We start from the raw sequence: 1,135,931 nt of genomic DNA, 5'->3' as shown, positions 1-1,135,931 counted from the left end.
CAGGATGGATGCAGAATTGGTGGATGGATGGGTGGGTGGGTGGGTGGATGGATGGATGGGTGGATGCATGAATGATGTATGGATGGATGCAAGGTGGTTCGGGCTCGTTTGCTCGCTGCGGTGCAATATGCAAATTAGTTTACGCCTCACCACTTTCAAATGTCACCAGCCGCCCCTGATTTTGAAGTCAGGTGTTTGTGGTGCTTGATGCCCTGAAGTCAATGGAGGCAAACAACTTTTTGGAAAGTGTCAAACATTTGCCTAGCATGTGATATATTAAAGTTGTATTGGCAGGTGACAATTACTTTAGGGCATGAGATGTTAGGAATGTTTGCGTCATAGGCAGTTCAGATCCCCCGAAGGTGGTGCGGTGGCAGCATGATTTAATGTCAGTTCCACTTTTTCCTATAAACCAATCTGGAGCAGTTACACTTTACCTGCATGGAGCATACTTGCTAACATTCTCTGATTTAAAAAAAAAAGGTAGAATTTGTCGTATCACTGACTAGTATAATGATGATGTCACTGCAAATGATGCCACAAGTCCTTTTGCCCATGGTTGACGTCACGGGAAATGACATTACATGACACAGAGGCAAGTTCAAATTAAATGACCCTGTAACTTCCGGAACAGAAAACATCACGAGGACTGGCATGACAGAAACTGAGTGACTTTCGAGCACTGGGACCAGCCTTGTCCTTAGTAGCATGTCTTCTTCCTCTCTGCTCGTTCCTTTGTCACTTTTTGTCGAGTGCATCCTGAACCCCTGGCTATTGCTCTCAGCCCATGTATTCCCCCACTCTCACATGTCAAGGCCTGTATTGTTACACTTGGTGCAGGACAAGACACTCACCGCTCTTTTGTTTGTGAAAACTCCTGTCTGCCCACACAAATCCAACCTTGTGATGGACATTGGACTCATATGCTTTGAAAGGATGCATTATTTGTCATGTGATTGATTTATTTGTGTTGTTAAATGCGACCCTCCCTGACCTGGAGAGACAGTCAAGCAGCCATTCTAGACACTTCTAACTTCACCTTCTGGAGAGCATTAAACTTGTGACATTAACTCCTGGGCCGCGTCTTTTGATTATTTCATTGCAGAAGGTGGATTGGCGCTCATTTGGTCGGGTTGTCCAGTATTCATGGAAGAGAGCCGTAGGCAGCATGGTTCCTAGGCGTGGGAGCAGCAGAGACAACTTATGGATGTACTGTACACTAGCAGGAGAAATACACTCAGGCTTCTCCTTCGAGAAAGGATACCCTACCTCCACCAGGATTCCCTACCTCCACCCCCAACCTCTCGGCTACTGTTTCTCCTCCAGTTATAAGGGGAGCTATCATAGCTGTCAACTTTCAATTTGCTTCTGTATGGCATTTCCCGTTCTACAGTTTGATTGTGTGACATTTCCCTTCATTATATGGAACACTGTGAGTTACACTTTATCATAAGTCTTATAAAGAAGTTGTATCTATGTCATGTGATTACTTCAAGAAACTAGCCCCATTTGTGCAAGATAATAGCCAACAATGGGATTTAAAGTCTCCGACCTACTTCTCTTTTCTAACACATTAGCCTTAAAAACATTTATGGTGCAACAGAAAACAACATATGAATCGTTTATAGGCACTATGATAATGTGCTGAGACCCACTGGTATGCCGGCAATGTACTCTTGAGTACTTTGCAGAGGATCAGGTGACACATTGTATGCAATAATCATCTTAAAAAGGCTGTCTGTTTCACAGAGACCCTCGCCCTGAAACACATTCGTCAGCACCTGACTGGCTATTATACCAAAGATAAGTGTTGTCGGACTGAAAACGCCTCAGTTTACATCTACAATCCTCGCAGAACTGTGACACACCCACTGGATACAGAAAGCGCTGACACGCCTCTTACACATATACATACACTTCTCTCACCTCCTCTCTCCTCACTACATCTGCAGAGACTCCTGACATAAATCACCACCTCTCCCAAATTCAGAGACACCCAACACACATCTCCTGGCTTCCACTCTGCTCCTCTGATTTCTCAGCTGAATCTACTTTAAGGGTAAAGGGGTCAAACAAGCAAAATGTCCTCTCTCCACTTACGAGAGTCACTGAGTTGGTGAGCTGTGTTTAGGCTTATCTGTGAGCAAGCAGAGCCACAGAGGTTTAGGGACTCATGTCAAATTTAGAATACTAGATATGAGAGAGGAAAGAAAGGGTGGCATATTTTATCTCTATCCCCTTGTAGCCTGCCCTTGATCAGAGCACTGTTGTGCAGGGTGTGCTCAGTGACTGGGGCCCATGTCATTTCAGAGTGGAAATGTGAAGGTCAGGAAATTGTGCCTAATTAAATGGGCCTTTATAGTCTGACTGTCTGAATGTCTGTAGCCCAAGCTACCTGTACCAGGATTAGAGGGAACTACCTCATTGGTGGCTGGGAGATGGGTGGTAGTTCTTGACTAGGAGGAAGGGTGCAAAGATTCCGATGGAGCATAGTACAAGGGTTGTGAGGGGACAACACCAACTGTGTTTTTGAAGCAGGGGCACTAGTGGAGTCAATGCCTGGAAGAGAAAGAGAGGGTTAAAGTCCCTGATACAGCTTGATTACTGTTAGCTAAATACATCTATTGAACATGATTGGGGCAGACTTTACTGTACTGTACTAATTCATAATTTGCCCATGACCTTGGCATCACATAGTATACACAACTCCTATGTGTATATGGACATTTGTTGCAACACTTTATATTTCAAATGTCATCACTTTTGTTATAAGGACCTATTTGGCTGTAGTTCAAGTAAACATTAGGTAGGTTTAATATGTGAAATAAACTGCAGTTATACTATATGTGCACAAAACTATGTTTACAGTTTGAATATTGTTCAGTATACCAAATATTTCTGTCTTCGTGTCCATATACAAGCCTGTATGTTAAGGTGATCCATGAATTCATAAACCTTAACCCATTAGCTAGTATAATATAATGAACAAATGTGAATATCCCCTACACAATTAAACACAACTTATTGAATACAGAGATTGTGTTGCATGTGATGTTCGTTATTGAAGAAATGCTTTATAAATAATTTAGAAGTCATCAATCTGATATGAGGAAACACATACAATGCTAAAGGCAATTGCTTATGTTACAGTAAAAGTGTGGTATGAGATATAAAGTGAACCAACCATGAAAACGTCTAATAAACTGGAGTATATTGTTCGGTAACATATTTCTGAGCTACAAGTGATATTTTCAGGGAGTACATGTGAAGTGATCAAATATTCTTATTCTTATAGCAAATTCTGACTATCAGCGATAAGTGGTATAGCCATTATAAATGCAGTCCCTCATTAATCCTTCTGTAATCTATTTCTAGAAGGCACCCTCTGGTTGAAATACACAGATATGTTGAAAGTATTTCGTTTTTTAGTGTTAAGACATGGCCATAAACTGCACTGTACCCCGTCAACTTGCAATTTCACTGAGAGGATACAAATGTTCTGTCTTGTTTTAAGATCAGGCCAGCCTCACAACAAGGTTGCACTTGTGCAACCCATCTGTGTGATGTACTTTTCTCACAAGAAGATCCAAGTTAAGAGGAGACACTTTTGGGTGATAGGCAGCTGAATTCCATGTTGATCTCAGATTTACATGCAGATAGGGTTGCCAACAATCCAAGAGAAAAATACTGGCCAGTTGTTGTTCTTTTAAGAACCTGCAAAAGCCCGGACTTGATACTAAGTAGGACTTTTAAAAAAATCATATGTATTCATTTGTAACATGACTTTTCTGCCTTCGTTTACCTTAATTATTATTCAGGGATTTAACTCAGCTCTAGAGCACATTTAAAAGTGATTTCTGTTTATATTTGCGGTTTAAAGTATGTACAGACATGGGTTAATACAGTTCAGGCTGAGAGTACTGCAAAAGACTCTTAGAGATTGGGGCTCTAAATTGCATGATGTAACGTATAAGTGAGGCAGACATGCCAACATTTTAGAAGAGGAAAGTGGGAACTTAAAAATAAATAATCGGGTAAATGTATTTCTCCCATTGACTTCTATTGAAGGAGAGGCAATTTCAGGCAGAGACAGTCAAAATAAAGACATTTTTGGCTTAAAAATTCTGGCGTCCCCCACCTGAATAGGGTCGATTGGCATGTATTGCGGGGGCAAAAGCTGACATGTGTTAATCTAACCTCTAATTGCAGAGAAGGCTTATGGTAGATCTATTTTTATTTTTTTGCAATTTTATACAGCACTGACATGGCCCGAAGGCATCGGAGGGCTTTACAGCAAGCAGGAGATAAGTGTTACAGCGGGTTACATTAATAGTAATTAAGCTCAGACGATTACTTTGGTGGGTTGTGCAAGAGCAATCATAACAAGCATTAGGAATGCATTAAGGCTCGGGTTTGTTTGAGTTAGAGATAATGGCATTGTAAATGGAAATGTGTTTTAGGCATGTGTTTTGGAGTGGAAGCATGTGGTGTGTGTTGGAGATATGTGTGTTGGATTGGAATGTTATCAATGGTGGCATGCTGCACTTTAACGCATTATCTTTAAAAGGTAAAGTGCAGCATAGTGCCATAGGTACAATATTAATTTGTGGATGCGTTATCAATTGGTGTGTGCATTGATGGGTGGTGGATGTGTGTGCCTGTAGGAATTGTGCAGTGATGGCTGTTGGTGTGTGTGTTTGGTGGAAGCGTGTAGTGGTGGCTTGAGGTGTGTATGACTGGTGGTAGCGTGCAGTAAGAGCTGTTACTGAGTGTGGCTGTCAAGCGTACAGAGCTGGATGGTAATGCGTGTGGTTGGTGAAAGGGTGCACTGACAGCTGTTGATGATTGTGCCAATTGAAAGAGTGGCTGGTGCACTGTCAGCTGTTGGTGTGCGTGTGTGTTTGGTGAAAGTTGCACTGACATTGTTTGTTGTGTGTGTGGGTGTTTAGCGGCACTGATGCATGGTCGTGTTTGTTTTTGGTGAAAGCGTACATTGATGGTTGTTGATGTTTGTGCCTGGTGAAAGCATTCATTGACGGCTGGGGGTGTGTTGTTGCGTGTGTTTTGTGTGTGTGTAGTGGTGAGTGTGTGGTGGTGAGTCTGTGGGGGTGAGCCTGGGGGGGTGAGTGTGTGGTGGTGAGTGTGTTGTGGTGAGTGGTGACAAGTGTGTGGTGTTGAGAGAGTGAGGTGTGTGGTTTGTGTGTGTGTTATGTGTGTGTGGTGTATGTGTGTGTGGTGTGTGTATGCTGTGTGTGTGTGTGGTATGTGTGTGTAGTGTATGTGTGTGTGGTGTTTTCTGCACACTCACACACTGCCCCTACACATTCACACACTGCTCACCCGCACATTCCCAATGTCACCCTGCATAGTCACACACTGTTTATCCTACACACTCATTCTGCACACTCACACAATGTGCACCCTGCACCCTTACACACTGTCTCTGCAGTCACTCTGCAGTCACTGTCACTTTACACTCACTCTGCACTCACTGTCACTCTACACTCACTCTGCACTCACTGTCACTCTCGCACTCACTCTGCACTCACTGTCACTCTGCACTCACTCTGCACTCACTGTCAATGTGCACTCACTCTGCACTCACTGTCACTCTGCACTCACTTTGCACTCACTGTCACTCTACACTCACTTTGCACTCACTGTCACTCTCGCACTCACTCTGCACTCACTGTCACTCTGCACTCACTGTCTCTGCACTCACTCTGCACTCACTGTCACTCTGCACTCACTCTGCACTCACTGTCACTCTGCACTCACTCTGCACTCACTGTCACTCTGCACTCACTCTGCATTCACTGTCACTCTGCACTCACTCTGCACTCACTGTCACTTGCACTCACTCTGCACTCACTGTCACTCTGCACTCACTGTCATTCTGTACTCACTGTCATTCTGCACTGACTTTGCACTCACTGTCACTCTCGCACTCACTCTGCACTCACTGTTGCTCTCACACTCACTCTGCACACACTCACTCTGCACACACTCACTCTGCACTCACTGTAACTCTGCACTCACTGTCACTCTACACTCACTCTGCACTTCCTGTCACTCTGCACTCACTCTGCACTCACTGTCACTCTGCACTCACTCTGCACTCACTGTAATTTTACACGCACTCTGCACTCTCTGTCACTGTCGCACTCACTCTGCACTCACTGTCACTCTGCACTCACTTTGCACTCACTGTCTCTGCACTCATTATGCACTCACTGTCACTCTGCACTCACTCTTCAGTCACTGTCACTCTGCACTCACTCTGCACTCACTGTCACTCTGCACTCACTCTCACTCACTGTCACTCTGCACTTACTCTGCACTCACTGTCACTCTGCACTCACTCTGCACTCACTGTCACTCGCACTCACTCTGCACTCACTGTCACTCGCACTCACTCTGCACTCACTGTCATTCTGAACTCGCTGTTATTCTGCACTTACTCTGCACTCACTGTCACTCTCGCACACTCACTCTGCACTCACTGTTGCTCTCACACTCACTCTGCACTCAGTCTGCACTCACATGCACTCTTCACTCTCTGTCAATCACACTCACTCTGCACTCACTGTCACTCTGCACTCAACCGCACGCAACTGCACTCAAAAGCACACAGCACTCAAAAGCACACAGCACTCAAAAACACACAGCAGTCTGCACTCAAAAGCACTCTGCACTCAACAGCACTCTGCACTCAACAGCACTCTGCACTCAACAGCACTCTGCACTCTGTACTCAACAGCACACAACACTCTGCACTCAACAGCACACAGCACACTGCACTCAACAGCACACAACACTTTACAGCACTCTGCACTCAACAGCACTCTGAACTCAACAGCACTCTGCACTCAACAGCACTGTGCACTCTACAGCACACAGCACTCTACACTCAACTGCACTCTGCACTCAACTGCACTCTGCACTCTACAGTACACAGCACTCTACAGCACACAGCACTCTACAGCACACAGCACTCTACAGCACACAGCACTCTACAGTGTGTGTGTGTGGTGTATGTGTGGTGTATGTGTGTGTGGTGTGTGTATGGTGTGTGTGGTCTTATGTGTGTGGTATTATGTATGTGTGTGGAGGACTTAGTTTGAGTGTTCGTTTCCTGCACACTCACACACTGCCCCTACACATTCACACACTGCTCACCCTGCACACTCACACTGGTTACCCTGCATAGTCACACACTGTTCATCATGCACACTCACACACTGTCGCCCTGCACACTTACACACTGTTCACCCTGCACACTCACACTGTTTACCCTGCACACTCACACGGTTTACCCTGCACACTCACACACTGCAGTCACTGTCACTCTGCAGTCACTGTTACTCTGCAGTCACACTCACTCTGCAGTCAGTCTGCACTCACTCTGCACTCACTGTCACTCTGCACTTTCACTGTCACTCTCGCACTCACTCTGCACTCACTATCATCTCGCACTCACTCTGCACTCACTGTCACTCTCGCACTCACTCTGCACTCACACTCACTCTCGCACTCACTCTGCACTCACTATACACTGTTCACCCTGCACACTCACACTGTTTACCCTGCACACTCACACACTGCAGTCACTGTCACTCTGCAGTCACTGTTACTCTGCAGTCACACTCACTCTGCAGTCAGTTTGCACTTACTGTCACTCTGCACTCACTGTCACTCTCACCTTTCACTCACTGTCACTCTCGCACTCACTCTGCACTCACTGTCACTCTCGCACTCACTCTGCACTCACTGTCACTCTCGCACTCACTCTGCACTCACAGTAACTCTCGCACTCACTCTGCACTCACTACACACTGTTCACCCTGCACACTCACACTGTTTACCCTGCACACTCACACACTGCAGTCACTGTGACCAGTGCCTATGTGTGCGCGAAGTGCCGGTGTGTGTGAGCAGCCTGTGTGTGTATGTAGTGCCTGTGTGTGTGAACAGTGCCTATGTGTGTGAGCAGTGTATGTGAGCAGTGTCTGTGTGCGTAAACAGTGCCTGTGTGTGAACAGTACCTGTGTGTGAACAGTGCCTGTGTGTGAACAGTGCCTGAGTGTGATCAGTGCACCTGTGTGTGTGTGTGCATTGCCGGTGTGTGTATGTAGTGCCTGTGTGTGTCAACAGTGCCTATGTTTGCGCGCAGTGCCGGTGTGTGTGAGCAGCCTGTGTGTGTATGTACTGCCAGTGTGTGTGAACAGTGCCTATGTGTCGCACAGTGCCGGTGTCTGTGAGAAGTGCCTGTGTGTGTGAGCAGTGTCCGTGTGTGTCAACAGTGTTTGTGTGTGTGAGCAGTGCCTGTGTATCCCTGCACCTAAAATCAACCTACTTGTCATGAGGCCCAAGGTTAGACACACAAGCACAACTGTTGCAACACGGCTGCTCGGACCCTCCATGCAGAAACTCATTCCTGCTCTCGGAGGTTTTTGTTTTTTTGCTGAACAAGACATGAGCCCCTTTGATGAGATGAGGAGAATGTGGCAAAATGTGGGACTGTTCGTAAGCCAGTGAAAAGAATTCCGTTTCGTACCTGGACGTTACTGTCTCCAATACAAACGCACTTACATACTTTGTGGGGTAATGAAGACTGTGTGTCTCATTGTCGGCGCACGACCAAGCCAGCTCTTCAAAGGCCAACACTTACACATGAAAGGATGCAGACGAACGCGCGCCCACCAAACTCACTGCAGACTGGTGAACGCGCCCCGAACATCTGGGTTCAATTACCTCGGCACCCTGACAGCTCGTAATTGACAATTTATTGCACTCCCCTGCGCGTAACCGCACAGAAAATGCAGGAAGTGCACAAACTAAAATCCATATGGCCTATTGCGTGAAGGCTACTGGAAACACAGCACTGCGAGGACCAATTAGCATGCAGATGCCAAAATAAACTACGGAAAAATCTCGCGCAGTGAGGAATTTTTACTTCACTATTCTGAGCCCCGTAACAATACGGCTCGGAGCTCCGCCCCACTTATGACGAAGTAGTGACGTAGGCCGAGCCCTAAAAAGCGGTTACAGGAATTGGGCAGAGGAAATAGACAGTTAAAGCATCTATTTAGATGGTGGGGTCATGTAGCTAGGGTAGGCCAGATCGCAATTGGAGAGAGTACTTAAATCTGGTCGAGGATGAATTAACCAAGATGCCTGTCAAAAAGGAGGAGCTTGGGGTCTTTTTGCAAGGTTACTAGGCAGGTGGTTCGATGAAGGGAGGGAGGCAGAGAGCTCCAGATTCTAGTGGCACTACCAGAGAAAGACTGATTCATGTATTGTTCTCGACTGATGGTGATCTTTCTGCCAACTCTGCATACCTGAAAGCCTAATATTACTGCCTGCTTGTGCTACTGCGCTGTGTCTAAAAAAAATCTCAAGTTTCCCTATTCCTAGCCTGAGAAGATCATGCAGACCATTTAGTTTTCTTTCTATTTTTGTACTAATAGGCCTTAAATAGCTAATGGAATAACCCAGATTGTTAAAAATGTTGAAAAATTGATATTAATGCGATTAATGAGAAGTGTGTGTAGATGGCACTCTGTATTACTCCATTTTTTTATTAGACAAATATAAAAAAAAAAATATTGACAGGACTAAACACAATTCATACAACATACAGTCATTGGCAAGGCGTGTTTTTTTACACAGATTCTATATTGTGCCATAAAATGAAAGGGTGTGGTGTATTTTCGGTGTAAGTTTTCAGTATGTTTTATTTGTTGTTCAGTTGGTATGGTATTAAGTCTGTTTTCCATTTCACTTATCCGAGTAGACGCGATGTAGTCCCTCTTCTATTTCCTTACCTCGACGCTGCTCTTCCTCCTCCCGCCGCGGTGTGTCGCTGTGACGGCAGCTCCAGCGGCCTCAGAGCTCTTCCGGGGTAAAGGTCAGTATGCGCCCGGCTGCTCCCCGCCTGCTTCCGGGCTGCAGTGAGTGAGTCCGCAGCGGGCCATGGAAAAGGAGTAAGGGATCCCGGAGACCTGCAGACCCTGCCCGCCCGGGGTAAGTAGTGGGAGCCTCGGGGGACAGGCTCAGCAGTCTGTTGCAGGAGGACAGCACTGTTGCCGATGTAAATCATTGTCCAGACACTCATGGAAGGTTACTACCCCACCCTAAAATGGACCTCACAGCACCCCACCCTTACCATTCAGGGGAGGATATTGCCTCACCCCAGTCACTACACAGAGGGACTACACACCCCTCCCTGTTTATAACTAGGGGCCGCATTATCCACAAATATGACACTACAACGCCCTGCATTTAACTATGAGGCTGTAATTAACTGCATCTCGTATATCACAAAGAGGGGCCATACATCTCTCCTTATAGACTACGAAGGGCCACAGTAAGCACAAAATGACCACAAAACAGCCTATTATTACAGTCAATGACAATACCGCACCCTACTCGGCACAACGAGGAGCAGCACACCCGAAAGGCGCAGAGTCTAACATAAGTGTACTGCACAACTTTCAGAGCAAAGGATCCAGCACTGCACCTGTCTTTCTTCAACAGAGGTAATACATTCCATCCTGTTCAACACTGCACCTCTTTTCGTCACGTTAGGTATCACAGTGCACCCATTTCATCTCATTGGTTTCACAGTACATTGTAGTCACTACAAAGGGTTTACTATGCGCTCCTTAACCCCCGAAAGACCTTCCTGCATCGTGTTCACCACATAATGTTAACTCAGTAGTTACCATTATGTCCAATTCGCCATAATTGAGGCCCCAGTATTGTAACCACACTGTGTCACGTTATTCACTAAGAGATCGCACACTTAACCACATCTAACGGAGAGAATAACCTGCATCTCACTCTCCTCAAGAAGTGACCAAATTCCGCCTTGTCACTCATGAGGCACTACATGACATTTCGTGACCTCAAAGCATTCTTTCACAAAACCCGGAATCAACAGTATACGCCATGCTCTTAATAAATTAGCAGCACACCACACTGTAACTCTCATTCCTAAGAGGGACTAGGCACAAGGGAGACCCCAAGCTCAACCGCACTGCTGTCATATCAAATGGTCTTTACTGAACTTATTTTGTCACAGATGTCAGCAACCCGTCACTTCTCCATAGGGAGGGGCCGCACCATCTGTACACAGATTTCACCCAGCACCCACGCATCAAGAAGATTGACCATGCCGCATCCACTACAGCTAGGAACCACTCTAGTGTCTTTGTACCACAGCGGCACAACACCGCACCTTTATACCTTAAATGGATTTTAATTCCTGGCAGCACCATACTCAATAAACTGACACATAACTGTACCTTACTAACATATTCCCATCTCACCATAAATAAGGGCTGCATTGCACCCCGTCCTCAATACAAGCAGCCTGCACCACAAATGTACCATGATACAGCACTTCATAAGGCCAGAAAAGGAAATGCTCCAACGTTCTCAACACAGAGAGGAATTCATTGCACTCCTCATTGACAAGTAAGCACAGTGCATTCAAACCCTGCTCTAAACGACGTGAGCCGCCTCGTCTCGCTACACTATACCTTGTGTATCACAGTTCTGTTGCAAACTACGAATCCTCCTCATATTCATGCACTATTCTGGGTATGTTATTTTGGTTTTTTGTAGGGAGGTGTTGGCTAAAACAGCATTGAGAGATCAAGGTCTCTCAATGCTGTTTTGATTCACTTGGGCTTACTATTGACAGGATGTTCTTGCTTTGCCCAGCGAAGGATAGGTTGTAGTGGTGGTGCTTGTGAATGGTCAGTTGGATTATGCTCATAGAGGAATGTCCCAGTGAAGAGTGCTCCAGATTAGGGAATGAGGTACGTGACTTGTCCTCAGTGAGTTTGTAGACTGTATTGATTTTGGTCAGTGTGTTACCCAACCTTTTACCTCTTCTTCTACTATTCTGGCTTTCTTGTCTCGCAGACCACATAGCTTTCTTCATTACAATACACTATGCAAATGAAAACTGTTTAACATAAATATACGCTAGATAGAATAATGCACAGCAAAGTGCCTAAATATTTACTGCAGAATGATTGAGGCTCCGTGATGGAAAGGAGGCAAGCTGAGGCTGGAGGGCCAGTGATAGAACAGACATGCTGCCGGCCGTGTGTTAAAACGGCATGCCAAAATGCCTGAGCTGGAAATGTGGCATTCCAGAGGCCCTGTGAAGGGACAGGGGCGTGCCGTATGCTGTTTGAGGTAAAGGAAGGGATGCTGGTTGTTCTTTGAGGAAATGGAAGGGGTGTCGGTGGCCCTTGACAGAATGGAACTAGCATCAGAGGCCCTTAGACTGAACGGAAGGAATGCCAGAATATATCTGAGGACGTCTGGGGGCCCTTTGATTGAACAGAAAGGGTTCTGGAAGCCTTTTGATGGAAAAGGAGAGATGCTTTAGTCCCTTTGCTGGAATAAGACCCATGGCTTTTGATGGAATGGACACGGGTCCGAAAGCCTTGGATGGAATTAATGAATTTATAGAGTCCTCTTCTATGGATGTGATGTTGAAGGCTTGAATGGAATTTAAGGGATGTTGATGGCCTAACGTTCAATGCAAGAGATGCTGGTGAACCTACGGTGAAATGGAGAAGATGCTGGATAGCTTTTGTTGAAAGGATTCTGGTGCTTGTAGTGGCAATGAAGAGATGCAGATGAACCGGTGCTGGAAAAGAAGAAAGGCTGGATAACTTGGGTGGTATTAAAGAGCTGCTGGAGACACCAATATGTATGGTTATTTCTATTGTGTAAACTAAACCAGAAGGCAGCAGAGAGCTGTAGATGGTCAAAGTCCAGCATAAATTAAAAAAGTGGTACGAGAGATGATTTATGGACTGCTAATGCAATGTGATGTAGTGTTTTTTTAAAGAGGTGTGCCTTCAGCTCTTTCCTAAATTAGTGGTGTGGGTCTAATGGATACTTGGATGCTGTTCCACATCTGGGATCATAGATGGAAAAGGTCTGCTACCTTGTTTTTTAAATTCTTTTTCACACCTGTTAGTTTGCAGTTGTTGGTGTGCGGTGTGTGTCAGAGATGGTGAGCTTGTCTGCAAGGTAATAGTGGGTGCTCGTCGTGATGGGTTGGTAAATAATGCAGCTGATTTTGAAGGGGTGGGCATACTTTTTTGGGGAGGGGAGTCAATGGAGTTCTATCAGGATGAGAGGTAATGTCATGATATTTATTCGGGCCCTGGGTGCGATATGCTGTACTTAAAGGGTGCCTGTCCGGAGTCTGGGAGGCCACCATTCATATGTGACAATACAAAGGCTTGAATAGCGGTTCTGAAGTTGTTTTCTGGAAGAAACGGTTTCAGAAAGCTGGTACAAAACAGTCTTTATTTTTTCGGAAAACTGTTACTAGAGGATGAGCTTGGTATCCAAATTGAACCCAAGTGACTTGGCTTTAACTGAAACTTGATTATCGAAACCATCAAAGTTCAAGTTTATGAGCCAGGTTTGTACTATTACAGGAATGTCTTTGTTGTGTTAAGCTTCAGGTAGTAGTCATTGAATATCCAGTTCCCGATAATGTGCAGGCAGTGTTTGAGGTGTAGGATGCCTGACGCAGAGGAGTTCAGGTAGAGGTGTGTACCATCAGTATGTTAGTGAATCTCAAGGCTGTTGTCTCCGTATAAAGGCTGAAGAGGACATGGGGGAGTATGGAACTATGGGAAACCATGCAGGAATCTTTATCTGTGGTTAGATGAGCATCATCTACAATGTGTAAGATTGCGGTCTCTAGGTTGCAGCGTGGTCTGAAGCCAGATTGATAGTCATACAGGAAATGTTGGAATAGATGCAGAATCCATGTGTGGGTGCTTTAAATGAGGGGCACTGCCATACATTGTATAGTTCGGGGCATTGAGGTTATTTATAGGTTCTGTGGTACGGTAATGTTAGATCTTATAGTCTGCAGTGGGATGTGATATATATGCTGTATATTGTGCAGTGATGAGATGGTCATGGTGCTGCAGTGATAAGTCGTGTACTGTGTTAATGTAGTAGGTAATGTGGTCCGAGTAGGGTTATAAAATACTCATTACAAAGCTTGTTGATAAAGCTGTGGTAGTTTTGGATGGGGCTTTGATTTGAAATAGCAAAGAGTGATGAGGAGACATGGATGAGTTGAGGCTATGATGTGTATAGTATTGTGTGCTTGGATAAGGAGGGTTTATGGTCTGGTTAAAGGACCTGAGGTTGTGAAATACTGATAGTCTGTCAAAGACCTGTGATGAGAGTGTCTGTGAAAGGTGTGTATTTTAGCTCAATGGAGAGTTTAAGGAATAGTGAATTATTTATCTCATTTACTGGGATGAATACTTGAATTGGGGAGGTGAATAAGATTCCCTGATATGTGGCGGGCGAGGTGACTATGGTATGTTTGTGGCAAGAACGTTTGGCTGGTACTTTCCTTTTTAGATGTCTGAAAATGAATGCTGCTCTTCTGGTGAAGAAGTAGCCCTTGGCGTTAGACTTCAGAACCACAAAACAAAGTGACCAATTCTTCATGGACAACCTAAGCCACAAGTACAACTACCACAAACATCTTATTTTCATATTCAGTCACCATTGCCCAATTCGATCTCCACAGAGAAGGTGGTGTTTTTCTTGTATTCTTGTTTCCCTTTTTTTCTGTGCTGTTCTATAATTTTTATCTTAATATTTATCAACCAGCACATTTTGAAGCATGGTAATGGCTAGCACCTTTCTGGACTGGAGGGGTGCTACAGAATGTCCGATTGGGTGGAAGTTTAGCAGTCAGGGAGAGGCAGGTGTGAAGAGATGCACATGGTCCAGAGATACTAAGCTTGCAGCTGTGCCCGAAGATGAAGTAACAAACGGGTTTTATGCTGCAGGATTAAAGATGTTCCTGTCTTGTTGTGGTCATCTGATTTATGAACTGATGTCTTTCATGTATAGCTAGGTGCGTCTGGGTCCCTTCAATGAATAACTGAGAATGAATCCCATGCTCATTGGAAGAAGAGGCAATATTTTCCACTAATGCCAGCTTATGCCTGTTTTTGTTACTTTCCATTTTCTGTTTAGTTCACCTGTGCTGCCCGAGGCTCCTTGGACAGTTAATGCAGAGGGAAAAGAGGCGACGCCTGGATAACGAAACTGCAGGGAGTGGAAGAAGGTAATGCGCTTAAGCTCAGTTGTTGTTGGATGAAATAAAGGGTTGTGGGTGTGGGGTCTCTTTCAGAGCAGTGATACTGTAGCTGGACCCAGGCCTGTCTGTCATTCTTCTTCTATAGAGCACATTTTCTTGTTGTTTTTTCTTTGCCTCTTGTTTCCCTGTTGGTTTAACTTCAAGAACCATTTTGATGATTCAGTTGCATACTCTTGTTATACTTGTACTTTTTCTTTTATTTAGTGGTCTTTGTCCAATTTTGTTGCGTTTTCCCATTTCAAGGTCTAATTGCAGGTCTTTGGGCTGTCTCATAATTAATTTTATAAACCTAGTCTTCCCACCTTGTCAAACCCGTCCATGGTTGAAACAGGACAGAAGCGGACCGGGGAATCCAAATTAAAGTGCTGGCATTGCAATTTGGGTACTAAAAAACATATGATCGTATTTCTCAATCAAGCTATTCTGAACTTTGTAAGACCTGAACTTTTGTACTTGCTGCAAGCAGTGTGTGTGGCAATGTTAGGAAAGTTAACAAGTGAAATTCACTGTGTTCTTTCCCCATCACATCTCTGCTTTTCTACCCACTAAATGCTATCAGTACTTTGATGCTTCCTTTGATGAGGTAATAATATCAATAATGCAAATTCTTCATTCCTTTAACCATGTCCCTTTTCTTCTCTCCTGGCTCCACTCCAAATTCTCTGTTTACCTTGATGGTTTATGTAACTGTGCCACCTTAATCTGGATTTGATAAAGTGGTTGACATATTACATCCAGTATTTTGTAGTGGACACATTAACCCTCCAAGATGTTTATGGATATTCAAATTTGCGCGCAGAAGATTACATAAGGATTTCTTTTGCCAGTGCATTACCAATCTGAGAGATGTATATCAGAAGCACTCGAGTAGTGTTGGATCCAAACAGATGATCAGATTATTTGACATTCTCTACAGAAGCATTAATCCCCCCCAAAGAGGGCTTTCCAGTAGATAAACTTGCCCAGCTGATAAATCTTTAAAGATGCCTCCTTGTCAGTCTTTCTGTTGTGATTAGCCCAGTGCAATCTGGAGCTGAATAGCTCGCAATCTGTTGCAGCATACTCAGCTTTTCATTTTTCTAGTGTGAATGAAAGAAGCACAGAGTTGGCGACTCGTAACTCCCCTTAACATTGCTACTAAACTGCAATACTGGTAACAATTGAAGAAACACAAGTAAGAGTAGGCAGATGGTTGTCGGTCTCTCACTCTTGCGCTTTCTCCCTCTCTCTCTCGTATGTAAGGACCTGCTTTTATAATAAAAAACGGTGCATGTCACTCTGGTGGCAAAAGCGTACACTTTGGATTTCTTTTGCAGCAAAAGTGGTAAATATTGCAACACCCAGGCCTTGTTTCCATGGTTGAGATGCCTGCCTCATGGCTGCGCAGTCCCAACAAGTACTTTGCTTTTGTTTCTCGTAATGATGGCGTTCGTTAATGGCTTCCAATTTAGAAGATGGAAAGTAGAGTCTGAACACATGGGTGCCATGTAAGTGGGACACCCTAACTGAAGACACATACACCCTACCCAGAAAGTGGTTAGTTAGTAATTTTGGCTCTTTCATCCTTCCTTTTCCCTCAATGGTCTGTCAACAAATGACTTTTTCCACCCTTAATGCCAGTACAGCAGATGGCAGAGGATTTTATTTGATTTTGATTTTGATTGCAGATTTATAGAGCGCGTAGCTACCCTCGGGCGTCCCAGCGCTAAAGTAACAGCCTAACAGTACTCCTGTGGAGGGATTATTGAGGGAACAGCCAAGTTTTCAGTAGTCTGCGGAATGTAAGCAGATTGTTTTCTTTGCGGATGCTAATAGGGAGGCTGTTCCAGAGCTTAGGAGCGTTGTAAGAAAAGCGGCGACCGCCCGTGCGAGCTCTTCTTATTCTGGGGACGCTGGCCAGAAATAGTGAATCAGATCTGAGCCGTCTGGTGGATTTGTGGACTTTATGAGGGGTCTTAGTATGGGTGGGCCTTTGCCTTGTAGGATTTTATGGGAAATACACAGGGCTTTGAAGGTGATGCGCTCCTGGATGGGAAGCCAATGGAGTGCCTTGAGGGAGGGTTTGGCTGAGCACCTTGAGTTCGTCCCCGTTAGTAATCTTGCAGCAGCATTCTGGGCGTACTGAAGTTTTTTAGTAACAGCTACTGGTGCGCCCAGGTACAAGGCGTTTCCGTAGTCCAGTCGCGATACGATGAGGCCCTGGATCAAAATTTTCCTAGACTGGGGGGGAATGAGGGGGAGGATCTTCCGAGCTGCCCGCATGAGTCCAAAGCAGGTGCCGGCTGTCTTTCTTGCTTGGGCTCTGAAGCTAAGGTCCTGGTCGAGCCAAAAGCCTAGGCTCTTGATTTCTTGCTTGGGTGTGGGAGGGGTGCCCATGCTGGATGGCCAGGCAAGGGTTTTAGGGAGTTTGTTTGGGTTGCCTAGGAGCATAATTTTGGATTTCTCTCCGTTAAGTTTGTCTAGAGTCGCCCATCCATTTGGATATTTTCTGCAGGCATGAGACTAGGTTCTCCATGGATTTGTCTGCCTGGTTGATGGAGACGACTAGTTGTGTGTCGTCGGCGTACATGACCACCTTTATGCCGAATGGTGAGGCAATGTCGTCTAAAGGGGCCATGTAGACATTAAAAAGGATGGGGCTCAGTGAGGATCCCTGGGGAACCCCACAGTTCAGGGGTAGAGCTTTGGAACGGCCATAGTTGTCTGCTACTTGGAAGGTCCTATGTTCCAAGAATGATTGTAGCCAGGCCAGGGCAGTCCCAGTGATGCCGATTTTTTGGAGACGGTGGAGGAGGATGGTGTGGTCCACCGTGTCGAAGGCAGCGCTCAGGTCCACCGTGTCAAAGGCAGCGCTCAGGTCCAGGAGGATCACTGCCACTGATCCCCCTGCGTCCAAGATGGACCTTGTCTCCTCTGTTACGGCCAGGAGGGTGGTGTCAGTCCCCTGTCCTGCTCTGAACCCTGTCTGGGAGTGGCGAAGGAGGTTGTTTGTCTCTAGGAAAGTAGAGAGCTGTTCATTTACAATTCTTTCTGCCACTTTAAAGATAGAAGTCGAGAAACTGAGGCAAAGGAAGAAATAAAATCGAAGAAAAAATAGAATAGATGAAAAATAAGATATAAAAGATGGGGAAACGTGTAAAGAAGTATGAGTCAAGGTAAAGCAGATGTAGGTGGACTTATATGTTTAGTCATTGGCTTTTGGGGCTGAATTCCTTACTTTCACTGGGATTGATGGCATCCTTGCTACATCATTGTTCCTTTACACTACCAGACAACTGTACCATTACAGTTGAAGGTTGGCATAGTTTGCCTATTACAAAATGTCTGGTTAGGTGATCCCTCCAAATTGTTCTGTTTAAACATCATTAAAGAAAATGACTCTTTTGCACCCCCCCCCCCACCCCACCCCCCGTCACTCAAGATGACATTGTCTCGACCATCGTCCACTGAAACATCAAGGCAGAGCACTGGAAGTAATTGAAATAAATCAAATGTACTGTCACATCATGCAACTTGCAATGTTTATTCTAGGGGCTACAAATAGTAGTTACATTTAATTTGCCTAGGTCCTATTTATTTATTTATTTATTTAATTTTGTATAGCGGGGCAGAACACCTTGCAGTATTATCGGATCCATAAGGCAAACATTGAAGATGAATGTAGTTTTAAATGATGAAAGAGCATCTCTCAAAGCCGTTTTAGCGGAAGAAGACCACCAACCTTGTATACTAATACAATGCTTTGAAAGCCTTGGTGAAGAGTCTGCAGGGTGAAAGGCCATAACCAATTTTAGACATCTGACCAGTCTGTCTGAGTTAAGGAAGCCAACAGGGGTATGTCTTGCCAGAAGTTGATTTGCAATCATGGGGTTTCTTTTGAATTTTAGAAAGTACATTTCCAGTTTAGAGAAAGAGGTAGAGCGCTTGACAGGCATGCGCCTTGCACATGAAACACTCCTCTAAACTTCTTGTAATTAGTTGGAGGGACGGACATTAAGTTAAGATTGGAAGATGTTAGACCTCTTGTTGAAAGAAAAAAGGACAAACATCTGTGACCTGCAATTTGCAGCTTGGTCTTTTAAGACTTTGTGGACAAGACACATGAATTTGAAATATACTCTTTTCTTTATAGGAAGCCAATGGAGGTCCTTCAACCCAGGTGTGATCTGGTCATATTGTTTCAGGTCGAACAGGAGAAGAGCAGAATAGACTGTTTGGAATTGTAGTATTTGTTAGAGTTTTAGCATAGTGGCTGTTGCAGTAGCAAAGGCGAGAGAACAATCGATGAAGAAACATGAGTATTTTTTAAGACATTTATACGCATTGGCTACAAAATGAAGAAATGCATATCAAACAATACCTTGTTTGTTTGCCTGGCTTGGCAACTCCGCCACCATTGTGTCAAGCGCTTTCATAAGCACGGCATGATAGAACTCGCCAGGCAGTCTGCATCCCTCCCCTCTTACCACTGTAGCGCTTGAGCTACAGAGGCAATTAACTACAGCCTGCTTGCCCTCTGGCCCCACCTATTCACATCCAGCAACTTAGCTGCTACTGGTGCTTCAGGTGGGTTTTGCAATGGACGTTGATTGACACATTTGGGACCTGTATGACTATGAACAGGATAAAGTTGGAGCGTGTGGATCTTGGGGCAAGCATGATGATTCGTGTGGCAGTTGATTTATTTTCAAGTTATAACTGTGCTGGCTGTCTTGGTACAGTAGAAAGGAGATGATGCAGTTTCTTGCATGCCATGTGAGCCACCCACACCTGGCTGCTCTGTGTGCCCAGAGCAATTTATGGTTGCTTGCACTGTGAGAACTACAATGGCCTCCTAGTATTTCTTTAAAGAAGTTAACAAAACTAGTCTGGCACATCACAAACCAAACCCACACACAGTCAGACTGTCCCCTCTCCTTCCAACTTCAGGGTCCATTGGTTGTAATATCTTAATTATTTTCCTACATAGACGTTTTTACAGTGACTAGGAATTTGTGGCCCTTATAAAAGCCTTGATCACCCATTATTGGGACATAATAGTGGCTGTAACATGTTGACCCATCATACAGATTGATACATCAGTCACATTGGGTTTGAAAAGGTTTTCCTCTGATTCCACCAAAAGGTAGTTTTAATTCTTCTTCACTTTTTCATTTTTACATTCTGCCCTTTACCCACACCACTGCACACATAGGGTGACCATTCTCAAGAGCTCATCCCCTGCGGGACAGTTGTAGCCCACAGCATATTAAACAATCTATGGTATGAGGAAGGACCCTGTGTTGAAGCATGCCCCCCAAGGGTGGGTGAGGGCTCTCGTCCGTTGTAGCTCACAGCATATTAAACAATCTATGGTGTGAGGATGGACCCTATGATGAAGCATACACTCCTTAGTATAGGAGACAGTTGTTTTTTAAGATCACAAGTATTGTTTGTGTATTTTGACTGCTACAATGACCCAAAGGCTCTGATCAATCCTAAAACACTATACGTATTACCTCGTGGCAGAAGCTTCCTTTTTAGGGCTCGGCCTACGCCCATGAAGTGGGTGGAGCTTCGAGCTCCTATTTATTTTATTTATTTAGCGATTTATAAAGCGCCTGGTGACCCAAGGGCATCCCCGCGCTATAAGAAAAATATGTTAAAGAGAAAAAAAAGTATCTCTAGGGCTTTGGCCAGACACATTCCTTAGTGTTTTATGTCATCTGCCCAGTGATTCGTCTTCGCTGTGGTGTCTTTTTAGTAGCCTTGACGTGATAGGCTAAATGTAGTTTCAGTCCGCCATGTTTGGCATTTTTTGTGCGTGTGCGCGCACAGAAGTACATTAATTATAATTAGGAGCTGTCAGGGTGCCTCCGTAAGTGAATCCAGATGGCCGGGCGCGTTCACCATTCAGCATCGCTCAGCGCGCAGCTGCTGCATGCCAGGCCGGGAAAGGGCTTCATTAGCCTCACTCATCCGGCGCTGAGACAGCAAGACACGGGGGCCCACGGCCCCCTCCCTCATCCGTATCGGCGAAGCTCGGAACGTCCTGCCCCGGCACTTGGTAGAATACACAGATTCCAGCACCAGTTGCACACAGACACAACCAATATAGAAACCATGGCCAGAAGGAGACACTGGCTGAAGAACCATTAACTCACTGATGTACTCGACCAGCGTTCAACCCTGTTGCCTCGTGAATATACAAAGATTGCAGCAACATTAACCAACTGAGCTATCTTACCCGGATACGAGGGTGTGATCTTCAAATTAAACACGGAGCTTAGAGAATGTACAGTCGCTCACCTAGGTTTGTCCGTTGGATTCTCCCCTGAGACCTGCAGGCTACACCCATACCTCAGCAGCAGGAGCATTAACCCTCAGGACTGTTTTACCAGCTAGTGCGCTTCCATTTGTTTTCGGGCTTCCATAGCCGCCTGCGTGTGATGGGACTACGGGCAGTGCAAACCTTAGTGCCCCTAGAGAGGGTCATGTGTGGAAGAGATGCTCCCGGGTGCACCTGACACCACCCCTCCCCCCCCCCCCCCAGGGCCCCTCATACTCACGGCGTCCGCGCTGAAGTCCCTCGTGAAGTTGTTGAGGGGGTGCTTGGGGCTCTGCCCCCGCTCCCCCACCAGGGTGAGGGAGATTGAGTCCATGGTCCCTGCCTGGAGGAAGCAGCCGGGGGCCACCGTCACCTTGTACGTCGCCATGGCGAGGAGAAAGTGATGGGGCTCTCGAGGAGGGAAAGGCTCCTGCGGCAGGGAGGAGGAGGATGCGACAAATGCTGCTTCTCAAAGAGACTGGACAGGCGCGAGGCAGCGCCACGGACTGCAGACTGAAAGCATTTAATGCTGCTTCAGCCAGTACTGAAAGCCAAAAGCACGCGGGGACTCAGCCAATAGGAACCGTAGACTACAAGTTCCAGAATGCAATGCGCCCAAAAAGCCGAAAGGGGGTGGGTAGATAGTGGTGTCACAAATTAGTTGGATTCACTCGGAATCCATGCCCCCTCACATGTTCTAGTGGTATCTGCCATGCTGCACAATGCTATAATCTTCAGTAGAACGCAGCACTATGCCATACAAAGTTGCATAGCTACAGGAAGCTATCGAGTGCGCGTCAGCCTGTGCTTTGACTGCGCCGCACAGTCGGTTACCGAGTACCTGCACCATCTGAAAGGAGGAATACCTGCACTTTACAGCAGGGCTGCAATGCAGAATCAGAGTGCAGTTTGAGAGTGCAGTTTGAGAGTGCAGTTTGAGAGTGCAGTTTGAGAGTGCAGTTTGAGAGTGCAGTTTGAGAGTGCAGTTTGAGAGTTCAGATGAGAGTGCAGATTGAGAGTGCACTTTGGGAGTGCAGAGTGCACTTTGGGAGTGCAGAGTGCAGAATCAGAGTGCAGAATCAGAGTGCAGTTTGAGTGCAGAGTGCAGTTTGAGAGTGCAGTTTGAGAGTGCAGTTTGAGAGTGCAGTTTGAGAGTGCAGTTTGAGAGTGCAGTTTGAGAGTGCAGTTTGAGAGTGCAGTTTGAGAGTGCAGTTTGAGAGTGCAGTTTGAGAGTGCAGTTTGAGAGTGCAGATTGAGAGTGCAGATTGAGAGTGCAGATTGAGAGTGCAGATTGAGAGTGCAGATTGAGAGTGCAGATTGAGAGTGCAGATTGAGAGTGCAGATTGAGAGTGCAGATTGAGAGTGCAGATTGAGAGTGCAGATTGAGAGTGCAGATTGAGAGTGCAGATTGAGAGTGCAGAGTGCAGATTGAGAGTGCAGATTGAGAGTGCAGAGTGCAGATTGAGAGTGGAGAGTGCAGATTGAGAGTGGAGAGTGCAGATTGAGAGTTGAGTGCAGATTGAGAGTGGAGAGTGCAGATTGAGAGTGCAGATTGAGAGTGCAGAGTGCAGATTGAGAGTGCAGATTGAGAGTGCAGATTGAGAGTGCAGATTGAGAGTGCAGATTGAGAGTGCAGATTGAGAGTGCAGATTGAGAGTGCAGATTGAGAGTGCAGATTGAGAGTGCAGATTGAGAGTGCAGAGTGCAGATTGAGAGTGCAGAGTGCAGATTGAGAGTGCAGAGTGCAGATTGAGAGTGCAGAGTGCAGATTGAGAGTGGAGAGTGCAGATTGAGAGTGGAGAGTGCAGATTGAGAGTGGAGAGTGCAGATTGAGAGTGGAGAGTGCAGATTGAGAGTGGAGAGTGCAGATTGAGAGTTGAGTGCAGATTGAGAGTGCAGATTGAGAGTGCAGATTGAGAGTGCAGATTGAGAGTGCAGATTGAGAGTGCAGATTGAGAGTGCAGATTGAGAGTGCAGATTGAGAGTGCAGATTGAGAGTGCAGATTGAGAGTGGAGAGTGCAGATTGAGAGTTGAGTGCAGATTGAGAGTTGAGTGCAGATTGAGAGTTGAGTGCAGATTGAGAGTTGAGTGCAGATTGAGAGTTGAGTGCAGATTGAGAGTTGAGTGCAGATTGAGAGTTGAGTGCAGATTGAGAGTTGAGAGTGCAGATTGAGAGTTGAGAGTGCAGATTGAGAGTTGAGAGTGCAGATTGAGAGTTGAGAGTGCAGATTGAGAGTGCAGATTGAGAGTGCAGATTGAGAGTGCAGATTGAGAGTGCAGATTGAGAGTGCAGATTGAGAGTGCAGATTGAGAGTGCAGATTGAGAGTGCAGATTGAGAGTGCAGATTGAGAGTGCAGATTGAGAGTGCAGATTGAGAGTGGAGAGTGCAGATTGAGAGTGGAGAGTGCAGATTGAGAGTGGAGAGTGCAGATTGAGAGTGGAGAGTGCAGATTGAGAGTGGAGAGTGCAGATTGAGAGTGGAGAGTGCAGATTGAGAGTGCAGAGTGCAGATTGAGAGTGGAGAGTGCAGATTGAGAGTGGAGAGTGCAGATTGAGAGTGGAGAGTGCAGATTGAGAGTGGAGAGTGCAGATTGAGAGTGGAGAGTGCAGATTGAGAGTGGAGAGTGCAGATTGAGAGTGGAGAGTGCAGATTGAGAGTGGAGAGTGCAGATTGAGAGTGCAGATTGAGAGTGCAGATTGAGAGTGCAGATTGAGAGTGCAGATTGAGAGTGCAGATTGAGAGTGCAGAGTGCAGATTGAGAGTGGAGAGTGCAGATTGAGAGTGGAGAGTGCAGATTGAGAGTGGAGAGTGCAGATTGAGAGTGGAGAGTGCAGATTGAGAGTGGAGAGTGCAGATTGAGAGTGGAGAGTGCAGATTGAGAGTGCAGAGTGCAGATTGAGAGTGCAGAGTGCAGATTGAGAGTGCAGAGTGCAGATTGAGAGTGGAGAGTGCAGATTGAGAGTGCAGATTGAGAGTGGAGAGTGCAGAGTGCAGATTGAGAGTGCAGATTGAGAGTGGAGAGTGCAGAGTGCAGATTGAGAGTTGAGAGTGCAGATTGAGAGTGCAGATTGAGAGTGCAGATTGAGAGTGCAGATTGAGAGTTGAGAGTGCAGATTGAGAGTGCAGATTGAGAGTGCAGATTGAGAGTGCAGATTGAGAGTGCAGAGTGCAGATTGAGAGTGCAGATTGAGAGTGGAGAGTGCAGATTGAGAGTGCAGATTGAGAGTGCAGAGTGCAGATTGAGAGTGGAGAGTGCAGATTGAGAGTGCAGAGTGCAGATTGAGAGTGGAGAGTGCAGATTGAGAGTGCAGATTGAGAGTGCAGAGTGCAGATTGAGAGTGCAGAGTGCAGATTGAGAGTGGAGAGTGCAGATTGAGAGTTGAGTGCAGATTGAGAGTGGAGAGTGCAGATTGAGAGTTGAGTGCAGATTGAGAGTTGAGTGCAGATTGAGAGTGCAGAGTGCAGATTGAGAGTGCAGATTGAGAGTGCAGAGTGCAGATTGAGAGTTGAGTGCAGATTGAGAGTTGAGTGCAGATTGAGAGTTGAGTGTGCAGATTGAGAGTTGAGTGTGCAGATTGAGAGTTGAGTGTGCAGATTGAGAGTTGAGTGTGCAGATTGAGAGTTGAGTGTGCAGATTGAGAGTTGAGTGTGCAGATTGAGTGTGCAGATTGAGTGTGCAGATTGAGAGTGCAGATTGAGAGTGCAGATTGAGAGTGCAGATTGAGAGTGCAGATTGAGAGTGCAGATTGAGAGTGCAGAGTGCAGAGTGCAGAGTGCAGAGTGCAGAGTGCAGATTGAGAGTGCAGATTGAGAGTGCAGATTGAGAGTGCAGAGTGGAGAGTGCAGAGTGCGAGTGCAGAGTGCGAGTGCAGAGTGCGAGTGCAGAGTGCGAGTGCAGAGTGCGAGTGCAGAGTGCGAGTGCAGAGTGCGAGTGCAGAGTGCGAGTGCAGAGTGCGAGTGCAGAGTGCGAGTGCAGAGTGCGAGTGCAGAGTGCGAGTGCAGAGTGCGAGTGCAGAGTGCAGATTGAGAGTGGAGAGTGCAGATTGAGAGTGGAGAGTGCGAGTGGAGAGTGCGAGTGCAGAGTGCGAGTGCAGAGTGCGAGTGCAGATTGGAGAGTGCAGAGTGCAGATTGAGAGTGGAGAGTGCAGATTGAGAGTGGAGAGTGCAGATTGAGAGTGGAGAGTGCAGATTGAGAGTGGAGAGTGCAGATTGAGAGTGCAGATTGAGAGTGCAGATTGAGAGTGCAGATTGAGAGTGCAGATTGAGAGTGCAGATTGAGAGTGCAGATTGAGAGTGCAGATTGAGAGTGCAGATTGAGAGTGCAGATTGAGAGTGCAGATTGAGAGTGCAGATTGAGAGTGCAGATTGAGAGTGCAGATTGAGAGTGGAGAGTGCAGATTGAGAGTGCAGATTGAGAGTGGAGAGTGCAGATTGAGAGTGGAGAGTGCAGATTGAGAGTGGAGAGTGCAGATTGAGAGTGCAGATTGAGAGTGCAGAGTGAGAGTGCAGAGTGAGAGTGCAGAGTGCAGAGTGAGAGTGAGAGTGCAGAGTGAGAGTGCAGAGTGAGAGTGCAGAGTGAGAGTGCAGAGTGAGAGTGCAGAGTGAGAGTGCAGAGTGAGAGTGCAGAGTGAGAGTGCAGAGTGAGAGTGCAGAGTGAGAGTGCAGAGTGAGAGTGCAGAGTGAGAGTGCAGAGTGAGAGTGCAGAGTGAGAGTGCAGAGTGAGAGTGCAGAGTGAGAGTGCAGAGTGGAGAGTGCAGAGTGAGAGTGCAGAGTGGAGAGTGCAGAGTGGAGAGTGGAGAGTGCAGAGTGGAGAGTGGAGAGTGGAGAGTGGAGAGTGGAGAGTGGAGAGTGGAGAGTGGAGAGTGGAGAGTGCAGATTGAGAGTGCAGATTGAGAGTGCAGATTGAGAGTGCAGATTGAGAGTGCAGATTGAGAGTGCAGAGTGCAGATTGAGAGTGCAGAGTGGAGAGTGGAGAGTGGAGAGTGGAGAGTGGAGAGTGGAGAGTGGAGAGTGGAGAGTGCAGATTGAGAGTGGAGAGTGCAGATTGAGAGTGGAGAGTGCAGATTGAGAGTGGAGAGTGCAGATTGAGAGTGGAGAGTGCAGATTGAGAGTGCAGATTGAGAGTGCAGAGTGCAGATTGAGAGTGCAGAGTGCAGATTGAGAGTGCAGAGTGCAGATTGAGAGTGCAGATTGAGAGTGCAGAGTGCAGATTGAGAGTGCAGATTGAGAGTGCAGATTGAGAGTGCAGAGTGCAGATTGAGAGTGCAGATTGAGAGTGCAGATTGAGAGTGCAGAGTGCAGATTGAGAGTTGAGTGCAGATTGAGAGTTGAGTGCAGAGTGCAGAGTGCAGATTGAGAGTGCAGATTGAGAGTGCAGATTGAGAGTGCAGATTGAGAGTGCAGAGTGCAGATTGAGAGTGCAGAGTGCAGATTGAGAGTGGAGAGTGCAGATTGAGAGTGCAGATTGAGAGTGCAGATTGAGAGTGCAGATTGAGAGTGCAGATTGAGAGTGCAGATTGAGAGTGCAGATTGAGAGTGCAGATTGAGAGTGCAGATTGAGAGTGCAGAGTGCAGATTGAGAGTGGAGAGTGCAGATTGAGAGTGGAGAGTGCAGATTGAGAGTGGAGAGTGCAGATTGAGAGTGGAGAGTGCAGATTGAGAGTGGAGAGTGCAGATTGAGAGTGGAGAGTGCAGATTGAGAGTGGAGAGTGCAGATTGAGAGTGGAGAGTGCAGATTGAGAGTGGAGAGTGCAGATTGAGAGTGGAGAGTGCAGATTGAGAGTGGAGAGTGCAGATTGAGAGTGGAGAGTGCAGATTGAGAGTGGAGAGTGCAGATTGAGAGTGGAGAGTGCAGATTGAGAGTGCAGATTGAGAGTGGAGAGTGCAGATTGAGAGTGGAGAGTGCAGATTGAGAGTGGAGAGTGCAGATTGAGAGTGGAGAGTGCAGATTGAGAGTGGAGAGTGCAGATTGAGAGTGCAGATTGAGAGTGGAGAGTGCAGATTGAGAGTGGAGAGTGCAGATTGAGAGTGGAGAGTGCAGATTGAGAGTGGAGAGTGCAGATTGAGAGTGCAGATTGAGAGTGCAGATTGAGAGTGCAGATTGAGAGTGCAGATTGAGAGTGCAGATTGAGAGTGCAGATTGAGAGTGCAGATTGAGAGTGCAGATTGAGAGTGCAGATTGAGAGTGCAGATTGAGAGTGCAGATTGAGAGTGCAGATTGAGAGTGGAGAGTGCAGATTGAGAGTGGAGAGTGCAGATTGAGAGTGGAGAGTGCAGATTGAGAGTGGAGAGTGCAGATTGAGAGTGGAGAGTGCAGATTGAGAGTGGAGAGTGCAGATTGAGAGTGCAGAGTGCAGATTGAGAGTGCAGAGTGCAGATTGAGAGTGGAGAGTGCAGATTGAGAGTGGAGAGTGCAGATTGAGAGTGGAGAGTGCAGATTGAGAGTGGAGAGTGCAGATTGAGAGTGGAGAGTGCAGATTGAGAGTGGAGAGTGCAGATTGAGAGTGCAGATTGAGAGTGCAGATTGAGAGTGCAGATTGAGAGTGCAGATTGAGAGTGCAGATTGAGAGTGCAGATTGAGAGTGCAGATTGAGAGTGCAGATTGCAGATTGAGAGTGCAGAGTGCAGATTGAGAGTGGAGAGTGCAGATTGAGAGTGGAGAGTGCAGATTGAGAGTGGAGAGTGCAGATTGAGAGTGGAGAGTGCAGATTGAGAGTGGAGAGTGCAGATTGAGAGTGGAGAGTGCAGATTGAGAGTGGAGAGTGCAGATTGAGAGTGCAGAGTGCAGATTGAGAGTGCAGAGTGCAGATTGAGAGTGGAGAGTGCAGATTGAGAGTGCAGATTGAGAGTGGAGAGTGCAGAGTGCAGATTGAGAGTGCAGATTGAGAGTGGAGAGTGCAGAGTGCAGATTGAGAGTTGAGAGTGCAGATTGAGAGTGCAGATTGAGAGTGCAGATTGAGAGTGCAGATTGAGAGTTGAGAGTGCAGATTGAGAGTGCAGATTGAGAGTGCAGATTGAGAGTGCAGATTGAGAGTGCAGAGTGCAGATTGAGAGTGCAGATTGAGAGTGGAGAGTGCAGATTGAGAGTGCAGAGTGCAGATTGAGAGTGGAGAGTGCAGATTGAGAGTGCAGATTGAGAGTGCAGAGTGCAGATTGAGAGTGGAGAGTGCAGATTGAGAGTGCAGATTGAGAGTGCAGAGTGCAGATTGAGAGTGCAGAGTGCAGATTGAGAGTGGAGAGTGCAGATTGAGAGTTGAGTGCAGATTGAGAGTGGAGAGTGCAGATTGAGAGTTGAGTGCAGATTGAGAGTTGAGTGCAGATTGAGAGTGCAGAGTGCAGATTGAGAGTGCAGATTGAGAGTGCAGAGTGCAGATTGAGAGTTGAGTGCAGATTGAGAGTTGAGTGCAGATTGAGAGTTGAGTGTGCAGATTGAGAGTTGAGTGTGCAGATTGAGAGTTGAGTGTGCAGATTGAGAGTTGAGTGTGCAGATTGAGAGTTGAGTGTGCAGATTGAGAGTTGAGTGTGCAGATTGAGTGTGCAGATTGAGTGTGCAGATTGAGAGTGCAGATTGAGAGTGCAGATTGAGAGTGCAGATTGAGAGTGCAGATTGAGAGTGCAGATTGAGAGTGCAGATTGAGAGTGCAGATTGAGAGTGCAGAGTGCAGAGTGCAGAGTGCAGATTGAGAGTGCAGAGTGGAGAGTGCAGAGTGCGAGTGCAGAGTGCGAGTGCAGAGTGCGAGTGCAGAGTGCGAGTGCAGAGTGCGAGTGCAGAGTGCGAGTGCAGAGTGCGAGTGCAGAGTGCGAGTGCAGAGTGCGAGTGCAGAGTGCGAGTGCAGAGTGCGAGTGCAGAGTGCGAGTGCAGAGTGCGAGTGCAGAGTGCAGATTGAGAGTGGAGAGTGCAGATTGAGAGTGGAGAGTGCAGATTGAGAGTGGAGAGTGCGAGTGCAGAGTGCGAGTGCAGAGTGCGAGTGCAGATTGGAGAGTGCAGAGTGCAGATTGAGAGTGGAGAGTGCAGATTGAGAGTGGAGAGTGCAGATTGAGAGTGGAGAGTGCAGATTGAGAGTGCAGATTGAGAGTGCAGATTGAGAGTGCAGATTGAGAGTGCAGATTGAGAGTGCAGATTGAGAGTGCAGATTGAGAGTGCAGATTGAGAGTGCAGATTGAGAGTGCAGATTGAGAGTGCAGATTGAGAGTGCAGATTGAGAGTGCAGATTGAGAGTGCAGATTGAGAGTGCAGATTGAGAGTGCAGATTGAGAGTGGAGAGTGCAGATTGAGAGTGGAGAGTGCAGATTGAGAGTGCAGATTGAGAGTGGAGAGTGCAGATTGAGAGTGGAGAGTGCAGATTGAGAGTGGAGAGTGCAGATTGAGAGTGCAGATTGAGAGTGCAGAGTGAGAGTGCAGAGTGAGAGTGCAGAGTGCAGAGTGAGAGTGAGAGTGCAGAGTGAGAGTGCAGAGTGAGAGTGCAGAGTGAGAGTGCAGAGTGAGAGTGCAGAGTGAGAGTGCAGAGTGAGAGTGCAGAGTGAGAGTGCAGAGTGAGAGTGCAGAGTGAGAGTGCAGAGTGAGAGTGCAGAGTGAGAGTGCAGAGTGAGAGTGCAGAGTGAGAGTGCAGAGTGAGAGTGCAGAGTGAGAGTGCAGAGTGAGAGTGCAGAGTGAGAGTGCAGAGTGAGAGTGCAGAGTGGAGAGTGCAGAGTGAGAGTGCAGAGTGGAGAGTGGAGAGTGGAGAGTGGAGAGTGGAGAGTGGAGAGTGGAGAGTGGAGAGTGGAGAGTGGAGAGTGGAGAGTGCAGATTGAGAGTGCAGATTGAGAGTGCAGATTGAGAGTGCAGATTGAGAGTGCAGATTGAGAGTGCAGATTGAGAGTGCAGATTGAGAGTGCAGAGTGCAGATTGAGAGTGCAGAGTGGAGAGTGGAGAGTGCAGATTGAGAGTGGAGAGTGCAGATTGAGAGTGCAGATTGAGAGTGCAGATTGAGAGTGCAGATTGAGAGTGGAGAGTGCAGATTGAGAGTGCAGATTGAGAGTGCAGATTGAGAGTGCAGATTGAGAGTGCAGATTGAGAGTGCAGATTGAGAGTGGAGAGTGCAGATTGAGAGTGCAGATTGAGAGTGCAGATTGAGAGTGCAGATTGAGAGTGCAGAGTGCAGATTGAGAGTGCAGAGTGCAGATTGAGAGTGCAGAGTGCAGATTGAGAGTGCAGATTGAGAGTGCAGAGTGCAGATTGAGAGTGCAGATTGAGAGTGCAGATTGAGAGTGCAGAGTGCAGATTGAGAGTGCAGATTGAGAGTGCAGATTGAGAGTGCAGATTGAGAGTGCAGAGTGCAGATTGAGAGTTGAGTGCAGATTGAGAGTTGAGTGCAGAGTGCAGAGTGCAGATTGAGAGTGCAGATTGAGAGTGCAGATTGAGAGTGCAGATTGAGAGTGCAGAGTGCAGATTGAGAGTGCAGAGTGCAGATTGAGAGTGGAGAGTGCAGATTGAGAGTGCAGATTGAGAGTGCAGATTGAGAGTGCAGATTGAGAGTGCAGATTGAGAGTGCAGATTGAGAGTGCAGATTGAGAGTGCAGATTGAGAGTGCAGATTGAGAGTGCAGATTGAGAGTGCAGATTGAGAGTGCAGATTGAGAGTGCAGATTGAGAGTGCAGATTGAGAGTGCAGATTGAGAGTGCAGATTGAGAGTGCAGATTGCAGAGTGCAGAGTGCAGAGTGCAGATTGCAGAGTGCAGAGTGCAGATTGCAGATTGAGAGTGCAGATTGAGAGTGCAGATTGAGAGTGCAGATTGAGAGTGCAGATTGAGAGTGGAGAGTGCAGATTGAGAGTGGAGAGTGCAGATTGAGAGTTGAGTGCAGATTGAGAGTTGAGTGCAGATTGAGAGTGGAGAGTGCAGATTGAGAGTGCAGATTGAGAGTGCAGATTGAGAGTGCAGAGTGCAGATTGAGAGTGCAGATTGAGAGTGCAGATTGAGAGTGCAGATTGAGAGTGCAGATTGAGAGTGCAGAGTGCAGATTGAGAGTGCAGAGTGCAGATTGAGAGTTGAGTGCAGATTGAGAGTGGAGAGTGCAGATTGAGAGTGCAGAGTGCAGATTGAGAGTGGAGAGTGCAGATTGAGAGTGCAGATTGAGAGTGCAGATTGAGAGTGCAGATTGAGAGTGCAGATTGAGAGTGCAGATTGAGAGTGCAGATTGAGAGTGCAGATTGAGAGTGCAGATTGAGAGTGCAGATTGAGAGTGCAGATTGAGAGTGCAGATTGAGAGTGCAGATTGAGAGTGCAGATTGAGAGTGCAGATTGAGAGTGCAGATTGAGAGTGCAGATTGAGAGTGCAGATTGAGAGTGCAGATTGAGAGTGCAGAGTGCAGATTGAGAGTGGAGAGTGGAGAGTGGAGAGTGCAGATTGAGAGTGGAGATTGCAGATTGAGAGTGGAGAGTGCAGATTGCAGATTGCAGATTGCAGATTGCAGATTGCAGATTGCAGATTGCAGATTGCAGATTGCAGATTGAGAGTGCAGATTGAGATTGAGAGTGGAGAGTGCAGATTGAGAGTGCAGATTGAGATTGAAAGTGCAGATTGAGAGTGCAGATTGAGATTGAGAGTGCAGATTGAGAGTGCAGATTGAGATTGAGAGTGCAGATTGAGAGTGGAGAGTGCAGATTGAGAGTGCAGATTGAGATTGAGAGTGCAGATTGAGAGTGCAGATTGAGATTGAGAGTGCAGATTGAGAGTGGAGAGTGCAGATTGAGAGTGCAGATTGAGATTGAGAGTGCAGATTGAGATTGAGAGTGCAGATTGAGAGTGGAGAGTGCAGATTGAGAGTGCAGATTGAGATTGAGAGTGCAGATTGAGAGTGCAGATTGAGATTGAGAGTGCAGATTGAGAGTGGAGAGTGCAGATTGAGAGTGGAGAGTGCAGATTGAGAGTGGAGAGTGCAGATTGAGAGTGGAGAGTGCAGATTGAGAGTGGAGAGTGCAGATTGAGAGTGGAGAGTGCAGATTGAGAGTGGAGAGTGCAGATTGAGAGTGGAGAGTGCAGATTGAGAGTGCAGATTGAGAGTGCAGATTGAGAGTGCAGATTGAGAGTGCAGATTGAGAGTGCAGATTGAGAGTGCAGATTGAGAGTGCAGATTGAGAGTGCAGATTGAGAGTGCAGATTGAGAGTGCAGATTGAGAGTGCAGATTGAGAGTGCAGATTGAGAGTGGAGAGTGCAGATTGCAGATTGAGAGTGGAGAGTGGAGAGTGCAGATTGCAGATTGCAGATTGCAGATTGCAGATTGCAGATTGCAGATTGCAGATTGAGAGTGGAGAGTGCAGATTGAGAGTGGAGAGTGCAGATTGAGAGTGCAGATTGAGATTGAAAGTGCAGATTGAGAGTGCAGATTGAGAGTGCAGATTGAGAGTGCAGATTGAGAGTGCAGATTGAGAGTGCAGATTGAGAGTGCAGATTGAGAGTGCAGATTGAGAGTGCAGATTGAGAGTGCAGATTGAGAGTGCAGATTGAGAGTGGAGAGTGCAGATTGCAGATTGAGAGTGGAGAGTGGAGAGTGCAGATTGCAGATTGCAGATTGCAGATTGCAGATTGCAGATTGCAGATTGCAGATTGCAGATTGAGAGTGCAGATTGAGATTGAGAGTGGAGAGTGCAGATTGAGAGTGCAGATTGAGATTGAAAGTGCAGATTGAGAGTGCAGATTGAGATTGAGAGTGCAGATTGAGAGTGCAGATTGAGATTGAGAGTGCAGATTGAGAGTGGAGAGTGCAGATTGAGAGTGCAGATTGAGATTGAGAGTGCAGATTGAGAGTGCAGATTGAGATTGAGAGTGCAGATTGAGAGTGGAGAGTGCAGATTGAGAGTGCAGATTGAGATTGAGAGTGCAGATTGAGATTGAGAGTGCAGATTGAGAGTGGAGAGTGCAGATTGAGAGTGCAGATTGAGATTGAGAGTGCAGATTGAGAGTGCAGATTGAGATTGAGAGTGCAGATTGAGAGTGGAGAGTGCAGATTGAGAGTGCAGATTGAGATTGAGAGTGGAGAGTGCAGATTGAGAGTGCAGAGTGCAGATTGAGAGTGCAGAGTGCGGATTGAGAGTGCAGAGTGCAGATTGAGAGTGGAGAGTGCAGATTGAGAGTGGAGAGTGCAGATTGAGAGTGCAGAGTGCAGATTGAGAGTGCAGAGTGCAGATTGAGAGTGCAGAGTGCAGATTGAGAGTGGAGAGTGCAGATTGAGAGTGGAGAGTGCAGATTGAGAGTGGAGAGTGCAGATTGAGAGTGGAGAGTGCAGATTGAGAGTGGAGAGTGCAGATTGAGAGTTGAGTGCAGATTGAGAGTTGAGTGCAGATTGAGAGTGCAGATTGAGAGTGCAGATTGAGAGTGCAGATTGAGAGTGCAGAGTGCAGAGTGCAGATTGAGAGTGCAGAGTGCAGATTGAGAGTGCAGAGTGCAGATTGAGAGTGGAGAGTGCAGATTGAGAGTGGAGAGTGCAGATTGAGAGTTGAGTGCAGATTGAGAGTTGAGTGCAGATTGAGAGTTGAGTGCAGATTGAGAGTTGAGTGCAGATTGAGAGTTGAGTGCAGATTGAGAGTTGAGTGCAGATTGAGAGTTGAGTGCAGATTGAGAGTTGAGAGTGCAGATTGAGAGTTGAGAGTGCAGATTGAGAGTTGAGAGTGCAGATTGAGAGTTGAGAGTGCAGATTGAGAGTTGAGAGTGCAGATTGAGAGTTGAGAGTGCAGATTGAGAGTGCAGATTGAGAGTGCAGATTGAGAGTGCAGATTGAGAGTGCAGATTGAGAGTGCAGATTGAGAGTGCAGATTGAGAGTGCAGATTGAGAGTGCAGATTGAGAGTGCAGATTGAGAGTGCAGATTGAGAGTGCAGATTGAGAGTGCAGATTGAGAGTGCAGATTGAGAGTGCAGATTGAGAGTGCAGAGTGCAGATTGAGAGTTGAGTGCAGATTGAGAGTTGAGTGCAGATTGAGAGTTGAGTGCAGATTGAGAGTTGAGTGCAGATTGAGAGTTGAGAGTGCAGATTGAGAGTTGAGAGTGCAGATTGAGAGTTGAGAGTGCAGATTGAGAGTTGAGAGTGCAGATTGAGAGTTGAGAGTGCAGATTGAGAGTGCAGATTGAGAGTGCAGATTGAGAGTGCAGATTGAGAGTGCAGATTGAGAGTGCAGATTGAGAGTGCAGATTGAGAGTGCAGAGTGCAGATTGAGAGTGGAGAGTGCAGATTGAGAGTGCAGAGTGCAGATTGAGAGTGGAGAGTGCAGATTGAGAGTGGAGAGTGCAGATTGAGAGTGGAGAGTGCAGATTGAGAGTGGAGAGTGCAGATTGAGAGTGGAGAGTGCAGATTGAGAGTGGAGAGTGCAGATTGAGAGTGGAGAGTGCAGATTGAGAGTGGAGAGTGCAGATTGAGAGTGCAGATTGAGAGTGCAGATTGAGAGTGCAGATTGAGAGTGCAGATTGAGAGTGCAGATTGAGAGTGCAGATTGAGAGTGCAGATTGAGAGTGCAGATTGAGAGTGCAGATTGAGAGTGCAGATTGAGAGTGGAGAGTGCAGATTGAGAGTGGAGAGTGCAGATTGAGAGTGGAGAGTGCAGATTGAGAGTGGAGAGTGCAGATTGAGAGTGGAGAGTGCAGATTGAGAGTGGAGAGTGCAGATTGAGAGTGGAGAGTGCAGATTGAGAGTGCAGATTGAGAGTGCAGATTGAGAGTGCAGATTGAGAGTGCAGAGTGCAGATTGAGAGTGGAGAGTGCAGATTGAGAGTGGAGAGTGCAGATTGAGAGTGGAGAGTGCAGATTGAGAGTGGAGAGTGCAGATTGAGAGTGGAGAGTGCAGATTGAGAGTGGAGAGTGCAGATTGAGAGTGGAGAGTGCAGATTGAGAGTGCAGAGTGCAGATTGAGAGTGGAGAGTGCAGATTGAGAGTGCAGATTGAGAGTGGAGAGTGCAGAGTGCAGATTGAGAGTGCAGATTGAGAGTGGAGAGTGCAGAGTGCAGATTGAGAGTTGAGAGTGCAGATTGAGAGTGCAGATTGAGAGTGCAGATTGAGAGTGCAGATTGAGAGTGCAGATTGAGAGTGCAGATTGAGAGTGCAGATTGAGAGTGCAGATTGAGAGTTGAGAGTGCAGATTGAGAGTGCAGATTGAGAGTTGAGAGTGCAGATTGAGAGTGCAGAGTGCAGATTGAGAGTGCAGATTGAGAGTGGAGAGTGCAGATTGAGAGTGCAGATTGAGAGTGCAGAGTGCAGATTGAGAGTGGAGAGTGCAGATTGAGAGTGCAGATTGAGAGTGCAGAGTGCAGATTGAGAGTGCAGAGTGCAGATTGAGAGTGGAGAGTGCAGATTGAGAGTTGAGTGCAGATTGAGAGTGGAGAGTGCAGATTGAGAGTTGAGTGCAGATTGAGAGTGGAGAGTGCAGATTGAGAGTGCAGATTGAGAGTGCAGATTGAGAGTGCAGATTGAGAGTGCAGATTGAGAGTGCAGATTGAGAGTGCAGATTGAGAGTGGAGAGTGCAGATTGAGAGTGGAGAGTGCAGATTGAGAGTGGAGAGTGCAGATTGAGAGTGGAGAGTGCAGATTGAGAGTGGAGAGTGCAGATTGAGAGTGGAGAGTGCAGATTGAGAGTGGAGAGTGCAGATTGAGAGTGGAGAGTGCAGATTGAGAGTGCAGAGTGCAGATTGAGAGTGGAGAGTGCAGATTGAGAGTGCAGATTGAGAGTGGAGAGTGCAGAGTGCAGATTGAGAGTGCAGATTGAGAGTGGAGAGTGCAGAGTGCAGATTGAGAGTTGAGAGTGCAGATTGAGAGTGCAGATTGAGAGTGCAGATTGAGAGTGCAGAGTGCAGATTGAGAGTGGAGAGTGCAGATTGAGAGTGCAGATTGAGAGTGCAGAGTGCAGATTGAGAGTGCAGAGTGCAGATTGAGAGTGGAGAGTGCAGATTGAGAGTTGAGTGCAGATTGAGAGTGGAGAGTGCAGATTGAGAGTTGAGTGCAGATTGAGAGTGCAGAGTGCAGATTGAGAGTGCAGAGTGCAGATTGAGAGTGCAGATTGAGAGTGCAGAGTGCAGATTGAGAGTTGAGTGCAGATTGAGAGTTGAGTGCAGATTGAGAGTTGAGTGTGCAGATTGAGAGTTGAGTGTGCAGATTGAGAGTTGAGTGTGCAGATTGAGAGTTGAGTGTGCAGATTGAGAGTTGAGTGTGCAGATTGAGAGTTGAGTGTGCAGATTGAGTGTGCAGATTGAGTGTGCAGATTGAGAGTGCAGATTGAGAGTGCAGATTGAGAGTGCAGATTGAGAGTGCAGATTGAGAGTGCAGATTGAGAGTGCAGATTGAGAGTGCAGATTGAGAGTGCAGATTGAGAGTGCAGATTGAGAGTGCAGATTGAGAGTGCAGATTGAGAGTGCAGAGTGCAGAGTGCAGAGTGCAGATTGAGAGTGCAGATTGAGAGTGCAGAGTGGAGAGTGGAGAGTGCAGAGTGCGAGTGCAGAGTGCGAGTGCAGAGTGCGAGTGCAGAGTGCGAGTGCAGAGTGCGAGTGCAGAGTGCGAGTGCGAGTGCAGAGTGCGAGTGCGAGTGCAGAGTGCGAGTGGAGAGTGCAGATTGAGAGTGGAGAGTGCAGATTGAGAGTGGAGAGTGCGAGTGCAGAGTGCGAGTGCAGAGTGCGAGTGCAGATTGAGAGTGCAGAGTGGAGAGTGCAGAGTGCAGATTGAGAGTGGAGAGTGCAGATTGAGAGTGGAGAGTGCAGATTGAGAGTGGAGAGTGCAGATTGAGAGTGCAGATTGAGAGTGCAGATTGAGAGTGGAGAGTGCAGATTGAGAGTGCAGATTGAGAGTGCAGATTGAGAGTGCAGATTGAGAGTGCAGATTGAGAGTGCAGATTGAGAGTGCAGATTGAGAGTGCAGATTGAGAGTGCAGATTGAGAGTGCAGATTGAGAGTGCAGATTGAGAGTGCAGATTGAGAGTGCAGATTGAGAGTGCAGATTGAGAGTGCAGATTGAGAGTGGAGAGTGCAGATTGAGAGTGCAGATTGAGAGTGGAGAGTGCAGATTGAGAGTGGAGAGTGCAGATTGAGAGTGGAGAGTGCAGATTGAGAGTGCAGATTGAGAGTGCAGATTGAGAGTGCAGATTGAGAGTGCAGATTGAGAGTGCAGAGTGAGAGTGCAGAGTGAGAGTGCAGAGTGAGAGTGCAGAGTGAGAGTGCAGAGTGCAGAGTGCAGAGTGCAGAGTGAGAGTGCAGAGTGAGAGTGCAGAGTGAGAGTGCAGAGTGAGAGTGCAGAGTGAGAGTGCAGAGTGAGAGTGCAGAGTGAGAGTGCAGAGTGAGAGTGCAGAGTGCAGAGTGAGAGTGCAGAGTGAGAGTGCAGAGTGAGAGTGCAGAGTGAGAGTGCAGAGTGAGAGTGCAGAGTGAGAGTGCAGAGTGAGAGTGCAGAGTGCAGAGTGAGAGTGCAGAGTGAGAGTGCAGAGTGAGAGTGCAGAGTGAGAGTGCAGAGTGCAGAGTGCAGAGTGGAGAGTGGGAGTGGAGAGTGGAGAGTGGAGAGTGGAGAGTGGAGAGTGGAGAGTGGAGATTGAGAGTGCAGATTGAGAGTGCAGATTGAGAGTGCAGATTGAGAGTGCAGATTGAGAGTGCAGAGTGCAGATTGAGAGTGCAGAGTGCAGATTGAGAGTGCAGAGTGCAGATTGAGAGTGCAGAGTGGAGAGTGCAGAGTGGAGAGTGGAGAGTGCAGATTGAGAGTGGAGAGTGCAGAGTGAGAGTGCAGAGTGAGAGTGCAGAGTGAGAGTGCAGAGTGAGAGTGCAGAGTGAGAGTGCAGAGTGAGAGTGCAGAGTGAGAGTGCAGAGTGAGAGTGCAGAGTGAGAGTGCAGAGTGAGAGTGCAGAGTGAGAGTGCAGAGTGAGAGTGCAGAGTGAGAGTGCAGAGTGGAGAGTGGAGAGTGGAGAGTGGAGAGTGGAGAGTGGAGAGTGGAGAGTGGAGAGTGGAGAGTGGAGAGTGCAGATTGAGAGTGCAGATTGAGAGTGCAGATTGAGAGTGCAGATTGAGAGTGCAGATTGAGAGTGCAGATTGAGAGTGCAGATTGAGAGTGCAGATTGAGAGTGCAGAGTGCAGATTGAGAGTGCAGAGTGCAGATTGAGAGTGCAGAGTGCAGAGTGGAGAGTGGAGAGTGGAGAGTGGAGAGTGCAGATTGAGAGTGGAGAGTGCAGATTGAGAGTGCAGATTGAGAGTGCAGATTGAGAGTGCAGATTGAGAGTGCAGATTGAGAGTGCAGAGTGCAGATTGAGAGTGCAGATTGAGAGTGCAGAGTGCAGATTGAGAGTGCAGAGTGCAGATTGAGAGTGCAGATTGAGAGTGCAGAGTGCAGATTGAGAGTGCAGATTGAGAGTGCAGAGTGCAGATTGAGAGTGCAGATTGAGAGTGCAGAGTGCAGATTGAGAGTGCAGATTGAGAGTGCAGATTGAGAGTGCAGAGTGCAGATTGAGAGTGGAGAGTGCAGATTGAGAGTGGAGAGTGCAGATTGAGAGTTGAGTGCAGATTGAGAGTTGAGTGCAGATTGAGAGTTGAGTGCAGAGTGCAGAGTGCAGATTGAGAGTGCAGATTGAGAGTGCAGATTGAGAGTGCAGAGTGCAGATTGAGAGTGCAGAGTGCAGATTGAGAGTGCAGATTGAGAGTGCAGAGTGCAGATTGAGAGTGCAGATTGAGAGTGCAGATTGAGAGTGCAGATTGAGAGTGCAGATTGAGAGTGCAGATTGAGAGTGCAGATTGAGAGTGCAGATTGAGAGTGCAGATTGAGAGTGCAGATTGAGAGTGCAGATTGAGAGTGCAGATTGAGAGTGCAGATTGCAGAGTGCAGATTGCAGAGTGCAGAGTGCAGATTGCAGAGTGCAGAGTGCAGATTGAGAGTGCAGATTGAGAGTGCAGATTGAGAGTGCAGAGTGCAGATTGAGAGTGGAGAGTGCAGATTGAGAGTGGAGAGTGCAGATGGAGAGTGCAGATTGAGAGTTGAGTGCAGATTGAGAGTTGAGTGCAGATTGAGAGTGGAGAGTGCAGATTGAGAGTGCAGATTGAGAGTGCAGAGTGCAGAGTGCAGATTGAGAGTGCAGATTGAGAGTGCAGATTGAGAGTGCAGATTGAGAGTGCAGATTGAGAGTGCAGATTGAGAGTGCAGAGTGCAGATTGAGAGTGCAGAGTGCAGATTGAGAGTTGAGTGCAGATTGAGAGTGGAGAGTGCAGATTGAGAGTGGAGAGTGCAGATTGAGAGTGCAGATTGAGAGTGCAGATTGAGAGTGCAGATTGAGAGTGCAGATTGAGAGTGCAGATTGAGAGTGCAGATTGAGAGTGCAGATTGAGAGTGCAGATTGAGAGTGCAGATTGAGAGTGCAGATTGAGAGTGCAGATTGAGAGTGCAGATTGAGAGTGCAGATTGAGAGTGCAGATTGAGAGTGCAGAGTGCAGATTGAGAGTGCAGAGTGCAGATTGAGAGTGCAGAGTGCAGATTGAGAGTGGAGAGTGCAGATTGAGTGGAGAGTGCAGATTGAGAGTGCAGATTGAGAGTGCAGATTGAGAGTGCAGATTGAGAGTGCAGATTGAGAGTGCAGATTGAGAGTGCAGATTGAGAGTGCAGATTGAGAGTGCAGATTGAGAGTGCAGATTGAGAGTGCAGATTGAGAGTGGAGAGTGCAGATTGAGAGTGGAGAGTGCAGATGGAGAGTGCAGAGTGCAGATTGAGAGTGCAGAGTGCAGATTGAGAGTGCAGAGTGCAGATTGAGAGTGGAGAGTGCAGATTGAGTGGAGAGTGCAGATTGAGAGTGCAGATTGAGAGTGCAGATTGAGAGTGCAGATTGAGAGTGCAGATTGAGAGTGCAGATTGAGAGTGCAGATTGAGAGTGCAGATTGAGAGTGCAGATTGAGAGTGCAGATTGAGAGTGCAGATTGAGAGTGCAGATTGAGAGTGCAGATTGAGAGTGCAGATTGAGAGTGGAGAGTGCAGATTGAGATTGAGAGTGGAGAGTGCAGATTGAGAGTGCAGATTGAGAGTGGAGAGTGCAGATTGAGATTGAGAGTGGAGAGTGGAGAGTGCAGATTGCAGATTGAGAGTGGAGAGTGCAGATTGCAGATTGCAGATTGAGAGTGGAGAGTGGAGAGTGGAGAGTGGAGATTGCAGATTGCAGATTGCAGATTGCAGATTGCAGATTGAGAGTGGAGAGTGCAGATTGAGAGTGCAGATTGAGAGTGCAGATTGAGAGTGCAGATTGAGAGTGCAGATTGAGAGTGCAGATTGAGAGTGCAGATTGAGAGTGCAGATTGAGAGTGCAGATTGAGAGTGCAGATTGAGAGTGCAGATTGAGAGTGCAGATTGAGAGTGCAGATTGAGAGTGCAGATTGAGAGTGCAGATTGAGAGTGCAGATTGAGAGTGCAGATTGAGAGTGCAGAGTGCAGATTGAGAGTGCAGAGTGCAGATTGAGAGTGCAGAGTGCAGATTGAGAGTGCAGAGTGCAGATTGAGAGTGGAGAGTGCAGATTGAGTGGAGAGTGCAGATTGAGAGTGCAGATTGAGAGTGCAGATTGAGAGTGCAGATTGAGAGTGCAGATTGAGAGTGCAGATTGAGAGTGCAGATTGAGAGTGCAGATTGAGAGTGCAGATTGAGAGTGCAGATTGAGAGTGCAGATTGAGAGTGGAGAGTGCAGATTGAGATTGAGAGTGGAGAGTGCAGATTGAGAGTGCAGATTGAGAGTGGAGAGTGCAGATTGAGATTGAGAGTGGAGAGTGGAGAGTGCAGATTGCAGATTGAGAGTGGAGAGTGCAGATTGCAGATTGCAGATTGAGAGTGGAGAGTGGAGAGTGGAGAGTGGAGATTGCAGATTGCAGATTGCAGATTGCAGATTGAGAGTGGAGAGTGCAGATTGAGAGTGCAGATTGAGATTGAGAGTGGAGAGTGCAGATTGAGAGTGCAGATTGAGATTGAGAGTGCAGATTGAGAGTGCAGATTGAGATTGAGAGTGCAGATTGAGAGTGCAGATTGAGATTGAGAGTGCAGATTGAGAGTGGAGAGTGCAGATTGAGAGTGCAGATTGAGATTGAGAGTGCAGATTGAGAGTGCAGATTGAGATTGAGAGTGCAGATTGAGAGTGGAGAGTGCAGACTGAGAGTGCAGATTGAGATTGAGAGTGGAGAGTGCAGATTGAGATTGAGAGTGCAGATTGAGAGTGCAGATTGAGATTGAGAGTGCAGATTGAGAGTGCAGATTGAGATTGAGAGTGCAGATTGAGAGTGCAGATTGAGATTGAGAGTGCAGATTGAGAGTGCAGATTGAGATTGAGAGTGCAGATTGAGAGTGCAGATTGAGATTGAGAGTGCAGATTGAGAGTGCAGATTGAGATTGAGAGTGCAGATTGAGAGTGCAGATTGAGATTGAGAGTGCAGATTGAGAGTGCAGATTGAGATTGAGAGTGCAGATTGAGAGTGCAGATTGAGATTGAGAGTGCAGATTGAGAGTGCAGATTGAGAGTGCAGATTGAGAGTGCAGATTGAGAGTGGAGAGTGCAGATTGAGAGTGCAGATTGAGAGTGGAGAGTGCAGATTGAGAGTGCAGATTGAGAGTGGAGAGTGCAGATTGAGAGTGGAGAGTGCAGATTGAGAGTGGAGATTGAGAGTGGAGAGTGCAGATTGAGAGTGCAGATTGAGAGTGCAGATTGAGAGTGCAGATTGAGAGTGCAGATTGAGAGTGCAGAGTGACAGTGAGTGCAGATTGAGTGCAGAGTGAGTGCAGAGTGAGTGCAGAGTGAGTGCAGAGTGACAGCAGAGTGCAGAGTGACAGCAGAGTGCAGAGTGACAGCAGAGTGCAGAGTGACAGCAGAGTGCAGAGTGCAGAGTGCAGAGTGCAGAGTGACAGCAGAGTGCAGAGTGACAGCAGAGTGCAGAGTGACAGCAGAGTGCAGAGTGACAGCAGAGTGCAGAGTGACAGCAGAGTGCAGAGTGACAGCAGAGTGCAGAGTGACAGCAGAGTGCAGAGTGACAGCAGAGTGCAGAGTGACAGGGTGCACATTGTGTGAGTGTGCAGAATGAGTGTGCAGGGTAAACAGTGTGTGACTATGCAGGGTGACATTGGGAGTGTGCGGGTGAGCAGTGTGTGAATGTGTAGGGGCAGTGTGTGAGTGTGCAGAAAACACCACACACATACACCACACACACATAACGCACACACAAACCACACACCTCAGTCTCTCAACACCACACACTTGTCACCACTCAACACAACACACTCGCCACCACACTCACTCCCCAGGCTCACCCCCACAGACTCACCACCACACACTCACCAGCACACAGAAAACAACACACACAACAACACACCCCCAGCCGTCAATGAATGCTTTCACCATGCACAAACACCAACAACCATCATCCATCTGTGCACGCTTTTACCAAGCACACACCCACCAGCCGTCAGTGCACCCTTCCACCAGGCACACACACCTCCAGCCGGCAGTGCACTTTTCCACCAAGCAATCGCAGTATGGTACACTTTACTTTTAAACATATTCATATAAAGCACAGCATGCCACCATTGGTAAAATTACAATTCAACCAACATACTTCCACTACACACCACATGCACACACTCCATAACACATGGCAAAAAGACACTGGCATTTACAATGCCATTAGCTCAAACTCAAATAAATCCGAGCCCGATTGCATTTCTAATGCTTGTTAGATCTCCTCTGGCGTTAGCAGCGCGCATGTGCTGCTCTCACCCTGTAAGGCTGATTGGAATCAATCTGGTTTGGGAAGTTGACTTTTGGTTCCGGCTGTAATTTTCATTGGTGGGCGTCATTTGACGTCACCAATTATGCTAAACGGGGTGTGCTGATTGTCCAGGAGGCTTTTTAGTCCCTCCTGGTTACCACCTGTCCTTTTTTGGCCCCTCCCACCGGGACTGGATCTTGTACAGGCGCATTTACACGCTCTCCTTTAAAGGACAGTAAGCACTTTTTCCTTTTCATATGCAGCGCTGTCCACACGCTCGTAATGGCCGCTCGGACAGCCTCTCCTGCTTCAGCCCCCCTCCCCTCGTTGTTTTGCTTGTTTTCATTTGTTTCGGTTTGTTTTTTTCATAAATGCATGCCTCAGTTTCCTCAACATGTCTAATTCTTCCCGTCTATACTGCCCCTGCTACCTGTTGTGGTTTTCCACATTCATTAACTTACGTAGATTTATGCACACTACTCTTTTTAAATTTGAGTGATGGCTTCTTAAAGAGGTATCGCTTTTATGTGACAAACGCGAAGTTTACATTTTATTTAAGGCATGGTGAGATACATGCCTTGCCTAGAGAATGTTGCGCGTATTGCAGTGGCCTCCCTTGTATGCTTCTCTCCACCACGCTATACGTGTCACTCTGAAGCACGTGTGCTTCTCTGCACTCCACTTTACCGCTCGTCGTCTGTTTTTGCTCCCCCTGAACCCTCCCACTCTCCCGCACTTGTACTGATCACTATCCTGTGCGATTGTTTGTGCCCCTAGAATTCATAACTCGTATGTGTGCTTCCCCATGCCAGCCACACAACTTCCATCCCTCTCCCACAACTTGTTTTTATTTTGCACAGATGTTTTTTTTACCGAAGTATTGCTAGGGAATCCGAGGCTGCTCAACATAAAGGAGAGGTTATGATTATTCACATTAGAATGAGATTTTGTGTTTGCTACAAAGATGGGACATTTGAGGCTCCTAAAGTGAAAGCAAGCACCACCTCGGGGCCCCACAGCAAACCGCTATAACCACTCTATTCCTGAAAAGTGCTTGCTGAGACAGTCATCCTCCTGAGGTCGAATGCTTCAAATTCTTCTTAGAGATGTTTAGTATGTGTACCCGGAGTCCCCGAGACCGGCCATTGTTGCATTTCTTTCATAACCCCTGCCCTAGGGGGTCTGCACCAGCCGTGCGCGCTCCCTCCTCTCCAGCGTCCTGATCTTTCACTATTAAAGGGCGGGGGGCTGTGGTGTGAAGGAGCAAGGCAGGAAGACCCTGGTGGAGGCTCTAATTTGTATTACAAGGTGGTGTTTGGGGTGTACCTGCTCTGATGATCATTGCAGGAGGGGTGGTGTGAGGGGAAATGAATGTATTGCATGGTGTGATGGAAACACCAACCAGCGAGGCAGCGCAAAAGAGAAAATACTCGATTAGGGGGAAAGGCCTTTAATAAACAGCATTTAAAATGCAATAGGTCTCGCTTTTGATTAAGTTAAAGCGATTTACTTTGCTAATGGTATTGTATAGCAAAGCAAATGGCTTTAACTTAATCAATGGCTAGACCTATTGCATTTTTAATGCTTGTTAATGGCCTGATTCCACCCTGTTAACCGATTGCATGCCTGAACGTTTTTATCCATCTTCATACCTGCTTTTCCATGTTGTTTTTAAAGGTGGCTTTCTGGGCCCAGAATTTAGAACCTTCCCACCAAGACCTCACCCTATTTTTATAAAACTGTATTTGTGTTTTGAAAATGAAAGCCCATCTGCCTTAGTAATGTCAAACCCAAAAGGAGACTGTCAAGATGTGTCTGAACGTTTGGCTGGGTTGAAATGCACTTCACCACTTTTACTTTTTTTGCATGGGCCAAAAATTTGATTGGATATTGAAACAGTTAATCTTTCTACAGTGTAACATCTAGTTGCAGAGTACCCTGTTACTTATGTTTGGGGCACACAGTAAATGAATACACTTGAGTGATCCCCTGTAAAATTTGGAGATTCTTTTTGAAGTTACAGCTGAATTTGCCAAACTTAAATTGATCCTTTTGTTAGTCATCCTTCTATTCAAGATCCAGTAAGCTTTTTCCACTCTTCTTTCAGAGCATGTTAAGGGAGGGGTTTTTATTCTGAGGTTATGGGAAATACTTAACATAAAATCATGAAATCCGTTCTGAAGTAATAGAGCTAGCGGGAGCAACTTGCTTGTATTCTTATGAAACCTGGCTTCTGCTCACTTACTGCTTCACATATAAACAGAAGAAGTGAGTAACCATTTTACATAAGAGTTTGTAACACGACAACTGGAGGCCACTGTCTACTCCCCTTGTAAGATATTGCACAGGATCACAGCTTTGGCCAATGCCACCTCCTGTCAGAAGAGCCACGAACCAGTTAATTGCAAAGAAATATTTTCGAAAATAAGAAACCAGTTTCAGTAAAATGTGAAACGGGCACAAAAATTGCCATAGTAGGTATGAGAAATGAAAGTCATAGTCTGACTTCCCAACAAGATTTAAAGTGATGATTATTTTCCAATTTTACATACTGGTTGAGGCAGACCTGCATGGATTAAAGAGTTTCTGCCCATCTGAAGCTATCATCTAGGATAGTGCACGAGACGAACATTCTCTCCTGCGCTGATATAATTAGAATAGTCACCATTTATATGGCCCATGTGAAGCACACAACAAAAATGAACCTCCTCCTTCCACTAAAAATACGTAATATTATCTCTTGGTTGAGAATTACTGGTTTTATGTGCCGCAGACAGTTAAACCTCTGATGTGTCCCTGCTTGTTTTCCAAGCTGTTATACACAGTTTACTCAAAGAGACACTAGTGCCAGTGTCTCTGCGTTAAACAGTTCCCCAGCTTAGAAACATTGTACAGACGACTCATATTTATTGCCTTGTATGACGACCACAGATTGGATCTAACCCGCAGATAAATCAGCCTAGTCACTTCTCTGTACTCATTGAAACTGCACAATACCCTTCTGTTGGTTAGGTAGCACTTGTAATTTGCCCTCAGCTGTAACCATTGGTGTGTCCTCCTGTTGGTTATCTATAAAGGAGGCAGTTGCCTGTTTGTTATGTAGAATTTGGAAGTTCTGCTATTGGTTACCTAAAAGTATTGTTTGCTGATATTCAGTTTAATCCATTTCCAGGTGATGATTTTATGTCCGTACGAAAACCTTTCTGACACATTCCTCTAGGATGGAAGGACAGCAGTACTAGAATAAAGCACTTGTATAGTGGTAGTGCTTGCAGCCGCTTTTTGTTTATTATTTTCTATTTCATCTAAAGCTCATTCTTAATTTCTGCCTCAGGCCCAATATACAATTGTCTTACAGATTTATTAGTCACCCCCGCCCTTTCTATTGTGCCACATTAAGACTTTTTTTTACTTGAAAGCTAGAGTTATGGCGCAAAGCTTTCTTTCTAAATAAAACTGTTAGTTGTTGCAGTCACTATGGGGAAACTACACACTGCTAATAAAAGACTGGGCCTCTGGTAGAAATTTAGAATGTGCTTCACATTTCTTAGCTTATAAAGGGAAGTTCGTTTATTTCTGTCCAGCTTGACAGAATTCGTCATGCTGCAAGGTGTATGGTTGAAATTTAGCTCACTGATTCTGTTTGCAATAGCATAAAATATGTATTTGTAAAAGGCACGGTCTCCCAGAAGGGAGTTTAATGTTACCCAACTTATTGATACTTATTTTATCTATCTACATTAAATAGGTTAAAAGTTGATTGTGCCTACCCGGATTCATTTTCAATTCAGGTCAGACGCATGTCCCTGTAATGGATACATAAGTCCACTGGGCCACCACACCCAGCATTAACAGTGCAAAACAAGGGTGCTTCTGTCATAAATATTATTTTAATAGAAGGAACTGGATCCCGGGAAGATTGGCTGTCCAGATATGGAGGAAAGTTTATAATCAAAATAAGTTGGGATGCTCTGGCCAATCATAAGATAAATACTGGCCAAATAAGCCAGTTTGTACTTTGTCTTGACTAGGGGAAGCAGCATGATAGAATGATTGTTGGGGACATGACTCTGTGTTGTGTTGTCTTCCTCCACGCCAGGAGCTGGCCCTAGACTCTGGAAGAAGTCCTGCTGCAGGACTTTGAAAAGAGGAAGCTGTATTTACTAGTGAGAGGAAGAGCTGGCCAATTACGAGGAAGATCCAAATGCATGGCGAGCAGCCTGAAGCGTGCATGAGGTCTTCCTGAGGAAGTGAGCCTCCCATGAAGATCTTGCAGCCCAGTCAGCTGGAACTGACTCACAAATGTTTTAATTAGCAAGTGGGTCAGGGATTTGCAGAGAGCATGTATTATTTATTATTAAGAAGTTTTATTTAGCGCTGGCCAGACCTGAGGGTATCGGTGCGCTTTACAGCAGTTTTAATACAGGAATCCCAGAATAAGGCATAGGTATACATGTTGGTTCGGAAGTCCCGGCGTGTAGAGCAACATTGAGGCAGGACAGTCCTGAGAGCCTCGCAGAGTGCACGCTGTCTTGTGCGGAACCATTTTAGGGGAAGGGGAGCGGGTAGGGGCGAAGGGGTGCTAGGAGGAGGTAGATTTTGGTGACAAAGTGTCATGGTGCTGCATAATGCAGGTATGTGCCCTTCAGCTGTTAACTGTTCAGGAAGGCACCGCTGAGGAAGAGGTCTTTAGAAGTCTTTTGAATTTTACAAAGGACGGGATAGTCCCAATGTCTGCTGGGATGGAGTTCCAGATTTTGGGTGCATTTCCAGAGAAGGATCGTGCAGCGGTTTTCTGTTTGCGTGTTTTCATTTGAATGAGCAGGAGGGAGTTGGAGCAACTGAGGTTCCTGGTCTGGCCGGCCTTTTTGAGTTTGGAGGCCAGGTATTCAGGTTTCCCTGTGTGGAGGGCTTTAGTGCGTGAGGCAGGCAATTACGAAGCTGGCATGCATCTCTGAGTGTTTTGAGTGCGGGTGCAATATGCTAAAATTTCCTGACTCCGGTGACCATTCTGGCTGCTGCATGTAGAGCTGTTTTGAGGGTGACTAGGTGGGATTTTGCTGTAACTGTGAGGATAGCATTTCCATAGTCGAGTCTAGATATCACCAGGGATTGGGAGGCTTGTTTGAGCTTATTGGCGGGATGAAGGGTTTTATTTTGTTGTGAAGTTTCAGATTGAGGTAGGCACCCTTCGTGGAGTTCTTTGATGTGACTGACCATGTCCAGTTTGGAGTCTAGGGTGATTCCTAATGATTTAATGGAGTTGGCCTGAGTGAGATTACAGTTGAGGGCATCAATTGCTTTAAGCCATTCCATGATTTGGGGGTTTTCTTCTATGTTTGAGATGAGGAGGATTTCGGTTTTGTCTTGGTTGAGTTTGAGGTGGTTTATGGATAGCCAATGTTGGACTTCTTTTAGAGTGTTGTTTAGTCTCTGAATATCTTCAAAGGAGGAGATTTCTAGATAGATCTGGGTGTCATCTGCATAAAGGTGAAAGGTGATGTTGGCTTTTTTGAGTAGGGAGGTGAGGGTTTCCATGTAAATGTTGAATAGTTGAGGGGAGAGCACTCATCCTTGGGGGACACCTCTGTTGACAGGGTGTGAGTCGGACGTGCAGGTTTTGATTTTTATCCTTTGAGAGCGGTTGTGTAAGAAGGAGGAGAACCATTGTATGACCACCATGTCTTGAAAAGCCTTGATGAGCAGGTTGTGTACCACCGTGTCTAAGACTGCCAACAGGTCCAGGAGGATGAGCAGGCAGCATTTGTCTGTATCTAGAGATTTGTGAAAGTCACCCACGATGTTAAGGATCTCAGTGCTACAGCCTTTTCTGAATCCCGACTGGTGGAGATCTAGAAGGTCGATGCTGTCCGTGTGCTGAGTCAGTTGTGAAAGAACGCACTTTTCAATGATTTTGGCAAAAAGGGGAGATTGGAAACGGGTCTGAAGTTGTTTAGATTTTTGGTGTCCAGGCCAGGTTTTTTCCAGAGTGGTTCCAGAGTGGTTCTCAAGGAGCTGTTTATGATCTTGCACCAGAATATAGCTATGGAGAGTTTCAGCTTTTTAGTCAATTGTGTGCGTAAAGGATCTAGTGTGTGAGATTCAGGTTTGGAGGTGGCGATTAGTTTGAGAATCTCGGTTTCAGGTATGGAGTTGAAGGATTTGCAGACTTTCATGGGGTGTTTGTGTGTGTTGGCTTCGGTTTCAGGGGGTGGGATTGTGCATGAGGTGTTGGGTTGACGTCTAGTGAGAGCTCAATCTTGGTGATTTTGTCTATGAAGAAGTTGGCGAAGTTGTCGCACCAGTCTTTGGAGGCCTAGCCTGGGGTAGTGGAGGGCTTGGATGTTTGTTGTCTGATGATGTTGAATAGTTCTTTGGGTCTGTTTTTCGCATTGTCCAGGGTGGTGCAGAAGAAGGTGTTTTTTTATTGTTAATATTTTTTGCATTTCCTTCGGGTTGCTTTGAGTTGCTCTTGGAGGCTTGTAGAGGGGTTGTTCCTCCATAGTCGTTCTGCAGCTCTTAATTGTCTTCTTTCAGCATTGATGTCTGAGTTGAACCAGGATCTGGACGGAATTTTCCTGTTTTTTTGCGTCAGGGGGCTAATTGATCTAGGATGGAAGTCATAGTAGAGTTATAGTGAGTGGTGAGTTCTGTTGTAGAGAGATCATCCTTGGAGGTAGGCAGGAGTGAGCCTATCCTTTTTTCAAAGTCGGCCATGGATATCTGTCTTAAGATTTCTGGTCCATTTAAGGGGTTCTTGGGTGGGGGGTTGATGTGTGATTTGTTGAGTGATGTGGAATAGGATATGGTGGTGGTCCGACCTGTCAACGGTTAGGATCTGATCGATTGTGATGGTGTCCCGTTGGGAGATGATGGCATCCAAGACCGATCCTTTGTTGTGGGCAACTTCTGTACAGTGCTGGGTAAGGTTGTTGCTGTGTAGCAGCTCATTTAGGTTCTGGATTATCGGGTTGTTTTCGTTCCAGTGTAGGTTCAGGTCTCCCAGGATAAGGTTGTTGGTGTCTCGGAGTGAGCAATGAGCAATCAGGTCGGCCAGGTGTTCGGTGAATGCGGTTGTGTTTCCTGGGGGATGATATAGGAGATGGCACTGGAATGTCTAGTTGTCGCTTGTGTTGATGTTGGTGTCAATTTCTGTCACGGAAATATTGTTGTTACGAATGATTGCTAAACCTCCGCCTTTTTGGTCTTTTCGATCTTTGTTGATTACAAAGCCTGGTGGCACAAGAGTGTCCATAATTGAAGTCGAGCGTTTGTTTAGCCCCGTCTCGGTGATGAAGGCGATGTCTATGTCATGGGATAGGATGGTTTCTGCTAGCTCTGTTGCATGTTTAGTGGCTGATCTGCAGTTTGAGCATGCAGTTGGTGGTCTGAGAGTGGTGATCCAATAAGGAACACTTGTTGTTCTTCTTCACCCTGGTCCATAGGATAATTACCTCTTGTCTTTGGTTCCTTTCACTGTTTCAGCAGCCGTACTTGTAGCTCTCAATTTTCTAGAGATATTGTTTCACGTTGCTTCCCAATGCTAAATCACATTTCCCCAATCTCAGCATGGTATGTGGTGAATCCACTGAGACCGTGACCTCCAAACAAAAATCTCAACCTTGACTGATGAATTTTGAGATACAGGACCTTAGGATTCGGATACTGCTGGTAGATGCCCTTCAGACGCTTCCTCTTCAGCAGAAACCTCATCCACACTTATCCATTCCCTGCCTTTAGGACTCCCTGTAGACCTGATTAACTGGTTACCAAGACTTTGATACCCAGTCTGGCACCTTGAGAACACCACCTTCCAGCTTAGGCAGAATCATTCTTCTTTTTTGAGTGGGGCTTTTTGGGTGAGTTCACAGTTTTGGGCCGTTTATTCAGAATCTTGGCCACACAGGCCCAAGCCCACTTATTTACTTATATTTGCAGTGGGATCTCCGAGAAACGAAGGCAATTTAATGCATTGCAACATTCTGATTAATACCTTTACCACATTGACTGAATATTGTTAACACAGCCCATAGGGCAAGACTTTACACTTGAGTTCCTGAATTTAGCGAAAGCTGTCCGCAACTTTCCTGCGGGTTAATATTAGTTATATATAACCCATGGCGTTTGGAATATTGAGCCCTAGCGCACACTATAATTATTTGATCTCATGTCCTCGCCTCAGACGTTTCTAAGGCCTTCTGAATTTGTTTTCGTTATGGTGACTGGACTATTTTCCGATGTGTAACATTGTGTACAAGTGTTGTTGATACGAAACCTACTGCAATGGGAGAGCAACATGGATTGTAGTGTATGGCCATTTTTTTTGTCAAACATTCATAAACTGAAAAGCGCCATGGACTGTCAGTTTTTGCCTTCTTTTCTTGGAGCAAATGCTCTTATCCCAAACTACCATGTTCCAACAGGTTCACCATGTTTAGAAAATATTGTCCAGTTTTGAGGGTGCCTGATTAAATAATTTTACACTGAGCAGAGTTAGTTTGGCCGGCATGTAAAAAATATTAGGACAAGAGCTGAACTGTCTCCAACCGGACACCTTAACTGCTCATATTCCCTAGCCTTGGAGAGTCGGGTGTATGAAGAAGTGCAGCAGTATCCGGGACGTCAGTAGTAACAGTATCCACAGCGACTGTTGTTCGGTAATCACTGGCTTCCCCTGACCCAGAGAAAACACTTTGCTAAGGCCATGTCAAACTCAGTCTCTTTACATACTCATCAGACCTGAAGGACATGCTCCTTAAAGGAGATGCTTTCAAGTTAACAGTTTAATGGGAAGCATACTACAAACTAAATTAAATTAATGTAACGATTCATCAATTTCTTGATCTGCAATTATCGGATCCAATGAACAGTAGTGAAGGGCTTTTAATATAAAATATTTTGGTGCATTTCGTCAAGGTTTAGCTCACAAGACCATAACTGCACTATGATAGGTATGAATATTTGCACCTAGGCACTGCATTTCATCCCTCTCCGAACTTAAGTTCTCCCATTCATTTTTGTTATTTTTAGTCCTGTATTGAAAATGTGGGTGTATGGAATCTGTTCTCAAAAAAGTTGGTATAATCTCTTTTAAACGTATTTCTCCTATGAATAATTGTGTAGCGTAGTGATAAGGTACCACTTGTCTGTCCGCCTGCAAGGTGAAGGTGTCTGTTTTAGGGGCTCACGGGGTATGGGCCATTCTTGTTCTTTGTAGGGCACATAGAGGCCTTGAGTGCATGTCTCCTGGTGGGTGATCCCTTTGGATCACCACTGATCTTCTAGCAACTGATGATCAGAGAGACCCTGGGCTCCTCTAGATAGACTGCGTGGGCTTAAAGGAATTGTGACTTCACAGAGGATGGGAATTCTCTGTTGTGCTGAGTGAGCAGTGACCACCATTAGGCCAGCCACTGGCCATTGAAGCTTTCCCATGCTGCTGGATTGCATTGGGAATGAAGGTTTGCCAACATTATAGTGTTTATTTTCAGATGAGCTGGTTTACTTGCCTCCTGCTTGAATAAGAAATGCAGAGGACTGTGGCTTCCATGCCTAATCTCTCATCTGTGCTTACCTGGACTGACCACACAAAATAGCCTGAAGCCGTTTTTTCCAGTCTCTACACAACAAGAAACAACTACATTCAGCATCATATTGTTTGTTTTCAGACGGGGTGGTTTAGATGCTTCCAGCTAGAATACAAAATGTGTGGAGTATTATCACTTCTGTGCTTACCTCTATCATCTCTTGTTGCCTGACCCCTCAAAGCAGCCTGAAGCTATCTTTTCCAGTCTCTACTCAACAAGAGGCAACTACAATTGCTCAAGTTTAGACAGAGGGAAGTCTTTTTACTCCAGTTTTGTTGTGGTGTTATTTGTGAGGATTGCGTTGGCTGTCTTCTTACACGAGAGGTCTTCACTGTGTGTGACCTTCATTAAAACGGCATACTCAGCGCTTCAATAGAAATTGATTAAGTCCTTCGCCTTTCATATGGATTATTGAAGGGAGGCGGTTTAGGCCTCTACTGATGCCTTTTGGTGTGAGTAGCATCCTTATTTATTATGTTTTGGAAAAACCCATTTCATGCAGCAGTTGTGTGGACCACCGTCAATTCCTTGCTGTTGTAGGGACTGTATTGAGCCTGGCATCTGATTCTTGGCTGATGACCAATAGTCTAATGATTGTTACGTTCATGGATTAACATCAGCCAGGCTCTTGCCTTTGCAGTCGCATTGTTTGCTGCAGGGCCTAGTGGAGAAAGGAGGTGGTCGGGAGACTTTTGGTGAGTGCGTATTCTTGTAACAGTCTCCGTGACTCTTGTGGCAGCTTGAACACGGTCTGAATATTCCTGCCTGAGCTTGTAGCTTTGTTGTCTCTGGTTATGCTGCACGAGGGAAATGCCATTAGGCCATTTCTTAATCCAACATAGGTTCATATTAGACTTACTCTTGAAACCCTGCAGGAGATGTATTGCGCTCTCAAGTACTAGTAGTTTTTACAGGGGGCATACTTTTTTAGCTTTGGGTCATGGGAAGGTGAGATTGTATTTTTTTTTCGGTTTTCTTTTCCTGATGTTTTTATTGTCGAGTGACAAAGGCTTTATTAAAACATTTTGCAACTTTACGGTCATTTATAAGCTCCCTCTTCCCTCATTAGGTGTGTTCCAGGTGGAGAAAGTGCGGATATGATGACTGCAACTGAGGCTCTCCTGGACCACACGGAAGTGGAGGAAATGGAAGAGGTTCCAACTCAGTACCATGTGGAGAAGCACTCGTGGGATGGGCTCCGGGACATCATCCATAACAGCCGCAAGTACCTGGGCCTAATTGTGAACAAGGCTCCTCATGATTTTCACTTTGTGCCGAAAATGGACGAGACTAGCCCCTACTCCCATCGACTATATTACCTCGGTGAGTAGAACTTGACAGCCCCCTCCCATCACCCTTGCTGCTAACTGTACTTTTCTGAGTCGGTAATTGGGAAACTTGTGTTTTACAGTAGTTTCCCCCGTAACCTGTGCTTTCATAGGCTGTGTTACCTGTTCTGGGGAGCGTTACAATTTCCTCCCCCCAGTATATTTCTTCCTGGACTCCCACTTGCTATATTAACTGGATATGAGAAACTTTGCATTTGTCTTCCTTTCTATTCCCTGATTCCTGTATTATACAGTTATTTTCCTCAACAATTTCGCCTCCTTTACCATTTCAAATATTTGATTTTAATGCAAGTCCTTTTTATATATATATATTTATGAGAATCATCTGAGAAATGTGTGCAGCAAAATACACAATTTGTGATCTTTTCTTGGTTGCATGCATATTAAGAACACTGTCTCAGTGCATGCAGCATTTCAACCTAAACCCACAAAACACACTTAAAGGGAAAAGAAGAACCCAGATTATGGGAAATAAAGAGGCCACTGAATTGGAGGCCTCAGTAGATGTTATCCTAGACAGATGGTAGAATAGATTTTACCACGTACCAGTAAACAGTCCCTGTCCCTCAGCTTTCAACCTTTTGTCTTACCTGAGCCTGTGAAACAGACAGTAGTCTCCTTTTACTGTAGACTTTGGATGTACCACCAGACCAGCACTACAACCTTCAGTTTGCTGGCATACGTAGTGCTCATCCGGAAACCCGCCGGGTCTGCCAGAAAGGGCTTTAACCACTGCTGTGAAGGGAAGGACTGATACCTCCAGTTACACTGTGACCCTCGGTGCTTTCTTCTTCCTGAACAAATATTTCGGGGTTTTTGAGAAGCTGTTTAGTCCACATACCCTTGGGAATTTATATTCTTCCATGAATATGTGTATATCCCGTAATCTATATAATACATACAATATTATAGCACAGAATAAGCATAGAAGGGTACAACATTGTAAATGTCCTATAGTTTATTATCTTTAGGAGATGGTTGAGAAAATAATTTGAAGGTTTGTATGGCGTTTAGAGGAAAATTTTACTTTTTTACCCTAGCATATGAAAATTATTCTCTCTGCTATTACTTAATTGTCGGTGTAAACAAGTGGTGTGTTCTGATGCACAGACGTAAAAGTAAATACATGTTTTCTACTCTGTTTTCCTTTCTGACCTGTCTGTTCTTTTGTAGGGATGCCTTATGGCAGCCGGGAAAACTCCCTTCTCTATTCTGAGATCCCGAAGAAAGTTCGTAGGGAGGCCTTGCTGCTACTTTCCTGGAAACAGATGCTAGAACATTTTCAGGTGAGATGGTGCTGGTAAAAGAAAAATTATTTATTTTATGACTAGCGTTTGAACAGCACTGTTCCAGTAATGCGGAATTAATACGGTCAAGCCATTCATTTTCATGGAATTACATAAATGTTTATTTGGTGGATGAGCATGGCATTAGGCTGTTGTTAATTTGGTCGTAATAGCATTTTATCATCTGGTTTTTCCTGCTGGCATTGGGCCGTTAGGAGGGGAAGTTCAAGGTAGATATGGGCAGTCATAGTGCCATTTAACTTGTTTCTGCTTTCAGCAATTGAGTGAATCCAGATACAAATGAAGTGCTACTGGATTACATTGGCGAAGTCATTTGGGAAGTCGGGATGATCTGGCCAGTTTGGATATCGGGAAGAGATCACAGGGTGTATCCGATTAGAATTGAACTGACCATAGTTTTCCAATTGGCTATTAGTCAAGAAGTTTATATTGTACCCGGGATGCCAGAATGATATTGATTCTCAATTTTGCGCAAATGCCTAGTAAGATGTTTACGGTTTCGGCATGTGAGGCAGTCTGTCTTTGGTGGTGTCTGTGGGCCAATTGATGAGACAGCTGGACTTTGATGAGGAAAGCATCTGAGGTAACTTGTAGCAGATGAGTTGATTTTGTAAGTAACAAGACTTAACACATTCTGCTGGAGGTTCGCATAGCACTAGGTAGATCCTCACATCTGAAAATGTGACCATTTCAGAAATTAATGTTTTGACACTTAACATTAGCGTGTCACTCAGCTTGGAGAAAGTGTCACTCTACTACGTTTCACATATAAAATGTTTGTTTTTTTTTGTTTTTTTTTTAAACCTATATTATCACTTCACATAAATACAAGCATGGGCCTACAACCATCCCGGCCGGCCGCTAGGCAATGCGGAAGTTCAGCAAAGCAATATCGAAAGATACAGCAGCCCATAAGTCGGGGTCAGGTAAGTATCCAGGAGATAACTCGTATTCGAGCGTACAGCGTGATAATCAGGATTCAAGAAGGTTCATTTTACAGTGAAGAAAAATAAAACAGAAAAAATATCAGAATAATTGCCATACGGTCATGCATGGTCCTACAATAGCAACATGAAACAGAAATCCGCGAAGAGTGCGAATACCCTTAAAGACATGGGGGCAAGGCATACGAGTTAGGATAAATGTACACAACACATACACGCCATGTCGAACAGCACCCCAGCCCTTAAAAACAAAACAGACTGTAGGAAACATGAAAGACGACGATACCGAGAAAAAGAAAAGACAAAGGGCCATAGAGACAAAGAAAGAACAAATAAACAACCCCCTTCCCCCCACCCTGCACCCCTGCAGAAGGCTACGGCCTACCCCCCCCCCCCCAGCAGCGTGCCTATCGCCCTAAATGAGAGACCCGAAATATAGAATAATAGAGAAAAAAAAAGGAGAAAATATGGAGAAGGGCCATCGATCAAACTACAAAGTAGTGTGGTGGGTCCAACCGATCCAGGCGGACCGGGCAGCGCCAATATTCCATGGGACTGTAGCCCCCACACCCAGCCGAAGACGTATGGCGGAAATCCGTCTGTGTCAGTATCGATATCGGAAACATCTCCCAGTCTGAACACAGTTTCACCAGCCAGGAAGAGAAGGTCACACTATCCGGTACTCGTTGAAACGCCGCCGGGGCAGCCCAAACCATGGATCGATGTTGTGTCTTCAGCCGCCGTACAGATAAGGGCCCCGACGAGTCACTCACATACACAACAGAGCAGTCCAAAGCGGTATCACAGACCGGGTCCATCGGCGTCTCCATGAACGTAGGCGCAGCTGGAACATTCATCACTGACGCAGAGGCGAGCACATCGGCGCTTCCTTGTGATTCAACCATGCCCGTGTGGAGCGGCGGGACAACAATGGCGGCCATCCTCCTTCCCAGATCCCGGGCGTCCCGGATCAGGATCATATGCAGAGTTGTTAACGCAGCCAATATATCTCTGGATGTGGGCTCTTTCTCGTGTCGCCAGACCCCAGGACTCTCTCGCACAACGGCTTCTCTGTCCTGATGAGGTGTGCGTACGAGGACGCTATCCGCCATCTTAGCTGATCCGGCCTCGTCCCTCTCCACCTCACCTCGGGACCGGGCCTCACACCAGGGAGGAACAGGATTCACAACGGGGATCTCAAAAGTCAAGGCAGGTTTCTCAGCGGAGAGTCACCAAAATGCTAAAAACTCCGCCTCTCCCTGGGGCCCGCACGCTGACTCCGGGAAAAGTCGGTGATGTGCCCGGATACAACACCGGAATGGGGGGCCAAGTATCATGCACTCCCCTCGACCCAGCTGTATCTCACTCCCCACATGGTTCTCCGCTAGCTGGGTCGGCACTGTCGCCATCGGCCACCAGGTCTTCAGTTCCCTCCGGCCGACTCTTCACCATCACCAGAGGCCGCTGTTGTTGCAGTCGCGGCCGGCCACACTCCGCACTCGAGACCCCGGTCCCAGCTCCGCGAAGGCCGCAAAACATTCGGGGACATTTCAACGGGTCTGCAGCAAGCAAAAGCCTCAGGAGCAAACGGTAAATGAAAGTTATCCTTCGCCTACATAAATATGCCGGTATAGCTCCGGATAAGTGCCAGGATGTATGCGCGGGGTGAGAAGGCTCACGGAGCCGAGCGTTTACGCCGCCATCTCGGTCGCCATCTTGGCTCCTCCCCAATGTGGGGGTTTAACACATAAGCATAACTGAAAATATAGAAATATTTCTGAAGAGAAAACTGAAAACTTGGCAGCCATGATGAGAGTCCGCAGGGTGGATCGAGCCATACAGTTATGGAACAGGCAGCGTAGACTACTGCAGCCTGCTCCCCTCGCATTGCTCTCAGAAACAAGAAAAGAAATAAAAACTATTGACGAACAGGCAGCCTAACCTGCTCCAGTGTTCAAGGCCTGCAGATTGTGGACCCAGACGTGAACCTGCGCCAACGCCTAGGAATAAGATTTTTTTTTCACACCAATCAATGATATAGCAGCATAGCCTAGAGCTCCCTGCCTCAATCCTCATACCTTGCAGTTTGTTGCCCACCAGCCGAGATGCGCCTGGCAGAGACGCACTTGGCCATAACCCAAAAAGGCAGTGGGAAAAAGGACAGTTGATGGTTTTCCAGGTCTTCATCCTCTGGTTGTATATGGACTTTCTCTCCGCATCTTTCTCTGTTGGCTCACTTGCTCTTCCTGCACTGCTGTGCACCAAAACAGAGACTGTTTTTCTCCGCTCATCTTTTTAAACAATCCTGTGGATACTGCCATCCTTGCAAATTGGTAAATCACAATGTACATGATATGCACTCTTGTTTTGCTAAACTCAATCAGATTGTATATCTTCTTCACCATGGGCTGATCCCAGATAACTTCATCAAGCAATGCACTGAACAATTCTTACACAAGAAAAACTTTCATGGCTGTTTCGTGCATACTCTAAAAGGTATATCCTCGGGAAAGTGTTTATTTTTTCCCCTCTACTTTTCATATTGTAACATTCTGATTTCACTTTCAAATCAAATGTTTGTTTCTTAATTTGGTTGCCACCTTTGCTCAAAGCAAAACCCACGGTTTAAGACCTCAGTCATATGCCATTTTCTTATTCACATATGTATGTGTGTACACTCCCACCCACTTTGACTCCACAGATTGGCAGCTTTGTTGCAGTGTACCTTTACTAAACTCAGCAGTCCCATATGTTCTCTAACAAGAATGAAAGGCGGAGTTGGCCGCAAGAAGATATAAATGTGTTACCTACAGGTTACCATCAGTTTACCACAGTAAAAACCAAGAATGGCTGGTGGCAAGTGTAAAGTGGCTTTCACCTGATTGTATGCATCGTACAACCTGAGTGCATAACACTTTCAAGCTACCTAAGGGGATTGATTCACTTGCTACAAAGCTGTGTGTAAAAAACTTATCACTGGTTTAAAGCACCATAAAATGTGTAACATGCAAGTCAAAGATCATATTATGGTACTTAGTTCAGTGGGTTCTTACATGCCTGCCATAAGCATCTACTTGTAACCAGTAAGTAATATTTTGTAATCCTTCCGGGTTCAACCTAAGTTTCAATGTGCTGAGCTTGAGGAGTGGCATTCACTTTAGTGTTATATACTCATGATAGTAAGTGCCAAAAATATTTCACTTTGCATTTAAATTGGATTTGTGTGCATAATTATGCAACATTGTGCTGAATAGGCATCTTACTTGCTTTTACTGAAAACGAGCAGGCCCATATTTTGCAGCAAGCTATTATGTAGACTCCCCCTGGTAATCTTCTGTCCTTCAGAGTTTGTTTTTTTAGGGCGTCTTGTCATAGTTTATTTCTTTCCCCTAATGCTTTGCTGAGTTTGAAGGCAAGATGTGACAGCGTGTCCAGCTGTGCAACCATTTTTACACCTACTGAGCCTCTACATTGCTTGAAAAAACCAAATAAATTTCCTTGGCAAGTTAAAATGATACCCTATAGCTTGCTCTTTCTTTTCTTTCCTTCACCATTCACAGCTTTGTGCAGTCAGTAGTCATCTCCATTGATAAAAAGCCTGGGACAAGGGTGGAAATGTGTGAAAAAATGCTAAACACTGAACAGATTACAAAACTGTTTGTTCCAGTTCCTATATTTAGTTCTTAGTTTAAAAGAATTATGTTCTCGTAAGAGAGCATGTTACATATTGACAAGGAATTGCACAGATGCACACCAAAAAATACATATACATTTGCACGCCCTTTTAAGCATGTGGATTTCAAAGCCTCTCTTTTACTGCTAAAGACATTGTGCACTCTCTGTGAGAGAACTTGGGTGCTGGATGGGGACTGGCTGTGTGTTTGCAGTCTACAGTGAACATGGTTTATATGAGTGTTGATCAGATTGCTCTAGTGTGTCTGGACTATGGTCTTCTGTTAATATATGGACAATTGTTCTGGGGGTGTTTATCTTTGTGCAGATGGTCTTGACAGAAATTTGTACTAACAAATGGGGTCGCATCCAAAGTATATAACATTGTAAGTGTTCTGTTGTTTCTTGGACGAACTCCAAAGTAAGATTGATAAATTGTCAGGTTTTGATGTGGTGGAGCAGATAGAAGTTTCAGAATCGTTGATCCCCACAGTGATGGTACAAAACAAAAGACTGATGGTTGATCTTCATGTGTGTAGACCAGGAGAACTTGGAGAAAGGAGACCAAATCCTGCTCCCTAATGTCCAGGAATTATGAGGACTGAGTTGAGGAATGTACAGGGGTTCTCTTATGAATGATCAGCCTATTACCAGATTTTCATTTGCTTTCCTGACATCTCTTATCCTTCACTGCACCAATCAGTTTAGGCATATCCTGCTTGGACTGACCTGACATATATCATACATAATAGGTTCTAAGGAATGGTGGATACTGTAATCTACTTTTAAGACTTCTTAGTTTATAGTGTCTGATAAAGAGCATAATGGTAGAATGCATATGACTTGGAAAAGTTTGGACTTGAATTCAGTAGTGAAAATTAAGGTAAAGGTCAGAAGTGCGGCTGTGTTTTGGTTGTATAAATGGAAAAAGCATACGGGTGAAAGAAAAAACGGCGGTACCACTGAGTGATAAACTGTGAATTTAGATATTTGATAGAGTTCATGTGCTGACATGAATTCAACAACATAAAAGGTGACATTTGTGATGTCATTACACTGCACATGTTTGATGTTGGAAACCGCATTATAGCATTGGCTGTTGTGGGTAGCCCAGGACTGAAGTCAGTATGAAGTCAAACTCAGCAGGATGAGCGGGTCATTCTATCAGAGGGCAGTATAATGCAGCATAGGTACAGGAGGAGCAAATTCATTCCATATGTTCACGATAAACACACAACATACATTTGTATTCTGCAGTGTCTAAGCACAGCTCTCAAGGACATTTGTTTAACATGCAGGGGCAGGCTTGCCCTACAAATAATAGGCTGCCTACCTTGGAGTTATGAGGCTAGTAAAAACAATTGTTGCGCCAACTGGCTTTTACGTGTAGTGCTTCCAGATGGAGCAAAGGCTGTGATAAAATACTATGGGTGGGTGAAGCTGGGTAGCTGTGGTACATTTGGAGGGGTGTAGCTATTAGTGGAAGTGAGTTAAAAAAAGTTCAAAGTTGATAAGTGGTTGGCGGCTTTTAAGAATTGTTTAATTGGGGTTTGGCCAAAGGAAAGTGGCATGCTTCATAGCTATCAAGCAGTTAGCAATGAATTGTGATATGGCCCCTGTGATTCCATGTGTGCTGGGAAGATGGCAGAAAAGAACGCCCACTAATGGCTTATCTAAGTTGACCCATCTGACGAATGACATAACAGGCCTTGTAGAGATCTTGGGTGAGAGGTGTTGGTATGTATTGGTTCTTTTAAACTGGACAAACGTGGACTTTGTGAAAGAGGGCAACACTGACTAGTTTCATAATTGTGTTTTCTGCAGGGACTGTCTCATCAGGGTCTGGAAGCACTTCTTTACAGCCAGTGGACTCCTAGAGAGGATTAGTAGTCATTACAAATGGTCTGTAGGTGTCCAACGCTTTGGTTACTCTGAAAAATGGTGGTATCTGATGTATTGTGGGTTTACTGTACGACGAAAATTCCTATGACTGGGGTGAGGCCTTTTGTCATCACTTGAAGTGGGCGAGCCAAGGGCAAATTATGTCCTGGTGAAGCAGAGATGTTGTTCCCTTTCATAAATAGCCGTGAGCAGACTGCAGAAATAGTAGGGTTACCAGAACCTGCATCTGGATTGAAGAGTGTTTTCTGTAATGGGAAAAGGCAAGGATAAAAAATAAAAAAAACTGGGCTTGCCAGAAAGGCGAAACATTCTGGAAGAATGTGGGATCCATTGTAGTTAATGTGGGCAATGTTTTGTGCAGAGCTTCTCAGTGACAAGCAGCCTATTTGATGTCACTGGGTGTGGAGTGTGAGAGCCGAGGCACCTTCCTTTTGCAGACTATTTTGGTTGTACTGTTTACCAAGGTTGTTTTGCTTGTTACAATAAACTTGGTATGCGTTTGCACCTTTTTGCCGATTTCACATATGCTCTTAGCTTTCTGTTTTCGTTGTTAATTTTTCAGTACTGTTATTTCCAGGCCTATTTGGAAGCCATGCCACACAGTCACCCTGCCCTTCCGATACAAATTATTTTCAGGTTCAACTCTTCTTTCCTCACCCTCTATATTGTCTGAGCCCTGGATTCCACTTCGACTGAGAAGGGAGGCTTCTTATACTGTTTATACCCTTTAGGTTTTTTGTGGTGTCAATTGCTTCTGTTCCTTATCATTTTGTTTCATTGATGTGCAAATGTTAAAGTTCTCCTTGAATTATGGTTATGGCTGTTTTTGCCCCTTGTTTCCAGACACTCTATTATCAGCTGTTATCCTTCCTGACATGTGACCTCCATAACTGGACACGATATTTCAGATGAAGTCTTATTTCTGACCTGTTTAGTAGTAACATGACCTCCCATCTGTCCTTTGGCCAATGTTGCTCTTCCTCTCCTTAAAGCCCTGTTGCATTGTTTAACCAGCTTGTGTTCATTGAAGTCTATTTCCTGCTCTTTCACCCTCATGACCAGGATGTTTCCTAAACGCATACACTTTTCACTTCCTGTGCAACTCATCTAACTTTTGTTTAACAAAAAAAGTATCTATTATTGAGGCCAAATTCAAACAATTCGCTCTCCCCCTCTCTCCTTAAAGTCATAGTATGCCATGAAGCTGGAATAAATGAATATGTTCATAAGTTGCAGGCACATCATTGTGCTAGGGTGTAGACCCCCAGGTGCACAGAAACTAAAGATAATAGTTACAAAAATGTCACATACTAAATACCATGTCGGTCGAGAGAATATGCACTACTTTTTGTGGCACACTGAGACAGGCATCGAATGTGAGGGGGCCTTTTTTATGTATCTGACATGGGCAGTGGCAATACTGAGAATCTGCTTGTCGCGTTGGCACAGCAAGGAAAGGTGACCTTTTTAAAGAAATTCTAACAAAATGAACATTTTCAATTGGCATGCTGTCTTAACACTGCACCATTACTTTGACACGTTTTCAGCCCTCCAGCTCTAAAAGTCGGTTTGTACTTAGCTTTTATTGACTATTAACTGTGACCACAGTCACAGCCCATATCCCAGGGTCTGCGGTGAAATCTTTCTCACTTGTTTGACCTTTGTTTTGCGACACCTTCCTCTTCTGTTTGGCTCACGCAAATATTCCTTGGAGCTGCAATTGTGTCATCATTTTCCAGGTTATCAAACAAAAGTCTTGGTACCCTGCCATCACTTGTGCTTTTCATCCATCCACCATCTTTCCTTTTCTCTCTAGAGTTTTAGAACAGATGGCACTGCTTTGTATTTCTGTATTTTACACTTATCCTTTTGACTCCCAATTTGCGTTTCTCCAGCAACAAACAGAGTCTCCGCTTCGTTTGAAGGATTCAAGGCAGCATTAGGACATTTTCAACCTCCTCTGCCAATTAAACCTTTCTTTGCTGGAGTAAAATTACTAAACGTCTTCAGACTTTAACCACTTGTCATCCTGCCACAGCAGGGCGTTCATACTTCTACCCAATAGAACCCACCACATCGGCGTTCTCTTCGTCCTCTTCCATTGCAAATCTTCCCTGTAGTTCCCAGCAGTCACCCTGCCATCACCCAACTGTGCTTTCATGACCCCATCTGTTTTGAATATTTTTGCCTGCACTGATTTTTGATTTCCAGTTTGGTGGTGAATAGAAGAACTCTACACAGCTTTGTGACGTTGTGCTTCCGTGCCCTTCTGCATTTCCTAATGGCCTGTGCTTTTCCCCCTATTGATCCAAACATCATGTGGGCCCACTGAATGCATAAAGTAGATAAGCCTTGTGGGTTGTATTGGGTATGGTTGGAGCATTCCCTAGACATTTTAAAGTACAAGACCTTTAATTGGCCAGATCCAACCAACGAAGGACATGAACTCCTGTCCAGCACAGCTAGTATCGGGTTCCATGTTTGACTCTTCACCAAGGAGGCCACGAAGATCGAAGAATAACCAGGAGTAGGACTTACGTCAATTCCCCTCGACTACTGGGCTTGTGTCAGGGAAGCATGTGGAGTTGTGGTGCCAGACCTGCGGGGAGGAAGAAGAGTTTACTTGTGTGCAAGAGGAGCTGGAATGCAACTGCCTGGAGGAAGTGATCTGGTCGACCGACAACTTCTTTGGTCAAGCTGACAGAAAGGACATGCTTCATTGACGTCTCAACGGACAGAAGCCACAAGATCGCCCCATCCTGGTATCCAAGACGAGCACAATGATATCTGAAGTGAGGCGGTGCTCTATCACCTTAGTCTTCAAAAAGCATAAGCCTGCTTCATCCCCAGCCTGTACCTTTGTGGTGTCTGTAATTAACCCCTCTCCTTCCCACTAAGCTCTAGAGAAATTAATGTGTCGACCCCTGGCTTTGGGGATCTGCCTTATCAGCAGGGGGAGTTTGTCCTGACTTGAGAGTTGTTGGAATTGTCTTCATAGCTTTGGTAGTTCTGTAGATATCGGTGGCTAAATTACGACCCCCTCAACAAGGCAAGCATCCCTCTGTCTGCTGGACACTCTGGTGTCCATTGTTGGTCCTTCTGTCATTAGAAACTCTAGACCTCGTGCTGTGGGTTTCTACATGCAGTCTCCTCTACCCCGGCCAAACATCTAAAGTAACATCTATGTCTGAACCGGCATACAAGCAAACCACCGTGCCCAACCTAGAGCCCAGAGGGTACTAGACTGGTCTCCAGTTGACAGGACATGTGTTCCCCAGCCAGGGCAGGGGTGACCAGTCACTACTTGAGGCGTTCCATGCCTGCTCAAACCTCCCTCCCCCACTCCCTGCCTAACCTGCATTGACCGGTTAGGCAGGCACACAGCTGTGTGAGTGACACCCAGCACGTGCCACCACTAGACAAAGACATTTCTATTACTCCCTACTCCTTTTGGCGTGTAAAAAGGTTACAAATGCAGACAAGGTGGTACCAAGGAGGGACAACTAAGCCTATTCATGAACAAGAAGCAGCGGTTTAGAAAAGACAGTAACAGGAGCCATGGATGCTTCACATGTGCATCTGGCAAAAAGCATTTCCAAATACAGGAGCTGGCTGGGCTTTTTAAACTGTGACCTATTTGCTTCGCCAATGCTTGTTTTGTGGCATGACATCCCATGGAGGTACAATGGGGTGAATAACTGTTTGAAGGGTGAGGAAGATCTACAGGGCGTGTGACCCATTGATGGCTATGAGAAGTTTCATGTTAGGGGGGGGTGTAAAGGGTGGGGTGACACATTCCTGCTCATCTGGTCTCTTTTTCTTGTTGCAGGCCACCCCCCACCAGGGTATGTACTCCCGGGAGGAAGAGTTGCTGCGCGAGCGCAAGAGGCTTGGGGTCTTCGGCATTACCTCGTACGACTTCCACCGGGACAGCGGCCTCTTCCTCTTCCAGGCCAGCAACAGCCTCTTCTACATCCGGGACGGCGGTCAGAATGGCTTCATTGTGAGTGAGATGTAGGCCTTTATTTTTTTATTTTATTTTATTTTATTTAAGAGGTTTTATATAGCGCTGGCTGGACCCAGGAGTTTCAGAGCGCTTTACAAGGTGTTTCCATACAGGTACAGTGTGTATAAGCACAGACTACGGAATAATAAAAGAACAAGTCCACATAGGATACATGACATCTAGATAAAAAAGTAAAAACAATTGCTAGACACTATGAGTCATACAAAATAGCGGTCACAGTTTGGCGGGAAGCCTCACTTAGGTATACAAAAACATGCAAGAGAACTGACTGTCATGAGGAGGGGAGGTTAGGATGATCAGATAGAAGGAAAGGGAGTTGGCCAGGCGGGTGGTCACAAGTCATATGCAGAGCAGATAGGTGGGGTGATGCAGAGGGGCGAGGCTACCAGGGAGGGATTAGAAACCCCAGTATTTATTAAGGAGAAGAAGTTTGAGTTCTTTTTTGAAGCTGGGGTAGGACTGGTTACAGCGGAGGTCTTTAGGGAGGGCATTCCAAATAAGTGGGGCATTGCCTGAAAATGAGCGTGACTGAGTGGAATTCTTTTTCTGAATGGGGGGAATAAGTAGGAGGGTGTTGGAGCTTCTCAGTGATCGCGTGCAGCCTGCTTTGGTCAGTTTATTGGAGAGGTATGCCGGTGTGTTTTGGTGGAGGATTTTGTGCGTAATGCAGGCGGTTTTATATGTGGATCTACCTTCAATGGGGAGCCATTTAAGGGATTTAAGGGCGGGAGAGATGTGGTCAAATCGTTTGCAGTCCGTGATAAGCCTAGCCGCGAGGTTGAGCACAGATTTAAGAGGTGCCAGGTGGGTTTTGGGAATTCCGGTGAGGATGGCATTGCCGTAATCAATGCGCGATAGAGCAAGCGATTGGACTGCCAGTTTAAAGTCATCAATTGGGATGAAGGGCTTAATTTTCTTAAGGTTACGGAGGGTAAGGAGGGCTCCTTTGGCAGAGTTGTTGATGTGAACGTTGAGAGTTAGTCGGTTGTCAAGGGAGATGCCCAAGGATTTGACTGAGGTGGCTAGGGACAGGGAGCAGTTGAGGGCGTTAAGGTCTGTGATCCACTTTTGAATGGGGAGCTGGTTGTTTTTTGGGGAGAAAAGAATAATTTCAGTTTTTTTTGGGTTAAGTTTGAGATGTTTCGAGTGGAACCAGGCTTGAATTTTGATAAGGGTGTTGTTGAGGTGGAGGATGTCAGCATGGGTTTTTATCTTATGGTAGAGTTGTGTATCGTCAGCGTAGAGGTGATAGTTAATCCCTGCTTGTTTGAGAATGAGGGTGAGAGGTTCCATGAAGAGGTTAAAGAGAGAGGGAGATAGTATGGATCCTTGTGGAACTCCTAGAGAGATGGGGGAGGGGTTCGAAAGGCAATTGTGGATTTTAATTTGCTGAGCGCGGTGCTGCAGGTATGAGACAAACCAATTATGAGTCATGCCATTAAGGCCGAATCGTTCTTTAAGGACTTTGAGAAGAACAGAGTGGTTAACGGTATCGAACGCTGCGGAGAGATCAAGGAGGATCAGTAGGCTAGATTCGCCATTGTCAAGGGAGTGGTGAATGTCATCTATAATGTTAAGCATGGCGGTTTCGGTGCTGCAGCCTTTCCTGAAGCCAGATTGAAGAGGGTCAAGTAAGTTAAAAAGTTCAATGTGTCTGTCAAGCTGAAGAAGGACACATTTTTCAAGGGCTTTCGAGAGGAGGGGCAAGTTGGAGATAGGACGGAGGTTGTTGAGGTCATTAGGGTCAGCCGTAGGGTTTTTAAGAATGGGGGTGATTTGTCCCAGTTGAAGGGAGGTGGGGACACAGCCGGTGGCTAGGGAGGTGTTAATGATCGAGGTCCAGGCAGGTGTGATGATATGTTTGAGGTTTTGGACAAGTTTAGAAGGGAGGGGGTCTTTAGTGTGGGAGGAGGGTTTAAGTTTTGCAATGATGTCAAAGACATCTCTTTCAGTGACTGGCTGGAAATTATGCCAAGCGGCGTTATTTTTAGGGTGAGTGTTGGGGGATTAGAATCTTGGAGGGTGGAGGGAAAGGGGGGGGGAGTGAGATCAGTATTATGGAGGGTCGTGGAGGGGGCGGGGGGGAGTGGGCAGGAAGCAGGTGCGGTAGGGGGGATGTGTAGTATGGAGGTAGGGGTCAGAGTCGGCAGGAAGGATTGCTCTATTTTTGTAATTTTTTCAGAGAAAAAGAGGGCTATTTCTTCGCATCTGGACGTCGAGGCCATAAGTACAGGCGGAGCGGCTGAGGTTTGATTGCGAACAATGTTGAACAGTTCTCTGGGTCTGTTTTTGGCTTGGTCAAGTTGTGTTCTGAAAAAGGATGCTTTTTGTTTAAGGGTGTGTTTTTTGTAAGAGGATCTTGCAAGTCTGAGGCGAGCTAGGTGCAAGGGGGAAGGGTGCAGTCTCCATGTTCTTTCCGTCTGTCTCAGTGAGCGTCTTTCATTGTTAAGCTCCGTATTAAACCATGATTTGGAAGGGACGGTTCTTTGGTTTTTGAGCTTAAGCGGGGCCAGGAGGTCTAGGGTTTCAATAATTGCTTTGTTGTAGTGTTCAGTAAGTTCATTTGCGTTAAGTGAGGGCGCAATGGCGAGAAGTTGGGCATGGAGTTTGGATTCCAGTACATCCGGGGGGATATTATTCAAATTTCTGGTCAGTTTCGAGGGTTTAGTGGTTTTCGTGGGTGGGGGAGTGGCAGAGACCGCTATAGAGAACAGTATGAGATGGTGGTCGGACCAGTCGATGGGAACAATGTTGGATAGGAGGGCTAGATCTTTGATAGTAATTATTGCATCTAGGATAGCTCCTTTGGAATGGGTCGGGGAGTGACAGAGTTGCTCTAGGTCATTGATCTCGAGAAGGTTGAAAAGGAGGGTGATAGAGGGATCGCTGCGCTCATTCCAGTGGAGGTTAAAGTCTCCCAGGAAAATGTTGAGGGAATTGGAAAGTGAGGATTGTGTAAGAATGTTGGATAGTTCATCAACGAAGGGATGAGTATTGCCGGGAGGGTTATATATGTTGTGAAGGCGAATGGGTTGGGAGCCGTGAATTTTGAGTTCAGCTTCAAGGTATTCAAGGGTGGAGTAATTAGTATTATTGACAAGGGAAATTTGTAGTTCCTCTTTGAAGATGATGGCAACACCACCGCACAGGTGTGGAAGCTGGGCAAAGGCTGCCTCTGCACATCTCTGCATGTCATGTCTGCATCTGTGCAGCAGGGGGCAGTAGCACACTGCGCATGAGACTGGAAAAAGAAAGCCTGCAACCGCTTGGAGTTTATTTATGGTGCAGTTTATTGAATGATTGAGGGCCTTTCAATGTGTGAAGTGCTCCAGGAAGGTTCGACAAATGTGCAGTATAATGATATGCACCTGGGGTGTCGTGTTCTCCCCCACGTTAAGCTCAAAATGTCTTCCTTGGTAGATTAATAGGAGGGGTATTTTGCAGAATGTGTGTTTGTTGCTTCAGAAGGTAGTGACGTGATCAGAGTCTATTATTTAAGTACTCTGAGTTTCTCCCCTTCAGGTTAGCTGAATACTGGGACAACTAATATACTATTCTTACTGCAGTCTTAGAACATTTCAGTGAAGTGCAAATCTTCTCAAAATCGAGCAGGCGGCTTATTTGCCATTCTGATTTCAGTTCTGTGATGTTTTGGAGAAAGTAAAACATAAATATTGTAAAACAGGATGGAAATGGTGAAATATGGCATCTCAGCGGAATCTTGCATCTACTGTCCCGAGGATGGCACTGCATGCAAGAAATATTAATGTATTAACTGGAAACAGTTAATTGTTTTGGGAAAAGAAATAGCAAGACTTCCCTTGCTAGACTTTTTGAAGATAATTTTGCTGTTTCAGAAATGAAAATACTTCAGGGCATAAGCGTTTGGGAGTTAATTACCTGGTTGGTAAAAATGACACAAATCTGAGGGACAGGTGCCATCTAACCACAGCATCTGAGCCTTGCACACACAGATCACAGCAGCCACTGGTGCCTCAATTCACATTCTTTCAGCAAGGTTACAACTACAGAGACGTTCAGGACTTGCACTTTAACCCCTTCCTTGCTCATGACGAGCTGAGCTCGTCATGCAGTACACTGCTCGTGTGCTCATGACGAGCTGAGCTCGTCATGAACAATGGGAAATCATGAGTAACAGCACTCAGGAGAAATTGCTGTAGCATTGATGAGGTTAAACAGTATCTTCCAGGCTCCATTTAATAAATAACTGCTCACTAGTAGCTGAACTAGCGGGTCTTGTAAAATGGAGCCTTTTTGAACAACCTGCAGTATACTTGGCAACCAATCTCTGGTGAATTTAAACTTCTGTGCACATTTCTGCAGTTCATACAGATGAAGCCTAAGCTGTCATCAAGACCAACTAAAGTTTGTACTGATGCATGAGCCACTTGACCAGTCACCACCTATCTTACCTTTTAAACTAAGTTCTGAAACTGAGCATTTCACTTTGAATTTCTTAGCTCTATTTCTTAGCTCTAACAGATCCATTTCTTGGGTATGCAGAATTGTTCTGGCTGTCGAGTAGCCCCATATTTGCAATTTAGGATGATTTGGCTTCTTTGCTGTTGCCCAAGTGCATCGCTTTATTTACTGTATTCTTAAGAGCGTCCAGATATGGAGAGCTAAAAGCAGTGTTTCATTTTCCCAGCTAACTGTTAAAAGGTACCTCAAAGGCACAGTATTTCACTTTATCACCTGGACCCCAGGACATGTTTTTGTGCTAAGAGATATGTGAATTCCTGCCCTCAGATATCCCCCATGAAGCCTTTAGAAATAAGAACTGAATGTTCGGGACCCAGGATGGACCCCAAGATTTCTCCAGCAGACCCGGCCTTCATCTCCTTTATCAATAACAACGACCTGTGGGTGGCTAACATCGAGACGGGAGAAGAGCGGCGCCTGACTCATTGCCACAAAGGTGAGAGGAGTTACCTATTACATAGCCGTTCAACATGTTAACTCTGTAATATGCTTGACATAAAAGTTGCAATTAAAGTTCTACACAGATCTTCTCTAGCTGTTGCTTCTGCCATGTGAAAAAAAGTGGCAATAGGTAAACAAAAGTAGAAGGCACCATACATTGCAACGGTCGTCTTTTTTTAATTCTACAATCCAAAAACTGCTAGAATTATTTGATTCAATTCTTTGTCTTCAAAAGATTTTGCCAAAGATCATGTAAAGATGTGTTTCGACCAAGTCCTTCCATGGTAAAAATGACAATTTTGCGTTTTTACTGCTAGAACATAAAGACATTTTCTGCTCTCGAAATACGTCGCACCTTGCCTTAGGACACGCTAGGCCTGCCATAGGGGTGGCTTCCACGAATGGTAAAGTGAGGTTTGGCTTTGCCATTGCTTTAAATGGCAAAGTCAGGCCTGCAGTTTAAAACTGCTTGTCTAGTTTACAATGGCGGGCTGGGAGGCTTGTTTTCCCTGTGTCACACCGAGGGTGGCACAACCAGTGCTGCATGCCCTGGGTACCACATACTAGGACTTTCAGTGAAGTTAGTGTGTGCCATGTAGGTATAGCAAATCTAACATACATGTTTAGGGGTCATGGCACTGGCACTGAAGTCTGGTTAGAAGGCCGCAGTGCACTCTGATTCGGAAAACCAGCAGCATCAGTCAAAAAAACCCTGGTGTTGATGATACCAAAAGAGGTATTCCTGTACAATGACAAAGAGCTACGATGGAAGCTTTGTCAAAAATATTTTCTTGACAAAGAATTAAAATCATTTTATTGTGGAAATACTTTTTTTGACTGTTAAGCTAGAGATTTGTTCTGGAATCTTTAGTGCTTTCTACTTTTGTTTTTTGTTTAATGTCATGGATTTCTGACATTGTGAGGGATACACCAGATATCAGTTTTGGAGTGCACCTTGGGGCAGGTATATTGCAAGCAACCTCCCCTTCCTATTTGTTTTGAAACCATATGCATCTGAGGAATGCTTTGCTTTCTTTTTCTCTCGTTCATCTGTCTGCCCATTCCATCCACCCAAGCTTCTTATATCCCCCTGCTGCCTTTGTTGGTGATATCATCTTTCTTATTTATTTTGCTGCAGGGTTACCTAGTGTGACGGAGGATCCGAGGTCTGCAGGGGTGGCCACCTTTGTCATCCAGGAGGAGTTTGATCGTTTCACAGGATACTGGTGGTCTCCAGCAGCATCCACAGAAGGTGAGCCACCCAAAGCTCGGGTGAAAACCATTTTACTGCAAATCTTTGATGCAACGTTTAGGGGGTTAGAGTTACCCATAGCAACCTGAAGATACGGTAATGGTAGGATTAAATGTTTGGAGCACAGTTGAAGAGTGTGTGTGTGTACCAGTTGTTCCAACTGATACACACAGGGTAGTTGCTTGGCAAAGAGCATGGTAGAGGGACACCCATGGCATTGCAGTTAAGCGGCTTGTGCTGTCTTGTTGCAGGTTCTGGGGACTTGAAAACCCTGAGGATCCTGTACGAAGAGGTGGATGAGTCCGAGGTGGAGGTCATTCATGTTCCTTCTCCAGCCCTAGAGGAGAGGAAATCTGACTCTTATCGTTATCCCCGGACAGGTGAGTGATTTTTCATGGATTGAGGGTCAATTGTGAGCTCCCTCCTTTGAGCTGATGTACCTTGGTGCATCTGATCAGGTTTTTGAGCTGTTCATGACTAAAAGGGCAACTTCTGTTTATTCAGATGTGCTGAACAGGACCAGATTCTATTAAGTTAAAATTAACCAATATTGGCTATTTTTCTAGCAGCTGAGCTTCCAGTCAGTATTTGGAAACATTTATACTTTCCCAGCTTGTCTGTTACAGCTTTCAATCTTGTGTCTGGTTTACTGCCTAGTAGTCACACCTTTGAATGTGGGCGCCCTGGGTGTTTTTATTTCTCAAGTATGAATTTTTTTCCTGAACATAGTGATCACAAAATGGGTACAAGGGTGTCATAGAAACCATTTCAGTTAGAATTTTTTTCCATCAAGTCACTCATTCAGTTGCGTGGAAGGTTGTATTTTGGGGGTCACATGCCTTGTAGTCCCTGGTATAGGAAAGACCGTGGTAAGATAGATTTACCAGCAGATCAACACTACAGAATTGATGGCAACATTCTACTCTTTTCTTCTGGCTGCATTACATATTTTAATGTTTTCTGCAGGCAGCAAGAACCCCAAAATCACATTAAAAATGGCTGAAATCAAGAAAGACAGCAATGGAAAGGTATGTGGACTTGGTACGCTCAATGGAAGTTGATGGAAGGAACCCATGACCTGGTGCTGCTGTTTGTGGTTTGTGCGGAGCAGGATGAGATAAAGGACCGCTTTGTCTCATCGATAAGGTTTCTGTGTGCCAGCATGTGCTTGGATGGAGCTTGGATGTTTACTCTGCAGTGCTTCATGGATGAGAGATGGTGTGGTGCTGTACAGTTGGACTGTTTCGCGTGTCATTGATGACATCCTCTGAAGTTTGATTTTGCATGACATCTGTTGGGGTTTCTTTTAATTGGGGGTGGTGGGGTTGGATGGGAGATTTCACTTATTGTGAGATGGTAGTCTTTTAAAACTTTCTAGTTAAGTTTGAGTTTTTGGCTGCAATTCCTATGCAGTTGCGTTTGGCCTGTGTTTCCTCTGCAGTACGTTCAGGAACCTAGCTGAACGGAAGAAGCACCTGCTATTGAGTTGAGGGGAGTTGAAAGAGTTCTGATAAAATTAGTTGTAGTGGCTTTCTTCTGCAGTTCGGCCTTGCAGGTGTTTGGGGTATTCTTTGCCTTTGATGCAGGTGTTGCTGGCATTCAGTAGCACTTCTTTTTAGACCAGAGTGACTCAAGCTTCTGCTGTTGAAGGGATAATAATTGTGACTTTTGTCTGCCCGAGGGGCAGGTAGCTTCTTCCACAGGCAGAGTAGGTTGATGGTTTCTTTTGCAGCTGAAACTGATTTTAAAATGTAATGCTTTTCCGCTGATCCTCTTTCAGATCATAAGCACTGAAGAAAAGGAGCTGGTACTGCCCTTCTCAACCCTTTTCCCCACAGCGGAATACATTGCACGTGCTGGTTGGACCCGGGATGGCAAATAGTATGTCGTTCTTCATTACTGGAAGTGTCATTTAACATGATGTTTTTATGGAGCCCTGATACTGACACCTTTTTGTGTCTTGTCATCTAGTATTTTCTCAGAGGGCTCTCATTCACTCCACTCTCACTACCTTGACTCTTGATGATCCTAAGCCACACTCCTGCTCTTTTTCTGTCTTGAGCTCTCTGCCTTTCATGATACTTACTTTCTGCTTTAAATGATCTCTGCTGTTTTGATTCACACGTCTCCCTCTGTCTTAGTGCCTGAGCCCTGCTTTTGTCTCCATTGTCATTTGTGCACCCTGCCTGAGTCTCATGTCGACTGTTGTTATCATCTTGTGTCTGTGTGCATGTGTCACTTTCCCACTTTCAGTCTCTACTCTTCTTCCCAAAAGCCAGCTGTAGGCCTGAGTGTTTCTATAAATCTTCTCTCTCCCCGTCTCGGATTCTCTTTCACTCTCATTCACTCTCCCTTCTTCAGGGCTTGAATCCTACTCCAGATTTCCTCTTTGATCTCACTGGATCGCATTTCTCCCATTTTCTCCAGGTCCCATTGAAAACTTTTTTTGAAGTTTCCAAAGTTTCACTTCTCCTCTTCTCATCCATCTCTGCCAGCACTCTGCTCCTGCGCCTTGTTTCACCTCCTCTCCCTCCCTATAAGCTTTTTACTGTCTCCATGTCTCTTAAGTACTTTTCTAAGTCCGATCCCTTTAAGCTGGAGCCAGCTACTGACCAGTCATACCTCCTCTCGCTTGCTATCTCTGTACACTTCACAGTGCCCTTTTCTGGCAGTCTCACACAGTCTTGTGTCTTTATGTCCGAGTAACACCTCTCTCTCTACCTTTTAGTGCCTGGGCGATGCTTTTGGACCGCTCTCAGCAACGGATGCAGCTGGTTCTCCTCCCACCAGCACTTTTCATCCCAGTACCAGAGAGCGAGGAGCAGCGCCTGGAATTCGCCAAATCGGTACCGGAAAACGTCCAGCCATTTATCATCTATGAAGAGATCTCGGATCTGTGGATAAACGTAAGAGGGACTCTGAAGGAGTTGGAGGGTGAATAATTATAGGAGGGACCATAAAATCCCCAACTTTGTTTTTAGAGTTTTTTTTCTAGAAATAAAGCAATGAGCTTGCGTTGATTACGTTGACAACTTGGGAAATCCCAGCCTAAAAATTTACATATTGTACATTTTGTAGTTTTAAGCACTTACATTCTCTAATATTGTATATGGAATGCACTTGAGAGCGTTTCCGTCTCTGACCCAGTGTGCCACCTTTCCAGGGGGTCTTTGTTCGACACTTTGTGTCTGTGTGTAGGCATTTACTAGTCGTAGTTCTGTATCCTCCTAAGCTGACCATCACAATATAGGGCTTGCTTTTAGACTTCCCCTGTCCCATGCTTCATCTTTGTGCACCTATATAGCATCACACTCGTCACCATTTCTGTATTGCCGTAACCTGTCAGTCTCAGTTCACCTTTTGTAAATCAGACTTTTTGTTGCTGTATTTCAAGCCATCTTTGTAAGCTCTCCTTAGACCTGCTGTCATTTGGCCTACTCAACATGTTATGCTTCACAGGTTCATGATCTCTTCTACCCTTTCCTACAAGAAGAAGGGGAAGATGATGAAATTCGGTTCATCCGAGCCAATGAATGCAAAACTGGCTTTTGTCATCTCTACCTCATCACGTCGTTCTTACAAAGGGGAGGCTACGACTGGACAAGACCATTTGTCATTAGCGAAGGTAAGCACTCTTCTCCCCACCAACCGTGATCACCACACCACCTATCTTCCCTTGATGGACCTCCCTCACTTGGTGTTGTTTATGGTTTCATAACCTGCAGAGATGATAAACTGTTATACTGACGTTTCAGCCACCCTGGTACCAAATTTGGCTTTTTTATCTGTCCTTTGCAGATGACTTTAAATGTCCCATCACTGAGGAGCAGGTTCTTACCAGCGGCGAGTGGGAGGTCTTGTCTCGGCATGGATCCAAGGTACCCACCTCAGCTCTTCCTTTCACTTCCGTGGGGCCCAAGTCGCAGAGACTCCACTTGGCTGTTGCGACAGGTGCAAGTGATCATCCATTTTTGTTCAGTTTCCTTCTATTTTGGTTTTTAATGCTCTCGCTTCTTACTGGCATTCTGATGCTTTTGGGAAGTCGTCAGTCATTGCAGTATCTAGGAGGAAGCACAGATCTGATTTAGAGGGATTATTGTGCAAGAAACTAGAGGAAATTCCGATGACTATGCGAAAGAAAGTTTAAACAAGAAAGCAAATGAGGATTACAGGGACAGGAGAGACTAGAGGATGAAGACAGAGCAAGTGGAAGCTGGAGTATCTATTGCATAGCCCATCTTTTATGTCAAATAACATCTTCATATTGTCATTGTTATTACCTACCAAGTGCTTCATGGCCTCTTATCTTCAGGTAGACTTAAAACATACCGTGTGGATGGTTGTATAACGGACCTCAGAGTAGCTTCTGACGCAAAGTACTTTTTGCGAATGTCCCATTTCCTTGAGCTGCCAGTGGATGCCATTCATAATAGGCGGAATACAGAAAGAAACTTTATTGTCCATGGTTCACCGTCTGCCACTGCACCAGATTACAAAAGCATTTAAAAGGATTCTATTCTTATTGTGTGCACTATAAGAAAAACTCTTTACTGCGGTATGAGATGGGGATGGCGGAGGGAGGTTTATCGAAGTGGCCCACTTGAACTTGTCGAGGGAATTTGGAGAGAAGTACATTTAGGAAGTCATGGCAGATTTGAGACGTTTCGGTTGCTAGGGACAAGGTGAGATTGATTGTGCTGAGGCGAGGAGAGTGAAGATGTTATTGAAATGGCAGTGGTGGAGGTCTTGAGAAAGTGAAGCACGCACAAGAATCCCAAGGCCAGAGTTCCTCGAGCAGCAACTTGTTAGCATGAACATTGCTTTTCCTGTTGCAGATCTGGGTGAATGAAGCCACGCAGCTGGTGTACTTTCAAGGTACGAAGGACACGCCGCTGGAGCATCACCTGTACGTAACCAGTTACAAGAGCCCTGGAGAAGTTGTAAGACTTACCACGCCGGGATTCTCCCATAGCTGCTCCCTGAGTAGGGTAAGTCTGTATAGCTGCAGGTTTACTAAGAATGAGGGGCTATTTCTTCACTCTGTGCAAAGACTAGCTACTACACTCCTCTCACAATTAAACTTGCCAAGCCCCAATTATAGAGTTATTTAGGAGGTGAGTAAAATTAAGATTCCATGACTATATTCGTTGTAACTTCCATAGCAGCTAGTGGGTTGAAGTAATCTCTGGTAAACCCCTGACTAATCTGTGAAGGTTCACAACCCCATTTTACTCTTGTGCAGTGACCAACTTGATGTTTACTCTGCTGTTTCTATCATCAGTGTTCTATGTTGTAAGTCCTGACATCTAACATCCCTTGTTTCTATTCTAGAATTTTGACATGTTTGTCAGCCATTACAGCAGTGTGAGCGCTCCTCCCTGTGTCCATGTATACAGACTCACTGGCTCAGACGAGGACCCTCTGCACAAGCAGCCCGAGTTTTGGGCCAGCATGATGGAGTCTGCAGGTAAGTGTCCATTGTGGAGGTTGTGAAAACCATGTAGAACGTTTATGTAGGATGAAATCTAGGAGGCACTATGATTCTCAACTGCGATCTGCTTGCTTAGCATGGAGGCCATCAGTCTAGCCAAGGGATACTCTGGCTCAGGGGCCGCATGCAGCCCTCCTGACCTTTAATAGCGGCCCCCTGATGAACAGCAACACTGGGCTGCTGTTCACTTGACACAGCAGGAACAGTCAAAAACCTGTGAAACAAACATGCATGGTTTATATTTAACTAAAGTAACCTTAAAGGTGAAAAGAAAGTGTGCTATACAACTTAACCTTAGGCACACCTTTAACTTCAAAGCCATCATGCACTAAACATGATAAACTCTCTGCAAACTTCAAGAAAGTGTATTTTATTAACAAACATGAACATTTTACCTCAGTAGATCAGGTTATATCACTGCATTGAGGAATTTATTAGCAATGATTGTTTTCAAACATAATCTTGGAGACATTCATTCCCCTCTAGTCAGTAAACAAAGGCATTAGTGAACCAAGAGGCAAGTCATTTTTCCGGGCCACCTTATGTGTAGCCTTGATTGTTCTATAATAGGAACACCATTGTAAATAAAACACAAAAGAAGGTTTGTACAGCAAAGTGAAATTAATCAATTGCCTGGGGCCATGCAGTTTCGTCAAGTGGGGTAGCCAGGACTGATACCAGGCTTTCTGGTTTCACATTTTGTAATTGAGCCACCAGATAAGTATCTCTTTCCATCTCACGTTTTACATTAGAAGCTAATGCTTGGACTTTAATTCTTGGTGCAAAAGAATAGAGCGTTGGTGGCTGACAGAAGTTTCGTGAAGGCTCAGTTTGTTGTCCACACCATGCATCTGCTTCGTGTCCCCCCTACGCCCACCTTTCATCACCACAAGCCTCACATTGCTGGGATCAGTGCAGCCCTCTGGCATGCCACAGACAGTACTTTGTGGCCCCTGGGGAAATGTTTGCGAGCACCCATGGTCTATACTCTGCTTGTGCGGTCTTAATATTAATTTACGTTTTTAGGTGCTTTTGTACCGCTTTAACCCAAGGGAGTTGTATGTTTAGAAGATCCTGCGAAAAAATGCATGAATATATATACCGTAGTTGTCATTTATGCTGATGCCTATAAATCTTTGCTGTTGAAGTCTGCAGTCTAATGGGAACCGGTAAATGGATTTGAAACACTTCATGGCTGACTCAGTCTTTCACCCTCTCAAGGGTGGAAAAAATGATTGCTATTCAGTTAAGACAGCTGTGGCATCTGTTATTTACAGTGCCGCAAAACTGCGGTTTCAGGTCCTAGAAAATTTGAAGAACTGGTGAATAATGATAGGCAGCTCAGGGAACTCGAACGGTTAACACAGGAAGCGAGTAGGACAAAACAGAAATGCTAAGGCGTTTAAAGTTGCTGAAAAATGAAGACCGCAAGGAATATGGAGCCTCATGTATGAACATTTTGTGACTGCAAAAAGACCACGATTTTGTGTATAAAAGACCAAAAATGACAGCCTAAAATTGCGCAACGAACCACCCAAGTTGTGAGTTGGTAATTGTGTGGCATTAGCAAACTGTGAATGCTGTTCACTAGAGATTTTCACTGTACATCTATTGCTTGGATTCTCATATCACGATTGGTTATTTTATGATTGCGATTCCTTCCAAATTGCGGCTACTGTTAGTAAATAAGGATTTGCAAATTCTTTACTTTGTACATTGGGCCCCAAAGGAAAAATTGGGCGAATACTAAAGCAATTAAAAACCGCATATGACCATGACTTCACAAGATGATAAGTACAAGGTGAAACGCGATCTAACAGAAGAAGAAGAATCTATTAATAAGCTCAAGGGAAATGGAAATATAGGAAACCGGGGGGGGGGGTCTATCTGAAATATACTGCTAACTGATCTCTGAAGAATATGAAACTGCACTAGGGAATAAACAAAAAGATCAAGATGAGAGAGAAATGTTTGTAAAGATCCAAGATGATTTCGGTTTGTGTGGAAAATTGAGCAGTTAGAGATGTTTGTTCAACTCCTCCTTGGACTCCAGAACTAAATTGCACTTTATGCAAGATTGCACCTCCCATGCATTGTGCCCTTTCATCTCTGGACACCTTCCTTATGCTTTTATGGAACGTGATTTAATCTGTTGTATACAGGTCACTCCAAAGATACATTTCTGCATGCAAGTGTATTCTCACACTTTGTCCTGCACCCATATGTGGGCACAGCATACGAGTGTGCTGCAAAACAGTTTGAGCAGTCTCTTCCCATCTTCCACTCCTTTTGGCTTTAATTCCACTCATTGCTGCAGCGGCAAAACTTGAAAAACCATAAGTGTGCTTCTCATGCATAATATCCATTCACTTCCTATATCATCCACAGGGGACACACCTTTCCATTAGAGTAGCAGGTGCCTATCTGCTAAGTGCTTTCTTGTAGAGGATATGATGTGCAGTATAAATTTTATTTATTTATTTATTTATTTTTAAAACCTTTATTATCACGTCACATAAATACAAGCATGGGCCTACAACCATCCCGGCCGGCCGCTAATCACTTTGGAAGGTAAGCAAAGCAATATAAAAAAGAAATGGCGGTCCTGAAGCCGGGGTCAGGTAAGTATCCAGGATACGACTCGTATTTAAGCGTACAGCGTGACAAGCAGGATTTAAGAAGGTTAATTTTACAATGAAGAAAAATAAAACAGAAAAAATATCAGAAGAAGTGCCAGACGGTCACACATGATCCTACAATAGCAACATGAAACAGAAATCCGCAATGAGGGCGAATACACTTGAGGACACGGGGGCAAGGCATACGAGTCAGGATAAATGTAAAAAACACATACACGTAATGTCGAATCAGCACCCCAGCCCTGAAAAACAAAACAGATTGTAGGAAACATGAAGACGACGACACCCAGAAAAAGAAAAAAGCAAAGGGCCTTAGAGACAAAGGAAGGACAAATAAACAACCCTCTTCCCCCTACCCCCCACCCTGCACCCCTGCAGAAGGCTACGGCCTACCCCCCCCCCCCAGCAGCGTGCCTATCGCCCTAAAGTATAGAGACCCGAAATATAGAAGAAAAAAGGGAAGAAAAAGGAAAGGAAAAAATATGAAGAAGGGCCATCGATTAGACCACCCGGTCCCCCCCTCACCTATCGCGCACAATATACATCAGAAGCAAAGTCAGAAGAGCCACAGTATGCAAGAATCATAAAGTCAATCAGTAACATCCCCGTGGAGTGTCCCTCCAAAACACCGTCAGCCAACAAAGTGTTCCATCATATCCTAACCGTTATCATCCCAGGCCTGCTCTATCAATAGTACCCACATACAGCCATTCATCAATCGGCAGACAGTACAGTGTGGTGGGTCCAACCGAACCGGGCGGTACGGGAAGCGCCAATATTCCATGGGACAGTAGCCCCCAAATCCCAGTCAAGTACGCATGGCGGAACTCCGTATGTGGCAGTACCGATACCGGAAACATCCCCCAGGCAGAACACAGTCTCACCAGCCAGGAGGAGAAGGACACACAATCCGACAATTGTGGAAACGCCGCCGGGGCAACCCAAACTATGGATCGATGTTGTTTCTGCCGCCGCCGTACAGATAAGGGCCCCGACGAGTCACTCCCAAACACAACAGAGCAATCCAAAGCGATGTCATGGACCAGGGCTATCGGCGTCTCCACAAACGTGGGCGCAGCTGGAACGTTCATCGCTGACGCAAAGGCGGGCACATCGGCGCTTCCTTGTGGTTCATCCCCACCCAGGTGGAGCGGTGGGACAACAATGGCGGCCATCCTCCTTCCCAGATCCCGGGCGTCCCGGATCAGGGTCTTATGCATAGTTGTTAACGCAGCCAAAATATCTCTGGGCGTGGGCTCTCTCTCATGTCGCCAGACCCCAGGACTCTCTCGCACAGTGGCTTCTCTGCCCAGGTGAGGTGTGCGTACGAGGGCGCTCTCCGCCATCTTAGCTGCTCCGGCCTTGTCCTTCTCCACCTCACCTCGGGACCGGGTCTCGCATCAGGGAGGAACAGGATTCACAGCGGGAATCTCACAAGCCAAGGCAGGTTTCTCAGCGGAGAGTCACCAAAAGGCTAGAAACTCCGCCGCACCCTGGGGGCAGCACGCTGACTCCGGGCAAAGTCGGCAATGGGCCCGGATACAACACCGGAATGGGGGGCAAAGAATCATGGACCGCCCTCGTCCCAGCTGCATCACACTCCCCACATGGTTCTCCTTCAGTTGGGCTGGGTCGGCACTTTCACGATCGGCAATCAGGGCTTTAGTTCCCTCCGGCCGAGTCCTCACCATCACCAGAGGCCGCTGTTGTTGCAGTCGCGGCCGGCCACTCTCCGCACTCGAGACCCCGGTCCCAGCTCCGTGAAGGCCTCAAAACAGTCGGGGACACTCCAACGGGTCTGCAGCAAGCAGAAGCCTCAGGAGCAAGCGGTAAGTAAAAGTGATTCTTCGCCTACATGTAGATGCCGTTGCAGCTCAGGATAAGTGCCAGGATGTATGTGCGGGGTGAGGAGGCTCACGGAGCCGAGCGGTTACGCAGCCATCTCGATCGCCATCTTGGCTCCTCCCTCCTGTGCAGTATAAATTATGTCTCCAATTGGCTGTCCGGTGTAGATAGATCTGTCCATACTGTTTGAGGTGGGAAAATGTTGCAATGTTGGGTTAGAGTGAGACTAGGGTGCAGTATCTCATTAGGCGGGTCCCAGTGTGAGAGTCTCCGATTGGAGTTCTTACTGAATCATCTGGCTGTGTACTCGTGCTGAAATATCTGATGTGCTGTAATGTATGCGAATCTTGGCATTCACCAGTGTGCTTTGCTTTGTGAATCCTCTGCTGTGATCAGGGAGTCTAGGGTATGAGCTTTTAATCAGAGTGCTCTGCTGTTTAGCTCTTTGCTTTGTATTTTTGTTGTGTTTTGCCTTTTGGTTTGGGGTTTCGTGCTGTGCAGTCTTATTTGAGGTTCTGTTATGCTGTCTGGTTGGCATCCTGTGACTCCCCATATTGTTATGTGTTTGTACACCAGAACTGTGTTCACTGCATGTAGCCCTTATATTCTGCTAGGCATTTAGGCTACAGTATGTGACTTGGGCTCATGTGTCTGGTTGCTTTTTGGTTAATCTAATTTTCCATTGCAAGTCATACTGCTGTTCAGTGACTCTCCTCTACATTAAGCAGTATGACCGCAACATGTATTGCTTGTGTTGTTTAAGTAGCACTTTGAATTAAATACTTGCCCTCTGCGCTTGGTACATTTTTAGGAAGGCAGTTCATTTTTTATTTCATCATTTGTTTTACACAGGCTGCTCCCCGTACTACGTCCCACCTGAGATTTTCCACTTCCGTACCCAGTCTGATGTGGAGCTGTATGGGATGGTGTACAAACCTCACAACGTTGCCCCTGGCAGAAAACACCCCACTGTACTCTTCGTGTATGGTGGACCACAGGTATGACCAGCACACGCTGGGATTTTATGTGACCCTGTATGCTCAGAGGCCTTTTTGTTTATAGTATCTGTTAGATCTTTTGTACGCACCATCTTCAATTAAAAAAAGACTTTACCCCCTCCAAAACACTTTGAATCAAAACACTTCGAACCATGTCTGGGCTAAGGCTGTTGTTGAGATCATTGTTCCAAAATGGCACTTAAGCTCTGTCTAAAAGGCAGGTCTTCCACAACCAAAATGTTTATAGCTCTTGAATAGAAAGGCCTATTAGAGCAGATTTCCGAGTGTTTTTATTTGTCTTTCATTACAGTTTATCACTAAATGTTTTTAGGTTGTTTCACAATATTTAAACTGTCCAATGCAGTTTATTCTGCCCAACCACATGTTACTGGAGTGGTTACTCTCAAAGATCCATTTTTATTCTCCCAAATTGTGTTTGCGCGTAGTGCTCTGTACTGTGCTCCCCAGATTTTTATTGCTCGTCCCTCTTAACTATATCCTCTTCTTTCCACTGCTTCCAACTTTTATTTTATTACCCTTTGTGCCGCTCTCCATTCTGCATCCCACTCCTTTCCCTCTTATTCCCTTCTTTCCCCCACCACTCCCTTTTCCTTTCAGGCTCTACATTTCTCCAGTCTCCTTTTTCTCCATTCTTCCCTTCTATCCCTTCCCTCCCTTTGGTGCGGCATGCTCTACCCTTTTGCCTCCACAACAAGATGACCAGAAAATATTTCCTCACCTACATTACAAACTAGCAGCTACTTGTGCCCCATTTGTGAAGGGTTATAGATGATGGAGGTGAATATTTCCCATTAAGAGCCTGACTTGCCTGACATTGCACCAGTCGTATTATACTAGTCCATTATATCCGATGGCACTTGTAATAAGATGGACAGGGTACTCCATCATAAGTGTGGTGGATATCCCATCCTCTTAATTTCTAGTACATTATATCTGATGGCACTTGTAATAAGATGGACAGGGTACTCCCTCACTAACGTGGTGGATGTCCCATCCTGTTTATTCCAAGGACATCATACCCTATGACACTTGTAATAAGTAGAACAGTATATCTGCCACGTTTGTGACAGAGTATTCCATTCACTAAACTCCAAATCAGGACCTGAACCCTTGGGGGGAGGTTGTAGCACTCTAAGTCCTAAACATTGAAGAATGCATTCTATATTTAGTCACCTGTATAAGGCACATAAACAATATAAAATCTCTCTTAGTGTGGAAAAGAGTACCCGTCTGTATAGTGTATATTGAGTCTAATCTCTCTGTTTTGAATAATTGGTTTTTCCTTAGTTTTTCTCTTATAGTATTTTCACTAAGGATTCTCGTCCCCATTGTGGACAGCAAACCCCATCCTTTCTTACCATTCCTAATTTCTTGTTGTCCTTTCAGGTACAGTTAGTCAATAACTCCTTCAAAGGTATCAAGTACCTCAGGCTGAACACGCTGGCTCATCTGGGTTACGCAGTGGTGGTGATTGATGGCAGGGGGTCATGTCAACGAGGACTTGCATTCGAGGGGGCCCTGAGAAACCAAATGGTATGGAATATTGCCTTCTCATTTAAACTGTTAAATGTTACTGTCACTAAACTACATGTATCGGCTGCAGCTACCTTTGCCACTTGTGATGTGTTTTGGCCGTCCTCCTCCTTAAGCTGTGAAGCTCTTTGGAGCCCTCATCTGGCTTTTAAGTCTTGCACTCCCTGTCTTTTTAATGCCAAATTTTCACCTTCAGTTCACTTTCATGTTTCTATATTCTGTCTGTTATGAGTGTCTGCCTCGTTTCATGATGTAGATATTTACATTAATTTTATTGGTTACTTGTGGTGTTTCACAGAAGGAGGCCTCCTTAGCATGTCTCACTGACAAGCAAGCCAGAGTCAAAGCACTGTCTGTCTCCCACCACAAGCTATGTCTGACTGCTTCAGTTGATCGCCCCCCACCCCCACACTCCATAGTATCTACACTTGTTGTGGCATCAGAATTTGCGATTGTGTTCATGGTGGTGTCAGAGTGCACATCTGTCCGTTGTGAAGATCAGAGTACTTGACTATCTGCCATGTTCCAGAATACACACCTATTTACCATGTTGGGAGCGAGGATGTATGCTCATTTGCATCATTAACATCAGCACGAGAAGCTGCTTCTTCTGGGTGGTAATGAGATATGCTCTGGGCTAGAAGGATAGCAGCAGCACACGCCCATCATCCAACGGACCAGTGTGCACTCTGGTCTGCTAGAAGTCTGTACTTGTCTGGTGGCTAGAATAAGGGTAGTGTCTGAGTTTATCTGCCCGAAGGACCAAAGCTCCTGATCATTTCCCAGGTTAGACAGATTGGAAATCACTCTGCGGGGATGGCCTCCAAATGGCGTGCCCCATCCCAAAGTAAAATACAGGAATGCTTGCCTGAGGGTAACATATAACTCACAAGTTTACCATTTAATGAGGCAGTGAGCATGCCCATGCACTCACGCCACATTTAGCTGCTTGTCTGCAGGGTAATGTTGATATGCACGTTTATATGAAAGAAGGCCATAGTTTGGGTCATTCTGCGAGTAAACGTGGACTGGGTGTAGAGATTATGCGCCTATATGTAGGGATATGGATGGGTAGGGCTGCTGTTCTTCCTCGAGGGTTCATTAGTTGCTGGCCTTTTTTGGTAATGGAGGGGTAGAATTTGCCCCCTTTCACCCAGAGGGCGATAGAGCATGTACATCAGCCAAAGAAGGAGAGCATGACTATTCTGGGTGGAATTTCTCTTGCCAGTGAGCCGAGATCCACTTCATCAAGCCCTAATCAGTCTGCTGGAGGAAGGAAGATACAGTGTCCACCATTGGACAGGGCGGGTAGTGTTTAGGCTGGATGGATGCAGTGCTTGTGTTGGTATTTTTTGTCTGCCTTCAGTTGGGGTGGAGGGAATCTGAGTCCATGTCAGTCTTCCAGGCTGGAATGCGAGGGAAGGGCAGAGTTTGTGCCTATCTGCTGGGGTTTTGAGTTAATTGCATCCATATATTTCCTAATGTTTCTAATTGCATGCATGTGAATAGATTTCTTGACTTCAAAGGCAGAAGAGTAATTGCTCGATTTGGGTGATAGTTTGTCTTCTTCATGGGGTGGAAGTTGTGTGTGGAGAGCATGTTTGTCTCCACTGCGTGCATGTGCCAGTGTCCACTTATCTGCCTGAAACTGCCCAGCTTGTGTGCACTTAATATCCATGTGTGGGCCTTTCTCTCATCTTAAATGCCTTCTCTTGTTATTGCAGGGTCAGGTGGAGATTGAAGACCAGGTGGAAGGTTTACATTTTGTTGCAGAAAAATACGGGTTTATAGACCTCAGTCGTGTTGCTATCCATGGCTGGTCATACGGGGGCTTTCTGTCCCTCATGGGGCTCATCCACAAGCCCCATATATTTAAGGTAGGACCACTTTCTTCTTTTCATTTTTTGAAACTAAACTATACAAGCTACAAGGAAGTTTTCCCATCAAAGCAAAGACTGACCAATGCCCGACCACCGCCTCCAATACATAATCTGGCACCTATAGTGAATGTTACCTAACCGGCATACCTGGGTCTGGTGACAGCGCAAGAACAAAGCAAAGACAAGGAGATGATGGACGTAGCGCTGAAACCTTTCAGACACTCGCCCCAAGTCAAAGATCTGTGTTGAATCCATCATCTTCTTTAGCTTACTTTGCCACCCAAAGAACGATGCTGGATTCAACCCAGATCTGTGACTGGGGGTGAGTTTCTGAAAAGTTTCAGGGCTCCGTCCATCATCTCCTGGTGTTTGCTTTGTTCGCCCTTAGTTGGCAGGATATGCCCGGACATATGGGTCCCTTGCTCACTTTGCCACTGGATTCAAGCTAACCTGGCATATGAGGGGTGTTACCTCGAAACCAGTCCCAGGATGCTTGTTTCCGGTCCAGGGAAGACCTGGCTTTTCAGTTCGGGCTGGACTGTTTCCATGAGGCACAGGGTCAAGACTGATTTGCATATTGCTAGGTCCAAACTGGGGTGGCGAAGTGAGCTAAAGAACAATGATGGATTCAGCCCAGATCTGTGGCTGAGGGTGAGTGTCTTTAAAGTTTCAGCACTCCCGCCATCATCTCCTTGTGTTTGCCTAGACAGCGCAAGAACTTCCAACAGACTTCCATTAATAACTGGATTGAATGCTTCCCCATAATTTTCCTGTTTTAGCTTGGTTACACCCCTTTTCTGACTTCTTCCATGTCCTTTTTTTTATGTTTATTTAAATTTCAATCCTCTCCCACCGAGATTTGTTCTTATTTTGTAGCAGTTATTTTTTTACTAGACTCGTTTTCCTCCTTTCTTGTCTCTCTCATCCAGATCCTTGTTTCCTCCTAATGTTTTTCAAACCTTTTCTGTTCCCAGACAATTTTCTTGGTTGATTTATTTTCTCTTTTCTTCCATCTTATTCAACACCATTGTTCCTCCTGTTATCGAGTCACCTTCCTTTTCTCTTCAGGTGCCTCACAAACAATTAATTTTATTTCTTACCTCCTCTGCCCTTCATTTCCTTAGTTTGTCCCCTCATGTCCAGTATATTGCTTTTTCCACTTCGTTTAGTTCTCTCCTTTTTCTTTATCCCATGCCAGTGTACTCCTCCTCTTAGCGAATGGGTCACGTATTGTAGAGATCTTTGTGCTTCATGGATCCTCATCATGGAATTTTAAAATGAAGCCCTAAACCATTGAATATCCCCACCTGAGTGCAGGATCCTGGAACACATTGTCGTATACAGCAGTTTATTTTTTCCAAATTGTTTTGTAAAGTAAGCATGCTTGAAAAGGTTACACTTACTACGCATTGAACGATATTCAATTGTAAATTGCCTACGAGTACTAGAAAAGGCATTTAGCTGAGAAAAAAACCCTTTTTAGATTCTGGACAGAAATATACACTTGCCCAAACTTTTTTGCAGGTTCCGTTTGCCAAGTCGTTTTTTGCTCCATTGAGCAAGTATTCATGAGCACATTCCTACTTGTTTAAGGTTCATACTACACTAGTACTTGTTTACAAAGTATTATTATTATTATTTTTTGCTTGACTCAACATCATTTGAAAACTTGTTTTCTGTCTCGCGCTCTGGAGAGTTGATCCTCATCTGCCCCATTTCAGCGACTTGAAAAACTCCGTTAGAGAGAGCTTGTGGGCTAAGCTGAGATTTCTGGTAACGCGTTGTTCTGGGTCCCTTCTCAACAAAGTTGATTCCTCCACCTGTGAACTGGGTGCTCCCACTCTGTTAGACTCAGTGGGGTCTCTCAGTAACTGTGCGTTTGACACCAGTCTGGCACGTTTGATCTAGAGGCATAAGATGCATAGGCATTTGACATTAAAGAATTGTCCAGCGACCTGCTCTGCGTCTGTACCTTTTACTATAGAAGCCTCACTGTTAACCAAAGCTCTGCTATATATATATATATATATATATATATATATATATATATATATATATATGAGTATGTATAAGGAGTTGCTTTTAACCCTAACGTTACTATAAAATGACAGAGATTGTTGTAAGCATATATTTAGAAGGAAAAAGGAGTTTACATTAGTCTGAATGAAGAAGTGGATGATAGTACTTGATGTTTTTCCATTGGGTCCCCGGGCTTGTCTATATATGTCTGTTTTCAGAAGTCTCCTGAACAGCTTGGGATTGGGCTCAGTTGTGTTTAAAATATTTCAAAGGCGTGGCCCTGAAACTCCCAGGCACCGTCCTGCATTTTTCAAGCTTAAGCATAAAGCTGACCTGTAGCACATCTCATGAAAGATGAAAGACAACTTCTCTGTGACGGGAATAGTGATTTAATTAAATGCTCTGTGCAACCATGAGACTAATATAGATGTTTGTCATAGTGTCATTAAGAAACACCCCTCATTCTTACAGGTAGGCATTTCTGATTTCCACATAAATCACACAACTTTATTGCCATTATTCTTTCCAAGTCCGACATCTCCATCAAGGACATTTCTCCATATCACAAAGGTTAAAATGGCCTTAAATATTAGAGTATTATGTAGATAAATTGTGAGGATCAGTGCAAGTCAAAACAACACGTTGTAAAATATCTGTCTATCGGCACTGAATTTGTCTTCTTCAAAGCATGCTGTTGACCTTGTAAATGACTACTGCCAGATCGCTAACAAATCCCTTCCTGGTTAACCCAAGGGTCCTTGCACGGGGGCAGTTCAAGCCCATCAGCCCTCCTAAGCAATACTCCATCTTAGAGACATGTAAAGAAGATACCCAAATGGGTGACCATTTACTTCCCTTTACGGACAGTGTTTCCAGTCATGCACTTTTTGTGTTATAGTGCAAAGCATTTTGCGTGTTGGAGTTTTCTTTTGCTTCCTTTGAACTAGACAAACACTTTTGAAATCTGTGATTTTTAAGTGAAACTTTCAGGGCTGGAAGAAGTGTCAGTAATAACCTTGAGTCAGGTTGTCATTCTATATCCGAAGGACATGCCATACTTTTTTAGATATTACTGCATTGATTCTGACCCCTTAGTAGACACAGTAGTATGCAAGGCTTCCTGCACAATGAAATTATTAAAAAGTGTCAGTTATTTATATATTTACTTATTTATTTTTTCCGTCTGGTTTTTCACCTCTACTAGTCTAAAGGCTGTGGTTACTAAGCTATTCTGTGTATTAATCAAAGAAAATCCAAGATTGATTTGGAAAGTTGCTTTAATTTATTGTTAGTTTTCTATCATGATTATTTTATATGAACTCATACTTGTCTCACCGCATAAAACCAAGTGCATAGAAAGTGTTAATATAAGAGATATGCCTAGTCTGCCATGTAAAAACTAACTGGATAACTATCCCTCTTAGTAAGCTGATAAAAAATGACTTTCAATGCCAATAAGTATTGTATATAGCACATGTCTAGCAGATATATGAAAATAAGATGGAATATATTGCCGTTCTATAGGCCAGTTCTCTTAAAGAAATTGTTTTAGCAGAAAAAGTAAGATGCAATGTATTGCCTTTCTGTAGGCCAGTTTCCTTTGAGATATTGTTTTCTAAAATCGCAAATTTCATCCATAACAATGTGTTCCATTATCTTGTTCATGAAATGGAGACCGTGTTTTGTTTATAAATTCAAAGAAAAATCAGCGATTAAGACCTAGGTTTCCGGTTAGGTAACTTTTCCATCACAAGTATTATCCCAACAAGACCACCACAACTTGTCTTCAGGCAGATGGAGATTAAGAGAGATTACCAGTGGCTGACTTTGAATTTATCAGATTTCACTATAGATCTTTGAAGCAGGAGCAATTTTGTATTTATAGGGCTTTTTTAAAATCAGACATTGCTCTGCTTTCTATACTTATCCATTCGTTTTCCTTAATGGAAGTTCAGTTCAATCACCGCACCTTCCTTTAAATGTGATTTCTGACACTTTCTCTGCAATGCTCTTCTTGTTTTCACCCTTCTCCCTTCCATGGTTTTCCATCCACTTCATGTCCCTTTTCCGCTTCATCCTCTCTTACATATCCGCATTCCAATTCAATATTCCTCCACATTTCATATAGAATCCAGTGCTCTTTCTCTCTTCTTATGAAGCATTTACCTTGTTTTCTTATTTCATACCCTGCTCACACCTTTGATGAAACAGCACTTTCCATTGTTCAGAAAGCCAACTGAATCTTTGCAACTTTGAGTCCATTAATATTCTTTCTGTCCCCCTTTTAACCATTTGTGGTACTTCTTTCCTCCCACCCCTCATCCTCTCCCAAAATATTTTAAGCAACCAAGGCTGCAAAGGCATGCACTATGACGTTTGTTCTTTCAAAGATACATGAACGCACTTACCTCTTTTGATTGACAGGTTGCTATTGCTGGGGCGCCGGTAACGATGTGGATGGCGTACGACACGGGTTACACAGAGCGGTACATGGATGTTCCAGAGAACAACCAGCAAGGTTACGAGGCAGGATCTGTGGCGCTGCATGTAGATAAACTTCCAAATGAGTAAGTGAACATCGAAGGAGAGAGTTGTAATTTTCTAAATTGAAATATCCTATTTATGCATTGGTGGAAAGGTCTGAGCTGATAATACTATTAATGGCAGTCTTCACACTGTTTTTAGATCTGGACCCTGTAATTGGTAATTCTGCAGATTACCTCTCTAGAAATTACTGGTAGATTCTCAGTATTATCACCCGCCTCATTTCTAGAAAAACTGCAGGTTATCTTATGAAGATGGAAAAAATGCCTGATAACTAGATTATCCTGCGGTTGTTTCTGCTTCACACAGTTTTTGCCAATTTTATAATCGTAGGCCTTAATAATCAATCACTGCAGCTTTATTTTGAGTATCTTTAGCACAGTGAATATTGGGGAGAGGGTGTAAAGCTGAAGACAATATACAGTGACAGCTGCATGAGCACCAGTCAGTTGTAAGAAGGGCAGCTTTGTTTGGAAGAACAGGCAATGTGAGATGCAGCGCAGGCATATAGGTGTACTCTTAAAGAGAGAGGTTTTTGAGAAGTGGTGGAGGTAGCACAGAATATTAGCGTTTGCATGTCCATCGAAGGAAGCATGCGCTCCTGTGAAAGGAAGCGAGTTGTTGGTAGGCGGATTAATTCTACATGCAGAAGGAGGCACCTGAGCAAATTTAAGGAGTATGTGGGGTGTAACTAGGGGCGGCGTTACAGGGGTGCTTCAGTTTTGCAAAGGTATTGTATTTTGATGAAGCCACGTATATCTGCTCTGTATTAGTGACTCCTGTTTTATTGCTGTCAATCTACCTGAACTTTTGACCATGCATGCATGATTTCAGTCTGCTCTCTTTTTCTCCCCAGGCCAAATCGATTACTGATTCTTCATGGTTTCCTAGATGAAAATGTGCACTTTTTTCACACAAATTTCCTGGTATCTCAGCTTATTCGTGCTGGGAAACCCTATCAGCTGCAGGTAAGAGATTTGTAAGGGGGTGGAGGCAAGGGGGGTGTAGCTGCATTTGAGTCTTGACATACACAGTGCACAGTAGTCATATGCTAGTCATTGGCAATTTAAAGGGACCATACAGTGTACAGAAAATAAATCTGTTATGTTTTTTGGGCCCTGTATAGCTAATAGTCAAGAGGCATTCCAAAATGCTCCTTTCTTTGATAATGTCAGCTTGAATGTTGTTATTGTGACATCATGCACCAGACTGCCATTTTAAATCTGATTATCTGCGCTGATCATACCCAGGGGTGTTTTGTAATTAGCAAGTGTAAAAAAAAAAAAAAGGATCTCTGGTTAGTGCTGTTGATGTCTGGGCATGAGGGTGAGATTGTTATTTTTGCAGATTGTAGAACCTTCTTTATGCTTTTGCATGTACCTCTCTGCAAGACCCAACCGCTGCTGGCAAGCCCTGAAACTGACCTGTATGGACTCATAGTTTTCTTCTTCTCTTTCCTAGATATATCCGAATGAAAGGCACAGTATTCGATGCCCGGAGTCAGGAGAGCACTACGAGATTACATTGCTGCACTTTCTTCAAGAATACCTCTGAGGACACATGCTCCTGGCATCTTTTGGACTCTAGTAGCTCACCTCAACCCCTCCCCTTCCACCGCCTTCCTGTTTGGAGCCTGCAGGACAGTGCGGCCGAGTCTTTTACAAGCAGCTTTGGAGGGCCGTGCCCCAGTCCTTCTCACAGTTTGGAATCCTTCTCACCATTGTCTGGAGTTTTTAGCGCACATATTGTCATTGTGCCAACAGTTGGACTTAGCACTTTTGGTGCAGATGAGTCCCACATCACTGTTGGCAACACCGGCTATATGCAACTGACAGCAGGAGTCTGGAAATTTGGGTGAACCGGGAAATGGTACATACACCAAGGAATGCTGCATTCATACTGCTAGACAGATGATCTCTTACCCCGAAGGCCAGGATTCCTCATTCCCACCTGGATTAAGGAGGTACTGGTAAGCCCTTGAGGCTCACATCTGGCTATTTTAGGAATATTTTCAGGATGGGCAGTGGGCTGTCGAAGTCCATCCAAAGTTTTGTGAACCAACCCTCTCTCTTCCCTTGAATGTGGTACTGTGCCAACAAGCCATTAAGTAAATCTAGTCCTAGTTGTATCTGGCAACAATACCCTGCCTTGAATCCCATCAGTGGCAAATATACTGTTGGAGAGAGAAGTTGAGGCACTGGTGTAAAGCTCCCAGCCTGCAGCTGCTCCGGGAAGTTTGTTTACTCACATTTTGTGCTTGCCCATCCCGCGCTTTAGTTGTACCTCCGGGAATCTCGATTTCAGTGCTCTGGCGGACAGTGACTGCTTCCATTGTCTCACCATTTCGGTTTTTGCGTCAGTTTAAAAATAGGATAATTCCCTTGTTGGACTAGCTCCCTCCACCCAGTGTGGGCCAAGAGGTGCATCAGGGGCAACAACCACACCAACCTGCCCAAGTATTTTAAGTGCGTATTATGAACAGAAAATATTTTTATGAATTCTTATTCTTTTGTAATTATGAGTGTAATACAGAGCAACTCATTAAAACATTGGAAAAAGAGTGCCTCTTGTCCAGAAAGTGTTCTGCCTTCCACCAGTCCAGAAAAATTCAAACACTGGATTTGAGGGGTAAATGTTTACAGATCGCATAATGCTAGGTGAACAGGCTGGGAGATACCGGAACTTGCCAATCTTTCACCACTACATCACAACTATAAAAAAGATTTAAAGCAGGAATAGATCTCGGTCAGATAAGTGATTGCAGCTTACATCTGTATTATGAGTGCAAATCCCAGCAAAGACATCAGTTTTCCATCTTTCTGAGGTCAATAAATTGAGTACTGTAACATCTTTCATGTGCAGTGCTTGGAAACAGCAAAAATTGCTGTATTCAGAGGTGCATGCAAAGGCGCTATTTATTATGTATCAAAAGTAGCTGGTCATCCAAACATAGTGCAAAAGCATTTATCACGTACAAACGCTTCTTTTAACTTCAGTGTAAGCTGAGCACTTGTCGTTCGCTTTGTACATTCTGTGTGCGTTCTCATCTGTTCATTATTAAAGCACTTATTCCATCAGTGTGTTATCTTCAGGAGACTAGCAGCCCTGTCAGTCTAACTCAAATATTGGTTTGTCACCCCTCCTCCCCTTGCCCCCAACACCTCGGACCGCAGGACTGGCCATGGGCTAGATAAACCAGCCCAGATACACTGGCTCACCCATTTAAAAGACTAAGATGAACCCTGCACAGTCGCCACTGAGTGAGGCACAGCAAAACAATCCGGTGATAAGACTGCTCATGGAAGTCCGGACAGCAGCTTCCAGAGTAGAACCCAAAGGCAGGCTGCATGGTCTTCTTGTGGCTAGAAGATAAGAGAGACTTAAGTATGCTCCCAAATGTGCTCAGTTCTCCACTAGTTGTGTGCTGAAGTAGGAGTCTGGAGAAAATGGAAGAGGTAAAACTGTGTCATAGAAGCCGCAAGCTGTGTCCCTCCCACATTTGTAGAAGCAGAAAAGGTTGGTAAGGATTCCTAAAAATAAGACATGCGGGGGTCATAATTATTTAGACTTGGGTGCACTCAACACAGTCATTTGTCTTCAAACATTTTGATGGGTCAAGTAATGGAATGCTGATTGGGAGTTCCTGGTAAGTGTACTACTGTGCCAGTTTCTGGGCAAGGATGGTGGTAAGATAATAAATGGTCACTCCAAAGGTAGACTGATAGTGATGCACAATAGCTAAGAAAAGGGTGACTAAGGTTGATTGGCGTAAATGGATAAGGAATGAGGCATTGAAGGCAGATCAGCTTCCCTGCTCATGGTCCAACTTTTATGCCAACTGACTGGCACTCCCATTTGGCACTCCCTACATTCTCTACTGACCTCCACAGTATTCTGGCACATTGCAAGAGGCTGTGTTGCTGTGTAGTGTAACAAAATACATCAGAACACCTCCTCTTTTTGTGAACAGGAAAAAACTAAATTTCAAAAAGCGAGTAATAATAAAAACATCCATTGCCTCACTGGCATGAACCAGCAAAACACCACTGCTAAGAACACGAGCACACATAATTGAAAAGCTTTCTTCTGCAAAGTACTGGGAGTCCTCGAAAAACACAATAGAGACGGGAATATCACACCTTCATTCTCTTTCACCAAAGCAAAGCAATTCATGTCTGACCCTTCTAAGAAATGCTTGTGTAAACTCGTCTATGTAGCGTGCAAAACATGCACACTATCTTGCATCCTCAAAAAAACAGTAGGTGATATCAAACTTATTCAAGGATATGTTGGATGGGTGTTCTGTGACAAGAGATTTGTGTATGGTATTGTGTATGTTGGATGGGTGTTCTGTTACAAGAGATTTGTGTATGGTATTGTGTGTGTTGGATGGGTGTTCTGTTACAAGAGATTTGTGTGTGGTATTGTGATAATATCAGGTCAGAGTATCCACTTGTGGAAGGACAAACTGGATATTATTTGTTAAAGTGGGGAGACTGAAAGTCTTACTCCTTTTATAATTGTAATTTGCAACTTAATTGTTAGAGGCACTGCAAACTATACCCTAATGGACCAAATACCTTGCATTATTTTGAACATCCACTACTGTTCTGTGTTTTTCCAATAATTTTGTGGCGAAAATACGATTTTCTGTTTCTACTTGAATTTATAAACACACAAAGAAGTGCATGGCCAGTTTCATGGTAGTGGAGTTGAATACAATACACAGAGAAAAATATAGGGGAACCTTTGAGCTGGTAATTACCAGTTCGATGTGTCTGTCAGATGCCTCACAATCTTAACTGGCACCTCTGCGTTTTCTTTTGCTGTCCACCACACCATAGGCATACAGTCAAGCTGCTGCAGGCAGGGCATGGCTGACATATTTTAGGATACATTGCAATAGTAGATGTTGTGTTTGAAATACATATTAACATTTTATTCTGAACCCCCACTGCACTGTAGTGCTGTGATTTAAAGCCTCGCGTCACGTGGTCACATCTTTACAGACTCTCAACTAATAGCACTACCAGGTTCTTTTCGGATGGGGATAGCAGTATGTATAAGTAGATTGTATTGCAACATCCCAAACAAGCCATTGCAAGTCTGTGCCTTCTATGTCCTTTGATTTGCCTTGGGGAAATGGGACTATCAAGGGGCCATTTAAAGAGAAGCGTCTCAGTGGCGCGCCCTCTGAAAATAAGGACTTTTGTATTTGCTTCCTTTATCCAGGGATTCAAGTGATAAAGGAAACTGGGGACAAAAACGTATCTGTGGTCTTCAAGAAAATGTGAGGAAATAAGTGATCCCCTTGGTAGAAGCCTTCTGCCTAGGCTTCTTTGGCAAAACAAATGTGTTGTTCCTTGAAGTGCAATCAAATAGTTGCTGCCCACAAATAGAGGTGTTCAACTAAAAGGCATCTGTTGAAGAGAAGTTGCTTCCTCTACTGTCCTGATGAAGACCCTGTTACAATTATTGAATGGATCAAAATATCGCCACACTACCTTGTTGCTTGTTATGCACTATAATGTTAAAATTGTTCTTTAATTCAGAGTATTTCCTTATAAATTAATCCAGTACTTAACATTGTTGATGAGTTGTTTTCCTTTTTTACAAACCACTGCAGAGCACTTCCGTTCACTCTTGCCACTCATTACCTTCACTGCATGTCTGTTGGAGCACCTATTGTATGTATTCTGTCTGTTTTGACATGATTAAGCAGTAATTACAATACTGTCTATTTATATGTGGATGCCTAAAATATTTGCTTTGCCAAGGAAGCGTAGGGGTAAAGCCTCTAATGATGGAGTCACTATTTTTCTGACTGTGTGCGTAGGTTCCCAGGGATACAGTGTTGCCCCATAATACCAGTCCTGAACTTCAAGCCGTTGTGAGCTGGATTGTCCACTGCATACATGCAGAGGTGCACCTGGTTCTGCTCTAATGTGCACATAGTTCTTGAAGGACAGAAATGAGTGGGAGGACACTTGAAGTATTGTGCATGATATCATAGAAGACCATTCTGTTGACTCAAGTCTGTTTTGCTGGACGTGATTGAGGAATAATGATATTTTGATTTTGTATAGTGCACTAATCACCTCAAAGGGTATCCAGGTGCTTGGGCAAGATGTGTAGGTGTGGCTCCGCGGTGCTTATATGAAGAGCCAGGTCTTCAGCCTCTTGTAGAACTCAAAAATGAGGAGGAGGTTCTGATGATTTGAGGGAGTCTTGCCATGTTTTGGGTGCGATGTAGAAGAATGAGCAACCTCCACTTTTGCTTTTGCAGATGCAAGCAGTCTATGCGAGACGTGTATGCGATACAGAGCGAAGGAGTCTGGTGGGTTGGTGAAAATGTATGCATATGTTCAGGTATTCTGGACCTGTGTTTGTAGGGCTTTGTATGATACCGGTTACTGGAAGGTAACTGTTGTACTGCTTGTCAAACGTTTTCTCAGTTATTTTGCTAAACTATCTCTTATGGATAAGCATCTTGTCTTACTTGGAACATGGCCAAGATGGGCACTGCAGTTTTGAGAGAATACAATTGATTAGTGAATGGCTCAACTATAGCTATATCACCAGTTTTAAATATGCTTATGAAGGTGTGGCCACTCTTTTAAAAGCAGTGGAATAGCTACTCTTTTAATGGCTTCTATTCATGTCTGCCCATCCAAATATTGAGATGTCTGTAAAGCTTATTACTAGGTGCTGGTTTGTTGGAGCATAGCTATTTCAGGCATTCTTTCAAGGAATGTGGGCTTGTAATCTGGATGACAATAGAGATCTGACATGACGAATGAGCTGTTCATCTTGAGTACTTCTTGTACAACTGCCCCACTCTGAAAGACAAATCTGATGAGAGCTGTCGTATAGTTTCCACTAATCAGTAGGAACCGCGCTTTTGTGGGCGACATAAATATTAGGATGGTGCCACACTGAATCCATGCACTCCCTCAGGGTATGTTGTTCCTTGGACCAGCTAGCTCACAGTGCCACCGTTAGCCCCCCTAACCTAGACCGGGAGCGAAACAGTTCTGGCAACTACTGAACATGACAACTCTGTTCCCTCAGGAACTGTGTTGAAAGACCTAGAATATTTCGGTCTGACACTTGTGCTCTCTTTAATTCCGAGAAATATACTACATGATGGAACTTTTTTTTTTTTTACTATTTATTGAACCAAAGTGATTTTTGTATAGAAAATATGTGCTGCAATGATCAATAAACAGAAGCAGACAGAAGTTATAAGTGTCCACCATCTTGCTGAGACAACCTATATATGCATTCATATACAGTATTATAGCAATCTAACATACTCTATGATGCAAACCCTAACCTGCGTGTCTAAGGAGTAAATGTATGATCTAACCCTTTTACCCAGTGAGTAAGAGTGTAGGACCCCGTCTTGGTCACGACCTGGACACTCCTCACAGACGCGTCAGCATGCAGGGACTGCTCGAAGTCAGCATAAGTGTCTCTTCTGATTATAATTGGGAAACAAAAGGTTATGCACAGTAAAAGGCATCCTTGCCGTGGACTGAGATTGTGATCAGGCTGCCATAACTTGTATTCCACATATAACTGTGTCACCATATGGAAGTGATAACAAACACATTTGTATAACGCACATTAGGGCCTTGTACACACTGCCAAGGTAGTGTGACAGTGTTCCCACAAGTTCTCTGTGTTAGCAAGGCCGGTGTTTCCAAGAAACTAGCCCACGTGTCATGAATGCAAATGTGTGTCAAAAGTCGATGTGACAAGGTGAAGGCAGCTTTAGGTACATGTACAATGGCCCTATTTCTTACCAGACCGAACTCTGGAACATGACGGAGCTAGATTGAGGGCTATGCAACCAAACAGTCCTTGTTGAACTGCAAGTATAGGACAAACAGATATACAAACTGTGGAATACTTTATTTAATTCACAAACAAACAATACACGAAAATCATAACTTCTGTAGTAGGGGATCTCTTTGTATAGTCATAATCTAGTGAATAGTCCCGCCCATGTGCGTGGACCCCGGAGCAATCAAAAATAATCTCTTAAAGTGTCGAAAAAATGCAGACCTGCACAGACACTTAAGAGAGAATTAAAGACAGATAATGCAGCCTATAAAACAGGCTGGCACTGTCCAGTACTTCAACTAGAAATTCCACCAAAAAAATCCACAAAACAGCAAAGCCTGTACAGAGTTCCCTTGCTTCAGCAGCAAAAACCCTCTGGAATGATAGAGAGGAGGATCTGGACAGACAAGCCCCATAGGCTGCCATTATGTGGCTCAGAACAGGATACTGTGCCTTTAAGAGAACTTTCCAGAACTTCACAGTATCCCAGAATGCACTGCAGGTCCCTTTTACTTTCAGTTCTTTTTTCCGGCTCCTGCAAGCAGGACCCTGGAGCATTGAGCTCTCCCTTTTCAGGGGTTTATTGGTGATTTTTCACTATTATTTCGTTTTGAGTGCTTCTCAAGTACTTTAGTGCTGTTCTTCTTGGTTTTTGCTCCCTTTTGATGTCAAATATGCCTGCATTATTTGACAAATGCCCGGAGTGCTCCAGGAAGAAGGCCAAATCGGATTCCCATGAGGTGTGTATCCTCTGCCTTTCCTCTTCCTGTGATGTATTCCTATAGGTTCTGTATCGATCCCCCTATTCCTGACCCTATTCTGGTTAACAAGCTAACTAGCAGCCATCCCATGATGCAGAAACCGTTATCTGATTACGCCAGACCACGGCTCAGGAGCGCGTTATCTGATTAGGTCATAACGCTTGCCATCTAATTAGGCAAAGCAAATATTCCTCCAGCCCCTGATAAGGCATACGGAGTTCTCAAAACAAATCAAACCTATGACAACCTGGGAAAAACCCTGCGGCCATTGTTTTGATTTCCCCGAGAACTTCAGTAAAAGAATGTGCTAACGACCAGCTCGTATGACATCCTTATTGACGTATCTATGTCCATCCTTACGTCAATCTCGGCACCTTACAGGTATAAATATTACCGATATTGCCTTAAGCAAACACACGCGGTGGTGACGAGATCGGAGCAGCGAGACTTGCCGAAGCCCAGCAGAGAGCGAAGCCCACTGGCGCTGCCCCGCCTTCCTGACGCGCTGAGAATGAGGCGTTGCCTTTCTCCTGCCGAGAAATCCAGCTCCGGCGCTTCCGAGCAGCCCTCGCAGGCAGCTTGGAATATCGAGACCTCAGACGAGAGATACTATCCCTCAACCATCCTAAACCTCAGGTACAGAACTGAATAACCCCTTGCAGAGAATTCTTGAGTCAGTCACTTGGCAAAACAAACTTAACTTAAACTGCTACTTTCTATCCCCACCCACGTATTAGGCTTAGGTCAGGTACACCGGGATAGGCGTAGTTAGAAGCACCAGTTGAGTACGATTAGTCGAATGATTTATATGTATGTATCTATTTTATCCATTTTAAACACCATATGGCTTAGAAACCATATAAATGTTTTTACAGTATTATTTTATAATTCTGCTTTTATTGTATGCACTTTACTTAACCATAAGTATCGCAATAATATCGATTCATTTCTCTTGTACGAGAAAAGAGACTGATCAATAAATAACATCTTTTATTGAACACGCCCGTCTCTTCCTTTTCTCTACAATCTGGTGAAACTAAGAATGCACGTACTGACTGAGTAAAATAAGTTGTCTTTTGTTTTCACACGACTCTAGAGATATACTCTTGATTAGGGGAGAGCAAAGTTGTCATGTTCTATGGTTGTCAGAAACTAAATCCCTTCTTGTCTATCCAGGGAGGTTCAACTCCTCCTTGTCTATTCGAGAAAGTTTCTAGTGAACTCTGAGCTAGCTGGCAAACCCAAAACTTTAAGTCTAATATAGACAGTAGAAGACCTAGTTAACGTCTGGTCTAGGTCTATACTATTGGAGGTATTATTCCAATGCGCAGAGCCTATTGGGATAATAGGAACTACACTACATGGCGCCCAACGTGTTTGGATAGGCGATAAAACTAACGCAAGACTTTAGAGTAACTCAGTCGTGCTCTTTCACTCAGACCCCTTTTTTCCCATAATACTCCAAAGACGTCTGGAGTGGGTGAGAGGTAAAATCCGCCAAACCTCGCAGGAGGGAACTCCTATGTATGGTTCTTGGTTCAATCAACGTTGAAGGATACACTGTTCCAAAATATTGTGCATCTAATCTTTGTTTCCATAAGGAACCTGATCTGCAAACAAACAGAATAACCTTTCTGACAGTAAAATGCCAGAAAGTGATGATGAAAGAGAGAGAGTTAGATTAGCAGCTGAAATAATAGAAGCTGATAATACTATGCAAGAAGCAGACCCGGATATAATACTCATCCCGGTCAACAAAAGAAGATCTATAACATTAAAACTTATAAACAATGGACTGACACCAAGAGGTGGTACAGTCATATTCGTAATTGAGGCACACGAATATCGGCAGACAGAGGTATTCTATTCATAGATAAACTTTCCAGCAGCAAATGCTGTAACAAAGGAGTTCCACTTTTATAAAATAGAGGAACCTCCTGATGACTACATTCCTTTCGAGGAAGTGGAAGTACCACTCAAATTCCAAGAGCACCTGCTCTTGTTTAATGGCGCCCTAAAACATAATAATCACATCACCAGGCTCGGTCCACTAGGTAGACCAGGAGCAACGTGGCCGGTCCTAGCCGGATACACACCACATCCAGACATCGAAATGATGTCTGCAGCAGATGTTTTAGTACAACTAAAACAATTAATTAAAATATATAGACAACTAGTCCAATATGTAATGCGGACTTCAACCATCCAACCTGTAGTTAAAATTCCACAGCTGACCCCACATCAGGGGAACACAAATAAAATTACACCACAGAACATACAATCCTGCCTAGGTAAAGTACCAGCTAAACGGGAACAAATACCATTCTGGTTAGCACAAAAAATCACCCAAATAGAGGCGGTGTTTCAAGACACCACCCCTGTGGATAAACACAGGATTCTGACTATCTGTCTTCTAATGGGAATCGCACCACACGTGGAGGACTGTGACACTTGGGGTACAGTCTTTGCTTCCATTTACACAAAAACACATGGAGTTCCATCCATGTCAGTAATACCAGATGTGCTAAAACAAATTCAAGACGAATACGGTCCGGAACCCGCTTTAACTCTCGGTATGAAATTACTAAAAGACTTCAAGCAGGTCTCGGCAATATTACTAGCCAACATAAAAGGGGAAGCAGTGAATGTGGCGATCCGCCAGAGGTTAAAAGAGACAGATATAGCAGACCAACCAGCTGAAATTGCCAGAATTATAGAAAAATCCTATGAAGAACTAGGTAGAGATAGTTTGGGTGGAATACCAGTGAAGCCCCAACTAATTGAAAGTCCTGAAAAAATATTTATTAAAAATAATCTAAACAGTCAAAAGAAAAACTGGGATGGAAACAAACAATCCAATCCAAAAGAAAAGAGATTCCAGTCCAGAGGAAGGTCTCCACGGCAGAGAGAGAGATCTCCAGACCAAGGACCCAAGTCTCCCCAAAGGGAGCCCTCTGGGAAAAAATACAACCTTAGAAATAGGGATAACATAAAGAAACCGGATAGATATCAAGATTTTGATACACGTCCCTCTCAATCTTTTCAGACTTCCTCGCAGAAATCGGAAAGAAGAGGACGATCGGAACCCAGGGAAGGGCACGTCAAGTCCAAAGACAAGGAACCTGCTCATCCAAATAAAAAATTACAGTTTCCAAAGAAGAAGGTAGCCAGTATTAAAGTATTCAACAATGCCGAGAATACTGAGGACACAGCTGACAAACGGAGAGTGGGCTCAGACAATGCTAGACAGCGCAGCAGAAGTGAGCATAGCACACAAAGTCCTTATGAATCATCTGGAGACAGTGGACACGAATGAATACATTCAAGTGGAAACTGCAGACACCAGAGTTAGCAAACCTCACAAAATATATGAAATAACTTTACGTATAGAAGGGGATAAGACTAGGAAAATAAGGGGCCTTTTTTGGGATAATCTCTCCAAGGGCTATGACATCCTTCTAGCTGAAAAAGATTGGCCACCAGAGTTCGTCAGGGAGTGCCCACATGGCGAAGAAATAATTATGCCTGCCTTCTCAAATCATATTCCAATTCATAAAAAATATACACTTGCTAGAAAGTGGGCAGTAGCTCAAGCTCCTGCTTTATATAAAAATCATGTAGGATGGGATGAGGACTCTCCTCCTCACAAAATCCAGTTAAAATCACAACCTACTGCACAAAGGCAGTATCCAATCAAGCAAGAAGCTAAAAAACAGGTAAAAGAAATTCTAGATCAACTAGAATACCAGGGGGTGATTGAAACTTGCACCTCACAAATGAACAACCCTTTGTTTCCTGTCTCCAAACCAGACAATTCATATCGTCTAGTTTTAGATTACAGACACCTTAACTCATGTTGCAAAACCTTTGCAGTACAAAACTAGCATAGTGCTGCACTAATGAATAACATAGTGCGCAAAAAATACAAAACAACATTAGACATCTCTAATGGATTCTTTTGTCAGAATATAGCACCAGAGAGCAGATACTTGTCTGCGTTCTCAATAAATGGCGCTCAAAAAGAATTCTGTTGGTTACCCCAGGGGTACAAGAACAGCCCAGGAGTATTCTCAGCGAGGGTAACAGAGTTACTACAAACATATGATGACGAAGCATTATCTTATGTCGATGACATATACCTAACAGATGATGACTTGGATACTCACTTGAAGAGAGTGAACACCATAATACTTGGGTTCGCAGCGGAGGGTTACAAATTCAACTTTAAAAAAATCTAGAATTGCCCATCTAACAGTCCTGTTCTTAGGATATGAATTATCAAGTGAAGGCAAAAGCCTGGCTGACAATTTCCTAGAGAAATGTGCCGTACTCCAAGCACCTAGAACACTAAAAACCTACAGTCAATTCTAGGTTTCCTAAATTTCGGAAGAACATACATTGCAAACTACGCAGAAAGGGTCAGACCCCTTTATGATCTAATAAAACCAGATTTTAAAAAAACCAATTGGACTCAAAAACACACAGAAATTCTGAGATCATTACAAACAGATATGTTAATTAAAACAAAATTAGAAACACGTGATAACACACGCAACCTTGTGATTCGAGTCATCCCAGGAAGATGCGGATTCACATACCTGACCTCTAACGAGGGAGAAAAGGTACCAATTGCATTCAAATCACACTTGTACACAGAAGCTGAAAAGAAATTCAGCATTAAAGAAAACATTGTTCATGCAGTTCAAACCGCAATAGCTAGAGAAAAAGATAAAGCTGACGGTAGACACATCACAGTCAGAACAGCAGAATCAGCCTTTGAGGCATTAACAACCCCGTGTAATTTACCAACAACAGCATTGAATCCGGAATGGATACAATGGGTGAATTCCATTACAATGGACAAAGTGAAATACTACTTTGATCCAGAACTAGAGGAACTAAAATATCTAGAATATGAAAGAATATTCCCTCTGCCAATCGACATTCTGCCATTACGACAGTACGCTTGTGTAATCTATACAGACGGACATGCTCAACCATCCGTTTGGGGAGAACAAGCATACAACCCCACATGTGAGATTACAAAAGAAGTGTGGCGCGGAGGTATACTAAGGCCTCTATTAACAAAAACACACTCAGTAGAAACTAATTCAGAACAGACTGAAATAATAGCATTGAAAATGGCGCTAGATAATGCAGATCGCAAATTCCCGACACTCATAGTGTCCGATTCATATTACTGCGTCAAATCATATAACAGCGATTTACAGAAATGGATTCAAAACGGTTACAAAGATGACACAGGTGCAACAATAAAGCAAAAACTGCTTTGGGAACAAATAGTTCTGTTAAAGAAAGAACTACCAAAGACTCACGTGATACACTCACTGAGTCATCAGCGTGATGGCGTTCACGTTGCAGGGAATTCATTGGCTGAGAAAGCCACAGCGGTAGCAACTAAATCGGCTTCCGTAGCTAGAAAAAAGCGTGCAGTAAAATACATTGACGGTGAAACAATGCTGGCGGTGAAAACGTCATCAAAAGGCGACTGCTCAGCGTTACCGATCAGTTACCCACTCAAATATACATACATAATCGATGCGAACTCCGTTCCTTTTGCTCGAATCCCTGGAGTGGGGGATAGAGTGATTCCAAACATGGACAGGAGAGGCTTGTTAATAGCAGACGCACATATGGGCGAGGGTCTCAGACACCTCAAACTAAAAGATTCTCTGGAAGAACTACAATCAGTGTACTGGTGGCCAGGCATGAGCCTGCAGCATCACATTTTTGTAAAAAAATGCCCGGGCTGCAACAGAGATCGCAGCGGCAAGAGGAACGGGGTAATACCATGGCGTTTCACTCAATAAGGACTAAACAATAATCAGTAAAACCAGTGCAAATAATGCGTCCCATTAACAAATAAAGACTAGTTTCCACTTATAATGTAGACCCCAGCACTCGGCTGACGTCGGGACTGTTATACAAAGATTTGCGAGTCTAAATGGCATATACGCTAGGAGCATGCTACGTTTGACCAATGCTTTCACTTTAGCCCTCAAGCTTGTGGGGAAGCTCGGCCAAATGAGCATAGCGAAGCGGGATTCTTCTCACTTCCTTCCTGAGGGATACGGGATGGTGTAAAGAAAAAACCAAGGCATAAAGCTATCTATAACAGAAAGGATATTAGGTTCGGGAGCTGGGTGGGTCAAACATCTAATAAGTGTCCAACGTAGTCTAAATAACTTGCCAAGAAATTCTCTGAGGGGATTCAGTCCGTACGAATTACTGTTTGGGACTAGGATGCTAGTCTTAGATCTCGACAGTCAGACTTCAGTGGTGAAAGAGAAAAGCTTTGATATCAAAGATCGTTTGGCATTTGGAGAGAGGGAGGAGCCTAGCCTGCAACCGAGATGGCCGCCTAGTTTATTGGCTCCGCCGACCCTAGCGCTTTTCCCTATCATCCTGTATTCTATCCTGTCCTTCTACCCAGCGATTGACATGGGGGACCGATCCGGACTATGCCGTTGTGTCTCCCGGCAATTTCCGTGTCATGTTTGCGGTGAACCGTCCTCGCTCCTTTCCCGGCCCTGCGCGGCAGTAAGACCGGGGCTTTGTTTGTGGAGCCGGCCGGATGCGGCCACGGCAGCAGCGGTCATCGCGGAGGAGGAGGAGCCGATCGGCTGGTGAGAGGCTGCCGAGTTGTGCTCGTCGCTGCAGCACCTCATCCCGCTCTGAGATTTTGTGCGCCTAGACACATTGTGTCTGCTGGAACCACTCTGCACCATCGCCCGGCTTGGAAGTGGTCGGCACAGTTTCTTTGTTGTCTCGGCCAGTAACAGACGCCATTTTCTACACTGCACCTCAGCGTCCGACAGTGAATCCTCGGAGCTCACTTGGGGGTCCGGATGCTGGCTGAAAACGAATAAGCCTGCACTGCGATGTCCACAGTCGCCCCCATGTCTCTGGCCCGATGGTCACTAGCGGAGGGTCGGCGCAGGGGTCTGTGGGCGGCGAGTGAAGATGGCGATCGGCTTCCCGTGCTGCCATTCATCCGTGAGCCTGGTGTGGAAGACACTGCGGTACCCTCTCTTTCTGAGAAACCGCTGGGGACCGGTGCTGTCCTGTGTGCTCTGGAGGCAGTTGGAGTTGCTCTTCGTGTTAATGCCCGAGATCTGGGGTGCAGGCTTGATGCTATTTCTCCTCCGGGCTGTGGTTGCCCCCAAGTGCTGCACACTGCGCCACACTCTGAGCCAGCTCCTGTTGATTCCCATACCGAGGTGCCCATAGTGCGGTTGGCGGATTATGGATCTGATTTTGCTGAAGTGCCGACCACGATGGTCTGGGGGAGATCTGGAGTTCGTGGTTTCATACACTGGCTGGTGTATCATCCCTGGGCGCCATGTTCGCCATCTCCTTTATGTGCTGGTGGCGTGACTTTTCATCCCTTCCTGAGACTGTTGTTGTCGCTCTGGCCTGCTGCTTCCGACTTACAGTTGCACTGCCCTGTTTATGTTTGTATCACTCTTGGACCTGTAACTGTGGTTTGCGTTGACTTTTGTGGGCGACCCCCTATCCTGTGTTGGCCGTTCCAGGTGCCTCTCTCATCCACGGCACTGGCCGGACGGTTGTACTCCATCGACCAACATGATCGCAGGGGGCAAGGTTAAGTCAGCTTCTTTGGGTCGCTATTCCTTCCATTGCTGGGACTGTACTGTGTGAACGGGACATTGATTGCATCGACCGTTGGTATCTTGTCGGGTGTGGGGCCGGGAGCGGGCGGCCGGGTACATATTTGTTGTTGTCTTCTTCTTCCGCTGATCCTTACCTCCTTCGTTGTTTCATTCTCTCCTCCTCCACTTCTTGTACTTGTTGTACTTTTTCCCTTCTTTGGGGCAGTTCCGGGGCGACAGGCACGCTGTTTATGGGCTAGGCCGTAGCCATCACAGGGGTGCAGGGTGGCGGGTGTGGGGGGGGTTTGTTATTTTAGATTATTTTGTTCTATGGTCCCTTTCGCTCTTTTCTAGCTTTGGGAGGGTTCTTTCCTCTTTTGTAGGGTTGGCTGTCCCTTGGCTTTGCACCTTCTTTCTTCTCGGGCATCTTCTTAAGCCCCTGTCTTTCCCTTTTCTGGGGTGGGACTTCTGGGGTGATACATGGAAATGTTGTTTATTGTATCATGACCTGTTGTTAGATATTACTGTTTCGGTTGTCTTGCTTATTTAGTTGCTATAGTCATTGCCTGCTTCAGTTCGCCATTGGGGTATGTCCCCCATGTCTTTGGTGGTTTTTACGTGAGGTGCTATATCCTTGTCGTGACAGCCCCTACTCTCCTTTGAAAATTTAAAATGAAAACCTCATATCCTTTGTTACAATACCCGCGACCGTGTTTGGTGTACTTTCACATATCCTGTTTGCCGATTGGTATGCCTCTCTCCTGTTTTTTAGATGACTGTTTTGCGGCCGGCCATGATGGTTGTGGGCCTGCGCATGTATCTCTTTGTTTTTCCGAATAAAGGTTTTCAACAAAAAAAAATCAAAAAAAAATCGTTTGGCTATTTTACAGGACTTAAACGAAACAAGAAAAGACCTGAGCAACATAAAGTTGAAACAGCAGCCAACAACCACTGAAGAACCACCACCTGTCCCAGCAAGATCTGTCTGGATTCCAAAAATCGGGGATCTAGTCAGAGAAAAGATCGCGATAAAGAAGGAATTTGGGCCTTCTTACAGAAAAGCAGTTCCTGTCTTGTCCATCAACGGGACAAGATCAGTTGTACTACCGCCACTTGCTGGTAAAAAGGAGAACCGAGTTGTATCCATCGACCTGGTAAAACCACAATCATGTGGCCGATAACAAACAGTAGGCCAAGTGGACTCCCGATAAGTAGTAGAACACCAAGGTTTGCTACAAGTACAGAGGTGCTAACTAAAAGGCTAATCACATTCGAAACGCCTACAGAACAACAACAAGGACTATGCAACAATGCAATGGAACTCACACCTCTGAAAACCCAAATAAAAACATTTAGTAGAGACACACCAACCTACAATGAAGTAACAAATGAATATGCTGAAGCTGCAAGAAACAGTAATCCTGAAGCGATTGGTACAATAGACAGAACGGCATCCGGCTACTTCATCAACTTTGATGATTCGTCTGAATATCTAAGTGAATCAAAGACACAGCCATCAACAAAAACTTTTAAAGATAAAGCTAAGGAACTCTTGAAAGCGCTGAAAGAAACCTATCTGATTTCTCCATGGATTGAATTTTGGGTGTCCTTTGGTGTATTTATCCTCATACTTTGGCTCATCATGATACTATGCTTGGGACGCTTCATTGAGGGAAAATATGCAAAAATGGACACAGCAAGCCAGAAAATCAACTTGATCCTCAAGCCACACACGTCTTCACACGTCAAGAAAAGAGAACTTTCTTCAGTCAACTTCACAGCCAATCCTATACCGGGTGGGGTAGCATGGGACAATACTGACTATGAAATTTATGGTCCGGTTGAGATCCTCAAATATCCACACCAAATTAAGATCTCGTTGAGTGACTTTGTAAAACCAAACTCATTTGCTGATGATTGGGACTTTGAAAGTATTAATAACATGATGTCTGCTAAATTTACCAAACATGATTATTTGCAGGGTTCATCCAATTATGATAGTATGTACTGCTACAACCACTATGGTAACCATTTTTTACATAAATCAGCACAACCTAGAAATGTTTTAAATTATAATCAATGGGAACATTGTGCAACCCCTCCAAAAGGAAGCTCAAGAACCTTTTATGACAAATATTCATACTTTTCAGGGTTCAACACTAGTAATGCTGAAACATTTTATTTTAAATTGTCAAATAAGACAGGAACAAAAACCATGCTTACAAACACGAAATTGATATATTCAGACTCATTTTTTGAACAAATGAATACATTTGGTTTTAATTACTGGGACAAAAATGTTGAAGTAAAAAGTGTTTGGGGTACAAAAGAATGGCAAGTACAGGGTATAGAATCATTGTTCAGAGCCTGCATGATCCCAGAACAAATTATATTTTTGAATGAAACTATTCAACAAACTACCTGTCTTGGATTAGCCAAAATCAAAGACTTAAATAAACCGTCTATTCCAAAACCAACAATGAACAGCAATAACTCTGCGGATGAAGAGATAGACGTAAACTATGTATTAAATCAAAACAGAACAAATCCTGATTGGAAACAATGGTTAATCTGGCCCACAGATACTAATAACTGTCAAGACAGATTCCTGAACAAAACACAGGGGTTCACATTGACCAGGCCAGACCCTAGATATTCCCAAAGACAACACCCAGGGATAATCACCACCTACAGTGTGGGCAAACTCTGCCTTCAATGGCTAAAAACTTCCACACTGACAGAAAATAAGCAACACCTAACTTTACTTACTGATGGTGCTGACTTACGCGATTTCATTATGGGACCGCGCAAACAGCGTCAAAAACGCTTCATAGCAGCCTCTATATATGCAGCTTACAACGAGGCCTGGAAGATAACTCAAATTGAGACAGCAGAAAGTATACGGGAAATTGACCGTATAAATTTGGAAAAATCGCTTTCTGTAGTGGACAATGGGTTAATGACTCTGTCCTCCAGAATCTTTTCATTGGACAGCATTGTGTCATCAGCAATCGACATAATATCGCAAGACTTACTGTTGTTACAACACGGTCAGTCTCAATTGCGTTCTATTGTACAGCTTGGCTGGACGTTACAAAATCTGCATTCAGGCTATGTGCCTTGGCGTCTAATCAACACAACGTCACTATTCCATATCTTTAACCTTACTGATAAACTAAACAGTATGGCACAAAAGGGTGCTGATTATACAATCCTGAGCATTGAGAAACTCGAGAGATTACCATTGACAATGTCAGAACGACCTGTCATTGAATGGATAATACATGGAATAATTAATATTCCGATATCTACTTTCAGGTTTCAATACTGCCAAAAATATATACAGGCTGGCATGTACGAAAAATTGGGAAAAGGGTACATTAAGACAACATGGAACTTGCCCTATTCACATGCATGTGTCCGTAATAAAGGACAGAAAGTGTTTCTTAGTGGCAATAATTGTGCAATGTCACTAAGCGGTACACTTCTGTGTAATGGAATTAGTTTGCATGGAGCCTGTGAAGGGAACTCAAATAACCTTTCATGTCACCAGCTAGGCGCACCTGCAACAGAGATAGAACCATTCTTTAAAAGACTCTATAACAGGAGTTACATTCTAATTGTGGATCGCACATGTTGTAGTCTACTGCCCGGGGTTCCTTATCTCGTTAGTACGACTGCGAAGGTCATGTGCTGTGGACGCTTATTGTTCCCCAGCTCCTTTCCAGACAGGGAGGCAAGGGCATGGCCTAACTTGAAAATTACTTCTATTCGAGTTGATACTTTAAGCAGAATGAAAACAGTGCTTCTTCAGACGCCGACCAGGCTCACGTCATCAAAAGAAACGTATGATCTCCTAGTCGCAAGGACGACTGCGGAGATTCACTCATTGTTATCAACTAATTCCCCCATACATTTCGCAGAAATCCTGAATGAAATCTTAAATATTTCTGATACCAGTGGAGTCTCAAATGTATTTAAGACCGTATTCTCGATGGCATTAACACCATTCAAAGCCATACTGGGTATTTTTCCAGACTTCGTCCATTTGATTTTTGGAGGAGTTCCCCTCATTTTGGGACTAATTGCAGGAATCCTATTCTTAGTCCTTATATTTCGTTATGGCAAACCATGTCACAGACAAAACACCCGCGACAAGGGAAGAAACAATCCGAGCCATTGGATACCGGGACCGGATATCAAAAATCCTGGGACTAACCCGGCTTAGAGACCTGAACATGACTTGGTTTCTTTCATTTTGGCCGATATGGCAAAGATGTGTTTTACCTGTATTAAGGTGCATGCTGTGCGGAGAAGAATGCGTGTTGGACACCTGTCTGACGCTACAATCGGATGCGCCAATGGATGCAGAAACATTGTTGGGTCCGGTAAAGGCTCATGCATTGTGCTGCCCTCAACGGCTGCCAATCCTGATGACGGCATTCGTGGAAACTTCACCACTACGATTAAGGGGTAGTGAAGATCAAGATGAAAGCAGCATCGATCAGGTACAACCTTCTGTCAGCAATACTACTCAAAACGTCAATGGAGACAATCATGCACATGAATGCATGGTTACATCCTTTTCCGAGTTAGTGGAACTCTCACAGGAAGCTGTTGACAGCTTTTTCAGCAGTCTCAATGATATGATGTTCTCACCAGAGCAGAACTAATGACTCTTGAACAGGCTAGCACACGGCGTTCCCGACACCTTGAATTTGGCCTTCAACTTTAATAATAAAGTAGCAAGATCGACTTTTCCTCCAGTCCACGGACAGCAATTTTTTAGCAGCCCCAAAATATATATTTTTTTCGGGACACTTATCTTCTGCTTAAAGTAAGAACTATTCTTAGAGAGCTCATTTCTGTTTTTAGAAACATCATAGACATTAGCTGCCCGCTGGTATGGTCATAAATATATATTTTTTTCTTGAACTGTGATGAAGTGGTCTCGAACTTTTCTTCTGTATTAAGAGCCATTTCATGTGTAATTCTCATATTCAATTACTAATAATGTATACATATGCGTGATTAATTTAGCATTAGTCTACTGCTTAAGTGCATATAGTACATATGGCTATTTTATTTTCCCGTACATTACATAATTTCGAAGTGCATTATATGTATTTTGGGGTGGTAAGGTATACACGATACTCTACAGTATGTTTTACTATGCCTAGATTCGTAAATATGGCCATAGTTAGCGTGGAGTGGGTGTGATGTATTCCTATAGGTTCTGTATCGATCCCCCTATTCCTGACCCTATTCTGGTTAACAAGCTAACTAGCAGCCATCCCATGATGCAGAAACCGTTATCTGATTACGCCAGACCACGGCTCAGGAGCGCGTTATCTGATTAGGTCATAACGCTTGCCATCTAATTAGGCAAAGCAAATATTCCTCCAGCCCCTGTTCTCAAAACAAATCAAACCTATGACAACCTGGGAAAAACCCTGCGGCCATTGTTTTGATTTCCCCGAGAACTTCAGTAAAAGAATGTGCTAACGACCAGCTCGTATGACATCCTTATTGACGTATCTATGTCCATCCTTACGTCAATCTCGGCACCTTACAGGTATAAATATTACCGATATTGCCTTAAGCAAACACACGCGGTGGTGACGAGATCGGAGCAGCGAGACTTGCCGAAGCCCAGCAGAGAGCGAAGCCCACTGGCGCTGCCCCGCCTTCCTGACGCGCTGAGAACGAGGCGTTGCCTTTCTCCTGCGGAGAAATCCAGCTCTGGCGCTTCCGAGCAGCCCTCGCAGGCAGCTTGGAATATCGAGACCTCAGACGAGAGATACTATCCCTCAACCATCCTAAACCTCAGGTACAGAACTGAATAACCCCTTGCAGAGAATTCTTGAGTCAGTCACTTGGCAAAACAAACTTAACTTAAACTGCTACTTTCTATCCCCACCCACGTATTAGGCTTAGGTCAGGTACACCGGGGTAGGCGTAGTTAGAAGCACCAGTTGAGTACGATTAGTCGAATGATTTATATGTATGTATCTATTTTATCCATTTTAAACACCATATGGCTTAGAAACCATATAAATGTTTTTACAGTATTATTTTATAATTCTGCTTTTATTGTATGCACTTTACTTAACCATAAGTATCGCAATAATATCGATTCATTTCTCTTGTACGAGAAAAGAGACTGATCAATAAATAACATCTTTTATTGAACACGCCCGTCTCTTCCTTTTCTCTACAATCTGGTGAAACTAAGAATGCACGTACTGACTGAGTAAAATAAGTTGTCTTTTGTTTTCACACGACTCTAGAGATATACTCTTGATTAGGGGAGAGCAAAGTTGTCATGTTCTATGGTTGTCAGAAACTAAATCCCTTCTTGTCTATCCAGGGAGGTTCAACTCCTCCTTGTCTATTCGAGAAAGTTTCTAGTGAACTCTGAGCTAGCTGGCAAACCCAAAACTTTAAGTCTAATATCGACAGTAGAAGACCTAGTTAACGTCTGGTCTAGGTCTATACTATTGGAGGTATTATTCCAATGCGCAGAGCCTATTGGGATAATAGGAACTACACTACATTCCCATGTCCCAGAGGAGTGTGAGATTTGTCAGGGCTTCTCTGGCAGGACCCTGAAGGAAAGAAAGATCAGGCTACAGGGACTCCAGGAAAGAAGGGCTGAAGGCACAAGGTGGGTCTGGAGGGGCTCCTTCTGCCCATGCTGAGGCCTCTGGGGGGCTCCCAGGGGCTGGAAGACCAGCAAACGTGCCCACTCTCCGTCTGGGTCGATTGCTGCGACCACGACGTTGAGAGGAATGACCACGGTCTGTTCCCCGTCCCCCCAGGGCTCTGGGGCGAAGCACCGTCGGCGCTCGACGTCGAGGGATGTGCACAGACCGCCGTCGAAGTCTCCGGTGACGATTTTGTCGTCATCCTCGTCGGTCTCGACGTCGAGTGATCGACGTCAAAGGGCCCGGCGTCGGCGCTCGCCGTCGAAGCGACACCGCCGTTCGCCGTCGGCGAAGAGGAGAACATCGTCGTCGAGGGGGTCCTCGTCGTGGAGGAGTGGTCCGCCGTCGAGGCAGAAGAGGTCGCCGTCGAGGCGGAAGAGGTCGCCGTCGAGGTCGCTGTCGAGGCGCAAGAGGTCGCCGTCGAGGCGCAAGAGGTCGTCGCCGAGGCGGTTGAGATCGCCGTCAAGGCACGAGAGATCGACGTCGAGGCCTCCGAAGTCGACGTCGAGGCATGGAAGGCGGTCGACGCCGAGGAAGAGACGCTCGACGTCGAGGGGCCGACGCTCGCAGTCTGGTCACCGTTCTTCGACGTCGAAGAAGCGGGAGAAGAGGCCTGATGCCATGGGTGGCTCTCCGACGTCCCAGGCTGGTGGTGGATCACCGGGCTCAGGGTATGCCGAGGTGTCCACGCCTTCGCAGATTACGCCTCCGCCGCCATTGCCGAGGGGTCCCCCTCCGAGGGTTCCTACCCCTCCTCCTTTGCCTCCGCTTCCGCAAACCGTACCTCAACCTCAGGTGCCACTGAAGCCTCCTCTGGTTCCTCCAAGGTCGGTTTCATTGCCCAAGTTTCCGACACCTCCCAAGGGGACTCCTAAGCCGCAGGCCCCGGCCAAGCCTAAGACGCCCGCGGCGGTGGAACCGGCGGATCGCCCGAGGCCTAGGAAGTCAAGATCGCGCTCCGGACGGAGAGGAAGATCTAGGAGTCGGCGCAGATCCTCCACTAGATCTAGACGCCGCCATATGAGGCGAGGATCCAGATCCCGCACGGACTCCTCCAGGACACGATCCTATTCGCCGACCTTGTCGGATTCCCCGGGGACAAGGGTGTCTCCGGTGGACGACGTCAGCACGTTCCAGGAGGTTCTCCTGAGGGGGTGACAAAGTTGGGGATCACGGTGACGGCTCCTACACCTACGACGTCCGTGATCTTTGAGACACTTCACAAAAAGCATTTGTCTCGTCCCCTGCTGCCGTTAGTGCCAGGTTTGGTAGAACCTGCGGAGGAGCTGTTCCTTACGCCTGCGGTGGTGAAGGCCGCTCCCTCCCGACTTCTGAAGAAGTACAGGGCACCGGATTCGGACCCGGCTTTCCTGCGGATGGATCCAGTACCCGACTCTGTTATAGTGACGGGGCCAGGAAGTTACACTCTACCTCCCCGTCCTCCACCGTGCCGTCTGATAAGGAAAGCCGATGGATCGACTCTGCTGGGAGGAAGGCTTGTGGGACTGCTTCCACTTCCATGAAAGCCTCCAGCGATTCGGCTTTGCTGGGGCGGTACGACCGTGCCCTGTGGGATTCCCTGCAACAGTTCACGGATCTTCTACCACGAGACAAGAGGGAGGACTTCCTAGAGATCATTAAGGAAGGGATGCTGGTTTCAAACCAGGTCATCAGCACGGCTGCGGATATCTCTCTTTTGGGAGCCCATGGTTATTGTCATGGGATCAACCAGCGCCGTCATGCCTGGCTCAGGCTCACGTCACTCAAGCCAGAGGCACAGCAGCGAGTGGCCAATCTGCCGTTTTCAGGAGAAACTCTGTTCGGAAAACATGCCGATGATGAGATGGCCCGCATAAAGGCGGAGGCAGAGACCCTGACGGCGGTGGGCTTGGAGAAGCCCAAGAAAAAGAAGTCCTACCGACCGTTCCAGAGACGGTTCGGTGCACAGGGCAGAGGGCGAGGACAGTCTTCGGGACAGCAGCAGCAACAACAGCAGCAGTTCCGGAGACCCTTCCAGAAGGGTAGAGGTGGACAGCAGTCCTCTACAGCTAACAAAGGCCCGGCCGGGTCTCGACCCTGAGCGGTTACTTCCCCTTCATCCGTTACCCGCTCCGGTGGGGGGAAGCGTTCAATTTTTTCTGGCAGAGTGGAGAAAAATTACTCAGGACAAGTGGGTGCTGAATATTGTTGGCAATGGATACAGTCTTCGATTCACCAGCCCTCCTCCATCGATTCCTCCGGTCAGCTCGCAGTATCAACTGCGCGAGCTCCAGGCGGAGGCCGATATCCTGTTAAGGAAAAGGGCGATAGAAGACGAATAACCTCTGTCTCAAAGAGGAAGAGGTCTGTACTCCCGGTTCTTTCTGGTCCGCAAGAAGGACAAGAACGAGTTCAGGCCCATTCTGGACTTGCGACAGGCAAACAAGTGGATTCGCAGAGAAAAGTTTTGCATGCTGTCGTTGCATCAGATTTATCCTCAGTTGCAACAGGGAGACTGGCTATGTGCGATAGACCTACAGGATGCGTACTTCCATGTGCCCATTGCACACAAACACAGGAAGTTCCTGCGATTTCTAGTCGGCACCAATCACTATCAGTACACGGTACTGCCATTCGGGCTGAAGTCTGCGCCCAGGACTTTCTCGAAGTGCATGGCAGTGGTAGCGGCGCACCTGAAGAAGAACAAGGTGTTTGTCTACCCGTACCTGGACGATTGGTTGATCAAGGCCTCCTCCTTCTCGGAAGCTCAAGCGCATTTCCAGAAGACGTGCGTTCTGTTGAACAAGCTGGGGTCGCACATCAACATGTCCAAGTCTGTCCCGACTCCGGTCCAGTGCATTCAGTACTTGGGGGCCACCGTAGATACGATGTCAGCAAGCGTGTCTCCTTCGGAGGAGCGACGATTATCACTCCTTCGGAAGGCTCGGGCTCTTATGACCACTCCATCTACAACAGTGAGGACGGTGTCTTCTCTACTGGGATCGATGGCCTCGTGTATCTTCCTGACGCCACATGCGCGGCTGCACATGAGACCGCTGCAGGAGTGCTTGGAGGATCAGTGGGACCAGAGGAGAGGATCTTGGGACGACAAGATACGGCTGTCTCTGCATGCTCTTCAGTCTCTGAAGTGGTGGTGTTCAGCGGAGAATCTCCTCAGACGGGTTCCCTTCCACAAGGACATTCCCACTCAGACTATCGTGACGGATGCTTCTCTCCAGGGCTGGGGAGCGCACTCCGGAGACTTACAGATTAAAGGGACGTGGTCCCCGACGGAGTCCACGTACCACATCAATTTCCTGGAACTCAGAGCTGTTCACTTGGCACTGAAGGCCTTTCACCCGTCCTTCCAGACCAACTCTCTGCTTGTACAGACGGACAATACGACCACGATGTATTACCTCAACAAGCAGGGGGGCTCGAGATCACGCACCCTGTCGCAGGAGGCGCAGGCGATCTGGCACTGGCTTCTGGCCCGAGGACTGACGATAACGGCTACCCATCTGCCAGGTGTGCAGAATGTTCAGGCAGACTCACTGAGCAGACTGATTCAGGAAAACCACGAATGGGTCATAAACGACGAAGTACTAGGAGAAGTCTTCGCAAGGTGGGGGACTCCAGACGTAGATCTGTTCGCCACCGCAGAAAACAGCAAATGCCGAGACTTCGCCTCCAGGTACTACCAGCCGGGGACGCTGGGGAATGCGTTATGGATCAACTGGTCGAACAGCTTTCTGTACGCTTTTCCACCCATTCCCCTGATTCCGACGGTTCTCATCAAGCTGTCCCAGTCCAGGGCGCGGATGATACTGATTGCCCCGGAATGGCCCAGACAGTGGTGGTTCACGGACCTGCTTCACCAGTCTCTCCTTCCTCACATGAAGCTGCCGTGCAGGCCGGACCTTCTCACGAAGTTCGGGGGGCAGATGTTGCACCCCAACCTCTCGTCTTTGAGTTTGGCAGCATGGCTCCTAAGATAGTGCAATATGGCCATCTTAATCTCCCGGAAGATTGCATGGACATACTGAAGGAGGCTAAGCGACCTTCCACTAGGACTTCTTATGCTTACAAGTGGAAGAGGTTTTGCATCTGGTGCAAGTCCAAGAACTATGACCCGACGACATGTAAGGAAGATGTCATCCTTCCATATCTTCTACATCTGGCGCAGTCTGGCCTTAATGTCCATTCCATTAAGGTTCATCTGGCTACATTGACTGCCTACAGGAAATGCCCTTCACAGACTTCCTTTTTCCAGATCCCTGTGATCAAAGACTTTTTGGAAGGCTTGAAGAAAGTATTCCCTCCTGTCAGGCTTCCTTCGCCTTCATGGGAATTGAATGTGGTGCTGTCCAGATTGAAGAGGGAGCCTTTTGAACCTATTCATAAGGCTTCGTTGGAGCACCTGTCCTGGAAGGCGGTGTTCCTCGTGGCCATTACATCGGCCTGCAGGGTGAGTGAAATTCAGGCGTTGTGTTGCCAAGAACCTTATACTGTATTTCATGCTGCTAAGGTTGTTATGCGTACTCACCCTAAATTTCTTCCCAAGGTTATTTCTGATTTTCATGACAACCAGATTATAACTTTGCCTACGTTTTTTCAGAATCCTTCATCTCCAGCGGAAAGGTCTTTACATTCCCTGGATGTTAGGAGGGTGTTGAAATTTTATCTGGATAAGACCAAAGATATTCGTAGGTCGGACCAATTGTTTATCAATTATGGATCAGTCAGGACGGGTCTTGCTACCTCTAAGCAGTCCATCTCGAGGTGGATTGTGTCCTGTATACAATTCTGTTACCAAAAAGCTGGTAAGAACTTAGGGGGTAAACCTAAGGCTCATTCCACCAGGGGCAAGGCTGCCACGACTGCTTTGCTCCGTAATGTTCCTATTGCAGAAATCTGCAAGGCGGCCACTTGGAAGTCGTCCATACCTTTGCTAAGCATTATTGCCTGGACACTGATGCCAGAGCAGACGCTCAGGTTGGGCAGGCTTCACTGCGAAATCTGTTCTCACAATAGTGGTGTTATTTCTCGTTTCTCCACCGCCGCTTTGGTGTGGGGATGGCCTTGCCATTCTATTCACTAGATTATGTCTATACACAGAGATCCCCTACTACAGAAGGAGTAGTTTCTGTCCTGTAACTCCAGTTCTGTAGTAGGGGTATCTCTGTTATAGTCATAAGCGCCCGCCCTCCTCCCCAGGTGGAGAGAGATATTCATGTAAGGAATGCTACAGGTCTGGCGTGTTACGCCTTCAAAAAGAACTGAAAGTGAAAGGGACCTGCAGTGCATTCTGGGATACTGTGAAGTTCTGGAAAGTTCTCTTAAAGGCACAGTATCCTGTTCTGAGCCACATAATGGCAGCCTATGGGGCTTGTCTGTCCAGATCCTCCTCTCTATCATTCCAGAGGGTTTTTGCTGCTGAAGCAAGGGAAATCTGTACAGGCTTTGCTGTTTTGTGGATTTTTTGGGTGGAATTTCTAGTTAAAGTACTGGACAGTGTAGCCTGTGTTATAGGCTGCATTATCTGTCTTTAATTCTCTCTTAAGTGTCTGTGCAGGTCTGCATTTTTTCTGACACTTTAAGAGATTATTTTTGATTGCTCCGGGGTCCACGCACATGGGCGGGACTATTCACTAGATTATGACTATAACAGAGATACCCCTACTACAGAACTGGAGTTACAGGACAGAAACTCCTCCTTCATTTTTAATGGGAAATATGGAGCTTTTAAAAATGTACTTTTAATTCAAAAGGCGAAGTGAAATGGTAAAATATAGCATATCATTGTCTTTTTTGCTCCCTATGCAGGCTCTTGTTTTGTTGGCAAGACCAGTTTTACTGCAAACGAGGCCTCCAATAGTCCATACTAGATTCTGTTTGCTGCACTTGCACTGCCTACAAGAATGAAGATGATACCACCTTAATTTTTAGCTTCCAATTTCAAATGTATACACATTTATGAGCCTTTTAAAACTTTGACTGTTTATTTAGCTTTTTTATCTATGTACGAGTTATTTGGCTGCTGATATTCATTTTTAATTTGATAAATAATCGCAGACACACTAAAAAAACACCATGGCCTCACAGGGGTGCACAGACCACAGGTTAAAAAGCACTGGTATAGACTATAATCACTACGTGATCACTCAAGCAAGATGCGTAATTGGGTAGCTTGATAGCTGCGGGCTTTATTAGGGACCCCAGTCCTCCCTCTCGGGGTGACCTGTAAATTAACTCTTTGCTCAGTCTAGGCTTTTTGTTGGCCCACAAAAACGAACAGAATTCCTACTGGAGCAGTTTAAGAACACCAGGAGGGGGCTTTGGTGTTTCCTGAAAGATATATAATATTTTGAGTTACACTTTCATTTTTAGTGTCGCCACTCGTCCGAGCCATAAGAGGCCAAAAGGCTTCCAGCGGCTTAAATCTTAATGAACCTTGGAGAGGAGAAGTTTATAGTTCAGGTTAGCCGTAGCACTCGTAGAAATAGGCCGTTTAATCCCTAGGTATGGGATCAACTCCGTCTCCCAGTAAAGTGGGACTGAGTGCATGAGAACCTCCCTGGTGGAGAACCGTAAGGAGGCTCCCAGGGCACGGGATTTTGCAACATTGACCGGAAAACCAGAGGCCTCTGCGAAGCTATAAAGTTCGGGAAAAGACACAGGGATGGTGGTCTGAGGCTACTCCAAAGTGGCAACCACATCATCCACATCCGATGTTATTTAGATCCCTTCCAAATTTGACTCTGGAGATCAGCATGTTCTTCCGCACCCTCTGGGCTCCATGTGAAGTGTGAACAGTAGCGGGGAGAGAGGACAGCCCTGCCTCATACCGCGAGCGATCTGAAAGGAGTCGGAGGAGCAGCCTTTGACCTGTGCTATGGGACTGCTATAGCTGCTAAATATCCATTTACAAAAACAGTCGCCCACCCCAAACTGCAAGAGTGACCTCCAGGTACTTCCAATGTACCTGGTCAAATGCGTTTTCAGCATCGACCGCTATCCTCACATACTCCACGTTCTGATGTTGTGCCTTGTCAAGGAGGTGAAGTAACTTCCTTGTGTTGTCACTACGCTGTCTAGTGGGCACAAAGCCAGACTGGTCCGGGTCCACCAACCCCGGCATCATTGGACCCAACCTAGCCGCCAGTATCCCCGTAAAGAGGTTTAAATCGGTGTTTAAGAGGGATATCGGTCTGTAAGAGGCACAGAGTCTGACGTCTTTCCCTGCTTTCGGAATCACCAAGACCAAGGCTGTTAGCATTGTGGGGGGAATATCGAAGGCGTTGCCTATCGCATTGAAAAGCCTGGTGAGGTGAGGCGCTGAGGTGGTGCAATAGGTCTTGTAAAAGATGGAGGGGTCCCATTGGGGTCAGGGGACTTAAGAGGCTTGAGGTGGGCTATAGCTGATATCACCTCTTCTATACAAATAGGGCTATCAAGACTGGCTGCTTGTTCTGGTGTTAATCTCAGGAGGGTTGCCCCCTGTATATAAGCAAGAGAGTCTTGTTCTGAGAGGTGTTGGGCTCTATATAATTTTGCATAGAAATTGCAAAATGTACGTGTTATGGATGCATCGTCTGAGCACTCGTTGCTGGACTCGTCACGTACAGTGTGAACAGAGGCCGCTTGACGTTGGGCACGGAGCTTGTTAGCCAGAAGGTGCCTGCATCGGTCTCGTCTCTCCCCCCCCCCATGAAAGGAATATCGCAACCAGAAGGCGGTGTACTCTGCCTTATCCAAGTCTGGGCCGGTGAGTTGCCGGCACACTGCCTCTAATTGTTGTCATACACCGGGGGCCCCACTCCGTTTGTGCATGCGTTCTAACACATGCACCTCCCTGGTGAGGCCTTCTCTTTTATCCCGCCTAATTTTGTTGTCCACTGTGGAAATAGCGATGAGTTCCCCTCTGGCGAAGGGTGTTTCCAAAAGCGTAGTGATGGAGGTGTCGGGGGTATTGTTAAAAGTCAGGAATTCCTTCAGTGCCTTATCGAGGCGCTTTATCATCTCTGGGCGATGCAGAAGTGTGTCACGCAGGAGCCATGTGTATGATGGTCTGTCTGGAGAGGGGATTGCAAGCGTGAGTGTCAGTACGGCGTGGTTGGAGTGGGGCGAGGTTCAATATCTCAGGCCGTGTGTGCGGAAGTAGCGAATGAGACCCAATAAAATAATCAAGTGTGGCATACGTTTTATGTGCATGCGAGTAGAATGTGTAATCTGTAGCTTGTGGGTGTAGTTACGCCAAATGTCTACCAGTCCTAGGTCCCGCAGGCACTCCCCCCATGCACGTGAGAGAGCTCCCGCCCGTGTTGTTGCGTTGAGTGGTCTAACTGATTGTCGAAACTCATCAGTCGAGAGTTGAGCGAGGAGCTATTCATCCCAGCGGCCCCCTCCCACGGGCTTACCCCGGAGGCGCAAAAGATCCATCCAGCGGGAAGCAGCACCTGAGATCAGAGCTAGAGATATATTCAACCCGGGAGGGAGGGCGAACTTAGTAAAATAAAAAAAAAAAAAAATTAAACCCATGTGGTAAAAGTCTAACATCACGGAGTGAACCGCAGTCTGGAGCAAGTGCTCCAAAGAGAGAAACAATGAACGGGTACCAGTGGCCAGCGTCTTCCCGCTCCCGCCCGAACTAGCCCCCAGCAGCCATGAAAAAGTATCAGGCGGAGGCATCTGCAAAGCGTCTGCTATTTCCTCCAGACAATTTCAGCGTTCATTCACTAGAGGGGTCCCATGTGAGGGTCGCCAAGACTGCCTGCAATTCCTTAGCCATGGTGTCCAGGTCAGGACGCATTGTGCTTGCTGGGGATTTACTTGTTGTCCACCCATGGCCACGGCGTCGGTTCCTGTTTGTCTTGTTTTGTTGTGGTTCTTCCTCCGATGGGACCCTTATGCACAGGAGCTTGCAGGCCTCAGCAACAGAGCGCATTTGCCGGAGTTCTCCGTTGTAAGGAAAGATTCATCGAAATGGATGGCTCCAAGAGTAAGAAATGTTGACTGATCGTAGATGTGCAGTAACAGGCCAGAAAGCTTTGCGTTTCAGCAAGGTCGAGGCAGCCAAGTCTTGGTACAGAGTGGGTTCTCTGATCCCTGTATTTAAATGTGGGAGAATCTCTGGCAGCGCGCAGGATCTGCTCTTTAAGCTGATAGTCGTGTATACGGGTTAGGATGTCGGACGGGGCGGGCCTCCGAGGGCCTACTCTGTGTACAATCAAGTTTAATATGGAAGTCCTCCAGCTCACCCAGGAGTGCGCGAAAAAGGTCTGCTACCATAGCCTCGATATTTGTGTCCTCGGTCCCAGGTGCAATACCTCTGATATGTATATTGTTGGAATGAACGGTTGACCGGTCCCTCCGCGTCCTCAGCCCCCGCTACTTCTGTTGTGGGCCTCTTGGGGGGAGGGGGGAATTCTCAGATTGTGATTGGGGCGTCTATAGGAGCGTGTCCTCTACTGGTCTGTCCTCTTTCACTCTGCCAGAAGCCATATCTGGACTCGTACCCCTTATTGCAGCTATGCTCCACAACCTCTTGCTGTGCGAAGGGTTAGAAGACGGACCAGGCCCAAGGAACCCGGGTAGCTTTAGCTCTCCACACGGTTGATACTGTTTTTTGGTAGTTGCGGAATTTGACTAGGGGGGAGCAGCAGTGGAGCCCAGCCCTTCCCAGGGCGTCCACTCGATATGGCGTAGAGGGGATGAGTCCGCTACCCTCCTCACTTTGCGTTGGATAGCGTCTTGTATGTCCAGTCGGCCTCCTCTAATGGTGATCCGGTCTGAGCTTGGCCTTGGCCCCCTCCCCGTCCCGCCTCCTCACCTCTCGATCTCTAGCGTGGGTGCACAACGACACCCCAAGGGATCCAGTCAGCGACCTGTCTGTTTCTCACAACCCTCCGCTGGTCATCTCCCTGGGGAGCGCATCTGCTGATTTGGCCGGTAGCCGCTCTCACTGGGCCGTTGGGCGAGGTTTCACCCTCGCTATCGCCGCATATGTGCCGGCAGTCCCTGGCTCTCCTGGTCAGTACATGGTCAGTGGGCACCTCAGGCCTCTCCTGGTCTGCTACATCCAGAGACCCTCTGTGTGTCAATCCTGGCCCGGTCTCTCCTCGGTTCAGCGTGGGCCGAGGGTCTACACTCTGCCCGTTGACGCCAGCCGGGTTGGCTCCAACTTTACCCCCCTTTTAGTCCCGGGCCTCTGGTCCGCCTATCCTGCTGCAGGTTAGGGCTTGGGCCGCTCCATTGTCTCACTCGGTCGCTTTGCAGGGACCGGGGCCGCAGCCTGTCCACCCCGTCTCAGGCGGAGTGCTCCCGCAGCTTCTCCCCGTAGTCTCGACTGTCCCCTCCAATCGGCCCTCACAGGCTGTCGTCAGGCTTATTACTTCTCGTTGGGGCTTCGCAGGCCTCTGGAAGGGGTGCTACTTTCAGTCCTTCTCACTCCTCCCTGCAGGTGCCGCCCAGGTCCCTCACCGATCCCGCCTCCAGATCTCTGCAAGTTTTTGCTTGTTTCAGAAGGCCACCTCCCTGCGGCAGCTCTCTGCCTGCTCGCACTGCCACCTCCGGCGGCTCGCCTGGTCCTCTGCTCTCAATCAGGCATGCATGCAACTGAAATAGTCTCTCTAGTTGTACCTCTTTTGGGGGGGGGGGGATTATTTTCAGAAGATCTGCCTCTGATGACCCCCTCCCCCGCCCGATCCGCCGCTACACAGCGAGGCCTAGCCGGGCAGGAGCAGAGACATGAGAGAGCACGTCCTATCACTCCACCATCTTGACCACGCCCCTCGCTATGCATATTTTGGGGGCACCTGTTTGGAACAGCTTTGAATTTGTGATCCAATTCTAGCTTTTTCATGCCATCTGAAGCCAGGTCACTGACACTGCTCAGGCACACAATTCCAAAATCTACATGTTTCCATCTAATATTCAGTTATAGTGATGTGTCTTTTCAATATTGTAATATAGCAACAGCTCATCAACATTATTGCAGATAATCTTTGCGACCTACTGCCATTTCTCATAAAAGGAAATTGTTTAATGGATGTTGCATGTTGTTGAAAAACATAAACCCAACATTTCTCTGCAAATAGACTGCCACGCATTGCTGTACAGGAAAATGGTATTTAAAACAATGTATGTTTAAAAATCATTCTAGGTCATCAAGTCAGGACTTCGTGAAGGACAGAACTGGATCTGTAAGGGCCCCCCTGAAAGATTGAGGCCCTGGGCCAGAGCCCACTTTGCCCATGCCTTAAAACTTCTCTGAAGCTAGAATATAGTGCTTCAACAGTACTGCAAACACAAAACCAACTATGAGCACTTTAACAGCTGGAGCATTTTTGTCGTGGGAGCCACTAGCTGTAGATAGACCATCCAATAAGGATCACGTGGAAGCCAAGAGTGAAGATATACAACCACTTGTGAAGACTCAAGCAAATGGTCTGTCCACGGTGAGAACCACAATGGCAGCCGGAGGATGGTAAACTTAGACCGCATCGGGAGTTAAGAAGACTTGCGCAGTTGGATTGTCCACGGCCAGGACCACAACTAGAAGATGGCAGCCAGGCTACGGTGAACACGTATGACAGTGAAAGGTAGGATATGTAGCGTTCTCCCCAGCTTGGGCACTGCAAAAGACTAGGCAATACACAAACCTTAGTATTAAACTTCTTTATTCGTCTGCGTGTAACTGCGAACTCAACATTGTAAACCAGCCTTCAGTGCATACCGCTCTAAGACTTATGTCACAGTTCTATGGAGTCCATCTGAAGCCAGAAGGGTTCCATCATTTCTAATTCGCAAGACACTACATCTCCCCTTCTGTTAAATAAAAAAATACCAATTTTTACAAAAGGTTTATATAAGTAGACATATACACCGATTTCCAGAATCTGAAAGATGTAGAAGCAACAGCAGTTGCTGATGTTTCAAACCTAGTCTCACCTTCAACTATTAAATCTAATGAACGATTAGTCAAGTGCCTAAAATGAGTAGAGTCTCTGGTAATTGACTTCCCAGGGCGCTGGACAGTCACCACGTGTCCCTTTTAGACACCACTTGAAAAGGTGCTGCATCAAAAGGAATTTCAGATTTTCTTTGCTGCATTGTCGTACAAGCACTCGATCTCTCTTAAAGAGGATGTTTTTCGCATGTCGTCTTTTTTCAGTATACACTTTCAGTTTTTGTTTGTTAACCAAGTCCTTTCCAAGAGTTGTTGTCTGATCTGTCTTTCTCTGATTGGTCCATTGATGTGTCTTAGTGTCCACTGCTCTCCTGAACATCAGTGCTGCAGGACTGTCACCTGTGGTCAAGTGGGGTGTTGAACAATAAGCTCTCAAGGTAGAGGTCAACAAAGTTTTCAAATTGAGCTTCTCAAGAGCAGCATACTGCACTGCTCCCTTTAGTGTACTCATAAAATGCTCGACAAGTCTGTTGGCCTGCGGCCACAAAGGTGTGCTCTTGTGATGCTTTATATTCAAATGCTCCAAGACCTCTCTGAACTCTCGACTTCTGAAAGGCGGGCCATTGTCAGACTTCACTATGGCTGGAACACCCCATGTAGCAAAGATGTTATCTGGTCTTTCTTGACCAGTAGGTGAAACATCTTTCAATTAATGGAAACCGTGAGTATTCATCCATGATCATCAGCAGGGGATGTCCATTGTTGAGTGGACTGAAAAACTCGATGACTATTCTCTCCCATGCATGCTTCCGGAGTTCTGACATGTTCAAGGTGTGCTGAGTAGTTTTTGTAGAAAGGCAGTTGCATAGATGACAGGCCTTTAATTCCCTTTCAATCCTGTCATCAAGGTAAGGAAACCAGACTCTGTCTCGGAGAGTTTGTTTTGTGGCAACACTTCCACAATGACCTTCATGGGCTACTTCAATTATTTTCTGTCTGAGACTCTCTGGAATCAGGATTCTCAAGCCTTGTGTTCCTGAGTTATGGACAGTTCATCCTTGACATTTTTGTATTTTTATATTTACCGTCACTGGTGAGCAGTCAAGTGTGTTTGTCCATTACTGATGTGTACTTATATCCTTCAACTTTAACATATGACTATCACAGCTCATAGCAGTGATCATCTGGGCTAACAAAATGGCAGCTAGTGTGTTGTGTTTGATTTTTACAATAAAGTTGACGTAGGCCTCAGCCATCTTGGATGGAGTACTGTGGCATTCTGGAAATGTAGTGAGCAGGGGTCTGATCCTGCCCTGGACGATGCTCAGTGAAATTATTATACTCTTTAAACCATAGTCCCCAATGCAAGGAGATATTTTGGTCTTTGGATTTCCAAATATAGTCAGTAAATCTTGATCAGTTACCATTGTGAAAGGTTTCCCATAGAGGAATACATGAAAATGTTCACAAGCTCATACCACAGCTAACCTTTCTTTTTCAGGTTATGAGTGAACATTTTCTGTTTGGGACCAACTTCTACTTGTATAGGCAGCAATATGCCTTCAAGCTTTCGAATGTCCACTGTGCTGTGCAAGGATAGCGCCTAATCCGACTAGGCTAGCGTCAACAAACTCTGTATGAAGCTTCAGATTGCAATATGCCATTTCAGTGGCATTTTCAGTGGTTTGTTTATTTTTCTTTAAACTTATCTCACATTCACGTGACCAATGAAATGAAACATTCTTTTTCGTCAAGTCTCTCAATGGAGCAAATGCAGTGGCAAAGTCTTGTATGTATCTGGAACAGTAATAGGCCATGCCAAGAAATTAACGCACCATAGAAACATCTAGTTGGGATCAGCATTTGACAGCACTTGTACTTTAGCAGGATCTGGTATTGTAATGTTCTTGCAATTTTCTTCAAGCTCTATAACCTTTATTTAAATCAAGGCAAAAGAAGACCTTTGCACCATTTAATTGAATTATCATGTTGGCTATGTGTGGACCTGGATGTTGTTCTCGTTCAATTGCCTTGTTAGCGTGATGCATGTCAATGCATATGAGAGCAGCTCCTTCACTGTCTTTTTTAGGCACTACTACTATGGGAGAAACCCATGGCATTGGACCAGTAGAACGCTCAATGATATCATGCTTAAGTAACAATTCAAGTTCTTTCTCAACAGCTTCTTCCAATTGAAAATCAATGTATCTGTCTTTGAGCAACAGGACGGATGTCCTCATTAATATGCAACTTTACTTTCATAATTGTAAGTTTTCCCAAACCATGAACTAGCGAAGGGAACTGACTTGCTATTTCGTGGTGAGCATTCATGTTGTAATACACAGAAATCAGTCGCATATAAGCAGCTGTGCTGAAACTGAGTAGTCTGGCACAGGACTCCTTGCCCTGGAGCGCATGGATGGGTGCTTGCATCTTCATTTTCCTTTTATTTTATTGTCACTAACCATGACTCTTTACAAGTGTTGATGCAGCTCAAATATACACTTTGGTTTTCAATGGCGTAAGTTGCGGTAATGGAGATAATTAATTGTATTTCTCCTCAGGCATAATGTTTATCGATTCACCACTGTTGATAATGAAAGGTATCGAACAACCATTTACTTTCAGTGTAATCTTCAGACAATGTTCGAATGACTTTGGTGCTTTGACATGTCGATCTTTGTGTTACTGACATTTTTCTTCACAAGCAGCCAGATAAAAATCCTCACACCTTTCTAAGATAAACATCCACATGGCACAATCATGTTTGTTTACTCTCACTTATACTGATGCAGAAGAACTGTTTGACAATGATGTGGATGACGATCAACGTAGTTCGGTGTCCATTTGTCTTAACTGATATCACCACTTGCCTTGTGGGTGTGAATCGAACGTTGCTTCTGGAATATTTTAGTGGCCGTATCGTCCCTGTTCTACGAAGTCCATCTGGAGCCAAAAGGATTCCATAATTTCTAAATCGCAAGACACTACAGGATACATGACCAATAGTGAAGACTTGAGCAACTGGAGTGTCCATGATGAGAATCCCAAACAGATGATGGCAGCCGAGGGATGGTGAATATATGGTGAATATATGTGCAACATGGTGAGTTAGGGTACATGACCACTAATGAAGACTCAAACAATTGGAGCATCTGAGTTGGGAATTCCAGGCCTAAGATTTCAGCCCGGGGGACCGTGAACACGTGCGGCATCAAGAATTATGAAGATTCGAGCAATTGGAGTGTGTGGTGAGGACCGAAAGCAGATGGAAGTCTGAGTACAGAGAACACATGGAGACTGGAGGGTGAAGGTACATGATCATCTGTGAAGGTATGAAGAGTCCAAGCATCGGTGGCAAGATCGACTAGAAAAGACAGGAGCCAGAGGACTGGAAACCTGTGTGGTACTGAGAGTGAAGGTACAGGAGCCTCTGTTAAGACACAAATAATCAGAGTGTAGGTGGTAAGAGTGACGAGCAGAAGATAGCGGCTAGCAGACAGAAAACACTTTACAAAGAGTTAGGGAGTACATATGACCAACCATGAGCGCTCCAGCAATGGGAGTGTGCGTAGTGATATACACATAAAGGAGATATCAGCCAGAAAATAGGAAACACAAAGGGTGTCTAGCATCCGAATACACAATGGCCTTTGAAGGCGCAATTCATTTGTGCATCAGTGGTGAGAATCCTAAGCAGAGGATAGCAGCCAGAGGAGAGGACTCCAACAATATGAGCAAGAAAGGCACCCCGGATTTACTGTGATGAAACTTGGTACCAGACCACACCACTTAACTAGAGGTACAAACACACAGACGTGAAGAGTTGCGAGATGTGATCCTTTAATGAAGATCCCTCCATCAGTGATGACCCATTGCTTTAAAACATGAAATGGTGCAAAGGCCCATTGAAAACCACAAACTGTGCCCAATATAAAAAGGCTGTAACTTGACATTTTAAAAGAATTGCTACTTTTATGGGCAATAAAAAGGGAAATGAGTCTTGCTTTCATGTTACTTTCCTGGTATCATTTTCTCAGTTGCACTAGATAACCACAGCCTAATGACATTGAAATTTTTCCTTCAGAAATTCATTTTCTGTGATCATTTCATCTGATTTTAATAATGCTTATTGAACTTTTAAATAGTCATAAGATACGCTGAGTTTAATTTTTCCCCCTCATGGCATTATGTGGAGTAAATGCAATTATCCTGGTTCCTGTGCAGATGAAGACACGTTTCCCTCGATTGGTAAATAATTTCTGGCGCGTGGTTTTTCCGCTGCTTTCACCTGCAGGATTGTAATTATATTGAGATATATGCAAATTGGATGTTTTTCATTGGATTTTTGCATAACCTCGATCTTCCCCGTTGCTTCTGGTTGGTTGCCTCAGCTTTGAATTTTCACCGTGCAGCTTGGATATTCCCACCCCCACCCCTCCTGGCATTAACGCAAATCTATTGAGATTGATATTAGTACATAGTTTTAACTTTCTACGCTTGACATGCTTTGCATAGACCTCTCTGCCTAGAGGCGGATACTGAATCTGATTGTGTCGACTGTAATAAATTACATAAATACATTCAATTTGAGATGCATCAATCCTCGATGTGTTGAATTAAACATCATCCGCAGCCGCTGAGTTGTTCCTGTCACAAAACACAGTTGTTTTAAGAATTGGCAATGAGATCCTATGTTGTTGTGAGTTTGTTCTATGACATGAAGGTGACGTATACTCCAGCAATATGTGTCATGTCTGTACTATCTCTCCGTTTCTTATGCACTCTCTGCTTGTTTGTTCTTTGTAAAAATGTAATAAAACAAATAAAAAAACAAGAAAAAAAGAATTGGCCATGAGACAAGGTTTATTTTCCTGAATTGAGTTTACTGTTATAAAAAAAAAACTGTTAGTATCTGTATAACAGTGTACTCAGGCTGAATTGTTTTGTGATTCCGACTTTAAGGTAACTTTATTGCGATTAATATGTGCCAATATTTATCCACCTTGTAGATTTCAAATTTAGTCAAAAGGTTTACGAAGAAGTGGTTTCAGAAACTGCTTTTAGGTTAAATGTCTGTAATGTTATAATCTGAAGGCCCGATTCATGTAAGCATTTACACTTGTCAACCTAAATTAACAGCATTAAATAGCTCCTTTTACACTTGGCACAGGAATCTGTCACATGTAAACATTTTTACTATGGCATAATGTTTCTCGCGTGTGCAGAATTATGCAGTAGTAACTTCAAACGAGGGACGGTGAGTGGGAGAAACAGATTGTATATTGTTAACCACCTACGTGTGAGTATTTGGCAATTTAGAAACTCTTTTCTGACACTTTCCTGCCCTGGACAGCTAATTGCTTGAGTATCTTCTCCTCTAGTGTAGGAATGCCTCAACCCCCTCCTTCGCGCCCAACTTGGTGGCAGGAGTCGGGGAAGGGGTTATCTGTGGGGAAAAATGTTTTTTACATGGGTAAGAAAAATAATAAAGAAAACATTTGCTTTCACACGTTTGCGCCGCTCAACGGGGTGTAATTTTACCCTATGTACAATTATGCACTGGGCAAATGCTTAGTCAAAAAACGTCCTCTTAAATTGTCGCTAGGGGAATCCTGTGCCTGTTAGAGTTTTCCAGGCATACTATTGTCAGTGTTTGTAAAAAATAAAATAAAAAAGTCAGACAATCAATAGGATGGTACAAAGGCTATTCACAAATGGAGAAGAAAATAAAAGTTGGGGCAAGAAAAGCCTTCGAGTAAGAACCGAGCAAATGAGAGTGACAATAAAGGCAACCAGTGGTAAGCAGTGAGCGAGCTCTAAGCGCACTGTAAGATTTGGTGAGCCCATAGTAGGCTTTTACCTACAGACATCTAAAGGCTGTGTGCTTGGCAAGACCTAAAAACATAGATAAGAATAACTATATTTGAAATCCTTTGCAATTCATAGAAGTCCTAGATTTTCTGTTTTCTGTCCTTCAACAGCCACACAGGGCATACATGAAGCATAACAAATATTCCCAAGTTGATTGATCTCTATAAAAGGGAGATATCTAGTTGTTCTGCATGCCAAAAAGTCTTTACTTTGCCATGGTGTTGCTTACCTCACTGCAAATGTTCTTTAACACCCTCCCACCTGTGAATTGCATGTTGTAATTTGTGTATTCAGTGGGTAGTCCTCCTACACGTAACACGCCATGGTTTTATCCTGTGTGTTTTCACTTCTCTTTATCCACTTAATTCTTTAAATAAAGCTTTATCCTGCCGGATGTCTGACATGTGTTGGAGACCTGGAAGAGGACCTGCTCCCAGGTTTACTTGCAGGCCAGCTCACCGTGATGCCCACCACCTGCCCGCACTGAGGTCTTCCTACACCTTTCTGACGGTGCTCTGCTTGCTGGACCCTGGAGTATTACTGGTGTATCTTACAATAGATGTACCTGCCCACCCAATGCATGCATAGTCTGACAATGCCATAGTGTCAACAGAAAGATGCAATGACCTTTCTTTTGCCAAAAGAAAAGCCAAAATCTTAACCGGACTACCAGTCACAGATTAAACCCCAGCCACTGCCCAATTCACCTTCATTATCTTCTGCTAACTGTCTAACCTCCAGCTGCCAATGGGTAGGCACATGCATTCAGAAAATAACCTATGAAACAAATTTGTAGACCGCAGCGTATACCCGGAAGGGTCTTGGCGTTGTCCGTGATCAATAAGAGGAGTACCGTTAGTTGGAGAAGAGTCAGGTTTTAAAAGATTTTCTGAAGGCTAAAAGAGTAGTTGAGGATTTTAAAGATTGAGGGCGACTGTTCTATTTCAGGGCAGTACATCTGATGAAACTCCTGTCTCCCCAGGGTACACACTTGTGGGGGGGGGCTCCCAGATTTTTACATTGGGTGGAGCATAGGGATCTGCTTGGAGTGAACCAATTTAAGGTTATTTTACAAGTACTCTGGCCCAATTCCATGCAGCACCTTATATGCTAGGCAAAACGCCTTAAATCAATGTGCCGTTCAATAGACGACCAACAGAGACAGTACTCGTGCTTAAGAGCAAGGTGTGCAAAGGGTAGGATTCACTAACTGTTTGATTTAATCTGTGACAATATTCTCAACTTAACCACTTGGCTGCTAAGGTACATCCCCCTCTTCCCATTGACTTTCCATTGAAATCAATGGAAACTCCATGACGAGTTACCCTTGTCATTAGCACTGAAGGGGTTAATGAATTTAAACAAAATAACAGATGAAAACCAATGTCAACCCATTCTGAGTTGTAGCATTGTAAACAAGCTAAACAATGTGTCAATAAACCTGCAGGTGGACTGTAATAACAGGATTGCTGCTGACGAGAAGAAAAAATGAACTTTATTCTTACGGACAATACTAAAAAGTCATTACTGACACTAATAGTAGGTTATGTTTTATGTAGACCAAACATGGGGTAAGCTGGAGACTGGAAGAATTGCTCATCAACTAATATTAATTTGCAATTAGTATAACTTGTAGCTATGTGCATGGACCTGGGCGAAGTATGACGGAGGGCACCGAGGACCAGAGACGTTTGGACCTGCATGGATGTGTCCTACTTTCTAGAAGAGAGTTCCTAGATGGAATCTAGTTGGAAGCCTTTCCTTACTGGTATCAAATGAGGTTTTACTTAAGCCTGCCAGACGTTGATCTCTTCGTCCAAGAGAGAAGGAATGAGGAGAAGACCACACAATGACCTTCCTTCTCGATCGGGCTTTACGGCGTACACTTTTTAACAGTAACCCCTTGTGGTGTAAACTTTTGTGTCTACATTCCACAATGGACACAATACTGTTAATTGGATTCAAGTTTTTGGCTTTGATTCTAATAATTAATCATGTGTTGAAAGCATCTATGTGAGAAGCACAGTTTTCCTATCCCCATAACCTGTGGCAGTGTTTTTTAAACATATTTTATTATTTTATTGTAGGCACTGTTACAGGATTGTGTCCTGCTTGTTGGGAGATTTGGGTAGTGTTTATGGTCTTTTGCGTGGACACATATCTGCACTGTTTAGTGACTTCCACTTACTAGCTCCTGTAGCCAGACTCCAGTTCAAACTCCTCTGCTAAACCCTCAAAGTCCTGCAACAATCTTTCTCAAAACTACCCAGTCGTGCAAATCTTCATAGAAGCAAAATGGCATTTGATTTAAAACCAAAAGTTCAGTGTCATCGCCATGCCAATTTCTTTTTAATGCTGCTTTCGAGAGGCTGCAGCAGTCAGAATGCCTAAACCAAATATGTAAGGACATTCATGTTCAACATATATCTCAATTTAGAATCAACCTCTCTCCTGTTGTTGTCTTACACATCATTGTGTTTGATTTCTTTTACAACTATCAACCCAACTGCTAAGACGTGCTTCAAATGAACCGATCACTGGGCTGTTCCTTCCACTTGTTCTCTTTATTTTCTCCATCCATGGTCTCGGGTTGTTACTTGTAAAGCACCCTGACACTCACTTGTGGATAAAAGTTGTGGACAGTAGAAAATGGGTGGGTGTTTGTTGCCTGCAGACACAGAAAACCAACATCATGAGATGACTTTTGAGAGATTGAGTTGAGTCTCTTCAAATCACAACAGTAGACAGATTCCTCCTACCCTTTAATCAAGCCTGGAACTGGGCAGAAATATTCCACAATGCAAACTACTAGTGCACTTGGCTGCAATCGCAGTCCTACTTCAGTGTTTTGTGTGATAACCTCCATGAGAGAATACACCCTAGTGCCGACCAACAACAACCCAGAATGTAGCAAACACCAACATTGGCCAAAGCTGCAAACTTACTGAGCCACAAAACTGTCAAGTACCACTAGACAAAGTTCCAGGCCACAGTGCAAAGAGCCGATCCTTTGACACACTTCCTAACCAGTGCTGTGGTGGGTCCTTTAAGTAGTTTTGAGCCCCTATCAGCCCTTCATCACTGGTTGATCCATAGATTTATTCGAATGTAGGATGTACATGGGGTTTAATAGTTTGAAACTTTTAGTTCAAAATGCTCCTAGTTAGAGACATTTAGTGAGAAACCTGTAGCTGAATTGTGTGATAATTATTTCGCATTTAGTGTTGAAACGTTTTATTCTTAAATGATTTGAAAAAATATAAATTGCATTTTTTACTAGCGTGACGTGCCATAAATTCTAGTTCAGCCCAATTCTTGCAATTGCTTCAACTGGGCAGATTTGCAAATCTAACTCCAGTCCTGGGTGACCAGAGCAAAGTTGTAGTAATGGTAAGTAGCAGCAATGAAGTTAGACTTTCAAATTATTTTGTGTTAATATTTTCCATACTAAGTGGTTTTTGAATTAAAAGTTTAACCTAAAGCTTTCCAAATTGTGTTTCAAAAAATGTACCTAATACTGTAGGAGGTTTTTGGGGGCTGCATTACCGTTATGTGTTTTTTTTTAAGGGGGCGTGGAAGTAAGGGAAGTGGTAAATGTGGTCAGGCATGTGAACGCGGAAGCATCACTGGTGCTCTGCTCTCAGCCTGAGGACCCCAGCCACTAACTGCACTCGCAGGAGCTCTCGATAGCAGTAGATTATAACACGGGAAGACCGCGGTGAGTAGCCCCTTTATTCAGGGGTGAGTGTGGGCATGTGTACTGTACCCTTCTCACTGCTCCGGTGTGAGCCTGGGCTTATGGTGCACACATCATAGAGTACAGGGGTTCATTTGTACATGTGCACTGGACACAACACACCATTTGGGTGAGTCTGATCATGTACCCTTCAAAACATCCTCTTCAGAGGGTTGTATGGACTTGCGCACTACACTGTTTCACTCTTCAGGGGTAGTGCGAGTATTTGCATTGTACATAGCGTACTAAAAAGGGTTGAGTCTGGGTATGTGCACTGTACACCGTATACTCTTCAGACCTTTTCAATCAGCTTCCCTAAATGCAGCATTCAATGTTGGCCTGGAGTTTGCGGAGTATGATCCTTCAAGTCCATTTGTTCTTAAATATTGACTTAATGTATGAAATGGTTAGTTCTTTGGGGGAGTCTTTCAACTGAGAGGGGTGAAATAATTGATTTTCTTGGTTATTGATACTGGGGGATATTTTCAAATACATTTGATGTGGGGCTTGGGTTATTTGGTGATCCAGTGATTGTGGTGGACTTGACTACTTCAGTAGTTTCTTTGATTGAGAGGATGCGGAACATGCAGAATGTTGTTTGAGTAGTTTTGCAACATTTGTGAAAAAGGTGACTCTAATTGTTTGATGGTATGCTAGTGAGTTGTGGCGCTGCTGACAGCAGTTTGAGCAGGTGTCCTGGTTACGGAATTTGGAGACGCTTTCGAAGAGCACGTTAGCCTGGTGTGGTGTCTAAATTGTGCTGTGAGTAGTGGGACCTCTTGGACTTTTTTAATGGCTGCTTGATATACACTGTTCTGCCTCTGTAACGGATTGTTTGTGGTTATAGTGCGGGTTTTTCTCCACGGTCTTTCAAGGGTTCCGGTTCTGTTTTATTATAGTTTTACATCTGAGTGGAGCTGATGTATCTCATGAACGTGTTGACAGTTTCACAAAGTTTTGTGAGGAACCAGTTTGTCAAAACAAAATCAGTCGTTGGTGAAGTTGGACAGTCATCAGAGAGAGTGAGAAGGTTCAAAAGCCCAATGCATCCTGGCACACATTTTTCACAGACTGATCAATCTATTTGTGAAGGAGGCTGGTGGTGGTGGTGGTGGTAGTGGTGGGGCATGAAAAAGGATGGTTAAGTTAATATAAGAGCAACCACTAGAGGTTGGTTTTTAGTCACTAAGTTCAGCCCATTTGGGACTATGATAGCATTGTAGTTGTGAGCAGTAAAGTGAGTGGGCCATTTGACTATTTGTATTGGGATTTGTAAAGCGCAGGAATCACCCCCGAAGGGGTATCTCCCCGCTGTAGAAGCAGGTAAGTCAGATAAACATGGGCAGATAGGTTTAAGCTCTGAACAGTGCTGTTTTCAGGAGTTTCCTGAAACAGAGTAAGTTGGAGCATTTGCGTAGATCCTCAGGCAGGATATTCCACAATTTTGAGGCTAGATTGACAACGGTTTTGCGTCTGGTTCTAAACTTCTTAAACTGGGGAACCACCAGCAACTAGTGGAAGGAACTCAAGAGCTTCGTTGTTAGAGTTGAGCAATGCCATATCGTGCAGGTCCGGCTTATGAAACCGGGTACTTCGTTTATTCCTCTACCACTTTTCTTGATCGAGCGATTAATGACTCGGTTAAATCAGTCTTCAGGAACAGCCACCTGTAGAATTGGTGAGAATTCTTCTCCCAGGTCTATTTAAGTTTCCAATTAGGTGGTAGATCATGTTTGAGGATTATGTTCTTACTTCATGATTGTTAATTGAGCTGGGTGAAAAATGGCAAACTTTATAAATGTCCCTAGAACTGCCTATTTCCTGGTGGCTTCCTAAATTCCTTTAGTTGGGGAGGCTGCCCATGTTCAAGAGTGATTTCACTATCAGATACTTTTAAACCTACCACTCGTCGACTGCTCAAGCACCTGATTGCATTATGCACGTACTTCTAGCATTGTAAAAAATTCCTTAAATTCAATTTACAATGTATTATGGTGGTTTTTATACCCTTTTATGATTTTTAATGAAATCAAATAAAAGTATTATGACTGACATGTTCACGAGTGCACCGTGAAGTGTTCCAGTTTCTGAAGCTGTCATTGTGTCTGGTTCATTTTGTGTTTGCATCAAAGAGAACACCGGGCCCACTAAGGCCAATAGCGTTTGTGTCTGGAGAAGGCTTAATATAGGGGTTGACAGTTCTGGCTGGATTGGAAATGTCACCTTGGGTATATTTGTTGTTTGTGTAGTGCGCTTCTGTTATTTGTGTTGCCTTGTTAGTCTGTGAACTGCCTTGAGGGTACACTCCTGCTTGGTTCTTGGTATTCCTGGAAACCATGGATGGTTTATTACCTTACAGGCCTGTGCCCTCTTCTGTACTTCTAAATTCCAAGCTAGGCGCTTGAAAGAAGCCCGCCTCCTTCTATCACACCCACCCTACACCGCACGCACTTAGATTATGTTCCTCTTTGATGATGGGTCCCTGCTGCTGCTTCAGTCTTCTTAGGGGGGAGGTATTAGTATCTCTGCACACCCCCATGCTTCAAAGCTCACACTGCTCTAGTTAGAGCATTTCACGCTTTGACTCACACACCACAGGTTTCTCAGAAGTCTTTTGAGCACAGAGCAGCCCTGGTAAAGGATGTTGGTTTATTACCACATGATGTTGTGAGGAAACATTTGAAAGGGTGTTAAACCAAATAAGGAAAATGAAGAACCAAGTTGTCGCTTGAGCTGGCTGAGCGTGCACGCTTGGAGAGCCTTGAGTGCGGCCTTGATGCCCTGCGAGGTGTATGGCCTAGATTGTGGGGCGAGTACACCGACAAGTGGATTGGCCATAGTCTGAGTCTTCTTGTCTCCCACAGATAGCAGACAAAGGTAGTGCCGGCCAGGACAGAGCTTTAGAGAAGCTGACCATCCGTAACCTTTCCAGGGGAACCCAACAAATGAAAGAGAAGGATGCTTCTAAGTCTAGAGAGTCATGTTGTTTCTTTACTTTGCTATTCTATATAAAATTCGAATTAAAAAACAAAGCCTAGAGGGGATGGCTGTAAGTCGTGTGTAGAATCCAGGTAAGATGACCAAGAGGGTGCTGATGAGGAAGTCATGAGCGCTGGCGTGTACAAGTCTTGGGTGTGTTTTTCTGAGGAAACGAAAATCATACACATGTATTTGTGACTGTGGAGGACAGTAGAGATCTTACAGCAAAGGTGGGGTCTCAGAGGGTCCACATACCTGACTCCCGCAGACAGGAGAAGGTGAATCATTGTGGAAATCATGGTATGGTGTTTGGAGGATGCACAGGACTCCCACTACTTTTGTTATGTTATGTTAATATTTTTTGTATAGCGCACAGCTGCCCCAGCAAAGAGGCGTCTCAGCGCTGAAGCAGAAAACATAGAGGCTGGTAGTAAGAGAAAGCACTAGACTATGGGAAGAGATGGGTTTTGATTGCTCTGTGAAAGACGAAGTAATTTTCCATGGCACGAATGGAGTGTGGTAGAGCATTCCAAAGCTTGGCAGACAGACTTACTCTTCAATCCAGCTGTACGTTGTAGGTCACAGTGACAAGTTGAGCCATGTCTTGCGTACAATAAGATGTATGATGGACCCGTATGAGAGGATGGCGTTGAAGATTTCAATGCGCTCCATAACACGGTTTTTGGAGTGGAAGAAGTTGGGAGTGTTGATAGTTTTAGGATTTGGGTGACTGGTTTCTACGATACCTCTAGAGAAGATGTATTTAAAGTTTTAATGTTTGTTGTATTTAATTTACTACTCCAGGGCCAACGCTTAAAATAAATGGATTGCCGCTCCTGGCAAGTGGTAGAACTTCACCGCCTATTCCAGGAAGGGCGGGTGACAGCTTCAACATTCCGTTAGAGAAACCGCAATGATGCACCAGCATTCAATGTCACAGTTAGGGCAATCATTCAATGCCCATGCTGTGATAACAAAGGTGAATGAAGACCATATGACATCCCATTAGTACTTGATGAGAGGGATGCAGCCTGCAAATTGGAGATCTTTGTAGCTACAGACGGAGTAGACTAGAGCTAGTTGTTTCCCACTGGCATACAATGCGGTGAGTTGCACACGACCCGATTTGCGTTTCTCCTTGTGCTCCTGTTTCTCCTTGTGCTCCTGTTTCTCCTTGGGCTCGCGTTTCATGTAGTGCTATTGCTAAAGGAGGTTCCGAGGTTCCTGCTCAAACAAGCAAGCGCAATGTACTTGACCCTTGATACAGAGAGAAGCCTTGGCCTCGACACCTTTTCAGAGAAACACTAAATTGTGGGGGGAGGAAATAGAGTGAAGTAAACAAAAACAAGCAAACATGGTAAATTGAATAAGATTGTTCAAGACTGACCCAAGAGGGGTGAATTAACAAAGGCCCTGTCTTGCCGTTCATCTTAATGCGCACAGCTGTTTGGTACAGTCCACGTAAGCCCTTTTCCAGTTTTGTGAAGGCTAAACAGACAAATTAGTTTAGAAAATTAGGAGCCACGAAGCAATAAGACAGCTGGCAAACGATGACTTAATATATTTGCTCCTTACAAACTGTGGTGCTCCTGTTGAAACTCCAATTATTGACAGCAATTTTAAAACCAATAGATTCCACTTGCTTTCCCACTTCTGACTTCTATTTTTTGTCATGAAATCATCTACTTCCAATATTTTAAGAGTTTAAATCTTTAAAGCCAACAGAGGCATTACTTGCAAATTTGTAGGTTATACATTGTATGACTACCTCTGAACAATTGGAATACAGTTGTGTGGTGGGTTTCAGGGGAAGGCAGGTAAAAGTCTTAACAAGATGGTGGCATTGCTGAACCTTCTGCCGCCGACTAGCAAACGAGGAGGAGAATCCGGGGACGATTCCATCATTCAAGCCAATGGGAATACCAAACTAGTTCATGCTCCGGCTTGCTGAGTGATTAAACGTCTGCATCCCCGCCAATCTTGGAATACGGACGTCTTTGCTTTCCAGTAAGTCAGATTTCGCTTATTTGACCTGGAGGTGTAACATTTGCCTCATCACTGCTCGTGAGGTACATTGCATTTGAGATCTGGTTGACCTCTCTCGGTGTTGCCGGTGAACACCCCCTCATACAGTATTCCTGTTTTTTTAAGGATACCTTAAAATTAATTTAAAAAATACTCTTTTCAGAGATAGTCGAGAACTAGTCCACACATTTCCAGGATGGGCGTTGTAATTACTGAAATTTCATTATGGTAAAAAGATGTACAGAAAACAATTGACTTTGTGAGTAATGGATTCAAAAAAGAAGCAGAAATTGCGGAAAGCGAATTGTTTGAGGAATCCCAAAACAATGCAAAGAGTGCATTCAAATTAAAAGAGGTGAATAAGGACAGAAAAGGGGTACATAGACCCCTTGACCAGACAGACTGTGTTCCTGCTGTTGGGAGAGATGTTACCAGAAGATTCCGTCTTAGTCCCCGTTCCAAGCCCTGCTTTACTGGCTAGAGTTTTTGGATACTTTGGCAACATTTGTTAAGGGTCACCTTGGAATTGAATGCACCCATTAGCAGACAGGCATTGGCAATGCCAGTTGGTCTGGCTTCAAAGAAATATTGTATGGTAATGTGAAGCATTACAAGGATATAGGCGGGGAATGGAATGTATTTGTGGGGAAGCAAATAACTAGAATAATATTGGTGTAGGTTAAAAGATCCGGTGACACTTGCATTGTCAAGCCTGAACTCAACGTCCATGTAGGTTGATGACTGTCCTCCTCCCATCTGTGCTGCTGCCAGAGAAAAACACAATACATCATTTTGTTATCTACGAAACGTTAATAGCATCCTAATGTCAGATCACTGCCCCTGAAAGCTCAAGCAGCAGGATACATAAACCAAATGATCACAGCTGGTGGGGGGCAAACACTTTATGTGTGGAAGCACACAACTTCTGCCCAATCAAAACATGTACTCCCACCATGTGGGCGGAGCCAAAGCCACTCTCTAGTGATGCTCGCATAATTGTCTGGTGACAGCTGCAGTGCCAAGCCAGACCTTAAAAACAACTTGTAAGGGTTTATCGTTTGCTCCTCCACACACCTTTCATTTGAATCACTAACAGGACAGCTTCTGCAAACTCTAACTACAAAGCATATGCCACCAGCAAGCCAGCTGTTGTCAACTGCAATATTGAAGAGTGGAACCTCACAAACAGGATCATTTCTACAAAGCAGGGTCATTGCAGGGAAGGATGCCATCAAAGTCAGCCTCTGTTCACTAACACACAGAATAGCTGTATACCTGCCACAATGCCTCTTCTGTAAAATGGGACTACTAAAGAACAGGATACCACCAACAAAACAGCTGTAAACTAGGAATACTAAAGAGCAATATCTCTCAGACAAGGCAGCTTCTTTAATCTAGGAGCACTAAAGGGCAGGATACCAGTGGTGGCTGGTATTTGAAGGCGGTGGGGGCGGTGGAGGAAGGAATGTAATAAAACAATTAAAATACACACCTGTCTGACGCCTGCTGTTGACGCCTCCTCTCGGTCTTCTTCCCCGCTTCCAGGGCAGGAAGCAGGATGCACGCGGCTCTCAGTCTTCCGATAGCCAATCACAACACTGCAATGCAGCGTTGGGATTGGTCTGAGCGCCGTGAATCGGTGCTCGGCCAGCGAATGGGAGGCTGGGCATGTTCTCCATGCAGGCTGTAATGCAGCCTGCATGTTGAACATGCAAAGTGCAAATTAATGCTTGGAAGCCCCAGAGGGCTGATCAAACATTCATGCGCACTTTAGGGAGTGCGAACCACTCCTCCCATCCCCTGCTCCGTCAGCACAGCAGCCCACCCTGTCTACAAAGCTGCTGCAACAAGGAACAATTTAAATGATAATAACTTAGTTATTCTCATTTTATTTTTCCTTTAGGGACACTGCTTAAAAGCAGTGGGGCGATGCTTCTCCCCCTTAGCGGAGGAGCCGCCACTGCAAGATACCATCAACAAGGCAGCTTCTGTAACCTAGGAACAGAAAAAACACAGGATACCACCAAGAAGGAAGATTCGGTAACCTAGGAACACCAAAAATCTAGGAACCCCAAAAATGCAGGATACCAACAAAAAGGCAGCTTCGGTAATCTATCAACATTTAAAACCTAGGAACCCAAAAAACCTCAGGATACCACCAACAAGGCAGCTTCGGTAATCTATCAACATTTAAAACCTAGGAACCCAAAAAACCTCAGGATACCACCAACAAGGCAGCTTCGGTAATCTATCAACATTAAAAACTTAGGAACCCAAAAAACCTCAGGATACCACCAACAAGGCAGCTTCGGTAATCTATCAACATTAAAAACCTAGGAACCCAAAAAACCTCAGGATACCACCAACAAGGCAGCTTCGGTAATCTATCAACATTAAAAACCTAGGAACCCAAAAAACCTCAGGATACCACTAACAAGGCAGCTTCGGTAATCTATCAACATTAAAAACCTAGGAACCCAAAAAACCTCAGGATACCACCAACAAGGCAGCTTCGGTAATCTAATTGCACCAAAAACGTAGGTTACAACAAGCAAGGCAGCTTCTGTGATACAGCAACACCAGGAAGGCAGCTTCTGTAACCGAGGAACACCAAAAGCGCAGGATACTACCAACAAGGCAGCTTCTGTAACCTACAAACACCAATAACACAGCAAACCACCAACAAGGCAGCTTCGGTAATCTAGCAACATCAGAGACCTAGGAACCCCAAAAGCACAGGATACCACCAACAAGGCAGCTTGTGTAATCTAGTTATGTTATAGTGACTTCTAAAGCGCAAACAAATACCGGGCAGTGTCAAGGCGCTAGCTCCGAGTGAATAAGCATTGAATCATCCTTAGCTGGAGAAAGAACCACACTTTTAATTCCTTCCAGAAGCTAGTATGAAAAGGGAGTTGGTTCCATTCTTTTGTGGTGGAGGCTACAAGACTTATTCCTCCCCAATTGGTCCACTTAAATCTGGGAACCACAAGTTCCAAAGTGCCAGTAGAATGAAGGTTTCTCCTTGGACTGTACCATTTGAAAGATTGTTTCAAATATGCTGGGCCTATGCCATGAAGAGCTTTGTAGGCAATACAAATGGCTTTGAATCTAATACGCTGCCTGGCAGGGAGGGAGTGAAGCTTACGGATGGCTTGCGTTACAGATTTGTGTTTGGGAATGCCTGCCAACAATCTGGCAGCAGTATTCTGCAAGGCTTGTAGCCTGGTAAGATGTTTGTATTGCATGTTTAAGTACAGACCATTGCAGTAGTGTACCTTATATAGAATCAGTGCAGTTACCACCATTGTTTGAGCATTTAAGGGAATAAAGGGAAAATCTTTATAAATCTTTTTATCTTAAGATGGTGCTCAGCAGAAGCCAGACACATCCTTTAAAATGCACAAAACATGCCTTACAAGGAAAACAAAGTGGGTGGTTCAATGCTGCTTCCCAGAGCAGTTGCACCACAAACGTAGGATACCACAAGCAAGGCAGCTACCACCAAGAGAGCTTCTTTAACCTACAAACACCAACAAACCAGCAAACCCGCAACAAGGAAGCTTCTGTGATCTAGTAACACCAAAAAGGCAGGATACCACCAACAAGGCAGCTTCTGTAACCTACGAACACCAAAAAACCAACATACCAGCAGCAAGGCAGCTTCGGTAACCTACGAACAACAAGAACCCAGCATACCAGCAACAAGGCAGCTTCTGTAACTTAGGAACACCAAAAATGCAGTATACCACCAACAAGGCATCTTCTGTAATCTAGCAACAGCAAGCAGCTAGAAATTCCAAACATGCAGATTACCAATAATAATACAATTTCTATAAACTAGAAACACCAAAAAGACAGGATGCCAGAAACAAGGCAGCTTCTGTAACCTAGGAACCCAAAAGCAGCAGGAGGCCTCCACTAAGACAACCAGCAATACTAAAGAGCATGAATGATATCAACAAGTCAGCTTCTGTAAACTTAAACTAAACTACTGAACACCAGCCTGCCACCAACAGAGCAACTTCTGCATTGAATGAACACTAAAGAGAAGCATAATACCAATAAACCAGCTATTGTAAACTGTAAACAAAACAACAGCATAATACCACCCTCAAGGCATCCTCTGTAAAACTAGGAATACTACAAAGAACAGATTGCCATTAACAGGGTATAATTAGTAAAATAAGAATATTAAAGAGCAGGGCCTCACCAACAAGCAGCCTCTGTAAACTGGGACGTCTAAATAAGAGGATACCACCCACAAGACATCAACTGTAAACTGGGGCTACTGAAGAGCAGAAAACCACCAACAGGGCAGCCTCTACAGTCTAGGTGTATCAAAGAATGGGACATACCAGCAAAGACAGCAACTGCAATTTAGGTCCACTAAAGAGCAGGATACTACCAACAAGCCAACTACTGTAAACCGTAAATTAGAAAAAAGAGCAGAAAACTAACAATGATTCTTCTGTAAACAAAGGAATACTAAAAAAAGAACAGACTGCCACCTACAAGGCATCTTCTGTAAACTGGGAATATTGAAGAAAAGGATACCACCCATAAAACAGCTTTTGTAAACCATAGATACAAAAGATCAGAGTGCCATCAGCGAGTTTGGTTTTCCAACTAGGGATACTGAAGAGTAGAAGTTCTCAAACAAGCTAATTTCTGTAAATGAAGAAAACTGCATAGCAGGATCCACTAAAAGGCAGATTCTGTAAACTCTTCATTTGGGTAAATTTTCAAGTGCAGCATACACTCCAGAGGAGTCTTGGAGCTAAAGAATAGGCAGTGGTGAGCACGGAAAAGGGTGTAACACGAAGCACTTTTTTGGGTAAAGAACCATATCTTTTAGAGATTTGAAGAATCTTTGCAGTGAAGGTTCATTGCGCATTTTGAGCCGAAGGGTGTTCTAGGATTCTGCTGCTTGTACGCAGAAGGGTTTTATTCCCCATTTGGAATACTGTTATATGAACATAACTTTGTTTTCTGACCTGGGATTCCTAGGCACATATTACTTTTAATTTGTTTACTAGAAAGTTTGGGCTGATAATCCGGTTTGAACACTGGGAGCTGCTGTCCCTGACAGATTATATGACAGTGGATCAATTTGTTTTAGATTAAAGACATATCTAAAATGTTTTGTACTTTTAGGAAAAGTAGGTTATTTTCTTGGGGCCAGCCATGGTAAGCAGAATTGTCATTCTCTACTCTGGCCTTAACAAAGGCCTTGTCCTCAGTCATTCAATGTGAAATATTCTGCACAGGGTGTGAAGCTGACTGAGGCAAAGGTTTGTCACTTCATACATTTTTTAGTCCGGGTTTATTAAGTCCAGGAGCAAGACAAGATCCCTGACTCTACGGATACAGCTTTAGGGCATTCACCCATTGAGGAAGGCAATAGAGAAGCATGCCAGTGAGTCAATTTACTTCAAACTGACAGAATTTCAAATTAAGATGGAATTTGCGTACGATCTTTTAGGGCCATTTATGAGTTCACGGCCTCCATATTGGACTATTCCCTTGGGCGGTGACCCGGTTCCGCAGGGTTTTATTAGGATCTGCTCTTTGCATCACATGTGTACAGATATGTTATCACATTGAATTTCTTTGTTGGAATACTAAGAAGAACAGACTATCATCAACAAGATATCTTCTGTAAACTGTGAACACTAAAAACAACAAGCTGCCAACAAAATACCTGTTCTATAACATAGGAATAATAAAGAGGAGGTCCCAATCAAACAACGCTTATAAACTAGAAACAGAGAAAAGACTAGCTCTCCCTTCCAAATCAGATTCTGACAATTAAGGCTTCGTTTTGATCTCAGGTGTCCCTCCGCTGGTCGGGATGTCGTATGCCCACCCTATCTCGAAGTGACAGCCTTTTTTAATCCTTGAAGTGTCTTCTACTTTCATGACGGGAGCCCTTTTGGTGAAAAAGAGGCATTGACGGCTTGTTTGTTATACTATACGGTACCTTGCTCCTTAAGATAGATCCCTATAGCAGGATCTGTGTCCAGAATTTGAAAAACGAATGTTCCTGATGCCCTGGGAGTTTTCTCTCAAAGTGTAGGTGACAAGTACTCACTCTTCCTCTCTGGGACCGCCATGGTGGCACATGGCGGACCCCGTCAGGAAATAAAAAGTGGGAGGTCTCATGGGATGGGCCACCTTATGCTTCACATGCCATGTCCACTGCTAACAACTCTGTTGCAAAAGTTTTTCTTCTAGCATGGCCGGTGGCAACTGTGCTGTACCCTCCACACTAAATAAGGTGGTGCATACAAAAGATAGGCGGCCACCACCTCTCTCTGGTGGTTCTACTGCACCATGTCCTAAATTGATTTAGACCAGACAGAACCCACCCGATACCCCTTTGGTGATGTAGTAGCGGCTACATGGAAGAATAATGATAATAAAAATATTGTGTGACGTAAACATTGTGGCCTAAACATTGTCTACAAAAATATTCCTTCATTGGCTGAAGATGTTCTATTATTAACACCAATGGGGTGATATTTTCATAAACAATATTTAGTACACTATATTTTTGTCAGATAATATTTACACTACTATATTCTGGCACTATACCTGTAGTACCATTTTTAATCTAACCAAATTAAATTCAGCCGAGTGCTTAGTTACTCTTTTCTCTTCCTCAGGACTAACCAAGAATACTCACTTTAGGTTGATGGCCATGGCGAACGTCAGGGACCTGGCTGTCCTCGCGGCAGTCCTGTTGGCGTCTTCCTCTGGCGCGTTGGACCCGTTGCTGGATGAAGAGTGGAGAAACTGGAAGAGCATGCATGGAAAGCAGTATCCTGGAGTAAGTATTGTATGAAAGCAGGAGAAGGTGTCATGGGCATTCCTAGAGTGACAATGACAGAGTGGCAATGGGCGGAGAACAGTGAGCCAAGAGCATAAGGTTTATTCTCATAACAATGTGGAGTGAAACAGACTTTTGGGAAGAGAAATGCTACGTGCCTCCTTTTGAGAAAGTTTCGAGGGGGTGTAGGCTTCTGCCTAGGTGTGAGAACACTGGCATTGCACATCTCGAAGCATAATCCTGCAAAGTATGTGTAAAAGACGCCACCAATGTAGAGTTGGCATCTATTATACATTCCGGCATCTAAAGAAGACATTTCCTATCACTGCATTATTTAATGAGCCTTATGTATAATGCAGCGTTCGCTGTGTACATGGCCATGTGGCTCTTTTGGGATTGCGTTTTGTTATTTTCCACATCCTCTGTGAAAGTGTTCTGAAAGTATTGTGTACAAACAAGTGCTTCCCTGGCCTTGTTCTACAGACTGCTCTCTGCTGGGAGTGTATGCCCACACATGCTGAGGCTCTAATGGGGTATTGGACTCTTGATCTTTGACTGTTCTGTGCAGGTGTGATCAGCAATCTTTTTTTTTCCGGTTATGGTGTGTGCCAGTGTTTCACTTTCCTAGTGATGGTTCAGTGTCTTGCTTTATCGCTATGTGCAAACCTCTCTCGCCTCACCCCCTGTCAATATATTCCTGTTCTAGTGTATGAGTCTTACCATGTGTGTCTCTTCCTCTCCCATTGTCACTCTCCCCATGCTTAGGCTCCACTCTGAGCATCTCCCATCCTTAGAATCTATTTTATGTGCACTTGTATAGTGCTATCACATCTCTTACAAGGCCCAATGCACTTTTCAGGGGGTAAAATAAATATATTGGGACACTTGTCCCCCAAATATTCTAAAACACAAAACACATTGATCAATTTGACCTCCTCATCCCTCATCAATCAGGCTTCCGAGCGAAACATAGCACGGAAACAGCTATGACACACATAATTGATGACGCCCTCCAAATTCTTGATCGCAATGAGTCCTGCCTCCTCATCCTTCTTGACCTCTCTTCAGCATTTGACACGGTCCAACATGAGAACTTGCTGGAGCTGCTAAGCACTAGAATGGGTCTATCGGGAACTGTTCTCAAATGGTTTTCGTCCTTCCTTCACAACCGGTCTCAGAAGTTCAAGATTGACAATGTGCTATCTACACCTGTGCCTGCAGATCTAGGTGTCCCACAAGGATCCTCCCTCTCCCCCACACTGTTCAACCTCGTCATGGAACCGCTCGCCACCTTGCTCCAAGCTTCCAATGTCCAATTCCATATGTACGCCGACGACACCCAACTTTACCTAAAGCTACAATCCCCGGAAGATATCAAACATCTGAACTCCACACTTATTAACACTCAATCATGGCTGGCCGATAATCACCTCAAACTAAATGCTCTGAAAACTGAGTTCCTACTCATCTCACCCTCGGCGAAAATTTCCACCACCCAAACCTGGCTCAATAACCTAACAGCGCTCAATGTCCAACCTACCATCGTGGATTCGGCAAAATCCCTAGGCATCACACTCGACGCCAAGCTCAACATGCAGCAGCACGTTAGCAAAGCCACAAAAGGAGCTAATTTCCAAATCAACACTCTGAGGAAAATTAAACCTTTCCTCCCTGCCGAAGACTTCCAAACTGCTGTACAAGCTTTAGTCATCCCTCGAATAGACTACGAATTGTGGCCCTCAGCGGACTCCCACTATCCACAACAGCACCCTTAAGAGCCTCACTGAACGCTGCCGCGAGACTCATTACTGGCTCAAGAAAACACTCGCATATATCCCCAGATTTAAAGTCTCTAAAATGGCTGCCTTTTGAAGCCAGAATACAGCTAAAAATTGCTGTTATGACACACGCAGCCTTGCACCACAAGGCACCCAACTACCTCGCTCAAAAGTTGTCTGTATCAGGAGGTTCGAGATCCAATAGAAGTACAAAAAATCTACTCCTGAAACCTCGTAGATTCCGGAAAGAGAAAACATACAAGCGCTCCTTCTCAGGAATGGCACCCAGGATCTGGAATGCGCTCCCTCCTGAAACCAGGCTTATCTCCTCCACCGCACTATTCAAGAAAGAGGTGAAAACCATCCTTCTGGCCAAGATCTCCTGATCCTTATAGGTGCTGGATCAGAGACTCTGCATTGCTGCTGTATCACTGTTCACCTTGTCCTTTGGCACTACACTTCTACTTGATGGGGGACACTTTTACGCTACTCTCTTAATACCGACCAATATATGTTACACTTTGGTTTACTGATTCACTCTCCCGATGCCCCCACTCAGTGTTCTCTATACACTAAGACATTGGTATAAGCCATCCACACACCCAAGGTGTACCTGAACACCTCTGTAGTGGGATCAATGACTGGTGCCTTCTTATATTACCTGTTTACCTGTTTGTATATGGATATGTTTTATGTATGTTATTATTATCCTACCATGTCAGTGACTATTATATTGCTTCCATTATCTCTGTTCATTCCTACTGCCCCTACCCTGTCTTTGTGAAGCGCTCTGATATCTGTAAGGATCTTGTTCGCGCTATATAAAACTTTGAATGAATAAATAAATAAATAAATAAATATACTATCAACTTTTCAAGTCAATTCAAAGACTGCTTTATTCGATTTTGATTAAAAACCATAAAAGCACAATAAAAACCACATTACATTATAAAACGTTTTACCATAAAACTACATCAAAATTGCTATAAATCATTATAGTGTAATAAAAAAAGCAGCTCATGTTCGATACATCAAAATATTTGAACTGGCTCAGACAGATAATTCATTGTAATCCTAAGTCTGATTACAGCTTTTAAAAAGGACAACATAAGCAACATGATCAATTCATCCTCCAGCATTTGAAGCCTCAGAAGTGCTGCTCTACATTGTCTAAATCCCCACTTTTTCAGAATGAATATTAGAAATCTTCTCCTTGGCATCTCGTAAAATTTACAAAAAAGTATGCAATTTAACATTGATTGAACTGAAATATCGTCACATGGACATAATGGCAAATTTTTACACCAAGAGTTTGTCTCTGGGAATGTAACCAGTCTAAAAAAAGTCCCCCCTCGAAACGTGTCAATAACATACATGAATAACAGCTTTGAATCTGTATTAAATAAGGTTGGATTCCTTGACCTTGGAGCATCAAGTGGTTGTCCATAACTGAGATCTTACATTTCTCTATAAGCCAATGCGTATTCTCTAGAAAGTTTAAACAAGTTCCTTTCAGGCTCTTCCTTGAGTCAGTTTCTAGACAGTTAGGCGAATCAATATACTATCAACTTTTAAATAAAAAGACAAAAGAAACCCCCACAGTCCCATAATCGATAAGTATCTACTCGGCTTGGTATGCATAGTTGCTAGTTTTTGTAGAATGGTCTATGATAGAAGATTTGGTGTGGTGCATGAGGCTTGGAGGTGTGCTCCTAACTTGTTGCCATGAGCTAGTAGATGTGCATAAGCATGGAGCATGGTGGATAGAGATTTGAGTGATTGAGTCAAAGTTGCATACACCCACCATGATTACCCTATAACACCTACTTCTTAAGGCAACTGTATACGTTGATATGAGAACGGAGCCAGGTCCATTCAGAAGCAGAGAAGGTGCAACCCAAGGAGTCCTAAAGACACCACAGACATGGATCCATGAGTAATGGGACCACCCAGAGCTCCATGTGCTCCACTCAGAAGAGGAGAAGGGGCAAACATGATGAGCCACCAACCCCACAGTAGTGAGTCTGTGGGCTCCACCCAGATGTGGAGATGTTGCCGCCAATGAGCCAGAGACGCCACAGTAGTAGATCTTTGGGGTCTACCTAGAGGCAGAGATGTTTCAGACGATGAGCACAGATACCACATTATTGGTTCTTCGGGGTCTATCCATACAGAAACAGGGATAGAGAACCCCAAAAAATAGCTAAAGACACAATGATAGTGGGTCTATGATTAACGAGCCTAGCCTGAGGCCGTGAGGCAGGACCCACACGAGTGTGTGTGAATAGGGGATGGAAGAGACGAGGTGAGAATGGTAGATATATGAAAGGAAGAAGTAGGTTTTTTAAGGTGGAGAGGCAGGATGGTGCAGGTTTATACATTTAAGACGGATGAGATAGTGGGAAGATTAATTGGGGTTGTAACTCAAGGCCCATCAGGTCCTAATTGGTTCAAAGAGGGCAGATGTGAGGGAAATTTGCCTTTGACCTTCTTGTACTTCTCCTGGATTCCTTGGATGGACGCCCTATTAGGAGAGGTTAGGAGGGGTCAGGGGTTAGATCTTGAAGGTTATGCAGGTTCTGAGGAGTCTTAAAATTAGAGGATGACACTATTTATTTATAAAGCTACAAACATTCTCCTTTGTGCGTCCTAAACAAAAGAAATCCAACACAATACGCAAAACCACAATCCTGCACAGGGCAACAACCTCAGTCATTTGAAACCTGGTAGAGCAATCTCCTCTTAAATTGGTGGTAACTGGGATGGCCACAGCTTTGGCTGTCACTTGGCAGATGTCTGAGAGGGTGTCCCAATCTCCTTGTTCCACTTAAAGATGGCGCTACCTGAGGGCGGTGAGGTGGGAGGAGAAGAAAGAAATGCCGGGTCACATGGCTGGTGGGGAGGCCCATGACTGGAGAGTGATGCACTCACAAACGTTATCTCACCTGTGTCCATAAGCAAACAAAACCACAACCCTACACTTTATTACTGGTTCACCACTGCATTTTCACTCATGCAACTATTGCAGTGCTGTCTTGTTTCTGCTGCCCAAGCAGACATCTTCTAATGCACATTTATCCAACATTGATCAAATAAGGCCTCTTACATGCATAGGTTTCAGGATAGCTGCATATGGTAAACCTAAATTCAATTGATCCAAGGAACAGGAATGACTATCCTAAGTCAAAAAGTATCCTGAAAATTTGTCAAGGTTCCAGCCCCGTTCACCATCTTTGAACAGCCCTGGTGTAGGGCCTTCAGTTCACTCATCCTTGCTTCTTTCAGGGCATAGAGGCCTCCCGGCGTGGGATCTGGGAGAAGAACCTGCAGCAGATTGAGCGACATAACCTGGAGCACAGGCTTGGGAAGCACAGCTACAAGCTGAGGATCAACCACTTCGGAGACCTGGTAAATCTCAACGCAGCCGCTGTCTGTGTACTGATACGGCAAGGCGAGGATGTGATGGTGATGACGGTGTGGGTATGACCAAGCGAAGACCATGATGATGGGATGGAGAACGGAGCATGGAGACGTGGTGCAAGAAAGACTCGGGGCCACATGTACGACCATTGGAAATTGCGAGTTGCAATTTCCAATGTACAACAGTGTCTGAGACACTGTTTGCGATTCTCAATGAGGTCACAAATTGCATGCCTCATTAATATTATTGAGGCACTCGCAATTTGCGCCCCCATTGGGAATGGCTGGTCTTCCGAGGTATGGTGGCCTGCTGGTCTCAGCAGACCTCCATGTCTTGGACTGCTTTTAAATAAAGCAGTTTTTCTTTAACCCCTTCGATGCTTGTGACGGAACCATTCCGTCATCAGTCACGGTTGAGCTGTGCTGATGACGGAATGGTTCCGTCACGACCACACCCAGTTATGGAATGTGCAGCACCGGGGGGAAATCGGCACCGCATGCAAGGTGTTAAATGCAGCCCGTTTTCCTTAAACGAAAACGGGATGCATTTAAAAAATAAAAATGAAACGTTTTTGTTTAATTTTTTAAGGGCAGGTAGTGGTCCCTGGGACCACTGCCTGCCGCTAATAAAAAAAATTCCCCTGCATTTGCAAAGGGGAAGTTGTCCCCTGGGGAACCCTTCCCATTTGCGACTGCATTACCACCCTCTTGAAGAGGGCGGTAATTTGCGAGTGTTTTGCAACCGCAATTGTGGTGGCAAAACATTCATACATAGGGCTGCGAGTCGCAATTAGGAAGGGACGCCCTTGGAACGCCTCTTCCTAATTGCGAGTCGCTAAACACTATTTTGCATGTCGCAATTATTTGCGACTCGCAAAATAGTGTTAGTACATGGCCCACAGGGATTTTGCATGCGCAAAGGGGTCGCAAACCCGTGTGTGCATGCAAAATCCCCTTGTACACCTGGCCCTAGGAATGTAGTGGATGAGAGGCACTGAGGAATATGCCAAAACCTCAGTACACAATTGTGGTTGAGGCTAGACTCTGGGGAAATTGTGATGGTGAGGAGTAGACGGCAAGCTTGGGTGGGAGGAGCAAATACATGTATGTGAGGGAAGCTACAGGAGTGCGTTGAAGGAGAGACAGAAAAAGGGTTTAGAGAGAGTAGGCATACCTGTAGGAGACCTGGGGAGCTAAAAGAGTTGTTCTGGAGGGTAATAATGAGTAGTCAGTGTCGCTGGTCAGCGTGTTGTCTGCAGGCTTCCTGAAGGGAACAACATGATTGTGAGGTTGGAGAATATGGGCTGGAGGCGAGCTATAAAGGTGGAAGAAAGAGAAACACTTGGGTTGTGTTGCAGCTAGATTGTGCGGATGTGCAGTGAGTCAACAAGAGCCTGCTCAGAGGGGGACATTGAAGGGTCTTGAGGCCGAAGGGACAGTGTTGGACGAGGGGAGGCAGTGAAATGGTTCCATTGAGACATTGAGGGTATAGTTGGGGGATACAATTGGGGTTTTGTGAGGGGAAATAAGCTGTGGTACAAGGGATAATACCATGTCAGTGTTGTGGCAGAAGGCAATGGAATAGGGTGGGTATTAAAAAGTTATGTAGATCAGCTTGTATTCCAATAAACTTAGCCCTATGCCAGACGCTCTATGGTTTTCACTGCCCGTTGCTTCATGGTAAACCTCGCCGTCGAACCCGTGCCGCGACCTGATGGAGACCTCTCTTTCTTCATGTCTAGCTCGATGAAGAATTCCAGCGGTTGATGAATGGTGCTTTCCTCGAGCCTTCTCAGCCACACATGGAGATGCCACTTTTTCAACAGTCGGGCGCCTTTGAAGCGCCAATGGCTGTGAACTGGAGTGCGAAGGGCTTCGTCACACCTGTGAAGAACCAGGTGAGCTAGCGTGAAGCAAACAGATGGCATACAACAAACCAATATTTTGCACTCCGTACAGCTCTTTCCCAGAGACCTACCTTCCTGGTATGTTTTATAGTGATCAAGGGACTTATCTCAACTTCCCCTCCCCAAATTTGTGATCTTGTACAAATCACTTTAGTTTACTGTGCCTCATATCCACAAAATTAGGCGCATTTAAGAGCAGGCTATTCTATGTACCAAATGTTAAATCAAAGTAAACACCTTCATTTACATTTAACCCAGTGGAAGTTGTTTTTTCTCTCAGTCAGCCTCAGCAATATGTGCAGAATTTCACCAGTCACATTATTGTTGTACATAGAGCCTCAGTGGGATAGGTCAGAAAATTTCAGCCGCGAGATATTTTTATTTATTTATTTATTTATTTATGTTTGTTTGGCGCTTCTGCAGTAGGTGGCTTCAATGCAAACATTTTGCAGAATGTGAGATAAGGAAATTGAACAGCGATGAACAGAGAATGTATATTGAATCAAGTCCATGTGCTTGGCGGAAGAGCAGTGTCTCCAAGTGTTCTTGTATGCTTTTACCAAACTGCAGCAGAAAGGAAAAGGCATGGGAGTTCTAGAGACCCGAAAATTGAGAACCCAGATACCTTCCCCCCAAATTGTGTGTATCCTTGCAGGAGAAGAAAAATGTGGTTTTGTGAAGTCAACTTTACGCGTCTGGTAAAACTAAATGTTGCTCTTGAGGAAAGATTCTAATTAGCAAAAATACACAATCAAATCAAAATGGCAGACAAGGAGTTTTTTTTAACCAGGGAACCGAAGAATCTTAAACTAGTTGAGACACAAAAATGTTTCCAACAATGTTACATGGAAAGGGATAAAGACTTAGGGGGCAGAATAAATGTGTCCTAAGATTTCGTCCTGAAGCAGACCAGGTAGAAGAGACAAAGAGATCGAAACATGTTCAGCTGCTTATCCGACCATGTTGGGTTAACGTTATGAAAAATAGTGGTAATATTAACGGCACGTTTTTCTTCATTTTGCAATATGTAAGCCAACCTCCTGGAAACATTGGCACAGTCAGGGATATGAACAAGCCTGCACATTGTGTAGTGTTGCAGGACCCCTTCCTGTGTAGAAATAACGTTCCAAACAGACATTAAGGATTGCCACACAGGCTGCAGAAATCTCTCTGCCTGAAAGCCGCTGGTCAGATATCTGATTCAGCGAAGACAGTGCCCTTGGGCTCCATTTTCACTCAATAGTCCCCACTTTAAATTCAGTTTTATTTGTTCTTTTGGGCTCTGGTGGTTTTAGAGGGTTTTCATTTGCATTCACCTGGTATCAGGGCTGCTCGTTATTTTGACTCTGGTGTGAAGTCCATGAGAGCCAATTTAATCCAGTGTCAAAGTGGCCAATAAATCAATGTATGCAAGGAAGGCAAGGGCAACGAAATAGAGAGAGAGGGAAAAATGCAAGTTAAGAACTGATAGTGAGCAGGAGAGAAAATTGAGAGAAAAAAACGAAGAGAGTGACAGGGGAGTGGAGAGATATTGATAGCAGGAGGGAAGTGAAGGAGGGAGACAAAGGAGATCTTAACATAGATCCTGTTACAGGAAGGCAAAAGAGATGGAGAGTCAATAAGGAGGAATGAGAAAAAGGAGAGATAAAGTTGAACAAAAAGAGGAGAAACATAAAGGGAGGAAGAAGAGTAAAAACAAAATGGAGAATGGAATAATAATGAAGAGGAAGAGACAAGAAGGAGGGAGGGGTGATGTTACAAGGGGAGTGTGGGCTCGGAAAGGGAATTTTGTGGAGAGAGAAAAAAAGAGTTAGAAAAGATGAGCGGAGAGGAAAAGAGAGGAAGGAGTAGGCAGGAGCAAAGTTTAGCAGAAAAATTGAGGGGGTGAGGAAAACAGAAAGGGAGGGACGGTGAGTGGCAGAAGCGGAGAGCTGGGAATAAAATGGAGAGGAGGTGCAAAACAAAACAGGAGTGAGAGCGCAGTGAAACAAGTAGTAGAGAAAAAAAGAAAGAAGGGAATGAGAAGAAAGAGAATCAAAGGCTGGTGCATGGGGGGGTGAAAGACATTTCAAGGGTGGACAGTGAGGGGAACACAAGTTTCCATTCCACTTTGGACCCCCTGGTCCCTTAAAGGATGTCTAATATACTGTCAGTCCTCAGGGCTCAGTTTAGCTCCAGAAGGGACCCCTACTTCCCTGTGGGGTCTGGAGGCTGCTGGAGGGCTGCCCCGTGTGGCAGGCAGGTCGAACTGCAGCATCTTCAGCTACACACCTGAGCAGCTAGCAAGCGCCAAGACACCGCGCACTGTGGGGCTAAGACCAGGGCACGAGTTCTAAAAAGAGAAGTGGGGGGACGTTGTCACCGGAAGTGACGTCACGACAGGAAGTGACGTCACGAAAGGTGCGCTCCGATCTCGCCCCAGAGAGGCCAAAGAGTGAAGTCCAGCTGTTGGCAGGGGGGACGGTGTCCACCCGTTAAAATAAGTGCGGGGACGCCGTCCACCCGCGTGGTACCCCGACTCGAGCCCTGGCTAAGACTGTTTTACCGCCTGGGAGAACAGACCCCGCACCGACAGTGCAATTACCACTGCTTTATTTGTGCAGGTGTTGGGCACCGGCACTCATTTTTGGGGAATGACTAATGAGACTTATTTTTTTATAATCAGGCATCACAGTAAAGGAACAAAGGAGAGAAATACAGAAAGGAAAGAGGCAAAGGGGAAGAGGAAGGAAAAACAATCTGCAGTAGTGAGATAAAGAGTCAGGAAGTGTCGGGCGGTGGAAGAAAGAGGCCAGAGGTGGAATCAAGACCAGGCAGCCTCGGTATTCATGAGATAAAGAGTCAGGAAGTGTTGGGCGGTGGAAGAAAGAGGCATGAGGTGGAATCAAGACCAGGCAGCCTCGGTATTCATGAGATAAAGGGACAGGAAGTGTAGGGGGTGGAAGAAAGAGGCATGAGGTGGAATCAAGACCAGGCAGCCTCGGTATTCATGAGATAAAGGGACAGGAAGTGTAGGGGGTGGAAGAAAGAGGCATGAGGTGGAATCAAGACCAGGCAGCCTCGGTATTCATGAGATAAAGGGACAGGAAGTGTAGGGGGTGGAAGAAAGAGGCGTGAGGTGGAATCAAGACCAGGCAGCCTCGGTATCCATGAGATAAAGAGACAGGAAGTGTAGGGTGGAGGAAGAAAGAGGCATGAGGTGGAATCAAGACGAGGCAGTCTCTGTATTCATGAGATAAAGAGACAGGAAGTGCATGGGAGGAAGAAAGAGGCATGAGGTGGAATCAAGACGAGGCAGTCTCTGTATTCATGAGATAAAGAGACAGGAAGTGTAGAGTTGAAGAAAGAGGCATGAGGTGGAATCAAGACGAGGCAGTCTCGGTATTCATGTGATAAAGAGACAGGAAGTGTAGGTGGTGAAAGAAAGACTCATGAGGTGGAATCGAGAGCAGGCAGCCTCAGTGTTCATGAGATAAAGAGACAGGAAGTGTTGGGGGTGGTAGAAAGAGGCATGAAGTGGAATCAAGACAAGGCAGTCTCGGTATTCGTGAGATAAAGAGACAAGAGGTGAAAGGCGGTGGAATAAAGAGGCATGAGGTGGAAACAATATGAGTCATTCTGGGGATTCAGCAGTCCCAGCATTCAGCAGCACAAGTGATGGGCTCTTGCATTTTTATTTTTATTGAGCCTCACTGTTGGGTTTGAATGGTGTTGTAAAGACATGAAAGAGAGAGCAACCCCACTCACAACCTCCCAAACCTCCTCAGGAAAGGGCGGGACCAGTGATTGCAAAAATAGGCAACAGGGCTTGTGTCTGGGGCAAAAAAAAATCACAAAATGACAGGCATGCTTAATGCTTGCAAACTTGAAAGAGCATCAACGTGTTTTAGTGCTGAAATAATAATTTTGTTTTCTGCCAGAAATTGTTGCCACAAGTGCAAAATAGACATACGATATGCCCCATTGTTGAACAAAGACTGTCATGAACTTTTCTAGCACTTATGGAGAGAAGTAATGCAAACCTTCATCCTACCCTTGATTCTAATTTCATTTGATGTTTTTATTAATTTAAGTAATTAAGTAACTCTGACTTTAAATTATATTGAACTAAATGAATCAAGTATAACTAAAGTAACCATGATCTAATACTAACCATAACCATTCATTAAGATAACTTAGAGTTGAAGTAAAATTATTAACAAGTATAAGTAATGTCAAGGTTACAGCCTGTAAACTAAGATTTTGTAGTAATAGTTTACTATAAAGATGTCAAAATACTACTGGCGGACCTTCTTTCTACAACCACTTGTGAATTTGGGGTGCCTTCTGTTCAAATTCCTACCAATTCCTTTTGGACAGTCCTTCTCAGGTCTACTCTTGGGGTCCCCTCACCTGTGAGTACCCCTCATTTGTTTACACCTTACTAAACCACTGCTCTTGGTATTTACAGGGTCACTGTGGTTCCTGCTGGGCTTTCAGTGCTACGGGAGCCCTCGAGGGACAAATCTTCAAGAAGACGGGACTGCTGGTGTCCTTGAGCGAGCAGAACCTGGTGGATTGTTCCAAACCTCTGGGTAACAAAGGCTGCAGCGGAGGTTACATTAGCAGGGCGTTCGAGTATGTGCGTACAAACGGAGGAATTGACCCAGAAGTAACCTACCCCTATCTAGCACGGGTAAGAAGCCAGGAGGCCTCCTTCCAAAAGGCAAAATGACTAGTTGTGAAATCACTGGAGTCGTTTCCTACCAGCGTAGAGGAATATAAAATCTTTCTACTTGTGTGGAACATTTATAGGTGATATATAAAAGCAGACCATGTAATAGAGCCTTGGCATAATGTCATAATATAAGCCCAGAAATTAGATTTTGAGAAAAACATCATTAAAGTGAAAGAATTGGTCGATAAAAGGTTGTGAATTTTGTTAATCGGGTATCTCGTAGGTGCTTGCTCATGTTGGAATAAAGGAAGCAGTTAAGTATACATTAGTAGGTAGAGAGCTCCAGATTTTTTAGGCTTTGCCTGAGAAGCTGGGCTTCACAGAGGAACTCCTTTTGTACTTTGAAAAGTCGTGCCATGGGGAGGCGTGCCCACTTAAGCCTCTCCTCCTTCGTGATTGGTCAGATTGTCTTCCAGGTAGCTGGGGGGATCTCCCAGTGTACAGCCTTATAAATTGCAGCGAGGCAATTTAAAAATACTGGGGGCTCGATTCACACATGTACTTAAGTGTAGTAAAGTTACGAGTGCGTAGTCTCCACACTAGGGGCTGAAGGCCTGCACTCGGGTGGAATCTTTGTAAAGCGCACTCTCTGAAGTGCGCCCTTAGGAGATTCCACCACGAGTGCAGAGACTCAGCCCTTGTAACTTAACTTACACATAGCAAAATGATGTACTACTTTTAGGCCACGATTCTGAGTGGGGGTAAAGGGAGTGGTGCTGTTGCTACCAGATATGGTAAATATCTTATATTCTGAGCTTTCAGTTGGAAAATGGGCCATTGCATGTGGAATTAGTGTTTCCACCAAACAAGGGTGCAGGTTTTAGAGTTGTTGTGCCCATTTTTCCTTGATAAATGTCAACAGGTTTCACTTCTGACATATGTAGAGAAATATTGCGGGATGTGTTGTTCGCTGTAAAATTCAGAACTTGGATCCCTGCTCAAACTCCTGTTTGTATAGGGACTGGAATTCAACCCACTCAGAATCTGGGCACTAAAGGGAATAAGAAGTGACTTCAGGAGGTCAGTGAATAGATCAGAGCCCTGGGCAGTTCTTGCTATCACCCTAGCTTGAACCAGGCTCTTCAGCTCAGAACTGCAGAGTGTCTGATGTGTCATACATTTCTTAATAATAACCGTATCAACATCAATATCTGTGAACCTACCTATTATAAGTGTGTAATAGCTTTTGATTTCACAAGTTTTTATTGGCAGTTTCCAGAACAAAGCATGCTCAGCACCCATAGGGTGCGACCCACCACATACTTAATGTCCGTTACCATATCACCTTCGCCTTATTGCTTATGTTTTGTTATTGCAGGTATATTCCTCCCCATTTTTGTATTGTTCCAAACCCATCCCCATTTATTTCATCTTTTGTACCAGATACCACTATGATGACATTTGCATTTTCATTGTCTATCTCCTCAGACTGTCAAAATCAGTACGTCTTCAGTGTGTAATATCTTTATATTATGTTACGCTGCTTTGATTGCTCGCAAAATGCTGAAAGCGCCCCAGAATATGCCTCACGGTGCTGCGAGAGTGAAAGGGAAGGAGGGATGAGCAATGCAGCGGCACTGACTCTAAGACCTCGAGCCTACTCAGAACTACTTGCTTTATATTCCTCAAAATTCTTCTATTCGGATGTTTTGACCAGAGCCTTTCTTAGACTTTAGAGTTTAGGATTGTACTCCTGAATATTGAGTACAAGAATATCGTGGCTCACTAAGATCGTGGACCAAGTATTGAAAGTTGAATGCAAAGAGTGAAGTATAGATTTACTAGTCTTAACTCAAAATCTATGTTGCCGATTTAGATCTTGTCATGGTACATAAATGTGGAGTTAGGTATAGAAAATGTATACACACATATCTTTTGATATTTTGTCACTCGATAATCGGTCCACGATATTAGTGTCCCATGAAAAAATGCCGGACTCTCATACCACTGCCAGCAAAGGAAACAGGGGTGAGTCCACCATGGGTAAGTCCCAATAAGTGGTCTATTTATTCATGAGAAAGGGCTCTCTTATGTGCATCACAGAGACCTCATCACGTAACCAAATCTTGTACACCTGCAGGCAAGACAACATTACTGTACAAGGAGCTACGCTATGCCAAAACTTTAAATGCACTTGTAGGGTGGTTTCTGTTATCAGCTGCAAGCATCGCTTTACACGGGGTGGAGTAAGTGTTTCAACTTCCCTCACCAGCATTTGTGTAACAGCTCAAGTTACAGATTGTAATGTCTTACTACAAGTTTAGGCAAGGCAACTTAGCACGATTCATGAATTTATCAATTTATTTATTTATAAAGTGTTGTATAGCGCGAACATGACCCAGGAGGGTATCAGAGCGCTTCACAGTTTGGATAAGCTGGATACAAAAAAAGGGACAAGAGCAATCGTTACTATTAGGTTCGAGACGAGAGCATGATATTGGAGCGATTCAGAGCATTTAAGAACAAGTCCGGACGGATTCAAAAATAGAGAAGAACAGGCAATGTACACAGTACCAGTAAGATCATAGCCTGCCAATACTATTAATAACCCGATTACACAAATGAAAAAGACAACGATCAGGTAATGGGAGAAAAACATTCCAAAAATAACTTACAAAGATGTGCAGAGGCCTGCTCACACTGTTAAAACCAGGAGGAGTACAACTGTGTAAAAGACAGTCATGGCATCAGAGAGGAGGGCAGTATTGAAGGACCTGAGCCAAGGACTTTAGGGCAGGAACTTCAGCATTCAGATTTTTTTCACTTCTTTTTTGAAGGAAGCAGTGGATGGGATTTGACGGGCTTCCAGTGGAAGGGAGTTCCAAATTTTCGGGGCCATGCCAGAGAATGCTCTGTTACTCATTCGACTTGAGGTTTCAGGAGCAGTGCGTTTACATTTCGAGACAGATGGCCACCCCCTGATAATTCTAATTTGTGAGCCAGATAGATGGGGGTCTTGAAGTGCAGTGCTTTGCGAGTCAAGCAGGCGATCTTTAGTTGTACACTAGCTTCGAAAGGTAGCCAGTTTAGGGATTTTAAGGTTGGGGATATGTGATCATTTCTTTTTGTACCAGTAATCAATCTGGCTGCAGCATTAATGGAAGCTGTAAGTGGAGCCAAGCTTTGTTTGGGGAGACCACAGAGCGTGGAACTACCGTAGTCTAGCCTTGGCAATACTAGAGCTTGAACCGCCCATTTCAAGTCTTCCTGTGGGAGGAAGGGTTGGAGATTCCTTAGTAGCCTCATCTGGTGTTTAGCACCCTTAGTTGCATTGCTAATATGATTCTGCATGTTCATGTGCCTGACTCAGGTGATTCCTAGAGATTTAGCAGACTCGATAATGTGGGGGGAGCAGTTGAAGACTGAAAGATGATGCATCCAGAGGTCAATCTTGGGGGCGTGGATAGGGGGAGCAATGAGAAGGAATTCCGTTTTGGAGGTGTTGAGCATGAGGCCGTTTTCAGTGAGCCAGTTTTGGGTGTTCAAGATGAAGTTGAGTGAAATGAATTCTTCCATGGAGGAGACTTTCAAAAAAAGTTGGGTGTCATCCGCGTAAATGTGAAAGAGAATGTTCACTGAGTTCAGGGCATTAGCTAAAGGTTCCAAGAATAAATTGAAGAGTAGGTGAGAGGGCGGACCCTTAAGGAAACCCCAATCAAGACTGAAGACTGCTGAGATAGGGATTGATTTACTTTGACTCTTTGAGATCTTTTGTGGAGAAAGGAAGAGAACCATTGCAAAACCACACCTGATAGACCCATCCTGTGTTTTACTGTGGAAAGTAATTTGCTGTGGTTAACAGTGTTGAAGTCAGAAGATAGGTCAAGGAGAATTAGGAGGCAGGATTCATTTTGGTCTAGCAACTTTAAAATGTCATCCAAGATGTGAGTGAGTGCGGATTCTTTTCTGTGGCCTCTCCAAAAGCCTGATTGATGTTGATCCAACATTTGGAATTTCTTAATGTGAACACAGAGTTGAGATTGCTCACACTTTTCGATATTTTGTCCACGATGTTAGTGTCCCACGATATGCCAGACTCTCATACCAAACGCCAGCGCATACAACTCCACAATGGATAAGTCCCGATAAGTGATGACTATTTATTCATGAGAAAGTCTCTCTTGTGAGACCTCATCCTTTAACCAAATCTTGTACCCGCAGACAAGACAACATTACCATACAAGGAGCTATGCCGTGGCGAAACTGAAAATGCGATTGTAGTGCGGTTTCTCTGTTATCAGCTGCAAGCGTCACTTTAGACGGGGTGGAATGAGTGTTTCAACTTCCCCCACCAGAATTAGTGTAACAGCACACGCTGTAGACTGTAATGTCGTCTTAACACAAGTTCAGACAAGGTAATTTAGCATGATTCATTAATTTATTAATATGCAATATGTCATTGTTAGAATATATGTTATTAACTGATATGCCTCCCAGACTTTCTGTGCGGTAACATGCCTAGGAAAGTGGACAAATATGCACAGCTGCCTTGAGCAGAACATTTGCTCCGTCTGATATCGAGATATGCAATTTTAAAGCATTCCTGCTGGTCTGAGTTTTCCAAAAGCATGTACTATTCTGTAGCACGCTGTGCGATATATATCGATATCACAATAGATGCTTGTGAAATCTAGAGAAAAGTGTGGCACATGAAGACAGGTATCTCTTTAGTGAGATGACATTGTAATTGTATTTATATAGCACTTACTACCCCTGACAAGGTATTTAATAATTTTCACTGAGTGGCACGCTACTCCGGACCCAAAGATGGATTAGTGGTGGATTAGTATACGGAAATATAAATTGTTTTGTGGAGCGGTAGACACGTGAGTCTGTTAGTTGGATGACTAGGACACAAGATGGATAGAGGAGGGAAGAGTTAAAAAGAACTATTTGGGAGTTTGTAGTAATACAAGAGGTTTGGAAGGAATCAGAGAGAGCCTGTTAATTGGAGGAATAGGTGAAAGGATGGATAGAGGAGGGAAGAATTTAGAAAGGGTTATTTGGGTGTTCATACTAGTAGAAGAGGTTTGGGAGGATTCAGTGAGACTCTTAGTTGGAGGAATAGATTAAAGGATAGATAGAAGAGGGAAGAGTTTAGAAAGATGTGAGTATTTTCCAAAGTACTTTTGATAGACCTTCCAAGATCCAAATTGACTGATTACAGGTTCTGCCATGTTCAGGGCATTCCTCGCTCAAAAATTGTTGCCTGTGGAGTATTTGTTTTCCATTCTATGTTGAAAAAGTACAAATGCACACTTGGTATTTTTCTGAAGCGCTCAGGTGAGGGCAATAGCGCAATATGTGATCAAAATGCAGCAGATGTGGTAATTTTGCCCCAAGATTAAAAAACTGATTTTAGAAATTTGCAGAAATTCCACCATATCAACTCTACCGAATCTGTCTTCTTTGCCGCTGATAAATGGAGGTAAATTAACAAAAATGTGAAGCATTAAATCTGCTTCAGTACCGGCACGGCGAGCTCTGAAATGTTTGCTTACGTAAAGACGGCGTAAACCGTAGGAATATGTGTTAGTAACAACCCTATAATAAAAAAGCTTGACAAATACGGGTTCTGGCAACGTAGCTGCCTATTAAGAGCGCATTTAAAGTACTTGAATTTGGTCAGAAGTTCCACCTGCAACATTGTATATTGATGAGAAGCCGCTCACATATTTGCCCATTGGCCAGAATGCATTGGTGAAACCGGCCATTTTATATGTCTTATCTCAGCTATGCCATAGAGACAAGGCACTTTAAATCAGACGCATGTTAAGCGCCACCATGGCATAGACGGTAAATTGTCTCCAGCAGAACTAGAATTTACTAAGGAAAACTCTAACAAATAACCAAACCCATAATTTGTTCACAAAATGTTTCACTTTGGACATATATTTAATGGCCAGGTATAGATCACTAACATCTCCACTTAGACAGCTGTGACATTTTTGGGGTTCTATAAATCCAGTTGTGTAAATGTAACCTGAAGATATATAATGACCTTCATAAAAAAAGAAATCAGCTTACATCTTTAATATCTGGCAGTCCAAATGGCAAAGGCCCCGGCAAAGCACGGCATTTCGCATGCACCCACTGGAGCGCGCTTGAAATAGGCCAGTAGAAACATTGTGACCTTCGGCCCCCGTTCATGCAGTGACCTCACGCAATGCACAATAATGCTGTTGCAAGTGAGTGTCTGGACAGGCTTGACAGGGTTTCTTTTTCCCTGGATTAATTTTCTGGGTTTGGGTGGTTCCTTAGTTCCGGTTTAAAGTATGTTCCTCAAGATGATTCCTGGCATATTGCCCCACATCAGAATTTTCAATCGGCATCAGCCTGATGCCGAGGGCAATATGCCAGGAATCATCTTGAGGAACATACTTTAAACCGGAACTAAGGAACCACCTAAACCCTGAAAATTACTCTCTACGCCCTGAGGAAGCCTCAGGCCGGATGGCTGTGTAAAGGGGGCGAAACACTCGTTGGCTGTCACTCCTTTCTTGACTCGGATCTATGAAAACGAGTTTCACACACTGATATCATTAAAAAACTCTTATTTTGCAAACCTTGCATTGGAATTTACTCCAGGGAAAAAGAAAACCTGTCAAGCCTATCCAGACACTCACTTGGAACTACATTCTAGATTGGGGGGTCAGTGGTCTCCCCCTGTCACGGACAAGCATCATCACTATTATTTGCTCAATCAATATGGCTAGTAAGGGTTCGGGACAGATTACCCTTTCCTCTCCTACAATTATGCACAATAATGCTGTGTTCATCTCATGAGTATGTAGGAGTATGTGCAGAACAGCAAGTGACGTGCAAGCAGGGCTCGAGTCGGGGTACCACGCGGGTGGACGGCGTCCCCCCACTTATTTTACGGGGTGGACGGCATCCCCCCTGCCAAACAGCTGGACTTCCCTCTTTGGCCTCTCCGGGACGAGAGCAAGCCACCTTTCGTGACGTCACTTCCTCTCGTGATGTCACTTCCGGTGACCGCGTCCCCCCACTTCTTTTTTTAGGACTTGTGCCCTGCGTGCAAGCATTCTGTAAAGCTGCTCATTATGTCGGCCATCTTCATTGTAATGCTTCTGGTTGAGTCAGGCTCTCCACAATGTGGTCTTTGAATTTCACATAGGTCAGTACATTCTGCTGCCTGTTTTCTTCTCTCTCCATGAAAGATGGATGACATCAGTGGGTAGACTCGAGGAGAGGGCATGGTTTCTGGAGTTCTTGTTCTCAGGCACACAGGGCACAACTACAGCAATTGGTTGTACTTTGAGGAATTCATAAGTACCAAGGTATTACTAAAACCCCATTTCTGAAATAGAACATCACATGAATTAAGATGCGCAAAAAACTGAAAAGAATCACTTAATGGGGGTCAAAGCTCACGCCCCTATAGACTGATTTAGATATATTTGTTTAGACCCTCTTCCAGGTGGTCTGAGTGTCCTTTCAAGAAGACAAAACATTCAAATAATATCTGATCAGTGATACATCTAGGCCAGCTTGAGTGGTACTGTACAGGAAACTTGGCCGTTGACAACACAGACCCGCGTCCATATCAGTGCTGCATATTACGTCTGGTGATGTCATAATTCTTCTGCTTGGAGCTGCTCTGGCGCCACCTGTGGCCTCTCCTCAGGTATTGCAATATTTTCTTTTGTATCCATTCATCACACTGGAATATCTCTAAAATTAGAAATGGTAGATGAAATGGAGTCGTGAGAAAATTACTTTGGAAAAATAAGTAGCGTTTCCACCTCTTCGTCTTATTTTGTCTCTACATGTATCTGTCTTTAAATTGCTTTTTTTTTAGCCCATCCATTTTTCAAATTATCTAAAAAGTAACAATGCTATGCTGAGTAAAAACAGCTGGAAAATGACCAGATGAAAAAACAATCTGTGTGGCTTGAGGGTTGGGATAGGGTCAGACATAACAGGGTCAGGCGTATAGGGGAATGGAGCGATAACAGATTAAGATGTGGCCCTTGGCAGACCAATTTGACAGAAACAGATACATACCTAGTAAGGAGGGTATAGGAATTGAATAGTGCTTTATGCCATAATATGATTGCCTCAAAGCACTGAGGATGGCAGGAGAGATGGAAAATGAGGGACTGGAAGAGCGCAAAGTGGGCAGGGGGCAAAGAGAGGGAAGGGCATAGACAGCATTTTGTCCAGGTTCGCTTTATAGAGATACTACATTAGTAAATACATACAGATTTTCACAGGATAAGGCCTGCTTTACTTGTGGTAGTTTAGCAGCCATATTGTGTGGTTGCTTTGCTTCAAGAAAAAAGCTTTTTCAGAAACTAGATTTGCATTTGTTCTTCCTGCTCCTTTCCCTGCTCAGCTCATGTTGATCTATGATTGCTTTCTAAAAGCTATACATTGGAGGAAAATGCAGCAGGGACGCCATTTTGTGTCTGTTTAGATGGGAATGTATATTTATTGCATCCTTGATTCTTGCATAGGATGACCAGACATGCCAGTATAATCCTGCCCACAAGGCTGGCAACTGCTCCTCCTTCGTCGGCGTCCAGCGTGGCAACGAGTCAGCCTTGGAGGCGGCCGTGGCAACCGTGGGTCCGGTCTCGGTGGCTGTCTACGCCAGCCTTTTCACCTTTCGATTCTACAGATCAGGTAACTGAAGACAAGTACACAAATTAAAATATAAGTTAACTAGGTGACTCCTGGGGACACCATGTTCTGAACCTTTCTTTTGCAAAACTGCTGTAATCTTGAAAGGTTGATCTCGTTGCTCCAGCCGAGGTGCCCAATACTACAATTCCCGTAAAGCAGCAGTGATTAAATAAAAGTCTAGTACTGGAACATGAGGCTCTTGGTAACTTATATCTGGTGGCTTAGTGGACTAATACATCCACTGTAGGGGTCTGTGTTCAACCTCATGGTTGCAGGTTCAAATCCCAGCAGGTCCACTCAGCCTTTCATCCTTCTGAGGTCGATAGAACGAGTACCATTGAGTTGGGTAACAATAAAACATCTGTTATTCTGCGCCAAGATACCCTTCTGGGTGAAAATGCGATTTACAAATACACGTTATGTTATCTGCCATTCTTAAATTTGGGGAACATGATTGCCTCAAAGGTGGGAGAATTTCCAACAGGTCGCGGTAGGACAGAGTCACCCTTATCTGTTGTGGCCTGTGAGAACTCATCCCATCCTCCTCCTACAGTAATGGTAGGGAAACTTCCGAGCCAATAGTAGTAGTAGCAAAGTAGTAGTAGTAGTGGCACTTAGTAGAACATAGTAGAACATATCAAAAGGAACCGTGCAGCAACAACTTCACGTGATGGCATCATTACTTCCATCCTTGATAGCCTTATGGTTATCTGGCTTATAATTGTTAAGCATGATGGTACAGAGTTCTTGTTGAATGCAGTAAGCAAATAATGTTTATTTCTTTGCAGTTAGATGCTGTTATTTAATCTCAAGTTCCTGTCATGGTGTTCTCAGGACCTTGTTCTAATGTTCTCAGATCCTCACCGTGCAGCTGTGAGCTCCTTGGCCTTCTGGCGTTTTCCCGTGTCCTATAGTCTTCGTCCAGGTGTTCTCAGGTCCTTCTCCTGGTGCTCTCAGGTGCAAACACTGAGGTTGGGGCCAATTTTTAATCAGTGTGTAGGTGTTCAGGGTTTCAGGAAGCTTTCTTTGGGTCTTAGGAGAGATGGTGAGCATTCCAGAGGATGGTGCCCTGGATGTGAGAAATTCCCCACCTACCTTCTATACTGGAATGATTGTGAGGCCGGTATCCTTGGAGGGTCTTGACTAAGTATCGTAGGCTTTGAAAGTTCTTCCTTCTTATAGAGCAGATCCATGATATTGAGGGCTCATGATAGGTCCCGTAGTGGTTTTCGCCCATCGTCATGGTCACAAAACTGGAAACCACCAAGCAGGTCGTTGAACTTGAGATGGAGCGGAGCGGTACCTAAACGCCATTCCAGGTTTTTGGTGATGCAGGGCACTCAATAAAACAAATGTGTTTTTAAAAACAATTTAATATCTCTACATACAGAAATTTCTTCCGTTTGTAACCATCTTGCCATCAGTTTATTACTTTTCGCGCCAGGATACTCAAGAGTAGTTGTGCGCGCTACAAATACCAATATAACATAACATATAACATCGTATCAAACAGTTATTACTGTTACCTAAATGGGACTAATACTCTTCACCAGCATGTAACTGCAGACGTCGATGAATATAAGTGTTTGTCTCACTTTGCTGGCTTGCCAGCATTTTTAGGGCTGGGATCATGGTCAGTGCTCATAAAGTGAGGTAAGGCAGCAAATGCAGGACGCCACCTAGTAACAGTGCCAAGTTATTGAAAAGGCCTAGAAAATTTTTAAGACCACGAGGAGTTCTCCAACAGGCAGATTACTATTGTGTCTTGAGCAGAAAGGAGCTTGGAGATATACAGGGTTTAGAGCCCATCTTTGGTTTTCTCAAAAGTGTAATGTTGTGGCCTAGTACAGTGTTATCATAACAACTCTCATTGTGGTCGATTTTGCAGGTGTGTACTACGACCCAGGGTGCACCGGCATAGTGAACCATGCCATGCTAGCTGTGGGCTACAACACCACTCAAGTGAACCAGAAGAATGTGGACTACTGGTTCATCAAGAACAGGTATGACCTGAGGACTTATGACGTGGGCGTGGCAACAATACAGTGCATAATTAAAAAAAAGAAAGTGAAATGACTCAATGATTTACTTAGGGGCTGCAACCAGTGCTGCTGAACGCTAAAGTTGCTGCTTTGTCTTGATTCCACCTCATGCCTCTTTCTTCCACCACTCTACACTTCCTGTCTCTTTATCTCATGAACACCGAGGCTGGCTGGTCTTGATTCCACCTCATGTTTCTTTTTTCCACCCCCTACACTTCCTGTCTCTTTATCTCATGAATACTAAGACTGCCTAGTCTTGATTCCATCGCATGCCTCTTTCTCCCATCAATGTAGACGTCCTCTCTATTTATTTCACTCTTATAAAGTCTTTTCCATCCCTACTTTCTCTATTTATCACTGTTTTCCCATTTTTCTTTCCTCTTTCTTTCTTGCCTTTCGAACTGTCTCACTTTCTCTTGCTCTGGGGCTAGGACAGATAGTGAAAAATAAGTTGAGGTCCAATAAATTGGCTCAGTTACTCACCACCTGCTACCACTGGCACAAATTAAGCACTGCTGCAATGCCATAGGGATAACATGACAACCATTAATCCCTTAACCTCTGATGCAGTGGCTCTTATCAACTTCCCTATGTGGTTCTTAGAGCCACTCTATTTTCCCTTAACTATAAGGCTGGTATTCAGCAACTTTTTTTTCTTGTTTATCACTTCTGAAGAACTCTTCACTCTTGGGCCTTTTCACCCCTTGCCCCATACCCACATGGTTGCCTAAGAGTTGCCTCTGGTGACTACTCTTTATCCAGCATGTGTGTGGCAAGTACTCAACATAACCTCATTCGAAGAGCTGCATAGTGTCACCAAGTGCCTTCATTTTCTCTTTCTCTACAGCTGGACAGAGAATTGGGGTGAACAAGGCTACCTGCGTCTGAGGAAGGGGGCCAACAATCACTGCGGAGTGGCCAATCAGGCGTTCTATCCTGTTCTGTGAGGGTCCTTGAGAGCCGGACCCTCACTCATGGATCGCACCATCCGAGCTTCAGATTGAGTGGTCCAAGGCCAGATTGTCCATTCTGTCACTGACTTTTTCCAGGAGGCTGCGGGTTAAGAGGGCAACTTTGAGAACAGGATGGCTGTCAGCCATGACCCAACCATGCCACCATAGCCCATCATAGTTGCAACTTCTTCACAATATTTTTGCCCTAGCTGATTTTGTCATCTGTCTGGCCCTTGGGTGACCCTCCACCCCCATCTTGAGCTTTCTTGACCTAGTTCACTGCCTTTAAACAAAAAATCTAATTATTTCATTCATTTCCTGTAAGTGGGCAATCCAATCATATAACTCAATCCTTGAAGATGCCCTTGCACTATCTCATGATCTAGTTTTATTTTCAAACATCCTATGGGTTGCTATTTCACCATTTGATCTGAGATGGTCTTTTCTCCATCCTAAAGGCAGGTCTTTATCTATCCAGACACTGGACATTTTTTTCTCCAGGGTAAGCCGTAGCATGCTCCACATCAGTGGTTCGTAACTTTCTGACTTCTGTGGACACAAGCATTTAATCATTACAGGAACCCGGGGACCCTTAATGAGTCATTACTGGAAGCCGGGAACCCTGACCTAAGTATTTTTGATGATTTGAAACACAAAACAAAAATACAGAAACACAAAACAAAAAATACAGAAATATGCATTCATCAAACAAATATGTAAATGATGAAATATTTTATTTAATCCACAAGCAATTATAAAAAATCTGAATTTTAATGGGAAGGATGGAGATTTCTAAATTGAATTTAGGCCACTCATTGTCCATACTATATTCTGTTTAATGAACTTGTACTTCTCAAAGAATCAATCTGCGGATACTAACAATTTTAAGCCTCAAATTTCAAATACCTTTACAATTTATAGAACATTTTAAAAATATGAACTTTAAATTTTGCTTCTATATTTCTATACACTTTATTAATTTTCCAAGCAGTCGTGGACCCTCTGATTAGGCCTAGTGGACCCCCAGGGGTCCCTGGACCACAGATTAAGAAGCGCTGCTCAACATCATCTGCCCTACTGTGCCACTCAATCCCTGCCAGTTTGGCTGGGAATGCTTTTTGACATGGCGCGGAGGAGCACTTCCGGTAAAAATGAAATGCCAGCTGGCTGCCAAGCCCGGGCTCAAATGCTAAAAAACAAAAATAGGCCATTGCTAATTTTTTCTACATGGGACTCCATGCCTTGCCTGCCAGACATGGACTCAAGATGAGGGCTTCATCTCAGCTCCTGAGAAAGCGGCCATCTTGGGACCCTGCAAACCCAGCGCCCCGAGAGCCATGCTGGGAGGGTTGAGGTGCCCCTACCTAAGATGAAGTGTTAGGAAGTATTTTGCCTGGTGAGTTTGTGACCAATACAGTTGCGCAAATGAGGAGAAGATTAAGTTATGTGAACCCCCAATATGGAGCTGCACCTTGCTTTTTTGACGTTGTCTGTCTTTTGTGCTTTGCATTTTGCCCCGCTGTATCAGGGGCTGTTTGTAAATAAAACTTGGAGTGTATGACATCTGCCAGCCTGTTAGTGTGTTTCATTTGGGAGATGAACATGGAGGAGTTTCTGGGCCCAAAGCCAGAATGGAGGCACTTGAATTTGTATAACCTACTTAACCTAATACTATGCCCAGGGCCACTGGAATTCTGCAATACTGCTGAGTGTTTTGCACAGATATAGATTTACTGCATTTGCCACATAACCCAACATTTGATGCATAATCTGCAGGTTTTAACAGCAAAATCTGTTTCTAGCTCAAACGGTTTACAAGTTACTAAACACTCAACAACGTGCAGTGGAACACCCTTTGCAAAGGTTGATTGGTCTCTTTTTTTGTTGCTTATTGCTTTAATTAGGTCTTAAACCTGTACTAATGAGGTGCAAACTATGCCAGACAGTGTTAACATGTGTAACAAGCTTTGGCAAAGTCAATAGGTCTCACCTATGCAAGGGGTGTTAGCTTTGCCAAAGTGTTTCAGTCATGTTGTTCACCAGCGTGGCTGCTGTTCGGCGTGGCTAAAAATGTGTGACATATAGGAGAGTGATGTGGAGTATTGTAGAGTGGAATGGCAAAAAGGTGAGTGGTGTAGAGTGGACTGGTGTAGAGTGCATTTGCATAGAATTTTGAAGAGTATAGTGGCTTACAATGCAGCGTCATAAAATGCAGTGGTAGAGTGCAGTGGTTCCGAGTGGAGTGGCAGAGAGTGCAGTAGCGTAGAGTGCATTTGCATAGAGTAAAGTATATTGGTGTGGTGTGGGATAGAGTGGAGTGCTGCAGAGTGCAGTGCCATAGAATGTCATAGAGTTCAGCGGCAGAGAGTGTGGTGTTGCAGAGTAAAGAGTTTTACAGCGCAATGGTGTAGAGTGGCGGAGAGTGCAATGGCATAGAGTGATGTGACAGAGTAGAGTGGCATAGAGAGCAGTGGTGGGAAGTACAGTCTTGCAAAGTAGAGTGGCATAGTGTGCAGTGGCATACGGTAAATCATTTCAAAGTAGAGCGAAGTGGTGTAGAGTAGAGTGGTGCAGGGTAGAGTGAAAAGTGGTGTAAAGTAGAGTGGTGCACAGTAAAGTGGCGTCGAGTAATGGCATAAAGTGGTGTTGAGTGCAGTGGCATAGAGTGCAGTGGTGCAGAGTAGATTAGAGTGGCATACAGTGGACTGGCATAGAGTGCTGGGGTGTAGAGTGGAATGGTACAGACTAGAGTGCATTGGCATACAGTGTATTGGCATAGAGTGCAGTGGCTGGAGTGCATTGTTACAGTGGTGTGGATTGGAGTGGTGCAAAGTGGAGTTGTGCACAGGACAGGGAAGTTGCCTAGACTAGAGTGATGTGGAGTGCATTGGCGAAGAATGCTGTGGTGTAGAGTAGAGAGGCGTAGAGTGCATTGGCATAGAGTAGAGTGGTGTAGAGAGGCATAGAGTGAGGAGGAGTGGTGCAGAGTAGAGTGCAGTTGTGTGGTGTAAAGAGGAGTGGTGCAGAGTAGAGTGGCATAGAGTGCGTAGGGCCTCAAGTAGTTTCTGGAGGCCCATAGGTGACTTTGCAAGCAAAAGAGTGTAGTCAGCAAACATGAGCGCCGGAACCCGCATGCCTCCAAGACGAGGGGCTTCACTATCACTACTATTTAAAAAAATCCTCTAAATTATTTCAAAACAAGGTAAAAAGGGTGGGGCCCAAACACAGCCCTGCCTGACTCCATGCTTGACAGGAATGGGCTCAGTAACCTCACCCAGCCTACCACATCTGATTTGCGCATAGTTATTCTGATGTAGTCTCTCTATTATACTGCACAGGTAATAAGGGATGCCCAATGCATTTCCACAACCCAGTTCTGGGTACCACGTTGAACACAGTTCTAAAATCAACAAAAACTGGATAGAGCCTACCCTTCTCAAAGCTTACAACCTTCCAGAAGATCAACTTTAGTCTAAAAAGCTGGTCAACAGTGGAAGTATTGGCTCAGAAGCCCGCTTGAAGGGCACAAAGTTATGTTGTTCTCTTCAAACCAGTGCTGAAGCCTGCTTAATATCATCCTGCTAAAAAGTTTCAGGGTGATATCTTGTAGGCTAACTGGCCTATAGTTGGCAGGTTCCAAGGGGCACTCTTTTTGTAAATGGGAAAAATCTCAGCCCCAGCCCACGTTTTGGGAATGCTGGTTCCATTTAGAATAGCATTAAAAACCATAGTAAGATCCGGTGTCCAGACATCTTTTTCAGATAAAAACAAACTGATCACCAGGGATCTTATCTATGCCTGGGGCTTCGCATGGTGCTATATTTCTTACGTCTTCTCTTATCTCTGTACACATTATCAAGGGAAAGTCTTCTGTGTGCCAAAATACAGGGGGGTAACTGGAAGTTCCGGGACTGGGTCCTCATCTAATTGTTGATGGTATAAATTTGTAAAATGGGCTATCCAAGCCTCTGCCGCTCAATTATTGTCAATGTTAGATCTTCCTTACCTGTCCCCAGTTGCTAATAAGTTCCAGAATAGGGTTTGGTCGGTATCCCTTGCGGCAGCTAGGAGGAGTCCTCAGTTTTGGCTATCCCATTCAGTCTTTGCTTTTACAAGGACTGTTTTATATGCAGTAATCAGAGCGCTCTTGGCCATACTACATTCTTTGCTAATCCAGGATGGTACACTGCTCCTTGGCCATTGGCTGCTGGCTTCTTGGAAAAAGTCCACCTTTAGGCTAGTAAAAAGGGAGTTATATATGTCTTCAACCTTTGGTATTGCTATTTCCTCAAAATGCCCTGGCTTCAGGGTGCAAAGTGTCTCCAGGGGTTGTCCCACCTTAGTATATATCGATCTCAGGACACTCTCGGGGATAGCCACTGCAGACCTAAGAATTCTACATTTATTATTGGTTAACTTGCACCTCACGCTTAGTGATTGAGGGAGAACTAGCCGGATTTGTACTAGTGGAAGTTCCAACTCCACCTCAAGCGCATTGTGGTCATTATTGTGCCTATGCACCACCACCATGTCCTCTACAAATGGCCAAAGTTTAACATCTAAGAGGATGTAATTGATAAGGCAAACACTGCCTAGCCCTATTCTATGAAAGGTATGGATACCCTTTCTGTCAGATTTAGTTCTTCCGTTACAATCTCAAATCATGCAATTCAGGGAAAGGGCGTTTAGTTGTATCGCCAAGGTTGGCATAGAGTAGAGTGGTGCAGGGTAGAGAAGTGTCAAGTGGAGTTGTGCAGAGTGGAGTAGAGTGCAGTGGTGTGGTGTAAGGTTAAGTGGTGTCGAGTGGTGCAGAGTAAAGTGCAGTGGCGTAGAGTGGATTATGCATGGTGTGGAAGCACACTGCTATTACAGACAATGCGCTTAGACATACAGTTTTACAAATAAAACTATACATTGCACAACGATAATGTGTGGAAATGGCATCACCTAGTGTTTTGATTTGTTTTGATCATATTAAAGTATATATTTCCGACACACTTCGGAATTGACAAAAAATGGGCTTTGCTAATTCTGATATATTCTGAAATACTTGCACAGTTCATTTAAATGTTGCTTTGCACTAGACAAAACCATCCTACCCCAAACCCCACCCCCGTATCCAGTGAGATTGTCACATCAATCCTCTCACTTTGATGTCAGAGAAAGAAAAACAAGCTTCCTCGGAAGACAGAGCCTGACTTTTTGACCTCTGTCTTTGAATCCATAGCAAATGCCACATGATAAGAACAGATTTACAGGCTTGATTACAGAAAGGAGTACTTGTGGAAAAATACAAGGAGAGGTAGTGTGAACCTGCTTTGCTCCTCGGGAGGAATGACCTGAAGCTGGGCGGCCAAAGCCAGCTAATAGAAAGCCAGAAAATGTGAGTTACAAACCACAAAGCCAATGTTAAGCAAGAGGCGGGGTGCATTCCCAATGAAGCTTTCTGAATGTCCCCAAGATGTCTTTAGCAAACCAAACAGCTGTGCTGTCTGGTAGGCTTCGACCTAAAAAGGGGTATTACGAAGTCAGCACTAGGAACAAGGACAACCTTGGGCGGGTGGATGGGAGGCGGAGATGAGGGTGTGACGGAAGTGACAACACAATCAATGGCAGGAGGGGGCAACAGGAACAACTGAGGGATTGAGTTTGGGGGGGGCAGCACGACAGACAGCGTAGGGACTGTGGGCGAGAGGAACACAGAAGAGGTAAAAGTACACGAGGGAGAATGCTGAAAAAGACGCACACAGGTAGAGTGCTTAAACATAGAGCCTGAAAAAGTGAGCAGTGGAAGGAAATAAGTAATGCACCCATTCTTCAGGGAGGGACAAACACAAGAAGAGGAAGGACTACAACAAAAAGCCATTTCAGGTGTGGTGAAAAAACTGTCCTCATCATCTGGTGAGTTTTAGTTGAAGGAGCACGTGGCAGCGGTGGGTCCGCACCAGAAGGCGCAGGGACAGAACCAGCAAAGATCTCTGGATGAAGGAATTGTTTGAAGGGGATGCTGGTATGGCTACGCAAAATTCAATGTCAATTGTGACAATTTTCCTTTTTGCACCATAAAACAAATCTGGGGTCCGCAGTCACATATTGAGCCCACCTTGAATTCAACAAGCCTTGGAGCCAGGCAGAGGGATGATTCCTCCAGTGATTTTTAGCACTATATATTTCAAGAAAAGAAAGGGGCAGATTTACAATAACTGGTGCATCCCTGCATATCAGCAGGGATGCGCCAGTTATTGTGCGTCACGGCTCCACCACCATGGATGCGCCGCATTTAAAATGCGCCGCACCTTGGGGCAAAAACAGACAGATGCGTGACATATCTGTGCCGTAGAGGTGGCGCATTGCTGGAGTTGCGTTGCAAGCGCGACGCAGCTCCAGCAAGGCTCCGGGGTGCCCTATCTTCAAAATGCTGGGTCAATCCTTACGCCTGCTTCAAGCAGGCACAGGGTTTTGACGCAGCATGGGCTTAAGAGTGACTGAGTGAAATCTTGTAGATTTCACTCAGCCACTTTTAGGAGGCGTTCCCGGTCGAAACGCCCCCCCCCCCTGCGCCGGAACGCCTACTTCTGGCGCAGGGCTTTAAAATGTGACGCATCTCCCAGGTGCGTCACGTTGTAAATACCCTGCAGCAATGCGCTAGCTTTGCGCCATCGCTGCGTCACAAAAGTGATGCAACGACGGCGTAAAAGAGGTGCAAGGGGCTTGTAAATCTGCCCCAAAGTGTTGTATTGAGTTCAACTCTTTTTTTTGGGGGGGGGGGGGGGGTCCAGCACTGGACTGTCAGGTAGGTAGGTCCTAGTACTGGAGACGGCTGTTGGGTCAGGGATACTACGTCAGGACTGTGGAAGTTTAGTAGAGTTGTGTGTGACACCACAAGTGAATATTGAAAGGGTGCAAGGTCCTGTAGAATAATTTTGTAGTGCACTAAAGATCAGTGGAGAAGTCACAATACTGGAATGAGGGGCGCTCTAGGACCAGTGCTGAAAATAGAGCTATAGAAATACATATAAGTACTCACTACCAAAAAGACCTGTTTGTCCCAAGAAGTGCCTGAACTCTCCCATTACAAGTAATGCACCACTGCTTGTGGCCTCCCTTTCACATTAGTTAAATAGTAGGTACTCAGTACCTACCCATTTAAAGCACTGACCTAGCCTCAATAAAAGTGCTGCCCAATACCTATTGGTGTCCCTGCTATGTAATGGGCCTGCATCACCGAGAACGCATTACGGTAAGTGTGTGTATCGTGTCAACCTTGAAACTTGTCTTAGGAAGTAAACACATCTTGTCTGTGGATTGGAGCACCTGTTACAAAACAACCCTCCAATTTAACAACAGATGTTTGCAAACCTGACATCTCCGTCTGTGTCAGCCACACATGAATGCACACCTAGCTTTTTTTTTACGAAGCGAGGCTAACCCGACATGTTCAGTACTGTGCAATATGTGAGCCAAGACTACAACTCCCAGAATGCGTCAGGTTATCAAGCCTACGACCAGAGAGCCAGGGCTGGTGAAATAGAGGCCGGTGGCAATTCCACTTCCGGTGCAGTTCCCTGCCCACCCTCGGGTACCCAGAAGCCTTCTGGAGTTAGAAAGTTGCTGCCTCCATCACCCGTATAGCACGTGGCCAATCACAGCCCCCGCTCTCACTCAGGAGCCAATCAATGACACCTGGAGTGTGCACCTGGCTCCGTCCCATCGAGCTCCCACCTGCCTCCTCGCTCCCGCCAAGACCTCAGGGAAGCCTCGGATTGGCCGTGAGACTGTCACGTGACGACAATAGGCGTGGCTTGTAATGACCGGAGAGCCTCTGATTTGTCCAAATGTGGACACGTGACCAAATGCCGCACCTGCACTATGGATTTAAAAATGGGCAGAGGGGGTTCTCTTTTCTGCTGCTCTGTTTTCTTTGTGGTAAATTGGTTTGTATACAGAAGGTTGTGTGCGGTTATGGCCGTTTTGTTTTTAGACCATGTGTTTGTCTGCTTTTAGTAGTATCTAAATGTTTGTGTCGTTTAGTTCTTAGTAGTTTTATGGAGTGTTATTACTTATCGAACGTTCCTGGGTGGTTTTGGTGTCTGTCATTTACTTGTTTTGTACTTTAGGACGCTGATGTTCATCTCCTATCGAGCGCGGATGAAGATTAAAGACGGAACGGTCTTCGGAGCTGGGTGCGCGAGTGTGGGGGGTGCACTTGTTTGGTATATTTTATTTTTCCATTTATTTTGCAGTTCTTTCTTGTGCGGTTTTCTATAATGGGTCCGAACATGTTGTTTTTGATCAGGTAATGTTTGAGAGGCTGATTAACTTGTTCATAACAACGCCTTGAAATTAATTTATATGCCTTTCGACTCTGACCGTCTTGAGGTGTCTTTTTTTTTTTTTTTTTTTTTTTTTTTACTTTCGATTCTTAAGTTTATTTAACAATTCTCCCGCCCCGCCCCCCTCTCCCGAAATCTGTATTTATTGGTGTATCTATGGTAGGATGTCTTGTCAAGGAAGTTTTACTTTTTTTATTGATACACGATTGTATTTTGGGATTTGTAGTTCAATTTAAGACCATGTGTTAACTCCCATGGTAAAAGTGCTATTTGGCAGAGACAGACCGGCCTGGGAATAGTGGAGATCTCTACACACTCTATCAAGTAAGCACTTTGGTAGGTTATTTTAATTTCTAATTTATGGTTACGCTGCAGCTGTGTGAGTCTTGCAAAGAGAAGAGTAAAACTCCGGGGCATGAAAGGTTGCTTTATTGGATCTTGCAATGCTTGTTGTTAAAACCTGTGAAGTGGAAGAGGGGGCATTTGGGCTTTAAGATGGTGGGTGGGCATTTTCATGTGGGTTGCTGCCTGTTAAAATAGAAGTCTGTTTCATGAGATTATACTGTACAGTAATGCGTTTTGGTGTAATTTTTGTTCCACAGGAGTTTGACTTTAAGGTAAGGCAGCAACGTTGGTGTCTAAGGATGCAGTTCAAGTGAGGAGGGTGCTTCTGCAAGAGTATTTCTCAAAAGGCACGCATTACTTGGAGCACTGGGGCTTCAGTTGGAGGAAGTGTTTATGGTTGTGAGATACTCTGCCACCTGTGTACTGGACTTATACTCTTTAGGAGTAGAGGGGGATGTGGCGCTGGGGCCAGAGCTGCCAACTGGGGAACCAGGTTTGAGCCCGGGTGTCTGCTCAGCATCCTGTTTTTCTGGGCAGATTGCTTTTTCCCTGTGCCTACCAAAAAATGAATCTGTCCTCCTGTAACGTAACTGGTGCTCAAGTAAACTCTTCAATACCTTTGCATTGAGGTTGCGCCACATAAAACTGCAAAAAAAAGAATTGTGGAACGCTTGAGTTTAGTTGGTGCCACTGAACAGTTTTCAGCAGCTGTTGGTGTTCACTCTGTCTCCTGGGTAGGCTGCTGCAAGATCAGTGCAATTCCTTAGTTCAGATACTTTTCGGTGTTCTTAGTAAGAAATTCCTCGTTTCTGTCCTGCTTTTGACCAGTACAAGTGACCATCGTTGGTAGGTTCTTTGTGTATGGTGCATATTTCTTTGTACTTGCCAAAGGGTGGTCTGGGGTTCCAGTGGGAGCGATATGTTGAAGCTCCATCTTTTCCTTCTAATTTAATTTTTCTTTTTCTTTGCAGGCCTATAGATGGTGCTTTGTCTTCTGGAACTTCTCATTACATCAGAGTGCGGGCCACCGTTGCAAGAGGTGTGGATGTAGCGGGATAGTATCTTCTCTGCTTGCCTCTGTGATCTGCTGGAAGGTGGTCTTCAGTGTGGTGGGCGCAGCTGTGGCCTATTTGCATGTGCATTCCACCCCCACCCCCCAAATTGAGTGGGCTGTTTTGGCTTTGAGTTTGCTTTAACTCTTTGTTCTCCTCTATTTTAGGTTGTTGCAGAGACGCAGCCAACAGGTTGGTACACCATGGTATACTTTGCATTGCCTATTCCAAGCCTTTCATTTTCTTTGGATACCAGTTCTTTTGATGGAAGTTCTCGTCACTGTGTTCTTAGCTGGTTCTCTAGCGGGTCTCGCTTGTGGGCAGGACTCCACGAGTGACCTTCTTGGCAGCTAGTTATCCGCTAGCTGCTTTCTCTGTCCAATTTTGATTCTACTGGTTTTATATGGTGTTTGTGTGGACTTTACACAATTATTGTGCTCAGCACTTCGTAAAATTCGGTGTATTCCAGAAAGTACTAAGCTGTTGAGCCTAAAAAGCATACCACTTTCAGCTCTACATTTCTTGCGGCTAGAAAATCAGACTCTTGCATAATCAGACCAGGTAATGTGAATTCATTCTACCTCCAGGCTAAAGGAAGGACTTAAACCCCTTTCAGTTAAGTAAACAGTTCAATTTACATTTCATCGTCCTCCTACCTTTAATTTTGAATCGGATGCCATCCAAACTTACCACTTATGTGAGCAAGCCAGGCCCACCTCAAACTCTTCTCACTGCTCCTATGTGTCACATTTCATAGTATGGATTATACCATCCCTTAATTCTACGCTGATGTGCGTCCTAAATCCGCGCTTTGTAGCTTGATTTAATGTTCATCTTGGTGATGGGCAGTGCCACCGGTTGGCAGCTCTTGACTTGGATCTGTGGTTTCTTAGGGAAGGAATGATACTGTCCATATTACACTTTGCAGGCCATACTTTTTTGGTTCATGTTTCGGTCCTGTGACAGTTGCACCATGCTGTGCTCACCTACAGTGTTTGGTGGATTACTATAATCTCTTATCAGACTTTCAGCTGGTTTTAAAGCTAAAGTTGACTCTCTCACAATGAAACCATGGAAATGCTTCTTTTGGAGGTAAGTAGCGCTGGGCATATTTCTGTTCCTTGTTTCCTTAATACATGACACATGACTACATAAATTGACATAACTATTCACATTCAGACTTCTGGAAAGAGGTTTCTATTTCTTTAGTCCCCTTCTGAAGGTGCAAGATGGCAGATTGTTTTTTTTTCAGCTAGTGTATTAATAGGCAGGACCCACAATGTGACTTAAAGTGCTTGTCTGTGGGTTGACTGCTTTCTGACTTGCACACGTGCTTTGTACAATCCGACAGTTCACCTGTGACATGCTCACCAGTTACTCCTTTAGTCTACTACGTGGATTTGATTGACGGTTCTCTGCTCCATATGATACATTGGATACCTCTTGCAGACTCCTAAGCCTCTCTTTTGGCCCAACCTGCTCTTCAGCTTGGCTGTAGATTTCAGTCTATCTAGTCTCCAGTTCAAAGTATCCAACCAGCAGTTTCTCGGTGAAATAGGGTTATAAAAAAATCTTATGTTTAGGATCTCCTTCGCTTTCACATGTAGTTTCAGCAGCACTTGTAGTCTTGGAAAGCTGAATTTTTCACAAATTGACAGTACCAAAAGTTCAAGTTCTTAATAATAAATCACATTTGTATAGCGCACAATCACCCGTTAGGGTCTCTAGGCGCTGGGGGCCGTCGGGGAAGATTAAGCAAGCTATTGCCCAGAGTCACATGATGCTGGGCTAACCTGCCGCCGGAGCCGGGGATCGAACCGCGATCCCCAGATTCCAGCGTCAGTCGCCCTGGCCGCGGCGCCACACCTCCCTCTTAGTGTCCACCTCTTATATGGTGATGGTATTACCTGATTTATGTCCATTTTCTAGTGTTCAACCCTGTCCTGGCACTCGTGGGCACCTGACCATCTTATGTGCATTTACTGTGACCTCTAAATGCTCCTTTGAGCTGGTATACTCTAATGTTGTGGCTGCACACCATCATGACCGTGCAAGAGGATTATGGCAATATTGCTTTGTATCATTTGGAACATTATTTTAGCCTAGGCCTCAGATGGCTTAGCTTGAATCTTTTAATGGCATCTAGCAGATCTAAGCCCACTCCTTACAGCAAGACCAGCTTCTTTGCAAGCTGCGCAAGATTTGTGTGATCGTAGGATTACACCTGCATCAGTTCTCAACCCCATAGCTTTGTAGTTCTTTTCTACAGTTTAGATCTATTTGCCACTTGAGTGGCAACTAGAACTCTTGGGTAATGGTGTTCTGATTAATTTCTTCTGCTGCCTCCGTTCTTGTTTCGGTAGTTCTTTCCTAAACCATATCAGTCGCCAGCTCAGCAAATCAATCGCATAGCCGCCTTTTCCAACTCAGGGAAACGCTCAGAAGTCCGACCCCTCTGCTGACCACCCCCTCCCCAGCAAACTCTAGAGCTACTACCCATCTCACCGCTCCCTTTCCCTGCCAAAGTCCATCAACCAGCAGCTCATCTAACGCCTGGAGAGAAACCACCTGCTCAACTCCTCCCAATCCAGTTTTCGCATCGACCCCCCCCCCCCCCCCCCCCCCCCACAGACTGCCCTAATTGCTGCCACTGACCACATCCTCACCATCTTTGACGGATAATCTGCAGCCTTTACATCCTTTACCTCTCTGCAGCGCTCAACACCTTTTCCTACCACCCACTCAAGAGACTGCATCACATTGGGATCCAGAGATGACCTTGAATGGATTGCATCGTTCCTTGCAGGGCTGACACTGAGAATCCGCCTACCTCCCTTCACCTTGTAACCGAAGTGCATTATCTGTGGTATCCCTCAACCCCACACTCCAACACCTACATGACCCCTCTGGCTGACCTTGTCGGAACTCATGATCTCAACATCCTATGTAAAGTCGCAGACACCACTCATCCTCTTGCTCTCAGCAGACTCCCTCCACCACCAAGACCAACTTCCTCAACTGCGTAAAGAATATTGCCATCTGGATGAAGGCCAATTGTCTGAAGCTCAACAATGAGAGCAAAGTGCTGATCTTTGGCAATGTGCCCCTCTACTGTAACGACACCTGATCGCCCGCTGAACTGAGTCACTGACTGACCACGCCTGCAAACTCTGCATCATCCTGAACTGCAAAGTCACCATAAAAATGGATCAATGCGGTCTTATACGCCTTTCTCCACACTCTATATGCTTCTAAGTATCTTCAAATGGCTCCCCATCAGCACCATGGAAAACTCACTAAAGCCCTAGTCACCAGCTGGTTGGACTGTGGCGACACGCTGTTCGCAGGAACCACCATGAACTCATGAGGAGACTCCAGACAATATGAAGCGCAGTGGCCACACTCCTCAATCTGTCCAAACAGACCCAGATCAACCCACACCAGAGGATCCTCCACTTGGTCCCTGTCCAGGCTTGATGGCAAGTCAAGATATTGACCCACCTACAAAGCCTTCCATGACCTTGCACCAGCATATATCAACCGCCCCTTGAACTTCCACCAGCTGTTCAAAGACCTTGGCTGCCTTCAAGCACACACACATCTGCCAAAGCCACATCATATGCCGTTCTGCCTCCTATGTTGCTGCCAAGTCCTGGAATGGCTTTCTCCTTCTCGCTGTTGGAATTCAGGAAGAGACTCGACCTGGCTTTTCGACTGAGCCCGGCAGCCAGGCTCACTGTGCCACTGTATTCAAGCTTCACCTGGTTGATGCCGGGTGAATCCCTGAAACCGGCCCTATGATGCTGGTTTCAGGTCCAGGGAGGACCTGGCTTGGCAGTTCGGGCTGGACTGTTCCCAGGAGGCACAGGGTCAGGACTGATTTGCATATGGCCAGGTCTAAACTGGGGTGGCATGGTGAGCAAAAGAATGATGGATTTAACCCAGATCTTGACTGGGGTGAATGTTTTGATTTGTTCAGCATTCCATCCATCTACTGTCTAGTGCTTGGATACCCACACGGGTGATTAGCAGCACTATAAAAGTGATTGCTTGTTGCAGCATGGTGATTGCAATACGTGCATGTGCCAATTAAGGCTGCATAGTCCACCATTTGAGCTGCTAGTCTCCCATGAGGGATGGCAAATGGAAGTGTATTCAGCGTCCGTCATTTAGATGCAAAATATTTGAGTACCACTAAGATGGGTAGCTGTGATACCCACTGAGTACGAACAGAATGTTTGCATTTTGTTACAGCAATTATAAAGCCTCTTGTCTTTTTTTTTTTTTTTTTCTATCCTTCTGTATTCCCACTTTCTCTGCCTTTTTTTTCTTACTTCTATTTCTATTATGTGATGACTAAATTAAAAAAAAGTGGCTTTTCTTTTTAAAGCCCGACCTCAGCACTGCAGCCGGGCCCCATGTGGCCACCCAGTTTGTTTTTGGGGGGGGTGTCCATGTGGGTTACCCGGCTGCAGTGCTGACGTCAACTGAGAGGAGGCAGAGATTGGCTCTGGTCTGTCACCTCTCTCGAGATAGCCTGAATTCTGGCACCCGAGGGCCGCATAGAACTCCTCCATTCAGGCATCTCGCAGTGAAATCTACTCCAGTCCAGTCACTGGAGAAACAAACTCTCTCCTTCTCCCCCTCCCTGCAGAGAGCTCCTGCCTTTTGACACTTCAAGACTTTATTGCTGGTACAGTATGCCCAAATATTTAAGTCTCCTTCCTACCTGAAGATATTGGATTCTCCACTTGAGATTTGTACATATTTGTCCATGCTATCTATTACAGATTTCCCACCGCTTTAAAAGCGGTCTGCATCTCGGTGCTGCACCAATTCCTGACGCACAAATGATGAAGTTGCCTACATGTCGTCTTGGAACCTATCAAATTCAAGCTACTATATTACAGGTAAGCCATGGGTTTATACATTGTCAATTAATGGAAATCAAATCTAAGGTTTCTAAATTATGAAAATCCAATTTTAAGGAAAGTAATTCAAATAAGTAAACTAAATTGACTAAGCAATATTTTTGGGTGAAGAGTGCATTCTTTCTGCAATAGAATGTACATGAACAATGGGGAATCTTAGTTTAGCAAGTTTTGCCATTTGCTGTACCAGAAAATGCATTAACCACCTGTCTATAGAACTGGACTGCATTTTTATATATGTTCCTAAAGTGTTTGATCTAGAGGAACTATTAATCTTGTAGAAAACCATAACTTTTTCAGGATTATAAATTAATCTATACCAAGTGTTCGCAATTAAATTGCTTTCTATGAAATGGTGAGTGGCATTCTTCATGAAATTGATCTAAAACCCCTTACACACCTTAGAAAGTGTGTGTGTGTGTGTGTATATATATATATATATATATATATATATATATATAATCGTGGCAATGTAAGAGTATGCTCGTGTCTATCCATAGGCCTAAGGTGGAGGGTTTAGTAGTGGAGTTGAGAGGTGAAGATTGTAGGCAGCAGTAAGGACTGGAGGAAGCTTACAACGGTGCCCTTTGAGTGCCTCTTCAGTTGGAACCTCCTAATTTTTGTCTCCTCTTAATATGGTGGATCTAGCACATGTATATTGCTACTAATAGTGCCTGCTGTGTCCTCTCTCCAGCTAGTGTACACGAGGGGGGTAGTGCCTGAGATCAGTTTGCATCACCCAGAGGTTTGTATCCAAAATGTGATGCAGAGTACCATTCACGTCCATGCAAATTATTTAAATTATGTATGCATATTACAAATCATGCACTTGCTTTACCCTCTTCCAATGAAGTGGAAGAGATTAGACCAATCTCTCACTTTTCTAGTTCTGGCATATGAGAACACCCCGGAGTGCTTTTCTTGAGACTTAACCGATTTACTCTCCCTTGAATTGAGGGCAAAAGCAGGTGCCTTCAAGACTCTTTGGCTCTTGCAGTTAGTACATTATATTTTGATTGAACACCCTCCTGAGTTTGCAATTGGTACAATACTTGGGCAGAAAATCACTAACTGAACAGAGGTCTTGTTGGTTTTGGATCCTAATGTTATGTTTTTCCACAGCCTTGGAGCAGCCTTCTGCAGCTGACCTGGTGTTGCTCAGTTGTCCACTCTGCTGTGAAGCTTGTCTTTGCATCTGACTTTGCCTGCACTGTGAAAGGTAAGTTATGGGTTCCTAAAGTGTATAACCTGCATGAAACAAGTGTGACTATACGTATAGTTTTGATTGCTGCCTTCTCTGAGGTGGTGGCAGGGCATGAGTAAAGTAATATTGCTGGGATGAGTAGATGTTGGAGAATAAAGTGTAGCAAAGTTAAGGTCGCTTGCTGTGCCATGAGGCATCTGATCTGATCACTAACCGGTGCTGCACCAAGTCTGTAACCTCAGGTTGGTAGGTAAATATAGAAGGGTTTAATGGTCCAGACCATGAAGGTGTCCAAGACAAAGCTCACCTTATGAAAACTTAGACTGAGGGGATGGGGGAGATGGGGGATATTGTACAAGTCTCACTTGGTTTGCATCACTTGGCTAAAGCTTTAACCGAGATTGCAGGAACATGAGTAAACTGCCAGACTCCCATGTATCTTAAATGGCTTTTCTGCATGTAGGGCTGTAGGCTTCAGAAGTATGATGCATTTCGCAGATGCTATAGACTCTGCTTGCCAAGGGGGGCCCAGCAATGAATTTCAAGGAGTGAAGTTTACAAGGTATACTTGTGTTCTTGAAACATCAATGTAAAGTCAGTTTGTGGCTGTGCATACTGTTTTCTACTTCCTTGAACATACTGGTGTGCTTGGGAGGACATTATCTCCACTCTTGGTTAAAGGAGTAATATTACCTGTTTGGTTTACAGCAGAGGGAGAAGTAGACTTAAAGTATCTGTTAGCCTTAGTTGATTTTTGGATGCTTTAACATCTCTGGTGGCTGCTGTTGTCCTCACTCTTCTTCTTGTTTTCTTGTAGGTGACTCTCCTCCCACAGGAAGCCTCTTGGAGGAAATCTTTGGTGGCCAGACCTGGTCTCATTTCACAGCTTCACATTATTGTAAAATAAAGTGCTTAGACTGAATTATTGTGTCTGTGCTAATTTTGATAATGGGTTAGTGTTCAAGGTTTTCTCAGAGGGGCTCTCCTGTGGGTTGAGTGTTTGTCAATGGTTGTCAGGCCAATTTTATAGGAGGTGGAATAAATCACTTTCTTGTGATGGGTAGGGACTAAGTAATTTTGTGTAAATTATAAGTTTCTGCCAATGCAAGCTATTGGAATTGGGTGTTAGTGGGTTGGGGGAAGGGGAGGGAGTTGGTGCTCTGTATGTCTACTATTTCATTACATGGACAGTGCCCTGGTGTCCCCCTCTGAATGGCTCCTTGTTCACTATTTGCACTTGTGAACCTTGCTCCAAGGCTTCTAAAAAATTTTTTTCATTTAGGGCTTGTATGCCACACCTCCTGGTGACAAGGGGTGGAATGAGGGCTCTGGGGCTTAGTCTCCTCCTGCATTGATCCCTGTTTTCTGAACTAGTATGGCCTCTGACTTCCTTCAAACACCATCCAGGCAGTATTTCACAAGGCACATTAGAGGTCTGACCCTGTGGAAACCGATCGACTCTCTGTGACTTGCCTCGACAACCCACAAGATCATGTCCCACAGTGCCACTGGTAGGGGCCCATAGAGCATTATCTTTGCAAATCATGGCTTTATTTCCATCACTCAGTACTTGGAGATGCTCAGTAGTAGACTGTTAACCATGCCTCTTCTTGTTCCTCTTCCTTTGGAAGGTAGAATTCCAATTCATGTATTTAGACCAAGCTAGGACTCATGTCCTTCCTATACACGTAGGTGATACAATAGGTACTTGGCCTACCTTGCCGTGGGAGTATATTCGTAATGTTTTCTGGGAATGCTAGAATCCAACATGCCTAGTCTGGCATTTCACAGCCTGGACAACTGTGCTTTTCTGTTGGGAGGGTGAATGGGGTCACTGTCTAACAATGGTTCTGAAGGGACAATTTGGGAGCAACCTCTTATTTGGGGTGCTGTGTTGGCAAAATGTTGGCTGTATTCTCCCCAATAAGAGAAGGGAGGAAGCACAACATCCACTGAGGATGTTTCATTGGTGCACAATTGGCTAACAAGATTAAGTTGGTTAAGCAGAGCAATTTAGTGTCGTGCAGAATACATCACTTCAAGTGTGTCTGGGGTGGGGGCACCGCACTTCAGGGTCCTTGTGCTGCAGCATAGGTCCTCCTTTTTGGGGGATGTGATTGAGCATTACTGCAGTAGTTCTGATATGAATATAATCGGATCCTACTTTGTCTTCTTGGGGCTTAGACTTGCTTGGCTTAGGTGTTCATAATTCTGGGGAATATTTGTTTAAATGTCCTTACGATGTCATTGTCCAGTTATTGTGCATAGATATGCGGTTAGTTTCTAGGTTGCATCCAGTTGGCTTATTCAGAATCCTCTAGTTGACTAAACTTGTGGTGCAGAGGGTGAGGTGTGATGGGCAGCAATTACACAGGGTATGAATAATTGTAAAATGCCTTAAATGTGTATGGGCCTAGTCAAGCTAGCATAGTCGTGCGGAGGTCTGTTATGTGGCTCGCATTCTGGCAGTGAGTGAACTTGTGTAGGTTTCAGGTGTACTTTGAGTGCCCGGCACAGTTGCAGAAGGGAAAAAAGATGGAGATGTGCGCAGAGTCTAAAGGGGAGGCTTGGTGGAAGATGAATTTGTACGACCACCTTAGAATGGTTAAGAGGAAAGTGAGATTGGACGGGTGGTACCCGACTCCTTTAGTTGGGTATGGGAAAGGTTGTATGCTGCTCTGTTTAAAGGATGGATGTTGGGGGCTGGACTTATTAGCAGGCAAGGCAGTTGAGGAGAATTTTTTTTTTTTTGGTCCATGTGAGTCTCGTGGATAATGGTACTTTGTGACTGGTCATTCGTTGACCGGTTCTGGCCTGCTTGGAGCGGCTTCATAGCCACAGAAGCCTGTGGTGGCTAGAGGCAGGACCACTGGAATTGAGCTTGGTTGGCCTTGGCATTTTCCTTCTGGGGTTACGGAATCCTGTAACGTGTTGCTACACAGTGGAAAGCTCTTGCATATTATTGTATTTGGTTGTCAGGTTGATACAAATGAGGTAACATTTGCCTGGCTAGTGTTAACACACCCATTGGCAAAGCAATGGGTCACGTCTATGCAAGAGCTATTGGCTTTGCCAGTATGTTTCGGCAATGTACGCCAGAGTGGCCGCTGCTCATGGCTGAACGATAGTGGGGTAAATGAGTGGTGTACAGTGTTGTGGAAGGGGCATCGAGTGGTGGTGTGGAGTAGCATAGAGCTGAGTAGTCAGTGGAGTAGAGCAGACTGAAGTCTAGTACTTTTTTTTGAGTTGAGTGCAGGCGTGAAGTGGCTGTGAAATGTAGTGTAGTGGTAGAGTTTAGTGGTGTAGTGTAATGGTGCAGAGTAGAATAGGTTGCAGGAGAGTTCAGTGTAGAATTGCATAGTCTGTGGCACCAAATGCAGTGGCGTAGATGGAGTGGTACATTGTTGCAGAGTAGGGTGGCATAAGTGCAGTTGTGCATAATAGTGTTGTGGGGTAGTGTATTGGTGCTGAGGAGTGCAGAAACATTAGTGTGCAGTATGCATGGTATGGTAGCGTATAACTATTACAAACTCCTTCAGTTGAAATAACCATTGCATATGCATTTACAGATCTCAGTGAACAATGCACAATGTCTGAATGTCAGTTTGTCAGCAATTAATTTAGACATTTAAATTGTTAGGCTAGGGAGAGGAAAAACACCATACTGCCTCACTCAACCAGACCCCAGTAGCCAGCATGATTCTCACATAAATCCTCACTGAAGTTGAAGAAAAATAAATACCAGGCTCCTTGGAGGACACTGACATTTGATCTCCATCTTTGAATGCACAGTAAATGTGACAAGATAAGGGCAAGATTTAAAGGCCTTTCTACACAAAGCGAGTTAGTGGAAGAATATAGTAAATAAGGTTTGGGCAACTGGAGGGACCAACTCTAGCAGCACAGCCTAAACCAAATAAATTCAAGAAATGTGAGTCCTAAATCACAAAGCCAATGGTATGCAACGGGTGGAATGCGTCTGTAGGTCAACTTTCTAAATGTCCACTAGTTGTCTGGTAGGTTTCGACCTAAAAATGAGAAAATAGTCTCAATGTGCTACATCACACAGCAACTGTACTACATTCTATGGCACCAGTTTTTGAGCACACTATAAAATACTCCCAAAGACAGTGGCCTAACTAAAAAAATAATTTGATGCAGAATGCTTTTTTTGCCCCCCACTTCAGTGAGTGCAGATGTCAGATTATGGACTCCACAGGCAGTGTTGATTACTTGTGTTGCCCGCACAGCCCTTAATGCGAACGTACCCCAGCTCTACCAGCCTGTTGCGAAATTAAAATCAGCTAATTCGACTCCATAACCAGTCCACCTCTGTATTTCATTATTTTCTCAATACTGCACTCTTCACCCTCCTTTCCCGAGCCCGCAACAGAAGCTGTGAGTGACATTTACACGGTTACATGTTTAATTTACACCTACAGTTCCACTGACAGCAGTGCCCATTAGCACACCAGGCCCTAAGGTCTAGGACATGCTGACGGCATCCTGGCCTCTGACAGGCCTGTTTGCAAAAGGTTAGAGCATGTTTCTTTTTTCAGAGCCATGGGGAATTCTGCCACTGCTCTGTATACTTGGTATGGAATGTCATTTACAACCGGTGACCCACAGCCTTGGAAACTACGGCACTGTGATTGTATTACCATGTCACTTCCTGTGCGCTGAAGGCATACCAAAGGCAAGTCAGTCGATGCCTGTTCCAGCGCCAGCCCATCCTGTCATCTGAATTCTTAAAGTTTTAAATAGTATCTGTGGTCATATATGGGACCACCCACATAATGGGCCCATTATCCTGCATTTTGTGCAAAGGCAAGATTGGTCTATCATTAGAGACTACCGTTGCTGCTATTCCCCTCCATTCTTAGTTAGAAGTCCCCCTGGTAGCCTCTGACACCCTTTACCTCATTAAACATGCATAATAAGTTCATAGCTTGATCATTGAGCTCTACCGTGAATTTGTATTCGTTCCTGGATCATGGCTTAAACCCTGGTGCAATCCTGACATGCCCCCCCTCTACAAGGTACACTATCCTTAGATGTGACAGTGGAAGGCCGCGTAGGTGGCTTAGCCATCAACTTCCACAATGTTTTCCAATGCGGCACATTCAACATAGCTTCTCTTAAAGTAGCAGAAATTCTACGTTGCTGCTTCAAGATCAGACCCTCCCAATCCTTTGCCTGCTGCCTACTCTGGGCCCACCTTTCTGGCCACCCTATGAAAGGTTGTGGCTCCTTTCTTACTCCAATCGACTAGCTCCACTGCTCTGGGTGATTTCAATAATCACTTTGAGGTCCTCGATAATTTGGAAGTTTCTAACCTCGGATGCCCTAAACCTAATCCGCCTCACTCAACTAGTGTTCGCACCAACCCACAAAGTGAGACAAACCCTGGACTGTACCAATCACTCAACTAGTACTTGCAGATCCTAATGTCCAGTCATGGTCGGAGCATAGCTTAGTCCCATTCAAACTTCTGATCAACACTCTTAATCTCGCCACTCCCAGTACTGATATGGTACCCTACACAAATGGAGCAAGATGAGGACAACCCCTAATCTTACCTCCAGACTGTCCATTACCTCCCTAACCCTCACAGGAAGACTATCCAATGGCCTTAACTCATTCAACAAATGGATTATGAACACTAGCACCACTAGTTTAACCTGGCAAACACAGGTAAACTCTCTGCACCATGGTTCTCCCCGAAAATATCAGAACGGAAGCTGATTAACAGCCTGACCGCAAATGGCATCTGGCCTACCAACCTGAGGACCTGTCCTGCTATGAGGCTGCCCAGAAATCCTACCATATTCTGATCAAGGAAACAAAGCATATTTCACCTCCTAAATTGAGGAGGCCCACTATGACCCAAAAATAGTAAATATTTCAATCTGCCCTCTAACCCAAAGCCCTCTCCTGCGAAATCTCCCTCACCCCAAGCCTTTTGTGACAAGATCTCTACCTTCTTTGAGAAGATACAGGGCTTTTCAACCACCATCCCCCTAACTGACCATTCCTCAGACAGCCCCTCTAATGCCATAACTGCAAAGCTGGATAGTTTTCAGGAGATTTCGCTATTTCAATCTCGCCAAGCCATTGTTTCCTCTCAGTCTGGCTCTCCCCATGTCCCCCATGCCCATCAATACAGTCAACCCCTTAATAAGATCCTCAACACATATTTGTGTGGCCAAAGACCCTAAAGCTTGGAAACTGGCAGTCGTTAAAGCCCTACAAAAAGGGTCCTGGCAGAACCCACCATCTTGTCAAACCCGCGGCCCATCTCTCTACTTTCGTAATTGACCAAGACGGTGGAAAGTAAATCGTCAACTCATCTCAGTTTCATAAAACTCCAGTTCATTACACCTCGACAATTTGGTTTCAGACCCAAACACTCAACGGAGTCCACCCTACTACAAGTTCCCAGGACAAAATGATTCTGGACAGTGATAACATGTGGTACTGATACTGCTGGAGCTCTGTGCAGCGTTCAACACAATCTCCCACTCCATACTCATTCACTGGATCCAGGACAGTGGCATCTCCCATAAGACTGTCTTAGATCCAATCTTTCTTGAGTAACAGGAGACAAGCGATAGCCCTACGTCAATTTTCATCAGCAGAAAGACCAGTGATATTGGGAATCTCACAGGGCTCCTTCCTCATCCACGCACTATTTAATATTTATATTGGTCCTCTTATCTCCCTGATAGCTTAATTTAGAATCGCTAACACATCATATGCTGATATACAGCTGATTCTATCCCTAGAAACACTCTCCTTTGGTTCCAAAACAAAAGTTCCAAAATTATTTCATCAATAAACACCTTAAATGCAACACTGATGAAACCAAATTCCTGCTATTCAGTAAGTCCAGCCTGTTTTTCTTGATCCAATGGTGGCACAACTCCGTGGCCCTGCCACAGTGGAAGTTGCAAAAATTCTAGGGGGCAAATTTGACACCGCCCTCTTCCACCCACAAGCTCTGTCAGGAATGTGATTTAACCAAATTAAACCCCTCAACTTTTTTCCAATTTTCTTCCATTTGCTGACCAGAGCTAAAGCAACCATTTTCCTATCACCTCAAGACTCGACTGCTGCAATCATTTTTATGCAGGCGCCTCCAAGCAGCTACTCGATAGGCTCCAGAAGGTGCCACATGCCTCTGAGTTTAGTACTGAACCTTCCTTAACGGATCACAGTCTTCAAAAAACTACACTGGATACCAATCTATAAGAAGATCCTCCTATTGGTTTTCAGAGCTTTTAACTCCACTGGTACCAAATGCATCATTGCCCGGTTCATCCTGTACAATACTCTGAGGGCTCTGAGATCATCCAATGCTAACCGTTTAAAGCTCCCACACTTTAGAATTAAAACCTGCAGTGGTAAGTCCTTCTAGGTACTAAGCACCAAAGCCTGGAACCAACTCCAGTTCCCTCTGCTTCAAGGACACTGAAGCTGTATTCCAAGAGAGTCTGAAAACCTGTCTCTTCCTGGAACCAGACTCTCTCTGCTAATCAATGTATTCTGTCCATATGGTCTGCATACTTTCTTTTCCAGTACCTAACTCCTGTTTTATTTTTATGTACAATAAACATGTATAATTTATTTTCAATATAGTATTGCAATTTTGGCTAAAATGAAACAAACACTTGTACGTTTATACAGTATAATCATATCTGCAATACGGTCCAAATCCTTATCTGTGAGTTGAGTTCGCATGTAATATTTATGAAACATCTTTGGATGGCAACTACTATGGTGGATCTAGGTGGGGTGTGCTCCCAACATTATGCTGGTGGTTCGGGTACACAATAGTGGCACTGGTGGTGAGAAGTTGGCCTGATATATGATGCTCACTAGTTCTAGTGATCACCTTGTATCAGTCCAAACAACCCTTATGGTGATTGGTTGTAAGTCAACCTTATAGACCAGCTATCCTAATGGTAGCATGGACAAAGCAGTCTTAGGCTAAACTCTTTTGGCATGTGAAGCCAGCTGTTTTACCACAATATAACCCCTTGAATACCAGATGAAAGGACACCACACAGGTTGTTATGAAAATAAACAGTATATTTATTAATAACACCTCTAAACTCTTTATGAGGTCAGAGGGCTAAGCACATGACAATCTCTTACAAAAAATACGATAAGTTGCACAAAATTACAATGGTGCCCTAGGGGCACGACAAACCATATACTAAGTAAGTGGAATGTGAAAGTCAATAAAAGGAATGGAGCTGTCTAGAGGCTGTAGGATCGATGGGACCACGCTACACTAACTCTAGGTAAGTAATAGGAGGCCCACGGAACGCGTGTGCAGAGTGTGAACTCACACGCGAGATGCGTAACAACGTCTATGAACAGTACAGTACAGTTCAAGTTAAAAGGTAAGTACGGACAATCCTTTTTTTTTTTTTGAAAACCTTTATTGTACAGAAAGAGCTCACAAATACGGGCCTACAACCCACCGGGCTGGCCACCACAGAGCCGAATGTCAGGAGCAATGCACAGAGTATCACAATATACAAAGGCAAAGAAACAGGAGAAATAACAAGCATCTTTGAGCAATCACAGGAGTTAAGAATTAGAAAGGTAGTTTTCTCATTTTTAAAGGACGGGTCAGGGAGTACAGGAGTATGGCGGGCCAAGAGACAATCCAAAGGGGCGGGGCCGCGGCGGGCAGCAATACAATGAACGTAAAAAACACAGGAGAAACAAACACGAAATAGGCATACCAATAAGCACCGGTCAAAACAACATACAAGAGGAAAGGCCATCGCACACACCGTCCAATGCCCGCCCACCGCAGCTACCACCCGTCCCACCAAATAGCACAGAAAAAGACCCAAATACAAGAACAATACGAAACGGACCCCCAATAAAAGAAAGGAACCCCGCATAAGGGGGGGGGGGGAAAAGGAAGGGGGAAGAAGGAAAGGAAGGGACTCTTATCCAAACACCCGCCCCCGGGCGACGAAACAGGAAAACCATAACCCGGTACAAAATAGACATTGAAAATACAGAAAACACACCCAGCAAATCACAATCATCGTGACACCGGAAAAACACCCCAGAAAGACACCAGGGGGACAGACGACGAGACAGAGCCCCGAAAAAGGGGATACACAAGGGCCATAGAACCAAAAAAGGGAGAAGAAAGGAGGAAAAAGATCCCCCAAAAACAGCAACAGACCCCCCCACCCACCCCTCAAGCCCACCCTACACCCCTGCAGAAGGCTACGGCCAACCCCCCAGCAGCGTGCCTGTCGCCCTAAATAGAACCCGAAATATAGGAGAAAGAAACAAGGTAGAAACAAGGCAAAAAGAAGGGCCAGGGAAAGGAAGGAACATTACACACGGGAGAGGGCAAAAACAGGATAATCTGCAACCATCCCACCACCTGTGAGAAGGGGAGAGGCAGAGCCCACGGGAAGTTAAACGTCATCAGGATAAGTTTCAGGAGTCCCACGAAGTTACGCAACATCACAACAGCACATGTCGGTCATAGATCAAAAACAAGACTACCGCATATAATAAGTCATTTCAGCCCTGTCCGCTTTTGTCCAAGGTTGTAATCATCCAAACAAACAAAGTCCAAACGACGAGGGACACAGGGTTCAGGAGGAAATCCAGCGGCGGTCCTGAGGAGAAACGTGAAAGAAAATACGGAGAATATAAAAAAGTTACGGTACAATCCTCGCACCGCAGGCACAGTTCTATGGACAAGTCCAACGAGGCAAGCCCAGCTGGGTCGGCACAGGCGCCCCGGCCGGGGAGCCGACGCGATGAGAAACAGAAAGGATCATCGAAGCCTGGACAGGATGCAAACGGACCGCAGACCAGCGGCCGAGGCAACAAAGCAGGACGACGAAGGGCGTCGGAGAGTCTCCAATTCAAGGATGCGGTCTCCGCCGGAGGCACAGAGACCAGGAGCACACCAGCCGTACCCTGCAACAAGGAAGCAAAATCCAACGATGGGGGCCCGCCTAAATCAAAAAGTGGGTCCGCCTCCACAGGGGAAACAGGCGCAGCCACGGAAGTCCGCCAGGAGTATAGTGCATCCAGGACAACTTGAAGTGCGGGAAACCCATCACAAGATCCGACATCCGGGCCGTGTGGCGGGCCCCCAGTGCTCGCCCAGGCCCGGCAGAGACTCTCAGGGTCGGCCGCCATCTTAGGAGCCCAGCAAGCCCACGGTCGTCGGGGGCCCCGGCCGGAGCAACACCAAAGCAAAAGGAGGTTAGCCGAACCGCGGCGGGGCGCCCCAAGGCAGGAAGGAGACCCACCAGAAGAAGGATGTTCGGCGGCCCCCTCGTGCCGCCGGCCCCGTTCTCCGAGCCCGGGCGGAGAATTCAAAATGGCCGGGCCGGGGAACAAAGGGGGGGACCAAGCCGGATAAATGAGGAGGCTCCCCCGCAGGAGGCAGCGTCCGCACCCCTAGGCCCAGGCCAGTCGGGTCCGCCAACGAGCACAGCTGGCCTATTCGCACATCAGCCTCCGCAGCCAGATCCACAGCGCCAGCAAGGGCCGACCATCGCGCTCCGTCACGTCCCGTCGCTGCCAGGAGGTCCAGGCCAGTCCGCCCCGAAGGCTCCGAGCGGGACCACCGCACAGGATCGACAGCACCCAGGATCACCGGAGCAACGGGTAAGTGTCCGCAAAGTGCCCGCGGTACCGAAACACCGCAAGGAGGGCTTCCCGGGGCAGGAGAAATACAGGATAATCGAAGAAAACAGGTGGTTGAACGGAGCCGAGCTAAAACGCGGCCATCTCGGTCGCGAGCTAGGCTCCTCCAAGTACGGACAATCCTGACTAGTTAGGACAACAACGACTGTGGAACTGGACACTAGGACAGTTAGACTACCCTTGAGCACCGAAATGCTCTCGTTACCTCACCCACGGGCTGCGGGTGTATAGGTGCCAAAGTGTGTTGGGTTCTTGCGTTGAAGTCAATGGAGCCTGAAAGAAAAGATGCTGCAGGCGACCAGGAGGAAGATGTCCGGTGCGATCCAGGGGTGGATGGCTGAAGAAGAGGACCTGAAAGCAGAGGGGACAGTTTTCAAAGTCACTAGCCAGTGACTGGAGTGGAACCAGGAAGGAACCAGGTGCTGTCGTCGCGATCAGGTGAAGAGTGGACGCTTGACTCTGCAGCCACGTGGACCAGGAGGTGTCTTCGACGACCAGGATGGAGGCACGAGCTGTCCCACGCACGCTCTCGCTGTCGGGGGGGGGTCGGATCCGGGATTGGAGTCAACAGGCCTTGGCAAAGGCAACCCACGCGGTGAAGGGAAAAGACGTCTGGTGCAGACTAGGAGAGTCCGGGGTGCTTCTCTTTTGGAAGGGAGCAAGGGCCAGTCTGGAGCAACCAGACCAGCAGCAAAGATTCAAAGGTTCATCGTCTAGGAGGTCACTAGCCAGCCAGCAAGTGACCAGAAAACGCGTCGAGCAGCAAACAAGCAGAAGGGCCCCACGCAGATCTCGTGGGAGCTGGAGGGCTGATCTTCGGTGCAGGGGCTGCTCGGGGCTTCTCAATCCCCAAAGCACTTGGTCGAGTTTACCTCGGGAGTCGTGCTGGAAGCGAAGTGCAGGTTCGTTCAAGGTGGCCGGTCCCACGTGTCTCGTCACACCCACGGGTCTCACTTTGCTGCAGATGTGAGATGAGGTCGGAGAGGTCTGGGAATACGGGTCTCATTGGGCTCTGAAGTCTGGATCCTCGAGGGAAGACGACAAAGTGAAGCCGCTGGACGCTTGATGGTGCCTGCAGTTGCAGGGTGGACACTCCTTGTCCACAAGGGAGATTCTTCAAGTCCAGAGTTTCTTCTTGTAGAATTGTTCAGGATAATCTAATTTGGAATGGGACCAGCTCCTACCTTTATTCTCCTAAAGGGGGCTGCACTACTGACTAGGTCCCTCCCCTGGGTGGGACCAGGAAGGGGGGTGGCTACACCCCATATCCTTCGTCCGGTTTCCCGCCAGAGCTGGGACAGGGATGCCCCAGCAACTGGTTTGAACCGGTGTATGCACAGGACACCTTGTGTGCCCCAGGCATGTCTCATTCCTTTCAGGCCTGTCCTACCCAATACACAAAATCCTGTCTGGGGTGGTGCTAGCACCTCCCAAGGCAGGAAACCCTTTGTCCAAGCCTCCCTCGCTGGAAGGACTCCCAGCAGCAGGAGGTCAGACTTGTGTCTGTGGTGGCAGCATCCATTTTGTGATGCCAAGGCTCGAGTTAACTTTAACCAGGGTTTACAGCTACATACATGTTATGTCCCTCTAGAAGGGTGGAATGCTACCCCCGTCGCCAGAATTGGCGAGGGGGTAGTATCCCAATTCGTATGACACCTTACACGACATGGTTTTGATAATGTTATACCAGAGTTAGCATTTAACCGCGAGGTTGATAATGCACTTAAGAGTATATGGTATAGCGTTATCATGGAACAGCTATTAGGACTTGGTTCCGCAAGCTGCAAACGGGCTCAGCTCATGCCAGAGCACCATCTCACATAATTCCAAGCACTCTGCCTTCAGGATTGATAAGGCCTTCCATAGAAGTGACTGATAGGAATATATGTGTCCATTTTAGGGTTAGATATAAGTATACTATATCTATAGCAAAGGGTGATTACACCACCTTGCCCCAGCTGTCATGCAGCCAGTTGTGTCAGTTTTAGATGGCCAGCCAGGGGTGGCATAATACATGCTTCAGCCCCTGGTAGGCCCTGGGTACACCCATGCCCTGGATACCTAAGGAATACTGTACAGGGACTGATAAGGTGACCCAGTACCAATTGGTAAATGCACCTAAAGTACATTGTTGTCAATTTAGAGAGAACAGCTAGGCTGTGGGTCTGATTAGCAGGCCCACAGCCAGGGAAAGTCGTAAACCAGTGAAGCAAAAAGGAAAAATCTGGGGTGACCATAGGATTGCAGACGCCACTCTCCTACAGGCGACATCTACATGTTGTAAAGACCTATGTCCCGTGGTGTCAGTCATATTGGCGTGGAGTAGATATGTGCGTTGGGGCTGCCAAATATCTTGAGGCTGGGACATTGGCGGTTGCGTCTGGGCATACAGTTCACTGGTTGTATCACAAAAGACAAGGCTCTTAAGCCATTGTATTGCTATAGTAGGGTGTTGTGCTCTTCCTCAATGCATGGCAACCTCACGGTTTGCAAGAAGGAGTGTGATTGCAACAAACTGTCGGGTCTCCTTTGGGATAGCAGGCACATAGCCCAGCAGTACTAACCGGGGTCTGGTGACATTGTCTTGTCCACCATCTGGGATATGTGTACTAACATATCAGTCCAGTAACTACCTATGTGGGGCCACAACCAAGCCAATGTAGAAAGTCTGCATCAGCGCAACACTTTGAGCAGGTCGATGTGCGGGTGGAGTCAATCCTAGCCTGGAGGCTAGGGGTCATGTATGTACGTCGTAAGGGGACCCATCGTTTACAACATGGGGATTACACCACGGTTTTTACAACGACTTGCTCTGGATGGCGCTCCAGGACAATGAATAGTATAATTTACTATCCAACACCTTCCCTACCGTATGTAGACTAGAGTTGGAATAGTAAACTATACTACTCCAAGTCCAGTGCCCTCCAACGCAAGTCGTTATAACGACTTACGTTGTAAAAGCCACAATGTAATGTACTGCGATGTAAATGTATGCGTTGTAACGTCATATATCCCTTCGTAAGAATTTAAAATGTAGCAGTTTGTGTCTATGATTGGGGGAGACCAGCTTGGTCTGCGAACAACAGTAATACCAAATGTTGTCTAGCATGGGGTGTTGTAGGTCCTCCAACCATGCCTCCTGCAGTCGGCCATCTGCGGTGGGCAACGATTCCAAACAGGTACTATAGAGTTTTGAGACCAGGTGTTTGCCAGTGTCATCCTCGATGAGGGCAGTGAGAGGAGCCAAGTCTACATGAGCAATGGGGTAAGTCAAAACATGAGCCCTCAGGGCATTCTGTATATGATGTAGAATAAATCTGTTCAACCGTGCGACATCAGTAAAATGGGTGTCCTCCGACCAGGAAATAGCATAGCCCTCGGGGAACAGATCTCCAGTGGTTTGTAATGTAAATCAACTGAGTGTGGGCTTAAAAATGGAGTCTACCATCGGGGGGCCAGCGGTTGTCCACAAGTGGAAGCTCGGGTGAGTACTGGCGCTCCTCACCCAAGAAGCGTTGCAGTTGGCTCCACACCCAACAGGTGGTGGAGAGTGGCTGAATGTCCTTGGGTTCCAAGGGTAGACGAACATTAAGGGTATAGAGTCGGCCAGGTCTGTGTCACTCCGGCTATAAGGAAGACACGCATCCCGGAGGTACCAATGGTATGCATACTGGCACTGGGCTACTATAAATATTAGAGTAAAGTCTGGCACACCAAAACCATCCCTTGCGTAAGGGAGGGTCAGCACACACCAGCCAACTTGTGGTCGGCAACCGGCCCAAATCAATCTCAAGAGTCCCCTCAGAGTTTAAAGAAAGCGTTGGTAAGAGGGATGGGTATACTAAGAAACATGTAAAGAAATCTAGGCACGACAGCCATTTTAATTATGGCAATGCGCACTGCTGTTGATAACATCAGTTTGATACACCGTTTATTCGCAATGTTAATTTATCCACAGCCGGGACATAGGTAAGACTGAGAACCTGCTTCTTATCACGGTGGACATGAACACCCAGATGCAGTGGGAAATTTAAATTGTTGAGCAGCCTCAGTCCGTGGAAAAAGTTTGGACTTGTTCCAGTTAATCTGGAGTCCCAAGAATAGTCTAAATCTCCTGAAACACCGGGCCCAGATTCGTGGTAGGGTGTCGAAGGAAAAGCAGGATGTCAAACTGCAACCTGTGCCTGATGTGCTTCTCCTACAGATGTCAGACTAGTGGGTCCATCACCATAATGAATAGGACCGGGGAAAGTGAGCACCCCGTCTTATGCCCCTAGATAGTGTGAATGGAGCAGTTAGTCAGCCGTTGGTGTGATTGCGAGCTGTTGGATAGGAATAAAGAAGCTAAATTAGGGATGTAAAGCCACATGGGGAGACAGAGTTTCCGTGGCATTGCCCACAGAAAAGGCTACTCAAAAGAATCAAAGGTCTTCTCTACAATGAGCAAGGCCACAGCTGCCGGGACATTCAGGGATATTCTATTGACCGTGGAGAACAGCGTGCGCAAATTTATAGAGGTAGAGTGGGGATATAATGGTTTTGAGGAAAAGCGACAGTCTAGCTGCCAAAACCTTTGCAAGATTTTTTTTTTCATCAAAATTCAATAGGGACAGTGGTCTATAAGACTGACAATGCAGTGAGTCCTTGCCAGGCTTTAACAGCAGGGCCTTATCTCCTGGTATTTATGGGATATAAGATTTGCACCAGGACGCTCAATTGTGAGTGGCAGTGTGCTCTACAAATTCCTCATTCATTCAAACGGAAGGGAAGTTAAGCAGTCAAGGCCACTCGAGGAGCCGAAATAGGGGTCTAGTCTCAGATACATATATGATACAAGTATTAATCACACTTAATAATCTAAAATTCGATTCATTGCTATAGCTTTTAAAATGAGTAGTTTTTTTTTTATCTTATCTATATACATGGAAGTGTGAGACCTAGAGTTAAAAACCATAAGGTCCTGACATCTTCTGAGGCTGAGAATAGACTGCAAACATCTTATATCGCTTATGTAGTGAGGCGCTATTAACAAATAACTTTCGTCTCTATGGGCAATAGGCAATATTACGTATGACGAAAGGTTGAAGCACCCACGGCAATTCTTGCCGGACTTTCTGGTTTTAACAGTTTCGCAATCGGCAATACAGAAAAATGTGAATCAAGTGGAGAGAAGGTACCAAACGCAATGCATCAAGCATGCCACAATCTGCTGCTTCCATGCAAGGAGAAAAACCTGAGTGGGTTTTGGACCAAATGACTGAGAAGCCATAAAAATAATTCCAAAACTCCATCTAAAATGAACAGAGGCGAGGGGGGGGGTCATGGAAGTGAAAGATGATGATACAAATGTGTCTAGGAGTCAGTGTCTCAAAATCAAAAGAGTTTTGTGGGCCAATTCACAAAGGTAAATATACATGTATATATTCTAATCAGTAGATTTTTGCTAACATTCAGGGCCGTGTACTACCCAATTTGCCACAAAATCTGAATGACAGCCATATTGTCCAAGCTGATTTAGTTTTCTTGGGGAGATATTGATAGAATACATTGGGTACAATTAAATGACACAATATTACGAATATATTGTGTACAAATTTCCCAAATCTTTAATCAATATTGATAATCGATTTCAGTGTGCATAAAAACATCATTTGGAAGGCGTTATAGCATTAATCCTTGTGTTTGTACCTCTGAACAGAAAACATCTAGTCCATAACATCAAAATTCCTTAGTTTGACGTTCTAGACACACATATAATCCAACAGTAGGTCAATCAACTAGGTCTCGCTTCTGTAGGATGCATAAACATATGCTTGTCTACTGAGGTAACACGATGTATCCTATTCTGAGCTGTAAAAAAAGGATTCAATAATAATAATAATAATACTGATGCTTGTAAAGCGCAAACAGCTACCTCACAAGGAGGTGTCCCGGCGCTAGTAGAGAGCTTAAAGCTTAAGACAGGAACTATGACAAATGCCTAGGTTTTTTGCATGAAAAGCCAGGTCTTCAGGAGTTTCTTAAAACTTGCTTCTGTCGAGGTGGATTTAATGGCCAGAGGCAGAGCGTTCCACAGTTTCGCCGTACCGGCAGAAAAGGATCTACCCCCAAGTCTGGCCTTCCTAACTCTTGGCATAGTGAGCTGAAGCAAGGAATTGGAGCGTAAATGTCTGTCCTGATGGTAGCGGGTGAGTCTAAGTTTTAAACAATTAGGGCAGGTGCCATTTAATGCTCTAAACGCCAGGGTAAGAACTTTAAATTTAATTCTGCTCGCCACTGGGAGCCAGTGCAGTTCGCGCAGGTGCGGAGAGACATGATGTTTAAAAGGAATCGATTTTATAAGTCTCGCAGCCGCATTCTGCACGATCTGCAGGCGCTGCACCAAATACTTGGAAGACCAAGGTAGAGGCCGTTCGAGTAGTCCAGTCTTGAGGTAACTGTTGCGTGGGCTACCGTTTTACGGCACTCAGCAGGTAGGAGAGATAGAAATTTGCGAAGGTTCCTAAGTTTGTGAAGGCAGCCTGTGGAGACCTGTTGAACATGCGAGGAGAAAGAGAGATTTTCGTCCCATCTTACTCCCAAGTTCTTCGCATTGGATCCAGGGACTGGAGCTGGTCCCATTTCGGGGGGCCACCATAGGTCTGGAGTCGGACGCGTATTTTTTCCAAAGAATAGCACTTCCGTTTTGGATGCATTCAGCTTGAGTTTGTTTGTGTTCATCCAATTGGTTATATCTTGAAGGCAGCCCTTAATTTTACTGAAAGCAACCTCAGATACTTCAGCAAAGGGAAAAACCAATTGAGTATCGTCGGCATATGAGATTGCCTTGACCCCCCATTTGGCGATCAAGGTAAAAAGTGGGGCTAAGTAGATATTAAAAAGTAACGGGCTGAGTGCAGATCCCTGGGGGACACCACACCAGAGACGTTTTGGTTTGGAGGAGAAAGTGCCCAATGCAACTTTCTGGGAGCGATCCGTTAAGTAGGATTGAAGCCAGTTCAGTGCTCTATCCTCCAGACCTGTGTCTCTTAACCTTAACAGCAATCTTCCATGGTCCACTGAATCAAAAGCGGCCGATAGATCCAGGAGCACCAGCATAGCTGACGCCCCTCGTCTAAAGACCATCTAATTGACTCAGCAACCTCGATAAGGGCCGTCTCGGTGCTAAAACCAGTCCTGAAGCCCGATTGTGTTTCATGAAGGATTCCGTTATTCTCTATGAAACTGTTCAGTTGGTGTTGAATTAGTTTCTTGAGCATTTTTCCGGGGGCTGCTAGCAGGGAAATGGGGCGTAGGTTGGTCAAGTCGTCAGGGGCACCATTTGGCTTTTTTTTTAGAGGGAGGAGGGTGGCATGTTTCCAGCAGTCAGGGAACGTGCCAGTTTCAATGGATGTATTCCAAATATGAAGGAGAGGTGTAGCAATAGCTGACGACATCATTTTCCAGAGTTTTGGTGGACAGGGGTCGTCTGGGCCTCCAGATTTGCATTTGTTTAGCTCACTCATGGCCTCATCACGGGAGATGTGATGGAATTGGACTAGGGGAAGAGGGGGCGAGTCTTTTATGTCAAAGTCCGCCATTACAGTGGGCGTGGGGTTTGAAAAGGTCTCATAGACCTGGATAATTTTTTTATCAAAAAAGTCCGAGATATCTTCGCAGAGTCTCTGTGATGGAATTATCTCAGTGTCAATGGCTCTTGGTTTAAAAAAGGATTGAACAATCTTAAAGACTTCTTTACTAGATTGCTCAGCTTGTTGAATGGAGGTTGCAAAGAATAATTTGTTGGCTTTTTTTTATAGATTGGTGTAAGCTTCGAAGGGCTTTTTTGTAGCAGTTTTTTGCTGCTTCACAATAATTTGCCCTCCAGAGGTGCTCCAACTTTTTGCAATTGCTTTTTTTTTTCCATCAACTCTACGGAGAACCAAGGGGCGGTCGGGGATTCTCTGCGAGACGTGGCAGTTTTAGCAGGAGCGATAGATTCCACTGTGTTGCCTATCCAGCGGTTTAGCAGCACTGCATCGGAGTTCACATCCGATGACAGTGTGGGGGGGCGGCTGCGAGAGCAGGACATAAGGTATCAGCAGATAGTTTATCCCAATTTCTACATATGTAGGAACGTTTGCCTGTTTTCTGGGAATAGGAAGGAAGAAAAATGGAAAAGGAAATTAAAAAATGGTCCGTCCATAGCAGGGGTAGGGGAGGAAGGGCGGTAGAATCCAACGCGTTGGAGAAAATTAGATCCAATATATGGCCGGCACGGTGCGTGGGTACTGAAACAATTTGAGTTAGGTTGGCGGCTTGTAGCGTAGAGAGAAGTTGAATAGTCTGGGGGCTATCAGCGTGAACATTGAAGTCACCGAGGACCATATAATGAGAGTGAGCTAGGGAGCTTTGGGTTACCAAAGTTCACTGGTGCGTGTCGAGGGGCAGTCCGGGGGTCTATATATGAGCAGGCCGGCTAGGGATAATTGCGGATTGATTTGAAAACAGAAATGTAGCCCCTCTATACCAGGAATAGTGGTGGGAGCAGAGGATGTCAGTGTACATTTATCTTTAAAGATAATCGCCACTCCGCCACCTCTTCTTCTCTATTAGCGAAACTTATTTTAAACCCCGGTGGTATTGCAAGAGGGATAGAAGCCATATTGTCCAAGTTTAGCCAGGTTTCCGTGAGAAACAACGCATCCCACTCAGAGTCCATTATTAGTAGGTTTATATCATCCACATGTTTAGGGAGAGATCTACAATTCTAAGCTCAAGCTAAATGGATCTGCAAATTATGTTTTTATGCACTGTGAAATCTATCAAATATTGAAAGAAGGTTTTGTAAATTTGTAATCTCTGGCAACATGTTGGCAGTGACACACAGTGGTAATCTCTAGCAACATGCTGGCCCAGTCATATTTCTGGTAAATCCAGGCAACAAGCCAGCCCTTCTTCAATGGTGGTCATTCTAGTGTAAATGGTGGTCCTAACAACATGGTAATTCCTGGCATCACGATGTCCCTGGCACATTGGTGGTAAATCCGGAAATGCTGGCTCTGGCACAAGTAGTTCCTGGTAAAAGGCTCGCCCTGTCACAATGGTGGTAATCCCTGGCAACTTGCTCACCATGGCACAATTCCATGGTAGTAATTTCTTGTAAAATGCTGGTTCTAGAACAATGATAGTAAACTATAGCAACATGTTCTGCTACTTCAAGAGAGGTCATTCCAGGCAATATTCCAGCCATGGAAACATGATGGTAGTTTCTGGTAAAATGTTTACCCTGGCACAATCGTGGTCATCCCTGACAGCCTTCTAATGCTGGCACACTGGTTGTAATTCCTGGAACAACAGTGGTAATCTCTTATAACATGACGGCCCTAGCACAATGGTAGTAATTCCTTGTAAAATGCTGACCCAGGTACAGTGGTGGTAATCCCTGGTAACAAGATGGCCATTGCACAATGATGATAATCCCTATCAACATGCTTGCATTGACAATTTGGTGGTAATCGCCTGAAGCATGGTGGCTCCAAGCAATGTGCTGGCCCTGGCACAATGGTGGTAGTCCCTGGCAACATGCTGGCCTTGGCACAATGGAGGTAACTTGTGGCAACATGATGACCCTGGTGTAATTATGATAATCCATGGAATGATGGTGCCAAGGCACAAAAGTAAATCATTTTGACTATATTAAAACTCACCGAGGCTCATGGAAGAGAGAACCAGTGCAAGTGAACATATGTGAAGGATATGTTAGTGTACAGACTTATTCAAAAACAACAGAAAAGTGTGCCTTTTTATTAAATATATGAATGGAGCACAAGTGTAGAATCCGAATTGGTTCTTAATAAAGTCCTCACTCACCAACCTGGTGTTGGAGTTGAGCGTGCCTTCACGCTTGCCCTCATGCGCTATTGTTATGTGACACGTCACTTATCCTGGAGTTCTCGTTCGAACTCTGCTGCTCTGTAAGTGGCAGTTACTGCGGGGATACCAGGATGAGCGGTTGTGGGTTTTTCTTATGCTATACATCACGCATGTAACTAATAAAGGTGTTTAAACCTAACCCTGCTGAAGAACCATCATTTAATCGAAAGAACCCTCTTTCTACACCTGGTTGGTGACATGCTTTATCATCAGGCCCCACCAGGAGAGGCCGAATGCCACCCTGGTGTGCTTCGATGCCAGAATTTCTGCGGAGCTGGTTTTTTGTGTGTTCAGAGAAAGTGAGTTAAAAATGTCTTGCTTGTGTCAAAAAACAAATTTTATGAATAGCCAATCCGACATGTATAAAAACAGAGTGTGGGATATAATGGCTGAATAAATTGTTCAGCAATGTCCACTAGTGTTTGGTCAACATGTTTCTGCCTATGTGTAATCATTAATGAGGCATTCGTCAGTACGGGAAAGAGGTGAACCTTGGCGGTGTGGTCGCGCTAAGGCCCACCCTGACCATAGGTTATGAATGTGAAAAATATTAAAACAAAAAAATTTTAATCGGCCTCGTGTTGAGAGGAACCAAGTTTACTAGGATCTCATGCTGAAAAGAACCGAGTTTATTATGGGGTGTAATCATTAAATACACAATGGGTCTGGGGATAGGGGCGGTAGCATAATGGCACACCGCCTTCGCTGCTAGGCACCCGCTAGGTACCTGCGTGATCCCTCGTGTAACCGGACCCCGTTGAGTGTACAGACTTAGCCTGCCTCTGCTAAACGCATTTGCCTTCCTTGAAATTTGGGGAGGTGGCAAAACCTATTGCATTAGTAAATGTATGTTTTTCTAATGCTTTCCCTACAATAGAAATGTTTCATTAAAGTAATGAAGAAATTGTAAACCCTGCAAGAGCTACATTGGCTCCCCTCCAATGTCTTGTCAGTGGTAATAATTACTATATAAATAAAGTACAAAAGCTTGATGTAATGTCATCAAATAAGTTAATTAGTTCTCATTACTGGCAGTTTTCAAAATGTGACAACTCCATGGGTAAACTCAATGCAACCCAGATTATCCAGTTTCAATGTTATTGCAGCAAGCAAGGCATTTCGATTTCCTATGAATAAAATCAGCAACACACAGAGACGAGTAACTATAACTCCTCCTGACACGACCTACTACAGTTTGGAAATACAGGAATTTTCCAGTCACACCAACATTTCGAAACAGGATAGAGTGAGATAGAGAAAATAAATCGTGGTAATTTACTTTTCCCCATACACTAAGATTAAAACAGAGACTATTTCAACTCTAGGCTCAGACAGTACAGTTCTTGTTTTGTGACCATGCACCGAGCTCCTTCTATTTCCACGCTTGAACACTGCATCCATTGATGCGTTCCCGGCTTGGGCTGTCAGTGTTTGGATTGGCCCTGTCGGGCCTCCGTAGTCACGCCTCCACGCTGCTTCCGGGTGAGCCGTATGCTGACGTGCCGCTCAGCTGTGCTCCTGTAGTAAGATGGCGCCGCAGGTCAGGCAGAGCTGGATGTCCGTGCCCGGGCTGCTCGCCGCTCTGACCCTCGCGCTGGTGACGTGCGGCGGCGCGCGGGGGGAGGACCCGCCCCCCAGCACCGTGGACTTTGACGTGAGACCCGGGGGGCAGGAGCACTCCTTCTCTAGGAGCCTGGTGAGTGCATCATAGGGCTGAGGTCCCTCGTGAGCTGCAGACGTGGTTCCCCCAGGAGGGACCGATTCTGCACGCTAAAATTATTGCATTAGCTTTATCCTGCCTGTAGGATGTGTTACTCCAATGCAAGTTAATGGGCAAATTAAATAACTCCTATTTTTTTTCTCTGTAAGTCTCCCACTTTGGTGTTACCACCATAAATGCCAATATTTTAGGACAGGGAAGTGGGACATTCTGAAACAGAAATAGGGAGAATGTAATTTCCCAATTGACTTCTATTGAAGAACATTTTATTGCAGGCAGCTAAAATAATTTTTTTTTTGCTTTGTAAATCGGGAGTCTCCTGCTTGAACCGGGTATATTGGCATGCATGGTTACCACGTATCTGCATGCACGTGAAAGGGACCTTATCAGGTTACCTGGGGTGATGAGGGCTGCATGACCCAGTTCTTCTGTTTACAAACTGTTGTTATGTAGATCCTTAATCCTATTGGTTCAGTGGAGATGATCAGGTCTAAAGTTCCCAGAATGCATTTGTTAACTGAACCTCCCAAATGTGTAACGTAGTTCCCCCGAGTACCAGAAGACATCTCTGGAGGAGCTTTGCAGTGGGGTGGAAGATTCACTGGAAGGGTATACTTGGCACGGCCTCATGGGCACTGAGAGGCAGACTAGGAAAGATCTAATTTACACCTACCTCAGAAGGGTGGGCCTTGAAAGATTCGGTGAGGTTCAAAGGGTAACTGTGAGCAGGCACTGGAGGTGACTGATGGCAGGTTAATGCCTGGTTACTTACTGGTAATCTTCATTACTTCGGGTCGAGGTCTTCCTCGCCACAGTCAGGGTTCATCAGGTGATGTCTGGGGCAAAGAGGGAGGAGATGGTAATGCCCCAATTAGTTGCTGGTAATCTTTATAACTTTGAGTCAAGGTCTTCCTCGCCACAGTGATCCTTGAAGGTGGTGAGGGAGACGGATGATGAGATAAGTTGTACGATGAGTGTCTGGGACTCACTGTGGGCTCTAGGCGCCCACTAAGGCTGTAAATGTGAGAGACTCGTTTTTTGGGAGGCACGGAGAGGCTTCCAAAAGGACTAGAGGGGCGGCGATTGAGAGGGGTCCTCTGAGCTTGGGGCTACCACGGAAAAGCTTTTTGATAGGAGTCTGATGGATTAGTACCGAGGTAAACTCGAGGTGGCCTTTGAAGCGAGACTTTAGTGTTGCCTTCTGACTAGTATTTTCCATACAAAAATAGTTAAAAAAGAAATGTAAAAAATTACCATCCAGTATGTTTTCCCTTTCGAAAAAGAAATACAAAATAAAACAAGCATTGGAAATGCAATAGGTCTCGCATTAGAAAAGTTGGAGTTATTGGTCTTGTAAATGACATATTTTATTTATTTGTTGGTTTTTAAAATTGCTAAATTGATGGCTTTGTCATTTACAATGCCAATAGTTATAACTTTCGCGAATGTGACACCTATAGCATTTGGAAAGCAACATGTTTTGTATTTACGTGACTTAGATGGCAGCTCTGGTCGTTAGGCCACATCTCTAGAGAGCAGGAGAGTGCAGCAGGGGAGAGAAGCACAGCAATGCAATAGGTCTCGCATTAGGAAAGTTTGAGCTATTGGTATTGTAAAGGACACATTTTTTATTTATGTGCTTGTTTTGAAAATAGCAAAATTAATAGCTTTGTTATTTACAATGCCAATAGTTTTATCTTTCGCAAATGTGACACCTATTGTAACACAATATGTGTTGTGAGGGTGAGTGAGGGTGAGGGGTTGAGGGGGAGTGAGGGTGAGGGGTTGAGGGTGAGTGAGGGTGAGTGGTTGAGGGTGAGGGGTTGAGTGAGGGTGAGGGGTTGAGGGGTTGAGGGTGAGGGGTTGAGGGTGAGTGAGGGTGAGGGGTTGAGGGTGAGTGAGGGTGAGGGGTTGAGGGTGAGTGAGGGTGAGGGTGAGTGAGGGTGAGGGTGAGTGAGGGTGAGGGGTTGAGGGTGAGTGAGGGTGAGTGAGGGTGAGGGGTTGAGGGTGAGTGAGGGTGAGTGAGGGTGAGGGGTTGAGGGTGAGTGAGGGTGAGGGTTGAGGGTGAGTGAGGGGGAGGGGTTGAGGGTGAGTGAGGGTGAGGGGTTGAGGGTGAGTGAGGGGTTGAGGGTGAGGGGTTGAGGGTGAGTGAGGGTGAGGGGTTGAGGGTGAGTGAGGGTGAGGGGTTGAGGGTGAGTGAGGGTGAGTGAGTGAGTGAGGGGTTGAGGGTGAGTGGGAGTGAGGGTGCGGGTGAGTGAGGGTGAGGGTGAGGGTGAGTGAGGGTGAGGGTGAGGGTGAGTGAGGGTGAGGGGTTGAGGGTGAGTGAGGGTGAGTGAGGGTGAGGGGTTGAGGGTGAGGGTGAGTGAGGGTGAGGGGTTGAGGGTGAGGGTGAGGAGTTGAGGGTGAGTGAGGGTGAGGGGTTGAGGGTGAGTGAGGGTGAGTGAGTGAGGGTGAGGGGTTGAGGGTGAGTGGGGGTGAGTGAGGGTGAGGGTGAGTGAGGGTGAGGGGTTGAGGGTGAGTGAGGGTGAGGGTGAGTGAGGGTGAGGGGTTGAGGGTGAGTGGGGTTGAGGGTGAGTGAGGGTGAGTGAGGGTGAGGGGTTGAGGGTGAGTGAGGGTGAGGGGTTGAGGGTGAGTGAGGGGTTGAGGGGTTGAGGGTGAGTGAGGGTGAGGGGTTGAGGGTGAGGGTGAGCGGTTGAGGGTGGGTGAGGGGTTGAGGGTGGGTGAGGGTGAGTGAGGGTGAGGGGTTGAGGGTGAGTGAGGGTGAGGGGTTGAGGGTGAGTGTGAGGGTGAGGGGGTGAGGGTGAGGGGTTGAGGGTGAGTGAGGGGTTGAGGGTGAGGGGGTGAGTGAGGGGTTGGGGGTGATGGTGAGGGGTTGAGGGTGAGGGTGAGGGGTTGAGATGGGTTCATATAAGGTTCCAAAGGCGAGGCCTATTGGCCAGTGCTTGTTTTATTATTACAGTTTTCTGTTTTATTTTTAGCAGTATTTGAATCACGAGTTAATTTCCCTGTAACTGTCTGACACGAACCTCGAACAATTATATGAGCTATGTGCATGTTGTACTATTTTGGAAATCTTGAAAAACTCAAATAACAGATTCAAACAAAAAAATCACTACATCGTTACGTGCTTCATGTGCAGATTTTGAACCCCACATCCTACTGCCTTGAGTGTATTGCGCGCGCTGTTCCAAGCTGTGCACGTCAGCCTCCTGAGACATTTGTGTACCAATGCGTGCCGTCATGGTTGTGTGACGTTTTCTCCGTGCATGCTGGGAATGTCACACACGCTCAGTATAATGTGCTTGAGTAGAGTGCGCTAAATATAGACAACCTTTCACTGCTCACACAGTTTATTATTGCAACAGAAGCTTATATGCAGGAACGCATTGAGGCAACTTTCAAGACTTAAGTAGCTTTGAGGTGTGTTTCCTCTGCTTGTTTCATTGTGAAAATTATTTGACTTGTTAAAGTATGGCTTCAAATAAGTTATTTAATCATTAACCCAGTCCATTTCTCCAGATTCCTGGTAAACCACAGGTCAAATGGCAACTGTGATTTAGAGCATATGAGAACTGTATTATCGCAAATGATGGAAAAGATATCTCACCTGAAAGAAAAACAAGAAAGGAAACAAGACGGAGGGCATTGCTGTGGGGAGGGGAGGGGGGGGGGAGGAGAAATGCACACGGGCAGGGGAGGGGGCGGAGCGGGGAGAGCGGCATGAGGGTGTGAAGCAGCCGGGGCCTTTGAAGTGAAGCTAAGCTTCACTTCAAAGGTGTGGGAGGAGTGCGGCTGAGGGAACAAACGGCGATTTGGTGATGTGCACGCGCATTTTAGGTCAATGCGCTTGCGCATTGACCTAAAAGCCACGGGCACAGCACCAAATCGCCACAGTTAGGTAAACTTTGTTTAAAGCCCTATAGTCTCGCTTCTCTCAATGCGCATGCGCATTGATAGGTCACGAGACCTAAACACATCAAAATAAGAATGTTGTCTACGCTGTTACAAAATTGTATTCACAGCAAATCGAGATGGATTTTCTGGCTTAAAAAAATAATAGAATTTTACACACGCCACTACTTGAGTTTCGTCTCCTGGTCTTTCTAGAATGCCCAAAATACACACAAATGATTGGTATTTGTCTTTGGGAAAAGTGGCAACCATAGAGACTGGGCTGGCTTTAGAGATACACGTTTTGGATCTTTGGTGCAGCAGGCAGACACTATAGCTGCTGAATGCGCGTTTGGTGTTCTCAGTGATAATCTCTTAGTGGAATATAGTATTGCAGACTGTAGCGTCCTTCCTAGCCCAGGAGCATGTTAGAAACCACACAACACATGGAGCTCTGGTGTGCATGTCTTTATTCTTCAGCACTCAACCGTAAACTGAACGCACTGCGTAACAAACTTTATTATCCACACCCACCAGATTACATAATACTAGTAAGGAGTCTACCGAGGACCACTAGAGGGGACACCCCCCACCCCTTGTTAAATAAAGAGTATAAACAAAATATATACACATTATAACTCCTGAGGTGCTCGCACCAGTCTTTCAGATCTAGTTGTACGAGAGAGATGAGGGGCGCCTTCTGCTGGCATCTCTGGAGAAGAATCTGATGCTTGACTTGGGCACTCAGGTGGCCTTGCCGCACTCATGTGGTCTGGAACTAACGAACATCGAGGCAAAGTCTTAAAGTGTGATGAGTCTCTGGTTATGGATTTTCCAGGTTGTTGGTCAGTTACCATATGTCTTTTGCTCACCACAACTTAACCATTCAGCCTTAAACAGAGCATCAGTCTTTCATTACAAAGAAGGGGTCATGATCATGGAATTATAATGACTAATAGGTCATGTCTTTATAACACACAGGATAGTGCTTAATTGACCCCTTCTTTGTAATTTTGTATTTGTAAATCCTTGAGATTTGTATAGTCACTCTGGGTAGTGTGTGACAGTGGTCCCCCTAGCACTCAGATGAGATTATAAATATCTTGTATGGATTGTGTGTGCCATAACACTACTTATTTGACACGTAGGTGCGGTTATTCTCTTTTAGGGAACACCACTACCTATTTTTGTTGCTACAATATCAGTCTTTCATGTTTGCTTGATTAGAACTCGGTCTCCTTTCTTGAACAGCGTTTCTCGAGCGCATTGGCGCAAGCCTTCGTTTTGCATTTGCGAGAGGTGTCAGTGATATGAATCTCATCCAGGTATATTGACCGACTGGTGGTACATTGTGGTATCTTCGTTTCAAGAGCTCTCCTAAACAGCAAGGTGGCAGGACTTTCTCCTGTCGTGGAATGGTAGGCAGAGAGGGCTGGGCATAAAAAGCTGTTTTAAGGGGGTGGGACCGTTGTCAGATTTGAGAATGGAGGGAACACCTCAAGTTGTGAAAATGTCATCCAGCCTCTTAATGACTCGGTCTTTCACTAGAAGAAAACATGAGTACTCATCGACAACTACAATGAGAGGATGTCCATTATGATGGTGTCTGAAAAAGTAAACTGCAATTCTCTCCCAGGCTTGCTTAGGAAGATCAGTCATGCTCAGCGGGTGCTGAGTCATTTTGGGGGACAGACAGTTGCACAGATGACCAGCTTTAAATTCCTTTTCAACTTGTTAATCAAGGTGCAGTAACCACACTCTATCCCTGGGGGTTTGTTTAGTTGCGGCAATGCCACAATGTCCTTTGTGCGCCATTTCAATAACTTGTTGTCTCTGGCTTTCAGGAATAACTATTCTTGCCCCTCTTAATATGACACCATCATGTGTAACATAAAGTTCTTCCCCAACATTCTTTAATTGCTCGTACTCAATGCCATCTGTAAGCGGTCTGGTATTTTTTCTCTATGATTGCACTGGAATGATTTCTTTGAAATTAAGCATGTCACGCACGGTCAGTATTAGTATTTGTCAGAATCTGTTCAATATAAAAAGCTGCAGACACACTTGACTTTACTATGAAATTGATGTAGGCCTCAGCCGCTTTGGATGTTGTACTATGATGCTGTAGCGGCACTCGTAAAGATTAGTCCTTGGGGTACTGATTCTTCCCCGGTTTGTACACAAAAGTGTAATCATACTCCTGCAGACGCAACCATCACCTCTTGTTGCGGGGAGGCATCTTGGCTTTTGGATTTCCAAAAATGGTGAGCAATGCCTTATGATCTGTGACATTTGTGAAGTGCTTTCATTACAGAAACACATGGAAGTGTTCACACGCCCATACTATAACAAATATTTCTTTCTCAGGTAGAGAGTAGGCACGTTCCGTCTGAGATAAGCCACAATGTGTCTCTTAGCATTGTGCTGTCCATTTTGTTAGGCAAGGATTGCGCCCAACTACACCGGGTTTGCATCCATCACAATCTCTGTATACAATTTAAAATCAAAGTAAGCCATTTCAGTTTCATTTTCAATGGCATGTTTTATTTTCTTGAAACTTCGGTCACATTCAGATGACCATTCAAACAGAACATCTGTCTTTGTTAGTTCTCTTAGCTGGGCACTCACAGTGGCAAAATCACAAATGCACCTAGAGCGGAACCTGGCCATAACTAAGAAGGATCGCAGCATGGTTAAATCTTCTGAAGGGCAAGTAGACAACAATGCTTGTACCTTTTCAGGGTCAGGAGTCATTGCTTTTTCATAGAAAATATGCCCAAATAATTTAAGCCTGTTTTCATGAAACTCACACTTCTTTGCATTCAGCGTGAGACCAGGAAGCAGACAGCATACTCATGTGAGTGCTTTATCATGTTCATTTTTTGTAGCACCAACACCAGTAATCATCACTGTAGTTAAAAGCATGTGTGACAGGCTGAATTAGTCGATGAATGACATCATGAGAGTTCTGCAGCTGACAACACACCTAAACTGAGTCTTTTATATCTGAACAAACCAACATGAGTTGAAAAAGTAGTAATGTACCTACAGTATTCTTCCAGTTCAAGTTGATGGTAGCCTTTGCTCAAATTAATACAAAATAATGGGGTTACCCTGTGATCCTCAGAACCTGGGTCTCTGTGATATAAGCTAGAATGTGTTCTGTCGGGTAACTTAATTGCTTTGCGAAATCTGAGCATAATGGATCATAAAATATATCACACAGATCAATCTTAGTACTGAGCCCTTCAGTAACCAATACATGAAGTATAAAACATGTGTGGCCCGTGTTAGATCAATATTTGACACACCTGTTTTACTAAGAATGCACACATGAATATTACTGTGGTGTGTAGTTTTATATCATCAGTTTGTATATTCCAAATCATATTTTTGGCTGATAGGTATGATTCACATCATATATGGCTGTCATAGACATAAAACATGACTTAGTGAAAAGAGTGACATAAAGTGCAACAGTGTTTTATACAGTACAATACAACAATTAAACAGAATATATACAGATGTCTGTCCTTTTTACATTTTTAGGTCGAGCCTAGCGCAGCGCGCATGCGCTGTTTTATGGGGAGGCTTCTTGTGATCACTCTAAACTTCTTCTTGTGAATCTGACTCCTCCCACATATTAGATTGGCATTTGTGTGTGGATTTCAATAATGAAAGCACCCAAATGGCTGAAGGCGGGTGCATGTCCCACCTCTTTGTTTACTGGTCACTCCCACAGCGTTTTGGTGTCAGGAGCGAGCAGGGTGTCAGCTTAATTCCTCATATCCCACGGTGTTTTGCCTGCGAGTGCGAGACGTGCCTCCTTGTGTATCTCTCTCCTCCCCATCGCAGACAAAGTCACCAAGAGACTCGTAAACACCCAGCTGACTGCCTTCATAGAAGAGAACTCCATCCTGGACGCCTCCCAGTCTGGATTCCGTAGCAACTCGCAGCACCGAGACCGCCCTCCTCGCCGCCACTGACAAAATCCGCATGCTACTGGACCAGGGACACACCGCGGCCCTCATCCTCCTGGACCTCTCCTCAGCATTCAACACCGTCTCACATCGCACGCTAGCAGCCAGACTTCATGACGTGGGAGTACAAGGAGCCACCCTCGACTGGATCCAATCCTTCTTCTCCGGCAGAACACACAGGATTCGACTCCCTCCCTTCCTCTCCAAGCCCACGGAATTCAACTGCGGAGTCTCACAGGGATCATCACTCAGCCCCACGCTTTTCAACATCTACATGGCCCCCCTCGCCTCCATCGTCAGACAACACTGGCTCAGCATCGTATACTACGCCGACAACAACTAACTCTTCCTCTCACTCTCTAAGAATCCAGAAGACACCAGACTAAGTTTCCAGGAAGGTATGAAGGACGTGGCAGGATGGATGAAGGACAGCTGCCTGAAGCTAAACTCAGAGAAGACCAAGGTCCTCATCCTCGGACCCTGCACCTCCGCCTGGAACAACACCTGGTGGCCCTCTGCCCTAGGGAGTCAGCCCACCTACCCCTACAGACCACGCCCCGAACCTGAGCATCATCCTTGACTCCTCCCTCTCCATGAACTGCCAGATCAAAGCAGTCGCCTCCACTAGCTTCAACTGCCTTTGCATCCACCATAAGACCTTCAAGTGGATCCCCCTGATTGCAGAAAGACATTCACCCACGCACTCATCACCAGCAGACTGGACTACGGCAACGCCCTCTACGCCAGAATCAACAAGACTCTTCTGCACAGACTTCAGACCATCCAAAACGCTGCAGCAGACTCGTCCTCGGGACACCGCGCCAAGAGCACATGAGCAAACACCTACGAGACCTCCACTGGCTCCCCGTCGAGAAGAGGGTCACCTTCCATCTCCTCACCCACCCCTACAAATCCCTCCACAACATCGGACCCAAATACCTCAATGAGAGGGTATTCCTTCCATGTACCCAAGAGGAACCTCTGCTCCGCCGACCTCTCCCTGGCAGGGGTCCCCCGCATCCGCATCCGCAGAAACAAAATCGGCGGGAGAGCTTTCTCCTACATCGCGGCCGAAACCTGGAACGAGCTCACTGTGAACATCAGACGCTCCCCAACCCTGCACACGTTCAGGAAGAACCTCAAGCCCTGGCCCCTGAGACCCGGCCCCTGAGACCCTCACGGGTGAGTAGTGTGCTCTACAAACCCCTGATTGATTGCTCTTTCCATTCCTGCCTCGCTCCTTCCTTCTTCTCTCCTCGCCTCCCTTCCCACCCTCCTCTTTGCTCCACACACCTCCAGCAACCCCTCTGGTGTTTTGCAGCGCCTGCTTGAGGTGCCCTCCCCTTACCCATCCTTGGGCACATTGCGGTGTGTGTACTGGGAGGACGCTTTTACGGCACGCAGCCCCGCACTTCTCAGAGGTGCTAGATGTGTAACAAGCGGTCAGTTCAAAAACATACAGTTATATATACAATATATACAAATATACATACATTTAAGGTGAATACTCAAGATATGACGACACCAACAAAAAACTTGAAAACAAATTACATAGCAAAATAATTACAACATGAACAGCCTTTACACGAAAGGCACCATTTACAAGTGGAAAAAAATAGTCCTATAAATAAACAACCAGTGGACAGGCGGATCTGAAGATGGAAAGGGTTAGCCTGCCTGTCTCACAGCACTGTGGTACAGTCTTTTTCAGATTGACAGCAAGGGCCCACAAGAGTGGTGTTAGTTAGTCCCTAGCTGCACCCTTCTTTCTTGACACAGGCTGGGGGTCAACGCGTTTCGAACCGTGATGAATATAGGTTCTCCTCAGGATGTGGAGCGCCCGTGGCGCGGTGCGCGGTAGGTGGAGGGGCGAGTCACATGGCGGGAATCAAGCTGCCGCGTACCGCTGTCTCCGCCTCTCCGCAGCGGTACGCGGCAGCTTGATTCCCGCCCCGCTCCACGGATTCCTCCACGGACCGGCCGTTTTTCCAAGAGAGCAACCTAGGTGCAGCTTGTATAACAAGAAAACCACCATGTGACTCGCCCCTCCACCTACCGCGCACCGCGCCACGGGCGCTCCACATCCAGACACCCCTGCGAGTGCATACAGAAAACGTACTTGAAGTTCTATCCACATTTCCTGGTGCAGCCTTAGTTCTGGCTGACAAGATAAACTCCTACCCAGTCCATGTCCTGAGGAGAACCTATATTCATCACGGTTCGAAACGCGTTGACCCCCAGCCTGTGTCAAGAAAGAAGGGTGGAGCTAGGGACTAACTAACACCACTCTTGTGGGCCCTTGCTGTCAATCTGAAAAAGACTGTACCACAGGTGCTGTGAGACAGGCAGGCTAACCCTTTCCATCTTCAGATCCGCCTGTCCACTGGTTGTTTATTTATAGGACTGTTTTTTTCCACTTGTAAATGGTGCCGTTCGTGTAAAGGCTGTAATCATTTTGCTATGTAATTTGTTTTCAAGTTTTTTGTTGGTGTCGTCATATCTTGAGTATTCACCTTAAATGTATGTATATTTGTATATATTGTATATATAACTGTATGTATTTGAACTGACTGTTTGGATAGGAAGTCCCTTTTTGATGCCATGTGTTTGATGATTTAATGCAAATGGATATTGAAATACAATAAATTTGTTTGGAATATAACCTTGGGCTACGCAGCACGTTTTGGCTGTGTGGACCTTATTGTCTTGCAAATTATCCTGATCAGCTACCCTGTTCTGTTTATCACTTGTTGAGATCCAGGCTGGTCAGTGGTAGGATCTAATACCTTCATTTGTACACAGATGTGTAACAAGGGCGCGGGGGTTCGGCTTTCTGACATCTGAGCCCTCGGATCACGGAGCAACTCAGCGCCCTGATTAGGCACATCTGTTGTAGGTCAAGTTACTGCTGACAGGCAGTGGGACCCAACTCACTGGAACGCGTAATAAACGGTCCTCTAGCGAGTGCACCATATGAAGCATTTATCCTCAGATGTTTACATGTCTGGAAACGTATAACTCTCACGTCACAACTCACAATTTCCATCATGTCTGCACAATAAATATAGATATTTGTAATTCCAAAATCTGTCCTGCCGCCCGCGGTTAGGGCTGTGTGTGGCAATCGCAGGCTGACAAGTGCTGTCACAACTGTGAATAATGTGGGCAAACACAAGAGTGTACCTCAAAAGTGTGCTCCCTCTGTTGTCTGAAAAGCACAAGCAGCGCCAGAACTGGCAAGCAAGTTAAAAGGGGATCCGGTTACGCTGCAAGAACCAGTTTTAACCCTTCGCTTCCAAACTGCACTACAGGTGGGCTGCTCGGGGGTTGAGCTGGGGAGGATTGCTCTTTAAATGGGCCTGAGACTGGAATCCCCAGCTTCGAGGTCGATCGCTCTAGCATTACGCCACATCCTCTGATAAATGTATGTGGCTGGGTGTGGCAATCGCAGGCTGACAGAGGAGCTGTCACGACTGTGAATAATGCAGGCAAACACGAGAGTGCACGTACAAAGTGTGCTCCTTCTCTTGTCTGTAGAGGACAAGCAGCGCCAAAACTGGCAAACAAGTTGGAAGGGGGATCCGGTTACGCTGCAAGAACCAGTTTGAACCCATCTACGAGCGAGCTCCAGGACAGCACAGCAGCTAAATCGTACCCTGACCATTTCACCATCCAGGGGCGGCTCTAGGCTCATGGTGGCCCTGTGCAGGGGAGCGTAGGTAGGGGGCCCCGGCAGAGGGGGTCCGGGCGGGGCGGAGTATGTAGCAATCTTAAAATTAGTACCTTTATAACATTCTGGGCATCGTTTAACTTTGACGACTTTGTTAGAAGAGATACTGCACATATACGATAATTGATTTCTCTCCTGCATTTTAAGCTGCTGCTGTATAATATTTGAAAGACACACCACCCTATACTATTGCGCCGGCCGCTATGAACACTGGAAGGCATTGGACATGATCTATTATGCACTAGCTACTTGTCGCAAGATATTGTGCCTAGAAAGCATTGGTATCTCCCACAAAGCCATCTAAGTGAAACATCTGTTGTATGTGCTGGCTAAATTCCACTGATAAACAGAGTAGAACACTCCTCTCAAGACTATCATCTTGTGTAATCATTCCATCCAACAAGAAAACATCTTTTGAGATAAAAACATTCTTAGTGTAGGTGGAAAAGCTCTGGAACACCTTACCAAGTGAGATACAAATCATGAATGACCATCTGAAATTATTTCCAAAATAAGGATACAGAATTAGCCTCCCACTGGAGCAAACCCAAACAAATGTGACGTCAGAACAAAACACACTGCTTAAAAACGATCCACGTAAAAAACAAGAATGAGGCCAGTTCCAGGAAAAGCTTCAGAAATTACCACCATTATGCACCACATTGGCCAACTCTAAGCGGTCTTGAAATAATACTTCTCTGAGAGGTCCTAGTGGGGGCTCCAGGGCGCCAGGCTGTCAGATGGAGTGGGAGTGCACAGAAGACGGTGAGCACCAAGGCACTGGGGTGCCACGCCGGTAAAGTGTTTTCATCTCTTCATAGGGAAAAGTCGCCACAGTCTGCCCGACATTTAACTTCGAGTTCATTGGTCAGCAGCCCTCTGTCCAGCAGTGCCTTTGAGAACTCACTTGGAAGATGTCCTTTATAGATTTTTTGCATATTAGGCACCTGGTGAAATGCTTTATTCGTCCTATCGAAACATAAATATAAACAGGAAGATGCCGATTGGCACTTCCTACATTGATGTTAGCCTCTTGTCCGTGGACATTTTAATGTCAGACAAACGTTCTTCCATACCTGCACATGGGGCTGCATTTTCACCTAGACACGCTCTCTCTGTCTCATACGCCCTCCTACACAAACACATCAAGAAAACATGGACATATCACAGACACCTATAGATATATAAATAGATATGTAAAAAGGTGCCCAGGAGACCGCATCCACGCCGACACAAACCATCCACAGAAAAGCCCATGTGCACCAAACGGGGACCAGTCACATACACTCTATGCAGGATTTTAAGTTGCACAAATCTAAGGCGCGCCTGGATGGCCACCTCTTTAGGGGAGGAGATCGCCGCCTGCCAGTCCTCATCGTCCAGCTCCAGCCCATCACCAATCCAGACCTCTCTAAGGCGAAACAGGAGATCAGACCTGGAGTTGATCAACTTTTTATAAATAAGCGAAATCGTACTATCAGGAACATGTCCGTCCAGTACCCTGTCCTCAAGCGGGGACGACTCCGGAATCTCCACACCCGAAGGGAAGACCGAGAGCACCGCGTGGCGGACCTGCGCATAGCGAAAAAATTCGCGATCGCTCAGAGCGTACTCAGTTTTCAATTCCTCAAACGTCTTCATTCTCCCCTTAGTCCAAACATCATCAATCCTGCTGATACCTATCAAGTCCCACCTATCAAACCCCTTCGACTGCCAGAGAGAGCCAAGTCTATCGGATGCATACAGTGGGGTGGCACGAGTTAATTTATCAGTCCACCCAAGCGCCATGGAAGCATGTCTCCACACCTGGACAGCCGTCCTAGTGGGGCCCGTTACGTTTCGAGGGGTGAGTCTCGAGTAGAGGGCTCTATTATAGTCACCCCCCGGCAACAACCATTTGTCCATCTCGAAGGCCGGATTCGGCCAAGGGCCATACATGCAATGATTTATTGCCCCCAATTGAGACGCCCAATAATAGCGACGGATATCAGGCAAAGCAATTCCACCGTCGTACCACGGGAGCGACAGTTTAGCGATGGCGATCCGGGGCCTACCCCCCCACACCAGTTGTCTCTGTAAACTCTCAACCTCACGGAAATATTTAGCCGGGACAACGTCAAGTGTGTTTTGCAATGCGTAGAGGAAGCGGGGCAGTGACATCATCTTAAACAATGCCGCTCTACCCAGGGGAGAGAGAGGGAGTTTCCCCCAAGCAACAACATCTGCCCGAAGGCGCTGAAGAGGGGGCAGCAAGTTCCGGTCAAACCGCAGTTCAGGTTTCAGAGTGATAAAAATGCCTAGGTATTTAAATCCATCTCTCACAATCGCGATAGGACAACCACTTGGCAGAAGAGGGGCGTCTCCCGACAGGACGTATACACAGGACTTCGACCAATTGATGACAAGACCCGAGTTTTTGCGAAAGGACGTTAAGACATCGAACAATACAATGAGGGATTTACGGGGAGATGTGAGATACAGCAGAATATCATCAGCATAGAGAGATACACGGTCCTCAAACTCCGAATTCCATCTAATGCCCTTCAGGGACGGCTCCCACCTCAACCAGGCCGCCAGCGGTTCCAAGGCGAGAGCAAACAACAAGGGGGACAGGGGACAGCCCTGTCGCGTGCCCCTGCCCAGTGCAAAGGGTGCAGAGACCCGACCATTGACCACCACCTGAGCCATGGGACCGGCGTAAAGCAATTTGACCCACCGAACGAACTCCGGACCGAAACCAAACTTGGCAAGAACCGCCCACAAATACGGCCATTCTATTGTATCAAACGCCATCGTAGCGTCCAAGGACGCCAAGATGGCAGGCTCACGCAGCGTCTCGGCTCGTGCCAAGACGCCATGCAACCGTCAGAGGTTAAGCGCCGTGTTGCGATGCGGTATAAAGCCGGATTGATCAGGGTGAACCAGGTCCCCAATGACAGTCGCCAAACGTGTCGCCAGCAGCCTGGCCAAGATTTTAGGCTCCGCATTAATCAACGAAATGGGTCTAAAAGAGGCACAGCGATCCCGAGGTTTACCATCTTTGTGGATGACGACTATAGTGGCCAGTCTCTGGTCTGGTGGGAGAGAGCCCACCTCCAAAGACTTGAGAAACATAGAGCGCAGATGCGGAGCTAGCGTGTCCGGGCGTAGTTTATATAGCTCAATGGGGAGCCCATTAGGGCCCGAAGCCTTGCCGGATCGGACCGAACGGACAGCAGCGGCAATCTCGTCCACAGTAGGCGGCGCATCCAGAGCATCCCTATCAATGTCAGGCAATCGGGGAATTGCAATATCCCGCAATAGCAGGTGGGAGTCCTGCTCAGATCGATCAGACACCTGGGAATACACCTCGCGGAAGTAATCGGCAAAACATGTAACAATATCAGCAGGGTCAGTACAACACTCTCCATTCTCCGCAACAATCACAGGGACGACACGACTTGCATTCTCCCTCTTATCCAGCCAAGCAAGTAATTTCCCAGCCTTATCACCCACATCATACAGGCGGCCCTGCTGTTCCCTTCCCATTTCCTTAGCAGCTTCCGTGACCAGAGCCCTGTATTCATGTTGTTTCAACTCCAATAGATGTAACCCCTCAGCGGTGACCCCAGATTCCAAGCACCCCTCCAGGGCTGTGACCTCCCCCTCCAGGCGAACCATCTCAGCACGGTTGGCCAACTTCACGCTACCAATCAACGAGAGGGCCTGGCCACGAATGACAGTCTTGTAAGCTTCCCAAAGTAAAATTGGGGAGGAAACAGAGCCCACATTTTCCGCAAAATAACAATCGTGTGTTTTAACCAGCTCAGCCCTGACCCTGGGGTCCTTCAAATACCAGGGGTTAATCGGAGCCACTCGGCCCGCCGAACCCCGCCGTGCATCAACCGCCAGCCAAAGCGGAGAATGGTCCGAGACACCCCTAGTCAGATGTTTAACTTCCCGTATGAGGGATGCATGGGCCGAGGGCAATAATATATGATCTAACCTCGAGAGACTACCATGAGCACCAGAATGATAGGTATATTGCAACTTCCCCGGGTGAAGCAAGCGCCAGCAATCAGTGAGCCCCAGCGTCTCTAGGAAGTCACTCAACCAAGTCTGGGCCTTCGGCAGTTCCCTGGGAGGGTGACGGTCAAACATCCGCGAGACCACCGCATTAAAATCACCCCCAACCAAAAGCAGACCCTCGGGGAGACCCAGGATAAGTCCACTCAGATCAGCGAATGTGGTGGCTTGGAGGCCCGGGGGCACGTACACGGAAATCAGAATAAGAACCTTCCCTTCCCAGCGCCCCACAATGGCGGCGTATCGTCCCTTATCATCCAGTATGACATCATCAATGGCCAAGGGGAGGGAGGTCCGAACCAGAATGCCCGCCCCTCTGGAGCCCGAAGTGAAACCCGAGTGCGCCACAAGGCGATAACCACGCCTATTCAGAGCGTAGCACTTGTTGCCGAGCAAATGAGTCTCCTGCAGTAAGACAACATCAGGAGACAAACGTTTCAGCAATTGCAGCACCACCCTCCTCTTGATCCCATCCCCCAACCCGTTCACGTTCCAACACAATATCTGAAGTCCCCTACCCCCCATCCCCGAATTCAGCCCCTCCCCCGCCCACACCCAAAGCAACTGCAAAAAACAAGAGTTTGCCTTTCCTTCACCTTGCAAATAACAATAAAATTCAAACCAACAACCCAGTCCCCCCAACAATGCCAAAACAACTATACCCCCCACCCCGCACCCCTGCTGAAGACCAAAAATCCCCATAAACTTGCAGTGTGCCTGTCGCCCAACTAATCTACGAAAAGAAAACCCAGGAGGAGAAAGGACCCGCTCACACCCCACCCACCCCCAAAAGGACTATTACTTGCAAACATTAATGACACAGCATAGCACAGTTCAAAGCCTCGTGAAGGGTACGGGGTCAAAGTCGACATCTATTCCTGCTCCGTCGGGCCACCGTCCGCCCGATCCGATCTGCCAGAGTCCTCAAAAGGTTCTTGATCCGCAGGCAGCGAGTCAAGCCAGTCACTCACGACCCCAGGATGGTCGAAGAAAAAAGTACGATCCCTATGAACCACCCGCAAACGGGCCGGGAAGAGCATGGCATACTTCATAGACCTCTCCCGGAGTCTCTTCTTGACCCCTTGAAACCCCAGCCTCTGTTTCTGGACCTGTTGTGTAAAGTCCGGATAGAAGCTGACAGTAGAGTTCTCAAATGCAATGGGACCAGACTGCCTCGAAGCCTGCAGGATAGCGTCTCTGTCCCGGAAATGAAAGATCCTCGCAATGATGGGTCGTGGGTTAGCACCCGATTTAGGTGTGCCGCCGGGGATCCTATGTGCACGCTCGACAGCGAAAAACTTGCTGAGACCCTTGGGCGCCAAGTGATTCAGCACCAGGTCTTCCACCAATAAGTCCGTCGAGGCAGCAGTCGATGATTCCGGGACCCCAATCAGGCGGATGTTATTGCGCCTGGCACGGCTTTCATAGCCCTCTAGGCGCCCAGAGAAATAGTCATTAGCTTTCCGCAGATTCCCGACTTCAGCCTGTAAGTCAGAGACGTCAGTGACCAGGCTAGTGGTCTTGAGATCCAGGGATTTGACCTTTTCGTTTGTCTTCGCCAAATCCGCCCTGATCAAATTGACATCAATCGACACAGTATCCAGTTTGTGAGTCAAGGCCTCATATTGTTGCCCCAATGAAGCCTTCATACCGGTAATGGCGCCCATGAGATCCCTCAACGAGGGCTCTTCCTCAATCGATGAGTCCTCCGGCATTGTCGTCGAGGGTTTAGATGCTGCGCCCGGCGATCCTTTAGTAAGGGTGTACCGGTCCATAATGTTCGTTTGCAAAGCACTCCCTCGAACGCCCGGTTTAGTCTTGCGCCTCTCACTCTCTGGCTTGGTGGCCATCTTAGATCCTGGACCCGTACGGGTCGCCTGTTGTCGGGTGAAAATGATGACTGCGGTGGCAAATGCAGGACCAAAAGGGCGAAGGTGGTGCCAGTCTCAGAACTGAAAGCCACGACAGATCGGCATCAGAAGCGGATAGACCAAAAATATAGGCACGTCCGGCCGTCTACGTAGCTAACAAAGTCAGGTTGATCTCCGGACAGGAATCGAAACCAAAAGCGGTCGCCAGCCCATGCAAGTCCGGCAGTCCGTTGTTGTTCACTTACTGGACGGCAGGCCAGACAAGATAGCTCGGGGCGTCACCTAGGAGCAGGCCAGAAAACTGCGGCGATCTGTAGCTCTGGACCCCGAAGTCCAAAAAAGGTTTTGGGAACAGATAAATGATCAGTAGAACTACGCCAATAAACACCCGTCGTCAGAACCAGGATAAAGTACAGGATAGTCGATGGAGGTGGCGAGGGTCCGGGAGCCCTGTGCTCACGCGACCATCTTGGGTGCGCGCGAAGCTCCTCCGCATTCCATATTCTTGGGTCTAGACCAGAGAAGAAGCGATTCTATGTTTTATTTTTGTTGAACTTTTGTGATTTCAGCAGTAGGGAGGTAGCGCTTCTTAAGGCATTACTACTCTCGGACAGTTCAAGTTTGTTGGCTAGACAGATGCAGGTGTTATGGTGGGGAGCCTTGTGTGTCATGGAGGCTATCTTTAGTCGAATCCTTGCTTCAAACGAGAGCCACTTGAAGTGTATTAGGTCTGGATAATATGTTTGAATCTTTTGGATCCAGAGATGAGCCTCGCAGCCGAGTTCAGTGCGGCCCTAGCATTACTTTGGGTAAGCCTGCAAGAGTCGCACTCCTGTAATCTAAACGGGACATGACTAGGGATTGGACTGCTAACTGAAAGTCATCAGGTCGCAAAAAGGGTTTGAGTTTCCTTAGTGTGTTCAGCTGGAAATTGACGCCCCTGGTGTTTGCACTGATATGATTTTGCATATTCAAGTATTTGTCCAAAGTTATACCTAGTTGTAGGAAGCTGTTTTTTTTTTTAGTGTACCAAAATGAGGTACACTATGTAGAAAGTCCAGACGACCCTATTGGCTTATAGGACTTACATTAATAATCCCAAATGCTCTCTTTTGTGGTAGTGTGAATGAGCAGTTCAGGCTTATCAGAGGGGAGTGTTAAGCTTTTGGTGTACACGCAGTCAATAAATGAGACACACACTTAAAAAGAAACTCAAGACCAATTTAGAAAAACAACACATTTAAAAAATATAATTTTTAACACCAAGAACTTGGTAATTGGGAATTACTTTAGACGTTGTCAAATTTTACAGTAGAAACAATAGAAAATGACAGTTGTCAAATTTGAGCCATGAGCATCGAATGCGGTAAGGTTATCCTGCGGGTGAAACATTCACTGCATAGGGTAACTGAAATGACTTACAGGACTGTTCTTCTGAACTTAAGGTGAGTAGGGGGCCAAGTTCCTAGAAAAGGACCAAGAGGTAAAGTTTACCTGCCCTGGGGTGTCCAGGTGCAGAATTACTTTCCGCAGCCGTAGCCTTGAACGGTACCCGTTAAAGTCAATGGGAAATGCACCTGCAAGAAGAAGGCTGCAAGGGGGGACTAGGGGGCCAGACTGGCAGAGTCCAAGTGGGGGAGGTTAGCTCAGCTCTTCAAGGTCACATAAACACTGCCTGTTTACGTGATCAAGGCCGGGGATCTCAGGTGCAGAAGTTTTTCGCCTAGTGGGTTAGAGAGTTAGAGGCTTTCATGGTTCTTGGTGTACCTGCAGAAGAGGGGAAAGAGACACAACAAGACAACTTCGGGTGTGGAGCTGGCCTCAGGTGAAGTGCCTCGACATGCAGGCCGGTTTTGGCGGTGGTGGTGTTCGGGCTGAACACAAGCAAGCCTTGGTGCTTAACAGGCTCCAGAGTCCCGGGTATTGGTGTAGGGTGGCTCCTGGTGTGGAGATGGATCTGACCTCCTGGAGCACAGTGACATCTTCCTGGGTGGCTGCTATGTTGGTGGACCCGGTGGTCAGCAGATCGGTGTACCGGACGTGCCTGCTGGTTAGGGGCTCCTCCACTTCATGGGAAATGCTGATAGGTTGCTGAAGTGCTGGCGGCCCTCTGGGGCTTTTGGAGGATGAACAGCTGCAGGACGAGTCGCGTCTGCAATTGTCAAGATAGGAGGAGGAGGCAGACAGGGTTCAGCTCTTTTTTGTCCTTCTTCTTTTTGAGTCAGATAAATCTGAGTTTCTGGTGTCAAGGGGGCACCTAAATACTAAATTTAGGGGCGTTAAGGGGAAGGAAGGGTAGTAGCCAATGGGCTACTTACCCTTGGGGTCACTCTACCCCCTATATGACCACTTCCTGTGGGGGATGGGCATAACCCTGTCCCAGGGTTCCTAATTCCACCAAAATCGAAATGGTGCAACTCTTGTTTCATGGAGCATATCAGGTAGCCCACCTTTGGGCTGTGCCAAATTTGGTGGTGCAACACGCCTATTTGCATAGCTAATTTCCCACACGGTTTGGTGCCAAATGGCCTTGGGCAGGGGGTGGTATCTCCCAGGTCTAGGGGAAGCCAGGATTACATATCAAAGGCAGCAGGGACTTTGAAGCCCCTGACCTTGATATGCTAAATCACTAACCATCCTCCTGAAAGAGGTGAACACCTTCCTCAGGAGTACGCATTGTTCCTGACCTCAGAGAGCATGGGCCTTCACCTGCAGGTGGCAGAAACATTTCTGTGGTGGCGGGCTGGATGATACCAGTCAGCCAGCACACCAGATAGTGATGGGTGTTTCAGGGTTCACCTCTAAGGTGCACTCTGGGTGCATGTCATAATAAATCCACTACTGGCATCAGTACGGATTTATTAGGACAAGGTGCTTGATACTAAACACCATAGGTTTCAGTGAAGCCATTATGTAGCCGGGGAACTCGCAATGACCGGTGCCCAGTACATGCACTTAAGATAGCTTCCCAGTTCACCTGTACCATCTAGTAATTGAACTAGACAGCACAGGGGCATATCTGCTCAGTTAGATATGTCCTCACTTGTAATACAATGCACCCTGCCTTAGGGCTATAAGGCCTGCTGTAGGGGTGACTTACATATTTTGCATGCATGTCAGGTTTTCACACTTGTTTGCACCATTTCACACAGTCTGCAATGGCAGTCTGAACATGCGTTTGGTGGTGGGTCACTTAGTGTGGCACAGTACATTCCACAGACCCTCTTTAGTACCCATACCCTAGGTACTCGTGGTACCATTTACTAGGTGCTAAAGTCTTGCCAGTTGGGGGTACATTTGAACAGTTACCTTATTTTAGGGATAGAGTACTGGCACTGGGGTCCAGCTGGAACCCAGTGCACTTCCATCAAAATTTAATCAAATACCTGGCAAAGTTGGGAGTGGCCATATCAAAAATGGGCTGTCTCCTACACTAGTGATCTAGTAAAGTTAGTAACATGAAGGATGCAGTTCAGAGCTGTGAGTTCTTTGAGACAATCTTCTAAGGGGGCAGAAGGATTTTGAGGGGCGAGCAAGAGCAATTCCTTTTTGTGTGCGTTAAGCATAAGGTGATTGTGGATTAACCATTGTTGGGTTTCAGAAGGGTGTAGTTGAGAGTTTTTGATATCTTCGGGTGAGGACATTTTCAAATACAATTGTGTATCATCTGTAAATGTGGTAATGAATGTTTGAGTGCTTCAGAATTTTGGTAAGAGGTTTAATAACATGAGTGAGTGCGTGGACCCTTGGGGCACTCCAATCGAGACCAGAGTTGTGTCAGAAAGGGTTTGGTTGAGTTTGATTACTATTATGGAGGAACGAGGCAAAGCAATTTAAAGTGGGACCAGTTAGCCCCATCCTTTTCTCAAGGAGGTCATTCATGCTGTTGTGTTTCACTGTATCGAACGCAGAGGAGATCAAGAAGTATAAACAAGCATGGTTTGTTCTTTCTGGACAAGCAGTTTCAGGGCGTCCTCTACAATATGTGTTACAGCTGTTCCAGTGTTAGGCCCTGTTTTGAAGCCAGATTGACAATGGTCTAGGAGATGAAACTGCACAATTTGGTTTTCAGGTGTACACATTTCTCGTGTTGGCAATTGTTGTTGTCCGACTAGTCCGCATTTGTTTGTTTTTTATAGATTGGGGTGACTTGACCTTTCTTTAAGCAATCAGGAATTATGCCCATAGAGAGAGATGCATTGACAGTCTTAGTCCAAAGCAGTAAGCTCTTTGAGGAGCTTGGTGGGCAAAAGATCATTAAAGTGAGTGGAGGGATTTATTGATATTATTGTTGAGTGTCTCGGCTTCATCTGGAAGTTTGAAGGCGTTCCGTAGTATTAATTTTTGTAGTATGACCAATACGAGGGGATCTCACAAGGTTCTGTACTGGGAAGACTGGGCTGAGCCTGGCTTTGTAGGTGCTGGGAGGCGAGTTGCAGTTCTGATTCAATCTTCTGAGTCTTTTCAATGAAATAGATTAAGAATTCCTCTTCACTGAGTAGTGACCCATTGACTACCGATTGGTGGTTAGATATGCAAAATGTTTAATGATTTCAAATAGTTTTTGGGGTCTGTTTTAGTGTTAAGTTGGCCTCTAAAGTATTCTGCTTCTGAATTTATGGGGCTGTATTACATAAGGTGCCCCGGGGCCCCACGGGTGCTTGCGCCCGCTTTGCCCGCCCCCGGGGCACTTTGGTGTTATAGAAGGGGGCCCAGACGCTTTTGTGCATCCCCTTCTATAATACCGATAGCCTGGCGCACATAAAGCGCCATCGCTAACAACAAAGGGTGTTCCCTCATTTGAATAGGGGCGTGCCTTATGCAAATGAAGTAATTCCTTTGACTCTGCACCCTCTCTATATTACAGACACAGGCGCAGAGACAAAGAAGCCCTCAGGAGTCGCACTGATAGTGTGCCTCCTGAGTGCAGCCCTCTGCGGGGGATAAAAGGGGTCCCATGAATCCCCCCAGACATCCCCTTGCAGGCGGGTGCAGTCCCTGAAATCACACGCCTTGAAAGGGGTCTCTAATCCCCTTTGAAAGTGCAGGCGAGAGCCTTTCACCGTGAAAACACGGAGCAGCTGCTCCGTGTTTTCACATGAATACGTTGCTTCCAGGGTAGCGCAAGTTCACGACTGCCCCCATGGCAGAGCATTCACCATAATAGGACTCATTGGCATTGTTTGTGCCCGGCGCACCTTTTCAAAGGTGCACCTGGTGCAAACAATGCCAATACGTAATACGGCCCCTGATGTGTTTGTTGTAGAGGCTTCCTGTCAACCTCAGGTGTGCTAGGGAGGGAGAGATATTCTCCATGATCTCTCGGTGAGCCTAAAGTTCCACCTTTCCTCTTTAAGGTTGCCATTGAACTAAGGTTATTACTTGTTTTAGAGCCATGGTATCAAGTATGTCTGGCATGGATTGGATGTAATGTTCGGTAAGATCATTCACATTTGTCATTTGTGTGGGAGGAGGTAGTAGCTTATAGAAATTAAATCGGCTAGGTTAATATTTCTCAAGTCCCTGGACCATTGTCTGGATTCAAGAGGTTGACCCTGTCTAATCAGCACCTTTTCCAAAAGGAGGAAGGAGGAAAGGTGTGCCGGGCGAAAATAATGCCAATGTGCCCTATTATGGTGAATCTGTAGCGATCTGACCAGTCACAGGGCGATATGGATTCCATTTGTATGAGACTATCCTTGGCTATGATTAGATCGAGGGTAGAGCCTCTATTGAGTGTTGGGCCATAACAGGACTGGGTAAGGTTGAGGTCTGAAAAGAAGGCCTTGAAGGTGTGCTGTATGGAGTAATTTGAATCATTCCAGTGAATATTGAAATCCCCAAGGAAAATCTGGTTGGTGCGTTGGTCTGCGTGCGTGGAGATGGTCTCCATTATTTGTTTAATGAAAGATAACTTATTTCCTGGGAGGTGGTAAATCGTGTGGAGTTTGCACACAATCTTGTCATTGTTCCATATTTCGATACCTAGGTATTCACACGAGGACAATGTAGCAGTTTGTGCATGTTTCAAGGTGAGCTCGGAGTGGTAGATGCATGCTATGCCGCCACCAACTCTCCCATATCTATCCAATCTGATGATTTAATAGTTGGGTGGAACTAGAATGTCTAAAATGGCGCGGTATCATTGAGCCACTTTTCAATTAAGATAAGGAGGTCGAGATCTTGTGCGAGGATGAGATCGGCGATGTCCGCTGCATATCTTACCGCTGACCTGCAATTAAGAAGCATAGACTTGATATGAGATTTGGTTAATAATGCCTCTTGGAGTGTTCTGGGGACATGCAATAGATTGTGTTTCTTCATGACCTGGAGAAGGGATTCGTATGAGATCTAGATCTCCAATGCAAGATCGGTGAGTGCTCAATGATCGATGTCCCATACTAGGAGTAGTTCGGCCTTCCCCTTGTGGGTAGATTGTATATTTGTGTGTGTTGTATTCTGTTAATCCCAGAGGTCAGATTTTGATTCCAAAGCTTCTCAATCTTCAAGGTGATGTGTAAAACGTTTCGGAGATCGGTTTTAACTAACTAACTAACTAACTAGCTAGCTGAAGGTCTTGATTGCGATCAATGAGTTTGTCCTCAATGGAAAGATAGATGGGAATGTGGTGTGGCCTAGGGAAGGTAGACATGTGTGGTCTCTCCGGGGAGGGGGGACAGGTCAGCACATCAAAAGTGTCGTAAATCGATGAGGAATGTGATAGGGGAAGTGATTGAAGGATGCGATGGCTATTGTATGTTATACTAGAAGTGATAACTAGAAGAGGGGTATGCGAAAGTCTGATAGGTGCAACAGCGTCTGGCCTCATGTATTGTCGGGTGGGCGATGCGAGCAGGTTGGTGGTTGAGTGAGTCGTCCCCTGAGTCACAGATTGGGTAGGAGAGAGGGAGAGTTTCCATCCCACTGTAGTCTAAGGGAGAGGACAGGCCAGAGGAGTGGGTTGTGGGGGAGAGGGCAAGAATCCTCACTTGGAATAGGTCATCTGGGGCCAAATCCTGAATTATTTTCCAGGTGTCTTCAATATTTTATGTAGAATTAAGTGTGTATATGGTTGAAATGTTGTTCAAACAAAACGCTAGTCTCATTTATATATTTTATTTGCCCTGAACAGTCTGAAGATGCATCAGTATCAGTTAACTGACTGTAAACTTCTCCTGAACTCACTGACAAGGCAACAGAAGTCGTTGAACTTCTAGTTGTTCAATTTACTTTAAGTTTACTGAATTTTACTCTTATGGTTTTACAGATTTTGGAAAAACACAATGAAAACATTTGTAACTTACATCAGCTTTTCAACTGTTTTGTTATGTATTCAATGCTGTAGAGGCTGCCTGGGATGCCTCTGGCATGCTGATAATATTGTGAATCGTTCTCCTCTCCATTTCAATAAGAAGAGATGCCTTTTTTTGTTGCATGCCCTCTTTGGCACTTAAAAACTGTTTCCATCTTTGTTGGTGCCTCGTCTGAGATTGCCCTGCGCCAATCAGGTGGGCACTTATGTACAACATAAAACTTATTTTTAGGTCTCGCCTGTCGATGCGCATGCGCATCGAGCAAGCGAGACTATGGGGGCTTATCCACTCTTTATCCACTGCAAGGAATCGTGGCGATTCCTTGCAGTGCCCGTGAGTTTTAAGCTCAATGCGCATGCGCATTGAGCTTAAAAGCGCGTGCACGTCCGTCTTGTTTTACCCGCTCCGCCCCCTCCCCTTCCCGCTGTGTACCATTTCTCCTCCCCCCTCCCCTCTCCTCCGTCCGTCTTGTTTGTTTAATTTAACCCGCTCCGCCCCCTCCCCTTCCCGCCGTGTCGCATTTCTCCTCCCCCCTCCCTTCCCTCCGTCTCGTTTGTTTAATTTAACCCGCTCCGCCCCCTCCCCTTCCCGCCGTGTCGCATTTCTCCTCCCCCCTCCCCTCTCTTCCCTCCGTCTCGTTTGTTTATTTTACCCGCTCCGCCCCCTCCCCTGCCCGCCGTGTCGCATTTTTTTTTTATTCGAAGCCTAGTTCAGACTATCGAGGTTCCTGCCATTGTGCCGAGGACCGGAGCCGCACACCGTTGCAACCTCCACGAGACTCCTAAGAGGTAAGCCCTTATCATCATGCTGAGCGCACCCTTGTGCTCCCCATGCCTTCTACCTTTCAATGGTAAAGGATGGCACCGCTGACACAACCTACACCCTTTCCCACTCCCCAGCTCCAACAGCAAGAAACCGCTAATCAGCGAGGTTAAGCTGCCCTACCAGCCACTCCGAGCAAATACGAACCATGGAACCACTTCCAAGGACCGCACTGAGCGAAGAAAAGGTAATGCTCAACCCTTGGCTATTCACATTCTTTTCTGACGCCATATGCCCGGCAACCAGCCCTGACATTCATCACTTTCTTTCAAAAGGAATGACGCAGCGCTCTATACACCTTAATCATTCGGATTCAAGCAATATTTCGCTTGAACTAGGGTAAGGCAGTCCATTTACGAAGTTCCGCCCATTCGTTCACTTTACCCTGCCGCCTTGCAAACTTCTCTTCCCACGTCTCGCCACTAAATTAATTGACCCTCCGCATACACTCGATCACCCCCATAAATCCATTAGAACATAAGTATCACCTTCTTGAACACTTGTGAAAACACTTGCACAGTATACCTCGCCACGAATAACACAAAGCTAGCAGTTTTCCTGACATGCACAAGTGCTATCTAGGAGCACACATCTCACAGGTGGCACGAGTACCCGACTCCAACATTGTTTTAACTTATGTTGTCTACAAATATGGTGGCACTTGATCCCTACACCAGTTGTTGACATATTGAAATGCAACTATTACAGTAATTCTGACAGGTCGCTGTTGTCTGTTTTTCCTCCCCCCTTTTTCCTCCCCCCTTTTTCCTCCCCCCTTTTTCCTCCCCCCTTTTTCCTCCCCCCTTTTTCCTGTTCCTTATCCCAACAGGCTCCAACGATAGACACCAGGCAATTGTATTTAAATTAGTCCTGATGATGATCCCCCTTATCTAGGAGCTAGGGATCGAAACGTCGACTGTTCTAAAACAATGCCACAAACTGACCATTGAGTGACATTATTGTGGACATTGTTTGGCAAAGCTTGCTTTACTAGATTTCAAGTGCAAGCCACCGTGGCTCCAAAGTTATTGCCTGATATTTTGTATGTTTTGCACTACTTAGTTCGTTCAGCTGTTTTGTAACTGAACAATTCTTGCCCCCTTTTGTTTGGAAAAAAAAAGTTTAGAATACAGTTATCTCGCACCGTCTTTAACTGAGTTCTTGCATTGCCTTACTTCTGGGGCACTTTAAAATAGAATTAATGGATGACTCCCAGGGTAGAAACTATATTCATTTTGCCTTCTGGTTTGATGAGCATTCTTTGCAGAGATGGCGTACTTACTCCTGCCTAGCGCCAATGTGACATGTCTGGGAGCACTATTTCGAATTACTGATTCGATTCCCTCTGTTCCAACCCAGCCTCACCTCCTTCGGAGGGCCCAACAAGTAGGGTTGAGTTTGACATAGTAAGGGGCCTTGTAAAGCTCCAGTACGCTTTATAGAAATATAATCTTCGCAGGGCCTGATACACTTTCTCTGACTGTCGCAACTATTCACCCATTTATCTACGCCCGCTGCATACTTCCTGTAAGACAACTGGAGTTCAGTTTTCGAGTGAATGCTGGGCTCACATTGGCAGGTGATCTTCCTCACTCTCACTCATCCTCACTCACCCTCAACCCCTCACCCTCACTCACCCTCACTCACCCTCACTCACCCTCAACCCCTCACCCCCTCACTCACCCTCACTCTCACTCATCCTCATCCTCACTCAACCACCCTCAACCACCCTCAACCACCCTCAACCTCACTCACCCTCAACCCCTCACACTCACTCACTCACCCTCAACCCCTCACCCTCACTCACTCACCCTCAACCCCTCACCCTCAAACCCTCACCCTCACTCACCCACCCTCAACCCCTCACCCTCACTCACCCTCAACCCCTCACCCTCACTCACCCTCACTCACCCTCAACCCCTCCCCCTCGACCCCTCCCCCTCCCCCTCAACCCCTCACCCTCACCCTCACTCACCCTCCCTCACCCTCAACCCCTCACCCTCAAACCATCACTCACCCTCAACCCCTCACCCTCAACCCCTCACCCCCTCACTCACCCTCAACCCCTCACCCTCACTCACCCTCAACCCCTCACCCTCACTCACCCTCAACCCCTCACCCTCAACCCCTCACCCTCACCCTCAACCCCTCACTCACCCTCACTCTCACTCACCCTCACTCAGCCTCACTACTCCCCCTCACCCTCACTCACCCAAAACCCCTCACCCTCACTCACCCTCACCCTCACCCTCACTCACCCTCAACACCTCACTCACCCTCACTCACCTTCACTCACCCTCAACACCTCAACCTCAACCCCTCACCCTCACCCACCCTCACTCACCCTCACTCACCCTCACTCACCCTCACTCACCCTCAACCCCTCACCCTCACTCACCCTCACTCACCCTCACTCACCCTCACTCACCCTCACCCTCACTCACCCTCACTCACCCTCACCCTCACTCACCCTCACCCTCACACAGTGCAATAGTTCTCAGACCATTTCAGTTAGAGCTTTTAGAAATGTTTATGGCTTTTTTTATTTGTAATACTTTAGCATTGGCTACAGGAAACAAAAATGCTAAACATTTACAAAAAAAACCCATAAACAATTCTAAAAACACTAACTCTAATGGTGCGAGACCTATTGCATTTCCAATGCTTGTTGTCTTTTGTATCTGATCTGCCACTGCAACAGCTTTGAAAGTCTCTTGAAGAATGCCATGAGCTTGTTGTCTTTTCATGTGATGCTTATGTAACATTGCATATGGTGGTTCTCCTTCCGGCTTGCAGCATCCCTTTCGTATTTATAATATATGAAAACTAGGTGCTATGCATTAAGATTGCTAAATGATATAGACATTGGCATTCATGCTGTCGTTTTGCTGTGACACTCTTTAACCAGTGCTAATTGTCTACCTCTCTGTTCTTCTTTTCCAGGGGGAATGCACATGTGCATTTTCTTATGCTGCTCAGGGAGGCACCAATGAGGTAAGTGATTAAGGCCTTGGAGCACTTTTCTGTAAATGGGCTAAGGCAGCTGCTACTGTACGGTTTCCAGGACACGAGATGTCTGCGAAGCACAGAATTTGTTTATCACACATTGGGGTTTGTGGTTGGTTGATTTGTCTAGCAGCTTCCCATCTGTGACAGTATATCAATGCAGATTTCTTTTCTGAATTTTGGAGAGTATTAATCATGAACTCAAATAGAAGCATGCGCAGCTCTAGCTACACTTTTCTGCTGAAGGAACAAAAGGAGGTGAAGATAATCATGCCTTTTGTTCTTTGCCTTGAGATTGGGCGTTCGCCATTAGTCTTCTGCTAGATTACGCAGGCCCTGCTTAACAGTAACACCAAGTGACCGCGTAATCGTTGGTTCATCAAAACACCAGGAGTGGTTAAAGAGCGATCATGCACCCTTTGACAGCCCCTGCCATCAGTCAGGTAAAGCCAGGGACTGCCTGACCATCCCCCACTGCCACCAGCCCCAATATATGCTCCTCCGTGCTGTCAATCCGTGTGCCCTGCTGGTGGAACCCCTTTCCCAGTCTATCGATGCGGCCAGGGCGTCCAGAGCACAGAACCCCGCCTAAAGTTCTGCCATAATTGCACATGTGCCAGTGGCGGTGGCGTTGGATTCTCTGTCCGGATGTTCATCTATGTCTGAATGTGAGCCTTGCCGGCTCGCAGGTTTTGCTTGATCGAAGAGCAGCTTGCGCTGCTTGAGATCTGTGCGGCCCATAGATGCAGGAACTCAGGCTGCGTGAGGAGATGGTATGTAGATCCCGCATGGGGGGCAGATCGTTCCGATTTCTTGCAGCCAAGAATTGGAACCTATTGATCTACGCCTTGAACCTTCTGAGGCCAAAATTCGCAGAGCCCTCAAAACACATCTGTTCCGTCTAGCTCTGCCCTAGCTCCTCCTCTCTTGCACTCAAGCAATCTCAGCGCAGGGACACGCCGGTGAGCGTAGCTAAGCGCTTTACAAAATTCCAAAATAAATAAATAAATAGATATATGCTACAGCAATGATGGGAAGGTCCCGGGGGGGGGGTGGGGGGGGGGGCTTGCCAGGCAAAGAGACAACCTGTGAGGGATGAGGCAAGATGGTTGGCGTCAATGGATCTCCAGGGCAAATGGCTGAGAGGTAAGTTAATGCAGGCGTAAAGTGGGAAAGGTAGAGACCTCCAGTCCACAGAGCACTATCAGTCGTTGCAATAAGAAGGAGCCAGAGGTAACCTGAGCTAGAGTTCTTAGGTGGACCAGTGGTCCGGGCCAATGTCCGTCCTCTTAGCCATGACCGGTCACAGCGAGGCTTCAGTCGCACCAACCAGTGCATCAAGACCCTAGGACCCCGTAGAGGGTAGCCAGATGATTATGCCAGTTATTGTGGTGTGCGAATAGTAGGGAGCAGCATTACGCCCCATCCAGTTGCTCAAACCCATGGCACGGTAGCCAGGGGGACCAGGGAACCACAGGCGCCATGGCTCAGAGGCGAGACAGGCCCAAGAGTAGTCCGGCCCCGCCGTGTGCTAACAAGGGCGGACCAAGGCAATGGAACCATTGTGTAGGGGCATACAGCACCCCGGGGACGGCGCACTCACCGGTTTACCCAACGGCTCCGTAGAAAGCCTGGGGCCGCAGCACGCCAACGCAGTGGCTGTGTGGATCCCGTCCTAGCTGCGGTCCACAGCCCCAGCAGCAGGAGGGAGACCTGAGCAGCCCGCAGCACCAGTGGGACCGGTTGGTCCCACCCTCAGGCTTGCACGTGGCCCCTGTTACCCCAGGCCTCGTGGACCGCTCAGTCCAGAATAGTTGGTTGGGAATTACCCACCATTACAGGGAACCATTCACTCAACAGCCTGCTGATATTGGGAACAATAGCCATGCACCATCTAAGGGCTAGAGGCGATGATGGCAGAAATTCAGCGCAGAGGAAGGCCACAGCTGCCTTAGCCACACAACATTTTTGCCATCTTGGTGGCTGCTGTGGCCATGCCCCGGCCTTTAGCCTAGTTGAATGGCTAAATTGTGGTGCTGCTCCAAGGCCGCTGATTTTCTTTCATTTGAGTACAATTTTCATTCAGTCCATGAGCGCAAGTAAGGGCTTTATAGCTTGTCCAGCTCATTGTGTGTGGTGTACCACCCATGATTATCTTCTAGGTCCAGGGGCGTATCATGCTGATCATTGTATGAAAAGCAGCGCATGAGGGGGATCAAGGGTCACTGGAAAGGGAAAAGAGTTTGGATTGTGAGGGGGTTCTCAAATCGGTATTTTGTACAATAACCATGTTTTAAGACCCTCACAACAGAGACGAGAGTGTGTGTGTAATGTGTTTTTGTCTGAGTGAGTATTTAAAAATCCCAGGTGAAATCAGCATTAACCCCACAAAACTCGACTGAAAACTCCTATACTCAACTGTTTGTTTAATGATACATTTATTATGGAAGTATAACACCCCAAACACCTCCCCTGAACTATGCCCCTGTCTAGGTCACACAGTTTCACTTGACATCAGAGGACTTTTTACCATAAACTTCACCACAAACTTGCATGTGAGAAGATTTCACCTAGGCTGCCCTATAACCACTACAGCTCCATATGTAAGGGAAAGGAGAGCGCAATATGATTTCATAATCGTTGCCAGCGTGTGCTTCGGAGGTGGTGCAAAAAGTGCCATTCTTTCCTCCTCGAAATAGTCTTCTTTTCACTCCCCTCTGATACATTGACATATATTTGACACGTTTTGGTGCCAGTTGTAAATAACTCCTCCACAAAAGCCTGGTGCCTGCAAGCTTGCCATCTGTGCAGAAAGAGAATTTTTTTTCACTTTTGACGCTTGCTTGATGACCTTTTAAATAGACATATCAACTGTAAATTGCTTCTCAGTTATTTTTTGCCTTCTGTTTGCAGCAATGGCAGATGAGTGTGGCTCTCAGCGAGGGCGGCGGACTATTCTCCTGCTCCATATGGAGGTAAGTCTTGGTGGGTCTCAAAGTTTTCAAGGGGAGGCGGGGATGAGAGGCGATGGACCCCAATGGACAGGATATTCTGGTGTTATTGGATTATGGCCTTTTCTTCGATGCATGTTGTAACTGCCATCTCTTGTGCTGGAATAAACTAGAGACTTGACTAGAGCAGAGCTGCAATTGGTACTTGTAGGAAGCTGTCTCTCTATATAGTGGACCAAAAAGAGGTACACTGTGTAAAGAGTCCAGGCAAACCTTATTGGTTCACAGTGGCAAAAGTGATAACACTCAATGCTCTCTGTTGTGGCTGTGTGGGCGAACAGTTTAGGCTTGTCAGAGGGTAGGGCTAAGCATTTGTTGTACGTACAGAGGCATTAAACGAGACACGCACTCAAGAATAAATCCGATACCAATTTAGAAAAAGAAGTCGTATTTTTATATAACTTTTGATACCGAGAACTTCGTTATCAAGTAAGTACTTTTTTAAATTTCGATTTTCACTGGTAAGTAAAATGTTCACATAAATTCATCTTCACGCAGCAATGCTTTCTTATGGGGAAAAAAACATATGTTGCATACAGTTATTTACGGTCGGTTTCTAGGTGTCTCCTTCAGGACTTAGGGTTGTAGGGGGCCAAGGTCCAAAGTGCCTCGCCTCCTGAAGTTACTTGTTACTTGCCCTGGGGCATCCGGGGGCAGAGATTCTGGTCAGGTTTGTAGCTTTGGTTCTACGCAGGTGGAACTAAGGGGGCCCATCTAAAAACAGGCTGCAAAGGGGGACAAGTCCGGGAGCTCCCCAACAGGGGGGAGGGGAGGGGGGGAGGGGAGGGTAGGGGAGGGGAGGGGAGGGGAGGGGAGGGGAGGGGAGGGGGAGGGAGGGAGGGAGGGAGGGAGGGGAGGGGAGGGGAGGGGAGGGGAGGGGAGGGGAGGGGAGGGGAGGGGAGGAGGGAGGGAGGGAGGGAGAGAGGGAGGGAGGGAGGGGGGGAGGAGGGAGGGAGGGAGGGGGGGAGGGAGGGAGGGAGGGAGGGGGGGAGGGAGGGAGGGAGGGGGGGAGGGGGTCAGGCCACAAGGGTCCTGGGAGCAAGGTAGCACAGTCCATTTTCGGGTACCCAGTCTGGGACGCTCGGGTGCAGGGTAGATAGGCCAGCTGGGCTCTGTGCATTAAAGGCATTTGTGGTTGTCGGTCTCTCTGGCTGAGGGTGCAGAAATTAGGACAGCTGGGCCACTCTGGAAGTGGGTCTCTGCAGTGCTGACGTCCCTCGATGGCCACTCAGGCTCTTTGCAGTGGGAGTCCGGATTGGACTCTCACGGGCTGTTTGGTGCAAGTGGTCAGGGACCCTGGGCATTGGTGCTGTATGGAGTAACTCTACAAGGGAGATTGCTGTCAATTTGTGAAGGGCTGGCAGTCTACCGAGGTTCTTGTCAGTTGCTCAGCTGCAGGACAAGTCACTTGATCACAACTGTCGAGACTGATGTAGGGAGGCAGGGATTGGCCCCAAAAGTCCACAGCAAGTCTTCAGCTCTCAATTTCTCACAGCTCGTCTTTTGTGTTCTTCTTCTGGATCTGTCAAATCTAAGTTCCTAAAATCAGGAGTGCCTCCTAAATTCTCAATTTAGGGACATTAAGGGCAGTGACAGGTAGCAGCCAATGGGCTACTTACCTTTAGGGTGACTACACCTCCTATATGACCACTTTGTGTGGGAAGAGGACATAACCCTGACCCACTGAGCCTAATTCCACCAAAAACCAAGATGGCGGAATTCTAGTTTTCATGTTCACATCAGTTAGCTCACCTTAAGGTTGGAACTAGTCTCATATGGAACACACCTCCTGCCTTGCTAATGTTACTGCCTATCCTGGTGCCAGATGGGCTCAAAGCAGGGGGTGGCATTTTCCCAGCCTGGGGAAAGCATGTGTCACATATCGCAGGTGGCAAAGGCCTTTGAAGCTTTCTGTGTTGATATACTGATTTCTTAGCCATCCTACTTGGAGGAGGCAACAACACCTCCGGCCAGAGCAGGCAGTGTTTCTGCCCTCAGAGAGCGCAAGCTCTCACCTGCAGGGGGTCAGAAACCTGTCTATGGTGGCAGGCACGTCTTACACAAGTCAGCTAGTACACTAGAAATCGTTAGGTTTTGAGGGGGCACCTCTAAGGTGCACGCATTAATAAATCTATCACTCATATCAGTGTGGGCTGATTAATATGAGATGTTTGATACCAAACATCTTTAGTTTAAGTGAAGCCATTGTGTAGCTGGGGAACTCTAAATCACCTGTGCCCAGTACATGTACTCAAGATGGCTTCCCTGTTCACTGGCAATGTCCAAGAATCAATATGGACATCACAGGGGCACTTCTGCTCATGCAGATATATTCCTCACATGGAATGTAATGCACCCTGCCTTAGGGATGTAAGGTCTGCTGTAGGGGTGACTTACTCCTGTGTGCCATGTTGTGTCTTCACTTTTCTCTGCACTGTGTCACATAGTCTGCAGTGGCAGATTGCATGAGTGTGGCGAGGGGTGCCTTAGGGTGGCACAATAATTGCTGCAGCCCTTAGGGACCCTCTTTAGCCTCCCTTCACTAGGTACCAGGGGATACCATTTACCTGGGATTTACAGGAGGTGCTAAAGGTATTGCCATTGGGGGGAACAATTGTACAGTTTTAGGGAAAGAGCTCTGGCACTAGGGACCTTGATAGCAGTACCCAAGTGCACTTTCTGTCAAAATGATGTCAGATACCAGGCAAAAAGTGAGGGGGACAATGTCAAAAAGTGGCCTTTCCTACAGTACTATAACCTTTTGGTTTTCTGGAGTAGATATAGGTTCTGTGGAGAAATGTATTCTCTTCGGGCCAGGCCTGGTGTTAACAATTGGCACTGTACAATAGGATGTGGAGCTGGGTGTGTGGGGTGAGAGACTGGAGGTGGGGTAGTGCCTGGGTCCCTTTGTATGTAATGAGTATCTCAGATGGGATCTGTAACCTGTGCTGTGTGGGTTATTGAAGGCGACCTGGCACGAGTTCAGACATTGTACTGTGAGTCGTAACACTGAAACAAGACAGAGATAGAATGTGCCCTGATTGGCAGGGCATCCCAACCAGACCGGACTATGCATGCAGTGAAACTTCCCAGGGAAATGGAACAGTCCTAAGCAATCACACTGTATGTGGCGATACAACAGCAGAGAGCCAGTTAGTGGTGGGCTTGCAGTGGATATAGTGTCCCTGTCATACGAGGTGATATATAGTCCAGCATATCATTGTACACAGTGATACAACCCTAGTGGCGGGTGGTGCAGGTGTTGCATTTCATCCAGCGACACTACCTCTGGAAGTGTGTGGATTCTTGCTGTTGTAATTTATGTGGGAAGTGTTGTAGTTGCAGGCACCAGATTGAATCTTTGGGTCCTACCCAGGAGGTATTGTGTGGATTCCTGGTGATGTAATATGAGGTTTTATAAGACTGAGGGAGAAGGAGGAATCAGAGACTAGGTCGCCCTCCAAATTTAGTGTACAATCAAGAATCCAAAATATTGGGTTCATAGACCTGAAGCATGCGTTCGTAATAGAATACATACGATTTTTGGATTTCAAAAGTTGTAACTGTGCTCAATGGCACCTCATGGTCTCTCTAGGGGTTCGTTTTCACCATATGGACTTACTGTTCCTTGCTCGGGAAAACGTGAGGTAATACCTAAATTCAGCTCCCCCGGGACCGCATCTTCTATTACGAACGCATGCTTCATACATTAAGTGTTTTTTATTATCACTGTCTGATTAGGGACATTGGAGTGGCATATGCAGGGCTGGCCCCTGCATGGTCCTGAAGAAAAGCTAGGGGTAGCATGAAACATGTCGACCTTTCACTGAACCAGTCCCCATTATAGGTTGGTTATTAGTGAGATTCACCTCATTTTTAACATACCTGTTTAGGAGCAAAATAAATTTATTGAGGCCCACTAAGTATGGTATTTTTAACTCACCTACACCCACTCCACCACTGTGCACTACACATAGTCTCTCACATTAAAGTGCTCCTGCGTAGTTCGTGAGTCGTAGCACGCCCCTTTTCGTAGAGAACTGGGATGGCCCCAATGATGAAGCATGTCACCGTGGGGCAACCCCGGTGAGTGAGGGGACACTAGAAAGAAATTTTTCTTTCTTGGCAGGTAACACTGATCAATCAGGTCAGTTACCGCGACATGAGCTAGGTCTATGAACCCAATATTATGGATTCTTGATTGTACACGATGTAATATGAGGTGACATTCTCTCCGGTGTGTGTTAATTGCAGGCATTGGATTCTATGCAGAGGTTGCTGCCCAAGAGATACCCTGTTTATTTAAAAAAAATATGTCTTTATTGGAAGTTTATATATCACATCAACTGACCACTTATAAGTAAACGAATAGACTAGCACTTAAGTTCACATTGTTTGCAGCAACATGGTAGTGAACCAACGGCCTATACGTAAAATAAATGGTTACACACGGAGAGTAGTTGCGCCATAAATACAGTGAGTGGAATGATCAGTAGCGTTTCACACAATCAGGGTGCAGCCAAAAATATATGATTACTGTAATGTTAACAAAAACGTACTAACAATAGACTAGTTCCATGGCTGCGTCAGCGTAATGAACTTAAAGAAAGAAAAAAACGGTATGTATAAGAGGAGGGACCGTATGGGAGGGAATGGTGATCAAGGCAACTGACCCTTAGGCTTCCATTGGTACGGGGGGTCCCGCCAGCTGCAGTAGGCCTCCTGGCTGTGGTCACATGTTTGGCCAGCAGTCATCTCGGGTCTCTATACAAATATAACCATTACATTGGCGTGTCTAGTGCATTAGAGAGTTTTAGGCTATAAGACTCCCATAGCGTGCAAGCTCCACCTCTCCCCCTAAGCTGCATGTTATGGGACATGGCATCTGCCACAGTCATTGACCATTTATGTACCACTCGGAGCCAGCAATGCACTGAAAGGGGCTGTGCCGCCTCCCAAGGCATCTCTGTCAGGCACTTAAATAGAGCCATCGCCAGGTCTACCAGTTTCATATAGTGTTTGGTGTGTTTCGTCCGTTTTGCAATCCCTAATATGCTTTATGGAGGATCAGGAGGCAAGGTCACATCAACTACTGCCAAGATGTGCTCCTTTACCCACACCTGCGCCAGTGTCAACCAATTCCACACCATGTGTAAGAAGGTTGCATCCTGGTGTCCACAATGCGGACGCATTGGGGCCATGCCTGGGAACATCTTGTGGAGCCGGTGTGGTGTAAAGTAGGTTTGAAGTGCGTGAACCTCAGGCGGGCGTTATGAGAGACCCGCTTAACTTGTTCCAGTGCCAACGCATCCAGAACGCATCAGCCAGACTCATCCTAGACATCCCCCGCCAAGCTCACATTTCCGGTCACCTGAAAGACCTCCACTGGCTCCCCGTCAACAAGAGAATAACGTTCCGTCTCCTCACCCACGCACAAAAAGCCCTTTACGACCTAGGACCCGAATACCTCAACACGCGCCTGACCTTTTACACCCCCACCCGCCAACTACGTTCGTCCAATCAAGCCCTCGCCGCGATTCCACGCATCCAAAGATCCACCATGGGGGGAAGATCCTTCTCCTACTTAGCGGCCAAAACCTGGAATTCTCTCCCGACCCACCTCCGCCTTACACAGAACCACCTCTCCTTCAGAAAACAACTAAAAACCTGGATATTCGATAAGTAACGTCCCCCCCCCTCCCTCAAGCACCTTGAGACCCTCTGGGTGAGTAGTGCGCTATACAAATTTTTAACTTGAACTTGAACTATCCCCCACTGTTTTTCTATCAATGCCGCCCCAAGCCTTCCTCGGCTTGCTGTGCAGTGTATGATCTGCATCAGAGGCCTGCAGAGCTACGTACAGCATTGTGACCCCCCTTCTGCCCAGTCCGTGCTTTAGGATGCACTGCAGCCCATGATGTAGCTGTGGTTCCTCCTGTTCAGATATTTCTTACCTTTAATGCAAACGCATTGTAAGCTAGAAAGAGCCCGGCCCCCAGCTCATGTGTGTTTTTACAGGTCCTAAAAGAACGCAGGGTGCACTCGTCATACAAGCCAACTACTTGGGTTACCCCCGCCTCTCGCCACGGGTTGAGTTGTGTACCATTAGCAGGGCTTTCATCCCAGGTGCGCTCCACATTTGTAATTGTGGGGCATTGGGCATCTGCCTCCACTAAGGCTGGATATATCTATTTCAGCAGAGTTTAGCTACACACGCCAGCCTGCCCACACCCCTAGCTGGGCCACCAGGAATCAGCGCCAACCCCATACACCAACGCCGCCCAACTCCTTCCTGATTGCTTTACTTTCCACCATCATGTCGCCAGCCCCGCATGAGCCACTGCAGCTGTGCTGCTGCAGAATAGAGCTCGAAGTCAGGTGTCCTCAAACCCTCTTCCACTAGTGGTCGCTGAAGCATTTGAATGGACACTCTTCCGAGCACCACCCCATATCAGGTCAGATATCATTCCTCCTTAATTCTCCAAAGAAAGAATGTCTCGGAATTACTGGTAGTGCCGTAAAAAGTATAGGAGCTGCGTGACGGCTATCAACTTGGCTATGGAATCTCGGCCCATGGGTGACAGAGGCAAACAGCTCCAGAAACCCTGTGACTGATGCATCGAGGTCATAGCCCTGCCGTGATTGCCATTGAGCAGGTCCCTGTCTGTGTGATTCACACAATAACCCCAAGGTAGCGGGGGGTCTCAGGGCACCAGGGCAGCTTACCTGGCTCCAGCCCCATCAACTCAGCCCGCTCCAAACTATGTAAGGGAAAGATTCAGGACTTCCCCGGTTAATTCTGAAGCCCGTCATATCTCCGAAGAGTTCCAGTAGGTCACATTAGGCCGGCAGTGTCTGTGTATGATCCTGACCGTAGACCAACAAGTCATCTGCGTATAAAGATACAGCGTGCCACCTACCGCCACATCCCAATCTGGATTCCTATTCTGGAGCGATCTGGAAAGAGATGCCTCTCCCGATCTCAAACTGGTACGATATCTAGTGTCCCATCTTCCCCCTCGCTCGCGGTGCCGTATAAAGCAGACTGACACCCAAGGAATTCAGTTGCCCTCCCCGGGCCTCCAGCACCAGTAGCAAGTAGGGCCACCCTATGGTGTTGAATGCCTTTCTCAAAATCGAAGGAGACTGCCACTGGGAGCTCAGGGGTTCCCTCCATTGCGCTCATAATGTGACACAACCTACGCATATTATAGTAGGTTGCCCTTTGGGGGATAAACCCACATTGGCCAGGTGGACCATTGACCAGAGCAAGGGAAGCAACCTATTAGCAAGCACCTTGCTCAATATTGAGCATTGATAGCAGGCAATGAGCTCACCTCAAGGGTGTCTCTGCCACAAAACTTCGAGGCTTCTCGTAGGGCAGCAGGCAATATTCCCTGCTGATGAGCCTCTCGATAAACCTCAAAATCCTTGGCGGTGAGCGGCTTTCTGTACGTAGCATAGTATTCCACAGGAAACCACTCGTTCCCAGGACTTTTTTCCAGGCCATGTGATGGATTGTCACCTGTAATTCCCCTATTTGTAGAGGTAGCTCCAACTCGTATAATTGTAGGGGTGTCAGGCGAGGGCAATCTCACGTATGTAGTCCCGAATGCGTTGTGGGGGGGGGGGCAATGCAGTGCCTCATATTACTGGGCAAAGACCTCATTTGTGTCTGCCTACGTTTTTTCAGAGGAGTCTGGGATTACCCCATGAGCATTCTAGGGACTGCCAAACTCAGCAACCCTGCCAGGGTGCGCCTTGGCTTGTTGCCATCTGCATGTTGGCGAGCCAGGGATACCTTCTAATCATTATGAAGGTGTTGTGTCTCATCTCAATATTGACTTAGGGGCTCTGTCAAGTGAACCTGTGCCTCATTTACCAGTACCGCATCTTTCTCAGCCACACATATTCGCATTTCTAAATCTGACACGCTACGGAGGAGGGAGGATCTGGCCCCCAAGTGGTCTTAATGCAATGTCCCTGCCGAAAAACGTTCATCCCTGGCCTCCACGGATCCCACATTCTGTTCAAAGTAGTGAAGCAAGTGTGTGCTGAAGGTGTCTCTGTAGACCGCTTCAAGAAGGACTTTGTCTGCAGTCTCCACATTGATATCAGTGCCCGAACTCGCCCCTCCCCCAACTGAACCCAACCCAAAGAGGGCTGTGTTACGATATAGTCCGGCCCAAGTTCTCAGAATCTTATCACATCTGGAAGAGACTTAGTTATAGATTTCTTACCTTAGAACTACCCCCAGGTGTCAGACTCGCCGGTAGGTGGCGTCGGTCGACTCCACGTCCGTCGTCGGCATCGCCGGGATGACATCACAGTCTCTACTTAGATGCTGCCCCTGCTCGCTGACATCCGTGCTTTCCTTTTCCGCGCCAGCCAGCGCAGATCCAGAGAGAGCTTGCCCCTTAGTCGCTTTTGACTAACTTTTTTCGATGTCTTTTGAGTCTTCGACTCCTGGTGCACTAGGGATGTCCAGCTGTAGGCTTGGTTTCAAGTCCTGTGACTCCTGTCACAAGTTGATGTTGGTTACCAATCTGCACCTCATATGCCTGGAGCGCAACCATGACCCGAAGTCGTGCTGCGACTACTGGGCCCTGAAACCGAAGTGTTTGCGGGAGCGGCCCCGAAAGCTTTTGGAGGGACGGCAGTCTGCTCCGCGCCCCTCTAGGTCCCGGGACCGGTTGACGAGCCATCACAATTCATTATCGAAGTCTTCGCACTCCTCGGAAAAGTCAAAGCACAAGAAGAAGGTGCAGAAGCATCGTCACTCTTCACCTTCTCCCCATCCCTCGGCCGACGTGGGACCCGGGGCGTCATCACTCTCCGGCTTATTCCTCAGAGCCCGCTGGGACGGCTCCACGCTCCCTCCCTTTTTTCAGAGCTGGATTGTCCCCTGCCCAGCTTTGTCAATTTTACGAAGCGCTGCAGAGCATCTTTGTAGTAAAAAACACAAGATATCCCAATACTGATGATCATTCACTTGATCTTTCATTCAAAGATCACATGACCTAATGTGTGTGATCTGGAAAAATATCTTTTTTTCTCTTTCCTTTTTTGTATGTATTCAAAAACTTTTCATTTTTAGAAATGTTTTCTTTTGTTTGATAAGTGCAACATTTATATAGGAATTTAAACATACACTGAAGTCACAACGAAACAATAATGATCAATGAACACATTAAATGACACATCACAATCATAGTACACAAAAACATCATATTACAGATGAATAACATAAACCACATATATAGCTCTGGTTCTGTATGGTTTTTATCAACCACTATAATATTTGTAACCAATATCCCTGGATAGTATCTTGCTCGATTGAGTTTTGATTATTTCCAGAGGTCAAGACCAAATGGTGACCCTACTGTGCTCACTCCAATTTTTTGGAAGACAAACACAAGAGAGGTGATTTGTGAGCAGTGGTATCCACATTAAGCTGAGCACCTATTTGGGCAGCCCGACTCAGCAGGCGCACATTCGGGCCCCACAGACTTGGCTAGGCGCGACGCTGGCGGCCCCAGCCCCGGTGCCGCAGGGTCCCCAACGATCCAGGCCTGGATCCAGATCGGTGCCGGTCGACCTCACGGTACCTTCCCCGGTGCCAATTCCAGTGGTGATACCCCTGACTCCTTTTGTGCCCCCAACCAGCATCGACCTCAGCTTTACCCCCGATGTGGGCACGGTGCCGGACCGACATCGGTACCGGCGCCGGAGGGTACTTTTATACCGCTGTTCATCCCTGGCGTTCCCTACCACCCTTAGTGGCAGCTAGAGGAGGGTGAGGAGGACTGGGAGGGGTCTATTGACCCTCTAGCAGACCAATTTGAGGAGCCGTACTGGCAAGAAGAGTTGGGTGATGCCAGTGGTCTGGATACCTCTCCAGACCTTGGTATGCTTTCTCCCCCTACCATGGCTATGGAGGAGGGAGCCACCTGCGCTGTGGTGTTGTGTAGGGCGGGCTCGAGCTTCCTACGGTGGCTGTCAGGACTAACCTCCTGACTGAGGTTCTTCAGCCGGCAGCAGCCTCTTCGGAGCCCCTGCTGCCTTTTAATGAGGCCCTCATTGACATCCTTCTGGGCACTTGGTCCAAGCCCAGCACAGGGGCTCCTGTGGACAGAATGATTGCCCGACGCCACCTCCTGGCCCGGAGAAATCCACTTTTCCTCTCCACTACCCTACCCCGAGAGCTTGGTGGTCCAAGCCTCGTCTTCTAAGGCCGCATTCACTACTGCTCCCCCGGATAGGGAATCCAAGAAGCTGGCCCATATTGGAAAGAAGATGTTTTCTTCCGCTAGCTTAGGTCTGCGGTCGATGAACACCGCATGTCTCTTGGGCTTTTACACACGGTGTGGGATACGGTTGCGCAAGTGCTGCCGGAGTGCCCGGAGGAGGCCCGGGCCGTGCTACCCACGCTGTTGCTGAGGGTCAAAATGCAGCAAAGTTTACCATCCGGTATGGGCTGGATAACGCCGAATCGCTGGTTAGAACGGTTTTCACGACGGTAGCCCTGAGGCGCTACGCCTGGCTTAAAACATCTGGCTTCTCTGGGGATGTCCAATCTACCCTTTTGGACATGCCCTTTGATGGCCGTCGCCTGTTTGGTGAGAAGCTGGACAACACGCTTGAGCGTTTCAAGGACTCTAGGGCTATGGCCAGATCCATGGGCCTCGTGGCAACTTCTCGCCCCATGTCGTCTGCCTTTCACCCCTTTCGTGGCTATGGAAGGGGGTGCCCACCACGTTCCACAAAGAGCCACGGGGCTGCGGAAGCTACCCAGACTCTGCATGGCTGGGGTTGTGGGACCCAGTGTCGTGGCTCTCTGGGGCCAGCGGGTGGGCCAGTCCACCAAAGTTCCCCATGCAGCAGCCTCCAAACCTTCCTAGCTGCCCTTTCAGGGCCACCAGTTGCCAGTGACCGGCATGATATGCCATCACCTCCCCCACTGACACAACAGCATGTCATACAGGTGGGTTTTGCAAATAGTCCGAAGGGGCTAATCCCTCCCCTTTGAGACTACCCCTCTCTCTATGCCACCAACACTCCATCGCATGTCGGAGGATCCTTTAGCCCTTCACCGCCAGAAAGTTAGGACTCTCTTGGCTAAGGGAGCTATTGAACGCGTCCCTGTGTCAGAAGTAGGTTGTGGTTGCTACTCCCACTACTTCTTGGTACCCAAGAAGAACAAAGGCCTGCGTCCTATCTTAGACCATAGGGAGGTCAACTGCTTTCTCCGGAAGGAGAAGTTCAAGATGTTAACCTTGGCTCAGGTCTTGTCTGCCCTCGACCCTGGAGGCTGGATGGTAGCGTTGGACTTGCAGGACTCTTACTTTCACATCCCTGTCTTGCCTGCCCACCGGCGATACCTACAGTAGGCCACGAGCATTTTCAGTTTACCATGCTCCCCTTTGGCCTTACCAGCGCTCCTCGGGTGTTCACGAAAGTGATGGCGGTTGTCGTAGCTCAGCTGCCCTGATCAGGGGTTCCAGTCTCCCCCATCTCGACGACTGGCTGTTGAAGACGGGCTCGCCCCAGGCTGTCGTCTCTCACCGCCAGACTATGGCAGACCTGCATTCGCTTTTTCATCAGAGCAGTTCTGGACACAGCGCAGTTTTGGGTCTATCCTCCCGAGCAGTGAATCTGGGATATTCGGGCTATGATACGGATGTTTCAGCCTCTATCCCGGATTGGTGAGAATGACCCTGAGGCTGCTGGGCCTCATGGCCTCTTGCATCCTGCTGGTGGATCATGCCAAATGGCATATGCGGGCTCTGCAGTGGGACCTGAAGTGCCAGTTGGCGCAGCACCAGGGGAATCTTTCCGATGTTGTCCAGACCTCGGAGGGGACTGCAAGTCAGTTGCAGTGGTGGCTCACGAACCAGGATTGGGTCAACGGCATATCCCTCCCCCTTCCCCAACCAGATGCGTCACTCCTGGGATGGGACTACCATATGGGAGAGGTGGAGATCAGAGGCCTCTGGCGGAGTCCTGGCTCCACATCAACATTCTGGAGCTCCGGGCGATTCGTCTTGCATAGAAGGCAATCCTTCCTTCTGTCAAAGGAAGAATAGTGCAGGTGTTCACGGCCAGCACTACCGCCATGTGGTACTGCAACAAACAGGGCGGGGTGGGGTCATGGACCCATGTCAAGAGGCTCTTCGCCTTTGGACATGGCTGGAACATTAGGGCATATCCCTGGTGGTTCAACATCTGGCATGTTCCCTGAACGCCAGGGTGGAGAAACTCAGTCGCCAGTGCATGATGGATCACTAATGACGTCTTCACTCGGAGGTGGTGCACGGTCTCTTTCAGCAGTGGGGAGAGCCTTGGTTAGATTTATTCACCACCGAAGAGAACTCGCAATGTCAGCAGTTCTGCGCGTTGGAGTTTCCAAGGCGGCTCTCGCTCTGCGATGTTTTTTGTCGCGAGTGGAGTTGCGGCATCCTGTACGCCTTTCCACCTGTACCACTTCTGCCTAGAGCGCTGAAGAAGATCATGCGCAACCAGGCCCAAGTCATTCTTGTGGCTCCGGACTGAGCACGAAGAGTCTAGTACCCCGAGCTCTTGAGCATGGCTATCGATCCGACTGACTCTTCGGGAGGATCTTCTGTCGCAGCAGCAGGGGACGGTCCTCCACCCGAACCTGTCTAGTCTCCACCTCCTTGCTTGGATATTGAACGATGACAGTTTACAGACTTCGGGAGGAAGGTCGAAAGCTGTCATGTCATCTGGGCAACCAGGTGTCCCTCCACTAAAACTGTATACGCCTGTAGATGGAACAAATTTGTGGCATGGTGCACAGCAAAGGCTGTTGATCCCCTTTCCGCCCCTCTTTCAGAGGTTCTCCTCTTTATTCTTTCTTTGGCCCAGCAGGGCTCTGCTCTGGGCACTCTTAAAGGCTATCTTTCGGCAATTTCGACCTTTCTTCGCCTTCCTGATCAACCTCCTCTTTTCGAGTCCCCTATTGTTAACAGATTTCTGAAGGGCATTACTCAAATCTTTCCTCCTTCTCCTTTTGTCATTCCCCAGTGGGACTTGAATCTTGTCCTCACTTATCTTATGTGCGCTCCCTTTGAGCCACTACATAATTGTCCTCTTCGTCTCCCTACTTTAAATACTGCTTTCTTGCTTGGCACCACCTCTGCTCACAGGGTGAGTGAGCTTCAAGCCTTATCTTCCAACCCTCCCTTTCTTGCTGTCCATCCGGACAAAGTAGTCCTCCATACTAGGCCCTATTTTCTGACCAAAGTGGTTACCTCTTTCCACATAGCTCAGACCATAACATTGCCCACCTTTTTCCCGCCTCCACACCCTTCCAAAGAGGAGGAAACTCCACTGTCTGGACCCAAATCGTGCACTGTCTTTCTACCTTGACCGCACTAAAGAATTCTGGGTGGACAACTCTTCGTGGGTTATGTGGGCTCCAGGGAATGTCGGGCAGTGCACAAACGTACCATCTCTCGATGGTTCGTCTAATGCATTAAGACCTGTTATTCTTTGGCTAAAAAGGAACCTACAGTTGGACTGCGCGCCCATTCTACCAGGGCAATGGCAGCAACTCCTACTATGGAACGTGGAGTTCCGCTGGTTGACATCTGCCAGGCAGCCACTTGGGCATCCCTGCACATGTTTACTAAGCATTACTGCCTGGACAGCCAAGTCCGGAGAGACGGCTTTTTTGGCCGTTCTGTTCTCCAGGACTTCCTGGTGAGAACTTAGTTCGCAGAACCACCTCCGGAGTTGGTATTGCTGGGATATCTATTCTAAGGTAAGGAATCTATAACTAATAGTCTCTTTCAGATGAACAAGTTACTTACCTTCTGTAAGAGACCTATATTAGTTATAGATTCCTTACCGCCCCATCCATCCTCCCCGTTCTGCGAAGTGACTTCTAGGAATAGGGACTCCCTTTCAGGGCCCTAGTTTTGTGCACCAGTGGTCAGTGTCTTGCATGGCTTTGCGCTTCTGGCATGGAAAGTCGTGTCAAAACTGACGTCAGTGCGCAGGGGCGGCGTCTAAGTAGACACTGTGACGTCATCCCGGCGACGCGCAGGGGTACTGCTAAGAAAAAAGTTCTCGGGATCCAGTCTCACGCCTGGTCGTAATTCTAAAGTAAGGAATCTATACCAATTATATATTTCGTACAGATACATCGTTACGGAAGGTAAGTAACTTGTTCATCTGAAAGAGACTTGTTCTTGAGGCCAGAACTCAGCTTTACAGAGAATGTAGTCTAGTCTAGTGCGCACTTGGTGCCAGGGGCATAAGAGTATTCCCTCTCCCCTGGGTGATCCATTTGCCGAACATCATGTCGTTTGCTACCTCTGTCCACTGCCTAAAGTGTTTATTCGTGCAAGCCTGGAAAAAATGGTTGGTAAACTGCCATTTTGGAGCATTACCAAAGTAACAAAATCCCTTCCCATAAAAATCTATTTGTGGAAAAATATGTTAGACTTTGGTTGGAAACTTGGTACAAGTGTGTGTTTGTGTTTATATGTAGTAAAAACTTCTATAATTTCTTAAGACATTCATAGTACATGATACAAATAAAGGGGATGTAGTTTATGGTGGGGAATAAAGGCAATGGATGCCTTTTTTCTGGAGGGAGGGTTGGGGGGGCACTTTTCCAAGTCTTTGTATATTGATACAGATTGTGAATAGGTCCCTTGGTCCTCTTACTCTTCTAGAGCTTGTGTTTTAAGTGGCTCTCCATTCAGTGGACAGTTAGTAAATGTATCTTCTCCGTCGAAAATGCAAGGTGCTTTTCTGTCACACATATGATCTTGCTCCCTTTTCACCATCTAGGCCTCAAGGCGTCTCCTATTTGTACTTCATGCAGTTCAAAGTCGAGGTCAAAGGATGCACCATTGAGTATGCCGAAGCCTATGTAAGTTAAAGTTAAACAACTTATTGTATGGTTTGGGGTAATTAGGATGTCTGGCTGAGATTATGTGCAAAAAACCTACAGCAAACCACGTTCGGGCTGCCAACGGCAGTGTTAGCAGACTGCCTGTGGCTTGTCACTCTCATCCCATTCATCAGTGTTCAAATAAATTCCAAACAAAGGCTTTAAAGATAATCAGATTACTTTGATGTGCCACTTAATTTCCACTTGAAGCAGCTATTCAAACAAAAACTGTGTTCAGTACATTAGGGTATTACAGGGCTGTACCTTGAATATTCTGATCACATCTATTCCTGACCCACAAGTGGTCCCTAAAATGCATTCTGAAGTCATTCCTTATGTCTGTTAAACTAGATGACTAGTTAAGTTGGTTTTAGAAACTTCGACCTCGTGTTCACATAATGATTATGGGAGAATGTTAGAGGTCCCGTTTAGATGGGTTGTGAGGACACAAAGTGAAGCTTGGACTCCAGCGCGTGAAAGGGAGTTTGCAGACCCAGAAAAAGCAGTGATGGAAGATGTCAAGGGAGTTCCGTGGCCGAGTGAGGGCAAAAAAAGTGGCAGATTTAGCAACAACGAGGATGCTGCGGGAGACTGCCAGGAGCAGCGAGACAAGGGCCAGCAGAATGAAGATGACGAGGGAAACGCGAAACAGCAGAGCAAGGATGACAAGTGAGAGAGAGAGAGAGAGAGAGAGAGAGAGAGAGACTAACTAAGAGACTAAGAGCAACGGAACATAAATATATAAGGCGAGGGAGACTGACAGGAGAGTGGAGATGGCAGGGTGACTGCCACCAACAGAGAGATAGTGGAGAGGAACTTCAGCAGTGGAGAGAGAGAGAGTCTAGCAGCAACAACATGATGATTGCAAGGTAGAGTGAAGATGGCGAGGCAGATTGGCAGCAGAGGGAGGATGGGGAGGGAGCCTGGCAGCAGAGCGAAGGTGGCATGGAAGATTGGCAGCAACGTAGAGGAAGTCTGGTGGAAGCAGAGCAGTGTTGGCGAAGCAGACTGACAGCAGAGTGAGACTGGGAATGGAGAGTGTAGGCAACAAAGTGAGGATGGCAAGGAAGAAAGCCAGCAGGTGAGTGAGATAGGAGACTGGCACCACCAGCAGACGGAGGATGGTGAGGGAGACTGGCAGTGAAACAGTGTGGCAAAGAACACTACGAGGATTGTAAGTTAGGAGGGTGACCAAGTGGAAATGGCCTGGGTGACTTGAATCTTCAAGGAGAACAGTGGTGGATTTAAGATGGAGAACTCAGAACTGGTAATCTTTGGACTTCAATCAAATCAAGTTGGAATTAGATCAGTAGCAGAAGAAGGATTTTTATTTATTTGTATGTCGGTATATCGATCTTGCATTACTTCCGGATGGCTAGATTCTGATCAACCGTTTTTTATTAACTGGCAATCGAGATTATTATCTATATATCAATTGGAGACTGCGGTTTATAAATTGAAGGGTCTAAAGAAAAAAACACTTGGTCGAAATGTTTGGGCTCCTATTGCAAAATGGATCTGACTCTTTTTTTATGTTTTTCTCTTCTGTTAGTGATTGATCATTTTATGAGCTTACAATGATGTTTGTTTTTTATGTTACTGTACATATTGACTTCTCACTTGGATCCTTGTTTTTTCCAAGAGAGATGTATTTTCTGATATGAAATCAATAAAAAAAAAGATGGAGAACACAGTGGGTGACGGCCTAAACAGTGGATATAAGATGGAGAGAGAGAGCGCACAACAGGTCACCCCTGAGCCAGTGGATCTAAAATAGCGAGCAAGAGAGAGAGAGAGAGAGAGAGAGAGAGAACAGCAAGTGACAGATGATACAGTGGATCTAAGATGTAGAGAGCACATCAGATCTCAGCTGAGCCTGTGAATCTAAAGTAGAGATATCACAGCAGGTCATAGCTAGGCCAATGGATCTAAGATGACGAGAGCGCACAGCAGGTGACAGCTGAGCCAGTGGATTAATGATGAAGAGAGAACACAACAGGTCACAACTGAGCCAGTGGATCTAAAATTGAGTGAGAGAGGTCACAGTTGAGCCAGTGGATCTAAGATGGAGAGAGTACAGCAGGTCACAGCTGAGCCAGTGGATCTAAGACGGATAGAGAGAGCACAACTGAGCCAGTGGATCTAAAGTGGAGAGAGAGCATACAGGTGACAGCTGAGCCAGTGGATCTGAGGTGGAGAGAGAGCACAGTGGGTGCCAGCTGGGCCACAATGCAGTTTTTTTGAGGTTGAGTGACTACAGTGTTGAAATATATGCTGGTTATGCTTGTGGGAGAACATGCTTCAGAGTGCCACAGTCACCAGAGGCTCACTGACTCGAAGCACTCACACTTAAACTGCGCAGAGAAGCCTGAAATTACTTAATTCTCTTCCCCATTTGCAAGTGGTCTATCTTAGTTTTCTGTGTGGATTTTCTTTCAGTCGCAAGCGGCGTCGAGTGCCCATAAAGACCTCCCACTGAAAAGGGAAGAATATGATGTTGGGGAAAGTACAGGTCAGTGTTCATGTGGGATTGACATTATCATACAGAATTGATGTGCTTGTAAGGTGACAACTTGCCCTGGAAGGGTTCTCAAGGTACACTGGGTCTTACTGGTACAGAAAGGGCCAGAGAAGAAGCATTCAACTGTAACCCAGTGCAGTATTGTAATGTCCACCCATTGCTTCCTTTGCTTGCCCTTCTCTCGCAGAGTTCAGTAGAGGTTCTTAAACTTTCCATCACGGTTTGCGGGGTTGGGCGGGCAGACCTTCTGTTGCTGGTGTTCTCTGTTCTTTTGTGGAAGGAATGTTTTCCCAGTAAATGGTTTCACAACTCTCTCCTTCGTGAAATGTGGAATATGGTCTCTGGTGAGCACAGAACTATTGTGGTAGTAGTGACACAATTGCTTTAACTGCTATTTGCTTTATTTGCCCCCCACAACATGAATTTCTTAAACTCCTGACTTCATGGGAGTAAGTCTCTTTCCTTTGCATGGTGTGTTTTCTTACCCATGGTCCCTGCCTTTCCCTAGCTATTGCTTCCAGTGAGGACTGTGTGGTTCACAGTGGTCTCTGATGAACACACTACTATTGAGTCGTGCAGGACCCCGGGACCCTTACCAGCCGGGCTGGGATATGTGCTATTGATTTCATCCTAAGCCAGCAGGATATCCTGCAAAAGTATAGACCTCTCTATTTTAACCCCTTAAGCGCTGCCGTCGGCCAACGGCCAACGGCAACGCTACCTCCCCAGTGCTGCGCACGACTGTTGGCCGACGGGCCAGCGCTCGTTATTCGAACGTTCAGCACTGGGTGCTGAACGTTCGACTCCGCTATGAGGTTAAATGGACAATTATTGTAGTAGATGGACTTGTAGTCTGTATTTTCATAAACTATCGGGTCTTACCAGCTCTATAACCACATACGAAACATTCTCCTAAAAAATGAAGGAGCGAGTGGAAAGATTTAAACGTCCGTAACATCCTTCCAAAATAACATTTACCAAATAACAGTGGACTGGCTGCAGTGGCCTTGGACCCTCTTTATTCACCTGTCAAGTGAAAGATTCCACTGAGAATACAGTACATAGTTTATGGACAGGCACCAGACGGGAATATTTGAGATGATGGGCCTCAACACTGGAGTTGTGTTACACCACACTAATTAGCCCAAGTAGAAGATGGATTAATAAAGAAACAGTAATGCCCTTTCCCGTCTGCCAGGGTGCACTATGAGATTAAAGGTTTTTCCAAAAAGGTTCTGGCCACTGGCTGGTCAGGTGATTAAGATGGTCACCTTCACTCATCTCCTTCTTGCCACATGCATGGTATGATTTTAACCCACTATAGAGGTTTCAGAACGTGAACTCTGTACACACAACAAGAATATCCTGCAAGGGTGGGCACTCATACCACCATGGCGGACTCGCACCCCAAAAAACTCTGACCCTTTTAGGACATGTTATGTGCTGCACAAGCTCACTCCTTTATGCATGCAGTATGGTTTCTTTTCATCAAGGCATGCTTGCTATTGTTTCTATGTTCAAGAAGTTTGCTTTCTATTTGCTTTTCAGTTCTCTATTGGCACCTTACAGACGTCTCCGCAGTCAGGATTGTATGTTTTTAAATATTTTTTATTAATACTTGTGTTCCTTTGTTTCCAGTGATGCACAAGCAAGGGAAGTTCAATTCTATGCTTGCCAAGGTTGTGATTGTAGCAAAACCTCAGCACCACGAGCTTTGATCCTGGATACAAACCTTGCTGGGCTTGTTTTGGGCAACGACGGGACTTCTCGCTTGTTGATGATCGCCCGCGCCAAGGGTTTGTTACTGACATATTGGACTCTAAAGTGACGGATGTGGCACAGAAACTCTTTTCCAAACATAGACATGTGAGACAAAGCAGACTTCCCTTAAGCAGTAGTTTTTATGTCCGGTCGGTATATCTTTTTTCATCGTTTTTTGGGGAGGGAAGGAAAGATGTTTGTCTGTTTCAAATGGACCCTTGAGCCTACTGCATTCTCAAAACGCACTGTAAATGAGAGAACAAATAAAGCATCAAGTTACATTTTCAATAAGACAAAATCTAGCAGCGTCCTTACTTTCTAAATTAATGGATCAAATCCACTTTTTTTTACTGTGACTCTTCCTTTTGCCGTCAAACAAGAAAGCTGGGGAATCCTGGATGGGAATGCACGTTGGATATCTACGCTTACTCAAATGTGCCTTTTCTGTTCTCACCTTATCCCCTTCTCTCCTGAGTGGTTTCCCATTCATTGACCAGACGTGTTTCCCAATGTTTTCCTTGACTTTGTACGAATGAGTCTAGACTGACTTCCACTTCCTTTGACATTTGTAGCCTTACCAAATTGATTATATACATATCGTAAGAGTGTATGGGTAAAGCTCTTCTGCGACAAATATATATTTCGTCATGGCAGCGAAAGATTTGCAATCACCAAAAATGTATAATGGGCTATTTTTTTTAAATCCTGATGCTTACTGATTCTCTGACAGCATGCATCCTTACCTGCTTGAACACAGTATACTATTCCCATTTGCTGCAAGGACATACTTCCCCAGCTCTCAAAGCACTGATGTTTGATTGCACCTATTAGTGATGTTCCTGAACTGCTAGCTTCCTGCATCTTCCCTTGAAAGAGTGAGATCCTTGAAGGGTCTCTGACTGCACTCTTCTTGTATCTGCAGCTTAAATCAGGGTGTTAGGCTGTGGTCTAAACTCTGCACGGTAATACAAGGCCTGGGACTGCTCATCAAATGCATGTGTGTTGTTTTGGTCCCAGAAACCAAGGTTGTTTGCTCTATAACCTGCATGGCTACTGTACCTGCTGTGAGGTTATCTAGTGGCATTGATGCTCTGTAACTGCATTTGTCCGGCTGTCGCTTTACCGAGCCAACTGCTTGCCCTTTCTGCTTGCCAGGAAAAGGGCTTTGTCTCTGGGTGTTCTCTTGCTGCATGCTTATTATCTTCCCCTCAAATGATAGTTCCTTAATCTGTGCCCTAAAGGCAAACTTATCCAGCCTGTCCTGAAACCACTGAGGTTCTTAGATGCTCTAGCTGCATGCTTTATAGAACCTGGCATTATAATGGTTAAGTCTAGGGTTTCTGTCTTACTGCATGCTTTACGCAGGGTCCCTAAAAAAGCTAGTTACCTGATTGCTCTTACTGCAAGCTTGTAAATCTGCCTTATAACCAGCAAGGTCTTTGATGGTTCTCCAACTACAGACGTATGGATCGTCCCCAGGAAATGCATGGTTTGTGGTCATGGTTCTAGTACCGCCTGTGGAAACAGAATCCATATTCACAGCTATGTAACTGAATGCTGATTTGTCAGTTTACTTAAAACAGCATAGTCCTTACCCGCTCTCTAGCTGCACACTTGTTGCTAGAGCACTTTTACATTTGAATGGTTCGCCTGTAGTATGTGCTCTCATAACAAAGTCCTGGAATACACTAGGACTGTGCATGTCCTTGAAACTGCAAGATACTGGACAGCTCTCTTACTGCATGCTTGTTGTGCTCGCCCTGACAATAGCAAAGTCCTTTTGTGATCTACGATTGTGGTCTTATGTTACATGCCTGGAAACAGAGTGATGTTTGATTGCTCTCTTACTGCTTGTTTATTGTATCTTCACAGGAGATAATGATGACTTTCAATTTGTTTTTATCGCTGTATGCTTTATTCTCTGTTTTGGAACCTGCAGTCTTTTTAAGTTGCTCCCTAGAAAATCATACTTTTTGCACTGACGCTGGAAAAAAAACTGTGTTCTGCAGCACAGATGTAAATATCACTAGACCAAGAATTGGAAACCTCTTATTCACCCGAAGACCAAGCCCAACCAGCTGGCTTCCAGAAGCTATCAAACTCTCATCACCAGAAGTGATGTCCTCGTCTGCTTTCTTAAGAACAGAACATAGTTTGTTAACTTCAAATAATTGATGCTATCAAAGGTGCTATTGCTAACCTATTTTTTACTTGCCCTGTGGACAGAGTTTTTTTGAGGATACTCAGTGGAATAAGTGCCTTGTTGTACATGTCCTGCAACAAATGGCCTAGCTTGCTTCCTAAAAGAACTTGCAGTTTGTGTTGCTTCTTAGCATGCTTACGGCACATGCCCAGTAAACTGTCTTGCTGCCCCCCACTAGAGCGCCTGTTGTATATGCTTTGCATAACCGAAATGATCATCTTGCAAGACATCGGACCACTTCATACTTAGGCCATATCACGCTTCCATCCAAGAACGACCCAGAAGTAGCATGCCACCCATTGACAAATGAGTTTCAGTGCCTCGTCTGTGGCATGAAGTGCTATGTCAATGCAATTACAATCCAATACCAGGGACGAGGCTTCACTTAGTAACCTACTGCCTATTGTAGAAGCTTTGGAATCAGTCCCAGGCTGCACTGCGTTACTGCTCGCTCATTGTATTTACTATTGAAAAAGTTATGTTCTCAGGTCAAGCACGCTTACTGGTCCAGTCCTGCTGCCAGTAAAGTTCTTGAAATCACAGAAAGGTGTCAAGGGAGTTTTTTTTGTTTTTTTTTAAATATTCGCAATGAACCCGAGACCACTAGTTCTGAGGTTTTTGAGCATTTATTCTGCTTAGTTTTGATAATTCAAAAAGACATTCATAAATCAGTTGGTCATGTCTTTTAAAAGGAAACACCACATTAGTGAATCGCACAATTGCAACAAATTTGTATGCGTGATTTAGAACCATTTATTTTGTGAGATAATATATACAACACATACATAATACCAAACGTTATTTGTGACAAAAATATATACAACAAACCAATGGTCACAAGACAAACGTTGATAAATTATGTGTGTCAGCCTGAAATTAAACCAGTCCTGCATTTGCTCTGAAAACACAAGGCGGACAATTGCTCATTCAAAGACACATTCAAGTTCTTGGCAGCCCTGTGGAACATTCATGTTTAGGCCCGGCTCCCTAGCACAGCTGTTTACAGGATCTAGTGTTAGCAATTATTTTAAGCATACATGTAGTTTGCTTTGGCTCCATTCAGAGGTGTATTTCTCTCTCACCTCAAGCTATTGGCTGTTTTTTGTAATGCTCGATGGGCTATTTTGCACTTGAAAAAAAACACTAAATCACCACGTGCTGTATTCTTTGTCATATAAGTGTAGGCTACAGAAAGCTTTTTTTTAATAGCAGGCTTTAATCTTTTTTTTTAATTTATTTTTATTACTTCAAACATGGAAGGCGATAAAAACATACATACATGCTTGCAATATTTTTAGCATATACAGTGCAATTACAGTCTGGTCCACATCATTATATCATCTGTAAGGCAATAGGGCAATTCTTAACACGGAAAGAAATACATCTCTCAGCATATGGACACTCAAGCCGAATACTTAATCTGAAAGGGCCGCATCCGAGTCAACCCGTGGCGGCTCACATATGTCCCCTCTGAACTTGTTCCATGCCCCCCAGATTTGTTCCCATTTCCCAGGGCATCCCCGATGGACAAATACCGCCTTCTCGGCCACCATCGCTACATCCATGTCCCTGCACCAGTCTCTCGACGTAGGCAGCCCACTAGAACCCCATAATCTAGCAATATTACGTTTTGCCACCATCGTCCCTAGCATGGCCCAGTCCTGCTGACGATGGGTTAAGTCCGCTGCATCCCATATATTTAACAAACAACGACGGGGGTCGGGTAACAGGGAAACAGCTGTGGTTTGGGAGATGGTGCGCATCACTGCAGCCCAGTACATGGCCACCCGACCACAATCCCAAATGGTGTGATAGAACGTTCCCTTCTCTCCGCATCCACGGAGACAATACTCGTGGGAGGCCTTTCCTATCTTGTGAAGGACTGTTCTAGTGTAATATGTGCGGTGTAATATTTTCAGCTGAACCAGTTTAAGTCTGGAGAGAATCGCTGTCTCTCGCGGCGAGGAGAGGGCCTCCTGCCATTCCGAATCGTCGAGGTCGCCAATGTCTCTTGACCAACTCAATCGCAACTAAGAGAGCATGTCAGGGAGGTTGTTGACCAGTTTTCGATACGTGAAGGATATTGCTTTGCGGGACATGTGTTCTGTCAACAACCTATCCTCAAGAGGAGTGGATTCCTGTAGGTTCGTCCCCGTCCGGACGACTGTCTGCAGTGCATGCCGGATTTGTATATACCTGTAGTGTTCAGACTGTGCCATATCATATTTGGTTTGTAGAAATGTGAAGTCTACTACCTTGCGTTTTTTCCAGAGGTCACCTACTACCGATATGCCTATGTTGTCCCAAGCCTGGAACCCCTTACTGTTGCGCATGAAACCTAGTCTATGGGAGTCCCACAGGGGTGTCATTTGCGTGATCACATTAGCGCACTGAAGGTGTCTATGTGCCCTATACCAGAGTTGAATTGTGTGACGCGTTGGACCCAATAGATCGGACGGTACGCTACGACTGTAGAGGTTTCTTAACAGTCCCTTGGATTCCAGACACTACCTGTCTGCCAAATAAGTGGGTTCCGTCTGCGGGGCATGCAGCCAATAATTGATTTGCTTGAGGTGGGCCGCCCAGTAGTAAAGTTCGATATGAGGAAGTGCTATACCTCCGTCATACCAGTCTTTCACCAGTTTGCATTGCGCAATCCGCGCTGGTTTCCCGTCCCACAGCAAGGTAGAAACCGCCGCTGAGATCGCTGTAAAGTAGGAGGGCGGGACCGGGAACGGTGTATTTTCGAGGAGATACAGGAAGCGGGGAAGTGTCATCATTTTGAACAGTGCAGCTTTGCCCCGGAGAGTGAGAGGGAGGGAGCGCCACACCTTTACATCCCGCTTGAACCGGTCCAGTGGGGGTTTCAAATTCAGGGCGTAGAATTCGTCCGGGCCTGATAAAACGTAGACGCCCAGATACTTAAAAGCCGCCTCGGTATAACGTAAAGGGCAGCTCACCGGGAGCGAGGGTGGGAGGCCGGCGAGAACGAATAGGACCGATTTTGTCCAATTAATCCTATATCCTGACACTCTCCCAAATTTTTCGCAGACATTAAGTAGTTCTAGAATTGACTTTTTGGGGGAGGTGAGATAAAGAAGGATATCATCTACGTAGAGAGATATTCGATCTTCCCATGTCGGCGACCACCGGATACCTTTGATGGAGGGTTCCCATCTGATCCAGATCGCTAATGGTTCAAGGACTAGCGTGACTAATAAGGGGGATAGCGGGCATCCCTGCCTCGTCCCCCGACCGAGCAGGAAGTCTCTTGAGATGTGACCATTTGCTGCTTTCTGGGCCATGGGCTTGGAATAAAGCAGACGAACCCAGGCGCAGAACTTGGGGCCGAAGCCCATGTGGTGGAGGACCGCAAACAGATAAGGCCATTCCACAGTGTCGAACGCCATAGTGGCGTCAAGGGAAAGGAGAACAGCCGGTTCCTGTATGTGTTCCCGGCGGGCCATCACTGCCTGCAGTCGGCGCAGGTTAGGTGATGTATTACGGTATGGCATAAAACCAGACTGATCTGGGTGCACCAGAGTGGCAAGGTGGGGGGCCAGTCGCTGCGCCAGTAATTTGGCGAGGATCTTTGGTTCCGCATTTATGAAGGAAATGGGGCGGTAAGAGGTGAACGCCTCTGCCGCCTTGCCGGGTTTATGGATCGGAATGATCGTGGCGATGCGCTGATCTTTAGGGAGCTCTCCTGCTTCTAGGCTATCGGCGAACATCTTGAGGAGATAGGGGGCTGTGATTTGAACCGTGCTCTTGTACAGTTCCACTGGGAGTCCGTTGGGGCCCAGAGCCTTACTGGACGTTAGTGCGCCGGTTGCCTCCTGTATTTCTTCCACAGTGACGTCCGCTTCAAGCAAAAGCGCTGCTTCTGGGGAGAGGCAGGGGATTGTCAGATCTTTAATATACTTGTATGCTTCCTCTATCGAGTATGACGCTTGGGGGGCGTATATTATTTCAAAATGGTCAGCCAGCAGGTCGACTATGGCCTTGGGATCCGAGGTCGTATAGCCCTCAGGTGAAGTCAGCTGCGCAATGACTCTGCCTGCTCTTTCCTTTTTGTCCAGCCAAGCCAGCATCTTCCCGGCCTTGTCCCCTAGCTCATAAACCCTGTGACGGGTAGCTTGTATTGTATTCTGAACCATTTCTTTTTGGTATGTCAACCATTCAGTGTGCCGTAGCCGGACTGCCTGAGTGGTTCTCAGGGATGGGTGAGTCTCCTGTTCACGAATTGCCGTTTTAAGAGACTCCTCGAGGGTGCTAAGTTCTTGTCGCTGTGTTCGCTTGTGGCCTGCAATGGCGGCGATCGCCTGCCCGCGCAGGACTGTTTTGTATGCCTCCCACGGGGTACTGTGGGAGTCTACTGAGCCTGAGTTCTCCTGGAAATAGTGTTTGGTGGTATTGGTTAGGATTTTACCCAGAGGGGTGGCCTGCAGATAGCCCGCATGGATAGGGAAGATGCGGCTTCTGTGGGCGCGGTGGTTTGTGTATGTGAGTCGCAGCGGAGAATGATCAGTGATCCCCCTGGGGCGGATATCCACCTCCTTAATGCCATGCAGCCCATCCCCAGACATCAAGACGTAATCTATCCGTGAGAGACAGTCATGTGTCGCTGAGTAGTAAGTGTATTGTTTATCGTGAGGGTGTTTGTGTCGCCAGTAGTCTGTAAGTCCCAAAGCAGCCCGATGAGTCGTCCGCTTCCCCGCACCGTTGTCGTATGTGGGTGCCTATCAAGCTCATGATCTACAATGTCATTAAAGTCGGCCCCTATCACCAACGTCGCCGTCGGCAAGGTCAACAGGAAGGTCGTGAGAGCAATGTGTGCTGTAGCGTGTAGGCCTGGGGGGATATATACGGACACAAAGTTGAAAAGTTGGCATTCCCACTGAACCGTCACCGCTGCAAAGCTGCCCTGATCATCTATTTGTGTCTGTTGGCATACCATCTGGAAGTTCTTCCTTATAAGGATCCCTGTCCCCCTTGAACCAGAGGAGAAGTCTGCGTATGCGATGAACTTGTATCCCCATCTATCCATTGCCTTTGAGGCCGAGCCCACAAGATGAGTTTCCTGCAGTAGGACTATTGCTGGGTTACAGCGTTTTAGGTATTGCAGCACCAGGCCACGCTTCACTTTGCCACCCAACCCCCGGACATTCCATGTCAGGACTGTTAGAGCTGACTGGTGGGAGGGTTGTGATATACGAGTATCAGGTGTATCTGTTACGTGTGTAGCCATTTACCGGTGTATGTAGCAGCGTGTAAGTCAATAGGGGACGTTCCTGCAATGCACTTTCTTTCAAGAAACCTGTTGCCTTCCTTATCGTATAAACAAGAAAAAGAACACAAAAAACCAACCCATGCTCCCACCCACCCTGCGACCCACCCTGCCTCCCTGCTAGACGAACTTTCAACTGCCCGCCACCCCAACTCAGCAGAGCGCTTTATCCCTCCCATTTCCCAATACTTGCTTGTCGGGGGAAGAGTTCAGCGAGGCACCAGCCCCTTAAAGCCCCTAGTCTTGCCCAGTTCAGAGTCACAGGCGGCAGAAGCCTGGATAGGTGCAGGATCGCTGTCGGAATCGGGGAACAGTGATACGAGAACGGAGCTTATTCCTCTTCATTGAGCGGAGAGTGGTTCAGTTCGGGGCCTCCAGAGCTAGAGCTCCCGGCCGCACCCTCAGTGTCCCGGTGCCGCTGTGGTTTTGGTAGACGATCTGATCTGCCCACAGTGCGCCAACCTTCCAGCCAGTCATGTGCAGCCTCAGGCGTGTCAAAAAACCACGTTCTCTCGTCTGCCACCACCCGAAGCCTCGCAGGGAAGAGCATCGAGTAGAGTAACTCCTGTGTCCTGAGTAACTTCTTGACCTCAAAGAAGCTTTGTCGTCTCCTCGAAACGGCTGCCGTGTAATCCGGAAAGAATGTCACAGCGGAGTTTAAGACACGGACCGGGGGGGGAGTTTCTTGCTGCTTGTAAAATGGCATCTCGGTCCCTGAAATTGAATAATCTAGCGAGCACCGGTCTAGGAGGCGCACCCGGTTTAGGTTTACCACCGGGCACCCTATGTGCAAGTTCCACCGAGAAAAAGTTAGAGAGTCCCTTAGGCTGCAGTTTGGTGGTAATTAGCTCCTCAACATATAAGTCCATAGCTCTTGTACCTTCTGACTCCGGAATACCAATAATCCGAACGTTGTTGCGCCTTGCCCTCCCTTCTTGCTCATCGAGCTTCTCCGCCAGTGTTTTGTTCTCCTTTTCAAGCAGGGCGACGGAGGTCTGCAATTCAGAAGTGTCCGCAACGAGAGACTTGGCGACTATTTCCACTTCTTTCACCTTATCCGCCATCTTGTGGAGATCCGCACGCAGCAGTGTAACGTCCGTAGATATAGTGCCCACCGTCGCCTGTACATTAGCTAGCGCCTTCATCACATCTTCAAGGGTGATCTTTTTCGTCCCTTCGTCGTTCGCAGGCTTAGTTGGAGGGTGGCCGGGGGAAGATCCTTTTTCATAGCCGAATTTATCCAGCTTCGCCTGTGTGGTAGTATGTCTTGGTCCCCTGCCCGCCATGGCTCCTTATTCCTGTAACGCACGGTGTCTGCAAGTAGTTCCAGCGGGGGGGGGGGCACCCGGTCAACAGGGGTCAGTGGTCCGTCCATGGGAGTACCGGTTCAGGACTTAGATCCCAATAAACTGGCAACTGGGGGCACTCACTGCGATCAATGGGTCAGTGACAGCGTCAAATGACCAAGCGGGCGGAAGTAGAAGCTCGCAGTACTGTTTGGTTGTGCTTCACAACCCGATCACCGGCCCCGTGACACTCCGGAGTATTGAATAACAAGGACGGGACCCCCGGCGTAGGCAGTTCCTCAGGGTGAGCGCCGGTGCAGGCTGGTGTTCATGCCGGGGGGGGGATCACTCCCAGGTAGGGTGACCAACTGGCATTGGTGCAAATTCAGGACGGTGAGTGTAAAAATTCAGGACAAAGGGTCAAAATTCAGGACACAAATTCAGGACAGGAGGTCAAAATTCAGGCCAAAACTTCAGGACAATAGGTACTTTTTACAGACACATCAGAGGTCGCGCAATAGTATATAAGTAAGCCCAGCCATTTCCAAACATATTCAACCATTTGCAAACCTATCCATCATGTATCCTTCCATCTATCATTTCACTCATCCATCCCTTCATCCATCCTTTCACTCATCCTCCATTATCCATCCATCCATCTTTTCACCCTATCCATCTGTACACTTATCCATCCACTCTTCATCCCATCCATCCATTCACTCATCCATTCAGCCATTTACCCTTTCACCAATTCAGCCATCCTTTCACTTACTAATCCTTCCACCCATCCACTCTTTTAGTCATCCATCCATCCTCCCTTTCTCTCTCCATTGACCCTTTCACGTAGCCATCCATCCATCCATCCATCCATCCATCCACCCACCCATCCATCCACCCACCCATCCATCCACCCACCCATCCATCCATCCACTCATCCACTCATGAATCCATCCATTGACCCTATCATTCATCCATCTATCATTTCACTCCTTCACACATCTATTCATCCTTTTGTCCATCTACCCTCCCTTTCTCTCACTCATCCATCCTTACATCCACCCTTTCACTCATATGTCCATTCATTCACCCTTGCACTTATCAATCCATCAATCCATCCATCATTTCACTCATCCACCTACCCACCCATCATCCACCCAACCATCCACCCACCCACCATCCACCCACCCACCATCCACCCACCCACCATCCACCCACCCACCATCCACCCACCATCCACCCACCCACCATCCACCCACTCATCCATCCTTTCACCCACTCACCATCCAATCCACTGATCCATCCTTTCACCGACCCACCATCCACCCACCCACTCATCCATCCATCCTTTCACCCACCCACTCATCATCATCCATCCTTTCACCCACCCACTCATCATCCATCCATCCTTTCACCCACCCACTCATCATCCATCCATCCTTTCACCCATCATCCATCCATCCATCCGTCCTTCCCCTCATCATCCATCCATCCTTTTCCCTCATCCATCCTTTTCCCTCCTCATCCATCCTTCTACCCACCCACTCATCGTCCATCCAGCCTTCCCCTCATCATCCATCCATCCTTCCCCTCATCATCCACCCACCCCCTCATCATCCACCCACCCCCTCATCATCCACCCACCCCCTCATCATCCACCCACCCCCTCATCATCCACCCACCCCCTCATCATCCACCCACCCCCTCATCATCCATCCATTCCCTCATCATCCATCCGTCCTTCCCCTCATCCATCCATCCTTCCCCTCATCATCCATCCATCCTTCCGCCTCATCATCCATCCATCCTTCCCCTCATCATCCATCCATCCTTCTACCCACCCACTCATCATCCATCCATCCATCCCCTCATCACCCACCCCCTCATCACCCATCCATTCCCTCATCATCCATCCATCCTTTCACCCACCCCCTCATCATCCATCCATCCACCATTCTACCCACCCACTCATCATCCATCCATCCTTTCACCCACCCCCTCATCATCCATCCATCCACCCTTCTACCCACCCACTCATCATCCATCCTTCCCCTCATCATCCATCCATCCTTCCCCTCATCATCCACCCACCCCCTCATCATCCATCCATTCCCTCATCATCCATCCATCCACCCTTCTACCCACCCACTCATCATCCATCCATCCATCCATCCTTCCCTTCATCATCCATGCATACTTCCCCCTCATCATCCACCCACCCCCTCATCATCCATCCACCCCCTCATCATCCATTCATCCTTCACCCACCCCCTCATCATCCATCCATCCACCCTTCCCCTCATCATCCATCCTTTCACCCACCCCCTCATCATCCATCCATCCACCCGCCCCCTCATCATCCATCCATCCACCCACCCCCTCATCATCCATCCATCCACCCTTCCCCTCATCATCCATCCTTTCACCCACCCCCTCATCATCCATCCGTCCATCCATCCTTCCCCTCATCATCCATCCTTCCCCTCATCATCCATCCATCCCCTCATCATCCATCCATCCATCATTTCACCCACCCATCCTTTCACCCACCCATCCATCCCCTCATCCATCCATCCTTCCCCTCATCCATCCTTCCCCTCATCCATCCTTCCCCTCATCCATCCTTCCTTCCCCTCATCCATCCTTCCCCTCATCCATCCATCCTTCCCCTCATCCATCCTTCCCCTCACCCATCCTTCCTTCCCCTCACCCATCCTTCCTTCCCCTCACCCATCCCCTTATCCATCCATCCCCTCATCCATCCATCCCTCCCTTCTGTGGAAAAGTAAATTTTGCCATGTTCTGTGTCCCTACGCTTCATCCATCATATGTTATGTGTGCATGACCAATATGCATATGTTATTCCCCATGTCCGATTAAAGGCGCAATTACAGTTGTGTCCACCTCTAGTATGCTATTTTCCAGTCTTCGTGAATACTACGAATATCAGGCCTATGTAAAGTAATGTTGCCACGTTTCTTAGTGTGCACGTTATTCCATTATAAAATCCCCGTTTCTAGGCCTCAAAAGGGCCCAGACCACAGATTCAGCTCCTGTCTCCTGAAAGCCTCGCTGAGGAGCGATACAGCCCCCACCTGTATCCTCGACCCTTCACTTACTTCCTGCCTCGCAGTGCCCGGTGCAGCTTGGCTCTGCCTCTGAGTCTGCCAAAAGTATGTTATAGTTCCAGTTATCAGTTCAGTCCTCCTCTTCTGCATTCCTAAGCTACTGAACCGCATCAATAGTTTCCGTCATTGTCTAGCCTTCTCGTCTCCATGTTAGAGAAATACTGTATTTAATGGTCATTTAATATTCTTCATCACGCACTACATGTAGAATAATGCATGGTCCAGTCTTAGAATCAAGTTAGCTTTTCCCCTCATGACTTCTAGTTTATATCAACATGTTCCCTAAACATCAGATACCAGATAGGGTTTAGGTACATGTCGCTCCGACCCTTCAGACTCTAGTCTCTGCTCCTAGCACAGAGTTCATAGCCCCCAGCTTCTCCTAGTAACACGTCATTGCCAGTTTTCGCGCACCATTAGGTTAGAGGTCCCGGCTCCTTAGGTAGCCCCCTCCAAAGTTTCCGCCCATTCATGACATATTCTGTTACGTTTGCACCACATGTCTATGTATACGCCCAGTTACACCTCTTTTTACTGTTATCTCTCGCGACTGCTACGCGTCACGCCTTCTGCTCCACCTACTGCTACGCCTACTGCAATGTAATGCTATGTGTTCGCGCTATGTATATAAGTCAATGTTTTGTTATTGAATGTTAGCGCGCTCATCCCAGACCCAGCCCCGGCAGCTGCCGGGCCTTATTGTCCTATTCCCATGCAGGCTGTCCTGATCCTGTCCTTATGCTGTAATAAACCTGCAGAAACTCCTACTACCTCGAATCTTGACTCTTATTTTATTGAGCTATCTGTTATGCTATAAGTCTAGTCAAAAATAGGGTATTATTTATTTATTTACCACATAATGGCGCCCGAACAGGGACTTGCCCTTTCCCCACGCGTCGGTGAAGCCACGCCGACCCCCTGACCCTCTGCAGTCGTGACGGAACCATACCGTGCACTGGCAGATATTTCTGCTCCAAGTATCCCTCAGGCCCACGGAGGAGACGGAGGAGGCGGTCCAGCATCCAAACGAGACGGTGGAGGAACGCGGCGAGTCCCGACCAGAGCCCAAGCCGAGAGTCCAAAGTCCGAGGTATCCGGAGGCCCACCCGTAACTGAAGTCCGAAGTCCGAAGTCCGTCGTAGTCCAGTCCCGTTCGAGGCCTTCCGTTCCGTGCTGCCCGGTGAGTACCATTGCTGGGGTAGTATCTAGACAGGACCAATCTAAATTGACTCCTGGTCCGTGGGTTGGTGGTACCCAAGCCCACAAACGAAGTGTTCACCTAGGTGGATACGGGTCTTGATGCGTTCCTTTATGGGACCGGTATGTTCCGTACTGTTACAGCAGTGCATCCAGTAACTCTAGTCTGTTCCGTTCTCGAGAATTCTGTTCTGTTTCTGTTTTCAGTATTTTCAGGTAGTATTCTGTTCGAACTGTTATGTTATGATATTGTTTAATGTATTTCCAATGTCGTGGTATGCCTGAATTGTTTTCCCAATTGTTATTGTTTTTCGTGTATTGTATTGTGTTCCGATTCAAGTTTAGAATGCCGCTCTTTTCCAAGTTACGTCAGTTAAAAACTAGAAAGGGTCTGTTAGAGGAAGCAGTTCCTGTCCCGCCTAGGGACAGTCCAGGTCATTTTATGTATCAGAAACATGGCATAAGCGCCATAATGTATCTAGATTTATGGGTAGAGTATACCAAACAGTTAGAAGAAAAGTATAGATGGCCCGTATCGGGTACATGGGATGCCGAATGTATCATGCGAGTAGAAGAAGCATTATGGAAAAAGAAAGCCAGACAGTCACAGAAAGATGCCATCGAGTTATGGCGCAAGGAAGCTCATAGAAGAACGGAAAAGGAAGTCAGAAAGTCAGAGTTAAGTAGAGAATCCCAAGAACGAGCCCAAGAAAGAGAATTAATCGAGATAGGTGAACAAGTTAAAGCAGAACAGTCAGACAGACAGAGGCATGCCCTTATTAAGGGTATGTATCCTCTTCTTGCCGAAGGTTTGCCAAAAGCGACCCCAGAGGCATCCAGTAATTTCCCGCCACCATTAGTTCCGACCAAGCTACGTCACAAACCGACCGCAGCTGATATTTTTATTTCGTCCTATCTGGACGACACAGTCCCAGAATATGCAAATCCTGTTCGCGCTCCGCTAGTCCCTGTAAATCAGGCACTTCCCGTTCCTCCAGACACCGGAGTACCTGTTACGGTACCCCCGGTCCAGCCTACAGTTCCATTTCCCACTCTGCCAGGACGTAGAGCCTCAGTAGACGACTCCAGTCTAGGGGCCGCAGGAGGTCTTCCTCAAACCCCGCCGCCACACAAACGTTTATCAGCACTCGAATTACATGCTCAAGCATCACAGCGTACTCCTAAAAGTAATAAGTCTGTCACAGAAATCAGACAAGCCCTTAACGAATGTGTCTATGACGCAGTCCCAGGCGAGTATAATATGGTTTTATATTCCGTACGTGTAAGGAGAGTGACCGAGTATCTAGTCACCTTACCGAATATGAAAGAAGATCTAGACAGAATATATCGTTTCATCCGTACAGGGGATGATCCAGAAAGTATTGGCGAGATTATGTCTCAAAGGAAAGCCGAGATTCAGCTCATGATATTAAAGTTCCTGATCAATTGTTTAATAAGAGAACAAGATTACCCGTCTAAAGATCCCGCCGAAATGAGAATCCTGACAAGGTGGAGTGATAATATAGCCGAGGGTAAGCACAAGACCGTCAGTGCCATGGAGAGTATGTACAAGAAAATTCGTAAAGAAATAATAAGGTTACACGACCAGCGTAAAACAGCACAAGTAAGTGAGAAAGAAAGTATCTCTGATCCTGAAGAGGGAGAGAACGAGAATCCCGCCAGAATAGCGTATGTAGGAAAATCCAGATTTCCAGATCGCCATTTACGTCTAGAACCCAAGTCTATTTTTCAACATCTAGCACCAGAACAAGGTTCCCTAGAACAAGTATTTCAAGCTACCGATCACATTCTGAAATCACGAGTCGGTTACAGTGAACTAAGTACTATGCATGAACAAGAACTAGCCCGATCAGCAGTCCGATGGATTACTGATTCTACCACTTTTCCAGACGAAATAGTGGCACAAATGTTTCTGAAATTGCCCCCAGCCGAGCAACGACTGGTGGGAATGTATATGATCCAGCACCTCATTACTCAGTATGAGGGTCAACATTCTGATCCAGGCCCGCTGCACGATATCCTGAACGAGTTACTCCAGTATAGATGGAGAGGTCTAGGTACCGATTTAGTTAGTGTCATTCTAGAACAGCGTCACAAGTATAGAACGTTTTTGAACCCGCATTTTGTTCATGTCTCACCCCCAGAAAGTAAATCATTCTACATAGACAGACAGAATCCGTTACGAGAAGTCCACCCAGTCCAAGGGGCGGGTGGCGTAATGCAACGAGTGTTTGTATACACTCCGATTTCAAAGATGGAACTTCTTGAAATGAAGAAATTAATTCCCTGTCATGACAAAGATCCAGCAGGGTTCCATAGAGAATTAAAAGACATGCTCCGTATGGGAGAATACACTTACCCAGATATCATTAAAATGTTAAAGGTCCTGTTACCCGCAGGGGTGTATGAAAAATTAAAGGAAAAAGAATGGGAGGTGGGAGAGAAAAAGATCGATTGGGCAGCTCTAGAAGCTGAAGACAAGGCACGAGTACCAGGTACCGGTCTTGGAGATAAATGTAAAGATTTACCAGAATTATTGATTCAAGTTTTACCCAGATTATTGACAACAAGGAAAGAAGACTGGGATGCAATCTCAGCCTGTAAACAGAAGCAAGACGAAGACATTAGTGATTTTTATTCTAGATTTGAAAAATGTTTCAGTATCAACAGTGGTCTCAAGACAAGTAGTGAGTCATACCCTCATCTTTTCGTCACCAAATTAGTCGAGAATTCAAGTCCACAAATTAAAAATCGAGTTTTGAAAGTCGAAAGCACCTGGCAAGCAAATACTCCGTCCCAGATGCTCCAGATGCTCCAGTACCACCAGAATAGAATCAGGGAAGAGCAAGAACACGAGAGAAAACGTATGAAAGACACGAAAATGAAAGTGCTAGTTGCACAATCTGTTCCTCAAGACAGTCAGAAGAGGGGTCCGAATCAAGTCAGTCATCCTGCAGCTCCCGTTAAAGGGAACTGCAATTATTGTAAACAGCCAGGTCATTTTATAAACGAGTGTGCAGTTCTGAAACATAACATAGCTACTGGTAAGACTAAAGAAAGACCACGTCCGCCGAGACAAGAACAAGTTTCACAGACTCCTCAGTCACAGAATGCACCACAGACAGTTACAGTACCGCAGCCTATTGCTGCAACACAGCATGTTACATCACAGATGTACCAGTATGCACAGTCCGAGTATCCAGAGTACCAGTCATATTCATGAAACAGCCTAGAGAGGGAGGTAGGCTTGCCTCTCATCGAGATACCTGTAGATCAAGAAGGTCCCTATGTTCACAGTCAAGTATTAGGGAAAGACAGAAAGTTTTTGATCGATACAGGGGCAAGTAGGACCACAATTAGTCATGCCGAAGTTCCAGGGGCTCCGCTCTCAGGCTCAAGAAATGTTTCCCTTGGATTTTCAGGAAAACCCATCGTTAATGAGATATCTAAGCCAGTTACTCTAGGAGTAGGTCCATTGTCCCGCACTACTGATCTGTTACTTACTAAGTCATGTCCAGAAAATCTATTAGGTATTAAGACACTGAAAGAGTTAGGTGCAGTTATTTGCTGTTCCCCAGAGGGAATACGTCTGTTCCTACGTGACTTTAAGGGTCACTATGTGTTACGAGATTTTGATTCAAGATTGTCTAATGTTCCACAGCACTTATGGGCGCAAGGTCCAACTGATGTAGGTTACATGCAAATCACACCCCATCGTGTGACTCTCAAACCAGGTGTAGTGTTACCACGAATCAGACAGTACAGATTGCCACCTGAGGCTGTAGCAGCCTTATCCAAAATTATTGACGAGCTCATGGCTCAAGGAGTAGTTGTAGAAACTGACTCCAATGTATGCAATTCTCCGATCATTCCAGTCATGAAACGTACTGATCCGAATGCACCCCCAGTATATCGATTAGTGATTGATTTACGAGAACTTAATAAATGTATCATTCCTCAGTACCCAGTTGTTCCAGACATCTCTTCCCTGTTAACAGCCATTGATTCCGAAGCCATGTTTTTCACTGTCATAGACCTCAAGAATGCATTTTTTAGTGTTCCAATTCATCCAGACAGCCAGTTTCTTTTCGGATTCTGTTTAAATGGAAGGAGCTATATGTTTACACGCGCTCCTCAAGGTTTCACAGAAAGTCCTAGTATTTACAGTCAAGCACTCAAGAGACAACTAGACAACATTCACATGCCAACTGACACTGCCCTGCTCCAGTATGTCGATGATCTACTGATCACAGCCCGTTCTGAACGTGCTTGCGAGCGAGCATCACTTACAGTTCTGTATTTTCTAGCCGAGATGGGGCACAAGGTGTCACCTTCGAAGCTTCAATTCTGTGTCCAGCAAGTGGTATACTTAGGACACTTGCTGTCCAAGAGGGGTAGGCAGTTGACACCAGACCGTATCCAGTTAATAGCGAGTCTTCCCCAGCCCAGAACCCAGAAGGAGGTACGTGCCTTTATCGGCCTTACTTCTTATTGTAGACAATGGATTCCCCAGTATGCATTTCTAGCCAAGCCACTGATACAGTTAACGACACAGGAGGCAGCCGTATCGACTGTCCTCCCTTGGACATCTGACCATACACTTAGTTTTAACGAGTTAAAGAAAGCCCTATGTCAAGCTCCAGTTCTAGCTACACCGAACTACAGTAAGCCTTTTACACTTTTCGTTACTGAACGGGAAGGTACAGCATTATCTGTTCTCACACAAGATCAAGCAGGTCAATACAAGCCCTGTGCTTATTTTTCTAGCACATTAGATCCAGTCGCCCAGGCGTTGCCTGCGTGCCTCAAGTCAGTTGCAGCCACAGCACTAGCTATCAGACAAAGTGATTCCATAGTTTTAGGACATTCCTTGACAGTACAAGTCCCACATTCAGTAGAAGTTCTTTTAAACCGAACACAAACTCAGCACTTGACAATTGCACGTTTAACAGGTTATGAATTGACACTGTTCCAGCCACACATAGAAATCAGACGCTGCAACGTTCTGAATCCTGCTACACTGTTACCATCAGTTAATTCAAATCCAGACCCACATGACTGTGTGGAAGTAGTTAACATTACGACAAAGCCAAGACAAGACCTGACAGACATTCCGTTACCAGATCCTGACCTGACACTTTATGTGGATGGTTCATGTATGAGAACTAGTACAGGAGAACTAGTCGCCGCGTATGCAGTGACTACCGACACTGAAGTTATTGAAACACACCGTATTGATACCCTGTCCGCTCAAGCAGCAGAGCTAGTCGCTCTGACACAAGCCTGTATACATGCCAAGAACCTGAAAGTTAATGTTTACACAGATTCACGTTACGCATTCGGAGTTGTACACGACTTCGGAGTGCTCTGGCAGGAGAGAGGTTTCATGACTTCTCATGGAACCAAGATTCAGCATGGTCTCCTTATTCAAGCCCTGTTAGATGCCATACATTTACCGACATCTATTGCTATCATGAAATGCAAAGCACATACGAAAGTCACTGACATTATTTCCCAAGGTAATGATCTAGCAGACCGCACAGCCAAGCTTACAGCACAGACTCCAGACATTCCAGTTAATATGACACATACTCCAGATCCGATTACATGCATGACAGTTAAGGACCCTACACAAGATGTCATAGATATACAGTTACATGCTACCCCCGATGAAATCAAGAAATGGTCCGAACAAGGAGGGGTCCAGACAGATCAAGGATGGTTAACGAAGGGTAGAGCCACATGGTTTCTCCCCGATTCTATGGTTCAAGTCATTATCAATACCGCACATAGTCCAGCACATTTAGGAGAAAAAGCTATGTTAGACAGTATCCAGAACATTTGGTTCAACAAGCATTTACGAGCTGCCGCCAAGCAGAAAGTCCGTACCTGTATGATATGTTGTCAGTTTAATCCAGGTAAAAGTGTCCCGGTGGAACAAGGTGGTTTCCAGCCCCCTGACCACCCTTTTGAGGTCCTCCAGATGGATTATATTCAGATGGAGCGATGTCGAGGTTTCAAGTATGTCCTTGTAGTTGTATGCGCTTTGTCCAGGTGGACAGAAGCATATCCAGTCCCAGATTACACAGCCGTGACCACTGCCAAGCAGTTGGTTCGTGAATTTTTCCCTAGATACGGACTCCCTAGAGTCGTATATTCTGATAACGGTCAGCCATTCTCCTCAGAGTTAATGAAGCACGTTTCCCTGTTGTTAGGGTACCAGTGGAAGTTTCATTGTGTACGCCATCCTGAAGCAGCCGGTCTTGTAGAGAGACATAATCAGACTCTGAAAATCCGCATTGCAAAAGTCTGTAAGGACAAAGGTGTGGACTGGTTAATAGCTCTGCCAGTCGCTTTATTTTATATGCGTATGGTCGCACATTCCAGATCAGGTCTGTCCCCGTATGAGGTCGTATTCGGCCGCCCCCCTAACATGTGGGGTACTCCTAGACCCCGAAGTATTACCGATGTTTCATGTAATATGCTGACAGATTACCTAGCTTCCTTGATGTCTGCCCTCAACTCATGTCGTTCACAGGTTGCCGCCGCATTTCCAGACAATACCGAGGTGGCACCGCACGAGATCGTTCCAGGCTCCCTTGTGATGATCAGAAATTTTGACAGATCAAGTCCGCTGGAACCACGTTGGAAGGAGCCACGTCAGGTCCTCTTGACCACCCGTACTGCCGTCAAGTTGGAAGGCAGGAAGGGGTGGGTCCACCTTTCTCATGTAAAACTTTTCAATCCATTGAAATCAGTCTCCAAGAACATTTCCAAGGATTTCCAGGATTCGAAGGATTGCCAGAACATTGTTTTAAAGGACTGTCCCGCACAAGACATTATTACAACCCCTCCCTTGTTAGAGAACACTCCGCAGCAGGAGTATAAGTTCAAATTAAGGTCTAGTAAAATAAGTCAGTCAGTTTGATTGTATAAGTCCTCCCCTAGGTGAAACGGTTAGATTGTTTCTGACATGTATAAAATAGACCCCCATAGTGAGAGAGTCAGTCGAAGTTCACTTCACTGTATCGTTTTTCTGAGTTTCCTATTATTTCTCAGCATAATGATTTCCTGCACCAGCTATGCGTTCTATCTGTATTTACCAGTTCCTCATGTAAATATGTCTGCTAATGCTACAGTAGAGCACACGTTTAGTGATCTGCCTCCTCACGAATATTCTTACCGCCTCGCTATGCGTAACAACACATTTATCCGTATGTTACATTATTCACACCAGACCAGCAATGCCACTAATTGTTGGGTGTGTGGTCGACTCCCCCCTTTCCAGACACCAAAGGGAGTTCTGCCACTCTTTCCTTATCCATTCTCACACAATGGTTCGTGTGGAGCATGGTCCACGTTAACGTCATCCTCAACAGATATGTCTTTTCTTAACAGTACATGTTTTCCAGACAAGCAAGGTCTCCCCCACAGAACAGGTTTAGATCTAGAAAATGAAGTTTATAAATTAGGTAATTATTCGTCGAATTTCATGGTCCTTAATGTTCAGTCTGATACTACTCCAGACTTACCTGCTATTTCAGTACTACCTGTCAAAGGCGAATTATGTGTCCGTAGTTATGGTTCCGTACATGTAGGTCATAGTGAATGTACTACTGTTATCAAGTATAGTGACAGTGGGAAATCTATTTTCAAAGCTTCACGTCATTCTTATTTTATTTGTGGTCAAACTGCATATGTCCGTCTGCCCCTCGATTGGGAGGGAACCTGTTACATTGCCTTCCTACTGCCACCTGTTTTCCTAGCCCCACCTGACTATCATAGGAATTCCTTCCTAGTACATACCAGACACAAGAGAAATCTCCCGATTGTCGATTATACTGAAACTGCTGCAGAGCAATTCATTGATATTGATAAAGGTGTGTTCCCTTATTTAGGCACAGTTGTAAACAGTAAGCTAATCCGTAGGTTAACAAGAACTCTTGAAGCAGTAGTAGATGAGACTGCCTCTGCTCTAGGTAACCTAACGGAAGAACAATCTGCTATGAGATTTGTCGTTTTGCAAAATCGTCTCGTCCTTGACGTCATACTGGCCGATAGGGGCGGGGCCTGTAGAGTCATCGGATCTAGTTGCTGCATTTTCATTCCAAATAACGCGCCGTCTGTTTATTCAGCTATAACCAGACTCCATAAAATTGCCCATCTGTTACACCAAGATCCAGGCACCTGGACATGGTCCGGTTGGTTCTGGAATGTAATTTCCGCATGGGGATGGAAAGTCCTGTCCTTTTTAGGTATTGCAGTAGCGATTATATTTAGCTGCTGCCTCTGTATACAATGTGGCCCTGCGATTTGCAGCATGTGTGCTACCTCTTGTATTCCTAGTCCCAAGCCCTGTTCTAAATCCCGTTCCAAGACAATTCGAGACGAGCAAATGATACTGTATGAAATGATAGATGGTATCATGAAAATTGATGTTTCCTGATGGAAACGTAGTGACAAGGAGGGAATGTGGAAAAGTAAATTTTGCCATGTTCTGTGTCCCTACGCTTCATCCATCATATGTTATGTGTGCATGACCAATATGCATATGTTATTCCCCATGTCCGATTAAAGGCGCAATTACAGTTGTGTCCACCTCTAGTATGCTATTTTCCAGTCTTCGTGAATACTACGAATATCAGGCCTATGTAAAGTAATGTTGCCACGTTTCTTAGTGTGCACGTTATTCCATTATAAAATCCCCGTTTCTAGGCCTCAAAAGGGCCCAGACCACAGATTCAGCTCCTGTCTCCTGAAAGCCTCGCTGAGGAGCGATACAGCCCCCACCTGTATCCTCGACCCTTCACTTACTTCCTGCCTCGCAGTGCCCGGTGCAGCTTGGCTCTGCCTCTGAGTCAGCCAAAAGTATGTTATAGTTCCAGTTATCAGTTCAGTCCTCCTCTTCTGCATTCCTAAGCTACTGAACCGCATCAATAGTTTCCGTCATTGTCTAGCCTTCTCGTCTCCATGTTAGAGAAATACTGTATTTAATGGTCATTTAATATTCTTCATCACGCACTACATGTAGAATAATGCATGGTCCAGTCTTAGAATCAAGTTAGCTTTTCCCCTCATGACTTCTAGTTTATATCAACATGTTCCCTAAACATCAGATACCAGATAGGGTTTAGGTACATGTCGCTCCGACCCTTCAGACTCTAGTCTCTGCTCCTAGCACAGAGTTCATAGCCCCCAGCTTCTCCTAGTAACACGTCATTGCCAGTTTTCGCGCACCATTAGGTTAGAGGTCCCGGCTCCTTAGGTAGCCCCCTCCAAAGTTTCCGCCCATTCATGACATATTCTGTTACGTTTGCACCACATGTCTATGTATACGCCCAGTTACACCTCTTTTTACTGTTATCTCTCGCGACTGCTACGCGTCACGCCTTCTGCTCCACCTACTGCTACGCCTACTGCAATGTAATGCTATGTGTTCGCGCTATGTATATAAGTCAATGTTTTGTTATTGAATGTTAGCGCGCTCATCCCAGACCCAGCCCCGGCAGCTGCCGGGCCTTATTGTCCTATTCCCATGCAGGCTGTCCTGATCCTGTCCTTATGCTGTAATAAACCTGCAGAAACTCCTACTACCTCGAATCTTGACTCTTATTTTATTGAGCTATCTGTTATGCTATAAGTCTAGTCAAAAATAGGGTATTATTTATTTATTTACCACACTTCATCCATCCATCCTTCCCCTCATCCATCCATCCTTCCCCTCATCCATCCATCCTTCCCCTCATCCATCCTTCCCCTCATCCATCCTTCCCCTCATCCATCATCCATCCTTCCCCTCACCCATCCATCCATCCCATCCATTTAGCCTTCCCCTCATCCATCCATCCCCTCATCCTTCTCCTCATCCATCATCCTTCCCCTCATCCATCTTTCCCTTCATCCATCATCCAGCTACCCTTCCACCCATACATCCAGCTATTTACATGTTCTCTCCATCCTTCCCCTCACTCATCAATTCATCCATCCTCTCTCATTATCCATTTATTCAATCTTTCATTCATCCATTCACCCATCCACTAATTCATCCAGCCATTCACCCATCCCTTCACTTACTTACTCGCCCACCTTTCCATATTAATTTTGAGCTGAGCCCTTTTGAGAAGAGGCCCATCAAGAACTTCACCCTCGCTGCAGGGGCCGTTCCAGGACTGGGACAGAAGCCACCCAGGGGGGAGACATGATCCACTACAGGGGGGGACAAGAGCCATCACAGGCGGGGACGGGACACAGGAGCCACCACAGGGGGGGACAGGAGGCATCACAGGCAGGGGTGGACTGGAGCCACAACATGGGGGGACAGGAGCCATCACAGGCGGGGGGTGGACTGCAGCCACCACATGGGGGGACAGGAGCCATCACTGAGGGGAGGGCAGGAGCCATCACAGGAGAGGGAACAGGATCCACCAGGGTGGGCACAGGGGTGGGCATGCAGTATTCTAGTATCATCTTGGGTTCCTCGCCCCCTCCTGCACAAGACAACGGGAAGACAGGCTCTCAGTCCAAAATGCCATCCCCCACTGTGATGTACAGTACTTACAGGAGATACTCTAAGAGAACTGATTGTCCTCCATACTTTGTTAATCAGTGTGGGTGAGATTGTGCCATTTCTTTATTGTATTACATTATAGACTGCATGTTTGAAGAACCGAGGTTTGCTTACAATTTAGTGACAGTAATTAAGCTCGGTGAAGAGAAGCACGTGCTGCCTCGGAGTAATCAGGGGTGTAATCTGGCCGAGTCTAGGATGTTTGGGGCCCTGGGTAGAAATGGAATGTGTGAGCCCCCCTCTAAATAGCAGAGACATGATGCATTCAGGGCTGTCTGCATCTGAATAGATGCCCCTGCTCCTGAACCTGCAGCCCCTCCCTCTCAGTCACCTTCGAAGCACCTCTTAACAGGTCATCAGGGGCTGGAGGTGTGAGGGTTGCCATCCCACTGCGCCTCTCCAACGCTGCTGAGTATCTGAGGAGCTTTGGTGCAGCATCGGAGTGAAGAAGGGGGGTGGGTGCAAGCTGTGCCGGCGTTAGGGTGGGGCAACCGGTGCCCTGTTAAAATGACGGACAAATGGCGTCCGTTAAAGAATCCTTCACGGACAACGGACAGACGGCCGAAATTACGGACTGTCCGTGAAATTTACGGACGGTTGGTCAGTGACCCTACTCCCAGGGTGTTGGACCCTGTTTCTCGGCTGCAGCCGGTCCAAGGGATTCCCACACTCACCACCGCAACAATCACCGGCTCCATCACGGCCAGCGGCCGGAGCCGTTGTTTAACGCCAGGCGGGGGCAGGCAGTCGCACCTCCCGTGATCGGCAGTCACCTACGGCAGGCCGCTGGATGAGCGCGCGCCGGCGCCAAGGGATCCTCGCTGTGTAGTGTTCCACCGGAGCAGGGGAAGGCGCCGTCTCCGCACCTCCGGGCACTGGCCGGCGGCCGGGTCGCAAACTTTAGTCCCCGGTCTTGGTTACTCAGGTAGGCCCCAGTTCACCAATCCGTCTCTCGGCCTGATTTGAAGCCCAATTCATACGAAAGTGACGGCTTTAATCTTATTAGTCAACTTTTTCATTTTACCTACTGGAGGGCTCAATACACATTTACATACAAGCATTGGCAAAGGTGGGAGAGACTTTAATGTGGCAACACAGCATGCACAAATGCTGTTCGCATACTTTCGCTCAATAATGACAGACCAGTTGGCACTGGTATTTCAGTGTAATCTGTCCTAGAAACAGGGATGTGTTTGGCGGTTCCTTTTTGCAGGATCCTTGTTACTCCTACACCGAAGTCTTGCTCTCCTAAGGGGCGCCTTCCATACCAGATTTTTCAAGTTAACAAGGGAAGGTCTTTGCCTGCTCCCTTTAAACATCACCTCCCAGGAAACAGAAGTGTTTTTGGTTGAAGTCTATGGAAGTGTGTTTTACAGTATTGGTTTATGAAGTCATATGAACCTTAACTTCTTTGAATTACTGCATGTTTATTGTGATTGTCCCAAAAGGTGATATTCTTTACTGTTGTGGCTCTGCACAATGCAGTATATGTGCCAGTGACAGCGTTACCCTTGGTTCATCACCGTATCTGCTTGCTTGTTGGACCTGCCCTTGGGAACAGTGACGTTCTTTGCGGTGCCCTAGATCAGCTTGATTATTGAAGCTGACCTGGACTATTGGATGTCCTTGGTTGCTTACAAACAACGGGTCTATTGTACTTCTTCAGAAACCTAGGTTAATGTAGCTGCTGTTAGCGCATGTGTGGTCCCATGATCAAAACACAGCAGCTCTGTCTTTAAAGATAGTTTAGTTTATTCAGTTATTGCCTGTGGAAGCACCTAGGTCTTTAAGTTGATGATGTGAGTTTGAGAGCGCAGCTCTAGAACTGGGTTCAAGGCGATCGCCCCTATGTTTGCTGGCTTTTGGTCTATGATCTTGCATCTGTGTATACCTTCCTCTCCGGTGTACCATGTGCCCCATTACATTGAGGGGTTTATGCTAGCTCTTGTGCCTCATTACTGCCAGTGTCTTGGCTTCTACATGCCATTTTGACCTTGTAATTACCACCCCTATTCATTCAATGGGAGTAAAAGCAAACCATACAATTTGGGTTTAGGAATGACCCTTAATGTCAAGAAAATAACTTTCGGGAGGGCAGAGGTGGCTACACTAGCCGCAGTAAACCAGTTTTAGGAGGAAGATGTTGTTTATATGACAGCCCCCCCTGCAACGGACCTGCTGTCCAGGTTGCCCGGAGTCCGCTGCCCTCTGCTGCCTTCGGTTTTGTGCCTCCTCTGCTTATTTTCCTGCTCATTATCTTTTCGCTCCTGCTTTCTATTTTGCCTCTTGCTGCTTGTTTCTGACCTTTATTCTGTCTCTTCCCGCTTCTTTTGGACCTGTATTTGACCTCTTTCTGATCTTTATTCTTCCAGTTTTCTGTCTCTTCCCACCGTTTCCCTCCTCCCAGCGCTCTCCCCTCCCCCCAGTACACAATGGAGGCCGCAGTGTGATCCCATTGAGCAGGCCCTCATGCCAGCTCCCCCTGCGACGGGACTCCTGTCCAGCTTCCCCGCAGTCCTCTATACTCTGCTGCCTTCGGCTCGATGCCTCCTCTGTTCATTTTCAGCTTGTTTTTCTGTCTCTTCTCTGCTTGCTCCTGCCCTCTTTTTAGGTTTTGCCTGGCGAAAAGATGCGCTCTGCGCATCTTTTTCGCGCAGGCGAAATCCTGATGAGATCTGTAGTGTGGCTTTGGGTCGGCCCTCGTCATTCATTGGCTGGCTCCATAAATGGAGCCTAGCCATTGGACGAGGGGCCTGTCCGTCAATGCCGGACCAGATTCGGGGGCGTTCCCGAGATTCTTTGGCTTTTGCCGACGTCATGCTACGTCAGCCGAAAGCCGATTCTCGGGAACGCCCCCGAATCTGGTAAGGCACTAGTGGCACCCCGAGCGCTCTGCCGCCTCCTACTACGGTGCAAACGCTGCCTCCCTGATTGCCGCCGCTGCCCGGGGCCGAGAATAACAGGAGGACCTCGCCGGGGCCGCGGAGAGCAAGAACGAAGGAGCTGCCCTCCCATTGGCTGAGGCGGTCGAGCCCCCTCAGTGCCGCCGCGCTAGGAGTGGTTCTCGAGCCGCCGCGTCATCGCTGGAGCCGTGCTGCGATTGGCCGCAGCTTCGTTTCGTCAGCCTACACACAACGGATGTTTTCCCTTCATAAATAGAACTCTGCCTCCGCCCGCCTCCGACCGTCCCGCCGCAGCGGGGCCCTGCAGCAGCCTCGGCCACCAGCACTACCATGGCGGGCGCTCTGCCAGGCTCCCGTGAGCTGCGGGAAACTTCGCCGCCCCCCCTGCCTGAGCTAGAGACGGGCCGCCGCGCTGCCCGCGGCGACCCGGAAGTGACTAGCCGGCCGGCCAATCCTAGCGCGGCCGGCCGGAAGTGCCGGAAGAAGGAAGACGGCAGCAGAAGAAGTATGGCGGCCCACGCGGGGCTCCCGTGGCCTGCCTGGAGGGAGCCCCGGGAGAAGCGGAGGACGTTGCCGGTCTCCCATGCTGAAGAGGGAGACCGGAGAAGTGCTCGCAGCCCACCGCCTATGTCCGCCCTTTGTATGGGGTCGTCACAGTCCTCTTTTTCACATCCCCCTCCTCTACACTCCCCCCTCTCGTTTCTCCTCTTTATTCTTTTCCTCTCCCCTCTTTGCTTCCGTTATTCTTGCCATTTCTTTCCTTCCGCCTTCACATCCTTTCATCTCCTTCACATCCTATTTTCTCTCCTCGTCCTTCTCCCCCTGTCTACCCCCCCCCCCCCCTGTCCAAACAGGTTCTGCCAGGCCGGCTGGAGCTGGCATGGGAGGGTAAGTGGCTTGTGACCCACCCTCTGCTTTTGTGCCCTTTAGCCCCGCCCCCGGTCTCAGCAGATATTGCCCGGCTCCGCGGCCTCCGTGGACTCCACTCTCTCACCCTCGCCATGAAGATGCTCGCCCTCCTGTGCCTCGTGGCGGTCGCTGGTCTGGCCTCGGCGGTGCCCATCTCATCGTGAGTACTTTTACAATCACTTGCTTCTGGGATGGAAAGGGTCAGGTAGCCCGCTCGCTACTGGTAGTAGTCATACAATTACAAAATTAAATCACTTTAGTGGTCGCATGGGTTAAACGTAGCAGGGTTTACTTTCCATAAATTATGCAGTAAAAGAGAACTGAACATTGTAACAGTGAAACAAAAAGCCTGAAATAATAATGAGAGAGAGAATGTCCTAGTGTGGGGGAGGAGACCAAAGTGCACAGAAGGGGTAGCAAGTGACAGCGGTCAGCTAGCGGTGCATTTATATATAATGTGTGGATTATAATGGATGGGAGTGGTATAAACATGAGGAGTGAGAGAACTAATTGTACTTTCAAGGAGGTCTGGTGTCATCCTTGAAACTGTCTGTGAAGGAGTAAAGTAAGTCTTCCCATTGAATATGGAAGAGGGCGTTTCCATAAACCTCTAGAAGCCTCATGCCTCAGAGGAGTAGATTCTGCTGTAGTCCAGCATATACATTTGCATTGCCAATGGGGTACAGGTGATATGGACGGGGATTTCCAGTTCATAGTGATAGAACGCCGAGCTAACAGGAAGGCAAGGTCGAGAAATTTGTTTGCTGCTTTGGCAATTTGGAGCATTTAAAGTCCATCTATGCAACTTTCCAGGTTGTAGCGGCCTTGACGACCAGTAAAGGTTAATACATTGCAGATGTCATTCCACTAGGGGGTAACATGCGAGCATCCCCAGAGCATGTGTTTCAGGTCTGCTCTAGTCTAGTGGAAGCTCAGCGAGGCAATTCGAACTAGTATTTATATATATATATATTGTTCAATTGGTCTCGAGTCAGGCGCGATGTAAAATGTTATGTTGTATTGTTGGAAATTTGGCATTTCTCAAAATTTTGTGGGGGGTGACCCAGTATTTTGTCCCACCTTTGTTTTGTAAATGCACAGCATATATCTGCATACCATTTGAGCTGCATGGATGCCAATGGGTCTTCTTCAGTCCAAACTGGAATGGACCTAACGAGGATATTGGTTTGCGTCCTGAGCTTATGGTAAATAATGTTTGAATCAATGAGTGACAGGAAGGCTCTGTGGGTGTAATGGCCCAGGTGGAGGCGAGTGTCAAAGTAAGGCACTTGTGAAGTAGGACTTGTCCTGGTGGAGGGTCACATTTCTCTGAAAAGGTCACAAATGGGCTGGGAGTCCCATCTTGAAAAACCAAGCAGGTGACCCCTGACTGGTCCTATGCCTCAGCTGCTGCAACAGACATGTCCTTACAGAAGGATCGGATACTCAACAACAGTATCATATGAGCATATGGGACTCTTTGAGGATGGGAATTCAGCGCACTGCGGCAGCTGGTGTGAGCTATGCCTACAAGTCTATTAGCTGGGTTAGGTAAACTAATGCCTGGGATGATTAGTTCACGTATTTTATTTTTAATCTCATGTGTGTCTGGTACAGACCAACTAACCAACAGGCAGGCCATTGATGTTGTGCTGCCAGATAATGGTCGAAATCCAGGGACAGTAGACAACATGTTCAGTAGGGAGTTCTAATTTTGCTAAGGAGATCCGATGTCTACCATTAGTCCATATAATGTTCCCAATTATGCTACCTTATGTGCAGAAAAGACACTGCAGGAGATAAACAGGTAATTTAGAGAACAAGTAAGTAAGTCTGAGTAGCATTAACATCTTAGCAAGGGCTGGTCTGCCTGGCACCGACAGGTGGCGCATCCTCCAAAATCAGATCTGAGACCCGAGTGAGGATACTGTTGCTCATCAAATGTCCATTGATAAAATCTTTATGTTGACCCCTAGATAGTGGAAAGTGCTGGGTAACCGTTTGATGCATTGACCGTCTATGTCAACGGCTTGCGTGGGACAATCTGGGTTTAGGGGAAAGAGGCAAGACGTGGTCCAGTTAACTCCAAGCCCTGAGGCTATATTAAATGATCTCAGTTGCTGTGTCATATTGTGATGGATATCTCTGCTGTACATCAGAACATCATCAGCATAGTGGGATACATTATGTGTCTCTCTATCATGCGTAATGCCCAGTCTTCTCTCAACTGATGCAGATGTATTTATAAAGGTTCCATTGCGAAAGCAAATAGGAGGGGGAGGGGGAGAGGGCAGGGGAGAGGGCAGTCTTGTCGGGTGCCTCTCCTAACAAGGATAGGATCAGAGATAAGATGACTTATTTTGGGGGGCTCTGTGTGGGGGGGCTTTGTGTGTGTTTGTGTGTGTCATTTGCGAGAGATAAAGCTAGTGGCATTGTAAATGACAATGCCATGTATTTATGTTAAAAAAAAACATAAATAAAAATAATGTCAAGAGCAATGCCAATAGCTCTAACTTTAACAAAGGCAAAACCATTGCATTGTAAATGCTTGTTTCCTCTTTGTGACCGGTATTTTGCCTCTTTCTGCTTGTTTCTGACCTTTATCCTGACATCGCATCCAGAGCGCCCAGATACTCCTAGGGGTGTCGGTGCAGCGCTATACAGATGCTGATTGATTGACATATTGAGCGGAATGATTAGTTTCATGGCTGCCCAGGTGCGTGGCTGAGCTGCGTCTAAGAGGGTAAACTTTAATAATAATAAAGCCATTTATAGAGCACCTGGTTACTCCAGACGCAGTGTCCACGCGCTATGAAGACAACCACCGTACAGACCTCCACATAACATGCTTTAAATGCCCTAGATTTGCCTAAAGAACCAGGTCTTGACCTTTTTGCAAGAAGCTGGTTCTGACTTTTCCTGCCTCAGATCTAAAGACAAGGTATTCCATAGTTTGGGAGCCAAATAGCTGAAAGATTGCCCTCACATCCAAACTTTTTTTACTCTGGGGATAACAGTAAGCACGGTCCCTACGGACCTAAGACTTCTGCACGGTTGATACAGCTTCACCAGCGAATGTAAGTAACGGAGTCCATTTCCTGTTTACAATTTTATGGCAAAGACATATAGCCATAAAGGAAGCCAGTGCAGTTTGCAGAGAGCCGTCACCATGGATGACCTCCTCGGAATATTAAGCAGCATCCGCGCTGCTGCATTCTGGACTCTCAGCAGCTTGATCAGACTACCTTGAGAAAATCCCAAGTATAGCATATTACAAAAGTCCAGCTTGGACTTGATCAAAGACTGGACTACTGATTTCCTGGCTGCCTCTGGGAGGAAGGCCAACATTTTGCTCAGACATTTCAGGATACCGAAGCATTTACCTGCCAGACAAGAGATATGGCTTGTGAATGATAAATTAGCACTAAACCAGATGCCAAGATTTTTCACTTTTAGCTCAAGAATGGGCACCAGGCCAAGTACATCTGGCCACCAATCAGAGGACCAAATCGAAGTATGTTTCCCTACTTGGAGAACCTCAGTTTTTCCAGCATTTAGCCTGAGACAGCTGTGGTCCATCCACTCTGCTAAGTCAGCCAAGCAAACTGTGGAGGATCCCTCATCCTGAGACAAGATGATAGTGTGCTGCTTGTCATCTGCGGACATAGAGATTGAACAGTGTAGGGCTCAAAGTAGAGCCCTGAGGCACCCTCTGCCGGAGTGTGTCAGCCTCCGACAGGAATGGTTGCTAATCTTCTGAAATGAGTGATGCTGAAGGAAAGAGGGTAGCCAATGTAAAGCCAACCTCCAACACCGCAATTCCATAGCCGGTCCCAACAGGAGGCCATGGGATACAGCGTCGGAGGCTGCACTTAAATCTAACATATTCAACGCAGCAGTCCTGCCCTCATCAGCTCTCTGCCTGAGAGAATCAGACGCTAACAATAGCGCAGACTCCGTGTTGAACTGTGGACAGAAACCCAATCGGGTCTCATTCAGTAAGACCTCAGTCTTCACAAAATTCATCAACTGTTCATTTACATATTTCTACGCCACTATAGTGAAAAACAGGAACAGAGGAATAGGCCTAAAATGTTCCCGCTTTACTGGGTCCAAAGAAGGTTTTTTCAGTAAAGGTACAACAATAGCATGCTTCCACCTCAAAGGGACTTGTCCTAATGCAAACAATTTATTGAGCAGATCACATAGTCCAGATAGGATTACCTCCCTTCCTCTACCCAAAATCGAGGGTGAGGTGGTGTTTTTTTGCTTTCCCTGATTTCACCTTATCCATCAAGGCATCCATCACTTCCATGGTCAGGGACTTAAAATTGGAAAGCCTTCAAGCCTTCCCTTAGCATCCGATGGTTGAAACCAGATTTCCAAACAAGGGGCTTCTGTAGCATCTGTTCGGAAAGGAATCATAAATATTAGAAACCATATCCCAAAAGAAACGAGTGATCGAGTTACAACTCTCCACAGATGGAACAGCAACCGCAGACACTTGGTCCAGGGAGGATAATAATTTTACAATGGAAAATACCTCCCGCGAGGAGTTATGAGCTTGCTTGATCTTGTTAGGGTAAAAGTGGCCACGCGTAACTGTAATCTGTTTATGATACTCCTTCAGTTCCTTACGGTAATTAGCTGCATCCACGGCACGGAAGTTATGACGCCACAGCCGCTCAAGGCGTTTACAAATCTATTTTTGTATCCAAAGCCCATCAATCAGCTGAGAGTTTGAAGCTTTTAGTCATACCACTGGTCACAGGTGCCCTGATGCATGAGAGTGTAATGTACCTCTTCGGTGTAAGGGCATGATGTAGTAAACCTACGCTTGGTGGATGTCCTCGTGTATTTTGCAGTTTCACTTGAATGAGTTGCCATCAGAAGGGTGTGACTGATAGCACAAGGGCTCTGACATGTTTTCCAGCTTCTGTGCCGCACTGACTCCTATCCTGCAGTCTCTGGTGCACATGGTAGATGCACGCTTTGCCACACAGACCCTGTAAGGCATGAACAGACACTAGTAGGCAAGGGCAGGCTCTGGGTAACCAACATTAGAAACCATGCATGTACGTGAAAACGGAAAAACACGGAGAGACAAGAAGAGCACCAGGCGATATCTTTAGGCACCCCCCCGCCCCCGCATTGGGAGAGACTGTGATATGCAGACACTGGAGAGCACAGGGAGACGCTGACTTGGAGACGCAGTATCAGGGAGAAAATAGGTTGACATAGTCACGGGGGCAGGAAGGCGGGTATGCAGACGGATGCACATTGGTGGACACCAGAACACACCACAAGATCCAGAAGAGAGGCACCAAAAGGTGTAGGGTAGGTAAGGCTACAGGGTGATATGAATATGGATCTTCAAACTAGCCTTCTCTGCACTGCATACCTGGACCTGACTTGTGTTTTTCATAGTCTGTCCTACATGTAGTACAGGTTGAGATTTGATGCTCACCTACGGAGTGCAACGCAACCTTGCCCAGCGTTTTACTAAGATGGACAGTGGCGCGATTAGAGGACGTCTTCAGGTTTCATTTATTTCATAGTTCTAACATTGTAAGTCTTTGGAGAAAGTTGTACTGAAACTTGGTGTCCGCTAACTGCAACAGAAAAGCTCCCAAAAACATGTTTTTTAACTTTATTTCCAATTAAACCTTCTCAAAACACTAAACGCTTTGAGTTACCCAGCAGCCATCGCCTCTGAGCCTTGTCTCGCTTGTGTCCATCAGTATAATTAAGAGCCATTTTGTGTCTTCCTGTGTATAAAAATATATTTTAATTAAGGTGGATTGAGGTAAACATTTATGTATATGTGTGTTTTCCTTGGCTTGTCTTAAATCGCATTAGGCTTTCTTCATTTCCTCTCAGGTTTTGATTTTGCTAGCAGTTTTGTCTAAAGACAATACAAACATTTCAAGACCACACAACAACAACCATAAAGCCTGATTTAAAGTTTTGCAAAGCATTTGAAGTTGAGCACGGTTCTTGATGGTCTTTGCATCAGAGCTCGGATGATCGTCGACTGACAGCAGCACATTTGGATGGGATGAGATTCACTTCAACTCAGTGGAGCCCCACTTTCACAATAGAAGGTATGGGGGCTCTTCCCTGTCTAAACATGTAATTCCAGTACCAGGTCGGGAAGATCCAAACAAGGGCCGGACAAGTTGTCCCATCCTCCAGGGTGAAGGTCAGCCTCCATGTTGCGCAGCTCTGCACTTGGAGTCCCAAATGCACAACCAGTGGCCAGGTGTAGAACACCCAAATGTCCACAGTGATCCCACCCAGTAATGGGGCAAGTTAAAAGGCCCGTAGGAGGCCGTCCAACCTATAATCTAGATAAGAAGGCCTCTAGTCCTCAACTTTATCACACTGCCACAGCCACCAGTCCACTTCAGCTTGGTAAGACGAGGACACTAGCCACTGTTACTATGGTTGGGGTACACTTTGGGGGTACCCGCTATCTGCAGAGCTACCCTATGCCTTTCTGCAGAACTTCACAGACTAAAGAGTCCAATTGAAGAAAAACAAAGCCCGTCAGAAAAGGGCAGCATAGATATTCCAATTCTTTCTGAGAACTTTTCTCCAAGCTCTGAGAAATGTAATTATCTTGTGCACTGAACTTATTGTTTCAGCTTATGTACCCAGAGATGTCCCACTGGCGTTCAGTCTTTAAAGCAGAGACTGTCTGAACCATATACAAGGGTAGGGTGGAGAGATTTTCATTCAACAACACTGGATAGCCTCTGCCCCAGGCCAGGCCCTACCAGCCTTCACTAGGAACGAGTCCTTTGGGAAATCTGCTTTGTCTCTATTCAGCAAACATCTTCTTGGCAGGAGACGTTGTCTCTTAACTTAAGTTGGTTATTGTGGTCAAACCTGGACTCTCTCCCAGCCTTTCCGACTTGGCCATATCACTTAATGTTTCACCCCCCTGCTATCCATTCAATTATCTGCCAACATTACGGGCACTTAGGACAAGCTCAACGCTGGGCTATTGCTGTAATGAATAAACAACTGACAGTTAATGGAAGCAGAGGTGGTACATACGTCAGAGCCAAGGCTGCCTCTTATGCTCCAGGGAAGCGTATCCTTGATGGATGGACGGTAGCCATCGTCTCCAAGTGAGGCCTGTGGTGCTGCTGGGAGACGCTATAAACAAACTAAGGGAACACAGAAAAACAAGTAATGTGAGGAGAATGTGAAATATTTGTTCATTCTTTTAGGTAGAGAATAGAGTGGGAGGAAGGGAAAAGGGCGCTGTTCTTTCACACGTGACTGGCTGTTCTCTGACCAAACTGGTCTTTTCTTAAGAAAACCATCTCACTGCCCGTTGATGGCACATATGGGACATTTTTAAATATACACTGGTCAGAAGGGGTGAAGTCTGTGCATATCCAATGTCGAAGTGCAATGAATGCACATTAAAACTGCGTATGCCACTCAACTTCTGCACTTCTGTCTCGTTCGCTGGGAATCCTGGTATCTAGTGGTGGGGCGGACACTGCTCCTATATATGTGTGAGTGTTCTACATGCACTACCTTACATGTGCGTACACTCCTTTACCCCCACATAGGTGTACCACCTTTCTAGTTCAGCTTTTTCTGCTCATTGGTGAGGAATGGAACCTGCTTCTGCTCAGGTTTTGTTTTGAAACCCATTTACATCTCCCACTCCCTCATCTACTTCTGTTCAGGCCAGGTAGCATATACCTGGTACTTCTGCCTGCAGCAGATGACCCACATAACTTCTCTGCTTTCTGTTCTGAAAACAGACGCATGGTCACCTCTGGGCTGTGTGTGCTGCTGCTATCATTAGAAGGATTGTCTGGCAGGCATGCGGACCAGGAGCCACCCTCTCTGTCAGGAGATGCTTTAATGAGTCAAGGTCTGACACTTGGTGGGGCCTGGAAGCCATCATGGTACTGGGTGCCCTTCTGGTCTGGGAGGCAGCAAGGCACCCTGTCCGGGGAGCATTCCCCACCCACGTGCAGGTCACCCTCATGGCCCATACTCAAGGCGTGCAAGTAACAATGTGAAGGGTGAAGTGCCTGGTGCATGACTACCTATCTTTTTTTAATGTTTTCACTAACAATACAAATTGCAGATTGCAACAGATGTCAGTGGAGCTCTCAGTATAAAATGTACATGCATAATAAAGCATCAAGGTACATGTTTAGCATTGATATATTAAGTGCATTATACTGTTTGGAGTAAAGAATACAGGATGTGCTGTGTGGCCTCCTTTGTCAAAAGATAGGGGAGGAGGAGAAAAAAAAGGGGAGAGAAAGATGAAGAACAAAAGTTTGAGAGCTCTGAGGTCCGTGAGATACAGGTTATAAAATGCTGAGTCCGCTCACTCTCACTTCACATTTACGGCAGTCAGAGGGAATGGCATTAAGGGATACTTAAGAGCCGCACCACCTTGCTATACACAAATCGTAAATCCAATCTCAGATTAAGTTGCCCACCTCCTAGGTCCACTGCCAAAGGGACTAAACAATTACAAAACAATACAGAAAGCACAGAGAGGCAACACGGATATTATTTCGGGCATAAATGCACACAACATTGATCAGTCCAGACTCTTCATCGATTCCACAGAGATGATCCTTTTAATGATTTCTGGGACCACTGATCATATAGGATGATGGAATAACACAGCCAACGCTTTTCGCCCCGAATGGGGCTCCTTCAGGGCAAATCTCACACTGTGAAAATCCTAAATGCCGGTCACTGTAGTCACAAGATCATATTCTACCCGTACTTTAAGAAAAGGTCTGTAATGGTGCCGATTATTCTGTGTCACAGTTTCCTTTAAGATACCTTCAACAAATCTTCCAAATTCGTGGGGAAATTCCCAATCACTGAAAATACGTGGTCAAAAATTCACAATATCTGGTGTTCCAAAATGTCACAGAGCAACTCTGGTCACTAGTCCTGCGTGCTAACGTCTTCCGCACAACCGGATCCAGGCATGTAAGCCACAGAAAGCCGCCAGCTGTGGCCCCCTTGATCATTATTAGCAACCATCTGGGTTTCCTCGGTACCAGCGAGCCCCCCACCTCGGCCATTGTATCCGTGACTTTGGTCCAGAAGGGCACGATCTACGGGCACTCCCATATGGAAGAAGGAGCCTTCCTCCTGACATCACCTCGCACAAAGGGCTGATTGACACCTACCCCACGAGTACAAGTGGGTGCGAGGGTAATACACGTGGTGTAATATCTTAAGCTGCACTAAACGGAACCTGACTTCGGATCGCAACCTCCCGAGGGTTCTGCAGGGCGTTTTGCCAATCCTCATCCGCCAGTGCACCCAAGTCGAGCTCTCACTTCGCCCGCAGCGCCCCCAAAGGGTCCGGCATGTTGTTGAGCTTACGATAGATCGTCGAAGTGGTCTTCTCAGGGATGGGATCACGGAGTAAGCGATCCTCAGGGGAGAATATTCCGGGATACAGGTGCCTCTCTTAATCTGTGCACAAAGAGCATGCGTAAGGCGCAGGTATTGGTACCGCTGCGACTCGTGCATGTTGTATTCTTTGTTCAGATAGTCAAACGAGTGAGGGGCGTCCCCCTTCCACACTTCCCCTAGGTATTCTATGCCCATTAGCTTCCACCCTCGGAACCCCACCAATCGGGACTCCTCTGCCATTTGTTCACCAGTCCATAGGGGGGTGAGGCCTGTCAAGGAGCCGGACCACCCGAGAAATGTATTTGCCTCCCTCCAACAGTGCACCACCATCCTAGTGTGCGAGGCCAGTCCACTCGGGGCCTGCGGGCATATAGCAATGAATCGCAGTTCCCACCCGGCATCACCAGCCGGTCCACCCTGTAGGCCCGCTCCGATCTGTCGGAGTATACCCAGTTGTTAACTACCTGCAACTGGGAGGCCCAATAATAGAGCTGCACGTCTGGGAGGGCCAGCCCCCTATCGTACACCCCTCGTGTGAGCTTACGTAACGCTATCCGGGGATTGCCCCCGTCCCAGAGCAGGGTCCGCACTGCCTGGGATATCCGTTTAAAGACCCCTGGCGGTATTAGGTAGGGCGTGTTCTACAAGATGTAAAGAAGGCGAGGCAATGGGAGCATCTTGAACATAGCAGCGTGCCCCGCAAGGGTGAGGGGCAGTGAGCGCCAGTGGCCCACGTCCGTCGCCAGGCGCTTCAACTGGGAACTCCTGTTCATCTCTAGTCACGTACACCCCCAAAAACTTGAAACCATCCAACGCTATCTTCGCGGGGCATTTAGTCGGTACCCGTGGAATAGGGCCCGAGAGGGGGAATATTTCTGATTTCGCCCAGTTTATTTTGTAACCTGAATAGCTGCCAAAAAGCTCGAAGGTGAAGCGCCTGCGCCATCGACTAGTAAGGCCGAGCCATATACAACACTATATAGTCTGCATAGAGGCTAATGCGCTCTTCCCAGCCGTCATTCAGAGCCAAGCCCCAGAACGACCTCTCCCTCCTGATCCAGTGAGCCAGCGGCTCCAGAGCGAGGGCGAATAGCAGGGGGGACACGGAGCAGCCATGCCGCATGCCCCGCCTGAGAGATAAGGCTCTGGAAACCGTCCCATTGACCCGCACTCGCGCCATCGGCTGCTCATATGGGAGACGCACCCAACTGCAGAAAATAGGGCCCAAACCCAAACGCTGCAATACCATGAAGAGGTACGGCCATTCAATACTATCAAAAGCTATTGAGGTGTCCAGCGTCATCAATGCTGTCTGCTCGTCCCCCACTCCTTCCGTCATATAGAGCACCCCGAACAGGCGCAGCAGGTTATCCCCGGTGCTCCTGCGTGGCATGAAGCCCGACGGGTCAATGTGTTCCAGATCCGGCAGGACTGGCAGCAGTCTGTCGGCCAGGACCTTAGCCAACACCTTCACTTTGACGTTGATAAGCGAGATCGGTCGATACGAGGAACACTGATCAACCGGTTTACCTTCCTTGTGGATGACCATGATCGAGGCCTCCCTTTGGTCGGGCGGCAGCGTTCCCGCCTGCCGCGCTTCAAGGTACATTTGCAGTAGGGGGCCTGTGATGACCTTCGCCTGTCTCTTAAACAGTTCTACTGGTAGCCCATTCGGGCCTTGCGCCTTCCCGGACTGCAGGGCATTGAGCGCTGCTCCCACTTCCTCCCTGGTAAGGTCCGCCTCTAAACAGTACTCTGCTCCTGAGACAACGTGGGCAGGGCGAAGTCATAAAGAAATTCCTCACAATCCCTCTCCGTTCTTGTGCAGACCGGGGTGTAGACCTCCTCGAAGTGCAAGGCAAATGCCTCCGCTACGCCCATGCTAGTGGACACTAGGGAGCCCGACGCGTCCCGCACCGCCACCACCCACGTACGCTCTCTGCCTCTGCGTTCGAGCCAGGCCAGGAGCTTCAGCGCCTTATCACCAACATCATACAGCCGGTGCTGCGTGGCCAGAGAATATGCGTGTGCCTCGCCCTCTGCTAGAGCCCTGAGCTCCTTCTGTTTAAGGGCCAGCGTGTGACCATTGTCCCTGACGGTCCCAATGTCAGATCTACTGCCCAACGCCTTTATCTCGCTTTCTAACTTCTTAATCTGTATGGACTCCTCCTTCTTTTTAGCCCCAATCAAGGCCTGTGCCTGACCCCTCAGGACGGTTTTGTACGCTTCCCATAATGTGACATGAGATGCCACTGACCCCTGGTTCTCTTCAAAGTACAATTGGGAGCCCACCCTAAGTTTGCCCCCTAGTTCGTCATCCCGGAGGTACCATGGATTAATCCACGGGAACGCTGCCTTGTTTACCACCGGACCCGTCAATATGATGCTGACTGGGGAATGGTCCGAGAGCTCTCGGGCCAGTATATGGGGTTCCGCATACTCGCCTAACTGATCTATTCGTGCCAGCAGGTAGTCCAGCCTGGAGAAAGATCCATGCCGGGCCGAGTAAAAGGTATACTGCCTATGTGAAGGGTGGTGGGCCCGCCACACATCCTCCAGTCCCAAAGCCCCTGCAAATCGCTGCAGTCCCTGCTCTCCCTTAAAACCCTGCCCTCCACCCGATCTATCCATGCCCGCGTTCATGACTGCTTTCATGTCTCCCCCCCCCAACAAAAGAGTTCCAGAGGGGAGGTCAGCCAGGAAAAAGCCCAACCCTGAGTAGGTTGTGGAGTGCAGGCCCGGCGGGACATAACAGGAACACAATACCACTGTCTGCCCCTCCCACCTACCCGCCACTGCCACCATCACCATACATCCCGCATCATCCGCCCAGACCGCATCAATCACCATAGGGAGGGCCTTCCGCAGTAGAATACCTACACCCCTAGACCCGGATGTAAACTCCAAGTGGGCATCCAGTTTAGACCCAAAGCGGTCCAATGCCCTGCAGCTGTTGCCCCGCAGGTGCGTCTCCTGCAGGAGAATCACATCGGGAGAGTGCCTCATCAGGTGTTGCAACACTAGAGTCCGTTTGATTTTGTTGCCCAATCCATGGACACTCCATGTTCAAACCTTAATCTGTGTCTGGGTATCCATATGGAAGTATAGACCGCCACCTCCACGAAGGAGCTCCGCTGTCCCACAGTGTGCCACGACCGCTCTCCCCTGCAAACCATGCATCTTGATAATGAGCAAAAGAAAACTTTTTCCAGTAAACGACCCCCCCGCCCGCAGTTCCCCCCCAGCTCCCCCCCAGCTCCCCAACACCCAACTCACCCCTCCCTGCCGCCCTGCCTGGTGAGCACCCAACCACCCACCAAAAAACACACCGAGTGCCTGTCGCCCCGTTACCGCAACAAAAAACATTTCAAAGGAAACGTGAAAACACTGACCCAGGAAAGATGCAGACATCAAGTGTCGAATCCCTCACCCCCCGTTGAACCTCACAAGCAACCCGCATAATGCATCACACTCCCACCACCCGGCCTAATTTCCAGTATAGGGCTGGAACTATGAATGACACAACCGTACACTCCCGCTTGGGACAGATAGATGTCACTGCTTTGTCCAAACAGCCGACCACCTGCCCTCCAACCCCGTGTCAAAAGGCCAATCCGGGCCCCTGGTCAGGCCCGCCAATACCTTCATGGTGCCAGAGTTACTCCGCCGTCGTTCTCTCACCATTGCTGGAGGTCCGCTCGGCCACCGGGGCCACCCCACGATCCCCCTCTGTTTGGCGGCCGCTCTTGCTGTCTCCCTTGACGGCCAACTGTGCGCCAGCCCTCCAGCCAGTCTGCCGCGTCCACCGGAGTGTCGAAGAAATAGGCCTTTTCACCATCGAGGACCTTTAGCCGCGCCGGGAACTGCATTATGTACTTCACCCCTCTGTCCCGAAGAGCCTTCTTCACTCCATCGAAGGAGCGCGCTGATGCTGCACCTGGAGCGTAAAATCTGAAAAGAAGCGGATGATGGCGTTGTCGCTATGGAGGTCCCCATGCGTGCACGCCGCCTGCAGTATGGCATTCCGGTCGCGGAAGTTAAGGTTACGGGCTATAACCGTGCGTGGGGGGGCCCCCGGCTTGGGCCTGCCGCCCAGGGCTCTGTGCGCCCGCTCCATGGAAAAGAAATTAGAGAGTCGGTAAGGCTTCAGGTGGTTTAAGATCAGGTCCTCCACAAAGAAGTCCGTTGAGGGCCCCTCCAGTCTCTCCGGCACTCCCACTATGTGAATGTTATTCTGTTGAGCCCCTCCTTCCTGGTCCTCCAAGCGGCCATGAATGTCGGCTCGGTTCTTTGTAAGCGTGGCTACCTGCTCCTCCAGTCTCTTTGTCGTCGCCTGGAGCCCATTGATGCCCGTCTCCTGCCACCGCAACTTTGTCGGACATTTTCCGAAAGTCCGCGCGCCGGAGGTTCACCTCTTCAGTCACGGAGTCCAGCTTGGGCTCCATTGTGCCTCGAAAGTCCCGGATGGCCCTCCTTATAGCTCCCCCACTGTAGAGGTGACTTCTCTCCATGCCATTGATAGTGGTGTACATAAAATCTGCATTCTGCAATTTGCACCGGGGAGATCGTCAGGAACTTGCGCTAAATACGGCCAGGGAGAGAAGTGTGATGAATGTAATTATAGTGAGTGTAGCAGAACCTGCGGTTGTGGGAGACGTTCTTAGTCATCTGTAGGGGGCGAGCCCAAGCTGCATCAGTAAGTGTTTGTTGTAACACTGCGTCCCACTTGGACTTGGTATGTGCCCTTGTTGCATGGTCAGGTGGAGTGGTGTTGAGGGCAGAGTACAAGAATGTGATGGCATGTTGTGTGCTGTTAGCCATCAACAATGTATTTAAGGCCTGTGACGTTGGCGGTTCTGCCTCCCGGGTGCCCCATGCCTCGTGGACCACACGTCGTACAATGCAATATGTGAAGAACTGACCAGCGTTCAGTCCGTACGTCTCAACCACTTCTTGGGATGGCATAAACATGCCCTCGTAGTGATCACCCGCCTATGTGTTTGCAACATCGCTCCACAGGCCGAGTCAGTGCGGCTCGGTTTCCTCCGTAGTAATGGCAAGACCCAAATGGGGATCGAGGGACAGTAGGGAAGGATTAGGCCCTTGGGGTGCAGATGCCTATGCCAACAGGAGCGGGCTACCATCATTTGTTTGAATTCAATCTCAGGGCGGATGGTAGGGTCAAACAGCCAAGTGTAAATGGTTGTTTCCTGTAATGTCGCTCGTATGAGCGATGATTCAGGGTGGTTTGGGGTGCTCAGCCATGCCAAAGGCCACTGTAGTTGTGCCATGGTGTACTAAAGCTCAAAATTGGGAGCCCCAATCCGCCCTTAGTGAGTAGGCACTGCAAAACGGACAACGCTACCTGGCCTAGGGAGCATGATGGGTAGAACCAAGAATAAATAGAACAGACAGGGGCGTACAAGCATTTTGGAGATTCTGACTTGACCTAGCGGGGATAATGGAAACGAGTGCCAGAAAGGAAGCAAGCAACGAATGGATCCTATAGTCCTATCCAGATTGCCCTCCTTGAGGTCCTGTTCAGAGTGATATATCTGTATGCCTAGGCATTTGAAGGTGTCATAGCACCAATGCAGATGCAATTCCGGGAGTGCCAGCCGGTCGCTGACCGGTACGTGCACCAGGGGGAACAGGCACAACTTTGGCACGGTCTCCAGCTTACGGGTAAACTGGCCTGTCATCCAGGATCTGCATTAGGTCCGGAAGGGATAATCCCATGTCCCGCAGGAAGATCGAGGTATCTTCAGCATATAGCGAAATTATGTGGTACATGTTCCGCTCACATATGACCCAGTCTACTGCTTGCTGGCGGAGCTGACAAGCCAGGGGTTAGATGGTGAGGGCAAAGATGAGGGAGGACAAGGGGCAACCTTGTCTCGAGCCGCTGCGAATGGTGAACGTATCCAAAATCACTTGTCTCATTTTGACACACTCCTCCAGGTCGGCGTAGTGGGTGCTAACCAATTTAGGAATCCAGGGCCAAACTCCATGTTGGTAAGGGCTGAGAATAAATATTCCCAGCCCAGTGTGCTGAATTCTTTCTCTATGTCTAGTGTTACCGCAATCTGAGCATGCAACGGAGTATTGTGCAGGAGGCTCAAGAGGTGGCGCACATTCAAAAACGTGCTGCGGCCCGAGATGAACCCAGATTGGTCAGGGAGGACCAGTGATTGTATGATGGGAAATAGACGGTTCACAAGGGTCCTGCCCAGGATGTTGCAATCCAGATTGAGCAGGGATAGGGGTTGATAGGAGCAGAAGTCCAGGGGATCCCTACCAAGTTTGGGCAAGAGTACTATTAGGGCCTCGCGGAGCGAGTCTGGCATGCGACCCCGCTCCCTGGCCTCATTGAAGTTGTCAAGGAGATGTTGGGCAGTCTGGGTATGGAAGGTGGCTTGGTACTCGATGGATAACCATCAGTGCCTGGGATCTTGCCACGGGCAATTTCGGATATGGCTGTACGCAGCTCTTCAAGCTGCAATGGTTCATCCAGCCCAACCAATTGTAAAACATTCAGATGTGTCAGCTGTAGAGCGTCAAAGAATTACAGCATATTATGCGTTGCTGAAGTGGCTGGGGCAGAGTAAAGTTCATGGTAGTTATCCCAGAAGGCCCCATTAATATCTAATTGTGTGGTCAGCAGTTCACTGTCGACCGATTGTATTGCACCTAGGGGGGTGCATTGTTGGTCGTCGCTTGCTAGCCACGCTACCAATTTGCCCGCAGGGTCCCATTCAGCTTGTTGCAGGGCTGAGCGCCGCCTATAGTCATGCTTGCTCAAAGTTTATTTCGCTTCGTTACACTGCTTGCGGGGTCGTTGGAGTTCAGTTTTCGCTGCCGGATTGGCCGCCCGAATCTCTAAGGAACGAAGGCCGTGCGCGATAGTCAGAAGGTCCTCTATTAACTTCTGGCGTAACTCCCATGAGGTTGATAGACATTGGCCAAGTACTACCACCATGTGAGCTTCTATCCCACAGCATGGGAGGTCGCAGTGCCAGTGTTGAGCGTAAAGTAGCACTTTATGCATTGGGCAAGTTCCGCCCAAAAGGGGGAGTCGGACAAACCTTCCGCTTGTAAACACCAAGTGGGTAGGAGGGGACGAGAATGCCCCCATCATACGGTAAGCAGTAAGGGCAGTGGTCAGACAAGGTGCTTGCCAGTAATTCCACTCTGGCTAGCTGGGCGACGAGGTGAGGTGTGCAGGTGACCAGCTGGACTCGCTCCGTGTCGGTCGCTCCTCCTCGCTCCCTGCCTCCCTCCCTTACCTGCACCCCTCCTGCAGATTGGAGATTGCTTTACCCATTGTTGCGCCTGACATCGCCTGCAGCCCCAGCGCCTCGACGCTGACATAGCGCCCATTGCCTGCCTGTGTGAGAGCGCCTGTGAGACATAGCGCCCATTGCCTGCCTGTGTGAGAGCGCCTCGACGGTGACACAGCGCCTGGTATCGTTATATTGTACTTGTGATTTTAGGACAATTGCGCTGCATTGCTTTTAAATTATTTGAGCCTCATCTTTGTGTTCGTATCCTAAGTTTCACTTTCTGTCCTTCCATTTTGTTGTGCTCGTGGCCCGTGTCTCCTCCCCGCTCCCGCCTCCCAGCTGCCCCTCCCACGCTCCGCCCCCCTCCACTCTCCATTTAAGACAGATGAACCAACGCGCAGCGTCCACGCGCAGCGGTCGCGCCGAAGGTGCGCCAAAGGTAAGCCCGTCTACGCCCGTCCGCGCCTGGACCGCGCCCAGCGCCAGACCCCCTGTCCCCCGCAAACCGCACTCCTCCCGCATAACGTATGACGCCTCCACCCTCTTAGCCCTTAACCCCGGACGCACACCACAATGCTAAGAAGCTGCCCCAGGACGTACCCACGGTCCCTTCGCCTGCAACTCCTGCAAGTTCGCCTGCATCAAGACCCACACCAAATCCACGAGCCCCAAACACAGCTCCGACTCTAACCACCTGAAATGCCTCCTGCTAAACACCCGCTCGATCCACAAACACGCCACAGAACTCTGGGACCTACTCGACACTGCGTCACCGGACATCGCCTTCCTTACAGAAACCTGGATGAACGCATCATCAGCACCCGACATAGCCATAGCCATCCCGGACGCGTACAAGATCATCCGAAAAGACCGTACCAACCAAACAGGAGGAGGCATCGCCATCGTTCATAAGAACACCATCAAAATCACGACCAGCTTCGACGACTACCTTGCAACCGCCGAACACCTCCACTTCCAGATCCACACCGACCCCAGGACCACGCTTAGAGGCACCCTCATCTACAGACCACCAGGAACCCGTAAACAATTCTGCGAAGACATCACTGACTTCATCAGCCCACATGCCCTCCCCTCCGAGAACTACATTCTACTGGGAGACTTCAACTTCCACCTGGAAAAGAAAAACGACTGCAACACCACCACCCTTCTGGACAACCTGGCCAATCTCGGACTCAAACAACTTGTTGACACCCCCACCCACTTAGCCGGGCACACGCTCGACCCTATCTTCACCTCCAGCAAACACATCTCCTTCAATCATACCACAGCTCTCCATTGGACAGACCACAGCTGCGTTCACTTCAGCTACAAAACTACCACAACTCACAACCCCCCACAACCTATTCCTCGAAGAAACTGGAACAAAATCACCACCGACCAACTCATCTCATCGCTCAACCAAAACCCTCCAGCCCTCTCATCAGACCCAAACGAAGCTGCCACCAAACTCAAACAATGGATCACTCACAGCGCTGACGAATTAGCACCCCTAAAAAACCACCAGATCAAACAAGATAGCAAAAAGGCCCCCTGGTTCAACGATGACCTTAAGAATTCCAAGAAACTATGCCGTACTCTCGAAAAAATATGGAGAAAAAACCCAACCACTGACAACCTGACCACCTTCAAGGCAGCCACCCGCAAACGCCACCAATTGATCCGATCCACCAAGAAATCAGCTCTCAAGGATCGACTCGACAACAACGCCCACAACAGCAAGGAACTATTCAACATCGTCAAAGAATTTACCAACCCCACCGCAGCCTCAAACGACATTACTCCCTCCCAAGACCTCTGCGACTCGCTATCCTCTTTCTTCTACAACAAAATCGCCGACATACATAACAGCTTCGAGAACATTTCGAAAGAACAGCCCACCCCACCCACTTCCAAAACCAACATTAACGCCTGGACCACAATCACCTTTGAAAACACCATCCGCCTAATGAACTCCATCCATTCAGGTTCGCCAACCGACCCCTGTCCCCACCACATCTTCAACAAAGCAGACTCCATCATCGCACCCCATCTCCGTGATGTCATCAACTGCTCCTTCAACTCCGCTACCTTCCCAGAAAGCTGGAAACACGCCGAACTCACTGCTCTCCTGAAGAAGCCCACAGCTGACCCCTCTGAACTTAAGAACTACCGCCCCATTTCCCTCCTCCCTTTCCCTGCCAAAGTCATTGAGAAAGCCGTCAATAGCCAGCTCGCCGCCTTCCTTGAATCCAACAACTCCCTCGACCCCTCACAGTCCGGCTTTAGAGCCAAACACAGCACCGAAACCGCCCTCATTGCAGCGACAGATGACATCCGAACGCTACTGGACAACGGAGAAACAGCTGCCCTCATCCTACTCGACCTCTCCGCCGCCTTCAACACAGTCTGTCACAGCACCCTCATACAACGCCTAAGCAACGTCGGAATACAAGGAAAAGCCTTGGACTGGATCATCTCGTTCCTCGCCGGGAGAACCCAGAGAGTCCGACTCCCCCCTTTCAAATCAGAGGCCACCGAAGTCATCTGCGGAGTCCCACAAGGATCATCACTCAGTCTCACCCTCTTCAACGTTTACATGAGTCCCCTCGCATCCATCGCGCGACAACACAACCTCAACATCATCTCCTACGCTGACGACACCCAGCTGATCCTTTCCCTCACCAAAGACCCTAACACCGCCAAAACCAATCTTCATGAAGGCATGAAAGAAGTAGCCGAATGGATGAAAAACAGTCGCCTAAAACTTAACTCAGACAAAACGGAAGTTCTCATCCTAGGATCCTCACCCTCCGCCTGGGACGACTCTTGGTGGCCAGCGGCCCTGGGCACAGCACCCATACCCACAGACCACGCACGCAACCTGGACTTCATCCTAGACTCCTCCCTCTCGATGACCCGACAAGTTAACGCCGTCTCATCCTCTTGCTTCAACGTACTCCGTATGCTCAACAAAATCTTCCGTTGGATCCCCACCGAAACAAGAAAGACGATCACCCACGCACTAGTCACTAGCCGACTAGATTATGGAAACACCCTTTACGCCGGAACCACAGAAAAAACTCCAACGCATCCAAAATGCATCTGCCAGACTCATATTGGACATCCCCCGCCAAGCTCACATTACCGGCCACCTGAAAGACCTCCACTGGCTTCCCGTCAACAAGAGAATAACTTTCCGTCTCCTCACCCACGCCCACAAGGCCCTCTACAAACTAGGACCCGAATGCCTCAACACACGACTGTACTTCTACACACCCACCCACCAACTAAGATCCTCCAACCAAGCACTTGCTGCAATCCTGCGAATCCACAGAGCCACCATGGGAGGAAGATCTTTCTCCTACCTGGCGGCCAAGACCTGGAACTCTCTCCCCACTCACCTCCGCCTCACACAGAACCACATTTCCTTCAGAAAGGAACTTAAAACCTGGCTATTCGATAAATAATGCACCCCCTCCCTCAAGCGCCTTGAGACCCTATGGGTGAGTAGTGCGTTATACAAATTTTTTGAACTTGAACAGAGTAGGAGATCAAATTAAGTATGGACGTCGTGTACGGGAGAGTAGAAGGAATATTCACAGCCTGTTGGATGTTTGAGTCGCCTGCATTTTGAAGTCGCATGGGGGCCACCCACTGGCGAAGATGTTGTGTGGCACATTCAGAAGCAGCTGCTCGGAAGGGGGGCGTGGATCGGTCAAGAACCAAGTCCGGAACACAGTTGTCTCTGCCCCAAAGCACGGAGAGGATAGGTCGCTAAAAAGTGCCGGGGTCAGGGTTTTAAGCAACTCACCCTGGCGGGTGTTGGGAGCATATATCGCGGCCAATGCTATGGGTGAGCCTTCTAACTGACCTTCCAGTACCACATATCTGCCCGCTGCGCCCACCTTCTAAGTGGTCACGACATATGGTATTTCTGGCGCAATCCATATTAGGACCCAGTGGGCAATGCATGACTACTTCTTTCATCAGATTCAGTGTGAAGGTTTCAAAAGATGTGTTTGGTCACGTCGACAGCCCACACAATACCACAGCGCTCTTCCAATGCTTCCTGTTACTCCTATGTGCCGTGCTTTTGGGCCCTCTACTTTGCAGGGCACCGCGTCATCAGAGTGGCTCCTGCTTGGCCGCACATATCTGGATCTCAAATAAATCATCTTCTTTTCCAGAGAGATTTCATACAACTCTCCCAGGGGAGATAAAACCTGCCCAAGAAGTCGAACTTTATGATACATGTCTCCCTAACAGCGCTCAGATTTTGTTCCTGGTTTGAAAGAAGGTAGTATATGCCCACCTTGCCTCTCCTCCGAGCACAGACATTCCGTCATTTAAATATGCATGGCAGCTACTTGGGCTCCTCAGCACGTCTTGTGAGGTAGTTTTAGATGCCAAAAAGAAGTGTGCATGTACGTGACCCCAGGGAGTTTCAGAATGACTGACCAATACTGTACGAGGTCACACTACGCGACATCCCATCCAGGGGGGACTAGTGAAGTGAATTTATTTATGTTTCAATTAATTACAATTTTTACAAAAGAAACTGGGCGTGATGTCTCCGCCCAAGCACCTTCTTCAATCATGGATAAAACATGATCATTTCATTTAACAAGTCTAATAATCATGGATAAAACGTAATCATTTAATTTAACAAATCTAATAATCAAGTATAAAACGTAATTATTTCATTTAACAAGTCTAATAATCACGACACAAGTAGAATTAAATATGTAAACACTTGTTTGAAGCTGTAGTCCGCCGCTAGTCCTTGGCTGAGTCTTTGCTTATAAGTTCTTTCAGCTGATGTGCCAATTTCACTAGTTTGGCCAGTTCCATTGGAGTCTCCAAATTGAAGAGAAGCTTCATTGCATCTGTGCAAGTACGTGTGTCGTATTTGAAAACAGAGGTTTCAATAAACTGCGACGTGCGTGATTCGATCATTGGCATGTGCAAACCAGGTGAGCCATGGATTCCTCGTACTGATGACATAGGATGCTAGTGGTCTAGAGAGCCTCCACATGCTGGCACCTTAGGTAAAGGATTCCCAGAAGACAGCTCTCCCATTTTTTCCTGGTCATCAACAATACTAGAGAAGACGCCTAGTCCTTGTTCTGAGCAGATTAGGGTTGAAACGTATCAACATTTCAGACACGGCTCCCAGTCATCTGGCATGGACTGAAAGGAGGTGCAACCCTAAATTCCGAAGAAGGTATTATTGCTCCTAATGGTATTCGGTTACTGTTCCCAGTATTTAGAGTAGCAAACAGGCACACCTAAACAAAAGGCAAACCATCCCGTTTCGTCATTTCTCACATGACAGACCAGTGGTCTGTATCTAATATGTCCAACTGATCACTTTAAAATTGTTTTACGAAGGAAAAGCTATGGAAACTGGCTAAATCTGTTTCTATTTACATTCGTTCCGTGGGGGGCTGTTCTATCCATTTTTTTTCGAATGCTCAAACCACAATTGAGATTTTATCTCAAAACATATTGTTTGCCCAACGCTTAAGATGGAAGTAAAAGTACTTCTAAAGAGTGTGATTGATGTTTGAAATTAAACTGACATCATTCCATTAGCATCTTCTAATTCAATTTGTTGTTCCCTGGACTATCACTTTAAAGTAAGTAAGTATACTTGTAAAGCGCACTGTTACTCCATCTCGGAGTGTCCTGGCGCTGTATACCGCTGGGGAACCCGTCCTGGCTTTCCCTGTGAGATGGTCCCTCCTGGGCACCCCCAAGGTGGAGCCAGGCATCCCCGGCGCTGATGGGGCCGGTGTGGAGATTAAGCAAGCTGTTGCCCAGAGTTGCAGAGTGGGACCCATGGTTAGCGTAGGCCCCTCGGCGAGAATTATCGAGTCCGCGGACATTGACCCAAGACCCTGCCGCGTCGGGAATTGAACCCTCGTCCGGGGCTGATCTCTGCTTCAGGGTCTGCCACTTCTAACCAGTGAGCCACACTTCCCCATTCCCCAAAGTCACTGTAGGGAGGTACTTTATCTACTACGAACTTAGACATCCTGTTGATGAAATATGCATGGCAGTCCCTTGGGATCCTCCACACGTCTTCTGAGGTTTCACAGTTAATGCTTCCTCTTGAAGCGGTGCACATTTTGGTCTTGAGGAACAATTTGCCTAATAATAAACCCCTCTACATTTCTTACCCCCCATTTCTCTTCTCTTGGTTCACATATTGTGATAGGTTGAGAAGTGGAGAGAGTGTGATGAATGAATCTTCATGTGGACTCAATTTCTTTTAGTCCAACCCCGTGACCATCACAGGTTGCTTTGGAACTGGGCTGTGTGCACATGGTCAGTGTGCCACGTGGTGGAAGGCGCGTGTCAGTTTGACACACAACACCCTTCTGCCCCCTTGGCTATGTGGGTGCTGCCTAGATACATATGTTTTAGTCCCTTCTCTGCCACCCCGCCAAACTGGGCTATCTGTAATGGACCATTAAGATAGATCCCTGTCTCAAGCAAAACATAACAAGGGACCTGCAGAGTACCTTCTAACCACCAGCTAATTACAATTATATTTGTCGCCTAAATCTCGCACCACTCGTGCTCTCGAAATATGGACTTTGCTGAACTCGGAGAAGCCAGACTTGTGTTTTATTACTGAAACCTGGCTTCATGAGTCCGCCCTTCCTGATGTGGCAACTGCTTTCCCCTCTGAATACCATCTGAGCAGACTTGACTAAAATATTAAGAGAGGAGGCGGCTTAGCAATGGTCTTCAGGGCTAGTTTGAAGATTGGTATCCTAGAAACCTTTTCCTCAGAGTTGGTCGAACTCTGTATCTTTAGAATTGAAAAATATACCAAGGGAATCTGGAGAGATGCTCTAGTATACACACCTCCCGGCCTAAAACCAATTTCATCAATCACCTGATTGAGATTATTGCTCCACACATTCTAGCAGCCGACAATTTTCTCCTCAATGGCGATTTTAATTTTGACACAGAGCTTCTCTCCGACACGGACACCTGCCAACTGATTTCTAGTCTAAACACACTGGGATTATTACAATTGTTAACCGGACCCACCCACCCATACCCACTTACCCACTTACGTGGCTGGCCATACTCTTGATCTCTTGTTCACTAATACATCTAATATTAAAGTGGAACCCCCTATCCCCTTGATCTGGTCGGATCATAGTCTATTGAAATGTTCTTTACAAATAGTTACTACTAACAACAATCCTAATAGTGAACAGAAATGGAGCAAGCCCTGGAAGAAAGTCAGTTTAGCTACCTTTTCTCCCATCTACAGCCCCTCGCTCCTAACAAGCACCGATAATATAGATCACCCAGTGGACGCCTTTGAGAAGGCAATCGCCCAGGCCCTCGACATCTCTGCACCTTTGTCAAAGGTCAGGCTTATTCATTCATTCAAAAACTTTATTTCGGTTTGTTTATGAACCGTAAAAGTACAGAACACATTTTAGACATTGAATAAATACACATATTACATCCCAGTTGATATACATAGACTACAAATTTCCATTTGGTGGCGGAGTCCCATTAAAATTCCTAAGACAATAAGTTATATATTTACAAATTTAAAAAGTTAAAATACAGTAGAAGCTCAAAGTCTTCCTGGATGTGTTATCCAACAACAGCCCAGGAGCTTTGTTACTTCCGAAGCATTCTCCGTCTTATTAGCCACATAGAGAACAGAAACTTGGCAACGGCTGTAACTATTATTGCATTAGTATCGGATTTTAGAATTCTAAAAAACTCTAGATAATTCCTAACTCCCAAGTTCAGACATAGCTGTATAATCCATTTCTTTCTGCTGTTACTATAGGCAGGACAGAACAAGATTACATGCATTAGGGTCTCATTAGAGTTTCCACATCCTGGGCAGGGGCGAGCTGGGCCCTCTTTCCATTTGTCTGTATATGAATGCAGGGGCAGTGTGCCATATCTAGACTGTAGATACAACTTCTTTGCTAGAACCGGTTCAATCATATCTAGTTCCTTCTCAAATCTGTAAACATTCTTGTGATCTAAAAAGCTATCGGTGAGACTAGAGGGCCTGGCTGATTGAAGAGCTTCCTGTAGATTATGATGTTTTATGGTCTCAGCCAGGGTTTGTCTCGAGATAACTTGGCATGCAGCCTCAGGATTGGACCACAAGTTCTCCAGTCCAATCTTGGTCGCTAACCCCCTTATAAATGATAGCCACTGTACCCTACCTGCACCCTGACAGGCCATCACGGTTTTCAATTCTTCTCTATAGCTCTCAAGCTCCGGGACACTCCACAATCTTCGCCAATAAAGGAGCGGGCGAGAGGCAATTACTTCTGCAATTGGCCTCAGATTTAAATCCAGCCTTAATGGTATTAGCGGTGTGCTTTTTGGTAGAGTGAGCAGCTGCCTAATAAAGTTATTCTCTGTAACACCGATCTCATTTACTGGTCGGTGCCCCCAAAGTTCCGCCCCATAGAGGGTGGAAGATCTGGCTTGAACTTTGTATATTTCTAGCGGGGCACTCACTAGTTTATGCACACAAGTTTTCTGCACTTTTGAGATTCCCCCCGCGGCCTGTGACAGCCCCAGGTTAGCCTTAGACATTTGAGTATCCCACCCCATTTTGTCGTTCAATGTCAAACCAAGGTAGACAAAGTTATTTACCCTTTCCAGGGGTCGACCATCCATTTTCGGGTGGGGGCAATTAATTGTGCTGGCGTTAAACACCATGTACTTTGTTTTATCTATGTTAATCACCAGGTTCCCTTTCTTACAGAATTTGGTAAATTGGTCTAACACCCGCTGCATCCCCATTGGTGTTTTTGAAAGCAGCAGGGTGTCGTCCGCAAACATTAGTGCCGGGAATTTAGCGCCAGCTAAATTAGGGGCATCAATATATTTTGCGCTGGTCAGATCTTCTATAAGGATATTTAGAAAGAGGGAAAATAGTGTGGGGGCAAGTACACACCCCTGCCTAACCCCTTTCTCAATTGGAAATGCCCTAGACAGCTGGCCAAATTTACCAAAGCGTACCTTCGCGAAGGTTCCTTCATGGAGTCTTTTAAGTTGATGGCACAGGTAAAGAGGGATCCCCATGTTGGTTAATATGCTCCACAATTGGTTCCTATCCACCATATCAAAGGCGGATTTGAGGTCCACAAATGTTAGGTACAGGCTACCCCCATCCAAGACCACATGCTTCCAATAAAGTACCTGGAGCCGTAGTAATTGGTCGATGGTCGATGTTTTGGCTCTAAACCCTGCTTGCAGGTGGGAGAGAATATTATTCTCTGTAATCCAATCCTGCAGGCGTTGTAAAAGGAGTCTGGCATAAATTTTTTGTGTGACATCAATAAGGCTAATTGGCCTGTAGTTTGATGGTACCAGCGGGGAGCCCTTTTTATAAACCGGGATAATTTCGGGCCCCAGCCAGGTGCTAGGGAGTTCTTGTCCGTCCAAAATGGCATTAAATAGGACAGTCAAGTAGGGGACCCATATCTTCAACTCATCTCTATAAAGATCACCAGGAATCCTGTCCAACCCCGGGCCTTATTAGGTTTCAATGCTAATACCACTAGTGTCACTTTCGACAAAGTAAATAAAGGAGGGCACCAGCTAGGATCCAACCACAGAGGAGAACTTGGTAGGTCAAGAGTTAGGGAAGCAGGACTAGAGTAAAGATCTTTGAAGTAAGCACACCAAACTTCCTCAGCAATGTTGGGGTCGATCTTAGACTTGCCCTCTGCCTTCCCGGTGTGAACCAGATTCCAAAAGGATCGTGCATCTTTCACAATCATTGCCATTTTCATTCCCTGCCATCTCTCGGTTTCCCATTCAGATTTTGCATGGAACAGGAGATCCTTATAAGCCTTCCTTGCAGTCATAATGGAAGTCTTACTGCCTGTTTTAAGAGCAGATACTAAAATAGTTTTTGCCCTCCTACATGACTGGTTATACCAGGGATTAGAGTCCCGTGGCTGCCGTTGGCTCTGGTTGGAGGATTTGTAAAAATTGCCTGCCAGGGTCTTCATTAATTCTTTATGAATTTCTACAGCCTTTGCGCCTGCCGCAGAATTTGAGGCACTCTCATTCAATGCTAGCACCCGCTCTAGCTGGGGAATTACACTATTGTACAGGAAAGCCAGATTTTCTGGTGAGGACTTAATAGTGGCCCAACGGATTCTTTTCCCACCCTGTATAATTCTAATATTACTTGATACAGCGTCAGCCTCTTGTGGCACCGCCTCAGGCTGTGGCAGATCCAACTCTACTACCAAAGGGTTGTGATCACTTTCCGAGCGATCATGTACCTGGAAGTTACAAATCATTGGCCATAAGGACAAGCTAGCCATAAAATAGTCAATTATTTACGAATGGCCCATTCCATTATAAGTACACTTTCCTGGGCTATCCCCTGGAAAGCGGCCGTTACATGCTCTAAGTGAATGTGTATACGTTAAGGATGTGAGCTGCATGACCATAGGTGACCAGGATTTAGTTTGGTAGACATTAGGGAATGGAATCTGGCAGACGTCATCCTCGTCTGATGATATCTGAATGGCCCCCCCAAGTGGTTCATAGTGGCAGTTAAAGTCTCCCCCTATTAACACCTTAGTCTCGCTAGGGAGACTAATCAATAAATTAGTTAAGGCCTCTAGAGTCTGTGAGGTCCCTCCCACACGAACAGGACGTAAGTAAATGTTAATGATTGCCAATTTAGGTGTTTTTGGGCGAGCTAAGAGAATGCATAATAAGTCACAGCTATTAGTGCTAATCCTTTTAACAGAAAACCAAAGATGGACACCCACCCATATAGTCAGACCACCAGATGGCCTGCCTCTAGCACCCTTTATGGCGAGTTCAGTGTAGGTAACATACCCCATTCTATGGAGGGCGGTCGTAGCCCATGTTTCCTGAAATATACAGAGTCCATGAGTATCCACAAAATCACACCAATCAGTGCTGTCTAATTTTGTAGCCAAACCCGCCACATTCCATGATAGGGCCGCTAAATGTTTGCTTTGTCGGCTAGATGGCTCATTTGACTGGTTGGAAAATGTGGCAATTCCTACGATTGGGTCGCCTAAATCAGGGCACAATTGTCCCTTAAAGGAGTCATGGCTAAATGTGGGGGATTTGGCCATTTGGGAAATAGAGAGAGCAGTGGTAGATTTGGGTGCTATAGACATCAACCTAGTCCCACTCTGTGCGTCCACCCACGCTAGCTCTCCTTTACCCACCTTTGAACTAGTTAAGGGAGGGGTGGTGGAAACGGGGAGTCAATCACAGCCATCGAAACAGGAAAGAACACCATATCTGTTAGAGATTTCCAATGGGGTAAAAGGGATCAAGTGCTCCATACTCCTGTTCCCATGCAAATGGTCCGACCCCCCTGGAAGCATGCTGTGGCCACCAACAGGGACTGTATTCCAACCCGATGTGTTCCCAGTAGGCAAGGGCCTAGGCGGTTGGCCCGTGTATCTGTTATAGGGAGGCATGTACGCATTCTTATTGCGATGAGGATCAGCAAGCCCTACGGGGAAAAAAGGGAGAGTCACAAACGATCTTGGATAAAAAATATGTTAGATCGAGTGGGACTATGGCAGTTTTCAAATTCCCAGAGGGCCCTGTTAATATACATCTAACTGCCTCTGGGTCCCTAAAGTTTATTACTACAATATCTCCATTGAGGTTTTTTTCCCTGCTGCCCAACCAAGGGAGGCGCCTGACGTGGACTATCTCTCCGTTAATGTAGTATGGGAGTGGTCTATTTAGTCCTAGCCAGTGGCGAATTTTATTTTTTAGCTGGGGATGTCCCTCCCTTTTACCTGCCTCTAAAGTAGGGACTCCTGTGAGTACAACTACAAAAGGCACAGCCTCGGGGGGTAATTCGACATTATGGCCCTGTAGTTTATCATTAGTGGGCAAGCTCAACCTTCCCCTTCCCAGTTGCTGGTTCGTGACACTGGGGTTTTCCCCTTCCTTCTGAGGTTCTCTAGCAGCCAGGGCTATAGATTTTGCCACTGTTGCCACAGGCAACTGGGCATGCTGAAATGCCGGAGTTTTCCGTTGGATATTACTGGGGGGATTATTAGCTGTATTATTATCCTTACTGGAGCTCTTGAGAACAACTGCTGCTCTCGGTTTGTTATTGCCAGAAGGTTTATTGGCTCCAATATTGCCATTGTTAGGACCCTTAGAGGCAACCAGAGTAAGGGCAGGGGCAGTTGGAGTCTGAGATGGAATCGTCGATGAAGTGGTGGGCCTTAGGATGTTCGTAGAAGGCCCTACCCCAACTTTATCAACATACAATGCCTCTAAATTACCAAGTCGTTGTTCCACCCTCTTTAAAATATCCAATATAGGATACATAAAGGACCTAAATAGCTGATCTATGGAATCCCACGGGGTGCCAGAGAGTGGTAAAGCTTCTTGACAAAGGGGGGAAACTACCCCAGCTCCACTTAATAGGTTAGTATCGGGCAATATAACATTTGTGTCTAAAGGTGCTATTGCCGCTGGCACTATGTCAGATGGTGCTGGGGCCTTAGTCATAGTTACAACAGTGGTCTTACTTTTCAGGGATTTACCGAACTCGGAATGGCTAAGCTTACCCCTCTGAGGAGCACCCCCCCTCTTCTCCTTTTAAATGGTGGTGGGCCAGGGGGTTTGATCTTGTGTAACATCTTGCCCTTCCTTTTAGGCAACTCCCTAGCTGGAGCACAAGACACATTTTCAACATCTGGACCTGTACAAGGAGCGCATAAAGACAACATATTAGGTGAAGGACGGATGATTGCTGTACCAGAAAGCGGTGGAGTGTCTCTGAGGAGTAGGGGAAAATTGTCCAAGGGCGGTGGATCTTCACTGTAGATATCGGTGTCACTATCCGGCAGGACAAATATAGGCGCCAAATCAGTAAATGGTCTATTTTTCAGGAGCTCGATAGAGCGGCGACGTTCAATCCTGCGCTCAGCCAACAGGTTATCCGTATTCAAATCCACAGAGGCCCTGGTAAAGTAGTTCTCCAATGTACCTTTGCTGCCCTCCGCGGTTATCGGTTTGTCACAGTTTGTAGACATACTGATGTAATCCTACCTTCCCCTTGAGAATGAAGACGTAAGAGGGGTGGCCCGTCCCGTCCTCGGCCGTCCCCGACGGCCCACCCTTTGCCCTGGCTTCGCCTGGCTTCGCCCGGCGCGTCCCGCGAAGCGTGGAGAGTGACTGACAGAAATAGAAGAAATGGCAGTCCGGGGGCGGGGCTCACAGGTGCGCAGGCCAGGTGGTCAAGGCCGAGCAGGGACTCCTGGGAGAGTGAGTCCCTGCAGCGCTACAATGCCCGTCCTGTGAGCAGCCCACACGCCCCGTGACAGAACGCCACAGAGATCAGTGCTGCCTCCAGGCAGCGCGAGGAGTGGGGGCTACAACAATGCCCAGGCGAAGAACAGGAGCTGAAGCCGATCCCAACAGGTACGGGCGGCAAGCACACACACGAACAGGTCAGGCTTATGTCCCAAGTGTCACCTTGGTTCATTGAATCCCTAAAATCCGAAAAACTAGCCAGTAGGAAAGCCGAACGCAAATGGAGGAAAACCAAAACCACCGAGGACGGACAGACGTAGAAACTCCTCTACAGACGTTACCTAGATAATATCAAGTTAGCCAAAAAACTTATATTAATAACAGAATCAACAAGGGTGCTAACTCAAATAAGGAGCTTTACAAAATACTAAAATAATTTACCAACCCTCCCTCCTGTCAGTCTGATAATCACTCTTCAAAAGACTGGGTGGACAGGTTATCCACCTTCTTTGATGACAAGATCAACACTATTCATAACTCTTTTCTCAATCATACAACCTAAAATCATTATAATGAACCTGACATTTAGCAGATATCTGCTACTATACTCCTCAAAGAATTCACCATACTCACTCAAGAAGATGTTAGCAACGCCCTCTCCAAGGTCAACTCGAGTTCCCCAGTCGACTCAGTCTCACCTCTCAATTTGTCCACCATTGCCCCCGCACTCCTCAGGAGTCTCACTGACCTTTTTAACTTGTCCTTATACCAGGCAAAAGTCCCTATAAATGGAAAGCAGCCAGGGTTAAACCAATTTTGAAAAAGCCTTCCGCAGATCCCAAGGAGCCTAGCAACTATCGCCCCATTTCTCTTCTTCCTCACTTTGGAAAAGTATTCAAGTCCCTGGTCACTAAGCAACTCACAACCGATCTAGAAAGCCACAAATTGTTGGACCCATCCCAATCAGGGTTTAGAGCTGCCCACAGCAATAAATCATCTCTGGTAGAGGTAGTTGAGAATATAAGACTTGCCCAGGACAGCGGGCAGTCAGCCAGGCTTGTCCTACTAGACCTGTTGGCTACTTTTGACTCCATCTTCCACAGGATTTTAGAGCATTGACTGTGGAAGATGGAAGTCACGAGAACACCCCTCAATCAAACAATCAGGGGTTTGTGAAGCGTGCTACTCACCCATGAGGGTCTCGGGGGTGGGGGGGGGGGGTGCGTGCAGCTCTGGATCAGTTGAAGAGCCAGGTCTTGAGGCTCTTCCTGAAGGTGTGCAGAGTGGGGGAGCGTCTGATGTTGATCTGGGAGCTTGTTCCAGGTCTTTGCTGCGACGTAGGAGAAGGCTCTTCTGCCTGATCTAGTCTTGCGGATGCGCTGGGTCTCTGCTAGGGTGAGGTCGGCAGAGCGGAGGTTCCTTTTGGGTACTTGGAAAGAGATTCTTTTGTTGAGGTATTTGGGTCTGATGTTGTGGAGGGATTTGTAGGCGTGGGTGAGTAGCTTGAAGGTTACTCTCTTCTCTATGGGAAGCCAGTGGGGGTCTCGTAGGTTCTGGGTCATGTGCTGGTGTCTAGGGGTTCCGAGGACGAGTCTGGCTGAGGTGTTCTGGATGGTTTGGAGCTTGTGTAGCAGGGTTTTGTTAATTTCGGCTTAGAGGGCGTTGCCGTAGTCCAGTCTTCTGGTTATGTGTCCTTGGGTGACGGTCTTTCTGCATTCGGGTGGGATCCACTTGAAGGTCTTGCGGAGGATGCGGAGGGAGTTGAAGCAGGTAGAGGAGACTGAATTGATCTGGTGAGTCATAGTGAGGGTGGAGTCTAGAATGATGCCACGGTTTTGGGCGTAGTTTGATGGAGTGGGTGGGTTTCTGAGGGCAGATGGCCACCAGGTGTTGTTCCAGGCAGATGAACAGGGTCCAAGGACGAGGATCTCTGTCTTCTCCGAGTTGAGCTTAAGGCAGCTGTTGTTCATCCAGGCCCTAGACTGGTTTAAGAACAATCTAACTGACGGAACTTCAACGGGACACCCTGGTCTCTCACAACCGGTCGATAGAATGCATCCCTGGGTGACTCAGTTATCTAAGTCCCGTGCTTTTTAACCTCTATGTGGCACCTCTGGCCAAGGTGATCAGATCTTATGGATTTGACACGGTGTCCTAGGCTGATGACACAACTATTGATCACTCTTGGTCCTGATCCAACTGGCACTAGCCAGCAAGACAGATATCATCGTTTTCGGGAAGGCTCATGAATTCTGGTGTAGTGACTGGTTGCCTCAGAGTCTTGCTCCGTGTCCTTTTCCTAAGCCCATGGTACGCAACCTTGGAGTGAAGATTGCCAACAAGCTAACTATGAAAGATCACGTAAACCATTTAACGGGCACTTTCTATGGACTAATGCGAAGCCTACGTAAGATCTTTCAATGGACCCGAGTTGAATCAAGGAAACAACTTGTCCAGGGTCTAATTTAAAGTCGGCTCGACTACGAAAATACCCTGTTGGCCTCCATCAATGAAGAGCCTCTCACCAGACTCCAAGTCTTACAGAACACTGCCGCTGGACTGGTGCTAAATCTTCCTTCACGGTCCCCGTCGTCACCTAGCCTGAAAGCTCTACACTGGCTTCCCATCAGGAAGCTAATCCGTTTTAAGATCATCTGTCTGCTACATAAGACTATGTATGGAAACGGGCCTAGTTACTTTGCAAAAAAAACTAAACTGGTACTTACCTAATAGGACACTTAGGTCAGGAACCAAACATCTTCTACTCCCCTCATGATTCGTACCTCCAGGAATGGCGGTATGTCCTTTTCTCATCTAGCCCCTGCTTTTTGGAACGAGCTCCCATTGCAGCTTCGTATGGTCATCGATCACAAACAGTTTCGTAAAAGGTTACAAATGTGGCTGTTCTGATCACTCTCCTCTCCTGTTGGCGTCTTTCTTTCCCTTCACCGGCTTTTCGCTAGCGCTTTGAGACCCTTGGGTGATATGTTGCGCTTAATAAAATCCTATGACATCATTCTGCTCAGGCGCGCAACGCCCATTGGGCTCAAAGGGCTTCAGCCCCCCGCCATCATGTGTGTTAGCCCAAGCTGAGACAGCTACCCGGGCACACACACAGCCGCACCCGAGTACTTCACAGGTCTTTACAAGACCATTTGTTTGTTAATGAGGCTTTCTTGTTGTTTCACCCCTTCTTAGAGGCCCTGCATCTCCCCTCTGCCTGTTGTTGGAAGAATTAGCCTCTCGAAATTTGGCTCTAGTTGCGCCTCTGACTCTGCTAGGCCACATATAAAAGACAAGAACACCTCCCTGGTCACTCATGCATTACACCAAAACACTTCTCGCATAAGATCACAACAGACACAACTCTCTGCCAATGCACTTCTGCATTGCGTAGTGTGCTGCCCATCAGAAAATGTGCATATTTCCCCCTCGACAGGGCTTTAAGCGCTATATAAATGCTTCAATACAATCAGTGCTTTAAAAGGAAATATAAAAGGGCAGGTACTCATTAGTCCAGAGCTCATGTTTGCAGCTGGGAAGTGCAGGTACTTCCTATTTTAAGAAATACGACCCTGCGAAGTGCCGGTACTCTGCATTTCAAATTAAAGAAGTGCAAAGTGCTCGCTACCTTTAAAGCACTAATACAGATCCCTGCGTCTACGTCCTGAGCACACACGGCTCCTTTCGACAGCTACAGATGCAGTATCCCAGCCAGCCACTAGGTGTCGTGGTATAGACATGTTAATAACGAGCTCTGCCCATGTTGCAGGTAGGGCCATTGGGATATTGGACATTTTAACACGGACTCGTACACTGAAGCAGTCACGTAGATGTCGATGTACAAAGAAGACGTGTGAGCGGAGGTCTGACGTCACTTGAATGAGTAACTTAAAAACAAAATACTACACATTTATTAGAACCAGGAAAATGCATTAGAGAAAAAAAACCCACTGTTTAAAAAACAAAGTGACGGTGTGCTAAGGGAGCACCGTTCTGCCACGTGCCTCGGGCAGTCACTTTTTAAGGTAATTAATGTGAAAGGACAGGCCCCTTTCTCTGTGTCCAAGCTGCATGGGAAAGACCTCAGAGCACTAGTGCTAAATATTGTGATATTTGTATTCGCACAATACAGAAATTTCAGTATCCCAGGGTGTCTTTCACTAGTGTTCTTGGCTTTCTGTCACAGCCCTGAGTCTGGTGGTGCAGAAGGGCTTTCACTACTGTTTGTTGAGGAGGGTACTTGTGGTAAGGGTGTGTGCTGTTATCACTTCGTGGCGCTTTCAGTGTCCCAGGGTGTCTTTCACTGGTGTTCTTGGCTTTCTGTCACAGCCCTGAGTCTGGTGGTGCAGAAGGGCTTTCACTACTGTTTGTTGAGGAGGGTACTTGTGGTAAGGGTGTGTGCTGTTATCACTTCGTGGCGCTTTCAGTGTCCCAGGGTGTCTTTCACTAGTGTTCTTGGCTTTCTGTCACAGCCCTGAGTCTGGTGGTGCAGAAGGGCTTTCACTACTGTTTGTTGAGGAGGGTACTTGTGGTAAGGGTGTGTGCTGTTATCACTTCGTGGCGCTTTCAGTGTCCCAGGGTGTCTTTCACTGGTGTTCTTGGCTTTCTGTCACAGCCCTGAGTCTGGTGGTGCAGAAGGGATTTCACTACTGTTTGTTGAGGAGGGTACTTGTGGTAAGGGTGTGTGCTGTTATCACTTCGTGGCGCTTTCAGTGTCCCAGGGTGTCTTTCACTGGTGTTCTTGGCTTTCTGTCACAGCCATGAGTCTGGTGGTGCAGAAGGGCTTTCACTACTGTTTGTTGAGGAGGGTACTTGTGGTAAGGGTGTGTGCTGTTATCACTTCGTGGCGCTTTCAGTATCCCAGGGTGTCTTTCACTGGTGTTCTTGGCTTTCTGTCACAGCCCTGAGTCTGGTGGTGCAGAAGGGCTTTCACTACTGTTTGTGGAGGAGGGTACTTGTGGTAAGGGTGTGTGCTGTTATCACTTCGTGGCGCTTTCAGTGTCCAGGGTGTCTTTCACTAGTGTTCTTGGCTTTCTGTCGCAGCCATGAGTCTGGTGGTGCAGAAGGGCTTTCACTACTGTTTGTTGAGGAGGGTACTTGTGGTAAGGGTGTGTGCTGTTATCACTTCGTGGCGCTTTCAGTGTCCCAGGGTGTCTTTCACTGGTGTTCTTGGCTTTCTGTCACAGCCCTGAGTCTGGTGGTGCAGAAGGGCTTTCACTACTGTTTGTTGAGGAGGGTACTTGTGGTAAGGGTGTGTGCTGTTATCACTTCGTGGCGCTTTCAGTGTCCAGGGTGTCTTTCACTGGTGTTCTTGGCTTTCTGTCACAGCCCTGAGTCTGGTGGTGCAGAAGGGCTTTCACTACTGTTTGTGGAGGAGGGTACTTGTGGTAAGGGTGTGTGCTGTTATCACTTCGTGGCGCTTTCAGTGTCCCAGGGTGTCTTTCACTGGTGTTCTTGGCTTTCTGTCACAGCCATGAGTCTGGTGGTGCAGAAGGGCTTTCACTACTGTTTGTGGAGGAGGGTACTTGTGGTAAGGGTGTGTGCTGTTATCACTTCGTGGCTCTTTCAGTGTCCCAGGGTGTCTTTCACTAGTGTTCTTGGCTTTCTGTCACAGCCCTGAGTCTGGTGGTGCAGAAGGGCTTTCACTACTGTTTGTTGAGGAGGGTACTTGTGGTAAGGGTGTGTGCTGTTATCACTTCGTGGCGCTTTCAGTGTCCCAGGGTGTCTTTCACTAGTGTTCTTGGCTTTCTGTCACAGCCCTGAGTCTGGTGGTGCAGAAGGGCTTTCACTACTGTTTGTTGAGGAGGGTACTTGTGGTAAGGGTGTGTGCTGTTATCACTTCGTGGCGCTTTCAGTATCCCAGGGTGTCTTTCACTGGTGTTCTTGGCTTTCTGTCACAGCCCTGAGTCTGGTGGTGCAGAAGGGCTTTCACTACTGTTTGTTGAGGAGGGTACTTGTGGTAAGGGTGTGTGCTGTTATCACTTCGTGGCGCTTTCAGTGTCCCAGGGTGTCTTTCACTGGTGTTCTTGGCTTTCTGTCACAGCCCTGAGTCTGGTGGTGCAGAAGGGCTTTCACTACTGTTTGTTGAGGAGGGTACTTGTGGTAAGGGTGTGTGCTGTTATCACTTCGTGGCGCTTTCAGTGTCCCAGGGTGTCTTTCACTAGTGTTCTTGGCTTTCTGTCACAGCCCTGAGTCTGGTGGTGCAGAAGGGCTTTCACTACTGTTTGTTGAGGAGGGTACTTGTGGTAAGGGTGTGTGCTGTTATCACTTCGTGGCGCTTTCAGTGTCCCAGGGTGTCTTTCACTAGTGTTCTTGGCTTTCTGTCACAGCCCTGAGTCTGGTGGTGCAGAAGGGCTTTCACTACTGTTTGTTGAGGAGGGTACTTGTGGTAAGGGTGTGTGCTGTTATCACTTCGTGGCGCTTTCAGTGTCCCAGGGTGTCTTTCACTGGTGTTCTTGGCTTTCTGTCACAGCCCTGAGTCTGGTGGTGCAGAAGGGCTTTCACTACTGTTTGTTGAGGAGGGTACTTGTGGTAAGGGTGTGTGCTGTTATCACTTCGTGGCGCTTTCAGTATCCCAGGGTGTCTTTCACTGGTGTTCTTGGCTTTCTGTCACAGCCCTGAGTCTGGTGGTGCAGAAGGGCTTTCACTACTGTTTGTTGAGGAGGGTACTTGTGGTAAGGGTGTGTGCTGTTATCACTTCGTGGCGCTTTCAGTGTCCCAGGGTGTCTTTCACTGGTGTTCTTGGCTTTCTGTCACAGCCCTGAGTCTGGTGGTGCAGAAGGGCTTTCACTACTGTTTGTTGAGGAGGGTACTTGTGGTAAGGGTGTGTGCTGTTATCACTTCGTGGCGCTTTCAGTGTCCCAGGGTGTCTTTCACTAGTGTTCTTGGCTTTCTGTCACAGCCCTGAGTCTGGTGGTGCAGAAGGGCTTTCACTACTGTTTGTTGAGGAGGGTACTTGTGGTAAGGGTGTGTGCTGTTATCACTTCGTGGCGCTTTCAGTGTCCCAGGGTGTCTTTCACTAGTGTTCTTGGCTTTCTGTCACAGCCCTGAGTCTGGTGGTGCAGAAGGGCTTTCACTACTGTTTGTTGAGGAGGGTACTTGTGGTAAGGGTGTGTGCTGTTATCACTTCGTGGCGCTTTCAGTGTCCCAGGGTGTCTTTCACTGGTGTTCTTGGCTTTCTGTCACAGCCCTGAGTCTGGTGGTGCAGAAGGGCTTTCACTACTGTTTGTTGAGGAGGGTACTTGTGGTAAGGGTGTGTGCTGTTATCACTTCGTGGCGCTTTCAGTATCCCAGGGTGTCTTTCACTGGTGTTCTTGGCTTTCTGTCACAGCCCTGAGTCTGGTGGTGCAGAAGGGCTTTCACTACTGTTTGTTGAGGAGGGTACTTGTGGTAAGGGTGTGTGCTGTTATCACTTCGTGGCGCTTTCAGTATCCCAGGGTGTCTTTCACTGGTGTTCTTGGCTTTCTGTCACAGCCCTGAGTCTGGTGGTGCAGAAGGGATTTCACTACTGTTTGTTGAGGAGGGTACTTGTGGTAAGGGTGTGTGCTGTTATCACTTCGTGGCGCTTTCAGTGTCCCAGGGTGTCTTTCACTAGTGTTCTTGGCTTTCTGTCACAGCCCTGAGTCTGGTGGTGCAGAAGGGATTTCACTACTGTTTGTTGAGGAGGGTACTTGTGGTAAGGGTGTGTGCTGTTATCACTTCGTGGCGCTTTCAGTGTCCCAGGGTGTCTTTCACTAGTGTTCTTGGCTTTCTGTCACAGCCCTGAGTCTGGTGGTGCAGAAGGGATTTCACTACTGTTTGTTGAGGAGGGTACTTGTGGTAAGGGTGTGTGCTGTTATCACTTCGTGGCGCTTTCAGTGTCCCAGGGTGTCTTTCACTAGTGTTCTTGGCTTTCTGTCACAGCCCTGAGTCTGGTGGTGCAGAAGGGATTTCACTACTGTTTGTTGAGGAGGGTACTTGTGGTAAGGGTGTGTGCTGTTATCACTTCGTGGCGCTTTCAGTATCCCAGGGTGTCTTTCACTGGTGTTCTTGGCTTTCTGTCACAGCCCTGAGTCTGGTGGTGCAGAAGGGATTTCACTACTTTTTGTTGAGGAGGGTACTTGTGGTAAGGGTGTGTGCTGTTATAACTTCGTGGCGCTTTCAGTATCCCAGGGTGTCTTTCACTGGTGTTCTTGGCTTTCTGTCACAGCCCTGAGTCTGGTGGTGCAGAAGGGATTTCACTACTGTTTGTTGAGGAGGGTACTTGTGGTAAGGGTGTGTGCTGTTATAACTTCGTGGCGCTTTCAGTATCCCAGGGTGTCTTTCACTGGTGTTCTTGGCTTTCTGTCACAGCCCTGAGTCTGGTGGTGCAGAAGGGATTTCACTACTGTTTGTTGAGGAGGGTACTTGTGGTAAGGGTGTGTGCTGTTATTACTTCGTGGCGCTTTCAGTGTCCCAGGGTGTCTTTCACTGGTTTTCTTGGCTTTCTGTCACAGCCCTGAGTCTGGTGGTGCAGAAGGGATTTCACTACTGTTTGTTGAGGAGGGTACTTGTGGTAAGGGTGTGTGCTGTTATCACTTCGTGGCGCTTTCAGTGTCCCAGGGTGTCTTTCACTAGTGTTCTTGGCTTTCTGTCACAGCCCTGAGTCTGGTGGTGCAGAAGGGATTTCACTACTGTTTGTTGAGGAGGGTACTTGTGGTAAGGGTGTGTGCTGTTATCACTTCGTGGCGCTTTCAGTGTCCCAGGGTGTCTTTCACTAGTGTTCTTGGCTTTCTGTCACAGCCCTGAGTCTGGTGGTGCAGAAGGGATTTCACTACTGTTTGTTGAGGAGGGTACTTGTGGTAAGGGTGTGTGCTGTTATCACTTCGTGGCGCTTTCAGTGTCCCAGGGTGTCTTTCACTAGTGTTCTTGGCTTTCTGTCACAGCCCTGAGTCTGGTGGTGCAGAAGGGATTTCACTACTGTTTGTTGAGGAGGGTACTTGTGGTAAGGGTGTGTGCTGTTATCACTTCGTGGCGCTTTCAGTGTCCCAGGGTGTCTTTCACTGGTGTTCTTGGCTTTCTGTCACATCCCCGAGTCTGGTGGTGCAGAAGGGCTTTCACTACTGTTTGTTGAGGAGGGTACTTGTGGTAAGGGTGTGTGCTGTTATCACTTCGTGGCGCTTTCAGTGTCCCAGGGTGTCTTTCACTAGTGTTCTTGACTTTCTGTCACAGCCCTGAGTCTGGTGGTGCAGAAGGGCTTTCACTACTGTTTGTTGAGGAGGGTACTTGTGGTAAGGGTGTGTGCTGTTATCACTTCGTGGCGCTTTCAGTGTCCCAGGGTGTCTTTCACTGGTGTTCTTGGCTTTCTGTCACAGCCCTGAGTCTGGTGGTGCAGAAGGGCTTTCACTACTGTTTGTTGAGGAGGGTACTTGTGGTAAGGGTGTGTGCTGTTATCACTTCGTGGCGCTTTCAGTGTCCCAGGGTGTCTTTCACAGGTGTTCTTGGCTTTCTGTCACAGCCCTGAGTCTGGTGGTGCAGAAGGGCTTTCACTACTGTTTGTTGAGGAGGGTACTTGTGGTAAGGGTGTGTGCTGTTATCACTTCGTGGCGCTTTCAGTGTCCCAGGGTGTCTTTCACTGGTGTTCTTGGCTTTCTGTCACAGCCCTGAGTCTGGTGGTGCAGAAGGGCTTTCACTACTGTTTGTTGAGGAGGGTACTTGTGGTAAGGGTGTGTGCTGTTATCACTTTGTGGCGCTTTCAGTGTCCCAGGGTGTCTTTCACTGGTGTTCTTGGCTTTCTGTCACAGCCCTGAGTCTGGTGGTGCAGAAGGGCTTTCACTACTGTTTGTTGAGGAGGGTACTTGTGGTAAGGGTGTGTGCTGTTATCACTTCGTGGCGCTTTCAGTGTCCCAGGGTGTCTTTCACTAGTGTTCTTGGCTTTCTGTCACAGCCCTGAGTCTGGTGGTGCAGAAGGGCTTTCACTACTGTTTGTTGAGGAGGGTACTTGTGGTAAGGGTGTGTGCTGTTATCACTTCGTGGCGCTTTCAGTGTCCCAGGGTGTCTTTCACTGGTTGTCTTGGCTTTCTGTCACAGCCCTGAGTTCTGGTGGTGCAGAAGGGCTTTCACTACTGTTTGTTGAGGAGGGTACTTGTGGTAAGGGTGTGTGCTGTTATCACTTCGTGGCGCTTTCAGTGTCCCAGGGTGTCTTTCACTAGTGTTCTTGGCTTTCTGTCACAGCCCTGAGTCTGGTGGTGCAGAAGGGCTTTCACTACTGTTTGTTGAGGAGGGTACTTGTGGTAAGGGTGGTGTGCTGTTATCACTTCGTGGCGCTTTCAGTGTCCAGGGTGTCTTTCACTGGTGTTCTTGGCTTTCTGTCCACAGCCCTGAGTCTGGTGGTGCAGAAGGGCTTTCACTACTGTTTGTTGAGGAGGGTACTTGTGGTAAGGGTGTGTGCTGTTATCACTTCGTGGCGCTTTCAGTGTCCCAGGGTGTCTTTCACTGGTGTTCTTGGCTTTCTGTCACAGCCCTGAGTCTGGTGGTGCAGAAGGGGCTTTCACTACTGTTTGTTGAGGAGGGGACTTGTGGTAAGGGGGGTGTGCTGTTATCACTTCGTGGCGCTTTCAGTGTCCCAGGTGTCTTTCACTGGTGTTCTTGGCTTTCTGTCACAGCCCTGAGTCTGGTGGTGCAGAAGGGCTTTCACTACTGTTTGTTGAGGAGGGTACTTGTGGTAAGGGTGTGTGCTGTTATCACTTCGTGGCGCTTTCAGTGTCCCAGGGTGTCTTTCACTGGTGTTCTTGGCTTTCTGTCACAGCCCCTGAGTCTGGTGGTGCAGAAGGGCTTTCACTACTGTTTGTTGAGGAGGGTACTTGTGGTAAGGGTGTGTGCTGTTATCACTTCGTGGCGCTTTCAGTGTCCCAGGGTGTCTTTCACTAGTGTTCTTGGCTTTCTGTCACAGCCCTGAGTCTGGTGGTGCAGAAGGGCTTTCACTACTGTTTGTTGAGGAGGGTACTTGTGGTAAGGGTGTGTGCTGTTATCACTTCGTGGCGCTTTCAGTGTCCCAGGGTGTCTTTCACTGGTGTTCTTGGCTTTCTGTCACAGCCCTGAGTCTGGTGGTGCAGAAGGGCCTTTCACTACTGTTTGTTGAGGAGGGTACTTGTGGTAAGGGTGTGTGCCTGTTATCACTTCGTGGCGCTTTCAGTGTCCCAGGGTGTCCTTTCACTAGTGTTCTTGGCTTTCTGTCACAGCCCTGATTCTGGTGGTGCAGAAGGGCTTTCACTACTGTTTGTTGAGGAGGGTACTTGTGGTAAGGGTGTGTGCTGTTATCACTTCGTGGCGCTTTCAGTGTCCCAGGGTTCTTTCACTAGTGTTCTTGGCTTTCTGTCACAGCCCTGAGTCTGGTGGTGCAGAAGGGCTTTCACTACTGTTTGTTGAGGAGGGTACTTGTGGTAAGGGTGTGTGCTGTTATCACTTCGTGGCGCTTTCAGTGTCCCAGGGTGTCTTTCACTGGTGTTCTTGGCTTTCTGTCACAGCCCTGAGTCTGGTGGTGCAGAAGGGCTTTCACTACTGTTTGTTGAGGAGGGTACTTGTGGTAAGGGTGTGTGCTGTTATCACTTCGTGGCGCTTTCAGTGTCCCCAGGGTGTCTTTCACTAGTGTTCTTGGCTTTCTGTCACAGCCCTGAGTCTGGTGGTGCAGAAGGGCTTTCACTACTGTTTGTTGAGGAGGGTACTTGTGGTAAGGGTGTGTGCTGTTATCACTTCGTGGCGCTTTCAGTGTCCCAGGGTGTCTTTCACTGGTGTTCTTGGCTTTCTGTCACAGCCCTGAGTCTGGTGGTGCAGAAGGGCTTTCACTACTGTTTGTTGAGGAGGGTACTTGTGGTAAGGGTGTGTGCTGTTATCACTTCGTGGCGCTTTCAGTGTCCCAGGGTGTCTTTCACTGGTGTTCTTGGCTTTCTGTCACAGCCCTGAGTCTGGTGGTGCAGAAGGGCTTTCACTACTGTTTGTTGAGGAGGGTACTTGTGGTAAGGGTGTGTGCTGTTATCACTTCGTGGCGCTTTCAGTGTCCAGGGTGTCTTTCACTGTGTTCTTGGCTTTCTGTCACAGCCCTGAGTCTGGTGGTGCAGAAGGGCTTTCACTACTGTTTGTTGAGGAGGGTACTGTGGTAAGGGTGTGTGCTGTTATCACTTCGTGGCGCTTTCAGTGTCCCAGGGTGTCTTTCAATGTGTTCTTGGCTTTCTGTCACAGCCCTGAGTCTGGTGGTGCAGAAGGGCTTTCACTACTGTTTGTTGAGGAGGGTACTTGTGGTAAGGGTGTGTGCTGTTATCACTTCGTGCGCTTTCAGTGTCCCAGAGGGTGTCTTTCACTAGTGTTCTTGGCTTTCTGTCACAGCCCTGAGTCTGGTGGTGCAGAAGGGCTTTCACTACTGTTTGTTGAGGAGGGTACTTGTGGTAAGGGTGTGTGCTGTTATCACTTCGTGGCGCTTTCAGTGTCCCAGGGTGTCTTTCACTAGTGTTCTTGGCTTTCTGTCACAGCCCTGAATCTGGTGGTGCAGAAGGGCTTTCACTAGTGTTTGTTGAGGAGGGTACTTGTGGTAAGGGTGTGTGCTGTTATCACTTCGTGGCGCTTTCAGTGTCCCAGGTGTCTTTCACTAGTGTTCTTGGCTTTCTGTCACAGCCCTGAATCTGGTGGTGCAGAAGGGCTTTCACTACTGTTTGTTGAGGAGGGTACTTGTGGTAAGGGTGTGTGCTGTTATTACTTCGTGGCGCTTTCAGTGTCCCAGGGTGTCTTTCACTGGTGTTCTTGGCTTTCTGTCACAGCCCTGAGTCTGGTGGTGCAGAAGGGATTTCACTACTGTTTGTTGAGGAGGGTACTTGTGGTAAGGGTGTGTGCTGTTATCACTTCGTGGCGCTTTCAGTGTCCCAGGGTGTCTTTCACTAGTGTTCTTGGCTTTCTGTCACAGCCCTGAATCTGGTGGTGCAGAAGGGCTTTCACTACTGTTTGTTGAGGAGGGTACTTGTGGTAAGGGTGTGTGCTGTTATCACTTCGTGGCGCTTTCAGTGTCCCAGGGTGTCTTTCACTAGTGTTCTTGGCTTTCTGTCACAGCCCTGAGTCTGGTGGTGCAGAAGGGCTTTCACTACTGTTTGTTGAGGAGGGTACTTGTGGTAAGGGTGTGTGCTGTTATCACTTCGTGGCGCTTTCAGTGTCCCAGGGTGTCTTTCACTGGTGTTCTTGGCTTTCTGTCACAGCCCTGAGTCTGGTGGTGCAGAAGGGCTTTCACTACTGTTTGTTGAGGAGGGTACTTGTGGTAAGGGTGTGTGCTGTTATCACTTCGTGGCGCTTTCAGTGTCCCAGGGTGTCTTTCACTGGTGTTCTTGGCTTTCTGTCACAGCCCTGAGTCTGGTGGTGCAGAAGGGCTTTCACTACTGTTTGTTGAGGAGGGTACTTGTGGTAAGGGTGTGTGCTGTTATCACTTCGTGGCGCTTTCAGTGTCCCAGGGTGTCTTTCACTAGTGTTCTTGGCTTTCTGTCACAGCCCTGAGTCTGGTGGTGCAGAAGGGCTTTCACTACTGTTTGTTGAGGAGGGTACTTGTGGTAAGGGTGTGTGCTGTTATCACTTCGTGGCGCTTTCAGTGTCCCAGGGTGTCTTTCACTAGTGTTCTTGGCTTTCTGTCACAGCCCTGAGTCTGGTGGTGCAGAAGGGCTTTCACTACTGTTTGTTGAGGAGGGTACTTGTGGTAAGGGTGTGTGCTGTTATCACTTCGTGGCGCTTTCAGTGTCCCAGGGTGTCTTTCACTAGTGTTCTTGGCTTTCTGTCACAGCCCTGAATCTGGTGGTGCAGAAGGGCTTTCACTACTGTTTGTTGAGGAGGGTACTTGTGGTAAGGGTGTGTGCTGTTATCACTTCGTGGCGCTTTCAGTGTCCCAGGGTGTCTTTCACTAGTGTTCTTGGCTTTCTGTCACAGCCCTGAATCTGGTGGTGCAGAAGGGCTTTCACTACTGTTTGTTGAGGAGGGTACTTGTGGTAAGGGTGTGTGCTGTTATTACTTCGTGGCGCTTTCAGTGTCCCAGGGTGTCTTTCACTGGTGTTCTTGGCTTTCTGTCACAGCCCTGAGTCTGGTGGTGCAGAAGGGATTTCACTACTGTTTGTTGAGGAGGGTACTTGTGGTAAGGGTGTGTGCTGTTATCACTTCGTGGCGCTTTCAGTGTCCCAGGGTGTCTTTCACTAGTGTTCTTGGCTTTCTGTCACAGCCCTGAATCTGGTGGTGCAGAAGGGCTTTCACTACTGTTTGTTGAGGAGGGTACTTGTGGTAAGGGTGTGTGCTGTTATCACTTCGTGGCGCTTTCAGTGTCCCAGGGTGTCTTTCACTAGTGTTCTTGGCTTTCTGTCACAGCCCTGAGTCTGGTGGTGCAGAAGGGATTTCACTACTGTTTGTTGAGGAGGGTACTTGTGGTAAGGGTGTGTGCTGTTATCACTTCGTGGCGCTTTCAGTGTCCCAGGGTGTCTTTCACTAGTGTTCTTGGCTTTCTGTCACAGCCCTGAATCTGGTGGTGCAGAAGGGCTTTCACTACTGTTTGTTGAGGAGGGTACTTGTGGTAAGGGTGTGTGCTGTTATTACTTCGTGGCGCTTTCAGTGTCCCAGGGTGTCTTTCACTGGTGTTCTTGGCTTTCTGTCACAGCCCTGAGTCTGGTGGTGCAGAAGGGATTTCACTACTGTTTGTTGAGGAGGGTACTTGTGGTAAGGGTGTGTGCTGTTATCACTTCGTGGCGCTTTCAGTGTCCCAGGGTGTCTTTCACTAGTGTTCTTGGCTTTCTGTCACAGCCCTGAATCTGGTGGTGCAGAAGGGCTTTCACTACTGTTTGTTGAGGAGGGTACTTGTGGTAAGGGTGTGTGCTGTTATCACTTCGTGGCGCTTTCAGTGTCCCAGGGTGTCTTTCACTGGTGTTCTTGGCTTTCTGTCACAGCCCTGAGTCTGGTGGTGCAGAAGGGCTTTCACTACTGTTTGTTGAGGAGGGTACTTGTGGTAAGGGTGTGTGCTGTTATCACTTCGTGGCGCTTTCAGTGTCCCAGGGTGTCTTTCACTAGTGTTCTTGGCTTTCTGTCACAGCCCTGAGTCTGGTGGTGCAGAAGGGCTTTCACTACTGTTTGTTGAGGAGGGTACTTGTGGTAAGGGTGTGTGCTGTTATCACTTCGTGGCGCTTTCAGTGTCCCAGGGTGTCTTTCACTGGTGTTCTTGGCTTTCTGTCACAGCCCTGAGTCTGGTGGTGCAGAAGGGCTTTCACTACTGTTTGTTGAGGAGGGTACTTGTGGTAAGGGTGTGTGCTGTTATCACTTCGTGGCGCTTTCAGTGTCCCAGGGTGTCTTTCACTGGTGTTCTTGGCTTTCTGTCACAGCCCTGAGTCTGGTGGTGCAGAAGGGCTTTCACTACTGTTTGTTGAGGAGGGTACTTGTGGTAAGGGTGTGTGCTGTTATCACTTCGTGGCGCTTTCAGTGTCCCAGGGTGTCTTTCACTGGTGTTCTTGGCTTTCTGTCACAGCCCTGAGTCTGGTGGTGCAGAAGGGCTTTCACTACTGTTTGTTGAGGAGGGTACTTGTGGTAAGGGTGTGTGCTGTTATCACTTCGTGGCGCTTTCAGTGTCCCAGGGTGTCTTTCACTAGTGTTCTTGGCTTTCTGTCACAGCCCTGAGTCTGGTGGTGCAGAAGGGCTTTCACTACTGTTTGTTGAGGAGGGTACTTGTGGTAAGGGTGTGTGCTGTTATCACTTCGTGGCGCTTTCAGTGTCCCAGGGTGTCTTTCACTAGTGTTCTTGGCTTTCTGTCACAGCCCTGAGTCTGGTGGTGCAGAAGGGCTTTCACTACTGTTTGTTGAGGAGGGTACTTGTGGTAAGGGTGTGTGCTGTTATCACTTCGTGGCGCTTTCAGTGTCCCAGGGTGTCTTTCACTAGTGTTCTTGGCTTTCTGTCACAGCCCTGAATCTGGTGGTGCAGAAGGGCTTTCACTACTGTTTGTTGAGGAGGGTACTTGTGGTAAGGGTGTGTGCTGTTATCACTTCGTGGCGCTTTCAGTGTCCCAGGGTGTCTTTCACTAGTGTTCTTGGCTTTCTGTCACAGCCCTGAATCTGGTGGTGCAGAAGGGCTTTCACTACTGTTTGTTGAGGAGGGTACTTGTGGTAAGGGTGTGTGCTGTTATTACTTCGTGGCGCTTTCAGTGTCCCAGGGTGTCTTTCACTGGTGTTCTTGGCTTTCTGTCACAGCCCTGAGTCTGGTGGTGCAGAAGGGATTTCACTACTGTTTGTTGAGGAGGGTACTTGTGGTAAGGGTGTGTGCTGTTATCACTTCGTGGCGCTTTCAGTGTCCCAGGGTGTCTTTCACTAGTGTTCTTGGCTTTCTGTCACAGCCCTGAATCTGGTGGTGCAGAAGGGCTTTCACTACTGTTTGTTGAGGAGGGTACTTGTGGTAAGGGTGTGTGCTGTTATCACTTCGTGGCGCTTTCAGTGTCCCAGGGTGTCTTTCACTAGTGTTCTTGGCTTTCTGTCACAGCCCTGAGTCTGGTGGTGCAGAAGGGCTTTCACTACTGTTTGTTGAGGAGGGTACTTGTGGTAAGGGTGTGTGCTGTTATCACTTCGTGGCGCTTTCAGTGTCCCAGGGTGTCTTTCACTGGTGTTCTTGGCTTTCTGTCACAGCCCTGAGTCTGGTGGTGCAGAAGGGCTTTCACTACTGTTTGTTGAGGAGGGTACTTGTGGTAAGGGTGTGTGCTGTTATCACTTCGTGGCGCTTTCAGTGTCCCAGGGTGTCTTTCACTGGTGTTCTTGGCTTTCTGTCACAGCCCTGAGTCTGGTGGTGCAGAAGGGCTTTCACTACTGTTTGTTGAGGAGGGTACTTGTGGTAAGGGTGTGTGCTGTTATCACTTCGTGGCGCTTTCAGTGTCCCAGGGTGTCTTTCACTAGTGTTCTTGGCTTTCTGTCACAGCCCTGAGTCTGGTGGTGCAGAAGGGCTTTCACTACTGTTTGTTGAGGAGGGTACTTGTGGTAAGGGTGTGTGCTGTTATCACTTCGTGGCGCTTTCAGTGTCCCAGGGTGTCTTTCACTAGTGTTCTTGGCTTTCTGTCACAGCCCTGAGTCTGGTGGTGCAGAAGGGCTTTCACTACTGTTTGTTGAGGAGGGTACTTGTGGTAAGGGTGTGTGCTGTTATCACTTCGTGGCGCTTTCAGTGTCCCAGGGTGTCTTTCACTAGTGTTCTTGGCTTTCTGTCACAGCCCTGAATCTGGTGGTGCAGAAGGGCTTTCACTACTGTTTGTTGAGGAGGGTACTTGTGGTAAGGGTGTGTGCTGTTATCACTTCGTGGCGCTTTCAGTGTCCCAGGGTGTCTTTCACTAGTGTTCTTGGCTTTCTGTCACAGCCCTGAATCTGGTGGTGCAGAAGGGCTTTCACTACTGTTTGTTGAGGAGGGTACTTGTGGTAAGGGTGTGTGCTGTTATTACTTCGTGGCGCTTTCAGTGTCCCAGGGTGTCTTTCACTGGTGTTCTTGGCTTTCTGTCACAGCCCTGAGTCTGGTGGTGCAGAAGGGATTTCACTACTGTTTGTTGAGGAGGGTACTTGTGGTAAGGGTGTGTGCTGTTATCACTTCGTGGCGCTTTCAGTGTCCCAGGGTGTCTTTCACTAGTGTTCTTGGCTTTCTGTCACAGCCCTGAATCTGGTGGTGCAGAAGGGCTTTCACTACTGTTTGTTGAGGAGGGTACTTGTGGTAAGGGTGTGTGCTGTTATCACTTCGTGGCGCTTTCAGTGTCCCAGGGTGTCTTTCACTAGTGTTCTTGGCTTTCTGTCACAGCCCTGAGTCTGGTGGTGCAGAAGGGATTTCACTACTGTTTGTTGAGGAGGGTACTTGTGGTAAGGGTGTGTGCTGTTATCACTTCGTGGCGCTTTCAGTGTCCCAGGGTGTCTTTCACTAGTGTTCTTGGCTTTCTGTCACAGCCCTGAATCTGGTGGTGCAGAAGGGCTTTCACTACTGTTTGTTGAGGAGGGTACTTGTGGTAAGGGTGTGTGCTGTTATTACTTCGTGGCGCTTTCAGTGTCCCAGGGTGTCTTTCACTGGTGTTCTTGGCTTTCTGTCACAGCCCTGAGTCTGGTGGTGCAGAAGGGATTTCACTACTGTTTGTTGAGGAGGGTACTTGTGGTAAGGGTGTGTGCTGTTATCACTTCGTGGCGCTTTCAGTGTCCCAGGGTGTCTTTCACTAGTGTTCTTGACTTTCTGTCACAGCCCTGAATCTGGTGGTGCAGAAGGGCTCTCACTACTGTTTGTTGAGGAGGGTACTTGTGGTAAGGGTGTGTGCTGTTATAACTTCGTGGCGCTTTCAGTGTCCTAGGGTGTCTTTCACTGGTGTTCTTGGCTTTCTGTCACAGCCCTGAATCTGGTGGTGCAGAAGGGCTTTCACTACTGTTTGTTGAGGAGGGTACTTGTGGTAAGGGTGTGTGCTGTTATCACTTCGTGGCGCTTTCAGTGTCCCAGGGTGTCTTTCACTAGTGTTCTTGGCTTTCTGTCACAGCCCTGAATCTGGTGGTGCAGAAGGGCTTTCACTACTGTTTGTTGAGGAGGGTACTTGTGGTAAGGGTGTGTGCTGTTATTACTTCGTGGCGCTTTCAGTGTCCCAGGGTGTCTTTCACTGGTGTTCTTGGCTTTCTGTCACAGCCCTGAGTCTGGTGGTGCAGAAGGGATTTCACTACTGTTTGTTGAGGAGGGTACTTGTGGTAAGGGTGTGTGCTGTTATCACTTCGTGGCGCTTTCAGTGTCCCAGGGTGTCTTTCACTAGTGTTCTTGGCTTTCTGTCACAGCCCTGAATCTGGTGGTGCAGAAGGGCTTTCACTACTGTTTGTTGAGGAGGGTACTTGTGGTAAGGGTGTGTGCTGTTATCACTTCGTGGCGCTTTCAGTGTCCCAGGGTGTCTTTCACTAGTGTTCTTGGCTTTCTGTCACAGCCCTGAGTCTGGTGGTGCAGAAGGGATTTCACTACTGTTTGTTGAGAAGGGTACTTGTGGTAAGGGTGTGTGCTGTTATCACTTTGTGGCGCTTTCAGTGTCCCAGGGTGTCTTTCACTAGTGTTCTTGGCTTTCTGTCACAGCCCTGAATCTGGTGGTGCAGAAGGGCTTTCACTACTGTTTGTTGAGGAGGGTACTTGTGGTAAGGGTGTGTGCTGTTATTACTTCGTGGCGCTTTCAGTGTCCCAGGGTGTCTTTCACTGGTGTTCTTGGCTTTCTGTCACAGCCCTGAGTCTGGTGGTGCAGAAGGGATTTCACTACTGTTTGTTGAGGAGGGTACTTGTGGTAAGGGTGTGTGCTGTTATCACTTCGTGGCGCTTTCAGTGTCCCAGGGTGTCTTTCACTAGTGTTCTTGGCTTTCTGTCACAGCCCTGAGTCTGGTGGTGCAGAAGGGATTTCACTACTGTTTGTTGAGGAGGGTACTTGTGGTAAGGGTGTGTGCTGTTATCACTTCGTGGCGCTTTCAGTGTCCCAGGGTGTCTTTCACTGGTGTTCTTGGCTTTCTGTCACAGCCCTGAGTCTGGTGGTGCAGAAGGGATTTCACTACTGTTTGTTGAGGAGGGTACTTGTGGTAAGGGTGTGTGCTGTTATCACTTCGTGGAGCTTTCAGTGTCCCAGGGTGTCTTTCACTGGTGTTCTTGGCTTTCTGTCACAGCCATGAGTCTGGTGGTGCAGAAGGGCTTTCACTACTGTTTGTTGAGGAGGGTACTTGTGGTAAGGGTGTGTGCTGTTATAACTTCGTGGCTCTTTCAGTGTCCCAGGGTGTCTTTCACTGGTGTTCTTGGCTTTCTGTCACAGCCATGAGTCTGGTGGTGCAGAAGGGCTTTCACTACTGTTTGTTGAGGAGGGTACTTGTGGTAAGGGTGTGTGCTGTTCGGATCACATTTCAAAGGCCATATATATTCTGTGCTCCAGTACAAAATGTATGCTAGACTCATGCACACACCATGGTGCAAAGGCGTGTGCGTGGCACGAGGCAGCCTGATTGTGCGCCAGCACTTGCGAAGAGAGTCGAAGTGCCCTATCTTTGTAGCTATGGCACTCTCCTGCTCACTCCCTTTCACGCAAAGTAGCAACTTCACTTGCAGTGCTGCATGAAAAAAAAAGTACATTTCCCCCTAGATCAGTGATGCGGCCCTCCTGACCTTTACATGCGGCCGCATAGGCAGCAGCAGCACTGGGCTGCTGTTTACTCAACTCAGCACTACAATGAAAAAAATTGTTAAATATACAGAAAGCACGTATTTATTGGTTAATCGACAGTTAAGGAAAGGAAGTAACTGGGCCCTTAATTTTAGTAATACCTTCATTTTTAAAGACAGCCACTGGATATACATGCTTTGCTGCCCCTACACCCACTTTACACCCCCTGCTGGCATCAGTGCGCCCTCGGTCGCACCATGGACCAAACTTGCTGCCCCCCGGAAAATGTTTGTGAGTACCCATGTACTAGATTCTGAGATAATTGAGATGATCAGTGGCGTAGCAGTGGCGTTCTGCACTAGGCGGCACAAATTTTGGGGGCGGCGGCCTCCCCCTGCTCTTACATGCGGCCACCGAGCGGCACAACGTTTAGCTACGCCACTGGAGGTAATGGTGCAATGGCCCCATTTCTTTTTTTTTTAAATTTCTGTAATTTTTTATTAAAGATTATATTTACATGGAGCATACATATACATGTTGATCAGCGAGGATGAGCTACAAAACTGTGCCCCCATCATTTTTCTTACAAGAGCGATTTAGTTTATGTGTGTTCTGATTCTGGCACACATTATGCTTACGATTCGTGTACGGGAGTTTTACGTACCTCGCCACATTTTTACGTACGGCACTGAGATAGACAGCCATAGGTGTTTCCCCAGCCACGTGTATGAAGCTGACTTTTTATGTAGTGTACCAATTTTTAGTTAAAGTCTGTTTAATAGAAGTTTGTTTTTCAAGCAGTATACTTGGTTAGCACAGTTGGTATAACGATTGGCTCAGTATACGTGGCAACAACGGTACTAGGTACAATAGTATGATCTACCTTGTATTGCATTCATCCACTGTCAGATTCCTCAAAACATTTGCAAATCGCCGGCATGGTGAACAGTGCGCTCTGGCGTCTGGTTGAAGCAGTGGCGAGCTTGTATCTGATGTTGGGGCTGACTGAACAGCAGTCGAGAAATCTGCTAGAATAGCATCCCATTTGAACTCTATAGGGTATTTGCGGAGTCCTAAATTGTCCTCTCTAAGCAGTGCGACTCTATCTGCTTGAGCCCAGGCCAGAAGGGACTGCGTCCTTCCATCGAGGCGCTTGCCCGTTATTAGCCCTAAGTCGAGGACGCGCGATGTGACCTTATTTTTCTTGGTCCTGTGAAAGAGACCGAGAATGCACACCTCCCAGGCGTGCAGCTCCGAACGCCCCGTGCAGACACACAGTTTTGTCTGAACCCCTGCCAGTAGCATTGTAGATGCTGACATCCCCAGAACTTGTGCAAAAGGTCGGCGTCCACTAGAGAACAACGGGGGCAGGCGGCATCCGTGCGCTGGAAGTATCGGTTTATTTTTGCTGGGGTGAGGTATGCCCTGTGCACTATGTAGTATATTGTATTAGGCGATATCTGGCATTAATGGGAACATGTACTGCGCCCGCAGCAGCGTTCCCTATTCCCTGACAGTGCAGGGGCGGGCCAGCACCTCTTCCCACCTGCGATGAAGGGTGTGAGTGGGGGGCCAGCTTACAAGTCCACAAACCAATTGGATCTGGTGTCCACCCATTCCCATTCCGTGCAAGTATTGTATAGTGAGGTGAGTTGGGGGCTCCAACGCAATGTCGTCCCATTCACTTCCCATGGCCGACATGGCAATCACCAATGAATTATATAAGAGGACGGCCTGGTGAGAGGCCGTCCTCCTCCATTAGGGACTCGTAGGTCAGAAGGTTATTGCCACTGTAAAGGTCTCCGATTGTGTGGATCCCTGCCGCATACCAGGCGGTTAGTTCCGCTGATGATGATTATTATTATTATTTATTTTAGACATTTGTAAAGCGCGACTATCACCGTTGCAGGCATCCTGGCGCTGAGAGATCAAAAGAGACAGGAGTGAGAGCGGGCTAACAAGGGAATAGCCAAGTTTTAATCTTCCTTCTGAACGGGAGGAGTTCATTGATGTGCCTAATTTCGATAGGGAGAGTATTCCATAGTCTGGTGGCAGTCACTTCGAAGGATCTGCCACCGGCTCTGACCTTCCTGAATCTGGGAACAACTACCAGTTTAGCGTCAGAGGATCGAAGCTGTCTGGTTGGGGTATACAAGGCAAATTAAGATTGCAGGGGAGCTGGGCCAGATCCATGGAGAGCCCTAAAAACTATACAGAGGGCCTTAAAATGAATCCTCTGCCTTATGGGAAGCCAGTGCAGTTTTGCCAATGTGGACGCTCCATGAGAACTTCTCGGCAACCCCAGAGCCAGTTTAGCAGCAGCTGATTGGACCCTCTGGAGCCTGTCCAGCAGGAACTCAGGGGACCCGAGCAGGAGGGCATTACAATAGTCCAACCTGCTAAGGATGGTACATCTGACCACTTGGGCGCGGGCATAGGTAGGTAAGAGGGGCAAAACTTTCCTTAGGGAGCGAAGGATGGCAAAGCAACAGGCAGACGTTTTTTGAACATGCGTCTCCATGCTGAGCCTCTGATCCAACATGACCCCAAGGTTGCGAACAGATTCCACCGGCTGTACATTGGACCTAGTTTCCGGGGGCCAAAAATTAATTGGAAATGGTTGGGGAATCCTAGTACCTGCACTGAAGAGCACCTCCGTCTTTCCTGCGTTGAACTGAAGGGAGTTATCCTTCAGCCACCTAGACGTGTCACGCAGACAGTTGTGTAGAACCTCCACGGAAGTTGAGTCCTCGCCTTCCAGGGAGAGGATCATCTGCGTGTCGTCGGCGTAGTTCACAATCCTGATGCCGAAGCTTTTGATGAGAGAAATCAGAGGTCTAAGGTATATATTAAAAAGAATTGGGCTGATTGCCGAGAGCCCTGAGGGACTCCATGTGTTACCAGGGAAAAGGCTGACTGGTCAGGTGGCATGAATACTGCCTGCTGCCTATCCTGCAGAAATGAATGGAACCATTGCAGCGCTTTGTCTCTCACTCCCGCCTCCCACAACCGCCGCATTAGGATCTTATGGTTCACCGTGTCAAAGGCGGCAGACATGTCGAGCAGGATCAGGAACGCTGCCTGTCTTCTGTCTGCACGCCTTTGAAGCTCGTCCATAGCGGTGATGAGGGCTGTTTCGGTCCCATGGGCAGGCCGAAAACCGAATTGGTCCCCATCTAGTAATAGATGGCGTTCGAGATGGTTGGAGAGAGTGTTGCTGACCAAACGCTCAACTGTCTTGGCGGGGAAAGGCAGCAGGGAGATGGGCCGATAGTTCTTAGAGCAGTCAGGGTCTATGGAGGGCTTCTTTAACAGAGGAGAAACTAACGCCCGTTTCCAATGAGCTGGGACAGTACCAGTCACCAGGGATTGGTTACAGATTTGGTGAAGAGGGGGGAATAGTTCATCCTCAAATTCCTTCCAAATTTTGGGAGGCACTGGATCCATAGGAGAGCCGGAAACGATCCCTCTAGCTAACTCAATGAAAGCCTCATAGGTAAGTGGAGGGAACTCGAGTGACGTTTCCGTCGTAGCCTAGGCAAGGCCAGCCAATCGGTCCACCGGAAAAACAGTACTCCGGACAGGTGGGGGGACGAGCTCCGGAGGCATTTCCAAGTCTTTAAGGATGAGTTCGATTTTTTCCTTAAAAAATGCGTCAAGGTTGTCACAAAGGTCTTGGGACGGGACAATCGCATTCTTGGTACACTCCGGGTTGGTGACGCTGTTTAGTATGTTAAAAATACTCCTGGAGTTGTTGGTGGTGTTGCAAATCAGCGAGGAATAGTATTCAGCTTTAGATTTTTTAATCAGATTCTTATAAGTAGAGACCTTAGTTTTCCAGAGCTCTTTCGAGGTGTTATTATAATCGCGTCTCCACCTTCTCTCAGCTTGTTTGCATCCCTGTTTTAGATTTTTTAGTTCGTCATTGTACCAGGGGGCAGAGTCTTTGCCCTTACAGCTACGTGTTTTTAAAGGGGCATGGGCATCGAGGACCGTTGTGATTCTGGTGCAGAGAGAGGTGTAATTTTCATCTATGTTCAACTTCTCATTGAAGAGCTGTTCCAAATCGAACACCTCACCGGTAAGGTGCAAACGTATGAGGGCCCTCCAATCTCTGCACTTAATTTCCCTAGACAACACGGGAGCTTTGTGAGGACCGCTGCTCGTGTGAATAAAGAATTTAACGAGTGAGTGGTCAGTCCAATCCATAGGTAAGGTTTCCCCCATCGCCACCAGGTCGGGGGCCGCGAAGACCAAATCTAGGAGATGACCAGCTGTATGGGTGGCTTTAGTGACAAGTCGAGAAAGACCAAAACTATCACAGGCTTGGAATAGGTTCCCGAGACCCGAGTCAAGGGTCCCGTTGCGCCAGAGATTAAAATCACCATGGATAAGAAGCTTATGATGGGAGAAGGCGATATTAGTTAGGGTAGTTAGTAATGCTTGTTGCTGCTGAAGGCTAAATGACCCTGGCGGGCGATAACATACTATCATAGTGACATTAGTCCCGGAGTGGGTCTGTATTGTTAGTCCTAACAGCTCAGTGCCCAAAGTAGGGTCTAAAGTAAGGGCCTTGATGCAACAAGATGCTCTAAAAATAACTCCCACTCCCCCGCCTCTACCAGTAGGCCTAGGGGTGTGAAGGAATTTAAACCCAGGAGGACACGCAAATCCAGGGTCAACCAAACAGTCAGGACGGGTCCAAGTTTCCGTCATAAAGAGAATGTCCAATTCGTGAGTCTCAATCAGGAGTTGGATCTCAGTACTATGTTTAGGCAAGGACCTAACATTAAGAAGCCCACAATTTAAAAGATCGTCACACAGAAAATCGGCTCGTGGGTGCGACGTTAGTGACAGGGAGAGAGTTCCTTTATCCGCATGGAGCTTACCTATTCGGATGAGCGCCTCCCTGGAGTAGGAGCCCCCAGAAGGAAGCCGATCAAGATAAGGGCCAGGGCAGGCAGCATAACTGGCCCATGGCGCTACCTTGGCGCGGACGGGCGCAGACGGGCTTACCTTTGGCGCGCTGACGGCGCACCCGCTGCGCTCATCCGCTGCGCTCGTCCGCTGCGCGTTCTACAAATGCACATCTTTGTAGTGGCGAGGAGGGCGTGGCCTCCCGGCAGTGGGCGTGGCCTGGTTAGCGAGGCTGATGGCGGCTGTGTCTTTTTCCCACCCGCGGCAGCGTTATCAAGAGCTGCGCAAGGATGTTTCAGCAGTTATGCAGGGGGGAAGTGCCCAGGGAGCAGCGTGACACAAATAAAAACAATGGTGACAAATTTCAATATTTTAAAACTCAGCTAAATCTCCCGGCTTCCGCCTCAGGAGTCTATTCTCTGGAGCGCGCTCGTCAATTCAGTGCGCCTTAATAGAGAAAGGGGACGTGGCCTGGTTAGCGAGGCTGATGGCGGCTGTGTCTTTTTCCCACCCGCGGCAGCACTATCAAGAGCTGCGCGAGGATGTTTCAGCAGGTATGCAGGGGGGGGGGGGGAGGGAGGGGGAGTGCCCAGGGAGCAGCGTGACACAAATAAAAACAATGGTGACAAATTTCAATATTTTAAAACTCAGCTAAATCTCCCGGCTTCCGCCTCAGGAGTCTATTCTCTGATGTAATGGCATGCCGAGCAAGGGTATCGCTGGAGCATAAGGGGTCACTGCGCGAATTAGGAAGAGAGCGCAGGGATAACAGCGGTGTGCTACCCCCAATACCAGAGGTTTAGGTGCGGGTGTGCGTGTGCAGGGGTGACATGTTTGGAGTGCAACTTGCAGACCAAGGACCGATGCTGCTATCTCTGAGTCCGCAAGCTGTAAGCCCGACATCCACTTAGCCACCCATTGGAGTTCAGATTAAAGATAGTAGTGCAAAATGAGGCACTGCAAGGACGCCTCGTCTGTTTTGACAAGGCTACCCTGCAGTGGGAGTTCTGTATGAAAGCCTGCGTTGCTTTTTCCAGGGATCAAAAAAAGGTAGCGGGATGTAGAGGGAGATTGGCAAAATAATAAAGGAGGCGAGGGAGAGCGATCATCTTAAGAAGTGCTATACGTCCCGCCACTGACTGCAGCAGTGTACGCCAGAACGTCATCTGCGCTCGTAGTGAGGTAACGGCTCTTTGTAGATTGCCATCGTATAAGTCCTCTTGCGCACGGTATACCATGATGCCAAGATAGCGGAACGTGGAGGACTACCATGGCACATGGGTCTCGTTGAGAACGAGATGGAGGCCTACCAGCGAGCAGGTGAAGGAAACGAACAAGGTTTGGTCCAATTGACCCAGAGGCCGGAAAGCTGGGCAAAGTGATCAAGTGTGAGGGAGACAGCATCTGGGATGGAGTGAAGGTCACGAACATAGATGAGCAGGTCATCAGTGTAGAGAGAGACGGAGTGCAGGCCGTCACCCAGCGAGATGCCCCATTCTACGCTCGCGGCTTGGAGAGCAAGTCCCAGCGGCTCTATGGACAGTGAGAAAAGCAGAGGCGAAAGAAGGCAGCCCTGGCAGGTCCCCCAGTGAATCTGGAATAAGTCTGATATCAGGGAACCAGTTTTGACCCTGACCGTGTCTAATAGAAAGGTATAGGCAAACAGTGGTCCTAAACTATTATGGCTCGAGATCAAAGCAATACCATCAAATGAGTATAAAGATATTCATTAGGCACATGAGGATATAGGCAAAAAAGTTTCAAGGCCACTACCAAATGACTGATAATGTCAATTTATTCAGTCATGATGGATTACTCCAAAAAACAATGATTCAAAGGCATGATATACAATGTTATATCCACACGGTTATCATCAAGAAGAAAAGAGTGTGTGAAAGTTAGTGCTCATGTGAAGAAATAGAAAAGAAAGGAGAAAATATTTGGTTGCATCAAGATGGAAATTCAAATAAATTATAACATGAGGGATCCAGCATGAATTGAAAGGTCTCCCTTTAGACATTCAGACCTATCCCTGTATACACAGTTAAGTACAGTACATTTTCTAAATTGGTTTCTTCACAGTGTAACATCATCTGTGATTCGGGTGTAGGGGGTCAAATGTAGAGTGTAGGCCTATTAAGGGGCGTCAGCATTTCGACCCTAGTGCATAAGGGTGAGTAGGGTCCTCTGCTTCCTCAGGACGTGGGCAGGGGATATCAATGCACATAGTCTGGTGAGTAACCATGGTTTGGCTTCATGATTCCAACAATTATCAATCCTATAGGTTCATCAGGTTGTGGGAACGTTTTCCCAGCACCGCTGTGTGGAGGAGCGGCGTGGGGGCGTCTAGGCAAATGCTTTGTTTATCTCGAAGGTGAAAGATGTCTCCGTAACTAAATCCGAAAGTAGCACGCCGCATCCGTCGAAAGTAGTATGTGTCATGTCAGTACTGTGAGTACAGAAGGAAGGTTGCTGTCATGAATATCATTAGGGACTAAGCTTGTGGCTGCACTGAAGAGGCATAGTGGCAAATGCCAGGGTGGCACTTGATAGGGCGTGGAGGTAATGCCAAGTGGGATGGGGGGAATGAGACGTAACTATTTAATACTAGTGGGGCAGACAAACAGCTGGTTTACCTGCCCAAACTTATTGAAAAAAAGATACAGCAGTAAATCCTGTGACCAAGGGTTTTACTTGTGGGAGGTGCAGCGGCCAAGGGCGGTTTACCCCATGTAGTGTAGACGTATGTGCACATGTCGTGTGAGCTGGCAATATGATAGGGATTGATTATTGAAAAGTGTAATGACAGCCAGTAACACCAACAACAATATGTAATGTACCATGGCCAGACATAGTTGGCCGCTATGAAATTGATGTGCTAGTAGGGGCAGTTACAATAATACAGTCGGCGGTCTGTGGCATGACCTCTGTTGTCTGCAGGCCAAGCAGTGGAGAAACCACCTTCGCTCAAAGACCTCATGGATATTTCAACTGGGCTTCTGTCAGGTCGGGCGTCGCTGATTGCTACTACAGACTGGTGGGACGTCTTCTTTTCTGTATAACCTGTTACAGGTCTGGGATCGCCGCAGGCCTAGGAGGCCATCCTATTGCTCGCCATCCCCCACGGCGGCATCCGCCTTCGGTTCTGGCAGCACCGGACTCCGCTCCCACAGCGACGTGAGTCCTGAGGCCTCCAGTCATTCTCAAGCGTCTTCTACCACGTTAAAGAAGCATGTTTTGCTATCTGTCACAACAAGTAGCAGCAAATATTTCGGGTTCTGTTCATGTGGGCAATGTTTGACAGCTAGGAAGGAGGCCCTGTGACTTAGCACTGTTACTGTGCAGTCCGGGTAGAGCTTTATGCCGGCGTTATCGACCACAATTTCGTCACATTTTCTGGTTTCGCTTAGGATCATGTCATGGTAATGAAGTAGGCGAATTGGCATTGGTCTGTGACTGGAACCAGGTGGAGCCCTCCGTGTTGCGATGCAATGTGCACGTTCTATCAAGATGAACTGCATGAGTGAATCAGGCGGGAGCAGGTTCCGTAGCCTGTTGTCCAGATAGTTGACAGGGTTACGTCCTTCAATGCATTCCGGGAGGCCCACCACATGCACATTATTTCTGCGTGAGCAGCCCTCCACGTCTTCAGCTCTGGCTTCAAGGGTGTGGACACGATACCATCAGCAGTTGGGCAGAGGATACCACTTGTTTGGATGCCGGCTGGAGTTCAGCAATGGTTCGCTTTTCGGTGCGCACTTTGTCTGCTAGTTTACAATGACCTTTGTGCAGCAAATTAAGATCTGTTGCTATGCTGTTAATCTTGCTCTCTAAGGAGACAGGAGAGTTCTCCAGTGTTGTGCGGGTCCTCTCCACTGCATCCATTGCCACATCCAACTTGTCTTCTAGACTCGAGGGGCGATCATAGGTGCCTATAGTCTTTGTGCGGCCGACCAAGGCAGAACCCCTGCCAGACATCTTCGCGGATGGGGTGGTGGTGTTCGATCGGGGGTGGGTGGCCCATCTCAAGGGGGTGCCCTCTGTGTCCAGTGCATACTCAAGTGGCAGGAAGCACGTGGGGTGGGCCAGCTGAAGTGCTGCAGCATGAACAGCCAGGCAGGCTCCCCAGATGCAGGTGGCCCTCAACTCTCCAAGGACGACCCTGGGGGGTGCCGCAGTCACTGGCACAAATCCTATGGCAGTGGAACGCCGTGGATTGATCGACAGGTCAGATTAGCCACTTCAGTCTAGCGTGCCTTGTAAAATATCCCCCCCCGGCGCAGGGAAGTGTGCACTTGCAGCAACTATCCTCTGGCCGGTGCGAGCAGGCAGAGTCCTTGATCAGGGCAAGATGGTCAGTAAAATTGGTGCGTCAGTATTTCCCCCAGCTTCCGGCAGGGGCCAGTTGCATTGGCCTATAGGGTTCAGCGCCGCTGCCCCCGGTGTCTATCACAGGTGGATGATATAGCTGCAGCTTCCCATGTCACGTGAACGAAGCTGCAGTGGTAGGTCCCAGGCTTCTCCGCTGGTGAAACCTGGGACCCCCAGCGAGGTCTAGAGGCTGCACTAGGGGGATGCTGAGCACCATCAGTGCACTCAGATGCTTCAGTTCAGGACCCCTAAGCATTCTGCAGCCGCAGGTTCCTTGTGTTCGCACTGGTTACTGATGCAATGGGGCGAAGGGGGGAGGGGTGTCGTACATGCCACGGCCTGGAGGGGGTGGAAGGATGTCGTACACGCCACGTCCGCGAGCAGGCCCAGACCCCAACCACCAGGCCAGCTGCATTCTCCTCAACCCCTCCAGCGCCCGGGAAAGCAGTGTCCGGGCAGTTGCACTGAGAGAGTGGAATGAGACTAACCTTTCCCAAGAGAGTCTTCATGGTCCAAGTGAAAGAACCTGGAAAGGCCATTTGCAGTGGCATGGTTAGTCCCAGGTCTATGCTTCACAGTAAAGTCCATTCCCTGCAGGATATGCCACCTCAATAGATTAGGATGTTCCCTCTTGATTTGCATCAGCCATCCGAGTAGCCTGTGATCAGTTTGTACAAGGAACTGAGTACCAAACCGGTATGTTCTCAGCTTCCTCAGGGACCAAACCACAGCAAAGACCTCCCTCTCAATGGCACTCCAACGCTGTTCTCTGGGGAGTAACCGCCTTCTAATAAAATCAACAGGCTGGTCCTGGCCATCATCGTTGGTCTGTGATTGGACTGCTCCTATACCATGTTCAGAGGCATCTGTCTGCACAATGAACTCCCTGGTATAATCTCACATTTTTATTATGGGTTCTGAGCACATTGCTTCCTTCAGGGTTGTCAAAAAGCCTTTTGACAGCTCACTGTCCTGTTTACTTTCTTGGGTTGTTTCTTGGAGGTCAGTTGTGTGAGGGGTGCCACAATTGTACAATACTTCTTCGCAAACCCCCTGTAGTACCCTGTCAATACAAGTAATGCCCTGAGTCTGGGTTGTTGGAACCTCCCCTCCCAGTCCAGCATCATCTGAATCTAGGGCTGTGAACTCTCTCAGTGTAAACCTATGTATTCTATGATTTTAGATAAAAATCAATAAAAATCATTTATATAAATCTAGGGCTGTACAGGTTGAACTTGGCCTCCACGTACAAGGTGGCCCAAGTTTACATCAGATCCCTGCCCTATCGGGCACTTGCTTGCTTTGACAGTGAGACCTGTACTCTGCAGAGCCTCAAGGACCTTCCCAAGGTGGATCATGTGATGCTGCCAAGTGGAGGTATATTCAGCAATATCATCAAGATATGCTGCACTAAAAGACTCCAGCCCAGCCTGGACTTTGTTCACCAGTCTTAGAAGTTGACAGGGGCATTCTTTAAACCAAAGGGCATTACAATAAACTGGTGATGTCCATCTGGGATTGTGAATGCATATTCATCTTTGGTTTTTGGAGTGAGACCAACTTGTCAGTACCCAATGTCAAATCAAAAGTACTGTGAAACTTGGCTGCGCCCAACTTGTCAATCAGTTCATCAGCTCTTGGAATAAGGTGTGCATCTGTCTTAGTGACTGCATTGAGACCCCTGTAGTCCATACAAAACCTCAGCTTTGGTTTACCTCCATTGGAATGCGATTTGGGGACTAAGACCACTGTGCTGGCCCAGGGACTGTCAGCGGGTTCTATTACCCCTAATTCTTGCATCTTGCTGACCTCAGCTTTGATGATTTCCTTTTCTTGATCGAACTGCCTTGAAATTTTGTTTTTGACAGGTAGGCTGTCCCCGGTGTCTAAAAATACAACTCCCTCAACAGACCCATCCTTTAGGGTTCTTTAAAAGATCAGTGATAGGTTTGCTTTCTTCTTCAGGTAGTTTACATGGATGACGTTTTAAGGGCTCATGCAAGTGCTTAGGTCTACAAAGTTGATGACCTCCCCTTTTCTTTCTAGGATAGGGTAGGGACAACTCAATTTGTCCTGGATGGCCCTAGGTGCCACGGGTTCCAAAACATATACTTTCTGCCCGGCTGAAACTCAACCAGTGCAGTCTTTTGGTCAAACCATGGCTTCTGGAGCTCTTGGCTGGTCTCAAGTTTTTTGTAATTAGTTTTTTCCATGTACTCAGCCATCCTTGAACAAAGGCCAATCACATATACCAAAGTGTCAAGGTTGGGCTCTTTGAGAGGTTTCTCCTAGCCTTATCTCACTAGACTCATTGGTCCCCTAACAGGATAGACAAACTGAAGCTCAAAGGGACTAAAGCCCACTCTTTTCTGTAGCACCTCTCTGTAGGCAAAAAACAGTCATGGCAACAGGACATCCCATCTGATTCTGAGTTTGTCAGGGGGTTCCATGATCATGCCTTTCATGGTTGTGTTGAATCTCTCAACTAGATCATTGGTTTGTGGGTGATATGGAGTAGTGAACGTATTTTTTTTCGTTTAAATCAGTTTTTTTAATATTAATCAAATATTTCTATATGTGTTACATTGTCAAGTGCATGTTTTTTTTTCTCTGTTGGAAATGTAGCATTACAGAAGCATTGTTGTAATACAGGAAACGTCTTATATTTCAGTTTCACATGTAACAGATAAGTAAGCGACCATGTACTAACGCCATTAGGTTATTGGTCTTTATATGTAGGTGCGGTTATTAAGTGTTCATGCATCATGTTGTAGGGTCTCCAAATTGCTGTACTGACAGAATGCAGATCTTAGTCTAATTCAGCAATAACGGGAGGCGGAGGGGAAAAGGACAAAAGAAAGATTTCAGGAATAACTTGGCCCAACTGAGGTTTCTCCCCGGCCCGCCCCCTTCGCCCCCTTCGCCCCCAATCTGTCAAAGATGTATACAATATACACACTTCCAGGTAACTGAGTCATCAAGCCTCTGCTTAGGGTGTGATGCGAACATGCTATATTTACCTTACTTCTCTTGTGCTTGTTATGAGGTGGTATGTCAGGTCTCTCCATATTCTTCAGTTACTGCTATTTCGGTGTTTGGGTGATCCAGCTCTGGATGTGTCCCGTTGTGGGTGTTGTGTAGTATAGTGTCCAAGTTAGTTGCTATAGGGATGTTTGTCTAGGGCAATGCTTTCAGCATTGGCCCACACCAGCAGCAATTGTCTCCAGGCTAACAGGGGGAGGTTCAGGCGACTTCCAGCGCCTTGTAATGAGAAGCTTAGCTACCAGCAATCCCAGGTCTAGAAAGCGGGAGGTGACCTTGTGTCGCTTACTTCTGCGAAAAAGACCCAAGATTTATGCCTCCCTTATGTGTCACTGTGCGACCTGTGCAGTCAGACAATTGGTTTTGACTCCCCACCAGTAAGTGATGAGGAAGGGGCAGACCCATATCATGTTGAGGAGGTCAGCATCTGGGGCAGGTGGCGTCTGTGCGGTGGAAGAAATATTTTTTTTGACATGGGTGAGCTTGGCCCTCTGGATAATGTAATATTGACTGAGATGGAAGCGGGCATTGCGAGGCATTCGGATTGAGCTTTCTAGTATGGCTATGCATTCCTTGTTTAGGTCTTCCTCCCAATGCTGCTTCAAGGACAAGAGTGATCCACTGTTTGGAGGCATAACAGGGCAGTAAATCCTTTTGTGAGATGCCTACCTGACCCCATAACATGCAAATATTGGATAGTGAGGTGCGTCGGGTACTCCCTGACATCACTCCCCACCTGCTACCCTGGGCCGTGATCAATAGAGCAGAAATTGAACCGTGTGTCTGCCTTCCTCCTCCACCAGTGTGTCATAGGGTATTCGGGCACCAACTCGATAGAGGCCGTCTGAGGTGTGTATGCCTATTTCCTGCCAGGTGGAGAGTTCCGCGGACGTGATAATAGTGCATCCTCTAGGCGTGCCGAGCTGCGACAGTGCAAGTGCACAATGAACCGTAGAGCGTGTGATGTATAGGCTTCTGCAATAGCATAGCAATAGCATAGGTAAGTGAGTACCAGATGCAGTTACTCCTGTGACCTCCCATGAGCGTAGAGGTGAAATAGCCGAAGTATTGCAGAGAGCGTCCAAGTTGGTGACAATGTGGCTGTGTCAGAGAGCTGAATGTGTCAAGTTGATCTTTATCGACGTTCATTGTCAATTTGTAGAGGGAGGTGTAGTGACATGTCAGCTCTGTATGTATTTCGTGATGTGTATGGAGAATGTGCCCCGTAAGGGCGTGTATCGAAAGAGTAGGTTGCCCGGGCTGTTCCTGACATATTAGCTATGCTACTAGCTGGCCTGTGCAATCTGAGGTTGCGTGTGTGCGGTATGAGTGTGCAGTGTAATTGAGGCATCTCAGGCATTCTAGTAGTGAGGTATGTTCACTGTGTGCTTCTGTTAGCTGTCAAGTGTAATTCAGGCTTGTTACCTAGTCTTTCTGGAGTCTCAAGAGCGTGTTTCAATGCGTGTGATGTCGCCGTCTAGTTTGCAGATATTCCAGTTCAGTCCTAGGCTACGTCCCATGATGGGTACTTTAAAGGCATCCCATTCAATCAACCTGCCAGTGGCCGAGTTTCTGTTGTGTTTGAAGTATTCGGCTATTGCTGCACCAAGTGACCCCCCTGAATGGTGGGTCTTCTAGTGCTGCAGGCTGGAGGTGCCATGTGGGTATGGCTGGTAGGCCCACTTCCCATGTAAGCTGTAGAAACTTAGGTTTGTGGTCCGAGTGTGTGCGACCTAAGTAGTCAGTATGTCGCGTAATAGGGAGGAGGGTGTCCGATCCGACAATTCGGCCAATCTTTACATGTAGGTTGTGTGGTGAAGAGTAAAATGAGTACACATGTGTGTCAGGGTTGCCATATGTCCACTTGATTCCAATGTTCCATCCAGTCACTTAGTGCCTGGGAATTTGATATGGCAACTGTGCGTGGTGAAGGAACAGTCAAGTGTGGTATTAAGGGCAGAGTTAAAGTCGTCCTCCACCCATGAGCTATGGAATCTTGCTCCAACCAGACATGATGCTATATAATTTGTGGCGTTATTAGGTCTGATCTGTGTTTGGGCATATATGGCCCCTAATAAGAGCTGGCAACCATTGAGGCGATCTCGTATTAATACATATCGACCCACAGTGTCCACCACTACCTCGTCAGCCACGAAAGGGGTTCCATGCTCCACCCATATCAGGATTCCCTGGCTTCACTGATATCAGGACTCCCCTTGCATAGGAGGAAGGTGAACACCTGGCCTTGCCAGTGTCGTTGAAGTTGAGTTCCTTCGGCTAGACTCAGACATGTCTCTTGCAGCAGAGTTACGTGGGCGGACCTACACTTGAGGTAACAATACACAGCATAATGGTGTGAGGGTGTGTGCATACCTCTAACATTCCAGGTGATGATGGTAGTGTGAGCCATAGCCCAAATGTGTTAATGCCCCATTTGCGGGGAGGTTGCGTAGACCTGGAGCTCCCGCTAAATGTTTCAGCACTAATAGGCGAGGGCGATCAGGCATTTCAGGGCAACTTGACATATCTTGGGAAGGTGAAGAAAAGCTCAATGTGCGTGAATATTTCAGAGCAGAAGAACAGGTATCCACCCAAGCTATCTAACTGCTTATGGCAACTACTGGCCGTATAACTGATCCAGGATGACTGTTCCAGGTTTGGTGTGGTTCTAGGCTGAGGAGGATTGTTTGGCTACCTGCGGCATCTACGGTTATAGCCCCTCACATTGCCTGCTCCCTCCCCTCCCCTCCCCTCCCCTCCCCTCCCCTCCCCACCCCACCCCACCCCACCCCACCCCACCCCACCCCACCCCACCCCACCCCACCCCACCCCACCCCACCCCACCCCACCCCACCCCACCCCACCCCACCCCGGCAGGTGAAAGGCATGAGGTCGTAAGCCCAGCAGACTCCATCCATTCCCACGCCTCCTCAGCAGAGTTAAATAAGTGTGCAGGCAGGGAACAGGAGTAAGTAATGTATGTCAAGGTCTCCGAGACGTCGCTTAACTGCTTGAAACGAGCTGCTCTGTCTCGGCCCAGCAATAGTATAATCAGGGAAAACCATCACAGAGGCATTATTCACTTTTACTTCCTGCAGTTTACACGCTTCACATACAATGGAATCTTGATCCCTATAGTTTAGTAGGCAAAACGGCAGGTAGTGGTCTCCACGTCGGCACTCAGGCACATTAAATTGAGAAGAAAGGCGAGAGCGTGGCGCCAGGTAAGAGGGTACAGAGCCAGTTCTCAGCGTATGCTACTACATCTTGATCCTCCGCTCCCTTTAGAGCAGCCTTTCGCGCCTTTCGCGCCTTCTGCTGTGCATTCCAGGATATGTTCGCAGTCCATTAGGGTATGCACCAGGGCTGCTGTTTCACAAGTTGTCACTTGAAGCTCAGCCAGTGTGTGCTCAACATTTTTCACTTTGCCTGCTAGTTTGCGATGGTCTATGTGAGGTAGAGTGAAGTCGGCTGTCACTTTGTCTATTCTGCTTTCCAGTGATGCATATGTCTGCTCGAGAGTTGTTCCAATCTTCTCCATGGCTTGTAGGACAGTATCCAGTTTGGTACCCTGAGATATTACTGGGGCAGGAGGACCGCCCCCCATTCGTTCTCCAGATGACCGGGCTGGTGATGAGGCAGGAAGCAGCGTTGCGGGGTGGGCTCCTGATCGCAGGCCGCCCATGGCCAACCGTTGTGCATTGGACCGATTTACGCCAATTTAGTTGAGATCAGTCTCAGCTTCTCGACATGCAGGTTATCGTGTAGGATTGTTACGGAGCTAGAGACAGTGCCCACGATGAGTGCTCCAGTATAACTGGCCAAGCATGGCAAAGCTGTTTGTTAATCAGAGTCCGTGTCCGGATAATTGTGCAGCGTGATAAATGATCTGTGACTCAAGCAAGTTGACTCAATTGCACTTCTCAGGGACTCCGGTCAGTGCAGGGTCACTTGGTACCCAAGGTGCTTTGATCACAGTAATAATCCTGACGAGTGGAGACAAGCTTGGCATCTAGGGGGATATTGCATTTGTGGCTCCAGAGGGAGGTAGCGTAACAGGTAGGTGAACTATGATGTGTGCTTGCTGGAAGAAACTTCTGGGATTAGGGCCCCCCCGGAGCCAGGAAGGTGCCCAAGGAGACTCCTTCATGAGGTGCAGTTCTCTCTGCTCCCCGAGCCCCTCTGCCCAGTTAAGTGAATGATGAAAATCCTCAGGAGGCTTGGCTGAGCCTCAAGTGTGGGTCAGCTTCAATCAGTTTAAGGGCGGTGGCGGGGTTCAGGATCGAATCCTCTCCTGACAAAGCCATCCCATTCACTGGCAGCCAGGATGGAGAGTACGGGTGCAGGACCGCACAACTGGGCCAGAAGCAGCACGCTGGGCTGTGGCACCACTCCGCAGTTGATTTCAGGGGCCTGGGTCATAATCCACCCCGTGTTCCCGCCTGTATGCGGCAGCGGCCCTACCGAAGGTCTGCAGCTATGTTCAGGGCATGCAGGTGCATTGTCTCAGCCATAAGTGCAGAGAAGGTGTTGGAGCAGGGGCCAGACCAAATGCAAGGGCCCAGTATAGCGCCGCCAGCCGCCATCTTCCCGGTCAAGCCTAGGCCCGACTCCGCCTCCGGGCTCACAGCTGGGTCTGTGCCAGGGAGGGAGGAGTGCTCATGTGGGAACGAGGCTGCCTCTTCATTTCCAGCTCTCACAATATTTCCAGTATGTTCAGGCTTCATTTCATGTTGTTGTGGGTCTCACATTGACAGCAAATGCTGAGGCAGTTCCGGCGCCTGAGAAGATCCGGCCAGTGCTGCGTTCCCGCTCCGCCAGCCAGGGCAGCGATCAAGGCAGTCGCCACCGGTACTCTGCCTCCAAGTGTGTGGGAGGGAGCCAGGGCTGCATGTCCTCTCGTCTTAATGTCACTAGGAGGTGCCACATTTAATGGCTGTGTTGTACCACAACCGGCGAAGGGGGCCTGGGCCCGATTTCACCACTGTGCCCCCCGCATGTGTGTGAATCTGCTGCAGCGGACCCACCAAGCTGGAAGTGCATGGGAAACACCAGAATAGAGCTGGATCAGGTGTGAGGGCCAAGCGCACTGTCTTCTACCCTCCCCCTCACAGTCAAGTCTAGGCCCGATGTGCCCTCAGGGCTCACAGTCTGGACCGCATCAGGATGAAGGGCGCACAGATAGGTCAGCAGCACTGTAATTCCCAGCTTCCCTGATGTCACTTGCTCGCCCCTGCGGGACCACCTGTGCTGCGTGCGTTTCCTCCGGTCAGGGCAACCCCAGCGTCGAAGCCAACATGCCCAGTTGCGTGTTCCCAACCCTGCCGGCCTAAATACTTAAGAGGGCTCTGGCAACTGCAGGAGCAGTGACAGTCCTAAGGGGAATTGCTTCAGGATACCTCGTGGCATGATCCACCACCACCACCAGTATGAATCTGTTTCCTGAGGCTGTTTGAGGGTCAAGGGGACCAGCAATGTCAATCCCTACCCTTTCAAGGGGAACCCCAACCATTGGTGGTGGAATTGAAGGGTCCTTTGGTTTGCTACCTGTGTTGCCACTGGCTTTACTGGTAACATGAATTGCAAAACTCCTACACTTTCTGGGACATGCCTGGCCAGTAGAAGTGGGTGACTAACCTACTCCAAGTTTTAGTCTGGCCAAGATGCTCAGCTAGGGGGTTGTTATGTACTAAGGTGAGCAACAACTTTCTGTACTGCTGAGGCACTGCCACTCTCCCAGTGGCACGAGGTTGGGGATCTCTGGCCTCAGTGTACAGGACTCCCTCCTCCCAATAGGTCCTGTGGGAGCCTCTGACATCTCCCTTTTCCTGGTCATCAGATTGCTGTCTCAGGCTCTCAAAAATGGGACAGCTCCTCTGTCCCTGGGAAAGATCTTCCCTAGAGGGTCCCCTTGGTCCTAGGAGCTCTACTGTGCAAGGCCCAAGCTCCTAAGGCTCAGTTCCCTCAAGGACTGATAGGTCTTCTCCCCCCTAGGAGAGGGGACCTGAGCTTATGTCTCATCAGAAGTTGGTTTCCCAGCTTTCTTGCCTTTTCTTTTGGAGGGCTCCAATACCTCTTTTCACCCCGGGCTTTGCTTAGTGCTCTAGTTTTTATACACATCCCTTCAGAAATTCCCAGCATGGCTTCTTATCTCTACCTCAGCCCATGCTAAGGTCTCCAGTTCATCACATACCAGACGACACACCCATCTTCTTCTGGCATGTAACCTCTCCCCTTTCCAAGGACACCATAGCCACGGGATGAACCTTGATAATGCTATCCGCATTGATAGCTGGATATGTCTGTCCCGTTGAGTACTGTTCTGAGGTTATCAGTTTTTCAGTCACCATGGTGACACTTAGACCTGAATCCTTCAGTGCGTCTACTTTAACCCCATTGATGTGTTTTGACTGAGAAACCCACAAAATCTGCCCAGAACTGACTCAAGGTTTTGCGAGTCTCCATAAACTTAATCCTGCACTCCTTCATGAGGTCATATGACTCAGCATCTTCCTCATCCAGTGTCAGGAGTGTAGTGTAGTAGCTAATGGGCTACGTACCCCTGGGGAGACTACACCCCTTAGATGACCACTTCCTGTGGAGAGTGGGCATAATCCTGACCCAGTGCTCCTAGTTTCACCAAATTCAAGAATGTTTTCCTGCATACAGAAAGTGAGGATATAGTCTGCTAGGTTAGCTTTGTTGTTGAACATGCTGCATTTGTGTCACCATCTAATACCTGCCGGGGAGGCGGAAGGGTGCATGTGAATCTGCAGCACTACATTCTATGAATAGATGCTTACAGGGTAAGTAACATACTCCATTCGTAGTATGTGTTGGCTGCTCATACACATGCTATGCATAGACTGGAAAGCAATGGGACTCGACTAGAGCCTTTTGTCTGGTTTATCCATCTTTCTGCTTTGCAAATGTCAATTAGAGGGATATTCCCTAGGAAGGCCATTGTTGCTCCTTCTGTCCGTGTTGAATGGGTTCTAGGCATAGTTGTTAGTGTTCGTTTTGCTTTGGTGTAGCAGATCTGTACACACTTGTCTATCCACCGTACCATTCTTGATTTAGAAATAGGATTTCCTTTGCGTGGGTGTGCGAAAGATACAAACAGTTGGGTTTTGTCTGTTCTAAATAGTACAAAAGAGCACATTTGGCATTGTTTAATGCTCGTTCTGCTACTGTTTCTGGGTTTGTAAAGAAAACTGATAAATCCAAAGTTTGATTTAAATGGAAAGGCGATATGACCTTTAGTAGAAACTTTGAATTTGTGCTTAAACGCACTTTGTCTTGAAACAATCGAAAATATGGTTCGTGCATGTATTTTGGTGACTGTTCATAGGGAAGGTATTGCTACAAGGAAATCAACCTTGCATGTTAAAAATTGTATTTGACATTTGTGTAATTGCTCAAAGGGTGTCCCTATGAGTCTTGTTAACTGAGTGTTAAGATCCATGTAGGTTCAGGTGGTATACAAGGTGGAATGACTCTTTTTAAACCTTCCATGAAAGCTTTAATGACAGGTATGCTGCAATGGCTGCTAAAAGTAGATTTTTGGAACTATACGCTAAACGTGCTTTTTGTAGATGCAATAAGTAAAAATTAGTTGGTCTGTTGTAACGGGTGGATTCATGTTACTGGAAGCACAATAGTGAATAAAATGTTTCCATTGAGCTGAATAGCATGCCCTTGTTGTTGGTCTCCTGGCCTCATTTAAAACAGTCATGCATTCAGGAGGTAAATGGAAGTATGCAAACTCTATGACTGCAGGAGCCAGATTGCAAGATTGAGTTGTTGAGCATTGAGGTGTCTATCTGAAAGAGACATGTTAGTGATAGATTCCTTACCTTAGAATATCCCCAGGCGTCAGACTGGATCTGGAAAGTTTTGCTTAGCAGTACCCCTGTAGGTGGCGTCCTGCGGCTCCGCGTCCATCACTGGCGTCCTCAGCGCTGAGATGATGTCACGGAGAGTACTTAGGCGCCACCCATGTGCGCTGACGTCGGTTCTTTCTTTTTCCATGCCAGTAAGCGCAGATCCGGATTGAGCATGTACCTTGGTCGCTTTTTGACCGCTATTTTGAGACTTTTGTCTTCCCACTTTTTCTCCTGGTGCACGTAGGGATGCCCGGCTTTAAGTCTTGTGGGACCTGTCGCCGAAATATGTCGGTGGCAGACCCCCACGATGTTTGCCTCTACTGTCTGGAGACCGATCACGACTCCCAGGACTCCCAGGACTGCCGTGATTGTCGTACCATGGCCCCCAAGGCCTTGAGAGAGCGGCGCCGGAAGTTGCTGGAGGTCCAACATTCGTCGCGCTGTTGCTCTGGGTCTAGGGGCCGTTCCCGGGACCGGAGCCGTTGCTCCTCGGACTCCAAGTCTTCACCTTCGGATTCCGGTAAGCGTCGCCATAAAAAGAAGTCGAAGAAGCGAGATCGCTCTCCGTCGTCCCCTGTCGCTCCTCGGAGGCGACAAGGGAGACAGGGGCCTCGCCCCTGCGGCTCCTCTGGAGCCTGGGAGTCCTGCGGCCTACCCGCTTTACCCGGGTCCGCCGGCGACTCCCGAACAGATGCAAAAGTTACATGCTGCCATGTACTGCCTTTACAGGCCTCTGGCTCCCGCCAGCGTGCCTTCGGACCCCGCGGTCCCGTGTCAAGATCCTGCTGGCCTGGCGGCTCTGCCACTGGCTCCAGCCCCGCGCCACAGGATCCTGTGCCGCTGGCTCCGGCGCCATTAGGTGCGGCTCTGCCGACTCCGACCCCGGTGCAGCCCTCGCAGCCGCACTGGGTGCCGTTTATCCCACCTTTGCCCCGGTTCCCGGACCATTTTGTTCCGGCCTGGGATCCACATTGGGAGCCGACGCCGGTCCGACCCCGGCTGGCACCGTTTGTCCCTTCTCCGGCTCTGCCGCCGCGACCACCCCCCTCTACGCCAGAGGCGGAAGAAGACTGGGAAGGATCCGAGGACCCGCTTGCCCGGCAATGTGACTCTGAGCAAGATTGGGTGGACGACTTGGAGGATGCAGGCAACCTCGATGTCTCCGTTGACCCAGGGTTCGCCTCTCCCCCGCCTACGATGGAGGAGGGTGCCTCCTACACAATGGTGCTCCGTCGGGCTGCTGAGGTCCTCAACCTTAACCTCCCCACAGTGGCCCTCAACCTTAACCTCCCCACAGTGGCCCTCAAGACCAACCTCCTCACTGAGGTGCTCAGACGGCGTCTACTTCGTCGGAGCCGTTGCTTCCCTTTAATGACGCCCTTACAGAGGTTCTCTTAGGCACTTGGTCGAGGCCAGCCACGGGGGCCCCGGTGGATAAAAACGTCGCCAGACGCCACTGACCGGCGCATGGTGACCCTGCTTTCTTGACCACTCGCCCTACGCCTGAGAGCCTGGTTATTCAGGCCTCGAAGTTGCAGAGTGCCTTTCCTACGGCCCCGCCGGACAAGGACTCTAAAAGGCTGGACCAGTTTGGGAAGCGGTTGTTCTCTTCATCCGGCATGGGGCTGCGGTCAGTGAACACCGCCTGCTTATTGGGCCGCTACTCCCACGCGGTGTGGGATGCAGTTGCTTAGGTGTTGCCTCAATGTCCTGAGGAGGTGCAGGCTGCCCTTTCTCAGGCAATTGCTGAGGGTAAGGATGCGGCTAAGTGCGCCATTCGGTGTGGGTTGCACACCACCGACTCATTGGGCAGGGCAATTTCTATGACTGTGGCGTTGCGGTGCCACGCCTGGTTGCATTTGACTGGGTTCTTGCCCGAAGTCTGGAGCTCACTCATGAACATGCCTTTTGATGGCACCCGCTTGTTTAGCGACAAGGCTGACAGTGCGCTGGAGCGCTTTAAGGAGTTGCGGGCTACGGCCAAGTCCTTGGGTCTTTCTACTAAGAACCAGGCCACAGCTGGTTTTCATTCCTTTCGTGGCCAGGGTAGAGGCAGCCAGGCACGCCCCTCCACCAGGCCTGTGCAGAACCAGTCTCAGCGCGGCTGTGGTCGGGGTTTCCGCAGGGGCGGGGCGGGTAACCAGCGTGCGGGTCCGTCCACCTCCACCCCCGCTGCTTCCACCTCCAAACCTTCCTAATCTGACCTTCAGACAGCACCCCACGCCGGTGGGTGGCAGGATCCACCACCACCTCTCCCGCTGGCGCGAGATTACATCAGACAAGTGGGTGCTGCAGATAATCTGTCAGGGTTAGTCCCTTCCCTTTCAGTCCTTCCCTCCAGCTATGCCACCTTGGTGCCAGCGCATGTCGGGAGATCATTTGGTTCTTCTCCGACAGAAAGTCACGGCCCTACTGGCCAAGGGGGCCATCGAGTGTGTTCCTGGGTCAGAAGTAGGGAGTGATTGTTATTCCCACTACTTTCTGGTCCCCAAGAAGGATAAAGGGGGTCTGTGTCCTATCTTGGACCTACGGGACGTCAATCGCTTCCTCCGGAAGGAGAAGTTCAAGATGCTAACTTTGGCTCAGGTCTTGGCTGCCCTCGACCCGGGAGACTGGATGGTAGTGTTGGACTTGCAGGACGCATATTTTCACATCCCCATCCTGCCAGCCCACCGGCCTTACCTGTGGTTCACGGTAGGCCTGGAGGATTTTCAGTTTACTGTGCTCCCCTTCGGCCTTACCAGCGCCCCTCGGGTGTTCACGAAAGTGATGGCGGTGGTCGCAGCTCAAGGGTATCAGTCTTTCCCTACCTCGACGACTGGTTGTTGAAGGCGGGCTTGCCCCAGGCAGTCGTCACACACCTTCAGACTACGGCCGACCTCCTGCACTTGCTGGGGTTCTCCATCAATGTGCCGAAGTCGCACTGAGTCCCTCTCAGAAGCTCCCCTTCATCGGAGCGGTTCTGGATTCTACGCAGTTTCGGGTCTATCCTCCCGAGCAGTGAGTCCGGGATATTCAGGCTATGATTCCGATCTTTCAGCCTCTATCACGGGTTTCAGTCAGGATGACCCTCCGGCTCCTGGGCCTGATGGCCTCCTGCATCCTGTTAGTGCAACATGCCAGGTGGCATATGCGGGCTCTGCAGTGGGACCTGAAGTTCCAGTGGGCGCAGCATCAGGGCAACCTGTCCGATCATGTCCAGATCTCGGAGGGCACTGCATAACATTTGCAGTGGTGGCTCACGAATCACAATTGGGTCAATGGCAGATCCCTCTCCCTTCCCCAACCGGAGCGCACAGTGGTGACGGACGCGTCCCTCCAGGGCTGGGGGGCCCACTTGGGAGAGGTGGGGATCAGAGACCTCTGGTCTCCGGTGGAGTCCCGGCTCCATATCAACCTTTTGGCGCTTCAGGCCATCCGACTTGCACTGAAGGCATTCCTTCCCTCTGTCCGGGGAAGTGTAGTGCAGGTGTTCACGGACAACACCACCGCCATGTGGTATTGCAACAAATAGCGCAGGGTGGGGTCCTGGACCCTATGTCAGGAGGCTCTGTGCCTCTGGACATGGCTGGAACATCAAGGCATTACCTTGGTGGTTCAACACCTGGCAGGTTCTCTGAACGCCAGGGCGGACAAACTTAGCCGCCGGTGCTTGATGGATCACGAATGGCGTCTGAACTCTGACGTGGCGCAAGGTCTCTTTCAGCAGTGGGGACAGCCACGGTTAGATCTATTCGCCACCGAAGAGAACGCGCAATGTCATCAGTTCTTCGTGTTGGAATTGCCAAGGCGGCACTCGCTCGGAGACGCTTTTCGTCTCAAGTGGAGCTGCGGTCTGTTGTACACTTTTCCACCTAAACCACTTTTGCCCAGAGTGCTGAAGAAGACCAGGTGCGACCGGGCCCAAGTCATCCTTGTGGCTCCGGACTGGGCTCGAAGAGTATGGTATCCCGAGCTACTCCGTATCCCCCGATCCGACTGCCTCTTCGGGAGGATCTTCTGTCGCAGCAGCAGGGGACGGTCCTTCACCCGAACACGTTCAGCCTCCACCTCCATGCGTGGAGATTGAGCGGCGACAGTTGACGGCTTTCGACCTTCCTCCCGAAGTCTGTAATGTCTTTCTGGCAGCCAGGCGTCCCTCCAATAGAACGGTATACGCCTGCCAATGGAACACATTTGTGGCATGGTGCACAGCAAAGGCTGTGGCTCCCCTTTTTGAGGTTCTTCCGTTTCTTCTGTCTTTGGCCCAGCAGGGCTCTGCTCTGGGCACTATAAAAGGTTATCTTTCTGCCATCTCCGCCTTTCTGAGGCTTCCCGATCAGCCTTCTCTTTTTAAGTCCCCAGTTGTTAACCATTTCCTCAAAGGCATTACACACACGTTCCCTCCTGTGCCTTTCATAATGCCTCAGTGGGACTTGAATCTTGTCTTGACTTACCTGATGTGTGCTCCCTTTGAGCCCCTACATAACTGTCCCTTACGTGTTCTCACCTTATAGATGGCTTTCCTGGTAGCTATCACATCTGCCAGAAGAGTGAGTGAGCTCCAGGCTCTTTCTTCCAAACCTCCTTTCCTTTCGGGTCATCCGGACAAGGTGGTTCTAAGGACCCGTCCTTCTTTCTTGCCAAAGGTTGTCACGCCCTTCCACATTGGGCAGACCATTACTTTGCCCACCTTCTTTCAGCCTCCGCATCCTTCCAGGGAGGAGGAGAGGTTCCACCGTCTGGACCCAAAACGTGCGCTTGGATTCTATCTGCAGCGTACACAACCATTCCGGGTGGACGATCAGGTCTTTGCTGGCTACGTGGGCGCCGAACAAGGTTGGGCTGTGCACAAACGGACCATTTCCTGGTGGGTCGAAGTATGATACTCCTTGGGAAAGAAGGAATCTCCTGTGGGGCTGCGTGCCCATTCGACCAGGGCAACTGCAGCCACTACTGCCTTGTGACGCGGCGTTCCCTTGCAGGACATTTGTCAGGCAGGGATGTATGACGTTACAATGCATGCTTTTACCACGCATGCCGTTACAACGCAGTTTTTACGACGCATACCATTACAACGCATAGCGCTTTGGGGTGCTGGATAGTGAATAGTTTAATTTACTATTCCAACTCCAGTCCCCGTGGACACTAGGGAAGGTGTTGGATAGTAAATTAAATCTATTCCCTATCCTAGAGCGCCCCCCAGCGCAATGCGTTGTAATGGTTTGCGTTGTAATGGTAGTGCGTTGAAAAAGTTTCGTTGTAAAGGCTGTTCACTGTCAGGCAGCTACGTGGGCCACGCTGCACACGTTTACAAAGCACTACTGCCTTGACAGTCAGGTCTGGAGAGACGGCTTCTTTGGCCGTTCTGTGCTCCGTGACTCTCTGGTTCAATCCTGTTCGCAGACCCAACTCCGGAGTTGGTATTGCTGGGGTTTCTATTCTAAGGTAAGGAATCTATCACTAACGTGTCTCTTTCAGATGCAAAAGTTACAACTTGTGTAACGACATATCTGTAAGAGACATTAGTTAGTGATAGATTCCTTACCGCCCCACCCATCCTCCCCGTTCTGCGGACTGATTACTAGGGTTAAGGTAATCCCTTTCAGGGCCCTAGTTTTAGGCACCAGTGGTCAGTATATTGCATGGCTCTGCGTTCCTGGCGCGGAAAGTCGTGTACAGAACTGACGTCCCCGGGCATGGGTGGCGCCTAAGTACTCTCCGTGACGTCATCTTGGCGCTGACGATGCCAGTGACGGACACGGAGCCGCAGGACGCCAACTACTGGCGCGCAGGGGTACTGCTAAGCAAAGCTTTCAGATCCAGTCTGACGCCTGGGGATATTCTAAGGTAAGGAATCTATCACTAACTAATGTCTCTTACCGATATATTGTTACACAAGTAGTAACTTGTGCGACTCTGCCCCTACTGTGAGTGAGAAGGTTTGGATAGTTGGGAAGTTTCTCGTGCAGTACCAGGGATAGCTCTAATAGTGTTGTTTACCATGGTTGTCGAGCTCATGTGGGAGCGATGAGTATTATGGTTAGGAAGTTTATCTGATTTTCCTGACCACGTAAGGAATGAGTGAGAGAGACAGAAAACTGTATGCAAAGATCCCTGACCCGTTCATCCGCGGTGCATTCCCTTTGGATTGTGGGTGCCTGGGTGCAGAGTTTTGGCATTTTAAGTTTTCAGCGGTGGCAAAGAGATCTATTGTTGGGGTTGGAGGTATTGTTGTAGTAACCGAGTGTGGATTTCCCACTTGTGAATTGGTTTTTGTTATTTGTTCAACCGGCCCGCCATGGAGTTGTCCTTTCTTGGTATGTATTGTGCTAGGAGGTGGGCTTTGGGATTGTTTTCCCATTTTCATATGGTCTCGTTTTCCCATTTTCATATGGTCTAATTGTATGGAATAGGTCCTTCTTTGTTTTTGAATGTAGTACATTGTTGTCTGTTCGAGAAGGACATTTTTCCCAGCTATGTTGAGTAGGAATGCTTTTAGAGCCATGTGGGTGGCTAAGAGTTCCAACATGTTGATGTGCAATGTCTGTTGTTGTGTGGGGGGGTATAAGAGCGCTTCACAATGTCTGGATAGACATACAATTTGCAAGGAAAACACAGAATAAAATAATATTATGCTTACATGGTAATACAATAAACGGTGGAGTAGAGGATTAATTATTTCGGGAGGTAGAGATGGAAGGTTTTGTTTTGTAGTAGGAGGAGTGACTGAACCGTTAGATCTAGAGGTAGAGATGGACGGGCTGAAACAGTTTGGCAGGAGAAAGTAAGGCAGTAGGACAGGTTTTAGGAGGGGGTTTCAGGTATTTGTTGAGAAGAAATAATTTCAAGTTTTTTTCTGAAGTAGAGGAATAATTGAACGTCACGTAGATCTTTGGGAAGGGAACGCCAAATTGTAGGTGCACTCTGAGAAGGAACAGGCAAGTAATTTTTCTTTTTAAAATAGGGGAGAATTCTTTATCTCACGCTTTCCTTTCGCTCTCCTTTCATAACGTTGGGGTATTATCCTGATTTCGTATGTCTTTCAGTATCTGGTAACCGTACTTCTTTTTCTATCCTGGCGTCAATGGGTGGGCGGGCGGCTGCGTTGGGTTATAGATTGCTTTGTCGTACATCCTGTTTCGTGCTTGCTAGCGCAGGCGTCTCGGTCGTTCCCATTAAATTGATCGGTGATTATTCTAATTTTTGTACCTGCTCACTTTATCATAGTGTTTGAATGTATGGCACCAGATATGTCTGTTTCTTTTTTCCTGCTTTTTAGGTCGGGGGGGGGGGGGGTTAAACATAAACTGAAACCTTCGTCTTATCCTTTAACATGTTGTGAGTTCAATACAATGTTTATCCTGATTCGCTGCCGGACCTCAGGGTTGTGGGCTGAAGAGCTGTGTCATTTGATACTATAGTGGGTCTTATTCTTGTGTTGCGGCTGGCCACTGCGGTTGTTGGCCCGTGCTTGTAATTTTATTGAACTGTACAATAAAGGTTTAAAAAAAAAATAGGGGAGAAATCGTGCGTGAAGTGTTGGAACTTCGCAGGGCTGTCTTTTGGCCAGTTTTTGATAGTTTGTTTGCAAGGTAGTTCGGTTTCTCTGCGTAAACGACTTTGTGGGTTATGCAAGCTGTTTAGAAATACTTCTTCAATAAGTAGCTAGTTGAGTTTCTTGAGTGATGTGACTTTCCCCAGAGAGAAGTCATGCCTCTACGTTGAGTATAGACCTCACATGGATAAGGTGGGGCGCCTGTGATGGTTGCGTTACCGTAGTCTAGATTAGAGAGGACGAAGGATGGAACTACTGTCTTTACATCATCGGGGGGATGAAGGGTTTAATTTTTTTAAGGTGTTTTAGAGTGAAGAGGGCAACTTTTGCTGAGGTATTAATATCGTTTTTCATATTCAGGTCTTTGCCAAGTGTAATCCCTAGAGACATCACAGAGTTGGTGATAGAAAGTTTGCAGTTTATTGCACCTGGCGTGCTGATTCAGTTATGAAGAGGCTGAGATTTTCCTTTTCTCTGGATGATGAGAATTTCGATTTTGTTGGGGTTGAGTTTTTAAATGGTTATCGGTCAGCCAGGATTGTACCTTGATAAGAGTATTGTTCACGTGCTGGATGTCATTAGCTGAGGATATTTTAATGTAAAGTTGAGTGTTGTTCGCATAGAGGTGGCACGTAGTTTTGGCCTGTTTCAAGATTTCTGTCAGGGGTTCCATGTAGAGGTTGAATAAGGCAGTGGATAGGATTCAGCATTGAAGGACTGAAACTGCTTGTGAGGTGGCATTGTTTAGTTTGATTGTGGAGAGGGTTGGTTAAGGTATGAGGCAAACCGCAGTAGGAAAGTTCCATTGATGCCTGCACGCTGTGAGAGGGTGTTTAGCAGGATGTGGTGGTTGACCGTATCAAAAGCTGCTGAGAGGTCAGGAGGCAGGCCTTACCATCATCAAGAGCTCCATGTAAGTCGTCGATTATGTTCAGGATTGCATTTTCTGTACTACAGCTTTTCCTGAACCCAAATTGGAAGGTGTCATGTAGGTTGAATTTGTCAATGTGATAGTACACATTTTTCAATAGTTTGGCAAGGAGAGGGAGGTTAGTTATTGGTCTATAGTTGTTTAGGTCGGTTGTGTAGGCTTTTTGATGAGAGGGATAATTTGGCCGAGTTTAGGCGAGGCTGGCATAGAGCTGGATAATGAGTTAATGAAATGATTCTAGTCCATGTAGAGGAGATCGATCACATGTCTAAGATTTTTGACTAGAGAAGAGGGTCCAAGAGGTGAAATGGTGGTTTTATGCATGGAATTATTTTGATGATGACTTCTTCAGAAATGTTATCAAACTTAGTCCAGGATGCATTGTTCTTTCAGTTGTTGTTGCCATTCAGGCCAGTCGTTGAGGGTTTAAGGAGACCTTCGTCAGTCAGCGATGTGTAAGGGTTGGTCAACATCTTTGATAGGAGGCCAGGCAGAGGAAGGGGGTAGTGGGGAGGTCGAGAGACAGTTTGATGCTTGTTATTTTTTCTGCAAAGAATTTGGCAAACTCCTCACAACTCTCAACCGTTTTCAGATGCATGCTGTGGAAACGTGGAGGTTTGATACTGTTGAAAATGTCTTTAGGTCGGTTTCTAAAGTGAGCACGAAAGAAAGTAGTTTTCACTCTGTAGATAAGTTTCTTGTATTTTAGCCATTTGGCTCGGAGGAGGGAGAGATGATTCAGCGATGGTTGTTGTCTCCAGATTTTTTCAGTCAGTCTAAATTGTTGTCTCTCCTTATTAAGGTCTTCATTTAACTAAGACCTAGAGGGGATACTTCCTGTCTTTTTTGGAGTTTAATTGGGCCAACAGTGTTAAGAACTTCTGCCATTTTATTGTTGTAGTGGGAGGTAAGGTCATCAGTTTAACGGAGGTCAGGCGAAAGTAAAATCTTTGAACTAATTAAGGATTCTAGTTCTGAATGGGGGATTTGGTGTAAATTCCTCGCCGAGTGCTTCGGGCGGTTAGTTTGGGTTGGGTGCTTTGGTTGGATGTTATTGAGTGCAAATAAAGTTATATGGTGGTCAACTCAATCAGTGGGTATGATAAGGAATTATGATTGGCAATGATAGGTTCGAGCCTTTGTTATAAGTTTGTAGGATTGTATGAGGCTATTTGGTTCAAGGAGGGTGGTAAGTGGTTGGTGGGGATTGGGTTCTTGAAAGCTCTTCCCTTTAGTGTGTTCTTGGTGTTCCACCATTGTAGTGCCTGATGGACTTTGGTTGAAACCAACACCAGATCCTCCATGTTGCCCCTAGCTTGTGACCATTGTGATGCTGTGCACTCTTGGACGGGTCTCGTTTGTAGTCGGGCTTGAGGAACTATTGCTATGCAAGAAGCCATCATACCTAGAAGGCGCATCACTGTTTTAACTGGCAGGCGACAATATGGTTGAAAAAGAACCAGTTGGGTCTGGAGATTGCAATCCATTTGTTGATTGGGGTATGCTGTCCCCGAGACTGAATTGAGTTTTGCTGCAAGATAGGGTTGTATCTGACGCGGTTTTAGATGGGATTTTGTGGCTTTGATTGTAAATCCCAATTTGTGTAACAGGTTGATAGCGGTTTGAGTGGTTTGTAGACATTAAGCTTCGGTTGGACTCTTGATCGGTCAATCTCCTAGATAGGGGTAGACATGTATGTTTTCCCTTCTTACCTTTGCTGCTACTATTCTAGGCATTTTGTGAACACTCTTGGGGTGGCTGTTACCCAAATGGCAGTGATTGTACTTGATAGTGACGTACACTTACCACAAACTGTAGATACTTGCGATGCGCAGGGTGGGTTGTGATGTGGAAGTATGCGTCTTTCAGATCTAACAAAATCATAAAATTGCCCTTTTGTAGCAATGGTATTACGTCCTGTAACATAATCATATGGAAGTGTTCTGATGGTATGTATTGACGATAGTCCAATATGGGACATAGTGAGGCATCCTCTTTTGGTATCAGGAAGTAAAGGGAGTACGCTCCTTTGTTGCATCGTGTGTTTTGGACAGGTTCTATGGCCTCTTTTAGTAGTAATGCTTTTACTTCTTCCTTCCGCAGATGCTGTGGATTTAGTATGTGTTTTCTTGGTGGGATGTTTGGTGGTAGTTCTAAGGGAACATTAAGAATGTGCTGCTACACTTCCTTTGTGAACCCAGAGATGCGTGTCTACGCAGAATGATGGATCTATAGATGCCTCTAGCAGCAGTGTCTGCTCCATCTAGGGTATGTTTGATTGTTGCAGTGGATATTTGTCTTCCTTCGTTGTCCAACTCTTCTTGTTTCTGATACTCCTCTGGGAGATGTTGCATGAGGTCCCGCATTTTATCCCAGGTTGCTCTGTTGCATCGAGAGAGTAGCCCCACAGAGTTGGCAATTTTCCAGTGGTTGCGTGCCCTGTTGACACCCTTTTTCCTGCAGCATCAGCCCGCCTGCTCTCCTTGTCAGGAGGCACCTCGCCAGTTCCTTGTGTTGCTGCTCTGTTTCTGTCAGTGGTGACAACTAGGGAGTCTGGTGGGAGGTGACCCCCTGATGTATATGGGGGTCAGTTGGTGAAGGTCTATATTTTCACTCAATTTGAGGAGTCAGCACGCTGGAGGGGAGGGGGGCCTAAGAGTTCAAATTAGAAAGATATTTTTTACTAAAGTGAATTGTGGATGTCTTTGTGGAATCACCTATTGACAGAGTGGTATCTGCAAATGCAAAGTCTTGTACGCCATGAAAAATGTCAGGGTGACCCTTACTTTAACCCCAAGTGCTCTATTTGTGGTAGTGTGGTTGAGCAACTTCAGCTTATTAGATAGGAGTGTTGAACATTTGTTGTACACACAGAGTCAATAAATGAGACAAACTTTGAAAAAGAAAGCAGATTTAGACACCAAGACCATCGGAATCAGGTAAGTACTTCCAGAGAGAGATTGTTCCTGTAAAATGCTGAAATATCACGTTTGAGGTTCATGCCTCAAATACTGTTAGTGTTATCCTATGGGAGAAACATACCCGGCATACATATACTATATTTTTGGGGACTTAAGGTCCAAGAAACTACTAGCAGTTCAGTTTTACTTGCCCTGGTGAGTCTGGGTGTAGAGGTGCTGGTTGCATTGGTAGCCTCGAGCTCTAGATGTTTAAGTCACTGGCAAAGTACCCGATGAAGAAAGGCTGCAAGGGGGGACTTGGGTACAAATCCTGTAGAACCCAAAGGTGAGCTCGGGTCTCGAGGTCAAGGGACTGGAACCTGGGCTAGGATGCAGATAGGTTTTGTCTGGCAGGTCGCTTGTGTTGGTGGCTCTCACTGTACTTGGGTGACCTGGAGAGGAAAAGAAAACAGAACAGCAGGGCCTCTCTTCATGTAGGCTTTGTGGATCCTGATGTCCATCGTCGGCAGGCCGGCTTTGGTGTCCAGACTAGACACTCAACAAGCCTTGCTTGTTGCAAATGCTCCAGCACCCAGGGCATTGGTGCTGTGAGGCTACTGGAGGGTCTAGCATCTCGAAACTCACTGGAGAGACAGGGCTGACCTCCTCCTGGCGAGGTTACCTTGGTGGACCTGGTGGTCAGCAAAACAGAGTACCGGATAAGTGCAGTCCGTGCCTATAGATGTAGCGGAGTGGCTCCTCCACCCCAAGGAAGATTCTGCCTCTTTGGGGAAGTGCTTGACAGTCCTCCGAGGGTTTGGGGAGGTTGTTCAGCTTCTGCACAAGTCGGTCTCCGTCATATGCAATCATATGAGAACCATTTTTAGTAGCAAAAAGCTTTCTACTTTGTGTGGCACATGCTTGCAAAAAAAAACATAAGCAATCCATACATCTGCTAGGCCTAATGGGTTTGCCAAAGCTTGTTGATTTTCATTTATTTCTCCTCAAGACAAATTTGTTGATAACATGTATCTTTCGCCCATCATATGTTTTAGTTAGCTATACCAATATTATGACCAGTTCAGTACTATGCAATAATCTGATATGCCACCAGAGGCAAAACGTGACTAGCATTTAGGTCTTGTTTCTGCACAACACTGAGTATGAAAGAAAACAAATAAATAACGGTGGCGAAGCCTTCAGCCAAAGCTGTCCTGTTAGAACCTCCCTGGACAAATTAGGATACGAATGTAAGGAAGGTCTCGCTATCCGGTACTTTGCAGCCGTTGGAGCCTGAAAAGCTCAGACATTGAGTTTAGGGATGTAAAAGCTACTTTGACCTCTCCACGTGAGAGAGAGATGCGACCGTGGCCTCTGTTCGGACACCGCCCATTTAGCCATTGTCGCAAAACTGTGGCCTGCCATTACTCTGTTTCCCCAATATTATGTTTGCAAACTTGTCTTGCCTCATGCTCAAGCATTAAGGAAGGGCTGTCTGGATTCTCACTTAGCCTTCAGTAGTCGAGAAGAATGGCGCATGTGGGACCCACCAGGTGGAGTCGTTCAAGCTCTGGAGGTGCTGAGGTGGGCATGGAAACATGCTTGCTGGCTTTTGTTTGACCACAATTTCTATTCAGTGATGTAAATATCAAGGTTCTAATTCATAAAGGTGCCTAGAAGCAGCTATGTCAGCAGTGTACTATATAATCAGACATTCTGAAAGAGACTATTAGTTATAGTTTCCTTACCTCAGAATTACTCCCAGGCGTCAGACTGGATCCGGAGAAATTTGTTCTTAGCAGTACCTCTGCGCATTTGGTAGGTGGCGTCGGTCAAATCTGCGTCCGTCGTCGGCGCCGTAGTTTGCGGGATGATGTTGCGGTGTCTACTTAGACGCCGCCCCTGCGGGCTGACGTTAGTTCTTTCTTTTCTGCGCCAGCCAGCGCAGATCCGGAGAGATCGTGCCCCCAGTCACTTTTTGACTAAGTCTTTTTTTACTTTTGTCGACATCTTTTTCGAGTCTTGCTACTCCTGGTGCACAAGAGATGTCCAGTCGCCAGCCCGTTTTCAAGCCCTGTGACTTCTGTCACCGATCCGCACCTCGTGTGCCTTTTGTGCCTGGAGCGTGATCACGACCCGAAATCGTGCTCTGACGTCTAGGCCCTGAACCTGAAGTCTTTGCGGGAGCGGTTCCGAATGCTTTTGGAGGCCCGGCAGTCCGCTCCACGCCGTTGAAGGTTCCGGTCGACTGGAAGGTTGCAGAGCCATGACCATTCGTCATCGAAGTCTTCGCACTCATCGGGTAAGTCAAAGCACAAGAAAAAGGCAAAGAAGCATCATCGCCTTCTTCCCGTCCGTCGGCCTACCCGACGCGGGACCCAGAGCGGTGCCGCTCTCCAGCTCCGTCCTCGGAGCCCGCTGGGATAACTCCGTGCTTCTCTCCCTTTCCGGGAGCCGGACGTCCCCTGCTCAGTTTCGTGCATTTTAAGAAGCCCTCCACTCTATCTTTAGGCAGCCCGACTCTGCCGGCGTGCCTTCGGGCCCCGTGGACTTGGCTGGGGGCTCTAGGCCTCGGGCCCCCCTGGATCCGGATCGGCGCCTGTCGACCTCACGGTACCTTCCCTGGTGCCGATTCCAGTGGTGACGCCCCGATGCCGGCTGCACCCTCAGACGGTGTCGACCCCAGCCTCACCCCCGACTTGGACACGGCGCCGGAGGGTACTTTTGTCCCACTGTTCATCCCAGGCGTTCCCTACCACCCTGAGTGGCAACCAGTGGACTGGGAGGGGTCTGTTGACTCTCTTGCAGACCAACTTGAAGTGCCGGACTAGAGAGAAGAGTTGGGTGATGCCAGCAGTCTGGATACGTCCCCAGACCTTGGTATGCTTTCTCCCCCTACCGTGGTTACGGAGGAGGGTGCTTCCTACGCTGTTGTGTTGCATAGGGCGGCTGAGGCTCTGGGCCTCGAGCTTCCTACGGTGGCTGTTAGGACTAACCTCCTGACTGAGGTGCTTCAGCCGATAGCAGCCTCTTCTGAGCCCCTGCTGCCTTTTAATGAGGCCCTCACTGACATCCTCCTGGACACTTGGTCCAAGCCCAGCACAGGGGCTCCTGTGGACAGGATGATTGCCTGACGCCACCGCCCAGGCCCGGGCGACCCACTTTTCCTCTACCAACACCCTACCCGCAGAGCTTGCTGGTCCAAGCCTGAACCTCAAAAGGCGCATTCCCTACAGCTCCCTCAGACAGGGAATCCAAGAAGCTGGACCATCTTCGGAAGAAGATGTTTTCTTCCTCCAGCTTAGGACTGCGGTCGGTGAACACCGAATGTCTCTTGAGCCGTTACACACACAGTGTGTGGGACACGGTTACGCAAGTGCTGCCACAGTGCCAGAAGGAGGCCCAGGCCATGCTCACCCGCACTGTTGCTGAGGGTCGAGATGAGGCAAAGTTCACCATCCGGTGTGGGCGGGATACAGCGACTCTCTGGGTAGAACGATTTCCACGTCAGTAGCCCTGAGCTGCTACGCCTGGCTGAGGTCCACTGGCTTCTCTGGCGATGTCCAATGGACTCTTTTGGACATGCCTTTTGATGGCCGCCTGTTTGGTGACAAGGCAGACAACGCGCTTGAGCATTTCAAGGACTCTAGGGCTACGGCCAGATCCTTGGGTCTCGCTGCCACCTCCCGCCCTGTGCGCCTTTCACCCCTTTTGTGGCTATGGAAGGGGTGCCCCACCAGTTCTGCCCAGAGCCACAGGCCTGTGCAAGCTACCCAGCCTCTGCTTGGCCGGGGACGTGGGACCCAGCATCGTGGTTCCAGAAGCCAGCGGGCAGGCTAGTCCACCAATGCCCCCCCCCCAGGATCCTCCAAACCTTCCTAATCTGACCTTTCAGCGCCACCAGTGGGCGGCAGGATCCGCCATCACCTCCCACTCTGGCGCAACATCACGTCGGACAGGTGGGTTTTGCAAATGGTCAGAAGGGGCTACTCCCTCTCAAGACAACCCCTCCCTCCATGCCACCAACATTCCATCGAATGTCGGAGGATCATTTGGCCCTTCTCCACCAAGAAGTTGTGGCTCTCTTGGCCAAGGGAGCCATCAAACGTGTCCCTGTGCCAGAAGTAGGCCATGGTTGCTACTCCCACTACTTCCTGGTACCCAAGAAGGACAAAGGCCTGCATCCTATCTTAGTCCTCAGGGACATCAACCGCTTCCTCTGGAAGGAGAAGTTCAAGATGTTAACCTTGGCTCAGGTCTTGTCTGCCCTCGAACCTGGATGGTAGCATTGGATTTGTAGGACGCTTATTTTCACATCCCTGCCCGCCCAACAGCATTACCTACAGTTCACGGTAGGCCATGAGTATTTTCAGTTTACCATGCTCCCCTTTGGCCTTACCAGCGCCCCTCGGGTGTTCATGTAAGTGATGGCGGTGGTCGCAGCTCATCTGCGCAGATCAGGGGTTCCAGTCTGCCCCTATCTTGACTAGCTGTTGAAGGCGGGCTCTTTTCAGGTCCCCTATTGTTAACAGATTTCTGAAGGGCATTAATCATCTCTTTCCTCCTCCTTTCGTAATGCCCCAGTGGGATTTGTATTTTGTTCTTACTTACCTTATGTGTGCTCCCTTTGAGCCATTACATAATTGTCCTCTTCGTCTCCTTACTTTGAAGACTGCTTTCTTGCTGCCATCACCTCTGCTTGCAGGGTGAGTGAGCTCCAGGCCTTATCTTCTGAACCCCCCTTTCTTGCTGTTCATCCGGACATGGTAGTCCTCCGTACCAGGTCCTCTTTTCTGCCTAAAGTGGTTACCTCTTTCCACATAGGTCAGACCATCACATTGCCCGCCTCCACACCCTTCCAAAGAGGAGATACTCGACGGTCTGGACCCAAAACGTGCACCGTCTTTCTACCTTGACCGCACTAAAGACTTCCAGGTGGACAATCAACTCTTCATGGGTTATGTGGGCGCTAAGAAAGGTCAGGCGGTGCACAAACATACCATCTCTCGATGGGTCGTCCATTAAGATCTGTTACTCTTTGGCTAAAAAGAAACCTCCAATAGGACTGCGCGCCCACTCTACCAGGGCGACTGCAGTGACTACTGCTTTGGGACGTGGAGTTCTGCTGGTTGACATCTGCCAGACAGCCACGTAAGAATCCCTGCACATGTTTAATAAACATTACTGCCTGGACAGCCAAGTCCGGAGAGACTGCTTTTTTTTAGCCGTTCTGTTCTCCAGGACTTCCTGGTGTGAACTTAGTTCGCAGACCCACCTCTGGAGTTGGTATTGCTGGGGTATCTATTCCAAGGTAAGGAATCTATAACTAATAGTCTCTTTCAGATTAACAAATGACTTTGCGTCCAACGACGGATGCAGAGTTGACCGACGTCACCTTCTGATGTGCAGAGGTACTGCTAAGAAAAAAATTCTCCGGATCCAGTCTGATGCCTGCTGGTAATTCTAAGGTAAGGCATCTATAACCAATATATGTTTCATACCGATACGTTGTTACCAAAGGTAAGTAACTTGTTCCTTTTTCACAAGAGACACACCAGCTGTCTTTGAAAGATAAAATATTTGGCTAAATATCAGTTTCCAAATAAAAAGAAGGCTAGAGATTTCCAATAGTTCACTCTTTAATTACTTGATCATATAAAGACTTAAGTGAAAACGTTGTATGTCAACTAGCTCAGCAGTGCAGACATGCCTTTGAGTACAAGTAACTCAGCATCCTAGACATAGAAAATGACAGCCAACAAGAAGACACATAAAAATCCCAACAACAGTGATTATCAAAACAGAGTGACCAAGAAAACACGCGTGTTGAACTTGAGGTTTATCAAAGTGCACATTTGGTTAACTGCTTCTTAAATGTTTGTCCTATTGAAAATAAAACGGAAAACCCATTGTGTCATAAAAGGCCTCTGGAATAAAGTTTCTTGAGGAATGTACAAGTGTTCTGGAAAGAATGAAAGTTTGTTGTCATGCCCCACGTAACATCCCCCCCCCCATCTTTAGGGATCTTTAAGGTAGGTGAGCACAGGGTTGTCATTGCTCCGACTACATGTGATTTCATATGTTCAACCCTATCATGTGGCTTAGAGGAGCAACTTTACACATGGAAGTGGAACATTAAGTCAGGTAGTTCTTCAGCATAGGACATATTTTTGTAAACTCGTATCAAAGTGGTTGTTCATACTTAGGTGAAATAGTTGTAAAAGCGTTACAGAGAGTCCCATCTTTTGACTAGCGACTTTCTGTTCTGCCAGATGGATTTGTCCTTCTAAACAGGGCTTGATCCTCACCCTCCTGTTTCAGTCTCAGTCTCAAGCTCAACTAGCCATACCTTGATTATCGACATCTGAAAGATGGCTCTGTTGTATCCACTTTACGGACGGTTGACTATGCTTCTTAGCTGCAGAAGTCTCAGTAAAGATGTTCTTCCTGAATTAATGTAAATCACTTGGAAGCTTGGCAACTGGAACATAAACCCTGATCACGACAAGTGCTAAGAAGAGCTGTTGCTGGACACCAAGAGGGTTGAAGTAAGAGCTACTTCTAAAACGCCACCATCTGGAATTTCTCCATGCCAAATTTTAAGTTTGGTCTCAAGTTAAACAAAAGTGCTTCTTAGTTTTGTTTAAGTTTGGTCGTTTTTCTTTAATAAAGGTGCACAGGTTGTCCATGAGATTGTAGCAAACAATTGATTGACAGTATAAAACCAAGAAGTCGATCTTCTTACATTCTTCCTTTGCTTTCAGTCTCTAGACTCTGTTTAGCCAGAATATCTGAAGTTGCAATTAGCAATAGACGAGAATCATATGATGTTATTCCACATACCTGGTGGTCCTTAGAAGAAGAGGATGTTTGTCACCGGTAAGGAAAGAGTTTGGCCAGTAAGGACGGAGAGTAGGCAAAGACACAAACATTCTCTCAGTGGTCTATCAGATGTTTCCCTCATCCAGCATTTTGTTGATTCCTTCACAGATCTTCTTGAGGTGGGTTCGATAGGGTTCCGATGGGCCATACAGTGCCGACAAGAATTCATAGTCTGCAAAGTGGTTGAAGACATGATTAATTCTGGAGTGAGACTTGGCTGTCAGGTGTCTGTTGACGGCCTGATGCAGCATGTCTCGGCACTCGTTCAGAATGTTGGACATGACCCTTCGGTCGAAGGTGAAGTCTATTTGGTAGAAGCTGACCGCTGTCATTGCCAAGGTGTGAACCTTCTTGCGGAAGCGCTGCATGATCAGATGCTCGTCGCCGTTGAACTGCCCATTTCGGTAGAGCACTGCAAGCTTCATAATGACCTTAATAAGGTTCTTGATGATCTTTTGTGCTTCTTTCCGGTTGCGGGTGTACTCTTTGGTGACACGGTAAAGCTCATCCAAGATCTCGCTGCTTGTGTCATCGATAAAGACACTTGCCATAGACTTTGAGGCCATCTTGCTGAGGAGTTTCTTCTGTGCCTGCATAGCCAGGTTCTTGGTGCTGAAGGAATCCATCTTTTCTATGGAGAAAAACAAACACAAATGAGTTACTATTTAGACACTACAAATGGAAGCAAGAGACACAGCGTTTACAGACTTATTTCACCAAGTTGTTAACATTGATATGATTCTATTATTTGATGGATGGCATGCAATCCTGCCATTAACGCTGTAGAAAGGTGTGCCCTCTTTATTTCGGTTGTTTAATTTCGCCATACCATTACTTTGGATCTCTAAATTTGATTCATTTGAATTTGTTTTGCATAGTGTATGTAATATATATATATTCACTGAAAAAAACAAAGGTTGAAGTAACGTTATAGTTACGTGGATTTGTCAGTGACAATGTTTTGAACTAAAAAATAAATAAAAAATCACCATTTCTAGTTAGCAGCCCTAACTGTAAATTGCTTATGACATCTCAAATTACATCATTGATGACATCATCCATTGTGTGCTGCTTTGTTTACATAGTGGTGAGTAAGTACCATATTACTTTTCTACAAACTTTTGTACAGATTGGGTTAAGCATATGGGTTTAAGTATTTACCAAATACATGTGCTCCTAATGTGCCATAGCTCTGTACAGGTATTGAACATGTAAGAGTAAATCTTTGTGCTAGTGGCTGTTGACTTATATTCATTTTGCTTCACACAACTTTTTAGTTTTGCAGAAAAAGTTTCCAAATGAAGAAATATTCTACAGAGTAGACACTAACTTTTGTAAACAGCCATGAGTTATTTGAGAGAAGCGGGTCAGCATGATAATTCATACTTAACATAGAAGAGTGTGTGCACCAGGTACTAACCTATGTATCTGTGTTTGTTATGCTTCGGAGGATGGTGTATCTGTAAAGGTTCCACCACAGTATGAAGGGTACAGGTTGTAAGATATTTAGCACTTTCAAATCTTGGTTATTTTTTTTTTTAGCAAATAGTATCTTTTTTGATAACTGGTGTACAAAATGTACACTGTCCTTAGTAGATTCTTTTGAATACTCTGTGGTGTATTTCTCATGAGACTATCACTGTTTGCAAACAGTGTGATTCAGAATGAACTCTCTCCATAGCGTAAACACTGTTAGCAGTACTCGTTCTCTATTGGTATCAACTTAATTTATTACTGTGGGTTCGGAGTGTGTCAGGAGCATGATACAGATAAGAGCTGTCCATAGTAGGGCATTTGTTTTAGAATTGGCATTCACTATTTTGGCTTTCTCTGAACAGTTGTATACAGGTTGAACACTGTACTCAATTAGGGACTCCCATATATCTGTAGTAGATTTTTAATGTGAACTATGCTACCTGTAAAGTGTATGGTATAGGGTCAGTATTGCACGTAATGCTACTTTTGAACACCTAAGGGAGTTGTTTCTGTGTTGGTAGTAATGATGGCTGATCTTCTCCTGAACAATTTATCTAAAAGAGACTGTTCGTTATAGATTCCTTACCTTAGAATTACTCCAAGGTGCCAGACTGGATCCCAAGACTTTTTCTCCTAACAGTACCCCTGCGAGTCAGTATTTTGCGTTGGTCTACGCTGCATCCGTCGTCGGCATCGCGGTCACCGGGATGATGTCGCAATGTCTACTTGAACACCGCCCCTGCGCGCTGACGTCAGTTCTTTTTCCGCGCCAGCCTTGCGCAGAACTGGAGAGAGCTACCCTTTTAGTCTTTTTTGACTACGTTTTTTCTCAACTTCTTTTTTAGTCTATCGACTCCTGGTGTACGAGGGATGTCCCATCATTGTACCAGGTTTAAACTGTGCGAGGCATCTAACTGCCTGATGTCGGTTAAGGACCATCACCTCATGTGCCTTTGGGGCCTGGAGCGCGACCACAACCCGAAGTCTTTGCGGGAGCGGTCCCAAAAGTTGTTCGAGGCCCAACAGTTGGCTTGCATCGCTTGAGGTCCTGGTCGAGAGGAAGGTCTCGGGACCGGTTGGGGAGCCACCACCACTCGTCCAAGTCTTCGAGATCTTCGGGTAAGTCGAAGCACAAGAAGAAGGCGAAGAAGCAGTGTCGCTCTTCTTCTCCCCTTCGGTCAGCAGATGCGGGACCTGGAGTGTCGTCGCCCTCCAGCTCAGTCTTCAGAGACTGTTTCAGGGCTCTGAGTTTCCCTACCTTTCCCAGTGCTGGAGCGTCCCCAGCACAGCTTCGAGCTTTCTACGAAGCGCTTCACAGCATCTTTGGGCAACCGAACTCTGCCGGCACACCTTCGGGTCCTGCGAACTCGGATCAGGGCCCTGGGCCTTCGATGCCGGCAGATCCTGCCCTGGCGCCGTAGGGCCCCTGAGGATCCAGGCCTGGGTCCAGATCGACCTCACGGTACCTTCTGGTACCCAAGAAGGACAAAGGCCTGCATCCTATCTAGGACCTTAGGGCTCTCAACTGCTTCCTCCATAAGGCGAAGTTCAAGATGCTCACGTTGGCTCAGGTCCTGTCTGCCCTCGACCCCGGAGATTGGATGGTTGCGTTGGACTTGCAGGACGCATATTTTCATATCCCTGTCCTGCCAGCCCACAGGCGTTACCTACGGTTCATGGTAGGCCACGAGCATTTTCAGTTTACCGTGCCCCCTTTGGCTTTACCAGCGCCCCTTGGGTGTTCACAAAAGTGATGGCGTTGGTCGCAGCTCATCTGCACAGATCAGGGGTTCCAGTCTTCCCCTATCTCGATGACTGGCTGTTGAAGGCGAGCTCGTCCCAAGCTGCCATGTGGCATATGCGGGCTCTGCAGTGGGACCTTCGTATGATGCCCTCTTTTCTTCCGAAAGTGGTTACCTCTTTCCATATCGGACAGATGATCACTTTGCCCACCTTCTTCCAGCCTCCGCACCCTTCCAAGGAGGAGGAGAGACTCCACTGTCTGGACCCCAAAAGGTGCACTATCTTTCTATCTCAACCGCACAAAGGATTTCCGGGCGGACGATCAACTCTTTGTCGGCTATGTGGGCGCCAAGAATAGTTGGGCTGTGCAAAAACGTGCCTTCTCTAGGTGGGTTGTTTTATGCATTAAGATCTGCTATTCCCTAGCAAGAAAAGAAGCTCCAGTGGGACTGCGTGCCCACTCCACCAGAGCTACGGCAGCTACTACTGCCTTGGGACGTGTAGTCCCACTCATTGACGTCTCTCAGGCGGCCATGTGGGCATCACTGCACGTTTACTAAACATTACTGCCTAGACAGCCAAGTCTGAAGAGACCGGCTATTTTGGCCATTCTGTTCTCCAGTTCGTAGACCCACCTCCGGGGTTGGCATTGCTGGGGTATCTGTTCTAAGGTAAGGAATCTATAACAGTCTCTTTCAGATGAACAAGTTACTTACCTTCGGTAACGATGTATCTGTAAGAGAAATATGTTAGTTATAGATTCCTTACCACCCATTCTCCCTGTTCTACGAACTGACTTCTAGGGATAGGGACTCCCTTTCAGGGCCCTAGTTATGTGCACCAGTGGTCAGTGTCTTCCATGGCTCTGCACTTCTGGCATGGAAAGTCGTGTCAGAACTGATGTCGGGGCGCATCTAAGTAGACATTGTGACTTCAACCCAGCTACCACGACACCTACCATGGATGCATAGTCGACCGATGCCACTTACCGACGTGCAGGGGTACTGCTAAGAGAAAAAGTCTCCGGATCCAATCTGACGCCTTGGAGTAATTCTAATGTAAGGAAATTATAACTAACATATGTCTCTTACATCGTTACAAAAGGTAAGTAACTTGTTCTGTACTTGCTATCAGACCTCCAATGCCATAGTAATTTATACAGCAATATGCGGGAAAACGGTCATGAGTGATGTCATATGTGAGGTTTTAAGCAGTGCATGTCAGGGACATATGTTAGTTAGTGTTTCTAACTATAACTGGTGAATTTCTTTTTTTGCTCAAAACATAATGTCATTGACAAATTCACGTAACTATAATGTTACTTTAACCTTTGTTCCCCCCCCCCCCAGTGAATTTCTAGGGAAACGTCCCCAAATACCCGTCTGCAGCCTGTTTCTAGGTGCCTCCGCTACTTTCCACCGGTGTAGCACACACAGCTGCCAACAGCTTTGCACCAGGACAAATAACTGCTGGTGGTACTTTGGACCTGGGCCCCCTAAGACCCTTCGTCCTGAAGGAGACCCCCAGAAACCGACCATAAATTACATACGCCTTTTCTCCCATAAGGAAGCATTGCTTCGTCAAGATGCATTTAAGCAAAATGTTTACTTACCTGTAAAAATCGATAATTAAAAGGATTAGGTTACTTACCCTGTAAAGCATGTAATCATAGTGTGTAGTGTTGCAGATTCTTATGCTATGCATACTCCTACCATCTAGTGTTGGGACCGGACTTTGCAAGTTGTTTTTCTAGATTAAGTTTTATGATCCGCGTCGATTTTTAGATATTACAAGTGATCTGGGAAGCCATTTTAAGTACTTGTGCTGGACATTGGTAATTAAGAGTTTTTAACTGTATGCAACATAGGCCTTTTCTTCCATAGAAAAGCACTGCTTCGTCAAGATGCATTTAGGTGAACTGTTTACTTAAGTATAAAAATCTGTATTTTAAAATATGCTTACTTGATTACAAAGTTCTTGGTATCAAAATGTATATAAAAATAAAACTTATTTTTCTAAATTTGTCTCAGATTTATTCTTGCGTGTGTCTCATTTATTGCATCTGTGAGCACAACAAATGCTTAGCATTACCCTCTGATAAGCCAAAACTGGAGGACATAATTTGTTGCATTGTAGAGGCCACCAGTTAAGTGACCTGATTTACTTCCTAAAAGAAGGTAAACACTCCCTACAGAATAGAAGTGGGAACAAATGAGACAAGTGTGGTAATGCCATTTGTTGTAATGTCATACGACAGGCTGTAGCAAGTAATGTTGCACATTTATGTAGCACTTTATACAACCCTTAGACTGCCAGAAAGTGCTGACACAGATAGGATGGATGGACCTTGAGAGAGAGCAAAGGGTGAAGATTCAAGGAATGAGGGGAGAGGCCTGGTGGATGGATGAGTCTTCCTCGAAATGCTACTGCTAAGTAATTTAATTACATAAAGCACAATTAAGGAGTTATAGTTACATTTTTAAGTTAAAAAACAGTGTAGCACATTTTCCTAAAACTATGTGAGACAAGAGAACTCTGGTGGTCAGCTTGACTTAGATTTAGATCGTGGAACGGGAAATATTGTGTTCAGCATGTACTCTGAGAGAACACATTTCAGAGACGATAGGGGCCAACATCTGTGTGTCCAGAGATAACATCTACCCAGGCAAAGAGCTTGGACGAAATATTATTTTTAGCCCACGGTATGCAAAAGTGAATTGTGATATAAATCTATAAATTCTGCTGATGACAGCCTCCTCTCCCCCTTTCCGAGGCTACCACAACCCCCCTCCCCTCCCTCCCCTCCCTCCCCTCCCTTCCCAGGCTACCACAACCCTCCTCTCCCTCCCTCGGCTACCACAACCCCCCTCCCTCCCTGATCACAGCCTCCTCCCCACCCCCTTTCCGAGGCTACCACAAGCCCCCCCTTCCGAGGCTACCACAAGCCCCCCCTTCCGAGGCTACCACAACCCCCCCCTTCCCGAGGCTACCACAACCCCCCCCCCTTCCCGAGGCTACCACAACCCCCCTCCCGAGGCTACCACAAACCCCCTCCCGAGGCTACCACAAACCCCCCCTCCCGAGGCTACCACAACCCCCCCCTCCCGAGGCTACCACAACCCCCCCCTCCCGAGGCTACCACAACCCCCCTCCCGAGGCTACCACAACCCCCCCTCCCGAGGCTACCACAACCCCCCCTCCCGAGGCTACCACAACCCCCCCTCCCGAGGCTACCACAACCCCCCTCCCTCCCTGATCACAGCCTCCTCCCCACCCCCTTTCCGAGGCTACCACAAGCCCCCCCTTCCGAGGCTACCACAAGCCCCCCCCTTCCGAGGCTACCACAAGCCCCCCCCTTCCAAGGCTACCACAAGCCCCCCCCTTCCAAGGCTAACACAAGCCCCCCCCCTTCCAAGGCTAACACAAGCCCCCCCCCCTACCGAGGCTACCACAACCCCCCCTCCCTCCCTCCCTCGGCTACCACAACCCCCCTCCCTCCCTGATCACAGCCTCCTCCCCACCCCCTTTCCGAGGCTGCCACAAGCCCCCCCCTCTTCCGAGGCTACCACAACCCCCCCCCTCTTCCGAGGCTACCACAACCCCCCCTCCCTTCCGAGGCTACCACAACCCCCCCTCCCTTCCGAGGCTACCACAACCCCCCCTCCCTCCCGAAGCTACCACAAGCCCCCCCTCCCTCCCGAAGCTACCACAAGCCCCCCCTCCCGAAGCTACCACAACCCTCCCCCCTCCCCCCCTCCCCACCCTCCCCACCCTCCCCTCCCCCCCCTCCCCTCCCCCCCCTCCCCACCCTCCCCTCCCCCCCTCCCCCCCCTCCCCACCCTCCCGAACACTTTTAGAAATTAGCACTTAGAACATAAATCACTGTAGCACACAACCAGTAACTACTGGTAACCAGGACCTCACTAGCACCACCTGCACTAAGAGAAAAACAACCACCTAAGTATCACAATACCTGTAGGGGTGTAAGCACATAACACATGATGCATAAACATACATTCAGCGGTGTAAGGAAGGAAAACACATGACGTATAAAAACACATTCAGAGGTGCAGCAGAAGAACAATTGCGCCAAACTCACATAAGTCACCACCTGTGACTGTCCATAGGCCAACTGGCCCTGTGGGGGCTAGGACGCCCTGTGTCCCAGAGTCAGGGGCCTAAACGTGGCAGCCGCCCACGAAGTGCTGGGCAGCTGTGAAGATAATGGGGGGGCCAATGTGGAGCCTCACAGGCTCTGAAGAAATAAAATGTCCCCCATAGCCTCTCTGGGCTTGAGCAAATGTGGCACCAACGTTGGAGTCCCCCCTCTGGGGCTCGAGATCGCCCCCTGAGCCTCTCCTAGGCTCTTACTTCAAAGAAATGGCGCCACGAGCCTCTCGGGCTCTTCAAACAACTGGGGCGCTGCTGAGCCTCTCTCAGGGCTCAAGAACAATATGGGCTGGGGCTGGGAGCCTTCTCTCAGGCTCTAAGAAGGAATGCCCCTGCACGACGTTGGATCTTTTCAGGGCTCGAAACACACTGCCCCCTAAGTTGGAGTCCCCCCTCCGGGGATTCGTGACAACGAAATGCCTCTGAGCCGCTCCGGCTCTCAAGAAATGTGCCCGGAAGGTGGGGCCTCGGGGGCCCTGGCCAAACAATATCACGGCAGGAGGGCAATGTGCCCCGACGCCCCCTCTACCGCAAATGGCCGCCGGAGCCCTTCGTGGACTCAATCAAGAATGCCCCAAGAGCCCTGCAGGCTCTAAGAACAAATGCCCCGGGGTCTTTGGACAACGAAGGGACTCACCCAGGGCTCTGAAGATTCCTCTGGCTCTGCTCCCGTCGGCCCTGGCCAAACAATATCACGGCAGGAGGGCAATGTGCCCCGACGCCCCCTCTACCGCAAATGGCCGCCGGAGCCCTTCGTGGACTCAATCAAGAATGCCCCAAGAGCCCTGCAGGCTCTAAGAACAAATGCCCCGGGGTCTTTGGACAACGAAGGGACTCACCCAGGGCTCTGAAGATTCCTCTGGCTCTGCTCCCGTCGGGTGGGGAACTCCTCTCTTTCGTGCTCCGCCCGGGGCACACGTCCAGTCTCCTTGGCAGGCACCTCGGCGGGACACACCAGGGCTCTCTCTCTTCCTCGGGAGCCCCGGAGGAGACGGTCGCTTCCTGTTTCTGGCTGCGGGGGCGGGACTTCCGCTCCTTCATCCCGGGGCCGCGCTGCGATTGGCCGGCCAGCGAGGTGCTTCCGGGTCGCCGTGGGCAGAGCGGCGGCCCAAGGGAAGCTCTTTTTGTAGTGGCAATCCGGGGGTAATTTTAACTATTAAGCAAGGTGGGCTCTCGCTATGGGGGCCACCAAAAAAATAGCGGCAAGGTCCCTGGCGAGGTGGGCACTCGCCAGGGGCTTCAAAATCGGCAATTAAAGTGGGCAAATGCCGGGTGGGCACCGGCTGTGCACAAAAGCGCTCCCCAGCGCTAGGACCAAAAAATAAAGCACCCTCGACCGCTAAAGACAAATAAAGCGCTTCCAGGCGCTCCAAGCAAAATATAGCTCCAGCAAAGGTCTGGAGACAGATAGGGGGGCAAGGCTGGGCCCAGAGCCAGCTCACTGGGTCTCCAGGCAGGGAGACAACCCAAGTAACGGTCCTCCTGCCCAGCAGCAGCAGCAGCCCCCCTCAGGATCCTGGCAGAGAACAACTTCTGTGGGGACACAGCCCCATTTTTATACACCACATTCCTTTGTTCTGGCACAGGGTGAGGGGAGAAACCAGTCGCAGCTGGTTGGTGAGCACTCTTGATGTGCTCATCACCTCACTCTATTCACTGGCAGGGCTAGGGTCGTTAGACGCACCACAGGGGGCGGAGCCAGCATTGAGTGGGGGAAAGCTCAGCCCCATCAGGAACCAGGTGCACTCCTCCCCAGCCATCAACATGCTAATCTCACACTCACCACCGGGCAGACCCATCCAGCCTTCCTGGAGCCAGGCTTGCCAGCCAGCTCCAGCCAATCACACGCCAGGCATATTTTACACTAGTATGCCAACTCCTAGAAGTGACACTTCCGCACAAGACACAATCATGCCACATACATCATTGTGAAGCCTTCAGTCACACGAGTTTGCACATACCAAACTCGAGCATGCACACCTCACGCATCAGGAACTACCAGGGACACATACATTCCCCATGCATTCCTATGGGAGGGCAGGCCTATCTCACCACATGCACTCAAAGTGCGCACGCACTTTCCACTGGGACACAGGGAAAGTGCGCAGAAACCAAAAATCACCATCACCAGGTCACCATTACAAGCAAAAGGTTTAGGGGTGAACCTGCCAGAAGGGCCAAGTCCAACACCCCTCCCTTCCGAGGCTACCACAACCCCCCTCCCTTTCGAGGCTACCACAACCCCCCTCCCTTCCGAGGCTACCACAAACCCCCTCCCTTCTGAGGCTACCACAACCCCCCTCCCTTCCGAGGCTACCACAACCCCCCTCCCTTCTGAGGCTACCACAACATCCCTCCCTTCTGAGGCTACCACAACCCCCCTCCCTTCCGAGGCTACCACAACCCCACTCCCTTCTGAGGCTACCACAACATCCCTCCCTTCTGAGGCTACCACAAACCCCCTCCCTTCCGAGGCTACCACAACCCCCCTCCCTTCCGAGGCTACCACAACCCCCCTCCCTCCCGAGGCTACCACAACCCCCCCTCCCTTCCGAGGCTACCACAACCCCCCCTCCCTTCCGAGGCTACCACAGCCCCCCCCTCCCTTCCGAGGCTACCACAGCCCCCCCCTCCCTTCCGAGGCTACCACAACCCCCCCTCCCTTCCGAGGCTACCACAACCCCCCCTCCCTTCCGAGGCTACCACAACCCCCCTCCCCTTCCGAGGCTACCACAACCCCCCCTCCCTTCCGAGGCTACCACAACCCCCCCTCCCTTCCGAGGCTACCACAACCCCCCCTCCCTTCCGAGGCTACCACCGCCCCCCCCTCCCTTCCGAGGTGACCACAACCCCCCCTCCCTTCCGAGGCTACCACAACCCCCCCTCCCTTCCGAGGCTACCACAACCCCCCCTCCCTTCCGAGGCTACCACAACCCCCCCTCCCTTCCGAGGCTACCACAACCCCCTCTCCCTTCCGAGGCCACCACAACCCCCCCTCCCTTCCGAGGCTACCACAACCCCCCTCCCCTTCCGAGGCTACCACAACCCCCCCTCCCTTCCGAGGCTACCACAACCCCCCCTCCCTTCCGAGGCTACCACAACCCCCCCTCCCTTCCGAGGCTACCACAACCCCCCCTCCCTTCCGAGGCTACCACCGCCCCCCCTCCCTCCGTTCCGAGGTGACCACAACCCCCCCTCCCTTCCGAGGTGACCACAACCCCCCTCCCTTCCGAGGTGACCACAACCCCCCCTCCCTTCCGAGGCGACCACAACCCCCCTCCCTTCCGAGGCGACCACAGCCCCCCTCTTCCGAGGTTACCACAGCCACCCCCCCTCCCGAGGCTACCCCAACCCCCCTCTCCCTTCCGAGGCTACCCCTACCCCAACCCCAACCCCCCCCCCCCCCTCCCGAGGCTGCCACAACCACCCTCCCGAGGCGACCACAACCCCCCTCCCTTCCGAGGCGACCACAGCCACCCCCCCTCCCAAGGCTACCACAGTCCCCCCCCGTTCCAAGGCTACCACAGTCCCCCCCTTCCAAGGCTACCACAGTCCCCCCTTCCAAGGCTACCACAGCCCCCCCCGTTCCAAGGCTACCACAGTCCCCCCCTTCTAAGGCTACAGCAGCCCCCCCTCCCCGGCTACCACAACCCCCCCCCTTCAAAGGCTACCGCAGTCCCCCCCCTTCCAAGGCTACCACAGCCCCCCCCTTTGAAGGCTACCCCCCCCCTTCCAAGGCTACCACAGCCCACCCCCCTCCAAGGTTACCACAGTCCACCCCCCTTCCAAGGTTACCACAGTCCACCCCCCTTCCAAGGCTACCACAGCCCACCCCCCTTCCAAGGCTACCACAGCCCACCCCCCTTCCAAGGCTGCCACAGCCCACCCCCCGTTCCAAGGCTACCACAGCCCCCCGTTCCAAGGCTACCACAGTCCCCCCCTTCTAAGGCTACAGCAGCCCCCCCTACCGAGGCTACCGCAGCCCCCCCTACCGAGGCTAACACAGCCCCCCTCCTCGGCTACCACAGCCCCCCTCCCCGGCTACCACAGTCCCCCCTCCCTTCCAAGGCTACCACAGACCACCCACCTTCCAAGGCCACCACAGCCCCCCCCCTTCCAAGGCTACCACAGTCCCCCCCCTTCCAAGGCTTCCACAGTCCACCCCCTTCCAAGGCTACCACAGCCCCCCCTTCCAAGGCTACCACAGCCCCCCCCTTCCAAGGCTACCACAGCCCCCCCTTCCAAGGCTACCACAGCCCCCCCCTTCCAAGGCTACTACCGCCCCCCCCCCTTCCAAGGCTACCACTGCCCCCCCTTCCAAGGCTACCACAGCCCCCCCGTTCCAAGGCTACCACAGCCCCCCCGTTCCAAGGCTACCACAGTCCCCCCCTTCTAAGGATACAGCAGCCCCCTTCTAAGGCTACCGCAGCCCCCCCCTACCGAGGCTACCGCAGCCCCCCCTACCGAGGCTAATACAGCCCCCTTCCTCGGCTAACACAGCCCCCCTCCCCGGCTACCACAACCCCCCTCCCTTCCAAGGCTACCACAGTCCCCCCCTTCCAAGGCTACTACCGCCCCCCTTCAAAGGCTATCACAGTCACCCCCCCTTCCAAGGCTACCCCCCCCTCCCTCCCCCCCCCTTCCAAGGCTACCACAGTCACCCCCCCCCTTCCAAGGCTACCACAGTCACCCCCCCTTCCAAGGCTACCACAGTCCCCCCCCTTCCAAGGCTACCACTGCCCCCCCTTCCAAGGCTACCACAGCCCCCCCTTCCAAGGCTACCAAAGTCCCCCCCTTCCAAGGCTACCACAGCCCCCCCCTTCCAAGGCTACCACAGCCCCCCCTTCCAAGGCTACCACAGCCCCCCCTTCCAAGGCTACCACAGCCCCCCTTCCAAGGCTACCCCCCCTCCCTCCCCCCCCTTCCAAGGCTACCACAGTCACCCCCCCCTTCCAAGGCTACCACAGTCACCCCCCCTTCCAAGGCTACCACAGTCCCCCCCCCCCTTCCAAGGCTACCACTGCCCCCCCCTTCCAAGGCTACCACAGCCCCCCCTTCCAAGGCTACCAAAGTCCCCCCCCTTCCAAGGCTACCACAGTCCCCCCCCTTCCAAGGCTACCACTGCCCCCCCTTCCAAGGCTACCACAGCCCCCCCTTCCAAGGCTACCACAGCCCCCCCTTCCAAGGCTACCACAGCCCCCCTTCCAAGGCTACCACAGTCCCCCCCCTTCCAAGGCTACCACAGTCCCCCCCCTTCCAAGGCTACCACAGCCCCCTCCCCCGTTCCAAGGCTACCACAGGCCCCCCTAACCCCCCCCCCCCCACTTTCCAAGGCTACCACAGGCTAATTTTTGTCAGGTGTTGGGGGGGCCCAACATCTAAAAAAATTCAGCTGGGGGGGCTCAACTTCCAAAAGTTTGAAGACCTCTGCTCTAGAGTCAAAAGGACGCAGGTAGAGTCAACGGGCAGAACTAAACTCAAATGGACGCAAATAGAGTCAAATGACACAACTAGAATCAAACAAATGAGATTAGAGTCAAAGAACACAAATAGAGTATAATGGATGGGAGTCGAGGCAAATGGATGCAAGTAGAGTCTAATGGATGCAGGTAGAGTCAATGGACACAACTGGAGTCAAATGGATGCAAGTAGTCATTGGACACATCTAGAGTCTAATGTGTGGGGCTGGAGTCAGTTGCACGCAAGTAGAGTCTAATGGGTGAGACTAAAGTAAAATGGACACAAGTAAATTCAATAGACACCACTAGAGTCTAATTAATGGGGCTAAAGTCAAATGGACGTAAGCAGAGTCAACTGACACAACTAGAGTCAAATGGATGCAAGTAGAGACAACGTACACAACTAGTGTCAAATGGATGCAAGTAGAGACAACGTACACAACTAGTGTCAAATGGATGCAAGTAGAGACAACGTACACAACTAGTGTCAAATGGGTGGGACTGGAGTCAAATGGACGCAAGTAGGGTCAGCAGACACAACTAGAGTCAAAGGACACAACTAGAGTCTAATGAGTGGGGTTGGAGTCAAATGAATGCAAGTAGAGTCTAATGTATGAGATTAGATTCTAATGAGTGACACTAGAGTTTAATGGACGCAGGTAGAGTCAAATGACACAACTAGAATCAAACAAATGAGATCAGAGTCAAAGAACACAACTAGAGTCTAATGGATGGGTCTAGAGGCAAATGGATGGAAGTAGAGTCTAATAGATGAGAGTAGAGTCAGATGGACGCAAGTAGCGTCAAATGGATGCAAGTAGATTCAGCGGATACAACTACAGTCAAATGGACGCAAGTAGGGTCAGCAGACACTAGAGTCAAAGGACACAACTAGAGTCTAATGAGTGTGATTAGAGTCAAATGGGTGTGATTAGAGTCAAATGGATGGGACTGGAGTCAAATGGATTAAAGTAGAGTCAGTGGACACAATTAAGAGTCAGGCTGGAGTCAAAGGGACGCAGGTAGAGTCTGATGGGTGGCACGGGAGTCAAATGGACGTAAGTAGAGTCTAATGGGTGGGATTGGAGTCAGTGGACTCAACTAGAGTCAAATATATGGAAGTAGATTCGATGGACATAACTAGAGTCTAATGAGTCGGGCTGGAGTCAAAGGGACGCAAAAATGGCCCTGCTCAAACTAGATAAGAAAATGGAACACAGTGTGAAGAACTCAAAATGGGAATCATTGTGGGCAAACACCAAGATTAAGTATAGGGGGAAACCCCTTTCCATAGAGACTTGGAAGAAGATAGGAATCTCCTACCCAGCACAACTAGAAGAGGGGGGCAGCCCCATCGCTTTCAGCATGCTAAAAAAAGAAGCATAGCCTACCAGACACAGAGCTATACAATTTCTTAAAAATTAGAAAAGCCCTGTCAAAAGCAAAGTTAGCGAAGCACAACCCATCAATCATACAATACGTTACGAAACACAACAAAATAGGCCATCAGGTATCACATCTCTACAAATTACTATGCCCTAGCGCCACCACAATTAACGATAAACCAGCGGCTTACTGGGAAAAAGAACTTGGCACCACTCTTAACGAGCGCAAAAGGTACCTCCTCTGGGCAAATGAACGTCAGTTTAGTCTAATGGGTGACAGAGTCAAATGGATGAAAGTAGAGTCAGTGGGCACAATTAGAGTCAAATGGATGCAAGTAGAGTCAATGGACACAACTAGAGTCTAATGATTGGGGCTGGAGTCAAATGGACGCACGTAGAGTCTAAGGGTGGGACTGGAGTCAAAGGACTCAACTAGAGTCTAGTGGGTAAGATTAGAGTCAAAGAACACAACTAGAGTCAAATGGATGCAAGTAGAGTCAGTGGGCACAATTAGACTCAAATGGACGCAAGTAGAGTCAACAGACACAACTAGAGTCAAATGGATTGCAGTAGAGTCAATGGACACAACTAGAGCCTAATGATTGGGGCTGGAGTCAAATAAATGCAAGTAGAGGCTAATGGGCAGGACTGGAGTCAAATGGATGAAAGTATAGTCAACAGACATAACTAGAGTCTGATGGGTGGGGGACGAGCCAATGAACACAACTAGAGCCTATTGAGTGGGGCTGGAGTCACGAGAGGGGTAACAAGGAGAAGAATATCTTTTTTAGAAAGCATCACATCCCAAAATCCTCTCCAACCAGTGTGGGAAATAGAAAAGGATCGGTGAACAACAGATTGCAGAGAGATTTCCGTTGTCAAAAAACATGTTCAAATCGACGCAAGTAGAGTCAAATGGATGCAAATAGAGTCAATTGACATAACCAGAGTCAAATGGACGTGAATAGAGTCAACGGACACAACTAAAGTCTAATGGGTGAGATGAGTCAAATGGATGCTAGTAGAGTCAACAGACACAACTAGAGTCTAATGGGCGAGGCTAGAGTCAGCTGCCACAACTAGAGTCAGCTGACACAACTAGAGTCTAATGGGTGGGCTTGGAGGCAAATGGACAAAAGTAAAGTCGAATGGGTGAGATTAGAGTCAAATGGACGCAAGTAGAGTCAATCGACACCACTAAAGATAATGGGTGAGACTAGAGTCAAATGGACGCAAGTAGAGTCAAATGGATGCAAGTAGAGTCAGCAACCACAACTAGAATCTATTGAGTTGGGCTCGAGTCAAATGGACGCAAGTGCCTTCCTCAAGTTCATGATTTAGAAAGTGGTGTGTTGCTATTTCAAGTGCAAACAAATTACCTATAATGATATTGATCGTGGGTGGGTATATTATGCTACCATTGCGTCACAAGATCCAGACTACTTAGGAGGCTCATGCGAACGTTGATGCCGACAGGAAGTCCTGTTGTCCTGTAGGGGTAACAAACTAGTGAAGGATCCACAATTTTTGCAAGTAGAGTCTAATGGGCGGGACTGAAGTCAAATGGACGCAAGTAGAGTCTAATGGGTGGGACTGGAGTTTACTGGATGCAGGATGAATCAAAGGATACAACTAGAGTCAAATGGATACAACTAGAGTCAAATGGATACCACTAGGGTCAAATGAATGCAAGTAGAGTCTAATAGGTGGAATTGGAGTCAAATGGACGCAAGTAGAGTCAACAGACACAACTAGAGTCTAATGGATGAGACTGGAGTCAAATTGACGCAAGTAGAGTCAATGGACACAACTAGAGTCTAATGGGTGGGACTGGAGTCAAATGGACGCAAGTAGAGTCTAATGGGTGGGACTGGAGTTTACTGGATGCAGGATGAGTCGAAGAATACAACTAGAGTCAAATGGATACAACTAGAGTCAAATGGATACCGCCAGAGTCAAATGAATGCAAGTAGAGTCTAATGGGTGGAATTGGATTCAAATGGACGCAAGTAGAGTCTAATGGGTGGGATTGGAGTCAAATGGACACAAGTAGAGTCAGCGGACACAACCAGAGTCTAATGGGTGCAAGTAGGGTCAATGGACACGACTAGAGTGTAATGGGTGAGTCTAGAGTCAAATGGATGCAAGTAGAGTCAGCGTACACAACTAGAGTGAAATGGAGGCAAGTAGAGTCAATGGACACAACAAGAGTCAAATGGATGCAGGTAGACTCAGCGGACACAACTAGAGTCTAATGGGTGAGAGTGTAGTCAAATGGACGCAAGTAGAGTCAATGGACACAACAGAATCAAATGGATGAAGTAGAGTCAATGGATACAACTAGAATCTAATGAGTAGGGCTGGAGTCAAATGGACGCAACTAGAGTCAAATGAATGCAAGTAGAGTCAATGGACACAACTGGAGTCTTATGGGTTAGAGTAGATTTAAATGGACAACTAGAGTCAAATGGATGCAGGTAGAGTCAAATGGATGCAAGTAGAGTCAGCGGACACAACTAGAGTCAAATGGATGCACGTAGAGTCAATGGATACAACTAGGTTCAAATGAATGAAAGTAAAGTCTAATCGATGGGACGGGAGTCAAATGGACGTAAGTAGACTCTAATGGGTGGGATTGGAGTGAAATCGACGCAAGGAGAGTCTAATGAGGGGACTGGAGTCAAACAACACAACTAGAGTCCAATGGGTGAGATTAGAGTCAAAGAACACAACTAGAGTCAAATGGGTGCAAGTAGAGTCAATGGAAAGAAGTAGAGTCAAATGTAGAGTCAAATAGATGGAAGTAGAGTCAGTGGGCACAATTGGAGTTAAATTGACGCAAGCAAAGTATAATGGGTGGGACTGGAGTCATATAAATGCAAGTAGAATCAGTGGGCACAATTAGGGTTAAAGGACGCAGGTAGAGTCTGCAGGCACAACTAGAGTCAAATGGATTTGAGCAGAGTCAATGGACACAACTAGAGTCTAATGAGTGGGGCAAGAGTCAAATAATTGCAAGTAGAGTCTAATGGGTGGGCCTGAATCCAAATTGATGAAGTATACTCAGCAGACACAACTAGAGTCTAACTTGTGGGAGGAGAAGAGTCATTGGTCACAACTAGAGTCTAATGAGTGGGGCTGGCGTCACATGGACACAAGTTGAGTCAGCAGACACAACTACAGTAAAATGGATGGGAGAAGAGTTAATAGACACAACTTGAGTCTAAGCAGTGGAGCTGGAGTCAAATGAACATCAGTTTAGTCTAATGGGTGACATTAGAGTCAAATGGATGAAAGTAGAGTCAGTGGGCACAATTAGAGTCATATGGATGCAAGTAGAGTCAATGGACACAACTAGAGTCTAATGATTGGGGCTGGAGTCAAATGGACGCACGTAGAGGCTAATGGGTGGGACTGGAGTCAAAGGACTCAACTTGAGTCTAGTGGGTGAGATCAGAGTCAAAGAACACAACTAGAGTCAAATGGATGCAAGTAGAGTCAGTGGGCACTATTAGACTCAAATGGACGCAAGTAGAGTCAACAGACACAACTAGAGTCAAATGGGTTGCAGTAGAGTCAATGGACACAACTAGAGCCTAATGATTGGGGCTGGAGTCAAATGGATGAAAGTATAGTCAACAGACATAACGAGTCTGATGGGTGGGGGACGAGCCAATGAACACAACTAGAGCCTATTGAGTGGGGCTGGAGTCACGAGAGGGGTAACAAGGAGAAGAATATCTTTTTTAGAAAGCATCACATCCCAAAATCCTCTCCAACCAGTGTGGGAAATAGAAAAGGATCGGTGAATAACAGATTGAAGAGAGATTTCCGTTGTCAAAAAACATGTTCAAATCGACGCAAGTAGAGTCAAATGGATGCAAATAGAGTCAAATGGACGTGAATAGAGTCAACGGACACAACTAAAGTCTAATGGGTGAGACGAGTCAAATGGATGCTAGTAGAGTCAACAGACACAACTAGAGTCTAATGCGTGAGGCTAGAGTCAGCTGCCACAACTAGAGTCAGCTGCCACAACTAGAGTCTAATGGGTGGGCTTGGAGGCAATTGGACAAAAGTAAAGTCGAATGGGTGAGATTAGAGTCAAATGGACGCAAGTAGAGTCAATCGACACCACTAAAGATAATGGGTGAGACTAGAGTCAAATGGACGCAAGTAGAGTCAAATGGATGCAAGTAGAGTCAGCAACCACAACTAGAATCTATTGAGTTGGGCTCGAGTCAAATGGACGCAAGTGTCTTCCTCAAGTTCATGATTTAGAAAGTGGTGTGTTGCTATTTTAAGTGCAAACAAATTACCTATAATGATATTGATCGTGGGTGGGTATATTATGCTACCATTGCGTCACAAGATCCAGACTACTTAGGAGGCTCATGCGAACGTTGATGCCGACAGGAAGTCCTGTTGTCCTGTAGGGGTAACAAACTAGTGAAGGATCCACCATTTTTGCAAGTAGAGTCTAATGGGCCGGACTGAAGTCAAATGGACGCAAGTAGAGTCTAATGGGTGGGACTGGAGTTTACTGGATGCAGGATGAGTCAAAGGATACAACTAGAGTCAAATGGATACAACTAGAGTCAAATGGATACCACTAGGGTCAAATGAATGCAAGTAGAGTCTAATAGGTGGAATTGGAGTCAAATGGACGCAAGTAGAGTCAACCGACACAACTAGAGTCTAATGGGTGGGACTGGAGTCAAAGGGACGCAAGTAGAGTCTAATGGGCGGGATCGGAGTCAAATGGACACAAGTAGAGTCAGCGGACACAACCAGAGTCTAATGGGTGCAAGTAGGGTCAATGGACACAACTAGAGTGTAATGGGTGAGTCTATAGTCAAATGGATGCAAGTAGAGTCAGCGTACACAACTAGAGTCAAAAGGAGGCAAGTAGAGTCAATGGACACAACAAGAGTCAAATGGATGCAGATAGACTCAGCGGACACAACTAGAGTAATGGGTAAGACTAGAGTCAACTGGATGCAAGTAGAGTCAATAGACACGACTAGAGTCAAATGGATGCAAGTAGAGTCAAATGGACGCAAGTAGAGTCAATGGACACAACTAGAGTCAAATGGATACAACTAGAATCTAATGAGTAGGGCTGGAGTCAAATGGACGCAACTAGAATCAAATGGATGCAAGAAGAGTCAATGGACACAACTGAAGTCTTATGGGTTAGAGTAGAGTCAAATGGACAACTAGAGTCAAATGGATGCAGGTAGAGTCAAATGTATGCAAGTAGAGGCAGCGGACACAACTAGAGTCAAATGGATGCAAGTAGAGTCAATGAACACAACTAGAGTCTAATGAGTGGGGCAGGAGTCAAATGAATGCAAGTAGAGTCTAATGGGTGGGTCTGGAGTCAAATTGATTAAAGTATGCTCAGCGGACACAACTAGAGTCTAACGGGTGGGAGAAGAGTCATTGGACACAAATAGAGTCTAATCAGTGGGGCTGGAGTCAAATGGACACAAGTTGAGTCAGCAGACACAACTACAGTCAAATGGATGGGAGAAGAGTTAATGGACACAACTCGAGTCTAAGGAGTGGGGCTAGAGTCAAATGAACGTCAGTTGAGTCTAATGGGTGACAGAGTCAAAGAACAAAACTAGAGTCAAATGGATGGGACTGGAGTCAAATGGATGAAAGTAGAGTCAGTGGGCACAAAACTAGAGTCTAATGATTGGTGCTGGAGTCAAATGGACGCAGGGAGAGTCTAATGGGTGGGATTGGAGTCAAATGGATGCAAGTAGAGTCAGCGGACACAAGTAGAGTCAAATGGACGAAAGTAGAGTCATACACACTAGAGTCTAATGGGTGAGACTAGAGTCAAATGGATGCAAGTAGAGTCAGCGGACAGAACTAGAGTCTAATGGGTGGGACTGGAGGCAAATGGATACAAGTAGAGACTAATGGGTGAGATCAGAGTCCAATGAGTAGGCCTGGAGGCACATGGATGCAAGTAGAGTCTAATTAATGAGATTAGAGTCAAATGGACGCAAGTACAGTCACTGGACACAACTAAAGTCTAATGGATGCAAGTAGAGTCAACGGACACAACTAGAGTCTAATGGGTGAGACTGGAGTCAAATGTACGCAAATAGAGATAACAGACACAACTAAACTCAAATGGATGCAAGTACAGTCAATGGACACAAGTAGAGTCAACGGACACAACTAAAGTCTAATGGGTGAGATGAGTCAAATGGACGCAAGTAGAGTCAACAGACACAACTAAGAGTCTAATGGGTGAGACTAGAGTCAAATGGATGCAAATAGAGTCAGCTGACAAAACTAATGGGTGGGACTGCAGTTTACTGGATGCAGGTAGAGTCAGAGGATACCACTAGAGTCAAATGGATATAAGTAGAGTCAAATGGATACCACTAGAGTCAAACGAATGCAAGTAGAGTCTAATGGGTGGGATTGGAGTCAAATGGATGCAAGTAGAGTCTAATGGGTGGGACTAGATTCAAATAGGCGCAAGTAGAGTCTAATGGGTGGGACTGGAGCCAAATGTACGCAAGTAGAGTCAACAGACAACTAGAGTCTAATGGGTGAGACTAGAGCCAAATGTTCGCAAGTAGAGTCAATGGATACAACTAGAGCTAAATGGATGCAGGTAGAGTCAGCGGACACAACAAGAGTCAAATGGATGCAAGTAGGGTCAATGTACACGACTAGAGTGTAATGGGTGAGACTAGAGTCAAATGGATGCAAGTAGAGCCAATGGGCACAACTATAGTCTAATGGGTGAGACTAGTGTCAAATGGATGCAGGTAGAGTAAAAATGGATGCAAGTAGAGTCATCGACACAGCTAGAGTGAAATGGATGCAATTAGAGTCAATAGACACAAGTAGAGTCTAATAGGTGGGACTACAATCAAACAGACGCAAGGAGAGTCAATGGACACAACTAGAGTCAAGTGGATGCAGGTAGTGTCAGCGGACACAACTAGAGTCATATGGATGCAAGTAGATTCGATGGACACATCTAATAATAATAATAATCCACATTTGTAAAGCGCACAATCACCCGTTAGGGTCTCTAGGTGCTGGGGGCCGTCGGGAAGATTAAGCAAGCTATTGCCCAGAGTCACATGGTGCTGGGCTAACCTGTCGCCGGAGCCGGGGATCGAACCGTGATCCCCAGATTCCAGCGTCAGTCGCCCTGGCCGCAGCGCCACACCTCTTCCTCATCTAGAGTCTAAGGAGTTGGGCTAGAGTCAAAGGGATGCAAGTAGAGTCTGATGAGTGGGACTGGAGTCAAATGGACGTAAGTAGAGTCTAATGGGTGGGATTGGAGTCAGTGGACTCAACTAGAGTCAAATATATGGAAGTAGATTTGATGGACACAACTAGAGTCTAATGGGTGGGATTGGAGTCAAGCAGACGCAAGTAGAATCTAATAGTTGGAACTGAAGTCAAATGGACGCAAGTGCAGTCAATGTACAACACTAGAGTCAAATGGACGCACATAGAGTCAACAGACACTACTAGAGGCAAAGGACACAACTAGAGTCTAATGGGTGAGACGAGTCAAATGGATGCAAGTAGAGTCAAATGGATCCACTTAGTCTCAACGGACACAACTAGAGTCAAATGGCTGCAAGTAGAGTCAACGGACACAACCAGAATCAAACAAATAAGATTAAAGTCAAAGAACACAACTAGAGGTTAATGGATGGGACTGCAGTCAAACAGAGGCTAATAGTTTAAAATGGACGCAGGTAGTCAATGGACACAACTAGAGTCAAATGAGTGGGACTGGAGTCAAATGGACGCAAGTAGAGTCTAAAGGGCTGGACAGGAGTCAAAGGACACAACTAGAGTCAAATAGATGGAAGTAGAGTCAGTGGGCACAATAGGAGTTAAATGGATGCAAGCAAAGTGTTATGGGTGGGACTGGAGTCAGATAAATGGAAGTAGAATCAGTGGGCACAATTAAGGTTAAATGGACGCAAGTAGAGTCAGCAGACACAACTAGAGTCAAATGGACTGGAGTAGAGTCAATGGACAAAACTAGTGCCTAATGAGTGGGGCTGGAGTCAAATAAATGCAAGTAGAGACTAATGGGTGGGTCTGTAGTTAAATGGACGCAAGTAGAGTCTAATGGGAAGGACTGGAGTCAAATGGATAATTGGACACAACTAAAGAGTAGTGAGGGGGGCTGGAATCAAATGAACCCAAGTTGAGTAAGCAGACACAACTAGAGTCAAATGGATGGGAGAAGGGTTAATGGGTACAACATGAGTCTAATGAGTGGGGATGGAGGAGTCAAATGAACACACGTTGAGTCTAATGAGTGAGATGGAGTCAAAGAACACAACTAGAGTCAAATGGATGGGTGTAGAGTCAAATGGATGAAAGTAGAGTCAGTGGGCACAATTAGACTCAAATGGACGCAAGTAGAGTCAATGGACACAACTAGAGTAATGATTGAGGCTGGAGTCAAATGGACGCAAGTAGAGTCTAATGGGTAGGACTGGAGTTAAATGGATGCAATTATAGTCTAATGGGTGGGATTGGAGTCAAATGGACGCAAGTAGAGTCTAATAGTTGGAACTGGAGTCAAATGGACGCAAGTAGAGTCAATGGAAAACACTAGAGTCAAATCAATGCAAGTAGAGTCAGCGGACACAACTAGAGTTAAATGGACAAAAGTGGAATCAACTGACACAAATAGAGACTAATGGGTGGGACTGGAGGCAAATGGGTGAGATTAGAGTCTAATCGGTAGGCCTGGAAGCAAATGGACGCAAGATGAGTCTAACTGGTGAGATTAGAGTCAAATGGATGCAAGTAGAGTCAAAGGACACAAGTAGAGTCTAATGGACGCAAGAGTTAAATGGATGGGACTTAAGTCAAACGGATGCAAGTAGAGTCTAATAGGTGGGACTGAAGTTTACTGGACGCAGGTAGAGTCAAATGGATACAAATAGAGTCAAATCAATGCAAGTAGAGTCTAATTGGATGGGACGGGAGTTAAATGGATGCAAGTAGACTAATGGGTGGGATTGGAGTCAGATGGACGCAAATCCTGGCGGCAAGACTAAACACTGTGCTACCAAGAACAATAAGCAACTCACAGGTAGGGTTAGTAAAGGCCCGTATGTTACACGACAACACCAGACTCCTCTGCTACATACTTGAACGCACCTCCCAAAAAGTCGAACCAGCGGTGGCTATCACACTTGATGCCGAAAAAGCTTTTGACAGAGTATCATGGGACTTCCTGGAACAATGCATGCAGTATTTTAACCTGGGAGAAACATATACCCGGAAGGTAATGGCAATGTACGGGGACCACAGAGCATGCATTGTAGTTAACGGGCGGTCTCCGACCCCTTCGCCCTACAACGCAGAACAAGACAGGGCTGCACCCTGTCCCCCGTCCCCCGTCCCCCGTCCCCTGTCCCCCGTCCCCCTGGTTATTCCTGCTGGCCTTGGAACCCCTTATTAGGGATTTCAGGGCTAGCGAGGAGGTGAAGGAGATCAGCATCAACAAGGTCACAGTTAAACTAGCCGCGTACGCAAACAACATCCTCATAGTGACAGAACAGCCCGAGACCTCCATCGAGGCCCTCATAGAAACCATAGGAACATACTCAAATCACTCAGGGTATAAGCTCAACAAGGACAAGTCTGAGTGCAAACCACTCAACATCCATACCACTAGTGACATATTGGGGGGGGGGGGGGTGTGGCGGGGGGGGTCGGGCCTGTCATGGCAAACGGGGTTCATCAAATACCTCGGAATACACTTCGGCAACGACCTCAAATCCACACTAGACCAAATTGGGAAGCTAATGTTAGGTAAGACGAAGACAATGCTAGAGTCCCTGTCCCTCAAATTTATAACATGGTGGGGTAGAATAGAAACAATCAAGATGATGATCACCCCGGTGGTTAACTACCTGCTGAGCATGCTACCTCTCCTACTCACCGACGACTTCCACCACAAGATAGATAAGGTGATTAATACATTTCTATGGCAGGGCAAAAAACCGAGAATAAGAATAAAAAAGCTATGACTTGACAAGAAACTGGGCGGCTTAAATCTAGCAGATTTCAGAACGTTCCAGAACGCTTTCCTAGCAAAACAAGGGACCTACTGGCTGTCATCCACTCAGGGATACACGCCGGTATGGCTGTCAATTGAACGAGCCATCCTAGGCAACCTAGAACCAATAGTACTCCTCACAGCCAAAAAGCACACACACACTTCCAACCCAATATTCAAAAACACAAAAATTGCCCTTCTCAAAATAGAATAAAAAATGGATCACAGTGTGAAGAACTCAAAATGGGAATCATTGTGATCAAACACCAAGATTAAGTATAGGGGGAAACCCCTTTCCATAGAGACTTAGAAGAAGATAGGAATCTCCTACCCAGCACAACTAGAAGAGGGGGCAGCCCTATTGCTTTCAGCATGCTAAAAAAGAAGCATAGCCTACTAGACATAGAGCTATACAATTTCCTAAAAAGTAGAACAGCCCTGTCAAAAGCAAAGTTACCGAAGCACAACCCATCAATCATACAATATGTTACGAAACTCAACAAAATAGGCCACCAGGTATCACATCTCTACAAATTACTACTCCCTAGCGCCACCAAAATTAACGATAAACCAGTGGCTTACTGGAAAAAAGAACTTGGCACCACTCTTAATGATCGCGAAAGGTACCTCCTCTGGGCCTCCCCCTCATGAAACAAAATATCACCTGTACTAGCACAGACAAAATTCTGGCTACTCCACAAGACTTACTGGACCCCGGCACGCCTGGCGGCATTGGCCTCAGGGAAAATGACCTGTACTGGAACTGCGACAAGGAAAAAGGAGACCTAGCACACCTTATCTTCTACTGCCCCAAAATCAAAACTTTCTGGGAGAAAATATTCACCTTCATAAAAAAAGCACTGGGGTGCACACTAAAACAAGACTTCTCTACACTTGTCACTGCGTTTATGACCGCAGAACTAGATTCACAGCACGACAGGGACCTACTAGACCTCCTGCTGATAGCGGCAGTGAAAATGGGAATCTCCAAATGGAAAGATACATCGAAGGCGACTTTCAAGGGTGGTTAAACTGAGTGACGTACCTCAGAGGCGCAGACAGTACCGCTCTGCGGAACTCACCCTGGAGACCAGCATCCAGGGGAATGTGGGCAACACTGGACGAGTACCTGGACCCTTATGATCCCCCATGAATGGAGCTGGACAAAGGTGCATACACACAAGCATACCCACACAAGGTCATAACAGACCCACAAAGGAAGTAATCTTCTTGTATACTATCTACTCTTCTCTTTTCTTTATGCTCTTTCTTCTCCCTTTTCACCCACTCTTATTCTTTTAGCAAGACAGTGGAAAAGGGGACAGCCAAGCTTACATACCATGTACCTGTATCCTTGACAAGGACAGTCAGTTTGGGCTGCCACCCTGTAACGGTAAAGCAATGACAACTGTATGTGTAAAAATCAATAAAATACTTTGAAATTTTAAAACAAAATGGACGCAAGTAGAGTCTTATGGGCAGGACTGGAGTTTACTGGACGCAGGTAGAGTCAAAGGATACAACTAGAGTCAAATGGATATAAGTAGAGTCAAATAGATACAACTAGGTTCAAATGAATGCAAGTAAAGTCTAAAGAATGGGACGGGAGTCAAATGGTTGCAAGTAGACTCTAATGGGTGGGATTGGAGTGAAATCGACGCACGTAGAGTCTAATGAGTGGGACTGGAGTCAAACAACACAACTAGAGTCCAATGGGTGAGATTAGAGTCAAAGAACACAACTAGAATCAAATGGATGCAAGTAGAGTAAATGGACACAAGTAGAGTCAAATAGATGGAAGTAGAGCCAGTGGGCACAATTGGAGTTAAATTGACGCAAGCAAAGTCTAATGGGTGGGACTGGAGTCAGATAAATGCAAGTAGAATCAGTGGCCACAATTAGGGTTAAAGGACGCAGGTAGAGTCAGCAGACACAACTAGAGTCAAATGGATTTGATCAGAGTCAATGGACACAACTAGAGTCTAATGAGTGGGGCAGGAGTCAAATAATTGCAAGTAGAGTCTAATGGGTGGGTCTGAAACCAAATTGATGAAAGTATACTCAGCGGACACAACTAGAGTTTAACTTGTGGGAGAAGAGTCATTGGACACAACTAGAGTCTAATGGGTGGGGCTGGAGTCACATGGACAGAAGTTGAGTCAGCAGACACAACTACAGTCAAATGGATGGGAGAAGAGTTAATAGACACAACTTGAGTCTAAGCAGTGGGGCTGGAGTCAAATGAACGTCAGTTTAGTCTAATGGGTGACATTAGAGTCAAATGGTTGAAAGTAGAGTCAGTGTGCACAATTAGAGTCAAATGGACGAAAGTAGAGTCAATGGACACAACTAGAGTCTAATGATTGGGGCTGGAGTCAAAGGACTTAACTAGAGTCTAGTGGGTGAGATTAGAGTCAAAGAACACAACTAGAGTCAAATGGATGCAAGTAGAGTCAGTGGGCACAATTAGACTAAAATGGAAGCAAGTAGAGCCAACAGACACAACTAGAGTCAAATGGATTGCAGTAGAGTCAACAGACACAACTAGAGCCTAATGATTGGGGCTGGAGTCAAATAAATGCAAGTAGAGGCTAATGGGCAGGTCTGGAGTCAAATGGATGAAAGTATAGTCAACAGACATAACTAGAGTCTGATGGGTGGGGGAAGAGCCAATGGACACAACTAGAGCCTAATGAGTGGGGCTGGAGTCACGAGAGGGGTAACAAGGAGAAGAATATCTTTTTTAGAAAACATCACATCCCAAAATCCTCTCCAACCAGTGTGGGAAATAGAAAAGGATCAGTGAACAACAGATTGTAGAGAGATTTCCGTTGTCAAAAAACATGTTCAAATCGACGCAAGTAGAGTCAAATGGATGCAAATAGAGTCAACGGACACAACTAAAGTCTAATGGGTGAGACGAGTCAAATGGATGCTAGTAGAGTCAACAGACACAACTAGAGTCTAATGGGTGAGGCTAGAGTCAGCTGCCACAACTAGAGTCAGCTGACACAACTAGAGTCTAATGGGTGGGCTTGGAGGCAAATGGACAAAAGTAAAGTTGAATGGGTGAGACTAGAGTCAAATGGATGCAAGTAGAGTCAAATGGATGCAAGTAGAGTCAGCAACCACAACTAAAATCTATTGAGTTGGGTTGGAGTCAAATGGACGCAAGTGCCTTCCTCAAGTTCATGATTTAGAAAGTGGTGTGTTGCTATTTCAAGTGCAAACAAATTACCTATAATGATTTTGATCGTGGGTGGGTATATTATGCTACCATTGCGTCACAAGATCCAGACTACTTAGGAGGCTCATGCGGACGTTGATGCCGACAAGGAGTCCTGTTGTTCTGTAGGGGTAACAAACTAGTGAAGGATCCACCATTTTTGCAATTAGAGTCTAATGGATGGGACTGGAGTCAAATGGATGCAAGTAGAGTCTAATGGGTGGGACTGGAGTTTACTGGATGCTGGATGAGCCCAAGGATGCAACTAGAGTCAAATGGATAGAACTAGAGTCAACTGAATGCAAGTAGAGTCTAATGGGTGGGACTGGAGTCAAATGGGCGCAAGTACAGTCAACAGACACAACTAGAATCTAATGGGTGAGACTGGAGTCAAATGGATGCAAGTAGAGTCAGCGGACACAAGTAGAGTGAAATGGGTGCAAGTAGGGTCAATGGACACGACTAGAGTGTAATGGGTGAGACTAGAGTCAAATGGATGCAAGTAGAGTCAGCGGACACAACTAGAGTGAAATAGAGGCAAGTAGAGTCAATGGACACAACAAGAGTCAAATGGATGCAGGTAGACTCAGCGGACACAACTAGAGTCTAATGGGTGAGAGTATAGTCAAATGGACGCGAGTAGAGTCAATGGACACAACTAGAGTCAAATGGATGCAAGTAGAGTCAATGGACACAACTGGAGTCTTATGTGTTAGAGTAGAGTCAAATGGACACAACTAGAGTCAAATGGATGCAAGTAGAGTCAATGGACACAACTGGAGTCTTATGGGTTAGAGTAGAGTCAAATGGACACAACTAGAGTCAAATGGATGCAAGTAGAGTCAATGGACACAACTGGAGTCTTATGGGTTAGAGTAGAGTCAAATGGACACAACTAGAGTCAAATGGATGCAAGTAGAGTCAATGGACACAACTGGAGTCTTATGGGTTAGAGTAGAGTCAAATGGACAACTAGAGTCAAATGGATGCAGGTAGAGTCAAATGGATGCAAGTAGAGTCAGCGGACACAACTAGAGTCTAATAAGTGGGGCAGGAGTCAAATGAATGCAAGTAGAGTCTAATGGGTGGGTCTGGAGGCAAATTGATTAAAGTATACTCAGCGGACACAACTAGAGTCTAACGGGTGGGAGAAGAGTCATTGGACACAGCTAGAGTCTAATGAGTGGGGCTGGAGTCAAATGGCACACGTTGAGTCAGCAGACACAACTACAGTCAAATGGATGGGAGAAGAGTTAATAGACACAACTTGAGTCTAAGGAGTGGGGCTGGAGTCAAATGAACGTCAGTTGAGTCTAATGGGTGACAGAGTCAAAGAACTAAACTAGAGTCAAATGGATGGGACTGAAGTCAAATGGATGAAAGTAGAGTCAGTGGGTACAAAACTAGAGTCTAATGATTGCGGCTGGAGTCAAATGGACGCAAGCAGAGTCTAATCGGTGGAATTGGAGTCAAATGGATGCAAGTAGAGTCAGCGGACACAAGTAGAGTCAAATGGAGGAAAGTTGAGTCAACGGACACAACTAGAGTAATGGGTAAGACTGGAGTCAAATAGATGCAAGTAGAGTCAAATGGACGAAAGTAGAGTCAAATGGACGAAAGTAGAGTCATTGTACACAACTAGAGTCTAATGGGTGAGACTAGAGTCAAATGGATGCAAGTAGAGTCAGCGGACAGAACTAGAGTCTAATGGGTGGGACTGGAGGCAAATGGATGCAAGTAGAGTCTAATGGGTGAGATTAGAGTCCAATGAGTAGGCCTGGAGGCAAAGGGATGCAAGTAGAGGCTAATTAATGAGATTAGAGTCAAATGTACGCAAGTACAGTCAGTGGACACAACTAGAGTCTAATGGGTGGGACTGGAGTCCAATGTACGCAAGTAGAGATAACAGACACAACTAAACTCAAATGGATGCAAGTAGAGTCAATGGACACAACTGGAGTCAAATGGACGCAAAAAGAGTCAACGGACACAACTAAAGTCTAATGGGTGAGATGAGTCAAATGGACGCAAGTAGAGTCAACAGACACAACTAGAGTCTAATGGGTGAGACTAGAGTCAAATGGATGCAAATAGAGTCAGCTGACACAAGTAATGGGTGGGACTGCAGTTTACTGGATGCAGGTAGAGTCAAAGGATACAAGTAGAGTCAAATGGATACCACTAGAGTCAAATGAATGCAAATAGAGTCTAATGGGTGGGATTGGAGTCACATGGATGCAAGTAGAGTCTAATGGGTGGGACTAGATTCAAATGGGCTCAAGTAGAGTCTAATGGGGGGGACTGGGGTCAAATAGACGCAAGTAGAGTCAACAGACAACTAGAGTCTAATGGGTGAGACTAGAGTCAAATGTTCGCAAGTAGTCAATGGATACAACTAGAGCCAAATGGATGCAAGCAGGGTCAATGTACACGACTAGATTGTAATGGGTGAGACTAGAGTCAAATGGATGCAAGTAGAGCCAATGGGCACAACTATAGTCTAATGGGTGAGACTAGAGTCAAATGGATGCAGGTGGAGTCAAATGGATGCAAGTAGTCATCGGGCGCAACTAGAGTGAAATGGAGGCAAGTAGAGTCAATGGACACAACAAGAGCCTAATGATTGGGGCTGGAGTCAAATAAATGCAAGTAGAGGCTAATGGGCAGGTCTGGAGTCAAATGGATGAAAGTATAGTCAACAGACATAACTAGAGTCTGATGGGTGGGGGAAGAGCCAATGGACACAACTAGAGCCTAATGAGTGGGGCTGGAGTCACGAGAGGGGTAACAAGGAGAAGAATATCTTTTTTAGAAAACATCACATCCCAAAATCCTCTCCAACCAGTGTGGGAAATAGAAAAGGATCAGTGAACAACAGATTGCAGAGAGATTTCCGTTGTCAAAAAACATGTTCAAATCGACGCAAGTAGAGTCAAATGGATGCAAATAGAGTCAACGGACACAACTAAAGTCTAATGGGTGAGACGAGTCAAATGGATGCTAGTAGAGTCAACAGACACAACTAGAGTCTAATGGGTGAGGCTAGAGTCAGCTGCCACAACTAGAGTCAGCTGACACAACTAGAGTCTAATGGGTGGGCTTGGAGGCAAATGGACAAAAGTAAAGTTGAATGGGTGAGACTAGAGTCAAATGGATGCAAGTAGAGTCAAATGGATGCAAGTAGAGTCAGCAACCACAACTAAAATCTATTGAGTTGGGTTGGAGTCAAATGGACGCAAGTGCCTTCCTCAAGTTCATGATTTAGAAAGTGGTGTGTTGCTATTTCAAGTGCAAACAAATTACCTATAATGATTTTGATCGTGGGTGGGTATATTATGCTACCATTGCGTCACAAGATCCAGACTACTTAGGAGGCTCATGCGGACGTTGATGCCGACAAGGAGTCCTGTTGTTCTGTAGGGGTAACAAACTAGTGAAGGATCCACCATTTTTGCAATTAGAGTCTAATGGATGGGACTGGAGTCAAATGGACGCAAGTAGAGTCTAATGGGTGGGACTGGAGTTTACTGGATGCTGGATGAGCCCAAGGATACAACTAGAGTCAAATGGATAGAACTAGAGTCAACTGAATGCAAGTAGAGTCTAATGGGTGGGACTGGAGTCAAATGGGCGCAAGTACAGTCAACAGACACAACTAGAATCTAATGGGTGAGACTGGAGTCAAATGGATGCAAGTAGAGTCAGCGGACACAAGTAGAGTGAAATGGGTGCAAGTAGGGTCAATGGACACAACTAGAGTGTAATGGGTGAGACTAGAGTCAAATGGATGCAAGTAGAGTCAGCGGACACAACTAGAGTGAAATAGAGGCAAGTAGAGTCAATGGACACAACAAGAGTCAAATGGATGCAGGTAGACTCAGCAGACACAACTAGAGTCTAATGGGTGAGAGTATAGTCAAATGGACGCGAGTAGAGTCAATGGACACAACTAGAGTCAAATGGATGCAAGTAGAGTCAATGGACACAACTGGAGTCTTATGTGTTAGAGTAGAGTCAAATGGACACAACTAGAGTCAAATGGATGCAAGTAGAGTCAATGGACACAACTGGAGTCTTATGGGTTAGAGTAGAGTCAAATGGACACAACTAGAGTCAAATGGATGCAAGTAGAGTCAATGGACACAACTGGAGTCTTATGGGTTAGAGTAGAGTCAAATGGACAACTAGAGTCAAATGGATGCAGGTAGAGTCAAATGGATGCAAGTAGAGTCAGCGGACACAACTAGAGTCTAATAAGTGGGGCAGGAGTCAAATGAATGCAAGTAGAGTCTAATGGGTGGGTCTGGAGTCAAATTGATTAAAGTATACTCAGCGGACACAACTAGAGTCTAACGGGTGGGAGAAGAGTCATTGGACACAGCTAGAGTCTAATGAGTGGGGCTGGAGTCAAATGGCACACGTTGAGTCAGCAGACACAACTACAGTCAAATGGATGGGAGAAGAGTTAATAGACACAACTTGAGTCTAAGGAGTGGGGCTGGAGTCAAATGAACGTCAGTTGAGTCTAATGGGTGACAGAGTCAAAGAACTAAACTAGAGTCAAATGGATGGGACTGAAGTCAAATGGATGAAAGTAGAGTCAGTGGGTACAAAACTAGAGTCTAATGATTGCGGCTGGAGTCAAATGGACGCAAGCAGAGTCTAATCGGTGGAATTGGAGTCAAATGGATGCAAGTAGAGTCAGCGGACACAAGTAGAGTCAAATGGAGGAAAGTTGAGTCAACGGACACAACTAGAGTAATGGGTAAGACTGGAGTCAAATAGATGCAAGTAGAGTCAAATGGACGAAAGTAGAGTCAAATGGACGAAAGTAGAGTCATTGTACACAACTAGAGTCTAATGGGTGAGACTAGAGTCAAATGGATGCAAGTAGAGTCAGCGGACAGAACTAGAGTCTAATGGGTGGGACTGGAGGCAAATGGATGCAAGTAGAGTCTAATGGGTGAGATTAGAGTCCAATGAGTAGGCCTGGAGGCAAAGGGATGCAAGTAGAGGCTAATTAATGAGATTAGAGTCAAATGTACGCAAGTACAGTCAGTGGACACAACTAGAGTCTAATGGGTGGGACTGGAGTCCAATGTACGCAAGTAGAGATAACAGACACAACTAAACTCAAATGGATGCAAGTAGAGTCAATGGACACAACTGGAGTCAAATGGACGCAAAAAGAGTCAACGGACACAACTAAAGTCTAATGGGTGAGATGAGTCAAATGGACGCAAGTAGAGTCAACAGACACAACTAGAGTCTAATGGGTGAGACTAGAGTCAAATGGATGCAAATAGAGTCAGCTGACACAAGTAATGGGTGGGACTGCAGTTTACTGGATGCAGGTAGAGTCAAAGGATACAAGTAGAGTCAAATGGATACCACTAGAGTCAAATGAATGCAAATAGAGTCTAATGGGTGGGATTGGAGTCACATGGATGCAAGTAGAGTCTAATGGGTGGGACTAGATTCAAATGGGCTCAAGTAGAGTCTAATGGGGGGGGACTGGGGTCAAATAGACGCAAGTAGAGTCAACAGACAACTAGAGTCTAATGGGTGAGACTAGAGTCAAATGTTCGCAAGTAGTCAATGGATACAACTAGAGCCAAATGGATGCAAGCAGGGTCAATGTACACGACTAGATTGTAATGGGTGAGACTAGAGTCAAATGGATGCAAGTAGAGCCAATGGGCACAACTATAGTCTAATGGGTGAGACTAGAGTCAAATGGATGCAGGTGGAGTCAAATGGATGCAAGTAGTCATCGGGCGCAACTAGAGTGAAATGGAGGCAAGTAGAGTCAATGGACACAACAAGAGTCAAATGGATGCAGGTAGAGTCAGCGGACACAACTAGAATCCAATGGGTGAGAGTATAGTCAAAAGGACGCAAGTAGAGTCAATGGACACAACTAGGGTCAAATCGATGAAGTAGAGTCAATGGACAACTAGAATTTAATGAATGGGGCTGCAGTCAAATGGACGCAACTAGAGTCAAATGTATGCAAGTAGAGTCAATGGACACAACTTTAGTCAAATGGATGCAGGTCAATGTACACGACTAGAGTGTAATAAGTGAGACTAGAGTCAAATGGATGCAAGTAGAGTCAGCGACCACAACTAGAGTTGATTGAGTCGGGCTGGAGTGTAATGGATGCAAGTAGTGCAAGTAGTCAACAGACACAACTAGAGTCAAATGCACGCAAGTAGAGTCAATAAACACAACTAGAGTCAAATGGATGCAAGTAGATTCAGCGACCACAACTACAGTTTATTGAGTGGGGCTGGAGGCAAATGGATGCAAGTAGAGTCAACAGACACAACTAGAGTCAAATGCATGCAAGTAGAGTCAATGGACACAACTAGAGTCAAATGGATGCAAGTAGAGTCAATAAACACAACTATATTCAAATGAACGAAAGTAGAGTCAACCAGAGAACTGGAGTCTTGTGGAGACTAGAGGCAAATGGATGCAAGTAAAGTCAGTGGACAAAACTAGAGTCAAATGGATGCAAGTAGAGTCAATGGACACAACTAGAGTCAAGTAGATGCAAGTAGAGCCTAATGAGTTGAGCTGGAGTCAAATGGACGCATGTAGAGAGACTCAAAGGATACAACTAGAGTCAAAGGGAAACAAGTAGAATCAATGGACACAACTAAAGTCAAGTAGATGCAAGTAGAGTCTAATGTGTGGGACTGGAGTCAAATGGATGCTAGTAGAGTCAGCGGACACAACTGGAGTCAAATGGACGCAAGTAGAGTCATTGGACACAACTAGAATCTATTGAGTGGGGCTGGGGTCAAATGGACGCAAGTAGAGTCTAATGGATGAGATTAGAGTCAAAGAACACAACTAGATTCAAATGGACGCAAGTAGAGTCAGTAGACACAACTAGAGTCAAAAGGATGGGAGTGGAATCAATGGACACAACTAGAGTCAAATGAGTGGGGCTGGAGTCAAATGGACTAAAGTAGAGTCTAATGGGTGAGGTTGGAGTCACAGACCAGAACTAGAGTCAAATGGATGGGATTGGAGTCAAAAGGATGAAAGTAGAGTTAATGGGCACAATTAGAGTCAAATGGACGCAAGTAGTCAGCGAACGGAACCAGACTGTAATGGGTGGGACTAGAGTCAAATGGACGCAAGTAGAGACAAGGGACAGAACTAGAGTCTAATGGGTGGGAGTAGAGTCAAATGAACATAACTAGAGTCAGATGGATGAGGGTAGAGTGAAATACAAACAGCTAGAGTCAAATGGATGGGAGTACAGACAAACAAAGACAAGTAGAATCAGTGGACGCAAATAAAGTCCAACGGAGATGTCTCGAGTCTTATGGACCAAGGTACTGTCAATAAAAGCAACTTGAATGAAACGTATTTAGAGACAAATTAATGGAATTAGATTTGGATGCAAGTAACATGAATGAAATGGATGTCACTAAATTCAAATGGACGTAACTAGAGTGCAGCGGACATGTGCATTCAAATATCAAGGTGGAATATAACAGTGTAAGCTTTCTTATACCGCCACCTTGCAATAAACCATGCAGTGCTGAGATGTAACGTTTCTAACATACAGTACAGCAGTGATGCAGCGCCCTAACCTGCCTCTGTCTCCCCGGCATTCTCCCACAACGATGAATATAAATGAATTTTTTTATTTTACTCAAGACTGTTTTTTGAGAGCCCCCCCAAGGTTTACTTTTTTTAAGCCGCTTCCTACACAAGGCAACGAAAATCAGTTTTTCCATCAATTTGTGCTCCCCGCAGCCGTTTGTCAAGATTGATTATGTCTTGATCGAAGACTCCCGCCGGCTTGAACGTGGTAGTAGATTGCGTATTTTAGCATCTCGTTCGCCATGCTGGGTATGGGGTCGTCTGCGAGGCCGTTCCTCATTGGCGCCACTTGCATATAAAGTGTTGTTCAGGGCCCGCACTTAAGGCATCAAAGACGCATACCCTATAGAGCAGGTCACCACTGCAGTGTAAATATTATAATGCAAATGAGATAATATACAGCATATGTTTTAGCTGCTGCTTGCCTCCCAAAGCTGCGATAGGGACTGGAAGCTTTGGCTTCTGTGTGGCTTGACCACAAGGGAGATCTGCCTTTTGAGCCAGCAGGGACACAAAAAATTCAACAATAGTTGATGTTTTTCTATGTACCTTCTAGATCTAGTTGTAGTCCTAAAGTGAAGGTTGTGTGACGTTTACACACTGGCATTTACGTCTGTCACCAGGTTGTCTTGCTACTGTTCGGACTATTAAATGTATTTGTGTATGCATGGATGTTTTATTTGTGCTATATAACACAAAAGAACCCCTTGGTCTAAATAGAAAACATTAATGAAAACCACATACAATGTTTCTTCTATGTAGACGCAGAGTTCTATTGTGGTATATAGTGTTAACTTGGTGAGTCACCTCCTGCTGGTCTCAGAATCTCCCCTGGCCCTCCTTTTGTGTTTCAGATGTGTTATCTGTGCACCATGTGTCCAGAGAAACGGGTGCCGTGCGTTGCACAAAGGCAAAGATACTGACGAGTCATCAGTGGCGGCTCCTGCGCTGAGGCGGAGGAGCGTCGCCTCACTAGCAGGAAGAAGCAAAATAAAATAAAAAATAAAATGATAATAACAGAATGTTATGTTCATTTGATTTTGTCCTCCTGCTGCGGCAGTGTGCGTGAGGGGTCGGAGCTGTAGAGCATGGGAAGAGTTGTAGAACACTCCTGTATGCAAGAACTGTTTGGTCGGCCCTCTTGGGCCGCCCAAAACAGTCATGCGAACATTCCTGTTCTTGCAGACTGCATTAAGGCCTGCATGGAGACCATGCCCACCCCTTCAGCCCCTGGCTGAGCGCTGTGTCACGGCCCTCAGACCAATCACAACACTGCATTGCAACATTGTGATTGGCTTCGGGGTGGGGGCCTGGCTGCCTGCTTCCTATTCCGACCTGGAGTCAGACACAGGCGAGCCGGAGAAAAAAAACGTGGTCATTTCTTTCGTTGGCTGAATCTCTTCCTGTCCATTAACCCCTTCGATGCTCGTCACGGTTGAGCTGTGCTCATGACGGAATGGTTCCGTCACGACCACGCCTGCGATTGGAATGTTCAGCACCGGGCTGGAATTCCTACTGCAGGCAAGGTGTTAATAACAACTAAATCACATGAACCCCCACACCTCTACTTCATTTCATCTGTGCTCCAACTCTAGCCTTCTTTGTTGACATTACCTGGAAGCCATTTATGTGTGGAGTGCCACAATTGGCTGAACTCTGATAAACACCTGAAGGCCTTGAGGTGGTCTCCAATGGGGAAGATGCTAAGAAAGTTTGGGGTGGGATCACATCTAGAACGGGACAGCTTGTCCCATAGAATGTTTCACTTCCTTCAAAGGATCCTCTTCTAATGTATAAGTGGTGGAATCTGGCGACGCCTAAAATCCACCCGGCCAAGCCCAAAGCGTTCTGGTGATGGCGGCGAAGAATCTAATAGGACACGCGACATGGATCATCCAGTCTTTGTTTTCAGAGTGTCTTCTGTTAATGCTGCTGAACTTCATCATGGGAGAGCAGAAAAGGGGAAAAAACTAACAAAAGCTTAGGAACATGGACCCGTGTGTGGCTGAAGGGATGAAACAGGAGTGCAGCGCCTGGAGGAGGGGAGAGGCGCTGTGGCGAGCCCCATCCTCTCAGCTATCAACGCTGGCAGGAGCCTCTCACGCGGCCCCCGGGGGGAGGGCGAGGATGCATTACCAGTACACAGAGGCACCTGTTCACATTGCAGCGTTTAATATTTCATGGGGGGGGGGGGGGAGACAAAGGGAGCCTGGAAAATGAATAATGAACGGGAGACTCCTGGTGGAAGGCGAGTGGCGCCCGCCAGGGTATCGTCTACGTCTGTGGACCATATTTGGAGACCAAGAGAGCCCTCTTCAGAGAATGTCAAGAAGCCCCCCCAACTCGAAGGTCCTTGTCCTAGGCTCTTCTACCCCCTTTACCAACCTTACCACCCTTACCACCCCATCCACCCCACCCACCTACTCACCGACCCAATCCCACCCAACCCACCTACCCACCCACCCACCCACCCACTCACCCACCCACCCACCCACTCACCCACCCACCCACTCACCCACCCACTCACCCACCTACTCACCCACCCACCCACCCACCCACTCACCCACCCACTCACCCACCCACCCACTCACCCACTCACCCACCCACTCACCCACTCACCCACTCACTCACCCACCTACTCACCCACCCACCTACTCACCCACCCACCTACTCACTCACCCACCCACTCACCCACTCACCCACCCACCCACCCACCTACTCACCCACCCACCTACTCACCTACTCACCCACCTGCTCACCCACCTACTCACCCACCTGCTCACCCACCTGCTCACCCACCTGCTCACCCACCTACTCACCCACCTGCTCACCCACCTGCTCACCCACCTACTCACCCACCTGCTCACCCTATTGGAATTCACAAGGCCATATTATCAAGCCCATTATCGCCGATTCAGCGGCAGTTTTCTGCCGCTAAAACGGCGATAATTGTTAACGCCCTGCTTGATAATATGCCCCTATGTTTTTTTTTTTTATTAATGTAATTTCTTGCAAATATGCAAAAAATGGCAAAAAGATTGATTATATCAAAATAAAGGAGTTATCCAGCAGGTCAGGCACACCAGCCCTGGCAGTGAAGCGCACTCCTTTCCAGGCGGCTGGATACATGTAATCCAATCAAATGTGGCCAATCACAGTGCAAGATGGATGATGCGGGTTGACCCGCTGCACCAAGCGGTGTGCTGTGGTGGGCGGAAGCAAAGTGTGGACGACGCTTGCACAGACCCATGGAGAAGAGTTCTGACCGGAAGCCCAAGCACGTTTATTATGATTTATTTTTTTACTAGAGAACCTGAGGTGACGATACAGCTAGAGCTATCTGTAGGCCAGACCTAAAAAGCATTCTTGGAATCCATTTGGAGGCATCGGAGGAGAGGAGGAACGCTGGCCAAATAAGGCGGCAATATTCAGTACTTGGGTCTGTATCCAGCTAACACTGACCTGCGCCCTTAGGGGAGGGAATTGGCTACAGTGGGCATGAGTGGGGAAGTAGTTGGAAACTTATATGAGCGTTTTACTCTATCCCAATAATAATTAGAAAAGCGAAAGAGAGTCCCTAGTAACCAGATGTGAAATCTTTCTGAATAATATGAACTAAAGGACATTTCAGCTGAAGAACATAAAGGTATCAAAACAAAATATTTGCAGCTTGCAGGAATGCGAGCCCGCTACTCACAGTGTTAAAATGCTGTCCTTGTCTTTTGATGACGTTCATTAGTATCTGCCTTACAGCACTCCGCGGAAAAACTGGAACGGTAACATGCCACATGGAGGTCAAGATTGCAAGACAGTTGCCATTCAAGGCCTAGGCCTTCCTGGAACATGTGATGAATCCCTGAAAGGCCCAAAACTGAAGTCCTTGGAGGATCAGGTTTGAGTGGACCTGTCTGAGGGGGGGTCCACGGCCATGGCTTGTGCAATGGACGGTGGGGGCTAGAAAACCAATCACATACCAGGACCTCAGCTCTCCACCCATAAACTTCCCACAACTTTTTAAGTCCTCCATTGAGGAACGTTACGCAGCACGCATGACCCTCCATGATGAACCTTTGGAACGTCGGCTTCAAAACCTGGGATAAGACATGTCAAGTGCTCCAACGCTTGTAGAGTGCGTGGCCTTGGAGGGAATCTACAAATATGACAGGAAATACGACTGGTCACTGCCTTTCGTTCCCATGAGGCCTATTCCTTGAACAATATTAGTAATGGATTTATATGGAAAGGCCTGAACAAGTTTTATCCTATATTTAGCTAACTCAACATGATGGTGGACGGAGTGCTGAAACCTTTCAACCACTCACTCCCAGTCACAGATCTGGGTTTAATCCATTGTTCTTTTGCTCACCATGCCACCCCAGTTTGGACCCAACCATATGCAAATCAGTCTGACCCTGTGCCTCATGGGAACAGTCCAGCTCGAACTGCCAGGTCAGGTCTTCCCTGGACCGAAACAAGCATCCTAGGACCGGTTTCGGGCTTTCACCCCTCATCAGCCATGCTAGCTTGAATCCAGTGGCAAAGTGAGCAAGGGACCCACGTCTGGGCATACCCTGCCAACTTAGAGTGAACAAAGCAAACACAACATTGCATTTATCCTATATTTGTCACTTACACAACAGACCAATGCTTTTTGTATCAGTTCTTGGGAGCTATTTTTGTACGCCCTTAGGGGTACAGGTATCCCGACCACACCCTGCATGAATATATTAATAAGTAACTCTCTTTGGAAAGCCTTTGGGATACCCCGCTTCCCACGCGAAGGCCTGCTTTTAGCTTTTTGGAGGTAAATAATTAAACAGTCTTCACAGGGGGAGGCAGGTGGGCCCAAAACATGCCTGCCAAGGCAGCAGCTGTGGGTTACCTGTTAACCATGGTTACAAGAAGCCGCCCACGCCTGCCCCGACTCTAGCGTTCGCCATCTGCGGTGGGAGAGCCCGCTGCGCTGCTTCCTTGCTTGTTCTTGGCTACAAAGGTGTTACACTTGGTTGCCAAGCAGTGATGCAGGGCACTGTGCACTCAGGAGGGAGTGGAGGGAGCTAGAACACAAACAATTGAGGTCAGGTGCAGGAATGAAAAGAGGAGAGGCCAGAAACACACACTAGCAGACACTGACAACCCAGCACACACTGTGGCTAAGGTCTCAGCAGTGTAGAAAGTCATGCCAGAAGCACCATGGAACTGGTGGGCAACAACAAAACAAGTGAGTCTGACTCCATCTGGGCAAAGAGAAGCATTTGAGTACCAAAAACTGTTTTCTAAGTTGGCTGCTTCGCCGCTTGAACTTTGTGATGAAAAACATCTCCTCCTGTGGAACTCTGAAAGTCTGCAACAACTTAGAAACTGTACCATGTGAACATTCTGTTTTTGATTAGCCCACTAAACGCTTTTGAAACCTGTGGCTTAGGGATGTTTGGACCAGACCAACAAGGCGTGAAGCCTCTTTTCGTACTGGTTACCGTGAGCTACGTTTAAGCTATTGGGGAAAGTGAGCCATGACCCAGAGTCTTGTGGCTTGAAGATAAGCACCCTGATGATTGGAACAGGTCATACATTAATGCAGTCTTATAGCCTGCTGCTGAGGGCCATACCGGTTGTTAAAGGCCCTGACCCCGAGTTAGGCAAAGGCCTATCCCGAGGGTGAGGGGCTTTAACAACGGATATACCCAGAGGCAGAAGGGCTATAAGGCTATTAGACCCTTCCATCTACTGAGGGTAGACTGTTCTAAATTAAAAAGGGAGAAACAGAAAGATAAACATTGGAATGTTGCAGCAGAAGGCGCCATTATAAGCCACTGTCTTCAATGGAGCTCTCAACATTCCAATGATCTAATTTTTCTTATTGTTACATTTCTTTTTTCCACAGCTTATCTTGAATGCATGGTTACTTGATAAATCAAGTCAGTTCTAGTGAAATGCGGACCCTCGTACAAAGTAAATCAAAGGATGTCTGTCGCGGTTCATGAGGCGGCCATGTCTAAACCAAGCGTAAGCAGCATTTTCTCACAACTGGGACAGCAGACAAAGCACCAAAAGGAGAGAATAAAATCCCTTAGCCCTAACTGCATCCTTCTTTATTGGTTTGAAAGCCAAGTCAGATCCAGCCAGGAGCCGGTGTCTCACCGCATTGTTTCGGACAACATTGAGCTAACCTGTCCAATGGCGTGTAGCGGGTGGGAGGTGTTGCCTTAGTCCAGCGAGATTAAGGCTACTGGGACTGGTATTGGGGTATTAAGTAGTTCCTCATATGGGAGTGACTGTCTGGAGGTTCATAAATTAAGGTGACAAAGACCAATATTTCTAGGCTTAGCTGGTCAACTCTTCTGCCAAAAGGGGGCATCAGCAAGAGTCAGTCTCTGCTGTGTGGTTGTCTCGTCTGAGTTTATAGCAGAGATCCAGTTACAAACCAACTGGATCCAAGTACTGCAGAACCAGAGAAATTTATGAAAACAGTAAAGTCTTGCATATATGATTTCCCATCTCTAGAAACCAGGGCACGAGTCCTAAAAAGAGTAGTGGGGGGACGCCGTCACCGGAAGTGAGGTCACGACAGGAAGTGACATCACGAAAGGTGCGCTCCGATCTCGCCACAGAGAGGCCAAAGAGCAAGTCCAGCTGTTTGGCAGGGGGGGACGGCGTCCACCCTGTAAAATAAATGGGGGGACACCATCCACCCGCGTGGTACCCCGACTCGAGCCCTGCTAGAAACTACCAGTGCACTGTTGCCGTTACACTGAAAGCGTGTTGGGGGGTTTCTTAGCGTCAAATACCCCAGCTAGCAACTCCAGTGTGTATGAACCTGGGAGGTGGAAATCCCCCCCACCTGGAAGGATAGGGCACCCCCACCTCCCCCTCCCCCTTCCCCTTTCCCCCTTCCCCCTTTCCCCCTTTCCCCCTTTCCCCCTTCCCCCCTCCCAGGAAAGGTCTGACCACACAGGCAGGTGTGGAGGTCCTCTCTGGAGGCAGCACAGCCAGCTCTATTCTAAGCTCAGGTCATGGAGGGGGAACCATTGTCTCTCAAATAATGACAGGGAGGACATGTCAGGAGAGGCTCCGCGCCTCTCTTCAGTAACTTACGGGTGTATCCATGGTAACGAGGGTAATAGACAGCACAGTGTGCGTGACCGAGCACCATCATTTCACACTCTGTGGGATGCAGGCTCCAACAGGTCACTTGACCTACTGCAACGTGTGGACAAACAACACCTGAAGCCAGGTATGCTGCTGTGTTTGGCATCCTTTCAATGTGTTTGAGATTGCTGCAGCCTCTGTACTTGTAGCATCATCAAGTATAGCACAGAGATGGGCATTCTTGAGGCTGGCACAGTCCCGTGCTCATTGGAATAGGGTTCTTTCGGAGAAAGTGCCGCTAGTTTACAATTGAATTCAACCATTTTGCACACCACCTTGTTGTGTTTGCTGTTTACACCCTAAGTGCGACGGATATGCCCGCGCGTGGGTCCCGTGCTCACTGTGCCATAGGACTCAAGCTGCACCTCACTGATGAGACCTAAGTAGGTGGAAACCTATCTGGGGAAACTTACGGTCCCATCTGGAGGGGCACTATTCTGGCTGTCGGACAGATCGTTCCCATGAGGAGCAGGGTCTGTACTGATTTGCATAAGGTGGGCCTTTGTTTACAGTGGTACGGGGGGTGCAAAAAAGCGATAGACTGGAATGAGGCCCTGAGTGATTGCCAGACGATGAGATTAATTTAAGAATTCCATCCATCACCTTGTTGTTGCAGTTTACGCTCTGGTTTAGAAAACTGAAAAAGCACCATTTTCACTTGAAGTAACATAAAATGTCACTGTATCGACAATCTCAAATCCACCATGATACAAAAAGTATTTGCGTCCATATGAAGCCCTCTCTAAGTCACCCAGTGATTGCAACATGTTACACTAACTTCAGTGGAAGCTAAAGTAGCAACAGGTGCCTCTCCCAATCTTATTCCGATTCTATGAGAACCTAGTGGTTGGAAACCAGACGCGGAACATCAGACCTGATACACGACATTCTGATCGGACATTCACCAACCTCAGAAAGCCACATCCATATCTACGTCTCACCATGCAACCTCTGGTGACACTCCAACCCAATCCAACCCAACTCCAACTCCAACCCAACTCCAACCCAACTCCAACCCAACTCCAACCCAACTCCAACCCAACTCCAACCCAACTCCAACCCAACTCCAACCCAACTCCAACCCAACTCCAACCCAACTCCAACCCAACTCCAACCCAACTCCAACCCAACTCCAACCCAACTCCAACCCAACTCCAACCCAACTCCAACCCAACTCCAACCCAACTCCAACCTAACTCCAACCCAACTTCACCCTAACCAAGAAGAGAAAAATCATAGAGGGACAATTCTGAGTAACAGGGCAGCTGTGAACCTAAACCAGCAGACTATAAACACATCTTTTTTCAAAGGAACAATCCACACCTTCTCCATAAACAACTTCCTGTCCAGTTCTACCAGAGCATCGCCCACAAATCCAGAAGAAGCCAGCAGCTTGATACACAATGACTAACACAAACAAAATACAAACTCTTTTGAGTCTCCCATTAGAAGGGCTTCAGACTGTGATTACCAGGATAGATCCGTTGCAGCGGACCTCGCCAGCTTCCTTCGTCGCCGGCACACTCGTGGTTGCATTGTGTAGCGTTGGCTGCGATACAGGCCACAGAGCCAGAATGCAGGAGGATGTTAATATTTTCAAAGTAGACTACTTTTTGTGGTGTAGGGAAATGTTGACTCGAGGGTTGTAAAATAAGTTCAGCTTGCGACATCGTAAACTCAGTTTAAACAGCCTGAGTTGTAAGAATCCGGAAAGCATTAAGAGAAGATGAAAATTTAGACTCCAAGCCAAGATTTTTATGGTGGTGAAAAGGGTTTCACCGCCACGTGCAGGTCTAGGGTGAACATCTTTTTAGGTCTCGCTCACAGCCAGTTTTAGCTCTCTGTTGTCGAAGACCTATTTTGGACAATACCAATACTGACGGGGCAGTTTGGGCAAGCCCATTGCCTTCTTCCTTGTGAGGGATGAAAGTGGACGACAACAGAGAGAAGGCGGCCGAGACGCCAGGGTTGGGGCTGGATAAAAAGAGACTGGAGATGAAGGCCTAGTCTCCAAGTGTTAGAGTGAACATCAATAGAGAGGAGACAGACTCCAAGGGTGAGACCCGGAGACATTAGCAAGCATACGGGTAAGTGTCCAAGAGTCAGACAGCCTGCAGCGGAACGCCCTTGGACAGATTTCAAGACTTCTGAGGTTAGCGCTGACCAGCACTGCCATTCCAGATGAAGAAAGGTACCCACTGCACCCCAAAACGCTTTATGCTTTTTGATTCGCTCTCCGATCGCCCTTAAAATTGGCTCTACCCTAGAAGGGGGGTTCTCATTAAGGAAAAAGTTCACAAAGTAATTTTGTTGGCGGTGTCTATGCATTCTGAACTTGACGGGCAGTTGTGATTTCTGCAATTAAGTCTGACCAGCGAATGCCAGATGGCGCAAGAGGGCAGAGTGGGCTACCGAAGTCAGCGGGGCAGAACTAGGCCATGAGCCTTGCCCATGGTTGCATTGGTGGTGCGTAGACATGAGATGGCATCCCAACTATGTACGTAATGCGAGTCGTCTCCTGGGCCACTGTCACTGTGTTTATAAAACATAAATGAGACCGCATGCTTGGTCACAAGACACCCGGCGGCAGTAATTCAGCACCATCTCCCTTCACCGCGAGCCCGTGGTGCAGTCGCGCGAGGAGTCCTCGTCATGAAGGCCCTGTGATGCTGGTCGAACACTGGCCCACTTCCTCCACGTATTAATAGTATGCATTAGCCCACCCCTCCCCCCTCCTCCTCTCCCCCTCTCCCCTCCCCCTCTCCCACTCCCCCCCCTTCCCCCTCTCCCACTCCCCCCTCCCCCCTCCCCCCTCCCCCTCTCTTTTAGCACAAGGTAAGGGATAATGACTTGGTAACTGGACCCTGGACCTCCTCTGCTTGGGCTGTCCAGGCTCAATTTAGGTGCCTTTGGGCTCCAAGCATTAGTGTCTAAAATGGCCGCCTTTACATGGCTGCTTCCTTTCCGTGCTCAGATCTCTAGAAGACAGACTTTAATGCCTCTGGTTCAGCTCTCAGGCCAGATCGCTAGAAGACAGACTTCAACGCCTCTGGTTCCGCTCTCAGACCAGATCGCTAGAAGACAGACTTCAACGCCTCTGGTTCCGCTCTCAGACCAGATCGCTAGAAGACAGACTTCAACGCCTCTGGTTCCGCTCTCAGACCAGATCGCTAGAAGACAGACTTCAACGCCTCTGGTTCCGCTCTCAGACCAGATCGCTTGAAGACAGACTTTAAAGCCTCTGGTTCAGGTATCAGACCAGATCTCTAGAAGACAAACTTCAACTCCTCTCGTTCAGCTCTTAGAGCAGAGGCAAAGGGGGTGCTGTAGAAGTCGGGGTTAGGTATTGAAGGGATAAAATACATTGGGAAGTGCCAGGGTAACCATTTTTCACGTGTTGTCAGTGGTTTTAAAAATCCTGAAATAAATTAAGAAACAGGATTGACCTACTTCACTGGCCTCATCCGAGTTAGGGAGCTCCATACCTCTTTCTTAGTTTACTTCAAGTTTTTGAGAAGTTCAAAACATGCCCCAATGGGCAACAATCATTTCTGAAGACCTGCTGGCCAACAGGGACGTCCGAATCCATTACTACAGGGACGACAGGCACAACTCTGTTTGAAAGTCTCCTCTGGCCCTGACAAACGACTGCCTTTTGGCGATCCAACCATGGATGTCGGAAGCCCAACTCAAACTAAACATCGGCAACATAAAATTGTTGCTCATCTTGACTAACTCGAAACACATGTACAAAGCTGGCTGCCCACGAGGAATCCTCGCGGATTGATTCCTAGACTCATTACCAGCGCCAAGGTTTGGCCTTCCACAGTGGTACCAACGTTGGCTTCAGATACACATTGCGCACCAGGCGGGGATTCTCTGGTGAAATTGGTTCTGCCTGTGGAGTGAAGCCTTTCCTCCCACCACACTAGGTGTTGCCACCTACCTGCAGGCAATTGCTTGCCAGCTTCCCAGAGATCCACCTGGCACTACTATAATTTCTCCCTCTTGCGGAGGCCCACCTTAATATTAAAGGATCACACCGGATCATCAGAAAACTCCACGGGTGCCTCCTCGCGATCTATTCAATGCAAAATATTGACCCACTACAAGCACCTACTTGCCCAGACCACCACTCAGAACTCGAAGGTCCTCAATCCAGCCTGCACCTCTACCACTTGCCTCTTCTTGGTATCTCCACCACAGTGTCAACCACCATTACTGCTGCTGTTCCCATCCACTGTGAATCGCTAGCGGTACCAAAAGACAGAGACGTATTTAAAGTAATACTTAGAACTTTTGATTTCACAGAAGATTGTTTATGTTTTAGTTTTGTATAGCGCCAACCTGAACCGAGGGTATCAGAGCGCTTTAGAGTTTGCACAGAAAATGTAAAAGGAGTACAAATGAGGAGAAAATTAGTAGGCATAAAAGGAAAATCTGCAATAGATAGTAGACAAGGTAAACGTGTCTTTATACATATAAGTATATATATATATATATATATACAGCGATTGCACAGACGTTTTACAAGGAATACATATGTGGAGAAACCTAGTAGACACACAGGGTAAAAATATACCCACTGGTCTGAGGAGGAGTAACTAGCTCTGCCTCCTGTCAGGAGTTTGCAAAGAAAGACTCCGGGTAATCTGTGAACATTTTGGGGATATATGTATGTGTCTGTGGGGAGCGGGAGGTGGTGGATGGGTTCACCCAAGGAGTTCAGCCACATCTGGTTCAGTCCACGCCTTGGTGGACTGAACTCACTGCTGGCTTACACCCTGTGACCACCCAGAAGATGGAGGGATGGAGGGGTGGGAGGGGGAAAGCGGCTGAGTGGGTGCACACTGAGAGTTACTTCAAAATAATATCGTTTTATAGGGATTAAAGTTTTTATGTTTTTATTTTAGAATTTTGCAATATATATGATTTTATTGCATGTTACTTTTTCTACAGTTTGATTGATACTTTCTTTAGCCGAAAAAACAAAAGAAAAAGGTTTTCTTGACACTGATGCGGAATTTGCAAAAAAAAACTATTCTGATTGTTGAGTTGAGTAGTGGCGTACAGCGAAGGTACCTACCTGCGGCTCCTAGAGAGTGAACAAGGACCACACAGACTTACAAGGCAGCCCCTGGGACGTAGTGCTTGGTGGGAGTAAAGGAACACATAACAACCCCAGCTTCGCATCTCTTGGAGAGAAGTTTGGGAAGCCCACGTGACCCAGGAAAAAAAGCTAAGAGGTTGCTACTGGCTCTTACTAACCTTGGGAGGAGGCTGCTGTTAAAAAGTGGATACCTGTGAAAGGATGTGAGGGGTGCCTTAGCCTGTCTGAGGCAACCGATAAAGGTGAGTCCTGGGGGCTTAATACTATACAGGATTTATTTTTCACTGGTTATTAAAGACTGTTTATATATTAGGATCTGAGAGAGGGAGGGACATCAAAGACTGTTGTCACAATTTCACCACCATCTTCTTTCCTAGGCGAGGGTGCCAGAAAAGTGCTAAGATTTGCCTTCAACATAGAAAATGGATACACTGCTGAGATTTTTGTGGGCGCAAAAACTGTAAATGGGAGAAAATTCAAATGTTTGTAATATCTATGTCTCTCCTACACTTTCCGGTCATATAATAATACAAAATGAGATCCGGTTTCATAACTTAATACATTTGTGGCTGTATTAACCCTCCCTCCTTGGATAATAGAATTCTCTTTCTAGCAGCCTGTAACTGCAAACCCATCCAAGCCTGGCTCGCCCCCACCCCCTCAGCTCGTGTCCCTGAATAGATATCCGGTCATGAATTACTGTCTTGCTTCCAGCCCCCCAGGCAATTTTACTATTAAAATTCACACTGAGCACAATTGACCTTCATTGTAAAATCCCCGATTGGGAGTTTTGCGCGTGACATTTTGGATATTGGAATTAGCCGGCCTCTCTGGAGCCATTACTTTTAGAAGATGAAAGGCGGGACCCTCGAACTGACCCGCAGGTCTAGGAGAAGTGGGGCAGTTATTTTTAGAGTAAGGGACCGCTCTTCTGCCAACGCCATCCTCCCTCCGGCGACCCTGAAGAAGTTCAGCCCTCTTATCAAGGTCAGGCAGTGACCGAAACGTTTCCACTCCGGTGTAGTTTCAGCTTGGGACAATCAAAGAGGAGAGAATATAGAAAATGGCCACCAATTGAGCGGCTTCCTTCCTCCACTCCCCTTGCGCTTCCTTCCTCTCCTACTCGCTGGCCCTACTCCAGCTATCCTGTTAATATACTTAACGAAGCCCGGCCTGGTTGATGCAAAGACATTCTGGAACTCTGCTTCCGCAGCGATAACGTCTGGAAGAGAAGTTACTGTCGACGGGGCAGAGGGCAGGCCAATCGACAAAGACTCGATAAGACGATGACCATCAGGCAGTGGGTGGTTGACATTCAACCCAATGAGGGGCATTTCCCAAGTAAGAAGAAATGACCTGACCAGGTTGGACCATTGCCAAGCAACTTGAGGGTGAAGAAGGCTGTCTTCTTCTTTGGGTACATCTAACGCAGGGTAGTCGGGGGTGTAGGGGCAAGAGTTCCCTATCCATGCCAGGTTCTCGTGATAACCAGTGGCTATGGTACGCTATGAGTCAGTGTTTGTACATGTATTTTAAGTGGGTACCCTGAGACTTTATCATAGTTCTGGCTCCTGATCTGGGGCATCTATAATTTGGATTTAATGGACCCCTAAAAGTCATCACAAGTTGAAGGTGGGATTTGTACAGAGGAATACCTCTTATACAATGATGTGTACGAATAAACAATAAAACCTCTGATGGTGGGCACAAGAAAACGGATAACCACTGACCGTTTTGAAACAGGATACGCTTTCATGATAAAGATGTTTTGGTGCGGTCAACTTCCAGGTTATTTCCCTAGGAGTTACACAACTCAGTACGATAAGGTGTACACTATGTCGGTTTGTTATGATTCTTAGTAAGAAGCAAAATGTATGGCGTTGGAGAGCAGTGGTTAAGTTCTCAGTACATGATAATTTGCCCTGATGAATACTTGTTACCGAAAGACTTATGGCATTAGATGGGGCAGAAACATGTAGACACTAACCATAGGGCGTCTTAATACAATCCGTGATGGGGTTCCAGGTTTTAATCTTGTGAAGAGGAGAAACAAACATAATTCAATACTGAATGACCATCCCCTAGGTATTTTTATCAAATGTCTTGTTCAGAACCTTATGGAGCCATTTTAATACGATTATATACGCTCACAGAGTGAATGTGACAAGTCTGTCACAAGTGTGAAATCTCATCTCAGAACTCCTACACTAACCCACCACGTTCTGAAGTTTGGTTGTGGTGAGAAGGTACCTGACGATGATGCATGGCACAGGATGTGGGTGGGGGGCAAACATCCTGTTTTTAAAGAACATTTGATGGGGGCGTAACAAAGAGGCAGAGCGGATACAGAATAGACGTTATCCCTGACCTGAATAAGGCTGGCCCTTCACATGCATCTTTCAAATGCTGGGTATATTTTGCGTGATAAGGTGATTACGGAAAAATACTCCAGGGCTTTGGAATGAACAGACCTCTCGTCCCCCAAATGGTGATTCATATGCTAGGTTTCTTCTTAGGTTGGACCAGCAAGACTCTATGGACTTCCTCGTTCCTGAAAGTGGTCCATGAGAAAGTTCTGCAGAGACCTAAGGAGAGGTGTACCACCGTCTCAGGCTTCAGGAGAGGCCTTGGTGCCTCCTGTACCAATTACCCCCAAGAGTACTCATCACAGATAACTTTGAGTCTTGATATAAGGGACTCTCTTTGTCTTGTACCATTGGTCCGCCCGGCAAGATTTGAGCGTTTTGTGTAAGATCCTTCCATTCACCGAGCACACACTGCGTCCCTCACTTTTTCTTGACTTTCCTCTTCCCCTCCTTTCCATCTTCCCCTCCTTTCCATCTTTCCCTCCTTTCCATCTTCCCCTCCTTTCCATCTTCCCCTCCTTTCCATCTTCCCCTCCTTTCCTCTTCCCCTCCTTTCCATCTTCCCCTCCTTTCCATCTTTCCCTCCTTTCCATCTTTCCCTCCTTTCCATCTTCCCCTCCTTTCCATCTTTCCCTCCTTTCCATCTTTCCCTCCTTTCCATCTTTCCCTCCTTTCCATCTTTCCCTCCTTTCCATCTTTCCCTCCTTTCCATCTTCCCCTCCTTTCCATCTTTCCCTCCTTTCCATCTTCCCCTCCTTTCCATCTTTCCCTCCTTTCCATCTTTCCCTCCTTTCCATCTTTCCCTCCTTTCCATCTTCCCCTCCTTTCCATCTTCCCCTCCTTTCCATCTTTCCCTCCTTTCCATCTTTCCGGTCCCACCACAGTGCTCAGAGGCTGGGGTTGGAATAAAACGCTATATGTGAAAACCAATACAACCATCACAGACTCCAGCTTGACACCAAGATCTACGAGTTTACCAGATTGTGGATGCATTTGTGGCACCGGCAAGTAAGTGGCTCTCCGCCATCACAGCACCTTAAATTCAAAATGCCATTTTCAGCCCTGTATTAATCTCTTGCTTCAAGTTGAAATCCCACTGAGGACCCTCTGAGCAGGCTTTGCTCAGGGGCGGCTCTAGGCTCATGGCGGCCTTGGGCAGGGAGCGTAGATAGGGGGCCCCGGAAGAGGGGGGGGTCAGGGTGTTTGGAAGTGGAACAGAGCCGGAGGCCGCCATATTATATTAAGGATATATATATTGGCGTGGCGGCCCCTGGGGTTTGGTGGCTCTGTGCAGGTGCACAGCTTGCACATGCCTAAGGCCGCCCCTGCTTTGCTGCTCACCTAGTCCCTTTCTGCCTTAAGAGCCTCTGCGGGTCCTCGGTGTCCAAGCCCACCCACAGATTGAAATGCATCTGTGTTGTGTTTGCAGCAGGTGTGCAGCACTCTTTGACATTTGTAGTGGCTACTAATGAACTCACCATCCCGGGTGCCCCTTCCACTTACCCCTGGGATCTCTCATTGACCAGATTCATAGTAGTTGTTCTTGCTGTGTTTGGTCGGTGACAGGCGGTCTGTTCTGTATAGCTATATGTGATGGTGAGTGGTGGCGGTCCTGTTGGATAACCAAAGTGCATCTCGCCTTCATCAGTTTGCTATATCAGAATAAGGCATGCATAAATACTGTTTGACACACATTGTGTCCTACACATTGCTTCGTTGGGCATCAACTTTCTTTTATATACCCAATGGGACAATGTTTAGGACACAATATTTACGCAGGACTGTATTCGAACAACAGTATTCTGGTAGCACGCCTGCAAGAGACCTCGGTGAGATCTACTTTATGTATAGGTACATAAGTCACGGGACTGAGGTTCGAAGAATGAGAGACTATCGCCTGATCGGTTGAGTAGTTGGGAGGACCCAATTACCAGCGATATGGACTTTGCCGCAGTGTTGCAGGCATGATGCTGCCGGTGGCTGACCAGGGCGTTCTCTTGACCATGCCAAGGATGGTCATGTGTTCTTGATATTTATACAAACATATACGTACACCACACATATGTACATTAGGTGAATCTACCTGATGGCAACCCAATCAACTGGGTTTGCGAGGTATTAGAGCAGTCTAGTGATCGACGATGGTTGTCAGCTACACGCTTTAGTCGATTGTAGCCCAGAAATCTAGCACAACTCAAGTAGCTATGTTAGTGTGGACTCCAGCTGTAGCCTGCCTCTCCCGCCCTTTCCTCTTTGTTTGCTCGGTTGTTTGCTCAGTGCACGCCTTTCTTGTATCGTGTGCCAAGAGTTTGTCGAAGAGGCGGCAATGGGGAGAGACCGAACAGGATACAGTTCAGGAAGAAGCTGGCCAAAAATGTCAAGGGTTGGAATCAGAGTGGAGTTGAGTTTGTGTCACGACAAGATTGGCGAGTCCGGCTTCGTAAACCCCAGCTGCTAGGAAGGCAGCGGAAATCTCATTTGGACAGCACAGTACCGTACCCCAGGGCCCTGTGCGTGCCAGGACTGGAAGCCGTCTGAAGGGCTAAAATCTTATAAACAGGATGCTGTGATTAGAAAAGAACCGAATGGGATGTTGTTATTACAGGAGCCTTTGTTTTCAATCCCGCTCCCATCCAAAATGGCGTCCATCAATGCCCATTCTTAGGCCATTGTTACAGTCTGCCTCGATTGTTCCAGGAGCAGGTTCCGGCCGCCTCGTTACCACCAAGAGGAAGCGGCCATGCCCTGTCCACAGATGTTTGTGCTTGGGACCACTCCTTAAAGCCTTCGGGAAGAACCGGCTCTTGTCCGGAACCCTCTGGGACTGCAGATACAACCTTAAGGGTCGGACTGGGGCACCGGGAGTCCGGGAAATGTCCCTGTGGGCTTCTACATTGAAGTTCAAATTTACCACAGAGGGGAATTCTTCTGCGTCTTGAGGTACAAATGCAGAGCCCTCTGCCCAAGGGCACATAGTAGGGTCAGACACCTGGACTATACTTGCTTGATTGATATATATATATATATATATATATATATATATATATATATATATATATACACATACACACATATATATATATATATATATATATATATATATATATATATATATATATATATATATATATATATATATATACACACACATATATATATATACACACACACACACACACACATATATATACACACAAACATATATATATATATATACATATATACACATATATGTATATATATATACTCACATATATACACATATATATATCTGGTGTCTTGTTCTCCAGCAAACTCAGGCTGTGGCATAACTTCAACAAGAGAATGGGGCAAAAAAGTAAGTGCCATTTCGAAGGGCAGGGTCCATTTCAATTCCACCCCACAGGGTGGCGACAACCCGGACAAAGCAGCGGGTCAGAGTTCCAGTCTTAACCAGCAATGGAGTAGAAACGAATAGAGTTTAAAATGCTGCTTTTTGGGCCAGGAGATGTGGTGCTTAACCACACTGTGTGATCCTGGGCGTATCGCTTTAACCGCCCACTGCCTCGGTTCCCTCCTCTGCCAAAAATAGGGAATGTACATGAGACGATAAGAGGTTGTTGAGCAGTATCTGCAAATAATGAACATTTACAGAGACTTGTCTCCAAACTCTTTTTCTGACAACATACCACGCGAAAATGAAGTTTTGCCCCACAGGGCGCAAGCAGTGTTTCAACACCACACGCAGTGCTTTATAATTGAACATTTCCCTGCGAGGGTGGTGGTCCTAATGCAGACTGAGCGGTTATAAAATTGTTTTATTATCACCTGACAAGTGTCGGCATTTTAAACGTAGGAGGGCGGACGTACGGGGGAAACTGTGAGATTTCCAAACAGAGGAGCCTATGACAAAATCCTGCTGGAGGGGGGTAGTGGCGACTGACCCATCCCCGTCCCTCCCGGCGCGTCAGATGCTCATTCCTGCAGGGACTCCCCCGTGATGCTTCAATCCATTTTAAGAACTTTTCTCAGAAAGAGCGCCAAGTGTGAAGTGGTGGGCGCCTGCCAGGCGAGGCGTCAGGCACCCGCAGAGTCAGTGCGGTTAATTGGCGTGCACACACCGTGGCCCCTAACACCCGGCTGGGCCCTGTGGGGCAGAGTGGGCTGTACCATCTGTTCTAAAACAGGAAGGGGGAACGCGTTCCCGTGCACGTTCTAGGGGTGGAAATCTCCCTCCTGCCCCAGACTTAGTATTAAATTGTGTTTTTAGATAAGGTCTAAACCAAAACAGGGACAGCAGAATTTCCTGGTATGGGAGAGATGACTCGTAATCCTCCCTGCCACAAACTTGGGAATGCTCATTTTAGCGCTTTGAAGTGGATTGAGCGCTTTACGGGTGAGCCATGAGGCACTCTGAGGTGACTGGGGGGGACCACCTGGTGGTACAGGAGAGTGGCCGTGCCCTCTTGTGTGGGATGTACCCCCTTGAAGCCAATCCACCGGGTAGAAACCCAAACTTCTCTTTGGCAAAGAGGCCTGTTCCAGCTACTAAGAGACAGGCTGACAAGATCCCGGGCCTGCGGGCTTCTATAATAGAAGTTCTATTAAAACCCGGTTCCGGGACATTGGCGTGCATTGGGTGAGTGAGAGGGTTGCAGGCCTCGCCCCGTCCATGGAAATCCCCCAAAATAAGCCACGCCCTGAAAACTACTCCACAATATGGCATTAAATATCCCTGTTATAAGTCCCTTCAGGAATCCAAATGAGTCACAACCACAAGCCGACGTCATCACAAAGCGCCGCCTGGTCTGGCCAGTGTTTGTGACTCTCTTGAACAAAATTCAGGCAATTTCTACGTCCTTGGAGATTCGGGGATCCCCGTGAGGCAGATCTAACTTTCTATTCCTTTTCACACAACAACGTAGCCTCTGCTGGCTTTAATAGTCATTAAGGCACGGAAAACAACGTTTGCTGGTCCGTTTTGCCACTAGTCTTACAGGCATTTAAATAGAAAATACTGACCCGGCGTAGTGGCGTTACATAGAGATGGGGCTGCATGCATCCCCATATGTGACTGTCCTGACAACTCCACCCCTTGGTGCCCGCCCAAGCCTCCTCAGTTTGGGAGCAGCCATGTGGTTCCTGTGCTCAGTTCACATGTTCCTTTCTCTTCCATTTCCCAAGAGGACTTATTTTTTTCAGGGGTGTTTTTTTTATGTCGGTTTTTCATACAGCGCTTACTGTGAAAAAAAACTCGCCTCTATGCTCTGTGTGAGTTCAGGCTGCGGGTGGGTGTTTATAACGGATCACGATTGAGAACTGTGAAGTTCAGGGCGAAGGCGCTTCTCAGAGATTTCTCTGTGTCCCATAATTCAGGGGTTCAGGATGCGTGCTCATCCAGTCCTTGGCCTCTCTGCAGAGCGCAGAGAGCACGATCCGGGTATGCCAGTTGTGATTCTGTGTGCCAGAGTGTGAATTAGGTATAGAGCTGTGGTAATAGTGTGCGTGTGTGAGGGGGCGGTGAAGGGAAAGAGAGGCAATTGAGTGAAAGGAGGCAAGGGATGAAGTGTGGGATATGCGGATGGAAGGTTCCAGAAAGATGGCAAGAGGAAAAGGTTGTAAGCATCTAACTGGAGGGCTGCAGGAGAGAGCGGTGTGAGGAGGAGAAAGGGGTGGATGGGGCAAAACGAAGGCCTCTGCCCTTTCAGGAATGTTTAATTTATCTTAAAATATGTGTGACTCTGTATGTGCGCGTGTGTACACTTGTTACAAGCGTGTGCACAATCTGGCCCCTTGTGTCCCCCCCCCTTCCCTAAAAACACTTCTAGGGACACCACTGTCACGCGGCGACCCTGGCTCCAAGTGATCGGTGAGCGCTGCACTATACGAACACAGGGCAACGCGTCACTTTCACACTTCTCACGAGTGCACCGAGCGGTGTGCGCTGCCCGCTTGTGAATACCGTGCCCCTCCCACAGCCCCATGGGCACGGGCCCAGCGCACAGCGGGCCAGGGACACGCCTCGGGCCGCATCTGCATCAGATTTAGTGTGGGTGAAAGGGGCCGCGGGTGGCGCTGAGATGTGAAGCCCTTGATGTGGAGCACGCACACCGCCCAGACAGTGTGGGCTTCTTGGCACTGAAGGGACAGACACGGCGCATGCGCAGCTCACCGCCTGGCACAGTGTGGATGCGAGCGTAGGCGCCGGTGCCAGGGTAAAGGTAGTACTGTCGCACACATACAAACAACTTATGAGTACATAGTAAACATTTTAACCGCGAGCACACGTGTAGCACATGTAAGAGACACATAGGAGCAATTAAACACCCATGCATACTTGCAGTGTATGTTTCCTCCCTTCGTCTGCTCGACCAATAGCAGCGCCAGATTCTCACACCAACCACACACGAGGCAGCGCGTGAGAGGTGCAAGCTTCCCTTGCACACGTACAACATGAAGTGTTGCAGTGCACGCTTCTACCACCTTCAAGAGGCACAGCACGAGAGGTGCAAGCTTCCCTTGCACAGAGCACACGTGCAGGGTGGACAGCAGCAGCGCAAGCTTCCATCACTTGCAAGAGGCACAGCATGAGAGGTGCACGCTTCTCTTGCACAGAGCACACGTGCAGGGTGGACAGCAGCAGCACAAGCGTCCATCACTTGCAAGAGGCACAGCGTGAGAGGTGCAAGCTTCCCTTGCACACGTACAACATGAAGTGTTGCAGTGCACGCTTCTACCACCTTCAAGAGGCACAGCATGAGAGGTGCAAGCTTCCCTTGCACAGAGCACACGTGCAGGGTGGACAGCAGCAGCGCAAGCGTCCATCACTTGCAAGAGGCACAGCGTGAGAGGTGCAAGCTTCCCTTGCACACGTACAACATGAAGTGTTGCAGTGCACGCTTCTACCACCTTCAAGAGGCACAGCATGAGAGGTGCAAGCTTCCCTTGCACAGAGCACACGTGCAGGGTGGACAGCAGCAGCGCAAGCGTCCATCACTTGCAAGAGGCACAGCGTGAGAGGTGCAAGCTTCCCTTGCACACGTACAACATGAAGTGTTGCAGTGCACGCTTCTACCACCTTCAAGAGGCACAGCATGAGAGGTGCAAGCTTCCCTTGCACAGAGCACACGTGCAGGGTGGACAGCAGCAGCGCAAGCGTCCATCACTTGCAAGAGGCACAGCGTGAGAGGTGCAAGCTTCCCTTGCACACGTACAACATGAAGTGTTGCAGTGCACGCTTCTACCACCTTCAAGAGGCACAGCATGAGAGGTGCAAGCTTCCCTTGCACAGAGCACACGTGCAGGGTGGACAGCAGCAGCGCAAGCGTCCATCACTTGCAAGAGGCACAGCGTGAGAGGTGCAAGCTTCCCTTGCACACGTACAACATAAAGTGTTGCAGTGCACGCTTCTACCACCTTCAAGAGGCACAGCATGAGAGGTGCACGCTTCTCTTGCACAGAGCACACGTGCAGGGTGGACAGCAGCAGCGCAAGCTTCCATCGCCTGCAAGAGGCGCCCCATGACAGGTGCAAGCTTCTGTTACACGGAGCACGTGTACAGCATGAACTGTAACAGTGCAAGCTTCACTCACTTGCAAGAGCACAGTGTGGGATGGGGAGAGCACAGCATGAGATGTGGGGGCTTCTCTCACACGCACACATGTACATTGTAGACTAGCAGGGCAAGCTTCCATCACCTGCCAGAGGCAGGCGTATGTTAAGCAAGCACATGCAATGGAACAGTGCAAGCTTCCACCGCCTGCAAGAGCACAGCATAGGATCGGACAAGCACAGCATAGTATGTCGAGAGCACAGCATAGGAGGGGGCGAGCACAGCATTGTATGTGGGGGCTTCTCTCGCACCTACTGCATGAAGTGCAAGCTTCCTTCACCTGAAAGAGGGAGGTGTAGGGCGCGCAAACACATGGGCTGTAGCAGTGCAAGCTTGTCTCTAGGCCATGGTGGAGGTTGGGGGAGCAGAAGGAAGGGCTTTTTGGCGCTGTTGTCTTCAAAACCGCTTTCAGATTTTGCAAACCAGCCAAAAGCTGCGAGGGAAGCCTCGTCACGTTGTGGTGCCGCAGTCTGCTGACTCCGCTGCCACAGCCTGGTCCGAGGAGACATGTGGAACAGAGGTTAGTCAGGCGGAAGGCCTCCTAGGGTTAACTGGCGGGGTGGGTGGGTAGGGCTAGTGCTGCAGTGCTCCTCACAGCTGGCATCTCGGAGTGTTTTTTTCACTCTCTGCCAGGGTTCGAGTCGGGGTACCACGCGGGTGGACGGCGTCCCCCCACTTATTTTACCGGTAGCTCGATAAATGAAGGAGGAAATGGAGCCACACATTCACTCTTTGGCCTCTCTGGGGCGAGATCGGAGGCCATTCAGAACGCTGCTCAAGCGCTGGCTTTTCTGATGCAATCGCATCTAAGAGGTGAGCGTGGGGAGGCAATGAGTCTGAGGGTGCAAGCCACCTTGCGTGATGTCACTTCCTGTCGTGAGGTCAGCGTCCCCCCACTTCTTTTTTTTTTTAAGGACTTGTGCCCTGCTCTCTGCTGACGTCACTGTGAGGGTGCCTGGCCGCCTGATTTAAAGACTGCTGGCCTTGCACGTCTGAGCTGCAGAAGTGACTCTGAACACTTGTGCACCAGTGCCCGCGGTCGAACCATCCCGTGCACACCCTCGTGCGCCATCACATGCGCAAACACGAGTTCTCTCGGCACGAGGGGGCGCTTTCGAGAGCGTTGCACTTTAACCCAACTGTTTGTAAGGAGGGAAGGCTCGGTCTCTTCATCCCCTCAGTGGGCTGGAAAAAGCACTTCCATACACCAATGGTGGGTGGGGGGTCGAGGAGGGGTACAGTCCTAAAAACTATCTTTTCATATGACCAATAGCATCTTCAGTTAAGCGCTCCCTGCTGAGACCTGTGTGAGACCTGCCAGTGAAACTTTAAAATCCTGGTAGGGTCCACTCAGCTCTTCATCCTTCAAGAGCGAACAAAGGTAGTAACATTAAACTGGGGATAGTAACTGGTTATTGGCATTGTTATGAAAAGGCAAACAATGAGCTCTCGAGGTCTATGGGTGAAGAGCTCATCTCCCCCACCCCCTTTTACTTTCCGGAATTCGTAGTTCTGCTGATCCAGTTTCTAAAATCAGGACTACAGCTCCCAGAATGCAAAGGGAAACACTGAATGGAAAGAACTACTTACATGTGAACCTGGGAAATGCGCATAGCTGTCAAGTTTCCCAGGTAGCAAGAGGAATCACTATAATTATTTAAAAGAACCCTCACTCACCAACCTAGCTGGTAACACGCTTCATGATAGGGTTCCCACAAACAAATGCTGGACGGAATGCTGACAATGCAAACACTCTCCCCCAGTCAAAAGATCTGGGTTAAATCCATCTTCTTTTGTCCGCCTCCCCAGTCTGGACCCGACCATCTGCAAATCAGTCTTGACCCTGTGCCCCATGGGAACAGTCCAGACCGAACTGCCAGGCCAGGTCCTCCCTGGACTGGAAACAAGCATCCGGGGCCGGTTTCAGCGTTTCACCCCTTATACCCTGCCACACTTATGGCGGCCAAAAGCAGTACAAAAGGGGGTGGTGATGGACGGAGCATCTGAACCAATCAAACACTCACACCCAGTCAAAAGATCTGGGTTTGACCCATCACCGTTCGTTAGCCCACTTTGCCACCCCAGTTCAGACATGGCCATATGCAAATCAGTCTGACCCTGTGCCTCATGGGAACAGTCCAGCCCGAAATGCCAAGCATGTCTTCCCTGGACCGGAAACAAGCTTCCGAGGACCGGTTTCTGGCATTACAGCCGTCTTCAGCCCGGCTTGCTTGAATCCAGTGGCAAAGTGAGCAAGGGACTCACATCTGAGCATACCCTGCCACACTTATAGCGGCCAAAAGCGCTACAAAAGGGGGTGGTGATGGACGGAGCATCTGAACCAATCAAACACTCACACCCAGGTAGCAAGAGGAATCACTATAATTATTTAAATGACCCCTCACTCACCAACCTAGTAGGTGACATGCTTCATGATAGGGTTCCCACCAGAGAGGCCGAGTGCCTCTCTGGTGTGCTACGACGCCTGATTACAGCGGAGCAGGGTTTTTTTGTATATCGTGAGTGCAATATGTGAGTGAAAAAGAGTGGTTAAAAGATGCCTGTGTTTTATCCAAAATAATTTTTAATGGTGGAAAACTAGTCACCGTTAAAAACAAGTGCGTCGGATGTTGCAATAACTGTCTTTAATTGACCAGGTACATGCTAATGTAAAAAGAAACAATTGATCACCATGTTTCTGCTTCTAAGTGTTTTTAGTGAAGCATTCGTCAGGACCAGCACACCACGGCGGTATGCGCACGCTGAGACGCCCCCTAACCTGTGGCAAAATAATCAGAAGAAACTCACGGTTTTCGTGCAGCCTTCAGGATTTCTGATAGCCGTTAGTATGTGAAGTATTGTATAACCTCACAACATGGGTCCTGGTGGGGGGCGGGGCTTATAGTCACACTTTCATCAAAGTCAACCCCCCGAATGGGTCTTGCATACTCCCTTCCATGGACCCCAAGGATACAAAAAACCTGCACCGCTGTAATCAGGCGTCGTAGCACACCAGAGAGGCACTTGGCCTCTCTGGTGGAGACCCAATGATGAAGCATCTCACCAACTAGGTTGGTGAGTGAGGGTTCTTTTAAATAATTATAGTGATTTCTCTTGCTAGCTCTTCCTTTGTTGGTTGCACTCTTTTGTTGTTGAATACATATTGTTTAGAGGGACTAAGAGTGGCTCCAGCTTCCCTCTCTCTTTTGTTGTTTATCTATAAGTTTCCCAGGTCCCCTCAGTAACTAGCCAGGCCAGTCTTGGTTTTTTTCCCCCGTAGAATTCTGGGACTTGTAGTCTTAATGAACCCAGTATAAAACCAGGACTGTTACACAAGGACCTGGGAAACTTGGACGCTATGAACCTAAGAACTCTGGCAAAACGGAGGCAGGAAGCGCTGTAATAAAACACATTGTTAGCATTTCAACACACACTCTGACTGAGAGAAGTCGGTTGAGTTTGGTAGCTTTTCGGTGTCCCACTAGATTCTGGATCTGGAATGGATAGGACAGAGCCCTCTCTCCTCCTATTTCTTGGTCACTTTTCAAACCGAAAGTAGATTTAGAAACTGGTCATTCATCGATCACCCACCACCTCAACGGTTGGTCCGAATTTTTTTTACCTTTCAGCCTTGAGAAACTCCAAAGCATATTATGAACCCGGGCGAAACACGTGTCAGCGGTGAGTATAACAGCTGATACACCAATGAAATAATGAAAATTCTCAAAGACCTGTTTCCAAATGCATTTTTTGTGTGAAAAGTTTAACAGCAGAAATAAATATGAGGAGAGTCGGCTCCTCCATTTTTAGCTACAAAAACAAGTGACTCTGGGTTCCAGGGAACATATTAACCTGCTCTTGTGCACTTTGAACCCTTGGCTGCCTTTTGTTCCCGCCTACACTACTCGGGCATTTTGGTGGAACCCGGCGGAGCATTTTCAGTAACTCCAAGGTTTCAGAGGAGCAATGGTTCCCCTGCAGAATACATTTTTAACAAATTTCTGAATGTAAATGTCCAGTCTTTGTAAAGCGCAAACAGTTACCAGAGGGTGTCAAGGCGCTGGGGGCCGTCGGGAACTTTAAGCGAGCTATTGCCCCGAGTCACTTGGTGCTGGGCTGATCTTCCACCGGTGCCTGGGATCGAACCATGAGCGCCCGGTTTCCGGAGTCAGCCGCCCTGGCCGCTGCGCCACACCTCTTCCCTAAGCTTTCCCACCTGTGTCTCCCTGATCAGAGACCCAGTGCAGCCTTGAATTTAATTACTGTGTCCTCTGTTTCGCATCATAGGCGTTTGAACCCCCAAATTTGTAACCAGGGCAAAAGAAATCCATAGAATTAGGCCGTGGCTGCATCACATCAGGATAAGGGTTTCTTCAGAATTAAAACATTCTCTCTGATTTCCATTTGACTCGCTTAGTCCTCTTCCAAACCTTTTTTCTTAACCCTTCTGCAGATGTTGAGAGGATGCTTCATTCTTAGCCTTGAAAAATCTCTAGAGCTTATTATAAGCTTGAGCGAAACATGTGTCAGCCATGTTTCTATTAGTTGATACACCAGAAGGGACGCTCTGGTTCTGTTTGGATAGCACACAAGGTTAGGTTCTGTCGTCTTAACTTCAAAGGAAGCTCACTGAGCAATCGTTTATGATTGGAGCGCTAGGTTTTTGTGCCTGGGGCGACACGAAGGAGGGCGCTAGGCCTTGGTGTGTACATGACTACGATACCAAAGGGGGTGATGGACGGAGCAAATCAAACACTCACCCCCAGTCAACTGATCTGGGTTTAATCCATCATCATTCTTTAGCTCACTCCACCATCCCAGTTCAGACAGGGCCATATGCAAATCAGTCTGACCTGTGCCTCATGGGAACAGTCCAGCCCGAACTGCCAAGCCATGTATTCACTGGACCGGAAACATGCATCGTGGGACCGGTTTCTGGCTATTCGGCCGTCATCAGCCAGGCTAGCTTGAATCCAGTGGCAAAGTGAGCAAGAGACCCGCGTCTGGGCATACCCTGCAGACTTAGGGCGAACAAAGCGATACCAAAAGGGATGATGGACGGAGCGTTTGACAAAACAAACTCTCACCCCCAGTCAACTGATCTGGGTTTAATCCATCATCATTCTTTAGCTCACTCCAATACCCCAGTTCAGACATGGCCATATGTAAATCAGTCTGACCCTGTGTACATGACTGCTACATATTTGGTGACATAGAGAAAGATGTGTGCGTTAGAAGGATGTTAGGCTAGTATGCATGTATGTATATATGTGTGGAAACTTTTGCAGAGAGAATCTAGCCAGAAAGCAACTAAGCGCTATACACAGTATATGGCGACGAGTAAGTATAGTATAAAAATTGCAAGGGGACACTAGGCGCTATGCATAGTATATGGCGACGAGTTAGTATAGTATAAAAATTGCAAGGGGACACTAGGCGCTATACATAGTATTTGGCGACGAGTGAGTATAGTATGAAAAGAGCAAGGGGACACTAAGCGCTATACATAGTATATGGCGATGAGTCAGTATAGTATAAAAATTGCAAGGGGACACTAGGCGCTATACATAGTATATGGCAATGAGTGAGTATAGTATACAAATTGTAAGGGGACACTAGGCGCTATACATAGTATATGGCGATGAGTGAGTATAGTATACAAATTGTAAGGGGACACTAGGCGCTATACATAGTATATGGCGACGAGTCAGTATAGTATAAAAAGAGCAAGGGGACACTAGGCGCTGTACATAGCATATGGCGACGAGTCAGTATAGTATACAAAGAGAAAAATACCGCAAAGCACAATACATAGTGTATTAGTATTAGGACAAGCCAGTATAGTTTAGGACAAGCCAGTATAGTACAAAAAGAGCTAGGGGGCGCAAAGCTCTAAACATGGGGGAACGACTCAGATGTGTGTAAATTGTAAGGGCAGGGCAAGCACTATACATAGTAGAGGAACACATCATTATGGCATAAAAAGTAAGGGTGGCAGGGAGCGCTCTTTGTGGTTTAGTCCGGGGAAAGAAGGGCCAGTAAGGGCTAGATTGGTGGAGGGATGTGTTTTAGAACTGAGATTATGTGGTGAAGCGCCATACCACAAGAAAACCAGCGTCACCAGCAAGGCTGAGTGGTGTTTTACACTTTTGAAGAGCGCCCTGCCCCGTGTATTCGCATTACTAACAAGTTGTTTTCTCTGCCCTGAAGGTGTGCGCCCTGCACCCTAAGCACACGGTAACACAACCCCGGCCACAGCCCTGCGCGGGCAAAACTTTATTGAATCCGTTGGTGATGTCATGTGTCTGAAATGTTTCCAGAGCTGTGGTAAGGTAATGTCAGAGCCCTGTGCCAGGCAAGGGGGTCACACACCTATGTCACTGTCATAGCCTGTCAGAGCCCTGTGCCAGGTGAGGGTCTCATGCACCTGTGTCTGTCTCATAGCCTGACAGAGCCCTGTTCCAGGTGAGGGTCTTAAGCACCTGTGACAGTCACGTAGACTGTCAGAGCTCCGCGCCAGGTGAGAAGTCACACACCTGTGACAGTCACGTAGACTGTCAGAGCCCTGTGCCAGGTGAGGGTCTCACGCCCCTGTGACAGTCACATAGACTGTCAGAGCCCTGTGCCAGGTGAGGGTCTCACGCCCCTGTGACAGTCACGTAGACTGTCAGAGCCCTGCGCCAGGTGAGAAGTCACACACCTGTGACAGTCACGTAGACTGTCAGAGCCCTGTGCCAGGTGAGGGTCTCACGCCCCTGTGACAGTCACGTAGACTGTCAGAGCTCCGCGCCAGGTGAGAAGTCACACACCTGTGACAGTCACGTAGACTGTCAGAGCCCTGTGCCAGGTGAGGGTCTCACGCCCCTGTGACAGTCACGTAGACTGTCAGAGCCCTGTGCCAGGTGAGGGTCTCACGCCCCTGTGACAGTCACGTAGACTGTCAGAGCCCTGCGCCAGGTGAGAAGTCACACACCTGTGACAGTCACGTAGACTGTCAGAGCCCTGTGCCAGGTGAGGGTCTCACGCCCCTGTGACAGTCACGTAGACTGTCAGAGCCCTGTGCCAGGTGAGGGTCTCACGCCCCTGTGACAGTCACGTAGACTGTCAGAGCCCTGCGCCAGGTGAGAAGTCACACACCTGTGACAGTCACGTAGACTGTCAGAGCCCTGTGCCAGGTGAGGGTCTCACGCCCCTGTGACAGTCACGTAGACTGTCAGAGCTCCGCGCCAGGTGAGAAGTCACACACCTGTGACAGTCACGTAGACTGTCAGAGCCCTGTGCCAGGTGAGGGTCTCACGCCCCTGTGACAGTCACGTAGACTGTCAGAGCCCTGTGCCAGGTGAGGGTCTCACGCCCCTGTGACAGTCACGTAGACTGTCAGAGCCCTGCGCCAGGTGAGAAGTCACACACCTGTGACAGTCACGTAGACTGTCAGAGCCCTGTGCCAGGTGAGGGTCTCACGCCCCTGTGACAGTCACGTAGACTGTCAGAGCCCTGTGCCAGGTGAGGGTCTCACGCCCCTGTGACAGTCACGTAGACTGTCAGAGCCCTGTGCCAGGTGAGGGTCTCACGCCCCTGTGACAGTCACGTAGACTGTCAGAGCCCTGCGCCAGGTGAGAAGTCACACACCTGTGACAGTCACGTAGACTGTCAGAGCCCTGTGCCAGGTGAGGGTCTCACGCCCCTGTGACAGTCACGTAGACTGTCAGAGCCCTGTGCCAGGTGAGGGTCTCACGCCCCTGTGACAGTCACGTAGACTGTCAGAGCCCTGTGCCAGGTGAGGGTCTCACGCCCCTGTGACAGTCACGTAGACTGTCAGAGCCCTGCGCCAGGTGAGAAGTCACACACCTGTGACAGTCACGTAGACTGTCAGAGCCCTGTGCCAGGTGAGGGTCTCACGCCCCTGTGACAGTCACGTAGACTGTCAGAGCTCCGCGCCAGGTGAGAAGTCACACACCTGTGACAGTCTCATAGACTGTCAGAGCCCTGCGCCAGGTGAGGGGGGGTCATGATTCTGTGACAATCACATAGAACCTGTCAGACCTTGTGCCGGGTGAGGTATTCACGCACATGTGACAGTCACACAGACTGTCTGAGCCCTGCGAGAGGGGTTCCGCACCTGTGTCAGTCTCATAGCCTGTCAGACCCTGTGCCAGGGGAGGGGGCCACGGACCTGTTACAGTCTCATAGCCTGTCATACCCTGTGCCAGGGAAGGGGGTCACGCACCTGTGAGTCACAGAGACTGTCAGAGTCCCGTGCTAGGTCAGGGGTCACACACCTGTGCCAGTCACACTGTCTCCCCTGAACATGCATTGTTTCAATTCATGGCAGGTGAACATTTAAGCTGTGGAAGGTAGCTCAGTAGGTATAGAACCCAATCGGAGAGCTGTGCATAACATTGGTGCTCAAAGTAGTGTAGTGTACCTGGGTGTGGAATTTAATAAAATACCTACTTGTCCATGGGGCAGGTTGCTTCATAATTTTACTTGTCCTGTAACAAAATCCACTAGTCCCTCTTGTGCCATGTAGTGCAGCGACAAATTACGGCAGCAATCTCATTTATAGAGCTCCGATATAGCCTCTCTGATCATGCCAGGGCTCCTTCCATAGTAATGTTTGAATACTAGCAATTCCCTTATGTTGCCACGTTTCCACCCATCTACATACTAGGGCTGAAGGTAGTGGTAAGCAATAGTTCCAGGGTTAGAATGCCCTTTTGAGTCCTTGCAAGCCTACTAACTTGCTTGTTTTAACGGTTTTCAACAACACTTCTCTAATCTTTTTCCGAACTGAGAAAGGTTGGAAATTTACTCCTGACAATGGGAGACCTAAAACTTCTTCCAGGGTTGGGAAAAAAGTGGTTGGAGGGAAAGTGAACTTGGAAACACTCAGAATTTCGCATGGGCAGATCTACACCTGCAGATTTGCTCAAGCTAAAATACTGTTAACAAAAGTACTATTTCTTGGCCTATTTCAATAAAGTCTTGTGAATTCACGAAAGTTGTATATCAGCACTAAATGCAGGGACATGAGTGCACTTTTGAGATTTTATTTAACAATTGGGCCCCTAATTTGGTCTGGCGTTAACCATGACCTTTTGTATGTATTAAAATGTTGTCTCTATCTGTCTATCGGCTAGCTTCATTGAGAGAGACGTCATTCTGTTCTTTCATTAGGAGCATAATTGACACAGTTGTTTTGTTCAGTGCCAGAAACTGCTGTGTCAATGTGTGCTTTATGAGACCAAAGCAATTGTTGATTTTGCCAATGTTTGTTATAATGATGAGGGCCCGGCAGCTCCCACACAAATAAGGTTTTACAAAAACCATGCCAAAACAAGGCACGCATTGACAAAACCAAAAGGCTGACCAACAATTTCAGACCTACTGGCTTTACCAGTGCTTGTTTATTTTTATGTTTCCCATAATCTTATTAAATACTGGTTACACTGATTTTCCATTATTAAAATTTTGGGGAAATACTAGCATGCATCAACACTTTTTACTAAATGATGCTGCAAAAAAAGGTACCTAAAATGTTACAGTAGTTCAGCTAAATATTCTTGCATTTTTTTGTGAATATTTTATTTTGAAAGTAAAGATTCCTCAATCTTGCTTTCAAGGTTCTGCATATATTTGCATCTAATCAGAGAGCATTCTGGGAGCAGTATACATAGCCTCTTATCGCTTAACATTGAAAACGTGTGTACACATTTTTAAACTGGAACCACTATCTGTAGCACAGTTTGAGCTAACATGCACTTATATGGCTTACCCTGATAATAAAGGTTTTGCATTAATGAACGATAAATACAAGTGGGAACCGCATTAACACATGGGCACAAATATTACCTTAACTGCTGGCAATACCCTTCCCTGATCCATAACGTGAACCTGTAAACTGGCAGTCAACGGGTTTGTGATGTAGGGGGATGGGCCTACTTGTCCCAAGGACAAAATACACATGAAAACTTGACCCCAACCAATATGTCCTGGGAAGGCAGACAGCACATTTATACCACACCCTAAATATGATCTAAAAATTGTGTTTTCCCACAAAACTGCACGCTTTCATCCATAAATCTCTCCTCAACAAGCCCTAGCAAAGCCAATATGTCTGGTGCTGATCCAAACCTTTTGGCATTGTCAGTGCTTGGTTCGTCTAGTCATTGCTTTAGCAAAACGCCATTCTTGGGGGAACTGCAAATTCGTTGCTAATAGGAAAAAAAGAACGTCTGAAGTGGCTCGGCTCATTGTCCCATGCTGTAGTAGGCGGTAAAAAATATGAATGACACCGCAACAGACCAATGGAGGAAGAGGGCTATCTGAAACCCCCTGTAAATAAATATATGTCCTACTTTTAGTAAAATAAAAAAAGTTTATGAGCACCTGAGTGAATCGATCGTGAAACTACACATACGATGCTGCTGGCACAACAGCCAAATAACAATGTTGCCATGAGGAAAATGACCACTATATAGACACTGCGACACAAAGGGCACAACAACCGTTATATTCAATCTGTGACGTTGGACGCGAGGGGGCAATGCCAGAGGGCTTAGAATCGAACCACCTGTGATGTGCGTCTTCAGACCAATAAACAACTATTAGCAAATCGATTGCCCTGATGAAGTTCTTTAAAAAAAGAACGAAACGTGTTGGCTGCCTGGTGCTTTGTTGCAAATGTGAAGGAAGAATAAAGAAAACTGAACATCATTGATGACTGGATGGACATTCATATATTATTGTTTTTTTAAATATTTAAATTGGGAGGTGCAACTCACAGTGGGTAAAAGTCTGTATTGATCAATGGGATCGTCCCTTGGGAATGGCAGGAGCAGTGGTGTCGCACTCCGTGAGAGCAAAATGCTCGATCTTCAACTGTACTTGAGGAGGCTAGGCAATAGTGTGCTTTCATACGCCTACAGAGAGGTGCATCACATACACTTTTAGTGTGTGTCGTGTTGTGCTGTTTCAGGATTGGGTTTTACAAATTAACAAAAAAAAATGTATTGGCTAAAGCCGGTCCTAATCACTATATTATTATGTTGTAGTACTCCTGGTTTTATGGTGTAACATTTTTAACATTTCCATTTGTATTTATTCCTATTTATTTTTTAAAATTTTTATTTCTATTTAGCCATATTTTGGGAGGGGGGTTTGTGGTAACATTAAAAGAAACTAGTATATTTCCACAGCACCTCACTGCAGGAACTAGCACCTCGCTGCAGGAACTAGCACCTTACTGCAGTGACATGCCCCTCACTGTAGTGACGTGCCCCTCACTGCAGTGACTAGCACATCACTGCAGGGACTAGTACCTCACTGCAGGGACCAGCACCTCACTGCAGTAACTAGAGCTTCACTGTGGTGATTAGCACCTCACTACAGGAACCAGCACCTCACTGCAGTGATTAGCACCTCACTGCAGTGACTAGCACCTCGCTGCAATGACTTACAGCTCACTGAAGTGACTAGCACCTCAATGCAGGGACCAGCACCTCACTGCAGGGACCAGCACCTCACTGCAGGGACCAGCACCTCACTGCAGGGACCAGCACCTCACTGCAGGAACTAGCACCTCACTGCAGTGACTAGCATCTCACTGCAGTGATTAGCACCTCACTGCAGTGATTAGCACCTCACTGCAGTGACTAGCACCTCACTGCAATGACTTACAGCTCACTGAAGTGACTAGCACCTCAATGCAGGGACCAGCACCTCACTGCAGGGACCAGCACCTCACTGCAGGGACCAGCACCTCACTGCAGGGACCAGCACCTCACTGCAGGGACTAGCACCTCACTGCAGTAACTAGAGCTTCACTGTGGTGATTAGCACCTCACTACAGGAACCAGCACCTCACTGCAGTGATTAGCACCTCACTGCAGTGACTAGCACCTCACTGCAATGACTTACAGCTCACTGAAGTGACTAGCACCTCAATGCAGGGACCAGCACCTCACTGCAGGGACCAGCACCTCACTGCAGGGACCAGCACCTCACTGCAGTGACTAGTACCTCACTGCAGTGACTAGCACCTCACTGCAGTGACTAGCACCTCACTGCAGTGACAAGCCCCTCACTGCAATGACTTACAGCTCGCTGTAGTGACTAGGACCTCACTGCAATGACTGACAGCTCACTGAAGTGACTAGCACCTAACTGCATTGACTTTCAGCTCACTGAAGTGACTAGCCCCTCACTGTAGTGACCAGCACCTCACTGCAGTGATTAGCACCTCACTGCAGTGACTAGCACCTCACTGCAGTGACTAGCACCTTACTGCAATGACTTACTGCTCGCTGTAGTGACTAGCAACTCACTGCAATGACTTACAACTCACTGAAGTGACTAGCACCTCACTGCAATGAATTACAGCGCACTGAAGTGACTATCACCTCACTGCAGGGACTAGCAGTTACTGTAGTGACTAGCGCCTCACAGCAGGGACTAGCGCCTCACTGCAGGGACTAGCACCTCACTGCAGGGACTAGCACCTCAGTGCAGGGACTAGCACCTCAGTGCAGGGACTAGCACCTCAGTGCAGGGACTAGCGCCTCACTGCAGGGACTAGCACCTCACTGCAAGGACTAGTGCCTCACTGCAAGGACTAGCACCTCACAGCAGGGACTAGCACCTCACTGCAGGGACTATCAGTTTACTGTAGTGACTAGCGCCTCACTGCAGGGACTAGCACCTCACTGCAGGGACTAGCGCCTCACTGCAGGGACTAGCACCTCAGTGCAGGAACTAGCACCTCAGTGCAGGGACTAGCAGTTTACTGTAGTGACTAGCACCTCACTGCAGGGACTAGCGCCTCACTGCAGGGACTAGCACCTCACTGCAGGGACTAGTGCCTCACTGCAGGGACTAGCACCTCACAGCAGGGACTAGCACCTCAGTGCAGGGACTATCAGTTTACTGTAGTGACTAGTGCCTCACAGCAGGGACTAGCGCCTCACTGCAGGGACTAGCACCTCACTGCAGGGACTAGCACCTCACTGCAGGGACTAGCACCTCAGTGCAGGGACTATCAGTTTACTGTAGTGACTAGCACCTCACTGCAGGGACTAGCGCCTCACTGCAGGGACTAGCACCTCACTGCAAGGACTAGCGCCTCAGTGCAGGAACTAGCGCCTCAGTGCAGGGACTATCAGTTTACTGTAGTGACTAGCGCCTCACAGCAGGGACTAGCGCCTCACTGCAGGGACTAGCACCTCACTGCAAGGACTAGTGCCTCACTGCAGGGACTAGCACCTCACAGCAGGGACTAGCACCTCACTGCAGGGACTATCAGTTTACTGTAGTGACTAGCGCCTCACAGCAGGGACTAGCGCCTCACTGCAGGGACTAGCACCTCACTGCAGGGACTAGCACCTCAGTGCAGGAACTAGCACCTCAGTGCAGGGACTATCAGTTTACTGTAGTGACTAGCACCTCACTGCAGGGACTAGCACCTCACTGCAGGGACTAGCACCTCACTGCAGGAACTAGCACCTCAGTGCAGGGACTATCAGTTTACTGTAGTGACTAGCGCCTCACAGCAGGGACTAGTACCTCACTGCAGGGACTAGCACCTCACTGCAGGGACTAGCACCTCAGTGCAGGGACTATCAGTTTACTGTAGTGACTAGCGCCTCACAGCAGGGACTAGCACCTCACTGCAGGGACTAGCACCTCACTGCAAGGACTAGTGCCTCACTGCAGGGACTAGCACCTCACAGCAGGGACTAGCACCTCACTGCAGAGACTATCAGTTTACTGTACTGACTAGCACCTCACTGCAGGGACTAGCACCTCACTGCAGGGACTAGCACTTCACTGCAGGGACTAGCACCTCACTGCAGGGACTAGCGCCTCACTGCAGGGACTAGCGCCTTACTGCAGGGACTAGTGCCTCACTGCAGGGACTAGCACCTCACAGCAGGGACTAGCACCTCACTGCAGGGACTATCAGTTTACTGTAGTGATTAGCGCCTCACTGCAGGGACTAGCACCTCACTGCAGGGACTAGCGCCTCACTGCAGGGACTAGCACCTCACTGCAGGGACTACCACCTCAGTGCAGGGACTATCAGTTTACTGTAGTGACTAGCGCCTCACAGCAGGGACTAGCGCCTCACTGCATGGACTAGCACCTCACTGCAAGGACTAGTGCCTCACTGCAGGGACTAGCACCTCACAGCAGGAACTAGCACCTCAGTGCAGGGACTATCAGTTTACTGTAGTGACTAGCGCCTTACAGCAGGGACTAGCGCCTCACTGCAGGGACTAGCGCCTCACTGCAGGAACTAGCACCTCAGTGCAGGGACTATCAGTTTACTGTAGTGACTAGCGCCTCACAGCAGGGACTAGCGCCTCACTGCAGGACTAGCACCTCACTGCAAGGACTAGTGCCTCACTGCAGGGACTAGCACCTCACTGCAGGGACTAGCACCTCACTGCAGGGACTATCAGTTTACTGTAGTGAATAGCACCTCACTGCAGGGACTAGCACCTCACTGCAGGGACTAGCACCTCACTGCAGGGACTAGCACCTCACTGCAGGGACTAGCACCTCACTGCAGGGACTAGTGCCTCACTGCAGGGACTAGTGCCTCACTGCAGGGACTAGCACCTCACAGCAGGGACTAGCACCTCACAGCAGGGACTAGCGCCTCACTGCAGGGACTAGCACTTCACTGCAGGGACTAGCACCTCACTGCAGGGACTAGCGCCTCACTGCAGGGACTAGCACCTCACAGCAGGGACTAGCACCTCACTGCAGGGACTATCAGTTTACTGTAGTGACTAGCACCTCACTGTAGGGACTAGCACCTCACTGCAGGGACTCACAGTTTACTGTAGTGACTAGCTCCTCACTGCAGGGACTAGCACCTCACTGTACTGACCAGTACCTTACTGCAGAAACCATCACCTCACAGCAGTGACTAGCACTTCACTGCAATGACTTACAGCTCACTGAAGTGACTAGCACCTCACTGCAATGACTAGCGCCTCACTGTAGTGACTAGCACCTCACTGTAGTGACTAGCACCTCACTGCAGAAACCATCACATCAGTGCAGTGATTAGTACCGTAGTGAACTGATTAGCAGCTCACTGCAGTGACTAGCACCTCACTGCAGTGACTAGCACCTCACTGCAGTGACTAGTACCTCACTGTAGTTCACTGCAGTGACTAGCACCTCACTGTCGTTCACTGCAGTGACTAGCACCTCACTGTCGTTCACTGCAGTGACTAGCACCTCACTGCAGTGACCAGCACCTCATTTCTACGCAAACTTTGCACCTCAACTCAAGGGCCCTACTTCTGCTCTGACCGCAAAGTAAATCATCTCAGTGGACGTAGCCCAAGAATTCAACACCCAGAATGCACCAGGCTGTCACGTGATACACCAGGACTAAAAAACATGTATGTCTTGAGATGGAGAAGGCCGACAGCCTACCTGCACCTCATCTGTGCCCGCTTGCCCCACGTCATACGTACAGACGGGATCTTCCCGGAGCCCACATTTTGGAGGGAGACTGACAATCGAAACCACAAGTTCCAGAATGCAATGCGCTGCTGGCCCAGACGCCAGGACTGACAGACTGTGCCAGATATGACATGGGGGCATTTAGCAACACTCTGCCTCTACTCCGAGCTTGTTTATTGTACTCTAACCTTCATTACTCTTAGCGAAAATATATACATTTTAAAACCCACGCCCATCTTAAGTAAATAAACTGCATTTGTGACTAGAAGGGCGCCATCAGCATCCACCTTAAGACAATACCCACTGCCCTCAGGCGATCTGATTAAATAGAGTGAAACACAAACACACAAATGCTTTGCTGATCGTGCAATGAAACGACACACAACTGGATCTGTGACACTAACACCGGCCGTGGGGCCCCAATCTGAAGACAGACCAGGGCGGGGCCCTCCGGGCTGCTGCGGGTCTGTGACCCCCTTATAAATAAATAAATAAATAATTACCTGATGCTCGCATCCGGCGGGGGCGCCTTGTTCTGGATCCGCTGCCGCCTGAGGGTCCAGGAAGGAGGAGGGAGGCGGCCCCAGCCCCTCTGCCTCCGCCGGCCGTGGCCCTGACAGATGAGGGAGGGAGGGAGGGAGGGCGGGCGGGCGGGTGAGCCCCTCTCTCGGAGTCAGCCCTCGGCAGAGTGCGCCCTCAGCAGCTCCTCGCCTGTGAGATGTCCTCCCGCCCGGGCACCGCGATCTGACACCCGAGCCCGGCAGAGGAAACAAAGTTTGAAACTCCAGAGCAAAGTTACAGAAGCGGGGCGGGAGGAAGGGCGGCCCGGCCAATGGGAGGCCGAGCTTTCTACGAAGCGGCCAATGGCAGGAGGCCGCGGGGGAGGCGACAGAACGGGCTATTCCCATGGGGATGTCATTGGAGCCTGGGAGGACGGTGGGGAGACGGGCATCATCTGATGGCCCGCGGGCCGAGGCGAGCTGTCAGAGGCAGGACAGACAGACTGACAGACAGCTCTATCAGGCAGACGCAGGGGCAAAGCATGGGCGTCATGGACCCCAAAGCAAACAAAGAGGCCGGGTCTGCAACTCCTGGCCTGATAGTGGAGACAGACGTAAGTGGGAAACAACAGCCCCGGTGCTACTGCACCTGCTGCACTGATGACAGCTGCACTCCAGGTCTGACTGTATACACGGCCTTCAAGCGGGTTCCATACACTGTCAAACCTTACTGCAGCCTGGCGGTGCCATAGGGCCAGAGACCTCGGTACAGGATCTGAGGCAAGACAGCACATCACAACCCTGCAGTGCTGCACACAGCACAGAACCGTGCAGTGCAGCACACAGAACATCTAAACCCTGCAGTGCACTAAACAGCACAACAGCTTATCTTATCCTATGCTGGAGCACACCGCAATACATCTCATTCTATCCTGCAGCACATTTTATCCTGACCCTTTCCGGATGCACATCTCATCATGATCCTTTCTTCTAGATCCTTTCTTGTAGCACATTTTTTTCCTGGTCCTTTCCAGAGGAACATCTTATCCATCCTGGCTGTGAATCTTCTGGATGCACATCTTATCCTGATCCTTTCTGGCTGCGCATCTTATCCTGATCCTTTCCGGATATGCATCTTATCCTGATCCTTTCTCGATGCGCATCTTATCCTGATCCTTTCCAGATGCACATCTTATCCTTCCTGGCTGCGCATCTTATCCTGATCCTTTCCGGATATGCATCTTATCCTGATCCTTTCTGGCTGTACATCTTATCCTGATCCTTTCCGGATATGGATGTTATCCGGATGTGCATCTTATCCTGATCCTTTCTGGATGCGCATCTTATCCTGATCCTTTCTGGCTGTGCATCTTATCCTGATCCTTTCCGGATATGGATGTTATCCGGATGTGCATCTTATCCTGATCCTTTCTGGATGTGCATCTTATCCTGATCCTTTCTGGATGTGCATCTTATCCTGATCTTTTCTGGATGCACATCTTATCCTGATCCTTTCCGGCTGCACATCTTATCCTGATCCTTTCCGGATATGCATCTTATCCTGATCCTTTCTGGATGCGCATCTTATCCCGCTCCTTTCTGGATGTGCATCTTATCCTGATCCTTTCCGGATATGGATGTTATCCGGATGTGCATCTTAACCTGATCCTTTCTGGATGCGCATCTTATCCTGATCCTTTCTGACTGTGCATCTTATCCTGATCCTTTCCGGATCTGCATCTTATCCTGATCCTTTCTCGATGCACATCTTATCCTGATCCTTTCCACATGCACATCTTATCCTTCCTGGCTGCGCATCTTATCCTGATCCTTTCTGGCTGTGCATCTTATCCTGATCCTTTCCACATGCACATCTTATCCTTCCTGGCTGCGCATCTTATCCTGATCCTTTCTGGCTGTGCATCTTATCCTGATCCTTTCCGGATATGGATGTTATCCGGATGTGCATCTTATCCTGATCCTTTCTGGATGCGCATCTTATCCTGATCCTTTCTGGCTGTGCATCTTATCCTGATCCTTTCCGGATATGGATGTTATCCGGATGTGCATCTTATCCTGATCCTTTCTGGATGTGCATCTTATCCTGATCCTTTCTGGATGTGCATCTTATCCTGATCTTTTCTGGATGCACATCTTATCCTGATCCTTTCCGGCTGCACATCTTATCCTGATCCTTTCCGGATATGCATCTTATCCTGATCCTTTCTGGATGCACATCTTACCCCGATCCTTTCTGGCTATGCATCTTATCCTGATCCTTTCGGATATGGATGTTATCCGGATGTGCATCTTATCCTGATCCTTTCTGGATGCGCATCTTATCCTGATCCTTTCTGGCTGTGCATCTTATCCTGATCCTTTCCGGATATGGATGTTATCCGGATGTGCATCTTATCCTGATCCTTTCTGGATGTGCATCTTATCCTGATCCTTTCTGGATCTGCATCTTATCCTGATCTTTTCTGGATGCACATCTTATCCTGATTCTTTCCGGCTGCACATCTTATCCTGATCCTTTCTGGATGCGCATCTTATCATGATCCTTTCCAGATGAACATCTTATCCTTCCTGGCTGCGCATCTTATCCTGATCCTTTCCGGCTGCACATCTCATCCTGATCCTTTCTGGATGTGCATCTTATCCTGATCCTTTCCGGATGCACATCTCATCATGATCCTTTCTTCTAGATCCTTGCTTGTAGCACATTTTTTCCTGGTCCTTGCCAGTCGCACATCTTTCCTGTGCATCTTATCCTGATCTTTTCCGGATATGCATCTTATCCTGATCCTTCCTGGCTGTGCATCTTATCTTGATCCTTTCCGGATATGTATCATATCCTGATCCTTCCCGGAGACAAGGTGGCATTCTACCGCGCTGCGGTTTGTAAGCGCTCAAAATCTTAATCCGTATTTGTTGACGCATTTAGCGCGTTTTGGCTTCGTTTTTTTTGGTTTTAGCATTTTTAAATGTGCACTGCTGGGGCTCTCCTCCCCCCTCATACCTGCATTTAAATTGGAATATCCACCACCGTTTTCGGTGGGCCCGGGTCCTGTGGGTGGTCCGGGGGCTGTGAGCTGATCGGCGACCAGCGCCATCTTGGTTTGGGACCAGGCTTTTTTCGGCGGGCGCCATCTTGGAGCGGTCACGCGCTCCTCCCTCCATTCCGGCGCCTATTTAAGGCACTTTCAGGCATCTGCCGGCCAGACAAGGTGGCATTCTACCGCGCTGCGGTTTGTAAGCGCTCAAAATCTTAATCCGTATTTGTTGACGCATTTAGCGCGTTTTGGCTTCGTTTTTTTTGGTTTTAGCATTTTTAAATGTGCACTGCTGGGGCTCTCCTCCCCCCTCATACCTGCATTTAAATTGGAATATCCACCACCGTTTTCGGTGGGCCCGGGTCCTGTGGGTGGTCCGGGGGCTGTGAGCTGATCGGCGACCAGCGCCATCTTGGTTTGGGACCAGGCTTTTTTCGGCGGGCGCCATCTTGGAGCGGTCACGCGCTCCTCCCTCCATTCCGGCGCCTATTTAAGGCACTTTCAGGCATCTGCCGGCCAGACAAGGTGGCATTCTACCGCGCTGCGGTTTGTAAGCGCTCAAAATCTTAATCCGTATTTGTTGACGCATTTAGCGCGTTTTGGCTTCGTTTTTTTTGGTTTTAGCATTTTTAAATGTGCACTGCTGGGGCTCTCCTCCCCCCTCATACCTGCATTTAAATTGGAATATCCACCACCGTTTTCGGTGGGCCCGGGTCCTGTGGGTGGTCCGGGGGCTGTGAGCTGATCGGCGACCAGCGCCATCTTGGTTTGGGACCAGGCTTTTTTCGGCGGGCGCCATCTTGGAGCGGTCACGCGCTCCTCCCTCCATTCCGGCGCCTATTTAAGGCACTTTCAGGCATCTGCCGGCCAGACAAGGTGGCATTCTACCGCGCTGCGGTTTGTAAGCGCTCAAAATCTTAATCCGTATTTGTTGACGCATTTAGCGCGTTTTGGCTTCGTTTTTTTTGGTTTTAGCATTTTTAAATGTGCACTGCTGGGGCTCTCCTCCCCCCTCATACCTGCATTTAAATTGGAATATCCACCACCGTTTTCGGTGGGCCCGGGTCCTGTGGGTGGTCCGGGGGCTGTGAGCTGATCGGCGACCAGCGCCATCTTGGTTTGGGACCAGGCTTTTTTCGGCGGGCGCCATCTTGGAGCGGTCACGCGCTCCTCCCTCCATTCCGGCGCCTATTTAAAGTCGCTCTCTCCCGCGCAGCGGGAACGCGCAGCTGGGACGCCGTCGCATGCCGGAGTCGTGCCAGAGTCCTGCCCGTCTGCGCCCGTCCGCGATAGGACGCGCTGGACGTGGCTGGACTCTGGGCCCCCTCCTGGTCGGTCTATTCTACATCATGCGGTGCTACACCAGAGATAGTCTGGTTGCCATTGAGAGGTCGCGGCCACCCTGCTCTACACCTAGGGTGGATCCCTTATGCGGCCCGTTATCGTGTGGCTGCGGATGCTTTGCGCTGGCTGCCCCCGTAAGCAGGAGCTGCGGGGATGTCCTGCGCACGCCCTTAAGCCCGTCGCCAGGTATTAGCATTTGGAATCTTAACGCTAGGTCGCTTGTCAAGCACCATCTTGACATTAATGACCTGCTAGGCAGGGAGGTGCCTGACCTATTCTGCGTAACAGAGACCTGGCTGCAGGATGCTGACACGGCCATTGTCAATCTGGCCTTCCCGCCGGAATACTCGGTATTCACCTTGAATAGGACCTCAAGAGGCGGGGGTATTGCTCTTGCCGTCAAGTCCTGTTACCCTACTACATGGCATGGGCAAAAGATCCCAGGGTGCGAATGCGCCCTGTTTAAGGTCGCTATTACATCCAACTTCACCCTGTCGGGACTTGTAATTTATAGGCCCCCGGGGAGTGAAGTGGCCTTTAGAGCAGCGTTACCGGAGGCTATTAGCAATCTGGCTACGGGGTGCTCCAATTTTACCATCATTGGAGATTTAAATCTGCACTTTAACAACTCCAGTAGTCCTTCAGTATCCAGTTTCCTGGCGGACCTTGAGGCGTTACAGCTGAATCAGTTGGTGACGCAGCCCACACACTCAGGGGGTCACACCCTCGACCCGTTCTTTACCAATCTGACGGAAGTCTGTGTCACCAGCTACACACCTCTGGCATGGACTGATCACTATTTGATACAGTTCCACTGCCCTATCGTGGCTAGTCCTTCTAAGCCAGTGGTGTGTTCTGTTCCAAGAAGACGCTGGAACAAACTTAAGCTGGATGAGTTCTTTCATCTCTTATCAGCTGACCCGCTTGACGTCTCAGGTCCGCCGGATCAGATGTACGACAGGTTTAGCGACTGGGTCTCCAGGGCCTTGGACACCCTCATCCCCTTGGTGACCTGTAAAACTGGATCTGGCAAGGCCAGCCCCTGGTATGACGACTCTCTGCGGGCTCTGAAGGTTTCTTGCAGGCGCGCAGAGCGGGCATGGCGCAAAGCCTATTCCAGCTCTAAGAAAGTCTTATATCAGGCAACAGTGAAGGTGTACCATCGGGCGGTGTGTAGAACCCGTGCCGCTTTTTATGCGACACAATTCAGGAACAGTTCGAACCCGGCAAAGGCTATCTTTAAGGTATTGAAAGACCTCACTGCCAAAAAAGTTACAACATCACACCAGAGCTCTGTGGAGCACTGTGAAAAGTTGGCAGAGTTTTTCCTGGAAAAGGTGAATGCCATCTACCGAGCCTTTCCTGTGGTCGTTCCCTCGGCGATTACATCTTCTAAGCCACCACCATCTGAGGGACTATGTTCTCTACCTTTGTTAAACTCTGATAGCCTAGGCACTTTGGCCCGCAGAGTGAAGTCTGGGTCCCCTGAGGATCCACTTTGCCCTGAAGTGTTCAAGGACCTTGCGGCACATGACATCTCCCCGCTTTGTTCCTTGGTCAATGCGTCACTTACATCTGGCGTAGTTCCACTGAAGTGGAAGCGAGCCATGGTTCGTCCGATCCTGAAGAAACCTAGCCTGGATGGGAGCAAGCCGGAGAGCTATCGGCCTATTTCACTCTTGCCGTGGCCGGCTAAGGTGATGGAGGCACACGTAAATGCCGCCCTCTCGGAACATCTCCGTCGAGCTGATATACTCGACGCCACGCAGAATGGGTTCAGGGCAGGTCATAGCACGGAGACGGCTCTGCTCTACATGGTGGAGCACCTTCGCTCCGTGCTTGACGCGGGACAAACGGCAGCGCTGGTGCTATTAGATCTAAGCGCTGCCTTTGACACCGTCTCGCACCCTATCCTTCTGCAGCGTTTAGAGGAGGCTGGTGTTACCGGCACTGCTCTCGACTGGTTCCGGTCGTTCCTAACCAACCGGGCCTTTAGCGTGACCGTCCCACCTTATCAGTCAAAATTTCTTCCGTTGAACCTGGGCGTCCCCCAAGGCTCCTCGCTGAGTCCTACGCTGTTCAATCTGTACGTAAGGCCGCTAGCTGAGGTTGTCAAACAATGGGGTATGACCATGGTGTCATATGCCGATGACACCCAGCTAGCGGTCACGATCAGCGGGGATGCTGAAGTCGACGCCCCTAGGTTTCAACAAGGACTGAGGGCGGTCGCTAGCTGGATGACGCTCAATTGTCTCCAGCTAAACGCTAGTAAGACCGAGGTGATGGTATTTGGTAGGCAACCGGAACTGTGGGGAGAGAGATGGTGGCCGGAGGAGTTGGGTTCTGCTCCCATCCCAGTCGCCGAGCTTAAGAACCTCGGGGTCTGGTTGGACCCTTCCCTTACGTTTGCATGCCACACTAAACGCACGGCTGCTTGTTGCTTCGGCATCTTGCGTGGGCTCCGTCCGGTGCTAAAGTTCTTCGATGCCCCCACTCGGCAACTTATGATCCAAGCTACCGTCATCTCCAGGCTGGATTATGCTAGTTCTTTGCTGGCCGGGTTGAACGTGGCTGAGATCGGGCGCCTGCAACGGATCCAGAATGCAGCAGCGAGAGCGGTGGTAGGCCTTCCAAGATTCTGTCCTACCTCCAGCACCATACGAGCGCTGCATTGGCTCCCGGTGGCGCAGCGGATTCAGTTTAAGGTCCTCTGCGTCGCCTATAAGATCTTGAAGGGGTCCCCGGCAACGATCCTTACGACCCTCATGGCCAACTACATCCCAGCACGACCCTTAAGATCGGCAGACCTCGAATTGGCCGTGGTACCGCGCTTTAAGCGAGCCAGGGCCGGTGGACGCTCATTTCGAGTGCGGGCCGCTGCTTTGTGGAACTCCTTACCCCCGGCAATTCGCGCTATGAGCGATTTGCTTTCTTTTCGTCGCGCCGTGAAAACATTTTTATTCCCTTAGTCATTTTGCTTGTGCTGTTTTTATTTAGTTGTGTTGTGTAGCTGCCTTGTCGGGCGCCAGGACGCTCCTTAGCTGGATCATCTGTGCGCCTAATAAAAACCACATAACATAACATAACATAACATATGCATCTTATCCTGATCCTTTCCTGATATGCATCTTATCCTGATCCTTTCTGGATGCGCATCTTACCTTGATCCTTCCTGGCTGCGCATCATATTATGATTCTTTCCGGATATGCATCTTATCCTGATCCTTTCCGGATATGCATCTTATCCTGATCCTTTCTGGATGTGCATCTTAGCCTTAACCTTTCTGGATGTGCATCTTATCCTGATCCTTTCTGGATGTGCATCTTATCCTGATCCTTTCCGGATCTGCATATTATCCTGATCCTTTCTGGATGCGCATCTTATCCTGATCCTTTCCAGATGCACATTTTATCCTTCCTGGCTGCGCATCTTATCCTGATCCTTTCCGGATATGCATCTTATCCTGATCCTTTCTGATGCGCATCTTATCCTGATCCTTTCAGGATGCACATCTTTTCCAGATCCTTTCCGGCTGCACATCTTATCCTGATCCTTTCCGGCTGCACATCTTATCCTGATCCTTTCTAGATGCGCATCTTATCCTGATCCTTTCCGGCTGCACATCTTAACCTGATCCTTTCTGGATGTGCATCTTATCCTGATCCTGTCCAGATGCACATCTTATCCTTCCTGGCTGCGCATCTTATCCTGATCCGTTACGGATATGCATCTTATCCTGATCCTTTCTGGATGTGCATCTTATCCTGATCCTTTCTGGATGTGCATCTTATCCTGATCCTTTCTGGATGTGCATCTTATCCTGATCCTTTCCGGATGTGCATCTTATCCTGATCGTTTCTGGCTGCACATCTTATCCTGATCCTTTCTGGCTGCACATCTTATCCTGATCCTTTCCGGATGCGCATCTTATCCTGATCCTTTCTGGCTGCACATCTTATCCTGATGCTTTCCGGCTGCACTTCTTTTCCTGATCCTTTCCGGCTGTACATCTCATCCTTTCCTGCAGCACATCCAATCCCGCCCGGCTGCCCATCTTATCCTTATCTTTTCTGGATGTGTATCTTATCCTGATCCTTTCTGGATGTGCATCTTATCCTTATCCTTATCCTTTCCGGCTGCACATCTTATCCTGGCGATCCCTTCTGGCTGCACATCTTATCCTAATACTTTCTGGCTTTTCATCTTGACCTAATCCTTTCTGGATGCACCTCTTATCCTGAGGCTTTTTTGTAGCACATTTTTTGCTGATCCTTTCTGGATGTGCATCTTATCCCGATCCTTTCTGGATGCACTCTTATCCTGAACCTACCTGGATGCGCATCTTATCGTTATCCTTTCCAGTTGCACATCTTATCCTGCTCTTTTCCCGCAGCACATCTTATCCTGATTCTTTCCGGCTGCACATCTTATCCTTTCCTGCAGTACTTCTTATCCTGATCTTATCTAGATGCGCATATTATCCTGGCCGTTTATGGATGCACATCTTATCCTAATCCTTTCTGGTTGCACTTCTTATTCTGATACTTTCCTGCACTACATCTTATCCTGATCCTTTCCAGATGTAAATCGTATCCTGATCCTTTCCAGATATGCGTATTATCCAGATCCTTTCTGGATGCACATCTTACCCTGATCCTTTCCAAACCCACATCTTATCCCGATCCTTTCCTGCAGCACATCTTTTCCTGATCTGATTCTTTCAGGGTGCACATATTATCCTGGTCTTTTCCAGCTGCACATCTTACCCTGATCCTTTACGCATGTACACCTCATACTGATTTTTTCCCACAGCACATCTTATCCTGATCCTTTCCAGATGCACACCTTACCCTGGTCCTATTCTGCAGCACATCCTACCCTTTATCCTTACCCGCAGCCATCTTATCCTGATCTGATTCTTTCTGGGTGGACATCTTATCCTGATCCTTTCTGGCTTCACATCTTACACAGATTCCTTCCGGGGACAACCCTTATCCTGATCTTTTCCTACAGCACATCTTATCCTGTTTCTTTCTGGATGTACATATTATCCTGATCCTTTCTGGCAGCATTTATCATATTCTGCAGCACGCTAGCCTGATCCTTTCCAGATGCACATCTTATCCTGATATCTTCCTGCAGCACATCGTATCCTGATCCTTTCTGGATGCACATTTTATCCTGATCCTCTCTGGCAGAACATCTCGTTTATTCTGGAGCCCCTAGCAGCATACCTAACTTGGTCCTAACTGCCTCACTTCCTGCACTATGCTGGAGCACACAGCAGCATATTTTATTCTGTCTTGTAGGTCTACTGACCCGCACCTATTGAGGGTACAAAGTTCTAAAATAAACAGAAAGACAAACATTGGAATGTTGGAGCAGAAGGCTTATAGGGGCCATTATTGGCTGCGAGACACTTCATTGTCCTCAAAGGGGCTCTCAACATTCCAGTGTTCTAACGCAAGTCTTTGCATATTCTTCCATGTTATTACTTTTTTAATCTTCTAGACCTGTTTTGGTTTATAGTCTGAATTTCTTAGTATATTTCCTCAATCTTTTTCCCACATACCTTTAGAACTTTTTAACCCCTTCCATGCTCATGACGGAACGGTTCCGTCATGAGCTACGGTTGAGCTGTGCTCATGACGGAACCGTTCCGTCATGACCACGCCCGTTTCTATTACGGCCCAGCACCGGAGGGGGAAACGCGGTCGCACGGAAAAGGTTAAGTTTGGCTCAAACTTTCAGTAATACTGATGTTTGTTTATCCTGTCGTACACTGGAATGGTTTTCTCTGTGTGCTCACTTCTCTTCTCGCTCCATAATGGATGTGTACATTTAATCACTCCCCCCTCACCTCCGCCAAATCAGTTTTTAATGTCCACATCCCCCATTGTAGCCATTTTTAGCGCTGACATCCTACGTCTACAGGAAATTGTTAACATAAATAAATTACTTGTGCAAAAGCCAATCCGTGCATGGGAACGTGGGCGGAATCACCCCATAGATGGACTGTCCAAAGTTTCAAGGAAAACTACTCTTCTTTGGAGGTCGCGAGATGATGGCGGCAAAACTCTGCACGAAGCACAAGGTATATGCAATGAAAAAAGCGTAGACATCATTGAACACCTAAACTAACCACAAAGTGCAGGACAAGATGCTAAAGACAGAGCTTCTAGAACAAAGGAGCAACAATCATAGTGTCAAATTAAAATTAGTATGTACTTAAAGAGAACCATATTGTTCACAGGGATTGTGCAATATATGTGTTATGAGTAAACTAACTGTATCTATCATTTTTAATAAGAAGTCTCAAACCATTAACTTTGCTCCCATAGAACACTTCCAAGGGTAATTACTTTAATTACACCTGCTAATATAATATATATTTTTTAAAAGAAAGAGTTCATTTATAGCAAACATTTGTTACTACTTTCAGCTAAACTCCCAAATCAATAGTGATCTCATTCAATTGCCTAAAAAAAGACGATCATTATATGAGGACAAACGCAATAATAAAATACCAAAAACATTTATCAGACCACAGCAAGCAATGTTGACCTCTGTAATCTGCTCTTATGCGTGTTTTTTGAAAGGGAGACTTTAAACCAGTGGCCAACTTCAGTTACTTTATTCATCCCAAAAATAGGATATTTGTACAAAAGTTTCCTTTCTGACTCTGCATAAATACAGATATCAAATGTCAACTTTTTTGCTTTGAATTTTAAGATTTTAATGAATTGTGTTTATTTGTCATTATTGATTCGAAATGGACATTAGAGTTTGGTTGAGCATAAAATTAACTATATTACACTCTATTTAAAAAAATATATGGCCAGAAAATGAGGTCCCAAGAATTAATTTGTTTGGATTCGTACTGTTTTGTGAAACACGCAAATGCATGTTATTAAAAAATACACACAAGTGTGTTGTGTGGACGCAAAATGAATGTACTGTGACTCTTCGCCACTATTGTGATGCTCTTTTTATTGTAATGCTTGCTATGATTTTAATTAATCGTGCAAATCAGAATAAACTGCAACTCTTCGTTAAAAATGGAAGCCATTAGTTGGTTCCTTTGGTCAGTTTGTATTTAACAGTAAAAAGTACATTATTTGAAGGCAGAGTGCAAGAAAGGCACCTAACAGGCGCCAAAGTGTCTGTAGCAAAAAGCTTTTAAAACAAATGTGAATAAAAGTTGGCCTGAGTTGGAAAAACAAGAAGAGGCGCAGACAAGAAAATGGAGGAGGGCCAGACACCAGGGGAGGGCTCTTAGAATGTCCTCCCAGTGTGCCAGCACGCATATGCACATCTCCATAAGGATGGAGCAGATATTTCCCCCATCTAGGCTGCAATATATTTTATTTTGGGTGAAAGTTCTACAGAATGTCCAGGTTACCTTTCATGAAGTTACCACCTTTCATGAAGTTACCGCCGACCGGTGTAGTGCCACATCTGCCTTCCTAGTTGAAACCACCTCTTGGTGGTCCTGATTGGGAAGGTGGAGGAGTGTGGACAGGACCCTACTGGATCCCTGGGTGGACAAAGGTCCAAGCGTGATCCATTGATGGATGGAAATCCCGCCGACTACCATGATAGACCGTTCCTGGGTATTTCGCCCTTTACTCACGAGAATCACGCTAGTGAGAACCGGACTACTCGGGAAAAATCCCTGTCCTTTATTGAATTCTAAACGCCCTGAGGAAGTCCCATGCCGGATGGCCAGGTAATGGGGCGAAACACGTTTTGGCTGTTACCTTTTGTTACCCACCTGAGAGGAAGTCTCAGTTTAAAAAAACTGCATAAAAAAATACTGCACATGATCACTCGCCTTTTGGAATTTTTCTGTGTTGAACCACAATTTGCCTGAATTTGTCCTGACACTCTCTTGGATAGAATTCCCGCCCTTGTTTGTCAGGTTCCTCCTTACCACCCACCTCTAAAAAAGGCTGAAAGCCTTTAGGAATCTTTCACTGCTGAACAAGTCAAACAGAGTCACTAAACCTGTTCGCCTCATTGTTTTTTTGTTGGAACACACACAAAAAAACAAATAATGAAAGGGTTTCAGCTCCTGAAAGCCTCATACAGAATGCATATTTATACAGGTTGATATATATATTCGCTGCCCTCATTCTAACTTTATTCTGCTCTGCGACCGAGAAAGGTTAGGGCGTGTTTTGGAAGTGGGGAGCACAGAGGGTTAACCTGCTGCAGTCTGACCGAGGCCTGCAGCGCACATGGCGTGCCCGGCAGGGACTCCAGACATGTCTTAAATTGGGACTCGGGCAGTGACCTGTGAGCCGCAGCCTGCAACGAAGCTTCAAGCACAGATTCTGCAGGAAAAAAAACAGACTCACACAGCCAGATCTGGGACAGTGTGTTACCAGCACAGAGCACGAGCTGATAATGAGGCGCTGGAACAGCACGAGCAGCAAACACAACACAGGCGAAAATTGAGGCGAACAAAAGTCAGGGGGGAATGCAAAGTGTAAATGGCTTAATATGCTGGGGGGTGAACTGTATCTCATTAACTGTCAGCACCAAACACCGGAGAAATAAAAGTAAGGATTGTCTCTACCAGCAAAGCCTTATGTAGTGGGGGCTCGTTTACATGAGCATGCATCAGTGTCCTCGACTGGAGGGGCTGAGGGAGAGTCAGTGGTAAGTTAGTCTTTCAGGGGAGCTGTGGCACAGTGGTGGAAGAGAAGTCACACCATTGATGTAAGTTGTCTGAGGGCTCACAAAGTCTGAAAAATCTGGGGGCAGATTTACAAGCCCCTTGCGCCCGTTTTATGCCACCGTTGCGTCATTTTTGTGATGCAGCGGCGAGGCAAAAGATGCGCCATGGTGCGGGGTACTTGCAACGTGACGCATCTGGGAGATGCGTCACGTTGTAAAGCCCTGTGCCAGAAGGAGGCATTCCTGTGCGGTGGGGGGGGGGGGGGGCGTTCCGGCGCAGGAACGCCTCCTAAAAGTGGCTGAGTGAAATCTACAAGATTTCACTCAGTCACTTTTGGGCCCATTCTGCGTCAAAACCCTGCGCCTAAGCCGTAAGGATTGACGCAGCATTGTAACAATAGGGCCCCCCAGAGCATTGCTGGAGCTGCGGCGTGCTTGCTTGCGACGGAACTCCAGCAATGCGCCGCTTTTACGGCACAGATGCGTCACGCATCTGTGCTGTTTTTGCCCCTTGGTGCGCCGCATTGTAAATGCGGCGCATCCATGGTGGCCGTGGCATGACACACAATCACTGGCGCATCCCTGCTGATATGCAGGGATGCGCAAGTTATTGTAAATCTGCCCCCTGGTTCCTGCAGCCTTGTAGCTGACTGCAATGTGTATTATGAGGCATTGAAAACAAAGATATTCATGGTAGTACACTCAGCCGGGGGTCCATATTCAAGCCCCCTTGGACTTCAGCTAAAGCAGATACCCAGAGCCAAACACAAAAAATTAAAAATAGAAACAAGTAGGGATTTTGCACAAAAACCAACAATGCTCGGAAGTTGATCCATTTAGACATGAAGAGTGTACACAGCCATGGTTTCAGAGTTTCCATTCTGTTTGTGTAATGCTTCTTTTCCTATTGTAAGTGTAGAACTACAAGTCCCATAATGCAAGGTAGAATGAGTGAATGAGCTACTTAGGTTTGGCTTGAGACAACTTGTGATCTGTGTCGAATCTGCTGGGGAGCTGCGGTTTGTGATTTCCAACAAGCCGGTCCACCTCTGATTTATATATCAATTTGTAAGGAGATTTGTAAGGCTCTGACTACAATTAAATTGTGTCTAGGAAGCCAACTGCGAGTGGACGTGCAGTCACAGACATGCTCCAGTCTGACCCTGCTGGTGGCTGCCCATCCGGATGAGGGTGTCCTGAAGAGCAGAAAGGAGTTTCATGTTCCTGGCCCATAAATCTGTTCTAAAGAGCAAACTTGATTACTTCCTGTTTATTTGCAGCTTTCCCTTCCAGAAGCTGATGTCTAAACAGGAGCAGAGCTCTCCCAAGAGAGGCAGAGAATGTGGAGGGCGGAGAGCTAGTGAGTGTTCGAAAAAGAGAGAGAATGAAAGAAGAGTTGTGGAAAGATACACAGAGACCGCACCAACAAACACGGAGGAGGCATCGCCATCATCCACAAAGATACTCTCTGCTCCACCACCACCACCAAAGACGACGTCACACCGATAATGGAACACCTCAACTTCCAACTCCAAACCAACAAATGGACGACCATCTGATGTGCCCTTGTCTATAGACCCCTAGGATCATGCCCCGGCTTCTGCAACGCCATCCCCAAATTCATTTCCCGCTAGCTATCGACTCCAAGCACTACATCTTCCTCGGTGACCTCAACTTTCACCTTGACGACCCCAAAGACGCTGACTCCACCAACCTCCTGGAAAGCATGAGCAATATCTACCTCAACTGGTCACCAACCCTATACACAGCGTAGGACACACATTGGACCCGATCTTCACAGTCCGCAGCAGAATCAAGTGCAGCTATATCACCAAACTCACCTGAACTGACCACGCCATTGTACACTTCACCACTGCACGCTCCCTGGGCCCAACACCACGCCCCCAGGCTCCTCCTACCACAGCTGGACCAAAGTGATAGAGACCCAATGGACCGACGCTCTCAACACCACCCTGCCCGATGCTGCTACCAACCTGGAACAGGCCGTCCAGAACTTCCCCATGTGGATCACCAACTGCTCCGATAAAGTCACTCCATGAAGTCATCCAAAACTAACAGATCCACCAAAAAAGTCAGCTGGTACACACCAGAACAGTTAAATATAACTGCAAGCAACTAGAATGATGATGGCGCTCTAGCAGAGACCCCACAGACCGAGTCGCCTTCAAGTCAGCCCTCAACAGATACCAACAAGGCCTCAAGAACATGAAAAGAGGCGCTCTGACAGCCCATATCGAAGCAAGCGCCAATCACAGCAAGAAATTCTTCAGAATCATCAGAGAGTTCTCTCACCCGTCAGCCACTGAGGACATGAACCACCCTTCCCAGAAACTCTGAGACACACTGGCGAACTACTTCCACACAATATATCTGGCATCTACAGTAACTTTATACCACAACCCACCAACCTCAACAACCTCCTTAAACAAACGAACACCATCCATAGCCACTCGCTTACGGTATGGAATCTACTCAACACTCAGAACACCACAGCAATCATGACCTCCATCCACTCTGGAGCACCCAGGAACCCCTGCCCTCATCATGTCAACCTAGGAAACGAAGAAATCAGAGGTGAACTCATCTCCATCCTCAACGTATCCATAACCACGGCCGCCTTTCCCGATGGATGGAAACACGCAGAGTTCAGAACCCCTTCTGACGTAACCCTCCACCGACCCCAGCAAACTGAAGAACTACCACCCCTTCTCTTTGCTCCTGTTCTCCACCAAAGTCCTCAAGAAGGCCATCAACATCCAGCTCACGGAACACTTATAACGAAACAACCTACTAGACGCTTCGCAATCCGTCTTCCATGCCAACCACAGCACAGAGACCACCCTGATCGCCGCCACTGATGACATCAGAACCCTCCTAAACAGGGAAGAATCAGCAGCCCTGATCCTCCTCGACCTGAAGCTGTGTTTGATACCGTATCCCACTACACCCTCATCAAAAGACCACCACGTTAGCATCCAGGGAGAGGCCCTCAAATGGATCACATGCTTCCTCATAGGATGCACCCAGAGAATCCGCCTACCACCCATCACCTTGGAGCCCAAGAACATCATTGCAGCATCCTCTAATGCTCTTCCCTCAACCCCACCCTGTTCAGCATCTACATGACACCCCTGGCCTCCATCGCCAGAACACACGGACTCAATATCGTATCCTATGCAGACGGCATCCAGCTCATCTTCTCGCTCACGAAAGACTCCTCCACCACCAGAACAAACTTCCACATTGTATGACGAGTGTCGCCGATTGGATGAGGACCAACTGTCTGAAACTCAACACCGACAAGACAGAAGTGCTGATTTTAGGGAAGAACATCTCCCCATGGGACGACACCTGGTGGCCCTCCGAACTCGAATCACACAGAATAATCACGCCTGCAACCTTGACATCATCCTGGACAGTAAACTCACATGAAGCATCATGTCAACGCAGTCTCCTTCGTTTGCTTTCACATCCTCCACACGGTCCGAAAAATATTCAGGTGGATCCCAGCAACACCATGAAGACCATCATGCAGGTCTTTGTCACCAGCCGGCTGGACAACAAAAACACGATCTACGCCAGAATCACTAGCCAACTCTTCAAGAGACTTAGGACAATACAGAACTCAGTGGCTAGACTCATCCTGTACCTCCCTAAAACGGACCAACATCACTTCCCACCTCAGGAACCCCCACTGGCTTCCCATACAGAAAAGATGCCAGTTCAAGTTGCTGACTCATGCCTCCAAGACCAAGGACCAGCATACATCAACCACTGCCTGAACTTCCACCAACCCACCAGACACCTTGCCAACATGCCCTGCATTTGCCCAAGCTACAGTGGAGGTCGTTCCTTCTCCTGCCTCGCCGCCAAGTCCTGGAGCGACCTTCCATTCCACCTGTGAACATTGGCCTCGTTAGCCGAATTCAAAAAGGGACTCAAGACCTGGCTTTTCAGCTGAGACCAGCCATATCCTAGCACCAGGATACCCTCAGGGGTGATAAGCAGAGCTCTACAAATACTAATTGATTGAAAGAGGAAGACAGATTGATAAACTTAACGTAGACAAATGACTGGAAAACGAATGAGAGAAGGGAAAGACGGTGGGAGAGGTGAAAGTGGAGGTGTGACAGTGGAGGTGTGAAGAGAGAAAGAGTGAGAGAGACTGCCAGAAAAAGGGAGAAAAGAAGAAGGAATTTACGACTAGGGAGTGGAGGCTAAAGAAAGGAGTAGGGGTGAGGTGAAGGGAGTATACCGGGGGTAAAGGGCAGAGAAAGTGATGAGAGCGATAAATGGGGTATTGGGCACATTTCTTAAAATTGCATGTTTGCTGATTTCACACTCGGAGTATCGTGTTCAAAGACAGCGTCTTACTAAAAGTGACTCTCACAGGAACTTTAGGGGTTATGAGTTGGCTGAAATGTTAAACACTTTTTTAAAGTTCAAGCCTAGAGATAATGATAGCATCTCGCCAAACTCATGTTTTTCAAAACTTTATTAATAAAAGTACATACATATTTACAGGGAGCTGCCGGGCCACTCCCATTGTTTATATTTTTGACATGTTTTGTCCATAGTGCCTATTTTCTTTTTTTAAAGTCCGAAATAAACCATTGCACACCTGGAAAGACCACACCTAATGGCTTTACCAACGCATGTTTTCCCCATAAATGTAACTGGATATTTATCTGGGTCCACGTTCACTGTAAGGTGGAATGTGTGTGGCTTTGACTTCTGTGGTCAAAGTATCTTGAGGGAGAAAAGAAGGGGCTTGCCTGTGCACCCTTTGAAAATGAGGCCAAGCAGGTGTTACTACTGGAGGTTGTATGGTTGAAGGGTGTCACCGGTGCATGCAGAAGGTAATGTGGTGTAGGTGTATGCCTGCGCTGTGTCACTGGTGGAGAAGTATGTCTGCAGGGTGTCACCGGTGGAGGTGTATGTCTGCGGGGTGTCACTGGTGCATGCAGAAGGGTCACTGGTGGAGGTGTATATCTGCGGGGTGTCACTGGTGGAGGTGTATCTCTGCAGGGTGTCACTGGTGGAGGTGTATGTGTGCGGGGTGTCACTGGTGGAGGTGTATGTCTGCAGGGTGTCACTGATGGAGGTGTATGTCTGGAGGGTGTCACGGGTGGAGGTGTATGTCTGCAGGGTGTCACTGGTGGAGGTGTATGTCTGTGGGTGTCACTGGTGGAGGTGTATGTCTGCGGGGTGTCACTGGTGGAGATGTATGTCTGGAAGGTGTCACTGGTGGAGGTGTATCTCTGCAGGGTGTTACTGGTGGAGGTGTATCTCTGCAGGGTGTTACTGGTGGAGGTGAATGTCTGCAGGGTGTCACTGGTGGAGGTGTATCTCTGCAGGGTGTTACTGGTGGAGGTGTATCTCTGCAGGGTGTTACTGGTGGAGGTGAATGTCTGCAGGGTGTCAATGGTGGAGGTGTATCTCTGCAGGGTGTCACTGTTGGAGGTGAATGTCTGCAGGGTGTTACTGGTGGAGGTGTATGTCTGCAGGGGGTCATGGTGGAGGATTATGTCTGCAGGGTGTCACTGTTGGAGGTGAATGTCTGCAGGGTGTCAATGGTGGAGGTGTATGTCTGTGGGTGTCACTGGTGGAGGTGTATGTCTGGAGGGTGACACTGGTGGAGGTGGAGGTCTGCATGGGTGTCACTGGTGGAGGTGTATGTCTGCGGGGTGTCACTAGTGGAGATGTATCTCTGCAGGGTGTTACTGGTGGAGGTGTATCTCTGCAGGGTGTTACTGGTGGAGGTGCATGTCTGCAGGGTGTCACTGGTGGAGGTGTATCTCTGCAGGGTGTTACTGGTGGAGGTGTATCTCTGCAGGGTGTTACTGGTGGAGGTGAATGTCTGCAGGGTGTCAATGGTGGAGGTGTATCTCTGCAGGGTGTCACTGTTGGAGGTGAATGTCTGCAGGGTGTCACTGGTGGAGGTGTATGCCTGCGGGGTGTCAACGGTGGGGGTGTAACTCTGCAGGGTGTCACTGGTGGAGGTGTGTGTCTGCAGGGTGTTACTGGTGGAGGTGTATCTCTGCAGGGTGTCACTGGTGGAAGTGTATGTCTGGAGGGTGTCACTGGTGGAGGAGTATCTCTGCAGGGTGTTACTGGTGGAGGTGTATGTCTGCGGGGTGTCACTGGTGGAGGTGTATCTCTGCAGGGTGTCACTGGTGGAGGTGTATGTCTGGAGGGTGTCACTGGTGGAGGTGTATGTCTGGAGGGTGTCACTGGTGGAGGTGAATGTCTGCGGGGTGACAATGGTGGAGGTGTATGTCTGCGGGGTGTCAATGGTGGAGGTGTGAGTCTGCAGGGTGTTACTGGTGGAGGTGTATCTCTGCAGGATGTCACTGGTGGAGGTGTATGTCTGGAGGGTGTCACTGGTGGAGGTGTATCTCTGCAGGGTGTTACTGGTGGAGGTGTATGTCTGCGGGGTGTCACTGGTGGAGGTGTATCTCTGCGGGGTGTCAATGGTGGAGGTGTGTGTCTGCAGGGTGTTACTGGTGGAGGTGCATCTCTGCAGGGTGTCACTGGTGGAGGTGTATGTCTGCGTGGTGTCACTGGTGGAGGTGTATCTCTGCGGGGTGTCACTGGTGGAGGTGTATGTCTGGAGGGTGTCACTGGTGGAGGTGTATGTCTGCGGGGTATTACTGGTGGAGGTGTATCTCTGCAGGGTGTCACTGGTGGAGGTGTATCTCTGCAGGGTGTCACTGGTGGAGGTGTATGTCTGGAGCGTGTCACTGGTGGAGGTGTATCTCTGCAGGGTGTCACTGGTGGAGGGGTATGTCTGCGGGGTGTCCCTGGTAGAGGTGTATGTCTGGAGGGTTTCACTGGTGGAGGTGTATGTCTGCGGGGTGTCACTGGTGGAGGTGTATCTCTGCGGGGTGTCAATGGTGGAGGTGTGTGTCTTCAGGGTGTTACTGGTGGAGGTGCATCTCTGCAGGGTGTCACTGGTGGAGGTGTATGTCTGCGTGGTGTCACTGGTGGAGGTGTATCTCTGCGGGGTGTCACTGGTGGAGGTGTATGTCTGTGGGGTGTCACTGGTGGAGGTGTATCTCTGCAGGGTGTCACTGGTGGAGGGGTATGTCTGCGGGGTGTCACTGGTAGAGGTGTATGTCTGGAGGGTGTCACTGGTGGAGGTGTATGTCTGCGGGGTGTCACTGGTGGAGGTGTATGTCTGCAGGGTGTCACTGGTGGAGGTATACGTGTACGGGGTGTCACTGGTGGTGGTGTATGTCTGCAGGGTGTCACTGGTAGAGGTGTCTGTCTGCAGGGTGTCACTGGTGGAGGTGTATATCTGGAGGGTGTCACTCGTGGAGATGTATGCCTGCGGGTGTGTTTCTGGTGGAGGTGTCACTGGTAGAGATGTATGCCTGTGGGGTGTCTCTGGTGGAGGTGTATGTGTGCGGGGTGTCACTGGTGGAGGTGTATATCTGCGGGGTGACACTGGTGGAGGTGGAGGCCTGCAGGGTGTCACTGGTGGAGGTGTATGTCTGCAGGGTGTCACTGGTGGAGGTGTATGTCTGGAGGGTGTCACTGTTGGAGGTGTATCTCTGCAGGGTGTTACTGGTGGAGGTGTATCTCTGCAGGGTGTTACTGGTGGAGGTGTATCTCTGCAGGGTGTCACTGGTGGAGGTGTATCTCTGCAGGGTGTTACTGGTGGAGGTGTATGTCTGCAGGGTGTCAATGGTGGAGGTGTATGTCTGCAGGGTGTCAATGGTGGAGGCGTGTGTCTGCAAGGTGTTACTGATGGAGGTGTATCTCTGCAGGGTGTCACTGGTGGAGGTGTATGTCTGTGGGGTGTCACTGTTGGAGGTGAATGTCTGCAGGGTGTCAATGGTGGAGGTGTATCTCTGCAGGGTGTCACTGGTGGAGGTGTGTGTCTGCAGGTTGTTACTGGTGGAGGTGTATCTCTGCAGGGTGTCACTGGTGGAGGTGTATGCCTGGAGGGTGTCACTGGTGGAGGTGTATGCCTGGAGGGTGTCACTGGTGGAGGTGTATGTCTGCGGGGTGTCACTGGTGGAGGTGTATGTCTGCAGGGTGTCACTGGTAGAGGTGTATGTCTGGAGGGTGTCACTGGTAGAGGTGTATGTCTGGAGGGTGTCACTGGTGGAGGTGTATCTCTGCAGGGTGTTACTGGTGGAGGTGTATGTCTGCAGGGTGTCAATGGTGGAGGTGTATGTCTGCAGGGTGTCAATGGTGGAGGTGTGTGTCTGCAAGGTGTTACTGGTGGAGGTGTATGCCTGTAGGGTGTCACTGGTGGAGGTGTATGTCTGCGTGGTGTCACTGGTGGAGGAGTATCTCTGAAGGGTGTTACTGGTGGAGGTGTATGTCTGCGGGGTGTCACTGGTGGAGGTGTATCTCTGCGGGGTGTCAATGGTGGAGGTGTGTGTCTGCAGGGTGTTACTGGTGGAGGTGCATCTCTGCAGGGTGTCACTGGTGGAGGTGTATGTCTGCGTGGTGTCACTGGTGGAGGTGTATCTCTGCGGGGTGTCACTGGTGGAGGTGTATGTCTGGAGGGTGTCACTGGTGGAGGTGTATCTCTGCAGGGTGTCACTGGTGGAGGTGTATCTCTGCAGGGTGTCACTGGTGGAGGTGTATCTCTGCGGGGTGTCACTGGTGGAGGGGTATGTCTGCGGGGTGTCCCTGGTAGAGGTGTATGTCTGGAGGGTTTCACTGGTGGAGGTGTATGTCTGCGGGGTGTCACTGGTGGAGGTGTATCTCTGCGGGGTGTCAATGGTGGAGGTGTGTGTCTGCAGGGTGTTACTGGTGGAGGTGCATCTCTGCAGGGTGTCACTGGTGGAGGTGTATGTCTGCGTGGTGTCACTGGTGGAGGTGTATCTCTGCGGGGTGTCACTGGTGGAGGTGTATGTCTGTGGGGTGTTACTGGTGGAGGTGTATCTCTGCAGGGTGTCACTGGTGATGGGGTATGTCTGCGGGGTGTCACTGGTAGAGGTGTATGTCTGGAGGGTGTCACTGGTGGAGGTGTATGTCTGCGGGGTGTCACTGGTGGAGGTGTATGTCTGCAGGGTGTCACTGGTGGAGGTATACGTGTGCGGGGTGTCACTGGTGGTGGTGTATGTCTGCAGGGTGTCACTGGTAGAGGTGTCTGTCTGCAGGGTGTCACTGGTGGAGGTGTATATCTGGAGGGTGTCACTCGTGGAGATGTATGCCTGCGGGGGTGTTTCTGGTGGAGGTGTCACTGGTAGAGATGTATGCCTGTGGGGTGTCTCTGGTGGAGGTGTATGTGTGCGGGGTGTCACTGGTGGAGGTGTATATCTGCGGGGTGACACTGGTGGAGGTGGAGGCCTGCAGGGTGTCACTGGTGGAGGTGTATGTCTGCAGGGTGTCACTGGTGGAGGTGTATGTCTGGAGGGTGTCACTGTTGGAGGTGTATCTCTGCAGGGTGTTACTGGTGGAGGTGTATCTCTGCAGGGTGTTACTGGTGGAGGTGTATGTCTGCAGGGTGTCAATGGTGGAGGTGTATGTCTGCAGGGTGTCAATGGTGGAGGCGTGTGTCTGCAAGGTGTTACTGATGGAGGTGTATCTCTGCAGGGTGTCACTGGTGGAGGTGTATGTCTGTGGGGTGTCACTGTTGGAGGTGAATGTCTGCAGGGTGTCAATGGTGGAGGTGTATCTCTGCAGGCTGTCACTGGTGGAGGTGTGTGTCTGCAGGTTGTTACTGGTGGAGGTGTATCTCTGCAGGGTGTCACTGGTGGAGGTGTATGCCTGGAGGGTGTCACTGGTGGAGGTGTATGCCTGGAGGGTGTCACTGGTGGAGGTGTATGTCTGCGGGGTGTCACTGGTGGAGGTGTATGTCTGCAGGGTGTCACTGGTGGAGGTGTTTGGCTGCAGGGTGTCACTGGTAGAGGTGTGTGTCTGCAGGGTGTCACTGGTGGAGGTGTTTGGCTGCAGGGTGTCACTGGTGGATTTGTGTGTCTGCAGGGTGTCAGTGGTGGAGGTGTGTGTCTGCAGGGTGTCACTGGTGGAGGTGTATGTCTGAAGGTGTCACTGGTGGAGGTGTATGTCTGCGGGGTGTCACTGGTGCATGCAGCAGGGTCACGGGTGGAGGTGGAGGTCTGCGGGGTGTCACTGGTGGAGGTGTATGTCTGCAGGGTGTCACCGGTGGAGGGGTATGTCTGCAGGGTATCACTGGTGCATGCAGAAGGGTCACTGGTGGAGGTGTATGTGCGCGGGGTGTCACTGGTGGAGGTGTATGTCAGCGGGTTGTCACTGGTTGAGGTGTATCTCTGCAGGGTGTCACTGGTGGAGGGGTATGTCTGTGGGGTGTTACTGGTGGAGGTGTATGTCTGGAGGGTGTCACTGGTGGAGGTGTATGTCTGCGGGGTGTCACTGGTGGAGGAGTATCTCTGCAGGGTGTCACTGGTGGAGGTGTATGTCTGCAGGGTGTCACTGGTGCATGCAGAAGGGTCACTGATGGAGGTGTATGTCTGCGGGGTGTCACTGGTGGAGGTGTTTGGCTGCAGGGTGTCACTGGTGGAGGTTTATGGCTGCGGGGTGTCACTGGTGGAGGTGTTTGGCTGCAGGGTGTCACCGGTGGAGGTTTATGTCTGCTGGGTGTCACTGGTGGAGATGTATGTCTGCGGGTTGTCACCGGTGGAGGTGTATGTCTGCGGGTGTCACCGGTGGACGTATATGTCTGCAGGTTGGCACTGGTGCATGCAAAAGGATCACTGCTGGAGGTGTATGTGTGAGGGGTGTCACTGGTGGAGGAGTTTGGCTGCAGGGTGTCACTGATGGAGGTGTATGTCTGGAGGGTGTCACTGGTGGAGGTGTATGTCTGGAGGGTGTCACTGGTGGAGGTGTATGCCTGCAGGGTGTCACTGGTGGCGGTGTATGTCTGTGGGGTGTCACTGCGAAAGTGTATGTCTGCAGGGTGTCACTGCGGAGGTGTCGGTCTGCAGGGTGTCGCAGGTGGAGGTGTATGTCTGCGGGGTTTCACTGTGAAGGTGTATGCCTGCAGGGTGTCTCGTCAGGAGCGGGTTGGGAAAGGGCTACACAGTTATTCATGCACTTTAACGTCTGCTCAGACCCGGGGTTCACAATCAAACTATGCCAGAGCACTCTTGGCTTCAATCATAGAACCACACATCATACAATCTCAGGGACTCTGGGCTGAGCAGTGGCCTTTAAGGAGCTCAAGACTGCTAACCTCCAGGGGTGGGAACTTCCTGGACAGGGCGTACTATAAGGGAGCATGCCATTAGGACGCGGGGTCCCGGGATCCAGGCCACGCCCTCGTGGTTCCTGGCCGAGGAATTGGTCAACGTGGCCAAGAGGAACTACTTCTGGGGCAAGAAGGATGTCACTTCCTGCCGAGGCCGGTAATGGGGGTGGGGGGGGTAGGAGAGGATGGGGGGGCCTATTTAGGGCACTCTGCCCTGGCCCTGGCCCTCTCTTCCTTGCAGCGCCGGCCCCGTGTGCAGGGGACTTCAAGAATCTCCCACCCGCCATCTTTAGAGTTAGAGCTTTGGAAGGTGTTGGAAGTTGAATTAAGAGTGGCGGTAAGGAGGCCACATAAATTGATTTACATGGTGAAGGCGAGTCCTCCTGCATACTCCCTAGGGCAGCACTGAGGGGGGGAGACGGTAAGCTCACCCCAGAGAGAATGGAGACACCGGCTGGGGACAAGGGCGCCAGTTTACAAAATAGGGCATGGGGCATACGCCAGTGATTATACCCTACGAGCCCCGATGCGCAGGTGGTTGGAGGGGTGGGCCCCTTGGGTCGCGGACAAGGACCAGATGGTAGGGGCTCACCTCTCAAGGGCGCAGGTGGGTTGCAACTCGCGTGGTTCTCAGGTTGGGGTGGTGCAAGCCAGAAGGCCCCTTCGTGCTGGAGCGATAGAGAACATTCTTTGTCGATGAATTAATTCTGTCATTTCTTCTGAGGGATGAAGAAGTTATGTGTTGCAAGAAAAAAATATTGTGCAGTTATTGAAGTTAAGTTGATAATTATATGTCGTCTGAGATTTAAATTGGATTGATGATATATTGTCATGTTTATATGTGATGGTTTCTAATAAACATGGCCTATTTTACCCACAGCTCTCGTCGTCACGTCTTGATTTGTTGGTTCTGATGGGGCGGGGCGGGGTACAACTGGGGGCTCCGTGTGGTATACGTAAATTCCAGCATTGCACCCATCTTCCTGCCTAACAACATTTTGACTTCGCGTTGGCTTTCTACTTTCACTTTGTTTGTTCACTTTGCTTTCTGCATTTTACTCACTTTGCTCGCTTTGGCTTTCTACTTTCACTCAGTTTGCGTTTCCTCCCCTTTTCTGTTTCCCTCCCCCTGGGATCCCTCAGTTACTTCTCTCCTTTCCCTTCGAGTTGCCACCCTGCCTTGTATATTTGTTGTTTATCCTGCTGCTCAGCAGCTGCTGTGATGGGGTCGCCCGCTCCTTGCCATCCTGGGCACCAGCGCTGGGATCCTGGTCAAAGTCTGGACTCATTACTGCCAGCAGTCCCTTTGATGAAGGCAGCTGCTCTCACCGACCCTGGGCTCCGCCCCTCTGTACATATCCTCTTTGGTGACTCACTCACCTGCAGGCTTACTTGTTACATTCTACATTATAGTGTATTGTTATTATTCATATGTACATGGCTTATTTCTTTAAGAGCATGCGACATGTTATGTTTCTGTATGGGTTCTATGTTCTGAACAGAGCTCTGCTTATGTATCATTCTACATTGCCTGCCAGTTACATTCCTGCTGTTGCCATGCCAGGACCATATGCTGTGCTGTCTAATAAACCTTCTTAAAGCTACATGTGAATTGTATTATTACATTACTCCTCCCTTACTCGGAAACCCTCCGATCTATCCTCCCCTGCGGTCACAGCCGCACATCAGACCCTACCAGAAGCTGGTCCATGACGGGTTTTCCTGACACCCCAGCACGGGCTCCTGCATCTTATCTTCCCTTCCTGTTTCCCTCTCCCTCTCGGATAAAGTATTCGGGATTTTGATACATGTGGGGAGACTCGCGGATGGCTGGCATTCTCCACGGATCTCCACCCCCAGACCCAGCATGGCTGCACAGTGCCAGGGGTGCACGCAGAGGGGGGTGCTGGTTGTCCCAGTGCATGCAGAGGGGGCGTGCCGTGTGGACCACACCAACATACGGACATGTGGTCCAGGGAACTTGACGTCCTGCCGGCCAGCTCAAGAGTCCACTGAGCCGGGTCCGGTGGCTCAGTGGACTGATGTGTCCACTGCAGGGGCCTGTGTTCGACCTCAAGGTCACAGGTTCAAATCCAGGCAGGCCCACTCAGCCTTTCATCCTTCTGAGGTCGATAAAATGAGTACCACTGAGTTGGGTAACAATAGACAACTGTTATTCAGCGCCAAGATACCCAAAGGGTGAACTTGCGCTTTACAAATAACATGTTATGTTTTGTTAAGAGAAGTGAGAAACCCAGGGGTAGCCATGGACTCAGTCTCTCTGATACCACGTGCCAATGATGTCACAAGGAGCACAAACTGCGTCATCTTCCCAAACTCCAGATCCCAACACGGACTCCAAGCAAATGCTCACTCTTGTGAGCTGCAAGCTTGATTGTGCCAATAGCCTAGAATTGGTCTCCCCCTACCACAAAAACACAACAGGACACTGCACTCTAGAGTGGTACCCAGATCTGGATACCACCTTCCAATAGGAAACCCAAACAGGGCTCTGCTTCGTTGGTATAAGTCGGCAAGCTCAGTAAGTCCTTGCCCACGAAGAGAGGTGTTAACATGTTTGTTTCCAAGGTAATTACATCAACTGCTGACTGTGTGCTTCTTAGAAACCGGGCTTCTTTGCAGATGCCCCCCACTTTTTGCCCCCATTTTACACTGCTAGATGCTGGTTTTTGACTGATAGTGCACTGAAGCCTGCTACCCAGACCCTGTGCTCTTTCCCCTAAAAGTAGTGTGAATTGGTACACCCAATTGGCAAGGGACTTTGTTCCTGATAAGTCTCTTTTATATAGTACCAGTGGTACCCAGGGCAAGGGTGGTAAAGGGGTCCCCAGGGCTGCAGCACTGTATTGTGCCACCCTGGGTGAACCAAGTAAAAGTGTGTCTACAGTGCCAATGCTGCCCTGCATGAGCAGCCTGTCTGCTCGAGGACGACTCTGCACACACCTTGTGCTGCAGAGCCACACCACTGCCTTTATATAAGTAAGTAACTCTTAAGGTTGTCCTCCTAGGCCCAGGAGGTAGAGTGCGTATATTAAAGGTGTGTATATATATGTTTATTCATAAATACCCCTACAATAACCCTGTAAAGCAAGGTTTTACTGTAAGTGAAATCTCAGGGGACGGGTCACTTCATCACAACGGTGGCGGATATCCCATCTGCTGAAATACAAGTCCCCTCATTTCCTATGGGATTTATATTTCGGTGGACGGGATATACGTCACAGTTATGATGACATATCCCGTCCACCAGGCAGATCTCTGATCCCACCCTCACTCTTTATCAACACCCTGTCCGCCCAGGAGATCCATATGATCGCAGTAGATGACCGCGAGCCGAAGCCAACGTTTGAAATCGGATCAAACACGAAAGATAAACTATCGCACAATAAAGGGACTTGCCGGGGGAGGAGCTTAGCGCGCACCCAAGATGGTCGCGTGAGCTTAGGGCTCCCGGACCTTCGCCACCTCCACCGACTATCCTGAACCCTATCCTGACTTGGACGATGGGTTATTACTGGCACGGCCCTGCTGATCGTTTATCCGTTTTCGGACTTCGATTTGGACATCGGGAGCCGAAGATATGGACTTTTGCACTTTTCCGGCCTGCTCCATGGTACTGCCCCCGGGCTCGGTTTCTCTGCCAGCCGGACAGCAATTGAACAACAACGGATCATGCGAGCCTCCTTTGCCTGGTTGTCTACTTTCAGTTTCGTTTCTCGCTCTTAGACCTACTTGACTTTGTCTCGATCGCCCTGGCTTGCTGCTTTCAACCTAACCACGATTCACCAACTGGCGACCCGGCCTCCTGCTATTTATCACCTGGTGATTGGGTCTCATCTTCATTTCTACATTGTTGCGGGCGCATCGAGTTTAGCCATTTTTACTAGGTCTCAGACTACCCTTCGGGGCGCACGAACTAAGATGGCCACCAAGCGTGAGGTAGAGAAACGCAAGACCAGACCGGCAACACGAGGGGGCTCTGTGCAATCAAATGTCATGGACAGATACACCCTTGCCAAGGGCTCTCTGGGCGGATCGACTAAATCTCCGGCCACGGTGAGAGAAGAATCCCCGACGGATGAAGAACTGTCGTTGAGGGACGTCATGGGCGCCATTGCCGGGATGAAGGCCACGTTGGGTCAACAGTATGAGGCCCTAGCCCACAAGTTGGATACGGTCGCTATCGGTGTTACCTTGATCAGGGCTGACCTTGCAAAAACCAATGAAAAGGTCAAATCCCTCGATCTACAGACATCTAGTCTTGTTACTGACATCTCCGATTTACAGGCAGAGGTCGGTAACTTGCGAGCTGCCCGTGACTATCTCACTCGACGCCTGGACGATTTTGAGGGCCGTGCAAGACGAAACAACGTCCGTCTGGTTGGTGTCCCAGAAACTTTCGAAGCATCCTCGGTGGACCTGCTGGTGGAAGACCTGGTCCTGAATTATCTAGCACCCAAGGGCCTCAGCAAGTTTTTTGCTGTTGAACGTGCACACAGGATCATAGGTGGCCCGCCTAAGCAGGGAGCCACTCCGCGTTCCATCATTGCTCAGATCTTTAACTTTCGGGACAGGGATGCGATCCTGCAAGCGTCACGCCTATCTGGTCCAACGGCTTATGAGAACACTGCAGTCAGCTTTTACCCGGACTTTACACAGCAGGTTCAGAAACAGCGACTTGGATTCCAGGGGGTGAAAAAGAGACTGAGGACTAGAGACATGAAATACGCCATGCTTTTCCCGGCCCGGTTACGTGTGGTGTACAATGACCGAACATTTTTCTTTGATCATCCAGGGGCTGCGAGTGATTGGCTCGACACGCTGCCTCCGGGGCCTGATCGTTCTGAACCCTCTAGACACTCCGGTGGTGCGGAGGGAGGCCCAGTGGAGCAGGAATAGGGGGCGGAATCAGCTCCCGGTCCATCGTATTGACTTTCGGCTGTGGTTTGGTGCTATGCCACTATTGCTTGCTACTATAATGTCTTATTGGGGTGTGGGCGGGGGGGTGGGTGAGTATTCCTCCTCTGGGGTACTTTTCGTAGAATAGTTGTATGTTGGGGCGACAGGCACACTGCAAGTTGGGGTGGCTTTTGAGTCTTACGCAGGGGTGCGGGGTGGGGGGTATGATGTACGGGGTTGTTTGGGGGTTGGGGGGTTATGGTTCCTGTTTCATTGTTTTCTTCAAGGCATATTATTGATGATCTCCTTTTGTACAGTGTCGCATCCGGTGAGGGGTGGGCATGGGGTTGATCTCTGGGATGGGGGGTAGGGGACTCAAGGTACTGTGTTGGAACGTTAATGGGTTGGGGGATAGGATCAAGCGGGGCGTGGTGTTGCAGCTGTTGAGACGGTTGTCCCCTGATGTGGTTTTGCTTCAGGAGACGCATTTGCGTGGCAATACGTGCCATGCAATGAATAGGCGTGGCTATCGTCTCGTCGCGCACTCAGGTTTCACTTCAGGCTCTAGGGGGGTGGGCATTCTGGTTCGGAACTCCCTCCCTCTTGCCGTTGACGAAACCATCCTTGATGACAGGGGACGGTACGCTGCCATAGTGGGGCGCTGGGAGGGACGGGTTGTTACCCTGCTCTCCGTCTACGTGCCACCGGGTCTCCAAACTACCACTTATGCGGACCTGGGAAGAGTGATCTTGGGAGTCCCCGAGGGTCTGCTTGTAGTGGGTGGGGATTTCAACTCTGTAGTGTCGGGGATGTGTGATCGCTACCCTCCCCGAGAAATCGCGAAGTCACAATCCTGGTTGGGGGACTTCTTGGAGGCTCTAGGGCTCACCGACTGCTGGCGCCTGCTTCATCCTGGGCAATTGCAATATACTTTCCACTCTGGTGCCCACGGCAGTCTTTCGAGACTTGATTATGTGCTGATGCCCTCCTCCCAGGCCTCCTCCATAAGGGAGGTGAAACATCTAGCTAGGGGTATCTCGGATCATTCCCCACTGTGGTTGGTAGTGGACGCTCACTTGGGGCCGGAGGGTAGAGTGGCCCCGATAAACCCCTGGTATCTTCGCGATCCCAAGGTTAGGGCGGAACTAATTAAAACGATTGACCAATACTTTGCTGAAAATGTGGGTTCCGTGTCCTCCTCTGTCACGTTGTGGGAAGCGTTCAAAACTGTTATTCGGGGCCAGTCCCTCTCCTTGATTGGCAATGTCAAGAGAAGTAGGCGGGAGGAGGTTGTCCGTGTTGAAAATGACATCACTGTTCTTGAGGGGGAGTTGGAATCCGAGGTCACCCCAGAGAGGCTGCACCTTTTGGGTCTAAAACAACTCGAGTATAGGGCGTTGGTGAATGATGCGGCAAGGGAGATGAGCAGGGAACAGCAGGGACGTCTGTATGATGTGGGGGATAAGGCGGGGAAATTGCTTGCTTGGCTGGATAAGAGGGAACGTGGAAGTCGAGTGGTCCCTGTGATTGTGGATGTGAATGACGTGAGTATCACCGACCCTGCTGATATTGTTGAATGTTTCGCTGACTACTTCCGGGAAGTGTACTCCCCCGTCTCTGATAGACCTGAACGGGACTCTCACTTGCTCCTGCGCGATATCTCGCTGCCACGTTTGTCCGACCCTGAAAGGGATCTTCTAGAGGCTCCGCCTACGGTTGATGAGGTTGCGACTGCCATCCGCTCGGTTCGCTCGGGGAAGGCCTCGGGCCCTAATGGGCTCCCTGTAGAGCCTTACAAGCTCCGTCCGGATGTGTTAGCACCGTATCTGCGGTCGATGTTCTTGGAATCGTTGGAGGCCGGCTCCCTCCCTCCTGACCAAAGATTGGCTTCCATAGTGGTGATCCACAAGGATGGCAAGCCACGTGACTGCTGCGCCTCCTTTAGGCCTATATCATTGATTAACGCCGAACCGAAGATTCTGGCCAAAGTGCTTGCCAACCGCTTGGTCACTGTCATAGGCGATCTGGTTCACCCGGACCAATCCGGATTCATACCCCATCGTAACACGGCACTCAATCTCCGGCGCCTGCATGGAGTCCTCGCGCGAGCGGAGACTCTGCGTGAACCGGCCATCTTGGCGTCTTTGGACGCCACCATGGCGTTTGATACGCTGGAGTGGCCATATCTTTGGGCGGTTCTCTCTAAATTTGGCTTTGGCCCTACCTTCATTGACTGGGTGAAACTGCTCTACACCGACCCCTTAGCTCAAGTGGTGGTAAACGGTCGTGTCTCGGCCTCCTTTGCTCTCGGTAGGGGAACGCGCCAGGGCTGTCCTCTGTCCCCTCTTTTGTTTGCCCTTGCTTTGGAGCCACGGGCGGCATGGCTGAGATGGGAACCGTCCTTGAAGGGCGTTAGATGGACCCCGGAGTTTGAAGACCGAATATCCTTATATGCGGACGATATACTCCTATATCTTACGTCGCCTCGGAAATCGTTGATTGTCCTTTTTGACATTTTGACTTCTTTCCGTAGAAACTCCGGTCTGGTCATCAACTGGTCGAAGTCTTGCATCTATGTTCTTTCCGGCGAGGCTCCTCTCCTGCCTCGTGGATGTCCTATCTCGGTGGTGCGGGAGGGATTCAAGTACTTGGGGATTTTTATCACCTTGGACCCTGTGCTTCGTTATGAACGCAGTTTGTTGCCCCCTCTCCAGCGCCTCCGTGCCGATGTGACTGCGTGGGGCAGACTCCCTCTCTCTCCTCTGGGACGGGCGGCGTTGTTTAAGATGATGTCGCTCCCTCGGTTCCTTTATGCGCTGCAAAATACACTTGATGTTGTGCCTGCCCGCTACTTCCGGGAGATTGATAGTCTACAGAGACAATTGGTATGGGGGGGCCGTCCTCGTATTGCTCTTGCGAAGCTGACGCTCCCGTGGTACGACGGGGGTATCGCGCTCCCGGACATCCGCCGCTATTATTGGGCCTCTCAGCTGGGGGCCTTCAACCACTGCACTTACGGTCCTTTGCCGAGCCCGACGTTTGAGATGGATAGATGGCTACTGCCTGGTGGAGACTACAACAGGGCTCTGTATGCGAAATCTGTTGGCAGGTCTCTCACGGGCCCCACTAGAACGGCGGTGCAGGTGTGGTATCGCGCTACAGCGGCCCTGGGCTGGGCTGACAAGCCGACCGGTGCTACCCCGCTTTATGCATCGGAAAAACTTGGCTCCCTCTGGAAGTCGAAGGGATTCGATAAGTGGGATGTGATCGGTATCAGCAGGGTGAATGATGTGTGGATCAAGGGTAGAGTCAAGACGTTTGAGGAGCTGAAAGTTGAGTATGACTTGAATGATAGAGAATCCTTTCGATATATGCAAATCCGACACGCGGTTTTGTCTGTATTTCCCCTGGGCTCGGATATTCCGGAGGCGTCCCCGCTCGAAGATCGGGTACTGGACGGGCATATCCCTGATAGCACGATCTCACTCATCTATAAAAAGTTGATCAATGCCAGAACCGACCTACTGAGTACCCTTCGAGAGGCATGGACTAGTGACGGTCTGGAGCTTGATGACGAGGACTGGCAGGCTGCGATCTCTTCCCCGAAGAAAGTGGCTATCCCGGCGCGCCTCCGGTTTGTCCAGCTTAAGATTCTTCATAGGGTCTATGTGACCGGTCCCCGTTTGGTGCGAATGGGATTCTCTGTGGATGGACTGTGCAAGCGTGGTTGTGGTCTGGTGGGTACGTTTCTCCATATCATTTGGGAATGTCCTGCTGTGATGCGCTATTGGACTCGCGTGCATGAAGTTATGAGTGAGGTCACGGGTGTGCAATCAATGCCTGAGGCGAGGCGGTGTCTGTTGAATGTCTGGGAGCCGAATGATTATGACCTGGCGCAGCTTCGATGGGTGACCTTGGGTAATATGATCGCTAAGAGGGACATTGCTCAGTTGTGGGGTGCCCAGAGGCCACCGACAGTTCTGGTGTGGCAACAAAACATGGACTGGTGCATTTTTAGGGAAAAGACAGTATATGTTTCCCGTGGCATGCCCCGCAAATGGGGGATGATCTGGAATCAATGGAATGCATACCGTGGTGACATCTGTACTCCCCCCCATTCAGCATTGGATACTGACCTGTCATCCTCCCAACCTGATGTTTCCTCCACGGGAATCTAGATATCTTGCTTCTTCCTGGTCTCCTCCCCCCTCCCCAATCTCATTGCATACTTCTGACATCTGATTTGATTATGTACCCCCCCCAGCGCCGAAATGACACGACTGTGATGTATTGCCTTGTTTTCTGTTTTCTTTTCTATGTTTTTTGTTATTTGCATTCAATAAAAAGATTTATAAAAAAAAAATAAAGGGACTTGCCGAGCTAATCAGAGCCGAATGATTATGACCTGGCGCAGCTTCGATGGGTGACCTTGGGTAATATGATCGCTAAGAGGGACATTGCTCAGTTGTGGGGTGCCCAGAGGCCACCGACAGTTCTGGTGTGGCAACAAAACATGGACTGGTGCATTTTTAGGGAAAAGACAGTATGTTTCCCGTGGCACGCCCCGCAAATGGGGGATGATCTGGAATCAATGGAATGCATACCGTGGTGACATCTGTACTCCCCCCCCATTCAGCATTGGATACTGACCTGTCATCCTCCCAACCTGATGTTTCCTCCACGGGAATCTAGATATCTTGCTTCTTCCTGGTCTCCTCCCCCCTCCCCAATCTCATTGCATACTTCTGACATCTGATTTGATTATGTACCCCCCCCCAGCGCCGAAATGACACGACTGTGATGTATTGCCTTGTTTTCTGTTTTCTTTTCTATGTTTTTTGTTATTTGCATTCAATAAAAAGATTTATAAAAAAAAAATAAAGGGACTTGCCGAGCTAATCAGAGCTGCTGGCATAACACCTATTAAACAAGCATTTGCAATGCAATCGGTCTCGCATTTATGAGAGTTTGAGCTATTGGTATTGTAAATGACAATGCCTTTTATTTATGTGCTGTTTTTTAAACAGATAAATAAAAGGCATTGTCATTTACAGTGCCAATAGCTTACACTCCTCGCAAATGTGAGACCTATTGCATTGCAAAGATATGCTATCATTTTTTTTAAAGCGTTAGGAGAGAGTGTGTCACGCAATTTGCGAAAATAGTGCTAGGAGACTGTACTTAAAGCTTACAGAGCAACAACACACATAACAGGGGGTGTCGCCATGGGAGGCTACAAAATGAGACAAGGCGGTACTAAGGAGGGACTACTAAGCCTATTGACCAATGAACAGCCAAAGTTTACAGTGAACAATGACACAAGCCAATTAAAAAAGTGGGCAGAGAGTGGGTGGAGCTTCAACTCCCTACCTGAGTACAGTATGCCTCGCAGAGCAGTGCATGCGCTGCCCAGGCTCGACCTAAAAATGTGCGTGCGTCTCTCACACTTCCTCTTTCATCACAAAGCAAAGCGCTACGTCCCATGACAAGACAACTGCTCTTTGATCCACCATGTACAACAAAGAAACACTTCCCACATAGACTTAACAAAGACAAAATTCTTCCGACCATACAGACACAAGGTGTAGTTGTTCTGCCCATGTGGACAAGCGCTTCACAAGTCCACATAGGGGTAGTACGAGCTATACAAATACTATAATACAACACAGTAATACAGGGTAACATGTGCATAGAACAGGGGTTTTAGTGCAGATGTTTGGCGGTAGGGTGTCACCGATGGCTTTAAAAGGGGCGCATGGCACAAATGAGCATTCAGGGCTGCAGTGTTACGGGTAACACAGAGGCACTGGTGGAGATGTGGGTGTCACCAGTGAAAGGAGATGGGCACAGAGAATTAGTAGAAAGGCTTGGCAGTAGAGGGTCATCGATACAGGGAGAGGTGTTACAGGGGAGTACTGGAGATGTAAGACTATAGGGTGTAGTCGGTGTAGGGTGAGGGGGCACGGGGCGCTGATGGGTATGTATGACTGTAGGGTGACACCAGTGTACACAGAGAGGACACAGGGCACCTATGGGGATGTAAATCTGCAGGGTGTCACCAGTGCATGGAGAGGAGATGTAAGTGTGCAGGGTGTCACTGGTGCACGGAGAGGGTTATCAGGGCACCTATGGATCTGTAAGTGTGCAGGGTGTCACTGGTGCACGGAGAAGGGTATTAGGGCACCTATGGATCTGTAAGTGTGCAGGGTGTCACTGGTGTGCGGAGAGGGTTATCAGGGCACCTATGGATCTGTAAGTGTGCAGGGTGTCACTGGTGCACGGAGAGGGGTATTAGGGCACCTATGGATATGTAAGTGTGCAGTGAGTCACCAGTGCACGGAGAGGGGTATCAGGTCACCTATGGATATGTAAGTGTGCAGGGTGTCACTGGTGCACGGAGAGGGGTATCAGGGCACCTATGGATCTGTAAGTGTGCAGTGAGTCACCAGTGCACGGAGAGGGGTATCAGGTCACCTATGGAAATGTAAGTGTGCAGGGTGTCACTGGTGCATGGAGAGGGGTATCAGGGCACCTATGGATCTGTAAGTGTGCAGTGAGTCACCAGTGCACGGAGAGGGGTATCAGGTCACCTATGGATATGTAAGTGTGCAGGGTGTCACTGGTGCACGGAGAAGGTTATCAGGGCACCTATGGATCTGTAAGTGTGCAGTGAGTCACCAGTGCACGGAGAGGGGTATCAGGTCACCAATGGAAATGTAAGTGTGCAGGGTGTCACTGGTGCACGGAGAGGAGTATCAGGGCACCTATGGAGATGTAAGTGTGCAGGGTGTCACCGGTGCACAGAAAGGGGTATCAGGGCACCTATGGAGATGTAAGTGTGCAGGGTGTCACTGGTGCATGGAGAGGGGTATCAGGGCACCTATGGAGATGTAAGTGTACAGGGTGTTACTGGTACACGGAGAGGCGTATCAGGGCACCTATGGAGCTTCAAGTGTGCAGGGTCTCCCTGGTGCACGGAGAGGGGTATCAGGGCACCTATGGATCTGTAAGTGTGCAGTGAGTCACCAGTGCACGGAGAGGTGTATCAGGTCACCTATGGATATGTAAGTGTGCAGGGTGTCACTGGTGCATGGAGAGGGGTATCAGGGCACCTATGGATCTGTAAGTGTGCAGTGAGTCACCAGTGCACGGAGAGGGGTATCAGGTCACCTATGGATATGTAAGTGTGCAGGGTGTCACTGGTGCACGGAGAAGGTTATCAGGGCACCTATGGATCTGTAAGTGTGCAGTGAGTCACCAGTGCACGGAGAGGGGTATCAGGTCACCAATGGAAATGTAAGTGTGCAGGGTGTCACTGGTGCACGGAGAGGAGTATCAGGGCACCTATGGAGATGTAAGTGTGCAGGGTGTCACCGGTGCACAGAAAGGGGTATCAGGGCACCTATGGAAATGTAAGTGTGCAGGGTGTCACTGGTGCATGGAGAGGGGTATCAGGGCACCTATGGAGATGTAAGTGTGCAGGGTGTCACTGGTGCATGGAGAGGGGTATCAGGGCACCTATGGAGATGTAAGTGTACAGGGTGTTACTGGTACACGGAGAGGCGTATCAGGGCACCTATGGAGCTTCAAGTGTGCAGGGTCTCCCTGGTGCACGGAGAGGGGCATTAGAGCACCTATGGAGCTGTAAGTGTGCACGAGAGTGGTGCATGCACGCATGAGACCCGTGACCCTCACACATCTTGTTATCTGCTGCCAGCAGCCAGGGTCGTGCCTCTGCACACGGAGGGGCCCCGAGGAAGCGCGCGGGTTTCTCACACTAAGGAATGAATTGTTCACGCGGGCCCCATCCCTTCTGTAATGGAAGAGCCGTCCCGGGGGCCGCGGCAGAAACACCCGTCAGAGGAGACAAACGGCCCTCTGTGAAAATAACATCACACCGCGCACCGGAAGAGGAAACGGCAACAAAGAGCGGCACCTCCTTCCTGCCCCCCAAGCCCCCCGCGAGAACAGCACTACTCCCCAGTGCAGCTCTGTTCTTCTATCCCACGACCCAGCACAGCTTTCCAAAACCACCTATGCTCTTACTGCACATCACAGCACAGCTCTCTGAATCTACCTCTCTTCTACCCCACACCACGACCCAGCACAGCTCACCCAGTGCACCTCTGTTCTACCCTCAACACAGCACAGCTCCACCAATGCAGCTCTGTTCAACCCCACAGCCCAGCACAGCTCACCCAGTGCAGCTCTGTTCTACCCACGACTCAACACTGCTCTCCCAGTGCACCTCTGTTCTACCCTCAACACAGCACAGCTCCACCAATGCAGCTCTGTTTAACCCCACAGCACAGCACAGCTCTCCCAGTGCACCTCTGTTCTACCCCACGACACAGCACAGCTCTGTGAATCTACCCCTCTTCTACCTCACGCCACGACCCAGCACAGCTCTCCCAATGAAGCTCTCTTCTACCCTCAACACAGCACAGCTCCACCAATGCAGCTCTGTTCAACCCCACAGCCCAGCACAGCTCTCCCAGTGCAGCTCTGTTCTACCCACGACTCAACACTGCTCTCCCAAGTGCACCTCTGTTCTACCCTCAACACAGCACAGCTCCAACAATGCAGCTCTGTTCAACCCCACAGCCCAGCACAGCTCTCCCAGTGCACCTCTGTTCTACCCACGACTCAACACTGCTCTCCCAGTGCACCTCTGTTCTACCCTCAACACAGCACAGCTCCAACAATGCAGCTCTGTTCAACCCCACAGCCCAGCACAGCTCTCCCAGTGCAGCTCTGTTCTACCCACGACTCAACACTGCTCTCCCAGTGCACCTCTGTTCTACCCTCAACACAGCACAGCTCCAACAATGCAGCTCTGTTCAACCCCACAGCCCAGCACAGCTCTCCCAGTGCAGCTCTGTTCTACCCACGACTCAACACTGCTCTCCCAGTGCACCTCTGTTCTACCCTCAACACAGCACAGCTCCACCAATGGAGCTCTGTTTAACCCCACAGCACAGCACAGCTCTCCCAGTGCACCTCTGTTCTACCCCACGACACAGCACAGCTCTGTGAATCTACCCCTCTTCTACCTCACGCCACGACCCAGCACATCTCTCCCAATGAAGCTCTCTTCTACCCTCAACACAGCACAGCTCCACCAATGCAGCTCTGTTCAACCCCACAGCCCAGCACTGCTCTCCCAGTGCACCTCTGTTCTACCCTCAACACAGCACAGCTCCACCAATGCAGCTCTGTTCAACCCCGCAGCCCAGCACAGCTCTCCCAACGCACCTCTGTTCTACCACACGACCCAACACCGCTCTCCCAGTGCAGCTCTGTTCTACCCACGACACAGCACAGCTCACCCAGTGCACCTCTGCTGTTCTACCCTCAACACAGCACATCTCCACCAATGCAGCTCTGTTCAACCCCACAGCCCAGCACAGCTCTCCCAACGCACCTCTGTTCTACCCCACGACCCGACACCGCTCTCCAAGTGCACCTCTGTTCTACCCACGACACAGCACAGGTCACCTAGAGCACCTCTGTTCTACCCCACGACACAGCACAGCTCTGTGAATCTACCTCTCTTTTACCTCACGCCACGACCCAGCACAGCTCTCCCAGTGCAGCTCTCTTCTATCCCACGACCCAGCACAGCTCCACCAATGCACCTTGTTGTGTGTTTCCTGCATGGTCCATTGTAGCTTTCCCTATGTTAGCCTAACTGTACACGTCGTAGGCCTCATTTTCCTTTGCACAGGTTACCATATAACCACGTTTGCTTTTGCGCCTCATTGTACTTTCACATGGAACCTGCATACGTTTTCGCATTCTGTTTTTTCGTGGGATTTAGTCTGAACACCATGGATGAGGTCAAACAACCTCCCTTGTTATTCTTTCTGGTCTGGCACTAGCACTTAGACATAACACAAGAATGCAGCTGTTGTTTATGTGCACACATGTGCTATCAAATACAGGAGTGCATGAGCCAAAAACACACATGGAAAGAGTTCCGAGACAGAAGCACTGCGTCCGCTGGGATGTAGAACATCCATTTGTGAATGCTAAGGAACGGGGTCTGCCAGTAATCCCAGAGATCTTTTAATATATAATCATCCAGCTTTAGTAGCAAGGAAGGGGAGTTTAGGTTACTCTGTCTTATAAAATGACAGGATATTATGATATATGGATTATTAACCATGCTAATAGTATTTTTAGTATGCAATTTGTTTTCTTATTGTGGCCCGTTTACAGCATTTCCGAGTACGATAGTTTGACTAAATATTTGAAACTTCCTTCATGTCTCCTGGTTATCTATTTGTGGACGAGTGCGAGAGTGAAAGGGTGATTCCTGTTACCACAATCGCCGACAGGGTCACGAATGTTGTGTTCTGGGGTGCCTTTTCACTTGTTTCTCTGGTAAGGTTAGGAGGGCAGGTAAGACACTATAGCTAGTCGGACTCGGACTCATAGATACGGACGTAGTATGGTGACTCAGGCCCTACATACCGATGTTCTATGGTTCCAAGCATAGTTCTGTTCCACAGCAGAATCCCTGCAACAACCTCTGTTCTATCCCACGACTAACCCCAGGCGGAGACCTCCGCTTCACCCGCGGAGTGTGCGGAGATTTGCCTACTGCGTGTTCCGCGGAGAACACGGAGTAGGCAAATCTCCGCACTCTGCAGCGGAGTTGGCCAGCCCCCGCCTCCACCCCCCATTCAACAAGTAATTATACTACTTAAAACAAGTAAATTAAAACCACTTACCTGTCCTGTGGCACAGCACAGCTCTCCCAATTCACCCCTGTTCTACCCCACCAACCAGCACAACTCGCCCAATCTACTTCTGTTCTATACCTGCACAGGACAGAGTTGCTCTGCCAAGATCCCTGTGTTCCCAGCCCACCACACTGCCTTCCACATGTACCGCTGTCCATGTTGCTCTGTCAGTTTACAGCCACCTACCTTTTTACCAATGCATCTCACTCCTGCTCTGGAAAGACCCCTACTACTCCAGAATTGTGACCTCACACCTTCCTACCTCTACCAATGACTTCTGCTCCTCCAGAGTTGTCACTTCACTCCACCCCACCCTCTATCGATGCACATCTGTCCTTACCCTTCACACCACTCTAACTCTACAGATGACGTCTGGCCAGTGCTTAATTTGAGCCTGTGGTTTCCGGCGCTCGGCACCCAATTGTCAGCACTGGCATTAGTGGCAGTCCACCACATGGTGGCGCTGTCTGTTTAGTTTTGAAAGGAGCATCACACCATTATTATAGTTTTGTGTGGCCTGAAATTGCCTGAATTGTCACACTTGTATGAGTGCGATGGTTAGTAGTTGTGTTAGTACTGTCATTGGCAGCGCTGGAGGGGCAATGGGTGATACCGGCTGCAGTGGCATCCTAACAAGGGCCCTGGCATTTAATATATATATATATTTTTACAAATTAAGCACTGCATTGGTGCTCCAGAGATGTCACCACACATCATTTACCTCTACCAAAGCACCCCAGTCCGGCTTCTTTTGCTTCCCATGTACATTTCGGTTACTGGTGTGCAACAGATTAATTGTACTGTACTAATGATGAGCAGAGAGCAAAGACGCCCCTGGTCTGCAATGTGTGTGTGTGTGTGGGACTTGTAAAGCGCACAGCTGCCCGTAAGCGTCCCGGCGCTGAAGACCGCTGGGGAACCCGTCCTGGCTTTCCCTGTGAGATGGTCCCTTCTGGGTATCTCCAAGGTGAAACCAGGCATCCCCGGCGTCTGTGGGGGGCCGTTGTAGAGATGAGGCAAGCTTAATGCCCAGAGTTGCAGAGTGTGATGCCTGGTTAGAGTAGGCACCGAGGCGAGAATTGTCGAGTCCGCTGACCCTGTTCCACGACCCTGCCGCGTCGGGAATTGAACCCTGGTCTCGGGCCGTTCTCTGCTTCCGGGTCTGCCGCCTCTAACTAGTAAGCCACACCACTCTACGATGAATGTAATCTGTGACCTGAGGACTTCCACCTGCAAGGAAGCTCCCTGGGATCATCACAGAACTACTTGAGGCCGAGGCTTCTTTGAGGCCTCATGGAAGGCTAGGCCTCGGATGGACATGAAGAAGAGAACAGACCTCATGTCCCTCATTGGACGATGGGGTCAGGTGGTCCGATGACCTCATTGCTGAAGGGATCAGGGAAGATTATACACTCATAGATGGCAACATTTGATTAAAAAAATACCTGGGACACTTTGCAGCACAGGGCTAGTGCAGATAGAAAGTTCTTGTTTGCGTACCTGTGTGAAATAGAGAGGAACAGTTTCTGCAACAATATTACCCGGGACAGTCTCCAACTTGACGGGACTGTGCCTGCAAAAACAGGACAGTTGGCAACTATGCAACACCGTAGGCACTGGACCCAGGTAAAGTGCTCAATCCTCAATTAAAGAAGGAATGTACATCCCCTGGGCATTGGCTGTCCATCCCAACATACAAGAACTACGCAAGGACTCAGCTAGATAGGCCCTCTTTCTATCTGCTGACCAACTGGTCTGAGAGGAAGACACCCTAGCAGGTCCTGCTGAGAATGTGAGGCCATTGTGAACAGCTTTACTGAGAAGTCACTTAAGAGAGAGGCATCTCGGGGTGGTTCTGAGATGTGCCTTTTCCCTTCTTGGTCATCAGAGACTGCTGAATTCCCCATTGCTGCTGCGCCCCTTGGGCTACCACCTTTCCAAGAGAAAAATACCAGCTACTTGTTGTTGTATTAAGAGTCTGCACAGGCCCGGACATGATACTAAATAGGACTTTAATCAAAATCACACGTTTTCATTTGTAACATGACTTTTCTGCCTTTGTTTACTTTAATTAGTCATAGAACACAGCACTAGAACTCATTTAAAAGTGGTTTCAATTTATATTTGCTGATTGAGGTATGCACAGATAAGGTCTAAAAGTACCTGCTTTATATGATTTTGCATATTTTTGTACCAGCCGGCACATCAAAATACTAGTGGAGCCGGTAGAAAACCTTGCCGTAACCCCCAGCAGAGCGCCTACCTATGTACTTGCTCAATGTCCCACCACTGCTGCATCTAAGAGACATATAAAAATGCCCCAGTGCGTCACTGACGTCAGGGAGTATCAAGAGGGGACAGCTAGCCCAGACAGCAGATAACGTATTCATGCTTTTGGTAAGCAGAGTCTGCAGCTCACCTTTTATATTCACCCTTCATTGGCCATTTACTTATTTCATTCATCATTTCAAACACTTTAGTTCCTTGACCATGCAAACTTTGCCACCTCAGCTGCACCTTTGTTGCCCCACAGTCTGGCCACTGTCTCGGAGGTTCTTTTGTTCTCACAAAGGCCTCAAGCTGAGTACACCAGAGAGCACAAACTCTACCAATGGGAGCTCGAGGGCGGGGTGTGCCTTTCACGGTGAGCCTGCACTGCATCCTCCCTCTGGGCACCCAATCATTTGTCTTCTGATTCACTGGTAAAATATAAATGATATATGTTAACAGTGAATTATGGGGATGTTTTTCACTGAGAGGCTCTGAGTGACCTTGAGAGCGAAGCTCAAATGAATATAGTCGTTTACAACGCATGAGATTACAACACAGTCGTTACAATGACCACATTGTTACATCGCAGTACCATTACAAAGCAAGTCGTTACAACGACCGCATTGTTACATCGCAGTACCATTACAAAGCAAGTCGTTACAAATACTTGCTCTAGGGGGCACTCTAATCTAAGGAATAGTATAATTTACTATTCCAACTGTAATGTAATAATGCTGTTGTTGAAACGACCGCGTTGTAATCGCTATGCGTTGTAACGCATGCGATGTAATGGTTGTTTCCCAGCTCAAATTGTCCATGACGTCACTTTTTACCTATCTATAAATGTTATGTGTGGTTCCCAAATTCATCTTACCCTGCTTTCAACTGCTGTGCAAGTCAGCGGAGTAGTGGGGGAGCAAACACAACATGGACTCCCTCCCAAAAATTACATATCATACCTGGCCACGGGTCACACACCACACTCTGTGCCCTCCTCCCGAAGTTGAGCTGTCTGCTCTCCTCGCCACACTGACTGGCTCTCCGAGATCCTTGTTGGGGTATCCTGATACCCCTTTATGATGTAGTAACATAGCAGTGAATGACCAGATTTAGAGTCAGACATTCATTCTAGTGGCTCTCTGAGAGAGTCATGCATAACAAAAGCCTTGAGGTTTTGTATACACTGTGTTGGTTATTGCGTCTCTACCAAGAGTATATTATGCCGTGTTTTGTGGCAGGGTATGCTCAGACGTGAGTCCCTTGCTCACTTGGCCACTGGATTCATGATAGCCTGGCTGATGAGGATTATGAATCCGAAACCGGTCCCAGGATGCTTGTTTCCGGGCCATGGAAGACATGTGGGAGTGTTTTGCCTCCAGACATGTCCATGATGCCTGGCGTTACCTCTATCTCTCTCCGACTCCCCCTCTCTGTAAGACAGTGGTGGCCCGTCTAACTCACTCATCCAACAAGGGCGAGGACACATAAATACAGTCCCCAAAATGCACTACATTTATTCTGTTTCCATTTACCAAACTTGTACAGAAGACCGACACCACGGCCAGTCGCTCACCTTAGAGAGGCCGAAACATAGGGTCCTGTTTATGAAGTGCCTAGATGCCAGGTACGCACCTGTTACATTTTGAAGCAGCCTGTCATGCCATACTATCCTTTCCCTCTTCTCCCTCTCTTTCTCCTTCATTCAGTGATGTTCACCTTTTGCCTTTTCTTTCCCCTCCTTCACACCCTACTTTTCTGTCAGTGGCATAAAGTAGACAAGCATTGACAATACAAAAAGGTCTGCATTGGGAAGCCTGCAATTTATTTTCTATTATTTTGTAAACCTAGGAAATATACATTAAAAGTATAAAAGTACTAGAAAATGACACAGTAAAAATGTCTAAAGGGTGCGTGCATATGTTTGCAAATAATAATACTAGTACTACTACTGATTATAATGATTATAATAATAATAAAGATCAATCACAAAAATGACTAGTCAAGAAAATAAACTAAAAGAATGAAAGTAAACTAACAGCCCTGGAACTGAAATGACTACTTTCTAAATGGATGTATGCATGTGCATGAGTGAAATGACATCACAGTGAAGAAAGCCAATGGGTGAAGTGGGAGGACACGTTGCCTTGTGCTGTAGCCAATGGTGGTCGGATGCAAAATGTGAATGACATTTGTACAGACCAATGGATGAAGAGGTCTGACTTTAAGCCCCTTATGTATACATATATGTGTATGTACTTGTAAACAGGAGCCTGGTGAAACAGCTAAAGCTGTCTCTAGGCCAGACCTGAAAACACATGTATTGCCAAAACGAATAGGCCTGGCATTGGCAGGCGGCCTTTTGGCTTACTCTGTGCTGCATGTAACTCTCCTTGCTTCCTCTGTTGCCTGCCACCCCCCTTCCCTCCCTCTGTGGATGCATGCCACCCTCCCTCCCTCCTCTGCTCCGTGCCACCTTCACTCTGCAGCTTCATGATAATCTCCCTCTGCAGCTGTACCTCAGCAGCTCCATGCCCCCTCTCTAGGAAGCTCCATGCCATACTCCCTCAGTAGCTCCATGCCGCCCTCTCTAGGAAGCCTGATGCCACCCTCCAACGACAGCTCCATAGCACCCTCTCTCAGCAGCTCCATGCCACCCTCATTATACAGTGCCATGCCAGCCTCGGTCAGAAGCTCACTTTCTCAGTACCTCCATGCCATCATCTCTCGACAGTGCCATGCCCCTCTCTCTCTCAGCAGCTCCATGCCACCCTCTCTCAGCAGCTCTATGCCATCATCTCTCGACAGTGCCATGCCCCCTCTCTCAGTAGCTCCATGCCACCATCTCTCAGCAGCTCTATGCCATCATCTCTACACAGTGCCATGCCCCCTCTCAGCAGCTCCATGCCACCCCCTCTCAGCAGCTCTATGCCATCATCTCTACACAGTGCCATGCCCCTCTCTCTCTCTCAGCAGCTCCATGCCACCCTCTCTCAGCAGCTCTATGCCATCATCTCTCGACAGTGCCATGCCCCCTCTCTCAGTAGCTCCATGCCACCATCTCTACACAGTGCCATGCCCCCTCTCAGCAGCTCCATGCCACCCTCTCTCAGCAGCTCTATGCCACCATCTCTACACAGTGCCATGCCCCTCTCTCTCTCAGCAGCTCCATTCCACTCTCTCTCAGCAGCTCTATGCCACCATCTCTACACAGTGCCATGCCCCCTCTCAGCAGCTCCATGCCACCCTCTCTCAGCAGCTCCATGCCACCATCTCTACACAGTGCCATGCCCCTCTCTCTCTCAGCAGCTCCATTCCACCCTCTCTCAGCAGCTCTATGCCACCATCTCTACACAGTGCCATGCCCCCTCTCAGCAGCTCCATGCCACCCTCTCTCAGCAGCTCCATGCCACCATCTCTACACAATGCCATGCCCCTCTCTCTCTCAGCAGCTCCATTCCACCCTCTCTCAGCAGCTCCATGCCACCATCTCTACACAGTGCCATGCCCCTCTCTCTCTCAGCAGCTCCATGCCACCCTCTCTCAGCAGCTCTATGCCATCATCTCTCGACAGTGCCATGCCCCCTCTCTCAGTAGCTCTATGCCACCATCTCTACACAGTGCCATGCCCCCTCTCAGCAGCTCCATGCCACCCTCTCTCAGCAGCTCTATGCCACCATCTCTACACAGTGCCATGCCCCTCTCTCTCTCAGCAGCTCCATTCCACTCTCTCTCAGCAGCTCTATGCCACCATCTCTACACAGTGCCATGCCCCCTCTCAGCAGCTCCATGCCACCCTCTCTCAGCAGCTCCATGCCACCATCTCTACACAGTGCCATGCCCCTCTCTCTCTCAGCAGCTCCATTCCACCCTCTCTCAGCAGCTCTATGCCACCATCTCTACACAGTGCCATGCCCCCTCTCAGCAGCTCCATGCCACCCTCTCTCAGCAGCTCCATGCCACCATCTCTACACAATGCCATGCCCCTCTCTCTCTCAGCAGCTCCATTCCACCCTCTCTCAGCAGCTCCATGCCACCATCTCTACACAGTGCCATGCCCCTCTCTCTCTCAGCAGCTCCATTCCACCCTCTCTCAGCAGCTCTATGCCACCATCTCTACACAGTGCCATGCCCCCTCTCAGCAGCTCCATGCCACCCTCTCTCAGCAGCTCCATGCCACCATCTCTACACAATGCCATGCCCCTCTCTCTCTCAGCAGCTCCAGTCCACCCTCTCTCAGCAGCTCCATGCCACCATCTCTACACAGTGCCATGCCCCTCTCTCTCTCAGCAGCTCCATTCCACCCTCTCTCAGCAGCTCTATGCCACCATCTCTACACAGTGCCATGCCCCCTCTCTCAGTAGCTCCATGCCACCATCTCTCAGCAGCTCTATGCCATCATCTCTACACAGTGCCATGCCCCCTCTCAGCAGCTCCATGCCACCCTCTCTCAGCAGCTCTATGCCATCATCTCTCGACAGTGCCATGCCCCCTCTCTCAGTAGCTCCATGCCACCATCTCTCAGCAGCTCTATGCCACCATCTCTACACAGTGCCATGCCCCTCTCTCTCTCAGCATCTCCATTCCACCCTCTCTCAGCAGCTCTATGCCACCATCTCTACACAGTGCCATGCCCCTCTCTCTCTCAGCAGCTCCATTCCACCCTCTCTCAGCAGCTCTATGCCACCATCTCTACACAGTGCCATGCCCCTCTCTCTCTTAGCAGCTCCATGCCACCCTCTCTCAGCAGCTCCATGCCACCATCTCTACACAATGCCATGCCCCTCTCTCTCTCAGCAGCTCCATTCCACCCTCTCTCAGCAGCTCCATGCCACCATCTCTACACAGTGCCATGCCCCTCTCTCTCTCAGCAGCTCCATTCCACCCTCTCTCAGCAGCTCTATGCCACCATCTCTACACAGTGCCATGCCCCTCTCTCTCTCAGCAGCTCCATTCCACCCTCTCTCAGCAGCTCTATGCCACCATCTCTACACAGTGCCATGCCCCTCTCTCTCTCAGCAGCTCCATTCCACCCTCTCTCAGCAGCTCTATGCCACCATCTCTACACAGTGCCATGCCCCTCTCTCTTTCAGCAGCTCCATTCCACCCTCTCTCAGCAGCTCTATGCCACCATCTCTCGACAGTGCCATGCCCCCTCTCAGCAGCTCCATGCCACCCTCTCTCAGCAGCTCCATGCCACCATCTCTACACAATGCCATGCCCCTCTCTCTCTCAGCAGCTCCATTCCACCCTCTCTCAGCAGCTCCATGCCACCATCTCTACACAGTGCCATGCCCCTCTCTCTCTCAGAAGCTCAATTCCACCCTCTCTCAGCAGCTCTATGCCACCATCTCTACACAGTGCCATGCCCCCTCTCAGCAGCTCCATGCCACCCTCTCTCAGCAGCTCTATGCCACCATCTCTACACAATGCCATGCCCCTCTCTCTCTCAGCAGCTCCATTCCACCCTCTCTCAGCAGCTCCATGCCACCATCTCTACACAGTGCCATGCCCCTCTCTCTCTCAGCAGCTCCATTCCACCCTCTCTCAGCAGCTCTATGCCACCATCTCTACACAGTGCCATGCCCCCTCTCTCAGTAGCTCCATGCCACCATCTCTCAGCAGCTCTATGCCATCATCTCTACACAGTGCCATGCCCCCTCTCAGCAGCTCCATGCCACCCTCTCTCAGCAGCTCTATGCCATCATCTCTCGACAGTGCCATGCCCCCTCTCTCAGTAGCTCCATGCCACCATCTCTCAGCAGCTCTATGCCACCATCTCTACACAGTGCCATGCCCCTCTCTCTCTCAGCAGCTCCATTCCACCCTCTCTCAGCAGCTCTATGCCACCATCTCTACACAGTGCCATGCCCCTCTCTCTCTCAGCAGCTCCATTCCACCCTCTCTCAGCAGCTCTATGCCACCATCTCTACACAGTGCCATGCCCCTCTCTCTCTCAGCAGCTCCATTCCACCCTCTCTCAGCAGCTCTAGGCCACCATCTCTCGACAGTGCCATGCCCCCTCTCTCAGTAGCTCCATGCCACCATCTCTCAGCAGCTCTATGCCACCATCTCTACACAGTGCCATGCCCCTCTCTCTCTCAGCAGCTCCATTCCACCCTCTCTCAGCAGCTCTATGCCACCATCTCTACACAGTGCCATGCCCCCTTCTCTCAGCAGCTCCATTCCACCCTCTCAGCAGCTCTATGCCACCATCTCTACACAGTGCCATGCCCCTCTCTCTCTCAGCAGCTCCATTCAACCCTCTCTCAGCAGCTCTATGCCACCATCTCTAGACAGTGCCATGCCCCCTTCTCTCAGCAGCTCCATTCCACCCTCTCTCAGCAGCTCTATGCCACCATCTCTACACAGTGCCATGCCCCTCTCTCTCTCAGCAGCAGCTCCATTCCACCCTCTCTCAGCAGCTCCATTCCACCCTCTCTCAGCAGCTCTATGCCACCATCTCTACACAGTGCCATGCCCCTCTCTCTCTCAGCAGCTCCATTCCACCCTCTCTCAGCAGCTCTATGCCACCATCTCTACACAGTGCCATGCCCCCCTCTCTCTCAGCAGCTCCATTCCACCCTCTCTCAGCAGCTCTATGCCACCATCTCTACACAGTGCCATGCCCCTCTCTCCCTCTCAGCAGCTCCATTCCACCCTCTCTCAGCAGCTCTATGCCACCATCTCTACACAGTGCCATGCCCCTCTCTCTCTCAGCAGCTCCATTCCACCCTCTCTCAGCAGCTCTATGCCACCATCTCTAGACAGTGCCATGCCCCCTTCTCTCAGCAGCTCCATTCCACCCTCTCAGCAGCTCTATGCCACCATCTCTACACAGTGCCATGCCCCCTTCTCTCAGCAGCTCCATTCCACCCTCTCTCAGCAGCTCTATGCCACCATCTCTACACAGTGCCATGCCCCTCTCTCTCTCAGCAGCTCCATTCCACCCTCTCTCAGCAGCTCCATGCCACCATCTCTACACAGTGCCATGCCCCTCTCTCTCTCAGCAGCTCCATTCCACCCTCTCTCAGCAGCTCTATGCCACCATCTCTACACAGTGCCATGCCCCTCTCTCTCTCAGCAGCTCCATTCCACCCTCTCTCAGCAGCTCTATGCCACCATCTCTACACAGTGCCATGCCCCTCTCTCTCTCAGCAGCTCCATTCCACCCTCTCTCAGCAGCTCTATGCCACTATCTCTACACAGTGCCATGCCCCTCTCTCTCTCAGCAGCTCCATTCCACCCTCTCTCAGCAGCTCTATGCCACCATCTCTAGACAGTGCCATGCCCCCTTCTCTCAGCAGCTCCATTCCACCCTCTCTCAGCAGCTCTATGCCACCATCTCTACACAGTGCCATGCCCCTCTCTCAGCAGCTCCATTCCACCCTCTCAGCAGCTCTATGCCACCATCTCTACACAGTGCCATGCCCCCTTCTCTCAGCAGCTCCATTCCACCCTCTCTCAGCAGCTCTATGCCACCATCTCTACACAGTGCCATGCCCCTCTCTCTCTCAGCAGCTCCATTCCACCCTCTCTCAGCAGCTCTATGCCACCATCTCTACACAGTGCCATGCCCCTCTCTCTCTCAGCAGCTCCATTCCACCCTCTCAGCAGCTCTATGCCACCCTCTCTCAGCAGCTCCATGCCCCCCTCTCTCAGCAGCTCTATGCCACCCTCTCTCAGCAGCTCTATGCCCCCCTCTCTCAGCAGCTCTATGCCACCCTCTCTCAGCAGCTCTATGCCACCCTCTCTCAGCAGCTCTATGCCACCCTCTCTCAGCAGCTCTATGCCACCCTCTCTCAGCAGCTCTATGCCACCATCTCTACACAGTGCCATGCCCCCTTCTCTCAGCAGCTCCATTCCACCCTCTCAGCAGCTCCATGCCACCGTGCCATGCCCTCTCTCAGCAGCCCCATGCCCCCCTCTTAGCAGCTCCATGCCCCCCTCTCTCAGCAGCTCCATGCCACCCTCTCTCAGCAGCTCTATGCCCCCCTCTCTCAGCAGCTCCATGCCCCCCTCTCTCAGCAGCTCCATGCCCCCCTCTCTCAGCAGCTCTATGCCACCCTCTCTCAGCAGCTCTATGCCACCCTCTCTCAGCAGTTCATTTTCACCTTCCCTCAAACGCGCATTAAAACATCATTTGGTGCTGTTGAGTGATCTGGGCTCTCAATAAATTTAGGACAACACTTTTAGTAGAGGTAAGAAATATTCCAGGGGTGTTTAGCCAGAACATCGGAACCAAAAATATCCTGGCACAAAATATCATGTCAAGAATATCGAGGACAAAAATATAGTTAAGGCACGTTTCTATAGCCAAGTAAAGTTTTACTATATATAACTCCACATACATGCACCTTGACGATATATATATCTTAAAGGTAGGTAGATACAAGATATTTCTGTTTCTGATATTCTGTCGGTGATTCATTCCAGGGGTGTGAGATGCACAGCGGTTAATGCCTGGCTGCTTGTCTTTCCTGCAAAAGCTACCCATAAAGGAGCTGTGTGAATTTTAGGCCAGTTTTTTCTGGCTAGTACACCGACAGATCGTGCAGTATTGCTGCTTTGGTGTCAACATCCCCGATGCTATTTGGGATAAATGTATTATTTGGACTTTTCTTGATTTGTCCTTTTAGGTTTGGGGTTAGCCAAGAACTTTTGTTTTTATTAAACATATATATACTATACATGTTTACTTACAGGGGCTGTCAGTCTGTCCTCTTTATCCTTTTGTCCGAGTAGTGTCACTCAGGTTTTGCTTATGCCCACCACAGCTTATAGCATGGAACGTCAGCCATTGGCTTACCTGACTGTTAGTGATGAGGTGTGTTCTTGCAAAACGTGCGCATCCGCACAATAAGTAGTCCCCTTCAGTGATAAGGACTATGAGTGCAATGTGTGCTTTTACATAAAAATATATATATTGATCTTTTATTTTTAATAAAAATATATATTCTATGCAGGCTTACTTAGGGGAGCTTTTAGTCAGCCCTCTTCGCGTATTGGTCTGCCGTTATGTCCTTCAAGTTTTGCTTCAACCCAACAGAGCATTCAGCATGGGGTACAGGGTCAGCCCACTTCAGCCATTGGCTTACCGGACCATGAGTGACATAATTATGCGCTTGCGTAAGGTACGCACCAGCACAATAGGTACCCCCCTTCTTGCCAAGCAGTGGCTAATTAGTGAAAAAATAAGCGCCGGGGTGCTCGGCAGGAGGCAGCTTGAACCAGCCCATTGCCCCTATTAGCGCTGCCTACAACAGAACTAACTACTAACCATGAAAACCTACACTTGGGGAGAGGATGTGGGATAATGGCCAGAGCTGCCGACTTTCAATTAATCAGGGGTTTGTAAAATGCACTACTCACCCATTAGGGTCTCAAGGCGCTATGTTGGGGTTTGTGCAGATCTGTTGGGGTCATCTGAAGAGCCAGGTCTTGGGGTCTTTCCTGAACTGAAGCAGTGTAGGGCTTTGCCAGAGGTGGAGGGGGAGGTCGTTCTAGGTCTTGGCTGCGTGGTAGAAGAAGGACTTTCCACCAGCTCTGTTCCTGTAGGAGCGTGGGATGGTGGCCAGGGAGATGTTGGCTGAATGGAGGTTTCTCTTGGGGGCTTGGAAAGAGAGACCGTTGTTGAGGTATTGTGCTCCGGTGTTGTGGAGGGCCTTGTAGGGGTGCGTGAGCAGCTTGAAAGTTATCCTTCTTTCGATGGGGAGCCAGTGGAAATCGCAGAGGTGTTGGGTGATGTGTTGTGCCTGAGGATGTCGAGGATTAGTCTGACTACGGCGTTCTGGACTATCTGGAGCTTACAGAGGAGATTTTTGTTGATTCTGGTGTAGAGGGCGTTGCCGTAGTCTAGTCTCCTGGTGATGAGGGCGTGTGACCGTTTTTTGGATTCGGAGGGGAATCATTCGAATGTTTTACGGAGTGTGCAGAGGGTGTTGAAGCAGGCTGAGGAGACGGCGTTGATATGGCGGTTCATAGTGAGCGATGAGTCCAGTATGATGCCGAGGTTACTTGCATGGTCTATATTCTGGGGGAACCCAAGATGGCGGATTGACACCGCTGTGCAGAGAGACGCAGGTCGAGGTCTAAGCTACCACAGAGTAAATGGCCGTGTCAATAAGTGATTACAAATGATTTTGGAAAGCTAATATTCACTTACTGGGCGGCTGTGTTGAGGCTGGAACCGGGCGAAGATGCTTTAATGACGGGAGCAGTGTTTGGAGTTGAAAATCTGAGGTGCTGCGAGAAGCTGCCACGAGAAGCGAGAAACTGCCGCTCTGGGCTCATTGAGCGGGGTCGAACACAGGGAGCGGTGTCTGGAGCTGCAAAACTGAGGCGCTGCGAGGCGCTACCGCTCTGGGCTCGCTGAGCGGGGTCGTACACTAGAGCGGTGCTTGGAGCTGCAAACTGAGGCGCTGCGAGGCGCTACCGCTCTGGGCTCACTGAGCGGGGTCGAGCCGTTTGGGCGCTGGACGCTGGACGTTGATTAGCAACACTAACAACGCTAGTTGGAACTGAATGTATGGATGTCCTGCCACGGAGTCGGGCTGGGCTAAGGCAAATCAACGGCTGCTGCCTCTTCGTCGCTACTGCCTTTCTGCTGTCTGCTCTCTGCTGTCTCCCTAGTCTCCCTCCCTAGACGATTACGGGCCAGATGTCGGGTGAGACGGATTGACTGAACTCGCTGGTGGAGCACAGCGCTTGGAGCAGTGTTGTGGAACTGGGCTGAGGTGAGGCGGGAAAAACAAAACAGACGGAAAACAGACGGCTGTGGCCTCCCTGCTGTCTCCGTGGTCGATTGTGGGCTAGGTGAGGCAGATTGATTGTTTGATCCGCTGCGGGGGAAATCAAGAGGTGGAGAACGGATGCAGCGTCTCCGGCTGATCGAGAGCCGGGTGAAAGAAGTGCTTCGCTCCACACACCTTCAGCTGCGCTTGCACCCGATTGCGGTGGGTGGCCGGGCTGTAATTAGCTGGCTTAACGTGAAGATTAACTGGCACGCTGTTTCTTCATCTTCAGCAGAAACTACAGTGGGGTGGGGGAAGATGGCACCAAAACCTCCAGCAAGGAATACCCGCTTGACAGCAGCGGCTTTGGCAACGATAAAGCAGACGGGGCTGATCATGGTGGAGAACACACCAGGGATTTCTGGTAGGCAAGAAAGAGTGGAAAAATGTTCTGTGATCGACAATCAGACACCTTGCTTGACTATTAATATCAATAACGGTAAAAGTGATAGTGCTTTGGATACAATGATACACAGAAGTTTTGAGGTCCCTCAGCTAAGCAGCTCTATTGTGATTGACGCCAATAGTGTAAGTAATGAAGAGATGCAGCATGACAATGGTAAAAATGGTAAAAATGATACAGGCACTCTTACTCCTGTAGTGACTATTATAGAAAATAGTGCCACCGCTGAGACTTCGTTATTAATTACTGCTGAAAGTAACATAAGTACTACTACTATTACTCCCGCAGTAAGAGATGGAGAGGTACAGAGTAATGGCTCAATAGGGTGTAAGGAGAATATAGGGGGGGAGCTCATGGAGCATCTCGAGCATACAGATGGAGCAGAGTCAGATGAGGAGTATTATGACATCTCCGACATGGGTAGTAATAAAACCTCGCCCTCTATTAAAGATAATGCAGCTGGTATTAAGAAAGGAAGAGGCAAAAACAAGAACAAAAATAAAAAGGTATTAAATAAACCTAAAACTGCTACCATGAAATCGATTGCGGAGAATAGCCCGATAAGACAATGGGTGCAGTCTAAGGGTGGCGTGAAATCAATGGCACTTCGGCTATCTGGAAATAGCCCGGCTGAATCAGGAGTTATCCCAACAGTTGTTAGCGATTCTAATACCACGTTGGATGTGATTGCTAGTAAAAATTCAACAAAAGACCTTACTGATGGTGGCGCTGTATCACAGATACCATCTCCGCCCTCTTGCACTTCTGTTTCTGCTTCAGAAGGGGTCGTCGAGCTGGACTCATCACAGGAGACCTCACCCCTCCTTTCTACTACATCTAATACAGGGGCCGCTTCAAATCCTAAAGCACTAATCCTAATGCCTGCTCTAACAACAGCAATGCCTTCTGAGATAACTACAGTACATAATAATACTTCTTCTACCTCTTCCATAGAATGGACACTCCAAGGGGAGGTATCTTCGTCATTTCAAACGATCCTACAGCTTCTGAGTGAGCAAAAACAAGAGGCTCAATTCCATTACTAACAGATGAGGGAAGATAGTAATAAGACCCAGTCTTCTCTACAGGAAATGTCATGCAAACTTGGTGCTATCTCTCAAGAGATGTTAGAGCTTCAGCAAAGGGTTGTGTTAACAGAGGAAAAATCAGTCAGTACTGAGATAACGGTAAATAAACATGACTCTCAACTGTGCGAGATGCGTGCTAAGATCGAAGATTTGGAAAATAGGCAGCGGCGACAGAACTTACGCTTATTTGGAATTGCGGAAGGAGCTGAGGGCGCTGATGCTAGGGCATTTACTGTACACCTGCTTCAAAAAGCATTTCCTGAATTGTCGGATTGGGATTGGGACTCGCAGATACAGCGTGCTCATCGACTTCCGCTCTTTCAAAAGAATAAGAATAGTAAATTCCCTCGGCCAATTTTGATATATATTGGCAACTTTTTGCTACGTCAGGCTATCTCTCTAAAAGCAAGACCAAATACCCCTGTTACTATCGAATCTATTACTTTTTTTGTAAGATCTGATTTGAGTAAAATTTCTATGGAACGACGATGGAAACTGAAGCAATATATAGACCCAATCAAGGAACTAGGCGGCCAAGCTTACCTGCAAGAACCAGCTAAGCTGAAAGTGCTTAAAAATGGCCGAACATATTACTTTCTGGAAGAAAATGAAATAGAAAGAGCATTGGCAGAGTGGAAATCGGAAAAGAGAGCTATTACTGAATAACTTTTTTTTTTTCTTCTCTCTCTTCTTTTTTCTCTTTCTGTTGTCTCTTCTTTCCTTTTCTGTGCTGAGATGATTATGCAATAACAAAGATGTAAAATAGGATTCAGGATAAAACAGGATTGGCATACTTAAGGTTATGATTAATAGAGTAGCCAACACAGAGAAGCGAAAATTTATTTTTCATTTCAGACATGGCCTTCAATAAATTTATAGTAATATTTGAATGCTTAGACCTCGAGGCGGTTAACTCCGCACTAAAGCTGCCCATAGAACGGCGGCTGTTCACATGGGGGGACCTGTAGGTAAGGGTGGGGTGGGGTGGGGTAGGTCAGGTCAATTCCTGGCAAAGGTTGGATGGGGGGTGAGTTGTTCTGGGGGGAAAAAATGCATCACAGGGTTAAAAATTTATTGTATTTGGAGTTACAACAAGATGGATATGGGCAAAAACTCAGGGGAACACTGTAAGAAGAAGGATTTATACTTTGTTCAATGTATTCAATAAAATGTTTAGTATGGAATGTGGCAGGCCTAAATAATAGGAATAAACGAAATTTGGTGTATGAAGAACTTAGGATGTACAGCCCACAAATTGTAGTTATTACGGAAACACATATAGCTCACAAGGATAGGAAATTATTAAACCAACTTGGATATGATATTATGGTTTCCACAGAATTTAATGCTTCTATTCGTGGGGTGGCAATATTAAAACACAAGCATTTCAAGGTGGAAAAAAACAAGATATTAACTGATAAGGCTGGTAGATGGGCAATAGCACAGATAACATGGGAAGGTCACAAATATACTATCTGTGGAGTATATGCTTCTAATCAGGATGAACCTTATGTCATTGATCAAGTGAATCTGGAATTGCTCTCATGGGATGGGGAATTTATCATACTTGGTGATTTTAATTGTGTTATGAACTATAATTTAGATATAACTAAGAAAGGTGTATTTCAAAGAATGAAGAAAACTAGGGCGGCAATCTTAGATTTAGCTAGAATTCACTTACTTAAAGATGCATGGCGATACTTACACCCTTTGATACCCGGCTATACGTACTACTCTGCTCCACATAAATTATGCTCACGGATAGACATGGTATGGACCACAGACTCCATATTGGAGACTAGCAATATTACAATATGTCCAAGAGTCACTTCGGATCATAATCCTATTATTTTGACTTTTAAAACATCGACGGATCGACCACTACCCCGTTCTTTTTCTTTCCCTCGACAGCTATTTACAAACACTAATTTTATTAAGCAATTAAAGGAACAAATAAAGGAGTTTATAGATATAAATATTAGCTCAGCCCCACCCTCAATAGTGTGGGATACATGTAAGGCCAGCATACGGGGGTTTACACAACAATATATTTGGCGGCAAAATAGAGAACTTCGAGTGCGAAATGAACAAATGACTACTGAAATAGCAGATCTTGAATCCCAACTCTCTGAAACTTTATTAGCTGGGGCAGAACACCTAGAAGCTATAAATTTAAAGCTGATTGAATTAAAGCTAGCGATGAAGAGTATTTTTATGGAGAAAAGTATTATCAAAATGAAAAAATATAAACTTAACCAATATGAAAATGGGGAGAAAATTGGTAAAGTTCTAGCTTATAAAGTCGCAGAAGATCGTGCCCAAAATATTATTAAAGAAATTAAGGGGGACAATAATCTGATATTCCAGGACCCAAAGCTAATACTACAGCAATTTGCATCTTATTATCAAAAACTTTATACGCCAGAAGCTATGGTTACAAAAGACAATATCAATAACTATATAACAATACATAAAGTTAAGACTTTGGCGGTGGAACAAGCTGACCAATTGGGGTTGGATATCACAACAATAGATATTAAAACAGCTATCAACTCACTAGCAAATGGCAAAGCTGTAGGAGAGGATTGCATCCCATTAGAGCTATATAAAAATTGTATGGAAGAGCTAATCCCACTGTTCATTAGGGTTATACAAGCTATTGGTAATGGAGAACAAGCTCCAAAATCATGGAATCTCACTCAAATTCTTTTTTTTTTTAAAGAAGGGTAAACCATCGCAAGAGAGAGGTTCCTATCGGCCAATTTCGCTTATTAACAGTGACGCAAAAATCTATGCCAAAATATTAGCAACCCGACTTGCACCACTAATGTCTTACATGGTCTCCCCTCAACAACATGGGTTTATACCTAAAAGAGATACTACGGCACATATTAATATGGCCATTTCGGCGTTCGACTTGGCAAGATCTGTACCCACCTCACTCGGTATGATTTTATTAGATGCAGAGAAGGCATTTGACCGAGTGGGGTGGGACTTCATATGGGCAGTGCTGCAAGCGTTTGGCATACAGGGAAGATTTTTAAGATGGATTCAGTCGTTATATGATTTGCCACTGGGGAAAGTTTCCTATATGGGTCAATGCTCGCCTACCTTTTTGATTGGGCGTGGGACACGACAAGGGTGTCCTCTCTCACCCTTATTATTTGCTCTAGGTATGGAACCTTTCCTTATTGCACTTCAAAATCAAGCTCTTATTCAACCTTTTGTAAATGGCTTAAATTCTTTGGATATAACTGTGTATGCGGATGATATTGCCGTCTTCTCCACCAATATTCCTGAAACCATGGCAGGCATCTTGGTAGAAGCAGGGAAATATGGCTTAGTTTCTGGCTATCGCTTAAACACCAGTAAGACTCAAATTATTTTGAATCATCAATCACCATCAACAATGACAGGGATATGTAAAGTAGCAACTTACCTAGGGGTTAAAATCTCATCAAATATAGATGAAATTGTAGCACTAAATTATGAACCGCAACTAAAGGAAACTGCTATGTTATTTAAGAAATGGCATAAGCTCCCACTAAGTATTGTAGGCCGAATAAACTTGGTCAAAATGAAAATATTGCCTAAATATCTTTATCTTTTTCGTTCTATTCCTTTAAGGGTAAACAATTCTTATTTTTGTAGACTTGAGGGCATTATTAGCAGCTTTATTTGGGGATATAAGAAAGCTCGACGAGCTATAGCTCTTCTTAAAGCCCCTTATAATTTAGGTGGATTAAATCTTCCAGATATTAGATATTATTACTGGTCTTCTTTTTTAACGCACTTTCGTAGCTTGCTGATCCCTGATAAGTGTCTCTATTTTCATAAGTTTTTGTTAGGAGCAGATGCAACTATGTTTTTTTATAGATTTAATGACCCCAATTACTTTAAGCGAGTTAAATTCAAGACGGTGCGGGATACCACTTACATCTGGCGCTCAATACTCACTAAAAGCAAGATATCTCTCTTCCATGATAAAACTCCTTTGTGGTCTAATCCTGGGCTACCGGAAATATTTCAAGACATAATAGGCAGAGCATTTTCCAAATCTGGCATTAATTCTGTTGGAGACTTATATGACCACGGGGGATTTTTGTCATTTGAAAGATTGAAAGCTTGTTATAAATTGCAAGAAGGGGCAAGATTTAAATACTTTCAAATCAGGGACTACTTTTTGAGGGAGATAGAACTTACTTCTTTGACTAAATCTGAAATTTGGAACTGCTTATATAGGGAAGAAGATAAAGCATTGATTAGTACAGGGTATAAAATATTTTCCGGTTACATTGTTAATGATGTACAAAAATTAGCTGAAAAATGGACTAATAAGCTTGCAATAGAAATTACACCAGATTCTATTACTTCCTCTCTAAATAGCCTTAACCTTGCTGTTCAATCTTCAAATCTTAAACTACAATTGTTTAAAACTATATGTCAGCTATATCACACACCGGATCGGATTCTCAAATGGGTATCGAATAGCAATTTTAGTGATCGTACAAAATGTCCCAAATGTGATTTGAAAGGAGCTGATATCATTCACATGTTTTTTTCGTGCCCAAACCTTGCTGAATTCTGGAATGGAGTATCAAAAGGTATTTCTACTAAACTTGGTATTCCTATTATGTTTTCGTTAAAGGATGTATTTATAGGAGCGTCAGGGGAAAATAACATATTATGTGATTTACTGAATATCTTAATTACTTGTGCCAGATTGACTATTGCTAGAGACTGGGTTCAGAAAAACTCACCAAATGTTACTGAATGGTGGAGTCTGGTAAAAGAAATACATAGTATGGAATATGCTTTGGCTAATACTAGGGGTCTACAGGCTAAACGGAAAGTCGAGAGAATCTGGGGATTAATTATATTATAGAATTATTTCTGTGGCAAATTATTATTTCATTTACGTTTATTTCTTGTTGTATAATATGAATGATGTACCCCTGTGATGCAAAATAATAAAAAGATTTAAAAAAAATATATATATATTCTATGCAGGCTTACTTAGGGGAGCTTTTAGTCAGCCCTCTTCGCGTATTGGTCTGCCGTTATGTCCTTCAAGTTTTGCTTCAACCCAACAGAGCATTCAGCATGGGGTACAGGGTCAGCCCACTTCAGCCATTGGCTTACCGGACCATGAGTGACATAATTCTGCGCTTGCGTAAGGTACGCACCAGCACAATAGGTACCCCCCTTCTTGCCAAGCAGTGGCTAATTAGTGAAAAAATAAGCGCCGGGGTGCTCGGCAGGAGGCAGCTTGAACCAGCCCATTGCCCCTATTAGCGCTGCCTACAACAGAACTAACTACTAACCATGAAAACCTACACTTGGGGAGAGGATGTGGGATAATGGCCAGAGCTGCCGACTTTCAATTAATCAGGGGTTTGTAAAATGCACTACTCACCCATTAGGGTCTCAAGGCGCTATGTTGGGGTTTGTGCAGATCTGTTGGGGTCATCTGAAGAGCCAGGTCTTGGGGTCTTTCCTGAACTGAAGCAGTGTAGGGCTTTGCCAGAGGTGGAGGGGGAGGTCGTTCTAGGTCTTGGCTGCGTGGTAGAAGAAGGACTTTCCACCAGCTCTGTTCCTGTAGGAGCGTGGGATGGTGGCCAGGGAGATGTTGGCTGAATGGAGGTTTCTCTTGGGGGCTTGGAAAGAGAGACCGTTGTTGAGGTATTGTGCTCCGGTGTTGTGGAGGGCCTTGTAGGGGTGCGTGAGCAGCTTGAAAGTTATCCTTCTTTCGATGGGGAGCCAGTGGAAATCGCAGAGGTGTTGGGTGATGTGTTGTGCCTGAGGATGTCGAGGATTAGTCTGACTACGGCGTTCTGGACTATCTGGAGCTTACAGAGGAGATTTTTGTTGATTCTGGTGTAGAGGGCGTTGCCGTAGTCTAGTCTCCTGGTGATGAGGGCGTGTGACCGTTTTTTGGATTCGGAGGGGAATCATTCGAATGTTTTACGGAGTGTGCAGAGGGTGTTGAAGCAGGCTGAGGAGACGGCGTTGATATGGCGGTTCATAGTGAGCGATGAGTCCAGTATGATGCCGAGGTTACTTGCATGGTCTGTCGGAGTGGGTATCCGAGGGTGTGTGGCCACCAGATGTCATCCTGAGCTGAGCCAGTGAAGCTGAGGATGAAAACTTCTGTTTGCTCTGAGTTGAGTTTCAGGCAGCTGTTCTTCGTCCAGGTTGCGACAGCTTTCATCCCTTCTTGGAAGTTGTGCCTGGTGATGTTGGGTTCCTTGGTGAGGGAGAGGATGAACTGGGTGTCATCTACGTTGGAGAAGATGTTGAGCTTGTAGTTTCTGACGCTGGTAGCGAGGGGGCCATTTAGATCTTGAAGAGGGTGGGGCTGAGGCATGATCCTTGGGGTACTCCGCATCTGGTCCCTGTCAGTTCAGAGAGGTAGGGTGGGAGTCTGACTCTCTGTGTTCTACCTGTGAGGATTTAGGGTATCCAGTCTAGGGACTTTCCTCGGATGCCGGCGTCATGGAGTCTGGTGGCTAGCGTGCAGTGGGAGACAGTGTCGAAGACTGCTGATAGGTCCTGGTGGATGAGGGCTGCCATTTGGCCCTGGTCGAGGAGGGCACGAATGTCATCAGTGGCGGCGAGGAGGGCAGTCTTTGGCGCTGGGGAACCAGGTTCGAGTCTCGGCGTAAGCTCAACATCCTGTGATTCTGGGTAAATCACTTAATCTTCCTGCACCTACAAACAAATGAATGTGTCCTTAACTTGTGCTTATGAAATGCATTTCAATAGCTTTAGGTCGAGCTGCGCTATAAACACCGGTGTTGAGGATTTAGTGCCGGTGCCGAGCACCGGAAACCACTGGCTCAAATTAAGCACAGGTGCTAGGGACTAGTTGTGCAATGTATGCTTTTACATAAAACAAATATACATTTTGTTCAGTACACAATGCTTGTTTCAATATTACTGTCCTTTTACGCAAAAAATAAGCATTGGCAAAACTAAACGGTCCTCATCCAACACCAGACCTAAGGGTTTTGCTAGGCGGAACTTGTGTGTTTGCTCGATTCACCTCCATTTATCCTTTAGCGTAAGTTTGTACAGTTTAAAGTTTGTTTTAAATTCCTTGCCTTCATGGGGTGATTTCTGCACCCCATTGTTGTAGCCAATTTGACGACCTGTCCTTGTTGTGTGCTGTTACATATGTGGAAAAAATCCTTAAAATATAAAATGACAACAAAAAAAATCTCCGGTGGGAAAAATCGACAAACAAAACTCACGACGTCATTGTTCGAGCACCTGGGGATGTCAGCTCGGCCCTCCTTATGTAACAGGAAGCATCTGTGTCTATTTTGAGTGTTTGTGTGAGCCTGTGCTCTTCCCTGCTAAGATTACACATTCATGTCCAGCCTCCACAAGGGGGCGCCAGAGAGGCAGATATACTGCATCAGTTTCCCAAAACGTCTTGTTTCCGTCAGATGCTAGTGGTTGACCTGAAAGGAAATTTGGAGTTTTTCCCTACAGGTAGCTGTCATTAAAAGGCTGGTGGGACTAGAAGGCTGGTGGGCTGGGGCAGAGTCAGTCACAAAGGAGGAAAGCTCCCACTTTCCAGTGGACAGGTCAGCTCCAGGCTGGCAGCGGCCCAGTAAGCTACAGGCTTGTAACCCCTAAGAAATATGTCTGTCTGTCTGTCTGTGCATCTTTAGAGAGCTGGGCATCTGTGAAACCCGCCTCTTTCGGATCCTGGCCCCTTGCCTGTCGGGGACGCCATCAAACCACTGTCTAGATGCAGTGCCTACAGTCCACAAGGGCCCCTTCACTGAGCTGTACCACTCACGAAGGATTCTGGGATATGCAGTCCAGTTCACTCTCCGTTTTCCTTCACGTTTCCCAAGCTTGACTACTCAAGTTAATGTAGTGTCTGGTTCTGTGGAAATATCTCGGTTCCTGAAACTGCCTATCTCTATCTTACTTTTAACAGGTCTCTTTATCACACACGTTTTTTCTTTCTTCTTCGGTCTCTTCCTTTCTTTGCAAAAGAGGGGAATTTAAAGTGCACATTCTGAAAGCAGAAAGGGAACCGGGATAGACCGTCTTGAAGATGCCCAAACAAACAACTTCCCCAGTGCATGAAAATGGTTCACTCCTTCACCCTGTCCTACAGCTTTAACATGTGTAATCCCTTCTGACAGGTCTGTGATTTCTCGCCAATAGCGCATTGCATTCTGGAAGTTGCAGTCTTGTTTATTCTCTTATAAAACCAGGACTACAAGTCCCACAATGCAACGAAAAACCTATAATTGGAGCTGCTAGATCAGCATGAACCTGGGAAACCTGGAAGCTATGAATGGGTTGATCTTTGCTTTCTTTTAGGTGCTCTTCCACTTCTCCAGGGTGAAAAAATTATTCACTTTATTTTGCGGCTAGTACTTAATGCGGCTAACACCACACTTATTGCTGATATCAATATCTGGACAGATTGTCCTCATGTGTAGATGAGTCTATTTTAGCATCTTTAGTTTCTGCCTTGAACCCTATGTGGCTTGTTTTTGGTCCCACTCACGTGATTGGCCACACGGGATCACATCTATACATTTGACAGGGTCTGAATCTTACCTCTTTCTTGGACACAGCCGCCATTTTGTTTTCCATTTCTAGTTTATAAACTGCTTATTGAAGCCTCAAAGGCAAGCCTTCCTTCCAGAGTAAAGTCTGAACTTGATTCTAGCAAGTCCAGCACATGCTACGTGATGCGGCTCCTCCAATTTTCATTGAAAAGTGAGCTAGCGTGGAATCCACACATGAATATATTCATTTTTTAACACCTCAGTCCCTCTCAAAGTTGTGATTCCTAGAAGATGCCTATCTTCTGCTCCTTGATGTTTCACAGATTTGCCAGGAATCAAGTGTGGAGCACCAAGTGGTGCAGAAACAGTGACGACCTCCTGAAAACACTACAACATGCACTCTGACCGCCTATAAGAAGTCAGTTTTACTTGTTTCGGCAAATATTTCCAAAACCACATGCACTCTTTGGCTATCAGGGAGATTTTTACAATCTCCGTGGAGTTTTCTGATCCTCTTTGTTGCAAATTCACAACAAATACACTCTGCAATGATCTTTCAATGTTTTTTATGGCTAAAATCACGGAAATTGAGGATCTTCTGTCTTTGATCTGCCTTGCCAAGTATGTCTTTCTGTCCACTCACTGATTTCCTGATATAAGGGGTGCTCGCTTTGGAAGCGGGTGTTAATCCCATCAAATCTGGTTCATCATTGGCACTGTGCCTTCTTTCCCAGCTTCAAAAGGTCACTTCCACGTGGTCTCTTTGATCAAGCACACTCTGAATGTTCCTCTTGTCCCCGACACTTCCTCTTACTTTACGCAGACTAGGAAGGTTCCTCCTTTGAAGAAACCTAATGTGGGCTCCAATGTGCTACTGAACGCTTGTCTCCTCTCGCTCTTCCATGTAAAGTCTTAAATTTTGCTAAAAGCAGTAATCTCTTAGATCTGACGATGAAAATCAGCAACTCTACAGCTGCCTCGCGTCAGTCTGTCCCCGGGTGCCTGGCGGATGTGCCTTCATGGAGACTTTTTCTTCTTAAAGTTAAATGCTGACAAAACGGAGGTCCTTCTGTTACGAAGGCAACCCTCCGTGTGGTCTTCGACCTCGAGGCTGGAGGTTTTGGGCCCTACGCCTGTGCCATCCACCATAATGTGTAATATCGGGGTCATTGTAGACAAAGTTCTTGCAAGGCAAGCGGGTTGGTGGTTGAAGTGACAACCTCTTCCTGTATGGTTGGTTGTCAGAATATTGCTGACACAAATATTGATTGTCTACAGAATATCATTCCAAAGGTTGCAGATTTGCTATAACTAACTTTACTGTGGTGATATTTTTGTAAATGATATGTATCACACAATATTTTTATCAGACGGTATTTAGTCCACAATATTCTGGTACTGTACGTCAATGAGTAGGTTACGCAGTGGCTCGGCCTCGGAAAAGGTCTGTTGGCTTGTATACAGACTATTGAAAACTCAGTAGCCGGTTTCTTCCCATCTTCTTTCCTATGAGTCCATAAGTAATTATCTAGCAAACTGATTGGCTTTCAGTCCATAAATCGATTATTCATCATCTATGTTCACGATTCTCGTATTAGGTCCCTTATTGCGAGCTCAGATCGTTCGCCCTGGCCCTTTTGAGGCTTGAAAGGCAACTACTTTGTGTGCAGATATCCTCCTTGTGAAAGAGCAGAATGCTGTCACTCACAGTGACATTAGCCAATGGATGAAGTGGACGGACCCCCTGCCCCATGCTGAGTGCTGTGGTGGGTGGAAGAGAAATGTGAATGATGCAACAACTGGCCATTGGATGATGGGTGGTGCTGAAAGCCCCTATATCTGAGTATATTATAGGTAAAAATTCGTTTTAGTAAAATTAAAGGGTCTTGGCTAGTGCCAGACCTAAAAAAGCAGGTGGTCGAGTGGGGTGTGGGGAGGGATGCAGATTATGTCAGAGGAAAAGAAGACAGCCAAGGCTTGGACAGGAAATCAGGTGCCAGGCATGGTACCATGGCCAGAGCGCCCTTAGTTCACCCATTGCCAGGCCGCAGGGGAGCTACCGAATCTGAGTGAGTGGGTGGTCCTTGGGACTAACATTGACGTAAGCGACGCAGCTAAGCAGTCTAGGACCCAGTGTTTGTTAGGTAAAGCGCTTAGAGGCCACCTCTAGGTGCTTAAACTCACATTGGTTCACATAAGATTCTGTTTCTTTTTTTTGCATTCGTCACCCCGAGAGGGACGGGTATGCCCAGATGTGGGTCCCGTGCTCTCCATGCCACTGGAATCAAGCTATCCAGGCTGAAGAGGGGTGAAACCCTGAAACCGGTCCTAGGATGCTTGTTTCCAGTCCAGGGAGGACCTGGCCTGGCAGTTCGGGCTGGTCTGTTCCCATTGGGCGCAGGGTCAAGACTGATTTGCATATGGCTGGGTCCAAACTGGAAGCGCATGGGGAGCAAAAAAACGATGGATTTAGCCCCAGATCTCTATACTGGGGTGAATATATGACATTGTTCTTCATTCTGTCCATCAATTGTTCTTTTTGCATGTGTAACACATCGTCAGACGGACAGCTACCCACCTATCTCACACTTTGCACATGGTACCCGCCAAACACCCTTCTAAAAAAAGCGCCAGATGTTAAATAGAAACGGAGCCCACTTGGCATTCACAGATGCAAGTACTTATGAATTGTTTTTAATGGGATTGTTTACAGCCCGCTCTTTTCCCTCCTTCTAGCTGGGAATCAGTGATATTCTTCCGCGCCGCACAACAAAGCCCCTTCCCGCCCACCCCGGCGCCTTCGAGCTGTGCCCGGTCCATCTGCTGGAAGATAATTGTATTATCTGTGAGAAAGTGTCTGCCCGTCCCCGCCATTAACGATGCAGCCGCTAATTTCGGTGTTTCATTGCCTGACCTTCATTTTCACAGCAGTAATTGCGGCGCTTCTATTCTCCTCGAGTCCACATACTTTTTTTCATTTTTTTTCCCTCCATATTTTAGCCTCCTGCTGCTGGCTGTTTTGCACCACCACAAAGCCTGGGATAGCAACTGTAATTAGGATTAAAATTAACCTTCATTTTAAGCAGCTGTAGTCTTATTGGGGCGGGGCAGGTTAACCCTTACACAAAATGGCCGCCCTTAAGCAAAATGGCTGCTAACAGAGGGCAACCTGTCTTGCAGGAAAACCAGGAAATTTCATGGCAGCCTGGTGTCACGGAAAGACTTGTAGAGTTGGGGTTCAGTCGGTGGAGTTTTTCAGGCTGAGTGTGTCCTTGCCATGCCGGCTTTTCTGAAACGCCGGTTTTGTATAATGGGCAGTCCGTTTTTGGCGTAGCGTCTTGTGTGCATGTTGTCCGCCGAGACTCGCTTGCCCACCATTTACCTTCTACCTCCGAACGGCATAAGCGGGGAAATAAACTCTGGACTGTGTTTATTTAATTTCCTTTTGGATGGCGGGAGACGATTGAGCCGCCCAGGCGGCGGATCCGGTTAGCCTGCTGGGCCATGATTACTGCCTGCCTGACGCGGGATGTCACGCTGGGTCCATTTGACACTTATGCTGTCAGCGCTGATGTATCGAAATTGAAGTGGGGGTGGGGGGGCAGTCCATTATATTCAGCAAGGTTGGCGATCCAGGGAGCCTTGTCAAACGAAGCACAGTCTGTGACGGCAGACAATAGGTGCGCGCACAATGCGGAGCCTACGAAAGAGGCTTTTACGGCACTGGGCTCGGAATAAGTGATTTTCAAAGCCGTCATTATCAATAGGAGTGTCTGTCCATCTCGCTATCTATAGTATCTATTTGTCTGTCGGTCTCTCTGTCTTTTCAGCTACTTAGATATCCATTCTGAGTAGCTTATACCACCTAAAACCTTGTTCTTTTCAAACCAATCAGTCTGGCATACTGCTCATGAGTTTACATTATTTCCACACCTCATAGCACCATGAAATCCCATATGTTGTGTGTGCTCGTTTGCAAAAAATTCATAAGATACCCTGTTAACCTGTCACGCTATTTTATCTTTTATCTAGCTCCTCAGTAGGTAGATTAACTAGTTTCTGGTTATCCTATCAAGCTAGTCTGCCTTATCTATTCAGCTTTTATATTGCACCCAACAATCTATTGTACCTAAAGTCTAGCAGGCCTTAATGCTATTCTATGTATGCTAATGCAGTGTTATCTGGTTCGGACATACGCGACAAACGAGACTATTACCAGTGGTTAATTTGAACCGTGGATTTCTGGTGTTCGGCATCGGCACTTAATTGTCAACACCGGCGCTTGTGACAGTCTGCCACAAGGTGGTGCTGTCTCCAATGACCACAACAACAGTCAATTATTAATTCAATATACATTAAAAATGACTATTACCTGCCACCCAAGCCATTCTTTTAGCTTTGGAGGCCTGAAATAGACTGAATTGTCACCAGGGCTCGAGTCGGGGTACCACGCGGGTGGACGGCATCCCCCCACTCATTTTACCGGGGGGACGCCGTCTCCCTTCCAAACAGCTGGACTTCACTCTTTGTCCTCTCTGGGACGAGGAGCTCGGCACCTTTCGTGATGTCACTTCCTGTCGTGACGTCACTTCCGGTGACAGAGTCCCCCCACTTCTTTTTTTACGACTTTTGCCCTGATTGTCACACTTGTAGGAGTGTGGTGGTTATTAGTTGGGTTGTTACTATAACTGGCAGTGCTGGCAGTGGGTAATATGTGGTGCAAGCTGCAGTGGTCTACTGATGAGAGCCCCGGCACTTATTTATTTACAAGTTAAGCACTGGCTACCACAGATGGTGAGGTCTGTAGTAAAAGAGCATAACAGCATTTCACAAAGCGATCATCATGCTAAGTCCAAAATGAAGAAGGACGCAGATTGTAGAAGGCAAGCTAAAAGATCAGATATTGTTTTGGGGTTACTGGGTTATTGTAGAACAAATTTAAGAAAGGAAAATAAACCCTTTGTTTCATAAAGAGCCTTTGAAAGTTATGCAGGTAAAAGGAACTCTGGTTTCTTTCTGCATCATCTTCAAGTAAGTCCATCGCCAGGAATGTTTCACACTTCAAGAAAATAAACACTCAAAATGATGAACCAGGAATGTCCTACACGGGTGACATACAGAAGAGAAATAATAAACATCCCCTGAACGATGAAGTAATTGTAAAGCAAAGCAAAGAGGAAGATGGTAAAGAAGAACAACGTCCCACTACGAACATGCACAGACCACGACGACTAATAGAAGAAATGCAAATGATAGTTACTCAATAATTAGATTTACATTTCACATTATTTATTCATTCCAATTATTAATTTTATTTTATTTTCTTTCAAAAGTGGGGGAAGGTGTAATGTTGTGTGAAAGAATGCTGCAAACACAAGGAGATGATGGATGGAGCGCTGAAACGTTTCAGACACTCACCCCCATCACAGAGCTGGGTTGAATCCATCTTCGTTCTTTAGCTCAATTCGCCACCCCAGTTGAGACCCAGCCATGTGCAAATCAGTCTTGACCCTGCTTCTCATGGGACCAGTCCAGCCTGAATTGCCAAGCCAGGTCTTCCCTGGACTGGAAAAAAGCATCCTGGGACCAGGGCCGGACTGGGACCCAAAACCGGCCCTGGCAAAGTGCTTGGCCAGCCCCTCAGGGGTTTGGGGGTGCTGCCGAGCTGTTTACAAGGGTCGGTTTCTGCCGATTTAGTTACAGCGGCCGATATTCCAGCTATGCTGTAAAAACGGCCCTGTAACAAAATTGGCCCCCAGGGCCCAAAACTGGCCCCAAACTCTGGCGGCCAACAGGGGAAATGCCCAGTGCCTGCTATGGCCAATCCAGCCCCTCCTGGGACAGGTTTCGGGATAACACCCCTCATCAGCCAGGCTAGCTTGAATCCAGTGGCACAGTGAGCAAGGGACCCATGTCTGGGCAGTCAAGCATCTTTTAAGTCAGGGAGTCTATTCTGGAATGTGGGGGCACTGAGGAGTATAGCGGACACAAAGAGTAGCAGGCTGTCTCTTAAGAATAATACATTAATGGCAAACCTGATGCGGCTGTCACTCAGTTTTTGACACTATCGAGCAGATTTGTTTTACTTCAGATGCCTAGCTATGCAGTGCTTAATTTGTAAAAAAAAAAAAAATGAAGTGCCGGGGCTGAAAATGCTGCCAAGGAGGCTACAGCCCACTTCTACCTCCAGGGTGCCCAACGTTCAACACCCGCATAGTCTCTATCCTGTAACCATGCTGTGCTGTCTGTCCCCTAAGACATTCTTTTTACTTCTTTACCTTCACCGACAGATGAGTGCGAAAACAAAATGTACACCAAGTGAAAATGCTTTTTTTAACATATTAATCAGTGTGGTCTGACTGGGTTTGTTGCAGGTCAGGAGGCTGCTTGAGCACAGCAGGTCATGCCACTGCTAGTGCTGCCTTTAATTAGTTTGGTCCAGTTATGACGATGGCATAGGCATCCACTGCTCAGCTTGCTGTGACCCTGCCTGCCCCAGCACAAGCACTGTCCCCAGCCGCAATGCTGCCAATGCCTGTGAGACATGAGTATGGCTGTTGCACTTACTGGGCTCAAGCACACTCAGCAATTAGCATGCTTGGAGGCAGCGCACGGAAACTGCAGGTGACTCCATAGCGCACAAAAGTTGCAGTCGGCCACAGCCACATCAAGCACGTGGAGGATAGTAGCAATGCAGGACTGCAGGCCCCCACTACAATTATCCAATGGGAGGCTTAGGCTCAGGCAGTGCCAGGGTGCAGCAGACTCGGGAATAGAATGCAAGCCATTCGTTAATGATGACTTCTTGGATTCATGACAGGCATCACAACATCGTCACTCAAGTGATGATACAGAATCATGCCTGCCTGAACAGATGTATGCCTGGCTATGAAAACATACCAGCCCGTCACCATGATAGGTATGTGGTTCTTTTTTATTTTAAATTGGGCAATTAATATTGAGACCACCACCTGCAGGACCAGAAATCCTAGCCCCGGCCCTGTGCACCTGAAAGCACCTGCTCAAATTAAGCACTGTAGTTATGCCATTGTATTTAGTTAGCTGTTCTATATTACATCTTTCAATAGGCTCTGTTGTCTCGTTAGCTATTCTCCACTTATCTACTGCAATTCTCTATTTGATCTGTTTACCAATTCTACCTTTCTTATCTTGTTATCTTAACTACCTAGCTAGTCTATCTGTTATACAGCGAGCTTTTTTTTTTAAACGTATTCAGCTGACTTTTCGGATTTTACCGGTTTTGTTATTGTTTTTTATGTAGCTATCTTTCCTGTCTTATCTGTCCACCAACAAGCCACTGCACTAAAATGTGTGGTAATATAAAAACCATCCCCTTCTTATCGGTTCTGCTGTCCTCACTATGAGAGCCGTCATGGAAGTAGATTTACTGTAAGTGCTTTAAGATACTAAGTGTGCCTAATGTTGAATTTAATGCAATAGTGACTATATTTCATAATAAAATATGTATTGCCATTACTGTAACTTTTCAATAGTGTTTGTGTTTTTGCGGGTATTTACTTATCCAACACAGGGGTGACATGGACTCAGAATAATTGTAGTTTCTCTTTACTTCTTGCAAGAAGATTGTGGATTTCTTTTAACTTGTATGTTTCTATAATATTTTGTGTAATTATGCTAATTGGTAAATGTCTGTCGACAGACCAGTAATTCATTTTGTAGTCCACTTCCAACATAGAGCAAATAACTAACACATCATAAAAAAATACACCAACGCCATATACTCAATCATAAACATACCTAAATACCCAAATATTGATATATCTGGCAACATGTCTATGTTTCTGTCTCTGGATATTCAACATCTTAGATTACATTATTTTTAAACCTCGGCAGAACCCTGAAACTGGCTTCAAAATACTGAAACATGTTTTTTTGTTGGCTGTCCACTCAGAGTAAATGTTAATGTTTTAATTTTAAACGAGCATCAAATCTCAAGTGTTATCTATATTGTGGTTAACTTAATATGGTGTTTGCATGATCATCACTGTGCCACATATCACTGGTTCGCGGTTAGCATGCAACTGGATTCAGAATTTTTTCTTTTGCCACCATGTAGGATAAGAGACCAATTTATACTACAGTAGATCATTCTAATTTTATATTTCTTTTTTTTAAAAAAAATTTATTTTGGTATTTGCTCAAGAGTGAAAGAAAAGGTAGAAAAGTAAAGGGGAGAAAGAAGGAGATGAACCATATAACAGGCGACATAACGCCACATTTCCCGCACAGGGGATGCCAGGAACCCCGCCATAGCGGCCCCCATACAAATAAGATATGTTGCCTCACATATCAATGTTCGTGGTCACTAAATCAACGAGCGCGGCAAGTCCATAACGATTGTTCATCGGGCTCGAGGAGGCGTCCCAAGGCAAGCTGGTGTCAAGTAGGAGCGCCGCTTGGACACTCCCACATGGAGGCATGTCGCAACAAGAGTAACTGCAACCCCCCAACGTCCCCCCAGTCCCCCCCCCCCACCCACCCCCTTCCCCTGGAGGTGGCGACCAACATCCATACATCACAACCACCCACACTGAACGGTTAAACTTGAAATAGGTGTAGTGCACGAAGTGCCGGGGGACAAACTGCAGAAGGGAGACCCCGAGAGAGGAACCTCACCAAGGGACCCCAGGTAAATATGAAGTTCTTGAAGTTCCCCATAAATATATCAGACAATCTCTCCATACTCAAAAGACGCCACAGTCGCGCATGCCACAATGAAATAGCCGGAGCAGATGGGCTCTTCCAGGCGGTCGCTAGTGTCAATTTGGCCGCCCCCAAACACAGCCATACCATGCGTTTATCAGCCCTCGTTTGGTGTTCCAGTAAGGGATCTCTTAGCCCCAGCAGGACATAATCCATGGAATTCGGAATTGGATAGCCTAATATGTCTTTAATATGGGACAGGATCTCGGACCAGAAGGGACGAATGCTGGGGCAATCCCACCAAATGTGGCGAAAGTCCCCTAAGCCACCACAGCCCCGCCAACACCTATCTGAAGTAGTCGGAAAGATCCGATGCAGCCTAGCTGGATATAGATACCAGTCAAACATTAGTTTAAAATGAGCCTCGCGGAGGTTCGTGGAGTGGTTATGCTTCGTCACATCCCGCCAGAGATTCCTCCACTCGGTGTCAGAAATATCCCTACCCAGGGTAGCCTCCCAGTGGTCCATGTAGCGAGGACGGGGGGAATCTGCAGTATCAAGTAACATCCTATATAAGAAGGAAATCGTCCCCTTCATCTCAGACGTGCGGAGGATGAAAGCTTCAAATTTCGTCAGTGGTCTTACAGCGGCGTCCCCAACTGTAGTCTAAGTCGCCCAGTGCAAAAGTTGAAGATGACGAAAGCGTTCCGTGGGCGGCACCCCGTAATCTCGCATACAGTTATGAAAAGTGAGTGGCGCTGTCCCGTGAAACAGGTGAGTAAGAGCTCGGCAGCCGCCCTCCCTCCAAACCTCAAACGGTCCGCCCGACAATGCCGGGGGGAAGGCCGGATTAAAATGAATAGGAGTAAAGGGAGAAGGGAAGGTGGTCCACCGGTCGTCTCCGCTAAGTGTATCCCAGACCTTCAACACCGTGCTGGTAGGTGTGCTAATGTACGCATTCCTGGGGCGGTCAGCCTTGGGTTTCCATGCCAGGTCCCAGATGGATCTGCCAGCCACACACCGGTCCATATGGAGCCAATGCTTTTCCGAGAGCCGCTGCGACCATTCAACAAGGACCCTCAACTGCGCCGCCTTATAATACAGGACCATATCCGGGAACCCCACCCCCCCCTCCGAACATGGACGGCGGAGCACAGCATAGGAGAGTCGCGCCCTGCCACCCTGCCACACATATTTCAGCATTATAGATTTTAGTCGACGAAAATAGTCTGAATCCACGGGAATAGGTAAAGCCTGGAAGAGGTAAAGAAGTTTAGGAAGGAGGACCATCTTGAGGGCATGAACCCTACCCAGCCATGAAATGAACTTGGGCTTCCACCTCTCGAGTTCAGTGCGAAGCACATTCAACATGGGTGTAAAATTGGCCGAAAATAAGGCACCTATAGTAGACGTCAAATGCACTCCTAGATACATCAGCGAGGAAGTCGACCAGGACAAGGGTGTAAGTGCCCGCAAACGTTGCACCCCTGCGGGTGAGAGAGTCAAGTTCAATATATATGATTTGGTAAGATTAACTTTAAAGCCTGCGACCTTCTCAAAGACAGAAAGCACAGTATGAACATGGGGCAATGACAGTTCCGGATCTTTAAGGGAGAGCAGCACGTCGTCAGCAAACAGCGAGATCTTATGCTGTTCCCCGGCGAAGGGGATGCCCAAGATGCCTTCGTGCTCCCGGATCGCGAGCGCCAAGGGCTCAATACTTAAAGCGAAGAGGAGTGGTGAGAGAGGACATCCCTGACGCGTACCCCGTGAGTGACGGAAACTGCCAGACCTGTGGCCATTCACCAACACCCTCGACATAGGGTTGCTAAAATTGGCCTCAAGCATCTGAAGGAAGCGAGGGTCAAACCCAAAGGCCGCGAGAGTATGACGCAGGAAGCCCCAGTCGACGCGATCGAAGGCTTTCTCCGCGTCAAGACCTATTAAGACCGCCGGAATACGGAATCTAGTAGCCTTTTCGATCAGGTGGACCACACGCCGCAAGTTGTCGTGGGTTTGTCGCCCTTTGATGAAGCCGGACTGGTCCGGCTGCACCAAAGCCGGCATCAAGTCCCGCAACCTCCCCGCAAGAATAGAAGAGTACAGTTTAGCGTCTAGGTTGAGGAGCGCTATCGGCCGGTAGGAGGCGCACTCAGCACGGTCCTTCCCGGGTTTGGGGAGAACCGTGATCAACGCTTCGGCCATCGTGTCAGAAGTCCTGCCCTCCGATGCCATGGAATTAAAGAGGGAGACCAGGAAGTCGCAGAGTTCAGACGCAAATGTCTTATTGAACAGAGCGGTGTAGCCGTCCGGGCCCGGGGCCTTGTGGAGTTTCAACGCCTTAATGGCGGTCAGAACCTCCTCTCTGGTAATCGGGGACCTCAACATGTCGTTCCACTCCGCGGAGACCTGTGGCAAAGGGAGACCCCTCAGGAATGCAGATTGAGCCTCCGAGTCGGGGGCGTCACCTGCATAAAGAGTGGCGTAGAAACGGCCAAAGATGCCAGCTTTGTCCGCATCACCATGGTGTACAGAGCCTGCCTGGTCGCGGATTCCCCCAATGTAGTCCTTTTCGCGCTTATCGTGGAGCTGCCGCGCCAAGTGCCGCCCAACCTTATTCCCCTGGGAGTAGGAGATGCGGCGGAGGCGGAGGAGAGTGAATTCAGCCCTATTATTATAGTGGGCCTTCAATTTCCCTCTCACCGCCGTCAGTGGCCGGAGAGTCACCCTGGAGGGATTGGACTTGTGCGCCTGTTCTAAAAGGGCAAGCTCCACTTCCAGGGCCTCCCTCTCCGTCCTCCTAAGTTTGTTGAGGTGTGCGTTGAGAGCGAGGCAGGTGCCCCGCAAGGAAGCCTTGCACGCATCCCAGGTCACATAAACCGAGGTATCTGAGGGCGGGTTAAGCGCCATGAAATCTCCAAGTGCCTTCCGAAGTGCTTTACAAGATTCCTCATCTCGAGTGAGTGCCGCCGGAAAGTACCATTTCCGCCAGCCGTCCCCACCCATACGCCATTGCAAGCCAAGAGTCACCAAGCCATGATCAGAGAGGGAGATCGAAAAGTTATCAGAGAATTGGGCATCTCCCCTAAGCGCCTGGCTAATAAAAATGTGATCAATACGGGAGTAAGACTGATGTACTGAGGAAAAGAACGTATAGTCCTTAGTCTGTGGATGTAGGAAGCGCCAGCTGTCCACGAGACCCAAAGCCCCTATTTGTCGCTGCGTCTCTACTGAAAAAACCCCTGACTCCGCCCGCCGCGCACCTGAACTGTCCATGCTCTTGTCCCAGACCATATTAAAATCTCCCAGGAGGAATAGGTGCCCTTCCACAAAATTCCCCACCCTCTCCAACAGCTCCTGCAAGAACCCGTTTTGGCCAGCATTAGGGACATACACAACTACAAAGGTACATTGTCGACCATACAGGGACCCCTTCACCATGAGCCAACGGCCCTCCTTATCGCTACTCACACCCAGAGGCTGAAAATGGAGGGATGCCTTGAACATTAGGGCCACACCTCTATGCTTAGTGGACGCAGACGCCCTGTAAATGAGGGGAAATTGTCGGTGACGAAGCCGAAGTTCGTCCCTCCTAGCAAGGTGGGTTTCCTGGAGGGCCACCACATCCAGATGATGATCCAACAGGTACTTCCAGAGCTTTTGACGCTTTTGCGGGGAGTTGAGACCTTTAACATTCCAGGTCCCTACAGCAATAGGCATGACAAAGTCGGGAGGTATCGCTCTGGGAGTGTGGCAGCAAGGACCCCGCCCCTACCCCCACCAGGGACATCGTCATTCCACACTCATCCGAACCAGGCCAAACTCCAAGCATCCCCCTCCAGTCATCCCCACGTCCCCCCCACCCCAGCAGAGCAGCACAATCAGGTCCCCCAGAACGAAGCACACCAGGCGGCCCTCCGAACAAACAATCCAGGTGCCAAACATCGAGGCACCTCGCCACCAATAGCCAGGCTAGTGTCCTACCCAGAGGTACCAGGACCCACCCGTCTAAGAGGCGCAGCATTCCCATCCGCACGTATCCCAAATCAATTAGGGGGCCAATAGGCCCATATGAGGCAAAGAACACTCCAGAAAGCAGCCCCGTGCAATGAGCCTTAGAGGAGGACACACTAAACGCAGACCATATCTCGCATACACAGCACCCGGTCGCCACCCCCTTCCCAGCACCCCCCCCCCAACCCCCACCCCTCTTCCACCCCTCAAATCCCCAACCACCCAAAACATTAACAAACTGAAAACAATACTCATCAGTCCCATTGGTCCATAGTTCGCGGAGCTTCGGCCACTCCTGGGACAGGACAGGGAGACCTCTCCGGTTCCTCCCAAGTTCACGGTCTGGGGAGTCTTCTCCAAAAGTACATCCATTCACCCAGACCGGGGGGGTCCGTGCCCCCTCCAGCGCCGATCCACGCGAAGTAGGTCATCTCACGCTGCTCCAGAGCTGGCCTGAGACGCCGGCATCGTTGCAGAGGCCACGGAAGCTACCGCGCTCCCCCTCTCCTGTTGGCTGGAACTGCGGTCCGGGCGCCCCCGAACCGGAGAAGACCCCACTCTGTGCCATGAAGAGGACCGTCGACGCCGCCGGGATGGGGACGCATTCGATCTCTGGGACGGCGTAGTATCCTCCAAGCCCAAGAGGTCCTTTGCTTCCTGGAGGGAGCGTATCTGCACTAATCTGTTCTGCCACCTGAAGATGATCCTGAAGGGATGCCCCCAAGAATACGCGATGTTGCGCTCCCGCAGAAAAGCGGTCACCGGCCTGAAATCCCTCCGTTTTTGGAGTGTAGAGGCCGCCAAGTCTTGAAAGAGCTGAGGGCGGTGATCCCGAAACTGCAGCGAAGTGATGGCTCTGGCTTTACGGAGGATGCGCTCTTTCACCTGAAAGTCATGAACACAGACCAGGATGTCGGGGGTGGCCCCCCCCCTCGCCTGGGCAAGCCAACGCGATGAACCCTATCCATCTGGATTTCCTTCGTATCGTCTTCGGCCAAGATCTGTAGAAACAGTTCCGTCACATAGCCACGTAGGTCCCCTGCCTCGCCGTCCCAAGGCACCGCTTTAATGCGAATGTTATTCCGACGGGAACGGTTCTCAAGGTCCTCCGTGTGCGCCTGTAGGTCCAAGTTCTGTTCTGTAAGACGAAGGACATCCTGTTGTAGTAAGTGGACATCATTGGCCGTGTTTAAATCATGGTCTTCCAGGGTCGCCACTCGTTCCCCAATCCCATCAACATCTCTCCGCACTTCACGGAGATCAGAGGCCAGCTGTGCCCGCAGCTCGGAGATGTCCTCCTTAATAGAAGCAAAAAGTTCGGTCATGAACGCCTTGGTGGCCGGGGCCTCGTCATCGGACATTCTTGGTGACCCACTCGCCCCCGGGGAAGCCGGCTGTTGCGAAGATTTAGATGCTCCGTCCTTCAACACGCGTCCCTTGCAGGCCTGGTTAGCCATACTGCTAGGTACCCCACACCAGGGCGGACGAGGCCTCAGTCACCTCTCAGGCCCAGCCGGGCCACACGACTCGATACCAACCACTCTGCTCCCGGCCGGCGGTACCCTGATGGTCCTTGTGTGCCGCAGTCCCAGGGGACAGCTGAAAAAGCCCCCGAGGAAGGGTGCGGCGGGCTACCCAAGCACCAGGAAGGTAGGCGCGGGGGTGATGCACCTAGATGGCCCGATGCGGCAAGCAAAATGGCGGCAGCACGTCGTCAAACCTGACCACCTCCAGGACACCAGGCGTCATTCCGAGCCGCACTCCCAATCCCACAGCCCATGAGGGGGGCCTGCATAGGTAAAGTCCCTTGGTCCACCCGATGATCAGGCACAGCAAGGCGGCGGCAATTCCGGGGGCCCGTATGCCAAGCAGACCGGCGTCAGGCGCAATTCCCAGGACTCCTCTGCACCACAGGAGGCCGAGCTGCCCCCTTGCGTCGTCCGCCTGGATCGCCGGGCGAAAGTGCTCCTCCTCACCCGGCCGGCGCACAGCTCCACAAATCGATGCTGTCCCCTGCTGTGCGTCCCAGAGGGGCGCTGCCGGCGGGAAGCACCCGGGGCCTCCACTACACCTCCAAATCGGCGCCTCCGGGCCCCACGCTGCTCACAAGGCCGGCCCCTCCACTCACAAGACCGGGAGCCTCCAGTGGTCTCCGGCAGGGAACCTCACCCTCCGCCACCCGCGTGGCTCGCGCTCAGCCGCTGGCACCCGTGGAGAGCTCGGGTGGTGGTCGCGGGCCTCCTCCACCGGCGCCACAGTCCTGAACTTCCGACCGGCCACCAGTATACGCGAGGCCGGGGACTGCAAGGCCGCACACTCTCTCCGCCCTCTTCGCCTCCGCGAGTGACACAGCGCTCCGCCGGTGGTACCGGAAGACGGCGCACCACTCCGCTGACCTCGACCAGCCGTCCGGTGGCCGAATCGGGCTGATGACAGCAGCTATAAGCCGCTAAGAAGGATCGGCGCCGGAGAGGCACAGAAAGAGCGTCCTACTCCGACGCCATCTTGGCCACGCCCCCCTAATTTGATATTTCTAGAAGTTTGCACCATCGTGCTTTGTGAGTAGGCCTGGGCGGTGAACTCGGTTCCGTTCGCAAAGTTTGCGGAGTTTTCTTCACTCTGCGGAGCTCACATAGTGCAGAAAACTCTGAATTTCTATTAGAGCGACAGGAAGATCAGCGCAAACGGCAGCTCGCACCGCACTCTGCCACTTGCGGAACTCCGCAGAGTTCTCTGCGAACTCCGCCCAGGCTTATTTTGTACGTTGTATGAAACAAAGGGGAGCCGTGTTTAACCTGGATTTCTGACCAATGTACAAAACCGTCCACTCTGTGATAGTAGGGGATGACTCGATACAGCTTTCGATTTTCAGGTAACGAAGAATTGATTACATTGTTTAACGCATCTATTAATTACATTGTTGAACGTATCTTTATGAATGATTTGAGAAGTCTAGCGGATACCTCTGACACGGTGTCAAAGTGCTTTTTGACTAGTAGCCCACTACTCCACATGTTATGCTAGGTTGGTAGGAAGGATCTGAGATTGGTGTGTGAATATACTTGTCAAACTGTACCGTGTTTGGTGGTAAACGCGCTATAGACCCTCCTCCCACCATGTAACCCTGTAAATCTTAAAACATGATTACCTTAAAATGAGCACCCAATCATCCAGGCCAATTGTACAGTATTTTAAATTTACTTTTTGATTTTTAAGTGGATCCTGTTTTATTGTATCTATTTTTTTAGAAGTAAAATTTCTCATTGGTGGTATTTTTTCTGCATTATGTGGCAGGACACTTTTCCTTAGGTTAGTGAATATTACTGTTGGCCTACTTAAGTTATATATATTTTTGTGATTTTGTTTAACTATAAAAAGAAGCATGTTAATGTTAATGTTAGCAAAACTTATAAAGCGCACTCTGACCCTACGGGTATCTTGGCGCTGAGATAGGTGTAGTCTACCGAGCCCAAGTGCAGTGAAAATTATAGTATTTGTTTCAGATGAAAAACTGTAGTTATGCTCAAGGAAACAGCCAAGTCTTCAGTTTCTTCCTGAACTGCATCAGATCTTCCATCTGTCTAAGATAATTTGGGAGTTGATTCCAAAGCCGTGCCACTGCATAACATATACAAATACAGTTAAATAGGATTATATTTAGCAGCTGTTTCCCAGACTGTTCATAAAATAGAGGGCATTAATATGTTATTTTACTGCTTGTTGCTAGGTGCTGTTTAGAAGTGAAATATATTTCTGTATCACACAGGTTTGGGTACAGGGTGGTGTTCTAAACCTGTGATGTTCAGTCTCTAGTCAGCCAACATGCTTCTCAGACACAGGGTCAGTTACACCTGTAATACTATTAACAGTAGACTAGAATAAGGCCCTTCTTAACCATACAAAAAGTTGCCCTTGTTTTTGGTTAGAAAAGAGGATCCCAGAAATGTTGGCTCACTAATCGCAGTCATGCACGTGTTTGCTTTTGCTTTGGAGTATAGTCGCACGCCCTGTGAGCACCTCCTCTCTTGGGCAATGTATAGGGCTAGTCCTGTGTATACTGCTCACTTTTGTACCCTACATGTCCCTTGCAGAAGAATACAAAGGAACCCAGACTCAAAGATAAAGAGCCCCATTCGAAGCCCATTCCTTCCCGACTGAGGGTCAAAAGACACTTTGCACCTGATTCGGGAATATAACTGGCGCGTTAATTCCGCGTATCCCATTGCATTTGTCTGCATGATTTTTCGGCAGAGTTTTTTCTAGAGTAAAGCAGTCATGCACTACAAATTCTGAATTTGTGCACTTCAGAACAGCGGAAAACATGTGCAGCTAGTGGGGTAAGAGCAATATCTTCTGGCGATGAAGATGACGGGTGTAGGCCCAGAACTTGGGATGCGAAGGCCTAGATGCTATGATCCCAAAGAACCAGTCAGATATCCATTCCTTTGTTCATTCACTAACCATGGTGATCTATCGCGCCCACAGGGAAACAGCAGTTTCAACGCGGGTGTTAGCACGCAGGTAGGTAACAACGCGGTCATTACAACGACCGCTTTGTTCCCACGTGTGGCTTTACATCGCAAGTCATTTGTACGACTTGCGCTAGGTGGCGTGCAACACCAGGGAATGTGTTGGATTTTAAATCCAACACATTCCCTGCTGTTGCGCGAACTGGAGTAGGAATAGTAATTTATACTATTCTTAAGTCCAGCGCGCCATCTAGAGCAAGTCGTAGAAGCGACTTGCGATGTAAAGCCATGCGTGGTAACAACGCGGTCGTTGTAACGACTGCGTTGTTACCTACCGCGTGGCAACACCACATGTTGTAAAGAGACATATTCCGCCCACATGGTTTGGCCATGGTTCTTATCTTACGGTTGACCACGCATGAGGTCAGATACGTTCGCCCGTATAAGGAATCAGTTTTCAGTGGGTATGTCACCGAGTAATGCAGCTGCTCTTAACAGAAGATCTTCAACAGAGTGAGGGTTGGGACTCCAGAATGGGGCATAGAGGACTTTTAGACTCAGTCGAGATCAGGGCGTCTACTAGATTCAGGGCAGGGTTAGTGTTTTACGCGCCATCCACGCAGGCTGGGGCAAGGGTCTGTTCGGCTATGGTCAAGGAACCGATTGTGCTGCGCCCCATCACTGGAACTGATATCACAACTTCCCCCCTTGATGGTCATTTATTTTCCCCTGCTGGTGAGCGTCCGATGAGGATGCCGGCCTTACCGGTTGAGTCGAAACACAAACATGTCTACTTGTGGGGTACTCCGGCCAGCGATGTATTGCTCTGGAGACACCAGGAGGGGGCGCCTCAGCTGCAGGGTTCAGTGCTCTGAGTTAGACTCTGAGGAGTGCTCCGAGTGTCTCCTTTGCTGGAAGCAAAAAAGTTACAAAGGTGGATAGGAAATGAAAAAAATGAATAAAAGCAAATCACGTTTGCAGGACATTAACACCCCAAGGCGGATCTGTTCTTCTAAGTGGGGGAAGGGATGACGTCAGCAGGAAGGAAGTCAGTTTAAAGATGATTCATGTGCAGCACCGGTTCCGTAATTGACATGATTAAGGACTATTAGAGTCATCACCGGGTCTTTAGTCTAATGGTGTTACTTAAAATAATTGACTAGCAAGGCTAGCTCACCTGCAGTCTGTGCTGCGCATACAAAAATACATGCAGTGCCTTTCAGTGCAAGCTGGCCAGGCGCGCCCTCTGCCACTCTGTGCCAGTGGCCGCATGCCAGGCGCCCCCTGTGCCACTCTGCTCCAGTGGTCACATGCCAGGCGCTCCCTGTGCCACTCTGTCCCAGTGGTCGCATGCCAGGCGCTCCCTGTGCCACTCTGTCCCAGTGGTCGCATGCCAGGAGCTCCCTGTGCCACTCTGTCCCAGTGGTCGCATGCCAGGGGTTACCTGTGCCACTCTGCTCCACTGGTTGCATGGCAGGCATTACCTGTGCCACTCTGTCCCAGTGGTCGAATGCCAGGAGCTCCCTGTGCCACTCTGTCCCAGTGGTCGAATGCAGGGGTCCCCGGTGCCACTCTGCTCCAGTGGTCACATGCCATGGGTTCCCTGTGTTACTTTACTCCAGTGGTCGCATGCCAGGGGTTTGCTGTGCCACTCCGCTCCAGGGTCGCATGCCAGGGGTTCCCTGTGTCACTCTGCTCCAGTGGTTGCATGCCAGGGGTTACCTGTGCCACTCTGGTCCAAGGGTCGCATGCCAGGAGCTCCCTGTGCCACTCTGCTCCAGTGGTCGCATGCCAGGTGCTCGCTGTGCCACTCTGCTCCAGTGGTCGCATGCCAGGAGCTCCCTGTGTTACTCTGCTCCAGTGGTCGCATGCCAGGTACTCGCTGTGCCACTCTGCTCCAGTGGTCGCATGCCAGGAGCTCCCTGTGTTACTCTGCTCCAGTGGTCGCATGCAAGGAGCTCCCTGTGCCACTCTGCTCCAGTGGTCGCATGGCAGGCGCTCGCTGTGCCACTCTGCTCCAGTGGTCGCATGCCAGGAGCTCCCTGTGCTACTCTGCTCCAGTGGTCGCATGCCAGGAGCTCCTGGTGCCACTCTGCTCCAGTGGTCGCATGCGAGGAGCTCCCTGTGCCACTCTGCTGCAGTGGTCGCATGCCAGGCGCTCGCTGTGCCACTCTGCTCCAGTGGTCGCATGCCAGGTGCTCGCTGTGCCACTCTGCTCAAGTGGTCGCATGCCAGGCGCTCGCTGTGCCACTCTGCTCCAGTGGTCGCATGCCAGGAGCTCCCTGTGTTACTCTGCTCCAGTGGTCGCATGCAAGGAGCTCCCTGTGCCACTCTGCTCCAGTGGTCGCATGGCAGGCGCTCGCTGTGCCACTCTGCTCCAGTGGTCGCATGCCAGGAGCTCCCTGTGCTACTCTGCTCCAGTGGTCGCATGCCAGGCGCTCGCTGTGCCACTCTGCTCCAGTGGTCGCATGCGAGGAGCTCCCTGTGCCACTCTGCTGCAGTGGTCGCATGCCAGGCGCTCGCTGTGCCACTCTGTCCCAGTGGTCACATGCCAGGAGCTCCCTGTGCCACTCTGTCCAGTGGTCGCCTGCCAGGAGCTCCCTGTGCCACTCTGCTCCAGTGGTCGCATGCCAGGTGCTCGCTGTGCCACTCTGCTCCAGTGGTCGCATGCCAGGAGCTCCCTGTGCTACTCTGCTCCAGTGGTCGCATGCCAGGAGCGCCTGGTGCCACTCTGCTCCAGTGGTTCCATGCGAGGAGCTCCCTGTGCCACTCTGCTCCAGTGGTCGCATGCCAGGCGCTCGCTGTGCCACTCTGCTCCAGTGGTCGCATGCGAGGAGCTCCCTGTGCCACTCTGCTCCAGTGGTCGCATGCGAGGAGCTCCCTGTGCCACTCTGCTGCAGTGGTCGCATGCCAGGCGCTCCCTGTGCCACTCAGTCCCAGTGGTCGCATGCCAGGAGCTCCCTGTGCCACTCTGTCCCAGTGGTCGAATGCAGGGGTCCCCGGTGCCACTCTGCTCCAGTGGTCGCATACCAGGGGTTTGCTGTGCCACTCTGGTCCAAGGGTCGCATGCCAGGAGCTCCCTGTGCCACTCTGCTCCAGTGGTCGCATGCGAGGAGCTCCCTGTGCCACTCTGCTGCAGTGGTCGCATGCCAGGCGCTCCCTGTGCCACTCTGTCCCAGTGGTCGCATGCCAGGAGCTCCCTGTGCCACTCTGTCCCAATGGTCGCATGCCAGGGGTTACCTGTGCCACTCTGCTCCACTGGTTGCATGGCAGGCATTACCTGTGCCACTCTGTCCCAGTGGTCGAATGCAGGGGTCCCCGGTGCCACTCTGCTCCAGTGGTCACATGCCATGGGTTCCCTGTGTTACTTTACTCCAGTGGTCGCATGCCAGGGGTTTGCTGTGCCACTCTGCTCCAGGGTCGCATGCCAGGGGTTCCCTGTGTCACTCTGCTCCAGTGGTTGCATGCCAGGGGTTACCTGTGCCACTCTGGTCCAAGGGTCGCATGCTAGGAGCTCCCTGTGCCACTCTGCTCCAGTGGTCGCATGCCAGGTGCTCGCTGTGCCACTCTGCTCCAGTGGTCGCATGCCAGGAGCTCCCTGTGCCACTCTGCTCCAGTGGTCGCATGCCAGGAGCTCCTGGTGCCACTCTGCTCCAGTGGTCGCATGTGAGGAGCTCCCTGTGCCACTCTGCTCCAGTGGTCGCATGCCAGGAGCTCCCTGTGCTACTCTGCTCCAGTGGTCGCATGCCAGGAGCTCCTGGTGCCACTCTGCTCCAGTGGTTCCATGCGAGGAGCTCCCTGTGCCACTCTGCTCCAGTGGTCACATGCCATGGGTTCCCTGTGTTACTTTACTCCAGTGGTCGCATGCCAGGGGTTTGCTGTGCCACTCTGCTCCAGGGTCGCATGCCAGGGGTTCCCTGTGTCACTCTGCTCCAGTGGTTGCATGCCAGGGGTTACCTGTGCCACTCTGGTCCAAGGGTCGCATGCCAGGAGCTCCCTGTGCCACTCTGCTCCAGTGGTCGCATGCCAGGTGCTCGCTGTGCCACTCTGCTCCAGTGGTCGCATGCCAGGAGCTCCCTGTGTTACTCTGCTCCAGTGGTCGCATGCAAGGAGCTCCCTGTGCCACTCTGCTCCAGTGGTCGCATGCCAGGCGCTCGCTGTGCCACTCTGCTCCAGTGGTCGCATGCCAGGAGCTCCCTGTGCTACTCTGCTCCAGTGGTCGCATGCCAGGAGCTCCTGGTGCCACTCTGCTCCAGTGGTTCCATGCGAGGAGCTCCCTGTGCCACTCTGCTCCAGTGGTCGCATGCCAGGCGCTCGCTGTGCCACTCTGCTCCAGTGGTCGCATGCGAGGAGCTCCCTGTGCCACTCTGCTGCAGTGGTCGCATGCCAGGCGCTCGCTGTGCCACTCTGTCCCAGTGGTCACATGCCAGGAGCTCCCTGTGCCACTCTGTCCAGTGGTCGCCTGCCAGGAGCTCCCTGTGCCACTCTGCTCCAGTGGTCGCATGCCAGGTGCTCGCTGTGCCACTCTGCTCCAGTGGTCGCATGCCAGGAGCTCCCTGTGCCACTCTGCTGCAGTGGTCGCATGCCAGGCGCTCGCTGTGCCACTCTGTCCCAGTGGTCACATGCCAGGAGCTCCCTGTGCCACTCTGTCCAGTGGTCGCCTGCCAGGAGCTCCCTGTGCCACTCTGCTCCAGTGGTCGCATGCCAGGTGCTCGCTGTGCCACTCTGCTCTAGTGGTCGCATGCCAGGCGCTCGCTGTGCCACTCTGCTCCAGTGGTCGCATGCCAGGAGCTCCCTGTGCTACTCTGCTCCAGTGGTCGCATGCCAGGAGCTCCTGGTGCCACTCTGCTCCAGTGGTTCCATGCGAGGAGCTCCCTGTGCCACTCTGCTCCAGTGGTCGCATGCCAGGCGCTCGCTGTGCCACTCTGTCCCAGTGGTCACATGCCAGGAGCTCCCTGTGCCACTCTGTCCAGTGGTCGCCTGCCAGGAGCTCCCTGTGCCACTCTGCTCCAGTGGTCGCATGCCAGGTGCTCGCTGTGCCACTCTGCTCCAGTGGTCGCATGCCAGGAGCTCCCTGTGCCACTCTGCTTCAGTGGTCGCATGCCAGAGGTTCCTGGTGCCACTCCTGTTCCAGTGGTCACATGGCAGGGTTCCCTTTGCCACTCTGTCCCACTGGTTGCATGCCTGGATCTCCCTATGCCACTCTGTTCCAGTGGTTGCATACCAGGGGTTTCCTGTGGTACTTTATTCCAGCAGTTGCATGCCAGGTGATTCTCTCTGGCACTCTGTTCCACTACTCGCATGCTGGGAGAATCTCTGTGGCTCTATTCCAGTGGTCGCATGCCAGGAGTTCCCCTGTGGCCCTTGACTCCAGTGGTCAGATGTCTAGAGTTCTCCTCTGGCACACTGTTACCGTGGTTGCATACCAGGAGTTCCCCTCTGGCACTCTTCCAGTGTTCGCATGCCAAGAGTACCCCTGCGGCAATCTCAATCAATCTGGATTTGTATAGCGCGGCTAATCGCCCGAGAGGGGATCGAAGTGCTTACGGTGCTGCTGCCGGGGGCTTAGGTGAACATCCAGGTCTTGAGTCCTTCTCTGAGCTCCAGCAGAGAGTTTGAGTTCTGTAGGTGAAGTGGGAGGTCGTTCCAGGCCTTCGCAGCGAGGCAGGAGAAAGAGCGTCCTCCACGGTTGCTGCGGGGGTGATCGAGGCGGAACGCAGGTGTCTGGAGGGAAGGTGGACGTTCAGTCGTGGCTGATGTAGGATGGTCCCGGGTTGTGCGGGGCTTTGATGGTCCGGATCAGCATCTTGACCTGGCGTCTCTTCTGAATTGGTGGCCAGTGGTACTTCCTGAGGTGGAGGTGATGCAGGTCCTTTTAGGGGGGTCTAGTACGAGTCTGGCCGCTGCGTTCTGAATCATGTACATACCCATGATCCGACTTATTGGGCGTTACCCAGGATAGATTTGGATAACCACAATTTCACTTTAGGTGGCATTTTCCAATCAAGACTCGAATGCCACATTCTCATTTGTGTTACTTGCCCTGAACCAGGGACGTAACACAGGCCCCCGCATCCCCCGCGGTGCGGGGGGACCCCCAGCTGCAGAGGGCCCCCTCAGCACAGTACTCGGATCTGAGCGCTCCGGATAAAATCTGGAGTGGGGGCCCTTCCGTGTACATTGCAGGGGGACCCCTTAAACTTTCGTTACGCTACTGCCCTGAACTGCGACCTCAGGGCAACAGTGGGCGTGGCACACACTGAAAGGTCAAATTTACTATTCTAACTCCAGTCCTAGAATATTTTGGTGAAAATGATAAATTCCCCATGTATTTTCAGGAAGGGCTGAAAAGTAGTAATTGTGAATTGCAGAAAGTGTTGCCGTGAGGGCGCAACTCAGGACTAAAACACTAGGAGTACTGAACGCCACCCGCTCAGTAGGAGTTACCCATTTTTTTTCTTACAGTTTTATATAGCACCAGTGTTAGACCTGTCTGCCCTTTGGGTGGTCCCTCCTAATTATTTATTTATTTTGTCCCCTTACTGCCTCCTAACCTTTGTTTTTTTTTTTATGTCCACTGGACTTTTTAGGTGTTGACCTAGGGGTTAGGTGCCCCTTGTCTCTATAGTCTTTTTCCCCTGCCTTAGGTGCCTTTTCTGACTGAAACCACGGGTTACACAAAATGGTGGCTTACAACTGTCACCTGCTTGGCTACCTCAGGATACAGGTCCATAGGACAGCATGAGGGTTTCCAGAACCTTCTGGACTCCTCTGGACATTCTGGGGTCAGCCTATAAAAGGCGGAATGTTGGGCAGCCATTTTGTATTGTGAGGAGTGGAGTCAGTTCAGTTGGAGTACAGGCTGTGAGAGGAGGAGGCTGGCGCAGTGTGGAGGACTTGACTGCCTCGTGGGGCTGCTTTCTGCTTGCTGATGCTACCCCTCCCTTATTGACCTGACCCAGCAGGGATATCTACTTTTCATTCCCCTCAGGTTAAGAGGGAGTGTTGCCCTTAGCAGAAGAACGGGACATTAACTGAAGAAGGTCAGGTGAGGGCACTTGAGACTGCCTTCTTCTGTCAGAATTTGAAACCCTTCCACCTGCGGAAGTAGACAGTAACGGATTTTCAACCCCTCTGGCGCCACCTGGTTTACCTGTAGCTCCGTGATCTGCCTGAAGCTATTTTTCCCACTCTTGGCCAGGAACCCACTCGAGTGGCGAGGCTGTTGGCTGATTCTGGGGTCTCTCACGCTTGGGCGGCTCTCTGCGGCGGACTTGTGAGGTGAGAAACGCTGCGCTGAGTACCGAAACTGACAGCGTCTTCGGGTCAGAGTTCGCAGGGGTGAGTCGGAAGCGCCGGAAGAGGAGTGTGTGAAATGCCGCCCAGGAAGTGCAGCGCGACGTTAGACAGGAGGGGAGGAGTTGACGGTGGCTGAGCTCGGGCGAGATCTCTCCCAGGTGAAACCGGATCGGAGGGGAGGATCTCGGACGCGCCGAAGAGAAATCGTAGTGGCTCCTGTCAGGTAAACAGTCGGGATCCGGCTTCAGAGTAAGCCCGTCACCCATCGGAAACCCGCATCAGCTGGAGAACGAGACCAGCCTAAGGGAACTTAATTCTGGGCCGGAGGGCCTGGAATGACTGCGGAGGAAAATAAGTAAGCTGGGAATATAGACAGGAGGGGAGGGAAAGCCGTCAGAAACCCCTACTCCTGGCATAGCAATTTCCAACTCCGACTAAGAGAATACTGCAGGCTTTGGGTGACTTAAATTTGATGAACTACGCCCCGACAGGTCTCCCCGATTACTGAACTTGTTTCTGAGACAAATCTTCCGCCTGGGAAGAGACTTTCATAGATAAAGAATCCTCAGGAAATAGCTAAGGGAGCTTCCAACAGATTGAAGGGGGAGAACAAGGCTGATCTAGGGATACGCTCAGATTGATTGAAGGGAATGTCTTTGTGCAGGTTATCCAGGGCCTAGAAGAATTACTGTGCTATGCTGATAATCTAATGTGGTCATAGAGTGAACCAAAAAGCTATATGAGATAAAGGTTTAATCTGCCTGACTCCATTTACCCATTTAGCTGCTTGAACTCACATAACTAAGAGAATCAACTGTGGATTTTTCTGCTGAACCCTTATTTCTTTATGTTTAAAAAGACCATGAGTTATGGAGGGTACTGTACAGTTTGATTTCTCCAATTTGCTGTTCTCTCAATATAAACTGTGAAGTAATTGCTAGATGATTGGTGTGCCAAAGTTGTCGCTGAACTTTTATTTCTTTGGATAGAAAGTGTAACATTAAATTGCAATGTATTGTTGAATCTCTATTGTTGTAAAGAGACAAAGGGAGAAATACTTGTTGTGAAGAAAGACAAAACAATCTGTTGGAATAAGTGAACACAAAAGAACTTTTATAAAAGTGAACCGTATTTTTCTAAGCTGGTGTAGTGTTATTTTTGAATGGATGGACGCTAGGTAACTGTATGGGTGTGACGCAAGTTTCACACTACTGCCTTTGGGTTTGACTGTCCTACTCTGTGCCAGGCTACCTTATGTGGTCTGGAGACCCCAGGTCCAACAACCAGATATTGAAGCACTTTACGTGAGTGTCAATTACATTACACATGAACACATTCTTTTAGGTTGAGCCTAGGCAGCGCGTGCGCTGCTCTGCAAGGCATGCTGTATTCAGGTAGGGACTTGAAGCCCCGCCCATATTTTTCATTGGCTTGTGTCATTGTCCCGTGTAAACTGTGGCTGTTCATTGGTTGATAGGTTTAGTTTTCCCTCCTTAGTACTGCCTTGTCTCAATTTGTAATCGCCCATGGTGTCACCCCCTGTTACGTGTGTTGTTACTCTGCAGGCTTTAATTACAGCCTCCGAGCACTATTTTCTCAAATAGCTTTGTCTTGCCTGCTGTTGCAGGCAGGTCACGCTCTCGCCTAACGCTTTAAAACATTTTTTTAGCATGGACGCTGGCAATTGCAATGCAATATGGCTCTCATATGCGAGAGTTTAAGCTATTGGCATTGTAAATGACAATGCCTTTTATTTATCTGTTTTAAAAACAAAACATATATAAAAGGCATTGTCATTTACAATGCCAATAGCTCAAACTCCCGTAAATACGAGACCTATTGCATTGTAAATGCTTGGTTTTTTTGGGGCACAAATAGATTAATTGATTTGCCCAGAATCAAAAGATGTTGTGCGGACTGCAGGACTCGTACTCTGTTCCCCAGTTATAAAGATCTGTTACGCCCCATCCTCTCCATGTAGTTAAAAGGGGCACCTGATAAGTGATGTCACAAAGTCGCTCAACCCCATTCTGACATCATCAAAGAAAACCAAGAAAGAATTCTTATTCTTAGCGACGCACGACTGGGTGAAGAGAGCTATTTTTTCTCTACACTGAACAGCCCCTTTCATTTTTAGGTCTCGCCTGTCGAAAGCAGCGCATGCGTTTCTCTCGCCATTGCGCGTACCTTTTGGAATCGATTCTGCCGAGGGCTTTCATGCACGCGTCTGCATGGACAAACATGGCTGCTCTCGCAATTTGTCCATAGCAAACAAATGCGCGTGTCCATACGGAATGTGGACAGTCCGACGCCATCTTGCGATGCTTTCGTTGTCACAGCAACGAAAATGCTGCTTCCTGAATGCAGCTCGTTTGTTTAACAATTGCGATCGCTTTCACTTTCGCGATCGCTTTCACTGCCGCTTGTTATATGTAAGCTGCACTTGGGCGCTCTCACCCCGGAGTTTGTAGTGCACTTTGAACCCGCCTCACCTCGTTGATCGCGTTAGGCAGTATTTTTAGTAGCGACTGCACGCTGCTCATGGGCGCTCTCATCTCGGTTCTTCTGTTTTACTAGGAACACGCTCCACAGCGCGGATCGTGATAGGCAGATATACATTTGTTCACATATCATCAGGCCCCAAGGGCGTTGTTACCCCCGGCCCATGCTGTCACTAGGAACAAACGTTATTGCGCACACTGCCAACACAGCTTGTTTTAATATAGATCGTTGAAGGCAGATACTTTGCAAATACACACATGCTACTCTTAGGAGCTTTCACCCAGCCTCTTGTTTTTAATATAATACGCCGGTCACCACACTTCAGGCTAACATGGGCTAATCGCATCCCCTATGCCCCCCTTTAAATCACTTTTGGCATGTGAACCATGTCTATATGTCTGTAGTTTTTTAACCTCACGCAATAGCCGGATTTTAGATCTTTGATATATGTTACTCGTAATCGAACGCACTTTCACCAGTCCTCTCCCTGTCTCTTCTGACTTTTTGGGAATGTGCCGCACACAACAAGTGACATCCATACTATCTTAATGGCCATGCCCGAAGCCCGCACGAGACGCACTCACGACATGGCTCTCGGATCACTATGATTAGCCGCGCATGAGAAATCGGGACATCAACGGGTCGAATGAGAGGTCCTGGGTGCAATTGTTCACTTGCAAATTGTATGAATATGTGGCAAATCACTTTTATATAATTTCCCTCAAATTGTTAATTTGTGTAACGTAAATAAGTAAAAACAAGTTGTGCACATATCTACCCTTCTTCCCATCACACCTTAGTTCCACAACATTGTAACTGCGCAAAATTCCTCATTCAGAAAGTAGTAAAGTTTTAAAAAATGTACATGACTCCCTCCGTGGTGCAACTGAATTGATGCAAGTGGATTAGCTGTTCAGACATTTTGTACCTTTTATGAGTTCTATAGAAATATGCTGTGATATAGATTATTCATTTCTGCTACCATTTCCCAAAAGGGGAATAGCAGTCATGCCAAGCAATTGCACATCAACTTTTTTGGATGAAGATGGCTTTGTGGACTGCAAAAATAGTAATAATATAGCTCTTCAATCCCTGGTGGAACAGCCTGCAGAATAATGTGCTGCATGGCTGAACACTTATAAGGTCCCGAAGGCGAGACCTATTGGCTATGCCAATGCTTGTTGTATTCACAGTGTTCTACTTAATGGGGTCTTAAATTAATGAGATTCCCATACTCAGTCTTCGGTTTGAGCCTTGAGAATTTCGGTTTGAAAATGTCACAATATAATGCAGCGTGGATGGCTGTGTGTGCTACGAAAAGTGTATCTTTTTCACTGCACATTATGATGGTGGGTGTTTTTGACCGCTTATTCACTCACCGAATTTAAATGCCAAAAGACGACTGTGTTTAACTAAACTCTACAAATAAATAAACGCAGACTGCTTGACATAAATCGGTGTCAATTATACGGAGGAGTTCATGGAAAGTTGTGCTTTTTGTTTGAGGTTTCAAAAGTTATTGTATTGTAGCCGATTTTACAAGCTACAATTTCCCCTCTTAAAATGTTAGTTTTGGACTTCCGGCCTCAGAGGCCTGTGAGGACCGACAGAGATCCGGACACGAGAGCGGGGACCTCGCAGGGCCTGTTGCCGGGTTCCCCCTTCAGGCCGACCCGCCTTGGCTCGCGGGAGCTTGCTGCATACCAGAAGCACAGGAAATGCCTTTGCTCCCACAAGGGGACAGACACAGGCCTCCCTGGAAGACCCTTTCCCACAGCCATGAGAGCACACAGGCCTTTACCCACTTTCACCACCAGATGTCGCTCTTGTACAGATTCACACATGCTCCGCCCTGGGAGTGAAAGGAGGGTGTGCTGATGGCCCCACTTCTCTAATAGTGTTTTAATTGTACTTGCATTTGTATAGTGCTTCATACTTCAGAAGAGGCACCTCAGCGCTTTAGTTTCTTGGCAGCACCAAGGAATTAGCCAGAAAAATAAAATACTGCCCGCTTTGGACCATGTCCCAGGCAGCTCTGAGCATGTGGGTGTGGCAAGCGAGCCTGTCAGCTGTTCTGGGCATAGCCCCCCTGACACAATTGGATTGGGATTAAAAATCACCCTAGGTAAGAAAAAAAAGTGGCCCATATTTGCATATTGCCTTTCCGCAAAACACTGCTTCAGAGAAGTTTTATAAGAAAAAGGGGGGGGAAGGGGTCTCTAACAGTGGCATGTTTTCTTAATTTAGATTAAAACGAAAATGCATGGATTAGTTGACACTGGTGAAACACACCTGAAAACAAATGAGGCCACTTCTGCTCAGGCCCCCTGCACCCTCTCACTGTGCATACATTAATGGGCCGTCCCAGCGAGAGAAAGGGAGTGACACCTCTGCCCGTTGATAAAAGGGAGGTAATGGACGCCCATCTGCCTCCAGAAAGGCCACTCAGGCACCCACTGGGCAGCTGGAGACATCAGAACACCACAGACACTGCCCAAATCGACCACCCTGGCTGCCCAAAAAAGCAGTCCACAGTTGGAACTCGGATAGCGGCGCCTCGGCCGTTGCCCGAGTGCCCACCTTACCAAGCCGACCCTGCCCCCTGAGGGAATTGTAAGATTCTTAAATGTCTTTGCTGCCTTTTCGCCATCTTCCTTTTACTTTTTAGTCCATTCTTCTTTCTGTCTTTTGTCTGTCTGTCTTTCCACCCACCCATCAATCCATCTATCGCTTCCACTTCAAGACATTGCATTTATGAGCTCTTGAGAGACCAGAGTCTCTTTTTAGGTCGAAGCACGACCTGCATTCAATGCGTAAGCATTGATTGCAGTGTGCTTCGACAACTATTGCTACCCGTTTTTGGGAATGTGGACAGGAGAGGGTGCACGAGCGCAGATCTGCTCGGTTTTGACCTCGTGAGCGCGCACGGCGCCGTGCCCCTCTCCTGCCTCATTCCCTTGCGCAAACACTCTACACTCACGCATGCGCACATACACACACTGCATACACACACGCACCCTCCCTTAAACAGACACACGCGCACTCCAAGACACATACACACACACACGCACGCACGCACACACACATACACAGCCCGCCCCCCCCGCACGCGCGCGCGCACGCACACATACATGCTTCCCCCCCCCGCAGCTCAGCAACCCACTCACCGGCTTCCTTCGTGCGGCGGCTCTCCTCAGCTGCAGGGCCCGGCAGCAGGAATCTTCTTCCCTCCTTCGGCACCGGGGCGCAGGGTAGGCTCCTGCCTGCTCCGGTGCTCCAAACAATCGCGGCTCTTCCATGGGAGGCGGGGTAGGCTCCCGCCCTCCTACTTCCTGTTTCCGGTTGTCGCGCCGGCCTGCCTGACTTCCTGGTCGCAGGCCGGCAGAGTGACGAGGATGTTTGATTTGCGGTATTTATTTATTTATTTATGCATTTTTATATAGCGCGGACTTTACCCGAAGGCGGTATTTATTTATTTATGTTTTTATGCATTTTTATATAGCGCGGACTTTACCCGAAGGCGGTATTTATTTATTTATGTATTTATGCATTTTTATATAGCGCGGACTTTACCCGAAGGCGTCAGAGCGCTTCACATTAGGAACAGAAATGAAACATAATGAGAAACATTACAAAAGAACAGGTTGCAAAAACATACGTTACTTACATAAGGTAATAGTGACAATTGTGAGCAAACAAAATACATGAGGTAGTAAAAACTATGAGCAACCAAAAATACATGAGGTAGTAAAGGTAATAGTGACAATCGTGAGCAAACAAAATACTTGAGTAAAAATTGTGAGCAACCAGAATACATGGGTAGTAAAGGTAATAGTGACAATCGTGAGCAAACAAAATACTTGAGTAAAAATTGTGAGCAACCAAAATACATGAGGTAGTCAAAAGTGCACAAGAGGAAATGAAAGTGACAAGTGTGCAGGTATAAGAGAAAACAGAGTATAATTAGAGGTATAGTCCTGCAATAAGTGCTAGACACTCAGGCTCAGGAACAAGCGTTACATGGGCAAGGTGGCACTTGTGCAAGTATCAAAGGCAAAGACATGTGAGAGGTAGCAGCCGTGTGTTGCAAGGGCAGAGTGGTGTGTGCATGTTACAAAAGGGCACCGAACACCAGTACATGGAAAATACTGCAAAAAGGCAGACCCTCCAATCACAGGCATACACTGGGAAGGCACTTCCATGGTCATGGAAAGTAGAAATTATCAGTAGTGGGAAGTCTTCCTCACAAATAGCAAGAGGACGTGAATTACTTTTGGAGGTGTCTCTGGAGGAGGAGAACTTTGAGGTCCCTTTTGAAGGCCTGGGAGGAGGCGGTGGTCCGGAGCTTTTTTTTGTCCTCTCGCGGTTTGTAAATACAAAACATATTGCATTACAAATGCTATAGGTATCACATTTGCGAAAGTTATAACTATTGGCATTGTAAATGACGAAGCTATTAATTTAGCTATTTAAAAAAAAAGAAACATAAATAAAAACTTTGCCATTTACAATACCAATAGCTCAAACTTTCCTAATGCGAGACCTATTGCATTGCAAATGCTTGTTTTTTTTGCAGAGTTTTATATAACGCGAACTAGACCCGAACCGAATCGGGTATCAGAGCGCTTTACATAGCACCAGTTACGTTACATGAGGACACACATTCATTTTAGGCACGGGAAGATTACGTGAGTTGCCCAGTATCACAGGAGGTTTTGGCGTCATTACCGAGACTCAAACCCAGATCCCCAGGTCTGAGGTCGAGCGCCCTAGCCGCTAGGCCAACAAAACAACAACTTAAACATTTCATATTACACAGAAGCTCACCGCGCTCAATCTGCTAGAGCAGGGGGTTCATGGCGCCCTTGGGGAGCATCCACTCCTGATGGAGCGCTTGCTTGAGTGAGTGTTACAGACTGGTCTTTGTGGGCAGTGCCATGGTGTTAGGCATGAGCGACTGACCCTGCCCCAAGCCCCTGCACCTGCACCTGAAATACCGGCACCAGCCTGGTTCGAGAAGAAAATGGCTAGTTCGAACAAAACTCATATCCATTTTTTCATATTATGGAAAGATGTGCATTTTCCATATTTCGCATAATTCATAAATTACATGAGATGTTATGTTATGTTATGTTATCAACACTTTTGTAGCGCACAGCTGCCCCAGCAAAGGGGCGTCCCGGCGCTTTGGACAAGCATAAAAGACACAACACAAAAGACATCAGAGAATCAGAGGGCAGGAAAGCGAAATGCTAAAGTACAGAAGGGAACAAATGGGGTTTGATAGCCCTCCTGAAATCAAGCAACTCATCCAGTGCATGAAATTGGGATGGAAGTGAGTTCCATAATTTAGCAGCTAGGACACGGAAGGATCGTCCTCCGGCTCGGCAGAGCTTAAACCGTGGGACCACAACCAGATTTTGACCCAAAGACCTCAGGGAATGAGAAGGAACATAGGGGATGAGAAGATTCTCAATGATCTGGCGGGAGGACAATTTGAGGATCTTAAAAGACAGACATAAGGTCTTAAAGTCAATCCGTTGTACCATGGGCAGCCAGTGTAGCGTCCGGATAGTTTCTTTCACGGAGCAGAACCTCGGTAGACCCACCAGGGCTCTGGCAGCAGCATTTTGAACACGCTGCATCCGGGCAACTTCCGTCTGATTAGCCCTCAACAGGAGTGAACTGGCATAGTCAAGCCGTGATAGAATAGTAGCCTGCATAATCAGCTGCCTAGTGGGGGCATCAAAAAATTTCAGGATGGGCCTAAGCCCTCGCAAAATCCCGAAACAAGTAGCTGCCACTTTTTTTGTGTGGCTGCAGAAGCTGAGGGCAGAGTCTAGCCAGACACCTACGTTTTTAACCTCCGAAACCGGAGTTGGAGTAACACCTAGCTCTGAAGGCCACCACTTTTCACCCCAAAGGTTACTATGTTTGCCCACGATCAGGACCTCTGTCTTCTTAGCATTGAGCTGAAGACAGTTAGCTGTCATCCAGCCCGCTACAGCTAAGAGACCGTCCCGGAACCTGGGGGCATCAAGGTCGGACCTCCCACTCAGTGTCACCGCCAGCTGCATGTTGTCAGCATAGGAGACTATAGTCATGTCCCACTACTTGGCGACTGCAGCCAGCGGCTGCACATAAAGATTAAACAATGTGGGGCTCAGTGCCGATCCCTGAGGCACTCCCAGTTCGAGCGGGTAGGATTTTGACTCAAAGGGTGGAGTTGCAACCCTGAATGAACGATCGGCTAAAAAAGACCGAAACCAGTCCAATGCTCTGCCAGAGACACCAGCCTCTTCCAGACGTTGCAGCAGAATCGTGTGTGAAACCGTATCAAACGCGGCACTGAGGTCAAGTAACACCAGTGCCGCCGTCTGACCGGAATCAAGCACGGACCGCAGATGTTCCGTCATCGAGAGTAAAGCTGTCTCGGTGCTGTGGCCAGCACGAAAACCATTCTGGGAGGGATCGAAGATTTTAGCCCTCTGTAGATGATCAGACAGAATACCATTGACATGGGCCTCGGCAACCTTCGCGACCCACGGGAGCAAAGAGATTGGTCGGTAATTCTCCAATTTGAGGGGGTCCAATGTGGGTTTCTTTAGAATCGGGGTGACAAAAGCCTGTTTCCATTTAGTTGGAACCGTACCTGAGGAAAAGGACAAGTTGATAAGATGGCGCACAGGAGGGAGACAGAGAATAGATGGTTCCCTAAAATGCGCCGGTCTGAGAGGGTCGGCAGGAGAACCAGATTTTACTTTAGTAGCCAACCTATTAAACACCTCCTCCGACAGGCCAGGGAGAGTCGAAAGAACCACATTCGTGGAGGGGTTGGATCTCAGAGCCTCGCTCGAAGGGATAGAGCTAAGAAAAAAACGATAGATAGCCTGAACCTTTTCAAGAAAAAAGGCCGCTAGATCTTCACAATGAGACACTGAACAGATTTCAGCTGTAGGAGCTCTTTTCGCGGTCAGGTCTTTAAGAACTTTAAAGATCAATTTCGACGAGTTGGAACTGTTTTTAAACTCTTTAGAGTAGTAGGCCGCACGGGCCCTGCATATGGCTCTATGATAACTTTAGTAAGGTATGCGGTCTTTTTCCCAACCTCGTAGGTTTTCTGCCAGTCCCGTTCCGCTTGTTTGCATGCTTTTTTTAGCAGCACCAGGGTACTATCGTACCAAGGACTTGGTTCTAAGGAGCGACATTTGCTCCACGTGGCAGGGCTCAAAGCATCTAGAGCCCGGATAATCCAAGCACAAAAAAGATCATAGCCAGATTCCACCTCGTTAAGGGGACCAAGCGGATTTTCAGCAAGTAGACGGTGGAAGTCTTCAAGCTTTAATTTTTTCCAGGGGCGTTTAAAAACGACTCTATCTGACGGTTTAAAAGGGAGGTCTCTGATCGTAAGATACAATCTCACTAAAAAGTGATCGGACCAGGCAACTGGGCTTGACTGCGGCACCTCAGCTCCCGACAGATTCGAGAATATGGGATCCAATATATGTCCACCCACATGTGTAGGGTGAGTGACCAGCTGACTTAGCTGCAGTGCCTCTAAATCTGCAATAGTACTGCTTATCGATGGAGTATGGTGACGATCAAAATGGAGATTGAGATCTCCAAGGATACTAAAATTGGCAGAGCCCATTGCAAGGGAGCTAGCTGTTTCAGGAAGAGCTTTCCTAAAGGCATTATCATTGCCAGGCGGACGATAGATCAAGAGGCCAGAGAAGGTAAAGTGGTGGCTGACCGTGACACTAAAATGTGCACTCTCGCAGCCATCCAAATTAAGTACCCTCCAGACACAAGGATAGCAAGACTTAACTACCATAGCAATGCCCCCGCCCCTAGTGTTGCGGTTATGGGTATAGATGGAATACCCCGGCGGGAGTGCCAGATTCACTACTGCTGAGGCCTCTTCCTGCAGCCACGTTTCAGTCATAAAGAAAACATCCGGGACCTCCTCCAAAATGAGATCATGGATCTCAGAGTAATGTTTGACCATCGATCTCACATTGAGATTCAAGATAATAAGTTCTCGCGGAGTCACAGACCCTGTATGTGGAGAGTCAGCCGGAGAAAGCTCAGTAAGAGCTGAGATAGGAATTGAGGTCTTAAGTGAGAAGTTGCCACATGAGCACCTGGAAGGACCACACAGCGGGTCAAAAGGCCCAGAGGCACAATGCTGGGACAGCTGTCTAATGGTCAGCAGCTCCTCCCTGAAATACTGACCTCCTAAAACCTGAGATGCCGAGTCCCTGGCGCTTAGTGCTTCCTTAGCACTGACGGGCGCAGACGGGCATGACTCTGGCTCGACTCCGGCGCGAATACGACGCGCCCGCTGCGCGTCACCGCTGCGTGTTTCCATAACAGGTTTAAGTAGAGGTCCGTGAGTATGCCCGGAACACTCGAGCGCTCACCAAGATGGCGCCCGTCAGGTGTCCCAGCCTACCCCCAAGATGGCTGCCGAATCGCCGTGTGGAGCACCTAAAGACCCGCTCAAACAGCGGTGGAGATGACAATTACTGTGCAGGTAAGCGCTAGTATGCCAATTAAAATCAGGGGATAAAAAACGAAAGATGTAAATTATAAAGGTAAACAACAGGGAATATTTTAAAACGAAGCGCTCGCTTCCGCAAATGATACGCTGAAAGCGCAGAAAACGCCAAGTGCCTAATGTGCAGCGTAGTAGGGAGTTACCTTATCCAAGATTACACCTACATGATGAAAGCTGGAAGTGGACCTAGTCACACCGCTTAAAAGGGTCAATCCATGGTTCGCTAAATGTTGCAGGAGAAGTGTGGGAAATCTGAAGTGCTTGAAGGGGGGTCCGCCATGATTCACTGCTCGAAGTCCTTATAAAAGAGGGTGTTGCAGGAACGGCCCTTGCAGGTAAGAGAGGTGTAGCGGGGGCGGGGGTTTCGACAGACGGCGAGGGAAAATGAAAGAAACAAAAAAAGGAGAAAACCACTTAACTTGCGCTTGCTGCATTGGCAAGTCAGCAATGCGGCGAGCGCAAGGTTAGTGTTTTTATTTTTTTAAGTTTTATTTCCCCTCATCGTCGTCTACCGTCTCCCCCCCCCCCCACCAGGGGGCAGTCGGCCAAGTCAAAGATGTGGCGAGTGCAAGGTAAGTGTTTTTTTTTTTACATTTTATTTTCCCTCATCTTCGTCTGTCGACTCACCCCCAACCTCATCCGACTGCTCTTACCTGTATGAACCCCTCCAGGGGAGTTGGACAAAATGTGAGAGGGGGGGCTAGTGGCATTAGGCAGCAATCAAAGTTCATAACATTTTGAGGGGAAATGCGATCCTATGTACAATGGGGGCGGGGTCAGAGAGCGCTGGGGCGTGGTCAGAGACATGCATGAAAAAAATATTCTGTAACTAATTTGTTGACCTTTCACCTACACACAGCTGCATATAAAATAAAACCCTCCCACCTTAAATGAAAGATAAAATCAGACAAACTAATCTGTGGGAAGTGCACCCTTCTGGGAGGAAAGCTCAGTTGGTTAATGCAATCACTTCAGATGCCTGTGGGTGTGACTGAAGGGTCACTGCCATGAATCCAGGGTGGTGCACTGGGGAGGAGTGATACACATACTTATGAACCTTTGAGGAACAGCAAGAATTGTGAATATGCAAGGCATTAGTTAAAAACAAATGTATTAACCATGGTAAAAAACAGGCTTCAACAGTTAAAAAAATATGACATACAGTTTAAGGCAGGCTTACACAAAAAAGTGCTAAAACATTCAGTGTTTAAGTGATTGCAGCACCTTCAAAAGTTCTATTTTTAGTACTGTGCAATCAGATTGTAGCTCGTGCAATTTTTTAATAGGTTTCCATTAAAAGGACACACTCCAGAACTGGTAACACGCTTACAGTATGTCTAAAAGAGAGGAACAAGTTGTCACCTTGAAGCTTCGGATGATGCTATCAAATAAAGCCTATATTTCCTCCCAGGCAGCCTTTACATTTTCTAATTAACCTACTGCATACATTTATGTTTCTTTCAGGTTGTAGGGCACCCTGGAAACAAGACATGTTTCTTGAGTCAACCTACAGTTGGCATTACCATTCAAGAACCAAGTTAAAAAAGATGGCGACTGTTGTGGTAGAATTATTAGAAATTTGGAGCATTGTTCCCAGTGCTTAATTTGAGCAGGTGCTTTCCGGTGCTCAGCGCCAGCACTTAATTGGTTTCCGGTGCTCAGCACCGGCACCTAATTGTCAACACAATACTTAGAACAGTCCACCACATGGTGGCGCTGCTCCTCTAATTTAGAGATGAGCAGAACAACAGTAGTTTAGGACTACAATTTACATTAAATGTGCTAATACCTGCCTTCTCAGCCATTCCTTTAGCTTTGGGGACCTGGAATAGTCTGAACTGTCGCATTTACATACGAGAGAGATGGTTAGTAGTTGTTTTGGCAGCAATGACAAGGGCGATGGGTGGTGCAAGCTGCAGTGGCCTCCTGGTCAGAGCCCTGGCACTAAATATTTTACGAATTAAGCACTGATTCATTTCTGATAGATCCCGCCCGCTTCGACCTATGGTAGTTGGTCAATAAAGGGCCTGGAGGCTCTTCCGGGACCTACAGTGGTTTCATCAGTCACACTGCTTGTTTGGGAGTTTTCTAGGAGGCTTGTACTCAATCACCCCCTAGTCCCAACATTATTTCATGGGGAGAAGTGGTGTCAAGCTGGGCAGACAGGGGCTCCCCTGCACCTCATATATCTCCCATTTTCCGTGGGACAGTCTGCTGCGGTGGCGGTGTGGTGCGTTTCCAGTTTTCTTGTCAGGATAACACTGATTATAACCAAGGCTCCCAGTTTTCTGTTTTTACTGATTTTCACAGATAAGTACAGACAGAAAACAATGTGTTTTCCATCTGTATTTATTTTTAAAAGTGGAAACAGAAAGCTGGACTTCTTCGGGGTGACTCTCGGTGCTGTGGCTCATGAATTCGAGTCCAACAGCTGAGCAGATACACAGTAAAGGGAGATAAAAAACTCACAGGATGCGATTTCCTTAAATACAGGCATATGTTAATATATATTTGTTTATAATGCTAATATTTACCTGTGGGTGTAGAGTTTTGTTATATTTGGCTAATTAATTAGCTAAAATACTACTGTCATCAAAGTATGAGCGCATGTTTATCAGTTAAATAAATGTGGAATTATACCATTTTAATGACTTAATTTATTCCCACAGTCTGGGGGGTTAAAATTACTCTTCTGCCGTCAGAGCAGCCAGTGCACTGGCGGTTTCTCTGGATACGTTGAGATCTTCCGCGGACATCGGGATCTCGTGATAGGGCCGGCGGTCCTCCACCAGGGGAGCAGCGGCCATAGACTCCACTGACCTGGCCGTCCGCCACACCACCCGAATGACTTCAAAGGGGCCATCCTGTGGAGAGAATTTATTTTTTCTTTGCCCAGTGCGTCATCTTTAACAATCACCAACAATAGGCATTCTAGAATGTTCCTTTGCTAAAATTCCTCTGGAGTTTTGATGTTATATTGTGACATCATTCACCAAAACTGACCTCCTAAGTCCCCAGCCAACCAATGAAATTCTTCCTAGTATATAGCAGTTTTCCCGGGATGCAAGGGGCTGCCCTATTCAGTACTGTGTGTGCAATCTAGCGATGTTCTTTTTTTTTGTATCTATATTTTTGTCACAATATGTACGTTTTGCTTATTTCATACAATACCTTCCAAACAGGTTAGGGTTTTAAATTCAATTTCTCTCCTTTTCTTAATTACTACTGCTCTTTAATTTAATTTACTAGGCTTTTTTAATCTAGTTTTTCCATCGAAGCTAGAGGGTTATTCTGTGTGTAAACACTTCTAATAAATACTTTTTTTAATCTTCTGTTTGCGCAGTTGTATCTTTTATGGCAGCAACAATCACACATAGGACTATTTGTATCTAGGTTAAAAGCAAGCAGAGGGGCATCCGAACAGGAGTCCTTGGGACGTCACACAATAGTTATTGAAGGGAGGAACTGATTATGCTAAAATAAGGAACAGTGGCGCTTTTTCATGATAGGCTGTGATACCTCAGTGCCTAAGGCTATAAGATAAGGTTGTCTCTATCGAAAGGACTCATACATGCAAAACAAGCACATAGTCAATACATGAATGTAGTGCTTAATTTGAGCCTGTGGATTCCGGTGCTCAGCACCAGCATTTAATCATCAACACCAGTACTTTTCACGTGCACCAGTTAAGGACACATTCATTTACTGGGAGATTACGTGATTTTCCCAGAATCACAGGTTGTTGAGCAGACACCGAAACTCGAACCTGGTTCCTCAACTCCAAAGTTGGCAACTCACCCGATAATGTCACATCCTCTCCCCACTTTCATGCTTAGTAGTTGTTTCTGTTTTAGGCGGCGCTAACAGGAGAAATGGGATGGTGCAAGCTGCCTCCTGACGAGAGCCCCAGCATTTTTATTTTTTTTTACAAATTAACCACTGCATGCATTATTTATACAGGGTCAGACTAATCTCTGTAGACACCACATCTCCATTCCTATGACAAAAAGAACAGGAAACAGAAAATACCAAAGCAGAGAACAAGATAGTGAAACCTGTAGCATTTCTCCAACTAGTAAATATTTGCTGGAAATGTTCTTACTCTTCCGCCGAGAGTGATTTCATCCCTGCATGCTCCAACGTTTCCAGATAAGTAGAATTTATTGCAGCTCTCCTTTCTTTTTCATAGTAGTGAGCTGACATTCACCTCCGATACTAAAACTGAATCCAGAAAACAACCTATGCTGCTGGTTAGCTGCCATTTTTATCTGGTAAACCCAGTGATTATTTTGTGCAGGTTTTTGCTGGTGCTCAGCACCGGCACTTATTTTTGACAGTCCACCACACGGTGGCGCTGCCAGTCTATTTTTCAACTGAGCTCTTCCACAGATTGTTTATACACGTAAATCAAATCAAAATAACAATACCTCGTCCAAGCCATTCTTGCAGGTTTAGTAACATGGAATAATCCAAGTAGTTACTTTTTGGGGGGTGTTTGAGTTATAAGGTATCAGTGGCACTGGCTTTGGGCAGAGCTGACAGGTTGCCCAAGCTGCAGCGGCCTGCCGTGAAATTCCTTGGGAGTTTGCATTTTTTTTTTTTTTACAATCTAAGCACTGGGGAAAACATTCTTGGTCCCGCAGAGTAATGGGCTACCTGTCCGCAAAGCGCTTCAATGCCTCGTCATGGGTAGTAAGCGCTACATGAATTCACAATATATTTCCCTGCTCAAATCCCCACCTGCCTTCTCAATTTGCTCAGTTTCAGCCTCTTAGGAGGGGGGATGGATAGTTATGCCTGCAGTGAGGTCTAGCGGCCAGCAGAGGGTGCCCCTGCCCCGCATTCTGGGGCCTGGAAACGCTAATAATGGCGTCTCCGGCGCCATACAGCGCTCTTTAATGGGAAGTCCCCCGGGGACCGTGGCGAAGGGAGGAAGATCTGGCGAGGCTGCAGCAGACATTTGTTGCTGATGCTGGAAAAAATCAGGTCTGATGCACCCCCGTGTTTAAACCTCGTTCAAAGGCTCTGAGGTTGGCGCACGCGGCCTGGGTGCTGTCTTCACAGTTCGTCAGCCCCTCCTCAGGCTTTTTTTTCTTCATCCTTTCTGGATGTTGTTTGTTTTGATCCATCAGCTGCAGCTGCACATTTTTGCAAAGTGTGAAATTAGGCCAATTTATGAGGGTGCAGCGCTCAGCGCTTTCTGTGGGAGGGCGGGCTTCGAAGCCCTCCCAAGGGCTGGAGGCCTCTTGCAGACTCGGGCCAGCATAAGCCTTCCATTGATCAGCGCTATTGATTTCAATGTCATGGCAACCCCGTTGGAGCTGACCTCAGGGTCCTTATATGGCCATGATATGAGGTGTGGGGGAAGCCGTCACTCAAACCCCACCTGCCTGGCATTGGTGTCGTCCCATGTCACTCACGCCCCTTCAGCCAGTCCTGGCTTTTTAACCTTTTCCGTGCTCATGACGAGCTCAGCTCGTCATGAGGCATGGTGCTCCGGTGCTCATGACGAGCTGAGCACGTCATGAGCCGTGGAACGCACACACGCGGGGATAATTCCCCTGCTGTGCTGAGCATTTCACGGGAACGGGTGTGGTCATGACGAGCTCAGCTCGTCATAAGCACACGAGCACTGTGCCTCATAAAGATAGCTCGTCATGAGCATGGGGCGCTGTGCGCACCCCCCCCCCCCCCAGCACAGCGGGGGAATTACCCCTGCTGAGAAGGGGTTAATAGGCCCGGGTGAAATTTCAAGTACACCTGCTTAATTTGCATGATTTCAGAAATTTCGCATCATGTGACACCCCCAAAATTACATCATTGCTCCACGTCGTCAAATTATACGGGGTTCATGACAAAATTATATCACTGGAATAATATGGAATTGCCCCCAATAAAACCGGAATTGCCCCCAAAATCTGTACCGCTCTCCCTCCAGAGATAAGATGTAACCCATCCACATCCTTCTTCAGGAAAGAAGTACAAATTCTATTATCCAACAAATTCCTCCCACTCTGAGGTCTTACCTCCCTCAATTAAGGAGCTACTCTTCCCTGCTTGTTGGCCGTCAACACTGGTTGTCATCATTACCCATCCCCTCAAGTTCAGCGCTACTCTCTCTCCTGCTTCTTGCTGACATTTACACTCCGCTCTGTTACCTATCGCTCTCTGTCCGACCTAATATTATATCCTGTCACTTTGTTCTAATCTCCACTCTTAACCATTTACGTTTGTAATTATTGCCCTTTGTGCTCTACCCCATGTTTGTACATTGTCACCCTTTGTATCATGATCTCCTTTGTCCTTTCTTGTACCGCGATCTGACGCCAGAAAGGATCTTGCCCGACAGTCTTTACGCAACCGAGTATTATGTCCGGCTTTTGTTCTCTTCCCCACTCGTACTATTTACGTTTCTAATTATTGTTCTTCATGCTTTATACGCTTAACCGCGGCGCGAGTTCCCCCGCGGTGCGGCGATTTCATTAGGTGGGCGGGGCTGCGTCTGCCAACGGATGTGTGCAGCACTAAGGAGGTAGTCCTCGCGACGGCCGTTGGTCGACAGAAGCATCAAAGGGGTCATACCATGTCTGTACATTGCCACTGTTTATATCACAATTCCTTTATTGAAAAGCTCTCTGTCACCCGAAAAGGTCTTGTTTGTACTATAAAACACTCCAAAACCCCCCCCCCCAAAAAAACTGATTACCAAAATAGTGTGGTGGATGTTGTTTGCACTATGTGAGTTTTTTGCAGTATTGTTTAGCAGGGGCGGCTCCTCATTAATGGCGGAGGACCATGGCCCCACTTGTCAAAGTCCGTCAGTGGAAAAAAAAAATGATAATAAAACAATATTATAATTTTATTTTTCGCTGACTTACTAATCTGATGTCCACGTAGGGCGGGGCCGGACCAGGGCAGGGGGAGGAGTGATGCGCGCTCTACAGTGTGCATGTCGGTTTGGTTGGCTGTCTTATGCCAGCCAAACAGACATGCGCAGTTAGGTTTCGTAACAAGAAACTGCAGAGACTCCCAGGCACTGTCGGAGCGGCAAACCAGGCCGCTCAGACCAATCCTAGCATTGCACTCATGCTGAGAGCAGCACCAGGATTGGGTGTGGAGCCTGTGCCCCAGTGACTGCCAGGAGGAGACCCGGAGAAGAGGGCCGAGGCGGCTGGCATCAGTTAATCCCCCCGCACTTTAGCTATATGGCAGCCGCCACTGTTGTTTAGTGCAAAATGCATCCTCATGTCGAAAATAGCTGTGAGGACGCATGTGGAACCGAAATACAGAACTAAATGTCGGATTTGCATTTCACACAATTATGCATAATTTCACCTAATTTCTCAAAATTTTGTGTGTTTAAATAAAGGCAAATTATGTGAATTTCACTCCCCCATCCCCTACTTTTTAGTCCAACAATAATAATGTTTTTCTCAAAATGGGTTTGGTTTGATAAGCACCAGTATAGAAACTGCTGCTGGATCTACAGCCGGGGTGGATAGCAGAAGCACACAGGACCTGGGGCCAGATGACAGTTCTGTTCCTAGGCAACAACATCCTGCGCTACCTCATCCTTTTCGGGACACGCCCCTAAGAGATGGAACAACTTAAAGCGTTCTTTAGATGCTGAACTCCTTCAACTTACTAAAGTGCTCTGTGAAATCTCATCTGGATGAGACATTCTCTAATACTTGAACTCTCTCTCGCCTTATCATGATGTACTCATGTGTTTCAAAAAATGTCAATTTCCTCAAAAGTGCCTCTAAAATGAAGGCACTGCTTTTAATAAGGATGCGAACGCAGTGACCTTACTTATGACTTTTGTTATTCATGTTATAAGGTCCTGGAGTTTGTGCTGCAGTGAAAGTCAAGTACACGCTGTATATTATGTGTAAGGCTCCCCGTTTTCCGTTTTTACAGAAAAATACAGACAGAAAATAATTTATTTTCCTATCTGTATTTATATTTGAATGTGCATACAAATGGGAATTGGGTTGTTGTTTGAGTGATTCTATACGCTGGGAGTCATCACTACATGGGCAATAGCTGAGGGGATTAACCCCCACCTGAGAAACCTGCACTGACTCCCCATCAACACGAGGATATCCTTCAAGCTCCTCACCCACGCACACAAGGCACTCCACAAGACGGGCCCAGCCTACCTCAAGAGACGGCTCTCCTTCTACACCCACAACCGCCAGCTACGCTCCGCCGACCTCTCACTCGCCACCGTCCCGCGCATACGAAGAACAATCTCCCACCTCGCCGCCAAGACATGGAACACCCTCCCACTGAGCCTACGACAGACCCAAGACCTGCTGACCTTCAGGAGGATACTCAAGACCTGGCTGTTCGATCAGTAGCGCCCCCCCCCCGCGCCTTTAAACCCTCGCGGGTATGTAGTGCGCTTAACAAATGACTGATTGAGAGCTTAAAAAAGAAAGGTGTTTTAGTAAAGGAGTTTAAACTGGAATGAACAAGGTTAATACTAAAATTTCCATGTTTTCATATAAGTGCATTGATTTGTCATCTGTGGGTGTTGATTTCATTGAAACCTGAGGGTACATTTATCGATTAAATAAATAAAGATAGATACTAGCGTCAGCTTCTTTTTTTCACCAAACACAAAATAAGTATGGATTAATATAGATCAAATCAGAAAAAAAGAAATATGGATAAATACAGACGGAAACGTCAAAAGAATAAATACCATAAAACCGGGAGCCCTAACTATGTGTCACTTCTGTAACAATACATGAAACTGTTTCCTTCCTTACACCTGCACCAAATTGCCATAGTAAAAATAAAGCGCTAGGTTGCGAGTGTAGTAACTGGCTGGTACCTCACGGCTACCAACAAACTCTAAACCATGCATGACACCTTCAGCCAGTCCTGTCGTCTGAGCCACCAGCGCTTCGCCAACTGGTGCGACGGTCGTACCTAGCACCAACGTCGCTGTGGTGCACGTATGGGGTGTGCACCATTGGTGGTGTTCTAGGAGGCCTCATATGCCTGCATCTGGTGTGTGCACCTATCCTGCAGTTTTGTGGAGCAGAGGTGGTCGCAGTCCATAACTCCAGGACCACCAACCAACAAACCGATGCCGCCACCTGATCCACAGACGCGTGTATGCAAGCAACAGGCTCACCACAACTCACTTCTGTTCTTCAGTAATGCATGCACCAGGGTTCCCTAGACTTAGCATGCCTCTGAATGTTATCCATGCCACTTTTAATCTGCTTCTTGCCTTGCAAGGAGGCCAGTGTAGATGTTTTTAATGTGTGTGTGATATAATTGGATTTGTTTGCTCCAGGGGTCAGCCAAGCAGTGGTGAAGGTTTGCTTCCAGAGGTGCTGAGGAAGTTGACAAGAGCAGGTAGGTTCACATTGTGAGAGTCAGCGCTGAGCACAGCGGTTGGGTAGCTCGCTGGCTTCAAGTCCGAATGTGGTATGGACTGATAGACCTCTCCGGGGAGGGGAAAAGTATCTTGCGTGAGGGGCAGGGATAATTCTTGAGCCATTGGAGGGAAGGATGCCTGGCCACTGTTTGGTGCAATTCTGTGACTGTAGACTGATTTTTGAGCAAGTAGCACAAATTCAGTTTTTGGAGAAGTCAGTTTCAAGAAGTTTACTGGCATCCAGGATTCAATTTTGTGAGGCTAGAGGACAGCAGTGTCCCAGCTGCCCTTGTGGCCTTTTCCATCTATGCATCCACGGTCTGAACAGCATCGCTCTATCCATCAGGACCACCCCAAGGCTGCTCCAATTTAGGAAAGAGTTGAAGACACACATCTTTAAAGAGCAGTGCATTAATAGTCCAGTAACTAGCACCTCTCCCACCACGCGACTGATTGCTGTCTGTGCCCTGAGCAGCACTCTGCTGCCTTTTTAGCTAGGGTTGTGCTATACAAATAACACATACATTCATATATATAGTTAAACATCATCGGAGGAGGACAGATCCTTACATAGTTAAGTACAGGAACCGAGGAATCCTGCTCCTGTCCTTACTGTTTACTATCTGATTATCCAGGTGCAGATGACCCAAGCTGGTGGCCTATCCTGGAATCCCACACTGTGTGTTGCAATGTGTAAATGCTACAGAGAGACCCATGTTTAGGGTGGCACACTATGGTTTGTTCCGCAATTTGTTCTGAAGCCCGATTGCGCAGATCGTCTGAGACATATTCGGCAAATTAGGCCTTTACATAAATAGCACCCTGACATGTTGGTATGTTTGGTTATTTTGTTTTATAATTCTGTGTATACAGCTCTTAAAAACCCCTAGACTCAGTCCACTCTTTTAGAACCTAGCAACGAACTATTCCTACCAGAGGAATGGCGTAGAAATATGAATATGAAATACTAAATATTGTGCAACAAAAATATCGTAGCAAAAATATCAACAACTAAAATATAGACACAATAACTATGTAAAAATCCTTATAGGATTATTATTAGGGACCCTAACTCACGGGTGATCTAGACTGGAATCACTACATTCTTTTTTATGATAATGACATTTTTTGATATGATCATCGATGAAAATAGTCTATGTGGGAGCGATTATCCATAATTCTAATGAACTGTATAAAATACCCAATGGAAATCTTTTTTTATCGTGGACATATAAAGAAATGAATGCAATGAGTCACTGGGAACAATGGGCAACTCAAGATAGTATTTAACTCTGTATAAAAAGAGAAATATAATGATGTTCATAAAAAATGCCTTGCCTGAAAGATTCCTTGGAAGGGCAGAGTAGTCTTTTTTCACTCTGTAGCACAGGTTTATGTTAGCTATTGTTGTTTTGAGAAATGGTGTCCCTGTGAGCAAGGTTGAGTAGGCAGCCGAAACGTGTCGGCTCCTTTGGCAGTTCATTATAATAAAACGTTATGGAACAAGAACTCATTGTGGGTTTCCTTCGGCACAGTTCACTCTTAAGAAAAATATATATATATGTATATATATTATGTCCATGTGGAATTAAGAATAGCAAATCTATACTTTCCTATACATATTGTTAACATGGGGACTGTTTGTGGATATTTTTGCTACAATTTTCTTGTAGTTAATTTTCTGACATACAAGTGGCGGGGGTCCAGCATGTGATTAGGCATCGCAGTCTTCGGCGTAAGCCCGTCTCTGTGCTATAGTGTCCTAGTCTGGTGATGCTGACTCATCCACAGAGTCGTTTGTTCTTTGCTTTCCTTGGAAATGTCCTTCTCCCGAAGTGACCGTTCTCTCTCTCTCTCTCCGTGTGCTCCCCTGACAAAGAGTGCAGTATTAGTCATGAGAGAGGCAGGGGAGACCTGTAAGAAAAGGTTAACACATATTTTAACTCTCACTCCTGCAGTTAATCAGGAAGAAAGAAGACTTAGGCAGTAAGTCCTGACAGTGCATCAAATGTAAATGTAAATGTAAATGTGCATGTATTTATATAGCGCAAATCACCGACACGGTATCTAAGCGCTTGCTTAGGGAACCCGTCCTGGTATTCCCCTGTGAGATACCCCGGCAGGGTATCCACAAGGTGAAAGCCAGGCATCCCGCCGCGAGGGGCCATAGTGGAGATTAAGCAAGCTATTGCCCAGAGTCGCAGAGTGTGACCCCGTGAGTCGAGTAGGCACCGGAGCGAGAATTATCGAGTCCGTGGAATTTTAGAGCCCGAGACCCGCCGAGGCGGGGAATCAAACCCTGGTCCACGGCCGTTCTCAGCTTCCGGGTCTGCCGCCTCTAACCACTGAGCCACACTTCTTCACTTGTCAGTATGTAGGATTATCAGAATGGTGCGCAAACCTTTTTTTGGGGAGGAGGGGGGGTAGTTTTATATAGCGTGAACATGACCCGAAGGTTTTGGAGCACTTTACATGGGCACCAGTTGCATTACATAAGGAAACAATCATTTTTTGTTAGGCAAGGGGAGATTAAGTGATTTGCCCAGAATCACAGGATGTTGAGTGTCTGCCGAGACTCGAACCTGGTTAACCAGATTTGAGGTTGACCGCCCTAGCCATTAGGCCACATCCTCTCCCCTTCCTTCTAGGCCATTCTCCTCTCAGTGTTGGAATTGCCTGAGATTACAGGCTGGGACCAGGCCAGCTCAAGAAGATGGGAGGGTGGGGGGGGCGAATGCAGAGAGGTCAATATGCCCCAGGCTCTATCCTTTCCAAGGCACCACCCTCCAGCAACATTTACTTACTGATTGTAAATAAAACAAAACCTACTATCCAGCCATGTCTTCTCTTTCCCTGGACTACATTTATTTTAATACCCAGAAAAAAGCGCTATTGCACCTGAAAACATGAAAGAAGCGTCAAGAGTGTTGCAAATGGACACCACTTGAATGTTAGCCCTATAACTCCAATAATCTTTTGAGGAGCCTGGACTGGGGAGGCACCTGAGCCCACAAAGACAACCAAGAGATTGCAAAATATCTAAGTGCCTATGAAAGGCCACTGATGACTCACTAGAGGTTGTCTGGGCTGTAGCGCTTAGAAATGGCACAAGTGTGCTAGAAAGGTCTGTGTAAAACACATTATCGTTATTACATGTTAACCATGACATTCATTGATAAGCTAGTGCTTCTGAATGGCGGGCAGGTGTTGGGAGAATCAGTGGCAAGTTCAGGCAAACCCTGAACGTGTCTGTCTGTCAGCAGAGGGCGCTCTTTCTCTCACTTGGCAGCCAAAGTTTGGAACAACTTTTCCCTGCACCTCGGGACCGCCTCATCACTCCAGCAATTCAGGACAGGACTTAAGGCCTGGCTGTTCGAAGGAACAGACCACGTAGCAAGAGGCAACTCAAGCGCCTTGAGACCCTCAAGGGTGATTAGCCGTGCTCTACAAATCATTGATTGATTGATCGATTGATTCCTCCCTAATCACTTATCAAAGGCACCAGTCTATTGGCCATGTTCCCAAATCGTCGAAAGGAATGGAGGGAGGTTGAAGTAGAGATTCATTCAGCTTCCAGAGGCAACAAACTGATAATCGGGAGGGGAGGGAATGAATTACACGTGTCAGTGGAACAGTGTCTCAAAGACATTGTTTCGGAGACCCCCAACCACACCTTCACAGTTAACTGTATATATTTTATCGCTGCGCGTGTGGCTTCATGTTGTGTACTAATCAGTGCTTAATTTGAGCCAGTGCTTTCTGGTGCTCAGCACCGGCACTTAATTGGTTTCCGGTGCTCGGAACCAGCACCTAATTGTCAACACCCTACTTAGAACAGTCTACCACATGGTGGCGCTGCTCATCTAATTTTAGAGATGAGCAGAACAATGGTTGTTTATGAATACATTATACCTTAAAATTGCTAATCCCTGCCTCCCCAGCCATTCCTTTAGCTTTGGGGGCCTGGAATAATCTGACCTGTTGCATTTACATGGGCTAGAGATGGTTAACAGTTGTTTTGGCAGCGATGACGGTCAGAGCCCCAGCACTTAATATTTAACAAATTAAGCACTGGTACCAGTTACTTATACACTGAACGCCATCTTTTTTCTTTTAACCTTATACCGTTCCAGGTTGATTGTGTTCAATAAAGTTTCCGGTACAGGCCAGGAGATAATTTAAATTCTTACTGGTGTCAAAACCCAGACAGCCCCACCCCCGGTGGGGGACGATGGAGACTCTTGGAGAACAGAACATTCAAGTGACTGACCCATTGATGACACTATCCACCAAGCCACACGTGCGGCGATAAAATATACATGCCGTAAACTGTGAAAGTGTGGTTGACAATCTCTTTGAGACTCCGGTTTACCGACACGTGTTTCATTCCCTGAGCCTTGAACACTGGACATCTTAACCTGGTCGTCGCTAAGCATCCTGGTACTGCAGTTCAAACAAGTTATTTTTCATAGTCAAACTCATGGACAGCCAGTAAATGCAAATCTCTTTATATGTATAGGATGGTATGTGTCACGCATCAGAAGAAAGAATTAATTTTGTGGGTGCTACTTTTAAGTATCCCCCAAATGAAGGATTACCCTCTCTTATGAGTGACGCAAGGCGCGAAATACATTTCAAAATAAGTTCTGAACAGACTGAGCAAGTACTTGATTGATAAAACAACTGAAATGTGAGTGAAATTAACTGACTGAACTGCATATACCATAATGCATCTGGGGCAGACTGGTGCAACAGGTTCAGTATCTGTACCACACTTCTGAAATGTTTGAAGGCTTCTTCTGAGCAGGAGAGAGTTAGTTAATTCGTTGTCTGATCAAGTGGGACTTTCCTACATTTTTTAATTAAATTGAGATTAATGATTTCGTATTAATATTTATACAATCACATTAATGAGTGTTTGCTGTTTCGCCAGAGCTACTTATAAGCAGCTTGTAAACACCTCCTAATGATGAAAGGAAATATTTTTCTCTGATTAATGGCAAGAATCGTGAGGCTTGGAGGCATAAGTCAAGGGGGCCTGCAACACCTGCTGTTGATTGCTAAAACATGTCATTAAAATAAACAGTTTGAACTGCGTTTCCCATGATGCATCGCAGGGAAAATGGTGCCACAAGATCAGGTGACTTCCACACCTGTGAAATGTTAAACTGGCAATAAGTCTGAGCCAGTAAAACTGTTTCACACTTTATTTGGTGTTTCAATGCTCTATGGACAAGCTGCTTTTCTCCCTGCCTACTAGAGTAAAACTCTTCTCTGATGAGAGACATGAAGAATAAACCTCCTTGTGGCCATCATTCCCTAGACGACCGAAGCTATACTTTCTTCCGAAGGTTCATAAAGATCTAAACAACCCTCCCTTCAGACCAATTGTGTCAGGATGCCAATCCATCTTTGAAAATATCGGAAGATTTATTGATTTTCATTTACAGTCTTTTATCCAACAGTGGCCAAGTTACATTAAAGATACATATGAATTCTTGAGAAACCTCATGACTGTGGTATATAAATAAATAATACCGGATCTAGGTTTTACTGGACATAGCAATAACAGATAGCTCAATAAATAAGAGTCAAGATTCGAGGTAGTAGGAGTTTGCAGGTTTAATACAGCATAAGGGACAGGAACAGGACAACCTGCACGGGAACAGGATGGCAGCGCTGCCGGGGGCAGGATCAGAATCGGCGTAACATTTAATAACAGTGCACAAATATATATACTAAAACAGTTACATTACAATGAATTACAGTAGGCGGAGCAGTGGGTGTGGTCAATAGCAGTCGCGAAAGATAAGGGTGAAAATGGGTGTAACAGGGGCGTATACATAGACATGTGATGCAAACGTAACAGAATATGTCATAAATGGGGCGGAAACATGGAGGGGGCTACCTAAGGAGCCGGGACCTCTAACCTAATGGTGCGCGCAAACTGACAATGACGTGTTACTAGGAGAAGCTGGGGGCTATGAACTCTGTGCTAGGAGCAGAGACTGAAGTCTGGAGAGTCAGGGCGACATGTACCTAAACAGTATCTAGTATCTGATGTTTAGAGAACATGTTGATATAAACTAAGAGTCAGGAGGGGAGAGGCTAACGGACTCTAAGACTGGAGCATGCATTATTCTACATGTAGTGCGTGATGAAGAATATGAAATGACCATTAAATGCAGTATTTCTCTTACATGGAGACGTAAAGGCTAGACAATGACGGAAACTATTGATGCGATTCAGTAGCTTAGGAATGCAGAGAAGGAGGGCTGGACTGATAACTAGAATCATAACATACTCTTGGCAGACTCGTAGGCAGAGCCAGGCTGAGCCGGGCACTGTGAGGCAGGAAGTAAGTGAAGGGTCGAGGATACAGGTGGGGGCTGTATCGCTCCTCAGCGAGGGTTCAGGAGACAGGAGCTGAATCTGGCCCTTTTGAGGCCTAGAAACGGGGACTTTTCAATGAAATAACGTGCACACTGAGAAACGTGGCAACGTAACTTTACATAGGCCTGATATTCATAGTATTCACGAGAACTGGAAACTGGCATACTAGAGATGGACGCAACTGTAATTGCGTCTTTAATCGAACATGGGGAATACATATGCATATTAATCATGCACACATAACATAAGATGGAGGACACGTAGGGACACAGAACATGGCAAAATTTACTTTTCCACATTCCCTCCTTGTCACTACGTTTCCATCAGGAAACATCAATATTCATGATACCATCTATCATTTCATACAGTATCATTTGCTCGTCTCGAATTTTCTTGGAACGGGATTTAGGACGGGACTTAGGACTAGGAATACAAGAGGTAGCACAAATGCCACAAATCGCAGGGCCACATTGTATACAGAGGCAGCAACTGAATATGATCGCTACTGCAATACCCAGAAATGACAATACTTTCCATCCCCAGGCGGAAATTATATTCCAGAACCAACCGGACCATGTCCAGGTGTTGAAAATTAGTACGTTTCGGTGAACATTATCTGCGCCATCTTGCCTCTCCCCCTGATGCCACACTTTTGTCGTGCGCGCCCGCCATTTTGTTAGATGCCCCGATCAGAACGAACCCTTTTGCATGCCGCTGGCCCCTGACATAGCCTTTCGCCTTCACTAAGCCTGCACGCTGACCACCCCCTGCTTGCACCTGCCTTGAGTCATAAACCCCTCTTCGGCGCTGCTCTGCCCCAGGCCCTCATCCTGTTCCCAGCGCGACACCTCCCTGCTTCCCTTTCATGATCTCCGGCCCTTAGATGCAAACCCCCTTTTTCCCCGTGTGCCCGTTTTGTCTTCCCCGTTCCCAGGCCGACACCCAGCTCTGCCGATACCATCCCTTGCCCCTCCCCGTACAATAGAAAGCTTCCCCCATCAAAGGATCCCCGGGTTGATCAAAGCCCCCACTCCATGAGATCCGATCAAACCCCCACATTCCGTGAATCGGCGGAATATCCAGCTGCGTGATACTCATCACCTGTTGTGACTAGGGTGGGGACTTCGACTGTAAATGTGTGTGGGAACGGGCTCAAAGGGAGTTCCGGGAATGTCTTTTTCATACATCAAAGCTTTAACATGAATGTGTAATGTACAATAAAGTCATAAACTTGTGTATAAGAGGCCAGGCCTCAGGGATGCAGTTAGAGCACCTCAGAACGATACCTTCTGTCCGTTTCGTTGTGTTCTCCTCCGGAGAGAATAAAAACCTTGTTTCCTGCCTTCCAGTCTCCAGCGCCTGCCTCTTCAATAGTTTAACTTCTTTGTGGGTTCAAGAGGCGACACCGCCGGGCAATACTTAAGGATCTTATATTCTGGTTGGTAGTGCCCCCCAATTAGTTTCAACAATTGGCGTCCCAAGCGTGGGGCCCATCAGCGACTCGTGGATCCAGTGGGAGAGGTCCCGACGACAGAGTGAACGACTGCAACGATCGGGAGAGCTCTTGCCCAATAGACCCTCGTCTGGCAGCCGATCATCCGAACTTCACTAGTTCCGAACAGACCTCTCTCGAGTGATCTACGGTCCTGACTGGGGACCATCAGGAGTGCCGTGAGAAATACGAGAAAAAGAGGACGATCGGGCGCTGGATTCGGAAGACAAGAAACTGTCCATATGGTCCGGGTAAGGTCGTGTAATCACGACAAGTTGCGAAATAATTGCTTGATTGTTTGATTGTTTAAAAATACTAGTATTGCTCTTTATTTATTTGGAGATTCACTGTCTACAAACGGAGAAACAACGGGCTCTCTCTTTGCAAGCAGTGGAGGATAGGTAGGGCAACAGCCGTGCTTATTTTTTTCTCCCCCACTCAATAATCACTTGAAACTGAACTGTTGTTCGCAAACTATTGTTTCCTGGAGATTCCCTGTCTGCAAACAGGGAAGAGACCACCCTTTTTGCAGATAGTGAAAAGGGTAGGTAACGCAGATCTTTGCGGACCTACTCATTCTCCCCATTGTTATTTATTGGTCTTTTTATTATTTTTGATCCATGAGGTATTCACTGCCTGCAAACAACGTTGAATAGAAATATTCTGTCCGGTCTTTGCACCTAGTGATAAGATAGGCAGTGCTGACTTTTTAGTCCCTCGTTACGAGCCGTCATGTCTGTCTTCTCCCCACTGATTAATAGCCTGTTTAGCCCGGACCGTGTATTAGAGGTGGACCATATAGCTCCACTAGAAGGCACCCCTAATAAGGACATGTTCATAAACTATGGATTAGTCACCATAGCCTATAATAAATTGTGGCACAGGTATACCGAAGATAGTCAAGACAAACAGTGGCCACTGGCAGGATCCTTTGACCTTGATAAAATAGAAACATTAGAAATAGCCCTTCGAAATAATAAGACAACGCCAATTATGCTCGACAGTCTCGGTATGTGGCGCAGAGAGGCTATGCAACGACAGAGAAAAGACGAGGACAAACCAAATAGAGAAATATACCGACAGGACAACCCCAGGACATCGCTACCCACAACTTATCCCCCGACACTATGCAAAAGACGACCAGACTTAGGGCCAGCCCAATGCGCTTTTTGTAGGTATGTCGGACACTGGAAAGCCCAATGCCCGACTCTACTGAGCGTGAGTAAAGGCAAAGGGCCGACAGGAACGACAGACCGGCAGTACAAGAAAAAGCGCGAGACAAAGAAGAACCCGACTTACATAGACAGACCAGACAGAACCACCACGTTTGATTATGCCCGATGGCACAGATTTCGCCAGGACAATTTCAGCGGCATGCTCAAGTTCTCCTAGGTCGGGCAACGTCAAGACGGGAACCCAGCCTCGTTTCAAATTCACAGACGGAAAGAGATAATTATGACCAATAACTGTTTTATATTCGTCTTGGGTCTTTGTATGTCGTACTTGTACTGTCCCCCGTCTGAGTTTGTGTGTATGTAATGTACAAATCTGCGTCATCCCTCTACACGTGTTTCCGTGTTACTCAACCTCTGTTAGCAGAAACTTAGCATAAAAGCAACCTGAAAAGAAAGAAATGGTAAAACAAAATCCGTAGACCATTAATGAACTTGAACTTTTAATTTAACACAACAAACAAGGAATAATAACGGTAAACTGTAGAAAATGAAAGTCAAACAGAACATTCGCCCCCCCCATTCTGGAACCTTCCAAAGTAGGGCAGGGTTACGGCTACGCCCAACCAACGGCAACCCAGGCGGGCCCGGCCGCCAACTCTTGGTCAGGAGATCTTAACGTATGGGGGAGCCGGAGGAGAGGCAGGAGCCAGCAGCCTGGGCAGTTGTAGGTAGTTCCGCCACATGTCTCCTCGGCCAGCCGCAACGGGCCTGGATAGACTTAAGCAGTCCCGCCACATGTCCAGAGAAGAACGAGGCACCTCTTCCTTTTCTCTTCCGTCACAGCCGCAGCAGCCCTGGACGGCGGGATGTCCTGCACGTACCTCCACAACAATTTGTCCAAGTTGGGCTGGGAGGGAGAGGCGACGCGGACGAGCCTCTCCCACCTCCACCGATAGGAGGTTTCCCAGCCCCCGGCCCGACGCCGAACACCCCCAGTCAGGCGATGGTGCCAATACTTCCACAGCACCGAACACACCATGGTGGCACCCCAGTACTTGCGCAGCACCGAACGTGCAATGGTGGCCATACTCCCACAGCACCGAGCACAGGTCTTGGGGAACACCGGATGTGGAGAAACCTTCATGCGGGGCGATGAAAAGGAGCGGCCTGGAGTGCACCGGGAGAAGGAGACGATGCGAACCAGTCTCCCTCGCCCCCCAGGTGGGGGCATCACAGCTGCACCCTAGCCGAACGTCCCGCTTTCACAAAACAGAGACCTCTTCCTTTCACTCCGAAGGATCTCTCCCACTCTTGCAAACTCGACGAGAGTGGCCCCTGTAGGGCCTCAAAATGGCGTCTGGGTCCGCTGGAAGGCGGGCCCCGGCCACTAGAGTAACTTTGACCAGCAACATAACTCGAACATTTGCCCCCTGGAGCACGAGCCCCCATCTCCGACAGCATCTCCACAGCCTTGAAGATCCTACAAAGGTCCCCGGCGGAACCTTCGGCCTTTGCAGGCTTCCGGTAAGGGACGGCTGCCTTGATCGCCAACGAAACAAACATGACATTGCCACTCCTTCTGTTAGCATGAATTCTAGAACTGCCGAAAAGGACTCTGGTCCAAACTGCCAGTAATGGGAAACATTTCCCCCTGATGCTGCTTCCGGACTGAGCCGGCCCCGCCCAAAATGGCGCTGGTATCAATCGGAACTTACGAACACCTCGTGGTGTTCCTTCGCACTGATATAAACTTGATGTTCTGAGATTTTATATGATCCTTTGTACACTTGGCTAGAAAAGACAAGGAGAACTCACTCGACGAACAGTATGAAAGGATCCCCGTTACAAATGTTGATTACAAATGTACAAATGTATTATATTTTTTATAACTGATGTAAACCTCATTTACGACGTACACGTACGGTATGCATATAGGAAATCTGATTACAACCATTATGATTATGCTTCTAAATTATGAAAATAAATGCCCCCGAACCCCCAGCCAATTAATAGACGTTTTAGTTTCTTACAAATGAATGAGTCAAACTTTCCGATGTTTTTATTGCCGCAAACGACACCCCCCACTGTACGCACTTTAGCCATTGCCACGACCGGCCAAATACGACCGCACCCTCATAATCCACATGCTGAAATGATTTTGCAAAATAAAGTTTTTGAAACTATGGACGGGTATTGCATGCTTTATTTTAAAAATGTGGGATCGGTGGGAAAGTTCTTTTCTGTGCACCCTACTCTGCTCTCTCTTTAAGGTTAAAAGAAGATGGCTGCCCAGCCCTGGAGGACGGATCGGATCGACAACACGACACTCCGCCTTCAAAGTACGCGACTGACCCATGAACTCTCGCGTAGGGGAAGACCTTGACTTCCAAGGATGGGTAAAACGAACTGTGTAAATGAAGGAATGTAAAGGGAGGGTGAAATGAAATAATGTAAATGTTATAAAGTACAACGTTCCAAAGTACCAGGGAACGGAGCTGACCCAAGAACCGAAGAACCTTAGAACGCCACAGCGTTGAAAGAGGTTTAAGGATCCCGATAGTGAGATACATCCTTTGACTAGATACCTCGCACTAAGCACCTCTGGTTTCCTTTTTTACGTTTCCCCGCCCACGACCTATATGGACACACTACCCCCCCCGACTCCAGAAACCATATCCCCGGGGACCCTGCCCCGAGGAGGAAAGACGAGTAAGAGGTAAGTAAAGGACTTATGAATCCATGTATTTGAATGTGCGCGAACGCTGTCTCCCCCACCCCCTTTTTTCCTCCCTCTGCAGGTTACATCAGAAATTACAGCCGAGGTGTGGCGAAGATCCGAAGCCTTGCCATGTCTAATACACGAAGCGGACTAGCGCCGCAAGGTGGTGTCTAAGCACGCCTGCAAACTACTCACGTATCGAACAAACCCGAAAAATTAGCACAACCTGATAAAAAGTGATCACCCTTAAACCAGACCGGACGAATGAACCCATGTCACGTATGATGCGAAACTGTGAGGGAATGTGTGTGTGTGACTGAGGCGTTGACCCAACTGGTCGAAGGACCGAGAATGCGAGAAAGTGCGACAAAATGGTACCTCCTTTCTTCTTTCCTTTTTCTCAAGGCACGTCCCCTCTACCTTGTCTAATGCTCAAACTGCATGATTACAAGATTCTAACGCAGACCCGTGAATGCCCTTTACTGTGTAATGCACTAAATAGCCTTTCTTGAATACACTGCCACCCTCTCTGTTGCACGTGTACTATTTAGCCTGCCGTTGCGCTCTCTCTCTCTCTCTCTCTCTCTCCTCTCTCTCTCTCTCTCTCTCTCTCTCTCTCTCTCTCTCTCTCTCTCTCTCTCTCTCTCCCTCTATTTTTGCACTCCCACTCTTCCGAGTGATTAACCCCGAAATTGGCAGACTGCCACCCCTAGCACACCACCTAATTGGCTTCAAATACCGTCAGTATTTGCACAAAAACTTGTCTTTAATACAATCACCCTGAGGCCGCGTCATTACCTCTCCTTTTCCGCTAGAAGTCAATAAACCGAGGTTGGGCCGTAAGGGAAAGGACAGGTAAGACGACAGAGGTTCCCTAATCTGGCCCGAAATAAGGGAACTACATGTCGACGGCTCCTATGGTATAAAACAAGGACCTCAGAATACGCGACCCTCCCCTCCCCGAATTGTCGCAATACCCAAACCAGAAAAATGATCACCCCTGTTACCCCCCCTATATCAGCCGCCCAAAAACTGGAATTATGAAACTACCCCTCATTTCCGGTTGTGAGAGATGGGTCGATTTATGCCCTTACCACAAGTTTCCTATGTCCCTGGTTGTTCCCCATAAAACCCCTGTCCCTCCTAATTAAGTAATCGGGCTGTAAAAGGTTACGTAGGATCCAGAGTGATGTTTTACAAGGTTAACAGACTAGTCCAAGGTAAAGAAATCATCGAAATGAACCCCGTAGTAGTTGAAAGGCAGGATGCATCGATAGAAAGGAAATGTTTAGCCATGTTCGTCTCTCAGCAAAATACCTGTGTAGTACTATGTTGACGACTCACAGTACCCTTTGTAAATATAAAACTCTAGAGAACGGCATATCTTTGCCAGGTTCGTCTCACGAAGGTGGGTCACTATCAGATGAACTGTCGTGACTGTGATAAATAATTGTAAAGGAAAGTCATAGTAAATCCAACAGGCCCGTCACCGGTCATTCATATGCCAGTTGTGAACACTAATGTAACGGGCATTTTTTCATTCTTTGCCTGGAGCTGGGAGAGAAATAGACTTTTTGATTATCTTCATCTGCAAATTCTCTAAAGACTGTCTTTTCAAACTTGTTTAAGGGTACTGCTGTTGGAGGAGAGAAGGACCGGATGTGGGAGCACGAGGCCTGACTGCAGACTAAGGAACACCTGCGACATTAGCCAAGGCGAGACCACGACAGAAAAGAGCTGCAGGACGAGGCACTGTTTTCGACAACATGAGAAGAAAGGGTCGACCTGATGCCCCTGCTCGATGTCCAGTGTCTGTCGACAAGTCCCCGCTCTCTGAATTCGGTCACACGCTCGCCTATTGGAAGTCTCTCGTTCCCCTAGTTTGTTCCTAATTTGGCCTTGCTCCATCCCCCTTTTCCTCTGACCTACCCTATGGACTGTTTCGAACGCTCTTCTTCCATCTGAACTTTCTGACAATCACCTCAAAGGACACAGGGCGAAAGGGACCTTTCCGACCAGGAACGCGAGGAAAGGGTCGTGCCCTGCAACGCAGAACTTAGAACCGAGCTGGACTCGTAGCTCCACCGCCGGTGCTCAACAGCGCCAACGAAAGGCAGCAAAGAACATTTGACATCCCCAATCGCCGTTTCTGCTAGACCTCATTTCTCTCCCAGCCGCCCTTGTATTGATCATGCTCCAATCCGAACCTGATATATATGTAATCACCTGCCAGTATGAAAGGTACTTGCTGCTCACGCTACAGAATCGTTTTTGTATTGCATTTCTATGACTTTCCTGCTAGACAAATTGATCAAAGTTTATCAAATAGGCCCACCTCCTAAAAACTAGAAATGTTAAAATGTATTGTTTACGACTCTTTTCATCTAGGGTTCCTACCGTTTTCTTTCTCATGCCCACCACAATAGAACCGAGTAGAAAATGAACCAGCAAGATGTCTTGAATATGTTAAAGGGAGGACTGTTGAAAATTAGTACGTTTCGGTGAACATTATCTGCGCCATCTTGCCTCTCCCCCTGATGCCACACTTTTGTCGTGCGCGCCCGCCATTTTGTTAGATGCCCCGATCAGAACGAACCCTTTTGCATGCCGCTGGCCCCTGACATAGCCTTTCGCCTTCACTAAGCCTGCACGCTGACCACCCCCTGCTTGCACCTGCCTTGAGTCATAAACCCCTCTTCGGCGCTGCTCTGCCCCAGGCCCTCATCCTGTTCCCAGCGCGACACCTCCCTGCTTCCCTTTCATGATCTCCGGCCCTTAGATGCAAACCCCCTTTTTCCCCGTGTGCCCGTTTTGTCTTCCCCGTTCCCAGGCCGACACCCAGCTCTGCCGATACCATCCCTTGCCCCTCCCCGTACAATAGAAAGCTTCCCCCATCAAAGGATCCCCGGGTTGATCAAAGCCCCCACTCCATGAGATCCGATCAAACCCCCACATTCCGTGAATCGGCGGAATATCCAGCTGCGTGATACTCATCACCTGTTGTGACTAGGGTGGGGACTTCGACTGTAAATGTGTGTGGGAACGGGCTCAAAGGGAGTTCCGGGAATGTCTTTTTCATACATCAAAGCTTTAACATGAATGTGTAATGTACAATAAAGTCATAAACTTGTGTATAAGAGGCCAGGCCTCAGGGATGCAGTTAGAGCACCTCAGAACGATACCTTCTGTCCGTTTCGTTGTGTTCTCCTCCGGAGAGAATAAAAACCTTGTTTCCTGCCTTCCAGTCTCCAGCGCCTGCCTCTTCAATAGTTTAACTTCTTTGTGGGTTCAAGAGGCGACACCGCCGGGCAATACTTAAGGATCTTATATTCTGGTTGGTAGTGCCCCCCAATTAGTTTCAACACAGGTGCCTGGATCTTGGTGTAACATATGGGCAATTTTATGGAGTCTGGTTATAGCTGAATAAACAGACGGCGCGTTATTAGGAATGAAAATGCAGCAACTAGATCCGATGACTCTACATGCCCCGCCCCTATCGGCCAGTATGACGTCAAGGACGAGACGATTCTGGAGCACGACAATTCTCATAAAGGATTGCTCCTCGGTTAAGTTACCTAGAGCAGAAGTAGTCTCAATCACTACTGCTTCAAGGGTTCTCGTTAATCTACGTATCAGTTTACTATTCACGACAGTACCTAAATAAGGGAAGACACCTTTATTGATATCTATGTATTGTTCTAGAGCAGTTTCAGTATAATCGACAATCGGGAGGTCTCTTTTGTGTCTCGTATGTACTAGGTGGGAATTCCTATGATAGTCAGGTGGGGCTAGGAAAACTGGTGGCAGTAGGAAGGCAATGTAACATGTACCATCCCAATCAAGGGGCAGACGAACATATGCGGTCTGACCACAAACAAAATAAGAATGACGTGAAGCTTTGAAAATAGATTTCCTACTGTCACTATACTTGACGATAGTAGTACAATCACTATGGCCTACATGTACGGAACCATTCTTTCGGACACATAATTCGCCTTTAACTGGTAATACTGATATAGCAGGTAAGTCTGGAGTAGTATCAGACTGAACATTCAGGACCATAAAATTCGAAGAATAATTACCTAAATTATAAACTTCATTTTCTAGATCTAACCCTGTTCTGTGGGGAAGACCTTGCTTGTCTGGAAAACATGTACTGTTAAGAAAGGACATATCTGTTGAGGATGACGTTAACGTGGACCATGCTCCACACGAACCATTATGTGAAAATGGATAAGGAAAGAGTGGCAGAACTCCCTTCGGTGTCTGGAAAGGGGGGAGTCGACCACACACCCAACAATTAGTGGCATTGTTGGTCTGGTGTGAATAATGTAACATGCGGATAAAAGAATTATTTCGCATAGCGAGACGATAAGAGAGTTCATGAGGAGGCAGATCACTAAACGTGTGTTCTACTGTAGCATTAGCAGACTTATTTACATGAGAAACTGGAAAATACAAATAAAATGCATAACCTGTGCAGGTAGTCATAAGGCTGAAAAACAATATGAAACTTAGAAAAACGATACATCGGATTGAGTTTTGACTAACTCTCTCACTATGGGGGTCTATTTTATACATGTCAGAAACCGGTCTAACCGTTTCACCTAGGGGAGGACTTAGACAATCAAACTGGCTGACTTATTTTACTAGACCTTAATTTGAGCTTATACTCCTGCTGCGGAGTTTTCTCTAACAGGGAAGGGTTCGTAGCAATGTCTTTTGCGGGACAGTCCTTAAGAATAGTACTTTGGCAGTCCTTAAGATCCACGGAAATGTTCTTTGAAACAGGCTTCAATCCAAAAAATCTTTTCACATGTGACAGGTGGACCCAGCCCTTCCTGCCTTCCAGCTTGACGGCAGTACGGGTGGCCAGGAGGACCTGTCGGGGTTCCTTCCAGCGGGGCTCCAGCGGACTTGAACGATCAAAATTCCGGACAAGAACCATGGATCCGGGAACGATTTCATGCGGTGCCACCTCGGTATTGTCTGGAAATGCGGCAGCAACCTGTGAACGACAAGAGTTGAGGGCAGACATCAAGGAAGCTAGGTAATCTGTCAGCATATTACTTGAAACATCGGTAATACTTCGAGGTCTAGGTGTACCCCACATGTTAGGGGGGCGGCCGAATACGACTTCATACGGGGACAGACCTGATCTGGAATGTGCGACCATGCGCATATAAAATAAAGCGACTGGCAGAGCTACTAGCCAGCCCACACCTTTCTCTTTACAAATCTTGGCAATACGGATTTTCAAGGTTTGATTATGTCTCTCTACTAGACCAGCTGCTTCAGGATGGCGTACACAATGGAACTTCCACTGGTACCCTAACAAAAGGGAAACATGTTTCATCAACTCAGATGAGAATGGCTGGCCGTTGTCAGAATATACGACTCTAGGGAGTCCGTAGCGGGGGAAGAATTCACGAACCAACTGCTTGGCAGTGGTCGCGGCTGTGTAATCTGGTACTGGATATGCTTCTGTCCACCTGGACAAAGCGCATACAACTACAAGGACATACTTGAAACCTCGACATCGCTCCATCTGAATATAATCCATCTGGAGGACTTCAAAAGGGTGGTCAGGGGGCTGGAATCCACCTTGTTCCACCGGGACACTTTTACCTGGATTAAACTGACAACATATCATACAGGTACGGACTTTCTGCTTGGCTGCAGCTCGTAAATGCTTGTTGAACCAAATGTTCTGGATACTATCTAACATAGCTTTTTCTCCTAAATGTGCTGGACTATGTGCGGTATTGATAATGACTTGAACCATAGAGTCGGGGAGAAACCATGTGGCTTTACCCTTCGTCACCCATCCCTGATCTGTCTGGACCCCTCCTTGTTCGGACCATTTCTTGATTTCCTCGGGAGTAGCATGTAACTGGATATCTATGACATCTTGAGTAGGGTCCTTAACTGTCATACAAGTAGTCGGATCTGGAGTATGTGTCTGTGTCTTTGTGGTAAATAAATAAATAATACCCTATTTTTGACTAGACTTATAACATAACAGATAGCTCAATAAATAAGAGTCAAGATTCGAGGTAGTAGGAGTTTCTGCAGGTTTATTACAGCATAAGGACAGGATCAGGACAACCTGCATAGGAACAGAATGACAGGGCCCAGCAGGACAACTGGGGCCCAGCAGGGGAAAAGAGGCCCAGCAGCTGCTGGGGCTAGGTCTGGGATGAGCGCGCTAACATTCAATAACAAAACACAGGCATATATACATAGCGCGAACACATAGCATTACATTGCAGTAGGCGTAGCAGTGGGTGGAGCAGAAGGCGTGACGCGTAGCAGTCGCGAAAGATAACAGTAAAAAGAGGTGTAACTGGGAGTATACATAGACATGTGATGAAAAACGTAACAGAATATGTCATGAATGGGCGGAAACATAGGAGGGGGCTACCTAAGGAGCCGGGACCTCTAACCTAATGGTGCGCGAAAACTGGCAATGACGTGTTACTAGGAGAAGCTGGGGGCTACGAACTCTGTGCTAGGAGCAGAGACTAGAGTCTGGAGGGTCGGAGCGACATGTACCTAAACCCTATCTGGTATCTAATGTTTAGGGAACATGTTGATATAAACTAGAAGTCATGAGGGGAAAAGCTAACTTGATTCTAAGACTGGACCATGCATTATTCTACATGTAGTGCGTGATGAAGAATACTAGATGACCATTAATACAGTATTTCTCTAACGTGGAGACGAGAAGGCTAGACAATGACGGAAACTATTGATGCAGTTCAGTAGCTAGGAATGCAGAAGGAGGAGGACTGAACTGATAACTGGAACTATAACATACTTTTGGCAGACTCAGAGGCAGAGCCAAGCTGCACCGGGCACTGCGAGGCAGGAAGTAAGTGAAGGGTCGAGGATACAGGTGGGGGCTGTATCGCTCCTCAGCGAGGCTTTCAGGAGACAGAAGCTGAATCTGTGGTCCGGGCCCTTTTGAGGCCTGGAAACGGGGATTTTATAATGGAATAACGTGCACACTGGGAAACGTGGCAACATAACTTTACATAGGCCTGATTATTCGTAGTATTCACGAGGACTGGAAAATGACATACCAGAGGTGGACACAACTGTAATTGCGTCATTAATCGGACATGGGGAATAACATATGCATATTGGTCATGCACACATAACATATGATGGATGAGGCGTAGGGACACAGAACATGTCAAAATTTACTTTTCCACATTCCCTCCTTGTCACTACGTTTCCATCAGGAAACATCAATTTTCATGATACCATCTATCATTTCATACAGTATCATTTGCTCGTCTCGAATTGTCTTGGAACGGGATTTAGAACGGGGCTTGGGACTAGGAATACAAGAGGTAGCACACATGCTGCAAATCGCAGGGCCACATTGTATGCAGAGGCAGCAGCTAAATATGATCGCTACTGAAATACCTAAAAAGGACAGGACTTTCCATCCCCATGCGGAAATTATATTCCAGAACCAACCGGACCATGTCCAGGTGCCTGGATCTTGGTGTAACAGATGGGCAATTTTATGGAGTCTGGTTATAGCTGAATAAACAGACGGCGCGTTATTTGGAATGAAAATGCAGCAACTAGATCCGATGACTCTACAGGCCCCGCCCCTATCGGCCAGTATGACGTCAAGGACGAGACGATTTTGCAAAACAACAAATCTCATAGCAGATTGTTCTTCGGTTAAGTTACCTAGAGCAGAGGCAGTCTCGTTTACTACAGCTTCAAGGGTTCTTGTTAACCTACGGATCAGTTTACTATTCTGGACAGGTCCTACAAAAAAGAAGAAACCTTTATTGAAATCTGTATACTGTTCTAGAGTAGTTTCAGTACAATCGACAATTGGGGACTCCCTTCTATGTCTAATGTGTACTAGATGTGTGTTTCTGTGATAATCAGATGGGGCTAGGAAAACAGGTGGCAGTAGGAAGGCAATGTAACAGGTTCCCTCCCAATCGAGGGGCAGACGGACATATGCAGTTTGACCACAAATAAAATAAGAATGACGTGAAGCTTTGAAAATTGATTTCCCACTGTCACTATACTTGATAACAGTAGTACATTCACTATGACCTATGTGTACAGAACCATAACTACGGACACATAATTCGCCTTTGACTGGTAGTACTGAAATAGCAGGTAAGTCTGGAGTAGTATCAGACTGAACATTCAGGACCATGAAATTCGACGAATAATTACCTAAATTATAAACTTCGTTTTCTAGATCTAAACCTGTTCTGTGGGGGAGACCTTGCTTGTCTGGAAAACATGTACTGTTAAGAAAAGACATATCTGTTGAGGACAACGTTAACGTGGACCATGCTCCACACGAACCATTATGTGAGAATGGATAAGGAAAAAGTGGCAGAACTCCCTTCGGTGTCTGGAAAGGGGGGAGTCGACCACACACCCAACAATTAGTAGCATTGCTGGTCTGGTGTGAGTAATGTAACATACGGATAAATGTGTTGTTGCGCATAGCGAGGCGGTAAGAATATTCGTGAGGAGGCAGATCACTAAACGTGTGCTCTACTGTAGCATTAGCAGACATATTTACATGAGAAACTGGGAAATACAGATAGAAGGCATAACTGGTGCAGGAAATCATTATGCTGAAGAATAATACGAAACTCAGAAAAACGATACATCTGATTGAACTTTGACTGACTCTCTCACTATGGGGGTCTATTTTATACATGTCAGAAACAATCTAACCGTTTCACCTAGGGGAGGACTTATACAATCAAACTGACTGACTTATTTTACTAGACCTTAATTTGAGCTTATACTCCTGCTGCGGAGTTTTCTCTAACAAGGGAGGGGTTGTAATAATGTCTTGTGCGGGACAGTCCTTTAAAACGATGTTTTGGCAGTCCTTCGAATGCTGGAAATCCTTGGAAATGTTTTTGGAGACTGGTTTCGATCCATTGAAAAGTTTTACATGAGAAAGATGGACCCACCCCTTCCTGCCTTCCAACTTGACGGCAGTTCGGGTGGTCAAGAGGACCTGACGTGGCTCCTTCCAACGTGGTTCCAGCGGACTTGATCTGTCGAAATTCCGGACCATCACAAGGGAGCCTGGAACGATCTCGTGCGGTGCCACCTCGGTATTGTCTGGAAATGCGGCGGCAACCTGTGAACGACATGAGTTGAGGGCAGACATCAAGGAAGCTAGGTAATCTGTCAGCATATTACATGAAACATCAGTAATACTTCGGGGTCTAGGAGTACCCCACATGTTAGGGGGGCGGCCGAATACGACCTCATACGGGGACAGACCTGATCTGGAATGTGCGACCATGCGCATATAAAACAAAGCGACTGGCAGAGCTACTAGCCAGTCCACACCTTTTTCTTTACAAACTTTTGCAATGCGGATTTTCAGGGTCTGATTATGTCTCTCTACAAGACCGGCTGCTTCAGGATGGCGTACACAATGAAACTTCCACTGGTACCCTAACAAAAGGGAAACGTGCTTCATTAACTCTGAGGAGAATGGCTGACCGTTATCAGAATATACGACTCTAGGGAGTCCGTATCTAGGGAAAAATTCACGAACCAACTGCTTGGCAGTGGTCGCGGCTGTGTAATCTGGGACTGGATATGCTTCTGTCCACCTGGACAAAGCGCATACAACTACAAGGACATACTTGAAACCTCGACATCGCTCCATCTGAATATAATCCATCTGGAGGACCTCAAAAGGGTGGTCAGGGGGCTGGAAACCACCTTGTTCCACCGGGACACTTTTACCTGGATTAAACTGACAACATATCATACAGGTACGGACTTTCTGCTTGGCTGCAGCTCGTAAATGCTTATTGAACCAAATGTTCTGGATACTGTCTAACATAGCTTTTTCTCCTAAATGTGCTGGACTATGTGCGGTATTGATAATGACTTGAACCATAGAATCGGGGAGAAACCATGTGGCTCTACCCTTCGTTAACCATCCTTGATCTGTCTGGACCCCTCCTTGTTCAGACCATTTCTTGATTTCATCGGGAGTAGCATGTAACTGGATATCTATGACATCTTGAGTAGGGTCCTTAACTGTCATGCATATAATCGGATCTGGAGTATGTGTCTGATTAACTGGAATGTCTGGAGTCTGTGCTGTAAGCTTGGCTGTACGGTCTGCTAGATCATTACCTTGGGAAATAATGTCGGTGACTTTCGTATGTGCTTTGCATTTCATGATAGCAATAGATGTCGGTAAATGTATGGCATCTAACAGGGCTTGAATAAGGAGACCATGCTGAATCTTGGTTCCATGAGAAGTCATGAAACCTCTCTCCTGCCAGAGCACTCCGAAGTCGTGTACAACTCCGAATGCGTAACGTGAATCTGTGTAAACATTAACTTTCAGGTTCTTGGCATGTATACAGGCTCGTGTCAGAGCAACTAGCTCTGCTGCTTGGGCGGACAGGGTATCAATACGGTGTGTTTCAATAACTTCAGTGTCAGTAGTCACTGCATACGCGGCGACTAGTTCTCCTGTACTAGTTCTCATACATGAACCATCCACATAAAGTGTCAGGTCAGGATCTGGTAACGGAATGTCTGTTAGGTCTTGTCTTGGTTTTGTCGTAATGTTAATTACTTCCACACAATCATGTGGGTCTGGGTTTGAATTAACTGATGGTAACAGTGTAGCAGGATTCAGGACGTTGCAGCGTCTAATTTCTATGTGTGGCTGGAACAGTGTCAATTCATAACCTGTTAAACGTGCAATTGTCAAGTGCTGAGTTTGTGTTCGGTTTAAAAGAACTTCTACTGAATGCGGGACTTGTACTGTCAGGGAATGTCCTAAAACTATGGAATCACTTTGTCTGATAGCTAGTGCTGTGGCTGCAACTGACTTGAGGCACGCAGGCAACGCCTGAGCGACTGGATCTAGTGTGCTCGAAAAATAAGCACAGGGCTTGTATTGACCTGCTTGATCTTGTGTAAGAACAGATAATGCTGTACCTTCGCGTTCAGTAACAAAAAGTGTAAAAGGCTTACTGTAGTTCGGTGTAGCTAGAACTGGAGCTTGACATAGGGCTTTCTTTAACTCGTTAAAACTAAGTGTATGGTCAGATGTCCAATGGAGGACAGTCGATACGGCTGCCTCCTGAGTCGTTAACTGTATCAGTGGCTTGGCTAGAAATGCATACTGGGGAATCCATTGTCTACAATAAGAAGTAAGGCCGATAAAAGCACGTACCTCCTTCTGGGTTCTGGGCTGGGGAAGACTCGCTATTAACTGGATACGGTCGGGTGTCAACTGCCTACCCCTCTTGGACAGCAAGTGTCCTAAGTATACCACTTGCTGGACACAGAATTGAAGCTTCGAAGGTGACACTTTGTGCCCCATCTCGGCTAGAAAATACAGAACTGTAAGTGATGCTCGCTCACAGGCACATTCAGAACGGGCAGTGATCAGTAGATCATCGACATACTGGAGCAGGGCAGTGTCAGTTGGCATGTGAATATTGTCTAGTTGTCTCTTGAGTGCTTGACTGTAAATACTAGGGCTTTCTGTGAAACCTTGAGGAGCGCGTGTAAACATATAGCTCCTTCCATTTAAACAAAATCCGAAAAGAAACTGGCTGTCTGGATGAATCGGAACACTAAAAAATGCATTCTTGAGGTCTATGACAGTGAAAAACATGGCTTCGGAATCAATGGCTGTTAACAAGGAAGAAATGTCTGGGACAACTGGGTACTGAGGAATAATACATTTATTAAGCTCTCGTAAATCAATCACTAATCGATATACTGGGGGTGCATTCGGATCAGTACGTTTCATGACTGGAATGATCGGAGAATTGCATACATTGGAGTCAGTTTCTACAACTACTCCTTGAGCCATGAGCTCGTCAATAATTTTGGATAAGGCTGCTACAGCCTCAGGTGGCAATCTGTACTGTCTGATTCGGGGTAACACTACACCTGGTTTGAGAGTCACACGATGGGGTGTGATTTGCATGTAACCTACATCAGTTGGACCTTGCGCCCATAAATGCTGTGGAACATTAGACAATCTTGAATCAAAATCTCGTAATACATAGTGACCCTTGAAGTCACGTAGGAACAGACGTATTCCCTCTGGGGAACAGCAAATAACTGCACCTAACTCTTTCAGTGTCTTAATGCCTAATAGATTTTCTGGACATGACTTAGTAAGTAACAGATCAGTAGTACGGGACAATGGACCTACTTCTAGAGTAACTGGCTTTGATATCTCGTTAACGATGGGTTTTCCTGAAAATCCAAGGGAAACATTTCTTGAGCCTGAGAGCGGAGCCCCTGGAACTTCGGCGTGACTAATTGTGGTCCTACTTGCCCCTGTATCGATCAAAAACTTTCTGTCTTTCCCTAATACTTGACTGTGAACATAGGGACCTTCTTGATCTACAGGTATCTCGATGAGAGGCAAGCCTACCTCCCTCTCTAGGCTGTTTCATGAATATGACTGGTACTCTGGATACTCGGACTGTGCATACTGGTACATCTGTGACGTAACATGCTGTGTTGCAGCAATAGGCTGCGGTGCGGAAACTGTCTGTTGTGCATTCTGTGACTGAGGAATCTGTGAAACTTGTTCTTGTCTAGGCGGACGTGGTCTTTCTTTAGTCTTACCAGTAGCTATGTTATGTTTCAGAACTGCACACTCGTTTATAAAATGACCTGGCTGTTTACAATAATTGCAGTTCCCTTTAACGGGAGCTGCAGGATGACTGGCTTGATTCGGACCCCTCTTCTGACTGTCTTGAGGAATAGATTGTGCAACTAGCACTTTCATTTTCGTATCTTTCATACGTTTTCTCTCGTGTTCTTGCTCTTCCCTGATTCTATTCTGGTGATACTGGAGCATCTGGAGCATCTGGGACGGGGTGTTTGCTTGCCAGGTGCTTTCGACTTTCAAAACTCGATTTTTAATTTGTGGACTTGAATTCTCGACTAATTTGGTAACGAAAAGATGAGGGTATGACTCACTACTTGTCTTGAGACCACTGTTAATACTAAAACATTTCTCAAATCTAGAATAAAAATCACTAATATCTTCATCTTGTTTCTGTTTACAGGCTGAGATTGCATCCCAGTCTTCCTTCCTAGTTGTCAATAATCTGGGTAAAACTTGAATCAATAATTCTGGTAATTCTTTACATTTATCTCCAAGACCGGTACCTGGTACTCGTGCCTTGTCTTCAGCTTCTAGAGCTGTCCAATCGATCTTTTTCTCTCCCACCTCCCATTCTTTTTCCTTTAACTTTTCATACACCCCTGCGGGTAACAGGACCTTTAACATTTTAATGATATCTGGGTAAGTGTATTCTCCCATACGGAGCATGTCTTTTAATTCTCGATGGAACCCTGCTGGATCTTTATCATGACAGGGAATTAATTTCTTCATTTCAAGAAGTTCCATCTTTGATATTGGAGTGTATACAAACACTCGTTGCATTTCGCCACCCGTCCCTCTGACTGGGTGGACTTCTCGTAACGGATTCTGTCTGTCTATGTAAAATGATTTATTTTCTGGAGGTGAGACATGAACAAAATGCGGGTTCAAGAACGTTCTATACTTGTGACGCTGTTCTAGAATTACACTAATTAAATCGGTACCTAAACCTCTCCATCTATACTGGAGTAACTCGTTCAGAATATCGTGTAACGGACCTGGATCAGAGTGTTGACCCTCATACAGAGTAATGAGGTGCTGGATCATATACATACCCACCAGTCGTTGCTCGGCTGGGGGCAGTTTCAGAAACATTTGTGCCAATATTTCGTCTGGAAAAGTGGTAGAATCAGTAATCCATCGGACTGCTGATCGGGCTAGTTCTTGTTCATGCATGGTACTTAATTCACTGTAACCGACTCGTGATTTCAGAATGTGATCGGTAGCTTGAAATACTTGTTCTAGAGAACCTTGTTCTGGTGCTGGATGATGAAAAATAGACTTGTGTTCTAGGCGTAAATGGCGATCTGGAAATCTAGATTTTCCTACATACGCTATTCTGGCGGGATTCTCGTCGTCTTCTTCAGGATCAGAGATACTTTCTTTCTCACTTACTTGTGCTGCTTTACGCTGGTCGTGTAACCTTATTATTTCTTTACGAATTTTCTTGTACATACTCTCCATGGCACTGACGGTCTTGTGCTTACCCTCGGCTATATTATCACTCCACCTTGTCAGGATTCTCATTTCGGCGGGATCTTTAGACGGGTAATCTTGTTCTCTTATTAGACAATTGATCAGGAACTTTAATATCATGAGCTGAATCTCGGCTTTCCTTTGAGACATAATCTCGCCAATACTTTCTGGATCATCCCCTGTACGGATGAAACGATATATTCTGTCTAGATCTTCTTTCATATTCGGTAAGGTGACTAGATACTCGGTCACTCTCCTTACACGTAAGGAATATAAAACCATAGTATATTCGCCTGGAACTGGATCATAGACACATTCGTTAAGGGCTTGCCTGATTTCTGTGACAGACTTATTACTTTTAGGAGTACGCTGTGATGCTTGAGCATGTAATTCGAGTGCTGATAAACGCTTGTGTGGCGGCGGGGTTTGAGGAGGACCTCCTCCTGCGGCCCCTAGACTAGAATCGTCGACTGACATTCTTCGTCCTGGCAGGGTCGGTAATTGTACTTGTATGGCAGACTGGGCCGGGGGAGCTGTTAGGGGCACCCCGGTGTCTGGAGGAGCATGAATTACCTGGTTTACAGGGACTGGCGGAGCGCGGACAGGATTTGCATATTCGGGAACTGTGTCGTCCAAATAGGACGAAATAAAAATATCAGCTGCGGTCGGTTTGTGACGTAGTTTGGTCGGAATTAATGGTGGCGGGAAATTACTGGATGCCTCTGGGGTCGCTTTTGGCAAACCTTCGGCAAGAAGAGGATACATACCCTTAATAAGGGCATGCCTCTGTCTGTCTGACTGTTCGGCTTTGACTTGTTCACCTATCTCGATTAATTCTCTTTCTTGGGCTCGTTCTTGGGATTCTCTACTTAACTCTGACTTTCTGACTTCCTTTTCCGTTCTTTTATGAGCTTCCTTACGCCATAACTCGATGGCATCTTTCTGTGACTGTCTGGCTTTCTTTTTCCATAATGCTTCTTCTACTCGCATGATACATTCGGCATCCCATGTACCCGATACGGGCCATCTATACTTTTCTTCTAACTGTTTGGTATACTCTACCCATAAATCTAGATACAATATGGCGCTTATGCCATGTTTCTGATACATAAAGTGACCTGGACTGTCCCTAGGCGGGACAGGAACTGCTTCCTCTAATAAACCTTTTCTAGTTTTTAACTGACGTAACTTGGAAAATATAGGCATGACTGAACTGTAATCTGGACACAATACAATACACAATAAAAACACGAAATCACATCGCACTCATACCACAACAGTAAAATACATGAAGAACATTATAAATAACAGTTCGAACAGAATATTACCTGGAATACTGAGAACAGAAATAGAACAGATTTTCTCGAGAACGGAACAGACTAGAGTTACTGGATGCACTGCTGTAACAGTACGGAACATACCGGTCCCATAAAGGGACGCATCAGGACCCGTATCCACCTAGGTGAACACTTCGTTTGTGAGTCTGGGCACCACCAACCCACGGACCAGGAGTCAATTTAAATTGGTCCTGTCTAGATACTACCCCAGCAATGGTACTCACCGGGCAGCACGGAACGGAAGGCCTCGGACTGGACTGGACGACGGACGACGAACTTCGGACTTCAGTTACAGGTGGGCCTCCGGATACCTCGGACCTTGGACTCTCGGCTTGGGCTCTGGTCGGGACTCGCCGCGTTCCTCCACCGTCTCGTTCGGATGCTGGACCGCCTCCTCCGTCTCCTCCGTGGGCCTGAGGGATACTTGAGCAGAAATATCTGCCACTGCGCAGAAGAGTTCCGTCACGACTGCAGAGGGTCAGGGGGTCGGCGTGGCTTCACCGACGCGTGGGGAAAGGGCAAGTCCCTATTCGGGCGCCATTATGTGGTAAATAAATAAATAATACCCTATTTTTGACTAGACTTATAACATAACAGATAGCTCAATAAATAAGAGTCAAGATTCGAGGTAGTAGGAGTTTCTGCAGGTTTATTACAGCATAAGGACAGGATCAGGACAACCTGCATAGGAACAGAATGACAGGGCCCAGCAGGACAACTGGGGCCCAGCAGGGGAAAAGAGGCCCAGCAGCTGCTGGGGCTAGGTCTGGGATGAGCGCGCTAACATTCAATAACAAAACACAGGCATATATACATAGCGCGAACACATAGCATTACATTGCAGTAGGCGTAGCAGTGGGTGGAGCAGAAGGCGTGACGCGTAGCAGTCGCGAAAGATAACAGTAAAAAGAGGTGTAACTGGGAGTATACATAGACATGTGATGAAAAACGTAACAGAATATGTCATGAATGGGCGGAAACATAGGAGGGGGCTACCTAAGGAGCCGGGACCTCTAACCTAATGGTGCGCGAAAACTGGCAATGACGTGTTACTAGGAGAAGCTGGGGGCTACGAACTCTGTGCTAGGAGCAGAGACTAGAGTCTGGAGGGTCGGAGCGACATGTACCTAAACCCTATCTGGTATCTAATGTTTAGGGAACATGTTGATATAAACTAGAAGTCATGAGGGGAAAAGCTAACTTGATTCTAAGACTGGACCATGCATTATTCTACATGTAGTGCGTGATGAAGAATACTAGATGACCATTAATACAGTATTTCTCTAACGTGGAGACGAGAAGGCTAGACAATGACGGAAACTATTGATGCAGTTCAGTAGCTAGGAATGCAGAAGGAGGAGGACTGAACTGATAACTGGAACTATAACATACTTTTGGCAGACTCAGAGGCAGAGCCAAGCTGCACCGGGCACTGCGAGGCAGGAAGTAAGTGAAGGGTCGAGGATACAGGTGGGGGCTGTATCGCTCCTCAGCGAGGCTTTCAGGAGACAGAAGCTGAATCTGTGGTCCGGGCCCTTTTGAGGCCTGGAAACGGGGATTTTATAATGGAATAACGTGCACACTGGGAAACGTGGCAACATAACTTTACATAGGCCTGATTATTCGTAGTATTCACGAGGACTGGAAAATGACATACCAGAGGTGGACACAACTGTAATTGCGTCATTAATCGGACATGGGGAATAACATATGCATATTGGTCATGCACACATAACATATGATGGATGAGGCGTAGGGACACAGAACATGTCAAAATTTACTTTTCCACATCTTGTTAACTGGAATGTCTGGAGTCTGTGCTGTAAGCTTGGCTGTGCGATCTGCTAGATCATTACCTTGGGAAATAATGTCAGTAACTTTCGTATGTGCTTTGCATTTCATGATAGCAATAGATGTCGGTAAGTATATGGCATCTAACAGAGCCTGAATAAGGAGACCATGCTGAATCTTGGTTCCATGAGAAGTCATGAAACCTCTCTCCTGCCAGAGCACTCCAAAGTCGTGTACGACTCCAAATGCATAACGTGAATCTGTGTAAACATTAACTTTCAGGTTCTTGGCGTGTATGCAGGCTTGTGTCAGAGCAACTAGCTCTGCTGCTTGAGCAGACAGGGTGTCAATACGGTGTGTTTCTATAACTTCAGTGTCAGTAGTCACTGCATACGCGGCTACTAGTTCTCCTGTACTTGTTCTCATACATGAACCATCCACATAAAGTGTCAGGTCGGGATCTGGTAATGGAATATCTGTCAGATCTTGTCTTGGCTTAGTCATAATGTTAACTACTTCCAAACAGTCGTGTGTGGCAGGATTTGAATTAACTGATGGTAACAGTGTAGCAGGATTTAGAACGTTGCAGCGTCTGATTTCTATGTGTGGCTGGAACAGTGTCAGTTCATAACCTGTTAAACGTGCAATTGTCAAGTGCTGAGTTTGTGTTCGGTTTAAAAGAACTTCCACGGAGTGTGGAACTTGTACTGTCAAGGAATGTCCTAATACTATGGAATCACTTTGTCTGATAGCTAGTGCTGTGGCTGCAACTGACTTGAGGCACGCAGGCAGAGCCTGGGCTACAGGATCTAATGTGCTCGAAAAATAAGCACAGGGCTTGTATTGTCCTGCTTGATCTTGTGTGAGAACAGATAATGCTGTACCTTCCCGTTCTGTGACGAAAAGTGTAAAAGGCTTACTGTAGTTCGGTGTAGCTAGAACTGGAGCTTGGCATAAAGCTTTCTTTAATTCATTAAAACTAAGTGTATGTTCAGATGTCCAAGGGAGGACAGTCGATACGGCTGCCTCCTGTGTCGTTAACTGTATCAGTGGTTTAGCTAGAAATGCATACTGAGGAATCCATTGTCTGCAGTAAGAAGTGAGGCCGATAAAAGCACGTACCTCCTTCTGGGTCTTGGGCTGAGGAAGACTCGCTATTAACTGGATACGGTCTGGTGTCAACTGCCTACCCCTCTTGGACAGTAAGTGGCCTAAGTAGATCACTTGCTGTACACAGAATTGAAGCTTCGAAGGGGACACCTTGTGCCCCATCTCGGCAAGGAAATACAAGACTGTAGGGGATGCTCGCTCGCAAGCACGTTCAGAACGGGCTGTGATCAGTAGATCATCGACATACTGGAGCAGGGCAGTGTCAGTTGGCATGTGAATGTTGTCTAGTTGTCTCTTAAGTGCTTGACTATAAATACTAGGGCTTTCTGTGAAACCTTGAGGAGCTCGTGTAAACATATAGCTCCTTCCATTTAAACAAAATCCGAAAAGGAACTGGCTGTCTGGATGAATGGGGACACTAAAAAATGCGTTCTTGAGGTCTATGACTGTGAAAAATGAGGCTTCGGAATCAATGGCTGTCAATAGGGAAGAGATATCTGGGACGACTGGGTACTGGGGAATAATACATTTATTAAGTTCTCGTAGGTCAATCACTAATCGATATACTGGAGGTGCATTTGGATCAGTGCGTTTCATGACTGGAATGATCGGAGAATTACATACATTGGAGTCAGTTTCTACAACTACTCCTTGAGCCATGAGCTCGTCAATAATTTTGGATAAGGCTGCTACAGCCTCAGGTGGCAGTCTGTACTGTCTGATTCGTGGCAGGACTACACCTGGCTTGAGAGTCACACGATGGGGTGTGATTTGCATATAACCAACATCAGTTGGACCTTGCGCCCATAGATGCTGCGGAACATTGGACAATCTCGGATCAAAATCTCGTAATACATAGTGACCCTTGAAGTCACGTAGGAACAATCGTATTCCCTCTGGGGAGCAGCATATAACTGCACCTAATTCTTTCAGTGTTTTAATACCTAACAGATTTTCTGGACATGACTTTGTAAGTAACAGATCAGTAGTACGGGACAATGGACCTACTTCTAGAGTGACTGGCTTAGATATCTCGTTTACAATAGGCTTTCCTGAAAATCCAAGGGAAACATTTCTTGAGCCTGAGAGCGGAGCCCCTGGAACTTCGGCGTGACTGATGGTCGTCCTACTTGCCCCTGTATCAATCAGAAACTTTCTGTCTTTCCCTAGTACCTGACTATGAACATAGGGACCCTCTTGATCTACAGGTATCTCGATGAGAGGCAAGCCTACCTCCCTCTCTAGGCTGTTTCATGAGTACGGCTGATACTCTGGATACTCGGACTGCGCATACTGGTACATCTGCTGTGTAACATGCTGTGTTGCAGCAATAGGCTGCGGTGCTGGAACTGTCTGTTGTGCATTCTGTGGCTGAGAAGTCTGTGAAACTTGTTCTTGTCTAGGCGGACGTGGTCTTTCTTTAGTCTTACCAGTAGCTATATTGTGTTTCAGAACTGCACACTCGTTTATGAAATGACCTGGCTGTTTACAATAATTGCATGTCCCTTTAACGGGAGCTGTAGGATGACTGGCTTGATTCGGACCCCTCTTCTGACTGTCTTGTGGAACAGATTGTGCAACTAGTACTTTCATTTTCGTGTCTTTCATACGTTTTCTTTCATGATCTTGCTCTTCTCTGATTCTATTCTGGTGATACTGGAGCATCTGTAACATCTGGGACGGGGTATTAGCTTGCCAGGTACTTTCGACTTTCAAAACTCGATTCTTAACTTGTGGACTTGAATTCTCGACTAATTTAGTAACAAAAAGACGAGGGTATGACTCGCTACTTGTCTTGAGGCCACTGTTGATACTAAAGCATTTCTCGAATCTAGAATAAAAATCACTAGTGTCTTCGTCTTGTTTCTGTTTACAGGCTGAGATTGCATCCCAGTCTTCCTTTTTAGTGGCTAATAATCTTGGCAAAACTTGTATTAATAGTTCTGGTAATTCTTTACATTTCTCTCCAAGACCGGTACCTGGTACTCGTATCTTATCTTCAGCTTCTAGAACTGCCCAATCGATCTTTTTCTCTCCCACCTCCCAATCTTTTTCCTTGAGTTTCTCGTATACCCCTGCGGGCAATAAGACTTTTAACATTTTAATTATATCTGGATACGTGTATTCTCCCATACGGAGCATGTCTTTTAATTCTCGGTGGAACCCTGCTGGATCTTTGTCATGACAGGGAAGTAATTTCTTCATCTCTAAGAGTTCCATCTTGGTAATCGGAGTGTAAACAAACACTCGTTGCATTTCACCATCTGTTGTCCTAACTGGGTGTACTTCTCGTAACGGATTCTGTCTATCTATGTAAAAGGGTTTACTTTCTGGGGGTGAGACATGAACAAAATGCGGGTTCAGAAACGTTCTATATTTGTGGCGCTGTTCTAAAATAACACTAATTAAATCGGTACCTAAACCTTTCCATCTATACTGGAGTAACTCGTTCAGGACATCATGTAACGGACCTGGATCAGAATGTTGACCCTCATACAGAGTAATGAGGTGTTGGATCATATACATACCCACCAGTCGTTGCTCGGCTGGGGGCAGTTTCAGAAACATTTGTGCCACTATTTCATCTGGAAAAGTGGTAGAATCAGTAATCCATCGGACTGCTGATCGGACTAGTTCTTGTTCATGCATAGTACTTAACTCACTATAACCGATTCGTGATTTCAGAATATGATCGGTAGCTTGAAATACTTGTTCTAGAGAACCTTGTTCTGGTGCTGGATGATGAACAGTTTTCTTGTAGTCTAGACGTGAATGTCGGTCTGGAAATCTAGATTTTCCTACATACGCTATTCTGACGGGATTCTCGTCCTCTACCTCTTCAGTAGAAGAGTCATTTTCTTTCTCGTTTACTTGTGCTGCTTTACGTTGTTCGTGTAACTTTATTATTTCTTTACGGATTTTCTTGTACATACTCTCTATACTACTGATAGTTCTGTGTTTACCCTCGGCTATATTATCACTCCACCTTGTCAGGATTTTCATTTCGGCCGGATCTTTAGTCGGGGAATCTTGTTCTCTTATTAGACAATTAATCAGAAACTTTAATATCATGAGCTGGATCTCAGCTTTCCTTTGAGACATGGCTTCACCAATACTTTCTGGATCATCCCCTGTACGGATGAAACGATATATTCTGTCTAGATCTCCTTTCATATCTGGTAGGGTGTCTAAATACCCGGTCACCCGTCTTACACGGATGGAATATATTACTGTACTATCATCACCTGCAACCGGATCATAGCGGCATTCAGTAAGAGCTCGTCGGATATCTGCAACGGACTTAAATTTGGGCGTACGTTGTAACGCACATTCATGTAACTCGGCCAACGTTCTACGTTGGTGTGGTGGCGGGGTACCAGGAGGACCTCCTCCTGCGGCCCCTATGCTGGAATCGTCGACTGATACTCTTCGTGCTGGCAGAGTGGGAAATTGTAATGTGGGCTGAACCGGGGGTACCGTGGCAGGTACTCCGGTGTCTGGAGGAGCAGGATTTACATTATTTACAGGGACTGGCGGAACAGGATTTGCATATTCTGGAACTGTGTCGTCCAAGTAGGACGAGATGAAAATATCAGCTGTGGTCGGTTTGTGACGTAGCTTAGTCGGAACTAATGGTGGCGGAAAATTACTGGATGCCTCCGGGGTCGCTTTTGGCAAGCCCTCGGCAAGAAGAGGATACATACCCTTAATAAGGGCATGCCTCTGTCTGTCTGACTGTTCTGTTTTAACTCGTTCACCTATCTCGATTAGTTCCCTTTCTTGGGCTCGTTCTAAAGATTCTCTACTTAATTCTGACTTTCTGATTTCTTTTTCGGTTCTTTTATGAGATTCTTTGCGCCATAACTCGATGGCATCCTTCTGTGACTGTCTGGCTTTCTTCTTCCATAATGCTTCTTCTACTCTCATGATGCACTCGGCATCCCATGTGCCTGATACAGGCCATCTATACTTTTCTTCTAACTGTTTGGTATACTCTACCCATAAGTCTAGATATAATATGGCACTTATGCCATGCTTCTGATACATAAAATGACCTGGACTGTCCCTAGGCGGGACAGGAACTGCTGCTTCTAGCAGACCTTTCCTGGTTTTTAGCTGACGTAATTTAGAGAATAAGGGCATAACTGAACTGTAATCTAGACACAATACAATACACAATGAACACGATAATTACTCCACATTCATACCACGACATTAAAATACGTGCAGAACATTTAAAATAACAGTTCGAACAGAATACTACCTGGAATACTGAAAACAGAATACATGAATTTTCTCGAGAACAGAACTGACTAGAACAGAAACTAGATGCACTGCTGAAACAGTACGAAACTTACCGGTCTCATAAAGAGACACGTCAGGACCCGCATCCACCGAAGTGGACACTTCGTTTTGGGTCTGTGTACCACCAACCCACGGACCAGAGTCAATTAGATTGACCCTGTCTAGATACTACCCCAGCAATGGTACTCACCGGGCAGCAAGAACGGAAGGCCTCGGACTGGACTGGACTGCTTCGACGCCGGACGGACGAACTTCGGACTTCTGTTACGGGTGGGCCTCCGGATACCTCGGACCTTGGACTCTCGGCTTGGGCTCTGGTCGGGACTCGCCGCGTTCCTCCACCGCCTCGTCTGGATGCTGGACCGCCACCTCCGTCTCCTCCGTGGGCCTGAGGGATACTTGAAGCAGAAATATCTGCACGTGCACGGTATGGTTCCGTCACGGCTGCAGAGGGTCAGGGGGCCGGCGTGGCTTCACCGGCGCGTGGGGAAAGGGCAAGTCCCTGTTCGGGCGCCATTATGTGGTATATAAATAAATAATAACGGATCTAGGTTTTACTGGACATAGCAATAACAGATAGCTCAATAAATAAGAGTCAAGATTCGAGGTAGTAGGAGTTTGCAGGTTTAATACAGCATAAGGGACAGGAACAGGACAACCTGCACGGGAACAGGATGGCAGCGCTGCCGGGGGCAGGATCAGAATCGGCGTAACATTTAATAACAGTGCACAAATATATATACTAAAACAGTTACATTACAATGAATTACAGTAGGCGGAGCAGTGGGTGTGGTCAATAGCAGTCGCGAAAGATAAGGGTGAAAATGGGTGTAACAGGGGCGTATACATAGACATGTGATGCAAACGTAACAGAATATGTCATAAATGGGGCGGAAACATGGAGGGGGCTACCTAAGGAGCCGGGACCTCTAACCTAATGGTGCGCGCAAACTGACAATGACGTGTTACTAGGAGAAGCTGGGGGCTATGAACTCTGTGCTAGGAGCAGAGACTGAAGTCTGGAGAGTCAGGGCGACATGTACCTAAACAGTATCTAGTATCTGATGTTTAGAGAACATGTTGATATAAACTAAGAGTCAGGAGGGGAGAGGCTAACGGACTCTAAGACTGGAGCATGCATTATTCTACATGTAGTGCGTGATGAAGAATATGAAATGACCATTAAATGCAGTATTTCTCTTACATGGAGACGTAAAGGCTAGACAATGACGGAAACTATTGATGCGATTCAGTAGCTTAGGAATGCAGAGAAGGAGGGCTGGACTGATAACTAGAATCATAACATACTCTTGGCAGACTCGTAGGCAGAGCCAGGCTGAGCCGGGCACTGTGAGGCAGGAAGTAAGTGAAGGGTCGAGGATACAGGTGGGGGCTGTATCGCTCCTCAGCGAGGGTTCAGGAGACAGGAGCTGAATCTGGCCCTTTTGAGGCCTAGAAACGGGGACTTTTCAATGAAATAACGTGCACACTGAGAAACGTGGCAACGTAACTTTACATAGGCCTGATATTCATAGTATTCACGAGAACTGGAAACTGGCATACTAGAGATGGACGCAACTGTAATTGCGTCTTTAATCGAACATGGGGAATACATATGCATATTAATCATGCACACATAACATAAGATGGAGGATACGTAGGGACACAGAACATGGCAAAATTTACTTTTCCACATGACAATCAATCTTGAACCTACAGATAATTTGATCTTATGCACCATTGATGTGGTTGCATTATACACGTCAATCCCTCATGCTTTAGGATTGGAAGCAGTAGAGTGGGCTTTGCTACAAGAGGATAAACCAACAACACTGAAATATTTGATCGTACAACTATTGGAATTTTGTCTGGAGAATAGCTACTTTATGTGGCAGAATGATTTTTATCTTCAACTGAATGGTACAGCTATGGGGTTTCCAGGGGCATGTGTATACGCCAATATTTTCATGGCTAAATTTGAGAATGGTTAAACAACAAAATGGGGTACACCCAGTAAACCTATGAACCTGGGCAATTAATCTGTATTCAACAACAATTGGTTCATTGGGAAAATTATTTCTTCTACCGTCTCATAAGATATGTAGACACATGGTTACACAGAAACACAAGAACAAAGCAGAATCCAAACGCTAACTCAGTATTTATATACTTTTCTTTTTTTTATTTGTTTTTTATAAATTTTAGTCATTCATAAATACTGGTTTCATGAGTAGATCACAATCAAGGCTGTACAAAATAGTGCCAAAAGGTGCAAGGAGTGACTGAAAGTGCTCAGTGCTTACGGCGCAAAAGAGGTGAAAATTGAAAGGAGAATGTACAATTATATACAATAGGAAACAACCTGTGGTTTTTTGTGTTATACAGTTATCAAAATGTACACAGTATTAATTAAAATTTGGTACATGATATCTATACACATAATCCACTTATTCGTCGACGTTTCGACCCTTAATTAGCAATTTATGAAGAGTCAACAACGGGTCTTCATCAGGACTGAGGGGGACAGCAAACAGCCTAGGGAATTTAAAAAAGACAGATCGTTTGAGAATGGATTCTGCAAGGGACATTTTCAGGGTACCTTATTTCATGTCCGAGTAACCACTCACCTTCATATAACCCAAAAGGGCTGAGGTGCATAGGGAGCTGTGTTAATGAGCTCTGTTGGCATGGCATCAAGTTCCGCCCGACACCAATTTTATTTGATGTTCAATACAATTAGATTGAACAATCTGTAAGAGAAGGGACAGCTAATTTATAATTTGTCCACCATGTTTCATTCATTCAGTGCTGCCAATGACAGTAAATGGAGGCTCACCTGGGGGTAGATGTAGTTATTCTACCCAGTGGGGTTCAACTTCAAAATTCGTATTAGGGTCGGGCTCAGTTGGTCCGTTCTAAAAATTAATTAACAAGCCTTCATTCAGTGAAGCTTCACTTGGCTGACAAATTATCCTACATGGCAAGGCATGTATACTTATATTCATACCTGTTAGTGTAATTGGAAATGGATAGCCCGACTGATGTGGATATTCTCAACCAAAATTGGACCCCCAGCTGAAACGAAATGGGCATTCATTTAATTCCATGTGTGGCCCAACATACATGAATTAAAGATGGATGTTAACAAATTTCTGCTCACCTGGGTGAGAAAGGATATTCCTCCCAGTGGGGTGTCAAATACAATTTGTCAACTCTGACGAAATGATCAGTAGTGCGGTGGCTAACTCCTCACTGAAAAAAATAAGCTGGGGGTCCAATTTTGGTTAAGAATATCCAGGATAATAGGATAATTTGTCAGCACTGAATGAATGAAACATGGTGGACAAATTATAAATTAGCTGCCCCTTCTCTTACAGATTGTTCAATCTAATTGTATTGAACATCAAATAAAATTGGTGTCGGGCGGAACTTGATGCCATGCCGACAGAGCTCATTAACACAGCTCCCTATGCACCTCAGCCCTTTTGGGTTATATGAAGGTGAGTGGTTACTCGGACATGAAATAAGGTACCCTGAAAATGTCCCTTGCAGAATCCATTCTCAAACAATCTGTCTTTTTTAAATTCCCTAGGCTGTTTGCTGTCCCCCTCAGTCCTGATGAAGACCCGTTGTTGACTCTTCATAAATTGCTAATTAAGGGTCGAAACGTCGACGAATAAGTGGATTATGTGTATAGATATCATGTACCAAATTTTGATTAATACTGTGTACATTTTGATAACTGTATAACACAAAAAACCACAGGTTGTTTCCTATTGTATATAATTGTACATTCTCCTTTCAATTTTCACCTCTTTTGCGCCGTAAGCACTGAGCACTTTCAGTCACTCCTTGCACCTTTTGGCACTATTTTGTACAGCCTTGATTGTGATCTACTCATGAAACCAGTATTTATGAATGACTAAAATTTATTTTAAAAAAGTATATAAATACTGAGTTAGCGTTTGGATTCTGCTTTGTTCTTGTGTTTCTGTGTAACCATGTGTCTACATATCTTATAAATTTGAGAATGATTACATTATGGCAGACCAGACATGGCAGGATGGACTAATTTACTACAAACGATACATTGATGACGTATTTCTAATTTGGAACAAAACAGAAGCGCCACTCATTGATCATATCAAGACTTTGAACCAAGTGGACCCTAGAATTCAGTTCACTTATCATATGGATAAACGAGAGTTGCCATTTCTGGATGTAATGGTCGCACTAAAGGAAAACACAATTCATACAGCTGCATTCAGAAAACCCACGGATAAAAACACAGCACTACTACATAAGAGTTTTCATCCTATGCCTTTAACCCCTTCGCTGCTAGGCCTTTTCCCCCTCCTGTGCTAAGGCCTTTTTTGGTGTTTTGGGGTAGTGCGCGCTTAGGCCCTTGTAACTTTTTGACCACATAAGGGATCCGCGCCAAATTTGCGTCCTTTTCTTCCAACATCATGGGGATTCTAAAGGCGCCCAGGGTTTGTGGATTCCCTTGGAGGGGTCCCAGAAATTAACCAAAATATAGTGTTTTTTTTGTTTTTTTCAGAAAAATGGGAAAAACGGGCTGCAAATGAAAGCCTCTGGCTTTTTCCCTGAATATGGTATCAAAAAAGGGTTTGTGGGGCTGAATTCTCCATTTTCTCAGCATTTAGGGAATGACAGTGTTTTGTCAGAGAACCGAAATTTTTCACTCAGTTTTGGCATTTTTTATGGGACATAGCCTATTTTTGCTATTTTTAGAGCTTTCCACCTCCTTCCAGTTAATGGTAGAAATGAGTTTGAAAGCAATAATGGATCCTGGAAAGCTTTACATTTCCGAAAAATAGACAAAATTCTGAATTCAGAAAGGGGTCATTTGTCTAAATCCATGAAGGGTTCGTTATAGAAACTAACAGTTAGATATTGGAATATTTGAAAATTTGTTGAAAACAACGGCCTTTTGTCTCAACGTTTTCACCTATAACTTTCTCTAATTTTGACAGCTCTTGGAAAGCAATATACCGTTACATCCGTTAGACCTTCCTGGTTGTGGGGATATATGGGACTTGTAGTTTCACCAAGAACCCGACGAACCCAGATCCAAAAACTGAGCAGCAACTTGCAATGGTTTTTTTTCATTTACTGGGTATAGTGCACTTTGTCTTGGAAAATGTACACATGGAATAATCTGCATGAAAGACACCTATGTATGTATGAATTGGGTACAAATTATAGAGTTCAGAAACAGTATATAATTGCACATTTTCAAAGTTGGGAATACTCATACTAGCATGAGAATTATTGGTCATTTTTCATAAAGTTTTTTTTTCTACACAATATCTTTCATTCAAAGGGAGAAATGCAAGAAAGCTCAATTGGTAATAACAGTTGATTTACAAATCTGAATTACCCCAAGTGTCCCGATAAAAACGGTACCTCACTTGTGTGGGTCGGCCTTGTGCCTGCGACAGGAAACGGCGCAAAATGCAACGTGGTCACACCTAAATTTTGCAGTTACAAATTGACCCTTTTTTGGCAAAGTGCCTACCTGTAGTTTTTGCACCCTAGTTCTTCCGGCACCTAGGGAAACCTAGCAAACCTATACATTTTTGAAAAGTAGACACCCAGGGGAATTCAGGATGGGATGACTCGACTGCCTACCACCAGGTTTTGTTACCCAGAATCCCTTGCAAAGCTCAGATTTTGAAAAAAAAAACACATTTTCCTCACATTTCTGTGGTGGAAAGTTCTGGAATCTGCGTGGATCAACAAATTTCCACCCACCCAGCGTGCCCCCAGGTCTCCTGAAAAAAATGGTACCTCACTTGTGTGGGTCGGCCTTGTGCCTACCACGGGAAACGGCACAAAATGCAACGTGGTCGCTCCTCAATTTCCCAGTGAAATCTTAAGCTCTTTGGACAAAGAGACTACCTTTTGTTTTTGAGCCGTAGCTCAACCAGCACCTAGGGAAACCTAGCAAACCTATACATTTTTGAAAACTAGACACCCAGGGCAATTCAGGATGGGGTGACTCGTCTGCCTACCCCCAGGTTTTGTTACCCAGAATCCCTTGCAAACATAAATATTTGACCAAAAAAACACATTTTCCTCACATTTCTGTGGTGGAAAGTTCTGGAATCTGCGTGGATCAACAAATTTGCACCCACCCAGCGTGCCCCTAGGTCTCCCGAAAAAAATGGTACCTCACTTGCGTGGGTAGGCATAGTGGCTGCGACATGAAACCGCGCAAAACGCAGCATGGTCGCATCTCAATTTCCCAGTGAAATTTAGCACGATTCGGACAAAAAGACTACCTTTTGTTTTTGCGCCGTAGCTCTGCCAGCACCTAGGGAAACCTAGCAACCCTATACATTTTTGAAAACTAGACAACCAGGGCAATTCAGGATGGGGTGACTCGTCTGCCTACCCCCAGGTTTTGTTACCCAGAATCCCTTTCAAACAAAAAAATTTGACCAAAAAAACACATTTTCCTCACATTTCTGTGGGGGAAAGTTCTGGAATCTGCGTGGATCAACAAATTTCTACCCACCCAGCGTGCCCCCAGGTCTCCCGAAAAAAATGGTACCCCACTTGCGTGGGTAGGCATAGTGGCTGCGACATGAAACAGCGCAAAACGCAGCATGGTCGCACCTCAATTTCCCAGTGAAATTTAGCACGATTCAGACAAAAAGACTACCTTTTGTTTTTGCGCCGTAGCTCTGCCAGCACCTAGGGAAACCTAGCAAACCTATACATTTCTGAAAACTAGACACCCAGGGCAATTCAGGATGGGGTGACTCGTCTGCCTACCCCCAGGTTTTGTCACCCAGAATCCCTTTCAAACAAAACAATTTAACCAAAAAAACACATTTTCCTCACATTTCTGTGGTGGAAAGTTCTGGAATCTGCGTGGATCAACAAATTTCCATCCACCCAGTGTGCCCCCAGGTCTCCCGAAAAAAATGGTACCTCACTTGCGTGGGTAGGCATAGTGGCTGCGACATGAAACAGCGCAAAACGCAGCATGGTCGCACCTCAATTTCCCAGTGAAATTTTGCACGATTCGGACAAAAAGACTACCTTTTGTTTTTGCGCCGTAGCTCTGCCAGCACCTAGGGAAACCTAGCAAACCTATACATTTCTGAAAACTAGACACCCAGGGCAATTCAGGATGGGGTGACTCGTCTGCCTACCCCCAGGTTTTGTTACCCAGAATCCCTTTCAAACAAAAAAATTTGACCAAAAAACCACATTTTCCTCACATTTCTGTGGGGGAAAGTTCTGGAATCTGCGTGGATCAACAAATTTCCATCCACCCAGTGTGCCCCCAGGTCTCCCGAAAAAAATGGTACCTCACTTGCGTGGGTAGGCATAGTGGCTGCAACATGAAACAGCGCAAAACGCAGCATGGTCGCACCTCAATTTCCCAGTGAAATTTTGCACGATTCGGACAAAAAGACTACCTTTTGTTTTTGCGCCGTAGCTCTGCCAGCACCTAGGGAAACCTAGCAAACCTATACATTTCTGAAAACTAGACACCCAGGGCAATTCAGGATGGGGTGACTCGTCTGCCTACCCCCAGGTTTTGTTACCCAGAATCCCTTTCAAACAAAAAAATTTGACCAAAAAACCACATTTTCCTCACATTTCTGTGGGGGAAAGTTCTGGAATCTGTGTGGATCAACAAATTTCCATCCACCCAGTGTGCCCCCAGGTCTCCCGAAAAAAATGGTACCTCACTTGCGTGGGTAGGCATAGTGGCTGCAACATGAAACAGCGCAAAACGCAGCATGGTCGCACCTCAATTTCCCAGTGAAATTTTGCACGATTCGGACAAAAAGACTACCTTTTGTTTTTGCGCCGTAGCTCTGCCAGCACCTAGGGAAACCTAGCAAACCTATACATTTCTGAAAACTAGACACCCAGGGCAATTCAGGATGGGGTGACTCGTCTGCCTACCCCCAGGTTTTGTTACCCAGAATCCCTTTCAAACAAAAAAATTTGACCAAAAAACCACATTTTCCTCACATTTCTGTGGGGGAAAGTTCTGGAATCTGCGTGGATCAACAAATTTCCATCCACCCAGTGTGCCCCCAGGTCTCCCGAAAAAAATGGTACCTCACTTGCGTGGGTAGGCATAGTGGCTGCAACATGAAACAGCGCAAAACGCAGCATGGTCGCACCTCAATTTCCCAGTGAAATTTTGCACGATTCGGACAAAAAGACTACCTTTTGTTTTTGCGCCGTAGCTCTGCCAGCACCTAGGGAAACCTAGCAAACCTATACATTTCTGAAAACTAGACACCCAGGGCAATTCAGGATGGGGTGACTCGTCTGCCTACCCCCAGGTTTTGTTACCCAGAATCCCTTTCAAACAAAAAAATTTGACCAAAAAACCACATTTTCCTCACATTTCTGTGGGGGAAAGTTCTGGAATCTGCGTGGATCAACAAATTTCCATCCACCCAGTGTGCCCCCAGGTCTCCCGAAAAAAATGGTACCTCACTTGCGTGGGTAGGCATAGTGGCTGCAACATGAAACAGCGCAAAACGCAGCATGGTCGCACCTCAATTTCCCAGTGAAATTTTGCACGATTCGGACAAAAAGACTACCTTTTGTTTTTGCGCCGTAGCTCTGCCAGCACCTAGGGAAACCTAGCAAACCTATACATTTCTGAAAACTAGACACCCAGGGCAATTCAGGATGGGGTGACTCGTCTGCCTACCCCCAGGTTTTGTTACCCAGAATCCCTTTCAAACAAAAAAATTTGACCAAAAAACCACATTTTCCTCACATTTCTGTGGGGGAAAGTTCTGGAATCTGCGTGGATCAACAAATTTCCATCCACCCAGTGTGCCCCCAGGTCTCCCGAAAAAAATGGTACCTCACTTGCGTGGGTAGGCATAGTGGCTGCAACATGAAACAGCGCAAAACGCAGCATGGTCGCACCTCAATTTCCCAGTGAAATTTTGCACGATTCGGACAAAAAGACTACCTTTTGTTTATGCGCCGTAGCTCTGCCAGCACCTAGGGAAACCTAGCAAACCTATACATTTCTGAAAACTAGACACCCAGGGCAATTCAGGATGGGGTGACTCGTCTGCCTACCCCCAGGTTTTGTTACCCAGAATCCCTTTCAAACAAAAAAATTTGACCAAAAAACCACATTTTCCTCACATTTCTGTGGGGGAAAGTTCTGGAATCTGCGTGGATCAACAAATTTCCATCCACCCAGTGTGCCCCCAGGTCTCCCGAAAAAAATGGTACCTCACTTGCGTGGGTAGGCATAGTGGCTGCAACATGAAACAGCGCAAAACGCAGCATGGTCGCACCTCAATTTCCCAGTGAAATTTTGCACGATTCGGACAAAAAGACTACCTTTTGTTTTTGCGCCGTAGCTCTGCCAGCACCTAGGGAAACCTAGCAAACCTATACATTTCTGAAAACTAGACACCCAGGGCAATTCAGGATGGGGTGACTCGTCTGCCTACCCCCAGGTTTTGTTACCCAGAATCCCTTTCAAACAAAAAAATTTGACCAAAAAAACACATTTTCCTCACATTTCTGTGGTGGAAAGTTCTGGAATCTGCGTGGATCATCAAATTTCCATGCACCCAGTGTGCCCCCAGGTCTCCCGAAAAAAATGGTACCTCACTTGCGTGGGTAGGCATAGTGGCTGCGACATGAAACAGCGCAAAACGCAGCATGGTCGCACCTCAATTTCCCAGTGAAATTTAGCACGATTCGGACAAAAAGACTACCTTTTGTTTTTACGCCGTAGCTCTGCCAGCACCTAGGGAAACCTAGCAAACCTATACATTTCTGAAAACTAGACACCCAGGGCAATTCAGGATGGGGTGACTCGTCTGCCTACCCCCAGGTTTTGTTACCCAGAATCCCTTTCAAACAAAAAAATTTGACCAAAAAAACACATTTTCCTCACATTTCTGTGGTGGAAAGTTCTGGAATCTGCGTGGATCAACAAATTTCCACCCACCCAGCGTGCCCCCAGGTCTCCCGAAAAAAATGGTACCTCACTTGCGTGGGTAGGCATAGTGGCTGCGACATGAAACCGCGCAAAACGCAGCATGGTCGCACCTCAATTTCCCAGTGAAATTTAGCACGATTCGGACAAAAAGACTACCTTTTGTTTTTACGCCATAGCTCTGCCAGCACCTAGGGAAAACTAGCAAACCTATACATTTCTGAAAACTAGACACCCAGGGCAATTCAGGATGGGGTGACTCGTCTGCCTACCCCCAGGTTTTGTTACCCAGAATCCCTTACAAACATAAAAATTTGACCAAAAAAACACATTTTCCTCACATTTCTGTGGTGGAAAGTTCTGGAATCTGCGTGGATCAACAAATTTCCACCCACCCAGCGTGCCCCCAGGTCTCCCGAAAAAAATGATACCTCACTTGCGTGGGTAGGCATAGTGGCTGCGACATGAAACAGCGCAAAACGCAGCATGGTCGCACCTCAATTTCCCAGTGAAATTTTGCACAATTCTGACAAAAAGACTACCTTTTGTTTTTGCGCCGTAGCTCTGCCAGCACCTAGGGAAAACTAGCAAACCTATACATTTCTGAAAACTAGACACCCAGGGCAATTCAGGATGGGGTGACTCGTCTGCCTACCCCCAGGTTTTGTTACCCAGAATCCCTTACAAACATAAAAATGTGACCAAAAAAACACATTTTCCTCACATTTCTGTGGTGGAAAGTTCTGGAATCTGCGTGGATCAACAAATTTCCACCCACCCAGCGTGCCCCCAGGTCTCCCGAAAAAAATGGTACCTCACTTGCGTGGGTAGGCATAGTGGCTGCGACATGAAACAGCGCAAAACGCAGCATGGTCGCACCTCAATTTCCCAGTGAAATTTTGCACTATTCGGACAAAAAGACTACCTTTTGTTTTTGCGCCGTAGCTCTGCCAGCACCTAAGGAAACCTAGCAAACCTATACATTTTTGAAAACTAGACACCCAGGGCAATTCAGGATGGGGTGACTCGTCTGCCTACCCCCAGGTTTTGTTACCCAGAATCCCTTGAAAACATAAATATTTGTCCAAAAAAACACATTTTCCTCACATTTCTGTGGTGGAAAGTTCTGGAATCTGCGTGGATCAACAAATTTCCACTCACCCAGCGTGCCCCCAGGTCTCCCGAAAAAAATGGTACCTCACTTGCGTGGGTAGGCATAGTGGCTGCGACATAAAACAGCGCAAAACGCAGCATGGTCGCACCTCAATTTCCCAGTGAAATTTAGCACGATTCGGACAAAAAGACTACCTTTTGTTTTTGCGCCGTAGCTCTGCCAGCACCTAGGGAAAACTAGCAAACCTATAAATTTCTGAAAACTAGACACCCAGGGCAATTCAGGATGGGGTGACTCGTCTGCCTACCCCCAGGTTTTGTTACCCAGAATCCCTTACAAACATAAAAATGTGACCAAAAAAACACATTTTCCTCACATTTCTGTGGTGGAAAGTTCTGGAATCTGCGTGGATCAACAAATTTCCACCCACCCAGCGTGCCCCCAGGTCTCCCGAAAAAAACGGTACCTCACTTGCGTGGGTAGACATAGTGGCTGAAACAGGAAACGGTTCAAATCGTACCGTGGTGAATTTACATTACCTTATTGCAAAACTACCTTGATTTTGGGGGGGGGGATCTGAATTTGTGGCCCGGGGCTCGGTGGTATTCTTTGCAAAGTAGCAAACCTAAACAGTTCTGAAAACTAGACACCCGGGGGAGTCCAGGGAGGTATGGCATGCATGGGTCCCCCAATGTTTTCCTACCCAGAACTCTCTGCAAACCTTAAAATTAGGTAAAAATTGCACTTTTCCAAACTTTTTGGCGTGGGATCGCCGTGCCGGCAAAAAAGTCGTACCACCCTGCGTTCCCCTTGTTCTCCCGAGTAAAAGGATACCTCACTTGTGTGGGTGCCCCAAAGCAGAACACCCCAAAAATGAATTTTGAAAAAAGTAGTTTTTACTCATATTTACGTTTTACAAACTAAGCACCCCAGCCTAAGTCACTTGCCTTTGGCCCACCCACACAAGTGAGGTATCATTTTACTCGGGAGAACAAGGGAAACGCTGGGTGGTAGGACATTTGTTCCGGCAGCGAGATCCCACCCAAAAAAGTATGGAAAAGTTGGTTTTTGGACCAAAATTTCAGGTTTGCAGGGGTTTCTGGGTAGGAAAACATTGGGGGACCCACGCATGCCATACCACCCTGGACTCCCCCGGGTGTCTAGTTCTCAGAACTGTTTGGGTTTGGTAGTTTCCAAAGATGCCTGCCAAGCCCCGGGCCAAAAGCTCAGGTGACCCCCTCAAAAAATAAGATTATTTGGCTAAAGGTAATGTTTTCGTCTCCACAGTATGAATTGGGCCTTTTCCTAAAGCAGCCGCTATGCCTACCCACGCAAGTGAGGTACCATTTTTATCGGGAGACCTTGGGGAACGCTGGGTGGGAGGTAATTTGTGTGAGCCCAGTGATGCCACGCTTTCCCACACTAAAACGTGTGAAAAAAAAAGATTTTTTCCAAGCAAAAAATGAGGTTTGCAAGGGATTCTGGGTAAAGGAACGTTGGAGGATCCACGCAAGCCATACCTCCTTGGAAGCCCCCGGGTGTCTACTTTTCAGAAATGTGTGGGTTTGGTAGGTTTCCCTAGATGGCTGTCTCGCACGGGGCCAAAAACCCGGGTAACCCCTCTTGCAAAAGCTGGTGGACATGAATTCTCCAGCTTTTGCAAGAGGGGTTACCTGGGTTTCTGGCCCCGTGCGAGACAGCCATCTAGGGAAACCTACCAAACCCACACATTTCTGAAAAGTAGACACCCGGGGGAGTCCAGGGAGGTATGGCATGCGTGGGTCCCCCAATGTTTTCCTACCCAGAACTCCTTGAAAACATAAAAATGTGACCAAAAAAACACATTTTCCTCACATTTCTGTGGTGGAAAGTTCTGGAATCTGCGTGGATCAACAAATTTCCACCCACCCAGCGTGCCCCCAGGTCTCCCGAAAAAAACGGTACCTCACTTGCGTGGGTAGACATAGTGGCTGCAACAGGAAACGGTTCAAATCGTACGGTGGTGAATTTACATTACCTTATTGCAAAACTACCTTGATTTTGGGGGGGGGGGATCTGAATTTGTGGCCCGGGGCTCGGTGGTATTCTTTGCAAAGTAGCAAACCCAAACAGTTCTGAAAACTAGACACCCGGGGGAGTCCAGGGAGGTATGGCATGCATGGGTCCCCCAATGTTTTCGTACCCAGAACTCTCTGCAAACCTTAAAATTAGGTAAAAATTGCACTTTTCCAAACTTTTTGGCGTGGGATCGCCGTGCCGGCAAAAAAGTCGTACCACCCTGCGTTCCCCTTGTTCTCCCGAGTAAAAGGATACCTCACTTGTGTGGGTGCCCCAAAGTAGAACACCCCAAAAATGAATTTTGAAAAAGGTAGTTTTTACTCATATTTACGTTTTACAAATTAAGCACCCCAGCCTAAGTCACTTGCCTTTGGCCCACCCACACAAGTGAGGTATCATTTTACTCGGGAGAACAAGGGAAACGCTGGGTGGTAGGACATTTGTTCCGGCAGCGAGATCCCACCCAAAAAAGTATGGAAAAGTTGGTTTTTGGACCAAAATTTCAGGTTTGCAGGGGTTTCTGGCTAGGAAAACATTGGGGGACCCACGCATGCCATACCACCCTGGACTCCCCCGGGTGTCTAGTTCTCAGAACTGTTTGGGTTTGGTAGTTTCCAAAGATGCCTGCCAAGCCCCGGGCCAAAAGCTCAGGTGACCCCCTCAAAAAATAAGATTATTTGGCTAAAGGTAATGTTTTTGTCTCCACAGTATGAATTGGGCCTTTTCCTAAAGCAGCCGCTATGCCTACCCACGCAAGTGAGGTACCATTTTTATCGGGAGACCTTGGGGAACGCTGGGTGGGAGGTAATTTGTGTGAGCCCAGTGATGCCACGCTTTCCCACACTAAAACGTGTGAAAAAAAATGATTATTTCCAAGCAAAAAATGAGGTTTGCAAGGGATTCTGGGTAAAGGAACGTTGGAGGATCCACGCAAGCCATACCTCCTTGGAAGCCCCCGGGTGTCTACTTTTCAGAAATGTGTGGGTTTGGTAGGTTTCCCTAGATGGCTGTCTCGCACGGGGCCAAAAACCCGGGTAACCCCTCTTGCAAAAGCTGGTGGACATGAATTCTCCAGCTTTTGCAAGAGGGGTTACCTGGGTTTCTGGCCCCGTGCGAGACAGCCATCTAGGGAAACCTACCAAACCCACACATTTCTGAAAAGTAGACACCCGGGGGAGTCCAAGGAGGTATGGCATGCGTGGGTCCCCCAATGTTTTCCTACCCAGAACTCCTTGCAAACCTTAATTAGGTAAAAATAGCACTTTTACAAAAATTTTGCCGTGGGATCGCCGTGCCGGCAAAAATGTCCTACCACCCAGCGTTCCCCTTGTTCTCCCGAGTAAAAGGGTACCTCACCTTAACAGAGTTACTCAAAAGACAAACAATCAAGCACGGCTATCTATTCCTCAAAGACACACACATACAGGTTGGATTTGGCACGAGGGCGAGTGATGGTTCAGTATATAAAATTTTATTAACAAGATATTTCAAAAAAATGAAATGCTCTGTCAATAAATAAATGCATAAAAACCGAACTAGTGACTCGCAACTCGTGAGCTGTAAAGCCACGACAAGGCACCAACCGTTTTACAGGCCATTCACGCACCTTTCATACCTGATACAAACAAGACCACTGACACCATCTGGAATAAAAGCAACACATTACAACAATCACAATAAGGGACAAGGTACACCCTAATGCAGAAAGAGAAAAAAAACAATTATTACTGCACACCCATCTAATCCGCAAGCACACACACATACTGGTTGGATTTGGCACGAGGGTGAGTGATGATTCAGTACATACAATTGTATACGCAAGTAATTTCACAAAAATGAAATACACTGTGTATAATTGCAAGTATGATAAACTGAACCACTGACTCACAGCTCGTGAGCTGTAAAGCCACGTCAAGGCACCAACCTCTTTACAGGCCATTCATACACCTTTCGTACGTGTGACACATTCAAAACATTCACACCGCCAGCCGCGGACCCATCACATTTCAACACTCACACCAGCAAACAGCGCCATTCAAGGGCCCATCACTTTCACACGCCCACATTTCTGACACTGGAACTACACAAATTGATGGACTGCGTGGAGTGTCACTCAACAAGCAGTGTGTGCAGTGACCAACAGAAAGTAACTACTCACACACCGCCAGCCGAGCGCCAGTCCACCCACACCACCAGCCAAGCACCAGACCATGCACACCGCCAGCCAAACACTCAGCGCACACCACCAGCCAAGCGCCTCTCCACGCACACCGCCAGCCAAGCACCACTCCGTGCACAGACAGCTAAACACCGCTCCACGCACACCCTCCAGCCAAGTACCACTCCGCAAACACCACCAGCCAAGCGCCACTCCACACACACTGCCAGCCAAGCACCATTCCACACACACTGCCAGCAAAGCACCATTCCACACACACTGCCAGCCAAGCACCACTCCACACACACCGCCAGCCAAGCAGCACTCCACACACACCGCCAGCCAAGCACCACTCCACACACACCGCCAGCCAAGCACCACTCCACACACACCGCCAGCCAAGCACCACTCCACACACACCGCCAGCCAAGCACCAGTCCACACACACCGCCAGCCAAGCACCACTCCACGAACACCACCAGCCAAGCGCCACTCCACACACACCGCCAGCAAAGCACCACTCCGTGCACAGACAGCCAAGCACCACTCCACACACACCGCCAGCCAAGCACCACTCCACACACACCGCCAGCCAAGCACCACTCCACACACACCGCCAGCCAAGCGCAACTCCACACACACCGCCAGCCAAGCACCAGCCGGCACACACCACAAACACATTTAGAATTCTTTTTTTGAAAATGACACTAAACAAATGGAAATACCTACAAATCAGGTAACACAAATTCTTAAAATAAAAACTTTGCACTAATGCCAATCCTTGAAACAAACTAAAAATGTTTTACAGAATGCAGACCAAGCAATTCACTTTACAGCTCAATCAAACTCCCAATAGTTCTTTTGCGTGTGGTACGATTTAAAACAAGCTGTCATACACAATGCAGGCTTAGAAGGACAGTCAGGACAGTATATACGAGACTCCTTCCGCACGCCTCTTCGCCAACAGACTCTGCATCTTCTAGTCGGAAAGTCTCTAGCAGTAGTGGAAGGAATAGATTCAGGAAAGTGGCGATCTTGCAATCTAGCCACTTCCTCCACCACTCCAAATCTAGGAACACTTGCCTGCTGCACAAGTACAAGGCTGCCTATTATAGACTCCTGAAACTTAAGAAAAGTCATCTTCGTCCCAGAACAAGACTTCTGGTACACAACGAAAGCATTAAATGATGCCAAGTGGAACAGATGGATAGCCAACTTCTTGTACCAAACGTAAGCCTTTCGAAGAGCAGCATAAGGTTCCAACCTCTGATCTACTCTGTCAACACCACCCATGAACTTATTGTAAGCTAGAATGCACACAGGTTTGCGCACTTCAGCACCCTGACCCCAAACAGGCACAGGTACAGTACTTTCATCGTGGATAGTAGTCAGCATGTACACATCTCTCTTGTCTGAATACTTCACAGCTAAAAGCTCCCCACATCGCAATGCCGTAGACTGTCCCCGCACAAGCCTTTTGCAAACAAGTTCCTTTGGGAAACCTTTACGGTTACTGCGCATTGTGCCACAAGCAACAGTGCCCACTTTGGCCAACTCCTTGAACAACTGCACACCAGTGTAGAAGTTATCTACATATAAATGATGGCCTTTGTTAAATAATCCTCTACCTAGTTCCCACACAATTTTCTCAGTTACTCCAAAAGTAGAAGGACAACCGGGAGGGTTAATGCGGGACTCCTTACCAGTGTACACCCTGAAATTGTAGACATATCCAGTCTCACTGTCACACAGCATATACAGTTTGATTCCATAGCGTGACCTCTTACTAGGAATGTATTGCCTAAAAACCAAGCGGCCCTTGAACAACACCAAAGACTCATCCACTGCAATTTCTTTACCAGGGACAAAAATCTCAGAAAAACGATCAACAAAGTGATCAAGGACAGGCCGAATTTTAAACAAACGGTCACAATCAGGGTGATCGCGTGACAACGCTAAACTATTATCAGCAAAATGCATCATCCGAAGAAGAAGCGTATACCGATCACGACTTATGACTGCTGGAAATACAGCTGTTACCATCAAGGGACTAGTGGACCAATATGAAGTAATTGATGACTTCCTTATCAAGCCCATCAAAAAAGTTAATCCCAGAAACTTCTTCATCTCTTCAACATTGGTGGGAGTCCACCGGATTGCTCTACAATAGGGCTTAAGGCTGGCACTGTTGGCCCTCAAATATTGTTCTGCATATAAATTGGTTTGCTCAACAATCTTTTGCAAAAACACATCGTCAAAAAACAACTGAAAAAAATTAATTGGCAGAAAATTCTCTGTATTCACTCTACACCCAGGAACACCAGTGAACTCTGGCAATGCCGGCTGCACCAAGCCAGGGGGAACCCAGAGGCCATCCCTATCAACGGGGGGAGCAGCCACCCCAGCCTGCAGCACCGAAACATCTTGCTGCTGTTCTCCAACGGGAAGCCTAACAGCCACAGATACTTCTGGCTGCACAACACCAACAGAAGACGTAGCATCCCCAGAGGGCTCTTCCTGCACTACACCAACGGGAAGCCCAGCAGCCTGAGATGCTTCTTGCTGCACTACACCACCGGGAAACCCAGCAGGCCCAGATGCCTCTTGCCGCTCTACACCAATGGGAAGCCTAACAGCCCCAGATGCCTCTTGCTGCACTACACGAGCAGGAAGACGAAAAGCACCAGATGCCCCTTTGCGCACCACAGCAATGTGAAGCCTTTTGGGTGCAGGCTCCAGCCCACATGCCTCTTGCCGACGTAAAAAGAAAGGAAACCTTGCGGCCCTAGGCAGCAGCACAGGTGCCTCTTGGCCCACTACCGGCAACACAATGTCCTCCTGTACCATAGGCCCTTCATCAGCACTAGAAGAAGAGTCATCATCCGATGATGATGATTCCATGCAAAGAGAAAACTCACTGCCTGAATCTTCTGCCACTTCCTGGGAGTCCGAATCGGACTCAGACTCTGAACCATGGTCCGAGGAAGACTCAAAAAGCAAACCAAGAACCTGCTGAGCAGTAATCCTGCGACTAGCCATTATCCTTACAAAGCAAGAAGACTGCACACACAAGTGAACAACAACCTACACTGTGCAAAGTAAGAAGTAAACAAGGTAAGGCTTTCACTAAAAGATAAATACAATCCAAAACAATTTCACTCTTACAAAATATAGCTACACTCACCAGCACCTACTCTGTTGAGACACAGCGAAAAGAAATGAAATCCCACTAGAAAGAAAAAAAGAAATGACATTAGAAAACAAAGTGCACATCAAACACTAATCCTGAAAAAAAAAACACAGAGCCACACAAACTGCTAGAGGTACAACCTTTTTCAAAAAGACAAACATCAAGGAGAAGTAGTACAAAATACATTCACTTACCAAGCACAAGCAACTACACAAGCTGCAAACAGACACGCAACCTACAACAATCCAAACAGCAAAAGCCTGGAACAAGACAAAAATAGAGAAGAAAAAAAAATTACTACCACATTTCACAAACAATATAACAATTAAAAAAACAACACACAAATTTGCCCCCCAAATTAAAATTCGGCCAGATGGGCCATCAATTAGGGCTTAGACCAAATGAGATTAGATGAGTTTTAACATCAAGACACTGGATAATTTTTTGAATTTTTGTAAAGTGCCTGACCACTTTGGTGCCAGTCAGTCTTTTGCTACTACCAGTACCCATATCACACAGGGGCAGTAAGGACATTCATACACCTTTTGTACGTGTGACACATACAAAACATTCACACCGCCAGCCGCCCATCACTTTCACACGCCCACATATCTGACATAGCAACTACAGAAAATGATGGACTGCGTAGAGTGTCACTCAACTAGCAGTGTGTGTAGTGACCAACAGAAAGTAACTACTCACACACCGCCAGCAGAGTTCCAGTCCACCCACACCACCATCCAAGCACCAGACCATGCACACCGCCAGCCAAACCCCACTCAGCGCACACCGACAGCCAAGTACCACTCCACGCACACCATCCAGCCAAGTACCACTCCCCACACACCGCCAGCCAAACACCACTCCCCACACACCGCCAGCCAAACACCACTCCACACACACCGCCAGCCAAGCAGCACTCCGTGCACAGACAGCAAAGTAGCACTCCAGCACACCACCAGCCAAGCGCCACTCCACACACACCGCCAGCCAAGCAGCACTCCGTGCACAGACAGCAAAGTAGCACTCCACGCACACCACCAGCCAAGCGCCACTCCACACACACCGCCAGCCAAGCAGCACTCCGTGCACAGACAGCAAAGTAGCACTCCACGCACGCCACCAGCCAAGCGCCACTCAACACACACCTCCAGCCAAGCAGCACTCCACGCACACCACCAGCCAAGCGCCACTCAACACACACCTCCAGCCAAGCAGCACTCCGTGCACAGACAGCAAAGTAGCACTCCACGCACACCACCAGCCAAGCGCCACTCCACACACACCGCCAGCCAAGCAGCACTCCGTGCACAGACAGCAAAGTAGCACTCCACGCACAACACCAGCCAAGCGCCACTCCACACACACCACCAGCCAAGCAGCACTCCGTGCACAGACAGCAAAGTAGCACTCCACGCACACCACCAGCCAAGCGCCACTCCACACACACCACCAGCCAAGCAGCACTCCGTGCACAGACAGCAAAGTAGCACTCCACGCACACCACCAGCCAAGCGCCACTCCACACACACCGCCAGCCAAGCACCACTCCGTGCACAGACAGCCAAGTACCACTCTACACACACCACCAGCCAAGCGCCACTCCACAAACACCGCCAGCCAAGCACCACTCTGTGCATAGATAGCCAAGTACCCCTCCACGCACACCGCCAGCCAAACACCACTCAGCGCACACCGACAGCCAAGTACCACTCCACACACACCGCCAGCCAAGCACCGCTCCACGCACGCCATCCAGCCAAGTACCACTCCCCACACACACCACCAGCAAACATGCCCAAGGGGTCGCTTCCTAAAAACTTTGTGTTAGTGGGCATTTTCCGCCCCCCCTGGGGGCAAAACGGCAAAAAAAACAGGCCGATTTGCCCCCAGGGTGGACAGAAAAACAAAAACACAATCATGTCCACCTGGAAGCGACCCTTACCCAAGGGGTCGCTTCCCAAAACAAACACATTGCCCCAACAAAAATCCCTGGTTCTAGTGGGTAATTTCTGCCCCCCCTGGGGGCAAAACGGCCGAAAAACGGGCCGATTTCCCCCCAGGGGGGGCAGAAAAACGAAAACATACTCAGACCCCACCTGGAAGCGACCCTTGCCCAAGGGGTCGCTTCCTAAAAACTAAAATTACATCCCTGGTGTCTAGTGGGCATTTTCTGTCCCCCCTGGGGGCAAAACGGCAAAAAAAAACGGGCCGATTTGCCCCCAGGGGGGACAGAAAAACGTAAACAAAATAAATGGCCGCCATCTTTGTACAAATCTATATCCCTGGTGCTAGTGGGGAATTTCTGCCCCCCCTGGGGGCAAAACGGCCGAAAAAACGGGCCGATTTCCCCCCAGGGGGGGCAGAAAAACGAAAACATATTGCCAGCCAGCCTGGAAGTGACCCTTGCCCAAGGGGTCACTTCCTAAAAACTAAAAGTATATCCCTGGTGTCTAGTGGGGGCATTTCCGCCGCACAATCGCGACGCTGTGCGCGATCGTGAGGCAGAAATGCCCTGCAAAGAGACATCAGGGGAAAGGAAAATCTCTTTCCTCTCCCCTGATGCCTCTTCGCTGCCCCAAACCCCCGCCGGAGTCCCAAAACCTACCTTCTTCTGAAGCGCGCAGGAAGCAAATGGCTTCCCGAGCGCTGGGAATCCCTGATGATGTCAGCGCGCGCTGTGCGCGCTGACGTCATCAGGGATTACCATGGGGGGGGGCGGGGGCGGCAGCGGAAGCTCTTCCACTGCCGCCCCCAGCAAAACAATGACGATCGGAGAGCCTCGGGGGGAGCGCCAGCGCTTCCCCCGAGGGTGGGGCTGATGACGAGCTGGCCTTGTCATCCGCGCAGGACAGGTAAGCGCGATGACGAGCCCAGCTCGTCATTAGCCCCGAAGGGGTTAATCAATAATTTACCTGTATCTCAGTTCATGAGAATTAAAAGAATCTCTTCAGATCAAACCGCCTGCAATGAAGCACTTGTTGAGCAAAGACAGAGATACATAGCACGAGGATATCAACCTGAACACCTTGACGCGCAAATCGCAAGAGTGAATGAAATGTCAAGACCAGTTCTTTTACAAGAAAAAATCAAAGAACCAAACAAACGTATGGTTTTCGTCTCCAAATACTCCTCAGCTTCACGTGACATCAAAAAAATCATCCTAAAGAGATGGGAAATACTGGAGACAGAAGAAGATTTCGGACCCTTGTTTAAAGAGAAACCTATTTTCGCCTATAAACGAGCACAAAACCTAAAAGAACTCCTGACTAAACGCACCACAACACAAGTTGATGGACATCAAAACATATATAAAGGCACAGGCAAATGCTGGAATTGTAAAAATTGCAATAATGTGATTGTTGGAAACATTCTTTCACACCCTAGGACAGGAGAGAAAATTCGGTTAAGACACACATCTACATGTGATTCAGAACATCTAATCTACATGATAAAATGCCCATGTGGACTTTTATACGTGGGGAAAACGGAGCGTAAATTGAAGATTAGGCTGCCTGAGCACAAGAGCAGGATAAGGAACAAAAGTACAACATCACCGCTAGCTGTGCACTGGATGGAACACCGCCATACCATAGCACAAATCAAATTCCAAATAATTGAAATGGTACCAAAAAAATCCGGCCTAGACAATTCGAAGATCTTAATACAACGAGAAGTTTTTTGGATAAAAAAAACTGCAAACTCTAGCCCCTTCTGGTCTTAATGATAAACTAGAGATGGCATGCTTCCTTTAAGTTAGGTGCAAGATACACGTATTTACTGCAGAACACCATCAAACACAAACATTTAGGCATATGATGTTAATACCACAAGGAATTTCTGATTATCAACTGTGTATAATTAGTCATAGAATGCCAGTGATGGTGTGTATACGTTTGGGAGACACTGATATAAATAATGAATCATGTTGCCAATGCTGGAGCTTTTAATTACCATGTAACACATGAATTCATCAGATCTGGCCCATGTTGTTTTTCTAAATCAATTAGAATATGCGAAATTACTTCATGAAATATGTGACATCTGTATGCATTCCACCTAGAAAAATTGGCAAACAATTAAGCCTTTTCTTCCGATTCTATACTTCAGTCAAATCTCGTATCATCGTGATAAATTCAGGTAGAACACGCGTTATTCCTTTATTACTTATACAATAGCATTTTAATCATATGAAGTATTTTGACGTAGGATTGAGTAAACTTGAACAAAGAATATTCTTTAATATTTATTATTATTATTTTCTTCGCCATACAATGTTACAATATGGCGATTCTTAGGCGTTTGAACATTGCTCTAATAGTCCTCTCTCTAGGTTTCACGATTCAGTTTATACCGAAAATCGAAAACGGACTCTCTATTCGTTCCGGGCCACGGAGAGGAGAATGCCGTTTGGTGGAGCCTGTTGAATGCACGGGTAAGGCGACTGGGATTTATATTCCTGGACTTAGGGTATATGTCTAACGATGAATAGCACGTATCACTAAATACGTCTTTCATTGATTATCTGCAGTTTCTCTACAATGAAGAGATCTTCATAAACATAACGCGACTCGATCAAATTTCCCGCCTCAGCGGGTAAGTTCATACGCATCGTCTTTCTTGCTGGTTGTTTCAAACAATTGGGTGGATCGCAGCAATTTCGAATTCGACTGGTTTCCCATCATTTGTATCTTCCGACCGACCTACATTGCACGCAGGTCAGTCACATTTTGTATAAAACATTGTCATGCCCTTTATCCCTCAGAAGTCCAATATTTTCAAAGTCTTTATTTCGCAAACTTGAACATGCTTTATCCATATTTTCAGGTTGCCATTGCTATTACTCAATTACCTGTGGACACAGGTAAGCCCCAAAACCCTGGGTGTATGTTGGAAGTTAATATCAAATTCGTGTCCTTATCTGCTATACAAAAATTACGTTTTATGTTTTTTATACATAGATCCCAGTAATGAGCAGTGGCATTTCGCATACTCTAATACTTCCAATACCTATCAATTTGGTAAGAACACGTTATTTCCCTCTAAATATGCCCTGAAGTTGACTTTCTCAATCCATATATAAAAATGTGTTAGGTTTCAGTTTTTGCAGGCTCGGCATCAAAAGTAATACGTTTTCCCTTTATCTTTGTGTTTCAACAGAACCCCCGACGAAGGAACACATCGTTCCGAAATGCATTGGGATATGTATTGAAGTGTATGGTGTAAATTTTGCTTGTATAATTTGTATTTCTGATATAACAGTGTTTATGAACTGTATGAAATGAACAATTGAAATTGTTGAAATGTAATGATTAAAATGAATAATGGAATACCTCTTGAAGTTGATGCATGTCAGAGTCCTAGCTGCTTTCAGGTTCTTCATGTATGATAGCAGACATCAATCTGACATTGCACACATATCGTAATATTGATAATATTTAGGACTACCGAGTGTGATTTTCACACACATTCATTGATTTAGTCTATTAGAGGCGCCAGCCTGGTGTGTGACTGACTCTGCCCCAGCTCTGCCAGCCTTCTATAAGCACAGGCCTGCTATGTGACAGACCCTGCCCCAGCCCAGCCAGTCTCTTAGAGGCACCGGCCTGCTATGTGACCAACTCTGCCCCAGCCCAGCCAGTTTCTTAGATGCACCAGCCTGCTATGTGACCTACTCTGCCCCAGCCCAGCCAGTCTCTTAGAGGCACCGGCCTGCTATGTGACCGACTCTGCCCCAGCCCAGCCAGTCTCTTAGAGGCACTGGCCTGCTATGTGACCGACTCTGCCCCAGCCCAGCCAGTCTCTTAGAGGCACCGGCCTGCTATGTGACCGACTCTGCCCCAGCCCTGTCAGTCTCTTAGAGGCACTGGCCTGCTATGTGACCGACTCTGCCCCAGCCCAGCCAGTCTCTTAGAGGCACCGGCCTGCTATGTGACCGACTCTGCCCCAGCCCAGCCAGTCTCTTAGAGGCACTGGCCTGCTATGTGACCGACTCTGCCCCAGCCCAGCCAGTCTCTTAGAGGCACTGGCCTGCTATGTCTAAACCACACAGAGCCACCCAAATATCCCCCAGGGACTGGGTATATTCAATAACAAAATCCAATTGTCCCTTGAGGAACTATTTTAACTTGCTTATTATTCAAAATTATGCCACATTAGTGATCAATAATTAACCTGCAGGAAAAAAGTATATATAAACATATACCTCAATATATCAAAACTTCATATTTATTTGCATTTTCACATATTTTTCTTTTTCTTGTATCTTTTGATATTTGGCAACCAACACAATACTTGGAATTGTACACTTATTTACAGTAGAGTAAAAACACCTTCTGCTGGAGTAATGGACAACTGAAATACCATATCAGATGAAAATCAACCATAACATTTCATCAAGTACATATTCTTAACAATAGAAAACTAAGAAAACGGTGCTGGGCGTCGTCGACGTTTTGGTCCCCCGTTGGTCTGACAGATCCATAGGACCATCATCAGGACGATGAAGTTGCACATAGATTTATAAGTAAGTGTGAGAATGACAGAAAGACGTGTCCTTACTATCCAGCAGTCTCAATCTGCAAGGATTATTGTCTTCATCAGTAATCTATCGCGTTATATTTAAAAACAGCGTCTCATCACTTTAATAGTTGGCAATGGTCAGACCCGAGTCTCTGAATCAGTCTCCTCGATTTTCACAATCTATGTGACTGACTCTGCCCCAGCCCAGCCAGCCGTCTAGAAGCACCGGCCTGTGGAGCCCTCTCCCAAGGCCCCCGGTGCCCAGCCCCCCTCCGCGGAGTCTGCCAGTCCAAGGGCGCCCCTCGACGGGCAGCGTGGCACCGAGAGACAGCTGTGCCAGGCCCGGCAGCTGCCGCAGCGCATCCATCAGCGCCGCATCTGTTGCTGCTGGCGCCTCGCGCCGCACGCGCATTAATGAGGCGCTAAGCAGACGCTGATGGATGGGGTCTGGGCCCAGAATGTGCCCCAAAAGTGTCAGGAAGCGCGCGGCCTGGTGTGGAACAAAAGCCGGCCTTGTCTGGGGCTGCAGGTGCGCCCTGACACCCCACAGCGCCTCGGCTCGGCCTCTGCTCCTGGAGGAGCTTCTAGAAGCTTCTGTGACCAGACCATGAGAGAGAGGACGGTAGGGGCAGCAGGGAGATGGGAGGTGGGGAGGCAGGTAGACAGCCAGGGTGCCAGAGTACCAAAGTACAACATGTGGCGTGCCAGGCAGGGTACAGTGTTATGTTGATTTGTATAGCGCATTAATCCCCAAGACGGTATCCAGGCGCTTGGACAGGTGTGTAAGTGTGAGGTCCCCAAGGTGCTTATGCGAAGAGCCAGGCCTTCAGCTACTTGCAGAGCTCAGGAAGTGAGGAGGCAGCTCTGATGGAGGCAGCTCTGATGTGTTGGGGGAGGCCTCAGGGAGTGAGGAGACAACTCTGAAGTGTTGACGGAGGTCTCAAGGAATGAGGAGGCAGCTCTGATGTGTTGAGGGAGGTCTCAGGGAGTGAGGAGGGGGCTCTGATGTGTTGAGGGAGGTCTCAGGGAGTGAGGAGGGGGCTCTGATGTGTTGGGGGAGGCCTCAGGGAGTGAGGAGACAACTCTGAAGTGTTGACAGAGGTCTCAAGGAATGAGGAGGCAGCTCTGATGTGTTCAGGGAGGTCTCAGGGAGTGAGGAGGGGGCTCTGATGTGTTGGAGGAGGCCTCAGGGAGTGAGGAGACAACTCTGAAGTGTTGACGGAGGTCTCAAGGAATGAGGAGGCAGCTCTGATGTGTTCAGGGAGGTCTCAGGGAGTGAGGAGGGGGCTCTGATGTGTTGGAGGAGGCCTCAGGGAGTGAGGAGACAACTCTGAAGTGTTGACGGAGGTCTCAAGGAATGAGGAGGCAGCTCTGATGTGTTCAGGGAGGTCTCAGGGAGTGAGGAGGGGGCTCTGATGTGTTGGAGGAGGCCTCAGGGAGTGAGGAGACAACTCTGAAGTGTTGACGGAGGTCTCAAGGAGTGAGGAGACAACTCTGAAGTGTTGATGGAGGTCTCAAGGAGTGAGGAGGTGGCTCTGATGTGCAGTGGCATAACAAAACTTGAGGGGGCCCCCCTGCAGGGTATGTGGAGGGCCCCCCTCCGGACTCAATCTGGAGCTCTCCAGCCGAAGTGCGGTGCTGAGGGGGCCCCCTGGAGGCTGGGCCCTCCCCGCACCGCACAGGCTGCGGGGGCCTGTGTTACGCCCCTGCTGATGTGTTGTGGGAGGTCATTCCACGTCTTTGGGGAGATGTAGGAGCCCCTGCTGTTTTGCTTTTGGATGCGGGGTGTGCGCGAGTGAGGCAGAGCATAGGTGCCTGGTGGCAGGTGAATCTGCATGCGGGTGTTCAGGTATGCTGGTCCAGTGTTGTGCAAGGCTTTGTATGCATGCGTGAGAAGTTTGAATTGGCTGCACTTGTGAACGGGGAGCCAGTGGAGCTCTCTGAGGTGGGGTGAGATGTGGGTGTGGTGTGGGACGTCGAGTATGACTCTTGCTGCTGTGTCCTGGATGGTCTGGAGTCTGTGGAAACAGATAGTGTGCTAGGGTACTGGAGCACAGCAGGCAGAGTGCCAGGGTTCTCAGATACACCTTCTTTGCCTCAAAACACTTATTCTCCTGTTCTTATGACTGCTTCTTCTCCTTCTGTTCGAAAACGAATGACAGAAACTGTTTCTAGTTTATTGTCTCTATTGTTTGGGTCACTGAATATGACCCCTGTTTCGGAACGTAAGCAGAGTCGTAGTCAGCTTCCTGGTTCCGAGGAACGGGCTGTGTTGGATTTGTTAGCTCGTAAATGGATTATGAATGCCTCAAGGTATAGTTTGCCAGCGGTTATGGATGTTTTCTTTCAGTGGGAACCACCTAAGCAGAGGTATGTTTTTAATATGATGTGTATGTTTCTGCGTCAGGAATGGGAAGATAATGATTTGGGTTTGATCCCGCAGGAACTACTTGATGTTTAGTCGGATTTTGCTAAAGGGATGATAGTGGAATCTGATATTACAGATGCCGTAGAGACGATACTGGCTTTTAGATCTAGCCTTCCGCCTCAGACATTGCACAAACCTGATTCCTCTGTTAGGAGAAAAACGAGACAGTATCCCATGAGAGAAGTTCCCCCAGTTTGAAAGGAAGGGGACCCAAACGCTAATCCAGCTATTCTGCCTCATTTTCAGCGAGTATGGGTACATGTCCCTTGGAAGAGAGCAGAGGTCTTGGCTCTTAAGCAGACCTTACCTGATCCCCGTAAGAATCCTGCTGGCTATTACAAAGAATTGTCCCAGACAGTTGACGCATGCATCATGAATTTGGCAGACATAGATATGCTGTTGGGTAATGTAGTACCTCAAACTCTATGGGCAAAGATTCGTCATGAGAATAATGTGGTAGAATTAGGAGATACTTGGGCAAATATTATTGCTGCGGATGGTAGACAACAGGGAGGTGCTAAACCTGAACCTTTGGTTACGGAATTGCCAGGTAGAATTATTAATTTAATGAAGACGATGATGTCAGCGTTACGAGTAAATTGGGACAAGTTAGCAGCATGTAAGCAGAAGAAGGACGAAAGTGTATCTGATTTCTTCACTAGATTTGAATAAACATTTATAGATCATAGTGGTCAGGATATGAGTACGGAAGGTGGGCAAAGATTGTTTGTAGATAAGTTTGTTTTTAACTTACTTCCTGAACTGTGTAATAAGTTGAAAGATTCTGAGAGTTCTTGGGCTGCTTCCTCGTCGGCCCAGATATTAGCGACTGCACAGTACTACGAGAATAGGGACAAGGATGAGAAAGATAGAGTAGAGAAAAAGACCAAAGACTTAAAGACAAAGGTTCTTTTGCAGCAGGCGTATCCGCCTCGCTTGAATCAGCAAGAGTCACAGCAACGCCCACAGTTTCAGCAACCTCCCCCATTTCAGAGACCGCCACCGAATGCTGGGTATTTTCCTCCAAGACCACCCTTGGGTTTAAATCAGTGTACGTATTGTAGGGAGGAATGCCATTATAAAAATGAGTGCCCTGTGTTGCGACAGCGCGCGAGTGGTATGACGGCCCGAGAGGCCGTGGTGGTTTTCAGCAAGTGTCTAGGGGTAGAGGACGTGATGCGTTTCCTCAGAACGAACGTTCCTTTCCCCCACAGAATTCTATGAATTGTTTTGAACAACAGAAAATTGCATCTGGTCAGTCGACTCAGTACTATGCTGATGACTATTATGTTGAGAGTGAGAATGCTGATTATAATGATTGCTAGGACAGCCATGGACAAAGAGAGGGAATAGTGTCGGTTCCAGTAGATCAGAGTGGGCCTTATGTTGCAGTAGCCACATCGGGTGTGGTAGAGCCTTTTCTTTTGGATACTGGTGCAGCGAAGAGTTCTATCATGCACTCTAAACTCCCTGGCGCACCTTTGTCTGGCTTAACTAATGTTTCAGTAGGATTCTCTGGCGCCCCAGTTCGTAACCCAGTTTCTAGTCCCTTGTCTCTTTCTATAGGGCCTTGTGAGTTGGAAGCACTTCTCATTTTAACGACAGGTTGTGGTGAGAATTTGTTGGGTTTGGATTTGTTGAAAAGGTTGCATGCAACATTACGTTGTTCTCCTGCGGGAGTACAGCTTACATTGGGTAAGAAAGTGATCTCTCCGATGTATTTGTCTAAAGATCGGCTTCCACCGGAATTGCGTTTTCTCCCTGATACTCTTTGGGCTACTGGTCCTAATGATGTGGGTCTTTTGGAGATTCCACCTTATGTTGTACCGCTTAAAACGAATGTTACAATGCCGCGTATTCCCCAATATCGGATTTCTAGCGATGGTGAAAGAGCGCTTTTAGCGATCATCTATGATTTGATTGAGAAAGATGTGATTGAAGAAACGAGAGGTAATGTGTGTAACAGTCCTGTTTTGCCTGTCCTGAAACGCACTGACTCTTCTCAGCCACCTGTTTACAGGTTTGTGATCGATCTTAGAGAGGTTAACAAGATTGTTGTGCCACAGTTTCCAGTTGTTAAGGATATTACTGCTTTGCTGACTTTGATTCCTGCTTCAGCTGCCTGGTTTTCAGTCAGAGACTTGAAAAATGCTTTCTTCAGTATTCCAATTGCTGAGGAGAGTAGAGATATTTTTGGCTTCTCTTTAGGAGGCCGAAGCTTCCGGTTTAAGAGAGCTCCCCAAGGCTATTGTGAAAGTCCTTCTATCTATAGTCAGGCTTTGAAAACTCAACTTGATACTCTTGTGTTGCCTGCTGGTGCTGCTCTTATTCAGTATGTGGATGATCTGTTAGTGGCCGCTGATGATGAGAAAACTTGTAAAGAAGCTACTCTTTCTTTGTTGCGACATCTGTCGGACTTGCATCATAAAGTGTCACCTTTTAAGTTGCAGTATTGTCACCAAGAAGTGACCTACTTAGGTCATCTCTTGTCAAAGGAGGGAAGAAGGTTGACCCCAGAACGAATTCAAGCGATTGCGCAAATGACTGTACCAAGCACACAGAGAGAAGTGTGTGCTTTCTTGGGTATCACGTCGTATTGTAGACAGTGGATTCCAAATTTCTCTCTATTAGCGAAACCTCTGTTGGCTTTGACTTGTAAAGATACACCGAATCCTCTTCCGTGGTCTGACGATTGTCAGAAAAGTTTTTCTGAGTTGCGTGATGCATTGTGTTCTGCTCCTGTGTTGGGTACTCCCGACTACAGTAAGCCTTTTACACTCTATGTCCACGAGAGAGAGGGTTGTGCATTGTCAGTTTTGACTCAACAATTCGGTGATAAGCAGCGTCCATGTGCGTATTTCTCGTCAACTTTAGATCCGGTAGCTAGAGCGTTGCCGAGTTGCTTGAGAGCTACAGCGGCAGCGGCTGTTTCTATCCGACAGTCTGCTGGACTGGTGATGGATAATACGTTGATTGTGATGGTTCCACATGCAGTGGATACTTTATTAAATCGGACAAAAACTCAACACCTTACTAGTGCAAGGTTGTCGGGTTATGAGTTGACACTTTTGGCTAGTCATGTGCATATTAAGCGATGCAATGTATTAAATCCAGCAACATTGTTGCCGACGTCTGTGGATACAGATGGTCAGGAACAGCACAATTGTTTTCTTAGGACGGCAGAGGAGACGAAGGGTAGGATCGATTTAAAAGTTCTCCTCTTCCGTATCCTGATGGTACGTAATGGGTTGATGGTTCATGCTACAAGCTTCCGAATGGTGACACGACTGCAGGATATGCCGTGACGACATTAAGTACAGTTGTTGAAACTGCACGAGTGAGCTATAATTCAGCACAAGCAGCGGAATTGATTGCATTAACGAGAGCGTGTGATTTGTCTGAAGGAAAGAGAGTGAATGTGTATACCGATAGTCAGTATGCGTTTGGTGTTGCCCATAGTTTCGGACGTTTGTGGAAAGAAAGGGGATTCCTCACATCCCATGGGACTAAGATTCAGCATGGACAGTTGGTGAATGAGCTTCTCGAGTCACTTACTTTGCCGAAGCAAGTTGCGATTGTGAAGTGTAGTGCTCATCGGAAGGTTACTGATGATGTTGGCCGTGGTAATGCGTTTGCGGATGAAGTTGCGAAAGACACAGCAAGAAATCTGATGAGTCGAATGTATGTGGCAGGCCCTGCGAGATGGATTGGTGATGTTGGAATGTGCGAAGATACGATTGAGAGAGTGAAATCGATACAGGCTGAAGCTACTGAAAGTGAGAAGAATGTTTGGAGAGAAACTACGGGTAGATTGGATTCGACTGGTTGTTGGGTTGAATTGTCAGAACACCAAAGATGGATGTTGCCAGATGCGTACGTGCTTGCAGTGGTTACTATGGCACATGGTTTGTCTCACATCAGTGTGAAAGGGATTTGTAAGTTGTTGGCTCCAGTATGGCAGAATGCTGGAATTCCCAAGTGTGCGGAGAATGTGGTCAAGAATTGCATGGTGTGTTTAATGTATAATCCTGGCAAGGGAACCCCAACTCCAGCTGGACACTTTGCTCCTCCGACGTATCCGTTCGAGGTTTTGCAATTGGATTTCATCCACATGGAAAGGTGCAATAATTTAAAGTATGTCCTTGTAGTTGTTTGCGCCTTTTCTAGATGGGTAGAAGCATACCCCCTAAAAGATAATACTGCCTCGTCCACTGCTAAAGTCCTGGTCAAAGAATATTTCCCTAGATTTGGGTTGCCAAGGATGGTATGGAGTGATAACGGAAGTGAATTCGCGGGGAAGGCGATGAAGAGTGTGTGAAGGGTTGGGAATTCACCAGAAATTCCACGCTGCGAATCATCCCCAATCAGCTGGTTTAGTTGAGTGCTATAATGGCACGTTAAAGTTAAAGTTGGCTAAGATTCAAGCGAGCACTGGTCTTCAATGGCCTGATGCTTTACCGTTGCCACTTTTGTCAATTAGAACTACAGTACATTCCCGAATAGGCCTTAGTCCCTATGAGATTGTCTTTGGCCGTCCGGCAAACGTTTGGGGAGTGCCGAGGCCAACGAAGTTTAGTGACATCGAATACCCTATGCTAGTGGACTACTTGTATGACTTGACGACTAAATTGCGTGTCTTACATCAACAGGTTCATGATAAATTGCCGCCAGCTTCTGCGGACCCAGGTCACATCCTCAATCCCGGTGACTGGGTCCTGGTGAAAAATTTTCAGCGGACTAAGAATGATCAGCCCCGCTGGAATGGGCCGTACCAAGTCCTGCTATCTACGAGGACTTCAGTAAAGGTTTTCGGGAAGAAAAACTGGATCCACGGCGTACATTGTAAGAGGGCGCCGTTGCCTCTGCCGTACGACCAGTGGATCCGTGAAGGTATTGCAGATTCAGAGACTGAAAGGGTGCTGAAGTTTGCACCATTTAGCGACGCTGAGTTGGTGTGGAGAGGCTGCGAGAAAGAAGATGACGATGTCCTTCAAGAAGCTGTGCCTGTGTCTCAAAGATTAGACACTACTGAACCTGAACAGTTGTTTCAGCCTCAAACGAGGCCTGGAAAAGAGCGTTATAATCTACGTCCTAGAAACAATGGACTAATAAAATAAATGAATTCCTTTTTTTTGATTTTTGGAACTGAACTCTCTCAGGAATTGAACTCTCTCAGCCAAGAAACTTTTTTGGTATATTTTTGTGAACCACCATCCGGGTTCAGCTGTAGGGTCACGGTGTAAAGACTAGAGAGTGCAAGCCGAAGACGCAAGGTCAACGGTTCTGGTTGGTCTAAGGGAGTTCCCTGGGCTGACAGAAGCATTCCTTAGCAGAAGAAAACCAACCGCCGTGAACAGCATCGGTTAGAGGATGGAGTTTTTTGAGATTGAGAGAGCCGTTGAGAAAATTAACTTTAAGAAGAAACTGTGTAAAATTATGCATAGCAAATGTTTTCTGATCACATGTCTTTTGATGTTTTTAGCATGACGTTAGCTTTGGTGGGTTGGTTTGTATTTTCTCTTCAACTGATTTCTGCACCCATTTTCCAACCTACGACTTTACCTGCTACTACTTTTTTGCATTCTTTTCATACTTTACCTGAACATGAACAGATTAGAAGGTCGGAATTTGTGAATAATTCCTTTGTGCAACTTCTCCATCAACACCAGTTAGTAGTAAACACCACTAATTGTTGGGCGTGTGGTCTTATGCCACATACTATGGATAGAGTTATTCCTTATCTGGTTCTGCCTTTCAGTTACAATGGGTCCGTATGGGCATATCAGACGATGTTTATTTATGCCCTCGAAATCTATCCCCTGCGTTCCATGAGAGATAACTCAAGTAATAAAGCCTTGGTGAAGGGAATTACAGATATGAGTAGAGATATCGAAACGTATGAGACTATTCCCAAGGATGAGTTACTAGCATATGTTGGTTGGAATGCAACCGGATATAGTATTAGTCTGGGTGAGAAGCAGAGACGAAAAAGGTCACCTCAGATTTGGATTGTACCCCATCGTGGTCATTTTTGTCTGCAAGGGAAAGGCAAGAATCCGAGAGCTCAGTTAAGGAAGAGTGTTTGTACTCAGACGTATGTCTTTGCGTCCCAAACTTCCCCACCGTTTTTAGCAGCTAAGGGCACGTATTTTGTCTGCTATGATAGAGCATATACATGGTTGCCCCCTGATTTTTCGGGAACATGTTATGTTGCATATTTGTTGCCTCCTACGTACACTGCTGCCATAGATTACCACAGAACGAGAGTCGTTAGGGGTGTCTTCAGTAAGGAAGATACCACTGGACAAGAAGTGGGAGACTTTTTCAAGGGTTTCCTACCGTTTTGGGGACCTATGGCAAACAGTAGAAACTTACGGCAATTAACGAGAGTGGTTGAATCCACCATCAATGAAACTGCCGGTGCCCTTAGTAATCTGACCGCTGAGCTTCAAGCAGATCGCCTTATGACGTTACAGAATCGAATGGTTTTAGACGTCATACTTGCAGATCGAGGTGGGGTATGTAAAGTGATCCAATCGAGTTGCTGCGTTTTCATACCAGACAATGCTCCTACAGTATACCAGGCCATTTCTAAGTTACATAAGATCTCTGAGTCTATAAATGTGGATAAAGGAGATTGGTCGTTGATTGGATGGTTTTGGGAACTGTTATCGACCTGGGGATGGAAGATTCTGATGATCATTGGGATGGCTTTAGCGATTCTTTTCCTGTTCTGTCTTTGTGTGCAGTGCGCTCCTGCTATATGTGGCCTCTGTGCTACTACGTGTGCAAGGAGACCTGTCCCAAGAGAGGTACTAAGTAATAGGATTATGCTCCAGCAACATCTTGATGATCTGATGAATAAAGACCTGGATTCAGATTGAGGTTATTGCCTATGTAAGGGCAAAAGGAGGGTCTGAGGTTCCGTGAATTCTGAACCCGTTCCATAAAGGTCATGGTTTCGTTATGAATTTGATATTAGCGAACCGTAACTAGTTAGTGCGGCAAGTATGAGTGTTTTCGTCATGTTAGACTGATGGATTCACTACGTATTTAGGGATTTCGTTCTGAATCCTTGGGTTCCATTTTGTGTATAGCAGCCATTTTGTGGTTGCCCTCACATAGCCGATGACTGTGGCTGAACAAGTCTTTTAAGTACATGTATACCTTAGCTCCAGTTCGTGCTGACTCCTGTTTGACCTGAGTGAACTGACCCTGTTGCCTGAAGCTGACCTTGTTAAACCAGTTCCTGCCCTTTAGCTGATCAAGATTAAGGATCAGAGCACAGGACATCATAAACTTTTACTGCACACAAATATGCCTTATCCTACTCTCACCTGTTTCTGCTCCTTTCTTTATGGTCTATTTATGATTGGGTTGTGCCCTTTTTAGGGCTCGGCCTCCGCCCACCGAAGGGGGTGGAGCTTCGAGCTCCTAATGCTAAAGAAGAAAGAAAGGATCTCTAGGGCTGTGAAGAGACACATTCCTTAGTGTATTCTGTCATCTGCCTAGTGATTCGTCTTCCCTGTGCTGTGTATGTAGTAGCCTTGAAGTGATAGGCTGTAAGTAATTTACGCGTGCCCGATGTGGCATTTTGTGTGCGAGAACGAGCATGGCAGAGTGATTAATCTTAATTACGAGCTGTCAGAGTGCCCGTGTAATGCAAGCCAGATGGTGCGAGCGCGTACACCATTGCATGCAACAGAACAGTGACACGGTAAGCTCGCAGATTTCCTCCCTCTCTCCTCAGCGCCCCTCCCACCCCCTCTGAGTCGGGAAGCATGGCCTGTGTGTACTGGGTGTACGCAGGGGCGACGAGGGACCCCCCCCCCACTTCCTCCTTTTCAAATTCCTTTCGAGCTGAGCGGAGCCTGCGACTGCAGACTGCGAGCCTGAGCTGCTCCTCCCGGCCCCAGCCCCTCCTCTCCTGTGAACTCTGGAGTCTGCAGATTGCACCGGCGGCCGTCCCCAGCAACTTTAAAGGTGAGTGTTGTGTCCTCATGAAACGTAACTGGTGCTCTGTAAAGCGCTCTGATACCCGATTCGGGTCAAGTTAGCGCTATTTAAAACTCGGCAAAAAAAAAACGGACCTCAGTGATTTCTTGTAGAGAAGCGAAGACTTCACACGAAAACCTACAAGCCACTGCAGAACTCCAGTCCTGGTGGAGAAACTCTGCACCCTCCTCCCCACAACAGACACACCCGGTCTTCCTTCAGCCCCAGTCTATGTATTAGGGAGTCCAATATACACTGAGTGTGGCCGTAGTAGATTAGACGCCACTGACTGCTTGGGCGGGAGCTCATCCGTTTGTGGACAGCAATGGGCCAATATTTCATCTGTCAAGGGACCTAAACCTGCCCCCACGCTGATGCTGCGGAGTTACCTCTAAATGCATGTTGGGTTTTGCCGCCTTGTATAATAGGGTAATACAGTTTCTGTAGAATGCGTTGTTTACAGCAATTTTTAAAGGTTCCTGTGAGGTTCGGTGTCAGTTGTGTGCTCGCCGTGTGGAGCGAGTGAAGTGAGCACGCCCAACTCCTATATTTCGAGGGGCCGAATGAAATCCATTGCAGCGCTATCTCTACCTCTATTATTCCCCGAACTCATGCCAACCGAGAGTGTCGTACCTCTTGGGGTTCCATTACAGCGCAGCAAGAATCTACTAAATGCAGTATTCTCTAATGACTCGAGGCGTGCATTCCTCCCCGGGGCCAAGGTAATTAATTTTATAGAACCTTGTTACGCTGTAACGCTTTAATAACATGCCGGTAGTTTCATGCATTTGGGGCGCCCTGGGCAAATGTATTTATGGGGTCCTTGTGCGGAAAGTTGGAGTTCTGATAGTTTCGGCTCGTTCGTGACCTCTTTGACTAGGTCACCGACAGTGCAAGAAAATCCCCCTCTAAGTCCTACATGTGTTTATATCTCCTATTCAGGGATAGTTAAGTGTATGAGCAACGATCGTTCCTTTATTGCACGCATCACCAGTTCTCCCTAAGCTGTTGAACCCGAGGCAGTCAGGTTAGCAGGATTGGGCGGCCCTGCTAAACTGATATTGTGACTCTCACTTTAAAAGCAGATCGCTTCAGGCAGTGCATAAGCCAACTGAGCTGCCTTATCAGAAAGGAGCCAAAGACTGAGAACAGGCCCCTGTATTGATAGCTGTACCCCAGAGCTTGGTTGCCATTCTCCACGCAGACCACTTCCTCCAGCCTACTGACCACGACCTGCACAGGGCACTAGGGATTACTGTCCATGCCACGCGCGGCGCGCCTCGAGGCACTCTCAGCTGCCCATGAACGCTAGTTTAGAAGAGTCATCAGCCCGAGTGTGCCGGAGCATGAGGGGGGTGCAGTAGGCTGCATAGTGAGCCACAGGTCCTGGACACAGAGCCTTTAAGCGCAGAAGGTCAAGGTTCTCAGCAAACGAGTACCCCAAAGACTGGCCCAGGGACAGTGCCTCGAGGTGCAAAATGTCTAGGAGGGAAGGGCAGGAGTAGTTTGTAGCGTCTAATACCAGTATTTGCCCAGTATTTGCAGGAGCGGGAGAGACACAGAGAGATGGGATAGAGAGAAATACAGAGAGTCTAGAATAGATAGAGAACCTGAATGTGCCTCAGAAAAGTAAGGGAAGTGAAAGTGGTTGTGAATAAGGTGAAAGCCCTAAAGCGCTATGATGTGACTGACATAATAATGTGACTTCAAGCGGCCCATGTGTATGTTTGGCTCTTGCGGACATGTTTTTTTTTTCACTTTGGTTCCGCTCTCTCGGTCTAGTTTCGTTTTTGCTGCACATTTCGAACGTTTGTATGTTTAAATTAGTATTTGGGAGTTTTACGTTTTTCCATCACCAATTGGAAAGAAGATTTATCAAGTTCTTTGCAGAAACAGAAGTGTGAAATCGAGCCGGAGGGAAGTGGGCAGGCCCACCCAGTTGGAAAATATTTCTTGACAACAGGAATTTTTATTTACATTTATATTCTAATGAGAAACAGATTTTTACTTTGTAATGTGACAGAGGTAGCTGCACTTTTCTGAGAGGAATAGAATTCGGGCCTTGTTCACATTGAAAACTGAATAAATCCCTTCTGCCTGGAACAAAGTAAACGTTTCAGAGCGATATTTGTCTTTTATTAATAAGCGCTGGTGGGCAGATAGTTATCCAGGCCCTGTGTGTTTCATCATTTGTGCTTCATTCACAGATTAATGATCGGAGTGGGCATTTCAGCTGCATTTGAATACCATTTGATTATGTACATATAATGTGCATTTAGGCGACTTTTAACAAATCTCTGTTGGTAGGTTCATTTGCTAATTGTGTCGCTTGTGTGCCTTTTGGTTTGTATGTCTTGCACTTATTTTGTGCTCTTTGGAGTTTATTTAATTTACTTGTATATCTGTTAACTAGTTTCTGTCTCCTCTTTGGTATTATGTAGTACGTTTGAGTTTTTGGTGCATGGGTGTTGTCATTTGGGTAGATGTGTACAGTTTCGTTTGTACGTATAGCATTTATTGTGTTTGCTGCTTATCTTTATATTACAGACGGTACATGTGTGTATGTTTGTGCCAGTTGTCCTTTATACCATTTAATATGTATGTGACATTTAGCGTGTTGGAGTGTGTGACGATTTCTTTATTGGGCCTGCCGTTAGTTTTTAATTTTATGTCCACGCTCTGCTTGCTGCTGAGTGTGTGTGTGTGTGGTATTTCGAGTAGAGTAGTGAGTAGTGAGTAGTGAGTAGTGAGTAGAGTAGTGAGTAGTGAGTAGAGTAGTGAGTAGAGTAGTGAGTAGTGAGTAGAGTAGTGAGTAGTGAGTAGAGTAGTGAGTAGTGAGTAGAGTAGTGAGTAGAGTAGGGAGTAGAGTAGTGAGTAGAGTAGTGAGTAGTGAGTGCAGAGTAGTGAGTAGTGAGTGGTGAGTAGTGAGTGCAGAGTAGTGAGTAGTGAGTGCAGAGTAGTGAGTGCAGAGTAGTGAGTAGTGAGTAGAGTAGTGAGTAGTGAGTAGAGTAGTGAGTAGTGAGTAGAGTAGTGAGTAGAGTAGTGAGTAGAGTAGTGACTAGTGAGTAGAGTAGTGAGTAGAGTAGTGACTAGTGAGTAGAGTAGTGAGTAGTGAGTGCAGAGTAGTGAGTGGTGAGTAGTGAGTGCAGAGTAGTGAGTAGTGAGTGCAGAGTAGTGAGTGCAGAGTAGTGAGTAGTGAGTAGAGTAGTGAGTAGTGAGTAGAGTAGTGAGTAGAGTAGTGAGTAGAGTAGTGAGTAGAGTAGTGAGTAGAGTAGTGACTAGTGAGTAGAGTAGTGACTAGTGAGTAGAGTAGTGAGTAGAGTAGTGAGTAGAGTAGTGAGTAGAGTAGTGAGTAGTGAGTGCAGAGTAGTGAGTAGTGAGTGCAGAGTAGTGAGTAGTGAGTGCAGAGTAGTAAGTGCAGAGTAGTGAATAGTGAGTAGAGTAGTGAATAGTGAGTAGAGTAGTGAATAGTGAGTAGAGTAGTGAATAGTGAGTAGAGTAGTGAATAGTGAGTAGAGTAGTGAGTAGTGAGTAGAGTAGTGAATAGTGAGTAGAGTAGTGAGTAGTGAGTAGAGTAGTGAATAGTGAGTAGAGTAGTGAGTAGAGTAGTGAGTAGAGTAGTGAGTAGTGAGTAGAGTAGTGAGTAGTGAGTGCAGAGTAGTGAGTAGTGAGTGCAGAGTAGTGAGTGCAGAGTAGTGAGTAGTGAGTGCAGAGTAGTGAGTAGTGAGTGCAGAGTAGTGAGTGCAGAGTAGTGAGTAGTGAGTAGTGAGTGCAGAGTAGTGAGTAGTGAGTGCAGAGTAGTGAGTAGTGAGTAGTGAGTAGTGAGTAGCGAGTGCAGAGTAGTGAGTAGTGAGTGCAGAGTAGTGAGTAGTGAGTGCAGAGTAGTGAGTAGTGAGTAGTGAGTAGAGTAGAGAGTAGTGAGTAGAGTAGTGAGTAGTGAGTAGAGTAGTGAGTAGTGAGTAGAGTAGTGAGTAGTGAATAGAGTAGTGACTAGTGAGTAGAGTAGTGAGTAGAGTAGAGTAGTGAGTAGAGTAGTGAGTAGAGTAGTGAATAGTGAGTGCAGAGTAGTGAGTGCAGAGTAGTGAGTAGTGAGTGCAGAGTAGTGAGTGCAGAGTAGTGAGTAGTGAGTGCAGAGTAGTGAGTAGTGAGTGCAGAGTAGTGAGTAGTGAGTGCAGAGTAGTGAGTAGTGAGTGCAGAGTAGTGAGTAGTGAGTAGAGTAGTGAATAGTGAGTAGAGTAGTGAGTAGTGAGTAGAGTAGTGAGCAGTGAGTTGAGTAGTGAGTAGAGTAGTGAATAGTGAGTAGAGTAGTGAGTAGAGTAGTGAGTAGAGTAGTGAGTAGTGAGTAGTGAGTGCAGAGTAGTGAGTAGTGAGTGCAGAGTAGTGAGTGCAGAGTAGTGAGTGCAGAGTAGTGAATAGTGAGTAGAGTAGTGAGTAGTGAGTGCAGAGTAGGGAGTAGTCTGTGCAGAGTAGTGAGTGCAGAGTAGTGAGTAGTGAGTGCAGAGTAGTGAGTAGTGAGTGCAGAGTAGTGAGTGCAGAGTAGTGAGTAGTGAGTGCAGAGTAGTGAGTGCAGAGTAGTGAGTAGTGAGTAGTGAGTAGTGAGTGCAGAGTAGTGAGTAGTGAGTGCAGAGTAGTGAGTAGTGAGTAGTGAGTAGTGAGTGCAGAGTAGTGAGTAGTGAGTAGTGAGTAGAGTAGTGAGTAGTGAGTAGAGTAGTGAGTAGAGTAGTGAGTAGAGTAGTGAGTAGAGTAGTGAGTGGTGAGTGCAGAGTAGTGAGTAGTGAGTGCAGAGTAGTGAGTAGTGAGTGCAGAGTAGTGAGTGCAGAGTAGTGAATAGTGAGTAGAGTAGTGAGTAGTGAGTAGTGAGTAGAGTAGTGAGTAGTGAGTAGAGTAGTGAGTAGAGTAGTGAGTAGAGTAGTGAGTAGAGTAGTGAGTAGTGAGTGCAGAGTAGTGAGTAGTGAGTGCAGAGTAGTGAGTAGTGAGTGCAGAGTAGTGAGTGCAGAGTAGTGAATAGTGAGTAGAGTAGTGAGTAGTGAGTGCAGAGTAGGGAGTAGTGTGTGCAGAGTAGTGAGTAGTGAGTGCAGAGTAGTGAGTAGTGAGTGCAGAGTAGTGAGTAGTGAATAGTGAGTAGAGTAGTGAGTAGTGAGTGCAGAGTAGTGAGTGCAGAGTAGTGAGTAGTGAGTGCAGAGTAGTGAGTAGTGAGTGCAGAGTAGTGAGTAGTGAGTGCAGAGTAGTGAGTAGAGTAGTGAGTAGAGTAGTGAGTAGAGTAGTGAGTAGAGTAGTGAGTAGAGTAGTGAGTAGTGAGTGCAGAGTAGTGAGTAGTGAGTGCAGAGTAGTGAGTAGTGAGTGCAGAGTAGTGAGTAGTGAGTAGTGTAGTGAGTAGTGAGTAGTGAGTAGAGTAGTGAGTAGTGAGTAGAGTAGTGAGTAGTGAGTAGAGTAGTGAGTAGTGAGTAGAGTAGTGAGTAGGGAGTAGAGTAGTGAGTAGAGTAGTGAGTAGAGTAGTGAGTAGAGTAGTGAGTAGAGTAGTGAGTAGTGAGTAGTGAGTAGAGTAGTGAGTAGTGAGTAGTGAGTGCAGAGTAGTGAGTAGTGAGTAGTGAGTAGTGAGTAGTGAGTAGTGAGTAGAGTAGTGAGTAGTGAGTAGAGTAGTGAGTAGAGTAGTGAGTAGAGTAGTGAGTGGTGAGTGCAGAGTAGTGAGTAGTGAGTGCAGAGTAGTGAGTAGTGAGTGCAGAGTAGTGAGTGCAGAGTAGTGAATAGTGAGTAGAGTAGTGAGTAGTGAGTAGTGAGTAGTGAGTAGTGAGTAGAGTAGTGAGTAGTGAGTAGAGTAGTGAGTAGAGTAGTGAGTAGAGTAGTGAGTAGTGAGTGCAGAGTAGTGAGTAGTGAGTGCAGAGTAGTGAGTAGTGAGTGCAGAGTAGTGAGTGCAGAGTAGTGAATAGTGAGTAGAGTAGTGAGTAGTGAGTGCAGAGTAGGGAGTAGTGTGTGCAGAGTAGTGAGTAGTGAGTGCAGAGTAGTGAGTAGTGAGTGCAGAGTAGTGAGTAGTGAATAGTGAGTAGAGTAGTGAGTAGTGAGTGCAGAGTAGTGAGTGCAGAGTAGTGAGTAGTGAGTGCAGAGTAGTGAGTAGTGAGTGCAGAGTAGTGAGTAGTGAGTGCAGAGTAGTGAGTAGAGTAGTGAGTAGAGTAGGGAGTAGAGTAGTGAGTAGAGTAGTGAGTAGAGTAGTGAGTAGTGAGTGCAGAGTAGTGAGTAGTGAGTGCAGAGTAGTGAGTAGTGAGTGCAGAGTAGTGAGTAGTGAGTAGTGAGTAGTGAGTAGAGTAGTGAGTAGTGAGTAGAGTAGTGAGTAGTGAGTAGAGTAGTGAGTAGAGTAGTGTAGAGTAGTGAGTAGAGTAGTGAGTAGTGAGTAGTGAGTAGAGTAGTGAGTAGTGAGTAGTGAGTGCAGAGTAGTGAGTAGTGAGTGCAGAGTAGTGAGTGCAGAGTAGTGAGTAGTGAGTGCAGAGTAGTGAGTAGTGAGTGCAGAGTAGTGAGTGCAGAGTAGTGAGTAGTGAGTCCAGAGTAGTGAGTAGTGAGTAGTGAGTAGTGAGTAGTGAGTAGTGAGTTGAGTAGTGAGTAGAGTAGTGAGTAGTGAAGTGAGTAGAGTAGTGAGTAGAGTAGTGAGTAGAGTAGTGAGTAGAGTAGTGAGTAGAGTAGTGAGTAGTGAGTGCAGAGTAGTGAGTAGTGAGTAGAGTAGTGAGTAGAGTAGTGAGTAGAGTAGTGAGTAGAGTAGTGAGTAGAGTAGTGAGTAGTGAGTGCAGAGTAGTGAGTAGTGAGTGCAGAGTAGTGAGTAGTGAGTAGAGTAGTGAGTAGTGAGTAGAGTAGTGAGTAGTGAGTAGAGTAGTGAGTTGAGTAGTGAGTAGAGTAGTGAATAGTGAGTAGAGTAGTGAGTAGAGTAGTGAGTAGAGTAGTGAGTAGAGTAGTGAGTAGAGTAGTGAGTAGTGAGTGCAGAGTAGTGAGTAGTGAGTGCAGAGTAGTGAGTGCAGAGTAGTGAGTGCAGAGTAGTGAATAGTGAGTAGAGTAGTGAGTAGTGAGTGCAGAGTAGGGAGTAGTGTGTGCAGAGTAGTGAGTAGTGAGTAGAGTAGTGAATAGTGAGTAGAGTAGTGAGTAGTGAGTAGAGTAGTGAGTAGTGAGTTGAGTAGTGAGTAGAGTAGTGAATAGTGAGTAGAGTAGTGAGTAGAGTAGTGAGTAGAGTAGTGAGTAGAGTAGTGAGTAGAGTAGTGAGTAGAGTAGTGAGTAGTGAGTGCAGAGTAGTGAGTAGTGAGTGCAGAGTAGTGAGTGCAGAGTAGTGAGTGCAGAGTAGTGAATAGTGAGTAGAGTAGTGAGTAGTGAGTGCAGAGTAGGGAGTAGTGTGTGCAGAGTAGTGAGTAGTGAGTGCAGAGTAGTGAGTAGTGAGTGCAGAGTAGTGAGTAGTGAGTGCAGAGTAGTGAGTGCAGAGTAGTGAGTAGTGAGTGCAGAGTAGTGAGTGCAGAGTAGTGAGTAGTGAGTAGTGAGTAGTGAGTGCAGAGTAGTGAGTAGTGAGTGCAGAGTAGTGAGTAGTGAGTAGTGAGTAGTGAGTGCAGAGTAGTGAGTAGTGAGTAGTGAGTAGTGAGTAGTGAGTAGAGTAGTGAGTAGTGAGTAGAGTAGTGAGTAGAGTAGTGAGTAGAGTAGTGAGTAGAGTAGTGAGTGGTGAGTGCAGAGTAGTGAGTAGTGAGTGCAGAGTAGTGAGTAGTGAGTGCAGAGTAGTGAGTGCAGAGTAGTGAGTGCAGAGTAGTGAGTAGTGAGTGCAGAGTAGTGAATAGTGAGTAGAGTAGTGAGTAGTGAGTAGTGAGTAGTGAGTAGAGTAGTGAGTAGTGAGTAGAGTAGTGAGTAGAGTAGTGAGTAGTGAGTGCAGAGTAGTGAGTGCAGAGTAGTGAGTAGTGAGTGCAGAGTAGTGAGTGCAGAGTAGTGAATAGTGAGTAGAGTAGTGAGTAGTGAGTGCAGAGTAGGGAGTAGTGTGTGCAGAGTAGTGAGTAGTGAGTGCAGAGTAGTGAGTAGTGAGTGCAGAGTAGTGAGTAGTGAATAGTGAGTAGAGTAGTGAGTAGTGAGTGCAGAGTAGTGAGTGCAGAGTAGTGAGTAGTGAGTGCAGAGTAGTGAGTAGTGAGTGCAGAGTAGTGAGTAGTGAGTGCAGAGTAGTGAGTAGAGTAGTGAGTAGAGTAGTGAGTAGAGTAGTGAGTAGAGTAGTGAGTAGTGAGTGCAGAGTAGTGAGTAGTGAGTGTAGAGTAGTGAGTAGTGAGTGCAGAGTAGTGAGTAGTGAGTAGTGAGTAGAGTAGTGAGTAGTGAGTAGTGAGTAGTGAGTAGAGTAGTGAGTAGTGAGTAGAGTAGTGAGTAGTGAGTAGAGTAGTGAGTAGTGAGTAGAGTAGTGAGTAGGGAGTAGAGTAGTGAGTAGAGTAGTGAGTAGAGTAGTGAGGAGTGAGTAGTGAGTAGAGTAGTGAGTAGTGAGTAGTGAGTAGTGAGTGCAGAGTAGTGAGTAGTGAGTAGTGAGTAGTGAGTAGTGAGTAGTGAGTAGAGTAGTGAGTAGTGAGTAGAGTAGTGAGTAGAGTAGTGAGTAGAGTAGTGAGTGGTGAGTGCAGAGTAGTGAGTAGTGAGTGCAGAGTAGTGAGTAGTGAGTGCAGAGTAGTGAGTGCAGAGTAGTGAATAGTGAGTAGAGTAGTGAGTAGTGAGTAGTGAGTAGAGTAGTGAGTAGTGAGTAGAGTAGTGAGTAGAGTAGTGAGTAGAGTAGTGAGTAGGGTAGTGAGTAGTGAGTGCAGAGTAGTGAGTAGTGAGTGCAGAGTAGTGAGTAGTGAGTGCAGAGTAGTGAGTGCAGAGTAGTGAATAGTGAGTAGAGTAGTGAGTAGTGAGTGCAGAGTAGGGAGTAGTGTGTGCATAGTAGTGAGTAGTGAGTGCAGAGTAGTGAGTAGTGAGTGCAGAGTAGTGAGTAGTGAATAGTGAGTAGAGTAGTGAGTAGTGAGTGCAGAGTAGTGAGTGCAGAGTAGTGAGTAGTGAGTGCAGAGTAGTGAGTAGTGAGTGCAGAGTAGTGAGTAGAGTAGTGAGTAGAGTAGGGAGTAGAGTAGTGAGTAGAGTAGTGAGTGCAGAGTAGTGAGTAGTGAGTGCAGAGTAGTGAGTAGTGAGTAGTGAGTAGAGTAGTGAGTAGTGAGTAGAGTAGTGAGTAGTGAGTAGAGTAGTGAGTAGTGAGTAGAGTAGTGAGTAGAGTAGTGAGTAGAGTAGTGAGTAGAGTAGTGAGTAGTGAGTAGAGTAGTGAGTAGTGAGTGCAGAGTAGTGAGTAGTGAGTGCAGAGTAGTGAGTGCAGAGTAGTGAGTAGTGAGTGCAGAGTAGTGAGTAGTGAGTGCAGAGTAGTGAGTGCAGAGTAGTGAGTAGTGAGTGCAGAGTAGTGAGTAGTGAGTAGTGAGTAGTGAGTAGTGAGTAGTGAGTAGAGTAGTGAGTAGTGAAGTGAGTAGAGTAGTGAGTAGAGTAGTGAGTAGAGTAGTGAGTAGAGTAGTGAGTAGAGTAGTGAGTAGAGTAGTGAGTAGTGAGTGCAGAGTAGGGAGTAGTGAGTAGTGAGTAGAGTAGTGAGTAGTGAGTAGAGTAGTGAGTAGTGAGTAGAGTAGTGAGTAGTGAGTAGAGTAGTGAGTAGAGTAGTGAGTAGAGTAGTGAGTAGAGTAGTGAGTAGTGAGTAGTGAGTAGAGTAGTGAGTAGTGAGTAGTGAGTGCAGAGTAGTGAGTAGTGAGTGCAGAGTAGTGAGTGCAGAGTAGTGAGTAGTGAGTGCAGAGTAGTGAGTGCAGAGTAGTGAGTGCAGAGTAGTGAGTAGTGAGTGCAGAGTAGTGAGTAGTGAGTGCAGAGTAGTGAGTAGTGAGTGCAGAGTAGTGAGTAGTGAGTAGAGTAGTGAATAGTGAGTAGAGTAGTGAGTAGTGAGTAGAGTAGTGAGTAGTGAGTTGAGTAGTGAGTAGAGTAGTGAATAGTGAGTAGAGTAGTGAGTAGAGTAGTGAGTAGAGTAGTGAGTAGAGTAGTGAGTAGTGAGTAGTGAGTGCAGAGTAGTGAGTAGTGAGTGCAGAGTAGTGAGTGCAGAGTAGTGAGTGCAGAGTAGTGAATAGTGAGTAGAGTAGTGAGTAGTGAGTGCAGAGTAGGGAGTAGTCTGTGCAGAGTAGTGAGTGCAGAGTAGTGAGTAGTGAGTGCAGAGTAGTGAGTAGTGAGTGCAGAGTAGTGAGTGCAGAGTAGTGAGTAGTGAGTGCAGAGTAGTGAGTAGTGAGTAGTGAGTAGTGAGTGCAGAGTAGTGAGTAGTGAGTGCAGAGTAGTGAGTAGTGAGTAGTGAGTGCAGAGTAGTGAGTAGTGAGTAGTGAGTAGTGAGTAGAGTAGTGAGTAGTGAGTAGAGTAGTGAGTAGAGTAGTGAGTAGAGTAGTGAGTAGAGTAGTGAGTGGTGAGTGCAGAGTAGTGAGTAGTGAGTGCAGAGTAGTGAGTAGTGAGTGCAGAGTAGTGAGTGCAGAGTAGTGAATAGTGAGTAGAGTAGTGAGTAGTGAGTAGTGAGTAGTGAGTAGAGTAGTGAGTAGTGAGTAGAGTAGTGAGTAGAGTAGTGAGTAGAGTAGTGAGTAGTGAGTGCAGAGTAGTGAGTAGTGAGTGCAGAGTAGTGAGTAGTGAGTGCAGAGTAGTGAGTGCAGAGTAGTGAATAGTGAGTAGAGTAGTGAGTAGTGAGTGCAGAGTAGGGAGTAGTGTGTGCAGAGTAGTGAGTAGTGAGTGCAGAGTAGTGAGTAGTGAGTGCAGAGTAGTGAGTAGTGAATAGTGAGTAGAGTAGTGAGTAGTGAGTGCAGAGTAGTGAGTGCAGAGTAGTGAGTAGTGAGTGCAGAGTAGTGAGTAGTGAGTGCAGAGTAGTGAGTAGTGAGTGCAGAGTAGTGAGTAGAGTAGTGAGTAGAGTAGTGAGTAGAGTAGTGAGTAGAGTAGTGAGTAGAGTAGTGAGTAGTGAGTGCAGAGTAGTGAGTAGTGAGTAGTGTAGTGAGTAGTGAGTAGTGAGTAGAGTAGTGAGTAGTGAGTAGAGTAGTGAGTAGTGAGTAGAGTAGTGAGTAGTGAGTAGAGTAGTGAGTAGGGAGTAGAGTAGTGAGTAGAGTAGTGAGTAGAGTAGTGAGTAGAGTAGTGAGTAGAGTAGTGAGTAGTGAGTAGTGAGTAGAGTAGTGAGTAGTGAGTGCAGAGTAGTGAGTAGTGAGTAGTGAGTAGTGAGTAGTGAGTAGTGAGTAGAGTAGTGAGTAGTGAGTAGAGTAGTGAGTGCAGAGTAGTGAGTGCAGAGTAGTGAATAGTGAGTAGAGTAGTGAGTAGTGAGTAGTGAGTAGTGAGTAGTGAGTAGAGTAGTGAGTAGTGAGTAGAGTAGTGAGTAGAGTAGTGAGTAGAGTAGTGAGTAGTGAGTGCAGAGTAGTGAGTAGTGAGTGCAGAGTAGTGAGTAGTGAGTGCAGAGTAGTGAGTGCAGAGTAGTGAATAGTGAGTAGAGTAGTGAGTAGTGAGTGCAGAGTAGGGAGTAGTGTGTGCAGAGTAGTGAGTAGTGAGTGCAGAGTAGTGAGTAGTGAGTGCAGAGTAGTGAGTAGTGAATAGTGAGTAGAATAGTGAGTAGTGAGTGCAGAGTAGTGAGTGCAGAGTAGTGAGTAGTGAGTGCAGAGTAGTGAGTAGTGAGTGCAGAGTAGTGAGTAGTGAGTGCAGAGTAGTGAGTAGAGTAGTGAGTAGAGTAGGGAGTAGAGTAGTGAGTAGAGTAGTGAGTAGAGTAGTGAGTAGTGAGTGCAGAGTAGTGAGTAGTGAGTGCAGAGTAGTGAGTAGTGAGTGCAGAGTAGTGAGTAGTGAGTAGTGAGTAGAGTAGTGAGTAGAGTAGTGAGTAGTGAGTAGAGTAGTGAGTAGAGTAGTGTAGAGTAGTGAGTAGAGTAGTGAGTAGTGAGTAGTGAGTAGAGTAGTGAGTAGTGAGTAGTGAGTGCAGAGTAGTGAGTAGTGAGTGCAGAGTAGTGAGTGCAGAGTAGTGAGTAGTGAGTGCAGAGTAGTGAGTAGTGAGTGCAGAGTAGTGAGTGCAGAGTAGTGAGTAGTGAGTGCAGAGTAGTGAGTAGTGAGTAGTGAGTAGTGAGTAGTGAGTAGTGAGTAGAGTAATGAGTAGTGAGTAGAGTAGTGAGTAGTGAAGTGAGTAGAGTAGTGAGTAGAGTAGTGAGTAGAGTAGTGAGTAGAGTAGTGAGTAGAGTAGTGAGTAGTGAGTGCAGAGTAGTGAGTAGTGAGTAGAGTAGTGAGTAGAGTAGTGAGTAGAGTAGTGAGTAGAGTAGTGAGTAGAGTAGTGAGTAGTGAGTGCAGAGTAGTGAGTAGTGAGTGCAGAGTAGTGAGTAGTGAGTAGTGAGTAGAGTAGTGAGTAGTGAGTAGAGTAGTGAGTAGTGAGTAGAGTAGTGAGTTGAGTAGTGAGTAGAGTAGTGAATAGTGAGTAGAGTAGTGAGTAGAGTAGTGAGTAGAGTAGTGAGTAGAGTAGTGAGTAGAGTAGTGAGTAGTGAGTAGTGAGTGCAGAGTAGTGAGTAGTGAGTGCAGAGTAGTGAGTGCAGAGTAGTGAGTGCAGAGTAGTGAATAGTGAGTAGAGTAGTGAGTAGTGAGTGCAGAGTAGGGAGTAGTGTGTGCAGAGTAGTGAGTAGTGAGTAGAGTAGTGAATAGTGAGGTGAGTAGTGAGTAGAGTAGTGAGTAGTGAGTTGAGTAGTGAGTAGAGTAGTGAATAGTGAGTAGAGTAGTGAGTAGAGTAGTGAGTAGAGTAGTGAGTAGAGTAGTGAGTAGAGTAGTGAGTAGAGTAGTGAGTAGAGTAGTGAGTAGTGAGTGCAGAGTAGTGAGTAGTGAGTGCAGAGTAGTGAGTGCAGAGTAGTGAGTGCAGAGTAGTGAATAGTGAGTAGAGTAGTGAGTAGTGAGTGCAGAGTAGGGAGTAGTGTGTGCAGAGTAGTGAGTAGTGAGTGCAGAGTAGTGAGTAGTGAGTGCAGAGTAGTGAGTAGTGAGTGCAGAGTAGTGAGTGCAGAGTAGTGAGTAGTGAGTGCAGAGTAGTGAGTGCAGAGTAGTGAGTAGTGAGTAGTGAGTAGTGAGTGCAGAGTAGTGAGTAGTGAGTGCAGAGTAGTGAGTAGTGAGTAGTGAGTGCAGAGTAGTGAGTAGTGAGTAGTGAGTAGTGAGTAGTGAGTAGAGTAGTGAGTAGAGTAGTGAGTAGAGTAGTGAGTAGAGTAGTGAGTGGTGAGTGCAGAGTAGTGAGTAGTGAGTGCAGAGTAGTGAGTAGTGAGTGCAGAGTAGTGAGTGCAGAGTAGTGAGTAGTGAGTGCAGAGTAGTGAATAGTGAGTAGAGTAGTGAGTAGTGAGTAGTGAGTAGTGAGTAGAGTAGTGAGTAGTGAGCAGAGTAGTGAGTAGAGTAGTGAGTAGAGTAGTGAGTAGTGAGTGCAGAGTAGTGAGTGCAGAGTAGTGAGTAGTGAGTGCAGAGTAGTGAGTGCAGAGTAGTGAATAGTGAGTAGAGTAGTGAGTAGTGAGTGCAGAGTAGGGAGTAGTGTGTGCAGAGTAGTGAGTAGTGAGTGCAGAGTAGTGAGTAGTGAGTGCAGAGTAGTGAGTAGTGAATAGTGAGTAGAGTAGTGAGTAGTGAGTGCAGAGTAGTGAGTGCAGAGTAGTGAGTAGTGAGTGCAGAGTAGTGAGTAGTGAGTGCAGAGTAGTGAGTAGTGAGTGCAGAGTAGTGAGTAGAGTAGTGAGTAGAGTAGTGAGTAGAGTAGTGAGTAGAGTAGTGAGTAGAGTAGTGAGTAGTGAGTGCAGAGTAGTGAGTAGTGAGTGCAGAGTAGTGAGTAGTGAGTGCAGAGTAGTGAGTAGTGAGTAGTGAGTAGAGTAGTGAGTAGTGAGTAGTGAGTAGTGAGTAGAGTAGTGAGTAGTGAGTAGAGTAGTGAGTAGTGAGTAGAGTAGTGAGTAGGGAGTAGAGTAGTGAGTAGGGAGTAGAGTAGTGAGTAGAGTAGTGAGTAGAGTAGTGAGGAGTGAGTAGTGAGTAGAGTAGTGAGTAGTGAGTAGTGAGTAGTGAGTGCAGAGTAGTGAGTAGTGGGTAGTGAGTAGTGAGTAGTGAGTAGTGAGTAGTGAGTAGAGTAGTGAGTAGTGAGTAGAGTAGTGAGTAGAGTAGTGAGTAGAGTAGTGAGTGGTGAGTGCAGAGTAGTGAGTAGTGAGTGCAGAGTAGTGAGTAGTGAGTGCAGAGTAGTGAGTGCAGAGTAGTGAATAGTGAGTAGAGTAGTGAGTAGTGAGTAGTGAGTAGAGTAGTGAGTAGTGAGTAGAGTAGTGAGTAGAGTAGTGAGTAGAGTAGTGAGTAGGGTAGTGAGTAGTGAGTGCAGAGTAGTGAGTAGTGAGTGCAGAGTAGTGAGTAGTGAGTGCAGAGTAGTGAGTGCAGAGTAGTGAATAGTGAGTAGAGTAGTGAGTAGTGAGTGCAGAGTAGGGAGTAGTGTGTGCATAGTAGTGAGTAGTGAGTGCAGAGTAGTGAGTAGTGAGTGCAGAGTAGTGAGTAGTGAATAGTGAGTAGAGTAGTGAGTAGTGAGTGCAGAGTAGTGAGTGCAGAGTAGTGAGTAGTGAGTGCAGAGTAGTGAGTAGTGAGTGCAGAGTAGTGAGTAGAGTAGTGAGTAGAGTAGGGAGTAGAGTAGTGAGTAGAGTAGTGAGTAGAGTAGTGAGTGCAGAGTAGTGAGTAGTGAGTGCAGAGTAGTGAGTAGTGAGTAGTGAGTAGAGTAGTGAGTAGTGAGTAGAGTAGTGAGTAGTGAGTAGAGTAGTGAGTAGTGAGTAGAGTAGTGAGTAGTGAGTAGAGTAGTGAGTAGAGTAGTGAGTAGAGTAGTGAGTAGTGAGTAGAGTAGTGAGTAGTGAGTGCAGAGTAGTGAGTAGTGAGTGCAGAGTAGTGAGTGCAGAGTAGTGAGTAGTGAGTGCAGAGTAGTGAGTAGTGAGTGCAGAGTAGTGAGTGCAGAGTAGTGAGTAGTGAGTGCAGAGTAGTGAGTAGTGAGTAGTGAGTAGTGAGTAGTGAGTAGTGAGTAGTGAGTAGAGTAGTGAGTAGTGAGTAGAGTAGTGAGTAGTGAAGTGAGTAGAGTAGTGAGTAGAGTAGTGAGTAGAGTAGTGAGTAGAGTAGTGAGTAGAGTAGTGAGTAGTGAGTGCAGAGTAGGGAGTAGTGAGTAGTGAGTAGAGTAGTGAGTAGAGTAGTGAGTAGTGAGTAGAGTAGTGAGTAGAGTAGTGAGTAGTGAGTAGTGAGTAGAGTAGTGAGTAGTGAGTAGTGAGTGCAGAGTAGTGAGTAGTGAGTGCAGAGTAGTGAGTGCAGAGTAGTGAGTAGTGAGTGCAGAGTAGTGAGTGCAGAGTAGTGAGTGCAGAGTAGTGAGTAGTGAGTGCAGAGTAGTGAGTAGTGAGTAGTGAGTAGTGAGTAGTGAGTAGAGTAGTGAGTAGTGAGTAGAGTAGTGAGTAGTGAAGTGAGTAGAGTAGTGAGTAGAGTAGTGAGTAGAGTAGTGAGTAGAGTAGTGAGTAGAGTAGTGAGTAGTGAGTGCAGAGTAGTGAGTAGTGAGTAGAGTAGTGAGTAGAGTAGTGAGTAGAGTAGTGAGTAGAGTAGTGAGTAGAGTAGTGAGTAGTGAGTGCAGAGTAGTGAGTAGTGAGTGCAGAGTAGTGAGTAGTGAGTAGTGAGTAGTGAGTAGTGAGTAGAGTAGTGAGTAGAGTAGTGAGTAGTGAGTAGAGTAGTGAGTAGTGAGTAGAGTAGTGAGTAGTGAGTAGAGTAGTGAGTAGAGTAGTGAGTAGAGTAGTGAGTAGAGTAGTGAGTAGTGAGTGCAGAGTAGTGAGTAGTGAGTGCAGAGTAGTGAGTAGTGAGTGCAGAGTAGTGAGTGCAGAGTAGTGAGTAGTGAGTGCAGAGTAGTGAGTAGTGAGTGCAGAGTAGTGAGTAGTGAGTGCAGAGTAGTGAATAGTGAGTAGTGAGTAGTGAGTAGTGAGTAGAGTAGTGAGTAGTGAGTAGAGTAGTGAATAGTGAATAGAGTAGTGAGTAGAGTAGTGAGTAGTGAGTAGAGTAGTGAGTAGAGTAGTGAGTAGAGTAGTGAGTAGAGTAGTGAGTAGAGTAGTGAGTAGAGTAGTGAGTGCAGAGTAGAGTAGTGAGTAGGACATCACAGGCAGCAGCTGTGCAAGCTTCTTACACTCACAAGGAGACCACAGGCAGCTGAGGTGCAATCTTCTCACACTCACAAGAACGACATCACAGGCAGCAGCAGTGCAAGCTTCTTACACTCACAAGAAGGACATCACAGGCAGCACCAGTGCAAAGTTCTTACACTCACAAGGAGACATGCCAGCAGAGGTGCAAGCTTCTCACACTCAGAAGAAGGACATCACAGGCAGTAACGGTGCAATATTCTCACACTCACAAGGAGATCACTGGCAGTACACACCACATGAACACACTCCACAACACATAGCAACAATACATTGGCATTTATAATGCCATTAGCTCAAACTCAAATAAATCCGAGAGCGATTGCATTTCTAATGCTTGTTTATTATGGGTTCGTTCGACCTGTCTAAAGAAGAATGTTGGGTTTGACCGATGATTGATCATGGGCTGGGCAACTGAAAAGTGGGTTTTACTGTCATGCGATACCTCTGGTGTGGATACATGTGATTGGACAGTTTGTAAATGTTAGGTATTTGTCTGGAATGTGATTTTTGGCATAAAAAGGGATGACTCATACCGTGATGATTTCTAGGACTTCTGTTACTGGCTGCAGCCAATAAATTTGATCTTTGACGCCACCAAGAAGTATTCCCGTGTCTCTGTATTCTAAGACAGGTGAACCCGAAGACTTTGGGCGTGCCCCTGGCGCCGCTGGGTCTTAAATAACCCGGTTCCTCAGTACACAGATCCAAATGGTAGAGCGCTGGGGTACTAGGACGCACAGGTAGAGCGCCAGGGTACACAGATCCAAATGGTAGAGCGCTGGGCTTCTAGGACGCACAGGTAGAGCGCCAGGGTACACAGATCCAAATGGTAGAGCACTGGGCTTCTAGGACGCACAGGTAGAGCACCAGGGCACACAGATCCAAATGGTAGAGCGCTGGGGTACTAGGACACACAGGTAGAGCACCAGGGTACACAGATCCAAATGGTAGAGCGCTGGGCTTCTAGGACGCACAGGTAGAGCGCCAGGGTACACAGATCCAAATGGTAGAGCGCTGGGGTACTAGGACGCACAGGTAGAGCGCCAGGGTACACAGATCCAAATGGTAGAGCGCTGGGGTACTAGGACGCACAGGTAGAGCGCCAGGGTACACAGATCCAAATGGTAGAGCGCTGGGGTACTAGGACGCACAGGTAGAGCACCAGGGTACACAGATCCAAATGGTAGAGCGCTGGACTTCTAGGACGCGCAGGTAGAGTGCCAGGGTACACAGATCCAAATGGTAGAGCGCTGGGGTACTAGGACGCACAGGTAGAGCGCCAGGGTACACAGATCCAAATGGTAGAGCGCTGGGGTACTCAAGCACTCAGGTAGAGCACCAGGGTACACAGACCCAAATGGTAGAGCGCTGGGCTTCTAGGACGCACAGGTAGAGCGCCAGGGTACACAGATCCAAATGGTAGAGCGCTGGGGTAGTAGGACGCACAGGTAGAGCGCCAGGGTACACAGATCCAAATGGTAGAGCGCTGGGGTACTAGGATGCACAGGTAGAGCGCCAGGGTACACAGATCCAAATGGTAGAGCGCTGGGGTACTAGGACGCACAGGTAGAGCGCCAGGGTACACAGATCCAAATGGTAGAGTGCTGGGCTTCTAGGACGCACAGGTAGAGCGCCAGGGTACACAGATCCAAATGGTAGAGCGCTGGGGTACTAGGGCGCACAGGTAGAGCGCCAGGGTACACAGATCCAAATGGTAGAGCGCTGGGGTACTAGGATGCACAGGTAGAGCACCGGGGTACACAGATCCAAATGGTAGAGCGCTGGGGTACTAGGACGCACAGGTAGAGCGCCAGGGTACACAGATCCAAATGGTAGAGCGCTGGGGTACTAGGACGCACAGGTAGAGCGCCAGGGTACACAGATCCAAATGGAAGAGCGCTGGGGTACTAGGACGCACAGGTAGAGCGCCAGGGTACACAGATCCAAATGGTAGAGCGATGGGCTTCTAGGACGCACAGGTAGAGCGCCAGGGTACACAGATCCAAATAGTAGAGCACTGGGGTACTAGGACGCACAGGTAGAGCGCCAGGGTACACAGATCCAAATGGTAGAGTGCTGGGCTTCTAGGACGCACAGGCAGAGCGCCAGGGTACACAGATCCAAATGGTAGAGCGCTGGGCTTCTAGGACGCACAGGTAGAGCGCCAGGGTACACAGATCCAAATGGTAGAGCGATGGGCTTCTAGGACGCACAGGTAGAGCGCCAGGGTACACAGAGCCAAATGGAAGAGCCCTGGGGTACTAGGACGCACAGGTAGAGCGCCAGGGTACACAGATCCAAATGGTAGAGCGCTGGGCTTCTAGGACGCACAGGTATAGCGCCAGGGTACACAGATCCAAATGGCTGAGCGCTGGGGTACTAGGACGCACAGGTAGAGCGCCAGGTAAAGCACTCGGATACAAGAGGCAAAACAATAGAGTACTGTGACTCAACAAGTAGGGTGCTAGGGTATTTGGGCACAAGTGGCAGAATAACAGAGTACTCAGACTCAACCAGTAGTATGCCAGGATACTGGGACACAACAGGGGAAGTGCTGAGGTACACAGACATATCAGGTAAAGTCATGGGGTACTCCGACAACAGGTAGAGCGCCAGGGTACTCCGGCACAACAGGTAGAGTGCCAGGGTACTCCGGCACAACAGGTAGAGCGCCAGGGTACTCTGGTGTGAGAAGTTGGCCTGATATGTGATGTCCACTATTCTAGTGGGCACCCTGTATCAGTCCAAACAACCCTTATGGTGATGGTTGTAAAGTCAAGCTTATAGACCAGCTATCCTACTGGAAGCGTGGACAAAGCAGTCTTAGGCTAAAACTTCAGAGAGCATGTGAAGCCAGCTGTTTTACCATATGTAACCCCTTGAATACCAAATTAAAGGACACCACACAGGTTATATATAAAATATATATGTATTTATTAAAAACACAACCCCTCTGAACTCTTTATGAGGTCAGAGGCTAAAGCACATAACAAGTTACTCAAATATCATACAATAAGTTGCACAAAATACAGTCAAGCCCTAGGGGAGCTGAAGACCATATAAGACCATATACTAAAATAGTGGTATAAGAACCACGTCACGAACAGAGAATAGGCCTAGGGCCTAGGGAATCGCTGGGGCTACGCTGAGCTAAGGGGAGTTAGGAAGCAGGAGGCCCACGGGATGCGTGTGCAGTGTCTAAACACACACGTGAGTTACCATAGGGATACAATGGGAACGTAAGAGTCACAAACTAGTTGATTTAGGACACTTCCGGATGAACTAGGAGAAAGCTACATAAAAATAGGACACTTGGATAGTCAATACCCACAAGAGCACCGGAGTACTCACGTTACCTCACCCACAGGAGCCGGGTGCATAGGTGTCAAGTTGTGTCGGGTTTCGTCGCTGAATACTATGGAGACCTGTAAAAAGATGCTGCAGGCGACCAGGAGAGAAGTGTCCGGTTGGATCGAGGATGTAGAGTACCTGAAAGCAGAGGGGACAGAGTCTGGGTCACTAGCCAGTGACCAGGAAGGAACCAGGAAGGAACCAGGAAGGAACCAGGTGATGTCGCAAAGCAATCAGGTGATGTCTTGAAGCTTGACTCTGCAGCCACGTGGACCAGGAGGCGTCGACGACGACCAGGAGCTGGATACGGACTGTCCCACAAAGGATCTCGCTGTCGGAGTCAACAGGCCTTGGCAAATGCAACCCATGCAGGAATAGAATATTCGCTTTGAGGCAGACCAGCAAGGTCTGAGGGGCTTCTCCTTTTCAGGGAAGCAGGGGCCCACCTGGAGCAACCAGGCAGGCGGTTCAAATTCAAAGGTTCGTCGTCACAGAGGCCACTAGCCACGGGCAAGTGACCGGACAGACGCGTCTAGCACAAAAGTACTAGCAGGCCCCATGCAGCACTCGGCGAGTGAGGGGGCTGTGCGTCGGTGCAAAAGGTGCTCGAAGCTGGGGCTTCTCAATCCCCAATGCACAACTTCGAGGATGCCTCATAAGCCGCACAAGTAGCAAGGAGCAGTTTTTCAAGATGTCCGGTCCCACATCTCTCGTCGCCTCCACGGGTCTCAGCTTTGCTGTGGCTGTGGATCGGGCTCAAGGAAGTCTGGAAGTCCAGTTCTTGTCAGGCTCTGTGCTCGGGCTCTGAAGGGAGCGTCGACAAAGCAAACCGCTGATCGCTGGATGGTGCCTGTTTGCACAGGGTGGTCACTCCTTGACCACAAGGGAGATTCTTCAGTCTTCTAGTTGCAGTAGAATGTCGAAGGTCCAGAGTTTCGTTTCAAGTTTCAGTTCAGGATAAATCTAAAGTCTCTTGACTCAGCTCCTACCTTTATACCAATCAAAGGGGCTGGATTACCTGCTAGGTCCCTCCTATGGGTGGGATCAGGGAAGGGGGTGGTTACACCCCTTTCCCTTTGTCCAGTTCACGCCAGAGCTGGGGCTGAAGTGCCCCAGCAACTGGTTTCAACCGGACTATGCATGGAGCACCATGTGTGCCCCAGGCAGCGTCTCATTTCATTCAGCCCTTTCTGCCCTAATACACTAAGGTCTGTCTGGGGTGGTGCTAGCATCTCCCAAGGCAGGAAATCTATTGTCCAGGCCTCCCTCGCTGGAAGGACTCCCAGCAGCAGGAGGTCAGACTTGTGTCTGTGGCAGCAGCATCCATTTTGTGATGCTGAGGCTCTGGTTAACTTTAACCAGGATTAACAGTACCAACATGTCTTCTCCCTCTAGAAGGGTGGAATGCTACCCCCGTCGCCAGAACTGGCGAAGGGGTAGTATTCCAAAGCGTATGACACCTTACACGACATGTTTTGATAAAGCCAAACCAAAGTTAGCAATAACCGCGAGGATTATAATGCACTCAAGAGTATATGGTATGGCTACATCATAGAACAGCTATAAGGACATGGTTCCGAAAGCTGTAGACAGGCTCAGCTCATGCTAGAGCCTCATCTCACATAAAACCAAGCTCTCTGCCTTCAGGATTGTTAAGGCCTGCCATAGGAGTGACTGATAGGTATATATGTGTCTACATATAATGGTAGGTATAGGAATACTATACCTAAGCAAGGGGTGATTACACGACCTTGCTCCAGCTGAGTGATCAGCCAGTTGTGTCAGTTTGGATGGCCAGCCAGGGGTGGCATAATGCATGCTGCAGCCCCTGGTAGGCCTTGGATGCACCTATGCCCTGGGTACCTATGGTACACCATACAGGGGCTCACAAGATGATCCAATATCCAATTGGAGATGTACCTAAAGTACATGGAGTCCATTTTACAGTGAGAGCAGATAGCCTGGGGCCCTGATTAGCAGGATCCCAGGCCAACTAAGTCGAAAACCAGCTAAACACTAGGCAAAATGTTGGGGGTAACCATAGTCAGAGATCCATCCTCCTACACAACCCCCCCCCCCCCCAAACGAAAGGAGATAAGGCTATCCTTGACCAGGTAAGCCTATATTACCTGAGTGGCCATATAAGGAGGAACCTGCACTGGCATGGTTATCCCCTGTCTCATGGTCCACTAAGCAATCCCTCACCCTAGGGGTATCAGAGGGTCTCCACCATAGGGAATCTCTACCTGTGGTGTGTTTTGGCAAAGTAAAAGGCTGGTGCTGGGATGGAGTACTGAAGTGAGTCTCCACTAATGTAGGGCTCAGCTTCCTCCAATCATCTTCCACCATGTGTGCCTTTCTTTCCATGACTGAGTTGCACTGTGCTCTCAGGGTCAACCTCTGGCTGCCTACAGCTGGAGGCTGGGTCCCTTTTGTTGGCTTACTGGAGGGACAGGTCAGGTTTGGGGCCACTAGGTCCCAGGTTTGGCTGTGCCCAACAGAGTCCATCTGGGAGAGGCTCCTAACTAAGAGTAAGGGAGATCCCTCAGGAGTTTTGGGAATTTTCACATTGCTAGGGCTGCTAGCTTTGGTGCCCCTAATCTGCTGATGGGGGTGTTCTTGTGGACAGGGGGCCCTTTGGGGTCCACTGGCCTCCCTGACCTCTACAGCCCTGGGCTGACTGAGGCAGGGTAGAGAGGGACAGGTTACCTGCTCCAGACTGCGTCCCACCTTGGAGGGGGCCACTGACATCAGAGGCTCTGTCAGGCCAGGCCTGGCTACCTCTGGGGCAGTTTCTTCACAAGGGATAAGGTCAGTTCCCTGAGGAGGCTGACTCTCACCTAATGTCTGGTGGGAGGGAGACTTTTCTTCCTCCCCAGTACTCTCTGTCTGTGTGGAGTGATCCGTAATTTCAGGCTTCACAACACAAAAATCTGCTTGAGATTGGGCTGAGACCATCACAGCCCTACCAACCTTTTCAGGGAGGACATCTTGAGCTGGGGCTGTGGCTATCACAGCCCCACTAACCTTTCTAGGAAGACCTACCATTTTGGAATGGGTTTCTTGTTCTACCTCAGCCCAGGCTGAGATTTCTAGATCATTTCCCAGTAGACAATCTACAGTCAAGTTGGTAGACACTGCCACTCTCTTTGGGCCAGTGACACCTCCCCAGCTGAGATTTACTACTGCCATGGGATGATCTTTCTGCACTCCATCAATATTGACCACCTGGTATGTGTACCCAGGTAAATGTTGACCTGAGGGTACTAGACTCTCAGTCACCATAGTGATGCTAGCCCCTGTGTCTCTATAGGCCTCAACTTTCTGATCATTGATGAGGGGTTCCTGTCTGTACTTGCCCAAAACGTTGGGACAAGCAGTGAAGTTGGCAAACCCCATGCCATTCTCACACACAAGAGTAGCTTAGGCAGGGCACCTGGTTAGGCCAGAGTCCACCTGAGTTCCCCAAGTAAACCCAGCCAAATTCTTGGGGGCACTCGCACCACCTGGGGGATTACTACTAGTAGTAACAGGGGGTTTGGGAGTATTACTTGGTGGAATATTTTCCTTATTGCCGGCCTTAGGGCAACTGCTGTCAGTTTTCCAGTGGCCAGGTTGTTTACAGACATGGCAATAAGGTTTCTTAATGGCAGAGGAAGGAGTTTGGGACCCACCCCCCTCAGAGGAATTTTGGGGCCCTGTAGTGGATTTGTCCTTAGATTTATCCCCACCTTTCTCTTGAGTCTTGGTATTATCTTTCTTTTAGTCACCACCCTGATTTTAAGGCCTAACCCTGGTTCTGACTCATTTGTCTGCCTTCTTAGGCAATTCTTGGGGAGAGGTCAGATCAGAGTCCACCAGGTGTTGATGTAGAAGCTGGTTCTGACAATTATTAAGGATCTGCTCCCTCCTAATCAAATTATACAATCCTTGATACTCATGTACCTTGCTGCCCAATATCCAGCCCTCCAGAGCCTTAGTAGCACAATCTACAAAATCAGTCCAGTCCTGAGTCTGTGTCTTCTGGGTATCCCTGAACAACAACCTTTATTGCTCAGTGGTTAAGCCAAACCCATCAATCAGAGCACTCCTCAGGGCTGGGTAGTTATTAGCATCCCCATCACTAACTGTGAGTAGCTTATCTCTGCCTTTGTCTGAAAAGGAGAGCCATAAGATTGCTGCCCACTGACTGTGGGGTACCTGCTGTACTTTGCAAGCCCTCTCCAAAGCAGTAATCCACTTGTGGATGTCATCCCCAACTTTGTAGGGGGGCACAATCTTGCTTAGGTTTCTAGTATCATCGGACCTATCTTTATCCTGAGGGATATTGCTGCCACCAGTGGAATCTAATCCACTTAATTTTTGCTCTCTGGAAAGGGCAAGTTTCTCTTTGGCGAGGGCAAGTTCTTCCCTCTCAATCCTCAGATTGACTTCCTTCATTCTTGCCTGATGCTCTCTTCTCTGAGGAGAAGTCATTCCCCTCTGAGCAGAGGCATTAGAGTGCCTTGAAGCATTAGAGTGGAGAGAGTCCCTAGAGTGGGACCTTCTCCTCCTATACCTCTGGTTAAGTCCACTTAGAGGCCTGTATAGGGCTAGCCCATCTCCAGCCCCATGTAGGCTTAGGTTAGCCTGGCTAAGTCTTCCAACGTGGACCTGGCTGTCTACATCCTCCCCAGAATCTTCTGCCTCCACCTCTTCCTCATCATCTATGATTGTAGGGCCAGTGGCATCTTCTGCTGAGGGTAGGACCTCATCTGCATTCCCTGAGTGGCTTGAACTAGAGGCTTTCTGAACATCATATTCTTCCATGAGTTTTATCAGGTGCTTGAGGGTAGGGTGATAACCCTGTTTAAACCTTCTAGAGGTGCACAAGTGCCTTAGCTCTTGGAAAGTTAGGGTATCATATCTGGAAGGTATCCTTAAAGGATCTACCTCCACTGGGAGGGATCCACTTGGTTCTGCTCTCAGAGACATGATCTAGTGAGGTGTGGTGTGTGCACCTACCTACACTAAGTGTTAACTACTAAACCTCTCTAGGAATTGTAGTCAGGATGTGCTAAGCCCTTTGCTCTACAACAACTAAATTCAGTAGAACTTAAGTATTATAAGACTTGTTATATGTACCTATAGGTACCTAATGTGATCTTTCAAATGATATCTTAAGATTACAATTGGTAAAACAACATCAAGCTCTTATCCCACCGCTGCCACCAATGTGAGAAGTTGGCCTGATATGTGATGTCCACTATTCTAGTGGGCACCCTGTATCAGCCCAAACAACCCTTATGGTGATGGTTGTAAAGTCAACCTTATAGACCAGCTATCCTAGTGGTAGCATGGACAAAGCAGTCTTAGGCTAAAACTTCAGAGAGCATGTGAAGCCTGCGCGTTTTACCATATGTAATCCCTTGAATACCAAATGAAAGGACACCACACAGGTCATATATAAAATATATATGTATTTATTATAAACACAACCCCTCTGAACTCTTTATGAGGTCAGAGGCTAAAGCACATAACAAAATACTCAATTATCATACAATAAGTTGCACAAAATACAGTCGAGCCCTAGGGGCGCTGAAGACCATATACTAAAATAGTGGTATAAGAACCACGTCACGAACAGAGAATAGGCCTAGGGCATCGCTGGGGCTACGCTGAGCTAATGAGAGTTAGGAAGCAGGAGGCCCACGGGATGCGTGTGTAGTGTCTAAACACACACGTGAGTTACCATAGGGATACAATGGGAACGTAAGAGTCACAAACTAGTTGATTTAGTACACTTCCGGATGAACTAGGAAAAAGCTACTTAAAACTAGGACACTTGGATAGTCAATACCCACAGGAGCACCGGAGTACTCGCGTTACCTCACCCACAGGAGCCAGGTGCATACGTGTCAAGTTGTGTCGGGTTTCGTCGCTGAATCCTATGGAGACCTGTAAAAAGATGCTGCAGGCGACCAGGAGAGAAGTGTCCGGTTGGATCCAAGGGTGGATCGAGGATGTAGAGTACCTGAAAGCAATGGGGACAGAGTCTGGGTCACTAGCCAGTGACCAGGAAGGAACCAGGAAGGAACCAGGCGATGTCGCGAAGCAATCAGGTGATGTCGTGAAGCTTGACTCTGCAGCCACGTGGACCAGGAGGCGTCGACGACGACCAGGAGCTGGATACGGACTGTCCCACAAAGGATCTCGCTGTTGGCGGCGTCGGCTTCCGATTGGAGTCAACAGGCCTTGGCAAATGCAACCCACGCAGGAATTGAATATTCGCTTCGAGGCAGACCTGCAAGGTCTGAGGGGCTTCTCCTTTTCAGGGAAGCAGGGGCCCACCTGGAGCAACCAGGCTGGCGGTTCAAATTCAAAGGTTCGTCGTCACAGAGGCCACTAGCCAACGGGCAAGTGACTGGACAGATGCGTTGAGCACAAAAGTACTAGCAGGCCCAACGCGGCACTCGGTGAGTGTGGGGGGCTGTGCGTCGGTGCAAAAGGTGCTCCAGGCTGGGGTGTCTCAATCCCCAATGCACAACTTCGAGGGGGCCTCAGAAGCTGCACAAGTAGCAAGGAGCAGGTTTCTCAAGATGTCCGGTCCCACGTCTCTCGTCGCCTCCACGGGTCTCAGCTTTGCTGTGGCTGTGGATCGGGCTCAAGGAAGTCTGGAAGTCCAGTTCTTGTCAGGCTCTGTGCTCGGGCTCCGATGGGAGCGTCGACAAAGCAAACCGCTGATCGCTGGATGGTGCCTGTTTGCACAGGGTGGCAACTCCTTGACCACAAGGGAGATTCTTCAGTCTTCTAGTTGCAGTAGAATGTCGAAGGTCCAGAGTTTCGTTTCAAGTTTCGGTTCAGGATAAATCTAAATTCTCTTGACTCAGATCCTACCTTTATACCAATCAAAGGGGCTGGATTACCTGCTAGGTCCCTCCTATGGGTGGGATCAGGGAAGGGGTTGGTTATACCCCTTTCCCTTTGTCCAGTTTCGAGCCAGAGCTGGGGCTGGAGTGCCCCAGCAACTGGTTTCAACCAGACTATGCATGGAGCACCTTGTGTGCCCCTGGCAGTGTCTCATTTCATTCAGCCCTCCCTGACCCAATACACCAAGGACTTTCTGGTGTGGTGCTATTACCTGCCAAGGCAGAAAATCTATTGTCCAAGCCTCCCTCGCTGGAAGGACTCCCAGCAGCAGGAGGTCAGACTTGTGTCTGTGGCAGCAGCATCCATTTTGTGATGCTGAGGCTCTGGTTAACTTTAACCGGGATTAACAGGAACAACATGTCTTCTCCCTCTAGAAGGGTGGAATGCTACACCCATTGCCAGAACTGGCGAGGGGGTAGTATTCCAAAGTGTATGACACCTTACACGACATGTTTTGATAAAGCCAAACCAAAGTTAGCAATAACCACGAGGATTATAATGCACTTAAGAGTATATGGTATGGCTATATCATAGAACAGCTATTAGGACATGGTTACGAAAGCTGCAGACAGGCTCAGCTCATGCTACAGCCTCATCTCACATAAAACCAAGTACTCTGCCTTCAGGATTGTTAAGGCCTGCCATAGGAGTGATTTATAGGTATATATGTGTCTATATATAATGGTAGGTATAGGAATACTATACCTAAGCAAGGGGTGATTACACGACCTTGCCACAGCTGAGTGATCAGCCAGTTGTGTCAGTTTGAATGGCCAGCCAGGGGTGGCACAATCCATGCTGCAGCCCCTGGTAGGCCTTGGATGCACCTATGCCCTGGGTACCTATGGTACACTATACAGGGGCTCACAAGGTGGTCCAATATCCAATTGGAGATGTACCTAAAGTACATGGAGTCCATTTTACAGTGAGAGCAGATAGCCTGGGGCCCTGATTAGCAGGATCCCAGGCCAACTAAGTCGAAAACTAGCTAAACACTAGGCACAAAGTTGGGGGTAACCATAGTCAGATATCCATCCTCCTACATCCGGCACAAACAGTAGAGCGCCAGGGTACTCCGGCACAACAGGTAGTGCACCAGGGTACTCCGGCACAACAGGTAGCGCACCAGGGTACTCCGGCATAACAGGTAGAGCGCCACAGTACTCCGGAACAACAGGTATTCATTTTTGGGGACCAAGATTTATTTTTCAACATCTTTGCCTGACCTTGAGCAGGAGGGAAAAAGGCAGAAAAGGGAAAAATAGAAGGAAGAGAAAAAGTGGGAAACAGTGACAAGAGGAGAAAAGGGATGATAATAGCGATGGAAAAGAAACTGCAACAGTAAAATAAGGAGAGAGGAAGTGTAGGGGGTGGAAGAAAGAGGTAGGAGGTGGAATCAAGACCAGGCAGCCTCAGTATTCATGAGATAAAGAGATAGGAAGTTTAGGGTCGTGGAAGGAAGAGGCATGAGGTGGATTCAAGTCCAGACAGCCTCAGTATTCATGAGATAAAGAGATGTGAATTGTAGGAGGTGGAAGAAAGAGGCGTGAGGTGGAATCAAGACCAGACAGCCTCGGTATTCATGAGATAAAGAGACAGGAAGTGTAGGGGGTGGAAGAAAGAGGCATGAGGTAGAATCAAAACCAGGCAGCCTCGGTATTCATGAGATAAAGAGACAGGAAGTGTAGGGGGTGGAAGAAAGAGGCATGAGATGGAATCAAGACCAGGCAGCCTCGGTATTCATGAGATAAAGAGACAGGAAGTGTAGGGGGTGGAAGAAAGAGGCATAAGGTGGAATCAAGACCAGGCAGCCTCGGTATTCATGAGATAAAGAGACAGGAAATGTAGGGTGGTGGAAGAAAGAGGCATGAGATGGAATCAAGACCAGGCAGCCTCGGTATTCATGAGATAAAGAGAAAGGAAGTGTAGGGGGTGGAAGAAAGAGGCATGAGGTGGATTCCATACTGGAAAGTTTTTGTATTAAACAGATACAGAGATAGGAAGTGTATGGGGTGGAAGGAATAGACCCTGATTAAGGGCTCAGTTGGTTTGTTCTTGGCATGGGTATATTTCTTCCTGGTTATTTCAGCAGAAACTAGTATATGGTCGGACCATGTGATCTCCATGGTGACCAGGTCTATGTTCTAATGGAATACTAGGTGTAAGAAGATTCTACCCTTGAGTGAGAAGCAAGTACAAAAGGTTGCAGCCACCCATGATATTGACTTTAGGGAAAGAGTGTGAAGTGTAGGATCTGGGCACTACCCGTGGACGGCAGTGCTGCCACCTAGTTTTCAGATGCCTACCAACACAATAAAGGAATATTGGTTATGATCAATCGGGCATGGGTAGAGACTCAACTACCACATTGGGAGTGGCTGTAATTTCTGATCTTTACGGTGAATCAACTAACGCATATCCCTCTTTTAGTCTGACATGAATAGTGCTTGTGCAATTCATGGGGAATATATTGATTTCTAAAGTTTCTTTTTGAAGCTTTGAGTCAGCATCCTTCAGTTACTGGCTACCCTGAGAGTCAAGTGCAGAAAGTGTTGTATGTGACCCAGTTTGATCAGCAAAAGTAGGACAGGTGCTGGGACATCAGTGGTAAACAACCTTAATGGTTGGGGTTCTGACTGACACACACCTCTCCCTGTGTGACAAGCACACACACACACACGATTGAAGACACACACACGCAGTCACTTTGGCTTGCAGTCTGCTGTGGGAGGAGGGAAGGATGCTCTTTCTTGCTGGCATTCATACAGACCCCAGGGAGCCTTCTTCAACAACAAAGGCCGTTTTCCCAAGATGCTGTTTTCCACGTTGTTGACCACGGACATCTTTCAGCTGAGTACAGATCTGTGCACCAAGGCACAGCGGTGCCAGGATGTAGGTTAGTGGTTGCGAGCAGGGCGGTGTGCACCCTCCATCACTACTCTGGGTTCATTCTTTAGTTCTTAAAGGATAGAATGGCTTGTGTTTCTTAAAAACAGCTTCTTGGCGACCACAGCTCTTCAATTAAGTTTTTTTTTTCTATAGCATGAACCTTGCTCAAAAACCCCTACAACATATGGCGAGGGGCCTTGTGAGCTTAACATTTTGCAGTTCAAACAAATCAACAGGGGCATAGCTTCAGGGAGGGATCTTTGGGGTGTTAAATAGTTGGTACTGGTGCTTTCAGTCGGGTATGGTAAGGTGTCTCTTTCAGATTTCAGCACCACAAAATTAGGAATACCGAAATGAGAAACCTAACCATCAGGGCGATAGGGATTCCAAGAAAATGTGTGAAAAACCCTCTTTCCAGAAAGAGAAATTATTTTCTAGTGGCCCCTCACCCACCAGGGTTGCCCCTAGGTGGCATGCTTTATCATTGGGGTCTTCTCAATCCGCTGCGGATTAAGGCGTGCTGCGACTTGCGAAACTACGTAGGAGCACTTAGTTATTGAATTTATGTGCTTGTGCAGTGATGAGGAGTGGAAAAAGATAGTAAAAAATACCTAGCTAGTGAGCTAATATTTTATTCCTGCTGCTAGTCGGTATATTTAAAAACAGGGGTTAATACCAGGGGGGTACCTAACTATAATGAGTATGGTTTCCCTAGTATTTGGTCAACATGTTTCAAGCGCACCCTACAAGCTCTTCTTCAGGACCACACGAGGACCTGCCCTGCGTGTACCACTCCTACAAACTCCTGTGAATAGGAAATATTGAGGTGCACACCTAATGTGTGTGCATACAATACATACGGTGATTCACTTATACGCTGTATTTCTATTTAGGCAAAAATCTGCCTTATGGTCTGCAGGGGTAGAGGGGCTTGTAATCACACCTTCATTAAAATGTGTCCTCTCGGTGTATCACTTATTGCCTTCCCTGGAGACCGCATATTTCCCCAGAAATCTTTACACACACAGACAAAAACATATGCACACACACTCTCCCTTTCTCTGTTTGGAATGAATTAAAAAATGTTGGTTATTTCACAAAATAATGTGTTTTCTCTCACTTAATATGCCTCCCAATCTGCATTCCTCTCTCTTTACACTGTGCCTTAGGCTCCATGCCCCCCTCTTGTCCGATGATGTATTTTAAGATGATATGCCTGTCTGAATGTTGAAAAATCTGAAGCTCACACCTCACCCCTAATCTTACTGACCAAGCTACGTCCCTGCAAATCGTGTGAGGGCAAAGACCATACGTCCGTCATTGCCGGCCAACCTGCTACGTTCGCCAATGTTGTTTTGCTTTGTCATGGGTTTTGTAAAACTATATTGTTGCAGGAGATGGTGGCCCTCGCTAATATAAAAAAAATGTCTAAAAGCAAAAAATGTTTGGTCTCAAAAAGCACACATTGCGACAATAGTGTTCAGCGTTGAAGGGAACTACTTTGTGCGTGGATGTGCTCATTGTGAAAGGGAAGAATACTGTCTCTCACAATAAAGTTAGCCAATGCCTGAAGTGGGTTGACCCAGCACGCCATGCTATAAGCTGTAGCGATGGAAGAAACAAAGAAACATGTGAATGACGTACAAGGTGGAAAGGACCGGTGGGTGATTCACACCCACAGGTAAGCTTTGAGTAGTGGGGTTGGGGTTTCCGTTTCATTGAATTTACATAGTAGAAACATGGGTCTGTATGTTGCTTGGAGGGGAGTAGTAGTGTGGGATGCCCACACCTGAACTTTGGAAGGTAGCATAGATGGAGGGACCCCCTGAGGTCCCCATGAGGGGAATGGGAAAAAGGATGCTTCACCCTGTAAAGAAAGAGGCAGTACTAGGGGCATTGTAAGGGTGGAGATTTCTGTACTGTGTCCCAATAATGGCACAGGGGGATGTGACGGTACACTGTGTCTTTAAAAGTAGTGAAAAAGATGATATTCTATTCTTCCTTTAAGGGAGTTATAGAGGGGTGGGAGCATCAAGTCTGTCCTCTGGGGGAGTCTCAAAGGAGATGGAGTGCCAGAGGATGGAGAATGGGATTCCCACCCCCTGTAAACTGAAGGGTGGGATTTTCTGAAGAGTGTCAGTTTTATGTCAGTTGGAAGGGATGGGGACCAGTCACTCTTCTAACTGCAGGGCAGTACATTAGGTGGAAACCCGTCTTCTTCTAGGAGGGTAGTGGTGTGGGGGAGTCTTGGGTCAGTCCCTCGTCTGTAATTGAAGCAGTTCAAATACAAGGACCTTTGCCCTGGTCGATGGTAGAGCGATGAGTGCAACGCTCTGCGTCGTGGTGATACCTAAGGGATAGAATACGATCCTCTGTCTCCTGGTTCATGGGGGAGAAGTGTAATATATTCTCCTGGTTTATGGTGGAGCAGTGTAAACAATCCTCTGTCCCCTGGTTCATGATGGAGTGGTGTAAACAATCCTCTGTCTCCTGGTTCATGATGGAGTGGTGTAAACAATCCTCTGTCTTCTGGTTCATGATGGAGCGGTGTAATCAATCCTCTGTCCCCTGGTTCATGATGGAGTGGTGTAAACAATCCTCTGTCTCCTGCTTCATGATGGAGTGGTGTAAACAATCCTCTGTCTCCTGGTTTGGGGTGGAGTGGTGTAAAGAATACTCCTGATTCATGATGGAGCAGTGTAAACAATCCTCTGTCTCCTGGTCCATGATGGAGCGGTATCAACAATCCTCTGTCTCCTGGTTCATGATGGAGCGGTGTACACAATCTCTGTCTCCTGGTTCATGATGGAGCGGTGTAAACAATCCTCTGTCTTCTGGTTCATGGGGGAGAAGTGTAATACATTCTCCTGGTTTGTGGTGGAGCGGTGTAAACAATCCTCTGTCTCCTGGTTCATGGGGGAGCGGTGTAAACAATCCTCTGTCTCCTGGTTTGGGGTGGAGTAGTGCAAAGAATACTCCTGGTTCATGATGGAGCAGTGTAAACAATCCTCTGTCTCCTGGTCCATGATGGAGCGGTATCAACAATCCTCTGTCTCCTGGTTCATGATGGAGCGGTGTAAACAATCCTCTGTCTCCTGGTTCATGATGGAGCGGTGTACACAATCTCTGTCTACTGGTTCATGATGGAGCGGTGTAAACAATCCTCTGTCTTCTGGTTCAAGGGGGAGAAGTGTAATACATTCTCCTGGGTTATGGCTGAGCGGTGTAAACAATCCTCTGTCTCCTGGTTCATGATGGAGCGGTGTAAACAATCCTCTGTCCCCTAGTTCATGATGGAGTGGTGTAAACAATCCTCTGTCCCCTGTTTCATGATGGAGTGGTGTAAACAATCCTCTGTCTCCTGGTTCATGATGAAGCGGTGTAAACAATCCTCTGTCTCCTGGTTCATGATGGAGTGGTGTAAACAATCCTCTGTCTCCGGCTTCATGATGGAGTGGTGTAAACAATCCTCTGTCTCCTGGTTCATGGGGGAGAAGTGTAATACATTCTCCTGGTTTGTGGTGGAGCGGTGTAAACAATCTTCTGTCTCCTGGTTCATGGGGGAGAAGTGTAATACATTCTCCTGGTTTATGGTGGAGCGGTGTAAACAATCCTTTGTCTCCTGGTTCATGGGGGAGCGGTGTAAACAATCCTCTGTCTCCTGGTTTGGGGTGGAGTGGTGTAAAGAATACTCCTGATTCATGATGGAGCAGTGTAAACAATCCTCTGTCTCCTGGTCCATGATGGAGCGGTATCAACAATCCTCTGTCTCCTGGTTCATGATGGAGCGGTGTACACAATCTCTGTCTCCTGGTTCATGATGGAGCGGTGTAAACAATCCTCTGTCTTCTGGTTCATGGGGGAGAAGTGTAATACATTCTCCTGGTTTGTGGTGGAGCGGTGTAAACAATCCTCTGTCTCCTGGTTTGAGGTGGAGTGGTGTAAAGAATACTCCTGGTTCATGATGGAGCAGTGTAAACAATCTCTGTCTCCTGGTTCATGATGGAGCGGTGTACACAATCTCTGTCTCCTGGTTCATGATGGAGCGGTGTAAACAATCCTCTGTCTTCTGGTTCATGGGGGAGAAGTGTAATACATTCTCCTGGTTTATGGTGGAGCGGTGTAAACAATCCTCTGTGTCCTGGTTCATGGGGGAGCGGTGTAAACAATCCTCTGTCTCCTGGTTTGGGGTGGAGTGGTGTAAAGAATACTCCTGGTTCATGATGGAGCAGTGTAAACAATCCTCTGTCTCCTGGTTTGGGGTGGAGTGGTGTAAAGAATACTCCTGGTCCATGATGGAGCGGTGGACACAATCTCTGTCTCCTGGTTCATGATGGAGCAGTGGACACAATCTCTGTCTCCTGGTCCATGATGGAGCAGTGTACACAATCTCTGTCTCCTGGTTCATGATGGAGCGGTGTAAACAATCCTCTGTCTCCTGGTTCATAGGGGAGAAGTGTAATACATTCTCCTGGTTTGTGGTGGAGCGGTGTAAACAATCCTCTGTCTCCTGGTTCATGGGGGAGTGGTGTAAACAATCCTCTGTCTCCTGGTTTGGGGTGGAGTGGTGTAAAGAATACTCCTGGTTCATGATGGAGCAGTGTAAACAATCCTCTGTCTCCTGGTTTGGGGTGGAGTGGTGTAAAGAATACTCCTGGTTCATGATGGAGCAGTGTAAACAATCCTCTGTCTCCTGGTCCATGATGGAGCGGTATCAACAATCCTCTGTCTCCTGGTTCATGATGGAGCGGTGTAAACAATCCTCTGTCTCCTGGTTCATGATGGAGCGGTGTAAACAATCCTCTGTCTCCTGGTTCATGGGGGAGAAGTGTAATACATTCTCCTGGTTTGTGGTGGAGCGGTGTAAACAATCCTCTGTCTCCTGGTTCATGGGGGAGAAGTGTAATACATTCTCCTGGTTTGTGGTGGAGCGGTGTAAACAATCCTCTGTCTCCTGGTTCATGGGGGAGCGGTGTAAACAATCCTCTGTCTCCTGGTTTGGGGTGGAGTGGTGTAAAGAATACTCCTGGTTCATGATGGAGCAGTGTAAACAATCCTCTGTCTCCTGGTTTGGGGTGGAGTGGTGTAAAGAATACTCCTGATTCATGATGGAGCAGTGTAAACAATCCTCTGTCTCCTGGTCCATGATGGAGCGGTATCAACAATCCTCTGTCTCCTGGTTCATGATGGAGCGGTGTACACAATCTCTGTCTCCTGGTTCATGATGGAGCGGTGTAAACAATCCTCTGTCTTCTGGTTCATGGGGGAGAAGTGTAATACATTCTCCTGGTTTGTGGTGGAGCGGTGTAAACAATCCTCTGTCTCCTGGTTTGGGGTGGAGTGGTGTAAAGAATACTCCTGGTTCATGATGGAGCAGTGTAAACAATCCTCTGTCTCCTGGTTTGGGGTGGAGTGGTGTAAAGAAACTCCTGGTTCATGATGGAGCAGTGTAAACAATCCTCTGTCTCCTGGTCCATGATGGAGCGGTATCAACAATCCTCTGTCTCCTGGTCCATGATGGAGCGGTGTAAACAATCCTCTGTCTCCTGGTTCATGATGGAGTGGTGTAAACAATCCTCTGTCTCCTGGTTCATGATGAAGCGGTGTAAACAATCCTCTGTCTCCTGGTTTGGGGTGGAGTGGTGGAAAGAATACTCCTGGTCCATGATGGAGCGGTATCAACAATCCTCTGTCTCCTGGTCCATGATGGAGCGGTATCAACAATCCTCTGTCTTCTGGTTCATGGGGGAGTAGTGTAATACATTCTCCTGGGTTATGGTTGAGCGGTGTAAACAATCCTCTGTCTCCTGGCCCATGATGGAGCGGTATCAACAATCCTCTGTCTCCTGGTCCATGATGGAGCGGTATCAACAATCCTCTGTCTCCTGGTTCATGATGAAGCGGTGTAAACAATCCTCTGTCTCCTGGTTTGGGGTGGAGTGGTGTAAAGAATACTCCTGGTCCATGATGGAGCGGTATCAACAATCCTCTGTCTTCTGGTCCATGATGGAGCGGTATCAACAATCCTCTGTCTTCTGGTTCATGGGGGAGTAGTGTAATACATTCTCCTGGGTTATGGTTGAGCGGTGTAAACAATCCTCTGTCTCCTGGTTTGGGGTGGAGTGGTGTAAAGAATACTCCTGGTTCATGATGGAGCAGTGTAAACAATCCTCTGTCTCCTGGTTTGGGGTGGAGTGGTGTAAAGAAACTCCTGGTTCATGATGGAGCAGTGTAAACAATCCTCTGTCTCCTGGTCCATGATGGAGCGGTATCAACAATCCTCTGTCTCCTGGTCCATGATGGAGCGGTGTAAACAATCCTCTGTCTCCTGGTTCATGATGGAGTGGTGTAAACAATCCTCTGTCTCCTGGTTCATGATGAAGCGGTGTAAACAATCCTCTGTCTCCTGGTTTGGGGTGGAGTGGTGTAAAGAATACTCCTGGTCCATGATGGAGCGGTATCAACAATCCTCTGTCTCCTGGTCCATGATGGAGCGGTATCAACAATCCTCTGTCTTCTGGTTCATGGGGGAGTAGTGTAATACATTCTCCTGGGTTATGGTTGAGCGGTGTAAACAATCCTCTGTCTCCTGGTCCATGATGGAGCGGTATCAACAATCCTCTGTCTCCTGGTCCATGATGGAGCGGTATCAACAATCCTCTGTCTCCTGGTTCATGATGAAGCGGTGTAAACAATCCTCTGTCTCCTGGTTCATGATGAAGCGGTGTAAACAATCCTCTGTCTCCTGGTTCATGATGAAGCGGTGTAAACAATCCTCTGTCTCCTGGTTTGGGGTGGAGTGGTGTAAAGAATACTCCTGGTCCATGATGGAGCGGTATCAACAATCCTCTGTCTCCTGGTCCATGATGGAGCGGTATCAACAATCCTCTGTCTTCTGGTTCATGGGGGAGTAGTGTAATACATTCTCCTGGGTTATGGTTGAGCGGTGTAAACAATCCTCTGTCTCCTGGTTTGGGGTGGAGCGGTGTAAAGAATACTCCTGCTTTATTGTGGAGGGTGGACCGATGTAATACAATACTCCTAGTGTATGGTAGAGTGGAAAGAGAGGCGCCCACCTCTGACAGGGTGGCACACGAAGCCTCCCCGTGCGGGCACCCACCCTCTGTCCCAGGCCCGGACTGGCCATTGCGGGCACCGGGCAATCCCCCGGTCGGCCGCAAGGGTGGGGGCCGGTTTTGGGCCCTGGGGGCCGTTTTTGTTACAGAGCCGTTTTTGCAGCAAAGCTGCAAAATCGGCCCTGTAACAAAATCGGCCGAAAAGCGGCCCTGGCAAAGCGTCCTGCTCTGTCCACGCCCTCTGAGCCGGCGGGAGGATACCTGGCCTGCATGCGATCCATTTTAGGCACGTGCCAGGTCCCAATTATCTCTTGGGTCTTTCAAGAGCCTCGAAGAAGCTCGGCCCTCCACGTGGCGCTATAGACGCGCTCGGTAATAGCGGGTCGGCGCGGCTCGCGGCGCTGGGATTCAAGGCCCCCGTCCCTTTGTTGCAGCCGCTGCGCCGGAGATTGTCAATCAATATTAAATGAAAGCTTCTCGGGAGGAAAGCGAAGGGAAACAACAGCTGGGGGGCGGCGTGCTACTTATTTACTTAAAGCGCTCTTTGGAATGCAGAATATTCCATGAAAAGCAGTTTTTCTCATTCAGATCCCGCACAATGTAAGTGGGTCAAGGGTATTTTTGCCTCTCTTCTTCTCTCCCGTCTCTTTCTCGCCCATCGCCTGCACCCTCCTTCCCCTCTCTTATCGCTTATCCCCTTTTTGTTCGAGCCTGTTCCTTCTGCGGGCTTGTGTGCCAGGCATTTCTTATCATATTGTCTTTTTCTCTCTGGCCTCACCTCCTCAGCCCCTCCCCGCCCGCCCTGCACCTTGCTTCCAGCCCATGCCTCTTCTCCCTACTTCTCTTCTCCCCTCCTCTCCACACCTCCTCCCCTCTCTCACTTCCACTCCTCACCCCTGTCTCTCCCACCCCTCCACTGTGGTAGCCAGGGTGCCACAAGCCTTGATGTAGCGATACCAAAGGGGATGATGGACAGAGCTCTTGAGCTAATCAAGCACTCACCCCCAGTCAACTGATTTGGGTTTAATCCATCATCATTCTTTAGGTCACTCCACCACCCCAGTTCAGACATGGCCATATGCAAATCAGTCTGACCCTGTGCCTCATGGGAGTCTTCCCTGGACAGGAAACAAGCATCCTGGGACCGGTTTCGGGTTCATAACCCTCTCCAGACAGGCTTGCTTGAATCCAGTGCTTGCAGAGCCCGGGACCCACGCCTTGATGTAAGCATGGAAATGCCTCTCCTCCGTCCCCTTTAGAGCGCTTCTGGCCCCTGGTGCCACTGCACCTCCTGCACTAATGATAACTAGGCCTCTGCCTCACTCCCTTCTCACTAATGGCAGCCATACCTCTCGTCCCACAAACAGGCGTGCCCTTCCTCTGAGTACTGAGTAATCCAGAGGGTGGTGAATGACCATCAAGCGCCTTGTAAGTTGGCATGACTTTTAGGCGCTGGTTGCGCCAAAGGTCTTATCAAGAAACCCACCCCCTGCACGGTGACCAGAGTCCTCGTTTTTGATTGGCCAAAGTTAAATATAAAAGTGCTTCATGCTGGACCACCCCCTCCCCCCCTCCCAATGAGCCATTGGTTCTTGAAATCGAAGACTTCTCTATCAGATCCTTCAAAGGGCTTTTGTCTCATGATATAAAATGCAGTGAGCAGCTAGGGTTGGGGTCTTACCTCCACCCAGGATTTTTTACTCCATCTGACATCACAGACACAATGAAAGCTGGTAGAACACCCAATATAATCAGTTTTATTGCAAACGTGTATAGCTTGCCTTCTAGAGGGCCCACACTTAGGCCACCAGTGGCCCATAAGGGGACCTGAACTACAGGAGGCAGAGAGGAACCCATTTCTATTGTTCTAAAAACCTGAAAAACACAACATTTAATAAATGGTATTAAAAGTGTGCCCTCCTGAGCGGCGAGGTCATAAAGCGAGAAAGAATCACAGGCCTTGGTGTGTGCGGACGCCATCTTTAAATGGTCGTTTCAAGCCTTTTTAGGTCGAGCATTCAAGACCTCTTGTATATACTTTAGTATATACTTATATATTAGTATATACTTATATGTGTATGTACTTTGTGGGCTCTGGAGTTCAGCCCTAGAACTTGTCTGGTCCGCGTAGGGTTTTTTTCCCTGATCAACTGCCTCTATTTAACGGTCTTGATAGAAAACGACCAGCAGAGGTCACTAAAATACCAGAATCCTTTTAGCATTGTCTAGATTCCAGTCCATAGAAATTGTCTTCCAGGAACACCCGTAGACTATAATATTTTTTTCAAATCTTCTAGTTTCAATGATATGACCATCGAAGGCCCTGATTGTATATTAAAAACAGAGCTTTGGACTATACCATTTCCTGCTTAAAGGCAATCTTACTCTCCATGTGTTCCCATACCTGGTTTGTCACGCATTCTGGTGCTCACTTTCCCTCCATGTTAAAGAACAGTAGATGTTTCAGCACCCAGGCTAATGTGCTGCATAGCTAAATACATATAAGGTACCAAAGATTGCGTTGTAAATGCTTGTTGGTAATGCTACGGACCCTTTTCCCAATATTTCCTCTCGATGCTGGAACCCTGGAGAAAGATTCACTGGAATCCTAGACAAAAATGGACAGCCTTATCCTTCAGCCTCACTACTTTGGTTAGATATGCTGGTGCCCGCTTGATGATTATTATGGTACCTGTGTTCGCGTACAGATTCAGTGAAAAGTATCAACGTTGCATTACCTCCTCGTAAGTTTTCCTCGCCACAGTAATTACACAGTGAACCCATGTGGCGAGGAAGACTACACTCGGAGTAATGAAGATTACCAGTAACTAACCAGGGCATTTTCACTGATAGACTGGCACTTCAGAATAATGATTATCTTTATTAATTCTAAAGAATTTCGAGAATTTTGATGACGCTGGTGCGTGCACGCACTATTCTAGGGTTATACTTCCCAGGTCCTGTTTTGTGGACTCTACCTCTGCTTGGTGTTTCCTGGTTTGATGACACTTTCTTTGCAAGACCCTATGCCCCATATACAAGTGGGGGCCTATCTCCTGTACAGAAGTGCCCCATCTCCTGTACATGCGTCCCTGTTTCCTTGGTTTCCCTGGTTTCAACAAGAGGCGTCATCTCCAAGGTGTGCGTTCCTCATAGCTCCCTCTTCCCTGGTTGACTTACCCGCTAGTGGCTTGGTTCTTGAGACCAGGCCTCCCGAGATGGCTAGCTGCAGACAGAACACAGGTCACCAGACAAGAGAGGTTGAAATACAGATAATAAGACAGATATATGCATTAGTGATGGACCAGTATTTGAAGCCAGACACAGCTCTAGCAAGTAAGAAGCGGCCCTCTTGACTGGCATGTTTGGCCCTCTATTTTACGGGTTGTAGCACCTACGGAACTAACCTGGGGCTGTATTACACCGGGGGTGCAATGAGCATGTGCAGCCATTTTGTAAATCACATGGGCACTTTAGTATTGGAGACGGTGCCGCTGACGCCTGTGTCTCCCCATCAGCAATACGGATAGTGCTGGTATACATATAGAGGAACTAATGAAATCACTTTGCCTCTGCGCCCATGCCGTATTACAGATGCACAGATGAAGAGATTTGGGAAATTGGATGTATAGAAAAAAACACCACCATGGCTGCCTTTACTATATGGTACAAGAGGTGTGCAGGAAGGGGCAGTCAACGGAATGTGGGCGGAGGGGGACATATTAGGAGAGACAGGGAAAAAAAGAGCACAGAAAAAAATAGTCTGCAACCGTCGATACAACGTGGAGCCTACGGCAAGAGGAATAAACATGGACATAGCCAATAGGTCTTGCTTGCATTTTGAGTTATATGCCAGACCAATTTGTTTTTTCAGTGCTTGTTAGCCGCTGGCCGGTGACAGAAAGAGTAGGAGCCTCTAGGGTTGATTAAAAGCAGCATCTTCTTTTGATCAGATTACTGGGTGCACTGAACAGCAGCTGTGCCCTGGCCGCTCGAAGAGAAGGAATCATTGGATGCACTGAATAGCAAAAGCAGCCCCTTTTCATCCTGCCCCCAGGTGTGCTGAAGAGCATCAGCCACATATTGGCAGGATGAAAAGGAGCTGCTGGGAGATTGCAGCCCTGCTGCAAATAAGGCACCCTGACCTCATAATAAACACCTGACATCTTGCCAGAGTGCGCCTTTTGTTGATGATCTCGCAAGGCGTCAGCCATCTTGGGGTCAGTCTGTCCCGAAGTGACATGCCAGTGGAGTGGCCAACTTAAGGTCAGGCTCACATGCGAGTGCTGACAAAAGCATCTGAAAAATGGAAGCTACGGTGAAGAAAAAGATTGCTTTATGAACAACAGGCTTGTGTGGCATAAGTAATTGAATGTGGCAGAAGGGTGATGATTGACCCTACTTTTCGGATGTAAAATGGCAGCTCATGCATCCCAGTGGAGGTGGAAGGATACACCCAAACAGCCAATAGAAAGAAGGTAAGACTAAATACTCATGTGGGCTGATTCAAAATGTGCTTGACAATGATGCAAACCAAAGGCTGAAGTTTCCTGAGCCCAAGAAACTCAGTTATATGTATATTATATATATTTTTTAAAGAAAATGTTTTAGTATATGCCAGCTCTACATATTATGGAAGGGTAGAAGGCGACAGCCTCCAGTCTGCTGCCCAGTGCTTAATTTGTGCCACTGCTTGCCGGTGGGCTGCACCGGCATTCAATTCTTCACACCAGCCCTTTTTTATGACAGTCCACCACAAGGTGGCGCTGTCTGCATATTTTCAGTAAAACACATTAGTTTAGCAATTTAACTCCTACCGCGCTACCGCGTTTTCCCGCTGTGCGCTGAAAAAAAAAATGCATTGTTTATGACAAAGCCAGCTCGTCATCCGCGTAGCGCAGGTAACGCCCATGATGAGCTGGCTTTGTCATCAGCACTGAAGGGGTTAAGGCAATGGATAGTGCAAGCTGCAGTGGCATCCAAAGCCATACCTTGGGCCCGGGCACTTACATTTTTACAAATTAAGCACTGACTGAAGTTGGGGGTAGCACCGCGCCTTGGTGCCTGTATAGCTTTCATCATAGTGGTGGCACAGGAAGTGGGGCCACTGCAGAGAAGAGGATCATGGGAAAGGCTGGCGACTAACCCGATTAAGGACACATTCCCTCCACTGGGAAAACCAGCACATTTCAGATCCCTGTTTCTACCGTCTCTCACAGCCTGATAGCGCCATGAGGCCAACGACTTGTGAATGCAGCACTATATAAAAATAGGTCACAATATATTACTCAAAGGCCCAGGGCTTGGATGCTCATCGGCAGGGGACCGGTTACAGTCGACAAGGCTAAAATAAAACCTGCGTTGAGGGAATACCTGTTCAGCGGAGAGTCTCACCGCGTGACAGCCGCGAGTGGGACGCGATGGAGAGGGTCCTTAATCCAGACGGGCTGTCTCGAGCTCACCAGCACAGAGTTCTGGTGAGATGGGTGCACTCACCAGGCACTTTAGACAAGTGCCACACCCCCACTGGTAGGACACATCTATTCTGCCTCTAATATCAGAATTGAGGCACGCCGGTGGGGATGATGACCCCTTAATCTAATCCCCGTATTTGTAAAGCGCGATTTATCACCCCTAAGGGTACCCATGCGCTGGGGCCGTCGGGGAGATTAGGTGAGCTATTGCCCAGAGTCACATGATGCTGAACAGAGCTGCCGCCGGGGATCGAGCCCTGCGCTCCGGAGTCAGCCACTCTGGCCGCTGTGCCATACCTCTCACGTCCAAGATCACACAATGTAAAGGGCTGCAGGGCATGCAGCCGTGTGCAACGAGGCGGCATAAGTGCTGGCACCCGTGCCCTTCCATGCACTTCCTCGGTGACCTGTCCGGGGTCAGTCAGATGGTGAAAATGCTCAGGAAGGTGCAGCCTGGGGAGAGGTATGGAAGGCCCTTTATGGAGCCAGGTTTCGCTTTTAAGAAATGGAGGTGGCGTGTCAGCAATAGCGGATGCAGCGGTCCTGCGCGTGTGTTTGTAATACCCTAGGGCAGCTCAGACGCTCGGCCTGGTCTGGGCACCACTTGCCCACTGTAAATTCTGGCTGTTCATTGGTCAATAGACTTAGTAGTCCCTCCTTAGTACCGCCTCGTTTCATTTTGTAACCTCCCATGGCGACACCCCGTTACGTGTGTTACTCGGTAGGCTTCAATTACAGCCTCCGAGCACCGTTTTCTAAATAGCTTTGTCCTGCCTGCTGTTGCAGTCAGGGCACGCTCTCTCTTAACCCCATAGCTGCTGCCGACGTTCAACGGACGTCGCGTGCACTACCTCGGTAGTGCTGCGCACGTCCGTTGAACGTCGCGGCCCCGCCCGCGCAATAGAACGTTCCACACTAGCACGGGACGTTCAGCACAGGCAACGGGTTAATACTTTAAAAAACGAAATTATAGCAAGGACGCCAAACTCATTTGCAATGCAATAGGTCTCACATTTGCAAGAGTTTAAGCTATTGGCATTGTAAATGACAATGCCTTTTATTTATCTGTATTAAAAACAACACATAAATAAAAGGCATTATCATTTACAATGCCAATAGCTCAAACTCTCATAAATTCAAGACCTATTGCATTGCAAATGCTTGTTTTGTTTTACATGTTGCTAGCATCATGTGTACGTTCTGAGTAAAGGAATGTTAGTGTGTAAACGCAAAAAAATATATATGTTACTTACCTTACATGCAGTTTTAGATAGCATGAACTAGACCCAGAGGTACTGGAGCGCTTTACATGAGCACCAGATAACATTACAGAGGAGCATATTTTTTTTTAGGTACATGTAGATTGAGTGCTATGCCCAGAATCACAGGATGTTGAGGTGACGCTGGGACTTGAACTTGGTTTCACAGTTCCAAAGTCAACTAAGGCCACAGCCTGTCCCTGCTGACTGCAGTAACTGATATCTGGCAGACACAGGAGAAGAACAAAGACTGATTTATCTCCACCTGTTGCATGGAGTGGAGGGGGACAAAAATAAACGGAGGAGCGCCCTCACTGGCCTTCACCAACCCCCCATCCTCTCCCCAGTCCAGTCCCTTGCAAAGCGAGTGCTAATGGCTTCCCATCACAGCGCCTTGAGGCTTCGGTCACACCTGGAGGGAGCCAGGGGGCAGGCACACCTCACAGTGGGAGCAGACCATTGTCATTCTGCCTCTACATTAGCCCCCTGGCCTGACTTCACCTGCCTGAGGTCAGGCTCAGTAAATGTTTGCTAAGGCTGGAACAAGAGCCTTTCACATGTGCACCAGGGTGGAGTCCTTGGTAGACCACATAATGTCCCACTAACTAGCCTCAGAGGCTGGGGGCAATCCAAGGCTGCTAGGGGGACCCCCTGGTGTCAGAGAGGAATCAAGAAGCTCTCCCCCTTCCCCACACACTGGAGGGAGGGCTCAGCAGGAACCACACCAGGTGAGACTAACTAGACAACCTCTGTTATAAGTGGCCTCGTTTCTAGCAGGTGTTTGCAGAAAACTCACCCCAGGGGGCTTGCGGCTTCGCAGCGAAATTTACAAACAGCAGGGATGATGCTGTGTACAGAAAATACATGTGAACTCCGAGGTCAGGGCACTACAGGGACAGGCTCTCGGTACCCTTACTGGCAGGCCTGAGTTAAGTATCGGAGCTATGTGTGTGTAAGGCGCCTGGGCAGGCCAGAGTAATGTGTCGATACTTACTGGCAATTTTCTTCACCCTGATTAACCCCTTATATGCTGGTGACGGAACCACTCCGTCACCAGCCACGGGTGGGCTGTGCTAATGACGGAGTGGTTCCGTCACGGCCCGGCCGCCGCACCTGCCCGGCGTTGATTTTGCACCTGTGCGGCGCGTTCTATTAGGCGGGTGGGGCAGCGACGGAACCACTCCGTCATTAGCAAAGCCCACCCGTGGCTGGTGACGGAGTGGTTCCGTCACCAACATGTCGGCACCACGCTGCCCCCCCTCTCCCCCAGCGCCGCAGCGGAATTACCGCCGCGGCCAAGGGGTGAAGGTCTTCCTCGTCCCAGTCCTTACATAAGTGAAGTGGCTCCACCTCCCCACAGGCCCCCTAGAATGCTTGTTTTTTAAAACATGTTTACTATACAACCCCTCCCACCCACCACCATGCCTGTTAGTAACAAGACCAGACACAACCATAGTGGGAGGGAGGGAACAGGACTGGGTCGAGGCGAATCCTAATTGGAGTAATGAAGATTACCGGTAAGTAACAACACATTAACCCTCATAAGTCCTCCTCATCCCAGTCCTTACATAAGCGAGGACCTCATAAGCAAAAACACCAAGAAAAAGCATGACGAAAAGGATCCATGCAGTATACAAAGTTTAATCAAAAACAAGATTATGACAAAGGAGCGTTCAGAACGCCAACAGCAAAATTGTCCACAGAGGCATGTAAGACATGAAGAAAACACACCAGCGTTCCAAAAGCACGCCGTCGGAGAGGAAAAAAAACCAGGCATGGAGGTGGGTGGGAGGGGTTTATATAGTAAAATTTTTAAAAATACTAGCGTTCTCGAGGGCCTATTGGGAGGTGGGATCACCTCACTTATATAAGGACTGGGACGAGGAGGACATATGCGTGGGTAATGGACTCTGCACTGAGGAGTAAAGGAAAAAGGGAATTAAGAGCCATAATAAGAGTAAAAAAAATTGGAAGGAAATGGGATAGTAAATACATTATTGGGAAACACATTGCAGAGCTGTTAGAAAGAGAGACAGGACGGTGCAATAAAAGAGCATTATTTATAGGACATTAAAGCTGCCAGCGGAAAAAACATGGCTTCCCTGAACAGAGGCGCCTATAACTTGTATTCTGCACTTATTACAGTGTCATTGAGGGCGCATCACACTGTGAGTTCCTTCTGAAAAGCTTCACATCTGAAGCAAGACAACGCCTCGATCTCATTTCTCTTTTCAGGTCTCTCTCAAGGTGGGAGGCAGCGCTCCATCATGTCGGGCTCTCTACCCACGGAAGGGCCCGGCGGGGGGGCGCGGAGAGGATTTCATGCTCAGATTAAGGTTGAAGAGATGACACTCGAGTCCATGACATTGGCAGAATATCAGGGGTTGCTTGTCACTCTCCTGCGGTCTCTGCAAAGCCACCACATACAACTGCGCGTTAGGCTCTTGCACAACGGGGATCACGCGTCACTTGGTTGGGCGTGTTACGTGTCACAACAGTGAGGAAGGAAATATTGATTTTCACAAATATCGACTCCACAATATTGACTACCACTATATCGTCAAGCTAAGCTTATATAGGAAAGATGGGCAGATGAACTATTTTAACTCCAGATTTATTTACCTTGGTGACATTGTGGAGTAATAATTTTCCGGGGATTGGTATCGAAAGCTCGATACTAGTATAGAGCATTGTTGACGTTGTCCTTGCGAAATTGGTGTAGAGCATTGTTAGACGACGTCCTCTTGTATCGTCTCTGCCCCTCTCACTGGCTCCATTTCCATATTTCCATCCACTTGGAGTCATATAGAATGCACTGGGTTCTACAGTTGGCCCAATCTGTGGCCAATCTACTGTCTATATCTGTTCTTAGAAAACGAAGAAAGGTTCCTGGATGATCGGAAACCGGCTCATCATGCCCAACGTCAAATTTTACAACTCTTGGGTTACACAGCGATGCTGTGCTGCATGTGCATTCGCTGAGCGTTAGCTTTACACACAGTTGGCCAATGGAGAAGGTGAACACCACCATCTCGGCCACCTTATTGGTGAACCTCTACCAAATGTCTATAGGGCAATAGAACATTGAGTGTAACGAGTGCCCTGCGTCTGCTTTCGTTTTGGTGGGACGATGTACTTACCAAACTGGAAAATAGCCCGCTGTGGAGTTAGTCCATCAATATCCCTGTTGATGATTCCACCCCATGAGCCAGAAAAAAATATGCCAGCACTAAAGGCGTAAACGGTGGATGCTGTGCACTGGAAATAGCAAGCGTAAAATGAGCAAAGCTCTGGTACCCCTCGCTTAAGCATGAGTTCATAGCTTTTCAAGTAGAGGCAGATGTTTCTGTAATACCGTCAGCACACTTTGTTTGTTAACAGATCACAAATCTCCATAAAGACTCCAAGTAAAAAAAAAAAATGTTATTCAAATATGAGCAAAGGGTTTCAAAATGAGCTCTATTCAATTCAGAACAAAAAAATCTAAATAAATTACACATAGTTGCGAAACATTTGAACCAAAAACGTACTTGGTCCAAACCCGCACATATATGCTTTTTCAATTGAGCCGTGAATGTAATTTTAAAAAAAAGAAAATAATCAACTTTATAAATAAATCATTAGCCTTAAAATGTTGCATGAACTCCCGTCTTACGATTAATAACCTTGCATCGTCTCCATGTTTGAGTCATTCACACTTAGGGAGACCAGAAAGACCATTATACAATCAGATTCAGTCAATGAAAATTCCAGATTGACTCAATACTGATTATAACCGAAGAACGCCTACATAATCTTGATGGATTTGAACTTTTTAAACACTTTATTTTAGTTTGAAGAGTTGTTTTGAAATTCTATGTGTGCAATTTTAGATTATTTTGTTTAATACATTAGAACGTTTCCAATGTTTGAATGTATTTGGTTTGAAATCTGTTGGAGACTGTTATTTCTCAGCAGTTGAGGGTTCCTACCAGCATTGGAGCATGATTGGTGGCAGTATTGGCCATCATTTTTGCAGAATATCATAGAATATGTCTATTATCAATAATTTAAATGTTTGAAACTGACTAGCTCCAACGAGTACCTTGTTGACTGATGGACACGCTAAATCATTTTACAACATTGTCCATTTCAATCGCATGCATATTATGCAATGATGGAAATTGACCACATGTTCTTAATTAAATTCTATGTGCAAAAGTATGTCCAGCTTTGAGACACTCTGACAATAGGTTCTCAGCTTGCTCCATTCTCTCTTGACCGAAAGAGGGCTCTGTCCCCAAATCAAGAGGATCTACACGTAAGTTATGCCAAATTAAAATCCCGCTGGTGGAGTTGTGTTTAGTTGACAATTCTGCAGCTTTGAGAAGTTTGTGACTTTAGCACAGCTCTGTATGAGTGTGAAATTTCAAGCAAAAATATATTTGCAGGAGGTTTTACCTGCAGATCTCTTTTTTGGAGTAAAATCAACTGGAGTGAGCGTAAAGCAGGCTTTTTTTAAAAGACAGCATATTTTTTGAAATTCAAGAACTTGGAGAAGTAAAACATATCCCCAGTTGGCAAAGTGAACTTTTTTCTACAATAGTGTTCATTGCTGCTACAGATATGATGTGCTGTACTGAACTACACCGAGGTGCTTCTCTGTGAATCTAACACTCGGTTGTATAAGCAGGGTGCCAATTTTGAAATAGTGTTCCATTCTATATCTCATACACTATTTCATTACGTAGGCCTATCTTTTTATGTCCATAGTTCTCAGCCTCGATTGTGGACTCTCCGCAATCGTAAAGTTACTATTAAATTGTAGTTTGTTACATAAAAGTGTAAGTTTACCTTTGTGAATCAGGCCCTATGAGGTTATAGTTTTGTAAACGATATTTAGGGCACAGTATTTGTGTTTGTTAATATTTCTCACAATGATAATTAGACACACAACCATCCGGGAGCCCTGGCTGTTCCACTGCTTGCTTGACGGGGCGTACAGAGCTTTGGGACTTCTGTGGGCGCCGTGCATCTCGCTGTAGGGGGAATATTTCCTCGTGTCCCAAGGCGTCACTGGGGTAGGTGTTGGTATGTTCTTCTAAATGTATGTGCTTATCTTTATGTACAGATTCCTGTTATCTGTGTTAAAATCTGTGTTTTAAAGAGCTGTCACATTAGCTCAGTCGGTTAAGCCTCTGCTGCAGAGATATGAATTCTAATGAAAATCTCATCCGACAACGGGGCGGTCCAAAAAAAAGACCATGAGTCTGAATCAATAAGATATACAAACAACAAATACTCCTGATGGCGGCATTTGATAAACTAATCATTAATATTTTATCCAAACTATTACACAATGTAAGGCAATTAATAACTCTTATTCATCAGTCAATCAATGAAGCAATGGATCCAGGAAATATTTTGTACAAAAATATAAAATCCCAGCAAGTTACACTTCCAAATTACTTCAATATGCAGTGATAGTCCTTCCTGGCTGTGCCTGGTCTCAGGCAGATGTTGGCCAAGAGTTTCAGAATGGTGGTGGAAATCAACACGTTAGTGGAGGTTGGAACCATTAAATTTCGCCAACTGGATGGCTGTGCACCCCGAGTCTCCATAGGTGCTCACGACGGATGCCAGGTCTCTTGGTTGGGGTGCGACACTGGACGGCCACACATTTCAAGCCAAGTCATTTGTGACGGAGATTTGCAAATCTTCAAATTGGCGGGAACTCGCAGCACTGTTACGGGTCTTAGATCATTTTCAAGATCAAGTGCTTAATCACAATGTTCTGGTGAGATCGGACAACATTGTGGCAATAGCGTGTATCAGTCAACGGGGAAGCACCGGTTCCACGCATTGAATGTCGTGGCAACTCAACCAAGATCATTGGCAAAGACCCCTCTCTTGCACTTTCGCAGGCCACATCAAAGGGCAGGACATTTTGCAAATAGATCAACCGTCTTCTCAGAACCTCTCTTTATTCCTAGCAACTTTCCAGAAGTTGTCCATTAAGTTCAGCATCCCTTTTCTGGACCTGTTTATCTCTATTGAACAATATTTTTCTTCCCAGAGTCTGCTGCTGTTATCCAGGGGAGGGAGTATGGAGAGTGAATGCACAGTTGGTGATGTGGCCCACGATTTTAATCTCTGCTTTTCCTCCGTCTCTCCGTTTCCTCTAATCCCAAGGCTTCTTTGCAACATTTAGGCCAAGAAATCAGGGGTGATAGTACAAGTTCACTTAGACCACTCCTTTGCTTCAGTCTGTAGCTATCCTTCCACCTTACGTTCTTCCACTATCTCTATCTCCTCTCAGGCCTTCAGTTCTTCTCCTTCCACTCAGAATGTCTTTTTTATCCTGGAAATTAAAAGGTTGAACTTCTGTAAGAACAGTCTTGCATTTCTTCTGCCTGAGACTATTAAAGGGTCTAAGATGCCTTCCACTTTGAGCATGTGTTCAAGGATTCTTTCAATAAGTGGAGTCCTGTGCATTAACTGTCCACAGTGTCATGTTTATTTCCTTCTAATGTAGACCTTTTGTAGGATTGATTCCATCTTCATCTTTCTCTATCTCCCAAACATCTCAATGGCTTGTGATTAACACCTTCGCTGCGGCGGCTACTCCGCCGCAGCGCTAAGGGGGCGGGTGGCCGTGCGGCGCTCACACGCTGGTGGCGGAACCGCTCCGTCACCAGCCTCGGGTGAGCTGTGCTGATGGCGGAGCGGTTCCGTTATGGCCCCGCCCACTCAATAGAACGCACCGCGCAGGCGTGAAATCAGCGCCGCACAGGCGCGTCGGGCGGGCCATGACGGAACCGCTCCGTCATCAGCAGAGTGCCACCGCGGCTGATGAAGGAGCGGCTCCGTCATCAGCATCGAAGAGGTTAAGACATCATCTGAGTTTGACAAATCGCTTCAGGATGCCGATGTCTTGGTACCTAGGGTGTCTAAGAGTTTTTTCTTCTCTCTTCTCTCCTTTAAGGCCTTCCATTGGTTTTTAAATCTCTTTATTCCCCTCTTTTGAACTTCTGATGCTGGTGGATATGAAATTTCTTTTCTTACACGGTAGCCTTCTTGTGGACGATCAGAGGAGCCGGCAACGAGGTCGAAATATCGACCTTCTTATGTTACCCTTCTTTTAAAAAATTCTAGGAGGATGGGGTAATTTTGAATCCTGTCTTTATTCTGTAGATTAATTCTTCTTTTCATTCTTCACAGGAATTCATTCTTCCCACTTTCTTTTTTTCTCCTTCCTCTGATAAAAAATGCTTGTTGCATTGTCTTGATATCAAAAGGGCTTGGTGAATGTACGCCCAGTGCCTTCAGGAAATGAGATAATTTATTTGTCACCTTTGCTCTTTCAGGTATAGGTAAGAAAGCATCCCAAATAACGCTGAGCGCATGGATCACACTGACTATTTCATTGGCATACGAAGGACAGGAGCGATCTAACCTGGATAAAATTCAAGGGGATTCGCCAAAGGGTGTTTTTGCCTCTTGGGCTGAAGATCAAGGAAAGTCCTTATCGGAGATATACAAAGCAGGGACATGGGCCTCAGAACACATTTTTGTGCAACATTACTGTTTATGGACCTCGATCAATCAATCAGGGGGAATTGTAAGTGCGCTACTCACTTGTAAGGGTCTCAAGGCGCTGGGGGGGGGCATTGCTTAGCCGAAGAGCCAGGTCTTGAGAGTCTTCCTGAAGGTGTTATGGGAGGGGGGAGCATCAGAAGTTTGCCGGTAGCTTGTTCCAGGTCTTGGCTGCAGTGTGGGAGAACGATCTTCCACCTGTTCTGGCTCTGTGGATGCGCGGGGTTTCGGACAGTGCGAGGTTGGAAGATCGGAGGTTTCTTTTGGGTACGTGGAAGTTGATTCTGTCGTTGAGGTATTTGGGTCCGTTGTTGTGTAGGCATTTGTAGGCGTAGGTGAGGATTTTGAAGGTGACTCTCTTCTCCTCCGGGAGCCAGTGGAGTCTCCGTAGGTGCTGGCTGATGTGTTTGTGCCGGGGGATGCCGAGGACGAGTCTGGCTGCGGTGTTCTGTATTGTCTGGAGTCTGTGGAGAAGGGACTTGTTTATGCCGGCGTAGAGTGTGTTTCCATAGTCCAGTCTGCTGGTGATGAGTGTGTGGGTGACTGTCTTCCTTGACTCAGGGGGGATCCATTTGAAGGTTTTGCGAAGGATGTAGAAGGTGTTGAAGCAGCTGGAGGTGACCGCGTTGACCTGTCGGTTCATGGTGAGTGATGAGTCGGGTGCCATGCTGAGGTTTTTGGGGTGGTCTGAGTCGTTAGGTGGGCTTCCGAGGGCGGTGGGTCACCAGGTGTTGTCCCATGCTGATGGGGTGGTTCCAAGGACGAGGACTTCTGTCTTCTTGGCGTTGAGTTTGAGACAGCTGTTGGTCATCCAGACTGTGACATCTTGCATTCCTTTCAGGAAGTTAAGTTTGGCAGTGGTGGGGTCTTTGGTGAGGGAGAGGATGAGCTTTGCTACACCTCACAAGTAGTGTCTGGGACAAAGACGAGGCAGTAATCTGCATTAATAAAGATTACCGGTAAGTAATTGGACCATTATTACCAAGGAGTACAAAAAAGTATTTATAAAAGCTGATTCTAATCTAAATTCGAAATCCTGAAGAAGTTGACATATTAGCAATAAGGAACACTACATTTCATTTTTTAAAAAGCACATCTCACCATCAAGTATTGTATGGCACCCTATTAGTATATTTAATATGAATCTAAAAAATGAGTGGATAGGGAACAAAACAATAAAATCCCAAGCCATTCTTTAGAAGTATAAATGTCTGTGCGTAACTACGGTTACAATGGCAGTGCCTGGGGGCTTTATTGTCGAGGGTTGTAAGTTTAGTCTGGAAGCACATCTTGCAGCAGCTGAAAACATCTGGACAACTTGTAACTGGTCGGCATCAGTAAGCTATTTCATTTTTTTTCTGAATTACATCATGGTGCCTTGACATGTTTTCATTGTCACTGAGCCAGATTTTCTAAATTTCAACAAGGGATGAAATTACTTACCGCAAATTTAAATGGGACTCATGTGCATAGTCAGTGGTTATTCTGAAAATCTGGAATGGATTAGACACTCTTGGAATGAAGATGGACATATCCTCCCTAGTAGAACCTCACGTTCGAATGACTCTGCCCAGCCCCGTTGGCTTGTCGGGAGCGCGGTCTGTCGACGAGTCTCCCGACATCCCATATAGGGCTTTTCTACTCTGTCTGCAGTGAAATCTTCACTGTGTAACTGAAGTGTGCAGGCGCCGCCAGGGCACCCGAAGACCTCGATTACTTCCACCCAATTTCATTTCCAGTGATTTTCGAAAGGCGCGCGAGTAAAAATGGAACTGCCGGAGCGCCGGGGCTTGATAAATCGGGTTTGCTGTCGAGTTATACACCGAGTCCCTGTGGAGGGGAGAGATTTATAACATTATCAGTTCAGTTCATCCATCACGGCACAGGATGGGGAAAACGCCACTAAAGGAAGCCGCGTCCAGCAGGTGGGATGCCGCGCGCGCGCACGCGCTACTTAGGGACATCGGGCCCGTCTCATCATTAGAAAGGAAAGATACTCTCAAGGGAAGGGTCATTGGGCGGGACTGCAGGACTTTTCGGAGAGGGTGGAGGGGCTGGTGACTTATTGAACTAATGCATCCTCCGATGGGATCTGTGTTCGGCTCGTGGTCATAGGTTCAAATCCCAGCGGTGTCCGCTCAGGCTTTCATTGGCCGAGGTTGATATAATGAGCTGCTTAACAATAGACATCTGCTAAATTAATAGCACAAGACCTTTTGGGGTGAGTGCGCTCTTAACGAATACTCATGTGGCGCTCTGCCAGCGTATTGTATTATATGGTACTGCAGCATTTATATAGCATTTCCAGCTCCTATGTGGGGCGCCGAAGTGCTTGCCTACTTTGTAAGAATGCTACACCGTGTAGGCGTGTGGTTGGAAAAGTGTTGTCTTTGCTTTGAACATATGTGGGAAGTGTCCCATGTCGTGTGCAAAGACCACCAAAGTGCAGTTAGCGTGTTACGGGACACAGCGCGCAGCAGTACTTTGGATGATGAAGTGTAGGAGATATATGCGCAGCTTTATGGTTTTCGGTACGCTGTAAAGTATGAACAGCTCAGCAGGTCCCTTTATGCTATTTCATATCATAAAGTCTGATTAGCTGGTTACTGCAGTAGGTTGTCCAATATGCGATTTCTCAAGGCGCTGGGGGGGGGGGGGGGGGGGGGGGGAGTGCTGCTACTGCTCGAAAAGCCAGGTCTTGAGGAGTCTTCTGAAGGTCAGCAGGTCTTGGGTCTGCCGTAGGTTAATGGGGAGGGTGTTCCAGGTCTTGGTGGCGAGGTGGGAGAAAGGTCTGCCGCCGGAGGTCGCTCTTCGGATGCGGGGGACTGTGGCGAGGGCGAGGTTGGCGTGTATAGTTGTGGTCTTGAGCTGGAAGGTTGGGGGTGTGGGGGGAGAAGTGGAGAGAGATTTGCCCGGGATGGGCATTTTTAATATCATCCCATATCCGAGTGTCTCTGTGAGCTGTAAAGCATAGAGGCGCTAAGAAGTACTTGTATATTTATGATCAGAGACGTTACTGCAGCATGAAGGGTTCAAGAGTAAACAAGAGGAGCGCCGTGTGGATGACCAATCGGATTAAAGGGCTTATCCTTTGTAAAGCATCAAATGGTTCTCGTTACCTGGCCCTGCATCGCTAACAGTCACCAAAAATGGGGTTCTAGAATGATGCAGTCAGCAAGGGTTTTGAGATGTGTTGTGGGGAAACTTAAATTATACCTGTGTAATTTGCATGAAATTCCACAAAAGTATGCCATTCGTTAACATTATGTAATTATGCAACACAGCACTCAAAAGGATGAATTTGCATTTAGCTTAATTTCGTGTAAATTTCCTAAAATTTCAAGTAATTATGTGAAAGCAAATTACTCGAATTTTCGCACACCCACTAGTTGTGACATCATTCGTGGATGGCTCCTTTACGAGAAGATTCCTCCCAAGGGGGTTAGGGGAGAGGTTAGAATCAGGGTTTTAACAGGAGTGCTAGAAGCATTAATGTGAGCAAAGATATGGGCCCCATTGGTAGTAAACAGCAGCCATAATTTGGATACACACTCCAAGCTCCTTGCACGACTGCACCCGCTGCAATATATATATATATTTTGCAGTTTTATATAGCGCAAACTCGACTGGAAGGTATTGGGGTGCTTTACGTGAGCACCAGTTACATTACACAAACACACATTCACAGTAAACAATTCATGGCGAATGGCGCCATTCTCAGTGAGAATTTACTGCAAATGCACAGGAACAACAGAACACTAGCGGCTATGGTTTAATCGGCTTGGTTTAGATGCGTCCTGATGGCAAAAATTGAAACGAGGACTTTCTTCACCTTAAAATACAGTGCGAAATGACAGAATAGCAATTTACATAATTACTCTTCATTTCCAAAATGTTCCTTAATTATACAAAAAACCAAATTACGCAAATTCCACACACCTTATACATTCTGATGCTACAAAACAGGCACAATGCCTATTTTCTTATTGGTGCCTGCAGTCAATTATTTGAATACACAAGAGGGCAGGTGGTCACGCACAACTAAAACTTTGCAGACTAGAATGTATCTCTTAAATCGGACCAGCATAGTTGGCGCAAAGATTCTTGCTTCCTAGGACTGGAAAAGTTTTGTCTTACCCGGCAGTCATAATGGCAATGTATTGTAAAGTTTTGGAGGCAATGCCAACTTATACACAACTCAGTGACTTTCCTTGCTCCCTGAGAGCCAGGGCATTCTGCACTAACCTATTTTCAACATTCAGTGACTGCACCAATTTATTCACAACTCTCAATGGCTTGACTTATTTTTTGAGAGTCGAGCACCTCTGCACCAACTTTAAACCGATGCTCGACCTTCAGTGTGAAAACGTTTCAACAAGGTGTCAAGCAGGGCACAAGTCCTAAATAAAGAAGTGGGGGGACGCTCACGGACAGGAAGTGACGTCACGACCGGAAGTGACGTCACGAAAGGCAAAAACCTAGAAGTGGGGGGACGCTCAAATACGTAAAGTGACGGCACGACCGGAAGTGACGTCACGAAAAGGAAAAAAACCTGTTAAAATAGGTATGTGTTTAATAGTTGGTGTAGCGCTTTTGCGCAGGGGGGACGGCGTCCATCCATTGGTTGAAGATCTCGGCGTCTATTGGGTACCCTGGCAACGGCGAACCTGGTAGGTGAAGGGGCGTGGTGACCGGCGTGGTGTCCTGCGGCAGTCCGAGAAACTTCCGATTTCAGCCATCCACCCGAACGCTCCTATTTTGTAAGGGTGGACGCGGTTTTGATTGTAAATGGTGGACGGCGTTTTGATTGAGCAGGGTGGCCGGCGTCCACCCTGGAAAACCCTTGAAAATAAGTGGGGGGATGCCGTCCACCCGCGTGGTACCCCGACTCGTGCCCTGGTGTCAAGAGTATTTTGGTGCCATAGTAAGAGTTTGGTGTGTAGCTCACTCTATGATCTCAGTCTAATTTGAGTGACCTCATTCTGGGGGCACCGGTCTCCACAACCAAAGAGAGCAAGCTCGAAGCGTTCCCCGCCTACCTTGTTGAGGTTGCTCTGGTGGTTTTCCACCAGCAGCATTAGCTAACTTCTCTATGAGTGATGACATTCTGTTCTTCCACAAGGAGCACATCGCTCGATCAATCAATCAGTATTTGTAAAGCGCTGCTAATCACCCATGAGAGCATCCAGGCGCCAGATTGCTGGGCTCAGTTGAAAAGCCAGGTCTTGAGTCTCTTCCTGAAGTCTGCCAGCGAAAGTGGTGTCTGGAAGTGGGGAGGGGGGGGGCGGCCGTTCCAGGCCTTGGGGTGAGGTGGGAGAAGGTACTGCCTCCGGTGTGGCTTCGGTGGATGCGCGGTGTCTGTGCGAGGGAGGCGGAGCAAAGGTCTGCGGATGGTTGCTAGAAGTTCAGGCGGTGGTCGAAGGTCCTAGGACGTGGAGGGCTCTGTGCACATAGGCACTCAAGGTAGCCCTTATTGCCAGAGGCTACTATCGCAAGGTGCGGTTATTGAGAACCCCCAAAAATATTTTTATGTTTAACCAACTTTTTATACATTGGTTAGGCCCCAGCATCTACCCCAACAATAACATTTTACAAGAAGCAATGATGAAACAAAACAATCATTGGCCGGAAACCAACACCTGGACTATTGGCTAAGCCAATGTTTGTTTTTCTAACGGGTTTTGTAATTGGTCGTCTATTGATATGCTTTTTCCGGTGCTCGAAATGAGTAAACAAACACCTGCCTTGAATAATCTGAAATGTATCCGAAGCAGGAAATCCTTTGAAGATGCGGGAATGTGATTAACGTGATTAATTAACAGCGCCTGGAGCGGGGAAGAGTCAGAAGAAGCGCTGCGCCTTTCTTCAATAAAATGAAATGGTTCTAAAAATGTTTGTTTAGTAGAACTAACCTTTGTCAGCAATAAATGAAAGAAAGCCAATGCATTAGCATTAAAAGTGCAAAATGTAAAAAAATCTAAAACACTCTGAAATCTACGCGTGGGTGGAATCAACAATAAAATAATATATTTTATTCGTCCTCCTCCTGCCCCTTGGGGTAGTAGGCATCTTGGGCACGTCTAGAGGGCCCTTCTCGTGCCGTGGCACGAGTGGGGACTATTTTCCCCTCCTGCTGCCACTACAAGGCCCTGTTAGCTGACACCCACATCCCTCATTAACAGCGACATCTGTAGGGGGTTCAGATGCCCTTCGGGGGGACCACGAATTCAAATGCCCCAAGAAGCGGATTGGCTCTGTGGTGCGCGGGAAGGAAGGACATGGCACCCCTTACAGGGACATGGCCTCCAGTGTGCCCCATAACATTATGGAATGATCCAATTCCCCCGAAAGTCATAGTTTTATTGTGATAATTGGTTTTGGTAAAGCGCCGCGCCTTGTGCACTCTTGACGTCTTGGCGCTAATGAGCGGTCCTTGCTCTCGTGCAGACTCGGCCTTCCTCCCTACAGTTTTCTGGGGGACATTGGGGCTTTTCTGAGGGGGGCCGTAAAACATGAGTTATGTGCGTGAATATGTGGGAGGCCCTTTGATCCAAGGGGGGGGGGGGGATATAATGAGCCTTTCCTGGGCACACAAGGTTGTTTTGTGAGAGATCTCCGTTTAGATGTGTGTCCAGGAAGCTTCCACACTGATCTTTACTAATATTCAGTCCTTTCCACGAGAGGAAACAGCAGGATTTCCGTTTCTTGCTTTGATGAAGTCGTGGCTATTGTTTCAGGCCTTACATCTTACTTTGTTTATGTGGCTGAAGAGTTCAGACAGAGGCAGGCAGGACAGCCTTGCAGGTCTTGTGCAGGCTGCTGGGTGTTTGTTGGGTGTTGAGTGTTCTCGGTGTGGTTCTGCTGTGATTGTAGGTCAGTGCATGTAGTCTTCGGGGAGTGCCTACTTTTCTACTATGGTTGAAGTCGCGGTGTACTTGAGTCCAAGGGGAGATCTCGGGTGGTTGTACGGGAGGGCTTGTTGGTGTCTAGGTCTAGGTCTGGTTTTGTCCTGGTTAGAGTCTGTTGTCGTCTAGGTGAAACTCAGCTGAGACCTAGATAAGCGTGTTTTTTTTTCTTGTTGGATGATATACTGGCCTACCTGAGGCTCAGTTCTGGTTAGGTATGGTTACGTTGTGGTGGGGTAAGGGTCTGTGTGGTTATGCAAGGCTGTGTTGTGGTTATGTAAGGGTCTGTGTGGTTATGTAAGGGTCTGTTGTGGCTATGTAAGGGTCTGTTGCGGTTGGGTAAGGGTCTGCTGTGGTTGGGTAAGGGTCTGCTGTGGTTGGGTAAGGGTCTGCTGTGGTTGGGTAAGGGTCTGCTGTGGTTGGGTAAGGGTCTGTTGTGGTTGGGTAAGGGTCTGTGTGGTTGGGATCTGTTGTGACCTATGCAGTGCTTAATTTGAGCCTTGGGTTTCCGGTACTCGGCACCGGCACTTAATTGTTAACACCAGCACTTATGACAGTCGGCCACATGGTGGCGCTGTTTGTCTAATTTAGTAACGAAAACAACAACAGTAGTTTATTAATTCAATATACATTAAAATGAGTAAGACCTGCTGCAAAGCCATTCTTATAGCTTTGGGGTCTGAAATAGCCAGATCAGTCACACCTGTAGAGGTGTGATGCTTAGTAATTGTGTTGTTACTGTAATTGGCAATGCTGACCACTTACTTTTTAACAAAGTAAGCACCGGGTCTACGTGAAGCTCATTTAAAATCGAGGTGTGTGGGTATCCTGCGCTCTAAGTGAGGGATTTTTGTGTATTTTATGGTGTTTTTTATGGGCTCGAAGAGGAATGCCTCAGGACTATGTTGAGGGTTTGTTGTGGTTCAGGCGATCATTTCTTAAAATCTAGATTTGTGTCTGCTGCGTACTACGATGATCTCCTGTCCTCTATGTAAGGGTGTGTTAAGGGCCATGTGACAGTGTTTTCGGGCTATTCGAGGGTCACTTATGCTCTAGTTGTCAGTTATTTGTGGTACGTATAAGGTCTTGTTGAAGGCCGTGTGTGTATAAGATTTACTTCTGTTTCGAGATAGCTAAGTCTGGGAGTGGTGCGAATTAGGATCTGATCACCTTCATGGGGTTGTTTAAAGTAAGACGGGTTGTCGAGCATATGCAGTATCCCATATAACTTTGCCTCAGCCCCCCCTCCCCTGGCGGAGCACCGCCCCCCATATTTAAAGATCTCCGCCATGTTAGTGGGCATAATTTTCCCGAACATAGCACTCTTGGCAAAACTGAAATGCTGGCCATCTGACATTATTTTTTGTTTTGCAGAAACAAACCTCCCAAGCGGCAAACTCTAATGACCCTTGACGTCTCTGCGCAATACTTAGAATAAGGACGTATTAAGTTAACTTGAAATGTATGATTAATGACCCAAACTAACATATTTCAATTTGAAAATAATTAAAGGAAGCACCTGCAAGGGAGGGGTGGACATGATGAACAATAGAATTATATTTTCAAGGCAAACCTTGAGCCAGATGTTCCTAAAGTACCATCTGTTCTGGTAACATATCTCTACGTGCTTAACTCAGTGGCTTACTCGTTGAGCTACTGGGTTAATAATACCAGATGTTGTACGTCCGGAAATCCAGGCTTCCCCTTGTAGGATATAACCAGAGCCACTGGAATTATGCGATTTGTGGCTTTGGCGTTTTCTGCACAACTGTGGATTTGCCGCATTTGCCACATAATCCAGCATCTGCAGCATAATCTACAGAGGTTAACAAAAATGTGGATTCTGGCTCAAACAGATCAAAAATGTATAAAAACACTGCAACATGTGTTATCCCCAGCGAAAGGCCCTTTCTGCTGTTTATTGCTGCATTTCGGTGTTACATTTGTACTTTTGAGGTGAAACTCTTGCCCAGTCAGTGTTAACATGTGTAAACATGGAAAAAATAATGAACTATTCCTTTCACAAAATGTGCTGCATTATGCCACATAATTTGCCTTTTCTTGCCTCATAATTTAGTCAATCGTGCCGCATAATTTGGCCCTCCCCTGTCTGATATTTCCAGTGGCCCTATGCTATGCTATAACTACCAAATATTTTCTGGTGATAAAGAGCTAGGAAGCAAAGCATGGCATTTGTCTTGGTGTTCAATTTCTTGTGCTCCCCCTGCTTTCCTGAGAGGAGAAATTCCAGGGAGTTTGATTCACCAAAGTGTCAAGGTCAGCAGAAAAGACACAATATAAGCCTCTGGATGACATCAGAGATTTGACTCCTTGCCCAGCTGTCCTCCCCCAGAAGCATCTGAATTGATGCCAAGGTGTAAAGAGAAAGAGAGGACTCTGCCAACTCTGTTTTCTTTCTGATCCTGCCTCTGCCTTCGTGACCTCTGACGCCAGGGCTAGTAAGGTCAGGGCTAGGGGGCCCTAGGTCAAATCCGGGATAGCACCTTCTACACCTGGCTCACCAAGACTGGGGTCCATGGAACCTTTCTCTCCCCAATCCCCACTGAATTTGGGGGTGATCGCTTCCCCCTTCCCACCCTACAAGCACACACGCCCATTATTTGGTGATGACCATTTGCAAGCTTTTGAAGGGTGGGGCGATGCCCGGAACACCTTTGGGAGTCCCACAAGGTTCTGACTGTGCAGGAGGCCCCGGAAATGTGTTCCATGTCCACCCCTTTTCCATTGGTTTCTTCCATTCTTTCCTCCCCGCGGAGCAGTTACTGAAATGGTAAAGTCCAGCAGGTAAAGGCAGATGTTTTCCACTTCAGTTAAGTACCTTTCTGCTGGGAAATGCTGGGACTGTAGATACACCAAAGGTGGTGATGGACGGAGTGTTGACAATACAAACACTCACCCGAGTCAACTGATCTGGGTTTAATCCATCACCGTTCTTTAGCTCACTCCGCCAACCCAGTTCAGAAATGGCCATATGCAAATCAGTCTGACCCTGTGCCTCATGGGAACAGTCCAGCCCGAACTGCCAAGCCATGTCTTCCCTGGACCGGAATCTAGCTTCCCAGGACCGGTTTCTGGCATTACAGCTGTCTTCAGCCGGGCTTGCTTGGCGAACAAAGAAAAACCAAAGGTGGTGATGGACAGAGCGTTGACAATACAAACACTCACCCCCAGTCAACTGATCTGGGTTTAATCCATCACCGTTCTTTAGCTCACTCCGCCACCCCAGTTCAGAAATGGCCATATGCAAATCAGCTCTGACCCTGTGCCTCATGGGAACAGTCCAGCCCGAACTGCCAAGCCAGGGCTTCCCTGGACCGGAATCAAGCTTCCCAGGACCGGTTTCTGGCTTCTGGTTCCTTGGATGCTTGATTCCGGTCTGGGAAAGACATGGCTTGGTAGTTCGGACTGGACTGTTCCCATGAGGCACAGGGTCAGAGCTGATTTGCATATAGCCAGTGTCTAACCCAGGGTGGTGTGGATTGCAAAAAAACAATGGATTTAGGCCCAGATCCTTGTACTGGGGTGAATGTATGACATTGTTCTACATTCTGTCCATCAACTGTGTTTTTTGCAATTTTCACCCCGAGTGGGCTGGATATGCTCAGACGTGAGTCCCAGGCTCTCCACACCACTGGAGTCAAGCTATCCAGGCTGATGAAGGCTGATAGCCAGAAACCGGTCCTTGGATGCTTGATTCCGGTCTGGGAAAGACATGGCTTGGTAGTTCGGACTGGACTGTTCCCATGAGGCACATGGTCAGAGCTGATTTGCATATAGCCAGTGTCTAACCCAGGGTGGTGTGGAGTGCAAAAAAACGATGGATTTAGGCCCAGATCCTTGTACTGGGGTGAATGTATGACATTGTTCTACATTCTGTCCATCAACTGTTTTTTTTGGGACTGTAGATACATCAGCAATTCCACTCTATGATCTTTGTATGTCTGTTGGTGAAAACGACAAGTGCAAAAAGGTTGGTACCCATAGCACAGTTACATCGCTCTGTGCTTGTTTGCACTTCATCAGAGTAAAATAGTTGTAAGCGATAAAGCTTGCTCCACATTCTGTATTAAATGCATAGATATCTCGAGGGACAAAAACAACTGCATTATCTGAGCCACTGGAGGGCTGTGTGTATTCCATGCCGTCGTTTTGTGCTCATCTGCTATTAGCAAATACACGCAAACCAGCCTTGATCCCAGACAGTCCAGCTCGAGGCATTCAGCCATTGGTTGGATTCTGCTGCCTGATGGCGAAACGAGCCAGTAGCCATGTGCCCGGGTGGGGACTTGGAGCAAACTGGGTAGGTTTCATGTGGGAACAGACAAGCCCCAATGCTGACAGGGGCACTGGTAGGGTTTTTTACATCCGCTAATCAGCAACAAATTGTTTACAAAGTTACTCTTTAAAAAAAAATATATATATAGAGTGGTTTTGAAGGGCGACCCCATTACAATGAATGGAAATGAAGCTATATTTGTTTTGGGGGGTGTGCAGGTGGTTGATTACTTTGAAGTTTAAGGGGGACATGTTGCTGGTTGGAATGAGAAGAGGAGCCCAGGAGGGGGCACCCCTCCAAGGAAGGGTAAACTCGGGGGATATGCAGCGCCCCTCCCCGAAAGGAGCCCCACAGCAGGCAGGCAGCCCCCCTGCCACGTGCAGAGATCTCGGCGCGCGCAGGAGGCGCAGTGTCACTGCATCGGCGGCCCCTTGATGTCCGGGTGGGGCCCTGCCCCCCCCCCCCCCCCTCTCCCTCGCCGCTCGTGTTTGCCCACAGTGAGAGGCGGGGGCCCTCTTCTCCGGGGCTACCTTTTAACCAGGAGTATCGCCGTTTTCGGATCCTGTAATTGCGGCTCCTTGAAGGGCGGCCTTTCATTTAAATCTATTTTTACCGCTCGCCGTCGCCCGAGTCCCTTTTCATTCCGATAATAAGCGCCGAGCCGGCTCTCTCCCGTTCTTTCTCTGCCTGTTTGAAAACATCCGCTGATTGTGGCCCGGAGAGCGGCGCGGGGGCGGGGCTGCCAGGGCGGCGCGGGGGCGGGGCTGCCAGGGCGGCGCGGGGGCGGGGCTGCGCGCAACGCGCTGCCGGGTTCTCTTTCCCAGCCCTGGTTCTGGTGCCACAGGAGCATCTGGGCCTGGAACCCGCCCAGATGTGGCTGTAAATAGAGTCTCCTCACAGAGAGGGGACAAGGGACTTTCATCGATCCGCCCAAATCCAGGGCTTGATTTAAGGAAACATTCTCTGCAAGAGACATTATCAGTTTTGTCACATGTTGTTAGGAGGAGTTGTGCGAACTGCGGAGTGTGTTACCTCCTACCGTTCCCGCTAATTTTTAGCAGTCAAACCAGAGCGAGCGGCATCACGCAGCGCAAGCGGGCGCCTCTTCTTTCTGCCGTTCGGGTAGAAGTTACACTCGAACGGCAGCTTTCTCAGCGAATGGTTTCTCAACGCAAGCATTAGCGACCATCCGCATTGAGAAATCTCACTGGGAAGTGGTCTAGCGTTGGATTTTCCTGGCTCATGTTCGCCACCTTACCGTTGGCGAGTGCGAGCGAAGAAAAAACTGCAAACTCCATGAACGGAGCGGAGTTCACTGCACAGGCCTATTTGTGATGAATTCACTGTGAGAGTCGGTATGTGGGCCGTTGGGTGGTGGCAGCTGGTGATAGCTGAAAAGGGTGGGATGTGATAGCCGGATTATTATCATTAATAATAATAAAATTACAGAAAACCATAATAATATGTCTTAATAACAATAATAGTTAATCATAAATAATAATAATACACATGGCCCAAAATTGCAGCCAGTTGAGTGAGGGCCTGTGCCTGAGAGAAGGAGTGCAAGCATCTTATGGCTTTCTGGAGACGGGCTGCTTTCGTTTGATAAACAGACCATAACAGCCATGTCACACTAGTATCGCAAAGTACAGAGATATTGTCCCTCCCCACCAAAAATAGACTTTGTAACACAAACACACTATTTTTTTCCCTTTTTAGAGAGTGGCAGAATGTAAAGAGTGCGTGCAGGTTTGGTAAAAAGAATTGTGGTGAATTTTTCAGTTACTCATAACGAACCCCAGCCACAATAACCAAGTCTCTGCTACAGAACCCTGTGGATAATCCCAGGTGGCCTCTTACCTGTTGCATTTCCATCAAAAGCACTGCCCGCTAGTGACCGGTCCAGACATCGGCAAGCAGCAGCTTAGCTTTTCACATGCCACGCCCCATCACCCAGCATTACAGACAAGTCTCTCTGTTGCCTGGTCCCGCATGACCACTGGCAGTGCTCCCTACAATAGAGAGGTTGTGCTGGCAGGTTGTCGCTTACCTCGCAGCCCACAGTGCCGAGGGCCTGCCAAAGCCCCAAGATCAGCCAGAAAAAGAGGAACGAATGAGCTTGTCGTCTACTCACATATCTGACTGCATCCGGGGTCCCGGCCACTGTGGAATTAAAAAGCACCAGCAGACTTACCTCTGAAAACTTGCAGTGAGACCTAGTGGAAACCTGTATCAGGAGAAAAATGGAGTAGAGCGCAGACGTCTACAACTGAGTGCCCCTCTCATCAGCGTCCCTCGTGACTACAGACTGTCTCATCGATTGCTAGTACAGCTGAGTGTCTGCAGCCGGCTGTGCCAGTGAGTGTGACAGACAGTGACGCGCAGAGACACTTTTCACCGACGACACTAAGTGCCCTTCCATTTCTGGTGCTTTGCGGCAGTTTTAAGATCTTCTTAGAGTTTCTCGTTGCTCAAATGAGGGTAATTTCGGATATATACAAATGCATTCCTCGCCTTCATTGCTTGATTTTGCTCGCGAGAAAGTGTCGCTCCTAGTCGTTGAATGTCACTCATAATTACACTGAAATTCTGAAAATGTCATACATAAGCAATCTGAAACCTACCTTGGCAGCAATGGCCTGGTCTGAAAAGACTCCACGACAGGTCGCGGAGAGCCGTCTTAATCAATGATGTTTTCTTTTTCTACTTTTAATTGTTTTCGTGGTGCATTGATTATAAAGGGGTAATATCCTTTCGATTTGCCAAGTGAGGTAAATGAGGCATTCTTCTATTGTACATTTGCAAACAACCAGAAGGGAAAAACAGGTGGAAAAAAGCAGCATACGAGTGGAGACTGTGGGCCCTTGGTGATAGGAACGGTGGGATAAGGGCACAAACCGGTTTCAAAGCCTCACTTATCCCCAAACCTGCAAAATAACGCTACAATAAACTGTCACTGTCCGCCTACCTGTGGCATTTCTCCTTCCTTCGAGGGGCGAGCGCCAGCCCGGTGGTCCCGACTTCACGGCCACTGAAAGAGAAGAAGACAGAGGATACCATTAGGAGATCACGTATACATTAACGCAACTTTGAAAATAAAAGAAATACATAACAAAATGACTGTGGTCTGGGTCGTAAGTCTTGCTTGCGTAACAAATTGCAACTTTTAATCAAATGAAACATGAGCTCTTGCAGTTTATCTGCATAGGTTCAAACACAATGTGAGCCAGTCTCTGTGTCAGAAAGATGCTGTGTTGTAAAGCTTCCTTCCAGCAGCGCAAGCTTCTTCCCAGCAGTGCAAGCTTCCTTCCAGCAGCCATAACGTCTTTCCAGCAGTGCAAGCTTCCTTCCAGCAGCCATAACGTCTTTCCAGCAGAGCAAGCATCCTTCCAGCAGTGCAAGCTTCCTTCCAGCAGCCATAACGTCTTTCCAGCAGAGCAAGCATCCTTCCAGCAGTGCAAGCTTCCTTCTAGCAGCCATAACGTCTTCCCAGCAGTGCAAGCTTCCTTCCAGCAGCCATAACGTCTTTCCAGCAGAGCAAGCATCCTTCCAGCAGTGCAAAATTCCTTCCAGCAGCCATAACGTCTTTCCAGCAGAGCAAGCATCCTTCCAGCAGTGCAAGCTTTCTTCCAGTAGTTCAATCTTCCTTCCAGCAGCCATAAAATCATTCCAACAGCGCAGATATCCCTCCAGTAGTGGAAGATTCCTTTCGGCAGTGCAGGCTTTCTTTCAGCAGTGCAGCTTCCTTCCATCAGCCATACTCTCTTTCCAGCAGTGCAAGAGTCCTTCCAGCAGTGCAGGCTTCTGTTCAGCAGTATAAGCTTCTTCCCAGCAGTGCAAGATTCCTTACGGCAGTGCAAGCTTCCTTCCAGCAGTGAAGGCTTCTTCCCAGCAGTGCAAGCTTCCTCCCAGCAGTGCAAGCTTCCTTCCAGCAGCGCAAGTTTATTCCCAGCAGCGCAAGCTTCCTTCCAGCAGCGCAAGCTTCCTTCCAGCAGCGCAAGCTTCCTTCCAGCAGTGCAAGCTTCCTTCCAGCAGCCATAACCTCTTTCTAGCAGTGCAAGCTTCCTTTCAGCAGTGCAAATTTCCTTCCAGCAGCCGTAATATCTTTCCAGCAGTGCACATTTCCTTCCAGCAGTGCACACTACCTTCCGGTAGCGCACGCTTCCTTCTGGCAGTGCCCGCTTCCTTCCAACAGTGAGGGCCTTCCAGCAGCCGGAACTTCCTTAAAACAATAGTAGTTTCTTTCTAGAAATATAGAACTTTCAGTGGCCTAAATTTCTGCCCAGCAGTTCGAACTTTCTTTCCTCAGTCAGATTCCTTCCAGTGCCAGCTTTTCCATCCCGGAGGGGAGTTTTTGTCCTGCAGAGGGCGCTATTCTGCAGGCTCAGCCTCCTATCAGTAGTGTGAGTTCTCTTTCAGCAGCACCAAATTCTTTCCAGCACTTAGATCTTTTTCCTGCAGGGAGATATTTCTTTCAGAAGTGAACCTTCTGCCGGTTGGGTAAGCTTCTTTCCGGCAGTGTGAAATGTCAGCATTGTGGGTGTTAGCCCAACAGATTGAACTTTCTTTCAGCAGTGAGAAATCCCCATAAGCAGTGTGACCTTGCTTCCAGCACTTTCTAACTTTTAAGACTGCTCTTTAGTTGTGTGACATTCACCTGAACAGTATCTTTGAGGTGCAATGTCACACGGTTCAAGCTCCCCCCAAAGAGTGTTCTTTTAACTTAAATGCTTGTATTTTCACTGTTTGCGCAATTCACAATTGTCTCTATCATGGAAAGGGTGGCAGACAGTTGTAAGTAAGTTAGGTAAGCAGCATGACACGTCTTCAGGTTACAAGATAGATTTATTAAGATAGCGCAGCAGAGCAGTACACCTAGCCAGCTGACCAGACCATAAACTGACAAGACTGGAACTTTCACTTACAAGTTAGAACACTAACAGGTACTCTGGGAGGATGGGAAAGTGGGAAAACAAAGGAAGGGCTACTGACACTAAGTAGCCATATTGAAGGAAGCACAAATAGATTACACAGACCCATGGAGTGTAAGCTCCATGCCACAGTGAACTTGTTGCACTGGCCCTAGGGGCTTTAAACATCTTCCCTAAAGCCAGGGGTGTAGATTAGTCACTCAGATTTTTTTGGGGGGGAGGGGCGAATATCAAATTTCCACACAAAAAGAAGGGGTGGGCTGCAGGATGGAGGGGTGAGGTAACCAAGGTTTCGTAACAGGGTCAGTAGTGATATGCATTAGGTGGGACTCTGTCTAGAGTAGCACAGAGGGTGAAAAACGATGGATTGGAATGCTACCCTGAACAATTGCCAGTGGTTAGGCTGTTTGCAACTATTCGTCCCCACAGCTTTTGGGTGTTTGATTTCCACTGGTAAGCCTAGAAACTGAGACTGGTGCACCTTTCCAAGCCTACTACTGCCAATGTTTGTGAGTTCTAATCAGTAGCAAATTTGCACCCGTTCAAGGAGTATTTCTAGTAGTTGCAGATTTACAATTTTTTTTGATAAACTGGGTGCTATGTATATTTTCGTTCCTGATCCAAAAAATAAACAAGTTAGAACCTCTTAGTGGATTGAGGATGATGAGAAAAAGCAACACAGACATAGCAGACAGCCTCATGGCCCCCAGACCCAAGTACCAAGTGAAGAATGCATTTATTTGGGCGGTGTCAGACCCCGAACAAACCCTGAATGTACGCCCCTGCCTACAGCTCCAGCGTGTTCCCCTTTCGGTGAAGCTCTCTTGTCTCGCAGACCACTGCTCGCTCATTGTTAACCAGCTCTGAAAGCTTGCGACTGACAGCTGTCAATCAAAGTGACAGAGAGAGCACAGCTATCTGTTTCTGTGGACAGGAGCGGACGCTTGACGCCAGCTACCGATAATCAGAGAGAGAGAAGGGAGCGGGGGTCAGGAAATGGCGAGAGAGAGAAGGACACTGAGAGAAGCAGAGAAAGGGAGAGAGGTGGATACAGGGAGGAAGAGAGGGAAGGGAGTAGCGGGGATATAGAGAGGGATGAAGGAAGAGAGGGGCAGATGAAGGAAGAGAGGGGCAGATGATGGAAAACAGAGAGACTATGCCGGAGGAGAGTGTGAGAGAGCTCTTTGCCGCCCATGTCTCAGTGCAAAGTGCTCAATGTTGCCGCCATGTTTCTGTGCTTGGTGCAGAACGCTGCCGCCATCTTGAACGTGTCACGTGCACACCTCTTCCCCAGGCTGGACATCCCTACACCTGAACTCGCCCTACACCTGGACCTAACCTATGCCTTGACTATCCCTACCCGGAGACGCCTACACCTGGATTGTCCCTATGCCAGGAATACCCTACAGCTGGACTGCCCCTACCGAGGAGATGTCTCACACCCTGGGCAATGCACACACCTGACAGGCCTTGCGCCTACACTGCCTCTACGACAGAACCACCCTAAAACAGAGCTGGCGTACTCGTGGACTACACTACACCTGGACTTTCCATACACTTAGGCAGCGAGGAGCCATGTCGGGTGGGTGATTCTTTACCTGGGTATATACTATGCTTATGAAGAGACGGGTCGTAACATTCTTTGTGAATTGCATAAGGTTTGGGGCAGTTTTGATGTTGACGGAAATGTTGTCCCAGACCCTTGGAGCCTTGGTGACCGTCCTGAAAGCCGTCAGAAGCGGTCGCTCCCCACGCAGCTCCCAGCACTATTGCGGTATCCCAGCTCTTTGCACCGCCAGACCGCCTATTTGAACTGCATTTATTAGCTGCTTGTCATTTTTAGGTCGAGCTGGCGTTGGAGCGCGAAGCGCTCCCACCAGCGAGACTATAGTCACCTTCCTCCCTGTCAAGGGAGTAACAGCTGTGAACGAGCCCGATACAGACCTGGGCACGAGCCGACCCAGGTCTGTGAACGAGCTTCAAGGTTGAGCAGCTTGTGCACGTTTGTTGGACGTCAGGCGCTGCAAGCCCGCCAGACCAATTATCCCAGCATGAAACTCTACTTCCTGAGGCGCCACAAGACCAATTATCCCAGCAGGAGTCTCCACTTCCTCAGGCGCTGCAACAATTATCACAGCATGAGACGCACTTATCACAGCCTGTCAACAGGCGCCCCAGGCTGCTGGAGCACTCAACTATAATTAATGTGCAGTTGAGTGCTCCAGCAGCGTGGGGCGGCTCTCTGCATGCTGTGATAATTATCACTTTGGGGCCTCATGCTGTGATAATTACGGCGGCATGCTCTATTTGCAGCACTGAACATTTTCAAAGAAGGCGAAGCAGTGACATTCATTGGAGACACTCACCCTCACGCCCTCACCCCCTCACCCCTCACACACCTCCTCACCCTCACACCCTCACCTTCACACCCCCTCACCTTCACACCCCCTCACACACACCCTCACATACCCTTACCAGCACAGCAAAACATAACACAACACAGCACAGCAAAACACAACACAGCACAGCAAAACACAACACAACACAGCACAGCAAAACACAACACAGCACAGCAAAACACAACACAGCACAGCAAAACACAACACAGCACAGCAAAACACAGCACAGCACAACAAAACACAACACAGCACAACAGAGCAAAACACAGCACAGCACAGCGCAGCAAAACACAGCACAGCAAAACACAACACAGCACAGCAAAACACAACACAGCACAACGCAGCACAGCACAGCAAAACACAGCACAACACAGCACAGCAAAACACAGCACAGCACAGCAAAACACAGCACAGGACAGCACAGCAAAGCACAGCACAGCAAAACACAGCACAGCACAACACAGCACAGCCAAACACAGCACAGCAAAACACAGCACAGGACAGCACAGCAAAGCACAGCACAGCAAAACACAGAACAGCAAAACACAGCACAGCAAAACACAGCACAACACAACACAGCACAGCACAACACAGCAAAACACAGCACAACACAGCACAGCAAAGCACAGCACAGCAAAACACAACACAACACAGCACAGCAAAACACAGCACAGCAAAGCACAGCACAGCAAAACACAGCACAGCACAGCAAAACACAGCACTGCACAGCACAGCAAAACACAACACAACACAACCCTCACGCCCTCACCCCCTCACCCCTCACACACCTCATCACCCTCACACACCTCCTCACCCTCACACCCTCACCTTCACAACCCCTCACACACACCCTCACATACCCTTACCAGCACAGCAAAACACAACACAACACAGCACAGCAAAACACAACACAGCACAGTACAGCACAGCAAAACACAACACAGCACAGCACAGCAAAACACAACACAACACAACACAACACAGCACAGGACAGCAAAGCACAGCACAGCAAAACACAGCACAGCACAACACAGCACAGCAAAACACAACACAGCACAGCACATCAAAACACAGCACAGGACAGCACAGCAAAGCACAGCACAACAAAACACAGCACAGCAAAGCACAGCAAAGCACAACACAGCACAACACAGCACAGCAGCACAGCACAGCACAACACAGCACAACACAGCACAGCAAAGCACAGCACAGCAAAACACAGCACAGCACAGCAAAGCACAGCACAGCAAAACACAGCACAGCACAGCAAAACACAGCACAGCACAACACAGCACAGCAAAACACAACACAACACAACCCTCACGCCCTCACCCCCTCACCCCTCACACACCTCATCACCCTCACACACCTCCTCACCCTCACACCCTCACCTTCACACCCCCTCACACACACCCTCACATACCCTTACCAGCACAGCAAAACACAACACAGCAAAACACAACACAGCACAGTACAGCAAAACACAACACAGCACAACACAGCAAAATACAACACAGCACAGCACAGCAAAACACAACACAGCAGAGCAAAGCACAGCACAGCAAAACACAGCACAGCAAAACACAACACAGCACAACACAGCACAGCAAAACAAAACACAGCACAGCACAACACAACACAGCACAGCAAAACACAACACAACACAGCACAGCACAGCAAAACACAACACAACACAGCACAGCACAGCACAGCACAGGACAGCACAGCAAAGCACAGCACAGCACAGCAAAGCACAGCAAAACACAGCACAACACAGCACAACACAGTACAGCACAGCAAAACACAGCACAACACAGCACAGCACAACACAGCACAGCACAACACAACACAGCACAACACAACACAGCACAGCAAAACACAGCACAGCACAACACAGCAAAACACAGCACAGCACAGCAAAACACAGCACAGCATAGCAAAACACAGCACAGCAAAACACAGCACAGCACAGCAAAACACAGCACAGCAAAACAGCACAGCACAGCAAAACACCGCACAGCACAGCAAAACACAGCACAGCAAAGCACAGCAAAACACAGCAAAGCACAGCAAAGCACAGCACAGCAAAGCACAGCACAGCAAAACACAGCACAGCAAAGCACAGCAAAACACAGCACAGCACAGCAAAACACAGCACAGCAAAACACAGCACAGCACAGCAAAACACAGCAAGCACAGCAAAACACAGCACAGCAAAACACAGCACAGCAAAACACAGCACAGCAAAACACAGCACAGCAAAACACAGCACAGCACAGCACAACCAAGCACAGCACAACCAAGCACAGCACAACCAAGCACAGCACAACCAAGCACAGCACAACCAAGCACAGCACAACCAAGCACAGCATAACCAAGCACAGCATAACCAAGCATAGCATAACCAAGCATAGCGTAATAAAGCACAACAAAAAATAGCATAACAAAAAATAGCATAACACAACACAACACAACATAGCATAGCAAAACAAAGCATAGCATAGCAAAACACAACACAACATAGCATAGCATAACAAAGCATAGCATAACAAACACAACAAAACATAGCATAGCATAACACAACATAGCATAGCATAACAAAACACAACACAGCAAAACACAACACAGCACAGTACAGCAAAACACAACACAGCACAACACAGCAAAACACAACACAACACAGCACAGCAAAACACAACACAGCAGAGCAAAGCACAGGACAGCAAAACACAGCACAGCAAAACACAACACAGCACAACACAGCACAGCACAGCAAAACAAAACACAGCACAGCACAACACAACACAGCAAAACACAACACAACACAGCACAGCAAAACACAACATAACACAGCACAGCAAAGCACAGCACAGCACAGGACAGCACAGCAAAGCAAAGCACAGCACAGCAAAACACAGCACAACACAGCACAGCACAGCAAAACACAGCACAGCACAACACAACACAGCACAGCACAACACAGCACAACACAACACAGCACAGCAAAACACAGCACAGCACAGCACAACACAGCAAAACACAGCAAAACACAGCACAGCAAAGCACAGCACAGCAAAACACAGCACAGCATAGCAAAACATAGCACAGCAAAACACAGCACAGCAAAACACAGCAAGCACAGCAAAACACAGCACAGCAAAACACAGCACAGCAAAACACAGCACAGCAAAACACAGCACAGCACAGCAAAACAAAACACAGCACAGCACAGCACAACCAAGCACAGCACAACCAAGCACAGCACAACCAAGCACAGCACAACCAAGCACAGCACAACCAAGCACAGCACAACCAAGCACAGCACAACCAAGCACAGCACAACCAAGCACAGCACAACCAAGCACAGCATAACCAAGCACAGCATAACCAAGCACAGCATAACCAAGCACAGCATAACCAAGCATAGCATAACCAAGCATAGCATAACCAAGCATAGCATAACCAAGCATAGCCTAATAAAGCACAACAAAAAATAGCATAACAAAAAATAGCATAACAAAAAATAGCATAACACAACACAACAAAACATAGCATAGCAAAACAAAGCATAGCATAGCAAAACACAACACAACATAGCATAACAAAGCATAGCATAACAAACACAACAAAACATAGCATAGCATAACAAAACATAGCATAACAAAACACAACATAGCATAGCATAACACAACATAGCATAGCATAACAAAACACAACATAGCATAGCATAGCATAACAAAACACAACATAGCATAGGATAACAAAACAAAGCATAGGATAGCAAAACAAAACATAGCCTAACAAAACATGGCATAACAAAACATGGCATAACAAAACATGGCATAACAAAACATGGCATAACAAAACATAGCATAGCAAAACATATAATAGCATAGCAAAACATAGCATATCAAACACAACAAAACATAGCATAGCAAAACAAAGCATAGCATAGCAAAAGATAGCATAGCATAACAAAGCATAACAAAGAATAGCATAGCATAACAAAACATAGCATAGCATAACATAACAAAACATAGCATAACATAGCATAGCATAACAAAACACAACATAGCATAGCATAACAAAACACAACATAGCATAGCATAACAAAACACAACATAGCATAGGATAGCAAAACTAAACAGAGCATAGCATATCAAAACAAAGCATAGGATAGCAAAACAAAACATAGCCTAACAAAACATGGCATAACACAACATGGCATAACAAAACATAGCATAGCAAAACATATAATAGCATAGCAAAACATAGCATATCAAACACAACAAAACATAGCATAGCAAAGCATAGCATAGCAAAACAGAGCATAGCATAACAAAGCATAGCATAACAAAACATAGCATAACAAAACATAGCATAACAAAACAAAACATAGCATAACAAAACATAGCATAGCAAAACAAAGCATAGCATAGCAAAACACAACACAACATAGCATAACAAAGAATAGCATAACAAACACAACAAAGCATTGCATAGCATAACAAAACAAAGCATAGGATAGCAAAAAAACATAGCATAGCATAGCATAACAAAGCATAGAATAGCAAAACAAAACATTTCATAGCATAACAAAACATAACATAACAAAACATAGCATAGCATAACAAAACATATCATAGCCTAGCAAAACATAGCATACCAAACACAACAAAACATAGCATAACAAAACATAGAAAAACAAAGCATAACACACACAAGCACACACACACAACCACACACACACAACCACGCACACATAACCACAACCACACACACAACCACAACCACACACAACCACACACACAACTATCTATCTATCTATCGCCCTCACTCTATCTGTCTATCGATCTATCGCCCTCACTCTATCTGTCTATCTATCGCCCTCACTCTATCTATCGGCCTCAGTCTATCTATCTAATCGCCCTCACTCTATCTAATCGCCCTCACTCTATCTATCTATCGCCTTCACTCTATCTTATCGCCCTCACTCTATCACCCTCACGCTATCTATCGCCCTCACTCTATCTATCGCCCTCACTCTATCTATCGCCCTCACTCTATCTATCACCCTCACTCTATCTATCTATCGCCCTCACTCTATCTATCTATCGCCCTAACTCTATCTATCTATCTATCGCCCTCACTCTATCTATCCGCCCTCACTCTATCTATCTATCAATCTATCTATCGCCCTCACTCTATCTATCTATCGCCCTCACGCTATCTATCTATCGCCCTCACTCTATCTATCGCCCTCACTCTATCTATCTTTCTATCGATCTATCGCCCTCATTCTATCTACTTATTTAGATACTGATCGCCATCACTCTATCTATCTGTCTAGCTATCTATCGCCCTCACTCCTATCTATCTATCTACCTATCTATCTCGCTCACTCAATCTCTCTATCGCCCTCCCTCTATCTATCTATCCCACTCACTCTATCTATCTATCCCACTCACTCTATCTATCGCATCACCACAGCATCACTAAGGGGCACAACAACATCACTATGCGCTACCACAACAACATCACTATGCGCTACCACAGGATCATTGAATGCCACAGCATCACTAGTCGCCACCACAACATCTCTCAGCCCCACCACAGCATCAATCTGTGCAACCATTTACCAACAACTGGGTCAAATATGATCTCTCAATGTTTCAAGCTTTATTACAAATGTCACAAAAAGAGGTTAGTATTTCACTTCTGTTCTTGGATTTTCGTCACAATAAAATACACTGAACATATTCTTCAGAAAAGTTATTTACAAAAGTTTAAGCTATTGCCATTATAAATTACAATAACTTTTATTTAAGTATTAATTATTAAAAAAATTCAAAGCCATTGTTATTTGTAATATCAATACATCTAAGTCACGTGAATACAACACATATTGCATTACAAATGCTATAGGTGTCACAAGTTATAACTATTGGCATTGTAAATGACAAAGCTATTATTTTTGCTATTTTCAAAACCAACACATATATAACAAATGTGTCATTTACAATACCAATAGCTCAAACTTTCCTAATGCGAGACCTTATGCATTGCAAATGCTTGTTAATTGTATTGTCGATTTATCATTTAATCGCGTGTTAGTGCCTGCCTGCTGCTACATTTATAAATTGATCGTAGCGCTATATTTGAAAATCGCGCTTATATTTGCATTGTATAGTGATTGGCTGCCTATGGATTTATACATCACTGTGTGCATTGCGTTGATAATAGTTTGGATTTGATCTGTGCATAGCGCCCCAATCCAGTTTCGATTTTGGCCTGCAGCCATCTTGTTGTTTGTTGTCGTGCCTCCCTGCCCGGACCTCCACCCCGCTACCGCCTCCCAGCTGACCCTCCCTCCCACTGATACTGTAGGCTTTACTTGCCTGCTGCTACGCTGTGACCGTCCTGAAAGCCGTCAGAAGCGGTCGCTCCCCACGCAGCTCCCAGCACTATTGCGGTATCCCAGCTCTTTGCACCGCCAGACCACCTATTTGAACTGCATTTATTAGCTGCTTGCCATTTTTAATTGTATTGTCGATTTATCATTTGATCGCGCGTTAGTGCCTGCCTGCTGCTACATTTATAAATTGATCGTAGCGCTATATTTGAAAATCGCGCTTATATTTGCATTGTATAGTGATTGGCTGCCTTTGGATTTATACATCACTGTGTGCATTGCGTTGATAATAGTTTGGATTTGATCTGTGCATAGCGCCCCAATCCAGTTTCGATTTTGGCCTGCAGCCATCGTGTTGTTTGTTGTTGTGCCTCCCTGCCCGGACCTCCACCCCGCTACCGCCTCCCAGCTGACCCTCCCTCGCCCCTCCCCTTCCACCATCCTCATATGACAAATGCTTTTGCGCGCAGCGGTCACGTGCAGCGGTCGCGCCCTTTGCGCGCCGGAGGTGCGCCAAAGGTAAGCCCGTCTTCGCCCGTCCGCGCCTGGACCGCGCCCAGCTCCAGATCCCCTGGCCCCCGCAAACCACCCGCATAACGTATGACGCCGCCACCCTCCGTGCCATTAACCCCGGACGCACACCACAATGCTACGTAGCTGCCCCAGGACGTACCCACGGTCCCTTCGCCTGCCACTCCTGCAAGTTCGCCTGCATCAAGACCCACTCCAAATCATCCTCCTCGATACACCTCCCCGATTCTAACCACCTGAAGTGCATCCTGCTGAACACACGCTCGGTCCACAGACACGCCACTGAACTCTGGGACCTACTCGACACTACTTCACCGGACATCGCCTTCCTTACGGAAACCTGGATGAACGCATTATCAGCACCAGACATCGCCATAGCCATCCTGGACGCTTACAAGATCATCCGAAAAGACCGCACCAACCAAACAGGAGGAGGAATCGCCATCATCCATAAGAACACCATCAGAATCACGACCAGTTCCGACGATAACCTTGCAACCGCCGAACACCTCCACTTCCAGATCCACACCGACCCCAGGACCACACTTAGAGGCACCATCATCTACAGACCACCAGGAACCCGTACACAATTCAGCGAAGACATCACTGACTTCATCAGCCCACATGCCCTTCACTCCGAGAACTACATCCTACTGGGAGACATCAACTTCCACTTGGAAAAGAAAAACGACAACCACACCACCACCCTTCTAGATAACCTAGCCAATCTCGGACTCAAACAAATTGTTGACACCCCCACCCACGTAGCCGGACATACGCTCGACTCCATCTTCACCTCCTGCAAACACATCTCCTTCGACCACACCACAGCTCTCCATTGGACGGACCACAGCTGTGTTCACTTTAGCTACAAAACCACCACCACCCACTACCCCCCACAACCTATTCCTCGAAGAAACTGGAACAAAATCACCACTGACCAACTCCTCACATCGCTCAACCAAAACCCTCCCGCCCTTCCATCGGACCCAAACCAAGCTGCCACCAAACTCAAACAATGGATCACTCACAGCGCTGACGAATTAGCACCCTTGAAAAACCACCAAACCAAACAGGGTAGCAAAAAAGCCCCCTGGTTCAACGATGACCTTAAGAAATCCAAGAAGCTATGCCGTACTCTCGAGAAAACATGGAGAAAAAACCCAACCACTGACAACCTGACCACCTTCAAGGCTGCCACCCGCAAACACCACCAATTGATCCGATCCACCAAGAAATCAGCATTCAAGGATCGACTCGACATCAACGCCCACAACAGCAAGGAACTATTCAACATCGTCAAAGAATTTACCAACCCCACCGCAGCCTCAAACGACATTACGCCCTCCCAAGACCTCTGCGATTCTTTATCCTCTTTCTTCTACAAAAAAATTGCCGACATACATAACAGCTTTGAGAACATATCCAAAGAACAGTCCACCCCACCCACCTCCGAACCTAAACCGCTCTCTAACAACCTTAGCGCCTGGAACCCAATCACCACTGAAGACACCATCCGCCTAATGAACTCCATCCACTCAGGTTCGCCAACAGACCCTTGTCCCCACCACATCTTCTACAAAGCAGACTCCATCATCGCACCCCATCTCCGCGATGTCATCAACTGCTCCCTCAACTCCGCTACCTTCCCAGAAAGCTGGAAACACACCGAACTCAGCGCCCTCCTGAAGAAACCCACAGCAGACCCCTCTGAACTTAAGAACTACCGCCCCAATTCCCTCCTCCCATTCCCTGCCAAAGTCATTGAGAAAGCCGTCAATAGCCAGCTCGCCGCCTTCCTTAAATCCAACAACTCCCTCGACACCTCACAGTCCGGCTTCCGAGCCAAACACAGCACCGAAACCGCCCTCATTGCAGCGACAGACGACATCCGAACACAACTGGACAACGGAGAAACAGTTGCCCTCATCCTACTCGACCTCTCCGCCGCCTTCGACACAGTCTGTCATAGCACCCTCATACAACGCCTCAGCAACATCGGCATACAAGGAAAAGCCTTGGACTGGATCACCTCGTTCCTCGCCGGGAGAACTCAGAGAGTCCGACTCCCCCCATTCAAATCAGAGGCCACCGAAGTCATCTGCGGAGTACCACAAGGTTCATCACTCAGTCCCACCCTCTTCAACGTTTACATGAGTCCCCTCGCTTCCATCGCGCGACAACACAACCTCAACATCATTTCCTACGCTGACGACACCCAGCTGATCCTTTCCCTCACCAAAGACCCTTACACCGCCAAAACCAATCTTCACGAAGGCATGAAAGAAGTAGCCGAATGGATGAAAAACAGCCGCCTGAAACTTAACTCAGACAAAACGGAAGTCCTCATCCTAGGATCACCCCCCTCTGCCTGGGACGACTCATGGTGGCCACCGGCCCTGGGCTCAGCACCCATACCTACAGACCACGCACGTAACCTAGGCTTCATCCTAGACTCCTCCCTCTCGATGACTAGACAAGTCAACGCCGTCTCATCCTCCTGCTTCAACGTACTTCGCATGCTCAAAAAAATCTTCCGTTGGATCCCCATCGAAACAAGAAAGACTGTCACCCACGCACTGGTCACTAGCTGACTGGACTATGGCAACACCCTCTACGCCGGAACCACAGCCAAATTACAGAAAAAACTCCAACGCATCCAAAACGCATCAGCCAGACTCATACTGGACATCCCTCGCCAAGCTCACATTACCGATCACCTGAAAGACCTCCACTGGCTCCCCGTCAACAAGAGGATAACGTTCCGTCTCCTCACCCACGCACACAAGGCCCTCTACAAACTAGGACCCGAATGCCTCAACACACAACTGTCCTTCTACACACCCACCCGCCAACTACGATCCTCCAATCAAGCCTTCGCCGCAATACCGCGCATCCATAGATCCACCATGGGAGGAAGATCCTTCTCCTACTTGGCGGCCAAAACCTGGAATTCTCTCCCCACTCACCTCCGCCTTACACAGAACCACACTTCTTTCAGAAAGAAACTCAAAACCTGGCTATTCGATAAATAATGCACCCCCCCCCCCCAAGCGCCTTGAGACCCTCTGGGTGAGTAGTGCGCTGTACAAATTCCTGAACTTGAACTTGAACTATATGGAGGTGGGGGGGTTCCTGGAATAAGCTTCCAGCCCAGCATCACCAGAACTAAGTGTGAGACTCAGCAACGACGCTCAACATCCTGTGATTCTGGACAAATCATTTAATCTCCCTGTGCCTAACAAAAATGAATGTGTCCTCATGTAACAAAATTGGTACTCATGTAAAGCGCTCTGATACCCGATGTCTCGGGTCTAGTTCATGCTATATAAAACTCTATAAAAAATGTTTTAAAAATCTCAACTTCCAAAAGTTGCACAAGCTTTGGCTTTTCCCTACCCGTTACACTGGTTACATTTTCTACCAGGGCATCTGTTGTTCCCTTGACACCGAATAGCACCTTGAAGCGCCCCTAGATGTATTTGTGCTTTACTAAAGAGTACATTATCTTAGGTTACATCTTGGTCTTCACAGGGGGCTTTAAACCTGCCTAACCTACTGCTTCAGGTATTACCCTCAAAGGAAAAATATGGGAATGTGGTAAATTCATGCGGTATTTCCAATTCTTCTGATTTTTGACCTACTGTAAATGAGCAACATAGTGGCCATCCTTACCGGGAGGTGAAGGCACCTGAGGTATTAATGTATGGGCTAGAGCGGCTACTGCCCTGCCTGGTAGCACAGCTGTCCGCACGCCTGTTGAGCAGCGACAATACACAAGATTGTCCGACACTTCTGGATGTGCGTGTCTAATGCACACCTCTGATGCAGAGCGTGCCCAGATGTGCATGCTGTGCAGCTGCTGGTACCTCCAGCAGTGCCCAGGCTTGTCTCAGATGATGGATGGATGGGATGTGACACAGCCTACCTGCCAGCAGCATCCCGAGGGAAGCCTGGCTGTGTGCAGCCATGGATGACATTGTGGTACCAAGATGGTGGTGGAGGTGAGCTTCTTCAAAGGTTACTTCAACACAGCATCCTGTGCCCTCACCACTCACCTCCAAGGGTATCAATGTAGAGCGTCCAGGTGGGTCTCAAATGATGGATGGATGTGATGGGACACAGCCTACATGTCACAGCAAACAAATGATGGACGGAATGCTGACAATGCAAACATTCTCCCCCAGTCAAAAGATCTGGGTTAAATCCATCATTCTTTTGCTCTCCACGCCACTCCAGTTTGGACCCAGCCATATGCAAATCAGTCTTGACCCTGTGCCTCATGGGAACAGTTCAGACCGAACTGCCAGGCCAGGTCGCCTTTGGAACGGAAACAAACATCCTGGTACCGGTTTCAGGGTATGTCACCCTTCTTCAGCCAGACTAGCTTGAATCCAGTGGCATATGTCGCCCAGAGTGGGAAGGCTATGCCCAGAGGTGGGTCCCGTGCTAACTACACCGCTGGATTCAAGCTAGCTTGGCTGATGAAGGGTGATGCCCTGAAACTGGTCCCAGGATGCTTGTTTCCGGTCCAGGTAGGACCTGGCTTGGCAGTTCGGGCTGGACTGTTCCTATAAGGAGCAGGGTCAAGAGTGATTTGCATATGGCTGGGTCCAAACTGGGGTGGTATGGTGAGCAAAAGAATGACGGATTAAACCCAGATCCTTGTGACTGGGGGTGAATGTTTGCATTGTCCAGCATTCCATCCATCAATTGTTTCTTTTGCACAGCCTACATGCCAGCAGCATCCTGAGGGAAACCTGGTGTCACCAAGATGCTAGCGGAGATGAACTTCTGCAAACATCAGTTCAATACAGCATCCTGTCCTCTCACCTCGTCTCCCTTTCTGAGAGTACTGACTGCACCTTCACACTCCAGTGACAGACAGATAATACATGTCAGTCCTGCACAAGAGCGCTGACGGTGCAGTCACAGTCCGTCACCTCTGATGTAGTGCCGCTGCCCTGCATGGAGTGCTGACTGCACCTTCTGCCTTCATTACCGAGTGCGCTACGAGGCCCCTCTGCGCTGCATGAGAGCGCTGTAAACCACTGCTCCATCTTCGAGCACGCAAAGGAAGTGCTCTGCATGCCTGAGAGTATCAAGTGCAGTAAAAATCCAAAACCAAACCATGCAGCATAGAGGCGGTGCAATAAAAAGTATGGCGCACATGGGACATGCATCACTGCAAGGGGAGCACACACAGCATGCAGCACAGGGTGCATGTGTCAAACAGACCCTGTGTCACATACGCCAGGCAGCCCACAGTTCATGCAACACACCGGCTTTACACCAGCCATGCAGCTCACAGGCCTTGCTGCATACAGGCCATACGCACCCGGGGCTTGGGGAACAGGCGCCACCCAGCACACATGCCTTGCATGAGCCCAGCACAAAAGCGCTCTTTGATTGTGTATCATTGTCTAGCGCTGGTATTCATTGACCATGGCTACTGATAGGTGTATCATTCTGAATTGACTAATGAGACACTGTTTTGTTTTAAGAGTTCGGTACTCCATTTGGAGTCCTGCCTAGGGACCAATAGGCACGACTGCATGTGTTTTCGATCTATGTGTTATTGGTCCATTATGATGCCGTTCATACTTATACCTCTATATTTTCAGGGTATAGCTCGCTCTTGTCAATAGGAGTCCACGGGCCCACCCTTCTATTTTGAATCTGCCCCGCATTTATGGTGGCTTCCCGGTAATTATACTATCCATTCATTTGTTTCCCTAAAGAGATGCATCCTCGCCAGTTCATCTTCATTTTTTAAATTATTTTTCATTACCTTTAGGTGCCCCCTCCTCACCCCACCTCACGCTCTAGTCCTGAAGAAGACCACGTAGTAAGGTGCAACTCAACCTACACCAAGCAGGGGTCGAAACGTCGACTTTTTACGTCTACACCTACCCTGGGACAATAGATTATTGTTACTGTGTTTTATCATAAGGGATAGGTTTACAAATGTTGAACATGAGGTTCTAATAACAAGCTTATGTGATATCAACTATTTATTCTCTGTGACTACATTTGACCTTTGAAACTTTCACACGTAACCCTACTCCTCACGAATCACTTACCTACCCCACCCTTTCCCACGCCTTTCTTTGGGCACACTGTCTATTTATATATTGAATATGTTTATACATAAAATGTGTGTGGATGAGGATGTGAACAAATAACATCACTCATCTAAAATTGTGTATTTTGTTATGCACCAAACAGTTTTTAGTATTCCTTTGCTCATCTAAGCGTACTTACTGGGACCCCTTCCCTTGTATCATTGAATACCCTGGTCCCAGTACTATTGGGTTAACCCTTCTATGTAACGTGCAAACTCTGTGTGCTGCATTCTTTGAGCTGCATGGCTATGTTTGTTGCACATACTGAATATCCTGCATCATTTCAGGTAAATGGTCTGTACGGTGCAAGTGCCGAGTGCTCCACGGTCTGTGAGTAGCAAGCCCCTTGCGGCGCCTGTACATGGTTGCTGCATAGACTGTGTGCAGTAGGCCACTCATGACTCATAGTCATGGCCACCAGAATTATGCGGTGGGGGATCAACTTATGCAGCAGGGTAGACTAAATTGCACGTCAAGAAAATTAATTATGTGACGTAACACGCCACATTTCGTGATCGTGTTACTTCATTATTTTTATACTGGTTAACACTGTCTGGGCATACATTCTGCCTCATTAGTACCAGTTTAACACCCAAATACGCATTAAGCAACAGAAAGCTGACCGGCCAACCTTTCCTTACACGGTGCTGCAACACCTATTGCTGCGTTGTTTGGTAACTTTTGATCCGTTTGAGTTCGAAAATTTATTTTTTGGTTCAAATCTGCAGATTATGCGGCAGATGAGGGATTATGTGGCACCTGCAGCAGCAACTCCAGAATCATCCGATTTTGAGAGGTGTTCCGCATAATTCCAGTGGCCCTACCCATAGTCTGTGCGATGCCTGACTGTCTGCAGCCTGTGCGCAGCACGGCCTTTCTCCTGCGTGCCGTGCTGCGCTCCCCGTGCTACGCCGCCTCCCTGGCCCCTCCTAGGCCAGTGATAGATTGCAGAGCGCTCCTGCTCGCGAGAGGACACGACCTTCAGGCTGGGTCTGAACTTCCCAACAAAGACGAGATGTAATTAAGAAATAAACTGTAATCCCGCCAGGCCCTGATAAAGCGTCCTGTCAGGCGCGGCGATGGATGCCCAGGCCGGGGCCCGCGGAGACTGGCGGGTTGGTGGAGGGCGGGGCGGGTTCCTTGTTTCCAGCCGGGGCACAGGGGAGGGGGCGCCAGTGCCCTCTCATCGGGGGGACAGCCCCAAACATGGTGCTCAGGAGTGACGCCAAAGGCAAAACTCAGACGCATGCTGGTGGCTATCCCACGTTTCTTTCCGGAGGGGAAATGACGTGTTGGTAGTATCAGTGATGTCAGACGGCCGCCAGGAGGGGTTAGGATGGAGTCAGAGGGCCTTTTTCAGGGCCCCGCTGAAAAACTCTTCGGGTACTAACATGGCTCACGCCACTAGATGGCGCCAGATACTGACATGTGGGCCTGGCATGTCTTTTATGTCCCAGGCCCCGCAAAACATGCAGACGGGCCTGTGTCTGAACGGTGTCGACGATGGGAAATAGGGCAGGCGCGCAACGCCCATTGGGCTCAAAGGGATTCAGACCCCCCCCCCTCTCCCTCGTGTGTGTCGGCCCGGGTGAGACAGCTTCCCAGGCACACACACAGCCGCACCGGAGTACTTCACAGATGCACTCCTTCGCCCCATTCCCTCACAGCTGCGCAGAACTTAATGCCAAATGCTGCAACGCCTAGGTTTGCACAGAAGCGGTCGCTCCCCTCACCTCCTCTCCTCCTGGTATCGTGCTGATTGCGCTTTGTGCCTCATAATTGTTTTTGCAATCCTTTTGTGTTGCGCTTTCAATCGCTCGCCACTGCTAATCACTCGCTCTACTGCTGGGCATTACTTTGTATTGTAAATCGATTTTTCTGTGTGTAATATTGCTCGCCTGCTGCTGAGTGCGTAGCGCTATACCACTGCTGCCTTGACATCAAAATCACCCATAGCGCTCCATTGCTGAAACAGTTCCTTTACTTTGTGCCCAATCTCACCCTGCTTCGCAGTATTTGTTATTGTTACTGCCATTTTGTTTGTTGTGCCGTCCCAGACCGTCCCTCCACCTCGCTCCCGCCTCCCAGCTGCCCCTCCCACCCACTGAGACTCCCTGCCTACCTCCGCCTTACCCAGAACCACCTCTCATTCAGAAAACAATTAAAAACCTGGATATTCGATGAGTGAGCACCCTCCTTCCCCCAAGCGCCTTGAGACCCTCTGGGTGCGTAGTGCGCTATATAAATGCAGAACTTGAACTTGAACTTGAAGTGCGCATCCTTTGGCTTTCGCTGCATGGGCAACAGCCCTGGCATTTGAGCCACCCCTGAGATGACCAGTTGGCAGGGAGACTGGGATGTTTGTCGGGCGCCGGGCCCTAGTACGATTATGTGGTGCTAGGAAATGCTTTCATGTAGCATGATTTACGCACCCCGTTCTGAGTACCTCGAAAGGTGGGTTTATGGTTATGAGGTTGTCTTGCATTTTTTGGTTATGCTAGTGAAATCTTGCTTCACCCTGTGCTGTTTGCCCCTAATTTTAGTGATTCTCAGGAGGTCAGGGTCCAGCATTAGTCTGTTGAGATTTTGGGCGTACAATGCGGTTGGTGCCGAATGTAGTTTTTGTTACAGGCTGATGCTAAGTACAGTGATCACCAGTGGTAACTGGGTGATCGTTTATGATCTGTTTTCTTTTTACTAAATTTGCTTTGTGATGGTTCTGACAGTGGTCCAGGTGGTCCTGTCATATTTAAACAATTACCTTGTAAGTATTATCTAGTGCCAGGTGGCATCATGTTCACCTAGATGAAGGGCCCAACATATACCAGCTGAATCACAGAGTCTCCCTAGCCCCCCATCTTCTTACGTTCTGAAGTACCAGCCTGTTCCTAATCACCTCACTTCCCGGACGGCACTTTAGTTCAGATATCTGTACCCGACATCTGGAATATATGCCCCCTTTTTGTACTTAAACTTCTCCTCACCACCGCTTTCCTAGTAACACCCTTCTCATATCCCCCCACCCTCCTCCTCCTCATTTTCCCAACATGGCCACCACTCGAGTTAAGGCTGGAATTAATTGTTACAAAATCATTTATCCTTCCAACCAGACTAAAGCTTCAGTAAAACGATTGAAGCATAACACTATTGAACGTTTCCCTGATTCCCTTTTTGTTGATTAATTTTACAATGGTCGTTTTGGGAGGCTCAAAAACGATTTCATTTTCTTCACTCACAACACCCCCTCTTGGTCCACCAGCTTATATAATTCCCTTAACGTCACCTCCTCCTCCTCTATCCCTCATGGGAAACCACTAAAAATGTCCCCCTCTGCGCGTTTCAACGGCTCCCTCACTATCTCACTCTATAACAACGGTACTGTTATGATCCAAGGCAAAGACACCGGCCTCTCTCTCTTTGACCACCTCTTCCCCTCCCTACTCCCCTCCTCTGTGACTGGGTTATCCCCTGACTCTCCATCTAGCTCCACCCATTACTCCCTTTCTCATCCCCTGACCCCCCTCCACTCCAATAGGCTGCACCCTCGAGAAGCACAGGTCGGCCCTCTTCCCTCTCCCTCCCCTATGACCTCCTCTCCTATTCCTCCCCCCTCACAGTACGCCCCCCATCATCACTTCAGCCTTACCTCTAGCTAATACGCTCCTCGTCCAATCTGCACCGTCCCGGTACTCCAATCTCATCTCCTCCCCCCTATTCCTACCTGCCACCCCCCTTTTCAGTCCACCTCTCCTCCAACCTTCTCCCCCAGTTAACTTTCCTTTATGCTCCCCTCATTCCTCCCTCCCCCTCTTATCTACCCCCCTCCCCTCACTTTTTACCCCGATTTCTCCTCAAACCCATTGCATCTCTCTCCTTCCCCCCACTCCCCCAGCAATGCTGTGCTACCCCGTTTCCCCCCTTGGGTACCCTTTCCATTTCCCTCACTCGGGCCCAGCAGAACCATTTCCTTTCTTCAACATCCCCTTCTCCCAACCCCCCTCACTCTGCCAGATGCCCGTTCCCTCACAGCCACCTCTCCTAGCTGACAGGACCTCTCCAACCACCTCCCCTCTTTTCTTCCCAAACCCCCTACATTCCTAAGACTCCACACAGTCCTCCCCTCTCCTTCTATCCCACCGTCTTGATCCGCACCCATCTCCCCCTAATTATGTCCTTTATTCCTTTCCCTCGTGCAACGCCAACAAAGACAACTCTCCCACCACCTCTGTTACAACAACTTCCGCTCTCAACCTCTATGTTTCTCTACCTATGAACCCTATACCTAAACCCCAACTCTCCTCCTGTGCCCCCCACCTCTCCCTGCCTTCCTCCACCAATCTCACCCCCTCCTGTGGCCATCAAGCCACCCAAACTTCCGTGCTCTGCCCTACTCTCTCTTGAAAATAAGCTAGGTTCTCTTATCACCCCCATCTCCCAGCTTGTAGCTACCATTTCACTGTTAAGATCCAAGATTTCCACTCACCTCAACACCTTTGAAAAAACTCTCACCTTCCTACAAGATGCACTTCGCCCTCTCACCCCATCATAGCCAAGCATAACCTGTTGTCTGCAAACATCGTTAACTCACACAAGCCCTTGAACGCCACCCTTCAACTTGCATCTCCTAGTAACCCTACTATCTTCACTATTCCGACCATCTCCTCTGTCAGAACCAGGCATCCACCTAAACCCTCCTGAGCACCCCCGTATAAGTACATTATCCTTATCACCCTTCAGAGCCCAAGTCACCAAAACAGTCTTGACAGAGTTGCACTGTCTGCTCCACAACTGCAGATCTGCAGTAAAACACAAACTTGAAATCTCCAATCCCATCACCTTTCACAATATTGACATGCTCTTCCTCACAGAGACCTGGTTCAACGATACCTCTCACTCTATGTTTGATCTCCTATTACCCACAGGCTATTCTATATCCAGGAATGACAGATTTGACAAAGTTGGGGGAGGTGTTGCAGTCATCTTTAGAAACTCCCTTCAACTTAAGGCTTTTCCTATCAGCTCCTTCCACACTTTTGAATGCCTATCTCTTGAGCTTCAATTATACCACGGCTCACCCCTCAGATTCCATGCCATCTATCGCCCACCGTGTAGCGACCCTTCGTTTATGGAAGAACTCACTGACTTCATCAGCGACCAATACTCGCAAAGTGACAACCAGACCTTCGTGGGTGACTTCAATCTCCACTGGGGCTCACCGCAAGACTCTTCTGCGAATTTGCTGGCCACCTTCCTCTCTGAAAACGATCTTATCCAACACTGCACCGAATTAACACATTCTAAGGGCTCAATTCTGGACCTTGTTATTTCTAAAGCAGGCATGCTTTCTGTCGCTACCCCTATTCATGTTGACTGGTCTGACCACCTCCTCATCCCATTCTCTCTTCACCTATCACACTCTATAACCCTTGGCCAACCCAAGAGGGCTACCTCCTGGTTCCGTGACACTAAAAATATTGACATTGTTTCCCTCTGTGAATCAGATTTGCTATCACTTCCAAGGCTAGACCCAAACCTAGATGTTGACGAGCTCATCTCCCAATGCCTCACAGTCCTTGCAGTCAAAATCAATAACGTCGCTCCTCTCCAAAGCAAAAAGAAAAGGCCCACTCCCTAGCACCTTGGTTCAACAAATCCCTCTATGAAGAAAGGAAGCACCTAAGATTCCTGGAGAAACAATGGAGGCAAGCGCCCTCCACCGAAAATTTGACCACACTTCGTTCAGCAAGAACCAAGTACCACAAACACATCTTCCTTGGGAAAGCGTCTCACTTCAGATCCCTCCTTGATTCGGCCAAAAATAGACCCAAAAAACTATTCGATCTCATCAAGAATCCTAACTGCTCTCCCCAACCTCCAAGTAGGAAGATTCTACAAAGAAAGCAGTGGATTTTGCTATATTCTTTGAGGAAAAAGTGAAATCACTTGTGGATCAGGTCGTTCATCCTACCCCTCCAGAGGAGCGCAAATCCTTAGCCTTTTGACAGAACTTTGACCCCCATCTCTGAAGATGCCCTCCTCAATTGCATCTTCGAAACAAAGCCCTTCAACCATTCTCTTGACCCCAACCCTAGTGCCGTTGCCACGGACTTCTATACCTATTCACTATCCAATTGGACCACTCTGGTCAACCTCTCCCTCTGTCAAGGCTCCCTTCCTGTCTCCTTCAATACTGGATAGGTCACCCCTCTGCTTATAAAACCCATTACTGATGCGAATGACCTCAACAACTTCCGCCCCATCACTAACCTACCCTTTCTTGCGAAGATCACAGAAAGATGTGTAGCGAAAAAACTCTCTCGTCATATCAAGGACAATGATCTTCTTGACAATTTTCCGTCCGGCTTCATCCAAAACTGCAGCACTGAAACAGCCCTGCTGCAAGTGATTGATGACGCGCTGCGGATACTCGATTCGGGGGGGGTCTTGTCTTCTAATTCTTCTTGACCTTTCTGCAGCCTTTGACACTGTCAAACACAACACTCTCCTCAAAACTCTTCAACAGAGAATGGGCATGGAGGGCACTGTGATTAAATGGTTTGCCTCCTTCCTCTCTGATAGATCCCAAATGATCAAAATAGCGGACAGTCTTTCATCTCCTTTGGCGGTGGGTCAAGGTGTTCCTCAAGGCTCTATACTTGCACCCACACTGTTCAATCTCTATCTAGAACCACTGGGAAATCTCCTAAGTAAATCTGGGATCCACTATCATCTCTATGCAGACAACACTCAAATCTACCTCAAGGTTGCCTCCAGTCATGATCTCTTCATCCTAAGCTCTACTCTCGACTTCATTCAAAACTGGATGTCAACTCATCAACTGATTCTCAATACCTCCAAAACTGAATTCCTCCTCCTCTCCTCCTCACTTTATCCTCCCCCGGTTCAATCATGGATGGACCAGATTAATCTACTCCAGCTCGTTTAATTTATGGGGCCAAAAGAAGCGACCACATCACACCCATTTTATCCACCCTCCGCTGGCTTCCCATCGAGGCAAGATCTATTTACAAGACTGCCTGTATCACCCACAAAGCCTTGCACTCCTCCTCTCCTTGATACCTGGCAAATAAACTGAAACTCTCTGGAGGCTCTGGACCATCACGCAATGCAGAACATTTACTGCTTGAACCTCCCACTTTCAAGAAGGAAAGATCGATGGCCCAATCCTTTTCAGGCAACGCGGTGAGAATCTGGAACTCACTTCCAACTCCGCTCCGGAACACCTCTTCCTCCCAGGCCTTTAAAACTGACCTCAAAGTTCTCCTGCTTCAGAGACACTTCCAAATTTAATTCTCGTCCTCTCTATTATCTGAAGGAAGATCTTCCATTATAGAAAATTCTATTCTCCATGACTATGGAAGTGCCTTCCCAGTGTGTTCTTGTGGTTCGAGTGTCTGCCATGTATTGCAGTATTATCCTTCTACCTGTGTTTGGTACTCTTTTGTAACATGCACACATCACTTTTCTCTTGTAGCACACTGTTTGCTACCTCTTACATTTTGTTTGCTTTCAGATACTTGCACAAGTGCCACCATTGCCTACGTAACGTTTGCTCTTGTGCTTGAGTGTCTGCCATTTATGGCAGTATTATACCTCTACTTGTACTTTGTATGCTTTTGTAACTTGCACACGTCACTTTTTCCTCCTGTAATGTACCTTTGCTACCTCATATATTTTGTTTGCTCACAATTGTCACTTTTGCCTCATGTAACTTAACGTTTGCTTTTGTAATTTGTTCACTTATAATTTTCTCCTCTTGTATCAGTACTGTTCCTATTGTGAAGCGCTCTGACACCTTCGGGTAAAGTCTGCGCTATATAAAAACGCATAAATAAATAAATAAAAGGCCATTTGCTTGTTAATGAGGCTTTGCTGTGTCTTCACCTCTTCTTAGAGCCCCTGCATCTCCACTCTGCCTATTGCTGGAAGATTTACCCCCCCCTTGAAATGTTTTCTTAAGACCCCCCCCCCCCCCTGAAATTTGGCTCTAATTGTGCCTCTGAAATTGGTTCCCTACAATATTCTGGGACTCAGACAAACTTGAGCGGTCACGTACCTGCTTTCGTTTACAGTCAACATCTTGGTATGCATTTCACAACTTTTATCCTGTTGATAAGCTCAGTGGGTCAAGCACCTACTGCAGAGGCCTGTGTCTGGAAAGTGCAGATCACTGGCTGTGAATTCTGGCATAGCCAAGTTATTCTTACAGTATTCTGAGGTTGATAAAATGAGCACCAGTGAGTCACGTAAGGACCACCGTCTCACGATGGACAGTCCTGTGTCTTGGAACCATGACAGATTCTGCCCCTTACCCTCCAACATCACAGACATCCTTCATGGCAACCTATGGGGAACTTCACTATTTACATCTTTTGAGGCCCTCGTCAACAAAGCATCCATGAAAAGCAACATCTCTCCTCAAGGCCGCCAAGCACATCCTGGTCAAAACCCTTCGGCGCACAGCCGCTAACGAGGAGGCCGTCAAAGTCAGCCTTCAATGACCCACTCCACCGATACCATTCCACAGTGCAGCGAGGAGGACTCTTTCAACATGTCCTCCATTGGTGACCCCTTAAGACACCACAACCAGGACCACTTGAATAATGCGACTGTGCGGCTGCAGCGTTTTTTTAAGCAAATTATAGATTTGCCTCATTTGACACATAATCCAACATCTACCGCATAATCTGCAGATTTAAACACAAAAAAATGGTTTCTAGCTCAAATGTTTCAAAAGTTATGAAACTGGATGGCACTCTAAAATAAGGAATAGTGTGAATTACTATTCCAACACCTTCCCTACTGTACGTAGAGTGGAGTTGGAATAGTAATTCACACAATTCCTAAATCCAGCGCCCTCCAGTGTTGTCAAGACTGCGATGTGACATACCGCATTGTGATCGTACGCGTTGTATCATCATATATTCCAATAACTACGGTCCGATCACCCACCTGCCTTTCCTGAACTAGGGCACCGAGAAAGCGGGTGCCGCCTTCGATCATGAATAGATCAGGAGTGTCATTCACCCCCCAGATTACCAATCATGATTCTGGCCAAAGGGCAGCACTGACACAACTATTTAACTAGTCGATGACACGCTTCCGATATCTGACACGGGGTTCTCTAGCTCCTCAGCCTGCTCGACCTCTTGGAAGCCTTCAAGAACATTGATCATTGGACCTTCTCAACCCTAGGTGTGTGCGAAATTGTGTAATTTGCTGTTGTGTAGGTGTGCAAATTTTTTGTAAAATTCTGTGTTAATTACATAAAACGCAAATACATCATTTGACGATATTTTAGTGCAAAAAACAATTGCCGTGAACAACAGCCACTCACACTCAGGTTGCTCTCATTGTTTTCGTACTCCGGCAATGTATTTTTAATGCAAATGGCATTGTAATTACACAACTGGCATAATCTTTTGAATTTACCGTACTAGAAAAATGCGAAATGCCCAGAATTGCACAAATGAAGCTGGTATAACCAAAACGCCACCTTGGCCTACTCAACACCCTCTCCTTCTGCATGGGCTTCAACACCGCGAGGGGAACAGCGTCTTGTTCGTCTGTGACCCCACTAAAACCACCGTTCATGCTGTACCCCATTCGATCATAGCTCTCTAAGGTGGACAGGATCACCCGACTCTCGGAGAACCAATTTTGCTCCCACTGCAAGCTTGCATCATCTTCCAAGATCTGCTGTGTCACCCTTAAGGCTTCAATCTGAGGTCCCCACAGTACCTGTCAAAACAAGACCAACTTCTTTCATGGTCTACACCAGCGGTTCTTAATCTTTTGATGTCTTTGGACTCCCACTGAATCACTACTGGAAGGCAGGGACCCCGGCCTACAAAATATCTACAAATTGAACCTCAAAACAGAGCGCACAAATATAGAGGCAAGTATATATATATATTTTTTTTTTTTGCAGAGTTTTATATAGCGCGAACTAGAACCGAACCGAATCAGTTATCAGAGCGCTTTACATAGCACCAGTTACGTTACATGAGGACACACTTTCATTTTAGGCACGGGGAGATTAAGTGATTTACCCAGAATCACAGGGGGTTTTTGGGCGTTGTTACCGAGACTCGAACCCAGATCCCCAGGTCCGAGGTCGAGCGCCTTAGCCGTTAGGCCAAACCCTCTCCCCAATATATATATATCAAACAAATACATAAATTCTGAAATCATGTATTTAACTCACAATTTTTTTTTTTTTAAATTGATCTTTTATACTAATGGGAATGTTTTTGTTTTTATTAGTAGGTGAATTTCTATGCTAGAACGTAATTTTTCTTTTTTTGTTTTGCTCCTACCGCATGCTCTTTTTTTGCTGGTGCCTCCATGTGATTAATCTGGGGCCACCAAGTTTCCATACAAGACTTTGTTTGCCGAGGTTGCGCTGCTCCCCCGTATGGAGATAAGGAAACAACGGGGAACATCCTTTATGACGCGGATGTTACCCCGCAGTACCGTTACAACGCGTATTTTAGAACACAAGTCGTAACCATGACTTGCGCTGGAGGGCGCTAAAGGACAAGGAATAGTAGATTTACTATTCCAACACCTTCCCTACTGTACGTAGGCTGGTGTTGGAATAGTAAATTAAACTATTCCTACGTCCGCACCCCTACAGCGCAAGTCGTGGTAACGACTTGCGTTGTAAAATACGCGCTGTAACGGTACGCGTGGTAATACCACGCGTCGTAACAACGTACATCCGGAAACAACTTCATTTCTAGCCTTCAATTTCCATCACATTTAAGGACCATCTTAACATTATTGATTTTCAATTTTGCATTTTTATGTCAATAGATTTTATTAATGTCCTAATATTATTTAATTTTCTAAACAGCAGGTGTCGGTGACCTCCAGGTGTCTGCGGACCCCAGGCTAAGAACCATGGTCTACACAACGCCGGTAGCAGCAGCACAGCCTGAAAGGACAAAATGATCAGAAAGGGGAAGGAAGACGACAGGTCTGCTTCTGCTAAGTACGAAGGACGTGGAACTCCACGGCCATCCAGAAAAGACGAGATTCCTGCCTCACTCCCTTCAGAAAGGATCTAAAGACACACCGTACTACTATATCTCATCCTTGTGTGGTAATCTCACCCTGAATTTGCACGATCACAGGAGCAACATCCAACCAATTTCGTCTATGTTTATATCCCTCACATTTGCCCAAGATGCTGCTAGATTAAATCGAAGTTTCGTGTGCTCAAGTACTTATGTATGTGAGTATGTATGCATGTGTGTAGGTAGTCAAAAGGCAGTTGAGTGCTGTACATGGTCAAAGACAAGCATAATATCAACGAGTTATAGACGGTTAATGCATTGTGATGTTGTGCTCTTTAAAGAGGTTGGCTTTCAACTCTTTCCCAAATTGGACCAGCACTGCGGGGGTCCTGATGGATACGGGGATGTTGCTTTGGACACTAGAGCATAAATGGAAAAGGATTGCTGTCTTTTTTTTCTTTTTACGGTTCTTAGTCTGCAGTCTGATGGCGTCCTGGCTGCAGGTGTGCCGAGAACCGCCTGCGACGTTAGGATATTAACATGCTCTTTGAAACCGAAGTAACAACAGAGAAATTAATCTTGCTCCGTGCTCAGGGATCATTTGTGGGGGGGTCCTGTGAGGTAGATGGCTCGTGTGACTTACCATAGAGAACCGTCATATGCGTATTTGTACCAGACGATGGTGCTTCCTGGGAAATTTAACAGCAGGACTATTCCCTGCATCGCGTACAAGGAGCAATGCTGTATGGAGGACAACTCACTAGGCTTTAATATTTAGATGCGGAAGACAGATCAAGATGGGAAACACACCAGGGATACTCTAAGCAGGGCAGGAATGGAGCGGGCGTCAAGTGAGGACAAAGGGATAGTCCTGGGTTCTCAGGCAGCATGGACAGTCGGAGCTTCTAATTGGACTCTATTAACGATGTATCAATTGGGAATGGTCATTAACCCGTTTAGCGCGGCAGCAATTCCGCCGTGGTGCGGATGGTTGATTGCGCGGGCGGGGCCGCGTCGGCCAGCGGATGTGCGCAGCACAACCGAGGTAGTATTCGCGACGGCCTTTGGCCGACGAACGCACGCAAGGGGTTAAGAGATGGTTGGGGGTCAGTGGCTTCCAACAGAAAGGCTTTGGGGGTCATTCCTTCAGAATAGGTGTTGCATCCAAGTGGACAGATGTTACCTGTGAGGGAATAGAAGCATCTGGGCGAATAAATTCTGTTTTTGGGGGGGACAGAGGGATACATGCTGCATTTGCGGTAACAGATGCTGAAACGGGGGGAATAGATGGTGCATGTGGGGGTAGACTGCATGTGGGGGTAGACGCTGCATGTGGGGGTAGTCGCTGCATCGGAGGCAGCTCCCACAGGAGTGACGCGGCACTACACCAGAGAGGTGGATCAGTGTTGATCCAATTATTTCAAGTTTCACCTGCACGCGCTCAGTAGCCAGGCCTCCAGGGAGTCCGCTCTGAGCTGATTGCCACATACCGGTGCGAGCTGGGGAGCTTCTGGTCGAAAGTAGGGGTCCCCAAGGGAATTCCGCTGTTGTCTTCTCTCCAGGGTTTCTTTTTAAGCAGGTGGGTATTCACCTCGGCAGGCTCATCTGCGGCGCATCAATAATTGTGACTGTACGAGTGACTGGTGGCCGATAGCGTGGAAAACAATGATACAAACACTTATTTTTCCCTATTTTAAGGGGAGGGTTTCACATGTGCACAAAAATTTCACTCATCCCTCACACAAACACCTACTCTTTCTTGTAAACTGATTTTTATGGCCTGGCTTGACAGCGCAGCTGTCGCCGGACAATTATGTGAACATCACTAGAGAGGGTCTTTGGCTTCGTCTACATGTGGGGAGCCAGGAGTACATGTTTTAATTGGGCAGAAGTTATGTGCTTCCACAAAAAAGTGCTTGTTGTACACACAGCTGTGATCATTTGTTTATTTACCTCCCTGCTTGAGATTGAACTTTCAAGGGCACACACATGACATTGTAATGCTATTAAAGTGTCTTAGGTAAATAGTGTATCCATGGTTATTTTCTATGGCAGCAGCACAGATGGGAGGAGGGCAGTCATTAACCTGCAGGGATGTTTAGGTCTGGCTTGATAGTGCAACTTTCATCTGACCTTTTAACCTACACCAATATTATCCTATAGTTCTTTGCAGCGGTGCTGGAACACATTTTAACCCCTTCCACGCGGGGCTAATTCCCCCGCGGTGCGGGGGCGAGGGGCCGCGAGCGGCGCAGCGGTGCTCATGACGAGTCCAGCTCGTCATGCTGTGCAGTGGAGCTGTGCTCATGACGAGCTGGACTCGTCATGACTCCACCCACTCCAATGGAACGCCCGCGCAGGCGTGGAATTAGCCGCGAGTGGGAGGGCTGCGGCAGTTATGACGAGCTCACCTCGTCATGAGCACAGCTCTACTGTGCCTCATGGGAGGGGTTAAAGTGGGGGTGCTGCCAGGTACATCATCCAATTCACCAAGCAAGAGAGATAAAGGTGTGGTATGTAGCCAGCTGGTGTGAACTTAGGAGCACACAGTCACAAATATATTACCAAAGCATGGTGTAGTAGTGCACTAACATTTACAGGCATACATTTTTCATTGAAATGACCACGTAATTTGCTAGTAAAACTGGTAGCCCACAAAATACAATGTGTGAAAATTGGGTTTCAGCAAATAATTATCACTCACACATCACTAGGTAAAGTGTCCTGATCTGTTCTGATTCTAATAATATTGTGTGTAAAGTATGTTTCTATCACACTTTAGAATTCAAAAAATGCTTAATTTATGCTTTATTCTGCTGATATATTTTGAAAATATTTAAAGAGCCCATTTGAAGGTATTAAAATGTTGCTCTCACTTTGTATTCAGAGAATGAAAAGTAACCATTCTCCATGTAAAACGAATAATCAGCGATTTGCCTAAATACATTTGACCTCTGTCTTTGAACGCAGAATGAATGCGATGAGATAAAGACAGAATTTAAAAGCATCTTTATTGACCATTCACCTTCTGAACTCCAGCATAATTTTTGGAGGGGGCTGCAACACCCACAGGACCCCTACCTCCAGTGCCTATGGCTCTTTGCTTTCACTGAAATACATATGTATTCCCATGTTATTAACTGGTAGTGTTTCACATTACCATACAACTATCCTTTAAAGCCAGACCTGTTGGCATTGCCAATGCTTGTTTTCAAATGAATGAGACACGCGATAGGCAGGGCGTGACGCAAGCTCTCCCATTGGTGGAATGTTGTATGCGTGTGTCGATACGGGTGCTGTGAAGTGGACAAGGTGCACCCCTGGTTCACAGTGTCTGGTAACCCAAGATCTTGAGCCCACTTTGTCTTCCACCGCAACATCTTTTTAGCGGCTCTGAGGCGCTTTAGCGACGTTTTACTGGTCTCCACCTCTCGGGAAAAGCTGGTGTGTGTGTTCTGTGACCACATTCATGGTTTGGTATTGGTCTCCACCCTAATCAGCATTGCCACTGCAAAAGGACCACTGCAGCTATTTCCTCCACACTGCACCGCTGCTCCAGTTAGAAGAAAATAGAATGAACCACATCTTCCACACCCTGCAAATCTACATCATTTGAGGGGTCAGGTGGTGTTAAATGTCACATAATCATCGTGATGAGCCTACGAGCCGCTGCGGCTACATCGGAGATTCCAATAAAAGTGTAAAACATGGTTGCATCCATTAATGTAGTTTTCGTAACTGAATGATGTTGTTATTCAGTCCATCTGCAGACAACACGTGTGTCACCTCTGTTTTTTGGAACGGGGAAGCTTGGGACTTTTTCAAGGCTGTATGTAATATTATATGACATTGGGAGCCAACAGACATTTTGCTGGTTATGTGGCCCTTTAATTAATACACAAAAGTCCATATTTCTGACCAGAATACATAGCCGGTCCTTGTAACCACAAAGTGTTTACACTCACAACACCGTTTTCTTTTCTTCCTCTTCTCTTGAAATGTTTTATATTTTACAGTGTTTCACAAGGGCCGTGCCTCACTATTTCACTGTTATCATGCTGAAAATTGTTTGGGAGCTAGCTACCCATGATCATTTGTTGAGAACTATACCAAAAAGCATGTAGTGCCCATTGTCCTCGTTAATAACCATATATAACATACTGATTACAGCCTTGAAGAAGGCCCAGGCCGACAGCAACAAAAAGTGGCGAAAAGTGTTTTTGTGCACATCTTCTGCGTGGAACCTGCTCTGATTGCCTTGGAAACACACAATGTTGAACAGTGCACGGATTCTACTTGGTCCGGAGTATGTTTAATGAAGGTACTTACTTATTTAATTATTCATCCACCCTCTCACTGATCCACCTTCTTTTCTTCACTCATGTTCCTCACATGGCATAATTTGTGCCTGTACAGAGCCTGTTAGATGGTGTCACAGTGTTGTGACCCTGCAGAAACTTGTGGCATGCCCTGGTGGGGCTGTTTAACTACACCTCAGGCAAACTTGGTGTCACTTGGGAAACTGGTTCAGGGAGATGAAATGAAGTTTCCCAATGATATGCCCCACTACCTGGTCACCATAATACCCGCTGCGTGGCCACCATTTGCCCAGGGCTAAATTCCACCACTCCTGACGTGGGGCACAACTGGTAATGTTTTTTGATTAATGATAAAACATAATTCTCTGTACTTCTGACCCTGAGGTATTCCCAGAAGATGCAGTGCGTGGTGACGTCACGCCTCGGGGGGGGGGGGGGGGGGGGGGCTGACTTTGATGCAGGGCAGCCTGCCCTCTGCTTCTCACACGGGCTGAGATGAAAGGCTCCCGCCTTTTCCCGCCAATCCGGGGCCGGCTGAATCTGGGCCAGAGGCAGGTGGGGCGGGGCAGGACGGTCTCCGCTCCTTTGAAGAAGCGCCGCGCTCCCCCGCCGAGCCAGGAAGGCGCTTCTTTGTTAATTTATTGGCTGGAAATTCCTCGGCTTTGATTATTAATTAGAGCAGGAAGCCTCCCGCTAATCCCCCCGGCCCGCTGCGGCTCCGGGCGCCTCTTCCCGCGCTCGCCCACGTGGCCCCGGGCTCGGCCCCGCCGATGAAACAAGTAATTGCAGAATTAATCATCAGATATTAATGTTTGTTTGAGATGATTACATATTGTGTTCAAAACACAAGGATGCACTTTCAGTGAAGAGATCGGCAGGGGGGCCCTCTCCGTCTCCCCCATTGAACCCCCACCTGGGCACCTCTCCAGCCCCGGTCTCTGAAGGAAGGCTGGCAGTCAATTATCACTGGGGAGCAGTGGATGAGGAAGGGGGTGTTATAGAATAGAGGGGGGGTCTAAGCAGGGCTCGAGTCGGGGTACCACGCGGGTGGACGGCGTACCCCCCACTTATTTTACCGGGAGCTCGATAACTGGAGCCACACATTCACTCTTTGGCCTCTCTGGGGCGAGATCGGAGCTCATTCAGAACGCTGCTCACACGCTGGCTTTTCTGATGCAATCGCATCTAAGGGGTGAGCGAGGGGAGGCAATGAGTCTGATGGTGCAAGCCTCCTTTCGTGACGTCACTACCTGTCGTGATGTCAGCGTCCCTCCACTTCTGTTTTTAGGACTTGTGCCCTGGGTCTAAGAATAGGGGGGAGCGCAGGCTGCACTGTGTGCGGCTGGAGCAACAGCAACTGGGTCAGGGGGCATGACGGGCAAAGGAGCTGGAGGAGGGCATGAGAAGGCAGGGCATAGGGTGTGATGGCAGGGCAGAGGGTGTGATGGCAGGGCAGAGGGTGTGATGGCAAGGCAGAGGGTGTGATGGCAAGGAAGAAGGGAGGGAGGGGACACAAGCTAGGGCAGTCAGAGGAGGGCCTGTGAATGAGCCAGGACGACGAGAGGGCGCAGTGGTGTAGGTCACTGCACCTGGAATTATGTGTTATGATTGGACAAAATTATGCAGCAAGGTAGACTGAATTGTGTAGGGCTCCCGGTTATATGGTATTTATTTTTTTGTCATTTCCGTTGCTATTTATCCATATTTATTTTTTGTCAACTTTATCTGTATTTATCCATATTTATTGTGGGTTTTATGAATAAAGTAAAGCTGAAACTGGTATATTTTCACATTTATTAAACCCAAAAATATGCAGTCATGTCTGAATGTCTGCCAGATTTCAGTGATATGAACAAACGCAGATGATAAATCAATGTACTTATATGAAAATATGCACAATTCAATATCTGCCTTGTGCATATCTACTGCTGTTAAAGCCTCTTAACCAAAAATTCCTTTCTTTTTTAACCCCCTTACCTCTCAATCCACACAGTTATTGGCCTGGCAGTCATGGCAAATCATATTTAGAATCACTCAAAAAGGACCCAATTTCCGTTTTTATCCACATTTAAAAATAAATACATGCAAGAATATAAATGGTTTTCTGTCTGTATTTATCTGTAAATATTAGTAAAAATGGAAAACAGGGAGCCTTAATTATGTGGCAGGAAATGGTATATGATGTGGCATAACGCTGCACATTTTGTGATACGATAGTATAGCATTCTGACTGAAGATACAATACTTAAGCATAAAAACCATAACACTCTGTCCCCACCCATTGGTGTAAATGAATACATGTTAATTGAGCAGCCAGAATAAGTGGCCATCCTGGTATTTTAGTGACACTGCTACACCCTCCGTTTTGATTCTAGTTGGGCATGGGAAGTTTCGAGGTGATCCCTCAAGAGGGGGCCAAGAAAAAGGAAGGGGGGAAAAAATTACGTTTCTCATGTTAACCCCCATAGGGAATTTTAACACAACTTCAGCCCGAATGGCTGGACGGAATTTCATCAAATTTGGCAGAAAGCTTGCTCTTGCTCCTGAAAGAATGCTTTTTGTGATTTGGTGTAAATAAATTCAGTTGTTTTTGAGATAATAAAATGAAACCAAATTTGTATATCTAGAGGCACGAACCCCTTGCGAATCTTACCAATCTAGTACAGACATCTGTTTGGCTATCATAACCAGGAAGGTTTGGCAGCAATTTTGGGACTCTGCCTCAGCTGAGTCCCCCCAAAAAACATAAAAATAAAGAAAAGGGGGCAGAGTGGGAATGCCTGACCTCCTAACCCTGGTGCTGGAGTCCCCCAGGGACCCATCCAGGGCCAAAAAGCATATATATATTTCTTAAGTTTGCAGCAAGATTGTTAAGATTCTCGATTTTGCAGCAGCAAAAAAACTTGGGCTCCTGCACTTGTTTAATGATTAGCCCCAGGTGGGCCAGGTCCGGGGAGCTTTTCTATATATATAAAATGGGGAGGGGTGCCTGCGGCCCCCCCTTTCCATGGCAATCTTGGCCCCGGGGACCACCACCTCCCTGGGGCTACAAATTAAATTTAAAGGGAGGCAGCCCCCTCCCAGGCCATTTACTGCCTAGGGGACACCACCTCCTTTGTCAATTGTTTACAAGGAGGGGGGGCACGAGAATCCCTCCTGGGACATTCTCAGCCCCAGGGATGGCCCTAGATGAAGGAAGGAGAGGGGCCCTCCTGGAGCCATTATTGGCCCTGGGGATGTCATCCCCCAGGGACGGCTCCCTATATCCCGGGATGCCCACCCCCGGGCCATAGCTCTTTCTTTTCGCTTAGCAGGAGCTTTGACAGCTCCCGCCATGTGAGAGCAAACAGTAAGCCAGCTCCAAATAGGCGGGAGCAGGAAATCTGCTCCCACTCGCTGGGAGCGGAGTTTTCATCTGTTTTCCTGCCCGCTGTGAAGTGGGCAGGAAAACAGATGAAAGAATTGCAAGGAACTGCATTTCTGGCTGCTACCCACGTGTAGGAGCAATGCTGGCTCCCTCTGGAGGTGGGGAGTCGGCAGGTACTGCAGGAGCATTGAGGCCCTCGCGGTTTCCAACGCTGGAGACTGGGTGCCATGGGTGGGCTCCAGGCCACCCAGAATAAAGAGGCTGGGCCACGGGGTGGGTTCACTGGTGCTGAAATTAGCCTGGGGAGGAGCATCGCGCGACCCCCCTTCCCTTCTAAAAAGGATCCTGGGCTTGGCCTCTTCTGGTGAGACAAGAGTCCACGGTTCTCCCTTTAAACTACTACGAGTAAGCAAATGTGCAAATCACCTGGAAGCTCTGTCCGTTTGGCCTCACCCTGTCCACTTCAGTAGTATGCAAAGGTCTTCCTGCCTTTTACTAGGATGATGGACAGCTTAACAAAAGGGCCCGCTTGGCATTTCCCCGCCAATTTTGGTGACGCCTTCTTGATGCCTAGGAATATGACGACATCTCCACCAAACAAAAAAGGTACTTACTTCACATAGTTGAGAGGAAGTACCCTTTTTGGTGGGGATTTACCTCTGTGTAGTCTCGTTGTCTTCTCTATAGGATGATTCATGTAATCACAGATTTCTGGATAAAGACGCACAAGGAACAATCACATTGCTCAAACGCACACATGGTCACTGGAGACATTATCTCGTGGTCCATTACACAGATGTAGTGTAGGGTACGCACTGGACATTTACCCAAGGAGGTAGCACTAAGTAGTTAAGCAGTAGAAAGTACTCCAGTTACGTATATATTTTGTGCAAAACTGTGGACTCTTGTTGGATAAAGGAGCAGGTGAGGTTGTGTTCTGGCCCAGTCACACACACAGCTACTGACACACCCACACAGACATTCAGACACACACTCACACACCGATCACTCACAAAACCACTAACACACCATTCACAGACCCATACAACCACTCACACACCCACATAGCCAATCACACACCCACTTACAGACCATATAGGCACTCACACACTGTGAGAAGTTGGCCTGATGTGCAGTGCTCACTATTCTAGTGATCACTATATATCAGTCCAAACAACCCTTATTGATGATTGGTTGTAAGTCAACCTTATAGACCAGCTATCCTAGTAGCATGGATACGAGCAGTCTAAGGCTAAGACTCTAGAGGGCGTGTTAAGCCAGCTGTTTTACCATCACATTACCCCTTGAACACCCAGTGAAAGGACACCACACAAGTGTTATGAAAATAAACAGTGTATTTATTAGAATCACAACAACCCTGTACTCTTTATGAGGACAGGGTGCTAAGCACACAACAAAACTCTTATGAAAATACTTAAGTTAGCACGTTATACACAAATGCCCGAGGGGCACGAAAAACCATATACTCTAAAAGTGGAATGCGAATTACTAGCAGGTAAGTAACGATTCTCAGAGGCTTTGGGATCGCTAGGACTGGACTACTGAACCTTTAGATTACTAGCAGGAGGCCTAGGGAACTCGGGTGCAGAGTGTGCACTCTCACGCGGGATGCGGGACAAAGTCTATGGAAGCTAGAATTCACAAAGTTAGTGTTCACGGGCGAACCCGACCTGGTAGGGAGAAAACGACAGTGGATCCTGACCCTTGAATAGTGAGGCTATGCTGGGACACCGAAGTGCCGAAGTTACCTAGCCCAGGGGCTGCAGCTGCATAGGTCTGAAAAGACGTCGGGGATCTCGTTGCCGGACCAGGAGCCTGGAAGAAGGAAGTTGCTGGCAGGCGACCAGTGAAGGAAAGTTCGATGGATCCAAGCCTGGATCAATGAAGAAGGAAACCTGAAAGCAGAGGGGACCAAGTTCTTGAATCACTAGCCAGTGATTAAGTGGGCACCAGGATGGCACCGGGCGAAGTCACCGCAGTCAGGTGAGTGGGCGCTGCTGGGCTCTGCAGTCTCTCGGATCAGGAGGCGTTGTCGGCGACCAAGATGGAGGTGCGAGCTGTCCCACGAAGGTTCTTGCTGTCGACGTCGCTGGACCCAGGATTGGGCAACAAGTCTTGGCAAATGCAAGGCCCACGCGGTGGACCTAAAATGGCGTCTTAGCCGGACCAGGAGGGTCCAGGGTACTTCTCCGATGGAGGGAAGCAAGGGCCAGTCTGGAGCAACCAGACTAGCAGCAGTGTTGTCGTCGGGCGTCGTTCGGAAGGCCACAAGCCAGCGGGCTAGTAGCCAAACAACGCGGTGAGCAGCTGAAAGCAGAAGAGCCCCACGCCGATCGTGGAGATGCTGGGGGGCTGCTCTTCGGTGCTGGAGCTGCTCAGGGTGGGGGCTTCTCGGACCCCAAAGCACTCACCAGGAAATTACTCGGTGGGCTTGCTGTGCAGAAGTCGTGCAGTCTTGGCGATGGCCGGTCCCTTGAGGTCTCGTCGCACCCACGGTTCTCAGCTGTGCTGTAGAGGTGGGTAGAGGTCAGAGGTGCCAGGGAAGCCGGGTCTCGTCGAGCTGGGCAGTCGGATTCCGGAGGAAGGACGTGCAGCAGACCGCAGTGTTCTTAGATGGTGCCTGCGGATGCAGGGTGACTACTCCTTAGCCACAAGGGAGAATCTTGAGGAAGAAATCGTGAAGTCCTTTCGTGGAAAGTGGTATCTTGATTCCAAAGATGATCTGATTTGGAAGGGGGCCAGTCCCTACCTTTATCTGGGAAAAGGGGGCTGGCACGCGACTAAGTCCTGCCCTATGGGTGGGACCAGGAGGGGGGTGGTTACACCCACTTCCTTGGCGGGCTTTTCCCCAGCACAGGGTCTGGAGTGTCCCTGGAACTGGTTCAAACCAGCCTATGCACAGTGAGCACCGGGGTGCCACGTGCAGTCACCTTCCTCTAAAGCCCTGCCTACCTACAATACACAAAACCCTGTATGGGACGGTGCTGGCACCGCCCCTGGCAGGAAACCCTTTGTCCTTATCTCCTGCTCTGGGAGGACTCCCAGCAGCAGGAGGGCAGACTTGTGTCTCGGTGGCAGCATCCATGTTGTGGAGCTGAGGCTCTGTTTGACTTTAACCGGGTTTAGGGGTTACATGCATGTCGTGTCCCTCTAGAAGGGTGGAATGCTAACCCCGTCGCCAGAATTGGCGAGGGGTTAGTATTCCAAGTCGTATGACACCTTACTCGACATGTTTTGATAAAGCGATACCAGAGTTGGCATTTAACCGCGAGGATTATAATGCACTTAAGAGTATATGGTATGCGATATCCTGGAAACGGCTAAGGGATGGATCCCGAAAGCCGCAGACAGGCTCAGCTCATGCCAGAGCACCATCTCACACGATTCCAAGCACTCTGCCTTCAGGATTGTTAAGGCCTGCCATAGGAGTGACTGATAGGAGATCTGTGTGTCCATTTTAGGGTTAGATATAGGTATACTATATCTAAAGCAAAGGGTGATTACACCACCTTGCCCCAGCTGTCAAGCAGCCAGTTGTGTCAGATTTGGATGGCCAGCCAGGGGTGGCATAATACATGCTGCAGCCCCTGGTAGGCCCTGGGTACACCTATGCCCTGGGTACCTAAGGTACACTGTACAGGGACTGATAAGGTGGCTCAGTATCCAATTTAGATATGTACCTAAGGTACATGGAATCCATTTTACAGAGAGAGCAGTGGGCCTGAGGTCCTGAATAGCAGGGCCTCAGGTCAACTAAGTCAGAAAACCAGCAAAACACCAGGCAAAAAGTTGGGGGCAACCATAGTCAGGGATCTACCTTCCTACATAACCCCCCCCCCAAACGAAAGGAGATAAGGCTAGCCTTGCCAGGTAAGCCTATATTGCCTGAGTGGCCATATAAGGAAGTACCAGCACTGGCATGGTTACCCCCTATCTCATGGTCCACTAAGCAATCCCTCACCCTAAGGGTGTCTGAGGGTCTCCACCATAGGGAATCTCTACCTGTGGTGTGTTTTGTCAAAGAAAAAGGCTGGTGCTGAAATGGAGTACTGAAGTGAGGCTCCACTAATTTTGGGCTCAGCTTTCTCCAATCATTTTCCACCATAGAGGCCTTTCTTTCCAAGACTGAGTTGTTTTGGGCTCTCAGGGTCAACCTTTGGCTACCTACAGCTGGAGGTTGGGTCCCTCTGTTTGGCTTACTGGAGGGACAGGTCAGGTTTGGGGCCCTCAGGTCCCAGGTTTGGCTGTGCCCAACAGTGTCCATCTGTGGGAGGTCCCTAACTAAATTTAAGGGGGATCCCTCAGGAGTTGGTTTTATTTTCACTTGGCTAGGATTACTAGCTTCAGTGCCCTTAATCTGCTGATTGGGGAATCTTTTTGGACAGGGGGCCCTTTGGGGTCCACCACTGGCCTCCCTGACCTCTACAGCCCTGGGCTGACTGAGGCAGGGTAGAGAGGGGCAGGTTACCTGCTCCAGACTGGGTCCCACCTTGGAAGGGTCCACTGACATCAGGGGTTCTGCCAGGCTAGGCCTGACTACCTCTGTGGCAGTTTCCTCACAAGGGGTCAGATCAGTTCCCTGAGGAGGCTGATCCTTTCCTAAAGTCTGGTGGGAGAGAGATTTCTCTTCCTCCTCAATGCTCTCTGTCTGAGTGGAGTGATCCATAGTTTCAGGCTTCACAACACTATCATCTGTCTGAGTTTGAGCTGTGGCCATCACAACTCTCCCAACCTTTTCAGGAGGGGGCTCAGTTTGGGTGTGGGCTGTTACCATGACAGCCTTGACAACCTGTTCTGGGAAGGAAGTTGTCTGAGATTGGGTTGTGACTGGCACAACCCTCCTGACCTGTTCAGGGAGGACATCTTGGACTGGGGCTGTGGCTATCACTGCCCCACTAACCTTACCATGGGTGTTTACCATTTTAGAATGGGTTTCTTGCTCTACTTCAGCCCAGGCTGAGAGCTCTAAATCATTCCCCAGTAGGCAATCCACAGGCAAGTTTGGTGACACTGCCACTCTCTTGTGGCCAGTGACACCTCCCCAGCTGAGATTGACCACTGCCATGGGATGATCTCTCTGTACTCCATCAATATTGGTCACCTGGTATGTGGCACCAGGTAAAAGTTGCCTTGAGGGGACTAGACTCTCAGTCACCATGGTGATGCTAGCCCCTGTATCTCTATAGGCCTCAACTTTTATACCATTGATGAGGGGCTCCTGTCTGTACTTGCCCAAAGTGTTGGGACAAGTTGTGAAGTTGGCAAACCCCATGCCAGTCTCACAGACAAGAGTATCTAAGTCCCCTCCTGGTTAGGCCAGAGTCCCCAGGAACTCCCAAAGTAAATGCACCCAAATTCTTGGGGGCACTCCCACCACCTGGGGGATTACTACTAGTAGTAACAGGAGGTTTGGGAATGTTACTTGGGGGTATGTTTTCCTTGTTGTTATTCTTTGGGCAACTGCTGTCAGTTTTTAAATGACCCACCTGTTTACAGGGATAACAATAAGGTTTCTTCTGGTTATTGGAAGGATTCTGGGACCCACCCCCCTCAGAGGATTTTTGGGGCCCTGATGTGGTTTGATCTGGAGATTTATTCCCACCCTTCTCTTGAGGCTTGGTTGATTCCTTTTTCTGGTCACCACCTTGGTTCTTGGGCCTAATCCTGGTTCTGACCCATTTGTCTGCCCTCTTACCCAATTCTTGTGGAGAGGTCAGATCAGAGTCTACCAGGTGCTGGTGTAATAACTGGTTCTGACAATTATTTAAGACTTGCTCTCTCATAATTAGATTATACAATCCTTTGAAATCAGTAACCTTACTACCCAGTAGCCAGCCTTCCAAAGCCTTAGTGGCACAATCAACAAAGTCAGACCAGTCCTGAGACTGAGTTTTCTGGGTGTCTCTGAACAGCAACCTGTACTGCTCAGTGGTTAAGCCAAACCCATCAACCAGTGCATTTTTCAGGACCTGGTAATCCTTAGCATCCTCCACTCTTGTAGTGAGGAGCTTATCTCTACCTTTACCATCAAAGGAGAGCCACAGTATAGCTGCCCACTGACTCTGGGGAATGCACTGCACAGTGCAGGCCCTCTCCAAAGCAGCCATCCATTTCTGGATGTCATCCCCTTGTTTAAAGGGGGGCACTATCTTAGTCAGGTGTTTAGTATCTAAACCCTTCTCTTTTTCTCTTGGGAGATTGCTGCCACCAGTGGGAGCTAACCCACTCATCTGCTGCTCTCTAGCAAATGCAAGCTTTTCTTTGGCCAGGGCAAGTTCTTCCCTTTCAATCCTCAGTCTAGCTTGTCTCATCCTTGCTTCATGCTCTCTTCTCTGAGGGGAAGTCAATCTCCTCTGGGGAGAGTTCCTTCTCCCCTGAGAAGAGGCATTAGAGTGCAGAGATCTAATGGAGTCCCTAGAAGGAGATCTATCTCTCCTAACTCCAAGGTTAGGCCTCATTAGGGTCAGTACTGGGGGTCCCCCAGATCCTTCCCCAAGTAGGTCTAAGTTGGCCCTGGTTAGCCTTCTGACTACCTCAAGACCTTTGTCTACCTCATCCCCTGGGAGTTCCTCTTGATCCTCCTCCTCAACTGCAGTAGCAGTGTTGGGGAGGTCTGGATCCCCAGAGGTTCCCTCTAAGGCTGGCATATTCTCATGTAACTGAGAAATCTTTCTGGCATCATATGTCTCTAAGAGACCTATCAGAAAGGGAATGGTGGGGTTAGACCCCTGCTTCAGTTTCCTGGAGACACAGATCTGTCTCATCTCCTGGAAACTGAGAGCTGCATATCTTGAAGTGACCTGTGGAGGGTCAACACTGACCAGGGGAGTCTCAGTAGATTCTCCCTGGGTAGACATGCTTTTCTAGTGAGGTGTAAGTGGTGCACTTACCTACACTATGTGTTTGCCTACTGATCCCTTGCTAGAGTTGTAGTTTAGGGTGTGCTAGGCCCTAGGAGCTACAACAGCTGGTTCAGTAGAACTCAGAGTATTCTAAGCTAAGTTATATGTACCTTTAGTACTCATGTGATCTTTCACAAGATATTCTTAGGGCATGTGTGGTAAAACAACAGCAAGCTCAAATCCCACCGCTGCCACCAATGTGAGAAGTTGGCCTGATGTGCAGTGCTCACTATTCTAGTGATCACTATATATCAGTCCAAACAACCCTTATTGATGATTGGTTGTAAGTCAACCTTATAGACCAGCTATCCTAGTAGCATGGATACGAGCAGTCTAAGGCTAAGACTCTAGAGGGCGTGTTAAGCCAGCTGTTTTACCATCACATTACCCCTTGAACACCCAGTGAAAGGACACCACACAAGTGTTATGAAAATAAACAATGTATTTATTAGAATCACAACAACCCTGTACTCTTTATGAGGACAGGGTGCTAAGCACACAACAAAACTCTTATGAAAATACTTAAGTTAGCACGTTATACACAAATGCCCGAGGGGCACGAAAAACCATATACTCTAAAAGTGGAATGCGAATTACTAGCAGGTAAGTAACGATTCTCAGAGGCTTTGGGATCGCTAGGACTGGACTACTGAACCTTTAGATTACTAGCAGGAGGCCTAGGGAACTCGGGTGCAGAGTGTGCACTCTCACGCGGGATGCGGGACAAAGTCTATGGAAGCTAGAATTCACAAAGTTAGTGTTCACGGGCGAACCCGACCTGGTAGGGAGAAAACGACAGTGGATCCTGACCCTTGAATAGTGAGGCTATGCTGGGACACCGAAGTGCCGAAGTTACCTAGCCCAGGGGCTGCAGCTGCATAGGTCTGAAAAGACGTCGGGGATCTCGTTGCCGGACCAGGAGCCTGGAAGAAGGAAGTTGCTGGCAGGCGACCAGTGAAGGAAAGTTCGATGGATCCAAGCCTGGATCAAGGAAGAAGGAAACCTGAAAGCAGAGGGGACCAAGTTCTTGAATCACTAGCCAGTGATTAAGTGGGCACCAGGATGGCACCGGGCGAAGTCACCGCAGTCAGGTGAGTGGGCGCTGCTGGGCTCTGCAGTCTCTCGGACCAGGAGGCGTTGTCGGCGACCAAGATGGAGGTGCGAGCTGTCCCACGAAGGTTCTTGCTGTCGACGTCGCTGGACCCAGGATTGGGCAACAAGTCTTGGCAAATGCAAGGCCCACGCGGTGGACCTAAAATGGCGTCTTAGCCGGACCAGGAGGGTCCAGGGTACTTCTCCGATGGAGGGAAGCAAGGGCCAGTCTGGAGCAACCAGACTAGCAGCAGTGTTGTCGTCGGGCGTCGTTCGGAAGGCCACAAGCCAGCGGGCTAGTAGCCAAACAACGCGGTGAGCAGCTGAAAGCAGAAGGGCCCCACGCCGATCGTGGAGATGCTGGGGGGCTGCTCTTCGGTGCTGGAGCTGCTCAGGGTGGGGGCTTCTCGGACCCCAAAGCACTCACCAGGAAATTACTCGGTGGGCTTGCTGTGCAGAAGTCGTGCAGTCTTGGCGATGGCCGGTCCCTCGAGGTCTCGTCGCACCCACGGTTCTCAGCTGTGCTGTAGAGGTGGGTAGAGGTCAGAGGTGCCAGGGAAGCCGGGTCTCGTCGAGCTGGGCAGTCGGATTCCGGAGGAAGGACGTGCAGCAGACCGCAGTGTTCTTAGATGGTGCCTGCGGATGCAGGGTGACTACTCCTTAGCCACAAGGGAGAATCTTGAGGAAGAAATCGTGAAGTCCTTTCGTGGAAAGTGGTATCTTGATTCCAAAGATGATCTGATTTGGAAGGGGGCCAGTCCCTACCTTTATCTGGGAAAAGGGGGCTGGCACGCGACTAAGTCCTGCCCTATGGGTGGGACCAGGAGGGGGGTGGTTACACCCACTTCCTTGGCGGGCTTTTCCCCAGCACAGGGTCTGGAGTGTCCCTGGAACTGGTTCAAACCAGCCTATGCACAGTGAGCACCGGGGTGCCACGTGCAGTCACCTTCCTCTAAAGCCCTGCCTACCTACAATACACAAAACCCTGTCTGGGACGGTGCTGGCACCGCCCCTGGCAGGAAACCCTTTGTCCTTATCTCCTGCTCTGGGAGGACTCCCAGCAGCAGGAGGGCAGACTTGTGTCTCGGTGGCAGCATCCATGTTGTGGAGCTGAGGCTCTGTTTGACTTTAACCGGGTTTAGGGGTTACATGCATGTCGTGTCCCTCTAGAAGGGTGGAATGCTAACCCCGTCGCCAGAATTGGCGAGGGGTTAGTATTCCAAGTCGTATGACACCTTACTCGACATGTTTTGATAAAGCGATACCAGAGTTGGCATTTAACCGCGAGGATTATAATGCACTTAAGAGTATATGGTATGCGATATCCTGGAAACGGCTAAGGGATGGATCCCGAAAGCCGCAGACAGGCTCAGCTCATGCCAGAGCACCATCTCACACGATTCCAAGCACTCTGCCTTCAGGATTGTTAAGGCCTGCCATAGGAGTGACTGATAGGAGATCTGTGTGTCCATTTTAGGGTTAGATATAGGTATACTATATCTAAAGCAAAGGGTGATTACACCACCTTGCCCAGCTGTCAAGCAGCCAGTTGTGTCAGATTTGGATGGCCAGCCAGGGGTGGCATAATACATGCTGCAGCCCCTGGTAGGCCCTGGGTACACCTATGCCCTGGGTACCTAAGGTACACTGTACAGGGACTGATAAGGTGGCTCAGTATCCAATTTAGATATGTACCTAAGGTACATGGAATCCATTTTACAGAGAGAGCAGTAGGCCTGGGGCCCTGAATAGCAGGGCCTCAGGTCAACTAAGTCAGAAAACCAGCAAAACACCAGGCAAAAAGTTGGGGGCAACCATAGTCAGGGATCTACCTTCCTACACACACCCAGATAAATATTCACACACCCACTCACACACCAATACAGCCACTCACACACACACTCACACACCCATACAGCCACTCACACAGCCACTTACTGATCCATACAGCCACTCATACACCCATTCACTGACCCATATATCCAATCACACACCCACTCACAGACCCATTCATCCTCTCACAAAACCATTCACGCACCCACTCAGAGACCCATACAGCCACTCACACACCCAGTCACCCACCTATACAGCTACACACAGAGACACTCACAGACCCATACAGCCACTCACAGACCCATACAGTCACTCACACACACACTCACCGATCCATACAGGCACTCAAACACATACAAAACCCCTCATACATCCATTCGCAGACCCATAGAACCACTCACACACCCACTCACTGATCTAAACGGCCCCTCACACACTCATTTTCAAAGGTTACATGTTATAGTTCAGAATAAAAATGTTTTAAAAACTAAAATTCACCAAAAAAAACAAAGATTACAGGGATGTTATAGTTAGGAAATAACAGTTAAAAACTGTAGAATTCCACACAAAAAAACAACGGTTATAGTTAGAAAATAACATTGCAAAAACAGGAATTCACTGAAAAAAACAGAGGTTACACTGATGTTATAGTTAGGAAATAACATTTTTAAATCCTTACAAATTCACTAAAAAAACAAACGTTACATGGACGTTATAGATGGGCTCGGATTTTACACACACAAAACCGGTGAAATTCAGCCAGTTATAGTTACCTAAGCTGACTAGAACTTACACCCCCGCAATGCGCTGCTTATGACCTCACATATTACATAACTCATCACATGGTCAGTGACATCACTGATGACACTTAAGCTTTATAAATGCACCCTTGCCTCTATTTGTGGAGCAGAGACACAGTTTGTGCAGCAAAAAAATGGTGTAAAAAATAAGAATCACCACACAAAGCAGCTGCTCGCGGTCTCTTGTTTCTAGGCTTTGACAGGAAAATGATACAACGTGGTGTACTGGCATAATTCTGGGAATTTTGCATAAGTGTAGTGCAACATTCCCCAAATTACACAGCCCAGGCCTTCAAAACAGGTTGGTGCAGCGATTTCGGTCTGTCGCTGTGGCAGGAAGGCAAGGGCGGAGCTGCGATTTCAGATCAATCTACCGAAAAAGCCACAATGTGAAGTGCAGGAGGGAGCCCCTTGAAAATTATGTGTAAAAGTAAAATAATGGAATACATTGATCCATAGGTGACCTCAAACCCTAACAGTCTCACCACATTCCAGACTGACCTCCTTTCCCAGCCGGAAGGCAGGCGCTTATGAAGTCAGATCTTTGTAGAGCATCCTGTGAAGCTTCAAAGAAGCGTCAATGTCGTGCATTGCAACAGATATAGAGGAGAAGCCATTTTGATTTCTTGACCTACAAAATCCTTAGCAGACGGAGAGGAAGCGTTCCTTTACAGTAGTCGTACCTTTAGACCCATCTTCAGGAAACGCAGGCTCAGCTCTCTTCAAAGGGCTGCCTGTGGGGTGGTCCTCCGCTCTCTTTTCTGGGTACCATTTCTCAAATCCTCTTATTATGTTGTGAACTTTACTTTTTACGGGAGTTCTTTTAGCGTCGATCTTAGCGCCATCTTATGATTTAGTAGGGCAGCAGGTGGTACGGGGACAAGCTCTGACATCGTGTACGTTAACAGGATGACTTACTTAGCTTCGTCCAGGTTGGTACTAGTAGGGGCATACGCGGATAAGTCCAACCAAGATCAGAAGTTACCAGGAGCTTAGCCCAGGTCTGACTGCCTAGAGGCAGCTTCCCCAGAATTCTGATAGCCAGAAACCGGTCCTAGGATGCTTGATTCCGGTCCAGGAAAGACATGGCTTGGCAGTTCGGGCTGGACTGTTCCCATGAGGCACAGGGTCAAGGCTGATTTGCATATGGCCATGTCTGAACTGGGGTGGTGTGGAGTGCAAAAAAACGATGGATTTAGGCCCAGATCTCTGTACTGGGGTGAATGTATGACATTGTTCTGCATTCTGTCCATCAACTGTTGGTTTTGCATTTGTCACCCCGAGTGGGCTGGGTATGCTTAGACGTGAGTCCCATGCTCTCCACACCACTGGAGTCAAGCTATCCTGGCTGAAGACGGCTGATAGCCAGAAACCGGTCCTAGGATGCTTGATTCCGGTCCAGGAAAGACATGGCTTGGCAGTTCGGGCTGGACTGTTCCCATAAGGCACAGGGTCAAGGCGGATTTGCATATGGCCATGTCTGAACTGGGGTGGTGTGGAGTGCAAAAAAACAATGGATTTAGGCCCAGATCTCTGTACTGGGGTGAATGTATGGCATTGTTCTGCATTCTGTCCATCAACTGTTGGTTTTGCATTCCCCAGAATCTCCATCGCTCTCTGGTTCATGACATCATGGGAGAACTGCACGGCGAGTTACCACAGACCATAATGATGCAGCCAGATGGAAGTCTGTGGTCCAGCAGAACAGAAGCAAGGAGATGAGATGGGCACAGGCTGCTGAAGCCAGACGAGGAGTTGTGATGGCAGGGTGGAAGGTAGGGCAGGAGCTGGACATGGGCTCTCCGCTGGATGAGGGCATGGTACGGTATGGCAGAGGGCCGGAGACATGACTGGGCACGGATGCTGGCATATGATCGCTCTGCTGAGGGCATCGCTTGAGGACAGATGTTACTGCAACCAGATAAAGACATGTGATGGTGGGCAGAATGCACAGTGGATGGGGTGAGCCATTTGCAATTAGTTTGAATGCAGGAATTTGTTTTCTCTGAACCAAAAGTAAATTGCATGACATAGTGGGACCTTTTTCCTGAGTGTCGGGCCATTTAACAGGTTTCCTGCTCGTTTCCGCCCTGGCTATCATGGCGGACATTGTCAAGGGAAATAAGTGACACTCGTCTTACCCTCAGTAGGGTGTGACAACCATTATGGAGACCCAGTGGTCCTGAGACAGATGAGCCGCTAGGCCAGGGATCCCCATTGGTGGTTTCAACAGAGGCTCGGCCAACAGGTACCCAGTGGTTCCTCTGACACTAAAAGGAACAAGGGAACCGTGGGTCTGTGAGTATGAGAGGATCGCCAATTTACACTCCAGTGCACCCTAAAAATAGCCCCTTAATAACCGTATCCCTTCATTTGTGTCTTAAGCACCCATACAGCCTTCTTTGAGCTTGGCACTGTTGTAATGATATGTCTTCCAAAGGGACACATTTGTGTGAGATTTACTTCATTTTTTAAATCTTCTATTGTGCCCTATGTATTTCCTCACAATAGAGAATATTTCTGTGCAATTGGTTTATTCCTTCGCATGTTAAAAGACTTTGAATAACATGCCCTTTAGATGGCATTTGATACAAAAAAGGTAACCTGACAGCATCAGGTTATAAAACTTATGAAAATATTAGTATGGGAGACAACTGAGGCAAACGAAGGCAACATGAAGCGTGGGTTGGAGAGACACATGAGGGCTAGACAGAGCAACAGGCGTGCGGGTGGGAGTAGACAAGCACATGGACGAGAGAAAGCAACTTGGAGCAGGGTCCAGAAAAGCACACGAGGGAGACAGCTGGAAAACACATGCACTCTCATGAAGTGCTTTAATAACAGGAAAAGTAGTTATCTAAAAGCAAGCAAAGGAAACATAAAAGCAAGTCAATCAAAGAGATGGTGAAGTGGTTATGCTCCATGGTAAGGAAAACTACAAGATGGACAGGCTGAAAAAAGGAAAGCCATCCAATAGAAAGCAAGCAAATAGGAGTGACAGTAAAGTCAATCAAAAAACTCATACTAAAAAGCATCAACAAATATTTGGGGTCACAACATTAAACAAATCACAGATGAGAACTTTAGCAACCTACTGGTTTCCAACCTAAGCAACATCAGTTCAAAGAACATGATACTCTTTGTGCCTTCAAGAGAGATCTAAGACAGGATACTCTTCCTGCCTTCAAGAGAGATCAAAGATATGATACTGAACCTGCATTCGAGAGATCAAAGACATGATACTCTTCGTGTCTTCAATAGAGATAAAAGATATGATTCTCTTCGTGCCCTCAAGAGATCTAAGATATGATACGCTTCGTGCCTTCAAGAGAGATCTAAGACATGATACTCTTCGTGCCTTCAAGAGAGATCTAAGATATGCTACTCTTTGTGCCTTCAAGAGAGATCTAAGGCATGATACTGTTCCTGCCTTTGAGAGAGATCTAAGACATGATACTCTTTGTGGCTTTGAGAGAGGTCTGAGACATGATACTCTTTGTGTCTTTGAGAGAGATCTAAGGCCTGATACTCTTCCTGCCTTCAAGAGAGATCAAAGATATGATACTGAACCTGCGTTTGAGAGAGATCTAAGACATGATACTCTTCCTGCTTTCGAGAGAGATCTAAGGCATGATACTGATCCTGCATTCGTAAGTGATCTAAGACATGATACTCTTCCTGCCTCCAAGAGATCTAAGACACAATACTCTTCGTGCCTTAGAGAGAGATCTAAGACAAGGTACTCTACCTGCGTTCGAGGGTGATCAAAGATATGATACTCTTCCTGCGTTCGAGAGAACTAAGGCATGATACTCTTCCTGCCTTTGAGAGAGACCTAAGACATGATACTGATCCTGCCTTTGAGGGAGATCTAAGGCATGATACTCTTCCTCCCCACGAGAGAGATCTAAGGCATGATACTCTTCCTGCCTTCAAGAGAGATCTAAGTCATGATACTCTTCGTGCCTTCAAGAGAGATCAAAGATATGATACTGAACCTGCATTCGAGAGATCAAAGACATGATACTCTTCGTACCTTCAAGAGATCTAAGACAAGATACTCTACCCGCGTTCAAGAGAGATCGAAGATATGATACTCTTCCTACTTTCGAGAGAGATCTAAGACATGATACTGATCCTGCCTTCGAGGGAGATCTAAGGCATGATACTGAAGGACTGGACTTTTTAACAGTACCAGCGGTGCCAGGGAACAACACCTATAACCTTCATGGGATACCTGTTTCGGCGCACAAACTACAGAGACACGGGACACTTCCTTCGGCGTCAAAGATTCAAGGTTTATTTACTGCAGGGAACACAGAAGTCACAACAAGTACAACACGTGCAACTTGGGGAGACTGCTTCAAATTGGTTCTGTGGATCGCTCCTTTTATACAAAATTAACTCATAGGACAACATGGTACACAAAAGTTTACAACCTGGTTCCCATAATTATCCCTCAGAGGGGTCGCTTTGGTCACTTTGGTACACATAAGGTCCGGAACATAAGTGCGGAAACATTTGGCGGTTCCCAACTGTAAAAACCCATCTTCCCAACATTAGTGAATTCCAATCGGCAGTAAAACAGATCGAAATAGGGACAAAGACAGGTGCAGAGGGAGATGGAGACAGTGGGGAAATCGAAAAGGGTGTAAAAGGGGAGGTATCGGGAAACACGAGATACAGGCATCAAAGGGACGTGCCTAATGAGATGCACGGCTGAGACAATAAACCGGACGGCAAGATGAGCCTCGAGCGGGGCCATCTGCCTTACAGTATCATCCCCCTCATCGTAAAAGATATTTACAAAGTACATGTGTCTTCCACAAATATCCTGAGAGTCCCAGGGTGACGAAGCGGACAGTGTCCGTTCGCTGGCTACTTGAGGGCAAGAGACAAAATGGATGCCGTATCTAAGATGGAACCCGTGGGTACAGATGAAAAACCCACATATCAAACAAACGGTTTAAGTTAGCACAGCGAAACTGCGCACACTTACTAAACTCGTCATTTGCGGTTCTTAGATACCAGACTCGACCATATTCGTGCGAGTCGAAAACATCACTTAAAATTGTCACGGAACCTCAGACGCTCCTTTTGCCCTCATGTAGGCAAACACTAGTCGGAATCACATTCGATATTCATCAGACCCTCGAGATGTTGCTGTAGCATAGCTCTGTCCAACCGAGACCCTTTGGTAACAGGTGGCTGTCTCATACACGTTGTAGCACAGAGGCCACATAAGGCAGGACCGCACTGCACGCAAAGGCAACACGTGAACAGGAACACTACAACGACTCCAATGATCGTCAGAATTTTCCAACCCCAAGTCGACATCAGGCCCCAAAACCATCCAAGTAGCGTCCAATCCCCTACATCCACGTGTATGGATTCGGAGATCTTATGCAACTTCGAGATGGCTTGATAGACAGTCGGAGCGTTATCAGGAATGAAAATACAGCAGCTCGAATGGATCACTTTACATACCCCACCTCGATCTGCTAAGATCACATCTAAAACCATACGGTTTTGTAACGTCATAAGTCTATCCGCCTGAAGTTCTGTGGTGATATTACCAAGGGCACTGGCAGTAATATTAGCTGTCGATTCTACCACTCGAGTCAACTGTCTCAGGTTCCTACTATTAACCATAGGTCCCCAAAATGGGAGGAAACCCTTGAAAAAGTCTCCTGCCTCTTGACCGGCAGTATCCTCTTCGCTAATTACGCCTCTCACAACTCTAGTTTTGTGATAATCTGCATCTACAGTAAATGTCGGAGGCAACAAGTTTGCGATAAAACATGAGCCCATGAAGTCAGAGGGCAACCATGCATACGCACGATCATGACAAATAAAGTATGTACCCTTGGCAGTCAAAAACACAGGGGACGAGACCATTGGCAAAATATAATTTTCAGTGCAAGCACTCTCTCCAAGTCGGGCTTTCGATCTACGGCCGCGACCTATTAAACAAAAATTGCCAGTGTGGGGTACGACCCATATCGGAGGCGAGCTTTTAAGCTGTTTTTCACCAGTGAACACACTATATTCGCCTCTACTTAGGACCCTATAGGCTTGTACCTCTTCTTCAGGGATAAGCGAGGGATCATAGATATCGCTATCTAAATCCTCTATTGCTATAGACAAAGATTTTTGGTACGAGGTAGGACCAGAGTAGGGGGAACGTGGTTCTCGAATGGGGTGGAAACCCAGTGCGCTTCGAAACATTGTTTGAAATGCTCGAGCAGACCCTTGGGAGCTATACGGTAACACCAGATATGGAATTCCCTTATCCGTAGTATGTGGCATCAACCCACACACCCAACAATTAGTAGTGTTAACCACTAACTGATGCTGATGAAGGAGCTGAATAAAGGAATTGTTGCGGAATTCTGCACGTCTAGCCTGCTCGTGTTCAGGTAAGATGTGAAAAGAATGAGGAGAAACAGTGGAGGTGAGTTTAAAGTCAGGGGTAGGAGTAGGTATGATAGAGGGCAAGAAGTAAGACATTGTGTAATACACTCAACCCGCCAATAACGCAGAAACAGTCACAAACAGTACGAATATTTGGAACACACAACATTTGGTACGACTGAGTTGCTGCAGCTTGAATCTTTGTGCTTGAGCTCTTTCCAAGTCCATCAGCTTTGAAAATGCCATTTCCTATGACCGTCCACAACGTTTCTTGACGCACTTCGTTCTGTGTAGCAATAGTCAATTCCTAGGAGTTCCCAGGAACCGACGGTCTTTAACCTAGCGTCAAGACCTACTAACCAGGAGGAAGTACACGCGCGGCCCTACGGCCTTTATTTCACAAATATATATATATGAAAACAATGTCTCTCAGCTGTGGAAACAAAAAATGTAAGGAACAAAGCTCAATGAATATGTACGAAAATAATTACAATAGAATGAGTGTTCAAACTGATCATGGAAAACGGGATAATGCATTTGTCAAGGGACAGAACGGGGTTTTTTATTAGTCTTTAGTGCTGGATCTCAAAAAATATCGGGTTTTCCCAGGACGTGTCTGTTCGTTAAACAAAAAATCCGTTGAAGGGACAACGCCCTGTTGATCAGCTGAATGTTCTGGTCTTGAGTCTTCTGATGACAAGTGTTCAATAATGCCTTTTTGCTGCACTGAGGATTCTCCGACAGGTTGTGCGTCGCTGAAAGGTACAAACGCCGGCAATCCTTCGGTTTCAGTTGATGCAATGCCTTTCCTTACCCATGAGTCTGCTGGCAACGGAATGGGGACTTTCTTGGTATGGGTGGCATGCACCCAATTTTTCCGCCCCTCAAGACGAACTGCAGTTCTCGTGGCAAGGAGGACCTGATAGGGTCCAGTGAACCTGGGATCCAAATTGTTCTTGCGTGAAAAATTTCGCGTTACCACCCAATCTCCGGGCTGGAGCTGGTGGCCTGGACCCTCCGTCTGTGTCGGCAATGCTTCGTGAACCTGTTGGTGAATTAACCTCAGTTTAGCAGTCAAGTCATGAAGATAATCGATCAACATTGGATACTCAAGATCACAAAAGGCACCCGGTCTAGGGACCCCCCAAACATTGGCAGGACGACCGAACACTATTTCATAGGGACTGAGCCCTACTCGGGAGTGTACAGTTGCCCTTGTTGACAGTAATGCTAAGGGTAAAGCGTCAGGCCACGAAAGACCTGTCGTAGCCTGAATCTTTGCTAGTTTTAGTTTAAGGGTGCCATTGTACCCTTCAACCAAACCGGCTGACTGAGGATGATTGGCACTATGAAATTTCTGTACAATCCCTAACCCGCGACACACACTCTTCATCACGCTCCCAACAAACTCACTTCCGTTGTCTGACCACACAACCCGAGGCATTCCGTAGCGGGAAAAATACTCTTTGAGTAAAATTTTTGCCGTGGATAAAGCCGTATTATCCTTAAGGGGGTAGGCCTCGATCCACCTAGAAAATGCACACACCACAACCAGCACATACTTCAAATTATTACATCTCTCCATGTGGATAAAGTCCAACTGGATAACTTCGAAAGGGTACGCAGGAGGGGCAAAATGGCCAGGTGGAGTGGGAGTGCCCTTACCAGGATTGTGCATCAAACACACCATACAATTCTTAACCAAGCGTTCAGCACATTTCGTAATACCATCATTCTTCCACACAGGAAACAGCAATTTACAGATACCTTTCGCGCTAATATGTGCTAACCCATGTGTCATAGTCACAACAGCCAGCACATATGCATCAGGCAACATCCATCTTTTCTGTTCCGATAAGTCAGTCCAACAACCATTCGCATCCAACTTTCCCGTACTTTCTTTCCACTTCGCCTTTTCAGTCTCGGTGGCCTCATTCTGAATTGCTTTCACACTCTCGATAGTGTTCTCACACATACTTGATTCTGCAGGCCACCTAACCGAACTCGTCACATACATTCGAGTGCTAAGGTTCCGGGCAGTCTCCTTAGCAGTCTCATCCGCAAACGCATTACCACGACCAACATCATCCGTCACCTTACGATGCGCACTACATTTAACAATTGCCACTTGCTTAGGCAACGTAAGTGCATCCAAAAGATCATTTACAAGCTGTCCATGTTGAATCTTCGTACCATGTGACGTAAGGAATCCTCTCTCTCTCCACAGTCGTCCAAAACTATGTGCCACACCAAACGCATACTGGCTATCTGTAAACACATTCACCCGTTTATCCTTAGACAACACACACGCTCTCGTCAAAGCAATTAACTCAGCAGCCTGAGCCGAATTCTGACTTAATCTTGCACTTTCCACAATTGTTCTCAATGTAACTACAGCATACGCAGTCGTCACATCACCGTTCGGTAACTTGAAACAAGAACCATCCACATACAAAGTACCATCGGGATCTGTCAATGGAGTATCTTTTAGGTCAATGCGACCCTTAGTTTCCTCTTCAGTTTTGAGATAGCAGTCATGTACTGCTTCACCACTTGATTCTGCGTCGATCGGCAGCAATGTTGCTGGATTCAACACATTACATCGTTTTATCCGTATATGACTGGCCAGCAACGTCAACTCATATCCAGACAATCTTGCGCTCGTCAGATGTTGAGTTTTCGTTCGGTTCAATAGAGTGTCGACTGCATGCGGAACCATTACCGTGAGCATATTATCCATGACTAGACCTGCGGACTGTCGAATGGACGCCGCAGCTGCCGCTGTTGCCCTTAAGCAACTTGGCAAAGCTCTTGCTACTGGGTCTAAAGTCGAAGAAAAATAGGCACATGGGCGTTGCTTACCACCAAAAGACTGTGTCAAAACACTCAACGCGCAACCATCCCTCTCGTGAACGTATAGTGTAAACGGCTTACTGTAGTCAGGGGTACCCAACACAGGAGCCGAACACAACGCATCACGCAATTCCGAAAAACTTTTCTGACATTCTTCAGACCAGGGTACTGGGGATGAAACATCTTTACATGTAAGAGCTATCAATGGTTTCGCCAACAATGAAAAATTTGGAATCCATTGTCTGCAGTAGGACGTAATACCTAAAAAGGCACGAACATCTCTTTGGGTTTTTGGCACAGTCATTCGGGAAATCGCTGCAATTCTCTCTGGGGTCAACCTTCTCCCTTCTTTTGACAATAAGTGACCTAGATAGGTAACTTCTTGACAACAATACTGTAGCTTTGAAGGCGATACCTTGTGGTGCAAGTCATGTAGATAGTGCAATAATGATACTGTAGCTGTTTTGCAAATGGCCTCCGTATCAGCTGCCACTAAAAGATCGTCAACGTATTGAATCAAAGCTGCACCTTTAGGCAATACAAAGGCATCAAGCTGACCTTTAAGTGCTTGGCTGTAGATTGACGGACTCTCACAGTAGCCCTGTGGAGCGCGTTTTAGCCTAAAACTGCGACCTCCTAATGAGAATCCGAACAGGTCTCTGCTTTCCTCTGCAATCGGGATGCTAAAGAAAGCATTCTTTAGATCGATCACTGTGAACCAGGAGGCAGATGCTGGAATCATTGTTAATAAGGCTGTAATGTCAGGGACCACAGGAAATTGCGGAACCACTATTTTGTTTACCTCTCTCAAATCTATTACAAAACGATACACAGGAGGTTTAGTTGGGTCAGTTCGTTTCAGAATTGGTAATACAGGGCTATTGCACACGTTTCCACGCGTTTCTTCAACAACACCTTTTCCAATGAGATCATGAACGATTGCTAACAGCGCTCGTTCGCCCTCAAGAGAAATACGATATTGAGGTAAACGCGGTAATCGCGCATTTTGTTTCAATTGAATCTCATAGGGTGGAATGTCTAACAGGCCCACGTCATTGGGACCTGTGGCCCATAGAGACGCAGGGAGGGAACTCAATTCCGATGGGAATTTATCAACCGATAAATACATGGGAGAGATCACTCTCCGTCCCAATGTAAGTTCCACTCCTTCGGGGGAACAATACAATGTTGCATATAATCGTTTCAACAAATCCAGACCCAAAAGATTTTCACCACAACCTGTAGATAGAATCAGTGGAGCGGTTAGCTCACAAGGTCCAATCATAAGAGGCAAAGGATTAGAGACTGGGTTACTAACAGGGGCGCCAGAGAATCCAACGGAAACATTCGTTAAGCCAGACAAAGGTGCGCCAGGGAGTTTTGAATGCATGATGGAACTTTTCGTCGCACCAGTGTCTAACAGAAAAGGCTCAACTACACCCGATGTAGCCACTGCAACGTAAGGCCCACTCTGATCGACCGGAACTGACACTACTCCCTCTCTTTGTCGTTGGCTGTCCTAGTAATGGTCATTTACAACAGTCTTGTGCTCTACGTAATAGTCATCCACATTATACTGTGCAGATCGAACTGACCCCGCATTTCGCTGGTCAAAGTAATTATTTGCATCTGATTGATTTTGATAACGATCACTCTGATTGTGGGATGAACCACGACCTCTACCACGTGGTGCCTGTTGAGGACCACCACCACGGTTTCCACGTGTCGACACACCATTCAGGCGGTCCCGTAAGGCAAGACAATCATATTTTAGGTGTCCCTCTTTCCTACAATATGCGCACTGATTATACCCAAGTGAAGATCTGGAATCAAAGTTGTCAGAGCGCGGCTGTGTCCTATCGGGCTGTGCTCGCGGTCGATACTGCTGTTGTGCATCATTTTGGTTTGATCGTGGAGGGTATGCTTGTTGCAACAAAACCTTTGTTTTGAGTTCTTTCGTTTTCTTTTCTACACGATCACTTTCTTCCTTTTCCCTATTCTCATAATACTGAGCCGTTGCTAGTATTTGCGCAGGGGTTGAAACTGCCCACGCACTTTCTGAATTCTTTAATTTGTTGCATAGCTCAGGCAGCAAATTTGACACAAATTTGTCAACGAATAACCGCTGACCTCCCTCAGCGCCCATGTCCTGGCCGCTGTGGTCGACAAATGCTTCCTCAAACCTTGTAAAGAAATCCGAGACACTCTCGTCTTTCTTTTGCTTACAAGCTGATAACTTATCCCAGTTCACCTTCATCGCTGGCATGAGAGTTTTCATGAGCGTAATTATTTTCTGAGGTAAATCCAAGATCAACTGTTCAGGTTTGGCCCCACCAACTTGTAATGCATCAGCTGCTAGTAGTGCAGCCCAATCACCCCCTAATTCAGCTGCGTGATTGGCTTGACGAATTTTAGCCCAAACTGGTTGCGGTACAACATTGCCAAACAACATGTCGATGTCGGCAATATTCATAATAGAAGCTTCTATCAGTTGTGATAACTCCTTATAATAACCAGCCGGATTTTTACGCGGATCGGGTAAGGATTGCTTCACTTGCAAAACTTCCGATCGTTTCCATGGAAGATGTATCCACACCCTTCGAAAATGTGGTAAAACCGCAGGGTTAGCTTGCGGATCTCCAGGCACCCACAGTGGCGGGACTTCTCTCATGGGATACTGACCAGGAACCGCTTTCCAGTTCTCAGTGGTATCATCTAATGTCACCCGAGAATGTGCTGTGGATCTGAATGCTAATAAGCGTTCCACTGCACGTCGTACATCGTCTCCTATAATCATACCGTTCGAAAAGTGACTTTGAAGTTCAATTATGTCGGACGGTACATCATCTACATCATTATTGTACCATTCTTCCCTCAAAAAGTTACACATTTCCTCAAATACGAATCTCTGTGTAGGCTCATTAAACTGAGTAAACGTATCAAAGACTACCCGCGGAGTGTAATTAGCAGGATGTCTTATCCACCTATGTGCCATTGTTACTAACGTCTCTTTCTCCCTACCACTAGGGATCTGACTCCGTCACTGAGGAGTGTCAGATGAATCAGACGAAAATAACGGACCAGAAAGAGGTGAATAAAGGGTAGCAACAGAGTTAGGAACACGCTTACGAACAGAAGGAGAAAGAAAAACAGGGGCAACAACACTAGAGGTGAAGGAAGGCATAGTAGGAACGGACAAGGTAGTTGGAGTAGCAGAAACAACAGTCTGCAAAGGTACAGGTACGGGAGCAGTAGGAACGAGGACAGGTGGTGGAACAAACGTAGGGTTAACAGCGGGCTGGCCCGCAGCCGCTGGAGCAACAAGAGGAACAACAGGAGGAGCTATAGGAGGAACTACAGGAGCAGTAGCACCCTGTACATAAGGAGGTGGTGATTTCATCAAGTATGATAACAAGGAATCCTCCTTCAAATCTTCTTCTTTCTTTTCTAGATTATTCGGTAAAACTGGGTAACATTTATCTATTTTCATGTGATGCAATCTAGTAGCGATTTCCATATCTTTTTCTTCTTTGTCTTGTCTACATTCTTTTATAGCTTGCATTACAGGAACGAACTCTTGCTTTTTATCTTTTTTAAGTTGTTTGATTTCTTTCTGTTTGGCCTCTTTACGCCATATCCGAAAGGAATCAAACATAGCTGGCCTAGCTTTCTTTAAAAATAATTTAGCCTCAAGATTATCTAAAATCGAAAGTTCAAAAGTTCCGTGTGGTGGCCATCTAAGGTCACCGTCTTTCTTTGTATAGCGGATCCAGTAATCATTATATATTATAGGACCCACCCCATGTCGACTATAAAGATCATGTATCGGAGTTCCAACTGGAGGTATCGGACATGAGTCCTCCAACCGGGAATCCATTGCGCAACATTTGAAAATACGAAACAAATCACTATGGCTAGGCATCGTGCACACTAACCTAGTATCAAACTTCAAGGATTACCGAAGCAATAAAACCTCGTGTAAGTCAAAACCCTCGGTTTTTGGCAATTGCAACTGTCAAATAATACTAAGGACCAATACTAAGAACCACAAATGCAATGGAACCATGCAACACAACAAAGCCATAAGGCTATTACAAAGCTCGGAGAGCTAACCACAAAGCCCGAGGAGGCTATTACAAAGCTCAGTGAGCTATTACCACAAAGCCTTAAAGGCTAACCACAAAGCTTTCAAAAAAGCTAGAACAACCACTAAGGACTGGGAGCGACCCACAAATACTTAACTCAGAACTTCAATGGCGTCACCAGGAAGGCCCGTCTATCGTCTCGCTTGTACATAAGGTCTACGCCGGGCGTCGAAGACAGGTCGACAGTCAGGGCATCGGTCCGTTGCAGCCGTCAGGAGGCGGGAATCTTCGCAGGGAAAAACTTCGGGCCACTTATTTCGACAACAGGATCGATGAAGCGGGGTGCACCTTCCCTCGGAGATTTCACACGAAGTTCCTCACGATCATCAGGCTTTGGACCGGACCGGTACCGCTGAAGTCGCCCCACGTTGGGCGCCAACTGAAGGACTGGACTTTTTAACAGTACCAGCGGTGCCAGGGAACAACACCTATAACCTTCATGGGATACCTGTTTCGGCGCACAAACTACAGAGACACGGGACACTTCCTTCGGCGTCAAAGATTCAAGGTTTATTTACTGCAGGGAACACAGAAGTCACAACAAGTACAACACATGCAACTTGGGGAGACTGCTTCAAATTGGTTCTGTGGATCGCTCCTTTTATACAAAATTAACTCATAGGACAACATGGTACACAAAAGTTTACAACCTGGTTCCCATAATTATCCCTCAGAGGGGTCGCTTTGGTCACTTTGGTACACATAAGGTCCGGAACATAAGTGCGGAAACATTTGGCGGTTCCCAACTGTAAAAACCCATCTTCCCAACATTAGTGAATTCCAATCGGCAGTAAAACAGATCGAAATAGGGACAAAGACAGGTGCAGAGGGAGATGGAGACAGTGGGGAAATCGAAAAGGGTGTAAAAGGGGAGGTATCGGGAAACACAAGATACAGGCATCAAAGGGACGTGCCTAATGAGATGCACGGCTGAGACAATAAACCGGACGGCAAGATGAGCCTCGAGCGGGGCCATCTGCCTTACAGTATCATCCCCCTCATCGTAAAAGATATTTACAAAGTACATGTGTCTTCCACAAATATCCTGAGAGTCCCAGGGTGACGAAGCGGACAGTGTCCGTTCGCTGGCTACTTGAGGGCAAGAGACAAAATGGATGCCGTATCTAAGATGGAACCCGTGGGTACAGATGAAAAACCCACATATCAAACGAACGGTTTAAGTTAGCACAGCGAAACTGCGCACACTTACTAAACTCGTCATTTGCGGTTCTTAGATACCAGACTCGACCATATTCGTGCGAGTCGAAAACATCACTTAAAATTGTCACGGAACCTCAATACTCTTCCTGCCTTCAAGAGAGATCAAAGATATGATACTCTTCGTGCCTTCGAGAGAGATGTGACATGATACTGTTCCTGCCTTTGAGAGAGACCCAAGACATGATACTCTTCATGCCTTCAAGAGAGATCTAAGGAATGATACTCTTGTGCCTTCGAGAGAAGTCTAAGATATGATACTTTTCGTGCGTTCAAGAGAGATCGAAGACATGATACTCTTCTTGCCTTCAAGAAAGTTAAGGCATGATACTCTTCGAGAACGAAGACATGATACTCTTCCTGCCTTCAAGAGATCGAAGACATGATACTTTTCCTGCCTTCAAGTGAGATCGAAGACATGATACTGTTTCTGTCTTTAAGAGATCTAAGACATGATACTCTTCCTGGCTCCAAGAGAGATCTTCCTGCCTTAGAGATTGAAGACATGATGCTCTTCATGCCTTTAAGAGATCGAAGAACTGATACTCTTCGTGCCTTCAAGTGAGATCGAATACATGATACTGTTTGTGCCTTCAAGAGATCTAAGACATGATGCTCTTCGTGTCTTCAAGTGAGATCGAAGACATGATATTCGTCCTGCCTTCAAGAGAGATCTAAGACATGATACTCTTTGTGACTTCGAGAGAGATCTAAGACATCGGGAAAGTAAGTGGCAGAAATACAGATCAATCGGAGTAAAAACTAAAAAATGTTGCTAACAATATGAAGAGGAACTCCAAAAAGCTAAATCCTCCTACATATAAGAACAACTCTTACTAGCGGCAGATCCTGTAAGGCCCTCATTTAATTTCAGAAAAGACAGAGTCACAGCGCTCCCAGTGGGGACAACCACTTCATTAAAAAAATGCATTTGTTTCCTTGTATTCTTTGATGACAAATTGTGAAAATAAAAGCAGAATTCAACCTCACACGAAGCCAAGATCATATCATGACTCTAAAATCCCTAAACATCTGGAACTCGTTTCAGACTCTACAGTTAGAAGGTTTAATAAAATTCTTCAAAGCCATGCATAGCACTTCCTACTCTAAAAACATTATCCCTGCCATGTTAATCAAAGTACTTTTTTATTTATTCGCACAGACGTGGCTTGATTTAATCAGTGCATCCCTGGCAGAAAGAATAAACCATAACATTCTCATGTTAGGACAGATATCACCTGCCCTAAAGTACCCCAATGCAGACCCAGATATAATGGACAATTTTAGACCTATCACAAAAATGTCCTTGGCTGCCGAAAGCAGTGGAAAGATGTGCGGCACCGCAAGTAAACAGATCCATTAACTGCATACTGGCTCCGTCCCAATCAGGCTTCTGAGAAGGACACAGCACTGAAACAGCCATTCTGGAAGTAATGGACGACATTCTTCGCACCCTGGAGGAGGTGGAAACTGTCCCCTGGTACCACTAGACTTGCCGTCTGTCTTCTACATGGTGGACCTCAATTTCACGATCTGCATTGAAGGAGGGAGGTTGTACCAGAAGCACCCTCCCATCAGTAGGATGGCATAGGAATAATTTTTAAAAAAACATATCAATGCAAATGGGTAGATCTTAATTTGGCCTACTGCGAAGCTGGTCTTTTTAAACTTACTCCGACTCCCCAAACTACATTTACTGGAATTCTGATCTATCGGCCACCTGGGGCGGCTGGGGATTTGGCGGCTGCTTTGTCAGAGCTGATTGCTCCATTTTTAATGGAAGCTTCTATGTTTTCCATTCTTGGGGATCTCAATCTGCACTTGGAGGATGTAGCTGCCCTATGATCCTCAATCTTCTTTCTGACCTAGAAGCACTTAATGTTTAATTGAGGAAGAATGGCCCCACTCATTCGGCAGGTCATTTACTAGATCCGATCTTTGCAAATTTCGATCGTATAGTCTGTAAACCCACTTCCCCTATTTTATGGTCTGATCACTTTCTTACTGTAGGAAGGTGGCTACCTGACTATGGTTACCCCGGATTTTTTGCCTGTGTTTAGCTGGTTTTTTGACTTAGTTGACCTGGTTCCCTGCTAATCAGGGCCCCAGGCCATCTGCTCTCTCTGTAAAATGGATTCCATGTACCCTAGGTACATACCACAATTGGAAATGGACTCCTTGTCAGCCCCTGTATAATGCACTATAGGTGCCCAGGGCATAGGGGCCACCAAGGCCTACCAGGGGCTGCAGCACATCTTTTGCCACCCCTGGCTGGTTCTTAAATTGACACAACTGGCTGATCACTCAGCTGGGGTAAGGTGGTGTAATCACCCCTTGCTTAGATATAGTATACCTATATCTAAACCTATATCTGAACACATGTAAACCTGTGAGCCACTCCTATAGAAGGCCTCATCAATCCTGGAGGCAGAGTGCGTGGTTTTATGTGAGATGGAGCTCTAGCATGAGCTGAGCCTGTCTGCAGCTGTCGGGAACGACTCCCTAAGCTGTTTCAGGATAATGCCATACCATATACTCTTAAGTGCCTTATAATCCTCGCGGTTAAATAGCAACTTTGGTTTGGCTTTATCAAAACATGTCGTGTAAGGTGTCATACGATTTGGAATACTATCCCCTCGCCAGTTCTGGCGACGGGGATAGCATTCCACCCCTCTAGAGGGGTAAGACATGTTGCTTTACTTAAATGCGGTTAATTTCTCCAAAGACCTTAGATCCACAAAATGGATGCCTCTGCCACAGACAAATGTCTGGACCCCTGCAGCTGACCGAAACTCGGCCAAATGGGTCCTGGACAAAGGGTTTCCTGTCACAGGAGGGTGTCACCACCCTCCAGACAGGAGATAGTGGATTGTAGCAGGGAGGTTTGAAAGAAACCAGACACTGCTTGGGGCGCACAAGGCTGCCCCTTGCATAATCCGGCCAAACCGGTTCTGGGGCACTCCAGCCCTCGTGCCAGGGCGGCCTGGATCAAAGGAAGGGGGTGTATCCACCCACTTCCTGGGTCCCACCCATAGGGGGGGACCTAGCAGGTAATCACGCCCCCCAGATTCGAATAAGAGTGGGAGCAGTGCCAATGCACATCAGATTTCCTGGAAGATACATTTGAAACGAAATTCTGGACCCTTCGCCCTCCATCTCAACGTGGAAGCCCGAAGAATCTCCCTTGTGGTCAAGGAGTGACCACCCTGCAGCAGCAGGCACCATCCAGCCCTCGACGTCTACTTAGTTGCAGTTCCCGCCGGAACTCGAGCGACTGAGATCGACGAGATCAAGCCTGCCTGCCTTCCAACAGCCCGATCCACAGTCCCTGCAAAGCTGAGACCCGTGGAGGCGACCGGAAGCGTGGGGCACGCCATCTTGAATTGACCACGAGACGCTGACTGTGCAGCCCACGAGTGACCCTCGAAGCTGTGCACCGGGGTTTGAGAAGCCCCCACCCTGAGCTACTCCTGAGCCGAAGTTCAGCCCTCCACACTCGACGAGTGCTGCGTGGGGCCCTTCTGCTCCATTTGGCTCAACGCGTTGGCCCGGTCACTTGCCAGCTGGCTAGTGGTCCCTGTGCCAACGAAACTACAAAGAAGACTCGTGAATCTGGTTGCTCCAGATCCACACCAGCTCCCCTGAAAAGGAGCCCCGACTCTGACCTTCCTGGTCCGAGTGAGAAGCAATCTTCCGATCCCGCGTGGATTGCTCTTGCCAAGTGTTGTTTGCTCCAAACTTGAAGCCGACTGCACCGACGGTGAGAGCCTGCGTGGGACAGATCGTGACCTGCTCCTGGACGTCGCAGATGCCCCAGAGCCCACGTGACAGCGGAGAGAAGCTCCTCGACGACCACCTGATTGCGCCCGACATTGCCTGGTTCCGTCCTGGTTCCACCCTGGTCACTGCTGAGTGACCCAGACTCTGTCCCCTCTGCTTTCAGGTACCCTTCGACTTGAGTCCACCCTTGGACTCCACCGGACACTTCATCTTTAACCCGCCTGCAGCCCTTTCAGCTTCAAGCACCAAGAGCCTGCGTGTCAAAACCCGACGCATCTTCGACCCTGTGCACCCACTTCCTGTGGGTGAGGTAACTTTGCTCCGCCGGTGTTCCCACACTGGTGCACACCTCTAGGGTCTGTGTGTTAAGTTTTGTTCCTCTAGGTTCAGCGGAAGTGTCCTTAAACTTTAACTTTACAACTTTTACGCACCATTGGTTAACATTGGTGCATGCGTGCGCTTTCCGCACATCTCCCGAATCCCGAGGGCCATTCCCGACTTCAGCATTGCTTGTCCTGACTGCTCCCAGCGATTCCCTAGGCCCTAGGCCTAACCACTGCTCGAGGGGCATCTCTTATACCACTTGTTTAGTATATGGTTTGAGTGGCCCCCTGCCCTCATCCATAATTGTGCAACTTTGTATGTTTAAACAGTGCTTTTGATTTAACGCTTGTGCCCCTTTATTCATAAAGAATACTGGGGATTGTTTTTAGTAATAAATACATATATTTTTATAATATATACTTGTGTGGTGTCCTTTCATTTGATATTACAGGATTGTATGTGGTAAAACAGCTCGCTTAACACGACCTCTTAAGTTAAGCCTTTAGGCTGCTTAGTCCATGCTACCCCTAGGATAGCTTGTCTAATAAGGTTGACTTACAACCAGACACCATAAGGGATTGTTTGGTCTGATAACAGGTGGTTCCAGAATTGGAAACATCACCTATCAGGCCAACTTCTCACATTGGTGAGCAGCGGTGGGATTTGAGCTTGCTGTTGTTTTACCATTGCAATCTTTGTATCAAATTGAAAGATCACATCAAGTACCTCTAGGTACATATAAATCAAAAGCTTAGCATATTAAGTTCTACTGAACTTAGTAGTTGTAGATTAAAGGGATTAGCACACCCTGACTACAACTCACTAGCAAGGTACAGTAGGAAAACACTTAGTGTAGGTAAGTGCACCACTTACACCTCACTAGTAGTCATGTCTGACACAGGAAAAGCCTCAGGGTCTACTCCTGTGACAGTTGACCTTACCCAGGCAACTTTCAGCTACGACAAACTAACCCGAAAGGACTTGGTTGCCTTGTGCAAATCAAGAGGGTTAAAAAGGGGCAGAAGCCCCACCTGCCAAATCCTGGTAGCCATCCTAGAGCAGGATGACTTAGAAAGGGCAAAGGAAGCTTCCCTAGAAACAGGAAATGGAGGGAACCCCCCTGTAACTGACCCCCCTCAGGAGGAAGATGAGGAAGAAGAAGAGGAGGAGGAGGACTCAGAAGTTGAGGACTTAGAAGATCAGGATCAGAGGGGTAGCCAGGTCCCAGTTGCCAGGCTTAGCCAGGCCAACTTAGACCTACTGGGGAATGGAGAGGGCCAGCACCTCCCCAGATCCCACCATGTTATTCTCCCAGGCAACAGAAGAGTGAGATCTCCCTCAGGGGACTCTCATATTTCTAGTGCCTCCAGAGAATCACAGAGAGGCATGACTGCTTCTCAAAAGCTAGAGCATAGGGCCAGAATGAGGGCTGTCGAACTCCAAATAGAGAGGGAGGAGGTAGCCTTGGCTCAAGCTAAACTTACCATGGCCCAAGCTAAACTTGCCTTGGCAAGAGAGCAAACATTGTGTGGCTTAGATGCCACTGGTGGCAGCAATATTCCTAAAGAGAAACCCAGGTCCTATGATAGTAGAAACCTGACAAAGATTGTGCCCCCCTACAAGGAAGGGGATGACATCCACAAATGGATAACTGCTCTTGAGAGAGCCTGCATGGTACAGCAGGTTCCTGAGGAACAGTGGGCAGCAATCTTATGGTACTCCTTTTCAGAGATAAGCTCCTCACTGTTAGACATGAGGATGCAAACAATTACACAGTCCTGAAGAGTGTTCTGATAGATGGGTTTGGCTTAACCACTGAACAGTACAGGTTGAAGTTCAGAGACACCCAGAAGACACAGACTCAGGACTGGACTGATTTTGTTGATTGTGCAACTAAGGCTCTGGAGGGTTGGCTACATGGCAGCAAAGTACATGACTGTACAGGATTGTATAATTTGATTATGAGGGAGCAGATCCTAAGTAATTGTCAGAACCAGCTCTTACACCAGCACCTGGTGGACTCTGATCTGACCTCTCCCCAAGAATTGGGAAAGAAGGCAGACAAGTGGGTCAGAACCAGGATTAGGCCTAAGAATCAGGACAGTAACCAGAAGAAGGAGTCTACCAAGCCTCAAGATAAGGGTGGGGATAAAAATAAAGAAAAGACTTCCCCAGGGCCCCAAAACTCCAAGAATGGGGGTGGGTCCCAAGACACTTCTTCAACAGAGAAAAAGCCTTATTGTTATGCCTGTAAACAGGTTGGGCATTACAAAACAGACAACTGTTGTCCCAAGAATAACAAGAAAGAAAATATACCTCCAAAGCCATCTCCAACACCTCCTGTTACTGTCAGCAGTAATCCCCCAGGAAGTGGGAGCACACCCAGGAATCTGGGTGGGTTTACTTTTGGAGCACAGGAGGACCCTGGCCTATCCAGGTCCCCCTCCCCAAATGATCTTGTTTATGAGACTGGCAGGGGGTTTGCCAACTTCTCTGATTGCCCAAATACTTTGAGCAAGTATAGACAAGAACCCATCATCAATGGTTTGAAAGTTGAAGCTTTTAGAGACACAGGGGCTAGCATCACCATGGTGGCTGACTGTATAGTCCCCTCTAAACAACTTTTACCTGGTGCCACATACCAGGTAACAAACATTGATGGCATCAAAACAAATCATCCCATGGCAGTAGTAAGTCTCAGCTGGGGAGGTGTCATTGGCCCAAAGAGAGTGGCAGTGTCATCAAACTTGCCTGTAGACTGCCTACTTGGTAATGATTTGGAAATCTCAGCCTGGGCTGAGGTTGAACAGGAAATCCATTCTAGAATGGTAAATTCCAATGGAAAGGTTAGTGGGGCTGTAATGGCTACAGCCCCAATCCAAGATGTCCTTCCTGAAAAGGTTGGTAGGGCTGAGAAACTCTCTGCCCCATCTTTAGCAAAAGCTCTTCCTGAACAGAATAGCAAAGCTGTTATGATAACAGCAGAAACCCAAACTGAGTCTCCTCCTGAAAAGGTTGGTGGGGCTGTGATGGCCACAGCCCAAACTCAAACTGATATGTGTGTTGTGAAGCCTGAAATGATGGATAACTCCACACAAACTGAGAGCATGGAGGAGGAAGAGAAATCTCCCCCTCACCAGACTTTAGGACAGGATCAGCCTCCTCAGGGAACTGATCTTACCCCTGATGAAGGAGCTGCCCCAGAGGTGGTTGGGCCTAGCCTGACAGAACCTCTGATGTCAGTGGACCCTTCTCAGGTGGGACCCAGTCTGGAGCAGGTAACCTGCCCCTCTCTACCTTGCCTTAGCCAGCCCAGGGCTGCAGAGGACAAGAAGGACAGTGAGACCCAGAGGGCCCCCTGTCAAATAAAGCACCCCCATCAAAAGATTAGGTGCACCAAAACTAGTAGCCCTAGTAAGGTGAAAACTTTAAAAACTCCTGAGGGGGCCCCCTTAAGAACAGTTAGGGACCTCCCACAGATGGATTCTGTTGGGCACAGCCAAACCTGGGACCCAAGGGGCCCAAACCTGAACTGTCCCTCCAGCAAGCCAAACAGAGGGACCCAGCCTCCAGCTTTAGGTAGCCAGAGGTTGACCCTGAGAGCACAGTGCAACTCAGTTAAAGAAAGAAAGGCACACATGGTGGAAGATAATTGGAGGAAGCTAAGCCCTAAATTAGTAGAGCCTCACTTCAATACTCCATATCCAAACCAGCCTTTAACTTTGCATAAACACACCCAAGGTAGTGATTCCCTATGGTGGAGACCCTCTAATACCCCAAGGGTGAGGGACTGCTTAGTGGACCATGAGACAGGGGGTACCCATGCTAGTGCAGGTACTTCCTTATATGGCCACTCAGGCAATATAGGCTTACCTGGCCAAGGATAGCCTTATCTCCTTTCGTTTGGGGGGGGGTTATGTAGGAAGGTGGCTACCTGACTATGGTTACCCCGGATTTTTTGCCTGTGTTTAGCTGGTTTTTTGACTTAGTTGACCTGGTTCCCTGCTAATCAGGGCCCCAGGCCATCTGCTCTCTCTGTAAAATGGATTCCATGTACCCTAGGTACATACCACAATTGGAAATGGACTCCTTGTCAGCCCCTGTATAATGCACTATAGGTGCCCAGGGCATAGGGGCCACCAAGGCCTACCAGGGGCTGCAGCACATCTTTTGCCACCCCTGGCTGGTTCTTAAATTGACACGACTGGCTGATCACTCAGCTGGGGTAAGGTGGTGTAATCACCCCTTGCTTAGATATAGTATACCTATATCTAAACCTATATCTGAACACATGTAAACCTGTGAGCCACTCCTATAGAAGGCCTCATCAATCCTGGAGGCAGAGTGCGTGGTTTTATGTGAGATGGAGCTCTAGCATGAGCTGAGCCTGTCTGCAGCTGTCGGGAACGACTCCCTAAGCTGTTTCAGGATAATGCCATACCATATACTCTTAAGTGCCTTATAATCCTCGCGGTTAAATAGCAACTTTGGTTTGGCTTTATCAAAACATGTCGTGTAAGGTGTCATACGATTTGGAATACTATCCCCTCGCCAGTTCTGGCGACGGGGATAGCATTCCACCCCTCTAGAGGGGTAAGACATGTTGCTTTACTTAAATGCGGTTAATTTCTCCAAAGACCTTAGATCCACAAAATGGATGCCTCTGCCACAGACAAATGTCTGGACCCCTGCAGCTGACCGAAACTCGGCCAAATGGGTCCTGGACAAAGGGTTTCCTGTCACAGGAGGGTGTCACCGCCCTCCAGACAGGAGATAGTGGATTGTAGCAGGGAGGTTTGAAAGAAACCAGACACTGCTTGGGGCGCACAAGGCTGCCCCTTGCATAATCCGGCCAAACCGGTTCTGGGGCACTCCAGCCCTCGTGCCAGGGCGGCCTGGATCAAAGGAAGGGGGTGTATCCACCCACTTCCTGGGTCCCACCCATAGGGGGGGACCTAGCAGGTAATCACGCCCCCCAGATTCGAATAAGAGTGGGAGCAGTGCCAATGCACATCAGATTTCCTGGAAGAAACATTTGAAACGAAATTCTGGACCCTTCGCCCTCCATCTCAACGTGGAAGCCGAAGAATCTCCCTTGTGGTCAAGGAGTGACCACCCTGCAGCAGCAGGCACCATCCAGCCCTCGACGTCTACTTAGTTGCAGTTCCCGCCGGAACTCGAGCGACTGAGATCGACGAGATCAAGCCTGCCTGCCTTCCAACAGCCCGATCCACAGTCCCTGCAAAGCTGAGACCCGTGGAGGCGACCGGAAGCGTGGGGCACGCCATCTTGAATTGACCACGAGACGCTGACCGTGCAGCCCACGAGTGACCCTCGAAGCTGTGCACCGGGGTTTGAGAAGCCCCCACCCTGAGCTACTCCTGAGCCGAAGTTCAGCCCTCCACACTCGACGAGTGCTGCGTGGGGCCCTTCTGCTCCATTTGGCTCAACGCGTTGGCCCGGTCACTTGCCAGCTGGCTAGTGGTCCCTGTGCCGACGAAACTACAAAGAAGACTCGTGAATCTGGTTGCTCCAGATCCACACCAGCTCCCCTGAAAAGGAGCCCCGACTCTGACCTTCCTGGTCCGAGTGAGAAGCAATCTTCCGATCCCGCGTGGATTGCTCTTGCCAAGTGTTGTTTGCTCCAAACTTGAAGCCGACTGCACCGACGGTGAGAGCCTGCGTGGGACAGATCGTGACCTGCTCCTGGACGTCGCAGATGCCCCAGAGCCCACGTGACAGCGGAGAGAAGCTCCTCGACGACCACCTGATTGCGCCCGACATTGCCTGGTTCCGTCCTGGTTCCACCCTGGTCACTGCTGAGTGACCCAGACTCTGTCCCCTCTGCTTTCAGGTACCCTTCGACTTGAGTCCACCCTTGGACTCCACCGGACACTTCATCTTTAACCCGCCTGCAGCCCTTTCAGCTTCAAGCACCAAGAGCCTGCGTGTCAAAACCCGACGCATCTTCGACCCTGTGCACCCACTTCCTGTGGGTGAGGTAACTTTGATCCGCCGGTGTTCCCACACTGGTGCACACCTCTAGGGTCTGTGTGTTAAGTTTTGTTCCTCTAGGTTCAGCGGAAGTGTCCTTAAACTTTAACTTTACAACTTTTACGCACCATTGGTTAACATTGGTGCATGCGTGCGCTTTCCGCACATCTCCCGAATCCCGAGGGCCATTCCCGACTTCAGCATTGCTTGTCCTGACTGCTCCCAGCGATTCCCTAGGCCCTAGGCCTAACCACTGCTCGAGTGGCATCTCTTATACCACTTGTTTAGTATATGGTTTGAGTGGCCCCCTGCCCTCATCCATAATTGTGCAACTTTGTATGTTTAAACAGTGCTTTTGATTTAACGCTTGTGCCCCTTTATTCATAAAGAATACTGGGGATTGTTTTTAGTAATAAATACATATATTTTTATAATATATACTTGTGTGGTGTCCTTTCATTTGATATTACAGGATTGTATGTGGTAAAACAGCTCGCTTAACACGACCTCTTAAGTTAAGCCTTTAGGCTGCTTAGTCCATGCTACCCCTAGGATAGCTTGTCTAATAAGGTTGACTTACAACCAGACACCATAAGGGATTGTTTGGTCTGATAACAGGTGGTTCCAGAATTGGAAACATCACCTATCAGGCCAACTTCTCACACTTACCCATTTAAAAATTTGGGATCCTAGTACCAAAAATTTGGTTAGATCAGAAGTCTGGTTCAGGAATTGGCAAAAACTTAGTATAAATGACCTCAACGCACAGCTAATCTACTCTAGCCCTGACACTGTTCCTAAAGAGCTTAAAATTAGTGACTACAAATCCATCAATACCTGGCTAGCCACTGCTGTACAAACCATAGCCCCACTTATTTTGAGTAAACGTACATCTTGTAATCCCCCTGCCCCACGGTTCACTGAAAAATTAAGAGAAGAAAAAAGTAACTGTAAAAAAATAGAGAGGCAGTGGAGAGGAGACTATAACCTAGCTAATAAGGAAACTTATAAGCAAGCGCTTAATGCCTACCACTTTTCCTGTAAAAGAGCTAAGGGAAATCATACTAAAGATACCATTTTAGCCGCACAGAGCAACCCTGGCACCCTTTTTAAAGTTTTAAAAAACTTTGCAGGAGCGGCTCATCAACCAGAACCCCCGACTCTGTCCACTACGCAATGCAACCACATAGCTAACATTTTTAATGAGAAATCAACTAAGATTTATTCTAATTTTAGCAAAAATGATGAGGCCACAGTTTCTGCAGCAACCACCTCTCTCCCTAGTGAGAAAGTGGAAAGGGTAAATTCCCCGGAGAATGTACTAACAAGTTGGCAATCTATGGACAATGCGACTTTTGTAGAAATACTTAACAGCATCAGGTCAGGCTCACCTCAGGACTCAATCCCTGCGTCTATTCTAAAGCAGCTGGATTCTTCCATTTTGGGTGTAATCAGATCTTTATTAAACGCTTCTTTAGAGGAAGCTGTGGTACCCAATGACTGAAAGCGTGCTATGGTAGTCCCTTTGCTGAAAAAGGCCGATGGCGACCCAAAGATTTTTTCTAATTTTCGCCCAATATCATTACTACCAATCTTCTCAAAAATTCTAGAAAAGCACGTAAATAAACAACTATCTGACTTTTTCAGTGATAACAATCTGCTGCATTATTCACAGTCAGGGTTTAGAAAGGGCCACTCCACGGAGTCAACCCTATTAGGGGTTACTGAAGCCATCCGAAAAGAACTGGATGGAGGTGGCACTGCGGCACTCATTCTTTTAGATTTGAGTGCCGCTTTTGACACCATCTCCCACAATACCCTGATTCAGACATTAGAGGACATATGAGTAAGAGGGAAAGCACTAAGATCGCTGGAACACTTCCTTTCACATTGGACCTTTTGAGGTTCCGTGAATCCTGAACCCGTTTCATAAAGGTCATGGTTTCGTTACGAATTTGATATTAGCGAACCGTAACTAGTTAGTGCGGCACGTACGAGTGCTTTCATCATGTTAGACCGATGGATTCACTACGTATATAGGGATTTCGTTCTGAACCCTTGGGTTCCATTTTGTGTATGGCAGCCATTTTGTGGTTGCCCTCACATAGGCCGATGACTGTGGCTGAACTAGTCTTTTTAAGGACATGTACACCTTAGCTCCAGTTCGTGCTGACTTCTGTTTGACCTGAGTGAACTGACTCTGTTGCCTGAAGCTGACCTTGTTAAACCAGTTCCTGCCCTTTAGCTGATCAAGATTAAGGATCAGAGCACAGGACATCGTAAAGTTTTACTGCACACAAATATGCCTTATCCTACTCTCACCTGTTTCTGCTCCTTTCTTTATGGTCTATTTATGATTGGGTTGTGGCCTTTTTTATTATGGGTTCGTTCGACCTGTCTAAAGAAGAATGTTGGGTTTGACCGATGATTGATCATGGGCTGGGCAACTGAAAAATGGGTTTGTCGTCATGCAATACTTTTGTTGTAGAAACATTTGATTGGTTAAACTGTAAACAAGGAATGTTTGCCTGAAGCATAATGTTTGGCATAAAAAGGGATGACTTGCTTTGTAAAATTGAGCAGTCTCCTGAGAACTCATACCGTGATGATTTCTAGGACTTCTGTTACTGGCTGCAGCCAATAAATTTGATCTTTGACGCCACTCAGAAGTATCCCGTGTCTCTGTATTCTAAGACAGGTGAACCCGAAGACTTTGGGCGTGCCCCTTGCGCCGCTGGGTTCTAAAACCCGGTTCTTCAGTTGGCGCTTCCAACCTGGGGCGACTTCAGCGGTACCGGTCCAAGCCTGAAGATCGTGAGGAGCTTCGTGAGGAAATTCTGGAGGACGGCCACCACTTCATCGACCCCGGCATGTCGAACGTGGACTGAAGGTCTTTTCTGCGAGGCTTCCCGCTTTCCTGACGGCTACGAAGGACCGCTGCCCTGACTGTCGCCCTGTCTTGGACCCATTTGTGATGCTTTGTACGGCGAGACGATAGACGGGTCTTCTGGTGGCGTGACTGATAACTCAGTTAAGTACAAGTGGGTCGCTCCCAGTCCTTAGTTTTTGGTCCTTTGGTTCTCAGTTTGTTTGGTCCTTAGTTTTGATTTGAAAATTGCAATTTCCAAAGCCGAGGGTCTTGTATATTTACGAGTGTATCGGTAGAGATAATCCCTTGAAGTTTGAAGCTCGATTAGTGAGCGAAGATGCCTAATCGTAGCAAATTTGGTACTTGGTTTGGTTGTGGTTGCAACAGTGATTCCCGATTGGAGGATTCGTGTCCGATACCTCCGGTTGGAACTCCGACTTATGAGCTCTATTCTAAACACGGCGTGGGTCCCATTACGTATAATGAGGTATGGATCCGCTACACTAGGAAAGATGGTGTCTTACAATGGCCCCAACACGGTAGTTTCAATACTGAGATTTTAAATAATTTGAAAGCTGCATTATTCAGGAAGAAAGCCCGGCCGGCCATGTTTGACTCCTTTCGCCTTTGGCGTAGAGAAGCCAGACAACGAGAAATGAAACAAGCTAAAAGAGATAAAAGAGAAAATGATGTATAAATAATGCAAGCTGCTAGGCAGTTTAAAGAAAACGAAGAAGATAAAGCAATTGAGGTGTCAGATAGGCAACGTTGCATGGCCATAGATAAATGTTATCCGGCCTTGCCGTCTTCTCCTACGAAAGCGATTGAAGATCTTGAAATAGATTCTTTGATCTCTCATTTACTGAGATTGCCACCTCCTTATGTGCAGGGTGCTACTGCGCCTCCATTACCACCGGTTGTTCCACCCTTTGTTGTTCAACCTCCTGCTGTTGTTCAGCCACCCGGTGCTCCACAGATGGTTTTACCTTCTCCTGTGCAACCCGCTCTAGGGTCACCATCTTTGCTACCAGCTTTGCCTCAAGCTCCTTTGCCTTCTACTTCTGTTTCTTCGCCTCCGATTGTTCTTATGCCTACACCTTCTTTGCCTCAGAATACTTGTTCTCCTGTTCTTATGTCTGCTTCTTCTCCTTCTGCTCGAAAACGAATGACCGAGACTGTTGTTAGTCTGCTGTCTCCATTGTTTGGGTCATTGAATATGACCCCTGTTTCGGAACGTAAGCAGAGTCGTAGTCAGCTTCCTAGTTCCGAGGAACGGACAGTGTTGGATTTGTTGGCTCGTAGATGGATTTTGAATGCTTCAAGGTATAATTTGCCAGTGGTTATGGATGTTTTCTTTCAGTGGGAACCGCCTAAGCAAAGGTATGTTTTCGATGTGATGTGTACTTTCCTGCGTCAGGGATGGGAAGATAATGAGTTGGGTCCGATTCCGCAGGATGTGCTTGATGTTCAGTCAGATTTTGCTAAAGGGATGATAGTGGACACTGATGTTACAGATGCTGTACAGACGATATTGACTTTTAGATCTAGACTCCCGTCTCAGACGTTGTATGAACCTGATCCCTCTGTTAGGAGGAAAGTGAGAAAGTATCCAATGAGAGAGGTTCCTCCACTTTGGAAAGAAGGAGACGCAACTGCTAATCCGCTTGTTTTGCCTCATTTTCAGCGAATATGGGTACATGTCCCTTGGAAGAGAGCAGAGGTCTTGGCTCTTAAGCAGACCTTACCTGATCCTCGTAAGAATCCTGCTGGTTACTACAAAGAGTTGTCTCAGACAGTAGATGCGTGTATAATTAATTTAGCTGACGTTGACATGTTGATGGGTAATGTAGTTCCGCAACCTTTGTGGGTGAAGATTCGTCATGAGAATCATGCAGCTGGGTTAGGAGATACTTGGGCGAATATTGTTGCTGCAGATGGTAGACAAGTAGGAGGTGCTAAACCTAAACCCTTAGTTTCAGAATTACCTGGTAGAATTATTATTTTGATGAAGAAGATGATGCCTGCTTTCCGAGTGAATTGGGATAAGTTAGCAGCATGCAAGCAGAAGAAAGATGAGTGTGTCTGACTTCTTCACTAGGTTTGAAGAGACGTTTATCGATCACAGTGGTCAGGATATGAGTACGGAAGGTGGTCAAAGGTTGTTCGTGGATAAATTTGTCTTTAATTTGCTTCCCGAACTTTCTAATAAGTTGAAGGACTCAGAGTTCATGGGCCGTTTCTTCGACGGCCCAGATATTGGCTACTGCTCAATATTACGAGAATAGGGATAAAGATGAGAAGGATAAAGTAGAGAAGAAAACGAAGGATTTAAAGACGAAAGTTCTTGTGCAGCAAGCTTATCCGCCTCGTCAGAATCAGCCTCAGTTTCAGCAACCTTCGCAATTTCAGAGATTGTTACAGAAGCCTGAGCCTTATGTTCAGCGATTCTTTCCTGGCCCTAATCAGTGTGCTTACTGTTGAGAGGAAGGTCATTTCAAGAATAATTGTCCGACTTTGTTACAGCGTGCGAATGGTGCACCTGGTCAGAGAGGTCGTGGTGGTTTTCAGCAAGCGCCTAGAGGAAGAGGTCGTGGTGTGATCTCCCAGAATGAGCGTTCCTCTTCCCTACAGAATTCTGTGATTTATTTTGATAGACAGAATGTTCCGAGTGGTCAGTCTCCTCAGTACTATGTTGAGGATTACTATGTTGAAGGTGAGAGTGTTGGTTATAATGATAACTAGGACAGCCATGGACAAAGTAAGGGAGTAGTGTCAGTTCCAGTAGATCAGAGTGGACCGTATGTTGAAGTGATTACATCAGGTGTAGTAGAACCCTTTCTTTTGGATACTGGTGCTACAGAGTTCTATTATGCATTCTAAACTCCCTGGCGCACCTTTGTCTGGCTTGACCAATGTTTCCGTAGGATTTTCAGGCGCCCCAGTTCGTAATCCGGTTTCTAGTCCTTTGTCCCTTTCTATTGGACCTTGTGAATTGGAAGCTCCACTTATTCTAACGACTGGTTGTGGTGAGTATTTGTTAGGATTGGACTTGCTGAAAAGATTGTATGCGACATTGCATTGTTCTCCTTCAGGAGTACAACTTACTCTTGGTAAGAAAGTGATTTCTCCAATGTATTTGTCTAAGGATTGTTTGCCACTGGAATTACGTTCGCTTCCTGAAACGCTTTGGGCTACAGGTCCAAATGATGTTGGTCTTTTGCAGATTTCACCGTATGTTGTTATGCTAAAGTCGAATGTTAAGTTGCCTCGTATACCACAATACAAGATCTCGAGTGATGGTGAGAGAGCTCTTTTAGCGATTATGTATGATCTGGTTGAGAAGGGTGTGGTTGAGGAAATGAGAGGTAACGTGTGCAATAGCCCGGTTTTGCCTGTTCTTAAGCGTACAGATGCTTCTCAGCCACCTGTGTACCGGTTTGTGATCGACCTTCGAGAGGTCAACAAGATTGTCGTGCCACAGTTTCATGTGGTCCCCGATATCACTGCTTTGTTGACTCTGATTCCTGCTTCGGCAGTTTGGTTTTCTGTCATCGACTTGAAGAATAGTTTCTTCAGTATTCCTATTGCTGAGGAGAGTAGGGCTATTTTTGGCTTCTCATTAGGAGGACGAAGCTTTCGGTTTAAGAGAGCTCCTCAAGGCTATTGTGAAAGTCCTTCTATCTATAGTCCGGCTTTGAAAACTCAACTTGATACTCTTGTGTTGCCTGCTGGTGCTGCTCTTATTTAGTATGTGGATGATCTGTTAGTGGCCACTGATGATGAGAAAACTTGTAAAGAAGCTACTCTTTCTTTGTTGCGACATTTGTCGAACTTGCATCATAAAGTGTCACCTTCTAAGTTGCAGTATTGTCGCCAAGAAGTGACCTACTTAGGTCATCTCTTGTCAAAGGAGGGAAGAAGGTTGACCCCAGAACGAATTCAAGCGATTGCGCAAATGACTGTACCAAGCACACAGAGAGAAGTGCGTGCTTTCTTGGGTATCACGTCGTATTGTAGACAGTGGATTCCAAATTTCTCTCTATTGGCGAAACCTCTGTTGGCTTTGACTTGTAAAGATACTCCGTATCCTCTTCCTTGGACTGATGAATGCCAGAAAGGTTTTTCTGAATTACGTGATGCATTGTGTTCGGCTCCTGTGTTGGGTACTCCAGACTATAGCAAGCCTTTTACGTTGTATGTACACGAGAGAGAAGGATGTGCGTTGTCAGTGTTGACACAATCTTTTGGGGACAAGCAGCGTCCATGTGCGTATTTCTCAGCAACGTTAGACCCAGTTGCTAAAGCATTGCCGAGTTGTTTGAGAGCTACAGCCGCAGCTGCCGTTTCTATTCGACAGTCTGCTGGTTTGGTATTGGATAATACGCTGATTGTGATGGTTCCGCATGCAGTGGATACTTTACTAAATAGGACTAAGACACAGCACCTTACTAGTGCACGTCTTTCCGGTTACGAGTTGACACTGTTGGCTAGCCATGTTCACATTAAAAGATGTAATGTGTTGAATCCAGCTACGTTGTTGCCGATCTCTACAGAGACGGATGCTCAAGAACAGCATGATTGTTTTCTTCGTACAGAGGAAGAAACAAAAGCTAGAGTGGATCTTAGAGATACTCCTTTTGAGAATGTTGATGGTACGCTGTGGGTTGATGGTTCGTGTTTTAAGCTTCCGAATGGTGAAACAACTGCAGCGTATGCTATCACAACTTTGAATACATTTGTTGAGACAGCACGTATACCACAGAATTCTGCACAAGCAGCAGAGTTGATTGCACTGACTAGAGCGTGTGTGTTGTGGGAAGGAAAGCGAGTGAATGTTTATACCGATAGTCAGTATGCGTTTGGTGTTGCGCACAGTTTTGGACGTTTGTGGAGAGAGCGTGGGTTCCTTACTTCCCATGGAACTAAAATTCAGCATGGGCAGTTAGTGAATGAACTTTTGGAATCTCTCACTATCCCAAAGCAGATTGCAATTGTGAAATGTAGTGCGCATAAGAAAGTTGTGGATGATGTTGGTCGAGGGAATGCGTTTGCAGATGAAGTTGCGAAGGAAACAGCGAAAGACATGATGAGCCGTATGTATGTTGCAGGACCAGCAAGATGGGTTATGGCTGGTGGAATGTGTGAAGACACGATAGAAAGTGTGAAGATGATTCAGGCTGAAGCTACAGAAAAGGAAATGAATGTTTGGAGAGAGAGTACGGGTATGTTGGATTCTACAGGTTGTTGGATTGAGTTGTAGGAACACCAGCGATGGTTGTTGCCAGACCCGTATGTGCTCCCAGTGGTTACAATAGCTCATGGATTGCCTCATATAAGTTCGAAAGGAATATGTAAGTTGTTGGCTCCAGTTTGGCAGAATGCTGGAATACCGAAATGTGCAGAGAACGTGGTGAAACATTGTATGATTTGTCTGCCATATAATCCTGGTAAGGGAACTCCAACTCCAGCCGGTCATTTTGCTCCTCCGACGTATCCGTTTGAGGTGATACAGTTAGACTATATTCACATGGAGAGATGCAACAATCTAAAATATGTTCTTGTGGTTGTTTGCGCCTTTTCAAGATGGATAGAGGCTTACCCCCTGAAAGATAATACTGCCTTGTCTACAGCCAAGGTTTTGTTGAGAGAGTATTTCCCTAGGTATGGAATGCCGAGAATTGTGTGGTCAGACAATGGGAGTGAATTTGTGGGTCAGATTATGAAGAAAGTGTGTACTGGATTGGGAATCAATCAAAAATTCCACGCAGCGAATCACCCCCAGTCTGCTGGACTTGTTGAATGTTACAATGGTACGCTTAAGCTGAAATTAGCTAAGGTACAAGCGAGCACTGGTCTTACATGGCCAGATGCCTTGCCGTTGGCTCTTTTGTCAACAAGGACGACTGTGCATTCTCGAGTGGGACTCAGTCCGTATGAGATTGTGTTTGGTCGTCCAGCGAATGTTTGGGGAGTGCCTCGTCCAAAAGAATACAGCAGTATTGAATACCCTATGTTGGTGGATTACTTACATGACTTGACTGCTAAATTACGTGTTCTCCACCAACAGGTCTATGACAGTTTGCCGACAGCTACTACAGATCCAGGCCACGTACTTGAACCTGGACAGTACGTTCTTGTGAAGAATTTTCAGCGTACCAAGAACTTGCAACCTAGATGGACCGGCCCTATTTGATTTTGTTGGTTACTAGAACCGCTGTTAGAGTTGCAGGCAAAAAGAACTGGGTGCATGCCACCCACTGTAAGAAAGTTCCTTTGCCTTTACCATATGCTCAGTGGGTAAGGGATGGTATAGCCGATTCTGATTGTGAGAAGGTCCCTAGATTCATTCCATTAAGTGATGCTCATTTGACATGGACACGGTCTGAACGTGAGGATGATGATGTCCTACAAGCTGCTGTGCCTCCTCATCTGAAGATTGACACTATCAATCCGGATCTTCTATTCAAGGATCAGACTGTGCCTGACAAAGAACGCTACGATTTGAGACCAAGAAAGATTGTACATATGGACAAATAAATATTTTCTTTTTTATGTAGTGAATTTACACTTTGGCAGATCAAGAAACTTTTTTGTCTTTTTCTTTTTCGAACCACCATCCGGGTTCAGCTGTAGGGTCGCGGTATAAAGACTTGGGATTGCAAGCCGTGTAGACACAAGGTCGACGGTTCTGGTTGGTCCAAGGGCGTTCCCTAGACTGACAGGCGAATTCCTTAGCGAAAGAGAACCAACTGCCGCGAACAGCACGGTTAGAGGATGGAGTTTTTTTACTCTGCCCAGAATGTTAGGCAAATGGACTCTAAAGTCCGAATATGTATATTGGTTCGTAGCAAATGTTTTTTAATATTGTGTTTTTTAATGCTTTTAAATATTGCATTAGCTTGTGTGGGTTTGGTTTTCTATGCCACACAACAGCCGTTTGCACCTACTTCCCAACCTATGTCTTTTCCTACTACTGTTTCTTTACATTCTTTTCATATTTTACCTGAACACGAGCAAATTAGAGGTTCGGAATTTGTGAATAATTCCTTTGTGCAACTTCTCCATCAACACCAGTTAGTAGTGAACACCACTAATTGTTGGGTGTGTGGTCTTATGCCACATACTATGGATAGAGGTATTCCTTATCTGGTTCTGCCATTCGTTTACAATGGGTCCGTATGGGCATATCAGACGATGTTTATTTATGCCATCAAAGTCTATCCCCTGCGTTCCATGAGAGATAACTCAAGTAATAAAGCCTTGGTGAAGGGAATTACAGATATGAGTAGAGATATCGAAACGTATAAGACTATTCCCAAGGATGAGCTACTAGCATATGTTGCTTGGAATGCAACCGGATATAGTATTAGTCTGGGTGAGAAGCAGAGACGAAAAAGGTCACCTCCGATTTGGATTGGACCCCATCGTCGTCATTTTTGTCTGCAAGGCAAAGGCAAGAATCCGAGAGCTCAGTTAGGGAAGAGTGTTTGTACTCAGACGTATGTCTTTGCGTCCTAAACTTCCCCACCGTTTTTAGCAGCTAAGGGCACGTATTTTGTCTGCTATGATAGAGCATATACATGGTTGCCCCCTGATTTTTCGGGAACATGTTATGTTGCATATTTGTTGCCTCCTACGTATACTGCTGCTGTAGATTACCACAGAACGAGAGTTGTTAGGGGTGTTTTCAGTGAGGAAGATACTACGGGACAAGAAGTGGGAGACTTTTTCAAGGGTTTTCTACCGTTTTGGGGACCTAGGCAAACAGTAGAAACCTGCGGCAATTAACGAGAGTGGTTGAATCCACCATAAATGAAACTGCTGGTGCCCTTAGTAATCTGACCGCTGAGCTTCAAGCGGATCGCCTTATGACATTACAGAATCGAATGGTTTTGGACGTCATACTTGCGTATCGAGGTGGGGTATGTAAAGTGATCCAATCGAGTTGCTGCGTTTTCATACCAGATAATGCTCCGACAGTATACCAGGCCATTTCTAAGTTACATAAGATCTCTGAATCTATAAATGTGGATAAAGGAGATTGGTCGTTGATTGGATGGTTTTGGGAACTGTTATCGACCTGGGGATGGAAGATTCTGATGATCATTGGGATGGCTTTAGCGATTCTTTTCCTGTTCTGTCTTTGTGTGCAGTGCGCTCCTGCTATATGTGGCCTCTGTGCTACTACGTGTGCAAGGAGACCTGTCCCAAGAGAGGTACTAAGTAATAGGATTATGCTCCAGCAACATCTTGATGATCTGATGAATATAGACCTGGATTCAGATTGACGTGAGTTTAGGTTATTGCCTATGTAAGGGCAAAAGGAGGGTCTGAGGTTCCGTGGATCCTGAACCCGTTTCATAAAGGTCATGGTTTCGTTACGAATTTGATATTAGCGAACCGTAACTAGTTAGTGCAGCAAGTATGAGTGCTTTCATCATGTTAGACCGATGGATTCACTACGTATTTAGGGATTTCGTTCTGAACCCTTGGGTTCCATTTTGTGTATGGCAGCCATTTTGTGGTTGCCCTCACATAGGCCGATGACTGGGGCTGAACTAGTCTTTTTAAGGACATGTACACCTTAGCTCCAGTTCGTGCTGACTTCTGTTTGACCTGAGTGAACTGACCCTGTTGCCTGAAGCTGACCTTGTTAAACCAGTTCCTGCCCTTTAGCTGATCAAGATTAAGGATCAGAGCACAGGACATCGTAAAGTTTTACTGCACCCAAATATGCCTTATCCTACTCTCACCTGTTTCTGCTCCTTTCTTTATGGTCTATTTATGATTGGGTTGTGGCCTTTTTTATTATGGGTTCGTTCGACCTGTCTAAAGAAGAATGTTGGGTTTGACCGATGATTGATCATGGGCTGGGCAACTGAAAAATGGGTTTGTCGTCATGCAATACTTTTGTTGTAGAAACATGTGATTGGTTAAACTGTAAACAAGGAATGTTTGCCTGAAGCATAATGTTTGGCATAAAAAGGGATGACTTGCTTTGTAAAATTGAGCAGTCTCCTGAGAACTCATACCGTGATGATTTCTAGGACTTCTGTTACTGGCTGCAGCCAATAAATTTGATCTTTGACGCCACTCAGAAGTATCCCGTGTCTCTGTATTCTAAGACAGGTGAACCCGAAGACTTTGGGCGCGCCCCTGTCGCCGCTGGGTTCTAAAACCCGGTTCTTCACTTTCAGGTCTTTTCCAAAAACAACTCCTCTGATATTCTGAACTCTCTCTACAGGGTACCTCAGGGCTCTATTCTGAGTCCACTATTATTTAATATTTATGTTACCCCACTAGCCAAAATTGCTGAAGAAATGGGCCTTACTATTTATTCCTATCCGGACGATACGCAATTAGTATTCTCCCTAGCAACTACAGACAAGTCTAATATCTCCCCTCTCCGTTCTGGACTCTTGAGAATGGCCGATTGGCTTCACTCAAACAAATTAAAACTGAACGGGGAAAAGACAGAGCTACTTATCTTTGGTGATCATAATGATCTTTGGTGCCCCACTCATTGGCCGGTTGAAATGGGCCCGACCCCGGTTGCGGTACAATCTGCTCGCAACCTCGGGAGAATAGTTGATGATAAGCTGTCAATGCGCGCACAAACCGCTAAAACGGCCTCAACATGCTTTGCAATCCTTAAATGGTTGAGGAAAATACTGTGGCAACCCCCGGAAGGGGCAGAGAGAACAGTATTACAGGCCTTAATAGGATCTCGATTAGATTACGGAAACATCCTTTATTTAGGATCTAATAAAGATACTATTAACCGTCTTCAGGTTATTCAAAACGCCACAGCTAGGTTGCTCCTTCATCTCCCAGGGCGCACAAGCATGTCAGAACATTTGAAGAAATTGCATTGGCTGAAGATCGCCAATAGAGTGAAATTTAAAGCACTCTGCTATATGTTTCGGATTAATGTGAAGGAAGCACCTACCTATTTATGTAAATTGGCCCAGAAATACTTGCCCTCTCGCGCTCTTCGGTCCATGTCACAAGCCAAATTTGTTGTCCCCAGGTTTAAACGAGCACGCCTGGGTGGACGCTCATTCACTTATTTGGCCCCAGTCCTGTGGAATTCTCTTCCACTCAAACTGCGTCTGGAACCTAACTACCTCCAATACCGGAGGGGAGTCAAAGCCTGGCTTTTTAATCAGTAGCACCCACAATATACCTAGTTCAGCTAAACAGATCCAAGGCGCCAGGGAACCCTCAGGGTAGCTGTTGCGCCATACAAATGTAATAAATCAAATAAAATAAATAGGATCGGATAAGTTGGGTCTGGGCCTGAAGTTAAGAGTGTCATTGGTCTTGGGCGAAAGCTAGCATTTCCTAAACTCTGACGCACTGTCATGGGTAGGGGTGGGCGTTTCTCCTGTAATTATTTAAGAATTCTGCAAGATTATGCTTATGCGGTATTACATTAGAAGAGTATTTATGTGTTTAGAGGAAAATGTCCCCTCCTGTCCAAAAGGGACTTAAGGATGCATTTTGTGCAAAGAAAATTGCTCTAAATGCAACAGTATAAAGGGGTAGAGGTACCTTCAAGGGATTTTAGTCAACACAGAAATTTTGAAATCACTTACAGGATTAAATCATGTGTTTTTTGTTTTTTAAATATTTCACCCACTAGTGCTGGTTGTGCAACAACAAAAATAACATATATTCAAAAGCTGTTACTTATAAGTAATCAATCAGGAGAGAGAGCAAAAAGAGATTGAAAAGCGGGTGTATATAAACAAAGAGTATTTAATCTTTTCTTTTTCAAATCAAGTTAAAAAGTTGGGTACAAGATAAACCGAAAAGAAGTAAAAGGGGGAAAAAAAACACTAATCCACACAGCCCTTATTACATCAGTTGCTAGAACTTTTCTACCAAAACACAAAATTCAAATATTCAGTGGTAGATAAAGTTACAGTTGACGTTTCGGTCTCTATTCTTTCGTGTATGAGACCATCCTCAGGACATGGATTTCATATCTTGAGTACCCGAAAAATGCTAACAGATTAAAAAAAAATTTTTAAACTGTTTTAACAAAATGAAAGTATAATCTACTTAATATATATCACACACCTAACAAGCTCTCAACTCCTACCAGTAACTTCTAATTGAACCACTATCTAAGAGTAGTGGTGAAGTAACACATACATAATTATAAGTTGCAGCTATTCATTTCATCATTAATGCCATTCAAGAGATATAGATTATAAATCCACTTGAATAATTTACATGCTGGGAAGCATTTCGAAGATACAGTTCAATAAATTAAGTCAATCAAATCACAATTAAAGAATGCACTTCATAAGTTGTATCAATTATGTGTCATCATCGAAGTTGTCCGCACGGTATTCATTTCAAGCCAAGGGAAGACATTGGTTCACATTGAATGTATTAGATCTCTAGTGGTTAAAGCAGTAATCTAAACAATTAGATCAGTAATCGTGCTCACACATTGTTTACACTTTGTAGACCAGTGCAACAGAGCATGAATAGTAAACACAGGCAGCCGCTCGCACTCGCTAAATGTGCTCTTGGGCAGGATTTTCCCCCAACTTACTACCGGCATTTAGCACAATTTTTTTTAGCGCAAAATTCACCTTTGTGTCTAAAATGGACGCAAGGATGCATTTTGGGCTAAGAAATAGTGCTAAATGCAGCAGAACACGAGCAGAAGCTCGCTAAATGTGCTCTCGCAGTAGGATTTTTTCACCCCCAAATTACTCTTAATTATGTGAGACGCAGTAACTGCGTAATTATTGGTAATTATGCTTCAAAGAGTAACACGATGTTACTGAAATTACTCAGGTGTAATTGAAATTCTGCCCAGGCCTTGTCATGGGTCAAAGACCCACTGATGGCGAAGGAGGCGGGCAGCAACCACGCGATGGTGGGCCACGGCGTGATATGGAGGGAGACATCCCCCGCATTATTCCTTTGTGAAGTTAACATACAGTCCACAGACCACTCCAGCAACACTTACTGGAGCCGGGTGGAAGGTTGCAAGATACTTCCCTTCTCTCTGTAGGGTAAAGACACAACTTCTACCCTACACCACCCACACTTACTCAAACTAGGTGGAAGGACAAATGGTGCCCACCCACTCTGAAAAACTGTGATCTGAAGACGCCGATATGAAATAGAAGAATCAGATTAGCGCCATGAGGCCAATTTATATGCAAACAAGCACTATGTAGAATCTGAACATAACTTGGCCCTTTCTTTTATATTGGCCTATGCTCACTTTTGTTGATCACATGCATAAAGTGTGGGGCGGCACTGTAAGACCAAGGCCTGATTCTGTCTCCACCCCCAGCAGGTACACCCCCCCCCCCCCACTCCCCACCGAGCAGTGGTGTAAAGCACAGTGATGGAGCCCCGTGCAGAATGTGATGCGAGGCACGAGACTCCCATATCTCACAGATATACATTGGCCTTTGGCTGAAAGGGGGTCCCCTGCCTGCTTGGAGCCCCTTGAAGGGTCGGGCCCCTCCAGCGCCCCAGAGGTCTGCGCTGCGCCCCCGCCCTAGAGCCCCCACTGATATTTTGTGCTGACAGTGGCTATTCTCGGCCTATTAATAGCGCCTAACTGTACAATTCCCAGGGAGGCTCGGGTGGTTGAAAGGCGGCGCTCCGGGGCCGCTCTCATTTCACTTCCACCCTCCATCTAACGGGAGGGGGGATGGAAAGAGGGGGGAGATGGAGCTCAGGTCGGCCGCACGTGGCACAGGTGCCCGCCGCCAGCCGCCGAAACCCAGCGCTGCCAGGGGATTAGTGCCACGAACCCTGGCACCAGAGCAAAGGCGCCGAGAGGCCCGTGCAAAGTCAAAGCGCCGCCGGGCGACAGCTGCGCCTGCTGAAGGGCCGTGTGCGGGACACGCACTGTGCGGGGCTCTAGAGGGAGAAGGTGCGTGCGAGGGAGAGACAGGGGCAGGTGCGTGTGTGCACACGTGTGGGGTGCGTGCGTACAGCTGTGTGCTTTGGGCGTTGACGGGCTGGTATAGGAGACAAGCCCCTGCTTCTTAAATGTGTGATACAGCTCTTATTCGAGCGCCAACCCAGGGCACTCGCGGCGCTATAACAGTACTTTTATTTAATTTTTTTGGTTAAAGATGGAAAGTCAAAGGCTTGAGAAGAGCTGGCGCGTACGGCTCAGCAGAGATACAGGTACTTGCCAGACTGTTATCCATAAAAAGGTCAGATCTTGCTGCCTTCTACTCGTATTCCTTTTTTTAATTTATGCTCAAAATTTGTAATAAAGTATATAATAAAAACGTGACATGTATGAAACAAGAGTCCAAGATGATTAAATATTCCAGAATAAATATTCGCTGTTGCAGGAGAGAGTGAAAGTGGAAAAAAAACTGTAATAAAATGTAAATTAGTTGATATTTTGATATCTCTGAGGATTTAACCAATCTCTTCCAAATGGAAATATTCCGTTGGTTTATCAAATCATGCTTGGTGGGAATGGGGCAATTTACCAAAATTAAAAAAAGAGGTTTCCATTAAGGGAAACATAATTTATCAGTTTATATTGATGGTTATTGAGAGAAGATTATAGCAACAATGCGTAGTGATTGGGTTTCTCTTCCCGTTATTATATTCCACATTTTCCATTTTAAGTAGTCTTTTTTTTAAGTGATTTGTAGTGCCACGCTGTGTTCGGAATCATCCCAGGCGCCTCTTCTCACCGCCCTGTCACACTTATTGTCAGACTGCACTCAGTTGTTACTGATTTGCAAGAATTTTCCAAAGGATACAGCAAGGCGGTGCCTCATGTGTTTTGGGAAGATGTTCCAGCGGTTTGGAGTCTTGAGTGAGAAGGAACAGCCTCCCGCTGTGGCAAGCAGGGGTGTGCTAGTCTGAGATGGTTGGTGAATTTGGTGGTTCTTGAGAAATGTATGGGGAGAACTTGAAGATGGCGGGTCATGATGACGCTTGTGGTCTGACCGCCAGCCAATGGATGAACGTGGGGAGAGGATGTGGTCTCACAGCTAGACTGCCGACTTTGGAGCTGGGAAGCCAAGGTTCGCGCCTCGGGGTCGACTCCATATCCTGTGGTTATGGGCAAATCACTTAATCTCCCCATGCCCACCCAAAAAAAGAATGTGGCCTTGTGTAACGTAACTGGTGCTCATGTAAAGCGCTCCAATACCTTTGGGTCGTGTTCACGCTAAATAAATCTGCAACATTTTTTTTTTTAATGTCTCCATTTTTGGTTGATAGGATGCGGATTTAGTCCAATGCCTCTTGGTTGTGCGCATTGCGTTGGCATTGTCATGTGTTGCTTTGATTACTGGTCCAGTTACTAACAGGCTGGTTTAAAGTTTGGAGTACAGATTTTACCCCGTTGGGGCGATAGAGTGTTTTACTCCATCACCCTGACAGCGTTACCGTACTCTGGATTTAGAGTAGTGCGGCGCCCCAGTTGCCTTCTCCTACATTTGGCCTGATTTAGAGATTGGCAGAGAGGGTCTCCCGTTACAACGTCGTACCCTTTCTGACAAACTGAAGTTCAGCCCACCTCATTTAAAGTAGGGTGGAACTTATGTATGTTAGAGACAGAGGCTACTCAGTCTCTGCAACTGACATACTCTTCCGACGGCTAGAATGAGTAAGGACATCATGGGAGAAGTGCACGGCGAGTTACCGCAGACCATAATGATGCAGCCAGATGGAAGTCTGTGGTCCAGCAGAACAGAAGCAAGGAGATGAGATGGGAACAGGCTGCTGACGCTAGACGGGGACTTGTGATGGCAGGGTGGAAGGTAGGGCAGGAGAAAAATGTCTCCAGTGACCTTGTGTGTGTTTCAGCAATGTGATTGTTCCTTGTGCATCTTTATCCAGAAATCTGTGATTGCATGAATCATCCTATTGAGAAGACAACAAGACTACACAGAGGTAATTCCCACCAAAAAGGGAACTTCCTCTCAACTAGGTGAAGTAAGTACCTTTTTTGTTTGGTGGAGATGTCCTCATATTCCTAGGCATCAAGAAGGCGTCACCAAAATTGGCAGTAAATGCCATGTGGGCCCTTTTGCACAGTCAGAGAAATGAAAGTAAACACCAATTTTCAAATAAGCAGCAATTTGACAGAAGTTACAGCTTGACATTTGACCTTTTTCTTTGAATGCACAGCAATTGTGATAAGATGAACACAAAATTTAAAGAAATCTTTGTTGCTCATTCACCTCCTGAACTCCAGCATAGTATTTTCGGGGGTGTGCAACACCCCTACTTCCAGGCCCTATGCTAACCACCAGGTTTTGGATGTCCGAGTGTGAAAGTAAAAACTGACGGTTTGTCCACCCTCTCGAAACAGTGGGGCCGGATGAAATGCCCAAACCTGTGATGGCCCTTACTCCGTCAGGTCATCAGAGAAGGGATGTATGACGTACAACGCGTACCGTTACCACGCAGGTTTTACAACGTAAGTCGTTACAACAACTTGCTTTGGGGGGCGCTGGATAGTGAACAGTTTAATTTACTATTCCAACTCCAGTCCCCGTGGATAGTAGGGAAGGAGTTGGATAGTAAATTAAACTATTCCCTATCCTACAGCGCCCTCCAGCGCAAGTCGTTGTAACAACTTGCGTTGTAAAACCTGCGTGGTAATGGTACCGCGTTGTAAAACTTTCGTGGTAAAGGATGTTTCCCTCAGAGAAGTATGTCTGTGGCGGAGATAGAATAGTCTCCGTCGTTGACACACCCAATTCTACCAGACTTTAACCGCTTTGATGCGGCGCAAATTCTCCCGCTGTACGAGAGACTTCCAAACAGCCCCAGCCGTCTTCCACACACACCCACCGTGATGTCCAGGCCGTCCGACGCTCAGAAGAGGTTAAATGAGGGGCCGCAACTTCAGTTTGGGGGAGAGGGTACTCCATCGCAAACTCTACATCAGGTCGAAATGCACAAAGGTCTGTCCGACATAGTGAAAGATTTTTTTGGGGAAGGCTCCTGTAGTTACAGCAATGACCTTGATGCTCACTAAGAAGGTCATCTTCTATGTTGACAGCCACGTTTTGTTACGTATTATTTCAGTTGACCTGTAGAATGTTGGTGTGGAGCGGTGGGTGCTTGCGTTGAGCCGGGTACGTTTCCTCCTCTCCATGCTTTTTTTTAAACCCTTGTAAGATGCAGAGGTTTGAAGCTCCTGGGTCCTCTGGCGTCGAGGTTCATCTGACCGTCCTCTCCAGGGGGATGGAAGCAAAAGCAGTGGTTCACGAGCGACTAACATGTATTCGTTTCATCATATCACAGCAATGTCTGCAGAGGGCCAGTCGCGTCTACCGCTGATGGCCCAGCATTGGCCCAGTAATGGCAAACCGGCTAATGAGTGTCGGTTGCTTCATAGCGTAGGTGGCGGCCATGGGAAGCCCCAAAGGGGCTCGCGGAATATTAACAGCCGCCGGCGGGACGCGATCTCCATGTCGGGGAAGCGGCGGCTGCATCCTTCCTTCTGCCATCTTTTTTAGCGTTAGCTTCGCTTAACATCATCTCGGATGCTGCCAGAGCAAATGTCACAAGCCTAATTACAGCCGAACACACCTGGAGCCGATACCCCAGAGACGGCTTCGGCTCCTTCGCCTTGTCAAGATCAAGGGGAGAGGAGAAGAAGGCTGACGCGAACACATCGCTTCGGAGAGCCGGATCATGGCGCCTACCTGTCACTGCGAAAGGTAGCGGCGCAGACCTCGACTGAACCCCCAACTTTCATCTACTTGATGCACAGCCCCCTCCAAATTTATACAGTTGAGCGCTTGCGTTCACTGGCACGGTGACCGTGTTCGTATATGGAAATGCTAGGTCGGTTTTATTTCACAATATCAAGGTCAGAATTTCTCATATCTCTTTTAATCAGTGTATTATTTTATCACTGTGTTTATATTCTCAATAAAAAATATTTAAAAAAAATTAAAATAAGGTCACCATCCACATTGAAGGGGATACCGAGGTACATTATTCGTCAGACCTATACACCCTCCCTAGAGAGGCATACAAGACAATTAGAGAATATGGACAATTTTAAGGTTACCTAGCTGGTTGGGGTTTCATATGGTTTTTCTAAATCTCTCACCCAGATATTCAAGAGGCCTACTTCATCTTCCGCTCACCTGGTCGTTAATTCCAACCCAGGGTGTGCGGCTCCGTAGGAAGCATCTTTCCTGATCAATTTTTGTTGAAGGGGTGATTTAAAACAATCTAAGGGGCTTCATATTCTCTTTAATAGTGAGAAGTTCCTTAACACGGTTAAAAAGAGAGGCGAGACGTGAGTGAGTTATGACACATACTACCTCTAGCGATGCATGTGTTGAAAGTTTTTTTGTCTCACACCGCCAATGGCATGTTTTTTTATGGACTCAAAGTCCCATCATGCAAAGTGCTGTTGGCTAAAATACCAGAAATGGCTGAATGTGGTAAACGTGACATGGAGCCGCTTGTCAGCTATGTTTTATACCTGTACAAAGTCACCTGGCATTTTCGCTTGTTTGACTTTAGAAGATGAGATTATATCGGGGAACAGCATTTACAACGCAACTTTTACAACAAACTACCTTTACCACGCAACTTTTACAATGCAAGTCGTTACAACGACTTGCGCTGGGGGGCGCTCTAGGATAGGGAATAGTTTAATTTACTATGCAACACCTTCCCCACTATCCATGGGGATTGGAGTTGGAATAGTAACGACTTGCGTTGTAATAGTTGCGTGGTAAAGGCATGCGTTGTAAAAGCTTGCGTGCTAACGACATACATCACATTATATCACTGTTCTGAGTGGCCTTTATTACAACTAGTGAGCTACACCCTTTCTGTTGTGACAATTTTATTAATGACTCAGGGACAAGCAGTCGTCCTGCTTCTCTTATATAAAACTTTTTTTTTTTTAATAGGTGGAGCAACTTTATGGTCTATTGAACCACATATGTGATAGATTTTTCTATGTGTGCCCATGAACTGAATTATTTCAAGCTGGTCTCAAATGTGATGATCATGGAAAAGGAGCCACAGTGAAGAAAAGGAATTGTCTAGGGTCACACTGTTTGGTCAAACTGGGAAGCCGGGATTTAAACCAGGGTTCCTGAGTAGACATTGTGCCAGTCAGATCCTTGATGGAGATGGCATTCAACCCCCCTACGGCCCTGATAACAATTTTATTAGTGACTCAAGAAGCAAGTCAGTTGTAAAAAAGCCAATATTGTTATAAATGTAGCTACATTAACGTCCAGTCAATTGCATACAAAAGAGAGTTTTGTACAGTGTACATCCTGAATTGCATGTTTTCAAGGTGCTCTCCAATAAGATGATCACAGAAAAGGGGGAAGAGAGAAGAAAAATGATTGCCAGGGTCAAACGGTTTGGTGAACTTGGGAAGCAGAGACCGAAACCAGGGTCTCTGGGTCAGGGCCGCAAAACTAGTGTTTGCCCTTTGTCCCACAAGAGCACCTGGCACACCTTGGCATGTTAAACAAGTACATCAAAATATCCATTATTTTTCAATAGTTAGGGCAGTCAAACACCCCTTATTCATACAATGAGCGCACCTTGGGCAGAAACAGTGCAAGCTTCCCTCCTTCGGTGGACAGGTACCGCTAGGGTAGCAGCAGAGCAAGCGTCCCCTATCACAGGACAGGTACAAATTGGGTAGCAGTAGGGAAAGCTTTACTTCCTCACAGAGCAGATTCAGCAGGCAGCAGCAGTGCAAGCTTCCCTCTCTCACAGAAGGCAGCAAGTGTGGTCTTGCATTCCTCGCAGAACGGACACAGCAGGGCAGCAGCAGTGCAAACTTTCTTCTCTCAAAGAAGGTAGCAAATGCAGTCTTCTATTTCTTGCAGAGTAGATGCAGCAGGGGAGCAGCAATGCAAGCTTCCCCCACTCACAGAAGGCAGCAAGTGCGGTCTTGCATTCCCCACAGAGCGGATGCAGCAGGGTAGCAGCAGTGCACGCTTCCTTCTCTCACAGAAGACAGCAAGTGCGGTCTACATGGGCATCAGTTACAGTACACAAGGACATAGTCATTTGTTAGGGGATATTAAGTGATGTGCCCAGAATCACAGGTTGTTAAGCGGGAGCCGAGACTCGAACCTGGTTCCCCAGTTCCAAAGTCGGCAGCTCTGGCCCATAATGCCTCTTCTTTGGCGTTGCAGGCATTGAGCAGCCCCGTCACCCGGCAGGTCATGTGCTTTGGACCACCCCTTGCCACAACCTAAGTAACTATGCTCTGGGTAGGCACACAGGTGCCCAAACTCGATGCTAAGGCTTTGAATGCGCGTTGCACCGGGCTCTGTGTAATCTCAGCCGCGGTCCTGCACTTGTTCACATTGTTGAGGGCCGCAAGTGCTGGAGGTCACAGGTCAGGTGGGCGGTTCCCGAGGCATCTCACTTTCTTTGTGTTGTGGAAGCCCCCGTGATGCCCCGGACACACCGGCACCAGGATACAAAGTGCACGGGCTAGATTTTTAGGGCTAGTGTTGTGATTGGATAGTGTTAGGGCTAGGGTTCTCATTGGCTAAAGGGGTCACCTGATTATTAGGGCTATAAAAGGCCAGCGTTAGGGCGTCTCAGCCCGGGCGTCGAGGCTAAGGGCGGAGAGGACAAGGGCTGTTCAAGACTGACCAGGGCCAGGGCCAGAAATCCCATTTTCCCATTTTGCAATACCCAGACTACACCATCCACAGCCACAAAGTTAAGGTAGCTATGGATCTATATATTTATCACTTTCTTCTAATTTAGCATTTCCAATGCACTACCCTATCTCTCATCCTATACATCTATCAATATATCCTCTACATCGGATCCCTCGACCTCTCGCAGTCTGGCTTCCGGGCCAACCACAGCACCGAGACCGCCCTGATCGCAGCCACCGATGACATCCGAGCCCTGCTCGACAACGGAGAAACAGCGGCCCTCATCCTCCTAGACCTCTCCGCGGCCTTCGACACTGTCTGCCACCGTACCCTAGTGCGGCGCCTCAGCAACGTCGGAATCCGGTAGCTTGTCTCCTTTCTGGTGAAGAATTGGCTTGGTAGTTTGGTCTGCCCTGTTCCCATGATGCACTGGGCCAGGGACAGACTAATTTGCATATAGCCAGGTTCTGAGCTGGGATGGGGCAGTGAGATAAATAACGGTGATGGATCAAGCCCTGATCTTTGGACTGGGTAAGAGTGGTCTGCTTAATTCAGACACTCTGTTCATCACCACCCCCTTTTCTGAATCGTTTTTGGCCACTATAGGTGTGGCAGGGTATACTCAGACATGAGTCCCTTTCTCACTGCTCCATCAGGATTCAAGCAAGCCGGGCCGAAATGCCAGAAACCGGTCCCCGGTAGCTTGTCTCCTTTCTGGTGAAGAATTGGCTTGGTAGTTTGGTCTGCCCTGTTCCCATGATGCACTGGGCCAGGGACAGACTAATTTGCATATAGCCAGGTTCTGAGCTGGGATGGGGCAGTGAGATAAATAACGGTGATGGATCAAGCCCTGATCTTTGGACTGGGTAAGAGTGGTCTGCTTAATTCAGACACTCTGTTCATCACCACCCCCTTTTCTGAATCGGAATCCAGGAGAAGGCACTGGAATGGATCATCTCGTTCCTCGCCGGAAGGACACAGAGAGTCCGCCTCCCCCCGTTCAGGTCAGAAGCCACCGAAGTCATCTGCGGCGTTCCTCAAGGCTCCTCGCTCAGCCCAACCCTCTTCAACGTCTACATGAGCCCCCTCGCAGCCATCGCACGCCAACACAACCTCAACATCATCTCCTACGCCGACGACACCCAGCTGATCCTCTCCCTCACCAACGACCCGCCACCGCCAGAGCCAACCTACACGAAGGGATGACAGACGTAGCCAAGTGGATGACGAACAGCCGCCTGAAACTAAACTCGGACAAGACGGAAGTCCTCATCCTGGGATCTTCACCCTCCGCCTCGGACGACTCCTGGTGGCCCCCCGCCCTGGGCAGCGCACCCAAATCAACAGACCACGCACGCAACCTGGGCTTCATCCTGGACTCCTCCCTCTCCATGACCAGACAAGTCAACGCCGTCTCCTCGTCGTGCTTCAACATCCTGCGCATGCTACGTAAGATCTTCAGGTGGATCCCCACCGAGACCAGGAAAACGGTCACCCAGGCCCTAGTCACCAGCCGTCTGGACTACGGCAACTCCCTCTACGCCGGAACCACCGCCAAACTCCAGAAGAGACTCCAGCAGATTCAGAACGCCTCAGCACGACTCATCCTGGACATCCCCCGCCGCAGCCACATCTCCGGACACCTGAGAGATCTGCACTGGCTCCCGGTCAACAAGAGAATCACCTTCCGTCTCCTCACCCACGCACACAAAGCCCTACACAACCAAGGCCCAGGATACCTCAACAGCCGCCTCAACTTCTACGCTCCCACACGCCAGCTTCGATCGACCGGCCACGCCCTCGCCGCCGTCCCCCGCATCCGAAGAGCCACCACAGGAGGAAGGTCCTTCTCCTACCTGGCCGCCAAGACTTGGAACTCCCTCCCGACCCACCTCCGCCTGACCCAGGACCACCTTGCCTTCAGGAAGCAGCTCAAGACCTGGCTGTTCGAGCAGTAACGGACCCCCCCTCCCCTAGCGCCTTGAGACCCTCCGGGTGAGTAGTGCGCTATATAAATGCTTTGATTGATTGATTGATACTTATCCCAAACCCCATACCACTACTATGATCCCCAAAATAACCCTTTCTTGACTATCTCCTACTCTACCCCTCCTTGCATCATCTGACAGCTCGTTCTACTACACCTATGCCCCAAAACAAACCTTTCTAAACTCTTCCCTCTGACTCCTCCCCTCCAAAACTCCTTTTTACTCATCAAAAAGCCTCCTCCTACTGCTAAGACCTAAAAACAAACCAAAAACATCCTTCACTCTTTTATCCCTCCACTATCCTTTTCAATTAAAATTAACAGACAAACATGTTCACTTCTCAAATTCCATATTCAACTATACTAATTCACCACTAATCCTTTATGGGTCCCGGAGTAGCGACCTACTCACCAAAAAAAGAGCTTCGACGCCTCTTCAGGGGTAGTAAGCGCTATATAAATGCAATTTCAATACAATACATATCTGGGTAATGCAGGATTAATGGGGCAGGTGGCTCGAGCTGGCAGAACCAGGACAGTGATACAAAGTAGGGCTGCGCCGCCTCCCCGCCGGGCTCCTGCCCTGCCAGCAGCAGGTGGCGCTGGCCCCACAGGGGCAGAATCTGCAGCCTCGGCCGGCTGATGACAAATGAGATGCGGAGAGCAGCTGCACGACGAGGAGCCGCATCTGTGGGCCCTCCAGGGTCCAGGCAAACAGCTGCATGGCGGCGGCGGCAACCTACATGTAGAGGGGAGCTGCCTGCGATGCTGGGGTTGTCCCAAGCTAGGGTCCAGCATAGAGAAGAGACCTCGGCACAGTGTGACATCACAGAGCGCGAGGCTGGAGGCACACAGTGACGTCACAGAGCGCGAGGCTGGAGGCACAGTGTGACATCACAGAGCGCGAGGCTGGAGGCACACTGTGACATCACAGAGCGCGAGGCTGGAGGCACAGTGTGACATCACAGAGCACGAGGCTGGAGGCACACAGTGACGCCACAGAGCACGAGGCTGGAGGCACAGTGTGACATCACGGAGAACGAGGCTGGAGGCACAGTGTGACATCACAGAGCACGAGGCTGGAGGCACACAGTGACGTCACAGAGGAGGAGGCTGGAGGTACAGTTTGACATAACAGAGGAAGAGACCTCCGCACACTGTGACATCACAGAGCACAGTATATTACAAAGGACAGTGTGACATCACAGAGGAGGAGGCTGGAGGCACACAGTGACGTCACAGAGGAAGAGTCTGGAGGCACACAGTGACGTCAGAGGACGAGCCTGGAGGCACAGTATGACATAACAGAGGAAGAGACCTCCGCAAACTGTGACATCACAGAGCACAGTATATTACAAAGGACAGTGTTGCATCACAGAGCAGGAGGCTGGAGGCACGGTATATCACAAAGGACAATGTGGCATCACAGAGCAGGAGGCTGGAGGCACAGTATATCACAAAGGACAGTGTGACATTACAGAGGGTGAGGCTGGAGGCGCAGTATATCACAAAGGACAGTGTGACATTACAGAGGGTGAGGCTGGAGGCCCAGTGTATCACAAAGGACAATGTGGCATCACAGAGCAGGAGGCTGGAGGCAGAGTGTGACATTACAGAGGGTGAGGCTGGAGGCACAGTGTATCACAAAGGACAGTGTGACATTACAGAGGGTGAGGCTGGAGGCACAGTATATCACAAAGGACAGTGTGACATTACAGAGGGTGAGGCTGGAGGCGCAGTATATCACAAAGGACAGTGTGACATTACAGAGGGTGAGGCTGGAGGCACAGTGTATCACAAAGGACAGTGTGGCATCACAGAGGAGGAGGCTGGAGACACAGTGTGACATCAGAGAGGGTGAGACTGGAAGCACAGTGTATCACAAAGGACAGTGTGACATTACAGAGGGTGAGGCTGGAGGCACAGTATATCACAAAGGACAGTGTGACATTACAGAGGGTGAGGCTGGAGGCACAGTGTATCATAAAGGACAGTGTGACATTACAGAGGGTGAGGCTGGAGGCACAGTATATCACAAAGGACAGTGTGACATTACAGAGGGTGAGGCTGGAGGCGCAGTATATCACAAAGGACAGTGTGACATTACAGAGGGTGAGGCTGGAGGCCCAGTGTATCACAAAGGACAATGTGGCATCACAGAGCAGGAGGCTGGAGGCAGAGTGTGACATTACAGAGGGTGAGGCTGGAGGCACAGTATATCACAAAGGACAGTGTGACATTACAAAGGCCGAGGTTGGAGGCACGGTATATCACAAAGAACAGTGTGACATTACAGAGGGTGAGGCTGGGGGCACAGTGTGACATTACAGAGGGCGAGGCTGGAGGCACAGTGTATCACAAAGCACAGTGTGGCATCACAGAGGAGGAGGCTGGAGGCACAGTATATCAAGGACAGAGTGACATTACAGAGGGTGAGGCTGGAGGCACAGTGTGACATCACGGAGAACGAGGCTGGAGGCACAGTATATCACAAAGGACAGTGTTGCATCACAGAGGAGGAGGCTGGAGGCACAGTGTAACATTACAGAGGGTGAGTCTGGAAGCACAGTGTATCACAAAGGGCAGTGTGACATTACAGAGGAGGAGGCTGGAGGCACAGTATATCACAAAGAACAGTGTGACATTTCAGAGGGTGAGGCTGGAGGCACAGTGTATCACAAAGGACAGTGTGACATTACAGAGGGTGAGGCTGGAGGCACAGTATATCACAAAGGACAGTGTGACATTACAGAGGGTGAGGCTGGAGGCACAGTGTGACATCACAGAGGAAGAGACCTCGGCACAGTGTGACATCACAGAGCATGAGGCCGGAGGCACACAGTGACATCACAGGGGAAGCGCTCTTAGGCACAGTGTGACATAACAGAGGAAGAGACCTCCGCACACTGTGACATCACAGAGCACAGTATATCACAAAGGACAGTGTTGCGTCACAGAGGAGGAGGCTGGAGGCACAGTATATCACAAAGGACAGTGTTGCATCACAGAGGAGGAGGCTGGAGGCACAGTATATCACAAAGGACAGTGTGACATTACAGAGGGTGAGGCTGGAGGCACAGTATATCACAAAGGACAGTGTGGCATCACAGAGGAGGAGGCTGGAGGCACAGTATATCACAAAGGACAGTGTGACATTACAGAGGGTGAGGCTGGGGTTACAGTGTGACATTACAGAGGGCGAGGCTGGAGGCACAGTGTATCACAAAGCACAGTGTGGCATCACAGAGGAGGAGGCTGGAGGCACAGTATATCACAAAGGACAGTGTGACATTACAGAGGAGGAGGCTGGAGGCACAGTATATCACAAAGGACCGTGTGACATTACAGAGGGTGAGGCTGGGGTTACAGTGTGACATTACAGAGGGCGAGGCTGGAGGCACAGTGTATCACAAAGCACAGTGTGGCATCACAGAGGAGGAGGCTGGAGGCACAGTATATCACAAAGGACAGTGTGACATTACAGAGGGTGAGGCTGGAGGCACAGTATATCACAAAGGACAGTGTGGCATCACAGAGGAGGAGGCTGGAGGCACAGTGTGACATTACAGAGGGTGAGGCTGGAGGCACAGTGTATCACAAAGGACAGTGTGACATTACAAAGGCCGATGCTGGAGGCACGGTATATCACAAAGGACAGTGTGACATTACAGAGGGTGAGGCTGGAGGCACAGTATATCACAAAGGACAGTGTGGCATCACAGAGGAGGAGGCTGGAGGCACAGTATATCACAAAGGGCAGTGTGGCATCACAGAGGAGGAGGCTGGAGGCACAGTATATCACAAAGGACAGTGTGGCATCACAGAGGAAGAGGCTGGGGGCACAGTATATCACAAAGGACCGTGTGACATTACAGAGGGTGAGGCTGGGGTTACAGTGTGACATTACAGAGGGCGAGGCTGGAGGCACAGTGTATCACAAAGCACAGTGTGGCATCACAGAGGAGGAGGCTGGAGGCACAGTATATCACAAAGGACAGTGTGACATTACAGAGGGTGAGGCTGGAGGCACAGTATATCACAAAGGACAGTGTGGCATCACAGAGGAGGAGGCTGGAGGCACAGTATATCACAAAGGACAGTGTGGCATCACAGAGGAGGAGGCTGGAGGCACAGTATATCAAGGACAGAGTGACATTACAGAGGGTGAGGCTGGAGGCACAGTGTGACATCACGGAGAACGAGGCTGGAGGCACAGTATATCACAAAGGACAGTGTTGCATCACAGAGGAGGAGGCTGGAGGCACAGTGTAACATTACAGAGGGTGAGTCTGGAAGCACAGTGTATCACAAAGGGCAGTGTGACATTACAGAGGAGGAGGCTGGAGGCACAGTATATCACAAAGAACAGTGTGACATTTCAGAGGGTGAGGCTGGAGGCACAGTGTATCACAAAGGACAGTGTGACATTACAGAGGGTGAGGCTGGAGGCACAGTATATCACAAAGGACAGTGTGACATTACAGAGGGTGAGGCTGGAGGCACAGTGTGACATCACAGAGGAAGAGACCTCGGCACAGTGTGACATCACAGAGCATGAGGCCGGAGGCACACAGTGACATCACAGGGGAAGCGCTCTTAGGCACAGTGTGACATAACAGAGGAAGAGACCTCCGCACACTGTGACATCACAGAGCACAGTATATCACAAAGGACAGTGTTGCGTCACAGAGGAGGAGGCTGGAGGCACAGTATATCACAAAGGACAGTGTTGCATCACAGAGGAGGAGGCTGGAGGCACAGTATATCACAAAGGACAGTGTGACATTACAGAGGGTGAGGCTGGAGGCACAGTATATCACAAAGGACAGTGTGGCATCACAGAGGAGGAGGCTGGAGGCACAGTATATCACAAAGGACAGTGTGACATTACAGAGGGTGAGGCTGGGGTTACAGTGTGACATTACAGAGGGCGAGGCTGGAGGCACAGTGTATCACAAAGCACAGTGTGGCATCACAGAGGAGGAGGCTGGAGGCACAGTATATCACAAAGGACAGTGTGACATTACAGAGGAGGAGGCTGGAGGCACAGTATATCACAAAGGACCGTGTGACATTACAGAGGGTGAGGCTGGGGTTACAGTGTGACATTACAGAGGGCGAGGCTGGAGGCACAGTGTATCACAAAGCACAGTGTGGCATCACAGAGGAGGAGGCTGGAGGCACAGTATATCACAAAGGACAGTGTGACATTACAGAGGGTGAGGCTGGAGGCACAGTATATCACAAAGGACAGTGTGGCATCACAGAGGAGGAGGCTGGAGGCACAGTGTGACATTACAGAGGGTGAGGCTGGAGGCACAGTGTATCACAAAGGACAGTGTGACATTACAAAGGCCGATGCTGGAGGCACGGTATATCACAAAGGACAGTGTGACATTACAGAGGGTGAGGCTGGAGGCACAGTATATCACAAAGGACAGTGTGGCATCACAGAGGAGGAGGCTGGAGGCACAGTATATCACAAAGGGCAGTGTGGCATCACAGAGGAGGAGGCTGGAGGCACAGTATATCACAAAGGACAGTGTGGCATCACAGAGGAAGAGGCTGGGGGCACAGTATATCACAAAGGACCGTGTGACATTACAGAGGGTGAGGCTGGGGTTACAGTGTGACATTACAGAGGGCGAGGCTGGAGGCACAGTGTATCACAAAGCACAGTGTGGCATCACAGAGGAGGAGGCTGGAGGCACAGTATATCACAAAGGACAGTGTGACATTACAGAGGGTGAGGCTGGAGGCACAGTATATCACAAAGGACAGTGTGGCATCACAGAGGAGGAGGCTGGAGGCACAGTATATCACAAAGGACAGTGTGGCATCACAGAGGAGGAGGCTGGAGGCACAGTATATCACAAAGGACAGTGTGACATTACAGAGGGTGAGGCTGGAGGCACAGTGTATCACAAAGGACAGTGTGACATTACAGAGGGTGAGGCTGGAGGCACAGTATATCACAAAGGACAGTGTGACATTACAGAGGGTGAGGCTGGAGGCACAGTGTGACATCACAGAGGAAGAGACCTCGGCACAGTGTGACATCACAGAGCATGAGGCCGGAGGCACACAGTGACATCACAGGGGAAGCGCTCTTAGGCACAGTGTGACATAACAGAGGAAGAGACCTCCGCACACTGTGACATCACAGAGCACAGTATATCACAAAGGACAGTGTTGCGTCACAGAGGAGGAGGCTGGAGGCACAGTATATCACAAAGGACAGTGTTGCATCACAGAGGAGGAGGCTGGAGGCACAGTATATCACAAAGGACAGTGTGACATTACAGAGGGAGAGGCTGGAGGCACAGTATATCACAAAGGACAGTGTGGCATCACAGAGGAGGAGGCTGGAGGCACAGTATATCACAAAGGACAGTGTGACATTACAGAGGGTGAGGCTGGGGTTACAGTGTGACATTACAGAGGGCGAGGCTGGAGGCACAGTGTATCACAAAGCACAGTGTGGCATCACAGAGGAGGAGGCTGGAGGCACAGTATATCACAAAGGACAGTGTGACATTACAGAGGAGGAGGCTGGAGGCACAGTATATCACAAAGGACCGTGTGACATTACAGAGGGTGAGGCTGGGGTTACAGTGTGACATTACAGAGGGCGAGGCTGGAGGCACAGTGTATCACAAAGCACAGTGTGGCATCACAGAGGAGGAGGCTGGAGGCACAGTATATCACAAAGGACAGTGTGACATTACAGAGGGTGAGGCTGGAGGCACAGTATATCACAAAGGACAGTGTGGCATCACAGAGGAGGAGGCTGGAGGCACAGTGTGACATTACAGAGGGTGAGGCTGGAGGCACAGTGTATCACAAAGGACAGTGTGACATTACAAAGGCCGATGCTGGAGGCACGGTATATCACAAAGGACAGTGTGACATTACAGAGGGTGAGGCTGGAGGCACAGTATATCACAAAGGACAGTGTGGCATCACAGAGGAGGAGGCTGGAGGCACAGTATATCACAAAGGGCAGTGTGGCATCACAGAGGAGGAGGCTGGAGGCACAGTATATCACAAAGGACAGTGTGGCATCACAGAGGAGGAGGCTGGAGGCACAGTATATCACAAAGGACCGTGTGACATTACAGAGGGTGAGGCTGGGGTTACAGTGTGACATTACAGAGGGCGAGGCTGGAGGCACAGTGTATCACAAAGCACAGTGTGGCATCACAGAGGAGGAGGCTGGAGGCACAGTATATCACAAAGGACAGTGTGACATTACAGAGGGTGAGGCTGGAGGCACAGTATATCACAAAGGACAGTGTGGCATCACAGAGGAGGAGGCTGGAGGCACAGTATATCACAAAGGACAGTGTGGCATCACAGAGGAGGAGGCTGGAGGCACAGTATATCACAAAGGACAGTGTGACATTACAGAGGGTGAGACTGGAGGCACAGTATATCACAAAGGACAGTGTGGCATCACAGAGGAGGAGGCTTGTGGCACAGTATATCACAAAGGACAGTGTGACATTACAGAGGGTGAGGCTGGAGGCACAGTATATAGGATAGGATAGGATTCATATTTATAAAGCGCGCAAATGCAAACAGCGTCTTGGCGCTAATGTAAGTGAGGGGATGTTGTCATGATGTCAGACTATGCCTGCAAGAACAGCGTGGTCTTTAAGATCTTCCTAAAAGTTTGATGATTTGGCTGCAGTCGAAGAGTAGATGGCAACTTATTCCATAATTTAGCTGCCCGGTGGGAGAATGCTTTTCCACCACATCTTGCTCTCCGAATTTTATTTACTTGCATAAGGCAGGCATTGCTAGATCTTAGCGTCCTAGCTGGAATATAGGGCCTGAAAAGTTTCAGAATATCCTTAGCTCCTCCCCCGTAGAGTGCTTTATGCACAGTGCATAAGGCCTTGAACTCTGCTCTTTGCTGTACAGGGAGCCAATGAAGGGCTCTGATTCCCTGTGACGTAGAGCTACCTATGGGGATGTTCAACAGCAGCCTAGCAGCTGCATTCTGCAAAGACTGTAATTTGTTACTCTGGGCTTTGTCAATTCCCAGAAGCAGCGCGTTACAATAGTCTCATTTAGACAGCAGAAGGCTCACTACCACCGTCTTTTGCAGAGCCTGGCCAATGAAAGGGAAGATTTTCCTCCGTCTTTTTATAAGATAGAAACAGGACGATGTAAGGCTATTTACCTGCGCTGAGAAATTGAGCTGAGTATCAAAAATTATCCCTAAATTTCTCACTTTAGCAGCCGGCTTAGGGCATTCCCCTGCACTTATCAGCCACCATGTAGAATTCCACAAGGATTGTCCTGGCCCACATTCCATGACTTCCGTCTTATCGGTATTAATCTTTAGATAGGCTTGGTTCATCCAGGTCAGGATATCCAGAAGGCAACCATGAAACCTAACTGCTGTATCCTCGGGTTGTTTAGTCAACGAGATGATTAGCTGCGAATCATCCGGATAGGATACCATCGCAAATCCATGTTTCCTAACCAGTCTTGCCAGAGGTGTAATATATATGTTGAAAAGTGTTGGCGAGAGTGCTGAGCCTTGCGGGACGCCACAGGGGAGAGTGAAACCCTCTGATTGCATTCCCTCCCATACCAGTTTCTCTTCTCTTCCTTCCAGAAATGATGCCAGGAGGGACAAGGCTAGGCCTTCGATACCAATGTCCTGTAACCGTTGGCCTAGCACCGAATGATTTACCATGTCGAAAGCTGCCGACAGATCTAGCAAGACAAGAATCGCCTTGCCTCCTCCGTCGACAGTCTTCCGAATCTCTTCAGTTGCTACCATAAGTGCCGTTTCTGTAGAATGGTGAGCTCTAAAAGCATGCTGGGTCGAATCCAGCAGATTGTTGGCATCTATGTATTTTGTAAGAGTATTATTCAGTGTTTTTTCAAGCACTTTAGCTGCCATCGGAAGACCTGCTATAAGGCGATAGTTATTACATTCCAAAGGATCCAGAGTGGGTTTCTTCAATATGGGCCTAATTATTGCTTGCTTCCAGGCCGTAGGGTAATTCCCTGCTTCAAGCACCTTATTAAATAGACAAGTTGCACGTTTTGGATGAGGCCGGTGGCCACTCAAACCATATATCAATAAAGTGGTATAACAATCACTAATCGATCGGGGATAAGGCCTAGGGCCTTGTGAATCGCTGGGACTACACTGGACTAACAGCAGTTAGGACGGGAGTAGCCCGCGGGATTCGGGTGCAGTGCGGAAAGCACGGCTTTCACCAATGTTAAGTCAATGGTGCGTAAAAGTTACAATGTTATTGCAAAAGGAGTCTTCCGACTGGACTAGGACTACCAAACTTTAGACTTAGGCCCTAGAGGTGTGTACCAGTGTGGGAACACCGGCGCTAGTAAGTTACCTCACCCACAGGACGCGGGTGCACAGGTGCCAACCTGTGTCGGGTTTCGTCACGCAGTTCGATGGTGCCTGAGGATGAAGATGCTGCAGGCGTCCAGGAGAGAAGTGTCCGGTGCGATCCAAGGGTGGATCGAAGTTTATGGGTACCTGAAAGCAGAGGGGACAGGGTCTGGGTCACTAGCCAGTGACCAGGAAGGAACCAGGCGATGTCGGGCGCAATCAGGTTGATGACGGGTGCCTTGTCTCCGCTGCCATGTGGACTCTGGGGCACCGAGGATGTCCTGGAGTGGATCACGAGCTGTCCCACGAAGGCTCTCGCTGTCGGCGGTGTCGGCTTCCAGATCGGAGTCAACAAGCCTTGGCATGGGCAACCCACGCAGGATTCGAAGATGGCGTTTCACTCGGACCAGCAAGGTCTGAGCAGGTGCTCCTTTTCAGGGGAGCGAGGGCCAGTCTGGAGCAACCAGATCAGCGTTGTAATTTCAAAGGTTCGTCGGTTCAAGGGCCACTAGCCAACGGGCAAGCGACCGGACCAACGCATCGAGCAGGAAAATGCAGAAGGGCCCCACGCAGCACTCGTCGAGTGTAGAGGGGTGAGCTTCGGTGCAAAAGCTGCTCTGGGCTGGAGCTTCTCACGCTCCAATACACAGCTTCGAGGGAGCCTCGGGTGCTGCACGGTCAGCGTTTCGTAGTTACTTCATGATGGCCGCTCCCACGCTTCAGGTCGCCTCCACGGGTCCCAGCTCTGCATGGACTGTGGATCGGGCTGTTGGAAGTCAGGAAAGCTGGCTCTTGTCGATCTCTGTCGCTCGAGTTCCGGCGGGAACTGCAACAAAGCAAACATCGAGGTGCTGGATGGTGCCTGTTTGCACAGGGTGGTCACTCCTTGACCATAAGGGAGATTCTTCAGTCTTCTACGTCGAGTAGGATGTCGAAGGGTCCAGAGTTTCGTTTCATAAGTTTCAGTCAGGGTAATCTGATGTGCATTGGCACTGCTCCCACCTATGTTCCAAATCTGGGGGCTGGATTACCTGCTAGGTCCCTCCTATGGGTGGGACCCAGGAAGGGGGTGGTTACACCCCTTTCCTTTGTCCAGTTTGCCGCCAAGACTGGGGCTGGCGTGCCCCAGAACCGGTTTGACTGGAATCTGCCCAGTGACACCTTGTGTGCCCCAGGAAGTGTCTAGTTTCATTCAACCCTCCCTGCTACAATCCACTATCTCCTGTCTGGGGTGATGTGACACCTCCCTGTGACAGGAGATCCTTTGAACAAGCCTCCTCTGTCGACTTTCGGTCAGCAGCAGGAGGGCAGACCTGTGTCTGTGGCAGCAGCATCCATTCTGTGGTGCTGGGGCTCTGGTTAGGATTAACCGCATTTGCAGTAAGTAACATGTCTTTTCCCTCTAGAAAGGTGGAATGCTACCCCCGTCGCCAGAACTGGCGAGGGGGTAGTATTCCAAAATGTATGACACCAAACATGACATGTTTTGATAAAGCCAAACCAAAGTTAGCATTAACCGCGAGGATTATAATGCACTTAAGAGTATATGGTATGGCAGTATCACTGGAACAGCTACAGGGAAATGGTCCCGCAAGCTGCAGACAGGCTCAGCTCATGCCAGAGCACTATCTCACATAAAACCAAGCACTCTGCCTCCAGGATTGTTAAGGCCTGCTATAGGAGTGGCTGATAGGTATATATGTGTCCAGATATAGGTTTAGACATAGGTATACTATATCTAAGCAAGGGGTGATTACACCACCTTGCCCCAGCTGTGTGAACAGCCAGTTGTGTCGATTTAAGTACCAGCCAGGGGTGGCAAAAGATATGCTGCAGCCCCTGGCAGGCCTTGGATGCATCTATGCCCTTGGCACCTATAGTGCACTGTATAGGGGCTGACAAGGTGTCCAGTACCAAATTGGTTATGTACCTATAGTACATGTCTGTGAATTTAGAGAGAGAACAGCAGGCTGTGGGGCTGATTAGCAGGCCCACAGCCACATTAAGTCGAAAACCAGTGCAGCAAAAAGCAAAAATTGGGGTGGCCATAGGATAGTAGACCCTACTCTCCTACATGGAGGCACAGTGTGGCATCACAGAGGAAGAGGCTGGAGGCACAGTGTGACATTACAGAGGGTGAGGCTGGAGGCACAGTATATCACAAAGGACAGTGTGACATTACAAAGGCCGAGGCTGGAGGCACTGTATATCACAAAGGACAGTGTGGCATCACAGAGGAGGAGGCTGGGGGCACAGCATATCACAAAGGACAGTGTGACATTACAGAGGGTGAGGCTGGAGGCACGGTATATCACAGAGGACAGTGTGGCATCACAGAGGAGAAGGCTGGAGGCACAGTGTGGCATCACAGAGGAGGAGGCTGGAGGCACAGTGTGACATTACAGAGGGTGAGGCTGGAGGCACAGTATATCACAAAGGACAGTGTGACATTACAAAGGCCGAGGCTGGAGGCACTGTATATCACAAAGGACAGTGTGGCATCACAGAGGAGGAGGCTGGGGGCACAGCATATCACAAAGGACAGTGTGACATTACAGAGGGTGAGGTTGGAGGCACAGTATATCACAAAGGACAGTGTGACATTACAATTCAATTCAAAAGTGCTTTATTCGAGTGTTTACTCATAAAAGCAGACAAACAAACACATAATAAAATACGATTACATTTCTAAGTCGGCATGACTTTAAGCACAATACACATTAAAAAAGAGATTTAAAATAACATTACATCCAGTTATTTACCATCAAGGTGCAAAGTTCATATTATAAAGTCATATTAAAAAACAATCCAATTACACAATTAAAATTTTTTTTTTTTTTTTTTTTTTTTTTTTTTTTGTGCAAGACCTTTATTAACACAAGTGGTTTACACAGCATGAGCCTACAACCCGGGGGCCGGCTCGCCACGTTTGTATGAACATTCATCATTGCATAATCATGTGTAACATAAACATTTCTTCACTGTGAGGTTGAGCCACCCCACGTGTCTCACGGCGTCTATCAGCTGACAACAAGATGTGAGTCTTACATTTTCTACTTCTATAGGTAAGAAAAAACAGAAAACAACATACCCCAACTAAGACCTTACAGTACTATCCCTTACATACTAGACTTCAACTGTGACGTTGATTCCAGTTCCCACCCATAGACCGTTGCCACTGGGCTCGACCTCGTGCGCCAAGCATTTCAATTCCTAACTTATTCAAACGAGGTGTTCATCCTCCTCAACATCCTGTATTGAGGCGAGGTATGCCTCTAAATAACACCAAATATTCTTTGGCCTGGATTTTGCTGGTAACTGCTCCTCATAAGTTTGTAGTCTGTCACGACAGGTGGACATGTCATGCAACCACATTTTTCTCGTCGGCACCTTCCGACTGTGCCAGCATTGTGCCACCTGACGTTTCGCTAATAATAAGGCTATCGCACAAAACCTGCGTTTTAACGCTCTAAATTGTGGCACGATTCCCAACAAGCAGACCTTGGGCGTGCATTGCACCTCTTCCTCCAGTATGACCGATAATGTGGCAGTGACCTCCACCCAGTACCTCGCTATTTTGGCGCAGTCCCAGGCCAAATGTGTAAACCCCGCTCCCTCCCTGCTGCATCTTTTACACCTGTCCTCGTCTTGTAACCCGAATCTAAGCAGTTTCGTCGGTGTGTAGTACACCTGGTGGAGAAATTTAAAATGAATAATTCGTAAGTTACCATTAGGTGTCAACATTTGTGTCAGTGCGCAAGCGCTGGTCCACTCTACATCTGTCAATGGTGCGTCTAAGAATGTGTCCCACCGCCCTTTGGCCTTCAGTGCGTGTCCTGCTAATTCCGTTTGTGCAGCTGAGTACAGCCTAGATACTAAGTGGGATAAGTCGTTAGTTGTGATCAATAATTGCAGTGGTGCAAGGCATTCTGGTTCTGATGGAAACAACGGGTAATGCTCCCTCAACGCTCTGGTCAGCCTGTAATACGTAAAGCGAAACATGGGGGTTTGGTTCTGTATATAAGTCAGTTGGTCCAGGCGCACAAATGTGCCCCCTCGGAATACATCCCCCAGTTTGTCAATTCCAGCCCTGCTCAGCAAGTTCATTCCGACTTTCTCCCCTGTAACCGACAGTGCCTGGTGATGGTGTAATGGCATGGCCGGCGCGTACAGTGGGGTTTTATGCGCCAGCTGCCCAAGCCTGTGCCACGCTTTGATCGTAGTATCCACCGTGTTTATATCCCTGCCATGTAGTGGGGGACGTGCATGCGAGATTATTGCCGAGAGGGGAACAGGATGCGCATCACTCTCCTCTATAGCCACATGTGTGATGTATGGGACCGTATGGTACCAGTATGCCGCATATTGCGCCTGTGCACAGAGATAGTAGAGAAGGAAATCGGGCACACTGAAGCCTCCTTGTGCAAATGGGAGTGTCAGAGTCTGCAGGTCAACACGGGCCTGCTTGCCCGCCCATATCAGAGTCCTCACCAGGGAGTTAATGCGACGGAATATTTCTTGTGGCGGCGTGATCGGTATGTTAGTAAACAAGTATAACAATTTAGGCAACATGTTCATTTTAACAATTGCTATCCTATCGGCCAGCGATAGTGGCAAATGTATCCAGCGTTGGATGCTGTCTTCCAGCTTTGAGAGTACCACCCCGTAGTTCGCACGCAGGACCTCCTCTGGGTCTCTGTGATACATGACCCCCAGGTATCTAATCGGGTCTCGTTGCCACTCCAACGGAAAATCCACAGCAAAGGGGGAGGTGGTGTCCGTAAGGGGTATAATAGAGGATTTAGCCCAATTGATCGCTAGCCCCGAGTGTCCGCCAAATCTGATGTACTCCCTTAACAATGGGTTTAGGTGCGTCTCTGGATCACGAACATAGAGCAACATATCGTCCGCATATAGCGATATGTGTAGTGGTCTGGCTATAAATTGCAAAGCAGATTCTTTGTAGTTCTGACGTATTATGCAGGCCAGCGGCTCCAGCGCTAGAGCAAACAAGAGAGGCGAGAGCGGGCAGCCTTGCCTCGTGCCCCGTTCAATTGCAAATTTGTCCGACACATAGCCATTAATTTTAACCCTGGCACACGGTTGGGTATAGAGCAAGGAGATCCAGTCCACAAACCGTTTAGGAAACCCCATTCTATTCAGGACTGTAAGCATGTAGCGCCATTCAATGGAATCGAACGCTTTTGCAGCGTCGAGCATGACAGCCACCGCTTTAACCGAAGGTTGAAGATAGTGTGAGAGCGCAAACAGGGATCTGGTGTTATGTGTGGTTGATCTGGTTGGCACAAAGCCAGATTGGTCCGGCAGGACTAGACTAGTCATTAGGGGGGACAGTCGCCCCGCTAACAGTTTCGCTAGGATTTTTGAGTCCACATTGATCAGAGATAGTGGTCTGTATGAATCACACTCCTCCGGATCCTTGGATGGTTTAAGGAGGGCGATAATCATGGCCTCTCGCAGTGTGGGGGGGAGCCTCGATTTTTCAAAGGAGGTGCCGTACATGGCCACCAAATGTGGTGCAAGGACGTCCGCATATTGTTTATAAAATTCCGAGGTGTACCCGTCAGGGCCTGGCGCCTTACCGTTCGGAAGAGATCCGATCACCTCGGTCACCTCGTCTACCGTGATGGGCCTAGCTAGATATTCCCTGTGCGCATCCGACAGCCAGCCAATCGCCACATTGTGTAGGTAGTCATACGTTTCTGCCGCAGGAGCTGTGGGTTGTGACTGATAGAGCGACCCAAAGGAGTCGACAAAGCATTTCAATATGTCTGTAGCTTGTGTTTGCAGTATGCCCTCCCTAGTCTTCACTTTGAGTATCGCTGTTGGACCACGGCCTTCACAGATTTTCCGGGCTAGTGCAGCCCCCGGTCTACCCCCTTCACCAAAGGATCTAGCTAAGTGTTTGCGATCTCGGTACTTTATTTCGGACTCCAGGAAGTCCGTGTGTTCAGTGTGCACTTCGCGCAACTTAGATAGAAGGGAAACATCTTGAGTTGCCTCATACAACGATTCCAAGTCTCTCATCTGTTGCTCGCAGCGGTGAATTTGGCCCCTAATATCCTTCAGTACCCCTATAGTTGTGCTAATACAGACCCCTCTGATCGTGGCTTTAAATGCCTCCCAGAGGAGACACGGGTCGTCAGTTTTCTGTGCATTAAAGTCAAAGTAATCCCTAATCGCTTTTTTAATGGTGTCTGCATACACCGTGTCAGTGAGGGCTTGTGAATTGAAGCGCCAATGAAAGGGAGGAGGTGTGTATTGTGGAATTTCTAGTTGTAACAGGACCGGATTATGGTCCGACAGCGTGCGGGGTAGCACCTGCAGCCGTCGAACCCATAGTGCCAGGTCCTTAGAGCCTAGCCAGTAATCCAACCTTGACCAGCTGTTATGCGATGCCGTTATGTGTGTGGCCCCGGGTGTGTCAGAATGTTTCAGCCTCCAGAGATCCTCCAGAGCTAGGTCTTTCATCATGTGACTCACCAATAGGCGTGATTGTTTGTGTTGCTCCTGGGAATTAGATGAGCGGTCCAAGCCGTCTTGTAGGGTCATATTCCAGTCACCCCCGCATAATATGTGTGTACTAGTATGTCGTTGCAAGTGGTCCCAGACTTCCCGAAAGAAGTCCGGAGCGTCAGTGTTCGGGCCATACACATTAAACAACGTTACTCGCTGTCCCCTTAGTGTACCTGATACTAACACAAACCTGCCAGACGGATCTTGTGTAACGTGGTGAGACTCGAAACCAACCCCCCGCTTAATCAATATGATCACCCCTCTAGAATAGGAGGAGTATGAGGCCCTGTAGGCCGCCTCCGCCCACCTCGTCCCCAATTGTGCGTGAGTGCATGGTGCTAGGTGTGATTCCTGTAGGAACGCTATGTCTACATTCCACCTCTCCAGGCTAGCAAAAATCTGCCGAATTTTACGAGGTTGTGAGAACCCTCTAATGTTCCAGGTAATAATGTTCAAGCTTCTCCTACCCGTACCCCTAGAACCCATCAATTACGATTAATACATTACTTGACAGTTTTACCCATTTCAACACCTGAAGGTTTGTTAGCCTATCATTAGTATAAAGCCTAAGCACTACAATGGCAGTCCGTACCCACAGGGGAACAAAAAGGATAGATACCTCGAACTCTGTCGGTCTTTGCATACATTTAAACAACCCCCCACCCCACAACCCACCCACTCCAGCAACCCCAACCTGCCGAAGCCTCACCCCTACAGTGCACCATACCCCAGAACAATTAACCATAAATACAGTGCCCAGATTAGAACTCTTAGTGGGTTTTACCCTCCTGGAGGTCCGCTAGGAGCACAACTCTCCACCCGATAGACGGGTGCAGGCAATGCTATAGAACAGTTTAGCTACGCAGTTTGAGTGATCGTTCATCGCCGCCCCCATCACTCCCCAATAACACACCAACAACGTCATAACAATTTCCCCATGTGAGGGGCAGAACCAGTTGACATCAATTCCAGCATACGGCAGTAATCAGTACAGTTCACATCTCGACCCGTGTCTTAAATACCCCATGTAGTATATGCGCCGTCGGCAAAAGTAGCATTGTCTTAGACGTGCAGAGGTGGATGCATAGTTACCGGCTCACACCACGCAAGGTACATCAGCCATATGGTCGTCTCACCTTAGTGTGCACGATGAGAAGATACAACAATGGGTACTGCGGGCGGGATCCAGTCCGCCGGCTTGAGTCGGTAAACTGGCGCCCCGCCAAACCTCTTCCGGTAGTCAGTGCAGTGTGAAGGGGGGCACGGTAATGTGGGGAAGCCAAAAGCCATAGTCAAAATTATCACTATACAAATGAACCGCAGTTCCGGCTTCCCCAACAGTCGACCAACACCCAGTTAGACAGGCAGTACAGCTCCAACCCTAGAACACTGCATGCAAGAGTCTGGCGCCATTTTCGTCCCACCAGAGCACATGCCAGTGGCCGAGTTATAACACACATAGGTGAACCGCACAATACAACTCACCGCTGGTTGATCTGGAATCTAGCCACTGGTGTCAATCCGAGTCTTGATGTTGGTCCTTTTGCAAGTCGTCCCTCATCTCGCGCTGCACCTTTTTTACAAAGTCTTGGGCTGCCTTTGGTGTCGCCAGCACAATCGCTTTCTCCTTCCATACCACCCTGAGTCTCGCAGGATACAACATTGAGTATACAATGTGCAGGTCACGCAGTTTGGCCTTCACGGCGGTGTACTCCTTGCGGGCCTGTTGGACCGCTACCGTGTGGTCTGGATAAAACTCCAAGGAGTTGCCTTGATGTTGAATTTTCCCCTTTTCCCTTGCAAGTCGAAGGATCGTGTCTCTGTCACGATAATTGAGGATCCGCGCCACTACTGGCCTCGGTGTGGCGCCAGGCGGTGGTCTCGGGGCCAGCGATCTATGCGCCCGCTCCACGATGAAAAGTGGCGATAAGGCCTCCGCACCAAACAGATCCTTGCACAGATTCTCAATGTAGGTCTCCATCCTCCCTGTGTTGGTAGTCTCCGGTAGGCCTGCGATGCGTACGTTATTGCGCCTCGAGCGCGCTTCCAAATCCTCCTCCTTCGCTTTGATCACCTCCAGGAGACGTTCCATACCTGCGCATTTTGAAGTGGAGGCCCGCGCTTCGTCCTCGACCGCGGATATTCTTGTTTCGGCCTCATCTAGACGTTCACCATGCTTCTCCTGACGAGCGGCCATGTTGTCCATTCTGCAAGTCAGGTTATCCAGCTTGCCATTTATATCCTGCAAATTGGACTGGATTGCCAACAGAATCCTCTCTATGTTGTTGTTTGGCGCAGGCCCGGTATTATCGCTGTCGTCCCCCACATCTCCCGTGAGTTTCGTCGCCTTTTTGTTCTCAAACGATATTTTCTGCTGTTGCTTGTCTGGTTTTCCCATGTTGGCGGTTGGGGATGTTATCTTCTTGCTTGTGGGCCCAGATGCCCTCGTTATTCTAGCTGCGGCCGCCGTGGTGCACCACACAGGGTGCACAGCAATCTTTACGATAGTGTTCCACAGATTAGTAAGGGGCCACCACAGCTAGCCAACCAATTGTGTGGTAATGGGGGAGATCGCCAGCTGTTGTCCCACGTCGCAGCGTGGCGCAATACGGTTAGTTACCGGTCACGCGCCAGTGCAGACCTCGGGGCAGTCGATTTCAAACTGGCGCGCCCGTCAACACCCGGACTTCAACACTCCTGTGGCTGCTGGCATGTGCTGTGGGATCCCCCCTGACTCCACGCTGACCTGCCCTCTCAACATAGCCTGCGCAGTAGTCACGTCGATTGTGTCCGTACAGCAGCGCTACAGGCAGCAGAGAGCGCAGTATCCCGCCGGGAAACCAGCCAGGAAGAGGTGGGTGTGTGTCTGCCGGAGAAGAGGCGACAGTCCTTTCTGTCCGGTGCCGGCCGCCGCCATATTGTCAGGCATCGTGTAGCGGGATGCAGCAGAAGCACCCTGTCATCCGCTGGGGCAGGGGGCGAGACACCGGCACCGGAAGGCTCAGGGAGTAGGTCCTTACCCCTGTGGTGGTACCGCTGGCGTGGGAGGGTGATTATTCGCCGTCAGCTCCATGTACGTCCGACGGCTGTCCACCAGTGTCGGCCATCTTGTCAGGCAGCCCAACGCGCCAAAGTTTCACACGGAGTAAAAGTACTTAATGGACGTTCTTTGGAGCGCGAGTTGCACCGCAATCGGCGCAGCACATCTTCCCCCAACAGCTGATGAGCCCGGAGAGCGATTGGCAGGGGCGACAACGGCAATCGATCACTCCGTTTATGATCGCCCGGCGGAGCTGCAGCTCAGGCAGCCATTCCGCTGTGCGCCCCCTAGCGCCCTCTCACACAATTAAAAATTAATATAAAATTTTTTCGTCAGATAGACACCTGGCATGGGAACAGAGAATAGATAAACTAGCAGTCTCTGATCAGCTAGGCAGAGAGTAGTCACCCTACTAGCAATCTCTGCCTAGTTACCCACGCCCACCCCAAGTACTTTGCGGTCGCTATGATAATCCAATTTAGGGAGGTAGTTTTAACAATACGTAGAGCAACCATGCTGCTTTTAGTACCCAAATTTCTACACATGGGGGCCAACCACACACGTCTAGGAACAGAATATGCATGACAAACAAACAAAAAGTGACCCAGCGTCTCATTGCCTTCCCCACAAACTGGGCAAGTTGCTGGACCTCCATTTCTCCATTTAGATGTTAAATTACCAAGAGGTAGAGAGCCAGCCCTCATTTGGAAAAACAGTTTCCTGTCCATGGATTTAGTTATAATGTCCCAGTACATTTCAAACATTGGAAACAGTTTAGCTTCAAGGAAGGCAGTCGTCATAGACCCATTATTGTTGTTAAGGAGACTCTTGTTTTCAGCCTGTTCCCAATAAAGGTTTTTTATAAACAGCTTTGATGGAAAGGATGACCCGGTTGGATCAGACCACAATTCACTTAACCCTAGTTCACTTAATGCTGTTCTCAATGATCTAAACCATTTAATTTTATGAAATCGATCTGCTTTGATCACATCAGCAAATCCTTCTGCATATTGTGACAACTCGGGGGTGGTCCAAATTCTACGCCAATATAATATCGGTCGAAGTTTACACATAGCCGAGATTTCCTTCCTGCCAAGATCATATCTGAGTGGCAAGAGGGGACTGCTCTGTGGGGTACCAGTTAGTTTTCGGAGGAAGCTATTCTCTGACCTCTGTAGCTCCTGGAGGTTTTCTTGCCCCCACAGCTCTGCCCCATATAGTGCAGACCCTATTGCTTTAGCCTCATATATGATTAGTGGCGGTTTGATTGGCTTAGTTAAAGATTTCGTGTGCTCCTTAATAATGGTACCAGCCAGTTGTTTGTGTCTTAATACTGCCAGATTCAAGTGGTGGTTCCATCTGTTGTCATTTGAGATATGTATCCCTAGATAGGTAAAAGAATTCACAACTTCAAGGCAGCGCCCACTCATGGTTATTTTGGATTTAAAATTCCTACAAGGATTAAAAACCATGAGTTTAGTTTTGGCTGCGTTTACCTCCAAACCATGATCACAACAAAATTTGTCAAAAATTACCAATGCCTTTTGCAGACCACTTGGGGATTTTGATAAAATTAAGGTGTCGTCTGCGAACATTAAAATAGGAACTTTTGCACCAGCAAGTGAGGGAGCATCTACGGGCTCAGCTTGCATAAGGGGAACAATTCCATTTATAAAAAGAGTAAACAATGTTGGTGCCATTGAACAACCCTGCCGAACCCCGCGCTCGACAGGGAAGTCAATGGTATCGTTACCGTAGCCACCCCATTGGATCTTAGCATAAGTGCCCTCATGAAGTCTCATGATCAAGGTTAAAATAATCATCGGGACCCCCAGGGCTGCCAACACCTCCCACAACTTTGCCCTCGGCACCAGGTCGAATGCAGCCCGTAGGTCAACAAAAGCTGCATAGAGACTGCATCCGCCCAGGACCACTGTCCGCCATTGTATCAGTTGGAAGCGGAAGACCTGGTCTACAGTGCTAGTTGCTCTGCGAAAACCAGCCTGAAAAGGGGATAGGACGTTCTGCTCCTCAGCCCAATCAAGCAGATTATTAATGAGTACACGTCCTACCACTTTTTGGACCGTGTCTATTAAGCTGATTGGGCGATAATTACAGGGTTGGGCACGATCCCCCTTTTTATATACTGGTATAATGACAGCACCCCGCCAGGATACCGGGATTTCAGCCCCCCTGGCTATATGGTTTAATAAAAGGCAGATGTATTTACTCCACCTGTCGGTGTCATCTAAGAAGACATCCGCCGGGACTCCGTCATTACCCGGGGCTCTGCCCCTATGAACAGATTTCAGGGCAATCAGGATTTCACTTAGCATAAAAATATCTTCATCTGCGAACAGATGTATAAGGTTGGAATTACTACCAGGCTGATCTCTGGAAGAGTACTGCTCGCTGAAGAACTTAACCCAGGCATCATGAGGGACATTGTTGTTGGGAGGCTCTGGAGATCTATCATGGCCCCATTTGACAATATGCCAAAATTGTCTAGAATTTTTACTTTCACTAGCACATCTCAGTTTCTGCCAGTGGTCTTCGTCCCAGTCTCTTTTTGCCCTGGCGATACAGTTTTTGTAGTGCTTCCTGGCAGACCGAATCTCACTCAGATTATTGTTTTTGATTGCAGCTCCTAGTTTAAATCTTGCTGCCCTGCAATCTTGGTTATACCACTTTGCTGAATTAAATGGACAAGCCCTGTTGTTTCGTGCGGGTTTTAAGAAAAAGTTTTTGACTTCATCAAAGAGAGTCGTATGAACTTTATTAACATCTTCTTGTCCTTGTTCAAAAGCAGTAATATTTTCCAATGCCAGAATGGCCTTGTCTGCCGCTGCTCCTATCTTTTCCAGGGCCTGTTGGTCCGTCTTAACACCAGACCATCTTAACCTACGCATATTATTGGATTGCATGATCGTTGGCGGCACAAGTAAGTCACAAGGGTTTGGAGTGATTACATTAGATGTCCACCAATTATGCGAGACGCATAGCGGGTCGTGGTCACTTTCTATCCTGGCTGTAACTACCATGTCACTGAGAGATGGCCATATCGATGTACTACAGATGACATAGTCAATACGACTTTTGCTTCGCCCGTTATTAAACGTCATGGCGGGAACACGGTCTGATTGGGTTCGGCCGTTCAGGGCTCATAACCCATGCTCCAAGCACATGGCGTTTAGACCTAGGATGTCGGCCGTCCACCGAGTTATCGGGGGGGACTCTAGTGTGGGAATGTCCCAAAGCTTGTCTTCCTCCGATCCCAGAGGAGAATCACCAGTGATGAGAGGTTCGAATGTCCGATTCAAATCACCTGCAATTAAAATGTTTTTTCCTGCAGATTGGGTCTCAAGAAGTGTAAAAAGGCACATTAGAACCTCGGATCTACCTTTGCTACCACCTCTAGCATAGATATTATATATATCCATGGAGAGGGGTAAATCACTGGTCAATCTGATAAGCTGGATATCTTTTTGGTCAAGTTCCACACATTTTACAGCAATTTTTAAAGACTGCCTAACCCATATAGTAAGGCCCCCCATCGGCCGCCCTTTAGGGCCCTTAATAGCAGGAACATAAAAGTTTACATACCCCAATGCAAAAGTAGGCTCACAGGCCCAAGTCTCTTGAAAAATACAGAGGTCGTACTTATTAATAAATTCAAACCAATCAGCGCTGTCCATTTTGGAAGATATTCCAGCCACATTCCATGACAAAAGATTCCCTGAGATAGGTGTCATAAGAATACCGGGGTTTGTAGTATGCGTGTTTAACACCTTACCCCCAGTAGCCTGGTCTATGGTTGTTACATTAGATAACCCAGGTAAATCAACAGTCAGAAGCCCCAGAGGGCTAGTTGTTGTAAAATTACAGGCTAAATCAGATGTACTTTTGGCACAAAGAGGCACGGCAACAGTGTTACAGGTAAATGGTTGTCAATCGCAATCGCTTAAGTTAGACAATGCAGAAAAACGATTTTCCAACCCCAGACCCCAGTCCACTGAAGCAACATCCTTCCTCCCCCTCTTAGTCACAATGTTCCATTTGGTTCTTAGAATACTTGAGTTTGGTCCGCTTCCCTTTCTAGGATAAAAGAAGTGCAAAGTCAATGGAACAATTGAAGTTGTTCGCCTTTGTGGTGGTAAGATGTTTGGTAGGATGTTAGGCAAGACCCCAGGGTCGGAGAAGTGGAGAACGACACACTCCCCGTTGAACTTTTTCACCCTGTCCCCGATCCACTGTACCCTTCTCACTTTGACGAGCTCTTCAGAAAGTTGCTGCTTTCCCCAAGGAGTAATTACCATGTTGGTGGTTAACCATGATAAAGATTTGTTTCTTAGAGAAGATGTAGTTTCCCGCTCTCCTTGAGCCAAGGGAGGAACATTGGCAAGGACAAGTACCAGTGGGGAAGCTTCAACCACAAGCTCGAAAGTCCCTTTTTCAATAAATGGGTCTTCAACAGCAGGAGCAGGGATCGAGGTAATATGGGAATCACCTGGTAGATTGTTATTACTTGCCATTAGGGGGTTTGATACAGGGACGGGGATGAGACCACTAACAGCTGTAGTTACTGATTTGTTTACGAATTCCTCTATCTTTGCAGAGACATTTTCCGGAAGTTTCCCTATCTCACCCATGGATTTTTGTAATAGACCTTCCAGTCGGTTAACCTCAGAAGTTAACTTATCTATTTTGCTAACCAGGGGTTTGACCACACCTTTAATTTTTGTGTCCATCAGAGCCAGTAGTTTATTAAATTGGGCATTCGAAAGTGTAACATACGCTTCATTAGTCAGGTCAAGCTCCTCTTCCTCAGAGTGTTTCCTCGGGAGGTTTGCTACTTTATTCTTAGCTGACCTGAGACATTCCCGTTTACCCGGGACGGGTGCTGGAGGGGAGGTAGAATGATCATGACTAATAATTGTATCAGCCAATACCTCGTTGACGCTAAGGTCTTCAGCTCCAGCAACAGTACCACTGGGCTGTATAGTGATAGTATCTGAAAACAAGTCAAGTGTAGCACTATTAGTGCTATTGTTGATTAGAAGGCCAAAGGGATCATCAGCCTCGATGTCAATGAAGGGAGATTGAGCAGGTGAGTCTATTCCCAAAGAGGCTCTTCTGTCGATGTTAATTTTTTCAACTACTTGCACCAGATAGTTCTCAATAGAGTTACTAGAAGTGGTTAACTTTTTTGGAGGCATCATATACTTTATATACAACCAAAGTCAATGTAACTTACGTAGCAGTCTGCACGGCAGATGTCGATGCGCAGAAGCGTCAGCTCCAAAGCAGCGAACCAAGAGACCAGGCCCAACCCAACCTTGGCCAACCTCGGACGGCCTCAGACGGCCCGCCCTTTGCCCGGGCTTCGCCCGGCGTCCCGCGAGACGGGGGTGATGCGCTATTTGAGCGCCTCCAGGCGCGCTGGTGACGCTGGTGACGCGGCGTGCGCCGCTTGGCCTTCTGGGAAATGTAGTTCCCTCGACCGCACTCCTCTCGGCCACCTCGTACTCCCAGATGGCAGTGGAGTCGGGCAACGCGAGGCGGGAGGCGGGAGGGCAAAGCAGCAGTAGATGAAGGTTTTCTGCAGATCTCCTACTTGTCCGGGCAGCAACAGCAACAGCGTTTCGCCAGTAAAGGCGAGGCTGGAGACACAGTATATCACAAAGGACAGTGTGGCATCACAGAGGAGGAGGCTGGAGGCGCAGTATATCACAAAAGACAGTGTGACATTACAGAGGGTGAGGCTGGAGGCACAGTTTATCACAAAGGACAGTGTGACATTACAGAGGGTGAGGCTGGAGGCACAGTATATCACAAAGGACAGTGTGACATTACATAAGGCGAGGCTGGAGGCACAGTATATCACAATGGACAGTGTGACATTACATAAGGCGAGGCTGGAGGCACAGTATATCACAAAGGACAGTGTGACATTACAGAGGCCGAGGCTGGAGGCACAGTGTGACATCACAGAGGAAGAGACCACGGCACAGTGTGACATCACAGAGCATGAGGCCGGAGGCACACAGTGACGTCACAGGGGAAGTGCTCTTAGGCACAGTGTGACATAACAGAGGAAGAGACCTCTGCACACTGTGACATCACAGAGCACAGTATATCACAAAGGACAGTGTGACATTACAGAGGAGGAGGTTGGAGGCACAGTGTAACATTACAGAGGATGAGGCTGGAAGCACAGTATATCACAAAGGACAGTGTGACATCACAGAGGAGGAGGTTGGAGGCACAGTGTAACATTACAGAGGGTGTGGCTGGAGGCACAGTTTATCACAAAGGACAGTGTGGCATCACAGAGGAGGAGGCTGGGGGCACAGCATATCACAAAGAACAGCGTGACATCAGAGGACGAGACTGGAGGCACAGCGTGACATCACAGAGCACGAGGCACAGCGTGACGTCACAGAGGAAGAGGCTTCAGGCACAGTGTGACATCACAGAGCACGAGGCTGGAGGCACACAGTGACGTCAGAGGACGAGGCTGGAGGCACAGCGTGACGTCAGAGGAAGAGGCTTCAGGCACACTGTGACATACCAGATGAGGAGGCCTCAGGTACACTGTGACATCACAGAGCATGAGGCTGGAGGCACAGCGTGAAGTCAGAGGACGAGGCTAGAGGCAGAGAATGACATCATAGAGGAGGAGGAGGCCTCAGGCACAGTGTGACATCACAGAGCACGAGGCTGGAGGCACAGCGTGACGTCAGAGGACGAGGCTAGAGGCAGAGAATGACATCACAGAGGAGGAGGAGGCCTCAGGCACAGTGTGACATCACAGAGCACGAGGCTGGAGGCACAGCTTGTCATCACAGAGGAAGAGGCCTCAAGCACACTGTGGACAGTGTGGCATCACAGAGGAGGGGGGTGCAACTAGTGATGTTGTTGTCATTCTGCACTGTTGGGTGTGAAGTTGGAGGTTATCTTATCTATATGTAACACACAGAACCTTGCAATCCCTGTACCCTATTACCAGTCGAGCTGTGACCTCTCTAGTCTACTGTAATAAGAACATGAAGAAGTTACTCAACTGTTATTACAGTTGAGTTGTGACAGCATAATGTCTGCTGTGGAGCCAGCAGCCAAGGTCACAGGCAGGCCGTGCAGAATCATTAAAGCTGTAATTTAAATAAGGAACAGAGAACTGGCTTTTGTTCTGCTGTTCTTCTAAAATGAGCATTGGTCAGCAGAAATAGAGATTAGCAGCCACACGTTTACTTCTGGCATACTTCAGGTCATTACAGGAAAGATAACCCTCTCTGCATATGTCTACATATCCGGTGCTACCGTATTTTAATCTGCCTTGCAGTAAAATAATTCTGATAACTTTAAGCAACAAATTGCTAACTGCTGTTTGGTTTGTTTAAATTAGCACTATATATTTCACTTGTGTTCGCTATTTCTGCAACCTTACTATCTCTTCCATATGAAACAGCAAAACACAAGGCATTGAAAGGGTTTGTTCGTAGGGTGATCACCCGACCTTGTATTATAAGGAATAAAATACCCTCTGCTGTATGTTAAATGTATAGATAGTGCAAGATATCTTGTGGTTTTTCTTGACCTTATAAATGAACTTGACCTTCAGCCTCGTTCCTTTATATGGTTAAGGAACTCCTCTGTACTTGCGATATCTTTTTAATGTACGTTAGGGGGCTTTATCTAAAATGTGTTGTAGATGCTGCTTCTTGATTACCTGGGCAAGTGGCATTGTGTAGTTATAGAAAAACAATGATGCTGATGAGGAACCTTGCCCTACGAGGACTTGTGGGCCGCTTCTCTTTGACACCAGCGACTAGCAAATCATTCCTTTTGTCCACAAGAAATCAGTAAGTGGAGCATTGACTAAGTCGCAGCTACGACACTGTAGGCAGGGCTCTCCAAAGTCGGTCCTGGATGCCCTGATCCATGCCAGATTTTTAGCCTATCACCATTTAGATAAATTAACCCTGGGCGAAGAACTACGCTCCGTTCGCGGAGCTTGCGGAGTTTCGGCAGCTCCGCGTTCCGCGGAGAACGCGTAGCTGTCGATAACTCCGCGATCCGGTGCGTAGCGTAGTTCTCGCGCGCTGAATAACATTATCGCGTGCGCGGCAATGGCTTACCTTCGTTCTGCGTTCGTTTTTTCCTGGTCGCTTGTGCCACCATGTTTGGAAACACTCTCGCACAGTCCCGTGCGACTGTGCGAACGCGATAACGTCATTTTGATGCGAGATAGCGTCATAAGGATGCGCGAGGATGCTTTTTGGTAAGATCGAGTTGCCGAACACGCAGAAACTGCATTCTTGCACAGAATAACTCGCGAGCATGTTAAAACCATAATAAATTACCATTTTGGTTAGGAAAAAAAAGCAAAAAACCTTAAAGTTGTACCTTTGGCTTTATTTTTAGGGGGGAAGGACCCCTCTTTTTGTTTCTACTCTTGTTTTGCAGAGTAAGGAGGAAGGGCTCTTGAGTTTACAACTTCCTGTTCCTGTCCACCAGGCTCCTCCCAGTGCTTTGTCCATGTGGTGCTCACTTTCCTTTGGATTTTGAGCTGGAAGGATCACTTTCTGTCTGTGTTGGCTGCATTACTGATTTACCTTGGATTTAATGAGGACTTTTTGAATTGGAATTCTCTTTTTCAAGTAAGTTTGGGTAATGTATGAGTGATGTAGACTTGTGCTTGTTTGATTTGATTTTTTTTTTTAACTACAGTATTCAATCCTGGAATTAAATTATTGATGGAGGCCTGTACTTTCATGAGGTCCCAAATTGTAATTTTTTTCTAACATTGCATTTTGTGGAATTTAAAATGTTTCTAATTTTTAAGCCAATATCTGACCCTAGTACCCCATGTAGTTAGTGTGTAGGCATGCATGAGTTCATTGTATTAACTTTCTGTGGTTGGCCTGGCCATGTGTTGGCGGCCATTTAATGTTTCCAGCCACTTTGCTCTTGCCATAGGCCTCCAACCTTGTGGCCTACTCTGGCAGTAGGCCATAGGTACTACTCATAGGGTCATGAAAGTTAATCAACTGTTTTTGTGGTGTACCCTTAATGTGAAAATCATGGATGGCTTGGATTGATATAGAAAATCTTATTTTTATGTGTGGGGTATTTCTGGTTTTGGGTGTGTTTAAACTTTAAATACTCTGTCAATTTCTGCCATTAGGTAACCCTAGGAATACAGCTTGGGTAGTTTTGGTAACTTCGCACAGTGTGAGCACGTGAACTTACATTTTTTGTCTTGTTCGCGCACTCAATGTACTTGCTCGGGAACGCGAACACGACTTTTTATTCCGTTCGCGCTGCCGAACATGCCGATTTAGCATTCTCGCGGACAATATGTCCCGAGTTGCATAAAAGTTTCTCAAAAATGTTGCAGGTCTTTCTTGTGCACCTAAAAAGTCCTCATTTATGTTATGTTCTCATTTTGGTAGTAGTTTGCTCTTTTTGGAGCATGGACCACTTCCATTTTCTCTCCTCTATGTTATTTTTTTTTTTTTTTTGGGGTGGGGTGACCAATTTGGGCGGTGGTGTGGTGTGTCCATTTTCTGAAGCAAAGCATTGTCCCTTTGCCATAGGCATTATTGTCTGTCTTCTCTTTCTTGTCATGTTGTTGGTGGTGGCCAGGCCATGTGGTGGCGGCCATTTTGTGTATGCTTCCTTTGTGATTTATTTTGCCATGTTGTTGTTGGTGGCCAGGCCATGTGGTGGAGGCCATTTTGTAAAGTTGTCCATGTTGTTGTTGGTGGCCAGGCCCTATGGTGGTGATCTTTTTGTGTATGCTTCCTTTGTGATTTATTTTGCCATGTTGTTGTTGGTGGCCAGGCCATGTGGTGGAGGCCATTTTGTGTATACATCCTTTGTGATTTTGCCATGTTGTTGTTGGTGGCCAGGCCATGTGGTGGCGGCCATTTTGTGTATGCTTCCTTTGTGATATATTTTGCCATGTTGTTGTTGGTGGCCAGGCCATGTGGTGGAGGCCATTTTGTAAAGTTGTCCATGTTGTTGTTGGTGGCCAGGCCCTATGGTGGTGATCTTTTTGTGTATGCTTCCTTTGTGATTTATTTTGCCATGTTGTTGTTGGTGGCCAGGCCATGTGGTGGAGGCCATTTTGTGTATACATCCTTTGTGATTTTGCCATGTTGTTGTTGGTGGCCAGGCCCTATGTCGGCGGCCATTTTGTGTGTCCTTCCTTTGTGCTTTTGCCATAGGCATAGGCCTCCAACCTTGTGGCCTACTCTGGCAGTAGGCCATAGGTACTACTCATAGTAGGGTCATGAAAGTTAATCAACTGTTTTTGTGGTGTACCCTTAATGTGAAAATCATGGATGTCTTGGATTGATATAGAAAATCTTATTTTTATGTGTGGGGTATTTCTGGTTTTGGGTGTGTTTAAACTTTAAATACTCTGTCAATTTCTGCCATTAGGTAACCCTAGGAATACAGCTTGGGTAGTTTTGGTAACTTCGCACAGTGTGAGCACGTGAACTTACATTTTTGTCTTGTTCGCGCACTCAATGTACTTGCTCGGGAACGCGAACACGACTTTTTATTCCGTTCGCGCTGCCGAACATGCCGATTTAGCATTCTCGCGGACAATATGTCCCGAGTTGCATAAAAGTTTCTCAAAAATGTTGCAGGTCTTTCTTGTGCACCCAAAAAAACAGAATTTGTCATTTGGTTGTTGTTTTGGGAGCCTGGGCAGGGGTTTCTTTGTATATGTTTTTGCGGTGTTATGTTTACAACCTCTGTCTTAGCCATGGGCTATTTATTCCTTGCACATTAACCTGTCATGTGCAGCAGGCATCCTCGTTTTTCTGTCCATATTGGTATCTATAGGCCTGCTTGACTTTATTGGTTCTTTCTGGACTTCATGTGGCCTTTGAGCTGTGGTGCTGCTGGACTGGTATTATTAGTCTTCTGTTTTGTCTTTTATACATTGACCTGTGTGTCTTTCAATTGTTCATGTTGCCTTACTGCTTGTTTGACTGATGTTGTTCTGCCTTCTTTACTTGTAGGTGCACAAAAAAGACTGAGGAGGTGCTGGTTGTTTTTTCATCCATCGCTCGTTCTACTGCCAGACGGACGTCCTTCAGTTGTACGCCACGTGTGGTGTGTGACTCATCTGACCAGACATCTCTGCAATTTGTGCTGCTGTGAGCTGACTGACATCAGAAGAAGATGGGCCCTAAGAAAGCTACCAGGTCCTCCACCACAAAGAAAGTTGCTGCGAAGAAGGAACAGCAGAAGGAAGTGTCACTTAAGTCTGGTATGGACCCCAAAACCTTTTTTGGCACCCCAAAAGGTACGCCTGCAGCAGCGGGGTCTGGGGTGCAAGCTGGGACCAGCACATCTGCATTAGTGGGGGCAAGCCAGCATCCCAGGGCCAAGCACATGATGAGGGTCGAAGAGGTAGCCAGCCTTCTGCTTGCGAGCAGTGATACTGAGCCAGAACTAAACTTATCGCTGTCTCAAAGTAGTACACAATCCACGCAAGATGGAAGTGCTCAACAACCACCGCCAGCAGTAGATGTTCAACAACCACAACCACCGCCCGCAATAGGAGTTGTTCACCCACAACCACAACCACTTCCCGCAACAGTTGTTGAACAACCACAACCACCGCCCGCAACAGTTGTTGTTGAAAAACCCCAGCCCGCAATAGTACTTCCTCAAGAACAACAACCACCATCTCCGCACCAAATAGTAGTAGTTGTTCCTCCCGAAGTCGGGGCAGTTCAGGAAGTAGAGCCTCCTTCCGAGCAAGAAGAAGAGGAAGCCACTTCTGTAGGTGATCTATTTCCTTTGAATTCACCAAGGGAAAGGAGGGTTAGTGCATCGAGTTCTTCGCAAAGCATCCCTTCCGATGACCTTGATACGGATTGGCAGCCACAACTATCTGCGCATTCAAAGGAGAGACATCCCAAGAAGACCATGCTAGGAAAAAGGAAGTTTCCAGGCAGGCTTGAACTTATGGAGGTCGATGTAGGTGAGCAGGATACTGCTGGTGATAAAGACGGGTCTGACACTGTCATCATCACAAGCGTTATTCCTGGTGCAGAGGATGTAGAGACAAACATTTTCACCCTATCCAGAAATGCTGCAATGACTGATGAGCAGGTACCACGCATAACTCCTACACACTCAACACCCACAGTAACACCAGCTCCAATTTTTTCAACAGCGAAGGCCCGGCAGCATCCGACATCCAGCAGAAGCGCCACTTCAACAGAAGGAGGTAGTGGCAGTACTAGGACTGAGCTGTCCCATAGTGAAATTCCACAATCCTCCAGTCCATCCGGCATTGGCAGTGGGTCCTCCTCTTCCTATGGCAGGAGACAAAAGTTTACCTCCCCAGTGTGGGACTTCTTTACGGTTCACCCAGTTCAGGAGAACATTGCTGTATGCACCATTTGTCATGCCAATGTTAGTCGTGGTAAGCTTGGTACAAACTATGGGACTGGAGGCCAAACGACCCATTTGAAAAAAACACACGTGATCAGGTGGGAGAACCACCTTGCAAGCTTAAAAAATGTTAGCACTCGTGTTGGTGGGGATACAGTGGTACAAGGTCCACTCATGGTTGACCAGGAGGTAGAAGAAGAGGGAGACGATGACCTTCTATCTAGGAGTGGTACACAATCGACCCCTGTCGCCAGCACTGGAGTGGTAAAGTCCACATCCTCCGCATCTGCAACTTCTCAGTGGCACCAGAGTCAGCTGGAAACACCAAGGAGTGCAAAGTCTGCGATGCAAGGTGGTCCGTCTAGCACAACTCAAAGACATGCAAAGCAGCTTACCATTCCTAGCATGTTAAGGCAGGAGGGAAAGTACGAGCGGAACCACCCAGTAGCACGTTTATACAATGCCAAACTTGCGAAAATGTTAGCACTGGACCTTCTCCCATTTTCATTTGTTGAGGCTGTTGGATTTCTGGAATTAGTGGCAACCCTCTGCCCAAAATGGAACGTTCCCAGTCGCTACTATTTTGCCCGAGTGGCTGTTCCAGCACTACACCACGATGTGCTGGAATTGATTGGGAAAGCCTTACAACAGAGTGTTGTCCATTGTATCCACCTGACAACAGACATGTGGAGCAGTTGCGATGCTACAGATTTCATGTGCATCACCGCACACTGGATCTCTTTTGCAGGTGTTAAAGACAAGTTAACTTCAGGCCTCCGTGACGTTGCTGGAATTTTTAATGATACGCGCAGACATGCAACTATAGCCATGTTTGGTATGGACAAAAGTCATACTGCTGAAAACATTTTGTCTGACTTTAACGACAAGGTCTTTGAATGGCTGAAACCAAGAGGCCTTAAGATTGGTTTTGTTTCCACCGACAATGGCAGTAATGTAGTGAAGGCAATGAGAGAAGGACATTATTTCAGGGTACCCTGTTTGGCACACTGCATAAACTTAGTCGTGCAAGACTTTCTGAAAAATGAAGCCAAAGTCAGCAACATAATGGCCATCTGCAGAACAATATGCACGCACTTTAACCATTCTTTCAAAGGACGGAAGCTGCTACGGGTCATTCAGCAAGAGCATAGGTTGCCAGTCAAAGCACTGATCCAGGAGGTCCCAACACGTTGGAACTCAACTTATTTCATGCTTGAGCGTCTCTTTGAGCAGTACATCCCACTGAATGCTTATGTCATGTCAAGAAGATTAGGGGATCCTACTGTTAATCTTAAAGCCCTGACCATTGAGATGTGGCAGTGGGACCTCATTAAATGCATCACAGAGATGCTACAACCCTTTGAGGTCTTCACACGTGCAGTTAGCAGGGAGGACTGTACTATGGGCCAAGCCATCCCATTGTTGTACATGCTTGAGCAACAGGTGAAGGAGGTCTGTGAAACATACGAAGGTGACGAACAAAAAGTTGATGCATATACCTTAGCCAAGGGCTTAGTCAACCGCTTGTGTGAAAATGTAAGGCTCAACAATATTGTGTCAGGTGAACATTACATAACTGCAACAATCTTGGATCCACGGTACAAATTATTTGTCAGCAGTAACGAAGTAATTCCATTTTCAGATGAGGATGTTGACAAGTACAAAACTTCCATAGCTGCGGAAGCTAATGAGTTAGAAACTGAACGGCTGTTACTTAAAGGCCTGCCACTGCCAGCCCAGGCCAGTCCAAGTACTCCTGACGCAAGTTCTTCACAGCGTGAGAGCAGTGCGTCTGCTTTCCAGCAGGCACCAACAGTACCAAAAGCAGCACCTACACGATCTGATTCAGCAGACCCAACCAAAAGCATAACTGCTTTTTTTCTACAGAAAGGGATGGGTAAGTCCGTTGCTGTTGCAAAGGGAAAAGAGGACCAGCAAAGCCGAGCACCAATGAACATTGAGCGGATGGTTCAGGCCTATCTGGATGACACAACAGAGGTGTTCATGGAGCAAAGCCCATTGGTCTATTGGTATGAAAGAAGGAGACAGTGGCCAGTGCTGAGCAGGCTGGCGATAAAGTATCTGGCTTGTCCTGTAGCCAGTGTCTCCTCTGAGCGGGTTTTCAGTGCTGCTGGTGCCATTGTCACATGGAAAAGGACTAGTCTCTCCCCCAAAAGCGTGGAGCGGCTGACAATGATAAAAATGAATCAACGCTTCATACCACCAGACTATCAAGTACGTGAATCACCGCCGGATGAAGAAAGCGAGTGTGAAGAAGACGTCCTCACTACTGGGTTACATGACCTACTTCTGTCTGAACGCACAGAGTTTGAGGACGAGCTCCTCTTCCCTGACAACTAGGACAGGTATATTAAAGGAATGATGCAATGCATTGCATAGGATTGTTTAGCCGACTCTGAGCAAATGTGCATGGAATTAAAGTATACTAGTAGTAACTTCAGACTCACGTGATGGGCAATTTTCCCATGTTATTTAATAATATAAATTATTTATGCACTTGTGACCCTACTACTACAGGTGCAGTCAGTACTTAATTTATCGTTCGTAGTTCATGTTCATGTTGCACAACGTACATTATTTGGTGAAACAGTCCCCCCTCCACCCCCCCAACAAACACAAATGAACTTCAAATGTTTTCTTGTGAAAATATCTTTGTTTTATTTTTATATTTTCATAATGATAATAGAAAAATAAAATATATAACAAATGTAACCCCCTGACCCAGAGCTGTCCCTACCCTCCCCTAACCCCAACCAAATTTCAACCCAAATGTACACCCCAACTCCCACATCCCACCCACCAACAAAAGGATTAAAAAAGGGGCAAAAAACAGGGTCCATTTCAAAGCCGGCGGGCTTTCAGGTGTTTGTCCACCAGTATCTTCACACGCTCCTCTAGACCGTCCTCCAGCTTCTTCCGCTCCTCCTCCAACTTCGCTACCCGGCGGAGAATCTTTGCTTTGAAATCACGGCACCTACACTTGCATGCATGTTGTTGTTGTTGTTGTTGTGGGGGGGCCGCCGAAGATGTAACAATGCGGCGGCGGGCGGCTGCCTGACCACGGCGACGTAGTCCTGCAGGCTTGGGGCCCGGGGCATTGGAAGAGGCAGCAGCTGCTGCCGCCGCCTCCTCCTCCTCCTCCTCGGCCTGATCCACCAGCCGGCGGTAGGCCTCTACAATTGCCTGCAGTTTCCGCTGCCGGGCCCGGACTGCCAACTCCTTCCTTGTTGGTTTTTGGGAAGGAGTAACTATAAAGAAAGAAACAGAATTGTTGTAATCCAAACTCCCCGCAAATCAAGAACACAACATTGATTCAACACATAGTGGGCGGCACAGTAGCACTAGCAAGCAAGCTGAGTACCAGAAATTGTGTTGCGTCTATCTTGAACATTCTACAGCCTCTATTAATTTTTCGGACTTTTTGTCACGGCATTATGCCTGCCCTATTAGCATGGGTGTACTTCAACGGTCACACACATTAGAACGAACACCTGTCTTTTTCATATCTCCTTTTGTTCCGGGAAGGCGGGAACACTCTCAAAGTAACATTAATTAACAGGGGGCAGCTAGTAGCACATGTCTAGTAAAGACTATAATACTTTATACCGCGCAACAAACCTTATTTGGTTTGTGTTTCACCAGCAACGACCCATGCACCCAGTCGTCCCCTCCTTCCCTTGCCTTTGGGTTTGCCCAAAACACCGCTGCTGCTGAGACTATCCACTAACCACCGGTATTGGGTGTGTCTCCCAACCACGCTGGCAGCTGTGTTTTCCCCTTTACATGCTTTAACAACAACCCATGCATCCGACTGCTATCAGCCACTTGCATTACTGTAGTGGTAATGCTTAGCATGCTAATGACAAGTAAAGGTAACATCATATATTTTCCAGTAGAGTACAGTGAGAAAGTTTTCCCCTCCCACCAAGTAATGCAGATCACTATTGAATGTAACTTACCATCGCCCGCCGCTGTTGGCTCCCCCCCCACTGCTGCTGGTGTAGGTGCCTCTGTTCCTCCTGTCCCCGCCGGGATCGCTGAAGCTGCGCCGCTGTCCCCGTCGGCACTGGTCGATGGTAAGGGTTCTGCACCTATAAAAATAAGTACACCTTTTTAGATGGATGCACAGCCCCCTTTGTACTTGTTCACCAAGAATGGAGTTCTTCAAAACAGTTAAGTCCAACGTACGTAATCAGTATGAGTCCACATTGCATAGTACAGCAGAGTCACTACACATATTATTAGCATTCATTGTTATGGTATGGTACCCAAGCTCATCTCATCTGTCCTGCTACTCTAGTCCTTGGAAATTGGAAGTGAACTATGTAACCTTTGTACATCAATGTATCCAGTTTTGCGCATGTTAACTCGCAGCTTGTTGCGCAGTACGAGAAGACGCTCTGGGGCAACACATCATTGTTCAATGCATACACCTGAAGAGGTGGGAAAGTAAAAGGGCCCGTATTTAAGTTTTCTATGTGGATTGTGGAATAGAGTTTGCTTACAGGTTACAACTTCTTTTTAGCATGGCTGCATAAAACTGGCATAAATGTATTTAATACTGTCTAACGTGCACCACTTTTGTCATTATTTTTCGGCAGGTGAGAAGATTGCCTTCTACGAAGCGGACATTTCCATAGCTTACAAAAAAAGAGGAATATCTGACCAGTATACGTTGGTGAGAGGTCTCCGATAGTTGCCACATTTCCCTATTGTGCACTAGTAGCTGTACAAATGTTGATTACTTTATTATGCCTGTTTTAACTCTGGATTTTTTCTGGTGGGCCCTTCAACGTATTGGACGGAACAACTTAAAAACATTGATGTTACTTACTTACTTCTAACAAAATAAAGCTTTTGAATGACCACTTTGACTCTGAAGTTTATTTTCAGTGTCTGTTGTCTTAGAGACTCACACGAGTGAGTGAGCAAAAGGGGGTTTCTTAGGTAACGGTTTGTGTCCTAAAAGCATTCGGCATCTTGGTATTGGGGTTCAGGAGTGTGATTTGAACAATAGACCAATGACTCAGGCCATATAGGCTGACGTTCAGTGAATTGTGCGTTCCTCAGAGTTCTGTGACTGAGGTGTAAGTAAGGTCCAACCTGCCTATCAGTACCAACAACATCCAATTTTCGTGTGCATAGTTACATAGTTGTGTAATATGTATATAACTCCATAGGAGATAGAAGAATACCCACAAGACTAGTAGTGGTATACTAACGTTTACAAAAATACTAGACAAACATCATTCTGGATGCATACTTGGTTGCTGTCAATTGACAAAGCACTGCAGACACATTACAGAGGAAAAAACAAGCACTGTTGGACTTACTGGGGACAGCAGCAGGATCCTCAGTAGAGGAGCTCTGTGTAACTGGTGGTTCACCCGCCGACTCGGTCCCTGTATTCTGCTTGCCCCTGGGTTCTGTGGTTCATGTAAAAATTAAAATAATAAACAAAGAGAAAAACATTGAGTGCTGTGAAACATAGACATCATTGCAAATCACACTGCTACAGTGGAACAGAGCCGGAGGCAACAAATCCATGCCAGGGGCCGCAACGCAAATATGTATCCATCCTTAGAGTATTATTAAATTAAGGATATCTATTGGTGCGGTGGCCCCTGAAGTTTGGTGCCCCTGTGCAGTTGCACAGCTTGCACATGCCCCCTAGAGCCGGCCCTGGCTGAGGTAAGAAGAACAAAGTAACGTTAGCATTCTTTGCAAGAAAAGGATTCCATTCATGCAGAAGAGAAGGCCGTGAAAAAAATGCTACAATATGCAAACAACGTACAATTATCCATCCACCGCTATTTCACTGACGGACAAAGGAAGGACAAGACTCTATTAATAGCATTAACTAACTTCAGTTCTCAACAATAAAGAAAATCTCACATCAATAAACAGCAACAGCTAGCGCCAAGTTGAAACAACACGCAAGAGCCAGTGAAGAAGAAGAACACTGTCATACAATGACAGTAGATATACCGGAATACATCGCAAATGTAACTAGGGGCAACAGTCATCGCGTTACTTATTCAGCCAATATTTACAAAGATACAATAACAATATTTATACAACTATATATATATATATATATATATATATATGTATATAACTATATATATATATATATATATATATATATATATATATATATATATATATATATATATATATATATATATATATATATATATACACACACTTTATTTTTGGGGTAGCCACTCACCAAGACCCACAACCTCCACACCAAGCAGGTCCAACAGGTCCTGCTCCCGGTCCAAAATGTCGGCCCAGCGGTGGGACAGCTGATGGTGGGTACGCCGGATACCGGAGCAGCGGAAGACTGCACGGCGCACCTTCGCCCACCGCCGGAGACGCTCTTCAATGCGCTGGTAGCCGGAGCCGGGCCTGCCGCCTGCTGCCAAAGTCAAGGGGAGGTGACGTTGGATAAAAAAGACCAGGGCGGCCACCTCCTCCTCCCCAAAAAGTTGGCGGGGCGTCACTCCTGCCGGGCGCATTCTGCCGCAAGGCAGCCGGGTTTTTTTAGGCACAGCCGCCTTGCCCTTTGAGCCGCCGATTCTGCTGGCACCCTTCACCATGGTTCTGGGTGGAGGGGAGAAGGAAAGTTGAAGACAAAAAGGTTAGGGGAAGAAAGAAGAAAGATAAAAGAAGGAAGTAATATAAAACAAGAGAAAAGTTGCAAAAAAAAGTGGTAAAAGTAAAAATAAAATGAGAAATATAAACCTAGGCACAGACAGAAATAGGTAAGAAGTAAAGAAAGTTAGAAAAACTGAGGGAAAAGACCAGGATGGAAGAGATAGGAGTGAGATGCTGAAGTAGGCCCAAAACCATAGCCAGAGTGTGAAATCGAAGATGGCTCTGCCCGTCGCGACTGCCGCGGTAAGTTCGCGCGATATTTGACGCGATCACGCACTTTGGCAGTGCGAACGAGAAGATGAGTTCCCGAACATGTCTAACACAACGCGAACACGTTACTTGTGACCCGGAACCGGAAATAAGGGAACGCAAGCGGGCGGGACAAACCTCATTGAGTAACTTAGCGCGCTAGCTATTGCGAGCATGCAGGCAGCGCCCCGAACACGCGCACCGCGCTCCCGAAGACGAAAAACGGCGCGCGAACGGGTCTAGCAAGCTACTACGCATGTCCGCGGAGCTACGCGTAGCTCGCGGAGTGCAAGTGCGTCTTCGCGTAGCTTCGCGGAGTGCGGCTACGCGAACTACGCCCAGGGTTAAGATAAATGTGGTTATTTTAAAAATCTGGCACGGATCCAGCCCTCCAGGACCGACTTTGGAGACCCCTGCTGTAGGGGATTACTTCTGCAAGTGACCGAAGACAATGAAAGATACCTCGATGCCGCCAGTGTCAAAGGGCTCATACCACTATGGACCCTCGAGGTTAGAGGTCACCTGGTTCTTCTTATATAGCTAATATGAATTGCAGGGGTCCCAAACATTGGTCCACAAGCATTTTCATGGTTAAGCATAGAGTACAAAAGGAATGATTTCCATTAACTGCTTAACCGCGGCAGCAATTCCGCGGCGGTTCAGCACAGTGGACGGGGCCGTGTCGCCCAACGGATGTCCACAGCACAACGAAGGTAGTGCGCGTGACGGCATCATCCCAAATGCAAAAATCGCAATTTTAAGGAATCTCTAAATTGAGATTCCTTAAATTGCGATTGCATTTAAGGAATCCCAAATTGAGATTCCTTAAATGCAATGCAACAAAGTAAAAAAAAATTGCGATTTCGCTAATAGGGGGAGCAGATTACCATGAAGTTGAACTTCATGGTAATTTGCAAAAACTTTGAAAAATGCACTTTTGTGCATTTTTCAAAGTTTCCTGTTGCGCACACACATGCCCTTAGGGCATGTGTGTGCGCAACATATGTGCACAGATTAATTTCAGGGGTGCAACAGGGTGTCCTTTGGACACCCCTGCACCCTTGAAATTGCATTCTCAATTTGCGATTCGCTAATTGCTAATCGCCAATTGAGAATGTCTTCCCATTCATTCCTAAGGGCCTCTAGGCCCATAGGAATGAATGGGGAGGTATTCCTTAATTGCGACTCGCAATTTGCGAGTCGCAATTAAGGAATATTAAGGAATATTAAGAAATCGCTATTTTTTTTTGCGATTTCTTCATGCATGCATTTTGCTATTCCTTATTAGCGAATCTTTATTTTTTGCTAATAAGGAATCGCAAAATGGATGCTTGATGCATCTAGGGGCATATGACCCCATCACTCCAACCTGATGGAACGCCCCTGGCTCCCCCTGCTGGCCCGCACCATCTCCAAAACTAGCGGCATAATTTACTAAGTCATCAGGACCAGCACCCCCACTTACCTGGATGACGGGCTCACCATCTCCGGGGGCTGGAGGGGAGCCCGCAGCCAGGAGACCCTCAGACTGGAGACTAAAAAGTACAAAAAAAGAAAGAAAAAACACAAAGCAACAGGACTCTATCCGTCAGGACCACCCGAACGAAGGCTGAAGACGCACCTTGTTAAAGAACACCACATCACGATGAAGTAACTGCACACCTCTGCTCCCATAGCTACTCCTAGACTTACTCCTAACAGTATCTTTGCCAGTGACCTTTTACACAGCTCTGCTGCCATTTGTTAGACTTCTGCTATACAAATATTACATACGTATGTACAAATATAGGCAATAATCATCAATTTCACCGTCTTGATCTATTTTTAAATTTGGACGAAAGCACAAAATAGATCCTTGGCGAATGATGCAGACTGAGGTCTTTCATGACTGTCGGGCCAGCGGTGGTGCGAATTAACAGGTAATGGGATTAAAAAAAGGGAGCGGGCTTCCTACCGAAGCATGACCAGCTTTAGATGTGCAAGTGCTTGTACTATAATCCTCAAGTTTTTATAGGAGTGTATGGATGGATCTTATACGGATACTAAAACCATTACAGCCTTTCTGGCATTCAAGAATGGGTGTACATTTATTTATTTAATAAATATGGAAATATATTTCTTTCAGCTTTATTTTTTTCCCCTTACAAAATGCTATATAAATTTGGGATGAACATAGATACAATGGGTATAAAAACAAATATGTATATATGCAGACTGAGACTTATTAATAAAAAATAATATGCTACTAAAAACACTTAAAAGATTGCACAGCAGATTAAGCAGTTGCTCCTGCTGTGGCTGAAAAATAAATAAGCCCTTTGATATATCTGGCTCGGTTTGTTTATGCGTTTTGATGCCACCAGGATGTCGAAGATTTAATATCGGCATGTGGAAATATTGTGGCAACGTACAGACTACATGAATATTGTGAAGATAAGTGTATGTTGGTAAGTATATGTTTAGTTTACCCAGCTGCTTTAAGTGGAATGAAAAAATTAGGGGGGTCTCTCAAAAGGGCGTGGCTAATGTAATTAAGGGCATAGTTTAAAAATACACAAGCGAAAAATCTGTGTTTGGTATAGTGTGTCGCTCGACTGGTATTTTGCTGTTTCTGTCATTCCATCCAGATATATGATACAACGAGTAACATTCCGCCTACAAGAAGCAGGGGCGGCTCCTCCACTGGGGCGGAGGAGCGTTGCCTCCCTGCTTTCTTACAGTGCGAGAAGCAGAAACATTAAATGGTAATAACTTCCTGTTATTACCATTTTATGTTTAGTTGCGGGCGGGCGTGCGGGGCTGCTCTGGGAGCAGGGGAGGAGTGGTGTGCCCACTCCTGAGGGCGCAGTGACTGTTTGCTCGGTCCTCTGTGGCCGCCCAAACCAGTCATGCGCACTCTGCCCTTTCTCCATGCAGGCTGCAATTCAGCCTACATTGAGAAAATGGCCTCTCCTTAGGTCCCTGACTGGGCGGCGGCCCCACCAATCACAACGCTGCCATTGCAGCGTTGTGATTGGCTTAGGGGAGGGGAAGGAGGCTGCCTGCTTTCTGTTCCTGCCGGAGGCAGGAGAGCGGGATCAGGAGCCGAGAAAACACGGGACCCGGCCGGAGGACAGGTTAGTTTTTGATTTATTTTTAAATTAACCCCCTGCGTGAACCCTCCCTGCGTGACCCCCCGTCCCCTCACCTGCCATTAATACCGGCCGCGATTGACAACAAGTCAGGGCTATAGGCTTTGCCAATGGTTATTATTTGTATGGGATAAATAAGCAAAACCTGTGGCCTAATTGCATAGAATATTGAAAATACAACAGTTCTAAAATGATGAGACTGTGAAAGAACTATAAGGGGTTTCTTTGAAGTTACCTCAAAGGCAGTGAAGGGTGGTACTGCTGCAGAGGTGAGATTTTATTTTTCACCCTGAGGGTAAAAATGGAGAGCCAGCACCCCGGCAGGACCCGGCCCACTTAAAGCCCTGACTTTACCTAACTCCACATCTATTTCCCTTAATGCTGCATGCATCTAGAAGGTACTAGGTAGGTAGTAATCCAATGCATGCCCTTATGATACTCTGATCATCAATATTTTTGCCACAATGCTTTGACTGGTCAACGTTTTTGCACCCGATATCTGACATACAGTTAAAGTGGGTAAAGTGCACTTTGTCCCTGCTGGCCACTTAACACCTCGCTGACGTGTCACGCGCACATGCGCGCGCCTGACGCGCCCTGGTCGGCGGAGCGGGACGCCTCCGGAGGAGCGCAAAGCATTGTGGGTCTCGGTGACTTCGAAGAAGCCTCTTGTGCTAATCAGAAATTCCTTCGCTTCGGGAGCGATGCGATTAAAATCCTGGGGCTCCAGCCCTAGGGGGCGACCAACATGCCGGTGCCAGGCGAGGCGGCTGCCTGCCTAATTACCCTGAAAATACAACAGATGGCGGAATGGCCGCCACCGGGGCCTGCGCGTGCAATTAGAAGCGGGCCTGACTGTCTCTCCCTGCCTGCGAGCTCCCTTCCCCAGAACAGCTCAATACCGGAGAAGAGGAGCAAGGGGGCCGGGCGGGCTGGCAGGACAGGGTGGTGAAGGGTGGCAGGCGCCCCCAGGGCTGCTGAGCTCACCTGCTTCGGAGGGCACTGTTAGTGCTGGGGAGGAAGGTTCCCGCTGGGATGGAAGAGAAAGAGAGAAGGAGAAAGAGAGAGAGAGAGATGGAGAAAGAGGGAGGGAGAAAGAGAGAGAGAAAAAGAGAGGGAGAAAGAGAGAGAGATGGGGAAAGAGAGAGAGAAAAAGAGAGGGAGAAAGAGAGAGAGAGAGATGGAGAAAGAGGGAGGGAGAAAGAGAGAGAGAAAGAGAGAGGGAGAAAGAGAGAGAGATGGAGAAAGAGAGAGGGAGAGAGAGAGAAAAAGAGAGGGAGAAAGAGAGAGAGAGAGATGGAGAAAGAGGGAGGGAGAAAGAGAGAGAGAAAAAGAGAGGGAGAAAGAGAGAGAGGGGAGAAAGAGAGAGAAAAGAGAGGGAGAAAGAGAGAGAGAAAAAGAGAGAGAGAGAAAAAGAGAGGGAGAAAGAGAGAGAGGGGAGAAAGAGAGAGAGAAAAGAGAGGGAGAAAGAGAGAGAGAAAAAGAGAGAGAGAGAAAAAGAGAGGGAGAAAGAGAGAGAGGGGGAGAAAGAGGGAGAAAGAGAGAGAGGGGGAGAAAGAGAGAGAGAGAGAAAAAGAGAGGGAGAAAGAGAGAGAGGGGGAGAAAGAGGGAGAGAGGGAGAGAAAAAGAGAGGGAGAAAGAGAGAGAGAAAAAGAGAGGGAGAAAGAGAGAGAGATGGGGAAAGAGAGAGGGAGAGAGAGAGAAAAAGAGAGGGAGAAAGAGAGAGAGAGAGATGGAGAAAGAGGGAGGGAGAAAGAGAGAGAGAAAAAGAGAGGGAGAAAGAGAGAGAGATGGGGAAAGAGAGAGGGAGAGAGAGAGAAAAAGAGAGGGAGAAAGAGAGAGAGAGAGATGGAGAAAGAGGGAGGGAGAAAGAAAGAGAGAAAAAGAGAGGGAGAAAGAGAGAGAGATGGAGAAAGAGAGAGGGAGAGAGAGAGAAAAAGAGAGGGAGAAAGAGAGAGAGAGAGATGGAGAAAGAGGGAGGGAGAAAGAGAGAGAGAAAAAGAGAGGGAGAAAGAGAGAGAGATGGAGAAAGAGAGAGGGAGAGAGAGAAAAAGAGAGGGAGGGAGAGAGAGAAAAAGAGAGGGAGAAAGAGAGAGAGGGGAGAAAGAGAGAGAGAAAAGAGAGGGAGAAAGAGAGAAAAAGAGAGAGAGAGAAAAAGAGAGGGAGAAAGAGAGAGAGGGGGAGAAAGAGGGAGAAAGAGAGAGAGGGGGAGAAAGAGAGAGAGAGAAAAGAGAGGGAGAAAGAGAGAGAGGGGGAGAAAGAGGGAGAGAGGGAGAGAAAAAGAGAGGGAGAAAGAGAGAGAGGGGGAGAAAGAGGGAGAGAGAGGGAGAAAGAGAGAGAGAGAGAAAAAGAGAGGGAGAAAGAGAGAGAGAAAAAGAGAGGGAGAAAGAGAGAGAGGGGGAGAAAGAGAGAGAGAGAGAAAAAGAGAGGGAGAAAGAGAGAGAGGGGGAGAAAGAGAGAGCGAGAAAAAGAGAGGGAGAAAGAGAGAGAGGGGGAGAAAGAGGGAGAGAGAGAGAGAAAAAGAGAGGGAGAAAGAGAGAGAGGGGGAGAAAGAGGGAGAGAGAGGGAGAAAGAGAGAGAGAGAGAAAAAGAGCGGGAGAAGGAGAGAGAGATGGAGAAAGAGGGAGAGAGAGGGAGAAAGAGAGAGGGAGAGAGAAAACGAGAGGGAGAAAGAGAGAGAGACGGAGAAAGGGAGAGAGAGGGAGAAAGAGAGAGAGAGGGAGAAAAAGAGAAAGTGATAGAGAGAAGAATAGAGAGAAACAAAGAAAAAGAGAGGGTGAAAAAGAGAAAGTGAGAATGAGAGAAAGAAGGAGAGAGGGGAGAAAAAGAGAAAGTGAGAGAGAGGAAGAAAGAGAGAGAGGAAGAAAGAGAGAGAGATGCCTCAAAGTGGAGAAAGTTTACTTTTTACAGCTTTTTCTGAAACAATTATACAATTTTAGCCACTAGGACAGTGAAGAGCAGTACATTTGCCCCGGGAGGGCGGAATAAGAATATGTGCAGTTATACAGAGGGTACCACGGGCAGTGCTTGTGCCAGCCTGCAAAGAAAGCGCTCATGCTGGCCCGTGCCAGGGTAATGCTGGTTTGTGACAGAAGTTTGCACCCACAGACCCTATGTTGCCCCCGAAGACTCTTAAAGGCTAGCAGTCTCCAGCTGGGCGTCCCTAAGCGTGCAGTGGTCCACATATCTTTGTCCAGGAACAACTGGGGTCCTCTTACCCACAGTGCTTTGCAAGAGGGTGGACAAGAAATAGGGGTTTCCAAGAGCTGCCTTAAATTGAAGCCCACATTGTAGGATGGACCTGGCTATTGTATTGTATTTGCATTTATATAGCGCTTACTACCACTGATGAGGCGTCAAAGAGCTTTTTCGGCGAGTAGCACGCTACTCCGGAACCCATAGGAGTAGTGTTGAGTTAGCATAGTGAAGTCTGGAACCCAAAGGCGGTTGGTTCTTTTCAACTTGCGCCTTACCCGCCCTCTCATCCGGCATTAGCAGGTAGGTGCCCGAAGTGCCCAAACATGGCTCATTTTGGCTCCAGTTCCTCTACAAGAGTGGTTCCGGATGCCCAGGCGCTGCCCGGCATTGCTGAGGGCGATCACTGGCCAAGCGCCAGCCGAGGTCCCATCCTTCCCTCTTGTGTGCCCTGGCCACAGTGCCAAGAGAAGCCGCCAGCTGGTAAATGTGTGATCAGAGCCACTGGCAGCATCAGATGAAGATGCTATTAGCTAACAGGTGCCACGGGCGAGGGCTCTGGTGGCATCAAAGATGCCATCTGCTGCAGATGAGGATGCAGTAGGGCATTGCCAATGAGCTTGCCATGCTCTGCGTTCTGCAGAATAGCTTCCCATACTCCTCAGGACTTTCATTCGCAATGGCATTTAGTAAACACAGGGCCACTGGAATTATACGGCAGGGGAGCGCCACATTATGTGAAACGGTTAACTAAATTATGCGGCAAGAAAAGGAAAACTATGCGGCATAGTGCAGCACATTTTTTAACCCGTTTGCTGCTTCGAACGATCCGCGCCGGTGCGGAACGTTCTATCAAGCGGGCGGGGCCGCGTCGGCCAACGGACGTGCGCAGTACTACCAAGGTAGTGCCTCCGACGGCCGTTGGACAACAGAAGCAGTAAACGGGTTAATAGTATTACTTCCTTATTTTGCCATTTTTAAACACGGTAATACTGTCAGGGCGAAGATTTCACCTCATTTGTACCAGTTTAGCAACCAAATACAGACATAAGCAACTGAAAGATGACCAGTTAACGTTTGCGATGGGCCTTCAAAATGCGCCTGGGCACATATCGCCACATTTTTTGTAACTTTTGATCCGTTTGAGCTAGAAACAATATAATTTCTTTGTTAAAATCTGAAGATTATGCAGCAGAAGATCATGTGTCAAATGCTGGACTGTTCCCATGAGGCACAGGGTCAGACTGATTTGCATATAGCCATGTCTGAACTGGGGTGGCAGAGTGAGCTAAAGAACGGTGATGGATTAAACCCAGATCTGTTGACTGGGTGTGAGTGTTTGATTGGTTCAGATGCTCCGTCCATCACCACCCCCTTTTGTACCGATGTGTCAAATGCGGCAAATCTTTAATTATGAAAAAAAATCCACAGCCACAGAATCGCATAATTCCAGTGGCCCTGAGTATACATAGCACAGTACAGATATTATTTGCAGGTCACACTTTTGAGGTCTGTCCTAACAGACACAAAAGGAACAGATATGACATGGATAACTGGCACTTTGCATCCAACAGGAGTTGGGAAGCAAACTGCAAAATAGCAGCTAAAATCTCAACACTCCATAAATATCTCTGACAAAAACTTGTATTTAATTCATAGGCCCTCCCAAATCCACTTCCTACATATTTTAGGACTAATATAATTCACTATTCTTTTTTTTAGTTCACAAAAATAAAACGTTATTAAAACATAAATAAAACAAATAACAATTAATAATGACATTGTACAATATCATGAAATAGCCATAGGTTAAATACAGGGAATTCCTTAGAAAGTTGTATAATAACATTCTGAAACTTATGCCGCAAAAATTGGAAGAAAAAGTAAAAAAGAAAGGAAGGGGAATAAGGGATACATTGCTATTCTGACTGCAATCCAGTGGTATCGTGGGATTTATAGAAAACTATGATTGTGGTAGAGAATTTTTGAGTCTGAAGGCCTTATTTGATGCTGTCTACATGGTTCACCAGGGCAACAAAGGGCCTGTCTTCACTCAGCGGGTAGAGGATTGCCTGCCAGATTACAGGAAATATACATGGGTGGCAAATGGGTGTTGAAAATCTGGTCAATTGTTGAGGAGAAAATTCCAGGTGCATTTATGAACTGGTTATTGGTACCTAAACACTCACACAACCTCACTTGAAGCCAAAAATGGCTTTATTTTAGCAGTCTCCCGCCTAAAAGGGCCTCTGCTTCAATACAAGTCAATCAGAAAAATGCATTTCCCGAGTGTTATTGTCAAAATCTTCCACTTTCCTGTTTTAAATTGTTGCAATGTGCGCACACACCTCACTAACAGACACAGGTCCATGTCACCTGCACAGGACTCTCTCCCCCATATATTTGTAACATGGTCGCTTCCATTGTATCGTTATTGCAGTGCCTGGGATGAGACCAAGTGGGGAGGAGGGGGGTGGCTGGAGGTACTTCTTGTCCAGAAGTATACCGGGCTGTGCCTGAAAGGGGGGGCCCAGGCCAGGGCTTGTGTGTGCAGAGCTGGCTCAAGGCCTGTCTGGGGGGGGGGGCTGCAGTTGCCGCCGCGCTGGCTGCAGCTGCCAGGCGGCTCAGGTTTAACATTTGTGACACTCGTCGTGCATTGTAAGGGGGCACCTGTTGTGTCCAGTGTCCCTGACAATACATCTTTTTCATTAGCGCTCTGCCCGCACGCGAGCGCAGCTGACGGGGTGGGGGGCCTCCCGGTGCTGGGGGCCCCCAGCAGCACCTGACTCCGAGGCCTCGAGCCTGGCAGGGGCGCCCTTGGCACACACAATGCCCCCTCTGTCCACAGGGCCACCCCCAGCTGCCCACCTCAGCAACTGACACGACAGGCGAGGTGGCATGGCGGGGGGCGCTGGCAGTCGCGTGGACACATCGAGGTGGCCGAGGGCAGTGACGTCATTTACTTAGCGCAATGGGTGCAATTATTTAGCACCTGGTGGTTTTGTATGTAACAAATGCAGCACAGCATTACGTCTTAAAGGCGGGAAGAAACACAGTCAATGTGAGGGTCAGACTGAATAAAGAGAAAAGACGGACAATGATAGGCCCCGGTCATCTTGGGAGGGCACCACTGTAAACACGAGCTAAGGGCAAACCCTTTTGAATAAGGTGGAAACAGCACTGCAAACAGGAGGACATATTTACTCTTTACAGTGAGGAGGAAACACCGCTGTAAACAAGAGTTAAGTACAGACTCTTTACTGTGAAGAGGAAATGCCACTGTAAACAAGAGTAAAGTACATACTCTTTACTGTGAAGAGGAAATGCCACTGTAAACAAGAGTAAAGTACATACTCTTTACATAGGAGGAAACTCAGCTGTATACAGGAGTTACATACAAACTCTTTACAGTGAGGAGAAAACACCACTGTAAACACGAGCTAAGGGCAAACCCTTTAGAATAAGGTGGAAACAGCACTGCAAACAGGAGGACATATTTACTCTTTACAGTGAGGAGGAAACACCGCTGTAAACAAGAGTTAAGTACAGACTCTTTACTGTGAAGAGGAAATGCCACTGTAAACAAGAGTAAAGTACATACTCTTTACTGTGAAGAGGAAATGCCACTGTAAACAAGAGTAAAGTACATACTCTTTACATAGGAGGAAACACAGCTGTATACAGGAGTTACATACAAACTCTTTACAGTGAGGAGAAAACACCACTGTAAACACGAGCTAAGGGCAAACCCTTTAGAATAAGGTGGAAACAGCACTGCAAACAGGAGGACATATTTACTCTTTACAGTGAGGAGGAAACACCGCTGTAAACAAGAGTTAAGTACAGACTCTTTACTGTGAAGAGGAAATGCCACTGTAAACAAGAGTAAAGTACATACTCTTTACTGTGAAGAGGAAATGCCACTGTAAACAAGAGTAAAGTACATACTCTTTACATAGGAGGAAACACAGCTGTATACAAGAGTTACATACAAACTCTTTACAGTGAGGAGAAAACACCACTGTAAACACGAGCTAAGGGCAAACCCTTTAGAATGAGGTGGAAACAGCACTGCAAACAGAAGGGACATAATTACTCTTTACAGTGGGGAGGAAACACTGCGGTAAACAAGGGTTAAGTACAGACTCTTTACAGTATAGAGGTATACACAGCTGTAAACATAAGTTAAATACAGACTCTTTACATAGAAGGAAACACCTCTGTAAACAAGGGCTAAGTACAGACTCTTTACAGATAGAGAAAACACCGCTGTAAACAAGAGTTAAGTACAGACTCCTTACTGAGAGGTGGAAACACCGCTGTAAACAAGAGTTAAGTACAGACTCTTTACAGTATAGAGGTATACACAGCTGTAAACCTAAGTTAAATACAGACTCTTTACATATAAGGAAACACCTCTGTAAACAAGGGCTAAGTACAGACTCTTTACAAATAGAGAAAACACCTCTGTAAACAAGGGCTAAGTACATACTCTTTACAGATAGAGAAAACACCGCTGTAAACAAGAGTTAAGTACAGACTCCTTACTGAGAGGTGGAAACACCGCTGTAAACAAGAGTTAAGTACAGACTCTTTACAGTATAGAGGTATACACAGCTGTAAACCTAAGTTAAATACAGACTCTTTACATAGAAGGAAACACCTCTGTAAACATGGGCTAAGTACAGACTCTTTACAGATAGAGAAAACACCTCTGTAAACAAGGGATAAGTACAGACTCTTTACAGATAGACAAAACACCGCTGTAAACAAGAGTTAAGTACAGACTCCTTACTGAGAGGTGGAAACACCGCTGTAAACAAGAGTTAAGTACAGACTCTTTACAGTATAGAGGTATACACAGCTGTAAACCTGAGGTATACACAGCTGTAAACCTAAGTTAAATACAGACTCTTTACATAGAAGGAAACACCTCTGTAAACAAGGGCTAAGTACAGACTCTTTACAGATAGAGAAAACACAGCTGTAAACAAGGGATAAGTACAGACTCTTTACAGATAGAGAAAACACAGCTGGAAACAAGAGTTAAGTACAGACTCTTTACTGAGAGGTGGAAACACCGCTGTAAACGAGTTAAGTACAGACTCTTTATGGGGAGATGGAAACACCGCTTTAAACAACTTAAGGACAGACTCTTTATAGGGAGATGGAAACACCGCTTTAAACAAGAGTTACCGCTGTAAACAAGAGTTAAGTACATATTCTTTACTGAGAGGTGGAAACACCGCTTTAAACAAGAGTTAAGGACGGACTCTTTATAGGGAGATGGAAACACCGCGTTAAACAAGAGTTAAGTACAGACTCTTTATAGGGAGATGGAAACACCGCTTTAAACAAGAGTTAAGTACAGACTCTTTATAGGGAGATGGAAACACCGCTTTAAACAAGAGTTAAGTACAGACTCTTTATAGGGAGATGGTAACACCGCTTTAAACAAGAGTTACCGCTGTAAACAAGAATTAAGTACAGACTCTTTATTGAGAGGTGGAAACACCGCTGTAAACAAGAGTTAAGTACAGACTCTTTATGGGGAGATGGAAACACCGCTTTAAACTAGAGTTAAGTACAGACTCTTTATAGGGAGATGGAAACACCGCTTTAAACAAGAGTTAAGTACAGACTCTTTATAGGGAGATGGAAACACCGCTTTAAACAAGAGTTACCGCTGTAAACAAGAATTAAGTACAGACTCTTTATTGAGAGGTGGAAACACCGCTGTAAACAAGAGTTAAGTACAGACTCTTTATGGGGAGATGGAAACACCACTTTAAACAATAGTTAAGTACAGACTCTTTATAGGGAGATGGAAACACCGCTTTAAACAAGAGTTACCACTGTAAACAAAAGTTAAGTACAGATTCTTTACTGAGAGCTGGAAACACCGCTGTAAACAAGAGTTAAGTACAGGCTCTTTATGGGGAGATGGAAACACCGCTTTAAACAATAGTTAAGTACAGACTCTTTATAGGGAGATGGAAACACCGCTTTAAACAAGAGTTAAGTACAGACTCTTTATAGGGAGATGGAAACACTGCTTTAAACAAGAGTTACTGCTGTAAACAAGAGTTAAGTACAGACTCTTTACTGAGAGGTGGAAACACCGCTGTAAACAAGAGTTAAGTACAGACTCTTTATAGGGAGATGGAAACACCGCTTTAAACAAGAGTCAAGTACAGACTCTTTATAGGGAGATGGAAACACCGCTTTAAACAAGAGTCAAGTACAGACTCTTTATAGGGAGATGGAAACACTGCTCTAAACAAGAGTTACCGCTGTAAACAAGAATTAAGTATAGACTCTTTATTGAGAGGTGGAAACACCGCTGTAAACAAGAGTTAAGTACAGACTCTTTATGGGGAGATGGAAACACCGCTTTAAACAATAGTTAAGTACAGACTCTTTATAGGGAGATGGAAACACCGCTTTAAACAAGAGTTAAGTACAGACTCTTTATAGGGAGATGGAAACACCGCTTTAAACAAGAGTTACTGCTGTAAACAAGAGCTAAGTACAGACTCTTTACTGAGAGGTGGAAACACCGCTGTAAACAAGAGTTAAGTACAGACTCTTTAAGGGGAGATGGAAACACCGCTTTAAACATTAGTTAGGTACAGACTCTTTATAGGGAGATGGAAACATCGCTTTAAACAAGAGTTAAGTACAGACTCTTTATAGGGAGATGAAAACACTGCTTTAAACAAGAGTTACCGCTGTAAACAAGAGTTAAGTACAGACTTTTTACAGTGAGGAGGAAACACCGCTATAATCAAGAGTTAAATACTAACTCTTTACAGTGAGGAGGAAACACCGCTGTACACAAGAGTAAAGTACAGATTTTTTACAGTGAGGAGGAAATGCCACTGTAAACAAGAGTTGAGTACAGACTTTTTACAGTGAGGAGGAAACACCGCTATAATCAAGAGTTAAATACAAACTCTTTACAGTGAGGAGAAAACACCACTGTAAACCAGAGTAAAGTACAGACCCTTTACAGTGAGGAGGAAACACCGCTGTAAACAAGAGTTAAGTACAGACTCTTTACTGAGAGGTGGAAACACAGCTGTAAACAAGAGTTAAGTACAGACTCTTTATAGGGAGATGGAAACACCGCGTTAAACAAGAGTTAAGTACAGACTCTTTATAGGGAGATGGAAACACCGCTTTAAACAAAAGTTAAGTACAGACTCTTTATAGGGAGATGGAAACACCGCTTTAAACAAGAGTTAAGTACAGACTCTTTATAGGGAGATGGAAACACCGCTTTAAACAAGAGTTACCGCTGTAAACAAGAATTAAGTACAGACTCTTTATTGAGAGGTGGAAACACCGCTGTAAACAAGAGTTAAGTACAGACTCTTTATGGGGAGATGGAAACACCGCTTTAAACTAGAGTTAAGTACAGACTCTTTATAGGGAGATGGAAACACCGCTTTAAACAAGAGTTAAGTACAGACTCTTTATAGGGAGATGGAAACACCGCTTTAAACAAGAGTTACCGCTGTAAACAAGAATTAAGTACAGACTCTTTATTGAGAGGTGGAAACACCGCTGTAAACAAGAGTTAAGTACAGACTCTTTATGGGGAGATGGAAACACCACTTTAAACAATAGTTAAGTACAGACTCTTTATAGGGAGATGGAAACACCGCTTTAAACAAGAGTTACCACTGTAAACAAGAGTTAAGTACAGATTCTTTACTGAGAGCTGGAAACACCGCTGTAAACAAGAGTTAAGTACAGACTCTTTATGGGGAGATGGAAACACCACTTTAAACAATAGTTAAGTACAGACTCTTTATAGGGAGATGGAAACACCGCTTTAAACAAGAGTTACCACTGTAAACAAGAGTTAAGTACAGATTCTTTACTGAGAGCTGGAAACACCGCTGTAAACAAGAGTTAAGTACAGGCTCTTTATGGGGAGATGGAAACACCGCTTTAAACAATAGTTAAGTACAGACTCTTTATAGGGAGATGGAAACACCGCTTTAAACAAGAGTTAAGTACAGACTCTTTATAGGGAGATGGAAACACCGCTTTAAACAAGAGTTACTGCTGTAAACAAGAGTTAAGTACAGACTCTTTACTGAGAGGTGGAAACACCGCTGTAAACAAGAGTTAAGTACAGACTCTTTATAGGGAGATGGAAACACCGCTTTAAACAAGAGTCAAGTACAGACTCTTTATAGGGAGATGGAAACACTGCTCTAAACAAGAGTTACCGCTGTAAACAAGAATTAAGTATAGACTCTTTATTGAGAGGTGGAAACACCGCTGTAAACAAGAGTTAAGTACAGACTCTTTATGGGGAGATGGAAACACCGCTTTAAACAATAGTTAAGTACAGACTCTTTATAGGGAGATGGAAACACCGCTTTAAACAAGAGTTAAGTACAGACTCTTTATAGGGAGATGGAAACACCGCTTTAAACAAGAGTTACTGCTGTAAACAAGAGCTAAGTACAGACTCTTTACTGAGAGGTGGAAACACCGCTGTAAACAAGAGTTAAGTACAGACTCTTTAAGGGGAGATGGAAACACCGCTTTAAACATTAGTTAGGTACAGACTCTTTATAGGGAGATGGAAACATCGCTTTAAACAAGAGTTAAGTACAGACTCTTTATAGGGAGATGGAAACACTGCTTTAAACAAGAGTTACCGCTGTAAACAAGAGTTAAGTACAGACTTTTTACAGTGAGGAGGAAACACCGCTATAATCAAGAGTTAAATACTAACTCTTTACAGTGAGGAGGAAACACCACTGTACACAAGAGTAAAGTACAGATTTTTTACAGTGAGGAGGAAATGCCACTGTAAACAAGAGTTGAGTACAGACTTTTTACAGTGAGGTGGAAACACCGCTATAATCAAGAGTTAAATACAAACTCTTTACAGTGAGGAGAAAACACCACTGTAAACCAGAGTAAAGTACAGACCCTTTACAGTGAGGAGGAAACAGCGCTGTAAACAAGAGTTAAGTACAGACTCTTTACTGAGAGGTGGAAACACAGCTGTAAACAAGAGTTAAGTACAGACTCTTTATAGAGAGATGGAAACATCGCTGTACACAAGAGTAAAGTACAGACTCTTTACATAGGAGAAAACACAGCTGCAAACAAGAGTTCGGCACAGGCTCTTTACAGAGAGGAGGAAACACTGCTGTAAATAAGAGTTAAGTACAGACTCCTTACAGAGAGGAGGAAACACCTCTGTAAACAAGAGTTAAGTACAGACTCTTTACAGTGAGGAGGAAACACCGCTGTAAACAAATGTTAAGTGCAGACTCTTTACAGATGGAGAAAACCCAGCTGTACACAAGAGTAAAGTGCAGACTCTTTACAGTGAGCAGGAAATGCTGCTGTAAACAAGAATAAAGTACAGACTATTTACAGTGAGGAGGAAATACCGTTGTAAACAAGAGTTCAGTATAGACTCTTTACAGAGAGGTGGAAACACTGCTGTAAACAAATCCGTATTTGTAAAGTCAATATTTGTAAATCCGTATTTGTAAAGCGCTAACTACTCACCCTTATGGGTCTCAAGGTGCTGGGGGCCATCGTGGAAATTAAGTGAGCTATTGCCCAGAGTCACATGGTGCTGAGCTGAGCTGCTGCCAGAGCCGGGGATCGAACAGTAAACCTTGTGCTTCGAAGTCAGTTGCCCTGGCCACTACACCACACCTCTCCATTCTTTACAGTGAGGAGGAAACACCACTGTAAACACGCTAAGTACAGACTCTTTACAGATAGGAGGAAACACTTCCGTCATTTATTTAGTCAGCAACAGAGGATGGGGTCCCTGGTTCCTAATTAGGCTCCTGGAGGGGGCCACGCGCCCCATCCCTTCTCTTTTTACCCTCAGAGGCCCGTGGAGGGGAGGGGGAGACGTGCTCTCCTCCCCAAAATATAAACTTACCGTCGCCACCCCACCCCGGGCCCCCGAGTACCCTACATAAGAAGGTCGTTTGTCAACTACAGCTATTTTTGATATAGGTTTTAAGGAATGATTTTAGAATTTTTGAATAAGGGGCAATGCATATGATTTAGGAACTACAGAGTTAGGGCATGAATTGCCCACTCTGTTGAGTAAACTCCAAATAGGTCAATGTGTCTCAAACACCCTCTACCTCTCCTTTCAAGATGGACCTGTGGGGCAAGGATCCTGCCTGTCTAATCATCATGTCTCTGGCGCTTGCAATCTGCCACCCCCAGGGCTGGACTGGGGAACCCAAAGCAACCCTGGCAAAAATGCTCAAACCAGCCCACTCCTTCACCTCCTCATTCTGTCACCCTCTTTCTATCCATCCATTCACACGCTCTTCTTTTAGTCGTCTCCCTATCTGATCGCTTTCTCTCCACCTTCCCCCTACCCTCCTCTCTTTCACTCTCTCATGAAGCCTCACCATGCCAGCTGCAATTAACCGCGTGGGGCTGGGCAAAGTAACAAAGGCTTCAGGAGTGGCCCCTGCCCTAAACATCAGCCCCCAAGGGCTCCAGCCCCCTGGGGAAATGCCCGGTGGAATAAAATGCCTGCCCGGCCCTGGCTACCCCCAGCCATCTGGTTCTTCCAGCCCTCCATACATTTGTGTACAGCCCTCCACCGCTCCAGTGGTTGGGCTTGCACCCTATTAATACTCTTAATAAATGAATACACTAAATACATTAATACATGAAGAAGTTGATACGTGCAAAAGGTGGACAGTTGATTGAATGGAAGGCTTTAGAAGGCGGTGATTAATGGCGCTGCCGCTAAGAGGTGTGAGGGATGCAGTGGAGCGCTGAAGAGTTCAAGGCTTGGTCCACTGCTTCATACCATGTTCATGACGGCCTTCGTGATGAAGACAAGCAGGCACATTAATATACCAGCAGCATTTAATGCCACTCAAAACTGAACTAAGCGTTATCAGGAGAGGCTCAGTCACTGGCCCTTTTTAGGTCTGGCTATAGACAGCTTTAGCTTTGTTGCCAGCCTCTTGTTTTCCTGAAAAACATATCTATCGATCTATCGATCTATCTATCTATCTATCTATCTATCTATCTATCTATCTATCTATCTATCTATCTATCTATCTATCTATCTATCTATCTATCTATCTATCTACATCTAGATTGTACTAGTGAACACACATTCATATATTCATTACTCAAGTGGGGAGACATCCTTCGCTCTCACATGCGATACATCGTATGCCATTACAACTCGGTCGTTCCAACGACTGCGTTGTTACAACGCGAACCATTACATCGCTAGTCATTACAACGACTTGCTGTAGGGGGCAGAAGGTGTTGGATTTACAATCCAACACCTTCCTTGCTGTTGCGCAAACTGGAGTAGGAATAGTAAATTATACTATTCCTAAATCTTGTGCGCCCCCTACAGCAAGTCGTGGTTACGACTTGCATTGAAAAGGTATGTGATGTAACAAAGCAGTCGTTGTAACGACTCCATTGTAATGGCATGTGATGTATCGCGTGCGATGTAGCATCGCATATTCCTCAAGTGCAAAGGTCAAATTCTAGTTTATTACCACAGTACAGCAAAAGTGGCATTCGAAAAAAAAAATTCTCGTTCTGTCCCCTAGTCGTTCTCTTTTGATAGTAAATGATCGCTTGTCCTGTAGACTAACCCCCCCTCTCCCGAACACTTACCCCTGCCAATAGAATGTGTCAAGAGACCGCAGAGACTCCCAGATATAAGGCTTAAGCTAAAATGTAATTGTAAATATATTTATATAGCACTTACGAAACCTGACGAAACATTGAAGTGCGTTTTGTGGCAAGTAGCACGCTATTCCGGAACCCAAGATTAGTTATTAGCAGGTTTGTATAATTTTCTTTTTTTTTTTCTTGTGTGTTACAATTTTGCTCTTGATTTCTTATTTGTTTAGTAGCAATTTGGAATAGGAATAGATTGAAAGGAGTGCATTTAAAAAGGGGAAGAAGTGAGCTGTTTTGGAAGTGGTGGTCATATGGGTTTCTTAGTTGGGCGGCATGGTTTCGAAGGAGGGGTGAATTATTGAGAAGGATGTTTGGGAGTTCAAAGTAGTCAAAGGATTGGGACGCATCAGAGGGAGAAGAGATGGGAAGGAGAGAAGCTTTTTTATAAGAGCAAACTGTAAATCATTTCTATATATAGATATGTACACACACATAGATGATGCTTGGTAAATTTGTGTTTGCTTGAGTAAACCCCTCTATATAAATACCCATATGGACATAGAAGCAGCAAATGGTTGGCTGACCCATTTATCCTGTGGAACATTTTTATGGTTTCAAATAACTGCAATTAACTTAGATATACATAAATATACACATGGTACTTCTTGTACTTTTTAGTAGCAGGCGCTGAAGTTTGGAGGGCCCTGCACCATAGGAGCTTGTGCTAGGCCCCTGCCTTTCCTCTTCTTGAGTGTCACTTGCTTCCTCTTATGTCTTCCCTCTCTCTGCTTTTACTTTCTCTCATCCTCTACTTGTCATCTGTCCCCTTCTATTTTATTTTTTTATTTTTTAAGAGAGTTTTATATAGCACAAACTTGACCCAAAGGTATTGGGTATCAGAGCACTTTACATAGAACCAGTTGTGTTACACGAGGACACATTCATTTTTGTTAGGCACGGGGAGATTAAGTGATTTTCCCAGAATCACAGGAAGTTCAGCATTGATTCCGAGACTTGAACCCAGTTCCCCAGATTCGAGGCCGCCCGCCCTAGCCGTTAGGCCAACTCCTCTCCCCAGGCTTCTATCTGTCTTCACTCCCTGCCTGCCCTATCCACATACTGTTTGCCTGCTACCCCTATCTCATTCCCATTTCCATAGTGTCCGCCTTTCGTCTTCTCCTCATGACACCTGCCTCGAGTCATCCTGGGCTGCCCCGCCCCCTTCTTCGACCAGGTGATTAATCAACTGGCCCATGTCAGATGTCTGCGCCTCTTGGGACAGAGGACATCAAGTGGTTAACTTCTCGATGAGTTTGTGCAAAGGCCATCAAAGTGCCTTCGAAGACATTCTCCAAGGACCAGGGTTACGCGCCGCCAGGCCACGCCCCATGTTTACCCCCTGAAAATGCAAGAACTATACAAGACACTGCTCTGAGATCTGGTTGTATGTCTGAATATCGTTTACAAAAATATTGTATTATCGCTTAAGAATCTATAATCCAATCGGGCGTAGCTTTTCTAATATTAACTCCAATGGGACAAGATTTAGCACACAATATTTCTGTCGGACAATATTTAGGACATTATATTCTGGTGCCATACTCTGAGGTCCTGCAGAGAGTTGAGCTACAGAATGGACAGAGGAGAGATGTGGAGATGTCCTGGCACTGCTGTGGGCATGATGAAAAAGAGGGTGGTAGAGAGGAATTCACCTAAAAAGTCACCACCACCATCCTTGCAGCTAGTGGTCCAGCTGCCCAATTTAAAATGGAGGAAATGACCGCAGCAGAATCTGCCACATGGGTCGCCAAGGTGCTGTACTCGCGCCACCAAAGATGGTGGTGTATCCGGTCTTACAGCCGCAGATCTGCTGCTATTGTTTGTGGAGATAGGACCATGAATGATCACCATGAAATGTTTGCACAGTTTCATGAAAATATTGATTTTATGTCCCGTAAACCTGAGATGTTAGGAAGAGAAGATATGTGGGCACTCACCAGATAGCCCTTTGGCAATAAGTTTCCAGATTCCACATTTGGCTGTAGAAATGTCACCATTCTACAAAGGCATTGGAGAAATATCCATCAAAGGCACCCCCCAGCATCCCCAAAATCGGTCCTGCATCACTTTGATATTGAAATCTCTGTGGCCATGACGGTAAACTAGAAAAAGCAGCAGATATTCCCCTGCCAGGGGGGCACAGAGTCTGGATTTGGCTCTGTGGCAGATGGAAAGTCTGCTAGAAAAATCCTACACAAGCCTCTGCGGGATATAGTAAGAGGGCCTCAGTGTGGCTGGTTGACACTGGGTCTCACTGTAGCTGGTTGGCACTGGGGCTCAGTGTAGCTGGTTGGCACTGGGCCTCGGTGTGGCTGGTTGGCACTGGGCCTCGGTGTGGCTGGTTGGCACTGGGCCTCAGTGTAGCTGGTTGGCACTGGGCCTCGGTGTGGCTGGTTGGCACTGGGCCTCAGTGTAGCTGTTTGGCACTGGGCCTCAGTGTAGCTGGTTGGCACTGGGCCTCGGTGTGGCTGGTTGGCACTGGGCCTCAGTGTAGCTGGTTGGCACTGGGCCTCGGTGTGGCTGGTTGGCACTGGGCCTCAGTGTAGCTGGTTGGCATTGGGTCTCAGGGTAGTTGGTTGGCACTCAGCCTAGTGAGTCTTGGGCTCTTTGTTCAGGGTGTTTTGCTAATAGACCATGACGAGGGGCATGTTGCTGGGGAAAGTCGGCGGTAGAGTCAAGCTACAGAGAACAGCTGTGGCATAAAGTGACCTGCAGCAGTAAAAAATACTTATTTTGTTAAACGTAGTTTAAAAGAAATGCAGAATCACCTATCTTTGATTCCACCTCACGTGTCTTTCTTTCACTACCTTATGATTCATGCGTCTTAATCTCACTTTGCATTTTCTTTATCATCCCTCCTTCCAATCTTTGTCACCATTTCCCATGTTTGGAGGGTATCTCTCTGCCGGTCATATCAATCGACCGACGGCCAGTCTAGCCAAGGGAACACTCCAAGCCTTCCCCAGCTCGTTAAGAGTAGACCACACTTCCACCCAGTAGCCAGTGAGTTTTGGGCAGTTCTATAGAATATGCCTCATATCACACCCACCTATCCTGCATCACCTACAGTCGTGGTGTGGGAGTAGGCCTACTTTGTGTAGTTTGGCTGTTGACAGGTACCAATTCTGCAACAATTTAAAGCAGGGTTCTCCAAACTTTTCTGTGATAAGAGTTACTTATGATCAATAAAAATCATCCAGAGCAACACATTTAATTAATGTTGTAATAGTGACATCAAAACATTTACATCAGTGGCCACCCTATGTATAATTACCTGCAGTGATTGTCTCGTCTCTTCAGACACGATTGCCAACAGTAATGTCAAAAACAGGCTTTGTCAATTTGGATTGCCTTTATGTGGGTAATACTTAACAGGCGTAGTTTAAATGCCCCTGGTACCAAGGCAATAATAGTAGTAAGCCTTTTCAATGCCAAGTGATTTAGCACTCAAATATCAGCTTTAAATAGATTTTGGAAATTCAAGCATTAGCTTATCATTCCTGAAAATACACATATTTCTGTCTCTAATACATACTTTTCAATTTTGGTTTGCATGCATTCAGTTAAGCAAAAGCTTCTAATTTAGTAGGCTGAAGTAGACACAGGATGGCTTCAGGTAGGGACTTGAAGTTCCGCCCACTCTCCAGCCATATTTTTCATTGGCTTGTGTTATTGTCCACTGTAAACTGTGGCTGTTCATTGGTCAAAAAGCTTAGTAGTCCCTCTTTAGTACCGCCTTGTCTCATTTTGTAACCTCCCATGGTGACACCCCCTGTTACATGTGTTGTTACTCAGCAGGCTTTAATTACAGCTTCTGAGCACTATTTTCTCAATTAGCTTTGTCCCGCATACTGTTGCAGGCAGGACACGCTCTCTCCTAATGCATTTCTAAAAAATGTTATAGCATGGGCACTGAACGCTTTTGCAATACAAAGTTCTCCAATTTGCGAGAGTTTAAGCTATTGGCATTGTAAATGACAATGCCTTTTATTTATCTGTTTAAAAAACAACACATAAATAAAATACATTGTCATTTACAATGCAATAGCTCAAACTCTCGTAAATGAGAGACCTATTGCATTGCGAATGCTTGTCCACGATGGGTGCTGGTGCGAACCACCTGTAACTGCCGGCATAAATTAAGCAGCGGTAGTAAATTAAAATACAGCGAGGCGCTAAGCTCTACCTCGAGCCTTTTAAGGTAAATGACTTTACATGAGGCGCTACTTAAAAATACAGTTTGAGAGAGGCCTCAACCAGGGTCACTTGCCTGTGAAAAGAGACATGTCATGTCCACCTCACCATATTCTAGAGAAGGAAGATGTACGTCAAGGAGTAGGTTTATGTTGAGGTATATTTTGGTGGTGTTGTACCAAACTATCACAAACAACAAGAGAATATTTATAACTATACCAGTACAAAGTTCCGTAGGACTGGTGGTCAGGTAAAACAGCCCCCAACACCCTTCAGTGCTCCATGCAAAAGTATTAGCTGTGTCCTAAATCGGTAGTGTGATTAACAAGAGGAACAAGCATTTGCAATGCAATAGGTCTCGCATTTACTAGAGTTTGAGCTATTGGCATTGTAGATTACAATGCCTTTTATTTATGTGTTGGTTTTAAAAAAAATAAATAAAAGGCATTGTCATTAGAATGCCAATAGCATAAACTTTTGCAAAAGCGAGATCTATTGGCTGTGCCAATGCTTGTTCTGGTTAGTCGTAAATCCATTGGGAAAGTAAAAGAATTTAGAAGAAAAATTAGAGATGTGTGTGTGTATGTGTAGAGTACAATGAAAGAGAATCCAAAACAAAGCATTAAGTACCATAAAACCATTAAATTGAGAAAAGAACAAAAAAAAGTCAACAAAATACTGTAAAAACATAAGCATTTCTGAGTATGCCCTGCATAATTTAAGGACAATCATATAAGACATTTAGCTTAACATCAAGCTCAATTTGGTTAGATTTTTTTGTTCTATGTAGCCAAAAACAGATCATAGTAAGCGACGAATATACAGATACTGCAATTTTCACTAAGGTAACAAGCATTGGAAATGCAATAGGTCTCGCAGCATTAGAGTTAGTGCTTTTAGAATTGTTTATGGGTTTTTTTGTAAATCTTTAGCATTTTTGTTTCCTGTAGCCAATGCTAAAGAATAAAAAAAAAAAAACCATAAACATTTCTAAAAGCTCTAACTCAAATGCTCCGAGACCTATTCCACTGTGTGAGGGTGAGGGGTTGAGGGTGAGTGAGGGTGAGTGAGGGTGAGTGAGGGTGGGTGAGGGTGAGTGAGGGTGAGGGGTTGAGGGTGAGTGAGAGTGAGGGTGAGGGTGAGTGAGGGTGAGTAAGGGTGAGGGTGAGGGTGAGTAAGGGTGAGGGTGAGGGTGAGTGAGGGTGAGTGTGAGTGAGGGTGAGTGAGGGTGAGTGAGGGTGAGGGTGAGTGAGGGTGAGGGGTTGATGTTGAGGGTGAGGGGTTGAGGGTGAGTGAGGGTGAGTGAGGGGTTGAGGGTGAGTGAGGGTGAGGGTGAGTGAGGGTGAGGGGTTGAGGGTGAGTGAGGGGTTGAGGGTGAGTGAGGGTGAGGGGTTGAGGGTGAGTGAGGGTGAGTGAGGGTGAGGGGTTGAGGGTGAGTGAGGGTGAGGGTGAGTGAGGGTGAGTGAGGGTGATGGGTTGAGGGTGAGTGAGGGTGAGTGAGGGTGAGGGTGAGTGAGGGTGAGTGAGGGTGAGGGGTTGAGGGTGAGTGCAATTAGGTTAATGTCAGGTTGATTGCCCATTCAAATTATCACTGTCCTGTAACTCAGGATTGCTTTTAAAACCAGGGAATCCTGTCTGAGAAAAAAGCATGAAACATGCGTAATTACTGTGGTCTTCACTGGCTAAACTAAACACGTGAGAAGTCACATAAAATCAGCCTCTTACTTAATTGTACGAGGAATCCTGGAGACCTATTTAGTGCCCAAATGCTTGTGCTAAATAAATGTATTATATTTCGCAAAGTCCACCACAAACTTCAAAAAGCAAAGAGAGATACAGTAAAATTCCCCTCGATACAATGCCCAGTAAAAATGTGAGACTCCGGCCATGCTTATGTATACACAAAGGCTTACCGAAATGTTAAAGCATGCGGATGAACACCACCCGCTAAATTCGCCGGTTCTTTTAAAAAAGTGTAAGTAGCTGGCCTTTAGGTGAACCGTGTCTTGTGCTGTGAAAAAGAAGTAACCATGAAACCTCTCGCTCACTCATTGCGATCGTGCCTTAACTAAAGAGCACATAAACTTATCGGACCGTGCCGCAAAAAGTATCCCTCGTGTGCTGGACAACTCGGTGATTGAGTGCAACCGATGCGTTAGTGTCTCCAGTGTATTACGTGACATGGAAGCAAAACATGTGTGCAGTGAAAGTGAAAAAAAGAAGTAGGACTAAAGTGAAACATTAAATCATAGAGAGTGAAAATCTGCCGCCATCTTGAACGAATAAAAACATTTGTATACTGCTGCTACACCAGTCATCTCTTGAAATGCTACTGCACCAGTAGTATATGACAAACATACACAAGGGGAGGGGGCGGAGCGGGTACAATAAACAAGACGGAGGGAAGAGAGGGGAGGGGGGAGGAGAAATGCGACACGGCGGGAAGGGGAGGGGGCGGAGCGGGTACAATAAACAAGACGGAGGGAAGAGAGGGGAGGGGGGAGGAGAAGTGCGACAGGGGAAATGCAAGACGGCGGGAAGGGGAGGGGGCGGAGCGGGTAAACAAAGACGGACGTGCACGCCGTCTTGTGGCCGTATTGTGGAGCAATATGCGAGACGGGCTGTAGTAGCGCAGCACAGTGCGCAGCTATGATGCTAGGTGGAAATGGCGGCGCCTAGAGACTGCAAGAGGTGGTGCTTAGAATGTGACTGACTGGCAGATCAGGACGGTGCACACGTTTTAGATTCCTTTGCGGTTTTGACCCAGAGCAACAGGGCGTCTTCAATTTTGGCTCTGCCTGGAGATGGGAGGGGGCGGGACTCAAGTGGTTCTATTTCAGTCCGGACGCTGCTTTGGTGACGAGGCCACAGCTGTGTGACTGGGAGGTCGACGGCAGACATCTGGGCTGCCGGGACGGGGGCAGGCCCTGCAGACCTTGCCTTCGCAATGGAATCTGGCTTTATATAGCGCGTTGCAGGCGATGTGCTGACCCAGGCAGCGATATCCTGGCGGCGGAAATACAAACAAAACAATGGCTATCGAACAGACGGCGAGGGGAGGAGAGTAGGAGGAGGAGAGTAGGGGAGGCACGGCCTAGCGGCCGTGCAATCAAGAAGTGAGGGGGCGGGAGAGTAGGCAAGGCAGGCGGCTGGGGGGAGGGGGGAGGAGAAATGCGACGCGACATGGCAGGCAGGGGAGGGGGCGGAGCGGGGGTGTGGGAGGAGTGCGGGAACAGACAGAGTAGGAGGAGGAGAGTAGGGGAGGCACGGCCTAGCGGCCGTGCAATCAAGAAGTGAGGGGGCGGGAGAGTAGGCAAGGCAGGCGGCTGGGGGCATGTGCACGCGCTTTTAAGCTCAATGCGCATGCGCATTGAGCTTAAAAGTCACGGGCACTGCAAGGAATCGCCACGATTCCTTGCAAGTTGGATAAAGAGTGGATGAGCCCCTATAGTCTCGCTTGCTCGATGCGCATGCGCATCGACAGGCGAGACCTAAAAAGGAAGAATTAGCAGCTCTGCCAAGTTTAAGTCCACTCGTAGTTAATTGCTACAGTCACGTTTTTCAATTGCATTCTGGGACTAGTAGTTTAGTTTATCTCATTAAAACGGTAGGACACCAACCCCTGCACTGGAGCTGCGAGTACTAATGCATCTGGAAAACTATGGAGCCATTAAAGCGTTTTGTCAAGAAAACAATCAGAACAAAACCCCTTAAATAAAAAAAATTAAGTAGCAAAGATTCGGTGGTGAGTAGCTTGCTGGATCTGGAAAACCATGGAGCCATTAAAGCGTTTTGTCAAGAAAACAATCAGAACAAAACCCCTTAAATAAAAAAAATTAAGTAGCAAAGATTCGGTGGTGAGTAGCTTGCTGGAAGGTAACAGCATCAAAATAAAGGTGACGCATATAAAAAGGAGACCTTAAAATCCATGGGAACCTTAAGGGGATGGAAGGGGCTGTTCACATGGCTCCTGTCAAGAGTAACTGAAATGGAAAAGCTCATTACAAGGCAGAAAGGTCAATTTGAACACAAGCATTTGCAATGCAATAGGTCTCGCATTATGAAAGTTTGAGCTATGGTTTTGTTTTTGAAAATAGCGAAATTAATAGCTTTGTCATTTACAATGCCATAGTTATAACTTTCGCAAATGTGACACCTATAGCATTTGTAATGCAATATGCGTTGTATTTACGTGACTTACATGTATTGATATTACAAATAACAATGGCTTTTATTTTTTTAAAATAATTAATACTTAATAAAAGTTATTGTAATTTATAATGGCAATAGCTTAAACTTTTGTAAATAACTTTTGTGAACATTATGTTCAGTGTATTTTATTGTGACGAAAATCCAAGAACAGAAGTGAAATATCAACATCTTTTTGTTACATTTGTAATAAAGCTTGAAACATTGAGAGAACATATTTGAACCATCTGTTGTTGAATGGTTGCACAGATTGATGCTGTGGTGGTGCTGAGTGATGTTGTGATGGCAAACGAGTGATGCTGTGGCATTCAGTGATGCTGTGGCAACGCATAGTGATGTTGTGGTGTCCCTGCGTGATGCTGTGGTGGTGCTGAGTGATGCTGTATGCTATGCTATGTTTTGTTATGCTATGCTATGTTTTGCTTTGCTATGCTATGTTTTGTTGTGTTTGGTATGCTATGTTTTGCTATGCTTTGTTGTGTTTTGTTAACCCCTCCGCTGCGCCGACCGTTCTGCGCTGGTGCGGAACGTTCTATTGCGCGGGCGGGGACGGAACGTTCAGCAGACGTGCGCAGCACTACCGAGGGAGTGCACGCAACGTCCGCTGACCGTGCGCCGCACCGAAGGGGTTAAGCTATGCTATGTTTTGTTGTGTTTTGCTATGTTGCGTTATGCTATGTGCTGTTGTGTTTTGTTATGCTATGTTTTGCTATCCTATGCTTTGTTTTGTTATGCTATGCTTTGTTTTGTTGTGTTGTGTTTTGTGATGCTGTGTTTTGTTATGCTATGCTATGTTTTGTTGTGTTTTGTTTTGCTATGCTGTGTTTTGTTGTGTTTTGTTTTGCTATGCTGGTGAGGGTGTGTGAGGTTGTGAGGGTTGGAGGGTGAGAGGGTTGGAGGGTGAGAGGGTTGGAGGGTGAGAGGGTTGGAGGGTGAGAGGGTTGGAGGGTGAGAGGGTTGGAGGGTGAGAGGGTTGGAGGGTGACAGGGTTGGAGGGTGACAGGGTTGGAGGGTGACAGGGTTGGAGGGAGACAGGGTTGGAGGGAGACAGGGTTGGAGGGTGACAGGGTTGGAGGGTGACAGGGTTGGAGGGTGACAGGGTTGGAGGGTGACAGGGTTGGAGGGTGACAGGGTTGGAGGGTGACAGGGTTGGAGGGTGACAGGGTTGGAGGGTGACAGGGTTGGAGGGTGACAGGGTTGGTGGGTGACAGGGTTGGTGGGTGAGAGGGTTGGAGGGTGAGAGGGTTGGAGGGTGAGAGGGTTGGAGGGTGAGAGGGTTGGAGGGTGAGAGGGTTGGAGGGTGAGAGGGTTTGAGGGTGAGAGGGTTTGAGGGTGAGAGGGTTGGTGGGTTGGAGGGTTGGTGGGTTGGAGGGTGAGAGGGTTGGAGGGTGAGAGGGTGAGAGGGTGAGAGGGTTGGAGGGTGAGAGGGTGAGATGGTTGGAGGGTGAGAGGGTGATAGGGTTGGAGGGTGAGAGGGTGATAGGGTTGGAGGGTGATAGGGTTGGAGGGTGAGAGGGTTGGAGGGTGAGAGGGTTGGAGGGTGAGAGGGTTGGAGGGTGAGAGGGTTGGAGGGTGAGAGGGTTGGAGGGTGAGAGGGTGAGAGGGTTGGAGGGTGAGAGGGTTGGAGGGTGAGAGGGTTGGAGGGTGAGAGGGTTGGAGGGTGAGAGGGTTGGAGGGTGTGAGGGTTTGAGGGTGAGAGGGTTGGTGGGTTGGAGGGTTGGTGGGTTGGAGGGTGAGAGGGTGAGAGGGTGAGAGGGTTGGAGGGTTGGAGGATGAGAGGGTGAGAGTGTTGGAGGGTGAGAGGGTGAGAGTGTGACAGGGTTGGAGGGTGACAGGGTTGGAGGGTGACAGGGTTGGAGGGTGACAGGGTTGGAGGGTGACAGGGTTGGAGGGTGACAGGGTTGGAGGGTGACAGGGTTGGAGGGAGACAGGGTTGGAGGGAGACAGGGTTGGAGGGAGACAGGGTTGGAGGGAGACAGGGTTGGAGGGTGACAGGGTTGGAGGGTGACAGGGTTGGAGGGTGACAGGGTTGGAGGGTGACAGGGTTGGAGGGTGACAGGGTTGGAGGGTGACAGGGTTGGAGGGTGACAGGGTTGGAGGGTGACAGGGTTGGTGGGTGAGAGGGTTGGAGGGTGAGAGGGTTGGAGGGTGAGAGGGTTGGAGGGTGAGAGGGTTGGAGGGTGAGAGGGTTGGAGGGTGAGAGGGTTTGAGGGTGAGAGGGTTTGAGGGTGAGAGGGTTGGTGGGTTGGAGGGTTGGTGGGTTGGAGGGTGAGAGGGTTGGAGGGTGAGAGGGTGAGAGGGTTGGAGGGTGAGATGGTTGGAGGGTGAGAGGGTGATAGGGTTGGAGGGTGAGAGGGTTGGAGGGTGAGAGGGTTGGAGGGTGAGAGGGTTGGAGGGTGAGAGGGTTGGAGGGTGAGAGGGTTGGAGGGTGAGAGGGTTGGAGGGTGAGAGGGTTGGAGGGTGAGAGGGTTGGAGGGTGAGAGGGTTGGAGGGTGTGAGGGTTTGAGGGTGAGAGGGTTGGTGGGTTGGAGGGTTGGAGGGTTGGTGGGTTGGAGGGTGAGAGGGTTGGAGGGTGAGAGGGTGAGAGGGTTGGAGGGTTGGAGGGTTGGAGGGTGAGAGGGTTGGAGGGTGAGAGGGTGAGAGTGTTGGAGGGTGAGAGGGTGAGAGTGTTGGAGGGTGAGAGGGTGAGATGGTTGGAGGGTGAGAGGGTGAGATGGTTGGAGAGTGAGAGGGTGATAGGGTTGGAGGGTGATAGGGTTGGAGGGTGAGAGGGTTGGAGGGTGAGAGGGTTGGAGGGTTTGAGGGTGAGAGGGTTGGTGGGTTGGAGGGTTGGAGGGTGTGAGGGTTGGAGGGTTGGAGGGTGAGAGGGCTGGAGGGTGAGAGGGTTGGAGGGTGAGAGGGTTGGAGGGTGAGAGGGTGAGAGGGTGAGAGGGTTGGAGGGTGAGAGGGTTGGAGGGTGAGAGGGTTGGTGAGTTGGAGGGTTGGTGGGTGAGAGGGTTGGAGGGTGAGAGGGTTTGAGGGTGGGAGGGTTGGAGGGTGAGAGGGTTGGAGGGTGAGAGGGTTGGAGGGTTGGAGGGTGAGAGGGTTGGAGGGTGAGAGGGTTGGAGGGTGTGAGGGTTGGAGGGTGTGAGGGTGAGGGTGAGGGGGTGAGGGGTGAGGGGGGGTGAGGGTGTGTGAGGGTGGGTGAGGGGGTGTGAGGGTGGGTGAGGGGGTGTGAGGGTGGGTGAGGGGGTGTGAGGGTGAGTGAGGGGTGTGAGGGTGAGGATGGGTAAATGGAGTACAATTAAACTGGGTAATACTTAATTCTTATATTTTCAATGCTTGGAAGTGGCAAAAGGCATTCAAAATATAAGAATTAAGTATTACCCAGTTTAATGGTACTCCATTTACCCATCCTGGAAGAATGGAAAGTTAAGTCAGCATTCCTGGGATTCACACTCATGACCTGCAGGTCACAGCATTTTAAAGCAGGCACGGTTGTACTCACTGAGCCATCCTGGTGCAAAAGTCACATGCATAAAAACTATGTTGAAACATGTCGCTTTAACAAAAAAAGGCCGAATTCACAAAGCATTTTCTATATACAAGTATTACTTTGTTATGCAAACATAGCCATTTGAGTGTAAATTAGTAATACTTTTACAGATAATCAAAACTGATGGATTTCTTAATTCAAAGGTATACTTACGAATGCAACAAATGTGCCAGCAGAGAGGCACTGTCAGTCAGACTCACAAACTGTGAGGTGATGGTGAGAGTGTGGGCACTTCTGGGCGTATTAACCTGTCATAGCAGGAACACCAAACTTGTAAGGTTCTGGGTATTCACACGCCTTTTACAGATTTAGTCCTCGAGTTGAAGCACCTGACGAGTTGGTCCTGTCAAAGATCAAGTGCTCTCTAGGGCGAAAATCTGCAATAGTACATATGCGCTACACTTGTAGAGGAGAAATGTTTGATCCAGAGGAAAATCTACACGTAAATATTGCGCACTCCAGGAAATGAACTAATGTTGTTGGTTTACTGGTGCACTCTGGTTCCTACCAGAATCCCCAGAAAGACAGAAATCTGCTAAAAATGCAGAACTAAAGCTTATGAAACCAGATTATAAAAGCAGCACGTAACTGTAGGATGCGCTCTAGTCTATGAGCGTGAACGCGATGACGCGTCACGCTATAGACAGGAGCGCGACGCGCGCGCATGCGCAGTAGGCGCGGATTGCAAGGCGCGAACGGGGAGAACGGCAGTTGGCGACCGGAGCAGTCACTGTGCAGACGCTCGGCGCCCTTATGCTCAAGTTACTTGTTTTGGTGTAAATAAAGAGAAAGAATTTATACACCTACCTAGTCTCAGTGTGAAGTGTGGGCAAGCAACATTACATTGGCGACGAGGCTGGGACCACGAACACCAGGGAGTACAGTGGTCAGGAGTAGGCACTCCACGACAGCCCCACACCAACCAGCAGAAGGACAACAGCAACAAAAGACGAGCAGAGGGTGTGGCAGTAGCGGAAAAGCACGGAAACAACCAAATACAGCTCCAATAACCAGGTCAGTGCCGGGCCAGGGAAGGAGAGCACAGCCAGCACCCTGGCAGCCAAAGGCATCGACCCCAAGACAGAGGAAGGGGCACAAACTGACGACCCCACGCAGGCTAGAAGGGATAGCACCCCAGGTAGCCCCAGAGGGCAAGGGAACACGGCAGGGAGTGCAGGAGCATCCGGTGTACCCATTCAACACAGTGCCCAGGTGGTAGACCCCAGAGGCGAGGCCAGGATGGCGAATCAAGCGTCGGCTCTGATGGCCCCTGTCCCATTCCTGCCTAGACCGGGTGAACCACAGCTAAAATGGGAAGACTGGAAGGAATACTTTCAAAACTACATTGAAGCACTTGAAGATGAAAATGAAGGGGCATTCACCCCGGAAAGGAAGAAGAGACTGTTACTCCACAACCTGGGCCCGGAGGGGGTGAGAGTGTTCAAGAACCTGGTGCCTAAGGAGAGGGGAGCGACTGAAACAGATGTCTTTAAAAACGCCCTGGATGACTTGGACAGCCATTACCGTCCAGCAGTTTGTGTCTCCATAGACAGGTATAATTTCCAACAGAGGAAGCAGGAGGTTGGTGAATCGATTGATGATTATGTGGCGGCGCTCCGACGCCTGGCCATCACGTGCCAGTACGGGGGTCTGCAGGAGGAGTATATCAAAGACCAAATTGTCATGCACACCACGTGCAGGACTGTCCAGGACAAACTTTGGGCGCAGAGCGAGACATCGCTTAAGGAAGTTGTTGCTATGGTCAAAAAGGCTGAGATGTCAAAACGCGGTGCCGAAGCAGCCAAACGTGAGAACGCACCGAGACAGATGGTAAACAAGATAGACGAGGCACCCCAGCCCAGCAAACCCAGAGGGGTGTATGGAGATCAAAGGAAGGATTCGAGATGGACAGGGAAGCAGACAGTTCGCTCTGGTCCAGACAACAAGTTTGCGTGTTATAGATGTGGCAGCACGGCACATTCGGCGCAGGATAAACGCTGTCCCGCGTTCCGCGCCAGATGCTCGTTTTGTGGCCTGGTCGGCCATTTTGAAAAAGTATGTCGCAAGAAGGGGAAGAAATCCACGGTCAAGTGCGTCGATGCGGCCACAGCGGACGTCAGCGGGGAGGACGACCTGGAAGACGACGATTTGGTGTTATGCATCGAGGACCAAGTGTTAGAGGTGACGGGGAAGCGAAGAGATAAGCCTCGCACGGACATGCTGATAGGGGGAGTGAAGGTACATGTGGCCGTCGATTCAGGATCTCCTTGGACCATCGTGCAAAGATCCATATGGGAAGAAGACTTTGTGCCTGTGGTGGGGCCAGACCTATGGCCGCCGGACATCAGACCCATCTCGTATACTGAGAACGCCATTCCACTAGTGGGGTGCCGAGACTTCATATTCGAATTCAGAGGGAGGTCAGCCACGTGCACCCTGTATATAGCAGAGAGAGGTCCTTCAGTGCTGGGGTGGAGAGACGCAGGAGATCTAGGAATCATACTCAACCCGGGAGGCAAAGAGCAGATTCTCTTGACGGACGAGTGGCCCCTCACGAGAGAGGAAGATTGGAAGTCAGCATACCCCAAAGTTTTTGATGGCTCAGTTGGGAAACTGGACAAGTTCGTCCACAGAATGGTCCTCAAGGAGGGCGCAGTACCAGTGGTGCATAAAGTCAGGAACATACCCATGTCTACCAGTGGAGCGGTACAACAGGAACTCCTAAGGCTGGAGGAGCAAGGCATCATAGAGCCGGTGGACAGTGCGGAGTGGCTATCCCCCTTGGTAGTGGTCAAGAAGCCCAATGGACAGGTTCGTCTCTGCGTTGACCTCCGCGAGCTCAACAAAAATCTCATCGTGGAGAAATTTCCCCTACCTAGAATTGAGGAGATGCTCGCCAAGACAAAAGGTGTAACTCACTTCTCCACCATAGATCTCACGTCTGCTTACTATCATATCGAGCTGCATCCATCGAGCAGGAAGTACACCGCCTTCATTACACCTTTTGGGTGCTACCAGTTCCGGAGGATGCCCTTTGGCCTGGCATCCGCAGCGGCTGTCTTTCAGAAGCTGATGCATCGGCTGTTCAAGGACATTCCGGGGGTACAGTACTTTCAGGATGACATCCTGGTGATGGGCTCTTCCAAAGGAGATCACGACAGGAAGTTGCAGAGAGTTCTGGAAGTGCTGCAAGACAAGGGGCTAACGGCGGAATGGAGCAAATGCAAGATTGGGACCCACTCGGTGACATACTTGGGTCATGAGATCAGCACGAGTGGAATTTCACCCAAGGAACGGAACGTGAAGGCCATAAAGGATGCAAAGGCTCCCGGCTCCAAGGAGGAAGTGCGGTCGTTCCTTGGAATGGCCGAGTATTATAGCAAGTTTGTGAGACACTTTGCCACCAGGACATACAGAATGAGGCAACTCATCAGAGACAAGACAAAGTTTGAGTGGGACTCAGAAGCGCAATTGGAATTTGACACGATCAAAGACTGCATCAGCCAAGCTGTTCCATTGCAAGGGTTTGTCCCCTCGGGCAAGACCGTGGTGACAACAGATGCCAGTGATAAGGGCTTAGGGGCTGTTCTGGCACAAGTGAGGGATGATGGTGCCACTGAAACGATCAGCTTTGCTTCACGTGCGTTGTCTCCGACGGAGCAAAGGTACAGCGTCATTGAAAAAGAGATGCTGGCCGTCACCTGGGCTTTGGGCAGGTTCCGGCAGTTCGTTTGGGGCACAAGATTTAAGCTGCAAACTGATCATAAACCCCTGATCAAAGTCCTGACTTCCTCGGGTCATGAGACGGCGACCCCGAGAATAGCAAAAATGACTTTGAAGCTGCTCGATTACACCTATGATGTCGAATACCTGCCAGGAACGCAGAACAGGGTCGCGGATTATCTCAGTAGGGCTGCGGCGATGGAAGTGGCGCCGGAGGATGCCCTGGATAAGGAAGAGATGGTGGCAAGCATGGAGGACCATGAGAGATCGATAAGTATCCAAGAATGGGAGGCCGCCTATGATCAGGACGTGGAAAAAATGGAGATAAAGAGTCATTTGACGTCGGGCTGGCCAGACAAAAGGAGGCTCACCGATGGAGTACGGAGGTTCTATGAAATAAGAGAGGAACTGTCCCTGAGTGACTCGGGAGTGTTCATCTATAGAGGCGAGAGGGTTGTGCCGCCAGATTCACTAATACCCAGATTATTAACTCTACTGCACGAGGGCCATCTAGGTATTGTAAAGACCAAAGCACGCGTCAAGCAAATGTATTGGTGGCCAGGCATGGATGTCCACATTGAAAGGCAAGTAAGGGAGTGCGGCCAATGCCAAGGCGCTGACAAAGTGCTTAGACCACTCCGACCGGCCTTGGGGAAGTTTGACACACCAAAGGGGCCCTGGGAGAACGTGGCCATCGACATACTGGGGCCTGTCCTGGACAGCAAAGGAGTGAACAAGTATTTATGTGTGGTAATGGACAAGTATTCTAAATGGCCTGAGGTGGACATTCAAGAATCCATGGACACTGACACGATTCTGAAATTCCTGACGACAGTGTTCTTAAGAGAAGGCATTCCCAAAACTATCCTCAGTGACAATGGCCCGCAGTTTGTCTCGGACAAATGGATTAGGTTTATGAGAAGGAATGGTATTGAGTCGAAACACACGGCAGTGTATCATCCTGCATGCAACGGTCAGGTGGAGCGGTTCAACCGTGTGCTAATGGGCTCCATACAGGCGGCCATCACGCAGGGAAAGGATTGGGAGACCGAGGTGATGAGTATGCTGTGGTCCTACAGGATCACCCCCACGGCTGTGGGGTACAGTCCATTTCAAGTGCTGAGAGGACGGCATCCGTTCACTCGGGACAATGTAGTATGGAGGGAGAAGACCATCACCAGTGAATGGTCCCCTGCGGTGGTTCAGCACAATTTGGAAAAGGCCCAGAAGATCTATGCCGCTAACTACGACAAACGTCGAAATGTGAAAGGAACAGAGCTGGAGGAAGGAGAGTGGGTTAGGGTTAAACTCCCTACCCTACAAAAGAAAGGTGACAGCAAATATAGTCAGCCGTTACAAGTCAAGGAGGTGCGAGGTAGAGCAGCCCTCCTCAGCGATGGCAGGGTGTGGTCCCAAGACCGCATGGCCAGAGTGAACAAGATAGTCGTATGGCCCAAGCTGGAGGAGATAGAGACACAGAGGGACTTCCATGAAACCAGGCCTCAACCAGAGCAGGGTGATGAAGTCCTTCCCGATGGAATAGGAGAGGACAGTGAGATGGAAAATCCCGGCACAGGGTCTACAGCCAGAGATGTTATACCGACTGGAGTAACACAGAGTGGAGATCGGAGAGATGGAGCGAGATCCGGCGGAGAAAGAGAGGTGGATGAGAACATGCCGGTAAGACACACCCGTAGTGGCAGGGCAGTCACAGTGCCCTCTCGATATAGAGACTTTGAAATGGGTGGACATTAATCATAGGCTTGTCAGACTGGTGGCCCAGCCAGAGAACATTGGGGACCATGGACATACTGTAGAGTTTGAGAAAAGTTATTTTGTTCATTGTTAAAAAGGGGAGATATGTAGGATGCGCTCTAGTCTATGAGCGTGAACGCGATGACGCGTCACGCTATAGACAGGAGCGCGACGCGCGCGCATGCGCAGTAGGCGCGGATTGCAAGGCGCGAACGGGGAGAACGGCAGTTGGCGACCGGAGCAGTCACTGTGCAGACGCTCGGCGCCCTTATGCTCAAGTTACTTGTTTTGGTGTAAATAAAGAGAAAGAATTTATACACCTACCTAGTCTCAGTGTGAAGTGTGGGCAAGCAACATTACAGTAACGATCCCTGCAGCGTAAACCAGACCCATTTCTCTTTCGGTTCCAATATCCAAAAGCCAACATGCCTACAAGTTTCCTTACTGAAATCCATCGTTACCGTCCCGAACTAATATCTGTAATGCCTACATGAAACAAAATTGTCCAGTAGATAAAGTTTTAAACGGGCAATACTGTGGAGAACTGAGCTAAAAGTGAACGGGAGTTTTTTAACACTCCCCTATTGGCTGCCACAGTAGGCTCAATGCACAACAATCACCAAGCCTACTCTTTTAGTGAGGACCGTATTTGATGCTCCATGCATGTACGTGCACAGCAACACAGGCAAATGCAAGCTGCAAATACAGAAATTCAACTTCGACCAGAAGACATGAATTACTGGAGTCGTAAGTGAGCTCAAGAGAAAACACACAATGGCACGTAATTAACCAATTTTATTAAAGGAATGAGTTGATTCTTTCATGCCAAGTAGAAAACCAACACAGAAATGCTACATATGCCGGTCCACAACTGAGAGAAATTCGCGTTAACAAATCACCAAAAAATAATGTGAGGCACCAGCATTTGGAGCACAATAAAGTACGTTCCTTGGGACACAGTTCGCCAAGTTACTCGGTGCAAACCTCTTAAACAGCTCCATCTAGGGCGGATTCAGAGTGTAGATGTTTTTTTTAGCTATTGTAGGCGTTGTATTTAACAGAGTGTCTCTCACAAAGAAGCTGTCTGTAATTACAAGAAGTTGTGTGTCGGTCTAGCCAGTAAACAGTGGTAAAAATCTTGCCTGACTTGACCATTGAGCGCCTACAATAATTTCATTGATAAGGACGACACCCATGGAGCTTTTATAAATTGTATTTTAGGTTTTAGGACGTTCCAATCTCAATTAAAATAAGATGGTATTGGGAGTAGTCGTCGCCTCACTTCCATAAACAACAGATGCACTTCATGCAGTAGGTGATCTCCTTCAGCTCCTCACAAAGGCACTGAACATAAAGTTGTTGTTTTTTTTAACTCGGGAATGAAACTTAGTACTTCCGGGTGTAATCTGAGAAACGAAGATCGGACTACCAACGTAATAGGTGTTATTACTCAACTCAATTGAGCACGTCATCTACCTCAGAAGGATGAAAGTTTTATTTAACAAATTCGGGAGTCAACCTGTACACTACGCGTTACATATATGTCTGGGGGGGAGGGAGGGGGCATATATCCAATTATCTATCAAAATACATCAGGCGCAATTGGAAAAGTAGAAAAAAATATTCGTTTTACGTCTTTCAATCTCTTCCGTAGCTCAAAGGAAATACCCGTTTGTCCTGCATCCACCCGTTCTTCAATCCAGCTGAGGAAGAGCCTTAAATGGCTCCCGGCAAACCTGATCCTCGCCAGAAGTGGCACTGGTCTCTTCTGCCACCACGCTTCTTTACGTACAAATTGTATCTGTCACACAAAATTCCAGTTTCCACTTGAGTGTTTTTCTCCGTAACTTCCACGAAACTGGACAAATCCGTACCGTCATCCCATTAAACAGTACCAAGTTTATCATAACAAACAGGAAGGGCGTTGAAAAGTGTCTGTAAAAGTCAACGTGATTCTACCTGCAGACGAGGAAAAGTTGATAAGATGTGCACATTCTTGGCTTTGGAGCATGGAGCCAACCTGAGAACACTGTGCCCAGTTCAGACAAAGCACTGACAGCACGTGCACGTAGTTGTAATGGGGCACTTTGATGGAAATATGTTATAATTTCACTAGCCGTGCACTTGGTCGGTTCCTGCTACTTATGAGCGCGGGGATGGGCGGTATTTTCTTTAGTAGATTTATGTCCCGATTGCCCAAGGGTAAGGACAATAGGCACAACGTGAAACAAATAAATAAACCAATCGGCATAACAAGCCGTGAGCGTGCACTCTCCCGAACTTCCGGTTTCGGGATGTGCACGCTCACGGTAGTCGTGGGGCGGGACTTCCGTCTTTGCGAGAAGTCCGTGCCCACGTAGTGAATGATCCCGAGAAGCCGTGGCAGTGTCGGCTGAGGCGGTAAGTGGGGCTTGGGGGGCTTGGTACCTGTGTGTGAGCGTGTGTGTATGCAGTGTGTGTGCGCGTGCGACTGGAGAGGCATGGCTGACCCTGGCAATCTGGAGATGTGCTTCTGGAGATGTGCACGGCTCCGGGACACTGGGCATGCGCGTCCACGATATGCAATCGGCGCTCGTGCCCAGGCCTGTCTCCGTTGAGAGCCGACTTAACTGCAATAGGTCTCGAGCGAGACCTAAAAAGGAACCCTCAGGCACCCTCACACGCTAGGTAGCCGTTTGTCTTCATATGGATCCTATGGTTAGTGCGTGTGAAAATACATCAAACCAAATAAGTGCAGATTAAAATGAGTGTAGATCACTCCCTCAACCAACACTTTTAATGGAGAGGTGATGAGAACTCAGTTAAAACAAAAATGTGTAATCGTACAAAAAAGAGTTAAGTAAATTTGAACCCTTTGTCCTTAAAAAACGGTCGACATGTTTCAGCTATCCGGTCTTGTTCGACCCAGCATTCCTCAGGACCAGATATATATAAAAAAAACTCACCCTGCGAGGCAGTACACCCCCTAAAAGTGTCTACTCACGGTGGATGGATGATCACATAAACGTGTTTTTTTAAAAAAAGGAACCAACTTAGGTTCTAAGTATTGGTCAGCGTCTTGTGCGTTACCTCTTCTTATACGAGGTTTATGGAATTTAGCTAGATATCCACATTCATCTTGGGCATATCGAAGGATAAACAACGCAGGGAGTCGCCAGTGAGATAATGCTGGCGTGAAGATTTCCTCCACCACGGTCTCACGGAGTTATTAACTTGGGAACAACGAAATCCCAAAAAGAAGGTTTATCCTTCGATATGCCCAAGATGAATGTGGATATCTAGCTAAATTCCATAAACCTCGTATAAGAAGAGGTAACGCACAAGACGCTGACCAATACTTAGAACCTAAGTTGGTTCCTTTTTTTAAAAAAACGCGTTTATGTGATCATCCATCCACCGTGTGTAGACACTTTTAGGGGGTGTACTGCCTCGCAGGGTGAGTTTTTTTTAGATATATCTGGTCCTGAGGAATGCTGGGTCGAACAAGACCGGATAGCTGAAACATGTCGACCGTTTTTTAAGGACAAAGGGTTCAAATTTACTTAACTCTTTTTTTGTCCGATTACACATTTTGGTTTTAACTGAGTTCGAATCACCTCTCCATTAAAAGTGTTGGTTGAGGGAGTGATCTACACTCATTTTAATCTGCACTTATTTGGTTTGATGTATTTTCACACGCACTAACCATAGGATCCCTATGAAGACAAACGGCTACCTACCGTGTGTGGGTGCCTGAGGGTTCCTTTTTCCTCTTGTTAATCACACTACCGATTTAGGACACAGCTAATACTTTTGCATGGAGCACTGAAGGGTGTTGGGGGCTGTTTTACCTGACCACCAGTCCTACGGAACTTTGTACTGGTATAGTTATAAATATTCTCTTGTTGTTTGTGATTGTTTATTCCCAGGGGCGTGAGAGTATTTTCGTTGGCCCTTTCTCTCTTGTTGTTTATACACGTTGTACCAAACTAGCAAGGTTTTAATCTCAACTTGCTCTTACATCGACCACCAACATATTGTCATGATAGGTAAATGTGAAGTTAAGAATATTAGATCTATGCTCCATGAAGCATAGATTGTGAGCTGTGAGCCACTGCTTTCACCTCATCCCGGCTGGGAGGGGCCTTTTTATACTTCTATGCACATTTCTTGTGCTCTCTGACCAAGGATTTGTACTGGACAGTCAAGCTTCTTATGACTCCTGGCTGCACTTGTTTTTAGTTCTGAGGAAGCCCCATTCTGTTGTTGTAAGAAAACACGACTAATAGGGTTGAAACGTCCACGATATATATTTTGTGCCCCACACTTACTCAGAACACGATGAAAAGTATTTGCTTCAAACCTAGCTGTGGTTATACATAGGTCCAAAGAACAGAACTGGCCCTATAACAATTCTTTTGTTTTGCCATATTTTCCGTTTTGTTCTAAGTCACTTGATCACACTGCATGAGCATTTCACCTTTATGTCACTTTCAAGGACAGTCTTGCCTAAATTCTTTTTCTGTAAACCTCGGTATATGAGTAACAATATACAAAGGAAACCAGACTCTTGTGTGTTTGAAATCATTTATTGATATGTCAAAGTTGGAAGAAAAAATACAAAATGTTTGAAGCAATATTCTCTGCCTTCCAACAGAACCATTGTAGATATATATTATGACCACACCAGCGGCACTCAGGGTTGGAGGGCACGTGTCAGATGTCGCGTGGCCATGGCTGCCCGCGGAACACCCCTATAGAGTTCGGGGGATGGCGTGCCAGTGTTCTGTCCAGCGCCTAGATCCCACTTCACATGGCTTGGGGTGGACCGCCTTGCCGCCGCCCTCATGACTGACAGCTGTGAGTCTTTGTGCCTGGCGTCTGATGGGCCCCTTTGGGGAACGAGGCTGGGGCCCCATATTAACAGAGCTATGATACATTATTAATACTGCAGGTGACCTGATTCCTTCAAATTGATTTTCTTCAGTGTCACTCCAATTATGCAGCCCCCCCTTCCGCGGGAGGCGGTGCTGTAAGTTGCTTCATCAAGCCTGTCGCTCCCGAGAATCAGGCATCACAGAGCAGGCACGCGCCGCCTTCTCAAAGCTCTCTGAATAATTAACAAGACTGCTTGCTCCAGGATTTATTTTTTAACACACATCATTTTTACTGTTTCTAATTGGCGGCATGGGAGTCCTGAGGACTTGCCAAATGTTCCATCAAAGTCCTTTGACATACTGCAACATGGCGCCCAGGCAGTGACCTTTGACCTTCCCGCTGGCTCTGTCAAGGGTGGGGCTGCTGACCAATGAGCTTCCTGCTGACTCCCGCATTGAACTGTGCTGTCTTGATCCCGGGGAGGGGAGGGCTGCTACTTCCTCATCGTTATGGCTGTTCACTAACTAAGCAGCCAGGAAAAGAAAATGGCCGCCTTGCGACAACTTAAGGCGTCCCCTTGAATGGGCGGAGCCACGGTTAAGAGCGGACCTGTTTCTTAGGCCCAATGGCTCGGGGCGTTAGACAGTGACTTGCAGCATTCATGGGTTCATTTACTCGATTGGGTGTTCTCTTGGCTGAATGGAAGACCAGTGCCCAGTGACAACCCTTGTATTTGTGGTCACTCAGACAGACACAGTCCGTAGATTTCCAGAAGAGAAAATGGCTGCATTCAAGGCGTCCATCAGTCCATGTCTGGGGCGACCTCCCTCAACACATCAGAGCCTCCCGCTCACTTCTTGAGTTCCGCAAGAAGCTGAAAACCTGGCTATTCTTATAAGCACCTTGGGGACCTCACACCTACCCTAGTGCCTGGATACCCTCTCCGTTGATTAGTGCGCTATAAAAATAGGATGACCAGGCATCTCGGATTTGTCCGGAAAGTCCCGATTTTTCCACCAGCTGTCCCAGCAGATTTCGGCAATTTTGGCTCATGTCCCGGTTTTTAGAGGGGGTCGACTGGAAGCAGTGCTTTTTTGGGTGTTCTAACGCGGTGCTAATTAGCAGCTGTTAGAAGTAAGCAATTTAATTAATAGGTATTATGTTGCTTGTAGAAATTACGTTTTATTTATTTACTTAATGCATCGTCTGCGATCCTTTGTTGATGAGAGCTGTCATGCTGCTCCATTCCGTGGGTGAAAAATTGTAGTCCTTCTATTTATCCAAAATGTCCCGGTTTTTGGTTCTGAAGATCTGGTCACCCTATATACAAATCAACATAACAAACATGGTGCTGCACACTGGAAGGCCCTTCCCAGGGGTTCGCTGCTCACCTTTCTGTTGCTTTTTGCTGTATTTGCGCGTTCAACTGGTACGAATGGGGTGATATATTGACTCAGACAGTGTTAATGTGTAAAAATTACAAAATAATCAAGCAATACTACCATAAAATATGCCGCATTACGCCACATAATTTGCCTTTTCTTTAGATTTAGTCAACCCTGCCGCACAATTTGCCTCTGCCGCATAATTCCAGTGGGCCTGCTTATAGTCGAAGCCTAAAACGGGCTTCTGTATTGCTCGGTTGTTGCTGAGCCCGATATTATCCGAAAAATTGGCCTTGTGATACTATAACAGCAATATAGCACGAAGGTATATATATAAGGGTACTCCTGAATGCACCCCTAGGTTTCTGCCCTTTACCCCCTGACATTTAAATGACTGGGGCTTTGCTTTTTAGGGCTCGCCTGCTGGGCGCATGCGCCTAGCTGGCGAAGCTCTATAGGGGCCTAAACAGACTTTACCCAACTTGGCGATTTGGTGCTGTGCCCGTGGCTTTTAGGTCAATGCGCTTGCGCATTGACCTAAAATGCGCGTGCACATCACCAAATCGCCGTCTGTCCCTCTGCCGCACTCCTCCCACACCTTTGAAGTGAAGTTTCACTTCAAAGGCCCCTGCTGCTTAACACCCTCTCCCCGCTCCGCCCCTGCTAACTGCGTGTGTTTGAGTAAATGTCACCGAAGGCTTATTGCAATCCGTTTGGCGTTTAGGACTGAGGGAGTGAAACCGTGATTATGCAAGTCTGAATGGAATGCATTATCGCCGTCAGGTTTTGTATGGTGATGCTTCACAAACGGTGCTTGTTTCCCACGCTGTAGCCTGTGTCTGTAACAAGAGACTTTCGTGGACTCTGGCTAGTTTTCTCTTATCTTTACTTTCACAATGTCTTGCTCGGCTTGTTTACGCTTCATTAGCGTGTGCTGGAATCCTTTCTGAAGTGTAGAATTTTACACCGAAACTTACACTACAGCAGACTTTGAGCCTGCTCTCTTCCCCATAACATATGTTTATGTATTTTATGTAATTAACACAGTTACAAACCTCGTGAAAGCAATTTTGTAAACAAAAAAAAACGAAGTTTTAAGTTTAATTTAACAAATTGATTCTGTTTCAATTTAAAGCTACAAACATTGTTGGTGTGTAGCTGCAAACATGTAGGTATAGCCGTTTTGGTACTGGTTAATTTGTAACTTGCGTTACACAGAGTTGATCATCTGAATTTTAATAGGGCCTCCGCTACTGCCGCTTTAACACTTTAATTTCTAAGAGAAGAGATGCATGCGTTTTAATTATGCGGTAGCTTCACACAGGGTGTTTTCTGTTTAGCTTGCACAACATAAAGCATATAAACTGTAGAAATAAGGGTGGGATGTTGTTAAAGGGTCAAAGTGGCACGTACGAGTTTGGCAAATATTTTTTATTGTTTAGTTGTAGTTATTCATCTTTTATTGTGGACGAAGTACTGTTAATTTTGATACATGTAATAAATACATTTGAACGCAAGTGGTGCTATGCTATGAAATTATTTTGTATGTAGATGGGAATAATTAGCTATTGCCGCCCTGTTAGTGCTTGTGAATGGTTTATGCACAACTTATACTTTGAAAACGATATGTGTTTACGGGTTTTGCATTGCGATCTTTAGCATACAGACAAGGCACCGTAAATTTGTCATTTTTAATGTGCATAATTTAGTCAACCCGACCATATATTTGGGTGGTCGTCAGCCATATAATTTCAGTGGCTTTACAGATATATTGATGTTTGGAATATACACAAATGGACATCAGGATTTATGTTGCAAAGCTACTGTTACATGTAAGTAATGTGCTTTTGAAGACAGGCATGTGGAGTAGTTAATGAAGGAGGAGTGCAATGGTGCTAGTGACCCGGTCCCCCCACCGCATTAACCGTGTACAGAGTTTTCTCCAACAACCTTTTGGTCAGATGCTAGTCGTGCTGTATGTACACACCCTGCCTAAAGCTCGCCATCCCAGAAACAGACCACAGTCCTTGTATTTGCTTTCTATTCAGCGGCTGTACTTTGTGCTTCCTTGTGGTGCCCACAGGGCTTATGCTGTGGAGATATAAGGGTAATAGGGCTTGCCATGTACACCTAACAGCCTACTGCATCCTAAAGTGGGGAGGCCAAACATGTACTTTTCTTTGCTATATGTGAGTTTTTTTTGTCTTATATGTGCTTTATGCTCACCATTTGTGCTTTTAAAGTGCTTCTTGTGCATTCTTTGGAATCCGAATGTGTCCTTTTCAGGCCACACAAACCTTCTTTACCTATATACGAGTCTTTTGGACGTAACGTTTGGCTTTTACACTTCACTGTGTATTGTGCCTTTGTTCACGATATCTGCTTTTAATGTTTTAGGCGTGCCCTTTAAACTTGATATGTGGCTTTTAGTTTCGTAAACCTTTTAGTTACATTGCTCAGTAAACACGTAGCTACTGCTGCCTTCGTAATGCTTAATTTGCAAATAATGAAGTGGCGGTGTTTCATGAGGCAGCAGCTTCACAATATGATTTTTGGGGGGGGGGGGGAATGTACCTGAAAGAAGAGTATATGGACTAAACTTTAATAGGATTTTAGAGGCAGCTGTTTTCAGTAAATTTGACTTTTTGGGGCACATAATTTCGTCAACCCAGCAACATTTTTGGGTGCTCTCCGGACACACAATGCCACATAGATTTACATGTGAATGTAAATATAGATTTATGGGGCAGGTTACAGGTAAGTAATATGTTTATGAAGACAGGCATGTGTAGTAGTTAATAAAGGACTGCAGTGGTGCTAGTGACCCAGTTCCCCCACCAAATTATCAATTTCTGTTTTTAAAACTATATCCTTTTGGGCAAGCGTTACTCTCGCTGTATGAACACACCGGTTTTAACGCTCACCATGCCACTAACAGAACACAGTTGTATCCGCGGTTTGCGGTGCTTCTCTGTGGTGCCCACACAGGCTTATGCTGTGGAAATATAAGGCAATAGTGCTGCCATCTACATATAACCGCCTACAGCATCCTTCCTAAGGTGGTGTTGGGGAGGCGGGGAGGAAACAGGTACATTTGTTCGCTCAATGTGACTTTTATTTTCTTAGTCCTGCCTTTTGCTCACGGTTTGTGTCTTTACAGAATTTCTTGTGTGGCCTTTGGAATTGGTGCTGCTTTCCTAGTGCTTAATTTGTGACAAACAGATTCACTCTATCTATCTACCGCCCTCACTCCATCTATCTATCTACCTCCCTCACTCCATCTATCCATCTACCTCCCTCACTCCATCTATCCATCTACCGCCCTCACTCCATCTATCCATCTACCGCCCTCACTCCATCTATCCATCTACCGCCCTGACTCCATCTATCCATCTACCGCCCTCACTCCATCTATCCATCTACCGCCCTCACTCCATCTATCCATCTACCGCCCTCACTCCATCTATCCATCTACCGTCCTCACTCCATCTACCATCCTCACTCCATCTACCGTCCTCACTCCATCTACCGTCCTCACTCCATCTACCGTCCTCACTCCATCTACCGTCCTCACTCCATCTACCGTCCTCACTCCATCTACCGTCCTCACTCCATCTACCGTCCTCACTCCATCTACCGTCCTCGCTCCATCTACCGTCCTCGCTCCATCTACCGTCCTCGCTCCATCTACCGTCCTCGCTCCAGCTATCGCCCTCGCTCTGGCTATCGCGCTCGCTCTAGCTATCGCCCTCGCTCTAGCTATCGCCCTCGCTCTAGCTATCGCCCTCGCTCTAGCTATCGCCCTCGCCCTCGCCCTATCTATCACCCTCGCCCTATCTATCGTCCTCGCCCTATCTATCGTCCTCGCCCTATCTATCGTCCTCGCCCTATCTATCGTCCTTGCCCTATCTATCGTCCTCACTCTAGCTATCGCCCTATCTATCGTCCTCGCCCTATCTATCGTCCTCGCCCTATCTATCGTCCTCGCCCTATCTATCGTCCTCGCCCTATCTATCGTCCTCGCCCTATCTATCGTCCTCGCCCTATCTATCGTCCTCGCCCTATCTATCGTCCTCACTCTTGCTATCGCCCTATCTATCGCCCTCGCCCTATCTATCGCCCTCGCCCTATCTATCGCCCTCGCCCTATTTATCGCCCTTGCCCTAATTATCGCCCTCGCCCTAATTATCGCCCTCGCTCTATCAATCGCCCTATCTATCGTCCTCGCCCTATCTCTCGTCCTCGCCCTATCTATCGTCCTCGCCCTATCTATCGTCCTCGCCCTATCTATCGTCCTCACCCTATCTATCGTCCTCACTCTAGCTATCGCCCTATCTATCGCCCTCGCCCTATCTATCGCCCTCGCCCTATCTATCGCCCTCGCCCTATTTATCGCCCTTGCCCTAATTATCGTCCTCGCCCTAATTATCGCCCTCGCTCTATCAATCGCCCTATCTATCGTCCTCGCCCTATCTATCGTCCTCGCCCTATCTATCGTCCTCGCCCTATCTATCGTCCTCGCCCTATCTATCGCCCTATCTATCGTCCTCGCCCTATCTATCGTCCTCGCCCTATCTATCGTCCTCGCCCTATCTATCGTCCTCGCCCTATCTATCGTCCTCACTCTAGCTATCGCCCTATCTATCGCCCTCGCCCTATCTATCGCCCTCGCCCTATCTATCGCCCTCGCCCTATCTATCGCCCTCGCCCTATCTATCGCCCTCGCTCTATCTATCGCCCTCGCTTTATCTATCGCCCTCGCTCTATCGCCCTCGCCCTATCTATCGCCCTCGCCCTATCTATCGCCCTCGCTCTATCTATCGCCCTCGCCCTATCTATCGCCCTCGCTCTATCTATCGCCCTCACTCTATCGCCCTCACTCTATCTATCGCCCTCACTTCACAAAACTTATTTACAAAAGTTTAAGCTCTTGCCATTATAAATTACAATAACTTTCATTTAAGTATTAATTATTTAAAAAAAATAAAAGCCATTGTTATTTGTAAGATCAATACACCTAAGTCACGTAAATACAACACATATTGCATTACAAATGCTATAGGTGTCGCATTTGAGAAAGTTGAACATATTGGCATTGTAAATGACAAAGCTATTAATTTCGCTATTTTCAAAACCAACACATAAATTAAAAATTTGTCATTTACAATACCAATAGCTCAAACTTTCCTAATGCGAGACCTATTGCATTGCAAATGCTTGTTGTCCCTTGACTGCCAGAAGCAGTGTTTTTCCATTCGCCCTCATAAGTCTGAAGTCAGTGGAAGAAATGCTCCTTTCCACCTTCACCTCCCTGAAGGGTGTGAAAAAGGGCCTTCATTACACAGGCGAGGAAGAGGAGAAACTTGCCCCGCGACATCACCCCACCTCCCGCCACTGCCAGGCGATGGATATATTTACCACAAATAAAAATAAATGTGGCACCGGCAGCCTCCCGAAGACAGAATAAACTGCATTTTGCACTCAGATGAGGCGGAATAATTTGTAATGTTTACGAACAGCTGTCTAAAAAACACTTAGGTTTACGGAGTGCCCTGTAAATCCTGGGCCGTCAGCGGGGGCGCGCGGCCGCCCTCGGAGGCGGCGTCCGACAGGCCCGGGAAACAGATTAGTGCGGGTAAAGGGGGGGGGGGGGGGGGGGGGGCGGGGGTGACCGGGGACAGACCAGCTCACTCGGAAATTGAAATGTTCCGAGCGAGACACTGACCCCGCCCCAGACCGACCAGCCCTTTAGAAACGCTGTACTACTGGGCTAGCTTTCCATTCCGGTAGGATCAGCGCAACTGGAATTAGGCAGCAGAGGAGGACACAATTATGTGGCAGGGTTGACCACATTATGCGGCAGGGTTGACAACATTATGCGGCAGGGTTGACAACATTATGCGGCAGGGTTGACCCCATTATGTGGCAGGGTTGACCACATTATGCGGCAGGGTTGACAACATTATGCGGCAAATAAAAACAAAGGGCCCGATTAGGATCGCGGACGGACTTGAGTCAGTCCGCGACCCCTGAGGAGGAGGGAACGTCCGCAGGGGCTGCGGCGTTCCCTCCGAGCAGATTAGGATGTGACCGACAGGGTGGCGGTCACATCCTCTATCTTTAACATTGCGGCGGGTGCAGCTTCAAGCTGCACCCGCCGCAAGGTTAAAAATGCATGCATCGCATTTGCATGCACAAAGCGGCAGGCACCGTGCAGTGCCTGCTGCTTTGTGCACGCAAATGCAGGGGGGTACCATAGGTACCCCCCATGTGCACCCCCCACCCCCCCTTCACCCAGGGGGCCCGCAACGGGCCCCCGAAGTGAAAGTCCGTATGCTTTTCGACTGCGGAAAAGCCGCAGCGGAAAAGCATGTCTTTCCCACCATCCTAATATGGCTGGCGGTGTCTGTTAGACACCGCCACCATATTAGGGCTATTCCGTCGCAGTTGTAATGCGACCGCGGCGGAATAGCGGCGGACGGAATTCCAGACCCACCAGCCATCCTAATATGGCGGTCGGTCTTTGGAGGCTCTGCAGCGGTTTTTCCGCATCCTCCGGGCCGGCGGTGACTTCCGCCGGCCCGGAGGATGCGGAAAAAACGCAATCATAATCGGCCCCAAAGTATGCAGCATAATGCAGCACATTATTACCTCATTATTTTGTCATTTTTACAGGTTAAACATTACAGATAAAGGTTTCAGCTCATTAGTACCAGTTTCGGAACCCAATGGAGCAAGAAGCGACAGAAAGGTGACCAGTCAGCCATTATGAAGGACCACCCACTATGTGGCAGCTCGTGCCACTGCGCTTTTAGCCACCTTTGATCTGTTTAAGCTCGAAATTATTTTATTTTTTTAAACCTGCAGATTATGCAGCAGATGATGGGTTATGAGGCAAATACGGCAAATTCATAAATATGAGGAAAACTCAGTGACTGCCAAATCGCATACTTCCTGAGGCCCTGAATATGATCAGCCCACTTCTATGTAAGTGAGGGTGGGGGCATCTCCAGACATGGGTAAAGGTGGAATCCGTTCCACTCCAGAGCTTTCCTAATACAAACCGTTCTAATCTGTCACTTTTCAAATAATTGTTTATATTTGATATGTTCCAAGACTATAGCTCACAGAATTCAGTATGGTGTAAAGTGAGAGCCCAGGAGCAGAATCCCATAGATACAGAGCATTCTGCATCATGGTGCCACAATACGGACATTAAAATTTCGACCTTCAGCAATATTGGCATCAGTATATCAATGTACACAATATTTTCAAAGTGAGTGGGTGTGGAATTAAAATAGTAAATATACGTTCGCCTAAGTATGCTTATCTTGACAATAATGTGCAAGTTGATATTTCTGTATTTGATATTGTGACATACAATCTCCATCAGCTCAGTGCCTAATTTGTGCCTGGACTTGCCAGTGCTCAGCACTGGTACTTAATTATTCACACCAGCACTTACTGATGACAATCCACCACATGGTGGTGCTGTCTGACTGTTTTTGTAAGGAACAAACACAAGGAGATAATGGACGGAGCACTGAACCTTTTCAGACACTCCCCCCCAGTCACAGATCAGTGTTGAATCTATCATTTTTCTTTAGCTCGCTTCGCCACCCCAGTTCAGACCCAGCTTCATGCAAATCAGTCTTGACCCTTTGCCTCATGGGAACAGTCCAGCCCGAACTGCCAAGCCAGGCCTTCCCTGAACCGGAAAGAAGCATCCTTGGACCGGTTTCTGGGTAACACCCTTCATCACCCAGCCTAGCTTGAATCCTGTGGCAAAGAGAGTAAGGGACCCACGTCTGAGCATACCCTGCCAACTTAGGGTGAACAAAGCAAACACAAGGAGATGATGGGCAGAGCGTTGAAAGTTTTTAGACACTCACCCCCAGTCACAAATCTGGGTTAAATCCATCATCATTCTTTAGCTCACTTTGCCATCTCAGTTCTACTACAATATTGTGAACATATGTCTATATATGTGAGTATAAATTTACTATTCTTAACTCCACCTCTACGGAGTTGCTGAAACACCGCCTTCTGGAGTAAAGAACGGCAAACCTCTATTTACATATATGCGCTTACTTTTACAATATTATGGTAGTTTATTTTTTGTAGACAATATTTCAGCAGATTGGTGTTAAAATCTCGGTATTCTGATAGAAAACCTGAACTTAGTTTGTGGCTATGAAAGGTTTTGTCCAGTTTAAGGGGTCTCATGCCCGGTGCAAGGAAGCCACAACATTTCAACCCATTTAATTCACACCACCAATATAAGTGCATGGTTCTGACTGATAAAGTAAGAAAGGGAGGCAAGAGCATCACACTTTTTGCATTTCTGATATTAGGGTATGTTACGCACTGTTACCATATGTGCATCTATATTATTTGAGTTTTATATAGCGCTAGCTAGACCAGAAGGTATCAGAGCACTTTAAGTGTTATGTGATAACATTTACAAGAGTGATAAAAACCTCTCTGTGGCCACCAATTGGTTTGTGAGTTCACACATTTGGTTTCTGATTGGACCTGGGGACAGGTTGATCTTAGGTGAAAAGGTCTGAAACAGTCAGAATCTGGTGATACAGCAACAACACAGGCTCAGCCCTCCCACCGGAACAGGACTGTACCTGTGCTAGATGGGATAAGGGCTTCTTATGGAGGACTTGGCTCAAGAGCAGGCATTGGAAACCCTGCAGTTCCCACACTTCTGTATGAGGTGTGGGAACCACAAGTTTGGTGGGGTGGGAAGCGCTGACAATACCAGTTTACACAACATCCTTGCTCCACTGTGCATCCATGTGCAACGACATTGGCCGATAAGAAGCCGTGCAGCCAATGCTTCAACTTATCATGCGCACTCACTCATCGTGAATCCAATGCACGAGGCGCTCTCTAAGGCCCTCATTATGAGAGGCTCCGTAAATGATGTGATTTTTATCAGGCCTTATAATGTCAGACTCCGCTGGATCGAACTTATCAGCTGCAATAAATACAACCCTATTACTAGTTTTTGGGGTATAATGTGGATTTTGGTGCCTACCAAAGAAATCTGCACTTTCTGTTTAATGCCTGGCATGTTTCCCCAAATAACTATCGCCTGGTTTGACCTGCCGATATTTATCACAAAACTCATAATTGCGATATGTGCGAAAACAGGAGTTACGACCCGTATCACAATTAACTGGGCAGCTTGTAATGAGGGCCTCAGCGTCTCCTTCCAACGCAAGTGGATTTCATTTCATTACAAGACCGGAGGCTACCATTATGCACAGCATCTTTTATTGCCACTCCTCTATTAGTCTCCAGCCACACTTCACAATAATAGGGATTTTGTATGCGTTTCGGGTCATGGAAAAGACTTCAGCTAGCAACTCAGCTATGGATGCAGGGGCCTGTTTGGAGGCAAACTGTCCTCCGACAGAGCAACAACCTCAAATTTAGCAGACCGCTGCGGCTGAGCTGGCTGAGGCATTGCTTTGCCCACTACATTTGGTTATCCTGGTCTTTCGGGGGCACACTTGGTAATTTGCACGTCCATCTCCGTCCTTAGTCATTCCTTAAAGGTAGGGATGCGGTGTTCAATGCACCTTCCAATAAAGAAGAATTTGGTTGATAGAATGAACAAGAACATGCAAATTATCATAATTAAAATTAATCATATGCAAATTTGTCCATTACATATTCATGTTGGGAATCCTAAAAACCTGAGTGGGTTTTACTTTCCATCAGGTCTACGAGCTGGACCTAATCTGTATTCCTTCTCTTCTGTGGGACATAAACAATTTCAGGTTTATTTCAGAGCCCTTGCTATCAGCATGTGGTGCATGCCTCCAGTATGACAGCTCGAAGACCAGGGCCTGTGATGGAACCTCTAACGCGCTCCCCGGTAGGCACTATATCATCTGCAGGAGTTCGCTCTCGACAGATATCCACAAAGCCCCGGAGACTGCGCTTGATATCTTCTCTGATATGTTGTTTATCCGGCCTTTTAAAACAATAAACATTAATTGGGAGAGTTAGGCAGCTGTGCAAGGAGCTGTTTTTCAGCTAAGTAGGACAATGTTTTTTGAGCAGGCGCTGCCAAGATCTTCGCAAACAAGACTTAGATTTGTGGATCAGCAGCGCGTTGATGGAAAAGGTCTCCAGGCTTCCGGATAGAGGACGAGAGCGCAGTGCCGGAGAGTCCAATGCCCTGCTGTGACTTTGAAGCAGTGCCGGAAGGGCCTACCGGGGGTTGGAAGATGTCCACAATGATTGGTTTATGCAAGTACTCAAATGGTGCAGTATTCTAGGGCGCTAGATGAGCAATAAGGAATTCACGCTTAACCGAATTAGGGCATCAGAGGAACCCTTGGGAATTGCATCTTCACAAGGCTGGGGAAACAGAGGAGGGACAAGGCTTTGGCCTTGGTGGACATCCACCTTGGGATGACTCAACAATGTTATATTGTATAGTTATTGTAATACTGTTCCAAGATGGCTGTCATGTTGGATCTAGAAGCACACGATGGCCATCTTAGAATTACAGAAAATAACCTTCCCAGATTGCTGCTCACCTCAATTGGCTTTGATAATACAAGGGCCGTAATTATACAAGTACCGGCAAAACCAACACTGACACCAAACAAGCATTGACAAAGTTAGACTGACTGGCCTTGATGTAGCTTATCCAAGTAAAACATTTTTTTATACATCCAGAAAGGAATTGTGATACCGTCTCCTAAGAGACAAATGTAGTTCCTGCAGAGCTACCCTCTGTAAGAAACCATGTCTCTACCCACCCCACTTACCTGATACACCAAAATGGATGTAGTGCTACCTTTTGAAGAACAAAGGGGAGGAGAGAAGGCAGAGAAAAGGACGCCAAATGCAGAAGTGGTCTCAAGAAAAGAAGAGACGCCGACTCGAACGAGGGGAAGGATGCCGATTCGGAGGACAGGCAAGACGCCGACCTGGAGGACAATCACAAGATTGTTCTGGTACGTTGGAGAGTGGCGAAGAGAAGACCGCGGAGCGGTCCCACAGAGTAAGAAAGGGGACGCGAGTAGCATATATAACGGAATAGATACTAACCAAGGATGAGGAGAGCTGAACAAAGGAGTGGTGGTCGCCATAGCCCATGCAGAGACACCCGCCACAACTCTGGAGAATTGTGGCTATGGTGGTAGGTGAATGGGAGGGGGTTGGGTGCCATCAAAAAAGCAGGAGAAAAGAGGATTGGGAGCACCTTCACAAGGGGAGGGAGTAGGTATCCCAAAAGAGGGAGACTACTTAAGGGCACCTAAGTTACTCGCTGACCTAGGAGGGTCTACGAGCACTTGGAGGTGAATACAGTCCGGAGACAAAGGTTGATCTAGTCTAGTGCATCTGGGAGAAGGAAGTCAGACCCTGTGAAGGGGAAACGGTAACATAGGACCAGTGAACTTTGCCTGAAACACCCTGAAAGAAAAACATGGGGTTCCCCTGTATGTGCATGATATACACTGGTGATGGTGACGGGAACACATTGGATTGGTTAATAGGATCACGTTTTGGACTAGGGTAAGGGAAGCACAGCTCTTGCCATAACAGTTTAGTACTCCCTATAATATTTATAAATCACTTACCTGTGTCTTTTCCTGTTTCTTGAGGGGCACTGATGGCAGCCATCACCCAGGACCTAGAGGGAAGAAAAGGAGAAAGGCTGTTACCCTGGCGACGTCATCCCAAAGAAGAGACTACCAGAAGAGCTGTCAACTGGAAAAACTCTGGTTGTGATACCTGGCTGCATCCCTATATACATTTGTCCTGAGTAAAGTTAGTAAAAAGCCATCATACGTTAACTAGACAAGCCTCCAACGCCTTATTTCAGACCATCCCACCACACCCTCCTGTTACCTGTCACATAAATACGCACAACTGTTGAGAAATTACACCAAACTCTAGCTCTTCCAAGGCATAGTCATAGTGTTACACTCTCTTCTGATATCAAGGGAGTCTGCCACTGCTTCGATTGTGACCAGGAATATCGAATCCTGAATATCGACAGGACAGACTACGGTTACAACAATATAGTGGGACAAAATATCTAAAGGAATGAACTATGTTTTTACTATTCTTAAGTCCACATCTACGTACGGTGAAGAGATATACATCACCACGGTACATATACATGGAGTTATGTACAGAAAATACTTAGAAGCTTACCTTTCTATATCTTGTCCTTCGATATTGTTATAACAATATTATGTCCCTTCGATATTTGAGATTCAATGTTACCAGCCTACACCATTGCTTCAGCTTGAATTGTTGTCTATGATGAGTCAAATCTCAGTCCTATCCGGATTTGGGCAACACTTCCTCAGGCTAGGTACCCAGAGGGAAATTCTTTGAACGTTAGTCTGGGATACGAGCAGAGCCAGCCTAGGGGTGTCTCACATAGGCCGAGTGAGCCAATAATGTCCATTCAGATAAATTGCGGGTCAGCTTATCTTCTGTGGATATGTTGAAAATCTGGCTTGGATCCGGCCCTTCGGCCCTAAGCTCATCACCCTCACCCCAGATAATTATGAAGACAAACCCATTACCAGTGCTTAATTAAGCCGGTTGTTTCCGGTGCTCGGCACCGGCATTTAATTGTCAACACCCGTGCTTGTGGCAGTTGGCCACAAGGTGGCGCTGTCTGAGATGACCACAACAACAGTCAATTATTCATTCAATATACATTAAAAATGACTATTAATTGCTGCCCAAACCATTCTTATAGCTGTGGAGGCCGGGAATAGTCTAAATTGTCACACTTGTAGGAGTGTGATGGTTCGTAGTTGTGTTGGTACTGTGATTGGCAGTGCTGGGAGGGGCAGGGCAATATGTGGTGCAAGGTGCAGTAGCCTCCTGATGAGGGCCCTGGCACATTTTTTTTTTTTTTTACAAATTAAGCAGCGCCCTTTACCAAGGTGAGGGTTCAACAGGATGACATCAAAACTGGGGCCTGGACGCAAGCAGACATATTTGCTCTACAACAGGCACAGAGACATTTCCATGTCTCCCCATCCTTTCTGAAGCTCCTCCTTCCTGCTGGAAGATGCTTCTAGGGATGAAGGAGGTGGCGTGCCCATCCTCCAGAAGCTTTGTAGGTCCACGATATGGCTATTTAGGAATCCAAGGCTGGACGCCATTGTGTTCTCCTCATTGAAGTTGCAGCGCCAGCCGGTCTCCATTGCCAGCCTTGCCCCTGGAGGGCAAATTCCTACAATGAGGCACTAATGCTGCAAGTGGAGAATAATGAACATGGCTAATGAGGCGCCGCGCCACGGAAGGCGCAGGGTCGCCAGCCACGCCCCCTTCTCTGGTGGGGTCTCCTAATTGGATGCCCCTTCAGGGCTTCCAATTGTGTGGCAACAGGGAGGTCATGGACACAGAACAAGGAGACCCCTGACAGCTCAGTGGGTTAATGCGACTGCTGCCAAGCTCTCTGTGTAACCTACCGGCCACAGGCCCCATCAACGGTTGCCGCAAGTCAACGTTTTGCTCTTCCTGTGGTATAAGGAGAGGGTTCTGATGATAATATTTATTTTTACAAAACTACAGGGGAATGCTCCTTTTTTTAATCATGCATAATTATAGCCCCAGATGGGGTGCATTGGGAGAGCTGGGTGCAGTGGTGCCCGTTTGCAGACACAGCTGGACAAGACATCAAAGGGTCGTGGCTGCCGCAGAATGGATGTCTGACTCTGGCTTGGCCCTTGTCCCATAGGCACTGACTTTTGAAGCAAAACAGAGTTGAGTCCAGATTCACAGGTAGCGCCTTCTCCCCTTCATATTGCATCTTTAACAGACATAACCCTCTATATGTGGGGCAGCTGCAGCACACCAAATCATCTCAAACGTGCTTTTCTGCAGAGTATGTCTTCAGCCAGGCTCGGCTGCCCCCTGCATACCCCCACTCTGAGACCAAGCGAGGTCACAGCTCTCTTTGTTTAACTAATGGGTGTAATTGCCCGTATTGAGGGGTTTAGTTCACCATGGGTATCTTCTGTGTTAAATTGGTTAAGGCAGTATTTTTTCAAGACCGACATCCCGCCATTATATACATGCATCGTGTCACACTGATTTAAACAAGTGACCGTTGTGTTAATCGAGGACACTGCGCTAATTAGGGCTGGAATTACTCGACACAAAGCACTGTCCCTTGGGAGTGCCAAGAGCGTGCAGCAAGAGACGTAGAGCGCGCGCCCCTGGCGTTGGAAGCGTAGCCACGTCCACGGCGGTGACGGTGACGTCTTGCGCTCGGTGTAGGGGAAGACGTCATGAAGCACATTCATGTGCGTAGCCACGTCGGTGACGACTTCCGCTCGGCGTAGGTGAAGACGTCATGAAGCAGTTTCCTGTGCCTCTTGGAGCTAAACTATTTCATTTGTAACCAGGAAACCTGGCTTTAAATCTCGGCTTCACCTCATGACCAAATTGTGTAATCAACACAAATGTGCGTAGCTGGGCCCCGTCTTGAGTGTGTCTCATATCTGAGACTATAGTGAAAGAGTTCAGTTCAGGGTGTGTGCTGTAGAAAAACCTCATTTATGTATATTTAATAGACAACATTGGTGCACATAAAGAGACAATTTTGGACATATATACAGTGCACATGACAAACTGACATCTCTAGGTTCACTCATATCCTTGTCAGAGCACCATAGCCGGGGAAATGGTCGTATTTAAAAACTATTACTGGTTACAGATGTCGGTGCAGCACCACAATCTAATGTACTAAAGAGAAAGGGCAGGCATTACAAAAATAACCTATTTTTTCTGGAAGAATCTTTACCATAGTTTTACATGACATTGGCTATATCACAAACATGATGAATGCGTGGATGACTCGGCTCATGCTTTTGGCTAGCACCCTCTCACCCCGGCAAAGATCTAGCTTAGCTCTCCCTAAGATGTTGCAAAAAAAAAAAAAAATATATATATATATATATATATATATATATATATATATATATATATATATATATATATATATATATATATCTATATATATATATATATATATGATAATGTAACATAACTGTATACATTTAATTTAAATCGAAAAATGTACAGTAAAAGTTACAACATATTAACCTGAATGTATATTACCTACTTAATTAACTAAATTACATATATTTAATTTAAAAGTAATATCACAAAAGAAAACATTAAAAACACCTACATTAGAATGTAAGTAAGTAATACGTTTTATTGTATAGTTAATTAAAACCATAACAATTTAAAAGATAATAGATATTACACTAAATTTTCGAACTACTTAATTAGCAATAAAATTAGCAAGATTCCATTATTTGGGTAGTTCTGTCAGTATACCTTGTTTAAAGTGGAGAGTGCATAGATCTAACTAAATCAAAATAAGACAGTTTCATTGCTAAGGTAAAACATAATTACATAACCAGTAAAAGTTAATTGTCAGTGTAAAAACATGTTCACAATACGAGGTAGGCAATGAATACACTGAGCTGTTTTATAAATGCAGTAAGCTATATTGCATTGACACCAAGTATCTTTCAGTGTACACCAATGAAACAATGAAACAATACAATATAGAGGGACAAAGTGGTTATTGCATGCTAGAACTATCACAGCTAGTGCCTCCGGTATACCCTCTTATGCTTAATGCTAACTGGGATTGTCCCTCCTGTTACTCTGGCCTATCCTCCTGGTACCACCTTCTCCAAGGGTAATGCAAAATGAAAGGGGAACCCACCAAAACGCCCAACTTAATCTTCGATTAAGGGACCCTTAAAAGTGCTAAGGCATTCCTTCGTAGAGGTTTTTAACTTGATAAATGAGCATTGTCTATCTGAAGAACACCATTCTCCAATTCAGCTCTTATTTACACCCCAACTGTTGAGCAGATAGACCTGTGCATATTACAAATGAAGTAATTAACGTCTAACGTTGTTTCAAAGGGAGGGCCGTCACCCGAACATTCAATAAATATTGATTTAAAATATTCACACATTTAGCATATCTCCCCAGCACCCCATGTGATTTACTGCTAAAGCAAAAATAAGATTCCGGTGCCCAAGAACATACTCCCTCTGCCCAAAAAATAGGCTTTAGCAGTAGTCGCCTTTGATGATCTAAAGCAGGGCGGCAGCATAACAAATGAAACCATGATTCTTGATAACTGTGGCATAACCTGCAATTATTTTCAACACCTGAGCTAGCCCAGCGCGGGTTGAAATCCCTTTCTGGTAGCGCAGGTAGTCTCATATAAAGGATTCGAGCCCGAAGAAATATTTTTGTGGTTTCCCAACGAGATAGGAATCCTTTAGAGGCTGCACCAAACCCTAGGCTATCAACAGTGAGTAAAATCCTGTTCCCAGGAAGCCATTTTCACTTGCTTGATAATGGCTGTCTTCCATGGAGAATGTGGGACGGTGCCATCCCCCAAGGCAGAAACTATAATCTTGAACAACGAAATCGCTTTATTAAATTGAGTGGACCATGGGTTACCTGGATTATCATAAATGGTTTTTAAAAGGCATTTTACCAAATTTTTGGGAGCCCTCCTGAACTTGATGTAATATTTTAACATGGAAGCCTTGCACTTGATTAATTGAGTTACTAGCCCTAGCCCTTATCTTAATCTGGAGTGTCGGACATGTTGCGGTTGGTGGAATAATGTTTTGTATGCTCTAATATGACATAACTCCAAGGTAGCGTCCAAGGCGCCTGGATAAGCAAAATGACTGTATTGCAGGGCTGGGGTTAAGGCTGCCTTTGTTACTGTTAAGATAGGTGAAGCAGAAGCGCTGCTGAGTAAGCGATTTAATTGTCCAATCCCATGAGTAATGGCTGCTGCCTTCTTTTTAAGGTCTTTTACTGGGGCAACAGCAGAGCCAATTTCGCTAAACCACACGCCCAGATATTTATAATGCCTTGCTGTAGTAATGGTGTTACCTTCCAATTACCAAGTTGCCATCTTCTTCCTTCGGTAACCACAGAAGATCAGGACTTTAGTTTTGGACTGATTCCCCTGTAGATGGGTAGCCTTGTTAAATCTACTCAAGGTGTCCAGAGCCCTTTTCAAACCCTACTTAGAGTCGTCAGCGTATTGAATTATTTGTAAGCAAACTGAGCTTAGCTTTGGAGCAACCAAACTACACGCGTCCAGTGCTTTCCTTAGATCAGCCGTATACAAATTAAACAGCATAGGTGGCAAAAACCAGCCCTGTTTTGACCCACAGTTTGTTTTTACTTTCTGTGTTACAGTCGTTGAGCTGGTTTTCACCCGAACACAAGCCTCTTTGTGTAATGAAATGATTGCTCCCCCCAAGCCGTGAGCTACCTCCAAAGGGTGGCCCTGTCCACTCTATCAAAAGCTGCACTGTAGTCTATAAAACAGCAAAGGAGAGGTGGTCTATTCCTCAGAAGGGCACGGTACCGGAGGACAGAAAGAGCTTAAATATTATCTACCGTGGATGCCCCAGCCCTAAATCCTGTTTGAAAAAATGGCAAAATATCCTCCTTGGCCACCCAGTTTTCTAAATGTTCCAATAAAATTCAGGCATACACTTTTGCCTCAATATCAAGTAGGGCAACCAATCTATAGTTTGCGGCTAGGGTCCGATCGCTGCTCTTAAGTATGGGGCATTAAATAGATCCTCTCCAGCCCTCTGGTATATCAGCATTTTAAAAAGAATGGTTATAAAGAGCTGACAACACTGTTGCCTTACTTATGTGTGCCTCCTCGAAAATGCCAAGCAAAAGACAAAGTTGATGGACAGAATGCAGAACAAATCAAAACATTCACCCTCAGTCAAGAGATCTAGGTTAAATCCATAATTCCTTTCCTCACCATGCCACCCCCGTTTAGACCTGGCCATATACAAATCAGTCTTGACCCTGTGCCTCATAGGAACAGTCTAGCCCGAACTGCTAAGCCAAGTGTTCCATGGACCAGAAACAAGCATCCTAGGACCGGTTTTGGGGTTTCACCCCTCATCAGCCAGGCTAGCTTTAATCCAGTGGCACAGTGAGCCCGGGAACCACGTCTGGGCATACCTGGCGCACTAAAGGCGAGAAAGCAAAAGACACACAGTTGATGGATGGAATGAAGAACAAATCAAAACATTCACCCCCTGTCAAGAGATCTTGGTTAAATCCATCATCCTTTTGCTCACCATGCCACCCCAGGCCGGCTGGGAGGCCATTCGGGCCAGGGGCTCCATCGGATTTCAAGTATTTTAATACTTTTGCCACCTTGCGACTGTTTGTTAAATTATCCTGGTCCAACTGGGTCTCTTCCTCGAGCTGCTCATATACCAAACCCTCTTGATGTTGTGGACTTGGCGCAGATGCTGTCAAATTTTCTTTGAAGGTTGGAATTGCAGTAACAGACTGTCCAGCCGCTGGTGGGTCGATGATCTGCTCCACATACAGCTCAGCTATATGACGTGCCCAAACTGCTTCAGAAACTAAATTTTCCCTGATTGTGTTACTATTTTTAAATGTATTAATATGGGCCCAGAATCGCGCTTGATTAGAGACCTTTAATAACTGAAAGACTGTGGCCCATCCTTTGTTGCAATAGTTGCTTTTGTAGGTTTTCCATGAGCCTTCCCCACTCCTGTAGGACACCTTCTAATTGATTTGTGGTTAAAATAAACTCCAATTCTTTTAACCAGGTACTAACCATAGGTTTACTTTCGGATAGCCACTTAATTCTTCTGACTAGCTTCACGGACTCTTCCCCTGTTGAGGTGCCCATATTGAAAAATGTGTCCGCTGGTTGTAGTGCAAGACTCAGCAAGCTCTTTAATGGATTGCGGTCACTTTCTGGTCTGATTGATATGTCAAAGTGACCCAATCGAGCGGGCTAAAAAAGTATAATCGATGGTTGATACAGTTTTATTGAAAATTCAGAATTTTATAGCCGTACCTAATTGTCGTGGACCTCGTGGGTTTATTAAATCGCTGGTTTTCAATTTCCATTTTGGTTGACATGTACTCCCATCAGGCTGATGCGTGAGGCCCAGTGTTCTATGTGTGACATTCGCCAATCTCCCTGCCTCCTGCCCCATGCTTTTTGTCGGACTGAATCTCATCTCTCTCTGGTTCACCGAATGTACAATCGTCAGTGCTCATGCTCTCTTGATTTCTTCTAATTCCCAGCTTCTACTTCCACCTGATGTGCCCTTAAGAATGCTTTGTGTTAGCTGTCCTGCGGGCGGGTTTAGTAAAACATACGGGTACTTCAGGACAATAGTTTTCTCCAGTTCAAGCCCCCAATCAGCAAAGATGTATTTTTCTGCTCACACTGCATGTCTCAAAATCCAGCTCCTCCATGCCGTTCTCAAGACTTCCCTTGTGGCATTCAAACCTGGACGGTCAAATTTTACCAATAGCAAGTCCTCCGAAGTATTATGTTTAAGAGCAGGGATATGGCTGCACAGTGTCAGCAGGTTCCCACGATTGAGCATATCCTGAGGACCCGTTAGGGCAGGACCTAGAAATAATACCAATTTCAGGGGCTCGCTGGGAATCACCCCTTTATTGACCAATGGAGCTGAGCTTAACGGCACTGGGTGAATTAGCAGGGAATCCACATATTCCATTGTTCCTTCTGTTATCTTACAATTATGTCAAAGCCCACGATTCGAGACCCGTTGTGGATGACAGGAACATTGAATGCCGCTTAAGTTCACCGGCTCCAGGATCCGGATCATAGACGATGTTCTTTCCCTGAGTGACTTTTGGGGATCCAGATATATTACTCTCTTCAGGAGAATCCAAATATTCGGCCCTAAAGTGTAGCCCTGACTATCAGAGTTGCAAGGTTCCACCGACTGATCACCTATATTGGGATCCCCAATTCTAGACGCATGATTATAACCCTGTGATGTGCATGTAAATACCCGGGCCCAACCATAGTACTTGTTTACTTGCATTCTTTTTTTTTTTTTTAAAGTTTTTATTGAAAAGAAACAGACATACAAATAAACAAACCAAACCTCACAAGGCAAATACATAATAGTACATTGTCATGGGACCGTGCAGGCAAAGCTCAAAGGCTAAATGAATACAATGCAATCAGATAGTACAGGGGGAGGGGCGGACAAGCGGAACATTAACCATAGATGACGAGTGAATGTCAATTAGGGGGACGAAGACACATCAATGGTCGCACCCTGTGGGGGGTACATATATTACCATGATAAGCATTCCACTGGGACCAGATTCTACCCCATTTCCTGGGACGTCCCCGGGAAAGGTACACAGTCTTCTCCCGGAACATGCACCAGTCCATGTTTTCTTTCCACTTGGATAGGGTAGGCGGGCTATGTGACCCCCAGAGCTGGGCAATGTCCCTCTTCGCGACCATATTTCCAAGGGTCGCCCATATAATCTGTGCTGAGCTGTAGTCATTAGGCTCCCAGACATTCAACAAACAATGCCTGGCCTCGGGCAGCAGGGACACACCCGTGACACTCTTCATAACTGCATGTACTCGGGACCAGAACCTGACCATTTCCGGGCATTCCCACAATATGTGGAGAAAGGAACCAGACATACCACAGCCATGCTTACATAACCCATCCAAGGAAAAACCCATTCGAACCAGACAAGGCCCAGTGACATACACTCGATGAAGAATCTTAAGTTGGACGAACCTCAAGCGAGCAGGAATGGCGACCTCCTTGGGCGAGGACAAAGCAGTTTGCCAGTCCTCATCATCCAATTCAAGTCCGTCTGCACACCATGCAGCCCGGAGGCGGACCAACAAGTCAGCTCTGTTATTAATGAGTTTCTTATAAATCAAGGAGATCGTGCTGTCGGGCACATGACCATCCAAAATGCGGTCCTCCAAGGGGAAGACTCAGGAATATCAGCACCCGCAGCAAACACAGACAACAGAGCATGACGAATCTGGGCGTATCTAAAGAATTCATTGTCACTAAGCTCATACTCCACTCGCAGTACATCAAAGGACTTGACAGTACCCTTCGACCACAAATCACCCACTCTACTGATACCAATCATGTCCCATTTATCAAAACCTTTCGTTTTCCACAGATGGCCCAAGCATTCCGAATCATACAAAGGGGTGGCCCGAGTAAACCTGCCACACCAACCCAAGGCCGCATTCGCATCACGCTACACTCTCACTGCAGTCTTAGTGGGACCGGTCAGTGTTCCACGGAGACTACGAGAATACAACGCTCTGCGGAAGGTCCCCCCTGGCAAAATAAATCTGTCCATGGAGAACGCCGGGGCAGGGCCCGGTGCGTAGGTCGCATGATTAATCGCACTTAACTGGGATGCCCAATAGTAACGTCTGATGTCCGGGAGGGCTATACCGCCATCATACCATGGAAGCGTGAGTTTAGAAAGCGAAATACGGGCACGCCCATCCCAGACCAATTGTCTCTGCAGACTCTCCACTTCACGAAAATAGCCCGAGGCAATCGGGTCAAAGGAATTCTGAAGTGCGTACAGAAATCGAGGCAGAGACATCATCTTGAAAGCGCCGCCATACCGAGGGGCGACAGCGGCAACCTACGCCAGCGAGCCACATCAAGCTTGAGCCGCTGAAGGGGGGGCAATAAATTAAGCTCATAACGCCTGGAGGGGTTCAAGGAAACATAAATCCCCAAGTACTTAAACCCGGTCTCCGTCACGGGAATCGGAAATCTACGCGGCAATGGAGGGAGATCTCCAGCCAAAACGTAGACGCAGGATTTAGCCCAATTGATGGGACAAGACCGGAGTTCTTACCGAAAGAAGTAAGAACATCAAAAAGCACATTAAGGGACTTTTTAGGGGAGGTGAGATATAGAAGGATATCGTCCGCGTACAATGAGACTCGATCCTCAAAATCAGGAGACCATCAGATACCCCGCATAGAAGGTTCCCAACGGAGCCACTCCGCCAGAGGCTCGAGAGCGAGAGCAAAGAGCAAAGGGGACAGCGGACAGTCCTGACGGGTGCCCCGTCCAAGCGTAAAAACGCAAGACACTCTGCGATTAACAACCACCTGGGCCAGGGGATTTTCATAAAGAAGTTTCACCCAGGCTATGAAGCCCGGCCCAAACCCGAATTTCGAGAGGGCCGCCCAAAGGTAGGGCCATTCGATAGTGTCGAAGGCCATGGTGGCGTCGAGAGAAGCCAAAATGGCCGGTTCAGTAAGCGTCTCGTCTCTCGCGAGGACCTCGTGGAGTCTGCGCAGATTCAAAGCGGTGTTGCAATGCGAGATAAAACCGGAATGATCTGGATGGATCAAGTCCCCGATCACGGTCACCAAGCGATTAGCCACCAGTTTGGCCAAAATTTTAGGTTCAGCATTGAGTAAAGAGATGGGTCTATATGAAGTACAACGATCCCGAGGCTTAACCTCCTTGGGAATGACGACGATGGTAGCAAGTCGTTGGTCCAAGGGGAGGGAGCCAGACTCCAAAGCCTCGAGGAACATGTCACGTAAATAGGGCGCCATTTTGTCGGGTCGCAGCTTGTACAATTCAATGGGCAAACCATTGGGGCCCATCGCCTTACCCGAGCGGAGGGAACGAATAGCAACCGCAATTTCATCAACTGTAAGCGGAGCGTCCATGAGGTCTCTGTCAGAGTCCGAGAGGCGAGGCAAAGCAACGTCCCGCAACAGCAAACGGGAGTCTTCCTCATCCCTGTCACAAAAGGAGGTGTACACTGTCTCAAAGTGAGCCGCGAAACACTGAACGATCCCAGCAGGGTCAGTGACACACTCACCATCAAGCCTATCAATCACGGGGACCACACGATTCACTCTCTCCGTCTTGTCCAACCACGCTAGCAATTTACCCGCCTTATCGCCCATATCATACAGTCGTCCCTGCTGCTCCCTATACATCACTTTCGCAGCATCTGTTACAAGAGCCTTGTAGTCGGCTTGTTTCAAAGCAAGGGAGTGCAACTTGGTACTGGAGACGCCCAACCGAAGATCGTCTTCCAAAGCGGCAATCTCGGATTCGATGCGCACAACCTCCACATTTGCAGCCTCTTTAGCAGCGACAATCAAGGATAAAGACCGACCACGTATAACAGTTTTAAATGCTTCCCATAACGAAACAGCAGAAAAAACAGACCCCACATTGTCCTCAAAATAGTGATCATCGCCCGCCCCTACCTCATATCGGAGCCACAAGGGGGAGTGATCGGAAATACCCCTAGGGAGGTGACGAATTTCTCTGATGGAGGAGGACTGGGCCGCCGGCAGTAAGAAATAGTCCAATCTATTAAGGCTGCCGTGTGCCCCAGAATGGAAAGTGTACTGTAGCTGTGTAGGGTGTAGTAGCCTCCAGGCGTCCACAAGCCCGAAGGTCTCTAGCAAATCACTCAACCACCTGTGCGACCGGGGTAGGTCCCTGGGAGGATGACGATCAGAGGTGCCAGAGACAACCGAGTTCAAATCTCCACCCAGGATCAGAAGCCCCTCGGGAAGGTCCAAAAGGACTCGACACAGATCAGCATAAGTTAAAGCCTGCAGACCCGGGGGACATAGACTGACAGTATGGACAATGTCTGCCCCTCCCACCTGCCAGTGAGCACAGCATAGCGCCCCCCTGTCGTCCAGTCTAACCTCGTCAACTGCGAAAGGGAGAGAGGACTGAATGAGAATACCAGCCCCCCTGGACCCAGAAGTAAACCTCGAGTGGGCCACCAACCGATAACCGCGCCTATTCATTGCCTGACAAGCGTTGCCTATTAAGTGCGTCTCCTGTAGGAGTACAATATCGGGGGAGTGACGCCTAAGGAATCGCAAAACAATACTACGCTTAATTCTGTCCCCTAATCCATTGACATTCCAGGATAACAGTCTCAACTCGCCGCCCCCCATCACCGAAAAGTGGAAAGAGCAGGACCCACACAGAACCCCACGATCAGTACAGATGAGAAAAACAATACGATGCCTTGCGAGTAAACAGAAACACACACACACCCCCCACCACCCCCCGACTTGTCCCCGTTACTCCCCCCACCCTGCACCCCTGCGTAAGACTAAGAAGCCACCCCAACTTGCAGTGTGCCTGTCGCCCCACTACTAAACTAAGCTACACAAAGAACCCAGGAGGAGGAAGAGTCCCCATTTGCCCCCGCCACCCCCAGGCTGATCTAGGCCTAATAAAAGACCCAAGTCCAGACTCAGCTGAAACAGCATAAACGTTCAGACGCCGGGATCCACAGGTGAAGTCCTCATTCAGCCACACCGCCGTCGGCGCCTCCGGGGTGCTCAGCATGTTCATTTCTCATAGGCAGGGAGTCGAGCCAGTCACTGACATTTTCAGGGCGATCAAAAAAGAATACACGTTCCCGATATCCAATCCGGAGCCTGGTAGGGAACAACAAGGAGTACTTGAGACCCAAGTCCAGCAATCGCTTCTTAACTCCCTGAAATCCAAGTCGTCGTTTTTGGACAAGCGGCGAAAAGTCCGGATAAAAGGAAACGGAAGCATTTTCAAAGTTCACTGGGCCCTTGTCCCGCGAGGCCTGCAGAACCGCGTCTCGGTCTCTGAAGTGGAACAACCGGGCAATTATGGGCCTCGGGGGTGCGCCCGGCTTAGCCTTCCCGCCGGGAACACGATGAGCGCGCTCAACCGCAAAGAACTTGCTGAGTCCAGCAGGAGAAAGATAGTTGGCAATCAAATCCTCCACCAAGAGGTCGACCCCCCTAGTCTCGGGATTCTCCGGGACACCAATAAGGCGCACATTGTTACGACGGGCCCTATTTTCGTAGTCCTCGAGACGGCGAGCCATTTGGTCATGTGAGGAACGCAGATTGCCGATCTCAGCCTGGGCGTCTGCGACATCCGCAGTAAGGCTAGATGTCTTCAAGCCCAATGACTCAACCCTTTCATTAGTCTTTGAGAGATCCGCTCTAATCAGCGTAATGTCCACGGCCACCGTGTCGATCTTGGAGGCTAAGGCCTTGTACTGCTGTCCCATAGAGGCCTGCATGCTGGCGATGGCTCCCATGACGTCATGCAAGGATGGGTCAGAAGACGCTGAAAAGGGGTCTTAGGGTTATACGAAGCACGGCCCGCAGCGCCGGGCGACCCCTTGACCTGCGAATAATGGTCCATGATATTAGTCTGATTTTGGCCACCACGGAGAGGTGCCTTAGTCTTGTGCTTCTCAAGAGGCTGTCTGGTGGCCATTTTGGAAAAGGGACCCGAAGGGGTCCTTGCGACCTGGTGAAAATGGCCGGGCGCAAAGTGTCCAGATAGTCAACAAGTCAAATTCCGATAATAGTAGGCGCAAAAGGGCCGAGTTACAGGCAGGTAGTCGTGCCAGTACCAAAGAGAAAGGAGACAACAGGCCAGCCGAAGGTGGTGAAAGGCTTCCCCCCTGCTCATCAAGGCCGGGAGCAGAAATCGAAACCGAAAGTCAGGAGGGGTCGACCGGAGGGGACCCCTGCAGCCGTTGTTGATCAACTACTCCACGGCCCACCCCCGGTCTACCTCGGGGTGGGCCTCAAAAAGTAGAAACGATGCAAAAGTGGACCCCAGCATCCAAATTCGATTATTCAAAGTGTTCGAAGATCAGCAAGGATGTGCGAACAAAAGCCCGTCCTCGAAATCAGGATGTTGCCAGGATAATCGTGAAGGGTGGCGTGGGTCCGGGGAGCTCTGTGCTCACGCGACCATCTTGGATGCCCGCGAAGCTCCTCCTCCGTTTACTTGCATTCTTAACGATTCAGGATTCTTCTTGCTGCTGCCCATGAGTTTCAACTCTAAAACCCACATTAAAAACAGTTTTCCCGAAAGCCAATTCCGTAGGCAGGTCAACCTGTATATTTACTTTGTTGCCACCTGACCGGCTGGCGATTCCGAAACTTTAGGAGCTATCTGCTGAGACTCACCCATCTTCGTCTGCCCAAATATTGGGTATACATAGGTAGGGTTACTTGATAATAATTTAGGCATTGGTTTTTCTAATAAACGTTGTTTTTTAGTTTGCCTTTTTAGTTTCTCTTTTGCCCTCCTTGATGCTGAAAGTTTAAGAAACCCAGCGCTTGGTCGCTTACAATTAGGAGTTCTCTGGGCGCCAAGCTCCTTTCTTGCTCAGGCTTACCCACTTGTGTGACTGTGTCTATCTCTAGCTGTGTGCAAACTGTATTAGATTGGAATAATAATGGCTCAGTCCCCTGCTCACCCTTTGTTGCAGATCAACTCCTCTGGCATAAAACTTGTTACCAGAGAGGATATATGCGCCCTGGAAGTATTATAATGTCCTTCACCAATGCACACAATGCCTCTGGGAGATCACTAAGTTTATTAATAATAGGCTTAAAGTATATTTTGTATATAGATTAACATGAATATATTTAAAATTTGTTTTTTGATATAGTAAATGTACTATGTTTGAACATACCCTGGGATTCTGTATTTATTATTTATTTATTTTATTTATAAAGTTTTATATAGCGCGGACTAGATCCCGAAGGATATCAGAGCGCTTTACAGTTATAGGGAAAGGTAACTATCAGATCATGAATCAACATGGGTAGTAAAATAATCATAAGATCAAAGAGTTCACGCACAACAATTCAATTATAAGTCCAGAGTCGACAAGGATAGGGATATATGATGTAGCGTGGTGATAAAAGGATAGTAAGTGAATAATCATAAACAGGAATAATAGTCAAAACTATAGTAAAATCTAAACATGAATTATATGGGGCTTCTACTAAGCATTGATGCAACCATTATTGAAATATATAGTTGCCTACGAATTTTGCAGTACAATTCAGAGTTTATCCAACTCCAGCGTGCTTATTTTAAAATCCAATTGTGTCAATTTTCTCCCTAAATCTGCCAGATGTGTTGCAAATGACTGAAGTAAATGTATCTGCATTTCCATTTTACTAGATTGCCAGAGGGCGTCCTGGCCATTGTATCCTACAAGGAGCTCATGTCCCCCAACGTTGAGATCTTTTGGGAGACCAAATCTGAAACGGGGGAGTAACTGTTTGCCCTCCGTCCCAGTATCGGAGTTTGGCTAAGCGTATACTCTATTTGCCCTTCCATGGCAGCGCCAAAACTGGTTCGAAAGACATACATTAAAGTGTATATTTTTCTAGTCCATGTTAGGCGCTGGTAGTAATTTTTTTTTTTTTCAAAACAAATTTTATTAGTTTTATTTCGGGTGTTGAAGCATAGCAAAAAAAAACGGCACCACTCCCTGAACACCAGAGAAATAGTGAGCAAACAGTAATCACCATCATCAAGCTATGCAAGCAGTATTCAATAGGTCCACCCATCCCTAAACTCCCTTTCCCCCAAACCCCCATCTTAAGAGTCTCCCGCCCGGATCCCACCCCTAACCCCTCACAGTGTCAGCGTGGTCCAATAGTTAATTCAATGCAGTAGCAAAGTTCGTGCGTGAGTCCGTTCACCCCAGGTCCACAAGCGGGTGTCCATCATCACTATCTTGACTTGTCGGCGGTTCCAGCCACAACCCCCTATATTCCGCCCATCTCTTCCAGATTTTAAAATGCTTTTGGGGGCAGCCCATGGCTACAAACACTGGACGCTCCAGCCCCATACAGAAGTCTAATCCCCTTTTCCATACCCCTAACAGGGGAGCCCTTGTGTCTTTCCAGGCTCGGGCGATGTCACGTTTGGCCACTGTAAGGCCTAAAAGTAGTAAGTGTTGTTTATAGATGTTACCCCTCACTTGTTCCATAACATGCAAAAGGCCCAATTGCGGTGAGCGGGGAAGGTCCCACCCCAACACTTCAGACAGACAGTCCCAGACACCAGTCCAGAACCTCGCCAGTTTAACACACTCCCACACCGTATGCACGAAGGTTCCAATCGCACTGCCACACCGCAAGCAATCAGGGGAGGCTATCAGGCCCGCCCTCCATAATCTCTCTCTAGTATAATAGGCCCTATGCAAGTATTTGAACTGGATAAAGCGCAGGCGAACCGCTATCGCTGCCCCCCTCGGGGCTTCCAGGGCTTCCCTCCAGTCCTCTTCCTCCAGGTCTCCTATGTCCCCCTCCCAAGCAGACCGCAGAGTGTCTAGAGAAGAGGAGCAATGCGTAATTAACGTTTGATATATGCTGGAGATTTTCTTCGTGCCTAACTCACCCATGAAGACCTTAGCCTCCAGCGGGCTGAATTCGGGCAGTGACTCTAGACCGACCAGGGAGCTGGTAGTAATTTTTGAAGTGTTGTTTGTGAAGAGAGATGGGCTTCCTCTGGTGTGGGTGGGTGTTTTGTTTTTGCATGTCCCTCCCTAAACCCCTCCTTACCCTCAACCCCTTCTTATCCTTCCCTCAAACATTCCGATTCAGGAGGAAGTATTACTTTAGCACTACTAAATGGAGTGCAAACCCAAGTTTGGAAATCAGGCGCTTAGAAGTTGTGGATTCTTTCAGCTGCAATTTTCACTTAACGCTGCAGAGAATATTTTAATTTTCCAAATTTTCACTGGATATACCTTTAAACGTAGTAGTAGCTTGCTAATATCCCACGTTTTAGACGTAAATTTAGGATTCATGATGAAAGGAAGTGGCCTCGGGGAAAGCAGTGAACAGTCCCATAGCTATAATGTTGTAGTTCTTTAATAGAGTCACAGACTGTATTTTCGATTCCAATTTTACACACTTAAAGGTTAAAGAAAATGCTGCAATGATATTGTGCATGCGTTGAAAAGCACAAAACACCCTAATATTGCCAGTGGGAGCTGGGGAGGGCTTTGTCTGCATTGACCATCTGCAGGAGAAAGTTCAGTGGGTCTGGAGTAGTCCTGGAAATTCATGAGTTTTTTAGACTTCCGGCTTGCACCTCTTAGAATTCTGTGAATCACAAAACATGCGAGGATGGTGGCCAACCACTGGAAGAAACGTAGGATCACACACTGCACAGATTTTGGGCAGGGTTAAGAGGGGTAGTGGGCAGGGATCAGGCCCAAAACCCACCTGGCCTGCTCTTGAAATGTAGAAGTGAGAGGGGGCCCAAACTCTCCAATCTTGCTCCTGTGTGTAAACAGTGTGACAAAAAAATCAGCTTTAGTTCACCTCTCTTGATGAGGACAGGTATGAAAGCTTGTTTTTATTTCACTGTAGAACAAAACAACAAATCTTCCCTTTTATGTGCTAATGAAATACCTGTACAAAGCCAGTTTGTTGACAACGTTTCCTTTCACTGTTTTTAATTAACACAACAGTCTCTATTGAGAGGTACATATAGCTATTTTCCCGTCATTCACCCTTTGATGAACTCCTGCTGAGAAAGGTGCATGCGTAATTGGTAGCGCTTTGTTCCTGATGCTAATTTGAAAAGTGAGAACTTCTTTGAAATTTGTAATTTTCCTCTATTGCCATGCATGACTTGGAAGTTGGAAGAAGGGAAAACTTCACTGAAGTTTATAAATTTCATCTAGTGCTACGTGTCTCTCGAAAGATGGCAGAAGGGATAACTTAATTGGAGTTTCTACATTTCGTCTAGTGGCACGCGTGTCATGGAAGATGACAGAAGGGAAAACTTGAAGTATGTAAATTTCATCTAGCGCCAAGCATGTCTTGAAAGAAGGGAAAAGTTCACTGAAGTTTGTAAATTTCATCTAGTGCTACGTGTGTCTGGAAGATGAAAGAAGGGAAAACTTAAGATGAAAGAAGGGAATACTTAAGATGACAGAAGGGAAAATTTAAGAAGAAAGAAGGGAAAACTTAAGATGGAAGAAGGGAAAACTTAAGATGAAAGAAGGGAAAACAAGATGGAAGAAGGGAAAACTTAAGATGAAAGAAGGGAAAATTTAAGATGGAAGAAGGGAAAACTTAAGATGAAAGAAGGGAAAACTTAAGATGAAAGAAGGGAAAACTTAAGATGGAAGAAGGGAAAACTTCACTGAAGTGTGTAAATTTCGTCTAGTGCCACGCATGTCTTGGAAAATTTAAGAAGGGAAAACGTAATTGAGGTTTGTAAGTTTCATCTGATGGCACGCATATTGGTAGATGGATGAAGGGAAAACCTCACTGATGTTTGTAAATTTCATCTGGTGCCACATATCTCTCAAAAGATGGCAGAAGGGATAACTTAATTGAAGTTTGTAAATTTCGTCTAGTGCCACACTTGTCTTTGAAGATGGGTGAAGGGAAAACTTGAAGTTTGTAAATTTCGTCTAGGTCCACGCATGTCTTGGAATATGGGAGAAGGTAAAAGTTCATTGAAATTTCAAATTTTCCTCTAGTACACGCATGTCTTGGGAGATGGAAGAAGGGAAAACTTCACTGAAGTTTGCAAATTTCGTCTAGTGCCACGTGTCTTGTGAAAGATGGCAGAAGGGATAACTTAATTGAAGTTTGTAAATTTCGTCTAGTGCCACACGTGTTTTGAAGATGGGTGAAGGGAAAACTTGAAGTTTGTAAATTTCGTCTAGTGCCACACATGTCTTTGAAGATGGGTGAAGGGAAAACTTGAAGTTTGTAAATTTCGTCTAGGTCCACGCATGTCTTGGAATATGGGAGAAGGTAAAACTTCATTGAAATTTCAAATTTTCCTCTAGTACACGCATGTCTTGGGAGATGGAAGAAGGGAAAACTTCACTGAAGTTTGGAAATTTCGTCTAGTGCCACGTGTCTCTTGAAAGATGGCAGAAGGGATAACTTTATTGAAGTTTGTAAATTTCGTCTAGTGGCACGTGTGTCTTGGGAGATGGATGAAGGGAAAACTTCACTAAAGTTTGCAAATTTCATCAAGTGCCATGCGTGTCTTGGAAGATGGAAAAAGGGAAAACTTAATTGACGTTTGTAAATTTCATTTAGCGCCAAGCATGTCTTGAAAGAAGGGAAAACTTCACAGAAGTTTGTAAATTTCATCTAGTGCCACGCGTGAATTGGAAAATGGAAGAAGGGAAAACTTCATTGACGTTTGTAAATTTCATCTAGCGCCACGAGTGTCTTAAAGATAGCCCCACCCCGCTACAGACTCTGTGCACTTGGATTGTGAACCTTTTCGAAAATAGAATCGAGAGAGCAACCCAGAATTCTGATGATGGACAGATAGGGAAAGAGAATGGGCATTTGATGTGTCCTTTGTAATCAAGTGGTCCTTGTAGAGGTTAACATGCTTTTGGGGACTGAGTTAGAGTTTGGCGGCAAGGGTACTCTGTCACAACTCCGCCAAACATTTGGTCTTCACACCCAATTTAAAGACAGAAGAACTTAAGTATGTCATGACGGAGCCTACTCTGCCTTGTCACTGACATAGTACTCCAACCAGCCAACGTAGTGCGAGCCATCGGAGGTTCACATATAACACCATCCAACTTATTTAGAGCGGACATTTTTGTATGTTTTTGTACTGTTTGTCGCTGTCTGGTGATGGTGAGGGACAGTAAAAAAAATAAAAAAATTATAATGACCCCCACATTGGGAGAAAACCTTCCATGGTATGGGGCCTTTTAGTTTTACATTTTTCAATAACAAACTTCTTCTTTTGTGGTTTATGTTTGAAAATGCCAAACTTTGTAAAAGTTTGAGGGAGGGCCATGGGAGTGAATGTGTGTTCCCCGTACTGCTTCCTCTGACGTCCCCCCACCCCGCGCTCTCTGTGCTGCTCCTCACCTCCCTCAGATCGTCCATAAAAGCCATCAAAAGGTATATTTTTGACAGATTTGCCTAATACGTAGACTGTGAAGCAGTGACCAATACCTCTCTGATTTTACAAAGCTTGCAAGAAATCTGTTTATGTATTTCATCATGTGTAGGCATTAGCACATAGTAGGACATGTAGCCCCAGCTTTCCTGCCCATTTATTTTCTGTTCCAATACTTCGGTCTATGAGGCCACATTTTACAAGGGGAAACGTGGAGAAAAACTTGGATACACTGATGCATGTAATTCCTCATTCTAGAAGTGTAATTCCAACATACAAGGAATTTACAGCTCACGGTTAATCCCTCACCTCTCGGTTCCAGGGTTTACTGAGAGTGGTTAACACTTCACCCCATTCCAGCCCCAAATTAGGCCCTGGGGTCCCCAGGCCTGCCTTTGTTGTTACTTTAAAAACACTGCAGTACATGTGAACATCACCATTAGCAGTGGCGTAGCAAGGTCAGGTGGTACCCGGTGCGGAAAATTTCTTGTCACCCCCGAGGTTAATTAGTTGTCAGGCGAAGTTATTAAACTAGTTTTAAATATTATTTTTTCCCCAAAAAGTGTAGTGAGCTCCAAATTTTTATTTTAATTTTAAAAACACATATTTTTGCCATTTTGTCAACCCCCTCAGTGATGACACCCGGGGCGGCCCGCAAACCACCGCACCCCCTTCCTACGTCTCTGACTGTTAGCAGAGGGATAAAGTCTCTTTCGACACACCCATTAAAAAGACGCCCCCATTCCAACTGTGTTACAGGCACAATCCATCTAATGATGCTACACTTCCAAACAGCTGTCTTATAAAATTAGACTGTAACAGAATTAAAACATTACAAATAATTTTAGCTATGAATACCGATTTGTATTTAGCTACGAATACCAAACCGATTGGCCTTATGAAACCCATTATAGTTTATGTCTCGTTTTCCTTCTGTGTTTTGGCCACGGTGAGGGAATCCAGGTTGACCGTCTCTGGTTGGTGTTACCAGATGTCTCCAAGTCACCACAACCATCACCAACCAGATTAAAATGCAAATTATAGTAATTTGTAAAATAACACAACCCAGGGCTGAGAATTGAAGCCTGGTTGAGCTGGAGTTGTCTGCTAAGCCTACCAATGACAAAGAGACTCTGAGAATCCATAGATTCTCTGTGAATCCCCACTTGGAAGACACCGCAAGAGTATTTTTTTTATTCAGCTTCCTTTCCATGCCTGCTTGGTGAATAGGACAAAGATGCCAGGAAGCACGTGGGATCTGTTATGGCTTCCGGATCTCCAGAAAAGCCAACGGCAGGCTTGGACACCACAATCACGGCTGCTGGAAGGGCCGCTTTTCTTTGCTTCATCTTAGGCATTAATAATGAACTCTAACCACGGAGAGCTTTGCGCCGCTTAGTGCGACTCCTGCAGGTTTTCATAATTAAATTACAGGATTTGAGCTCACTATTAGTGCCTTGCTTGGCTGCCTTCGCCGCATCCCACTGTACAGCAGCTCCAGCTAATCCGATGATAGGAATCCTGGAGCGCGGGACCGCGGCCTCTCGCAGCCCGCGCCAGGTTGGGCTTGTAAGACGCCTGATGTCGCTCCTCTTTTATCCAACATTGGCAATGCGTGTGTGCCACAGTGCGCACAGGTGAACAGCATGTATGTGCGGCAGATCACAGGATTTTCCTACTGAGTGACCATGGCTGACAGATCCACCTAGCTGCTGGTACACTGGACTGAGGCTAGGCAGGAACTACTACATACAAATCCTTGTGAAACTTTAAAAAACATGACAAATTAAGATGATAGCAAGGAAACTCCACCACCACCCTAGGACTTTGCCCTTGTTACAAGTCAAGTCAGGCCTTATGATGGGGATAATCTATAGGGCCATCCTACCAACTGCCTCCAAGAAAGAAATGAAGCCTTACTTTCCAGAACCAAACCAGCTGACCTCTTCCCACATACAAACTTCAAACCATACCAGGCAAGAGGAAATTTATAGGGGAGGGGCATCCTGAGGCTTTGTAGTCTTTTCCATATACCTCTTTGGTACACTCAAACCTTGTTAGGGTCTGCGGAAAGCCCCAAACCACATCTTTTTACAAAACTGGGGCAGAAGACCCCCTCCCCTGGACCACATTAACTAAACCCTAGAATTCAGACCAGTCTTGATCACGCACGCTCTTGCGTAACTGAGAATTTGAGACTTGGCCTGCTGCACGTGCCCAGGGTGGGCAGAACATTCTGAATAATGCCTTTATTTTACTGTCTATCCACATTAATCTGATTCAATGTTCCTCGTACTAGTCCTAGTCCTGACTTTATCTGAGGTCAGCCGGCGCAATCGCAGACTTGTACCCTTGCGCCTAAATATTTTTTTTCTTTGCAGTTTTATATAGCGTGACTTTGGCCAACGCCGTTAGAGCCTTTTCCATGACCACCAGATTACATTACACACTTTTTTTAGCACAGGGAGATTAAGTGATTTGCCCAGGGTCACTGAATGTTGAGCCTGTCTGTGAGAAGCGGGCTGGCATCACATGAAGCAAGGGAAGAGAAGACGAAGATGCCGACAAGATAACATGAGGATACCAGAGCCAATCAGAGCTCAGGGCTAAAGAGCAATCTAGACAGTCCCTCCTCAGGAACCGTCTGATAGGCTCTTGTAAAACCACTGAATTCAGGCAGCAAGGGTCAGTCCTACAGCTCTAATGCCTCTAACCTCTATTCTATGCTTTTCTGCCCCCTTAAGAGTGACAGCAACGTCAGAAGGCAATAGATTACACTGGAGTATGTTTTCAAGCAATAATGGGCTCACAATCTGGTTAGATCCAAACTGACCAGCACAGATTTCCCAGAAGCCTTAGCTGCAGACAACCTTGAACCTCAAGCCTACTAAGTACCCAACACCTCCTTATTGATGGGAATGACGTCATACATTGATATTATTTTTGCACCAGGTGCAGAAGGAGGTGGGCCAGCCACAACATTGGCCAGAGTGGCATACTGTACGAAGGCGTTCCATAAGCCGCGCGGGCCTGTGCGCTGTCGTGCAACGCGAGCGCCGGCACCTATACTCCAAGGGCCTCATCCCTGCGCAACTTGATAGGACAGCGTTCTGCTTCAGCTGCCGCTTCGATCCCGCAGGGCAGTGCAAAGCTCGCACACAGGTAATCCATAATTAAATGCCTGCCGTTGACTGGCACTGCGCCCGCAGGGCTGTTAAGCACTAACATTTTGCAGAATGTTTCTGTACAATAGCTCTGATCTCCTTTCCGCCTAGCTGTATCCATGCACGTATCAATATATATGTATGCTTTAAGGAGGAAGGGTCAGTCTCTAGTTATGGTTGAACCTTTAGTCTATGTTGCCTTTAACACTTTTGATGAATCTAAACAAAATGTTGCAGAAAAAACTTAGATGCACATAAGATCAATGCTGGACAATATCATACAGATTGGTCTGGGGAGAGGAGTTGGGGTTACCAAGAGTTGCATTCCCTATGCAAGTTTTTTTGGGGAGAAACGGTAGCGCATACATTAATGGACTTGGTGCAAATCTTTCCCACAGATTTTGGTAACATTCTATACCCTATGGCCATGCCCAATGTCTAGTGCCCACTAGAAGTGCTGCAGGTTGTGCCCAGTGGATCATGAATACAAGATGCCTGTGTACATGGCAGGCAGAAGACCCCATGCAGTCAGTACTTCAGGCGTTTAGTAACTTGCCAAGTGCCTGATGGGTAGGTCTGCGAGACATGCCCAGGTGGTACTCTGGGCACTGGTATAGGGCATAGGATTCACCCATAGACCAAGCCCTGTGCCCAGAGGGAATGCCTTTCCGCCACCTTGAGTGAGGGCAAGGCATACCACTGCAGAACCCAAGAAAAAAGGGGCTGAATGGTTCTCTACCACAATCACATGCTCTCATACATTTAAAACCAGATTCATTTCCAGAAAATATATGTTAAAGGGACATTATGGGCCTGATTCACAACCAGCACTTTGCAGTACGTTTAGTAGTACTACAAGAACTTACTGTAAGGTGCTATTCATAAACTGCACTTTTGTGGTAACTTACACTTTGAGTACGTTTTCTACTTTCCAGTGTTCACAACCTGCACTTTTATAGTAACTGACACTTTTGTAGTAAGTCCCTCCCGCCATTATTTTGTATGGGATGGCGCTGCAGTACCAATGGCTGGCCATGTGTAGTGCTGGAATTACTACGTCATAAGTGTAAGTTACTACAAACGTGTAAGGGCCTGATTCTCAAATGTAAACAATGAGCCTTACGTGTAGTAAAGTTACGAGTGCAGAGACTCTGCAATTGTAATTTTACTACATGTGAGTCCCTTTGTGAATCGGGGCCTAAGTTTGGTATTGAAAAAGGGACTTATGAGAAGTATCTTTACGCCTGCTGAGGTTCCACAATCGTGGGCGGAATCTCCGCAGGCGTAAAGATAGTACTCGCAAGTCCTTTTGTGAATACCGAACTTCGACTTCAGGTCTGAACTTCGACTTCAGGTCAAAATTTTGACATCAGGTCTAAACTTAGACATCAGTTGTAAGCTTACGTTTGTGAATTGGGCCTAAAGTTACTACACAAGTAAAGTTTATGAATATATCGAAAAGCAGTAACTTACTTAAAAGTGTAAACTTACTCAACATTGTAAGTTACCTTTGTGAATCAGGCCCTATGAATGAAATTCAAAACCCCCAAAACACTGAAGTTGTCCAGGTTTAGCTAGTTGTGCAGTGTATTGCCTGATAAAAAAATGTCAAAAATAAATAATTAAATAAATAAATAAATAAAGCACTCTTCTCTTTCTCCAGGTCAGCATCTTTAACAATCACAGCGATGGCCATTCCAGAATGTTCCTTAGTTTGATGACGCGAACCAGGTGTTTGACACCTACTGTGGCTTATTTAACCATCTCTTGCACATTTGACATGTCCTCAGCACACCAGCGAGCACCGGGCCCGACTGCTGAGCATCTGACGTTTGAGGATCCCTCCCTTCTGGTCCCTTGAAGAGTGGCTAGTTGAGTGAATTCTCTTTGGCCACCTGAGGTGTCTGCTTCTGCCATTTCCTGGCCCAAGAGGAGCAGGTGCCTGAACTTTCACCCCAGGACCTCAGGTGTGACCCCCCCCCCCCCCCCCCCGCCAGCTTGAAGCTTGTCCAGCTCACTGAACAGTTTCCAGGTTATCACTGGTGAAAGATCAGAGGGTATTTGTGCTAAAGCTTTGCACGGTAGAGCGCGAGGACCAACATAATGCAAAGCTTAGCGATGATTTAGAACACATTCTAAAAGCTCTCAAGCACAGCGCAGAATAACGCTGTGCAATGCAAGCGCCTGCGCCAACCTTAGTAAATAAACCCCTTGGCATCACCATGAGGTAAACCAAGATACTCTGCACCATTGATGGGTGTACCTTGTGCCGGCGGACATCAGGGTGCCCCTGGCCATGGGAAATCAAGTAACCAATAGAAAGTAAGATACAGGCCCTGAGGTTTCCCGACACCCTCGCGCTCCAATTTAATGGTGCTGTTTCATCCCCAATCCCCTGTTGATGCCCAACTCTGAGTAATGGCTCAACAATTCAACCAACAGGCTTACACTGAACTCTACTGAACGAAAATGCAACTTAACAATTAGTTGATTTTAGGTGCCAGCCCTCCTTTGGACACATTTCTTGTTTTGAAGTGTTCTAGAACCCTCAGGTTGATTTTGTTATTTTTTTACTTCAAATACTCTACTTTCATGAATGTACAAAGTCATTTTACTTTTTTTAAATAAATACATCTTGATATTTGATTATGTTTGATTATTGCTTCACACTGCATCTGGACAAAAACAGGTACTGCCTCCCAGAGTAACCCTTGACTGCTCGACCACAGTACCCTTGAGCAGCCTGGGAAACAGAGGGAGCCTTGGATAGAGAGTTTTGGTGAAACTGTACACTAGGCCCTGGCAGGCTGGTGGTAAACAAAAGCACTCATGAATGAATGATCCATTGTGGAACTTGCTGACCTGAGTTTAGTGGAATCTGAGGCAATGGGCCAATCAGAATGTCAAATGGCAGAATTCCATTCGGAATGTGAGAACTGCGGCCAGACGTAGTCTCGTGCTTACCGTGCCACAGGACCCAAGCTGCTGCACCTCACTGATGAGGCCAAAAAATAAAAATAAAAAAAAAGCTCTGTGGTTGCTCATGTTGTCATCTAGAAGGGACTCAGCCCACCAGTTGGGCTGGACTATTCCTATTGGAGGAGGACCAAGACTGATTTGCATATGGCTGGCCTCTATCCGGGATAGCAGAGTGGGTAAAAACATGATGGACTGAAACGCTTCCCGAATGATCGACACACGCTGAGATTAATTCACGTATTCCTTCCATCAATTTGTTGCTTATAGCAGACAAGTTCTCGTGGCATTTCTCAAATCTCTTGTACTTTGCAATGTAATATATACTATATAATATAATATACTGCAGGTTGTCCGGACAGATGAATATTGTGTGCTGTACCTTCATCATGTTTGCAACAGCGGACAGGATACACCCACGGATGAGACGGTTCTGGTGGTAAGGCACTTCTTCTCACTGTGCATACCACCAGAATCCTGACTGGGTGTCCTGAAGCCCAACGTGATATTCCTCAAGTTGGTCGAGAGCATCTTCTAATGCAACCTTTCCAAGAAGCACTCATATCTTGTTCTAGAATATGTCCAAACGTTTCTGGTAAGTCCTCTCTTTCTGGATGTCCGCCATCTTGTTTTGCTTTACTGACATTTATGTCGAAATATGAATAATAAAGAGATATAAAATGAATATGTTGCGCTACATCTTAATCCGTGGTTTTTCGTCCCTCCCTCTCACATACCCAACATTTCCGCTACCTCCAGCTGAGACACGCCCTCCACGCACACCTCCCTGCACCAACTACCCTCCCAGAGTTTAACCCATTAGAAGCCCAGGTAATGATGGGAGACCTGGGGAGGGGGGGGAGTGTCCCGAATCTATCGTGCCCTAATCAACAACAGCTCTGCATCCCTTGATCGTTTCGTGTCCGGTGGGAGGGATGGGTGGGACCCCTGGATGAGGCCGATTGGAGAGACGCCTTGATGGCCCCATGCACCCTGACGACGTCCTCCAAGTGAAGGCTTGTACAGATATACTACCTACACACGTCCTACCTCACCCCAGAGAGGCTCCATCGAGCCCGCTTGAGAGCCATCCCAGACTGCCCTCGATGCGGATGTTCCCCGGCTGATTTTTTCCACATGGTCAGGATATGCCCAGGACTGGAGAGGTTCTGGAGGGGGGTGGAGAGGGAGTTAACACGGGCCTTGGGTTGGGAGGTCCCTCATGACCCACTTCAGCTGCTCCTAGGGGTATTGGATGGCCTTGATGGCAATAGATCAGACAGGCGCCTGTTGGGGACGGCGTTGGCCGTGGCGAAGCGTGATATTGCTCGTCATTGGCTCCGAGAATCTGCACCAACGGTTAAGGGCTGGAGGAGGGGGGTGGACTGGTGCGGGGTCCAGGAAGAGGCCCGTTGTGAAGCCCGGGGTGCGCCAGAACGATTTACCAGAATTTGGGGGAAATGGTTTAACCTTCTGCCACCATGAGCGCTGATATTTATGCTGTGTCTTGCTCCATCGAAAAGTTTGTGCTGCCGGACTGGAACATTGCTCACCCGTTTCTGTATGCTGCTGAATGTTTTTACCTGTGTCTAATAATTGCTGAGTTGCCATCAATGACCTTTCTTTGTTGCTTCCGAAATGCCAATAAAGTTGATTATCAAAAATCCTTGGTTTTTAGGGCTTTAGTATTTGGGGTTTGAGCATGACCTATTACCCACAATTATTACTGTTTATTTTATTTATTTATTTGAGTTTTAAATAGCGCTGGCTAGACCCGAAGGTATCCGAGCTTATAAGTGTACTGGTATGCACAGCAAGTGTACATCAAACCATACATCTATCTAGTGTTTCTAAAAATTACATGATCATTTGACAGGTGGGAGACGTGTGGTGCAGAGGCCAGATCGTCTGATTCCAGAGCTCAGGGCTCACGGTTCGATCGCAGGCGGCAGCTCAGCTCAGCATCATGTGACTCTGGGTAATAACTCATTTAATCTCCCTGACGGCCCCCAGCGCCTTGAAACCCTTAGGGGGTGATATGTTCGCACTTTACAAATAGGAATAAATATTATTGCAGGTAGATATTGGGAGATACTTCTATCTAGACATATAAAAACAATAACAAGAGGCTGCCTGAACTCTTTGAAAGAGATGATCAAAGTCAGCTTCCTGGAATGTAACGAGCCGAATGCTTGTCAAACCCATCAACGAGTCGCATTGTGTCCCACTGGAAGAGTTCCAGGTGAATCTATGTGCGGCTAAACGGCAGTCGTTAAGTCCTTGTGGAGCATTTCTTTCCAGCTGATGTGTCCCTCTGGTAGCCGTGCAGCTGTTGTATCTATTTAGAAGTGCCACTGTTGTGCAAACATATTAGAAGCCTGACAACTTTCTCATCCTATTGCATGGGTTTTGCGGCTGTTGTATGCTGCGTAGAGTGATCCAATTGGTGTGTCCTGTTGTCTGTGTGTCGCATGTTATTTGTTACACTGTGTAGCAACAGTTGCATTATACTGCAAGTTTTCAGATGCACCACTATACTCTAAACGTACAAGCTGTTGTGAAACATGGAAGGGCTCACTTATAAATGTCCAACCTGTTGCATCACATTGGAAGTATTCCAGTCATTGTATTTCACCACTAGTGTGCAGTCATGTAGTGTTAATGCACTAGGGTGCAGTTACACCACACAACTTTCGATGTCTCTATTTCACAATTCATGCTCCAGTTGTTGCATTGATTTATACATGTTACAGCTGCATTGCCACTTTGGATATAGTCTGGCTATTGTACTACGTTGAAAATGTTCCAGCTATTGCATTGCACTATACGTTTTCCAGCTTTTGCATTACACCATATGGAAGAAGCTGGCTCTGTATATGATATTATCACTAGGTGGTAATACCGTGCACAGTGTCCAGGGGTTCCCCAAAAGTGTACAGGCCTCAATGTAAAACCCAAAGTACTCTATTAGTGGTAGTGTGGGCCAGCAGCTTTAGACTTAACATAGAAGAGTGTAAGAGCTTTATTGCACAACATTGATCAATAATGGAGACACGACTCAAGAAGGAGATCCAGGCCAATTTTAGAAAATTATACTTTGTTTGTACTTTATTTTAACCTCTTCGATGCTCATGACGGAACGGTTCCGTCATGAGCATCGTCACGGTGTGCTCATGACGGAACCGTTCCGTCATGACCACACCCGCAATTGGAATGTTCAGCACCGGGGGAGAATCGGCGCCAAGGGAAGGTGTTAAGACCCAGGTCTTCGTAATCAGGAAATACTTTTCACTTTGAAAAATCAACACTTAGAAACTTTCACGCAGTTCAATGTTATCCTATGGGTAAAACAATATTGTGGTTAAAGTGGTAACTATCAAACTTACAATTTCAGTCTTAGGAGCCGAAAGTCAGTAAGGGCCAGGGGTTTGGTAAGTACCGAAACTGCATCACCAGTGGCACAGGGGCAGCCGGGTGCAGAGAACAAAATCAGAGTTCGACCCAATGCTTTCTAATTGAGACAGGGGGTGCCTTGAGCCACACTGCTTTCAGATAGGTAACTCAGTTGCAGGTGCCAAGCTTTGGGGGTTAGCACAGGGACACAAAGCAGTACCAAAGAAACACCACCAGCGGCACATAGGCGGCCGGGTGCAGGGTGCAAACTCGACGTTGGGCACCCAATGCTTTTCAATGAGGATCTTCCTTACGGTAAAGAGGCACCAGGCGTGGCACCGGAGGTTGCAGGAGGAAGGCCAATGACAGCAGAGGTAAGTTGGGATGTAGGGGGTCGTAGGGGCATAGTTGGTTCAGCACACCAAGGCCCAGAGGCTTTGGGTGCAGGGGTGCCTTTTGACGTCGGAGTCTTCCTACCGGAGCTGGTCGTGGGATCCTGTGGATTCACATTGCAGGTGCCGTCGTGGAGGGCAGGAAAGGTCAGCCAATGATGGACACAAGGTCAGAATCACCAGGGAGAGTTCACTGCACAGATGAGCCACTCGGGCCGTGGACGTCGGGTGCAGAGTGGGCTGGGGACACAGATCCGTCTGGATCCGGAGTCTTTGGTGTAGGTTTCTTCTGGACAGGTCCGCTGTCCACTGGAGATTGGAGTGTTTTTTGAAGGCATCGGTCCTCCCAGGGTTTCAGAGGCCGTTGGCTGCAAGACTGGTCGCAGGTTTGTAGAAGCTGAAAGGCAGGTAGGGCTGGGGCCAAGGCAGTCGTCGTCTTCAGTCTTCTCTGCAGGGTTGTCTTCTTTGTTCTTAGGTCATCTCAGATTTGGTTTCCAGGTCTGGTGGAGCCTCTTAAATACTACATTTAGGGGGCATTTTAGGGGAATAGTAGGTAGGGCCAATGGGCACCTTACCTGGGGTGACTATACCCACTATTATGCCACCCTCCTGTGGGAGGGGGTATAGTCTTAGTCCTGATTGGAGGGGTCCCCTCATCTTCAAGCTGGAGGGGACTGAAAAGTGTGCTTAACTTCGCCTCCTCCAATAGAGGGGTGGAGTTGGCAAAGGTGGGCACATCTTCTAGTCTTTCTGAGTTTTCCCACCAGTTTTACCGCACAAAGTGGGGGTGTAAACTGGGGGCTGCCATCTGCAGCTAGCAGCTGAGGCTGGAGTTCACATTACAAAGGTGATAAGACTTTAAAACTTCCCCTTCGAGCACTGGCCCATCCTGGGGAGGAGGTGAGACACCTCTGCCCAGGATGTGTTTTTGGTTCCAGAGAGCAAAGGCTCTCCACCCAGGGGTCCAGAAAAATGTCTGGTGGGGACTGGCTGCCTACAGCAGGTCAGAGACCACACCAGGGCTGGTAGGGATTCAGAGGCAAAACTGAGGTGCCCTCAGGGTACATGTTTTATTAAATCTCACACTGGCATCAGTGTGTATTTATTACAAGGAGCTATTTGGTACCAAACACTCTTGGGTTCAGTGATACCATCATGGTGCTGTGGAACTCGAGTTGCCAAGTTCCCAGCCCATGTACTCTCTATGGCTTCCCTGACACTTACAATACTAGGGAATAGGTCCTAATACTCTAGGGCCATATGTGCTCATGCAGATATGTCCACACCTGGGATATAGTGCACCCTGCCTTAGGGCTGGTAAGGCCTGTTAGAGGTGTGACTTACCTATATCTTAGGCAGTGCTAGCTGGCGTGGCACACAGGCAGTGTGCCATATCAACTTGGTAATTTTTTTTACCTCACAGGTGCATGCCAGCTGCAGGGGAAGTGGCATGGTCCTAGTGAGGGAGTCCCAGGGGGTCCCTCGTCAGCCTCTAGGCCCTAGGTACCTAGGGTACCACTTACTAGGGACTTACAGGGGGACAGATGTACCAATTGTGGACAGGTTTTAGGGAAGGAACACTGGTACTGGGAGCCTGGACAGCAGGGACCCAGTACTCTACAGTCAAAGTTTCATCAAGAGCCAGCCAAAAAAGTGGGGGGTGGAATTGCAAGAGAACCACATTTTCTCACACCATATGTTCAAGCTGTTGCATTACACTATGTGTTCAAGTTGTTGCATTACACTATGTGTTCCAGCTGTTGCATTACACGATGTGTTCAAGCTATTGCATTACACTATGTGTTCCAGCTGTTGCATTACACTATGTGTTCAAGCTATTGCATTACACTATGGGTTCCAGCTGTTGCATTACACTATGTGTTCAAGCTATTGCATTACACTATGTGTTCCAGCTGTTGCATTACACTATGGGTTCCAATTGTTGCATTACACTATGTGTTCAAGCTATTGCATTACACTATGTGTTCCAGCTGTTGCATTACACCATGGGTTCCAGCTGTTGCATTACACTATGTGTTCAAGCTATTGCATTACACTATGTGTTCCAGCTGTTGCATTACACTATGTGTTCAAGCTATTGCATTACACTATGTGTTCCAGCTGTTGCATTACACGATGTGTTCAAGCTATTGCATTACACTATGTGTTCCAGCTGTTGCATTACACTATGTGTTCAAGCTATTGCATTACACTATGGGTTCCAGCTGTTGCATTACACTATGTGTTCAAGCTATTGCATTACACTATGTGTTCCAGCTGTTGCATTACACTATGGGTTCCAATTGTTGCATTACACTATGTGTTCAAGCTATTGCATTACACTATGTGTTCCAGCTGTTGCATTACACTATGGGTTCCAGCTGTTGCATTACACTATGTGTTCAAGCTATTGCATTACACTATGTGTTCCAGCTGTTGCATTACACTATGGGTTCAAGCTATTGCATTACACCATGGGTTCCAGCTGTTGCATTACACTATGTGTTCAAGCTATTGCATTACACTATGTGTTCCAGCTGTTGCATTACACTATGGGTTCCAATTGTTGCATTACCTTATGTGTTCAAGCTATTGCATTACACTATGTGTTCCAGCTGTTGCATTACACTATGTGTTCAAGCTATTGCATTACACTATGTGTTCCAGCTGTTGCATTACACTATGGGTTCCAGCTGTTGCATTACACTATGTGTTCAAGCTATTGCATTACACTATGTGTTCCAGCTGTTGCATTACACTATGTGTTCAAGCTATTGCATTACACTATGTGTTCCAGCTGTTGCATTACACTATGGGTTCAAGCTATTGCATTACACCATGGGTTCCAGCTGTTGCATTACACTATGTGTTCAAGCTATTGCATTACACTATGTGTTCCAGCTGTTGCATTACACTATGGGTTCCAATTGTTGCATTACCTTATGTGTTCAAGCTATTGCATTACACTATGGGTTCCAGCTGTTGCATTACACTATGTGTTCAAGCTATTGCATTACACTATGTGTTCCAGCTGTTGCATTACACTATGGGTTCCAATTGTTGCATTACACTATGTGTTCAAGCTATTGCATTACACTATGTGTTCCAGCTGTTGCATTACACTATGGGTTCCAGCTGTTGCATTACACTATGTGTTCAAGCTATTGCATTACACTATGTGTTCCAGCTGTTGCATTACACTATGTGTTCCAGCTGTTGCATTACACTATGTGTTCCCGCTTTTGAAGTATGCTATGTGTTCCAGCTGTTGAATTACACTATACATGTTCCACCTCTCGGCTTCCAATGGGTGTATATGTACACTGCACATCTTTTAGCCTCGCTGCTTCAGTATACGCCATCGAGCTTTTGCATTTCATTATCCATCTTGCAACTCTTACTTCACTTTGGATAAAGTCCGGCAGTTGTATTCTATTGCAAATTTTCCAAGGTTGCAGCAGTGGCAGTTGTGTCATTCCGATTGTATTACAGCTGGTGTTCTATGTTAGTGTTTTTCTCCTTGTTCTTACACTTCACAAGTGTTTTGGCAATGGTATTACAGTCAAGATGTTCCAGTCATTGCGCTATGTAAGAAGTGCTCTTTCTGTCGCACCATTGACTGTTGTCTGGTTGTTGCACCCCTTTGGAAGTCTTGCTGCTGTTGCGTAACATGGCATGGCCCAGCTGTTGTAAGGCATTGTAACTTTCCCACCCGTTGGGTAACCTTTTAGGTTTCACAAAAGGTGTATTACTTTTGAAGCATTTCCCAATCGTATATATCTTTCTGTATATATCTTTTTAACATTTTCAGTTGGAGCTGATCAAGCTGTTTTACTCCATTTGAACTTTACAGTTACTATATTACATTAGAATGTTCCAGATTGTGTACACCTGTGAACGTCTTCCCTTTGTATCACATCAGTCACTCTCCAGCTCCCTTGGTGGTTTGTCATCCATTGCATAACGTTATTGTTACACTAAAGTGTTCTACTCACTGTATTTAAGTGTTCCGCCAGGTGTATGCTCGACGGTGTATCCCAGCTTTTGCATGCCAGTAGTTGTGTTCCATTTGTTGCATAGTTCTAGCTTTCTTGTTACAGTAAATGTTTTCTAGATGTTGTATTATTTTGTAAGTATCCCAGCTGTTGTAGTACTTTGAACCTTGTATTATGTATGTGTATCTCCCATTTATTGTATTGCATTACAATGGCCGCAGATGCTCTACCTCTGTGGAAGTGTTTTGAATCTTGTAACAAAATGAAAGTTCTGCTGATGCTGCATTACACTCCATATTTCCATCTGCTACTCAGCTTGGGTAGTGCGCTAGTGGCTGTATTATAGGTGCGTCTTCCAGCTGTTGCAAACCATTTGAAGTGGTTCAGCTGCTGTGCAGCGTTAAGGTTTTCCACTTGGTATACTGCATTCTAGTCTTCTGGCTGTTGTACTCCACTTGAGGGTTCAGCTGTTGAAATCCGTTCACAACTTCCCGCCATCGCACACCCACATCAATGTCCATCTACTCAACCCATTTGGAAGTGGTCCAGCTGTTGTATAACGCTGAGTTTTTCAACCAATGTACAGCAGCCGTGGTGTTCCTTTTATAGTATAACTTCAGAAGTGCTCCAAATGAAGTATTTGTTCGTTCTGCTCTGCATCTTTAGAAGTATTCTAGTTGTTTATTTACATTTAAGAGCTCAGGCAGCTGCAAACCAGTTGAAGTGGTATGGCTGTTGCACCCCCATTGAAGTATTTTAGTTGTTATATGACTTCAGAACTGCTTCATTTGTTATCTTGTATCTCTGATACTTGTTGTTTGTGTCTTGTATCTCTGTTACTTGTTGTTTGTGTGTTCTCCTTGCTTGTTGCTTGTGTCTTCTTTTTGGTTGATCTTTGTGTCTTCTCCTTGCTTGTTATTTGTGTCTTCGCCTTGGTTGTTGCTTTTGTCTTCTCCTTGGCTGTTGTTTGTGTGTTCTCTTTGCTTGTTTGTGTCTTCTCCTTGATTGTTGCTTGGGTCTTCTCCTGGGTTGTTGCTTGTGTCTTCTCTTGGTTGTTGCTTGTGTCTTCTCCTTGCTTGTTGCTTGGGTCTTCTCCTTGCTTGTTGTTTGTGTCTTCTCCTTGCTTGTCGCTTGTGTTGTCTCCTTGGTTGTCGTTTGCATATTCTCTTGGCTTGTTTTTTCTGTCTTCTCCTTGCTTGTTGTTTTGTGTCTTTTCCTTGGTTGTTGTTTGTGTCTTCTCATTGGTTGTTGTTTGTGTATTCTCTTTGCTTGTTTTTTCTGTCTTCTCCTTGCTTGTTGTTTTGTGTCTTCTCCTCGTTTGTTGTTTGTGTCTTCTCCTTGGTTGTTGTTTGTGTCTTCTCCTTGGTTGTTGCCTGTGTCTTCTCCTTGGTTGTTGTTTGTGTCTTCTCCTTGCTGGTTTGTGAGTTCTCCATGGTTGTTGTTTGTGTCTTCTCCTTGGTTGTTGCTTGTGTCTTCTCCTTTATTGTTGCTCATGTCTTCTCCCTGGTTGTTGATTGTGTCTTCTCCTTGGTTGTTGATTGTGTGTTCTCCTTGCTTGTTGTTTTTTGTCTTCTCCTTGGTTGTTGTTTGTGTGTTCTCCTTGCTTGTTGTCTGTGTGTTCTCCTTGCTTGTTCTGTGTGTGTTGTCCTTTCTTGTTGTCTGTGTGCTCTCCTTGCTTGTTGTTTGTATGTTCTACTTGTTGCTTGTCAGTATGACGTCTGACTCTTGATTTCTATTGTAATATGTTCTGTTGCTGTATTATACTGAATAAGTTAACACTATTGTCCAACTTTGAATTTGTTCTGTCTGTTGTGTCACATTGTAAGTATTTCAGTTGTTGCATAATATTATACATATTTCAGCAGCAAGTGAGTATAGTATACCACTTGAAATGTTCAATCTGCCACAGCAGTATAAAGGTGTTCCACCCGTCTTATGTCATGGCATGTCTTATACCTCTTATGCAGCACTGAAGTACATCATATGTTGTGTTACATTGTACGTGTACCCTAATTGTTTTCCATTATACGACTGTCTGATGTTGTGAACCATTTGAATTGTTGCAGCTGTTATATCACTATTACATCACTTTGGGTGTTGTCTCCAATTGTAAGTATTCCTAATTTGGCATTATTTTGTTAGTGTTCCATTGGAAATGTGTGTCATGGTGTGTTACACTGCAATGTTTTCATAGCTCCAGCAGCTGTATCCTGCTTTTAATTCAACCAAGTCCTAGTTTGTGTAACAATTGTTGTATACCTTTGGGTGTATTCCAGATGTTGCATCCTGTGTAAGTGCCGTCTGTTGTTGATCCTTCCGAGCCCTAGTTTGTGTGTTCAATGTTGTATACCTTTGGGTGTATTCCAGGTGTATCCACTGTTGTATACCTTTGGGTGTATTCCAGGTGTATCCACTGTTGCATACATTTTGGTGTATTCCGGATGTTGCATCCACTAAGTATACTCTGTTGTTGCCTTTCAGATGTGTCCGGTGTCTCACTTGGCTTCAGAATTATTTCACCTCGGGTAGGTTGCAGACATGACAACACTGTGGAAGCATTCCAGCTGTTCTGTCAAGGACTTGTCAGTGTGTTTATACTGTATGATGCATTGTTCCCTGGAAATGACCCATCTGTCCCGGTTGAAACTTTCCAGATGTTTTCAACCAGCGGATAGGTTTACACCTGTTCTGTGTTCCACAAAGAATGCAAAAAGTTTTCCCAGGAAAAACACATTTCTAGGTTGTAGTTATATTGCAACACAACATTCCTACTGTTTTTGTGTCAATTACATGAGCCAACAAATGGGAATGGACAGGACCCTAGTGGAACAATTGTGCAATTGCAAAGAGGCGCACACCGCCTTATAAGACTCGGTGAACAGGCTGCAGAAAGTTCAAATGCAGCTAACAAGTTGTGCTCCCAACATGAAAAGATACTGTTCTCAGGGTCATCCTGATCATCAGCTACAAAGAACCAGGCATCATTCACCTGTTATGACCAACCGAGGGCCCAGGTTGCTACCAATTCACCGCACACTGAAGCAGGGCCAGATGTAGACTATGGCGGCTAGTCCCTCGGCCCGCCAGGTCAGTAGATGCTTCCCTGGCGGAAGAGTGCCCACCATGTTGAGAGATGCCCGCCATGGTGCAATCCACTTCAAGAGGATGAGAAGCAGAGCGGACCCCGCTAAAATATGACCCAAGCGTTGGATTAAGTGGTTTCCTAATCCCTGATTCCAAGTTTATCCAGGTGCTTTTTATCACACAAGATGAATACCGATACTCACGGGTATGTTTGTTTTCAGGCGCATGGTATGGTAAATGCTGTATACATTTCCCCTGTTAAATATATTGAAGGGTGAGATATTTAATGCACCAGGTAATTAGGGTATGTGGTGAATATCACTCAAACTCATGATTGTGGAAGAGAAGGTGCCCCTAAGTGGAGTTTTCCACTATTGTGCTAAAATTGAAGACTGCACTATATATATATATATTTTTTGGCTTCAGAAAGTTGTTTTGTTCAGATGCAATCTCCTACGCGTTTCGAACTATGTTCTTGATCACAGTAGTTTAAAATCAATATATATATCTATATATATATATATATATATATATATATATATATATATATTCTAGTGTAATGATGCAAAATGTGTGTCACAGACGAAGTGGTCATGTCAATGGAAACGCTGGAGTTGACCGGATATCAATATTTGAACTACAATCGTGACTTGTGTCAATCCTAGACATATTCTGAGATGGTCAAGTACCTCTTGAGGGCTCTAGTACAAAAGATAGAGTGTTTGAATGAGTTAAACCTAGGAAACCCCTACTCAGATGCTCATAGGATGTGGATAGCCACTAACAGTCAAGGAAACTTTGGGGATATCTTAGGCCACTAGCAAACTGAGCGAAGCAGCCTCCCGCCCACCCTTCCACGGTCAGCGTTGCAAACCCCAAGGATAAATTGTCGGCCACGCCACATCACACAGGCCGCAGAATTATCGAGAGCAAGACTCAATTTTAATACAATTCTCGCAAAAAGCAGAGTTTGCATTCTTGAGAACCAAGCGCAACGTTGATGGGAGCGGGAACAAAGCGGACCGCGTCGAGCCCAGCAAATCACGCTGATGGAGAGTGACAGAGCAGTTGGCGCTCACAGAGCACAAATAATGGCGGCATTAGCAATTTATAGCCCAAACTCTCCCCTTTGGAATTAAAACCTCCCAAGCCCCCTCCGCAGCGCCAAGACAGAAGGAGCGCGGAGAGATCTCTAGCGTAGGGTAGCCAGCCATCGTTTTCACATCACTAGAGCGCAAAGAGGCAGTGCCAAAGACGATCAGCTCTCGTCTCCTTTAGGGGCGCTTTAATGGATTCCCAAAGAGCCGGGTGGGGGAGGAGGCAATCTAAACTTGGTCGCTTCACACCATCAGGGATACAAAATCAATGTACGCTCAAAGAGTTGCAACATTGGCCAAGAATTAGATTCCACCAAAGAGCAATCTCCTTTCTTGCAAAATTAAAATTGGTACCAGTGTCTATAAATGAAGGAACACCCACATCTCTGAGGAAGACGACAGACAAATTACCATAATGCTGCATAATTTGTATTTATTTAAATATGGTTTGAATTAAATATGCAGCATGTCTTTGCAGGAGCAGGGGCTAGCCTTGTGCTAGCCAGTAAGACGCTTCTACATTAAATTCAGCACATATTGAATTAAAACACTTGACAGTGTATTGTAACCAACATTTTGAAACGTGCATATCATGTAAGGGTCGCTGGGTGTAGGGGGCATGTGTTCTGTGTTTAACCAGCCAATGAAAAATGCTTACATTTAAATTACAGCCCCTGTTTCTATATATTTTTTCCCATTTCGTCCTTATTTATTCCTATTTATTTTTTCTCATCTTATTGATCTCTAGCTATCCACATTTTTCTGGTTGGGGATAAAATGAAGTTGCATGTTATAGGTTTCTACATTTATTTAACTGATAAAAACACTCAAACTTCAGTGTTTGTAGGATTTTGTTGCACTAAGTAGCCGTATGCACTGAAGCAAAGCACTGACCAGAAAAAATTAGCATTAAAACACTTAGCCAGATGCGCATCTGCGGCTGCACCAGATGTTAATTTAACTCCCTGTGGCATCAAGATTTACAGCTAGTAACCTGGCAGACATGTCTGCCCGCATGAGTAGACACTAGTCAGAAGACTTGCTTTTTTATAAAAAAAAATTACTTTTAAAAAAAATAAATACACATGTTGAAATGTGGTTTCTGCTCGGTTTTTATCTGCAAAATGAATAAAAACAAAAAACGTAAAAGCAAAAATAGCTTAAGCAGAGGAGCTCATTTCTTTACAACTAGACGAGTTTAAGGGATTTGAACTTTAGTGTATATGAGATACAACTGTAAGGCTAGAACATGGGTGTACATTAAATTAATTCATTTTGTTTGCCACTGGCGCAGTTCGATGACATATTAGTGGTCGCTGGTTCACTTTTAAGCATGGGCGTTGCCAGCCTGTCAATCATCTTCACTGGGATCATACAACCCTCACCTTTGACCTTTAGAGCACGAGACACTGTTTGCTATAATGTGCAAAACTGCAAACTAATGTACGTTTTCTGAGAGACCGAAATGCTGCAAACTTTTCTGCAGTAAACAAAATGTTTTTTCACAGGGCCTGTGTATTTCACGTGTACAAAAGATACATTCAGAATGCAAAGGTTTCTTATAATATCATCAACATCACAGTTAAATGTCAGGTGGCCAAATAATAAAGCTGGCTAGCCGTGACTCCGCCCAATGCCCCCTTCTTCCACCACACTACTGCCTGTTTCTTTATCTTTATATCATGAATACTGAGTCTGTCTGGTTTTGATTCCGTCTCATGGCTCTTTCTTCCCCCCCTACACTTCCTGTCTCTTTAAATCATGAATACCGAGGCTGCCTGGTCTTGATTCCACCTCATGTCTCTTTCTTCCACCCCCTACACTTCCTGTCTCTTTATCTCATCAATACCGAGGCTGCCTGGTCTTGATTCCACCTCATGCCTCTTTCTTCCACCCCCTACACTTCCTGTCTCTTTATCGCATGAATACAAAGGCTGCCTTGCCTTCATGCCTCTTTCCTCTACCACCCTACTCCTCTGGTCTCTTATCTCACTCTAGCAGGCTCTTTTTAATTCCTTTATCTCCCTTTGTCACAGTTTTCCTATCTTTCTCTTCCTCCTTCTCTCTACTTTTTCTGCCCATCTCTCTCTTGTTATGGTCCTGTCTGATGATGAAACATATTTTGCTTCCAGAATATGGGTGCTGGTCCCCATAGCCTGCAACCACAGCAAAAATTAAGCACAGCATGTCCCACAAAAATGCTTTTGTTTCTTGTGTTCTTTTTCTAAATCAATTTTATGCACCGTCTGCACATTCTGAAATAAAGCTTGACGTTATACAAACTCCCAACAGGACTGGCTGTTCTCTCAAAATGCAAACACAAAGTGCCCAAAGGGGTTAGCTGAAGTGGTGACAGTTTGGCAATAAACTATTCTGCAGTGTACTCTCCTTTAAATCAAAGGTATCACCCAAAATCCCACATCAGAGTGATGGAGAAAGATGCTCAGCTGGGACGAAATCCTGGATCGACACTCTGTGCCCACAAAACTGTTTTTAAAAAAGATGGAAATCTACTCATCTTAGATTTTACTCTTTTAATTTGAATACATTTCCGACATACTGAATTTTTAAAAACAAAAATCCATACATATACTCTAGGAACCCTACACAAGTTACAGGCTTCGTTGAGTGGTCTTACTCCACTATACGTACTCCTCCCGTAGCGCGTTCCGGAGTCAGGAATCCTCATTAGTTGGCATGGCAGATCAGTGCATTAAGCAGCATGTTTTTCTCTAAATTAAAAATATGCTATTATGAAGGAAAAATATACCCTACATATTCCTTGGTGAATGAGCTGTTCCCCGCAGAGCCTTCTCAGGACATATTTATTCCAACATTTCTTTGGAAAATATATATAGGGAGTACAATAAACAAACTTAAACTTAGAATCCTGCAACATCTAAGAGCAATCAAAAATGCGGACATGAGCTATCCTATGGCGATACATTTTGCTAAATACCATCAATCTAACCCAAGTTTGCTGAGATATGCCGGAATAAAACTATGCAAATTATCTGAAAGGGGGAGATCAAACACTACTGTTACGCAAACTTGAATCACAAATGATCTTAGCAATGGGCACAGAACATCCCTTTGGGAATAACCTGGATGCCGAATTGCACGTACATCTGTGAAATTAGTATGAAATCATAAAATGGCTCGCTGATCCATGAATCCTTCTGTATCTTGACTTATATATCTGCATTATTGTAAAATATTTAAGAAGAAAAGTCGCCACAACAGAGATCAAGTTTGTTCAATCTATATACGATTTTTTGTGTGACAAAACTAATACTTGTACATATAGAAAGACTTTAATTCCGTGAAATTCAAAACCCAATGCATCCCGAACTTAATTCTAAATTCGATTGTACTTTACAAATTGGAATTGCAGACCCCTGGTGTAATGTTGAACTGTGATAGCTATTAGAGAGGGTAGAATGCAATATACATATTAGGGAATTGGTGATGAAGAAGGACTGAACCGTCTAGTAAATAATGTGAATTTTGTACAGTATAAGTGTACTTTACACTAAGTTTTGTCAATCGGATTCTACTTATGGGAGGGGTTACAGTACTTGGCTGGACACTACAACCCGGAGTTGAACGAAAAATATCCACCCCTATCAGTAGAAAATTGTATATTGTATATAGACTATAAATATTCTAGTGCAATGTGTACATAATGTAATAATTTAAAAAGGAGTACTTTACAATAATGATTGGTTTGTAGAGCATTAACACAACGCACTTTTGATACAATCTACAAAATGGCGACTATCTCTGTACCTAAAAGTGGAAACGAGGTTGACAGTCTAGACTTTTAAGAGAAATGGAAAAGGGAACTTAATTTTTGTACTGCACATAGCACTTTAAAAAGGGTCTAGACATCAGGGACTCTATGGTCCAGTGGAAGGCTTGTAGTAGCCGAAACGCGTAGGCCGTCCTAATCGTTGCACGTTCTTTTTTATCACATGGTGTGTAAATAAATACTTTTGTTTAAAAACGTACCTGTTGCTTTGCCGTGACTTCTATCGCAAGGAGCGAGGTGAGAAGATTCCAAAGGAATCTATATATATATATATATATATATATATATATATATATATATATATATATATATATTAATATTCAAGTAGTCACCCAACTCCAAGACTTAAAACAGCCCCATTAATATCTTGCTACTATAAGACCGGGCACAGTCCTCTAATTTCTAGTAATATTTATATTACTGGCTCCGCATCATAGTAGGTTTAGATGTTTGTTGAAAGTCTGTCTTCACTGTTTATGTTCACAAGATGGCGCCTGTGACCCTTATCTTTATTGCTCATCTTTAGTTCCACGTTAACCATCCAAACCCTAATGGACTGTATTTTGCTCTTGCCTATTTGTACAGCACTTATGTTCTAAATACTTTGTCTGCCAATAAATAAAATGAGATGATTACGACTTTAGCAGACATGGTACTCCTAGCGAGTACCCCATCTGCCTAATTTTTGGTTCACCCACTCTATTTGGATTCTGAGGGACAGCCAGGTTTCCACTGGTGGAAACCTTAGACCAACGACCCCATGGAATATAAGTACTTCAAACCTTCCACCCTATTTAGGGTTGACTTTCTGGCATACTTTTTTCATGTTAGGGGCAGATGGGGAAAGCCTGGCAACCAAGACAGAAGAACACAGAAATGATCCCCAGACCCTGATAGAAATCTCCCAGCATGCCAGAGACATTTATTTGCATAATTAAAAACTTTGTTGTGCTGGCGCAATGAACATGGCGACTGCTGCACAGCAAAGTTACAAGGCGTGCTGCCATGGCGGTGCTTCTCTGCAGGCGAGGGGCGCTATGCCAGTCAAGCCATGAAAGGAAACTGCTAATTTCTACTTCATCTGGTCTGTGGTGGCGAAATTGGGCTAAAAAACTGCAGACCATTTAATCTCATATAATTTCCAAACTCTACTTAGGTCATGTCAGTTAAACAAACCAAAGTTGTGGAGGAGCAGAGTTTGTAAAAAAAATTGTGTGAGAGATTTTTCCTACTAAAAGTTTTTCTCAAGCAAAACTACTTTTAACAGTTTTGCTGTTATTTGTTTTATTTTAAAAACGTCTCAAAGTTCATGAAATTTCAAGGGTATTGTAACGGCCTTTAAAAACTTGGAACATTTGAAGTAGAAACCATTACAGGTCGGTATAATGTGTTATGTTTCCAGTCGAGTAGTAGGTGCAGCTTAAGACGTGAGGAGTATATCGTGCAACAGGCAAGAAGAGTAGGGCCCGCCTCCTTCTAAAACTTCAGAAACTAGGTACCGGTCTCTTTCCTGTCAGACGGTTGATGCTCTACCAATAGATAAAGTTTCTCTGGTCAGTGCACTAGAGAGGTGCAACTCCACTGGTTCTTGCTAATGGATTCTTCACCTCTGTTCAAGTCCATTACAGCTCCAGTCTTAATAGACCAAGTTCTGTCCCTCCTGAAGGCTTCAGGGTGCACCCAGTTCTGCACTCTCCCGTTCTCCTTCAAACCTGAAAGCTTCAGCCCTGATCCAATTCTGCGCCATTCAGACCCGGCCTTGCGAGCTTCAGTTTGATCCAGGTCTTCCCCCATCCTAAACCAGTCCTGAACGCTCCAGTCTTGATCCAGTCCTGCGAGCTCCAGCCTGATCCAGTCCTGCAAGCTCCAGCCTTGACCCAGTCCTGCACGCTCAAGTCCTGATCCAGTTCGGCATACTCCAATCCAGATCCAGTTCTGCCCCATCCTGATCCAGTCCTGCAAGCTCCAGCCTTGATACAGTCCTGTACTCTCGAGTCCGGATCCTGTTCTGCCCCATCCTGATCCAGTCCTGTACGCTCCAGTCTTGATCCAGTCCTGCACGCTCCAGTCTTGATACAGTTCTGCATGCTTCAGTCTTCATCCAGTTCCTGCACGCTCCAGTCTTGATACAGTTCTGCATGCTCCGGTCTTGATCCAGTTCTGCACGCTCCAGTCTTGATCCAATTCTGCAAGCTCCAGTCTTGATCTAGTTCTGCATGCTCCAGTCTTGATCCAGTTCTGCACGCTCCAGTCTTGATCTAGTTCTGCACGCTCCAGTCTTGGTCCAGTTCTGCATGCTCCAGTCTTGATCCATTGCTGCACGCTCCAGTCTTGATCCAGTCCTGCGAGCTCCAGTCCTGATCCAGTCCTGCCAGTCCCAGTCTTGACCCTGTCCTGCAAAGCTGCAGGCCTGGTACAGTTATGCCCAGTGTGGATCCAGTTCTGCACGCTACAGTCCTCATCCAGTCCTGCACGCTCCAGTCCTGATCCAATTCTGCCCCATCCTGATCCAGTCCTGCATGCTCCAGTCCTGAGCCAGTCCTTCCCCATCCTGAAACAGTTCTGCATGCTCCAGTCCGGATCCAGTTCTGCCCCATCCTGATCCAGCCCTGCAAACTCCAGCATGATCCATTCCTGCAAGCTCCAGTCTTGATCCATTCCTGCAAGCTCCAGTCTTGATCCAGTCCTGCAAGCTCCAGTCTTGATCCAGTCCTGTACGCTCCAGTCTTGATCCAGTTCTGCACGCTTCAGTCTTGATCCAGTCCTGTACGCTACAGTCCGGATCCAGTTCTGCCCCATCCAGATCCAGCCCTGCAAACTCCAGCCTGACCCATTCCTGCAAGCTCCAGTCTTGATACAGTTCTGCATGCTCCAGTCTTGATACAGTTCTGCATGCTCCAGTCTTGATCGAGTTCTGCATGCTCCAGTCGTGATCCCTTTTTGCAAGCTCCAGTCTTGATCCAGTCTTGCAAGCTCCAGTCCTGAACTAGCCCTGCATGCTCCAGTCTTTCTCCAGTCCTGCAAGCTCCAGGCTTGATCCAGCCTTGCAAACTCAACTCCTGATCCAGTCCTGCAAAGCTCCAGTCTTGATCCAATTCTGCAAGCTGCAGTCTTGATCCAGTCCTGCAAGCCCCAGTCTTGATCCAGTCCTGCAAGCTCCAGGCTTGATACAGATCTGCACGCCCTAGTATTGATACAGATCTGCACGCTCAAGTCTTGATACAGATCTGCACGCTCCAGTCTTGATCCAATTCTGCAAGCTCCAGTCTTGATCCAGTCCTGCTAGCTCCAGTCCTGATCCAGTCCTGCTAGTCCCAGTCTTGACCCTGTCCTGCAAAGCTCCAGGCCTGGTACAGTTATGCCCATTGTTGATCCAGTTCTGCACACTGCAGTCCTGATCCAGTCCTGCATGCTCCAGTCTTGAGCCAGTCCTTCCCCATCCTGATCCAGTCCTGCATGCTCCAGTCCGGATCCAGTTCTGCCCCATCCTGATCCAGTCCTGCATGCTCCAGTCCGGATCCAGTTCTGCCCCATCCTGATCCAGTCCTGCACGCTCCAGTCCTGATCCAGTTCTGCATGCTCCAGTCCGGATCCAGTTCTGCCCCATTCTGATCCAGCCCTGCAAGCTTCAGCATGATCCATTCCTCCAAGCTCCAGTCTTGATCCAGTCCTGTACGCTCGAGTCTTGATCCAGTTCTGCACGCTTCAGTCTTGATCCAGTTCTGCACGCTTCAGTCTTGATCCAGTCTTTCAAGCTCCGGTCCTGATCCAGTCCTGCACGCTAAAGTCTTGATACAGTTCTGCATGCTCCAGTCTTGATACAGATCTGCATGCTCCAGTCTTGATCCAGTTCTGCACGCTCCAGTCTTGATCCCATTCTGCACGCTCCAGTCTTGATCCAGATCTGCACGCTCCAGTCTTGATCCAGATCTGCACGCTCCAGTCTTGATCTAGTTCTGCATGCTCCAGTCTTGATCCAATTCTGCAAGCTCCAGTCTTGATCCAGTCCTGCAATCTCCAGCCTGATCCAGTCCTGCACTCTCAAGTCTTGATGCAGTTGTGCACACTCCAGTCTTGATCCAGTCCTGCGAGCTCCAGTCCTGATCCAGTCCTGCCAGTCCCAGTCTTGACCCTGTCCTGCAAAGCTGCAGGCCTGGTACAGTTATGCCCAGTGTGGATCCAGTTCTGCAGGCGACAGTCCTCATCCAGTCCTGCATGCTCCAGTCCTGATCCAATTCTGCCCCATCCTGATCCAGTCCTGCATGCTCCAGTCCTGAGCCAGTCCTTCCCCATCCTGAAACAGTTCTGCATGCTCCAGTCTTGATCCAGTCCTGCAAGCTCCATTCTTGATCCAGTCCTGTACGCTCCAGTCTTGATCCAGTTCTGCACGCTTCAGTCTTGATCCAGTCCTGTACGCTACAGTCCGGATCCAGTTCTGCCCCATCCAGATCCAGCCCTGCAAAGTCCAGCCTGATCCATTCCTGCAAGCTCCAGTCTTGATACAGTTCTGCATGCTCCAGTCTTGATACAGTTCTGCATGCTCCAGTCTTGATCAAGTTCTGCATGCTTCAGTCTTGATCCAGTCTTGCAAACTCCGGTCCCGATCCAGTCCTGCACGCTCCAGGCTTGATCCAGTCCTGCACGCCCCAGTCTTGATTCAGTTCTGCATGCTCCAGTCTTGATCCAGTTCTGCACGCTCCAGTCTTGATCGAGTTCTGCACGCTCCAGTCTTGATCCCGTTTTGCAAGCTCCAGTCTTGATCCAGTCTTGCAAGCTCCAGTCCTGAACTAGCCCTGCATGCTCCAGTCTTTCTCCAGTCCTGCAAGCTCCAGGCTTGATCCAGCCTTGCAAACTCAACTCCTGATCCAGTCCTGCAAAGCTCCAGTCTTGATCCAATTCTGCAAGCTCCAGTCTTGATCCAGTCCTGCAAGCCCCAGTCTTGATCCAGTCCTGCAAGCTCCAGGCTTGATCCAGCCTTGCAAACTCAACTCCTGATCCAGCCCTGCAAAGCTCCAGTCTTGATCCAATTCTGCAAGCTCCAGTCTTGATCCAATTCTGCAAGCTCCAGTCTTGATCCAATTCTGCAAGCTCCATTCTTGATACAGATCTGCACGCTCCATTCTTGATACAGATCTGCACGCTCCAGTCTTGATACAGATCTGCACGCTCCAGTCTTGAGCCAATTTGGCAAGCTCGAGTCTTGATCCAGTCCTGCTAGCTCCAGTCCTGATCCAGTCCTGCAAGCCCCAGTCTTGACCCTATCCTGCAAAGCTCCAGGCCTGGTACAGTTATGCCCATTGTTGATTCAGTTCTGCACACTGCAGTCCTCATCCAGTCCTGCATTCTCCAGTTCTGATCCAATTCTGCCCCATCCTGATCCAGTCCTGCATGCTCCAGTCTTGAGCCAGTCTTTCCCCATCCTGATCCAGTCCTGCACGCTCCAGTCCTGATCCAGTTCTGCCCCATCCTGATCCAGCCTCCATGCTCCAGTTTTGAGCCAGTCCTTCCCCATCTTGATCCAGTCCTGCACGCTCCAGTACTGATCCAGTTCTGCATGCTCCAGTGCAGATCCAGTTCTGCCCCATCCTGATCCAGCCCTGCAAGCTTCAACATGATCCATTCCTGCAAGCACCAGTCTTGATCCAGTCCTGTACGCTCGAGTCTTGATCCAGCTCTGCACGCTTCAGACTTGATCCAGTCTTTCAAGCTCCGGTCCCGATGCAGTCCTGCACGCTCCAGTCTTGATACAGTTCTGCATGCTCCAGTCTTGATACAGTTCTGCAGGCTCCAGTCTTGATCCAGTCCTGTACGCTCAAGTCTTGATCCAGTTCTGCACGCTTCAGACTTGATCCAGTCTTTCAAGCTCCGGTCCCGATCCAGTCCTGCACGCTCCAGTCTTGATCCAGTCCTGCACGCCCCAGTCTTGATTCAGTTCTGCATGCTCCAGTCTTGATCCAGTTCTGCACGCTCCAGTCTTAATCGAGTTCTGCACGCTCCAGTCTTGATCCCGTTTTGCAAGCTCCAGTCTTGATCCAGTCTTGCAAGCTCCAGTCCTGAACTAGCCCTGCATGCTCCAGTCTTTCTCCAGTCCTGCAAGCTCCAGGCTTGATCCAGCCTTGCAAACTCAACTCCTGATCCAGTCCTGCAAAGCTCCAGTCTTGATCCAATTCTGCAAGCTCCAGTCTTGATCCAGTCCTGCAAGCCCCAGTCTTGATCCAGTCCTGCAAGCTCCAGGTTTGATCCAGCCTTGCAAACTCAACTCCTGATCCAGTCCTGCAAAGCTCCAGTCTTGATCCAATTCTGCAAGCACCAGTCTTGATCCAATTCTGCAAGCTCCAGTCTTGATCCAGTTCTGCAAGCCCCAGTCTTGATCCAGTCCTGCAAGCTCCAGGCTTGATACAGATATGCACGCCCTAGTCTTGATACAGATCTGCACGCTCCATTCTTGATACAGATCTGCACGCTCCATTCTTGATACAGATCTGCACGCTCCAGTCTTGAGCCAATTCTGCAAGCTCCAGTCTTGATCCAGTCCTGCTAGCTCCAGTCCTGATCCAGTCCTGCAAGCCCCAGTCTTGACCCTGTCCTGCAAAGCTCCAGGCCTGGTACAGTTATGCCCATTGTTGATTCAGTTCTGCCCACTGCAGTCCTCATCCAGTCATGCATTCTCCAGTTCTGATCCAATTCTGCCCCATCCTGATCCAGTCCTGCATGCTCCAGTCTTGAGCCAGTCTTTCCCCATCCTGATCCAGTCCTGCACGCTCCAGTCCTGATCCAGTTCTGCCCCATCCTGATCCAGCCTCCATGCTCCAGTCTTGAGCCAGTCCTTCCCCATCTTGATCCAGTCCTGCACGCTCCAGTACTGATCCAGTTCTGCATGCTCCAGTGCAGATCCAGTTCTGCCCCATCCTGATCCAGCCCTGCAAGCTTCAACATGATCGATTCCTGCAAGCTCCAGTCTTGATCCAGTCCTGTACGCTCGAGTCTTGATCCAGCTCTGCACGCTTCAGACTTGATCCAGTCTTTCAAGCTCCGGTCCCGATGCAGTCCTGCACGCTCCAGTCTTGATACAGTTCTGCATGCTCCAGTCTTGATACAGTTCTGCAGGCTCCAGTCTTGATCCAGTCCTGTACGCTCGAGTCTTGATCCAGTTCTGCACGCTTCAGACTTGATCCAGTCTTTCAAGCTCCGGTCCCGATCCAGTCCTGCACGCTCCAGTCTTGATACAGTTCTGCATGCTCCAGTCTTGATACAGTTCTGCATGCTCCAGTCTTGATCCAGTTCTGCACGCTCCAGTCTTGATCCAGTTCTGCACGCTCCAGTCTTGATCCAGTCCTGCAAGCTTCAGGCTTGATACAGATCTGCACGCTCCAGTCTTGATCCAATTCTGCAAGCTCCAGTCTTGATCTAGTTCTGCATGCTCCAGTCTTGATCCAATTCTGCAAGCTCCAGTCTTGATCCAGTCCTGCACTCTCCAGCCTGATCCAGTCCTGCACTCTCCAGTCTTGATGCAGTTTTGCACACTTCAGTCTTGATCCAGTCCTGCAATCTCCAGCCTGATCAAGTCCTGCACTCTCCAGTCTTGATGCAGTTGTGCACACTCCAGTCTTGATCCAGTCCTGCGAGCTCCAGTCCTGGTCCAGTCCTGCCAGTCCCAGTCTTGACCCTGTCCTGCAAAGCTGCAAGCCTGGTACAGTTATGCCCAGTGTGGATCCAGTTCTGCATGCTACAGTCCTCATCCAGTCCTGCATGCTCCAGTCCTGATCCAATTCTGCCCCATCCTGATCCAGTCCTGCATGCTCCAGTCCTGAGCCAGTCCTTCCCCATCCTGAGCCAGTTCTGCCAACTCCAGCATGATCCATTCCTGCAAGCTCCAGTCTTGATCCAGTCCTGTACGCTCCAGTCTTGATCGAGTTCTGCACGCTTCAGTCTTGATCCAGTCCTGTACGCTCCAGTCCGGATCCAGTTCTGCCCCATCCTGATCCAGCCCTGCAAACTCACGCATGATCCATTCCTGCAAGCTCCACTCTTGATACAGTTCTGCATGCTCCAGTCTTGATACAGTTCTGCACGCTCGTCTTGATCCAGTTCTGCACGCTCCAGTCTTGATCCCATTCTGCACGCTCCAGTCTTGATCCCATTCTGCAAGCTCCAGGATTGATCCAGATCTGCACGCTCCAGTCTTGATACAGATCTGCACGCTCCAGTCTTGACCCAATTCTGCAAGCTCCAGTCTTGATCTAGTTCTGCATGCTCCAGTCTTGATCCAATTCAGCAAGCTCCAGTCTTGATCCAGTCCTGCAAGCTCCAGCCTGATCCAGTCCTGCACTCGCCAGCCTTGATGCAGTTTTGCACACTCCAGTCTTGATCCAGTCCTGCTAGCTCCAGTCCTGATCCAGTCCTGCAAGCCCCAGTCTTGACGCTGTTCTGCAAAGCTGCAGGCCTGGTACAGTTATGCCCAGTGTTGACCCAGTTCTTCACGCTACAGTACTGATCCAGTTCTGCATGCGCCAGTCCTGATTCAGTTCTGCATGCTCCAGTCCGGATCCAGTTCTGCCCCATCCTGATCCAGCCCTGCACGCTCCAGCCTGATCCATTCCTGCAAGCCCCAGTCTTGATCCAGTCCTGTACACTCCAGTCTTGATCCAGTTATGCACGCTTCAGTCTTGATCCAGTCTTGCAAGCTCCAGTCCCGATCCAGTCCTGCACGCTCCAGTCTTGATCCAGTCCTGCACGCTCCAGTCTTGATACAGTTCTGCATGCTCCAGTCTTGATACAGTTCTGCACGCTCCAGTCTTGATCCAGTTCTGCACGCTTCAGTCTTGATCCCATTCTGCACGCTCCAGTCTTGATCCCATTCTGCACGCTCCAGTCTTGATCTAGTGCTGCAAGCTTCAGGCTTGATACAGATCTGCACGCTCCAGTCTTGATCCAGTCCAGCAAGCTCCAGTCTTGATCTAGTCCTGCAAGCTCCAGGCTTGATCCAATTCTGCAAGCTCCAGCCTGATCCAGTCCTGCACTCTCCAGTCTTGATGGAGTTGTGCACACTCCAGTCTTGATCCAGTCCTGCTAGCTCCAGTCCTGATCCAGTCCTGCAAGCCCCAGTCTTGACCCTGTCCTACAAAGCTGCAGGCCTGGTACAGTTATGCCCAGTGTTGATCCAGTTCTGCACGCTACAGTCTTGATCTAGTTCTGCCCCATCCTCATCCAGTCCTGCACGCTCCAGCCTGATCCATTCCTGCAAGCTCCAGTCTTGATCCAGTCCTGCAAGCTCCAGGCTTGATCCAGCCTTGCAAACTCAACTCCTGATCCAGTCCTGCAAAGCTCCAGTCTTGATCCAATTCTGCAAGCTCCAGTCTTGATCCAATTCTGCAAGCTTCAGTCTTGATCCAGTTCTGCAAGCCCCAGTCTTGATCCAGTCCTGCAAGCTCCAGGCTTGATACAGATATGCACGCCCTAGTCTTGATACAGATCTGCACGCTCCATTCTTGATACAGATCTGCACGCTCCATTCTTGATACAGATCTGCACGCTCCAGTCTTGAGCCAATTCTGCAAGCTCCAGTCTTGATCCAGTCCTGCTAGCTCCAGTCCTGATCCAGTCCTGCAAGCCCCAGCCTTGACCCTGTCCTGCAAAGCTCCAGGCCTGGTACAGTTATGCCCATTGTTGATTCAGTTCTGCACACTGCAGTCCTCATCCAGTCCTGCATTCTCCAGTTCTGATCCAATTCTGCCCCATCCTGATCCAGTCCTGCATGCTCCAGTCTTGAGCCAGTCTTTCCCCATCCTGATCCAGTCCTGCACGCTTCAGTCCTGATCCAGTTCTGCCCCATCCTGATCCAGCCTCCATGCTTCAGTCTTGAGCCAGTCCTTCCCCATCTTGATCCAGTCCTGCACGCTCCAGTACTGCTCCAGTACAGATCCAGTTCTGCCCCATCCTGATCCAGCCCTGCAAGCTTCAACATGATCCATTCCTGCAAGCTCCAGTCTTGATCCAGTCCTGTACGCTCGAGTCTTGATCCAGCTCTGCACGCTTCAGACTTGATCCAGTCTTTCAAGCTCCGGTCCCGATGCAGTCCTGCACGCTCCAGCCTTGAGCCAGTCTTTCCCCATCCTGATCCAGTCCTGCACGCTCCAGTCCTGATCCAGTTCTGCCCCATCCTGATCCAGCCTCCATGCTCCAGTCTTGAGCCAGTCCTTCCCCATCTTGATCCAGTCCTGCACGCTCCAGTACTGATCCAGTTCTGCATGCTCCAGTGCAGATCCAGTTCTGCCCCATCCTGATCCAGCCCTGCAAGCTTCAACATGATCCATTCCTGCAAGCTCCAGTCTTGATCCAGTCCTGTATGCTCGAGTCTTGATCCAGTTCTGCACGCTTCAGACTTGATCCAGTCTTTCAAGCTCCGGTCCCGATCCAGTCCTGCAAGCTTCAGGCTTGATACAGATCTGCACGCTCCAGTCTTGATCCAATTCTGCAAGCTCCAGTCTTGATCTAGTTCTGCATGCTCCAGTCTTGATCCAATTCTGCAAGCTCCAGTCTTGATCCAGTCCTGCAATCTCCAGCCTGATCCAGTCCTGCACTCTCCAGTCTTGATGCAGTTTTGCACACTTCAGTCTTGATCCAGTCCTGCAATCTCCAGCCTGATCAAGTCCTGCACTCTCCAGTCTTGATGCAGGTGTGCACACTCCAATCTTGATCCAGTCCTGCGAGCTCCAGTCCTGGTCCAGTCCTGCCAGTCCCAGTCTTGACCCTGTCTTGCAAAGCTGCAAGTCTGGTACAGTTATGCCCAGTGTGGATCCAGTTCTGCACGCTACAGTCCTCATCCAGTCCTGCATGCTCCAGTCCTGATCCAATTCTGCCCCATCCTGATCCAGTCCTGCATGCTCCAGTCCTGAGCCAGTCCTTCACCATCCTGATCCAGTTCTGCCAACTCCAGCATGATCCATTCCTGCAAGCTCCAGTCTTGATCCAGTCCTGTACGCTCCAGTCTTGATCGAGTTTTGCACGCTTCAGTCTTGATCCAGTCCTGTACGCTCCAGTCCGGATCCAGTTCTGCCCCATCCTGATCCAGCCCTGCAAACTCCAGCATGATCCATTCCTGCAAGCTCCACTCTTGATACAGTTCTGCATGCTCCAGTCTTGATACAGTTCTGCACGCTCGTCTTGATCCAGTTCTGCACGCTCCAGTCTTGATCCCATTCTGCACGCTCCAGTCTTGATCCCATTCTGCAAGCTCCAGGATTGATCCCCAGATCTGCACGCTCCAGTCTTGATACAGATCTGCACGCTCCAGTCTTGACCCAATTCTGCATGCTCCAGTCTTGATCTAGTTCTGCATGCTCCAGTCTTGATCCAGTCCTGCAAGCTCCAGCCTGATCCAGTCCTGCACTCGCCAGCCTTGATGCTGTTTTGCACACTCCAGTCTTGATCCAGTCCTGCTAGCTCCAGTCCTGATCCAGTCCTGCAAGCCCCAGTCTTGACCCTGTTCTGCAAAGCTGCAGGCCTGGTACAGTTATACCCAGTGTTGATCCAGTTCTTCACGCTACAGTCCTGATCCAGTTCTGCATGCTCCAGTCCTGATCCAGTTCTGCATGCTCCAGTCCTGATCCAGTTCTGCATGCTCCAGTCCTGATCCAGTTCTGCATGCTCCAGTCCGGATCCAGTTCTGCCCCATCCTGATCCAGCCCTGCACGCTCCAGCCTGATCCATTCCTGCAAGCCCCAGTCTTTATCCAGTCCTGTACACTCCAGTCTTGATCCAGTTATGCACGCTCCAGTCTTGATCCAGTCCTGCACGCTCCAGTCTTGATACAGTTCTGCATGCTCCAGTCTTGATACAGTTCTGCACGCTCCAGTCTTGATCCCATTCTGCACGCTCCAGTCTTGATCCCATTCTGCACGCTCCAGTCTTGATCTAGTCCTGCAAGCTTCAGGCTTGATACAGATCTGCACGCTCCAGTCTTGATAAAGATCTGCACGCTCCAGTCTTGATAAAGATCTGCACGCTCCAGTCTTGATCCAATTCTGCAAGCTTCAGTCCTGATCCAGTCCTGCAAGCCCCAGTCTTGACCCTGTCCTACAAAGCTGCAGGCCTGGTACAGTTATGCCCAATGTTGATCCAGTTCTGCACGCTCCAGTCTTGATCTAGTGCTGCAAGCTTCAGGCTTGATACAGATCTGCACCCTCCAGTCTTGATACAGATCTGCACGCTCCAGTCTTGATCCAATTTTGCACGCTCCAGTCTTGATCCAGTCCAGCAAGCTCCAGTCTTGATCTAGTCCTGCAAGCTCCAGGCTTGATCCAATTCTGCAAGCTCCAGCCTGATCCAGTCCTGCACTCTCCAGTCTTGATGCAGTTGTGCACACTCCAGTCTTGATCCAGTCCTGCTAGCTCCAGTCCTGATCCAGTCTTGCAAGCCCCAGTCTTGACCCTGTCCTACAAAGCTGCAGGCCTGGTACAGTTATGCCCAGTGTTGATCCAGTTCTGCACGCTACAGTCTTGATCTAGTTCTGCCCCATCCCGATCCAGTCCTGCAAGCTCCAGCCTGATCCATTCCTGCAAGCTCCAGTCTTGATCCAGTCCTGTACGCTCCAGTATTGATCTAGTTCTGCATTCTTCAGTCTTGCAAGCTCCGGTCCCGATCCAGTCCTGCACGCTGCAGTCCTGATCCAGTCCATCACGCTCCAGTCCGGATCCAGTCCTGCCGCATCCTGATCCAGTCCTGCATGCTCCAGTCTGGATCCAGTCCTGCCCTATCCTGATCCAGTCCTGCACGCTCCAGTCCTGATCCAGTTCTGCATGCTCCAGTCCAGATCCAGTTCTGCCCCATCCTGATCCAGTCCAGATCCAGTTCTGCCCCATCCTGATCCAGTCCTACATGCTCTAGTCCTGATCCAGTCCTGCAATCTGCTTTCCTGCTTCAGACTTGCAAGCTTCAGTTCTGCTTCTGTCCCAATGCACTCCTGGTTTGCTACACTCCTACTCTAGTTCTGCAAGCTCGAGCCCTGCTCTACTTTTGCAATCTTTACTGTTCATGTTCTCATCCCAAGCTTGAAGCCCCGGTTCTGCTCCAGCCTGGGATACTGCGGTGATGGTGACTTGTACCCTTAGGCGTAAATATACCCTCAGAAATGGTGAATATCACAAAAGAGCAGATTTACACCTCGGTGAACGAGTAGGATTACCCAAGAGTAAAATCACACATGTAGATTTACCTTTGTGAATCAGCAACATAAGTTTTTACAAGCTAGGCCTCAGAAATGCAGGCTGATCCAACAGAAAAATTATCACAGGTGCAGAATATAATGTACTGAATACCAAGTTACACGAGTATTTGTAATCAAAATATCAAAGACCAAAATATAGACAGGCTGTGCCCCATACGTCCCCGAAGCAACTATTCCATCTGCCCCAAGGACGGTTCTCGGGCTCGGCATTCTGAAGGGCTGCACCCCAAGATTTCAATCCCAGCTTTACACGCACTCGTCTTCAATCTCCCGTCCTCAATCAAGTTGGAACTTAAAGTTAAAAAAGAAAGAAAAGCAGATGCAACGCCACCTGCAATCATTTTGTCACGTACATGGGGAAATACTAGGAGACACTATGGCACAGCTGGCAACTCAGTAGCAGCATAATTGACAGATGGACCTGGGGAGGGAACACTAGAGCTAGGGTAGAGTCTGAGGCCAGATCCCTACCCGGCTCTTGACTCGCATTCTACGCAACCAAGAATTTGCGTACCCTGTATCCACCATTTCTGGTAATTGTCCCCAACATAGACCTTTGATGGCTTTCTCCGGAAGGTCATACCCCTGACATATGAAGAGCCAATGATCTACCTGTTGAAGCCTCCCCATTGGTCAATGCATCCAGGAAGTGGCAGTATTTCTAGCCTTCACTGTAAATCAGAGAGGATCATAGAATTATGGGCAAATATGTGAGGACCAGTTTCTGTGCTATTGTAACTCTATTTCTCATATATATGGGTAAAGTGTTTTTCCGATTGCCTGAGGGTGACCATCTTTGCCAGGCAAAAATATTGATCATTTGTTCTTGTTTTGAGATTCAGGAAAGCCCAGGAGCTGGCACTCAATAGCAGTTTGTCTCAAACTCTTGTTTTTCTTTTAAAAAATTCATTTTTGTCTCTGTTCGCTCTTGTATTCATTAAGGAATAGATTTGGCAGCTCTCCCATATTTGAAAAATAGTTCCTTCTATTATTTGTTTTTAATGGGTTTAACAACTGAAAACAATCCGGATTTGGACAACTGTTTCGCGCTTTTACTGACCTGGTCATCAAAATACTAAACATGCTGGCAAAATACTGGTCATGGGGCAACCCTACTTGTCGTAGTGTCAGCAATGCAGGGGGACGGAATATGCATTATGCATGCAGAGTGTGCACATGTGCTTACTCAGTGGGGTAGCTGGGCTTGGGAAACACAGGTTGCTTCAACATATGGAACAGCAACGCAAGCTGACACTGCTCCTGAGTGTGGAAGAAAGGAATGAGGTGGAATCAAGACCAGACAGCATCGGCATTCATGAGATAAAGAGGCTGGAAGTGTAGAGGTGGAAGAAAGAGGCATGAGGTGGAATCAAGACCAGGCAGCATCGGCATTCATGAGATAAAGAGGCTGGAAGTGTAGAGGTGGAAGAAAGAGGCATGAGGTGGAATCAAGACCAGGCAGCCTCAGTAGTCATGAGATAAAGAGACAGGAAGTGTAGGGTGGTGGAAGAAAGAGGCATGAGGTGGAATCAAGACCAGGCAGCCTCGGTATTCATGAGATAAAGAGGCTGGAAGTGTAGAGGTGGAAGAAAGAGGCATGAGGTGGAATCAAGACCAGGCAGCCTCAGTATTCATGAGATAAAGAGACAGGAAGTGCAGGGGGTGGAAGAAAGAGGCATGAGGTGGAATCAAGACTAGGCAGCCACAGTGTTCATGAGATAAAGTGACAGGAAGTGTAGGGGGTGGAAGAAAGAGGCATGAGGTGGAATCAAGACCAGGCAGCCTCAGTATTCACGAGATAAAGAGACAGGAAGTGTAGGGGGTGGAAGAAAGAGGCATGAGGTGGAATCAAGACCAGGCAGCCTCAGTATTCATGAGATAAAGAGACAGGAAGTGTAGGGTGGAAGAAAGAGGCATGAGGTGGAATCAAGACCAGGCAGCCTCGGTATTCATGAGATAAAGAGACAGGAAGTGTAGGGTGGAAGAAAGAGGCATGAGGTGGAATCAAGACCAGGCAGCCTCGGTATTCATGAGATAAAGAGGCAGGAAGTGTAGGGGGTGGAAGAAAGAGGCGTGAGGTGGAATCAAGACCAGGCAGCCTCGGTATTTGGTAATCCTGGCACTTGGCAGTGACAGGGTCAGGCTTATGTGAAAATCATTGGCCCGTTGCACTTATTTGTTTAAAAAAAAAAAATAGGTAATGATCAGCACACAACCGTGCACCCACCCTCGACTTTAAAGTAATGTAGCAGCTGAAGAGTGGTAGTGATCGAATGTTCACGAAATAAACTTTCAGTCGATCGAAGGCCAGACGTTCTAACAAAGCCTTTCAAACCGTCTGATATTTTCAAAGCAATTAGAAGTTTGCAAGAGCTGGCGGGCTTCCCTCCAGCTGGGGAATCACTGCAGAGAGATCATTCTACTGATCTGACCTCGAGGCAGCAGCAATGGTGGTCCGGATGGACAGCAAAACAACTAGAATGATTTTATTAAAAAAGCAATTGAGCCCTCTGGACTTGTGCTGTAAAATGGAGACGGTTGCAAACATCGGCACTCGGCGTCCGCGCATGCTCGTTGCCACGCGCAGACGCCCATCCGCAAACGTATGTTAAGAAGTAAGGTGGAAGGAAGGCTCCCAGACAGAGTGTGCAGAAATAAAACAAGATACAATGGGGGGCAACCACACTAAGGAAGGTATATGTCATCTTCCGCACAGATGGCGAGCGGTAGGTCAGAGGCGCCCAGAACCTTCACTGATGGAAACCTTGGGGGATGCCTCGTGATATTCTACGGTGAGTTAGGTAGCGACTCGTGGTCACAGTAGGAGGGGTCATCGAGGCGGAAACCGTATTCTCGTACCGCTAGTATATCGCCCTAGTGGCCGATCAACGTTCCCACCAGTTTGATGAAGGTTGACATCTAGGTGGGCTAGTTTTCAAGAGCGGGCCCCTTGGGCGGTTGAAGGGTGGATTTGTACACGTTTGTTGTCAGTATGGGCTTTGGATATTGAGGATTAACAGCGGTCCGCCTGGTTGGTTCTTAATGTGAACCTGTTAGTGGGAGGGCCTTGGAGCCATTGCAACACCTCAGGAGCTTTGATGCGAAGTTATGAAGTTTTAGAGCTGGAAGAGGTCACTGCTTCTTTAGGTTGGAAGCGTAGGCAGTCATGAGGGGAGCTCATGGGGCGTGCTGCAGGGTACACGTGAAGCGCCTTGGTGGAGTTGCTTAGGTGGCAAGAGGAAACACTGGAATGGGATGAAAGCTATTGATGGAGCACCATTAATGGGGTTGTATGATACTATAAGGTGGTCGATAAATAAACATAATATCCTACTGACGGGAATATCAGTCGTCAAAGGCACCAAACCCAAGTTATAGGCAAGAGGGTGGCTGGTGAGGGCCTAAAATGAGAATGAGGGCCTTTAACAACGTTGTTGCCTGGGGAAGAAGGGCAATAATATTCTTAGAACATTCCACACACCTACGGTAGAACGTTATAAATTAAATGAGAGTATCAAAAAAGATAGACAGAATGTTTGAGCAGAGGGCTTACACCAGCCATTATTGGCCCTCAGCCAATCCATTATGTTCAGTTGAGCCCTCAACATTCCAATGTTCTAACATACCCTTATAGCCTGCCGCAGCGGGCTATACTGGCCATTAAAGGCCCACTACAGCATTAAAGGCCCGAGTGAAAGGCAAGGGCCTTTAACACCTTGCATGCTCATGACGAGCTCAGCTCGTCATGAGCCACGGTGCTCCGGTGCTCAAGACGAGCTCAGCTCGTCATGACCTTTAGAACGCTTGCATGCTGGGCTAATTCCCATGCTGTGCGAGGGTTCTAAAGAAACTGGTGTGGTCATGACGAGCTGAGCTCGTCATGAGCACACGAGCACTGTGCTGTATGACGAGCTGAGCTCGTCATGAGCACGGGGGCGCTGTGCGCCCCCCCCAGCACAGCGGGGGAATGTGCCCAGCAGGGAAGGGGTTAACGAGGGAGCGACCTTTTAATGGTCGGTATAGCACGTAATGGAGGGCCATAAGGGTATTAGAACATTGCGCCCCTACAGGGTAGAATGTTCTAAATAGTCAGACCCCCCAGGATATAGCGGCATGGATTGGCAAATTTAGCGGCACAAAAATGAAAATTTAGCGGCACAAAAATGGAAATTTAGCGGCATTTAGCGGCATTTTATTTTGGGGTTTTTGCAACACCAAACACAGATATCTTACTGTTTGACCTTGCCCACGTAACGCTTGTTCCTGTGCCTGAGTGTCTAGCACTTATTGCAGTACTATACCTCAAATTATACTCTGTTTTCTCTTATAACTGCACACTTGTCACTTTCATCTCCTCTTGTGCACTTTTGACTACCTCATGCATTTTTGGTTGCTCACAATTTTTACTAAAGTATTTTGTTTGCTCACGATTGTCACTATTACCTTTACTACCTCATGTATTTTTGGTTGCTCACAATTTTTACTAAAGTATTTTGTTTGCTCACGATTGTCACTATTACCTTTACTACCTCATGTATTTTTGGTTGCTCACAATTTTTACTACCTCATGTATTTTGTTTGCTCACAAATGTCACTATTACCTTATGTAAGTAACGTATGTTTTTGCAATCTGTTCTTTTGTAATGTTTCTCATTATGTTTCATCTCTGTTCCTAATGTGAAGCGCTCTGACGCCTTCAGGTAAAGTCCGCGCTATATAAAAATGCATAAATAAATAAATAATAAAAACTTTACCCAAGGCCGGGCGAGGCCTGCAATAAAAGATTTTCCCTCTCTCCTCTTCCACATCTCCCCTGCCCCCCTCCCACCCGGGCAGCGCTTCTTAACGCAGCTGCTTTTAAACTTGCCTACGGACGGTACCTGTCAGTGTTCTGTTCGCCGCCGGCCGGCTTTCCTCCTGCTGCGAGTCTCTGAGGAATGAGGAAGAGTCTTCCTGTGTGTCGCTGCCGCTTCGTGCTCTCTCCCCCTCTTGCTGGTGTGGTGCTGGTCTTCTCCCTCTCTCGGCCGTCGTGGTCTTCTCCCTCTCTCGGCCGCCGTGGTCTTCTCCCTCTCTCGGCCGCCGTGGTCTTCTCCCTCTCTCGGCCGCCGTGGTCTTTTCCCTCGCGCGTCCTCGACCTCCTGGCTCCTTCTCTTCTCGCCGCGCAAGCCGCAAATCAAATGGAAAATGGGTGCGGAAACGGGAAACGGCAAATTTCGCGGGCTTTATGCCAAATATCGCGGCATTTGCAGAGATCGCGCGATTTCGCGATTTTTTTGCAAATCGCGAAATCGCGATAAGCTGGAGGGTCTGAATAGTAAAACAAAGGCCTCAGGGAGCCCGAAGTGGTTGACATCCCCTCGGGCTCCGTAAGGTTTTTGTTCAGAGTAATAGCTGTGAACAAAGGCAAACATTAGAATGTTGATGCTTCAGGCTTCTACCGAAAATTAGAAGCCCGGAGCAACAGAGCTCCCAACATTCCAATGTTCTAATATTGAATCACAAATAATATTGGATACATTATAATGCTGACCGCTACAACACCATGCTATGGATACTCTGACTATTTTCACTTCTACAACTACTTACCGTGCAAAGTGATGGTAAGTGCGATGTAGTGGATGCAATATTATTGTCATACAATATAATACATGATATAGCAGAGTTATACCGTCTGCATGTTGGGCTGGGTAGGTGGTTCAATGGGCAGAGACATAGCAAGGGCGAGGGGCTGGGTGGCCCAGTAGAGTTAAGCTGTGCTAGGAATAGCTGTGAAACGACAAGTCGTTTGTCGATGAGGTACATAGTGCTTGCACGTTTTGGGTATTTTACGTGAGCGTGTGTTGGGATCGCAATGTTACAGATGGGTAGCAAAGGTTGGGTGCCTAGAAGTCTTGGGCCATGTTCTATCCATTCGTTGGCGGCTCAGAGGTAGATCGTACAGCGCAATGGTTGGGAGAGTTGGGGGAAGGTTGCCTTGCCTATAAGGGCTCACATGGAATGGTGGATTTTGGTGCAAAAAGATGGTTGTGGGCGCTAGGATGGGTATGGCGAAAACTTGAGCGCATACCAATAACTGACTGTGACGTAGAACGAATAACTGAGTATAAAGCACATTATGTTGTTTACCTATGCAACACGATGCTCTATGTTTGTGATAATATCCACGATAAAAAAAAGAATTTGTGCAGTACACAGCAGTATATTCAGATTACACATCTGTGCTGAGTAACTCAGAGTATCTGAGATTGTATTGTATATTTCTGCCACCTGATAGAATATATTTCAGATATTATATATTAAAGTATGACGCAGTAGCTTTGAGATTTAAATCTATATCCGTTGTAAGATGTCGTATAATTGGGATGAAGGACATCTGTGCAGCATGAGGCAGTATAGTTTTATTATTGCATATCAGGACAGTATCTGGTATTATGTAGGACTTAGTCAGGCATATACTAATGGCTGTACAGTGCTTTACATTAATTCCTGTGACATAATACCTGTGACATATTACTTTATATTTGTGATAAAATTCTATATATAAGACTTATGTGGTAGTATAAGTTATTAATGCTCACCATCCCTGCAGCATAATGAAGGTCATTTGACATACTGAGGTATGTCTCGTGCAGTATAATGCCTCGTATTGGAAAGAGCATTTGACATTTGTGTTGTAACACAGCGGCCATTTTGTCCCGAACAGCAACACTGCTTCACAGCACATTGTTTCTGGGGGCTGAAGTGCACAAAAACAGGCTGGATGGAATTAGTCAAGCTGTCTGAATCCTGCTGGCAGACCGACACCGCCAAATCCATCTTCAGCAGGAGAGATGCAGGCCTGCCCACCCCTCCCCCTCCCCTCACATCACAAGGCCCAAGAGGTATATGCGCGCAGGCGATAAGCCACATTTTCTCTCAATATTGCAGGCATCGCGGAGCCTCTTAGGATAATAAAAAAAAAAAAGCGCGGGAGAAAAGTCCTTTTTCCGTCCAATCAATTCCATTTCTATTTAATGTCCAAGGGAGGCGCTGTTAAAGCGGTAATGACCGTGGAGAGATTGAAGTCGGCCGAGCTGGCCCACTCTATGGCGAGTAATAACTTAGGGGAGAGCGGCGGGAGAGACAGGGGGGGACAGTCCCCGCGCCTGGAACACTTTGCCACATCCAATGCCTTAATCTCTCCCTCTTTACAGTGGGAAGGAAGGCGGGGAGGCAGAGACGGCTGTTCTGGCCCAACCTGGGAGAAGACAAGAGAGCGGACTGCACCATTCCAGTGATGGGGGAGCGGGCTGTACCACTGCTGAGGTGAATAGCTGGTGGCTTGTGAGTAAAGAATGCAAGTTGGTCCATACCACTGGGTTCAGGAGAGTGCGGATGGAACCATTGCAAGATTGGGGAGGGTTGTAGTAGATTGGGCTATTACTACGTACAATGAGCGTATTATTACACTCCCCAGCACACGTCAAATTTACAAAAAGGTTTCCCTATTATGGTTGAAAACAGTTCAAAAAGTCATGGTCAAACAGGTAAAACTAATTTTTTCAACAATTCCATTCGGTTATTCGTTGTTTTATTCCATCATTCTTGTCTTTTTAGTAGTCAAAACAGCCAACACGCGTTTCGTCGCATTTGGAGGGTCTGTCCCACGACTTCCTCAAGGCTAATGCTTCAAATCCGTAATTGTTGAAATGTGGTGATAATTCGAACCCACATTGGGGTTCCAATTCTTGCGACGCACCAACCCGATTTGATTGAATATCTCCTTGTTTAATCTTTAGTGCAGGTATCTCTCATTTATGTATCCTTATGTCCAGTGCGCCAATCCACGTTGCTACCGAGTTCGGTTGTCAAAGTACAATGAGAATATGCAGATTTCCAATATGGCCAGACCAGAGCATGAAAGAATGGACCAGCCTATTGGTGGGAGTGGCTGTTTGATTTAAGACTGATCAATTCTAATAGCGGGGGAGAACTGAGTCCATTTGCATTGCGGACGGGAGGAGATAAAGTTAAAAAGGATGCTATTAAATAAGAGTTATGTATATGTAATGTAAGCCATGCCGTTGCAGCCAGAACTGTCAATCACTATTCCTGACGGTTGCGGACCATTAACAGCTCAGATGGAATCAAGGAAAGGAAAAAACTCAACAAATGGCTTCCTTTGGCAAGTTGGTTCAGACCAATCAAAAGCCTTGTAACAGATGGGGGAAGGACTGGAGGTGCTGTGCATCAAGTGGAAAGATTGTTCGGGAGATCACGGGTACGAGAGAGCTGGTAACCTCTTCTAATGCAAAAAAGTTAAGTGAAATCCATTGTATGGGAAAGCAACTGGAGGAAGAAAGACACATTCCATGGCGATGGAGAGCCGACTGAACCTCCGCAGCTGGAAGAACAAGATAAGAATCTTGTGTGGTATGGAAGAATTGTCAAAATCCTTCAAGTTCGAAGACTGAAACACAACCGTTCGCTTGGTACGGGAGAAGTGGCTAAACCTTTCAGTCACATGAATGAAACAAGTACCGTCTACTCTGGTAGCGGCGATGGGACTCTTCCAATTGGAATGCATGAAGAAGAAGGTTGCATAGTATTAAAGAGCGGGCTAAAACTTTTTAAGCCGAACAACAAAACAAGATTATTACACAGGATAGGAGCATTGTCAAAATCATTCAGCAGGAAGAATAACAGAAAACCATTGCATGGAGCAGGAGAAATATCTAAACACTGCCAGTCAGTAGAGCAAAATAAGAACATTGCATAGTATGAGAGAGTTGACTAAACCTGTGGAGTCTGAAGACCAACATGAGAACATTGAACGGTATGGGAGAGTTGACTAAACCAGTATAGTCTGAAGACCAATAAAAAAACATTGCATGGTTTGGGCAGGGCCGGACTGGGATTGCAAACCAGCCCTGGCAATTTCGTCCAACCGGTGGCGGGGAGGGAGCAGGGGTTGGGGATTGGAGGGAACACTGCTACTACATTGTTACAAGGGGCCGATTTTGCAGCATGTCTTCAAAACCCGCCCCCAGTAACAAAAACATCCCCCACAGGTCTAAAACAGGCCCCCACTATTCTAGCCTATGGGGGAAACGACTGGTGCCCACTACGGCCAGTCTGGCCCTGGGTATGGGAGAGTGGGCTAAACCCGTATAGACTGAAGACCAACATAAGAACATTGAATGGTATGGGAGAGTTGGCTAAACCCTTATGGGTTGAAGACTAATATATAAGAACGTTGCATGGGAGAGTTGGCTAAAACTGTATAGTCTGCAGACCAACATAAGAACATTGAATGGTATGGGAGAGTTGGCTAAACCAGTCTAGGTTGAAGACCAATATATAAGAACGTTGCATGGTATGGGAGAGTTGACTAAACTCGTAAAAAGCCTGAAGACCAACATAAGATCATTGAATGGTATGGGAGGGTTGGCTAAACCTGTATAGTTTGAAGACTAATATCTAAGAACGGTGCATGGTATGGGAGAGTTGGCTAAACCTGTATAGTTTGAAGACTAATATCTAAGAACGGTGCATGGTATGGGAGAGTTGGCTAAACTCGTAAAAAGTCTGAAGACCAATATAAGAACATTGAACGGCATGGGAGGGTTGGCTAAACCTGTCTAGTTTGAAGACCAATATATAAGAATGTTGCATGGTATGGGAGAGTTGGCTAAACTCGTAAAAAGTCTGAAGACCAATATAAGAACATTGCATGGCATGGGAGAGTTGGCTAAACCAGTATAGCCTGAAGACCAATAAAACATTGCATGGTATGGGAGAGTTGGCTAAACCCGTATAGTCTGAAGACCAACATAAGAACATTGAATGGCATGGGAAAATTGGCTAAACCTGTTTAGTCTGAAGACCAATATAAGAACATTGAATAGCATGGGAGAGTTGGCTAAACCTGTATAGTCTGAAGACCAAAACAACATTGCATGGTATGGGAGAGTTGGCTAAACCCGTATACACTGAAGACCAACATAAGAACATTGAATGGTATGGGAGAGTTGGCTGAACCCGTATAGTATGAAGACGAACATTGAATGGTATGGGAGAGTTGGCTAAACCCGTATAGGTTGAAGACCAATATATAAGACCGTTGCATGGTATGGGAGAGTTGGCTAAACACATAAAAAGCCTGAAGACCAACATAAGAACATTGAATGGTATGGGAGAGTTGGCTAAACCTGTATAGTTGGATGACCAATATATAAGAACGTTGCATGGTATGGGAGAGTTGGCTAAACTCGTAAAAAGTCTGAAGAACAATATAGGAACATTGAATGGCATGGGAGAGCAGGCTAAACCTGCATAGTTTGAAGACCAATATATAAGAACGTTGCATGGTATGGGAGAGTTGGCTAAACTCGTAAAAAGTCTGAAGACCAATATAAGAACATTGAATGGCATGGGAGAGTTGGCTAAACATGTATAGTCTGAAGACCAATAAAACATTGCATGGTATGGGAGAGTTAGCTAAATGTGTATAGTCTGAAGACCAACATAAGAACATTGAATTGCATGGGAGAGTTGGCTAAACCTGTATAGGATGATGACCAATATATAAGAACGTTGCATGGTATGGGAGAGTTGACTAAACTCGTAAAAAGTCTGAAGACCTGTGAGAAGTTGGCCTGATGTGCAGTGCTCACTATTCTAGTGATCACTATATATCAGTCCAAACAACCCTTATTGATGATTGGTTGTAAGTCAACCTTATAGACCAGCTATCCTAGTAGCATGGATACGAGCAGTCTAAGGCTAAGACTCTAGAGGGCGTGTTAAGCCAGCTGTTTTACCATCACATTACCCCTTGAACACCCAGTGAAAGGACACCACACAAGTTGTTATGAAAATAAACAGTGTATTTATTTATAACAAGACTACCCTGAACTCTTTATGAGTCAGGGAGCTAAGCACACAACAAAACTCTTACGAAAATACTTAAGTTAGCACAGTATATACAAATGCCCGAGGGGCACGGAAAACCATATACTCTGAAAGTGGAATGCGAAATTACTAGCAGGTAAGTACAGTACTAATAGGCTTTGGAATCGCTAGGACTTGACTATAGAATCGTTAGATTACTTCTAGGAGGCTCAGGGGACTCGGGTGCAGAGTGTGCACTCTCACGCGGGATGCGGGACAAAGTCTATGATAGCTAGTAAAGTTAAAGTTAGTGTTCACGGGCGAACCCGACCTGGTGGGGAGAAAACGAAAGTGGATCCTGACCCTTGGATAGTGAGGCTATGCTGGGGCACCGAAATGCTGAAGTTACCTAGCCCAGGGGCTGCAGCTGCATATGTCTCAAAAGACGACGGGAATCCTCGTTGACGAACCAGGAGCCTGGAAGAAAGATGCTGGCAGGCGACCAGTGAAGAGAGTTCGAAGTGATCCAAGCCTGGATCTGGAAGATGGATGACACCTGAAAGCAGAGGGGACCAAGTTCGTGACTACTAGCCAGTAGTCAGGGGGCACCAGGAGGGCACCGGATGGTAGTCACCTCAACTAGGTGAGTGGGCGATGCTGTGCTCTGCAGATCTCACGGACCAGGAGGCGTTGTCGGCGACCAGGATGGAGGGGCGAGCTGTCCCACGATGGATGAAGCTGTCGGCGTCGAAGGACCCAGGATTGGGCAACAAAGCCTTGGCTAATTCAAGCCCACGCGGTGGACTCAAAATGGCGTCTTGAGTGGACCAGGAGGGTCCGGGGTGCTCCTCTTCTGGAAGGGAGCAAGAGCCAGTCTGGAGCAACCAGACCAGCAGCAGTGATGTCGTCGGGCGTCGTTCAGAAGGCCACAAGCCAGCGGGCTAGTAGCCAAACAACGCGGTGAGCAGCAAAAAGCAGAAGGGCCCCACGCCGATCGTGGAGATGCTGGGGGGCTGATCTTCGGTGCTGGAGCTGCTCAGGGTCGGGGCTTCTCGGACCCCAAAGCACTCGCCAGTAGATTACTCAGCGGGCTTGCTGTGAAGAAGTCGTGCAGTCTTGGCAATAGTCGGTCCCCTGAGGTCTCGTCGCACTCACGGTTCTCAGCTTGGCTGTAGAGGTGAGTAGAGGTCGGAGGTGCCAGGGAAGCCGGGTCTTGTCGAGCTGGGCAGTCGGATTCCGGAGGAAGGACTTACAGCAGACCGCAGTGTTCTTAAGATGGTGCCTGCGGATGCAGGGTGACTACTCCTTAGCCACAAGGGAGAATCTTGAAGAAGAAATCTTGAAGTCCTTTCGCAGAAAGTCGTGTCTTGATTCCAAAGATGATCTAATTTGGAAGGGGGCCTGCTCCTACCTTTATCTGGGAAAAGGGGGCTGGCACGCGACTAAGTCCTCCCCTATGGGTGGGACCAGGAGGGGGGTGGTTACACCCCTCTCCTTTGGCGGGCTTTCCCCAGGCCAGGGGCTGGAGTGCCCCTGGAACTGGTTTCAGCCGGCCTATGCACAGTGAGCACCGGGGTGCCACTTGCAGTCACCTTCCTCTGTAGCCCTGCCCACCTAGAATACACAAAATCCTGTCTGGGACAGTGCTAGCACCGCCCCTGGCAGGAAACCCTTTGTCCTCGCCTCCTGCTCTGGGAGGACTCCCAGCAGCAGGAGGGCAGACTTGTGTCTCGGTGGCAGCATCCATTTTTTGGAGCTAAGGCTCTGTTGGACTTTAACCGGGGTTACAGGTTACTCACATGTCGTGTCCCTCTAGAAGGGTGGAATGCTAACCCCGTCGCCAGAATTGGCGAGGGGTTAGTATTCCAATTCGTATGACACCTTACTCGACATGTTTTGATAAAGCGATACCAGAGTTGGCATATAACCGCGAGGATTATAATGCACTTAAGAGTATATGGTATGCGATATCATGGAAACGGCTAAGGGATGGATCCCGAAAGCCGCAGACAGGCTCAGCTCTTGCCAGAGCACTATCTCACACGATTCCAAGCACTCTGCCTTCAGGATTGTCAAGGCCTGCCATAGGAGTGACTGATAGGAGATCTGTGGGTCCATTTTTAGGGTTAGATATAGGTATACTATATCTAAAGCAAAGGGTGATTACACCACCTTGCCCCAGCTGTCGTGCAGCCAGTTGTGTCAGATTTGGATGGCCAGCCAGGGGTGGCATAATACATGCTTCAGCCCCTGGTAGGCCCTGGGTACACCTATGCCCTGGGCACCTAAGGTACTCTGTACAGGGACTGATAAGGTGACTCAGTATCCAATTAGATATGTACCTAAGGTACATGGAATCCATTTTACAGAGAGAGCAGTAGGCCTGGGGTCCTGAATAGCAGGGCCCCAGGTCAACTAAGTCAGAAAACCAGCAAAACACCAGGCAAAAAAGTTGGGGGCAACCATAGTCAGGGATCTACCTTCCTACAAGACCTATATAAGAACACTGAATGGCAAGGGAGAGTTGGTTAAACCTGTATAGTCTGAAGACCAATAGAACATTGCATGGTATTGGAGAGTTGGCTAAACTCGTAAAAAGTCTGAAGACCAATATAAGAACATTGAATGGTATGGGAGAAGTGGCTAAACACGTATAGTTTGAAGACTAATATAAGAACATTGCATGGTATGGGAGAGTTGGCTTAACTCGTAAAAAGTCTGTGGACCAATAGAAGAACATTGCATGGTATGGGAGAGTTGGCTAAACTCGTAAAAAGTCTGAAGACCAATATAAGAACATTGCCTGGTATGGGAGAGTTGGCTAAACCCGTATAGTTTGAAGACTTATATAATAACATTGCATTGTATGGGAGAGTTGGCTAACTCGTAAAAAGTCTGAAGACCAATATACTAACTTTGAATGGTATGGGAGAGTTGGCTAAACCTGTATAGTCTTCAGACCAATAGAAGAAGATTGCATGGTATGGAAGAGTTGGCTAAACACGTATAGCCCGAAGATCAATAGAACATTGTATGGTATGGGAGAGTTGGCTAAACTTGTAAAAAGTCTGTAGACCAATATAAGAACATTGAATAGCATGGGAGAGTTGGCTAAACCTGTTTAGTCTGAAGACCAATATAAGAACATTGAATAGCATGGGAAAGTTGGCTAAACCTGTATAGTCTGAAGACCAAAACAACATTGCATGGTATGGGAGAGTTGGCTAAACCCGTATAGACTGAAGACCAAAATAAGAACATTGCATGGTATGGTAGAGTTGGCTAAACCTGTATAGTCTGAAGACCTTTAGAAGAACATTGCATGGTATGGAAGAGTTGGCTAAACCTATCTGATCAGAAGAGGAAAGTTGGGACATTGCATGGTATGGAAGACTTGAGAAACCCCTCCCAGTCCGAAAACCAAAATGAGAACACGGCATGATATGGGAGAGCAGAAACCAGTCAACAGGAACAACCCTGGACGGATTAGTCAGCGAGCCTGGAGGTAGAATTGTGCCCAAAAGGACAGGACAGAAACCAGTCAACTGGAACAACCGCCTGTTACGTCTTTGGAGCTATTCCTGAAGGGACTGGCCTATAGACATAGGGCGCAGCCCCATGCACCCACTTTGCACAGGCCAGTCCACCTTAGACTCACCCTCTCTCATTGGTGTGCTGTCGCGCGAGTGATTCCACCATTTTTAAATATCCCCGGCTCTGTGGGCAGGAAAGGACAGAGAGGGGAGGTTTTCATTTCTATAAACTGCCCTGATAATAGACACGAGAGATGATTTTAGCGATATCATTTTTCAGCCACCGACAGCCTCCCCCACCGCCCCTCCCACCCCAAACTACTCACTCGCCGCTGACATCCTGAGCGGGGGCCATTTCCAAGGCTAAAATATTTATCAGAAATGTTAATGAGGAGCTATTTCATGCGACAGTAATGTGCTGTCTCGGTAAGGTAGTTTACATAAAGTGCACACGTCTCCGTGTCTCCTACCTCCATTATTCATGTCTGAACAAGGGCAAGCGCAACCCCCCCCCTCTCATCCTTCGGAGAGTCCCCGTCCAGCCGGGTCTGAGGCTGGAGGGAGTGATGGGCAACAGTAAGGAGGGTAAACCTAGCCTTAACCTCTACCTCCCCCGGTTTTTTGGCTATAAAGTGAGGCCTTGCTCGCCGGGTGAGTGTTGGCTATAAACTGAGGTCTGGGTCGCCAGGTGAGTGGTGGCTATAAACGGAGGCCTGGCTCGCTGGGTGAGTGGTGTCTATAAACGGAGGCCTGGGTCGCCGGGTGAGTGGTGGCTATAAACTGAGGTCTGGGTCGCCGGGTGAGTGGTGGCTATAAACTGAGGCCTGGGTCGCCGGGTGAGTGGTGGGTATAAACTGAGGTGTGGGTCGCCGGGTGAGTGGTGGCTATAAACTGAGGCCTGGGTCGCCGGGTGAGTGGTGGGTATAAACTGAGGTGTGGGTCGCCGGGTGAGTGGTGGCTATAAACTGAGGCAAGGGTCGCCGGGTGAGCGGTGGCTATAAACTGAGGCCCGACTCGCCCGGTGAGTGGTGGCTATAAACTGAGGCCTGGGTCGCCGGGTGAGTGGTGGCAATAAACTGAGGCCTGGCTCGCCGGGTGAGTGGTGGCTATAAACTGAGGCCTGGTCGCCGGGTGAGTGGTGGCTACAAACTGAGGCCTGGGTCGCCGGGTTAGTGGTGGCTATAAACTGAGACCTGGGTCGCTGGGTGAGTGGTCGCTATAAACTGAGGCATGTCTCGCTGGGTGAGTGGTGGCTATAAACTGAGGTCTGGCTCGCCGGGTCAGTGGTGGCTATAAACTGAGACCTAGGTCGCCGGGTGAGTGGTGGCTATAAACTGAGGCCTGGTTGCCAGATGAGTGGTGGCTATAAACGGAGGCCTGGCTCGCTGTGTGAGTGGTGGCTATAAACGGAGGCCTGGGTCGCCGGGTGAGTGGTGGCTATAAACTGAGGTCTGGGTCGCCGGGTGAGTGGTGGCTATAAACTGAGGCCTGGGTCGCCGGGTGAGTGGTGGGTATAAACTGAGGCGTGGGTCGCCGGGTGAGTGGTGGCTATAAACTGAGGCCTGGGTCGCCAGGTGAGTGGTGGGTATAAACTGAGGTGTGGGTCGCCGGGTGAGTGGTGGCTATAAACTGAGGCAAGGGTCGCCGGGTGAGCGGTGGCTATAAACTGAGGCCCTACTCGCCCGGTGAGTGGTGGCTATAAACTGAGGCCTGGGTCGCCGGGTGAGTGGTGGCAATAAACTGAGGCCTGGCTCGCCGGGTGAGTGGTGGCAATAAACTGAGGCCTGGTCGCCGGGTGAGTGGTGGCTATAAACTGAGGCCTGGGTCGCCGTGTTAGTGGTGGCTATAAACTGAGACCGGGTCGCTGGGTGTGTGGTGGCTATAAACTGAGGCATGGCTCGCTGGGTGAGTGGTGGCTATAAACTGAGGTCTGGCTCGCCGGGTCAGTGGTGGCTATAAACTGAGACCTGGGTCGCTGGGTGAGTGGTGGCTGTAAACTGAGGCATGGTTCGCTGGGTGAGTGGTGGCTATAAACTGAGGCCTGGCTCGCTGGGTGAGTGGTGGCTATAAACTGAGGCCTGGCTCGCCGGGTGAGTGGTGGCTATAAACTGAGGCCTGGGTCGCCGGGTGAGTGGTGGCTATAAACGGAGGCTGGCTCGCCGGGTGAGTGGTGGCTATAAACTGAGGTCTGGGTCGCCGGGTGAGTGGTGGCTATAAACTGAGGCCTGGGTCGCCGGGTGAGTGGTGGCTATAAACTGAGGTCTGGCTCACTGGGTGAGTGGTGGCTATAAACTGAGGTCTGGCTCGCCGGGTCAGTGGTGGCTATAAACTGAGGTCTGGCTCACCGGGTGACTGGTGGCTATAAACAGAGGCTTGGGTCGCCGGGTGAGTGGTGGCTATAAACTGAGACCTGGCTCGCTGGGTGAGTGGTGGCTATAAACTGAGACCTGGCTCGCTGGGTGAGTGGTGGCTATAAACTGAGGTCTGGCTCGCCGGGTGAGTGGTGGCTATAAACTAAGGCCTGGCTCGCCGGGTGAGTGGGGGCTATAAACTGAGGCCTGGTCGCCGGGTGAGTGGTGGCTATAAACTGAGGCCTGGTCGCCGGGTGAGTGGTGGCTATAAACTGAGACCTGGGTCGCTGGGTGAGTGGTGGCCATAAACTGAGGCCTGGCTCGCTGGGTGAGTGGTGGCTATAAACTGAGGCCTGGGTCGCTGGGTGAGTGGTGGCTATAAACTGAGGCCTGGGTCGTCGGGTTAGTGGTGGCTATAAACTGAGACCTGGGTCGCTGGGTGAGTGGTGGTTATAAACTGAGGCATGGCTCGCTGGGTGAGTGGTGGCTATAAACTGAGGTCTGGCTCGCCGGGTCAGTGGTGGCTATAAACTGAGGTCTGGCTCGCCGGGTGAGTGGTGGCTATAAACTGAGGTCTGGCTCACTGGGTGAGTGGTGGCTATAAACTGAGGTCTGGCTCGCCGGGTCAGTGGTGGCTATAAACTGAGGTCTGGCTCACCGGGTGACTGGTGGCTATAAACAGAGGCTTGGGTCGCCGTGTGAGTGGTGGCTATAAACTGAGACCTGGCTCGCTGGGTGAGTGGTGGCTATAAACTGAGACCTGGCTCGCTGGGTGAGTGGTGGCTATAAACTGAGGTCTGGCTCGCCGGGTGAGTGGTGGCTATAAACTAAGGCCTGGCTAGCCGGGTGAGTGGTGGCTATAAACTGAGGCCTGGTCGCCGGGTGAGTGGTGGCTATAAACTGAGGCCTGGTCGCCGGGTGAGTGGTGGCAATAAACTGAGACCTGGGTCGCTGGGTGAGTGGTGGCCATAAACTGAGGCCTGGCTCGCTGGGTGAGTGGTGGCTATAAACTGAGGCCTGGGTCGCTGGGTGAGTGGTGGCTATAAACTGAGGCCTGGGTTGTCGGGTTAGTGGTGGCTATAAACTGAGACCTGGGTCGCTGGGTGAGTGGTGGCTATAAACTGAGGCATGGCTCGCTGGGTGAGTGGTGGCTATAAACTGAGGTCTGGCTCGCCGGGTCAGTGGTGGCTATAAACTGAGACCTGGGTCGCTGGGTGAGTGGTGGCTATAAACTGAGGCATGGTTCGCTGGGTGAGTGGTGGCTATAAACTGAGGCCTGGCTCGCTGGGTGAGTGGTGGCTATAAACTGAGGCCTGGCTCGCCGGGTGAGTGGTGGCTATAAACTGAGGCCTGGGTCGCCGGGTGAGTGGTGGCTATAAACGGAGGCTGGCTCGCCGGGTGAGTGGTGGCTATAAACTGAGGTCTGGGTCGCCGGGTGAGTGGTGGCTATAAACTGAGGCCTGGGACGCCGGGTGAGTGGTGGCTATAAACTGAGGTCTGGCTCACTGGGTGAGTGGTGGCTATAAACTGAGGTCTGGCTCACTGGGTGAGTGGTGGCTATAAACTGAGGTCTGGCTCGCCGGGTCAGTGGTGGCTATAAACTGAGGTCTGGCTCACCGGGTGAGTGGTGGCTATAAACTGAGGCTTGGGTCGCCGGGTGAGTGGTGGCTATAAACTGAGACCTGGCTCGCTGGGTGAGTGGTGGCTATAAACTGAGGCCTGGGTCTCCGGGTGTGTGGTGACTTTAAACTGAGACCTGGCTCGCTGGGTGAGTGGTGGCTATAAACTGAGGCCTGGGTCGCCGGGTTAGTGGTGGCTATAAACTGAGGCTGCTTTGCCAGGTGAGTGATGGGTATAAACTGAGGCCTGGGTCGCCGGGTGAGTGGTGGCTATAAACTAAGGCCTGGCTCGCCAGGTGAGTGGTGGCTATAAACTGAGGCCTGGGTCGCCGGGTGAATGGTGGCTATAAACTAAGGCCTGGCTCGCCGGGTGAGTGGTGGCTATAAACTGAGGCCTGGGTCGCCGGGTGAATGGTGGCTATAAACTAAGGCCTGGCTCGCCGGGTGAGTGGTGGCTATAAACTGAGGCCTGGGTCGCCGGGTGAATGGTGAGTATAAAGTGAGGTCTGGGTCGCCGGGTGAATGGTGGCTATAAACTGAGGCCTGGCTCGCTGGGTGGGTGGTGGCTACAAACTGAGACCTGGTTCGCTAGATTAGTAATGGCTATAAACTGAGGCTTGGCTCGCAAGGTGGGTGAGTGCCGGTAAAGTGAGGCATGACTCGCCTCGTGAGCTTAGGCTATAAAGTGAAGTTTAGCTTAACTGAGTGAGTGTGGTAAAACTGCACTTGTCTTGCGGGGTTAGAATTGACAGTAAAGTGAGGCTAGGCTAATTAGATGTGTGATGGTTAGGAAGTGAGGCTTCACTCACCGGATGAGTTTTGGTTGTAACTGAGGCTAGGCTCGCCAGATGAGTGTTCGTTCCAAAGTGAGGCTTTTCTTGCTGGGCAAGTGTTGGGTATACACTGGGTCCTGATTCAATTGAAGAGTGTCTGGTACAAAGTGAGACCACCTTCGAAGTGAGTGTACGGTACAAAGTGAGACTTGAATCATCTGGTGTTGGGTATAAAGTGAGTCCAACTTCCCAGTGAGTGTCCGGTATGAAGGAAAACATTTTTCCTCTGGTAAGTGATGTGTATAAATTGAGCTCTGCAGCATCAGATGAGGGTTTGGGATAAATGTGAGACCTTGTTCGTCCAGTGGTAGATTTAAATCGATTCATGCTTCTCAGGTGACTGTTGGGTATTACTTGAGACTTTGGGCCCGACTTATTTTTGGCGGGCGAGCGACTCACCACCTGCAGGGTGGTGGAGGTAACTTCTTCCACACCCTTGACCAGACTACCACCCACCACATTTAAAGCTCTCGGCTGGTCCTGCAGAGACCTCTGTGCCTTCAGAGCAGCCACAGTCACATCAGTTCCCCTGAAGGCATTGAAAGTTTGCTGAGAGGCCACTTTGTTTCAAGCGACGCTCACTAAACCTTTGGCCAACTCCCAAACTGGGTGCTTGGTTTTGAAAAACAAATAAGTGATCCTGGCACAGTGGACGTTTTCTCCTGGGTTTTGGAATATTTTTTTAATTTGTTCTGTTCTGGACTGCCGGGCTTTCAGAAGCAAAAGCATCGCCTCTACCAGAAATGCCACATTTTACTTGGAGTTTTTGTTGGAACGTCAGAAAGGTATAGATTTACCATAGGGTTTTGACATAAGAAACTGGGCTTTGACCACAGCAGACACCAGGCCAAAATTTCCATTTTCTATGAGAGCGGCAGTTGAGTATATTGTGTATAATCTGGCTACTAAGCGTTATTGCACAATTTGAGGTAGCATTTACATTCACATGTGTGATGTTGCGCAATAGTTGAGGCTTGCCTGCCTGTTGCATGGCAAACAAGTGCATCCACTTGATTAGAGGAAAGAAATAGTTCATTAAAAAAACTTGACCTTGGAAAACAATTAGCAGTATGGAAGAGGGCAAGATTGTGGCATCCTCTGGGTCTGATAAAAAAAAAAAAATAGTTGAGTTGCAGGACGCCGGACCCCAATTTGATAAAGTGTACTTGGACAGGATGTGGAGGTGGAGTGTCAAAAGGAGCAAGATTTGTCTTTTCCATAATATTCTGACCGATTTTCTTTTGCTGTGTGTGATGCACTAGTTGAAATTACCATATAAATAAATAAAATTACAAAACTTGGTCCACTTTATCCCCTTTACTTGCTTTGGTGTCATTTCACATGAGACGTTTGTGAGAAATTTGAAAAACAAAATTTAGAGCTATCTTACCAGCTGGTTTCGCAAACCAATTCACAAACTGATATTTTAATATGGACTCGGAATCTGATTGGCTGAGACATTCTGTCTCAGCTGTCATGTAGCAGCTTGGGGACGGACTGTCCGGAATATGACCAGAACCTTGTGGATAAAAGATTTTAATATTTCCTGGACGATTATTTATAGGCCATACCCCATGGGACTGGGTTGCATTGATTCCATAAAATTACATTTGAAAATAAGATGTTTGTGAAACTCTGTCCCAATTCATGAACCAATTTGCATCGACAGGGTATACATTGGTTCTATAGGTAAAAAAAAAAAATGAATGAGTCATGTGGGGGTGTGGTGGGTGCAGTCCAACTGCAGGTTAATCAAACAGCTCCTAGAGTTATGGAACATTCCCTCTATAAAAAAAAGGACTTTAAGATGCATTGTTTATGACCCTGTTCTTGGAAATGATCTGGGTTTTACCATTTTGTTTTCCAACAATGCTTGAGCGAACTCTAAATCACGCCAGCGGCATTTACGTAATTTCCCATTACGACTGTTACGCGAAATTCTCAAGATTGAGCCATTACGCCGCTCCATGTAATTATGCACCATTTGCAGTACAAATGTGTGCCGCAAAATGCACCATTTGCAGGAAACATTTACCACAAAGGCACACTGCCAGCAGAACGTGATCAGAGTCTTCTGACACAGACCCTGGGCACAGGTCTTTGAGCCTCGACCTGGGGCCTGGTCAACAAAGGTCAGTTTGTGGTTGAAGCCCCCAGTCCACCTTTCACTCTGCTGGCAGCAACCTGGGCTGCATCTGAAAGGGGGGTGGTGAGCCAACTGCAGGCGAAGGCAATGAGTGACTGCACCCACCTGCAGGGGGATGTCTGGGGGGTCCATAGCACCGAAAAACCAAAGGTGGTGATGGACGGAGCGTTGACAATACAAACACTCACCCCCAGTCAACTGATCTGGGTTTAATCCATCACCGTTCTTTAGCTCACTCCGCCACCCCAGTTCAGACATGGCCATATGCAAATCAGTCTGACCCTGTGCCTCATGGGAACAGTCCAGCCCGAACTGCCAAGCCATGTCTTCTCTGGACCGGAATCAAGCTTCCCAGGACCGGTTTCTGGCATTACAGCCGTCTTCAGCCGGGCTTGCTTGACTCCAGTGGCAAAGTGAGCAAGGGACTCACGTCTGAGCATACCCTGCCAACTTAGGGCGAACAAAGAAAAACCAAAGGTGGTGATGGACGGAGCGTTGACAATACAAACACTCACCCCCAGTCAACTGATCTGGGTTTAATCCATCACCGTTCTTTAGCTCACTCCGCCACCCCAGTTCAGACATGGCCATATGCAAATCAGTCTGACCCTGTGCCTCATGGGAACAGTCCAGCCCGAACTGCCAAGCCATGTCTTCTCTGGACCGGAATCAAGCTTCCCAGGACCGGTTTCTGGCATTACAGCCGTCTTCAGCCGGGCTTGCTTGACTCCAGTGGCAAAGTGAGCAAGGGACTCACGTCTGAGCATACCCTGCCAACTTAGGGCGAACAAAGAAAAACCAAAGGTGGTGATGGACGGAGCGTTGACAATACAAACACTCACCCCCAGTCAACTGATCTGGGTTTGATCCATCACCGTTCTTTAGCTCACTCCGCCACCCCAGTTCAGACATGGCCATATGCAAATGGCTTGGCAGCTCGGGCTGGACTGTTCCCATGAGGCACAGGGTCAGACTGATTTGCATATGGCCATGTCTGAACTGGGGTGGCAGAGTGGGCTAAAGAACGGTGATGGATTAAACCCAGATCAGTTGACTGGGGGTGAGTGCTTGTATTGTCAACGCTCCGTCCATCATTTCCTTTGGTTTTAATTTGTTCGCCATAAGTTGGCAGGGTATGCTCAGACGTGAGTCCCTTGCTCACTTTGCCACTGGATTCAAGCAAGCCGGGCTGAGGAAGGCTGAAATGCCAGAAACCGGTTCTCGGTAGCTTGTTTCCGGTCCAGGGAAGGCATGGCTTGGCAGCTCGGGCTGGACTGTTCCCATGAGGCACAGGGTCAGACTGATTTGCATATGGCCATGTCTGAACTGGGGTGGCAGAGTGGGCTAAAGAACGGTGATGGATTAAACCCAGATCAGTTGACTGGGGGTGAGTGCTTGTATTGTCAACGCTCCGTCCATCATTTCCTTTGGTTTTAATTTGTTCGCCATAGCACCACCTTTCTCCACCCACCCCTGCTCTAGGGGCCAGAGCCTCAGCAACTTTAGTATTCACTGGTCTCCGCCTCGACTCCCCCAGGAACAATGTCTAGGCGCATCCTCCGAGCGCCATCTGCAGCATAAACTCTTGGCAGAGGCCGCCTCGACTGCAGAGTCCCAAGTGAGGAAGAGTCTGGAATGCAACAACCTTGGCACCTTACAAAACACCTGGATATTTAAATACCGCCATAAAGGCGTGCGCGTGAATATTAACGTGTGCCGTGGGAATGCATACGATAAGTATGTGCAAGCATGTGTTGGCGGTTTGCATTGCGTGTGCGTGAGCATGTCTGTAGGCATGTGAAATCTGCTTATAGCTTTTGTGAGTAGGCGAGTATATGCATATACATATAGGTGTAGTGTGTATGTATCTTTGTTTATGTTTTAATGCGTGTAGGCCAATGTGGTTGGAGTGCATTATGCTTGCACTAAATGTAAGCATGTCTTGGGGTATATATTGATCTACAGGCGTTGGTGTGTGCGTGTTAAACTACCTGGGTGTGTATCCAAGCATGTGCATGTATCCATAGGTGTGCAAGTCATCATGTCTGTCTGTGTACATTGGGTGAACGCGGGTGTCTTTTTTTTGTTTGTTTTGCAGTTTTTATACAGTGTGAACTTGACCCAAAGGTATTGGCGCGCTTTACATGAGCACCAGTTACATTATAAAAAAAGACATATTTTTTGGCAGGCACGGGGAGATTCAGTGACTTGCCCAATATCACAGGATGTTGAGCCGATGCTGAGATTCGAACCTGGCTTCTCAGTTCCAAAGTTGGTAGCTCTGGCCATAACGCCATATCTTGCCTTCGGTATGTGTGAGATGAGTAAGAGCGGCATAACTCACGTAATTCAGTGAAGCAGAATAAGGCGTAATTAGCCAAGAGTTAGGCGAGATTATGGTTGAATTATGCAAGAAGAGTAATTCTGTGTTTAGCGCTATTTCTTAGTGCAAAAATGCCCCTGGATGCGAGGATATGTATGTATGTATTGCGATTTATATAGCGCACGTATCACCCGAAGGCATCAAGGCGCTTGCTTTGGGAACCCGTCCTGGTTTTTCCCTGTGAGATAACCCCTACTGGGTATCCCCAGGGTGAAAGCCAGGCATCCCGCCGCGGGTGGGCCGCCGTAGTGGAGATTAAGCAACTATTGCCCAGAGTTGCAGCGTAGGACCCCATGATTAGAATAGGCACCGAGGCGAGAATTATCGTGTCCGTGGACATTTTGGGCTCAGTACCCTGCCGCTTGGGGTATTGAACCCTGGTCCCGGGCCAGACTTCTGCATCAGGGTCTGTCGCTCTAATCAGTGAGCCACACTCCTCCTCCTCCTCCACAGGATACAGAACACAAATAGCAAGCTGAAGAAGCAGCTCGCGCCTGCCAAATGTGCTCTTGTGGTTGGATTTTCTCCCAATTTACTACCAGCAATTAGCGTGTTTTTTTTAGGGCAAAATGCACCTTTGCGTCCAAAATAGACGCGAGGATACATTTTGTGCTACGAAACAGCGCTAAACTCAGCAGAACATGAACATGAATAGCGAGCGGCTGCTCACACCCGTCAAATTGTAACAAAACGGGTGGTTATGTAAAGCGCTCTGATACCTGATATCTTCGGGTCTAGTTCGCGCTATATAAAACTCTATAAATAAAAAATAAAAAAATGTGCTCTGGCTGTAGGATTTTTTCCGCGAGCAAGAGTAATTGTGTAATTATCAGTAATTCTGCACCAAAGAGTTACACGGAATAACTGAAATTACGGATTACTCTAGTGTAATCCTAACTCCGCCCAGGCCTAGCGAGGAGTGTTTGCCGCACACTAGTTGCATGTATACAGGCGGACATTCATTTCCACATATCTTGGAATGTTGACAGCTTTAATGGCGGGGAGGTGTCATTTTTATATCGACACACCGTAAAGCGGCTGGTCTGCTTATTATGGAAAGCTGTATAGATTTTACACTGGCTGTTTACAATTTAATCCCGTCAGCCTTCATTCCCGAACGTTAAGGCCTTCAGGAGAAGGCGCTTATTGACATCCGCGGAGCCTGTGTACTAAGCGTGGAAACCAGGCCGTCGGTTTACCCATAGGCCTAGGCTTCTGTGACGTGTCAATCCCTTATAAGACAATATGTCTGCGAAGGTAGCGCCCAGGGCCCATGCAGAGCGCTATATAAATGTTTCATTAATTCATTCATTTATTCATTCATCATTCGCCTAAATTCTAATCCAGTGATCTTTTTAATGTCCTGGCACAAACCTTGTGCTACGTAATTAGTCACACCCCTCCCCCCCAAAAAAACAAGCAAATAAAGCAATTTTCTCCTCGCAATGATTACGTAAACTGGTAAACGCAAGTATATTGGCCCCTTCCTGTGGTGGAGCTTGAGGGCATCTCTTGATTGGTTGATTTTTTCTAAATATTACATGACAAAACAGTGCAAATGAACGAACTTTGCTACCTTTTATTTTCTCAAAGCAAAGATTGGTCCTTTTAAAACCCCATTTTGGAAAAGAACATTGTCAAAATACTTTTGGTTTTCAGAGACCTGTTTGAAGTGGTCGAGAAAGGTTCAGCCTTTCACCTTCCAGAGGCGTATCTATCACTAGTGCAGCTGGTGCACTGACACCAGAGCCCATGAGCTTTGGGGGCTGCCATACCTGGGGGCAAGGGGCCCATTTTCTTGTTTGTACTAAGGCCCTAGCAGCTTTATTAGGCCACTATTATACAAGGACAGGTTTTATTTTTTAAAGCACTGGGATATTGAGAGATTTGCTCAGGATCACAGGATATTGATTCGACGCCGGAACTCGAACCTGGTTCACCACTTCCAAAATCAGAGTCTAATGCCATATACTCACCTTTATTGTGCTGTGAAGTAACTAAAGGCCAACCACAGCACTCTATGCTTAATAACACATTAATAAACGCACTTAGGAGCCACTTATCGGAAACCACTGCCTCTGCCCCTCTCGCTTTCTGACATAAGATACCGCATGCAGAAACGGTATGCAGTCCCTAGGGAGGAAAGAAGAGGGAGAGGCTGGGTCGGTCTACCACCCTGCCCTATGGTGGAGGCAGGGTGTCTCCCAAATTTGGAATTGGGGCCCTCGCACACCCATCTGGGTGTTACGCTTCATCATGGGGCTCGTCAGGCCGGGGCTGCAAAGCCTGATCGGGACCCTATGAGGGGCTCTTTATCAGAGATCTTTTTATCCCAGGCAGTCGGGTGCAGTGTGGGTATAGGGCCTTGTGGTGTAGATGTGGGTGAAAGGTGTGAAGGAATAGTGCAGGGAAGGCTAAAATGGGGCTCAGTGGTAATCCGAACAGGGCCGGACTGGGAACCACAGCCGGCCCTGGCAAAGTGCTCGGCGGCCGCCCCCCTCCCCCACCCACCCCCCCACTGGGGGGGTTGGAGGTGCCATCGAGCTCTTTGCCGGGGCCGGTTTTCGGCCCATTTTGGTACAGGGCTATGCTGCAAAAACGGCCCTGTAACAAAAACGCCCCCTAGGGGCCCAAAACCGGCCCCCACCAGTGCGGCGCACCGGGGGATTGCCCGTTGCCCGCTATGGCCAGTCCAGCCCTGATTCCGAATACAATTTAATCAGCGAGCCCACTGGTCCCAATTAAAAACAGCAAAGGTGTGCCATCGCTGAGATAATGCCCAGTAGTGGCTACAAAGTGGTGGTAAGGCACTGCATACCATCCGGTTGCATCGGGCCCAGCAGCGGAGGGTCACTGAATCCCATTAAACAGACCACACATTTACAACCCGTTCCCTATGCCGCTGTTCGGAATTTCAATAGCTTCCTGCATTTAAATCCCTCTATCTGGCGGCTTTATGCTGAACGGATTAAAGGGTGGATTCGGCAGTCTCTGCCCTCTGGCTTACTGTAGCACGCTGCGAAGATTAAAGAACACACCGGCATTTCCAGCCTCCGCGCCCGCTCGGTTCACTATCTGGGATTCAGAACATGTCCAAATGCCTATATCTTTCCTATCTCACACTATCATGCTGAGCAGACCGCAGAGGATCACAGGTGTACAGAGCCATAGCCGGGATAGCCCACTGTGAGTAGTCATCAGAGTGAAGCACAAAGGTTGTTTTTGCCAGTGGAATTTTGAAAAGTTTTTGATTTTCCCTGTGCCTTCGCTCACACACCTAAAATCTTGTTTTGTGATAGACATGCCCTTGTGTTCAGTTTTCATGTGTGGTACCAGCAAGTACATGTCACCAAATGTCATGAAACCTCGTCGCCAATATTGTATTGCACAGGCCTAAAGCAATGCAAATGTACAATGACAATGGACACTTCAAGGGTACTTAACTATTAACAATAAAATGACTGTGCACCAGATGTACTGGTTGCCCGAGTGGCTCTTACACCAAGAATGAGTGCTCTGGCCCACAAAGGAGATGTGGGCATGATAGGCACAAAAAAGTTTAAGGATGTTTTATTGGTGGTCTGCCATGGATTGTGATGTAGTGATCTTTGTTGCAGAGTATCAAGCCTATGGAGAAGTGGAGAAGTGTGGCTCAATGGTTAGAGCGGCAGACCCTGATGCAGAGGTCTGGCCCGGGACCAGGGTTCAATACCCGCCTCGGCGGGTCTTGAGCTCAATTTCCTCGAACCTGATAATTCTCGCCTCGGTGCCTATTCTAATCATGGGTCCCACTCTGCAACTCTGGGCAATAGCTTGCTTAATCTCCACAACGGCCCCAACAGCGCTGGATGCCTGGCTTCACCTTGGGGGTGCCCAGGAGTGGACATTTCACAGGGAAAAGCCAGGAAGGGTTCCATAGCGGTATACGGACAGCGCCGGGACACTTCCGTTAGAGGTAGCTGTGAGCTTTACAAATGCTGGCATTTATTTACATTTGTAAGGCAGCTGACAAATCACTCAAGACATGCACTTGTTTCCTAAGTGAGACTGCATTAAGGGACACTTGCACAAGTTGGGCAGCAGCCTAATCTCTCGAACACATTGATAATGAAATGCCTTCCACTAGAGTGCTCATTGATTATTTTAGTGAATGGGTGGAACCCAGTTTATATCTGGGCCCATGGACATTATCTCTTTCCTTAAACAAGTCTTTACCAGGGAGCAGTGTTCCATTTTCATCCTTAGAATTAACTAATTTCTTCAGCGAGGCAACACCATGCACATTAGAATCTCACTATACCACCTGTAAAGTATCAGCTAGGCTGAACGAGCAAACAGATTAATAAAAGAAAGTATCAAAATGGTTCAGGTAGAGTCTGCCCATTTGTAGGCATATTGTATCCCTTACCGTAATACAACAGGTAAGATACTGTTTGAGTGGTTAATGGGCAGACTTGCCAACTCTGAGCTGTGTCCTAAAAGGTCAAATGTGTAAGAGTAGTGGGTATACGTAGAGTAATGCTGAGGTATAAGGTGATTTGTATTCTATTGCGAAACGGAGTCAAAAAGTAATGTCAGCATTACAAGTCCTGGGTTCAAAGTAAGTGGAAGCAAGGACAGCGAGTTATTAGTGTGGTTGGCGTAAGAGGGCTAGGCGTAAGTCTTTAATATGGGTAAGGTGAAATCATTCTTGGGCAGTCAGGGTGAAGGCTACTGTTATATTACGTCCAAATTACTGGGGTGAAACCTGTTAGATTTCCTAAGGCTCAAAAGGAAATTGTGGCCGATTCGGAGAAGATGACAACTGGAAGGTCTCTCTAGTGCTTCCCATACTGAATTAAGACTCATATGGACAAGCATAGGAGTCAGCCAAATCCTGTCAGAGAATCTGTTATTTTCAGGTTGTATACAGAGGTACACCTGGTCTCTAAAAACAGTTTGCAAACACAACAATCGGTATTTTACACAATTTGATTATTTATTATACACTATTCATCTACACATTAAATGAATTAACATATGTGTAAATATAAACCGCTCTGTAAGTATCATAGATCATCACACATCCCTATTAGTCTAATCCCTGCCTGAGCTGTAACTAGTTGTCCTATGGCATATATGTATTAGTCAAGTTAAGTTTTCCTGTATACCTTTTGTGCCATCGGGCTTAAAGTCAGAATTCTGCTTAAAGTTTCCCTTTGTGAATCAGTCCTTGTGTGTAACCAGCCCATAAACCTTATATACCGTTCCTATATATGGTTTACTGTGAGGCAAGGAGGGGTCAGCTCATGCTCCACTTCAGGTTGCTTCACACCGGACAGTGAACAGTATTTCTTGTTCAAAACACAGGAAGTACACCGAAGCTTACTGCTACTTTTCCCTCCCTTTCCTAGACAAAGAAACTTGGAAGCTCATCTTCCCTTGGAGCCATATTTCAGCTGCTGAGTTTATATAAAAAAAAAAAATCAGAGAATGCAAATTTTCCTTTTCAGGTCTGTTCATGCAAGCCTCAGAAAACATGACAATCGAGCACACAGTTTATTAGTTTCACAATTTAAAACATCTCTTGTTAGAAATAAGCAGGCCAGCTCCTCAGGCCCTATTCTCCCATTATAGATTCAATGCACAAACAGTGATCATGTTAACATACAGCGAGGCTTGTGTTATGCAGAACATTGAAAAAACGATTAAAAGCCATGCTACACGTCAGTCCAAGAAGAGGCCGAACAAAATCTTGTAACAAGATTATATATTCCATCATACAATAAAAGAAGTGGTGTAGTATGCTGTAGCGAACCTTTACGGAATGGAAAATATAGTTCCTATAGTGTCGGCTGTGCTGAAAATGTATAAATATAAGTGGTGGAATGGTTTGCCAAAGGCTTGTTAGCCACACTGGTGGCAAGGTTGGTGTACTGTGAGGCCTAAAGATTCTATAATAGAGTAATGCTGTTAGAGGAGGGAAAAGACACACTTTCCCGTGTTGCTGGTCCCATTGTATCTTCCAACCCTTCCTTTCTGCGTTCCCTCATTCTTCTTTCCTGGTGCATTGCACGTGCCGTGGCACGTGGCTGGCGGGAGGGAGGTTAAGGGAAGTCTCCTCACTGCGAGTGGTGAGTAACTTGTGAGAAATGCATTTATTTATTTAATGCGATTTTATATAGCGCACACTTTACCCGAAGGTGTCAGGGCGCTTTACATAAGAACCAGTTGCGATACATAAGGACTTTGGATTACATGCGTTACATAAAAGATACAAACAGAAAAAATTTGCAACTGTACAAGTAGTAAAGTCACTCAAGGAAGCGATACAAATGGATAAACTCGAAGCGTCACATAGGAATGGTAGAGAGTGCAATGGTCTACTGCATATACTAGTGATTTGTGGGTACCCTCCTGCCTCTTGAGGTTCATTGTTCACTCAGTCTCTTGAGGTATCATTGCCCCTGTAGGAAGGTAGATCCCTGACTATGGTTGCCCCCAACTTTTTGACTGGTGTTTTGCTGGTTTTCTGACTTAGTTGACCTGGGGCCCTGCTATTCAGAACCCCAGGCCCACTGCTCTCTCTGTAAAATGGATTCCATGTACCTTAGGTACATACCTAATTGGATACTGAGTCACCTTATCAGCCCCTGTACAGTGTACCTTAGGTACCCAGGGCATAGGTGCACACAGGGCCTGCCAGGGGCTGCAGCATGTATTATGCCACTCCTGGATGGCCATCCAAAACGGACACAACTGGCTGCTTGACACCTGGGGCAAGGTGGTGTAATCACCCCTTGCTTTAGATATAGTATACCTATATCTAAACCTAAAATGGGCACACAGATCTCCTATCAGTCACTCCTATGGCAGGCCTTAACAATCCTGGAGGCAAAGTGCTTGGAAACGAATGAGATGGTGCTCTGGCATGAGCTGAGCCTGTCTGCGGCTTTCGGGATCTATCCCTTAGCCGTTTCCATGATAGCGTCAGACCATATACTCTTAAGTGCCTTATAATCCTCGCGGTTATGGTAACTTTGGTCTGACAATATCTAAACATGTCGTGTAAGGTGTCATACGCTTTGGAATGCTACCCCCTCGCCAGTTCTGGCGACGGGGGTAGCATTCCACCCCTCTAGAGGGAGAAGACATGTTGGTAGCTGTAACCCCGGTTAAAGTTGAACATAGCCTCAGCTCCACAAAATGGATGCTGCCACCGAGACACAAGTCTGCCCTCCTGCTGCTGGGAGTCCTTCCAGCGCGGGAGGCATGGACAAAGAGTTTCCTGTCAGGGGCGGTGCCAGCACCATCCCAGACAGGATTTTGTGTATCCCAGGTAGGCAGGGCTAAGAGGAAGGTGACTGCAAGTGGCACCCCGGTGCTCACTGTGCATATGCCGGCTCAAACCAGTTCCAGGGGCACACTCAGGCCTCCCCCCTCCTACTCCCCTACCGCCGTGTTCCGCACCTTTCTCCCTCTAAACTTGTCCTTAACTCCTCTCCCTCTTGCGACACCAACAATGACAACTCTCCTTTAACGCCTAATGCACTTACTCCACCTGTGAACCCCACACCCCAACTTACCTCCTGTCCCCCCACCTCTCCCCAACTTACCTCCTGTCCCCCCACCTCTCCCTGCCTTCCACCACCAATACCACCACCCCTTGTCTCAATCGAGCCACCCAACCTTCCGTGCTCTGCCTCATTCTCACTGGAAAATACGCTAGGCTCTCTGATCACCTCCATCTCCCAGCTCACAGCTGCCGTTTCACTTTTATGCTCTGAGATCTCCACCCATCCATGCACCTCTACTCCCTCTCAACTTCCCATGAGATGCACCTCGCCCCTTCACCCCAATACAACCAAGCCCAACCTCTCGTCCGCAAACGTCTTTAATTCACACAAGCCCTTGAACGCCACCCTCCTTCAACAGACATACCCTAGCAACCCCACTATCTACACTATTCCGACCATCACCTCTGTCAGAACAAAGCATCCACCTAAACCTTCCCGAGCACCCCCACATAAGTACAATATCCCAATCACCCTTCAGAGCCCAAGTGCCCCCGTCACCAAAACAGTCTTGACAGAGCTGCGCTGTATGCTTCACAACTGCAGATCTGCAGTAAAACACAAACTTGAAATCTCCGATACCATCACCCTTCACAAACTTGACATGCTCTTCCTCACTGAGACCTGGTTCAAAGATACTTCTCACTCTATTTTTGATCTCCTATTACCCACAGGTTACTCCATACTTAGGAATGACAGAACTGAAAACACGGGGGGAGGTGTTGCAGTCATCTTTAGAAACGCCCTCCAACTTAAGGCTTCTCCAAGCAGTTCCTCCCTCACCTTTGAATGCCTTTCTCTTGAGCTTCAATTGAAACACCGTCCATCACTCAGATTCCATATCATTTAGCGCCCGCCTCGTAGTGGCCCTTCGTTTATAGAGGATCTCACTGACTTCATCAGCGACCAATATACACAAAGTGACAATCAGACCTTCGTGGGTGACTTCAATCTCCACTGGGGCGTACCGCAAGACTCCTCTGCAAACTCTCTGGCCACCTTCCTCTCTACAAACGATCTTATCCAACACTGCATTGAACCAACACACTCTAAGGGTGCAATCCTGGACCTTGTTATTTCTAAAGCAGGCATGCTTTCTACCTCTTCCCCGTTCCATGTAGATTGGTCTGACCACCACCTCATCCCATTCTCTCTTCAACTTTCACACTCTATAACTCTTGGCCAACCCAAGAGGGCCATCTCCTGGTTCCGTGATGCCAAAAATATTGATGTCGGTCCCCTCTGTGAATCAGCTTTGCTATCACTTCCAAGGCTAGACCCAAACATAGCTGTTGACGATCTCACCTCCCAATGCCTCACAGTTCTTGCAGCTGAAATTAATAACGTTTCTCCACTCAAAAGCAAAAGGATAAGGCCCACTCCCTCAGCACCTTGGTTCAACAAATCCCTTTATGAGGAAAGGAAGCAGCTAAGATTCCTGGAGAAGCAATGGAGGCAAGTGCCCTCCACAGACAATTTAGCCATGCTTCGCACAGCAAGATCCAGGTACCACAAGCATATCTTCCTTGAGAAAGCGGCGCACTTCAAAACCCTCCTTGACTCCGCCAAAAATAGACCCAAAAAACTATTCGATCTCGTCAAGTCTCCGAGCTGCTCTCCCCCTTCTTCCGAGGTGGAGGATCCTACTAAGAGAGCAGCGGATTTCGCTATTTTCTTCGATGAAAAAGTGAAATCACTTGTGGATCAGGTCGCTCATCCTACACCTCCAGAGGAGCGCAAATCCTTAGCCATCTGGCAGAGCTTTGACCCCATATCTGAAGATGCCCTTCTCAAGTGCATACGCGAAACAAAGCCCTCTAACCATTCTCTTGACTCCATCCCCAGTGCCATTGCCTTGGACTTCTATACCCAGTCCCTTTCCTATTGGGCCACTCTGATCAACCTCTCTCTCTGGCAAGGCTCCCTTCCTGTCCCCGTCAAAACTGGGCAGGTCACCCCTCTGCTTAAAAAGCCCACTGCTGATGCGAAGGACCTCAACAACTTCCGCCCCATCACTAACATTCCCTTCCTTGCGAAGATCACAGAAAGATGTGTAGCAAAACAACTCTCTCGTCATATCAAGGACAATGATCTTCTTGACAAGTGTCAGTCTGGCTTCATGCAAAACTGCAGCACTGAAACAGCCCTACTGCAAGTGGTTGATGACGCGCTGAGGATACTCGATTCGGGGGGGTCCTGTCTTCTAATTCTCCTGGACCTTTCTGCAGCCTTTGACACTGTCAATCACAACACCCTCCTCAATATCCTTCAACAGAGAATGGGCATGGAGGGCACTGTGCTTAAATGGTTTGCATCCTTCCTCTCTGACAGATCCCAAATGATCAAAATTGCGAACAGTCTTTCTTCTCCTGTGGCGGTAGGTCAGGGTGTTCCTCAAGGCTCTATACTTGCACCCACATTGTTCAATCTCTACTTAGAACCACTGGGAAACCTCCTAAGCAAATCTGGGATTCACTACCATCTCTATGCAGACGACACTCAACTCTACCTCAAGGTTGCCTCCACTCATGATCTCTCCCTCCTAAGCTCTACTCCGGATTCCATCCAAAACTGGATGTCAACTCATCAACTGATTCTGAATCCCTCCAAAACTGAATTCCTCCTCTTCTCCTCCTCACTCTCTCCCCCCCCGGTTCAATCATGGATGGATCAGATGAATCTACTAAACAATAAACCCATCATTGTCGACAGCGCAAAATCCCTTGGAGTTATTCTAGACAAAAAACTCAGTCTTACTCCCCACATCAATTCTATTGCAAAATCTGCTCGTTACCAACTGCGACTTCTTTGGGGAATCCGACGCTTCTTCCCGGAACAGGACCTTATAACCTTGGTGCAATCACTGGTCCTCTCCAGACTAGACTACTGCAATTCTCTTCTCACTGGCCTCCCCAAATCCCACTTGTCCCCACTTAAGTCTGTTTTCCATTCAGCAGCTCGCTTCATTTATGGGGCCAAAAGAAGCGATCACATCACACCGATGTTATCCACCCTTCGCTGGCTTCCCTTCGAGGCTAGAGCTATCTACAAGACCGCTTGTATCACCCACAAAGCCTTGCACTCCTCCTCTCCTCGCTACCTGGCGAATAAACTGAAACTCTCTGGAGGCTCTAGACCCTCACGCAATGCGGAGAATCTTCTACTTGAACCTCCCACTTTCAAGAAGGAGAGAACAATGGCCCAATCCTTTTCAGGCAACGCAGTGAGAATCTGGAACTCCCTTCCGCCTCAGCTCCGGACCACTGCCTCCTCCCAGGCCTTCAAAAGGGACCTCAAAGTTATCCTCCTCCAGAGACACCTCCAAAAGTAATTCACGTCCTCTTGTTACTTGGAGGAAGACTTCCCACTACTGATAATTTCCACGACCATGGAAGTGCCTTCCCAGGGTATTCCTGGGGTTGGAGTGTCTGCCTCTTTGGAGTATTTTCCATGTACTTGTGTTTGGTGCCCTTGTGTAACATGCACACACCACGTTGCCCTTGTAACACACGGTTTGCTACCTCTCACATGTTTTTATCTTTGTTACTGGCACAAGTGCCACCTTTGCCTACATAACGCTTGTTCGTGTGCCTGAGTGTCTAGCACCTTTTCCAGTATTATACCTCAAATGATACTTTGTTTTCTCTTGTAACTGCACACTTGTCACTTTTTCCTCCTGTGCACTTTTTACTACCTCATTTATTTTTGGCTGCTCACAATTTTTACTACCTCATGTATTCTGTTTGCTCACAATTGTCACTATTACCTTTACTACCTCATGTATCTTTGGTTGCTCACAATTTCTACTACCTCATGTATTCTGTTTGCTCACAATTGTCATTATTACCTTTACTACCTCATGTATTTTTGGTTGCTCACAATTTTTACTACCTCATGTATATTGTTTGATCACAAATGTCACTATTACCTTATGAAACGTAACGTATGCTTTTGTAATGTGTCTCATTATGTTCCATTTCTGTTCCTTTTGTGAAGCGCTCTGACACCTTCGGGTAAAGTCCGCGCTATATAAAAATGCATAAATAAACCAGCCCCTGAGCCGGGGAGAGACCGGACAAAGGAGAGGGGTGTAACCACCCCCCTCCTGGTCCCACCCATGGGCAGGACCTAGTCGCGTGCCAGCCCCCTTTTTGAGAATAAAGGTAGGAGCAGGCCCCCTTCCCAAATTAGATAATTCTGAATCTTGACTACTTTCCACGAAAGAACTCTTGAACATTCCTGAAGACTCTCCCTTGTGGCTAAGGAGTAGCCACCCTGCACCAGCGGGCACCACCTAAGCGCATGCGGTTTGCTGTAAGTCCATCCTCCGGATCAAGACTGCCCAGCTCGACGAGACCCGGATTTCCCGCCATCTCTGACCTCTACCTGCCTCTACAGCTCAGCTGAGATTCGTGGGTGCGACGAGACCTGAGGGACCGGCTATCATCAAGACCTGCACGACGCTTATCCAGCACGACCGCCGAGGGATCCTCGAGTGAGTGCTTTGGGGTTTGAGAAGCCCTAACCCTCAGCAGCTCCAGAACCGAAGTCCAGCCTCCCAGCCTCCACGTGATCTGCGTGGGGCCCTTCTGCTCTTTGCTGCTCACCGCGTTGTCCGGCCACTTGCCTGCTGGCTTGTAGCCCTCCTGACGATGAACCACGACACTTCCATCGCTGGTCTGGTTGCTCCAGACTGGCCCTAGCTTCCCTCCAACAGAGGAGCACCCCGGACCCTCCTGGTCCACTCCAGACGCCATCTTGAGTCCACCGCGTGGGCTTGCCTTTGCCAAGGCTTGTTGCTCCAATCCTGGTTTCAGCAGCGCCAACAGCAGACACCCTCGTGGGACAGCTCGCCCCTCCATCCTGGTCGCCGACAACGCCTCCTGGTCCGAGAGACTGTAGAGCCCAGCGTCGCCCACTCACCTGGTCGAGGTGACTTCATCCGGTGCCATCCTGGTGCCCATCTAATCACTGGCTAGTGATCAAGAACTGAGTCCCCTCTGCTTTCAGGTCATCTTCAACTCCGATCCAGGCTTGGATCCCATCAAACTTCATCACTGGTCGCCTGCCAGCAACTTCTTCTTTCAGGCTCAATAGACTGTAACGAGGATTCCCGACGTCTTTTGAACCCTATGCAGCCGCAGCCCCTGGGCTAGGTAACTCGAGCATTTCGGTGCTCCAACGTAGGTTCACTATCTAAGTGTCCAGATCCTTTTTCGTTTTCAGCCTACCTAGTCGGATTCGTCCGATAACACTAACTTTACGAAATCTAGCATCCATAGTCTTCTTCCCGCATCCCGCGTGAGAGTGCACACTCTGCACCCGATCTCCCTAGGCCTCTTGCTTGTAATCTGAAGGTTCAGTAGTGTAGTCCTAGCGATCCTGAAGCCTCTGGATCTTGTTACTTACCTGCTAGTATTTCGCATTCCACTTTTGTAGTATATGGTTTTTCGTGCCCATCGGGCATTTGTGTAAATTGTGCGACTTGAAGTATTTTCTTAAGAGTTTTGTATTGTGCTTAGCTCCCTGACTCATAAAGAGTTCAGGGTAGTCTTGTTATAAATAAATATACTTTATTTTCATAACAACTTGTGTGGTGTCCTTTCACTTGGTGTTCAAGGGGTAAATGTGATGGTAAAACAGCTGGCTTAACACGCCCTCTAGAGTTTAGCCTAAAGACTGCTCTTGTCCATGCTACTAGGATAGCTGGTCTATCAGGTTGACTTACAACCAATCATCAATAAGGGTTGTTTGGTATGATACAAAGTGATCACTAGAATAGTGAGCGCTATATATCAGGCCAACTTCTCACAGCCCCCAATAGTGACTTACCTCACATGTCCATCTCCGCTGCCTCAGAGCATAACTGTGCAAAGTGCAAAATACCTATGGGTAGTTCCACCCTTCTATGACTATCTTTGCTGTCTACCTCCCTAGCTTTCTCTCTTCCAGTCCTGCACTTTTTGCATTTCTGCTCCTCCCCTCCTTCTCCATTTCTCTCCGCGTATTCCCATCTCTCACTTGATTTATCTTCTCGTTTTCCTCTTTTCACACCTCTAACCCTCTCTCGCTTTCCATTTCCCACCTTTCTCTGTCTCTCCCTGTCTCATTCTTACGCTCTCTCCACCCATTTCTCTCCTTCTTGCCATTTGTCTCGTTGTCTCCTTTCCCCTACTTCTCTTATATCTTTCTTCCCTCTTTCTTCTCAACAGCCTTCATTTCTCACCTCTCTTACTCTTCGTTTTAGCTATATCTCCCTCTCTCCCACTCCAACTCTCTGTCTGTCTACCCCTCTCTGTATTTCTCTCCATCTCTCTCACCTTCCTTTTGGGAGGGGTGTCACCTGCATGATTTTCTAGAATGAGCCTCTGCCCTGATTGAACTTGCATGTGAGTTTCTGTCCAGTTCTGTATTCTTGTTTTGGTCTCAGCACACAACGGTGAGTGTGCACTGGGGACTGCTAAATGTAGGTACTGTAAAGTGTTGTGGCGGGGTGGGAGTGGGGGTTCTGTAGTGTGGAGGGATTTATCAAACATGCTTTCCATAGAGGCAGGGTCTAATGTCTCTTGACAGGATTGAGGTACTAAGAGTGGTTGCAGCTTGAATGTTTAGTAGTCAAACAGGACATTTTCCTGATGCCTATAAAGGTGAGTTGCCCATCAGCCTTACTGTGTAAATTCTCTTTTCAGTGAAGAACAGCAGGGCCCTACACTACATGCATGTACGCGTGAGAGTCTGCTTATGTACATACCTTGAGTGCATGGCAAAGGTGTACAAACAGTATATTTGCTATGTCAGCCTCCAGACAAGATGGAATCCATTTTGATTCCACCGAGTGGTTACTTATCCAAAATGGATGTTGGGTGTATGATTGACAGCACCCTGGTTCACACCCAGCATTTTGAGAGTTATTGAACCCATTGTGTGTCGGAGGATAGGAGACACTGGTGTCAAGGAGAGGTATTTCTTGGCTGTTCTGCCTTTAGGTCCCCAGAGAATCTACAGACAGGAGCAAGCTAATTGGCATGTGTGACTGTTGCCAACTGAATGTGTGTCAATGTCTTGAGGCAGCCATGACAGGGGTCCCCAGACTCACCCTCCTTCTGCTATGACCTGAAGGATAAAGACTGTGTCTGGCTTGGCTGGAGCGAATACACAATATGGTGGAGCTCTCTAGTAATCTTGTGAGCAGAGACCCGAAATAAACAAAGTTTGTCTGAAAGGACTGTATAAAGCCGGAGGCTGCACCAACCAAGGAACAGGAGGACCTCTGTGGTCCAAGGATGGAGAAAACTGACTGCCAGATTCTCCAGGGGGTGAGGGACCATCACCTCAGAAGGCAGCCAACTACTGCTGATCTGGGCCTGCCTATGAGCTGTGTGGTGGAGGGTGGAAGCACCAGCCCAACTGGAGACTGCAGGGAGGAACTGAAGGGTGCAGTAACTGTGCCAGGTCTGTAGAGGGCGCCAGAGGAACTCTGCCCGCGAGCTTGTGTCTGCAGCGAAGCGTGTTGCAGAAGAATGGAAGCCTAGAGCGGTGGGGCCACTTTGTGTGACTACCTGGATTGCCGCCATTGTTGCGCTTCAGGGCTGCTGTGACACATCATTGTGTGCCTGCCTGTGCTGCCAACATCCTTGTGCCCAGGTGTGTCTATGCCGGGTCCTCGTGTACCGGCCCCTGCTGCAGCTATCACTATGCCCAGGCATGGCAGTGAGGCTTCATCGTGCGGATGCCGGTATCATGGAGACCCAGTGCACCAGGCCCGTTTCATCCTGTAAGTGCCTGTGGGGTGAACCAGACCTTACGTGACCCGACACAAACAGCTCACTCCGAATAGGCACTGCGTTGCAAGGAGCCTACCTCCACAGAATCTTGACCGTCAATGTCGGCACATGCACCAACCTGGCCTAGGATCTTTATCGCTTGCTTGGACCATTTGGGAGGCCTACAAAGGCCTTGCGGACATGCTATCGGTGGAGACTGAACTCAGTCTGTGGCCAAGGTAAAGTGCAACTGCTCCATCGATTGAGCTGGGTGAACCAGGGAAGGAGAGGACACAACTCTCTAAACATGGACACCAGAGACTGAAAAGATGTACACAGACTTGTAGGGTGGAAGAGAGACTAAACACCGGCCATATGCGCGTAAAGCTTGAACCCATCGCTCCCCATCCATGTGCTACGGAATCCCATAGGAGTACAGCACTTTGCACAATTATACCACTATACAGCACCCTAGTGTACTATGCTGTTCCTATAATCCACTGATATCCAGCATAGTACATATATAATGTAAAAATAAAATACTCAGATTTTCTTAAGATCTAAAATTCCCTGGACAGTTTAATTATTGTGGATTAGTTATTTGTGTCTGTTTGAGTTCTGAGTCTCTAAGCCCACACCACCTCCCGGAGTGAGGCTTGGACCGGCCGCCCACATCTACCATTGGGAGTCAAGTGCTAAAGGGGTGTATGTGGCACTCAATCTGTAGGGTCGTAGTAGGTTATGGCCCCTGGATCCCAGTCATAGGCACCAAGAACCCCCAAATATGGCCTGTATGCCCAAATTGGGTTTGACACCCCCCTCTCTCCTGCCATTCTCTCTCGCTGATTCTCCATCTTATACTCTTTCGATCACTCTCTCCATTTCATTTCGCCTCTCTCCCCACTCATTCGCTTCTCTTTCCTCTCTCTTCGACCCTCACGCTCTCTCATTTTCCTTCTTTTCCTTTCTCTCCTCCACTCTTCTCCCTACACCTCTCCCTTCCTCCTGCTTACCTTCTCTGATGCACAGACACATAAGCCTCTGTTTATCAGTTTTCCACCTCATTTTGTTCCCAGAGAGTTGAGCAGGAGGTTGTTTTCGTTATCTGTAATTAGAGAGTGGGTGGACGGGAGGGGGGGTGCTGGCGACGCGCTGTTAACATGCTGCGCACTGATGTGGCTGATAGTTATCATTATTTTTCATTGGTATTAATAATATTAAGGATATCTCTCATTATTAGATTTGCTATCATAATTATTAAATATAATGATTTAGTAATTAATATTTGTACTGTTAATATTGAGGTTTGTAGCATCTTCATAGTTACTTTCATCATTATCCTACCACAGTTATGAATTATACTTAATGTCTTCCTTTTTGTTGGTACCATGATTTATTTGTATTATTATTTCTCCTGTTGTGATCATTATTATTAAGATTTTAATTATTGATAACTTTTAATATTCTTGTTCTTTCATCACTCTTATTATTGTTATTGTCGTTATTGTGAATCATTATTATTACCATCATTACTGTTATGCACCTCGGACTAAGAGGCATGCCTGCAGTGATAAGGATGCTCAGATTATTTACCGGTAATCTTCATTACTCCGAGTCATAGTCTTCCTCGTCACAGTCCGTACCAACAAGGCTTTTGCCTCAGCCACAGACTATGTTAAATTTTTTTTAAAACGAAAACAATGCTGGTGTAGGTTTTAGTTTCACAAAACCCCACAACACGGTACATAGATACAAATGAGGGACTAACCCTCCTGCAACTCCTGTGATTATATAGCAAATTAAGAAAATTACAAGCTGTGTAAAGAACAAGGGAGGATATGTAGGACTGCGATGAGGAAAACCATGTCTCAGAGCAATGAAGATGATCTCATCGGTCTTCCTCGTTCCAGAGCTCACTAATGGGGATGTACCCAATCTACTCCTTATACAGCAACAGTGACAGGAATCGAGATAACACCAACTAATATTTGCAACACTACGTACATTTATAGATAACTTAATCCACAACTACAGAAAGATATCCTGAACACTGTGCAGACGTTGCTGGTTTCCGTGTGGTGAGGATCGTCCCGACTCATTCTGGTCGAACATTGTGCAATTATTATTGCCCACCACTCATTTTCCTTATTTGGGATTAAGCTTGGGAGAGACCTACTTCCATGTTCGTGCATTGCCCCAATTTAAGGCAATCACACGCTTGATATTTAACAGTCAGAAATATGGAGACATTGCTTATTTGACTGATGAATGACCTAGTCACTGAGAGACTTTATAGTGAAGTTCCATTTGCCCTGAAGAAGTCCTTATGACAAGGACGAAACGGGTCGGCTGTATTCCAATATTTCTGATTTGTTTTTAAAGATTTCACTGACTAAAGGAAGATACTCTTTGAAGATTAATCTGTGGACATATATGTTATACAAATTGGTAGTTCAATGTGTAATGTGGTGCACCTGTGCTAATGTGGAAAAAAAGAAGGAATCGAGATAACACCAACTAATACTTGCAACACGATGTACATTTATAGAGAACTTAATCCACAACTACAGAAAGATATCCTGAACACTATGCAGAGGATTTAGACCCCGCCCAACTGCAATCTGTAATGTGGAACAAAAGTATTTGGGGAAGCTCAGGTGGCAGCATTATATACATCCTTAAGGGATACTCTCTTGTAAGCTACCCCAGAGTTAGATACACCCCTTGTTGACCTACTGTCAACTGAGTCATGTAGGACTGATCCATTTAATTTATGAGTTAAAAGGCACCATTTTTTTATATCCATCGTCTTAAGTTGACTTCAGGGAGAATGGACGATGCGACTTATTTGGAGTGCCAAAGTTATGAACAGAATTTGTATCTTCATAAAATCTGGAGTGCGTGAATGATAGCTAGATGGTGCCATATGAACATATAATAAATATAGCAACTGCTCCTACTGAGAAGAGGAAAGGTTAAAACCTGAGAAAACAAAATCTTTAGCTAAATGAAATTAATTGGCTACTTTAGGCAGAAAAGATGGATCATTTCTGAACACAACCTGATCTCGAAAAAAATTAAGGTATGGGTCATCAACTAAACAAAGTCCCTGTTTCTTCCAAATATCTTCCAGATGTGATAGAAACCAGAAAAAAGTCAACATTACTACAATTTAGAGAAATTAGATCTAATCCTTCAAAATGAGAACTCTGTAGCAGAGACGTTTTAAAGCACGGGCAAAGTGGGCTCTGGCCGAGGGCTCCGCATTTCAAGGGGTCCCTTGTTATTTGGTCAGGACAGGGATCCTCATTCATTTATCTGAATAGTGAAGCTTTAATATCGACCTCTACCTTTTTTGGTCATAGAATGTTGGCAACTATACCACAGCCTCTGACAGGGCTGCCCGTGGTCCACTTGCATGCCAATCTGTGTGCTGTATGCGGATCAAAGCGATACAAAAGGGGGTGATGGACGGTGGATGGTGGATCAAGGCAGTCCAAGGGCAACTCGAGAAAAGGAGGTATGGTAAAGGTTATGGGCGCTGATTTCTAACAAGAAATTGACTATCGTTTGTCTTCATTCTTTTACTATTTCTTAACATTTAAGGTATGATCAATGGGTGTAATTTAGCTGAAAATGGATCATAAATTCAAAGTTGTTGGGAACAGCTGCCCCCAAAATAGGTTTGGCCCTTGGGCCTCCAAAATCCTTAAGATGTCCCTGCTCTGTAGAGTTTCGAGAACCAATGGTGAATCCAAGGAAGGGACAGAAGAACAGATAACAGGTCTCCTGTTAGAAAAACTCTTCAACAGCCTATTTACAAGATCGTCTACACCCAAGACATCTTTCCCTAAATGCCTTCATCACTGCCCATTGACAACCTGATGTGGACGCCCTCAAACTTATGAAACATCCGTAAAGTAGTCTAAAATTAATGTAGGGGGCAAGAGGCAGAGATTTGACCCCTTTGTTCCACATCAATTTTCAAAGTCTGTCCAATTTCTATAGCAATTTTTTTTTTAATCTAGAAGGCTTTCTGGACACTTGAATTGAACAGCCTCCCTCCTCTGAACGACCTTGTTGAATCAATCTCCGTCTTTCAACTTACAGACTCCCAGCTTGGGCTTCGATAGGGAGGATTCTGGAAGAAGAGGGACTCGAAGAGGAGATGGACGTGTTGAAAGGATCCATGGATATGTCACTGCCAATCAGAGCATTTCAGGAAAGCAGGGTCGCCGAAGCCAGTAAGAGGATACCAATATAACCAGAGCTTTCTCTGCCCTGATTTTACTCAATACTCTGGTGAGGAAAGGATTGGAGGAAAGCATAAATCAGCTCCTTTGGGTATCGAAAGGTCATCGAAAGCCCGGGTACTTGATGATAGAACTAGAAAGCAGAATCTCAAATGATCACAAGCTCTGGCTCTGAGTAAATTGCAAGAAAGCTTGAAGAGTACTGTAGTTGGCTCCAAATTCCCTCCAATTCGAAGATCTTTGGATTTCTGTTTGAGATCAGATGCCCTGAATAGAAAGATCGTCCATTACAGCTCGTCAGCCCCTGAGACTGACATTCGCTGCAGGGATCTTTGCATCAGGTACGATGAATTAAAAACCCATGTGCAGACTGTCTGGATTCAACATCCAATTTTGATTTTGTCTTATCGACTCTGTTACAGGAAAGATCCTCTCATAGTCCTGAGACCAACGACTGCAGTGTCCCAAGAGATGCTGGACTAGTGGATACAGGTAAAGATGTGACCATAGCAAATAGGAAGCCATTTCCTCCTGAAATCTCAGCCACTCTTTTGCTGTTGCTGTTTGCCTCTGTACGAGAGTCGAGAGACACTGTCTCAACTTCTCGTTCCTTGGATTTGAAAGGAAGACCGTTGCTTCTTTTGTTTGGAATATTGCTCTAATGTGCTGTATTGTTTGAGATAGCAGTAGGCTGGATTTCTTCAAGTTCAACAGCAGGAATACTTGATGTTGGGGAAAACTGCATACTGTATGTTCATTGAAAAAGAAGATACACTAATTCGGAGAACATCAAGTTGCGGAAATACATTTATATCCTGATCCTGCAAACTTCCAATCAGAAGAGCCAAACCTCAGTAAAAGCCCTCGGGCAAGGGAAAGGCCAAATATTAGAACTCTAAATTCAAAATGCCTCCCCCAGACACAAAGAAAAAATCTAAAACTATTTTTTATATCGAATAAAATAGATAGCATCTTGCATACCTAATGAGGCAGGAAAGTCCTCCTGATAAATGAAAGTAAGAATCATTAGAAGAGCTAAATTCTTGAAGTGTCTGCGCTGGAGATACGTTTTAAGCTTCTTGAGGTCCAGGATCGACCCATATACTCATGTAGCCTTTTTCACCACAAAGCATATGGAATAACATCCCTTCTCACATTCTTCTGGCGGTACGGGGGATCACGTCCTTCTTCTGTAATATGTCCTACTTTGCCTGTAGAATTTTTTTTCTCTTCTAGGGATTTTGAGAAGGAGATCATGTGAACAATTCTTCTTGTGTCTCTTGAAATTTTATTTTGTAGCCTTCTCTGATTATGTCAAGTACCCAGGAACCTCAGGTGGACTCTTACCGCTTGTTGTAAAAAGAAGAAGCCGAGTCATACTGGCTCGGAATAATGTGAATTTCTGGGAAGTAGGCTCAGAAGATCCTGATGGATGGGTTTTTTTCCGAGCAAAGGGAACCCAGGCCACGCCCTTTCCTCAAAAATGCAGAATATCTGCCCTGAATGCTCTTTGGGATCCAAAGTCTCTCTAGTTAGGAAACCAACACCCTCTACCTGATGGACGCGCTGGAATCATCAACTTCCTAACTTCAGATGATTCTTTTTATCAATCCGCCTAACTAGGCTCCGAACAATTTGACACCAGTAAAAGGCGGATGACTCTAAGTCGCATCCGCTTTCAATGGACACATCCATACATGTCTTCTCGTTGCCATGGCAGAGAGTGAGGAAGAAGCAGAGGCTCTCAAAAAAGCAAAATAAATCTGTAAGGAAACTGACCTGTTGATCCACTGCTGAAAATATCTCTGTACAGTCTGTACCCTCCTGCATTCCTACTGCTAGGAGGTGAAAATGGCGTTATAGTGGTTCGACAGTGTAAGAAGCAAAGGCTCTTAAAGCAAAACTACACAGACTCTTTTTTTCTGCTGCACCCACTTTTTTATTCTCCATATTTGACGGGGAAGCATCTTCGGATATTATGGATCCATGAGATGCGAATCTTGTTGTCTGAAAATCTATTTTTATAGCCTACAGGAGTTCTTCCCGACAACTGTCTAACTGTTGTCTCCTACCTAGACAGAAATCGTGGTAACCGCAGATTCTCAATGTCCTTTCATCCATTCCTTCAGTGCTTAATTTGTAAAAGGTTAAGTGCCAGGGCCCTCGGCAGGAGGCCACTGAAGCTTGCTCCGCCCATTGCCTCTGCCAGTTCTACCCAAAAACATCACAAACCGAAGTAGGAACCATCACATTCCTGCAAGTGTGACAATTCAGATAGATAGACAGCGCCACCATGTGTCAAACTGTCATAAGTGCCATTGTTGACAATTAAGTGCCAGTGCCGGGCACCAGAAAACACCGGCTCAAATTAAGCACTGTTTTCCTCAGAACCTTTCTGATGAATGCGTGAATCGGCAAGGAATCGGGTTCTTTCAGCTGATTCTGGGCAAAAAAAAATCTTCACTCATGGAAGGTTTTGGAAAACTTAATGCGATTAGGCAATTTACTGTAATCTGAACCCTGTATGTCATGACGTCTCCGTTCAGCAGCCTCATCATTACTTACTGGACCAATCTGGACTCCATGGAGGTTCCTTTGTTAGAGCAAGCACCCCTGCTTTGTTTGTCATATCCTGTAGATTGGGTGAGGAAGGATGAGGTTGTCTGACGTCATCCTGTTTACCCACAATCTCCACTCGAGGGTCCTCTTTTTGACAACCACTTTTCGACCATCCATGGTAGGCAAACGCCACAATCGAGGAGTTTCTGAAATCTTTCCCCTTTCACTGAACTAAATCACATTGCTAAAATCAGGTGAGATTTTGTGGCATTAAAATATACACCTTTTTCCCATGGGGAAAAGACAGACATTATGCTGCTGGGCAATCCTTCTCCATCTGCCCTAGCATCCATCTGGCCTCCATGTCTTGGCCTGCCTCCCACACCCAAACCTCAGATAAAGAGCCTTGGAATCTGGCTGGACAAAGCGCTTGATTTCTCGGTTCAAGCCACCAAGACTGCCTCTACATGTTTTGGGCTGATGAAAATGTTGCGTAAAGTGCTCCCCCTGCTTCCATTCCAGGCGAGGAGGATCGTAGTCCAGGCCCTGATACTCTCCCGCCTGGACTATGGTAATGCTTTATACTTAGGAGCCCCGGTAGCAGTCACTCACAGGCTCCAAGTCACGCAAAACTGCGCCGCTCGTCTACTCTATAACATTCCCCGCTGGCAGTCAGCCAGGAAAGCTCTAAAGGACCTTCATTGGCTCCCAGTAGCGGCCAGAGTACAGTTCAAGGCCATGTGCGTTTTGCATAAATCCTTTCACCGCACTGGTCCGGCAATTCTATATCCTATAGTCATGCCCCTTCCAGAGCCTTACATTCTAGCTCTTTACAGCTAGCAACCACCACCAAAATCTACAAAGCTCGTTGGGGCGGTCGCTCCTTCTCACATGTTGCGGCCAAGCTTTGGAACTCCCTTCCGCTCTCGCTCCGAGAGAATAACAACCGCTTGTCTTTCAGAAAGGTCTTAAAAACTCACTTGTTCGCAAAAACCTGTTAAATCTACCAGAGCTCGCCATAAGCAATCAGTCAAAAGCGCTGCGAGGCCTCTGGGTAGTTTGCGCTATACAAGTGTAATTTTTCATTTCATTTCATTTCATTTCATAGGGACTGCCTTTTGCCAGGAGCAGAATCTATTAAGTAACTTAAACGAAACCCAGAAGGTTTCACTAAGAGTAGCTTAAAAGAAATACAGACCTTTATTTACCTTTAATGGGCTAAACAAGCCAGCTTATGCACAGCTACCCACCTCAATGCACTTAGGGACGACAGACGGCCTCGTAGTGTAAGCCCGGTTCACTATTTCGGTTTACTTTTAAATAAAATATTTCCGAGATACTTTGCGCGGGACGTGCCCTGACTCAGCTGGGCCGCACCTCCGTTAAAAACACATTGGCAAACACTTTTCCAAAAACCGGGCAGCTTTTAAACTTTAAAATATAAAGCCTCGACATCTAAGAAGCACAGAGCGTCTTCAACGCATCCCGAAACATGCAAAGGCAAAAATAGAATAACACTTCAAGCATATATTTTACAGAAAAAAACGAAAGACTTACAGATTTGGGAGCCCAGGTCTTGTCAGAGACAACCCAGAGAGAGAGGAGGGATAGTCCCTCTTTTGTTTCCATGCCCTGGGCCGGGGTTCTGTGGAACCAAAAAGCCTAGACCAGCGCTGTATTACTTTTCGGGAGTTATCATGGGGTAAAGGTGAGGCAAACGCCTCTAGGATGGGGTGTGATGAGGGGGGAATGTTGCGCATTCCATTCTGCTCCCACTCTGATTGTCTAGGCGCTATGTGAGGGTGGGCGCACCCAGCTGAAGGGTTCCCCTGCACCCACTGTGACCCCGCGCTTGGAAGCCCGGACTCTGACATCCGATAAGGACCACTGCACCCATCCATGCATCCCTGGACCTCACGGCCTGGGTCACCTTAGAACCAGTCTAGCGCCCAGCTCTAACTTTGGAGGCAAAGCCCCTGGGTGTGGCGTAAAAAACCACCCAAGGCCAACCCCAGGCAGGTTAGGCTAGCCTGTCCTACGGCTGACACGTTCCGCACAAGGCCGGATACAACACGTGACCTAGTTTATTCAACAACACACTGCATTGTGGGGCTTGTAGTTCGAATGATCTTTTCGTCGTATTTTTGCATCTAAGGAGGCCTCCTTTTGGAAGGGTTTTGGGTAGTAAGTAGGGGCGTGGGCTGGTAATACCTATGTTGCCCCTGAGAACTGGGTGACTTTTGGCTTATGCTTTGGGGGTTCATTCCAGACGATTCAAGCCCCCTTCTCAATAAACTTCTGAAGGTCAGAGGTGATCACTGTTACGGTGAACAAACATATCCTTTTTATTGCACAGTCCAGTCGCTGTTTCGTCTCTTCTTGAGGATGTCCTTGGACAGGGAAGGCAGCCCTTCCTCGTCGCCCCCCGCACCTGCCTACCCCCTCCCCAAAGCCTGTGAATAAGCCCTCCTCTCTCCCTCCACTGCTCGTCTCCGCTGTAAATGAATTTGCTTTGGACGCGAGCGGTTCCGTGAAGTGCCCGCCAGGGAGGGATGCGCGTCCGCGGGAGGAGTGATGGAGGAGAGGGGGAGGACTGGGGGGGCTCAGTCTCCCCGCACTGATCACCGCCGCTCTGGCCTCGCCGCCTCCATCTCACCGGCTCCGGATTTAAATCACCCGCAGCCGGCACAAAAGCGCCGAAAGAGCGCGGCGCCGCCTCGCAGCGCACAGTCCCCGCTCTCGGCTCCGTTTCTTTTGTAATCTCTCCCTCGCTTTTGTCAGACTCCGTTCTCGGCTTGGAGGGCCTGTTATTTTCCGGAAAGAAAAGCAGGGATTCGTGTACGCCGTTGCTTTTAGCCATCCTAACACCCTTTTCCGCCCAAGCCTCCTGATGAGCCCGTCTTTCTGTGATTCCACTCCAGGCGAGGCGTTAAAAATAGCGCAGGCACAAGCCAATAGGTCCAGTGTTGGCCTCTGCCCTTTGGCTTTGTCAATGCTTGTTTTGTCATGGATTATGCTAAACGTTCTTTCGGGGAAGATGCCAAGAGGCCAATCAATTAAAAAAAAAAACTGCCTAAAAGAAAAACGATTTTACTCTAAAAGCAAATCTTGCTATACCAGTCCATGGGGCCTTAGGGAACTACTTTGTGTGTGGAAGAGCACCATGTGAAAGGGTTCATGCTGTCACTCACAATGAAGTTAGCTAATGGCTGAAGTGGTGAAGCATGCTGTTGTCCAGACACTCTGCAAAGGTCCAGCAACCGTCCTGCGGCTGCACGAGGGGAGCTGTGGACGCCTTGACTGCTAGACCCAGACCACGAGCTGTGGACGCCTTGACTGCTAGACCCACACCACGAGCTGTGGACGCCTTGACTGCTAGATCCAGACCAGGAGCTGTGGGCGCCTTGACTGCTAGACCCAGACCACGAGCTGTGGACGCCTTGACTGCTAGACCCAGACCACGAGCTGTGGACGCCTTGACTGCTAGACCCACACCACGAGCTGTGGACGCCTTGACTGCTAGACCCAGACCACGAGCTGTGGACGCCTTGACTGCTAGACCCACACCACGAGCTGTGGACGCCTTGACTGCTAGATCCAGACCACGAGCTGTGGACGCCTTGACTGCTAGATCCAGACCACGAGCTGTGGACGCCTTGACTGCTAGACCCAGACCACGAGCTGTGGACGCCTTGACTGCTAGATCCAGACCACGAGCTGTGGACGCCTTGACTGCTAGACCCAGACCACGAGCTGTGGACGCCTTGACTGCTAGATCCAGACCACGAGCTGTGGACGCCTTGACTGCTAGACCCAGACCACGAGCTGTGGACGCCTTGACTGCTAGACCCACACCACGAGCGGTGGACGCCTTGACTGCTAGACCTAGACCACGAGCGGTGGACGCCTTGACTGCTAGACCCAGACCACGAGCTGTGGACGCCTTGACTGCTAGACCCAGACCACGAGCTGTGGACGCCTTGACTGCTAGATCCAGACCACGAGCTGTGGACGCCTTGACTTCTAGACCCAGACCACGAGCTGTGGACGCCTTGACTGCTAGACCCAGACCACGAGCTGTGGACGCCTTGACTGCTAGACCCAGACCACGAGCTGTGGACGTCTTGACTGCTAGACCCAGACCACGAGCTGTGGACGCCTTGACTGCTAGACCCAGACCACGAGCTGTGGACGCCTTGACTGCTAGACCCAGACCACGAGCTGTGGACGCCTTGACTGCTAGACCCAGACCACGAGCTGTGGACGCCTTGACTGCTAGACCCAGACCACGAGCTGTGGACGCCTTGACTTCTAGACCCAGACCACGAGCTGTGGACGCCTTGACTGCTAGACCCACACCACGAGCTGTGGACGCCTTGACTGCTAGACCCACACCACGAGCTGTTGACGCCTTGACTGCTAGACCCAGACCACGAGCAGTGGACGCCTTGACTGCTAGACCCAGACCACGAGCTGTGGACGCCTTGACTGCTAGACCCACACCACGAGCTGTGGACGCCTTGACTGCTAGACCCACACCACGAGCTGTGGACGCCTTGACTGCTAGACCCACACCACGAGCTGTGGACGCCTTGACTGCTAGACCCAGACCACGAGCTGTGGACGCCTTGACTGCTAGACCCACACCACGAGCTGTGGACGCCTTGACTGCTAGACCCAGACCACGAGCTGTGGACGCCTTGACTGCTAGACCCACACCACGAGCTGTGGACGCCTTGACTGCTAGACCCACACCACGAGCACTAGAAGAGCCAGCCTGAGCCGATCAACCCATCTGGAAAGAAAAGGTGACCGCCTACTCTTTAGCCCACAATCCAACCAGCAGATGCTACTAGGCGGGAGTTATGGTGGACTCTTGGTACTTTTTTCCTTTCCAAAGACAATGACAGTCCCTGGTTCACTGGCCGCGGTGCGGTTGGATATTGTTCCTGGCCGGTATGACCTTGGCGTACATGGTAGCCCTAGAGAGGAAAAAAGTCTGTAAACGTGGCATCCAAGCGGGCGCACCAGTAGACCAATTCCTTTGGTGCTACTTGCACCCACGGATGCTATGTGCGCGGTTTACCCTATAATAGAGGCGCTGATGGCTCCACCGTCAGAAAACCACCATTCGCTACTCTCTAAACGACGCAGGAGATGCGAGAGCTGAGCAGAAGGGACACCAAATAACTCCTGGCAGCTGCCCCATCACCACTAACCTTTAAATGATGAGTTTGGACAAGTTTCTTACCACAGATCAACATTTTGAATTTCTGTATACATCAGTCACGCCATATAAGGCATTTTGAAACAACTCCAGGGATCTGGTAAATGTCACAGATTTTGGGATCAGTCCCTGCTCTTTGTATGAATCTATCTTGCTCCCACCTCATCTCCCTGTAGAATAAAGTTTATGTCTTAAAAAGGCAGGTTTAAGTACTGCATAGTTCATGTCTGTGTTTTATCCTTTTCGAAAAAAAGCTCGCAGAGTCAAGATGTCGAAATTATTTTTCCTTTATTTCCCCACTCGAAACATGGAACAGTGAGGGAGAGAGTGAAAGAGAGAGAGAATGAGGGACTGTATGGTTTACTGTGTAAATGTGTTACTGCTTGGCAGATCGGGCTGGACTGTTCCCATGAGGCACAGGGTCAGACTGATTTGCATATGGCCATGTCTGAACTGGGGTGGCAGAGTGAGCTAAAGAACGGTGATGGATTAAACCCAGATCAGTTGACTGGGGGTGAGTGCTTGTATTGCCAATGCTCCGTCCATCATCCCCTTTGGTTTTGCAAAGGTGTTACTGAGACAGGGCCAGGTGAACAAAGGGTTTTTGCAGTCGCAAACGTTCTCACTCGGTGAAAAAAAGGGTTTGAGACCACAAAATCCCCTTTACATATCAACCAACCCCATTTTGCAATTTGGTAACGTTTTTCTGAATCACAAAATAGGTTTAGAAATAATTTCTGAAATGGAATTTGGAAGGGGCTTGTTGAGAGCATTCATACCGAACTGCGATTCGTTAATCTATGTATCAATCCATGCGTCAATTTCTGGTTGCAAACCATTGATCAGTTACTGACTCCCAAGTTGGGGTAGTAAGGGATTTGCAAAGAGGAAGGGTTCCCCTTTGGACACCTTAACACTTTGGGAAACGGGTTGCCAACTTTAGGGAGAATAGGCAGTGCACCTCTCCAAAACATAAAAACTTTTTTTTCCTAAGCAGTCCCAGTTCCTTTAACCTTTTCGATGCTGATGACGGAACCGCTCCGTCATCAGCCGCAGTGGCGCTGTGCTGATGACGGAGCGGTTCCGTCATGGCCCGCCCGACGCGCCTGCGCGGCGCGTTCTATTGAGCGGGCGGGGCCATGACGGAACCACTCCGTCATGAGCACAGCTCAACCGAGGCTGGTGACGGAGCGGTTCCGTCACTAGCATGGGTGCACCGCACGGCCCCCCCCCCCTTAGCGCTGCGGCGGAATAGCCGTCGCAGCGAAGGTGTTAAGGAAATCGGGCTGCTTTAATAAAAAAAATAAGATTTCTGTTTTGGAATGCAGTCATAGGGATCGTAGTCTGCTGTCCTTCGCGGGCCACCGCCCCTCTGATTGTAGTCCATGCCAAGTGGGTTATAAATTGCGATTTTCCAAATTAATATAAGGCAGGTAATTCTGTGCCATCCTGCAACACATAACCGCCGGGCGGGGGCCAATGTTTCTATCATGCATTACTACTCATGGCTTCCTTGCTACACCACTGCGACCTGAAAACATAGAAAGTCTTGAGCGGGGAAGGCTGCCTCTGTCGCGTGAAGACTTGAAGCTCTAACCCAGGTGATGCTACACGTTTTCTCTAAGTCCAGGGGTCTGTGTAGCGCATCTCCTGAAGCTGTAGTGAATGGCAAAGTCCTCCCAACACACTGCTTCAGAGATGCAACTCCAGGCATCAAGTTTTGGGTCATGATTATCCTAGTTTGGAACTCTAGACATAAACATGGACCCTGGGCTTGGACATGTGACTCCATTCTCTGCCTTCACCCTGCACTGACAAAACGTTGGATCATTGCCCCAGTTTCTTCCTTCTGGAGGCTGCTATTCATACACATTTCAGGCTCCAAAGTCAGTCCATACTTTCTGGAGAAAGCCTTACAGGTAGATGCATCAAGCATTTTTCCGAGCGCAAACGGTGCGAATCGCAAAATTCGGCCGTTTGCGCCCGCAAAAATGGCATTTGAGATGCATCAAGGGTTCATGCACTCGCAATTTAAGAATTCGCAAATAATTGCGAGTTCTCAAATTGCGATTGCATTTAAGGAATTGCAATTTGCGATTCCTTAAATGCAATGCATGAACCATTCCAAGATTGCGAATTCGTAATCTGGGGTCGCTATTTACCGCGAATTCAAACTACGTGGTAAATAGCAAAAACATAGAAATATGCACTTTAGTGCATTTTTCTAAGTTGTATATTACACACACACATGTCCCTGGGACATGTGTGTGCGCAACACCAGTGAACATTACCATTTCAGGGGTGCAACAGGGTGTCCTTTGGACACCCTGGCACCCTAGAAATTGCGGCACATTTGTGATTCGCTAATTGCAAATAAGAAATGACTCCCCATTCATTCCTATGGGCCTTTAGGCCCATGGGAATGAATGGGAAAGCCATTCCTTATTTGTGATTAGCAATTAGCGAATCGCAAATAAGGAATCAGTAGGATTCGCAAATAACATTGCGATTCCTACATGCATCCCGTTTTGCGAGTCTTTAATAGCGAATCCTTAAAATTCGCTATTAGGGACTTGCAAAACATAACTTTGATGCATCTGGGGGTTAGACTCCAAATTTTGAGATTTATTTGGCCCTACTTCTGTGACTTTGCTGCCAAGTTCACTACCAATCCTTTTGAGAGCTATTCGTGTCACAATGTTTGGAGTCTTGGTCTCCAGAGCCTGATTTCAGGGGACACTTTGACACCAGGCACAGTGCCCGTGCTTTCAGGAGCTATTTATGTCACAAGGTTTGAAGCCTTGTAAACACGGCAGCCATGCTGGAACTTTGCACAATACTAGTGTAAGACGAAATGCCTGGTGCTATTGCGAGTATTGTTATTCCTAGCATAGTCCCACTTGGTGTAGACAGCAGTGTGTTTTCTTTTTTCTACTTCTATTCTTGTAATTTATCTCTCATATGGTGTTGAATTCCTGTGTGTTTTATTGTGGTTGTGTTAGAAGGTGAATAGAAAGACTAGTCAGTGGATGGATACATGGATGCATGAGTGCAAAGATGCATGACTAAGTACTAATTGAGTGCCTAAAATTAATCAATGACATGAAAGACATGTTCATTCATAAGCCAGACCTATTGGCATTGCCAATGCTTGTTTATTATTAACACCAGTGGGGTGTTATTTAGTTAAACAATATTTCATACTCAATTATTCTGTCATAGAATTTTTTTGGTTACAATATTCTGATACATGCCAGTATTTACTTCTCAAATAGCTTTTCGTCGAAAAAAACCACAGAGCAGCCGTGGATTACGTGCTTTGAGACCTGGCTTTACGTGTCTGAGACCCCAGGCCCCTTCTTTCGAGTGACAGTCATACATAATAGGCTTCGAGACCTGGCTTCCTGTGCTTTCCTTCAAGAGACTGTCATGGGCACAGGCTCTCAGACTTGCCTCCCACCCCCTTCATCAAGTGACAGTCATGAACCATAGGTTCGAGACTGAGGTTCCAATCCTTCCTTTCAAGAGACAGTCGTAGACCACAGGCTTCAAGACTGAGCCCCTGGCTCCTTAGTGCAGGACTTGAGACCTCACCCCACATTCCTGCTTTTAGACTGTCGGTGAGAGGTCCTGCCCGTAGTTCTTGCTTTCGTGAGATACCTATAGCCTCTCGGCTGAAGGCATGAAGTCCCATCCCTCGCGTCTTCGTCAACGAGATGGCTGTGGTGTCTAAGGTGGAAGTTTGAAGACTCGTCCCTAGTTCTTGCTTTCACAAGTTGGCCTTGGGCTCGAAGCTACTGGTTTGAGGTACTGACCCTAGCTGCTGCTCTCATGAGATGGCCATGGCCTCTAGGCTGTAGGTCTGAATTCCTGCCTCTAGTTTATTTATTTATTTATAAAGTTTTATATAGCGCGAACAAGATCCCGAAGGATATCAGAGCACTTTACAAAGGAAGGAAGGAAGGACATGAATCCAATATCGCCAACTGGAAAATATTACACAACAGGAATACTCGCATAGTCCCAGACAAATAATCGCCAAAATTCCCAAACAAATGAATCAAATACCATAGACGTCTTTCTTTAATTGAATGGCCGTGGGCCCTAGGCTCTAGACTTGAAGTCCTGTACTTCGTTCTTCCTTTCGTGAGAGAAGATGCACTTGATGTGTCGAAAACCAACCTCTGTCCTGCCACCAGGTGGAAACCATGGACTCCGGGCTGCGGACCTTGAGATCTGCCCCAGAGCTCCTGCTTTTATGAGACAGCTATGGACTACAGGCTGTGAGACCTGCCCTTAATTCCTGCTTTCAAGAGACGTCCATGCAGCACTAGCTTTGGAACCTGCCCCTGGTTCATGCTACCATGAGACGGCGATGGGCCGTAGACTTTAAGACCTGCCTTGAGTGCTTGCTTTCATGAGACGACCATGCACCGCCAGCTTTGAGACCTGCTCCCTTGTTAATGCTTTAATGAGACAGCACTGACCTGTCTCCTATCGCATGCTTTACTGAGACGGCCATGGGCTCAAGGCTTTAAGACCTGTCTCCTATCTCATAGGTTCATGAGACAGCCAAGGGCTGTAGCCTTTGAGACTTCTCTTCTATCTCATGCTTTCATGAGACAGCCATGGGCCGTTGGCTTTGAGACCTGCCCCCTAGTTCATGCTTTCATGAGACAGTCACGGACTGTAGGTTTTGGGACCTGCGCCCTAGCTCCTACTTTCATGAGACAGTCACGGACTGTAGGTTTTGGGACCTGCGCCCTAGCCCCTACTTTCATGAGACAGCCGTGGGCTGGTGGCTTTGAGACCTGCCCCCTAGCTCCTACTTTCATGAGACAGCCATGGGCTGGTGGCTTTGAGACCTGCCCCCTAGTTCATGCTTTCATGAGACAGTCACGGACTGTAGGTTTTGGGACCTGCGCCCTAGCTCCTACTTTCATGAGACAGTCACGGACTGTAGGTTTTGGGACCTGCGCCCTAGCCCCTACTTTCATGAGACAGCCGTGGGCTGGTGGCTTTGAGACCTGCCTCCTAGCTCCTACTTTCATGAGACAGCCGTGGGCTGGTGGCTTTGAGACCTGCCCCCTAGCTCCTACTTTCATGAGACAGCCGTGGGCTGGTGGCTTTGAGACCTGCCTCCTAGCCCCTACTTTCATGAGACAGCCATGGGCTGGTGGCTTTGAGACCTGCCCCCTAGTTCAGGCTGTCATGAGACAGTCACAGACTGTAGGTTTTGGGACCTGCGCCCTAGCTCCTACTTTCATGAGACAGCCGTGGGCTGGTGGCTTTGAGACCTGCCTCCTAGCCCCTACTTTCATGAGACAGCCGTGGGCTGGTGGCTTTGAGACCTGCCTCCTAGCCCCTACTTTCATGAGACAGCCGTGGGCTGGTGGCTTTGAGACCTGCCTCCTAGCTCCTACTTTCATGAGACAGCCATGGGCTGGTTTTTTTGAGACCTGCCTCCTAGCTCCTACTTTCATGAGACAGCCATGGGCTGGTGGCTTTGAGACCTGCCCCCTAGTTCATGCTTTCATGAGACAGTCACAGACTGTAGGTTTTGGGACCTGCGCCCTAGCTCCTACTTTCATGAGACAGTCACGGACTCTAGGTTTTGGGACCTGCGCCCTAGCCCCTACTTTCATGAGACAGCCGTGGGCTGGTGGCTTTGAGACCTGCCCCCTAGCTCCTACTTTCATGAGACAACCATGGGCTGGTGGCATTAAGACCTGCCCCCTGGCTCATGCTTTCATGAGACGGCCATGGGCTCAAGGCTTCGAGAGCCGCCCCTCGTTCATGCTTTCATGAGACAGTCATGGGCTCAAGGCTTCGAGAGCCGCCCCCTGGCTCATGCTTTCATGAGACGGCCATGGGCTCAAAGCTTCGAGAGCCGCCCCCTGGTTCATGCTTTCATGAGACGGCCATGGGCTCAAGGCTTCGAGAGCCGCCCCTGGCTCATGCTTTCATGAGACAGCCATGGGCTCAAGGCTTCGAGAGCCGCCCCCTGGCTCATGCTTTCATGAGACGGCCATGGGCTCAAGGCTTCGAGAGCCGCCCCCTGGCTCATGCTTTCATGAGACGGCCATGGGCTCAAGGCTTCGAGAGCCGCCCCTAGTTCATGCTTTCATGAGACGGCCATGGGCTCAAGGCTTCGAGAGCCGCCCCCTGGCTCATGCTTTCATGAGACGGCCATGGGCTCAAGGCTTCGAGAGCCGCCCCTGGTTCATGCTTTCATGAGACGGCCATGGGCTCAAGGCTTCGAGAGCCGCCCCTGGTTCATGCTTTCATGAGACGGCCATGGGCTCAAGGCTTCGAGAGCCGCCCCTGGTTCATGCTTTCATGAGACGGCCATGGGCTCAAGGCTTCGAGAGCCGCCCCTGGTTCATGCTTTCATGAGACGGCCATGGGCTCAAGGCTTCGAGAGCCGCCCCCTGGTTCTCTCTGCCAAGAGATGGCCCTCCAGTTTGTTTTCAGAAGGAAAATGTTTTCCAAGAACACATCATTTCCCTGGGCCAGCTTCCCGGGAATCTGTTTTCTTTGCTGCTGCTGTTGTTTTCGCCTCATCCCTTGTTTCCCACTAATCTCTGCCTGTGCCAAGAATGTGTTGTTCCAGGCGAGTCCAGCTGCCTGCTGCTCCAGGCGGCATCAACCTGTAGATGTCTGGCAGAGGAGCACTCAGAAGCCCCCAACCCCCTGCTGAAGAGGCTGCTCTAGTCTGCCTTCCTGCTCACACCGTTCACACATCAGCACGACAATGCCAGGAGGAGCATGAAAGGAGCCTAAAATACACGAAGGGGCAGGAGAGCTGGGGAGAGAATAAGGGAGGTGGAGAGACAAGAAGATAGAGCAGGAGAGATGAGAAGAAGGAATAGGAGAGATGAGAAGAAGGAGCGGGAGAGATGAGAAGAAGAAGCAAGAGATACGAGCCAAACACCAGAGGGTCCCTCACTCCTCTTTCTTCCACCGCCCTACACTTCATGTCTCTTTATCTCATGAACACCGAGGCTGCCTGTTCTTGATTCCACCTCATGCCTCTTTCTTCCACCCCCTACACTTCCTGTCTCTTTATCTCATGAATACCGAGGCTGCCTGGTCTTGATTCCACCTCATGCCTCTTTCTTCCACCCCCTACACTTCCTGTCTCTTTATCTCATAAACACCGAGGCTGCCTGGTCTTGATTCCACCTCATGCCTCTTTCTTCCACCCCCTACACTTCCTGTCTCTTTATCTCATGAATATCGAGGCTGCCTGGTCTTGATTCCACCTCATGCCTCTTTCTTCCACCCCCTACACTCCCTGTCTCTTTAGCTCATGAATACCAAGGCTGCCTGGTCTTGATTCCACCTCATGCCTCTTTCTTCCACCACCCTACACTTCCAGTCTCTTTATCTCATGAATACCGAGGCTGCCTGGTCTTGATTCCACCTCATGCCTCTTTCTTCCACTGCCCTACACTTCCTGTCTCTTTATCTCATGAACATGAATACCGAGGCTGCCTGGTCTTGATTCCCCCTCAGGCCTCATTCTTCCACCCCCTACACTTCCTGTCTCTTTATCTCATGAATACCGAGGCTGCCTGGTCTTGATTCCACCTCACGCCTCTTTCTTCCACCCCCTACACTTCCTGTCTCTTTATCTCATGAATATCGAGGCTGCCAGGTCTTGATTCCACCTCATGCCTCTTTCTTCCACCCCCTACACTTCCTGTCTCTTTATCTCATGAATACCGAGGCTGCCTGGTCTTGATTCCACCTCATGCCTCTTTCTTCCACCACCTACACTTCCTGTCTCTTTATCTCATAAATACCGAGGCTGCCTGGTCTTGATTCCACCTCATGCCTCTTTCTTCCACCACCTACACTTCCTGTCTCTTTATCTCATAAATACAGAGGCTGCCTGGTCTTGATTCCATCTCATGCCTCTTTCTTCCACCCCCTGCACCTCCTGTATCTTTATCCTAATACTGTAGGTTTTTTCCATCCCTGCTTTCAGCCTTTTCCTCTGTTTTCTTATATTTCTCTTCTTCCTTCTTTCTCTGCCTCTGTCTCACTTGCTTTGGGTTGAAGAGCTGGTAGGGTGTGCACTGACTGTGTCTCAGCACCAAAGAGTGTTAGTGGTGAAGGGGTGTGCTTGAAGTCTCCCACAGCACAGACGCAGTATGTTCCTGGTGGACAGGTGTACACGTCTCTCACAGCACTAAAGGGACAGTGTTAGTGGTGGAAGGGCGTGCAAAAAGTGCCTCTCAGTACAAAGGAGACAGTGTCGGAATGATGCCGACAGATTTTTTCACAGCCCAAAAAGGACAGTGTTAGCTGGGAGTGGTGTCCATGGAATGTTTTCCAGTACCATGGTATGTTAGTGGTTGAAGGGTTGCACATGGAGAGTCTCACAGGACTGAAGGGACAATGTTATTGGTGGATAGATGAGCATATAGTGTCTTACAGCACTTAGGGGGAGTGTTAGTGGTGGAAGGGTGTGCAAGAAGTATCTCACAGCTGTATAGGCGAGCGGCCCACTGAAAGTTTCCCAGACGTGGGTCCCCTGCTCACTTTGCCACTGGATTCAAGCAAGCCTGGCTGATGACGGCTGATTAGCCAGAAACCGGTCCCAGGATGCTTGTTTCCGGTCCAGGGAAGACATGGCTTGGCATTTCGGGCTGGACTGTTCCCATGAGGCACAGGGTCAGACTGATTTGCATATGGCCATGTCTGAACTAGGGTGGCAGAGTGGGCTAAAGAACGGTGATGGATTAAACCCAGATCTTTTGACTGGGTGTGAGTGTTTGATTGGTTCAGATGCTCCGTCCATCACCACCCCCTTTTGTACCGCTTTTGGCCGCCATAAGTGTGGCAGGGTATGCTCAGACGTGAGTCCCTTGCTCACTTTGCCACTGGATTCAAGCTAGCCTGGCTGATGACGGCTGATTAGCCAGAAACCGGTCCCAGACTGCTTGTTTCCGGTCCAGGGAAGACATGGCTTGGCAGTTCGGGCTGGACCCTTCCCATGAGGCACAGGGTCAGACTGATTTGCATATGGCCATGTCTGAACTGGGCTGGCGGAGTGAGCTGAAGAATGATGATGGATTAAACTCAGATCAGTTGACTGGGGGTGAGTGCTTGCAATGTTCAACATTCCGCCCATCATCTCCTTTTGTTTCACTGAAAGTTTGAGCCAGGCTCAAGCCAGAAGACTGGCTCTGACTCAGCTCAAAGCCCTGCCGGATCCTGGAGCCCAAAACAAGCCGAGCTTTCGCGGAAGGCCTGATGGCTCAGTGGCTAGAGATGCCGGCCAGGTAACATGGGGAATCAGGTTTGGAGCCAGACCATGGCTCCACATCCTCTGAATCCTGCACATCTCTTGTTGCCGAAAAAAACGTGTAGCATAGTTTGTGTACATTGTGATGCACTCATATATTTTTGGGCCAGGTTCACGCTATAAAAAACTGCCACCAAAAAACACAAGGAATCTGCCTTTTACCCTCTCACTAATCTCATATTTCATGAATTAATGACAAAGCATTAACCTTTGATGTCAGAGATACCCGTCTAGTGTCTGAATTGTACAGCTTGAAACTTGAAAATCTGCGATCAATCCAGGCTTCTCTGCTTGACCAAATTGTGTGATCCTAGGCAAATACTTTATTTCAACGAGCCTTCTTTTGGTTAATTATCACATATCGGAGAACCTTCGAATATGTGACTATGGGATGTGTGCTGTACAAAAACCTCATATGTTTTACGTGATAAACTATAAAGTGGCGTCACGGATAAGAAGAATCTAGGCACAGATTGGTTCGCATGATAAATGACTTGCCTCTTAGTTAATTAGTGCTTAGTCGACATGGTGGAGGTAGGAATGTTTCTTAGTTCATGTTTAAAAACTATCACTTTTAAAGAATACATTTCAAAGCAGATATAGATTCTGATGTAGGAAGGTGAAACACTGCTACGTTTAGAGAAATTGGGGCCCAATTCACAAAGGCAAGTTTAGACCTGGAGTCTAAGTCTAGGCCTGAAGTCTAAGTTTAGACTTAGACTCCAGGTCTAGACTTATAATTCAGGTCTAGACTTAGAAATCAGGTCTAGACTTAGAATTCAGGTCTAGACTTAGACTCCAGGACTAGACTAAGAATTCAGGTCTAGACTTAGACTCCAGGACTAGACTAAGAATGCAGGTCTAGACTTAGAAATCGGGGCTAGACTTAGACTCCAGGACTAGACTTAGAAATCAGGTCTAGACTTAGACTCCAGGACTAGTCTAAGAAATCAGGTCTAGACTTAGACTCCAGGACTAGACTTAGAAATCAGGTCTAGAATTAGACTCCAGGACTAGACTAAGAATTCAGGTCTAGACTTAGAAATCAGGTCTAGACTTAGACTCCAGGACTAGACTAAGAATTCAGGTCTTGACTTAGAATTCAGGTCTAGACTTAGACTCCAGGACTAGATTAAGAATTCAGGTCTAGACTTAGAAATCAGGTCTAGACTTAGAATTCAGGTCTAGACTTAGACTCCAGGACTAGACAAAGAATTCAGGTCTAGACTTAGAAATCAGGTCTAGACTGAGACTCCAGGACTAGACTTAGAAATCAGTTCTAGACTTAGACTCCAGGACTAGACTAAGAAATCAGGTCTAGACTTAGACTCCAGGACTAGACTTAGAAATCAGGTCTAGACTTAGACTCCAGGACTAGACTAAGAATTCAGGTCTAGACTTAGAAATCAGGTCTAGACTTAGACTCCAGGACTAGACTTAGAAATCAGGTCTAGACTTAGACTTCAGGTCTAGACTTAGACTCCAGGTCTAGACTTAGAAATCAGGTCTAGACCTCGACTTCAGGTCTAGACTTCGACTTCAGGTCTAGACTTCGACTTCAGGTCCAGACTTCAACTTCAGGTCTAGACTTCGACTTCACGTCTAGACTTTGACTTCAGGTCTAGACTTAGAATTCACATCTAAAAACAGTCTCAAGGTCTAGGCTTAAACTCCAGGTCAGGACCTAGAATTCAGGTCTAGACTTAGACTCCAGGACTAGACTAAGAATTCAGGTCTAGACTTAGAAATCAGGTCTAGACTTAGGTTTCGGGTCTAGACTTAGACTCCAGGTCTAGACTTAGACTCCAGGTCTAAACTTAGACTTCAGGTCTAGGCTTACAATTCAGGTCTACAGACTTCAGGTCTAGACTTAGACTTCAGGTCTAGACTTAGACTCCAGGTCTAGACTTAGACTCCAGGTCTAGACTTAGACTTCAGGTCTAGACTTAGACTTCAGGTCTAGACTTAGAATTCACATCTAAAAACAGACTCCAGGTCTAGGCTTACACTCCAGGTCAGGACTTAGAATTCAGGTCTAGACTTAGAAATCAGGTCTAGACTTAGGATTCGGGTCTAGACTTAGACTTCAGATCTAGACTTAGACTCCAGGTCTAGACTTTGACTCCAGGTCTAAACTTAGACTTCAGGTCTAGGCTTACAATTCAGGTCTACAGACTTCAGGTCTAGACTTAGACTTCAGGTCTAGACTTAGACTCCAGGTCTAGACTTAGACTCCAGGTCTAGACTTAGACTCCAGGTCTAGACTTAGGATTCAGGACTAGACTTAGACTCCAGGGCTAGACTTAGAAATCAGGTCTAGACTTAGGATTCGGGTCTAGACTTAGACTTTAGGTCTAGACTTAGACTCCAGGTCTAGACTTAGACTTCAGGGCTAGACTTACAAATCAGGTCTAGACTTAGGATTCGGGTCTAGACTTAGACATCAGGTCTAGACTTAGACTCCAGGTCTAGACTTAGACAACAGGTCTAGAAGACTCCAGGTCTAGACTTAGACTCCAGGTCTAAACTTAGACTTCTGGTCTAGGCTTACAATTCAGGTCTACAGAATTCAGGTCTAGACCTAGGTTTCAGGTCTAGACTTAGACTCCAGGTCTAGACTTAGACTCCAGGTCTAGACTTAGGATTCAGGTCTAGACTTAGACTTCAGGTCTAGACTTAGACTCCAGGGTCTAGACCTCAACTTCAGGTCTAGACTTCGACTTCAGGTCTAGACTTCGACTTCACGTCTAGACTTTGACTTCAGGTCTAGACTTTGACTTCAGGTCTAGACTTTGAATTCACATCTAAAAACAGCCTCCAGGTATAGGCTTAAACTCCAGATCTGGACTTAGAGTTCAGGTCTAGATTTAGAGTTTACGTCTATACTTAGACTCCAGGTCTAGGCTTAAACTCCAGGTCTGGACTTAGAATTCACATCTAGAGTTAGAATTTTACGTGAACTTCAGGCTTAGACTTAGATTTCAGGTCTAGACTTAGACTCCAGGTCTAGACTTAGACTCCAGGTCTAGACTTGGACTTCAGGTCTAGACTTGGACTTCAGGTCTAGACTTAGACTTCAGGTCTAAGTTTACCTTTGTGAATCAGGGCCTATCAGGACAACTTATATTCTAACTCGATGTTTGTTGCTTTATTTACAAGCGGACCGCCCCCCTGCTATGCCACTGAAGATTGTGCATGTAGGTCTCTCTTAACTGTGAAATGTTACCGGTGGAGGGTGCGCATGGAGTGTCTTGTGGCACCGAGGAGTATTACTGGTGGAAGGGTGCGCATGGGGTGTAACTGGTGGAAGCATGTGATTCGGCGTGTCTCACAGCACTAAGGGACGAGTACTAGAGGTGTAAGGGGGTGCATGGAGTATTTCTCAGTACCTAGGGGTGTTAGCAGAGGAATAGGGTGTGCTCAGGTTGTCCCTCCGCACCGATTCTGTACACACAACAATCTCCCCCTGGCAGGGCACACGTCCTAAAAAAAGAAGTGGGGGGACTAACCTAGTTAGGCAGTATGCAAGTGATATCACAGCGCGCACGACATCACGGCACATGACATCACACATGGCATCACAGGAATTGACATCATAGAAAGTGACATCACAAGCCACGACTTTATAGGAAGTTGCATCACAAGAAGTGACATCAGATCTAAAGCCCTCACATATATGTTCAGCAGGTCTATCATGTGTACATTTGAGCGCATTGAGAGGATAATAGCACAGTGAGCTATGGAAGATGATATGCGACTTTTACACCTTGCAATCCCCCAGTTTTATGTAACACATCCTGTACATTCATTTACAAATGTATATAATTTATTGTACATGGAATATGCACGTCTGATGTAAAGCGCTCTGACACCCTGCATTGGAAGGACGAGGGCTATACATGAAAAAATAGTGGTGCTTAAATTACTTCAATGCCTCCTCAGGGGAAGTAAGCTCTATATAAATGCAATTTGCTTTGTGTAAATACTGGGAAAGTCCAACACATCTGCCATTCTTACAGTGCATGCATATCTCCTAAACATGAAAAGCTGCCTCTCTTAAGTGTGTGTGAAGTGCTAACAAGGTGCGAGCCTTTGTTTCCTCTCCGCTTAATTTGTATCAGGTGTGAGGCTCCTGACTGCTCCCAGCCAAGAGACTGGACAAAAGGAGGCCTGATGACCCCTCAGATTCGGCCTTTGTTATGGGCCCAGCAGGAGTCTTAACCCGTTAGCCGCTGCCGTTTTTTTTGCGGCAGTGCGTCGGTTTGAAAGAGTGGGCGGGGCTGCGTCGGCCGTTGGACGTTCGCAGCACCAGGGAGGTAGTGCTTGCGACGTCTAACAGCCGACGGCAGCAGGGAAGGGGTTAAATAAGAAAGCCCCGTCCCCACCTGCACGTTGTTGCTTGTTGCAGATGGAAAGCCGACAAAGTGCAGGCGCTGCGGAAAGTGTCCAGGTGTTTGGAAATTACACCAGGACGAGTTCAGCACATTATTCAGTTGGGCCCAAATTTTTGGCTGGGAGGACGCCGTTCACCTTGTGAAAAAAGTGGGTGGATGCCGTCCACCCGCGTGTACTTCCGACTCGTGCCCTGCCCCCTGGACTGGCTGACAATAAGGACCTTTTACCACCACTCCCTGCGGCGTCCTTCCTGTGTCCCCTCCGCCCCTCCCCGGGTAAGAGTTGGAAGACACTTTTACTTCTTCCCTTGGACCAGCAGAGACGTTCTTAGGTGCGTTGCTCGCAGGGCACAATTCCTAAAAAACAGAAGTGGGGGGACGCTGACGTCACGACAGGAAGTGACGTCACGAAAGGTGGCTTGCACCATCAGACTCATTGCCTCCCCTCAATCACCCCTTAGATGCGATTGCATCAGAGAAGCCAGCGCGTGAGCAGTGTTCTGAATGAGCTCCGATCTCGCCCCAGAGAGGCCAAAGAGTGAATGTGTGGCTCCATTTGCTCCAGTTATCGCTGGTAAAATATGTGGGGGGAGCCGTCCACCCGCGTGGTACCCCCGACTCGAGCCCTAGTTGCTAGCGGCGACAGGGCCAAGAGGGTGGCCCTGGCCCAACCCCAGCTCACAGCCCCTCCAGCGCCCCCTGGAGCCACAGGCGAGGCCTGCACCTGCCGCTCTCCAGCTCTCCCGGTGCCCTGGGAACGGAAGGCAGTGGGCGGGGAGGAGAGTGGGACGAGGGCCGCCATATTAACCCCGGCAGATGAAGTGTGTGGCTGGGGAAGGGGCCCCGGCAGATGGAGGGTGGCTCCGGAGAGGCCCCCGGCGCAGCTCGCCAAGCCTGGCCCTGGCTGCAAAGACACTAATGAGCGCCCGGCGCTCTCCCTGGTCCTTCTCTTCCTGGGAACGGATCCTGTGCTCGGGCGAGGCGGCTCAGCATCCCTCTTTCATCTATTTATAGCCACAATGGCGGCAGGATTGCTGAGCGCGGCGGAGATGGTGCCTGCTGCAGCCACCTGCCCACAGGTGCCTTGGCACCGCTTCTCAGGGGCCGGTGCCAGCGCGGAGAAGCCGCGGCGCCGCGCCCGGGAACGGATGCCACCATAGACCAGGCCTTTGTTCTGTTGACAGCACAGAGGAAGCTTGGAGCTGGCATCTATTTGGGCATCTCGAACTGTCTCTCCAGTGGACAAAGCTTAATTTGAGCCGGTGGCTGCAGGTGGGGCCCGCTGGCGCTCACTTTTCGATGACTGGGACTTATTATTTTTCGTCGCATCAGAGTTTGGCTCAGAACAAGAGATAGAAAGACAGAAAAGGAGGAAGAGAAGGGCGGCAAAACAGTGAGAAATCAGGGATAAAAAAAGAAACTGGAGGAGTGAGATAAAAAGATGGTGCGTGTGTGATGGAAGGAAAGAGGCACGAGAAGGAATCAGGACCAGGCAGATTCGGTGCTCATGAGATAAAGAGACAGGAAGTGTAGGGGTGGAAGAAAGAGACATGAGGTGGAATCAAGACCAGGCAGCCTCGGCGTTCATGAGATAAAGAGACAGGAAGTGTAGGGGTAAAAGAAAGAGGCATGAGGTGGAATCAAGACCAGGCAGCCTCGGTATTCATGAGATAAAGAGACAGGAAGTGCAGGGGGGTGGAAGAAAGAGGCATGAGGTGGAATCAAGACCAGGCAGCCTCGGTGTTCATGAAATAAAGAGACAGGAAGTGCAGGGAGGTGGAAGAAAGAGGCATGAGGTGGAATCAAGACCAGGCAGCCTCGGTATTCATGAGATAAAGAGACAGGAAGTGCAGGGAGGTGGAAGAAAGAGGCATGAGGTGGAATCAAGACCAGGCAGCCTCAGTGTTCATGAGATAAAGAGACAGGAAGTGTAGGGGTAAAAGAAAGAGGCATGAGGTGGAATCAAGACCAGGCAGCCTCGGCGTTCATGAGATAAAGAGACAGGAAGTGTAGGGAGTGGAAGAAAGAGGCATGAGGTGGAATCAAGACCAGGCAGCCTCGGTATTCATGAGATAAAGAGACAGAAGTGTAGGGGGTGGAAGAAAGAGGCATGAGGTGGAATCAAGACCAGGCAGCCTCGGTATTCATGAGATAAAGAGTCAGGAAGTGTAGGCGGTGGAAGAAAGAGGCATGAGGTGGAATCAAGACCAGGCAGCCCTGGTATTCATGAGATAAAGAGACAGAAGTGTAGGGGGTGGAAGAAAGAGGCATGAGGTGGAATCAAGACCAGGCAGCCTCGGTATTCATGAGATAAAGAGACAGGAAGTGTAGGGTGGTGGAAGAAAGAGGCATGAGGTGGAATCAAGACCAGGCAGCCTCGGTATTCATGAGATAAAGAGTCAGGAAGTGTAGGCGGTGGAAGAAAGAGGCATGAGGTGGAATCAAGACCAGGCAGCCTCGGTGTTCATGAGATAAAGAGACAGGAAGTGTAGGGGTAAAAGAAAGAGGCATGAGGTGGAATCAAGACCAGGCAGCCTCTGTATTCATGAGATAAAGAGACAGGAAGTGTAGGGGGTGGAAGAAAGAGGCAAGAGGTGGAATCAAGACCAGGCAGCCTCGGTATTCATGAGATAAAGAGACAGAAAGTGCAGGGGGGTGGAAGAAAGAGGCATGAGGTGGAATCAAGACCAGGCAGCCTCGGTATTCATGAGATAAAGAGACAGGAAGTGTAGGGGGTGGAAGAAAGAAGCAGAAGGTGGAATCAAGACCAGGCAGCCTCGGTATTCATGAGATAAAGAGACAGGAAGTGTAGGGGTGGAAGAAAGAGACATGAGGTGGAATCAAGACCAGGCAGCCTCGGTATTCATGAGATAAAGAGACAGGAAGTGTAGGGGGTGGAAGAAAGAGGCATGAGGTGGAATCAAGACCAGGCAGCCTCGGTATTCATGAGATAAAGAGACAGGAAGTGTAGGGGGTGGAAGAAAGAAGCAGAAGGTGGAATCAAGACCAGGCAGCCTCGGTATTCATGAGATAAAGAGACAGGAAGTGTAGGGGTGGAAGAAAGAGACATGAGGTGGAATCAAGACCAGGCAGCCTCGGTATTCATGAGATAAAGAGACAGGAAGTGTAGGGGTGGAAGAAAGAGACATGAGGTGGAATCAAGACCAGGCAGCCTTAGTATTCATGAGATAAAGAGACAGAAGTGTAGGGGGTTTAAGAAAGAGGCATGAGGTGGAATCAAGACCAGGCAGCCTTAGTATTCATGAGATAAAGAGACAGGAAGTGTAGGGTGGAAGAAAGAGGCATGAGGTGGAATCAAGACCAGGCAGCCTCCGTATTCATGGGATAAAGAGACAGGAAGTGTAGAGGTGGAAGAAAGAGGCGTGAGGTGGAATCAAGACCAGGCAGCCTTAGTATTCATGAGATAAAGAGACAGAAGTGTAGGGGGTGGAAGAAAGAGACATGAGGTGGAATCAAGACCAGGCAGCCTCGGTATTCATGAGATAAAGAGACAGGAAGTGTAGGGGGTGGAGGAAAGAGGCATGAGGTGGAATCAAGACCAGGCAGCCTCAGTATTCATGAGATAAAGAGACAGGAAGTGTAGGGTGGAGGAAGAAAGAGACATGAGGTGGAATCAAGACCAGGCAGCCTCGGTGTTCATGAGATAAAGAGACAGGAAGTGTAGGGGGTGGAAGAAAGAGGCATGGGGTGGAATCAAGACCAGACAGTCTCAGTATTCATGAGATAAAGAGACAGAAGTGTAGGGGGTGGAAGAAAGAGGCATGAGGTGGAATCAAGACCAGACAGTCTCAGTATTCATGAGATAAAGAGACAGGAACTGTAGGGCGGTGGAAGAAAGAGGCATGAGGTGGAATCAAGACCAGGCAGCCTCGGTATTTATGAGATAAAGAGACAGGAAGTGTAGAGTGGAAGAAAGAGGCATGAGGTGGAATCAAGACCAGGCAGCTTCGGTATTCATGAGATAAAGAGACAGGAAGTGTAGGGTGTGGAAGAAAGAGGCATGAGGTGGAATCAAGACCAGGAAGCCTCAGTATTCATGAGATAAAGAGACAGGAAGTGTAGGGGGTGGAAGAAAGAGGCATGAGGTGGAATCAAGACCAGGCAGCCTCGGTATTCATGAGATAAAGAGACAGGAAGTGTAGGGTGGTGGAAGAAAGAAGCGTGAGGTGGAATCAAGACCAGGCAGCCTCGGTGTTCATGAGATAAAGAGACAGGAAGTGTAGAGTGTTGGAAGAAAGAGGCATGAGGTGGAATCAAGGCCAGGCAGTCTCGGTATTCATGAGATAAAGAGACAGGAAGTGTAGAGTGTTGGAAGAAAGAGGCATGAGGTGGAATCAAGGCCAGGCAGCCTCGGTGTTTATGAGATAAAGAGACAGGAAGTGTAGGGGGTGGAAGAAAGAGGCATGAGGTGGAATCAAGACCAGGCAGCCTTGGTATTCATGAGATAAAGAGACAGGAAGTGTGGGTGGTGGAAGAAAGAGGCATGAGGTGGAATCAAGACCAGGCAGCCTCGGTATTCATGAGATAAAGAGACAGGAAGTGTAGGGGGTGGAAGAAAGAGGCATGGGTTGGAATCAAGACCAGTCAGCCTCAGTATCCCAGTATTCATGAGATAAAGAGACAGGAAGTGTAGGGGGTGGAAGAAATAGGCATGGGTTGGAATCAAGACCAGGCAGCCTCGGTATTCATGAGATAAAGAGACAGGAGGTGTAGGGGGTGGAAAAAATAGGCATGGGTTGGAATCAAGACCAGGCAGCCTCGGTATTCATGAGATAAAGAGACAGGAAGTGTAGGGGGTGGAAGAAAGTGGCATGAGGTGGAATCAAGACCAGGCAGCCTCATTATTCATGATAAAGAGACAGGAAGTGTAGGGGGTGGAAGAAAGAGGCATGAGGTGGAATCGAGACCAGGCAGCCTCGGTATTCATGAGATAAAGAGACAGGAAGTGTAGGGGGTGGAAGAAAGAGGCATGAGGTGGAATCAAGACCAGGCAGCCCCGGTATTTATGAGATAAAGAGACAGGAAGTGTAGGGTGGAAGAAAGAGGCATGAGGTGGAATCAAGACCAGGCAGCCTCGGTATTCATGAGATAAAGAGACAGGAAGTGTAGGGGGTGAAGAAAGAGGCATGAGGTAGACTCAAAACCAGTCAGCCTCAGTATCTCGGTATTCATGAGATAAAGAGACAGAAGTGTAGGGGTGGAAGAAGAGGTGGAATCGAGATTAGGCCTCAGTGTTCAGCAATCCCAACATTTAGTAACACCAGTTGCGGGCTTCTGACAAAAACTTTGGCACTTGCACCTATCATTTTACAAATTAAGCCCTGCTTATGGAACTTTCGTGCTACGTTAGGGCCCTTCCTTGAACCCACAGGCAGCCCTCTAACTCGGAGCTAGTGGCCTTTGCTGAAGGATCCACGAGTAGTTGCCCCATCCTCAGAAGGTGACTCTCCATGGGTAACTTTTTTCAGAGCTTTTCACATTGTGCAAGCCGGACGCTTTGCTTTTGACACTGCTTGTTATTTTTTTGTGCACAAATTGTGTGGTCCAAGAACTGCAGCCAAATACACACTGTAAATACATCACAATCTCGGTTGTGTGCAAAGTCCACCAGGACACCCATTTACTAACACTTCTGTTTTTCTTATGGCTGTAGTAGAGGCACACACAGACTGTCATAGATGGGTCAGCCAATGAAAGCTCATGATTATTGGGGCACTCAGGCCAAGCCAATGCATAAAACCTTCCATCCTGTTAATAATCCACTATTAGTACCCCCCCGCGTAAAACAGCTGGCCTGCTGCAATCCACTATTTGAATCACCTGTTTAGAGCAGTGGGTCTGTTAATGCACTATCTGTACCACCCGTTCAGAGCAGCCAGCTGTTAATGATCCACTATTATTATTAGTGCCAACCGCTTGAAGCAATAGGACGGCTAATAATCTACTATTTATATCACTCGCTTAAAGCAGCAAACTTGTTAATAATCCGCTATTTGTATCACATGTTTAGAGCAGCCAGCCTGATAATAATCAACTATTTGTATCACCCGCTTAAAGCAGCCGGCCTGCTAATAATCCAGTATTTGTATTACCCGCTAAAAACAGTTGGCCTGCTAATAATCCACTATTTGTATCACCCGTTTTAAAGCAGCCGGCCTGATAATAATCCACTATTTGTATTACCCGCTAAAAACAGTTGGCCTGCTAATAATCCACTATTTGTATCACCCGTTTAAAGCAGCCGGCCTGATAATAATCCACTATTTGTATCACCCGTTCAGAGCAGCCAGCTGTTAATAATCCACTATTAGTGCCACCAGCTTAAAGCAGAGAGCAGGCTAATAATCTAATATTTACATCACTCGCTTAACGCAGCCAGTTTGTTAATAATCCGCTATTTGTATCACCCGCTTAGAGCAGCCAGCCTGATAATAATCAAGTATTTGCTTCACCTGCTTAAAGCAGCCGGCCCAATAATAATCCACTATTTGTATTACCCGCTAAGAACAGTTGGCCTGCTAATAATCCACTATTTGTTTCACCCGTTTAAAGCAGGCGGCCTGATATTAATCAATTATTTTTATCACCCACTTAAAGCAGCCGGCCTGATAAATATCCACTATTTGTATCACCGGCAATAAGCAGCCGGCCTGATAATAATCCACTATCTGTATCACCCGTTAAAAGCAGCAGGCCTGATAATAAGCCATTATATGTATTACCCGCTTAGAGCTGCCAGCCTGCTAATAATCCACTATTTGTATCACCCGCTTAAAGCAGCCGGCCTGATAATAATCAACTATTTGTATCGCCCGTTAAAAGCAGCTGGCCTGCTAATAATCCACTATTTGTATAACCCGCTAAGAACAGCTGGCCTGCTAATAAACCACTATTTGTATCACCCTCTTAGAGCAGCCGACCTGATAATAATCCATTATTTGAATCAACCGTTTAAAGCAGACAGCCTTTTAATAATCCACTTTTTGTATCACCCGCTTAGAGCAGCCGGCCTGATAATAATCCACTTGTCAGACAGTAGGGTCTGAAGACATAGGGCAGGAAGAAGACACCAGTGGTGTGCCATGGCATCCAGAGAGAAAGAACAATGAAACTGGTGTAATGTGTCTTCAGATAGACAACCTACTGACTTTCAAAGACTACGGAAGCCCATGGGGAGAATACAACCTAGACAAAGCGGAGGTGCCTTTTAAGTTTTACGGGCCGCAAAATCACGTGACCGGAACCAAAGCCAATGACATTACATTACCTGGCGTCAAAGAGCCGCCTGGGAACCGCGACGGGGGACGAAGAAAAGCGAAGCAAGACACAGGGTGCGAGACGCAGAAGGAAGATGAGGAATTTGCCCCAATGCGAAGCGTTACGGTACCAGACGAGCGAACATCCCATGAAGAAGCCGGGAGAGACCTCCGAGAACACCGACGACACGAGACGCCCCGCCATGTCCCAAGAAGGACGTGGCTAGCCCAGGTACGTCACCGTTTCCTGGGAAGTGACGGAAGGCGGAGGTTTGACTATAGCGAGGAGAAAGGTACCCCAGTATAAGCCCGTACTCGCCCAATGTCACTAAGGGGTCCGTAATTCCGTAATCTTACCCTTTATAATAAAGTAATTCCCCCATCGAAAGGATAAATACTCTGAGTGTTTTTGTTTCCAGTGGGCTGTGGAGCCAAGCTTTATTTTGATAAAGTCAGATTTTCAGTAAACAGACAAGTGCAATAAGCTGAAGCCATGGCTATTTGACAACTAAATGAGTATTCTATCAGAGCCGTCTGCAAGCGCCATGAGACTTTCGAGTGATATGTGCGCTGTACAAATGTCCCTGATTTGATTTGTTTGAAGTGCAATTCTAGTGATCTTTCCTTCTACCCTTTATTTTCCACACAGTGACGGGGTAGGAAGAAACCGGTGATCTGTGCGTCTCCCTCACAAATGTTCCTAGAGCTAAAAAATGTATTTCAAAAGTAGATCACTTACCTCTGGTCTTTTTTTCTCTTCATCCTAAATTCATATCTCCATCCAAGGTGGTCCCGGTATTACAACCCTGGAAAGAAGAAGAGAGAAGACTTTGGAATACTGTACTTGTATTATCATGTCCTGAAATAAATCTGACATAGGATTAGATCCAAAGACTTGTTCTAGTCTTGTACATCTCGCATCTTGTAACACCACTATTTGTATCTCCCGCTTAGAACAACCCGCCTATTAATAATCTGCTATTTGTATCACCCGCTTAGAGCAGCCGGCCTGATAATAATCAACTATTTCTATCACCCGCTTAGAGCAGTCGGCCTGATAACAATGTAAATTGATACTTGTATAGCGCACTACTCACCCGCAAGGGTCTCAAGGCGCTTGTACAAATACCGCTGTGGAACCCATCCTGGCTTTCCCTGTGAGGTGTCCACTCCTGGGCCCCCCCCAAGGTGGAGGCCAGGCATCCTTAGCGTTGTGGGGGCCGTTGTGGAGATTAAGCAAGCTATTGCCCAGAGTTGCAAAGTGGGACTCCATGATTGGAATAGGCACCGAGGGAGAATTATCAGGTCCGTGGAATTTTTTTTTTTACCCCAAGACCCGCCGAGGCGGGGAATTGAACCCTGGTCCCGGGCTAGACCTCTGCATCAGGGTCTGCCGCTCTAACCATTGAGCCACACTTCTCCACCTCCACAATCAACGATTTGTATCACCCGCTTAGAACAGTCGGCCTGATAACAATTCAATTCAATTCAATTCAATAGATTTATATAGCGCGCTACATACCCAGAGGGTCTCAAGGCGCTTGAAGAGGGGTGGGGAATTACTTGTCAAATATCCACGTCTTGAGTTGCTTTCTGAATGCTAGGTGGTTCTGAGTAAGGCGAAGGTGAGTGGGAAGTGAGTTCCAAGTTTTAGCTGCTAGGTAGGAGAAGGATCTACCTCCCATGGTGGTTTTGTTGATGCGAGGTACAGTGGCAAGGGCTTGGTTGGAGGATCGTAGCTGGCGGGGGGGGGTGTAGAAGGATAGTCGTGTGTTGAGGCATTCAGGTCCGATTTCGTAGAGTGCTTTGTGTGCGTGGGTTAGGAGCCGGAAAGTAATTCTCTTATTGACGGGGAGCCAGTGGAGGTTTTTCAGGTGACCAGAGATGTGTTCTTTACGCGGGATGTCTAGTATGAGTCTGGCTGAAGCGTTCTGGATGCGTTGGAGTTTTTTCTGGAGTTTTGCGGTGGTACCGGCGTAGAGGGTGTTTCCGTAGTCCAGTCGGCTCGTGACCAGAGCGTGGGTGACCGTTTTTCTAGTTTCGGTGGGGATCCAACGAAATGTTTTTTTGAGCATGCGAAGAATGTTGAAGCAAGATGAAGAAACGGCGTTGACAATCAACTATTTGTAGCAACCGCTTAGAGTAGTCGGCCTGATAGCAATCAACTATTTGTATCACCTGCTTAGAGCAGTCGGCCTGATAATAATCAACTATTTGTATCACTGTTTAAAGCAGCCGGCCTGCTAATAATCCACTATTTGTATCACCCACTTAGAGCAGTCGGCCTGATATTAATCAACTATTTCTATCATCAGCTTAAAGCAGCCTGCCTGCTAATAATCCACTATTTGTATCACCCGCTTAGAGCAGTCGGGCTGATAATAATCAACTATTTGTATCACCCGCTTAGAGGAGTCGGCCTGCTAATAATCTACTATTTGTATCACCTGATTAGAGCAGGCATCAATTAGACTACAGTGAGTGGCCCAGTACCTGTCAGGGTTGCAGAGTTAATTATCTCCGCCACCTTGGTGGACCACAGTCCACCATATTCAGAGATCTCCACCAACACCGGCTCCTCTGAAGGCACGGAAACTTTGCTAGGTGGCCGCCATGTTTTAGACTCCCAAAGCAGGAGTTTGTTTCTGAAAAACAAAAAACGTAATGACCCTGAGGGCGGGTTATCTGATCCATCGACAGCCTCAACTCCATTGGCTTGTCGGTGTATGGCTTCCAACGGCAGAACTAGCGGGGCACCACCGCGGCTCAGCCGCCTGAAAACACAGCGGGTGGACTATCAGTTTGGTGGACAGGGTACTCCATCACACTCGGCCAGCGTTTGCTCAGAAGCAAATTTGCTCTATTCCTGGTCATTTGTACCAAATGCCACATGCAGGGTCATTTAAAGTCAGCCCTGCAGCCAAGCGTGTGGGAGAGTACCCTGTCTGCAAAACTCTAAATCACACAGGTTGATGTAAAAATATTTTTGTAGACCACGGAGTATGGGATAGTGTGAGGGCTATATTCCTTCCCCGCCAAGACAGGTGCTCCCAGCTCAGGGCTTGCTGCCTCTGGAGACGTTCAGAGCGGCTTATCTGTCCCGGGCCGGTGAAATAAGGCGCTCCTTGCACCGCATGCAGCTTCCCTGGGCACAGCTCCTTAATCTAATCTTTGCCGGCGTTTGCAAGCACCTCGATTACACTTCATCTTTTGCCAGGATTTAAAACCACTTCCCGGAGTGAAATATAACAAATGCTCGGAAAGTATTTTATGTCGGGCGAACTGTATCTGGCGGTAAAATGTGGATTTACAGCCGGCTGCGAAGGCGCGGGAGATAACTCGCTGACCTTTCGTACCTGTAATCTACAGGGAAGCCCCCATCGCTCATGCTGAGGGATTGCCACAGAACTGCTGAGAAAACGCAGCACAGCGACCTCGTTCGCGAGGTCATCCAGTGAATGATGTCACAGTTCTTAAAGGGGCAGCCAAGTGAAATCATATCACATTTTCAAATGGGCCATTCAGGGGAATATATATCACTTGCCCTTTAAGGAGGCCTGCCAAGGAATGACGTCACATTTTTTGGAGGGGCGGCCCAGTGAAATCACGTCACTCGCTTGGGTTCTAGACTGGTAACCCGCCTCAAAATCCCATCATACATTTAAAAAAAAACATGTGTGGGAACAAATTAATCTGCCCAAGCAGCCAAACTATGGAATTCATTGCCCCCAAACATAAGATGTACCCTCAGCCATCTCAGCTTCCGTAGATTAGTCAAGAGTTGGACTTCCCTACATGACCACAATGTACAGCAAAAGACAGCATACCTGTAAATTACAAAGTGTATGTAAAAAAAATACAATAAACATAAATAAATAAAAAGATATATACATTTGAAACTCGGTTGTATGTGCATATGTTTTATGCATGTATATTTACAACTTTACACATATGTACGTGTATGCATACACACATTATTATGCATATGTACGTATGCATAGATGTTTAGGCCTGTCCTATGTATAGGGATTGCACTGTTCTCTATATGTTTTTGTGAACACCTGTGCATCTATATATGTCTAATTGTATATATCTATTTATAAATAAATATTTATCATTAAACCTAAATACATGACTAAATTAAATTAAATTATAAAAATTGGTGGATATATTATCTATGTAGATGTTGTATGCATGTGTGTATTAATATGTGTCGCCGCCTCCAAGGAGCTATGCATTAAAGATATAAGTATGTCACTGCAGATTGATAACATGTGAAGATGAGTGTCTGTATATGGGTGTGTGGTCCTTCCTATGATAACACATATATGTCTGAGAATGTGAATATGATTATAGGGAAGGTACCTGTAAGGGTATAACAGATATTCAAAAATAAATAATTAAAAACCGCCTACGTGTAAATATCTACAACATATATGTATACACACATTGTTGATAATTTTCTCTCCTCGAGCCCAGCCACACTCACTGGATCACACCCCAGGGCTTGGAGAACAGTCACACTCATGAGGTGTGCGCGTCACTTCTTGGAGCACAATTTCACTTACTGAGTGTGAGTTTTATTTGTTAGTGCACAGTCTCCATTGTTGGGTGTGCGTCTCACAGCTTGGCCTCACTCACCAGGGGTGAGTCCCTCATATGTGTACTTATTTATTCAGTGTTAGTCCCACAGCTTCCAGAAAAGTCTCCCTCACTGAGTGTGAGTGTCACTTCTCTGGTGCACAGTCTCATTGTTGTACATTCTCAACCGTATTATTGATCTTCACCCAGTCATTAAGCAGATACTTTGCTCAAAAACGCCTCAAATCTCTCTCGTGTAGGCTCCTGGCTGTGAGATATTTGCTGAACAGGGACAGTCTATGTGGCAAGGGTGGCCTTCATCCAGCTAAAGAAGACCTGGAGCTCCAAGGACCCAACGCTGCAAACCAAGATCTGAGATTTGAACACTGATCGTAAAACCGGTCCTGTATGGAGCAGAAACGCAGAGGACAACAGTGACCACCACAAAGTCCGGACCTTCCAATCATAGGCGTTGCAACCTTTGAAATTCAGATGAGTGTTGGAATGATTCAGGCTTTCCCACAGGAACCAGAAAGAAGTTATGAAGAGGGCTTGTGTTTGGTCCATACATCGAGACGGAAGACCTACCTGGCGGCAGGTGGCCTACGCAAAGCTCCGGGCATCCCATTGCTGCGCGGGTGTCCTGCTCCGTGAGTTAGGAACCAAAAGGCAGATAGAGAAAAGCAACTGTAATAAGATAAATGATCAGGCCCGGACTGGCCGTTGCGGGCACCGGGCAATCCCCCGGTGCGCCGCAAGGGTGGGGGCCGGTTTTGGGCCCCGGGGGCCGTTTTTGTTACAGGGACGTTTTTGCAGCATAAAATCGGCCCTGTAACAAAATTGGCCGAAAACCGACCCCGGCAAAGAGCTCGTTCGCACCCCCAGAAGGCCGGCCGAGCACTTTGCCAGGGCTGGTTTTGGTTCTCAGTCGGGCCCTGTAAATGATGGTATAACAGCTACAAGGAGCAATCACAGAAGGCATGTGGAGAAGCTCCCTGAGGGCTCAAGATTGGACTGCAGTGGCAGCAAAGACATGAAATCAGACATATGGCACGATGTAGAACATGGAAGGCGCATTCCACTGAGCTGTGATGGGCTTTTCACTTAGAAACCTTCCTTCCTTCCATCAGACCACCCAGAGTTGGAGATTTGATGTCTTTGGATAGCCTAAACTTTTGAGAAAGCGGGGTTGTAGCTTCAGGGGAGACTGTGTTTGTGGTGTTACACCCCCCTAAAAAATGTATTCTGCAGTGGTTGGGTACAGGAGCTTACAGTCAGGTATGGTGAGGTATCTGTTGGGTTTCACCCTGGATATTTACACACTCACACTGATAAATCGCTCTCTGTCTCTCTCTTAATTAAAATTTGGTTAATTTGAAAACAATTGTGTTTTAAGTGCTTCTAACAATCCGCCCTCGTCTCTCTTTCCACTGCCTCTTAAGCCTCCCTCGTGTTTTGCTTCTCATAATGTATTTGAACAAGATATGCCAGCATAATTGTTGGGAAATTTGAAGCTTACACCCCACTCAAATCATCCAGACCCAGCTCCCAGGAGAAAAGACATCATTCTGGCTTGTGTCCCACAGTGAAGTTCAGTACATGCAAAGTACTCAACTTTTCAACATGTGTAGGTTTTATTCTACCGCCTGTAGGGGCCACCAATCAGTATCAAATGGATTTAACCCAGATCTGTGACTGGGGGTGAATGTTTGATTGGCTCAGCATTCCGTCCATCATCTGTTCTTTTTACCAAGCAGTATCCAAAACAGGACTGCGTTACTTCTCTGCTCTTGGGATGCTAGATTGTGAGGTGGCGCCCCCGCGGGCCCCCCAGGAGGGCTGTACTACCCCGCACCTACCTCGGTCTTTTCCACCACCGGGACTACAAGAGCGCACCCCCTATCATATGGCGAACCCGGCAATCCGGCCATAACCCACGAGGCTCCGCCCTTCTCTCTTCCCCAGGGACCAACCAGAACCACGAGCCCGGAGGAAGCATATCCCTCCGACCCCGGAAGTCCCGCCTTGGCGGCAGAGTCAGCACAGGATAAAAGCGGGATCCGAGTAGAACACCCCGTCGGAGTTTTGTGGCAGGAGATTCAGACCGGAGCTGGAGTAGGAGAGCAGACGTGTGACGAAGAGGTGTGGACCGAAGAGTGGTGGAGCCCACAGGAGGTGGCTGAAGAGCGGCCGTAACTCACTTGGAGAGTTACGGCGGACCGGGTGAGTGTCTTAAGCCTTCCTTACCCCGACTCATTAGGAGTCCTAGTAACGCCCTGTAAATATACCCTTCTCTTTAGCATCACGTCCCTTGCACTGTAGCATATTTGTATAGCACTCGCACTGTTTGAAGTGGCCCCCTGTCCCCGTTCCCGCACCTCCCTTCCCGACACCCTTTCTACAACCCCCCTTGTGTTCCGGCCTCCCTACGCCCTCCTTTCCTCACGATATCTTTTCTCTTCCCGCCCCCTCACGGCCCGGGTGACGGTGTTCGGTATAGGTTGGAGCATAAGGATAAGACTAACAGTCCTTTGTTTCTTTCTCTTACTGCCCTCCGTGGACCTCCCCTACATCGGAGCTGTCGTTGGAGAATCCCAGACCCAGGACTGCACCCAAGACCCGGAGCGGACTGCGAACCCGGAACTCTCTTTGCATTCCTTTTTGTTGGGACATTGATTCTGCCTCCTGGTATAAATAAACTTACAGAATAGCACACTACATACGGCCTCCTCGCCTGCTTTTCCGGCCCGCAGATCGCCCAGCTTTACATAGATACATGGGGCCTCATTTATGAGGCTGTGCGTCACTTTTACGCCGCCGGTGCGTCACTTTTTGTGACGCACCAGTGGTGTAAAAAATGCGCCTTCTTGCGCCATATTTGCAAAGTGACGCATCTAGGTAGATGCGTCACTTTGTAAACCCCTGCGCCACATTATACCTGCACCAGGTATAATGTATGCAAGGGGGGCGTATTGACGCAAGAAAGGGTCATGGAAGTGACGCAGTGAAATCTATGAGATTTCACTGCGCCACTTCTAGGACTCGGATGCGTCAAAATCTTACGCCTGCCTCACAGCAGCCGTAAGACTGACGAAGGCCCTTTCACATGGGGCTTGCCCCATGTGAAAGGATACATTGCTGGAGTTGCGTCACTTTTGTGACACACTCCAGCAATGCGTCACTTTTGCGCCGTACAGATACGTCAGAAATACTGACGTATCTGTAACTCCTTGCGCAATGATTCGTCATACTGTAAATATGACGCATCATTGGTGTCGCAAGGAGGGCGCAGTGAAAAGTGACGCATCGCTGTTTTCACGCAGCGATGCGTAACTTTTCATAAATGAGGCCCATGGTCTGAGACAAAAAATGGCGCATTCAACACCTTCCTTTGGCTCTTCTGGGCAGGTTAATTTGGCCATCAAGCACTTGCCTTTATGGGTGGTGAGAAGGTTGAGTTAGAAACAGTATAAAACATTTACCTCTCTCTTGCAAACGATATCTATGAAAATCCTGTCAAGATTAATGCTTAAAAATAACTCTATTGTACCCCTCAGAACTGGAGTACAGTGAAAATGAAGGTCAACAGACAAAGTCTTAGAACACTAAGACTACCCACGCAAGAGATATTAAAAGGTCCACCCACTGATGAGACAAAGAAGCGCGTTCTCTCATCCAATATTGCTTCATCAACCATTCATCACCAATAATGAGGGTTCTGGGATGTCCCTTTCTTTGATGATGTCTGGCTGAGTTGTGAAACCTATTGTGACATCATTCACTAGATAGCCAATACCATTAGGGTTGGGGTCCTGTTCTGGCGTTTGCTGACCAATCTGAGGTCTGGTGTGGACTGTTTTCTCTAAACTCTATCAGAGGAAACAACAGCCCAGCCCTGTACTATGAGAGTTTTGCACCTTGGATAGCTCCACAGCTGTCTGGTGTGCTGACAGCTTTTGGATTTGAGGTCTATAGAGGCGCTATGTTTTTTTAACCCTGTCCAGTTACAGGCGAGACCTCTGGAACAGTGCAATATGCCACATTTTCCAGCATAATTTTGAGTTTGATGCAATTGCCACTTAATCCACCATCTGCTTTACAATGTTCAGATTTTAGCAAAAGAAAATTAGTTTCTAGCTCAAATGGATCATAAGTTACTAAGGATGCAACAACACGTGTTGACACACAGCGGAAGGCCCTTCTCAAAGGTTGACTGGTCACTTTTCCTTTGCCTATTGCTATCTTTGGGTGTTAAATTGGGACTAATGAGGTGAAACCTATGCTCAGACAGTATTTACAACTGTAAAAGTCGCAAAATAATTAAGTAATTCTATTACAAAACGTGCGGCATCACACTTTATCATCTATTTTTTTGCCACATAATTAAGTCAAGTTTGTTGCATAATTTGATTCTCCCATGCCGTATAATTCCAGTGACCCTGCCTATAGGTCGGGTATCAAGCGTGCCTTGAATCAGCCATCTTCTCATAGTACATGTGTGGTATCTGGTTTAATAATGGCCGGTATTGTTTAGGAAAAGGACAGCAGTGGAAAGATTTGCTGAAAGAATCTCAACTGAAGAAGCCTTTCGTCACCAGTGCTGCCCCCTGGGCCGCCCTAATGAGTTTTTAGTGGATATGATAGAAGAGAGCACCGCATGAAGGCACATGGTACACCTTGCAGTTCTGGAATTTTCTGGACAGAGGTGCTGTCGGGATCAGTGAAAGAAAGCAGGCTATGTTGTCCATGATACCCCCCAAGGTTCTGATCTTTCTTGGATAGCATCAATGATGCGCAAGCGTGAAAGCTGAGGTGTACAGAAACATCCTGCAGTACCAGGCTTTACCAGCAGGAGGCACTGTTGGGAACGGTGTAACATATACATGCTGCAGTCCCCGTCTTTACCAGGAGGAGGCGCTGTCAGCATAGCAGAGAAGTTTGATCCGCTGCCAGCCCTCTGGAATGGATCCGCCTGCCTCCGCTCTCTCTTTTGATGAGTCCTAATTTGTCTTGTCACCATGCCCTCTTCCCATCGCGCCTGTCAGCGCGTCACCCCGCGCTTCTATCTCACTGCTCCGTGTATTACAAGCAGAACAATTGCAACGGAATAGTAATCGCTGCAGCTAATTATTAAACTTCATTATGCAAATGTCGACTGCGGAATAATGAGATGTGGGCTGAAAGATTATCCTCGGTTCGGCCTGCTTCCTCCCGCACACCTATTATTGTTCCCTCCGTGGGATCGTTTTCATACCCCCGCTTCCACCGGTGACTCGTACACCTTTGCTCTTATTGTCTATGATGTCACTCAGAACCCCGTGGTGAAAACATCTCCGTTATTGACACTTATCCATGAACAGTCCTGTGTTTTACAGGCATTATGGGAGTTTTGTGCTGGTAAGAGATCTGGCACAATCATTCACAGAATGCAGAAGTCTTCGCTCCCTTTGAGAGTGAAACTGGTCTCCGCTCCCACCTTTAGAAAGATGAAGACACCTCTGGACACTGTGGTGGGGTAAAGGTCACAGTGCACAAGCTATTTTCTGGCACAGCTTTGGCCAATTAGCTTCTTGTGCTTTCCAAACTGATGGCCTGCCCCTTTTCAGTGGCCATCTTGGAAAGAGGGGTGAAGTTGTAAACTTAACCTGCAAAGTGGGGCACAGTCAGGAAAGGCTACCCAGTGCGAGGGCAGTGAAGGTTCCGGACATCCCCCAAGGCGAAGTTGAGCGTCCTCATTGGGATCTCTCATTCCATGCAACCGGACGTCCAGCCCATGAATGCCAGGAGTTCAGTCTGCTGGAAATCCGCACCAATGGGTGCCCTGTGGGAGAAGTTTCCCCGCTACCAATCCGGGCTGCCCTTATCCCTGAGTGACAACAGATGAAGCCTGCCAGAGCAGCTGTGCAGGTTTCATTCCCAACCTCCAGAATCCGTTGGTGACTTCAAGTGGCGGGAAGTGGACAGCGGATAGCTGTCGCGTGACCGGGGCAGACTCGCAGTCCTGGGTGGCAGCAGGACTGATTTTCTCCTGTTGCACTGGGACCCTTTTTCTCTACCTTTTAATATTTATTTTTTCAACTTCTCAGTCATTATCGCCGGATATTAGACCGCCCAACAAGGCAGGTTGACATTGGCTAGTACTAATTTCATAGTGGAGAAGTGTGGCTCACTGGTTAGAGGCGGCAGACCCAGAAGCAGAGGTCAGACCCGGGACCAGGGTTCAATTCCCGACGCGGCAGCGTCTTGAGCCCAAATATCCACGGACTCGATAATTATCGTTTCGGTGCCTACTCGAGTCACAGGTTCACACTCTGCAGCTCTGGGCATTAGCTTGCTTAATCTCCACTACGGCCCCCCGCGGCGGGATGCCTGGCTTTCACCTTGGGGGATGCCCAGTACGGGTATCTCACAGGGAAAAACCAGGACGGGTTCCCAAGGCAAGCGCCGAGATGCCTACGGGTAATCGAGCGCTATATAAGAACGCTTAATAATAAATAATAATAACAAGCACAGGGTTCCTTCTACCATCCAATAAAAGTAGCCATGAAGGTCGGTCTTTCCCCTAGGTGTGCTCACTCCGCTGCCCTGGCTGTACGCTTTCTGTACAAGACTTCCACCACTCGCGCCCCCCACCAACAGTGGAGAGCTCTCAGCTTTAAACCCAAACACGGTGTAAGTATGAGCATTAATAAAGAAAATAAATTAATTTTCCTGCTACCAGGAGAAGGCTACATGAAGTCTGTGTGTCTGGATGCCTCAGTCCAGGACTCTGCGACCACAGCTGGGATTTGAAAGGACGAGGAAAGTCTCTGGCATTTTTTTTTTGCCCTACCTTGGAGGAGATGTGGCCAGAGCACTAGTTGGGAACTGTGGCGAATTGAGTTCAGTGCCCAGCTTCCCCACTTCAACAAACTGTGATCTTGGGCTGAATGCTTCATCCACTTGAGTTATAATTGCCTCTTCTGAAATTGACATGCTCGGAAAAAGACTTAAGACCAGCACTGAATTCTATATAAAAACGGAGAGTTTGGTAATAAACTCCATAGCCTGGTGTTTACAGGATTCCAGCAGCATAGCCACCAGGCGTCGGCACCTGGGACAAGCTGAGGTCCCCCCCTGCCCTACAGAGAGCATCCTAATCAATCAATTAGGTGTTCGTTAAGCACGACTACTCACCCGTAAGGGTTTCAAGGCACTGGGGGGTGGGAGGAGGTCGCAGGTTCCAGTCCATCAAGGAGGGGGTCTGTCGAAGAGCCAGGTTTTGAGGTTTCTTGCGAAGATGGGGAGCGATGTTGTCTGTCTGAGGTGGAGCGGAAGGTGGTTCCAGGCTCGGGCCGCGAGGAAGGAGAAGGAGCGGCCTCCCGATCTGGTCTTTCTGGTGCAGGGACCACAGCGTAGGAGAGCTGGGCTGATCGTTGGGTCCTTTGGGGTGCGTGGAATTTGAGTCAGCTGTTCAGGTATGCTGGTCCGGTGTCGTGGAGGGCCTTGTGAGCACGGGTTAGCATCTTGAAGGTGCCTCTTGCCTCGATGGGGAGCCAGTGGAGTGTGCGCAGGTGCTGGGAGATGTGGCAGTGGCTTGGCAGGTTGAGGACCAGTCTTGCGGTGGCGTTGTGGATGTTCTGTAGCTTCGGGTGAGGTTTTTATTTATTCCGGCATAGAGTGCGTTGCCGTAGTCTAGCCTGCTGGTAACCAGGGCATGAGTGACGGTCTTTCTGTGTTCGAGGAGAATCCATTTGAAGTTCTTACGTGGGAGGCGGATGGTGTGGAAGCAGGAGGACAAGACAGAGTTGATCTGGCAGTCCGTTTTGAGCTCTGAGTCCAGGATGATTCCCAGGTTGCGTGTGTGGTCCATGGGGGTGGGCAGGCTTCCTACACCGCCCGTAAAGCCCTACCGAGACCAAGATTTCCAAGGCCCAAGAGTTTGGCTGACCCATAATCTATGGTGTGGATTTCCCAACAGTCATCCCCCTTTGAAAGGCTGATAGAGCTGGTTGAAGTCAGTCACATGCCAGGGTACCGCAGAAAGGCCCAGAAGCGCACGCGACGTCCTTTGTGCAGACAGTGATGTATCATGGCCGCCCACTTGGGTAGAAGCGTGCGCGCGGCTTCGTGACTCAGAATTATTCATACACTCATAGTCTGACATTTATTCAAAGCAACAGGAAAGTCTTCCAGGTCCGAACAAACAAAGCTTCATGTTGTTCACTGTACAGCGCCAAGAGTCGTGAGCGGCTGGCCAGTGCCTCATGGCGCTCCATCTGCTTACCGTCACCTTTAACCTTTCTGTGCGGTCGAATGGAGAGTCTATGTGTAAACTGAATTGCTGGTTCCTTTTGGCGTTAAAAAAACATTCTTGAACTAATTATCATGAGATAATTGCCTGCCAATTATTTTTTATCTCAATTACATGCCCAGTAGAAGGTATTTTTTTATTTTTTGGCCTGGCTTTTGACAGACTTTGCTTTGCTATCTCACAACACTATTGTTTTTCAAAAAAATGTATACATGCTATACATGCACAGAAGGGAGTTTGGTCAGCGGGCTTCATTCATTGATCTGTTTAATTGTCAGTCACATTTTGCTTCTGCCTATCACAGCACAGTAGGTGGGAAGGGGTCAGCCCACTTTACATATTGGGCCCCTTCATTGGCTGCAAGTCATGAAAACGCTACCAACCCGCGACTGCTTTGTCTTGGAGTCTCTTGCAATCTAGAGTGGCCACTCAGAGTGCACCTTGCACCCAATCCGGAAGCAAGGGATCCGTCCCCGCCCTTTAGAATATTTGCTAATGCTGGGACGGGAACAAAGGATGCAGAAGTGTGACATCACATTGGGAAAATAGCATAGCAGCAAAAAAAAGTTTGAAAGACACATTCTGGTTGGCTGGTTGATTATTATATCACAAGTACGAAAGGTGTGGTAAGCCCTCCTCTCTCACCAGGTTGCACCCTCGCAGAGAGGATTGTGATTGGTCAACAAATGGACTGCATGTTTTAATTTTGAAAATGGCATCGACATTGCAAAGTGTTAAATTCACTGGTAAATGATTCACTAAAGTAAACGACTGAATTAATCTTCATGTGCCTCTTTCTATTAAATTGTCAAAACTGGAACTGCAAGACATATGAGAACTCCTATATGAAGTTCTACTTAAAAACTGGATTTTTGAATCCTTTACATTTGCACAGGTTGACACCGACTGTGCATCACAGCAGAGAAAATAGACTTATCATGAAAAATTTGGTACATCATAAACTCATGTGAAAAAAAAGGCACAAGATGCATGTAGTGTAACTATTTTACTTACTGGTAACCTTCATTACTCTTCGTTCTACTTGTACATTCCCTCCCGGGCCACTGACTACTTTGCCAACGTGTGCATTTTGAGATAAAACATTTTTGCTTTACTTTTAGAGATTGTTTTTAGTTTGGTGAAGGCCCAGCAGCTTTTCCAACAATAAAGTTTTGAAAAAATGACTGGAAGCCAATGCCAGACCAATTGGATTTGCCTGTGCTTGTTTTTTTTTAACTTCTTCCCCAATCAGCCACAATGAAGATCTTCCTCACTTCACATTTATTATTTGGAATGTCAATCCAGCCTATGTGTCTCCTGCCTCCATCGCTTGTCCTGCAGAGGTATAGAGTGGCAGGAAAGCACGCGCCACGGAATCCCTTCCCAGCAATTAGAAGAGTCACTGCAGATGAGTGGCAGGCTGGATTGGGCGGCCATTTTGATAATTAAGAAGAATTAATTGGAGTAACGAGGGAGGAACGTTCACAGCTGAGCATCCTTCCATCCTCCCTCCACAACCTAAGTCTTTCTCTGAGTACACAGCTCCAGACAGCAGAGGCGCGAGAGAGGCTAGCAGAGAGGAAAGACCCGTCCTTTGAGTAAGGGCTCCTAGGACAAGAGACGTCAGGCCTCAAACAAGCAGAACCTGGATTAATGCCAACACCATACATCAAGCTCACGCTCGAAACGGTATAGCTGAATGAAAGTTCCTTCTCCCCCAGCATAATAATAAGAAATAAATCCGTATTTGTAAAGCACGAACTACTCACCCTCACGGGTCTCAAGGCGCTGTGGGCCATTGTGGAAGTTAAGTGAGCTATTGCCTAGAGTCACATGGTGCTGAGCTGAGCTGAGCTGCCGCCGGAGCCGGGGATCGAACCGTGTACCCTGTGCTCCGAAGTCAGCTGCTCTGGCCGCTGCACCACACCTCTCCAGGCCCGAACCCTCTCTTTGGAGGTGCACCTGAGATAGGAGAAAATGCAATGTTATTTTGTGTACCACTATCTAGTTCAACCAAGGAAGGGCACATTAGAGTACCCAGAAGATGACCAGAAACATATGATTGGATTAATACCGAGGGCTATACTGACTGTTAAACACCCTCCACTCCACATATAGTTCAGAAGCACAGGCGAGGGCCTATTGCAAGCGACTGGAACTTTAAATAAGTGTATGGCGCAAGGCATAAGGGCTATAATTCTATTCGAACATTCCGGACATTGTCTGCAGCAGAAGGTCTATACCGGCCATTATTTGCCCAGAGCCACTCCATTGTCTTCAATTGTGATCCCAACAATCCAATGTTCCAATGCGTCTTTAATTAGGTTGACCCGTCAGAAAAATACTACAACCACCAATCTCCCAGTGGTTGCATTAGTTTTCAAAACTACTCGAGCTGGAGTCAGCAATGGGTAGCCTGAGGATACAAGCTGAAAGCCGGCATTTACCCTCAATCCCGATATCAGCATGGGAGAAGGTGGTGAAGAGGCAGGTACAGATGATCTAATCTGAAATGGATATGGGAACTTGTCAGCTCAAACCCATCACCACGGCATCGGACACAACATATATCCAGGGAAAAGCCCCGCCGTATCTACGTGAAGCATTGTCAGTTCAGTCACGCAGAAAAATTCTTCTTGTGCGGCTTATAGCATTAAGAATAACAGATTTCAACCCAGCATGGGCACGAAAAGGGGAAATGCGGGCTATGTTCATACAGGAGAGAATCATGGATGCATTTGTTGTGCTGCTGTCCCACTTTGGCCAAGGATCGACAACTGTTGCTTTGCCCAATTTCTAAGGCCAAGGGATTGAGAACTTGCATGGAGGCCTCGGATCTATGTTTTACCAAAACTGACGCAATCAACTTAGCAAGAGTAGCAAAGTTCACGCACATAATTACGCAGGCACTTGACGAGCAGCCCCAGGCCTAAAAAATGTGGGTCAGGCTAAGATACAGCATGCACTAACTAGCACTAAGCACTTTAATTTATATATGTACTCCAAGAGGTAGGAAAAACGCGTGAATAAGCCCTATTATTGCACCTAGAACCTGCATATGGGAATTGTATCAATGTTTGTCGAGCACCAATCATCGCATACTAATAAAAGCTGAGGGATGACGACGAACGATAGGAGGGTATATATCTTACTTTTGCACTCAGGTGTAATCCTAAGAATGCTTTTAACACACTTAGAAAGGGACAATCACACCTACTAATCCTCCAATCTGCTCGAAGCACCTAAAATTACTCCCCATGTCTTGTGGAATGCGTTATGTTATGTTATGTTATGTTATTTATTCTTTTGTATAGCGCAACGGTTACTCAAAAAGAGTGTCCCGGCGCTTTGGGTAAGGAGAACTACTTTGCAATAACATAACACAGTAAAAGAAGAAAGAACAAAATAGACAAGAAACAAAGGACTGCAAAAAGGCCTACTGGGTGAACAACCAGGTTTTAAGACCTCGCCTAAAGTCAAGGAGACCAGTGGCCCCCCGAAGTGGGAGCGGAAGCGAGTTCCACATCTGTGGCGCCAGCAAGCCAAAGGAACGGCCGCCCAGGCGTTCACAAATTAAGACAGGGGAAACCGTATTTTATAAAGCCCCTGCTTGTTTGAAACATTTTATATTACCCTATTGGTCGGTTGAATGGTTTTTACATGTTTTTACTGAGATGCTCAGGACTAAAGTGGACTTCATCCCCCGAGCAGCAGTGAGCCAGGAGGCACGTTTGCAGAGTGGTGTAAAAAGGGGGCGTGGCCTCGGACCACTCTCAGCAATCCAGCTGTATGGGACTTATTAGAGATAACAGGAGGACTAGTTGGCCCCTAGGGTTCCTCAGGAGGCAAGGGGATTTCATCCCCCAACCAAGAGCGTGCTAGCAGGCACGTTTGCAGAGTGGTGCAGAAAGGGGGCGTGGCCTATATGCAGATCTCAGCAATCCCACTATCTAGGGCTTACTGGTGGTGTCAGATAGGCTAGTTGGCTCCTGTTGGAAACCGGCTATTTCGGGTAGGCTAAGGCTGACGCCAAAGCCAGGCCGAAACCACCATTCCAGTCAGGGCAAGGAAGTCACACGCCAAGATAACCCCTGCTCACCCTCTAGGTAGCATGGCGCAAGCAGTCTGGGCTAAACTCGGAGGCGATGTGTAAAGCATTTGCGTCAGCGCACAACAGCAACAACATACTAGGTACACCACAAAAGAGACTCCACACAAGGTTATATTAAAATAACTTTTGTATTGTCAAAAACATATCAGATAGAAATCACACATGTACATTGTGCCAACTGGCACGGCAATATTCACAAGGGATTATTTACAAGACAGGGCCACATGGGCCACTGTCTGAATCAACACTTTGCAGATATAGAAATACTTGTCAGAAATTAGAATAAAAGTATATAAACTTCACTGTAACACAAAGTAACAGTTATAGATCACGTCCAGTAACTACTGGGAACAGGTAAGTACCACCTACGCAACCCTAAACTCTTTGGGAGACTGTCACGCAGGGGACCAGGACCTCACTAGGACCACCTGTACTAAAAGAACAACCCCCTAAGTATCACACAGCATTTAGGGGTCTAAGAAAGAACACATTACCCATGATGTATGAACCACATTCAGAGGAGTATTAAAGGAAAACCACCTAAGTATCACACAGCGTTTAGGGGTCTAAGAAAGAACACATTACCCATGATGCATAAAGATACATTCAGAGGAGTAATAAAGAGAAACACATAATGTATAAACCTACACATTCAGCGGTGTTAAGAATAAAGCACATGATGCAATAAAATTACATTCAGAGGTACCAGAATAATACAGTAGCGCAAAAGTCACATGATGTCTAAAACATTCAGAGGTGCAGGAATAAGACATGATGCAAGAAATCACATTCAGAGGTGCAAGAACCATACAATTGCGCAAAACCTACATAAGCCACCACCTGTGGCAGTCCCTAGGCCAACTGGCCATGTTGGGGCTAGAACGCCCTGAGTCTCAATGTCAGGGGCCTAAACGATGCAGGGGCCCACTACTTGCTGGGCCCCTGGGAACACTCACAAGGGCCTAAACGTAGCAGCTGGCACTAAGTGCTGCGCAGCTGGGTAGGCCTGGCACCACGGTGCCCTCGCTGTCCCACACAGGGACTCTCTCCTCAAATTGCGCCTAAACGGTGCAGCTGCCCACTAATTGCTGGGCCGCTGGAGAATCATAAAAACTGCGCCAGGGCCCTCATTGGCCCTCCGGCGCAAACTGCGCCACGCTGGAGCCACACAGGCTCTACACACAACTACGCCCACGTTGGAGCCACATAGGCTCTGGCATGACACTGCGCAACATGTGGCCACACAGGCTCGGCACTGCAACTGCCCTTGGGGAGCCTCGAGGGCTCGAGCCAACGTTGGGGCGACCCACTGCCATCCGGGGCCGCCCTAGATGCCCCAAAAGTCGATTATGCCCCTACGAGCCTCTCACAGGGCTCCAAGTAATATGCCCCGCGATCGTCGGGGCGGCCCTCTGCCAAGCGGGGCCGCCCAAAGCATCCTTGCGCCGTTGGAGTCCCTCGCGGGGGACTCTGACCCAAATACTGCCCCCGGGTTGTGGGAGCCTCCCCAGGCTCTGCGCGACGTTGGGGCGGCCCACTGCCATCTGGGGCCGCCCTACATGCACCAGCGTCTTAGGGCCGGTCAAACGCCCGAACCCCACTCACCGGTCTCCTGGGGCGACGGCTGCACGCGGGGGCTCTCTGCTCCTGCCACCGGAGCCCCGCCGGCTCCTCCAGACGGCGGCTCCTTCCCCCTCGCGGCGGGGGCGGTCGTGCTTCGCTCTCTCTGCAGGGCTCCCTCGGCACACGGGAGCCCTGCCTACCGGTCGCCTCGTCTCCCTGGGGCTCCCTCAGCCGAGAGGAGCCCCGTCCACCGCCGCCATCTTCTGCCTCTCCTCCTTCTTCTCCCCCACGCGGACCGCGGGGCGGGACTTCCGGCCGGCCGCGCTGGGATTGGCCGGCCGGCCAGGTACTTCCGGGTCGCCGCGGGCAGCGCGGCGGCCCGATTCAGGCAGGCAGGCGGGCAGGCATTAAAGATATCGGCGCGGGCAGCCGAAATACAAGTACAGATAAGCGAGGTGGGCACTCGCAATGTAAATAAAGCGCTCCCAGCGCTACATGACGACCCACAGCGCTATAATCCAAATAAAGCGCTCTACAGCGCTAGAAATCAGGCAGAGCGCTCCCAGGCGCTCAGGGGGAAGCACAGCGCTTCCTGCAAGCAAATGCAGCTCCTACATGCTGCAACACAGTCCCAGAGATTCCAAGGGGGGGCAAGCAAAGTCCCCCCATCAGCCCAGCAAGGCAGAGGGGTCCCCCAGGAGTCCAGGCATCCAGGAGCTGGGCAGCACCCACCCCTGGTCGATTCAACTCCAGAAAAAGAAGAACGTCTTGGGAAGGGGAAAGGCCAAAGCCCACCAAGCGCCCCCCAGCGCTAGAACACAATAAAGCGCTCCTAAGCGCTATGGCCAAGGATAAAGCGCTCCTACGCGCTAGGGGGAAATCAAGCGCTCCATAGCGCTAGCAAACAGGCAGAGCGCTCAGGGGGAAGCTCAGCGCCTCCAGGCGCTAGAAATACGGTTCCAGCGCTATCCACAGAAAACTGCAGCTCCTTCATGCTGCCAAAGCCCCAGAGCTTCCCAGGGGGGCAAAGCTAAGTCTCCCCATCAGCCCAGGCACGGTAGAGGGGTCCCCCAGGAATCCAGGAAAGTCCATCAGGAGGCCAGGGGCTGGGCAGGACTCAGGGATTCCCTTGAGCCCAAGCAGCAGCACGCCCCTGGCAGATTCAAGTCTGAAACAAGAACAAATTGGAAGGGAACACAGCCCCTTCTTATCCACAGAAACAGCTTTGAAGTCTTTAGAAGTCTTTGTGTGAGCGAGCCCTAAGCTCTGGGTGTATCTGGTTTCCCTCTCCTGTCAGCCTCAGGTCAGAGGTGACAGGGGGGCCATCCGGACGGAGAGCCATCAGGGGTGGGCTGCCAGGCACGGCACAGCACCACCAGAGCTCTTTCCACTCCTCCCTAACAGCAGATGGGGGGCCTTTCATCTACGGCTTGACTCAGACCCCCTCCTCCAGACAGTCCATCTACCAACAGGCCCAGGCATGCCTGGGCCAGGCCCATCAGCCAATCACGTGCTAGCAGACTCACTACACAATTATGCCAACTTCTAAAAGTGGCGCTTCTAGACTAGACACAGCCATGCCGCATACACCATTCTGCAGCATTCATTCTCACGAGCTCATACATATCAAACTCGCCCCTGCACTCCCCACGCATCAGGAATCTACCATGGGCATACATATTTCCCATTCATTCCTATGGGAGGGCAGGGCGCTCACCATCCATACACAGAAAGCACATGCACTTTACACTGTACCACAGTGAAAAAGTGCGCAGAGGTCTAAAAATCACCAACTCAGGTCCCAAAAACAGGCTAGGAAAAAGCAAAAAGTCACGGGGTGAACCTGCCCAAAGGACCGGGTCCAACAGCTCCTAAGGACCTCCAGCATCGAAGGGGACTTTAATCCCCATCCAAGAGCACGCCAGGGAGCATGTATGCAGAATGGTGGGCAAAGGGGGAGTGGCCTGCTATAAGAACTTACCAATGCTGCTGTGTGGGACTTATTGGAGGTAATAGGAGTGGTAGTTTGCCCCCAAGGACCTCCTTGGGGGCCAACTACCCTCCTGTTACATCCAGTAAGTCCCACACAGTGGTATTGCTAAGAGGTCTTCGGAGGCCACGCCCCCTTTCTCCACCACTCTGCAAACGCTCCTCCAGGCACAAGTCCATTTTACTCCTGAGGGACTTTGGGGGCCAAGAAGCCTTCCTGGTACCTCCTGTAAGTCCTACACAGCAGAATTCCTGAGTGCTGGTCAGAGGCCCAGGCCTCTTTCTGCACCACTCTGCAAATGCGACTACTACGTTATAGTTAGTAATTAGCAGTTAAAAAACATTAGAAATTCACTGAAAAAAACATAGGCGTTATAGTTAGTGATTAGCATTTGAAGAACCTTTGAAATTCACCGAAAAAAAACACAGGTTTCAGGGACGTTATAGTTAGGTGGACATTTCACTCGTACAAAACTAGAGAAATTCAGCCGTTATAGGTAGTTGAGCTAACTATAACTCGCGCCCCCGCCATGCACTGCTGATGATGTCACATATTACATCACTCATGACATGGTCAGTGACATGATGACATCACTGATGACATCTCAAATGACACCACTGATGACATCATCGGCTTAATATCTGATGCAACTTCTCACACCCTAATATAACCTTTCATACACCCACTCTGAAATACAGACTACCATTCTCGAAACCATAGACACACCAATACCAGTTGGTACCTACCCACTCACTGATTCCTAGGTCTACACACATCCACTCACCGATACAGTCACTCATCAATACAGCCTCTGATATATACACTCATACACCCATACAGACACTCACATACTGCCACTCATGCCAGTATTTCCCTATCAATAGTCAGTCACCAAAAGACTCAATCACACTGCCACTTACTCACCAATACAGTTATACACACACCACTTCACTTATTCTTACAGATACTAACACATACTTACTCTCTTATACAATCACTGACACAAGCACACACTCATCCATAAAACCACTCTCATAATCACTCACTCTCACATTTAGTCAGGTATATACTCTAACACTCACATATTCTGCCTTTCACATATGTAGTTACTCACACATATACCACTGAGACATCCATTCACTCACCAACACAGCCATACGCACACTCACTCATCTATTCAGCCCCTCACAGATGCACTCATGAACCCATACACCCACTGTATCACCCCCCCACACACCCATGCGGGGAGTTACACCCCCTCACCCACCCACACAGACACTCAGGCACCCGTGCAGGTACTCAGACAACCAATCATTAACCCATACAGACACTCATGTAGCTACTCACTAACCTATGCAGCCACTTACATACCAACTGACAGGCTAATACAGACGTTCACACAGATTAGTCACTCACCCATGCATTCACTAAGACACATTTAATCGCTCGCTTATACAGTCACGCACCCACGAAATCATCAGTTCAGATACTCATACACTCACTCATTCTTCAATACACCTTTGCATATCTATATATATAACATTCTTAAACTTTTAAAAATCACCCAGTCTCTGGATGATGTCATCAGTGATGTCATTTGAGATGTCATCAGTGAGGTCATTGACCCTGTCATGAGTGACGTAATATGCAACATCATCAGCAGTGCATGGGGGGTGCGAGTTATAGTTAGCTCAACTAACTATAACGGCCAAATTTTTCTGGTTTTGTATGAGTGAAATGTTCAACTAACTATAACGTCCCTGAAACCTGTGTTTTTTTCAGTGAATAGATAGATAGATAGATAGATAGATAGAGAGACTTTCCTAGGGAGGGAGCACCCTACTATTACAGTGTAACTCTGTATTTACAGTAAAACCTACACCGGATTACAGCCTGGTCCATGACATCATCAACACGTGTCTCCATGCGTCTAAACTCCCAGCCCTGTAGCACGCAGGTGCAAGAATTTCCTGAATGTCTTCGAATCCACTTCCACACAATGCACATATTTTTTTTTATTTATTGAAACGTATGCTTTAGTCCGTCTTCGAGTCCCGCTTGTACTTCAATTAAAACTCCTTTAATGTACTTGGTGCAGGTCAGGTAGCCCACATAAATATATTCTGGAACACGTTCCTGTGGCACCTCGTTAAGTTTCCAATTAAGTGCGAGTGTCTGATTTCTTTTTTTTTCTTGCCCAAAAATATTATTCTTGAATTTTCTGAGTTAATCAGAAAATTGTTATTTCTGCACGAGGTCTCCGAGGCTTCCAATTGACTCTGAGGTCCAACTTGCCTTTGATCCAAAATGGCAGGGCCGGTCCTAGCCATGGGCGGTATGGGCAGATGCCCAGGGCCTCGCGCTCAGGGGGGCCCCGCCGCCGGCCCCGCAGTTGCGGGAATAAATAAATGATGATGGGGAAAAGCGCTGCGCAGTGAGCACAGCACAAGGCATTCTTCCGTCCAATAATATCGAGTGTGTGTGTGTTTATTTGCAGTTACCGGCCTTGAGACTACCCCTCACGATAGGGAGACAAAGCAGACTTTTTTTAATGTGACCTAAAATGAATCAAAAAAGCGTATAAACAAGTGCTGTTGTAGCTGCAGCTGTTAGTGCTATGAGGCTGAGTGCTGGGACCGTAGGTGTGTGAGACGGGTGTGTCCTTGTTTCTATTTAAAAGACTGGGTGAGATGGCCCCTGGGCAGCTGTGCTGTAGAGCTCTCATGATGTTCTCAGGCACGCTATACAAACATACATGCACATTTAGACGTTTTGCACTATTATATAAATCTGTGAATAAATGGGGATGTGCCTGTAATTGTTTAAATGGTGAAAAATAGAATCCGTGCCTTTAAAGTAAATAAGGCAGATTGTATTGAAGCGCTTTCTCAAAGCAGTAGTTATCTTCCTAAATAATTTTTTTTTGTTTTACTGTTAGGCACTTGAAAAGTAGGCAAATAGACCATATTTACACCATAATAATCCTCAGCTTCAAAGTTCGCAGCTGTATCTGTTATAGCGCATTTTTTATATGTAGGCAAAATTTAGCGAAGGTATTGGAGTGCTCTACAGGACCACTAGTGTCATAACGGAAGAATATGTATTTTTTGTACAGACAGGAAAATGTAGTGCTTTGCCCAGAATTATAGGGCTTTAAGTTAACATCAAGACTCAAACCTTGTTCCCAAGCACCAAAGTAGATAGATGTGGCCGTAATGCCACATCCTCTATCCTCTTGAGTTTGTGCTACTGGACATCTCGTGAACATGGCATGGACGGAAACGAAACATTACTGCAAAGCGAACCTTTAAACACATTTCCCAGGTTCATTATTTATTGCTTTGGTGATGCTGTGATTCACGCTATGGAAACGTGCATTCACCTTTACCCGCTGTGCACTAGTATCTAAATGTGTGTGTCTGTGTGCACACGAGGCCGTGCCTGTGCTTATAAATGTTTACATGGTTACAAATAAAAACAATGCCCTAAAGGGGATATACATCAGATAGTATTGGAGCGCTTTTTAGAAGCAGCTGTTCAATTTGTAAAGGAAATATGTTTTGACCGTTAGAACTACTGGATGTTACGACCATAACGTCAAGACTCGAACTATGCTCCCCAGCACCAAAGTACAGAGATGATGCTGTTATGCCACATCCTCTTCAGTGCATGGTATTAGGCATCTCCTATACATGGCATCTACAAAAACAAGCATTGGCATAGCCAATAGGTCTCGCCTTTGGGACCTTATAAGTTTTTAGCCAGGCAGCACATTATCTATTACATTAGCCATTTAAGATATTAAAGTTTGGGGTAAATCAATGGCGGGAGACAATTCATATGCTGTCATAAAAGCCATCAAATAAATGAATATGCAAGCACATTAGTAATAATGATTTTTTTGTCAGAAATTGATTGATACCTTGATTAACTTCTAGAAGTCATTGGACCAGGTGTTTGCTATGTGCCGATTCGCTTCTGTGTTCTGTCAACCCCACACTTCAGGGAAGGCACAGACATACCCAGTTGAAGCAATGCAGTATGGACTTGAAGCTCCGCCCACTCTCCACCCATATTTTTCATTGGCTTGCTTCATTGTCATTTGTAAAGGCTGGCTTCGGATTCGTTAATAGGCTGGTTAGTCCCTCCTTAGTATCTCCTTGTCTTCATTTGTAACCTCCCATGAGGGATGGCCCTTTTACTTCATATTTAATCTGTAAGCACTATTTGCTTTAATGAGTTTCTCCTACTGGAGTCACAACATGCTTTTCTGCAGCATTCTGCACCATGCGTGCTTTTACTTTACAAGCAGCACGTGACATTTGCGGACACTTCTTTGAAATGAAATTGGTCTCGCATTTACAGGAGATTGAGCTATTGGCATTGTAAATGACAATGACTTATTTATGTGTTAATTATCAAAACAGATAAATAACAGGCATTGTCATTCACAATGCCAATAGCTTAAACTCTCGCAAATGCGAGACCTATTGCATTGCAAATGCTTGTTGTCCATGTTACTGATATCCACATTAGGTCTCTTCAGTGATGCCAAATAAGATCAATAGTCCTGCCATGTCACTTTCTGTGATGTCACTTCTTGTGATGTTACATGCAAATTAGAGGGGCCTCACATCTTGACTTTTGCCCGGGGCCCCATAAGTTCTAGGACCGGCCCTGCAAAATGGTGTCCATCGTGCCGAATGCTGGCCCATTAGCAATTCGGTTTGGACAGCTTCTGTGTTCCCATGTTTTTGGGGAGCTGGCCAAGGAGAGGGGGGGGGGGGGCATAACGCACACTTGCTTGACACAATGAGGAGTAATTATTTTTTAAGCACCTCTTATGAACCCTTCCAGGTTTCAAAATGAAAACTCGTCAGTATTTTTGAAGAAAGTAACATATTTGCAGGCTTTTTACAGAAATGTACAGAACAATCAACAGACTTCCTTCATTTGGTGCCCAGAAGACCACAAATGTAAGACATGAGTACACTGAAAAATATATGCATAATGACATGAAATGCAAAAATCGCTATTAGTTTCCTTATTTTAAAATAAAATATAAATAAAATAAAATAAAAAAATAAAAAATAAATTCTAGCTCATAGGCCGGATTCAGATCCATTTTGGATGCAGGGACACATTTGGCAACCCCCCCCCCTCCCCCCACCCCCCCCAAAGTGCAAAAGACACTCAAGCACAGCAGCTCGTGTTCTGGTCACTCGCCTTGTTCTCATGCGCTTATGCAAAATGTTCACCATGAACTGTGCGTGATAATTACATGACATAAAACAATATTTCCAGGATTTTTGCATAACAAGTATAGCGTAAAATTACGCTGTATTACCGGAGCGTGATTGAGATTTTGCTCAGGCATAATTTTTAATAGAGTATTTAAATCAGACCCGGGTCTTACTGTGCTTAACCTTAGCTGAGAAAGTCAGTGTACATATTAAGTTTCAATGATGCACACAAGCATTTAATATTCATGACGTCATAGCAAGACTACATTAATTTCCTAATGTTGAATTGTTTGTTTATAATGCCCAAATATCCCACTTTATAAGAGCAGGTCAATGCTGCACCTGTCAGTCCAGAATCTGCAATGTAGCCTGACCCCCCCCTTTAGAATGACGACATGCTCATGAGCCCACAACGACATCCTTATGTGCCCCCATAGCCATGCCTTGAGGCGCGACCAAAGTGATGCTTAATTTGTACCCACACCGATGCCCTGGTGAGCCCCCACTGACAGGGCACAAGTCGTAAAAAAAGAAGTGGGGTGACACGGTCACCGGAAGTGGCGTCACGACAGGAAGTGACGTCACGAAAGGGGCCGAGCTCCTTGTCCAAGAGAGCCCAAAGAGTTAAGTCCAGCTGTTTGGCAGGGGGGGCGGCGTCCCCCAGGTAAAATAAGTGGGGGGATGCCGTCCACCCGCGTGGTACCCCGACTCGAGCCCTGCCCACAGTCATGCCTTGTGTACAGCCATGGGTTGCTCTTGCTCCAGTCAGAAGAGTACTGTTTGCTGAGGCCTAGCACACAATGCCCCCTGGGTCTTCGAGGCACCTTGCAGATTCCGCTCTGTGCTCCCCCCGCCACTGGTAAGATCCAAAGTGTGGGGGGTGACTGAACGGACAGGGGTCAGAAATCAGGCTGTGTAAATTATTTATATTTGTGAAACAGCACGTCACTGCGGTATTCTGATTATAAATATTGTTATTAATACTTACACAACGATAGCTATTCTTGCAGGTGCTGCTACTTACAATGTACAACACAGCTGGTAGACGCACAACACTGGTGGTAATACGACAAATCCCGCTTGCCACTTGTGTGATACAAAAACTCTTCCCCCCGGCTTGAGAGGCCTATCACTGTCCGAGGTACACAAAGGGTCGCCCTTGGCATGAAAGGTCCGACAGCGCGGGCTCACACCGCCTCTGTCCCCCATGCTCTTGGGTTCGGGCGTGGACGAGTCTCACATCCATCCTCAAGCACCATAGGTTTCAGTGACGTTATAGTTAGAAATTAGCATTTAAAAAACCTTAGAAATTCACTGAAAAAAACACAGGTTTCAGGGATTATAGTTAGTTGGACATTTCACTCGTACAAAACCAGAGAAATGCGGCCGTTATAGGTAGTTGGTTTTGTACGAGTGAAATGTTCAACTAACTATAACGTCCCTGAAACCTGTGTTTTTTTCAGTGGATAGATAGATAGATAGATAGATAGATAGATAGATAGATAGATAGATAGATAGATAGATAGATAGATAGATAGATAGATAGATAGATAGATAGATAGATAGATAGATAGATAGATAGATAGATAGATAGATAGATATAGATAGATAGATAGATAGATAGATAGATAGATAGATAGATAGATAGATAGATAGATAGACTTTCCTAGGGAGAGAATGCCCTCCTATTACAGTGTAACTCTGTATTTACAGTAACACCTACACCGGATTACAGCCTGGTCCATGACATCATCAACACGTGTCTCCATGCGTCTAAACTCCCAGCCCTGTAGCACGCAGGTGCAAGAATTTCCTGAATGTCTTCGAATCCACTTCCACACAATGCACATATTTTTTTTCTATTTATTAAAACGTATGTACTTTAATGAAAACTCCTTTAATGTACTTGGGCCAGGCCAGGGTGCCCACATAAATATATTCTGGAACACGTTCCTGAGGCAGCTCGTTAAGTTTCCAATTAAGCGCGAGTGTCTGATTTCTTTTTTTTTTCTTGCCAAAAAATATTATTCTTGAATTTTCGGTTAATCAGAAAATTGTTATTTCTGCACCAGGTCTCCGAGGCTTCCAATTGACTCTGATGTCCAACTTGCCTTTGATCCAAAATGGCGCCCATCGTGCCAAGGGCTGGCCCATTAGCAATTCGGTTTGGACAGCTTCTGTGTTAACATGTTTTTGGGGAGCTGGCCAAGGAGAGGGGGCGAGGAGGGGGGGAATAACGCCACTTGCTTGACACAATGAGGAGTAATTATTTTTTAAGCACTTCCTATGAACCATTCCAGGTTTCAAAATGAAACCGCGTCAGTATTTTTGAAAAAAGTAACATATTTGCAGGCTTTTTACAGAAATGTACAGAACACCCGACAGACTTCCTTCTTGTGGTGCCCAGAGGACCACAAAACAGCAATAAATAGATCAGAATAAATGTGCAATGCTTCTCCAGGCAAGACAATGAAAAATACATGCACAATGACATGAAATGCAAAAACTTGACACTAGGCGCCTTATTTTAGCTCACAGCCATTTTAGATGCAGCAGGAACACATTTGGCACCCCCCAAAAAAGTGCAAAACACACACACGCGCAGCAAACAGCAGCATCTTGTGTCTGGTCACTTGCTTTGTTCCCATGCCCTTGTGCTAAATTTTAAGCATGAACTGTGCGTACTAATGACAGGACATGGCATAAGAGCATAAGTTCAGGATTTTTGCATAACAAGTATAGCGCGAAATTACCAAAGTTGTGCGATATTACTGGAGCATGATTGAAATTTTACCCAGGCAGAATTTTTAATAGGGCATTTAAATCAGGCCCGGGCAGTGCTTGAAATGGAAAAATAGAAGTGTCAGAGTACCTGCTTGTTTCTGAGAAGTGCAAGTACTCTCCAATTAAAAGTATTGTTTCTTTTGTGAAGTACTGGCACTCTCCCTCTCAAAATAAATAAGTACCGGTACTCCGTACCATGCAGTACCGGCCCAATTCAAGCTCTGGTCCCGGGTGTTACTGTGCTTAACCTTAGCTGATAAAGTCAGTGTACACATTAAGCCTCAATGCTGCACTCAAGGATTTCATATTTATGACGTCATAGTAAGGCTAAATGCATTTCCTAATGTCGCTGCACCTGCCAGTCCACAATCTGCAATGAAGCCTGACCCCCCCCCCTTTTAGAATGACGACATGCTGATGACCTCACACTGATGCCCTGATGTGCCCGCCATGCCTTGTGTACAGCCAGAGGTGGCTCATGCTCCAGTCAGAAGAGTACTGTTTGCTGAGGCCTAGCACACACTGCCCCCTGGGTCTTCGAGGCACCTTGCAGATGCCCCTCTGTGCCCCTCCCCCGCCACTGGTAAAATCCAACGTGTGGTGACTGGAGTGGACGAAAAGGGGTCAGAAGTCGGGCTGAGTGAATTATTTATTTTTATATAATTTTAAAACAGCACGTCACTGCGAGTGACGCATTTATTAATATTGTTATTAATAGTAATCTTACAAAACGACTGCTATTCATGCAAGTGCTGCTACTTACAATGCCCAACGTGGCTGGTAGACGCACAACACTGGTGGTAATGCGACATGAATCCCGTATGTCACTTGTTTGTGTGATCCAAAAACTCTCCCCCCTAACTTGAGAGACCCATCCCTGTCCGGGGTACACAAAGGTCCCCCCAGCTCGGCTCCCACCGGCCCCGCCCCCACGCTCTCGGGTTCGGGCCTTGGATGAGTCTCACATCCATCCTCCAGCTCCTGTCCACGGTGACCCCTGGGAGCAGGGCCAGGGGTGTCACCTACCCATCCCAGACGGATGGTATACCCCGGGGGGGGGGGCTCCTAGTGTCTGCCCCCCACCCATGAATACTCCCTCTCCCCTTCCCCGCGACGCCCGGGGTCGCCCCGCTCCATTGATCCTGGGCTCTCACGAGCAGGGTTCAAAGGCCTGTGTCGGTGCCCGCCGCCATCTTGGAATGTCACACCAGGGCAGGGCGGGGGCGAGTGATGTCATTCTGAGCTCACCTCCTTTCTTCTCAGGGTGCCCTTCAGGTGGGAAAGGTCAGGCTGTAAACAGAGCTGCAGCAGGTGCCCTAATCCGTCAAACTTGGGCTTCACTTGAGGATTATTAATGCATTTCAGCCACCTCGGTGTGCGAGAAAGTTCACTCCACTGTTAACCCATAAAGGACCGGACTGCACTAAGATAGGTATACTTTTATGGATGCATGCAGTATTTATAGCGCCAACCTACCTGAAAGGTAACCACTATGTTCAAGGTCTGTACAGCTCCTGCCCGTTGTTTCTAAGGGGCTGCCTGCTCTCCAGTTGAGGGCTATCCTGACCCGAGAGACAGCCCTCCATAGTGTAGAGAGACATATAGGCATATGCATCAATGTAGGCTTCTGCGATTCCTTAATTGCGATTATTAAGGAATCGCAATTAAGGATTTGGAAAAGCCCATGCATGTAGGAATCGCTATAAAATGAGCGATTCCCACTCATTCCTTGATTGCGACTCTCAAATTGTGAGTAGCAATTAAGGAATGCCTTCCCATTCATTCCTATGGTCCTACAGGCCCATGGGAATGAATGGGAGATTGCATGCGCAATTCGCGAGTACCAATAGGTACTTGCAAATTGCGCATGCAGTTTCAAGGGTGTCAAAAGGACACCCTGTTGCACCCCTGAAATTGATCTGTGCACACATGTTGCTCACACACATGCCCCAAGGTCGTGCGTGTGTAACCTACAACTTTGAAAAATGCACTTTAGTGCATTTTTCAAAGTTTTAGCAAATTAATATCAAGTACAAACTGATATAAATTTGTGACCCCTATTAGCAAATTCGCAATTTGTGATTCTATCATGCTTTGCATTTAAGGAATCGCAACTTGCAATTCCTTAAATGCAATCGCAATTTAAGGAATCTCAATAATTTGCGATTTCTTAAATTGCGAGAGGCTGACAGGTTGACGCATCGCAGAAGCCCTTTTTGCGGGCCCAAACGGCTATTTTTTGCGAATCGCACAGTTTGCGCTCGCAAAAATGGTTGATGCATGTGCCCGATAGTGCCAATCTAGGCAACTCACCCAACATGAAGAACATAGCATGCACATCAATAAATAAACGCACAAGACGTGTGTTGGGAAACATTTTGCTGCAGGTTTTATTTCATACCAGAAATATGCCAACGTGGTGGGTTAACTTACGGGCGATCCAAGGGCCGGCAGTGGTGACTAACCTAAGTTGCCCTGCCCGCCTGATGAGCCAACTGCACCGTGGTCAACCCAATCATTGCTATCATTTTGTGGGGGTTATCCCTCCTAAATACAGTGGACATCCAGTCCATCCCTTTGCTCATGCCTTTTTTAGGGGCAGAGCGTGTCCAGGCAAGCCAGAAGGCACAAAAGGAAAGCAAGATGGGCGGGGGCAGGTATAAGTACCTTGCCCCCACCCTCTGATGCGCCGGATGTGACGCGTAGCCCGCTCCAGACTTTGGGGACTCCCGGAGGGTTCCAACCACTAGTCATGTTGCTGTGCCTAATGTGGCACTAGGGTAGGTTGACAAGAAGTCCCGGATTTGTCCGGACAGTCCCGTTTTTCGACGCGGTCCCAGCAGATTTCAGGAAATTAAGCTCATGTCCCGGTTTTTTGAGAGGGTCGGCTGAAAAGGGTGGGAGGTATTTTTTTTATGTTTCGCAAAGCGGGGTTAGTTAGCAGCTGTTATAGAAAAGCAATTTAATTAACAGGCACGCAACTGGGTTTAAAAATTGCATTTTATGTATTTTCTTACTGCCTTTTCTGTAATTTTTTGCTAAGAAGCACTGTCATTCTGTGCACTGTGTTGAAGTAAAATTGGAATCCTTCTTCTGTTTTTGGGAAATGTCCTGGTTTTTTGCTTTAAAATTCTGGTCACCCTACATCAGGGTGGCCGCCCTCTTGAGTGGGCACACTGCGTGTGCCGCGGGCAGCCTCAGTCCTTCTGTGACTGAAAGACACTTCGAGATTTCTCAGTGAGTTAATGGTGGTTGCGAACATCTGCTATGAGCTGCAGGTAATGGTCCCGTGAATAGGTTGATTAAGTCACAAAAGTAAAGGAAACTCGAAGCAGAACAAACCACCGGCTCTATGGTAAAAGAGAGAGGGTGAAGTAAATCGTGTACAAAGTTTTTAGAAGTTTCATAAAGTGTTAGGGGGTTCAAAGGAGCATTAACAGAATGCGTGTATTTTTAAAACATTTCTAACTTTGGGCTTGATGTCTGGAGATCCGGGACATAGGGCAGATGGACTATATGATTCCCTAGGACTGGCCATTGAAGGACTCATTCTGGCCACATCTGGCATGTTTAGCCCCTAAAGTCTTGTTTCTCAGCACTTTGTATCTAGGAGTGCACTATTACCACAGAAAGCTGAAGTGCTCGGTCTGGTTCTCAGCACTGATTCTTGGCAGCACAGTGGGTCTTTCAGAAGGAGGACTCCTGACGCTTCTACTGTTGGTGGTAAAGACTACTTTATTTGGAAGCCACTAGAGCTCGGGGTGCATCAACCCTCAGCAGGACCAACCTGAATGAATGAGTGAATGGGGATTTACAACGCGCGACTTAGCCCAAGGGCATCAAGGCGCCTGACAAGGCAGGTATCAAAGTATCAGGTCTCAGATCACCGGGTCCATGCTTATAGGTAGGCCTCTCGGAAAAGCAAAGTTTTCAAATCCTTTCGGAAATGTACAAGGGATGGTTGTCCTAACAGAGCAGGGGGGAGGGAGTTCCAGAGCTTAGGAACCAGGGTGGAGAAAGCTCTGCCTCCCCATTTTGCCTTGGCAAATCTAGGAGCTAGAAGAAAAATGTTGGTGGAGGACCGAAGGGCTCTGCTAGGAAGGTAAGGAACCAAGAGAGACCTGATGCCCTCTGGTCCAGAACCATAAATAGCCCCATGAGCAAAGCAAAGAAGCTTAAATACGATCCTGGACTGAACGGGAAGCCAGCGAAGGTCTTTCCTGGCCAGGGAGGCTGAGGAGAGCCTAGGAAGATTGAGGACCAACCTGGCTGCGGCATTCTACAAAACTCTGACATCACCACTGAACTCCAAGCTAACCCCGCCTGTAAACATTACACCAACTTAAAGCTCTACGCCCCCCTCATTTAACCAGTTATCCTAATACCTTTGAATGTCCTATACCTTAAATCCTAAATTTGATCCAATTCCTGACCATGATGCCCCCAAATGTAGTCGTTGTTGCTGTTCTTGCTCCTTTCTTCTCTGCTCCTAAACTCCTTGGCTCCCCTACTTTAAGCTGAGCTCCCCCACTTTCCAGGTTACTTCTAGCAACAACAATATAAGGCAGCATTGAGCAACCCCAACCATGCCTGCTTCCAGCTGGGCATGACCTGTGCACCAGACGGGCGTGGTCCCTGATGTGCAGACGGATTGAGGAATTTGTTGGGTTTATGCGTCGTGATAGGAGGACGCGCTGACCAATAGGCCGCGAGTATGCCACGACACAGTATCACTTCCCCTTGTTCCCCAATGACGCTCCCCTCCACTTGGAGCCATTTTTGCGACTTGTCAAATATTTGCTCCTGTTGAACAGTTTTGTTGTTCTACTTGGAACAAAGAGCTGCAGAGCACAGGGGCTCAAACAAGGCTGAGCCAAGAGGAGCAAGATCCCAGGACCTCCTGCTCAGACTCCGCCTCAAAGGCGCTGAGCCAATAGGCAGGGCAGGGAGTGGGAAACCAGCTGCTTGGACCGCCCTGAACTGCAGCTGTTTCATTGTGGGAGGCATGGGACCCACAGCCACCTGCTGTGTGCACCTCCTCAGTGGGGTTGATCTACCAAGGGAGGAGATCTTTGTAAAAATGTGTTTACTGCTTGCTGTGCAATGCCTTACATCCCCCTGCTCCTCCCATTCCCTCAATTATAATTCCTGTAACTCCTCCAATTTATAAACTGAGTAAATTAAGTGCTTCTTCCATAGCTCTTGATTTAATCTGTGTATTCAATTTCTTGCCTAAGTAGGCTTTGCAACTAAGTAAAAAGAAATACTTTACACAAAGTAGCCTTCGAGAGGACTCTTGTGCAATAGTTGTCAACACGTTTCGAACGCGTGTACCGATTCGAAGTAGCCTTCTTCGTGGCACCAGCTAGAAATCTATGTAAATTCCCTGAATAATGGATAATCATCAAAGTTTCTATTCAGAAAGAGGGTTACTTTTCCTGGTCTAATTTGTCTTTATTATTTAAAGCCTGGTTCATATCTATAAAACTCACTGTATTAACCAATGTTACCGAGATGGTTCTTTCACTCAGCCTCATCATGTGTCCATGTGACCCTTTGTGAATCTCATGGGTCTGGAAATGAAAGTTACTGGCCTCATCAGATTCACAAGAACTGCAGAAGCACCACATACATCAAAGTATCCAACTCTGGGCCAGGAATGTCGGCCCTTGGCTGATTTTCAGGGTATCCAAATAAAAGACACACCCGTACAATGACCTGGAGGTACTTTGGAGCCCCTTGTTCTAGGACACTGAGGCACTGCTGATGGAAAGATGGGGGTAGTCTACACCTCACCATTATGCCTTAATTTCCCAGCAAAGCGATACAAAAGGGGATGATGGACGGAGCGTTTGAGCAAATCAAACACTCACCCCCAGTCAACTGATCTGGGTTTAATCCATCACCGTTCTTTAGCTCACTCAGCCACCCCAGTTCAGACATGGCCATATGCAAATCAGTCTGACCCTGTGCCTCATGGGAACAGTCCAGCCCGAACTGCCAAGCCATGTCTTCCTTGGACCGGAAACAAGCATCCTGGGACCGGTTTCGGATTCATAATCCTCATCAGCCAGGCTATCTTGAATCCAGTGGCCAAGTGAGCAAGGGACTCACGTCTGAGCATACCCTGCCACACTTAGGGTGAACAAAGCGATACAAAAAAGGATCATCACCCCCCTTTTGTACCACCTAATTTCCCAGCATGCATCCCTGAATTCAGATGTCTTGTGCTTACTTTGCATTGGTGCTGGCTAGCCTCTCGGATGGGTGGGGAAGGGGGGGGGGGGGGCTCTGCATATTGTGATGAACACACATTGTGATGTGTGTCATTTGGACGCTTCCTCTGTTCCACAAGCTGGGGTGCAGTTTGTACACAAAAGTTGTCCAGATTGTGACTCTCCGCCGGTGCAGGGGTGCCCTGCCCCCCCTTCTCTTCTGTAAAGATGCTGCTTACTCATCAGACATATTCATGTTTTAAAGGAAGCGGTCTAACCCCTCGCCCCTCCACTCCCACTTGCAGCTGGGCAGCCCTTCCTGCCAGCTCGGTAATTTTGTTGTTTGCTAATGTGTGTCATCGAAGGGGGGTGGAAACACTCCACATTACAAAGGAGAGGATGGGGCTGCCTCAAGTGAGAGAGGAAGTTAAAACGTGGAAAGGAGAAACAAGGAAATAGGGAAGAAGGAAAGGAAGGGAGGAAGAGAGGGAGGGGGAGGCGTAGCAAGGAGCACAGACAGGGAAGGATGGAGGAAAGGACAGAAGGAGAGGAAGGAAAGGATGAAAGGAGGAGAGAAGAAGGAAGGGAAGAAGGCAAGGAGAAATGAATGAAGAGGCAGAGGAAAAGTGGAAGGGGGACGGAGAGAGGGTGATTACAGCATGAAAATAATGGAGAGAGGAGATAAAATGGGGAGGGAGGGGAGCGAGGAAAGAGTGAAAGAGCAAAACGAGTGGAGAAATAGAACAATGATATAATGAGACATGCAAAGAGAAAGGAAACGTGGATGGAGAGATAAGGAAGGAGGTGAAAGGAAAGAAGAAAGTGAAAAGTGAGGAAAATGAGTAAAAGAAAAAAAAGCATGAGTAAGAAAGAAGGCGAGGAGAAAAGGATGAAGGAAAAAAGGAGGTAACATCAAGTAATGAGCAGGGGGAGGAGTATGATAGTACATGTATAACACGCAGGGGAAGGCAGTATAGGCCGGATAAATGCTGTGCTTAATTTGAGCAGGTGGGGTCCACTCGTACTGATTTTTGAGGAATGGGACTTATTTTTCCTCATCAGACTTTAACCCAGAGCAAGAGAGAGGAAAACACAAAATAGGGGAAGGAGGAGGAAGTGAAAAAGGAAATAAAGGGAGACAGCAGAGATTAAAAAGATCCTACGAGAGTGAGATAAAGGGACAGGGAGGGACTGGTGGTGGAAGAAAGAGGCATGATGTGGAAACAAGACTACGCAGTCTCGGTATTCAGCACCCCGACATTTGAAAGCTCCGGAGCTGGATTTTGGGCAAAACTTTGGGCCCAGACACTTATAATTTTTATGGGGACAAATTAAGCACTGATGGACATGGTAGGAGAAACAAAAACACAACTCACAAAGCAGATGTTCAGTGAACTCTGTTGGACCAACCAGAAGCTAACTTTCACTTTGCCCTAATGAGAGCTCAGCAAGTATTGGCCCACCATCCAAGGCAGGGGTCTATCGATACAAAATGGCGGCCCAAACCCCATAGACCGAGGCATCCATTGTGTTTGTGGGGAATACTTATTTGGGGACTCTAGTTGTCTTCTTAGTCTGTAGTGCTGAGCACCAGTTGAAGTACAGAAACAAAAATATATATATATGGGAGCTATGACCTTGAGGCAGCGGGGGTGGGGCCAGAGATGTGTCTAAAAATTAACAAAATATTATGCAACAATTTTGCTGGCCTTTCACCTTCAGGTAAATGCATATACTTTAAAGCACTCACACCTTAAATGGGAAATTAATGCAATTTAATGTAATCTTTGGGGAATGTACTTTATTACCTTGTGAAAGCTTAGTTGGTTAATGCGATCACGGCAGAGGTCTGTGTCTTTACCAAGTCAATTAACTCCTGATTTCTGCAGTGGGAAATAGTGAGGTATATTTATAGTGCTAGGAAGTCCCAGCCTGCGAGTGAAAGCACTGTGAATATGCAACTCATTATTTTGAAACAGTGTTACACACAGTATGAGACAGGCTGCCACAAATTGTGCAAAATAATTAAGCATTTGATGAAACAAGGGCCTTTAAACTTATATTTTTTAGTCATGCGCAGTCAGACTGCACCTAGTGTAAATGTTTTTTTTAAATAAGTTTCCACTAAGACTGACGCAACCCAGAACGCAAGTTGTAATATGCTCACATTACCGCTCAAAAGAGAATCTTTGTCACCAGGAAGCTTCAAATGACTGCATCAATTAAAATGATATCAAGTTTCCCATACAAACTTTGGATTTAGTGATTAACCAAATGCACACATTTGCATGTCTCAAAATCAGCATTAACCATTAAGGAACCGTTTTTTTTTTTTTAAAACAAAATGTAGATGGATTTGTTTTCTAAATATTAAAAAATATTGTGGACGTTGTGCCCAATAGACCCTGCCCACTTCATCCACTGTTGGTGAATAAAAATGTTCACATCCGATAGGAGTTTAACCTGTAGAGGCTAATTCGCATGCTTTAAAAAAAAATTATTAACATTTTTTTTGGGGGGCGAGAGTTTTATTTAGCGCGAACTAGACCCGAAGGTATCAGAGCACTTTACATGAGCACCAGTTGCGTTACAGACGGGCACATTCATTTTTGGTAGGTTTGCTTCTGGTGCCTTATGGATGCAAATTTCAGACGTTTTCAAAGTGTTCCAGATAATGCCTTTAAAACTGCCGATGTTGCAAGGCTCACTTCTGGAAAGCGTTTGTAAATTCTACTTTTGAATGCAAGAATGTACAAATATGTATTATTTTGCATGCGAAAAAAGGAGCAAAGTGCAAGTCCACTTAATTACCTTTTTTGTCACTTTTTACTTCATATTGAAGTTATGTTTCTCTGGGAAAGAAACTCGTCCTTAACACCCCCACCAATTTTGAGAGTATTCTATTTCTATGTCCAGCCTGAAAAGGGATTTACTCCTGCCCTTGGCAGGTGTAAATAACTCCTCTTTCCCTCTGGGAGAAGGGGCGTTAGATGCCTTTATGAATGCCCACACATGTGTAACTTTATGACTATTTACAAATCCAGAGGTCATTTCCGCTTTGTAATGTCCACCCTGATCGTAAATTTAGTCAGACGAAAACTTGAATAGACTCAATTCTTTAAAACTTGTAACCCCTTCGCCGCGGGGCTAATTCCCCCGCGGCGCTGGGGGGCGCGCGCAGTGCCACGGTGCTTGTGACGAGCTCGGCTCGTCGCGCTGCACGGTGGCACTGTGCTCGTGACGAGCTGCGCTCGTCATGACCACACCCGTTTTCGTGGAACGCTCAGCACAGCAGGGGAATTATCCCCACGAGTGAGCGCCGTGCGGGTCATGAAGAGCTGAGCTCGCCATGAGCACCGATGGTTCATTAAAGCACATGAAAGACAAACTGACACACACAAAAGGTTGTGAGAATCAGGCCTGAGATGTTTTGTGGATGTCTGCGTCTGTGGTGGTGGTGGTGGCAGCCAATGGAGTTGTTTCACAGCAGGTGGCACGTGGGCTTCTCAGTTTGCTGATCACCTTCGACTACCACAGTGCTGTGGCCTTTTGCAGTGGGTCAAGTAGCCTTTTCAGAGGTGGCTGGCCACAGCATGGACTTTTTACAACACTTGGAAGGCCGGGCCCATGCCATATATTCAGTCTAAGCCATGATTATGTAAATGGTTCCCATTTACATTCATGGTATGTAGAATTCTCTGATTTTGGTTTCCTGAATTTCTGTCCTAGACTCACACTGCTCATCAGGTGATTGACACTTGGAGGACTTCTGAAGGTCACCCCCATGTGCCGCTTGCACCTGCTTTTCACATTCATGTAAAACTTGTCCCTGTGGCTATTTGAGGCCTTTGAAAAGCACCTGGACGTATTCAGGGCCCACCAAGGACTGGGGACCACTTCCAAGTGTACCCCAACCCCCATGCACTAGGCTCCCCTCTGTTCACTATAAATGTCTCAATTCAACATTGTGTGGGCATCTCTTCTGACCTGCAGTGCATCACAGTGCCTTAAAGCTGCCCCAAGGCAGCATGTCAGCACTATAAAAAAAAAACATGCAAAAATACGGTTTTATTTTTTTAAAGTTTTTTAAAGTGCTACCTGGCACTTTGTGGTCGACTCAAAAAAATGCTTTGCGGACGGACGATTCAGTCCTTGCAAAGCTATTTCTCTGAACGGATATCCCCCAATTTTCTGACCCTGTCCTTCCATGACCTTGGAGAATAAACACATGGTGATGACACTGTGGCCCCCTCTTACTAAAAGTTGCCCAGGCCTTTAAAATGTTTAGTAAATTGACACAATCTTTTGCGTCATTTGCAATGCGCGAGCACCTTTGAAAATCTTTAGTAAACCAGTGTCCTCCATGTCCAACTGCACCCTGGGATTCAAGAATAATGTGAGTTTGAAGTCACCCACTGAGAGCTTTTGAGCTTAATAACTTGAGAGGGCAGTGGAGGGGGGGGCAGGGGGGACACCTGGGAGCCACCGCATCCAAGAAGCTCTGTCCAATCCCTACCCATAAGACATTCATCTCCGGGTCTTTAAGCGGCATTTTAGTTAATCCTGGAGCTGCCAATACTAATTGATTTTTGATTGGTTCCCGGAGGACTCTGGTACCAGACATGGGCAGCAGGTCCAGCGCCTGTTGGAGCCGACAGCATCTGCTGCCTGTGGCTTTTAATGTCAGGATGTGGCCAGAAAGGGCTCTCAGCGCTGTCAGATGTTTATAAATGAGACTGGCCATACGTGGGTTAGGATCTAGACATTCGCAAAAAATCTGCGCAGTAAGACGTAGGCGGGCGCAAAATTTGTGTAATAATCTTTTGCATAATTACATGAAATTTCAGCAAAATTACGAATTGTTTGTTAATAAGGGCATAAAGCAGTTGTATGGGGCAGCGGTGAGGCACATAGACCGGTTGCCGCGGGAGATGCTGAAGAATTTAATTTCAGCTGCTTACGGGATGACAACATTAGCTATGAGAGGAAGCTTAACGCGGATTTGCATAATTTAGGGTTAGTAAACAAATAAATCTACTAACTAAAGCTAGATGGCGGACAATATACAGATACTTTTTGTGTGGACTAGAGGGACAGGTTAGCACGATGGAATTTGATCAGGACCTAATAGTCACCCTGATTTGTATATTATCTGCTGAATTGACTATAAAAATTGTGTTCTTTCTGATTCACATGATTTGTAGACTAATGCTTTTCAATAAATATTCCTTTTATTGGAAAATACCAACAATTGCCTTCCAATACTGACTTTGTGGTACCGGGGCCGCGCTCCATCTATCGTAGACGATAAGTGATTCTCTGACGGAAGTTTTTGACTACTAACACACTCTGCCCAACAGAGCATACCTCGATGGAGAGGAATCTAGAGACACCTGTAAGAGCCACTTTTCTCCAAAAAGGTTAAATTTCCTTTTAGGGTTAAGTGGACTTAGCGGATTTGATAAATCGGGGTGAGCACAACAATAAGAGATACTTTATGGAAAAATATACCTGGTCTATATGCCGTAAGCGGTTTATAATGTAGAGATTTGTGGAAACTCTGGCTATACAGGGTTTAAAAAATGGGCTGTATCGGATTCGTGGATTCTCATTTGCTAATAGTAGTATATCAAGGTAGCGGTAATGGCCTTGTTTTGTTAGACACTTCTAAAGAAATAGTTATAAGGAAATGGTGGTAAAGAAGGCGTCAATCAGCTTCAAATCTTTAAGTCATCATGGAAAGATACATGAAGAATTGATGCTGGGAGTGGTTTAGAAAGAGAGGCTGTGGAAGTTTTATATGGTGTCGGTGATAGGTTTATGGTAATTAGTTTCATCAGGTCTTATTGAGGCGCTCGAGTTATAACGGAATGGTTTTACGTGGCTATGTGAGGTTTATAATGCAGATAATAATGAGGCTTCTCCAATAAGACCTTCTTGTTGAAGAGGTTTATAGTATCTCTAAGATGTACTAGGTGTTTATTTGAGACATTTATCCCCCTCTGGGCGGTAACATTGCTTCATTTATGAGGTTTATAGATATTTCTACTCTAAGCTGTTTATGGTGGAGAGAGGGATGAGACACCAGAGTTTCAAGGGGTTAATAAGAGATTTTATTGGGATTTTTTCTGCTCTGAATTTTAAAATGGCAAGGACATCACAGACGGAAAACTATGCCATATCCTTTTGCTATATAATAAGTGACCAAAACCATGTGTACTCAACAATACAAATAAACAACTAAATAAATAAGTAAACACATAAATAAATAAACACCTATGTGTTATAAGATGTTAATAACACAGGATGAAAGAGAGGCTTCTAAGCGGTTTTGTTTTAAATGGTATGGTAAATTGGTAATGGACATTCCACACAAGGTTGATGTGGTCTCTCTGCTATAAGCGATTTATATTTGTGAGGTTAACATATGCATACGAGTCTGCAGTAATGTAAGGTGTCTACAAATGTGGAGATTTGTGACATCTTTTTGGTGGGAAAGTTTTAGGAAATATACCATTAAAGTGCATTTGTTCACTGAAATGTGAAAAAATAATGTAGGAGTTGTATAGCAGCTGTGTGTTGTAAGTGGTTTATAATATTGTTGAGTTTTATGGCTAAGTCTCTGCTGTAAGTAGTTTATAATATCATGGAGTTTTATGGCTAAGTTTCTGCTGTAAGCGGCTTATAATATCATGGAGTTTTATCGTTTAGTCTCTGCTGTAAGTGGCTTATAATATCGTTGAGTTTCATGGCTAAGCCTCTGCTGTAAGTGGCTTATAATATCATGGAGTTTTATGGCTTAGTCTCTGCTGTAAGTGGTTTATAATATTGTTGAGTTTTATGGCTAAGTCTCTGCTGCAAGTGGTTTATAATATCGTTGAGTTTTATGGCTAAGGCTTTGCAGTAAGAGGTTTATGACAGAGCTTAAAATAGGTTTATGGGTATCTCTGCTGTAAGGAGTTTATAATGGAGATGCTCTTTGGGTGCATAGGGTTGTTGTAATATGTGCAGAAGTAGTTTATCCTTTCTTTATGTTATACAGTCAGTGTTTCTAAGAGACAGGACATGAAGTTTACTTCGTCACTTTTGCGTGAAAGAATACAAGATCTTATTTTGGTGAGAAGTTTATCAGGGAGAGGTAATTGGAGTTGATGTGGTTTGTGTGCTGTAAGAGGTTTATGAATTTGAGAGTGTGGTAAGATTAAAATATCTCTTTATTATTTTATATCATGCTGTTATTTTATATTATCAGCATGCGTATGGGTATTTCTGCCATTTTTATGCCTCCTTAGCACATTCAGATTTGGGGTGCAACATCCATCTGATCTGGGGTTCTTATTGGTCTTAGTACGTAGATTTGGGGTCACCGTGTTTAGTGACGATTAGACTGTCCATTCTTGTTGGTTAATGGGAAGAATAAGAAGTGCTTTTCATCCCCTCACAGCTCTTTGCAGAATACTGCTCCTGGAGCCATTCCATCATTTTGACTAATTATCAAAATGAATAAAATCAGTTGACCAAATCAGGCGAATGAAACTTTATTTGGAGATATGTTGATTAGGTAAGATGGCTAAAAGTCCAGATTTGAGATAATGGTGATTTTTTGACCATTCTTATATATATGGTGAGATATTCACATCATATGGCTATACTAAATGTTTATGCCAACATGCTGATTTTACTGTGTTTGGTTTGTGCCCCCCCAGATTGCTTAGAGGGACGCTCGGTGTACCGACTGGAAGAGCGGTGCTCCTCATACCTGAGCAGCAGCCAGGTGGGGTGATGCATTTCCTCCTACCGATTAGTCACGGAGGAGAGGACTGAGCAACACCGAGAAAAGTATACAGGTGATATTTTTCTATTTTTGTGCAGTAGCCATTAATATCATGGTCCTGAAGAAAGCAGTGACATATTTAGAGTCACTTTTGCTGAAACATGTCGACCCTACTGACTTGCAGATATTATGTTAAATGTGCTTGTTTTCCTATATTTTAATATTGGGAGTATTGAGGGAACTTAATAAAATAATTTTCTCATCCACTCAACTACTACCTAATTTTATTATCTGCACTTTTTCATCACAAAATTTATTTTTCGGCACTGTAATTCAGTTACCCGAACACACAAAATTTTCCGGTCCGACCCAATGTACAACTCTTGATTTTCTTGGAGTTGTCCGTCTGTCAACATCACATTCGTAGACAGACTGTACTTTCTCCTGGGTAAGGAGAGCCCAAATGATGTATAGGGCGGTACCGGGCGGGAGCTGATGGGCACTTTTTTCCAAATCCAGGAATTAAGTGCAGTATGACACATTTTTCCACATATTAGTCTCACTTTTGTCCATCTCATAGCACCATTTCTGATGTTTACAAAGTAAGATTATAGCATTCTTTGACCCCCAGACATTTTTCTTGTCTTTCTTTGAAATGACAAAACACCTCTTCCACAAAAATGTAATGTGCAAAAGGTAAATGTTTAATTTAAAAAATGTTGCTGTGGTCTTTCTTTTGTGTTTACCACAACAGGTTACTAAAAAAAAAACAGTCAGCAAAGTAAAAAAGAAGAGGCCAACAATATTGAATTTACCGTAAGGGGAGAAGGAAGACATCCTTGGGTGGGAGATGATGGGACCTCAGTGGTGGCAGAAGAGCAGAAGTGGTTAGAAGAGGGCTCAAGGGTGTTTGAAATTCAGAGATGACATGTTCTGTTCTTTGAGAGTTTATGACAGAAAGGTCATTGGTAGTTATGAGGTTTCCAAGCAGGGTTTTGAGAGGGGCTATGTGGTTTTGTGCCCTTTGCTGAAAGGGATTTATAATGGGCAGTGGTTTATGGAGTTGTTAGAGAGATTTATAATATAAAGGGTGTTCTTTTTTTTAGGGTATCTGCACTGTATGTGGCTTTAAACAAAGACTATGTGAAGATTAAGAGGTCTCTCTCCTGCAAGATAATTATAATGCAGGGAGGTTTATGGAATCTCTGTTCTGTAAGAGGTTTTAATAGAGAGGTTTTATGGAGTCTCTGTGCTGTATGAAGTGTGTAATGCTGACAATGCGGAGTTTATGAGGTCTCTCACCGGCTGGAGGTTCATAATACAGAGAGGTTTATAGGATGGCTGCCATGTAAGAGATGTAAATGTTTATGTTGTCTCTAGTCTGTATGAGCTTTGTAATATGGGCAACGTGGAATTTATGGGTTTTTTGGCTGCAAGAGGTTTGTAATGGGGAGAGGTTTATAGGGCCTCCATGTTGTGAGATGTATAATGTTGAGGCCATTGCGAGGTTGTTGGGGTCTATGAGCTGTACAAGTTTTTTTTTAACAAAGACTGTGTGAAGCTTATGGTTTATAATGGAGAGAGGTTTATGGGGATTCTCTGCGCTAGAGGTTTATAACAGAGAGAGGTTTATGGGGATTCTCTGCGCTAGAGGTTTATAACGGAGAGAGGTTTATGGGGATTCTCTGCTGCAAGAGGTTTATAATAGAGAGAGGTTTATGGGGATTCTCTGCGCTAGAGGTTTATAATAGAGAGAGGTTTATGGGGATTCTCTGCGCTAGAGGTTTATAACGGAGAGAGGTTTATGGGGATTCTCTGCTGCAAGAGGTTTATAATGGAGAGAGGTTTATGGGGATTCTCTGCGCTAGAGGTTTATAACGGAGAGAGGTTTATGGGGATTCTCTGCTACAAAAGGTTTATAATGGAGAAAGGTTTTGTAGGGATTATCTGCTGCAAGAGGTTTATAATTGAAACAGGATTATGGGTCTCCATTCTGTCAGGTTTATAATGGAGAGATCATTGAGGATTAATGAGGTCTCTGCACTTGATGGCTTTTGAATATCTGCTGTGCGAAATGTATGGGTTCACTCTGCTTGAAGAAGTTTATAATGGAGAGATGTTTATGGGGATTCTCTGCTGCTAGAGGTTTATAACGGAGAGAGGTTCATGGAGATTCTCTACTGTAAGAGGTTTATAAGATTTATAATGGAGAGAGGTTTATGGGGATTCACTGCTGCTAGAGGTTTATAACAGAGAGAGGTTCATGGAGATTCTCTACTGTAAGAGGTTTATAAGATTTATAATGGAGAGAGGTTTATGGGGATTCGCTGCTGCTAGAGGTTTATAACAGAGAGAGGTTCATGGGGATTCTCTACTGTAAGAGGTTTATAAGATTTATAATGGAGAGAGGTTTATGGGGATTCGCTGCTGCTAGAGGTTTATAACGGAGAGAGGTTCATGGGGATTCTCTACTGTATGAGGTTTATAAGATTTATAATGGAGAGCGGTTTATGGGAATTCTCTGCTGCAAGAGGTTTAGAGTGGAGAAAGGATTATGAGTGTCACTTCTCTAAGGTTTATAATGGAGGAGATCAGTATTTATGGGGTCTGTGTACTTCGTGAGGTTTGAATACATGGATGTTCATATGGATTCTCTGCTGCAAGAGGTTTACAATGGAGCGCGATTGATCGAGATTCACTGCACTTGAGGTTTATACTGGAGAGAGGTTTATGGGGATTCTCTGCTGCAAGAGTTTTATACTGGCGAGAGGTTTATGGGGATTCTCTGCGCTTAAGATTTATAATGGAGAGAGGTTTACATTGAGCATCAGCTGCAAGAGGTTTATAACTGAGACAGTATCTTGAGTCCCCAATCATTGAGGTTTACGAAGTAGAGCTCATCTAGGATTCATGGGGTCTCTGAACTTGATAAGCTTCAAATATGTGCTCTTTGAACGTTATGGGTGTTCTCTGCTGCTAGAGGTTTATAATGGAGAGAAGTTTATGTGGATTCTCTGCTGCTAGAGGTTTATAATGGAGAGAGGGATTCTCTGCTGCTAGAGGTTTATAATGGAGAGAGGGATTCTCTGCTGCTAGAGGTTTATAATGGAGAGAGGTTTATGTGGATTCTCTGCTGTTAGAGGTTTCTAATGGAGAGATGTTTATGGGGATTCTCTGGTGCTAGAGGTTTATAATGGAGAGAGGTTTATGTGGATTCTCTGCTGCTAGAGGTTTATAATGGAGAGAGGTTTATGTGGATTCTCTGCTGTTAGAGGTTTATAATGGAGAGACGTTTATGTGGATTCTCTGCTGTTAGAGGTTTATAATAAAGAGCGGTTTATTTGCATTCTCTGCTGCTAGAGGTTTATAATGAAGAGAGGCTTATGTGGATTCTCTGCTGCCAGAGGTTTAAAATGGAGAGAGGTTTATGTGGATTCTCTGCTGCTAGTGGGTTATATTGGAGAGAGGTTTATGGGGCACATCTGCTGCTAGAGGTTTAAAATGGAGAGGGGTTTATGTGGATTCTCTGTTGCCAGAGGTTTATAATAAAGAGAGGTTTATTTGGATTCTCTGTTGCTAGAGGTTTATAATAGAGAGAGGGTTATGTGGATTCTCTGTTGCCAGAGGTTTATAATAAAGAGAGGTTTATTTGGATTCTCTGTTGCTAGAGGTTTATAATAGAGAGAGGGTTATGTGGATTCTCTGTTGCCAGAGGTTTATAATAAAGAGCGGTTTATTTGCATTCTCTGCTGCTAGAGGTTTATAATGAAGAGAGGTTTATGGGGATTCTCTGCTGCAAGAGTTTTATACTGGCGAGAGGTTTATGGGGATTCTCTGCGCTTAAGATTTATAATGGAGAGAGGTTTACATTGAGCATCAGCTGCAAGAGGTTTATAACTGAGACAGTATCTTGAGTCCCCAATCATTGAGGTTTACGAAGTAGAGCTCATCTAGGATTCATGGGGCCTCTGAACTTGATAAGCTTCAAATATGTGCTCTTTGAACTTTATGGGTGTTGTCTACTGCTAGAGGTTTATAATGGAGAGAAGTTTATGTGGATTCTCTGCTGCTAGAGGTTTATAATGGAGAGAGGGATTCTCTGCTGCTAGAGGTTTATAATGGAGAGAGGGATTCTCTGCTGCTAGAGGTTTATAATGGAGAGAGGTTTATGTGGATTCTCTGCTGTTAGAGGTTTCTAATGGAGAGATGTTTATGGGGATTCTCTGGTGCTAGAGGTTTATAATGGAGAGAGGTTTATGTGGATTCTCTGCTGCTAGAGGTTTATAATGGAGAGAGGTTTATGTGGATTCTCTGCTGTTAGAGGTTTATAATGGAGAGACGTTTATGTGGATTCTCTGCTGTTAGAGGTTTATAATAAAGAGCGGTTTATTTGCATTCTCTGCTGCTAGAGGTTTATAATGAAGAGAGGCTTATGTGGATTCTCTGCTGCCAGAGGTTTAAAATGGAGAGAGGTTTATGTGGATTCTCTGCTGCTAGTGGTTTATATTGGAGAGAGGTTTATGGGGCATATCTGCTGCTAGAGGTTTAAAATGGAGAGGGGTTTATGTGGATTCTCTGTTGCCAGAGGTTTATAATAAAGAGAGGTTTATTTGGATTCTCTGTTGCTAGAGGTTTATAATAGAGAGAGGGTTATGTGGATTCTCTGTTGCCAGAGGTTTATAATAAAGAGAGGTTTATTTGGATTCTCTGTTGCTAGAGGTTTATAATAGAGAGAGGGTTATGTGGATTCTCTGTTGCCAGAGGTTTATAATAAAGAGCGGTTTATTTGCATTCTCTGCTACTAGAGGTTTATAATGAAGAGAGGTTTATGGGGATTCTCTGCTGCCAGAGGTTTATAATGGAGAGGGGTTTATGTGGATTCTCTGTTGCCAGAGGTTTATAATAAAGAGAGGTTTATTTGGATTCTCTGTTGCTAGAGGTTTATAATAAAGAGAGGTTTATTTGGACTCTCTGTTGCTAGATGTTTATAATAAAGAGAGGTTTATTTGGATTCTCTGTTGCTAGAGGTTTATAATAAAGAGAGGTTTATTTGGACTCTCTGTTGCTAGATGTTTATAATAAAGAGAGGTTTATTTGGATTCTCTGTTGCTAGAGGTTTATAATAAAGAGAGGTTTATTTGGACTCTCTGTTGCTAGATGTTTATAATAAAGAGAGGTTTATTTGGATTCTCTGTTGCTAGAGGTTTATAATAAAGAGAGGTTTATTTGGATTCTCTGTTGCTAGAGGTTTATAATAAAGAGAGGTTTATTTGGATTCTCTTTTGCTAGATGTTTATAATAAAGAGAGGTTTATTTGGATTCTCTGTTGCTAGAGGTTTATAATAAAGAGAGGTTTATTTGGACTCTCTGTTGCTAGATGTTTATAATAAAGAGAGGTTTATTTGGATTCTCTGTTGCTAGAGGTTTATAATAAAGAGAGGTTTATTTGGATTCTCTGTTGCTAGAGGTTTATAATAAAGAGAGGTTTATTTGGATTCTCTTTTGCTAGATGTTTATAATAAAGAGAGGTTTATTTGGATTCTCTGTTGCTAGAGGTTTATAATAAAGAGAGGTTTATTTGGATTCTCTTTTGCTAGATGTTTATAATAAAGAGAGGTTTATTTGGATTCTCTGTTGCTAGAGGTGTATAATAAAGAGAGGTTTATTTGGATTCTCTGTTGCTAGAGGTTTATAATAAAGAGAGGTTTATTTGGATTCTCTGTTGCTACATGTTTATAATAAAGAGAGGTTTATTTGGATTCTCTGTTGCTAGAGGTTTATAATAAAGAGAGGTTTATTTGGATTCTCTGTTGCTAGAGGTTTATAATAAAGAGAGGTTTATTTGGATTCTCTTTTGCTAGAGGTTTATAATAAAGAGAGGTTTATTTGGATTCTCTGTTGCTAGAGGTTTATAATAAAGAGAGGTTTATTTGGACTCTCTGTTGCTAGATGTTTATAATAAAGAGATGTTTATTTGGATTCTCTGTTGCTAGAGGTTTATAATAAAGAGAGGTTTATTTGGACTCTCTGTTGCTAGATGTTTATAATAAAGAGAGGTTTATTTGGATTCTCTGTTGCTAGAGGTTTATAATAAAGAGAGGTTTATTTGGATTCTCTGTTGCTAGATGTTTATAATAAAGAGAGGTTTATTTGGATTCTCCGTTGCTAGATGTTTATAATGCAGAGAGGTTTATGGGGATTATCTGCTGCCAGAGGTTTATACAGGAGAGAGATTTCTGCAGGGGTCTCTGCTCTTCATGAGGTTTGACTATGTGGTATGTGGAGTTTATGGGGTCTCTCTGTTGCACCAGGTTCATAATGGAGAGAGGCTTATATCGATTATCTGCTGCAAGAGGTTTATAATGGACACGCGATTAAGGGTCTCCATTCTGTGAGGTTTATAAGGGAGGGAACATTGGGTGTCTGTGGGGTTTCTGCACTTTAAGAGGTATGAATATGTGCTAGGTGGAGTTTATGTGGCCATTCTGTTGTAATAGGTTTATAATCGAGACATGTTTATAGTTATTCTCTGCTGCCAGAGGTTTATAATGGAGAGCGGTTTATGGACTACGAATCCCTCTCTGGCCCAGTGTAGCTCTAGGCTGATGGAGGCCCTGGGCAGGGAGGGTAGGTAGGGGGCCCCCGGAGGAACGCAGGTGTGGAGGCCAGTGAAGAGGGGGGGTCAGGGTGTTTGAAAGTGGAACAGAGCCGGAGGCTGCCGAATCCCTGCCAGGGGCCGCCACACAAATATGTATCCATCCTCAGAGGATTATTATATTAAGGATATATATTGGCTTGGCGGCCCCTGGGGTTTGGCCGCCCTGTGCAGGTGCACAGCTTGCACGTGCCTAAGGCCTCCCCTGGTGTCACTGGGGGCAGCTGCACACCCTACGCTGTGCCTCCTGAGAACGAGAGATGTGACAAGGCCTGCGTGTTACAGAGAAACAGCGCACACCTCACTGCAGGCGCAGTGCCACAGTGACCCTGAGACTTAAGACGTGCTGTAAAGTGTCCCTGGGGGACAAATTGAGGGAATGAATCTTGTCTGCGAGGACTGACCCTGCTGTGAACTGCCGGAGCTCATCACAAGGTCACGAGGTTTGTGAATGAGAACGCTGCGTCCATCGCTCTCCTCAGCAGGCAGGAGGGATCTGAAGGGAGCGGCGGGTCGGACGGAGGCGTCCGGGCAGTGACACAGTGTGCGTCAAAAGCACCTCCTACCCCACCCCCCCACATTGGGCGCCTTCCGTTGCAAAGACAATCGACTGGCCAAGATGTTTACACACCCTGCCTTTGAAGTGTTCAGTGCACAAGAGATTCCAGCCTCCTACACCCGACTCTACAACCTTGCTTACTCTTCATGACACAGTAGCGTGATGCAAAATGACAGGGCCCCTTTGCAGAATTTGAAGATGGCCCCCCAGCAGTGCTTAATTTGAGCCGGTGGGTTCCAGTGCTCAGCACCTGCATTTAATCAACACCTGCACTTTTGAGCAAAAGTTAAGGACACAATCATTTATGGTAGGCACAGGGATATTAAGTAATTTGCCCAGAATCGCAGGATGCTAAGCCGACATCGCGACTCGTACCTGGTTCCCCAGCTCTAAAGTCTGCAGCTCTGACCATTACACCACATTCTTTTCCCACTTTCAGGGTTAGTTGGTTCTGTTTTAGGTGGCGCAGGGCCCCCTGAAGTGTTCGGGGACTGCCCTACACCACAACGTGTGTCGGAGCTTGTGTTGCGCCCCAGTCAGTGCATTGCAACCCTCCATCCTGCCATACTGCCTATAGTACTCCCAAAAAGAGGCAGACAACTTTCTGTTATGTTATGTCGGATTTATAAAGTGCGCAGATACTCTTTCATCGGCTGTACGGCTGAGTTCTAAAGGAAGATTCTTCCAGCCCATTGGCTCCAAAAGAGAGAAAGACCGACAGCCAACTGTTGCAAGCCGGACTCTCTGAACCATGACCAAGAGAATGTTGGAGTATCCCAACTTTCTCAAAGGGCTGTAGAAGGGAATCCTCGCAGACTGATAATCTGGTCCTGAGTGGTAAAGTGCTCTGTGCACAAGGAGCGGGGTCTTAAGAAGAATCCGCTTATGCACAGGGAGCCGGGGCAAATTCCGCAGATGGGGAGAATTGTGTTTCCTTCTAGGTAAACCGAGAATGAGCCTAGCTGCAGAATTCTGCACAGTGTGAAGTTTCCTCAACAAATATTGCGGGAGACCGTCTTATATGGCATTGGCAAAGTCCAGCCTGGACATGACAAGTGCGAAGAACACCGTGATCCGTATTGGAACCGACAAAAAGTGTAGGAATTTCTTGAGCATGCAAAGTATGACAAAACATTTGCTAAAAACAGAATTAATTTGATTTGATTATGGAAGGTCAATTTATTTTTAAATTTCACACCCAGGTTATTGGTTATTTCCACAGGCCTGTAGGGTGGAGGTGCTCCCTCTGGTCAGTGCTCTTCCAACTAGAGGTCAAAATTATACCACACACAGAGCACCTCCGTCTTCTCTGTATTACACTTCAGTTGGAAGAAACTCGTCCCACGGAAACAGCCGAGGCATGGTTTTATATCATCTTGTTTAACCCCTTCGCTGCGGGGGTAATTCCCCCACGGTGCGGGGGGCGTGAGCACGGCGCGGCGGTGCTCGTGACGAGCCCAGCTAGTCATGGGTCACAGTGGAGCTGTGCTCATGACGAGCTGGGCTCGTCACAACTCCGCCCACCGATTCATTCTTCCACACTTGCGTGAAATCAATCGCACATGGGCGGAGCGCAGCCGTTATGACGAGCCCAGCTCATCATGAGCACAGCTCCACTGTGACTCACGACGAGCTGGGCTCGTCATGAGCACCGAAGGAGTTAAATGGCACCCCTTTGTCAAATGTGAAAATAATCTGGGTATCATCGGCACAGTAGATTAATTTGGCCCCAAATGACTTCACAAATTCAGCGAGGGGAGTCATGTAAATATTAAACAGCGTGGGGCTTAAAGATGACCCCTGGGGGACCCTGGCCGAGACACTTTGGCTGCCTGAGGAAAAGGGAGGTTGCCAAACCTCTTTCGTCCTCTAGGAAAGATTTCAACCACTTACAAGTCTTGTCTCTACTGCCAATTTCCGGAAGTTTGTCGAGCAGCTTGGCATGCAGGACTGTATCGAATGCTGCAGACAGGTCTAGCAGTACCAGGACTTCTCTAACGCCAGCATCGAAGGCGCCTTTGATCATTTCAGAGACCTCCAGGAGGGCTGTCTCAGTGCTGAACCTTGGTCTGAAGCCAGACTAACTATGGTGAAATAAGTTATTTACCTCAATATGCTTAGAGAGTTGGTCATTCACAAACTTTTCTAGCAATTTAGATGGCAGAGGCAGAAGGGAAATGAGCCAGGAGTTGCCTTGAATGTCAGGATCTGCACCTGGCTTTTTTAAAAGTGGTAAGATTTTGCACCTGCTTCGAGACTGAAGGAACTGTAGCTGTGTTACTGCCTATGAGAGTATCAAATCGAACCCTCCAATTATCTAAACAGCCCAAAGATAACCCCATCGAACCTTTGAATCTTCCATGTTTCCATGCCAAGAAATCCCACACTCTTAATTACAGGGGAACCCTACTTACAAAGAACCAGGGTAATTGTTTTATATTGGGAGACAATGGTTCTAGCGAAAATAATAACTAGTATTTCAAATACGATACATGCACAATGGCGATACATTTGTAAGGGACAAGGAAAATGCAAGTGGACAAAATGAGTTCTTTACACAGCTAGATCTGGTAGTTGTTTATATATACACAATAGAAGTATAAATCACTTTCTTAAATTCAAACAGTATACTTTGTGCAGTGAATCCCCAAGTGAGACATGGAACCATAAATGAATATATACAGTGAATTGCGTAGGAAAAAAGGTTTCCATATGTACAAGAAGTGACCATTCAGTTATGTGTGGTAACAGCCTGAATGTGTGGTAACATTGGCTGTATAGAGGTCCTTTCTGTAATGCATACCCTGAGCAACATGTGGGATGCATGTCCTAAGCAACATGTGGGATGCATGTCCTAAGCAACATATGGGGTGCATGTCCTAAGCAACATGTGGGATGCATGTCCTAAGCAACATGTGTGATGCATGTCCTAAGCAACATTCGGGATGCATGTCCTAAGCAACCTATTGTAATGCATGTCCTAAGCAACATGAGGGATGCATGTCCTAAGCAACATGTGGGATGCATGTCCTAAGCAACATGTGGGATGCATGTCCTAAGCAACATGTGTGATGCATGTCCTAAGCAACATTCGGGATGCATGTCCTAAGCAACCTATTGTAATGCATGTCCTAAGCAACATGAGGGATGCATGTCCTAAGCAACATGTGGGATGCATGTCCTAAGCAACATGTGGGATGCATGTCCTAAGCAACATATGGGGTGCATGTCCTAAGCAACATGTGGGATGCATGTCCTAAGCAACATGAGGGATGCATGTCCTAAGCAACATGTGGGATGCATGTCCTAAGCAACATGTGGGATGCATGTCCTAAGCAACATGAGGGATGCATGTCCTAAGCAACATGTGGGATGCATGTCCTAAGCAACATGTGGGATGCATGTCCTAAGCAACATGTGTGATGCATGTCCTAAGCAACATTCGGGATGCATGTCCTAAGCAACCTATTGTAATGCATGTCCTAAGCAACATGAGGGATGCATGTCCTAAGCAACATGTGGGATGCATGTCCTAAGCAACATGTGGGATGCATGTCCTAAGCAACATATGGGGTGCATGTCCTAAGCAACATGTGGGATGCATGTCCTAAGCAACATATGGGGTGCATGTCCTACGCAACATGTGGGATGCATGTCCTAAGCAACATGTGGGATGCATGTCCTACGCAACATTTGGGATGCATGTTCTAAGCAACCTTTTGCAATACATGTCCTAAGCAACATGTGGGATGCATCTTCTAAGCAACATTCAGGATACATATGTTAAGCAAGCTATTTCAGTACAAGCAGCATACGGGCTACGTTGATCATGCGATGCATGTGCTAACTAACTTTTGTGATGCATAAATTAAGTGACCTCATGATGCATGTTTTAGGCACCAAATGGGATAAGCAACCTCTCCGATTTTTTTTTTTAATGATTAATGCGTTAAGCAACATAAGGGATGCAGATGTTAAGCAACTTCTGGGATGCATGTGGTAAGCAGCATATGGGAAGCAAGATATGGGACACTTTGTAAAGCAAAATATGGGGCGCTTATGCTGCACGGCAAATAAACTGCAGTAGCTTAATACAGTGGCGTAGCAAGGTGGGGCGGCGGGCAGTCCGCCCCGGGTGGCACAAGTTTAGGAGCGGCAGCCTCCCCCAAACCCCCTCTCATACCGGCGGCCGCGTGGATTTGATCGCCAGCACTCCCCGCGCTCTTACGCCTGCCGCAGGGCGGCAAAGCCTGGGACCGCCACGGGTGGCAAAAGGCCCAGTTATGCCACTGGCTTAATACACTAAACCAAAAAGTGCTGGGCTCCATCACCCGCTGAACAGCAAAACGCAGTTAGGATTTTAGAATGACCAATAAATATGCAAATAATCTGCAACGAAAATTATTGTATGTAAATTTACCTCATACATATTCACTGCGCAATTGAATTGAATTGAAATTGCATTTATATAGCACTTACTGCCCCTGACGAGGCGTTGAAGAGCTTTACTGCGAGTAGCACGCTACTCCGGAACTGAAAGTTCGGAGCTAGTAAATCGGTTATTGGGACGAGACTTGTGCTCCCAAAGAAACCCTTCGAGGCGCTTCCTCCGGTCTCTCTGTGCAACATCAGAAAATAAGGCGCGATTATTAGTGGGGGTTATGTGAGAAGCAAACAGATGATGGAATGAATAGATGGAATGTTAGATTGGGGTAAAGGCCGACAGTCATACGACTTGGAGTAGTCCATATGCGCAGGAGGTGGGAACTTCCACACCCTGGGGAGGGGGGGGGAAGAAGAGCGGAGGGCAGGAGAAAAAGCCAGAGCAGTACCTTGTCAGGGACGGATGGACCGAGGTATGACGCAGGTGCGGCCTTAGGCATGTGCAAGCTGTGCACCTGCACAGGGCCGCCAAACCCCAGGGGCCGCCACGCCAATATATATCCTTAATATAATAATCCCCTGAGGATGGATACATATTTGCGTGGCGGCCCCTGGCAGGGATTTGGCGGCCTCCGGCTCTGTTCCACTTCCAAATACCCTGACCCCCCCTCTTCACTGGCCTCTGCGCCTGCGTTCCTCCTGGTTCCTGATTGGCGCCCGGACCACTCTTCTGGGGCCCCTACCTACGCTCCCAGCCCAGGGCCGCCATCAGGGCCGGGCTGGCCATAGCGGGCACCGGGCAATACCCCGGTGCGCCGCATGGGTGTTTCTGTACGAAAACCGGCCCCGGCAAAGAGCTCTGGGGCACTTACAACCCGAGTGGGGTGGGGGGGGGGGGGTGGGGGCAGGGCAGCCCGAGCACTTTGCCAGGGCCGGTTGAGGATCCCAGTCTGGCCCTGGCTGCCATGAGCCTAGAGCCGCCCCTGTATGACGTTTAGGGAATTAAAGTTTGGCGGGAGAGGTGAATGAACGCGTGAGGTTGGGGGATTGGGCCTTAGCTACAAAGATGATGTTATTTGTTAATAAAGTTGAAGTTATGCAACCATGTCCTAACAAATTGGCCTTTTACGCTATTCATTGGTTGTGTAGGTTTTTTTTTTGCTGTAGCAGGATGGCTCACAGAAGGTAGAAGGGAAGAAAAGGGTCTTGTACATTTTTTTTTTAAAAGTTGGAAAAATTGAAAGTTTAAGTCAAGGTTAAAGCTTTGTGCAGGGTTTTAGGAATATAGTGGGTGGAGTTTTTTTGAGCTAGCATGTATCTGTGGATGTAAAGCTGTAGAAAGAAACAACAAGCCATCTGCTACTAGAGTTTTAAATCCTACTCTGAAGAATGTGGCTTTTAGCAGTCTTTCTAGAGACACTTCAACTTTCAAAGAGGGGACAGATAATAGCCTGGCCACAAAAAGCAGCCCAGGTGCTTGTTGAGACCCCTTTACCAGTGACCATCAGGCAGTGCCAAACGTTAAACTCATCCCAACACCTGGAATTACCAGTTGACAACACCAGTGAGAAAGTTGAGGTCTAGGATTGTTCGAGGCTTGTGTGTAAGTAGGCTCTCTGCTCCCTCGGGCACCTACTACCGCCACCAAAAACAAAACCATGCACTATTTTGTGTCTTCCTGAGCTCTCAAGATGAGGTTTAAAACTCCTAAGTTGGTGATGTAAGCCTGTGTCGATGCAAAGTTTGGCAAATAAGGATAAGGTAGCTGTGATGAGGGACAAAGGGATTTGACCAGTAACACACAGCGTGGTCAGGTGGAGAAGCCGGGATTGTTGTAACACCAGCATCAGGGCTGCTCCTAAGCGAATGCTTCACTCACTGTCCCAGTTCACCCCTGCAGTCCCTCAGGCAGTGTTTTATTTGTTAAAAAAACATGTGGTGGGGGCCAAATGTTTCTTCATTATTCCGCCAAGATGTGTCTGAATGCCAGGGTTGTCAATATCAAGGCCGGACAGTCTTGGTTCCACCTCATGCCCTTCTCCACCACCCTACACATCCTGCCTATATACAAGTCTCCTGCAGGTTCTTTTTTTATCCCTTCTTTCTTTCTTTATCACAGTTTCCTTATCTTTCGCTTCTTCCTTCTTTCACTCTTTTCTGCCTTTTAGGGTCTGGCTGGATAGTGCAGGTGTCAACATGACCTATTGTGAGGGGCAGTGGACTTAAGCGAGATTGACTCAATTATGTGGCCAGTAGAGGCAAATTATATGGCATAATGTGGCACATTTTGTGACAGTAATACTTTATTATATTTGTCATTTTTAGGTCTCGCGCCTAGCGTTGCAGTGCTCAGCATTACTCGCGCAATGCAAGATATTTAGTAGGTAAAAATGGGGTTTCAGAAACTGACCGAGGAATGGCACACGCGCGAGTGTGTGCTTTTCCTTTTGTGGCACGCTATTGGGCTTTGCGTGTCTGTTTTTTAATAAGAGAGCACCTAATAGGCCAAAGACGGGTGCATTGCTCCGTCCATGGCCTACTGGTGTCTATTACGTGCACCGGCCGTCATGTGGTTTCAATTATCGTGCCCAGACACGGGCATGATAATTGAAACCACATGGCTCACAGTGGCACGCGCGTGCACCACTCACAGGCTTGTTCTTTTTTTTGGGATCCATTTGTCAGGGAAGCAACTAAATGAAAGAAGCCGTGTTTTGTTCGGCGCCACTTTCACACATCCCAGGATAGCACGGTGAAATCGTTAAGCTTCACAGCAGACAACATTTGTAGCATATACATTGTCACCCATGGAGGTTGCTTTGGTCAGCGCTTAGCTTCCTTTCAGAATCACCTTTAGCAGATACCCAGACTGTGTCCGATTCTTCCGAAGGCAGATCTGCTCTTTAAGTAAAGTCGTACAAAAGGGGGGTGGTGATGGACGGAGCATCTGAACCAATCAAACACTCACACCCAGTCAACAGATCTGGGTTTAATCCATCACCGTTCTTTAGCCCACTCTGCCACCCCAGTTCAGACATGGCCATATGCAAATCAGTCTGACCCTGTGCCTCATGGGAACAGTCCAGCCTGAACTGCCAAGCCATGCCTTCCCTGGACCGGAAACAAGCTTCCTAGGACCGGATTCTGGCATTTCAGCTGTCTTCAGCCAGGCTTGCTTTAATCCAGTGGCAAAGTGAGCAAGGGACTCACGTCTGAGAATACCCTGCCAACTTATGGCAAACAAAGCGGTAAAAAGGGGGGTGGTGATGGACGGAGCATCTGAACCAATCAAACACTCACACCCAGTCAACAGATCTGGGTTTAATCCATCACCGTTCTTTAGCCCACTCTGCCAGCCCAGTTCAGACATGACTATATGCAAATCAGTCTGACCCTGTGCCTCATGGGAACAGTCCAGCCCGAACTGCCAAGCCATGACTTCCCTGGACCGGAAACAAGCTTCCTAAGACCGGTTTCTGGCATTTCAGCCGTCTTCAGCCAGGCTTGCTGTAATCCAGTGGCAAAGTGAGCAAGGGACTCACGTCTGAGCATACCCTGCCACACTTATGGCGGCCAAAGCGGTACAAAAGGGGGGTGGTGATGGACGGAGCATCTGAACCAATCAAACACTCACACCCAGTCAACAGATCTGGGTTTTGTACGCTTTGAGTAAAGTCAACAGCAAGGGCTTTTCAAAATCTGCAGGAAGACAACCGCAACAGGGACCGCATTTCAGTGTTTTCAATACCTGTTCTAAGTGAATGGGAGTAACCTTGATGACAGCAATGGGACTAGTGCAGATGACAATTAAAATAGCGCAGATGATACCAATGGGACTAATGCTCCTGACAACAAAGAGAATAGCACTGATGATAACAATGGGACTAGTGCCGAAGCGAACAATGAGAATAGCGCTGATGATACCAATGGGACTAGTGCCGATGACAACAAAGAGAATAGAGCTGATAACCATGGGACTAGTGCCCATGCCAACAATGAGAATAGCACTGATAACCATGAGACTGGTGCCTATGCCAACATTGAGAATAGTGCTGATGATACCAATGGGACTAGTGCCGATGCCAAAAATGAGAATAGCAATGATGATACCAATTGGACTAGTGCCCATGACAACAATGAGAATAGCACTGATGATACCAATAAGACTAGTGCTTCTGCACACTGGTCTTTAACCATATTCCTCCAACAGATTATAGCACATTATTACAGGTTAATATGTTCCTTGTGAGGCCTCCTGACTCCTGCCATTGGGATTTAAGTTCTGCCACTATGTTGATTATAATTGCAGTGCTGGAGCATTGTGCTTTTGGTAAAACAAAGCCATCTTGTGCTTTACCTGTACTTGTTTGTTTTTGTGAGTAACGTTAAAAGAGCCAGTATGCGCTGTAGAAAGGTCTTTTCGGTAAAAACAAGCATTTGCAATGCAATAGGTCTCGCATTTACGCGAGTTTGACCTATTGGCATTGTAAATGACAATGGCTTTTATTTATGTTTCAAAAACCAAAACATAAATAAAAGGCAATGTCATTTACAATAAAAATAGCTCAAACGCTCGCAAATGCGAGACCTATTGCGTTTCAAATGCTTGTCATACTTGTTAATACTGTCTGGGTAAAGGTTCCACCACATAAGTGTCAGTTTAATACCCAAATACAGTAATAATCATTAGAAAGGTGGCCGTCCAGCCAACCTGTACAAAGAGATGCATTTTTTAGTTCAAATCTGCATATTATGCCGCAGGTGGTGGATTATGTGATATATCCATAATTATGCTTAAAAAGACACAGCTGCAAAATCGCATACATCTGTAGGCACTGCCTATTGTTATCAGTTCTGCAATATATGCACAGAAGGGGCTTTGGTTCCACCCAGATGACTATCACTCTCTCACCTCATAGCATAGGCTGCTTGGTGTATCTCTCCGCCTCCTGAGGACTACTTGCATTAAAGAAGGAATATTTTACCTCTCACAAGTACAATAAATCACGACTCATTAAAATCTTTAACTCATAGATGCATTGTGTAAGGTAAGTAATCGTGTTTTTTTCTTTAACTACAGCAGGCTGTACTCAAAATGCAAGCTAGAACTAATGGCTTTGCTAGTGCTTGCTCTGTCTTTCTCTGGGTCAAAGTCAGATGATGAAAAATGTGTCCAGGTCCTCAAAACTCACTGCCAGTGGCTACCACCAGCACAAATTAAGCTCGGGCCTCCTGTCTCTCTGAGATGGTAGCTGGGCCTGGAGCCTTTCGTGGGAGGACAGTGACGGATTCACCGGCTGAGTTCCTTGGACAGGCTGCTCTGCCCCAGTGTGTCCTGGTGGGTTGAGGAGCGTGTGACGGGGTCTGTGGGCGCAGACTCACTGGCTGCCGACACACAGATAAATCCAAACGCCACAGAACCAGAGCCTTCGCTCGCGTTCATTCTCGCTCTCCTTCTCTTTCTCGTTTATTACTTGCTCTCTTTCACTCCACGTCCCTCTGGTTATATTCTTCTGTCTCACTCAATCACTCCTTTTTTTTCTCTCTCCCTCTCTCTAGCCTCTCATTCTCCCATTTCCCACGCCCATCTTTTCTTTTTTCTCCGTGCTCCCCTTCTCCTTTTTAGGTCGAGCCTGTGGCAGCGCGCATGCGCTGCTCTGCAGGACTTTTGTAAGGGGCTTTTAAAAGCTCACCACACACTCATGCGTGTGGTTTTGTTTTCGTCATAGGCTAGTGTGTTTTGCGTACCTCTCTCTAAGAAAGACAGCACTCAATTGGGAAAAGGCAGGCGCCATGTCCTACCTTTGCCCCGCCCACGACCTATTGCTTGCGGTTACCCACACAGGCCACATCTGTTTTCAATTATCGTGCACAGATGAGTGCGCGATAATGCAAAACAGATGTCTCGGTGTCGTGCGCGCGCACCACTCGCATGGAGCCTTACAGGCCACAGCTCGGGGAGACAGCCTCTATCTGCCCTCCTAACCCCACACTCCGATCTCTTACCCTGCTGCCTACACCATCTTCCCCCTCCTCCTTCTCTACTTCCTCTCTGCTCCGAGGAACTCTGCCTTTATCACATTCCGCCACCATATTCTTCTCCGCCCCCCTCCACCGCCATTGATAATGCTTGTTGAACCTTATACCCTACTCTGGATTCAAGGGGGTGTGGCTTGGGGGGTGATGGGCGGTTGTCGTAATACACAGTAAATTAAATAAGTGTTTATGTGCGGTTTATGGTTATGCGCTTATTCCCCAGGTTGATCTCATCTGAACCCCCGCCTGCTCCAGCCCACGCGACAACAATACTTTCGTGACTGTGGCTCCTATGGGCACTCTCTGCCTTGATGAGAGAACGGACCGCTTCTGCCCGAGTCCCGTCCAAAGATGCTTGTTCGGCCGGACAGTATCCGCTGGTGGACTTTGTGCCACTTCGCTTGTTTTTGTCCCCGCTCCTCGGACTCACCCATCCTCAAGTCATGGTCTTGTTCTATTTAGCTTTGTCCCCTTTTTCATGATTCACCTTCTCTTTATTTCCTTTCCTTTGTTTCCCACCTTTTAAGTACATCTCTGTCGCCCCCTCTTTTTTAAGCTCCTCTTAATTTCTGGTGAAAATTTCCAGCTTGTGTCTCTCTCACATTCTCTTTAGGCCTGGGCAAAATTTTAATTATACCAGAGTAATTCCAGTAATTTCGTGTTACTCTTGTGACGCGAAATATCAAAAATTACACGAGTAAGCCAGCTCACCTGATTCAAGTAATTTGGGGCAAATATGCCTCCCACAAGAGCACACAAACAGAGCGCGAGCGGCTGCTGTCTGCTGATGGTCATGTTATGCTGCATTTAACACGATTTTCATGGTTGCACAATGTGTTCTTGGGTCCATTTGAGACACAAGGGTTCATGTTCCGATCAGAAAATAGCGCTAATTGCTGTGTTACGCTCCTTGCATAATTTTGCTCTATTTTTGCGTAACTACGCTAAAGTACATGAGTTGTGCCCACTCCTTACTCCTCTTTCTCACAGCTCCTTGTTCTGTCTTCTGTTTCTAAATTAATTTCACGTGCTCCCTTGTTCCAAACAAAGTCTTCTGGGTATGTTATGTTGATTTGTATAGTGCACTAATCGCGAGAGGGTATCCAGGCACTTTGTATGTGACCGAAGTACTTAAAGAAGCCCCTCCCACAACCCTACACTCCACCTCGGGTCTCGTCTCTTCCACATGCACCAAGTCATATTCAGACAGATCAAGCATGGCAGAAATCAGTCTAAAATTTTATGCGAGTCACCTGACTCCGCATTATCTTGGACACAGTTTACAGCCTTGTGCTTTTGCATGATGACAGAATGCATTCTGGGTGTTGTAGTACTTACATTGAATTAATGAGTCTAAGGTCCATACACACTAAGGCGCTGTGAGAAAAATAGAATAAAAAAGTAACTCTAGTCCTCATGCACAACATTAAAAAAAGAAAATTAAATGACATCCACGCACTCTTCCGTGCATAGTACAAAGCCATATAGTGTGTTACCCGCCTGAAAATAAGTTTCACGGGTTTCCAGGGATATGACGTGATCTATAAAAACAAAGGTAAAACACTTGATAGCAATGATTTGCAGGCCAAAGTCCCAGGACTGGAAAAATTGTCTCAGGTTTGTACCACTTCCAGAGCGCGATGCAACTCAGCAAGGAGCCAATCCCAAAAGGAGGAGGGAGCACACTGCCTGGCATTCTAGCACACAATTACCCCAGATGCATTATGGTTAATGCAGTGCCTGATAACACTCTAAATCTGAGAAGACTGTGAGCAACTTTGCCAGCACCCCCAAATTTCACTTGTTACGATCTATTGAAGAGGGACAACAATTCTGAAACAAGTGTCTAGAGATACACAGCACTGGCTGCACCAACAACGGTGAATACTTAACAACTGTGTCATCATGCACTACATTTACCACAATGCATCTGGGCTAACTGTGCGCTGGTGTGCCAGGCAGTATGCTCTTGCCTCCTATTGCAAAATGGCGCTAAATACTGGATTACGCTTTTCAGATAATTACAAGTTATTTTACGGTAATTATGCTAGAGAGAATGATGCCAATTGTGTCCACCCCTATTTGTCTCCTGATGATGTTGAGGTTGTTTCAGCACAACACGGCCTGCTAGAGCTTTGCAAAATGGCTCCAGTTATATTTTGGCCAACCTTTTTCTCTCTTCTTATCTCCCACGTCTTCTCCTGTTTCTTATCCCTTTCTCTTACTTTCTAAGCCTACCCACTTTACTTACTCTCTCCACTTGGAGGTGCTGATTCACAGAAGGAATTGTGAGTAACAGCAGCAGTACTACAAGCGTACTATTCAGCGTGCTCTTGCGTAGCTGTGTGAATCTGCCCCAAAACCAGGGCTCGAGGCGGGGTACCACGCGGCTGGACGGCGTCCCCCCACTTATTTTACCGGGGGGACGCCGTCCCCCCTGCCAAAGAGCTGGACTTCACTCTTTGGCCTCTCTGGGACGAGGAGCTCGACACCTTTCGTGACTTCACTTCCTGCCGTGACTTCACTTCCGGTGACAGCGTCCCCCCACTTCTTTGTTTACGACTTTTGCCCTGCCCAAAACATTCAATTCCCCATTAGTAAAAGTGCAAACCGCGGGCTTTTCTCTTCGTGCTCTCTGTAAATGAATTGCATCAGAACATGTCCATTCAATTCCCAATTTAGATGTTGTTGTTCTAATTCACAAAGGATTTTAACCCCTCCCATGCTTGTGACGGAACCGTTCCGTCACGAGCCTCGGGTGGGCTGTGCTGGTGACGGAACGGTTCCGTCACGGCCCCGCCGCCGCACCTGCGCGACGCTGATTTCGCGCCTGCACCGCGCATTCTATTGAGCGGGCGGGGCAGTGATGGAACCGTTCTGTCACAAGCACAGCTCACCCTCGTGCCGTGATGGAGCGGTTCCGTCACGAGCACCAGACCGCCGTGCCGCCGCCCCGCCCCCTTAGCGCTGCGGCGGAATAGCCGCCGCAGCGAAGGGGTTAAAAGATAGTGAAATATTATTAGAAAAGTACTACTTTAAGTACTCCAAAATGCCTTTATAAATAGGCCACTGTTTCTACATCCCTTGCAACTACTGCTGTAATCGAACTTTTACAAGCGCGCCCTCGAGCACTTAACGTAGAATGTACGGATTTATTAGAGTGACTCAAAAATAGAAATATACCCCACGCAGATTTCCAAGCCCCCCTCCCCCTCCCCGACATTCAAAGTCAGCTCCAATACATCATGCCTCTGAACCCCAGTGTCGTCCTGTCTCCAGGGTGAAAAATTCCAATTAATTTGAAACTCCAGAGCTCAAAAACCAGATTGAAAGAAGCCGGGGAGCCGCCTGTCCAGAGGCTAGTGAGAGCGGGAAGGAACACAGGGCTGAGGGGGGAGAGTGTGCCTGTTGGGGGAAGGGATAACCTGAGACTGGGACACAGGAGGGGAGGGAGAGAGTTTGTCTGCTGGGGGAGGTGATAAACTGAGACAGGGACATAGGAGGGGAGGGAGAGAGTGTGTCTGCCGGGGAGGTGATAAACTGAGACAGGAACATAGGAGGGGAGGGAGAGAGTGTGTCTGCCGGGGAGGTGATAAGTGGAGATGGGGACGCAGGAGGGGAAGAGTGTGCCTGTCGGGGGAGGTGATAAACAGACGAGGATATAGGAGGGGAGGGAGGGAGTGTGCCTGTCGAGGGAGGTGATAAACAGACGAGGACATAGGAGAGGAGGGAGAGAGTGTGCCTGTCGAGGGAGGTGATAAGTGGAAATGGGGACACAGGAGGGGAGGGATAGAGTGTGTCTGCTGGGTAAGTGATAAGTGGAGACAGGGACACAGGAGCGGGTGAGTGTGCCTGTCGGGGGAGGTGATAAACAGACGAGGACATAGGAGGGGAGGGAGAGTGTGTGCCTGTCGAGGGAGGTGATAAGTGGAGATGGGGACACAGGAGGGGAGGGATAGAGTGTGTCTGCTGGGTAAGTGATAAGTGGAGACAGGGACACAGGAGGGGGTGAGTGTGCCTGTCGGGGGAGGTGATAAACAGACGAGGACATAGGAGTGGAGGGAGAGAGTGTGTCTGTCGGGGAGGTAATAACCAGAGACAGGGTCTTAGTGAGGGGGGATGAGTGTGCCTATTGGAGGAGGTGATAACCTGAGACCGGGACATAGGAGGGGAGGGGGAGAGTGTGCCTGTTGGGGGAGGTGACAACCTGAGACGGGGAAATAGGAGGGGAGGGAGAGAGTGTGTCTGTCGCGCAATAACTACACTCCACGCTGTTACTTGAAGCGTAAAAGGCCATTTTATTAGGACAAGGTTGCAACCATTTAAACTTTATTAAACAGTACATAAATGCAATAAATATACTTTCCCATCCCATACCGACTCATTCTCCATTCATCCTTCTCCAAACCATCTCACCAGTTTGACTCTTCCCCATTCACTCGGTGACCTCCTTCCTCTCCCCATTCTCACCTTCACTTGCCCTCCAAGCATCCTCTGTTGAATCTCCTTCATTGCTTCTGCACCCCGCTATCAGTCACCCGTGTACCGTTCTCCCCCCGAGGGTATTGATCCGCCCGTATGTGACTCACTACCCCTCCAAAGTACCGCAACGTCGCTGTGAGAAGTTGGCCTGATATGCAGTGCTCACTATTCTAGTGATCACTATGTATCAGTCCAGACAACCCTTATTGATGATTGGTTGTAAGTCAACCTTATAGACCAGCTATCCTAGTAGCATGGATACGAGCAGTCTAAGGCTAAGACTCTAGAGGGCGTGTTAAGCCAGCTGTTTTACCATCAACACCAAGTGAAAGGACACCACACAAGTTGCTATGAAAATAAATGTATATTTATTTCTAACAAGACTACCCTGGCTCTTTATGAGACAGGGAGCTAAGCACACAACAAAACTCTTACGAAAATACTTAAAGTCGCACAATTTACACAACTGCCTGAGGGGCACGAAAAACCATATACTATACAAGTGGAATGCGAAATTACTAGCAGGTAAGTAATACTTTTCTAGACTGTAGAAACGCTAGGCCTACAATGCTGAACCCTTGGATTAGAAGCAGGAGGCCTAGGGACGCCGTGTGCAGAGTGGGAACTCTCACGCGTAATGAGGGAACAAGTCTAGGAATACTAGCAATCACAAAGTTACTGTTCTCGGGCGAACCCGACTAGGTGGGTCAAAAACAAGAGTGGATCCGAACACTTGGAGTGTTGGACTATGCTGGAGCACCGGAGTACTCAGTTTACCCAGCCCAGGGGCTGCGGCTGCATAGGGTTCAAGTTGCGTCGGAAACCCTCGTTGAAGAACCAGGAGCCTGAAGAAAGAAGTTGCTGGCAGGCGGCCAGTGAAGAAGTTCGTGGTGATCCAAGCCTGGATCAGGGAAGAAGAAGACCTGTAAGCAGAGGGGACCAAGTTCTGAATCACTAGCCAGTGATTTAGGTGGGCACCAGGATGGCACCGGACGAAGTCACCTCGACCAGGTGAGTGGGCGCTGCTGGGCTCTGCAGTCTCTCGGACCAGGAGGCGTTGTCGGCGACCAGGATGGAGGTGCGAGCTGTCCCACGAAGGTGTCTGCTGTCGACGTCGCTGGACCCAGGATTGGGGCAACAAGTCTTGGCAAATGCAAGCCCACGCGGTGGACTCAAAATGGCGTCTGGAGTGGACCAGGAGGGTCCGGGGTGCTCCTCTGTTGGAGGGGAGCAAGGGCCAGTCTGGAGCAACCAGACCAGCGGTGTTTGTCGTCGAAGTTCGTCGTCAGAGGGCCACTAGCCAACGGGCAAGTGACCGGGACAACGCGGTGAGCAGCAAAGAGCAGAAGGGCCCCACGCAGATCTCGTGGATGCACGGGGGCTGAACTTCGGTGCTGGAGCTGCTCAGGGTCGGGGCTTCTCTTACCCCAAAGCACTCAGTTGAGGGTCACTCGGTGGTCGTGCTGGACAAGCGTCGTGCAGTCTTTAAAGATGGCCGGTCCCTCGAGGTCTCGTCACACCCACGGATCACAGCTGGGCTGATGATGCAGGTTGAGGTCAGAGGTGCCAGGGAAGCCGGTTCTCGTTGTGCTGGGCAGTTTTGATCCGGAGGAGAGACTTACAGCAGACCGCGATGCTTGGTTGGTGCCTGCTGCTGCAGGGTGACTACTCCTTAGTCACAAGGGAGAAATCTTGAGAAGAAGTCGAGAGTTCCTTTCGTAGAAAGTAGTTTCAGGATTCAAAGATGATCTGATTTGGAAAGGGGCCTGCTCCTACCTTTATCCTGCAAAAGGGGGCTGGCACGCGACTAAGTCCTGCCCTGGAGGGGGGTGGTTACACCCCTCTCCTTTGGCGGGCTTTTCCCCAGCTCAGGGTCTGGTGTGCCCCTGGAACTGGTTCAAGCCGGCCTATGCACAGTGAGCACCGGGGTGCCACTTGCAGTCACCTTCCTCTAAAGCCCTGCCTACCTAGGATACACAAAATCCTGTCTGGGACGGTGCTGGCACCGCCCCTGACAGGAAACCCTTTGTCCTTGCCTCCTACGCTGGGAGGACTCCCAGCAACAGGAGGGCAGACTTGTGTCTCGGTGGCAGCATCCATTTTGTGGAGCTAAGGCTCTGTCTGACTTTGACCGGGGTTACAGGTTACCAACATGTCGTGTCCCTCTAGAAGGGTGGAATGCTAACTCCGTCGCCAGAATTGGCGAGGGGTTAGTATTCCAATTCGTATGACACCTTACTCGACATGTTTTGATAAAGCGATACCAGAGTTGGCATATAACCGCGAGGATTATAATGCACTTAAGAGTATATGGTATGCGATATCATGGAAACGGCTAAGGGATAGATCCCGAAAGCCGCAGACAGGCTCAGCTCATGCCAGAGCACCATCTCACACGATTCCAAGCACTCTGCCTTCAGGATTGTCAAGGCCTGCCATAGGAGTGACTGATAGGAGATCTGTGTGCCCATTTAGGTTTAGATATAGGTATACTATATCTAAAGCAAAGGGTGAGTACACCACTTTGCCCCAGCTGTCAAGCAGCCAGTTGTGTCTGTTTGGTTAGTCAGCCCAGGGGTGGCATAATACATGCTGCAGCCCCTGGGAGACTTCTGGGTGCACCTCAGCCCTGGGTACAGGGACTTAGAGAGGGCCCAGTGCCAATTCAGTACCTGGGTACAATTTGGAGTAGAGAGAACAGCTAGGCTGTGGGTCTGATTAGCAGGCCCACAGCCAGGAAAGTCGTAAACCAGTGAAGCAAAAAGCAAAAATGTGGGTGATCATAGGATTGCAGACCCTACTCTCCTACAGTCGCTACCCTGCAACCTGCCCTAAACTGGCACTCTAAGACCGACCTAGTCTCATGCCCTCCCTAAACCTGTAGGGTGGATGGGTGGACAAACTTTTCACTCTAAACCCCCGGTGGTGCTAAGGTGTCAGGAAGAAGCCAGATCCTCCTCTCCTGACACCTTATAAACATCCCTAAACTCCCGCCCCTTTCCCAATCTCTAAATCCCACCCCCACCTTGTCCTTCCGGCCTTGTGCGGATAGCCCCGGGGGAAGACTGGTCGGCGACCTTCACTTCCCCCGGGGGCCGTCATTGGGGAGGAGATAACCAGAGACGGGAACATGGGTGGGGTGGGAATGAGTATGTCTATTGCGGGAGATAAAAAACTGGGATGGGGACATAGGAGGGGAGGGAGAGGGTGTGCCTGTCGGAGGAGGTGATAACTTGAGACAAGGACACAGGAAGGGATGGAGAGAGTGTGTCTGTTGGGGGAAGTGATAACCAGAAACGGGGACATGGGAGAGGAGGGAGTGAGTATATGTCTGCTGCGGGAGGTAATACACCGGGATGGGGACATAGGAAGGAAGGGAGAGAGTGTGCCTGTCGGGGAGGTGAGAAACTGAGACGGGGACAGAGTAGGGGAGGGGGAGAGTGTGCCTGACGGAGGAGGTGATAACCTGAGACAAGGACACAGGACGGGAGGGGGAGAGTGTGCCTGTCAAGGGAGGTGATAACCGGAGACGGGGACACAGAAGGGGAGGGGGAGAGAGGTCCTGTCGGGGCAGGTGATAACTGGAGACAAGGACACAGGAAGGGAGTAGGAGAGTCTGTCTGTCGGGCTAGGTGATAACCTGAGACAGGGATATAGGAGGAGAGGGGGAAAGTGTGCCTGTCTGGGGAGGTGATAACCTGGGCCGGTGGCATAGAAGGGGAGGGTGAGATTGTGTCTGACGGGGGAGGAAATAACCGGAGACGGGGACACAGGAGGGGAGGGGGAGACTGTGCCTGTTGGAGGAGGTGATAACCGGAGACAGGGACAGAGGATGGGAGAGGGAGACAGTGTCTTTCGGGGGAGGTAATAAACCTGGACGGGGACATGGGAGGCTACTGCTAAGAAACTGGGTAAAAGGTGGTCTCTATAGTTACGACTATATATGCCAGGGGGTCATGTCTGTGAGAATACAGTGCCTGTGAGAATACTGTGCTTGGAGTAACTCTGACTACTGCGTCTGGCAGTTTCAGCCTAAAACAACACCAGGCAGAGAGTTATGGTCTGTCTGCTAAATGTGCCAGTAATGATAAGCCTATAGGAATAGAATACTTTGCCTATAAGAATACAGCGCCTGTAAGAATGTTGTACTTGTAAGAATACTGTGCTTGGAGTAAATTCGACTACTGAGTCTGGCTGTTGCAGCCTGAAAGAATACCAGCCCTTGGTTCAATGAGCCAGAAATTATAGGCCTATAAGGATACAGTACCTGTAAGAATACAGTGGCAAAGAGCTCGACCGGCCACGTGTGGGAGGACTGGGGGAGAACGGGGAGTGCTAATGGAATGGATTGTGCTGCTTTTGTTGCAGGGGAACGATATTGCACTGGAACAAAATAACCACAGACCAACTTCTCACATCGCTTCACCAAAACCCCCCTGCCAAACCATCGGACCCAAACCAAGCAGCCACCAACCTCACACATTGGATCACCCACAGCACTGACGAACTAGCACCCCTGAAAAACCATCAAATCAAGCAAGGCAACAAAAAAGCCCCCTGGTTCAACGACGACCTTAAGAAATCCAAGAAGCTCTGTCGCACCCTCGAGAAAGCCTGGAGAAAAAACCCAACCATCGACAACATGGCCTCCCTCAAGAACGCCACCCGCAAACACCACCAACTCATCCGATCCTCCAAGAAATCAGCATTCAAGGATCGACTTAACAACAACGCCCAAAACAGCAAAGAACTATTCAACATTGTCAAAGAATTTACCAACCCCAACGCCGGCTCCAACGACATCACCCCCTCCCAAGAGCTCTGCGACTCTCTATCCTCATTTTTCTACAACAAAATCGCCGACATACATAACAGCTTCAAAAACCAATCCAAACACCAGCCCACTTCACCCACCCCTGAACCAAAACTGCACTCTAACAACCTCTACGCCTGGAACACAATCACCACCGAAGACACCATCCGCCTGATGAACTCCATCCACTAAGGTTCACCAACCGACCCTTGCCCCCACCACATTTTCAACAAAGCAGACTCCATCATCGCACCCCATCTCTGCGATGTCATCAACTGCTCCTTCAACTCCGCTACCTTCCCGGAAAACTGGAAACATGCCGAACTCAGCGCCCTTCTGAAGAAACCCACAGCTGACCCCACTGAACTTAAGAACTACCGCCCCATCTCGCTCCTCCCATTCCCCGCTGTAGGAGAGTAGGGTCTGCAATCCTATGATCACCCAGATTTTTTGCTTTTTGCTTCACTGGTTTACGACTTTCCCTGGCTGTGGGCCTGCTAATCAGACCCACAGCCTACCTGTTCTCTCTATTCCAAATTGTACCCAGGTACTGAATTGGCACTGGGCCCTCTCTAAGTCCCTGTACCCAGGGCTGAGGTGTACCCAGAAGTCTCCCAGGGGCTGCAGCATGTATTATGCCACCCCTGGGCTGACTAACCAAACAGACACAACTGGCTGCTTGACAGCTGGGGCAAAGTGGTGTACTCACCCTTTGCTTTAAATATAGTATACCTATATCTAAACCTAAATGGGCACACAGATCTCCTATCAGTCACTCCTATGGCAGGCCTTGACAATCCTGAAGGCAGAGTGCTTGGAATCGTGTGAGATGGTGCTCTGGCATGAGCTGAGCCTGTCTGCGGCTTTCGGGATCTATCCCTTAGCCGTTTCCATGATAACGCATACCATATACTCTTAAGTGCATTATAATCCTCGCGGTTATATGCCAACTCTGGTATCGCTTTATCAAAACATGTCGAGTAAGGTGTCATACGAATTGGAATACTAACCCCTCGCCAATTCTGGCGACGGGGTTAGCATTCCACCCTTCTAGAGGGACACGACATGTTAGTAACCTGTAACCCCGGTTAAAGTCAGACAGAGCCTTAGCTCCACAAAATGGATGCTGCCACCGAGACACAAGTCTGCCCTCCTGTTGCTGGGAGTCCTCCCAGCGCAGGAGGCAAGGACAAAGGGTTTCCTGTCAGAGGCGGTGCCAGCACCGTCCCAGACAGGATTTTGTGTATCCTAGGTAGGCAGGGCTTTAGAGGAAGGTGACTGCAAGTGGCACCCCGGTGCTCACTGTGCATAGGCCGGCTTGAACCAGTTCCAGGGGCACACCAGACCCTGAGCTGGGGAAAAGCCCGCCAAAGGAGAGGGGTGTAACCACCCCCCCTCCTAGTCCCACCCATAGGGCAGGACTTAGTCGCGTGCCAGCCCCCTTTTGCAGGATAAAGGTAGGAGCAGGCCCCCTTCCAAATTAGATCAATCTTTGAATCCTGAACCGACCTTCTACACGAAGAACTCAAGACTCTTCTCAAGATTTCTCCCTTGTGACTAAGGAGTAGTCAACCTGCAGCAGCAGGCACCAACCAAGCATCGCGGTTTGCTGTAAGTCTCTCCTCCGGATCAAGACTGCCCAGCACGACGAGAACCGGCTTCCCTGTCACCTCTGACCTCAACCTGCATCATCAGCCCAGCTGTGATCCGTGGGTGCGACGAGACCTCGAGGGACCGGCCATCTTTAAAGACTGCACGACGCTTGTCCAGCACGACCACTGAGTGACCCTCGATGGAGTGCTTTGGGGTAAGAGAAGCCCTGACCCTGAGCAGCTCCAGCACCGAAGTTCAGCCCCCCTGCATCCACGAGATCTGCGTGGGGCCCTTCTGCTCTTTGCTGCTCACTGCGTTGTCCAGGTCACTTGCCCGTTGGCTAGAGGCCCTTTTACGACGCTTCACGACGACAAACACCGCTGGTCTGGTTGCTCCAGACTGGCCCTTGCTCCCCTCCAACAGAGGAGCACCCCGGACCCTCCTGGTCCACTCCAGACTCCATTTTAGGTCCACCGCGTGGGCTTGAATTTGCCAAGACTGGTTGCCCCAATCCTGGGTCCAGCGACGTCGACAGCAGACACCTTCGTGGGACAGCTCGCACCTCCATCCTGGTCGCCGACAACGCCTCCTGGTCTGAGAGACTGCAGAGCCCAGCAGCGCCCACTCACCTGGTCGAGGTGACTTCGTCCGGTGCCACTCTGGTGCCCACTTAATCACTGGCTAGTGATTCGGAACTTGGTCCCCTCTGCTTACAGGTCTTCTTCTTCCCTGATCCAGGCTTGGATCTCCACGAACTTCTTCACTGGCCGCCTGCCAGCAACTTCTTTTCTTCAGGCTCCTGGTTCGACAACGAGGGTTTCCGACGCAACTTGAACCCTATGCAGCCGCAGCCCCTGGGCTAGGTAAACTGAGTACTCCTGTGCTCCAGCATAGCCCAACACCCTAGGTGTTCGGATCCACTCTTGTTTTCGACCCACCTAGTCGGGTTCGCCCGAGAACAGTAACTTTGTCTTTACTAGCCTCCATAGACTTTTTCCCGCCTTACGCGTGAGAGTTCCCACTCTGCACACGACGTCCCTAGGTCTCCTGCTAGTAATCTAAAGGTTCAGTAGTCCAGCCCTAGCGATTCTAAAGCCTATGAGAATAGTACTTACCTGTTAGTAATTTCGCATTCCACTTCTTGTGTATATGGTTTTTCGTGCCCCTCGGGCATTTGTGTAAATTGTGCGACTTTAAGTATTTTTATAAGAGTCTTGTTAGAAATAAATATACATTTATTTTCATAACAACTTGTGTGGTGTCCTTTCACTTGGTGTTCAAGGGGTATATGTGATGGTAAAACAGCTGGCTTAACACACCCTCTAGAGTCTTAGCCTTAGACTGCTCGTATCCATGCTACTAGGATAGCTGGTCTATAAGGTTGACTTACAACCAATCATCAATAAGGATTGTCTGGACTGATACATAGTGATCACTAGAATAGTGAGCACTGCATATCAGGCCAACTTCTCACACCCGCCAAAGTCATAGAGAAAGCCGTCAACAGTCAGCTCGCCGCCTTCCTTGAATCCAACAAATCCCTTGACTCCTCACAGTCCGGCTTCCGAACCAAACACAGCACCGAGACCGCCCTCATCGCAGCAACAGATGACATTAGAACACTACTGGACAACGGAGAAACGGTTGCCCTCATCCTACTTGACCTCTCCGCAGCCTTCGACACAGTCTGCCACAGCACCCTCATACAACGTCTCAACAATGTCGGAATACAAGGAAAAGCATTGGAATGGATCATCTCGTTCCTCGCCGGAAGAACGCAGAGAGTCCGCCTTCCCCCTTTCAGATCAGAGGCCACCGAAGTCATCTGCGGCGTACCCCAAGGATCATCACTCAGCCCCACCCTCTTCAACGTATACATGAGCCCCCTAGCATCCATCGCACGCCAACACAACCTCAACATCATCTCCTACGCAGACGACACCCAGCTAATCCTCTCCCTCGCCAAAGACCCAAACACCGCCAAAACCAACCTTCACGAAGGAATGAAAGATGTAGCCGAGTGGATGAAGAACAGCTATTTAAAACTAAACTCGGACAAAACGGAAGTCCTCATCTTAGGCACATCCCCCTCTGCCTGGGACAACTCTTGGTGGCCACCTGCCCTGGGAACCGCACCTACACCTACGGATCACGCATGCAACCTGGGCTTCATCCTAGACTCCTCTCTCTCTCGATGTCCAGACAAGTCAACGCCGTCTCGTCATCCTGCTTCAACATCCTACGCATGCTCAAAAAAGTCTTCCGTTGGATCCCCACCGAAACTAGAAAGACGGTCACCCACGCCCTGGTCACCAGCCGTCTAGATTACGGAAACACCCTTTACGCCGGAACCACAGCCAAACTACAGAAAAAACTCCAACGCATCCAAAATGCTTCAGCCAGAATCATACTGGATATTCCTCGTCAAGCTCACATTTCCGGTCACCTGAAAGACCTCCACTGGCTCCCCGTCAACAAGAGAATAACGTTTCGTCTCCTCACCCACGCACACAAAGCCCTCTACGACCTTGGACCCGAATGCCTCAACACACGACTAACCTTCTACACCCCCACCCGCCAACTACGATAATCCAATCAAGCCCTCGCCGCTATCCCACGCGTCCGTAAATCCACCATGGGGGGCAGATCCTTCTCCTACCTAGCGGCCAAGACCTGGAATTCTCTCCCCACCCACCTCCGCCTTACTCAGAACCACCTCTCCTTCAGAAAACAACTAAAAACTTGGATATTCGATAAGTCAATTCACCCCCTCCCCCAAGCGCCTTGAGACCCTCTGGGTGAGTAGTGCGCTATATAAATCTCTGAACTTAAACTTGAACTATGCTGCATAACCGGCCCAGGGTAACAAAAACGGCCACCCAGGGGTTTAAAACCAGCCCCCACCCTGGTGGCCCAACAGGGAAATGGTACTACTCCCGGTGTCGAGGTGTGCACACTTTCCTTTGGACTACGTGGTCCTAATTTTTCATACTCAAAGTTCAATCAAAAATTCATTCACAATGCTTCTTTGAACGTTTTTCTGTGTAATATTTATTGATGTTCATTTTCTCATTTCATTATTTCATTATTTTCAAAATATCATCAAATTCCATTTTTTGACGATTTCACATTAAACCCAATGCATTTCGGGTACATCTGGACCCTTCATCAGGGGTCTCTATGGAAAGAACCAAAGAAAAACAATATTGAGCCCAAAGCTATGTTCTAAATAATATAAGAAACACGATAAATCGCAAAACGAAAACAACATTAATCATGAATACCAATCTCAGACTATGTCGTATCATGTACACAAATCCTTTGATTATGTCGGTAAAACCCTCCCAAACCGAGAACATCTCTGTCTTTAGCAATGCTATGTAAATCGGAACGGCCAGCGTTCCGTGTCAGTTACTCACAAGAAATGCGATGTTGTGATCCGCCTCTATTCCTCACCAATAGCATTCGGGTTGAGCTCACGTACAGCGCTCTGGTTTAAAGGTTTGATCTCATAGGCTGTCTGCGTGGTCACGTGCCCGCGACTCGTTCCCAATGTTTACATATGTATAAATCGTATATATTGCTGAATGTAAAATGCGTATATCCGCTGCATAAGTGGATTAAATGACAAACTCAACATAAGTTCTCCAACTTAATGTATGATCACAAAATCATACGAAAAATAACGCTGATGGTGTTTAAAAACTCACGCTGGTGGTGCTAAAAAATAACAGAAATAAACAAGAGTAACTATTATCGCAAAATACTGTATCATCACAAATACCCAGCAAAGTGTGTACATATGTGTTCATGGTGAACTCAAAACATGATCATAACGAATCGGCCATATTGGAATAGAGTGTGACATTTGTGTTCAGCATGTATACTTATCGGTAAAGGCATTATACCGGTCATTTCTGAGGTACCCCGGGATGACACTGTTTTCCGAGGTTAATACAGGGACATTCAAATCACTTGCTCTTATTTTACAAGAAACATGTAAGTTCCAATCTGTCATTAAGCCCATCCGGCTGAAGACTTCCCATCTTTTTGATCCAGAAGTATTCTGACCTCAGTCTCATTTTGTGTGTATCCAAACCTGGACGTGCGATGACCACTTCTAGTATTGTGTATCGTAATTGAGAAATGTTATGTCCTGATTCCGCCCAATGTGCTGCCACTGTGGATTTCATATTTTTTTGACGGATGTTACTTTTATGTTCAGTAATTCTTACCTTGATCTTGCGTTCGGTTTGACCTACATACAGTTTACCGCAAGGGCACTTGATTCCGTAAATCACTCCTTTGGTATCACACGTACTTGAATGTTTCAATGGGATCGATTGACCGGTTCTTGGATGTGTGAAGGTTGATCCAGTTATTACGTTGTTGCAGTGTGTGCAGTTTTCACATTTACGCATACCTTTGTAAACAATCTTGCTGGTATTTATTGCTTTTTTTCTCAACAATTCTTTAAGGTTTTTGGATCTATTGTACGCAAATGTTATATTGTCTGCAAACAAAGGTTGGAGATAAGGTTCCTAGGTGATTATATAAGATCAAACCTTTAAACCAGAGCGCTGTACGTGAGCTCAACCCGAATGCTATTGGTGAGGAATAGAGGCGGATCACAACATCGCATTTCTTGTGAGTAACTGACACGGAACGCTGGCCGTTCCGATTTACATAGCATTGCTAAAGGCAGAGATGTTCTCGGTTTGGGAGGGTTTTACCGACATAATCAAAGGATTTGTGTACATGATACGACATAGTCTGAGATTGGTATTCATGATTAATGTTGTTTTCGTTTTGCGATTTATCGTGTTTCTTATATTATTTAGAACATAGCTTTGGGCTCAATATTGTTTTTCTTTGGTTCTTTCCATAGAGACCCCTGATGAAGGGTCCAGATGTACCCGAAATGCATTGGGTTTAATGTGAAATCGTCAAAAAATGGAATTTGATGATATTTTGAAAAAAATGAAATAATGAAATGAGAAAATGAACATCAATAAATATTACACAGAAAAACGTTCAAAGAAGCATTGTGAATGAATTTTTGATTGAACTTTGAGTATGAAAAATTAGGACCACGTAGTCCAAAGGAAAGTGTGCACACCTCGACACCGGGAGTAGTACCTCTACCCCCATCTATACATTATCATTTAATAGTGTTCCTAGACAAAACACTCCATGAGGGAGTCGCACAAAATTAAGACAATTCATAAAGATTGGAAAAGAATCATAAATATATGAGAGTGCAACTGATGGCTTAAGAAAATTGTCCAACAGGGAAATGCCCGGTGCCCGCTACTGCCAGTCCAGCCCTGAGTGCATCTACAAATGCTGTACCTGTAGGAATATTGTGCCTGTAAGAATGCTGTGACTGAAATAAACGCACATCTAACTAACCTCTCTAGAAGGGGATGCCATAAGCGTGTAACGCAGAAGGACACTGCCCACCTGAATAACACATCAGCCAAGCAATGGCCATAAAAATACGTGGCAAGTAGTAAATGCACATCTGATTAATGTGCAGGCAAAATGTTTTGTCCCGGGCTCACTGTCCACTGGATTCAAGCTATCCTGGCTGAAGAGGAGTGAAACCCCGAAACCAGTCCCAGGATGCTTGTTTCCGGTCTAGGGATGACCTGGCTTGGCAGTTCGGTCTGGATTGTTCCCATGCACAGGGTCAAGACTGATTTGCATATGGCCAGGTCTAAACTGGGGTGGCATGGTGAGCAAAAGAATGACAGAGTCAACCCAGATCTCTTGATTGGGGGTGATTGTTTTGATTTGTTCTGCATTCCGTCCATTAATTGTGTGTCTTTCGCAAAATGTTTATTGTGCCAGGAATTAAATTCATATCTAATCTATGAAGCAGGCATCGCTCACTGAATACTGTCCGGGGTGGAAAAAGGCTGAGTGAAATCATGTAGCCTATGATATGGTTCATCACGTGAGACCTTTCAATCGCCTTCATGCCAGAACAGATATTCCTTGGTGAACAAAATGGCTTCCGAGACCCCTGAGAAAGTGAGGCTGGAGCTTTCTGGTTCTATCATCTTGTGGGACCAGGGGGCTTCCATCGCGATTTTGGCATGATGGACCAAATATTAACTCCCAGAGGTGAACATCTTCTCAATTTTCTAAAAATGATCCTCTGTGAACCATGAATCCTATTCCCGATCGCGGCCTCCTCAGAGGATGCACGTAGGAGTAGCTATGGATTGGCAGTTGTGTTGCTTGCAACTTCTACGCAGAGCTCTGAAATCCTTGTAATGCAAACATTGACTTCTGATTTTTATTTTTTATTATTAATAATATTAAGCGCTTAAATACCAGTAGTTAGCTGCTTTCTTGTACCTGTTGCAACTAGCATATTGATTACCATTCTATAGTTTTGGGGTTTTAATATTTTGTTTTTAAATGTGCAATGATCTGGCATCACAGGGGCAAAGGCTGCTTGACGTCACTTCCTGTGATATCAGCTGGGCAGCGAGGGTGGGATGTCCCTTTAGATGCTTCTATAAACCTGGAAATATCAGATCACCGTCTGGTGTGGATGTGTGTTGTTGTATAACACCCTGATGGAAGAGGGGGCGCTGTCGATTGCGCCTAAGGCGCTGTCTAGGAATGCCTTCACCGTGTGCCTCCCTGTAGTCTGAACACGATGACGTTGCTTCAAGAGCCACCTGCCAGGAGATAGTCTCACCTTAAGTTTGCAAAATCCTGTTTTTTGTGGTGGACCGCTCACCACAAAACAACCTGGGGCGCGGCTTTGTAATATGGCACCTGCTTTCATGTGTGAGCGAAGAGGTTAGGTGTGGTGTCACTTCTGAAAGTAAGAGTTGTGATGTGAAAGTAAGTGGATATATCTGTTAATGCCTGAGGTAGGATTCCCCCGCCAGCCATGCCCATTGGATTACCCTGAGCGTCTCGTTCTAGGCTCCGCCTTCCTCTGCTCCGCGACTCAACTATGCATGAAGCTTCTGGCGGCCATCTTGCCTACGGAATACCAGGATGTGTCTTGCATTATTTTATTTATTTAAATTACTTATATATTATTTCTCTCCCCAAAGGTGTTGGAGTGCTTCATAACAAGTAACAACACTACCTGAGAGTCCAGGTGTAAAAAAACACACAGTATTAATGGTATAAACAGATAATCTCAGCAATAATGACTGTTATGCAAGGGGAACTGGTAACGGTGGGAGGGTGGGCCATTGAGGCAAAGCAGCAGAGAGCGTCTAAAAAATGTTCTATTAGTTTTAAATATTTGAATTGAGTTTTAAACATTTAAGTGTTGCTCAAAGAGAAATGTGTTTTACAAGATCTTCTTTGTCAAGTAGCTCCATCTAACCCCTATTCAGGGCCAAATTTCCTCTGACTTAACATGCCTTACTACAAAAGCTACTTGGGACCAATTTTAAAATAGTTAACAGGGTGTGACACGTGGATGCAGTTTGCACAATGCAGCTCTCAGTTAGGAAGAATGGATAACATGGCAGCTCTGCAGGTTCAAGCGCCAACGCCCGCTACAAAAATGGGGTTATTGTTGCGCATGAGTGGGGGGCCCAACCTTCTTCTTCGGTGGTCTGACCCGGATGCTTTATTACTTACTGGCGACAAAACACCTTCATGGGCGGGGTCTTTGCACGCAATGGACTCCCGCTGCAATGACGTGGGCCCACCGAAGCCCCCTGGTTTACAATCCTGTCCATGATTTGAAGAAATGTCCAAGACTCTTCAAGAACCAGGCCATCCAGGTATGAAGGAGAGAAGGTGGCATATGTGACAGAGATCATATGGGTACAATGCAACCATTACAAAGCACTACACTTACAACACAGGCATTACATCGCAACATCCTTTACAACGCATTACACTACAACGCATGCATTACAACGCATACCATCCCAACACATGACACAACATCGCATGTCACCACAACACAGGCATTACAATGTATACCATTAGAGTTAGAATAGTAATTTTTACCCCCACACTATCCAACACTTACCCTACTGTTGCACCCCCTGGAGTTAGAATAGTAATTTTTACCCCCACACTATCCAACACTTACCCTACTGTTGCACTCACTGGAGTTAGAATAGTTATTTTTACCCCTACACTATCTAACACTTACCCTACTGTTGCACTCACTGGAGTTAGAATAGTTATTTTTACCCCTACACTATCTAACACTTACCCTACTGTTGCACCCCCTGGAGTTAGAATAGTAATTTTTACCCCCACACTATCCAACACTTACCCTACTATTGCACTCACTGGAGTTAGAATAGTTATTTTTACCCCTACACTATCCAACACGTACCCTACTGTTGCACTCACTGGAGTTAGAATAGTTATTTTTTCCCCTACACTATCCAACACTTACCCTACTGTTGCACTCACTGGAGTTAGAATAGTTATTTTTTCCCCTACACTATCCAACACGTACCTTAAATGCCATGTAATGGTATTCGTTGTAAAGGTAGATTTTAAAATGCAATATAGTGTCATGCGATGTAATGGAATGCGTTGTAAATGTATGTGTTGTAACGCCATACATTCGTGACCATATACATAGTTATGTTACATATATGTAGATGTAAGAACAATATTTCTATGCTTAGTTGAATTACGTATATTTACAACATTGTAATAAATATTCTGGATTCGATATTTTTATAGGGCCGTAATTTTTTACCTCAACGTCCTAGAAGCTTATCGACCATCCATAGCCCCTAGAGGGCAAAACTCGCTAGACTGTGCCAAGGTCATAATATATATTATTTACATGCAAATGGATCTCGTGTGGATATTCAAAAAATGTAGCATCTGGTGTACCAACGTTAGCCCCTCATTGTCTATATTATTCCATCAGGTAGTTCTAAACACACTAGAATAAATGCCCCTGAAATATGTCCGCCTTTCGTGTAACAGCGAAAGTACATACGTCATCATACATGACCGTCAAACCCTGATAGACATCAAAGAAAGACTTACAGGTTCTTCGTCTGAGCCTATAGTGCCTGGAGAATGGGAGGTGGTAATGTGAGGCTCGCAGATCACTTTATTTATGCCGGTGGTTCCAAGTGGTGTGCACGAGTGTTTGATAGTCAAAAGCATAATTGAGGGAAAGAAAAGACGAAGAAGGTGGAAGAAAAAGATAGGAAAATTATAACGAAGGAAGAAATAGTGAGATATAGAGACAGGAAGTGTAGTGGGTGAAAGAAAGAGGCATGAGATGGAATTAAGACCAGGCAGCCTCGGTATTTATGAGATAAAGGGACAAGAAGTGTAGGGGTTGGAAGATAGAGGCATGAGATGGAATCAAGACCAGGCAGCCTTGGTATTCATGAGATAAAGAGACAGGAAGTGTAGGGGTTGGAAGATAGAGGCATGAGATGGAATTAAGACCAGGCATCCTCTGGATTTATGAGATAAAGGGACAAGAAGTGTAGGGTGGTGGAAGAAATAGGCATGAGGTGGAATCGAGACCGGGTAGCCTCGGTATTCATGAGATAAAGGGACAGGAAGTGTAGGGTGGAAGAAAGAGGCATGAGCTGGAATCAAGACCGGGCAGCCTTGGTATTCATGAGATAAAGAGACAGGAAGTGTAGGAGTTGGAAGATAGAGGCATGAGATGGAATTAAGACCAGGCATCCTCTGTATTTATGAGATAAAGGGACAAGAAGTGTAGGGTGGTGGAAGAAAGTGGCATGAGGTGGATTGAAGTCCAAACAGCCTCGGTATTCATGAGATAAAGAGACAGGAAGTGTAGGACACTGGAAAAAAGAGGCATGAGTTGGAATCAAGACGAGGCAGCCTCGGTACGCATGAGATAAAGAGACAGGAAGTGTAGGGTGGTGGAAGAAAGAGGCAGGAGGTGGAATCTAGTCCAGGCAGCCTCGGTATTCATGAGATAAAGAGACAGGAAGTGTAGGGAGGAAAAGAGGCATGAGGTGGAATCAAGACCAGGCAGCCTCGGTATCCATGAGATAAAGAGACAGGAAGTGTAGGGGGTGGAAGAAAGAGGCATGAGGTGGAATCAAGACCAGGCAGCCTCGGTATTCATGAGATAAAGAGACAGGAAGTGTAGGGGGTGGAAGAAAGAGGCATGAGGTGGAATCAAGACCAGGCAGCCTCGGTATTCATGAGATAAAGAGACAGGAAGTGTAGGGGGTGGAAGAAAGAGGCATGAGGTGGAATCAAGACCAGGCAGCCTCGGTATTCATGAGATAAAGAGGCAGGAAGTGTAGGGGGTGGAAGAAAGAGGCATGAGATGGAATCAAGACCACGCAGCCTCGGTATTCATGATATAAAGAGACAGGAAGTGCAGGGGGTGGAAGAAAGAGGCATGAGGTGGAATCAACACCAGGCAGCCTCAGTATTCATGAGATAAAGAGACAGGAAGTGTAGGGGGTGGAAGAAAGAGGCATGAGGTGGAATCAAGATCAGGCGGCCTCGGTATTCATGAGATAAAGAGACAGGAAGTGTAGGATGGTGGAAGAAAGAGGCATGAGGTGGAATCAAGACCAGGCAGCCTCCGTATTCATGAGATAAAGAGACAGGGAGTGTAGGGGGGAAGAAAGAGGAAGGGAGTGGACTCAGGACCCTGCCCCCTTGTATTCAATAACCCCGGCTTTCGGCTGCAGCGGCAGTGAGTCCCTGTACGTCCTCGGCCCAGCGCTCTCCTCCCAGGCTGAGATGAGCCCGTCTGCTCACTTATCACATTTACCTGCCCGTCCGTGCCACGTTAAGCGAAACCCATTTGGAGCCGGACTTTATTACACATTTACAGCTCGTAATATTTACGGCTGGAAGCGGCTGCGCGGTTTAGAGCACTCTTCTGCGACGCCGCGTGTTTATCTAACATTTTTCGTGTTTTTTTTTATTTATTTTTTTTATAAATCTCTGATGGATAAAAGCAGTCACCCAGACACTGCTGGGTGGGGGCCCAGTCGCCTGCACCTTAGAATCTGCAGGCCTGACTGCACCCTGAGACACCTCCCTGCATTGACTAACCAAGTGGAAGTGAACGCATCATTTAGGTAATAGCTGTTAAGGTCACCTCTTTTATGAACCCATGGGTTTATTTCCAAGATATGGGTTTTGCTGCATATTAAGTTTATTTTCACTGCCGAAAGCCACAGGCAGCAGGTAGCTAATTCGATTTGGGCTCAGGGAGGGTTTGGGGCTAAAATGACATTTCTAGACAGCGGCCCCCTGCTGTCAGGCATTACCAGGGAAAGTAACCCGATTATAAAACAGCAGTGCACTCAACGCGCTGTCTGTCACAGTGAGGGCACGTGGAGAAGGCGTCCTGCCTGAGATCACACAGGCTGTCAGCCCGGGTGGAAAGGTCGCCAGGAAGGTGGCAACAGGGCCGGCTTTAGAGCTGGTGGCGCCGGGTGCGACAATATTTGTTGGCACCCCCCCCAATGGCCACCTCCACCACGGATTCGCTCACCACCACCCTTTACCAGTGCCCAAGTCTCCATAACCACTCTCTCTCAGGTGCATATATAGCGCCACTCATACCGGTGTAGGGTGTCAGAGCACTTTACATCACACACACTACACAGAGACAATCATATGTGTGTAACTCAGCATATAGGAAAGGTTACATAAGACAGAAATTGCTGGAGGTGTAGGAGTCACAGGTCAACTAACCATGGGCGAAGTACTTCGCTACGCTCGCGTAGCTTACGCTACTTTGCACTACGCAAATTACACATAGCACAGTGCAAACACACGTAGCGTAGCGGTTATTTTTTGCTTGCTCGCGGTCCTCAACGTTAAGTTGGCGACCGCGAGCGAGCAAAATGACATCCCGGCAAGACTTTTTCCTCGTTCGCGATCAGCAACATCAAGTCAATTGCGAGCGTGGAAAATAAACCTCCTGGTAAGATTCTGAGGTCAGGTTTCTCATAGCGCTACTAAGCGAACTATGCCCAGGGTTAATGTCAACCATACTGGTAGGCGGGGTAGTTTAAGAGTGCGTGGTCTGGAGAAGCACAAACTCAGAACTTAACAAGCATTTGCAATGCAATAGGTCTCGCATTAGGAAAGTTTGAGCTTTTAGTATTGTAAATGGCAATGTCTTTTTATTTATGCAGTAGTTAAGTTTTGTTGTATAAAAAGGAACATATGAAATATGGCTTGTACAAAAGTATCAAATGTTACTGATATATAGAAATAATATCTCAAAAGGAGGCTTGAAAAAGTCCCGGTCCCTCCGGCTTCAGGCTCTACAAATTGCTGCGTACCGACGGACAGGTAAGCCCCCCCGTAGGTACTCTGTGTTTCTTATTTGTAAAACCGTCTATCATTCGGTTTTTTGGCTAAGTGGGCTCCCTCTTGACCTATACGATCGTTATATTTAAGTCGCCTGCACTTGTGACTTGCAGCAACCTTGTTATAATCGTAGTCCAGCCTCACCCTGATGTTTACACACTTTCAGGAATCTTTTCTTTCTTGTTTTAAATTGTCATAGTCAGAAAACTTAAAAAGAGAAACAAAAAAACACTGTGCCCGCCTCCCTGCTCGGGGCCCGCTGCCATTGGTGGACCCCTGAGGCAGGAAGCCAGGCAACGGGAGAGAAGACGTGGGCCGGGCCAGAAGCGAGCAGGAAGTCCCGCCTGCTGCTGGGCTGTGATTGGCTGCCCGCCGGGATGGAGCAAAGAGGCCGAGTCCTCCCGCGGCCCGGGGCTCCCGTGAGCTAGGGAGAGCCCCGGGGCCGCCCCACCTTGAGTCCCGGTCCCGAGATGGGGGACCGGGTGAACAGAGGCGCTGTCTGGCGGGGCTCCCAGGGATCGGGAGAGCCCCACTACCGCCGCCCCAGAGAAGAGAAATCCTGCGTAGCCGGTGAGTGGGGTGGCGGGAGGAGGGGGGTCTTTGTATGTGTGCGTGCGTGTGTGTGTGTGTAGGTGCGCTGGTGTGTGTGTGGGTGCGGTGACGGGGGGGGGGCGTGTGGCTGTGTATGCGTGTGTCTGTGATGTGCGCATGTGTGAGTGGGGTGGCGCCGGCGGGGGGAGGGGGGTCTTTGTGTGCGTGCGTGTGTGTAGGTGCGCTGGTGTGTGTGTAGGTGCGGCGACGGGGGGGGTGCGTGTGGCTGTTAAATGCTTTTAATGTATTACTTATGTTTATTTCCTGAAGTCTCTTTAACCTTTAAGTAAAGTCCATGCTGCTTTCACGCAGTCGGGTAAAGTCCGCGCTATATAAAAAAGCTGTTGCCATTTGTTTTCGTGTAATGCTTTTAATGTATTACTTCTGTTTATTTCCTGAAGTCCCTTTAACCTTTAAGCAAAGTCCATGCTGCTTTCACGCAGTCGGGTAAAGTCCGCGCTATATAAAAATGCTGTTGCCATTTGTAGCCTGCCAGATTCAAATGAGACTAACTCTCTGTTTTTTTTGTGAGTGCCCGGGCTAAACATGTTCCAATCCGACCCTGCTTATAAATCTCACTGAGAGACTGATATCTCGGTTGTCCCTCCCCACATTTTGCAGTGGGGCCCCAATTACTTTGCCTCAGGCCAGTAGTCGTGGCGTCAGTGTGATAGGGACTTCCACGTTGAGTTTGCACTTCAGAGAAAGCTGCACAAGCATTCGCCTGGGGATGCGAGCCTGGATGCTTACGGTTTCCTCTCCTTACCTCAGCCCATTTTAGGTGATTTTAAAGGCAGTTCTATGTGCCCAAAACAAAGGCTGACATCCATCTGAGCCCTGCCAGGCGTACCGTTCGTGTCTGGCTTTCCCCCTCCTTTGATTAGCGAAACGGGGCTCCACCCCTCACATTTAACCAATATTCACAGCCCCACTGTTGTCGGATATATCATCTTAAACTTCATTAACCATAATCCACTACTGGCGTCTGTGTTCTAACATGGGCTCACTGTTGCATGCTATTTCAGTAATTACTCTTGCCCTCACTTGATTCAAAAGCTCTCCCCGATGAAATCTATCAGAATACCCCGCCCTCCCTTGCTGCTGCTTTCACGCACTTCTGTTTATTTCGTGAAGTCTCTTTAACCTTTAAGCAAAGTCCATGCTGCTTTCACGCAGTCGGGTAAAGTCCGCGCTATATAAAAAAGCTGTTTGCCATTTGTTCGGGTAAAGTCCGCACTATATAAAAATGCTATTACCATTTGTTTTTGTGTAATGCTTTTAATGTATTACTTCTGTTTATTTCGTGAAGTTTCTTGACACCTTTAAGTAAAGTCCACGTTGCCATTTTGCAATGTATTACTTCTCTTTATTTCGTGTTCTAAAAATGCCCATATCAGCGAAAGCGATCAGTGAAAGCAAACGCGCTCTAAGACAGGAAACGAAACCGAAGGCACGCTCACACAAAGAAAGAAACAGGCTGAAGGAAACTGAAGGAAAAAGCGCGTGCACGCAGTGAAATCCAGCCGAGGAAAAGCGCGTGGCAGTTTCTTGTCCTTCATTCCCCCGAGTCAGCTAGCTATAAGTCTCCAACCTGGACGCATGCGAATTCCAGGCGAGACCTAAAAAGGAACACCATAGTTGGGGGTTCTCGATAATATTCAGAATAGATTTCTGCCCAAATGAATCCTTTTTGCAACATTAATCTTTGCTCAAATCTATACTTTGCACCGTGCGTACAGTTCTTTGATAAAAGTTATTAGTTCAGTACAATTACAAAGTGCATAGAATGTAAATAGGTCACTTAAAAGAAACATCCTTTTGTTACTTGCAATTTATAAGTTCAAATCCTATATTAAGTTTTTAACTTATAAGTTGCAAGTAACAAAATGATGTCTTTTTTTAAACCAGTAACCCACTGACCTATTTACATTCTACGCACTTTGTAATCTGTTTCTGCAACATGCGTATTAACCCTCTGCAATACTTAATAGTGAGTCAAAACTCCAATTAAACAAACCTCTGATCTCTCTTCAGGAAGAACATTCATCACAGGATTCATCCTGACATTTTTTGGTTGCCCAGAAATTGCTGGAGGAAACTAATGCGGCAGCAGGTGCTTTAAAATAATAATAAACTTGTAAACACAGTGCCCCCTGGAAGCCAGTACCTGGTGTGGTGGCACCGGCCGCACTACCTTAGAGCCGCCCCTGGGTGGCAAGGCTCGGAGGGAGTGCTACATAGGTGGACACTATCCTTAGCCGGGACCCATCTTATGGCAACTCCACGATCTCCTCAGTAGTCTTAAAACTCTTGCGGCATTTCCTTCTTGAAACGTCATCACACCTCCTGTCCATCACCCAAAACCCCTATTTCTGAGCCATCCCCCACTCACACTCAAGACCCTCTTCTTCTGAGCCATGGCCCACTCACACTCAAAGACCCTACATTTGCTCTATCACTCGATTCACCTCAAAGGTCTCAACCTCTATGCTGCCACTCACTCCTACTCAAAGACCTCTACCATTGTACCATCGCTCACTCCCTCTCAGACATCCACGTCTACTAGATCACTCACGCTCAAAGACTGCTTCCTCTACGCCATTCCTCATTCATGCAAATAACTTAAGCCCCCAGTATGTCTTATGGGCAGAGCCACTGGAATTATGCGATTTCTGTGTCTGCCGCTTTTTGGGCGCCGGGAGACCCCATGCGGGTAGTTGTGCGCATTATAAGTTTAGTTACAATACAATACAATACAATACAATTTTCACATTGTTATGGATTTGCCGCATTTGCCACATAATCCATCATCTGCTTCAAGATCTACAGATTTTGACAAAAAAAAGTTTCAAGCTCTAGAGGTTCAAAATCTACGAAAAATATGGCGACGTGTGTTCACACGCTGTGAGTAGCCCTTCGCCAAGTTTAACAAGCCATTTTTCAGTCGCTTATGTCTGTATTTGGTTGCTAAACTAGTATCAATGAGTTGAAAAATTTGTCCAGACAGTATTAGCATGTGTAAACATGACATAATAATGAGGTAATACTATAAAAAAAATTACCACATTATTTCACATAATCTGGTTTTCCTTGCCACATAATTTGGTTTCTCCCTGCCGCATAATTCTAGTGGCCCTGCTTACAGAGACAATCTGGTGCCCTCCACTGTTGGCATCCACGTTGGGTTCGAAGTACGCTCTTACCCTAGGAGTGGCCTTGGCCCCTCTGTATTATATGGTAGTGTAATTGCATTTATCTAGTGCCTACTACCCCTGACGAGGCGTTGAAGCGCTTTTTCACGAGTAGCACGCTGCTCTGGAACCCATAAAGGATTAGTGGTGAATTCGTATAGGGAAATATGAAAGTGATTTGAGCGGTGGATATGCTAGTCAGTTATTTTGATTGAGAAGGATAGTGAAGCTATTGAAGAGAGAAAAGGTTGGCATTTATATAGCGCTTGCTACCCCTGATGAGGTGGTGAAGCGCTTTTTGGCGAGCAGCACACTACTCCGGAACGTAAACAGGATAAGTGGGGAATTAGTATAGGGAAAAATGAAACTAATTTGAGTGGTGGACATGTTAATCTGTTATGTGGATTGAAAAGGAATAGTGGAGGGATAAAGGAGGAAAGGGTCTAGAAGATTTTTTTTCTTTTTTTGGAGTTCATAGCGGTAGGAGGAGGTTTGGGATGCGTAAAGGGGAGGTGGAGGGGAAGAGTCATGGGGAAGGGGTTAGAAAGGCTTGTTTGGGAGATCTGAATAGTAAAAGAGGTATAAGAAGATGTAAGGAAGGGTAGAGGAGGAAAGAGTCTAGAAAGGTTTATCCTGGAGATTATAGTATTAGAATGGGGTGTGAGATGAGTTATAGAGTTGAGGTAGAGGATTTATTGCGAGAGGTATAGGGTGAGATATAGGGTAGTGCATTGAAGATGCGGAATTAGAAGCAAAGTCATAAATATAAAGATACATAAGGACATGGAAGGTATATATATGCATATGGAAGGTAATATATGTAGATTAAAGTTGCATTTAATAAACTCATACTATAAAGTGTTGCTGTACCATAATTTATTTGTTTTTATATTTGTAATTCAATGGTGAAGCAATTGCAGATAAATAGTTATGATAAAAGATGTACTTATTTATGCAGTCACTTATATACTTGTTAAAACATAGAATAATGTAACTATAAGTAATGTGTAAATTTTTTAAGCACAACGAATATCTATACTTCTAAAAACAATTATTATACATGTTTATACAAAGCGATACACATATGGAGGTACATATCTATAGGCCAAACAAATGCTTTTATTCAGAGGGATATGCTGTATATTTCTCTTTGCGTATGGTGCTTATGTGGGGAAGAGCCAATTCTTGAGTAGTCTTCTGAAGATAAGGTGGTTGTCGGTGGATCTTATGTTGGGGGGTAAAGAGTTCCATAGTTTGGCTGCTGGAACAGAGAAGGATGTGCCACCCATGCTTTTTTTTTTGTATTTTGGGATTTTGAGGCGAGGTGCCACTCTAGAGCGGAGGTTCCTTTGTTGAATGTGTTTGGTTAATGTATTCCTGATGAAGAGCGGTCCCGTTCCATGGATTGCTTTGTGGGTGATACAAAGCAGCTTGAATGTGAATATTCTGGTAACCGGTGACCAATGCAGGTCCCTCAAGGCCGGGGAGATGTGGTCTGCGGTTTGATATGTAAGAGTAGTCTGGTGGCTGAGTTCTGAATACATAGTAGTCTTTTCATGGTCGTTAAAGGTGACCCGTGGTAGAGGCTGTCGGCGTAATTGAGTTTGGACAGAACAAGGGAGATGGTAGCTTGGACCTTGTGTGGAAATCCCAGGTGGGGGAAGATTTGTCGCAGAGTTTTTATAGTAACAAAGTTTGATCTTGCTAGTTTGTCCACTTGGGCATTCATCGATAGCCTGGAGTCCATGGTCATTCCGAGGTTTATTACTTCCTTCGATACTTTAGGCAGTGATCCCAGATCATCAGGCCAGGCGACGAGTGGGTCATAATGTTTCCAATCGCCATACATGAGTATTTCCGTTTTGGAAGCATTCAGTTTGAGATGGCTCCAAGTCATCACCTGATCCACTGCTCGGAGACAACTGAAAATAGGCGAGTTTCCAATGTCTTTGGGGCTTTCCAATTTAAGGAGTATTTGTGTGTCATCTGCAAAGTGACCAGGGCCAGTAGTGACTTCATGTTTTCATTTTGAAAAGCATGGGTGAGATGATAGAGCCTTGAGGGACCCCTGCCTTTGTGAAGTACGGTTTGGACAAGAAAGGTTGGGTATGGATGACATTCGTTCTGTTGTGAAGGTAGGACACGATCCAGTTGCGAGCAGTTCGCTATGCCGGTTTCGTGGAGTCTTCGTATCAGAGTGTCATGGTCAACCATAACAACGGCAGACGAGAGGTCCAAGAGAAGTAGCACTGTCTACATTGCCCCACCTCCTGGATTCCCCCCTCCCGCATCCCACCACACACCTCCTGGAGATCCACTGGCACTTCTTATCCTTTCTCAGTTCACTGCCCCGGCGGTCCACTTCCGGGTCACAGAGCACGTCATAATCTCTATGAGGTTCTTAGCCAGGGCTCTCAGAGGTCCAGAGAAGGGGAGCAACTCTTCCAGCTTGTCAGACACCCCAAAACCCTTGCTTTATCCAAAGACAGATAATGTACCCGCTCTCTGCAGCAAACCTGTCGAGGTGCTCAGCGGGTAAACACAGACGAAAACAACCATTAGTCCAATTAAAAATGGTGCGCCTGCACCCCGACATGGCAACTGATGCCCCATTGGTAGCCCAGCACGGGTCCCGGGTGGCCAGCAGAGGCCTCCAGGGGCCTCGCGGGTCCCTGGAGCCCCCATGCTCAGTACCCCCTCCCCCCCTGCGGGTGACAGCAGGCAGGTGGCGTAAACAGCTCTGTTTGTGGCCTGTTAGTGATGAGAAGTTCACAGGATTTGCAGCTTCAAAGCCCTGCCTCAAAGCAGCTAGCTCCCTTTTCATCATCCCCTCCCAGATCCAATTATCCGTCCGACGACGGAAGGCGCTGTTCTGCTGCAGCGCCGCTTCCGCGTCGGTAAACGCGGCGCTGTGCGCGCGGTGCAGTGGCACCGGCGCTCAGCCAATCCCAGGCTTAGCCCGACCGCTCCTCTGCTGCCTCACCTAGGCCCGTGATGTGGTCCAGGGATTCATTCATACACCTGGGAGCCGGGACACCTGTGTTCTATTCTTGGCTTCTCCACTTGGTCAACACTGTGTGTTCCTTGGCAGATTACTTCAAAGCCTGGTATCTCGGTTCCCATGACTACCGACTTTGGGAGAGGTTAAGGATGCATCACCTTGCATTATTCGGTATCTTATAAAAATCTATTATTGGTCTAAGAATAAAACGGTCCGTGTGAACACAGGCTGGTGAACGTCTGGCCAGCGAGATAGGAAATAGGTTTCTTGCACGTGGGCCTGGTGACCGACTTTATATCGAGGTCGATAATATCGCCTTACTAAAATACTGCAGCTGCTGCATCGTAAAGATAAATACATGCATCACGGGTCCAGTTTTGCCCCAAATTGATGGGTTTTATTTGGTAAACTGTGCCAGGGTGCCTCTGCAGAGCTTGCATGGTCTTGTGAACATATGCAGAGACGGCTGTTAATTAATGATTGGTAAAAAGGGGAACAGAGCGGATTTATTTGAATATTGGTGAAGCAGGTGCTAAAAAATCTGGTAATTGCTGATTAGTGAACTGATGAGCGGAGATGTCCTAATTGGTGACTGGTGCACAGGTGCGCAGTACTGTCTCAAAAGGAGACGAGTGCACAAGGCTGTGTGAATGAACTTGTGCACACAGCTGTGGTAATATGTGATAGTGAATAGGTGCTCAGGCCTATACTTGTTGGTGAACAGGTGTGCAGCATTGTACAGGCGTACAGATATGTGTTCATTGATAACTGTTGCACACGAGGCCAGAGCAGTGCTGATCAGGTGCATTGATCTGTGGAACAGGAAGACTAGTGAACAGATGCACAGAGCTGTAATAACTGATGATAGGGAATAAGTGCACAGAGCTGTGTTCAGGGATGGTTGGTAGACAGGTGCTCACAGCTGATAGAAGGTTGGTGAACTGGTGCTTAAGCTGAACTCATTGAAGGTTGGTGAAAAAGAGGATTAGTGAACAAATGATTAGAGCTGTGTGGACTGATGATAGTGGAAAAAGTAACTGGAGGGCAGGTGCACAGAGCTGTATTGATTCTATAGCTGGAGGGTAGGTGCACAGAGCTGTATTGATTCTATAGCTGGAGGGCAGGTGCGCAGAGCTGTATTGATTTTGTAACTGGAAGGCAGGTGCACAGAGCTGTATTGATTTTGTAACTGGTGGGTAGGTGCACAGAGCTGTATTGATTCTATAGCTGGAGGGCAGGTGCGCAGAGCTGTATTGATTTTGTAACTGGAAGGCAGGTGCACAGAGCTGTATTGATTTTGTAACTGGTGGGCAGGTGCGCAGAGCTGTATTGATTTTGTAACTGGAGGGCAGGTGCACAGAGCTGTATTGATTTTGTAACTGGAGAGCAGGTGCACAGAGCTGTATTGATTCTATAGCTGGAGGGCAGGTGCACAGAGCTGTATTTATTTTGTAACTGGAGGGCAGGTGCACAGAGCTGTATTGATTCTATAGCTGGAGGGCAGGTGCACAGAGCTGTATTTATTTTGTAACTGGAGGGCAGGTGCACAGAGCTGTATTGATTCTATAGCTGGAGGGCAGGTGCACAGAGCTGTATTTATTTTGTAACTGGAGGGCAGGTGCACAGAGCTGTATTGATTTTGTAACTGGAGGGCAGGTGCACAGAGCTGTATTGATTTTGTAACTGGAGGGCAGGTGCACAGAGCTGTATTGATTCTATAGCTGGAGGGCAGGTGCACATAGCTGTATTGATTTTGTAACTGGTGGGCAGGGGCACAGAGCTGTATTGATTTTGTAACTGGAGGGCAGGTGCACAGAGCTGTATTGATTTTGTAACTGGTGAGCAGGTCACAGAGCTGTATTGATTTTGTAACTGGAGGGCAGGTGCACAGAGCTGTATTGGTTTTGTAACTGATGGGCAGATGCACAGAGCTGTATTGATTTTGTAACTGGAGGGCAGGTGCACAGAGCTGTATTGATGTTGGTAACTTGTGAGCAGGTGCACAGAGCTGCATTGATTTTGTAACTGGTGGGCAGGTGCATAGAGCTGTATTGATTTTGTAACTGGAGGGCAGGTGCACAGAGCTGTATTGATTTTGTAGCTGGTGGCCAGGTGCAAAGAGCTGTATTGATATTGGTAACTTGTGAGCAGGTGCACAGAGCTGTATTGATTTTGTAACTGGTGGGCAGGTGAACAGAGCTGTATTTATTTTGTAACTGGAGGGCAGGTGCACAGAGCTGTATTGATTTTGTAGCTGGTGGGCAGGTGCACAAAGCTGTATTGATTTTGGTAACTTGTGAGCAGGTGCCTTGAGCTGTATTGATTTTGTGACTGGTGGGCAGGTGAACAGAGCTTTATTGATTCTGTAACTGGAGGGCAGGTGCACAGAGCTGTATTGATTTTGTAACTGGTGGGCAGGTGCACAGCGCTGTATTGATTTTGTAACTGGTGGGCAGATGGACAGAGCTGTATTGGTCTTGTAGCTGGTGGGCAAGGGCACAGAGCTGTATCGATTTTGTAACTGGGGGGCAGGTGCACAGGGCTGTACATTTTGTAACTGGAGGGCAGGTGCACAGAGCTGTACCGATTTTGTAACTGGAGGGCAGGTGCACAGAGCTGTATTGAATTTGTAACTGGTGGGCAGGTGCACAGAGCTGTATTGGTCTTGTAGCTGGTGGGCAAGTGCACAGAGCTGTATTGATTTTGTAACTGGGGGGCAGGTGCACAGGGCTGTACATTTTGTAACTGGAGGGCAGGTGCACAGAGCTGTACCGATTTTGTAACTGGAGGGCAGGTGCACAGAGCTGTATTGAATTTGTAACTGGGGGGCAGGTGCACAGGGCTGTACATTTTGTAACTGGAGGGCAGGTGCACAGGGCTGTACATTTTGTAACTGGAGGGCAGGTGCACAGAGCTGTATTGATTTTGTAACTGGAGGGCAGGTGCACAGGGCTGTGTTGGTTTTGGTAACTTGTGAGCAGGTGCACAGAGCTGTATTGCTTTTGTAACTGGTGAGCAGGTCACAGAGCTGTATTGATTTTTTAACTGGAGGGCAGGTGCACAGAGCTGTATTGATTTTGTTACTGGAGGGCAGGTGCGCAGAGCTGTATTGATTTTGTAACTGGTGGGCAGGTGCACACAGCTGTATTGATTTTGTAACTGGAGGGCAGGTGCCTCGAGCTGTATTGATTTTGTAACTGGAGGGCAGGTGCGCAGAGCTGTATTGATTTTGTAACTGGAGGGCAGGTGCGCAGAGCTGTATTGATTTTGTAACTGGAGGGCAGGTGCACAGAGCTGTATTGATTTTGGTAACTTGTGAGCAGGTGCCTCGAGCTGTATTGATTTTGTAACTGGAGGGCAGGTGCCCAGAGCTGTATTGATTTTGTAACTGGTGGGCAGGTGCACACAGCTGTATTGATTTTGTAACTGGAGGGCAGTTGCACAGCGCTGTATTGATTTTGTAACTGGAGGGCAGGTGCGCAGAGCTGTATTGATTTTGTAACTGGAGGGCAGGTGCACAGAGCTGTATTGATTTTGTAACTGGAGGGCAGGTGCCTCGAGCTGTATTAATTTTGTAACTGGAGGGCAGGTGCGCAGAGCTGTATTGATTTTGTAACTGGAGGGCAGGTGCGCAGAGCTGTATTGATTTTGTAACTGGAGGGCAGGTGCGCAGAGCTATATTGATTTTGTAACTGGAGGGCAGGTGCGCAGAGCTGTATTGATTTTGTAAGTGGAGGGCAGGTGCGCAGAGCTGTTTTGATTTTGTAACTGGAGGGCAGGTGCACAGAGCTGTATTGATTTTGTAACTGGAGGGCAGGTGCGCAGAGCTGTTTTGATTTTGTAACTGGTGGGCAAGTGCACAGAGCTGTATTGATTTTGTAACTGGAGGGCAGGTGCGCAGAGCTGTTTTGATTTTGTAACTGGAGGGCAGGTGCACAGAGCTGTATTGATTTTGTAACTGGTGGGCAAGTGCACAGAGCTGTATTGATTTTGTAACTGGAGGGCAGGTGCGCAGAGCTGTTTTGATTTTGTAACTGGTGGGCAAGTGCACAGAGCTGTATTAATTTTGTAACTGGAGGGCAGGTGCGCAGAGCTGTTTTGATTGTGTAACTGGAGGGCAGGTGCGCAGAGCTGTATTGATTTTGTAACTGGAGGGCAGGTGCACAGAGCTGTATTGGTTTTGTAACTGATGGGCAGGTGCACAGAGCTGTATTGATTTTGTAACTGGAGGGCAGGTGCACAGAGCTGTATTGATGTTGGTAACTTGTGAGCAGGTGCACAGAGCTGCATTGATTTTGTAACTGGTGGGCAGGTGCATAGAGCTGTATTGATTTTGTAACTGGAGGGCAGGTGCACAGAGCTGTATTGATTTTGTAGCTGGTGGCCAGGTGCAAAGAGCTGTATTGATATTGGTAACTTGTGAGCAGGTGCACAGAGCTGTATTGATTTTGTAACTGGTGGGCAGGTGAACAGAGCTGTATTTATTTTGTAACTGGAGGGCAGGTGCACAGAGCTGTATTGATTTTGTAGCTGGTGGGCAGGTGCACAAAGCTGTATTGATTTTGGTAACTTGTGAGCAGGTGCCTTGAGCTGTATTGATTTTGTGACTGGTGGGCAGGTGAACAGAGCTTTATTGATTCTGTAACTGGAGGGCAGGTGCACAGAGCTGTATTGATTTTGTAACTGGTGGGCAGGTGCACAGCGCTGTATTGATTTTGTAACTGGTGGGCAGATGGACAGAGCTGTATTGGTCTTGTAGCTGGTGGGCAAGGGCACAGAGCTGTATCGATTTTGTAACTGGGGGGCAGGTGCACAGGGCTGTACATTTTGTAACTGGAGGGCAGGTGCACAGAGCTGTACCGATTTTGTAACTGGAGGGCAGGTGCACAGAGCTGTATTGAATTTGTAACTGGTGGGCAGGTGCACAGAGCTGTATTGGTCTTGTAGCTGGTGGGCAAGTGCACAGAGCTGTATTGATTTTGTAACTGGGGGGCAGGTGCACAGGGCTGTACATTTTGTAACTGGAGGGCAGGTGCACAGAGCTGTACCGATTTTGTAACTGGAGGGCAGGTGCACAGAGCTGTATTGAATTTGTAACTGGGGGGCAGGTGCACAGGGCTGTACATTTTGTAACTGGAGGGCAGGTGCACAGGGCTGTACATTTTGTAACTGGAGGGCAGGTGCACAGAGCTGTATTGATTTTGTAACTGGAGGGCAGGTGCACAGGGCTGTGTTGGTTTTGGTAACTTGTGAGCAGGTGCACAGAGCTGTATTGCTTTTGTAACTGGTGAGCAGGTCACAGAGCTGTATTGATTTTTTAACTGGAGGGCAGGTGCACAGAGCTGTATTGATTTTGTTACTGGAGGGCAGGTGCGCAGAGCTGTATTGATTTTGTAACTGGTGGGCAGGTGCACACAGCTGTATTGATTTTGTAACTGGAGGGCAGGTGCGCAGAGCTGTTTTGATTTTGTAACTGGAGGGCAGGTGCGCAGAGCTGTTTTGATTTTGTAACTGGAGGGCAGGTGCACAGAGCTGTATTGATTTTGGTAACTTGTGAGCAGGTGCACAGAGCTGTATTGATTTTGAAACTGGTGGGCAGGTGAACAGAGCTGTATTTATTTTGTAACTGGAGGGCAGGTGCACAGAGCTGTATTGATTTTGGTAACTTGTGAGCAGGTGCCTCGAGCTGTATTGATTTTGTAACTGGAGGGCAGGTGCCCAGAGCTGTATTGATTTTGTAACTGGTGGGCAGGTGCACACAGCTGTATTGATTTTGTAACTGGAGGGCAGTTGCACAGCGCTGTATTGATTTTGTAACTGGAGGGCAGGTGCGCAGAGCTGTATTGATTTTGTAACTGGAGGGCAGGTGCACAGAGCTGTATTGATTTTGTAACTGGAGGGCAGGTGCGAAGAGCTGTATTGATTTTGTAACTGGAGGGCAGGTGCGCAGAGCTGTATTGATTTTGTAACTGGAGGGCAGGTGCGCAGAGCTGTATTGATTTTGTAACTGGAGGGCAGGTGCGCAGAGCTGTATTGATTTTGTAACTGGAGGGCAGGTGCGCAGAGCTGTATTGATTTTGTAAGTGGAGGGCAGGTGCGCAGAGCTGTTTTGATTTTGTAACTGGAGGGCAGGTGCACAGAGCTGTATTGATTTTGTAACTGGAGGGCAGGTGCGCAGAGCTGTTTTGATTTTGTAACTGGTGGGCAAGTGCACAGAGCTGTATTGATTTTGTAACTGGAGGGCAGGTGCGCAGAGCTGTTTTGATTTTGTAACTGGAAGGCAGGTGCACAGAGCTGTATTGATTTTGTAACTGGAGGGCAGGTGCGCAGAGCTGTTTTGATTTTGTAACTGGTGGGCAAGTGCACAGAGCTGTATTGATTTTGTAACTGGAGGGCAGGTGCGCAGAGCTGTTTTGATTTTGTAACTGGTGGGCAAGTGCACAGAGCTGTATTAATTTTGTAACTGGAGGGCAGGTGCGCAGAGCTGTTTTGATTGTGTAACTGGAGGGCAGGTGCGCAGAGCTGTATTGATTTTGTAACTGGAGGGCAGGTGCACAGAGCTGTATTGATTTTGGTAACTTGTGAGCAGGTGCCTCGAGCTGTATTGATTTTGTAACTGGAGGGCAGGTGCCCAGAGCTGTATTGATTTTGTAACTGGTGGGCAGGTGCACACAGCTGTATTGATTTTGTAACTGGAGGGCAGTTGCACAGCGCTGTATTGATTTTGTAACTGGAGGGCAGGTGCGCAGAGCTGTATTGATTTTGTAACTGGAGGGCAGGTGCGCAGAGCTGTATTGATTTTGTAACTGGAGGGCAGGTGCGCAGAGCTGTATTGATTTTGTAACTGGAGGGCAGGTGCGCAGAGCTATATTGATTTTGTAACTGGAGGGCAGGTGCACAGAGCTGTATTGATTTTGTAACTGGAGGGCAGGTGCGCAGAGCTGTTTTGATTTTGTAACTGGTGGGCAGGTGCGCAGAGCTGTATTGATTTTGTAACTGGAAGGCAGGTGCACAGAGCTGTATTGATTTTGTAACTGGAGGGCAGGTGCGCAGAGCTGTTTTGATTTTGTAACTGGAGGGCAGGTGCACAGAGCTGTATTGATTTTGTAACTGGAGGGCAGGTGCGCAGAGCTGTTTTGATTTTGTAACTGGTGGGCAAGTGCACAGAGCTGTATTGATTTTGTAACTGGAGGGCAGGTGCGCAGAGCTGTTTTGATTGTGTAACTGGTGGGCAGGTGCACAGGGCTGTGTTGCTTTTGGTAACTTGTGAGCAGGTGCATAGAGCTGTATTGATTTTATGATATTGGCAATGCAGCACCTATGTGGTGAGTAGATTCAAATACCTTATATTATTGACCCGCCCAATGCAAAAGATTCTATATGACGAAATGCATTTTATTTACCTTTTTGTATCGCTTTATGGATTCCGGAGTGGCGTGCTACTCGTCAAAAAAGCGCTTTAACACCCCATCAGGGGAACAGCGTTATATAAATGCAAACCTTTTTTCCATCCCTCCGCTATCCTTCTGGATCCAAATAACTGACTAACCTATCCACCACTCAAAATACTTTCATATTTCACTATACTAATTTACCACTAATCCTGTATGGGTTCTAGAGTAGCGTGCTACTCACCGAGAAAAGTGTTTTGTCGCCTCGTCGGGGGTAGTAAGCGCTATATAAATGCAATTACAATATAATACTAAATATAAGGCCCGAGAGCAACAAAGTGCTTAATATAGGAATTAAGCTCTTAAGTGTAGTAACAATCACATAGGAACACCCTACAGTGGGTAAACTTGTATACAAAAATTATACAGAGATATAAACAACTTAAATACAAAAATGCAGACATTAGTGAGACGTCCAACACAGCTCAGACACACCAAACATGTAACAATGCCAGGCACTGGCTAACTACATTCAACTGGTGTCCAACCGCCCAAGGGGGCTCATGTGCAAGTGGTAACCCCCATGCCCCGACTCTACTCACCACACACCGAGATTACTTTCATATTTCACCATACTAATTCATCACTAATCCTTTATGGGCTTCCGGAGAAGCGTGCTTCAACAGGGGTAACAAGCGCTATATTAATACAAAGCTTTTTTCCTCCTCTATCCTTCTGCTATCATTCCAAATCCAAATAATTGACTAACCTATCCACCACTTAAAATGTACTTGCATGTTTCACTATACTAATTCAACACTAATCCTCTATGGGTCCCGGAGTAGCGTGCTACCCGCCGAAAAAGCGTTTCGACGCCTCGTATGGGGTAGTAAGCGCTATATAAATGCAATTACAATACAATACAGTACAAGCACTCCTTTACTCTTAATGCATAAAACACACATCTAACATGACCAATTGTAGTTCTTCTTCTGAGCTCAAAGCACAATCTTCACAACACAGCGCTACATGGCCCTGCTAAGGGCGCATAGGCGCTATACGAATGCAGAAGCATAGCCCGAGTGAGGCCGCGCATAGGGATGGAGAGGTGGGGGCTGCCTGGTCCTGTGGCGGCCCTTCCAGCGCCCCCTGGTGGCGGGCCCCGTGCATGATTGCCTCGTGAGCCCCCCCCCCCCCCCCCGAGCGGAGCCCCCCCCCTGTCAGCCTTGGAAGGAAGCGTCAGCCGCTCTGATACATTCCTCTTCCTGCAGAGCTTTGAAGTCCCTCGTTTTAAATTCTAATAAGTCTGAGGAGAAGGTCATTCTCGTGGCAGGTACTGAGACACGAGGAGCACAGCCTTTGAAGTTCAATATGCACTCACGTGCACACGGGCGCGCTCGTGCACGCCGCTGCAAGGGTGTGATTGTGACCCGAGGGGCTCAGAGCGGGGGCTCCTGGCATACACCCCCCCCTGCTCTGGTCATCGGGCCTGTGGAGAAACTGAGATTACTTTCATATTTCACCATACTAATTCACCACTAACCCTTTATGGGTTTCCGGAGTAGAGTGCTTCATCACCCCATCAGGGGTAACAAGCGCTATATAAATACAAACCTTCAATCAATCAATCAATCAGAGCATTTATATAGCGCACTACTCACCCAGAGGGTCTCAAGGCGTTAGGGGAGGGGGGTCCGCTACTGCTCGAACAGCCAGGTCTTGAGTTGCTTCCTGAAGGCGAGGTGGTCCTGGGTCAGGCGGAGGTGGGTCGGGAGGGAGTTCCAAGTCTTGGCGGCGAGGTAGGAGAAGGACCGTCCCCCTCTGGTGGCTCTTCGGATGCGGGGGACGGCGGCGAGGGCGTGGCCGGTCGATCGAAGCTGGCGTTTGGGAGCGTAGAAGTTGAGGCGGCTGTTGAGGTATCCTGGGCCTTGGTTGTGTAGGGCTTTGTGTGCGTGGGTGAGACGGAAGGTGATTCTCTTGTTGACCGGGAGCCAGTGCAGGTCTCTCAGGTGTCCGGAGATGTGGCTGCGGCGGGGGATGTCCAGGATGAGTCGTGCTGAGGCGTTCTGGATCCGCTGGAGTCTCTTCTGGAGTTTGGCGGTGGTTCCGGCGTAGAGGGAGTTGCCGTAGTCCAGACGGCTGGTGACGAGGGCCTGGGTGACCGTCTTCCTGGTCTCGGTGGGGATCCACCGGAAGATCTTACGTAGCATGCGCAGGATGTTGTAGCATGACGAGGAGACGGCGTTGACTTGTCTGGTCATGGAGAGGGAGGCGTCCAGGATGAAGCCTAGGTTGCGTGCGTGGTCTGTTGGTTTGGGTGCGCTGCCTAGGGCGGGGGGCCACCAGGAGTCGTCCCAGGCGGAGGGTGAAGATCCCAGGATGAGGACTTCCGTCTTGTCCGAGTTCAGTTTTAGGCGGCTGTTCTTCATCCATTCGGCTACCTCTTTCATCCCTTCGTGTAGGTTGGCTCTGGCGGTGGCGGGGTCGTTGGTGAGGGAGAGGATCAGCTGGGTGTCGTCGGCGTAGGAGATGATGTTGAGGTTGTGTTGGCGTGCGATGTCTGCGAGGGGGCTCATGTAGACGTTGAAGAGGGTTGGACTGAGCGAGGAGCCTTGAGGAACGCCGCAGATGACTTCGGTGGCTTCTGATCTGAACGGGGGGAGGCGGACTCTCTGTGTCCTTCCGGCGAGGAAGGAGATGATCCACTCCAGTGCCTTCTCCTGGATTCCGACGTTGCTGAGGCGCTGCTCTAGTGTACGGTGGCAGACAGTGTCGAAGGCCGCGGAGAGGTCTAGGAGGATGAGGGCTGCTGTTTCTCCGTTGTCAAGCAGGGCTCGGATGTCATCGGTGGCTGCGATCAGGGCGGTCTCGGTGCTGTGGTTGGCCTGGAAGCCAGACTGCAAGAGGTCGAGAGATCCGTTCGTCTCGAGGAAGGCGGCCAGCTGCTTGTTGACGGTCTTCTCGATGACTTTTGTAGGGAACGGGAGCAGCGAGATGGGGCGGTAGTTCTTGAGGTTGGTGGGGTCGGCTGATGGCTTCTTAAGTAGAGCGCTGAGTTCGGCGTGCTTCCAGCTCTCCGGGAAGGAGGCGGTGTCGAAGCAGGTGTTGATGATGTCCCGCAGGTGGGGTGCGATGACAGCGTCGGCCTTGTTGAAGACGTGGTGAGGGCAGGGGTCGGTCGGAGATCCGGAGTGGATGGAGTTCATCGTGCGGACGGTGTCTTCGGTGCTGATCGGGGTCCAGGCGTGGAGGGTGGTGGTGGGGGGCGACGGTTCGGTCGTGGCGTGCGTCGGTTGAGTGCTGAAGCTGTTGTGTATGTCCGCGATCTTGTTGTGGAAGTAGGAGGCGAGGGAGTTGCAGAGGTCTTGCGACGGGGTGATGTCGTGGTTTCCGGCGTTGGGGTTGGAGAGCTCTTTAATGATGTTGAAGAGTTCTTTGCTGTTGTGTGCGTTGTTGTCCAGTCGTTCCTTGAATGCGGTTTTCTTGGTGGCGTGGATCAGTTGGTGGTGTTTTCGGGTGGCGAGCTTGAGGGCAGTCATGTTGTCCGGTGTTGGGTCTCTGCGCCAGGCTCTCTCGAGGGCTCGGCAGTTCTTCTTGGAGCTCTTGAGTTCGTCGGTGAACCATGGGGCTTTCTTGCTGCCGGGTCTGCTAGGCGGGGTCCTCAGGGGGGCGAGGTCATCTGCGCAGTCGCTGATCCACTTCGTGAGGTTGGTGGTCGCTTGGCTGGGGTTCGTTGCGCCGGTGGGAGGGTTCTTGCTCAGGGAGGTCGCGAGCTGGTCGGCAGTGATCTTGTTCCAGCTTCTGCGTGGAGCCTGTTGCTGGCGGTGGTGGATCGTGGTCCTTCTGAAGCTGAAGTGGACGCAGCTGTGGTCCGTCCAGTGGAGTCCGGTGGCGTGGCTGAAGGTGATGTCCTTGCTGGATGAGAAGACGGGGTCGAGTGTGTGTCCGGCATAGTGGGTGGGGGTGGTCACCAGCTGCTTGAGTCCGAGGTTTGCGAGGTTGTCCAGCAGGGTGGTGGTGTTGCGGTCGTTGTTGTTCTCCAGGTGGAAGTTGAGGTCCCCGAGGAGGATGTAGTCAGCGGAGGGGAGGGCGTGCGGGCTGACGAAGTCGGCGATGTCCTCGCTGAATTGTGTGCGTGGTCCCGGGGGTCTATAGATGAGGGTGCCTCTGAGGGTGGTCTTGGGGTTGATGTGGACCTGGAAGTGCAGGTGCTCGGCGGGTGCGAGGGTGTCGTCGGTGTTGGTCTTGATGCGGATGGTGTTCTTGTGGATGATGGCGATGCCTCCTCCAGTCTGGTTGATGCGGTCCCTCCGGATGATCTTGTAGCCGTCTGGGATGGCGATAGCGATGTCGGGCGCTGAAGAGGCGTTCATCCAGGTTTCCGTGAGAAAGGCGACGTCTGGGGCTGTGGTGTCGAGCAGGTTCCAGAGCTCGACGGCGTGTCTGTGGACGGAGCGGGTGTTGAGCAGGATGCATTTCAGGTGGCTGCTGCTGTTGCTCGTCTTGGTCTTGGTCGGTGCTGGAGTGGTGCAGGTCCGGATGAAGGTGAACTTGCAGGAGTTGCAGCAGAAGGGTCCGTGGGTGCGTCTCGGGGTGGCTCGGTAGCAACCCGGGATTCGGCCGGCGTTGAGTGCATTGGCGTCGTAGGTCCAGCGGGTGGGCGGGTGTCTGCGGGGGCCAGGGGTCATGGCCCTGTGTGCGGTCCAGGCGCGGACGGGCGCAGACGGGCTTACCTTTGGCGCGCCTTCGGCGCACAATCGGCGCGCCCGCTGCGCGTTTGCCCGGTCGCCATATATGGCAAAGTGGGAGGGAGGGAGGAGCTGGGAGGCGGGAGCGGGGAGGGTACACAAAGAAAAGGGGGCGTGGCCTCGAGCACGGCGGCGGGAAGCGGGGCGGGGGGCACAGGGGCACAGGGGGGGCAATAACACGGGGATTAAGCAAGAGTCACAAGCTCAGGGGGATACAAAACAACAAATAACACTGGAGAAAAAGCACGAAATCACCGAGCCCACTGGGGAGAAATCCGGTTAGCGCGGCAACAGTCAGGCAGAGAGAGCGATCCCGCTAGGGCAGCGGGGGGTGGGGTTGAGGCGGCAGGCTCAGCGAGGCTGAGTGAAGTAGCGGGCAGGAGGGGCACTCGCTGCAGCTGGTGGCCGTGCGGTGCGGGGGTGTCCTGGGAGCAGGACACCCTTCTTTCCTCCTCTATCCTTCTGCTATCATTCCAAATCCAAATAACTGACTAACCTATCCACCACTTAAAATGTTTCACTATACTAATTCAACACTAATCCTCTATGGGTCCCGGAGTAGCGTGCTACTCACTGAAAAAGCGCTTCAACGCCTCGTCAGGGGTAGTAAGCGCTATATAAATGCAATTACAATACAATACAATATCGTCCGTACCTCGGAAGAGTATAGGGCTGGGACGCAGTAGGTCGTATGCACGGCTGCTAGATCCCTTCCTTTCAGCACAGCTCAATGTTTCCAGTCCGGGGTTTTCATTTAACACAACAGTGAATTGTGGGAATTGTAGTCTGCAAGAACCAATGGACTACCACACCTGATAATAACGATATGGGAAATGTATCCTATGCCAGGGTATAGCCAGTGGCGTAGCAAGGTCAGGTGGTACCCGGTGCAGATTTTTTTTTGTCACCCTCGGCTTAACGTGCAAATACAAAAAAATGGCATGCATCATAACGTTTATGTAACTTACCAAACTCAATATCATAGCCGCTTTACCGGGCCAGAAATTCCGCCACGGTGCAGCAGTTTGATTAAGTGGGCGGGGCCGCATCGGCTAACGAACGTGCGAAACACTACAGAGGTAGTGCTGGCGCCGGCCGACGGGCGCAGCGAAGTGGATAGAGAAGAGGATGATCACAATGACTCAATGAACTAAAAAATGTAACAAAAATAAATTCGGCACGGCACTTATAAGCTCCAGTAATAATGCACAACTAACTCAACAGAATGATCGACTGATCGGTACGGCGGTGGATAGTATTGGTTGCGGGTTGAGTCGAGTGATGATGAGTCACCAATTGTTTACGTCTCGCTCGAGTACAAACTGCAGAGACAGACTTCGGGGGAAATAAACACCCCCTCCACTTCCTTATCCATACACTCTCCACTACACAGCGACTAGTTCATCCGCGTTTCGTTGCGTTTGTTGACTGAACAAAAACGTTTCTAGGTATTATGTTGACTTGTTGAGGTTAAATAATTGTCAGACAAAGTTATTAAACTCGTTTTAAATAATATATATATTTTAAAGTGTTGTAAGTCCAATTTTTTTTATTTTATTTTAAAAACACACATTTTTGCCATTTTATCACCCCATTCAGTGATGACACCCGGGGCGGCCAGCACCCACCACACCCCCCTTCCTACGCCACTGGGCATAGCCTGGCCTGTGACTGACCCTCCCCCAGCCTAACAGCTTTCTGCTGCAGATTACTCACCCTTCCAGTGCCACTTTGGCTAGTAAAGCAGTGAGGAAGTTTTGTCCTGCCATGGCTTTCATCCCCCACTGTTGCAACTGAAAGTACTTTATAGCAAAGAGGAAGCCTTCGGCACTAAGTATTCTACAAATACAAGATTCTTATTATTTTTCATATGAAATCTCCTCTTCCATTCTGCCCTTGGTAAAAATGTCTTGCGCATTAAAAATAATTCAATTTGTTTTTATTGCATTTTTCAGAATGAGGGAGAGAAATGACAAATCTCCTTAAAACACACAAACTCAGTTCTAGTCGGTCAATATGCCTATAAATTCAACCAATGCAACAACGTTAATGACAATGTTCCACACTATCTGCATTAAGAGCAGGGCCGCTAGAATTATGTGGCAAGAAAGGGTTAAAATATGCGGCAGGGTAGAGTAAATTATATGGCAAGAAAAGGCAAATTATGTGGCATAATGCAGCATATTTTGTAATACCATTACTTCATTATTTCACCAATTTAAAACTTGGTAACACTCTCTGGGCATTGGCTGCACCTCATAAGTACCAGTTTAGCATCCAGTTATAGCAATGAGCAGCAGAAAGCTGACCAGTCCAGCTTTACAAACAGCCTTCTACTGCACGGCAACACGTGTTGTCACCTTTTTAGTACCTTTTGAACCATTGAACTAGAAACAAAAGATTTTTTTAAATTAAAATCTGCAGATTATGCGGCAGCAGATGGATTATGTGGCAAATGAGACATATTTATAATTATGCGAAAATCGCAGCGGCCGCGAAATCGCATAATTCTAGGGGGTCCTGATTATGAATCTAGATTAGGGGTGTTCAGCCTAAGTCCAGGAAGGCTGGAGCCGACCCTGGTTTTCAGGATAGCTATCCAATAATCAATTGATTACTCATTATAGAATTATTGTACTAAAATGTATCCCATGTGGTTATAGGGTGACCCCTCACTCAAGGTCATTAGAGATGCTGTCTCCAGTCCTGAACGTTTCACCTACAAATCATTTTTTTCAGATGTATTACTCTAATTAGTTAAATGGAAGCAAAACAAGACTACAGCACCCAGAATGCATTATGGTACCTTGCTTGATCAATGTTCGAGAATACTATTTTTCTCCTATATACTTGCAAATTGCTTCTCACTCATTAGAGCAAAAACAGACAAATTATATGGCCGATATGCAATGTTTTTGTTCGCCTCCTATAAAGTTCGGAAGCGGAGCCCATGTGTTCTTATATTTTTTAATTGATTCGAATCATGAACTTAGCACCAGACACAACCGTTTAATCAATCAAGCAAAAGGTATCCAAGAACATCCGGTGCTGAACAACAGTCGAATAAGAAAACAACCCATAAGCAACCAGCAAGCCAGGCGATGGACTGGGGAAAGTGTCACAGAGCAAATGCAGGACAGCCAAATACAGAAAATTAAGTTGAAAACAAGTCGACTATCAAGACCGGCTCTATCATACTAGGCAGATAGGGCGCCAAGAGATTTAAAGACATCATGGCCAAACCTCAACCCAACCATTGACCCCAGTGTGGATCAATACCATCCCATTCCAGGGGCACTTGGATAAGTATAGCTGCATTTTGTTGTCCCACCCCTGCGTCCCTCTATTGCCCTACTGTGTGTCTTAAACATAGCAATGTAGCAATTTTTGGGCCACCTGATCCCAGAAAGTGGGTGCCTGTTCTATTGCCATCTAATATGTATTAACTTCGCAACAGACAATCAAATGAGGACAAAATCATCCTAACTTGGTTGTCTAAAAACTCATTATGTGGCGCCTGGGTCCCCTGATTCTGAACTGTGCATAAAGTTACAATTATTTCAGGGCATGGCCAAGTGAGACCGGCTGCCCCACGGCTCCACCTACAAAAACTATGGCAGAAAGGGAAGATGGTCACACACGCTCTCTGCAAATGATATGCCACCTTACAAAGCCCACAACCACGGCAATCCGAAGGGTATTGCGGGCTAAACCACTAGTGTCTCTCAATTATGTGTAGGCTGTCCGGTTTTAGGTTTAAACCTATAATCACTGATAAAACCCTACCGAAAAGGAAATCGCCCTCACTAGTGTAAAGATATAAGCACTGAAAAAACACTGGTAGAACCACAAACTAAATGCCATTCAAAGAAAGGAAAAGGAGAGTGAAAGATTCATTTGTTATCTTCCTGAAGGGGCCAATACAATGTAACTTTGTTATACAAGCTAGCAGCAAGAAAGACTGGGCTAACAATATTCTGCTTCAGTTTTGTTGTTTAGGGATGTCATTAAAATGCTATTTCTTCTTCCTTTTGCTGTTTTCAGGTTTGTGGTCTTTGGTGTAAAGATGCAGCGTTTAATAGCATGTTTTAGGTCTTATTTAATGATTTTATTAACTGTAGAAAACCGGGAAACATCAAAATCATATTTGACATTTTGCCTGTGTTTGATTGTTTCACTGATAGGTGAACTAGCTTGTTTCATAAGAATCTTCCCCGATATGTACCATCACATTTACCTACAGAGAATGGATAAAAACCCTTGATACATCAGCCCCCAGTTTCTAGTGAGTCAGTATTGATAGTAAGTGAATTGGCAACACCTCAGGCTTTAAACATTCAATGCAAGGTATAGTGACATGTATATCTGAAAAGAGTGCTATCACCAATATCTGGGATAGTGGTGAACACATGACATCAGACTCCCGGAAAACATGAAACACAATGTCATTTGGAATGCTGCTGCAAAAAGGTTATTTCAAAGTTCAACAAAGATTGGAGTGATATTGTTTGTATTTACAGTGATTCTGCTACGTATGTGAAAAAGTTGTGTGATGACCTGTCAAAATCGATACCTGAGCTGAAGTGTTAGATGATATGCTGAAAGCATCTTTACGATCTTCAGAGTTAATGAAGAATGCAATTGACTTTTTAGTCCATTCTGGTGCACTGTTTTGTTATGCGCGGGAACTAAAATGCAAATATTTCTCGCTTTGTGTGGCATCAAAGAAAGAGTCATCCCAACTATGTCACTTAGCTGATGGTTTTCATTCCAAAAGGCTGTAAACGGTTTACAGAATTGATGATGGCAAAGGCAAGAAATGTGAGGATCTATGGTCGCATATTGATAGTGATGTGAAAAAAAGTAAACTCAGCTCCCTGGCCCTCTGCCTGTCCCTCCTCCGCCTGTCCTTCCATGGCCCTCTGTCTGTCCCTCCCTGGACCTCCTGCCTGTCCTTGACCCTCTGCCTGTCCCTCCCTGGTCATCTGCCTGTCCCTCCTTGACCCTTTGCCTGCCCCTCCTTGACTCTCTGCCTGTCCCTCCCTGGTCCTCTGCCTGCCCCTCCTTGACTCTCTGGCTGTCCCTCCTTGGCCCTCTTGCCTCTCCCTTCCTCACACTCCTGTCTGTCCCTCCTTGGCCCTCTCCCTGTCCCTCTTTGTCCCTCCTGACACAGGCAGCCTCCCCCTTCCACCCCAGCACTGCCTGTTCCGGACTCACCGCGCCGGTCAGAGCACGTGGCGGGAGAGGAGCGCGCGAGGTCGGGTCATCGCTTAATTATAACTAATTACAAAGCACGCGCAATCTCATTGTGTTCTACGAAATAATTTAAAGCCGCGTCAGGCTAGAGCAGCCAGAAGAAAGCCTCTAATGCATTTCCTGACGGCCTCAATAACCCTGCGTTCCTTGTAGCACCAGTGAGCGCGTGGAGGGCGCGCGACCAGGGCGCCATGTTTTGCGGCCTGCACCTCACGCATAGAGTGACGTATCAAACCTAATAGTGATAGGGCATCAAATTCGAGACCCTGGCCCCACCTCTCCGACTTTGACGTGGGCTTTTGCTGCCCGGGCAACCAATTAACTGCAGGAAGTCAATTGATGCGGTTCCAAAATGTGATAATGCAATAATCAATATTTAACAGTCTTGGCCCATTTAAGTGGCTTGAAAAAGCTGAAAAGAAGGACCCGTAATGATAATGAGTTTGGTTTTAATAAACGGGTCAATCAATTTAGCTAAAAGAGAGACTGCCGCCCTGCCAAGAGTGAAAAACACAACTTTTATCCCATAAATTGAACTTCAGTGTCTTTTATGAGACTGCAGAACACTTACCACTCCCTTCTGCCGGCATTGCATTTGATATATACCTCCCATTTAATCTATAGCCGCCCTTGCACCTTCTACTGCCGCGATCTCCAACCGTGGCCCACAAGTGGATTTGCGGTATATCCGGCATAGATGCGGCCCTTGAGCGCTCGCATTTACTGGCGTACCCTACTCTACCCTATCGAAAGCCTTTACACACCTTACAACACTCCAGCAACACTGCAATGCACACATCCTGTACTCTAAACAGGATGTGCATATTGGAAGATCAAGAGCTATCCGGGATGGGGCGAGGCCACCCGATATGTCAAAACATTCGGAGTGTCCAGTCTCTCAGAGGCCTCCCGTCAATTATTTTCATGTTCCTGCAGGACACGTAGCCTTTGACTGAATCCATCTAATGTGTTGCACCACTTTGCATGGCAATGCCGCCTATTTACCTCTTCACCCTGCGTTACCGCCAGCATCGGGCCTTCCTCCTGCCACCTCTGGTCAAAGTGGAAAGCTCTGCGGTTTCTGGAGAGAAGCAAGCCCATCAAACATAGATGATATCATGTATGTTTGTAGTGTCATTGTGGTGTCAGTGAGTGGGGTGCGTCTGGTGCAGGTGGGTGATCTGTGTCAGCATGTCATGCAGGTCTCTTTGTGTAGTGAGTTTTTGGTAGCAGTGCTTAATTTGTAAACAAATGAGTGCCGGTGCCCAAAGCTCTGATCAGACGCCCGCGGTCGGTGTTACTAGATGTCGGCATACCGAAGACTAAGGCTGCACAGTCTTGAATCCACCTCATGCCTCTTTAATCCGGCACCAGATGCACCCTTTATCCCGGTCTTTCTCTTCCTCAGTCTCGCAACTTTGTATGATTTTCTTTGTTGATCTAGGTAAACATATGATGCAGAAAAATTGGTTCCAGTTCCCAAAAAAGAGTGCCAGTGGGCCCACCTTCAAGTATCGGTTCAGTTAAGCACTGGTGGCGGGTGGCTGTAGTTCAGGAGTGGTGTGTGTTGTGTGTGTATGTGTTTGTGGTGTGGTCTTGGCAAGGGGCACCCAAATTCGCGGATCTTTACCTATGGTGGTCGCGCTGGACCAGCTTGGGGATTGGGAGCAGTGGTGTGTGAATCCGCCACCACCAGCAAGTATTGGCTTCAGGGATTGGACCTTGGGTTTCCAGTTCGCGCCGGGCCCGCCCATAAAAGGGGCTGCAGAGCAGGCAAACGCCGGCAGGTACGCAAAACTCACCACTGCCGGACGGCATTATCACCTCGGCAAGCAATCAAAACCCTTTCACTGTCTGATGGCATAATCGCCGCGGCAGGCACCCAAAACTCAACACTATCAGAAGGTACTAGATAGACAAAGACGAGACTCTCTGAGGAAACATGCTGACAATTCTGCAAACTCAATTGACCGCTACCCACCGCCCATCACTGAGCTGACCATGTGATACAACCTCAACTGTGACAAAGCGTTACACATCAATAAGACAACCTAAACAGCTACTAAAAAATTCGAAATTAATGTGGAGTAATGAGGCTACTGCCTCAGTATCCAAAAACTCACCACTGTCAGAAGGAATCTGACAGACGAAAACAAGACACAGACGCAAAGGGGTCTCTTTTCCACTCGCCGCTTTGCCCACAAGACACCGCTGGTCCACGATCGGGGTACCTGTACTACTTTGGTTTGTTGGTTTTCTGCTTTGGTCTCCCTTCACTGCAGGCACCCCGTCGGCACACCTGCTGTGCTTTGCATTCCCCCGACTAAAGTCAGCTGTAATCATCTGGCCATACACCGGGAGCCAGACAGATTTAGTGACCAATCTGGCCAGCGTTCTGTAGTGGCTTTTGCAGTGAGGGATGTTATCCGCCCCCAATTGGGGCGGGGCTCTTGCCACCGAGGGTGATGATCTTGAAACGGCCAGGAGGTTGGTTGCACACCTTGAGGGTGCAGGGGCTCAAGAGTTGCAAACGGGCCCTGCAGCATCGGCAGGGGTACTGGCCACCACACCAGGGGTCTTAGTGGGGCAGGTCAGGGGGTTAATCAGGCGGAGAGCCAGGGGCCATCAGTGGGTGGTAAGACCCTACTTGAGGGTGCACAGGAAGGTGCAGTGGTGACAGGGATAGCTCCAAAGGCCCAGGATCCCCCAAATCCAGGTAGGACAACTCTGTTGCCGAGTTAAGGTTTAGGATTTAGAATACTGTGTTCCAGCTCGAAATCCCTTCTTTTCCAGCCTTGGGCTCGGACATCTAGAAATGGATGTAGGCCGTTCTCTTACATAGCCCCTCAACTTTGGAACAAGTTGCCTGCTCATCTCCTGTCCCTCTCCAATCACCAGGCGTTCCGTAAGAGTCTGAAAACCTGACTCTTTCCCAAATAACCCCTTCTCTTTGTCATTCTACTCTTCAAGGTTGCTGTCTCTTCTTTGCCAAGCGCCCTGAGACCTTTTTGGTGATATGTTGCGCTATATAAAAGCATTTGACATTGACATTGACATGAGAGGTAGGGTCGGGACCTGACCAGCTAAGCCGGCAGGTCACCTCCGAGGTGAAAGAAAAAAGTTGGAGAGGGGCATATGTTGATGTTTTTGACTTACTCTTCTTGGATAAGCCTGATAGGGAGGAAGCAAAGCGGTGCAAGGAGTGTGCTCATTCCAGGGAAGGTGGCCACTGGCCGAACAAGAGGGTGGAGGAAACGTTAGTGAACTGGATAAAAGGGTTCTCGATTTATTAGGCGACTCTGGCTGAGCGTTTCAATAATTTGGGCACGCAGTTGGCATGTTACCAGACCAGGACTGCATGTATGCACGACGAATGTGCTGTCGTGAGACGGGAGGAGTATATAAGAGAATTCAGAATAGTTAAGGGAACTGGCCACACCCTGGAATGGGATCAGGTTGACGTTGTCTTATGGCTCCTCACATGAAGAATCAGTGCCCGGACGCTGCCCTCAGTCAGCGCGTCCGCTCAGGTTTCTTTAGTAGCCCGGTGGCAGAGGGTTGGGTGGGGGTGGGACATGTTGGGATTTCAACACACGTTCCTGCTCCAGGCCTCACGGTACGTGCAAGTTCAAGCAAGTTTGCTCCTTCTGCAGCTTGCCCTCCCATCCAGAGTCAAAATGTTTCAGGAAGTCCAAGGATAAAGGGGGCAAATAACAGGATTGATGACCCACTCTTAGTCACGGCTCCCTCCCCAATCAACTGGATGGCAAAGGTCCCTTGGCTTAATGTGTACAGTAACCCAGTGGTAACCCAGGGCTTGTTGGAAGGTTTTAGAGAGGGTTTCCGGATACCAGCCCTGGGATGTGTGGGCGTGTCCTACTGCAAGACCCAGATGTTCCTGCGGTCCAACCGAGAGGTAGCGGCGGCAAAGACTGTCAAGGAGGTGAGCCTGGGGAGAGTGGCCGGCCCGTTTAAGTGCCCCTGGATGGCTTTGTCTGCTCTCCTTTAGGGGTAGTGCCCAAGAAGGATCTCAGGGAGTTTAGATTAATACATAACCTCTCTGCTCCCAGGGGTCAGTCTGTAAATGAAGCAATTGATGGGACCTTTTTTTCTCTTAAGTATACTTCCTTGGACCAGGTGATTGCTGTGCTCCTGGAGTTGGGGCCGGGCACTCTCCTTGCAAAGTCAGACAGATCAGCCTTCCATCTACTCCCTTTGCATCCCCAAGATTTTCACCTGCTAGGTTTCCATTTTGAGGGAACTTATTATTTTGATAAAAGCATGCCTATGGGTTGCTTGGTCTCCTTCTACCATTTTGAGAAATTCAGTTTGTTCCTCGAATGGGCATTCAGGTGGAGGATGGGTCAGCAGTAGGTCTTGCATTATCTGGATGAATTCCTATTCTTGGGTTCTCCTGGTCTGCAGGAACGCAGCAAAGCATTGCAGTCTTTATATTCATTGATGGGAGAGTTTGGGGTTCCCTTAGAAAGAGGCAAGACTGCGGGGCTGGCAACGGCCATTGAGTTCCCTGGGACTGAATTAGATCCAGAGGCTGGTGAGTCACTGCTCCCCAAAAAGAAGGGTCCGCCTTTTCCCGGGCCTTGCAGGACTGTTTGACTGCAAAGAAAGTCAAGTTACTAAGCTGCAGAAGGTGGTTGAGCAGCTCAATTTCGCATTGAGGATCATTCTCTTGAGCCGCCCATGCTCGCGATCCATTGCTAAGGTGATTTGTGGCCTGAGAGAAAAGCACCACCACACCAGGCTGTCAAGAAAGGTTCAGCAGGACATGCTCATTTGGCAGGCATTTCTATGGGACTTCAGTGGTACGGTGGTGTGGCTCAGCCCCGCCAGGTCCAGTGAGGAGATAGGTCTTTTTATGGACGATGCGGGCAGCGAAGGTTTTGGTGACATCCTGGGCGCGGCCTGGTGCGTGCAACACTGGCCCGCTGCATGGTGGAGTCTGTTCACCAACATTGGTTTCCCTAAGCTCTTTCCCATCCCGGTGGAATTGTCCATTTGGCCAGACCAGTTGCGCAACAAGTCGGTTATTTTTTGGTCATACAACATGAAAGTGGTGGATCAACAAGCAGCGAAATGTAAGATGATACTTGGGTTACTGAAGGCGATTGTGCTACATTTTTTAAATTTATTGTATTTGGTAGGGCAGACATGTCCCAGGTGTGTTGAACAATGCTGCCGAGGCGCTATCTTGTTTGCAGATGCAGGGTTTCAGGGCTTACTAGCCAGAACAGCAGCATCCCCGGCATCTTTTCTAGACCTTCTGTGGTGGCTTGGTGCCCAAGCCTACCGGATCTCTTGGCAGCCAGTTTAGCACCCAGGACGAGGCGTACCTATGAGGGGGCATTCAGTGCTTACTGTAGTTTCTTGGGGACTGGGGGAGAGGGTTTGTCTCTCACCTCTTCAGTCCTTTCGTTCTTCTGAGCCCTAAGGGATCAGCGGTGCTCTGTAGCTTGGCCGCAACGCTACATGGCAGCGTTTCCTTCTTTTCTAGAATGCTTGGCCACCCAGATGTAACCACACAATTCCTAGTGCAGATGGCCATTGCAGGGATGGAAGCATATGCAAGGGAGCAGCGTGATGCCAGGTACCCCACTGATATTAGCAAGCTAGTGGCAGCCCTGGGCATCCTGGATAATATCTGTATGTCCGCAGAAAAGGCTTGCCTGTTCAGGGCAGCATTTACGCTAGCCTTCTATGGGGCTTCCAGGGTGGGTGAATTGGTGGCTAAGAACAAGAAGGACATGCAAGGGGGGTTGCAGCTAGCCCATGTGCAATGTGAGGAGGATTCTTTGCTGCATTCCAAGACACAGCAGTGCGGCAGGGGTGACCACATAATCTTGCATAGGGCACCAGGCAATTCCTGCTGTCCAGTGGGAGCCTCAAATTATTCTAAGCTCATAGGCCTAGTGGGGTGGGAGGCCCCCCTCCTGGTGCATGCCGATGGGTCCCCCTTGACGAGGTTTCAGTTCTCCAGGGTGATTGGGTTGGCTCTCAGGGAGGGAGGATTTGACCCCACAGAGTTCAATTCTCACTCTTTCAAGATTGGAGCGGCCACTGCGGCAACAGCAATGGGACTCCTGGGTCAGTGCGGAGGATCAGCAGATAGTCCTCTGAATGATACACGCATTGTGTTAGGTTGCATTTCTGTAGGAGTGCTGCTAACTGTTGTCTTTTTCCTTCTCTCCCAATTTTTCCTGGCCAGTGACACAGGTGGAAAGTCTGAAGTGCCAAGTCAACGGACGGATTTCTGTGCAACACGCTGAGGTGACAGACGGGATTGAAGTGTTGGTAAAAGCCCATTCTTATGTGCAGCGGGTTAAGCATGTTTATTTTACAGTTAGCTTCGAGGATTGGACCAGCCAGCTGGGCTACCATGTCTTCTTTCATGGGCAAGGATGGCTACGGTTGGCACATTGGAGGCATACACTTGAATCACGGCATCTCAAGGGGTGTACGCTCCTGGGATCGTGGTAGTCCATCTTGGCAGCAACAATCTGGTGCACCTTGGCAGGAGGGCATTGTTTGAGTTGTTGATCACTGAAATGGGATGGTTGGCATAGAAACTCCCTCAGTCAATCATCGCTTGGTCCCACATCATCTCGAGGTTACAATGGAGAGGGGTGAGTCGGTCAGGGCCCTCAATTGCTCCGTCAAGCGGTTCAATAAGAAGGATGATAAGTTGTTCAGATTGCCAAGATTGCAGGCTATCCTGCATGGGCGCATCCAAGGGGAGCGTTTCTTTGTCCAGGATGGGGTTTACCTCCGTAAACATGGTCATGAGATATATCTTGAGAACATCCTCGACTGGTTGATACATCCGCCATTTTGACATGCTCCTCTTGGGGGGTGGGGGGGGGGCAGTAAGTAGTAGGTGAACTATGCTGGCCTGTGGCGGGTCAGGTCCTGATTGGTGGGGCACTTTGGGTCCATAGAAGGCATCCTTTCACTTGGGATAGGTAGGACAGCGGTCTCTAGGGGCCCTCTAGGGATGCTTGTAGCAAGTCGGCTAGAGGCTGCGGGATGCTGGAAGTGTGGGAGTGCTCGCTGCCAACAGGCCCTTACGGCCAATCCATGCAAGGGCGCTTGGGCGCCAAGCTAGAACAGGCTCTGGGGGGGGATAATGAGGGTGTAAGAGGTGCCCGAGGTAGATGGGCCCCCTGCACAAGTTTCCTCTGGGGTGGGATGCAAGGGGGTGGGCCACTCCCCTAAGGGAGAGGCCCACACAGGCTGTCCAGTCATGATCTCACTCGTAGGCCCAACACTGGATACGCCGAGACACGGCTAGATATGGTTAGTAATTTCTATGTATTAGGGTCTATCTTTAGGTTAGCCATCCACCAAAACAGTAAATAATGCTGCACGTTTTTATGGGGTTTCTGCATATAATTTTGTTAAGTGATATTGAGTGCATTTTTTTATGCGAGTTGTTTTGTTATTGTAATAAATAAGGCCGGGGGTTTACGACCCCTAACCCAAAAAGTTTTTAAAAGTCTGGTGTGTGCTATCTTTTAGAAATGGGGGTTGATGGAGGTACAGGTGGAAGGGTCGGAGGTCATTCATGGGGGGGGCTGGGTCTCAGCGATACCTAGCCATATGAAAGCAATCTACAACAGGCCCAGTTACCTTGCTGCAAACGTTTGGTGCTCAGGGACGGACAGGGAACAAAAAACGGCCCTGGCAAAGTGCTCGGCCGCCTTCCCAGGGTGTTGGGGATGTGGCTGAGCTGTTTGGCGGGGCCGGTTTCGGAAGATTTTGTTACAGGGACCGATATTGCAGCTATGCTGAAAAAAACGGCCCTGTAACAAAAACGGCCTCCCAGGGACCCAAAATCGGCCCGCCCTGGCGGCCCACTGGGGAAATGCCCGGTGCCCGGTACGGCCAGTCTGGCCCTGTTGGTGCTACACACCATCACTGCGATCCTCAACCGCTCAAAGTTCCCAACCCCTTAGAGCTTATTCCATTTACTCAGGGGTCCGAGGTCTTATACCACCCACAACCCACCTTCAACAATATCTTAATCAACAGTTCCACCTGCATGGCCCACAGGACATGCCTTATTGACCGCCGTTCACTCACAAATTACAACATTTATGATAACGGAAGTGCGAGCACGCACGCACACACACACACACACACATAGATGCGTAATATGCTAATTATTAGGTGAGTGTGGGGAGGGAGGGGGCTTATGACTCAGAGTGAGTCATGAAACACCTCCTCTCCCCTCCCTCAAAAATGGTAATCAGTTGCACTTTATACTCTGCTCATCTCCATGTATAGTTTGTGCCATGACATTTTTCGGAGCATTGTTTTATTGAATCTATTTTTACTAAAACCAGGATGCAAACAGTTCAATTTGTGCAGCAAAGTAAAGTCATGTTCAAGAGATACCAAGAGTATTAGAAGAGTTGTCTCCATGTGTAAAGAAATTGTTACGTGCAGTCGGTGAGGCTGTAAATAGCGGTTTTCTCATGTCACTTTTGCTGTATGTGTGTGTGGGGGGAGTAGGCATATATTTTTAGGAATTTTTGAATGCACATATATGTATGTGTGTATTGGGTTTGTGTGTGTTTATATTTGTTTATAGATCATATATGTATAGTAAACATGACAGTTTGTGTAGATGCATCTATATGTGTGTTTATTTGTTTATATATGTGTATGTAGGTATCTATGTATTTATATGTGTTTTGGGTGCATATAAATGCGTGTGTACATACTTTTCTCTGGATGTATGGACACATACATAATTTTATGTTTTGTGTGCTTATGTGTTCATGTATGCATTTATGTATGTGTTTGTATGGGCAAGCAGATGTGCATTGTATACCGATATGCATGTATTTAGGATAATGTATGGATGTAAGTACACAAGTATATATGTAGATTTCATCATAAATGTATGTTTATGTAAATGAATATGTATGTATATTTGTGTGTCGCGGGGCATGCATGCATATATAATGTTTGTGTGTATTTCTATATTTGTGCATGTGTTTGTAAGTTTGTGTATGCCTGTGTATCAATAGTGGTTGTATGTGCTGTACGTGAAGATGTATACACCGTAAATCTACATTGCTATGGTGATATAAAATGTTCCAACATTTTTTATATACACATCCTTCACCTACATCTAAGATTTTTTTTTATTTATGAGTGGTTTTGTTTATTTATTTATTTGGGAACTTTTTCTTATTTTTTATTTACTTATATACGGAGGCGTATCATGAAGAGCTGCGCCGGCTCAGCGCTGACCCCGCCGCTGGTTCGTGGTGTCTGAGGTTTGTGTTTGAACTTCTCTTAGTTATTGCATGAACCGTAGGTAGCACACGTCAGGCATAGGGGGAGAGGCAGTCCCTGGCTCACTGTTTCCAACTTCTGCCTCTGCAATTCATCCATTAATGCAGAGAAATTCTAAGTGATGTGGATGAACTTCAGACACCTCCAATGCAAAACATGTGTCAGGCACTGTACTGAGCCAGTGTACCTGTTTATGTTACACCCCCAGAGCTGCTTCCACCAGCTCTGCAGGTCCCATCATGGTATTTTTTATAATCATAGTCCACTCCGTTGGTTACTGCGCAGGGTTGTCCAATCTGAGATACTTTGTTTAAAAGTTTATGGTCCTGAGCAGGCAGAGGGTGGAGAGATCTGCTGGGATGTACTTTGTTAATATCATCGCTTATCTATTGCTTAATTTGAGCCGGTGGTTTCCGGGGCTCGGCACCAGCACTAAATTGTCAACGGCGGCTCTTATGACAGTCTGCCACATGGTGCCGCTGTTTAACTAATTTAGATATCAGCACAGCAACAATTGTTTATTAATTCAATATAAATTAAAAATGGCTTAAATGTGTTTCCCAAGCTATTCTTATGTCACACTTGTAGGCGTGTGATGGTTAGTAGTGCTGTTGATACTGTAATTGGCAGCGCTAGCAGGGGTAATTTGTGGTGCAAGCTGCTGTGACCTCCCCACGAGGGCCCTGGCATTTATTTTGCTACAAATTAAGCACTGCCCATATCTGATTGTCATTGTTTTTTTTTTTGTTTTTTTTTATTTGATGGCTTTCCTCTGCCAGGTCAGACCAGAGGACCCCAGTGCTGTCTTGTTGGTGTGGATGTTCAGTGGTTTACACTCAGATTTCTCTCTGTTGAGTTTGTATCCAGACTCCTGTGCATATTGATCTATAGTGTCCATCAGAGCGTTTATGGATCTCTCTGGGTCTTCTGTTACAATGAGGACGTCGTCCGCGTATGCTGCTAGCTTGAAAGATTCTCCCTCTACAGGTATACCCCTAATATCTGGGTTGGATCGTATCATGTTGAGTAGGGGTTCTATTGCCAGTAGAAAGAGGGCCTGATTGTCATTGTAAGATTTCAAGAAGTAGTCATAGTGTCTAGCTGGTTGGGACCTGCAGAGGAGACTAACCTACAGTTCTCTGGTTGGCCACCAGTATGTGTCATGTCTCTTCAGTTATCCAATGCCTGTCTGGTCTGTAGGCTGGCTCAGCACTCTATAGCGCCTCATATCCCTTTGAGAGATGCCAGCCTAGGGGTAGGCGGAATTTGTGTAGTCGCGCTAAGCAAAGCTCCGCAAAACGGTATAAAATCCCCGCGAGCACGTAGAAATTCCGCAACACGCGGAATTGCTTGTTCTGCCCGTTCGCAATGCTTTTTTCCTGTTCGAGAACACTGTTTGAGTGCACGAGGGAAATCTCTCGTAATCATAGATTTTGAAAGCGCAAACAAGCAAAAAATTTTGCAAAGCCGCAGATCGCAGAATTTTTGGCAATTCCGCATTTTCCGCGGAACGCGAAATTTCCCAAATTCTGCTAATTCCGCGAGCGGAACGGAATTTATCGCCCAGGCCTAGCCAAGGCGCATTGTTGGACAGGTAGCCAAATATCCCTTGGCTACCAGTGTTTTGTACTTGGAGTGAGATCTACATTTGACGTTTTTTCGTGTGCTGTGTGAGGGACCCGAGTGCTGCTGTTGTCCACCCTAGCCTCGCAGCACTAGCAGTGTGATAAACTAAAGTTGTGAAAGAGAGGACAGATGCAGGGTTCCATACAAGGCTGCTGTACGTTATTCTGTGTTTTTCATTCATTTCAGAACGTCACAGCACAGTAAGAGGTCAGCCAGGCATATGGGTGCTCCACCCCAGCCCTACCGGCCTTTCAGAGGCTGGTCGGGCAATAAATCTAGTTTCCCTAAAGAACAGCTGTTCCCCACCTCCACTGATCCCAGCAATCAGGGTGGTAAGTTACCTCTGCAGGCCTGTCCCTGTGTGCTAAGCACTGGGCTGGGGTCTGTCCTTCAGTAAAGTGAGATGTCAGCCTCATGTGTGTCACAGATCAGTTTCAACCAGCAGAGTGGTCAGTGTGTGACGGCCCTCCTGCAAGAAGGGAAATGCCCCCCATGGCTGCTGTTTAAACTGTGAAATGCAGCAATCATCAGGCTTCAGTGGGCCCCTCCGTCCCCTAGGCCCCGGTGCCACTGCACCTGCTGCACCAATGGAAGCTACACCCTTGGTTACAACTCCCCTGTCGATAGGGCGTTCAGCCCGGGCCAGGAGGGGTTAACGCTTCTCGGCTCATAAGTAGTTCCATTACTCAGAGTTGCCACATTTGGGTGACAGGGAGTCGGGTTTATGGAGACCCCCCCACACCTGATTGAGTCACTTTCTATTCTGAAAGCAGCAGGTGACTCCAGAGCATGAAAACCTGAGCCAGGCACGTGCAACTGTGAGGGAGACGTGTGGGGGGGGGGGAGGGGCAGAGCGTAGCTTTAGAGGGGGGGGTGTTGGGTGTTACACACCCCTAAAATTTTTATTTTGTAGTAAATAGTTGGGTACAAGTGCTTTCAGTCGGTATGGTGAGCTGTCTGTCGGATTTCACCCACACGCAGACAAAAACACACACACTCACTCTCTTGTCTCTGGGTTGAATGTCTCATAAAATGTTGGTTAGTTTTTTTTTTAATGGTGTTTTAAGTACTCCTAACACACTGCCCCTTAAGCCCCCCCCCCCCACATTCTCTGCTTCCTTCTCATATAATGCATTTTCACAAGATACTCCAGCGTGATTGTTGGGGAATCTGAAGTTCACCCCCCAATCTTACTGACAAATCAACGCCCCTGATGAGGGATGACACAGTGAGGAGCAAGGGAGGAGGTGAGGGAGAGGCCTCTGAGGTGGATGAGACAGGGAGGCTGTGAGGGAGAGGCCTCTGAGGTGGATGAGACAGGGAGGCTGTGAGGGAGAGGCCTCTGAGGTGGATGAGGCAGGGAGGCTGTGAGGGAGAGGCCTCTGAGGTGGATGAGACAGGGAGGCTGTGAGGGAGAGGCCTCTGAGATGGATGAGGCAGGGAGGCTGTGAGGGAGAGGCCTCTGAGGTGGATGAGACAGGGAGGCTGTGAGGGAGAGGCCTCTGAGATGGATGAGGCAGGGAGGCTGTGAGGGAGAGGCCTCTGAGGTGGATGAGACAGGGAGGCTGTGAGGGAGAGGCCTCTGAGGTGGATGAGGCAGGGAGGCTGTGAGGGAGAGGCCTGTGAGGTGGGTAAGACAGGGAGGCTTTAGTGTGAGGTTACAGAGGAGTCTTACAGCCAGCCCTTCCCTCCATGACACACCAGTCTTGGAACATGAACCAGTCCTGGTAGGCAGGGAAAGGCTGGTGCTTTTATAAACAAGCATTGGCAACACCAACAGGTTGGACTATGGCTGCCAACTTTTTGGCTTTCTCAGTACCTATATTGTTTTATATTGGTTTTGAAAAACTCTAGTTGGGGGAAGCTGCTAGGCCACCATTACAAAAAGTGGCTTTGATGGCAAAAATACTTTAGGGAATACCAAAAGCGTTTTCTTTCATTATTTTTTGTATGTACCATATTATATGTGTTCTACGTAAAGCATTACGACACTTTTGACCATGCCCAAGTTTAATCAATACACACAATATCTTTTTTCCAAATAATGCATCATGAGAGGATTCTCTGTCCACCTCTTCCCTGGATCCATGTTAGACCATTGCCGGACCTTCTGCAATATTAGCCTTACGCAAACTATGAGCGGACGAAGGTGCACTGACGACATTCTTAAAAAGCAGCGATTTTTTAAAAACTGTTCAGCGTTCCAAATTACGAAGCTGATGGAGCATAAAAAATATTCAATAAAGTTAGCAGAGACAAGATCCTATTTGCGGCGGCAGCAACTTCACCGCTGTCGAGCTAGGGTTGGGAACGGCAGCGGAGTAACTTTTTCTGCTGGTGATGCCGTACTCCGCCTCCTTCGCCGCTGCAAGAAGGAGGAGAGAACCACCTGGAGCATGGAAGAAGATGGCGCCGCTGGGCATCAGACATTCCCCCAGATTCATCAAGAACACATTTTGCTAATCCTTAATAGCGAAAAATACCGAATCGCTATTAAGGAATAGCAAAATGCTATGCATCAAGAAATCACAAAAAAAATAGCGATTTCTAATAATTCCTTAATTGCGACTCGCCCATAGGAATGAATGGGAAGACAATCTCAATTTGCTAATCGCAATTAGCGATTCGCAAATTGAGATTGCGATTTCAAGGGTGCAGGGTTGTCCAAAGGACACCCTGTTGCACCCCTGAAATGATGTGTGCACATATGTTGTGCACACACATGCCCTCAGGGCATGTGTGTGCGCAACATGAAACTTTGAAAAATGCACTTTAGTGCATTTTTCAAAGTTTTTGCAAATTACCATGAAGTTGTACTTCATGGTAATTTGCGTGCCCTAATAGCGAATTCGCTCTTTTTTTCACTTTCATGCATTGCATTTAAGGAATCTCAATTTGAGCTCCCTTAAATGCAAAGATTCTGAATTTAGCGAATTCTTAATTAGCGATTTTTGCATTTGGGATGATGCATCCCAAATGCAAAAATACCGCTCGCAAAGGGCCAGATTCTCAGAATCTGGCCCTTTGCGAGCGGATATTTGTTTGATGAATCTGGCTGATTGTGTTTTTCTGCTGCTGGTCAGGTGACCATTTTAGGTGGAACATCCGGCTGCAGGGATGTAAGAACTTCCAACTAGGCTGGCCATGGGCAGATTTGGGGAACCTCACACTTCTTCGAGAAGAGAGACGTTCCCTAAATTTGCCTGAATGCGGAGTGTAATTATAACACCGACCACTCATACCAATTCATTCTCTAAGCCCAAATTTAACCTTCAATCAAGCCCAGCACCTCTGTCCTTTCAGTAAAGAAAAGTACAGGTGGAAGGTCCTTCTCAGTACAAACCTGCAAACTATGGAACTTGCTACCCAAGTAAATAAGGACAAACTGCAACCACCTAAAATTCATCAAAGCAATACAAATGTGGCTTTTCATGAAAACACGAGTCTGTGCCAGGGCAACCCTAAATTCTCTCTTTGTCAAATGGATAAAAATCCTCGTCCTTGAGGTCAAAGACGAAAGTGCTCTTGATAGACCAGATGGGCATTTGAATTTCTCATAGCCGCACTCGGCACCAGATGGTCTTCCAACCATGGATAATTCGATTAAATGTGTAAAGCGTATGGCATCTATCCGAGCTCGGCGGAGATGGGTAGGTGCACCCACGCGGACACGGGCAGATTGAGCTACACCTAACTGGTTCGACCCCGTTGTACTGACCCGCCGATCCCTCATGTGGCAAGTAGTCCCTGACCATTAGGCATAGGATTATCCACAGAGGTAAATTATATCAACACCACACACATGACACTAGCATGTTGTTGATTTCATTTATTTTCACTTTTTCAAGGTCCTGATGAATCGCGGGTAATAGCCCCAGTGCGAGAAACATGTCGACCAATTCCTGTTCTAGCCTCCTCTAGGGTCACTCGACCTAACCTGTTGATCCCTAGCGAGCTAGCTTCACGCTTTTAATTGCAGTAGGGGGACCCCCAGAATAAAGTGGTTTCCGGCACCCCCTGCTACATTTTAATCACCTCACCAGGCAAACTTGCTACCCTGCCCACACACCCCCACTTCACCATAAGGCAGTTGGATACAAAAGATCTCCGCCAAAGTGCCCCTCTTTGAGGTGAGCCCGTCGGGGATTGCACCGCCTCCCCGACGAGGAGCAACCGCCGATGATGAAGCATGACACCCTTCTGGGTGTGTGAGGCAACTACATCCAACAAAATGGATGCCCCAAGGTGTCACACACACACCTTTGGTCACGCCAGCCAACCTATTTTTCTCTCTCTATAGGAACAGTTCAGCTACCCCCCCTTGTTGCATCACTTGTACCTTACACGGGCACATGCTGATACTGGACCTTCCACCCCCTTGAGTGGTAATTGGTGCCCGTTGATCGAAAGATCACTCTCCCCTCTCTTTGATTATTAAAGCGTATGGCTGCCACAATGGGGTATCCCAGTGCTAGCGGATCAAGAGCCAGAGAAAGTTGAAATAAGGTTTAAAAAGCCAAGTCTTAAACATCTTCCGAAACAACGCGTAAAAGATACGCAGAAGCGGATGTATGACACTACAACGCATGCATTTATATCGCATGCCTTTACAACGCAAGTATTACAACGCAGTCCATTACAACGCATAGTGCTTTTGGGCGCTGGATAGTGAATAGTTTAATTTACTATTCCAACTCCAGTCCCCGTGGACACTAGGGAAGGTTATTGGATAGTAAATTAACCTATTCCCTATCCTAGAGCGCCCCCCAGAGCAATGCGCTGTAATAGTTTGCGTTGTAATGGTTGCGTTGTAAAGGCTCTACGATGTAAAAGTTGCGTTGTAAGTGTTGTTCACCGCAGAAGCAGAATGGACCGCTAGGCGTTCCATAACTTCAACCCCAAAAAAAGCAAAGGACCGACCTCCCTGTCTAACTTTAGGGATGGTGGCCAGGTTGGCATTGCCCGATCGGAGTTGCCTCTTAGGAGTATAAGGGCGGATCAGAGAGCGTATAGATAAAGGGCCAGCCTGGTGTATAGCTCTATGATATTAGAAACAACGTGGATGAACCCATTGGTAAGTGTTTCAGGTTGTATTGACTCAGTGTGATGCAACAGGGTACAGACATCCAGCGGATTTGTAAAAAGAACCCTCACCCACCAACCTACATGGTGGCATGCTTCATCATTGGGTTCCCAGCTGGGGTGCCGAATGCAACCCAGCTGTGCTTCAACGCCTGAATTACAACGGGGCAGGTTTTGTTTTTACGAGAGGTATGTGCTCAGAGGGTGGTGAGGTTAAACACGTCTCCAAGGAATGCCCAACGGAAAGACTTTATTTGTAGGGTCTTAGGACATGATTAAAATCAAAGGCAGGGATATAGTGAAGATTAAAAATGAGTCTTCGATATCCCCTAAGTGTAGGTCAACATGTTTCAGCCTTTTCGATAATCGTAAGGCTTTCTTCAGGACCAAAGCTGACCTGAAAAACTGTGAGATGGCTACAAAAGTGTAGGTAGCCACGTGAGTGGAATATCAGCACACATGTGCTGTGGATGTAGTGGAAAAGCCATACTTACGGACCCATTTAATGGTTGAAATATCAGCCAAGTTGAAAAGGATCAGACGGTTCCTGCAAGGGGAAGCCTCCTGTAGTCACACATTCTTCAAGGATGGCCTCCCACCATTCAAACCTGTTCTGGTCTTGTCAGGATCCCGCTGGTACATAACATAGCGCCTTGAAATTAGTACGCCGAGCTATAGGAAGCCAGTGCAGTTGGTAAAGATGTTTGGAGACTTATGCTCTGTGAGAAACATGGCACAATGAGGAAGCCGCAGCCATCTGAGTAGTCTGCAGCTGCTTTAGCCGGGACTGCGTGGCACCCAGGTACAGCACAAAGCCATCATCAAGTCTTGAGACTATTAAAGCCCACACAACAGTTTCTTGAGTATCCAAAGGTTAAAACCATAGGACCTTTCTTAAGCATCTAAGCAAACCAAAACAGCATGCCACTACCGTGGTAATATCTATGCTGATCCATGGCCAGTATGTCATCCACAATAAACAAACAAAGAGTGTCTTATGGTTACACTGAACCACATTTAGGGAGCAGAAAGAACAAGCATTTACAATGCAACGGTCTCGCCTTTGCAAAAGTTAGAGCTATTGGCATTGTAAATGACAACATTTTTATTTATGTGTTGGTTTTGAAACAGATAAATAAATGGCATTGTCATTTACAATGCCAATAGCTTCTATGTTTGCAGTTTATCTATGATCTTTGGGGAAAACAATAGCCTGTGATAATGTGGAATGCAATGATCTTAATATCCACACATTAAAAGAGGGACACTATGTTTGCATATTATGTATGACTTTTTGGGAAAACAATAGGCTGGTGAGACGCCTACAGCGGAATTCAAAGGCGAGACGTAAAAAATGTTTGGTACAGTCTGATTCTGCACATCTATAAAATATATATATTCAACGCACTTAACAGTGAATCATTCTGCTCATTTTGTGGCAGCCTCTCTCATATGTATACAGCCAATTTTATACTGTGTGCAATTCGATTTAAACTTTGGCAACCTCTTATACTGTGTGGAATATATTTTTTTAATGAGTTATATTCAGTGTTTTCTGTTACAGGCTGGAACCTCCTTGCACCATAAATACATTTCATTATTGCCCAGTGCATCTTCAAGTACTCAAATCAGTGACCCTCTAGTTACACGGACAGACATCTGATGTTATTGCATTAATAAACCAAGCTTTCCTAGCAGAACAATGTATTTACCACAGTTTTACTTGTGTGTATTACTCATTTTATATAGTTACCTGCAAACTGTAAATGAAAGGCCTAGAATATAATTACATACAGTGCATTTTGTTATTTTAGCCACATCTCTGACCTCCCTTCCCACGCTTCCCGAGGACTCCCCGTCGTACTCGCCATTGCAGTTACCATACCCTTTAGATTCGACCGCTGATCTCAACCCCCTGCTTGTTTACTTATGAGATGTAGAAAAGGTGCCATTCGCATCAGTTATTTCCAAACGCTAGTACACCCCGTGATTAGCAGGCAAGTAGTGGTGTACAGACCTTCTGCATTGTGTATATGTATAATTGAATAGAGTAAAAGGTGACATTAAAGTTGTTAGGGCTTTGCTGTCAGACAGAAAGCCTTTACTGGTTTCCACAAGGAAGGCAATTACAACTACCTGCGTTGCAATCACTGACAGCCACCCGAGGACAGATCTGACACCGCCGTACTCTAACGAACCCTAGCCCCACACCAGTAGTGTGTTTAGGAAACAAAAGTCCAGGCCGCAATACTCCCGTTACGTACATAAATCGGTTAACATGAGTCTTATAAGCAAGACTGCGCGAGAAATGTAAATAAAACAAACAGTACAAAGGAGAACTTTAAAACAGGCAAAGGGCCGGAGGCGCTGCTTCTCGCACAACTGCCTGGTTGGAAATGGATCCCTGGTGGTAGGTACTGAGCTCTCCTCACCTGCTGCCTCTGTTGATGACACAAAGGTGAAGTCCCCGTTGTGAGATGGGTATGCAGGGGGCTGCATGATGTCCTCGGGGCGGGCTCCACGGCCCCTCTCTACAGCTGGGGGCTCGTCTGCCTCCCTGGCCCTGCCTCTGCGTCTCCCAGTGACTTACGCACAGGGGCGGGTATCTGTTGCTCTGTTTTCCGCCTGCGTTTTCGAGTCCACGTAGCGACAATATATTTGGCTTCCTAGTAGCTTATAAAAGTACTTTGGACGATGAGAGATTTAGCATATGTATTATAGCCTTTTGATCATTAGTTACAATGTCATAGATACTTTTAACATACACTATTCCTGCATCGATCTATGTGAAGCAAAAAGAAAACAAGTCAGGCGGCACACTATAGATACACGTTCGTCGTAGGCGAGCCCTAAAAATGGTAGCGGACCAGAGAGGGAGCATCTCTAAAAGGAGTTCTGCCTCCTGATTGGCTGTAGAGGAGCCGACGCGGGAATCCTGATTGGCTGTAGAGGAGCCGACGCGGGAATCGAAACCTGTGGTGCGCGCGCACCAGAGGAGCGGGGGCAAGGGAGCGCGAAGACGCCGAGACGAGGTAGGGGATGTGCGTGTAAGCGCCTGGGGTTCTCTGTGTATGTGTGTGTGTGTGTGTGCGTGCGTGTGTGTGTGTGTGTATGGGGGGGTTCTGTATGTATGTATGTGTGTATGCGGGGGGGGGCTGTATGTGTGTTGTGCATGTGTTGTGAAGAGCCTGTTGATGCGCGCGACCTGATCCCGGCAGGCTGCTGCTGCTGCTGCTGCGTGCGCGTGACAGTCTGTTGTCCTCTCCGGCTCCCTTTCAGTCCTTGAAAGCCGGAATGATAACAATAGTCTCGCTCTGCGACAGCAGGCCTTTGGCCTGCAATCGCAGGGCGAGACCTAAAAATGGCTTCACTTAGGACGTTTAGGGAAAGCCCTCACTCACCACCTGGTGATGACATGCTTCATCATCGGGCTCCACCAAGGAGACTGAGTGTCTCCTTGGTGTGCTACAACGCCATATCTACTGCGTAGCAGGTTAGTGAGATTAAGGACGTGTTGGTGCAAACTAAGTTAGTGAGTGGTAAAGGTATTAAAAATTGCCTGTAGTGTATCAAAAGGAAATTTTATTCTATGATCACTAAGGACATTATATTAAAATCTATGTGTATGGAAGCAGTCCACATTTAGTTGAGTGGTAGATTTCTAGATATCAGTCGACATGTTTCTTGCCATGAAATGGTGTAATTTTACCAGGCAATTCTTCAGGACTAAAAAGGTGTATTAAACCCTGGCGGTATGGGCACGCTAAGGCCCACCCTTACCTAGGGACGTGAGAGTGAAAATAAGAAAAACAGTGAAAAAGTGCAAGAAAAATTAGGAAGAAGAGATTGTCTCCCTAATCACTCCTGGTTTAGAAGGCTTCAGCTTTACGGTTTCTGCACTTAGTTGGTGTTAAGGAAAACACCATGGGTCACAGGAGGGGGGTGGGAACGTAATTGGCACACCGCCTTCGACGCTCGGCACCCTCAGTGTACCTGCATCACCCTCTACTGGACCCCGAAGTATGTCATCCAGTCAGAAACTATAATATAGGTAACAGTAACATTAAAGGTATAGTCGGTAAGTACCTGCTGGTTCTGCTTCGTGTATTTCGCAAACTCTCAACAGCACTCGTGCTTAAGTGCGGTGTGAAATCCTATCCACGACTTCTACTCTAATTCCTAACCAATCTTTTCCTAGGGGTGTCTGAACTTTGTGTAATTTGCTTTTGCACAATTATATGAAATGTCGGCAAAATTATGTAAAATTATACCTAAATATGCGGAAAAAAAGTCTGTTATGACTTGCTCTACTTTAGCGCGAAATGTGTTATCGCACCAAAAATTGATGCATTTCGCGTTAAAAAATCAAAAATACGAAAGCACTGCAAACACCAGCGTCTCGCGTTTGTTGTGCATTTTTATAGCTAATGACGCATTTGTGGTAAATTTTTACTGAAATAGGCCCGTAATTAGTGACGCAAAGTGCTGTATGATGTACTTTCAGGAATTTTGTGTCACGTGCATAATATGAAATGCCTGAAATTATTCAAATGATGCCAGCTTAAGTCAAATTGTGCATAAGGCCAAGATTTTCCTTCCATAGTCCAATGTAATAGCAACACTCCTTCCACCATACGGCCAGAAAATCAAAGCGCTTTATGACTTTTCAGGGCTAGAAAGTGCTATAAAAATGATGCATATGGTGGAGCTACTTACTCAATAGTTTAGAAGCGCTTTAGGCCTCACATGCCTCATTATACAGGGGGTAACCCAAGTAACTCTACAACTCTACGGCATCTGGGTACAGTACAACATAAAAATAGCGTGAATGATGCCTAGGAAATAATCAAATGAATCAAATGATAGAGATACAATGAATTATCTCTTTCTAACTAGATTTAATCACATATAAAGAATCTGTATCTTCAATCTTCTTCACCCAACGGCAACCCAAAAATTAGCTACAAAAAAACAAGCTTATTTTAGTCAAGCTTATTTTGGTTTATTTAACCATCTTCTTCAAAAATGAATATATGTAATGTTTTCTTCTTTTTTCAAAACATATATATGTACAAAACAGATACATATATACAAATATATATACACAACCAATATATTCAATACTAACACAAATATATACACACAATATATTTACAAAATTGACAGACTAACATATATTTGGTCCTTTACAT

General features: G+C 47.4%; 5 protein-coding genes and 1 long non-coding RNA gene across 16 annotated transcripts; 4 read left to right on the top strand and 2 right to left on the bottom strand.

Moving 5' to 3' along the window:
* Nucleotides 1-9,879: 9,879 nt before the first annotated feature.
* DPP9 (dipeptidyl peptidase 9) lies at nt 9,880-94,224 on the top strand. The gene is made up of 21 exons (XM_078670141.1): nt 9,880-10,026; nt 15,055-15,145; nt 53,850-54,103; nt 55,303-55,415; nt 65,784-65,957; nt 70,752-70,920; nt 72,064-72,177; nt 72,429-72,557; nt 73,144-73,205; nt 73,958-74,058; nt 74,906-75,083; nt 75,637-75,802; nt 75,976-76,055; nt 77,013-77,165; nt 77,509-77,644; nt 83,005-83,150; nt 84,558-84,704; nt 86,429-86,581; nt 91,028-91,170; nt 92,004-92,115; nt 92,609-94,224. The coding sequence occupies exons 2-21, from the start codon at nt 15,090-15,092 to the stop codon at nt 92,699-92,701; spliced, it is 2,679 nt and encodes an 892-aa protein (XP_078526267.1). The 5' UTR covers nt 9,880-10,026; nt 15,055-15,089; the 3' UTR covers nt 92,702-94,224.
* Nucleotides 94,225-135,464: 41,240 nt separating this feature from the next.
* On the top strand, nt 135,465-172,462 carry LOC144797635 (procathepsin L-like). Of its 2 annotated transcripts, none has more exons than XM_078668329.1 (8): nt 135,465-135,579; nt 147,270-147,433; nt 152,497-152,619; nt 154,374-154,529; nt 158,989-159,213; nt 167,736-167,904; nt 169,793-169,907; nt 170,794-172,462. In XM_078668329.1, exons 2-8 carry the CDS (start codon nt 147,299-147,301, stop codon nt 170,891-170,893), a joined length of 1,023 nt encoding a protein of 340 aa, XP_078524455.1. In that variant the 5' UTR covers nt 135,465-135,579; nt 147,270-147,298; the 3' UTR covers nt 170,894-172,462. The 2 variants fall into 2 exon arrangements, with proteins under 2 accessions (XP_078524455.1, XP_078524456.1); XM_078668330.1 differs by having other exon boundaries at nt 135,500-135,579; nt 147,295-147,433.
* A 5,042-nt stretch (nt 172,463-177,504) lies between these two features.
* LOC144797698 (uncharacterized) lies at nt 177,505-187,749 on the top strand. Of its 9 annotated transcripts, XM_078668432.1 has the most exons (8): nt 177,505-178,825; nt 179,017-179,082; nt 179,459-179,849; nt 180,549-180,616; nt 180,797-180,821; nt 185,420-185,539; nt 186,683-186,779; nt 187,582-187,749. In XM_078668432.1, the coding sequence occupies exons 3-8, from the start codon at nt 179,784-179,786 to the stop codon at nt 187,683-187,685; spliced, it is 480 nt and encodes a 159-aa protein (XP_078524558.1). In that variant the 5' UTR covers nt 177,505-178,825; nt 179,017-179,082; nt 179,459-179,783; the 3' UTR covers nt 187,686-187,749. The 9 variants fall into 9 exon arrangements, 4 of the variants coding, with proteins under 4 accessions (XP_078524558.1, XP_078524557.1, XP_078524555.1 ...); XM_078668431.1 differs by having other exon boundaries at nt 179,017-179,849; XM_078668429.1 differs by having other exon boundaries at nt 177,505-179,082.
* Nucleotides 187,750-208,859: 21,110 nt separating this feature from the next.
* Nucleotides 208,860-260,298, top strand: MYDGF (myeloid derived growth factor). The gene is made up of 6 exons (XM_078669314.1): nt 208,860-209,082; nt 237,722-237,772; nt 240,698-240,759; nt 255,616-255,697; nt 258,158-258,230; nt 259,878-260,298. The coding sequence occupies exons 1-6, from the start codon at nt 208,915-208,917 to the stop codon at nt 259,955-259,957; spliced, it is 516 nt and encodes a 171-aa protein (XP_078525440.1). The 5' UTR covers nt 208,860-208,914; the 3' UTR covers nt 259,958-260,298.
* Nucleotides 260,299-374,833: 114,535 nt separating this feature from the next.
* Nucleotides 374,834-1,010,600, bottom strand: TNFAIP8L1 (TNF alpha induced protein 8 like 1). Of its 2 annotated transcripts, XM_078669950.1 has the most exons (5): nt 1,010,508-1,010,600; nt 1,007,891-1,007,957; nt 879,917-879,969; nt 692,231-692,293; nt 374,834-376,725 (listed from the first exon to the last, which is right to left on the bottom strand). In XM_078669950.1, exons 2-5 carry the CDS (start codon nt 1,007,911-1,007,913, stop codon nt 376,160-376,162), a joined length of 705 nt encoding a protein of 234 aa, XP_078526076.1. In that variant the 5' UTR covers nt 1,007,914-1,007,957; nt 1,010,508-1,010,600; the 3' UTR covers nt 374,834-376,159. The 2 variants fall into 2 exon arrangements, with proteins under 2 accessions (XP_078526076.1, XP_078526077.1); XM_078669951.1 differs by lacking the exons at nt 692,231-692,293; nt 879,917-879,969; nt 1,007,891-1,007,957; nt 1,010,508-1,010,600 and adding an exon at nt 449,463-449,736.
* On the bottom strand, nt 822,269-825,090 carry LOC144798716 (uncharacterized). Its single transcript, XR_013603625.1, has 3 exons — nt 825,000-825,090; nt 823,626-823,757; nt 822,269-822,914 (listed from the first exon to the last, which is right to left on the bottom strand). It is a non-coding gene; the product is annotated as an uncharacterized LOC144798716 (long non-coding RNA).
* Nucleotides 1,010,601-1,135,931: the final 125,331 nt, after the last annotated feature.

This window comes from Lissotriton helveticus, chromosome 12, assembly GCF_964261635.1.
Source record: "Lissotriton helveticus chromosome 12, aLisHel1.1, whole genome shotgun sequence".
NCBI lineage: Eukaryota > Metazoa > Chordata > Amphibia > Caudata > Salamandridae > Lissotriton > Lissotriton helveticus.
Note: the sequence above shows the minus strand (reverse complement) of the source record. Positions and strands in the feature narration are given on the sequence as shown.

Bases quoted from the DNA above. Each gene is read 5' to 3' on its own strand.
- DPP9 (XM_078670141.1), top strand. From the start codon at position 15,090: ATGCAGAGGGAAAAGAGGCGACGCCTGGATAACGAAACTGCAGGGAGT. The intron at 15,146-53,849 runs GTAATGCGCTTA...TTCCCTCATTAG, and splicing joins ACTGCAGGGAGTGGAAGAAG to GTGTGTTCCAGGTGGAGAAA. The intron at 83,151-84,557 runs GTATGACCAGCA...TTGTCCTTTCAG, and splicing joins TCGTGTATGGTGGACCACAG to GTACAGTTAGTCAATAACTC.
- LOC144797635 (XM_078668329.1), top strand. From the start codon at position 147,299: ATGGCCATGGCGAACGTCAGGGACCTGGCTGTCCTCGCGGCAGTCCTG. The intron at 147,434-152,496 runs GTAAGTATTGTA...TGCTTCTTTCAG, and splicing joins ATGGAAAGCAGTATCCTGGA to GGCATAGAGGCCTCCCGGCG. The intron at 159,214-167,735 runs GTAAGAAGCCAG...ATTCTTGCATAG, and splicing joins CCTACCCCTATCTAGCACGG to GATGACCAGACATGCCAGTA.
- LOC144797698 (XM_078668432.1), top strand. From the start codon at position 179,784: ATGAGATTATACTGTACAGTAATGCGTTTTGGTGTAATTTTTGTTCCA. The intron at 180,617-180,796 runs GTGTGGATGTAG...CCTCTATTTTAG, and splicing joins GCGGGCCACCGTTGCAAGAG to GTTGTTGCAGAGACGCAGCC. The intron at 180,822-185,419 runs GTTGGTACACCA...TATCTATTACAG, and splicing joins TGCAGAGACGCAGCCAACAG to ATTTCCCACCGCTTTAAAAG.
- MYDGF (XM_078669314.1), top strand. From the start codon at position 208,915: ATGGCGCCGCAGGTCAGGCAGAGCTGGATGTCCGTGCCCGGGCTGCTC. The intron at 237,773-240,697 runs GTAAGTGATTAA...TTCTGTTTGCAG, and splicing joins CTCAGGGAGGCACCAATGAG to CAATGGCAGATGAGTGTGGC. The intron at 258,231-259,877 runs GTCAGTGTTCAT...CTTTGTTTCCAG, and splicing joins TGATGTTGGGGAAAGTACAG to TGATGCACAAGCAAGGGAAG.
- TNFAIP8L1 (XM_078669950.1), bottom strand. From the start codon at position 1,007,913: ATGAAGAGAAAAAAAGACCAGAG. The intron at 879,970-1,007,890 runs GTAAGTGATCTA...TCTTCCCTCTAG, and splicing joins AAGAGAAAAAAAGACCAGAG to GTCCTGGGTGATGGCTGCCA. The intron at 376,726-692,230 runs GTAGGCGGACAG...TTTTCTCCATAG, and splicing joins AGGAAGGAGAAATGCCACAG to AAAAGATGGATTCCTTCAGC.